Source organism: Schistocerca piceifrons, chromosome X (genome assembly GCF_021461385.2).
Source record: "Schistocerca piceifrons isolate TAMUIC-IGC-003096 chromosome X, iqSchPice1.1, whole genome shotgun sequence".
In the NCBI taxonomy this organism is placed as follows: Eukaryota; Metazoa; Arthropoda; class Insecta; order Orthoptera; family Acrididae; genus Schistocerca; species Schistocerca piceifrons.
Genome location: NC_060149.1, coordinates 606,865,894 through 607,808,743, shown reverse-complemented (window position 1 = coordinate 607,808,743; position 942,850 = coordinate 606,865,894). Strand labels below are relative to the sequence as shown.

The 942,850-nt window shown below is 41.3% G+C and overlaps 3 protein-coding genes and 1 non-coding gene across 5 annotated transcripts; 2 read left to right on the top strand and 2 right to left on the bottom strand.

Moving 5' to 3' along the window:
* The first annotated feature begins 138,016 nt into the window (after positions 1–138,016).
* LOC124723176 (constitutive coactivator of peroxisome proliferator-activated receptor gamma-like) lies at positions 138,017–873,995 on the top strand. Of its 2 annotated transcripts, XM_047248371.1 has the most exons (15): positions 138,017–138,132; positions 180,922–181,068; positions 233,482–233,568; positions 252,757–252,858; positions 313,953–314,064; positions 377,932–378,298; positions 415,736–416,005; positions 465,852–466,065; positions 526,895–527,209; positions 607,877–607,948; positions 659,326–659,412; positions 816,807–816,982; positions 836,778–836,990; positions 868,869–868,964; positions 869,076–873,995. In XM_047248371.1, exons 3-15 carry the CDS (start codon positions 233,535–233,537, stop codon positions 869,154–869,156), a joined length of 2,139 nt encoding a protein of 712 aa, XP_047104327.1. In that variant the 5' UTR covers positions 138,017–138,132; positions 180,922–181,068; positions 233,482–233,534; the 3' UTR covers positions 869,157–873,995. The 2 variants fall into 2 exon arrangements, 1 of the variants encoding a protein (XP_047104327.1); XR_007006530.1 differs by lacking the exons at positions 233,482–233,568; positions 313,953–314,064; positions 377,932–378,298; ... (7 more) ...; positions 868,869–868,964; positions 869,076–873,995 and adding an exon at positions 270,239–270,838.
* LOC124723179 (leukocyte elastase inhibitor-like) lies at positions 548,473–623,084 on the bottom strand. Its single transcript, XM_047248373.1, has 8 exons — positions 622,974–623,084; positions 583,900–584,021; positions 583,619–583,801; positions 582,971–583,184; positions 579,249–579,463; positions 561,270–561,455; positions 549,353–549,494; positions 548,473–549,274 (listed from the first exon to the last, which is right to left on the bottom strand). The coding sequence occupies exons 1-8, from the start codon at positions 622,990–622,992 to the stop codon at positions 548,916–548,918; spliced, it is 1,440 nt and encodes a 479-aa protein (XP_047104329.1). The 5' UTR covers positions 622,993–623,084; the 3' UTR covers positions 548,473–548,915.
* Positions 707,129–739,356, bottom strand: LOC124723178 (serine protease inhibitor 2-like). Its single transcript, XM_047248372.1, has 7 exons — positions 739,254–739,356; positions 728,576–728,904; positions 725,139–725,349; positions 724,401–724,612; positions 724,113–724,298; positions 714,194–714,338; positions 707,129–707,919 (listed from the first exon to the last, which is right to left on the bottom strand). The coding sequence occupies exons 1-7, from the start codon at positions 739,273–739,275 to the stop codon at positions 707,522–707,524; spliced, it is 1,503 nt and encodes a 500-aa protein (XP_047104328.1). The 5' UTR covers positions 739,276–739,356; the 3' UTR covers positions 707,129–707,521.
* Positions 873,996–892,912: 18,917 nt separating the features above from the next.
* Positions 892,913–892,987, top strand: Trnas-cga. The gene has a single exon. It is a non-coding gene; the product is annotated as a tRNA-Ser (tRNA).
* The last annotated feature ends 49,863 nt before the right edge of the window (positions 892,988–942,850 follow it).

Genomic DNA, 942,850 nt, shown 5'->3' with positions numbered 1-942,850 from the left:
ATTACTAAATCGCTGAAAATATTTTGATGAAATTTGGCATGGAGTTAGCTTAAACACTGAGGAAAAACATAGACTACTTTAGAAAGAAAAAAAGAAAAAATCGATCCCTAAAAGGTGGCAGAGGAGAGAGGAACTTCTTTTTTTACATCAGTGAACACAAACCGTGTCAACAAATTTTTAAAACAATCTTCTGCTCCTTTTTTAAAATTGAGTAGTTTTACTAACCTTTTTGAGTATTATTGATATCTTTAAATATGGTATACGCGAATGGGATGCAGACGACGCTTGCGCGGAGCTCAGTGACTTGGTGAGTTTATAGACTATTTCGTAACAGCGTGATCCCAATGTTTACTCTTGAGCGCATTTTTTGAAATTTTAAAAAGAATTGCAACAACACCTACCTGCACAATTTTTCAGCGATATATTGTGAAGATACAATAATAAAATCCGATCTCAAGCTCTAGAACCGTATCGAAAACTATTAAATTGCGAAAGGTTTAGGGAACATATTAACGTAATTTATTTCACGATATCCTTCGCAACCAACTAATTTCTCCAGTACGTTGAGTCTATTTTCGGCTTTCTCAGCAGCTCTGTTTACGTTTGTCACCCAATTTGATTTTTGATCCATAAATAACCCTAAATATTTGGGCGAGGTTTCACAACGCTCGAAACAGACAAGATACTCCTACACGTCAGTGTTGACCATGGTCTTCAATTTGTACGAAAATATTGCAATATGGGAACGGGAAATGAGAAAACTGCTCTCCGCAGTGTCCCTCGTTTCGTGCTACGAAGGACCGACAAAAGCACATAGATAAGTTCCAGATACGCGAAATCGCCTCCGACAAACAATTATGAACTAAATAATTGCTATTGGTGAATTTTATTGGCTGAGAGGTAATATTTGGCGTAATCTAGGACCAGTGACATCCAGCAACTAAAATGCAAATGTTCAAATGTGTGTGAAATCCTATGAGACACACACATCTATGCCCGAGGGAGGACTCTAACCTCCGCCGGGACCAGCCGCACAGTCCACGACTGCAGCGCCTGAGACCGCTCGGCCAATCCCGCGCGACAAAAACTAAAATGCGAACGTCAGTTTTTCGTAGGTCTGTGTAAATGAAGTGTATCCGACCATGACGTTTATTTTCCCTAAGAAGGTACGTACTGTTATCTAATAACGGTGCAACGCGTCACGTGATCACTTTTTATGGTGTGAGACCCGTTTCAGAAATGCGACAGTGATTGCAGCATTCTTGCTAGACTAACAGTTCATCTCTTCTAAATCCACAGAGTTATTTCTGAAAAGACGTAGATAATCAAGAATACTATATTGAGTCACGACGTCACAATCTAAGGAATGCTGAAATGGATTTAAGACTCACGATGCCGTCCAAGGAGGAATGGTCGATATTTAGGAATGTGACAGAACGATCATTTGAAGGAAAAAAACTTCATATGGGCATATGCCCTATTCCTAATGGCTACCGGAACAGAAAATATTTGTGTATACTATTATTTATTTTCTGTATTATTCGATACTTTGTCAGGTTTACACAGCAGTTAGTAAACATTACTCGATACGTTGTCAGGTTTACACAGCAGTCAGTAATCATCACAACATGCGTTTTACAACGTATCAAATGAAAAATACGTATTTCTAACGCATTCACCTCTCTGCATTATCAGTTCGCAAATAAATGTTCGAATATCGCAGCGTAAACTTCAATGCATTTGCACTCTTGGAAGTTCATGTCATATTGCTTATTTGAGTGCCTCTCCATGTTCCCTAATCATGGCAGCAGCGTGCATGATGCAGCAAAGTATTTCACAAAACATTTGTACACCTCAGACTTCATCCGACCCCATAAACATAGAAGTAATGGAGTAAGGTCTGGCGATCTTGGTGTCCATACAACTGTGCTACCACGACCGATCCAGTGATTACGGTAGGGTGCTCGCCACTAGCCAAAAAATAAATTTATACTAAATGTATTTCATCTCGGGAACCATTAGGAATGGGACGTGTGTCCATATGAAGTTGTTTGCTTCAAATGAGCCTGGGACACTCTGCTTGCCTGCACATTCGAGCTCATAAGCCTTCATATGATGGGTCGCTGACATTACATAGGAGACCACATCAATTCTTCCTGCTATGCTAGTCACAGGCTACGTAAGAAAATAATGAGTGACTTTACGTCTCTGTAGAAACCCCACCACACCTGTCAAATGTTTATTGGTGACTGTGGGTATATGTCCATTAGATATAAACTGCATGACAAAAATGTGAAACATGATCGGATGTCAATGTAACATCATACATGTACACACCATCAGCAGGCATGATTAGAGTTGCAAATCTCTGTGACTAGTATAACAGCAACTAGGGTGAATTAGTGTTGTTAATGGTTGGAGTTGTTATCAGGCCTGGTAGTGTATACTGGGTGATACTTATTAACGTTTAAAAAAACCCAAAGGATCCTAGATGACACAGAGAAAATTAATGTAATATGAGACACATAGGGTCACAAATGATGAAAAATATCCCAAATGTGGATGATAGATGTTGAACATGTGATGACGCAAGATGACATACCTTGCAGCACAAATGTGGAGCCTATAGGTCTGTCACAATCCAAGCCAAGTATTCCTATCAGTATAAATCTAGACCCACATTACGACGTTAGCAAGAGTGGTAGGGCAACAAGGACATGGCCCCACTCTGCATTGTTGCCAGATTTATTCAAGAAGACGGACCCAAGATGGCGGCCATAGATGTGGCAATGTTGCAATGACATCATGGCAGGAAGTTTAAATTTTTGGAGGAAAAAAGGTCAAAAATGGCTCTGAGCACTATGGGACTAAACATCTGTGGTCATCAGTCCCCTAGAACTTAGAACTACTTAAACCTAACTCACCTAAGACATCACACACATCCATGCCCGAGGCAGGATTCGAACCTGCGACCGTAGCGGTCCTGCGGTTCCAGACTAAAGCGCCTAGAACCGCACGGCCACACCGGACGGCCAAAACAGGGGTCATTTGGGGTACCTCCACTAACCTAAGAAAATGGCGGGAAAATTTTGGCTGGAAAAAAGTAGTGGGGAAAAAGGTAAGTTGGGATTCCTCCACTAACCTAAGTCATCCAACCACCACCACATCCTTGGAATTGGCGGGAAACTGTCAGTCTCCATCCAACTGCTGGAGTGGATGGAGTGTACTTTATTTATCTTCATTGGGAAGCTGGAACAATTTATTTAGGGATGGATTTCACGTAGTTTATTTATTATGCTGACACAAACCATCTGCCCTGACATGCAGGGGTCACAATACATAGCCTAAAGACCTAGATGCAGGATAGGAAGGAGTGTACATTATTTTCAGTTGGGGAGCTGCAACAATTTATTTATGGGGTGGATTTCACCTAGTTTACTTATTACTCTGATACAAAACTCTCCCTGTGACGTGCTTGGGGTCACAATACACAGCCCACAGACCTGCAGCTAAAACTAAACTCTGTCCAAACAGGGCTTGGAAGGCCCAACAGTACCGACTGGCCGCCGTGTCATTCCCAGCCCACATATGTCACCAGATGCGATTATGGAGGGGCACGTGGTCAGCAAACTGCTCTCCTGGCTGTTTTGTTGGTTTACGAGACCAGAGCCGCTACTTCTCAATCAAATAGCTCCTCAGCTTCCCTCACAAGGGCTGAGTGCACCCTGCTTGCCAACTGCGCTTGTCAAACCAGATGGTCACCCATCCAATAGCCCAAACCGACAGCACTTAACTTCGGTGATCTGATGGGAACCACTGTAATCGTTGTGGCAAGGCCATTGGCTACAGACCTGGGAAGTACTCGTAAATTACCGAAATAATACAGTACACTGATGAGCAGACACACAAACAACTCGTAAATTGTCAAAATAATACGCTCTGAAAACAAGAGTATTGGGGCTAGGCTGGTACAGCCCCAAAGTACCATTATCCAAGATGGTGGCGATGACGTCATCCAATATGGCGGTGAAGACGTCATCCAAGATGGCGGCGATGACGTCAATCAAAATGGCGGGTTTTGGAGGGAAGTTTGAATTTTGGTGGGAAAGTGCCATGCCCCCCTCGCCCAGAAACGGGGCACGAAGTTCAAATTCCAACATGATAATGCATCACACCCCAGTTTTCTCTATTAAGAAACAAAATGAGAGGAAAAAAGTGCTTGTCTTTAATATTTAACCAATTTCAAGCACATGTGTTCTCCACTGGGTCTGGACTCCAATTGGTTTAGTTCATATCGGTGTCACAAGAGGTTGCTCTCCTGACATCAGGTGATGACGCAAGTACTGTCATTCAAGATGGCTGCACCTGATGTATCAACCACAAGCTCCAGAGCCCAACTGACTTAGTGCATATCGTGACCACCAGCGGGTGCTACTGTGAACTCGTGTGATGACACAAAATCCTCTGCTCTCTCTCTCGTGCTGCGCCAATGGCCTGCAGGCGTCTGACCACTTATGTCACACACCTTCAGCCCCCACTTCCATACATGCGCCGGACATAGTCTTCTGTAAATATGCTAACTAAAGTAACACCCACATCGCGCATCTAACCTAACAATTACCGAAGTACTTAATTCCTTTTCAGTTTAATCATATTCAATAAGTCAATTTACAATTTCAATATTCAATGATCAAATGAGAAGTTGCACATCTTCCCAACATCAACATGATGTTCATTCATGACCTAGCACACCCCACCCCTAGAATGCTGCACTCATATTGGCTACTGCATTAGTCCTGTGATTCGATTTCATTGAACCTATGACTTGGAATCAATTTTCACCAGTGCTACACCCACCTGGGTTTGGAATGAAATAGTTAAAGTCTCCACCACGATCCTCAACCGATGTTGGCAGTCTGACGTACACTAACTTGCTCTAACGGACACTAACCTGTACTAACGTGCACTAACCTGTACTAACGTGTACTAAAGTGCACAGCACATGACGTCATCCAAGATGGTGGGGCGAAATGACGGAAATACAGATCTGAACACAAGTCTTTATTTTGCAGGCGGTGTCTCCACCACGAGGTTTACTGTCCAACTCGCACAGTACACATTACTGCCATCAGATCATACTGTCATCCCTCCTATGACCTAATCCCAGATGGTGGTCTGTAGGTGCGAGAATTGTGCTAAAATTACTCAGGCTGCGCTAGGCTGCTGGGGAGAGTAAGGAAGGAGTCCACTCTATTTACTTTCAACATTTTATTTAGAGATCGAATATATTTATCACACTGAGGCAAAACACTCTCCTTCTTATGCTTGCGCTCACAATACACAGTCTGCAGACACGCAAACAACTCCTAATTTATGCAAATAATTTAATTACAGACATTCATACTCGTCCTAAATAATTCAGCACACGTATGTCTAGACACGCTCAGTACTCGTAAACTGTCCAAATAACTCATAGCACAGTACACACATCTGCTCCCAAAATAATTCAGTCAACGCCCACAAGCACCCTCCGCCAGCCCCTGCCCAGTAGAGTGCATAGACAAGCCCAACGACATGGCGCGGCAGTCAGCTGTCAAACCACGCACGGGCACCCGCCCGGGTCCCGCAAGCGGTGTCATCTCATTCATACTTCATTTCTGAGAAATTTCTATCCACATGCGTGTTCATCCAGATGCCTATGATGACACGATCGGGTGGAAGCGAAGACAGATTTACAGAGCACAAACGCTTGAATCTCGTTCACCTGCATTTGTGGTCGACGCGGCCGTCAACTGTCAAAGCACACACAGACGTCCATTTAGGCTTGCGCATGCCACAACCCACGCAAAGTGAGGCGGCCGCAGCTTGGGTCCTGCGCGCTCTGTCAGTCCCCGAGCCGGCGTCGTCGAACACCGGTGAAAGTTGTATGCTTCTATACAGTCATGGTTATACTAACATCATAGCATTCCAAAGCGCGTTCACGCCAGTCTCATATTCAAGGCATCTCCAGGCGCCACTTGTCTTTACCTTTGAAGGCAGAATAGCACAGAGCGTGTTGACACACGTGTTCAGCCACACGTACCCTCACCCCAGCGTGACTGACACCTCGCCATCTAAGACATTCTCAATCTTATTCTTACGTCACATGGCTTTGTGAAAAAAAAACAGCAGCCAAGTCTCGCTCTTCGTAATTTTATAGTGCCCCAGAAATACACTCCTGGAAATTGAAATAAGAACACCGTGAATTCATTGTCCCAGGAAGGGGAAACTTTATTGACACATTCCTGGGGTCAGATACATCACATGATCACACTGACAGAACCACAGGCACATAGACACAGGCAACAAAGCATGCACAATGTCGGCACTAGTACAGTGTATATCCACCTTTCGCAGCAATGTAGGCTGCTATTCTCCCATGGAGACGATCGTAGAGATGCTGGATGTAGTCCTGTGGAACGGCTTGCCATGCCATTTCCACCTGGCGCCTCAGTTGGACCAGCGTTCGTGCTGGACGTGCAGACCGCGTGAGACGACGCTTCATCCAGTCCCAAACATGCTCAATGGGGGACAGATCCGGAGATCTTGCTGGCCAGGGTAGTTGACTTACACCTTCTAGAGCACGTTGGGTGGCACGGGATACATGCGGACGTGCATTGTCCTGTTGGAACAGCAAGTTCCCTTGCCGGTCTAGGAATGGTAGAACGATGGGTTCGATGACGGTTTGGATGTACCGTGCACTATTCAGTGTCCCCTCGACGATCACCAGTGGTGTACGGCCAGTGTAGGAGATCGCTCCCCACACCATGATGCCGGGTGTTGGCCCTGTGTGCCTCGGTCGTATGCAGTCCTGATTGTGGTGCTCACCTGCACGGCGCCAAACACGCATACGACCATCATTGGCACCAAGGCAGAAGCGACTCTCATCGCTGAAGACGACACGTCTCCATTCGTCCCTCCATTCACGCCTGTCGCGACACCACTGGAGGCGGGCTGCACGATGTTGGGGCGTGAGCGGAAGACGGCCTAACGGTGTGCGGTACCGTAGCCCAGCTTCATGGAGACGGTTGCGAATGGTCCTCGCCGATACCCCAGGAGCAACAGTGTCCCTAATTTGCTGGGAAGTGGCGGTGCGGTCCCCTACGGCACTGCGTAGGATCCTACGGTCTTGGCGTGCATCCGTGCGTCGCTGCGGTCCGGTCCCAGGTCGCCGGGCACGTGCACCTTCCGCCGACCACTGGCGACAACATCGATGTACTGTGGAGACCTCACGCCCCACGTGTTGAGCAATTCGGCGGTACGTCCACCCGGCCTCCCGCATGCCCACTATACGCCCTCGCTCAAAGTCCGTCAACTGCACATACGGTTCACGTCCACGCTGTCGCGGCATGCTACCAGTGTTAAATACTGCGATGGAGCTCCGTATGCCACGGCAAACTGGCTGACACTGACGGCGGCGGTGCACAAATGCTGCGCAGCTAGCGCCATTCGACGGCCAACACCGCGGTTCCTGGTGTGTCCGCTGTGCCGTGCGTGTGATCATTGCTTGTACAGCCCTCTCGCAGTGTCCGGAGCAAGTATGGTGGGTCTGACACACCGGTGTCAATGTGTTCTTTTTTCCATTTCCAGGAGTGTAGTTAACGCTCGCTTTCTTGTTGTCTCAGCGTGTATGCGCGTAAATTCCTATCCTAACAGAACCTGTTTACGAAAATATCACCGAATCCAGTCTTCCTCCCGGAGATAACGTGATAGCCTTCCTGCTCTCAACATACGCAGATGTTCTCACCACTATGTACAGACCCCTATATCCCAGCACAAACGATGGAGCATTCTGATTTGCTCTTATCGAATTTACACGACGAATTACTTATGCAGCCAGTATCGAAGCACCATCCACCTATTCTTTCTGGTGCTTTCAGCTGTTATATTACACAGATTGCTAAATTGCACCGACAGTTCCCTCATTCTATACGTCCTCAACCTGATCTTTCTTTCTACAGATGCTACACTCAGAGGTAATAAACGATTTTACACTGATCGCCGTCTTGCACTGACAACTAAACATCGTAAAGTTGTCTACAGGTCATCAAACACATACAAGACTCGCAAGAATATTGGCGCTTCAAACCGATCTCCAGCCAGGGAGTATATCACCGCCTACCGTGTCGATGTAGTAAACATACAGTTGATATCTCCCACCATACAAAATCATCCCTTTTACATCACCGGACCAAAGTCGCTCTTAGAACTCGTCAACAAATTTGGGGTCGAGTGCAAAATTAGGAATAACTCGAAATGGAACGTGGAGCCATCATCTATTCTGTCACTGTGACATATGAGTTTAAATGTAGAGGTCGTCAATCACTTTCGGACGGTAGTTTAGAAACTATCCACAACGCTACCAAACTCGTCTAGTTTCCTTATTTAAAAATCGTCCAGTGTTATGCTATCTGCCGTAAGAATATGATTTACACTGTCTGATGTCTAGTTTTCTGTGAGACGTCGTGGATCAGAGCGTCTTAATATCAGTTTAGAATCTAACACAGACCTCGAAGTAACGGCAGAAAACGAAATGTTGGGCAATGTACAAAAGCATGTTAGAAAACAATGTTTGAATCAGGACCAGAGGGAGTGTCTCATACGATAATTCGCTTAGAGTATAGGTGATGGAACTTTAAAGTGGTCTCTGCGGTGTCTGTATATTTCCATCATATGATCGCATCCACGGAGACAGCTGCAGTTTATGGTGTGGGACTTGGTGAACCATTAGGAATGCTGGATGGCTGCACGCTATGCTATTCTGGGGAAGTATTGTGAAATCTATTTCTTCGCGCTGGAGGCCCACTGTAGCTATACGTCATTGCACCCGCATCGATGAGCTTTTATAATGGTCCTGTTGCAGTAACTCAGCTCGATCTGTTTCTACACGGGTTGTAGAAGGTGTTGGATATGTCTTTCTCTGACTTAAATTGGAACTAGCACTTTTGGAAAGCTGTAGAAACGAGTGCGACTGCAAGATGTGTAGGGTGTGATTAAAACCAGGTTGTAAGTTTACTGTAGCAAACAGGTTCAAGGAAGGTGACTCGTGGGTGTGAGCCTATGCAAGTACATGTTTGAATGGACGTAGTTTCTAACATATAACGTAACGCTAGAGATCTGAGAAGTTAGTGTATATTTTTCTTCTTACGACCTCAATCAGCACATCAGCTACTACTACTGTCTGTCATCGCCTATAACTCAGTGGATATGTCGCAGTGCCTCTGATATTGTCTTGAGACAGAATGCGTTGCAGAAACTAACGAATTATCTAGTTGGGTGTGGTGTGATGGAGTCGCAAATAGCACTTGCATACCACCTTCCTTAGCCGAATCACTTTCAAAGTTCATTGAGTTTATCCCAAGGTTGCATCATTGGCTGTTAATACACACATTTCTATGATCACTGTCACGGTATTTGTCCAGAAAACACCACCTCATTCAGAGGTAATGCCGTACCTCGATTCATAAAGCGATTATAGGTTTTAACATGGATACTTGGGTGCACCTGTAGGACGAAGAGCGCTTGTGAGAGTAACATGCAGTAGTTGTTGGGATCGGGATTTTTTCTTTAACATCTACTCGATTACATCTATGACACGGTGGTATGACTCGCAGGAAGAACGTAAGAGACATGCACACCCATCATTGATTTTCGGTCAGTATTATTTGGTGTAATATGCATCCAGTTATTGATGAGGTAATATTATACTTAGTATTAGTGCTGGGTGTGTGATATGTTCGCATTTGAGCATCAGGTTTGTAAAGTATATGTGTCTGTGTAAAGGAAATGTCTATGTGCTGTTGTAGGTAGGATATGGATTTGACTTGGAGTACTGTGTTAGTGAAGCGAAGAGTATGTCTGGTCAAAGGAAGGTAAGGTATTTCCAGAGCCACAGCGATCAACAGAGTGTATTTTAGATACTTCATTCATTGCCAGATACCATTCAATTGAGACCATGATCGTAACATTTAATTGCAAGTCTAATGGCAGAAGATATATGTGAGGGGTTTTCAAGAATGTGTCCATGTATGAAAAGTCTGTGGTGGTATTGATTCGGGTTCTCATGTTAATGGTAGCAGTCTTCTGAATGCAGAGGCCTATTGGAGTGTAGGAATGTATCAGAGTTAACTTTACCATCCTCTAGACGACCTAAAGCGAACTAATACTTAGTATGTGTTGGGCGGCTTTCGTGATCAAGTGTAACTTTGAGAAGATGGTGCGTTTACGGTAGAGCGTTATTCCCTCCCATGTAAATTGTTCTATCGACTGCTTCTGCACATTGGCGCCTTTATTTAGTTGAGGGAAGATCGACTGTGGTGTGTCGGACACACGTTTGCCTGTTCTCTAGATGTGGGAAAGACCATAGTTGGTTTGTAAACAATATTGATCATTTGGAATCTGTTACATCACCGACTTCGGTATTCGAGAGGGCAAATATCTATTTGTTCTATTTGTTTCTAGTTAGTCAATGGTTTACAGCACGCTGCACCTAGCTAAAGTTTGGTGTTTGTGGAGAAATAATTTACAGTCTATATCTTGTGCATTATGTTGCATTAGCGATCGGTAGGAATGCTGCCTAGTGCTTGATATATAGAAGTACGGCGAAAATTGTATTCGGCGTGTAAATAGGAGGGATGACAGTATGATCTGATGGCAGTAATGTGTACTATGTGAGTTGGACAGTAAACCTCATGGTGGAGACACCGCCTGCAAAATAAAGGCTTGTGTTCAGATCTGTATTCATGTCATTTCGCCCCACCATCTTGGATGATGTCATGTGCTGTGCACTTTAGTACACATTAGTACAGGTTAGTGCACGTTTGTACACGTTAGTGTCCGTTAGAGCAAGTTAGTGTATGTTAGACTGCCAACATGGGTCAGTAAGGGGGCGTGGTGCTGGGTTGAGGATCATGGTAGAGACTTTAACTATTTGATTCCAAATCCAGGTGGTGTGGCATTGGTGAAAATTGATTCCAAGTCCTAGGTTCAATGAAATCGAATCACAGGACTAATGCAGTAGCCAATAGGAGTGCAGGAATCTAGGGGTTTGGTGTGCTAGGTCATGAATGAACACTGAGCTTATAGTGGGAAAATGTGCAACTTCTCATTTGATCATTGAATAATGAAATTGTAAATTGACTTATTGAATGTGACTCAGATTGAAAAGGAATTAAGTAAACTGGTAATTGATAGGTTAGATGCGCTAGAGAGAGCAGAGGATCTTGTGTCATCATGTGACTTCACGGTAGTGCCCTCTGGTGGTCACGATATGAACTAAGTCAGTTGGGTTATGGAGCTCGCAGTGAACACAGTAGGTGCCATCATCTTGAATACTGGTCGGGGGCCACTTGTGTAGTACGAGAGAGAAAGCAGACGATCTTGTGTCATCACCCGACATTGTGGTGGCGTCCTCTGGAGTTCGTGGTGGATACATCCGGTGTAGACATCTTGAATGACAGTACTTGCCTCATCACCTGGTTTCAGGAGAGCGCCCTCTGGTGGCACCGATATGAACTAAGCCAGTTGGAGTCCAGACTCAGTGGAGAACACATGTGCTTGAAATTAGTTAAATAATAAAGACAATTACTTTTGTCCCAACATTTTCTTTGCTTAATAGAGATAACTGGGGTGTGATGCATTATCATGTTGGAATTTGAACTTTGCGCCATTTTTCTGGGCAGTGGGGTGTGGCACTTTCCCGTCAAAATTCCAACTTCCCGCCAAAATCCGCCATCTTGATTGACGCCATCGCCGGCATCTTGGATGACGTCATCGCCACCATCTTGCATAACGGTACTTTTGGGCTGTACCACTACTAACATGCTCATTAATTTGAACTGTCGAAATAATGCCATTTTCAGACCACAGACATGTTCACAAAATAATGTAGTACACCCGTGTACAGACACTTTCACTATGCGTAAAATTGTCAAAATAATGCATGTATGACACTCTGTAAACACGCTCACAAGGCTTAAACAGCCGAAATAACGCAGTGCAGCAATACTCATTGCATGTAAAAACGCTTTCGAACTATCGCTAAGAAATTCCACTGTAACGTATCAGCGATCTGTTCGCTATAGAAATCTGAAGGCTGAATGATGACCTACTGTTTTGAGCGTGCACGCCTGCCCCACAGGCAAGACGTGTCTGGCCGTGTGCGCCTGGAGAGGGTCATAACGTCTTTACCTGGCCACCATGGTTGGTGCGGTGATACGCCGCCTTTGTACCTGCAGGTCCAGTGCTGGCCTAATTGCCGAGAAAGATGTTTTCATAGCGACCCACCTTGTTGTGCATACTCTTATCTCTGTGTGTGCATACGTTTTTGTCTCCAAGATGAAGAGAGCTAGCAACGATTCAGACTATAGCGGCAAGAGGCGTAGACTTCTGGAGACAGGATTACCAAGTGACTAAATAATTTGTGTTTTGAGTGTAAATTTTCGTGTGTATGTTAAATTTGGATAAGGGATGAGAAAGAATAGGAAGTGGGAGAATACAAGGTCTACCTGTCAGGAGTCAAAGCAGGAATAGCACAATGGGGTGTAGGGCTTTACATCAGGAAAGAAATGGAACCCAGCGTAGTTGCAATAAGGTATGTAAACGAACGACTGATGTGGATACATTTGGCAGTGTCTAGCAAGAAAATTAGGATTGTGTCAGTATATTCGCATTGTGAAGGGTGTGAAGGCATTGCTAATTACGCATATAAAATTTTTTCGTGATTTTCTTTAGATTTCTATTCTTTTTCTTTTGTTCACTTGGGCATTTCTAATTGTGATTATGTAACATTCTACTGTGGTTTTTAAATGTAAAGATGTAATTGTGATTATTTCCTTTGCCAATGGATAAATATGTTTCTTGGTTTGTACCTGTGGTAAAATTTGTAAAATTCTCTTTTGTAATATTATTAATTGTGAAAAATGCAGTCAATAACATTTATAAAGGTTTATGTAGTTTACGATAACGATATAACATCTATAGACAGGGGACAGCGCTAGTTATATCGAGAGTCGAAAGGTTGTTGTGTAGTAGAGGGGATGGTGGATGGTGTGTCTGTGAAGCGTGCGCGGGAAAAATAGTACTGTGTTTTATGAAAAGCATACGTAATTGTATGGACAGTGATACCGAACTATCAGACTGTTAATTCTCTTTACCACTGCGGTATGTAATGCCACCGCCAGCGAACTTTAAGAGCAAATAAACCGGACTGTGAAAGTGCCGCTAAGATTACTTTGTTGTGGCCGACACGAACAGTGCTTTTATGCGAATGAACTTTGCTGATATTGGTTTTGGGTGGTGGAACTGTTGTCTATCACATTCTATCAAGCCGTGAAAGTAAAGACTTTAATTAACTGTGCAATATAAATGACTTTCAGTGACGTTGTCGAAGTTTGAAATGCGAGAACAGAGTGGACATTGTTTACGGTGTGCTTCGCACCCAAGAACAATTCTATGAACTGTGTATTTGTGGCTAAGACTATATGAATGTGACGAACTGTGTAATTATGGACGATAGCGTCACGGACAGTGCATAAAGTGTAAAAACGAGCGATGTCTACGTCATGTACTTTGAAAGAGAGGACATGTCAACAACGGTCGTATACTGGCGTCTTGTGGTTTGTTAATCACCACGGGGTTAATGATACAGCTGTGCCGGAACTTTATTTGCGTTTCGCCGGAGAAGACTAACCAGCGGAACTGCCTGTATCCTGTTCTCATCATCGTAACCCGCCGACATCGTGCTGCCCAACGCAACGCTTCGTGTGCAACAAAAAGTTAAGAGATTTCGCCGAACGCTATCCCCTGACCTAGAAACTTTCTTTCTCTATTAAAAGTATAAGAATTACAGACTCTATTTAAATAAATTCTTTGTTTAGTGTATGTTTGCTTTCTGCTAACGAAAATAAAATTACAATCAGTGAATTGAAAGTTGCCTGGTAGTCATTTTTGAAACACCAGTAAATGTAAACTTCTTCCTCTCATTAGAACTAATTCTCCTTCCGTGTCACAATTATTGTAGTTATTTTATGTAGTTTTATGTATTGTTATGAGATTAGATATACGACAGTGACTAATAAGAGTATTTTTGTCGCGAAATATGGCTTCGCGCGAAAATTACGGCGACCGCCATAATTGCTTGCGTTCTGACCAATAACGTAAAAGCTGCTATTCCCATATTGGTGCATTTCCTGACGTGAGCGGGAATTATAAATGTCAGCTGTCAAATCACGTAGGGACTGTTTACCCAGTAATAGAAGTTTTTGATATTGTATTGCTACGAGTCGTAGTATTAAGAGACACTGGTTATACTCAAAAGTGGGTAGATGTATGGTGAACCCACCCAGTGTTCATGCAATTATTAACAGTATTGTGTGTGATTCACCAAATTTTGTCACTTTTTCTAATTCCTTTCAGATATTGTCTTAGATGTCTTTGAGGTTTCAGAGAATATATACACAATTTTGTAGGTTCAGGTTAATTTCAGAGCAGTTTCTCGTGAATATTAGAGTTTCAGTTCATAAACAAAGTGGGATCGTGACCATTTGAGAAGTATAACAAAGAGCGTGGTTTTCCAACTAGAATTTTGGATGACTTCACAGTTCAGATTTTGATAATTATTTTTCCTATGGGTTGAGGTCATCACAAGGGACAGATCAAGATAAGATGGATATTTTTTATGACGCACTCAGTGATGTAGTTGTTAGAGTAAAGGACAAGGACAGTGTTCTGCTCACGGGTGATTTTAATGCCAGGATTGGAAATCTAACAGAATGGTATGAAAAGGTTATGGGTAAATTTGGAGAGGATATGGAGGCCAACAAGAACGGGAAACAACTCTTGGATTTCTGTGCCAGTATGGGCTTAGTAATCACAAACTCCTTTTTTAAACATAAGAACATTCACCGGTACACTTGGGAAGGCAGGGGAACCAGATCTGTCATTGACTATATAATAACATATCAGGAATTCAGGAAGGCTGTGAGAGACGCACTTGTATTCATGGCATTCTTTGATGACACTGATCACTATTTAATCTGCAGTGAAATTGGTATTGTGAGGCCGAAAGTGCAGGAGGTCAGGCTCAAATGGCTCTGAGCACTATGGGACTCAACATCTTAGGTCATAAGTCCCCTAGAACTTAGAACTACTTAAACCTAACTAACCTAAGGACATCACACACATCCATGCCCGAGGCAGGATTCGAACCTGCGACCGTAGCAGTCCCGCGGTTCCGGACTGCAGCGCCAGAACCGCTAGACCACCGCGACCGGCCAGGAGGTCAGGTCCATATGTAGAAGGATAAAAGTGGAGGAACTTCAGGATAAGAAAATTAGGCACGGGTACATAACAGTGATCTCAGAAAGGTACCAGTTAGTTGAATTTAGTCAATTATAGTCATTGGAAAAGGAATGGGCAAGGTACAGGGACACAGTACTAGAAGTGGCTAAAGAATGTCTTGGAACAGTAGTGTGTAAAGGTAGGATGAAGCAAACAGCTTGGTGGGACGACACATTCAAGGCAGCCTGTAAAAGGAAAAAGAAGGCGTATCAAAAATGGCTACATAGTAGAACTCAGGTAGACAGAGAAAGTTATGTTGAAGAAAGAAACAAAGCCAAACAATAATTGCAGCATCCAAGAAGAAATCTTGGGAAGACCTTGGAAACAGGTTGGAGACTTTGGGTTAGGCTGCTGTAAAACCCCTCTAGAGTGTAATTAGCAGTCTTCGAAGCGGAGGTAAGAAGGAAATGACAAGTATTTTGGACATATCAGGAAAACTGCTGGTGAATCCTGTGGATGCCTTGGGCAGATGGAGGGAAGATTTTGAAGAGTTGCTCAATGTATGTGAAAATACTATCAGTAATGTTTCAGATTTCGATGTACAATGGAATAGGAATGATGATGGAAATAGGATCACATTTTAGGAAGTGGAGAAAATGGTCAATAAATTGCAGTGCAATAAAGCGGCTGGGGTGGATGAAATTAAGTCAGAACTCATGAAATACAGTGGAATGTCAGGTCTTGAATGGCTACACAGGATAATTGAAATGGCGTGGGAGTCGGGACAGGTTTCATCAGACTGGACGAAAGCAGTAATCACACCAAACTTTAAACATGGAAACAGAAAAGATTGTAACAACTACAGAGGTATCTCTTTAATCAGCGTTGTGGGTAAAATCTTCTCAGGCATTGTTGAAAGGAAAGTGCGAGTATTAGTTGAGGACAAATTGGATGAAAATCAGTGTGGGTTTAGGCCTCTTAGAGGTTGTCAGGACCAGATCTTTAGCTTACGGCATATAATGGAGAAGTGTTACGAGTGGAGCAGGGAATTGTATCTATGCTTTATAGATCTAGAAAAGGCATATGACCGGGTTCCTAGGAGGAAGTTATTGTCTGTTCTACGAGATTACGGAATAGGAGGCAAACTTTTGCAAGCAATTAAAGGTCTTTACATAGATAATCAGGCAGCAGTTAAAGTTGATGGCAAATTGAGTTCATGGTTCAGAGTAGTTTCAGGGGTAAGACAAGGCTGCAACCTGTCTCCACTGTTGTTCATATTATTTATGCATCATATGTTGAAAACAATAGACTGTCTAGGTGACATTAAGATATGTGAACACAAAATAAGCAGTCTCACATATGGGGATGACTTAGTTGTGATGGCAGATTCGATTGAAAGTTTGCAAAGTAATACTTCAGAGCTAGATCGGAAATGTAAGAACTATGGTATGAAGATTAGCATCTCCAATACGAAAGTAATGTCAATGGGTAAGATATATAAACGGATTGAGTGCCAAATAGGAGGAACAAAGTTAGAACAGGTGGACGGTTTCAAGTACTTAGGATGCATATTCTCACAGGATGGCAATATAGTGAAAGAACTGGAAGCAAGGTGTAGCAAAGCTAATGCAGTGAGCGATCAGCTACGATCTACTCTCTTCTGCAAGAAGGAAGTCAGTACCAAGACTAAGCTGTCTGTGCACCGTTCAATCTTTCGACCAACTTTGTTGTATGGGAGCAAAAGCTGAATGGATTCAGGTTACCTTACCAATAAGGTTGAGGTTACGGATATGAAAGTAGCTTGGATGATTGCAGATACTGGTAGTTGGGAACAATGGCAGGAGGGTGCCCACAATGAGATAATCAAAGAAAAACTGGGAATGAACTCTATAGATGTAGCAGTCAGGGTGAACAGGCTTAGATGGTGGGGTCATGTTACACGCATGGGAGAAGCATGGTTACCCAAGAGACTCATGGGTTCAGCAGTAGAGGGTAGGAGGTGTCGGGGTAGACCAAGGAGAGGGCACCTGGATTCTGTTAAGAATGATTTTGAAATAATAGGCTTAACATCAGAAGAGGCACCAATGTTAGCACTGAATAGGGGATCACGGAGGAATTTTATAAGGGGGACTATGCTCCAGACTGGACGCTGAAAGGCATATTCAGTCTTAAATGATGATGATGATGATGATGATACTTGATGGAAATGCAAACTGAGCTGGAGGCAGAGCTTGAGACTGAGAAGAACTATCTACTGCAGCAGCAGCAACGCTATGTGGAACAGCTTCCAGCTGTGGATAACCAACAGCAACTCTCACATAAGTATGGAAAGCAATATCCATGTGTGATCTTTCTGTGTAACTCGACATTCAAAATAAATAATATTATGTCTCGTCCATTTACAGGAACACCTCTAGAGGAGGAGTTAGATTTTTTGGAAAGGCTGCTGGAGGCTTTTCATCCGGAGATGCAGGAACAGCCTCCAGAAAATTGTGAGATGCCCAACCAGCATATTTGTAAGTTGAAAAAGATTCCACTTGTACGTGCCTCTAGAAGTAGTAGTGCCTCTGGTAGTAGTAGTAGTAGTAGTAGTAGTAGTATAGGAAGTATTTTTTTCTTTCTAACAAATCGGTTTATATATCTTGTTTGTTGTTGTCGTAGGCGATACAGACCAATTGCCAGATGCTGATTCTGACGAGGATAATGAAATGCCTGAAAGGGTCAGGCAAAGGGTCGCTGAAATAGAGGCGGAAAGGCCTCTATTGGTGATGATGACTTCTTTGAGGGTGTAATGGTGTTGCCCAATGAAATATTCATGCCTTGGAGCCAGAGCGAAGAAGGTAATTACTCACTCTTCTTATACCCTTGTGGTCGTCAGTATTCTTTCACTGCACCACCAGCGGCAAGCAATGTACTTAATTATTACCTTTTCATCTCTTCTTCCACAGTGATCGCGTCTTCTGAGTCGCAACACAGCGTAGCGTGCATACCGGTGGTGGTGGTGGCTAAACCTTCCTCTCTTAAAGTGGCGCCCGTTAAGGCACGCCTCGCCTATAAGGGCGCCGCTACACGTGGCATGGAAGGTCGCGGCCGCCACTCTGGCATCGCCTCTCTAGCGTCCGCGGACTCAGCGATGATCCACCACCCCTCAAGTTACCGGGTCATGTCTGCAGCAGAAGCAATAGCATCGGTAACCATCACTGCAGTCTGGCTGTTCAAAATATTCACATGTGTGTGAATTCCTAAGGGCCCAAAAGTACTGAGGTCATCAGCCCCTAGATTTACACACTATTTAAACTAACTTAACCTAACTTATGCTAAGAACAACACACACACCAATGTCCGAGGGAGGCCTCGAACCTCCAGCGAGAGGAGCCGCGCAATCCGTGACATGGGGCCATAAACCGTGCACCCACTCTGAGCGGCGGCCTGGCTGTTCCCATTGGTCTGAAACGGTAGCACTGCAGCATCCGCCTCCGTCATCATCATCATCATCATCATCATATCAGCCTCGTCAGAATCGGCGTAAGTGCAAGGTATGTGTGCCTCGGCGCATTCCAATCACCCTGCAAATTTTCTACCTCAGTCACTTCGGTGAAAAACTTTAAAATTCTGGTGTCCAAGGAAGTGACCAAGCTGTTCCCCACTATGAAGGCATCATTGGTGTATATCTGCCGCTTGAGCTGCTTATAAACCAACTAGAAGAAAGTCAAGAGACTGCAGTTCTGTCACTTCAGGAATTACGTCATTTTAAGTTGGAAACATATGTACCATCAATCACAATTCCCACGTCACTTGTGCGTATTTTTAGTAGTAGTAACTGTTTTGATGAATGCGACTGTGCCTCACTAGGAAATAGAGTGAGGAAGAAACGACATGCCGGCCGGAGTGGCCGAGCGGTTCTAGGCGCTACAGTCTGGAGCCACACGACCGCTACGGTTCGCAGTTTCGAATCCTGCCTCGGGCATGGAAGTTTTTGATGTTCTTAGGTTAGTTAGGTTTAAGTAGTTCTAAGTTCTAGGGGACTGATGACCACAGAAGTTAAGTCCCATAGTGCTCAGAGCCATTTGAACCAAAAAACGACATGAATATTTTCGGTAGCTGATACATTGAGGTACCACCCACTCCCTGCTGCGCGAAAATGCACACGAAGAAACAGCAGCTTCTTACGAGTGAGTATGCACCACCATCAGTAACCAAAGGAGATGTAACAGTCTTGCTTTTGTTTACAGTAGCATCACGATGGCTCCGGTAGCATTCCTCTTGCACAAAGAAGTTCTGGTCAGATGATAGGTGATTTTGCTCATGTGTAGGATAATATGGCAATTTCGTCATAACACCACATCTCTAGGGTACACCCTTCTCACTCTATTAAAGCTGATGTATGTGGCATCTGTCCACTCTCTTACAGAATACTCTAGGGAATGGCTTAAGTCTGATAAATACATTGATTTTTCTCCTTAATACTTAAGGAATAACACTGCGTGAGAACACATTTATAGATTGGGATACATATGTTTGGCCTGCTTTAATATGGCGCCGCTGTGTTGCCTTTGTTGAGGGGATGTGTTACGAAAACGCACGTGGTTTACAGGGGGAGGGGAAGGGTTAAAGGTGAAGACAGCCAGAACACAATATTTAAGCTTTTCTCAATTTTCTGTAGCCATACACTGCTAGGATGTGTTACAGTTGAAAAACAATGTATTAAACTGCTTATGAAAGGACAATGCAGGAATCCTCTCTTGTGCTTGATAGTCTTTTGGATATGGTCTTCCTCCAGTACAGGCAACAAACGTTATAGATATCTGTGCAAGCAACTTCGACCACTGGCCACCTGCTCCAATGAAGCGATATGTGTACATGTAATATGCTTCATGTCAACACGCAGATGGTATTTGTTTTTCGATGTGTTGATAGAGAGACGTGCGGTAAAAGCTTATAGGAGGTGCTATTACGAGGAGTATGACTGATCTAAGTTTGGATGCAGATAGTTCATAGTTTTTTACCTACACTGGATGTAACAAAATAATGATGAAAAGTGCTCTCGAACGTACTAAGTTAATGTATAGATTCTGAATTATATCGGTATTTCATATGTCTGAAAAAAAGTAGCGCCCTCATACATGACAATTTACAATTTGAACACATGGAATGCTCTCAAAGGACACCGAATTTGCTCATAAAACTAATATAAATCGACTGTATCTATTGTCATGGAATCATGACTGTTTTTATTATTATCATCATGCTTGAATGTCTAAAAATAGGTGTTACCGCAAGTCCTGTGTTATTTCATAGTTCATAACCTCTAACTATATAGCAGACACCACATTAATTATACACTGAAGAGCCAAAGAAACTGGTACACCTGCTTAATATCGTGTAGGGCCCCATGAGCACCCAGAAGGTCCACAACACAACATAGCGTGGACTCGGCTAATGTCTGAAGTAGTGCTGGAGGGAATTGAAACCACGAATCCTGCAGGGCAGTCCATAAATCTGTAAGAGTAGGAGGGGTATAGATCTATTCTGAACAGCACGTTGCAAGGCATCTCACATATGCTTAAGAATGTTTATGTCTGGGGAGTTTGGTGGCCAGCAGAAGTGTTTAAACTCAGAAGAGGGTTCCTGGACACACTGTAGCAATTTTGGACATGTGGGGTGTTGCGTTATCCTGCTGGAATTTCCCAAGTCCGTCAGAATGCATAATGGACATCAATAGATGCAGGTGATTAGACACAATGCTTACATATATGTCACCTGTCAGATTCGTTTCTAGACATGTCAGGGATCCCATATCACTCCAACTGCACACGCCCTACATCGTTACAGAGCCTCCACCAGCTTGAACAGTCCTCTGATGACATCCAGGGTCCATGGATTCGTGAGGTTGTCTCCATACCTGTACACGTCTATCCGCTCGATGCGATTTGAAATGAGACTCATCTGTCAAGGCAACATGTTTCCAATCATCAGCAGTCAAATTTCGGTACTGACAGGCCCAAGGGAAGTGTAAATCTTTGTGTCATGTAGTCATCAAGGGTACACGATTGGGCCTTCGGCTCCAGAAGCCCATATCGATGATGTTTCGTTGAATAGTTCACGTGCTGATACTTGATGGCCCAGCATTGAAATGTGCAGCAATTTGCAGAAGGGAAGCACTTATGTCACACTGAATGACTCTCTTCAGTCGTCGTGGTCCCGTTCTGGCAGGATCATTTTCCAGCCGCAGTGATGCCAGAGATTTTATGTTTTACCATATTGCTGATGTTCACGGACGTACGGAATAATCCCCAATTCGTCGCTCCCTGAGAGATACTGTGTCACATTGTTCATGCGCCGACTATAACACCACCTTCAAACTCACTTAAATCTTGTTAACCTGCCATTGTAGCTGTAGTAACCGAACTAAGAACTGCACCAGACACTTGTCTTATATAGGTGTTGCCAACCGTAGCGCCGTATTCTACCTGCTTAAATATTCTGTATTTGAATACACATGCCTATACCAGTTTCTTTGGCACTTCAGTGTAGCTCGTTGTGGAACCTGGAAACGATAGTGTTATTCCCGACATGTGAGTAGATTGCGTGAAACAGGATGTTCTGTGATGATCAAATTGCTTATGAAACTAGAATTGCAAGAATCTGCTGCTATTGTGAATGATTGTCTGCTGGTTGGCAGAAATTTTATATGCAGGTTGGTAGAGGCGGTTATGGAGTTAAAAATGTTAAATGTAAGCATGCATACGGTATTTGTTTTCGATGTATGGAGGAATCTTATAGGTTCCTCTACTAGGTGATGTTATGAGATTTTGTTACAAGACATGCTCTCAAGATCTATTTTGTAAATGCCACTGTAATGTAGCACTGGACTGGTAAATAGAGACCTGCTATGTTGTACAAAACAGAAACGTCCTCTTGAATTATAGCTTGTTGTTGCTGAATATAAAATGATAGTATTTTTTCCAGCATGTGAGGAAATGCCGTGAAAGCCTGTATTCTATTATGTTAATTCACATGTCTGAAATGTTTGTAATGTTTATGACAGTTTATTTACAGATACATATTTGAACGTGAGGGATGCTCTCAAGCATGTAACTCCATCCATCAAAGTGAAAGAAACCACTCCGACCTCTGCAGTTTGGTCATCTGTAAACAGTGGCCGTGCTGTAGTTTTTTTTTTCACTTCGTTTGATGTCGTAAAGTAACGGGCGTTGAGGAGAAATAGAGACGCGTTTTGTACTCTGCAGTCAAATGTAAAAACTATACCAATTTTGCTCCTGACATAAAAAGAAAATGGGCTGCACGTATTTTCGTGGAAGGAGAACATTTATTATCGTCGTTATTGTTTTATTTCCTTCTTTAAAACAGATGTCACTTGTAAGAGATGCGTTGACATCAAATACAAGTGTTCTGCATCACAGAACGGTATGTTGTTACGAGCAGGGGCGGGTCCAGTGTGTATGTGGTCACCTGAGGCAGCCATGCTCCTGGGGCGTGGCTACATTTTAGACAAACAAGCAAGTTGCACTCAGGGTACCAGTCATTTATCTCACTTTGTTCAGGCGGCATCATGATCTTTCGTGATAGTGCAGAGCCTCTGCCTTGACCATCCACCATGTGCTCTGCTGGTCAAAGATTGTGCCACCAGATCGGCGGAAGGCTGCAGTCAACATAGGTGCTGCACGGAAGCGGTAGCAGATGACCGTTTGAAAAAGCCTGTATCCCACCTACGGTGAGGAGAGGGAGGGAGAGAGATGGATGAGGAGAGGTGAGAATGTTCCTAAGTTTTTAGTTCTTCACCGTACATCGAGGAGAACGCACATTCAACTCCTGGCACTCTCTCCTGGTGCAATCTTTTGGGACACCAATTTTCTCTAGTCCCCTGTACATGTGTTGCTTTATGACCCATTAATTACGAGTGCTAGTTTTTCTCACAACAATTTCGATGTGTAATTAGAACAGAGAAGCATTTTCAAACAGTTGTGGTAGCGTGTATTGGCTTTCCTGAATTTCTATTTTCACAGCTGCAGGGTGATTGTCGAGCAATGCAGCGGGAGGCATCTGTAGCGATCTCTGATGTTAAACAGCGATAGATACAGTACTCAGCTGTATGGTTACAGGTAATAGACTTACTAAACTACTCTCTGTCCAACACCAGCACCTCGGCAGTTGAACATATTTTTCACCAAAAAACTGAAAATAGTACCTTCCACTCCAGCCTTTGTACCACCAGCTTGTAGGTGAAGGATAGACGATTATGATGATGTTTGGTTTGTGGGGCGCTCAACTGCTCGGTTATCAGCGCCCATGCAAATTCCCAACCTTTGCTCAGTCCAAACTCGCGACTTTCATGAATGATGATGAAATGATGAGGACAACACAAACACCCAGTCATTTCGAGGCAAGTGAAAATTCCTGACCCCGCTGAGAATCGTACCCGGGACCCCGTGCTCGGGACGCGAGAACGCGACTGCGAGACCACGAGCTGCGGACTGAAGGGTAGAGTTTGAGTATGTCTGCCACTTGTTTCGAATGGTATTGTGAAATTTTTTTACCTACAGGATAACGCCAGTTGTATGGTATTTTCAGTTTTTGAGCTGTACTGCGATTTTAGGCACTCCTTGTGCAGTGCTATGCATATTGTTGTCGAATCAGAACCGATATTTACGATTAACTACGTAATTAATACCGAGCTTTTCTTTAGTTTCCCAACCAAAGTAAACAAGGTACACTAACCTAACATTTCTCTCCTGCATCTGGACAGTTTTCATGTTTTGCGGGGTGCACTTTGGGCTTTCTGTGCGGAATGACCGGTTTTCGAGTCCCAGAAAGGGCATACCATTTTGAATTTGTAGGCAATTTCCGGGTAGGGGTGGGGTAGGACGTCAGCACAACCTTGGGAGAAAGAAATACCCACCAAATTTCGAAATTGCCGTCAAAATTGAAATTCCCACCAACAGTAAAGAGCGATGGGTAGGGGAGGGGTGGAAAGGAGGCGGAGACCCACATGACTTCATCCGGGTGTGGGGTGGTGTTATTAATTGATCAATTTAATTAACTTGTATACCAAATCGATATCAAAATAGCCCCTGTGGCACCATCTCCCTAATACTGAGATAGTCGACGCTACGCTGAGGTGACAGTGGCTAGTGTTGTAAAATTTAGTCCTGCTCTTCTTCTTAAGACGAAAGGATGTTGTTTGGCCCGATCGAGGTGCGCATGGCGAAAGACGACTCATGTGATATCGATATCCGATGTTATTAAATCGACAACAGTGAAAAACATGTGACTGGAGAACCTGGATCCATCTCCTTTACTCCCATACTTGTGACAACGTGTGTATCATTGTCACAGGCCACACTTTAACTCGAGAAGCGAGATTAAATAACATCCTAAACTCCGCAACTATCTTATAACACTCAGACAGAGTCCTGTTCCGACCATTTGATTGGGTACAATAGACAGTGAACATTACCAATTTTACTTCCAACTTGTTCCTTCTTATATTTCGAAAATCTACAAAGCAGTTAAAAATATGAGAGGGAAACAATTTCAAAAGATCAAACATCTTCATTTTCACAGAAACATATCTCAAAAAGTTGATTTCTTTGACCAATATCTAACCACCAGACTGCAGTTAGCTCTGTAATGTCAATCTAGAATGCCACCAAAAAATTGCATGCATCCTTGAAGATCAGAAGGATTGATAAAAGTTCGTGCCACTAAAAAAACGCAGTTGTGAACTTAAACTTACTGAACACTTAAAACAAACTCTGCAGGGCCCCTTGGTCCACAACTTTCGTCTTGAGGAAAGAAAATACTTCTAAATATAACCACTGCCATATTCCACAGAACCCAACTCGTGGGAGAATCTCTTGTTAATCGTGTGTTCAGGAAATTTTCTTCTGACGTTTCAGGAAACATTCTGACAAATTAGAGCAACCGAGAAATTTTATCTAGAGCTATAAGAAAATTCTACAGGGCAAGTCAGTTTCATTTGGGAGGATGGTAGTTCAAATCACCGTCTGGCGATACAGATTTAGGTGTTTCGTAGTTTCCCTAAATCGTATGACATAAGTATCAGGACGATTCCTCTGAAAGAGATCCACCCGAATTTATTCTCCACCATTTTCTAATCTGAGCATGTGCTCTATCTCTAAGGACCTCAGCATCAGTGGGGCGTAAACCACTAATTTTTCTTTTTTTCTGCGCAGGTTAGTGAAAGTCCATCACAGGCACTAATGGATGCCAACCAAGGTTAGCACTGAATCCAGCACAGCAGCTGCTCTACCCTGTGCAGGAAACCACTGAACCCATTTCTCTTCTCAGTGACAAACCCTACCTCCCATCCTTTAGTGCACTCAGTCGGCGATATTAGCGAGAGTTTAACCAATCTCCGAATTAAAATTCAATTTGGATAATCCACTGCTATGAAAGCCCGTCCCAGTCTCGCGAAATTAATACTATACCTCGTGACTGACTTTAATTAATTATCGCCGATGGGAAATTCCTAGATCCATTTTCGATCTGTTCGACTCGTTACTGTAGTGAAGGGTTTTTTAAGCTCCATATTGTGAAGTTAATTAATGTTGATTATATTTATTCTAAAAAAACTACATTACATTACGTCATTTCCAACAGTTAGCATCTAAAGTATTACGTCCAGAAGCTGCAGGATTGTAAATAGAGTACATTGCTCTTGTATTACTTCCGCAAAATATTTTACAGCAAGTTAATTTCAGTTACACTTTACAAAAAACAATTACAAAAGAATTAATATCTTTTCATCACACACCATGATTATAACGAAGGAAACAATCATACGCAGATTACACAGATTGTCCCAAGAGGAATGGTCAAAATTCAGGGATATGACAGGAACGCTCATTTTAAGCAAAAAATTCATATGTACATATGCCCTATTTCTAATGGTTTCCCAGACAGAACACATTTAATGTACATTTGTTTTTGGTGTTGTGGCTCGCAAACCGCTCTGACGTTTTATTCTAGCCCAGCCTGCCTTGTTGCTTTGAACCTCTTTGCTCAGGACGTCTTTCTGTCATTTTACCAGTCCGTAGAACGCGCAGTTGTCCGTGGTGTTTTCTGAGTGACATAGTGCGAGGGACTGAGAGTGTATCACATGGAAGCATCGGTTTACCATGTTTACACAAGCGCTGGCTAAAATGTTACACGTCCACACGAATGAAGAGTATGGTGTATGTTTACGACTTCTGCGAAGGCAGTGTATTATTGCTCCTGCAGCTGCCGGAAATTACCATTGACGCTTTCCGACATGTTGAACACCTGATTATAGTGTGTTTACCAGAGTTTTCAGCACATTGAGTGAAACAGGCATTCTTCCAAATTCTCATTTACCTTCTGAACGCGTAGTCCAACAACTTGTGCAAAGACAACAACAAGTTGTTGAAATGATGCAGTTTAGTCCTATTACCAGCAGAAGGCGACTTTATGCATGTATTAGTGTCCCACAATCGTGTGTATGGCGAACATCACATGTGGGGCCTTGTACCCATTCCACATACAGCGTTTCCACAATCATCACATTGTCGACTATGCCACACCACTTGAATTTCATTTGGTTCGAATAATACTGTTCACTGAAGCAGCCAAAAACCCATTTAATAGTCATCGATGGTCGCAAGAAAATCTGCACACTACAGTGGAAACCAATTTCCAAGTTCGTTTCTTGATCATTGTTTGGTGTGGCGTGATTGGTAACACGTTGACAGGTCCAGTCATTTTGTAACACCGAATTCTGAGGCAAAATTACTCGCATTTTTTTAAAAATTTTATTTTATTTTATTATTATTATTATTTTTTTTAATTTTCGTTTGTTGAACACCTTGAGGAAGTTGCTTTGGCCACGCAAACTGAAATGAACTACCAGCATGATGGAGCCCCTCCACATTTCACCAGGCACATGAGGAAAGACATCAACTGCACACACTCTAATCTCTGGATTAGTTGTAGCAGTACAGTTAACAGCCACCAACAGCGCCAGAAGTTGAAACATTACATTTTTGTTTATGTGGTTGGATAGAGTCTGAGCTGTACAAAAGAAAAGTGAATATGCTAGAATGCACTGCTTGGTCGCATCATGGACGCTGCTACCGTCATAGGGAATGTACAAAGGCACTCAGACAAGCAAGACAACATTTCCTCCCATGAGTGTGCGATGCCACCAATTCATTTCCCTTAATTAGTCAATTCCTAAGTAGGAATTACATTCATTTAACCACGCATCGGACTGAAACAGTAACGATCGCATGTGGTAGCTACTCGATAACGTATGTTGCAATGTACACCTGAGATGGTGAGACACTACGCTTAACAATAATATATTCAAATTACAACGTCATTAGTGGATGGGTTGCGACCTATACTGACAATTTCATTCTGACTGTGAGATGTACGGGGATTGGGAACAAACACTACAAAAGGCACACATTAACCTTAGCAATTCAGACTACACGCTCATACACCCACAGGCAATGTTAACATGTAACACAGAGTAATAAACAACAGTTAGGCAAAAAATATACAGTAAATATTACTAACCTGCATTGCACAGAAGGTATTGTGTGCACTGCGGTGGTTTGTCATTTGAATAATTGTGTGAACCACATTTCAATTTACAAATGACAGTTTTAAGTAGTTCCCTTTACAGTAATTAACGCGAAAAGCAAGATTTAACTGAATGAGTAATTGAAATGTAAAATATAGCAATTAACATTTTGATTTCACCATATGTACTGAAAGAAACTGCTTTTCACTGGCATTAGTTCACCACTGTGCAGTCCGCAGCTCGTGGTCGTGCGGTAGCGTTCTGGCTTCCCGCGCCCTGGTTCCCGGGTTCGATTCCCGGCGGGGTCAGGGGTTTTCTCTGCCTCGTGATGACTGGGTGTTGTGTGATGTCCTTAGGTTAGTTAGGTTTAAGTAGTTCTAAGTTCTAGGGGACTGATGGCCATAGATGTTAAGTCCCATAGTGCTCAGAGCCATTTGAACCATTTGAACCACTGTGCATCTGCTGCCCAGGCCGAGTTGCAATGCCCAGTTCATCATTACATGTCCATTCCATCATTAAGTGAGCTGACTGTTAAACCCTTGTACAAATTTGGCTTACACATTCAGTAACATCGGCGTGCTGCTGTGATATAATTGGCGACTCAATATTATATACAGTAAATCTTTTAGAGGTTCAGTCTATATCTGCTGACTAACAAGCACCTTTCATGACTTCACAGAGAAAACTCCTGAAAATGGGGATAGTAACCCATTCCTTGTCTATTGGTATTACCCCTCACTGACTTTCACTACTGTTCGCCCTATAGCCTTTACTCTCCCAATATTTACATTTATACTTTGACAATAATATTTACTTATTTATTTTATATAGACGCTGATGACCATGCAGTTGAGTGCCCCACGAACTAAGTATCGTCGTCATTTATTCTATACACATTATTATTTAAGTGCAAAACATTTTAGTTATGATTAAATACTATTTGAACTTAATAGTCTGTGTAGTTCGTTATTTACAGTACTTGTCACTAGGTGGTTGCACTGTACAGCACCATACAGTTCGGCCTGCAATCTCCTGTTAACTTTTTCTGCTGCCACTACATGATGTAAACGTACACAAAGCTGATAGACAGATGCTCTCGCAACTTACACATGTAGCCCATGCAAAGAAATGAAAACTAATTTCTAGAATTTTACGGAGGTGGTAATCAGGGGTTATCAAAATTAATACAAGATGAAATGCTTCAGGACCATGTGTATGCAGTGTACTGAAGTCAAGTTCGTGATCAATGCAACTACATAGTAACTATTTACATTATTAATTAAACAAAATCTATTCCAAACACTCTACTCACAATTTCAAATACTTGCTACATCTTCTTCAGTCAATCTTGACACAAAGAAAGAAAAATATTTTAACTTTCGCATTTTTATTTGTCACTTCTTAAATTTCAATTTTTATGTCTAATCTGTTGAAAATATATATTCCTTACTCTCGAGATGTGGTCCAAAAAGGTGAACTGTATACATACAGGATGGTCATAAACAGTCTGGAAGGATGCTGCAGGGTAGGCACGCAAATCCAAGTGGCCGCCGGAGACGGCGTCGCTTAGCGTGTTCCTCGTTTTGTTTCCTAAAGTCGAACAAAGCGATATAAAAACTGGACGTGGGACTGTAGTAAGGATCAGACTCGAGCCAAAGACTGAACAGTCTCATACGCTATTATCAAGTTTTGAGAACAACTGATACTAATTGTATGTGGTGGGCCACTTGAACCTGCATGTCTAATGGCCTGATTGGCTAACTTCAATGCTAATCATACCGGAAACGGTGCAACATATCGAATTTTTATTAATAATAATTTCTCCCCACAATCTACCGTGCAACAATCTTTCATGTGATTGATTAATTGATTTTTTTGATTCATCGGTCTTCTGACTGATTTAATGTGGTCCGCCACAGACTTCTCTCCTACGCCAACCTCTTCATCTCAGAGTAGCACAAGTACCAGGCGTCCTCAATTATTTGCCAGATGTATTCCAATCTCTGTCTTCCTCTATAGTTTTGGCCCACCACAGCTCCCTGTAGTATCACAGACGTTATTCTCTGCTGCCTTAACACCTATCTTATCATCCTGTCCCTACTTCTTGTTAGTGTTTTCCAGTCGTTCCTTTCCTCACTGATTCTGCAAAGAACCTCCTCTTTCCTTAACTTATTAGTCATATAATTTTCAACTTTCGTCTGTTGCACCACATCTCAAACGCTGCGATTCCCTTCCGTTACGGTTTCCCACTGTCCATGATTTACTACCACACAGTTCTGTGCTCGAAACGTACCTTGGCAGAAATTTCCTCAAATTAAGGCCTATGTTTTAAAACACTAGACTTCTCTTGATCAGGACTGCCCCCTTTGCTTACGCTAGTGTACTTTTTATGTCTTTCTTGCTTCGTTCGGTATGGGTTATTTTGCTTTGAAGGGAGCAGAATTCCTTAATTTCGTGTAAATCGTGATCACCAATTCTGATGTTTCTGCTGCATGTTATTACTTAGGTCTTTTCTGGTTTACTCTCAATCCATATCCTGCACTCATTTGACTGTTCATTCTATTCAGATATTGCAATTCTTCTTCACTTTCACTGAGGATATCAATGTCATCAGCGAATCGTTGGTTGATTTGGTGGAGAAGACCAAAGAGTGAGGTCACCAGTCCCATTAGATTAGGGAAGAATGGGGAAGGAAGTCGGCCGTGTCCTTTCAAAGGAACCATCCCGGCATTTGCCTGAAGTGATTTAGGGAAATCATCGGAAACCTACGTCAGGGTGGCCGGACGCGTGTTTGAACCGTCCCCCTCCCGGATGCCAGTCCAGTGTGCTAACCACAGCGCCGCCTCTCTCGATCAGCTAATCGTATCGTTGATATCCTTTCGCCCTAAATTTTAATCCCGCTATTGAACCTTTTTCTTTATTTCTGTCATTGCTTCTGTGAATAGATTAAGCAGTAGTGGCGACAGACTGCATCCCTGTCTTACACTCTTTTTGATCCGAGCACTTCGTTCTTCGTCATCCAGTCTTATTTTTCCTTTTTTGTTCTTGCACATATTGTATATTAACCGTCTTTCCCTGTAGCTTTCGCCTATTTTTCTTAGAATTTTGCCCCATTTACGTTGTCTAACGCTATTTGTAGCTCAACAAATCCTATGAATGTGTCTTGATTTTTCTTCAGCCTTGCTTCGATTATCAAACGCACCGTTAGAGGCGCCTCTCCGGTGTCTTTAACTTTCCTAACGTCAAACTGATCGTCATATAACAACAGATACTCAATTTTCATTTCCATACTCCTCTATACAATTCTTGTTAGCAGCTTTGAAGCACGAGCTATTAGTGTGTGCGATAGTTTTCGTACACATCAGCTCTTACTATCTTCAGAATTGTGTAGATGACATTTTTTCGAGAGTCTAACGATACATTACTAGTCTCATATAATACCAAGCTGAATAGTTGCAGCCGTAGAAATGGAAAGGGAATCTCAGTTTACCACGCCATCCCGATGCTGTTTCTGGAAGTAATTTCAGAATATGTTCTTGCGAAATTACACTTACATCTTCAGGTAGGTCCAGTGTGTATCCCTCAGCTGCCTTCCCCTAACCAACACACAGCCATCTCTGGCACTGAGACAGAACCAGCTTTCATCAGAAAACACAACAGACCTCCACCCTGCCCTCCAAGCACTTCTTGTTTGACACCACTCAAGTCACAAATGGGAGTAGTTTGGGGTTAGTGGAATGCACTCTACAGGGCGTGTTGCTCGGAGCTGTCCTTAAAGTAACCGATTTATAACAGTTTGTTGTGTGACTGTGGTGCCAACTGCTGCTCAAATTGCTGCTGCAGAGGCAGTACAAAGTGCCAGAGCCATATACGAAACGCGATGGTCTTCCTTCAAAGTACTGCTAAGTGGCCGTCTGGAGTCCAGTCTTCTTGCGACTGTACATCTCTTCGTGAACACCGCTGCCAGTGATCATGTACAGTGGTTACGTTCCTGCTCCGTCTTTCTGTAATATCACAGAAGGAATATCTGGCTTCTTAAAGCCCTATTGTACGAACTTGTTCAAACTCAGTGAGGTGTTGATAGTGACACCTTTGTCACCTTAAAGGCATTTTTGACTAGTTTGGTTAAATTACTCAGTTATTTGTGGGAGAATGTCTAGTCATTTGTTGACCATCGAAAACTAAATTTCATCCACATACGAATTTTTATCCTCCTGTCAAAACGTTCCATAATACTCACCTTCATGTGCAAGAATGTTGAATAGTGCTTTATGCGGTATCGTTCCTTTACTGTTTTGAAATATCCATGGTCAGTTTGAGGAATGTCAAGACGTCGATTCGTCCCTCTCTGTAACAATTATTCAAACACCCATACTACTTCCTTCCATGTCTCTCCTTTCACAGGCATGGCCTAGGCGAATTTCGAATACATATATCTATGACCATTAAAATATATTTTAAGCATTTATTCTGATGTTAATATTGATTCTTATCTATGACACTGGCTTACCATAAATTATCTGAACCTCATATTATGACATGTCTATGTGGAAAAGTTTTGTGCGCAGGTTCGTGAAGTACGTGAATGACTGTCTCCATAATTACATGATGATACGTCTTTCCTGAAGCTCTTTCTCGAAGCTTCATGTTAGTTGTATTCCCTGTTGTGGCTGATGCTGTGAGTAGTTGTAACTATTCTATGATCTTGTTTGGGTCATTGTAGTATGTATAGTACTCCAGAGGTAAAATGCTCAGTCTTATGACATCACCTGTGCCACACATCCCATTCAAATTGGGTTTAATAATATTATCGTATTTCTCACTTTTATATCCCTTCATTCGCACTTTTGGGTTGTTGTCTTTCCTATGTGCGTTTCTCATATGTACGAGGGCTATCCACAAAGTACATTACGTTTTCGTTTGTGTCCGTTAGGGGCGGGACTAGCGCGGCCATCTTGGTGTCATGTAGAGGTGGGCCAAACGGTTATTCTGGAGTAACCGTTATCACAGTTCCAGTTATTCTTTGATAACAGTTATCGTTAACGGTTATTAATAACTGCCAAGTTATTTTTCGCTAGCGAATACCGATAACTCCGACAGTTAAATAACGACATAGTTGGAATCCATCAGTTTAGTTATCAGTATAACTGCGAGTAGTGTGAAATAGCAGGAATGTCGTATGAATCGTGTCATAACCTCAGCTTATTAACTCCGGGTACATTTTAGTTGATGTTAGAACGATTATTAGTGTTTCAGATTATATGTTTGTAGGTTATCGGTCGCTATTAGAAATATTATCTTCGCAGCTGCGACAGAAAGTACGCGGAACTTCGCCAAAGCACTGTTTAAGTAAAATGTTAACAACGTGCGTTTTTAAGTATGAAGTAATATGTAAACTGAGTACTGTAGGTTAAATTCGAAGCTTAATTTCTTGTGCTGCTCACATAATAGAATAAAGTGTACAGCCTTGTAATACAACAAAAAATATACGTAATGTGACAGATTCGTTTACTCCTGTGCTGTAAAAGCTAGTCCTATTGGGGAAAGTGTGAGTACGCTAATCCAAGTTTTATGTCAGATTTGCAAACTGCTCGATTTCTCCAGCGACAGCATGTTTATAACATATGAAGACATGCAGATCGAAAAGGTTGACAGTGTTACATTTCTGGGACTACAACTCGATAATAAATTCAGTTGGGAAGGGCATACCACATTTTTTCATTCTATTATTTCATAAGGGAACATATTCTGTGGTAACTCATCAAACGTAGCAAAAGTTTTTCGCATGTAAAAGCGTGTAATAAAAATCGTTTGTGGTATCAATTCAAGAACATCATGTAGGAACCTGTTCAAGGAACTTTGTATTCTAACCACTGCTTCCTAGTATATTTATTCCTTAATGAAATTTGTTATAAGTATTTCCAACCAATAGCTTAATACATAATATCAGTACTAGAAATGGGAACAGCAATCTACATAAAGACCTAAAATTACTTACTTTGGTCCAAAAGGGGTCCAATATTCAGGAACATGCATGTTCAATAAGCTGCCAGCAAGTCAGCAACCATTAAAAACTTGGTTTCAGATAAGGCACGGTTTACAGTGTGTTTGAATGACTATTTGATACATAAGTGTCTGATTCCACCCATCATCAATATGCCAGAAATGTCTATTTTAAGTGTGTCTATGACGTCACTACATACACATGGCAACAAACACGAAGATACATATAAATAGTACAATAACATTTCCCACCAAAAATACAATCAAACCAATGGGACAACTGCGGGAATTTGGGGGTTTTAGGGTGAGGACAAGCTAGTAAAAAAAACACACCATGATCCCAAAACACAAAATGAAGAACAAAAAGAAAAAAAATACAGCATTCTGCTACACCAACAAAAATCTGCAGGAATCGGACACTTCCCTTGAACAATATAGGTCAACTATAGGTGACCATACCAAAACACCAATACCCACAACTAAAAGTACGAAAATTGGAATCAGACATTTCCCTTGACCTACATAGGTCAACCTCAGATGACGATACTAAAACATCAACACACACAATTATGAAAATGGGAATCGGTCATTATCCGGTGACCTATATAGGTCCACCACAGCTACTGATGCCAAAAAACCAACACCTACAACTGCGAAAAATAAAACCACAATCCCAAAAGTCCACAAATCAATCATCCCTACATAAATTAAATCACATTCAATACTTCGTAAATACACAAAACATCACAGCTAGAAAAAAAAAAAAAAAAAAAAAAATAATTACCACCAGCAAATTCCGGCACTGCAACCTAGAGCGACAGCCCCCCCCCCCTCCCACACACACACACACACACACACACACACACACACACACACAAACAAAAACCAACTCATAAACACCGTGCCGTAACGACATTCACACACCACAACACCTTTACGTCGAAGCAGACGGGTGGAATCAGACGCTTCCAGTGACCCCTCCTTCTACTCTGTAGATGAATATCGTAACAGAGACTGATAGACCAGCTTAGCTAAAAATTCTGCTATATTTCAGTTTTGAAAGCACTTGGTTGCAACAGTCAAGATCGGGTATTCTGTGTACGATAAATTTATTAAAAGTACGTAACTGTGTTTTATTCTGTCAGTGTACCAATTCTGTAAATATTAGCAGTTACTGTGATATATTCACGTATTTTGACAATCTCCTGACAAATGATGAGGATAATAATTATTATATTCCACTGTATTATGTTATACTTTCTGACATTTTATTTGTCATTCGCGATGGCCAGCGGCTATTTCCGTAGCAGTACGAAAATATTTGTTCGCTCCAGTTACTATCCTCTCTGGAAATATCACCTGGAACTACGACCTTTAACTGGAGTCACCGAGTCAGGAACGTCTAGACACACAGTTATTCCGTTACCAGCTTCCAGGTTATCTGTGGTGGTAGCCCGATAACTACCAGAGAACTAGAACTACGAGCCAATAACGATAACTGCCAGAGGAGAATACCGGCTCTGACAGTTATTTCCATAGTCGCTCGAATTCCTTAGTAACTTTCCTTGTACTACCCGTCCAAGCTAAATTAACACGTAAGGCGGTGGCTTAAGGGAACGACCGTACTTGTTAATGCCTGTACTGCAGCTCCTATCAGCCACGGCTCGGACATTAACTTTATTTAATTGTTTATGCTAAAAGTAACGAAGGCCCACGAAATAGTACACAGTTCTTATCAACAGATGGCGCGCAGTCTCACAGTTATTCCCATGGTCTATAGAACGCCTTCCAAATGCGCAGTACGATCTTCGGTCAACAGATGGCGCGAGGCACTGTTGACACTAAACAGTTATTGAAATAACTGCCAGAATCAGAGGAACGGTTATCGCAGTAACCGTTACTTCTCAGTAACCGGTTATTTCTATCAGTTACGTTATTTTTTGCCACCTCTAGTGTCATGGCATTCCGCCGCTCAGTCGGCATCCTGCCATGCTAGTGAGAGGTTCGTGCTGTACTCCGTTGAGTTACTGTGACAATTTGAAATGTCAGCGTTAATTGAAAATGCTGTGAAGTGCGTGCTGTAATAAGGTTTCTGACTGCAAAAAACTGTACACCGATAGAAATCTATCGGCAGCTTTGTGAAGTGTATGGGGACAACATAATCACTGAATGTGGAGTGCGGCAATGGGTCATAAAATTTAAAAATGGCCGAACTAACGTCCACGACGAAGAGCGAAGTGGAAGACCCAGCATAGTGACTGCCGAACTTGTCGAAATAGTCGATGCCGCGGTCCGTGAAAACCGTAATTTCACAATAACGGAACTCTCTATGAGTTTTCTACAAATTTCACGAATTTTGTTGCACGAAATCATTACCGAAAAGCCTGGTTACCACAAGTTTTGTGCAAGATGGATACCAAAAATCTTGACAGAGATTCACAAAAATCAGCGAATGGCTGCAGCGTTACGTTTTTGGACGCTTACGAGAAAGATGGCGACTCATTACTCGATCGCATCGTTACTGGTGACGAAACATGGGTTAAGCATGTGAACTGCGAGACAAAATTGCAGTCAATGCAGTGGGGGCACACAAATTCCCCCCAAAAACCCAAGAAATGCATGCAGACAATGTCGGCAAGGAAGGTGATGGCGACTGGCTTTTGGGACAGAAAAGGTGTGATTTTTGTGGATTTCCTGGAAAGACGCACTACAATAAACTCTCAAAGGTATTGCCAAACTCTGCACAACCTCAGAAGAGCAATACAAAACAAGCGCAGGGGAAGATTGGGCTCAAAGATCTTGCTGATTCACGACAACGCCCGGGCCCACACGGCAGATGCCACTCGTGAAGTTCTCGAATCTTTTAAGTGGGAGTTGTTTCCTCATCCGCCGTACAGTCCCGACCTGGCACCGAGCGACTTCCACTTATTCCCAGCAATGAAGAAGTGGTTGGCTATTCAGCGTTTTGATGACGACTAACAGCTTCAAGAAGAGGTAACCACGTGGTTGAAGGCGCAGGCGGCCGAATTTTACGACGAAGGAATCTCCAAGCTCGTCCATCGCTACGATAAGTGCCTTAATCCGCCGTACAGTCCCGACCTGGCACCGAGCGACTTCCACTTATTCCCAGCAATGAAGAAGTGGTTGGCTATTCAGCGTTTTGATGACGACTAACAGCTTCAAGAAGAGGTAACCACGTGGTTGAAGGCGCAGGCGGCCGAATTTTACGACGAAGGAATCTCCAAGCTCGTCCATCGCTACGATAAGTGCCTTAATTTAAATGGCAACTATGTAGAAAAGTAGTATTTAAGTGTGGCTTTCATCTGTATATAATTTTAAAAAATTCCAATACTTTATTTATTTTTAATTCCAAAACGTAATGTAGTTTGTGGATAGCCTTCGTAATATTTTGGCATGCGCTTGCTTCTCTTTCAATAGATACTTCTCAGAACTTCAAGTTTTGAAGACCTTTAATAAACCCGATGATTGCATAAATTTCGTATTGCCCACCTGTAGTGCATCCTTGGTTAACTGTGTAAGGTGGGTACTTATCATGTAAGTCTCATCCTTTTCTGACGCCACATATGATCTCTCTCTATCACTATGTTCGGTAATGTAATCCGTAATACTGTTTCCATCCTCTTCTTCCTCTTCTGCATACATCCATAGTTAGTGAGAGCCTGTTCAGACCTGCTGTTACTGGCTTAAACGTTTCTGACAGAGACTGTTCTTATTGCAGCAGTCTTAATTTTCGCAATAGTAACGTCTGACGAATAGCTTTGTAAATTTTAATTACTTTACGCTTTGTCGCCGACATGCTGTTGTATACTAACAAGGGAACCTCCCCATCGCACCCCCGTCAGATTTAGTTGTAAGTTGGCAAAGTGGATAGGCCTTGAAAAACAGAACGTAGATCAATTGAGAAAACAGGAAGAAGTTGTGTGGGACTGTGAAAAAATAAGCAAAATATACAAACTAAGTAGTTCATAGGAAGATAGGCAACGTCAAGTACACTGGGAACGCCGTAGAGCCGTGGTCTCGTGGTAACGTGAGCAGCTGCGGAACGAAAGGTCCTTGGTTCAAATCTTCTGTCGAGTCAAAAATTTAATTTTTTATTTTCAGTTTATGTGACAAACTCTTATGTTTTCATCACTTTTTTGGCAGTGATTATCACATCCACAAGAAAACTTAAATCGGGCAAGGTAGAAGAATCTTTTTACCCATTCGCCAAGTGTACAAGTTAGGTGGGTCGACAACATATTCCTGTCATGTGACGCACATGCCGTCACCAGTGTCGTATAGAATATATCAGATGTGTTTTCCTGTGGAGGAATCGGTTGACCTATGACCTTGCGATCAAATGTTTTCGGATCCCATTGGAGAGGCACGTCCTTTTGTCTACTAATCGCACGGTTTTGCGATGCGGTCGCAAAACACAGACACTAAACTTATTACAGTGAACAGAGACGTCAATGAACGAACGGACAGATAATAATATGCAAAAACAAAGAAAGTAAAATTTTCACTCGAGGGAAGACTTGAACCATTTTCTTTTTTGACGTATATAAACTTTTATTTACAATTTGTAACAATTAACCAAAGACCTCTCATTCTGCAGCTGCTCGCGCTACCACGGGACCACGGCGCTCCTCACCTTATTTTGTCTATGATGTTACCTATATCGCCCATGGACTACTCAGTTTGTATATTTTGCTTATTTTTTCACAGTTCCACACAACTTCTTCCTGTTTTCTCAATTGATCTGTGTTCAGTTTGTCAAGGCCTATCCACTGTGCCAACTTATAACTAAGTCTGAGGGGGGTGCGATGCGGAGGTTCCCTTGTAAGCCTATTTTGTGATTGCATACAGTTTACATACTCTGAAACTACTTCATATTTCTTGCCTCTATGAAACCAAGTGCATCCATTAGTATTTTGTTGACTTCTGTTTCTGCTCTCAACATCTAATCTTTTGTATCTACTGTTCGGATAGGACTTTCCTGTTCCTTTTTTTGCATTGATTGTCTCGATTTTTCTGCCAGTGTATAGTGACATGTGCTTCACACCTTCGGGACGAGTGTACGACACTAGTGAAAATTTGTCCATAGTTACAGTGTACTGATACAGTTGCATATTGATGACTACCTTTTAAGAAAATACTCCAGGAAGTTTCGTTTTATTGGCCATCATTCAATTTCCTCACTTTATCAATAAAGTCACATTGCACGTGATTCCAACAATCAGTGCATATGCTAAAAAAATTCATGGAATGTCACGTTGGTTCCTACATGTACTTAGTAAATATGTTTTTAATTTTTATTGCCCTGTTTCAGTACATTACTCCTTACCAACTTCTTTGGAACCCTGGAGTATGTATGTCTGGCTCAAATAAAATACGTTGGCTTTAATATGACAGCTTAAACAAAATATTTGCATATTGAACCCTGCTCTATCACTATAATGTCACATGAATAAATTGATTTTACTTTCTCAGGTAGTGGGATATCACTGCTTTCGCTGAATTTCTGGTGGGTTACTGAATCAACAGCACGCAAAATTTTTTGTAATGGTTGATATTTAGGCTGAAATATGGTTTTTGAACATTTATGTACATGCTTGAAGCGAATCCCTTCAGGATGTGTTAACAGCGATAAAATAAGATTAATTTTCCCAGAGTCAGATGGCCTTACAGTCAAGGCATATATATTACCAGGAAGTAGTAAACCATTCTTCTTCATCTCCCGATTTCCAGTATCACTGCAGAACCAATCACTTATATCAAGATCCTTGTGACGAGGTTATTTTGTTCACTCGCTCATGGTGAAGACTGTTCATTTACAATAGTAAATAGGACTTATATAGAGGAATAAATAACACATATATAGCTTTTGCACATTTTTTATTTTATAATTTTTTACATATAGTAGGTTACATGAAAATACGTTAAGAGCATAGTTCTGCACTTATATCTCGAACAGTTGCTTCTGCATTTCCACTTGTATTGATCACAGCATCAATCATAGAGTTGTATGATGATTTCTTCTGATGGTCGACATGTTTTGCTCCACGATTCTCGTAGAACCAGTAGAAATATGGTTACCAACTTAACCAACACTGTAGACACTGATGTATTGTGTACCTAGTAAACATTAGATGTTTACATGTGTGTTCATGTAGATGTACTCACTCTCTGTTCTTAAATATTTTAGTCGGTCGTGGGAAGTCCCTGCAGACATTGTATGATCACCCAGTATCACCAAGAACGAGGGTACGTTTCCAAGGAACGAAGTAGAAATCTGCACTGCAGCATGACATAGAAAATTCCACTCATCCACGGATAATATTAGATTATATTCCCGAATTGTTAGTTTTCAAATACTACCACTGGGTAGAATTCACGATCTAACTTCGTACCCAACTGATATGTTTAGTACCATATTCGTTTAAAATGTAGGTATGGTTATATAACATTATTTCCGCATCAGATGACTGCTGCTGCTGCAGTGGCAGTGGCTCATCTGTCTTCTTCCTCTTATTACTATTATTATTATTATTATTATTATTATTATTATTATTATTATTATTATTATTAGCACTATCCCATTGGAGTGGGATACACTTTTTGAGTCAATGCACACTATTTCTTAAACTTTAATGATTCTTGTGGATTTGGGTATCTTGATCTTAGAACTTTGTTTATAGTGTCTACGCACTGTAATTTAGGTTGTCCACGTTGTCTCTGTCCTTTAGTAGTGGGATGGTAGGCTGAGCTAATGACTGAAGTAAATGGTGCCCATATGACATGTCTCTACCAATGAAGTCTCCATTCTTGCATCTTCTCATTGATTGGAGCCGCTCTGTCTAGTCGTCGGACTTTGTATTGTTGACGTGGTTGAGCAGGGAAGTGCCTAATTATCTTCTCAGTATCCACATTTACATGAAATTTAGTGAGTGTTCAGCACTTCTAGGTGTTGGCCAGCACTCAGTACTATATAATGCAACTGGCCTCACCATTGTGCAGTATATCTTTGTTTTAGCTGGACACTAATCCCTTCACAAAAGTCTTGCTGCTATACGGTTCTACATGCTCACAATTCGAGAGCTCTCACATAATATGTTAAATAATTTATTACTAGCTGTAAATATGCGTGCAATGACAAGAAAGCGCCCTCGAACAGAGAACAGAGATGCATCGCATCCATGTCACAGCATGTGCTGAAAGTGCCATCCATGGGATGCAAAGCACGCGTTCACACTCTCTGAATAGCGTCACAGGTTTCGGGAATGCTCTGTGAAGGATCTGCACATCAGCAACTGGTTCAGCACACAGACCGCTTTTCAGATGCCCCCATAGGTAAAAACCAGCTGGTTTAAGTCCAGTGATTTAGTAGACCATGCTACAGGCCATCTCCGCCCTATCCAGTGTCTAGGGAAGATGTTGTTGAAATGTTAGCAAGCTGTAATGTGGAAGTGGGGCGGTGCTCCATTATACACAAACCACATAACGTGTCGTATTGCCAAAGGCACATTCTTAAGGAGCCCAGGCAGAGTATTACGCAGGAAGTCCAGGTACATTCCTCTATTGAGGCGCTGTGGAATAATAAACAGTCCAATTATGTGGTCGCCAAGAATTCCTGCCCACACATTGATGCTGAACCGATGCTCATGAGACACCTCAACCATCCTCCGAGGACTGTCTGTAGCCCACAGATGACGTTTATGTAGATTAATCATGCCTCTTCTGGGAAAGGTTGCTACATCAGTGAAGAGGACTGATGACAGAAATCCTATAACTGTGATGGTCTGGTCCAAAAACCACCGACAAAATCCTCCCTTTAGAGGGATATCCACTGCTAATAATCCCTTCAGCCGTATCAGGTGGTAGGGTAGTCGCGATTGTCATGCAGGAAACGCGTAATCGTACTCTGGCTTACATCATGCTGGAGGGCCACTTACCTGGAGCGTGTACTAGGATTTGTCTCAATATCCTTTAGAACCCAGTCCTCGAAATCTGGTATATGTGCAGTCTGGTGCCTCCTATCATGTTTGTCTGTCTACAACAATCCATAATCACTCAAAAGCCCAAAAAGGGCTTAAAATGTTCTGTAATGTGGTTGGTGGCCGTGAGGGTACTTGTTGTGGTATAACCATACTGCCTCTCGACCATTTCCATCTGCTTGACCATACGAAAACACCATCTTGGCTTGTTCCCTACATGAATAACAGACCATTCTGCTGCTTACAGTACAGTCAACCACACAACCTTCAACACACAAGGAACAGAGAGCACACCATCAGAGGAACTCTGATTCGTCAACGCCATTTACCGTGGCAATGATGCATTTCCAGACACTTGTTCATATGAACTTTTTTCCTCTATTTCCAGTCAGGAATCCTACTCTGCACTTTGTCAGTTTTATAAATGTTCACCCTGCATGAACAGTGACAAGCACGCAAGGAATTAGTGTGGTGTTTGTCTACACTATTGGCCATTAAAATTGCTACACCAAGAAGATGACGTGCTACAGACGCGAAATTTAACCGACAGGAAGAAGATGCTGTGATGTGCAAATGATTATCTTTTCAGAGCATTCACACAAGATTCGCGCCGGTGGCGACACATACAACGTGCTGACATGAGGAAAGTTCCCAACCGATTTCTCATACACAAACAGCAGCTGACCTGCGTTGCCTGGTGAAACGTTGTTGTGATGCCTCGTGTAAGGAGGAGAAATTCGTACCATCACGTTTCCGACTTTGATAAAGGTTGGATTGTAGCCTAACGCGATTGCGGTTTATCGTATCGCGAAATTGCTGCTCGCGTTGGTCGAGATCCAATGACTGTTAGCAGAATATGGTATCGGTGCGTTCAGGAGGGTAATACGGAACGCCGTGCTGGATCCCAACGGCCTCGTATCACTAGCAGTCGATATGACAGGCATCTTATCCGCATGGCTGCAATGGATCGTGCAGCCACGTCTCGATCCCTGAGTCAACAGATGGGGACGTTTGCAAGACAACAACCATTTGCACGAACAGTTCGACGATGTTTGCAGCAGCATGGACTATCAGCTCGGAGACCATGGCTGCGGTTACCCTTGACGCTGCATCACAGACAGGAGCGCCTTCGATGGTGTACACAACGGCGAACCTGGGTGCACGAATGGCAAAACGTCATTTTTTCGGATGAATCCGGGTTCTGTTTACAGCATTAGGATGTTCGCATCCGTGTTTGGCGACATCGCGGTGAACGCACATTGGAAGCGTGTATTCGTCATCGCCATACTGGCGTATCACCCGGCGTGATGGTATGGGGTGCCATTGGTTACACGTCTCGATCACCTCTTGTTCGCATTGACGGCACTTTGAACAGTGGACGTTACATTTTAGATGTGTTGCGACCCGTGGCTCTACCCTTCATTCGACCCCTGTGAAACCCTACATTTCAGCAGGATAATGCACGACCGCGTGTTGCAGGTCCTGTACGGGCCTTTCTGGATACAGAAAATGTTCGACTGCTGCCCTGGTCAGCACATTCTCCAGATCTCTCACCAATTAAAAACGTCTGGTCAATGGTGGCCGAGCAACTGGCTCGTCACAATACGCCAGTCACTACTCTTGGTGAACTGTGGTATCATGTTGAAGCTGCATGGGCAGCTGTACCTGCACACGCCATCCAAGCTCTGTTTGACTCAATGCCCAGGCGTATCAAGGCCGTTATTACGGCCATAGGTGGTTGTTCTGGGTACTGATTTCTCAGGATATATGCACCCAAATTGCGTGAAAATGCGATCACATGTCAGTTCTAGTATAATATATTTGTCCAATGATACCCGTTTATCATCTGCATTTATTCTTACAAGGGAAGCTCCCCATCGCACCCCCCTCAGATTTAGTTATGAGTTGGCACAGTGGATAGGGCTTGAATAACTGAACACAGATCAATCGAGAAAACAGGAAGAAGTTGTGTGGAACTATGAAAAAAATAAGCAAAATATACAAACTGAGTAGTCCATGCGCAAGATAGGCAACATCAAGGATACTGTGAGCTCAGGAGCGCCGTGGTCCCGTGGTTAGCCTGAGCAGGTGGGGAATGAGAGGTCTTTGGTTCAAGTCTTCTCTTGAGTGAAATGTTTACTTCCTTTATTTTCGCAAAGTTATGATCTGTCCGTTCGTTGATTGACGTCTCTGTTCACTGTAATAAGTTTAGTGTTGTCTTTTGCGACCGCACCGCAAAACCGTGCGATTAGTAGACGAAAGGACGTGTCTCTCCAATGGGAACCGAAAACATTTGATCGCAAGGTCATAGGTCAACCGATTCCTCCACAGGAAAACACGTCTGATATATTCAATACGACACTTGTGACAGCATGTGCGTCACATGACAGGAATATGTTTTCGACCCACCTAACTTGTACACTTGGCGAATGGGTAAAAAGATTCTTCTACCTTGCCCGATTTAGGTTTTCTTGTGGATGTGATAATCACTCCCAAAAAAGTGATGAAAACCTAAGAGTTTGTCAGATAAACTGCAACAAATGAATGCAACAGTTTCACAGTCACACAGTTTTCCCTGTGCTCTGTCAAAACATATTCTTTTAACGTTTTCAAATTTTTCCGTATGTAGACCGTCAAATCCTGCATATGTCCAAGCAAATCTGAACATGTCCTGGAATTTTGGAGAGCGAAGTTGATTATGTGTGAGTGCCTGAACTTTGATAATTGTCTGAAAATAAAAAATTAAACTTTTCACTGAAGGGAGGACTTGAACCAAGGACCTCTCCTTCTGCAGCTGCTCACGCTAACCACGGGACCACGGCGTTCCTGAGCTCACACTACCCATGATGTTGCATATCTTGCGCATGGACTACTCAGTTTGTATATTTTGTTTATTTTTTTCGTAGTTCCACACAACTTCTTCCTGTTTTCTCGATTGATCTCTGTTCAGTTTTTCAAGGCCTGTCCACTGTGCCAACTTATAACCAAATCTGAGAGGGGTGCGATGGGGAGGTTGCCTTGTTAGTGTAGCAATTTTAATGTCCAGTAGTGTATGATGGTGACATTCTGTGTCATATGTTTGTTGCTTTCCAGTACTTCCAGCAGAGTCGTCTTTCTAAGTTTCTTTACAGAATGTAACACTTCACACTCTACATAATATGGGTTGTTTTTTGTTATTAGATAATGGGCGAAGATAGAATCTTCCTTTCTCAATCTCCAGCTTCTCTAACGTTCAGATAAACTAATTGCTACATCTTTGCCTGATGGACCAATGTACAGTTTCCCATAATGCTTGCATGTGATTTTACATGCAACACTCTGAGCAAGGGTTGCAGTTTGTCTTTACTAATGAATAAAAATTTTGATATGCTGTTGTTGTTATAAAATGAAGGTCTTTTGTTGAGAGACTTCAAATTTTTACCGAGGTTATTTGAAATTTTGCCAGTGTATGTTGGAAAGCATATAGAAGTGGCGTAATTTTATGCATTTTCTTTTTTTGTAGTACTTTATCAATCAGGGCAAAGCTTTAGCCAGTGGCCTCTAATTCTGTTAGAAAGGTAGATTCAGATTATGGAACGGATGTGGGCCGATGCATCATTGAAAGGAAAGCTGCATGTTTGTGGGTTTATGGATGCTGGGAGCTTGCAGAGATTACTGTATCAGCAGGCATGGATTTTTTGTAAATTATAAAAAAGCCGCTTTGTGCTAATATCTACACACATCAAAAAAGTTTTGCATCACCTCAGTTCCGAGAGTTCCAGAACCTGACAGAAAATTGGAATAGAGATCAGCATAAACATCATTTCTGCCCTTTTTATTGCTCATGAAAACTACACATAGCATCTTGTAGCACCATACAGTGAGACCTTCAGAGGTGGTTGTCCAGATTGCTGTACACACCAGTACCTCTAATACCCAGTAGCATGTTCTCTTGCATTGATACATGCCTGTATTCGTCGTGACATACTATCCACAAGTTCATCAAGGCACTATTGGTCCAGATTGTTCCGCTACTCAATAGCGATTCGGCGTAGATCCCTCAGAGTGGTTGGTGGGTCACGTCGTCCATAAACAGTCCTTTTTAATCCATCCCAGGCACGTTCAATAGTGTTCATGTCTGGGGAACATGCTGGCCACTCTAGTCGTGTGATGTGCTACACGATCCGTTATAGCCATGCGGATAAGATGCCTGTCATCTCGGCTGCTAGTGATATGAGGCCGTTGGGATCCAGCACGGCGTTCCGTATTGCCCTCCTGAACCCACCAATTCCATATTCTGCTAAAGGTCATTGGATCTCGACCAACGCGAGCAGCAATGTCGCGATAGGATAGGCTATAATCCGGCATTTATCAAAGTCGGAAACGTGATGGTACGTATTTCTCCTCCTTACACGAGGCATCACAACAACGTTTCACCAGGCAACGCCGGTCAACTGCTGTTTGTGTATGAGAAATCGGTTAGAAATTTTCCTCATGTCAGCACGTTGTAGGTGTCGCCACCGGCGCCAACCTTGTGTGCATATCACAGCATATTCTTCCTGTCGGTTAAAAATCGCGTCTGTAGCACGTCATCTTCGTGGTGTAGCAATTTTAATGGCCAGTAGTCTATTAAATGATGAAACTCGGTTTCTATTTTCTCCCTCTTTTAAACTGTGTTTTAGATACAAATAATAGACTGATATCGTAAATTCTAAACTTTTTTCATCAGCTGTTAAACATACTTCCACATAAAGCTCTTGGTTTCCCTTTAACTACATCTACATCCATACTCCGCAATCCACCTGACGGTTTTTGGCGGAGGGTACTTTGAGTACCGCTATCGGTTCTCCCTTCTAATCCAGTCTCGTATTGTTCGTGGAAAGAAAGATTGTCGGTATGCCTCTGTGTGGGCTCTAATCTCTCTGATTTTATCCTCATGGTCTCTTCGCGAGATATACGTAGGAGGGAGCAATATACTGCTTGACTCCGCGGTGAAGGTATGTTCTCGAAACTTCAACAAAAGCCCGTACCGAGCTACTGAGCGTCTCTCCTGTAAAGTCTTCCACTGGAGTTTATCTATCATCTCCGTAACACTTTCGCGATTACTAAATGATCCTGTAGTAAAGCGCGCTGCTCTCCATTGGATCTTCTCTGTTTCTTCTATCAACCCTACCTGGTACGAATCCCACACCGTATTCAAGCAGTGGGCGAACAAGTGTACTGTAACCGACTTCCTTTGTTTTCGGATTGCATTTCCTTAGGATTCTTCCAATGAATCTCAGTCTGGGATCTGCAGCACGTTACACTTATCTACATGGAGATTCAATTGCCATTCCCTGCACCATGCGTCAATTCGTTGCAGATCCTCCTGCATTTCAGTACAATTTTCCATTGTTACAACCTCTCGATATACTAAAGCATCATCCGCAAAAAGCCTCAGTGAACTTCCGATGTTATACACAAGGTCATTTATGTATATTGTGAATAGCAACGGTCCTACGACACTCCCCTGCGGCACACCTGGAATCATTCTTACTTCGTAAGACTTCTCTCCATTGACAATGACATGCTGCGTTCTGTTATCTAGGAACTCTCCAATCCAATCACACAATTGGTCTGATAGTCCATACGCTCTTACTTTGTTTATTAAACGACTGTGGGGAACTGTATCGAACGCCTTGCGGAAGTCAAGAAATGTGCATCTACCTGGGATCCCGTGTCTCTGGCCCTCTGAGTCTCGTGGACGAATAGCGTGAGCTGGGTTTCACACGATCGTCTTTTTCGAAACCCATGCTGAATCCTACAGAGTAGATTTCTAGTCTCCAGAAAAGTCATTATACTCGAACATAATACGTGTTTGAAAATTCTACAACTGATAGACGTTAGAGATATAGGTCTATAGTTCTGCACATCTGTTCGACGTCCCTTCTTGAAAACGGGGATGACCTGTGCCCTTTTCCAATCCTTTGTAACGCTACGCTCTTCTAGTGACCTACGGTACACCGCTGCTAGAAGGAGGGCACGTTCCTTCCCGTACTCTGTGTAAAATCGAACTGGTATCCCATCAGGTCCAGCGGCCTTTCCTCTTTTGAGCGATTTTAATTGTTTCTCTATCCTTCTGTCGTCTATTTCAATATCTACCATTTTGTCATCTGTGCGACAATCTGCAGAGGGAACTACAGTGCAGTCTTCCTCTGTGAAACAGCTTTGGAAAAAGACATTTAGTATTTCGGCCTTTAGTCTGTCATCATCTGTTTGAGTACCATTTTGGTCACAGAGTGTCTGGACTTTTGTTTTGATCCACCTACCGCTTTGACATAAGACCAAAATTTCTTACGATTTTCTACCAAGTCAGTACGTAGAACTTTACTTTCGAATTCATTGAACGCCTCTCGCATAGCCCTCCTCACACTACATTTCGCTTCGCGTAATTAATGTTTGTCTGCAAGGCTTTGGTTATGTTTATGTTTGCTGTGAAGTTCCTTTTGCTTCCGTAGCGATTTTGTAACTCGGTTGTTGTACCACGGTGGCTCTTTTCCATCTCTTACGATCTTGCTTGGCACATACTCATCCAATGCATACTCTACGATGGTTTTGAACTTTGTCCACTGATCCTCAACACTATCTGTACTTGAGACAAAACTTTTGTGTTAAGCCGTCAAGTACTCTGAAATCTGCTTTTTGTCACTTTTGCTAAACAGAAAAATCTTCCTACCTTTTTTAATATTTCTATTTACGGCTGAAATCATCGGTGCAGTAACCGCTTTATGATCGCTGATTCCCTGTTCTGCGTTAACTGTTTCAAATAGTTCGGGTCTGTTTGTCACCAGAAGGTCTAATATGTTATCGCCACGAGTCGGTTCTCTGTTTAAATGCTCAAGGTAGTTTTCAGATAATTCTTACTTACACACTGGACATACCGGACTCGAGAGTCCATTACTGCAGCAACGTATTTTCGCCATCTGTCCCTATCTTGGCCTATTTCCTTCCATTCATCTTCAATATCTAGGCTCCTCAAATCAGCCTTCACATTGTCCTCCCATCTACGCCTCGGTCTCTCCAGAGGACGTGTTTTCAGATAATGCACTTAAAAAAATTTCACTGGATTCTTTGTCCGTGCCACCCGTTATAAACGATTGAGTCTCCCAGTCTACATCCGGCAAATTAAAATCTCCACCCAGAACTATCACATGGTCGGAAAATCTACTTGAAATATTTTCCAAATTTTCCTTAAGGTGCTCTGCCACAACAGCTGCTGAGCCAGGGGACCTATAGTGATATCCAGTTACCATGTTTGAGCCTGCCCTAACCGTGACCTTCACCAAAATTATTTTACATTTCGGGTCTCCGTCAATTTCCTTCGATACTATTGTACTTTTTATCGCTATAAACACGCCTCCCCCTTCACTGTCCAGCCTTCCTCTGCGCTATACATTCCAATCTGAGTTTAGAATTTCATTATTGTTTACATCTGGTTTCAGCCAACTTTCTGTTCCTAGTACTATGTGGACGTTGTGACTGTTTATTAACGAGAGCAGTTGTGTGACCTTCCTACAGACGCTCCTGCAGTTTACTATAAGCACATTAATATTGTTATTCACCGTTGCGTTTTGCCTACTACTACCTTGCCGCGTCTCAAGAGGCGTCTTGTCGGGTCTAGAGAGGGAATTCTCTAGCCTAAAAAACCCCCATGTGCACTCCACACGTACTCCGCTACCCTTGTAGCCGCTTCCTGCGTGTAGTGCAGGCCTGACCTATTCAGGGGGGCCCTACATTTCTCCCTCCGATAGCGGAGGTCGAGAAATTTGAACCCCAGATCTCCGCAGAATCGTCTGAGCCTCTGGTTTAAGCCTTCCACTCGGCTCCAAACCAGAGGACCGTGATCGGTTCTGGGAACGATAGTACAAATAGTTAGCTGAGATTCCACCCTGCGAGCGAGGCTTTCCGCCTTCACCAACTCCGCCAACCGCCTGTATGAACTCAGGATGACCTCTGAACCCAGACGGCAAGAGTCATTGGTGCCGACATGAGCGACAATTTGCAGTCGGGTGCACCCAGTGCTCTCTATCGCCGCCGGCAGGGCCTCCTCCACATCTCGGATGAGACCTCCCGGCAAGCAGACAGAGTGAACACTGGCCTTCTTCCCTGACCTTTCCGCTATCTCCCTAAGGCGTTCCATCACCTGCCTAACGTTGGAGCTCCCAGTCACTAATAAACCCCTCCCCCTGTGTGCCTGCTCGGACCTTGCTGAAGGAGCGGCCACATGTCTACTCACAGGCAGAGCGGGCGATGCCACACGGCCAGCCTCCACATTGACCCTCCGCCTCGTGCGCCGCGAACGCCGCTGAACCCGCCTCTCCTCTTGGGAAGACGGTGGCCCAACCGCGCCCGGCACCCGCGAAGATGTCTTGTCAGCACGGACCGTGAGGTGTACCATGCGACGCACCAGACTCCCCACTGCCGCTAGACTCCGAGGCAGCAGCCTGAAGACGGCTGTTCGCGGCCATCAACACGTTCAGCTGTTTGCGAACAGTTTTCAGCTCCTCCTGCGTCCGTACACAGCAGTCACACATACTGTTGTTGTTGTTGTGGTCTTCAGTCCTGAGACTGGTTTGATGCAGCTCTCCATGCTACTCTATCCTGTGCAAGCTTTTTCATCTCCCAGTACCTACTGCAACCTACATCCTTCTGAATCTGCTTAGTGTATTCGTCTCTTGGTCTCCCTCTACGATTTTTACCCTCCACGCTGCCCTGCAATACTAAATTGGTGATCCCTTGATGCCTCAGAATATGTCCTACCAACCGATCCCTTCTTCTGGTCAAGTTGTGCCACAAACTTCTCTTCTCCCCAATCCTATTCAATACTTCCTCATTAGTTATGTGATCTACCCATCTAATCTTCAGCATTCTTCTGTAGCACCACATTTCGAAAGCTTCTATTCTCTTCTTGTCCAAACTCTTTATCGTCCATGTTTCACTTCCATACATGGCTACACTCCATACGAATACTTTCAGAAATGACTTCCTGACACTTAAATCAATACTGGATGTTAACAAATTTCTCTTCTTCAGAAACGCTTTCCTTGCCATTGCCAGCCTACATTTTATATCCTCTCTACTTCGACCATCATCAGTTATTTTGCTCCCCAAATAGCAAAACTCCTTTACTACTTTAAGTGCCTCATTTCCTAATCTAATTCCCTCAGCATCACCCGACTTAATTAGACTACATTCCATTATCCTTGTTTTGCTTTTGTTGATGTTCATCTTATATCCTCCTTTCAAGACACTGTCCATTCCATTCAACTGCTCTTGCAAGTCCTTTGTTGTCTCTGACAGAATTACAATGTCATCGGCGAACCTCAAAGTTTTTATTTCTTCTCCATGAATTTTAATACCTACTCCGAATTTTTCTTTTGTTTCCTTTACTGCTTGCTCAATATACAGATTGAACAACATCGGGGAGAGGCTACAACCCTGTCTTACTCCCTTCCCAACCACTGCTTCCCTTTCATGTCCCTCGACTCTTATAACTGCCATCTCGTTTCTGTACAAATTGTAAATAGCCTTTCGCTCCCTGTATTTTACCCCTGCCACCTTTAGAATTTGAAAGAGAGTATTCCAGTCAACATTGTCAAAAGCTTTCTCTAAGTCTACAAATGCTAGAAACGTAGGTTTGCCTTTCCTTAATCTTTCTTCTAAGATAAGTCGTAAGGTCAGTATTGCCTCACGTGTTCCAGTGTTTCTACGGAATCCAAACTGATCTTCCCCGAGGTTGGCTTCTACTAGTTTTTCCATTCGTCTGTAAAGAATTCGTGTTAGTATTTTGCAGCTGTGACTTATTAAGCTGATAGTTCGGTAATTTTCACATCTGTCAACAGCTGCTTTCTTTGGGATTGGAATTATTATATTCTTCTTGAAGTCTGAGGGTATTTCGCCTGTTTCATACATCTTGCTCACCAGATGGTAGAGTTTTGTCAGGACTGGCTCTCCCACGGCCGTCAGTAGTTCCAATGGAATATTGTCTACTCCGGGGGCCTTGTTTCGACTCAGGTCTTTCAGTGCTCTGTCAAACTCTTCACGCAGTATCATATCTCCCATTTCATCTTCATCTACATCCTCTTCCATTTCCATAATATTGTCCTCAAGTACATCGCCCTTGTATAGACCCTCTATATACTCCTTCCACCTTTCTGCTTTCCCTTCTTTGCTTAGAACTGGGTTTCCATCTGAGCTCTTGATATTCATACAAGTCGTTCTCTTATCTCCAAAGGTCTCTTTAATTTTCCTGTAGGCGGTATCTATCTTACCCCTAGTGAGATAGGCCTCTACATCCTTACATTTGTCCTCTAGCCATCCCTGCTTAGCCATTTTGCACTTCCTGTCGATCTCATTTTTGAGACGTTTGTATTCCTTTTTGCCGGTTTCACTTACTGCATTTTTATATTTTCTCCTTTCATCAATTAAATTCAATATTTCTTCTGTTACCCAAGGATTTCTACTAGCCCTCGTCTTTTTACCTACTTGATCCTCAGCTGCCTTCACTACTTCATCCCTCAAAGCTACCCATTCTTCTTCTACTGTATTTATTTCCCCCATTCCTGTCAATTGCTCCCTTATGCTCTCCCTGAATCTCTGTACAACCTCTGGTTCTTTTAGTTTATCCAGGTCCCATCTCCTTAAATTCCCACCTTTTTGCAGTTTCTTCAGTTTTAATCTACAGGTCATAACCAATAGATTGTGGTCAGAGTCCACATCTGCCCCTGGAAATGTCTTACAATTTAAAACCTGGTTCCTAAATCTCTGTCTTACCATTATATAATCTATCTGAAACCTTTTAGTATCTCCAGGGTTCTTCCATGTATACAACCTTCTTTCATGATTCTTAAACCAAGTGTTAGTTATGATTATGTTGTGCTCTGCGCAAAATTCGACCAGGCGGCTTCCTTTTTCATTTCTGTCCCCCAATCCATATTCACCTACTATGTTTCCTTCTCTCCTTTTTCCTACACTCGAATTCCAGTCACCCATGACTATTAAATTTTCGTCTCCCTTCACAATCTGAATAATTTCTTTTATTTCATCATACATTTCTTCAATTTCTTCGTCATCTGCAGAGCTAGTTGGCATATAAACTTGTACTACTGTAGTAGGCGTGGGCTTCGTATCTATCTTGGCCACAATAATGCGTTCACTATGCTGTTTGTAGTAGCTTACCCGCATTCCTATTTTCCTATTCATTATTAAACCTACTCCTGCATTACCCCTATTTGATTTTGTGTTTATAACCCTGTAGTCACCTGACCAGAAGTCTTGTTCCTCCTGCCACCGAACTTCACTAATTCCCACTATATCTAACTTCAACCTATCCATTTCCCTTTTTAAATTTTCTAACCTACCTGCCCGATTAAGGGATCTGACATTCCACGCTCCGATCCGTAGAACGCCAGTTTTCTTTCTCCTGATAACGACATCCTCTTGAGTAGTCCCCGCCCGGAGATCCGAATGGGGGACTATTTTACCTCCGGAATATTTTACCCAAGAGGACGCCATCATCATGTAATCATACAGTAAAGCTGCATGCCCTCGGGAAAAATTACGGCTGTAGTTTCCCCTTGCTTTCAGCCGTTCGCAGTACCAGCACAGCAAGGCCGTTTTGGTTATTGTTACAAGGCCAGATCAGTCAATCATCCAGACTGTTGCCCTTGCAACTACTGAAAAGGCTGCTGCCCCTCTTCAGGAACCACACGTTTGTCTGGCCTCTCAACAGATACCCCTCTGTTGTGGTTGCACCTACGGTACGGCTATCTGTATCGCTGAGGCACGCAAGCCCCCCCACCAACGGCAAGGTCCATGGTTCATGGGGGGGGTCACACATCCTATCCATCCTAATAAATCAATTTACTGTAGAGAGTTAATCAACTTTTAACTAGACTGCTAATTCACTAAATGCTGCTGATTAAACTGTGGTTACTAGACACTTCTTGTTGAAAGCAATGAAAATAAGCACTACTTGTCTCTGGACTGTATTCAAAACAAACGCTAGCACTACTGGCACTACAGCTGACTAAAGGGACTCTCTCTGACTGTATTCAAGACAAACAAGAAATCTATGGAACACTATTACTAGTGCTCGAAAATTAAAGCTTCCTAAATGCAAAATCACACGGAAGAAGTGACAAGTAAGAAAAATACAGTTAATACTTAAATTAACGTAGCTCGCTGCACAGCAGATGTGGAGCAGACGGCAGTTACGACGTAGTAGTAGTTATTTTTTGTGTGAAAGAAAAATTTTAATATTTTCCTATGTAAACAGTCTACACGCCATCATTGTTGTATTTTCTGTGTAAATTATATCTGTGTAAGTCACACATTAGTCGCAAGCTAGTGCATCTGTGCTCGTGACATTCGGTTGTCACCTGAGGATAGTTTAAGGAGCTGAAAGTCAGTTTGTATCAGTAACTGAATAAATAAAATTTTGCAGAACACCAGGAGTTGTTTCCTTTCTAATATTACAATAATGTTTGACATATATGGCATGAACAAAAAAGTGACGCTCCAAGAAGACATGGTTGGATGTCGATGACATCTTCAGTGGGTATGTAAATTATTAGAGTTGCAAGTATAATGGCCACCAGAGAGCATTCGTGCTGTTTGTGTTTAGTGTTGTTACCAGATCCAGTGCGTTATATAAGGGGCGTGAACAGTCTCAGATTTTGAGCGACCAAAGAGAAGGACAAGGAGATGCTGCGTACACATGTCAGACAGCATTATCAGCTTCTGGCCAGTTCGGCCAATAGGACAGTTTTCGGATTTTTGGAGCATTTCGGTATGACAATCATCTGATGTTGGACTGCATAACAAAGTGATGGCAAACATGCTTGTAATCAAGGTTCCAGTCGACCACATCTGACCACCTCAAGGGAGGATCACCATATTGTGCACTAGACACATCGTCATCTCTTCATATTTGCACCTTCTGTCAGAGAACAACATTCTCTTCCATCCTGCACCATTAATTGGAGACTAGCAGCAAATGGACTACGAAATTACTCTTTCATGCATAGGCTACAGTTAACACTAAAACACAAACAGCTCAGTCTCAGTTTGTGGTTGTTCCATGATCTGAAAGCATGGACTGCTGATGAATGGCGTTACAGTATACTCAGCGATGAACTTAGGTTCTGCACAATCATGGATAACCACTGTTGGTGAGTATGGCGGCGACCTAGGTAGAGGCCTCATTCTCTGATTTCTGGAGAATCACAGCTGTGTGACTCCTGGCATAATATCGTGTGGAACTGTCAGGTATTACTTCAAGTTATAGGTGGTAGTGACTGAGGGTAGCCTGATCCATTTTTATTCTGACAGCACAATGGTCCATCACAGACATGCTCCATCCTCATGTGTTACCTGTCATGTGACAGTACTGTGTTGACAGTTTTCAACACGATAATGTTCGTCCACACATGGCACATGTATCTATGTAGTAGCTCACTGAAACAGGACACTTTTTCAGGTAGACAGAGATACGGTGTTGTTAAACGATTACAGAAGAAAGGGCCATAGGTGTGATGCTAACAACTATTGTCGAATCTCACTTCTCACAGATTTATCCAAAACTCTTGAAAAAGTAATGTAGCCAAGAGTAGCTCCGCATATTTGTAAAAAAACAAATAGGCCTACTAACAAAATGTCAGTTTGGTTTTCAGAGAGGCTTTCCAACAGAAAATGCTATATATGCTTTCCCTGGTCAAATGTTCAATGCTCTGAATAACCGAACATCACCCTCTGGTATTTTTCATGAACTCTCAAAGGTTTCGGACTGTGTGAATCATAAAATTCTTCTAGATAAGCTTAAGTATTGTGGTATGAGTGGGACAGTGCACAAATGGTTTAATTCATATTTAACTGGAAGAATGCAGAAGGTTAAAATTAAGAGTACAGATAGTCTGCAAAAATCAGCAGAGTCCTCTAACTGAGGAGGTATCAAGGATGGTATCCCACAGGGTTCAGTCTTGGGCCCCTTATTGTCCTTAATATACACTCCTGGAAATGGAAAAAAGAACACATTGACACCGGTGTGTCAGACCCACCATACTTGCTCCGGACACTGCGAGAGGGCTGTACAAGCAATGATCACACGCACGGCACAGCGGACACACCAGGAACCGCGGTGTTGGCCGTCGAATGGCGCTAGCTGCGCAGCATTTGTGCACCGCCGCCGTCAGTGTCAGCCAGTTTGCCGTGGCATACGGAGCTCCATCGCAGTCTTTAACACTGGTAGCATGCCGCGACAGCGTGGACGTGAACCGTATGTGCAGTTGACGGACTTTGAGCGAGGGCGTATAGTGGGCATGCGGGAGGCCGGGTGGACGTACCGCCGAATTGCTCAACACGTGGGGCGTGAGGTCTCCACAGTACATCGATGTTGTCGCCAGTGGTCGGCGGAAGGTGCACGTGCCCGTCGACCTGGGACCGGACCGCAGCGACGCACGGATGCACGCCAAGACCGTAGGATCCTACGCAGTGCCGTAGGGGACCGAACCGCCACTTCCCAGCAAATTAGGGACACTGTTGCTCCTGGGGTATCGGCGATGACCATTCGCAACCGTCTCCATGAAGCTGGGCTACGGTCCCGCACACCGTTAGGCCGTCTTCCGATCACGCCCCAACATCGTGCAGCCCGCCTCCAGTGGTGTCGCGACAGGCGTGAATGGAGGGACGAATGGAGACGTGTCGTCTTCAGCGATGAGAGTCGCTTCTGCCTTGGTGCCAATGATGGTCGTATGCGTGTTTGGCGCCGTGCAGGTGAGCGCCACAATCAGGACTGCATACGACCGAGGGACACAGGGCCAACACCCGGCATCATGGTGTGGGGAGCGATCTCCTACACTGGCCGTACACCACTGGTGATCGTCGAGGGGACACTGAATAGTGCACGGTACATCCAAACCGTCATCGAACCCATCGTTCTACCATTCCTAGACCGGCAAGGGAACTTGCTGTTCCAACAGGACAATGCACGTCCGCATGTATCCCGTGCCACCCAACGTGCTCTAGAAGGTGTAAGTCAACTACCCTGGCCAGCAAGATCTCCGGATCTGTCCCCCATTGAGCATGTTTGGGACTGGATGAAGCGTCGTCTCACGCGGTCTGCACGTCCAGCACGAACGCTGGTCCAACTGAGGCGCCAGGTGGAAATGGCATGGCAAGCCGTTCCACAGGACTACATCCAGCATCTCTACGATCGTCTCCATGGGAGAATAGCAGCCTGCATTGCTGCGAAAGGTGGATATACACTGTACTAGTGCGGACATTGTGCATGCTCTGTTGCCTGTGTCTATGTGCCTGTGGTTCTGTCAGTGTGATCATGTGATGTATCTGACCCCAGGAATGTGTCAATAAAGTTTCCCCTTCCTGGGACAATGAATTCACGGTGTTCTTATTTCAATTTCCAGGAGTGTATATTAATGACTTTGTGGGATGACAGTTATTTGTTATCATTTGGAGACCTGAAGATGCAAAGTTAGTTCCTTTTGCTGATAATACAATTATAGTAATCACTTCCAATAAACAAGAATTAGCAGAGAAAATTGTAAGTAATTTCTTTCACAAAATTAGTAAGTATTTCTCTGTAACTGGACTCTCAATAAATCTTGAGAAAATGCGGTATTACAGTTCTGTACAGTAAATGGCAAAACACAACTGAGAAATATAGACTTTGAATAGAAGTTTGTTGCTAAACCCCATCGAGCACATCTGGAATGTTCTCGGTCAACGTATCGCTGCAAGTCTTCAAACCCCTACGACACTTCAGGAGCTCCGACAGGCACTGGTGCAAGAATGGGAGGCTATATCACAGCAACTATTCGACCACCTGATCCAGAGTATGCCAACCCATTGTGCGGCCTGTGTATGTGTGCTTGGTGATCATATCCCATATTGATGTCGGAATACATGTGCAGGAAACAGTGGCGTTTGTAGCACATGTGTTTCGGAACGGTTTTCTCAACTTATCACCAAGACCGTGGACTTAGGGATATGTATCGTGTTTGCTCCCTATGTGCCTATGCTATTAGTGCCAGTTTTGTGTAGTGTCACGTTGTGTGGCACCACGTTCTGCAGTTATCCTTAATTTATGAGCAGGAGTGTACATTGATGATCTGCTGAAACATTTGAGTTCAGCTACTTATGATATTATGGTTATTGCAAATTTGTATGATAAACATATCAGTAAATTAGCCTTCAGTGCCTATTTTCATTCATTACTTTCATATGGCATCATATTTTTGGTAATTAAACATTAAGAAAAAAGTATTCATGGCACAAAAGCGTGTAATCGGAATAATAGCTGGACCCCAACAAAGAGCACCTTGCAGACATTTATTAAGGAACTAGGAATATTCACTTATCCTATTTGATATTAATGACCCATACCAATTCAAAAATAATAGCTAAGTGCATAGCTACAACACTAGAAGAAAGGATGACCTTCACTATTCTGGGTTAAATCTGACTTTGGCATTGAAATAGGTGAATTATGCTTCCACAAAGATCTTCGGTCATTTACCAAATAGTATTTAAAGTCTGACAGATAGTCAACTAACATTTAAAGACAGATTAAAAGAACTTCTGAATGACAATTTCTACTCCATAGATAAATTTTTAGATATGTAATAGCAGCTATAAAGAAAAAGTGTAGTGAAAACTTATGTTGAACTGACACATTCCACATCATCATGAAATTTCCTATCCATGATCTATGGAACAAGTAATGTAATGTAATGTGTGAACTGTGTGAGCAGTGTTGAGGTACTTCAGAGGTTAATAACATCCCCAGATCTGTCCCTGACAGAAAATACATGGGACCAATTCAGATGTCAATCCTGTGCCTGTGCCAGTATCTAGAATGACCAATTGGAATGGCTTGCCTCAGAAGTTAGTACAACAGCTTTATGACACCCTTCCCAGTGCATACATGCAGCCCAGACTGCAATGTCATACTGGTAAGTGGGCTCAAATTGCCAAGTTCCTTATAAACTTGTCTCAATTTTGTCATCACTCTAGTAGAGTCACATACCTGATCAATTACCGAAATTTCCCTTGGTTTCCTCCTCGCTTATAGTGCGCATCCCTTTTTTGTCGCCGGCCGGTGTGGCCGTGCGGTTAAAGGCGCTTCAGTCTGGAACCGCGTGACCGCTACGGTCGCAGGTTCGAATCCTGCCTCGGGCATGGGTGTGTGTGATGTCCTTAGGTTAGTTAGGTTTAATTAGTTCTAAGTTCTAGGCGACTGATGACCTCAGAAGTTGAGTCGCATAGTGCTCAGAGCCAACCAACCTTTCTTTGTCAGTCAGTGTATAACAGCTGCAGCAGAATGACATCATATAAACAAACATATTGAAGCTACAATAGTTTGAGTGCTCATATAAATTACTAATTAAAAATATATATATATATATACAAAGGTTCAGTGCATTATTCCAGCTAGTAGGCTGTGTCAATAAGACTACTTGAGCCAAGAGAGCTTATGGTGTGAAGTTTGAATACATGTACTGCCACTTTTAAGTATTCCACCATCAAACTGCACTTATTTATATTGAATCTGTACAGTACAGAGGTAACACTAGTTAGTTACAACCACTTGCATTTACAGTACTTTGTGTGCTTGCTTATATACCTTATTAATACCGGTATTATATGATTTAGATCTGCCTCACCAATTTAGTCTTCATCAAAACTTCCAGAGACTAGAATTGTATTTCATTGTAAACATGGTAGGTAAGATCTATGTTCCAGCCTCATATCAATGATGGATGTCAGTAGTAGGATAAAGTTTCATCTGGTGCACTTTTGATATCAAGTTGATATCAAATTAATTTACTGATCAATTAATTACCCCACAACCTGAGGACATTATGTGTTTTTCTCTGCCAACATGCTGCATCCAGCATCTCCAAGGTAACAGTGAAGTATGGATTTTCCCATACGACCATTTCACGAGTGTACCATGAATATCAGAAATCCGATAAACATCAAATCTCTCACATCACTGCTGTTGGAAAAAGATCCTGCAAGAACGGGACCAACGACAACTGAAGAAAATTGTTCAACGTAACAGAAGTGCAACCCTTCCGCAAATTACTGCAGGTTTCAATGCTGGGCCATCAGCATGTGCCAGCGTGCAAACCATTCAACGAAACATCATCGATATGGTCTTTCAGAGTCGAAGGCCCACTCATGTACCCTTGATGACTGCATGACACAAAGGTTTCTGCCTTGCCTGGGTCCATCAACACCAACACTGCACTGTTGATGACTGGAAAAATGTTGCCTGGTCAGGTGAGTCATGTTTCAAATTGTATCTAGCGGATGGAGTGCACAGGTATGGAAACAACTTCATGAATCCCTGCATGTCAGCAGGGGACTTTTCAAGTTGGTGGAGGCTCTGTAATGGTGTGGGGCATGTGCAGTTGAAGTGATACGGGACCCCTGTACGTCTAGATACGACTCTGACAGGTGACACGCACGTAAGCATCCTGTCTGATCACCTGCATCCATTCATGTCCATTGTGCATCCCGATGAACTTGGGAAATTCCGGCAGGACAATGCGACACCACACACGTCCAGAATTGCTACAGAGTGGCTCCAGGAACCCTCTTCTGAATTTAAACACTTCTGCTGGCCACCAAACTCGCCAGACACGAACATTATTGAGCATATCTGGGATCCTTTGCAGGTGCTGTTCAGAAGAGATCTCCACCCCCTCGTACTCTTACGGATTTATGGAGAGCTTGCAGGATTCGTGGAGTCAGTTCCCTCCAGTACTACTTCAGACATTAGTCGAGTCCATGCCACTTCGTGTTGTGGCCCTTCTGCATGCTCACTGGGGCCCTACACAATATTAGTCAGATGTACCAGTTTCTTTGGCTCTTCAGTGTATATAAATTTCAATTCAACACTATTTACTCTTAAATAAGCAAGTTTTGTAGAGGAAACATATCTGTGTATCTGAGTCAGCGGCCATTTTGGACACTGCAATTCTGAAGGTGACAGGGATAACATATAGGGAATGACATCCTTATTTGCAATTTCTACACAAGTCAGATTGCAGACTGCTGTGGTTGAAAGATATGAAAGGGAAGTAGCGGTTGAGAAGGGACCGAGACTGGGTCGCTTGTGTTATTTATTCTGTATATTGAGCAAGCAATAAAGGAAAACAAGGAGAAATTTGGGAAACAGATTCAAGCTCAAGGGGAAGGTTGGTTGGTTGGTTGATTTGAGGGAGGGGGGACCATATAGCAGGGTCCTCAGTCTTATTGGATTAGGGAAGCATTTGGAAGGAAGTTGGCTCTGCCCTTTCAAAGGAACCATTCTGGCATTTGCCTGAAGCCATTTAGGGAAATCACGGAAAATCTAAATCATGACATCTGGACGTGGGTTTGAACCGTCTACCTCCCGAGTGAGAGTCAAGTGTGCTAACCACTGCTCCACTTCGCTCGGTCCAAGGGGAAGAAATGAAAACTTTGAGGTTTGCCAATGACACTGTTGTTTTGACACGGATGGCAAAGGACATAGAAGAGCAGTTGAATGGGATCAATAGTGCCTTGGAAAGAGGTTGTTAGGTGAACATCAACAAAAGCAAGAGAAGGGTTATGGAATGTATTCGAATTAAGTCAGGTATTGCTGATGTGGTTCAAATGGCTCTTAACACTGAGGGACTTAACATCTGAGGTCATCGGTCCCCTAGAACTTAGAACTGCTTAAACCTAACTAATCTAAGGACATCACACACATCCATGCCTGAGGCAGGATTCGAACCTGTGACCGTAGCGGTCACGCGGTTCCAGACTGTAGCACCTAGAACCGCTCAGCCAACCCGGTCGGCTTTGTTGATGCGTGCAAAATTTAAAAACTGCATTATGTGTCACTGTCAAGTGACATAGTTCGATTGAACTTGGATCATAAATAGAAAGAACTGGTACACTATATTACATGTTTGACAATGTTATTGAGTGCATTACACGTTCCCACCTCTCACCATAGGAGTACATCCAGCATTGTCGAACATAATCATTCTGGTGGTTCAACTGTGTGGGAGGCATAATGTCACATGGGACTACTGATCTCCAAATATTTGAACACAGTGCACTCACTGGTATGATAATCATGACATTATATTCCTTCCACATATGCATGTTTTCAAGGTTGCATTGTGCTGTGGTGCATCTACTGCAGAGCGCCAGTAGCCGAATGCCTGTGGGCTGCACAATTCAAACGCCTTTAGCTCTGCTGGGGGGGGGGGTGTATTGAGGCCAAGAAGTCAGCAAGCAAACCATCAGAGGACGACATTGGTGGATGCACCAAAATCTCAATCATCATGCGCAGTTAGCATCAGCTTGTGCCGATCAAGACTATGTTCTACTTCTGCAGTCCAGCCAAGCACCCAATCAGAATGATGTAGTACTCAATACTTCATGGATTTAAGCTCATGCTGGGGCAGAAGACGGAATGACATTGCCAACCCTGTGAGGTAACGGGCGAACTGTGGTCGCCTGAAAATATTCTAAGTTGACGTGAACGCACGGGCTGCTCGGTCAGCCGTGGCCCGGCAGTAAACATGTGGTGGTGACCGTTAGCTGGACGAGAGGTGTAACCCCAGACCATGGTCCAGCTGCGTGGCTGGGAATTCCATTGTGATGCTGTGCTGATGAAGGAGACACGCTGGGAGTGCCAAAGATGGTGGACTTTGTCAAACCTTAATGGCAGACATTTCGCAGTTCGTATAGAAATTAATAGTAGCCGCATGAATCATGATACCTCAAAAAGAAACATGTACATTACCATTATTTGCACGACGATTCTGGTGGTGTTATTAGATTTTCAATATCTTTATTAGTTTAAAGTTTAGCAACGAACTTCCAAAATATAAACGCTTCATCCGACTTTGTCGATCGCAATGTCTTTAGAAAGCTATTAGTGCAAACCTAAATTGGTATGAATTACAGGCATGTAACTTGAATAGTACATGAGTTATTGGAGATCAAAGTGGCTGATTACTATAGATGGCGTCAGGCCATAAGTACTCCACAGTTACACAAAAAACGGTAGCAGCATGCTTATAAATATATTTATTCATCTACCTTATGTCTTTGTTTATATCCGATATATACTATCCATGAAGAAATTGGTTAAATATTTAACGTGTTTTAGAAAGTACAGAGACATTAGGCTAGTGGGCTACCTTTTGTTCTGTTCCTTTGATATATGTTTATTTAATTTGTTTATGTATCTAATAATGTTTCTTAGAGCATGTTTATGATCCAGCCATACAAATATTTATTTAATTTCAAGTTATTTAACTGTAACTCCAGTCTTTCGTATGTGTTTAAATATGTTTGTGAGTGTACGTTGCATTGAAGACATGGCACAAGTGCTCTAGCCAATCACAGAGCTCGTGAATGGGGAGACTGGATGGAAGCGAGTTCGGAACGGTACGGCGCGAGGGACAGTCGCGCCAGAGACTTGGGGAGTCCTGAGTGGTGGGCAGCTCTGGGAAGTATGACACTGGACACAGGAAGTGTTGGACGCGACGCCACAAAGGACGCACAGTTGTAAGAGGGACTTGGAGAGTGTGGAGCAGTTTACGTGTGGTCGCAGCAGATTGAAATATTTCATAGTGCTGACTTGCGCACTTGTGAGATTTCCGTGGCTTCTACAGTGAAGACATAGTGTGCACTTAGAAGTAAATATCTCGTGAGCTTTGTTATTGTTCACAACTAATTACGTGCGGTAGGAATCTATTTCTTCCCTTTTATTCAACTTATATTTTAATTCCTTGACCGTCGACACCAGTAAGTCTTTTGCAGAAATATACGGCATTTTCAAAAGTACTTCTACTATAGTACTCATCATTTAAAATCGTTAAGATAGTACCTGCAGATTTTATTTAATTGCAATCTTTCATTTATAAATATATATGTTACTCTCATAATTTGCAGTTGCTGAGTGTTAGAAACCTTTGACCATTCAATTCATACGTGTATTCTTACCGTATACTGTAGACTCAGCAGTACTTGGCCTGTAAAACGGCAACTACGTATCCCAGCCCCTAGACAACGCAACCAGCCAAAATTTTAATATTACCACTCTGAGTCAGAGGGTGCATAGTTATTCGAAAGCCCGCAATTGGGGACTCATCCAGGATTTGTGCCCTGCAAAGTGGTAATTCCTTTTCTCTCTGTTATTCAGTGTACAATGCGATGTTTAAAAACCGTTGCAAAACCAGTAGAGATTACTGTAGAGTGAACCTCTCACAAAACACAGTGTGAGATCAGGTTCTCCCCCCCCCCCCCCCCCCCCGTCAAGTAAGTTTCTGGAAATAGTGAAATTACGCAGTAATTTTCACAACCAACACATGCTATCGATAGAGGTCCTAATCTATCACTTTAAAGGCAATATGCACAGGGGCTCAGAGTCTAAATAAGTTGAGTGCAGAGAACAGTAGCGGTTAGCGCGTTTAATGGATAGCGGTATTGGAGACGGTTGGAACAAGTGGTAACTGGCAGCAGCTAGAATTATGTCAGGCGACTTCTCCAATGGCGGGTGCAGTTCAGCAGCAGTACGACGGCAGTGTCTCTGAGTACTCCAGGGTAGCCTTCAATGTCGACTTCCACTACAACCAATGGCATCACCATGGCAGAGGGAACCACCTCAGATCAGATAAGTGCCTGCGCAAATATTGAGAGAGTGTTTGAATCTGAAATTCAAGCTCCACTTATAGATCTCAGGAATACAAAAGTCACCTAGTATGTGTAATTATGAAAATGGAAGTGAGCCGGTTAGTCCGAAATTAGAGCGCGAAAGTGTAACTAGTAGGAATTCAAGCAAGGGGAACGAATGTGGGTGAGATAATGATGTCTCAGCTAATGCAAATGATCCAGGGAATGGCAAATATCAGTGCAGTTCGAACAGATATGGGCACATTGCAAACAGATATGGGCACACCGCAAACAGTTACAGATACAATTCGGACTGATATGGGTACAATGCGAACTAAAATAGTTTCCCCTGTGAAACAGGAAGTTGAAAAAATTATGAGTAACCTTGAAAAAGCAATTGATGATAAGTTAAAATGTGTTCGAGTGAATATGGGGAAAATTACAGAAGAAGTTGTAATAGTAAAATCTAAAATCGAATCAGTGGAAAAAGATCTTGGGGAAAAAATGGATAAGATACAGACGGAACTTGGGGACAAGGTAACTGTATAAAAGCGCAAGATGCTCATAAAAGTGATGTAAATTTAGCAATTAGTGACAGTCAATTGTGTAGGTGAGGTGGAGAAATAAGTGGACAAAATTAAAAATAAAATAGAGTCCAGTATCACTAGTGAAAATAAATTTAAAAAATAAATGCAACAGATAAAAAGTGATTTAAATTCGTTAGCCTCCCAACAAGCCATGGCGGTTATAAATATCCCTTCAGCAAATACCAGATCTGTGAAATGTTACGCAGAAGACGGAAGATATCACCCAGTAAATTTCTTGGCTGCGTGTAGGGATGCCTTTGTTCACGGAATGTCGGACGAAGTGAAAATTAAATACGTTAAACGGCATTTGGTGGGTGACCCACAGTCTTGGGCAAATGTAAAATGTAGTTCGTGCAAATCGTACGAAGAGTCTGAAAAGTGTTTTTTGAATAAATTTTGTAGCGAGGCAAAACAGACACTGATCCAAAATGAATTCTTAAATGGGCCGAGTCATAGGTATGGTAATGGGCCAATGAGAGATTTTTGCAAGCGCAAACTTGGCAAGCTTATGCATGTGAAAAATCCGTTGGGGGTTTTAACAGAAATCACCACATTAATAAGGCGATTACCCAAAGATTTGCAGTGGGATCTTGTCCATAGTCCATATGATTCCATGGACGAATTTCTAGAATTTGTAGAAAAATTAGAGAGGGCTTTGAAGTTCAAACCTCAGAGCAAACCGGGCGGTAGTTATCAAAATGGGAATCCAAATAATCATCACCAAAATAATAATCGTGAGAGAAATCAAAGGAATTCTCGGGGAGATAGTAGCTGGAATGAGCAGAATGGTTGAGGAACGAACTGGGGTGATAGCTCCCATGAATGGGACCCAAGTAAAGAATGCAGATTTGACAGGGGAAATTCTCGTGAAGTGCAATCGCGTAATAACCGGTCGGAAAACTGATGTTTGCCACATCTCAGGTCGGGGGATGGTGATCTGAACAGGCGATGAAAAGGACTGGAGATAATAGTAATGGTAGAAATGTTGATAAGTTTGGAGAAAGGCAACAAATATGTAATATGGAGTATGTTAAAGAGGAACTCTATATAGGTGGCTCTTTGAATAAAAGCAGGTGCGAACGGCAGAAGCATAGATTCATGAGAGATTTAAGTAAAAGTAATGGGAATAAATTTGCGGGGAATGATGTAAGTTATGAATGTGTAATGAATGAGTGTGTGAATGGTGATGAATGGAAAGATTCAGTGGTTCAAACAGAAGTTGAAGAGGAGATGAGCTGTTTGTAAGCAAATTGTGTGGAGAGTTCTGAATAGGTATTAGCAAACAGTAGCAATAGCAGTAAGGAAGGTGGTGTAGTAGCAAGTGTTTGTGAGTGGGCGAACAGCTTCAATGTTAGTGTAGGCGGGGTAGCTTTGGTCTCGCCAGCTGCAAGTGAGGGTGATTGTGTTTCGGTGGGAAGAGTCAAAGTTACTAAGGGAGGCTTAGCATTGGTCTCGCCAGCAGTTGAAGCTATAAACATATCGGTGGAGGTAGATGATTTCTGTTTAAAGGAAAAGGGTAATGGTAATGTATGTAATGATGTAGAGAACACTGGTATTGATACTTCGAAGGAAGGAATTTACACGTTTCTAGTCACAAATGAAGGCGAAATGAAACTTATTGATGAATGTGTGAATCTAAAACGTTTATCAGAGTGTGAAAGTGAAAATGTATGTAAAATAGGATCGGGGGTTAATCTGGCTGAAAGGTGTGTAGAAATGGCAGTGTGTGCTGATTTTTGTCTGATCACAGCAGAATGTAGCAAGGCTGGAAGTCCCAAAATTGTACGACAAGGTAGCAGCAATTTGTGTTATGTAGCAGCAGAGGATAAAGTTATGTGCGATTCACGTAAAGTTAATTTATCAATGGAGGAAAGTAAGGTTTCTGATGTGAATTTTTGTAGTGATTTAAATGGTGTATCAGCAGATAAGGTTGCTGAGACGAATATTTATGGTGATGATGGCTTAGGCATCAATGTATTATTTCAGGAAGATAAAGTGTTTAACAGTGAATTGATGTGTAATTTTGTTGAAGCTGCAAGTGTCGATATTTTGGAGGGGAAAAACAGCAAATTTGTGCATGCTGTGGGTAATGACTCTGCGAAGTATGTGGAAGAACTAACAGAAAATTTAGAGAGGGCTGAAGTAAATAGTATGGATGGCGACAGTTTGTGTAATGAAGTTCGTACAAATTGTTATATGAAGGACGAGTGTGATTCTAGTGAGACTGATTGGCATTGGTACAGTAGAACGTTACATTCGTTGCTGCCGCATATATTTACTTGGGGATTCATTAGCAATTTGTTGGTTTATTGTGGTACTGTACGTGTGCAGAAGGGGGAAGTTTAGGCACTGAGGGTGCGTGGAGGTGAGTGACCTCGTGGATTTAAGTAAAATATGTATTGATTTATGCTTTGTATAAGAGTGTGGCCAGGAATTTAGTGGTCAATTTGAAGGGCATCAAAATTGTAATTGTATGTGCACACATTTTTTGGTGCTTGGAGGTAGGAAGGATTTGTTAAAGCCAATTAAATAAAACTTATGGGAATTTGAGCATTTTCCGCTGGAGGAATATTTAGCAAGGATCTTGGTTGGTTTTGGGAAATGGTTTGTTGAGGGGTTCCTACTTTCGGTTTTTGTTGTAGACAGATTTGTCACGATAAACGGTGGAACTCGAAATTCAGAGGCAGATACCATTTCTGCAAGGCACTTGGTCAAAAGACTGATGTGAGTTGAACTATAGTTCGTGCTAAAATTTGTGAGAGCGCGTGTAGTGCGATGAAAAATATTAGTGCAAAAAGGCGCCTTAGCGCTCAGTGAGTGGCACAAGAAGTGCTTACAAAATCGCAGATAAGTAAAAGTGCATTTAAAAATTTTATTTCTTGTGCAAGAAAATTATTTATGCCTAATTATAATGCAGGCCGTTTCGTTCATAATTTGTGTTAGTTTAAATTATTTCAAAATTCATACTGCTCCCACATCACTTCAAAAATTGGGAAGACACTACTGGCCTGGTGTTTAATCATAAAATTCTTTTCTTTGGAATTTGTTTATATGTACTAGTATGAACTGAAGGGTGCTACTTCTAGCAAGCCAGAATGTTAATAAATGGAAGTGTGTAAGGTAATGGGTGAATTGTGGCGGCCTGAAAATATTCTAAGTTGGCATGGCTGCACGGGCCGCTTGGCCAGCCGGGGTCCGTCAGCAAACATGTGGTGGCGAACATTAGCTGGACGAGAGGGATAGCCCTAGCATATGGTCCAGCTGTGTGGCTGGGAATTCCGTTGTGACGCTGTGTTGATGAAGGAGACCCGGGAGTGCCAAAGATGGCGGACTTTGGGAAACCTTAATGGCAGACATTTCGCAGTTCGTATAGAAATTAATAGTAGCCACATGAATCATGATACTTCAAAAAGAAACATGTACATTGCCATTATTTGCACGACGATTCTGATGGTGCAATCAGATTTTCAATATCTTTATTAGTTTAAAGTTTAGTATCTGACTGTACATTATACAAGTAACATGCAGCAACGAATTTCCAAAATATAAACGCTTCATCCGATTTTGTCGATACCTGTGGCTTTGGAAAGCTATTAGTGTAAACCTAAATTGGTATGAATTACAGGCATGTAACTTGAGTATTACATGATTTATTGGAGGTCAAAGTGGCGGATTGCTGTACATGACGTCAGGCCGTAAGTACTCCACAGTTACACGAAAAAACGGTAGCAGCACGCTTATAAATATATTTATTCATCTACCATATGTCTTTGTTTATATCCGATGTATACAATTCATGAAGAAATTGGTTAAATATTGAACGTGTTTTAGAAAGTACAGAAAAATTAGGCTAGTGGCCTACCTTTTATTCTATTCCTTTGATATATGTTTATTTAATTTGTTTGTGTAGCTAATAATGTGTCTTAGAGCATGTTTATGATCTAGCCGTACAAATATTTATTTAATTTCAAGTTATTTAACTGTAACTCCAGTATTTCGTATGTGTTTCAATATGTTTGTGAGTGTAAGTTGCGTTGAAGATATGGCACGAGCGCTATAGCCAATCACAGTGCTCGTGAATGGGGAGACTGGATGGAAGCGAGTTCGGACCGGTACGGCATGAGGGACAGTCGCACAGGACACGGAGAGTTCTGGACAGTCGTGTCAGAGACTTGGTGAGTCCTGAGCGGTGGGCAGTTCTGGGAAGTATGGCACTGGACACGGGAAGTGCTAGACGTGACGATGTGAAGGATGCATAGTCGCGAGAGGGACTTGGAGAGTGTGCAACAGTTTACGCGTGGTTGCGACGGATAGAAATATTTCGTAGTGCTGACTTGTGAGGCTTCTACAGTGAAGACGTAGTGTGCGCTTAGAATTGAATATCTCACGAGCTTTGTTGTTATTCATAACTAATTATGTTCAGTAGGGCTCTATTGTTTCCCTGTATTCAACTTATATTTTATTTAATTGCTGGACCATTGACACCAATAAGTGTTTTGCAGAAATATATTGCATTCTCAAAAGTACTCATCGTTTAAAGTCATTAAGATAGTACCTGCAGACTTTATTTAATTGCAATCTTTCAGTCATAAATTTACATGTTACTCTCATAATTCACAATTGCCAAGTGATAGAAACCTTTGACCATTCGATTCATATGTGTATTCTTATCATATACTGTAGACTCAGCAGTAATTGGCCTGTAACTACGTATCCTAGCCCCTAGACAACGAAACCAGTCAAAATTTTAATATTGCAATTGTGAGTCAGAGGGTGCGTAGTTATTTGAAAACCCGCAACCTGGAACTGGGGAACTCCACCAGAGCCTATGCTGTTGTAGCCATTCAGTTCGTCGTCCACCACCCCTCTTCAACCTAGTTGTCATGCCCCCTGGGACTGGACTCGGCCAGCTCAGTGCGTCTGGACTTTGTCATCGTTTCAGTGATTGTAGGTAAGAACATTAACTTTTTCCTTACTCATGCTTGGCAAAGACTTAACATTCTCAATGGGTGTGTTCCATAGTGGCTTGTCAGAATTTTTAACGTTTATTCCACTAAATATGTCGTTCAGCGAGTGATTTCAATATTTGGTTTCCAACTGTTGACGTTTTGCAAGACTGTGTTGTTTACTACAATATTCAAGAATAGCTCCTCTTGCCATAGTAAATTCTCTGAAGAAGTTTTTAATTTCTACGATGTTAATTGATTAGTTTTGGAAGACACTTAAAGAAGCATTTTTGTGTAGTCAATGTTTAACTAAGGCTCAGAGCTGTGCGCATTTAACGTTACGGTGTCAATAAACACTTTTCCACTTTAGGTTCCGTGTATCAGTTATGTCAGACATAACGCATACAGCTGTGTCTTCATTTATATGGGTGACAATACATATCGCATTGAACTACAGATATGGGGGATTTCTTCAAACTAGAGGATATTCAGTGAATGGAGTGGCCTGCACATTCCACTGACTTAAATCCCATTCAGCATGTGTGGGGTGTATTGTAGAGTCCTGCTGCAGAACATCCACATACACAGACGACCATCTAGTAGGCGCCAACCACGCTGGTGGAGAAATGGAACTCTTTACTAGCCTTGTGGCTGACATGAGAGCATGGTGCAGATCATGCATTGCTACCCATGGTGATCATTTACCTTATTAAGAACTAAGTCTAGCCTTTTGTAACATCCAGGAGCCATCCTAAATCATGGTGACTTCTGTGTCATTATCCTATTTCAATAAAATTGTGATCTGTGTTTCTCTCATTGCATATTTTTTCCATTTACCTTCTTTACTATGTTGTAGCAATTCTTTGTGTGTATGTTCCAAGTTTAGTGGAGCTACGTTACTTGGTGGTGACAAGTGATGTGAAAGTAACATTTGTCCTTATGTTTTGCACATCAGTGTAGATTAAGAAATGGCACTCAAAGTAGCAGATGAATTTTATTATTTAGTTAGCAAAATTACTGATAATGGCCAATGTAGAGAGAATATAAAATGCTTATTGGCTACAGCACAAAAAGAATTTGTGAAAGAGAATAATTTGTTAATGTCTAATACAAATTTGAGTGTTAGGGTCTTTTTTTTAATATATTTGTCTGGAGTGCAGCCTTGTATGGAAGAGAAACTTGAACTTTTGGAATGTGGTGCTCCAGAAGGATGCTGAATCTAGGATGGGCAGAGAGAGTAACTAATGAGAAGCTACTGAAAAGAAATTTGTGGCACAACTTGACTAAAAGAAGGGACTGGTTGGTAGGGTATATCCTGAGACATGAAGGCATCTCAATTTGGTAATGGTAGGAAGCATGTGGTGGAAAAATTTTAGAGGGATACCAAGAGATGAATACATTATGCAGGTTCAAGTGGATGATGATGATGATGATGATGATGATGCAGTAGTTATTTGGAGATGAAGGAATTTGCACAGTATAGAGCAGTGTGGATAGCTGCATAAGGCCAGTCTTGGGACTAAAGAAGCAAAGGTGTATGTATAAAATATTGTTTTCACTCGAGTCGTAATTAAGATGCCAAGAACTTATTAATTCTTTATATCACAGAGATGAAATCCCATTTGTGCGTTTAAAGTCATTAAAATCGTGAAAGACATTTACATTTAAAACAGATATGGTAATTAGTGCTTGAGTCTGAATAATTTTATCTCTAAGTTTGTTCATACCTATTTTACACTAAATGGGTATATGCTGTTCATATTGCCGTTTCACAATTGGCACATGGGCAAAGAAGAAAAGTGATTTTAAAGTAAGCTTTATGTTGTACATATAAAATAATTCTCATTGTCAATTACAATGATGGCTATAGCCTAACAAAACAATGTATGATAGGTGCATTAACCTCTTATTACATAGTTATTCTCTTTGAGGTAACTCTTGAAGTGATAATTCAACCTGGCGGTCGTTAGGCATCTGACATCACTTACATAATAGGCAGCACAGAAACTCGTTTCTCTGCTAACGAAAAATGAATCGTTGTACCCAGAAAAAAGAAAGCAAAGTGTTAGCACTTTTCTTATTAGCTAAGGTACACATGTTGGTGTTATGATACTGCCAATATAAAGTAATAAAAGTGCTGTTGGTTCTCACTAGAAACGTATTTGCCAGCACCTGACTGACAACCATGTGGCGATATACTTAACCATAAGAAATAAATAAATACATAAATATACAGGAGAAATCATAAAATGTCAGCAAACTATGTCACATTGTTTGCTTTATCTCCTGGCACCAGGTAGGTTCATTATACGGACTTAAGGCCAGATGGAGCCACAGACAGAAATTCCGATGTAATCGCCCCAGAAGAGTCCACAAGCAATATTGTAGGAATCAGCAAGTGTTTTTGTTTTGAGTTTAACACAATATTTGCACAATAAAGACGATCATCGAAGCGACTGACAAACTTTGTCTGATGGAATACAAAATTTGCAGATATTAGAAAAGTAAAAAGTACTCAAGATTCAGGAGAGATACTTTATGAGAGGAACATTTTTGGTGAGAAAAGGTCCTTAAACATGAGAAAAGAGGATGCCATGTAGCTACAATGGAAGTTGCTGCCAAATAATTCGACTGGCGAGATGGAGAATCCTAACAGGCTATTCAGATGGATGGCCATGTTCAGGACATTTTTGCAAATCATTAGGGGAGAGGATTTCCTCATTTCCGATGCTTCAGTGCTATACACTTTGCTGCTGGGCCTGATGTAAGGGATTTCATAACCGGAAATTGTCTGGCCACTTCCACATGGCCACTGCTGCAATCACCCCAGGAAGGTCCTGTCGCTTAAAGACCCTGAAGTTAGCCCTCAACCTTGTCTTGGCTTGTTCATCGTTATCTTACCATAACACTATAAAGGAAGTGTCCAAATTCTGGAGTCTAACACAAGCACTTCACAGGAAAAGCAGGAAATGAACTCCTCTGCTTGTACGAATCTACGAGAAATGGCAACATCTCTTACCAGTAATAGTAGAGGACACGAAATTACCTTGCTATTGGTGTCTGTATGACATCTTGTTTAATGCAGTCCCGGTTTCATACTTGTCACACGATTTAAGAAATGGGAAGGATATCAGTTACGATCTTGACCAACTTGCAACAAAATTTGCTACAACTCGCTTTTATATATATAGATGGCTCAAAAACTGAAGAGGGGGAGAGAAAGAACTACTTCAGCTCCTCTAGGGAAACAATGAATGCCCTTCCACCGGAAACCATCCGTAGAGCAGAGAGAGGCCATTTATTATGGAATACAGACATTCAAGTTCATATTGATAATCACAAACTGTCAAAAATTTTCAGAAATTACAAATCAACGATTCGACAATCCGACTAAAAGACATATTTAGCAAATATTGGAGACCATCACATAAGCAAGGAAAAATGACACAGGCGTCCAGTCACTACCAATAAAAGGACATCATGGAATTTTCCATAAAGAAATAGTCAACCTCTATGCAACGAGGATCATTACAGGAAGACAGTTCCATCCAACACCAATTCCTCACACTGACTACAAACCTACAATCAAGAAAGCTTCTTACAGTGACTGGAATGGTTGATTTCATGTTTCTCAAAACCACAGTGTCAAAGACTAGCTCCCATACAACTGGACATCTCTCCCCGATCGTAGTTTGACTATGTGACTCTACGCATGCGTCACGTTTGATGTCTTGTGATGTCAATAGTAGGGTAAAATTCATTCTAGTCTACTTTTGATATAAAATTGATATCAAATTAATTATGCAAATTAATTAATTGATCGACTAATTATACACCCACCCCCTGATGACATTAATAGGTTTTCCCCAGCTGGAATGTGGCTGTCTTCCCCTTCCACATCTCCCACCCTACCTACACCTTCCCCTACCTTCGAAACGGGGGATATTCAAATTAATTAGTGGGAATATCATATTTTGTGTGTTTATCTTGATGTTTGGAGACCAGCTCACCTAGTTCACAACACCCCCATTAGAGGGCTTTGTTGGCCATCCCCTACTCCCCTCTCGCCGCCCCCCCCCCCCAATCAGGAAATTGGCAGGAAAATCACTCAGTCTGTGCTGGGCTTCTGGATATGACAGACATAAGTCTTTATTTTGTGCACAGTGTACAATATTGTTTACTTAAACACTTTGAGTTGTCACTGATTGAACACTAGACAGTAGCTCCATCCTGTTTTGTAAATAATTGTTGGATGTATAGTGTTTGTTTTTGCTAGTTGTCTAGCATTAGACAGTTACTCCAACCAGTCTAACCAATAGCGCTATATGGGAAGGATGTGTGAAAGTAATAATAACAATAATAATAATAATAATAATAATAGTAGGAGGAGGAGGAAGAGGAGGAGGAGGACAGCAAGCTGTCGTTGGAGTACACAGGAGTAGGATCCTGCACATCCAGAAATGAATAGTTGTTGCTGGGAGGAAAGTAACGACAGGTGATAATAATACTACAACAGTGACCCACCGTCTCACTGCTCTGGTTTTTTTCCCCCTTTATTCTTATTTCATACCCCTGCCCCATGTGGGTAGGGGACGGCTGCCAGTGGCACAATTCACTGTTCTTTAGTCACGAGACTACACAAAACAACACAGGAGAACAGTACATACATAAAATATAGGGATAAAAGATGAAGCTGACACATGAGAAGGGGAAACAAGTGGAGTTATAAAATACAAAAAAAGGGCCAGTTTGATGAGGAACATTTACATAAAATCCACATATACACTACTGCCCATTAAAATTGCTACACTAAGAAGAAATGCAGATGATAAACGGGTATTCATTGGACAAATATATTATACTAGAACTGACATGTGATTACGTTTTCACGCAATTTGGGTGCATAGATCCTGAGAAATCAGTACCCACAACAACCACCTCTGGCTGTAACCCCCCCAGGGGGTCCACAACTCTTTTGTGGATACGTGCGTGGCGAGCACGGGGCCCCGAGCCATTGCAGCCTTCTTTCTCTCCCGGGCTGCATTTCCTTTCCCTTCCCCTCCTTTCCCCTCCATACCCCTTTCCCCTCGCCCTCTCCTCTCCCTCTATTGGTGTCCTTGCTTATGTTGGCCCCCGCTATCCTCCTGGTTCTGTTGGTTTTACACTCCGGCTTTGTTGCGTAATCATCTCCTCCTTTTGGCATTCCTTGGTCCCCTTTGGGGTTTGACCTCCATTCCAAAATTTCTCTTCCGTAGTGTGAGCCATTTGGGGAAGAGCACCTTACCTAGTGTCTCCGACGTGTGCCCTCCTAGTACATTCCACCTTTTCTTTTACGTCGTTGTCTGATGCTAGGGTGCATAGCCAGCACGGTAGCCAGCCCGTGTGGTGGGGTCGCTATGTACCCTTTTGGTTGAGCCCCCTGAACACACAGGGATCACACTTCTGATACCTGAGCTGTGACCTCCTCATGCATGCCTTGGAGTGGTTGCTCGTCATCCTGGAGCATCGGAACTCCCGGCAATGGCCGCCGTGCCAGACGGCCCTTGCTGTGGCTGGGTGGCGCCCGTGAGGAGAGCCCCTGATCGGAGTGGGTGGTATCAGGGCGGACGCTATGCAGATGAAACGCATACGGGTCCAAAACTCTGGCCGCTCTTCTGCGGCCGTCTCTCTGCGTGGTACTGATTCCTCAAGTGCTGCTTCTCTTGCCCCTTTGGCCTTCCCTTCCGTGGCTACCCCCTGGGAGGAGGGTCAGGCCCGTCGTCTAGGGGCAAAACCTTTCCCCCGTTATCTAGTTTGCACCAGGACTGATGGAGATACTTTCACCAGTGTCAAACCTTTATTCTTTGTGGAACACATTGAAGACAAGTTCGGCGAAGTGGACTCCCTGAGCAAGATGCGGTCAGGTTCGTTGCTGATAAAAACTGCTTCGGCTGCCCAATCTGCGGCCCTTCGTGCCTGTACCCATCTTGGCACAATACCCGTGTCCATTACCCCTCACCAGTCTCTAAATATGGTACAAGGTGTGATTTTTCACAGAGACCTCATCCTTCAAACTGATGAGGAACTTCGGGACAATCTCGGACGGCGGGGTGTTCACTTTGTTCGGCGTGTTCAGAAGGGTCCTAAAGATAATCGTATTGATACTGGTGCCTTTATCCTGGGCTTTGAAGGGGATACCCTTCCTGAGAAAGTTAAGATTATGGTCTATCGCTGTGATGTGAAGCCGTACATCCCACCTCCTATGCGGTGTTTTAAGTGCTTGCGTTTTGGCCACGTCTTCTCGCTGTTCCCAGGACCCTCTCTGTGGTGACTGTGGACGTCCACTCCATGAGGGGAGTCCCTGTGTTCCCCCTCCTGTATGTGTAAATTGTCATGGTAGTCATTCTCCACGTTCAGCAGATTGCCCAGTCTATAAGAAAGAAAAAAAGATACAGGAGTATAAGTCCCTTGATCGTTTAAGCTACACAGAGGCCCGTAAGAAATATGCACGATTGCACCCTGTGTCCATGACATCTAGTTACGCCTTGGTTACATCTTCATCCCTTCCTCCCCCTTCCTTACCCCCATCCCAGACCCCTCTCCTTCCCCCCTCCCCTGCGGCTCCCACACCTTCTCCTCTGGGCGCTGCTCCCCCTCCCCAGCCGGAGAAGTGTCCCACTCCTTCGGCGTCTGCCGGTCAAGGGCGCCTCTCCCGGGATGCCCCTTCCCGGCACCTTCCAGGTCAAAGATCTGCTGCAGCGCGGCGACCGCGAGAGCCGCGGTCTATCGGCCCCCAGGTCGCCCGGTCTCTTTCTGTTCCTGATCTTGCTGCAGCTGGCTCCATTATGCCACACAGCCCTCCTCGATCTCAGCCTGAAAAGAAGAAGAAACATAAGTCCCGGGACAAAGAGCCTCTGGTGTCACCGGAGGTCCCTTCCCCGACTTCACAACCGGATTCTGACCTGTCGTTTATGGATGTCGCCCCCTCCTTGTCGGTGACGGGTGGGGACCCGGCGGTATGACTGGATTTAGCCTGTTCAGCCCTCATTTAAATCATCGTTCTGTGGTTCTCCAATGGAATTGTAATGGCTACTATCGTCACCTTCCGGAATTGAAATCCCTTCTTTCGTCCTACTCAGCAGCTTGTGTGGTTCTCCAGGAATCTCATTTTACTGATGCTCACTCACCGACCCTCCGTGGGTTCCGTGGGTTCCGTGTTTTCTGTCGAAATCGGGTCGGACCCTTGCGGGCTTCTGGTGGCGTTTGTACGTTGGTCCGTACAGACATTGCTAGCACGTGGATTCCTCTCCAAACTACATTGGAAGCGGTTGCTGTTAGGGTCCACTTAGACTCTGCAGTCACAGTATGCAATCTTTATCTCCCTCCTGACAGGACTCTTACACCTGCTGCCTTAACCACCCTTCTTCAGCAACTTCCTCCTCCCTTCCTCCTCCTTGGGGATTTTAATGCTCATCATCCTTTGTGGGGCAGTGCCTTTCCATCTAGACGAGGTCTTCTTATAGACCAATTTATTGCAGACCACGACCTGTGCCTTCTTAATGATGGCTCCCCTACTCATTTCAGTGCTGGTCATGGTACCTTTTCTGCCATTGATCTTTCTCTTTCTTCTCCCTCTCTCCTCCCTTCATTACACTGGTCGCCACATGACGACCTTTGTGATAGTGACCATTTCCCGTTGATTATCACGCTCCCTTCCCGCTCCCCGATGGAGAGGTTACCTCGTTGGTCTTTCCACCGCGCCGATTGGCCTCTATATACTGCACAGGTCGAGTTTTCTCCCTCTTTGTCGGGTTGTATTGATGACGTCCTACGTGACGTGTATGACGCGATTGTTCGCGCTGCTAACCTTGCTGTCCCGCGCTCATCTGGACAATTTCGTCGTCGGCAAGTCCCGTGGTGGAGTACGGCCATTGCCATTGCCATCCGTGATCGCCGTCGAGCTTTGCAACACTTTAAGAGGCACCCATCTGTAGCCAGCCTTTCTACCTTTAAGCGCCTTCGCGCTAAAGCCCGTTATTTAATCAAACAGAGCAAGCGGATATGTTGGGAACGATTCGTTTCTTCCCTTGGTTCCACTGTCCCTCTGTCACGGGTATGGGCTACACTTCGCTCTCTCCAAGGTTGCCATCGGCAGTCCACCCTCCCAGGCCTTCACCTCCCAGATGGCATTTGTACGGACCCATTAGTTCTTGCAGAACATCTTGCGACCCATTTTGCAGTGGCATCAGCGTCGGCCTCCTATCCAGCTGCTTTCCTTCATCAAAAACAGCAGGCTGAAGCTGTCACCTTATGTTTCACCACTTGTGAGTCAGAATCTTACAACGAACCTTTCACTGAATGGGAATTTCTTTCTGCTCTATCTTCTTCTCACGATACGGCCCCTGGCCCAGATTCCATTCATAACCAGCTGCTTCAACATCTCAGTGCTCCACAACGGCACCATCTTCTTCGGGTGTTTAACCGTATCTGGCTCCAGGGTGACTTCCCTTCTCAGTGGAGGGATAGCATTGTGGTTCCTGTCCTTAAGCCTGGTCAGAACCCCCTATCTGTTGACAGCTATCGGCCAATTAGTTTGACCAATGTTGGTTGTAAGTTACTTGAACGGCTGGTAGCCCGTCGGCTCACTTGGGTCCTCGAATCTCGGGATCTATTGTCCCCTTACCAGTGTGGCTTTCGAGAGGGACGATCTCCAATCGATCATTTACTTCGCTTGGAATCCGCAGTTCGGCAGGCTTTTTCCCAGCGCCGCCATTTGGTTGCAGTGTTTTTTGACCTTCGCAAGGCCTATGACACGGCCTGGCGCCATCACATCTTACTAACCCTTCATCAGTGGGGTCTTCGGGGCCCACTCCCGATTTTTATCCGCCAGTTCCTGATCCATCGGTCATTCAGAGTTCGAGTTGGTACTGCTTTTAGTTCTCCACGGACCCAGGAGACGGGCATCCCACAGGGTTCTGTCTTGAGTGTCCTTCTTTTCCTCATTGCTATCGATGGACTTGTGGCCTCTGTCGGTCCCTTGGTCGCCCCTGCCCTGTATGTGGATGATTTCTGCATTTGGGTTAGTTCCTCCTCGATGCCATCTGCAGAACGGCAGCTCCAGGTGGCAATACGGCGTGCCTCTGCATGGACCCTCTCACACGGGTTTCAATTCTCTCCTTTAAAATCGCGGGTGGTCCACTTCTGTCGCCGTACTACGGTCCACCCTGATCCAGAGCTCCATCTCGCTGCACAAAGATTGCCTGTGGTTCCACAGTTTCGTTTCCTAGGTCTTCTTTTCGACAACAAGCTCACTTGGCTGCCCCATATCAGACTCCTGAAGGTAGGATGTTTCCGTAAACTCAATGTCCTTCGCTTCCTTGCCCACTCCTCTTGGGGTGCGGACCGTTCCCTCCTCCTCCGTCTTTATCGTGCTCTAGTTCTGTCACGTTTGGACTATGGTTGTCAAGTTTATGGTTCAGCTGCTCCTTCCACGCTGCACGTGCTGGATCCGGTCCACCATCGTGGTATCCGTTTGGCCGCCGGTGCCTTCCCTACTAGCCCTGTTGATAGTCTCCTGGTTGAAGCTGGGATCCCCCCCCTTTCTGTTCGGCGGTCCCAGCTTCTGGTGTCTTATGCCCTTACTATCCGTTCTTCTCCCGCTCATCCTTCCTATTCTATCCTATTCCCAGACCATGGACGTCGCCCGCCTGACTCCCGCCCTCGGGCTGGTTTATCGGTTGGACTGCGCCTTGCGTCTCTTAACCGTGATTTTCGGCTTCCTTCTTTGTCCTGTCTTCCTCGCTCCCTCCCCTCCACCCCTCCTTGGTTAGTTCCTCGGCCTCGAATTCGGATGGATCTCCGCCGCGGTCCGAAAGATTCCATCCCCCTGGTGGTGTTCCGTTCCTTTTTCCGCCAAATTTTATGGGAGTTTCGGGATGCTGTTGTTTTTTACACTGATGGCTCTAAATCTGCTGATCATGTTGGGTATGCCTTCACGTCCTTTGTTGGAACGGAAAATCATCTACTGCCACCCTCATGTGGGGTGTTTACTGCGGAATTGATGGCAATTTCCCGGGCCCTTACCTTTATTAAACAATCCCAACAAAACCGCGTTTTGTTATGTACGGACTCGATGAATGGCCTTCTTGCTATTGACCGGTGTTTTTCGCGCCATCCCTTGGTCTCTGCCATCCATGACCATCTCGCTGATCTTCACCGTGCTGCTTGTTCCATTGACTTCCTATGGGTCCCGGGCCATGTGGGTATCCCGGGTAATGAGTTCGCTGATCGTTTGGCTGGGGGAGCAGTTACTTACCCCCCGTTTTCTGTAACCCCTCCTGCAGCAGATTTACGGCTTCACATCAAATCCCACTTTGCACAGTCATGGGCCAATTCTTGGGAGGCTACTCCACTGTCTAATAAACTTCGTGCCATTAAGGTGAATCCAGGCCCATGGCGTTCTTCCTTTCGCCTCTCCCGCAAGGACTCGACCACACTGTGTCGTCTCCTCATTGGCCATACCAGGCTGACCCATGGTTTCCTTTTGCGTGATGAGCCACCCCCGCTCTGTGGTTGTGGAGCCTTCCAGTCAGTGGCCCACATTTTGGTTGAATGCCCCCTTCTTTTGGCTCTGCGTGCTAAGTACAGACTCCCCCACACTTTACCCTTGATGTTGGCTGACGATTCCCGGATGGTCTCTCTGGTTCTAGGTTTCCTCCGGGAGAGTGGTTTTTATTCTCAGTTTTAAAGTTTTTAATCTCCCTCTGGTGTTGGGGCAGGGCGGTGAGTGTTTGGGTGTCTCCCACTGTAGGCAGTGTTCAGAGATTCCCGATTCACCTCCCTGACTGGAATCCTCTTTTCTTTCCCTTTTACTCTGTTTTTACCTCTTCTTTTTAAGGCTTGGTTAGTTTTTCTATTCCCATACGTACTTTCTGCATTATAGCAGTTGTACCTTTTAAGTCACAGGTGGTCTTGCCTATGCTGCTTCAGCATAGTGTTGGGTTCGTTCTCTTGCCAACTTCCCTCATTTGTTTTTACTATTGACAACGTGACTGCCCTTTTACGTTTCCCCTTTTTCCGTTTTATTGTTCTGACTTTTCTGAGATGTCCCGTTAGCAGAATGGAGTCTATTTGAAACAAGGGACTGATGACCTTGCTGTTTGGTCCCTTTAACCTCACACAACCAACCATCTGGCTGTAACAACGGCCTTGATATGCCTGGGCATTGAGTCAAACGCAGCTTGGATGGCATGTACAGGTACAGCTGCCCATGCAGCTTCAACACGATACCACAGTTCATCAAGAGTAGTGACTCGGGTATTGTGATGAGCCAGTTGCTCGGCCACCATTGACCAGCCGTTTTCAATTGGTGAGAGATCTGGGGAATGTGCTGGCCAGGGCAGCAGTCGAACATTTTCTGTATCCAAAAAGGCCCGTACAGGACCTGCAACATGCAGTCGTGCATTATCCTGCTGAAATGTAGGGTTTCGCAGGGATTGAATGAAGAGCAGAGCCACAGGTCATAATACATCTGAAATGTAACGTCCACTGTCAAAGTATCGTCAATGCGAACAAGGGGTGACCGAAATGTGTAACCAATGGCACCCCATACCATCATGCTGGGTGATACGCCAGTATGGCGATGATGAATACACGCTTCCAATGTGCGTTCACCGCGATGTCGCCAAACACGGATGCGGCCATCAAAAATAGTTCAAATAGCTCTGAGCACTATGGGACTTAACTGCTGTGGTCATCAGTACAACTTAGAACTACTTAAACCTAACTAACCTAAGGACATCACACACATCCATGCTAGAGGCAGGATTCGAACCTGCGACCGTAGCGGCCGCGCGGTTCAAGACTGTAGTGCCTAGAACCGCTCGGCCACTACGGCCGGCGATGCGACCATCATGATGCTGTAAACATAACTTGTATTCATCTGAAAAAAATGACGTTTTGCCATTCATGCACACAGGTTGAGTACACCATCACAGGCGCTCCTATCTGTGATGCAGCGTCAAGGGTAACCGCAGCCATGGTCTCCGAGCAGTTAGTCCATGTTGCTGCAAACACCGTCAAACTGTTCGTACAGATGGTTGTTGTCTTGCAAACGTCCCCATCTGTTGACTCAGGGATCGAGATGTAGCTGCATGATCCGTTACAGCCATGCGGATAAGATGCCTGTCATCGCGACTGCTAGTCATACGAGGCCATTGGGATCCAGCACAGCATTCTGTATTACCCTCCTGAACCCACAGATTCCATATTCTGCTAACGTTCATTGTTGAAATGTTCAAGTGTGTGTGAAATCTTATGGGACTTGACTGCTAAGGTCATTAGTCCCTAAGCTTATACACTACTTAACCTAAATTATCCTAAGGACAAACACACACACACCCATGCCCGATGGAGGACTCGAACCTCCACAGGGATCAGCCGGCTAACAGTTATTGGATCTCGACCAACGCGAGCAGCAATGTCGCGATACGATAAATCACAATCACGATAGGGTACAATCCGATCTTTATCAAAGTTGGAAACGTGATGGTATGCATTTCTCCTCCTTACACGAGGCATCACAACAACGTTTCGCCAGGTAATGCCGTCAACTGCTGTTTGTGTATGAGAAATCAGTGGGAAACTTTCCTCATGTCAGCACGTTGTAGGTGTCGCCACCAGGGCCAACCTTGTATGGATGCTCTGAAAAGCTAATCATTTGCATATCACAGGTTGAGGTAAAAGCCAGTGGAGAGGATAGTGTTGTACAGGGTGACAACGGCAGTGACAAAGGGGAGAGGGCATTCCTTGAGGTGGCAGTAGCTGGTGCAATCATAAACAGGGGCTGTGTTGTGTTTGGAGCAGAGGATGTCATGTGCTGTGATAGGAGTGTTCAATTCTGAGGATGGTAATTGGTCCAAGTACCAAAAGCTGAGAGCAAGTGGCGGGACAATGGTATTGATGCAGTCAAGGACATCATGGAATAGGGATTAATCAAGGTGTGGGCCATTGGAGATGGAGAAGACTTTGGAGAGGTGACAAGCAAAATGGTTAGCTTTACTGAGGTTGACAGGGAAGGGGTGGTTGTCATTGAGGAGTGGGTAATGTGGGACTGGATGGCTACCTGTAAGGCAGTGGAAAGCAGACCAGTACTCGGAGGAGTTGATGGGGAGGGTGGCTTTGAGTCATGTGCATGTATGGCACCAGTCCCGGCATTTCTTTGCTGTCAGAAGGTTTCAAACATGTCCTTGCAGTTGCAAGTGGTGGAGGAGGGTATCCCAGGCGTAAGTATGAAGGAAGGAACGGTAGAGCTGGTAGGATTCATAGAGATGGGGTATGGCCCGCGGAGGAAGAGTAGGACAATGGGGTTGGATAGGTTTGGTGTGAACATCGCCCGCCACAGCATCAGAGATGGTCTTCTGGAGAAAGGATGAGGCGTGAGCGATGTCATCAGGATGGTAGAAGGGGAAGGGTGGCTTCCGACCTGGGTGTCGATGGATCCAGGTAAATATTCCAGTCGGCACAGCGGTAATCGTGAATGGCAAGGGGCAAAGTAGATGGTGAGCGGGAGTGGGAGGTGGTCACCGCCAATGGGATTTAGGACATCCGCAGTGATACGTCCAAGGAGGTAGGGTGAAGCAAGGATAACATTGTGGGTGGTGTTTCTTTCAGAATGGGTATGCTGAAGGAGAGGGACAATGTCATCTTGGAGAGTGGGAAGGAACTGATGCCACCACTGAAGGATGGAAAAATCACAGCTATGAATGTTCATTGTGCCATTTTTTTCCTTTATTGTATTTTCAATTCCCCCTCCGGGGAGGCTGGCAGCAGCCTAGGTGCTGCTCTTCAACCGAAAGATATGACAAGTGTACAGGAGGACATTTAAAACAATGTAAAGGAGAAGACATGGTGGGACAGAGATACAAAAAGGGAGAACAAAGTGGAAGAATGCATACAAAGAGGGATGAGTGTAAAATGGCAATTAAAATCTAAAAAAGTACCGTACATAAAAAAACACTCACTGTAATGATTAAGAGACACAAGGCAAAGCACGGGCAGAGCATAAAAAGTCACAGAACAATTAAAGCAGTGGCATGATGGGAAGCATAGCATGGAACAATCATAGGCAGTAAAACTATATACAAGTTGAACACATGATTAAAACCACATCACTTGATGACACTGTATAACAGCACCAAACTCAACACTAATGCAGCACACTTGATGATGAACAAAAATCTGGGAGGCTCTGCAAGGACTGCGGGTACAAGGGAAAAGGGGGCTAGATGGGGGGGGGGGGGGGGAGAGAGAAGGGGGGGATGCTTGTAACTTCTAACTGATCAGTCGGTGAGGATACATAATGGGCTATGAATATGAACACTGATTTACAACAGTTTCTTCTAGATATGTTCAGTATGGTTTCACCTTTTGGATATGACATGATCTTGAAGAAATAAAACAAGTAGAAGTAGCAACAGCTATGACCAGTGCTTGATTTGTAAAAAAAGAAGAGGTACCCGTACTGTGCCCTACCAGGGAGTGTGTGTGTGTGTGTGTGTGTGTGTGTGTGTGTGTGTGTGTGTGTGTTTTTTTAATCAATGACTTAAAACATTATTGTAATGGCTTTTTTTTATATCAGAGGTATCAGTAGTGTATACCATCACAAATCAAGCACTACTTATAACAACAAAAACAGTTGTTTGGTTTAAAATAGTGTCACTACCAACTGTACCTGGATTGCTTTGTCATCTCACAACAACAAAAAAGGAAGATTAATGTTTGACAGTATGATGAAAAGGATAGTTGCTACTCGCCATATAGTGGAGATGCTGATTCATACTTAGGCGCTACAAAAATATTGTGAAACAAAGCTTTGTCATAAAGGCCTTCATCACAATTACACAACATACATTCAGCATCTCCGGTATGTGATGAGTAGCAATTACCCTGTTCAAAATACTGTCATTATTACATAATGGATTTTCCATTGTGTGAAGATTAATTTTTAATGTCCCATTGATCACAGTAGTAAGGACAGACTATCAGGTTTCTACCAACAGACAATACATGCAATGGATATCTTGCCAAGAGTGGAGCTTATCTCTTACTATGTGGTCTCCATCAATATAGACACAGTCTTGCTCAAGGCTTTTCACATCAGATCTGTGGCTGAGTAGCAGCCAACTGAATGTTGCCTCAGACCAGATGAGTGATAAATAAAGAAAAGAAACAGAGAGGAAATTTGGTCAGGGCATAAACTTGAAACAAATATTAAAGACAGATTCTCTGACCAAAAGTTGGCTTATGCTATACAAAGTGTTTTCACAGTACAAGTTTTCTTCTTAACTGAAATTCATGAGAGTTTCTGGTCATTGGTATGTTTGAGAATTATTCTCAAACTAAAAATTCATGTAAAAAATGATTGTAGTGGCAACTGAAGAATAGTAAGTTTGATTTCATGGCTATTATTTATTTCCATTTATCTGCTTTCCTTTCCTGATTTTCTTCAGCTGACATGCGTGACACAGCTGTTTCTGCAAGAATTATGGATTTTCATTGCCTTACAATGTAAATGAAGGTGGAAAAAAATTCTGCTTAAGTCAAACAAGGTAAAAAAATATGGAAATTCCATGTAACTGCAAAAGAATGAAATACTGTGTAATTGGAGCTGTGGTAGCTATGTGAGGCTATTTGTCTGTATGGAGGCCAAGAAGCTGGAAGACTGCAGCAAAGTGCAGGAAGGCTTGCAAGAGGATCAATTGGTGGAGCAGCTGGCACTGTGAATCACTGTCGAGACAGATCTCCATGTTAACGCACCACTTTCTAGTGAGCAACAGTTTGTCATTGAAGAGATCATTCTAATTTCCATCAGGTAAAGTCTTGGTACAAGAACTACTCTCCACACAACAATGACCCGTGCCTGAGCACATTTTTGCATTTGTGCAAAATCAAAGTCAGTTACGTTGTATTTGTTTTTTCAGTGATAGCATGCCTATAGGTAATAAGTTTCCAGTAACATTACAAGGAGAGAAATACAGAACATGAAATGGGTTTTGGGTAAGACTGTGAATGTGTTTATCAGGTGCATAATACGATGATGTAAATTCTTTTCAGAGGCCATCAAATGATTTGGACATACACCTACAAGAATGAAGTCACTTCTTTTGTCTTGGATGAATACAGTTTAAAATAATATAACAAATCATTCAGCTATGTTACTTACCTAGTTTATTCTTCAGGAACAAAGGTTGTGAGAATTGCAGGTCTTCTGATTTAATTAATCCATCATTTAAGGAAAATCTGGGCAATAATTTACTTATTTCTGCAAACATGTTTGGGAAAAATAACTTTTTAATAGAGACTCTGCTTCTGTTTATTTAACAAGATAATATTAATGACAAAATTTATGTGATTGAAATGGAAATGTCTAGTTTGGGGGCACTGACTTGATTGTGTAACTTACACCATAGCTATTGTAAATGTAAATGATCTATAACTGAGTAGGCTGATGACCAAACAAAAAGATAGAACCACATAAATTTTGTCATTAATATTATCTTGTTAAATAAACAGAAGCTGAGTCTCTATTAAAAAGTTATTTTTCCCAAACATGTTTGCAGAAATAAGTAAATTATTGCCCAGATCCTCCTTAAATGATGGATTAATTAGATCAGAAGACCTGCAATTCTCACATGATGCCATAGGGTTTCAATGTCTGCCTGATGTCTCTCCTGCTACGCAGTGCTGTGACGGGAGACCTCAGCAACATCTTTTGACATGCATCTGGCTGGTGTTAGGCACTTTTCCTGATCGCTGAACTCCACCCACAAGAATTTCATTAAGATATTGATGGCAATGATACAATTAACTCTGAAACACACACTGCCTGAGAAAGCAGAGAAATGTGATTATGATTTTTGTAGAAAAGTTGCTGAGTATATCAACCATGTTTTGTGTTCAGTAGCTGCAGAAGACTGTTATCCTCAAGACTGCTATGCTAAATTAGTGTCAAGCCCCTTCCTCTGTTTGAAACGGGGGCCACTATCTTGGTACCAAGCTGCTTTGCAAGAACTAGGCAATTTGCTAGTTTCTTCAGAGAAATCCCAATTTTCACTGTATGATTTATTGCAGAAAGTCAATTAATGACTCCCAGACTGAGATACAATGGCTATAAACACACTTCGAATATAACTTGTCTGAATGTTACAGTTATGGAGTAATTCAACAAATATTCAATGATCCATCTCCCAACCCCTAGCCTGGTTAAGGTTCATTGATGATATATCTTCATGATCTGGGCCAAGGCAACCTATCCACATTCCTTCAGAACCTCAACACCCTTTCTCCAATGTCCTTCACCTGGCCTTCCTCTATGCTATGTGCCATCTTCCTGGAAGTTGACCTCCACCTCTCTGATGGCCCCATCCACATCAGTCAACATCAAATTCACTAACCACCAACAGTACCTGCATTTCGACAGCTGCCATCCCTTCCACACAAAAAAATCCCTCCACATACAGCTTGGCCATCTGTGGGTGACATATCTGCTCTGGGGAGAACTCCGTTGCCCTGTATTCTGAAGGGCTCACAAAGGCCTTCGCTGACAGCAACATTCCAATGCCATACCCTCACACCATCCCCGAGAATCAGCTAAATCTCTTCACCTAACATCACTCTGGACTGGAACATGTGGACCATATCATTCAGCAGGGCTTTACCTCTCTTCCTGCTCTGAAAGAGGGACATCCTACCCAAGATCCTTTGCAACCCTCCTAAAGTGGTGTTTCATTGCCCACCCAACCTACACATCATCCTAGTGTATCTCTAAGCCACTCCCACTCTCAACCTCTTGCCACAGAGATCATATACATGGGGTAGACCAAAGTACAAGATCTGCCTAATCCACCCCCCAGCACCTACTACTCTAGTTGTGTCATTGGCTTATCCTACCCCATCAGAGGCTGGGCCACCTGTGAAAGCAGATGTCATATACCAGCTTGGGTGCAATTACCGCACAGCTTTCTGTATTGTATGACTACCAACCAGCTGTCCACCAGGACGAATGGCCACCCCCAAACTGTAACCAAATGCAAAGCAGACCGTACTTGTGGCACAACATGCAGCTGAACATAGAATGCTTGATTTCAATGGCTGGTTCACAACCCAGGTTATATAGATCCTCCCCTCCACCACTATATTTTCTGAACCACACAGATGTGAGTTATCCTTTACAACTTATTCTCTGTTCCTTAAATTATCGCGGCTTCATCTTACAGTAACCTGCTGTCCCCACACCCTCAACCCAACAATTTCTGTCCCCTCTGTCCCGTCACTCCTCCAAGCTAAGTTGCCTTGAGCAAGTGCCCCTTCCTGCTGGCTACTACAATTGCGCCAGCCCATATACCTGCCAACCCTCCCTCCCACATTCCTAGCCAGCAAACTGGCCATCTCTGTCCGAGCTGCTAGCTACCCATTACCAGCTCATCCCCCTGCCTCTCTCTCCACCCACCCCACTTGACACTGCTCCACCACTATCATCCCACATGCCACAAAATCAAAATACCAATACCAATGACACTGTCAGCCTAGCTGGCAGGATGTAGGAGCATGGAGAGGGGGGGGGGGGGGGGGGGGGGGAGAGAGAGAGAGAGAGAGAGAATGTGTGCGATAATAGATGTCTTCGAAAGATGAGCTGTTTTTCAAAAAAGCAGAAAAATAAAGTTAAAAAAATTGAATTATGGGGCAGGGGAGGCAGACGCTCACCCACTAGGGGAGGCAACTTTTCTGTTTCTCACTACTAAATCCAATATGAGTATTTTCCTAAAGTTTCGAAAGCCTGTAAATTATTTGCCCCCATTTTTCTTAATTTGCCTCAGGCATAAGAAAGGCGGCAAGCTACAGGTTCTCCATTGATTAACTGATATTCCTAACTGTTTTTCTTTTTTTAAAAAAGCCATGTTATCACAAGCACATAACACAGATAAATATCAACTGTATTCGCTGAGTAACACATATTTAGAACCATATGAATGTCATGTCATTAACAACATGGCTTAACACTGTATCTCAGTTTTGTTAATATTAGCAGACACAAATCGCTCCATTGTTGTACAAGCCCCCCCCCCCCCCCCCCCAAAAAAAATTCAAGGTACGAACATTATCATTCTTTTTTCTCCCAGTCTCCTCCGTCAGAGGAAGGAGCAAGCTGTTTAAGGGAATGCTAACTACCCTTTCCAGCCATGGGTTTTAACAAAATTTTATTTTTATTGCATTTATATCCCATTTCTTGCAAAAAGCTGGTAACTTGTTTAGTTCAGTCTTACCATTTTAAGTTATTTCTTTAGATTGCTGTTACAAATTTTACACATACATAATACATATAGCTAAAGAAAATACAATAAGAAAATGGCAGTAAATAATGTTATGCCATGGGTTTTTTCTCAAGTTACAGCCTTAGCTGGGAGTAATCTTTTCCTTTCCAGTATGGTAGGCAAAATGGTCTGCCATGGTGTCTCATCTTCGATATCTTTTATCTTCCTTGAAGTTGCTAATATTAAGATTCAGTTCTTCATTATGTGCCAGCCACCCTTTGTAGCGGCTTACTTCGAGTTGATCTGACTCTATTCTCTCAGGTAGCCTCCATCGTTTGTGTTGTGCTGTCGGCCATCACCACCATTTTGTTTTTCCATCTCAGGGTAATCATTGTGGACATCCATCTGCGATATCTGTCTCTCTCATGTTGTTGAGAGTGATCTTTAATTTGGGAGTCTGTTGTGACACCCATTTGTGCACTGACCTGCATCAATCACGACTCTGCTTGTGGTCACCGGTGGCTGTCTGCTCAGTAGCTGGTAGGCCTCCTTCAATAGGGGCAGGCTGCTTCCAACTCAGCAGATCGTATGCTCCTTGCAAAGAAATTATAAGGATTTCCAATGAAGTACATCAATGAGTGTGACGATTCTCATTGTAAATAGGTCGAATCCATGTTCACGTATAGTAACTTCATTAACGAACTATAAATATGTAATTTAAAGAGGCATCTTATTTTAACTATTATTCGACAGAACTTTATAAAATCAACACACGACTGTTCCCGTACCAAAACATGGGAAGTAACATCATTCACAGAAGTTACCACACCCACTTCAACTACTGTGAATTGTCTCAACGCTCTCAGACTATGCCCAAATACTGAGGCTGCATGCTTGAGGAATGTGCATAAAGTACGGCAGAAGACATCATTAAGTGCTTCAAGAATGACTACAGACTTTTGGCTTATTTGAAATACATGAGCAAGAAGAGGATATTATAGTAGTGCTTAAAAAATGACTGTATTCCAATCATGGGATGGTAAGTCAGTTTTAAACTCTATTTTTAATGTGTATAAAAAGATTTTTCTTCGTATTAATGCCCCATTCTCTGAAGAATTTGCTTCTATTCTACATTAGTCATAAACATATTATTCAACAATGGTTAACATAGTGTCTATTCTTGTTAGCTGATAACAGTACTCACTGTAATTTGTTCAGTATTGATAGTATATCTATACACTGTACTGTGATCTTTACAATCACATTTTTACAGAGTTGTTATATAGTTGTGGCAAAGGAAATGCACCGAAAGTAAAGATGAGCAAAATGTGGAATTGTAATTGTATTAAACACAATAGTGTTGATTGGTATTTTTTTACACTGGCATTCATTGTCTAATATTCCAGGTTCAACTTTGTTTGCAGGGACCAAGGGTGTAAGGTATCTTGCATTAATAACACCACAGAAGAAGTGCTGCCAAAGGATGTGAATTTTGCCTAGAGGGATTATCCTGTACATATTGCTTCCTGTGTTGAAATATGTATCTAATACTCTTTATTCGTCGGATAGCAATTTCTAAGTAGCCAATTTTTTAATCTGATTTTGTAACACGAAAAAAATGAATAAATAAATAAATAAAAAATCGCAAACATACAAATCTGCTAGGAGTGATAATACTACACAGAAAACAGAAATATTTGGAGCCCATAATGATTAAAAATTATTTTGTATTTAATGTTTTTTGTGTAAACAAGCTTAAGTCTGCAAGTTATTAATACACCATGGAACATGTACAAGACAACTGCACCCTAGTTTCCTTTGGTCAGAACACAATAAAAATGAAACCAATATTTTCTTGGCCAATGGCCTTGCTGCAGTGGTAACACCAGTTCCCATGAGATCATCGAAGTTACGAGCTGTTGGGCTCAGCTAGTACTTGAATGGGTCACCGTCCGGATCTGCCAACTGCTGTTGGCAAGTGACGTGCACTCAACCCTTGTGAGGCCTATTGAGGAGCTGTTTGACAGAGAAGTAGCGACGCTGGTCACAAAAGCTGACAATGGCTGGGAGAGTGGTGTGCTGATCACATTCCCCTTCTGTATCCACACCTGGTGATGCCTAAGAGCTGAGGATGACATGGCAGCTGGTCAGTACCATTGGGCCTTCAGGGTCTGTTCAGATTACCCCCCCACCCCACCCCCCTAAACATGCTGGAACTATGTTATAAATGATTCTGCAGCCACTGACTATTATATCAAATGTTTGTCGATAGTAAATATTTGAACGGAGAATAGATAACTGAAAATAATAAAGATACCGACACATATTTGATACCCTTTAGAAGCAACCCTGACCATTTGTACTGATGCACAAATCCATGAGGATATCACACTGTTAAAAGCGTTGGCTGCAATTGTAATTAATTTGCTCAGGAAACTTGGATATATTTTATTACAAGGCACAGCTTCCATCCATTTGAACCTGCTTACAGTAGTCAAACCTACGTGCGCCTCCGTAATTTTTACCCAACCCACTTCCCTCCATTACCAAACTGACTTGACGATTCCTTGATGCTTTGAGATGTGTCTTAACAGTCAGTCCCACCTTTTAGTCAAGTTGTGCCACTAATTTCTCTTCTTTCCAAATTTATTTAGGACCACCTATTTAGTTATCCGGTATACCCATATAATCTTAAGCCTTCTTCTGTAACATTACATTTCAGATGCAATTTCCTTACACAAATTAATTTTCAGGTTGTGTAAACACCTACTTTATCTCCCTAAATGAACACTGACATAACAAGATTAAATATGCATTTTGTTGTGATGACTAATCTGTAGTGTAGCTCAAGGACTAGGTTAGGGTGGCTAGGTGACAGTTCTGTTATGTGTGGCCAAGCTGAATGTCGAAACAGTGTGTTAAGATAGTATTGTATGGGTGGATATAGTGGAAGTGGTGGGGGCTTCATTGTTTGCGAGCAGTACCTGGTAGGGGGATGCAGTTCAACAGATGAAGCTTACTCAAAAGCAGAACTTCTAAGCTACAGTTGGCAAGCCTGCAGAACACACACACACACACACACACACACACACACACACACACACACACAAAACCGAATGAATTGTCCCACGTGGGTTATCCTGTAATAGATGCTAAACCTGACCAATACAACACATTCCAGTCCTGTCCCAGGCATCTCCCATCCCATCAAGGGCAGGGACAAATGTGAAAGCAGTCATGTGATCTACCAAGTTATCTGCAACTACTTTGTCATTGTACATGGTCCTGACCACTACCAAGTTGTGTATCCGCATGATTGGCCAGTGCCAAACTGGATCATCCATTTGCTAAGCATGCCACTCAACATGATATGCTCGACCGGATTCTTTTCATCCACACCACCCTGACCCCCCTGACCTCAACCTTCCCTGCTCCCACTCCGGCACTACACAACCTTCTAACCCACCGGCACACTAACAGACAGACTCACTCACTCACTCACTCACTCACTCACTCTCTCTAAGTGGGTTTTCAAAATGTTTACACAAACAATTTTTGTCAGTTCTACATGAGTACATAAAATGCACATAATTTGTTTTTCACTGTAAGTGTCAATCACTCAGTGATATCTGAAATCATGATTTAATGCACAGCTTATTGCAATACGTGTGCAACTGTTGCTATTTGCAGAATTGTAAGATTGTTTTTTTGAGTCCAGTATTTCTCAATCGTAAAATCAGTTTTTTTATTTTGGACTATGCCATACAATACTGAGAAGTTCAGAATCCATGTTGCCTATACACTACCTGTATAAATTTGTATTACTGCTCATAAAAATATCTTGGCAGGCTGTTTTACCACTTGTGTCTATTCATAAATTTGTTTGTCTGAAGTAATGGTATTGCGATCAGGTATCTTATTACACATATTTGATTAATCTTAATGGTATACGGAAAATAAAAAGTAACTGTGAAAGCACATATCTTTTTTATGTTTTCTTGTATCATGTCCTGACATGAGGTCCTTCCTACACAAGATTCTGCCTACTTAACCCAGAGTTCTCTTTGTAGCTCTTTGTCTTAGGTACATATCACAAAATATTTACACTGGATAGCACCTTTTTGGATGTAGATCTGGTGCAAGTGTTACTATTCTCTTTTACAACAACAGTGTTCCGTTGCTGTGTGCACTAACCCAAATAAATACTATTATGCTACCACTTTTTCAACATGAGGTAATTATGTTTGATCCAAGAGCTATAATGCTTACCCCTGAATTAATTACAAATCTGTGATTAACACAAACCAAATTCAATATTATTTGTCTCTAAAAGATAATTTTAATCCAGAGAGTTACATAAATGCAGTGAAAGGCTTCCTGTACTTTATTTATTATATTTGGCCTTCAGCAGTATAACACTATTTAGCCAAGGTTTCCTGTACTTGGAATGTGTTTATTGTTTATGGATTCATCACCTCAACAAACTCATTGCATTAGTATGTAGACTACGCCATAATTTCATTGTAAGATGTGCATGTGAACACTGTGTATGGGTATCTAGCCACCACTTATAATTTTAGTTTTCCTAAATTTGCCTGATGAACTTATAATTGACTTAACAGTAACTCTTACAGGCATATCTTGTATATGAAGAACAAAAACCTTTACAAAATTGACTCACTCCTAATATAATTTGTTCACTTCATGAAACGGGAAAAAAACACTTAAAGTGTCAATGAGCACACTGTACAATATAGCGTTTACTATTGAGGTTTTGGGCAACTTGTTTTTCCAGTTGGAAAGGAAGTTGCTTACAAAATGCGTTTTTAAATGTACAATCCTATCATACTTAGTTGCATGTGTAGCCACATTTTATGTTTAATGCATCATTAGGAAGCTTTTCATCATCATTAGGAATTCTACAGTTGCCCAGAGAAAAGCTAAACACATTATGTAACATTGCTGACCTGATTATATTACTGGTATTCTTTGGTAATGCTAATCTTTTGAAGTCTCATTCTCTGAAATTGGTTGGAGATGTAATCTAATATTTCAATGATGGGCATGACATCATTGATTTAAACTTGAGATCACTTCACATTTCTTAGTGCCAAAACACAAAGATGAAGATTAACTTCTGCTATCAACTATTTTTATAGTTCAAATAAACCAAGTCAGTTACTATACTTGAACTCTAGTGGCAGGTTCTTTCTATGGCGAAGTCATCATCCAAGTCTACAAAAAAGTAAATCTTCAGAAAACAACATTTGAAAGCACTCAGTCACTGAAGCTTTACTAACACTTTATCACAAAGAAGTTATGTGGATTACTACAAACAAGTTCATGAAATAATCACACTGAGTGACTGTAACAGTAATATCTACTCATATTAGTGACTGACATTGAAATGTGGAATGGATGAGTGCACCCTATGAATTTTTACATTGAGGTATTAAGATGAAAATAGCTAACTATGACTCTGCCATGGAGAAGTTACTGTAACGATTACAAGGTGCTAAATTCCTATTGCTATATAAAGAGAACACTTTCGAAATTAGTGGCAATGACATTATAGGGAAGCAAGTAATAATTTTATCTATGTGATAGATGATTGAGAAATAAACAAAGTTGGTTGTATTATTTTATTCATACCATGCACACTGCCATGAGAATTTACTGAGCCTCTTGTAAATTTCACAGCATAGGAGTTTTCTTCATTTCTTAATAGTCAAATTACTATGATAACCAAAGCTATTTTCTAGTTCAGAAAAATTAGAACAAGAATATTATAACTACAGCTATGATTTTATATAAACATACTTAAAGGTCCAAATAATAATATTATTTTCTGGGTGTGGAAACTTTAATTGCAAATAACTTTTTAGTTAATGACTTTCACAAATAATAAAGTGTTTACTGAAAGAGTGAAATGTGGGCTTTCAAATAATTTATGTCATTCTGAAAATAAACAATTTTTACCTCACAATATGTTTCTAAGCATATGGTTTCTGAACAAAGCAAATTACAGATTTCTCTTTAAAGAACACGTACAATGAAAAATTAACTATACCATTGACATTAGCAGAACTCAAACTAATGAATAATGATTTTTATTGAAACAGCAGCTAAATACAAATTTTGGCACTTTATGTAAATGTGGTACATCTAATACCAGCATAATATAAAAAAAGAAATAAAATTATCTAAGGAGTAGAGTTATAGCAACTGGAGTTACTCCAACTTGCTAAGTTTAAAGTTCCTCATCTCTACAATAGAAGTATGTATTCTGCTGCCTCCACCCCAAAAAAGTGAGTCTACAGTTCGCAAATCCAAAATGGCACATGTCAATCAGTGTTTATGAAGTTACTATCGACTGCTTTAGCACTGCAGAAAAATCTAGCTGGATTATGAAAAACCTTCCAAATTTTGGAAGTCTTTAACCCAGCATACAGCTGCAAATTTCTGAAGGGAACACAGTATTAAAAAAATAAAATGCTGTAAAAATAATAATAGAGCACTTGTGTAGTGCACAAATCTACACGAGCAAACTTAAGGGAGAGGTGTACAAGGGCAGTCAAATTAATATGAGAAAGATGGAAAAGAAGTAAACTATTCATTAATACAGAAGTAATTTCCATAGTTGTTAACACATTTATTTCACTGTAAGGCAAGGTGGTCAATGTCTTTGTGGAAAAATGTTTGCAGTTGCCTCTGGAAACAATTGTAGCCAGGCACCCACCTCCTTATCCGAAGCAGAGGGACAACCATGAATGAATGTCTTCAGCGCCCTAAAAGTATGGAAATCACACGGTGAGAGATTGGGACTTTATGGAGAACATCTGTTTCCCAGAGAAACTTCTACAGTGTATTATATACAACCCTGGCAGGCATTTTATTGGCAGCCTTCTTAAATTACGATGCAGAGTTTTGTCTGGGAAGCTTTCACATAATCTCCACACAGTCCCAATCTCTCCTCATGCGATTTCCAAATTTTTAGAGCCCTCCATTTGGTTCACACCAAGAGGTGCACACACAGGTATAAATCATGGTTCTGTACGCAACCACAAACATTTTTCCACAAAACGATTGACCATCTTGTCTCACAGTGGCATGAATGTATTCACAGCTACGGTGATTACCTTTTGAAATACTAAACAGTTTCCTTAAATTTTTCCCCATCGGTCTGGGTTTTCATTTGACTGCCCCTTATACGTGGAGCTTTCATCTCGTGTACTCTTTCTGATGTTTTGCATCAGTGTAACGAAATATATTATGATAAAAAAAGATGAATGTGACAGGATTCAGATCCCCTGCAGAGCCAATCACAAAATATTTTCTTCAAGATCATGTCACATCCAAAAAGGTCAAAGCAAACTGAACATATCTAGAAGAAACTGTTGTAAGCAAGTGTTCATTTTCATAGCCCATTATACACTCTCAGAGAAAGATCAGTCTGAAGTTACAAGCAGAGGAGAGTTGATGTGTGAAAAGAATCAAAGAAAAAGAACTGAACAAATGACAAATAAGAAGCTGTGTATCATTGGCTGAATGTGTTACAATTGGCTCATAATACCTTATTCTAAGCATATACACAGGGAATCTTTGAGGTTTCTAGGACATATAAATATTCGGTATTTCTTCGCCCCATTCACATTGCTGTAAGTTATGCAGTCAAAAGACTGGTCCAGTAACATCTGACTGCAAACCCAAAACTTCATGGAATATTTCCTTGCAGCAAGATAGAAATGTGGGTTCAAGTCACAGTCCGGCAGAAATTTTTGTGTCACTAATAGGTATATCTATACCTAATGCAGCTGATGTTTAATACTTCACAGTAAGTGAATAAATTTTGAATTTAATATCTAACAACAAAACATTAAACATTCCATGCAGAGCCAATCACAAAATATTTTAATTTCATACTTTTCACAGCTTTACTTTTGAAGAAATAATGTAAGCAATTAAGTGAAAAAATATTATCCTCTGACTTATAATCACTAGTGGACGGACCAATAAACTATTCTTGAAAGTGTGTTCACTCCTCCCCCTGCCCACTTCCACACACACACACACACACACACACACACACACACACACAGTAATATCATGCAATGATTCTGTAATTACTTTCCCTGGGTGGGGATGGGAGCAGGGATTGTGACAACACATATAATGGGACAATATAACATATGTAGTAGACAACTCCATTTGCAATAAACAGATTTATTTTACTGCAATTGTTTTTAACATGTCATACTAAAAAAAATCACATTCATTGCAACAGTAACTCCAATACATGAGATACAAGTGTCATCCACTTCAATAAACATTTTATGACAGTGGGTTTTCACATTGGAATGTGAATCATTTCCTTTTCTTAAAGTGTATCTATGATACTACTATTAATACATTACCAGACACATTAATTTGGCACAGCTAGTAAAATAATAATGTTGGGTATTGGCTATGGCCTGTCCCTAGTAAACATCCCAGAGAATGTTTGGTTGTGCAATCGTGTAGTCATTCTCTTGTGGTCCTGGATTTGCGATGTGTTTCTGAAAATAAATCAAAGGTTTATTGAATAATTATTGAATATTTTTTGATAGAACCTGGCATTAATGGAAAGAATAAACATAAGTAGAATAACATCACTACATGTCATACTAGGAAAGAATTAAGTATGTACTGATTAGTAACATGAATTTTGTACGTAGAGTACATCACACCGTCGCAAATGACACGCAAATCACTGTCACCAATGGCGTGCAAATCAATCTCAAATGAAGTGCCTAGGAGTGAAAACTACATTTGACCACATATTAAGTTGTGAAATGTTGAAGCATATAATCAGCTAATCTGATCATGTACTGCATTCACATCAGACGTGGGCAGCTGGAGATAGTGAGGCCAGTGGTTTATCGACAGTCATTCTGTAGGCACATGATCAAGCATTAAGCATTCTGACAGCATCTTCACATTATACACATTTCCTGATGTGTAGCTTGACATAAACAAACCATCACAATTTCAGCAGAAGAGAGATTCCTTCTATGAATTCATCGTTCTGTACATCCTACCAAGAAGGTAAGGAACAAGTTAAGGTACACATTAACAAAATACAACCAAACATTGCTTAAGCTGTACACTATATTAACAAGAAACTGCTGCAACCCTTCATACTAGTTCTGTTTATGCAAGTTAAATGCGTTCCAGTGAATTAGATAGAAATCTGCTGCTACTTCAGTTGTATTAGGTAGCTGCAGACTGCCTTACCAGAAACTTAATATTTACTTCATTAATCAAGTATTTATCAAAGACAATAGTGACCTAAATATTTAATTCCACAGGAAAGTTTACAACACACTACTTGCCATCCATCTAGAGGAGGAATCAAATCCTTTCACTAAGATAATCAGTGGAAGGAGTCACTAATGAGGTACATTTTAAATTTTCTTTTGAACTGACTGAGATAACCAAAGGATACAAAGGTCACACAGACATATTTCTGTCTTTTATTGATAGTGCAGATCACAGTTCAGCTTGAACAGATTTTTCAAAACCACACTGCACCTTGACTAAAATAACTGATTGTGACAGTGGCTAGAGGTCAGCCAACTGAATTTCTTTCTTGACACCTATGTGTCTGCTAGAAACTTGGGAAGACATCTATGAATGTAAAAGTACAAATGATAAGTTCAACAAATTCCTAAATAGTTTTAGCTATTATTTTGAACTTTGATTTCCACTCCATAAAAAGACAGTCACAAAAAAGGATCTGAAAATAAAATGGGTCACAACAGGGATACAAATATCTGTGAAGAAAAAGAAATTACTTCATGAAATATCCAGACAGCACACCCAATCCCCAGAATTTGATTCCTACTTTAAGAATTACAAAAAGGTTTTAGTTAAAGTCATAAAAGAAACAAAAAGAATGGCAAATAGCTCCTTCATAGCAAATGCACAAAATAAAATGAAAGCCATATGCGACATCATAAGGCATGAAAGAAGAGTAAAACAGAGAGAATACCATAACATCAAACTGAACAAAAAAAAACTTCTGTAATATCTGATCCCCAGCAGATAGCAAATATAATTTTAACTCATATTTCTCTGAGGCAGCTGAGATTCTGGTGAAGCAAAACTTTCAATATGCTGTCACTGCAAAACAGATTGAAACTATCCCTAGTAACAAGTCTCTCTTCCTATACCCAACAGATCAACAGAAAATGCTAAAAACAATAGGGGAGCTAAAATCAAAATCTTCCTCTGGTACTGACAACATACCTGGCCATATCATTAAAAAATGAGCACCCTTAGTAGTCAGGCCCATGGTAGACATATGCAATAGTTCACTTTCGCGGTGAATCTTCCCAGGAAGGTTAAAAACAGCTAAAGTGAAGCCACTGTACAAAAAGGGTGAAAAAACAGATATAACAAATTATAGGTCAGTCTCTCTATTATCTGTTTTTTCTAAAATAATTGAAAAAATCTTTTATAAAAGACTCGTATATTTCATTGAAAAAAATAAACTTTTCTCAGCTACACAGCATGCTTTCCGAAAATGTAAATCCACTGAGACAGCTATTATCGATTTCTTAAATGAAGCTTTAAATGCATTAGATAAAAAAGAACACATAGCAGCAATACTCCTAGATCTTTCAAAAGCATTTGACATTATTAACCATGGTCTATTGCTTAGAAAGCTAGAAAATGTTTGTGTCAGAAGCCCAGCCTACGAGTGGGTAAAGTCATATCTACAAAACAGACACCAAATAGTTGAAGTCTTGTACAAAGAAGGAAAAAATTCAACTTTCTATCAATCAGAAAAACTGTTAAATACGGTGTGTCACTGGGTTCCGTACTGTGACCAATCTTGTTCTTGCTGTTTGTAAATGACCTGGGACCATCCACCCCTAACGATAAGTACATTAAATATGCTGATGATACAAATATACTTATCAAAAGAAAGACCACAGAAGAGCTCCAAAATGAAATAAAAAAGAGCACTTCACATGTATCAGAATGGTTCGTAATGAACAACTCAATAACAAACACACATAAAACAAACACTATGCATCTACACACAATGCAGAATAAACAGCCTTTAACTGCAACCATAGAATTGTTAGGCAAAAGACTTGAAATTGTAAATAGCACCAAATTTTTGAGAGTTTGGATCCAAGATGATCTAAGATGGCAGACACACACACAACACCTATGTAGTAAATTAAATACCATTCGTTATAGTATAAAAATTCTTGTTGGATGCACATCAATGCAAGCCATAAAAAATGTGTACTATGCCCAAGCAGAATCACTGCTAAGATATGGTTTAATTTGCTGGGGAAATTCACCACCCAGCAAAATCTGTTTTATTGCACAAAAAAAAAAAGTTATAAGAGCCATGGAAGGCTCAGCACCTCTATCTTCATGCAAACCCTCATTTGAAAAGCTTCATATTCTTCCATTACCATGCCCATATATCCTAGAAACAATGTTTATAAGGAAAATCGCAGATGAAAATAGCAAGATTGCTCCAAAAAACCAAAATATCCATTCATACAACACAAAGAATAATCAAGATTTACATATGCAGTTTCAACACATACAACACTAAAATAAAAAGGACCCTTGCAAGCAGGAAAAAATTATATAATAAACTACCTAAAAAAAATTAAGGCAATAACTGGCAGGCATAAATTCAAAACTCCAGTGAGTGACTACTTGCTACAGAATTGCTGCCATGGTGTTGATGAATTTTTATCTACAATGTAAATATGTGATAAATTTAAATAGTTTATACAATTAAGGCCAAAATAAGAAATGCGTACCTGTAGATTTATCTGTGTATAATATGTGGTCTATTACATATATGTGTGAGTCTGTATAATCAAGGCCGAAAGTATGAAATGTGTGCGTGTAAAATTTATTTGTATATTTGTGAAATGTTATTCCCATATGTCAGAGTTATAGTGCCATATACTGAAAAGCATACAACAGTTTTTCCGTTAAACTTTATTGCAAATTATTTGATTTGTCCTATATCATTATGTACCCCTGTACAGTGTATGATTCACAGGACAAATAAATATACAATAAAATAACTGATTTTTTTAGGCAACACAGATTTCTCAGGCACATTAGAATGTACAGGAAGGGGAGAGCAAACTGTTGCCCTGTCGACTACCCCCACTGATATTTTTCCCACTGCTGCTCACAAAGACAACAATAAAAATAATCTGAACATATGTTTTGCTCTATTTGCATTGGATGTGCAGCTCCTGCTCACTATAAGTATGTGGTATGTTGTATATAACAAACAACCCTGTGCCACCATAGCCATATGTCAACCAAGAAGTTATTTTCGTTAAAATTTAGAAGAAAACAAAATTGTTTATCACTAAGTTTGCCAAAGGCTCACAAAAGCATTCGACAAGAGCCACAAAAGTTTTCTATTACTTTTCCACCAATATAATCTGACAGGTGCCAAAAAATTTTAAAACTTTAACAACTATCCATTATATATGTGGGACACTGTGACTGATGAATAAAGGTTTCCAGAAATTACTGCTGTCAGCCACCTTTTGTAATATTTTTCAATCTTTATTTACCATGACCAGTTTTGAATCACTATCATCAGATGGTGCATATTTATTGCATGTTTGCAGCATTGTTGGAGTTTTGCAGCTCTGGCCAGGCTTGAACTGTACATACTTATCACATCCTGTGAACACATTTCATTCTCTTGCCATAGTCACATGAGGCACAACATAGCTGCAACCATCTGATGATAAATTGCTCGTCAATTCAAAACCGGTCACAGTAAACAGAAACTGAAGAATAAAACCAGAGGCAAAAAGCTTCTGTAAACCTTTACACGAATTCTAATGTTAACTGAAATTGCTGTTTCTGGCAACTTCTGCTCTGAAGATGGACATTTAACAAAAACCTTGTGGTACAAAAGACTACAATGATTGCTTGTGCTATTTAGAAGTAGATGTAAACATTCCTTAACAGTAACATGAGCAGTGACAGGCCAATATGTTCATTATTATTACTTTTCAACCAATGAGCTAGCTGATAATCTGTAAATAGCCAGTATGTAGTCATAAACACAAAAAAGGCACAGAGTGTAAAACCAATGTAATCAACGCCATTTTTATAGAAACAGACCAATGACCCTTGGAACATAGCATTATTTTTAATTAATCAAAACACGCACAAACTATATGTGAAGAACAAACTCAGTCTATACAAAGTGATTTACTGCCCTATTATGAAAGGTAGATTGTATCAGAAATGTATTCTAACTAATGATGGTACATCAATACCCACGATACCTACCAGTAACAATCCGACACAATTACCAAACACTAAAAAGGAAATACCAAAAATTTATGAAAATTTTTATCACCAACAATTTCAATATACGCAAACAACTTCGCCCATTGCAACAAGCAATGAGCTCCTCATAAATATCTATCGTCTTCATGACTGAAGAGAAAAGAAAACTAATATTAAATCTCCAACCACAAGAAACACACGGCGATTCATTCCATGTCAAATCAACACACCTATTTTACCTCACCCTCTTAGATTTTGCTGAAAGTTGGTATACTTATAGTGGGCACTGAGACTAAGAAAAATACCAAATTTTAATTCTTTATCTCAAACCATTCCTGAAATATGACTATGTAAACTTTTCAAAAACCAGCCAAAAATGTGTGAACAGACTTCTTTTAAATTGTCCTAGGAGCTGACCTAATTGAGCTAGAGAACTGGGTAAGGTGTCATTTTGCATGCTCTTTCCAGGGATATACAACAAAGCATAGCTTCTAATTAATAATCTTTTTTCAAAATACTAATTAATATTTTGATTTAATTTTAATTTTGTTTACTAAAAGTACATAATTGAAAATTTTCAAAATATTTCCATAACTACTTCATACTATCGTAAATCACATGGCAAAATATAAATCTGGGATGATGATGGGTTCATTGTTAAAAAAAATTATTCCAGACTCTTGTTTTTCACTAACGGCCCTAGTTTGACCAAACTGACCTTTAACAAACACTAATTTCTTTACAATATACTGAAAGGTAAGTAAAACAAGCATTAGAAATATCAAAACATCACCTTATTAAACCAACACTAATCAGCATATTTTTTAATGAAGTTGACTGCTTATTTTAGTTTCATACAACTTCACTAACAGTATATTAACTGATATAACAAAAACAAGAAATTGAACATTTAACTACAAACTGAAATAAAGTATGAATAAGTACAAGTATTTACATAATAGTTCTGGTCCATGATGTTTGAAACGGAACTATTAAACAAATTAAATACGTAATGCTTTTTTTTGAGTAACAGGTATCTGTACATAGCTAAATTTAACACAATAGGTTCTAACAATAATTTTGAAACAACTTTCTATAAAATATACATTAACACTAACCTGAGACAAAAATTAAGTTTTGAGTTGAAAGTAGTTTCCCAATAAACTGTCTTGGAACTTCACATATTACATTTTAATAAAGCTGACTGGGTTTGGTTTACATCACTTTCATTAAGAATGTATGTTCTTCCTGTCGGAGTAAATGGATTCACTTTTGTGAGAACATCCACAACTGACACCCATCGGACATCTGCATGTGCAGGATAAGAGAACGACTTAGCTGGTCGACATGGATGAGGAAAAGTTATTTTCACTTCATCAAGTTCTTCGTTTTTTTCTAAAATGTACCCAAGCCACCAGTTTCTGCCATATAAAGTGGTGACATAGTCTGATACATCTTGCGACTTCTGTTTGTCTGGTGATGTAGTTGCTTCCCTCTCCCAACTCTGCATATCACCTGAGAAGTATTTGACTATTAATTTTGATGTAGTGTTGGGAATGAAAGCGTGAAATTGCTGTGTTCCTTTAATGGTCAATGCCTCTTCAAGTCGGGTTTTTAAGAATATTTCTGAAGCAGCATAGTCTTCTTGAGTGGAATATGCAAAATCAACATTTGTGATATTATCTACTGCCCACTCAAATAGATCTCGTGCGGTTTGGATCTGATTTTGGTACGGCCTTTGCAAACTTCCACGAGCTGCCAGTCTCTTTACTGAACCCCCTACTCCATCACAAGGCCCTTTCCCATGTGCTGTGGCTGAAAAGTGCCACTCAGCTTTTATGTTCCTTCCTCATGAAGGCAAAGGTTCAGGAAGTTATTCTTATTTTTATACTGAGCGGCAGAACCGTCAGAATAATAGTATATCTTTTTTTGGAATCTTTTGAAATTTATTTGTTAGATATGAAATTAGCTTCTTTTGAAAGGTGTAAAGTGCAGTCGTATTGTGCTCCAGGCAATCAGAAACAATGACAAAGCTCATATGCTCAATTTTGTCTTCCTGTTTGTAATATATAACAAAAGGATGAATGGTAATCTGTTGTCTTGTCCAGTGGAAACTCTGAGCTTCATCCTGTAGAACTACACTATAATTTTCTGAAAAATCACATATGACAACAAATTCAGGTTCCATAAGGTTTTCTCTTGTGGAGTTAAGGAATGTTCGTTGTTGCTTGGCAATGAAGTAATGCCAAATCAAAGTCGACATCTTACTACAAAATAAATCTATGAACTCTTCAGAAGTTTTGTGAACAATTTCCAGATTACATCGGTCAACTGACACCCACTGTCAGAACTGAACTTGTTCAATTAAGTTTTCATGAAAAGAGTCTTTTAAAATTTTACATACGACAGTTTCTCCTGGGCAGTATTCACAGTTTCCCATGTTGCAATCAACTGATGATGGGTTGCAAAGCATTTTTTCAATGCACTGCTTATAATTGTTTAAGCTGCTGTTTGTTAATGTATTTGGTTTGGCATTTTCTATCATTAATTTTATGTTTAGGTGAGCTGTGCACACGCAGACAGTGTGTGTGCCACTCCGGCCAGCTAATACACAATGTTTTGTGTCTCAACAGAGCAAATTTAGATAAACCTATTTTTATGTTAGGAAACTTGTCTTTAAAATGTTTGTAAGCTTCTTTAAGGTTACGCAAAATAAGTCTTTTTGATATTTTTGTTTTATTTCCACTTGTTTCTGTAATTGACACACAATCTTTAATACTGGCATTGCCCTGCTAACTTCATCATTTTCATAAAATGAATGTAGAGTTTTGACAGTTTCTGTTGGCAAACACTTCCCTGGTTTTGGGTTTGGACCTTCCATGTATCCTCTCTCTTTCAAAAGTTTTTTGGACTGCCGAACAATGTAATTAAGAGCATTAAATTCCCTCATATTCCTGACACTCCACTTTTCAGGTAAACTTGTAAGAATCATTAGATTTTTTGCTCTACTTATAGAATTTTTAAAGTTTCTTTTAAGATTTTCAAGAACAGGTTCATCAGTATTTGACGAAGTTTCAGGAGCAACAAAAAGTTTACGTGTCACTGATGAGATTTTCTTCACTTTTGATTTGGCATAATGCCTAGATGTTGGTTTTCTCTTGTCAATTGGGGACTCACCTAGTTCTTGAAGTGTTGTGTTAAATGTTTTAACAGCTACTGAAGTTGGAGAGAAGTCAGGGTCTTGGTCTCTGATGATTATCTCTGATCCAGAAGATTCTTCTCCAACACTTTCATCACTGATGGGCTCTGGTGTATTTTTCAATTTGTTTACATCTTTCCTACATTTATAACAAATCTTGGCACCACTTGGTATTTGAGGAAATAATTTTAGCATCCATGTTGTGACATTTCTCAGTTTTTTTCTGTCTCTAATCAAATGTTTCGACTTCTTCAATGGATTACAACACTGCACTCTTACAGAACTGCACTTTTTACTTGGTTCCATATGTTGTGTCTAGACAAGACAGCCTAGACACAATGAGAGGAAGCCGAAAGACACGCACCTAAACTCACGCAGGCTGACGTGAGGTCTGAAACAGGATACGTAATGACTGCTATAAAGAAAAGTACGTAGCCTCTGGAATACTTAACTTTAATCCATAATTGTATAACATCGCTCTTTTACAGATATAATCTCCATTTCAATATACTTGGTGATGGCGCCTTGCTACGTCGTAGCAAATGACTTAGCTGAAGGCTATGCTAACTATCGTCTCGGCAAATGAGAGCGTGATTGTCAGTGAACCATGGCTAGCAACATCGGCTGTACAACTGTGGCGAGTGTTAGTACGTCTCTCTAGACCTGCCGTGTGGTGGCGCTCGGTCTGCGATCACTGACAGTGGCGACACGCAGGTCCGACGTATACTACCGAACCGCAGCCGATTTAAAAGGCTACCACCTAGCAAGTGTGGTGTCTGGCGGTGACACCACACCATATTTATACAAAAACCACTTATAAACTGTCCTTCAATGTATAGATTTACTTGAAAATGAACTATTAAATATAATAGATACAGACTGGTCAACACAGAGGTAACAATTGAATTGCACTAAAACCACAGTGCACAATAATGCTGTAGGCACACAAAGCCTTAGAAGGTAACAATACAGACTACATCATCTCAACAATGGCTCCAGTCTCTGAATTATTGTACAGACATCAAGCCCTATGTGTACAGTCCTCTACTGACGTACTACCTTAAAGGTCAGTTTGGTCAAACTAGGACCGTTGGTGAAAAGCAAGAGTCCGGAATAATTTTTTTTTTAACAATGAACCCATCATCATCCCACATTTATATTTTGTAAAAAAAAAAATTAAAATATTAATTACCATTTTGAAAAATGTTATTAATTAGAAGCTATGTTTTTTCTATCACTGGAAAGAGCATGAAAAATGCTGTAAAATGACACCTTTCCCAGTTCTCTAGCTCAATTAGCACAGCTCCTAGGGCAATTTAAAAAAGGTCCGTTCACAGATTTTTGGCCAATTTTTGAAAAGTGTACATGACCATATTCCAGGAATGGTTTGAGGTAAAAAATTGTAATTTGGTATTTTTCTTAGTTTCAGCACCCACTAAAGTATACCAACTTTCAGCAAAGTCTGAAGAGGGTGAGGTAAAATTTTTATTTAAAGTGTGTTGATTTGACATGGAATGACGCCGGCACTAATATTTCCAAACATAAAAATGAATCCATCAGCCACAATATGCAAATTCAAAGTAACTCACAACAAAGCCAGCACAAATTCTTCCAATAGCAACCTGAAACATTCAATTTATGTCAAACAACTCACTCACAAACATCCTGCACATGACAGTGCCACCGAATACAACATACCATCTAAATACACAAACACTCAAAAACATCAAGGCTCACCATGACATCACACACCACATCACAGTTACATCATGGGTCAAAGCAGATGGGTGTAGCATCAGAACCTGACCTTGTGCAAATAACCTCACATTAACCTCTGGTAGGAAATAGTGACAAGACAATGACTGCTAATTGGCAATAAAACAGGACTAAATTAGGTAGAATGTAACTTCATTACTGTTGGAACTTTTGTTCAGAATTTGCGTCTTCTTAATACAACCCAAAAAGGTTAGTACCGCCTGCTTTGCACTTAGAAATCTTTCTCACTATACTGGCCCACAAACAGGAATGACAGAATACTTTTATTCAATCTGTCCTACAGCATTTTCTCTTTAAGCAGTGCAGCTAAGGTCTAAAAATTGTCCACTCTAACAATGAAACCCTCATACTCACATCCTAAATCATTTACTCCCTAATGGTACTTATGATTAATAATAATGAGTGAATTTACTAGACACTGATTTGCTTTATGAATTTTCTGAATGTCAGCCGAGTCATTCATATAAATCCTGACCTGCTATTTCAGCATCTTGTTTTGCAAATGTAAATTTCCCACAGTCTCTCCAGGTTTGCTGCAAGTCTGATGTCTCTTGCTGTTCTCAGTGAGTTTCACCGTTATATACTTCAGTGGCTAAAAATAAAGTTCAAGAACTCCATTACTTAATAACTCACCATCTTTAAACGATAGTAAACATTGAATGAAGAAGCCTTCCAACAACCATTAGAACAGTACTAAATTGCATGCACACAGCTATAAAACTAAATCAGCAGATTACAATGTTCACCAGTGCAACACTACACTTGCAGCTAGAATGCATACGTCACAGTATTAAATAAATCCTGTACATTTATATTCTACGGGAAAATATGGTATTCTAACCACAATCACTTTAACCGATCAACTTATTTGCCTCCCAGAACGTGAATGTATATAACGTTTCCTATTTTCTCTCCAACAATTTTGCGTTCCGCTTTTCGTCTCTTAGAAAAAAAAAAAAAAAAAACCTACGGCTGATTTACGACAACTCAATACAGCATGTACCACCTCGACGACAACAATAACAAACCAAACACAGCTCCTTCTGCCCGCCAAAAATTTCGTCTTCGAAGAATACCCACGCCTTCAACTGGATGTGGTAACATCTGTGAACTTCGTCACCTACCGTGTTTCGCTGTCGCCAGTCTTGTGTCCTAATGACCCCGGAATAGCCTGGTCACTGCCTCCGACACAATGTCTAAAGAAATGTAAGCACTGTGTTAATGTACATCAAAACTGTTATAAACTATAAGTATTTAAAAGAAGTTCACATGATGAATGTACGAAGCATCAAATGTAACTTACTTGCACCACCAAGCAAGACCTCAGGGTAAATGTTTCTCTTGTTCTGAAACACCTCATACATTTCTTTCATGTATACGAAGTCTCTTCATCCTCTCCTGGATTACTTATTATTGCCTACTATACGCTTGCAAGTTCGTAGCAATCACCGCGATTTATTCTTGCTCTGCGCTGGCGTAAACGTCTGCTGTTTGCGTTTCAGGTCTCGGCTCTTACCTAGCCGTTCATTATATACAATTCTATAGAATTCAAAGTCACTTCCCTATCTCACAACGGTTCCGGTGTGGGACAAGAATGAAAGGGTTCTTGTGTGCGAGGTGAATGAAAAACTAGGAACTCTTCCATTACGTCGTAGTCTGAAAATAACGGATATATAACTGAATTTCCAGGCCATAAATAACATACATAGTATATTACAGAACAATTTTTACAATTAATGAAAAAAAAATCTTACTTTGTATCGCCTCTTCCCCATAAAATCGTTGCTGTTGCACATGGTCAACGCTCAACTATCACAACTGAAGATCAACTTCTTCCCAACTCACTCCAGCGAGAAATGGGCCGAGAAGTGTACGAGCAGCGCAAGTAGCAAGCACGGAAGTTCCACGTCATCGTAGCCGTGCATGCGCTGTAGCGCCAATTTCTCGAAATGGAAAATTGCTCTCTGGCGTACTCAAACGAACCTACATTGCCAACCTGATCACGTGATCACAGGGCGCCATAGGTTTGTCCGAAAAGCGCCCTGTACGTTTAAACGTCATTACATTACTAGTGGAGACACATTCTCTTTGTAACTGCCGTCGCTTTCCACAGATGTTTCGTAAACGCCATAACAATTTGTATTTGAAATAAAATCGTTTGAAGAGAAAGGAAGGAAACGAAGAAGAACTTTGAAAGCTTCTTTGCGATAAGTACCACAGCTCAGATGCAACGATTTTTTTGTATCTACATCAGCCACCGCAATTTTTCGCTATTACACCACACTTAATACTATTAACGCGTCTGATGCAGTAAACTTTTTACCTTGATAGTATTGCAAAACGACTTGATAACAAGCCAATACCTTTGAAAGTGTCTGAAAACCACCGAATTTGGTGCATATTAGATATTATACCACCAACTTCATCGATTTTTTCCTGTTTTTGTGGATTTATTTTCCTCTTTTTTTTATCTAGCGCAAAGCTTTACTTGCTGGTTACACTTTGAGGTATATATTTACAAACTAAGTAAGAAGTACATAAAAAATACGCTCGGTTGTTAAATGCACTTCAAAGTATGTATCCCGCATATTACAAATGTATATGACACGTTGAACTCCCTGTCTCGCAGCCCTCCCCCCCCCCCCCCCCTCCCTTCCCCATCAGCCTGCGACTATGACGCCAGGCGTGCTCGACGCGTAAGCTGGCCGATCTGTAATCTTTCTCAAGCGATTTTAAAGAAACTAGACGGTAATAAACTCTAAGTCTCGCAGATTTTATAGCTTCATTCGTCAGTTTCATGATGAAGTACCTGTTATTTCGTTAATGGTCATTTTTGTGATGTTTCGGAATTAGCTAAACTACTGCAAGAAATTCTTAAAAGTTTGCAGTGTAAAGTAGGGGTCACTATGAATTTGCATTTGATACGTGTTAAAGTCGTATGTTGCTGCTTTTGAAATTCAGATAACATATCCAATTGTTTAAAACTAGAAGGATATCGCTATCTGTCTCCAATGTTGAGAAAATGGAATGTATTTAAAAGGGCTCCGTCACGAACGCACTGGCCAGTGAAAACGCCAAAATGAGACATTCATAAATTCCTCATATCTCACAAACTGTCTGAGGTATCGGAACAAGATTTTGGCAAATGATAGTACGCAAAGAGAAGAGTATTTTGCCTTATGATCTATATGTGACACTTCCATATCTATCGAAATATTCAAGAAACTGCAGATTTTTTTAATGAGGTAATGTAATTTTGAAGCAGCATCAACAGCCTGTGGAACGAGAATTGCTGTGGGTTTTGCAAGAATGCAAGTGAAGAAACTGCAGATTTATGTTTATACTGAAAATGGATTTTCTCATAACTATTGATATGTTCCACTCTCAATAATACGCTGTTTTAGGATTCTGACACAATTCAAACTGCATTCGAATGTTAGTGAGAAATTTACCTGTAAAGTCTGCTGTATTTGGTCAAAAAAAAAAAAAAAAAAAAAAAAAAGCGAAATTAACACAGCAACAGGAGATGTGGCGTATTACTCAAAACGCGACACAGTCTTTTATGAATCCATGTCTCCTCACCTACATTCTTGGTATGGCAGACAACTTGAGACCAGTCCTGTGATACTGCAAATGCAGTGACTTCTATTGTCAGCATTTGAACCTCACGGAGTGTAAATTTCTTGTTGCTTTTTGCCACATTACTTTTCGCCTAGGCCCATATATTCTCAGTCGGATTTAAAAGAGCATGATACGGGGGGGGGGGGGAAGCATGATTAAACTATGTTCTTTACCGTTAGCGTTTCGACGACCTGGTAGCGTGGAGTTTTAGCTTGTACAGTACTACAAGTCCCATTAACTTCGTCTTACCCAAACTAGGTTCAATTTTATCAGTAAACTCCTCCGGGCTAAGTTGCCGTGGTCGATCTGTAAAACTTCTTCTCCCTGACGTTTCGTTCTCAACTACGGAGAACATCTTCCGAGGTGAGTCGACGACTGGCTGCTAGGAGCTGGGGCCGCCGCTTATATAGAGATCGTAGGGGGCGCCACCACACGTCACATGGCGTCGATGTGCAGCTATCTCTGGCTATCGTCTGTTCTCTCGATTGCAGGCAATCGATTGTCACGTGATTGATGCAACGTCGACCGCCATATCTTTTCCAATTTCAATCCTTCTTCTTTACGATTAAAATTGTATTGATGTTTGTGGATTTCAATTGCCTCTCTATACATACGTGTATAATAGTGCGACGTCCTCGCTAGCACGCTTGTTTCACCAAATTTTATGTCGTGATCTCCATCCTTAAAAACATGTTCCGCTACTGCCGATTTGTCGATATGTCCCAAGCGACAGTTTCTTTTGCGCTCCGTCAACCGTGTATTGATGCTTCTTTTTGTAGTTCCTATGTAAACCTTGCCGCAACTACACGGAATTTTATATAGCCCTGGGGTGGCTAGGGGGTGACGAGCATCTTTTGTTGATCTTAGGCAGTCACTAATTTTCTTAGTAGGTCTAAAAATGTCCTCTACCTGAAACTTGGCTAGTACTTTTCCAATGCGATCCGTGATATTATGGATGAACGGAAGAAATACTTTTCCAGCTGATGGTTGTTGCTGTCTCCTATTTTTAGGCATTTTTCTATTTGGGTGAAGTGCTCGATTAATCTCGTTTTTTGTATAACCATTTTTCGCAAAGGCCATTCGTAAATGATTTAGTTCTTCTTGTAAGTAGCCTGGGTCAAAAATATTATTGGCCCTATCCACTAGTGTTTTTATGACCCCCCTCTTTTGCCTAGGGTGGTGGTTTGAGTTCTTATGGAGGTAGCGATCGGTATGTGTACCTTTCCTGTACACCTTATGGCCTAAGGTCCCATCCACCCGTTTGATAACTGATACATCGAAGAAGTTATGACTTTAGGAACATTTTTATCCGTACCCAATTGACATATTATGACTTTATATGACTTTACGAACATTTTTATCCGTACCCAATTGACATATTATCATGATTTTTTTGTTGTGTTCCTTATATCTGTATCTCAATTTTAAAACGGTAAGTCTTAAAAATAATAAAAACTTACATTTAAAAAAATATTTTTAAAAGTAGCCATAAAAACTGCAATTTTTTGGCTTTAATTAAATTTATACCATAGTTCTTTAAAAGATATTCATATTTCCTCAGTTTAAATCAACAGCTAACAAATAAGGAACAATTTTTAAAAAATCGTGTTGATAACATTAATAGTAGCCAAGAAAAATGTTCCTAACCATTGAAAAAGACAGTTGTCGGGGAAAGGCAAATAAAGATAAGAATATTAAACAATGATTTTATTCTTACTCTAGTACATTCCAGCTTCATATGAAGGTCATCTGGATCTTCTAGTTCTTCAAACTGGTCCTCAATCTTTCTTCTTGCTTGCTGTGTGGCCTGGCGACACTTTTTCTGAATTTCTGTGACAGCATTGTCCGCTTTTTTAATCAGAAGTTCGTCGTCCTTTTTCAAAAACTTGACACAGTTCTTGCCTGGATATATGCCTATATGACTCAAAATTTTACACTTTGCTAAATTTCCTTCATTGAAACTTGTAATAGCTTCGTACACTCCCAACTGAAATGTAGTCATCAAAATAAAAGTTGCTTTTGGTAGCCGCGACCATAGAACATTGTTGAACGACTCTGACGGATTTTGCATTCCACCATGTAGGCACTTATGCAAGAGGTCAGGATGGACCAAGTCTCTAAATATGGGTTTTATTTGTTACATGACAGGAAGATGAGTGTGGTCACTGTGGTCATAAGGCTCATTTTTCTCTTGGGCTTTTAGGAATTTGCACCAGCTTGTCTCACCTTTGGGGCATAGTCCGTGTCCAGATGTGTCTCCGTTGGTAGCTGACAAATGAAAAAATTCTGCCCAGACCGCTGTCTTTATGTCCTTTAGAGTTTCTGTAGCATTCCTTCTTATAGCTAGGCCATAATATAGTTGTATTTGATTTATAGCCTCACCAGTAAGGCGGCCACGACACCCGATGGTTTTGCCTAAGGAAAGTTTTGTTTTCCCAAGTTTCTGTTTCTGTTTCCTGAGGCGACTACCCATCCACTTCTCGACGTGACCGCAACATTCCAGTTTCTCAGTTGAGAAGTCGGGACCATATGGTTTGGCCTCACAAACCTTAGGGTAAGAAGCACTGTCCCCGTCTCCTTAAATAATACTTGTACCGCATTCCGTATTTCGGCAGCGATTCTTGGAACATTTCTACAACTCCTTTTACCTCCATTCCTCCACATACGCCAGAGTAGTTAGCTAGGCAATCAGCATCATGATTGTTGGTCATTCTATTTTCGCATCTGCAATACTTGTATAAATTTTTTAACATCAGTTACCTTGCCTGTGTTTTCCGCTATTGCAGTTACAATTCCATTGAGTGAAGTGTGGCCCCTACGTTTCCACAATCCGTCAAATATTGCTGTCAAGTCTCTATTACCATCATTTTCACCGACACTTTCTTCAACAGCAGCCTTCATACTCTCTTCACAGACCTCTTTTGCAGCACCTCGCTGCAGAAAGTTTTCGCCACTTCTTCACCTCTTCCAATACATCGGAATGTGTAGGCTAATCGAACATTCACTTCTGATTGTTTAGAGTTTGGTAAGCATGGAGAATTAGTAGTGGACACTTCGAAAGAACAGTCACTGCACTTTATTACTATCGGTACTTGTAAGCCTAGCCTGTTTCCAGTAGAGACGGTAAAGGATACTTTACATTTTACACACACTGCAATTTGGCTAACTAGGCAACCTAGTCTGTTGATATTAACAATATCATAACAACCTGCTTCTTTTCCATATATCTCATATTTAGCCAAGTTACAGGTACTTTTCTTAGAAGAAGAGCTTGTTTTAGAAGCACAAGCAAATTCAATACTAGTACTAGGCTTAGGGTCACCTTCACAATGAACTTCCAGTTCAGATTCACCACGATGCAAAAACTGTTTTTTGTTACATCTCCCCCCACTGAACTCACGTTTTCTTTTCTTGTTTTGTATTAGCGGCATTTTTACATAATATAAACTTATTTGCTGAGATATAAACACTGAAATACGAATATCGTAAACAAACTTCACTTTCAGTCACCACAAAGAACTGAAAACAACAAAGTAAACTGGCAGCTGTTTTCATCATCGTTGCCAACAGTATTTCATCAGTGTTACAAACTAAGCTTTCAAACAGTTGTACTATAACAAGTAGTCACTAGCGAGTAAAAAGAAGGTTGAGTTCATGAAAAGTGTGTGTTGCAGGGTTTTACTAAAACGCTTGTAAAACGGAAACCAATCAATATAAATTAATAAATTTCCTACTAATTTAAACCCAAATATACGCGTAACAAAAAAAGTGCAAAAAATAAAAATAAAAAATTTTGAACCAAAAAACGCAAGTCAAAGTCACTTAAAGGATAGCCCAGATCTGCACAAGTTATAAGATAGTCAACAAGTTTTTCTTCTAAATGTTTAGAAATACAAGTCTGATCTTTTATTCTTGAACTCAGTATTCCTACCAGGAGTGTCACTTGAATGTTTCACATAACGATGCAGGGCTGCCTTATAGATTTCAATTTCTTTTCTCTGCTTTCCTCATGGAAATTCATCAGCAGCTGCCTGGACAGCCTGCACTACTGTCTTCTCATCAACAGGGTGATGTGCATTCAATCGAGGGTCTCTTTTGTATATCCTAGCCAACATGAATCATTGGAAAGAGGTCAACATTGAGGTTAGATTAACAAATAAGTAAAATAAAGATAAAAATTAATTTTGTTTGTTGTATAAATACATATTCTTAAGATAAATATGTTATTGGTAAGTACTTTTGGTTTTTTTCGTCTCTATTCACCCCTATATAACTGTACAAGCAATACTTGAAACAAACAAAATGAAGATAAATAAATATTTATTATGTGTAACTAATCACCAAAATACACTTAACTAAGAACATAAATTCAATGAACTTCACTCTGCCTCTGGATGGACCCACATTTTGAGGTCAGAAACACGCTAATTACCAGCTCAATATAGTGCCAGCCAACATGATAAAGTACAGTTTTGGCAAGAAAATATCTTACAGACAACAGATTGGCCATCTTAAATGCACTGGTCGCAACACCATAGATGAAAACACAAGTGAAAGGTTTACTTAAATTCACTTTTCTCTATTTTGTCTCTATGCACCCAAGTTCACGGTACTATTGTTTCCTGTTTAAAACAAAATTTATTACATTTTTTCATTACACACATACATATACTGTAGGGTGATAGGTCTAGTTAGCCAACAGTGGATCCACAACTCGCTTTGAACAAGGGAACTAGCCTTAGAAAGGATAGACATGAAAAACAACGACCTAGCAAAGCAAACAGACAACAAATCGGACCTTTGAACATTGGAACACTGACAGGAAAGGCAGAGGAGATAGTGGATATCACAGAAAGGAGAAGACCAGCCATTGGAGAGGCAAGAAGGAAAGAAGAAGGCAATAGGGGACTGAGGAAATATTACAGATGGTACTGGAATGGAAATGAAGAAGGAAGACAAAAGGGAATGGGAGTCGTTGCGAGGGATGATCTAGAAGATGAGATACAGAGGATAAGCGACAGGATAATCAAGATCATAATAATGACATATGGAAGATGTATGGAGGTGTTTCAGGTGTATGCTCTCAAGTGGGCTGTACATCTCAAGAGAAGGAACTTTTAGGAAGAACTACTACAAAAGCAGTTGAATTGACAAAGGATATTAGCCATGGGAGACGTCAGTGCACATGTAGGGAGTGAAAGACAAGGGTACTAAAATGTACTGGGAGCAGGAGCGTGGGGAAGTAGAAATGAAGATGCAAAGAGACTGCTAGAATTCTGCAAGATGGTTTAGTGATAGGTAACTCATGGTTTTGGAAGAAAGAGAGCCACAGAATAACGTGCTGCTCGAATCTAGTGCAGAATGCCTTGGTGGATTACATGGTCTATGACTGGGACACAAATTAGACTCTAACAGACATAAAGGTACTACCATCTGGGGCATTGGATGGTGACCAACAGCTACTGCTGATAAGCATGAGTATCATGAAGGAATGGAAGAAGACAGAGAACTAGAATTTAGAGTATAGAAACTGAAGGAAAAGGAAGTCAAAGAAGAATACCAGGAGATTATACGGGAAACGTTACTAAATGACGAACCAAGAACAGGAGAAAAGGAATGTGGAAAATTTAAAGTGCTGTGGTAGAAGCTGCAGTAGCTGTATGTGGAACGACAAGTGGCAGAAAACGTTGGAAGGAGACACCATGGTGGAATGAAAGAGTCAAGGAGGTAGTGGGAAAGAAAAACAAGGCCTTCAGATTGTGGATCCGAGAAAGGACGGAATTAGCAAGAGAAGAGTACAAGAAAAAGGAGAAAGGAGCTAATAAGGCAATGGCTGAGGAGAGAAGAAATTGGATGGAAAAATGAACAAATATAATGGATGAAGATATCATTGGAAGTAAGAAAGAACTACATAGAATGGTTAAACGTAAGAGGCGAAGTTTGAGAGAGGATGCAGCAATGATAGATAGAAGTGAGAATGAGGTTAATGACGAAGAGATACTGAAGATAGTCTGGAAGAAGTGCATTGAGCATTAGCTAAATTCGAATGGACTTGGAGGTGAGGATAAGAGACTATAGGAGATAGAAGTAAAGTCAGGAGGGGTGGGGGGGGGGATGCGAAGGACCTGACATGGAATGAAATGACACTGGATAAGATGAAAATAGGAAAGGCACCTGGTATGGACGAAATAGGTGTCGAAATGGTGAAGAAATAAGTGGAGGTTGCGAAACAGTGGCTGTATCACGTGATGAGGGTGTTGTGGAACGAGAAGAAGACTCTAGAAGATTGGAAGAGGGCACTTATTGTCCCTATATTCATGAAAGCGAATAGAAACTACAGATGAGTCAAACTGATACCATTCTGTGTCAAGCTATACGAAAAGATCCTGGAGAGCAGAATCTGAACAAGGTTAGATGGTTGATTCAGGAAGAGGTGTCAAACAGTGAGGTCATTGTTCCCATCTCATTAGGGACAGATGGGGAAGGAAGTCGGGCGTGTCCTTTCACATGAACCATCCCAGCATTTATCTGAAATAATTTAGGGAAATCACAGAAAACCTAAATCACAATGGTCGGTCGTGGGTCGAACCATTGTCCTCCTAAACGTGAGTCCAGTGTGCTGACCACTGCACCACCTTAAAACAAGGGTTGAGAAAATATTGAGAGAGGGAAAGCGTGGCTTCAGGCCAGGGAGGTCAACTTTTCACCTCACATTTGCAGTAATGCAGCTCCAGGACCACACTATGAACCTGGGGAAGACCTTGTGATGGTGTTTCCCGATATAGTAAAAGTATTTGATTTGTGTCTGTACAAGAAAGGTCTGGGACGCAATAGAAACGCAGGGTGTGGAAAAAGGGACAAAAATCAGAGTAGAAGAGATGTACTGAGGAAGTCTAAATTGTGTGAAAGCAAGAAATAAAAGGACAGATTGAGTATTGTAACAACAGCACTTCTAGCACAAAGTAATGTTATCCAAGATGGCGGTGACGTCACCCAAGATGGCGTCGATGACGTCAAGAAGCTGGTAGATTTTGGCGGGAAGTTTGAATTTTGGCGGGAAAGTGCCACGCACCTTCCCCCCCAAAAAATGGCGCGAAGTTCAAATTCCAGCATGATAATGCATCACACCACGATTATTACTACTGAGCAAAGAAATTGCGGGAAAAAGGTACTTGTCTTTATTATTTAACCAATTTCAAGCACATGTGTTTGCCAATAGGCCTGAACTCCAACTGCCTTAGTTCATATTGTCGCCACCAGAGGACGCCGCCGTGACATCAGGTGATGATGCAAGTAGCATTATTCAAGATAGCTGTACCCAGTGTGTTCACCACGAGCTCCAGAGCCCAAGTGGCTTAGTTAATATCACGGCCACCAGAAGGCGCTGCTGTGAAGTCGGGTGATGACACAAGAGCGTCTGATCTCTCTTGCACGCGCATTATAACCGGACAGGCGCCGCATCAGCAGCCCGTGAGTTATTGTTTACATCACAGCCTCAAGCCCGCACCTTTATACTCGCGCCGGACATAGTCCTCTGTAAATATGCTAACAAATTTAGCTGAACACAAGGGACGCAAACATCGCTCATCTAACCTATCAATTACCTAAGTACTTCATTCCATTTCAATTTTAAACATATTCAATAAGTCAATTTACAAGTTCAATATTCAATGATCAAATGAGAAGTTCCACATTTTCCCACTCTCAGCGCAGTGTTAATTCATGACCTATCACCCCCCACCCCTAGAATTCTGCACTACTATTGGCTACTGCATTAGTCATGTGATTCGACTTCATAGAAGCTAGGACTTAGAATAAGTTTTCACCAATGCCACACCCACCTGGACTTGGAATCAAAGATCTAAATTCTCCACCTCAGTCCTCAACCCAGCACCATGCCCCATTATTGACCAATGTTGGCGGGCTAACATGTACTAACGTGCACAGCACATGACGTCATCCAAGATGGTGGGGTGAAATTGCGGGAAAACAGATCTGAGCACAAGTCTTTACTTTGCAGGCAGTGTCTCCACCACGAGATTTACTGTCCAACTGACATAGTACATCTTACTGCCATCAGATCGCACTCTCATTCCTCCTATGACCTAATCCCAGATGGTGGTCTGTAGGCGCGAGAATTATGCTAAAGTTACTCCAGCTGCGCTAAGCTGCTGGGGAGAGTAAGGAAGGAGTCCACTCTATTTGCTTTCGAACATTTTATTTAGAGATCGAATATATTTATCACACTGAGGCAAAACACTCCCTACCTTATACTTGCGCTCATAATACACAGTCTGCAGACACGCAAACAACTTCTAATTTACGCAAATAATTTATTTACAGACATTCATACTCCTCCTAAATAATTCAGCACAGTTATGTCTAGACACGTTCAGTAACCGTAAAGTGTTCAAATAACTCATAGCGCGGCCTACAGACCTGCTCGCGAAATAATGCAATAAATGCACGCAAGCACAGTCCACCACCCCCTGTCCAGTAGAGTACACAGGAGGCAACGATAAGTGACGCATCCGTCAGATGTCAAACCACGCACAGGCCCCAGCCCGGGTCCTGCAAGCGGCCACATCCCTTTCATACTTCATTTCTGAGAAACTGCTATCGCAATACGTGTTCACCTACACGCCGATGAAGACGCAATCGGTTGGGAGCGAAGACAAATTTACAGAGCGCAAATACTAGAAGCTAGTCCACGCCGGCCTTTGTAGCCGAGCGGTTCTAGGCCCTTCAGTCTAGAACTGCGCAACAGCTATGGTCGCAGGTTCGAATCCTGCCTCGGGCGTTGATGTGTGGCATGTCCTTAGGTTAGTTAGATTTCAGTAGTTCTAAGTTGTAGGGGACTGATGACCTCAGATGTTAAGTCCCATAGTGCTCAGAGCCATTTGAACCGTTTGAAGCTAGTCCGCGCTCTTGGGGTCGACGCGGCCGTCAGCTGTCAAGGCACACACAGTTGTCCGTTCAGGACCGCGCATCGTCACAGCTCCGAGGCGCGAACACCGAACGCAGGTGTAATTCGGGTCTGTACAGTTACCATTATACCGACGTCGCAGAATTCCAAGGTGCAGCCCCCATACGTGAGACCTCCTAGCAGCAGATGTCTTTACCGCCTATGACACAATAGCACAGAGCGCATTGCTCCTAGCGCGACATGATACACTCGTTTAACTATACTTAACTGCCCAGCGTGTCTGACGCAACATCGGCAAGTGCACGCACATACTTACAAACGAATCTAACATCGAATGCACTCTCCCCAGCGATCCTAACGTGTTACCCTTCCTGATCTCAACATACGCAAATGTTCCCTACGCTATGTAAAGGATCCTACATCCCAGCACAAATGATGGACCATTATGATTAGCTCTTATAGAGTTTACCCGACGAATTACTGATGCCGCCGGTATCGAAGGACCATCCACCTATTCTTTCGGAACCATTCAGAGGTACAATTATTTTCCACACATCGCTAAATTACATTGACAGTTAAACCCGCAGACTTGCCTGCAGATCATAAAATACATACTATACTCAGAAGAATATTCGCCGTACTTCTCGATATCAAGCACATAGCAGTAGCCTCCTGATCGCTCATGCAACATAATTCCCAAGATATAGACTCGAAATTATTTCTCTACAAAGCCGAAACTTTAGCTGTGTGGAGTGTCCTCAAGACCACTGAGTAACTAGAAACAAATAGAGGAAACTGATATTTCCACTCTCGAATATCGAAGTCTATCATGTAACAGATCCCAAATCATCCATATAGTTTACAAGTCAACTAAGGTCTTTCCCATGTCTAGAGAACAGGCAAACGTGTCTCCCACACACCACATTCGATCTTCCCTCAACTAAACAAATGCGCGAAATGTGCACAAACAGACAAACGGACAATTCACATGGGAGAGAATAACACCCCATCACAATCATACCATCTTCTCAAAGTTCCACTTGATGACGAAAGCCGCCCAACACATACTAAGTATTAGTTCACTATCTGGTCGTCTAGACAAGGGCAAAGTTAACTCATATACATTCTTAAAATCCAACAGGCCTCTGCATTCGCACGGATGCTACTGTTAACAGCAAACGTGAATCATTACAACCACGGACTTTGCATACTACGAATCATTCCGGATAACTGGTGGCAGATATGTTTATCATTATATTTAGAATTAAATGTTACGATCGCGCTCTCAATTGAACGGCATTCGAGAATGAGTGAAGTATCGGAAATACACCCTCTTGTCGGCAGTGGCTCTGGAAATAGCTGTACCTTCCTTACAATTGGACCTACTTCCCCCTCTGCAATCACAGTACTCCAAGTCAAATCCTTACCTTCCCTACAACAGGGCATAGTCATCTCCCTTCCACAAACACACATACTTTATAAACCTGATGCTCAAATGCGAACATATCACACATCCACCAATATTACTAAGTATATTACCTCGTCAATAACTGATTGCCTACGATACCAAATAATACTGATCCAAAATCAGCGAGGGGCATGCATGTCGCTTAAGTTCTTCTTTCGAGTCCTACCACTGTGTCCTAGAAAGAGACACGTTATCGGCGATATGTTAAAGAAAAATCCGACCCCAGCAACTACCGCGTGTTACTGTCACAACCAGTCTTGGTTCTACAGGTGCATACAAGTATCCATGTTAAAAACTATACCCGCTTTACGAATCGAGGTACCACATTACCTCTGAATGAGGTGGTTTTTTTCTGGACAAATACCATGGCGGTGATCGTAGGAATACGTATTATCAGCCAACGATGCAGCCTAGGGATAAAATCACTAAACTTTGAAAGTGATTCGATTAAGGAACATGGTATGTACGCGGTATTTGCGACTCCCTCACACGCCCCAACTAGATAATTCTTTAGTATTTGTAATGTACGCTGTCTCGACATCACATCAGACGTTCCGAGATATATCCACCGAGTTATAGGTGAAGTGGAAGTTAAATGAACTTTTAGCACTGTGTCAGACTTTGAGTTTCCATAAAGTGCGTCGCTACATGAGCCTGCAGACAAGCACTCAGATGTTCCATGCCAGTATACGGATTTGTTTCCAGGCTACGAGTTTCCAGTCTGCACCACTCGTTGAGTCTCATCTAGGTACGAGGCAAGTTTTACTCTAATGCATGCAGGTAGATCATAGGGAAGAGAGGAATTCTTAGGATTTTTTAGGAGGCTGGTGTATAGGACATGCAAATATCCTCGTATGAAATCAAACAATGCATGGATTGGTATGTCGTCAATATGACCATATACATACTGAAAAATATCAGAAAAAGGATTGAAAATTACATAAAATCGGTAAAAATCGAGGAAAACCTGCTCTAATCACGACAAATTGATGGGAAATACGTAAAATTGAGGGAAATACGACGAAATATGTAAAAACCCCAAAAATCTCCAAAATTACTTAAATTGCCTGAGAACATTAAATTAGAGAAAAGGTACCACGAAATGCGTGGAAATGAAGTGGGTTGGGGTACTCAGACACTCAAAACCGAGAAAAGCTTAAAAATTATATTCTGGCATCTTTCACTTTCAACCCTCCCCTCCGCCTGTGAACTACATGGGTTTCGTAACACATACTCCAACAAAGGCGACATAAGTATTACTCAGAGGTGCCATATATTGAACTACAGCCGGTTCTGAGAAACAATATTATTCCTTAAGTACCGGGTGATCAAAAAGTCAGTATAAATTTGAAAACTTAAAAAACCACGGAATAATGTCGATAGAGAGGTAAAAATTGACACACATGCTTGGAATGACATGGGATTTTATTAGAACCGAAAAAAAAACAAAGTGCACAAAATGTCCGACAGATGGCGCTGGACAGCAAAAGTCAGTGACTGCGCATGACAATCGTGTATAAAAGGAGCTGTAATGAGAGAGAGAATCAGATGCGCCAGCAGTCGCAGCATGTTGACGTTACCTGAAAAGGCGCTTTTAGTGAAGCTGTATTATCAGGATGGGGAATGTGCTAGTTCAGCGTTACGATCCTATCGCCATAGGAAGGAGATTCGAACGGGTAAAGGTCCGTTGACAAATGCAGCTGTGGCGAGAATGATTTCGAAGTTCGAAGCCACGGGTTGTTTAGACGATAGACCCCGTAGTGGCCGACCGAGCACAAGGCGTAATGCTGCTGAGACAGTTCAGGAAGAAATGGAGACTGTAGCGGGTTCGCCGATGCACGGGGAAGTCAGCGCTCGTGCAGTCGCACGTCGCACCGGCATTCCATACACTACTGTTTGGTTGGCACTGAGGCGTACCCTCCGATGCTATTCGTACAAAATCCATCGGCATCACGAACTGTTACCTGGCGATTTAGTGAAGCGGTGGGCATTTGCGGTGTGGGCGTTTCAAAAGATGGCGGAAGATGACGATTAGTTGAGTAACGTGTTGTGGACCGACGAAGCTCATTTCACGCTCCGAGGGTCTGTCAACGCCCACAACTGCAGAATTTGGGCTACCGAAAATCCTAGAACTGTCGTGGAAACTCCATTGCACGACGAGAAAATCACGGTATGGGTTGGATTTACCACATCTACCGTTATCGGGCCTTTTTTCTTCGAGGAAATGCGTGATTCTGCTTTTGTTCCTGTAAAGAACATCATCTTTGCTTTGTCTCACTTTGTTATGCTCATTATTGCTATTCTGATCAGATGAAGCGCCATCTGTCGGACATTTTTTGAACTTTTGTATTTTTTTTGGTTTCTAATAAAAACTCATTTCATTCCAAACATGTGTGTCAATTTGTACCTCTCTATCTACACTATTCCATGATTTATTCAGTTTTCAAATTTATACTGACTTTTTGATCACCATGTATTAAGGAGAAGAATCAACGTATTTATCAGAGTTAAGCGATTCCCTAGAGTCTTCTGCAGGAGAATGGACCAATATCACATATATCACCTGAAATAGTGTGAGGGATGTGTACTAGAGAGGTTTGGTGTTAGGACGAAATTGCTATATTATCCTACATATGAGCAAAACTACCTAGCATCAACTAGGACTTCTTTGTGTAACAGGAATGCTACCAGAGCTCTGGTGATGCTACTGTAAAAATCAATAAGACTGTGATGTTTACTCCCTCATAAGAAGTTGCTGCTTCTTCGTGTGCATTTTCGTGCAGCAGGGTGTGGGTGGTACCTCACTGTATCAGCTACTGAAAACATTCATGTCGCTTTTTCTTCGCTCTCCTTTCTAGTGAGACATAGCCACTCCTGTCAAAACTGATACTACTACTACTAATGATATGCATGACTGAGGACAGGAAGTGTGATTGAGGATACGTACGTTTCCTACTTAAAAAAACGTATAAAATCCATTAATTTCCTAACAGACAGAACAGCAGTCTCCGGACTTCGTTCTAGTTGGTTTATAAGCAGCTCGAGCAGTGGATATACACTGACGACGCCATCCTAGGACACCAGAATAGTGTATAAAAAATAGTTTTATCATTTTAACCCATAACTGGTCCGGTGAAAAAAAATTGCATTAAAGCTCTAGTGAGGTCTGAGAAACCCCAATGATTGAAAATAAGATGTTATCACAAATAACTGCATTTACTTGTCAAATTAGATACATATTATTACATGTGAATGTCTAATACATGAACTATGTGTATATACATAAATTATGTGTGACTACATAATTAAATTGTGCATGTAAAATAAGCCATGTTATTTTGCACAGTCTGGGCAAATACATACACTGTGTTCCAAACAAAGCAACTTATGACACTTCACAGAGGAAATTTTGTCTTTCTGTCTTTTTCTCGAGCGCACAACTGACAACACCCCTTTCTGACACGTGGGTCTGTACTCCCCACTCCTTCGTCTCCACTTTTATTTTTTGCAACAACCTGCTGCAGCTTCCTTGGAAGATATCTGGTTTCACGTCTATCCATATGCTCTCTGATGAGTGCCATGCCTAATCAAGTCAAAAATTTCCTTCTTGGCATCTACTGTGCTGTTGAATTAGGCTTGCAGTATGACACAATAGCACTGTTTACACCAGCAATGTCCAACAAAAGAAATGGTTCAAATGGCTCTGAGCACTATGGGACTTAACATCAGAGGTCATCAGTCCCCTAGAACTTAGAACTACTTAAACCTAACTAACCTAAGATCATCACACACATCCATGCCCGAGGCAGGATTCGAACCTGCGACTGTAGCGGTCGCGCGGTTCCAGACTGAAGCGCCTAGAACCGCTCAGCCACACCTACCGGCCAATGTCCAACACTGCGAAAAAAATAGCCATAGGCCATGTCCTTGTGCGTCTCGAAGTAGTGTATGTACCGCAGAGCTGGTCAAGAGTATCCACCCCACCCTTTGTTTCATTGTAGTTGGTTATCATTTCAGGTTTTCCAGAGTCTGTAATCTTCTGGTCGTAATGCATGGTAGACAATAAAATAACTGCTTTGTTCTTCTTCGGAACATATGAACAAAGCGTGAGGTCTGCACTATGTCCAAAGAGACTAGATCCAATTTGTCTAGGCCGGCTAGCCTTAAATTCTTGTGGAATTTTACGTTTGTTGGCTCTCACTGTTCCCAGGATGGTGGGCTTCTGAGTTTTCAATTTCTCAGCAAGTTCAGTGGAAGTGAACCAATTGTAAACAGTCACATTTCGATTTGTCCCTATGATGGGTTCAATTAATCGCAACACTGTTTGCATTGGCACTGACATGTTTCTGCGAACTTCACTTTCTGAACCAATATAAAAGAAAGCATTATTCATATAGTAGCCCCTGGAATCTGCAAGGCATAGAACTTTTATTCCACATTTATTAGCTTTTTAGGCATGTACAGTCTTGCTCAAAAGTATCCGAACGACCTGAATTGCATTTCGCCAGATTAGCATGCAACCCACATAACGCAGCTGTCTAGCAGGCCCTCTAATAGCTCCTCGGTACAGTCGTTTGACTATTGAAGATGGTTCCAACAAGTCATCACTAGAAAACACTGCTCTGTATCACAATAACTCAAGATGTAAAGTAATACCACGATACTAAAAATATCAGGGAACACTTTATCACACATAAGACTGTCCTTGAGGCTTGTAAGCTCACATTTATTACAAGAAATGACATATCTGAAATGTTACCACTCTCATTATTACGTGAGATAGGTAATGCACGTAGTAAGTTGGTCGTATTCATGATTTCCTCTTCAAAGTAACATACCGTACGTATTATTTATCACAAAATGGCATTAAAAATTTAAGTTATTCACGAACATCTAGTTGAGAATGTGTATGAACTTCAAATGAGACGGCGAACCGTCTCGTTCTGCATATGGATTCAAACCCAGGTCATGCAGACTAAGCAAAGATTTCGTGAGTCACGGAAACTAGCAGTCATTCCTGACTACGCATACAGAGAGTGAAATACCTCGGTTTTAGACAGCATCACTTAGCAAATATCAACTTTAAACTACATAACGCAAACGTTTTTAACGGACGCGAATTCCTACCCAGCATCTATTGTCCCTGTTAACGAACTACGAGAGATGTTAAATATTGCTTCTTCACAAGTAACTTACTTGAAATGCCGTGAGCTAAAGCTTTGTGTTGGATAGAGATTCGAACCCAGAACCTAATCGGATTGTTATAGAAGCACAATCAACTGTGACATATCGGATTTTCTCGGCAGTAGCTCGATGTTTTAACTGAAATGACGAGACGAAACATTAATTTTTTCCTTCCCAGGACTCCAAACTGGGGCCTATCGCTGTTATGTTCTAGAGAAAACGAACGTTAAATATGGGTTTGTTACACCAGCAGCAACATGTGAGCATGTTTGAACTAGAAATAATATGACGAAGGGTTCAGTGCTGACTGGGAATCGAACCGCACACATATCGTTGTTAACTACACACGAAGAGACGTCAGCTAACGAATTTTTCTCCAACAGCAGCTCGGAATAGCATCCTTGAACTTACAGTGATCTCGCAAATAGTTCTGTGTCTCACTGGGAGTCAAAAACGTCAGAAATCGTTAGTGTTGACAACAAATGAAAATACATCAAAAATCAAAATTATTATCCGCACGCAGATAGGTGTTCTCATCCTAGAGCTTGATAATACACAATGAAAACTTTAGTGCCAGGTCAGGATTCGAACCCATTCGCACGGAATTGTGAAGATGTTGAGAAATCTGCAGTTTTGAACAAACAACAAATTGTAGTCGAGCTATATTGTCACGAAGGGATCAAATTCCGCGTTAAGGGCGGTCTGAGTTGCATTCCCAGTTCATAACCAATTTTATCGACATACAGAAGCTCAAATAAAAGATGGAATAAGTGTCCTGTGACCCTACATAGTGTTTGTTTCGTCACTAGAAATAAATAACTAATATAAGAAAGGTTACTGGTGATAGAGTTCCTACATGTCGCCACTCCTGAATTTATTGTGATTCAACCTAACGTCTACTTGGTAGAGAAGGAAGACCATGTTTAATGTGAATTTCAGACCACAATGCCATTATACCTTTTTCACTTGGCATAGTCAGAAAGGAATAGAATCTGTCTCCCCCTATCAAAAATCATTGGCAGAAGTTGGAATCAAACCCAGACCACAATTATATGAACCTAGCAAGAATCCAACAGACCACCAAATCCTCTTCTCTGGTGCTCATGTTTCTATCCCAACGCCGTTGCGCCACATAGGATGAGAATTCTGACACACAGGCTCCCTGTAGTGGTTTGCAGCATGTTCAGTACATTCATTTACTTGGTTGGACCAATCACCATGAACTAGCTGCCTCGGCTACCCAATGCAGACATTCAACTCTATTTTGTAATCACCGAAATAAAAACGCGTAACTGCCACCTATACAGAACCGCCAAGAGTGCAGGATGCAAAAATTTAAATAGGAAGTGTTCCTTTCCACTTAAGCTACTCTATTGCACTATCTGTTTTTTGAAAACGTCATGCAGTGCAAAAGAAGAGCTGTAACCATCTGTCTCTCAGAAGTCTAGATCTGGCCATATGCATTATCTCACAGGAATGTGGAAGCTCTGGAGGAATTGTTGTTGACTTCGGGAGCTACTGTAGCTATGTGTCAGCTAGTAGCGTAACAGTAAGTGTCGCGCGTTCGAGTACATTCAGTGCAACACTTTTTAAAACGCAATTCTGCCGTCTGATGAAGTTATCAATCTAATGGAACTTTGAACATAATTCCCTTCACTTCTCAAACCAAAATAGTCGCATGTGGAAAAAGGCCTAAGTTCTGCGATATTTTGTTCTTTTCAGGTTTAATAGATGGCCAGGCAGCAGATGCATATCGAAACGTTTGTACACTACTGGCCATTAAAATTGCTACACCACGAAGATGACATGCTACAGAAGCGAAATTTAACCGACAGGAAGAAGATGCTGTGATATGCAAATGATTAGCTTTTCAGAGCACTCGCACAAGGTTGGCGCCGGTGGCGACACCTACAGCGTGCTGACATGAGGAAGGTTTCCAACCGATTTCGCATACACAAACAGCAGTTGACCTGCGTTGCCTGGTGAAACGTTGTTGTGATGCCTCGTGTAAGGAGGAGGAGTGCGTACCATCACATTTCCGACTTTGATAAAGGTAGGATTGTAGCCTATCGCGATTGCGGTTTATCGTATTGCGACATTGCTGCTCGCGTTGGTCGAGATCCAATGACTGTTAGCCGAATATGGAATCGGTGGGTTCAGGAGGGTAATACGGAGCGCCGTGCTGGATCCCAAAGTCCTCGTATCACTAGCAGTCGAGATGACAGGCATCTTATCCGCATGGCTGTAACGGATTGTGCAGCCACGTCTCGATCCCTGAGTCAACAGATGGGGACGTTTGCAAGACAACAACCATCTGCACGAACAGTTCGACGACGTTTGCAGCAGCATGGACTATCAGCTCGGAGACCATGGCTGCGGTTACCCTTGACACTGCACCACAGACAGGAGTGACTGCCATGGTGTACTCAACGACGAACCTAGGTGCACGAATGGCAAACCGTCATTTTTTCGGATGAATCCAGGTTCCGTTTACAGCATCACGATGGTCGCATCCGTGTTTGGTGACATCACGGTGAACGCACATTGGAAGCATGTATTCATCATCACCGTTCTGGCATATCACCGAGCGTGATTGTATGGAGTGCCATTGGTTACACGTCTCGGTCACCTCTTGTTGGCATTGGCGGTACTTTGAACAGTGGACGTTACATTTCAGATGTGTTGCGACCCGTGGCTCTACCCTTCATTCGATCCCTGCGAAATCCTACATTTGAACAGGATAATGCACTACCGCATGTTGCAGGTCCTGTACGGGCCTTTCTGGATACAGAAAATGTTCGACTGCTGCCCTGGCCAGCACATTCACCAGATCTCTCACCAATTGAAAATGTCTGGTCAATGGTGGCCGAGCAACTGGCTCGTCACACTACGCGAGTCACTACTCTTGATGAACTGTGGTATCGTGTTGAAGGTGTATGGGCAGCTGTACCTGTACACGCCATCCAAGCTCTGTTTGACTCAATGTCCAGACGTATCAAGGCTGTTATTACGGACAGAGGTGGTTGTTCTGGATACTGATTTCTCATGATCTATGCACCCAAATTGCGTGAAAATGTAATCACATGTCAGTTCTAGTATAATATATTTGTCCAATGAATACCCGTTTATCATCTGCATTTCTTCTTCGTGTAGCAATTTTAATGGCCAGTAGTGTACTATAGATTTACCCAGATGATGAGGGTGGGGGGGGGGGGTTCTTACAACATAGAATTCCATCCTCTGTAACAAAATCCGCATGGGAGCGATGCTGGCAGCATTTTGCATCATTTTCCTGAGAGTCTTTTAGTTCGTCAATTAGTACATCACCTGTTTGAGCTACTCTCATCTTTCTGCCAAGGGCGTCAGCATTCTGGTGCAATCCTCCAGCTTTGTGTTGCACTTGGTAATCATACTCACTCAGTTTCAGGGCCCAGCGTGTGAGACAGCTGCTAGGGTCTTTTAAATTTAATAGCCACTGAAGTGCTGCATGATCTGTTACTATTGTAAATTTTCTCCCATAAAGGTAGCATCTAAAGTAGTTAACTCCGAACATTAGTGCCAGTGATTCTTTCTCTGTCGTATTGTAATTAATTTCCGCCTGGTTCAGTTGACAGGGTGCGTAACCAATTGGTCTTTCCTCAATGTAAATAATTTGACTCAGAACAGCTCATACGGCAAAGTCGGAAGCATCATATGAGAGAATGGATGGTTTTTCGAAATCGGAATAGATCAACGAGGGGGAACTAGTTAGAACATCTGTGAGATGCTGCACGGCAGCTTCGCACTCGGTGGTCCATTGATAGGGTACATTTTTTTTCAACAGCTGGGAAAGGGGTTTAGCTATTGTGGCATAGTCTTTTACAAAACGCCTATAATAATTGCTGAGTCCCAGAAAGCTTTGCAATTCTTTTACATTCTTAGGGGAAGGGAATGTTCTAACTGCTTCAATTAGATGGGCGTCGGGTTTTACTCGATCAGCACTAATAATGTGCCCAAGATACTGTACTTGACTCTCAGCAAAGGAACATTTTTCTATTTTTAAGCTTAAATTAGCACTTCTTAGTCTAGACAAAACATTTCTTAACTGGGTAACATGCTCATCTATGGTCCTGGAAAAAACAATGATATCGTCTAGATAGATTAGGCACGTTGTGGGTTTCAATCGTCTAAGTAATAGGTCAGCAAATCTTTGGAAAGTGGCTGGCTTTCTCAGAAATTCATATAGACGGGAGGGAACTACAAACGCTGTTTTTGGCCAGTCCTGTAGTGCAATCGGTATTTGCTGGTACCCACTCTTCATGTCAAGGGTAGTGAAGTATTTACAATTTCCTAACCTGTCTAGCGTCTCGTCAATATGGGGGAGAGGGTTAGTATCAGGAGTGGTTACCTTATTTAATGCTCTCATATCGACGCAAAGATGGTAGGTCTTCTCTCCATTGAATGACTTTTTGGGGACCACAACAATTGGGGACGACCAGGGACTGGCGGAGTGTTATATTATCCCTGCTTGGATAATTTCTTCCACAACGGGCTGGAGGTGGTACAGTATTCTATATGGTTTCTGTGCAATGGGCCTTGCATCCCCGGTGGGAATTTCATAGTAAACAAGGTCAGTAGCCGGCAGATAACGCCCTTCCTCGAATAACCAGGAGTGTTCTTCCAAGACGGAGTACAATTTGTTTTGGTCAGCCACAGACAGATGAGATAACTTATCCTTAAATTTGTCTTTGAGCACGGGAGCAATATGACATATGTTACGTTCCAGGAGCCGGTGTTGGTTAGATTTTGGCTTCTCTTCTACAGGGTGGTTGTCTTCAATCCCGTGGCCGCTAGCTATAATGGTGCCACTAGGAATCTCTACCTCTATTCGTTCCAAAATTGTCCAAACAGACGGGAACGTAAAATTTCTTCCCCTGAACTTCTGCTGTTGTTAAAACGCGTTTAACATGGACTTGTAATCTGTTGAGGGCATCATTTTGACGGAGAGGATCCACCAGTACGGCTGTTCTCAGCAGTTTGCAGGATTTGACCCCAAGCCAGAGAATGCATTCCATGCCACCGCTGATTCTAACAGAGGTAGTTTATGTAACGCCCAGGTTTGTGCAGAAGAAACCTGTGGAAGCGGCCGCGTTTCACAAATTCCTTGCAACGGAATGACGTGGGAGCCGCCGAACCGGTGGTTTTTCTCACCGAGAAGGACGGTTTGCGTTCTGTAATCGACTGCACTCTGGTAGCGGTGAAGGAAATCACTCCCCAGGATGACATCGAAATCTCGCTATCGTTTCCGACTTACGTCCATGTCAAAAGGGTAGTAGCTGGCTCTGATTTTCAACTTAACTTGACAATACCCATCAGGTAGGATTGTCTCGTCACTCAGACCATTAATGTGGTGACAGGGTGGTTTTACACTTGTTTGTCCCCGTGCCCTATGTTTGTGATACCATGTCAACAAGTACTCTTACCTTCTTTCCTCTAATTTTACCCTGTAGGAGGATACTCGATGCCACATTTACGACACCATGGCGGATTCGATGCGTAAATTTTACAGGGGGCTCGGTCTGGTGGCGTGACTTTCCCCTCGACCGTTTTCCGGCTGTCTTTGGGGTCGGGGTAGATTTTTGGTAAATTTTTCCCTCTACTGGTTATACGAGGGGGCCCCATTTCCCAAGTTCTGCAGGCAGTTTTTACTTGTGTGCCCTATGATTCTACACTGAGAGCAATAAGGTGCACGGCACTGCGTGGCAGCATGGCCTGCCTTTCGGCAACCGTGGCATGCCTGCTTGTATTTGAAAATTGGACGTGGCTGTTCGTCCGGGCGCGCCGAACTAGCAACAAAATGTGCTACCTCCTCCCGCATCATTGCAAGTCGTGTGGCACCATTCAACGACGCGGGTGATGCTATTTTGACCTCCCGTCCCACATACAAGTTGATTCCACGTATAAATACATCAATCAAGTGGGCTTCTGCTTGCTCGATTAATACCTCATTACATGTGGGATCCGAACCCAGCATGCAAGTGCGGCATGCCATAAGGCGGATTCCGAGCGGTTCTAGGCGCTACAGTCTGGAACCGCACGACCGCTACGGTCGCAGGTTCGAATCCTGCCTCGGGCATGGATGTGTGTGATATCCTTAGGTTAGTTAGGTTTAAGTAGTTCTAAGTTCTAGGGGGCTGATGACCTCAGCCGTTAAGTCCCATAGTGCTCAGAGCCATTTTTGAACCATAGTGCGGATTTGGTCAGAAAATGCTTCCACGTCCTCCCCTTGCTCTTGGTGGAGGGTAGATAACTTGTCCCTGTAATAGTGCGTGTCACGTTGGTCTGAATACCTTTCTTTCAACCCAGCTTCTAATGTGGTGAAAGAGGTGGTGTCTCTATTCAATGTAGGTACGGGCATCACCTGAGCGAATTTTTGGCATTCTTCTGTTAATTCTATCTTCTGTAATAGTAATTTGTCGATTTCTGCTTGGAGGGAGCTACTGGGTCTGGTTTTCCCATAGGTGGGGAGTTATCTTCGCCAGTGGTGGTACTACGGGTTTGAGGCATGGTTACAAATTTAGGGGACCAAGTGCTCACTGAAGACTTTTGCAGTTGAAGCACAGAAAGAAAAGAAAGAGCCTATATTGGACAGGACGACGGTGTAGCTGACAGCATGGAGGCAGCGGCGTAGAAAAATGAGCGACGTACTTACAGAAGCTGTGGCAGTGGTGCGTTGGGCGATGGCACCTGTAAACGGCAGTGGAGGTGAGGGCAGCAGCGTCGACATCTGGGCGTTGTGTCTCAGATAGCGGGTCAGAACGTGTGTCCATGCCACGGCGTGGCGCCGAAGGCGGCTGCCTGCAGCGTAGCGTGGTGCCTGGGGCGGCAGCAACGTGGCGACTTGTGGTGACGTGTGGTGAGGCGCCTGGCTATGCAGCCTGGCGTTCGCTGCGGCAGGTGCTTGGAAAAAGGCGCCGATACGGTGGAACGCTGCGTGGCGATGCCACGAATGCGTGCGCTTATTATCGCGCAGCACATCTCGCACGTCAAGGGCGAAGTGTTGCTTGCAGCTTCATTAGGTACAGCTGGTTAGACTTAAAATGAGACGGGCCTAACAGTGAGCCATCCCACTTCTAACACCAGTTGTCAATGAGTCAGGATTGGCCAGGAGGGGAAAGCAGTAGGCAAGCATAAAGAAAACATATTTTCATATGCATGAAAATTTAATGCCGTATACAGGCAGGCCTGGAGAAGCCGCCGAGACTGAATAGGCAGCCGCCCAAGAGAGCAGGTGAGGAGGGCGTCTGGTCGGTTTGGAAACCGCCAGCAGAAGAGAGTGAGCGGCTTGTCCATTCTCGGCACGGCAGCTGGCCGTGGTTCCACCCCCACTTGACCACCTCCAAGCCTCCCTATTGGTTGGTCAGATCGTAGGACGCTCAGTTCAATAGGGTTACCTCGTCAGCAACACATGAGTTTAGCTGCTGATGGTTCAACATGTAAGTTTCAGGGTGGTTCTATCTGGTTCTGGGCAACGTGACTGATGCACTGCAACTTACTGCCAGGCAGAAAGCACAGCTAAACAGCAAGCGAAAAAATAAAAATCAAGCTTTATACTAATAAATCCATTCAGTGTCAGCCCCCACTGTATAGTTCTATCTTAAGTTATTTGTGAAATCAATATCTTATCAGCGGTAAATTTCCATACTGGCTAAAATATGCTGAAGTTAAGCTTCTTTACAAGAATGGGTATAAAGAGATACCATCAAACTATCGACCAATTTCACTTTTGCCGCCTTTCTCAAAAGTATTTGAAAAGATTGTGTTCAATCATCTCTTTAAGCATCTGACTGCAAATAATATATTGCCCAAGTCACAGTTTGGATTTCTTAAGGGTTCTGATATAGAGAAAGTGATTTACACTTACAGTGAGAATGTACGTAATTCAATATATAATAAATTAAAGGTTACTGGCATTTTCTGTGACCTGACAAAGCCTTTGACTGTGTAAACCACAGCATTCACTTAGGTAGATTAGAATACTATGATTCCAGAATGAGATTTTCACTTTGCAGCGGAGTGTGCGCCGATATGAAACTTCCTGGCAGATTAAAACTGCCCGACCGAGACTCGAATTCTGGACCTTTGCCTTTCGCGGGCAAGTGCTCTACCATCTGAGCTACCGAAGCCCGGTCCTCACAGCTTTACTTCGAGTCTCTGTCGGGCACACAGTTTTAACCTGCCAGGAAGTTTCATATCAGCGCACACTCCACTGCAGAGTGAAAATCTCATTCTGAAAACATCCCCCAGGCTGTGGCTAAGCCATGTCTCCGCAGTATCCTTTGTTTCAGGAGTGCTAGTTCTGCAAGGTTCACAGGAGAGCTTCTGTAAAGTTTGGAAGGTAGGAGACGAGATACTGGCAGAAGTAAAGCTGTGAGGACTGGCGTGAGTTGTGCTTCAGTAGCTGAGATGGTAGAGCACTTGCCCGCGAAAGGCGAAGGTCCCAAGTTCGAGTCTCGGTCCGGCACACAGTTTTAATCTGCCAGGAAGTTTCATATCAGCGCACACTCCGCTGCAGAGTGAAAATCTCATTCTGGAAACATCCCCCAGGCTGTGGCTAAGCCATGTCTCCGCAGTATCCTTTGTTTCAGGAGTGCTAGTTCTGCAAGGTTCGCAGGAGAGCTTCTGTAAAGTTTGGAAGGTAGGAGACGAGATACTGGCAGAAGTAAAGCTGTGAGGACTGAGCGTGAGTCGTGCTTCGGTAGCTCAGATGGTAAAGCACTTGCCCGCGAAAGGCAAAGGTCCCGAGTTCGAGTCTCGGTCGGGCACACAATTTTAATCTGCCAGGAAGTTTCAGAATACTATGGTGTCACCAGCATTGTTGAGAAGTGGTTGGAGTCTTATCTATCTAACAGGAAACAAAGAGTGTCATTGCAAAATACCTGTGCAGTAAGCAGTCAGTCTTCAACTGATTGGGAATTAATTACATGAGGTGTTTGTCAAAGTTCCATGTTGGGTCCATAGTTTTTTCTTGTGTACATTAATGACCTCTCGTCTGTTACATTACCAGATGCTAAGTTTGTTTTGTTTGCAGATGATAAAAACATTGCAATAAGTAGTAAGTCAAGCACAGATTTAGAAATAGCTGCTAATCAAATTTTCACTGACATTAATAAATGGTTTAAAGCTAACTGACAGCCATTAAACTTTGAGAAGACCCACTATATGCAGTTCATAACCTGTAAGAGATTTCCTTCCAACATGTGTATAGCATATGAAGACATGCAGATCGAAGAGGTTGACAGTTGAGAAGGGTATACCACAGAATTGCTTAAGCACCTAAACAAGTCTGTATTTCCGTTGAGAATGGTGTCAGATGTAGGGGATATAAATATAAAAAAAACTTGCACACTTTGATTACTTTCATTCTATTATGTCATATGGGGTCATATTCAGGGGTAACTCATCAAACTGAGCAAACGTTTTAAGGGTGCAGAAGCATGTGATAAGAATCATTTGTGGTGTAAATTCAAGGACATAATGTAGAAACCTGTTCAAGGAACTTTGTATGCTAACCACTGCTTCTCAGCATATTTATTCCTTGAGGAAATGTGTTGCAAGTAATCTATCTATATTCCCAAGAAATAGTCCAATACATAGTATCAATACTAGGAATAAGAACAATCTACATAAAGACCTAAAATCACTACCCTTGGTCCAAAAAGGGGTCCAAGTTAAGGTAGTGGGCCTTTTTTGGGTTGTGGAAGGTGCAGATTAGCTGACTACAAATAATTATTATTGCTTACTTGCATTTTTATGCAAGTAGGGTGGTGGTTTTGTTACATAACGCAGTTTGCGAATGTGGTGTATGTGTCTCCACTTTCCAGTGCTTTAGGTATTCAGATTATCTTACTCTAAACTCCATGCTTGTCTTTCACACATATACTGAATGACAGTCCTTGAAGGTTAATTGACGTGTGTCTGCACAACTTAAAATAAATACAGCAAGACATGATGCTTGTAATCTTGCTTTTCAGGGTCACCACTAATAATTTCGAACTCTAATAAAGGTGTGATTCAAGCTCTGTTTAAAAAATCGGTACACACATTAAAGATGCAGTTCTGGGTCAAGTGAAACTAGAAGTGATGCTTCGATATTTGACATCTGGCGATTATACCTTCCCAATATGTAGACCTATACCACATTCTGAAGGGCACAATTTCAAAATTTTTGTGTGATATGTTGGAAGCTATTTACGATGGCCTAAAGACTAATTTAAAAGCTAATGCTTCACTTTGAACACAAAATATTACGAAATATTAAATTTATTCTACACCATATTTTTGAGCAATGCTTAGTGCGAGTGCACTAAGAGACACGGTAATATGGTTGATTTCTTTCGCTAAAACCTACACTCAATCTGAAATAATACTGCCACCTGAAATCTTGTTACTTCTTTTCTCAAATCCACTGTGCAGTGTGTGTATGAGTGTGTGTGTGTGTGTGTGTGAAACGCATTTGCACTTAAAAAGTATAAAGCACATGCTTATGGATTTTTATCTAGTCATGGATAAGTAAATTAACTTAAAAACAGATGAAATATTCATATTAAAATTGCATTCCGACATTTGATTTCGCTAGGGTAGTGTGGCACATAAACTGGTTATCAGAACGTAGTGAAAGTTGGGACATCAGTGCAGGAAATTTGTCAGTCGGATGATTTTTCATATGCCCACACTCTTAAAAAGATTATCTGTTACTTACGAAATAGGGATCATTTAATGTATCGTCACAACGTTACTTGACAATAGTTCTCATACTTTATATTTTTAATCAGTTTATTTTAAGTGTAGTTAGAACGCTTGAGGATAAATTTTATATTAGAAAAAGAAGTGTGCTTCACAAATTATTGTAATAAACTGAAGAAAAGAGCTATATGCTCAAAAGATTCGATACTGTAATGTCCTTGCTGTTATACTCCGAATTATATACGTACAATAGAAATAGAGATATTTCTACGCTATGATTATGTATTCAGACCAATGAGTTTCATTCGGTCAGAGTGTTTGTTGAGCTTCCTGGTTTGAACAACACCACCTACAAATAAGCACGTTGGTGGCGTCGGTTTGACAGGTGGTTTGTATGTATAAACAATCTTTGAAAATCAATAGTGTTTGTTGTATCGAGTGGGCGGTAAGCTATCAGTAAGTATGAGCGACAACTTTTTCATGTTTCTGTATAGTATAAAATACGGTTAAGCTTTCCATCTTGCAACAATCTTAATTTTATCATCATCTCGTGAACGGTAATTTAATTTGCAGGATTTGTGCAGCAGGGTAAATCATCACCCACAAAACGGAAGTGAAAGCGCCATACTTGGGGAATTTGTTAATATATCAGTGCGGTTGCGTAGAAAGACCTAGGGCACTGGATTATCACAGACCTGTTGTATTTGGAAAGGGAAGACGATTATTATAAAATAAACTTCAAATTAGCATACAACTAAAGGGATAAATAGTTAATTTCATGTTCCATGAATCATTGCGCACGTTAAGTCGTAAAGATGTGAAGGGAGTCATTTTATTATTAATTTGTAAATCAACTTCTGTAGGTACTGAAGTAACTGTTTGGAACAACTTTTCAGATGACTAGCTCAACTCCACTGCTGAAAATATCGCGAAATTGAAATATCTTTTTAATCAGGGGCAAAATGATCAACTGAATGAAAATTAATAGACAGAACGTAATGTACTGATCAAGTGGTGATGACAAACTACTGTATGTTGATGCACAGAATAATTGTGTTTTGTTGTCTGGTTTATTAATCTTAATGTACACCACTTTGGCAACAGTTTTGTTTGTGCGGTAATAAAACTCAACCTATTATCACGAATGATTTGGTTGAAATTTACCATTGGCAACAAATCAGTGGCTATTTGCTTGTAATTTTTCAGTGACAGTAAGCCACCGAACTGTTAACAGAAAATGTTAAACATGGTCATTCAAGTCACATCTCTCTATTTGATCTATAGTTGTGTAACCAGGTTAAACAACACATATGAAAGCGTATGTTTATGTGATTTTTAGTCCGTGTTGTTTAGATTTTTAATAGTTGTTTTTATTTACATCTACATGCATACACCTAAAGCCAATGCACAGTACATTGCAGAGGAATGGGCAAGTGTGTGTTACTGACCCCCCCCCCCCCCCCCCAGTCCCCTATGAGAGCACGGTGTTGCAGACGGACTTCATATGTAATCTGTAGTATAGTCAGAGGTCTATGTTATGCTGAAATGTGATAATTTGTTTGTGAGTTGGCGAAGCCAGTGAATGTGAATGCCAAATTAAGGGTGTTGTAAAAGATTGACTTGTAGCGTAGCACAAAGTTTACATCTACATCAAAATTATATCGAATTTGCATATTTAACCCAATTTTCGTTATAAAAACTGAAGCTGTGAGGTAAATTCAAGTAACAAATTTGGGGTAGTGGACAAGCTTCCGACAAATATGTTGATGCATATTAGTTACATATATTCTACATAAACAACAAAAAATACCATGCAAATACATTACATAAGTTTTACATAGGGATGATCTCAGTCTGCTATGTCAGTAATCTTTTAGCTGGCCTTAAACATATTCTCATGTAATGATTAATGTGTAGTCTTTGCTTTTCCGTTGCCCATGTGAAATCTCATGTACGGTACCTGTAATTCGTTTCTTCTGTTGCTGCTTAGATCATTTTGCACATCACAGTGCTTTTGTTGATAATGTTGCTGCTGTTTTACTCTAACAAGTTTACAAAATTGGCATATATCCAGACACACTTCTAAATTATTTAATAATACTTTCTTTTTCATTGTTATTTGATGTACAAGTAATAGGTGCAAGTAAATGTTTTCCAGTGGTGAACAATTTCAAAATATTTCTTCTTTTTCTTGTCTCATCTGACTAGCTAATTGTCTTACATATAGATTCTGTGTTTTTTCTGAAAGAATTAATACATGTCTAACATGGTCTCTTGCAGATACATTTGGCGTATAATTTGCGGGCAATTGCTAGAGTGCCTCTTTCAGTTGATTAGTTCTGAGTATAACACTGTTCACTATATACTGGGTCTCCCCCCCCCCCCCCTCTAATGAAACCCCATGTCATTCCAAGCATGTGTGTCAATTTTTACCCCTCTATCTACATTATTCCAGGATTTATTCAGTTTTCAAATTTATACTGACTTTTTGATCACCCGGTACATCAGTGGTACTGTAAATGCAATGGACCTCACATTCTCTCTGTCACTTTCTGTGGACGATCTTTGCCTTTACTACACCTCTGCATCACTGTGCACCAACTTCAGGGCGGTGTCTGGAGAATTCAAAACTGGGCCCTGAATCACGGCTATCAATTTTCTCCTGCAGAATCAAAAGTTGTGCATTTCTGCCAATTCCGGACTGTCTGCCCGCACCCAGAAATTTATCTTGGTGACCAGATACTTGAAGTCATTGAAACTTTTCAATTCTTAGATATTTTATTTGATAACAAGCTAAGTTAGCTTCCATATGTGTGCCAGCTCAAGGCAGCTTACATGAAAAAGGTTTTCTTAGTAACTCCTCGTGGGCCATGGACGGCATAGTTCTGCGATTTTACAAAGTGATAATTTTATCCCTCTTGGACTATGGATACTGAGCTTGCTGCAACCTGTTCACCACACCGGCATGTGGTTGGCAATAGGGGTCTTCTGTACAAACTCTGTTGACAGCCTCCTGGTGGAAGTGAACCAGTGCACGTTAGACAACAAATACTACTGGAAAATTACGCATTCAGTCTGTCAGGTGCCCACTCACCCATGTCACTCAACTCTGTTCCATAACCAGCAGTTGAGACAGTTTGCGCATTGCTCAAAACTGGTTAGACCATCTGGGATCCAACTCTATACTCTACTACCCACATGGTCTGTACCCTGTCCTGTGATGCGGATGGACCTCTTTTGTGGCCCCAAGGAGGAGGCTGATCCTATCCTTCTGACACCTATTTCATTGAATCCTCTATGATTATTATGATCCGTTATGCATCTACATGGAAGGATCAAAAGTCAGTGACAGGTTTGGTTACACTTTTGCACATGTTAAGTGACATGAGAAGCACTCTATCCTGAGTATTTGCAGTTTGTACACTGCAGAGTTTGCTGCAGTATCTCGGGCTCTGCGGTTTGTCAAATCCCTGGCCACGATGAACTTTCTGATCTGAAGTGACTCCATGAATTGCTTAAAAGGCATATTCCTGTGCTACCCCAAAAATCTTTTGGTCACTGACAGTCAGGACCTACTGGTTGATCGCTACAGCTCTAGAGAGACAATGATCTTCATCTGGACTTAGAGCTACACAGGAATTCGAAAAAGTGAACTAGTCGACCATCTAGCTAAATATACAACTACAGATCAACTTGATGTTGGAATACCGTTTAGAGGCTTAAGATTACAACTTCAACATAATGTTTTGCGGCTCTGGAAATTGGAATGGCTGGCTGCTACAACCCAAAACAAGTTGAGAATGATCAAAGGGTCGACTAAGGTGTGCAATACATCTTTCCAGTCCTCTTGGAAAGATGCCATTGTGTTATGCTGATTATGCATCGGCCACACGAGACTCACTCAAGAGTTCCTTCTGCATCAGGGGGATCCTCCTCACTGCAGCTGCGATGGTCTACTGCCGATAGCACATGTTGTTGTCTCGAGTGCCCTACTGGCTGGACTGTAGCATGCTCTCAGCTTGCTCAGATGCATTGAGATGATGAGACAGCGACTACCAAAGTGTTGTATTTCCTGAGGGGCAGTGGATTTTACACAAAACTGCAATACTCTTCCACTTTGTGTTGGGGTGTCTGTGGGGAGGGGGAGGGGAGAACCTGCAGTGGGTTCCCCACATGCTACTGCAGGTTACTTTCTTCTGCCCTCACCTTGTTGTGCCCTTAGAGCCTCTTGTGCAAGATGATGCTTGGGTTATCTCTGTCTTCTGTGACCTGTTGTGTTACAGCTACTGACACACTTTTTAAAACTCTTTTAACTCACATAGTTTGAGCAGCCAAGTCTCTACTATTTCACTTTTTACCTTTTTACTTGTTTTTTTTTGTGAAATAGAGGAACTGATGGCCCAGTAGTTTAGTCCCTTTAAACAGATGATTATATAATATATATGGCAGTGTAAAGATTAGTTACTAGCTTAGGTACTGTCAACTGGGATAATAGTGAGCCCCTGTGGGTAATACTGACCCTGGGGTCAATTTCGCTCTTCCTTTTCATTTCTGGATAAACTTAAGTATCTTCTTGAAAATAAAAATTATCATATAATACAATTAAATCTGTTGATTTGAATTCGTACACTTTAAGATAAAATTAAAAAGAAATATTGTAGTTCAAAACAATTTTTTAAGCAAGCACTACATATCCACTTATAAATAGAATTGGGAAAAGTTTCTGGACCCAGAAGGAGGAGTTACTCCTATCACTGTCAGGTTTTTCTCTTGGTGGTAACATTGACCTCCTAAATGTTATCACCAAATTTCCATTAATCCACATGTATTTGCCCAAATATGGCAGAAAACAAGTGTAAAAAAATTGAGACTGGAGCAACAGTGAATTTAAACTCAGTCAGTCATGGACAGGCTCTGTTGTTACAAGTGTTCTGTTTATTGCAGTAGTTTTAGGTTGAGATTAGTGTTTGTTTTAAGTATAAAGAAGGGGCACAATAGGCTATAGCTTTATTAGACAGTGAAGTTGAAGAATAAAGTGTCAGTTTGAATAGATAAAGTAAAGCTATAACTAAATTAAAAATTGAACTGCAGTGCCTAGAATGTAGCAAAGGCCTCCAGGTGCAAGGCAGTACCTAGATGTGGATAAGGAAACATTGGAAGAAGTGATTTAGTTAATTAAAAATAGTAAAGAGATAGTAAAAGGTGCAGCCAAGAGGCAAGGTATATCAAAAACCACAGTAAAAAAAAAACACATCAGGAAAAATGGACCAATTAAGGTAGGAAATAAAAATGCACTAACATCAGAAGAAGAATGTATATTGGAAAATTCTACTGCCACTGCTGCTGATTGGGGTTTGCACTGCAGATTATGGATATTAAAGTTTTTCCAAAACATTCCTAGACTTAGTTAGATGCAATGAAAGATGATTCCGGAATAACTATCCAGGTAATGAACGATTTGGCCCATACATTTATTAAACGAAATAAAGTTATCTTTGCAGCTAGGAGGAAGAGACAAAAGATCGATGTATCAAATATTTTACCAATTTGAAAACAACTGCCAAAGATTAACAGCCTGTAATGTATTTAATTGTGATGAATCTAATACATCAAATGGTCGAGGAAGGAAGAAACTTATATTTTGCCATGGAGTTAAGTATCTTGACCTTGATTTCAACCATGCCAAGTCATCATCCACAACTATCATGATGTGTGGGTCTGCTTCTGATATTTTGTTACCACTTATTGTTCATAAAACTGAAAATTCATATTATAGTTGGAGTTATGGAGGACCAAAGGGTGCACACTGTTGTGATGGAAGGTGCTGTAGAGGTGGAACAATCCACAACAGAACTCAACAGGGTTAGTTTGAGAGTGCAGTATTTACAGACTGGTTTAAAAATGTGGTGCTTCCTCATGCTAAAAACCTGCCTGGAACAAAGATAATGATACGGGACAACTTAAGTTCACATTTCACAAGTAAGGTTTGTCAGCTATGTGATGAAAATTACATAAAGTTTGTGTGTATCCCAGTCAATACAATCCACTTAACACAACCTTTGGATGTTTCTCCCCCCCCCCCCCCCCCCCCCACCGCCCCCCCCCACCCCCTCATCCATTGAAGACTCATTGCTCAAAATGAGCAATACACTGTTCCAAACTGTACCAAGGGCAATGTTTCGAACCCTTCTTAATGAACTGATAAATAGTCTAGAAGTGAAATTAAGATGAATCTCAAAAATGCGTTCAAGGCATGTGGAATATTCCAATTTAAAAAAGAAGTTGTCCTCTGTAAACTCCCTAGTGAACAGGATATGGAAGCAACGAAGGAAGCTGTAGCTGAATCTCTGGTTTTTTTTATTTAGTCTCTCTGTGAAAAGAAGAAAAAATCAATGGTCCTGTCAAATACAAAAAGAAAGAAAATTTATGTAAGCTCTGGGGTAAAGCTGTTTTAGGTGTTTATGCTTTGAACATTGGACCAAAATTGTTCAAAAGGTCATCATATGAAAGTGTGTCTGCACCATATAAAATGTTCAAATTATCTACAGGTATAAATGATAGAAACTATCCTCAGATTAGTTGTTCCAAGTGATCCACAGCTAATGAAGACCTCTCAAAGGCCAGGATAAATTTCTTCCAAAAGTGAGATAATTCTTCATCAGATGATGAGCTAGGTGTAATGAAATTGCCAGAGATGAGCTAGGTGTAATGAAATTGCCAGAGATGAGCTAGGTGTAATGAAATTGCCAGAGACTCGGGAAAATGATGAAAGCAATTTTGACCCTTCAAACAAACCGTTTGTTGAAGATTTGCTGCTCAGTAGGTTTGAGTGTTATCATCTTTTCCCAGATGACATTGTTACGGTAAAAGCAGTTGGGGGTAAAAGGGGGAAGCAGACGTTTCTGTTTTTGTATTATTCAAAAAATTGCAACAAAGGAAAAGATAGTTGAAGTAATGGGAGCTTCGCTCCACTGACTCAATGAGAACTACATTTGTTCCAAAGGAATATGATACTGCCCCATTCTGTCATATGATTGGCAAGCTGCCAAGGGCAGAAGGGTGCAGAACTCTGTATAAATTTCCAGGGAGGATTTTAGTAAAAGAAGTTTAATTTTTTTTCAGTAAAAGTTTTTTGTGTGTTTTAAATAAAGGATTGATAATTTTATTCATAAAAAGATGTTTCTCTGATACCTAGCTTATCAACATTTTACAAAACATCCAGTTTTCATTGGGGATCATTGAGGGCCCTTTACTGTGATCACACTCATACTGCACTACACTAATATATATCCCTGGATTATTCTGCACGTTTGTAGTTACCCCACGTCATGGGGTAACATTGACCCCTTCAGTTATTTTTTTTTCTACTAACCTATGAAAAATTTAACAGTGTGATATGGATGTTCGTATAGAAATAATGCATAATAATAAAAATCACTGTGAATAGAAATGCAAGAGATATTGTGCAAAAACATCAAAAACGGGCCAATCATACCCAATATGACAGTACTTTTGAAATCTGTTCTTAGCAGTGTTTTTGATAAAGTTAAACTGAATGCATACAGGAAAAATATGTTTGCACTCAAAACATCCGACATAGGTCAGTCCGGAATTGTTGTTGAAGTTCGTCATTTTCTGTCTGCAATGTTGCATTCCTTATATTTTTTAAAAAAATCGTGTATTATTGAATATCATACTTCAATATTTTTACTTTCTTTGACATCTCTTTATTAAATGAAAATCAAACAAATTACCTAACAATGATTTAAAAAGAAGTAAACCCCGACGGAGAATGATGAAGTATGAAAATATTATAAAAACCTTATCTGCATAATTTTTAAGGTGCTTGCTAGCTTGCATCTTTGGTTATTAAACACTGAAGTCTTTCCACTTCAACTTAAAATACAGTTGTTGGGACTACTAAGCAAAACCAATTACAATTAACAAAGTGGTCTGTAAGCAGCATAAAGTAAGGCTGATGTACTAAGGTAGTGTGATTGTCTTATTTGACACTGTGCAGGACGTGGGGGGGGGGGGGGGGGCAGTGCCTCTTAATGTGAAATACTTTGTGCCATTCCAGTCAAGGCATTGCATGCAACATATGGCACTAGTGATCATATACTTGCACAGATATGTGAAGAGTCTGGTATTGCCACGTTGGATACTGTGGCTACCATTTGCTACCTAGTGTCCAGAAGTATGCTTTGTGGGCATGGTGTACAACAAGAAGCCAGATGAACAGTTTTGTATCGGCACACACTCTTCTGCAGAGTGACTAATTCATTCTGGGAACAGCCTAGTTGTACGTGTACCATTTACCCAGTGTCTGAGAATTTGTAATGTGGTAGGTGTGTTGTTAATGGATCCACCTTTAAAAGTGTCCAATTGACTGAGCTGAGGAGTCCAAATTTCTTAAGATATTAACTCTCACCATGCAGTGATCTCAGAGAACGAGGAATTTTCTGTACTGCAGTTAATTTAGGCAGAGGTGGATTGTGGTGTACTATCCCAATGACTTGGAGATGACTGGAGTAGATTGTTGAAACATATCAATAAGTATAGAAGTTCTGTGGCTTGAAGCTGAATTGTGTGGTTAAAATGATAGGAGCTTCTGCAAGTACTGCTCACTGTTTTGCCGTATATGGGTATATGTTGACACTGCAGTCAGTGCACCCACTTCAGCTTTGCAATCATTGGATCTCGCACTGCACTGAGCCCTAGACCACCATATCTATTAAGGGTGTTTTCAGTTATCATTATTTTAATGGCTTCTTTAATTACACTGTGCCAAACACCATTAGTGTGAGACATGACAGATTTGATCTGGTGACTCTTTTCTGGAGCATCCTGAGGTAAAGCAGATTATTTGAGAGAGCATAGCTAATAAAACCTCCCATGCTCCTTCCTGTGTTGTGATACAGCGTGCACTGTTTGTCTGAAGTAAGATTGTAAACTCTCATTTATTCTGAGACCTCTCACAACTTTATCTGTTCTCATTAATTGTCTGATTATTTGTGGAGGCCTGAAGGATGATTTGATTATGTATCTCTTTAGTCTCATCATCAACTTGATAGTCATATGCATAGACATGGATACCATATTGGCACTTAAGCTGACTTATTCACACCTTTGCAGCAACACATCCCTGCCTGTGAAATAGCAAATGGTGTCAAACAAGCACTCCCCAAGTTGCCCAGTGGAACAGTAGACAAATTGTTGTGAAACCAGCCTTATCGTCACAAATCAACGGCACCAGCACAAAACATGACTGGGGTTGAGCGCACCTTCGTGCACTATGAAATGATAGAAGAATTGTTGTTCTTCGTACTGACAAGGGAAAAAGAGCCATAATTGCAGACACGAATACACTCACCAGAAGCTTCCCCGTGACCCAGCATTTAGAATAATGAGAATGACATGAGAGCAGACCTATTGTCTGTGCTCTATGTAAGGATGGGATGCTGTTCTGCCTCATCGTATCCACCATTGGTTCACTGACATACAAACTGGTGAAGTGCTTGACCAGTCTCCCCGCTTCGCATGTGGGTCTTGGTTCATATCAAAGCATATCATTTTATCTCCTGAATTAAATGTGCCGGCCGCGGTGGTCTCGCGGTTCTAGGCGCGCAGTCCGGAACCGTGCGGCTGCTACGGTCGCAGGTTCGAATCCTGCCTCGGGCATGGATGTGTGTGATGTCCTTAGGTTAGTTAGGTTTAAGTAGTTCTAAGTTCTAGGGGACTAATGACCACAGCAGTTGAGTCCCATAGCGCTCAGAGCCATTTGAACCATTTTGAATTAAATGTCTTACACTTAATGAGGATGATATCGTGGTCAGTTTTGATATTGTTGTACAGTTTGCAAATATGCCTATCAAATACTTTTTGGATCTAGTAAACCAATTCTGTGAAAGTGGCGTGGTCAGTCTGTTTAGGCACACGCTTGTCTTTATTATTATTATTATTATTATTATTATTATGGCCAGTATTATGATCAGATGGACAATGTTGCAATAGGAAGCTCATTACTTCTACAATTGCAAACCTGTTTATGAAGAACTTAAAGGATATTGCCTTAGTCATGACCCCATTAGACTAGTTGTTCATTTCAACATGTTGACAAGAAGTTCATCATTTGACCCCATGGACAAGGAAAACTTGATGGATTCTGGGAACATCTCAACAGCATTAACAGTAACTTGAAGTTCACTATAGAAGTAGGAAAAAGACAACACTTTGCCTTACCTAGGTATCGTCATCCATCACAAGCACAGTGGGTGCCTTAGTCACAGTTTCTACAGAAAACTGTCGCTCACCAATCTGTACTTGCATGCCATCAGCCATCATCATGTGGCATGTGATACAAACTGTAGTACATTGTTCAAGAAAAATATCGGATACTGATAATTTGCCCCATGTGCTGTGCCATTTACACAACCTCTTCAAGAATAATGGCTACGACAATCACTAAACAAATCTGTCTCAAGTAAGAATTGCAATAAGGCCACCAGTGAGGAGTAGGAAAAGAAATTTGCATTTTTGCTTTTTTTTAGCTGTGTGTCAAATAAGCTACGCTGCTTGCTGAAGAGAGAGAAAATGAAATCAATTTTCAGATGTGGCAATTACTGAAATGCTGGAAGGCATTTGTAATAGTTTTGAAAAAGTAAACTTGTACAAGTGGTTAATAAGTATACACGAGAGTTTTATCACCTGTACTATCCTGAAAAATCTGCTTTAGCTGGAAAAGAGTCACCAGATCAAGCTTGACAACACCTCTGTTGTGGCTCCCACTAATGGCATGTGGGACATTGTAATGAAAGAAGCCATTGTCATAAAAATCACTGACAACACTCTTAATAATTCAGCACATTGTGGGGTCCAGTGATCACAAGGTTGAAATAGGTGCATCAAATGCGGATTCAACATACCTCCATATAAGGCTGTACTGCAGGTACCAATAACTTCACAGCTGTCAGCTAGAGTATGTAAAAGCCTAGCAGCAGCCCATCAGCAGTCATTTTGATGGACAATGACTTGGTGAAAAGCTCAAGGCATTTTAACCGATAATGCAGTGGAAGCCCAAGAACATTTTATTCAGTGTTACCACCACGAGAATCAGCATTCTTACATAATCAATATGAATATTCATGATATATAATTAAAGAAGTAAAAGTATCCACTCACCGTGTATTTTGGGGCGCCACACTTACACAAGATCAAAATCATTGCAAAGCTTTCCAAAAATGTTATTCCTCGGAGCTAACAGGCTAATGAAACATACATTTGGCTCCATAAATGCTTTAGGAGTTAAGGAGACCACTTACCAAATAGCTGAAGCATTAGAGTTGCCAACAAGATTCCTTCCAAGAGATAGCAAATTTTCTTTCCTTTTTGCTGTGCCTGTTGATGACTAAATGCTTGTGCTTTTCGATGAGTGGTGTTCTTTAACCCTAATGTATTTACATTTTACCAGAAGTTTCCACTATAATTACACATTTTTTTACATTGTTCTAGTACTACATCCTGACTAGTTCAAGAGCATATTTTGGGCGTAGTGGACAAGAGTAACAAGGAGGCGGGGAATGGAGGATGGAGGGGAGGAAGATTTCTAATGTACATTTGGTGAACAAAACATGTACACTCTGTTATAGAATGATGTACACTATGTTATAGAATGCTGGTAGACATTTCTAAATGCAGTTTTATTTTGTGTTATTTATTTATTCATCCAAGGATCATCTCACAGTGATACAGGATTTGTTAAGATAATACAGTGCCAATCAATGGGGCAAAATATAACACAGTGCTTACATAACATGTTTTAAGAGGATAGGACAGGTAACCTATTGGGATAGAACAGGTGGTCAGCCATGACCTTGATTAAGGGACAATCCCAGCATTTGCCTCTGTGATCTAGGAAAACCCAGATCAGGATGGCCGGCCAGACCAGCTCCATCCTCCTGAATGTTAGGTCAGTGTCTCAAGAGCTACGTGGCCTCTTCGGTAATCCTTTAATGAATAATGTTTCTTCATTTATACATAAATTATGTTGTCTTCTTTGCTTTTCAGCCTTTTTCGTCAGTTACAGATACAAAAGTTGTTTAGGTTAAATACGCCTTCTGCAACTGTTTTCCTTTAATCTAAAGCATCTTCAATGGTCAGTGTAACAATATGGTTTTTCCTGTTATGATTTTGATTGTCAGGATCATGAACAATTTTCATGCTTTAACTTACAACTATAAAGAGTATTAATTCTTATCGTTACTCGTGGCTTTTTGTTATTTACATCACTCTTCATGTTCTTCCACATTTATGTTAGATTTCAGCACACAGCACTTTCACAAACACTAACTATATTCACATTTTAATGTTTTTAAGAACCAGTGTCATCTTGCCATTTGATGTGTGTTGTTTTATTATTGTAGCATGCATTTGTCTTTTTTTTTTTGGTAGTGATGGGAGTGTCGGCTATTGCTCTGTTTGAGTGACGTTTTCTTTGCAACATAGTCCATTGCAATATTTGTAATACTGTGTGTGTGTGTGTGTGTGTGTGTGTGTGTGTGTGTGTGTGTGTGTGTGTGTGTGTGAGAAAAGAGCTGACATGTCCAGACTACTGTGTTGTCAATTATTACTTCACTATGCTACAGAGGTGGCTGATAAGGGGTGTGGGATATTGCCTAGTTTGTGGTATGATTTTGTAGTGTTCAGGGGGGGGGGGGTTCTTTCTCTACAATATATTTTATTAGTTTAAGTAATATCTGGTTGCTGATGTTTGTCTAGTCATTTATTGTGTGTTTCTTCTTTGTTATTACATTTTGAATTTGGAAGTTCTCTTTTAGATTTAGGAGATGTTTCTTGTTACTTAATTGGACAATTTTCATGTCCATTTCTATTGTGGTTGGGTGGTGGATGGGTGGTTAGATGATGTAATATTATGTGGGTATATGTTATGATGTTTTATCAATGACTAAGTTGTTGCTGCCATCGGCAAAGAGAACTTTTTCTCCATGTCTTATACTGTCTGGAAACTCATAGATACAAATGAAGAACAGAACTGGACCGAATACTTTACTCTGAGCAATACCTATGTTTTGATGTTTCGTGTCTGACCATTGTTTTACTAAAATTTATCACCAGCAGACGTGAACAATTTCAATGTTTTGCACCCTGTTTTCCAAGTAAGACTGAAACTACTCATTGACTGTTCCTCTTATATCTAGCATTTCTAGCTTGCTCAATAGTATTTTATGGTTAACAGTGTCAAAAGCCTCTGACAAGTCGAAGAAAATGCCTGTAACACAATGATCCCTATCAATAGCTGCAAGTACCACATTTGTGAACTCTGCAATGGCTGATATTGTACTACTTCCACTTCTGAAACCAAACTATGCTTTGTTAAAGAGGTTGTCTTTGTTTGAGTAACATATCACTCTCTCTTTCATGACTGCTTCAATTATTTTTGAGTATCAAGACAGCAGTGAAACTGGCCCTTGATTTTTAGTGCTTTCCACATATCTTTCTTTAGTACTTTTGGTACTCTGGAAAGCCACCTGAACTAAAGGATTGGTTTATTATGGTTGTTAATGGGGCTTGTATGCTATTTACACACACTGTCAGAACAGAGATAGGAACCTCATGTATGCCTGCTGACTTACTATTTTTTAATTGTTGTACTGTCTTCCTAATGTCAAGCTTTGTTGCGGGTAAACATCATCGTAGTCCTTGCTGTAGAAGTCATTGTGGGTGCTACATTTGTTTCAGGAAGATTTTGTTGCAGCTTATTTGCAACACCAGAGAAATAATCATTTACAAAATTAGCCATTTCGTAAGGACTTCCTATTATCCTATCCCCGTCTTTGATTTGTGTGTTGTTATACTTCTGTCCACCTTTTTTAGTTTTTTTTGTTTTACAGCACCACGCACTGCTTTACTTTTATGTTCTGCGTTATATATTAATTTGGCTTTGGCTTGGCCTTTAAAAAACTTTTTTCTCGATCTGGGTGAATAAGCTTCTGTTATAAGAACACCCACCATGATTAGATTCTGAGTTTACCTCCAATGCAGCTGATAGTGTCAGATAATAATCGTAATTCATTAATTTGTCATTGAGTGATTTTTTTGCCACCAATGATAACCTCTTGTATTTTTTTTTACCTGTGATGGTATTCAAGGAACTGTGGATTAGTGAAGTGCATTTGGAAAGAACTGAGAAATTCAAGTGCCTGTGAGGACTTTGATGTATGCAGTTATACATTTATTTTCCTTAGCTGCTGCAGTAGAAATGGATACTTTTGTAAATGTCACCTCAAAAATTTATTTAAACAGTGTCAAAATTTAGAGAACTTACCACCTACGTTGCTTTACATATACAGTTCATTCCAGGTTTGATTTGCCAATGCCCTAGGAAAAGTATGTATCTTATGATGTGAGAAAATCCTTTTGTAGGCGTGCAGTTTTGGAGGTTCCACCAAACCTGTCTTTAGCGTTTATTGTCTCAAGTAATGATCCGAGATGCCAAGATCTCTGATAAGTATTTTACAGTTTTCCCTGTCAGTGTCCATTGAGTACATATTCTAAAATTGAAGGTGAACTTCTTGAAATCACCGTAGCAGTGTGTACCATTTGTGGTATGTCAAAAGTGCTGAATTGTTCAGGAAGTTATTACTAATTTCACCTTCAATGCCTGTATTAACATTCATGTCTTCATATATTATTATGCTAGTTTTGGCTGCAGAGACACTTCCGGGGACTTCAGTAAATTTTTTGAAGAAAGAAGGGACATTACCATTAGGTGAGCAGTAAACACGCAGAATGATTTGACTCTTATAAGCAGAAAGCTTTGTTATTTCAATATCTGAGAATTTAAAATTTTTATATGTGCTAATTGTGGTAAGATACTCGCTAACTTGAAACTGTTTGCCACCCCTGATATAAATAGATGATCCCCATCCTTTAAGGTAGACCTACAGTAGCAATTTGCACATTCATATGATAATACTGTATGCTGCAATTCATCATCTTTATATCAGTGCTCTGTAATGCACACTGCCATGCTGCTCAGAGATAGTAATTCAACTTCAAGCTGATGTACTTTATTTTTAATTGGCTGCACATTTTGAGGAATAATAGATAATTCTTAGCAAATTTCCATGGTGCTTGCACACTCCAATGTGATTCGTTCTATTTCCTGTATACATGGTGCAGAAGGTTCGTAAGCTAGCTGAGATATTTCTAAGAGAGGGAAGCCTGTTGGGGTTTATTTTTAAAAAAGTTCCTAGGTCTCCTATCCATGACAACAGGTGTTTGACTGTGTGGGACCCCACATGCATCCAACATACTCTCGCTAATTAACTGCACCAACCTACCGTTCCTAAACCTGTTCAGGAGCGGACCGTGCCTAATGTAGCCCCATCTTGTAATAGTCCCCACCAGCACCAGCGCAGTGTGTACCTGGCCGACAGTCATCAGTGCCACCTCCAGCTCCACATTCGCATGTCTTATAGTACTGCCAAGACAAGGCCAGTCATGCTGCTGGAACAGCACTGCCATGTTCCCATTGGTGCCATCAGTTAGGGAAGCCATGTTATTAAGGTCACCAACTAGATTGTATGCCCTGTTTCTGTCCAGGCTGTTCCCTGCCCCATTCTGTCACTACGTGATGATCGTTGGTGAAATCCTTATGCAAAGGCCCTAACTCCTCAATCATCTGATCTAGCTCAGCACTTGGCTTGAAAATGCTGATGACTTGATCTCGTTCCCTAACTTCTCCTGCATTAGAGGACCAATACCTCTGCCATGACTGCTACCTAGCTGCAGTGCTCTCCACTTCCTAACATTGGTGTTGTTCTTACCCTTCCTAATTACAGGCAGTGTTTGATTGCATGTATCCTATGCCTACATCATCTTGAGGCTTCTCACCCTTCACCTCTGGCAGCTGAAACCTGTTACCGGTAACCACAACAAAACTGCCAGATCACATCGTTGTCCTGCTAGCTCTCCTACAAACTGCCAGTGCCCCCCCCCCCCTCTTTCCCCCTCGCCTCCTCCCCTCCCCTGCCACCACCTTCCCTCATTCTCACCAGCTCTCACCAAGATTGCTCCAACTGTGCCTGAAGGGCACAGACCTTCACTTCTTGCTCCTCCATTAACATACTCCTGCTGCATATTTTTCAGTTCCAGGAAAGGGCCTCAGTGATCTCCCAAGAGTCCTGTCCACTACGTCTCCCCCCTCCCCCCTCCCCCCCTCCCCCTCCCCCTATGAAACCATTTACTACAGCTTCAACACTGCATCCCACTACCCACTTTCCTACAACTTCCACAGAGTCCACTCATGGTCAGATATGAAACAGTAAAGGAATATTATGAAATATGTTAAGTTTATTGCACTGTAAAAAGAATGCTGCCTACTCTAATGTGTTAAGTTTGTTATTACTGGAAGTTCAGAAAATGTCAGTGCAAGGTTATTCTAAGAGGTGAATTTAAAGAAACATTTGTCACAAATTACGACTAATACCAATTTAACATTATTCTCTTCGTATATAGGATCGTCTTCAGTGCCATTGAGAATGTTGTTGTTGTTTTTTTTCCGTTATGAAACTAGCTACTAACAAAAATATTGTACTGTTACCGAACAAAAATATTGTACTGTTACCGATAACACAAATCGCTTCCAATTTAAATTCACTGGCACCATAGACTGCAATTACGCATCATAGGCTAGACATAGTTCTGGGTTTGTGATGCCAGGACAGGAGGGATACAGTGTTAGCAAGCTCGTGAATTCCCACAGCTCATGTTCATCATATCAGTGCACTGTCGGTACCATTTGAATCTAATGTTGTCAGATAGAGATTGGTTTCCTGCGGCCTCGAATGTGTGTTCATTTTTAAGACTGGCGGGAATTTTAAATCTAGGACTGGACTTTTTATATAAATTTCAAATATGATGCTTCTGAATTTTGGAGACAATTTTTTGAAGGAAAAAAAACAAAAAAACAAGTCTCTTTTAGTCCATAAAAGATGGTAACAAGTAAACTTTTTGGACAAAGATTTCTGAAAAATCTAACTAATACCAGGTTATACATCTAAGAACAAGTACTGCTGTTTTGCACCACCTGTTGTTTATCTGTGAAGAAATGAAAGAATAACCATTATGAAACTAAAAAAAAAACCTTACTGTAATATTAAAAAAAGGTGCAATAACTGAAACAAAGGCAATCTGTTTGAAAGAGCACATTTCTGAAGTCTAAATCTCTGCAAGGTAACACTCTGGACTGTGTTGTTCCACCCTATATATTGTAACATGCTTGAATCCTCCTCAGAATACTGCCCACTAGTTGATAGAGAAGTTGCTGCTCAAGCCTGTACTATTCTTCAACAGTGGCCCTCCTGAAGCTACTAAATGTATGAAGTGGGTTTCCCTGATTATGTACTGGAAGTTTCAAATAGTTGCAGGTAAGCTCAGTTGGATTCATTACAGTAGAGAGCACAGACCATTTCATTCATATGAGTCCTGCCTCTTGAAGAAAGTGTTCTCGAGTTGGCCGTAACATGCTTATGCAGTGTCATCTTGAAAGACAAGCTCATTGCTGAAATGTTGACTAGGGCTGGACAAAGTTTGGAAGAGTCTGCAAAACCCTCAAATTACCCTCGATAGCAGTTCGAGGTGTCTTTCATTAGAATGTAACGCTGGTCCGAAACATGGCTCACCCACCTCTGCTGAGCCTGTGGAGCTACACAAAGACAGGCCCCCTCACTATTCTGTTATGATTACGATATCAGACACTAGAATAATTCTGCACTCATCAGAGGAGAAAACTTAATGATATTTTTGATGCATCATGGTGCTTGGAAAGTTTGTGTTGTTCATAATGGATGCATAGAGGACAAATTGATGGTGTTGAGGTGGTTGACACAGCCCTCCACTTGCCCACAAAAAAGTAGAGTGCAACTCTGTTACACCTTCAAGCCATAATTTGTAGGTAGTGATCATCAGCTGGTTTCATCAATTGCAGGCAAGCACAAAGAGGACACAGGACTTCAGTGTTATGTTCTCAGGGTATGGCTGAATGTTAGAATGACATCACTGGAGTGTGCACCAGTTTGGCAGACGTTTCTTGCTTTTTGTCATAAACTGACAATGTGTGCTTGTTCTAAACTTGAAATGACTCTTTGGCACATCTTCAAAGACTAAACCATGTAGCTGAGCTATCAATGACTGGAGACCCAACGTGTTCTACTGAATTGTGCTGGAAGTGTGGTTTTATTTTTATCTCCATTGCACAAGGGACTGTACATAGCAATTCCATGTATGCAAAAGAGAATTGAGAGTAAGTTTTCCAGAAGGAAAAACGGTCTTGGGTACTCCATCTGAGAAATTTGCCTGGTGTTGCACATGTCCAGGACCATTAACAATTTCATTATTATGAAGTTTGAACACTGGAGTCATTTTAAGCCGAGTCATTCAATTGTAGACCTAAGAAATTAACTGATAAAGAGGCTCAAATTCTGAAACATGTGAGGGTTGGAACTTAAATAGTGGCAACTATTTATTCACAACCGATACAAAAGAGTTACATTTTTACACCTGTTACTGTGCTTCAAAGTAGTCTCCAGCGTTGTGTAGAACCCGTTGCCAGTGATGTGGAAGGCGTAGTATACCATTAGCAGAGCCTGTTCTGTTGGTGCGAATGGAGTTGTGTACTGCCTGTCGAATCTCTGGAACAGTTCTGAAGCGAATGCCACGAAGTGGTTCCTTCATCTTCGGAATCAAATCAGTCACAAGGACTTTACTCTGGGGAGTATGGTGGATGGTACAGTACTTTCCAGTCCCACCGACTGAACAGAGCAGCCACAGCTTGCACTGTATGCACCCGCGCATTGTCATGCAAAATGATGGGTGGGTTGCCCAGAAAGTGTTGCTGCTTCGTTCGCAAAGCTGGTCACAGGTGACTGAAGTCCTTGTGACTTTGATTTGATTCCGAAGATGAAGGAACCACTTCGTGGCAATCGCTTCAGAACTGTGCCAGAGATTCGACAGGCAATGGACCACTCCATTCTCACCATCGACAGAACAGGTTCTGCTAACGGTGACTACGCCTTCCACATCATAGGCAATGGGTTCTACACAATGCCGGTGGCTTTGAAAGACAGTAACAGGTGCAAACATGTAACTGTTTTGTGTTGGTTGTGAATAAATACTTGCCACTATTTAAGTTCCAACCCTCGTAAAACGGGAATAACTTCAAATAATTGTGATCTTTTCAACTGTTCCATTGAAGGTACGTTATTGCACAGTTGCAGAGGTCAGTGACATAACAGTCTGTTGAGAGGCTGCCCAGAACCACTAATCACTCGAATGAATGTGTGATCTTAGAGTGCTCCATGTGATGTTATTATTGGTTTTCTATTAAATGATAGATGCTCAAACTAGATCTATTCTGTATCCACATAATACACCTCTCTGTCAATGCAGTGTCATTCACAGAGCATCAAGTGGATTTGTTGGGCTGGTCAGCTCAAAAATCTGTCCTGAATACCATCAAATCTCTTTGAGGAGTTCTAGAGTGCTTGTTGGGTGCTGTATCAACTTGTCCAGAAACCTTGTAGGAAATATCTGCCACGATTCAGGAAAAATAGAAGCAAATTTTTGAGGTTTAGTGCATCAGAACGTAGTAGAAGGCCTTCCTTCTAGCACTTGATTAAAGGATCATGAGAAGTTTTAAGCTGCAAAACATTTCCTGGGGCAGATGTGAACTCTGCTCATAGTTTATTGGTAATAGTCTGCTGATTAAAACTGAAGAAATTCCAGAATGATAGGAAATGGCACAAGGATAAATTGAAAGAACCAAAGGGTTTTGAGAGTTTCAAAGGGACCATTAGGAGCAAAAATAGGGGAAAGGAATACAATAAACAATGAATGGGTACCTTTGAGAGATGGAAACAATGAAACCAGTACAGGAACAAGTAGGCAGAGAGGCAATGCCTAGTACAGAAATTTGGATAACAGACGGGATAAACAATTTGACGAAAGGAAAGAATATAAAATGCAGAAAGTGAGGCAGGCAAAAGGGAATACAGACATCTAAAAAATGAGAATTACAAAGTGCAAAATGCAAAGCGGGAATGGCTAAAAGAGCAATACAAGGCTGTAGAACCATATAGGAAAATTGGAGAGACCATTGACTAACAGAGAAGCAGCTGTGTGTGCATAAAGAGAGGAGATAGCAAACCAATGTTAAGTCAAGAAGAGAAAGGTGGAAGGAATATATAGCATGTTTAGAAATAATCTGGAAAGTTTGTAAAGGTGGTGCAGGGTTAGTTGTGATGAGAAATAATTGTTAAGAGAAAAAAAAAAAAAAAGATATGATTTGCATCACAAGGGCTGAATGCACTCCACATGCCACCAGTGCTCGGCAAACCGGATACAACACATATTCCAGCACTCAGTTAATCCAGTGCATTTGCCCTGCTATGAACTTCCTTGTGCATATTTCTACAGGTTACCAGTATCCATATAACTGCTGTCAACAAACGTCAACTTCTTTCTTGCTGTAATATGCCACTAACCTTATCCATTGCAAATATTTCACTGTTCATAACAGCTAACTTAAAGTTGTACTGCCAGATGCATTTTAATCGCTGCACATGCTACATATTTCTGGCATCTTGTGCACTAGAAGACGCACATCAGGATGTTATAATGGCAATTCTCTCCATTTTCAGCACCTCCTGTTCATAATGTTTATCAAAATAAACAAAAAATAACATACTCATCTTAATTCTTATCAGTTATGGTCCATGGACTCTAATTAAAACAACCAGACACTTTGTTCTTTATTGACATGGTTTATTTCACAGTAAATTCATCTAACTTACTCCTAACACAGTTCAGTAGTTCCCAAAATACATGTAGAGGCCTCAGCAGCACATTTCAAATTGGTATATTACATTATTATACATTTCACTACAGTTACCAATAACTTATAATTCATTAGAGAAAGTGTACAAGGTTCTTCATATTAAAAATTACTTAGGTTTTTCTTTATGTTTATCAGTATTATAACTTTTTTTCTGAAAATCATTAATTTTCTTGTCATAAATCTGTGTTTTCATGTTGGTTTATTTCTGGATATTTTACACACATTTTGCCATTTTCAAAACTTGCCCACATTCACATAACATTTATTTGATAAGTTCTATATAAGTAAAAATTTGTTTCGCTTAATATTATCATGTTTTGCTTGAAACCCGCAGAATTTAGGTCTTTAAACAATTGTCTATACATTGTCGATATGGCACTTTTTGCTACATATGATATGGAAAAGTGTCGTCTTATCCTAATCCAGATTGATACACATTACTTGTTTGATAGTTGTTATTCTTTGACATAATATTATTTCTTTGCTTTGTACAGTAAATAAGAAAAAGTAATGTTTGAATCATGCCTGAGCTACTAATAATCAATGCTGTCCCAGATTTCCCACATATTGTCCCAGTGTCACCTACAACCACGGAAGCTACAATGAAGTCTGTGGCCAATAGAAATCCTCCATGGTTAACAACCACACATGTTCCAGAACCACCTTCATCTAGAGCCTGCAGCATCTACGAACCACCCCAATATACCTTTCATCCTGGCAGCAGTATCTGAACATGGAAGTTGGCATATCCTCCAAGTGGAAGCTGGACACTGTTACCCAGAAGTGGGGTAATTTTCTATTTATGGTGGGATTGCCTGACCACTATTATACTCACTATCGGAATGAACTTCGCTCACATACTACTATGAATGTGTGGCCACTGTCAACAAGAAGACAACACCCTTTAGAATGTGGACGACTGCCAGATCAAGTCCAACTAGCACTTAGTAGTTTACTCCCATACATCACCCACTGGTACATGGAAGTGGCAGCTCCTGTCCATCCATCAGTTGCACTGTCTCTAATGTCCTTACCTTTGGAGCAGACATTGCACTCAGGATGATGGTGGTTCAAACCCACGTCCAGCTGTCCAGATTTAGGTTATCTGTGATTTCCCTAAATCACTCCAGGCAAATGCTGGTATGATTCCTTTGAAAGGGCAAGGTCGATTTCCTTCCCCGTCCGTGAAACAATCAGAGCTTGTGCTCCATCTCTAATAACCTTAGTGTTGATGGGGTGTTAAACTCCACCATCCTTCCTTTTTTTGAGCAGACCATCTGACATTGTCTGCATGTGAATTTATGAAGGCCATTTCTCAGCCTTCAGCCACTGTAATGCTGGAAGCCTGGATACCATGTTCTTGAGTACACCATGCTCAAAAGCCCACTTTCCTTTCTACCAGTGTGCCACAAGGATCATTCCACATCCCAGAGCACATGGATGTGGCGAATTATTCTCTGCAGTCTAACTAAGCAACTAATCACATTGTACCAGTGATTTAGAGGGGAATGTGTTACATTGAAACCAACAAAATATTTAACAGTCAGTCAACTATAGCTTAAAGGGTGGTATGCTGTTGTTCTAATATGCAAGGCCACCATGAAATGATTAGAGTACCTCTGCCACACATCAGTTTCCATGCCTCCATTTCCATTAGATAAATACCGCTGCCCTGCCATGGGCTGGCAATTCAGGTATCTCCAGGAATGCCAGTATGACCAGTCTTTCTTTAGGCTCTAGTGATTGTTTGTGCATTTGGTTGCGGACTCTCAGCTTATGTCCGCACCCGTCATGGATTGGTATTACTGAGCCAATCAGCATTTATTAATTGACTATCAGAGGTGGAAGTGTGTGTGTGTGTGTGTGTGTGTGTGTGTGTGTGTGTGTGTGTGTGTGTGTGTGTGTGTGTCGGGGGGGGGGGGGGGGGGGGGGTTTGCACGTACGTGCGTGTGAGTGAATTTCTGAAATTGTTTCCACAGGCATCGGCATCCATGTACAGTCCATATGCAACCCAAACAGTCATATATGGAAATATAACTATGAAAGCAGTTCTGTCTATGACTGTATAAATTACTGCATGACTGTATAAATTACTGCATTAATCATAAAGAGCGATACCTTCTAGTACTGATTACTATTTGGCCATTGCAAATTTGAGAGCTCAGAGAAAACTAAAGATGAGCTATTTGTAATTTTGAATTTGTTTTCTGCCAGGAAATGGTTTTAAATTGTTTGTTTTTGTGTAGGGAAATAAAATAGATCTAATAATTTTTGAGCAGGACCTCTTTTCATGGATTTTCTTCTAACATTATTTTATATTTATTATTGTTCAGATACTGAAATACTGAGAAAAGTTTTCAGACCGCCAACAACATTGTCACATGCTTAAAATAAAGACTTTTTCATATTTGCCATTTTCTTTTTCAGCATAACATATAAATAAAAAGAACACAGCCAAAGCAGCAAATGCTGCTCACTGTCGTATGAATGTGGTCTAACTCCAATTGAAGGTGCATACCTAGGGAAGGCCTTAGAAGCAGATAACTTTAAGCAGTGCTCCACAGCTTTTATAAATGTTTTAATGTTTAACCACCACAAAGCTACTAAATTATTTATTGTTCTTCAACAATTTTTGAAAGTATGTCATCATCCAGCAGACTTTCCACACCATTTAACAGTTCTAAGCTGTAAGATAATGATTTACTGTTGAAACTAGCAGATATTTTGTGGATCGTGGACCATATATCAGAAGGACAGATTGCATGTCATAGGAGAGTGAGTATCATTTCAGTTTACAAAAATGTTGCCTCTACTGAGATCGAAGTTGTGTTTGACAGTGAAGTTATGTGGTCACGTAGAATATGTCTAGGCGGAACCAAGGTAATTGCTGAATGTTTTTACCACTCACTTGATTCGATAGTGACAGTCTAGAGTCATCCAAAGAAACTATATGGTCAGTAGCACATAAATACCCAGATCATTCAATATTAGTTGGAGGTGTCTGTAACCTACGGAGTATAGACTGGGACATCTATACGTCTGTGGATTCATTACGGAGAGACTGTGTGTGTGTGTGTGTGTGTGTGTGTGTGTGTGTGTGTGTGTGTGTGTGTGTGTGTGTGTGTGTGTGTGTGTGCTCAAGTCAAAATTGATCCATTACCTTCGGTTTATAGTAACAATGAGAGCCGCCAGCACATTTTACTGATAGGTGGTGTTGCACCATGACATTGATGTTGACCTTGAACCCGCCGAGCTGACACGGTTCAAATGCTAATCATTTCTGCAGAAAATACTAGTGTACATGTCCTGTGAATATAAACGTCCTATCTCTAGTTGTTCAAAGAACATGAGTGCATTGTGTGCTCAAACATTAAGAATTACCTCGAAGAGAACGGTCTATTGACACACAGTCAACACAGTTTTAGAAAACATTGTTATTGTGAAACACAGCTTTACTCACAAGAAGCGTTGAGTGCTATCAACAAGGGATTTCAAATTGATACCATATTTCTAGATTTCCAGAAGACTTTTGTCACTATACCTCGTAAGCAGCTTGTAATCAAATTCTGTGCTCGTGAATTATCGTCTCAGCTACGCGAGTAGAGTCATGAATTTCTGTCAACAGTTTGTAGTTACTGATGGAAAGTCATTGAGTTAAACAGAATTGATTGCTGGCATTCCCCAAGGTAATGTCATAGGCCCTCTGCTGTTCCTTATTTATGTAAACAATTTAGGAGACAGTATGAGTAGCCATCTCAGGTTGTTTGTAGATGATGCTGCCATTTATCATCTAGTTAAGTCATCAGAAGATCAAAACAAATTGCAAAAAGATTTAGAAATGATAGCAGTATGGTGTGAAAATTGCCAGTTGACCGTAAATAATGAAAAGTGTGATAGCATTCATGTGAGTACTGAAAGAACTCTGTTAAACATCAGTTACATGAAAAATCAATCAAATTTAAAGGCTGTAGATTCAACTAAGTACCTATGAATTACAGTTATCAACAACTTACATTGGAAAGAACACACAGACAAAGTTGGGGGACGGTGAACCAAAGACTGTGTTTTGTTGGCAGAACACTTAGAAGATGAAACAGATCTTCTAAAGAGACTGCCTACACCATGCTTGCCTGTCCTCTCTTGGAGTACTGCTGCATATTGTGAGATCCTTACCAAATAGAATTAACAGAGTACTTTGAGAAAGTTCAAAGAAGGGCAGCAGGTTTTGTATTATGGAGAAATGGGAGAGGAGAGTGTCACAGGCATGACGCCGGATTCGGTGTGAACATAATTAAAACAAAGGTGTTTTTCTTTGCGACGGGATCTCCTGACAAAATTTCAATCACCATCTTTCTTCTCCGAATGTGAGAATATTTTATTGATGCCGATTTACATAGGGAGAAATGACCATCGTAATAAAATAAGGGAAGATATAGGTGCACGTTTTTTCCATGTGCTGTTAGAGAGTGCAATAATAGAGAAATATTGTGAAGGTGGTTTGATGAACCCTCTGCCAGGCACTTACGTGTGATTTGCAGAGTACCCATGTAGATGTATAATGTGCAAATGACAGCAGACAGAGGTTAGTAGAGATTCGTGCATCTGTGAAAAAGATCTACGCACGAATCGTACAACTATGTCTGTCATACCATAGCAAAAGATCTTGCTGAGAACCCGAGAAAAATGTCAAATTGCTAAGTGTGTCTAAGGCTTCTTTTCATCCAGTCATTTGTTGACCAGTATGGTATGACAGTTGAAGATAGCAGTTGAAGTTGTAACTTCTGTGTTTAAGAAATCATTCATGGAGGAGAATCGTACAAACATATCATTGTTTGTCCATTGAACGGACTCCCTTATGGACGACATAGTAATAAGCAACCCTAGCATAGAGAAACAACTGAAAGAGTTGAAAACAAATAAGTTGCAATGTCCAGATGGAATCCCGGTTCAGTTTTACAAAGAGTACTCTTCAGCATTGAACCTGTACTTAGCTTGCATTGATTGCAAATGTCTCACCCAGTGCAGAGTCGCAAGTGATCAGAAGAAAGAACAGGTGACACCTGTATATAAGAAGGGTAAAAAGAACAGACCCATAAAATTACTGCCCAATATCCATAATATCGGTTTGTTGCAGAATCCTTGAACATATTCTCAGTTTGAACACAATACATTTTCTTGAGACTGAAATTCTTGTGTCCACGAATCAGCATGGTTTTACTAAGCATCACTTGTGTGAAACTCATCTTCCCCTTTCTCATGATACACTGCGAAATACGGATGAAGGGCAACAGGCAGATTCCGTATTTCTAAATTTCTGGAAAGCGTTTGACTTGATGCCAACTACAGACTGTTAACAAAGGTATGAGCATATGGAATTGTTACTAGATCTGTGAGTGCCTCAGAGACTTTTTAAGTAATAGAACCCAGTATGTTGTCCTAGAGAGCAAGTATTCATAAGAGACAAGAGTATCGTCAAAAGTGTCCCAGGGAAGTGTGGTAGAAGTACTATCATCATCATCTATATACACAAATGATCTTGCGGACGAGGTGGCAGCAGTCTGTGGTTGTTTGCTGATTCTTCTGTGGTGTATAATAAGGTTGTGAAGTTGAATGACTTAGAAAAAAATTGTAGATGGTGTGTTGAATGACATCTAGCTCAAAATGTAGAAAAATGTAATTTAATGTAAATGAGTAGGGAAAAAAACCACAATGTTTGGATACAGCATTAATAGTTTCTGCTTGACTCAGTCATGTCTATTAAATGTCTTAAGCATAACATCACAAAGCGATATAAAAAAAAAGAACAAGTGTGAAAGGATTGTGGTAGGGAAGGCGAGTTGATCAGCTGTGGTCTATTGGGAGAATTTTGGGAAAGTGTGGTTCATCTGTAAAGGAGACTGTGTATAGGATGCTAGTGCAATCTATTCTTGAGTACTGCTCGAGCATTTGGGATCCGTATCAGGTCGGATTAAAGAAAGAAATTGCATCAGTTCAGAGACACACTGCTATATTTGTTACCAGTTATTTCGAACGACATGGAAGTGTAATGGAGGTACTGTAGGAACTCAAATGGGAGTCCATGGATGGAAGACAACATTCTTTTCAAGGAACAATGTTGAGAAAATTTATAGAACTGGCATTTGAAGCTGTCAGCAGAACAATTGTGCTGCCGCCAACATACATTTTGTGTAAGGACCACAAAGATAAGATATGAGAAATTACAGAGGCATAGAGACAGTCATTTTCCCCTTGCTCTACTTGTGAGTGGAGCAGGGAATTAAATGACTAGTAGTGGTACAGCGTACCCTCTACTGTGCTGTGTATGGTGGCTTGTGGACTATATATGTAAATGTTCATGGTGGTTATATATAAAAATGGCATTACATAAACTTTAAAAAACCATTATAAATTATATTAAATTATAAACTTAAAAGTAGTTTGCCATAACATTGTAAAAGACAGAGTTATGATTATCCATTTCTAGCTATGTTAATGAACATAGTAACAGGTTTGGAGACTTCCTCTGAGACATGTGGGGCTCAGAGTGAGTGCTAAAGTTAATAAACAAGACTATGTAGAGCTCACAAACTATGCAGTTAAGTAGAGGTTTTTGCAGTTGTGATGGTTACTTACAGAATAGTGAAAACTGATTTTTATGACACTTTTACAATGTAGTGATGCAATAGTTCTAATTTTATGATTCTACATTATTTATAATGACTAAAAAGTTTAAGTAATATCTTTTTATGCATAACCACCTCAAAGCTTCTAGTTTTGACAATAGGGCCTATGTGTTATATGTGAGTGCAGGCTTTCTTAGCGAATTTCATATATGAAGTCTTCACGGGTTGTCAGCCGAGTAGTGCCATCGTCTCGTAGCAACGTTTCGATGGAATGCGTCTCCATCATCTTCAGACGAAGTGTCGGCAGGTGGTGGGGGAGACGCGTGTGCAGGGTTCGTGTCCCGGCATTCGTCTGTGTCTGCTCTGTCCGCGGCCCTTGGTGGAACAGAACGTTCTTCTCTGATTTTCCTGATTGCAGGCTCCCAAGCTGCACTGAGATGGTAGCCACTGTCGCGGTTGATTAGGTTGTCATGTAACCGTATTCTATGGTCTCTTTGATTACTTAGTCCCAAAATCCGTTTGTACTGGATATTTTCTTTGTGTCCTTGAAATCGAAGGTGTGTTTCTCATCAATACTATGTTCTGCCACAGCAGATTTGTTGGTCTGACCCAAGCGTACATGCGTGATGTCTTCATTGCGACGCTGTGAGATGCAATGTTGCATCTGTCCTATATATTGCATCCCTCATTCGCATCCGATCTAGTACACACCAGGTGCCGTCAGACCTAGTGGATGCTTGGTTGAACCGAGAAGGTATTTGATTTTTCCCGCTGTGCGGAAAACGGTCTTCACTTTGTTTCTTGAGACTTCTAGTGATCTTGGCCCTTGGAGGACCTGTGTATGGCAAGAACGCACAGCCCATTACTTCGTCTTCATCCGCGCTCTCTACTTGTGGTCGGTCTTCAGAGCTCTCCTTATTTGTGTCTCACTGTATCCATTTTTCTTGAAGGTGTCTTTGAGATGTTGCAATTCTTGTGGCAAACTTGCCTTATCGCAGATGGACCTGGCCCTGTGCACTAAGGTGTTGAGTACGGAATTGCGTTGCGCAGGGTGGTGGCAGCTGTTGGCATTAAGATAGAGGTCCATATGTGTTTTCTTTCTGTATACTGCGTGTCCCAGTGTGCTCTCCATGTCTCTTGTTATCAGGATATCCAGAAAGGTTAAGCTTCTGTTCTCTTTTATCTCCATGGTAAATTTGATATTTCCATGTATACCATTGATGTGTTGATGGAACTCGAGCAGTTTGTCCCTGCCATGTGGCCAAGCTACAAAAGTATCATCAATGTATCTGTAGAAGGCTTTTGGCTTGTGTTTAGCAGTGTCCAGTGCTAGTTTTTCAAAGTGCTCCAGGTATAGGTCGGGTATGCCTGATGCTAGGGGGAGCTCATAGCTACACCATCTATCTGTTCGTATAACTTCCCACCACATTTGAAATAGGTGGTGGTTAGCACATGGCGAAAGAGCTTGATGATATCCTCCTCAAAGTGTTCTTCGAGTAAAGCCAGGGAGTCTTCTCTTGGTACTCGTGTGAATAAGAATGTCACATCAAAGCTGACTAGTAGGTCTTCATTTTCCAGCCGCATTCCCTGTAGTACCTTCATAAACTCAGCCGGGTTTTTCACATGGTGTGGACCATAACCCACAAAGGGTTTTAACATCTTTGATAAATGCTTAGCAATACCATATGTCGGCGAGTTAGTAGTGTTCAAAATAGGCCGTAATGGGATGCCTTCGGCCCTTTGGGAGGCCATAGAGACGTGGTGGTGTCAGTGCCCTCGGGTACAGCTTCCTGATAATATTCTTCTCTAGTCCCGAGTTGTTGAGCGTCTCAACGGTGTTGCGAGTCACTGTTGTGGTGGGGTTCTTCCCTAGTTGTTTGTAGGCAGGATCCTGCAGGAGGGCGTTGATTTTTTTGCCAATAGTCTTCTGATTTAAGCTGCGCCATCCCATTCCCTTTGTCTGCAGCCAAGACCACTGTGTCCTCCCTGAGTGCCCGTAGTGCCTTGTGCTCTGCTGCCGAAATTCAGAGGAGAATTTGGGACTTCAGTTGTGCCAACAGTTAGTTTTACATCTACTCTTTCTCGATGTTGGAGCTGGATTAGACATTGCTTACAAGGGTGATGCAAATGACAGCCAGAGGGGATTCAGCTATGAAAAGAAATGGCATCGCAGATCACCACTCCTATTTGTCGTGCTGTATGGCGGGTGACAGTCAGGTTGGTATCCCACAGCTGTTTGGGTCATCTCCAGATGGGTGTTCACTGGTCATTGGGGGTCAGAAGCGAAACTCATTGTTGAAGACAATTCTACTCCAGTCAATGAAATTCCATGCTGAAGACATGTCTGGAGACACCCCAGACACAGGGGTATACCAACCTGACTGTCACCCACCATACAGCCTAACAATCAGGAGTGATGGTCTGGAGTACCATTTCTTTTCAAAGCAGGACACCTTTGGTTGTCATCCACAGCATCCTTACAGCACAACAGTATGTCAACAATATCTATGCTCTGGTATGTTTCCCTTCATGGCAAGCCATCCTGGGCCTAAATTTCAGCAAGATAAAGCTGCCTGCACACGCAGAGTTTCTTCTGCTTGTCTTCATGCTTGCCAAACCCTACCTTGGCCAGCAAGGTGGCTCATTCCACAAACGAGAATGTGTGAAGCATTATGGGCAGGGCCCTTCAAACAGCTCAGGATTTTGACAATCTAATGTGCACATCGGACAGAATTTGGCATAGGATCCCTCAAGAGGACATCAAACAACTCTATCAATCAGTGTCAAGCTGAATAACTGCTTGCATAAGGGCCAGAAGTGGACCAACACATTATTGATTTGCTCAATTTTGTGAAGCTCTTTCATGTGAATAGATCATCAATTTTTTCTGAAATTGTAATCATTTGTTTGAGTGTACATGTGCATTACACCTACCAATTTCTGTCCCATTTGGATAATTCCTTTATGTGTTTTTTTTCCTTTTTTTTATTATATAGTATATTAACTATTGGGTTAGGGAAGCAGATTATCTGCTTCACTTTTATTAAAAATTTGAATGATCCCAGCCAGTGCAAGACCCTCACGTTTAAAATGTTGGCATGACTACTGGAGGATTTAGGATCAATTGCATTCCTATCCACTCCTAGCCTGTGTGCAAAATGTATTCATATGTATGAGGCATGTTTTTTAAGTAAGTACAGTTTTGAAATTAAAAAAAGATGTGCTAAGATATCTCAATAATTTTATTTTTACATGAAAGCCTGAAAGCCTGTACCTTAATCTACTTTTCTACATAATTTCCATCAATATTGAGGCTCTGTCATAATGTTGTACCAGTTTTTGAATACCCTCGTCATAGAATTCTGCCTCCCGACTTGTTAACCACTGCATCACCTCTGTTTTGACTTAGTCATCATCTTGAAGATGCTGACAGCCCAGGTATTTCTTGAAGTGCAGGAACAGGGGGCGCAATATCGGGGCTGTATGGAGGATGATTTCGAGTTTTCCATCGAAAAGATGTGATGAAATATTTGGTCTTTGATTCGCCACATGTGGACAGGCATTGCCTTGCAGCAAAACAATGCCCTTGCTCAACTTCCATTGACTGTTGATTTTATTCTGGTGTGACATAGGCCACCCAAGTTTCATCGCCCGTAACAATTTGGCTTAAGAAAGCATCACCGTTGTTGTGGTACTGCTCAAGGCAAAGTCAATGCACTGTCTAAACGTTTGGTTTTGTGCACGTCCGTCAACATTTTCGGTACCCAAAGTGCGCACAATTTTCAGTAATTCCAGTGCTCGGTCACAATTCCATACAAAACACTACAAGAAACATTAGGAAAGTCATCCCACAAGGAGGAAATCATAAAGTGTCTGTTTTCTCTCACCTTATTGTCCACTTCCTGCACCAAACTTTCATTAACGACCGAAGGGCGCCCACTCCGTTGTTCATCATTCACATTTTTGCGGCCGTCTTTAAATGCTCTCACCCACTTTCTTACCATTCCATCACTCATAATGTTTTCTCCGTAAACTGCACAGATCTCATGATGAATATCGATTGCTTTTAGGCTTTTAGAACTAAGAAATCTTATAACAGCCTGTACTCCACAGTCAGCGGGACTCACAATTATTGGAGGCATCTTAAAACACTCAGTACACAACATAAACAAGGAAGAATCAGACTGTAATGGCATCAGTGCATAGATTAAGGTACAGGCTTTCATGTAAAAATAAAATTATTGAGATATCTTAGCACGTCTTTTTTTAATTTCAAAACGGTACTTACTTAAAAAAACATGCCTCGTAAATTCTTGCCCATATTGAGAGTATCTCTTCAATAACTGTCAGCAATCAGTCAGGCATTTTGAGATTCATGCAAAGAGGTTACTTTTGGAAATGGTTGTGCCAGATATTGACGTTTGATTTCCAAGGCTGGAGTAAGCTTATCCTGGCTTCTTAAGACCCCCAGAAACATTACAGACTTGATTTAATTAAAAGATAAATACACTTCTAATACAAAAATTTGGTTGTATTTGTATAAACTTATAAATATGTAGCATTGTATCATAGTACATACTGTTCATTCAAGAGGAGGTCATTTGTTTGAGTTTTGACTTTTTAACACATTTCCACACTTAAGTGCACAGGTGTATGTGATACAAAATGCATTGAGCATCTATGAGGGAATTGAGTATCTGCTCCAATTTCCTCATCTCACTGCAAACACTACTGTGTGGAAACCTGAAGGAATGAGCATGCAGATATACCAGCTAAGGCAGCCAGAACGGGACACAGTGTGTGACAATGCTATGCCCTTGCACGTTGTCACCTCACTTATTGATCAGAATGCCATTCCACTATGGGAGAAGGAATGGGTTTTGGTGAGTGATAGTTTACTGTGGTTGGTGAATGGCAACTGCCTGACCTTTTCATGTCTTGTACAAGCCACTTCAGTGGGATGAAGTTATTTTGACACTTCTCTGAATAGGGAAAGCCCCTTTAATGCATGACTTAATACTGTGGTGGGAGAAAGTCCGAAAGTGTGATACTTACGGCATGTGAATCACTGTATACCACATTTTAACAGTGTGTGTTATATTTTGGCCAAAGGCAGAACCAAACTTTAATGTGGAAAGACCACCCACAAAGATTTTAGGATGGAGGTTTTAATGTGTAACAGAGTGACTGGCTTATCCTTTTAGTTCAGTAATCAGTCATTCATGCTTAAGGCAATATTATTTTAGATTTTACTGAGTTCAGTTTATCATTTTATTGCTCTAGTCCTAACAGGCAACAGCATGTTTTTAATGACGAGATGGGGGAGGCAGGAGTTGAATGCAAGAATCATATTTTATTTTTTGTAGTTAAGTTCTAATGAACATTTATATCATTTTATGAATTTTAACCACGTTCATCAAAGAAAATTTTACCATCATTATTATTTCAGAATGAATTTTTCACACTGCAGGGGAGTGTGTGCTAATATAAAACTTCTGTGTGCCATACGAGACTCGAAATTTAGACCTTTGCCTTTCACAGGCAAATGCTTTACCAACTGAGCCACCGTAGCACAAGTTACGACCTATCCTCACAGCTTTACTCTGCCAGTACCTCATCTCCTACCTTCCAAACTTCACAGAAGTTCTCCTGCAAAACTTGGGAGTAGCACTATTGAAGAAAGTATATCATGGAGAGAGGCTTAGGCACAGTTCCCAAAATGAATTTTTCACTCTACATCAGAGTTTGCACTAATATGAAATTTCCTGACAGGGCTGCTAGTCCCACAAGTTTTGTAGGAGAACTTCTGTCAAGTTTGGAAGGTAAGAGATGAGGTGTTGGTGGAAGTAAAGCTATGAGGACTGATCGTGAGCTGTGCTTGGATAGCTCAGTTGGTGGAGCATTTGACCAGGAAAGGCAAAGGTCCAGATTTCAAGTCTCAGTCCAGCACACAGTTTTGATCTACCAGGAGGTCTCATCATCATTGTTTTGTCACCTGTTAAATGGAAAAATTGCTGAATATTTGAAACTGAGTTTCCAAAAACAAACTCTGTGTTCTAACCAATACTTCAAGGATGACAGATTGAGGTGGCTCTGTGGTAACATACTAGACTTGCATTTGGGAGAATGATCCTGTCCGAACATCCAGATTTAGGTAGAGTTTCAATGCTTTCCCTAAAGCAATTAAGGAGATTTCAGGAGGTTTCCTTTGAGAAGTACTTGAGTGACAGTCCCCTATGCCATGAATGTGCACCATACCTTTGAATCCTTTATATGTTGATCTATATGTCACTGTTATTTATACTTTTCACTGTTTCATGTAGATTGTTGTAAAATGTTTCCTTCAGTAGTAACTCACCACCTTCGTTTGTTGATATGTATCATTATGTGATGAGTACATATCGTACACTTCTCCTGAAACATACTGTCCCAAGTCTCTTAGATAAAGGCTTGTATAAGTGTTGACATTCAGAGCAAGAATAAAGTGGCTTCAAACCCTGTTGGCAGTGAGATCATTAGGAATTGAACATAAGCTTTTATTGGACAAGGGTAGGGAGGGAGGATGGCTACATCCAGTAAATATCTATGCATTTAAAAATGAGCAATAAAGGAAATCCAAGAGAAATTAAAATGTGGATCACTGTGCCACCTTGCTCTGTAGATTCTAGTAAATTGATTTTTGTGTATTGTTAAATAACATTGCCACTCCTTTCTTTGCTCAATGTGCTCCCCCATTCCCCCAGAGAGTGAAAGTGTGTAGCATTCACATATTTTCATCACATCAGATTTGTATCACCTGACTTTGGGTAGCCAAAGTGTATGTAATCTGTACTGCTGTATGTCCCAATTTGTTGATTTCAAGTCATGTTCTCACAGTAAAGGATACATTTTTTGTTTGCCGTAGTGTCATCTCTAGATCAGTTTAACAACCTTTAGTTCACTTTTTCTTACTGAGTTTCATTTAGAGGGATAGTTATTAGCCTATAGTCTCAAAGGCCATGGTAAGGATCTTCACAGCTAGCACAATGCTATATATCCTTGGCCGATACTTTCTGCTTCACCTGTCTTCTAAGGCAGCTTCTTGTATATATGGTTAGAGAGTATCCCACATCATCACGAGAATGGAAATTGAAGATGGTCCTAGCTTCCATTTGATTCCACTTTATCCTCTTCTACTGTAAATATTGCTTGTTCACCACCACGTGCAATTATGTTTTAGGGAGTTTTCCTTAATTAAAAGTGGCTTGAGGAACCATTTTTGCATTTTTACTAGTATTTTTTAGAGATTGCATACATCCAAAAATTTCTGTGTCTCTTTTTCCCAGGGATATTTTCTGAGCGTTTTGTTATAAGGGGCCTGTGGTCCCCATTGGCTCATTACAGGGTAATGATGTAATTATGAATTGTGTGGTTTTGTTACCTCTATCACTTTTGTTTTTGTGAAAATACTTTCACAACAGTGAGAGCCCAGGAACACAGGTCAACAATGAAAATCTGACTGAGTTGAAAACAGCCGTTTCCTATATATTTTGGACTGTAAAAAACAAATTTTACATTTAAACCACTACATTACCTCTTATTTCTGAGATATACTATATAACTCTGTTTTTATACTATGTAAGTGTGGGGTGCTTCATTACATTAAATACCAATATACATCTTATTTAGTTCTTATGTAAAACTTGTCTGCATTCTTGCCTGTTTTCAGATTACTTGCAGTGAAATTAGGAAAGGCCTTTTATTCTTCCAGCTTGATTCTGTGAGTGGACTTTCATAAAAAAGCCACATCATCATGAAAATGTGTAAAGCATTCTGGCCATTTCTGCTATATCTGTGGACCTGTAATATTTGTCAACCAGAAATATCTTATTATTCCATTACTAAACATAGCTTACCATCATTATTTTGGTGTAAAATGAGATGATCAGGCATACCGCCCCTATGATTTGAATGTAGCACACCAGTCATATGGATAACAGCTATTTCTGTGTGATACTCCTATTAACAAAGATCTATGAAGAAAGAAGAGGTTGAACTTTACGTACACCAGTATCCGGTCAGCTATCCATACGAGTATTGCATGCCTGTAATGAACCAAGGAATTACAGTCTGGAGACAGATGTCAGTGAAGCCAAAATGGAAGAAACATCTCATCCAATACTCTTTGCTTTAATATCACAGTGTCCTAATTTTACAGCTGTATCAAAAAGAGCCACAAAGGCTAACTTAAGGTGATATAAATGATTTAATTCGTAACCTTGACCTACCACAAAACAAGGATGAGTTTCTAGGCTGAAAGAGTGGAATCTTTTAGAACCGCTTACGAATGCATCAATGTACAGGACACGGGAAAGATTGCATTCAATATTTATAAAGAAGAATAACCAAAATGTCTACTGTAATGTGAGTAGTTTGATGTCAGATTTGAATGTGGTGCAGCCAATGTAGGACACGAGATTATTCGTAGATGCATCAAAGCTTAGTTTAAAACCTGTGTTGCTCCATAGTGAGAATTATATGCCTTTAATTCCTGTCGGCCACAATGTCAATATGAAGGATACATATGCCAATACGAAATTGCTTCTGGAAGTGGTTAATACAAAGACCATAACTGGCAGATCTGTGGAGGCCTCAAGATGACTGCAACACTGTTGGGTAAGCAGTTGGGATGCACAAAACACTGCTGTTTCCTGTAAGTGGAACGGTTGGGTTAAATCTGCTGTATACACCAAAAAATACTAATCTCCAATGGAAACTCTTTGACATGGGTATAAGAACATCCAGCTTGGCTAGCTGATAGATTGGAATAAAATTATTATGCTACTTCTAAATATCAAACTTGGCCTCATGAAGAACTTCATAAATGGAGTGAATAGTGATGGAGATGCTTTAAAGTATGTGAAAGACAGATTTCCATGGCTGAGTGAGGCAAAGCTGAAGAAAGGAGTCTTCATTGGTCCTGAAATTCGTAAAATGTTTGTAGGTCAAAACTCTTCGTCCTCCAGGGCAATGAGAAAGAAGCATTGGAAGCCTTTAATAGTGTTGTGCGTGGATTCTTGGGTAACAGAAGAGCTGCAAATTGTGTTGAGCTAGTGAACAGCACGCTGGACAAGTATCGGCATGTCACAAAAAATGCACTTTCTCCATTTGCATTTACATTTTTTCTGGAGAACTGCAGTGCAATGATTGTGTGATAGCATGATGAACAGGTCCACCAAGACTGATGGAATGAAGATATCAGGATTGATGGAATTGTTCTATGCATGCAGACTATTGTTGGTTGTAGCTTCAAGATGCTTCAGCACAGGATCACAGTAAAGAGAAAGTACCCTCCTCCAAAGAGTCCATGTCTGTGTTTCACGTATTTTTTTGTATTCATTTCTGTTGATTTTGTTAAGTTGAATGTAGTTGATTTAAATCACATTCTCATTTTAAAAAATTGTTCGGACTTTTTAAATAGTTTCACATAACACTGTTAAATGTTACATTTCACTGACCTTATATTATCATGCATCTCCAAAACTAGAACAGGTAAAAGACGTAATAACAGATTTTTTTTCTGTGACTCCAAATTAGTATAGTTCCACATTCTTCATTCAGGCCACAAAAAAATTCTTCTTTTGTCAACTTGTGTAATACACAGTCATCACAACATACATTACAAAACATGGAGTAAACCAACAACCCTCAGATGCAAAAAGACTGTGATTGGTTTCCATAAATGTGAGAACATCTCAGCATATCGTTGGTGATCCACTCTTCCTTTGCATTCAGTGAACCCATCAGGAGATGCACACAAGCCAAAACTTTATCATTTAGTCTATCCATACTGCTGTGTATCACTGTTAACATACACCTAACACTGCCAGAACAACATATTCAAAACAAAATTAATCATCATAGTTGTTAAAAAACGTGAACAAGTCAATAAATAATAATGTGCTAGGCTTTGATGGAATTTAAATTCAATTTTACTGGGAGTACTCTGTGGCATTGGCCAATGTCTTAGTCCACATTTATTGTCAGTCTCTTGTGTAGCGAAAAGTCCATAGTGACTGGGAAAATGTGCAGGTTACTCCCATATGTAAGAAGGACAAAAGAACAGTGTGCAAAATTATCTACCAATATCAGTCAATCAGTCTACATCCACATTCACAGCTCTGCTGAACAAGACACCTTATGACACATGGCAGAGGGTACTTCATGTACCACTCATGTGCCCCCTTTCCTATGCCATTCAAAAATGGTCTGTGAGAAGAAAGATTGTTGGTCAGCCTCTGTGTGATCTTGAATGTCTGTAATTTCACCTTCATAGTCTTCTTGTGAGAGACTGATGACCTCAGATGTGCTCAGAGCCATTTTCTTCTTGTGAGAGATACATAGGAGGACCCAATATTTTGATTGACTCTTCTAGGTCCATAAACTTTCAGAATATGGTCTTTTTGTGAAATATATGTAGCAGGAAGTAATACACTGGCCAAAAAATTAGGGAACATAATTTTGGGCGTCTGTCATATTCCATTGAGCAATGATTGAGGAGTGAGTATGTTACCAAATTATATCTTTATCTTGCACAAATTAAGTACACAACAAAACATTACTACATCCTTATTGATTTACATAATACATATCCGACTGGTGTCAAAAATGAGATGGAAACAATCATTCATTCCATCATCCTGGGTGCTTTCATTGGACTTTGGGAACTTCAATAACATGCATGCTCTCAGTGAGTATTTATCACTGCCAGACACGTACATGGCAAGTCCCGTATAAGTCTATGGAGTTCTCATGGTATCCGTCCCACTTCTTTAATGAGAGCCTTTGAGAGTTTGTGAAGAGGCTGTGGTAGAATAGGACTCCCACAAACACTTCTATCAAGCATGTCCCACTCATATGCAATAGGGTTTACGGCAGGACTCATTTCTGGCCATTCCATTACTTCATTGTCCAGGTTTCCAAACATTTCTGGAGAGAATTGCCATGTGGACCCTGTCATTATTGTTCATGAGAAGGAATGCAGGCCCACCACTGTATTGCAGCAGCCACCACCACATGGCCCAGCAGGATCTGATTGACGTACTGTCAGGTGGTAAGGCAACCATGGATGACAACAAATGACATCTGTACAGCTGTCAAAACTGATGCCTCCCCACATCAACAACAACCTTACCCAAATCTGTCAATTTCCTGGAAAACATTTGGCAAGTACTGCTTACCACGGCATCTCCACTTCCGAAAACGGCTACCACCAAGCATCGGAGGACATCTGGACTTGTTTCTGAATAACATATTTTGCTAGTGACAAAGTTGCCAGTTGACATGGATATGGCAGAATGGAAGGCGAAATGTGAGATGTTGTCTTTTGAAGTGGGGTAATTGAACAGGACATCTGGCCTGTAAGGTCCTTTCTCATAACGTATTCCTTACAGAATGATTGGACACAATGTCTCCAGTGGTCCTTTTGAGATCGTCTTGCAGTACTCTGGTGGTAGCCATACACTGCCACAATGCAGAGATGGCTAGGTATCAGTCTTAAAGTGGGGTTGTAATGCGTTGGCAAACTTGCCCAGCTCACCTTGTGTACTGACCTGTTTCCCTGTAATGTTTCCATGACCTAGGATGAGAGATTGAGAGACACTGATGTCTGTAGCAACATGGTGGTAAGTCAGTCCTTCTTGGATCAAACAGACTGCCCTTGCAACTTACACTGCATTAAGGTGTCCATGAGAGCTGGCTGATTCATGCACCGATTGCTTACAGTCCCTTAAATAAGCCTCATTGATGTGCCATCGGTGAACACAGTGTAATGCTGGGAAGTAGGCTTCTTAATGGAGAACACTCTTAGAGTGTTCGTCATTTCAGTGTTAAGATTCAGCTCCAGGGAATTAACTGGAGCCAAATTCACCGAATTATAGTTTGGTTGGAACTGCAAAAGAGACAGAGTTAATTCATAATTATAAACTGTGATGAACTTTTTTTTGGGGGGGGGGGGGGTTGAAAGGACAATAAAGAAGCTATGGAGTCCTCCTGGGACTGTCTTTCAATTAGGAATAATTGACAGATTTTGCAGCATGTGCTTGGTTGAATACAATGTCTACAAATGACAGCTGCTGTCAGTCAGCTGGAGAATGCTGCAACACCGGTACTCAGTTCTGTCTGAGAGGTCCCCTGATACTGTAATGTATAACAGCCAGCAGATGATGAATGACTTTAGTTGTCCCATATAGTGAAAATGGAGACCCCAAGCTATGCAGTAAGACCATGTGTATCATCTGTATCAACAGACATTTAACATACGAGCCATTGATACACGTGTTCCTCAAATTCTTGGTTGACCATTCTTAGAACATACACTCTTGAAATTTTAACCATTTAACATCGGGTGTCATGAATTTGCATCATACCAATGCCTCTACTAAGTGTAAAGTTAACTATTTTCGAGCACCAGTGCCAATAGATGCAAACTCTTCACGAAGCTACAAACGCTTCTGCCGTGTGCTGTCATGTCTTGAGTTTTTCGGGTACTTTTAGAATGATATAATTTTTAATTTTTTTTCTTCCATGAAGAAATTTATTCAGGCATTAAAGAGTTAATGCTAAACTACATGGAACCCAGAATACCTGTCTTGTAGTATCTGTCAGTGGAGTTGACTGATTATTTCATACATACTAAATCAACCTTTAACGGAATTCATTGCTCATCTTTGGATCTAGTGCAATTACCAGACTGATGAGCGATATTCAAGTATTGAGCAAATGAGGGTTTTGTAAGTTACTTCCTTTGTTGGTGGAGAGAGAGAGAGAGAGAGAGAGAGAGAGAGAGAGAGAGAGAGAGAGAGCTGTTATCCAGAAACCAGAATGCCTTGAGAAATCATCACTTGTGTGTTTTTGCTCAAAATATACTGCAAACCATGGATTAATGTGAACAGGCATATTCTATGTCCTGGATTTCCAGAAATTGTTCAACAGTGCTCCACACTGTATACTGCTGACAGAGATCTAACTATATGGAATAGGTTTTCAAATATGTGAGTGTTTCGGACACTTTTTGAGTAATACAGCCCAGTACCTTGTCCTGAACACCAAGCATTCATCAGAGACAAATGTAATTTCGAGAGGATTCCAGGGTAGTGTGATAGGTCCATATGTGTTTTCTATGTATATAAATACAGTGTGTTTCTGTAAGAGTGTGCACAAATGCAACGTGGCATAGAGAATGCGCCACTAAACAATTTGAGGTAAGGAATGTGGGGTCTGAGAAGACAGCTTAAGGTGATATGGAAGTAAACTTCTCTACCGCAGTGTGTAGCGTTACTGTTTCCCAGATTATTTATCACTAACATGCATACAAGTTTACATGTACTGTGCTGTTTATTTAGAAGCATGAATACTTAACGAATAGCAATTACACCCACATCACTCCCAACGAGTCCATGAAGTGCTTGTGACTGACTTTGCATTAAGGGTCGCGTTGTGTCAGTGGTTGCTCCAAGGATTAATCAGCCAGATTTTACATTAAATTGTGCTGTTTACTGACGAGACCTTATTTGATTGTGGTGATATTTTGAACAGTTGGAATAGTCATGTGTAAGTTGAGGAAAACCCTCACATTGTAGTAGGGTCACACCATCAAGTATGTTTTGCTGAGAATACCTGCTGGCATTGTAGGCCACAATCTCATTGGACCATATCTTCTATCTGGCCGTCTAAATGGCCATGTATATTTGAGGTTTGTGCAAAGAGTTTTTGGAGGATGTACCCTTGGCTGTTCATGAGAGGTTGTGGATACAACATGACAGTGCACCGCCTCGCTTCAGTGCTGTTGTCTCTGCAACCATCTCAATGCTGTATTTCCTGGTCACTGGATTAGAAGGGGGGGGGGGAGGGGGGTCCCCATTCCGTGGCTTGCAAGGTCACCTAATCTGAATTCCCTTGTTTATTTCCTATGGGGCCGTCTGAAGTCGCTTGTGTATAAGATGCCAGTGGATGCCGAGATGGAATTAGTTACCAGAATTGCAGCTGCCTGTGACATGATTCAAAACACACCAGCGATATTTGTCAGGGAGCATCAGAATCTTGTTAGCTGATGCATTGAGGTTGAAAATCAGTTTCAGAAGATTTTGTAAGATACGATACAAATGGTACATTCATTGTGGCAATGATGGTATTTGCAGTTAACTGTAAATAATGTAATAAAAAAAGTGCACATTAATGTAATCTTATTCTATTATTTATTCCTATTATCTCCTTAAGCTGGATTCTCAGACCCCAGGTTCCTTACCGCAAATTGTTCAGTGGCACATCCTCTATGTCCTGTTAATTTTTGCACACTCTCATCCTGTATATGTTGGATCAGGTGGTCAACAGTAATACTGTTTGCTAGCAATTCTTTTATGTGTGGGGAAGACAGCAGAACAGTTCTGGTACCTCCAGTGATCATATCACATAAGGACAGGTTAAGAGAATTTAGGGCTCATACAGAGGCATAGAGGCAATTACTTTTCTCTTGTTCCACATGCAAGTGGAACGAGGAAAAGGATGACTACCATTGGTAGAAAGTATCCTCCACCATGCACTACGCAGGGTGATTTTTTTCACCTTGTACGAATCCCAGGGATTGATCGATGAGAGGATACGGGACAAAAAAGGTCTAATGAACTTGTCTGGAAATGCATGGTTTTTATGTTTTCTTCAAACTATATCTCCCATAATGAAATTCTCTCTCTGCAGTGGAGTGTGCACCAATATGAAACTTCCTGGCAGATCAAAACTGTGTGCCAGACCGAGACTTGAACTTGGAACCTTCAATCTGCAAGTAATTTTCATATCGGCATACATTCCACTGCATAGGGAAAATTCATTTTGGAAGCATCCCCCCAGACTATGGCTAAGCCATGTCTCTGCCATATACTTTCTTCCAAGAGTGCTAGTCCCACAAGTTTCACAGGAGAACTTCAGTGTAGTTTGAAAGATAGGAGATTAGGTTCTGATTGAAGTAAAGCTGTCAGGACAGGTTATGAGTTGTGCTTGGATACCTTAGTCGGTGAGCACTTGCCCATGGAAGGCAAAGGTCCCGAGTTCGAGTCTCAGTCCAGCACACAGTTTTAATTTATCTCCATGTCTGCACCTTAGCTACTTTGCGGGTTGGTAAAATAGTTACAGTGCTGGATTTGTATTTGGGAGGATGTGCTTCAAATATGGGAGGAGGTGCTCCAAATCCTCATTTGACCATGTATTAAGATTTTCCATGATTCTTATAAATCACTTGTCTTGAAATTCTTATGAGACAAGGAAGTTTTTCGTAGATTGATTCTTCCACTATTGAGAAATTTTCTGTTGTGGTTTATTCATGTTCTCGTAGATTGATTCTTCCACTATTGAGAAATTTTCTGTTGTGGTTTATTCATGTTCTTAATTAGTCTGCTGTGCTACATATTTTAGTCTTAACAGTGAAGATGCCTGTACATTGTTTTTCTTTTTCAGATTTACATCAAGAAATGGGTAAATGTATACTGAGAGATAATTTGTTATATTTAAATGGGAAACCTTTTGCAGTTACATAATTGTTTGAAGCTGCAGGGCAGCTTTTATTAATCCAAATGTTGTGGTTCATCCTTGTGTTGACAGTCTGAAATGACTTGTTAGTTGTTGGTCAGACTCTTGGCTTCTTGAAAATATCAGGTCTGTCTTTTGCTTTTCCAGGTGCAACTTTCAAAGATGAGCAAATTCTTCACAAAAGCTGGGTGATTGAGATGTTCTACAGTATTAGTCCCAGATGTGTCATAATTCTTAAACAAGTAATTGTCACTTGTTGCTGAATATACCAGACGGGGGAGCTATTGTAACATTGTAAGTATTCATTCTTCTATTGTCATTTTGTACTTATGTGGATCCTCCATTTCATAACTGTTGCAGTAGTTGCTCTGTCACCTTGTCTTTGTTTCATATGAACGATGTGTGTCTCCTTTTAGAAGATATCGAGATACTTTTTTTGAGACAATCTGCTGTGTGTACCTAATGCACCATCTTTCTCTCCATTATTTCAGCAGATTACATAACATGGAAAATATATTAATTTTTCATTAGAAATTGTGATAGATTTATTTCAGTGTTAACCCCTTACTAAATTCATTTTTGCGAATTGGATCATGCGTAGTAATTGATTAGATTGATTTATCTGCTTTAGTTGTAAATGATATATTTTGTTGCATGACTAGTTTCTGATACTACTACTCAGTTAACGGATACAACGCATCATATGGTTTGTCAATTCATCGGTGTGGGATGGGAAAACCATTTAATCACAAAAGAACTAACTCATACACAGGCAGCCTTACAAAAATGTTTAGAATGTTTTCTCTGAAAACTGTCTTAAGAAACCAATTCTACAGTCCACATGTAACAAATATTTTTGAGCTCATGGGTATAAATAGCTCTGACTTTACTGACAGTGTCAGGAAAGAAGCAGGGATTTGTGACCATTGTGCTGTTAAAGTGACGTTGGTTGACAGTGGCCTGGGTATGACTTCGGGTCATGGCTGGTTGTGATTGCGGAAGTTCTGATGGCATGATGGTGCGTCAGAGACATCCTATGTCCTCATGTTTTACCTCACATATGACAGAATCTTGGTGCCTCTTACTAATGCCGCATATGCATGCGCATTTATGGGGTATTTTGACATGACAGTGGCCCGATGTGCACTGGGAATGTGAGGGCAGATGTACTCATTGCCAAGGATCCGGTCAACCACATCAAACCAACACAAGGTAGTTAGACATATTGTGCACCAAACACATCAAAAACTCCTTCACATCTGTGTCTGCTGCCCATGAACAACTAATGGACTCATCATTGTGTGTCATCCTGCACTGTTGGTCAGAGACTAGCAACAGCTGGACTAGGGAATTACCATCCCCAGAGTAGTTTGCTGTTCACACCAGTACACCAACTGTGGTGTTTGGAGTAGTGGCATTATTGCTAAGCACGTATTGCTGATGAACGGCATCACGTTGTGTTCAGTGATGAATTTCAGTTCTGCTCTACAACAGGTAACCTAGGGAGATATCCCATTCTCCAATATTCTACACTACAACAGATAACTCTCATCGGTGAGTGTTGCGGTGACGTAGGAAGACGTCTCATTCTTCCAGTATTCTGGAGAAACAGAACAGTGGTACTCCCGGAGCCATGGTGTGAGGAACCGAACCATCAGGTATGACTTCAGGTTATGGACTGTAGTGACTGAGTGCATGCTGGTGACACAATGTTACATTACAGACATTTTGTGTCCTCATGTATTACCTGTTATATAACAATACTGTGGAGCCATTTCTCAACAGGACAAACAGGCAATGTTAAAGTATTCCCTTGCCTAGCTAGATCCCCAGATCTGTCCCCAATAGAAACTGTGTAGGATTAACTTTAATGTCAACTCTGTCCCATTGCCCTATCCAGGATATCAAGGACCAGTGACATTATTTATGGTCCAATTTGCCTCTGGAGAGGATATAACAGCTTTGTGACACGTTTCCCAATCGAATCGATGCATCCATCCAGGCCAGAAAGGATAGAACATCGTACTGATAAGTAGGCCCTCACTTCAAAGTTCTTTGTTAATTTGATTCAATTTTGTAATCACTGAAGTAACATCACATACCCTTCAACCCAAAAAATTTCATTTAATTTCCTCATCTCCTTCCGGGGGCTTCAATTTATCAGTCAGCATGTGTAAAGGATGGATGGACAGACAGATGCGCGAGTAGTGGCGCGCGCGCGCGCGCGCGCGCCCACACACACACACACACACACACACACACACACACACACACACACACACACAGTGTAAAAAGTTTCAGCATTTGCTACTTGTCTTCCTTGTTTATAAAATCCACATTCTAAGATCTGTACAGCTGTCAACACTGATGCCTCCCCACATCATCAAGAACCTTACCCAAATCTGTCAGTTTCCTGGAAAACATTTGGCAAGTACTGCTTACCATGGCATCTCCACTTACAAAAACGGCTAACACCAAGCACCAGAGGACATCTGGACTTGGGTTTGTGAATAACATATTTTGCTAGTGACGAAGTTGCCAGTTGACATGGACATGGCAGAATGGAAGGCGAAATGTGAGATGTTGTCTTTTGAAGTGGGATAATTGAACAGGACATCTGGGTCGTAAGGTTCTTTCTCATAACAACAAGTGCATCATCTGCAAAAAGCCCTAGGTTACTGTTTATATTTTCTGCAAGGTCATTAATATACAATGTTAACAACATGGTTCCCAACACACTTCCCTAGACCACATGTGAAGTTACTTCCACATCTGACAATAACTCTCCATCCAAGATAAGATGCTGCATCCTCCCTGCCAAAATGTCCAGTCACTAATTTCACTTGATTCATATGATTGTATTTTTGACAATAAGCATAGGTGTGGCATTGAGTCAAATGCTCTTTGGAAGTCAAGAAATACTGCACCTACCTGACTGCCTTGATCCAGAGCTTTCAGTATGTCGTGAGAAAAGTGTGAGTTGTGTTTCATGTGGTGTCACCGCGAGACACCACATTTGCTAGGTGGTAGCCTTTAAATCGGCCACGGTCCGTTAGCATATGTCGGACCCGCATGTCGCCACTATCAGTGATTGCAGACTGAGTGCCGCCACACGGCAGGTCTAGTCTAGAGAGACTCCCTAGCACTCGCCCCAGTTGTACAGCCGACTGTTCTAGTGATGGTTCACTGTCTACATACGCTCTCATTTGCAGAGACGGTAGTTTAGCATAGCCTTCAGCTACGTCATTTGCTACGACCTAGCAAGGCGCCATATTCACTAATTAGAATGAATTCTGAACAGACAATATTGTGAATCATGTACTGTCAAGAGCGACATTCATCATTAATGGATTAAAGTTAAGTAGCAAACTAATTATGTCCGCTTTCTGAATTCTAATTCCTTGTCATGTTCCAGACCTCACGTCAGTATAGTTCTTCCCTCCTCACGCCAGCCTGCGTGAGCTAAAACGCGTGCATTTCGGCCTCCATTCGTAACACGGTGTTGGCTCTTCTGCCAACACAACATTTCACATGATTGATGTTATGAGACTCCTTGCTGCTTGGCATTGAGGGGGTTATTGTGTTAAAGATATGTAATTATATTTGAGCTCGGAATATTTTCTAAGATTTTACAACAAATTAATGTCAAGGGTTGTTTAGTGTATCACTTCTACTACTAGTCTTGTAGACAGGTGTGACCTGTGCTTATTTCCAAGAACTAGGCATGGGATCTACAGTAGATTATAGTTAAAATAGGGACTAACTAGTTCGAAAATTCTGTATAGAATCTGATGGGGATTCCAATGGGCCCTGGAGCTTTGTTCAGATTTAAAGATTTCAGCTGTTTCTCAACGCCACTGACACAAATACTTACTTCATTCATCTTTTAAGTTGTATCAGGATTGAAGGGGGGGAATCCAAGAAATCCTGGGATTTCCTTTGTAAAGGAACATTTGAAAATGGAGTTGAGCATTTCAGCTTTTGCTTTGCCACTCTCAATTTCAGTTCTTATCCCATTTGTTAGGGACTGGACACTAACTTTGGTGCCATAAACAGCCTTTATACATCATCATAATTTCCTTGGGTCCTGTGAAAAATCATGAGACAGTGTTCTGCTACAGTAGTCATTGAAAGGGTCACACATTGCTTTCTTGACAGCCGAATGCGTTTCATTCAGCACTCTCTGTCTATAGTCCTATGCTTCGTTTTACATCTATTATGCAATAGGCTCTGTTTCTTTAGAAGTATATTTACAGAGACTGTATACCATGGATGGTCTCTCCGTTATGAATTGTCACTAGAATGACCCAAGTATGACCTCGGTGTCCAGACAACAGGCATCATTTGTTCCAACATGCGCCACAATTCTTATTTGGTCTTCACCCAGAACATAACGTCATCTTGATACAATATTTTGGCCGTTGACCTGGCTGCCATCTTCAGGTGAGTAAGCCATTGCACTAACTTGCCAGAACTGAAATCAAACATGCAGTGGCGGCTACTTTATACACTGCCTGTACGTACACCGCACGTGCGCGAACATAACTGACCAATAACGCAAAACACGACAGTGTACCAGTGGTGAAAACTCATGGAAACAATGAATCGATATCACTGTGGGCACTTTCGATGGCTGAAATAGGGACCATTGTTTTTTAATGTCAAACAGAACACAGTTCCAACTCTTACTTAAAGGATACCCATTATCTCTGGTTATAATATTGTCAGATAGCCAGATTTCAGAAGCGTCTTTCACTACACAGTCACAATAAGGTGATGCAGGAGAAACCACTTGTGTCTCATACAACATTTTGTGTCCAGTAAGACAGTGTTCTGCAACCACAGATTTTTCTGGCTGAAATAAACACGTGTGGCGATGGTGCTCGACACATCAATTCTCTAGCATATGAATTGTTTATCCAGTATAGGCTCTCCTGCAATGGCAAGTAATTTATAGATTCTGGACTTCCTCAAAACCAAATCATTGTTCACTGAGCCCAGCAGCACCCTATTCTTAGCTGGCGGAAGGAATATATTTTTAAGCATATCTTCAAAAACAGGCAGAATTTGAAAGATGTTTTGATATTAAAAGTGTGTTCTGCCTGCCAGCTAATATCAGTGCTGCTAGGCTCAGTGAAGGATGATTATGGTTTGAGAAGCCTGGTGTCAACAAAATTTCCTGCCCTTGCTGGAAAGCCTGTATTGGACAAACGATTTGTACGGTCTAGGATTGATGCATGGAGCACCATCGCCACAAGCATTTATTTCAGCCAGAAAAATCTGCTGTTGCAGAACATTGTCTTACTGAAGGGCATAAAACGTTGTATAATGAGACACAAGTGGTTGCCCCTGCGTCACATTATTGGGACTGTGCAGTGAAAGAAGCTATTGAAATCCGGCTGTCTGATAATATTATAAACAGAGATAAGAGGTATCCTTGAAGTAAGAGTTGGAACCCTGTTTTGTTTGACATCAAAAAACAACAGTCTTTGCTTCAGTCATCAAAAAGTGCCAACAATGTTTGATATTGATTTATTGTTTCCGTGAGTTTTCACCACCAGTGTGTTGTTGTGCTTTGTGCTTGTGGATAATTATGTTGGTGTACGTGTGCTGGACCTACAGGCGGTGTATAAAGGAGATACTACTGCATGTTTGATTTAAGTTCCAAGTTAGTGCAATGGCTAATTCACCTGAACATGGCGGCCATGTCGACCACTCAAATATTATATCAACATGACGTTATATTCCAGCTGGAGACCCGATACGAATATTGACAATTACTATGATGTGAATCAAAATGTCCACGGGTGTACTGCTTGTCTACAGTGTCCAACGCACCAATGGTGACCTCATAAACCGTGACTGTGGCTATAATCTTAGCAAGGCTTGGGAACCAGCGATTGGGTTAATGAAGAGTAAATCAAGCAAACATATAGTTGTGATGACCACGGCAGACAGAGCCATCACTCAGACGTCATCTCAGACGCCGTCGCAATCTGTTCCACCGCGCGACTGTGGCGCGGGCAGCGGAGGGAGCGCGCCGCGGGCGGAGGGTATTTAAATTGGCCGCCGCCGCGACCGAACCCAGTTCCCTCTGAGCAGCCATAGCGTACGGATCTCCGTGCCGGCACGTTCACAGGAGCTCAGTCCGTCAGTTCACCTGATGATGACGACATGTATGATCGCCGAAATATTGTGCCTGTTGGACAGTGTAGACCGGCAGTACACCCGTGGATATTTTGATTATCAAATACGCCAGGAGAAACTCAAGAATCGCATCATGGGAATGGTTATGGAGCCACATTTTTTGAGACTGTTGCTAACAATCTTTCCCCTTTTACATGTAGCCTATGTTCTTCCAACTGTATGCTACAGCATCATGAAAAAGTTTGGAGTAAATCGATCAGGAACTTTAGTTTTTTTTGTGACAGCTTTCAGTGATGACTTGTATTTATATATTACTGTAGATAATATGGGATATTTTCAGATAAGCTAAATCTTTGACAAGGGGCCAGTGACTACTGATCTTTGGCTCGTTTCATGTGCTTGTGTAAAAGCATTTCCTTTGAAAAGTTGTGGCTGTCCTTCGTAACTCAAAGAGGAGTATTTCATATATAAACATATAAAGAATTGTCGTTGGGTCAAGGTTTATGAATAATGATTTGCGTGATTGCCTGTTGTTCCCCATCATAACAGTGATGTTACCCCTGCACCCCACTACCCTGGCAGCATGAGAGTGTAAGATGGTTTGCATTTTCAACACACCACAAAAAATTGTAACATATAACAGCTGATTTAAAATATGTGAGATACGCAACTGTCATTGCCTAAGGGAAACCATGAGGCGTAGCGCCATATAACGATCCTGCCTTGGAGGCAGTTAATTGGGAGATATGTCTCAGAGCTAGATAGTGACAGATGGTGACGCGAGACTGGACGCGCACATAGTTTATGTATCAGCCGATAGAGGACAGTATTGGATAGGGGATTGATTTAGTTTCCGATTGTGTCCAGTAGAGTGCACTAAAGTAATAGAATGTTTTTCATAAGCTGTTGTAGTATTTTCATAAAGTGTTGTTATGTCTTTTTGTGTATGTAAAATGTTATAAATGTGTTTTAGCAGTATGAATGATGCGTGAGTGTGGATTAATGTTAATATAAAGATAATTGTTTAATGAGTTATGTAGTAGGATTTAGTGTGGGAACATTTCGAAGAAGGATGGATATGAACAAAGGGGATTTTTGTAGAATAGATTTGTAAAGTAAGTTTATGGTAAAGGGAAAGTTAATTCAGGTATAAATAACAATAGTAAATAACTTTATGCATAAACAAAACTTCAGCATATTAGACAATTACGTCGGTAAAAGGTGCAGTCGTTAGGTTTACTATATTGCAATTGCTTATTGATGAAAAATGTGGACTGGCGTGGGAGAGTGTTGTTTTGCTATTGGCTGTTGCGTAAACTGACCAATGGTAAAGTAATATTCTTTGTGTGCCTTTCTTTGCTGGTAGAGAAGACTTAGAGTATTCTAGAGAAGAGTCGAAGCCTAGCCATGAAAGAGATAGGACGTGTGCAGTGGTAGTTCCAATGGAAATGATAAGTTGCTGCATCTAGCAGTGTTTCATACATCAAAAGTGTCGGAAAGTGACGGTATAGTTATTCCGATGTGTGTGTAGAAATTTCGGAATTCTTAAGTGAATTTTGTGACGAGATAAGACATATATTCTGCGTGGCGTATTAAGCAGGTCGGTGGCCAAAAAACAGACTTAATATTTGGCGAGCATTCTCAATCATAAACAATCCATATTTTTGTAGCTATTACATTTTTGGGAAATACAACGCCATAAGCTTGCTAACGTGAGTGAAAGGGATTGTGAGTGACTGTGTTGAGGCTAGCACGGGCTTGGTAGTGATACTTGTTCACCTAAGTTTCAGAATATATTAATTGAGGACAAAATTTCCAACCTTTCATTTCGTGTTTCTCCCGAAACGTAGATTAGTGACTTTAATTGCAGCCTGGTTCACGCTGAAGTACAGTAGGTTTCACTCGGCTTTCCTACTGATGATCTGCTGAGACAATGTTCACAGGTAGGTGCAGGTTCGTCGTAAAGGGATGGAAAGAACCGCGCCGCCGCAACCATTTAATTGCTTCACTAAGTAATACATGTGCTTAGTCCATGAAAAGTATTTGTTTATACTAACTTCAAGAAATTTAAGAGTCTGCAGTGATCAGCTCTTTCCTATCATGATTTAACTGGGGAACGTATTCAGCAATTTGTTTGGTCTTAAAATGTACAGTTTGTATTTTCATAAGGTTGTGTTTCGTAGCATTATTATTTAACCATTTTTCAAGTTGTTGAATTTATTTGGTATTATGTGCTGGTTCTTCATTGTTCTAACAGCGAACTATTGTTGTTGAGTCATCTACGTAGAGTATTGTTTCCGTATCCTGTATGGCATGTCATGTATGTAATACAGGAACAGTAATAGGTCTAATTTCGATACCTGGAATACCCTTGCTTCTATCTCCTTCGAGCTAGAACAGGAGGGAGGCGGTGGAGGTGGCGGTGGCAGTTCCCTGGGCCTCACCACTACAACAGGATACAGCTGGTCATGGTGGCATCCACTAGCCCTTAACTGGTATGCACCATAGAGATGGAGGCCTTGGCAGCTGTACACCGTGGCCAGAATCCAGTTCTGTCAGCAGCCGAACCCTTGAGCCCAGACTGCAGAGCAAGGAGTGAACTGTGATGAGGCCTGCACTGATGGTCATTTTTGGAGTGGCGTGAGCAGATACAAGTGTGTGCGCCACTGGTGACCATGGAGCATATTGACCAGACTCCAGTGTCCCACTGGCATAAACCTGCAGGAACTCAAGAAGTGCATCCAGTCATTGTTCGTGCAGGAGTCCGCAAAGTACTTCTTCATTTAAACTGTGAATGTGCGGACAGGATGTTCTGTCCCCCATTTCAGCTGGGGGTGAAAAGGAGCAGCAGTCACATGGTGAATGTCTTGATGGGTGCAGAAATAATGGAAGGCCTGTTACACAAACTGTGGATCTTCATCACACTCATGTGAGGCAATCTTTCAACAGAAATTTTTTTTGAGAGGACGTAAATCATAGGTGTGGCTGATGTTGAAATATGGCAGATAACATACAGAAATTTAGAGGGTGGTGGTGGTGGTGGTGAATCATGACAGACATCAGTAACAAACTGACATTTGTGACTGGAGTTCAGCTGCCCAAGTCCCAGAGGACAGTGGTGCTGTTCGTGACAATTATAGAACTCTACACACACTGCAACGGCGTGTGTTTGCAGTCATAATTTGACTACAACTTACACATTTTGTCAAACAAAAGTGCCACATGTTCATGGCTTGGTGCTAACTGGTAAAACAGCTGGTAGATCCAAGAAGAAATCCAAGAAAGGAACAAAGTCTTACACATGTTTGCATCAGTGACAACAAAAGTAAGGAAGTGTTGCTAAGGCCGATTCTTGTAAGCCTTCCAGTCTTTGCCTATGTTGTTGTAATGGGGAAAGGGCTGTGGGTATGCCAACAACGTGGAAGTCTTGCATAGTCAATGTGGCAGACAAGTTCATGATAGCAATGGTGTAAAGCCTACTGCTGCTCAGGGAGAGATTGGAGCATTGCCTCCATGGACAGAAGAACTGAAGGCACAACCAAATAAAATGAGCATGCGGAAGTGAACACCACACTCGTCGCCAATTGTGTCATATTGTAAGACACAAACAATAGCATGGTCACAGTGAGCCATAGTTAATTGTTCTTCCACATACAAGCGAACAACAGTTGAGAATATAGAGAAAAACAACATAGGAACAATCCAAGTACTGATACAAGCAATTGCTGACAATAAGTATAAACACAATGTGAGAGCGAGTGCCTGCTGCACTGTACTTATAAAAAGGAGGGCTGTGATAGACTGTGTGCTGGATGCTATGCCTTGTGCTCAAGTTGGCCTCTGGAGGCCTGTCCATGCAGATGCCATTGGCGGAATACTTAAAAGTGTAGAAAGCCAGTGGCCTGGTGCTACCGTGCATATACATGTATTACATTCACAAGGGGAGGCCGCCAATTGTGAAATTCAGATTCGATTCATACTGCGCATAATAAAAGCTCATGGCCAGAGGTGTAATGTGGCAAAGCACCAAGATGCACTTCTCAGCCGTTGTCGAGAAAATCGACAGTTAAAAGAAACCGTTGCGGTGAAATACTCTCGACGATTAATAACTTTCTACAGCATCGTGGCGCAGCGGTTAGCGCTCGGGTTCGTAATCCGAAGGTCGGCGGATCGAATCTCGCGACATGCAATTTTTTTTATTATTATTATTTTTTTGTAATTCAAATAGATACATATATTAATGAATTGCTTATGCATGTTGGTGAAGGCGGATCGCTCTCCAATTGTACCGCCTCCATTTTTCCGTTTTTTTTAACAGGGTGTACCAAAGCTCTCCCGTCCGCATTGATTTTCGACAATGTTATAAGTTGCGCTAGGGACCGCATCTACCTCCTTTCGAAGTTAGCAGGCAACTACGCTGTTATGCGGCGGCTCGTTTCGGCCCATTCAACATCTGTCATTCAAGTGTAACGAGCGAGTAATGGAGTTTGTTTCATGCCTGCCACAGCAAATTTGTGTTCGTGGGGTCTCTATTCTAATTCGAACGTTTGACTTACGCTATACATATTCGTTTCGGAATATTGTTTCTACGTCTTCCGTTAACTATACATGGTTAACATTATCAAGACAATTAATAACATTTGTGAAATACAACTTTGTTTGCGGAAAACATAATGATGATCGAAGTCGCCAGTTTTTCCACGACAAACGACTTTCAACAACTTATTATATGCATAATTGTTGCAACTGATTGCCGGGAATTATAAAAAACAAATACTAAAAAGAAAAAGGTCGCATAGCGCGAGATTCGATCCGGCGACCTTTGGATTACGAACCAGAGCGCTTACCGCTGCGCCACGACGCTGTAGAGAATTATTAATCGCAGAGAGTATTTCACCGCAACGGTTTCTTTTAGCTGTCGATTTTCTCGACAACGGCTGAGAAGTGCATCTTGGTGCTTTGCCACATTACACCTCTGGCCATGAGCTTTTATTATGCGCAGTATGAATCGAATCTGAATTTCACAATTGGCGGCCTCCCCTTGTCAGTGTTATAACGTACGTTTTACAATTTGATGTTTAGGAAAAAATAGGAAAGGTACTGTTTACATTTTTCTAATCATATGCTGCTGCTTGTTTATTTGCAACATACTCCATTACAGTTTTTTCTAATATTACATGTATGTATTGAGTGTGTGTGTGTGTGTGTGTGTGTGTGTGTGTATGTGTGTGTGTGTGTGTGTTTTATGATGACGACGATGATGAGGATTATGATGGTGAGGATAGGAGGGAGAGGGTGAAACCTGGTGCTGGCACATAGCTGGCACCTCACGAATAGCGCCATGGGGGCCGCCAAGCTTAACTTCCCCATCCAACAGACAGATCACCATTAACAGTGTCACATGCTGTAACTGTATGAGACCCTGCAGAGAGGTTTGATATTTAAACCAGGACACTAGCACAAAGTCTGGTAATTAGGACCTTTATGCCGCCACCACCACTCCTCCCCTTGCTGGCCAAATACTGGCAGTGAAAAAGTTGTTCCACCACCAGGATTTGAACTGGCTTACCCCAAACGTGCCTCCCTTTTTGCTGTGCGATTACTGACATCCTCTTGTCAAGGTTTGCAGCTGTGGTATAAGTACATCCTGTTTTCTGTTTTTCTGACAGAATGAGGATCAGTTTAAAGATTTTGCATGGAAACCATAAGTAGCCATTTTGTGAAGCAGCACCTTATGGTTTATGATGTCAAATGCTTTAGTGAGGTCACAAAAGATACCAGATAAACACACTTATCAAGGCAATTACATATTTTAGTGATAAATTCATTCATAGCCCCTACCTTAATTCTTATCAATTATTCAGGATTATGTTATGAGTGTTGTTATATTTTTCTAACTGAATATACGAGTTCGCTCATTTATTTTAGGAGAAAAAATGATAATATTGTTACTGGGTGGAAATTTCCTCTCTCATGTATGTTCCTTTCATAAATAGGTAGTGTGTCCATCAGTTTCAGCCTGTTGGGGAAGCAGACCTTCACAAATGATAGATTTATTGTATTACAGAGTTGGTATGCAATATTACGACATCATGCCTTTATTAATTTTTTTAAAATTTCCTCCCAGCTGAAAGATTTCAGAATTTGTGGGGATCTGATAATGCTAGCTACGCCATGACAGGATACAGGAATAACTTTAAATTCAGCTGATCTGTGCCACATTATTATCCATTTTATTTCAAGTTATACAGTATCTGTTGGATTCTTCACATTTCTGTCTGAAGTTTGACAGTTTCCCCATCAAATTCTAATTTAAAGGCAGTAGCCTTCTCAGTACCTATTTCAGTTTTGGCCATACAGCTTTTATTTATTTATGGCATCTGATATTAATTTACTGTTCATCATTTGTTTCGCCTGTTTCATTACTGTCAAATATTCTTTTGTATTTGCTTACGTATGGGAGAAACTGCATCATGGTTGTGCTTTGTTTCCATGTGCCGTTTCCTCTTTCTGATGTTAAAGAGCGTATTCCTTTAGTTATTCATGAGTTTGTCTTACTGTGCTTGTCATATACTGTTATGAAAGGAAAACGTTCATTGAATTCACTCATGAATTCGGATAAAAAATCATTGTAGTTACTGGTTACTTGAACACTGTTTGCTGAAAGACCAACAAGTTTCATTTAGGTTTGAGACACACATATTCATATTTCATTGATTAAACAAGCTGTGACATGGTCATGAATTGACCAGTGACCCAAATATAGAATAAATTTCCCTTACTTCACATCTATGGTCACAAATCTTTTGTCACTGGTTTCAGTCTGTCGTGACCATTTTCAGATCTGCAGCAAAATATGGGAAAAACACAAATACACTAGCAGATTGTCTACAGCTTAAAACAATAAAACAGACCATAATGAAAAGTATTACTAACATACATGTGCATTTGTGCACCTTAAATATGAAGAGGCATAGTTGTTTTATAAAAACATATCCTAATATACTGGAGCCATAGTGGCATCGCAAATGTTAAACACAAAATCAGCAGCAGCATCGTCATATATATAAAACAGCATATGCAAGACTCATCTTGTCAGCAGCACTACTGTTCAAAACAAACTGCCCTACAGTAGCCACAAAATGTTGGTGTTGCAGGTTCGCTGGATGTCGCTACTGTAGGCATACATGTATGCGTCACTAATTAATTGTACAATGTAAAATAAAGGGCTGCTTCTGTCGAAAAACAAAGCAAGCTATGAAGTCATCACGGTCTGACCGTTCACTCCAAACCTGATGTGTTGCTACCAGTGACAGTGTTACAACCATGCTCTCGTGTCCTGTCAAAACATGACCAAATCTGTTACTTGTCCCGAGAATGTTCTGTGTATCTCAATGAGCGGACTATCCATAAGATACAGATGAAGAAAAAAGTACCTTATCCTGTCACTCACAAGTTGTTGGCTAGTCGAAATCCCTGCATTTTGCCATCCAGCACTTACAGTACCGTTCTTGCTATGCCTCGCTCAACAAAGGACATGGCCATGCAGACTTCCAACCTCCAATTCAGCACTGCGCTTGTAAAATTGCCCAATATCACAATAGCATCCCTGTCTCCTCCTCCCCCAGCTTTGCAATGAGCCACCAAATCCTCGCCCTTGGTGGCAAAATCACCTACTACACAACCACCAGGATGGAAAGGACAAAAGGAATACTCTCACGAAAACTTTTTGTGTCCCTCCAGCCAACAAACATCTGTGTCTTCATCTTCCAACAACAAATACTGTAAGAAATCTAATAGAGACACAGTTTTCTCCTTCCCCATCTCAGAGATTCTCTTCAGCGGCGTCACTGCATGATACCCTGATCCAGCTGACCAGCCATTTTGCCGGTGTGCACAGCCTATCATTTTTCTGCCTTGGAATCTACAGTCTGATCCAGGGAGAATGCCAATGCCACAGTAGATCTTGTGGAACAGGATCCTCCAACGTGTGTGCCCTGTAGCAGTGAGTCTGTGAAGGCTGGCACTCGGCAGCTGCCAAGGTAACTACCTTTCGTTTGTTCCCTCCTCCCCATTCCCTGTTTCACGAGCACTTTGAGCTCTCACATTTCCTTCTGGTCTTCTTTGACCTTCCACCCGAAGATGGCATTCCATTTTGTGGGGGACTCATGCTGCTCATCTGGGATGACGTTCGTAGCCAAACCATCTCGCTGAACACTCGGTTGCAAGCTGTTGCAGCGTGCATTATCCTTCCTCTCTTCACCTTTTCTCTTTGCAATGTCTACATTCCTCTATCATTTGGTGTAACCAGGGCAGACTTCCTGCATCTTATTGGTCAGCTGCCTCACCCTTTTTTGCTGCTCAGTGACTTTAATGTGCACCATCCTCTTTGGGGCTCTCCGTGAACCTTTAGGAGAAGTGCTCTCTTGGCTGACCTTCTCAATCAACTCAACTTTATCTGCCTTAACACTTACAAGGGAACCTCCACATCGCACCCCCCTCAGATTTAATTATAAGTTGGCACAGTGGATAGGCCTTGAAAAACTGAACACAGATTAATCGAGAAAACAGGAAGAAGTTGTGTGGTACTATGAAAAAAATAAGCAAAATATATAAACTGAGTAGTCCATGCGCAAGATAGGCAACATCAAGGATACTCTGAGCTCAGGAGCGCCGAGGTCCTGTGGTTAGCGTGAGCAGTTGCGGAACGAGCGGTCATTGGTTCAAGTCCTCCCTTGGGTATGGAAATGGAAATGTCGTGTGGCTACGGCCTCCCGTCGGGTAGACCGTTCGCCTGGTGCAGGTCTTTCAATTTGACGCCACTTCGGCGACCTGCGTGTCGATGGGGATGAAATGATGATGATTAGGACAACACAACACCCAGTCCCTGAGTGGAGAAAATTTCCGACCCAGCCGGGAATCGAACCCGGGCCCTTAGGATTGACAGTCTGTCACGCTGACCACTCAGCTACTGGGGCGGACCTCCCCTGGGTGAAAAGTTTACTTTCTTTATTTTCGCAAAGTTATGATCTGTCCGTTCATTCATTGACGTCTCTGTTCACTGTAATAAGTTTAATGTCTGTGTTTTGCGACCACACCGCAAAACCAAAGATTAGTAGATGAAAGGACGTGCCTCTCCAATGGGAACCGAAAACATTTGATCGCAAGGTCATAGGTCAACCGATTCCTCCACAGGAAAACACGTCTGATATATTCAATACGACACTTGTGACAGCATGTGCGTCACATGACAGGAATATGTTTTCGACCCACCTAACTTGTACACTTGGCGAATGGGTAAAAAGATTCTTCTACCTTGCCCGATTTAGGTTTTCTTGTGGATGTGATAATCACTCCCAAAAAAGTGATGAAAACCTAAGAGTTTGTCAGATAAACTGCAACAAATGAATGCAACAGTTTCACAGTCACACAGTTTTCCCTGTGCTCTGTCAAAACATATTCTTTTAACGTTTTCAAATTTTTCCATGTGTAGACTGTCAAATCCTGCATTTGTCCAAGCAAATCTGAACATATCTTGGAATTTTGGAGAGCGAAGTTGATTATGTGTGAGTACCTGAACTTTGATAATTGACACACAATCATGTAAACAATAGTGCTCTGTGTACCTGTGCAGCTTCGCAAAATAATTGTCTGAAAATAAAAATTAAACTTTTCAACTGAGGGAAGACTTGAACCAAAGACCTCTAGTTTAGCAGCTGCTCACGCTTACCACGGGACCACGGCGCTCCTACGCACACGTTATCCTTTATGTTGCCTATCTTGCGCATGGACTACTCAGTTTGTATAGTTTGCTTATTTTTTTCATAGTTCCACACAACTTCTTCCTGTTTTCTCGATTGATCTGTGTTCAGTTTCTCAAGGCCTATCCACTGTGCCAACTTATAACTAAATCTGAGGGGGGTGCGATGGGGAGGTTCCCTTGTTAGTAGCCACGTTCCTTTCGTTCTGACTGACACGTATTTAGGCAACTATTTCCCATGTGCTATCTGTCTGCTGCCCCATCTACACGTAAATCCAGTTTGGGGCTTTCTAAGACAGACTTGAGGCTTTAATCCTCCCTAGTGACCGTCTACAAACAACATTTCCCCGATTGTAATAATCAGGTAGAGTACCTTACGAACATTATCCTTGCTGCTGCAGAATGTTCCATACCTCGTACTTCATCTTAACCGTACTGTGTCCCAGTCCCTTTGTGGAATGAGGCGTGCTGCAAAATGATTTGTGTTCAGAGATGTGCTCTGCACATTTTTGACTGTCATCGTATGATGATTAACTGTATTTGTTATAAACAGTTCCATGTGCAGCGTCTTCGTATACTTTGCGATAGCAAGAAAGTTGGCTGGATTTCATTTACTCGTTCTTTTAACAGTGTCACTCCCTCTTCCATTATGAGGGGCAACCTCCATTGGCTCTGTGGACCAAGGTCTATTTCCCAATTTCTGGCCTGACTGTTGCATATGATGTCATTGTGGACTCTGTCACTGTCTCTGACTCTAAGGCCACCATTTTGCAGCTTGCTCAGAAACAAGTGGAGGCGGCTCAAGTGGTACTCTTTTCCTCTAAGAATCGTGAATGCTACAGTGCCGCCTTTACTATGAGGGAGCTAGATCATGCTCTCACTTCATCAGGAACTTTAAGACAGAGCTTTAAGGTACGTGTGGGTTCGGCCTTGTCGGACCCCTTTATCCAGGACAAATCTGTCCTTACTATCGTCCTCTGTGCTATAGCCATTAACCCTATTATGGTCTGTCTCCCTCCAGTCATCCCCAGCTCCATTTTTGGCCCATTGAAATTCTCCATGGGCTTGTCTTCCTGAGCGGCATCTTCAGTGATGCCTCGATCATCTTTACTTGTGGAATATGGACAAGGGCTTTCGCTTTTCCACTGAGAAAACTGTTCGTATGAAGTTCTGCCAGGGCAGTGGGTTTCTTCCACTGTCTTTACATCTTGGGCCTGTTGCTCTTCCATTCACTGAAACTATGAAATTCCAGGACTCATGCTTGATAGAAAACTTTCGTGGTCCTCCAAAATGTTGTCGTAGCTGGCTGCATGCTGTAACCAGAACCTTAGTGTCCTACGTGTCCGAAGTGGTACTTCTTGGGAACCAATTGGACCACCCTCCTCCATTTGTACAAATCCCTTGTTCGTTTGAACCTAGACTATGGGTGTCCCATTTATTCCTCCGCTCATTCATCCATCTTATGCCGTCTTAATACAGTCCACCATCGTGGAATCTGTTCAGCCACTAGCACCTTTTACACTAGCCCAGTTGAGGGTTTCTATGCAGAAGCTGCCAAACTACCGCTGCCATATTGGCGTGATGTTATCCTCAGCAGATACGCATGCCATTCGTCTGCCATGCCTAGCAATCCATCCTGTGCCTCCTTTTTTGATGACTATTGATCGTCAGTATAGGGGCCCCATTCTCTTTCTCTGTTATCTCGCAGAGTTTGCTTTCGACTACTGCTCCGGCACATTAACTTCCCACTACCTGCCAGATTTCTGATGGATGTGAATCCTTCACCACCTTGGCTTCATGTGGCAGCCCATGTTCATCTTGGACTTTGTTCACAAACTAAGGAAACTACTCCAGATTCAATATGTCGCTGTAAGTTTCTCAACCTTCGCATGTAACTTAGCGATACCACCTTCATGCAGGCTCTTAAGACTGACTGACTGGTGCCAGGTGTGACTTCATCGTTGCCACCGACCACTATTGGTATTGGCTTCCAGAACACTGCTCAATATTTACAACAGAGTTCTTCACTCTCTCTCTCAGGCCACCCATCCAGCAACATGTGCTTTTTAATTGTCATATGCTCAGAGTCTCTTGGTGTCCTTTAGAGCACTGTACAGAATCCATCCCTTAATGCAGACCGAGCGAGGTGGCGCAGTGGTTAGCACACTGAACTCGCATTCGGGAGGACGACGGTTCAATCCCGTCTCCGGCCATCCTGATTTAGGTTTTCCGTGATTTCCCTAAATCATTTCAGGCGAATGCCGAGATGGTTCCTTTGAAAGGGCACGGCCGATTTCCTTCCCAATCCTTCCCTAACCCGAGCTTGCGCTCCGTCTCTAACGACCCCGTTGTCGACGGGACGTTAAACACTAACCACCACCACCACCACCACCACCTTAATGCAATGGGTCCAAGAATGCTTCCACTTGCTCACTCTTAAGGGAACGGCTGTGATGTTTATGTGGCTCTTTCATTACATCGGATGATCTCCGTGTTGCCGTTTTTTTTCCCCCAGTATAAATTCCCAGCTCTTCAAGCACCTTGAGTTACTGCCCCTTGTTGGCTCCATGCAAAATCTGTATGTCATAATTTAATTTTCAATACCTGTGATTTTATTGTTGTGTTCACAACTGCATACATTGCGATGTTTTACGTTGAACAAGTGTACATTCATTGAAGTGAGTTTTAAATGTTCAACCTGTCTATTCAATGTTTGTCATCATGTGTGATCTTACAAATGGTGGACTGAAGATATTTATTTTTTTTCCCCCGAGAGAAGTTATGATGATTCCTTTGACCCTAAGGTATTTTCTACTCCAAAGGCAACTTTTAAATTTGTTTTACATAAGGACCCTTCGGTTTTATCGGAAGTTGTGCCATGGTATGTGGTGTTGCCGAAATCATATTTCTTCTGTAATTTAGGTTCGTGTTGCCTACATTTTAATTTATTGTTTGTGTGTAACTGTTAGTTAGAGACAATGTATCGTTTGCTCCTGCAACATCTGAATTCCTTAATCTCATCCTGTGAAAAAGGCAGATGTAACTTTCCATGGATTGTGCATATTGTTTTCCCAGGGTGTATACGACCCGGGACAACTGGGAGATCCGGGAAAAACCCGGGAATTTTTTCATCCGGGAGAAAACCGGGAAAAACGCGGGAATTTTTTAGAACTCCGGGAAGTTTTCATTGTTTTTGTTTTCAGTTAAATTTTTATAATTTTGACTGGCAAGAACCGATACTCTAACAAAGTATATTACTGTATACCGCTATTTCAGAATAATACTGCAACTATAAAACATGAAGGAGAGAAAAAACGAAAATAAAACTTAATTGCAAAGGAAATGCGCCATATACAGCAACAAAACACAGTGCTCATACAAGCGTATGTCAACAGCAAAGTGTGTCAAAGGATTTAGGGAGACCATGCAATGCTTCGGAACAACAAATTGCCCCCAATGAGCGTGACGTCACAACTGTTTACATTAGATTCGTTTTAGCAGTTACGAGCGGGATCATGTGCATGCACAGTTGAGTAGTACCTTCTCCCGCTTCTGGCTACAGAAATGTGGGTGTTGGCTGTGTAAGCAGTCGCACAAAGCAGCTAGATGCTACCGGGAAAAATTTTAATGGAGCGCCCAAGCTCACAGATTCTTGCATGCGCAGCAGGCCCAGTTCTAGGAGGAGGGTGGGGGGCAAATTCATGCTATTGAGGGAAAAAAACCTTGTTTCACAAAGCGACTAGCATCCAGCGCATGTTAGTCTATCGATTATTCATATGACTTTGAAACGCATCCCTGTCGGTTTTTGAATACATTCTAACTTGATTTCTGACTGAATCGTAAGTTGATTTGTGAATGCGTGCATAGTGTACATGTCTCTGTCAGGGGAATCCTCGTTGCATGTAGAAACAAACTTTCCTACAGACAAATGGGGCTGTACGAGCTGAGCGGAGTAAGGCGGAACGGATTAATGGCAACCGCTGTCTGATTGTGTGGTTGATTGAGTTTGCGAATGATGAGCGTTGTTATATTTACTAGCTAAATCCATAGATTCAGACTACAGGAGTGGAAATAAATGAATAACAGGTAAGAAAGATTACGTATTACCTTCTCGATGTATCTAAGAAAATGAAATTTTGACAGAAAATTTTTGGCCAGATCGCTATACTAGTAAGGGGTAGTTGTACAGTCCCCGGCTAGCAAAATTGATTTCAAATGGCCCTGAGCACTAGGGGACTTAACTTCTAAGGTCATCAGTCCCCAAGAACTTAGAACTACTTAAACCTAACTAACCTAAAGACATCACACACATCCATGCCCGAGGCAGGATTCGAACCTGCGACCGTAGCGGTGAATAAGCTTTGACATTGGCAGGTATAGTTACAGAATTAGTGATAACAAGACTGTTTGTTAGAACGAGGAAGGAGAAGAAATGGGGACATGACATAAATTATGGAACAATATGGCGATTCCAAGTTCGTATAAAAATATCGTACTACTACTTTTCGATCTCATACTTGAGAAACTGGAGAGTATGAATGAAATGTGAAACTATTTCCTAACGTAAGGCTTTTTGCTTGTAATAGGCCTAATGGGCATTTGATATTGGTACTTCGTAAATTATATTCTGTCGTTACAAAAAAGACCGTTTGTGCCAAAACAGTCTCGTTTATTTGGTGTGTATAACAATTGTTGCAGTATTATAAAGGCCTATTTTGTTTTATCTAGCAGAGAGTGACAAAATAGACGTAATCAGATCGGGAAACCACACCAGTCTTGGGTCCTGTTTGCATTAACAGCTTTTTCAATATTAGAGGACATTTGGACTTTTCATGTAGCAAAACATTTGACGAACTCTGATGAGGTAATAGACTTTCGCAGAAAGGAAAGCACGCCATGCAAAGCTGTAGCAAGATTAGAAAGGAAAAAAAATCTAGTAGCTAAGGATTGAAGAAATATATATTGTCTTGCTTGTCTCATGTCTTTACTGGGTTTATGTATCCTATGTTTAATTTTATGTCACACAAAGCAGCAAGTTGTGAGCTGATAGGGAATAGAGTGTGCAAATTTTCTTAAGAGCTCTGTTTTTTTTTTAAGAAGAGGGACATTATGTCAAACCGGCCAATTGTAAGCAGGAGAGGCACTACAGGACATTTTAATTTCTACTGTCCTGAATATGATTTCATGGCTTCCATTACAAAATATACACGTTTCAATTCCACAGAGCGAAGTACAGTGACGTGCGATAGAAGAATGCTGTGTGAGGCGGCGAGGCACTGCACTTTCGCACACTTACGACCAGACAACATGTCTTACATTTCCTCGAACACATATGTTTTATGGATCAGACTCTTCAGAAAGATGTGCGCTACAAAATGAACATAGTTTTGAAAATTCGATTTCTTTTTAAAATTTTTGACGCCCTGTCTCAAATGCTCGAGGGAGTGGCGGGGTATTGCACCGGTTTGGAAATATCGTAGATCCGGGGCTGATGAGTAGAGCAGTGTGTGTTACAGTGAGGTAGTGGGTAGTCTCCACGTGACCCGTGTTTACATTTAGTGATTTTGCTGTTTCCTCTTCGTTTACTGCTCTCACGTTAAATGTAAACAAAACAGATTTCTGATTTCCACCTTTCTGACAGTCAAGCATTAATTGCCTTGCAGAACAATGAAGTTATTTTGTTGGTTTGCTAAAGAAATTTTCTTTTTAATTCCACACACTGTTCGCTGCATTTCAAGTGCACGTTTTCAACTTCTAGCACGTATGGCATTATGCCATAATAAAGAACCAAACATGAGATAACACAGTACTGGTACTCCAAGAAAATTTACATCCTGAAAAGCTTAATATCAAGTCGTGGCCTACTTAACTGGGAATATTAAAAAAAAAAAAAATAAAAAACACAAAAAAATAAAAAAGTTGTTATATTAACTTAAGTATGTTGTTAAATTAACTTAATTATGTCATGTATTGAAAAATTTGAATCGTGCCACATCATTACGAAATATGGTATTCATCATCCATGGAACTAGTATTAATCTAATCTAATCTATGGACATACAAAGGTGCATATTAAATGTGCACATTTTAGTGTGGGTCTCGAAATTGCGATGCTCTACGAGTATCCTCTGATGTCTTGTTTCTTCTATGACATAATGTACGATCTTTTAATGTTGTACACGTACGAACATACGGGCTCCCTACGACATCGTAGCTGCGCAAGCGCGGTGACGCCTGTCATCTGGCGCTCTCTGGCAACTGCGGAAACGAATCTATTTCTAACAGGTCATGGGAAAATATTCCGAATGGTGGTCTGAAATGCGTTACCATCAAAGTACCATTCTGGCAGTTACAACGGAGCTATGTGCGATAATGTACGATGAATTTCTTAAATCACAGAGCCTTTGGCTCTCATTTGAAAATCAACTCTTTGATGACGAGCCATTTAGATGAATTTCGAGCCCAGAAGATCAGACATTTAAGTCGTTAGTAAAAATTTTACGATCATATTTGTGTGGTATATCTTAAATTGTAATACGCGCACAAAAGACCAACATTGTATGTGAAAGCTTAGCTTTTCTTGCAGCGTATTAATCTTCCAGACAAATATTATATGTGAAAGCTTTGCGTTTCGTGTAGAAACACTATGTATATTAATTTAAACCATTAACTTTTTCTGTTTGTGCGTTACATCACATGTCCTAAGCTCTGAATACCCGCTGTCATCGGCTGGCGAGATCACGTGACATGAGCTATGACTGGCTTACAAAAGCCCATTGCAATCTCAATTTCAATGCTTCGGAAAGTAACATGCGGTGTTTGGTGGAATTCGAATTTATACTTTCGTAATACGAAAATATGCAGCGTACATGTTGCTGCACATCAAAGATCTTTCCAAAACGCGTTTTTTTTCCCTGTGTTTAGTTTTATAAAGCGCCGGGAAATTCTACTCCCGTGTATAAAACCATAATCATTCAAAGGACTTATACAGTTCCGAGAGAAAATATACAGTCAGTTAACAGGGAAAAGTATGTTTTCATCCGAGAGAAAGTGTATTTTTATCCGGGAAATCCGGTAGAAATCCGGGAATTTTTTTTCCTTGTCCACGTATACATGCTGTTTCCTAAACACGGTGAATTCATGCTTACAATTGAGGATGTAATTTTTCAATTTTTAAAATAAATTATATTTTAGGGTATAAGATACACATTTCTGCAATAACTTGCCTGAAGAGAGTATGTGTCCATGCATACACTCCAGCGTTTCTTGAAAACATCGACCAGTAAATGCACTTCCATGTCTGTATAAAGTCTTGCATACTCACTCAAATTTGGAATGTTAAATTCCTGCCAAATATTCAAGGACTGCTCAAACTATGCATCCGATGTGGCATCACCCTTAAGGTTACTGTAGAATGCAGCAATGTTGGTTAGCCTGGTTCATTGAGTTTCACCATATGATCCAGATATTCTTATGGGAAAACTTCCCTTCTTTGTCACAAGCTGAAACTTCATGCCATTGGGATATGCACATCAGGTGATGTGCGTATCCTCCTGAGGCAGAGTTTCAACAAGTTTATGGAGTGGTGCCTGCTAAAGTGTTGAGAGTCCAGGGAGTAGAGAGTAATTATAGGTGACATTTGTTTGGTGAATAATATGTATTTCTGGACTCTATCAGGCAGGAAAACGACCCAATCATTCATGCTCAGCGATACAGTATCATAACTGCTTAGATTGTAGAAAAAGACAGGTATGTGCCCTGTAATTGATACTTCAGGTTCCATGTGTAATGGGCAGCAGGATGCAACTTCCTCTTTAGATGACTATCGTCTCTGTGAGAAGTCTCCACTTTCCAATCTAACAGCTGCCCACAGATATAACATTAAACAGACTTCACGTATAAACATTATTCTCCTTTGACTCTGTCATGGGAATGTTGATGCTGTAAGATCAACGTCGCGTGAAAGTTTCCCAACTCAGTGAGCAACCAAATCGTGGGATTACCCTCGACATACGACTTCTGATGCAAGACATAAATCATACATACATACATACATACGACCTGGTACCCTGCTGCATATGGTACGTGTTTGTGACGTTTGTATGTGAGGCTGTAGATTCACCTTCAAAATGTGTCACAGGAGTGAGGAGGCATTCAAAATCAGCATAAACTATAAAGGGGCATTGTTCCTGGTAGTGGGCCATACACTGAGTCTTTCTATAGCAATCAGTACTGCATGGTACAAGTCGCTGAGCTTCACCACAACTGAATACTTGAAGGTATTTGCTAGAGGCACATAATCGTTCTCCCATTGCTCCATATTCAGGAGGAATAGCAAAAGGGGTCAATTAGAATGATAGAAGCTATTCTACGCAGTGTGTAGGCTTGCAGAGTATATATAATCATCTTTCTAAAGTTTGAGGTGTAGCAGCAGCAGCAGCAGCATCAAAGTCTGTAAAACACCCACACACCTACACCTGCCTTTCATTTCTGATGAATTGTATAGGTGTGTGTACAGAAAAATGTGCTATAATAGTTGATACAGATGTGTAGGTCACCTTTGCTCAGTTGCAGTACCATACTAGCTTTTGTAGTAGTAAATTCAATAAATTCGATTGTAACACATACTGGTTTCCTAGTAGAACAGTCAGATTGATGTTTTATTAAAAAGTCACATCAGGGAAAGACATTCAGACACCTTAAGCAAGTATGCTCTTTATGTCTGTGTCTACCCAGTTGGGAGGAGAGGAGGGGGACATGTCTCTGATCCAGCAGTAATGGTAATTGTCTTCCTTATTTTCTTCTTCTAAGAATAACAGTATGTACACATGCACCTTACGTTGAGCTGTTAATTCCGAGAAATGGACGGGTCCAACAACCATATTCGAAACTTTACCATCATCTGACTTACACCCATCCAGGGTAAAAACATGAACCAATATATTGGTATTCTGTGCCTCAGATTTAGATATGTCTTGGGGGTTTAACGGGGAATTCGATACCCTCAAAGTTATAAAACCCACAAATATCAATACTTCCGCTGTATCGTGATATGTGCTGAATATGCACCTTATAATTTCTCTTGCAAGTCAGCATTGACCCCACAAAGCAATAATGATCTCCGTTTTTGACATTAATACATGACTCCTTGCTAGATACATCATCAGGAAGCTTAATATAGCTGGACTCTCCATTGATTGGATGGATCATGGACATGTGTATGGATGTCGAGATTTATTATGTGGTGTTGTGACTCGCCGATCTTTCAAAGTGCTGCCGCGCAGTTACCCGCGTCCTCTACATGCGGCGCTGTCTGCCAGCCATGCAGCAGCAGCAGCAGCGCCACTTAAGCGGCCAGCCAGCCGGTAGCTGCTAGACTCGGACTCAGTTCTGATTTGACTGTCAAAGTGTATACACGTCTTACTTTGTTTACTTGACCTGTGACTTACATGAATTGTGTCGTCCTTGAAATATATTTGTTCAACTTGAAGTTACAACAATTGGCGACGAGGTGGTGAATTTTTCTTTTTCATTGTTGACCCACAGGTTTCCATGGCTACTTTAGAGTAACTATTGCAAGGTCTCATCATAGAACAGCAAACGCTTCTCACAAATGCGATTCTTGATTTCGTCGCGCCATCCAAGGCGGGGTGTCTCTCGTCGTTGTCTGTCCCTCCTTTTCCTCCTAACGAGACGGCGGAAGACTGGTCTGATTATGTAAAACGCCTTCGACAGCACTTCTTGGCATTTCATGTCGTAGACGAACAAACGTGTAAGTCTCTGTTCCTTTCATGGAGTTCACCTCAAATGTATCGGTTGTTGTCGCAGTTGGCTCCTTTGAGAGATCCTGCGTCTTCGTTCTTTGCTGAAATGTGTTCACTTCTGTCAGTATATTTTCAAAAGCATACACATGTGGTAGCCTCTCGTGTTGTCTTTTATCGTTGTCAAAAACAACCGAATCAATCCTATCGCGCTTGGGCTGCTGAACATCACAACCTCAGTAGAAAGTGTCAATTTGTTACTGACGTTCACAAAGAATCCTACGCCGATTCCATGGTATGGGATGCTATTATTCGGTCGGCGCCCAACAAAGAAGTTAGGCAACGTGCCCTTCAGTTGGCAAATCCGACTCTAGATGAAGTCCCATCCATCGCTCAGTCTTTTGAAATTTCTCGCGCCGCTGGAGCGCAAATAGAGGCATGGGGTGATGTCTTGGAAATACAACCTCTGTGCGCTGTTGACGAAGCGTGTGGCGTGTCCCCACCTGCCGACGTGGCCGTGGTATGCTCCCAAGCGCAGCCTCGGCCCAACCGTAAACAAACCTCTAAGAAACTGAAGCAAAACTAAATAATATTGTGGGGAAGGCGAGCCAAAGGTTGCGTTTCATTGGCAGGACACTTAGAAGATGCAACAAGTCCACTAAAGAGACTGCTTACACTACACTCGTTCGTCCTCTGTTAGAATATTGCTGCGCGGTGTGCTATCCTTACCAGGTGGGATTGACGGAGGACATCGAAAGGGTGCAAAAAAGTGCAGCTCGTTTTGTATTATCACGTAATAGGGGGGAGAGTGTGGCAGATGATACGCGAGTTGGGATGGAAGTCATTAAAGCAAAGACGTTTTTCGTCGCGGCGAGATCTATTTACGAAATTTCAGTCACCAACTTTCTCTTCCGAATGCGAAAATATTTTGTTGAGCCCAACCTACATAGGTAGGAATGATTATCAAAATAAAATAAGAGAAATCAGAGCTCGAACAGAAAGGTTTAGGTGTTCGTTTTTCCCGCGCGCTGTTCGGGAGTGGAATGGTAGAGAGATAGTATGATTGTGGTTCGATGAACCCTCTGCCAAGCACCTAAATGTGAATTGCAGAGTAATCATGTAGATGTAGATAACCCACGGCAACTTCCTTCATGTCCGCTGTGTTTTGCGAAACATTCACGAGAGGATTGTCCACAACGTTGGGCCGTGTGTCACAAATGCAAAAAAAAGGGCCATGTGTCATTCGTTTTCAAATCCGACCGCATACATGATGTTCATGAACATGGCGCTGATTCTGATTCTGTGTTATCTGTCAATAGTACTTCTTCCCTTTCAGGGAAGTTATTCCTCAGTGTCCAAATACTTGGTCAAGATGTTCGCATGCGGGTGGATACTGGTTCTGCTGCCACTATCATCAAGTCTCAGACGTATCTTCAGTTGGGTTCTCCAGTCCTGTCACCTGTCCAAATACTTGGTCAAGATGTTCGCATGCGGGTGGATACTGGTTCTGCTGCCACTATCATCAATTCTCAGACGTATCTTCAGTTGGGTTCTCCAGTCCTGTCACCTGTCACTAGGCAATTACGGACTTACGATAAACAGAAGATTTCTCTCTTGGGACAATTTGATGCTGAGGTATCTTACAAATCTGTTGTTCGCACTGTTGCCATATTTGTGGTTGACAGTAGTAATGCGGAGAATCTTTTTGGTTTCGATGCCTTTCGCGTTTTTGGGTTCTCCATAGATGACTCTGTCAGTATCGTCTCTGATGCTGTTCCTTATGCTCAATTGGATTCCTTGTCGATGACATTTTCGTCCCTTTTTTCTCCTGGGTTAGGCCGTGCAAACGACTTTGAAGCTCGTATCACGCTCAAACCCACTGCTCAGCCTAAGTTTTTTTGGGCTCGGCCCATTTCTGTGGCCCTTTGTGATCAGGTCAAACAGGAGCTGGATCGTCTCACTGCTTCAGGGGTCTTGCTTCCTGTCACTTTCAGAGAGTGAGTGGTCCTCTCCTGTCGTTGTTGTTACTAAGCCAAATGGTGATATTCGTCTCTGGGGGGATTTCAAAGCCACTGTAAATGCTCAATGCCTTATCGACACTTAGCCTATGCCTCAACCCGAAGAATTGTTCACTAAACTTGCTGGAGGCCAGTATTTTTATAAACTTTACCTGTCAGAAGCCTATCAACAACTTCCTCTAGACACTGCTTCCTGGCAGTTTCTGGTCTTTAACACGCCTTTTGGCCTCTATCAATACCAACGATTGCCATTCGGGGTTGCCAGCGCCCCTGCTCTCTTTCAGCGATTCTTGGAACAAGTATTGCTCACTGTCCCTGGGTGTATAAATTACATGGACGACATTGTCACTGGCTCCACCACTGAAGAACATCTTCAGAATCTCCGCACACTTTTTCATGTCTTACAGACTGCCGGTCTTAAGTGTAATCTTCAGAAATCAAAATTTTTTTCAGGCCTCTATCACGTACTTGGGGTTTCAACTCTCTCGGGATGGTATTCATCCGCTTCAGCAAACTGTCGCTGCGATCGATGCCCTTCCTCACCCTACATCTGTTAAGGAACTGCAGGCCTTCTTGGGGAAAATAGCATACTATCACAGGATTTTACCCTCTGCTGCTTCAGTGGCTCAGCCGTTACATCGCCTGTTGCATAAAAACGTGCCTTTTCACTGGTCCGCGTCATGTGACGCGGCTTTCCAGAAATTAAAGACTATGCTGAAACAGGCCCTGTGCCTGGCTACTTATCGACCTGGCCAACATCTTGTTCTTGCCACGGACACCTCTCAATACGGGGTCGGTGCAGTCCTTGCGCACCGTTTTTCTGACGGTTCTGAACAACCCATTGCTTACGCCTCCAAAATGCTCACGGATGCCCATCGAAAGTATTCTCAAATTGAAAAAGAAGCTTTGGCCATTATTTATGCTCTTCATAAGTTTGGTGTTTTTCTCCATGGATCCAAATTTCATCTTGTTACGGATCACAAACCACTTGTTTCCTCGTTTCATCCATCAACGTCACCTCCTGACAAGGCTGCACACCGCCTCCAGTGTTGGGCTCTTTACTTGTCTCGTTTCAATTATGAGATTCATTTCCAGACGACAGCTCAACATGCAAATGCTGAAGCACTATCTCCCCTTCCCATGGGTCCTGATCTGGCATTCGATAGGGACGAACTTTTGTGTTTCCACCTGGATGTTGCCAAGCAGCGGGTTGTCGACGGTTTTCCCATCACCGGGGACTGGCTGGCGGCTGCTACGGGTTCTGACCCTTCCCTCTCCCGGGTTTTATGCTGTATTTAGAAGGGTTGGCCAGATCGTCCATCCGCTAAGACTTCTGGTCCGTTGTGGAACTACTACGTTTTGCGTTACCGCCTCATGGCTAGGGATGGTGTTATCCTCCTTTCCATCGAAAATGCTTCGTCGCGTGTTGTGGTACCTGCGTCTTTGCTTGCTTCAATCTTGCGCCTCCTTCACCAAGGGCACTAGGGTGTCTCTCGCACAAAATCTCTGGCGCGCCGTCATGTGTACTGGCCCGGCATCGACTGAAATCGCACACATGGTCGCTGCCTGTGGCCCTTGTGCATCACAGGCCACCACCCTGAAGTCGTCTTTGTCACCGTGGCATTCGCCTGAGAAGCCCTGGGAGCGTAGTCATGCTGACTTCGCGGGACCTTTTTTAGGTACTTATTGGCTCCTCGTAATTGACGCCTACTCTAACTTTCCTTTCATTGTCTGTTGCACGTCGCCTACCAACACGGCAACCACAAATGCTCTAGCTCGCATTTTCTCTTTGGAAGGCATTCCCTCTACTCTTGTTACTGATAATGGTCCGCAATTTGCCTCTTCCGATTTTGCGGATTTTTGTGCCCGTCACGGCGTCATGCACGTCATGGCTCCTCCGTTCCATCCACAGTCAGTGAGGCTGAACGTCTGGTCTGCACATTTAAGGCTCAGATGAGGAAACTCCTGACTTCTTCGGCTGCTGATGATGCGCTTCTCCAAGTTCTGGCTTCTTACCGTTTTACCCCCATGGGCGACCACAGCCCAGCTGAGCTCTTACATGGCTGACAGCCCCGCACGCTACTTCATCTTCTGCGGCCTTCCACATCATGGCCGCGGGTGTCTTCGCTTGGCCGGTTCACTGCCGGTGACCTTGTATGTGTACGGGGATATGGCAGGCGGCCAAAATGGAGTCCTGGCCGCATCTTGTGACACCGTGATCGACGCCTGTGTGAAATCCAGGTGGACACGGGTGTTGCAGTGCGTCATTTGTGGACCAGCTTAGGCTTCGTGTACCGGCAACACCTGTTCCGGATGCCGCTACACCACCTTCGGCTCTACCTGACGCTCTGGATCGTGGAATCTCTCATTACTCACATCGCAGTCCTCTCACCATCATCTCGGTGCCAGCACAAGAACTGACGCCAACAGGAGACGTGCCCATGCAGGAACCAGATGACCACCATCTGTTGGAACAAGTGTACTCGCCTCTTCCTAAGGATGCGGACACATCGTCCATGTCTCCTGTTATAACAACCGGACTTGCCGCAGCGGGCAGATTGGTGCACGGGGCCCCAGCATATGCGACCCCCCACGTCTCCTGTCATTTCGACCCATTGTCATCGGGGACACTTCCGTCTGTACAGGAAGCCTCCTCCTCGAGACTTTACGGCCAGTCAAACAACACGTATGGACGTTAGCAATCTACAGGACACCTCCATCAAGACATGTGCAAAAACTTCAAAGGGGGGAAAAGTGTTGTGGCTCGCCTATCTTTCAAAGTGCCGCTGCGCAGTTACGCGTATCCTCTACATGCGGCGCTGTCTGCCAGCCATGCAGCAGCAGCGCCACCTAAGCGGCCAACGGCCGCTAGACTCGGACTCAGTTCTGATCTGACTGTCAAAGTGTATACACGTCTTACTTTGTTTACTTGATCTGTGACTTACATGAATTGTTGTCCTTGAAATATATTTGTTCAACTTGAAGTTATAACATGTGGCTGGGTGCTTTTCTGAGCCTCTCATCTGCAGCTCAGAAAACTTGTCTCATATGGCACTCAAGGTGAAATCATCAAACCACGTAGCGGCAGAGGTGCTCCATGATACTACTACATTTCTCCCCCAAATATAGATGATGATGCTCTCCTCTGCAGCACTGCGTTGTTTGGGGGGGGGGGGGGGATGCGTGAGTTCACAGCACAGCACTGCACTGCGCTTAGTGGAAGGGCACTTCGGATGATAAGGCAAGTAAACTCTGTATCCTGGGGAAGAAACCCACCTGGTTCTCAATTCACGAGAATGAGATTCGCCCATCAAAACTGCCCTCGATTACCACATAGTTTAGCTCTGGGATAGCGTTACTAACATGGTGCAGATCACTATTAGGATGGGAGAGGGAACTGCTGCCAACCAATGATACACTATGAGCAGTGGTAGACAGCATGGGTCCATGTCATCCCAGTGTGAACAGCCAGGCTGTGGAGATGCTGTGCATCAAGATGTCAGTGAGGTCTACCCCAGATATGCCAGGCTGCTACTGCGGTGGTGGTTGGGCAAAGCATGCTGCCATAGAGATGATGAGAGGCTGGTGATAGCTTGCGCTGGAGTAGGTGACATCCACAGCTGCCAGAATGTTGCAGCACCTATGGTGATGGCGGGCGTGACAGTATCGGCAGAGGTGGCAGTAGAGACGAAGGCGGCTGCGCTTCACTCGGTGGCTAATAGCGTCCAGGCAGGTGATGAATGTCTCGCAGGCATGCGTTTCACTCGCACCTGCCAGGTAGCTGCACCAGGGCATACTGTGAAAGTGTAACTGGAGAGAGATGGAGATAGAAAGATAGATAGAGAGAGAGAGAGAGAGAGAGAGAGAGAGAGAGAAGCGGAGAACACTGATTTCATACATACACGTGAAATAAAGATAATTACTGAAGTCATTCCCTTCTCACCTTCGTCCTGACATGCCAGTGCCAAATCCCAGTGGTCCTCAGTGACAGCTGCCTCCCATGCCAGCACCTCTTCATGGAGCTGAAACTCCATCTCTCCTGCAGAAGCTGCAACAAATGAAATACGAAGTTCTGTAACACTCTCTTACAAGTTTCTTGTAACACAAATGTTGTGAAAAGAACTACACTATGTGATTGTATATACTTCCATGACTGCTCCAAGGTCTGTGCAGCCTCATTAGCCTGGCGCTGCAATTCAGCCTCTGCTAGCTAATCGATGTGAGTCATCGTGTACACTGTAACAAGGTGACAAGATTTTGATGAGACAACCATTTGTTCTAAGTTCTAGGGGACTAATGACCTCAGCAGTTGAGTTCCATAGTGCTCAGAGCCATTTGAACCATTTTTTGAGACCACCATTTGCTTTATCTGAAACATACTACTAATACTAAATTCACTTTATCAGGAAATATACAACTACAGAAATTCGACCACATCATTTGAAATAGAGTGGAAAATATACCACTGAATTCACTCTATTGAGAAATATGCTACGAAATTCGACCACATGGCTTGAAATGCAGTGTAATCTGAACTATACTAATTTCATTTTATAGAGAAATATACTACAGAATTTCGATCGTGTGATCTGAAATGCAGTGTTAATACGTATCAAACAGAAACGTGCTACAAATGGAAGAATACTACTAAATTTGAACATGTGGTTTGAAATGTATCGAAATTCGAATACACTTGCTACTACTAAATTCGGTTTAACATGAATGTACCACTACAAATTCTGTACGGTAAAAATATATACTTATGTGGCTGCTGTGGTGCTGGTGTAGTCGGCTGTGTAGACTGTTCATCCTCATGTGGAAGCTACTGCTGTTGCCATCTTCTTTGAGCTGCCAATCGAAGGCAGGTAGTGTGTCTGGCATGAATGCTGCAATGGCAAAGAAACTTTATGTAAGGAAATTCGAACAAGTGGTTTGGAATGCAATGGAAAATATACGACTCTTGCGGATAAATTCGTTTTAACGAGAAATACGCTACTAAATTTGAAAATGTGGTTTGAAATACAAAGAAAAATGTTCTACAAACACATTTGATGTACTGAAATCGGAACACATGTTACAAGCAGAAATATTCAACGGGTAACACATGTTAGAAGAAAAAAAAACTCAGAATACACACTTACTGCAAAATTAGCGTCAAAAAGAACAGCGAGAATACATTACTACAAATTCTGCACATTGAAAAAATATGTACTTACAGGGTACTTTCTGCTCTATCATTGATGGTGACTGGTACTGGGCGCTTCATGATGAATTAACACATGCAGGCAACTGGGTGTGGAAAGTTCTGGACCCATGAACGAACTCGAGCAGAGTGAGAATGATTGTGTGATGGTTGGGGTTTATATAGTTTAAGCCCTGCTCCTGATTTTCAGTTAGGAGAGCAATAGGAATGGTTCAGTATGAGTTAATTTTTGATTGACGGATGAATAGGACTGATTCCATTTCGTGAACTAACCATAATATATTAGAAAAAGTTGGTTATGCAGAAAACGTGTGTAGTTCTGTCATCTTAAAGTCGTAGTCTTTCGTTGAATTTTACATCTAAGGACTAACATACGTAGTAACTACTAACTCAAGGAGATATATCTGTGTACAATGCATTTTGCAGTATTTATTGTTGCTCGAATGTTTGGGGCATGATTTAACAAGAAGCTATCTTCATTGAAGCTGTGCTGAGTGCTATATTTATACAATGAGCAGCACCAGGGGCCTTTCGTAATTTTCCGAAAGTTTTATTATATTGGCATTCTACTCTGAGGAAAAAAGAAATTTATGTAACATACTTTGTGAAATCACACATCCTCGTTCCTGTTTCTTTCATAATATTTATTCCTATCTTAACATCTGGGAATTTAATTGTAAATAAAGCATTATTCACAAGACACCAATCTTTTTTATGTAATATACTGTAAACGTAAAGTAATGCAACTGATTGTGCAAATCAGTCCACATATCAACTGTTGCAGCAAATGTTTTGTTTCATTAGCACTCACCGATACAAGCACCCTTTTGATATCAAATTAACTAATTAATTAAACTGATTAACCGCTCCATCTGGGAAACCCCCCAGCCCTCCCTCCCCTGCCCCATCTGGAAATTGGCGAGAAACACTCAGTCTGTGGTGGAGAGGAAGGATCTAATAATACGAAATTTAAGTCAATGTCAGTTATATAGTAGATGACATACTGTTTATTTATAAAGGTCAGTTTTCGGGGGGTTGGATCTTTCTATTCGGCGGGAAAGATCACATCCAGCAACTACATGTCCTAATTATGTAATTACACTGCTCCAGATTGGATGTGTTGTCTTGTTGGGAAATTTTCCTGTGTGCTCACCTTGATGTGCAAGGATCAACTGAGCTAGTGCACAGTGCCACCACCAGAGGATGTCCCACTCCACACCCCTCGACCCGTCCCCCACCCCTTCCAGAAAAAAATTGGCAGAAAAACACTCAATATGTGCTGGAGAAAAGGGATCTCATGACACGAAATTCAAATTAATGTCAATAATACATTTATGCATATTCTTTACTTAATAAGTTTTCTGGAGACAGGGCTCCCCCATTTGGGTAGAGTTCACATCTGCACTCCCCACCTCACTTCCCATGACGTAATAACTGTAAGCGCCAAAAAATTGGATGAAGTGCGATATACGAGCCACTGTTCGGGCTCTCGAGCGTGTGTGCGTGTGCGTGTGCGTGCCACGACAAAGATCGAAAACCGCCCAATGTCCTAATTCAGTTCACAATACTAAATGCCACTGACTGTGGACCAGATATCGGTCTCCTTTTATCTCGTGACCCCAAACAAAGCATCAAGTGACGGCATGCTGTCGATCAGGAAATTTCAGATTCGCTTCCTGTCTGTCTCTCTCAAGATGCCACTTCCTGTTTGTGTGTCTGAACCAACATCTCCAACCTTGCAGACAGAGGTTTTCATCTCTCCTCATAATACTGTGTTCCTATTGACTAATGCAATTTCGATATCAAAAATAGAGGGAAATAGTCCATTTGCTCTACTCTCTCAAATTAATTGTTCAACAATTTACAAGAGTGAATTAGACCATTTAAAACACCACCATTTTACGATGCTCCATCATAATAAAAACATATTTTCGGGTTTTAAGTATCACATGCAAACAATATGCAGATCAAGTTATTACATTTCCAACACGAATAGATCGTAGTGCTAAATGTATCTGAGGTCTTGTATGCACTGACGTTTGAGAACACAAGTACTGCTCTCCACCGAAACCTTTCCATTAAACATACCAGGTGAAAAAATCCAACTGATCACAACAAACACTCATGATTGTGAACAGCGCACCTTGCACCGACTGCCGGGAGCCGCGATCGCGCCCCCCTGCCACCGACAGGGACGTCGCACCATCCCGTGGCCGCCAGTCGGGGAAACCCCCAGACATATCGACTACGCTGGCAGCTGCACGCCCATCCCCTGGCATCCACATGCTGTCCCTACTGAGTGCATAGAGACTGTTACCAAGTACTCAACTGATCAATTTACATGGGGGAATAATCGTGCAGTGCAAATACCCATTATTTTGAATCTTCTCACGCAACACACATCAGCTTCTGTTGCTGCTCACACTGCACACTAGCCACTTCCCTAACCCTCCCCTGCCACAGGCAAAAGCAGACAGGTCGGCGCATTCTTTGCACCTGACCGCACGTCACAGGCAGAGCGAATCCAGGCCTTCTGGTCGCTGACTCTTTGTGACCACTCTTGCAACTGGGAGCAGCACGCTATGAGTCAAGCAGCAGCTGCAGTTACAGTAGTTCTAACCAATTCCATACAGACAAAGCCCCCCTCCCCCATTGAAATAATACGAGACAGAGATTTTGTTGACCATACACCTCGAATTTCTTATGCGAAATGTATGTATTTCCTTTTTATACAAGTAATTTTCGAAGGCGGAAGAAATCGGGGCATATACTCGTTTCACGTCAATAAAGTATCGTTACTTGTTGTGAAAGTCCTGTAACAGTATGGCATAGGCTATATTTCCTGTTAGTATTCTCTCATCAGTTACAAAAATCGGTTCTAATCAGCTTAATATCTGTTACATTCTGTATCACAGAACTAGAATATTAAACTCGTTCTTGGCTCATGACAGAGTGCTAAGGTCCTCCTCTGTGAAGGATGCATCCTCACTTTCGAACTCCCTTAAAGTAACCAATTTCTTGGCCTTACAAGAAGTCTCTTAAGGTAACAGCACAGAGAAGTTGTAAATACCATGTTTATACTATGTATCACTTTATAAATTCGGTAATAAGTATGATTTTATTATGGTGGTCATCTCTCTCTGTCTAGGTAGGAGATAGAAATTTCATTAAAGGACGTCGCCGCAACGAAAAAACACCTTATTACTGCTCCAACTCTGGAAACATATCCGTGGTAACCTACCCATCACTTCCCCCGCCCCCCCCTCGTTATCAAATTGATAGGTTAATTAGTTAAACTGGTAATGAGAGTCACTTTGCATGGCGAGTAATTCGTATTCAGCACTCGAGTTACACTCGCCAGGTTGCTCAAATGGGAATCCCTGGAGGGAAGATGATCTTACCAAGAAACACTATTGAGAACCGACATTTTAAGCTGACTGCAGAAGGAGTCTACTGCTTCCAATATACATTTTGTGTAAAGACCTCGAAGACAAGATAGAAATTACCGCTTGTAAGGAAGCATATAGGCAGTCTTCCCTTGCTCTATATGCTAGTGGAATAGGAAAGGGGGGGGGGGGGGGGTAACCTCCGCCACATATCATACGATGGCTTGTGATGTTAGCAAACAGACATAAATGTAAATTAAGTCTACCTATTAAGTTGTCAGTCCATCCATTTATAGGCACACAAAACTCATGGATGAATGTTGTCTTATTTATCCATTTATTAAAACAAAAGACGGAACGTCTGCTGCTGATTGTCTCTCGGTAAAAATCTCCATATTAGCTCCTAATTTTCTTATTGTTGTCACTTCCCAAGACGAATGTGAGAGGTTGTATTATGTTTGTCCACAACACTTACAAGAAGCGCTATAGAACTCACCTCTCAACTCCCTTTCGTCAGAGTATCGTTTACCTCCAGTTTTCTCACGGATCTTCCAGTCTTCAATATACAGCATTTGAATCCACATAATTTCCATGAATAAGAGCTGTCCCCCGTCAAGTCATAGACCCATGCTAATTCTCACGATATCCAATCTTGTTCTGACAGTGCTGTTCCATTGGTTAGAAGGCTGACAGGTAAAGAGCTATCACAATGAGAAAAAATTTGGACTAACGTGCAGGAGGAAATTCACAACCATGCCTCGTATACATGGACTGTACAAAGAAATTAAGAAGTGTAACGCCTTCAGTTCATTAATATCGAATGATGGTCTATAACATATCACTCTGTCCATGCCCTAATCTCGTTTATCATGTTGCTATGATTACTACGCTAGAAATGCTACAATGTAATGGTGTCAGAGTCTTTGCTGATACCACAATCTCCATCCCTCTCCCTCATTATTTTTGTAAAATACAACAGAGTAAAAGAACGAATTGTAAAAACTTCACTAATGTCACCTGGTTGAGAACACAATATGATTTTACCACATCCCTCACTTCCGATACATAGTTTGACATCGACAACATGTGGTGATCCAATTAAATATACATGTATCAGTCCACTGGAGGAGGCGATCAGTGATCGAAGATGCTTTGATGGACCTGTGTAAAGTTTTGTCTCCTGTACTGGAGGAAGACCATATGGACTATCAGTCGCAAAGAGAGGGTCATGTGTTGTTTCATAAGCAGTTTGATAGATTGTTTTTTGCTGTTACACATTGGAACAGTGTATGACTACAGCTGTATACACAGCCACACATTTTGTTTTTCTACCATGACTTCGAGGCCTTTGTCAGATGTTATATCAAAATCCACATGATTTGATCCATTGGCTCTCTCAGAAAACTGGACAGTGCATCGTGTAAACTACACTGTTCTCACAACACACAGGACAGTTGAAATAAAAGACAGAGGTGGTGCTTCTTGTTGACAAAACTGTGGAAAACATTGCAAAGTGCAGAAACTGGAACAGTTTACAGCATTGTGGAGCCTTTCCAAACAGCTGCCTGCAGATGATGACCTCTACATTTAATTTCATCTTCCACAGTGACAGGGTAGCAGATATCTCGATGTTCAATTTCAAAGACACCAAGAGGATTGATTACTCTTATTGCAGCCATGCACGCAATCACTATTTGAGTGCTTACCATCCCTGGAAGGTGTTGCTCCCATCAAGACTCTCTCCATGTGAAACATGTGTTGTCATTCAATCATTATGTGGTAATCAACAGCATACCAGTGGATGGATGGGATGAAAAAGACACCTTCAATAGGGGTGAAGTACTGTAATAAGCACCACATTTGAAAGTGCGATCACTTTTAGCAATTTTACCTGTTTTTCCATAATTTCAACGCCAACCAGTGACCTGACATCATGCTTTCCCATTTCTGTATCATCACTAAACAGCCTCTCCAGTACTTTGTACCATATACTCAACTGCAAATGTAGATAGATGACTGTGCAGTATGTCCATTCACGGTAAATTCTCAGACATATACACCAAACCATACCAGACAGCGTCCTATACCAATGCAGTTAGGTCAGCTACATATTCTAGTACTTCAATCATAGTGCGGAATTTTTCGCTATGTGGATGGGAACCACAGAGTATTCTCGAATTCATAAGATAAAGTTGGAGACTGAAAGATCCCCCCCTCCCCCCCCCCGCCCCCACACTGCCTTCGACCAGTCCTACCTGCAACACTGTAGCCAATTTAATTTGCAATTAATCAGAAGTACTATACCTGCTACTTACCATGTCTCGTGAGGGAACAAACTGAGCTGAGTCTATAACTGCTGTTTGGTAAAGAGTGTTCCGCACCAGTCTTATGGCACCCATCATGGTGCATAAGATCTCTCCAGATGCATGCATGTTGAAGAGGTTAGCCCCCTTATTGGTGTAGAGTAAATATGAGTGTGTTGTGATGATAAAACAGACAGTTAATAAGAAACATGATTTATGCATGGTAGAGCTCCAGGTGGATGTTGTCCAAAGCATTTTACGTAAATCAACTGTGATATCAATTGTGAGGTGTTGTTCCAGTGTCTGGAGTCAGCACCAAGAAGGTACTGCCAAGAGAGCAATGGTTGTGCAACTTAAACACATGTACTCTAAGTCTACATGATTCTGCACTTTAACACACTATAATGTTAAAGCCATGTCGTTTCCAACATATTAGTCATGCAGAGTTCAATGCTCTTAGTACTCTAATGCAGGACATCATGTCCAACATGTGTCATACATCCACTGTGCAAGTTTTCTATCCCATTCACTACAGTGGCAAACTTTAAGATGATAGATTCTTTGTGATATATGCAAAATATAGCTTTCCAGAGCTATATAGCACTCAGTGCTCACATCTTTTTATGGTTCAGAAAATATGCAATGCTCGAATCGGTCCTCGAAAATGATCACAAGCAATGGAAAATGCATATTATGTCTTAGATATAAAAACTGATCACCGGCAGGCTGCCACAGAGACTATGTCCGAGTCGTTTACTTAAGCTGGCCAATAAAACCAACTGCCCCTGACAATGCTAAGTCTGGCCATCTGCACGATCTGGCAACACTGCTAGATACGGAAGTGTCAGGAGGAAGTGTTGTCTACTTCCGAGATGTAGTTGTGTTGGCTGAGCCCGTGGTCTAGTGGCAGTCACCTTTCGGCATGCTAGCGGCATGGGCGTCTTGTTAACGTCCTCGCCGCACAGCTCACTCACAGAGTTGTGTACATGATTCTGCTGTCTTAGCGTGCTATATTTCCTTCGACTGAGAATGGCTTATGCCCACAGAAAATCGACACTGAAGGTTAGCTTTGCACCAGAGTATATCCGACCAAAAGCACTGGAAATCGAACAGTTTATCAGAGATGAAGTTAAGATTGATTGCAGCGACCTTGTTGGCATCCACATGTCCATAGTAAGCAGTGTGGTATACGTGAAATTCGTAAACAAAAACATATGTGACACAATTCTAAGTGCAACTCGAAGTGGTCTTAAGTTCTGTTACAACTTCTGCACCACTTGTTAGAATCACACACAGTGGCTGCGCCAAAGACTGAGACGGCGTGGAGTTTTACAATTATTTATTGAACTTTCTTTACAATTTCTCCCTCGTCGTCACTGCCGAGCCCTGCAGATTCCTCCGCCTGGCTGCTGCTGTGTAAATTCTCTGACAATACACGCAACGCGCGCCGCTGATCGCACTCGGGAGCCTCAGGCCACCAGTTCTCCGCTGAAGCCAGGATGCCCTGTGCTTGAGATGAACTCGTCGCCGCTCGGTGCCCGGTATGGGCACGTCCACGGAGCCGTGTCGCCGTGAGGTCAGCTGCCGACGCCTGCTGCACTGGCAGCTGGGAAGCCATCAGTCGCGATGTCCACGAGGTCCCGTCATGGACGGACCATGCGCCGTGGGGGTGGGTTGCTGTGAAGTCCGGGCGTCAGTCCCCAGTGGCGCCTGTGACCAAGACCGTTAGCCATGGTGCCGACCGAACTCGGACCGACCTCTAGAGCTGAAGTTGACATCTGGTGGCGAACGAATGACTCCTGCGAGCTGGAATAGACTTCCGGAATCGTCACCTACGAAGATTGAACATTCGGACACGGGCCACATCCGTCCTCAGATCCGAACTGCTTCCTAATGGCTTCTGTCTGTTGCTGCTTGCCCTCCACTATTTATATCCGGCAGGAGGACGTTTATTACCCTTGGTGGTAGCGTTTTGTTATTACTCCCGCAGTATATGGCAGCGTAACTTGTGTGCTGGCCTCACTTCTCCTTACTCAGCACTCCCCAGGCTTCGCTCGGCGCTCGGTCTGTGTGCGTCCTTGCGTCAGTCTGTTGGTAGACTGCTGCTGTCAGCAAGGCTATCTGTGCCTGCCTACTTCACAACGCCTCGGTCGCCGCCCTGCCTCTGTTTTGCCATTCTCCACTGTGTGAAGCAACGCTTACCACACGTGGCCGCAACAGGTCCGTCACTCTGATGGACACATCGGTGACATAACTGTGGAAAATGTTGGACTTGGATTGCGGATGATACCTGTATTAGAGCTCCCTTTCGAGGTACCTTCAGAGATAGTGGTATCTGCATTCCGCCCATATGGAAAGTTGATTAGTCATACAGCTGAAAAGTGGGTTCAGTTCACTACATACCCAGTTCTGAGTACGACAGATCCACATAGAGCTAACCAACCATGTGCCGTCCTACTTATATGTTGGTGGCTGTTGTGCAATTATTATTTATGATAGCCAGCCGAAGACATGCTTGGGATGTGTCAAAGAAGGACACTCAAGACAATGAGGATCATATTTATCAAGATGTTGCCCTGATGGTTGATTCTGTGGTGGAAGCACCAGTCTGCACCCCGTCGGAGGTACAACCATCCTTCCATGCACAAAATGCTGTGGCAACGACATACCATGGAATACTATCTCACAGTTCTCCGTGAACTCTCAAACCATGGCCCTCTGTTTAACAGCGGATTGAAATTCAACGTATTAAGGCGAAGATTATTTCTCTTATGCATCAATGCCTTGAAGGCACAATAGTACGCACAAGATGTCACGATTGTGTACTAGGAGAGCCCCCGTCCATGCATCATATTATCCGAGAGAAGCAGCGGTGTCGGAGAAATCTGGTCAACGCCCTCGACATGCCAGATGGTCGCCGATTGACGTCCCAGAATAACATTGTAATAGCCTTTGTGGGTCACTACAACCAGTTCTATGCAGCAGGGGACCAGAACATAGCGGTAACGACTGATGTCCTTTCCTTGACGAGTACTGTGGATGAGGCTGCTGCGGAGATTCTCACAGTGACAGTTGCGTCTGATGATGTCGCCTATACTCTTCATAATGGTGGGGCGAATAAAGCCCCAGGTCCAGATGGGTTCCTGCTGGAGTTTTACATACATTCCTTGATGATATGGGCTCATGCTGGACTGCAATGTATGAAGAACTGATGAACCCTGACCTTCCTTTCTCACCCGAATTCGTAGAAGGCTTGCTTATCCCAGTCCCCAAGCCATCGGGAGGTCAGGGATTGGGCATTATCAACCGTTGACCATGTTAAATTGTGACTTCAAGATTTTTACCCGGATTCTTGCCGCTCGCCCTCAGCGCGTCATTCCTCCAGTCATGTCTCTGGGTCAAACGTGCTTTGGTAGTGACAGTAACATTCAGATGACACTCAGTGATTATCATGACGCCATAGTCCTGGCCACGACCTGCAGCTGTCACGGTGCCTTAGTGACAGTGGACTTCGACCACGCCTTTGATAGAGTGAGTCATGCCTTTCTAGAAAACGTACTCAGACGGATGGCCTATCCCTACAGGTTTATACACATCGTCTTGCGGCTCCTCCATGGTGCCACATCACGAGTGCTGGTCAATGGCCGTGAAGCGGGCCCTATTAATGTCATGCGGTTGGTGGGTCAAGGATGTTCGCTGTCAATGCTGCTTTTCGCCATCGCCCTTGAGCCACTGTTACACGGTTTGAGGAGCCAGCTCAAAGGGTTAACAATGAGGGGGAATGCTTTCATCTGCCGCACCTATTCAGATGACGTGGTGTTCTTGGTTCTATCAGAGGATGAAGTGCGAGAGGCACTGGCATGGATCAACCAGTACAGGACTGCTGTGGGCAGCCGTATGAATCTGACGAAATCTAGTGCTATGTCCGTCAGTAGAGGTCTTCCAACAGAGAGTGTGGCTCCATTGCCATTAGTGGACAAGCTCAAATGTTTGGGGATCACCTTCATGCGTGATACACAGCGCATGATCTCATTTAACTACAAACGCCTGCTTCAAGCTATCTGCACTAACGTTCGTGGCAACCTCCTAAGAGCATTGGACATGTTACAAAGGGTGGATTTTGTTAACATACATCGAGTCTCGCGACTGCCCCATTTAGCACAGATTTTACCGATGCCAAATGCAATGGCACACAGACTTCAGGCGGCGTTCGGTTACTTTTTAAGTGCGGGTCTCATCCTCAAAGTCTGCTATGACACGCCGACATTTCCTCCTCGAGATGGCGGCCTCGGCCTTGTCATCGTCCAAGCGAGAGCAGCTGCCCCTTATGTAAGTACGATGGTTAAATCGTGGACCCGCCGCCGAACCGGCACCTGTTGCAGTAGTCCATATTTCTTCCTCACTCTCACATGTCAGGACCTATTTCATCAAATACAGTTATGTCCATGCCAACTTGCCTAGTACCAGAAACCCTACCGCACATGATGTTTACCGCCTAATGATGAGAAATCATACTAGGAATGTTGTGGAAAGCTGACATCCTACAATCGCATGGCCCGTGGTTTGGCGTTGTGTGCACCATATCCTCCTTGACAAGAGCACACAGGCGACCTGGTATCTGGTCGTTAATGGAAATTACATGGCACAACAGCGTCTACATGCCATAATAATGACAGATTCGCCGCTGGGTCCTCGTTGTCACGAACTTGATACGGACGAAAATCGACTGATGTGTGGATCTTCTGCAGAGGTATGGCAGCTGATTCACGAGATGCTTGCCTTTCTTCTATGTACGGCTCCCCATGCCATTACACTGAAATCTCTTCTGTTCCCAGATGAGACTTACTTCCCACGTATAAAGAACAACACTGTGATCTGGATAAAAGGACTCTCGATCTCTTATTTGTTCCATGAAGGTGATAAGAGTGTTCTTGATGTATGGACGTTCCTGCAAGATTGCTTTACTTTTCTCGTGCACCATTCGCGATACCGTCAGTACTATGCCAACTGTTGGGGTTGTGCCTTCTTCGATCCCCCCTGCAGCTGGGGTGTCCCATGTATGACAAGGTGATTTCACTGAGATTGTGTAATGCCAGGACTCGATCCAGTGTATCGGCAAATGCAATATTCTTCGTGAAGACGTGCCTGGAACATGCCTCACTGCCTTGGGATTCAGTGTGCGGCTACCCACAAGTTGGCGGGATGCGGATGCTATTTTGTCTGTTCTTCCAGGAGGGCGTTTTCTTTAAATTCTGTAATTCCCTTTTTATTGTGTTTGTTATTGATTTGTAATTACCCATATTTGTTTTTCGCCTGGAGGGCGTCCTATGTGATCTCAACAAATACATAAAAATAAATAAATTAATTAAAAAAAGTGGTAATCGTCGCGAATTCTAAGTTTATAGTCGCGTGTTCGCGTCCAACAGAATTTTTTTTTTTTAACCACATTTCGGCCCACCAGCAATAACAAGTACTTGCAGAAACAATTCCACAGGACAGCTCGTGGCGGCGTCGCGATCAGAAAGCTCACGCTCGAGCGTTTCCTCGCGCTCCAGCATCTACCGGGCAGATGCAACCCGCCACCTGATCTCCGGCGCCGCCCAGGCGAACGCGGCGCGGCGCTTTGTGTGTATGTATCAACTATCATTTTCGAATTTGAAGTTCTGGTTATCATCTTGCAGTTAAGCATCGGATTTTGCATTCTTGAAAATCATGAACTACGGTTAAACATTGTAAAATTGAGTCGCAAGTGGAAAAAGGTGTAACACAATATTTACTTTTGGTATAACAGAAAGGTGAATACAGAGGAGGCTGCTAGAAAGATTTGAACTGTGTGTGGAGCGAGTGCTTTTGAGAAAAATATGCCAGAAAAAGATATTCTTGTTTCAACAAAGATCGTTCTGGCATGAATGATTTTCCACATTAAGGAAGTCTCGACTACTGATGTATGTGATGGATTACTATTTAACCATCATGCGACATTTGCATTCAATGGCAAAGTTCAGAAGTTTGGTGTAGGAGTACTGCATGCTCTAATTCGAAACAACAAAAATCAATGGAGTGACTATTATTTAACGTCATCAGGTAGCTCATCGAGCATTCCTACGCAGTACTGTTACTGGTGACAAGTTATGATGCCTTTATCGTTAACTTCCTAAGAAGAAATGAAAGGCTGAGTCCCACCAAAAGATGTAAACTCGAGCAAAGAGTAGTGTGAACACAATATTTTACGTCTGATAGCTCCAAAAGTATGTCTTGCGCTACGAATTCTGCCCTAAGGGGTGTGTACATCACAGCTGGAATTTGTTGCCAACAGCTGAGACACCTTGCGGTTGCAGTGTAAGATAATCGACCGACAAAACAACATCATGTGTGCTACTGAATGATAAGGCACTCCGTTGATTTGATAAACAAAACTATCAAGAAGATTGATAGGAAAGTCATCTCTCAGGCACTTTTATTGATTGGGAAGACCTCTCTCAAGCACTTGTTCCTCTCATCATATACTAGTAAAATTTTACATTTACCGCTCTTGATCGATCAGTCGTCAAGGCAATTCATTTCTAGTCGAAAATACTCTTCAAACTACACTGATTTAATGACACCGTTAGAACCAGTAGGCTTCTATGGACGTAGAATTTGTAAATTACTTTAACACTGTCAGATTGTTTTAGATATCGTGAAAGAAAATCCTGCAGCTGCTTACTTTCTGTTTGATAATTACTATTGCGTGCAGTAAACTAACGGGAAACGCAGTTAAAATATTCACTGCACTAATACAAATTAAATTCAGCTTACTAAAGAAACATCACGACTGCAGCATTAAGTATCTGTAAGACGATTGAGCCTATTTTAACACGAATTAGTAGAATATTACCGACTTTGGCTTCGAAAATATCTGTATTTACTTCATGTCCTGTATCATGCGCAGGTATTATGGAAATGTGGCAGTTCATAGATAAAATTATGTATTCACAACAACAAAAAATATGTCGGAAGAAAACAAAAGTGGCATTATGAATTTTGCAGCACTGTAAGGTTTTTGCTCTGACACTAAGGTGTACTAAAAGTAGCAAGACGAATTTTGCTCGAGCGTTGTCCCTTATTGAGCTTGTATCTGCCTGCTTGTAACTCTGCCGCAAAAGAATTAAAAATCTGGCTTTCAGCGAGTCTTGAAAGGCGAACAAATGCAGCGTGCACCTGACAGGCATGCACATTACGTAGGAGCTAGCGAATAGGTGCGGTGCCTTTGAGTTACTTTGTGGCCTAGTAGCCGCGATGGCAGATAATTCGCAACGTAAGAGACGATAATAGTTGTATTTCGCGTGTGAAACGATTTTCGTTGCCTCAAAAGCATTAACTGATATCCTTACGTCACATCTCAAGAGAAAATCACTCACATTATTAATAATATCAAGTGAATTTAGCAGGATAGTTCTGTGCCATCAAGGAAGTAACTCGTCGGTCACATTCAATCCCGTGTCCGGCCATCCTGATTTAGGTTTTCCGTGATTTCCCTAAATCGCTTCAGGCAAATGCCGGGATGGTTCTTTTGAAAGGGCACGGCCGATTTCCTTCCCCATCTTCCCTCACCCGAGCTTGCGCTCCGTCTCTAATGTCCTCGTTGTCGACGGGACATTAAACACTAATCTCCTCCTCCTCGTCGGTCACAGAGTTGCCAAACGTATTCTGCACTGTTGCCAAGTTTCAGTTATACTGCCAGGAAGGATACTAGCTGATGTATTCTGTATAGCTTCGTCTCAATGTTGCGTGTGGTAAGGCCCGCAATATCCTCATTATATGTCAATGAGTCTTATTCGCATTTCTGTAAGTAGGTTTAGGGGCTAGAGTGTAATTAGTTGCGATACATCGATGCACTGAATGCAAACTAAATGTCATAAATAAATAACTGCGACAATTTTTGTGTTTTGCTGTCTTAATCAGACCGAAACCTTGAAAGCGTATTCAGCAGACGCGATTTACAATTTTGGAGCTTCTCCAGTGGTTGAGTTGGCAACGTATCTTTGCTGTACGATATTGTTATCGAGATCACTGTCATTGGTACATTCGCCAGAAGACAGGCATGGCCTGTCTTCTTGTTGTCATGTTTTCTGACGGATATTCTGCCTTCGTTCGAAACTTGAAGACTTAAGGTGAATTCGAATATTCCATATGACGAAAATCTGATGTATATTCTTCCAGCTCTAACATTCAAAAAACAGTTACAATAAGCGACAGAAAAGCGCCTGTGAACCAAGAATTAATAATGCAGTCATAATTAATGGAACCTGAGAAATTCCATCTGTCATCTGATAATTGTGAAAAACTAATTTTTTCATGTGCGCAGCACCGCATTATGAACTCAAGGGTTTCATAGGATTCCTATACTTAATTTCGTTGTGATCGTTTTTAGTGACAGTAGGGGAGGAGCTAAACCATCTGACTTGAAACATACTTTTCCAGCAGGATTTGAATCTTTGGCTACAGTTGCAGTAGCACGTCCAGTAAGGCATCAAGAATGTGAGCAATCACTCATTGCTGTAGTACAGGCAAGGGCAGAAAGAAGCAGGTTTCTGACAAAGTAAACGAATGGAGACACTGTCGCTGTCAATTATTAAACATGAATTGTTCAGAAAATTACAATTAAATCTAGTGGAATGAGTAGGTTGATACATCTCCAATCCGGCACTATCACCGAGTTGCCAAACATTTTCCGACAGCACTTAAGATAAAAATGTGTGTGTGTGTGTGTGCTTTCGGATATTTCCGAAAGAACAGACACTACAAATCGAAATAGACAAGACTTGTTAATCAATTAAATATCGAAGGATGGATGTCCAGGCTATCATGGGCGCTAAAATAGAACAACGGTGTCAGATGAAAATTTGTGCCTGACCAGGTTAGAACCCGGATTCGTAGTGTCTTTTCTTTCGGACATGTCCGGAAGAACAGACACCACACATATATCTATATATAGTGTGTTTCAGGAGGAATAGTAGATATTTTAGCAGGTGGTAGTGCAGACGAATTGCATAAAAAAATTACATATAAATGCATCCACTTTTTATTGAGTGCAGAGATACAGCTGTTAGTACTTAACCCTAACAAACTCAAAGCAAAGGCAGATGAGGACGTCCAAAGTTGATTTTCAAAAATTCCCCCACCAACTTCTATGCACATTTGACTTCTCTTGATAACACCACGTGTAGCTCTTCTGAGGTCGTCTTTGCGTTCTTTTATGAGGGCTGCACTATTCATAATCTGAACGAACAAATCGGCTCTCGGGTTTACTTTTTCTTTGTAGACTTCACCTTTAACCATCCCCACAGGCAAAAATCCAAGGAGATAAGATCCGGGGACCTTGGTGGAAAAGAAAAGTTCCCATATCTATTGCTCCATCTTCCTGGAAATGTTAGGTTTGGACAATGTGTCACCTGAGGACTAAAATGTGCAGGAGCCCCGTCATGCTGGATGAACATACACGTTCTTGTAGCCAAAGGAACCTCTTCCAGTAACGCTGAAAGCTCATTTTCAAGGAAGTGTAGACAACTGGGTCCTGTAAGGACCAACACACGAAACGAAAATGCATTGAACCCAGCTATATGTACTCAATAAAAATTGGACACATGTTATGTGGCATTTTTTCTGCAATTTGTCTATACTACCATCTCCTACAATATTTACTATTCCTCCTGAAACATCCTGTATAATTACTTAACCATAGAGTACCTGTGTAATGTGTCATTCTAGCTGCATAGCTGGGGGTAATATTTGTTAAGCAATTCACTGCAGAATTAATGTAAGACCCGCACGATGATCTCTGTAGTCATACTGTATCATTAGCAGCTCGCGAATGGAGTACTATGTTCGTTAAATTGGATTTCCCAAGCTGATGCGAAATAAAGAGAAGCGATGACGCCACCACACTATCTTTATTTAAGTAGGTAGTCAGTGCTAAATTATGTGCGCCACCATTAACGTTACTGTAAGCAGTTTGATAGCGTAACACCACCACGCCCACTGGAAACATGTACCATTATCATAAGACAGTTGTAACTCTCTATGATAGCAAATTGCTGATGTTTGTCAAGAATATCAGAAAGCGCCTCGTGAATGTGAAGTTATCAATCCCGCGTCCGGCCATCCTGATTTAGGTTTTCCGTGATTTCCCTAAATCTCTCCAGGCAAATGCCGGGATGGTTCCTTTGAAAGGGCACAGCCGACTTCCTTCCCCGTTCTTCCCTAAGCCTATGAGACCGATGACCTCGCAGTTTGGTCTCTTCTCCCAGAACAACCCAACCCAACCCAATGAGAAGTTCCATTTGCATTATGCCTAGGATGGAGAGAATCCTAAATAACAGTTATAAGCTACCCAGCGAAGAGTCCACGTATTGTCTCAAGTTCTTGCGGTTTGATATTAATGCAGTTCCCGATGGTTTCAGACTAACGGGTTCTTTTGGCTATCAGAATACTCATATGGGAATTATCAAAGTGTAATTGCTAGAATGCTCAGCTACCTTAATAATACTTCATTCTGGATTGAATACGACTCGGAAAGTGACGTTAATTTGACATTTCCGTCCATCTCCTGACGTCTTAAGGCGGGTCCACACCGAGCGCGCTGCGCCGCGCCGCTGCAGCCCGCGCACTGCTGTAGCACAGTAGGATGCGTCGTCCGCGCCGCGCCGTTCCGAGGCACGCACTGTAGTTCCAGCTGGAGCGCGCGCACGTCTGAAGATGGAGCGAGCCAAGATTGTGAGTGCCGCATTTGTTGTGCTGTACCATCAGTTAAGGAAGAAGAGGAAGAATCGCCATTGGGTAACCACAGTGTTAAAGAGTAGGGCATTGTACGGTGGAAATGATCTTTTCAGTGAACAACTTGCAGGCGACAGTGGACAGTTCGAAAACTTTTATCGAATGTCTTTCGAAGACTTCGAATATGTGTTGAAAGTGATCGAACCAGACATAATGAAGAAAGACACAAATTGTAGACGTGCTATATCTACCAAAGAGAGACTGGCAATAACTTTGCGCTTTCTGGCAACTGGAGATTCCTTTACAAGTGTGATGTATCTGTTCAAAATATCTAAACAAAGTATATCAACGATTGTCATCGAAGTTTGCACCACTCTCAATAATGCACTGAAACCCTTTGTGAAGGTAAGAAGTTATTATTGTTCATTGTCGTTAAATGAAACCATCCTTTTCAAAGGATTTGTAGTTAAGTTATTTGCATAAAGTTGTTACCTGTCCGAAGTCAAATGTGTACAAGGTAAAAGGGGTTGAGGGCTGATAGCATTACATCAAAGAAAGTTCCTTACAAACAATTATTTATTGACTGTAGTGTTGTTATTCGTTACAACCTTATGTACGTAAATATCCGCATACAAATAAAAATGTCTGAAACACGTTATTGTTAACAGAATGTGCTTAATCAAATGTATTTATGAAGCACTACAAAAAAGTATATGATGGAGGTTCTTGGAGCAGAGCTGAATCTGGTAGGCAGAGCGAGATAGTCATGTTGTTCATTGCTGCTGCTTGGTTGAGTAGGTACAACCGTTTGATGAGAGACGAGCAGAGGTGACTGGGAGTGACTCGAAGGAGAAGTTGCCAATAGGACTGCATTGGGGAAAGGGGTGGGTGGGGAACAGGACTGCTTTGGGGAGAATGGACGACAGAAGGAGACGAACTATCTGATGTCAGATGATGTGCATACAAATCAGTCTCGGCATCGAAAATCAAATTGTTTATTCTGTGCATTAGCACTGATCACCTGCGGGTGTCAAATTTGCGGAGCTTCATTGCAATATGTTCCCCGAATGTGGAACACTCGTCGGGACGTACATTTCCCACACTTTCCAAAATGCCATAGGCCTTCATGAGCATCGGATCTTCTTTCTTCTTACGTTTACTGGCCGGTTTTTTTGGGGACTGGAAAACCTTTCCCCTGTACGCCGTTCCTTCTTCTTTGTTAATAGGAGGTGACTCGCCAGGACTCTCCAGAGTAGTGTCATTTAGATGTAATACTTCTTCGGCGACATTTACCGTAGAATCCTGTTGGTTTTCTTCATCGCCAGAACTCTGAAATGAAACATTAGGCTATAATGTATTAGGTTTTACAGTAAATGCCACAACCAGAATTCTATTTCATTATGGTACAGTACGAAGTAATTTCTTTTCCTTTAATTCACTTATACGGCTAAATCGATTCTACAAGTAGCAATATTTCTTGGCGAACTCGGAAATTCCACTAGTGTGACAAGTATGGTTAAATTTGTGAACAATGGTCGGTGGATTGATATCGGATGTTTTCTGAAGGCAGACATGATGCCATTGATTGTTAACAAACTCTTATTACAATGTCACGACTGCAGTTTCGGCCGTAAGCCATCGTTAAGTTAAATTTCGAAATACGAGGGTCAGTCAAAATGTAATGCCTCCTATTTTTTTTTCTACGTTTAATTGTCAGGAAATTTAAATGCAATTACATAGGTTGAAAACCACAACATTGAGGATCAATTTGTCATTTTTCAATGTAATCTCCGCCCATCTCTACAGTTTTGGTCCATCTTTGAACAAGGGCATGTATCCCAGCACGGTAAAAATCACAGCTCTGCTTCCTAAGCCATTGACGCACGGATGTTTTGACGGCCTCCTCATCTTCAAAATGAATCCCACGATGAGCTTCTTTTAGTGGCCCGAACAGATGGAAGTCTGATGGTGCCAGGTCAGGGCTGTATGGGGGATGAGGCAAAACTTCCCATCCAATTTTGACAATCTCGTCAGAGGTGTGACGACTGGTGTGTGGTCTTGCATTGTCATGCAAAAGAAGAACATCTGCCATTGATTTTGTTGGGCGAACTCGCTGAAGACGTGCTTTAAGTTTGTTGAGGGTTGTGACGTATTGAACAGAATTTATTGTGCATCCCTGCTCCAAAAAATCAACCAGAATCACACCCTCTGTATCCCATAAAACTGTTGCCATAACTTTCCATGCCGATCGCACAGTTTTGAATTTTTTCTTCCTCGGCGAGCTTGTGTGACGCCACTCCATTGACTGCCTCTTTGATTCGGGTTCAAAAAAATGCACCCATGTTTCGTCCCCGGTCACAATTTTTTTCAGAAACTCATCTCCCTCCAAACGGAAGCGCTGCAAGTGTTGGGAGGCTATTGTTTTCCTTGCCTCTTTATTCTGATCGGTTAACATTCTTGGAACCCACCGTGCACAAACTTTTGAGTACCCCAATTGTTTAATAATCGTGATCACACTGCCTTTACTAAGAGAAATAATGCGACACACTTCATCTGCAGTCACCCGACGGTCACCACGAATGATGTCATCAACTTGCTGAATGTTGTGTGGAGTCACTGCACTCACCGGCCTGCCGCTCCGCTTTTCGTCAGTCAACGGTGTTTGCCCTTCAGCTTCCTTACAACGACGAACCCATCGTCTAACAGTGCTGACATCCACTGTCACAACACCATACACCTTCTTCAGTCTTTCATGAATGCGTATGGGCGTTTCACCTTCTGCATTCAAGAATTCAATCACACAACGCTGTCTCAAACGAACATCGATGTCGGCCATCTTACAAACTTCTGCTGTGCTGCCACCTGTTGACACAGAAAGTTACTACTGCAGTGGATTGCAGAAGAAGGTTTGAGGAATGGCGCCAAATTCAAATTTTTCACTTAACTTAATTTCTTTAAGTAGAAAAAAAATGGGAGGCATTACTTTTTGACCGACCCTCGTATGTTAAGTTATATCATTGTAACCGGCATGCACTTGTTCTGAGCATAAAATATTGCAGTACGAATTTCATATATGGAATGAAAATTCTATGCAAAATGCAAGACTATGGCTTAACGCCGAAACTGCAGTTGTGACATGATACTAAAAATTTGTCAACAGTCAATGGCGCCATGATTTCCTTCAGAAAATATTATATCACTGTGGGCCCCTCACAAGAGAAATTCTTGTTATCGCAAGCTTTCATTCTAGAACTGCCCATTGTAGACCCTCATTTCAACCACACTTGACACGATTATGTAACAAAGACATGTTTCAATTCTTCAGTTTTTAAGACAAGATATGTTGTAACTTCTTTGAAACACTTTCTTTTCAGTTGCAGAGTACTTCAGAAGAATGGAAACGATGTTCGGAGGAATTTGATAAAACATGGAATTCCCCCATTGCCTGGCTGCTGTGGACGGTAAACACGTAATGTTACAGACACCAATAAATACCGGCAGCGAGTACTATAACTATAAGAACTTTTTTAGCATTGTGTTATTTGCTCTGGTGGATGCAAAGTACAAATTCTTGTACGCACATGTAGGTTCACAAGGTCGTATATCTGATGGCGGAATATTCAAAAGCACTAAATTGTGGGAGAAATTGCAAGACAACTCCCTTAATATACCTCGACCTGAACCACTTCCTGCACGTGAACAGATGACGCCATATGTTGTATTGGCCGACGAAGCATTTGCTTTGCATGAGAATGTGATGAAACCATACGCAGGCGTCTATGCGAAAGGTACAAAAGAGAGAACATTCAACTATGGACTTTCAAGAGCCCGTCGAGTTGTCGAAAATTGTTTTGGAATCCTGACATCCGTTTTTAGGGTCATGAGGAAACCAATGCTTCTGGACCCAGAAAAAGCCAGTGTTATTGTACTGACAACTATTTACTTGCATAATTATTTGAGACAGAGCAAGAAATCTTCCAGTTCGTATGCTCCAGGCGGCACAGTGGACAGTGAGCTGCCAGATGGCACTTTAGTGGAAGGAACATGGAGACGGGAAGCACAACCAGTGTCATTATGCAATTTAAAGGCAGTGCCAAGAAAAAGTTCGTCAAATGCCCGAGCTATTCGCGAAGAGATAGCCGACTATTTTATCAAAAATGGACGTATACCTTGGCCAGATGAGGCAGCATGAAAGCATATACGTGTTTATCACTACACCATTGTGAAGACCACACTTTGGCCTAATTATCTAGTGTGTTAAAGTGCTAATAGAATCTGACTCTATATTATAGATAATTGTTACATAACATGTACGCACATATTCTGTGTGTATCGTACCAGTGGGAGTGTCTCGTTCCTTCAGGAATTCAAATAATGGGAAAGCAAACCAGTTACTATTGTGTCTGTCAGCCCTGAAACAATAGTGCGATGTTATAATAAATGTAAATGGGAAACTGTGTTGTTACAAACATTGTTTATGAGTAGTTACCTTTTCCAGTGCACCTAGACTGATTCATTTTCATTTTCTCCCTTCTGTAGGAAGACAACAATGATGTCATTCTTCTTTTCTTTTTTTTTTTTTTGCTTCGTCGATTTCAAAGCCGACGCCACTCGCGATCCACTGCCAAGCATCACTTTTTTGATTTTTATGTGGCAATTATTGTCTTTTGGGTCCCACAGTTCCCGCCTTTGTCTATACAGCTCTTTGAGGTTCTCACTTTGCTTCCGGTCCCACTCCATAATGAGGACACCTACGCGAGAACACATGACCTGTCACCGCGAATTGACGCACGTAATAAACTACCACGCCTGCCAGCCGAAGCCCCGTCTAAACTGAGCGCGCGCAAACGCCCCACTCCCTTTGCTGTACCGACAACAGCCAGAACACTGCGCGGCGCGGTTCGCCGTCCACACTGGACGCGCTCACCCGCGCACAGCAGTTTTGCTCAGCGCGGCGCGGCACGGCGCACTCAGTGTGGACCCGCCTTTACTGAATGTCTGAAGTGCACTCACAGTTGTATGGCCGGCCGCATGTATTCTGTTAAGTGTTGTGGCAGCTGGCAGTCATTGCTGAATACAGACATGTGCAAATATCCTCAATGCTCTAGTGGAACTCGTCTTTGTTGCATTTTTTTCCATACCGTAATTAGCACAATAGCATGAGGCTTATTGCGCTGAAGAACTTGATGCCCGCAAGTCCTTAAATAAGAGCCGTCGAATGGTAGTAATGCATGAAAGGAAACAGACTGTTGGACAAAAGAATGGACAGCTCCCAGCTTTTTGCCTTTCTGATAGAGCCTACGATAAGAGTCTGGTGTCATATTATGCTTCAGAACCCTAGACTGTTTATTTTTTTTACTTCATACTAAAACAAAAGCTTTGATATGAGAAGAGGAAATGGCTTATATGCTTCTTAGGAACTTTAGGTTTTCGTGTTTTTTTTTCTCACTTCATAGTAAAACAAGGGCGTTGACATGAGAAGAGGAAATGAAATATACGCTTCGAAGACATAATATTTCCTTGTTTGCTACTAATGCGTGCATGAAAGCTCTGCAGTTAATTTTTGTACGTTGGATAAATTTTGATATCACCTCACATTCCTTTGTGAGAAGGTTCCTATTTTCTTGGGATTCAAATAGAGTGGACAGTTCATCACTGGTTACTATTCTGATGATTAATGTCATGATATCCGTTCCAATTCCTCCATGGCACCTGTGAGTAGAGTCTCACGTTTGTTACTATAAGAACATGCAGGCAGTGTTGTCCGCTCACTGCAGTCAGAGCCAAGGTGATTTCTTTCTGTTTATGGTAAAGCGTCTGCCAGTGTCCACGCTCAGCCAACATAAACAAATCGCGGTGGCATTGGGCACTGGTAATCGCTGCACTTGTCACGAGCCACGACAACAAGAGCACACTGTCTCTCCTATCGATGTTATGGAGTTAATACACGTTACTTAATTAACGCAATATGCAGGACGTGGGTTGGGTAAAAGTTCAGTTTGTAACTTCCCATCGCATTAAAATACTTTACAGTCATATTTGATGCAACATTTATTGTTGGTTGTCTCTCTAATGTTAATAGTATTGATTCAGATTGTGCGTGAACATTAAAACACACACACACACACACACACACACACACACACACACACACACAGTCATTGATTCCAGTGAGGGCGACGACTGCCGTGTGTTGAACAACAATCAGTTCCTTAGTTATCCACATAAAGACTGACTGGCTGCATCCGATTATAACGATCTGGTATCGAAATGAAATTACAGAAATCGGATAATTTGAACGTCTGTATTGCAACAACGCCGCGCACATAAATTCCTTTGATGGAGCAACAGGTAGCAACTGTCTAAGAAAAAGTGATGAATATGTTTGCTAGCAGGAATATAACGTAATTTTAACCCATATTTATGTGATGGAAATATTGAATCGGACAACGCACATCTGTTTCAGTGGTGGGAAAATACACCATATGGGATTTGCAGATGACATAATAATAATAATAATAATAATAATAATAATAATCCCGTTTGGCGGATAGGGGAAAGCCTCCCACATATGGATGGATCCCAGGAAATCAAATACTTGGGGTGAACCAAATACTAACACAATCCTGAACGGCTACTCAACCCGTTGAACCCAAAATCCAGACACGTCTGAGTAAAAATCAGCGGTACTCTGGTCACCGTCTGTTAGCTCAATGAACTCGGCTGAAAATATTTGCGCCGCGCGGGATTAGCCGAACGGTCTGGGGCGCTGCAATCATGGACTGTGCGGCTGGTCCCGGCGGAGGTTCGAGTCCTCCCTCGGGCATGGGTGTGTGTGTTTGTCTGTAAGATAGTTTAGGTTAAGTAGTGTGTTAGCTTAGGGACTGATGACCTTAGCAGTTAAGTCCCATAAGATTTCACACACATTTGAATTTTTTTTTTTTTTAAATATTTGCTTCCAAAGGCTTGAACACGCTCTGGTCCTGTCCGGTCCTGGTATCACCAAGGCCAAACCAATGAAACATAAGCAAACATGAACTGTGCAAGCAAAGTCAACTTTACGCCAGGTGGTACACAACCCACTCGTCGACAGGCGGCAGCTGGATTTTCGGATTGTGGGGGGTCCAGGCTAGCACGGCAGAGAATATCGGATATCTCTGGTAAATTTCCCTACAAGCAGAAAACATGCATTTGAAAACTAAACATCGATACATTGATCCAAACACGAAAACTGAATAATCTCACATAAGAAATCGACCGACAAAAAATTCTCATCCTTGCTCTTCAAGAACCACGACTGACAGACAGTGAAACCTTGCATTAAGGAAACTATCGCGTCTTCAAGAGCAAAACACAACAAAAGGTAGCGAAAGGCGTACCAACCTTCGGCATGGCATTTCTCGAACACAGATCTATCATCAGCTCTGTCAAAGAGATCACACCCATCAACAATCGACTTATGACTGTGCTAATTCAGAGCCCTAATAAAAAATATACACTCATCAATTCACATGCCCCCACCACCATAGAAAATAAGAAAAAACACCGAAAATGTCGAAAAATTCTGGAACACAAGATGAGGTGAAAATAGTAATGGGAGACTTCAACTATCTATTTGGGACAGAAAAAACCTATAGATAAATCATTGGCACAACTTCATTACACCGAAACACTTACACCAACGGCACACGTCTGACTGACATTTGCCAACAATTCAACCTGAAAATGATGTCTACCCACTTTAGGAAAAACCAGTTCCCAGGTAACATGCTTGGCTACCAGGTGCCAGCTGCTTTCGTTCGCCTTTCTAGACTCGCTGGAAGCCAGATTTTTAATTGTTCTGTAGGTTCCCAGGTAACATGCTTGGCTACCAGGTGCCAGCTGCTTTCGTTCGCCTTTCTAGACTCGCTGGAAGCCAGATTTTTAATTGTTCTGTAGCAGAGCTACAAGCAGGCAGCAATAAGGGAATCGTAAGATAACGCTCGAGCAAAATTCATCTTGCTACTTTTAGTACACCTTAGTGTCAGAGCGAAAACCTTACGGTACTGCAAAATTCATAATGCCACTTTTGTTTTCTGCCGACATATTTGTTGTTGTTGTGAAAACATAATTTTATGTATGAACTGCCCCTTTTTGATAATACTTGCGAATGATACAGGACATGAAGTCAATACAGACTTTTTCCAAGTCAAATGTCCTTAATATCCTACTAATTCGTGTTAAAATAGGCTTCATCGTCTTACAGATACTTAATGCTTTATTAAGATAGACTGCAGTCGTGATGTTTCCGTACTAAGCTGAATTTAATTTGTGTTAGTACAGTGAATATTTTAACTGCGTTTTGCATGAGTTTACTGAACGCAAAAGTAATCATCAAAGAGAAATTAATCAGCAGCAGAATTTTCTTTCACGATATCTAAAGCAATCTGACAAGGCTAAGGTGGTTTACAAATTCTACACATGTAGAAACCTACTGGTTCTAACAATGGCGATGTTGATCAATCAAGAGTGGGAAAGGTAAAATTTTACGAGTGTATGATGAGAGGAACAAGTGCTTGAGAGAGGACTTCCCTATCAATACAAGTGCCTGAGAGATGACTTTCCTGTCAATCTCCTGGACAGTCGTGTTTCTCAGATCAACAAAGTGCCTTATCATTCAGTAACACACGTGATGTTGTTTTGTCGGTCGATTATCTTACACTGCGACCGCAAGGCGTCTCAGCTGTTGGCAACAAATTCCAGCTGTGATGCACACACCCCTTGAGGCAGAATTCGTAACCCAAAACAGGTTTTTGGATTTATCAGATGTAAAATATTATGTTCACACTACTCTTTGCACGAGTTTACGTCTTTTCGTGGGGCTCAGCCTTTCATTTCTTCTTAAGAAGTTAACGATAAAGGCGTCATAACTCGTCACCAGTAACAGTACTGCTTAGGACTGCTCAATGACCGACCTGATGACGTTAAATAATAGTCACTCCGTGGATTTTCGTTGTTTCGAATTAGAGCATGCAGTACTCCTACACCAGACTTCTGAACTTTGCCTGTTGAATGCAAATGTCGCCTGATGGTTAACTGGTAATCCATCACATATATCAGTAGTCGAGACTTCCTTAATGTGGAAAATCATTCATGCCAAAACCATCTTTGTTCAAACAATAATATTTTTATGGCGTATTTTTCGAAAAGCACTCGCTCTACATACAGTTCAAATCTTTTTAGAGGCCTCCTATGCATTCACCCCTCTGTTATACCAAACGTAAATATTGTGTTGCAGATGTTACACTTTTTACCACTTGCGACTCAATTTTACAAAGTTTAACCGCAGTTCATGATTTTCAAGTATGGAAAATCCAATGCTTAACTGCAAGATGATTACTAGAATTTCAAATTCGAAAATGACAGTTGATACATACACTCACAGCGCCGCGCCGCGTTCGCCTGGGCGGCGCCGGATTTCAGGCGGCGGGTGGCGTCTGGCCAGTGGCAGATTGCCTCTGCAGCGCGAGGAAACGTTCGAGCGTAAGCTGTTCTGTCGTGACGCAGCCACTAGCTGTCCTGTGGAATTGTTTCCGCAAGTACTTGTTACTGCTGGTGGGTAGAATGTGAAGCAAATTATCTTCGATGTTCAACCACTCATAACTTTAGACGAGGGCTGAAATGTGGTAATATAAGTTGGACGCAAACACGCGACTATAATATAGAATTCGCAACGATTACCATTTTTTAAATATCTTGTTCTATATTGTTCGTTGACTTTATTCATGGCGGACGTCCGATGACACTCATTCAGGTTGTTTGTTGATCCGTGCACTCAGCTTTTAATTATAGAGCGTAGCTAAACCCTCTGACCGAACACACTGAGCTACCGTGCCGGCACTACTAGACCCCGGGCTCAGCCAACACAACTACATCTCGGAAGTAGACAACACTTCCTCCTGACACTTCCGCATCTAGCAGTGTTGCCAGATCGTGCAGATGGCCGGACTTAGCGTTGTCAGGGGCGGTCGGTTTTATTGGCCCCCCTAAGTGAACGACTCAGACTTAGTCTCTGTGGTGGCCGGCCGGCGGTCAGTTTTTATGTCTAAGACTGTACACACACCAGGTTTGCAGTACCTTACAGACCTGTGTCAGTGACTTAGGAACGGAGTTTGAAAGATTTTACGTAAATCACTTGCACTAACAATTCTAAAGTATTGTTCCAGTGTTTGGCGTCCATACCAAGAACGTATTGGAAACAGGGAAACTATTGTGGGACATACACACATTCCAAGTGCCACACGGTTCTGCACTTAAACACACTATAATGTTAGAGCTGTGCGGTTTCTGACCTATTAATCATGTGGAATGCAATGCTACTAATATTCGAATGTAAGAAATATATTTCCAGCACATGACATACGTTCTCCCTGGAAGTTTATTATGGTGGCAAGCTAAGGTCATAAAACAGCTACCTTGCACACCAAAGAAAACATCTATTCTTTGTAACACAAACACTACATAAGGTTTCAGAGGTGTATGATACCTTCTGTTTATGGAGTTCAGACCCGATTACAATTTGGAAGTGATGATATGTTCACAACAGTCCTATAAATGATCGTCGGTACCCGAAAATGCATATGCAGAAACAGTGGCATCTTAGGAAATAAACACCATGATCTTAGACAGAGAAGATGTACCAGTCTTATCACAGATTGCCACCTCCCCTAGTGACCTTCCTCTTGCACACCGAAGTTGTGGTCCGATGTTATGCTCTATTGCTCATGTGCAGCATAATATTGGAGTTTCGCCTTGACGCCATGTCTCTAGAATGCCTCCTTTTTCCACTATTAAGGTGTGTATATGTAGCATCAGTCTACTCTCATCCTCCAGAACACGCAATTTGATTGATTTCAGTCAGTACTCATTTCATATTATTTTTCTCTAATTGTATGTTTTCTCAGTCAATTTCCATAATTTTAGTAGGTTTTCTCGATTTTACGTATTTCCCATCAATTTTATCGTGATTATACCAGGTTTTCCTCGAATTTTACCGATTTTATGTCATTGTTCATATTTTTCGATAGTTTTTCCATATTTATATGGTCATGTCGCTAACATACCCATGTGTTGTTTGATTTTCTGTGAGAATATTGTCATGTCTTATGCACCAACCTACTAAAAAATCGTAAGACTTCCTCTCTTCTTGAAGATCCATATGCATGCATTTTGGATAAAGCGATCATGAAAAGTATAATAGAAGTCGCTTCATACCTATATGAGGCTCAGCGATTGGTGCAGGTGATGGATAGTTTGGAAACTTAAAGTCTGGAAACAATTCCGTGTACTGTCTGACCCATCAGAGAGATTGTCTTCAGACTCTGTAGTGCTGCACGTGATGGAAACTTAAAAGTCTGGAAACAGTTATACATGTTTGTTTGTCTTCCACTCCATCGTGTAAGGGTCTGGAACAGGGATATGACACGTGTACAGAGCTGATTTCTGTTGCTGCTCAGTTTTTCCCCCTTAAGAATATGCTCTAATTGCTTACCAGATGTGCTTCGTTATTTCTGTTTATACCTTCCATCTCTGATGCATATAACCAACCCTTTCAGGACATCTACAAACTGTAGCTTTTGGGTATTTATTTTTATTACCCCAGTAATAATTTATTCGTTAGGTGACAGTATGTCGACTGCAGGTAGCATCTTGGGCTATGAGAGTTTTCCTTCTCCCTCTCTACCTACACGGGGCTGCTACGGTCGCAGGTTCGAATCCTGCCTCGGGCATGGGTGTGTGTGATGTCCTTAGGTTAGTTAAGTTTAAGTAGTTCTAAGTTCTAGGGGACTTATGACCTAAGATGTTGAGTCCCATAGTGCTCAGAGCCATCTCTACCTACAAAGTGCACCTACGCGGCAGCATCATTTATAGACGAACAGTTAGCAAGTTTTGCATCTGAACCGCGACCATCCACCGCTGACACACATACACATAGGGACTCTGCACGCATTTTACCAATCGCGAAGTCTCGGTTTCAGCCTCTTGTACGTTATTTTCGAGAGTTCTTCAAGTAGTGAAACACTCTTCGAAAAATGTCCTGCACCAGTTGTGAGCACATTTAAATTCATCATGCTAAAAAGCATAACATCTTCGATATAATTATTATTACCAATGTTTGTATCAACATTGTATAGATTCTCCAGTCATAAGAATCATCCATAACGTCCTGCTGTGTCTATCACTCCTCTTTTTATACTCTAAAGATCCACAATGACAGCACATGATCACCCCAATCACGCCACTTTGTGTGCTAGATATCCATTGGATGAGGCGAGAAAGTCCTTTGTGAGTGAGCAAGCTTCGATGGAGGAAGAAGCAAGCATAAAACGTGGAAGGGATGTGTAGTTTCCTTGTTCATCCAGCCATGCAAATAAACAAAATAAACATTTACTCTGTCATTGCACATTGCACATAACTGGATATCTAGCACACAAAGTGGCGTGATTGGGGTGATCATGTGCTGTCACTGTGGATCTTTATAGTATAAAAAGAGGAGTGATAGACGCCTATGTGTTAGGCATTAGAAGTCTTACGTTTGTATTATAGATTTTTAGCATGCTGGATCAATTGCAGTACAGCAAGTTGTGTTAATCAGTTCGAAATAAGATTGATATAGTTGCAAAATAAGCTTTTTATTTAAATGATGACTAGTTCCAGGTTATCAGAACCCTTTTTCAAATCATTCATATAGAAAAAAACTATGAATGAAATTTTCACTCTGCAGCGGAGTGTGCGCTGATATGAAACCTCCTGGCAGATTAAAACTGTGTGCCGGACCGAGACTCGTACTCGAGACCTGTGCCTTTCGCGAGCAAGTACTTTTTTTTTTAGAAAAAACTATACTTTACGAAATGGCATATAAACCATGTCATGATTATACATATACAGATGAGCCAAACCATTATGACCACCTGCTTACTAGCTTGTTTGTTCGTCTTTGGAACGAAATACATCACTGATTTAGGGTATCAGGGATCCAACAGTTTGTTGGTTGGTTTTTGGACGTATGCGGCATTTGCTGTCTACACGCAGGTCATGTAATAACGGGCCACTGATTCACGTATGCGATGACGGTGCCCGATAGTGACCCAGATGGGTTCCATGGGATTTACAGCAGGCGAACTTGGTTGTCGAGACATCAGTGTGAGTCACTATAATGCTGCTCAAACCACTGTAGCACGGTTCTGGCACCGAGACGTGGAGAGATATGCTGCTGAAAGATAACATCACCATCAAGAAGCACATCAAACACGAAGGGATGCAGGTGCCAGTGTGTTCAAATGGTTCAAATGGCTCGAAGCACTATGGGACTTAACCTCTGAGGTCATCAGTCCCCTATACTTAGAACTGCTTAAACGTAACTAACCCAAGGACATCACACACATCCATGCCCGAGGCAAGATTCGAACCTGCGACGTAGCAGCAGCGCTGTTCTGGACTGAAGCGCCTAGAACTACTCGGCCACCATGGATGACCCTGACAGTGTGTCTTCAATTAGTACGACAGGTCCCATGCAAGTGCAGGAAAATGTCTCCCATGGCATAATACCTCTCCCCTCAGCCTGCAGCCGTGTCGTGCTCCACGTTTCAAGCCGCTGTTCGCCTCGATACTGGCGTTTGTGGAGACTACCAGCAATCTAGTAGAGGTAAGTGTGATTCACTCGAAGAGCCGACCCGTTTCCATTGATCGACAGTGGAATCTTGATGGGTCCATGTCTACTGCAATCGTAACTGACTATGTAGTTGGGTCAGCATGTGAACACATAGGGATCGTCTGCTGTAGAGCTCCAAGTTCAACAATGTATGATGAACAGTGTGCTCCAAAACACATGTGCGTGCACCAGCACTGTCCTCTTTCGCTGGAGATGCCACAGATCACCATCTATCCTACTTTTCGATGCAGACAAGCATCCGAACACCACGTTCTGTGCAGAGTTGTCGACGTCCAACCATTTAGCGCCTAATGGTAGTTTCACTGTACTTCTACATCTTTCCGTAGATGGTCAAGACAGTAGCATGTGAAGATTGGACCAGCATGGCGATTTTCGAGATACTCTTTCACAGGTTCTGCGTAATAATAATCTGCCCTTTGTCAAAGTCGCTTATCTCAATGGATTGACCCATTTTCAGCTCATATCTTTGCCACAGTGATATCCTTTCCGTGTATGCTCTGCTTATATACTATTGTTATCGCGTCACGTGCCCGCAATACCACCAGGTGGCATCCGACGTCGGTGTGGGCAGTGGACATAATGTTTTGGATTATTAGTGTATATGTATGAGGGCTGTTCAAAAAGTAAGTTGACTTTTCAAATTGCACGGGCAATGTACGTTCGATTATCGATCCTTTTTTTTGTTTTGCTGGTACACATGTCCCGCACTTATGTTCACAGTTTCAAGTGTACAGCATACTTTGTTTTTGACAGATAGAAAGGTTAGATGGTTTTAGTGTGATCGGCAGTTTTCGATTATTATAAAAAATGGAGCAAAGAATTTGCATCAGATTTTGTGTAAAAATAGGACCAAGTGCTTTAAAACACTTGAAATGTTGATAGTGGCATACGGTGAGTCTGCTCTAAGTAAAAAAAAAAAAAGTTTACGAGTGGTACAAGCTTTTACAATATGCTAGAGAAGATGCCAATGACGAGCTCCGCTGTGGACACCTCAGCACATCAATAGCAGATGATAAGATCAAAGCTGTGAAGAGCGTCGGATTACCGTAAAAGGAGTTGCTGAGGATGTTGGCGTATCGGTCGGCTCGTGTGATGCAATTTTTTCGGATGTTTTAGGCATGAGACATATTTCAGCGAAGTTTGTCCCAAAACTTCTCAATTTTCATCAGAAGAACCGTTACATGAGCATCGCTCAGGAGCTCTTGAATGACGTCAGTAATTAGCCTGATTTGCTCAAAAGGGTCATAACTGGTGATGAAATATGGGTTTACAGTTATGAAGTCGAAACCAAAGCCCAATCGTCCAAATGGAAGCACCCCAGAGAGCCAATACTGAAAAACGGCATGCCAAGTTCGATCAAATGTCAAAATTTCGCTCACTCTTTTTTCAATCACTGTGTCGTAGTGCACCATGAGTTTTTGCGTCAAGGTCTTACGGTCAATAAGGAGAATTACCTTGACGTTATGCGCCGTTTGCGTGAAGCAATACGCAAAAAAAGTCCGGAATTGTGGAGAAAAAATTCATGGCTTTTGCATCATAATGCACCTGCTCATTCATCGTTACTTGTGAGAGATTTTATGTTTCCAAAAAACAATACGACAATCATGCCTCAGCCACCATATTCACTGGATTTGGCCCCCTGCTCCTGTTCCCAAAACTGAAGAGACCTATGAAAGTACGAAGATTTACAACGATTGAGGAAAAAAACTGCATCACTGGAAGTACTCTAAGGCTGTACCATAAAGTGCTTATGAAAAATGCTTCGAGGATTGGAAGAAGCGTTGACACAAGTGTATTGTATCTGAGGGGAAATACTTTGAAGGGGATACGTGAATATTGATGAATTAATAAATATTTTTTCATAAAAATATGAAGTCACCACTTCTTGAACACACCTCATATAACGAAGTCACGCTTAACCATGAACAGTGGCAGAACAAGCATATAACTGCCATAAGTTTGTCCTGCCACTGTTCATGGCTAAGCTTGACTTTGTTTTATGTATATGTATAATCTTGACGTGGTTGATATGCTGTTTCGGAAAATACTGTTTTGTCTGTCTGAATGATTTGAAAATGGGTTCAGATAACCAAGAACTAGTCATCACTTAAATGGAACGTGAATCCTGTAACTTTGGCTATTTCTGTATCGAATGAATTAAGTTTATTTGTTAATCACTGTGTTACACGTTGAACCCGGGTGGTTCTTGTATCAAATCTCACTGGACAGTCCTTTTCCACTTGGCCAATTGTGCCCATATGGACGTGTCATACGAATACGTGTATCGGAGCAAACAACAGCAATATAGCAGGGTGGGTGCACGTTAAATGCGACGGTAATTAGTGGGTTCGTTTCGTTACCGCTGGACCGCGCTAAACCACCTTAATTATATGCGACTATGTTCGAAGAAGAGAATCCAATGACATAACAACACTCACAGAAGAATGCAGACTGATCAACCAGAACGTTATGACCAAGACATTGGATGCCACCACGACGTTGGATGCCACCTGGTGGTATTGCGAGGACGTGACGCGTTAACAATAGCATGTAAGCAGAGCATACACGGACAGGGGATCACTGTGGCAAAGATATGAGCTGAAAATGGGTCAGTCCATTCAGATAAGGGACTTTGACAAAGGGCAGATTATTATTACGCAGAACCTGTGAAAATCGCCATGCTGGTCCAATGTTCACGTGCTACTGTCATGACCATCTACAGAAAGATGTGAAAGGACAGTGAAGCTACCATTGGGTGCTAAATGGTAGGACATCCATAACTTTTCACAGAACGTGGCGTTTGGAGGCTTGTCTGTATCGAAAAGTAGGATAGATGGTGATCTGTGGTATCTCCAGCGAAAGAACACAATGCTGGTGCACGTACAAGTGTTTTGGAGCACACAGTTCATCATACATTGTTGAACATGGAGCTCCACCGCAGATCACCTCTATGTGCTCACATGCTCACCCAACGACATCGTCAGTTAACGATTGCAGTGGGCATGGAACTATCGAGATTTGACCATCAATCAATGAAAACGGGTCGGCTCTTCAGGTGAATCACATTTTTATGACCCTACGTCACTGGTCATCTCCACAAACGCCACTATCGCGGTGAACGTCAGCTCCAAACGTGTAGCACGCCATGAACGCAGGCTGGTGGGAGCAGTATTACGCTAAGGGAGATATTCTCCTGTGAATGCATGGGACCTGTGGTAGTAATCAAAGACAAGTTGACAGCTACATCCCTTCATTCTTGATGTCTTCCCTGACGGCGATGTCGTCATTCAGCAGTTTAATTGTGTCTCGTAGCCAGAACCGTGCTACAGTGGATTGAACAGCATTATAGTGCACTCATGTAGATGTCTCGGCGACCAAATTCGCTTGCTGTAAATCCTATGGAACCCATCTGGGTCGCTATGGGGCACCATCACAGAGTACGCAAATCAGCGGCCTGCTATTTACGTGAATTACATGACCTCAGTGTAGATGTCGAATGCCACATACCTCTACAAACCTACCAACAAACTTTAGGATCACTGACATGCAGAATCAGTGATGAATTTTGTTCCAAAGACGGACAAACAAGATACTAAGCTGGTGATCATAATATTTTGGCTCATCAGTGTATAGCGCATTGTTGACATCCATGTCCAGCTCACGATGAACGGAGAGAAAGCAGTACACCTTACCTCCATGACCTTTTAAACCATTACAGACCTATTCACCAATCTGCTCATGTGAAGCGGTACATGTCGTTAGCGGCAGAAATATGGCAACTGGAAGAGCCATTGGTTGTAACATTTGATGTATCAGTTTCTTCATGATCTTTGTGTGCACTAGAAACAAAAACAGCTAACAACCTATATTGGTTATATACTTCTTTATAAACAAACAAATATTTGTGATAAGGAAGAATATGAATATTATTGCTCCTCTTATCACTTGGAGCAATGTCAGCTCTCGTCATTGTTTCCTGCCTAACCACATATTTCGAAATACATAGCCAAATATTTATTTCAATATTATTAATAATGCCCCAGAATTTGTCAACAATGCTTAGTTTAAAAAATACAAGCACAGAGTGGTATGCAAACCTACATCCTTTAACTGCACAATCGACGACCAAATCCATTATGTTAGTACTGTGTTGTGACATTTTTTGTTGTAATCTCGGTTATTGTACTTTCTCTCGGAGGCTTATATTGTTCATGCATGATTAACTGACATTTAACGATAAGAGTGACTTGTCTGTGATAAACCTGATAAATCTTCAATGCTCCAGTGCCTTGAAATGGTGTATTGCAAGTTATAATACAGGACAGCTAAATATGCCAAAATCAATGGTGTCTGTGCACTGAGTCAAAGATAATACACCAGTACAGTGTAATGGTCTCTAGCTCTAAACGGGATTGATATAATTCTGCCATTAATGTATAATCTCTGGCTCGCGTTCAGGCACCGAGCGAGGTGGCGCAATGGTTAGCACACTAAACTCGCATTTGGGAGGACGATGTTTCAAAATCCGACTTCAGCCATCCTGATTTGGGTTGAGTTTTCCTTTATTTCCCTAAATCGCTCCAGGGAGCTTGTGCTTTGTCTCTAATGACCTCCATGTTGAGGGACATTAGACTCAGGTCTGGATCAGGTTACGGTGGTTGGGCAGGCGGTGGCAAACCGGGATATCTGCCCCGAGCAGCAATTGCAGCGAGTGCGAAAGCCATATTCTTGAAGATAAAAAAACCTTTTTTCACAAAGCGCTCAGCATCCAGCGCACGTTGGTCTATCGATTATTCATATTATTTTGAAACGCATCCCAACTGGTTTTTGAATGCATACTGTTGAGTTCTCAACGAACCGTAAGTTGATTTTTAAATGTGTGCAAAGTGTACGTGATGTCTCTGCCAGGGGACTCCCCATCACATCTAGAAATAAAGAACATTCCCGCAGACAAAAGGGGACAGTGCTATACGAGCTAAGCCGAATAAACCTGAACACGTTCATGTTTGTTTATGTGATTAATTGGGCGTGCGAATGATCAGCATTGTTACAATTATTAGTAAAATCCAAAGATTCAGACTACCAGAATGGAAATGAACGGATAACAGGAATAACAGGTAAAAAGATTACATATTATCTTCTCGGTGTATTCAAGAACATGAAATATTGACAGAAAATTTTTGCCAGATCGCTATATACTAAGGGCCAATCTTACAGCGCCCGGTTAGCAGCCGCTTAAGTTCTGTTCTCAAAATAGCGCGGTTGTACAAACATGTAATAACGCCCAGTCAGAATAAACCGATGATTGTGGCAGGGTTATGGAAAGTATACGGAGAATAAGTATTGCAATGGCAGGAATAGTTACAGAATTACTGATGAAAAGATTGTTTGTTAGAATGAGGAGGGAAAAGAAAAGGTGACATCACACAAATTATATGGAAGAATATGACAATTCCAGATTTATGTAAAATTTTCGCATTACTACTTTTCGATCTCATGCTTGAGAAACTGGAGCATATGAATGAAAGTTTGAAATGTAAAACTATTTCCTAGCATAAAACCTTTTGTTTGGAGCAGGCCTAACAGGCATTTGATATTGGCACTTCATGAATCATATTTTGTCATGTTATTAATGTAAATGAGATACATAAACATGACCATTTGTGCCAAAGCAGTCTCGCTTATTTGGCGTGTGTTACAACTGCTGCAATATTAGTCAGGCCTATTTAGCTTTATCTAGCAGACAGTGACAAAGTAGACGTAACCAAATCGAGAAACCACGCCAGTTTTGGGTTCTACTTGTATTAACAGCTTTTTCATTATTAAACAACGACATTTTGATTTTTCATGCAGCAAAACGTTTGACAAACTTTGATGAGGTAGTAGATTCTTCTGTAGAAAAGAAAGCACGCCATGTAAAGCTCTAGCAAGATTAGAGAAAAAATGCTGGGACCTAAGAATTGAAGAAATGTGTACAGTCTTCCTTGTCTCTTGCCTTCACTGGTTTTATATTTCCTATATTTAATTTTATTTCACAAGAAAAGAGAAAATTATTTGCTAATAGACAAAGTGTGCGCATTTTCTGAAGAGTTCTTATTCTCCCGGGTACAAATAATCCCATCCTGTACTAATTGTGAGCTTTTTGAGGGAAGTAGGATGTCAAACCGTCCAACAGGGGGCGGGAGAGGCACCATGTGACATTTTAATGTCCACTGTGCTGAATGTAAGTTTGATGGCTTCCTTTACAAGGTATGCAAGTTTGAATTCCACAGAGCGAAATACAGCGACGTGCGAAACAAGAATGCTGTGTGAAGAGGTGTGGCACTGCACTTTAGCACACTTGAGACCAAATAAACATGCCTTACACTTCCTCAAATACAGGGTGTTACAAAAAGGTACGGCCAAACTTTCAGGAAACATTCCTCACACACAAATAAAGAAATGATGTTATGTGGACATGTGTCCGGAAATGCTTAATTTCCATGTTAAGAGCTCATTTTAGTGTCGTCAGTATGCACTGTACTTCCTCGATTCACCGCCAGTTGGCCCAATTGAAGGAAGGTAATGTTGACTTCGGTGCTTGTGTTGACATGCGACAGACTTTCTATGAACGTTTGGGCAGGCATTGTTGGTGATGTCTTGATTGGGCCCCATATTCTTCCACGTACGCTCAATGAAGCACGTTATCATGATTTCATACGGGATACTCTACTTGTGCTGCTAGAACATGTGCCTTTACATGTACGACACAACATGTGGTTTATGCACGATGGAGCTCCTGCACATTTCAGTCAAAGTGTTCGTACGCTTCTCAGCAACAGATTCGGTGACCGATGGATTGGTAGAGGCCTCCACGCTCTTCTGACCTCAACCCTATTGACGTTCATTTACGGGGGCATTTGAAAGCTCTTGTCTACGCAACCCCGGTACCAAATGTAGAGACTCTTCGTGCTCGTATTGTGGACGGCGGTGATACAATACGCCATTCTCCAGGGCTGCATCAGCGCATCAGGGATTCCATGCGACGGAGGGTGGATGCATGTATCCTCGCTAACGGAGGACATTTTGAACATTACCTGTAACAAAGTGTTTGAAGTCACGCTGGTACGTTCTGTTTCTGTGTGTTTCCATTCCATGATTAATGTGATTTGAAGAGAACTAATAAAATGAGCTCTAACGTGGAAAGTAAGCGTTTCCGGACCCATGTCCACATAACATATTTTCTTTCTTTGTGTGTGAGGAATGTTTCCTGAAAGTTTGGCCGTACCTTTTTGTAACACCCTGTATATATGTTTTAAATATCAAACTCTTCAAAAATATGTGCGCTACCAAATGAACATATTTTTGAAACATCGATTTTTCTTCAGTTTTTGACGTTCTATCTCAAACCCTCGAGGGGGTGGGGGTCGCTAGTATCATGTTTTTGCCCAGAGTCGGAAATATCGTAGTTCCAGGGCTGGTTACACTCCAAATCTTCCTCCCTTCCTTCGCACTCACTCCACAGCAGGAGCAACTGTCTGGCCAGGGAGGAAGGAATCGGAAGAAGGTAGTTCCGTGCGAAAAATTTGTTGTCAGTGAGTCATTTTATGGCACCTAACGGTAGTTCTACGGAGATGTATCGCTTCAAGATCGCTAATTTGTGTCTTTTGCGGCAAATTTATTTTCTAAGCTCATGAGACATGACAATAAAATGAAACTTCGATTTATTTTATTTGGTTTTTTTTTCAAAATATATTGGCTATCGGGACGTGCCCATACAGCCATCTCAACAGTGGAATGTCATTTATGACGATACGAACAGGACAACACAACACCTAGTCTCCAAGCAGAGAAAACCTCTGACGCTGCCGGGAATCGAACAAGGGCCCCTTCTTCGCCGGCCAGTGTGGCCGAGCGGTTCTAGGCGCTTCAGTCTGGAACCGCGCGACCGCCACGGTCGCAGGTTCGAATCCTGCCTCGGGCATGGATGTGTGTGATGTCCTTAGGTTAGTTAGGTTTAAGTCGTTCTAAGTTCTAGGGGACTGATGACCTCAGATGTTAAGTCCCATAGTGCTCAGAGCCATTTGAACCATTTGCCAAGGGCCCCTTCGGTTAGCAATCCGCCGCATTGACCGCTCAGGTACCAAGGCAGACATCTTTTAATTTTTGAAACTAAGGACATGGGGCAGCTAAGAACGAACATGATATTTGTTACGACTGATGCAAACTTATGATGAATGTAGTTTTTGGATGAAGTTTCAGTTGACATCTACTTGTATTTCGTGGCCGTTTTATTCACACGTTAAACATAAGAACACTGGATGTCAATGACTACTAGTTTCTCTGGTTTTCACTAAAGTATGAATGTCTCATACCACTTTCTGAGCACAAGGCAAGCTTATGAGGTTAATCACCTTGTCGATTAAGAAGCCCCTTCAACTGTATTTAATCTTCTTATTGTTAGATCACAACCAGTTTCGTGGGATTGGAAACCACATCCTCATCTTATTATATCTTTTTTTTTTATCTCCTTTTCTGTTAACAAGTCACTTGCTTGATACACATTGTCCAGTTCTTTGGACTATTGTGCTACTTCGCTGTAAGCACCCCCTCCATTCTTTAAACTAGCTGCTCATCAGGTCTTTATATAGTTTTATGTGTATCTTCGTGTTACCAGGCGATTGCGGTGATGTAAGGTGTCTAGGCTCCGCCGGCCGTTTTGGACTTGGACCTGTACATCAGACTGATTTTGACTCGTTGACGTACCATCATCTGGGGTTTATTAGTTTGAGCAGACACCGAATGTTGGGTTCCATGTTCCGGGCTACTTAGCTTTTATGACTTAGCTATGTGTGAATAATTTCCTCTGTTTTATATGTTTTTAAAGGTCCTTTAAAAAATTTTCATATTAGTAAGTATTTTAGTTTGTGTTACTCTTTCATGATTCATTGTTTTGCAGGTACCACCTATGGATGCCCTGTCTACAAGTTTAAAAAGTTGCCTGTGAGCGTCTGTGTACGGATTTCGTTCTGTTCTTTAGAAAAAGAAGTTGGTTACCCAAGTAAGTCAGTCCAGACATCGACGTAATCGTAGCAGTAAACTTGTAAAGGTGGAAATTTATGTTAAGGACAATTTATATACAAGTCTACGAGACATATTTTATTATCAAATTACCACGTAACTGCTTCTCACATTGTGGGAGCAGAAGTTTTAACAATAGCTAGGCATTCTACACTGACATTGTGAGTTGACGTTGGCATGTCTGACCTTCGCTTTGGAGTTCATAACCTCGCCAACATGCTGCTTTTCATGGATCAGATGAGCTGTTCTCCACTTTAAGCACTACGCCGTAAGTATACATGCTTGTAAGGCTATGGGAAACCTAATGCAAGGTCTTTCCTCTGAAGGCAATGCGAAGTTTACCCGTGGGGTGGGATGTTCCCAAATGAACGGGTACAAAGGAACTGTTCACGAAAGTTAACGGAGAGACCGAGGAACCACCTCTAAAGAACGGTCGTTCACAGTTCATTTCGGTCGCAGTCGGTCTCATTCCCGGAATGGTAGTTCACCAGTTCTATTTCTTCCTTTCGTCGTTCCCGCCTCGCTCTCGTTCAACTGGTCTCATTCTTTTTCCTCATTCTATTTCCAACGCTCCTACAACTCGCATCATGTTGGGAGGTGGCCCTATCTGCAGTTCTGCACATCCCCCAGCTTTAACACCTATAGTTCAATTCTTTTATCTTGGCGGCTCGCGCATAAATGTCGTATGTAATATTGAGAAATATTCCACCTTTCGCGACTGTAACAAAAGTTTTACTTACACTGGGCACGTTTGGCTTTATTTTAAAGCACTTCAATCAATCAAAAGGAAGTAGACAAAATACATTAAACAAAACTGTGGACTTACAAAAATATTAGGACTTGAATATACCGTCTGTCAGTGAAGTGCTCAGAGCTATGTCAAATATAATTTTGTGTGTGGCACACACAAACAGCATTTATTTGCTAAAACACTGATGAGCCAACACAAACGTTGAATATTGTGCTACCGCAGCACAAAACTACGAAAGGTTACTTGGCAATGGAGGACACAAAATACAGTCCTCTTACGATGCTTCAAAAGAGAGAAACGCGTCTGGTCTAAGTAAGTCGCTTATTACAGTTGCAGAAGAGGGATATATTTCAATACCATTGGTAAAACTGCGACTGTGGAACAAAAACAAGAAATAGAACATGAATACCATTGTGTATGTGCCATATCTTTCACCGATGGAAGTGCTTTAGAATAAAGCCAAACGCGCCGTGTGTATATAAAACTTTTATTACAGTCGCGAAAGCCGGAATATTTCTCAATATTACATACGACACCTATGTGGTTCTTAAATTAAATGAGATATTGTTATACAGTAAATATTATATGAAATTTAGGTATCTTGTCCACATTTCATTCTCAACATTGTGGCAACTAAAATCGACCATACGGAAAGTATACGCTATGGACTTTTACCTCTGCCATCAAAACAAAATTAAGTCATTTATGGGGGGAAGGTATCAGGCAAGAAGACGTGTAAAAATCAAATTTTTTGGCCAAATAGTATTTGTGAAATATCGAATGATAAGTGTGTCAAAGCAGTGGGAACCCCATGTGTCTGCACAGGCGAGAAGTGCAGTGATGACAAAATCGCGCACAGCGCGGAATGCGGGGAGCACGTGTCTGCAGCAGCGACCAAGTTAATGAAGAGGCAAAGCACTATAAATTTCATTCAAACGAATAAAATTCGTGAAGTAAGGCACTCCAATATTGTTTTTAAATAAAGAAAATATTAAGCACTACACAAGGTTTGAACTCATAACCTTTCAATTGGCAGCCCAACACCTTAACCGTTCCGCAACCTCGGCTCATTGAACAGGGTAACTCTATAAGGACTCTAACACCTGACACAACTACTTATAAACACTTGGTATGACTATGAATTACTCACGCTTCGTAGAAGTACAATAGGAAATAAACAATTACCGCTGTTCTTTATTGCGAAAAAGCAGTTCGTGAGATTGAAACAAACATCTTTCCTTGCTATCGCCTGAATTAGGAGTCTTATTGCTTGTTTGGTTTAATTAATTAATAGAATATGAAGCAATTGGTATAAAGAATGCTTTTTCCAAACTTTCTGTAAAAGAAAGTCTGCTATCAAGACATTGCTTTTGTTCTATTACTTTATTTATGACTGAACGTTTCTAAAACTGAAGACACTCGTCCGTGCTCTGCACTGCTGTCGAGATCTGGCAACGTCGTTCTCTGTTCATTGGCTGACTGTGTTTTGTGACGTCAGATGCGCAGAACGAACCTAAACTCGGCCGCCAAGATATATGACGCGCACTTTTTTTTTAGTAGCCAAGAGGATACAAGAGGATTCATTCTCCATCCGAGCGGCTAGCCGCGAGGTACAAACTGGACTGCGAGAATCTCTCCCCCACATAGTGCGGTGTTGCCGTGTTTTGCGACAGTGCAGTTTCACTCACAAAGAGACCAAACTATTCACTGAGATGCCGATGTTACTTCTTGTAGCAGTATAGATGTGAATGTGTATCTTTATACATTTTAGTGTGATTTAAAAATGAAAATGTCATGTGACAGCAATAAATATGAAGTTCCTCACAAGCAACTTTAATTAAATCGCGTACCTACGGAGCATCGTCTTAGTGTGCGACTGGTTTTGTTTTTTCCTGTCAGAAAGATCACTGTATGTAGTAATCGACGGAAAAATTCGAGTAAAATAGAAGTGATATCTGGCTTTTGCAAAGAAGTGCTATAGGCGCTCCCCTGTTCCTGATGTAATAAATGATTTAGGAGACAATCTAAGCAGTCCTCTTAGACTGTTTGCAGATGATGCTGTGATTTACCGTCTTAAAAAGTCAAAAGAGTTTAAAACTACTTAGACAAGATATCTGTATGGTGAGAAAAGTGGCGGTTGACTCTAATTAATGGAAAGTCGTCCACATGAGTACTGATAGGAATCCGCTAATTTCTGTTTACAGAATACACACGATTCTAAAGGGTGTGAATTCAACTAAATACTTAGGAATTACAATTACGATTAACTTAAAATGCAACATCACATGGATAACGTTGTGTGGAAAGCAAACCATAGAATGCGATTTATTGGCAGAACACTTAGAAAATGCAACAGGTATGCTTTTCCACCCTCTTCTGGAGTATCGCCGTTAGGTGTGGGATCCATAGCAGATAGAATTGATCGAAAAAGTTCAAAGAAGGGCAGCTCGTTTTGTATTTTCGCGAAACAGAGGAGAGACTGCCACGGATATGGTACGCGAATTGGGATGGCATTCATCAAAACAAAGACGTTTTTCGTTGTAGCAGGATTTTCTCATGAAATTTCAGTCGCCAACTTTCTCCTCAGCGTGTGAAAATACTTTGCAGGCGCCCACCTACATAGGGACGAATGTTCATCATAATACAGTAAGAGAAATTAAAGCTCGCAAGGAAAGATAAAAGTGTTCGTGTTTCCTGCGCGCTGTTCGAGAGGGGAACGGTAGAGAAATAGCTTCAAGGTGGTTCTTTGAACGCTCTGCCATGCACTTAATTGTGAATTGCAGAATAATCGTGTAGATGCTTCACAAGCAGTCGAGGAGGTTTGTGTCCCGCATTTATAACATCTTCAAATGTGAATCTGAAAGGGATATTTCTGCTTTTGACATTTTGAAGACTCATGAACGAACTGCAGAAACACGTGTCGACAAGAGAACTGTACAGAGAATAGTATACAAAAGTGTCGGAGCTGTAGAAAAATCGGGAAAATTTGTTATCGTGTCGCCTGAAAATCATCGAAATCGCAAGAAACCTATAGCACAAATAGATGGTCTTGACGTTTTAAAGCTCTCCGAGTTTGAAATGTATATAAGAAGGGATACCCAACATCACAAAAACTCGTTACAATTATGCCTGATCAGATTGGCTTCAAAGGTAGCGCTTAGTCGATGTTAATAAATTTAAAGTACATTGGTTTTAAATATGTTAAGAGGAGAGTTTTCAGCTGAAAGAACTGACATAGAAGCAGCACAAAGCACGTCTGTTAGGAGGAGGTAGTTCTAAGTGTACTACACTGATGAAACATGGGTGAATTAGAATCATTCCATGAATACCTACTGGTAAATTAGTGATGGTACTTGAAGTTTTAAAGTTCCATTAGGAAAAAGTTCTGCAAGGTTCGCAGGAGAGCTTCTGTAAAGTTTGGAAGGTAGGAGACGAGGTACTGGCAGAAGTAAAGCTTTGAGTACCGGGCGTGAGCCGTGCTTCGGTAGCTCAGTTGGTAGAGCACTTGCCCGCGAAAGGCAAAGGTTCCGAGTTCGAGTAGAAGCAGTTGTCAAACAAATATAATGATTTTGGTTTGAGTTTGAAGTTTATTTTGTTGTGTATTACATTTTTACTTAAAATACAGTCCAAATCTCGATAAATGACAGTTATTGCAACTATTTTCGATGATCTTGTGCCGGCCGGAGTGGCCGCGCGGTTAAAGGCGCTCCAGTCTGGAACCGCACGACCGCTACGGTCGCAGGTTCGAATCCTGCCTCGGGCATGGATGGGTGTGATGTCCTTAGGTTAGTTAGGTTTAAGTAGTTCTAAGTTCTAGGGGACTTATGACCACAGCAGTTGAGTCCCATAGTGCTCAGAGCCATTTGAACCATTTTTTTGATGATCTTGTCGTTAGACAATTGTCGTTTTGAGAAAAATTGTTCTTGACGTCTTCACAAAGTTGTATGAGCTGTTCTCGCCCTCCGACGTCACACAGACAATTGTGGTGGAGCAGCAGTAGACACAGCCTGAAGGCTCACAAGTAAGTTTTCTCTCATGTAGACGAATGATCGAAAACGGTTATAAAATGTATTATTCCCTCATAGATTTGAACGTGTAACACGATGTACCGAAGTCAAATGAACATGACTGTTGTCTGCAGCAACAAGTTCGTCAACACGGACTTCGTTTGCCCGCTCTCTGCCGCCACGCACGTGCAAGTCTTATCCCCTCCAAGCCTCCCTATCGCTCCGCCTGTATGTGTGGAAGCGCCGTCCTACTTGAAACGGGATATACACTCCTGGAAATTGAAATAAGAACACCGTGAATTCATTGTCACAGGAAGGGGAAACTTTATTGACACATTCCTGGGGTCAGATACATCACATGATCACACTGACAGAACCACAGGCACATAGACACAGGCAACAGAGCATGCACAATGTCGGCACTAGTACAGTGTATATCCACCTTTCGCAGCAATGCAGGCTGCTATTCTCCCATGGAGACGATCGTAGAGATGCTGGATGTAGTCCTGTGGAACGGCTTGCCATGCCATTTCCACCTGGCGCCTCAGTTGGACCAGCGTTCGTGCTGGACGTGCAGACCGCGTGAGACGACGCTTCATCCAGTCCCAAACATGCTCAATGGGGGACAGATCCGGAGATCTTGCTGGCCAGGGTAGTTGACTTACACCTTCTAGAGCACGTTGGGTGGCACGGGATACATGCGGACGTGCATTGTCCTGTTGGAACAGCAAGTTCCCTTGCCGGTCTAGGAATGGTAGAACGATGGGTTCGATGACGGTTTGGATGTACCGTGCACTATTCAGTGTCCCCTCGACGATCACCAGTGGTGTACGGCCAGTGTAGGAGAGCGCTCCCCACACCATGATGCCGGGTGTTGGCCCTGTGTGCCTCGGTCGTATGCAGTCCTGATTGTGGCGCTCACCTGCACGGTGCCAAACACGCATACGACCATCGTTGGCACCAAGGCAGAAGCGACTCTCATCGATGAAGACGACACGTCTCCATTCGTCCCTCCATTCATGCCTGTCGCGACACCACTGGAGGCGGGCTGCACGATGTTGGGGCGTGAGCGGAAGACGGCCTAACGGTGTGCGGGACCGTAGCCCAGCTTCATGGAGACGGTTGCGAATGGTCCTCGCCGATACCCCAGAAGCAACAGTGTCCCTAATTTGCTGGGAAGTGGCGGTGCGGTCCCCTACGGCACTGCGTAGGATCCTACGGTCTTGGCGTGCATCCGTGCGTCGCTGCGGTCCGGTCCCAGGTCGCCGGGCACGTGCACCTTCCGCCGACCACTGGCGACAACATTGATGTACTGTGGAGACCTCACGCCCCACGTGTTGAGCAATTCGGCGGTACGTCCACCCGGCCTCCCTCATGCCCACTATACGCCCTCGCTCAAAGTCCGTCAACTGCACATACGGTTCACGTCCACGCTGTCGCGGCATGCTACCAGTGTTAAAGACTGCGATGGAGCTCCTTATGCCACGGCAAACTGGCTGACACTGACGGCGGCGGTGCACAAATGCTGTGCAGCTAGCGCCATTCGACGGCCAACACCGCGGTTCCTGGTGTGTCCGCTGTGCCGTGCGTGTGATCATTGCTTGTACAGCCCTCTCGCAGTGTCCGGAGCAAGTATGGTGGGTCTGACACACCGGTGTCAATGTGTTCTTTTTTCCATTTCCAGGAGTGTAGTTCAGTATTAAGTTGTTGTTCTTTCTTTTTTTTCCCACTGTGCTCGCCTGTTCTCATTCTATTCAAACTGTTCCGGATACCTCTACTTCTGGTATTTTGTATATTCAGTTCAGCATCTACAACCGGTGATTTATAACTTTCTTATAGTTATGTAACTGACATAAAAATTAAGCTGCATGCCATGTATATAATTTTCTCAGGCAGCAAATAATAATCCGCCTCTCTCCCTGTCATTCTGGTCAACTGTAGAACACATATCACAAGCAAGTTTTTATTTATTCGCAGATATTTTTTAGATTTCGTCTGCTTCATTTAATGATTGATTTTTAAGCCAACTTTTAATCTTTTTTAAAAAAACATAATGAAGAAAGTTTACGTAGAAGTAGTGATTTTCGCATTTCTTCCAAAAATATAACATGACACTTAGGGAAGATCTTATTTTTCGACTTTGCTTTTTCTTTGTCCTGCTACCTAGTTTGGTTTCTTTCAGCTCAGTAGGAAAAGGGGAACAGGTGCCTCTACTTTTGGAAAATTGTAGAATGTTATATAATTGGGTATTTACTTTTTATCTAAATAAATATTCTTCAGAAGTAGTTTTTTAAGTGACGATTGTATTACTTTCAACTTCATTATTAATACTATATTGTTGCATTAACTTTAATAATACAACCTATAGATTCACTATTTTCTAAGAGATTGAGCTAGTACGACAAGAAAATAAAATTATCTTTTAAAAATATTCTTGGATAAAGTATCTCTTTTCTGCCATGCAACTTGAGGGATACTCAGACACAACTTGAAGTATATATACCTTCTCTTCCTCATTTTTTTAAAATTATTCATTACAGTATTTCGTGACCTTGACGCCTGTGTCAGTTGGATAATTTACAACTTTTAGTTTTGTAGCTAGGTGCAGAGCACTGACGTCTCCATTGTCATGCCATTGCGACGACTCTGTCTCAAGAAACAAACCTGTGCCTCAAAGCAAATCTATACTCTCATGTTATTATAAACGAACTGTTCAATCCCATTATTCATAATTTTTGGAATTTTATCGATTTCTACTTCAATCTTTACGTATTTTCGTCGTTGGTTCTGCTTCACTCTTCATAGTTTTCATTTTTGGTTCATAAAATGAAGGTGACAGAACAGAGGACAGGAACTCTAATGATTTTTCGGTTTTTGAAAAGCCACACTTGAGATATAACTATCGACGACTTGATTTTAAAGAATTCTGAAATCCAAATACGATGGTTTGGCATCTGAACCGGCACAGGACCATGCTTCGACATGCATAGTGGTAAGGACAATACAAGTATAACAAATAACAATCTGTTCTTCTTCTCGGAATTCAACTTCATCACGGAACATAAACTTTTTCAATGCATAAAAGACCTTGCGTGACGGATCACCTTATAGCACAGAAAGATACTCCATGTGATGGTTCTTCGAGAAGACGTGAACAGTCAATCAGGAAACAGTCAATATAATCCTCAAAAATATCTTATGCCTGTAAAATAAGCACGAGAGACCTTTTTCCAAAATGTTTTCAATCAAAACACACGATCCTCCAAAAGTGGTAGTATTTTATGCTGTTATGACGGAAACTAATGATTTAACTAAGAAGTCATTCAGCATGAGTTACATAGACAGCTTTTCCCTTCCCTTTCCCATAGTAAGTTAAACGACCGAAATATTCGTAAAATTATCAGCATTGAACTAGTAGTGAATTTTTTCTTTTATTTTGAAGTATGAAATGGAAATGAAGTCCCATGCTTCTTTACAGAGCGTAGGGGAACGATGTGGGAGACCCGCACCGCCTTACTAGGCAAGGTCCTAATGGAGGTGGTTTGCCGTTGCCTCCCACCGACCGTAATGGGGATGAATGATGATGATGATGAAGACGACACAACAACACCTAGTCATCTCGAGGCAGGAAAAATCCCTGACCCCGCCGGGAATCGAACCCGGGACCCCGTACTCGGGAAGCGAGAACGCTACCGCGAGACCACGAGGGGCGGACATTTTGAAGTATATTTGCCTATAAAATTTATGTACATTGACTGACTGCCTATAAAATTTATGTACATTGACTGACATACTACTTTTCCACATAGTCACCAAACACATTGAAGCACTTATCATAGCGGTGGACAAGCTTTGAAAGACCTTCGTCGTAAAATTCTGCTGCCTGAGATTAGATTAGATTAATACTTGTTCCATAGATCATGAATATGACACTTCGTAATGATGTGGAACGTGTGAGACTTCAGCCAGTGAGTCACGCCCGCCTGGAGTTCCGCGTTGTCATCAAAGCACTGCGTTGCAAGCCAGTTCTTCATCTTGGGAAACAAGTGGAAGTCGCTCGGTGCAAGATCGAGGCTGTAGGGCGGCTGAGGGAAAATTTCGCATTTGAATGAATTAAGGAGTTCTTTAGTGCGGTTTGCCATGTGAGATTGGGCGTTGTCGTGCAAAAACAAAATTTGACAGTACCGGGCAGAATTTATGGTTACTCCACGTTCGAGAAAATCAATAAGAAGCACACCTTTCCTAGCCCAAAACAATGTCACCATCAACTTCCTTGCTGACAAGGTTTGCAAACATTTTCGTGGTTTTTGGGGGGACCTTGTGTGCCCCCACTCCATGGACTGTAATTTTGTCTCTCAATTGACGTGTTTCACCCAAGTCTCGTTACCGGTTACGATTCGATCCAGTAGTGAATCACCATGTTTGTGGCAGGCCTCCAGAAATGTCAACGTTGTCCCCATTCACTGTTCTTTATGGTGCTCTGTAAGCATTTTGGGCACCCATTGTGCACAAAATTTGTGGTAGCCAGCTTTTGAGTGAAAATTTCAAACAACAAAGTCTGTAAAACTTGTAGAAAGGAAACCAAAAGCTCCGTTATTGTGAAGCGACGGTTTTCACGAATCGTTTCATCAACTTTAGCGACAAGATCGTCAGTCACAATGCTCGGGCGTCCACTCTCCTCTTCATCATGATCATTGGTTCGGCCATTTTTAAACCGAACGCACCATTTCCGGACGGAACATTCACTCATAACGTTGTTTCCATACACTTCGCACAGTTCACGATAAATTTCTATAGCTTTATGTTTTTTGCCAACAAAAATCGTATCACAGACCGTACCTCACAACTGGCGGGATTTTCGATTGCAGCGCGTATTTCAAATTCGAATATCGAAAAAACTAGATTTGCAGAGACGTTTCCGCTGTCACTGATGGATGCCAACTGAGCTTCCACGCACATCCATACCAAAATATACGCGATCGGTGCGTGCCTAGCGGCGTCAGACGGAAACGTTCCCTACTTTCTAAATAGCCCTCGTTTTTCAATAATTATGCGTGGTGTGAGAGCAGTAGCATCGTAGTTTACGTCATGCAGTGTCTTAACTTTCTGTGAGGGACAATGGATCGAGACATGTTAATGTCAGTTTAGCACCTGACACAGACCTCGAAGTCTTGGTAGAAAAACAAAATATATGGCAGTGTACAAAGCTGCAGCCATACACTGCCTGGATATGTTATAGGAGAAAAAACAATGTGTCAGACAACAACACAGGGACCCTCTCTTGCAACTGATAGTCTATGGGATGTGGTCCTCCTACAGTATGCCCGCATCTCGTGGTCGTGCGGTAGCGTTCTCGCTTCCCACGCCCGGGTTCCCGGGTTCGATTCCCGGCGGGGTCAGGGATTTTCTCTGCCCCGTGATGGCTGGGTGTTGTGTGCTGTCCTTAGGTTAGTTAGGTTTAAGTAGTTCTAAGTTCTAGGGGACTGATGACCATAGATGTTAAGTCCCATAGTGCTCAGAGCCATTTGAACCATCCTACAGTACGGGTGATGAAACCTTACACTGGTCTGTGGAAGCGACTTCAATCACTGGCCACCTTTTCCAATGGACCAACACATGTGGCTTTTATGGATTACCACATATGGTCAATGTCAACACATAAATAGTATTTGTTTTCGATATATCGGAAGATAGAGGTGTGGTAAAATCTGATCAATTTCTCTACAGGTTGACGTCAGCGAAGATTTTATAGTTCATAGTTTTTCTCTGTTGGATGGTACAGAATAACGAGGATAGAGAGAATGCTTGGTTGACAGACATGTATGCACTTTCAGAGATCCAGATGTTCTTCAGACTGCAGTATCTATATGTTGTTTGGAGACACACCGCAGTGCAGTACCTAATCCTTGTTCTTCTTCTAGTTCCTGTAACGGCGTTTACTGTTTTGCCTGCTACCTCGTGTTGCAGGAGGAAGCTTCATTTGGCGCTGGTCTTACACATTGTACACAGTTGGCAGAGCAATGACAGCATGTTCCTATTTTCACTGAGTGATCAAAACACGCTAATGTCACATTAACTCAGCTCGCCCTGTTTCTCCACAGAATGCAGAAGGCTTTAGATATAGCACTCTCCGACTTCCTGACTTCTGTTCAGTTCCAACTTAAACTGGAACGATCACATGGACAAAGCTGCAGGGAGGGTGGGGCTGAGAACGAGGGACAGTTACAAGATGCAGAGGGACTGTCTAAAAATGTACGCTGGAGTTTTGTTGTATGGGCTCGTTAGCAGACAGGTTTGAAAAAGGTGACTCGTTTTGAAATATGAGAGTGTCACAAATATGATTCGCCAGTGACAGTAATCATTAAAAGACGTCTCTATACGATCGAATGCAAGTAATCATTGAATGGATAGACTTCATTCGAAATCGCAGACAGAATTTCGACCAGTAGCGTAACACTATCAGCGACTCTTGTATGTGTCTGTAGAACCAAAACTGCTTTTTATCCAGGGTGACCGTCACATAGACATTGCGATCGTGCTTTTAATAGCGTGGTCCTTACGCGAAATGTATGTTTCCAGCAGCAGAATCATTCTTTGGTTCGGTTCTCAATAGTGTTCCCTGAAAAGAACATCGTCTTCCCTCCAGGGATTCCCATTTCAGCTACCTGGTGAGTGTATACTGGCTGGTGGAAAAAAAAATTACTCGCCATGCAAAGTGACTCTCATGATCTAAGTGATTAATTAGCCTATCCATTTAATATCAACGACATCCTACCTGGTGGGTGGGAGCAGTGGCTCGTGTACCATGTATATGATTCTGGCGTAGGAGCAGTAATCAAGTATTTTTTTCTTTGTGGTGATATCTTAACGAAATTTCGGTCTTTCACTTACACAGAAAGAGATGTCCATCGTAATAATATCAGATGCATTACCGAATTAATGAAGTAATACGTAGTATAAACCTGATATTTACATCTGTGCTGTTACCTTAAGAGACTTTGTATGTGGTGAAGCATTTGGTTACTGTAAGGCAGTTTGAAAGGGAGGAGGCGTCCTGAAACAGTAGATCTTAGCACTCTGTCATGAACCAAAAATAAGTTTGGTATTCTAGTCCTGTGTCTAACAGATATTATGCTGATTAGAAGAGATTTTTTTTTACCTGATGAGAGAGTACTTAGAGGAAATATAGCCTTTGCCGTACTGTTACGGGATTTTCACAGCAAGTAACGATACTTTAGTAATGTAAAAAGGCTCGTATGTCTTGATTTCTTCTGCCTTGTATAAATGGGAGAATTCTGCATTTCACGTGAGAAATTCAGGGTGTATGGCGAACATATTGCTGTCTTGGATTGCGTAAAGTGGATTTGGCTAATTTGGGTGGGTCTGTGTCGAGGTGGAATTAGAACTAACGTATATATCTGAGGTGCAGCTGTTTGTTTCACAGCACACGGCAGCTGGCGGCATTTGGTTTGCTGTGCACCGCGGCTATTGGCAGATGTGGTCACAAGACTTTGACGGCCAGAAGTTGCGGATTAGCTCAGCCTGTGACAGGCTGTGAGAGGTGGCATGAGCTCCCTCTCACATTTCTATCTTACTCAGAGTAATTCGATTTTCCTCTCTAATTGCATGCGGTGAAAAGTTGCTATTCCTTCACACGCGGACTTCCCATGCGGCGTCTCTCGTCACCCGGATGGTCCGGTGAGAGGCGGTTTCTGCTGAGCTTGAAAGTGTTAAGCCGACAGGTGTGAGGAAGTCGAGTGGATGCTTTCCAGACGCCGACATTGTCATAAGAGTGGTAGCAACACGCCCACAGGGGCCTGAAGGAGCGGCTGGGCTAGAGATTGCGTTACTTCGCAGAAACTTAGCGAAAACACTTTCTGGCGGGCTACCAGCGAGGCGTGGGAATGACTTGTGTTCCCAGGCAGTCTTGGCGGGCAAATTCCCGCGTTTTCTGCAAAATCGTAACTGTGATTGGCTTGCTCAGGGCATAGCTCCGTGACGTAGCAAAATCGGCCCAGAAATTGGCGCCAAGAATCTCCATTGGCGGAATGGTAGTGCTTCGGCAATAGAGTGGAATTTTCCGTCGGTTTTCGAGTTGCTGATTGGAACGTATAACCACGGCCACTGTCGTGGGGGCGGCAATGTTCTGTGTTCGGCTTGTACTGCGCTCTCGCTGCTCTGGACAGCCTGCCTTCCGTTGGCTGTCTAATATACTTTTATTTAATTGTAACTGTTTGACGAAGTTGCTGAAGTTTCGACTTCAACGTAACTTTCCGAGTGCAGTTGGCAATTAAGCGTTCTGTGTACAGGCGGCCTAAGTTGTCTGTCTTGATCAGTTTTGGCTAAAGATGACTGTATTGGAGTTACTGTGTGACGTCGCTGGTTAAAATCAATCACTGTACCGTCAGTGATTGTGTGGCGGGCCTTCTTCGTCTCCCTCAGAGGCGCATTTGTATTGCTACGAAGTCTTTAGTCTGGAACAACCAGACCAGGATAATTTGCTTCGCGCTATACTCGCGACATTATCACCACCACGACGGGACGTTGAAGCAACCAGCCATCGCCTCCGGTACGCCAGATCGTGTTCTTGCAGTTAAGAAGACAGTTTGCTAATGTATGTCCGCAGCACCGGCAGATTAGGGAATTTTGCTAGGTAATAATCAGAGCTCAGCAGAGCGCGCCTGTTTGTCTTTTCGAACTTTGTTCTGTCTTGGGTGTTCATTGTCTGAGTTCTCGCTACTGTAGCAGCAATTAATGTTGGGTTGGCTGGGTGTTGCTCTTAATATTTGAGTTGCAAGGTTCAAATGGCTCTGAGCACTATGGGACTTAACATCTTAGGTCATCAGTCCCTAGAACTTAAGAACTACTTAAACCTAACTAACCTAAGGACATCACACACATCCATGCCCGAGGCAGGATTCGAACCTGCGACCGTAGCAGTCCTGCGGTTCCGGACTGCAGCGCCTAGAACCGCACGGCCACCGCGGCCGGCTGAGTTGCAAGGAATTGGCTCCACATACCACTTCGTCATAAATGTCACAATCTAGTTTATGGACAACTTCATCTTCACAGCATTTATTTGACTATCCAATTTGATGTATTGTAAATGTTTCATGTGTTTTGTTTATTATTTTGAGTTTAGTCATAATAAATCAAATTGTTATTTTGGACAGAACTTTCATTCTGTTAATCGGTAGAGCAACCCTTTCGTTTCTCACTACGTTAATGAAACTTTCCTTTACTTAATTAATTTCTATTAAATTAAATTATTGCTGGTGCCAAACTCTCTTCTACTCTACTTGCAGGGTCGATTACAGTCAGTTCGTGTTTCTTCTTAATCCATGTGCAACAGCAAAAGTCGGAGTTAAAAAAGGGGGGTGGGGGCTTAGAGCATCATTTCCATATGAAGATTCTAGAAGAATGTAGTGTTAAATACACTGCTAGCCCTAGCACCTCGCAGCTATTAGGTACAAAGAATGCGCCAACCTGTCTAATCTTGCACATGGCAATGATGGGTAGCAGAGTGAGCAGTGTGCTGGGTGATTGGGAATAGAAGCATGTGTGTGTTGCATGAGAGAAGATTCAAAATGACAGGTGTTTGCTCTAGATGTATTAATAACGTACGAATTCCTGCATCTCCAGTCATCTTGAGATGTGCTCCATGGCAGAGGGTCATGCACTCTGGTATACACGCGTGTCCTCAACTGTGGCTGCAGTTGCGGTGGTAGTTATCACTAGTCTCTGAGCATTGACGACAGCGGCGCACTTTGTGTGAACATCAGGACAAGAGTGTGCAGGATGTGTGTGTGTCCCAGTGGTCTCTAACATCTAGCCATGACAACTGCTGCTATGGAGTGGATCATGGTTTCAGTGTGTCATGTTTGGTGCTTCTCAATACATTTTAGTATACTCTGTCTTGCAGAGGTAGTTATTGTGGTTGTCTCTATTCCATCATGTGGTAGGCCCTTCCTCCTTTCGAATGTAGTGGAGAGAACCGATTTAGGAATTTTATAGTGCTTTAAAAACTGAATCGCCACGTCAAATACCCTACTGGTGGTTATCTGTGACATCTAGTCATGACAGCTTATTACTACGGGTTGCATTGCGGCTTAAGTGCGTCGTATTCAGTGCTTCGCAATATGTTGCAGTGGACCCTGTCTTGCAGTGGTATTTGTTGTTGTTGTTGTTGTTGTCGTCGTCGTCGTCGTCGTCGTCGTCGTCTCTATCCTATCATTCAGTAGGCCTTTCTCCTCCTTCTGAATGCAGTGGAGAGAACCAGCGAAGGATTATATAGTGCTTTAGAAATCCAGACACAACATCAAATTTGTGATTGATCAATTTATTGTTTCCAATAGTGGTATTACGAGCACACTTCTGTCCTGCCCCTCCATAGATTCTCACCAAATGGCCACTCAGATCAGTCTTTTTCCCGCCAATTTCCAGGTGGGGAGGGGAGAGGGGTTCCCAGAGGGGAGGGGTTAATTAATTGATCAATTTAATTAATCAGTGAACCAAATTGATATCAAAAGTGTGTTCGTATTGGCGAGGGGAGTTCCCAGAGGGGCGAGGGAGGAGGAGAGGGTGAGGTGGGGGTTTCTTGGAAAACCACTTCACTGAACAATAGGTTAAAAACTTTTCAAGTAAAAGGACTGATTGTCCTACAGAACAATAAATTAAGGACCTTTCAGTCAAAAGAGAACAATAGGTATGCCTCTGAATGTATGCTTCCTCATGAAGTAGGTGAGCTGCACTAACAAATTATGCTGATACCCGCTTTGTCCCACTGCTGGTGATAATGAGCAAATAACAAACTCTGATCACGAGAAGGCAGAAGGCTGATAGCTTAAAGGAAACTCAGCATTGGTAAAGAGCAAATTATGAGAAAGAAATGACTTGATTGGCAAATACGAGGTATGTCCACAAAGTAAGATCCCTTTGGTTATATAAAACAAACGTGTACTGATACAGAAAAAATATTTATTGTAAAAAAAATCTACATCTGTTAAACTACTTTTCTATATAACTTCCGAAATTTTGTAGGCACTTGTCATAGCGTGGCACAAGTTTGTGTACGCCTTCTTTATAGAAAGTTGCCGCCTGTGTATTCAACCATGTGGTAACATGTTCTTTCAGCTCATTATCATCGTTGAAGTGTTGACCAAGGACAGATTTTAGGTGTAAGAAGAGATGAAAGTCGCTAGGAGCGAGGTCCAGGCTGTGCAGTGGATGATCAAACGCGTCCCAGTGAAATTCCCGTAAGAGTTGTTTGCTCACATTCGCCATGTGAGGTCGGGCATTATCATGGAAAAAAACATGTTTTGACAGTAATCCTCAGCGCTTGTTCTGTATTGCGCGGCGCAATTTCTTAATGGTCTCGCAGTAATCATGTTCATTGATTGATTGGCTTTGTGGTAAGAAATCAATCAGCAAAATGCCTTTTCTGTCCCAAAAACCGGTGCCCATGACTTTTCGAGGTGTCAAGATTTGCTTAGGCTTAACTTAATGAAGTGTGCCTCCATTCCACTGATTGCAATTTTGTTTCAGGGGTGTCGTGCAATACCCAACCTTCATCCCCCGCGACTATCTGAGAAAGAAAACCATCGCCTTTTTCATTTTAGCGTGTCAAAAACTGAAGTGCACTGCCCATCCGTTGTTTTTTGTGTTGTTCAGTAACAACAAAGTTTCCGAAATTTCAGTTTTTCAGTAACAATTTCATAAATTAGTGATCGTGAGGTTTGTGTACTTCCATAGGAAGGACACTAAGTGTAAACTTATGGTTTGCTTAATATTCTCTTCAGTTGTGTGAACCAGTTCATCAGTAACCACATACAGGCGTCCACTTTGTTCTGCATTTTGCACTTGATCATGTCCTTCATTGAACAGTCTGACCCATCTTCTAACCATTGAATCACTCATAGCATTTTGTCCATAAATCTCACAGACTTGCCGATGAATTTCCTCTGGTTTAACTTTCTTTGCATTTAGAAAACAAATCACAGATCTGATTTCACACGCGTTGCCATTTTCAATTACGGCCGAAATTATAAATGCTGTGCTAGTATTAGTCTTAGTCATAGGAAAGGGGAATTTTGTTAAAATTCAGTATAGGCGCGGTTGGGCGATGAAGCCTGGGGCCGCTGGCAGTGTGTGGTAATAGCAGCTAGTAGGCCAGATAGAGTACGCAGGGCGCAGAGCTGCGATGGCGTTATTCCATGCACGATTTGTTTTGAGTGGTACAACAACAGGGCAGGAAACCGCAGCGTTGCTTGAAGTTATTGCGATGTATGAGGCGAGGCAGTAGGCCAGAGCTGGGAATGGTGATGTGCAAATGGATGACGTATGGAAATTTAACCTTGACATAGTTTCTGTCTCTCTCTCTGACACTACGTCAGAAGCGAGGGGAAAATCAGTATAAATAGTCAGGCACTTTTAGCTTGAAGGCTGTGCCAGGTCAGTCAAGAGTCGGGTCGGACCTGTGCTGGTCTACGCTCATAGGGGCCAGTCTGGCGGTGATGTTGTAAATATTCTATGTAAATCTCTTCTTTCTTTCTATGTACTTGTTCGGGCTGTATTCCACCTCCGGGGATACAACACTGGGGCAGGACGGAATGGCAGCCAGGTACTTGGAGATTGCACGGTCTGCCTGAAGGAGGGCACTGACAGTGGTCTGCAGTGGGTCCAGGACGGGCCACATTTGCTTCCCACCTGGCGTACCGGGGTCTGGGCGACGCGTGCGCTGCAGGAGGCACAGCAGCGCCAGAGTCGGCGGCGGGTGTTGACGTCCGGCAAGCACCACTAGCGGGAAGTTGTGGCACGGCGTCCAGGAGGGCGCGGGTTCGAGTCTGGTCCTGTCCTGGGAGCAGCGGCGGCCCGAGGGCCACAGGTAAACAGTACATCCACTTTCGTCCCATGGTCGGACAAAGCAGGCCAAACAGGGCAGAGGGCGGTGAGGACCAGGGACTTTAACAGTCTCAGGAATCGCGAGGAGCTTCGTGGCGCAAGACGCGACGCATCGATAAGTGGCGACCGAGCGGGCGCGGCTGACTACCAGCTGAGCAGCCTTGGTGACGGAGCAGTGGTGTCAGCGTACCAGGAGTTGCTGAGTTGGCTGGACTCGCGGAACAGCGCTGCAGGCAGACACCAACACTGCGCTGCATCCATCGTAGTACTGTAACTTATGTGAATAAAGAAATGCTTCCAAATACTGCTGTATCACTCTGCACTGCCCCTTGACGCTATTGAACTTGCTTGGACTGCTGACGAAAGGCGGCGCTGTGGGTCTCGGCTTCAGCTTGGTCATCTGGAGTCTTGGGTTCCACCATCGACACCCTGCAACAGTGGTGTCAGAAGTGGTGCAGGTTATAACACTGGTACCAGGTTTCCACTCCCACATCTTATGTAGAGCAAGTAGCGTTGAGGTGTGCCTGTGTAGAGGGGTAGTTGAGGTGTTTGGTTGTGTTTGTGATTGGTGGTCGTACACTTCTTGTTATGTATTGTCGTTTGGGAAGTGTTTGTTCATACCAGTATAGGGAGGAAATCAGGACTGTCACCTGTGCACGAGCACAATGGGGATGGGTGACTGACGTTTGATTTATTGTGTATGTGTCATTCTTTTGTGTTTTAAGCTGTTAAGTGTCAATTAGCATGGACTTTTTGAAGGTATCTTTTGTAAGGCCAGAGGAGCCTGTAGAATTATCTGAATTCAGGGGAAATGGGGGACATGACAACACAGCGCCTAAGCGATGTAATTTTTGTAACCTGTCAGGTCACGGATTACCGTGTACAAAGTGGGTGCCAAGAGTTGTTTAATATGTAACAGATTTGGACATTTGGTAAGCAATTGTTCAGAATGTAGATGGGCGATGATTCGCCTCAAGAACTAAGTTTTAGGTGTAGAAGGGTGGAATTAACACTAACAGTAGAGCTATAACCAAGAATGGTGGAAACACATCAAGCAGTGGAGGCTGCGGCAGTGACTACAGCGGAAGCTGTAGCCGCTCTAACTGAGAAAATTTGGGTATTGTCGGAGGCAAGGATAAATGACAAAGAAAAATATGAAGAATTAGCAGAGAGATTTGAGGCATGGCGAGTAGGGGAAGGGACGTCGACTGAAAGGAAATTGCAGGTCGGGGAGTGTCATGGACCGTTTGACCCGGCATTGATTAACCCTTTTTCAGGTAAAACAATGGTGGATGTGTCGGTGTTGCTTAATGACATTATCACAATGGCTGAGGCCAATGGGTGGACGGATGTTGTAATGTTGAGAGTGGCGAAGTTACACCTGATAGTGGATGAGAATGGAGAATCCCAGTGATCTCGCGGTGGCTCTAAAGATTGCCACATACTTGGAGGCGGTAGATTATATGACGAAGCAAAGGGTAGAGCATAAAGTTCTGGCAGTGGAAATTAAGTGTTTTTGTTGTGACCAGGTATGGCATATTAGGAGGTTGTGTCAGCATCAGTTGCGGTGTTACTCATATGGGGAAATGGGTCACCGAGCAGTGAACTGCAGGAGTAAAAGAAGGGGGGAACCTTGCGACAGCAGCCGTTAAACGAGAACGGGACCGCTTCAACTGTTGGAGGGCGGTCCCAGTGAAATTAGGTAATGCGTTTGTAGGTACACAGATAGAATGCTGCTTATTAGGCTTGGCGAACGGAAGGGAACAGAGGTTTCTGGTTGACATGGGGGCACGTGTGTCTGTTGTTAGTCTAGTCCTGGTTAGCAGGAGAAGGCTTGAGCCTCCACGTTATAGGTTATGTGGGGTGGGGGATGATAAAGTGGAGTCATTGGGTATGATGGCACTTCAATTTGTGATTGCAGGAACTAAGTTTAGTGAGCAGGTAGAGGTGGGTGATTCTAGGACTGGACTTTGACAAACATTGTGCGAAGATAGATCTTTGGCAAAAAACAGTGGAACTCAGTGGAACAAAGTTTTGCATGGGGGAAACGGTTGCAAATGGACGAATGTTGCAAGGCGCACTTAACGCGAAGGGGATGCCAGCTAAATTGTGAACGGATTCATTAAAGGTCGATCAGCAGGATAACATACTGGCAGGTACAGGGAAGGTAGTCTGGGTTTCGATAAATATGGACTTACCACAGGAGACGTTGTACATGGTGGAGCCACTCTGGAGTAATGAGGAGTTGGATAATGTGCGCTGTTTTGTGCGGAGGAGTTTAGCTCACGCAAGTTATGTAGAAGGAGATTATAGGGTTCCTGTAAGTGTAGATAACTTCGGCATAGCGGTTTTTAGCTTGTTGAAAGGGTTATTGGCCACATTGGGAGTTTTTGATGAAGATGACCTCGATAGGGAGGATTTAGAGGAGAGCCATAAGCAAAACGTCGATGCATCGTAATTGAGGGGCAAATTACAGCATTTGCAGGGAGACAACAGGGTCGCATTGGAGGAATTGTTATTGACATTTAGCGATTTATTCGGAACGGAGGGTAGGATACCAGCAACACTGATTACAAAGCATCACATACCAATGTAGGATAATACACCAGTGTTTAGGAAACCATGTAGGGTAGCAAGTCATATGCAACCGCTACTAGAGGAGTTTATAGAACAGCAACTACGGGATGGAATCATAAGAGCATAGCGATAGTCCGTATGCGAGCACTGTAGTTTTCGTACCTAAGAAGTTGGTGAATGGTACAACGAAATATAGGTTTTGTTGTGATTATAGGGTTTCTGAATGCGTAAACCATTTTGGACGCATATCTGATTTCGAATATCATGGACACCTTGGACAATCTGGGACAATGTAAGTATTTTACAATGATGGATTTACAGAGCGGATACCACCAGTTGGAAGTAGCGCCAGAGGATAGGGCAAAGACAGCTTTTACTGTTCCTGGGGGACACTATCAGTATCTACGTATGCCGTCCAGGTCGAAAAATGCACCGGACACTTTTCAGCGATTATTAGATGGGGTTTTAAGGGGATTGAAACCAAAGACATGTATAGTTTACCGGGATGACATTTTAGTATTTTCGAAGGATATACCAGAACATGTATCGTATTTAAAAGAAGTCCTCAGAAGATTGCGGCTGGCACATTTAACATTAAGTTTAAGAAAGTGTAATTTTGCGCCAAAGCAGGTCAGATATTTAGGTCATGTAATCAGTGGAAAAGGGATTCAAACCGATCCTTGGTTAACAGAGGCAGCTCAAAATTTTCCGACACCATATACAATGAAGCAATTGCAATCATATATTGGGTTATGTTCATATTATTATAAATTTGTAAAGGATTTTGCTGAAATAGCTGAGTCATTAACAAAGCTTATAAAGAAAGGGGTTAAATTTCAATTGAAGGAGGAATGCCAGCCAGCTTTTGATGAATTAAAAATGAGATTAGTTTCCGGTCCGGTGTTGGTGTTTCCGAATTTTGAAGAAGATCTTATCATGTGACACTTCAAACAGCGCAGCAGGATGTGTTCTGGATCAAATGGTAAAGTGACAGGAGCATCCGGTGGCGTATGTTTCTAGACAGTTAAGTAGGGCAGAGCGGAATTATTCCACAACGGGAAAGGAGATGTTGGCTATAATATATGGAGTAATGTATTTTCGTTGTTACCTTTATGGTAGGAAGTTTAATGTCATGACAGATCATGCGGCATTGAGATGGTTACTGGGACTCAAGGATCCTCCTAGTCAGTTAACACGGTGGGCTCTAAAATTGAGTTTTTCTTTGAAGTAATTCATAAGCCAGGGAAGAAACATGGGAATGCAGATGCATTAAGTCACAAGTTAGACGCATTAGAAGTAATAGGTAAGAGTGTCGCAGAATGGCAAAGGGCACAAGCAGAGCATGAGGAGTGCCAGGGTTTTAGAACTCAACCACATTTCATTGTGGAGGGAAATTCGTTGTGTAGAGTTACCAGGTGTGGACCACGGATAGTGGTACCAAAGAGTTTGAGAGAGGAAGTCTTAAAGCAGGCCCATGATCATGTGCTTTCAGGGCATGGAGATTGTCGAGCAATGGAAAGATGAGTAGCAGAAAGAGTTTGGTGTTGCACTTGGAGAAGGGATATGGAACAATACGTAGCAAATTGTGTACCATGTGCGCAGCGAGTGGATGTGACGCATGCAAGAATTCCATTGCAATGGTTACCAGAGGCTGCGAAACCTTTCGAGTTTATCAGGCTAGAAGGCTGCGGGCCATATAACAAAACACCAGCAGGGAATAGTTACGTTTTAACTATAATTGATCGCTTTTCGCGGTTTCTTGCCGTGGACACAATACCAGACCAACAGCAAGTAAGGTTGCACAAGCTTTAGTCAATAACTGGTTAGTGAAGTTTGGGTTGCCTGATATCATAATTATGGATCAGGGAACGAAATTCATGTCCGAATTAATGACACAGTTGTGTCGGTTATTGAGAATTAAAAAATTATGGACCAGTCCATTTCATCCGCAGGTGAATGGGAGAACGGAGCAAGTACATAAGACAATTTCAAAAATGCTAAGTTATTAAGTGAATGGAAACGATGACAACTGGGACATTTATCTTCCGTACATGGTATCGAGTAATAACACCAAAATACATTCGGGGGTCGGAATGTCACCATTCGAGATGGTATATGGAAGAAATATGCGATCACCGTTTGACGTTCTATGTCCGAAATCGGGAGCTAAAGGGGACACAGTGAGGAAATTTGCACGAACAATATAGGGAGTCTGGAAGAGGGTACAGAAGGCCAATACAAAAGTGTTGGAAAGGCAGGAAGAACAGAATAAGAGGTTGGGACCTTTACCACAGTCTGCAGCAGGTCCGGGATGGTGTACCAGCATCCGGGCTGAGGCATGTGCTGCAGGATCTGCAGCAGCACCAGAGTCGGCGGCGGGTGTTGCCATCCGGCAAGCGCCACTAGTGGCAAGTTGCGGCACGGCGTCCAGGAGGGTGTGCGTTTGAGTCCCGTCCTGTCCTGGGAACAGCGGCAGCCTGAGGGCCATGGGTAACCAGTACATGCACTTTCGTCTCATGGTCAGACAGAGCAGGCCAAGCAGAGCTGTAGTCGGCGAGGACCAGGGACTGTAGCAGTCTCAGGAATTGTGAGCAGCTACACAGGAAGACGCGACGCATCAACAATTGGCGACTGGGCGGACGCAGATGACTCCCAGCTGAGCGGCCTTGATGATGGAGCAGCGGTGTCAGCATACCAGGGTTGCTGAGCTGGCTGGACTCATGGAACAGCGCTGTGGGCGGCACTCTTACACTGCATTACACCCATTGTAGTACTGTAACTTACGTGAATAAAGAAACGCTTCTGAATACTGCTGTATCACTCTGCACTGCCTCTTGACGCTATTGAACTTGCTCAGGCTCCTGACGAAAAGTGGCGCGGTGGTTCCCGGCTTCAGCTCATCCATCTGGAGTCCTGGGTTCGACCATCGACGCCCCGCAACATAAAGAAGCACTCCAAGCACACGTCGGCAGCAGCGATCTGAAAATGGCATATATGTCTTCTCCTTGAGTCAGAGTAACTGCCATGCATGCTTGGAACTGCGATCGTAGTGCTGCCGCGGATAGAAATAGAAACGGAACTTAATTGTGGACGATCCTCGTATTAAGTGAACTGCGTTATATGAAAACACGTCTTAAGTCTAAGATTGATCTTAAGTAGGTGAGGCCCGCATCTCGTGGTCGCGCGGTAGCGTTCTCGCTTCCCACGCCCGGGTGCCCGGGTTCGATTCCCGGCGGGGTCAGGGATTTTCTCTGCCTCGTGATGGCTGGGTGTTGTGTGCTGTCCTTAGGTTAGTTAGGTTTAAGTAGTTCTAAGTTCTAGGGGACTGATGACCGTAGCAGTTAAGTCCCATAGTGCTCAGAGCCATTAAGTAGGTGAAGAATGTGACAATAACGTTAATAATGAGGGAAGAACTGTTTGTCTGAAGTTCTTAATTGGGTATGACCAACCATACAGTACACATAATTCCTGGAAAGTCCCATTCTCTCCATTTGTTAACGTTTTGAAATTATGAATTAGGAAACTATTTACTTTTATTCTGAGGAAATAAAACAATTTTTGGTAAAAGTCGTCTAATATTAGGCCACTTTCAGTAAAACTAATACAGTGGAGCATGCATAAAATTGTACAAACTCCTTCCACGTTTTTGCATGAACCTTTTTGTAATATGAGGTGTTTATTGGCAATATGATCCATTACAGTATCTGTAGTAGTACATGTATGTAGTCTCTCTCTCTCTCTCTCTCTCTGTGTGTGTGTGTGTGTGTGTGTGTGTGTGTGTGTGTGTGTGTGTGTGTGTGTGTGTGTGTGTGTGTGTGTGCGCGCGCGCGAGAGAGAGAAGGAAGAAGATGAAATCTGGTGCAGACTCATGAGTCCAGTAATGGAGTACTTTTTGCTTCTAAAAAACGAGGTAGAGGTTTTTATTCTTTTATCTTGTGCAAATAGCTGAGAGTATGTTGAATTCTAGGCTATGTAGTTCAGTAATGGCGTAAAAAAAAGGCCCTTCGTTTGCAAAAAATTAAGTAGAAGATTTTATTTTTGTGTCATGCGTATGTAGTTGAGATGATGTAGAATCCAAGGCTTCGACCTTCGAAACCCTCAGGACAACTTTCTGTACGGAAAAAACCAAATAAATTTTGACACTTTTTGGGATTTTCACCTATTACTCGGAAACTGCAATTAGATGTCAAAGTTCGTTCATTTTTACCAACTTGGCTAAAAGGTGGTTCCAATGCAAGTTACTCAAAAACAGCTACTCTAAATAAAAAAAATGTAGAGTTATCAAAGTTGTTGAGTATGAAATTTCATGTTACAAAAGTATTTGTTTTTTCAGTTTTAGATACTATTAAGCATTTGTACACTTCAAGGCCAAAATAATTCCTCTTTTTTAAGTCAGAATTATTCAATGAAATCAATTTCTCAGTGGGAACGTAGTTTTCTAATGGGCACATATGTGTTTTCTATATATATCTTTTTAATTATCTTCATTCAAGTGTATTTTTATTAATTTTTATCCATGTCTTAATTAGTAAGAGTGGGTTGCTAAAATGAAAACCAACTACATATTAATGGCCAGTTTGTATTTACATATGAGTAGGCCTAATATAAAAATTTGTACAATTCAAAAAATAAAAGAAAATGACGATATTTAAAAATCATAATTTAAATATGACACACATTTTATCAAATTTCAGTTCCATTGAGGTTATTTGGGAGACTGTCGCTGGTCCTGGTCTGTTATGGGGAGCAACAATTCCTCAGTTACTTTCATGTCATTTTCTTTGAACTCAGTGTCCTGAAAGATGTAATATGACAATACCATGTCAACCAATGTGTGAGCTTTTACCGCTTGAGTGTACACATGCCCACTCAAAACTTTATTCAAACTATTTTCAGCTAATATTGTGGACTGTAAGTCTTTCAAGCCTACCATTGTTCTACTGAAGCACCTTGGTAAGGACTTTAGAATGTGAAACCACCTAATTGTACAATGACATCTCCTAAATCACCGCCTTTGCTTCTTACAGTATCCATTGCTTTCAGATAAAGTGTCTGATCGAAACTGACAAAATACCAGCTTTGATCATGTTTTATGCATTTTTTTCAGTGATGTTAGAAGAGATGTACATATTGTGTTGCTCAAGGTGGGAGGATAATTTAATAATGGGAGGCACATTATTTTGAACTAAGAAACTCTCAGTGATTTGTGGCTCTGTCTGTGAATCTTTTCCACTCTGGCATGGTAGTGAATCTCTTCCACTTCTCATAAAGTCACAGAATCTCATATCTAGAGAGGGGTACCTTCAAGCACTCAGGGTCGTCGAAACTGAAATCCTTTATAATAATACTGTTTAAGCTAATATAATTTGCTTTTTGATACGTGATCCACTGAGGTACACCAACTGTGGACAAAAATTCAGAAAGTGAATGTTTTCTTTCCTGATCAATGTTCTTGTCAGACTCTATAGCTGTGTAGGGAGTGATTGTGATTTCTCCCATGGAATAGAAAGTAATGTTTGTTTTGTAAATAAAACTGGCTTTTCTTGTTGCAACTTATTTTTCCCAGGCGCGTTTTGCCTTTTTCTTACTATAAGGCAATTTCAGTGGGATCTAGAACTGTACAGTCTTGTTATTTTTAGATTATCAGACAGTTCACTTAGCGTTTTTTTGTGTAAATAAATAATTACTTACAATTTGTTGGCATATGCGTTTCCTCTTAATTGGTCTGCAGGTCGCACTACCACTTCATTTCCGAAATTTTGTATTCCGAACTTTTTCTTTCACATTGTTCACCATGTTTCTCCTTCTTCTTTGTGATGCACTATTATTCTTTTGCCACTAGTTATAGCTATTTGTTCGAACACTGTGCCTTTAACGATGTAAACATTGTGAGTTCATTATGCGTTTCCTCCTGTTTGGTTTCCTTACATACATGTTGCCAACCTAACGAAGTATATGTTGAAAACTAATGTCTATTCATGATGTTTATATTTGTGTGTGTGTTTGTTTGTGTTTGTGTGTGTGTGTGTGTGTGTGTGTGTGTGTGCGCGCGCGCGCGCGCGTGTGCGTGTTTTTATGAGAGAGAGAGAGAGAGAGAGAGAGAGAGAGAATGAGCTGAAGGATGAAAATGGTTTTATTTTTAGTGTGTGTGTGTGTGTGGGGGGGGGGGGGGCGGGAGTGGAGGGGGCGAGGTTGGTGGTTTGAGTTGTAGAGTGTTGAATATGTTATAGAGTTAGAGTGTGGTTGAAAGCTTTGGTGATAAGCTGATTCGAGTTTCGATGTAAATGTTCTGTGGAGGTGTTCATGGCCAAGTGAGTGAACAGTTGTTGGTTGGTGTTATTATTATATTACTATTATGATAATCTTCTTTTGGAGTTTTATTCTATTATTTTATCTATTAGTGTAAACAATGAATTGTTTACAAACTGCCTATTGGCTTCTGTCTCGGGTTCTTCGTCCGACGTTCATCTAATGATTTTTCTGACGTTTCGACAGCATGAGTGGCTGGCATTGTCAAAGCTTCACCCTCCATTGCCGGTGGTGAACTGGAGGCGAGCTCGCGGCCGCAGACTATACAGGGTGGTCCCGAATTCATGGTACAAACTTTAATGGTAGGTGCAGGACATTGTAACAAGGATATATTGTATAGGAATGTATAGTCCCAGGTGACGCGGTGAGGCGTAAACAGGGGAAATAACGGCCGAAAGGAAAACGAAAGATTTTATTGAAATCGTTGTTGACAAGTGTCATGTTTACAGTAAGTGTTCAAAATTGCGTCCACCATGAGCGATACATGCTTGACAGCGTCGGTGCAGCGATTGGCGTACACGTTCAAAGATGCCTGGTATTTCACGCACACCTGCAGCAGCTACAGATATGCGAGCAACGAGATCCTCATCTGAGTCAACTGGAGTCTCATAAACAAGACTCTTAAGATGTCCCCATAAAAAGTAATCGAGGCAAGAGAAATCAGGAGATCGGGGTGGCCAAGGGACTGGTCCACCACGCCCAATCCATCTAGCACCAAACGTGGCATTCAGGTAATTCCGTACAGCAGTGCTGAAGTGTGCTGGCGCTCCATCGTGCTGAAACCACATGCGGTTACGAATGGCGAGCGGAACATCTTGCAGCAGTTCTGGTAACACTTCTTGCAGAAAAATAAGATAGCTTTCGCCACAGAGTCGCGTGGGTAGTAAGTATGGCCCAATCAAAAAGTCGTTCACAATACCAGCCCACACATTAATACCGAAACGTTGTTGATACGCATGTGGACGCGTTGCATGTGGATTATCTGTTGCCCACACATGGGAATTGTGCGCATTAAAGACACCCTCGCGTGAAAATGTCGCTTCATCTGTAAATAGCACATGACCTACGAAATCCGGCTGCAACGCACATTGCTGCAACAACCACTGGCAGAAGTTCACGCGAAGAGGATAATCTGCCGGATTCAATGCTTGTACTTTTTGAAAATGGAAGGGGTGTAAGCGATTTTCATTTAACACTCTGCATACAGTCTGATGACTCACATGTACGTCACGCGCAACAGTTCTTGTGCTTGACTCGGGTCTATCAGCCACTATGTTCAAGATGCGTTCTTCCAGTCTTGGAGTGCGTACAGCTCTTAATCGACCAGCGTCATGTCTGTTGACGTCGAACGTACCTGTTTCACAAAGTTGACGATGTAACCGTTGAAAAATTCTATGATCCGGCATTCGTCGATTAGGATACTCCGCGCGATACATTCGTAACGCAGCTCTGGCGTTACCATTTGCACGGCCGTACATGTAATGCATGTCTGCTTTTTCTGCATACGTAAAGTCACCCATCGTCTACGGCAGCACAATTGTGAATGGCGCTTGTCCCTACTGCGATACATCATGTTCATCTACTGCCCTCTACCGGCAGTGACACCAACCGATCACTCCATTTCTCTTTCCCCTGTTTACGCCTCACCGCGTCACCTGCGACTATACATTCCTATACAATAAATCCTTGTTACAATGTCCTGTACCTACCATTAAAGTTTGTACCATGAATTCGGGACCACCCTGTATGTACCTGGCGCACCAACGTCCGAGGGCTTCTTCGCGGTCATTTCCGGTGCGGTTCTCCTCTTGCAACCTGCGACGGTCGTTCGCTGCAGTACCTTAAGGCTTTCTTCTTTCTTGTTGAAACTGTTCGCGTGTTTTTGGATTTCTACAGAGTCTCTGAACAACCGCGTGTGATAGTGCTTCTCTACAGCCAGAATTTCCGTGTCGGCGAATTTTATTACATGGTCGGTCTCATTCAGTGCGTGCTCTGCCACGGCCGATTTCTCCACCTGCCCGAACCTGCAGTGTCGCTTATGCTCTTTGATCCTGGTGTTAATTGATCGTCCAGTCATTCCGACATAAACTTTTCCGCATGTGCATAGTATACGGTATATTCCCGACATTGCAAGTGGGTCTCTTTTCTCCTTCGCCGATCTAAGACACACTTTGATCTTCCTTGTCGGTTTGAAAATCGTCTTTACGCCGTGTTTGCGCAATATACGGCCGATTCTGTCCGTCACTCTGGGAATGTATGGCAGAAAGGCCGTACCCGACATTTCTTTTTCTGGTTCCTTACTTCGCCGAGTGTTTGGCTCTGTTACACTTCTAATATAATTTTTGGAGTAGCCGTTGCTCCTCAGGACAGTTTCCAGGTGTTGTATTTCTCGTTTGAGGTGTTGCGGCTCACATGTTCATCCTGCTCTCGTTACGAGCGTACTAATCATGCCTCTTTTCTGGCTCGGGTGTTGGTTTGACAGTTTGTGCAGGTATCGGTCCGTGTGTGTCGGTTTTCGATACACGCTGTGTCCCAGGTTTTCACCGTCCCTTGTGACCAGCACATCTAGAAATGGCAGTTTCTTGTCCTTTTCTACTTCCATGGTAAATGTTATGTTGGCATGGAGGCTGTTCAAGTGTCTCAGGAATTCACCGAGCTGTTCTTCACCATGGCTCCACACCACGAAAGTATCATCGACGTACCTGTACCACACCTTAGGTTTGCAAGTCGCCGAGTCCAGTGCCTGTGCTTCGAATTGTTCCATGAAGAAGTTGGCCACCACTGGACTGAGAGGACTACCCATGGCGACACCTTCCAGCTGTTCGTAGAAATCGCCATTCCACGTGAAATGCCTCGTGGTGAGACATGCATGGAAGAGCTTTTTGATGTCTTGCGGGAACATGGAACCGATGTGCTCCAGAGCGTCACTGAGTGGCACTTTCGTAAATAACGAAACAACATCAAAACTGACCAGGATGTCGTTTGGCGCAAGTTTGTTTCTTCAGCTTCTCAATGAAATGTCTTGAGTCCTTAATGTATGTGTCGGTCTTCCCCACGTGTGGCTGGAGCAGAGAGGCCAAGTGTTTCGCTAGTTCATACGTTGGTGAGCCAGGAGCGCTAACGATTGGTCTCAGTGGAACGTTGTTCTTATGGATCTTGGGTAATCCATACAGCCGAGGCGGTAGGCTTCAGTGTTGCGCAGGTTTCTCTGTACGTCCGCCGGCAGAGAAGACGCCTTGATTAATCGATTCGTATTCCGAGTGATACGCTGCGTCGGATCTGCGCATAGTTTTCGGTACGTCGTCTGATCTAATAGGTCTCGGATCTTTTGCTCATAATCCTCGGTTTTCATTACGACGGTCGCATTCCCCTTATCGGCAGGCAGTACCAATATACTCTTGTCGGCGTTGAGATTCTTAATGGCTTGTACCTCTTCTTTCTTCAGGTTGCAAGCTGGTGGTTTTGCTCGGCGCAGTATCCTGGCTGTTTCAGTGCGTATTTCCTCTGCCCTTTCACAAGGAAGGGTCCGAATGGCTGCTTCGGTGTTGGCAATGATGCCCTCCATAGGTATAGTTCTCGGGATGATGTCCTATGTGTCTGCCATCACAAGTGTTACACTATAGTTGATATATACGTGCTTTCTGGTATATGTGTCTGTTTCTTCTCAATTTGGGGTGTATTTTTGTATAGAATTGTCTGTTGTGTACGCTGTGTTTATTCCCTGTCTTTCGAAAATGTTGGTGATTTTATGTTTGAGCTTGTGTTTGTATGTCATTGTGTACCATTCTGTATTTTCCCTCATATTTTTGTGATTATTCTGTGTAGTTGTTACAGCACTGAGTGTTGGTGTTTGATTCTGTTGTGCCAGAAATTTGTGGTAAGTTCCTATGGGACCAAACTGCAGAGGTCATCGGTCCCTAGGCTTGCACATTACTTAATCTAACTTAAACTAACTTACACTAGGGACAACACACACACGCATGCCCAGGGGAGGACTCGAACCTCTGACGGGGAGAGCTGCGAGAACCGTGGCAAGGTGCCCGAGACTACACGGCTGTTGTGCTATTGTCTGTGGTTTGGTGCTTTCTGCTTTTATTTTACTTTTAATTTTGTTTTGTAGCTTTGTGACTATGTTACTATTTTAAACATTGTATTGTACTATCTGAATTATTATGCCTAGTTCTTTTTGGTAGTTTCCTTTGGTGAGTTGAACTGTGTTGAGTTTATGTAGCATGTGGCGAAGTGCTGCTTGCTTTTGTGGGTGTGGGTGGTGTGAGGATTGGGGAATGATAATGACCATTCTGTGGTGTTATGGTAAATTCCAAATATATGGTTATTGTTTTGGTTTTTGATTGTTATATCCAGAAAGTTAATTTGGTTATTATGTTCTATTTAAATGCGAATTTTAGATTTTTTGTACCTTGTATGTAATTTTTCATTTTTTGTTTGTGGTTTGTCAATTAAGCAAAGGATGCCATCTGTATGCCTGAACCAATATAATATATTGTATTCCTTTGCCACTATTTTTTGAGACAATTATCCCTTAAATATGGTTTACAAAAATATTTTCTAAGGCTCCTGAAACTGGGTACCCCATTAGTAATCCATCTTCTTGTAAATAAAATTCATTATTGAATTGGAAGTAATTTTGTTCTGTTGTGAGCTTTATTAATGTGCATATTTCATTAATCCATTCATCAAGGAGTCGACTATAGGTTTTCACGTTCTTATCTATAATTTCTATTGTTTCTGGTACTGGTATGTTGGAATATGTGCTTTCTGGATCAAATGAGAGGAGTGTTGCTGTGTCTGGGATTTTTGTATCTTTTATTTGTTGTATTAGCTGTGTAGTGATTTTAATGGTTCTGTCTTCTTGTACTTTGAAATTTTGAGTCAGTAATTTTAACATGTACCCTTCACATTATATGAGGGGGATTTTCTGAAATCCAGTTTTGGTCTCACAGGAAGATTTGGTTTGTGGGTTTTTGGTTGGCTTTGTACAAAAGGTGCAGTGTGTCAGCTTTCTTTTCTTTGTGTTATCCAGTATGATGCCTATATTTTTCAGTGTGTGTTTTACTTTTGTCTGGAATTTGTTTGTTGGGTCTGATTTCAATTTTGTAATGTTATTTTGTGAGATGAGTTCTTCTGTTTTTTTCAATGTATTGTTCTTTGTCTGTGAGTACTACTGTGTTCCCCTTGTCTGCTTTGGAAATGATATTTCCATTTTGAAGTTTTCTCCTAAGTTTCCTGAATGTTGCAGATTCTTTTTTGTTGTTTTTGTGTTTTCATACTGGTTATTATATTACAAATTTCTGATTTTACTAGTTCTCTAGTTAGTCCAGTGTTGAAACCATTGTTTTCATTCCTGCCTTCCCTTGTCAAAACGCTTTCTGATTCTGTAATTAGATTTTCTATGTAATCTTCATCTGTATCTGAATTTCTCCAATGGCTGTCTTTCTTTATGTTTAACTGTATGTCTGTAAGGTTCACTAATCTTGAGCAGAATTTGTGTATTTGTGTGTTTCTTTTTGTGTGTAAAGTTGTTGTGTTGTGACTGGAGTTCTTTGAGTTGGCTGATCTTTCTTCTATGAACTGTTTCCATTCTTTGTACATCAGTTTTTGTGTGCCTTTCGACCTTCTTAACTACACAGGAGAAAACTGCCATATTGCTAATGGTGTTTGCAAGTTGTAACTGTGTATGTTATAACTCATAGTGTAACTCTTGTTTTGTAGAGTATACCGATTTGATTTCGTATTTTAATTTTAACCACAATTTCTGAGCTACTGGGTGAGCTGTTTTTAATCTTTACATTGATATATTTACGTACAAGATCGTTACATTTGCATATGGTGTGCATTGTACAGTTGTATGGACTTCCAGGTGAAGTCTTCTGAATTTCTGGTATAAATCACATGAAACTGCCTGGAATGGTGTGAATAAGAAGTTTGTTTGCGTGACCACCCTGCGCAGTATGCACAGAAATACTTGTTTTGTAAATGAAACCGCCTTTTCTTGCTGCAGGTTAATTTATTTTTTCCAGACGCGTTTCGCCTTTTTCTTACTCTAAGGCATCTTCAGCGGGACCTAGAACGATACAGTTTTGTTATTTTTATATTATGAAAGAGATCACGTTGCATCATTTTCGTCATGGCAGCGACAACAGCGACCGTTACGAAATTGTCTCAATTGAAAAACAGCCCACAGTTGCACAATTTTTTTTTCAACACAAACCACTGTTATCATAAAAGCATCTCATGACTCTGCAACTGTGGGGTGGTTTTCATTCGAGACAAGATCACATAACGTTTTTTATGCAAATAAGTAATTACTTCCAGTTTGTTGGCATCTGCATCTTCTCTCATCTGGTCTGGAGGACGCACTACCACTACATTTCCGAAACATAAGCACAATTTTGTATTCTGAACTATTTCTTTCGCAATTTTCACCATGTTTCTCCTTCTTCTTTGTGGTGCACTACTATTCTTTTGCCACTAGTTATAGCGATTTGTTCGAACGCTGTGCTTTTAACGATGTAAATATTGTAAGTTCATTATGTGATTCCTACTGTTTGGTATGTTTACCTACCTGTTCCCAACCTACGAAGTATATTGCAATGGGACATCTTCCTCTAGCATTACGTTTCCTCAACAGTAGTTGTCGGTACCAGTATTATTTTTCGAATTTTGGACAGGTCAGTATCATCTCAGTTGCTTTTCTGAAAACTTCCATATAATTTCATATACAGTATGTTATACTGTGAGCCAAAATTTATGAAAATGAATTACCTTATAAAATATTTTAGTTTATTTATTTATTTAAGCCTACGATGTTATAATCGATAAATACTAGTTCTGAATGTATATTTAAAATTATTCTTTTTTAGAAACATTTGAAATTACGAATTATTTACACACTTAAAATTTCCTTTATTAATTAAGCAATCCTACACTGTTAACTATGTTCATTTCCGGATTCATTTATCGAATAATAATCGGAATGAATAATGTGAGGAAAAATAGGAATCCGTTTCTTAAGAAAAATAGTAAACGCTTTGGATTATTATTTCCGATTTCCGCAGAGCGAGAGAGTCATAAGCTTTCCTCTGATGTGTTCGGGCGCATACTGTATGTACAGGGCTCTTTCTAGGGGGTCCGCGGCGCGGTTTCACCAAATCGTGTAAAATAATGGGTAAAATTATTGACTAAATATGTGAAAATCAAATTCATCACTATTGTTTTTTTCGTGTGAAAAACTTGTGTACTTTTACTTCACGTCGTATTCCCAAGCAGCCTTTGCGGTTCCTAAGTGAGAACGCATACACAGTTTAGTGACGGAGAATGCGGCTTCTCTGATCAACTGTTTCGCAACAATACGGGGGTCGTTTGTGCGCCGGCTCACGGCGCTAGATGCGCTGAAACGTTGTACGCATGCGCGGAGCGAGCTTTGTCAACCAATCACAGTGCTCACCGGCAGTTTGTGGCCCCAGGCATCATTAAATGTTAAACTTGCTTTGTCAGTGCACTACCTATTTCGTAAGTCGATTTTCGGCCAGTTTATTACTTCTAACATGGATCGGTGGCTGAAGTCAGGATCATTGAAGAAGGGTGCAGTTTCTCCATCACCTTCACAACAAGGGATGTTTCCAGTTGAAATGAATGAGGCGAGAGGACGACCAAAGGAAGAACACTCACAAGAAGCTCCACAGCCGGATTTATTATGTGAAAATGCTGCAAGTACTCCATTGGTTGCAATATCCTGTGGAAATGGAATAAACAAGAAGAGGAAGTACAAAGAAAGCTATTTTTAAATGGGCTTTATGGAGACAAAGGACGGTAAAGCTCAGTGTGTAATTTGTGCGCGAGTCCTTCCGAACTGTTCAATGGTTCAAGTTAAATTGCGCCTTCATTTTAAAGGTACTCACCCGCATTTTTTCAAAAGGAAGAGTGCCAAACTAGCTGCTTCTCAGCATTGCATGAAAACTCGTGCAAAAAAAAAATCAATGAAAACTCATTAAAAGCTTCATTCTTGGTTAGTTATTGAGTGGCAAAAACAGGCAAAGCTCATACTATTGCAGAAAATCTGATAAAGCCATGTGTTAATGATATTATTTCTTGAAACTTTCTGGCAGATTAAAACTGTGTGCCGGGTCGAGACTCGAACTCGGGACCTTTGCCTTTCACGGGCAAGTGCTCTACCATCTAAGCTACCCAAGCACGACCCATGTCCCGTCCTCATGGCCTTACTTCTGCCAGTACCTCGTCTCCTACCTTCCAAACTTAACAGAAGCTCTCCTGCGAATCTTGCAGAAGTAGCACTCCTGAAAGAAAGGATATTACAGAGACATGGCTTAGCCACAGCCTGAGGGATGTTTCCAGAATGAGAATTTTCACTCTGCATCGGAGTGTGCGCTGATATGAACATTGGGAACATGGCACTTGCATTAAAAACTTTCAGTTCCCATGGGTTTCGCTCTGAAATTTAAAGTTACTGTGCTCTTGACTGACTAGGGGTTCGCCATGGATTTTCGACTGAAGAAGGGGTCCGCCAGCTGAAGAGGTTGGGAAGCCCTGCTGTATGATACTAAATTGTGAAATATATTTAAGTAAAAAATTCTGCAACAACAACCTTCCAGTTCATTTATTTAAAACCAACTGTGAGGACCTGATGTAAGATTTTCAGCTTCAAGAATGAGACCCATAGACAAGAAGAACTGGAGCCATCTCATCATGACAAGCTAAGTAACCTTGAAAGTTTATTGAAATCTTCGCTCGTGTCAAATCATCATAAAAGACTTTGCTTATTAATTACTTGGACTGGGCATTGTTTAATGTGGACAGTAGGTGGAAGAAGGGAGGAGTGGGGAGGTTACAATATGTTGAAAACTAACGTCTGTTCATGATGTTTGTATCTGTGTGTGTGTGTGTGTGTGTGTGTGTGTGTGTGTGTGTGTGTGTGTGAGCTGAAGAGTGTGTAGATGTTCTTTTTTTTTTTTTTTTTTTTTTTCCTTCAGAGAATCCCCCCCCCCCCTTTACAAGTTTACAGGATACATGTTAAAATTACTCATTGAAAATTATCAAAGTACGAGAAGAAAGAACCATACTACTAATAATAATACCACCCAACACATATACACTCACTTGGCCATGAACCCTTCCACAGAACATTTAAATCAAAACTCAAATCAGCTTATCACCAAAGCTTTCAACCACTCAGTAACACCTATTACATTCATATTCAGCAGTCTACAACTCAAACCACTAATGTCCTTCCACCCCTACCTGTCTCCCCCCCCCCCACCCACCCACACTAAAAAAAAAAAAAATAATACTCTTACGCTCAGACTCTCTCTCTCTCTCTCTCTCTCTGTCACACACACGCGCGCGCGCGCGCGCGCACACACACACACACAGATATAAACTTCATGAATAGACGTTAGTTTTCAACATATACTTCGTTAGGGTGACAACAAACCAAACAGGAGGAACCAGGTAATGGACTCACAATATTTACGTCGTTAAAAGCACAGTGTTCGAACAAATAGCTATAACTAGTGGCAAAAGAATAATAGCGCATCAGAAAGAGAAGGAGAAATGTGGCGAATAGTGTGAAAGAAAAAGTTTGGAATATAAAATTTCGGAAATGAAGTGGTAGTGCGACCTCCAGACCAGATGAGAGGAAACACAGATGCCAACAAACTGTAAGTAATTACTTATTTACACAAAAGAAACGCGATGTCAGCTGTTTGGTAATCTAAAAATAACAAAACTATGTCGTTGTAGATCCCACCGAAAATGCCTTAGAGTAATAAAAAGGCGAAACGCGTCTGGGAAAATAAGTGGCAGCAAGAAAAGGCGGTATTATTTACAAAACAAGTATTTCTGTGCATGCTGCGGAGGATGGCCACGCAAACAAACTTAGAACAGAAAGTATTCTACCTGTCAGTCGTGCATGTGTTAAAATCGACGTTACCAAAGATATGCTGGATAAATCGTTCACTGGTTGTGTTAAGATGTTTAGGTCATGCAATCTACGACATCTTAAATAGGGAAGCTTTCATATATGGAGCTGCAAATCCAGTTGCACTAAAAGTGTTGACAGTAAGACCTGACCCGCATCTTTTGTACATGAATGTACTGAGCGCAATCAATAGTGAAGGTAGAAATGACCGTGGTCTTACTGCAAAAGCCACTGGATGTGACAAAGCATGGGCCATCTGACAAGAAATCGTTAGGTGGGGGATATTACAATGTACACTACTGGCCATTAAAATTGCTACACCAAGAAGAAATGCAGATGATAAACAGGAATTAATTGGACAAATATATTATACTAGAACTGACATGTGATTACATTTTCACGCAATTTGGATGCATTGATCCTGAGAAATCAGTACCCAGAACAACCACCTCTGGCCGTAATAACGGTCTTGATACACCTTGGCATTGAGTCAAACACATTGAGCTTCAACATGATACCACAGTTCATCAAGAGTAGTGACTGGCGTATTGTGACGAGCTAGTTGCTTGGCCACCATTGACCAGACGTTTTCAATTGGCGAGAGATCTGGAGAATGTGCTGCCCAGGGCAGCAGTCGAACATTTTCTGTATCCAGAAAGGGCAATACAGGACCTGCAACATGCAGTCGTGTATTATCCCGCTGAAATGTAGGGTTTCGTAGGGGTTGAATGAAGGGTAGAGCCCCGGGTCGTAACATATCTAAAATGTAACGTCCACTGTTCAAAGTGCCGTCAATGCGAACAAGAGGTGACCAAGACGTGTAACCAATGGCACCCTATACCGTCACGCCTGGTGATACGCCAATATGGCGATGATGAATATAGGCTTCCAACGTGCGTTCACCGCAATGTTGCCAAACACGGATGTGACCCTCATGATCCTGTAAACAGGACCTGGATTCATCCGAAAAAAATGACGTTTTGCCATTCATGCACACAGGTTCGTCGTTGAGTACGCCATCGCAGGCACTCCTGTCTGTGATGCAGCATCAAGAGTAACCGCAGTCACGGTCTCCGAGCTGATAGTCATGCTGTTGCAAGCGACGTCGAACTGTTCGTGCAGATGGTTGTTGTCTTGCAAACGTCCCCATCTGTTGACTCAGGGATCGAGACGTGGCTGCACGATCCGTTACAGCCATGCCGATAAGATGCCTGTCATCTCGACTGCTAGTGATACGAGGCTGTTGGGATCCAGCACAGCATTCCGTATTACCCTACTGAACCCACCGATCCCATATTCTGCTAACAGTCGTTGGATCTCGACCAACGCGAGCAGCAGTGTCGCAATACGATAAACCGCAATCGCGATAGGCTACAATCCGACCTTTATCAAAGTCGGAAACGTGATGGTACGCATTTCTCGTCCTTACACGAGGCATCACAACAACGATTCACCAGCAACGCCGGTCAACTGCTGTTTCTGTATGAGAAAACTGTTGGAAACTTTTCTCGTGTGAGCGCTTTGTAGGTGTCGCCACTGGCACCAACCTTGTGTGAATGCTCTGAAAAGCTAATAATTTGCAAATCACAGCATCTTCTTCCTGTCGGTTAAATTTCGCGTCTGTAGCACGTCATCTTCATGGTGTAGCAATTTTAATGGCCAGTAGTGTATCATAGACCTGTTTATGGATGTCCTCACAGGGTAAATCATCAGCAGGGCGTGTAATTCTCAGACGCTCTTCTCGTCGATCTGCTGCTGTGATAGAAACTATCAGACAGAATCTTATAGCCTGTACTGTTGGAACACACTACCGTTCTTCTCTTACATCCGTCAACAGTAATTATTTCTTCACCGTACTTCCGGAAGAGTGGGTTTTTTATGGTCCTTACCTCTGCCTCCAACTATTCGTGATTTCGTCCTTCAACTCTTGCAAAGTAAACTGGCACTCTTCTGACAGTTCGATGTAGGAAGAAATCATTTCAATTGCTTCAATCTATCTGTGGATCTAGGACTTCCCTGTTTTCCTTCACTCTTGATTGTCCGTTAAAAATCCCTCTGACAAAACCTATGATACCGAGCATCTTTTGCGCAAAGGCCCCTCATCACGGATAGATTCCAACATTTCGCGAACTCAGTCATCATCTCCCCATTCACTTATCCCATTAACAGTTTCATCGCTCTATGAACAATATTTCGCTTTGCGTAGTCTGCTAAGTTTCTCCCAATTAGCATCAGTTTCCTCGCCACAGTAAAAGCAGTGTTTATTAAAACAAATACCTTCTTGTATGCCCGCATCTCGTGGTCGTGCGGTAGCGTTCTCGCTTCCCACGCCCGGGTTCCCGGGTTCGATTCCCGGCGGGGTCAGGGATTTTCTCTGCCTCGTGATGGCTGGGTGTTGTGTGCTGTCCTTAGGTTAGTTAGGTTTAAGTAGTTCTAAGTTCTAGGGGACTGATGACCATAGATGTTAAGTCCCATAGTGCTCAGAGCCATTTGAACCTTCTTGTATGATCGAAGATTCGATGTTGACGGTGCAAGGCCTTTTGTCAAAGACGATGTAATCGGTTTTGGATTGTTGTACGTCTACTGACAAGCACTGTGCAAATCAGCTTCAGTAAGATCAGTTAATAAGTTACTATGTGCTGCGATTCACCTATTCTTATTGGACTGTAGTAGTGTTTCCAGTCTTTTCCGTTTCACTTTAATTACATCATTATCTTCCAAATTGCCATAGCATATTAAAAAACACTTTCGTACTATCTGGACCACTCATTTTAAATGCCCTGACCGCACAACGAAAGTAAACTCAAACGAGGAAACGAGAATTTTGGAAGACACAAGGAGTTTCGAACGCGTCCCACCCACAACACAGGAAGACTGGGACGACCAACAGTGGAAACAATAACAAAGGAATGGAGTGGATGGCAGCCTCAGCTGTTTACAACATGTCACTTGAGGGAGATCTACAGATACCTCTACGCCCAGGGTGCCTTCCTGTTCGAAATTTCATTTCACTGAATAACTTTGACTTACACAACAAGAACGAAATATAATTTTTGGCTTTCAAGTGTTTGAATGTTTAATAGTGCCTAAAATTGAAAAAAAAACTGATGCTTTTATAACATGAAATTTCATGCTCTACAACTTTGACAACTTAACGTTTTCATTTGGAGTAGTCGTTTCTGAGTTACAGGCGCTGGAGATGACTTTCTAGACAAGTTGATACAAATGAACGAACTTTGACAACTAATTTCAAGCAAGTGACTGCACCGATTTTGACATTTAAGTAGGCCATTTATTGCTCTTTCATTTTGGTAATAGTAAAAATTTCAGTAGGATGCATAAGTTCCGAGTAATAGGGGAAAATCTGAAAAAAGTGCCACAATTTCGTGTTTTCTTTTTTTTTTTCACAGAAAGTTGTCCCGAGGGTTTTGAAAACTGAAATTTTGAATGCTACATACTTTCAGCTATATACATTCGATACAAAAATAAAATATTGTACCTCATTTTTTTCCAAACGAAGTGCCTTTTTTGTGACGCCATTACTGGACTAAATAACCTACAGCTTGAGAATAGCACCAAGGAGGCTGTCACATACCCTCACTTCGTGGGACACTGCAGAGAGGTTTGTTATTGAAACCAGGACAATGGCGCAAAGTCTGCTGATCAGGAACTTTACTGGCAGTGAAAATTTTTTTCACCTTCAGGATTCTAACCGGCTTACCTCAGCATCAAGTACCATTGCACAAGTGTGTGGTTGTGACTTTGGGTGCTATACGAGGTGTTTGAGAAAAGTAATGATACTGACAACACTGCAAGCAAACTGGCAACACTGTGTTGTTCCACTTGTGTAGACAGATGTGTTCGTCCCTTCCAGATACTCATTCTGAGTTTCATGTCCATACAGCCATCACATGATTTTTGAGAGCATCATCAGTGACGTTGTGTTCTTGACTACGAAAATGGAACGGCAGAATTTAGAGCAACATTGCTCCATCAAGTTTTGTATTGAACTTAGGGACTCCGTGAGTGCGATATTTTTAAGTTGAAACAGGCCTATGAGGAACATTCCTTATGAAGTGCACAATTTTTTTCGCTGGAACAAATCATTTTTGGTAGGCTGAGAACACGTTGAAGATGAACCTCGCTCAGGGAGGCATTCAACTTCAGAAACCGCCGAGAACGTCGAACGTGTGCGTGCTTTTGTGAGATCAGACCCAAGTTTAACAATAAGGATGATGGGTGAACTGTTAATCACTTTCATTGTACATAAAATTTTGAACAAAGTTTTGTGCATTGATCTTCGTGAGCGGGTTGCCAATGATCACGAATGGTTCAGTTGTGTGATACAGGAGATGAATCCTGGATTTTTTAGCACAGTCCTGAGACATGGTTTTTTTAATACAATCCTGAGACAAAGCAGCAAAGTGAGGAGTGACTCATGAGACATCTCGACTGAAAGAAGGTCGAATGAGTAAATCAAGGCTCAAAATAATGCTGACTTGTATTTTTGAAGGCAGGGGTATCGTGCATATGAATGTGTACCTCCAGGACAAACTGTCAACCAAGTGTTTTACAAAGATATCCTTGAAAGGCTCAGGAAAAGGGTGAATTCAGTGAGATTGGACACTGCAGACAAGTGGATGCTGCATCATCACAATGCTCCATGTCAAGTAGCCACTTCCATCACGGAATTTTTACCTCAAAAGGCATTCCTGTCGTTGTCGTTCCACAGCCCCCCCCCCCCCCCCCTATTCGGCTGATCTGAGTCCTGTTAACATTTTTTTTCCCCTAAATCGTACAATATCTTAAAAGGAGGTCTTTTTGGATTCTGGAAAACATTCCAAAGAATGTGACTGAAATGTTAAAGGCTGCCTGTCATTGTGACCGAGCGGTTCTAGGCGCTTCAGTCTGGACCACTACGGTCGCAGGTTCGAATCCTGCCTTGGGCCTAGATGGGTGTGATGTCCTTAGGTTAGTTACGTTTAAGTAGTTCTAAGTTCTAGGGGACTGATGACCTTAGATGTTAAATCTGCGGTAAAAATTCCGTGATGGAAGTGCTCAGAGCCATTTGAACCATTTTTTGTTAAAGGCCGTACCACTTGAAGCCTTTCAGTGCTACTACCAAGACAGGGAAGAACGACTCTGCTGGTGTATAGCTGCTGAAGGGAACTACTTTGAAGGAGACAATATCATTATTTGAAAAAAATAAAAACTTTCGTACATAAAAAAATCAGTCTCATTACTTTTCTCACACACCTTGTATATACTCACTTCAAAAAACGGAGTCATGGCACACACTTGTATTTTTATTTGTTTTATGCGCTTCCATAGTAGGGACGTCTCTTTCCCAGATGCTTGTTTGGAATTTGTAGAGCTAAATGGTTTTGACACTACATAGTTTGAGTCACAGGCATTGTTGCAATATTCGCAAAATTTCTTCGTCATGATCACCTGTTATGGCTCCTCGGGGGGCGCAGAAATGACAGCGTTTAGTTATGGAAACTGAGGAGACAAGCAGTTTATTAATGCAGAATTACAGCGCCTCTTTTTTTTAAATTTTTTTTGCGGTACCTGTTAGACTTACTGAAGACGAAACAGCGAAAACTGATTTTTCTTTTTTAATAGAAGACTACTGTCTCTATTTTCATCAGAATGATATTTTTTAATGCATCATGTGTAAAATTAAAGGCTATTTTTTAATTAATGTTTATTAAATTTTGTATTATCACAACTCCATATCATTTTGCTGAAATGATTCAGTAAGTGAAAGTGAGGCTAACTGTTCCAGTTTGAAATGTTACAGGTTAAACAGCTTGCACACTTATCTACTGTAGAATCTGGCAAATGCTTTCACCACACCTGTGAAACAATTTTTGCTGCAAGTAAAATATCCAAATCAAATGTCAGCAGGTTCCTAGAAAAATCAAACTACTATGGAATTGCGAGAAAGTTGCATGACTTAGGCTCATTTATAAAAAGTTTAGGTACAAACCCCCCATGCACTACAATTGATGTATAACACTGACAATTTCTCGTTTTCTGTTTGTGCCACGTATATGTGTATTCACTACTGCTTCTTCTTCTCCTATTACAGAAAGATCATTGTCACCGAAACTAGGTGCCTCAAAATCCTCTTCCCCTATCTGTGCAGAACGAAACAGTCTGTATGACTTGGGAGATTTTTATTTGGGCAATTCTTGTTTGGCTCTCTCTTAGTATCTGGCATATATCAGAGTTTCTCCACAGCCTAGCATCACTTACAGGCCAAGCTATGAAACATTTCACTGTAAACACATGTCACTTGCACATTGATACTAAGAAAGTCCTTTCGGTTAATGTCTTCATCTCCGTGTAGAAAGTTTTATGATCGGTATTTGCGTCCAATCAACGGCTCCTACCACACATGGAAACTGATATCTTGATTTCTAATTAACTTTTGCTGTTTCTAGTTTGCCTACGTTTCTGGAAAACCTAATCCACAAAGGTGCATTTCAATTAACATGATGAAGAACATCTGAAAATGTCAGTGACACAGTTGTCTAGTGTGTGCCTAAGTCCAGTGCTTGATTTGTGACGGTTCACACCGATACGCTGTACCAGTATCTCTGACGAAAAAACAGCGTTAATATAACGTTTTAAGCCGTCTAAATAATAATTTAAAAACTGCGGAATGTCGCAGTACCGGAACCTCCGCCTCTTCTTCTTTTTTTCCTTCTCCTTACAAATCAAGTACTGTCTAAAAGTCTTCTCGTATGCCAGTCTGAAAATCTGGGTCTACTAAATAGCTCAAATATATTTCACTATATTCGTTTGATTGTTTGATAGGGTGCTCATCTTGCTTTCACGATTTTTCGGGAAGAAAATGATAAGCCAGCCTCATAATGTTTTCTACAACTTCTCTCTTCAGTATTTCATAGGGCTAAGTATATCTTTTTCCCTTTCAATCAGCATATATTCTGCCATATTCACTAAAAACACTCTGTAATATGATACAGATCTTACTTTAGAAAACTGAAAATGTTCTCCGCTTGTGAGAAACTTCTTTAGTTTTATTCACATGAAAACGGATGATTTTCTTCGTGTTCAGCAACACTTTGACTCAAGCTGAGAACATTCTCAGGTGAATAGAGATGGGCCAAACGGTTATTCTGGAGTAACCGTTATCACGGTTCCAGTTATTCCTGGATAACTGTTATTTTTAATGGTTATCAATGACTGTCAAGCTATTTCTCACTACCTAATACTGAATACTCCGACGGGGCTACAGTTGAATAACGACATAGTTGGAATCCATCTTTTTAGTTATCAGCATAACTGCGAGTAGTGCGGAATCGCAGGAATGTCGCATGAATCGTGCCATAACCGTAGCTAATTAACTCCAGGTACATCTCAGTTGATGTTTGAACGATCAGTGTTTCATATTACATGTTTGTATGTTATCGGTCGCTATTAGAAATATTATACTCGCAGCTGCAACAGAAAGTACGCGGAACTTACGCACAGCACCGTTTAAGTAAAATGTTAACAACGTGCGCTTTTAAGTATGAAGTAATATATAAACTGAATAATGTAGGTTAAATTAGAAGCTTAATTTCTTGTGCTGTTCACTTAACAGAATAAGTGAACGGCGTTGTAATACAACACAAAAACATACGTAATGTGACATTCGTTTACTGCTGTACAAGATAGTCCTATAGTTTTATGTGAGATTTGGAAAACTGCTCTATTTTTCCAGCTGCAGCATGTGTATAACATATGAAGACATGTAGATCGAAAAGGTTGACAGTGTTAAGTTTCTGGGACTACAACTCGGTAATAAATTCGGTCGGGAAGGGCATACCACAGAATTGCTGAAGTGCCTAAATAACTCTGTATTTGCAGTGAGAATTATGTCAGATGTAGGAGACATAAATATAAAAAAGCTTACATACTTTCATTCTATAATTTCATAAGGGATCATATTCTGAGGTAGGTCTAAATCATCGAACGGAGCAAAACTTTGTAGCATGTGAAAGTGTGTAATAAAAATCGTTTGTGGTATAAATTCAAAAACATCATGTAGAAACCTGACATCTTGAGTTGGGTGTTCTGCTGGATATCAGCGTCGTTCTTGCACGATATTTCGGTAACCTAGCTCGTACCCTTCACCAGGTGTGGCCTGAGGCTCGTCTCAGGTCGCACCTGATAAAGGTTACGAGCTACGTTGCCTAAATATCGTGCAAGGACGACGCTGATATCCGGCAGAACACCCGACAATCCGAGATGTCATTTGATCGCCGGGAAAGCCTGAAGAGTTTCATGTAGAAACCTGTTCTAACCACTAGTATATTTAGCCCTCAATGAAATTTGTTGCAAGTGTTTCCAACCAATCGCTCAATACATAATGTTAATACTAGGAATACAAACAGTAATCATCACTTACCTTGGTACAAAAAGGGGTCTAATATTCAGGAACACACATTTTCAATAAACTGCCAGCAAGTCAGCAACCATTAAAAACTTAGTGGAAAAACAATTACAACATTCCGCTACACCAACAAATATCTGCAGTGAAACTTCCTGAAAATTTCATTCTAAATATGTGCAGTAAGTGGACACTTCCCTTGACCTATATAGGTCAACCACAGGTGACAATGCCAAAACACCAATACCTAAAACTAAAACTACGAAAATTGGAATCGGACGTTTCCTTTGACCTATATGGATCAACCACAGATGACTATACCAAAAAACCAACACCTCCAACAACGAAAATGGGAATCGGTCATTTCCAGTGACCTGTAAGGTCAACCACAACTATTGATACCACAAAACCAACACCTACAACTACGAAAAATAAAACCGAAACCACAACCTCAAAAATCCACAAATTAAACATCCCTACATAAAGTAAAACACATTCAATACACCATAAATGTACAAAACATCTCAACTAGAAAGAAAACAACAGTTACCACCAGCAAATTCTGGCACTGCAAACTAGATCGGCGAGCCCTACTCCACCCCCCCCCCCCCCCCCCCCCCACACACACACACACACACACACACACACACACACACACACACACACACACATTAAACGCCTTACCACACTACAAACAACAAACCAATAACACCTGACGAAAACGCCAAACACATATACAAAGGTGGGCACAATGGAACACAACAAGGCGACATCTACAAACAAAACCAACTCATAAACATCATGCTGTAATGGCACCACACAGCACAACACCCTTATGTCATGGGTCAAAGCAGACGGGTGGAATTGGACGCTTCCATTGACTCCTCCTCCTACTCTACAGATGAACAGGGATTGTTAGACCAGCTTGAGTAAAAATTCTGCTATATATCATTTTTGACAACACTTGGTCACAACAGTCAAGATCAGGTATTATGTGTATGATAAATTTATTAAAAGTGCATAACTGTTTCATTCTAACAGTGTCTTAATTCTGTAAATATCAGCGATTACTGTAATCTCCTGACAAATGATGACAATAATAAGTATTATATGCAAATGTTTTATGTTATACTTTCTGACATGTTATTTGTCATCCAAAATGGTCTATACCTTTCCTTCGTACCCAGATCTCCAATGAGTTGACGCGAAAGTGTAGTACAATCTTCGGTCAACAGATGGTGCAGGGCACTGTTGGCAGTTATTAAAATATCTGCCAGTATCAGATGAGCAGTTATCACAGTAACCGTTACTTCTCAGTATCTGGTTATTTCTGTCAGTTGCGTCATTTTTTGCCACGTCTACAGGTGAAGTATATTGTTTGACTCGCTTTGTTCGTGTGAACTTGAGAATGTTCTCCGAAATTCCAAGTATAAAGTACATTCTCTGTTTTATTAATAGTGTATGATCCTTTGATTTATTCAATGCAATAGTGGAGTAAATCCATAACTCTTTACGTACTTCACAGATTGCTGCTCTTCCTGTGCAAGTTGAATGTTACTAAGCGTTTTTCATTGTGATAGTGACCCAAGTACATACTTTGCGTGTGTTTTTCGTGTTCATAGTATGTCTGCCAAAGAAGATTATGATCCTGGTGAAGATTATTTCCTAATTCTTTGTCTGACACATCATCTGATACAGACCTAGGTAAGTCAACTGGAATTATTCCTAGTGTTATTTTGTAGAATGGAAATATAGCTTTGATCATTCTGAGACTATGACTTATATACCAACAAGTTGCTTATACATTGTATATTGTCGCTTATGTACCTGTTATTGTGGTCTAGAACAGTGCTTTAAAAGCGATCACACAACTAACGCTTGACTCTTACACAGTATTTTTCAGATACCATTTCCTAATTCTGTTGCAGCAAACATTAAGTTCGCAGTGCAAGAAGTAGTGATTTTGCCTGTGGTTCTACTGATGCTAAGTGGACATTTATATTAATCTGCTTCAGTTGGCTACTGATAAATTAAGAATTGCATTTTATTACTGTATAAATATTATTACAGCTAATTATTGAGTTCTGTGCTGAGCTTATTATTTTGTTTTTACTTGTTTCAGTATCGGATGGAACATCTCTACCAATTGTAGGAGATCCCAACATAAATTCTCAGTCTGGTCTAACTCAAAATGTTGAAAGAGGGAGAAAGCGAAAAAGGCAGAAACACATTTGGAAGAAGAATATTAGGAAGCGTTTTGCGAATAGAGCTATTAGATCCCACCGTCGTGATACTAGTGGAACAGAAAAATCGTACAGCTACCACTATACACTTTGGGCAAATCGGGAAAATATTACTGTTTGCAAGAAGTACGTTTTTGGTTCTTTAAAAGTCAGCTGAAGTAGTGTTTACCATTTTGTATCGAAAGATGAAGTTCTTCCGGTCACAGATAACCGAGGAAAACGTAGCCCACAAAATAAGATCGATCATTACAGTGCAACTGCACATACAAAATCATTTTCAGCACATTGCAGTCATTATACCAGAATAGATAGTCCTGGCAGAATGTATATGGATCCTGAACTTTCAGTTCACAAAATGTATCTTCTTTATTTGAGAAAATGTGAATGAGAGGTACTGGGACTAGTAAAAGAGAAAATATATTACAAAATTTTCAGCAACAAATTTAATTTGCATTTTAAGCCTCCTAATAAAAATACTTGTTGTCTTTGTGATGCTTTGGAAATGAAAATCCGTGCAGCAGATTAAGAGCCATTGTTACAGAGAAGGAACTCCACTTTAGGAGAGCTGAGCAAGCTTGAGCACCACTCCACACTGACAAGGAGAAGGCTTCAAATAGTGTTTAAGCTTACACATTTGATCTACAAAAGACTTGGCCTCTTCTGACACGTTCAACCATAATTGCTTACTACAAAAGAAACATGTACATATACAGTTTTGGAGTCCATTGCTTTTATACTGATAAAGAACTTTTGTATATTTGAGATGAAACAAGTGATGGAATGTGATTTCAAGATATTGCCAGTGTTGTCAGGATGTACTTACAAGATAATGTCTGTAGCCACAAACATATTGTTTTACATTCTGATAGCTGTTGTGTTCAGAAAGATATATATAAAAAACACTGCCCACACTTTTGAAGCTGGTTCATAAGCAACATTTTTCAGCAAATGTAATAGATCATAAGTGCCTGGTATATGGCCATGTTTCTCCAAATGATTCTGAATTTGGAATAATTAAATCTGCAAACAAAAAGGTGCAACATATGTACACACTGGAACATGGGTCCAAATTAACAAATCCTCAAAGTGGAAGATTCCACATTTAAAGTTTGTTTATATGAAGAGAGAGAGAAATTCTCAGTCACAAAGTTTTTGGAGGAAGTAAGCAACAATAGCAAAAAACACCACCGATGGTAAAGCCTTCAATTGACTAAACATAAGGTGGTTAAGTGTGGTGAAAGGTTCCACACTCAAAATGTTTGTCAAGGAAACTCTGAATGAAAATATTCTTTCTCGGAGGTAAAGCTCAAGCAACACAAATAAAGCATGATCATTATTATGACTGTCATCTGTCAGTTAGGAGCCCCCATACGGAATTCAACGTAAGATCTCTGCCGCTAATAGAAGTACATGATGGATCTCTTTTCCTGTACGCCTCCAGTTCATCAATACTTCTTCAACAATCTCCCAGCTGAGATTTCTACTAGGTCAACTGAAACAATAAACAGTGAAATAGATCAGAGCAATGAATATGGGTACACTGATTGATTTGAATTGTGCTGATATAGTTATGGGAAAAAAATGTCACCAAATCTCTATTTTGGTAGTAAATTGTGTTATAACCATAAATGTAATGGTCTGACTTACGTCTGTTACAAAAAACAGTGATTGTTTAAAAACACGTTTTAATTGAGTTTTTTGTTCCATCCAATAAATTAAAATTCACAACCCTAGTGAACAAAGTCCATTTTTTGTTTTAACAAGTTAAACTGTTTAATAAATTATTTCCAATGTATGCCAAAATTTAAGTTAAACTGTTCCTTAGTTATTAAGCATTGTCGAAAATTTAAATTTTTAGGTATTATTAATGAGGCAGAAACTTTAAGACCCCATTTCAGGACTCTTATTTCTCTAAAGTGTTCAAAACAGACTTAGTCCACTTTGGTTGTGAACCCCTCAAATGTCAGAACCTTCCACAGCTTGACAACAAGAGCGTTGTCTGAGTGTGGGATGTACCAAACAATGACATCTGTTTCATAAAGATTAGCGATGTTCAACAACTAAAGGAATGAATCCAATCAGAGTTTGAAACTTATAGGCACAGAAGATTTGCAGAAAGTTTGTGAATCAGTGTTGAAAAGCAGCAGTGTTTGCTTAGAAAAGCCTAGAAATCACTTTGAGAATCTTTTGTAGGTTCACTGAACTCTACATTTATTTCTGTTTTTTGTTTATTTTCATTTGTTTAGTATTATTGCACCAAATGCATTTTTGACGACTGACTTATGGCATACCATGTACAAATAAAAAGAAAAATCATCACTGGTAGCAGAAAAAGTTATTCTGTGAACAAACCAAAGGACCACATATGGTGACAAGTTATCTGCAATCGTGAGTCAAAATTATATACAGCAAAAGGAAGACCACCACGTGTGGAAAGACTTCAAGAAACCTGGTTACAAGCACATTATTTGCTTATCACCATACGTGATAGTCATATTACTTCCTCATGCTGGGGTGGCTCTCCTATCAGAGCTAATAAATGCAATACTAAAATCAGTTTTAGTGTTGGAGAGAAGTTGTAATATTGTAGTTGAACAATGTAGTCAAACAAAGATACAGAAATCAAATAAAAATCTAGTCATTCATACAATGCTTTGGACATTGATTACATAATAGTTACAGCCAAGAGCATTATTATATTTAAAAAGGAACAGAGTACAACTAAGACAAAGTGGTGTACCGAAAGACTATTGAGAAGAAATTTAGAGTGGAGAGGATAAGACGTGAGCAAAATGTGAGCTTCGAGGAAGAAAGGAGTTTTACTTCTGAAGGAATGCAGTAAGTACTCAGTAAGAAGAAACTAAATCCAAGAAAACCATCGATGACACAAGAAATACTGAATCTCATAAAAGAATAAAGTAGGTTGAGAAAAATATATTTTGGCTGAAGCAGAAAAATCAGGAATGAAATAACAAGAATGTGGTGCATAGAAAAAGATAAGTGGATGAGACAAATTATTAGGGATATAGAAGAAGACCTTGCAGTCAAAGCAAACAAACAAGGTAAATTCAGTGTATTCAGAAATGAAATCATTATAGTTGAAGTGAAGAACTCGTAGCAATGTCGTTAAAGATAAAAAAAAAAAGGGAACATTGTGTTTGAGTCTGGAAAAATAGTAGTTAGGTAAAGAGAATTCATTGAACTATATGATGGAGAAGATGTCATAAATGATTGAGTTTACATAAGAGCAATGGAAGAAGTGGAAATTGAATTCGCAAGACTACCAGTCACCATCTTAGAATTCAATAATGGTTTAAACAACCTGAACAACAACAAAGCAACTGGAACAGATAACATCCCTACTGAGCTATTAAGGTGTGCTGGACATAAGGCAAAAAAACATTGTTTAAATTATAGAACCTGAGCATTATTAAGCCCTATTTCAAAAATTCCAATTCCGTATCGTTAAGGAAATACTAAAAGCACAGATTAATCAATATTTAGGAGAAGATCTCTTTGGATTTAGGAAAGGAAAAGGAAGCAGAGAAGCTATAATGGCACCACGAATCATTTTAGAAAGAAGAACTGAAGTGAACAGGAAATATGTCCTGCATTCATGGACCTAGAGGGGACTTTTAATTGAGTGGACTGGAAAATACTGTTTGGAAAACTGAATAAAATGAGATTAAACTGGAGGGAGAAAAGGCTGATTTTCGGTCTGTCCAAAAGCCAGAGTACAGAAATTGATATCAGTGGTATTAAGGGAGAGGCTAGGCTTAGAAGAGGTGCCTGACAAGGCTGCCTTTTCTCTCCTTATTTATTCATTTTAGGTATAGAAAGTGTAAAAAGAAAAAAAAAGTGAAGCAGCTCCAAAGGGATCAAAATCAATGGTAAACAAATACATTGTATTCAATTTGCTGATGATGTAGTAGTCTTAGCAGATTCTGAGGATGATATGAACTGTATGTTAAAAATTTTGTCTGCTACAACATATAGCCACAGACTGAAAATAAATGCAACAAAGATCAAAATGATTATGGTAAATAAATTGAACACACAAGCAAGGGAAAATATGTAACAGGAAATAAAATGCTAATGCAATAAATGCTTTTTCTAACTTGGGTAGTACAATAATAGATTACAACAGAAGTACTGTCCATGTAAACTAAGTTGACACTTGGCGTGGTGGCTGATATGAGTGACTGTAAAGGCATTTCCCATTTACGGTCACTCCACTGTGCCGAGTGTCAACTTAGTATGCACAGACATTACATATAATGAATACTAAAAGAAGAATTACAGTGATTAAACAAGTATTCAGAACTAAGAGTTGTTTATTAACATATAGCCACCATAATACAGACGCAAGGAAAAAGTTCATCAAAACATTTTGTAGGTGCTTTGTGAGCTCTGGTTCTGAAGGGTGGACTTTAGGGAAACAAGGAAAGAAAAAATTATAAACAGTAGCTGTGTGGATGTGGAGAGGAACTACAAAGCATCATGGACTGAAAGAAAGTCTAATGAAGAAATTCTAAAAGACATCAAGGTTAAAAGGGCATTAACATGATACAAAGAAGAAAAACTAAAACAATTGGACACCTAATTTGACTTAAAAGCTTCATAAAAAATCTTCGAAGGAACCCTTGGGAAAAAAATCTGGAGGTAGACCTGGAAAATCTATATTACAATGTGTTATCAGTGGAATCAACTATAGCCAAATGATACAGGTGCTGAGAGGCAAAGAATGATGGCAACATCAACAAGGACTACCCTTTAATGTTTGGTGGGGGTGGTGGAGGAGGAGGAGGAGGAGGAGGAGGAGGAAAAGAAGTGGAATACATCCCTGAGTTCTTCACAGAACTTCCAAGTTCTTCAACTGTCCATCAACACTGAAAGGGTAAACCAAGAGCAAAACGTAACAGTTTAATGGCGTCAGTATGACACAGGAACATAAAGCTGCCACCAACAGTGAAGTGTAAGAGAGCTCATATTGTAGATGTCTGTAAGCAACAATCCTGTTTAACTTTTGAGCAAAGCGAAAACATATGTGCTTAGATATGCGAACAGAGATGTAGCTATGCATGTTTGAGGGTTTGCAACATTGTTGTTACTGAGAATTGAGAGCATTTCAAACTTGACAGATTACCATAAATTGTATTCTATAGAGGAGCATTCATAGCTGCTCAATGATTTTTCCATGCCTATGCCTTTATGGCATGGTAAAAGAGTGTACTGTGTTTAATGCAGATTTCTGTGGGAACCTGACGATGCTGGAATTAGTTCATATGATATATGATAGCAAAGTCTTCATTTGTGCAAATTACTTGAAAGAACTGCACCTCCAATTTTTTAAAGAATCGGACTTCCACATAGAAACCATGTGTCGTACAATTTTTGAAATTATGTTTAAAGTTTGCTGATAGTCACTAAGTGCCTTTGATATCAAACACAGGATGAGAATAGTCTGGATAAGAAAAGCTAATTTTTCATGCATTATATCTGTATCATACAATAATACAGTTTTTTGGATACATTCATTGTTATATATGAATACTGCCTGAAAAGTGTGCTGTAAATAGAGTTAGTAATAAAGAAGTAATAAAATAAAACAAAGCGCCTGAAGCTGAGGTTTTACTGCATAAAGAGTGAAAATGTAGAAAGGTAAAAATTTTTTATTTTTATTATTTCAGTGGGGAGGTGGTGGGGTCATGTCAGTCAGAAAACATTTTGGAATGGTTTGAAACTGTGTGTAAAGTGTTTTGGAAGTTGCTAAGTGGTCAAATTCTGAAATACTGGATGAATACGGTCTGGGCTATTTGCATGTCATGAGACACCTTAATACTTATCATGTTAAACTTTTAAAGCAAGAATATACCTCTTAGATGCCCCTGGAAGCCGTTACATAAGCAGCCTGCAACTGGGGCCAGGTGACCATTTTAGCTGTTTAGTAATATACTAGGCAGTACCCAAAAGAAACTGAAATAATTTTTTGGTGGGCATAGCTTTTCTATTAACAAGTTTTAGCACTAGGAGTGCATAGAGCAAACCTTCCAGTCAGTCAGCCAGCCAAGTTCCGTTGCTGAAGAAATAGAGGACTAGTTTTGGCACAGTTTGTAGTGACAACTGTTTTTTGTGATTGTTGGTTTACAGTGGCTGATTTTCATAAACAGCATGCAGTGGTGAAATTTCGCTTTTCACTCAGAAAAAGTGGAACAAAAACTCTTGAAATGTAAAAGAAAGCATACAAACATGGTGTTATGGGAAAAACTCAAGTGTTTGAGTAGTTTTCCTGTTTCAAAAATGGTGAAATATCTATTGATGACAAACAGTGATCTGGTTGTGCTTCCATGACCTGAACATATGAAGATGTTGAAAACGTTCATGCAATTACCAACGAAAATCAATGAAGGGCCATTGAAGATATTGCGGGGCTGTCAGGAGTGACTTGGAATTCAGTGCAGGGAATTGCAACAGAAGATTTGGTACTGTGAAGGGGAGCTGCCATACTTTTGCCACAACTTCTGACTGCTGAACGAAAACAAGGTCACAGGGAAGCATTCTATGCTGTGAAAAAAGAATCCCAAAATAATCCAAACTTTTTTTAAAAAAAATTATCACAGGTGACCAAATTTTGTACTATTCTTATGATCCTGAATCAAAGCAACAATCATGCAAGTGGAAGACTTCAAGTTCGCCTTGCTCGTCAGGTGAAATTAAACGTTAAATCAATGATGATTTGTTTTTTGATGTGAGAGGAGTCGTCCATTCAGAGTTTGTTCTGCAGGGTCAGACAGGTAAGCTGGCTTTCTGCTTCAAAGTTCTGAAAATATTGCGCAACAGAGTGCGGTGGAGGCGGCCTGATTTGTGGCAGCCATGTGATTGGTTTTCTGATTATGACAATGTCTCTGCTCTCATAGCCAGTCTGCACAATTCTTGACTAAAAATGTTGTGACCACTGTTTCTCCCCCCCTCCGCCCCCCCACCCAACCTTGCCCCATGTGTTTTTTTTTTTTTTTGTATCCTAGAATGAAGAGAGACACGAAAGAAAAGTGTTTTGCTGATGTTACTGAGGTGGAAAAAAAAAAAAAAAAAAAAAAAAAAAAAAAAAAAAAAAAAAAAAAAAAAAAAAAAACCATGAAGGCATTGTCAAAGAACACAAACGATGAATATAATAATGTTTTGAAAAATGGAATAAAAGAGTAGACGAGTGTATTAGTGCAAGTGGAGAGGGAACCGAAGATGTGTGCTTAAGATATGAATAAACAAATTTAAAAAGTTCGTTTTCTTTTGGGTACACCATGATGCTATCCGAAACATCTAGGATTCCCTTACAAAATGAGGAAGTGTGCTAGAAGAGGAATATGGAGACCATACATGTCTCATAACTGGATATTTCAATGAAATGGTGCAAAATTAGTATTGCAGCATTATTTTTGTACTCAAAAATATCTGACTACATTCACTTCTTTGTGATTTTCACAGTCTCGGGAAGAATTTTCCGTAATTATGTATAGGGACTAGAAATTCGCATTTTGGGATAAATGCGAAATAGATGCGAATTCTGTCTCAAATTGCCAAATAACATAATAGACATTATTTCATAGCGAATTGTGTCCAGATGAAGTATTTTATCAGAGATAGTCAGAAATACCTTTTATTTTCTGCATATAAATATCGAAAATGTAACCAATTATCAGTTACTGGTATTGTACATCTGGTGAAGCTCAATTTGGAAAGATAGTGTGTGTAAGAACGTGTTTGCAAAATAAAAAAACATATTGTATGCAATGATGTATCAATGTGCTCAATGACCTGGCGCCATGCCATTAGTGGCGGTTGGATCATCTACTTAAGATACATGCTGTGTAGTGCAATGTTGTTCTCAGCTGTGAGACCTAGAATGTTAGAGCAAAGAAATGCCTAAAGCTCAAATGGTTATATAATGTGGACACACACAACGTGGCAGATTAGGTGGCAGACGTTTTGAAAGGTGATTGCATCAAGTACCGCTAGAGGTCGAGCCTGAACCATGCCATTAAAAAATTCTCACCTAAACAACCAATTGAACGGTAGCCGACCCCGATTACTTTCTGTTGTGCATTTCTTATTGTTTTTGTATTTTGAAGTATGCGAAGCAACCAATCCTGGTCCATCACGGATTTCGATTACAACGAACACCAGAAGAAATCGGCGATCCCTGTGACAATGTGTCAGTTCTTGTAGGCTGCTCCTCTCCCCTCTGGCGGTCAAAATTCTAATTTGTTTGTGCTTCCGGTCATCTGCCACTATAGCCAACAGTGCCTGCACTCTGCACTATATCGATTAGAAAATAAAATCTGTAACATTTTTTACTGCGCTGAAGTTTCTCTCCTATGTTAAAATAGAGTTACCATATGTTCAGTTCTACTTGCACGCTAAGGCCCTTTTCGCACTGGGACACGGTGACAGTTGCCAGTGATGGTCACTGGTGACTGTGGTGAACACGCCTGGATCACTGGAGTCCGACACCACAGGTATTGCCAACTGATTAATTAGTGAAATGGGCCTGTACAGGGGTAGCAACTAAATTTCACTAGCCTTTTATGGTCTGAAAAACAAATTGTTAAATTTGAAAAAAAGAACATACAACTTACCAATTTTGTTTTTCTCATCCATGCTCTTCTCATTGAAATCAGGCACAAGCTTCGTTATAATTTCTTGTCACACATTCGTTTTCATCATTTTGTTGCTATAGTCATCGCTTCTCACATCCCAAATAGCAGGACGACTTTCTTCTTGACTTACAAAATCTTCTGTGATAATCAAATCTAAACTCATGGCTACAATGCCTCCAGTGTAATGTACAATGAATGTTTTGTGTCACTGTCTCAGAAATGACTGCCTGTCAGTTGGCAAATCTGCAGCTCTGTGTCTGTGGTTTGTGTTACAGTGTGAACACTCCAATTAAAACTAATGCATGTCCGGTAGTGATTGCTGCAAACAAAGTGACCTTGTCCATCACACGTGGTGAGGGTGAGTTACTGCTGGGTCACAGTGGCTCAGTGAGGCAGTGTAGTGTCCTGGTGTGAATCCTCCAGTTCAGACGAATGTATCTCTGTCAGTGACAGTAGCTGGTGACCGTCACCAGTGTTCCAGTGTGGAAGGGGTCTAAGTCAGTTCTATCTGTGGCGCTGTCAACAAGGATCGCACAGCTCTGAATGCCCATAAAAGATTGAAATTGATAGTCTGCTGGTTTTGTATTCATTGAATTGGGCAGGAAAAGGCAGATAATGTCCAGAAACATGGTAAGTCGGAGATGCATTCAATTCACTGATGGGAAAATGTTGCTGCTTTTCAATAAAGCAATCATTTTTGAAACATTAAATGCAGCCAAATGACAAAAAGACCATTTTGTAAGAAAAAGGTGTTTAAGATTTTGCAAAAGCAAACATTTCAGTCAAAAAGTTTCCAATCAGCGCTTTATTTTAGCAGTCAGTTTCAAAGAACTAAGGCTTTGTTTGTCTTCACTCATGTAGCATTACAACCTTTTAATTTGTGCATCTAATCAATAAAAACACTTAGATTTTGACAAAAATGATGCAAAATTTGAAAAAAAAAGGATGCGAATTCCACAAAAAATAGATGCTACATTTTCCGGTCCCTATTTCATGTATATATGGGCAGGTTTACCAGACTCCTATAAAGCAGCAGTGTGGATTCAAGTCTGTGGAGAAATCAGAATAATAAAGTAACTGAAGGCAATATCGTGGCCCCATTACAGTGGAATGTTGACTTGAGCAACCAACAATTCAAAAACAATACAAGATTGCATTCTGGAATAGAAGATTTTCGTGTATGTGGATATGCCATCATTTGCTGCCCATGCTGAAAGTTTTGAGGAGGTGGAAATGAGAGAGTCAGTGCTTAATGATGTGGCATTTTATTATAATGTGAAACACCTGAAGCCTGATTCTGGAAAAATGCAATTTTGTGTGTTCTACATGAGTGGAAGTCCAAAGGAGCTTGAATATAAACTGGGGAGAACAGCTACTGTTTTGCTGTGACACTGCAGAGTGCACAGAAATAAAACATGACAACAGCCACACCTTCATAACTCACTGCACGGACAAACTTTTGAATTGTGTGCAGGGAAAGATATCATCTAAAAGCTCAATAGTAGAGTATGGGGTGTGCACTCTGGCACTCTCCATATGTCAACCCTTGCTCTGTGTTTCACCATAGCAGAATACGCAGCATTTAACAGTACAATTTCTGTTCATGCCACACAGGTTATCACTGCTCTTAATGATGCAGTACACTTTGTAACAGAATGCCCACAGTCAAACTTCAATCAGAATGTTATATAATCACATGGACATAATGCTCACAGATTTAGCACCAAGAACAGTGGATGAATTTATGAAGAAGGAGCAGGAAAATGGCACTAGACATCCCTCATGTGGCTCTGAATCCGAACCATCTAGGCTCGGAACAAGAAAAACCTTCCAGAGGGCGATAGAACTTATTTCATCATGTCCTAGGTCTTATCAGATAGGGATGTTTTCAAGTACAGTACATAGAGCTCAATCCAAGGAACTTATTGCTGGGCATAACATACTATATGGTGTGGAAGACACCAAACACGCTGTGCATGGGAGTGAAAAAATAACAAGGAGACAGTTGCAACCTATTCTTGTGTACTGCTGGAGTGGTTGGAATCTCCACCAGTTAGAATTAAATGAAGACATTGAACAGATTCAGAGGTGTGCTGCTAGATTTGTTACTGGTAGGCTCACATCTTTTTTTGTGTAATTTTGGTGTTCTTGGATAAGTTTTTTCCTTATTCTGTGTATATTTTTGTTGTTTTATTTGTTCTTTTGTTAATGTATAATTGTATAGTCTAGTGTACTGGATACCAAAGCCAGAACTATTTACCTAATTGCACCAGTGTCCTTTCTGAATATCTTGTGAAAGGAAAAGGGAAATGTGTCTTTTGGCAAGAACAAGTAGGGGTCCTGCAGTAGTTGCACACTACAAAAACTACTTAAAATTTGTAGGAAGAGGATAACATCATTATTGAACTGAATCTAAGGATTATAAATGATGAGTCACAGATAGCAGATGTTTTAATAACCATTTCTTAAATATAGTGGAAATCATAGGAACAAAGAGTTCAAGAGAAAAATCACAAGAGCATGTGGAAAATGTAACTCATAAAATTCAATGACATGGACGTATCACCAACTTCTGCTTCTGAAATTGAGAAAATTACACATTCTTTCAAAAATAAAAGCTCATCTGATTTTCATGGTGTTTCCAGTAAAGTGCTAAAGATTGGTCCGATATAATAAGCCTGGTCTTATCTGAAATATGTAATGCATCAGTAACTCAAGGCATTTGTCCAGACTGCAATATGCTGTTTGTTAAACCCTCATTAAGAAAGGTGATAACAAACATGTCAATAACTACTGACCTGTTTCATGTCAAACACCATTTTCCAAAATTTTTGAGAAGGTGATGTTTTCTAGAATAGCATCTCACCTTAGCAACAATAGTGTCCTCAGCAAATTAGTTTGGGTTTCAGAAGAGTTGCTCTACAGAGAATGCTATTTACATGTTCACTCACCAAATTTTATTAGGCATTAAATAATAAAATTGTGTTTTCTGGTATTTTCTGCAGCCTGCCTAAGGCATTTGCTGTGTGAATCCCAGTAATATCCTAGATAAATTGAAATGTTATGGGACTGATGGTATAACCAACCATATACAACAAGCAGAATTAGTTCTCTGTGCAGATGACACTACTATTGTAATCAGTCCAAGCATAGAAACAGAAATAGAAGAAATGTAAATTAAGTTCTGAAAATTTATCATTGGCTGGTTTTCTGCAAATGGTGTGACCCTCCATTTTAAAAAGACACAACATAATCAGTTCTGCACATCTAGGGATACTGCACTAGTGACAAATGTAACACATGGCGAAGAAATAATAAATGGGGCAGAAACATCAAAATTCTTTGGTGTCCATTCATATTGATAAATTAAAAAGGAGAAAGCACATTTTGGAGATGCTATGACAACTTAGTTCAGCCATATTTGCACTCAGAATCATTGCAAATCATGAGCAGAGACAAATCAGTAAGTGACATAGTTTCAATGTTTTCGTTCGGTAATGTCATATGGAATAATGTTCTGGGATAACTCATCTTTAAGAAAGAAAATTTTCATTGCACAAATACGTGTTGTAAGAATAATATGTGGTGCTCACCCACAATTGTCATGTAGTCATCTGTTTAAGGAGTCGGGCATTGTGACTACTGCTTCACTGAGTGTTTATTCCCTCATGAAGATCGTTGTAATTAATCCATTACAGTTCAAAAGGAACAAAGAGGTATATAATTACAATATCAGAAGACAAATTGGCATTTATTGCTCCACATTGAGACTGTCTTTTTCCTTAGCACAAAAAGGGGCGCACAATGCTGCAACAAAAATTTTTTATCACTTACCCAGTGATATAAAATATCTGACAGACAGCAGAGTAAAATTTGGAAACAAACTGAGAAAGTTCCTTTTTGATAACTGCTATTCTGTAGAAGAATTTCTGTTATACTAATCTGTGAAATGTGATGGGTAGGAATTACTAACACACATCTGTGTATATTTTTTCTTAAAAAGCATGTGGAAATACACTGAAGTCATAAAAATCATGGGATGCCTCCAAATACCATGTTGGACCACCTTTTGGTTGACATAGTGCAGCAACTCAATGTGGCATGGACTCAACAAGTCACAGAAAGAATCCCCTGCAGGAATATTGAGCCGTGCTGTCTCTATAGCTGTCCATAGTTGTGAAAGTGTTGCTGCTGTGGGATTTTGTGCATTAACTGACCTCTCAGTTATGTCCTATAAATGTTCGAAGGGATTCATGTTGGGCAATCTGGTTGGCAAAATCATTCATTCACATTGTCCACAATGTTTTTCAAACAAATTATGAACAATTGTGGCCTGGTGACATGGCGCATTGTTATCCATAAAAATTTCATTGTTGTTTGGAAACATGAAGCCCATGAATGGTTGCAAACGGTCTCCAAGCAGCCAGACATAACCATTTCCAGTTAATAATCCTCGTAAAAACAGCCCACGACATTGTGGAATCACCACCTCCTGGCACAGTGCCTTGTTGACAACTTGGGTCCATGACTTCATGGGGTCTGCACAACACTTGAAACCCACCATCACTCTTACCAACTGAAACTGGAACTCAACTGGCCAGACCACAGTTTTCCATTTCTCTAGGATCTAACCGATATGGTCACGAGCCCAGAAGAGGCACTGCAGATGGTATTGTACAGTTAGCAAGGGCTCTCGTGTCATTCATCTGCTGCCATAGCCCATTAACAACATTTCTGCTGCACTGTCCTAATGGATACATTCATTGTACGTCACACATTGTTTCACACAGTGCTGCTTGTCTGTTAGCACTGACAACTGTATTCAAATGCCGCTGCTCTCGTTCATTAAGCGAAGGGTGTTGACCACTGTGTTGTCCGCGGTGAGACATAAAGCCTAAAATATGCTATTCGTGGCACGCTTGACACTGTGGATCCTGGAATATTGAATTCCTGAACAGTTTCCAAAATGAAATGTCCATTGTGTCTAGCTCCAACTACCATTCCTTGTAGAAAGTCTGTTAATTCCCATTGTGGCTGTAATCTTATAGGAAAGCTTTCCACATGTATCACTAGAGTACACGTGGCAGCTGTCCCAATGCACTGTCCTTTTGTACCTTGTGTATGCCATCTGTATATGTGCATATTGCTATCCCATAACTTCTGTCACCTCAGTGTATTCAACACGTAAAATGTGTTGTTCCACATCATTACAATTTATCATGTAAAATGAACCATGGAACAGGGAACTAAGTAAAATATCACTTGTTTCAGCATTTAGTGAAGGCATTGAAATGGGAGTTCATGGCCTACGGACATTTGTGGAAAGGCACTGTTCTGATGTCTGCCGCTGGGTAGACATGTCAACTTTAGCTGTCCTTTACAGGTAAGTTGCATTTTCTTTTTACAGTGTACGTTTATAAATAAGCTGCTGGAGATGTGTGTGTGAGGTGCACTTGTTTCTTTGGATGTGTGTGTGTTTTCTTTTCTGAAAAAAGCTTTGGCTGAAAGCTAAATGTGTAACAGTCCTTTTGTTGTGCTTGTCTGCAACTCAATGTGTTGTCTCTATGGTGAGTAGCAATGCATGCTTTTCAGACATAGTACAGTTTGAACACACTGATACTAAACTGTCCACTGATACTGGTGATGTAACAACAGAAAAGGGGAAGATGAACTGATACTGGTGATGTAACAACAGAAAAGGGGAAGATGAACTAACCCTGAGTTATCTGTTACTATAGGCAGAGTCTGTAAACTTTGTGTCAAGTGTGAGCATTAAACATGATCATAGTGAGTTATTTAGTGAATTTTTATTCCAGTTGTTGTGAGTTGTCATGGCTGATGATGGCGGTAAGCAACAAATTCTATGTAAGCAAGTGACGGACATAATTTGCAGGATACGCTCTTTCTTCAAGTGCAGAACCTCATGATGCATTTTCCACAACTGTTTTTTGGAATCTGCAGCAATTTAGCACCATCCATGCCTCGACCTGCACAGGCTGACACTGTTCGTGAATCAGACTATATTAATTTTGAAACGTGGGTTAAGTACAGGATGACTCAAAAGAATGGGAAATTTTGAGATGTGTTGCGGTAATGCTGTGAGGTGGGTGGCTCCAAATGACATATAAAATGCTGCTCACATTATCTTGCCATTTAGTAAGCAGCAAACATGGAGCAATGGAATAGTGTGTAGCATGCCTTTGCAGTAAAAGCCTATTACAAGAATGGAAGTGTGGAGGCTGCACATCGAGAATGTCAGAGTTGTTTCAACATCAGACAGCTAGATCATGTTTCCTCAGTGCACACAGCAACACCTGGGTCTGTAATTTTGAAGCAGTGGGTTCTGCATTGGAGAAGCAATCTGCAAGGAGACCCCAAATTGCTTGTACAGGAGACAATATCAAGGCTGTGCGAACTGCTTTGGCAAGAAGCCCACAAGCGCTCCATTTGACATCACGCAGAGTCTCTACAGTTGCGTTGTTCAAGAGTTCAACAAATACTGAAAATGAATTTCAAGTTTGATCCAAACAAACTGCAGATCGTTCAGCAGCTTCAACCTAGTGATCTGCTAATGCATAGACAATGCTAAATGCTTATTAGCAAAAGTGCACAATGAAAACAATTTCATTAATGACCTGTGTGTCAGACGAATCTCACTTCCACCTCAGTGGCTTTGTCAGTAGACAGAATTTTCATTATTGGTCCCAGCAATATCCACATCAGCTACACGAGTGTCCATTGCACAGCAGCAAGATTACTGTGTGGTGTGCCACATCATCGAGTGGCATTATAGGCTCATACTTTTTTGAAGATGATGATTGGTGTGCTACCTCTATAACATGTGTTCAGTATGCATGAAGTGCCCCATTTTCCTATAAAGAGTTGATTTCAGCATTATGTAGCAAAGGCACATACGGCATGGATACTGACCAGAGCTATGTGACAGTTCTTTGGTACCATTTCATTTCAAGCTACAATGACATTGCATGGGCCCCAAGATCACCTGACCTGACAGCATGTGATTTTTTTCTTATGGGGTCATCTTAGGCGTGCAGATTACCATACCTGATCTGCTACCACCAAAGAACTTAAAGTAGGAATCTTAGAGAGAATCTCCAGGATTCCTATTGAAATGTTAGGTCGAGCCATGCATAATGGTCGTATCAGGCTGCAGGAATGTGTGTGCTGACGAGAAGCTCATTGTCAGTTGTGATAGTCAAAAAATAAAAATACTTGTGACATTCAATAATGCCATACTTTGTACTATACATTGGCATAAATAAATATTTGTAAAGTAATTGTGCTCATCCATTAATCTCCATTCCATAATTTCCTGTTCTTTTGAGTCACTGTGTATTTTTGCATGACCAATGAGTATCCATGACAATTCATGTGATCAAAATGATTAATAGCAAGTTCATGAAATATTTGGGATTTAACGAACATGCCTGAAAAGATAATTTTGCTAATGATTATGCACAAGAATTTACAAAAATTTAAAGAATGATTGCACAGCAAGCACCTGCCATCCCAGTGGAGGCTGATTTTACAACAGACCTTCAAAAAGTAAATGACACATTAGTATGGCTGAGCAAGTAGCTTATTCGGAAAGCTACACTGCACTTCAAAGTGACGCAAATACATGACCCTAGTTTTCAATATAGTCACCAAGTCTCTGTAAATAACAGTTGGAACATTCTATCAATCATTCAGTTCCTCTATGACAGAAACCTTCTCCTTGTTCATGGCCATTTAAGAATCATTGTTGGAAAATCTCTTTCCTGCCCTCCCCTTCACCCCAATGTTATTTCAGTTTTCTGGAAATTGAGTGATGCAAGATCTTCCTTCCTTCCCAATCAGCATTATTCATGTTATGCAGCCTTGGTCAGATTTTTGGCTCCATTACACTACATTTGAACATGACATTATATTTGGTCCCTATACCACCAGAATTTCATGTTGAATATACAGGGTGGTCCATTGATTGTGACATGGCCAAATATCTCATGAAATAAGGGTCAAACGAAAAAACTACAAAGAACGAAACTTGTCTGGCTTGAAGGGGGAAACCAGATGGCGCTATGGTTGGCCCGCTAGATGGCACTGCCATAGGTCAAACAGATGTCAACTGCATTTTTTAAAAATAGGAAACCCCCCCCCCCTTTTTTATTACACATTCGTGTAGTACGTAAAGAAATATGAATGTTTTAGTTGGACCACTTTTTTCGCTTTGTGATAGATGGTGCTGTAATAGTCACAAACATACGGCTCACAATTTTAGACACACAGTTGGTAACAGGTAGGTTTTTTAAATTAAAATACAGAACGTAGGTACATTTGAACATTTTATTTCGGTTGTTCCACTGTGATACATGTACCTTTGTGAACTTACCGTTTTTGAGAACACATGCTGTTACAGCGTGGTTACCTGTAAATACCACATTAATGTAATAAATGCTGAAAATGACGTCCGTCAAGCTCAGTGCATTTGGCAATACGTGTAACGACATTCCTCTCAACAACGAGTAGTTTGCCTTCCGTAATGTTTGCACATGCATTGACAATGCGCTGACGCATTTTGTCTGGTGTTATTGGTGGATCATGATAGCAAATATCCTTCAACTTTCCCCACAGAAAGAAATCTGGGAGCGTCAGATCCGGTGAACGTGCGGGCTATGGTATGGTGCCTCGACGACCAATCCACCTGTCGTGAAATATGCTATTCAATACCGCTTCAACCGCACGCGAGTTATGTGCCAGACATCCATCATGTTGGAAGTACATCACCATTCTGTCATGCAGTGAAACATCCTATAGTAACATCGGTAGAACATTACGTAGGAAATCAGCATACATTGCACCATTTAGATTGCTATTGATAAAATGGGGGCCAATTATCCTTCCTCCCATAATGCTGCACCATACATTAACCCACCAAGGTCGCTGATGTTCCACTTGTTGCAGCCATTGTGGATTTTACATTGCCCAATAGTGCATATTATGCCGGTTTACGTTACCGCTGTTGGTGAATGACACTTCGCCGCTAAATAGAACGCATGCAAAAAATCTGTCATCATCCCGTAATTTCTCTTGTGCCCAGTGGCAGAACTGTACACGACATTCAAAGTCGTCGCCATGCAATTCCTGGTGCATAGAAATATGGCACGGGTGCAATCGATGTTGGTGTAGCATTCTCAACACTGACGTTTTTGAGATTCCTAATTCTCGTGCAATTTGTCTGCTACTGATGTGCAGATTAGCTGCAACAGCAGCTAAAACACTTGCTTGGGCATCATCATTTGTTGCAGGTTGTGGTTGATGTTTCACATGTGGCTGAACACTTCCTGTTTCCTTAAATAACGTCACTATCTGGAGAACGGTCCAGACACTTGGATGATATCATCCAGGATACCGAGCAGCATACATAGCACACCCCCGCTGGGCATTTTGACCACAATAGCCATACATCAACATGATATCGATCTTTTCCGCAGTTGGTAAACGGTCCATTTTAACATGGGTAATGTATCATGAAGCAAATATGATCCACACTGGCAGAATGTTACATGATACCATGTACTTATATGTTTGTGACTATTACAGCGCCATCTATCACAAAGCGAAAAAAGTGGCTCAACTAAACATTCATATTTCCTTACATACTAAGTGAATATGGAATAAAAAATGGGGGTTCCTATTTAAAAAAACACAGTTGATATCCGTTTGACCTATGGCAGCGCCATCTAGCAGGCCAACCATAGTGCCATCTGGTTTCCCCCTTCAAGCGAGACGAGTTTCGTTGTTTGTGGTTTTTTCGTTTGATGCTTCTTTCGTGAGATATTTGGCGTGGTCACTATCAATGGACCACCCTGTGTATGTAGTTCTGAGGTTTTGCATACAGTATACGTACTGTGATATGAACTTCAACTTTGGAATATGTTTCCAAATTTCTGTGATGCACGTGTTATCCATACCACTCCAGAACTGTCTCCGTAGCAGACCGAGAACATGTACTCTCTTCTGACGATACGCTACCTTGTTGCACAATGGTCTTAGTGTGGGATGAGATGTGTAACTTACTGTGTGAAGTCCCTGTGTATAAAGTATTAGAAATTTAATCATTTTTAACCACAGGGACTGAGTCACCCAAAAGCGTGTATTCAGTAATTTATAACATTCCACCTAAATTTTGGAGGCTGCAGGAACAAATTTCTTGTTAATGGTCATATGATAGGTGATGCTGCAGCGTGGGCACTCAAAGTCACAGAAATGTGTGATATATCAAAAAAATTTCTTTACAAGACTATTGCCTGTGAGAAACACAGCAGAAATGAATGATGGGTTTCTAGAATAGGTGAAAGTATCAGCTGTACCAAGGCTTATTAAAAAGTTTGTGTAAATATTTTTGGTGGAAACTTAAGTACCTAGACACATTATTACCAGCAAAGTTTTTCTAACTTCCACTTAATGTGAGTTGTGGTTTTTGTCAGCACATAGATACCTATTACAAATTTTTCAGTTTGCAAATAGTTTAGGGTGTGCTTAAAATGACAGCCAAAATAGTATCAGAATCATCTGTGCAGATGAAGTACCAAGTAAGATAATGATTGGAAATGACTATGTCCCACACTTAAGTCTTGAACAGACACTGTTTATAGTAGAGAAGGAGATATTGAACTCTGTTGTTAAAACTATGATTCAAATAATGAGGCTTATCAGTTAAAATAGGACGAGTCTCAACTAGGGCTCAAACAGAGTATAATGCACCTTTGTTCTTTAAAATTTTTGTGGATATACAGAATCAAAATTTGCAACATTGAACCATTTATTCCTCTTGTAGTTTGGTCAATATTTGTATAAGAAGGAAGGCTGGAACAATATACTAGCAGATAAATGTTACTTAACTTGCTATGGCTGTCTTGTTGTCTGTGGTGTCTTCTTTGCCCCTGTGTAAGTTTTCAAAAATTATTGGTCCAAGGTGTTTCAATGACAAGTCTCTGAAATATGTTTGCTTTTTAATCGTCATCTGTATTTATTTATAAGTCCTTGAAACACTTTATGCAACCATACTTGTATATCACCAACACTGTGTAATATTTTTGCACAAGACAAAGAACATAATTCCTCAGACTATCACATCAGCCATCCTCAGTAGCTACTGAAACTGCACTGGCCATCTTAACATGTATACAGCAACTCTATAGCTTCCAGATCCTTCTAGAACAGGATGAAATTCAAACTGTTACTAACATGACTGCGTTAATTGAAATGCTTTATTGATATAGTGTACATAGTGTTTTCTGGAAATGGAAATGCCGTGTGGCTAGGGCGTCCTGTCGGGTAGACCGGTCGCCTGGTGCAAGTATTTCGAGTTGACACCACTTCGGCAACTTGCGTGTCGATGTGGATGAAATGACGATGATGATGACAACACAACACCCAGTCCCTGAGCAGAGAAAATCTCCAACCCAGCCAGGAATCAAACCCAGGCCATTAGGTATGACCTTCTGTCACGCTGACCACTCAGCTACCAGGGCCGGACTTCTGGAAATGATTATTTACCAGAAGACTTATGCATCTAAAGGGTCATAACAGAGATTGCAAATTTTTCACAGTATGAAAAATAGCAGCTTCCTGCAAGTGTTCAAATTTGACTTTATGGTTGATAATAAAATTAGAAAAATTATAAATGAGAACAGAAATTTTGTTTGTATGAAAACTGAAACATAATAATATTATCTTTATTGTAAAGTAGTTCTTGGATCATATAAGTTTACAATTGTGATTACTAATTTTCATGGATCAAAACTGATGTTGCAAAATGAATCAATATGAAAAATAAAAATGTATTATTAGAAAAATAGTGTTTTGGTGATAAAATATATGCAGAAATATCTTCAGATGTGGAATATATATAAGTATAATAATTAACACATGCCGTGTCTTAATTATACAGAATCAAACATTTCAGTTGTCATATGAAAGTTCTGAAGAGGTAAGATTCATTACAAGAGACACTGTCATTATGAGCCACCTCTTTCAGTAATAGAAAATATGGAAACAGGCAGTGAGAATGGAGTAATGGCTGACCAAGCAGGTAATGATGCTGCCACATCAGTGTGGAGGGCTACGGTGATTGTGCCAAGTACAGTAGAGAATACAGCCTTTGAAGATTTTTCAAACTAAAGACATCTAGTTAGTGGCAAAGTGACAGTAAAACTAAATAACATTTTCAGTTGTGGTAAAGATGCCAAAAAGAAGGCAACTATAGAATGAGAGCAAGTAAGGGAACTTTAAGTACTTACACCTGTGGGCTTGTTAATAAAGAAACAGAAATTCATTGAAGGTAGAGTTCATGAGAGAGGGGTTAAACAAATGAAGTAAGTGTTAACACTGTGAACCCTCTGTTGAGGAAGAAGTCTGTGGAGGGAGAAGATTTAATATATGAAGTCATATATGAAGAGCGTTTCAAATATAGACAGCACCGGAAGTGCAGCATGAGTGAATTAGGTGACTTAAGCATGCGTGAACCTGTGTGGGAGGGCATAGGGCAATGTGGCCTATCATTTTATGATTGATTACCACAAACTTTGAAACAGTTTACTAATTAAAACTGTACAAGCACTTATTGTGGGATTTGAGCCAGGCCACCTTAATTTGAGATCTGCGAGAAATACTGCATTGTTAGAAAGCAGATTGGTAATTTCCAACATTGAGCACTTCTTACATTCACTTCCAGAAAAGGATGATACTGTTAAAATGCCATTATCAGGGGTTTGAAAATAGTGTTATCTACACAAAAACTATCCAAAACTTTTACATACCGTGTTTTACTTTCAGTGTAGGTGACTGGAAGAAAAAAAAAAAAAAATAGAAAAACAATTCCTCATTCACCCTACTATAAGCATCAAAGTTTCAATTGGTGTAGATTTTTTGGAAAAATGTGTCTGAAAAATGGATTTTGATTGTAATGATTTGCTGTGTCTACTGAGGAAAGGGATATTATAGTTCTTTTTGAAAGATGGAAAGTCAGATATTACTGATGTGTTACCAACACAAATTCAAAATCTGAAATTGTGATTTTGTATTGCTTGAGTATAGAGATCACACAGAGCCATGTTTATGCAACAAAGGCAGTTAGTCAGAGAGAAAATTATAAGACAGGGGATGAAATGAGAAGTAGGATTTATGCAGTCGATCATATACTGAAGGGGAAAAAATCACAGCACCAAGAAGGAATTGTGCAACATAAACGAAAATTGGTAGGTATGTTTCTCCATCTGAAATATGGTGTCTGTTCAAATTTCACACCATCCACATAAGAGTGGCACTATTATCACCACTGTGAGGATGCAAATCAGGTTTGCTTTAAATACACGCTGTAATGGTCGTGACCATTAATTACCTTTGAGACTGGACACGGTGAGTTGATGTTAGTCAAGAATGCCTTCAAGGCGACCAAGAAACCATTATCAACACCTCACTGTCTTTGAACAAGGTCACGTAATAGGGCTACGAGATGCTGGATGTTCCGTCAGCAGTGTTGCAGAAAGACTTGGCAGGAATTTAGCCATTGTACATGATTGCTGACAGTGGTGGTCACGGGAATGTACAGTCACAAGAAGACCAGGCTCTGAATGACCACATGGAACTCCTGAGAGGGAAGACCATTGTGTTCAGCATATGGCTGTGGCTCATCTTGCTGTGCTTGCAGCAGAAATTTGAGCAGCAGTTGGCATCACACTGACACAATGAACTGTTACAAATTGGTTACTTGAAGAACAGCTCTGAGCTGGATGCATGTAGCGTGCATTCCATTGACCCCAAAGCACTGCCATTTGTTACATCAATGGTGTCAAGCGAGAGCTCACTGGAGGGCATGATGAAGGTATGTTGTGTTTTCTGATGAAAGCTGTTTCTGCCTCCATGCAAGTGACAGCTGTGTTTTGGTTAGAAGGAGGACAGTTGAGGGCCTGCTACCAGCCTGTCTGCATGCTAGACACATTGGAACTACACATGGAGTTATGGTCTGGGGTATGATTTAATATGACAGAAGGAGCATTCTCATGGTTGTCCTACTCAGCCTGACTGCAAATTTGTACATCAGTCTGGTGATACGACCTGTTGTGCTGCCATTCATGAACAGCATTCCAGGGGGTGTTTTCCAGTTTGTTAACACTCGCCCACATACCGCTGTTGTAACCCAACATGCTCTAGATGGTATCCATATGTCGCCTTGACCTGCTCAATCACCAGGTTTTTCTCCAGTCGTGCACATATGGGACATCATGGGATGACAACTCCAGTGTCATCCACAAACGGCATTACCCATTGCTGTATTGACCGACCAAGTGCAACAGACCTGGAGCTCCCTGACACAAACTGACATCCAGCACCTGTACAACACAATGTATGCTTGCATTGAACATTCTGTCAGTTTCACTGGTTATTAATGTATGAGCATTTCACATTTGCAATGCATTATCTTGCACTTGCATTGATCTTGCATCATTAGTAGCTTAAATATATTACCTACACAAATGTACTCCCAAAATTTCATTACTCTACATTAATTACTTTTTCGTGTTGCAATTTCTTTTCTGTCTGTGTAATTCTGATGAACAGAAACAGGACGTGTTATGAAATTGCAACTCATAAAGGATGTATTTTCATAAGTTAACTCAAGCTGGGAGAGTCACTGGTTATCTTTGAACAAATCCTTGATAATATGTGGCATGAGGCAACTAGTTTTGCTCCATGTGAATTGATGTTTGGACAAAAGCCCATGAATATCATTGCAGATAAGACAGGTTTATCCATGCTGCAAACATTAAAGGCAACTAGTTTTTATTGAATTTAATTGATAAAAGGAGAAAATATAAAAATGCAGTAAATGAAGCAGGCAAAAATGAATACAAACGTCTCATAAAGGAGATCGTCAGGAAGTGTAAAACTGCTAAGCAAGGATGGCTAGAGGACAAATGTGAGGATGTAGAGGCTTATCTCACTAGGGGTAAGATAGATACTGCGTACAGGAAAATTAAAGAGACCTTTGGAGAAAAGAGAACCACTTATATGAATATCAAGAGCTCAGATGGAAACCCAGTTCTAATCAAAGAAGGGAAAGCAGAAAGGTGGAAGAAGTATATAGAGGGTCTATACAAGGGCGATGTACTTGAGGACAATATTATGGAAATGGAAGAGGACGTAGACGAAGATGAAATGGGAGATATGATACTGCATGAAGAGTTTGACAGAGCACTGAAAGACCTGAGTCGAAACAAGGCCCCAGGAGTAGACAACATTCCATTAGAACTACTGACAGCCTTGGGAGAGCCAGTCATGACAAAACTCTACCATCTGGTGAGCCAGATGTATGAGGCAGGCAAAATACCCTCAGACTTCAAGAAGAATATAATAATTCCAACCCCAAACTATCAGTTTAATAAGTCACAGCTGCAAAATACTAACGCGAATTCTTTACAGACAAATGGAAAAACTGGTAGACGTCGACCTCGGGGGAGATCAGTATGGATTCCGTAGAAATGTTGGAACACGTGAGGCAATACTGACCTTACGCCTTATCTTAGAAGAAAGATTAAGGAAAGGCAAACCTACCTTTCTAGCATTTGTAGACTTAGAGAAAGCTTTTGACAATGTTGACTGGAATACTCTCTTTCAAATTCTAAAGGTGGCAGCGGTAAAATACAGGGAGCGAAAGGCTATGTACAATTTGTACAGAAACCAGATGGCAGTTATAAGAGTCGAGGGACATGAAAGGGAAGCAGTGGTTGGGAAGGGAGTAAGACAGGGTTGTAGCCTCTCCCCGATGTTATTCAATCTGTATATTGAGCAAGCAGTAAAGGGAACAAAAAAAAAATTCGGAGTAGGTATTAAAATCCGTGGAGAAGAAATAAAAACTTTGAGGTTTGCCGATGACATTGTAATTCTGTCAGAGACAACAAAGGACTTGCAAGAGCAGTTGAACGGAATGGACGGTGTCTTGAAAGGAGGATATAAGATGAACGTCAATAAAAGCAAAACAAGGATCATGGAATGTAGTCGAATTAAGTCGGGTGATGCTGAGGGAATTAGATTAGGAAATGAGACACTTAAAGTAGTAAAGGAGTTTTGCTATTTGGGGAGCAAAATAACTGATGATGGTCGAAGTAGAGAGGATATAAAATGTAGACTGGCAATGGCACGAAAAGCATTTCTGAAGAAGAGAAATTTGGTAACATTGAATATAGATTTAAGTGTCAGGAAGTCGTTTCTGAAAATATTTGTATGGAGTGTAGCCATGTATGGAAGTGAAACATGGACGATAAATAGTTTGGACAAGAAAAGAATAGAAGCTTTTGAAATGTGGTGCTACAGAAGAATGCTGAAGATTAGATGGGTAGATCACGTAACTAATGAGGAGGTATTGAATAGAATAGGGGAGAAGAGGAGCTTGTGGCACAACTTGACATGAAGAAGGGACCGGTTGGTAGGGCATGTTCTGAGGCATCAAGGGATCGCAAATTTAGCATTGGAGGGCAGCGTGGAGGGTAAAAATCGTGGAGGGAGTCCAAGAGATGAATACACTAAGCAGATTCAGAAGGATGTAGTTTGCAGTAAGTACTGGGAGATGAAGCAGCTTGCACAGGATAGAGTAGCATGGAGAGCTGCATCAAACCAGTCTCAGGACTGAAGACCACAACAACAACAGTTTTGCTCCATGTGAATTGATGTCTGGACAAAAGCCCATGAATATCATTGCAGATAAGACAGGTTCATCCATGCTGCAAACATTAACTGGGGTACTAATTGTAGTGACGTAACAAGACTGTTACGCCACTTGAAGTAGCCGTAAGAAAGGCACGCGTACACACACGCCGATGGGCGTCAAGTCTGGAACAGGATAACTATTGAATGGTAGCAAGAAAAGTACGTAGCTGCTTTATACTTAACTTTAATGTCTCCTTGTGATACATCTCTCTTGACTATACAAATGCGACTCGTAAGATACATGCACTGTTACAATTGGCGCCTTGCTAGGTCGTAGCCATGGACTTAGCAGAAGGCTATTCCAACTGTCTCTCGGCAAATGAGAGGAAGGCTTCGTCCGTATTGTCGCTAGCAATGTCGTCGTACAACTGGGGCGAGTGCTCGTCCGTATCTCGAGACCTGCCTTGTGGTGGCGCTAGGTCTGCGATCACACAGTGGCGACACGCGGGTCCGACATGTACTAATTGGACCGCGGCCGATTTAAGCTACCACCTAGCAAGTGTGGTGTCTGGCGGTGACACCACACAAATCACACGTGAAGCACCAGAGAGGATGAAAAGAAAGTGGCAGGATGGAAGGAAAAAAATATGACAGGAAACTAAAAGCAGTAACATCAGGATTGAATGATTTGGTCTTTGTAAAAACTAAGAAGGGATAACAAAGGATCATAGTATAAATTAAAAAGTTTGTTGACTTGTGTCTACAGCATATTTCATTGAGAGCTTGCTATATGGTAATAGATGCAGGCTGGTCTGTGCTCAACCAATCAGGTTGAAGCTGCTATAGGTCACAGCCCTGCAAGCCACATTGAGAAGATAGAAACTGGCTACAGTGACAGTTAGAGATTGATTGCAATACTGAATATATCTATTGTGTAAAACCTTGATAATTCAAGTAAGGGTACTAATTTTTATTCTGTGTTTGGAAATTAGTCAAACTGAGTAAACACATGAAGTCTAGTGTCAGTTTTAAGGTATTTATGTCAGAATAAACAAAATACTGTGCAGCCAAGAGTGCCAGGACATGATTTTATATATGGAGGATATTTTTGCTCAAACAAGCTCATATTCTAAAACTAATTATAAGGTGCCAGACAGAGAGAGCTTTACTAATGGCGAAAAGTTCATAAAGAACTGCATTATACACTTACATGGACGAAAACCTTGATTTGCATTTTGGACAAGTGGAAAATGCTGTTTAAATGTCTGATGAAAAAACTTTGTTTGTCCAAGGGAATTAATAATTAATGTGATAGGATTAAAAGAGTTATTTCCAATAATTTTACCCATAATATGATTAAAATATGCCTGTTGAAACACATGAGCATTTTTCTAAACAAAACATTTAAAACATAAAAAAGTGGAAAGTTACATATTTGGTTCTTGTTGTCAGTTCTATTTGCTTCAGATTTAGGGAGAGAAATAATAACTAGGCTGTAAGAAGGTATGTAACTAAATGGAAAAACTAATTTTGTAAGGAAACAATGATAACTGGAATAAAACTAACAATGTTTAGGGTAATTAATCAGGAGTGCCCCACACGACTTTCTAACCCAGTAACAGGTTTTTAATCCTCTAACTTTTAATTTGCTTTTTTCATTTGAACTATCTAAGGTTTTTACCATACACGGCAAAGGCTGTTCACTCATCAAACATGATGAAGAAAATTTAAGTAGTAATAGTGAGTTTACTTAAACAAGCTAATTTGAGAGCCCAATTGATACAGCTTCATTCAAACCTATAAAACACAAGCCCATCATTAAAAGTGTATAATTGTGAGGAGAGATGAGACATTTGAAAAACTGCTGACATTTTTGAGAAAACATAGAAATATTTTATTATATTATTATTATTATTATTATTGATTTTAGCAGGAGTTGAATATCATGGAAATGCAATTTATGTGAAAAGCCTAGAGATGAAGAAAAAAACAATAGTCAACTCACTGGTATTACGAGGAGGGTAAATGGAAAAGAGAATTGCTGTTCTGAAAATGACCAGCTTGCCAATGCTGCTGTGTGAATGTGGTATTAGCACCTTCATTAATTTGTGTATGCCTACATGTATAAAACCTAATGTACATTTCTCCAAGGACAAAGAAAAAATGTCTGCAATTCACCATATGGCATATGGTGGAGGGACCATTTACCACTACAAGTCATTTCCTTCCCTATTCCACTCACAAATGGGGCAAGGGAAATATTACTATCTATGTGCTTCTGTAGAAGCCCTAATTTCTCTTATCTTGTCTTTGCTGTGCTTACACAATATGGACATTGGTGTCAGTTGAATCATTTTGCAGCCAGCTGCAAATGCCCTGTTCATTAAATATTCTCAATAATATTTTGCAAAACCTACTGGTAACAAATTGAGCAGCATGCTTCTGATTTGCTTTGATGTCTCCCATTAACCTGACCTTGTGAGGATTCAAACACTCAAGCAAAGGTGTCGTGCAAGTGTTTTATATGCGGTCAACATGCACGTATTTTTTGATGTAGTTCGCTTTTAGATATGTGCACTTTGTCCACCATTTTTCCAGTGAACAGATTCATTGTGCTGATAAAATATGGTTTTCTCTTTTGCATACAAGGTCTCTTAGTTGCTGTTTCACTTGAATAAGAGTTCCTTTTTCATTGCAGGAAAAAAAGCTGTAACCTTCATAGGAGATGATATGAGTTTCACTTTTTCTAGTGCAGGGCTACTGGTTTAATTGCTGTTTCATTTTTGTGATGAATTGGTGGACCTCTGAATCATCCACAGTGACAAATTACAGCAAAAAAAATCATTCAGGTTATGTTTTAAATTGATCAAAACATATTTGGTTTTTGGAGGCTTACAACAAATAAGGGATCAGTCTTGCTGAAAACTTTCTGTTATCATGAGATAAAATTTCAGTTTTTTCCTTCTGATATATGTATATGATGTCTGCTATTTCACACACTCATCATCCAATGTCATAGTTTAATATTCTTGTGTTCATCTGTGATTTCGGTTTTGCAATGTTCTTCACATGACTTATCTTCAAGAGAAGTACGCTAATGTTTGAATTCAGCTGTCCATTGTCTTATCTGCTGTGAATGAATGACAAAGTCCCAAAATCACTTACTGTTGTTGGATGAGATTTTTAGTACAAAACAAACGAAACTAAATAATTTCTTTTTAGGTTGCTTAATGACTATTTATACAATAATATTGTAGCTTTTGTCAGGGAATATGCACCTTTTTTACTAGAAAAAATAATAACTGATGGGATGGTATTTGTACAAGTTAAACGTGAAAACAATGAGACAACATTAGTGGAAGATAAATGTTAAATTAATGACCTAACTCATTGTGATGAGATGCAACCAGAGATCACGTTGATGTCTTTGATGGAGGAACACTAGTGTTGCTACTGCTTACATTAAAATATAAGCATCCCAGTGAAATTCTCAGTAGTCTTTCAACATCACAAGCAAGCAACTGTACACCACTAACATTGTAGCTGCTGTCCCAGAGAGAGCTGTTGTTACACATTTTCATATTTGTGACTGGTGTGTGTGTGTGTGTGTGTGTGTGTGTGTGTGTGTGTGTGTGTGTGTGTGTCTAATATATATACGGTGTCCTTTCAGACATGTCTGAAAGAAGAGGTGATTTGGATCCTGCAGCCACTATGAATCAAGACGCAAAGGAATTAATGACCTTAGATGCCAGTGGACATTCATTTAAAAAAAAAAAAATAAGTCAGTGGGGAAAGCTGAAAATTTGTGCCTGACTGGTATTTGAACCTGAGTCGTCGTCTTATTCGGCAGATGTGCTGACGACAGTGCCATCGAGACACAGTGGCCATTGCAACTGCACCGACTACCCTAGCATGCCTCCCATCAGAGCCAAATTCTCAACTTATCCACACACCACTGATGTAGTGCCCCTTGTCCATTATCCTCTTCACTCGTGGCATTTCGCCAATTCCCATAAGAGTTCGAGTGTGGTGTGCATTTGCACTAAAGCTATCAGTGGCCACCCTCACCTTAATTATATATGTGGTGCCTGTTCTTTCAGACATTAAGATGAGAATGGCCAGTAATCACTTCAATGTGGATGCACATCATGCTTGAACTCTTATGGGACACAGTAAAATGACACAAGTAATGAGGTTATGGTCAAGGGGCACTACATCAGTAGTGTGTGGGTAAGTTGAGAATTTGGGTCTGATATTAGTGCAGTTCAATGCCCACTATGCCTGGATGGTGCAATGATCAGCACATCTGCCTAGTAAGTAGGAGACCTGGTTTCAAATTCCGATTTGGCACAAATTTTCAAATTTACCCATTGATTTAAATCTATTCCCACTGACAGCTAATGTCATTAATTCATTTCTTTCAAAATTTATATGTTTCATGAAACATAACTTTAATTCCTTCATAAGCTTGTGCTCAACAATCACGGATTTTTCCAGGCCTCAAATTTTATTTTAAAGTTGGTGTTCTGCACAAAATTTGGAAACTATTCAGATAGACTGACCCATACAGGTAGGGTATATCTACATTAACTGGGAAGTAATAAATTCCAGTGATGTTGAGCCAAAGACTTCCTTTAACTTTGTGCTGAAGTCTTACGCATTTTCTGTCTGGGACTCCATCTACTTTACTAAATATATTGTGGATCATCTCATTTCATTTCTTGGAAAGCACTAACTTGGTATCTTCTTCCACATGGCTTACAGAACATAAACTACTGACCTTTTATCCTGGAATTAAGTGATCAATGTCAAAACAGTTTTAGCTATGCGTTGAAACTGCTTTCTTCTGAGTTGTTCAATGGAAGCCTTGTGTACTAAGACATTTGTTGGTGAATGTGAACTTATGGTATATGGAAAGATCAAGCCACCTGTCAAATTTACATGCAGCCAGAATATCTCACACAATTTTTCCTTTTCCCCCATCTCAACAATACGTTGGGGGGATCAAGAAACTTCTGAAGATCTGAAACACCAGATAGTGGAGAGCTCTTGCCTGTTCCATCAGACATTTCATAAAATTTTCCACTGTACTATAGGTAGGTGGTCATAAAAGTCTGACTGAACAACTTTATATTCACAGAAAGCAATTACTCTGGTGATAGGTGTAACTTACACAGGGACTGATGTCCAAATCATGACACTACTCAATAGGAAGAAAACGTCTGACATTACTGAAAACTGATACTGATGATGTCATGAAGAATTTTATCAGCTCAGTCTCCTAGACCTCCTAGAATGTAAAATTGTCCTGTTACACTTGGATAAACACCCTCTTGTTCTACACAACAACCTACTGTTACTCAGTCATCAAAGACTTCAGAATGTACACATTTTAATGAGGTCTGGCTCAAATTATGATTTCTAGACTCAAAGAGTGAAAGTATCAATACTAAGTTACTGCATCCAACTGTGACTGTTACCTCTCTGAAACAGAAACTTTACTCTTTGGTTATTTGAGTGAAATGTTAAACAAGCATAAGAATGGCACTGTAACAAATGATCAATGCCATCTAGTACAGGTGAAGGTATATGTATTGGTTGTTGTTTACTTTCATTGTGGGTTAACTCCAGATGATGTGAACTGAATTGACGCGTCAGTACGAGAAGCCTTCCTAAAAATTGTGCTTCAAAGAACAAGCATCTGATACTAGTAAAGAAAACGTAAATTAACTGCTTCATAAATGGAGATTCAATGAATGTTTCCCAGTTTTAAAAAGTGTATTTTTGATAGTCATTGTATCGAGATAAATATTGTTCTTAAGTTCAGTCATATTTCCCACAACTACAGTATTTATCTACAATCATTGAAAAGTAGGAAAAACTTCTGGAACTGAATATTAGTTTACATTTTGTATCTGGAATATAGAGAGATAATGTCAGATTGTACTATGATGGTAGAGTGAAAGGCAAGGGTATGTGTCAATGTCTGGGTTCAAAGAACAGTTTTAAACTTAGGAGGTAGCATCAGAAGCGTTGTTGGGTATGTAGTGCTTTTGAAATCTGTACATGGTTCTCTACTACTTCTAGTAATTTACCCGTGCACTAATGGACAATGTTTTCTGATGATAGTAACATTTTTGTATACACTCTTAAGACAAAAGAAAAAGAAGGGAAAACCACACACATCACAGAGGAATTATCCTAATGGGACGAAAATCAGTAGATGTGATGTACAAGTACAGACAAATAAATGATTACAATTTCAGAAAAAAATGGATGATTTATTCAAGAGGGAGAGTGACACAAATTGAACAAGTCAGTAGTGTTTGGAATTGATAGAATTGCTCGTATCCTCCTGAGGCATGTAACGTCAAATTATGTCCAACTGAGACAATAGATCATCAAAACCCTGAGGTGACTGGAGGCCCCCACCCATAATACTCAGCACATTCTCAGTTGGGGAGAGAGATGGTGACATTGCTGGCCAAGGTAGGGTTTGGCAAGAACAAAGACAGGCAGTAGAAACTTGTGCCATGTGCAGGTAGGCTTTACCTTGCTCAAATGTAAGCACAGGGTGGCTTACCATGAAGAGATACAAAACAGGTCATAGAATATTGTCAACATACTGCTGTGCTGCAAGGGTGCTGCAGATGAGAACCAAAGGGGTCCTGCTGTGAGATGAAAGTGCACTCCAGTCCATAACTTCTGATTGTCAGACCGTATGGTGGACAAAAATCAGATTAATGTCCCGCCACTTTCTGGGGCATTTCGAGACACTTCTTTGCTGGTCATTAAGGCACAGTTTGAAATAGGACTCATCACTGAAGACAGTTCTACTCCAGTTAATGATATTCCAGGCCAAATGTGACTGACACCACTGCAAATGGGCTTGTTGCTGTACAGAGGTCAACAGTTGTTGGTGCAAGGGCACCATGAGCTCAACTTCCTTTCTGTGAACCACCTATTAATAAATGTCCTTGTGCTCACTGAAGCCCCAGTTGCATGTCAGACCAATGATAATGATGAATCCAGTGCTCGGAGTGCCTCTCTGATGATTGCTTGGTCCTCACGTTCTGTTGTCTCACTAGGTCAATCACTTTCTTCTTGATGCTGCATTCTGCCATGGTTCACCCATTCCTGCCAACATTGTTAAATAGTGGCTCCTATTCAACTGTCAGGCGGGTCACAGATTATTCCAAGCAGCATCTTCGAGCCCATCTACATGTCCTCCCTCAAATGCTGACATCTGCGTATATTATTCACATGCCTGTCTGCAAGGCATAGTTACTGTTCAGCTGAGTTCATGGGATGAAATTCACAAAGGACTTATGCCCTAGTATTGACATGTTCCCATGTTTCCTGTCCTTGCCAGCTGAGTTGTGGAATTGTGCTGCAGTGTCACATATTCATCCATCGGCTGCCAAAGTTTCCAGTTTTGCATTTTTCATCAGTACCTCTATGGATATCAGTCTGTGGTCAATTTGCATAGCTCCTTTGTGGTGCACCATTTTTATTGTTTTAGAGTGTATAAGATGATATCACCTAATCTAGAATCTAATGCTAACAAATAATCCCAGGAATTCAGATGTAACAACTCATAACTGAATGATTTGATTCAAATTTTTGGGTGTTCCTACAGAAAGCAAGCTCTGCTGGGAGAACAGTGATCTTCACACTGTTAAGAAATATTTGTGTTTAGCATTATTTCTCTAGATTAAATTTTCATAGTAGTAGCACCATATTTTAAAAGCCTACCCGTTTTTATCTTGCTTTCGTTCCTTAATCCATTGCTGAATATGGAATCTTCTCAATCAGTTCACCAACATTGAATATAATAGTAATAATAATAATAATGATGATGATGATGATGATGATGATGATGATGATGATGATAGTATTTAAATAATACAGTATTTACTATGCAGAAAAATGTATTAGTTATCATGTATGGATTGTCTTCAAGAACCTTCATTTACTATACTTTACACTTACGCAACTTGAGGTTAATTCACAATTTGTCAGTCATGTGCTTTGTAGTTAACAATCCTGTTCACTATGCAGCCAAAGAACTGTATTACAATTATAATATAAGAAGGAATTATGACCTCCACTCTTTTTTAAAAAATGTTTGTGTAGTGCAAAAAGTAAAAATGTGTTGGTAGCAGCATATTTACTTTCTCTGAAATGAGGCAAGGATCTTAAGATGTAGTACGTTAGTAACGTTTGTTTCATTTAACCCTGTAACATAAGTATCTTCCTTTTTTTTTTCAAATAATTTCAAAAATATTTTTTTATTAATGAAAAACATTCTATCATGAATCAAATTAGATACAGGCTTATAAAGATAGCTTTTAAAACTCAAAGTAATGAGTTACAAAGCTTTGAAGATCACCAATAATAAAATCCCGAGTGTACTCATGCACTGTACTTTGATGGAAATATCCTGAAACTGGAAGTCTTTTTTAGTTTCTGTGTAGCTATGAAGTTTAACTATGTATTTCACAACAGTTTTCTGTGAACATAAATCTCGCAGGAGTTGGCTGGAACATAGTGGATGTATTTATTGTGTAACACTGCTGAACATTTGTCACTCAACTGACAAACTGTCATCATTTTTAGTCTCTAATGAACCAACTGCGACGGATTTTTTACGTGCGTGCATGCGATGCCCCAATTGCGACGGATTATACGTTGCTGCTGCAATGCAATTTCTTTTATAATTTTTGTTCACCTACCTCTTTACAGCGGTAGATCTTTCCACATAAACTCCTGACTGTAGCTACTTAAGAGATCACAGAAAAGCAGTGTTGAGGAAACTGTAACCTCATAGCTACACACCGGAGGCCGCTATAAGTAAAATTTGCTGAAAATTGTCTATGTACTTTAAAGAAATGATTCGGAAAGGGGATGTCACTCGTACTTTAAACATGAAGTTCAAATTTAAACCTTCAATAGATCTTTATTGCCGTTAAGCAAGATCATCAGCCCACATTTACGAAAATTACTAAAGTGTCTGCTCACAGTTATCACCATACCTAAAACAGCCAGAACTTTTAACTTCCCAAATTCCGAAACCAATTACTTGTAACACAGTCAATGATCGGCCAATTACTTCTGCACATGATATTCAGTGGTTGTCTTTAGTTAAAGCTTATGCTCGCCATAAAATACTCAGTAAGAATATACTCAGTACCACCACGCTATATAATTCAAAGTTCACTCGCGATTTTCGTCGGTACGAATTATCACAACACTCTAAAGTTTTCGTAAACAGTTTCTGGTCACTACCAGATACCATTGACACTAGACCATAACACGGAAGTCATCCCAAGACTTCATCTTACATATAATGCGAAAAGTCACATCCAGCATAACCGCCTCCAATCAAAGCTAGCTTGCGACTCTCTCTCACTCTCCCACACTCAAAACTATATCTCCTCGCTAGGCGGCCAACCGTCTCACTTCTCATTGGCTGTCAGCACTTACGACCAGTGAGAACTCACTTTTAGGGCACGGCTCGCGCCAAAATCTAGCAAGCACGAACCACTTCTCTAGGCTCATTGATGTCATCTAATTAAGTAACACAAAACTCTCTAATTAAACAAACAAAACAAAATGAACTATAAGCTTTACTCTACATCTGGAAATTTATTATGTAGTCGCGAATGTTCTGGCTGTCTTATACATAAGCATACATACTTTGACATCGGACATTCACTAGTAGGGGAACCACTAGTGGATGCGTTCCCACGTTACAGAGTTGGAACACTTGCCAGTTCCTGTAGAGAATTACATGAATGATTTTTAATAATGCTGAACGTCCCACATACTCTCACACACGCATTCTCATTCACACGCACTCTAACACACAATACACATATTTACTTATAATTCTTGAAATTATTATTATAGAAAAGTTACAGAGGTTTTCTGAAACTAAAAACTTTCCAAATTTATATATGAACACTGAAAGTGTTATCAGATCATCGTACATAGTCACTGAAGGTGAACTATTACATCACTGTATTTATTTAAATTCTTGACTGTCGGAAAATTATGTTTTTTTATGTAATTTTACTAACTTCCAAAATACAACTATTTTTGATCTCAGACTTTGACATATTGTTTGTTTTCACAACAGAAGGTTGTACATCAAATATGATGTTCCTCAGGTTATTCCTTTATTAGTTATTAATATTTTTAGTTTCGTATAATGTAAGTGGCCTGCCAGCGCTACTCCACTGCTTTCACACGCGCAGCTGCAACAGATGGTCGTGACGTCAGTCTGCAGGACACAACTCGTCCATTACTGACCGTATAATACTCTACCAGCTTACATTGCAGCCCACATACATTCTGAAGTAAAGCTTTTAATAGACAAATGGGCGATCGCGCACTAGTTGCGACGCCACACAACATCACGTTCATCTTCACTTTCTGAGCTCCTAAATTCAATGTCAGAATTCAGGATTGCTATAGTGATCCTTTTTTTGAAAGCATTTCCTAAACAAAAATACAGAAGGGAGACTGAAAGCATGTGTTGTATTGTCAAGTATAAAAAGCTACACACAGTAAAGATGATACCTAGTGACAACCACCTGAAGCACAACATGACAGCCAGGCTACAAATGTAGAGCCAGATGCTCCCTAACAGTCAAACACTTAACTATCAGTGCTGAATTGTATATAAGAAGGGTTTGTAACAATACCAGAGAAGGAAGGTTGCTACTCATCATGTAGCGGAGATGCTGAGTCACGATAGGCACAACAAAAAGATTCACACAATTATAGCTTTCGGCCATTACGGGCTTTGTCAGCAGTATACACACATACATACATACATACATGCACACTCACACATTAACGCAAATGCAACTTGCACACACGGCTGCAGTCTCAGAGAACTGAAACCACACTGCAAGCAGCAGCAACAGTGCATGAGGGGAGTGGCAACTGGGTGGGGGTAAGGAGGAGGCTGGGGGGGGGGATAGTATGATGGTAGTGGCAGACAGTGAAGTGTTGCAGTTTAGACGGAGGGCAGGAGAGAAGGTGTGGAGCGGGGAGGGGGTAAATAGTGGAAAGGAGAGAAATAAAAAGAAATTAAAAGACTGGGTGTGGTGGTGAAATGACGGCTGTGTAGTGCTGGAATGGGAACAGGGAGGGGGCTGGATGGGTGAGGACAGTGAGTAATGAAGGTTGAGGCCGAGAGTGGTACATGAATGTGGGATGTATTGCAGGGAAAGTTCCCACCTGCACAATTCAGAAAAGCTGGAATTGGTGGGAAGGACCCATATGGCACAGGCTGTGGAGCAGTCATTGAGATGAGGGATATCATGTTCAGCAGCATGTTCAGCAACAGAGTCGCCTACTTGTTTTTTGGCACAGTTTGTCGGTGGCCGTTCATGTGGACAGACAACTTGTTGGTTGTCATGCCTACATAGAATGCAGCACAGTGGTAGCAGCTTCACTTGTAAATCACATGACTGGTTTCACAGGTAGCCCTGCCTTTGATGGGATAGGTGATGTTAGTGACTGGACTGGAGTAGGTGGTGGTAGGAGGATGTATGGGACAGGTCTTGCATCTAGGTCTATTACAGGGGTATGAGACAGGAGATAAGGGATTGGGAGCTGGGATTGTGTAAGGATGGACGAGTATATTGCGTAGGTTCGGTGGACAGCGGATTACCATGGTAGAAGGGGTGGGAAGGATAGTGGGCAAGACATTTCTCATTTCAGGGCACGACTAGAGGTAATTGAAACCTTAGCGGAGAAATTAATTCAGTTGCTCCAGTCCTGGATGGTACTGAGTTACGAGGGGAATGCTCCTCTGTGGCCGAACTGTGGGGCTTCGAGAGGTGGTGGGAGACTTGAAAGATAAGGCACGGGAGATTTGCTTTTGTACAAGGATGGGAGGATAACAGCCAGTGAAGGCTTCAGTGAGACCCTCAGTATATTTTGAGAGGGACTGCTCATCACTGCAGATGCAACAACAATGGGTGGCTAGGCTGTACGGAAGGGACTTCTTGGTATGAAATGGGTGGCAGCTGTCGAAGTGGAGCTATTGCTGGTGGTTAGTAGATTTGATATGGGTGGAGGTACTGATGTAGCCATCTCTGAGGTGGAGGTCAACATCTAGGAAGGTGGCTTGTTGGGTTGAGTAGGACCAGGTGAAGCAAATGGTGGAGACGTTGTTGAGGTTCTGGAGGAATGTGAATAAGTTGTCCACACTTCAATCCAGATAGCAAAGATGCCATCAATGAATCTGAACCAGGTGAGGGGTTTAGTATTCTGGGTTTTTAGGAAGGATGCGGCCCCTCCAGGTATTGTCCGCACTGAGGTTGACCTCTCACGCATGGTTGAGTGGGAGGTCATTCAAGGGTGTGGCTGGCAATGAGAGACTTCTTTTTTTTTGGGGGGGGGGGGTCAATTGGAGAGACTCCCCAGTTTATCTGACAAACAGGTTTCAGGTGCTCTCTGTGGCTGACAATGTCTCTGAGCCAAATACAATTTCTCGCCCTGTTCTAGAGGAATCCTCTCAGATCACAGGGTCAAGGCATTCACAAAAGGTGGAATTACTTGTAGTTGGGAGCTCCAACATCAGGTGTGTAATTAGGCACCTTAGGAATATGGCAGTCAAGGAGGGGAATGAATTCAGTGTGCACTCTGTGTGCATACTGGGAGTAGTCATTCCAGATGTGAATAGGCTGCTTCCCATTCCATAAAGAGCACATGGTGCAGACAACTGCAGGTGGCGGCTACATGCAGTGGCTCATGTCAATACTAATGATGCGTGTCACTTTGAATTCTCTCTGGTTTCAGACGGCTAGCTGAAGTGCCTGAATTGCCAGTCTTGCTTGCGAGATGAAGGTGGAGCTCACCATCTGTAGCCTCATCTACAGAACCGACTGTGGTTTTTTGTACAGAGGTGAGCTGGGGGTCTGAATCAGAGGCTCAGATGGTTCTGCAACTGTGTGGGCTACAGATTCCGTGACTTGTGCTATAAGGTGGTGGGTTTCCAGGTTCCACTTAGTTGGTCAGGTGTCTACTACACACAGGAAGCAGCTGCATGGGTAGTGGGGGCTGTGTGGAAGGGACTGGGTGGATTTTTAGGTTAGAGGGTATTGAGAAAACTGCAGAATGGGCATCAATCTAAAAGGGTTCAGGACAAACATAGGAAGCTAAATCTGGCAACAATTGGTACTGTAGTTGTAAATTGTTGCAGCTGTGTTGTGAAAGAATTTGAGCTCCAAGTGCTAATGGAAAGTCTGAGGCTCAAATTGTTATAGGTATGGAAAGCTGGAAATAAGTTCACCCAAATTTTTATAATGGACCTAACCATGTTCTGAGAGGACAGATTAAGTAACGTTGGTGGTGGAGTCTTTATTGCTGTCAGAAATAGCTTACCTTGTAATGAAATTGAAGTAGATAGTTCCTGTGAGTTAGTACTGGTAGAGCTTATACTACACAACTGGAATAAATGAATAATTGGTTCCTTTTACTGACAAACCCCCCCCCCCCCCCCCCCACTCAGATGATACAGTTGCCGAACAGTTCAAAGAAAAACTAAGTATCATTTCAAATAGGCACCCCACTCACAAAATTCTAGTTGGTGGTGACTTCAAGCTACTCTCAGTATGTGGGTGAATATACATGTTTAAATTCGTTGGTAGACGTAAACTGTCATCTGAAATTATATTGAATGCTTTGAACAATTAGTTCAGGAGCCCACTCAAAATGTAAATGATTCCAAAGCTTATTTGACACTGTAGCAACAAAGAATCCTGATCAAGTAGGGAGCATCATGATCAATACTGGGATTAGTGACCATAGGGTGATAGTGAGACTGAATACTGTAGCATCCAAACCCACTAAAAATAAACGCTAAATATATCTATTTAACAAATCAGATAAAAATGTGCTTGACACCTTCCTGAGAGACGGTCTCCACTCCTTTCCAACTAACTATGTGAGTGGAGACCAGATGTGGTTTGAATTCAGAAAAATAGTATTGATGACATCTGAGAGATATATACCAAATAAATTAATAAGAGATAGTACTGATCCCTTATAGTACACAAAACATGCCAGAACATTGTTGCTGAAACAACAAAAAAAGCATGCCAAATTGAAAAGAGTGCAGAACCCCCAAGATTACCAAAGTTTTACAGAAGCTCAAAATTTAGTGCAAACTTCAGTGTGAGATGCCTTTAACTGTTTCCCCAATGAAATTATTGTCTTGAAATCTACCAGAAATCCCTAACAGGTTTTGGTCATATGTAAAGTACACCAGCGGCAAGACCCAACCAGTACCTCCACTGCACGATAATAATGGTAATGTTACTGATGGCAGTGCCACTAAAGCAAAGTTACTAAAAATGGTTTCCAAGGAAGATGAAGTAAATATTCTAGAATTTGAATCAAGAACTGCAACCATGAGTAACTTTTCAATGTAGCAAAGCAGCTTAAATCACTTAATCAAGGCAAGGCTTCCAGTCGAGCTTGTATACCATTCAGGTTTCTTTCAGAGTATGCTGATACCATAACTCCATACTTAGCAATCATTTGCAAGAGCTCCATCATCAAAATATTCATACCTATAGACTGGAAAGTAGCACAAATCACACCAATACCCAAAACAGGAAATACTAATAATCCACTGAATTACAGTCCCATATCACTAATGTTGATTTTCTGTAGGATTTTGGAATGTATACTATGTTCAAACATTATGAATTGCCTTGGAGAAAATGATTTATTGACAAAAAGTCAACATAGATTCAGAGAATGTCATTCTTGTGAAACACAACTAGTTTGATACTATTACTCACATGTGATTTCTACTCAAATTGCGTGCCTATCAACTATCATCTCAGTTGTGTGACTGGATTTGTGATTTCCTTTCAGAAAGGTCACAGTTCATAGTAACTGACAGGAAGTCATCAAGTAAAACAGAAGTAATATCTGCCATTCCCCAAGAAGGTGTTGTAGATCCTCTGCTGTCCCTGCTCTATATAAACTATTTAGGAGACAATCTGAGCAGCCCTCTTAGATTGCTTGCAGATGACGCTGTCATTTACCATCTTGTAAAGGCATCAGATGATCATAATCAATTGCAAAATGATATAGACAAGATATCTGTCTAATGGGAAAAGTAGAACTTGACTCTAATGAAAAGTGTGATATCATCCTAATGAGTAATAAAAAGAATCCACTAAATTTCAGTTACATGATAAATAACTCAAATCTAAAGATGGTAAATTCAACAAAATACTTAGAGATTACAATTACAGATCGATCACATAGATAATATTGTGGGGAAGGCAAACCAAAGACTGTGATTTATTGGCAGAAACTTAGAAGATGCAACAGGTCTACTAAAGAGACTGCTTACACTACACTTGTCTGCCCTATTATGGAGTGTTTCTGCATTGTGTGGGATCTGAATCAGCTAATATTGATGGAGGACATCAAAGATGTTCAAAGAAGGGCAGCACCTTTTGTATTACCATGAAATATTGGAGAGAGTGCCACAGATATGATCCATGAATTGGGGTGGCAGGCATTAAAACAAAGGCGTTTTTCATTGCGGCAGGATCTTCTCATGAAATTTCAATCATCAGCTACTTCCTCAGAGTGTGAAAATATTTTGTTGGAACTCACATACATAGTAATAAATGATCATCATAATAAAATAGGAGAAATCAGAGCTCGCATAGAAAGATTTAAGTGTTTGAGAGTAGAATAATAGGTAAATAGCTTGAAAATGGTTCGAAGAACCCTCTGCCAGGCCACTTAATTGTGAATTTCGTAGTAATTATGTAGATGCAGATATAAGAATAACATTCTTTCACATAACCTTGGCTTAAGCACGGTTTAGATTCACCACCAGTAGCCAAAAATGGTGAATAACCTTGATTAGTGATCTTGAATATTAGACAACATAGTTGTAAAGACAAACTACTTCATCGCTTTCTCTTAAAAGTGAAAGACACAGTTGAAAGTGGATAAATAACTTCTACATCTATGTTTTGCAAAACATTATAAAGTTTGTGACAGATGGTACTTTATACTGCATTGACAGGTGATGGGTGGGAAGAAGTATTGCATATTGTTACTGTATGTGCATTTGCTAATCTGGTTTTGTTTTCACAGCTTCTATGGAAGTCATATGTAGGAGACTGCATGATATACATAATTTCTGTTCTGAATACTAGTTTTTGAAAATTTCTAAGTAGATTTTCACCAGATATTGTGCTCCTTTCTTTGAATATTTGCCAGTTAAGATTTTTCATTGCCACAGTTTCCTCCACAATAAAATTTCTGAAATTAATAATGTGGATGATAAAATTAAATCTATATGAGCAAAAGTTAGAAGAGAAATAGCAGTATGTTACGACTTTGTTATTAAAGAAAATAGTTAAATAATGAATGATAACTGTCAGGTGGCCAACATATTTAAGAATCACTTTCTGAAAGTAGCTCATGCCAGTTGGCATGGAGGAGGTCATTCTGTTGGAGATACTTCATTACATTTGATCTCATAATATGTTCAAAGATTCTATAACAAATGGATGTCAAATAGAATAGAATATTTTTATTAGCCTTTCAGTATTTTTTGTACAATTGGCTTCGTCAATGTTTACAGAGGGTTTTAGTTTCAGTACGATATTCAAATAATTACAGAAAGGGGAGAAAAGGAAAAGGAACTAAAGACCTTTTCTTCAGCATTATGTAAAACAATGTTTTATACAATAATTAAATACACACATAAGAAAAGAATCACAGTAAATAACTAGCTTACATAATATCAAAACATTTTCTTCATAACTTAGGTAAAACATATAGTTTGATGATTAGTTTCTAAGAATTCTTCAGTTGTATAGAATTCGTTGTTTTTTTAGCCAGGTTTGCAATGTATTCTTATATTTATTTAGTGGTACTGTACGAGCTGAGCATGGTAACTTATTGAAAAATTTTGTGCTTAAGTACTTATAGTTATTGGACATTAATTTTGTGACTCTTCCTGTTATAGATAAGTGTGGCCTTTGCTTTCTTCTATCTACTGGGAACAGTTTAGAGTATATTACAGTTAATTCTGTGTATAATCTGATAGGAGTTCCAGGATCCCTGAAGCCTTGTCCAGTTTTAGAAATTTCAGCTTTTTCTCAAAGCCACTGACACTAATATCTGTACCACTCATCTTTCTTGTGGGTCAAGAATTAAACTTGGACTGTACTGCTGGAATTTTCTTTGTAAAGAAACATTTGAAAACTGAGTGAAGAATTTTTGCATTTTCTTTGCTATCTTCAATATCAGTTCCAGTGTCAACCATGAATATCTGACACTAAATTTGGTGCCGCTGACAGACTTCATGTATGCAAGAATTTCTTTTGATCATACCTATTTCAGAATGAGGTACTTAGTCAGTCTCTATTTAGATTTGAAAAGAGTCTCTTCAGAGAACACACAATTTTTTCAATTAACAAATCAGATTATACAAAATTAAATGATAGAGTACTGTCAACTGTTGTTTTCAATTAATTGTCAAAAACATTTGATTGTGCAGTTCACAGTATTCTCCTAGGTAACCTCAAGTATTATAGTACTGGAGACTGTTTTTAATCCTATCTAGTTAAAAGACTGCAGAGCTCATATTAAAAAGTCTGGGGAGTGCACATAGTATCTGCAAACTGGGAAGTTATCACCACAGATGTGCCATGAGGATCAGTATTGGTTTTGCTCTTGTTCCTGTTATATATAAATGATAGGCTTTGTATCATGAAAGTTCCCTTTGCTAATAGTGCAAATATTATAATGAAACCTAATGGAGAAACTACAACACTTGATAATGTAAATAAAATTTTCCTGGAAATTAATAACTGACTCTCTGCAGATGGACTGTCACAAAACTTGGATAAAACATAAGACATGTAATTCTATACCACACAAAGCCTCACCAAACTATTAGCAATAATTCATGATGGAAATCAATATATGAAGCATAATATTCAAAATGTGTAGGTGTTTATATTGATAAGAACCTAAATTAGAAGTTGCATGTAACAGTTATTCTTAAATGTCTACACTCAGCAACTTTTGCATTACAGATATTAAAGGTGAAAATGTCAAAAACATGTTTTTGTACAGTAAAGTGTTATGGGATCCTATCCTGTGGTAAGTTATTGAGGAAGAAGGTGTTTGTTTCATACAAGTATGAAATAGGATAATGTGTTATGTCCACTGTAGAATCTGTTGTAGAAAGGTCTTCAAATAGTTGGCCATAATAACTACCACTTAACAGGACATTTACTCCATTGTTAAGTTTTTGTCAGTGATCTGCAGCTATTTGAAAACAACAATAACATTCATAAATACACTGGTGTTCAAAACTTAAGGAGAAAAGTAACTTCGGTATTATGTCTCACTGCCAAGTAACATAGCTCAATGAAATCTGGGCTCTACATTAAAATAACCGCTACATTATAATACAGAAAGTAACTGAAAGAAATATGCAATGAGTCAAAGAGAAATGACACCTTTTATACAAAGACAATAATTACATTGAAGTCACTGTGATTTGTGATGGTCCCCTGGACATTACAAAAGGCAAGACATGGTTCTTTATGTGGTGTGTGATCACCACAGATGGCAGTGTGTGCTCTGTAATGTGCTCCCATGCTGACCACAAGGTTGGTGAGGTGTTCGTTCTTTTGATAGGGCATTCCATTTCTCCACTGGCATGGTTGACAACAACTGGATGGTCATTGGTGCACCTATATGTGCTGCAATATGTCTACCCAATGCATCTCACATGTGCCAAATGGAAATTAAGTTGGGGGAGAAGGCGGCTCAGTTAAATCACCAAATATCCTCTCACTGCAAGAGCTCCTCCACCTGTGCTGTTCAATGTCGTCACGCATTGTAATCCAAAAAAATGAAGTCAGACCTGACTGCGCCCCTGAAAAGATTCACATGGGGAAGGAGTACAGTGTCACAATAACACTTACTGATGAGTGTACTGTGTTCAAAGATTTGGAAGTCAGGACACTCGTGCAGTATTATGCCCCCCTTCACCATAACATCTGGACCACTAAAATGATCATGTTCAACAGTTTTCCTGTATGCATTACATAACATGGTATGGCAAGGACTGGGAACATGTAATGCAGCCAGGAACATTGTCAAACATGATCATTCTGGTAGGCAATATGTTATGGTGTGGGCAGACATACTGTTGCATGGGCGTACTGACCTCAAAATCTTTGAACACTGTATATGCACCAGCCAGTGTTGTTGTGACTCTGTACTCCTTCCTTGTTTGCATCTTTTCCAGGGTGCATTCGACTCTGACTTCATTTTTATGGATGACAGTTTGTGATTGCATCAAACTGTGCAGCTGGAGGAGCTCTTGGAATGAGACGATGTTCGATGAATGGCTTGGCCTGACTATTCTCATGACTTAAGTCCCATCAAGCACAAGTGGGATGCATTGGGGAGACTATTTCAACCCATTCACATTCACCAGTGACCATCCAGGAGTTGTCGACTGTGCTGGTGGAGGAATGGATTGCCCTACCACTAGAACTCCTTACCAACTTCATGGCCAGCATGGGAGCATGTTGCAGAGCATGCATTGCTGTCTGTGACGACCATACACTGTATTGTGAACCACATCCCACGTTTTGTGATGTCCAGGGGACCATTGTAAATCGTGTAATTATTGTCTTTGAATAAAACTGTCATTTTGTTTTGTCTCATTGTGTATTTCTTTCATTTACCTTGTGTACCATATTGTAGCGGTTACAGGGTATGGTCCTTGTGTGAAAGTTACTTTCATTCTTACCCTGTCCATTGCAAGGTGGGGCACAAAAGGGAATCTATGACCACTTAGCCAGTAATGTGAAGAGTGTGTAAAAATATACAGGGTCAGTCACTAACTATTGCCACCTAGAATAACTCAGAAGGTAAGATAGTAACTGAAAAGTTTGTGGGACAAAAGTTTCATGCGACAACTGGGGATAATATGGCGTTGATTTCTTGTTGCTAGGTGGGGTCACTTCAAAGATATGAAGGTCAACTTTGTTTTTTCAAATGGGATGCTAGAGTTTGGTACTTATTTTCTGAAAGCGGCTATCGAGTCGAATGCAGTGATGTGTAACAGTAAGGTCTTTGAAGGTCAACGAAGGTCAAAAAGATAGCATGGATGTCCATTTGCAGAAGGTGTTCAAAGTTATGACCATTGCTATTAGTGCAGTGCTGCAATCTTCTTATCATGGATTGAATGGTATTCCTTATCACTTCGGCACTTATTGAAGCACATGCTCTGACAATTCCCTCTTGTATATCGTGCAAATAGTAAATATTTGCCGAATATGGTGTATCCATCTAATGTGCCACTGACATGTAAACACCATTCAACAGTTCTGCAATACAACACTAATAGGAACGGTAAGACTAGTATCGTTGAATCAAGCAAATATGAATGAAGTATTCCTTCTAAGAACAAGTCGATATGTTTCTCATTTATGGAGAATGCCAACGAACTTCAGTGAGAGCTAGAGACTTATACGCTGAACGGTGTTCTCAATGTACTCACCGTACAAGTTGTATATTTAAATATGTGTATGATAAATTGAGAACAACTGGATCTTTATCGCATCGGAAACATATCCGGCAAAGGAAAATTACTAACGAGGAAACAGAAATTGGTACTCTTGCCACTATGGTTCGAGATACTTGTGTTAGTTCGCATCAAATCGCCAGTGAATCTGGCATGAGCCAGAGTAGTGTTGTTCATGTTCTGCTTCGACATAAATATCATCCTTACCGTATCAATCTCCACCAAGAATTAACTGGTACGGATTGTATGCGTCGCATTGAATTCTGCTGATGAGCTCAACTTCAGATTCAGAGGGATGACACATTTATTAATTTGATTTTGTTTACTGACAAGGCTACATTCACAAACCATGGAAATGTTAATTTGAGTAACATGCATTATTGGGCAACTGAAAATCCATGTTGGCTGCGGCAAGATGCACACCAAAAACCGTGGTCGTTGAATGTATGGTGAGGGATTCTGGAGGACAGAATTATAGGCCCCTATTTCATCAAAGGAAATATTAATGGTAGGAAGTACACTACATTCCTGCAAGAAACATTAGGTCTGTTATTGGAAGAAATAGCTTTAGGAACAAGGAACAGAATGTGGTATCAACACGATGGGTGTCTGGCACATTTTTCACTGATTGCTAGAAATCAGTGGCAGAGACATTTCCCAAATCTTTGGATTGGACGTGGAGGAGCTTTGTCATGGCCAACTTGTTCGCCAGACTTGATGCCTCTGGATTTTTTCTTGTGGGGATTCGTAAAAGACACTGTTTATAAAGACGTTCCAACTACACCTGAAGATAAGTGAGAGAGAATTGTCAGAGCATGGGCTTTCATAAGTGCTGATGTGATAAGGATACCACTCAATCCATGAATGCAGCACTCCATTGATACCAATGGTCATCACTTCGAACACCTTCTGTAAATGGACGTTCATGCCACCTTTGTGACGTTCGTTGACCTTCAAAGACCTTACTGTTACACATCATTCCATTCGTCTTGATAGGTGCTATCAGAAAATAAGTACCAAACAATAGCATCCCATTTAAAAATACAAAGTTGACCTTATATCTCTGAAGCAACCCCACCTAGCAACAAGAAACCTACGTCATATTATGGACCCTGTTGTCCCATGCAACTTTTGTCCCACAAACTTTTCAACTACTGTCACACTTTCAGAGTTATTCTTGGTGGCAATAGTTAGTGATTCACCCTTATATTAAAATAACACAGTAACGGAAATGACCAGCTATTTCCATACTTTACACGATACATTATAACTGTAAATCAGACTCATTCTACATCTTGGTGAGAAATCGCTATTATGATTCATGGAACATGCAAAAACTAAATTAAACAGACCGTTTGTTTTGTCCTTATGTGTTCATGCTAAGTATGCCTTGTTAGTTCAACTTGATATGGATTTTATAAACTTAAGCAATATTCCAGTACAGGTAATGCAAGCTTTTTATGCACAGTCTGTTTCATAGACGAACTGCAGTTTCCCAGAATTTCAGCAATAAATCAAAGTTTTCATTTGCTTTACATACTAGTGAGACCACATGATTCTTCTTTTTCACATTCCCACACACACAGTTAGTGTGAGGATTTGTAGGAAGATCATTACGGCAGTCATGTCTCGTTCATTGTGTAGTCAAAAACATACACAATATTATGTTTCCTGATTTCTGCCAACTGTATGTTTTTCACCATTAAGAGATGACTGCAAGGCTTTACATCAGGTTGACTTTTGTCTGAATTCAACTGGATTCTACTGCACATTTTATCAGATGATATTTCCTCATAGATACTATTGTCACCATCAAAAAGTGTGGGATTGCATGTAACAATATCCACCAAATCATTAATACATTAGTCTGAATGGTAATGGCCCTATCACACTTCCCTCGGCCACACCTGATATTACTTGTTTGTATGTGGATAACTCTCCGTCCATGACAACATACTGCATTCTGTCCATCAAAAAATTTCAGTCCATCACATATCTGGCTATATATGCCAGACAAACATTTTCAGCAGATAGTACTGGTACTGTATGGATGACTTTACAAAGACTGTAAACACAAAGTGCAGTTTGTTGCATCTACCCATTCCTTTTAAGATATTGCCCAAGGAGTGTGAGTTGTGTTACTTAAAATTCTTAATTTTGGAAGTCTGCCGTGGAGAAGGTGATTTTGTTGTAGTTGGATCATTATGGATGAACTCTGAATATCTCAGGTAATTCTGTGGATCAGTTCTGTTGCTGTTTTTTTTAACATGAGGGTGGCCTGTGCTCTGTACTAATCAATGGGAACCATCTGCACTCTAGAGATCTCTAGTACATTATGGGTAGGAGTGAAGTTAATTCAGTTACAAATGGTGTACAAAATCTGTCAGGGATTACTATGGACTCTAGTGCCTTGCTGCATTATTTCAACTGCTTTTAAATATCACTAGCATTTATTGCCATATAACTTTTTTACAGTGGTACAGGAATTGAAGAGTAGCAATATTCCTCAGATTTTTCTATGTTATACAGAGATAAAATTTATGATTTGCTGCCTGATTCAGTCCCTGTGTCTGGGCACAAATTTTGAGCCAGTTACAGCATTTGTTAATGTCAAATATTTATCAGGGTTCTGGAAGGTGTGCTATGATAGGATTTTGTTAAGGTACTTACTGAAGGCTTCACATATTGCTCTTTTCATGCTTAAATGTATTTCAATTAATCTCTGCATACCTGTTGTTTTATGCTTCACTTCATGCTACTGTATAACAGGCCTGTCTCTTAACCTTCCACTGGTTGTGAAGTACCTGTCACTTGAGCAGTCAGCTATTGCACAAAATAAAACAAATTATTTTATGTAAATAATTGCTCTTGTTTTAGATGAAATGTATTAAACAACATACAGTAAGTATTTTGTGTTCAAAATACAGGGCAACCCAAAAGTACGTTAACATTTGAAAATTCAGTACTTAATTGTATAATGTAGGTAGAGAGGTGAAAATTGACACACCTGCTTGAAATGACATGGAAGTTTATCAAAACCAGAAAGTGCACAAAATGACCAACAGATGGTGCTTCATGTGATACAAAAGCAATAATTAGCGTAACAATTGAATTTTATCAAAGACGGTGTGCTTAATAACAAATGCTCAACATGTTGGCCATCATTCATCAACAATACCTGTAGTTGAGGGACAGTGTTGTGAACAGCACTGTACTGTATGTCAGTAGGTATGGTGAGAAAAGCCATCAGATCCCTGAGGAGGTCGGACGATCACAGTAGATTTGCAACTTCAGGTAACCCCACAATAAATAATCGCACGGATTGAGGTTTGTTGACCTGGGAGGCCAAGCATGTCAGATTTGGTGTCTCAGCATGCCATCCTCACTGAACGATGTGCACAAGAGATCTTTCACCTATGTAGCAATATGGGGTGAGGCAACATCCTGTGTAAAAGCTGTACCTTCCAGCAGGTGTTTATCAACCAGGCTAGAGATGGTCTGACTCTCTCATTCACTACAGCTCATTTTATACGTGACTCACATGTGATTTCACTGATGTGTTGCTGCCCTGTGTGATCTGCTGGCCAGTTTTTGCACTTGATTTTGGTTTCAGTGAAACCTAATGGCATTCCTGAGATGTGTGTGAAATTTTACCTCTCTCTCTACATTGCCTCACGAATTCATGAAATTTCTAATGTGAACGGACTTTTGGGTCACCCTGTAGAATATATGCAAGTGCAGGCTTTCTCGGTGAATATGTTTATGATATAAAAACACAAACAAGAAAAATTTTTAAATGAGAAACATTTATTATTCTTTGTATTGCAACTGAATCTAATTATTTATAACTATAAATTGTTTTTATTGATGGTTATTGCAAACAATTTTCTTTGAAGAGTGAGTTTTACATAGAAAGTGAGCACACATACTACATGGTGAAGATTTGATGAAGCTGAAGTCAAAATTGTGGATATTGGAGATCTAGAAATGTTTGAGGTCCATTGGTAGGCAGATAGTCTTACAATCCATGTTTCCTTCGTTAGTTTGAGAGAAACATTTTCAAAATAATTCTACGTAAGATGGGTCTTTCATTTCCTTTCAACATTACAGACATCACGTGGGTATTCACTCCAACTTTATTTATTTATTTATTTATAAGGATAAAAAAAGAATCAGTAAAATCTGCCTTCTTGGTTGTTCTGTATATACTTTATGTAGTGCATAACTTGTCCAGCATATCCACTCCACCTTTGATTGTATTATAATCTGAAATAATATCTGGTTTTCTACTCTCTGATTTTATCCCTCCACTACTATGCATCATAGACATCAAAACAACAGCCTTTTTGTTACATATTTTGGTAACTAAATATTGAAGCACTTAGAGTGCTTGTCTTATTAGGTAAAGACTCTGGAGGAATATTGCCTTCTTTTATTCTCACAGCTTCTAGAAGTGTAATACTTTTTTATGTGAGGTATGTGGCTAGGGGCGTAGAGGTATACCTATTATTGATGGTTAAATTTCTGTTTGCACTGACTCTGCCCTCAACAAGACCCCTTACAACTTACCTTGTTGTGTTTGAGTCAGAGTGTAGACCTATTGGCTGTTTACTGACATATTCCTCCAAATTTTCACACTAAACTGTCTTTGCATCTGCCATTGCATACAGTTTTATTCCATTTTGGCAGGTTTTGATTGCATGTATTGAATCCATGAATACATACAATACTGACATATTCCTCCAAATTTTCACAATAAACTGTCTTTGCATCTGCCATTGCATACAGTTTTATGCCATTTTGGCAGGTTTTGATTGCATGTATTGAATCCATGAACAGTGTCCATGAAATGGATGCAACATTTTATCAACAGTGACAAGTTCACTCATCCTGTAAGGTTTTCTTATATTTTGAACAAAGCTGTGAAAAATACAGGCATCAAAAGTTTTGCATCACCTTGGTTCCGAGAGGTCCAGAACGTGTACAGAAATTTGGAATAGAGATCAACATAAACATCATTTCTGCCCTTTTTATTGCTCATGAAAACCACACATTGCATGTTGTACCACCATACAGCAAGACCTTCAAAGGTGGTGGTCCAGATTGCTGTACACACCAGTACCTTTAATACCCAGTAGCATGTCCTCTTGCATTGACGCATGCCTGTATTCGGTTGTGGCATACCATCCACAAGTTCATCAAGGCACTGTTGCTCCAGATTGTCCCACTCCTCAATGGTGATTTGGCATGGATCTCTCAGAGTGGTTGGTGGGTCATGTTGTCCACAAACAGCCCTTTTTCATCTATCCCAGGCATGTTTGATAGGGTTCATGTCTGGAGAACTTGCTGCCCATTCTAGTCGAGCAATGTTGTTATCCTGAAGGAAGTCATTCACAAGATGTTCATGATGGGGGCTTGAATTGTCGCCCATGAAGATGAATACCTCGCCAATATGCTGCCAATTTGGTTGCACTATCAGTTGAAGGATGCATTCACATATTGCACAGCCATTACTGTGCCTTCCATGACCACCAACGGTGTTCGTCGCCCCCACATAATGCCACCCGAAAACAGCAGGGAACCTCCACCTTGCTGCACTAGCTGGACTGTGTGTCTGAGGCGTTCAGCCTGACTGGGTTGCCTCCAAACATGTCTCCATGGACCTCGCCATGAATGTCTCGAGTGAAGCTGTGCACCATGCAGCCTATTGCGCACAGTTTGAGTTGTAACATGACTTCCTGTGGCTGTACAAAAAGCATTATTCAACATGGTGGCATTGCTGTCAGCGTTCCTCCAAGCCATAATCCGTAGGTAGAGATCATCCACTGCAGTAGTAGCCCTTGGACAGCCAGAGCAAGGCATGTCATCGACAGTTCCTGTCTCTCTGTATCTCCTCCATGTCCGAACAACATCACTTTGGTTCACTTCGAGACACCTGGACACTTCCCTTGTTGAGAGCCCTTCCTGGCACAAAGTATCAATATGAATGCAATCAAATCACAGTATTGACTGTCTAGGCATGGTTGAACTACAGACAACGCAAGCTGTGTACCTCCTTCCTGGTGGAATGACTGGAACTGATCGGCTGTCAGACCCCCTCTGTCTAATAGACACTGCTCATGATTGGTTGTTTACATCTTTGGGCGGGTCTAGTGACATCTCTGAACAGTCAAAGGGACTGTGTCTGTGATAAAATACCCACAGTCACTGTCTATCTTCAGTTCTGGGAACCAGTGTGATGCAAAACTTTTTTAGATGGGTGTATATCTTATGGCAGGAAGTTTATCAAGCGCTCTTCTTTCCTACTGAGTTGTATGATCATAAATTGAAGACTCCTCAAAATTAGTAGGAAAGTCCGAGAACTCATGGCTGCTCAGAGAAGTGTCATTCCCATCCCATCCACTGCCCATAAATCTTCCACGTTTATCATTCACTCCTTTTTCAAGCCATTTTGAATAGGGATACTGATAGTGGCCAATAGTTCTTCTCTGGTTAGATCAGTGCAATATCTCGGCTGTGTATACATTGGGCATAAATTTTCGAATGTTTAACTAGTGTGTTTTAAAATGTCCTTAATTGTGTTTACATCAAAATGGTTCGAAAATACTTCAGTTGGAGGTGTGCAGAATCTCTTATTTTCTTCTTGGACCAGGTAAAATTTTTACCATATTTTTGTCTTAATTTTTGAAAATCTCAATAAACTAGATTTTCACTATTTCATAACTTTATCCTTCCCAACATGAAAATCTTTGGCCCCTGTTTCATGTTTGTCCTCTCCATCACTACCCTCAACTTCAGTTTCAGAATCACGGTCATCATTTGTTATTTCTTCCTCACTCAGAATAGAATCATTCTCAAAATTCCGAGTTGGTTGATTTTCAACTTTTCTTTCATTTTCGTGTATGTCCATCCTTGTGACTGGAGATCTGGGGGACTACGGCTGTTCACTATTATAAGAAAATGGAGCACCTACAGCCATCCTTATGATGTCATTTATTTTATGGCTACCAGTTTCGGCACTTCAATGCACCACCTTCAGGCCTGATGCCGAAGGGGTTAACACCATCCATATACACGATGCATCAGTGGCCAACATAACTACTTTACGCAAACTATCTGTAACTGTGATGTTATCTCTCCAACCATTGACTGTCAACAGTCTTCATTTCTTTCATTCTCTTCTTCTTCTAATTCTTGCAAAAATTCTAGCAATTTATTCAAGTTTTACTGGGCTCCACCTAATAAGAACATTCTGGATGTGTACTGTTCTACTCACTAACATTAAAAATAAGAAAAACAAAAAGAATTGTCCTTGCATAGTGCAAAAACAGCTTAATGAAGAATATAAGTGACTGAAAACAATCAGAATGAGAGCGGTCATGCATTGTATTCCATACGACAGCCACACACATACTGACTAAATTGTTTATGTGCAGAGATGTAACTGCAAGAAACGGATGGGGAGGGGCAGGCAGAAAGAAGAGTATTGTCATGAGGAATAGCTGGTGTCAGTATTCAGAGAAGCTGACCAGAAACCATGGGCAGAAAAATAAGCTAGGTATTGTACAAAATACAGTGGAATGACCAGTGGAAGGCCAAGGAGTTTCATGATAATACTTGTATGTCATTGGTCATGTGTATAATAATTATCTATTTTGATGGGTAAATACAAATGGATCAACGGAAGAAAATGCTAACCCACAAGAATATATTTTGTGTTATTCCATGATATATGTTTGGTTAAATTCAAAACTAAGGACACAAGTACAGCAAGACAGAACAATTTATATAGAAGACAGCACTTTCCATCACTACATATGGAAATACTATTCACTAGCATGTCATGCATTCAAAAATACAACAGATACCATGATAAGACTAATCTTTTCTAAATTGAGAGTTAGCAATTTCTTCTGCTGACCCCTTTATATTTTTCTAGGGCTAGACGTGATATTCACTTGAGACGTATCTGACCTGCATTGTTATTGGTTGAATTAAGTAATTGTAGTATCTTTCTGAGAAACAAGTTGGTCCCCTCCTTATCAGATTGGCTGTACTTTTCTGGCTGTGTCTCTAGCCCTTTGTGCCATTGTTATTGCATGTTTCAACAATTGCATCATGTGTACTGATCGCAGTCGTGTCAGATTGTATTAAGAGAGATTGGGTGTGTCTTTCACCAACAAATCTAATATACTTCCACAATCTGAGAGTTTTGAAACTTTGTGCTCTAGATACTTTCCCAAAAAAGCTTTTGAAACTGTTTTTCAGGATGTTTTGTTTTGTCTGTCACTCATAAAGTTGTAACTTTTCCATTCTATTATGTGAGAGTTAAACTTTCCATCAGTTATTATGGCATTGCTGGAGAACATACATACAAGTGAACTGCAAGTGTCCCAGAAGTTCAAGGATATGACTGGTAGAATGATATAAGTACAACTTTTGCCTATCGTGGTCATTTGATCTTTCCATACTCCTACCTCAGATGGTGTAGTTTACTTACCTACTGCTGTAAACACATACAACTGGTTTATGCTTGTAACTAGTTCTCAATACAGCACAATTTGTGAGTACTGCTGCATTTCAAACTGTGGAACTAAGAAGTGGGCTATATCTCTCTGTTCTACTGTGTAGACTAGTATTTAGCAAATTACTCTGAAGTTTTTGTTTTTGCATAAATCTTGGTACATATTTTTGTGTGAGGTGAATTCCTCACATAATTTTCTATTGTCAGAAGTGCCATGTCCTGCCTCTACATTTAAATCTTGTGCTAGCATATAGCTTAGATCAGCACATTGGAGTTTGCATATTTATTTCCTGCAGTAACTTTTGGGTGAGCAGAGTTTCTAGTAAAAGGCAACTGTTGATACACATATTTTCAGTAGAGCAATTTTTATCTGTTTTGAAAGCTTGCAGATCTTGGAGTCCCAGGCTATAGTGACAACACTGCAGAGCAGATCTTAGTGTTTGTTTACTCTTCTCGTTATTTTGCATATGTACCAACCTCAGTAGCACCACAGTCAAGTAATTTTCTCTTTTGTGGGGTCAACTAGTACTTTCTAAGTTACTCCTGATTGCTTTTCTTGTATTTTTTGAGAACTTATTAAGTTTTTGTACACAATACAATATGGCTAAGGTGCCACTTGTGAGTGGACACAAGGAGAATTGGATGCTGTGTGTAAACAGCTAGAAGATGCATTGGCTACAGCTGACAGGCTTCTGGCTTCTGGCTAATGCTCAAAGCTATGTTGACATTGGAGTCACCAATGATAAGACCTGTGACACCTTTGCTGCCAATGGAATCCCCTGGTTTCCTGGCTGTCACTGTGTCTTCTGATATGCAATATCTGACAGGTCCATCCTCAGTCAAGAGTGAGTGGCGGATGGTGGTGATTTTGCCTGTCTCTGGGTGGAAGGCAAAAGAGGGAACAGACCTCACGGCTGACAGTTTACGCCTTAGCAACAGTTACTGCTTAGTGTTGATAATGCTTCTGAGCCAGCATCGAATATCTATCCTGTTGGGCCAGTGGCCAATTCTTTCTTCCAGTTTGTACAAGTGCAGGGCTGGGTTTGCTAGTCATTGGGAGCTCCAGTGTTATGTATATGATGTAGCCCTTCAGGGAAATAGCATACAGAGCAGGAAAGAATGCCAGTATGCACCAAGTATGTTTGCCGGTGGTATTGTCTGTTATGTGGAGGAGGCCCTGCCGATGCCTATCGAGCACACTGGGTGTATTTAGTTGGAAATAGTGGCACATCTTGGCATGAACGATGCCTGCTGCTTGGGTTCTCAGGCCATCCTCGGCTTCTTTCATTGGTTAGCTGATTTGGTGAAGGCAACTATAACTGGACACTGGTCGCATGCTAAGCTGTCTACTTGTAGCATTGTACCCAGGGTTGAATGTGGTCCTCTGATTTGGAGCAGAATGGTAGGTGTAAACCAGAGGCTCAGACGACTCTGCAATGTTATCAGATGTGAATTCCTTGACATCTGCTACTGAGTGGAGAATTGTAGGGTTCCCCTTAATAAAATGGTTCAAATGGCTCTGAGCACTATGGGACTTAACTTCTGAGGTCATCAGTCCCCTAGAACGTAGAACTTCTTAAACCTAACTAAACTAAGGACATCACACACATCCATGCCCGAGGCAGGATTCGAACCAGCGACCGCAGCGGTCGCGCGGTCCCAGACTGTAGCGGCTAGAACCGCTCGGCCACCACGGTCGGCTCCCCTTAATAGGCCATGCATGCACTACATGCTGGGAGCACCTACTAGAGTAATGGAGTATGTGTGGCTTTGTGGGTGTTTTAGGTTAGATAAACCCCCTTTCCCCCACTTGGGATCAGAGAGGAACTGCCAGCCAGAATCGAAGTTACAACAGCAACATTGTTCTCAGAGAATGCTCGTCCTTGCAGATCGTATATAGAAAAGGTTAATATGATATTAGTAAACTGTGGGAGCATCCAAGGAAAGGTCTCAAAAATGGTATCACTTGTTGAAGATTCTAATGCCCAGGTTGGATTAGGAACAGAAAGATGGTTGAAACTGAAAGTGAACAGTAACAAAATCCTAAATTTATATATTGGAATATTTATCATAAGGATAGATTAGTCACCACTTGTGACAGCATATTTATTGCATTACGGAACTTGAAGATATCTAGTGTTCTCACAGATCCCAAATGTGAATTAATCTGGGTGAAGTTAAGCATTAAAGTTCAGTCAAAAATGCTAATAGGATGCTTTTATATATTGCCTGGGTCAGGAGCTGTACTGGCAGAGTGCTTCAGAAACAACTTATAATTTCTGAGGTGTCCCGTGCACGGGGTCCCCTGTTTGATTCCCGACGGGGTCAGGGATTTTCTCTGTCTCGAGATGACTGGGTGTTGTGTGTCTTTCATCATCATTTCATCCTCATTCACTCCCAAGTCGCCGTAGTGGCGTTAAAGAACTTGTGGAGCGGCGGCCGAACCATGCTGCGAGGGGTCTCCTGGCCACCAATGCCATACACTCATTATCATTATTATTATTTTTGAGGTCATGCTGTTGTAATTAGGGGATCACTTCAATTTGCCAGGTGTAGATTGGGAGAGTCATGTTATCAAAACTGGTGCCAGAGGCAGGGGTTTGTGTGACATTATTCTGAAAATCTTATCCGAAAATTACTTTGAGCAGATAGTTAGAGAACCAACTCATGAAGGCAATGTCAAAAACCTAAGTTTTTGTTCTTATGTAAAATCAGTAAGCAGTTTGAAATCACCTATTAATTTACTCAGAGACCATACGGGCACCAAAACAAAAGGTAAGAGAGAAGAGCAAAATACTGAATTTGATCTTCTGAAACTGTTTCACCAGGAAAGATTGTAACACTGCCCCTCCTTTCAATCACTGTATGAATGTCAAAATGGCAGATAATGAGATAACTGGTAGCAGAATAGTAAAGCTACTACAATCTCTTGGTAGTAGAAAGGCACCAGAACCAGATGAGATACCTAAAAGATTCTACAAAGATCTTGCAAAAGAACTTGCTCCCCATCTAGGAGAAGTTCATCATAGGTTGCTGGAGCAATGAAGGACACCTAGCAACTGGAAATAAGTGCACATCATTCCTATTTTCAAAGGTAGCTGTAGGACTGTTGCACACAATTATTAACCTATATCATTGACATCAGTCAATTGTAGAATTATGGAACATGTTTTATGCTCAAGAATTATGGTGTTTTTGGTGACCAAAAATTTCCTGTGCAGAAATCAAAATGGATTCCCCAAACAGAGATCTTGTGAAACGCAACTTGCTCTGTTCGTTCCATGAGATCCATGGCACTGTAGACAGAGACACTAAGGTTGATGCCATGTTCCTGGACTTCAGGAGGTATTTGATGCCAACTTGTACTGCCGTTTAGTGAAACAAAGGTGATGTGACCGATATTGTTTACAGTGTATATAAATGTTCTAGTAGAAAGCATTGGATGCTACTTAAGACAATTTGCAAATGATGCAGTTGTCTATACAAAATAAGCAGTGCCAGACGACAGTACTGATTTGCAGAATTACCTGCAGAGAATTGAGAATGGTTCAGGCTCTGACAGTTGAGCATGAACATAAATAAATGTAACACATTGTGCATACATAGGAAAAGAAATCCACTACTGTACAACTTCACAATTGATGAGAAACTGCAGGAAACAGTATCTACTATGAAATACAAAGGAGTAATTATCCAGAGCAACCTCAACTGAAATGGCCACGTAAAACAAATAGTAGGCAAAGCAGCTGTCAGACAAATTCATAGGGAGAATTTTAAGGAAATCTAACTCACTCAACCATGAAGAAAGTCACTTATAAGGGGCTTGTTTGACCGATTCTTGAGTATTGACCATCAATATGGGCAGGACTGATAGCAGAGAGAGAGAGAGAGAGAGAGAGAGAGAGAGAGAGAGAGAGAGAGAGAGAGAGAGAGAGAGAGAGAATCCAACAAAGAGCAGTGTGTCCCATCATGGGATAGTTTAGGCACTGTGTGAGAATTAACAAGATGGTCAACAACCACTGTTGGCAGACATTATGGGAGCAGCATTATGCAACGCGGAGAGGTTTACTATTGAAATTTCGAGGGAGCACCCTCTGGAAAGAGTCAGACTAGATATTACTTCCTCCTACATACATCTCCTGTAATGAACACGATGAGAAAAGTTGATAAATTAGAGCCAGTACAGAGGCTTACTGACACTCTCTCTTCCCACATGCTGTTCGCGAGTGGAAGAGAGAGTCATTTTTCCCTCGCTCTATTTGTGAGTGGAACAGGAGGGGAAATGACAAGTAGTTGTGCAGGATACCCTCTGCCACACAACGTATGGTGGCTTGCAGAGTATCTGTGTAGACATATATGTAGATGAACAGAGCAGGGGGGTGGGGGGTTGAGTTAGTAGTACCAGAAGCACATTCTGCCACACACCATGAGGTGGCTTGCGAAGTATGATTAGATGTAGATGTTGATGAGTTTCCCTAAGTGTATACACTGTGTGAGCCTGGTTCTCCTTCCCATTCCTTGGTGCCATTTCACTAAGGGATATCATTTTTCATCTCACACTTAATCTGCAAATGATGAATAGGCCTCACACCTTCTGCACCCATCAAGTGAAGTGATGCAGTGACTTCAGTGCTGCATACAATGTGTGGCTATAAAATAATGGAACTGATGCTGTCATATAAGTACACGTGTGCCAAAGATGAACGACCAATAGCTGTGAAGCGTGAAGCCTTCTCAATCAAATTTCGTGTCTCTGGTGTCTATAGTCAAATCAGTGTGGCTGTGGCCTTTGTTTGTGTGTTTGTGCACTAGATGTTATTTTGTTTCAATGGGAAAATGATAAGTGTAATAGTAGGCAATGAATTGTCATGAAGTTTCACATGAAACTTGGAAAAATTGCTACTGAAACCTATATTCTGCTAAAAGAAGTGTATGATGAAGACTGTTTATCAAATACACAAGTTTTTGAGTGGTTCAAGCACTTCCAGGATGGGCGAGAACATGTTGAAGATGACTCATGCCTAGGACGCCCTTCAACATAAAAAAATGGATGAAAGTATCAAAAAAGTAGGTAATCTGATTCAATATGACCATCAGTTGAGTATTTGATTGATTGCAGAAACTGTAGAAATTAACAAAGAATGTGGAGTTCAAATTTTACAGAACAAATTTAACATGGGAAAAGTGTATATGAAACTGGTGCTGAAAATTCTCATGCTCATACAAAAAGAAACTCATGAAAATGTTTTTACAGATGCTTTGAATACGATTGAAAATGATTCTAATTTCTTGGAAAGAGTGATAACATGTGATGATTCTTGGTTTTTCACTTATGATTCAGAAACTTAGCTCCAATGCATGCACTGGAAGGGTCCAACTTCACTGAGAGCAAAAGAAGGTCAAATGAGCAAACGAGGATTCAAAGGGACGATGATTGTTTCTTTTTTTAATATTCATGGAAATGTGTATCTTCGCTGGTTTTCTGAAGGCCGAACTATTAATCAGCATTACCATCTTGAAATTCTTGCTCAACTCTGTGAGAAAATTAGAAAAAAATATCCCGAACTCTGGAAGTAATGGATTCTGCTTCAAGACAACACACTGGCTCATACCGCATTGTCTGTTAAAAGGTTTCTAGCATAGTATAGCACCCCAGTTTTAGACCAGGTACCTTCTTCACCTGAGCCAACACTATGTGACTTTTATTTATTCCCCATGTCCAAACCTGCATTGCAAGAAACAATATTTCAGTCCATTGAAGCAGTGAAAGAAAAAGTGGCACATGTAATTCAGGAGCTCACAGAGGAAGGCTTCCAGCACTGTTTCCATCCATGGAAAATTCGCATTTAGTGTTGTTGGGTTAGAAGAGGGGAATATATTGAGAGTGACAAAAACTCAATATGTATTTTTTAAATAAAGTAATTTACTGCAATTGTCCCATTATTTTATAGCCACACTTTGCTTGAGAGAAGCAGGATTCAAATGACCATCTACTCATTCGGTTTAAGGTTTATGTGTTTTTGCTAAATTATTTAATAGGTGTCCAACTTTGTCCTCCACCCTGCCTCAGTATGAAGCCAGGTGACACATTGTTAAGAGAGTGGACTTACACCTTGGAGGATCTTGGGCCTTAACCCCATCTGGTCATTCAGAGTAAGATTTCTGAAATTTCCGTAAATAGCTTACAATGAATGCAGGGAAGGGCGTGACTGATTTCCTTCTCCAGTGTGAGCTTGTGATCCATCTTTGATTATCCTGTCATTGAGAAGAAGTTACCTGTAACCTGCCTTTCTTTTCAATTCAGTATCTAATGACATCACTTTCTATAGGACGTTAAACCTTAATTTTGTTTACTTTCTTCAGTTGCACTAGCAGCTGGTACTTATTAGTGAGGGAACATTTATTCCTCTGTACAGAGCACAAAATTGTGCTACTAACATGTCACTCATATTAAGTTTAAAGAAAATGTTAGTAATGCAGTTGTTTTTTCCCCTGTGGAGAAGAAAGGTGTTTGTGGAAGGGATTATACTTGATGTAATTTAAGAATGTCATATATGTCTTTCAAGTCATCCACATCCACTCAAAACGGAATTGTAATTAAAATCAGCAGTGTATATCATAAAGATATACTAAATGAAGATACTTGAAAGAAAGTAAAATTTAAAAAAGTGTGTGACATCAAATTTCAACTTCGAGTATGGGAATATGAGCTACATAAAGATAGATGTTTGAACAGACTCAGTAGAGGTATTAAAGGAGTTTCAGTTGCATGAAACATCTAGATTATATATCTGTTTGTCAACATATAACAGTTTATATTAACACTTGCAGCCATTCATCCTCATTCACTACTTCAGCATTCTTTATATTGTAGATAATAAATAACTATTACTTGTTTTCTGCAGCTGAACTTATAACACTATTGTCCGCTACTGCTGTACCATAACCTCAAAGCTGGAGTAGGGTGAAGGATCAGCTCATTGGATGTTTTAGTGTGTGCAAAAAGAAGGTAACTTATACTCGACCTCTTATACCTACCTTGATTTTTTATCCCTAGTCACACAACCACTTAGGGTCCTTCCCATGTTAAAGTGATTACCGAGTGTCCTTCATTGAAAGCATATTAAAATTAATATGGCAATAGAGTGTGCTAAATTTAATATTGTTTGTTGAAAGGATTTTACAAATATCTCAATTTTGTGTTTCAATGTAGTAAAAGTTCAGAACTGCAACTATTTAGAGTTATATGTTCATGCTTGCTAAGTGTTTCACTGATGTAATGAAAGTGTGTTTAGTTTGCTCTGCTACAGTGGTCAAGATTAAGCCGCCCCCCCCCCCCCCCCCTCCTCTCCATTGAAAGTAGTTCAAAGGCACAAAGAAAGTTACTTAATTATAGAAAGTTTCAATTACTCTTGCTATTCAAGTCAAATTCTGTACAATAGTGGGTTCCTCTTGTGCATTAAAAGTGCATGTTAATGGTGTAAGAGGATCAACAGTTTGTCTATTGTGCTCATGCTAGATAACGATTAATAGAAAGGCCACTGTCTATGAAAATAGTAACTTCTTTATTCAAAAGACAGTGAGAAGTAATTTGTTAGTGAACTCCATTTAATTTTCATTCTAAGTAGAAAGGTGTTAGGAATAAGAGATTTTATCTATGCACAGTAACTAAATTTGCTGCAAACTATATCCATATTTCATGTCAGATAGGAATTTGTTTGAAAAGTGATACTAAACCTATGTCCAATTAACGATTCTATAGTGAATACTAAGAGTAACGTTATTGAGATCATTAAGTTTGACTAAGTCCTCAAGATAATAGTGTGTTTTGTTATCTGTTATAGTTTGTTCTGATCTGTTAGCTCCAACCTCAATGTGAACATACTGTATTCAGGTGCCAGAGTTCATTGCACTCGTGTGTGGCGAAGTATAGGTTGTGTTTGTCCATTAAAATTACTCATACGTATATTCTTGAACAAGAATGTCAATCATTCTTTTGCTTAATTAGGCTGGCGACCGTTTTCTTTATTCTTTGAACAGTGCAGATAGGTAAAATATTGTTTGTTATTGTTTAAATATTTACATAATTCTTTCAGTTCCGATAAGCCACCTCCGTTAGGTACAACACGGTCAACATAACAAAATTCCTCTCAGAGGGTAACACTGCTCTGTTGCTTTATACCATAATTGCTTGAATAAAAATAATTTAATGATACGAACTGCCTCCAGTTTTGAGGTTGTGGTATAATAGTAGCAGACGTGCGATACACGTGGCGCCGCTTGACAGGACGTTAATCAGTTGACGGCTACTTTTTTTTTCCATTATTGAATTTCAATTCCCCCCTAAGGGGGTGGGGGGGGGGGGGGCTGGCAGCAGCCTAGTACGCTGCTCTGCAGCCTACAGACTTTTTAAAACTTAAGAAGAAGATAAGAAACAAATAAAAACAGGCGATAAAACAGTGACTTAAATTGTAAAACAGCAGAAAATTGTGGAAAGTTAAAACATAAAACAAAGGGTTGGCAATGCTAATAAAATACACAGGAAGCAGATAGGTAACATAGTAGACAGACAATTAAAAAAACATGGCAACAGTCTGGTTTCTGTTCGCAAGAGATATAAAAATCACACCCAGCAACAGTATGATGTCCGTTTGCAACACTTCGGAAAAGACACACAACACTGAACACTCAATGTAAACACTGCACTAAAATGTCCGCACAAAGATGACACACCATAGCCAAGGGCAGATGGAGGGGGGGGGGGGGGAGGGGTGACCTGGACAGATGAGGGGGAAAACAAGGAGGGAGGAGAGGAAAAACAAAAGGGGTGGGGAACCGAAGGAGGTAGAGGACTCATAGGGGGGGGGGGGGAGGGGGAGGGGCAGGGCAGACGCGAGAGGGAATGGGAAAAGGCAGAGGAGGGAAATGCAAAAGGACTCGGGGGAGTGAAGGGGGCAGAGAGTGGGTAGGTGGGGAAAAAAAGAGGATGGAAGGGGATAGAGGGAGCCCAGGAAAAGGACGGAGGAAAGTAGGGGGGGTGAGGATCAGAGTTGATAGGAGGGATAAATGGAGGGAGAGAGGGCATCATCCAGGAGGGGGAGTTGATGGAAGCCACCTTGGGAAAGGAGATGAAGGGTGTAGAGATGGAGGGTAGGTGGGACACAACAGTGAAGATGTGGCAGGGGGCGGGGATAGGAGAGGAGAGGAGCAACCAGGGGGTGAGGCGGATCAAGGCGGCAGGAGGTGTAGAGTATGTGGATATGTTTGAGGAATAGGAGCAGATGGGGGAAAGGAATGAGGTCATAGAGGATCTGCGTGGGGGACAGGAGGCATATACGGAAGGCAAGGCGGAGTGCATGACGCTCTAGGATCTGGAGGGACTTATAGAATTTGGGGGGGGGGGGCGGCAGATATCCAGGCAGGACTGGCATAACAGAGGATGGGACGGATTAAGGATTTGTAGGTGTGGAGGGTAGTAGAGGGGTGCAACCCCCATTTCCCGCCAGAGAGGAGTTCGAGGAGTCGGAGGCGATTGTGGGCTTTGAATTGGATGGAGCGGAGACGAGGGATCCAGGTGAGGTGACGGTCAGTGGTGAGGCCAAGGTAGGTGAGGCGGACAGAACGGGCGCAGACGGTAAGTGAGAAATCCAGGAGCCAGAAGGAGAGAGTGGTATGACCTACGATGATTGCCTGGGTCTTGGAAGGATTGATTTTCAGGAGCCACTGGTTACATCATGCTTGAAAGCTACCAATGGAAAAAGTATAAGTATTAAGCATCTTTCAAACTTAAAGTGAACAGAAAAGTCCAGCGGTGTGAACCTGTAAATTATTTGACAGAACGAATAGTGAAAAGTCAGCGTAAATTGAAGGTAAAAAGATACCAGTACTTAATAGTAACTAAAAGGGACAGAAAACTAGAAATAAATCTAGACACAGGAGACCAGAATGCAAACGAGAGCAGTTCAGGCAACACACCAACAGATGGCACTACACGCGAATTAAACTACGTACAATATCACGCGGACATAAATAAACAGATCGAAGCTGTGAATGTCGCTCGTACTAAACAAGACGAAATAGGCGATGTTGTTGAAGACAGTGGCTATGCTAGCGAATCGAGGAATATGTTCGTATCACAAGAAACAGCAAGGGAAGTAGGACTTGAACATGAAAATGTAATGGAAACCAAAAGTGAAAAATAATCAACTTGACGAGCAAAACCAACAGATTATTGCACAAAGTAAACAAATCAAAATGCAGAGTACCCGACTTAGCAAACAAATTGAAGAAGTCAATTCAGGGGTAGGAATAGTGAGTAATGAAATCAAAGGCATTAAAAGCGAAATTACTGTCATCAATGGCAATATTGCTAGTGTACAAGGACAGATTGATGACATTAACGAAAGATTTGACACTGAAGTAATTAAAATTCAAGATCAAATACAACCCTTAGTCAGTACTAAAGTGGACGAAAAGGTATTCGGTACTAAATCCGAAATACAAACAGAATGTAACACGGAATTTGCACTGATTAAACAATCTTTAACAGAAACAAGTAAAGAACTAAACAAACAGATCATTACTTGCGAAAAGAAGTGTGACCATAACACTTCACAAATCCAAGGCAAAATGTACGACTTAGAAAGAAAATTACAAAGAGGACCTGCACATTTTACTGAAAGAATACCTTTCAGTAAAATATTAGAGGGCGAGGAAAAATTCGATCTTGCAAAGAGACGTAACGGATGGCACCCAGTTGATTTTGTGAAAAATTGTGAAAGGAACTTTCCTGAGTATTTATCTGATCAGGAATAAATTAATGTTATGATCACTGCATTAACAGGAATGCAAAAAGGCGGGCATTGAACCTCAATACTAACCAGATGCTCTTTGAAAGTTTTAAACAAAAATTTATTGATGAATACTGGTCAGAAGAAAAGCAAGACCATTTATGGCATGAATTTACACTCCTGGAAATGGAAAAAAGAACACATTGACACCGGTGTGTCAGACCCACCATACTTGCTCCGGACACTGCGAGAGGGCTGTACAAGCAATGATCACACGCACGGCACAGCGGACACACCAGGAACCGCGGTGTTGGCCGTCGAATGGCGCTAGCTGCACAGCATTTGTGCACCGCCGCCGTCAGTGTCAGCCAGTTTGCCGTGGCATACGGAGCTCCATCGCAGTCTTTAACACCGGTAGCATGCCGCGACAGTGTGGACGTGAACCGTATGTGCAGTTGACGGACTTTGAGCGAGGGCGTATAGTGGGCATGCGGGAGGCCGGGTGGACGTACCGCCGAATTGCTCAACACGTGGGGCGTGAGGTCTCCACAGTACATCGATGTTGTCGCCAGTGGTCGGCGGAAGGTGCACGTGCCCGTCGACCTGGGACCGGACTGCAGCGACGCACGGATGCACGCCAAGACCGTAGGATCCTACGCAGTGCCGTAGGGGACCGCACCGCCACTTCCCAGCAAATTAGGGACACTGTTGCTCCTGGGGTATCGGCGAGGACCATTCGCAACCGTCTCCATGAAGCTGGGCTACAGTCCCGCACACCGTTAGGCCGTCTTCCGCTCACGCCCCAACATCGTGCAGCCCGCCTCCAGTGGTGTCGCGACAGGCGTGAATGGAGGGACGAATGGAGACGTGTCGTCTTCAGCGATGAGAGTCGCTTCTGCCTTGGTGCCAATGATGGTCGTATGCGTGTTTGTCGCCGTGCAGGTGAGCGCCACAATCGGGACTGCATAAGAACCGAGGCACACAGGGCCAACACCCGGCATCATGGTGTGGGGAGCGATCTCCTACACTGGCCGTACACCACTGGTGATCGTCGAGGGGACACTGAATAGTGCACGGTACATCCAAAGCATCATCGAACCCATCGTTCTACCATTCCTAGACCGGCAAGGGAACTTGCTGTTCCAACAGGACAATGCACGTCCGCATGTATCCCGTGCCACCCAACGTGCTCTAGAAGGTGCAAGTCAACTACCCTGGCCAGCAAGATCTCCGGATCTGTCCCCCAATTGAGCATGTTTGGGACTGGATGAAGCGTCGTCTCACGCGGTCTGCACGACCAGCACGAACGCTGGTCCAACTGAGGCGCCAGGTGAAAATGGCATGGCAAGCCGTTCCACAGTACTACATCCAGCATCTCTACGATCGTCTCCATGGGAGAATAGCAGCCTGCATTGCTGCGAAAGGTGGATATACACTGTACTAGTGCCGACATTGTGCATGCTCTGTTGCCTGTGTCTATGTGCCTGTGGCTCTGTCAGTGTGATCATGTGATGTATCTGACCCCAGGAATGTGTCAATAAAGTTTCCCCTTCCTGGGACAATGAATTCACGGTGTTCTTATTTCAATTTCCAGGAGTGTATAATGGCCTGAATGTATGATATTAGAGGGAGGCAAACCTTGAAAGAAGTTTGTAAATCATGATATAGGAAATTAATACACCTGAAAAACAGGCGCACTGAAACCGTAATTGTTTGGGAACTTTGGAAGAAACTACCACAGGATTCAAAAATATATGTGAGTAGTAATCATAGGAATTTTGCAGCGTTTTTGGAAAGAGCCGAAGACGAAGACCATTGGCGTGGAAATCGCGAAGTTCGTCACAATAATAACAACAATTAATCGAGAGAAAGTAATGACCAAAATCAACGACCTGAAAATGATAGCTGTCGTGTAAACACGATTCAAAGAGGTCGCGTGAGAGGAATTTCCAAAATAGAGATGGAGTGGAAAACTGAAAACCACGTGTGTTACGGGCCGGATTCACGTGGAAACCGGTTTTGGGCTAAAAGAAAAGATGTCAGATAATAAATTCGAGAAAGAAGGATGTAAAATACAGGGCAGGAAGTTTAAGGACGAGCCTGGGGGTGACGTGCGCAGAGTGATACATAGTGACAAGCCCAGTGGGCTTGTGCTAGGGGCAGCGCTTGCCGGAGCACCGTACATTGTACTCAGCAACACACACAAATGGGCGAGGTCAGAACAAGATGGCTGCCGTAGAGAGAAACGTAAAAGGCAGCATCGGACACTTCCGTTGTCCGGTTTTAGTAATAGACGAATGTAAAACTGAAAATAAAGTTAATATGTCATATGATAAATAAGGATAACTCAATATCAGAATCATGCGAAAAGGCATTATTAAAGAATGAAAGAGAGCCAGAAAATGCGAGTGAAAAGAAGAATATTTGTGTTGTTAATGATGTATATGAGGTAAAAGACGTAGACGTGGGTGAGGTTATGATGAGTAAAGAGGAAAGGAAGGTAGAATATGCCACGCAAAAGACATGTGCACAATTAATAATAGGTGAAAGTGATGTAAAGGAGGACATTAGTAAACATGACATTATAAGCAGTGCAGGTGAAGCTATTGTTGATGGAAAGGTGTTTTGTAGTTCTAATGCAGAAGGGTCTAGTAAGAATTTCGCACGATTACTTGAGAAGGATAGCAAGGAAGAAAATGAAATGAAGGTTATAGAAGTAAATGACAATTATACTAAGTATGAAGTTAAGGCTGAAATCGTTCAAAGTGATACAAACAGAAGTACCCGAGTGTCCAAACGATGTGCATTGTGTAGAAAATAATCCAGAAAACAAGGTAGCTGAAACATCTAGAGGTAATCTGCCTCACTGTTTAAAAGTTGCTTTCCTGCTCAAATCTGATAACGAAATAGAGCTTAGTGATAGCTCAGATGAAGGAGAGACTACAGATTCAGATACAGATCAGTTTTCAGAGGTAGACAAACGTAATTATACCTTTGCAGAAAGAGGCTACGAAAAAACTGAATGACATGTTTTCGAAACAAAATCCGGAATGCATAACCGAAACAAAACCGAAAGAGCCGTCAGATGACATTATATTAGGGCAAGCTTTACTTCATGTAATGGAAGAAGTAGATTTACAGAAGCCTAAAGAACCTTCTGATATAAATATAGTAGAACATGATCTCTTGAAAATCTGTAAAGATGTAGAGGTCAACAAACCCAAAAAGCCACCTGATATACAACAGAAATCAGTAGGTAATATTTCTTGGAAAGACATTATGATTGAGTAGGATCTGTTATGGAAAGAACAGGAGGAAAAGGAACACAGAATTATTAAACAAACCATAATACCTGTAAATGTTTATAACCCTGAGCTGCAAGTGCTTTTCGACACAGGATCCCAAATCAGTGCCATATATGAATCATTCTTTGATCATATTCCATGTAAACCAGGGCTAGTAATAATGTCTGTGATTGGAGTAAAAATTATAGGAGCTACTGGTAAGTCCAGCAAGCCCATTTGAAAACAAGTATTGATGAACTTTGAAATAGAAAGTCAAAAATTTGAACAGGTATTGATTGGCTAGACAAGGAAAAAGTAATTTTAGATTGTGGTGGTAGAACTGTTAAGATTAATAGGGAAACCAATACAATAGAAATTAAATTTGAAGGTCACAACCAGGTCCAAGATGTTGATATAGAACCCATATTGTTAAAAATAAGATCTGAAAATGATGGTTTATCCCAACTATATGAAATATACCATGTGAAAGGTTTATTGCAGGATGATCAAAAAACTGACAGTTTAAGGGAGATTGTTGATATTATCCAGGAGATCTCATGTGAACAGAAAGAGGATTTATTTAATATCTTGAATAATAATAAGGAAGTATTCTCTGATAAACCAGGTGTCGTAAATAATTTTGAATACTGTATGGATGTCCTGGAACATGAACCATACTTTGTCAGACCATACCCAATACCTATAGCTAAGAAAGAAGCAGTACAAGCTGAAATTGGTAAAATGTTGGAATGGGGGGTAATAGAGAGAAGCAATAGTGAATACAATAGTCCATTTATTATAGTCAATAAGAAGGATGGAGGCGTAAGAGTAGTCATTGATGCACGAAAACTGAATAAAATTGTTAGGAGAGAAGTAGACAGACCTGAAAATTTAGATGATTTATTACAAAAGTTCCATAATGTAAAATATCTGACCAGTCTAGACCTCACTGGCAGATATTGGGAAATCCCATTACACAAAGATTCTAGGAAATATACAGCTTTTTTTTGTTTGCAGGAAAATGTTACCAATACAAAGTTGCACCATTTCGTTTAAGTACATCTGTTTCTGTTTTCATTAGGACTTTGTATTCTGTTTTAGGAAAAGAACTTTGTGCCAGATTGATTGCATATGTAGACGACCTATTAATTGCTACTGATAATTGGGAAGAACATTGTGACCTGTTAAACAAAACCCTTATTGTTCTTCAAGCAGGGGGCATGACTTTGAAGTTAAAGTGTGAATTTGTGAGACAAGAAATTAAGTTTTTGGGACCCATAATAACCACATCTGGGATTGGCAAAGACCCAGAAAAGCTTAATGCTATTGAAAAGTGTCCTCTTCCAAAGAGCGGGAAACAATTAAAAGAGTTTTTAGGTCTTTGTGGGTTTTACCTCAAATTTGTGAGGGGGCAAGTTTTTCTCAGAACACATTTGAACAGCCTGAATGTCAGAAAGATTTTGAAAATTTAAAAACTGAATTAGTAAGGGTAAACATTTTACATCATTCAATTTTAAGTGAGCCATTTCACATGATTACAGACAGTACTGCTTATGGTACACAAAATTGAGATATTTGTTGGATCCTTTCAACAAACATTATTAATCTTAGCACACTCTGTTGCTATATTAATTTTAATATGCTTTCAATAAAGGATACTCGGTAACCATAGTTCTAATGGAGAGGAACCTGAGAGGTGTTGTGATAAGGAAAAAATTAAGGTAGGTACATAAATTCAGTTATAAATTACCTTATATTTGAGCACACTAACACATCCAATGAGCTGATCCTTCACTGTACATTACAATAGTTCTTCTGTTCTACTACAGTGATTGTGCAATGTGGTGGCGAGTGCATGTTGGTAGGTGGATTTGCTGGTAGAATTGCTGGACTCTTGTCATTTCTTGGTGGCGATGATAGATACCAATTTCAGAATAGCTCTAGTCTTTATCCATCCATCTGAGGCATTGGAAAGTGGCACAGAAAGCCTCTCTCGGCACCAGCACAATACACAACTTTTACATGAGCAGTTGATTGTTTGGTAGCTCGTCCCTGACTGACTCTTGATTCCAACTTTTCTACCTATGCCAACCACAATTTGCGCGCACTGCATGCTTCTGTTCCCGAGGGGAACCACAACACCTTTTACATACAAAATAACTAATAATCCTAAGTGAAGGTCAGTGGTTTACATAACAGCAAACAAACACTTTAAATAAAACAGAACATTTGCACATATTGGTAGTTCTACACAAAATTATTTAATTTTAAAGCTAACCAAAGAGATTATGTGGCAAAGACAAAACATATAATTTACTCATATTGTACATATTACAGAGATTACACTTCCTACAATCTAAAAGACATCAAAGTTTTTAACAGAGAAAAGAATAAACACTCTCATGGTATTGATTCAATCCAACAAATTTTACAGAAACTCAACGCTACAACATTAAACAAAACAAAAGGCAAAATAAATCAGTACAGCGTTAGAGCTATGGTGTTACAAACTTTACTTTCATTTTTGACCAAACTTATTTCACCTACTTGTTTTAAGTGTCTTCAGTGGTCTACAAAGTAATTTAAAGAAATAATTGTTTGCTTAACTGTAAGTATTTTCCTTTGAGAGATGCTAGGTTTCATTGCAGCACTTCTTGGCGAACATTAAGTTCACCTTATTAACAAGTAAAGGATATAATATTAATACTGACTCTTATGTACAGGGGTTGGACAAAAATATGGAAACACATCAAGAACTGCATGCTTATTTATTTATTTATGTATTTCATGTCCCGTAGATCCTGGAAGTGAGTGAATCGCAAGGATATGGAACATGTCAAATTGTACATAGTTGAAGCATAACTTGTGTAAATACATACAATAAAGATACAATGTAAACAAAAGCAATAGACAACAGCACAATCAATAAAGAGAAAATTGTTTTGCACGTATTAAGGATAAGTAATATGGAATTTGTCTGATTGTACAGACCTGAAACATATCTTACATAAATGCAACAAAAAGATAGAATTTAAATAAGATACCAACTAAACAAACGCACATTCAATTAACAGAAAGTTTTTGTTTCACATGTTAAGGATGAGTAATATATACAGGAATCAAGATAAGTTCACTATTCGAAGGGAGATACAGAAATACTATAAACAATTTTCATATGCCTATTCAAAACAAAATTAATTACACTATTTATACAACACTTGCAAGTTTAGTGATTATATACATTTTCTTTAAAAAAAAAGTGTATGAAATCTTATGGGACTTAACTGCTAAGGTCATACACACCCATGCCCGAGGGAGGAACCTCTGCCGGGACTAGCCGCACAGTCCATGACTGCACGCCTTAGACCGCTCGACTAATCCTGCGCGGCTTTTCTTTCACATATTCATCGATTGTATGAAAAGATTTCTCTATCAGGTACTCCTTGAGAGCTTATTTGAATGCTCGCAATCTATTATTAAGGCATTTGATGTGTGGTGGGAGAGCATTAAACAGCTTAATACTGGAGTAGTAAGCTCCTTTTTGAACAATAGTGAGACTTTTCAATTCAATGTGCAGACTGTTTTTGGTGCTTATGTTATAGTTATGAAATTGGCTGTTATCTTTGTGGACATAAGGGTTATTACAGACAAAGGTCAGCAAAGAAAAGATATACTGTGAGGCGGTGGTAAGGATCCCCACCTTTCGAAACAAGCATCTACAAGAGTGTCTGTGATGGACACCACTCATTATTCTGATGGCTTTTTTTTGTGCAGTGAAAATTTTCTTTGCGAGAGGTTGGTTCCCCCAGAATATAATAGCATATGACTTCAATGAATGAAAATAGCCGAAGTAAGAAGCCTTAATAGTATCTGCGTCAGCCACTGAAGCAATAACCCATCGTGCAAATATTGCTGAGTTAAGTGTTTTGTAAAGATGAAGAATGTGTGTCGAGCAATTACATTTGCTGTCTATATAAGTAACCAGGAATTTTGTAACCTCAACTTTTTGTATTGCTTGATCTCTACACTTAAACGTTAATTTTTTCCAGATTTCTTTGTGGAGTATGGAATCTCATATAAAGGGTTTTATCTGTATTCAATGAGAGACCATTTGAAGAAAACCAATTTACTATATCATTGAAAACTTCGTTTATAGTTTGGTCAAGATTGTTGTCTGTAAAATCATCAATTAGAATTGTAGTGTCATCTGCAAAAAGAGTAAATTTACTCTTTGTATCAGAACAAAGTGGGAGATCATTAATGAAGATGAGAAACAGCAGTGGACCCAAAACAGAGCCTTGTGACACACCACAACTTACTGTGCCCCACTCAGATGAGGCAGGTTCTCCAGATGTGCCATTCAGCATTGCAGTCTACTTTCAGTCCTTTAGGTATGACTGGAACCATGAACCAGCGATACCACCCAAACCATAATATTCCGCTTTTTTCAAAAGAATTAGATGGTTTACACAATCAAAGGCTTTAGAGAGATCACAAAAACACCTACTGGAGACTTTTTTTTGTTCATGGCTTCCAGAACTTGATTGGTGAAAGAGAATATTGCTTGTTCTGTACAAAGACCTACACAAAACCCAAACTGACTTTTGTTTAGGATATTGTGGAAGCTGAGATGTTTGACAATCAACCTGTGCATCAGTTTTTCAAGAATTTTTGGAAAGATAGTTAAAAGGGAGATTGGGCGATAATTTGTAACATTTTCTTTCTCACCTTTTTTAAAGAGTGGTATCACTACAGCTAGTTTTAGCCTGTCAGGGACAATTCCTTCTTGCAGTGATGTGTTGAATATGTTGCATAAGACTGGACTTACATATTTATAGCAACATTTCAATATTTTACAGGAAATATTGTCCACACCTACAGACTTTTTATTTTTTAATGGAGTATTAATTCGTTCAATCTCTTTTACTGTAACATGAGATAAGGATACCTGTGGGGGTCTATTGCTGATAGCTTTCTGTAGAAGAGCCAATGACTCATCCACAGAACCTTTGCAGCCTGTCTTCTCTGCTGCTGACAAAAAGTGTCTGTTGAAGATTTCTGCAGCCGTTTCAGGTTTCTTTACAATATTGCTACCTTGTTTAAGTTCCCTTTTTTTTTTTTTTTTTTTTTTTTTTTTTTTTTTTTTTTTTTTTTTTTTTTTTTTTTTTGCCACTTTATTACATACCAAGTTGTTTTTATTTTGTTGTCAGACTTATCAATTTCAGACTTAATGCATATATTTCTTGACTTATTTATTACATTCTTTAGGATGTTGCAGTAAAGTTTGTAGTGCAGACATTTTTTTTTTTTTTTTTTTTTTTTTTTTTTTTTTTTTTTTTTTTTTGGATCATTACAAGTTCTGAGGGAATTATATAGCATCCTCTTTGTTCTGCAGGATGTTTTTATCCGTCCAGTGATCCATGACTTATTGATAGAGCTTTCATGACTGTTTCTAATTATTATTTTTTTTTTTAGGAAAAGTGGCTTCAAAAATAGACATAAATTCATTTAGAAATGTATTATATTTTTTGTTCACATCTGCTTCATTGAAAACTGGACTCCAATCTATCTTTTGCAGGCTGTTGTTGAAATTTTTGATGGTTTCATCATTTATTATTCCAAAAGATTTCCAAGAATTCTCAGAACTGTTGCACAGATTGATGTCAGTGAAAGTAAGCAACTGACCTCCATGATCAGAAAGGCAAAGAATTGGACACACACTGATCTTGTTGACTCTTGACTTATCTATAAATATATTGTCAATCAGACTTTGACAGTTCTCGGTAACTCTACTTATAAAATTTACTACTGTCATCAGATTATAAGAATCAACTAGATGTTCTAAATCTGCTTTAGCATTGCTTTCATTTAGGAAATCTACATTGAAATCACCTGTAATTATTAGATCCTTAGATGCTGAGTACACTTGGGATAAGACAGAATCTAACTGCCTCAGGAACACATTAGTGTTCCCTGAGGGAGCTCTGTATAGTGCTAACACTATAACCGTACGGTCACTTATAGTTATTTCTACACACATATTTCAATATCTTGTTCAATACAGTGACTCTTTAAATCTAATGTGGTATATGATATGTTATTTTTTAAGTATGTACTACTCCACCATTCTTCATGATAGATCTACAGTAATGTGCAGCTAGACAGTAACCACTGAGCTGTAACATTTCAACATCTCTCATGTGGTGTTCACTAAAGCATAGAACATCAGCATCCTTTACCTCTTGTAGGTCATCTAAAAGAACAGAAATTTCGTTAACTTTGTAAGTCCTCCTACATTATGGTGAAAAATTGTCATAGCTTTCATATTTGCTGAGAACTGTTGCTTTCGCCTAAAAAGTACTTGTGGGTTTAGAAACAATAGGCTCATTTTTAACTGCTTCGCTGAAATTCTGAACTTGAAAATTAGTCTGATGTGATTGCTGGAGCCATTTAAGGGGAATAGGCTCTGAGTGGGGAGATATTTTGTTGATTTCTTCCATGATTGCTGCATGTAAAAGAGTACGTAATGCTTGTTTACCTGACCTGTTAAGGTGCATACCATGTCTGGTAAACAACTCTCTTTGAAAATTACTCGTATCTACTACACAAGTATTGCTAAATTGTTTGCAAGTCTTCACTAATTTAGAGTTCATTTGAATAACAGCTTCATTTACACAGGATTGTGGGATTAAGTCATGTCTCTAAGGAATATTCACAACAAATACCATAGAATACTGAAGAGCCGTTAATTTCTCCTTGAGTGATCATGTAACATCAAAACCTTCATTGCAGGCTACATTGTTTGAACCACCTATCATAATCACGTAATCGTTTTTTACTCTTTCAGGATCACAGCCTGTTACAACTTCCTGAATTTTCACACCAGGTTTCATGATTCCACAAACATTAGCACTATTAAAACTGTTTTTTACAATTTTGGCCATACCTCTTCCATGACTGTCAGCAAAAATATGAACACGCTCTGTTTTATTCTCAGCATAAATTTCACTTCTTGCTGCTGGTAGTTCAGACTTTGGCAAATCAAACATAACTTTTTTATGACAATTTACATTTTTTGGAACGTTATCCAAGGTCACTTTAAGATTCTAATTCACACATTTTGGAATGTTTGCCAAGGTCACTTTAACATTCGAATTCAGCTTCAGTTCTGAGTCATTCACTGGAATACTTTTACTAGAATAGAGTATATTAAATTTGTTTACATTCTCAAACCTCGTATCATGTACTGTCAGTGGCATTTTTGCGCCTAATGCATTCCTTTTGGTAGATGCTTGAACATAAATGTAGATGCTAGCCAAGCCTGCAGGCTGCATTGTTGTATTGACCACAAACAGCACCTGTGCAGTGTCCTTAATGCAATGCAGGTGTCAGCCATGCTCAGAATACTGTTCTGTGTAATTATGAATGTATTATGTCAGAGCTAAGTGAATTTGAATGTGGGCAAATTGTTGGTGCGCATATGGTGGGCACTTATATAACCAAGGGGGCAAAGTGTTAGGTGTTTCGATAGGTACTATATCAGTGATTTATACTGGATACCGGGAAAGTGGAACAATCATCATCTATGAACTCACAACACAGACAAAAGTGTGTGTTGAGTTATTGTGGCAGATGGTCATTAAACGGGATTGTGATGAAAAGAGGACAACAGCTGCGGAAGTCACTGCAGAACTGAGTATTGGGCTCGTAAACCCTGTCAGTACCAAAACAACATGAAGGGAGCTCAATAAGCAGGGAATTGCAGGCTGAGCTGGAATTTTCAAAACCACTCATCACTGATGCAAATTTGTGTAACAGGGAAACATGGTGCTGAAGCCATAAAACCTGGACTGTGGAGCAATAGAAGAAAGTCGTTTGGTTGGATGAGTCTTGTTTCACTCTGTTTCCAACTTATGGCTGACTTTATGTCCTAAGAGTGAAACATGGCTGGCGTTCAGTGTTTGATTTGGGCAGCCTTACCTTGATATTTCATGGGCCCCATGGTTACTGTGCACAGTGGCATTACTGCCAAGGATTATGTGATAGTATAAATGGCCAGGTCCATCCCAAGGTACAATGTTTATTCCCCAGTGGTGATCTTGTGCCCAAGATGACAGGACCGATGTTCACACAGCTCACATAATTGAAGACTGGGTTTATGAGCATGAGGATGAATCTCCTCTGGCCACCACTGTCACCAGATTGCAATTTAATGAGCATTTGTCTACTATGGAGAGGAGGGTGAGTGATCTCTATCCACCTTTGTCATCATAATTACCTGAATGTGCCCATACCTTTCACGAAGAATTGTGTAAGATCTTGGAAACCATACAGGAGATGAATGAAAGCTATTTCGAATGCCAGTGTGTTTTCTACATTGTATCATGTATGATAATGTGTTGTGTTGTGTTTTCGGTGTTTCCATATCTTTTTCAATGCCTATTTGTCCATTTGATCTTCTAGAACACTTCTGCACTCAAACTTTTGTGACAAAAGTTTGCACTTTATAGCATATAGCAAACCTTGTGCCAGTATTCTAGCTTGCACAGCAGATTTAAGAAAAATAAACGACAAGCTGAACAGAGACAATTTAGCACAGATGTAATGTGAAAATCTGCTCAAGAGTCACGCACAAGCCCGTAGCCAGCCAGAGTGAATTATCAATAAAGGAAGAAGCCAAATTGGAGTCTAGTCCAGTCACACTCGCAACTGAGTTCAAGTAGATGATAATACTACAGACACAGAAATGAACTGACCAGTTCTCAGTGCGCATTTAGTCCAACAGCTGAAAGTTCTACACACTGCATTCAGCAGTGGTACTGCCGGTGTCAAAGGCTCACTTGTAGCACCAATGTTATTTCCATCTTTTCCAGTGCACCCTCAGAATCATCGTAATCTCACTATGTATAAAGTGATCTTGTAAAATCTTCTACTGAGGGAAAATATATACTTTCTTAGAAAATAATTACTGTATTTGACGTGAATAAGTCAGGTCCAAAATTTTTATTGAATAATTGATTTTAAAGTCATTGGGATATGTTTTTTTATTTGCATATATCCTAATATTTACTGAAAGATCATTATTTGTTATGCACTACCTCTACCTATACATTGTCTTGCTTGTAATTATGGTGTTTATTGTTTCAAAAAATGTTCACAAGATCAATTGTTCACCATAATTTTTATGGTATTAGGCATTATTAAATTTGAATAGATTTCAGAGATTGAGAGTTAATACATCAAGAATGATACAATTACATTTATTCAAAACTGTTAGTGTGCTGATGTAATTAATATTCATACTATTAATGTTTTCTTTCAGAATTGAGAATGGCAGAAAACCAGTGATTGTTGTTGATGGACCATCATGTCTTAAAACAATATATGGTCAGCTAAACTGGACATGTGGTGGACAGTACAAAGAATTTAGGGAGGAATGCATTCAATTTGTGAAGTCATTTGAAGACCAAGATATAAAATTAGTTTTCTTCTTTGATGGTCCAGCACTAAATGCAAAAAGAGAAACTTTGAGTGAACGAAGAAGAAAAGATAAGGAGGCAGATAGAAAGTTCTTTTACTGGTTGGATAATAATCATGCACAGGTTGATCAGTTTCCCAACTGGATGAAGCAGCCTATAGGCCTTCATTATTATGCCAGATATATTTTTCAACACTTTTGTGGCTGTGAGGTAGGAAACAGAAACATTAAAGTTATAATTATAATCTGCACAAATTATTTGTATTTCACTTTGATCATTTAATTTTGCTTACTAACATAAAATTATGCAAGTGGTCATTTAATCAGAGCTCTGAACAGTGTCAGCTGGAGTCATATGTTTCCTGTGATTTGCCTGCGTTGTCTCACCAACATTAATTATTAAGAAAATTCAAAGCAGGAACATAAATCGATTAAAACATATTTATGTGTCACAGAGAATAGTCAACATTATTGACAATTTAAGAGGACATAAGTCAGTATTAGTCTTTTGAATAAAAATTAATGAGTATGAAGCAATAACATTATTATTTTATTTGCCATATTATCTGGAACTTTTTCAAGCACAGCTTCCTGACCAAGAACTGCAATCTGTTGAATCTATTGGACTGTTTATTTTTAACATACAAGGCTTAGTAGCTCATTCGGTTATGTACAGTTATACAAAGCATAAGTCTTCATTGGTTCCAAGAAATCCTGGTTCTTAAGGTGACTTTAATCTCTGGAAAACCTTTACATATGTGATAAATGCCAGAAAATACCCTACCTTGCAATCCATACTCAAATTTATGGCCTACAAACACCTGAGTGAGCTAGCCACAGATTAGAATATGAACCTCGTATTTTGTTGTAAATATCCTTAAAGATAATAACTGCTTTTCTTAAAAGATCAGAAAGAGTATTGTTTAAGCTATGAAGAATAAAACATTCAAACTGTGTTTTACCAATGTGAGTATATCCAGCTTACAGCTAAATTACACTTCTTGTAGAGCATTTCAGTTTAGCCACCACTGTTGATTACTTTATTGTGATTTTTTATGAATGGAGAGTTTTAAAGAAATCTGATGATTTAAACTATATACAATTGAAACTTATCATATGCATATGAGTTTGAATATGACATATGTTTGTGAAAATGAAATCAGATGTGTTTCATGGCATTATTTCTCAGCACAAAATTACTCCCAGGTGTTAAACCACTGATCACTGTGATAGGCCTTAAAACATTAGTAGCTGTGACCATGGAGGCACAGATGAAATGTACTTGTAACCTCAAGAGGGAAGGTGGACACATAACTATGCTGCAGATCCCTAGAAACTAGACACAGTACAACTCTCTTTCATTTGTTTTATATTGTCATGTCAGAATTGCAATCAAGCTCAAATCTGAAGTCATAGTTGTAAATGAAGTACAACACTTAGAACTGAAAGCATGTTTATTAATGGCACCAACATACAGCCAGAACAGAACTGAACTCTAGGTCAGAGAGTGCAGATGTTTATACAAATATTAAATGTTCCAGAAATTGCTCGTATTTGTTCAGCCATTGAACATTCCAGAAATCCATGAATGGTATATACTAAAAAACAAATAATTGCTGGTGGTTGGGTTTAAACTGGTGACTCTCAGCCTCCCAGCCAGCCAGCGATGCTAACCACAGCACCACACTACATGCACCACAGCTCGAGGCAATATTAGAAAGAACTCTCGTGTTGGTGTCATTGTTTTACAACAAAGATATAACATCCTGCATGGCTTTAATGTGAGTGTTTTTTTTTTTTTTAGTGAGATGAATGGGTTCTTAGGAGGCACACTTCCCAGCATTCGTTTACCTCTACATGTACAGCCATACTCTGCAAACCTCTGTGAAGTGTATCACAGAAGGTACTTCCCATTGTCTAGGTTATTAGTGCTTTTTCCCATTCCAATCATATATGGAATAATGACTGTTTAAATGCCTGTATGTGTGCTCTACTTAATCTAATATTGTCCTCAAGATACCTATGGGAGTGATGCATAGTGACAACCTGACTTCACAGGTCATTAGTGTGTACCATTTTATCATGATTTTACTCTATGTGACAATGCCATTCATGGCTATATAGGGTGAAGAAAAAATTCCACACTTGGTGGCTGGCATGTGATTCCTCATTCCAGTTCTAGAAAAAAGTGTATTCAGCAAAACCCAGTCCTCCCATTAGGTTTAATAGAAATGCGATTTAAAAAATGAGGATCTGGCAACAGTGTAACATTTGTTTGATGTCTAGGCTTATCTTCACAGTGCCGGTACATACACTATGAGATCAAAAGTATCCAGACACCCCCAAAAACATACGTTTTTTATATTAGGTGCATTGGGCTGCCACCTACTGCCAGGTACTCCATATCAGCGACCTCAATAGTCATTTTACACCGTGAGAGAGCAGAATGGGGCACTATGCGGAACTCATGGACTTTGAACGTGGTCAGGTGATTGGGTGTCACTTGTGTCATACATCTGTATGCATGATTTCCACTCTTCTAAACATCCCTAGGTCCACTGTTTCCAATGTGATAGTGAAGTGGAAATGTGAAGGAACACATACAGCACAAACGCATACAGGCCGACCTCGTCTGTTGACTGATAGAGACTACCGACAGTTGAAGAAGGTCGTAGTGTGTAATAGGCAGACATCTATCCAGACCATCACACAGGAATTCCAAACTGCATCAGGATCCACTGCAAGTACTATGACAGTTAGGTAGGAGGTGAGAAAATTTGAATTTCATGGTTGAGCGGCTGTTCATAAAGCCACACATCATGCCGGTGAATGCCGAACGACACCTCGCTTGGTGTAAGGAGCATAAACATTGGATGAGTGAATAGTGGAAAAACATTGTGTGGAGTAACGAATCATGGTACACAATGTGGTGATCCAGTGGCATGGTGTGGGTACGGCGAATGCCCAGTAAATGTCATCTGCCAGCATATGTAGTGCTGACAGTAAAATTTGGAGGCAGTGGTGTTATGGTGCAGTCATGTTTTCCATGGAGGGGGCTTGCACACCTTCTTGTTTTGCATGACACTGTCACAGCTGAGGCCTACATTGATGTTTTAAGCACCTCCTTGCTTCCCACTGTTGAAGAGCAATTCTGAGATGGCAATTGCATCTTTCAACATGATCGAGTAATTGTTCATAATACACAGCCTATGGTGGAGTGGTTACACAACAGTAACATTCCTGTAATGGACTGGCCTGCATTGAATCCTGACCTAAATCCTATCGAACACCTTTAGAATGTTTTGGAACACTGGCTTCATGCCAGGCCTCACCGACTGATGTCGATACCTCTCCTCAGTGCAGCACTCCATGAATAATGGGCTGCCATTCCTCAAGGAACCTTCCAGCACCTTCCTGCGAGAGTGGAAGCTATCATCAGAGTTAAGGGTGGGCTAACACCATATTGAATTCCAGCATTACCGATGGAGGATGCCATGAACTTGTAAGTCATTTTCAGCCAGGTGTCCAGATACTTTTGATCACATAGTGTACATGTATGAGCAATGTGCACTTTAGAGAAGGTGTTCAAACCGACCACTTTGCATTTGCAAACACTTTGCCACTGTGAACTACACGGCTGTGGCATTTTGCTGTATGCATCTTATTACTGACACTCAGAAATAGTGCAATAGGTATAACCTTTTGTAGAAGGGCACTAAGTGCCTAAAACTGGTAAAAAAAATTAAATTTCTTTAATGCAGTTGGTTTCTTATTATTTCGTTTCAAACGACTACAGATGCTGAGGATGAATACACTACTAATATCACAGGTACTTCGCCGATGTGCTTGGTGAACTGTTTCAAGAATCATGTCCTCTGTTTATGGAGTATGTCTAGTCCTTGCCGGCCGCGGTGGTCTAGCGGTTCAGGCGCTCAGTTCGGAACCACGCGACTACTACGGTCGCAGGTTCGAATCCTGCCTTGGGCATGGATGTGTGTGATGTCCTTAGGTTAGTTAGGTTTAAGTAGTTCTAAGTTCTAGGGGACTGATGACCACAGATGTTAAGGCCCATAGTGCTCAGAGCCATTTTTCTAGTCCTTGGATGACCTGTTCCCATTACTTGTGGGCGAAGATTACCAGTTTCCTGGAGGCGTTGCTCCAGCTGATGGAAAACATTCTTATCCGGATGGTGCATGTGAGGATACTGTTCAGAATATGCACAAGCAGCAGTTTCAGCTTGGTTATTGGGCGTGCCTAGCATCAAAACATATTGACATATTCATTGTTTATGTACTCTATCAGGAAGCTGTCCTACATGAACTTAATAGGCTAAGTTATGGTTGTGTACTGTGTGGTTAGCAGACACATGCAGCCCACTGTTATGTGATAGGCTATTGCCACATGACAAAATGATGTTCTGCTTATAAATTATGAGAAATAGGGAATGGACATCTAAACAATAAAAAAAGAAACTTGACATTCGAAGCATAGCTGCATGTTGGATGAGGGTTTCATGTTCCAGCAGTCTGCTTAGTGAGCTACAAAGGCCAGCAGGGAAGTGCAGGGTGATACACATTCCTCCGTACATTTTGATGCCCTGCATGATGTGACAGTACTGCCAGCACCTTGCTTTCATACATATGTTCAAAATGCACAAGATCTGATTTTGCTAGATAAACATTTGTCCTGAATCTGGGTGAGGAACTGCGTGCTGATCTTCCATGCAGCATTTTTTCTTCACCCTGTATATTTATATGCTTACTCTGTTAACTTCATGAAGACAGATCAGTCTGAAGATGATCATAATGATTGAAACTGGTAATTGAATAAATAAATATTTGTGATCAGAGACTTGCGGTATTTACAAAATGTCAGAACATGAGATCATGGTCACCTAGTGACTATGTTGCCCCTCATCATAGGGGTCATTGCAGTATATTCCTAGAGTCATAATTTAAAGATGGTTCTCGAAACTTTGTAACGTGGCTTTCTCAAGACAATTTACGTCTGTCATCTAGTGTCTCCCAGCTAACTTTCTTTTGCACCTCTGACATTTTCCCATGGGTCAAACAAACTTAAGAACGTTTGTGCAGCCCTTCTCTGTACAGTTTTTGTATGTCCATCCTTTTGGCAGGAAGTCTCTGGGATGACGGCTGTTTACTATTGTGACAAATTAAAACACGTACAGCCGTCCTTATGATTTTATTTTATTTTGTTGCAACCAGTTTCAACGCTTCAGTGTGTCATCTTCAGGCTGTTGTTGATATGATCGCTATATACATCACATCAGTTGCCAGCATTACTGGATACGCAGATAATGTGTCAGCACTCCAACCATCAACTGCCAACTGCCAACTCACAGTTGATGGTTGGAGTGCTGACACATTATCTGCGTAGCCAGTAATGCTGGCAACTGATGTGATATATATGGGGATCATATCAGCAACAGCCTGAAGATGATGCATTGAATCGTTGAAACTGATTGCAACAAAATAAAATAAAATCATAAGGATGGCTGCAGGTGTTTTATTTTGTCACAATAGTAAACGGCCGTCGTCCCAGAGACCTCCTGCCAACTACCAACTCACAGTTGATGGTTGGAGTGATGACACATTATCTGTGTATCCAGTAATGCTGGCAACTGATGTGATATACCAGGTGATCAAAAAGTCAGTATAAATTTGAAAACTTAATAAACCACGGAATAATGTAGATAGAGAGGTAAAAATTGACCCACATGCTTGGAATGACATGGGGTTTTATTAGGAAAAAAAAAGTTCGCAAAATGTCTGAAGATGGCGCTGGACAGCAAAACGTCAGTGATTGCACATGACAATCGTGTATAAAAGGAGCTGTAATGAGAGAGAGTATCAGATGCGCCAGCAGTTGCAGGATGTTGTCGTTACCTGAAAAGGCGCTTTTAGTGAAGCTGTATTATCAGAATGGGGAATGTGCTAGTTCAGCGTTATGATCCTATCGCCATAGGAAGGGGTTTTGAATGGGTAAAGGTCCATTGATAAATGCAGCTGTGGCGAAAATGATTTCGAAGTTTGAAGCCATGGGTTGTTTAGACGATAGACCCCGTAGTGGCTGACCGAGTGCAAGGCGTAATGCTGCTGAGACAGTTCACGAAGAAATGGAGACTGTAGCGAGTTTGTCTAAGCACGGGGAAGTCAGCACTCGTGCAGTCGCACGATGCACCGGCATTCCATACACTACTGTTTGGTTGGCACTTTGGCATACCCTCCGATGCTATCTGTACAAAAGCCATCAGCATCATGAACTGTTACCAGGCGATTTAGTGAAGCGGAGGGCATTTGCGGTGTGGGCGTTTCAAAAGATGGCGGAAGATGACGATTGGTTGAGTAACGTGTTGTGGACCGACGAAGCTCATTTCATGCTCCGAGGGTCTGTCAACACCCACAACTGCAGAATTTGGGCTACCGAAAATCCTAGAACTGTCGTGGAAACTCCATTGCACGACATGAAAATCACAGTATGGGTTGGATTTACCACATCTACCATTACTGGGGCTTTTTTCTTCGAGGAAATGCGTGATTCTGGTTTTGTAACTGCTACCGTGACGAGTGAGAGGTACGCCAATATGTTACAGAATTGCATCATCCCCAGCATGGCTGATAAACACCTGCTGGAATGTACGATGTTTATGCAGGATGGCGCTCCACCCCATATTGCTAGACACATGAAAGATATCTTGCGCGCGTCGTTTGGTGACGATCGTGTGCTCAGCCACCACTTTCATCATGCTTTTCCTCCCAGGTCCCCAGACCTCAGTCCGTGCGATTATTGGCTTTGGGGTTACCTGAAGTCGCAAGTGTATCGTGATCGACCGACATCTCTAGGGATGCTGATAGACAACATCCGATGCCAATGCCTCACCATAACCCCGGACATGCTTTACAGTGCTGTTCACAACATTATTCCTCGACTACAACTATTGTTGAGGAATGATGGTGGACATATTGAGCATTTCCTGTAAAGAACATCATCTTTGCTTTGTCTTACTTTGTTATGCTAATTATTGCTATTCTGATCAGGTGAAGCACCATCTGTCGGATATTTTTTGAACTTTTGTATTTTTTTGGGTCTAATAAAACCCCATGTCAATCCAAGCATGTGCGTCAATTTGTACCCCTCTATCTACATTATTCCATGATTTATTCAGTTTTCAAATCCATACTGACTTTTTGATCACCCGGTATATAGGGATCATGTCAACAGCAGCCTGAAGATGATGCATTGAAGTGTTGAAACTGGTTGTGACAAAATAAAATAAAATCATAAGGATGGCTGTAGGTGTTTTATTTTCTCACTTCTCTGTACACGTTCAACATCTATTTAATGTTTAACATTTGTGTGAAACCTCAACTGTGATCAGTTAATCCTGCCATTTAGGATTCTATTTGTGTTCATCAGACTCATCGAATCTTAGTTAACTCATTGAGATGACTGATGAATAAAAATATACACAGTTGTGAGAAATTTCATGGTACATTACAGAGTGTTTGTTAAAATACCCTGAGATGACAAAAGTTAAGGGATAACTCCTGATATTGTGTCAGAACTCATTTGCCCGAAGTTGTGCAGCAACTTGATGTGGAATGAAATCAACAAGTCATCAGAAGTCCCCTGCAGAAATACTGTCGTGCTGCCTCTATTGCTGTGCATAGTTGCAAAAGTGTTGCCGGTGCAATATTTTGTGCACAAACTGACCATTTGATTACATGCCATAAATGTTCATTCGGTGACCAAATCATTTGCTAGAATTATCCAAAATGTTCCTCAAACCAATCATGAACAGTTGTGGCTCGATTGCTTTGTTGGGTCTGCACCACACTTGAACCCTACCATCACCTCTTACCAACTGAAATCAGGACTAATCTGACCAGGCCATGGTTCTCCAACTGTTTAGGGATATGTTTGCCATACATTCCACATTGGTTTCTGTGGTTATTTCAAGCAGTGTTGCTTGTCTGTTAACACTGACAACTATATGCTAATACTGCTGTTCTCAGTCGTTATGTGAAAGCCATCAGCCACTGCGTTGTCCATGGTGAGAGGTAATGCCTGATATTTGGTATTCTCAGCACACTGTTGACATTGTGGATTTTAGGCTATTGAATTTCCTAATGATTTCTGAAATGGAATGTCCCATGCATCTCCAACTACCATTCCTCGTTCAGAGTCTGTTAATTCCCGTTGTACAGCCATAATGTCATCAGAAACCTTTTCACATGATTCACCATAGTGGAAATGACAGCTCTACCAATGCACTGTCCTTTTATACCTCGTGTACACAATACTGCTGCCATCTATATATGTACATATCACTATCCCATGACTTGTCACCTCAGTGTAAGTCAACTATAGTAACTGTGGATATGTATGCTAGAATGTTATTAATGTGATAAAAAGATAACCTGGAACACAAATAAAAAGTGTCTCATTGTGCAGTCACAAGTGTTAATAAATGTTTTAAGAACCTTGAAGTCAAACAGCTCTGTAATGGATCACTTTATTTTAATGTGGCCACAAATATGGACCGGGAATAATGTGATGTAGCTGTAAAAGATCTTGGACTATCGGACCATCTCTGTCAAATAACAAAAGTAAAGTCAGGCATAGAATCATTGCCTAAACTATGAGCCTACAAACGATAACTATCAGAAATCAAAATAAAAGCTTTTTCAAAAGAACTAGAAAAACAAAGCTGGGTTGAAGTGTATAAGGAAACCAATGTGAATATGAAAGTCTCTAAATTCTCCACATTGTTTAAATTGAACTTTGAAAAGGCACTTTGAAAAGTATGCATGTCTGTATCAACATCTCACCAAAACAAATGGATAACAGCAGGTATTAAGAAGTCCTCCCAAACACTTAAGTACCTCAGTTCCATGAAAAAGATTCACAATGATCCAGACTTCTTAAATTTCTATCATAGATACGAAAAGATCTATAGGAAGGTGCTGATTGCTGCAAAAAAGTCATTTAATGACAAAATAATATATAATGCAGCGAATAAAAGCAAAGCAGTCTGGGCTGTTATAAAAAAGGAAACGGGGAGAGGCAAATAAACGCAGAATAACATACTGCTAAGGGAGGGAAATAAAGTAATAAATGATCCACAGCACTTGGCAAACTATGTAAACGGACATTTTTCAAGTATTGCGGAGAAGTTACAGCAAAAATTCCCCCGAACAAATATAACACCTGTAAATAATGTTGCACTAAATACAAAGATGTTACGTCCAACCACAGAGAATGAAGTCGGTAAAACAATTCAAAAACTAAAAAATAAAAAGTCAGTAGGCTTAGATGAAATACCAATGGGTGTACTGAAACAATGCACAGGGATTATACAAGGCCCCTTAACAAATATAATAAATGAATCCTTCACATCAGGGACATTTCCAGAGCAGTTCAAACAGGGAAGAGTTGTACCTTTGCTTAAGAAAGGTAATGCAGAAGACATAGAAAATTACCAGCCCATTTCCATGCTGTCAGCATTCTCAAAAATAATGAAGCAATTATGAAAGACAGATTAATGAATTACCGGAATAAATACAGTCATTTAAGTGAATCGCAATTTGGTTTCTAAGGGGTTTGATACAGTCGACCACAAGATTCTATTAAATAAATTAGAAGCATTAGGAATAAGAGGGGTAGCTAACGACTAGTTTCAATCATACCTAACAGATAAGGTACAAAGAGTAGAGATGACACATACTTCAAATAGATCTAAACATTTAGTAAAACACTTATCAGAACCAAAATACATTAATATAGGGGTTCCACAAGGTAGCATATTAGGACCAATACTGTTCCTGATATACATCAATGACTTTCCCAGTAGTATTACTCATGGTGAAAAAATCCTCTTTGCTGATAACAGCAATATTATAGTCACTGAGAAAACAAGAGAACTCCTTGCTGAGAAAGCAAATGAAACTCTCAAGGAAGTTTCTGATTGGTCAGTAAGCAATAAAGTGACATTGAACATAAAGAAAACTAATGCCATGAATTTCAGTTTGAATAGGAAAAATGACAATGTTCAATAAAATGTAGATGGCACCTCTATAGACTGTGTAACAAATTCAAAATTTCTAGGAATGAATATTGATTCTCAGTTGAAGTGGTGTGAACACACAAAGGTACTTGCAAACAGAATGTCATCAGCAATTTATGCCCTTAGAATCCTATCATTAGTGTGTAACATGCGGTGTCTTTTAGTTACATATTATTCATATGTACACTAAATTCTTAGCTATGGAATTCTTTTTTGGGGGAACAAATGCACAAAATATGAACACAATTTTCAAACTCCAGAAAAGAGCCATAACAATAATAACCAAAAATATTAGTTGAGTTCATTGTAAAGATCTGTTCAGAACACTGGGGATTTTAACTGCTCCATGTGAATACATTTACCAGTCAGCTGTACACATCAAAAATAACATCGGTAATTACTGCACAAACACCTCTGTCCATGACCATGCAACAAGAGATAAGACTCAACTTACATTTACCAAGAAAAAATAAACATAAAACTCAAAACAGCATTTTCTACCAAGGAATAAAGCTGTACAATAAATTACCAAAAGAGATTAAAGAAATTGCCAAAATACACTTATTTAAAAAGGCAGCTAAAAAGTAGCTGTTATGCAATACATTTTATACATTGATGGATTACTTGGTGTTTGATAAACAATGTTATACAAATAAATAATAATAATATTAATGATTATAAAATATCCAACATTCCACATAACACTTTCACTTTGTTTTTTCCTTCTTTTTTTCCTTTCTAGAAATACTTACTCCCAAGCTATGCATAGCACAATACTAACACCTCTTCCTCTTTCTGAGCTTAACATCTCACTCATTATGGAGGGATGCTGACTTAAGTTTTTCAGGATAGCAGATGGGAAGTTGCGGTACAGAAAATGGCTCAGAGATCACCAGTGTGTGTGTGTGTGTGTGTGTGTGTGTGTGTGTGTGTGTGTGTGTGTGTGTGTGTAGTGAGTGAAGCGTTATGAAACAATGTGTGTATAATGTGTGCAGTGACTGATAGTGAGATACGAGTGAACAATGTGGCATTACATTATTTAATAAGTTATTTGTAACGAAGTATTGTACACCAGAAGTAAATCTAATGATTGTCTCTAACTAGAAGTCTGTAAATATATGTATATATGAATTAGCTTATTTTAAATTGATCTAAATTTGTAAATACTTTGACATGTGCTATGTCCTTGTAAAAAGAGATCTACGTATGAATAAAGCTACTACTACTACTACTACTACTACTACTAACTGGAACACATGAAGTACATCATCTATTTTAAAACCAGCTTCTTAATAACAGTGTGGTAAAACTACTGTGTCTTCAGCAAGGCTTATTTTATTAAACTGCAGGACTACATAACAACTGATACTACTGTAATAAAGTGCACTAGGAAGATAATCAACATCCAAATACAATGCAGTGTTGCAGATGACAGAGATTTATTCACGCTGCAGTGACAAATAGTGATAACCTCTTCATAAAACCCCTCTAATCGAGAAGATTATGTTCATCCCCACAATTCAGAGCAGACAGTGCCTATCATTTATGAAGTCAAAACAAAATTCCATACTTCATATTAAAAAGTTCTTTCTGTTTACTAATATATGTGTCAGGATGGGTTAAGGAGTGTAAGTGAGCATCCAGGACTGATCCTGTTCGCTATAGCATATAGAATGAAAAAGAGTTGCCAAGAAATGGAGATTTATTCTCCTTCTCGATTCTATGGGGTAAATTTGGTCTGTCGTCTGCTATGACCATGGAGTGAACCATGGTATGGTAGGAGGGCTGGTAGACAAGAGAGCTATCCTCTGCTGTGGCCACTGTCTCGCCAGCCAACCTGCACACCCCACAAGACCAATCCCTGCTCTCTCATTCGTTGGCTTTGAACCTTTTGAAAGTATTACTTGCTCGGCATCCCCAAAAGTGTTCCTAGCTGAGCAGAACTGAGCATGGGATCCATCCATGGTGCTGTGGAGCTGCTTTTGTAACCTCCATCATGCCACTGAGGCACAGTGGTAATTGAAAAAAAAAAATTGCAAAATTTGAAAAAGAATATAATGCTCTTTTTTACCCTCAACACTACTTTGGACTGCACAATTCCCTCCCCCTTCTATGAGAAGCAGTTACAGGTCATTAATTGATTTACGTCGAGTGAGTCTGATAATCAAGAAAAATGTAACTGTTGAAATGGCTACTTGAAAGTTGGTGGACATTTAATGTTTTAAGAAAGGGGCACTTATCCTAAAGGAGACTGTAAACCAAATGTTGAAAACATACTAGGCACATGGGGTACAAAGTTCCAGTATTGCAATAATTCATGTTGACAAGTATTAGTTCTTGAAACGTCTTGCTTAACAATTTTATTTAAAAAGTTACTTCTGAAATAAGCGAAGTTCTTGGAGTTGGTGCAATGGCCTGTTGTCAATTAGGCGTCATTGTGAGCATGCTAGTGGCAGTCAGCAGCGCTATAGCTGAGCGAGCCCATGGCTACATGGGCACCATGATAAGATCCTAGTGTCAAGGCTGACATGCAGCAAGTGGGTTGGCTGTCGGTGACTACAACACTCATGGGCGGGAGTCGCATAGTAGGGGTTCGAGTAATTTACAATTTATAAAAGGAGGGCAGAAAAGTAATAATGACTGTCATTAGAAATACAACAATTTGCCATTAAAAGTGTGATTACAAAAGAAATGAATTAAAGAAGCTTTACATAATAATTAGTAAACACTTGATGTCTAAAGTTAACAAATAAAGGTAGGTTTTCTGTTTACAAATCTGGTCTGATTAGACATGCAGTAGAACTGGACTAATTACTAAAAATAGAATTCATATCTTAACCTAAAGGAGGGCCATGCCTATAAAATGACATTTGTAACCCTGATATTCACCAGCTGGTTGGGGATCTGGTACAACCTGCAGTGCTGGCTCATGTGATTTACTGTAGCCATATTTATATGAAATCAATACAATAAAGTCAATGACAAGTAGAGCTAATGGTACAGGTGTATCACTCAGAATAGCTACTCATCTGTAATAATTTTGAATGTGCCATTCAGCAGGGTGTGCGGTAGCACAGTCAAGAGAAATTTGTCCATGCTCCTTGGCTAGGTGTTTATTGATAGATTCTAAGAGGTGACATAAGATGTGTTGGATAATGTCAGAGAATTATGTAGTTGTGGCAAGGGGACTCACACTTCAGTTAGGAATGGCAGCAAAGGTGTAAGGCTAATGTTATGGATATAAACTAAATGTGTTGAGAGCTTAACACAAAGGAATATTGAACAAAAGACCTCTGCCAACTAAAGCGACCTAAAAAATCTGGGAAATTGCAGTGAGTTGATAACAAATCGAAAATACAATAGTGGCCTGGTGTACAAAATGCAATAAGCTGTTGCTAACAGGGCAAACCAGGGTTAGTACACTGTCAGAACAATAAGAGGGCGAGAAGGAGTAGGGGTTTCCTCTAGGAATAATACAAGTTCACAGTTCCTCAACCAGTGTTGAGTGACATTTTAGGACACATGTAGTAATTGTTATGCGTACATAAAAATGCGTGATGGCATGCAGTTGATGGTCTTTACTGAGTATTAGAGTGTCACTAGTTTGCCAAAGTATATGTTTCTGAATTGTAGGCCAGGCACTGTGAACAGATGTAATTGGTAACACTCAAATTCACAGTTGCCACAGGTAATTGGTAATAATATCTGTGCATGCAGCATGCTAGTGGACTGCAACAAATGTACTTGAGCAGCTGAATAATAGTGAGATAAAGTGGATTCCCATATGGGGTACATCATTTGCATGGGTGGTATCAATTGGAATGAGATATTAGTAACAGTGCGCAAAAACATCTTTTCGGGTAGTAAATTGAAACTGAGTTTTTGTTGTAGGCCTAATTGAATAATAGTATGTAGCGTATTGATATGCAGTTGAAGTGCATGTGTTTTATAGTAAGATTTGTGGAGTTATGGTCATTTCTAAAGAAGATGTTATATTCATTAAGTCTTACAAGGGGAGGCCGCCAATTGTGAAATTCAGATTCGATTCATACTGCGCATAATAAAAGCTCATGGCCGGAGGTGTAATGTGGCAAAGCACCAAGATGCACTTCTCAACCGTTGTCGAGAAAATCGACAGTTAAAAGAAACCGTTGCGGTGAAATACTCTCTACGATTAATAGTTTTCTACAGCATCGTGGCGCAGCGGTAAGCGCTCGGGTTCGTAATCCGAAGGTCGCCGGATCGAATCTCGCGCCATGTAATTTCTTTTATTATTATTTTTTTGTAATTCAAATATATATATATATAAGGCGGAACGCTCTCCAATTGTACCGCCTCCATTTTTCCGTTTTTTTAACAGGGTGTACCAAAGCTCTCCCGTCCGCACTGATTTCCGACGATGTTACAAGTTGCGCTAGGGACCGCATCTACCTTCTTTCGAAGTTAGCAGTCAACTACACTGTTATGCGGCGGCTCTTTTCGGCCCATTCAACATCTGTCCTTCAAGTGTAACGAGCGAGTAACGGAGTTTATGTTTCATACCTGCCACAGCAAATTTGTGCTCGTGGGGTCTCTATTCTAATTCGAACGTTTGACTTACACTATACGTATTCGTTTGGGAATATCGTTTCTACGTCTTCCGTTAACTATACGTGGTTAACATTATGAAGACAATTAATAACATTTGTGAAATACAACTTTGTTTGCGGAAAACATAATGATGTTCGAAGTCGCCAGTTTTTCCACGACAAACGACTTTCAACAACTTATTATATTCGTCCTATTTTCCCTGATAGTGCGCCAGTATATGGTATATAGGCAATGGCTATCTCTTCCTCAATGACTTCGTCCATCTCTGCATGCTGTACTGTAGAGGTGGGGTGGAGAGCGCGTCTGATCTGCCATTCCGAGTATCCGTTTTTCCAAAATACAGTTTTGAGGTGTTCCAGCTCATGGGGCAGACTCTCTGCGTCCGAGATGGTGTGCACCCTGTACACCAGTGTTTTTAGTACCCCATTCCTCTGCGAAGGGTGGTGGCAGCTAATATTGAATATTGAGGAAACACCGAGTAGGAACTGTCTTTTGCCCGCCCAATAAAACACAAGCATTATTGGGAAGTGTCAAAGATGATCTCGGTTCGCGGAAGGCCGGCATATACCAGATTCCCTGTGAGTGTGGGAAGACTTACATTGGACAGACAGTGCGCACAATCGAAGATCGTTGCCGATAACATCAGAGGCACACTCGACTTATGTGCCCCAACAAGTCAGCAGTCACAGAGCACTGTTTGTCCGAAAATCAAGAAATGGACTGCCAACATACCAAGGTCTTGGCACAGACATCTAAATACTGGGACAGCATCGCTAGAGAGGCTATCGAAATTCATACCAGGGACAGACTCATCAACAGATATTGCGGCTATAACTTCAGCAAGGCATGGGAATCAGCACTGAGTCTAATTAAAAAGAGGCTCAGCAAAGAAAATAAACGAGTGTCCAGGGCGGACGAGGCAGTTACACCGATGCCACCACAGATGCCAACGCCAGCCTCTCAGTGATCGCTGATGCGCAGCCGCAGGCACGGACCGCGGAGAGAATGCCTCGCGGGGGAAGGGGATTTAGGATGGACACCCACCCTCAGGAGCTCAGTTCATCAGCGCAACTGACGATGGTAACATGTCTGATCACTGAAATATTGTGCCCGTTGGTCACTGTGGACCAGCAGTACACCAGTGGACTGTTCGAGTGAGAAATGCGCTGGGATAAGTTGAAGAATCACATCAGTATTTATAAGTGTTAAGTTTGGTTGTGTTATATTCTTAAAAGCTTGCTCGTGACAATATAAATCTCTTATTCAAATCATTTGTAGCTGACTCCATCAGGTAGACCTGCAGTGTACATAAAGTACTCAAACAAAGTGTAAAATACTGGTGTAATGATGTATAGATGTTTCACTTAAATGTGTGGTTCTTGGCACATTCATAATATTGAGATACAATGAAGTAATCATAAACTCATTTGTGTTGCGGGTTATTTGTTGTTAATACTCATAAGTGTGGGTACAGTATAAGTGTGTGATTTTCATGCTCGTATAGCTTTAATGTTTTGTTACATAGCAATTAACTGGAAATAAATGTTAGACTGAAATCTAGCACAATATCAGGTACATAACTTCAGTGTCAGGTCTTCCTGTAGGAAGGCCGACTCGATAAAATTCAGCCATTATTCTCCAAAAGTGTTCAAGGTGTAGCACAAGGAGGAGTTTCTGATAAATCCTGTAACAGAGTGTAATTTTTAGTCTTTTAATGTATTTAATTCTCAGATGTGACTTGTGAGTATGTATTCCTGAATTATGGTTATTGGTAAGCATTTCAGAGGCCTTTTACAGTGTCTTACATCTGTTCCTAGTGGCAAAAATGTTGTGTAAACTAAATACTTCGTATATACCTCACAGAAGTCTTTTGTCTTACATGACTTATGAATGTAATGACCTTGTAATTACTTAGTCTTTTCTAATTGAAGTCTCCTCATCCATGACCAGGAACAATTGATTGGAAAATGCTAGGCTGTGTAACTCCGAGATTACTATTTCAAAAGCACAGTTGCACTTTCATGCTTTCCTGCAATTGGCATGATTTTGCCACAACTGCAAAATCTGTTGCTATGTCTTCCATTTAACATTTATCCTCATTTCCTACTGTTAATTATAAAATTATTTCTCTCTGCTCTGGCTGCTAATTTTCAAAACTATGACTTACGTATAACACGACACAAATACAAACACATATGATCATAAACATGAAAAGAACAAGAAAATTCTTACTGTGTACAGGGGGTAGCAATGCATCTCCTTGGCAGTTGTCACGGTCCTCCCAGTACATTGCATAAATAAAACTTCTGGTAAACTTCATTCAGCAATAACATTGGCATTTTTGCTCTCTTATGGAATGTATTTAGTCCCAGGAGCGTTGGGCTATAAGGGTGCTTATTTTGTGTTGTCTTTTGTCACTGTAGGCTTGTACCACGGGAAGTAAGGAGAGGATGTGTGTTGATGGCTAGTATCCTCTTTCTATAACACAAACAGCATGCATGTATTAACTGGGTTCTTTATTTATCAGAACAGAAAATTACCTAACTCAAGCTAGTCCAGGTGTTGTGGTACAAGCTCTTTGTAATAAACCATATTAGCCTCACTGCTGGTGAAGTAAAAGTTCACTGTGTACACTACTCAGGTTGCTATGTGCTGCCTGTGACTGTCTGCAACTGCAAGTGACTGCGCTATGACTGATGTCTTGGTGACTCACTGCATGACAGACTGAAATTGACTGTGATTGAGGCCTCTGGTCTGTGGCGGCGATCAAAATACTAGGAGCCAAGAGGGCATTTGTGGCGCATTTCTTGCAAGTCTGTCTTTGGCCTCTATTGATCTTCTCACAACCTCTGTATCTCTGTGTCACCTGGTGTGCTGGCGATAGCTTACATCAGTACATCCCCCCCCCTTCCCCTCCCCCCCAAAATGCCTCACCGTTGTCATGTTGTGAGGCTGCAAATGACAACAGGGAGGTTGACAGGGTGCTGGATGTAAAGATGAGCCAGGAGCTGTAGCTGTGGAGGATGGCACACTCCCGACCATACCCCACCAACTGGCTTGTGAGGCAACAGGAACATCCACCAAAAAACTGCTGCCAGGGCATATGTCCAGACCTGAGGACATGTCCTGGGGCAATGATGGTGACAGAAAAGGTGGTGGCAGGACCAGGACCATGGGATCGGCGGGAGGGATTTGGGGGGGGGGGGGGGTGCATCATCCATCCGCTTCTCCTGGAGTGCCATGGTGGCACCAGCGGATGGCTGTGAAGGCTGCGCAGTCCCATGAAACCATGAATCTGAGGTAAGACAAGCAGCAGAATCATGGGGCAAATGACATGCTCGAATTTGGTTCTGGTGACGGCGCTGCAAACCATCAGGACTTACAATCGAATACATATAAGAGCCAATGCGTTCCTGGATAACACCTCTTTCCCAGTGCCCAAGGTTGCCATAAACCCTGAAAAGAACAAAATCGCACAGCGCAAAACGATACTTGTGGACCATTGACGGCGCCGGATGCTGCAATGGGTGTAGCAAGTGTAGCAGCATCTGAAGGCGGCAGCCGTGCGGAAGTTGTCCCGGTGATGGTCTGTCTCTTGGGTAGGAGCGGTAGGAGACAAGAAAGACTTACAGCACCTGTTCCCATGTGTGGGTGGTGCGAAGCTTGGACATCTGTTGTTTCAAAGCGCGTAAGAAGAGTTCCCCTTCTCTGTTGGACTGCGGGTGAAACTGAGCACTTGTTAGATGACGAATGTTGTTGTGTTCACAAAACTGTTCAAAGTCACGTAAAGTGAACTGTGACCTGTTGTCTGACACAAGTACTTCTGGCAAACCTTCAGTGCAAAATATGGAGGACAATGCTTGAATGGTGCTACATGACGTGGTTGAATTCATAGGCACTGCAAGTGGAAACTTGCTAGAAGAGTCTACCACTGTGAACTAACGATTGTTCCAATATTTTCTTGCAAAGTCAATGTACATTTGTTGCCATGGCAATGAGTCAAGCTGAGAATGTCAATGAGTCAAGCTGAGAATGTCAATGAGTCAAGCTGAGAATGTCTGTGGTGGAGCGGATTGGTTCTCCACGCATGTGTGACACTGTAATGTCATCTGTTCAATATGGGAATCCATGCCCTACCAAGTACAGTGCTGGCACACTAAGTGTTTAGTGCAAACAATTCCTCAATGTCTTTGGTGGACCAATTGCAACACATCCTTTTGCAACACTTTGGGAATAAACACATGTGACTGTCCACTGTCATTTTGAGCTTGAATCCCACCCTATTATACAGAAAGGTTATGCCGGCGAGCAAAGTATCGGTGCACTACTGAGTTGTGGATACTGTTCAGTGAACGAGGCCAAGATGTGCGAATGTAATGCAACAAAATCTTGAGATCTGGGTCTGCTTCTGTGGCCTGTGCTATTTTACTGTAGTGCAAGGGAATAGATTCTAACAATTTAGAGTCCTGCACATCAATTTGGCAAAAAGATGTGGCAGATGCATCAAAATCGGAGTATGGGCTAATTGGAAAGCAAGTAGGGCATCTGCACTGCCATGTTGTGCCATAGGTCTGTACACAATTTCATACTGATACTGCAAATGCAACAAAGCCCATCATTGCAATTTTTGAGCAGTGCATGTAGGAACTAGCTTTGACAGATGAAACAAGGGCTGTAAAGGTTTGTGATCTATCACTAAATAGAACTTGTGACCATACAAATAGTGATGGAACTTTGTCACGCCATACAGAATAACAAGAGCCTTTTTTTTCTATTTGTGAATAATTGCACTGAGTATGAGTTAACAACAAGGCAAAAGCAATAGGTCTGTCTTGTGCAACAATTCCATGTGAAAGCACAGTGCTGATTCCACAGGAAGAAGCATCAACTTGCAAAACTACTGGCTTGGTAGGGTCAAAAAGTACTTAACATCTGCCACTAAGCAAGGCATTTTTGAGTTTCTGAAAGGCATCTTGACAGTCTTTAGTCCACACAAAAGGTACATTTTTGTGATGCAAGAGATGCAATGCAGCTGCAATCTGAGGGGCTTTCGGTATGAACCGAATGTAGTATGTCATCATGACTAGCAATGCCTGCAGTTCAGGGCCTGGTCAAACTTATTGGCTGCTATGGCACCCAAATCATATTGTTCTAAGATTTGCAACACTTGAGGAAGTGATGGATCAGAGTACCTTAGGATCTGTTCCCATTGTCTTCTATCTGGGACATTGAATGTTACAGCATCCCTATCATTAAGTCACCATAAAGGTACCACAACTACACTTAATTTGATACTTCGTAGTCATGCCCTCTAATTCTGTGTATCGCTGATGGTACATCTGTTCCAGATTTTTCTGCAAGTGAAAGAACTGATATCTGGCTGCAGCTACTTGGACTTGCAGGTCATAGTGCTGGGTTAATGCAGTGATAACTTTGTCATAACTGAGTTCGTCGGGAGACACAGTTGGTAATAGTTTTTTATTAATCTGAACAATGGGGAGCCCAAATCAAAAGAAAGTATTGTAGCTTGATAGCACTTTGTACACTATGAGCTTGACAATGTGCTTGGTACAGTGTCAGGTATTCAAGCCATTCCTCTTCAGTGTCGTTAAATTGTCAGAACAGTGGTATGCTGGTTGGCACCACTTGTTGGGCTAGTCGGTCAGTTGGTTGTTGTGCGGCCGATGCAGCTTGTGCAGCCAGAAGTTATTGTATTGTCTTTAGCAAGGCAGCAATTTGTTGGTTCTAAAACTGAAAAGCTTGTGTTAGAACCATCACATTGGTCTTCTGTGGCTGAGGTGCAGGGGCAGGGGTGGAGTGGGCGGGATAGCCATGGTTTACACAAATATGTTATAGCAGAAAGCAAGCAGACCCTCTGAAAAGAGAAATTTGATTAGTTCTGCAGCTTCCTTCCTGAAATACATGCAAGAACACAACAAGAAATTAGCAATGAGCACCCCTACAAGCTGAAACACAAGAGAAGCAAGCAGAATCTGCAAGGAATTATATTTTTTGCCAGTTTTTTTGTGTTGTCTCATTGTCACTGTAGGCTTGTATCATGCGAAGCAAGGAGAGGATGTTGGTTGGTGGCCAGTATCCTCTTTCTATAACACAAACTGCATGCACGTGTTAGCTGGTTTCATTATTTATCAGAACAGAAAATTACTTAAGATAGTCCAGGTGTTGTGGTACAAGCTTTCCATAACAGATCACATTAGCCTTTCTGCTGTTGAAGTAAAAGTCCGCTGTGAACATTACTCTGGTCGCTATGTGCTGCCTGCAACTGTCTGCGACTGCAAGTTACTGGGCTGCAACTGACGTCTCGGTGACTAACTGGATGACAGTCTGGAACTGACTGGGATTGAGGCCTTTGGTCCACGGTGGTGATCTAAATACTGGCGGCCAAGAGGGCATTTGTGGCATGTCTCTTGCTAGTCTGTCCTTGGCCTCTATCGATCTTCTCGCAACCTCTTTGCTACCTGGTGTGCTGGCGGCAGCTTACACCAGCACAGATTATTCCTTAAGGCATAGTAGGGATGGGTTGACATCAGCTTGTCCTTCTTTTTCTTTGGCTTCGCCATTGTGGCATTTTTAAGTGCCGTGGTTGTTTTAGAAGGAGAAGCAGGAAGAGATAATTGAGATGGTGCAGCTGGTCTGTGATACGGATTTTGCTGGTCAAAATGTACTATGATAGAATGCTTGAGTAAATGTATTTCAGCATTTAGAGAGGTTATCCATAAAAGTGAGTAAGTGCTCTCATAAAGAGGAGTGAACTTCTTGATTTGCCCTTGCTTCACCATGGTTTTTGAAGCAATGATAAATCGCCGGGCTTGTTCTGAGAAAGCATAGCACCTTTGTTGCTACATTCCAACTGCTTTTGTGTGGCTTTGGAATTACTATGTTAACCTGTTTCCAAATGGCTTTGAGACAATGGGTTAGCCTTTTCACTTCACCTCCATTGACTCTAGGAGGAAATTTGTCAATTTCAAAAGGTGATTTCATGGGTACACCATAAACAGCTTCATATGGAGTGTATCCTGTTGCCTTCTGGACATGATTGTTGTACACAGAAATAATGAATCCTACATATTTGTCCTAAGCTAAGTGTGTTTTCGATAGATAATACAATAACATTTGCACAATAGTCTTATGCACATGCTCCAAGTGCCCGTTGGCGTTTGGGTAAAAGGGTGTAGTTCACCAATTTTTATTTTTAATGTTTTGCAAAATTGTGCAAACAGTGCCGACAAGAAATATGAGCCATGGTCAGTGAGTATTGTGTAGGGACTTCTGAACAGCAATACCAGGTAATTGACAAAGGTGCAGGCAACAGTTTGTGGTCATATCTGCAAGTAGTATCAAAATTAAATACTTTGAAAAGTGATCAATAATTGACAATATATATTTATTATTCTTGGTGCTTTGTGGAATGGGCCACAGAGATTAAAGACCACAATCTGAAATGGTTTTGAAGCTTCTGGTAACATTTATAAGTGGAGGCACTCTTTGCACACGAGGCAGACAATTTTGTATATACTTCCGAATGTCGGTTTGTTGACCCCTCCACCAGTAGTTTGAGGCTATTCTTGTGTTTGTGGCTCATCGGCCATTATAGCAGGCCTGTAAACTGTCATACAACTGTGCTCTTATTCGTTGTTGCAGTTCTTTAGGTATTACTATTCTGTTACCCAATGGGGTGTTGCGATATAGTACACCGTCTTCTGTAACAAAATCAGAGAGTGATGCATACATCATTGCACATGTCACTCTTGTAATTCTTCTGATTCTTTTATCAAAAGATCATCTGTTTGTGCAGCTCTAATTTTTCTGCTAAGCACGTCAACATATCCGTGCAAATGGCAGGGTTTATGCAAAACTGTGTAATCATATTTTTAATGTCCACCAAGTCAAACGACCTGTGGGGTCCTTTAAACTGAGCATCCATACTTTAGCGTTGTGTCGTGCAACCACAGTGAATTGGCATCCACACAAGTAGTATTTAAAGTAATTTTTGCCAAATATGAGAGCTATCAAATCTTTCTCAGAAGTGCTGTAGGTAATTTCTGCAGAATTTATTCACCTGGAGGCAAAACCTATTAGTCTTCCCCCATCATCCTCAATTTAATGGCTCAAATGGCCCCAACCGTGTAATCTGGTGCAGCCATCAAAAGGATGAACAGTTTTTCAAAGTCTGGGTATACTAACAGAGGGGAACTAGTCAGTATGTTTTTGATATTTCTCATTGCTTCCACACAGTCCTCTGTCCATTCAAACACTGTACCTTTCTTTAATAGATTTGCAGCGGTTTTGCTATTGTAGCATAATATTGTACAAGTCAGTGATAAAAATTGTTTAAGCCAAGAAAAGATTGTAACTCTTTAACATGTTTTGGCACTGGGAAATTATCTACTGCCTCAGTTAGCCTAGGATCTGACCCAACTCCTTCTGAACTAATGACATGCATCAGGTACTGATCCTGCGATTGTGCAAAGGAACATTTTTCTAACTTCAAACTTAAATTTGCATTTTGGAGTGAAGATAATACATTTCTTAATCTCTTGGTATGCTCATCAGTTGTTTTTGCAAAAATTATGATGTCATTGAGACAGACAAGACACAGAGAAAGTTTTGAACCTCTTAATAACAAGTCAACAAATTTTTGAAAAGTGGCAGGCACATTTCTTAGACCAAAAGACCGGAAGGCATGAGCAAGAATTCATACAGTCCAAAAAGAACCACAAAAGAAGTTTTTGGTCTATCCTATGGTGCAATCAGAATCTGATGATATCCAGAATGCATGTCCAGGATGGTAAAGTATTTGCAGTTTTCTAATCTGTCTAAGGTCTCGTTGATACATGGCAGGGGGTAGGTATCAGGTGTGGTAACGTTGTTTACTGCCCTCATATCAACACATAAATGGATAGATTTTTTCCCCATTGATTGATTTTCTGGGCACAACAACAGTAGGACTTGACCACAGACTTGCAGAGGGTTGAATTATCCACCCAACTGCTGTTAAATATTGTCTTCAACAACAGACTGTAGGTGGTATGGTATTCCATATCCTTTCTGCATGATTGGTCTTGCATCTCCCATGCAATTTCATGCTGTATGAGGTCAGTAGCTGGCAATATTGCCTTTCCTCAAACAACCATGCATATTTCTCTAAAACTGTGTATAAAAGATTTTTCTCAGACTCCAGGAAATGTGCCAACTTATTCTTTAACTGATCCCTTAATGAAGATGCTATCGTGCAAACCTTCCGTACTGATAACTGCTTCTTATTCTTTCCTTTAACATGTTTTGGCTTTGCCACTTCAGTTTGTACAACTGGCCACTGTTGACCAAATTTGACAACACACACAGGTATTTGAAACCTGTTCCCCTTAATCTTGAGTTTGCTCAAACCTCTCTTAACATGTAATTGCAACCCGACAAGAAATTCATGTTGGGTGAGTGGACCAACCAGAATGTCTGATCTCAGCAGTTCTCGGTCTTTAATATCAATCCAGAGAACTCTTTCTGTTCAACCAATGATTTTTACAGGCATGATAGTTTTCAGCACCTGTATACATGGCTTGGTTGGAGCTTGTGAGGTGGGCCTCCCCTTCACAAGTTCCTCGTGATTGTAATGCACGCTCACTGCTCAAACGAAGTATTGAACCACTGAATTGAACAGGGTACATTCGATAACCTATCACAGTCTGATAGTGTGTTAGAAAATAATTCCCTAAGATAACACTGAAGTCCTGTCTGCATTTCCTTACTATTTTCATACCAAAGACATACTCTTCCCCTTCAGTGTGCAGATATATTGTACAGATGCATGCAGGAATGATTATCTCGTCTCCAAGTCCACTTTCATTGTATTGTGGCAATTTTAGCACACACTTGTCATTATCTGAAACAAAAAGAATGCTAATCTGAGTGCTGGTATTCTTAAGAATTTTGACAGTCTTCCCTCTGAGCTCACCCACTAAAACTAAATTTGCCACCTCAGTGAAATATACGAACCATTTTTGTAGGGTCCATATATTTCATTGGGGTTGAGGGTGAGTGGCAGGACCTGCCCCATGCTCGTTTCACTGTGTATGAGTACTCCTGCGTGACTGATCATTTTATTTTTTCTGCTGGCATGTTCCTCTTGGGGGAATTTGGCTACTTATTTTGCAGACAATGATGCTGTTAATGTCTGACGGTATGGCATTTCTTACAGCATGAAGCCTAGCAGCACTCAACTGTATAGTTAGGATTCCCACATCTTTGGCAATTTGTGTCATTAATGAACACATGTTACCATTTGCTGGCACATGCAGGGTGGATACAAATCTTCCTGCTTCCTCACATAATAGAAGAAGTCTGACTGCTTCATGCAAGGTGGTTGAGGAGGCTACCTTTACTTCACTGCCTATTTGTGGATTGATTCCACGTATGGATACAGTTTCTTCAATTAAGACTTCATTACATGTATTGTCTCTTGTGACAAGATACTGCCCTAATTCTGTCTGCAAATGCTTCAAAGTCCTCACTGCTATTCTGTCTAAGGATGAACAACCGATCACAATAATAGCTAACATGATGCTTGTCAGAGTAGCACTGTGCTAATCCTTTGCCAAGAATTCAAAAGTGGGTGCTTCCTGCAACACATCTACTGACTACATAATTTTCTGCATCACCTGAAAGCTTCAGCTTGTTGACATTTAACAAAAACTGGTTTGGCCATGCACATGTATGTCCTACTCCTTGACAGTTTGCAAAAATGTTGTTGCATTTTTGCCTGGCTTTTCAGCAAAAGAAGGTACAAAATTTACCGCAGGAAGCATACTGGCTATTTTGACTGCTCTGGCTTCACGTTCACGAGTTATTGTGTTAAGCTGTTCCCGTATACTATTTTTTCAAGTTTCGGGATGCTTATTGCAGTGAAGTAATGTGGCTAGGCTCACCTGTTGCCACAGTTGCAGCATTGGGAGCCATTTCTGTCCTCTCCATTGATTGGTGAGGATGTCTGACTGCAAAACTGGGACTGAGACCGAACAGATGAACACAAAAAGAGGTCTGGTTCTATTCTAGGTGATGAAATATTACCTCAGCAGAAGCTCGCCAGAGTTGTTAACTAGCAGAATGCATTGCAGTGACACTTACATGGTGTCGGCCCCAGGGGGGGGGGGGGGGGGGGGTGCTTAGTGGGCCGGTGGTGGTGATGAAGGTGGCAACAGCATTGGAGGTGGCCTGGAGCGGAGTGCTGTCTCTGTTGAATTGATGCAGCCTACGGAAGTCCAGCAACTGCCAGCGGCTCACCTCTGCTTGGCTTGGGCAGCAGTGGCGTGTGGCTGATAGTGTGCTCAGTGGTGTTACATAGCCATCCCAACTGACTGCTGTGGCAGGTGCACTCAGTACATAAACTTATGCACAAGCACACCAGGTGTGCATCTGGCACAGAACCTGCAGCAAGGTACCAGCGGGCTCATGGGTGTCTAATAGCTCTTGTGATTGAACAAGAAAAGGTTGGGTGGACTTAATGGTGGCGATCCCATTCCAGGACACCACTTGTTTTTATCAGGATGGGTTAAGGGTGATCCTGTTGACTTTATCATATGGAATGAAAAAGAGTTGCCAAAAAATGGAGTTTTATTCTCCTACTCTTCTTCTATGGGTTACATTCTGTCTGTCATCTGCTATGACTGTGGAGGGAACTGTGCGTAGTGGCAGAGAACGTATTGCCCTCAAGGAGAGGAGCAGTTGAACACATCTGCAGGGTAGGGTGATTGGTAGACAAGACAGCAATCCATTGCTGCAGCCACTGTCTCGCTGGCCATGCACGCCCCACATGACCAATCTCTGTTGTCCCATTATTTGGCTTTGAACCTTCTGAAAGCATTACTTGCTCAGCAGTCCTGTGGATAGTGTCCCAGGTGCTTCGGAGCTGCTTATGTAACCTATATCATCCCACCAAGACACAGTGGTAGTCAGATGAAAAATATTGCAAAATTTGAAGAAGAAGATAATGCTCTTTTTTACTCTTAACACCATTTTGGGCTTTGCACTAACCCATGAGATGTGTATAAATCTCTTTAATTCCCTAATTTCACATCTCTTTCGACAGAGTTCAAAAGAAACTTGTCATAAATATCACAGAAATGCCCTTGACCCCAGGACTGCTTGATTATCACTGGATTAGTGTTCTGGAGTCTGACTACACTTTAGTGGTTACGAACTGTAGATTAAAACTGAAGAAATTGGAAAAAGGTTAGGAAATTATGGAGATAAGACCTGGATAAGTTGAAAGAACCAGAGTTTGTTGGGAGCTTCAGGGGGAGCATTATACAATGGTTGAATAGAACAGGGGAAAGGAATACAATATAAGATGAATGGGTAGCTTTAAGAGATGAAATAGTGAAGGCAGCAGAGGATCAGATAGGTAAAACAACAAGGCCTAAAAAGAATCCTTGGATAACACAAGAGATATTGAACCTAAATGATGAAAGCAAAAAATTTAAAAATGCAGCAAATGAAGTAGGCAAAAGGGAATAGAAATATTTAAAAAACGAGAATGACAGGAAGTGCAGAATTACTAAGCAGGAATGGCTTGAGGACAAATGTAAGGATTTAGAAGCATATTTCACTAGGGGAAAGATAGATACTGCCTACAGGAAAATGAAAGAGGCCTTTGGGGGAAAGAGAAGCAGCTGTATGAGTATCAAGAGCTCAGATGGCAAACTAGTCCTAAGCAAAGAAGTGAAAGCTGAAAGGTGGAAGGAGTATATAGAGGGTCTGTACAAGGGAGATGAACTTGAAAGCAGTATTATAGAAAGTGAAGTGGATGTACATGAAGATGAGATGGGAGATATGATACTGCAAGAAGAATTTGACAAAGCTCTGGAAGATCTAAGTCAAAACAAGGCTGCGGGAGTAGTTGATATTCTGTCAGAACTACTGATAGCCTTGGGAGAGCCAGGCATGACAAAAATCTTCGATCTGGTGAGTAAGCCGTATGAGACAGGCAAAATACCATCAGACTTCAAGAAGAATGTAATAATTCCAATTCCAAAGAAAGCAGTTGCTGACAGTTGTGAAAATTACTAAACAGTCAGTTTAATAAGACATGGTTGCAAAATACTAACACAAATTTTTTACAGAAGAATGGAGAAACTGGTAGAAGCAGACCTCAAGGAAGATCAGTTTGGATTCCGGAAAAATGTAGGAACACGTGAGGCAATACTGACCCTAGCACTTACTATGGAAGATAGGTTAAGGAAAGGCAAACTTACATTTATAGCATTTGTGTACTTAGAAAGCTTTTGACATTGTTGACTGGAATATTCTCTTTGAAATTGTGGAGGTACCGGGGGAAAAATACATGGAGCATAATGTTACTTAAAACTTGTACAGAAACCAGATGGTAGTTATAGGAGTTGACTGGTATGAAAGAAAAGCATTGGTTGAGAAGAGAGTGAGACAGGGTTGTAGTCTACCCCTGGTGTTATTCAATATGTACATTGAACAAGCAGTAAAGGAAACTAAAGAAAAAATTGTAGTAGGAATTAAAGCTCAGGGAGATGAAATAAAATCTTTGAGGTTTGCCGATGACATTATAATTCTGTCAGAGACAGCAAAGAACTTGGAAGAGCAGTTGAATGGAATGGACAGTGTCTTGGAAGAATGATATAAGATGTACACCAACAAAAGAAAAACAAAGATAATTGAATGTAGTAAATTTAAATCATGTGAAGGTAAGGGAATTAGATTAGGAAACAAGACACTTTAAGTAGTTGATGAGTTTTGCTATTTGGGCAGCAAAATAACTGATGATGGCCAAAGTGGAGAGAGCATAAAATGTAGACTGGCAATGACAAGGAAAGCATTTCTGAAGAAGAGAAATTTGTAAACATTGGATATAGAATTTATAAATTTAAGTATTAAGAAGTCTTTTCTGGAGGTATTTGTCTGGAGTGTAGCCATGTATGGAAGTGAAACATTGACGATAAACAATTTAGATAAAAAGAGAATAGGAGCTTTCAGAATGTGCTGCAGAAGAATGCTGAAGATTAGTTGGGTTGGTCACATAACTAATGAGGAGGTACTGAACAGAATTGTGGAGGCAAGCAACTTGTGGCACAACTTGACCAAAAGAAGGAATCGATTAATAGGATACATTCTGTGACAAAAGGGATCACCAATTTAGTACTGGAGGAAAATGTGGCTGGTAAAATTGTAGAGGGACACCAAGAGATGAACACAGTAAGCAGATTGAGAAAGATGTAGGTTGCGGTAGCTATTCAGAGATGAAAGAGGCTCGCACAAGATAGAGTAGGATGGAGAGCTGCATCAAACAAGTCTTTGGACTGAAGCAGACGACGACAACAACAACAACAACAACAACAACAACAACAGTGTTACTGTGATGTGCAGTTCTTGACCCTTTTGAGATACATACATGGACAATGAGGCCAAGAAAAACCTAATTTCAATTAATGTCGCATGGCTTCCATGAAATCGACAATGAGTTATGTTTAAGTTCTTACTACATTCATTGTTGTTTTTTTTTTTTTTTTTTTTTTTTTTGCCATGCATATAGATTTGTTTATGCCTGCAGATCTCTAATTTCTTCGTTAGTTAGAACAACCTAAGCACAATCTCATGCAAAATGGCTGGAGTTGATGTACATGAGAATTTTTTTGGCACTGAATTGATATTTATAGACCTCTGGGTATCAACTGCACTCAAAATTCGAACTTCAGCAGCAAACAGCTCGTACTTAAATTTACCATCACTCCCAGTCCCTTCTGATGAGATACTACCATTCTCTTGTTCTGCTGAAACAAATTATTTAGTCAGTGACTCTGTAATCATATGAAAGTCTAAAAGAGATCATAAATTGGAATATTTTGTAAGCATGTACTAAGAACTATTTATTATTGATAAGTAGCCAGTCATGTACCTTCAAACTCATAATTTAGCTCAGAATTGCCTCTTTCATACTCTGAACCATCTAAAACCTCTCTCAATGTAAGTAAATCAGCTGGTTGCTGATTGGATACAACTTGAACAATTCACAGCCTAAAATCCAATGTTCAAAATGCAGATTAATTTTGAAGGCTAGACCTTAAAAGTTTTGGTGGGTGTAGGAAAAATTTCAAAAGCCTCTGTAAATAAATAATGACATCTTTATATTAATATACACGGTAACCAAACTACCCCAGATGGAGTCTCCCAGCAGCCGGCCGGTGTGGCCGTGCGGTTCTAAGCGCGTCAGTTTGGAACCGCGTGACCGCTACGGTCGCAGGTTCGAATCCTGCCTTGGGCATGGATGTGTGTGATGTCCTTAGGTTAGTTAGGTTTAAGTAGTTGTAAGTTCTAGGGGACTGATGACCACAGATGTTAAGTCCCATAGTGCTCAGAACCATTTTTTTGAGTCTCCCAGCCAATAATGCGATACAGTCAGTTTATTTCATTAATATACCTAATAGTAAACATTAAGAGAAAGTTATATAATGTTTGCTAATCGATTGCTCTCATTCCCCAACATTTTTGTGGCTGTCTTTATTTATCAGAAATAGAAAAATCATGGCGGGGGAAGGTCTCATATGCCTCTTGGAACATAGACGTCCATTTATTGATCTAAGACTCAGTAAGTTTCTTACTGTCATTTTCATTCTCTATATTTGCCAAAATGTTCTTTCCAACCTACACCATGGCTGAAACCTTTTGGAATAAAGGTTTTCCATCTGCCCATATCAGTTTATGAACAACATTCCAGAATTCAGCATTCCTACCTCTGTATTTCTTAATAGTCTCAATTAAGTGTCAGTTTCTTGAATGTAGTTTTTAATTTAACTTGGAAACTTCGCTGCACATGTCACAACTTTATCACTGAAAGGAAACTGAATATCTAATGGTTACTCTAAACCAAAAAGTTTAAGAATGAAAACTTGTTTAAAGGTCTTAATTTGGTCACAAGCCAAGTCTGTATTTTTATCAGTCTTAAACAAAATCCTTACTCCTAAATACATGTCATCAAAAGATTTAAAATGAGAGGGATTTTGATACAAAACATCTCTCAAGGAGACTGATTCTAGATAATTTTCTTTCATGTAACATTCTAATACAATTTTCAATGTTGGCTAATGTCATGGCATGTTGTGGATTTAATAGGACTCTTCACCTTAGGATAAAATGTGCTGAAGATGAGAAACACAAAATATGGAACTATTAAAAGAGGTTCAGTACATCATACTGCTCAAGCAGCCTGAGTAGAAGCATATGTGTAGAGAGCCAGCATATCTGGCTAGGATTAAATAGTCTATGTATTTTTACCTTTACAACATTCTGAAACTCTTTTACTTCATCAAGACATTTAGGGGCAACAATGGAAATGATTACGCATGTGCCTTGCTAGGGATCTAGGGATAGGGGAATCAGGGGTATGGGATATTTATTTTAATGCTTGAAGCATATTTATGTCAGCAGAGTTTCTGTGATAGTATCATTGAAATTGTAGGAGTACAGCTCAACACCTGTAGAGAGGAAGAGGTGGGTGTAGTGGCCATATACAGAATGGAAAATGGAGAATGGAATGAAAGTGTAGTTGAGATACTGTTAAAATTATGGGAACCTGGCTGATAACAAGGATGGAAATATAATTGGGGATATCAAAACATACCAGCAGTATATTGGTGAGGGGAAAGTAGGCTCATAAGGCACCAATCAACTCTTAGTGAACACGCTGTGTGCAGTTTGTTTCAGAAAATGCAAGCAGTGATAATTTACTGGATTTTTTTCTGATAAGGCCTGGTGATATAATTAATGAGATAAGTGACCATAAGCCAGTAGTAAAGGAATTAGAGAGCACAAGACAGACAAAAAACAAAGAAGGTGCAGTTGCTGAATACCACAAAGCAAATATAGGAGGAATAAAAATGTATTAACTGAGATATTCAGTCAGTGGTTAACTTCATTAAAAGATGTTGACACACAATCAGAACAGAAGCAGATTACATTGAAATCTGAAGCAAAGAATGTTCTACTAAAAGTAATAAAGCTGCTGTGAGCCCCAGTTTATTACACTAAAGCAGCAAGACTAATAAAATCGATGTTAGAATGCAGAGATATGAGACCAGGAAAGAAAGAGTAGCAAAGCTTGTCTGAATATCTGCTTGGACTACAGGACAAGTAGTGTCATGGAAATGATGGAAAAGCCTTACAAAGGAGGTAAGAGCTAGACTTGGGGAATTTACCAAGCAAATGTGGGTAAGAATGCATGGGAAGATATAGGACATAGGCTGCTCGCTAATGAAGTGTATAAGGGAAGGAAAGACCATCAGTACAAAATAAATGTGAAATCATTGAAAAACAATTATTCTTATGTTGGTAGAAGAGTAAAGGTGTCTGGATCGATCTGATAGAGCCACAACTGTGTTAGTTTGGCAGGCTTTTTGAAGAAGTGTTAGCAGTTAAAGGAACACATCAGGCAATAAAATGTTGTATTAGAAGCTGTAAACTGATCCATGACTAATGTTCACTTTTTCCACTATCACCTCTATTGTGATATCTTGGTCTTTGAGCATTGTGCCCTCCACTTCTCCTAAGATACCTGACTCTTTACAGAGAAATGGTCTCCCTCTTCCTTCTTTATCACTCAGACATGTTTGATCTCACTGGAACATCTGTGCCACCTAAGAACTGTGACATATGATGGTGCTGGTTTATCTTAAACTCCACTTTGTTTCAGTGTTGTCCCCCTTAAATCCAGAAAATGAGTTGCCGCACAATACTCCATTTTATCAAAGGACTGTTGGCATTTTGTTTTGACTCTCATAGTAATGTGTTGTAGTGGTGTAGTGCAGGGAGTTCATTATTTCCCTGGCCTGTAGATATGTACCTGCTAACAAACAAAAAATTAATTATGTAACTTTATTTAGTGAAGTTAATAATTAAAACTTTATGACTACCCTTGTAAAAACCTGGTCCGATAGTGGAAAAACAGCCAAGATTATGGCAACAGCCACATTTGTAAGCAAATATAATAATGTTCTGTGTATCATGGAAGGTTTAAGCCTACATATGAATAAAAAAAGTGCAAATATATGGCAATTCCATTTCATCACAAACAGCAGTTGAATATCTTGCACAAATCAAGTGGACAAGGTATGCAAGACCCCTAATATAGCATTTGCCCCCCTTCCATAGTGAAACCAGTCATGTTCTGTTTGAATGGAATATCATTATGATAGAAGAACACGACAACTTCCTGATCAGTGTTTCACTAGTCCTAGCAGTAAGTGAAAACAATCTTAAAAAGGCATATGTTATTTTGTTTCCTTCACTCTGGACATGGACTGCCATGCACAAACGTTTTATGCAGGTCCTGTACCCGTTTATTCATCAATAATAAAGCTAAATTTACACTGAAGAGCCAAAGAAACAGGTACCCCTGCCTAATATCATGTAGGGCTCCTACGAGCATGCAGAAGTGCTGCAACACGACATGGACTTGACTAATGTCTGAAGTAGTGCTGGAGGGAAACGACACCTCGAATCTTGCAGGGCTGTCCATAACTCTGTAAGAGGACGAGGGGGTCGAGATTTCTGAACAGCACATTGCAAGGCATCCCAGATATGTTCTATAATGTTCATGTCTGGGGAGTTTGGTGGCCAGAGGACGTGTTTAAACTCAGAAGAGTGTTCCTGGAGCCACTCAATAGCAGTTCTGATTGTGTGGTGTGTTGTATTGCCCTGCTGGAATTGCCCAAGTCTGTCGGAATGCACAAGGAACATGAATGGATGCAGGAGATCAGACAGGATGCTTGCGTCCTTGTCATCTATCAGTGTCATATCTAGACATATGAGAGGTCCCATATCACTCCAACTGCATATTACCCACATCATTACAGAGCCTCTACCAGCTTGAACAGTCCCCTGCTGAGATGTAGGGTACATGAGTGGACCTTCGGCTTCAAAAGTCCATATCAATGATGTTTCGTTGAGTGGTTCGCACACTGACATTTGTTGATGGCCCAGCATTGAAATATGCAGCAATTTGCGGAAGGGTTGCACTTCTGTCATGCTGAATGATTCTCTTCAGTTGTCATTGGTCCCATTCTTGCAAGATCTTTTTCCAGCCACAGTGATGTCAGAGATTTCATGTTTTACCCAATTCTTGATATTCACGGTACACTCATGAAATGGTCGTATAGAAAATCCCCACTTCGCCACTACCTTGGAGATGCTGTGTTCCATTGCTCATGTGCCAACTATAACACCACATCCGAACTCACTTAAATCTTGATAACCTGCCATTGTAGCAGCAGTAACTGATCTAGCAACTGTGCCAGACACTTGTTGTCTTATGCAGGCATTGCTAATTTCAGCACCATATTGTGCCTGTTTACACATCTCTCTATTTGAATAAGGATGCCTATACCAGTTTCTTTGGCACTTCAGTGTATTTTTCTTAAGAATTTCAATTAGCTTCACCAAACCAGCCTAGCCTGTAACCTTAATTAAGATTCCAGCCACTTCTGTTGTGCCACAATGAATATTGTGAATCAAGACATGCTGCCTAGATAAGTTTCAGTGTCCCATGCTTCTTTCCACTAGTGTGTTTTACTGTCACTGTTAACCACTTTTAAATTTTAGGAAACTATCACATGCATAGCAGTAGGTATTGTATGCGAGTTTCTTGTTTCTTTTTTCCATAAGAGATTCTAATTTGTAACATATTTTACCTTTTTGGTTCTTGTCACTACAAACTCAGAATCTGAAGTGGAACTCAAATCTACATGTGCAAAACACTGCTATACTTTTTGGAAGCTAATGGTGTGATCTGGTGACTGTCAGCAGTCGTCCATTGCCTTGCGCACACTTTTCCTTGCTTCAGCTGGGAAGTCTTTGTTTTGTTGCCCTTGCATCTAAGCATGACGTCGGATAGTGTTAGTCATTGTTAACACCACATTTATTTCTGTTGTGTTCTGAATGAACTGACAAGAAATATATAGCAGCTTGTACTACTGCAGTACTTTATTTGAAAATTTAATTGTTACTTCATGAAAGATTCTGATGTTCGCTACTGGTGCATGAAACACAGGCTATGGCTCTTACCCCTAGCAAAATACTTCAGACAATAGGGGGTTGCTTCCTCTACTCCATGCTTCCTCTGTGGTGCTCCACATGTGGTGCAGAGTTTCTTTGCCTGTGTTCCCCACACAAATTGGCAACAGTAATGTGTCCACATTTCTTTCTTTCAGTGGAACTTGAGATGGAATTTTTTTAAAAATAATGTGTATACCATATGGCATTGTTGACCAGGAGCCCCCTTTCAAGGAGGTTGGCCTCTTGGTACGAGAATTCTTATTTAATGCCACTTTGGCAGTATGCACATTGATGATACAATAAGCTGGATGTTCCCACAAGCAACAGTGAGAGCACAAACTGAGTGGTGTCACATATTGTGCCATGTTTACAAGAGTTGTTTTACAGTTCCTTTATCTAATTTGATTAAATAAAATTAAGATTTGCACAAAATTCTGTATTTGCTGGAATACTTAAAAAAATGGAAGCTCCTCTGAAATTCAAAGGATCTGACAACCCTGCTACAATGAGCTGCGCATTGACCTTAGTGCAAAGATATATTTCTACTCAAATATCCATAATACTTAGTGCATGTTTGCGTCATCTGTTAATACAAACTTTAACTAACACTCGAAGAAGTGCCTTTCGCTGTTCATGGCCATCAGCAACACAGGAAAGAGGCTGTGCTCTATGAAAATACTGGAGCCTATAGATTGTACAGGATTGGCTATTTTCAAAAGACCCACCGCCTGAAAGTTCTGCGGACTTCAAATTGAGAGAATACAATATATAGGAGTTTGCGGCTGGACTAGTTTAAAGTGAAAAAAACATATAAAACTAGTTGTGAGAAAGACAGATGCCAGGCAGAATTTCCCTGAGCTGTGTTGAAAGTTCGAGTCTGTAGCTCATCTATGCCTAGCAGTTCCACTGGTCTCAGAAGAAATGCCCAGTGTCAGTAGCCCGCTTTCTATTTTACCATCAATAAGAAACATAAACACATTGCTACAATTTATATACACATTTTACAGTCATCTATTCTTACACACACGCATTAGACATGTTATTAATAGTTCTGAATGATGGTATTCTGTATGTATTAATGAAAAAAATCTACCTCTTACAGATTCACATTATGTAACTCTAAGCTTTTTGCACCAACCACCATCACCACCACCACTACCACTACCACCATCACCCTGCTCCAGCCACAAAACTTTGTGCCCCGTGAATAGATGCTTCCCAGTTTGTGCTAGATAAAAGTGGTAAAAACAGTCTTTAATTAATGATAAGTTACTATTTTATGAACCAACCATATCATGTACATTTGTACACCATCAACTTAGATAGGCACTGTTGTGTCGGTAGCTGGGCCGACACCGTGATGTTAATGGCTGAAAAGGAATGCTAGACTAACGCTGTGGCCGATAGTGCACGCACTGCTAAAGCAAACGGGCGTGAAGTCTGGAACATGAGAACTTATAAATGAATAAGAAGAAAAGTATGTAGATGCTTATTACTTATCTTTTAATTGTTCTTTGGAATACATCTCTCTTGAATACTCGTAAGCAATAGGCACTGATACAAATGGCGCCTTGCTAGTTCGTTGCCATTAACTTAGCTGATGGCTATTCTGTCTCTCGGCTAATGAGAGAAAGGCTTCGTACAACTGGTCGGTAGCTTGGTTCTCGTACAACTGGGCGGTAGCTTGGTTCTCGTACAACTGGGACCGAGTCCTCTCTCGTATCACGAGACCTGCCTTGGTGGTGGCGCTAGGTCTGCGATCACAGTGGCGACACGCGGGTCCGACATGTACTACATGGACCGCGGCCGATTTAAGCTACCACCTAGCAAGTGTGGTGTCTGGCGGTGACACCACAGGCACAATATTATTTTTGATGTGTCCATATACAGGTTTATATACTTTTATTAAAAATAAGGAGAATGGAAAGATAGAAACACAATTGAGATAACAAACTGATAACCTATGTGTCTTGACGAACTACCTTCAAGAGTAGCTTCCATGAACAGTCTTTTAGGTACTGATAAATTTATTATATGTATTGTATTAACTGTTGTACTAAAATTGAGACAGTGATAATATTTAAAAAATTCTTGCTTCCATCCCCCTTCCTCCTCAGAATTATGTGTGACAAGACCTGCAAACAGACCAAACTTCAGGTTGGTAGAACTACTGGTAGTATGTTAGAGTTTTTGCTACACATTTATATGCCCAAATTAATTGAGAACATCACTGTAAGTGATTCCAATATTACGCTGTCTGTGCTCTGTGAAAAACAATTAAGGTGCTGAGAATCATAAAGGCCTAAAACACAACAATGTCAATTGTGAGACTGTAGCATTTATTCATGCTTCTGACTTCTGTTGATCTTACGGTGAGTCAGGTTTATCTGTGTTGTAGGTCCACATTGTTTACATGAAGATTCATGAACAGCTGTCTCAACAGTTTCTTTGATATTCACTTAAATGTGGGCCCCATGATAGTGTGCTTTGGGTATCTATCATTCTCAGTGTCCCACTTATGTTAATAGTAACAGCAGCAGGTCCAGAGGAAGAAGAAATGTTGGGGGATTAGATATTGGATATTTTCCACTCATGGGTTTGTTCTGAAAGTGAATGTGTATGTTTCCTAGTGTCTGAGTTACTTTCATGCTGGAAATTGTACTAAAATGGACATCTTATTTTATCATAAAGATCTTTCAAGATTGCAAAGGTAGTTACACTTGAATTTCAGTTCCTACTGTAATTCTTTGTTATTCTATTGCAGTATGTAATCTTTATTATTATTATTATTATTACTATCGTTATTGTTACTTTATTATTTCTTGTTAAACTTTTGAAAATTTCTCTATAGATCACTGGCACTCTTGCTTCTATTTGTTACAGGTTTATGCATCTGTTAATGAATGTGATGAGGAAATTGTCGACTATGCCCGCAGACATTCTTGTTTTGGCATTCTTGCTCGAGACACTGACTTCATGATACATGCTGGAATACACTACTATTTTGCAGTGGACAGGATCAAATTTCCTACACTTTTTACAATACGTTATGATAGCAAGAAACTAGCACACAGGTTAAGACTGTCCGAGGAGCATCTCCCACTTCTTGCTTCACTTATGGGAAATGACATAGTCCCATTCAGAAAACTAAGGGTAAGTTGGTGTAACCTTTATTACCAATTTTCTGCGTTTTAACAACTTACTTTATTTTACAGGACCATACTCATCAAACTTGACCCAGCAGGGTTGTGAGGTGGTTAGCACACCGAATTTGCATTTTGGGGGACAGTTTTAACATTTTTAGGATTGGGCAGCTATGGTGTAATTCAAATGGATACTGTGCTTTTTTTATAGTTTTTCTGAATTTTGTGTTGCAGGTTCTGCTGCATAGAACATTTTACTATGTTCAAATGATTGTTTTGTCTTCACAAAAACAATAATTTTTTTTCATCTTTATTTCCTAAATGGAGATACAATTTTGAGTTGTTGTTTGAAAATGTAGTTTTTTTATTGAAAATTACTTAGTTATATTTGCCTTGGTATGAAAAGTTTTGAAGTATTTTGGAAAATGAAATCCTACATCACATTCCTCACAGTAGTGCATAGTATCTTTCCTTGGCACTTTCCCCAATCTTGCCTTGAGTCATTCTATAAAAACCTTACATCGCCTCTGAGACCATTGTGATATTTCTGTAGTCAGAATCAGTGTAGGTAAATGTCTCCCACTGAGTCTGTTTACTGCTGAACTAATTTGAGTGGAAGCTGATTCAACCAGTCCTCCTTTGTTTATTGAAGCCATTGCCCGTTCAGTAACAAATTCGACAAGATGTTTGCTAGTGGACTTTGACTTATCATATGAAACATCATGAAAAAGTGAAAAAAGCTTTCTTCCACCACTTTATTTGCTTTGTCTCAAAAGTGTAGTAGCATATTTATTGTGTGTAAAATGACCCTGAACAATAGATGACCTCCCCCCCCCTTTTTTAAGAGGCTCCTTGAGAAAAATTTATTTTAAGATATTCTGACTAATCAAAATTACTATCTTTTATTGTTGTAAGGAGTCTGTGTAAAAACATAACATTACACCTAATCTAAATTTATACCATTTATTGACTATCTAGGTTTTGATAATACAAACAGAAATAAAATAAACAAAAATAAATTGTTTACATCAATTTTTATCAACACTGCCTTTTTTTTACTTAGCATGTCGCCTGTAATATTTTTAATAATCTTCATCATCTTAACAGCACAGCTGTGAAAATATTTGAGTGTTTCTTCTGAATATGTTGGTATTTCTGTGGGACAAGAGAACACAGCTGTATTTTTCTTAATGCACAGCAGCTTTTGCCTCTATACTGATTAGAATGTTTCCACATCTCTTACTTTCTTTCAAAAATATTGTCTGCCCACTGCTTTCTCATTGGTTGTGTAGAAACAGCAGCTGACACACCCCCAGTCATTTCTGTTATACCTCACAGTGCGTGTTTACAACATTGCTGTGCAAAACACATAAGAACACCACTGGGCCCCATATAGACTGTTAGCATCTCCTGCAGAAATGTACGAGGACAGTCCCAAAAGTAAGGTCTCCTATTTTTTATAAGTATATAGGCCTGTTTAATTCTACAATGGTTTACATCAATTTACAGCTTGAACATTTACCTATTTTTTGACATAATCACTATTTCTGTCGATGCATTTCTGTAGACGCTGTGGCAGTTTTTGTCTGCCCATGTCATACCAGCTCGCTGCCATGTTGTTCAGAAAGTTATGAACCTCTTCTTTCACCTCGTTGTCAGAGCTGAATCGCTTTCCGGCCAAATGTTCTTTTAACCTAAGGAACAGGTGATAGTCACTGGGCGCCAAGTTGGGACTATAGGGTGGGTGGGAGGTTATGTTCCACTGAAACTGTTGCAGGAGAGCAACGGTTTGCCGAGCGATGTGTGGGCGAGCTTCGCCATGGAGAATGTGTATGTCCTTGCTCAACATTCCTCTTCTCCGGTTCTGAATTGCCAGTTTGAGTTTTTCCAGAGTCTCACAGTACCTGTCAGCATTAGTTGTGGTACTCAGAAATTGACTGTCTCCCGCTCCTTTGATCATTGTGAATTTCGATCTGACCAGCTGCAAACTCTCTACATCACTTACAAACATTTTTGACATCCATGAACGATTCACCATACACTTCCATTAATTGGCGATGGATTTCAATTGGCGCAGTGCCCTTTGCATTCAAAAACCAAATAACTGTGTGCAGTTCGCACTTAGCGGTAACATCCAACGAGAGCTCCATTCTCAATGGCTGCCAAGCCACGACTGAGTGCCTCAGCGCGGCATGCACATGTTTACTCACAGAACATGAAGCACTCTTCATAACAGTGTGACCAACTGCCACATAAACAGAGTTCTGTACTATATAAAAAAATAGGAGACCTTACTTTTGGGATTACCCTCATATGCTTATGTTGAGTATTGGTCAAATTTTAAAATCAGTTTGATTCTGTATGCAAATGGATTCATGCAAACTGCTGTTTAAACATGGTAGATGTTCATGAAAAGGCAAAGTATACAGTACACATTCCCATGGTTGACTGCACAATGGAATTTCTGCCTTTTCAACACTCCTCTCTCCACACTCGTTGTAATTATCAGCCAAGCTGAGTCACTGCTCCCCCTCAAACTTTTCATAGTGCTGTGCTTGAGCAACAGTGAAACATGGACGGCAATATCTTCTAGGGTGTGGGTCATATGTAACAACAGAAAACAATATATAGATAAAAATCACAATCATGATTCAGTCCAATTGTCAAACTTCTGTTCATCTTGCAATCTAATGATGTCTGTTCATGCTATCTTCACAATGGGTCTTTCCCCTGTAATTTGTTCTTGTGACAACAATTACAGTCAGTTTCATATGATTTTTTTTTTTTTTTTTTTTTTTTTTTTTTGTGAGACATTTCATTCTGGATTAATTTTCCTTCTCATTTCATCTGAGTGTCAGCATATTGTTCTAAAGTTGATTAAAAGCGGGTAACAATTTTCTCTAGTATTCTAATATGTGAACAGCAACCAAATTCCTCATTTCCAACCCACTTGGTAAATAATTGGTTTGTCATAACCGAATAAAATAATGACTTCATTTCAGAATCAGGTAATGGTTTTTGAAGGAAAAAATTTTTTGCCTTTGAATGTTACTTTAACTTTAAAAGTAGCATAAATGTATGTATATGGTATCTATACATGTATGAGAACTTTTACTGCAAACCTGCTCAAATACAACAAAAGTTTGTAAGTTGATAGAATTTAATCCTATTTCCTCATGTGTTTCACAGAATTATTAATTTTTAAGAGAGCATCAGATTGTTGTAGTGGCTAGTTCATAGTTTTTCACATTTCCCTTACACTAGTGCCGCAGGTCAAATGTCACCTGACTGTTCGAGCGAAGTCAATACTCTATTGATCGCTTCAGCATATCAGGAAACCTCAAGTCTATTTGAACACAAGTAAAACCAAGTATTGTGCAAAATAAATTTATACAAAACCTCAATAGGCATAGCTTCATTTGTAAATGTAAGATGATCACTATAGTAACGTATTAAACAATGTGAAAATGTTGACCTCAGCAGCAGTAGTTTAATCTGTGAATATAAGATGACCCGTGAATATAAGATGACCCCCATATTTTTTGAATGGTGAATTTGGGAAAAACCCTTGTCTTATAATCAGGTAAATATAGTAGTCCATTAGGTGGTCACTGTGGTCCCCAACAGAGTTGTTTTTATTGTAATCCAAATTACAGACAAGTTTCAATTTTGTATCATTTTTGTTTTTGTTCTGACATTGAAATTTTATGCAATCATTTTGTGTTTGTTGCGAAAAGGAATACATTCCTAGTATCTTTGTATTTCACGAACAGTAAGGTAACGGTTTTTGAAGGACAAAATTTTTTGCCTTTGAATGTTACCTTTACCTTAAAAACAGCATAAATGTATCTATATGGTAAACCATGTACGTATATGGTGCAAAATGTGGGTTCATCTTTTTTCAATTTCTGAGAATTAGAGCTTTAGGCTTTTCAGTATTATACTGTAAGTTCATCTTGAAAATGAATACAAAGTATGTAGCAGACAACTATCAATGGCTTTTGCACTGCGTGTGTAACATTGTAACGTGTGGCATGCGACAACAAGGGGAACATGAACTCCGAAAAGCAAGTAACACATAATGTTGTCTGTATTTCTTTGTTGCCAATACAAGTGATGGGTGCTGCCATCTTTGCTTTTTCCTGGTAGTAAAAGCATCACAGAGTGCCTTTATACAGATAACAGACATAAAGAAAACATTGCAGTTCATTTATGAAGCTGAGACACAGACGGCATAGGTCCTACATCACTTGTCTTTTTGGAGTATAATCCATGCAACATAGGAAACGGAATGCTCATGTCAAAAGTGCTAAACCCTTGTCTGGCCATCCTGACTCAAGTGCCAGGATGGTTCCTTTGAAAGGCCATGTTCCGTTTCGTTTCCCATTCTTCGCTACTCCAAACTTGTGCTCCATCCATTATGACCTCATTGTCAACAGGATTTTAAACACTAATCTTCTTTGCAACTTCTATATTGTTAAAATATTTATCATTCTTTACTTGCATGTCTGGACGAATAGACATTAATGACAATTGATGGCCATATGAAATTGATTCACAATAAGGTTGTTGAATCATTTGCTGTATCATTCTCTTGGAATATGTATTCACCTACGTCAGTATTTCCTTTTACAGATCCAGAGTTGTAGAGTTCTCTTCTTGAGGAGTGAGAAAATATTGCTGAAAAACTTAACATGTACACCGCTGTATCCATTTCACATGGATGTTAAGCAGTTCTGGTTATTGGATAGTAGTTACTATTGTTTTCCTGATTCTGAACTAGTTTATGTATACAAAAATCATATTTTGTTTCTCAAGCTGTATGGACAAGAGTCACAGTGTACCTACATCAGTATCAGTATTCAAGTATCTGAAGTATATTCTTCCATATATGATATTAGAGTGAATTTAAAAATTATCTTCACTTAATGTTATTATTTAACCTTGATACCTCAATTTTTATTATCAGCATAATGCAAAGGAGAGGGAGTAGTACAACATCATTAGTGTTCTGTAAGTTGTTGTTGTTGTCTTCAGCCCAAAGAATGGTTTGATGCAGCTCTGCATGCTTCTCTATCTTATGCAAGCCTCTTTGTCTTGGAATGATTACTGCAACTTCATTTTTCTGAATCTGCTTACTGCATTCATCTCTTGGTATCCCTCTATGATTTTTACCACCTAAACGTCCCTCCAGTATGAAATTGGTGATCCCTTGATGTCTCAGAATGTGTGCTCTCAACCAATCCCTGCTTTTGGTCAAGTTTTGCCACAGATTCCTTGTCTCTCCAATTCTGTTCAGTACCTCCTCATTAGTAACATGATCAACCCATCTAATCTTCAGCATTCTTCTGTAGCATCACATTTTGAAAGCTTCTATTCTCTTTTTATCTAAAATGTTTATCATACATGTTTCACTTCCATACACAGCTACACTCCAGACAAATACCTTCAGAAAAGACTTCCTAACACTTAAATCGATATTTGATGTTAACAAATTGCTCTTCTTCACGAATGCATTCCTTGCCACAGCCAGTCCACATTTTATATCCTCTCTACTTTGGCCATCATCAGTTATTTTGCTGCCCAAATAGCAAAACTCATTGACTATTTTATGTCTCATTTCCTAATCTAATTCCCTTAGAATCACCTGATTTAATTTGACTACATTCCATTATCCTTGTTTTGCTTTTTTTATGTTTATCATATATCCTCCTTTCAAGACACTGTGGATTCCGTTTAACTGCCCCTCCAAGTCCTTTGCTGTCTCTGACAGAATTACATTGTCACCAGCAAACCTCAAAGTTTTGATTTCTTCTCCCTGAACTTTAATTCCTATTCCAAATTTTTCTTTGGTTTCCTTTAGTGTTTGTTCAGTATAGATATTGAATAATGTTGGGGATAGTTACATGTGTGCAAAATGTGATAAATGGCAAACACACCAGGAAGCTTACCCACCACATCCCAAGTTTTTTTTTTAAAAACCAAGTTTTTTGAACTGGGAGAAAAGCTCAACCTCAATGTGCGTAACACGTCAACTAGATGAACAGATGTTGAAGTGAAGTTTTCATTAAGATGTTGTATATGGGACTCCTGCCACATCTTCATATTACTCTTACCCAGACATACAGGTATACTGCCTACCTGAGCGACTAAAATTTGAATCTAACAGTGTGGAATAGTAACAGGACCTGCTATGTCATTCAGAATGTCTTTATGATCATAAAGAGATAGAAATAAATGTTTGGGAAGTTTTTGTATTTAGGAAACAATTTATGTAACTACAGGAACATCAAAATGTGTTAGTAGATTGTGGAATAACACTCTTCTGATTGAACCAGTGACATTCATCATATCTGACCATGTAGTTATTTAATATAGTCACACTTGTGAAAATACCCATTGAAGTCCTTTAATGTTATAAAAACATTGAGTGACATTAATGGCATAAGAAGTATCCCAGATGGTGAAAGGCACAACAAAATGAGTCAAAAGGTTTTCAGCAATGCCAGTGCTGCCAGAACATTTAAAGGCTGGATCCCTGCGTGAAAGTGCGGCTGTACAATCCTGATCATATGCTTTACTATAAATGCCAGAACTCTGGTTGTGCTACTTCACTGTGTACAACCAGACAACTTGCAGTAGATGCAGTAAAACTGACAGTTAAGATTGAATGAGGTATGTATCACCTCAGCACCATTCAGTAGACCCATATTGCTTGCTACTGTATTACAACAAATTTCTTGAATTTTGTTGGTTATGATCCATACTTTGCTTATTCAGTATTGGTAGACAGCTGTGATTTTCTGTTCTCCTAAAGATATTAGGATTTGAGAGATTCACAGCAATTGCTCCTTGCCTTGAAACATTACTATTTTCTCAGTCTACTGGCATTTTTAACCACCTGTGAATGTTGCGAGTATATTCCCTGAAGTCAGTAATGTTAAATTATGTCTCATTTCTGCATGTATCATTTTCTTAACAAAGCATCAGAATCTTTGAGGTAAGGTGTGATATACTACCAGGTGTTCAGTACCTACCTAAAAGTTGTGCAGCAACCATTACCATATAAACTGCATTTGTAGCATGGATCTTGCATACATCAATAAACTGAGGGATAGAATGAGTAAAAATGTGCAGAGTAGCTCATCTTGTTGGAACAGTTGCTCTCGTTATCATCGTTGGTGAAAAATGCCAGATTACATTTTACTAGCAGTATCAGCATCACTGGTTTTGCTTAGTGAATCATTTGTATTGGACACATGTAGTTGATGGGTGGCAAAACAATCTTCCATTTTGACCTACATGAAACACAGAGGACAGGTGTCCTGTTTGGCACTGAAGCATTGGGGGACTGATATCGTCTTGTTTTTCCACACGTCGCAAGGAACTTTGTGAGTCATGTCAGAGAGGTCGTCAGTGTTGTTGTTATAGTTGTTGTCTTCAATTCAAACAATGGTTTCACGCAGCTCTCCACAAAACTCCATCTTTTGCAAGCCTCTTCATCTCTCACTTTCTTTTGTGTGGGCCCCAAAGACTCACTAAATTTGGAGAATGACATTTTTCTGTCAGACCATATACAGTTTTTCTTATTTTTCATATACCTGTTTCAGGCCTTGCTCATTTTCAACTGTGTCTCTAGTAAACTTTTATAGATAGTCTGGTGGAAAAATGTCATTCTTGTCTACCTCTCTGGATAACTACCACACCTTGCATCATCCATTTGAACCTGCTTGCTGTATTCAAGTCTTGATCTTCCTCTACAATTTTTTACCTCCCCCCCTCACACACATAACCCCCCCCCCCCACTCTCTCTCTCTCTCTCTCTCTCTCTCTCTCTCTCTCACCCCTTCCTTTCCTTCCATTACCAAATTGAGAATTCGTAATGACTCTGGATGTGTCATTTCAACTGATCCCATACTACTTTACTCCTTGGCACTACAGCCCTTGTAAGGCCTTGGCCTCCTGGACAACCTCTGCCCACTCTTCTCTGTTGACTGCCTTGGCTCTCCATCTTCTAACTCCCATCCTTTTAAGTCGTCCTCCATGTTGTCTAGGCATCTGGTCCTTGGTCTGCCCCTTATACAATGTCCATCAGGTTTTCCTTTGAGAACTTTCTTGACTGTGCTGTTCTCCACCATTCTTTCAACATATCCCAACCAACATGTTATTTCTGTCATGATATCTGGTTTGTTGTACCACTCTCTGACCTCATTATTTCTAATTTTCCAAAAACCTCTATCATTCACTTGCCCATAGATTTTCCTAAGTATCTTCCTTTCCCATCTCAGCAACAACTCCTCATCATTTTGTGTCACAACCCAGGTCTCTGAACCATACATCACCACAGGTCTAACTACTGTATGATACCCAGTCAGCTTCAGATTCCTACTAAGGTTCCTTGCTTTAAACACTTTAATCAATGGAAAGTAGCTCCTGTTACCAGCTGCAGTCCTTGCATGTATTTCTTCTCGCATACCATTATTCTCAGTTACCAGTGACCCAAGATATTTAAAGGTCTCACAGCATTCATATTCTTTTCTGTTCAAAGTCATGCTTCTTTCTCCTTCACTATATCTTTTCCTAGATGTTAACAGATACTTGGTCTTTGACTGATGAATGGTCAGCCCCGTCTCTGCACTATATCTTTCTACTTTTTCAAGCTTTTTTTCCAGGTCCTGTTTCCTCCTGGATAACAAATCAATATCATCTGCAGATGCAAGCTCCTGAGTCACTCTGTTAAACAGTGTTCCCCCAGGGTTGTTGCTTTGTGTCTCACACATTACACTCTCCAAGGAGACATTACACAGAACAGTGGAGAGCACATCACCCGGCCGTAGTCCTTGATTAACTTCAAATGCCTTTGAAAAAGTGCCCTTGATCTTTACATTGCATATTGTTCTTCTCAAAGTCATTTGAATCAATATTATCAGTTTGTTAGGGACTCCTGCCTCTTGCACTGCCTTCCAAAGTTGATCCATTTTGATACTATCATAAGCTTGTTTGAAATCAATGAACAGCTGGTGGACGTCAATGTTACACTCATAACATTTTTCAAGGATCTGTCTGATTATGCAAATCTGATCTATAGTGGATCTATTTGTTCTAAACCACACTGGTAGTCTCCTAGATACTCTTCTACGTATGCTCTTAACCACCCAGCCATGATTTTTCTTAATACTTTATATACTATACAGAGAAGCGCAGTTCCTCTATAATTCCCGCAGTCAGCTTTGTCATGTTTCTTATGTATAGGGCAGAGTATTGCTGTACTCCACTGTTTCACCATATTTTCTTTCTGCCATATTTCCACTATAATCTCATGCAAAACCCGTACTAGTTTGTCTCCACCATATTTTATCATTTATGCTGATCCCATGTTTTAGTCAGATTGAGCCATAAATTTTGTTTTTCCAATTCAGTTTAGTATTTGCTCAGTCATTACTCAGTGTAATCATCATCTTCATTATACATCACTCTTCCCTAACAACCTAACCTCAAGTCCTGTCACGGGAAAAGCCATGTATAACACTAGCCTGCTAATGTTACCCTCCGAGAAGATTCGGAAAAGTTGACCGTGCATGTATCTAATGGATGAAGGTATCGGACTATCATTTTGAATATAATGCTATTAATTGAAAAACTAAACAGACTTTAAACTTTGGGGTTTAATTAAAGTAGTCAATTTCGTATATGAATGAAAAAATGAACGGTCACCAGCCCAATTAGGCATGTGAATTTGGAAATATATATTTAAGAGAATTAAATATTAGTTATTGAAGTTACTTTCAGTAATATTTCCCTTTGAATTGTACACAGGATACAAATGGACACAGGGCACTCTGAGCTGTGTGTAGCAGCAGTCACCATTACTGTATGTACTAGTAATCATAGGAAGCAAAATTTGTACCAAACTCACACTAATAAGAGCTACATTCATGATTGTTCCTTGAGTCAGTACTGAAATGTTACTGCAAGAAGTGCAGAACTAAATTTGGCCAGGAGGGGGTTCTGACTTAACTGACATATAAATACCAAAAACTAAAAATAAATAATACCACAGTACACTGTTTATGCTCCCATTTAGAGAAATGTATCAGATTTCCTTAGTACCAATAATATTCCAATTACCTTTCTAATATGAGAAGAATATGGTGGGACCCATAAACTGATATTGTATCACTAGTCAAACTCTATGATTATTTCAGTAGCAAAATTTAATTCAACTAAAGTTAATTCTTAGCATCACTTGGAATAGTTTATGTTTTTACTTTTCAAGGCAAATTGTTCAACACTGAGCTCAATTAACTTCAAATAAATGGTTCATGATAGTAATCAAGGGTACATTATGTTTCAAATAAATTTGACTTATGTGCCTTTTTCATAACCTGTGAAGCAGGTATTTTATACAGTTACATTTACACAGTCTGACACAGAATTTTTGCAAAACAATGCATTGCAATAAGTTGAGAGTATTTTAGAAAAATTCTAACTAGCTTCACTTTCAATAATCCTTGCACATCTAACAAATATAAATAAACAATAATTGTGCATTTGAAACAGGATCCTCAGTTTTATAAACACCTAGGAGTGGATCCTGCATAGGTTCATGATCAGGATAGAAGTTATGGTTCTAAGCACAGGTTTATATCACTTGGATTATTATTAAAATTACTCACACAAATTAACTGGTCTGTACTCTGATACATATTTGTATGCTTGAAGTTGTTGGAGCAGTGGCAAAGTAGTGGTGGCAAGCAATGTGGCAGCTAACTGTGCTCATGGCTCTTGATGTTTGAATGCTCTATACAATTTCTTCTTGGCATCAAATGTTTAATGTGTTAGAGACATTCCTTATTGCTGAGAGTACCAAGCAACAGACAAATCCACATCCAAGGCAAATTTCCTTGCAAAACGGCTTCCAATTACCTCCCTTGGCACCGTCGACGTGTACCGTGCAACGACCAGCCACTGGCTGCGTATCATTCCCACCAAGTACCCACCCAGCTGTTTTTCTTCTAATATTCACATATTATAAAATTTCATTATTTTAAACATCATTTAGCTTTTTCCATATATACATTACAATACTTTAAATTTCCTGTCACAAATCAATGACCTTAATCAACAAAGAATACACACTTCATAATTACAGTTGCGTAATATAAACCTACTTCTAATTGGTAGATGTGTTACAATCTTCTATAGCACCATATTTCAAAATCTTCTATTCTTTCCTTGTCTTAACTGTTCATTGTCCACTTTTCACTTCCATACAAGGCTACACTGCACACAATTATCATCAGAAAATACCTAATAACACTTTAATTTATATTTACAAGGGGAGGCCGCCAATTGTGAAATTCAATTCAGATTCGATTCATACTGCGCATACTAAAAGCTCATGGCCAGAGGTGTAATGTGGCAAAGCACCAAGATGCACTTCTCAGCCGTTGTCAAGGAAATCGACTGTTAAAAGAAACTGTTGCAGTGAAATACTGACTATGATTAATAATTTTCCACAGCGTCGTGGCGCAGCGGTAAGCGCTCTGGTTTGTAATCCGAAGGTCGCCGGATCGAATCTCGCACCATGCAACTTTTTTTTTTGTATTTGTTTTTTGTAATTCAAATGTGTACACACACACACACACACACACACACACACACACACACACACATATATATATATATATATATATATATATAATTCCCGGCAATCAGTTGCAACAATTATGCATATAATAAGTTGTTGAATGTCGTTTGTCGTGAAAAAACTGGCGACTTCGAACATCATTATGTTTTCCGCAAACAAAGTTGTATTTCACAAATGTTATTAATTGTCTTCATAATGTTAACCACGTATAGTTAACGGAAGACGTAGAAACGATATTCCGAAATGAATACGTATAGCGTAAGTCAAACGTTCGAATTAGAATAGAGACCCCACGAACACAAATTCGCTGTGGCAGGTATGAAATATAAACTCCATTACTCACTCGTTACACTTGAAGGACAGATGTTGAATGGGCCGAAACGAGCCGCCGCATAACAGCGTAGTTGCCTGCTAACTTCGACAGAAGGTAGATGCGGTCCCTAGCGCAACTTATAACATCGTCGAAAATCAGTGCGGACGGGAGAGCTTTGGTACACCCTGTTAAAAAAAACGGAAAAATGGAGGCGGTACAATTGGAGAGCGATCCGCCTTCACCAACATGCATAAGCAATTCATTAATATGTATATATTTGAATTACAAAAAACTAATAATTAAAAAAATTGCATAGCGTGAGATTCGATCCAGCGACCTTCGGATTACGAAACCAAGCGCTTACCGCTGCGCCACGACGCTGTGAAAAATTATTAATCGTAGAGAGTATTTCACCGCAACGGTTTCTTTTAACTGTCGACTTTCTCGACAACGGCTGAGAAGTGCATCTTGGTGCTTTGCCACATTACACCTCTGGCCATGAGCTTTTATTACGCGCAGTATGAATCGAATCTGAATTTCACAATTGGCGGCCTCCCCTTGTTAGTGTTAACAGAAGCCTCTTTTTCCAAAATTCTTTTCTTGCTGTAGCCAGTCAGCATTATATATTCTTCCCACTTTGGCCATTAATGGCTATTTTGCTGCCCAAATAGTTTCTACTAGTTTTAGAGTCTCATTTCATAGTCTAATTGCCTCCACATCACATGATTTAATTCAACAACATTCCATTACCCTCATCGTACTGTTGTTAATGTTCATGTTATAAGCTCGTTTCAAGAAGTTATCCATTTAAAACAGTTCTTACAGGTCCTTTGTTGCCCTCGACAGAATTACAATGTCATCAGCAAATCACAATCTTTTATTTCTTATCCCTTATCTGTAATTCCCTCTCCAAATTTCTTGTAGGTTTTATTTACAGCTTGCTCAGTGTACAGATAAAATAACATTATGGATGGAGTACAACCTCCCTTCTCAACCACAGCTTCTCTTTCATGTTTTTCGATCTTTTAATCTCTGTATTTTATCTTTGCTACCTTCAGTCAACATTGTCAAAAGCTTTCTCTAAATTTACAAATGGTAAAAATGTATGTTTGCCTTACTTCAGTCTATCTTCTAAGATAAGCAATAGGGACAGTATGGTCTCACATGTTCCTGCATTTCTTCAGAACCCAAACTGATTGTCCCCAAGGTCAGCTTCTACCAGTTTTTCATTCTTCCATGAATAATTTGTGTCAATATTTTGTGAGCATGACTTACTAAACTGATAGTTCAGTAATTCCCACATCGGTCAGCAGCAGCTTTCTTTCAAATTAGAATTATTACATTTTTCTTGAAGTCCAAGGATATTTTGCCTGTCTTATATATCTTTCACACCAGGTGGGAGTTTTGTTATGGCTGGCCCTCCCAAGGATCTCAGTAATTCTGAGGATATGTTGTCTTTCATTGTCTGCTGAACATATCTTGTTTTGATTTAGATCTTTGAGTGTTCCGTCAAATTCTTCTCCTTGTATCATGGTTCCTGTCTTATTTTCACCCACTTTGTCATCTCTTTGTATATCATCTTCCATAAGTTTGTTCCCCTTATATAGACTCTCTCTATGTTTCTTCCACCTTTTGGATTTCCTTTCTTTGCATTTGTTTCCCTTGTATAGGTCATCTGCATATTCATTATATCTTTTGGATTTCCCTTCTTTGTGTAGTATTGGCTATCCATCCAAGCTCTTGTTGTTTGTACAGTTGTTTCTCTATCTCCAAAGATCTCTTTAATTTTCCTAGAGACAGCCTCTATCGTTCCTCTACTTATGCATGCTTCTAAAGCCTTTCATTCCTGCTTAGCTCTTTGGCACATCTTGCTAACCTTATTTTTATATGCATGTATTCCCTGTTGTATGGGTCCAGTGCTGAATTTTTATTTCTGCTTCTGCAGCAGTTAAATCCAATGTCTCTTGTGTTATCCATGGATTTCTACTGGGCCTTGTTGCTGTACCTATTCGATCCTCTGCTGCCTTCACTATTTCATCTCTCACAGCTACTCATTCATCTTTTACAGCATTCCTTTCACCTGTTTGTCAATCATTGTCTAATTCCTCCAAAATTCTCAACACATTCTGGTTCTTACAGTTTATCCATGTCCCATCTTCTAAATTTCTTACCTTTGTACAATTTTTCAGTTTTTGTCTGCAATTCATAACCAATAAATTATGGCCAGAGTCTGCACATGCCCCTTTAAATTTTTTACAGTTTCAAATTTTGTTTCAAAATATATGTCTTATCATTATACAGGGTGATTTTTATTAACATTTAAAAACCTCTGAAGTGACATAGATGACGATGAGACAATTAATTTAATATAAGACACATGGGGTTGCAAATGTTGGGAAATACCTAAAAAGTGGATGACAAATGTTGAACATGTGATGTCAGTACATGATGTACTTCATCACACTTGCAGCTGTTGATCTGTTGGTCTGTTGCTTTTCATCATCCCAACCCAAGTCAAGTATTCATGTCGGTGTAGCTCCAGGCCTACTTGCACAACTTTGGTGCATGGGACTCAGGTTTCTAATCTTGCAACGGACAGGCAGTAATTTTTTTATCTTCACTGCACTAGTCAGTTATGTGTTGATATTGAGGTAAAATTTATTATTTTATTTACTGTTTTTATGATCTCTGCTGGTTAATTGCAAGGTACTTGCGATTTATTTATTTAATCGTATGGCTAAGTCCCCCTGTCGGGCAGGCCGTTCGCCGGGTACCGGTCTTTCAATTTGACGCCACTTCAGCAACCTGCAGTCGATGAGGATGATAGGCTGATGATGAGGACAGCACAACACCCAGTCCCTGGGTGGAGAAAATTCCCCAATCCAGCCAGGAATCGAACCCGGGCGTCGAGGATTGACAATCCGTCACGCTGACCATTCAGCTACCGGGGGAGGACAGGTAATTTCAATGAAAACCTTCCATACTGCCTCACAACTCACAAGTAAATGAGTATAAGCTTCCAAATTCCATCATTACCAGTAAATGACGTATGTTTTCTGTACTAAAAATTGTCTGTAAACAAAAAAAGAAGGGACAAAATGGAAGAAACACAAAACAAGAACACTTTTTCTTGGTTACAGCGATGACAATAATTTTGTAACTTTATATTTAGAACAGATCACATTTACAAAAGTTGTTTTAAATTTGCACCAATCGCTTGAAAGCAGTCATTGCGTGGCGCTATCACCCTTCCACGATCAAGCCCAACTGCTGCATGTGCAGCAAGGTATGTCACATGTTCAACTTGTTGTGTCCATTTTTGGGGTATGTCCCAAAATTTGTGACTCCGTGTGTGTTATATTAAATTACTTGTATCAGTGTCATTTACGTCACTTTAGGGTTTTTATACATTAATAAGAATCACTGAATACAATCAATCTGGAATCTTCAAATGTCTCCAGGTTTCATCCATGTATACAACCTTCTTACATGATTCTTAAACCAAGTGTTAGCAAAGATTAATTATGCTTGGTGCAAAATTCTACCAGGGGGCTTCATCATTCATTCCTTTCCCCCAGTTCATGTTCTCCTATTATTTTTTCTTTTCTTTCTTTCCCTACTATTGAATTCCAGTACCCTATAACATTAAATTTTTGTCTCCCTTAACTGTGTGAATTATTTCTTTTCTTTCATTTCATATTCTTTCAATGTCTTCATCTATGGATCTAGCTGGCACACAAATTTGTACTACTGTGCTGTGTATTGGCATCATATCCGTGTTGGCTGTGATAATGTGTTAACTGTGCTGTTCATAGTACCTTACACACAGTCTTGCTTTCTTATATGTTCTTGGACCTCCTCCTGCATTACCATTATTTGCTTTAGTGTTTAAAGCCTTGTCATATATCCTGTTATTCCTGCCATTGCACTTGACTAATTACCAGTATATCTAACTTCAACATATCCATTTCCTTTTTTAAATTCTCTGTCTTGTGTAATCAATTAAGGGATCTAACATTCCATGCTCCAACTTGTGGAATGCCAGTTCTGTTTTTCCTGGTGATAACTTACTTGTGTTTAGTTCCTGCCCGGAGATCCAAATGGGGAACTATTTTACCTCCTTAAGATTGTACCAAAGATAATGGCATTGTCATTTAGCCATGCAGTAGAGCTGCATGCCCGTGAGCAAAAAAAGAAGCACCTGTATTTCCACTTTCTTTCAGCCATTTGCAGTACCAGCACACGAGGGCCATATGTTAAAAGGCCAGATCAGTCATTCAGCTACATTTTTGCCCATCAGGAACTGTATATTTGTCTGCTTCTCCAAAGGGACCTCTCAGTTGTGGTTACATCTACAATGTGTCTATTCTGTATGATAGAGGCATGGAAGCCACCCTGCCTTGGCAAGATCCATGGTTCATGGGGCAGAGATCATCCATAATTTTGAGAAAAAGACCTCTCTTTCCTATTTCTATGTCTGCTGTTCTAATTACATGTTTCTGTGAACTCTTTGATTCATTGTAAAGTTGGAATAACTTATCAGCAGTATGGTCAGTTTTTCTAATAGCAATTCATGCATTTTTACAAAAAGAATGTACAGTATTTTTGAATCACTGCACTTTTTATAAATTTTATAAATCTTATGGATGGTATAATAAAAGATTTAAAACTTGCTAGTTTGAGGGTAGTTTAGCTACAGTGATTTGACTGGAAACATGGAATATGAGAGAGAGAGATGTAAAAATATATTCTTAGTTTGTGTAATGAACTGCTGGAAGAAACAACTGCCCTCTTACAAATTTAGGGATTGTACGTATCACAGAAATGCCTTTGCACCAGCAGTACATATTGTTCAAAACAATAATTAAAAAAGCATCTATGGAAGAAATTTCATCTTTGGTTAACAAAATAAGTAAACCAAGCTCTTAAAATTGTAAAAATACAGATGTTGTAAAATAAATTTATCAGACATTAATAGCAGTGTAATAGCAACTGCATAAATTTATCATGTAACATAATTCACATCAAAAACATTTGGTATAGCTTCTCACTAGTTTAGCAATACCAGATCACAAACTGCTGGAAATAAAAATCACATGCTATTTTGGTATCTGCAAATAATTGCAAATGAAATAACTAAAAAATACTGAAAAAAGACCTTCTAGGTGAAAATTTCAGTACTTCATGTATGTTGGGGGTCATTTAGCAGTTGTTTGTTTGAGCTAAAATGTTGCACAGATTGTTTCTTTGTCCATTGGGGGGAGGGTGAGACAAACTTTTAGAAAGTTCAAAAATAAATTTCAACTTTCGTGAGATTAAAAAAGTCTCTCTTTAAATTTATAAAAGCTGTGGAACTCAACATACAGAAATGTTACCTGATGGCCAGTCTTCTATTCTAACTCATGACTAGGTAAAACTGATGCAGTATTTAAAATCGTATTTTGTGCAAGATGTCCTTCCCAAATTTCTATTTTTTATTAGCTATCAGTCAGCTACACTTTCTTGATATATTATTTAAACTTTTGCTCTGACAGCTGCTTGATTAATAGCGCCTCCAAATATGTGATTATGTCATATTTTAAAAAGTCAGTTTTGTGGCAGTAGTTTATTAACAGTTTTAAATGCTGTATGTGTGGGTGCAAGTGTATGAGTGGATGCCAGATTGAGAGACAAAGTTTTTGCATTTGCATTGTAATATGTTAATAAGGGCATTCATAATCATGTTGTAGAGTACTCTAATACCACAATAACTGTTACAGAGCCAAAGAAGAGTAGGAATGCTTCAGAGGATGTACATATGTTGTTGGAAAGGAAATAAGACTCTCAGAATACAGTATTCAAATTATTTGTAATTTTTTCTTCAGTTGTCACCTGAATATTATAAAGATATATAAAATGTTATCACATTGAGTTGTGGAGGGCGCAAATTGTGGCATTAGAAGCTGAACAAACAGTGTGGGCAGAGTTACTTATGCAGCTGAATACTCAGTGTGCTAAAATTAAAATAAATCAGAAAAATGGATATGCAGAAATAACATAATGAATTGGTCTTCTTCAGTATGAGTGGACAGTATCAGAATTAACTAGATTACATAGAATTGTCTGCTGAAATCTGGCTGTTGATTACAACTTACAAATTATAATGCAGCATATTTTTCAGTGCTGCCCCATGATGACACAACAAGTATTCTAGTGAATCATACAGTGATCATACCTGGTCATGCTATCAAATATGTTTATATTAACTTTCATCCTATTTATGTACACAATATGGTTCATACACTAATGTCCAAAAGTTTTGCATAGGAAAAAAGTGAGCATTTTTCCTGGACAGGTTACAAGATATGACAAAGCTGAATCACAAGACATTTGACTGTCAAAACACATAATTAGAAATCTTTTGCAACCATAGTTACGTACCTTTTCAAACAAAAGTAACAATATAAACAATCTCTCCCACAACAAGAAAAGAGTTGTTGTGCTGTATGAAAATACACGCACTGGCACAATGGTGGGTTCTTTGGTTTAGAGACTGAGCAAAACTACGACATATAAAATATTAGTTCACTTTGTTACAGTGTAGATATGAAGATCAAAATTTTCCATAACCCATTTCCACAGAAATGTTCTGAGTATTTACAACTGTTTCTAAATATTAAAGTATCACTTGAGACAGAAAAATTTACAAGATTCTTCACTTGAAGAATGGCTGACGTAATGTTCACACAAAGTTCTTCCTTAGACATTTAATACACTGGTGTGTATGGTGCTGTCATCTTGATCATTGACTGTGAACTGGGGCATGCACTCCTCAGCATAAGTAGACAAGCTATTGCAATGGTGTGGAGAAGCTTTAGGAGGCATGGCTATGCTGATGTTTCTCATTTGTCGGTGCAGTGTGCAGCCAACCTTGCTTTTGCACACCATTCTTCAGACAACACCACAAAAGTAAATAAGGAATATGGTTATTCCTAGTTACAAACAAAAGTATCAATGTAAAAAAAAAAAAAATAAATAATCCTAAAAAATGATAAACTTAAAAGGTGCTATGTTTATCATGAGCTGCCACACACATTTGACTCAATCCTGGCACCCATTATATGAGGTTGATCAAGAGCTCCATTAGCTGTGGATATCATTCCTGTTAGTGAGCTGTTTGGAGGTCTGAAAAAGTCCTTTGTGGAGATGGGCAGGCAGCAGTTCAGTCCTCTAATGAATCCCAGGCATGCTGTAGTTTCAGATCTGACAAGGTAGAAATATTCTTCTGTGAGTAATTAATCTAACAGAGCAACTTGATTCTGCCCGGGGACTGGGTGTTTGTGTTGTCCTTATCATTTCATCATCATCATCATTCATGACAGTGGTTAGATTCGAATGTGAAAAATTTGGACTGTGTGGAAATTGGGACTTTGTACATGTGCTGATGACCCCACAGTTGAGTGCCCCAGAAACCAAACAACATCATCATCATCATCATCATCATCATCATCATCATCAGAGCAACTTGATTGGGCCACACATTGCTGTCCATAAAGAGGAAGTCTGGACCATATACCGCACTTGAACAGTTGTAAGTGTGGATGCAACACCTCTCTCCATTTGTCAGAGCATTAACATTATTCCTCAAGGGGCCAATGTACACTTTGCTGGATATCTAGTATACAGCCAGCTGCTTTCAGCCTCTGATATTCACTTAATTGTGAAAATGCAATTCCAGAGGCTGTTGTAAGCTATGTAGACAATTATCTTACAGAAATCTGTGCATTGAATGTACAGCTAAGGCCATAAATTCGCCTTATTTTTGCATGTTTACTTTTAGTTGGCCATGAGCTGCCCTTGAAATGACACTTTCTGCTGTGAATGTGGTCTGACTTGCTTAAAATTTACCATGAAAAATGATCCAAATAGCACCTTTGTGGCATTTTGACATAAACTCCACTCCACTACTCCCTCTACACACAGCAAGAGTGTAAACATTACTGAGGCATTGCAAGTATAGTAGTTGTACGAGGGTAAATCAAATAAAACAGGATTATTTTTTTAAAAATATTTGGTATTCATTGAAAAAGAAATTTAATTAATTTTCCACATAATTTCCTGCTTTAGAAATGCATTCTTACCAGCAAGAAGGAAGATTTTTTAATCCCAGCATTGTAGAATGAAGTTGATTGCATTAGGAGATGATTGCACACAAGTTACTCCATGCTCTTCTCATCTTCATATTGTTGTTGCTTAGAATTTCTTCAAGTGGCCCAAACAAATGAAAATCAGAGGGTGATAGATCCAGGCTGTAGGGATAATGATCACATTGTGTCCAGTCATTTTTTTCAAGTTTTGAGTCCATTAGAACTACAGTATAGGGCCTGGCATTGCTGTGGAGGAGGATAGCCTCTCGAATCAGTTGGTCTCATCTTCTGTGTGATACACAGCCCTCACCTCATTCAACAGCTGGCAGTAGTAAGCAGCTTTGATTTCATGTTGCTCAGGCAAAAGATCAATGACTTGGTGGTTGAAATAACCTTTCCAGCTGAAATTTGAGTCTTGACTTTTACTAGGGCTGTCTCCCCTTTCCTCCACCTCTCCATGCTGCTTTTTTTTGACTCAGGAGTGTAGTGGTGGACCCACACTTCTTCGCATGTGAAGATCCTATTGAAAAATGTGCAACTCTCTTTGGCAGACCATGCTATAAGCTTCTGACAGACTTCCAAACGTCTGATCTTCTGATCTGCAGTCAAGAAGTGAAGGCCTCATCTGGCAAACCCTTAACAGAACTTTAGGTTGTTTGTGGTCATTGCTTGAGAGCTCCCATAACTTAGTCCAACATGTTCTGTAATTTGGATACATATGGCTGTCAGTCATCATCAAGAATGTCTTGACCTGCACAAATATTTTGGTTCGTAATGGTGGTCTGAGCACAACGATTGTGTTACTGATTTTACACTCATTCTTGTCCTTCCTTGAACCCTTTATGCCATGCAAGCACATGAGTCCTTGACAATGTTTGGTATCTGAACTGTGCAGTCTGTCTCTGAAAAAAATTTGTTGCTCAGACTTCTTCACAAAAAGGAAATTTTATAATTATGTATTGTACAGTGGAGGGGCACACCTGTTGCCCCCACCCCCCTCCCCTGTCCAAGCATACCATAAGCATGGGCCCAGTCCTACCAACCATAGCTGCTCAGAAACAAAACTCCCTCAGCATTCACTGGACCTAATTACCTCACCAGTCTGGTTCAAAAGCAGATTTAACCTTTTATTATTATTATTATTATTATTAGTAATAGTAGTAGCAGCAGCAGTGCCAATGGCCTTGCCACAGTGGAAACACCAGTTCCCATCGGATCACCGAAGTTAAGCACTGTAAGGCTGGGCTTCCACTTGGATGGGTTACCATTCAGTCTGCCGAGCACTGTCAGCAAGTGGGGTGCACTCGGCCCTTGTGAGGCAAACTGAGGAGCTACTTGATTGACAAGTAGCGGTTCCAGTCTCGTAAACTGACATATGGCCATGAGACTGGTGTGCTGACTACATGCCCCTCCATATCCGCATCCAGTGATGCCTGTGGGCTGAGGATGACACGACGGCCGGTTGGTACTGTTGGGCCTTCCCAGTCCTGTTCAGACGGAGTTTGCTTTTAATAGTGGTAGTAGTAGTAGTAGTAGCAGTAGCAGTTGTTGTTGCTGAAATCTGTTCCTGACCCACTCCTACCACACACCTTGCTTGTCATCATTGATGCCACCTCCATCTATACCAACATCCCCCATGTACATGGTCTGTAAGTCTGCTACTGAACATCTCCTTAGGCAGCACCCAACTGATTCCAAACCTATGACATCCTTTCTGCTCACTTTAATCAACTTTATATTTAACAACAACTACTTCAGCTTTGAGGATCGGACATACAAGGACATACAAACAGATTAGGGGTGTGGCCATGGGAACCAGGATAGCTCCTTCCTATACCAACCTTTTCATGGGTCACTTGGAGGAGACTTTTCAGCCCCTGGTTTGGTTTAGAGTCATTGATGGCACCTTTGTCATACGGACTCATGGTGAGGCTAACCTGTTAAAATTCCTGGACTCCCTAAATACCTTCTCCCAATTAAATTTCACGTAGCCCTATTCCAAATCTCATGCCACTTTCCTTGACATTGATCTCATCCTCACTGAAGGCCAGCTACAAACTTCTGTCCATATTAAACCTACTAACAAACAATAGTACTTACATTTTGTTGCCATCCTTTCCATGTCAAGCATTCCCTCCTATACAGTCTTTGCATTCGAGGATTTGTACGGATACAGACTCTTTACAGCAATACACCACCATTCTCACCTCAGCCTTTACTGGACATAATTACCCCACCAGCCTAGTTCAAAAGCAGATTTCCCAGGCCATCACATCCAGTCCTGGTACTGCTGATTCCTCCACAAAACAACTTCAGAGCACACCACTTGTCACTTAGTGTTATCCTGGTCTGGACTGTATTAATTAGCTATTCAACAAAGCCATGACTTCCTAAAATCATTCTCTGAAATGAGATTCATTCTGTCTGAGATTTTGTCCACCACACCTAGAACAGCTTTTCATCACTCTCCCAATCTCTGCAATATCCTTTTCAGACCCTATGCTCCTTCTGCACCCATCTCCCTACCCTATGGCTCCGACCCCTGCGAATGTCCCTGTTGTAATTCTTGCCCTATGCACCCTCCTACCACCACTCATACGAGCCCTGTAACTGGCATAATATATACTATCAAAGGGAGTGCCACCTGTGAAACAACACATCATATACCAGCTGTTATGTAAACACTGTTCAGCCTTTACATCAGCATGACCACCACGAAGTTATCGGTCAGGATGAATGGGCATAGATACAGGGTGTATACCAACAACACACAATATCCTGTTGCAGAGCATGCTCTACAACATGACAGTCATGAGCTCGGTGCCTGTTTCACCACACATGCCACCTGGATACTTCCCCCCCGACACCAGTTTCTCTGAACTCCGCAGATGGGAACTAGCACAACAACATGTCCTTAGTTCTTGCCATCCACCTGGCATTAATTTAAGTTAATTTCTTGTGTCTCAGCATTTCTTCACAGTAACTACTCCTTTGGGCTTGCTCCATTTTAGTTTTCTACATCTTTCATTTTCTGACCTGTCTATTTTTTTCCGTCCCTTTCCCACCTCTGTTACATACAAAGCACTTAGCTTTTCACTCTTATTAACTCATGCAAGATGTTTTAGCAGTAATCTCTGTCTTTCATATTACCCTGTCTCCCACCTTTCAACTCCCAGATTTTCAAATCTTGTCCAGTGCAGTCCCCAACAATCAGTCTTTCCTTCTCATCCCATCCAGTAAGTCTCCCCTGACCCGGGGTTCTGGATGACTTTTCCAAACTCTGCTCCTTTTCCTAAACCTCCCCATTCCTTTTCCTTCACTCCTCTTTCTTCCCCTTCAACCCTTCTGCCAGAAGAAGGAGCCAGTGGCTCCGAAAGCTTGTGTAAGTAAAACCCCTTTTTATGTGTGTGTTCTCCTGCTGCTGCTTGGTGAGTACTTTTTTTCTATCCAATTACATTATGTTGTCAAAAATTGATTATTTTCGTTGTTATAATTCTTATACACATGCATTTGCAAACTAACAGGTCTAGTTTGAGAAGGATGCGACATGGAATTTGGCCATGGCCTTCTAGTAGGAACAATGCGAGCATTTGCCTGAAATAATTTATAGAAACCACAGTAAACCTAAATCAGGATGACCAGATGTAAATTGGAACTTCCACCCTACCGAATACAAGTCACATTGTTTGAAACAATGCTACCTCATTCTGTTTATCCCTAGTGTACAATACTTTCTCCAAAGAACTTATTTAATAATGTAAAAGACAAATTTTATGCTGTTCACTCCCATCCCACTCCAACCCGTGCACACACTACACAACACACATTATTTCACAATGTCCGCTGAGTGTTAGGACCATTGGTTTCCACTTTGGGTACCACAGCCTACCATTTAGTAACCTGAAAAACTGAGTCAGCATCCATGAGGTGTTAGTATTATGCATTGCTTAACTTTTGGAGTAATGTTTCTCAGGGGGAAAACTGAAAGAAAAAAAACATAGTGGAAAATGTTATGTGAAATGATATATGGTTGTTATTGATATTTACCCCTCCACCTCCCTCCCCCATGAACCATGGACCTTGCCATGGGTGGGGAGGCTTGCATGTCTCAGCGATACAGATAGACATACTGTAGGTGCAACCACAACAGACGAGTATCTGTTGAGAGGTCAGACAAATGTGTGGTTCCTAAAGAGGAGCAGCAGCCTTTTCAGCAGTTGCAGGGGCAACATTCTGGATGATTGACTAATCTGGCTGTGTAACATTAACCAAAATGGCCTTGTTGTGCTGGTACTGTGAATGGCTGAAAGCAAGGGGAAACTACAGCCGTAATTTTTCCCAAGGGTATGCAGCTTTACTGGATGGTTAAATGATGATGGCATCCTCTTGGTAAAATATTCTGGAGGTAAAATAGTTCCCCTTTCAGATCTCCAGGTGGGGACTATTCAGGACAACATCGTTATCAGGAGAAACAAAACTGGTGTTCTACAGATCGGAGCATGGAATGTCAGGTCCAGTAATCAGGCAGGTGGGTTATAAAATTTAAAAAGGGAAATGGATAGGTTAAAGTTAGATATAGTGGGAATTAGTGAAGTTCAGTGGCAGGAGGAACAAGGCTTCTGGTCAGGTGAATACAGGGTTATAAATACAAAATCAAATAAGGGTAATGCAGGAGTAGGTTTAATAATGAATAAAAAATAGGAGCACAGGTAAGCTACTATGAACATCATAGTGAACCCATTATTGTAACCAAGATAGACATGAAGCCCACGCCTACCACAGTAGTACAAGTTTATATGCCAACTAGTTCTGCAGACGATGAAGAGATTGAAGAAATGTATGTTGATATAAAAGAAATTATTCAGATAGTGAAGGGAGATGAAAATTTAAGAGTCATGGGGGACTGGAATTCGATAGTAGTAAAAGGAAGAGAAGGAAAAGTAGTAGGTGAATATGGAATGGGGTAAGGAATGAAAGAGGAAGCCACCTGGTAAAATTTTGCACAGTGCATAACTTAATCATAGCTAACACTTGGTTTAAGAATCATGAAAGAACGTTGTATATGTGGAAGAGGGCTGGAGACACTGGAAGGTTTTGGATAGATTGTACAGTGGTAAGACAGAGATTTAGGAACTAAGTTTTAAATTGTAAGAAATTTCCAGGATCAGATGTGGATTCTGACCATAATCTAGGGGTTATGAACTGTAGATTAAAACCGAAGAAACTGCAAAAAGGTGGGAATGGTTGACAAGAACAGGGGAAAGAAATACAATAGAAGAAGAATGGGTAGATTTGAGAGATGAAATAGTGAAGGCAGTGGAGGATCAAGTAGGTAAAAAGACGGGGGCTAGTAAAAATATTTAGGTAACAGAAGAGAGATTGAATTTAATTGATGAAAGGAGAAAATATAAAAATCCAGTAAATGAAGCAAGCAAAAAGGAATACAGATGTCTCAAAAATGAGATCAACAGGAAGTACATAATGACTAAGCAGGGATGGCTGGGGGACAAATGTAAGGATGTAGAGGCATATATGACTAGGGGTAAGAGAGATACTGCCTACAGACCTTTGGAGAAAAGGGAACCACATGTATGAATATCAAGAGCTCAGATGGAAAACCAGTTCCAAGCAAAGAAGGGAAAGCAGAAAGGTGGAAGGAGTATATAGAGTCTATACAATGGTGATGTACTTGAGGACAATATTTTGGAAATGGAAGAGGATGTAGGTGAAGATGAAATGAGAGATATGGTACTGCATGAAGAATTTCACAGAGCACTGAAAGATCTAATTTGAATCAAGGCCCTGGGAGTAGACAATATTCCATTAGAACTACTGATAGCCTTGGGAGAGCCAGCCCTGACAAAACTCTACTGTCTGGTGAGCAAGATGTATGAGACAGGTGAAATACCCTCAGACTTCAAGAAGAATATATTAATTCCAAAGCCAAAGAAAGCAGTTGTTGACTGGTGTGGAAATTACCAAACTGTCAGTTTAATAAGTTACGGCTACAAAATACTGATACAAATTCTTTGCAGATGAATGGAAAAACTGGTAGAAGCTGACGTTGGGTAAGTTCAGTTTGGATTCCGTAGAAATGTTGGAACACGTTAGTCAATACTGATGCTATGAATTATCTCAGAAGATAGATTAAGGAAAGGCAAACCTACGTTTCTAGCATTTGTAGACTTAGAGAAAGCTTTTGACAATGTTGACTGGAATACTCTCTTTCAAATTCTGAAGGTAACAGGGGTCAAATACAGAGAGTGAAAGGCTTTTTATAATTTGTATAGAAACCAGGTGGCAGTTATAAGAGCCGAGGGGCATGAAATGGAAGCAGTGGTTAGGAAGGGAGTGAGACGGGGTTGTAGCGTATCCCCGATGTTGTTCAATCCATACATTGAGCAAGCAGTAAAGGGAAGAAAAGAAAAATTTGGAGTTGGAATTAAAATCCATGAAGAAGAAATAAAAACTTTGAGGTTTGCTGATGACATTGTAATTCTGTCATAGACAGCAAAGGAACTGGAAGAGCAGTTGAACGGAATGGACAGTGTCTTGAAAGGAGGCTGTAAGATGAACATCAACAAAAGCAAAATGAGAATAATGGAATGTAGTCTAACTAAATCAGGTGATGCTGAAGGAATTAGATTAATAAATGAGACACTTATGGTAGTAGATGAGTTTTGCTATTGGGGGAGCAAAATAACTGATGATGGTCGAAGTAGGGAGGATATAAAATGTAGACTGGAAATGGCAGGAAAAGTGTTTCTGAATATGAAAAATTTGTTAACATTGAGTATAGATTTAAGTGTCAGGAAGTCTTATCTCAAAGTATTTGTATGGGGTGTGAAACGTAGATGATAAATAGTTTAGACAAGAAGAGAATAGAAGCTTTTCAAATGTGGTGCTACAGAAGAATGTTGGAGATTATATGGGTAGATCAGGTAATCAATGAGGAGGTACTGAATAGAATTATGGAGAAGAGGAATTTGTGGCACAACTTGGCGAGAAGAAGGGATCAGTTAGTAGGACATGTTCTGAGGCATCAAGGGATCACCAATTTAGTATTGGAGGGCAGTGTGGGGGATAAAAATCGTTGAGGGAGACCTAGAGTAGAATACACTAAGCAGATTCAGAAGGATGTAGGGTGCAGTAGTTACTTGGAAATGAAGAAGCTTGCACATGATAGAGTTGCATGGAGATCTGCATCAAACCAGTCTCTGGACTGAAGACCACAAAAACAACAACATTGATGTTTACTTGTGTTACCAAACCCCTACTCTGTATTATCTAAGTAATCAATCCCTGTATAGAATGTATTGATTTACAGGTACTTTTTAACTTTGCCTATTTGTAGCGATGTGTGTAGATGCAACATTGTGTGATGAGTTGGAACATGTATTTTATTACAGCATGCTATTTCCAGATGAGTTGGAACATGTATTTTATTACAGCATGCTATTTCCATAATGTTAATTTAACTATGTACAGGGGTAGGACAGAAATACGGAAACTCTGCGAGAAATGCATGCTGGAACATAAATGCAGATGCTAGCCAAGCCTGCATGCTACACTATTGTATTTGACCATGAAAAGCACCTGTGCAATTTCCTCTATATATTGCAAGCGTCAGTCATGATCAGAACACTGTTCCATGTAGTTGTGAGTGTGTTGTGTCAGAGCTAAGTAAATTTGATTGTGGGCAAATTATTGGTCTCCATATGGTGGGTGCTTTCACAACCAAGGTAGCCAAACTGTCTAGTGTTTCAAGAGGCACCATATTAGAGATTTATACCGTATAAAGGGAAAGTGAAAAACCATCATCCACCAAGTCACAACATGGATGAAACTGTGTGGTGCATGAAGATGACAGACAGTCACTGTAGAGTAATGTGATAAAAAATAAAAAGACAACAGCTGGAAAAGTCACTGCAGAACCAAATGTCGCACTGTTGAACCTTGTCAGCACCAAGAACAGAAACCAAACTTCTGAAGTGGCAAATTGTAGGGTGAGTTGGAATTCCAAAACCACTCATTGGTGATGCAAATGCACATAAAAGAAGAACATCATGCTGAAGACATAAAGCCCAGACTGTGGAGCAATGGAAGGAAGTCATTTGATTCGATGCATCTTGTTTCACACTTTTTCCTACTTCTGGGCATGTTTAGTCCCAAGAATGAAATGTGGTGGTGACTCTACGATGATTTGGGGAGCCATATCATGGTACTGTATTGCAAGATCACATTACTGCCAAGGGAAATGTGGTGGGGACTCTACGATAATTTGGGGAGCCATATCATGGTACTGTATTGCAAGATCACATTACTGCCAAGGATTGTGTGACCAATTTGGCTGATCAGGCCCATCCCACAGTACCATGTTTGTTGTCCCAATGATGATGCTGCATTCCAAGACAAGAACAGCTCATATCATACTGGGATGTTTGTGAGCATGAGGATGAATTGTCTCCTCTTTCCTGACCACCAAATTCACCAGATCTCAATATTATTGAGCCTTTGTGGTCTACTTTCAAGAGATCACTAGCCACCTCTTGGTACCTGCACTTGGCACTATTTTGCAGGAATAATGATATAAAACTCCCTCGAAGACCCTACAGGATGTGTATTTATCCATTCCAAAATGAATGGACGCTCTTTTGACTGTCAATAGTTTTCCTACACCATATTAGAGATGGTAATGTGTTGTGTTTCTGGTGCTTTCATATTTTTGTCCGCCCCTTGTATCATTTGCACTCCATTAATTTACATATAGGGTCAACACAAGGGAAACGGCTTGAAGACAATATTACTGAAATAGAAGAGGAAGTAGATGGAGATGAGATGAGAAAGAGGATATTATGAGAAGAATGTGAAAGAGCACTGAAAAACCAAATGTGAAATACGGCCCCTGGAGCAGATAACATTATCTCAGAATTATTAGTATCTTAAGGAGAGCCATGTCAGAACTATTCTTCCTGGTATGCAAGGTATATGAGATAGGTGAAATATCCTCAGACTTCAGGAAGAGTATAATAATTGTAATTCCAAAGGAAGCAGATGGTGAGAGGTGCAAATATTACCAAACCATTAGTTTAGTAAGTCATGGTTGCAAAATACTGATAAAAATTATTTACACAAGAATGGATAAACTGGTAAAAAATGACCTCAGGCAAGATCAGTTTAGGTTCTGGAGAAATAGAAGTACATACAAAGTGTTATTGACCTTGTGACTCACCTTAGTAGACAGGTTGAAGAAATCATAAAATCCAGGATTTCATAGTAGGTATTTGCATTTTTGGTGATAATGGTTTTATGGGCATTAGCCCATGGTCAAAGGCATAATTCTCTGTGTATCGTTTCATCCTCCAGTGCTGGAGACATTGTCAGAGGCTTCAATGATTCGGAAAGCAGTTATGGACTCGAAGCTCAGCAAGCCAAACTATTTATATGTATCCATACAATGGCTGGTTCGTGAGGTCATCAGATCACAAAGTCAGGTCAACGTATGTTACGGAACTTTTAGTGGGGAAGATTTGGTGGTGATTGTTTTATTTTGCACCAAGGTCCACAACTTGCCTAATTTCAAACCTTATTTTTGCTTAAAGTTGTTTTTGTGCTTTTGAATTTTTATGGCCCCTCTATACATCTTAGCATAGTAATGAATAGATATTGATAAAATCACTATATCAGAGAAGCCAACTCATGGTTCCATGGTCCCAGTGCATGATTTATTACTGCTCATTTATCCGTGTTGCCCAGGCAGCACTTGCTCTTTTTCCCTTAAGGCAGGTGTTAATGCTTCTTTTTGCAATTACACTTGACCACAATTGTGAAAGATTTTGTATACTCCAGCTGTGTCAATTGGTGGGCATAGATTCTTTGCGGTGTTTAAATATTCGTGCACCTTTCTTGTCGGTTTAAACACTGTATTGATATCATGTTTTCTGAGTACTCTGCTGATGCAATCTGTGATAGTTTTTACAAATGGAAGGGAAACTTTAGATGGTTTCTTTCAATGGGACAACAAATTCTGTGAGCAAACTGGTGGTGTGGCTGTGCGAAACCCACCCTGTGCTGTTACAGTGTATTTTTATATGGAAAAATCTGAAGAAACAGCCCTGCAGATGGCAAAGTGAAAACCCTCATGTTGGTTTCAGTATGTGGATAATACTTCTCTCATATGGTCTCATGGAAAAGAACTCTCATAATTAGTACATTTTCTGAGTAATAGTAATTCTAATATAAAGTTCACTATAAAAAAGTGAAAGAAGGTCAAATTTCATTTTTTTGTGTACAGGTAATTTGAAAACCTGATGGAACTTATGGGCATAAAGTCTACAGAAAGTCCACCCACATGAATAGATACCTTCACAGAAATTTCAGTCACCATCCCATACAGAGGAGAAGAGTTATCAAAACATTACTTTGAGGACAAGCTCTAGTATTAAAAACTGTCTTCAGAAGAAACAGCTTCTCTGACGAAAAGATAAATAGGCTCTAAACCCTAAAAGATCTAGAGATTTGAATTAAAAAAAAAAAAAAAAAACTACTAAAGGGTAAGTTTTCCTTCCATTTGTAAGAACTGTCACAGGTTGCAGCAATAGAGTATTCAAGAACCATGATATTGATATAGTGTTTAAATCAGCAAGAAAGGTGCATGGGTATTGGAACACTGCAAAGAACCTACATCCATCCCTGCCATGGCAGGAATATATAAAATACCTTGAACTTGGGGTAAAGTGTACATAGGAACTGCAAAAAGAAGCATTAAAACCTGCCTTGAGGAACACAAGATCAACTGTTGCCCAGACAGTACAGATAAATGAGCAGTAGCAGAGCATGCACTGAGACCAGGAAACCATCAGATTGGTTTCTCTGACACTGTAGTTTAATCAAGATGTAATTATTACTATGCTAGGATGTATAGAAAGGCCATAGAAATTCAAAAGCACAAAAACAGCTTTAACAGTAAATAAGGATTGAAATCAGACAAGTTGTGGGCCTTAGTGCTAAATAAAACAAACAGCGCCAACTCTTATCCACTACTAGCTCCATAACATATGTTGGTGTGACTCTGCGATCATAGGCAGTGATTGGATAATCTCATGAACTGACCATTGCGTAGCTGCATGTCAACAGTTAGGCTTGCTGGGCCTGTAACTGATTTGTGAGTCATTAAAGACTTTTAATTATGTCTCCAGCTTTGGAAGAAGAAATGTTAGGCAGAGAATTATCTTGGACCAAGATCTAATAACCATTAAACCAATACCACCAATAAGGTTGAAGCAAGCCAAACTGACATTTATGACATTTGTAGATTTAGAGAAAGCTTTTATCAATATTGACTGGAATACACTCTTTGAGATTCTGAAGATAGCAAAGATAAAATACACCACTTATACAAAAACCAGACTGTAGCTATAAAAGTTGAAGGACATGAAAATAGGAGCAGTATTTGAGAAGGGAATGAGACAGGCATGTAGCCTGTCCCTGATGTTACTTAATCTGTACACTGTGCAAGCAGAAGAGGAAATCAAGGAGAAATTTGTAGAGATAAATATCTATGCATACACACATACTCCATAAGCCACTGTGTGGTGTGTGATGGAGGGTACCTTGCACCGCAACTAGTCATTTCCTGTCCTTTTCCAATCACAAATATAGCAAGGAAAAAATTGCTGCCTGTATGCCTTTGTACTTTCTCTGTTTAATCTTCCTAGCCATTGTATGAAATGTACATGGGTAGCAGTAGAATCATTCTGAAATCAGCTTAAAATGCAATTCTTTGAATTTACTCATTAGTGTTCTATTAATAAAGTGTCATCTTCCCTTCAGGGACCCCCAGGAGCTCACAAAGCACCTCCATAATCCCTAAGTGTTGACTGAACCTACTGGTAACAAATATAGCTGTTTGCTTCTGAATTTCTTCAATGTCTTCCTCTAATCCAATCTAGTGGGAACCTAACCTCTTGAGTATGACTCAAGAATGTCTCACAGTAGTGTTCTGTACGCAGTCTCCTTTATAGATGAACTACACATTCCTAAAATTTTTGATCATTTGCCTTCCCTACTACTGTCCTTACATGTTCGTGCCATTCCATATTGCTTTGCAAGGTTACACTTGGATACTTAATTTACATGACTGTGTCAAGCAGTAGACTGGTAATACTGTATTTGAACATTGGTATTGTTTTTTCCACTCATCTCCATTAACCCACATTTTTTCACATTTAGAGCAAGCTGCCATTCATCACACCAACTAGAATTTTTGTCAAAGTCATCTTGTATCCTTGTACAGTCACTCAATGGTGACACCTTCCCATCCAGCACAGCATCATCAGCAAACAGCTGCAGATTGCTGCTCAGTCTGTCCATCAGATCATTTATGTGTATAGAGAATAACAGCAGTCCTATCATATACCTTCGTTTCTGATGAACACTTTTAATCAAGGACAATGTACTGTGTTCTATTACTGAAGATATTTTTGAACCAATCACATATCTGGGAACCTGTTCCATATGCTCATACCTTTGTGAACAATCTGCAGTGGGGTAACATGTCAAACACTGTCCAAAAATCTAGGAATATGGACTCTACCTATTACCCTGTATCCATGGTCCACAGGATATCATGTGAGGAAAAGGCAAGCTGTGTTTTGCACAAGCAATGCTTTCTAAACCTGTGCTGATATTTTGACAGAAGCTTTCTCATATGAAGGAAATTTATTATATTTGTTTGTTCAAGAATTCTGTAGCAAATGTACACTCCTGGAAATGGAAAAAAGAACACATTGACACCGGTGTGTCAGACCCACCATACTTGCTCCGGACACTACGAGAGGGCTGTACAAGCAATGATCACACGCACGGCACAGCGGACACACCAGGAACCGCGGTGTTGGCCGTCGAATGGCGCTAGCTGCACAGCATTTGTGCACCGCCGCCGTCAGTGTCAGCCAGTTTGCCGTGGCATACGGAGCTCCATCGCAGTCTTTAACACCGGTAGCATGCCGCGACAGCGTGGACGTGAACCGTATGTGTAGTTGACGGACTTTGAGCGAGGGCGTATAGTGGGCATGCGGGAGGCCGGGTGGACGTACCGCCGAATTGCTCAACACGTGGGGCGTGAGGTCTCCACAGTACATCGATGTTGTCGCCAGTGGTCGGCGGAAGGTGCACGTGCCCGTCGACCTGGGACCGGACCGCAGCAATGCATGGATGCACGCCAAGACCGTAGGATCCTACGCAGTGCCGTAGGGGACCGCACCGCCACTTCCCAGCAAATTAGGGACACTGTTGCTCCTGGGGTATCGGCGAGGACCATTCGCAACTGTCTCCATGAAGCTGGGCTACGGTCCTGCACACCGTTAGGCCGTCTTCCGCTCACGCCCCAACATCGTGCAGCCCGCCTCCAGTGGTGTCGCGACAGGCGTGAATGGAGGGACGAATGGAGACGTGTCGTCTTCAGCGATGAGAGTCGCTTCTGCCTTGGTGCCAATGATGGTCGTATGCGTGTTTGGCGCCGTGCAGGTGAGCGCCACAATCAGGACTGCATACGACCGAGGCACACAGGGCCAACACCCGGCATCATGGTGTGGGGAGCGATCTCCTACACTGGCCGTACACCACTGGTGATCGTCGAGGGGACACTGAATAGTGCACGGTACATCCAAACCGTCATTGAACCCATCGTTCTACCATTCCTAGACCGGCAAGGGAACTTGCTGTTCCAACAGGACAATGCACGTCCGCATGTATCCCGTGCCACCCAACGTGCTCTAGAAGGTGTAAGTCAACTACCCTGGCCAGCAAGATCTCTGGATCTGTCCCCCATTGAGCATGTTTGGGACTGGATGAAGCGTCGTCTCACGCGGTCTGCACGTCCAGCACGAACACTGGTCCAACTGAGGCGCCAGGTGGAAATGGCATGGCAAGCCATTCCACAGGACTACATCCAGCATCTCTACGATCGTCTCCATGGGAGAATAGCAGCCTGCATTGCTGCGAAAGGTGGATATACACTGTACTAATGCCGACATTGTGCATGCTCTGTTGCCTGTGTCTATGTGCCTGTGTTTCTGTCAGTGTGATCATGTGATGTATCTGACCCCAGTAATGTGTCAATAAAGTTTCCCCTTCCTGGGACAATGAATTCACGGTGTTCTTATTTCAATTTCCAGGAGTGTATGTTGAGGAGGCTCCTGTTTTTGGCTGTTACATATCTACAGAGCAGCAAGTTAAATATTCAGATAGTCTGTAGTGCAGGTTTCATTTTTTTCTGAACAGCAGCTACATAGCTCATTGAGGCATCAGCATCCATTGGTGACACATCAGGAGTGTAGAAATTTGCATATCTAGGATTCTGCTTTTATAGTTTACATCTTCAGTTAGTCTTACTAGGATGAGTAGGATGTGGGCATGCCATGTGTGGATGCAGGAGCACTGGCTGCAGTTCATGAACAGCTGGATGCACTTTTGGCTACGGACAGTCACCTTCAGGCTGCTGCCTCAGGTTGTAGTGGTGGTTTTTCGTCACTCGAGGCGGAGTGCCAGTGTGGGGATTTACCACGTGGCCTCGCCCATTCACACTGTGAGTGGTCGGGTGGCCACTCCTTCAGCAAGGTCCGAGCAGGCACATGGAGGGTTGGCAGCTGGCACGTTAGGCATGTTATGGATCACATTAGGCAGATAGTGTTCAGGACTGGACGGAAAGCCAATGTGAACTCGATATGTCTGCCACGGTCCCCTCATCTGAGATGTGGAGGGGGCCTTGCCTGTGGCTGATGGTCATTTTACATTCTTCTTTAAGGAGTTCATAGAACATTCGCTGAATGGTCATTGAGGAGACACTGTTGGTAGCCCCCTTGATTCATCTTGGTGGTCTGTTTCTCAACAATTGCACTTGTATTTTCCTGTAACATCTCTGCAGTCATAGTTTGTCCCTGTTCTATGGCCAGTTGGGCACCTCAGTTGCCTCGGCAGAGGTTTTGGATAGTGCCATTTTGTCATGCATAATAGATTTTAACCACAGTGACCCACAAACAGTTTACAATTTTAGCTGTTTCAAAAATGCTTCCACCCTTGGCCCAAAAGCCAATGTTGTTCTTTGGACATCAGATAAATTAAATTGCTCTGCTTCCACATTATGCCGATGACTGCACCATTTACCACCATCCCCCGACATGACCTATATACCTTCCACTGCTAGTGCCACCCCTTGATCCTTGCTGTCCGTGAGTAGTTACTGGATGTTGATACTGAACATAGGTGTTGGTCACATTAATGTGACTGGACTGTGTATATAAATGATTATTATAAACAAACCACATGCACAATAATTATATAATTGAATATCTAGATCTCTTAACCAGTCCACAGTTCCTGTTGTCACCAAGTGCAGTTCATTGATTCCACCAGGAAATTTTCATAATAAACACCCTTCAGTCAGGTGCTGCATGGTTTGAATAGTTAGTCAGGTCATCCTTGAATCTCCATTCACACAAACAGGCATCACACATTCCATGCACTGTACAAAATCAATTCAAAGGTGTCCATAGTTTCCTGGGAAGACTAAATCAATTCATATGTTTAATAGGAGCAGTAATAAGATACGAATTTGCTGGTGGAAACTTCTGACATACCTTTTTCCACTCTTGGCACAAATCATATACAAGAAGCGCATTTCACATTGGCTAATGTAGTTTTCTGGACTTAAGTCTGCTGACAAGTATATTCTGTAGCTCTTGGATGGCCAAGAACTCTGCTTACTTGTAGTGGTCATGCATGCTTGCCAATCTCTCTTGTTCCTTGAGTGCACATTTCGCCCTCTACCACACCATGTTGTCTGAGGGGGAGGAGGGGGGGGGGAGAATTGAGAAAGTGCCACATATGACTTTCTTTCGTATTTCTCAACAATATAGATCACAAGCAAAATAAATTTTTAACAAATATTATTAAATAATTTTCAGCATGTTGTAGGAGTAAAATTTATATCTGCCAAACACTGTCAGCATATCGACAGATGCAGTCAGTTTTGCAGACATTTGTCATTCACCTTACCACAAATCATGACTAATTTAATTTCATAATCAAAAAAATCCTTTCATGCACATATGTTGATCAAAACATTGATATCATGTTTGCGACCTCATTATAGGTGTATGGAAACTCTTCCTGAGGAAAACTACATAGAACGCCGGACAGTCATAATGTAAAAGAATTTGTCTTTTAAACAGGAGTTACATTGCAGTTTCAACCAGTTCCATCTGTAGATGCACAGGGGTGCTTTCAACTGAAATGGCAAATGGTCTCAGAAACAGCTCAGCAGTAGATGTACAATTGGCAGTCTCCTCAAATGTTTAGAAAGCTACTCCTGAAATTCATTCATTTCCACAATGTATTGTTGAAACCTTGCATTTTCAGTGAATTTAAGTTTAGGGAAATGGGTGGTGTTCCTTTTTAGAAACTGTCCCTTCAACAACGCATTCTTTTTCACCATGGATACAGAAGTAAGTCGCTTCTCACCTTGAAATTTCTTACTAAGGACAGTCGGCAGTTGACTATTTAAAATTCGAAGTGTGCAATCCATTCCAGATCTTCTAATTTAGGTCCATGGTTTCTTTTTTCCTTCATAAATTCAACAATAGTGGGTCTTAACTCAAAAACTCATTCCAGCCATGTCCTTTGACTTAACCAATGTACTTTAGAGTAATGTGTAACATATCCAAACTCTTCATTCACTTCCATCAGACACTGTTGTAATTGCTGATGTAGAAAATTTACTATTTACACCACACATTCCATCACGTGTACTGTGCTTGCATATGTAACACAGATTACATCTTCATGTACAAAACAGTGAATCCTGTACAAATTGCCTGTTGATCATTATAATTTTTAGCTCTTTCATTGTCAACAAAATCTCTAAATTATTTCTGCATGGTGTTGTAATGCTGTTTGATAGCAAATTTGCAGTACCTGTCAATTATGCGAATACATAACAGATATTGAGAGTTATCATCTTGCTCCTCTGTGATTCCCATTCATTTTTAGAGGATTATAATTATAGAACACTAGACTGCCTCTTTTTGTGCAGTCAGTCACTGCATCTGTGAACTTCTTTTATACCACAAATAAATAATCAAGCATAAACAATGCTGACACAACTAATCTGCTGAACCAAAATAAGCCGGGCAAATACTGGAAGAAAGTGTTACATCACACTGCTAAATGTCATGTCGCGCTATACTGACTAGGATCGAGAAAAGCCGAGACCTATTCAGTACCGCCAAGATGAGATGAGCCTCAGACTACACACAGGCAGCACCGTGGCTGACCCTGCTGTGGCTGACTGTACAGAGGTGAGGTCTGATGGGTAGTACACTTTTGGAACACGGTTACAGCTACTGCTTGTCATCTAATTGATGTTGGTACGATATTACATGCAGGCATGGAAGTGATGTTGATATAATAGTGTCACTACAACAAGAAATAAAGGTATTGTGAGGTAGTATTTAGTATCGCTACTTTTTTAAAAAGGCTATTTCAGAAAGTTCTTGGTGGCACTCTACACATAATTTTGATGACACTTTTCTGTTTGACAAATATTTCCTCAGAAGGTGATTCCATAATACATATGTGTGTGGAAATAACCAAAATAGGCACACTTTGAGATACAGTACTGGTATTTCCAATATTGGATATTATTGTAATGGTGAATGTTGCTGAGCGCAACTTTTTTGACATTTGGAGAATGTGATTCTTTCATTTAAACCTGTTATCTATTTGAACACTGTTTACCTGTGGTATTTGGAGCAGCTTTTAGGGCATTCCCACTTGCCTCAATGACCCTGATTACATCTTGGTTGGGAGGAGCATTTACGGAAACCTTCATCTGATTTTCCCAATGCTTGCTGAGGTAGGGCCTTCTTTGTAAGCTGGAGAAGTGCAGTTTTTTCTCCCCAAAGGTGCATTTTTTTGGATCATGTGCTTAGTAAAGATGGTCTTGTCCCCACAGATGACCACATCAAAGCCGTTGTGAACCTAGCAGTGCCCAAGACCCTGTAAGAGCTCCAGTCTGTTTTGGGTAAGATTTTTTATTATCCTCAGTATGTTCCCCAGGCCACACACATCTCCCAACCTCTTAACCAGCTTTGCCGGAAGGGCATTAAGTTTGTCTGGTCTGCAGTTTGTTAACAGGCTTTTCAGTCTATCTAGCAGCATTTGTGCTGTGCTCCCTGTCTGGCTTCCTTCATATCAGGTAAACCTTTAACCCTGACCTGTGATACGTCCCATTATGGCACTGGTGCCATCCTGTTCCACTGGAACCCAGACAGCACTGAACAGCCGATCTCTTACACATCAAAGACGCTTTCTGCTGTGTAGCATAATTATTCACAGGTTGAAAAGGCAGCCCTAGCTATTATTTTTGGCATTAAAATGTTTCATGTCTTGTTGTATGACACTCTCCTTATCATTGATCACAAGCTATTGGTTTCCTTATTTGGCCTTATTCCAAGCTGCTGGATGGGACTGCCCAACAGTTGTGGCGGAATTGGCATGACAGTACATCTACTGGCCGGCAATGAATCGTGACATCAAACATCTGGTTTGTTCTTGTGAGGATTGTGCACAGAATCAGGCTGCACTGCCATGCTAGTCATCTCTTAGGCCACCAGTTCTGGAGCACCCTTGGGACAGGGTGAATGTCAATTTCACAGGCCCCTTTTTAGGCAGCATGTAGTGTTTGGTGGTCATTGCACTGTCCAATTTCCCATATGTAGCCAAGCTGTCTTCCACATCATAGACTGACATGGTTTGTGCATTGTCAGTAATTTTTGAAAATTGAGGGATCCCCAAGATCCCTGGTACCTGAGAATGGTCAGCAGTTTGTAATTAGTTTCGTGAGGATTTGAGTACTTTTGCATTTGCAGTTGTATCTATCATCTGGCTACTGCTCCCCATTTCACCTGGCTCTTAACTCGATGGTGGAGTGCTTCAAGAATACATTTCAGACCCAAATGAAGAACTCCATGTCTGCCACTTCCCATGATGATGCATTATTAAGCTTTCTGGCTACATACTGGGCAAAACTGGTCAGTGGGTGCAGTCTCAACCCAAGGAGCACCACGAACTGCCACATTTTCCTCCCAGGTCTGCCTGCTGGATCAGTCCTTTGGCTGGCAGGAGGAGTGTTTGCACGGTGTTGTTGTGAGCAACAAAGGTTATCAGTTGTTTATGGTGGATGCTTGTAGGGAGTGGCTGATGTGTCATGCAAATTAGCTATGCTCAAATCCTGTTGGGTCATAACAGCCACTGTCTATTGGTCTACTGGGTACCAGTTGGGTCACAATGTTGTATCAGGTGAGGGGTCTCACTTGTAGTGATATGTTCCCATGTTGCCAACCCTATACTGTGCTCCACTGTCCTGTCAGTTGTGACAGTGGCCCCCAATGAAGCTTACACCTGTGCTGCTGCTCTGGAGCCCGTGGATTTTGATCCACCCTCCTCCACCTCCTCCTCCTCCTCCTCCTCAGCCTAATACCCACCTGTCTGATGGAGGAGGCATCACCTCTACTGCCACCAGTGGACCCCACATTGCTGCAGCATCCATGCCCTTCTTCTGGAGCCGCTGGCACCACCATTGTCTCCTTTTTAGATTAGATTAAATTTACTTTCATTCCTGTTGATCCACAGTGAGGAGGTCCTCCAGGATGTAGAACATGTCAGAAAAACAATAATACATGACAAATATTTACAACTAAAACAAATAAGCTAATGTATCTTCCACAGGTCCCAAGTGGAATGATTGTCTTTTTTTTTTAAAATGAACACTATATGAAAGGATCCTTTTACAACACTCATTTACTAAGATCGCATTAATGCACTGAATTAAAAATTAAAAAAAAAACTGTTTTTTATTTATAAGGTAATAAACATATAATAGAACTACTACAATATTGATTTACAATGAACATGTTAGTGCTCTGAATTGGTGCAGAAGTTACACACACACACACACACACACACACACACACACACACACACACACACAATATCTGTTGGTTCTGCTGAGAAATTCATCAATGGAGTAGAAGGAGTTGACCACCAAAAATCCTTTAGGCTTCTATTAAACTGAAAATCATTGGTTGTTAAGCTTTTTATGGCTGTTGACAAGTTATTAAAAATGTGTATTCCTGAACAATGCACACCTTTTTGTACGAGAGTAAGTGACTTTAAATCCCTGTGAAGATTATTTTTATTTCTAGTACTGATTGCATGAACTGAGCTGTTGGTTTGAAAAAAAGTGATATGTTTTAATGACAATTTTCATTTAGGAATAAATATATTGAGATGCAGTTGTTAGTATCCCTAGTTCCCTGAACAGGCCTCTGCAGGATGTTCTTGAGTTCACACCACATATAACTCTTATTAGATGTTTTTGTGCCCAGAAAACTTGACCTTGGCTTAATGAATTACCCCAAAAAATAATGCCATATGACATTGTGGAGTGAAAGTAAGTGTAGTATGCCAGCTTTTTCATTTTTATATCCCCTATGTCTGACAGAGTTTGCATTGCAAATAGATATTTGTTTAGATGCTTCAGCAGTTCTGTGGTGTGCTCCTCCCAGTTGAATTTATTATCAAGCTGTAATCCCAAGAATTTAACACTGTCCACTTCTCCTATCTGCTTGTCATCATATGTTAGGCATATACTTGTGGGACACCCCTTACAAGTTCTGAACTGCATGTAGTGTGTTTTTTCAAAGTTTATTGACAAAGAATTGGCAAGGAACCAGTGATTAATGTCCATAAATATTTTATTAGCTGATCTTTCTAAGACTACACTTGATTTGCTATTTAGTGCAATGTTTGTGTCATCACCAGACGAAACAAACTTGGCATCTGTTGATGTTACTGATGAAAGGTCATTGATATACACAAGAAAAAGTAAGGGCCCTAATATAGAAGCTTGTGGGACCCCCCATGTAATTAGTTCCCAGTTGGATGATGCCTGATAACGTAATACATGTATCTTTCCTAATAACACCCTTTGTTTCCTGCCAGAGATATAAGATTTGAACTATTTTGCAGCATTTACGGTCACATCATAATATTCTAATTTACTTAAAAGGATATTGTGATTTACACAGTCAAATGCCTTTGACAGATCACAAAATATACCTGTTGCCTGAAATTTTTGTCTAATGAATTAAGTACATTTTCACTGTAAGTGTAGATAGCCTACTCAAAATCAGAACCCTTTAGAAATCCGAACTGCGACTTTGACAGTATGTTATTTGTGATAAGATGGTTATAAAGCGCGTTGTACATTACCTTTTCTAAAATTTTTGAGAATGCTGGCGAAACTGACACTATTTCTTTATCCCCCTTCTTAAACAGTGGCTTAACTTCAGCATATTTCAACTATTCAGGAATTATTCCACTGATAAAAGGCCTGGTTACACAGATAGCTTAATACATTGCTTAACTCAGAATCACATTCTTTAATTAACTCTGTTTTATTTTATTATGGACATTACTTCTGCTGGGGTAGTGAGGGTGAAATTCATATTATTGAAGTTACTTGAAGTATCTGGTGTGAAGTATCCCACGGCAGCATCTACAGAACCTGACAACCCCATCTTTCTAGTAAGTTATAAAATGTTTGTTAAAAAGTTCTGCAATGCTATACACATCTGTCACCAATGTATCATTTACTCTTAATGCTGATTGCCCCTCTTCATGTCTGGTTCTACCAGTCTCCTCCTTCACTATATCCCATATTGTCTTTATTTTGTTATCAGATATGACTATCTTTTCTTTGTAATATATTTGCTTTGATGTCCGTGTTACAGAATTTAATATTTTGCAGTATTTCTTGTAATGTGCTGTAGCATCAACATCAGAACTGTTTCGGATTGACAGGTACAGTTTTCTTTTTGTTTTCCAAGATACCTCCATTCCTTGAGTAATCCATGGCTTCTTTGTAGACTTTTCTCTAACATTGGTTAGTTTTGGGGGAAAAGAGTGTTCAAATTAGGTAAGCACTTTATTAGCAAAAATGTTATATTTTTCGTTCATGCCATGATCACTGTAAACATCACTGCAGTGAATGTCTCTGAGGAGTGTCCTTAATCCATTTTTGGCTAATTGGTCTAATTGGCTACCCTCTTGAGTTCAGATTTAACAGATTTTATATCCTGTTCAGTATTAACATTTAACAGAAGGAACTGCATGTCATGGGCTGAAAGGTGTGACGAAGCAAGCTGAGATATTTTTAATTTCTCTCTTGTTTTGACATCTGCCTCCTTAAATTTGTTTTGTTACTTTTAACTATTTACTATTAGCATACATGAGTATAATCTGCATTTTCGTGTAAGAGAAAGGTTGGCCCTCAGTTTTAAAGAATATAACATCAGATCTAATTTTGTGCTTAGTTTTATGTATGTAAGTGATTTTCTAAGTTATTTCAACTATTCCTAGTTAGTATCTTTTTTATAGGGTGGAATCAGTAATTGTTTTGTAACATAAATTATATTGTTGCTGTATAAACAAATATAAGTTCTGTACTCATTATAAACTTTTGTAATATGAAATATTAGTAATCTTAAAGTATTTATTTGGCTCTATTCAAAAACATGTTATCAAAAACAGACCTTAATTAATTCTGAAGTCATTAACAATTTTGTCAGAAGTATTGTTTGCATAACAATATTTGTTAATTTCATGATTTAAGCAAATAATTCAGCTTAACTCTTGTAGTAGGGGAAACTGTTAAAAAGACGGAATCTTCAATGTATTCAGTTAATATAATGAGTTAAGCTTTAATTGTAATTTCTGTAAATTAAACTTCAAAAAATGTTTAGTTTCAGCACCTATCATTGTGATGATATATAAGGGCCCGATTTTTGGTCATGAGACAGTCAGTCCACGGCCGAGTTTCAGATGAGGAATCTGAGAACGACAACAATGCATCATTTTAACAGTGAAATAAGTGTTACACCAATAGGCCGTGTGTTAAAACACTGACAGTGTCTGCTCCATACGTACCTTTCTATTCTTCAAGAACTGTGAACTTTGTGGTTATGTTTTTACTGCTCGTAGATGTCCAACAGAAAACTATTGTAGCAATATGTGGAGGTTCGCCTGCAAACTATTAATGAGGCTTATGGAAAGATTACACAATAGTGCACTGGCCATAAACATATATCTGTGTAATATTGGGGGGTTGTGTAAAGTGAAAATTAAAGTACTGTGAAACGCAATTGTGCATCTGTCGGCTACATTATTTACCATAGTCAGTGTCCAAATTACAAACCCCAGTTTTCAGCCAGTGCAGCAGTGCAGTACGTTGACACCAAGGACAAACAAGAAAATAAAGTAGGTGGAACTGCTACAGAGGCCATTGACTATTGGCTTTGTAATATAATTTAGTTCATTGGGCTTTTCTATAAAGATATTATCAATGGCTGTTTGTGAGCAATTGGCTACAGTAGTTGAGAACTTTACCCTTTTCAGACCCCCACCCAAACTTGAAATGAAAATTTTGAAATAATACATTTTTGTAACTAAAAAAAAATATAGAATCATGGACCAATTGCTTAGAAAATTTTATTTTTTAATTTTGATACAAATTTTGAACCCACACAATTGTGTGGGGTCAGGATTATCTTACATATTTATGTCATTTCTTGCAGTGATATTCACGAAAGCAATTACTGTCTTTTGACAAACACAAATAAATATTACACTTCAGACATCTTGTTCTCATCCTCTTCTTGCAATTTTTTTGCCTGCAGCAACAAGCTGAAGGCAAATCATCAACAGTTGGCCAGTGATGGCCAGTTGGCCAGTCTAGCCACTTCTCATCACATGGTGTGTCTGCTGGTTTCTACATTTTACTTGGTGGTTCTTCATCGGATTCAGTTTCATGTTCCTGTCCTGAAGAAGAAATTAGTGCTTCCCCAATCACTTATCGGAATCCAAGAAGATCTAAAGTGTTTTTCTTTTGTACTTTATTGGCTTCACATTCAACTTTGTATTGTAACCAGGAATTGACACAAGCCAAATCAAGTAAATGAATCAAAACTTTTAAAGTCCACTTTTTTGTCTTCAAGAAAGTCCTGTAGGTCTGCATCATTTGATCGCAGAGGTCCACTCCTCCCATACACAGGTTGTACTTCACTACGGCTGCAGGACATGGCACTAAGATGTACTTATTTTCTGGTTTACTCCATCTCTCACAATTGCTTACAGGTTCACATCCTGTACAAGTAGAGGCAAGGGTCACAGCTTTTGAATCTTTCCACTGGACAAAGACTATTTTATCATCGTCCCTGCAGAATTCTTCCCTATCTCCTCTCCTCAGTCTTTTTTCTTCTGTCAGGTGAACTGGTTTCACTCTGTTTTTCATTATGGTTCCTGTTCCTTCCAGCCCTAGGTCAAGTAACTGTTGCAATAATGGCAAAGCTGTAAAATATCTGTCAAAATATAGTCTTTCACTTTGAGGTAATGTTTGAGCAAGGCAAAGTATTACAGATAGCCCAAGACCAAGGCTAACATCTGGCAGAGGAGTTTATTTACCTTGATAAAATTCAAAATCAAGTACTAAACCTTTCGTTGTTGCCAAAACAAAGTTTTTAATTCCCAAAGGGAGTGGTTTGTTTGGAACATACTGAGACAATGTGCAGCGTCCAGTAAATGGTACCATTTGCTCATCAATGGAGTAATCATTTTCAGAGGGGTGTGGAAGTCTCAAACAAGCACTGTGTACAACATTAATTGCAGGTTGTACTTTCCACAATCTATTAGTTTCTGATTCACATGGAATGTTGTTAGTGTCCACAACATGCAGTGCTGTTCTGAGAGTGAAGAACTTGTCTCTAGGCATACAATCTGCAATAGTTGGCATACGCAATGACTTCTGCCAGTACATATGTGTACGAGGATATCTAATGCATCCCATAAGTACATGCATGCAATACAGCTTTTTTATCTCTTGAGGGTTTGTATGAAGCAACTTCCATTTCTTCGAAAAGTAGTAACTGTTAGTGCAGTCAGATGCTAACCGAAAAAAATCTGGGTAGTGCTCACTGAAATTGCTCATTGGAGTTTTAATTTCCTGTCCTACCTCACTCTCTGAGTGCGCAAAAATTTTGGAGGTGAATGGTCTTTTTCTCCAAGTGGACAAACAACGATGTGTTTCCACTGTTTTTTTAGAATTCTTTCTACTGTGTTGACTGGGAAAATTGTCCTGAACGTCTGGAGCAACTGGTTGTATTGTTGCAGAAGCATTGTTACAATTTTCCTCCTTGACAGAAGATTCAGAGCTATCTCCAAGTCTAGGTTTGATTGTTGGAAGAGTCCCAGTTGTATCTAACAATTCGTCATCACTACTGAAGACTTCCACTTCAGAGTCATCTAAAATGGCTAGAATTTCCTCATCAGTAAGCCCTAAAATGAAACAAACAAATGAACTGTGAAAGTAATGCGTAAATACAACAGTAAAATGACTTGCCTTTTCCATAATCTGTTCCGAATCGTAACCACAAACATCAACCGAAAACGACCATATGCCGGTAAAATAGCCCCAACACGCACAATTGTGCGTGTGGATGTTACACTCATTGTAGCTATGAACGTATTCAAACAATTGTGGCAGACATAATTTTATTTACTTCTGTACCTTTCGGAATCTCAAACACATTTTTCTAAATGTCAAAACACAATAAATAAAGCACAATAAACATTTACCTCAACAGACATGCTTCCGACCCGCCATCTTGAAAATTATCAAAGATTAAGACACAATATCTCGCGTCTATAACGAGATTTCGATATAAATCGAGTTGTATACGAAACAGCAATTCCTGCATACTCGTGTGACTTGGAACTCAACTGCATAGTGGAATAATATGATGCTGCAATGCAAATAAATCGCACCCACACAATTGTGTGTATCAGGTCTGAAAGGGTTACAGAGGGAATTAAGTTGAATGAAAGTGTCACTAACTTAGATAAGTTCTTATTGGGAGAGTCTTCAAGGAAATACATGTTGAAGTCACCAGCAACCACTATTTCTTTGTTTTTGGTTGCCAAATGGGCCAGTACAGCTTCAAGGAGCTTTATGAACAGATTAAAGTTACCTGCAGGTGCTCAATATACTCTTAATATTATGAAGGATTTTTTTATGAAATTCTACTTCTGTTGCACATGTTTCCATATGCTATTCTAGGCAAAATTTATGAGTGTCTTTGTTGTTAAATTTATGATAGTTCCTGATGAATGTGGCAACTTCTCCTTTCTCTACTTCTGCTCTACAAAAGTGAGATGCTAACCTAAGTCCTGTAACACTTAAAAGTTCTATACCAGTGGTGACATGATGTTCAGAGAGGCAGATTATGTTAGCTGGGTTTGAGGACCCTGATTCATCTTTGCAGATAATTAATTCATTAATTTTATTTCTCAGTCCTCGAATATTTTGATGCAATAGAGATAGCTGACTTTTCATATTGACTGAGTTAAAATGGGGTAGAGCTGAAATTGCTGCTGATTGTTGAAAATTCTTAACCAACAGCTGTTTATGCTGATGTAATAAGCTATAATTATGTTTTTTGGTTTCTCAATCCTAACCTCTCTTAAAACTTGGTTTCTTTCTTTTGTCACTACCCTAAAAAATGGTGTTTTCTGAGCCCTATAACCACTGGTATTTTATCACTCATGACAGTGCCTCCCCCCTTTAACTTTCCTGCTATTTTCCCCAGCCACTTTACCCTTCCCCTTCCTGTTGAGGTGAAGGCCATGCCTAGTACAATCCCACCTATTGAGAGTCAACAGGAACCACACCAATGTGTGACCCTGCACCTGACATAAGCAGCCGATCCAACTCCAAATTAACTCTCCTGACAGAAGAGTTCAAATGAGGTTGGTCATGGCACCCAAGAACAGATAAAAACTCAACACTACTATGCTTCAATGCTGATGCAATCTTTGCTAGGTCACACTCTGTACTGTACCCACGATCTTTGTCAATACTAATACCAGGCCCACCCACTATAACCATGGTGTCTTCCTGAGTGAAATCTTTGCAAAGTGATTCTAAATCATGTGTCACCTGCTCCAGACCAGCACTACGGTTAAAAAAATGGGTGACCTGGTATTCTGATCCTGATTAATCGTGTGAAAGTTTGCCAACACCTCTTCCACGGGAACTACCTAACAACAACACTTTCTTTCTCTTTACTGATTTCCCTATATTCTTACTTTTCAATTTGCTGCTGAAAGTTGGTTGTGCCCTGTCTACACCTGCAACTGCTTGAGGCTCACCAGCTTCTAACTGAAGCAACATGTCAAATCTATTTTCCACATTCACCACGAAGCTGTCAGACAAAGTTCAGGGCCTCTTCCTCTTGTTGCCTATTACCACTTCCGACCTCTGTTTATCCTTCTCCCTCCTTAACCTGTCAAGATCTCCCCTGGCTTTGTCTAACTCAGCCTGAAGGGTGGCAATTTTCACCTCCTGTTCTAGTATCTTTCTATCTCTGCTACATAACCTACAAAAACACTGATGAGTCTCATTTACTTTCCCGCCTCCCAAGCCACTACAATCACCCACATGGAAAAAACTACGGCAGTCATCACACCAAAGCCCCAACCCAACAATTCTATGGCAAGTCAAACACTTTTCACTCATGATAAACATAATAATTTATTAAGAATAAGTCAGTTAAATCACAGATAAACACGAGAATATGATTCCACAAATTTGGCCTATACGCAAATTATATGTAAACAAAAACAGTGCAAAGTTTCCGAAACAACAACTTAAACTTCACACTACTTTTTGGAAATGTGACTTAAATAATGAAGAGGTACACTACAGTTAAATTGCTAGCGAGAGCAAAGAACAATTAAATGAAATTTTGTAGATTTACTGCGGCAAAATGTAAACTGATAATACAACTATAACCCAACTGTATGATCTTTTCACATTTTCTGCTATATTACATAAAGAAAAATGAAAACTTTAATGGTCTGCTTAAAAAGCACTCTAATACACATATTTACCATGTAATCAGTACTAAAATAAATGTTGTTATAATCTAAAATGACTTATCTTCACAAGAACACCAAAGCTTGCCCGCTTGCCTGGCTGCATGGCTGCCAACCTTTAGTGGTTGGTTCAGGTTTTAGTATCCCCACCAGCAGACATCATGATGGAGGTAGATAATCTGGCATGCTTAGTGCAGCAGGATAGTCTGGAAACCTGCCATGGAGGTCGCACATGACGCATAATATGGGCGGAACCAATGGCAGAAATGTTTACTGGTGGGCAGCAGAAGACGGAGTGGTCTAGTGCCTACTTGGAGTTCAACCATTACAGACTTGACGTAGTGTATGGTGCCATGTATTGTGCCAAGTGTGTAGCTATTAGCCACCCACATCAGCTGCGTGCTGAGTTCTGCCCATGATCTTTTCAGCACCGCTCAGACACTGTGCTTCCTGTAGATCGACTTGCGTAATGATTTTGTTTCCCTCTCACAGAGTTCTGTTCCCCAGCTGTTACTGAGACATTGTTGGTCCGTGTAACATCCATGCTGAATGTGTAGTGATGTGACAGTGTCATGCCTGTGAAGGTACCACATTGTTCTTACTGCCCTGTTAACACATGAAAATTGAATTAAATCATACCTTTGGGGAATGTGAAGAACAATGGGTATGTTTCAGTAAGTGTTGAGGCTTTCTTAAGGCATTAACAATATTCAAAGCTTAATTATGTGAAACATAATTTTTAGCAACACAGATCACAATATGCTCATCCTTCATTGTGTTAGGAGAAATATCACTTTTTGTAAATAAGAATTGATTCATGCAAGCACCAGGTTTCACACAACCTAATGCATTTACATTATTATTGACATTCCTAATTTCTTGTTCTATACTTCAAAGGTATTCTTCAGTGCTGAATTACTGTCATTTTTGTTTTTGAATGACAGTTTTGAATGGTGTGGATCCATGGTATACATAGTGATTATTATGTTTGGTTTAATCTGGTGCTTATTTTGATTTGTTGACACAGTTCTTTGCAGTACAACACCAGTGTGAAAATATATTGATGTAGGCTACCTATGTGAAAATTTGTCTTACGTGTATCTCTTTTGGATGTGATGGTATTTGTGAAGTTATGATAGGGCACTTCACGATTTTCTGTCACACTTAATGTATAACTCGACTCATTCTACAGCACTGAGCACTGATAACCTCAGCATTGAGCACTCATAAGCTCCTCCAACATCACTGAAGGCTCTCTTTCAAAATTGGGTTTTTGGAACACTATGTGTGAATGAATGAATTTATGTGTCACCTCAGAGGAATTTTTGCTACTTGAATATTTATTTTATCAGCCGGAATGCTGTCACTTTCACTTTGAGAGATCTGCTCAAATGGAACTGTAGCTCACTAACATATGGAATAATAATATTGGGGAACACTGGAGAATAAAATTAAGCCTCTTTATAACTCGCAATCAGATCCACATTGTTAACTTGAAAGATACCTTGTGTTTGATCATTAGTCATTTATAACACACTGGATCATTTGTAATTAATACAATAAAAGTTTAAGATTTCTCTTTTTTATTTCATGTTATTTGCCCAGTACTGTATTTTTATATGCGTGTCATTTTATTCTAGATTGTTGTTTCTGGAATTGCATATGCAAAAGTTAAATGTTTTACTTATTCTCTTCTCCTCTTGTTATCTCCCTACAGGAGTTTCATGAAAGCATTAGCAGCCGAGGGATGTACTGGTACAAGGACATCGCACACAACATTGCCAACTATATAAGGAATATTCCAATGGGAGACACCATTTACATTTTGCTCCGACTGATATGCTCTGAACTTTTACATGATCCAAGTATGAGTGATGTTTTGGCTGAAAGTATTTGGAGCTACCTGCCACACCCAGACATACCAATTACAGGTCAGTTGTAGTATTTTTCAGTGGATTGTATCTGGTTCTTATCAAGCTGCAATGCTGAACATATACTAAATGAACTGAATTAAGGAGTATATTCAGAATACTCCCCATGTTCAAATGAAAAATTGGAATTAAATGGTTAGGCAACTAGCATGTGTCAGATTTAAAAACCATATGTATGATGTCTACATCCACGAGGACAGTGTAATGTTGGGCTTAACAGGCAAATGCTGAATGTTTTTGGTGGATGGAACAGAAAGGTTCTCTAGATTGTCAAACAACCTCTGGGTTGGTTAGTTAGTTAGTTATATATTCCGTGCATCATTTGAATGATTATTTTATTGAAATGATGTGGAATGCGTCAGTTGACAGGATGTGTATGCATGATTGGTGTTAACATTAATGAACGCATTATTTTGAATCATACTCATCCAGCTACATTTACTGTTGCTATTGCTATTATTATTATTATTATTATTATTATTATTATTATTATTATTAAGGAACTGTCAAGGAGAAATTATTTTAAATTACATTTAAAACTTGCTCTACTACCTGGCAGACATATTATGACAGTGGGTAATTAATATCATTTTTCCATCTAGTGCTGTAGATGTGGACATCACATTTCTTCTAAAATTGTAATTGATTATTTATGATGAATTTCATTAGTGAATATGTGTATTGTGACAGTGCAATTAAAATTCCTAGCTTCTTGAAGAGGCACATTCATGACATCCATGGGTGAAGATGACATATTATTCTTATGGCTCACTTTTCTGCAATCAATACTTTCGTTCTAAGTGATGAGTTACCACATTATTGAGTGGAAATTGCAAGATATATCAGGTGGTTGATATGTTTGTTTCCAAGATTAGCAACATTACAAAGAGAAAAAGTTGTGAAGCTGAATTTCGGGAGAAGCTCAGTAATATGCTTCTTCCAGTTCAAGTTTTCATCAGTCTGTACATCCAAAAATCTGGAGCATTGTACTCTGATCATGCTCATGTGCTACATCTGTTGTTGGTATGACTACTTCTGTACACACCCGTACCTCTAATACCTAGTAGCACATCCTCTTGCATTGACACCGAGCGAGGTGGCGCAGTGGTTAGCACACTGGACTCGCATTCGGGAGGACGACGGTTCAATCCCGTCTCCGGCCATCCTGATTTAGGTTTTCCATGATTTCCCTAAATCGTTTCAGGCAAATGCCGAGATGGTTCCTTTGAATGGGCACGGCCGATTTCCTTCCCAATCCTTCCCTAACCCGAGCTTGCGCTCTGTCTCTAATGACCTCGTTGTCGACGGGACGTTAAACACTAACCACCACCACCTCTTGCATTGATGCAAGCCTGTATTTGTAGTGGCATACTATCCACAAGTTTATCAAGGCACTGTTGGTCCATATTGTCCCACTCCTCAACAGCGATTTGCTGGGTCACGTCGTCCATAAACAGACCTTTTCAATCTATCCCAGGTAAGGTTCATATCAGGAGAACATGCTGGCCACTCTAGTCGAGCGATGTCATTATCCTGAAGGAAGTCATTCACAAGATGTGCATGATGGGGGCACGAATTGTCATTCATGAAGACGAATGCCTCACCAATATGCTGCCGATATGGTTGCACTGTTGGTCAGAGTAAGGCATTCATGTTTCGTACAGCCATTACAGCGCCTTCCATGACCACCACCAGTGTATGTTGGCCCCACATAATGCCACCCCAAAACATCAGGGAACCTCCACCTTGCTGCAATCGCTGGACAGTGTGTCTAAGGCTTTCAGCCTGACCGAGTTGCCTCCAAACACATCTCCGACGATTGTGTGGTCAAAGTCATATGCGACACTCGTCGGTGAAGAGAATGTGATGCCAATCCTGAGCAGTCCATTCGGCATGTTGTTGGGCCCATCTGTACCACACTGCATGGTGTTGTGATTGCAAAGATAGGCCTCACGATGGACAATGTGAGTGAAGTTGTGCATCATGCAGTCTATTGCACACAGTTTGAGTCATAACATGACGTTCAACTTGGTGGTGTTGCTGTCAGGGTTCCCTCAAGGCATAATCCATAGGTAGCGGTCATCCACTGCAGTAGTAGCCCTTGGGCAACCTGAGCAAGGCATGTCCTCGACAGTTCCTGTCTCTCTGTATCTCCTCCATGTTCGAACAACATTGCTTTGGTTCACTCCGAGATGCCTGGACACTTCCTTTGTTGAGAGCCATTCCTGGCACAAAGTAACAATGAGGATGCAATCAAACTGCAGTATTGACTGTCTAGGCATGGTTGATCAACAGACAACACGAGCCATGCATCTCCTTCCTGGTGGAATTACTGGAACTGACCGGCTGTCGGACCCCCTCCATCTAATAGGCACTGCTCATGCTTGGTTGTTTGTGTCTTTGGGCGGGTTTAGTGACATCTCTGAACAGTCAAAGGCACTGTGTCTGTGATACAGTATCCACAGTCAATGTCTATCTAGAGTTCTGGGAACTGGGGTGATGTAAAATGTTAAAATTTTTTTTAATGTTTGTATAAGGAATAGGAGTGGATCTAAAATTGAACCCTGTTGGACTCCCCCCCCCCCCCCCTTTTTTTTTGTCGCTAAAATTTTCTTACCTTTCTGACATTGCCTCAATTACTCAGAACAAGTTTTGGTAATGTGTTTGTTGAGTGATTTAAACCAACTGTGTGTAAGGCCATCTATTCCGTAACACCCAAGTTCTTCTAAGAGATAAACATGATGCACACAATCAGATGCCTTGAAAAGATCACAATAAACACCAGCTGGCAAAACATTATTATGTAAGGCTTGTACTGTATGATGAGTGAATGTATAAATATCTTTCTTAGTTGAGCAACATTTCTGGGATCCAAAATGTGAAATGCTAATAAATTTTTTCCAGTTCAGTGTGCGACTACTCTTGAGCACCTTAATTTTTTGAATATTGTTTAAAAAGATATCGGTAAGGAAATTGAATGATAATTGATTAAGTCTGTCTTGTAACCTTTCTTGTGGAATGATGTAACAATTACATATTTTAACCTGCCTGGAAAAATTCCCTGTGCCAGTGGTGCATTGCACATATCACTAAGGACATTACTTATTACGTTGGAACAGCTTTTCAGAATTTTGTTTGAACTTCCATCAACCTCACATGAGCTTTTGTTTTTTAGGGTTTTTATAACTATTAATTTCAGTGAACAATGTTGGTGCTACTTCTAGTTACTTAAAGTTTTGTGGAATGATGTTTTCAATATATTCTCTTGCTTCTTCAACTGAACTATTTAATAATACATTTGCTGTTTCATTTAGAAAGTGATAGTTAAAAAATTTACAACTTTTGAATTGTCAGTCACACCATTGTCATCTAGTTTAATTGTTATGGAATCCTGTACTCTGACTGGCTGTCTTGTCTCCTGTTTGACAATGCAGCTAATAATTTTAATCTTGTTATCTGCAGTATTTATTTCTGTCAGGACATGCATACTTTTGGGCACTTTAATGACTTTCCTTAAACTAATACAGTTTTTTTTTGTTGTATGCAACTAATGTCAGATCTTGAGATTGTATAGGGGGCAATAGATCTGGTCAGTGGTGAATAATTTAAAACTAAAGAATTCTGTTTGTGAACTACCATTGGGATATCTATATAGAAACAAAAATACAGTAGTGCACCAGTACTTTCCTGAAGCAGTTCTTTTATTGGATATCTGCTGAACAGTAATGAGTGAGAAATGCTAATTTGTTTCTTTTGATACCAAGATGATGTAGAAATTACTTACTAGTTATATTAATTGCTAATTTTAGGCAGTGATTTGAAATATTTCAAGCATTTATTTTTTCTGGTAATCCAAACAAATAGATTAGTGGCATTGTTTTATGACAGCTGATTAGTAATACAATCTCGAACCATCTGGTTATCAAAAGAATGATAAATTCTAGTCTTCCTTTGTACATTACTGATACATGAGTAAATGCTAATGCCTAGGTCACTACTTTGTGTGTGTGTGTGTGTGTGTGTGTGTGTGTGTGTGTGTGGTTTTTTTTTTTTTTAAGGGTATGGTGCCTGCTGGCATAAAAGCACTGAGCTATAAGTAATAATGGGGAGCAAATCCTATGCACAGAGAGAGGTATAATTGGCTGCTGCTGTTAAAAAAAGACATTAACAAAGTTTTTTTTATTTTTTCCATTTAATAAAGAATGAGGCTAATACTTAACATATTTGCATTAGTCAAATATGTATGTGTTCCAGCCATTTATGCACATTGCTGCAGTGTATAAGTGCAAAGTTGCTGGTGAGAGAAATTATATATCTATGCAGCAACCATTTATACGAGGTCCTTTCCCAAACGTATGTTTCCTCTGTTTGAAAAACCAGTCATTGGAAGAAGGGGTGCCTTCTTTTTTTATTAGAAAGAAGAAATAACAGTAATTTAAAATCTCAGAGCATGCTGTATACAGTTCATAGGAGGAAGACAATTAACATCACTCACTGTGCTGCCACTCGTGCATTGTTCACCTTAGCCTCAGAAAATCCCACACAAATATTCATTCTGGGACATAGACAAAGGTAATTGAAGATAGCTGCAGTACTTGAGAACTGTAGCTGCAGTGATGTGTAGCAGAGTAAATTTACAGTAATGTAACTGCTGACTCTGGCAGTAAAAAATGACAGTAATATCTGGCTGTCTACAGCCACAGACACTAACCAGGACGCCACAACAACAGAAAAGTAAACAACACTATATTCTGCACTGAGAACATTCTCATAGTCTCTGAGAAAATGGCAAAGCTAAAATGTCATACCTATTGAATCAGATAAATGTTTTATCTTGCAATATTGTGAAGTGTCTACTGTCTAAGGGATCCACGAAGTCTGTTGTCTAGCACCACTGACATAAAGGCTCTGACTAAAGAGCCTGGCTACCAAATCATCACTGAAACTACTGTAATAATTCTGAACTGTCTGTTAATGTGATGATAAACTTGAAATTCTAAGGCCAGCAATTTGTGCAACCTGGCAACACTGTATGGTGTAGCAGTTTATAAAGGAAGTGTTCACTTCCATTTGAGCTAACATTTGCTGTGTATGCTAATGGTATATTTAGTAAACAGTATGCAGTGTAAGTGCCAAGTCCAGCATTCAAGACCAATTCTTCTGTAAATGTTTTATAATGCATTTTGTCTGTATGTTAAAAAAGTATACATCAATGGGAGCTCAATAACAGTTTATTTCACTTTGTGGTGTGCCAGTAACAGCAATTATGTTCAGAACTATTTTTGCAATAGAATGCTTTGAACTATATGACCACTGGGAAATATTCTGTGCCATTAATAATCTTTAGCTCATACTACTGATCTCAGTTGCCAAGAATAAAGTTAGTTGTTGTTGTGCAAGTGCCCATGAATAGTGAGTACAAAAAAGCAAGTGAATACTGTACAACGTACGTACAACAGAAAAGCAGGTAGACCATTAAATTTGGACTTTTGTGGATCAAACTCTGGAGAACTTACACTGATTGAAACTTATATAATAAGATTTTATCTGGAACTGCCTATTTTATTATTTACATTATATATGAAGGTGATAAACATAGTGACTGCTAATGCCATTGTATGAAAATTTTGACACAGTGATGGTAAAGTTAGCTATGTGTTGATTTCTTGTGTAGCTTGTTTTATAGGGACATAAAAGTATATAATCTACCAGTAACATTAAAATTCACATGAAAATGCAAATTAACTACATCTTATCATGCTTACCTTATGAAAAATGCTATTGTGGTGAAGTAAAAGTAGCTTCAAAACCATTTTTACAGATTATCGTGAAGCAATAAAATTATGTAGACACTTTTTATTTCAAAATTGTCTGTGACTATGCATGAGCTTGCCATGTACAAGTGAAATTTCAAGGCTGCACAAAAATGTGGAAATATGTTGGGAGAAGTGAATACACAAAGAAAAAAAATTTTCCATGATTTACAGTAATCAATCAGATTGGGTGTTCATAAACAAACATAAACTGAAATTCACATTTGCTAGTACAGAATAAAGAGAAGATCAACTATGCAGTGCAGCACCTGTGGGCTTACCACAGAAAAACAATAATAATTTAAATTGACATTTATATTTACATTTAGCAAGATACCTTATTGTATGTGGCCGAGTCATGTTTATACATCATCCCTCCCTCCATTTGTTTCCTTGCCTGTTTCATTCACAAATGGTGCACAGAAAGAACAACTGTTTCTAAGCCTCTTGCACAAGCTCAGAGTTTTCTGATTGTACCATCATGGTTATTGCAAAAGATATGTGTGGGATAGGTATTATGTTGCTTGAGTCTTTATGGAGCATACATTCTTGGAATTTTAACAATAAATTTCTTTATGAAGCAAAATCCCTCTCCTGTTTCATCTACCTCTGGAGTTGAATTATCTCCTTTTGATGTCCTTGTGCTCATGAAACAAACTTTTTGCAAAATGAACTGTTCTGTGAATTATCTGTATCTCCACAATTAAAACTGTGCAACATTCCTGAATGCTGAGCAGTAATCAGGGATTTGTTGAATTAGGGTTGTGTAAGCTGCCCTTATGATAAGTGAATAATATTTCCTGAGAACACCTCAAGTTAATCTCTATCTGATATCAGCTTCTCTTACAATTAGTTTTATGTTGTTGTACCACTTGAAATTGCTTAAGATACATGCTCCTAACTACAGGATGTAAAAGAAGTATACACACTTTGAAATTAGTTGATTTATATTCTAAAGGCTAATGCCTTGTCAGTGCAATTACTCTCAACTGTCATTGGTTGTTCATTTTGTTTCCACATAACTGCAACATCCTATCCTCTTCTCAGTGTCTTCCAAATACTTCATCCTAGACCGTCCGCCTCCTTTCTTTCCCAGCACTGTCCCTTCAGGAATTTTAATGATGAAGGTTTTATGTCTGATGACACATCCAGTAAATTTTATTTTTCTCTTTACTTTAATAATCTCCTCTCTTCATTTACTTCCCTTAAGATTTTCAGGTTGGTTTTTATTTCAGTCCAGCTTGCTCTTGTCATTGTCCACCATATCCTCATTTCAGCAGTTCCAAGTTGATTCCACCTCTGTCTACCCCGAGTCCAACTTTCACTTCCATATAACTGTTTACTCGATACAAATGAATGTGCAAAATATTTTCTGACATCTATATTCAAATGTTTGCTGGTTAAAATGTTTTCTTAGTTATAAATGCCTGTTTTACCAGTGCAGTTCTTCTCTTCACTTACATTAAGCATTTATTGTCCTCAGTGACCATACTACCAAGATAACAAAATTGTTTCGTGTGATCAGTTCTGACATCATTAATTTTTATGTTGGTTTTAATTTACCCCATATTGTATTGTAGTGTATACAATGTTCAAATAACTTACAGAAATTCAGCCAAGTGACATAGTCAACTATCGCCTAAGACGGTTGTCAAGGACTGTGGGCTTCAAGTGGGGTAGCCCTTTACATTGCTAGATAACCACAGGGTGCATAAGGTAAGATGTTAGACATCACTTCCATATGGTTGATAGCCATGACTTAGTCCTCCACTGATGCAAGTCTGTTTTATCAACTCTTTGAATGCCAATTATGTGAGTCAGGACTGAATGAAAGAACATTTATGCAGGTTGAATTTGAATACTTTTCCCACCAAACTTTGGAACAAAAGCTTGAGATTGTGTCAGTGATAGAGTCACAGCTGAACCAGTATTTCGCCAAGGTATGCTGCACATTTGGGAATATGTTACAGCAAGTTATCTACAAAATGCTGATATATGACAGGGGCTGGAGGGATACCAAAAGGTAACCAATTATAATGGTAAAGGCAGTATGGCACATCTAGCACTCGGTAAGCCCTTGATGCTGTATCTGAGGAGTTATGAAAATATGTCTTTGTGATGTCAGCTTTACTGGAAAAGAGCTGAGTTCATATTGAGGTCTGTAGAGCATAAGATTCCACATCATGTCATGCATTTGTTGTCATTTTGAAGTCACCACGAAGTGTTAAAGAACCACTGGGTTTGTGTAGTGTTAGCAGCAATGTGGGTGATAGACTATGGGAGACAGACAATATTTCACCCTCATTAGTGACTTAATACAATTCTGTGTTAAGAGCCTTCTTTAGAGCCCAGGGCACTGGATGGACTTTGAAGAAGTGTTGGGTAGCTGTCACTTTAAGAGTGGTATGAGCTTTGAGATCTGTTGTCTTCCATAATCTAGATGAGAAGATTGCAGTATATCTGTCAAAGAGCCTGTTTAAGGTGGTGCAATGACCTTCAGATTGCATGGCATGCTCTGTTTCATTTGAAAGTGTGGGAAGAGTCTGTCCCAAATCACTTTCTCTTTGGGATCAGCTACCACAAGAGAATTTAACTGGTCATAAGTGAATAAAACTGGAAGTTTTGTAGTGAGGGCACTTAATGAAGCTCGTAGACCCAAAGATTTGTCTCGACTGCCTGCACAGTTGGATAATCTGAACTTAAGTATGTAGATTGGTTTAGCAAGGACACACAACCACCATTGTCCAAGAGTAATTTTACAGGGTGTTTCTCACTGAACAAATCTAAGTACATTTGCTGGATTGCATCCTGAGAAATCAGGACTTCCGTAGATTTATCACTTACATGGTACACTTCCATAGGTTGGGAGCATATCTGCACTGGAGCTATTACAACATACCTTTTGCAAGTGTCCTTTTTTGCTGCACCTGTGGCATGTTCTGCCTGGATAGTGGCACATGCTGTGCTGATGGTTGCATCTGCTGCATGCATGGCAAAGGAAATAAAGAGGTGGTGTAATGTTCAGCATAACTGTTGTGGAGATCTGACTGCCATGATATACTCTTTGACCATGAAGAAACACAGAGCTGCATCAACAGTTTCATAGGGTTGAGCTATTTGCATTATTTCCATTAGAGACTGACCAGATTTCCTCAATTCCTGGTTCCTCACTTCCAAACTGGGGATAAAACACATTATAACATACCTGATTAGAGAGTCTATGTTACTTTGCATTCACAAACATTTTAAATTGCAATTCGTACTCAGTCCCTGTTCCTTAAACACGGTCATCACAGTAATGTGATCACCACCTATGTTTGTACAATCTCTCACAGATGGTAGGTGGTAGCACGAGCAGTGGAGGGTATATAAAGTGTGTCGAGGGAATGTGGAAAACAGTGCAGTTGTTGTTGTAATGCGGAAATGAAGCGATTTATCTGACACCCAAAAGGACATGATCATTGGCTTTAGGGCCAAGGCTGGAAGTATTTCTGAAACAGCTTTTGTTTGTAAACTGTTTGCGTGCTGCCATGGTTAAAGTATACGGTTCATGGCAAAATGGCACTATCCAATACCAGTGATGAGGCAACAGTGGTAGACAACAGGCCGTAGATGGCAGGATGAACAATGGCTACAGGTATCCATTCAGTCTGTAACACAGTAGGTGCTCATTTGTTTTGTTTTGAAAGCAGCTGTCTGTTAATTTAGTAAGCCACTCAGGCTCCAGCTCTTGGCTGATATACGACTACAGACTGGCAAGTTAAGTTTTTGTCTTTTTCTGTACTTCCACAGAGAATATTTATTAAATTTTATGTGTGTTTCTCTGTTTAAGAGGTTTAATCTCATGTTTTCATATGTGTAAATTCATTCTGTCTGTAGCACAATAGTTGCTCACTGCAAACCCAGCTACAAGCTCATTAACACATCAGCATCCATTGGTGACACATTGAGAGGCTATCAAGGTACATATCAAGGATTGTCTGCTTTTGTAGTTCACTTTGTCAGTTAGTCTTGCTAGGATGGCTTGGATATGTGCATGCTTTGTGTGGACACAGGAGGAGTTCAGCTGAATGTGCTTTTGGCTGCAGTCAATCACCTTCAGACTGCTGCCTCAGGGTGTAGCAATGGCAGAGAATGTGGCACATTGCATGGGACACCTCAGGTGTTGCTTGTTTTGCCCATGGGCTCTGCTTCTGAGACACCTCCTAATGCACCCAATGTGGTTGATCCGCCCTCACAGGAGGGTAAGTGGCGGGTGGTAATGATTTTGCGTTGCTCGACGTGGAGGGCCAATGTGGAGACTGGCTGCCTGGCCTCACCCATTCTGCCTGTAAGTGGACAGGTGGCCATTCCTTCAGCTGGATCCGAGCAGGTACATGGGTGGTGGGGTCTACTAGTTATTGGGGGCTCCAATGTTAAGCGCATTATGGAGCCCCTTAGGCAGGTAGTGTTCAGGCCTGGAGAGAAAGCCAATGTGCACTCGGTATGTCTGTGAAGGAGCCTCATCTGAGATGTGTAGGTGGCCTAGCCTCGGCCTATTGAGCGTGCAGAGTGCAGTTGTCTGCGTGTTGTGGCTCACGTTGGCACCAACGATGCCTGTTGCGTGGATTCTGAGGTGATCATCAGTTTGTACAGGCAGTTGTCAGAGGTGGTGAAGCCTGCTGACCTCGCGCACGGTGTGCAAGCAGAGCTCGCAATTTGCAGCTTCATTCCCAGAGTTGATTGGGGTTCTTTGGTTTGGAGCCGAGTAGAAGTTCTCAATCAAAGGCTTTGTCCACTCTGTGACAGTCTTGGCTGCAGATTTATGAGCCTGCATTATTGTGTGCGGGTTTGTAGAACTTCCCTTGATAGGTCAGGGGTGCACTACGCAAAGGAAGCAGCTACTTGGGTAGCACATTACTTGTGGCGTACACATGAGGATTTTCTTAGGCTAGGCAGTAGTTTGAAGTCCTTTGATGGACACTCGTCAGTCAATATGCAGCAAGGGAAGTCAAACGGTGTTCAGAATAAAGACAGTTCGACTGTCTCAGTTTTATCAGTAAACTGTCCAAGTATTCATAATAAACTTCCCAAATTTACTGCCTTCCAGGAAAGTTCTCATGTTCAAATTATTCTTGGGACTGAGAACTGGCTGAAACCCAATGTGGAAAGATCTGAGATATTTAGCAAGTTATGGAACGTATATCAAAAAGACAGGTTAGAGGCCATAGGAGGGGCAGTGTTCAGTGCAGTTGATACAAATATTGTCTCTGTTGAAGTTGAGTGTGACAGTGAAGTCATCTGGTGGTGTATAACAGGTGTAGGTGAAATCCAGTTAATTGTCAGATGTTTTTACCAGCCACCTGATTCTGCTGTGACAGTTTTAGAGTCATTCAAAGAAATCTACAATCAGTAGCATGTAAATACCCAGATCTTGCAGCACTAGTTGAGGTGACTTTATCTTGCCAAATATAGACTGGGATGTCTGTGGATTCATGGCAGGGGGTACAGACAGGTAGGTGTGTTAAATACTTTTGATTATATTTACTGAAAATTGTCTTGAGCAGCTAGCTCAGCAGCTCACAGGCAGTGGAAATTTCGTAGACCTTGTATCTCCAAATAGGCTGGACCTTATCGACCATGTCAGTATAGAAATGGGGATTAGCACTCATGATGTCATTATAGCAGCTATGATTACAAAAGTTAATAAGTCAGTCAATAAGGCTAGGAGAGTGTTTCTGCTAGATAGAGCAGATAAGTAGTTACCAACATCTTACTTAGACATGAATTGGCATCACTTAGTTCCAGTAAGATGGATGCAGAGGAATTATGGGCAAAGTGTAAGCAGACTGTAAATTGACATCTGGAAAGTTATGTGCCTAGTAAGTGGATAAAAGATGGAAAAGACCACCATGGTTTAGTAACAAAATTCGTCAGATGCTGAGGAAGCAGTGTGTGTTGCACTCTTGGTTCAAAAGGGACTGCATAAATGATGACAAGTGAAAAGAACTATGTGTGAAGCATACAACTACTACCACAGTCACACCTAAGCAAAAGATCTGGCGGAGAACTCAAGAAAATTCTGGTCATATGTAAAACTGCTAAGCAGGTCTAAGGCTTCCATTCAGTCCCTTGTTGACCAGTCTGGTGTGGCAGTTGAACATGGAAAAACAAAAGCCAAAACTTTAAATTTCGATTTCAAGAAATCATTCACATTGGAGAATCTTACAAACATACCGTGATTTGACCGTCAGACTGACTCCCATATGGATGACATACTAATAAGCATACCTGGCGTAGAGAAACAACTGAAAGATTTAGAAGCAAATGAATAGCCAGGTAAAGATGGAATCCTGGTTAATTTTATAATGAGTATTCTATGGCGTTGGCCTTTTACCTAGCTTGCATTTAGCATGAATCTCTCGCCCAGCACAAAGTCCCAAGTGACTAGAAAAAAGTGCAGTTGACTCCAGTATATAAGAAGGGTAAAAGAATGGATCTGCAAAATTGCAGACCAATACATCTGTTTGCTGTAGAATCCTTGAACGTATTCTGAGTTCAGATATAATAAACTTTCTTGGGACTGAGAAGCTTATATCCATAAATCAGCATAATTTCAGAAAGCATTGATCGTGTGAAACTCAGCTTGCCCTTTTCTCACATGATATACTGAGAACTATGGATGACGGGCAACAGAAGATACCATATTTCTAGATTTCCAGAAAGTGTTGTGACACAGTGCCCCATTGCAGGCTGTTAATGAATGTACAAGCATATGGAATAAGTTCACAGATATGTGAGTGGCTTGAAGACTTTTTAAATAATAGAATTCAATATGTTGTCCTTGATGGCAAGTGTTCATCAGAGAGAAGGGTACCGTCAGGAGTGCCCTAGGGAAGTGTGATAGGACCACTGTTGTTCTCTATATACGTAAATGATTTGGAGGATAGGGTGGGCAGCAGTCTGTGGTTGTATGCTGATGATGCTGTGGTGGACTCTGGTGCAACCTATTCTTGAGTACTGCTTGAGTGTTTGGGATCCATACCAGGTCGGATTGAGGGAAGACATCGAAGCAATTTAGAGGTGGGCCGCTAGATTTGTTACTGGTAGGTTCAAACAACATGCAAGTGTTATGGAGATGCTACAGGAACTGAAATGGAGATCCCTGGAGGGAAGGCAATGTTCTTTTTGAGAAACAATATTGAGAAAATTTAGAGAACCAGCATTTGAAGCTGACTGCCTAACTATTCTACTGCTGCCAACATACATTGCGTGTAAGGACCACAAAGATAAGATGTGAGGAATTAGGGCTCATATGGAGACATATAGATAGTTGTTTTTCTCTTGCTCTATTTGCGAGTGGAACAGGAAGGGAAATGACAAGTAGTGGTACAGGGTATACTCTGCCATGCACTGTATGGTGGCTTGCAGAATATCTTTATAGATGTAGGTGTAGATATAGATGGAAATATATGTACAGGGGAATAGATGTGCAACTGTTGAGTAAATGACTGCCCAGATGAACCAAGGGGCTACAAACTCAATCTCCTCAATGACAATTCATCAAACAGTGCTGCGTATGGAACTCCGCAGCAGACATCTGTTTTGTGCACCCATGCACTGCTGTTCATCAGAGATGAAGGCTGGGTGACCTTTCCAGATGAATCACATTTTATCCTTCATCGGACAGGTGGCCATTGTCATGTAAGACATGAAACATCTAAAAGAAAACATTCTACAACAATCATCGACCGGGAGAGGTAGCATTATGGTCTGGGGAATGTTTGTGTGTTTGTAGCATTTCCTGTGTTATCTCATCATTGAGGAAGACACAATGGATCAACAAAAGTATGTATATATCCTTGGGGACTATGTCCGCTGGTACATGCAGTTTTTTTCAAAATGAATGGTGATACCTTCTTTACAACTGCAACCTGCTTCTTCGTAGAACACATTGAGGACAGGTTTGTAGAGATTGTGGCATTGGGAGAGGTGTAGTCTGGCTATTTGCTGAATGAAGCAACAAAATCTATTTAGCCATGAACCTTACTTCCTTTTACTCAATGTAGTGGTACTACAGTTAATGTCATCCCCCACAGAATTCATAACATTATTGCTTTGCACCTTGAGTTTGAACCTACTATTGGATGAGCCATTGAATGCAAACCTGGAATGGCTGGATACCAAAAGACAACTGAGTGGACACTGGAGCACTCCTTCTGGCATTTGAAGAAACCACACTCCCAGCTAAAGTAAGATTATGAAGAAATAAATATACCATCACCAGTTTACTGTTTTAAATACTTTTGCTTTGGACATATGTCCCAATGAATGCACAAACCCATTGATGCTGCTGACACTATGGTGTACCATGTGGACACCCTTTGAAATATGTTGATTACTAGGGTCAACACCCTTCACACTCACCAGTATGCCTTTTATATGAAAAAGAGTGGAAAATAGAAGTGTGGAAACTCTTGATTGGCTATCAATCTGAAAAAATTAATAATAATAATAATAATAATAATAATAATAATAATAATAATAATAATAATAAATACCAATGCCTCCCTTCTGTAAATGTAGTGATTAGTGTCATGAGTGTCTTCACAAAATGCTCATTGCATGCTCAGATTTTACCTGAGACTCAACTCACTGTGACCGTATCCTACACCCTGAGATGAGGCCAAGCACATCCGTTACACACTCTTCACCAACACCAGAGACCTTGATCCCTCACTCTTGAAGCCTCACCCTCCTCCAGCATCTCGTGGCAGTAGGCCACCCTCTGAGGAATCCACCACTCAGAATTCTACAGGTCCATGACCTGACTCCAAACAGTGGCTGAAGGAATCACAGGTGGCAGGTCGCAGGAGACGTAGCTCCAAACTGTAGCCAAAGGAGTCACAGATTTAAGAGCTGTTCATTTTTCCTCCTTACCTGTTCTTAAAAATAATCTCCCATAGAATTTAAAACCTTTGCAGCATGTATCCGCTCCCTCAAGCTGCATGGTTTGTTAAGACCACCAGCAGCCAAAAACTGTCCCTGGTCTCTTACTTAATTTAATGACTCTGCTGACCAATCTGTCCTTGCTGAAGACTTTTCTGTCCACTTTACAATGCTGTGAGCATCTACTTTTTATGCTTCCACCATTCAGGCACAATAATGGAGAGCAGAATGTGCATGCCTATCCTTTACTGTGTACTGCCACGAGTCATATAACAAGCCTTTCAAGAAATGGGAATTATTTAGAGTGCTTGACTTGTCTTGCAACATGGTCGCAAGCCCTGACACAACTCACAGTTAAATGGTTCAACACTTGAATGTGAATCATAAAAACTACTTGCTCGTTGTTTTCACTCATACCTGGCTTTGAGGTGAAATCTCTTCATAGTATCATCATCCCAATTTCTACGCCAGACAAAAATTCAGTACCCATTGACAGCTACAAACCGATGAATCTCATTAATGTGCTGGAGAGTATAGTGGCCTGTTCAGTATATTGGGTTCTTGAAACCTGGGACCTTTTGTTTATTTATCACTGTGGCTTCTAAGAGGAGCATTCCTCAACTGACCATCTGTTCTGGCTGTAAATGCCAATCAGACTGTCATTTACCAAGCAGCATCATATTGTTGTCTTTTTTCAACTTGCACAAAGCGTATGATACTACCTGGAATCACCATATCTTGACCACGGCCCATAACTGGGGTTTCAGAGGTGCTTTACCATTTTTTTTTTTTTATTTTCTACTTTTTGTCATCTCAGTTGTTAAGAAATAGAGCTGCTGCCTCTCTTAGCTCTCCCTAGTTTCAAGAGAATGGTATCCCTCAGGACTCATTGAGTGTTTAACTTTTTTTAGTGGCCATCAATGAATCTGTAGACTCTATGGATCTATTGATTACTCTTGTTCTCTCTCTTGACAGTTTTGCCATTTGGTACAGCTCTCAGCCTGTGGCCTTAGCTGATTGTCAGTTGCAAGCAGCCATAGGGAAGACTTATTCTTGGACCTTCTACCATGTCTCTCAGTTTTCCTCCTTTAAACCACATTTCGTACATTTTGGTTGTTACACCACACTTCATCCAGACCCAAAGTTCTACATTCAGAATCAGTACCTCAAGCCATTGTATGGACCTGTTTTTTAGGCTTCGCCTTCTAAACTGACATGGTTAACCCATATTTATTCCCTGGGAATATCTCTTTGGGGCTCTGACTGTGCCACTCACTCATGCTGTGGGCACTGGTCTTGTTGTGACTAGGCTACAGGTGCCAGATAGCACTACCAGCATTGCAACTGTTACATCTAGGTCACCATTGTGGGGTAAGGCCACCTACCTGTGCCCTTCATATAAGCTCTTTTGACTGCCTTCTGGCAGGAGTTGTGATCTTACTTCTGTACTTTTTATGCCACCTACTGCTAATTTATTATGCAACTACCATCTGCCATTTTCCTAGCCATTTAAATTCTCAGATTCTTTTTTCCTAGTGTAAATGTATATCCCCTGACAAAAAAAACTCCGAGGCACACTTCCAGATTGGAATATGTTTGGAATTCACTATAGGGGAGTCCACCTCCTGCATCTCTAGTGCACTCTTATGGGGTGACCCCAAATGCTCTACCCTGGTGTGTACCCAGACTGCAGGTCCGGTTGAGGTGGTAGCACACTAGTGGGATCACAGCCATTCTTGTGGTTGATCAGTTGTGGCCAAGTCTGCACAGAAGGCAAAAAGTGCCACACACACACACACACACACACACACACACACTCAACTAGCTGACTGCTGGCAGCTGTCCCATCCTGCCAGTATTTTGCAATGCAACTAGCCTCTAGCCATGCAGTCACTGCAGCCAAAGTTGTATGCAGTTGTTTGGGATAGCATGCATGTTAGACTGCACTGTCTGGGAACATTTGGATGCATTTATAGCTGTGTGTTTTTTTTTTTTTTTTTTTTTTTTTTTTTTTTTTTTTTTTTTTTTTTTTTTTTTTTTTTTTTTACATTTGAGTGTTTGTTTGTTGCTGCATTTGTGCAAAAGGATCTTTCTGTCATCATGAAATTCAGGTCAGTAAAATTTATTATTAAAATTGGGAGAGACTTACTTTGTGGGACTTGTCATCTGAAGAATATGCAGATAAAAATCTGAAAATGAGAATATGGAAAGAAATGAGTATAATGTTCAGTGTCAGTGAATGTTCAGCACCACAGGAACAAAACACATTGTGTAAGTTGTTTTACCTTTATTTTTATTTAATTATCCCAACATGTAAATATGATTCAGTAAATGTAATCCAACTGCCATGGCCGAGTGCCTTCATCTAAAAAGTAATTGATCAATGTGTTTCAGTACTGTGAATTGGTTCTGTGCCTGCATATTCAGTGTAGAACATCCTCATGAATCAGGGGATATCATTACAATGTATCAGTACAATGTATCTGTGTTTCACACATAGCTGTGCAGAATACAATATACCTTAACAGTGTGAAGGATCCTCCACTGATTGGCCTTTATCCAGAATGTGCAGTTTACAAAAGACTAGCTCCAAAATGACAATAGTTGAATACTTAAATTTTCTATATCATTTTGTAGCCCTATGTATAGACACACAGTTCTGTGTGACTGTGAAAGCACATCCTCAGTAAGACATACATAAGACACTGGAATTTTGTTTATGTCTGAAATGTGTTTATCTTCCAGAATCACCATGTAATTAGGCAGTGTTCACTTGCAGACTACTGATTATTGAAGTATTGTTTAGTCAGCACATTTATAGAAATACATTTATAGTTTGCCACACAAATAGCCATCAATACAACTCAGAAGTACTTCCTATAGTTACAGAACATTGGTGCGCTGTTTGCTGGTTTCTGCAGCTGCACAAGCTTTCCATCAACAGTGTCGAGACAGCTTGAAAAACTAGTCTTAGTTCCAAGATCTTTTGCTGTATGCAGCTAATTGTTTTTGTCAATTCTGATAAACATTCATCTTTCAAGACAGTCCAGATTACCTTTTTGCTACTCATAGTCAAGAAGCATGAAGCAAATGAATCTGCTGTTGCTAAATAGCTGAAAAGGAGAAATTACTAAATTAGGTCATACATCTGTGAAACAGCTGACATTTCAGGCAACCTTTTTCTGAACAAAATTTCTTGAAAACTTGTGCCAAGATAATGTAATAAGCAGAAATATGCCAATCATAAAAAAAAAAAAAAGCATGCATCCTGCCAGTTTCTACCACATATGGCATGCCAAAACTCGTCCAACATATCACTGTGTGTATTTTCAATGTACAAATAATAGACTTTATCAGTAGTTAAAATATTATTTTATTATTTCAGGTATGTTATTACAAAAGAAATGGTGTAACATTAAAGATTCTTACAGCTGAGAAAAATGGAGATTAACTGGTAACAGTGCTGTATCTATATTTTAATCTGTTGCTGTTTGTAAGTAATACCGCTCCCCCCCTTACATATTCACAACAGCTTATCATTTGAAAATGCTGGGACATAGGCCTCACCAGAAAGTGAAGTTCCAAGTGGACCATATCAGGCTAGAGTGCTGGGTAAGGAGAGGAAAACACAACGGAAAATTAGTAGAGAATATGATACAGGATTTGGGACGGACACCATTAAAACAGAGGCATTTTTCATTGCAGGTGGAACTTCTCGTGAAATTTCAGTCACCAACTTTCCCCTCCAAATGCAAAAATATTTTGTTGATGGCAACCTACATAGGGAGAAATGTTCATCATAATAAAATAAGGAAAATCAGAGCTCACACAAAAATATATAGGCATTCATTTTTCTGTACGCTGTTCAAGACTGGAATAATAGATATGTTAGAACTTCAAGTTTAACACATATATTTAGGAACGACACAACAACATAAGTCCAACCCCTCGTCCAAGTCGTGGGAGATGGGCAACGGCACAAAGTAGGGGACTGCCTATAGGGGCGATGTACAGCGGGGACTTCGTGTGCCCCAGGACCGCTACGGTAGCTGGGAAGGCCCTATGGGAACCCTGAAACGTGACGGCTAATGGGGCTCTGGTGAAGCTGCGATAGGCCTAGCAAGCCAGTAGTGGATAAATCAACTGCTTTCAAAAAGGGAACATGCCTCGGATCACGGAACGGATTTAAAGGAAACCGACCAAGCAATGGAAAAGGATTACGAGATGGTTTACGACTGGGAACCTTAAACGTAAGGACTCTAACTGGGAAGTTAGAAGAAATTGTAGAAATAATGGAAAGGAGGAAATTGGACATCTTGGGACTTGCTGAGACTAGGTGGAGAGGAGTTGGTGAGAAACCATTAAGTAAAGGATGTAAACTGTACTGGATAGGGAATGAGAGGGGAAGAAATGGAGTGGCAATAGTGGTCAGAGAGGGTCTGCAGGAGGAGGCGGAAGGTATCAGTGATCGAATGATAAAAGCCAGAGTACGAGTGAAAGGAAAAAGCATTGAAATAATCCAAGCATATGCCCCACAGGTGGGGTGTACAAAAAAGGAGAAGGAGGAATTTGAAGATGACATGCAAAAGCAGCTAAATGGAGGTAATCAGATTATAATAGGGGACCTCAATGCACATGTTGGCACAGACAGGAAAGGATTCGAGGAGATAATGGGACCAGAGGGCTGGGGGAACCGAAATAGAGAAGGAAATTTGTTGCTGGAATTCTGCAAGAGGAATGGGCTGGCGATCACAAATTCCTGGTACAAGAAGAGAAGTAGCCACAAAATAACTTGGTACAGTGGAGACTGGTCCCAAACTTCAGTAGTAGACTATGTACTAGTGGATAGGCAGATGATGAGCAGCCTCACAGATGTTAAGGTCATTCCATCTGAGGCCTTAGACAGTGACCATCGGCTGTTGGTAGCCACCCTGAGAGAGAAAAAAGATAGGAGGGCAACAGATATACAGGAGAAAAGGTTGAAGACATGGATGCTGAAAGAGGATGAACGGAGGACCCAGTACCAGACACTGATCAGGAAGAAGCTGCCAAAGGAAGATCAGAGAACAGTGGAAGAAGAATGGGGAGATTTTAAGAGGGCTCTAGTTGAGGCAGCTGAGACTGTGTACGGAAGAACTAGCACAAAGAGGAGAAGTAAGGAAACCCCATGGTGGAACAACATATGTAAAGAGGCAGTACTTCGAAAGAACAAAGCCTTCAGAGAATGGTTCCAGACCCGAACAGAGGAAGCTAGGGTAAAATACAAGGAAAGCAAGAAAGCGGCACAGACAATAGTAAGGACGGAGAAGAAGAAGTGGATGGAAAAATGGACAAGAATGTTAGAAGAGGACAGTGAAGGGAACAAAAAAGTACTTTACACCATGGTAAGAAATAAGAGGAATGACAGAAGCGAGTGCCTGAGGATCATGGATAATAATGGAAGAGTTGTGGAGGAAATGCATGAGCTCAAAAAGATTTGGAAGGAGTACTTTGAATATCTGTTGAATGCTGTCAAGCGGGTAACTAACAGCGATGGAGAGCCTAAGGCAGCAGATGTTTATAATAGTGGGGAAATTGATGATCTAACTTGGAATGAAGTGGAAGAAGCCATAAAGAGGATGAAAGGGGGCAAGGCACCAGGTTGGGACGAAGTAACAGTGGATATGATACGAGCAGCAGGAGAAGTAGGAACCCAGTGGCTATACAGAGTGCTGAGGGTGGTGTGGAAGGAGAACAGAATTCCTGAGGATTGGAAGAAAGGAATTATAGTCCCGATCTTCAAGAAAGGGGATAAAAGGAGATGTGAGAACTACAGAGGAATCACCCTGCTATGCCACTGTGGAAAAATCTATGAAAAGATCCTGGAGAAGAGAATAAGAAGCAGCATTGAAAGTAGACTGCAAGAGGAGCAGTATGGTTTCAGACCGGGAAGATCAACAACGGACCTCATATTTGCGGTAAGGCAACTGCAGGAAAGGCACTATGAGTACGGGAAGGACTTAATCATGGCCTTTTTAGATATTGAGAAGGCGTATGACAGTATCTATAGGGACAAGCTCTGGGATGTGCTGAACGCAAAAGGGATAGATGAAGAGATAACACGAAAAGTCAGAAAAATGTATGAGGGAAGTGAGAGTTGTGTGAAAGTGGGGAGGGAACGTACTGCATGGTTCAAGCTGGAAAATGGGCTGCGACAGGGAAGTGCACTTTCGCCTTTATTGTTTATTATTGTTATGGATGAAATCCTACAGCAAGTATCAGATGCAATTGGAGATCATAAAATGAAAGCAGTGCTTTTTGCCGATGACCTGATGTTATGGGGAAATTGCGAGGAGGAGGTGCAAGAGCAGTTAGATGTATGGGAGGCAACGGCAGCACAATATGGAATGCATTTCTCTGCAAAGAAAAGTGAAATAATTGTCACAACAAGGAAGAAGAATAGGCCAAATGTGGATATAACTTGTGGAGGGGGAAAACTACAAGTGGTAGAGAACTTCAAGTACCTGGGAAGCATGATTGAAAGTAAGGGGGGAAACGCAATGGAAATAAATGAAAGGTGCAGAAAAGCAGGGCAGTTCTTCAAATGCATTAGGGGGCTTATTTGGAGCAAGGAGGTGCCACAGAAATCCAAGGGAATTATATACCGAACCTACTTTGTCCCCATATTGGCATACGGAAGTGAGACATGGGTAATGCACAAAAGCGACAAAAGTAGAATACAAGCTAGTGAAATGAAGTTCCAGAGGAGCAGGTTGAGTGTAACAAGACGAGACAGATTGCGAAATGTGTATGTGAGGGAAAGACTAAAGGAGGAACCAGTACAGGACAGGATAGAAAAATCAAGACTGCAATGGTATGGACACATGAAGAGAATGGATGAGGGAAGAATTCCAAAGAGGATGTTTGATCTGCAACTGGAGGGGAAGAGGCCCAGGGGAAGACCAAGAGATAGATGGGTGAAGGGAGTGAAGGAATGTGTGACGAGAAGAGGAGAGAACTGGACGAAGGTGGAAGAGGGGGAATGGTGGAAAGACAGAACACGATGGAGAGGCTTGTGTTCCCGACAGACCCAGCCAGTGGCTGGAAACTGTCCAAGATGATGATGATGATGATGATGATGATGATGATGACAACAACACATATAAGTCACAGAGTAAGTTGCCATGATGTTGATGATGATGATGATGACAACAACAACACATATAAGTCACAGAGTAAGTTGACATGTGTACACGTTAGCGTTCGAATAAGCACTGAGTCTCAGTCTAGCGGCCGCTGCTCGGCTGGCCGCTTGGGTGGCGCGGCTGCTGCATGGCTGGCAGACAGCGCCGCACGTAGAGGATGTGCGTAATTGCACGGCGGCACTTTGAATGATCGGCAAGTCACAACACTTTTCCCCCCTTTGAAATTGTTGCACTGGTCTTGATGGAGGTGTCCTGGAGATGGCTAACGTCCATAGGCGTTGTTTGACTCGCCGTAAAGTCTGGAGGAGGAGGAGGCTTCCCGTACGGACGGAAGTGTCCCCGATGATAACGGGTCGAGATGACAGGAGACGTAGGGGTCGAATCTGCTGGGGCCCCATGCACCAATCTGCCCATTGCAGCAAGTCCAGTTGATATGACAGGAGACATGGGCGATGTGTCAGCGTCCGTTGGAGGAGGAGGCGAGTAGATGTACTCTGACAGAGGATGGTCCTCCGGTTCCTGCATGGGCACGTCTCCTGGTGGCGTCCGTTCTGGTGCTGGCATCGCGATGACGGTGAGAGGGCTGCGTTGTGAGTATTGAGAGATGCCAAGATCCCAAGCATCAGGTAGAGCCAAAGGTGGTGTGGCGGCATTCGGAACAGGCGTTGCTGGCACCCGAGGCCGAAGCTGGTCCGAATGACGCACTGCAACACCCGTGTCCATCTGGATTTCATACAGGCGTCTGCCACGGTGTCTTAAGATGCAGCCCGGGCTCCATTTTGGCTGTCTGCCATATTCCCGTACCCAGACGAGGTCGTCGGCGGTGAACCGGCCAAGTGAAGGCATCCGCGGCCGTGAGGTGGGAGGCCGCAGAAGATGAAGTAGCGTGCGGGGCTGTCGGCCATGTAAGAGCTCAGCCGGGCTGTGATCACCCATGGGGGTGAAACGGTAAGATGCCAGGAACTGGAGAAGCGCAGCATCAGCAGCAGAAGAAGTCAGAAGTTTCCGCATCTGAGCCTTAAATGTGCGGACCAGTCGTTCAGCCTCACCGTTGGATTGTGGATGGAACGTCAGGGCCGTGACATGCGTAACGCCGTGACGAGCACAAAAATCCGCAAAGTCGGAAGAGGCAAATTGCGGACCATTATCAGTAACAAGAGTAGAGGGGAGGCCTTCCAAAGAAAAAATGTGGGCGAGAGCACTGGTGGTTGCCGCGGTGGTAGGTGACGTGCAGCGGACAATGAAAGAAAAGTTAGAGTAGGCGTCAATTACAAGGAGCCAATAAGTACCTAAAAAGGGTCCCACAAAATCAGCATGAATGCGCTCCCAGGGCTTCTCAGGCGAAGGCCACGGTGACAAAGATGACTTCGGGGCAGCGGCCTGTGACGCACAAGGGCTGCAGGCAGCGGCCATGTGTGCTGTTTCAGAGTTGATGCCAGGCCAGTACACATGACGGCGCGCCGGAGATTTTGTGCGAGACACACTCCAGTGCCCCTGGTGAAGGAGGCGCAAGACCGAAGCACGCAAAGACGCAGGGACCACAACACGCGGCGAAGCATTGTCAGTGGAGAGGAGGATAACACCATCCCTAGCCGTGAGGCGGTAGCGCAAAGTGTAGTAGTTCCGCAACGGATCAGAAGTCTTAGCGGACGGGCGATCTGGCCAGCCCTTCTGAATACAGCGTAAAACCCGGGAGAGGGTAGGGTCAGAACCCGTAGCAGCCGCCAGCCTGTCCCCAGTGATGGTGAACCCGTCCACAACCCACTGCTCGGCAACATCCAGGTGGAAACACAAAAGTTCGTCCCTATCGAATGCCTGATCAGGACCCATGGGAAGGCGAGACAAAGCATCAGCATTCGCATGTTGAGCCGTTGGCCGGAAATGAATCTCATAATTGAAACGGGACAAGTAAAGAGCCCAACGCTGGAGGCAGTGTGCAGCCTTGTCGGGAAGTGACGTTGATGGATGAAACAAGGAAACAAGTGGTTTGTGATCCGTAACAAGATGAAATTTTGAGCCATAGAGAAAAACACCAAACTTATGAAGAGCATAAATGATGGCCAAAGCTTCTTTCTCAATTTGAGAATACTTTTGTTGGGCATCCGTGAGCGTTTTGGAGGCATAAGCAATGGGTTGTTCCGAACCGTGAGAAAAACGGTGCGCAAGGACTGCCCCAACCCCGTATTGAGAGGCGTCTGTGGCAAGAACAAGATGTTGGCCAGGTCGATAAGTAGCCAGGCACGGGGCCTGTTTCAGCATAGTCTTTAATTTCTGGAAAGCCGCGTCACATGACGCGGACCAGTGAAAAGGCACATTTTTATGCAACAGGCGATGCAACGGCTGAGCCACCGACGCCGCAGACGGTAAAAACTTGTGATAGTATGCTATTTTCCCCAAGAAGGCCTGCAGTTCCTTAACAGATGTAGGGCGAGGAAGGGCACCGATCACAGCGACAGTTTGTTGAAGCGGACGAATACCATCCCGAGAGAGTTGAAACCCCAAGTACATGATAGAGGCCTGAAAAAATTGTGATTTCTGAAGATTACACTTAAGACTGGCAGTCTGTCAGACATTAAAAAGTGTGCGGAGATTTTGAAGATGTTCTTCAGTGGTGGAGCCAGTGACAACAATGTCGTCCATGTAATTGATACACCCAGGGACAGGGAGCAATAATTGTTCCAGGAATCGCTGAAAGAGAGCAGGGGCGCTAGCAACCCCCAATGGCAAGCGTTGGTATTGATAGAGGCCGAAAGGCGTGTTAAGGACCAGAAACTGCCGGGAAGCAGCGTCGAGAGGAAGTTGATGATAAGCTTCTGACAGGTCAATTTTAGAAAAATACTGTCCTCCAGCGAGTTTAGTGAACAGTTCTTTAGGAAGGGGCATAGGGCAAGTGTCGATGAGGCATTGAGCATTTACAGTGGTTTTGAAATCGCCACAGAGACGAATATCACCATTTGGCTTAGCAACTACAGCGACAGGAGAGGACCACTCACTGGAAGTGACAGGAAGCAAGACCGCTGAAGTAGTGAGATGATCCAACTCCCGTTTTACCCGATCAGGAAGGGCCACAGGAATGGGCCGAGCCCGAAAAAACTTAGGCCGAGCAGTGGGTTTGAGCGTGATATGAGCTTCAAAGTCGTTTGCACGGCCTAACCCAGGAGAAGAAAGGGACGAAAATGTCGTCGACAAGGAATCCAGTTGAGCATAAGGAATAGCGTCAGAGACAATATTGACAGAGTCATCTAGGAGAACCCAAAAACGCGAAAGGCATCGAAACCAAATAGATTTTCTGCATTGCTCTGGTTGACCACAAATATGGGAACAGTGCGAATGACGGATTTGTAAGATACCTCAGCATTAAACTGTCCCAAGAGAGAAATCTTCTGTTTATTGTACGTCCGTAATTGCCGAGTGACAGGGGACAGGAGTGGAGAACCCAGCTGAAGATACGTCTGAGAATTAATTATAGTGGTAGCAGAACCAGTATCCACTTGCATGCGAACATCTCGACCAAGGATTTGGACAGTGAGGAATAACTTCCCTGTTAGGGAAGAAGTGCAATTGACAGACAACACAGAATCAGAATCAGTGTCATGTTCATGAACATCATGTATGCGGTCGGATTTACAAACGGAAGACACATGACCTTTCTTTTTGCAATTGTGACACACAGCCCAACGTTGGGGACAATCGTCGTGTGAATGTTTCGTAAAACACCGCAGACATGAAGGAAGTTGCCGGGGATGTTGCTGCAGTTTCTTAGTGGGTTGTTTACGGCTAGGCGCACTGGGAGCGCACTGCGGCCACGTCGGCCGGCGGGGACGCGCCGCACGCGTCGTCAACAGCGCACAGAGGTTGTATTTCCCCGACATCACCCCACGCTTCTATTTGCGCCCCAGCGGCGCGAGAAATTTCAAAAGACTGCGCAATGGAGAGAACTTCATCTAGAGTCGGATTCGCCAACTGAAGGGCACGTTGCCGAACTTCTTTGTCGGGCGCCAACCGGATAATAGCATCCCGTACCATGGAATCGGCATAGGATTCTTTGTGAACGTCAGTAACAAATTGACACTTTCGACTGAGGCCGTGAAGTTCAGCAGCCCAAGCACGATAGGATTGATTTGGTTGTTTTTGACAACGATAAAAGGCAACACGAGAGGCTACCACATGCGTTTGCTTTTGAAAATAGACAGACAGAAGTGAGCACATTTCAGCAAAGGACAAGGACGCAGGATCCTTCAAAGGAGCCAATTGCGACAACAACCGATACATTTGATTTGAAATCCAGGAAAGGAACAGAGACTTACATGGTTGTTCGTCCGTGACATGAAATGCCAAGAAGTGCTGTCGAAGACGTTTTTCATAATCAGGCCAGTCTTCCGCCATCTCGTCGTAAGGAGGAAAAGGAGGTACAGCCAAAGATGAGAAACGCCCCGCATTTGACGCCGCGACGAAATCGCGAATCGCCGCTGTTAGAAGCGTTTGCTGTTCAAGGAGATTTTCCAAGAGTTGCTCGACAGTAGCCATGGAACCCTGTGAGTCAACGGTGAAAAGGAAAAATCCACTACCTCATTGCCAATTGTTAGAACTTCAAGTTTAACACATATATTTAGGAACGACACAACAACACATATAAGTCACAGAGTAAGTTGACATGTGTACACGTTAGCATTCGAATAAGCACTGAGTCTCAGTCACCCCTGCTGCTCAGCTGGCCGCTTAGGTGGCGCAGCTGCTGCATGGCTGGCAGACAGCGCCGCACGTAGAGGACGTGCGTAATTGCGCGGCGGCACTTTGAATGATCGGCGAGTCACAACAAGATAATTATTGTGAAGGTGGTTTGATGGACCCTCTGCTGGGCACTTAATTGTGATTTACGGAGTATTCATGTAGTTGCAGATGTAGGTAGATGGTGTGCTGCAAAAATCTGCAGAAACTAGCATAAAATGGGCACACAAATTGTGACAGATAGAACAGGCTCTTTTTTTTTCTCATCTTTGATCAGTGACTTCAAGAAAATACCCCAGCACTTCCATCTGTAAGCAAGGTAGCTGCTATACAACACAAGGTTTTTTGCATCCATGAGTTCAGCAAAAGCAAGTCTGTGAATACAGTGCAGAGTGCATTTCGATATTAAGTCCAACATTGAAATTCCAATCAAGAAGAGCATGGGTTGTTGGAATAAACAATTTGATGAGACTAGCTCTAAGTGTAAAGATAAAACCTAAGGCTGACTGCATGTATCAGAGGAATACATGGACCAAATTCGAGTAAACTTTGAATGTAGCCAAATGAAATTCTCATTATGGATATTGAATTGGGACTACTGCAAACAACTGTATGGCATATACTGAGGTGTCTGTCAGTGTACAGACCATACCATATACAACTGGTACAGGCTCTTCATGCAATTTATAAGGTAAAGAATGTATAATTTCGTGACCACATACTCTGAAATAAGGAAGAAGATGAGTTGTTTCTGCCTCGTGACATTTTTAGTGATGAAACTACATTTCACGTAAATGGGACAGTCCAAAGGCAAAATATTCAGATATGGCTGCTATAAAATCTCCATGCAACACTAAAACATGAGAGGGACAGCCCAAAATTTTCACACCATATCACTGACAAAAGTTTATGGACCCATCTTCTTTGGTGACAGTATGGTTACTGGAGTAATGTGTCTCAGAATGATGCAAAAATGTCTTGCTCCTAAAATGAATGAAGCTTCAGGAGATTCCATTTTCCAGTAGGACAGAGCTCCATCCCATTAGCATCTAAATTTTCGATGTTTTCTGAATGAATCTCTACCTTAATAATGGAGAGGTTGCATGGTGAATGAAGACTTCGCACTTCACTTCTGGCCACCAAGGTCTCCTGATCTCATACCCTGCATTTTTTTTCAAGTGGAGGTTCATATAAAATGCAGTTTATGTCTTCCCACAAATTCGAAGGACCTAAGAAATTGTATCACTGCTGTGGTGAACTCAATGATGCAACAGGTTCATCATCTAGTGTGGGATGAATTCAACTACCATTTCAATGTATTAGTTGAAATCAGTCTTGGTTGCAATTTTAGTTTTTTTATTTATCAACTACGTGTTTCACCTTATTTAGGCATCTTCAGGCTGATCTACATAGAAAACAGAGAACAAATACATCTATTTGAGGATTGCGATCACGTTGTGCATATTTGGATAACCTAAAAGCATGTTTAAACAGATCAAATACTGAAAGAGGAAATACCTTAATTTGGTATTTCTTAGGATGATCCATTAGGCAATGTAGCTAAAGGGTATCGTTGAGTACATCAGGCCAATATCACCTTCGTTAACCTCAGTAAATATTAGAAATATAAAATAGTAAAAATTTATAAGAGAATTCACAAATGATTGGACACTCAGTAATGCAATCATATTGCCAAAGCCTTATGATAAGGCCTTACCTTTCTAGATGGACATGAGTGACTCCAAGACTTGCATAACAAATTCATGTTCACAGGAGCAAATAATAGAATAAGATGGGGCCTGCACTATGCAGGTCTTGGAGTCACTCATGTCCATCTAGAAAGGTAAAGCCTTATCATAAGGCTTCAGCAATATGATTGCATTTCTGAGTGTCCGATCATTTGTGAATTCTCTTATCCGTTTTTACTATTTTATATTTCTAGTATTTACTAAGTTTAATGAAGTTGATGTTGGCCTGATGTACTCGACGAAGCCCTTTCGCTACTCTGTCTAACGGATCGTCCTAAGAAATACCAAGTTAAGGCATTTCCTCTTTCAGTATTTGATCTGTTTAAACATGCTTTTAGGTTCCAGAATGAGATTTTCACTCTGCAGTGGAGTGTGCGCTGATATGAAACTCTTTGGCAGAATAAAACTGTGTGCCGGACTGAGACTCGAACTCAAGACCTTCCTTTCTTTCAGGAGTGCTAGTCCTGCAAGGTTTGCAGGAGAGCTTCTGCGATGTTTGGAAGGTAGGGGATGAGGTACTGGCGGAAGTAAAGCTGTGAGGATGAGGCATGAGTCGTGCTTGGGTAGTTCAGTTGGTAGAGCACTTGCCCACGAAAGGCACAGGTCTCGAGTTCGAGCCTCAGTCCGGTACACAGTTTTAACCTGCCAGGAAGCTTCATGCTTTTAGGTTATCCAAATCTGCAAAATGCGATTGTGATCCTTAAACAGATGTATTAGTTCTCTGTTTCCTGTGTAGATCAGCCTGAAGATACCAAAATAAAGTGAAATGTGTAGTTGATAAAAAAAAAAAAAAAAAAATGTAGCCAAGACTGTTTTCAACTAATACTATTAAACACTGGTTTGCCGATTCATGCCACAGATGGACTGGAAGAATTACCATTTAAATGTTATCCATGCAGCCGAAGGAGGGTATATTAAACATCTGTAAACTTCCATGCATGTGTAATCAAATGCAGTTTACAGAATTAAAATGCAACATATAGCTCACAAAATGTAGCCAACTGAAATGGTGTCCATCTTTTTGAATCACCTTGTACTTAAGTGTGTGCTGTGTCAAAACGCATGGGTTATGTTCGCCCTTACCAGTGCTCAGCATCCTACCCGATAACTTAATAGTAACACTTGATGGTTACTGTAAATACATCTGTACGATGTATTAAGAAAAAAAATATGTTGTAGATGATCTGACAGCATCGATGAAAAAACAGGTGGTGAGCGTGCGCTACTTCAGTGATGCAACAACTCGTCATCACTGGGTCCAGAGATGCTGCCTGAGTGATGCACAGCAGCCGGCCACTGTTGTAGAAAACTGACAGCAGCAATGAATAATTAATTAATTGTCAAAAGTTGGCATGGGGCTGTGTGTTTGTTCGTTTTAAATGGTTCCTATGGTATGACATAAAGAGTTAGTTAGTTCCCATGTAAACCTCTCACCGACTAAGTGGATATATCGGTGTGCATCTAGGTCTGATAGTAGAGCGACCCACTGCATGGTGTAGTGAAGCACTGCAGTTAGATTTAAAGTGGTGGTGGCACTTAGGGTTTTTGTTTAATTATTTTTATTACGGAATTTCTGTGTTGTGGACATGTAGCATTTGATGGCCCTCACACATTTACATGAATAAAAGTGTACTGAAGTACCTAGAGACAATAAATTCAGGTTTTCTTTGATTAACAAAAACCTTATATGTACTCAATTAGTATCTGGTGTGGGAAGCAAGTGTACTCTGATATTTGTAAAGTTACCTGATCAAAAGTTCATTGATTGAGTGGATCCACAATAAATATGTAGAAGGTAGATATTCTAAACAGTTAAAATGATTTCATATATGGAAAGTGTGTCCTCAGTAAATGCAAGTAGAATTGAAGTTGTCATAATTTATTACAGAACAGTCAATGATTATACCTATAACAAAGATTTGTAAATCAGTGGAGTACGTGACATTGTGTTATTTACATAACAACACTGGGCTGAGCAGAAAGAGATTTAATGGTAGCCTAAACTATTTTAATCCATGTCTTAATACAAACTGGTCACAACACAACGATATATGGAATAGGAATTTTGTAAGTAATTAAAAAGTTAAGAGTCTTTTCCAGAGATAATGTGCTGTGTTGTGAGGATTTTGTTGTGTGGGAGAACAATTGCAAGCTAGATGTGGCATTTATCTTGACATAATATAAATAGGTACTGTATTTAAAGAGATTTGTTGCTTTGATGTGACCAGTAGTTTAGATAAAGAGAGTTGTTATCTAAATTGGCTTATCTCATAATTACTGCTTGATATTGGTGATCATTGTCATTAGAATGTTTGGATGTGTCTATTCGTAGTGTAATTGTATCATTTTTCGATCACGATGTTGTGTAAAGTAAGGATGCTGTCTTTAATTATTCGATATTCAAGCCGGCTGCATAATCAGTGGTTGAGGTTTCCACAGTAGTAATTATACTAAGGTTAATCTGTCTTCAATTTGTTCCTGGAGAGTGCGATTACGGTACGAGCTAGACTTCGAGTAGTCCCCAGGCGCTCTACTATGACTGGAATCTTCTAAAATCAGATAGTGATCCGCAGTCATAACATCAACTGTGAAATTAAAAACTGTACTGAATTAAAACTGTAGTGGTCGATTGGTTCACCCAAGTATTTGGCGCGGCATGAAGCCACACATTAACGGCATAACGACGTTGGTACAGTAAGATCCATTATCGTCGTAAGTTTGATCTTGGGTACCGCCAGTCGGCACATTACAAGTGCAGTCTCCACCAGAAACAACTGATGATTACGGTATTAACAGTAGTGTTACCTCATCACTACTTAGATGTTTTGATGAATTAAGTTAAAATAATAAGTACTGTAATGCTTAGAATTATAATATGGATAAAACTTTAATCAAACTTACCTTAACTTAGCAAGCAGTTTCTCTTCATTTCCTGTGTATAGCCATATTGCTGTGTCTGTACTCCTTATGCTGTCTGAGATTTCCTGTGATATTTCATCAAAACTTTTTATAGACACACTAGTGAAATCGAATAATGTAAGTTCAATAAAAAAGGGTCTGTTTTTAGACTGGGGTTGCAACACAGGATTACCCAGTACCTTCTCTTCTTTTGTTTCACCTCATGATTCCAGAGTTACACAGCTGTAGCTACCTCTATAATCTCCATAGTAAGACTGAGCTGTGGCCAACTGACTGCCAACAATGCCGCCCAGCTGTAACCCTGTTCATAGTAGCTGCAGCCACAGCCAGCCATTGGTCGTGGTCATGGTCACACTGGTGTACCACTCACACTAGACCTAATCCAAGGGTGTAAATTCTCTGTTATCCCTGTTGTTTTATGTCACAACTTCCTCACTGCCTTTCAGAAAGCCTAAGGTGTTGAAATCGTATACATGATGGCTCTAAAGATTCAGAAAAGATAAGATATGATCTCACAGAAGCTGAAGCTGGGCAATTATTTTTCCCCTTAGTCCTGTAGTTGATTCTGGCAGCATGGGTGGCAATTGCTAGAGCCTACCATTTCGTCAAGAAGAAAACTATCAATTGTTTTCTGATTGTGACTCTACTACTAGTCTGCAGGCTGTTGACTAATGATACCCTCACCATCCAGTAGTGTCCACTATTCATGACCTCCTTTATGATTGTATTGCATGGCCAGTCATTTTACAATGGATCTTGAGTCATATGAGGGTACAGTCAACTTTTTGATTTGCTGTTGTTCCTTCTATAGAAGCTGGTTTAAGAGGAACTTGATAACACTGATTCCATAGTGATGCATACATGGAGTTTAAATAGCATAGTTGCCAATGTGTTATTCATTGTGCAGTTTATTGTACAGTTACAATATTCAGAACGCAATACAATCCAGTAGCAATAGCCTAGAATAAAGATTTATCTCAGTCTGTAGTGCAAGCAACATCCATAACAGTAATAATAGTCAAGAATGGCATGATGCAGATGTATTAATGTAGAATGGGAGTTTCAGCTCCATACTTTTGCCTCTGTAAGGAGAGGCAATTCCCACATCACGTGGGGTTTATGAATTTACTGTATGCAGTATGAAAGCCTTCATCATCACTGGTCATGCTCATTACTGAGTGTCATGACCCCATGAACCAAGTATGTGCATCCTGTTTGATTACTAGCATCTCTTACAACCTGTTGAAGAGGTATACCTGAAATCTTCTTGGTTTGATCTATCCACCTGCTTGCTGCTCTTCCTCTCAGTCTCTTGCCCTCCATCATCCCTTCCATGATTATTTTCACTAAGTTTTCATCATCTCTTCTCTCAATGTGGCCAAAGAACTGGAGAATTTTTTTGTTGACACAAGAAGAAAGGCACATGGAGATACTGAGTTGCTCAATAATGGACACATTTATTGTTCTTTCAGTCCATTTTATGTGCAGCATCCTGTGCCACCACCAAAGCTCAGCTGTGCATTGATGCACTGTTTGTCTCTGGCTTTAAGGGTCCATATCTCACAGCCATAAAAGAAGATGGAAAACACTGATGTTTCAACAAGCCAGAACTTTGTGGTATGTATTATTGCTCTTTTCTGCCAGATCTTGGTGAGCTTCTTTGTAGTCACTCACCCTAGCATGATTCATCTTCTTATTTCATCTTTAGAGCTTCCCATGTTGCAGATGGTTGATGTAAGATAGATTAAAGAATGCACGACCTCCAGTTCCCTTAATTGACCTGTGAGTTGAACCTGTAATCCTCGATCAATTATCATGAGTTTGGACTTGCTGAGATTGAGGTCAAATCCATACAATAGATTAATATCCTTTACTTTCATTAATAGCTCAGCAAGTTCAGCTTCGCCGACGGCTAAAAGCATATAATTGTCTGCAAATCTGAGGTTGCTAATAGTTCTACCATCAATTTAGAGGCCTTTAGTTTATCCATGAAGGCATTTGTAATGACATGTTTTGCACAGATGTTGTTCAGTTGGGGGTTGGGGGGGGGGGGCAGAATACAACCCTGATACCTTTTGATGCACTGAAGAAATCAGACAAGCCAGCACTCACCTTCACAACTAAAAGGTATTATTCTGTAGATGTGTTACGCTGTCAAGTGTGATGGGACACCAAACTCTGCAGACACCTGGCTATCTTTCCCCAGACAACATAATCAAAGGGTTTTCTGTAATCAAGGAAGCAGATCAGTCAGGAACACAGAATTCTGGCAATTCCTTAATTATTTCTCATTTTGAGAATCTGTTGACAAGTTTCTTTTCCTTCAACAAAATCTGCTTTTTCTGTTGATATGTGATGCTGAATGTATGACTTTAAAGACTGGTTCAGGATGTAAGCAATATTTAGCTTGCATGGGATATGAGAGCAATAGTTCAGTAGTTGGAGCAGTTCCTGATTGACCCTTTTGTGTAATGGGATGAAGAGCGACTTTGACCAGTCTTCTGACCATTTCCAAATTTCCCACAGTCTTGTACACATTGAATGCATGACATAAAAACTTTCTTGCTCTATCTCCTTGATTGTCTCACCAGATATACTCTCTAGACCAGGGGATTTATAGTTCTTCAGATGTCGTATTGCATTCTCTATTTTGCTGTGTAAGATTGTATGTTCCAATGTAAATTGCTCAACTGCTTGACTTTTCTTACTGTTTTTAATCCCAGAATACAGCTTTTCAAAGTACTTTTTTTCACCTTGCAACAGTTTCTTCCTTGTCTCCAATAGGGTTGCCATTCTCATCATCTACCACCCACATATGAGTATTAAATTCACCAGTGATGATTTTGAGCTTCTTGAAGAGATCACATACTTGATTGTGATTATGATATGCAATCTGTACTTTCTGAAATTCCATTGTATTTCATCGCACAGGTCCTTTCAGATTGCTTCTCTTAAAATAGTTGTAGTGTGGACTGTGGTATCCAAGGATATTTTGCAATTTGTGATCATTCTGATGTCAGGAGTGATGCGGAAACAACTTCCTTCACTTGGTCCCATGTTTGTGATGTTGGTACATCTTTATGAAGACTGATGTTGTGGAGTTTTGGTCTTAAAAACTCACCAAATTCTCAAAGAGCTTCCTTGTTTGTGAGTTGCAATTGTCTTTCTTCACTCCTCATGGTGGATTTCAGTGTAATCTACATTATCGTGGACAGCAGATTGTTATCACTTTCACACTCAGCTCCACGAAAGGTCTTACAGTCCATGGCCAAAGTCTTACATCTTCACATTAGGATGAAGTCAGTTTGGTTTCTACATTTATCACCAGGTGCTATCCAAGTTGACTTGATGATATTGGAACATAGTGTTACAGTGAGTCAAGTTGTTACTCATACAGAAATCTAGTATGTATCTGTCTCATTCATTCCTCTCACATTGACCATAAGGTCCAACCACAGATTGTCCCTATGCGTATTGGCTAGTATCTACAATTGTTGCAGTGAACTCTTCTTGAATTATTGCCTGTTCTTTGTTAGGGCTCTTGCTAAGGACTTGTTTCAGCTGCTCATAGAACTCCTCTATCTCTTCATCTGATTCTGTAGCAGTAGGGCCGTAGATTGGAATAATGTTGAGTTTAGAGAGAGAAGCTTTTAATTTGATAGATATGACCCTTCCTGTCATTAATGGACTCATAACTTAGAACACAGTTGTTCACATTTCCAGGGACAACTATTGCAACACCATTTCTTCTTTGGTGGCAACACATTGAGTAATACACAGTGCTCCTTCATTGAGTTATGAAATGGCCACTTCCTCTCCAGTGAGTCTCACCAAGGCTGAAAATATCCAGGTCATTTGCACTCATCTCTCTTTCTAATATAGCAAGTTTTCCCATGTAAAATAGTCCATGAATATTCCATGTTGCACTTCCCCTCCCCTCCCCCTTCCCTTTCCAGAGATCCAACTGGGGGACTTAAAGCTCTGGACAATTTAGGATTGAGAAAGCCATGGGGGCTCATGGGAAAATTTCAGTGGTGGTTTCCCGTTGTCTTCCATTGACCTCCAAATGTTGTCTGCTTACCAACTCAGTTTCATGCTGGGGTTTGCCACTCAACCTCCTGCTGTGTTGTTTGGCCTAACAAAGTCACTGCATGTATGTAGAATTGAGGGGATGGAGGCTAAGAGAACTCTCTTGCTGAGTTCTTGTAATCATGAACTCCATCAAGTCACTTCCTGGGCTCGTGAAAGCAGTATTTTTACTTTTTTCCTGACTGTTTCTGATGCTTGCTGGAAATAAACAATGAAATATTTTGTACAGGAGTGGTTGCTATTTACAGGAGTGGTTGCTATTTCATTCACGTTTTCATTTATCCTGCTTGGCAGAAGACAACATTTGTCACTCTGAATGAAGTATTATTTAATTTGTTCTGTCTCTGTACAAATTCTTTGGAATATATGGTGAACTGTTGTAAACATCATGAAGTCACCCACAGCCCTTGTAATCCAATAGCTTTTTAACAAACTGACATTTCTCATATTTATTATGCGTTTTCCACTTTATGAGCAGAAAGATAGTTTTCATGTCCAGATACTCATAATACATTTTAACTGCACCCCTTTTGGAATATGACTAAGTCAGAAAAAGATTGTTTTCAGTGGGTCAGTGGCTATCGTCTCATTGTATTAATGTGCTCAATACTTAATGTAAATACAGGTGAATTCCAAATCTAAATCTTACAGGTTTATCTGAACTTATGTCATATGAAGTATAATTTAAAAGTATGTTTCTTTTTTTGTGGCATAAGCTGCATGTCATATTCTCTTCCATGAATGTTACAAGTGTTGTAAATACTTCATGTTGTTTACATTCAGAAGGCTGTTTAGCCACCAGAAGTGACTTCAAAAGTTTTTGGTGAGGAAGAAGAAGTTATAGTAAATGTCTATTCAAGTACTTGTCTTTGATAATCAAGGGCATCTCAAGTAGTTTGGACAACTCAGTTATTGGTGGAGATATCATCTGTTTCTTTCTACAAGAACCAGATGGAATATTTTGTAGGTTACTAAAACGACCCTTTTGCTGTATTATATTCTATATTTATGTATTGTAATTGACAAAAAATGATATAGTCAAGTTGGATAGAACAGTCACTGTGACAAATAATTTGCAGGGTGTATCCAAAAGAATTATCCAATTTTACACGTCTATACTTCTGAAACGAATAAACATTCACAATGAATTTTGTTTTTTGGTGAACGGGGATCTCAAAAACCTTTATTCATACCTTTTCATAGGTGTTCAATATGCCCCCTTGAGATGCATGGCATATGTTGATGTGGTATTCAAATTGTTCCCACACTACAGTGAGCATGTCTTGAGTTAGAGCTTCCACAGCTGCTGTTATGCGATGTCTCAGCTAATTCATTATTGTTGGTAACAGAGGCACATAAACAGAGTCTTTTATAAACCCCCACAAGGAATAATCACATACGGTCAAGTCCAGTGACTTTGGAGGGCAGTAATGTAAAGCTAAATCATTTAGTCCAGTAATCCTTTGATTTAAAAATTCCCACACTTCCAGATGCCAGTGCCCCATCCTGTTTGTAAATGAAGTCGTTCGAATCAATCTCCAGCTGTGGGGAAAAGAAAGTTCTCAAGCGTATTGAGATACATGCTTCTAGTAACAAGTATTCTCGGTAAAGAAAAATGTGCTATATGTCTTTTTCCGTGAAACTGCACAAAATACATTAAATTTTGGGGAGTCCCTCTCATGTTGTACAACTTTATGTTGTTCCGTACCTCATATTCTCACGTTATGATGGTTCACCTTCCCATTTGAATGGAATATTGCCTCATCACTAAGCCCTAAGCATGGAAGAAAACTGTCATCCTCCATTTTGCCAAGAACGAAATTACAGAACTCCACATGTTGTTTGTCACCTTCACAAAGAGCTTGCAATAACTGAATTTTGTACGGTTTCATGTGTAAATGTTGACGCAACACTCACCCGACGGACATCAAGGGCATGTCAAGCTGCATGACAAACAGATTTCTGTGGACTCCTTGTGAAACTGTGATGGATGTATTCAATGTCTGTGTCAGACACTCGGGGAGATTCTGGCAATTTGCCTTTACACAAACAACCTGTTTCTCGATACCTAGTATGAAAGTCACACCGAACAGTTATTAGTGACCTGCACTGCACAAAATGTAGAACACAAAATGCCTTCTATTGTCCCGACACCATTTTTACTAGAACTGAAGTGGGTGCACATTGCTACTACCTGGTGGGAAACATGTAAAACTCAAGAGTTTGCTCTTTCCAACAGTAAATTGTCCACACACATATCTCAAATAACATAATAGTTATGATGTTTTTTAATCAGATGATTCTTTTTGATACACCATGTATTATCCTTCAGCAGATTTTGGTGTGGCACACCATCTTCAGATATTTATTAAGCTAAGCTAGAAATACCATATTTCTGTATGCTAATTTAACACAGATAACCAGAAATGATTCTAATAATTGTAGTTAAACATAATTTACCTCTCAAGATGATTTTAAATAAATTTTTCAATAAGTTTAATAAACACAGAAGAGACCCATGACAGAGACTTTAGTCATCAATAATATATCCTCCTTCAATATTTACAACAGTCTGCCAACACTGGAGTACTTTCCGATTCTGCAACTATAGAAATCACATGATTCTGAGTGCATTTTAATCTGGAAAAGAAGTTCCTTGAAGGTTGTTCCATAGAGAATGGAAAATGTGAAAATCTGAGGGTGTAAGATCAGGTGAATAAGGCTGGTGTGGAATGACTTCCCAACCCAACTCATGTATAGTGTTTTTGTCAGTCTGGCAGAGTGTGAGCGGGCGTTATCTTGGAGTAGCATCACTTCATACAGTCTTCCTGGTTGTTGTTCTTGGATTTCATCTGCAATATATCTCAGTTGTTGGCAGTATATGTCAGCAGTGATGATTACACTTTAGGGAAGCAATTTGTAGTACACCACACAGTCACCATTCCACTGGATGCATAACATTATCTCTCATGGATGTGCACCGGTCTGTATGGTGAGCTGCTGCTTTATTTGGGCTCAACTATTTCACGTCATAAAGACACCATTTCTCATAATCAGTAATGATACAGGGTAGGTATGGGTGTTGTTGTTCATGAGTCTATTGATGATGAGCACACAGAGATTCACTGTCGCCATCCGCTGACTTTTGTGATTTTGGATTAGAGGGTGTGGTATCCATATATATAATTCTTGAACTTTCCCCATTGCATGCAAATGTTGCATCATGGTAGAATGATCATTCATCACATTGGCCAGTTCCCGAATACAATGATGTGGATCATTGTGGATTAATGCGTCTAAACAATCTTCATTAAACGCTGAAGGTCTTCCTGAATGTCAAGAGATACTAGTGTAAAAAAATCCTCCTTAGAATCAGAAAACCATTTTCTTGCTGTGATGTGGCCAATAGCTTTATCCCCATACATGGTGCAAATGTTTCTAGCTGCTTCTGCTGCTGTCACCCCTCTATTGAACTCAAAACAGAAGAATATGTCTGAAATGTTCAGATTTCTCCACTTTGCACACCATTGTGTAGAGTCCACAGCTCCATTGACTATCTCCAAATGACAACATGTAAACTCAAACAGCAACAGTAGTTCTACAAATAAAAAATGACAATAGAAAAATAAACCCATAGCAACCAGAGTGCCAACATGCAAAACAAAAACATATGAACTTACGCAGTAACGTAATAGTTACAATGATTGTAAATTAGTTTCATTGCAAATTTGTTTTACATTGAATAAATCATTCTGAAAATATGAAAAATGTAATTTTAGTGAAAATGTCAGTAGCACGTCTTACAGCGCGCAAATGAAGTATGAAATAATACCTACTCCACACATCTACCTTTTTATAGGCTTACATATATGGGCATGAGAATGAAAAACTTCCATGGCAGGCTTTCTCCTGGAGCGGGATACCAATCTCAGAGACTCTCTTGGTTCTGTTCTTGAAGGGTAAGGCATGTGTTAGCACTGGGTTTCACACTTGTCCATACTTTCAATACTATGTTGTTGTTGTTGTTGTTGTTGTTGTTGTTGTTGGTGGTGGTTGTTGTTGTTGTTGTGGTCTTCAGTCCTGAGACTGGTTTGATGCAGCTCTCCATGCTACTCTATCCTGTGCAAGCTTCTTCATCTCCCAGTACTTACTGCAACCTACATCCTTCTGAATCTGCTTAGTGTATTCATCTCTTGGTCTCCCTCTACGATTTTTACCCTCCACGCTGCCCTCCAATGCTAAATTTGTGATCCCCTGATGCCTCAGAACATGTCCTACCAACCGGTCCCTTCTTCTTGTCAAGTTGTGCCACAAACTCCTCTTCTCCCCAATTCTGTTCAATACCTCCTCATTAGTTATGTGATCTACCCGTCTAATCTTCAGCATTCTTCTGTAGCACCACATTTCAAAAGCTTCTATTCTCTTCTTGTCCAAACTATTTACTGTCCATGTTTCACTTCCATACATGGCTACACTCCATACAAATACTTTCAGAAATGACTTCCTGACATTTAAATCTAAACCCGATGTTAACAAATTTCTCTTCTTCAGAAACACTTTCCTTGCCATTGCCAGTCTACATTTTATATCCTCTCTGCTTTGACCATCGTCAGTTATTTTGCTCCACAAATAGCAAAACCCTTTTACTACTTTAAGTGTCTCATTTCCTAATGTAATTCCTGCAGCATCACCCGATTTAATTCGACTACATTCCATTATCCTCATTTTGCTTTTGTTGATGTTCATCTTATATCCTCCTTTCAAGACACTGTCCATTCCATTCAATTGCTCTTCCAAGTCCTTTGCTGTCTCTGACAGAATTACAATGTCATTGGTGAACCTCAAAGTTTTTATTTCTTCTCCATGAATTTTAATACCTACTCCAAATTTTTCTATCGTTTCCTTTACTGCTTGCTCAATATACAGATTGAATAATATTGGGGAGAGGCTACAACCCTGTCTCACTCCCTTCACAACCACTGCTTCCCTTTCACGCCCCTCAACTCTTAACTGCCATCTGGTTTCTGTACAAATTGTAAATAGCCTTTCGCTCCCTGTATTTTATCCCTGCCACCTTTAGAATTTGAAAGAGAGTATTCCAGTCAACATTGTCAAAAGCTTTCTCTAAGCCTACAAATGCTAGAAACATAGGTTTGCCTTTCCTTAATCTTTCTTCTAAGATAAGTTGTAAGGTCAGTATCGCCTCACGTGTTCCAACATTTCTGCGGAATCCAAAATGATCTTGCCCAAGGTTGGCTTCTACCAGTTTTTCCTTTCGTCTGTAAAGAATTGGCATTAGTATTTTGCAGCTGTGACTTATTAAACTGATAGTTCAGTAATTTTCACAACTGTCAACACCTGCTTTCTTTGGGATTGGAATTATTATATTCTTCTTGAAGTCTGAGGGTATTTTGTCTGTCTCGTACATCTTGCTCACCAGATGGTAGAGTTTTGTCACGAGTGGCTTTCTCAAGGCCGTCAGTAGTTCTAATGGAATGTTGTCTACTCCTGGGGCCTTGTTTCAACTTAGGTCTTTCAGTGCTCTGTCAAACTCTTCATGCAGTATTGTATCTCCCATTTCATCTTCATCTACATCCTCTTCCATTTCCATAATATTGTCCTCAAGTTCATCGCCCTTGTATAGATCCTCTATATACTCCTTCCACCTTTCTCCTTTCCACTCTTTGCTTAGAACTGGGTTTCCATCTGAGCTCTTGATATTCATACAAGTGGCTCTCTTTTCTCCAAAGGTCTCTTTAATTTTCCTGTAGGCAGTATCTATCTTACCCCTAGTGAGATAAGCCTCTACATCCTTACATTTGTCCTCTAGCCATCCCTGCTTAGCCATTTTGCACTTCCTGTCGATCTCATTTTTGAGACGTTTGTATTCCTTTTTGCCTGCTTCATTTACTACATTTTTATATTTTCTCCTTTCATCAATTAAATTCAATATCTCTTCTGTTACCCAAGGATTTCTACTAGCCCTCATCTTTTTACCTACTTGATCCTCTGCTGCCTTCACTACTTCATCCCTCAGAGCTACCCATTCTTCTTCTACTGTATTTCTTTCCCCCATTTGTGACAATTGTTCCCTTATGCTCTCCCTGAAACTCTGTACAACCTCTGGTTTAGTCAGTTTATCCAGGTCCCATCTCCTTAAATTCCCACCTTATTGCAGTTTCTTCAATTTTAATCTACAGTTCATAACCAATCGATTGCAGTCAGAGTCCACATCTGCCACTGGAAATGTCTTACAATTTAAAACCTGGTTCCTGAATCTCTGTCTTACCATTATACAAGGTGTTACAAAAAGGTACGGCCAAACTTTCGGGAAACATTCCTCACACACAAAGAAAGAAAATATGTTATGTGGACATGTGTCCGGAAACGCTTACTTTCCATGTTAGAGCTCATTTTATTACTTCTCTTCAAATCACATTAATCATGGAATGGAAACACACAGCAACAGAACGTACCAGGGTGACTTCAAACACTTTGATACAGGAAATATTCAAAATGTCCTCCGTTAGTGAGGATACATGCATCCACCCTCCGTCGCATGGAATCCCTGATGCGCTGATGCAGCCCTGGAGAATGGCGTATTCCACAATACAAGCACGAAGAGTCTCTACATTTGGTATCGGGGTTGCGTAGACAAGAGCTTTCAAATACCCCCATAAATGAAAGTCAAGAGGGTTGAGGTCAGGAGAGCGTGGAGGCCATGGAATTGGTCCGCCTCTACCAATCCATCGGTCACCGAATCTGTTGAGAAGCGTACGAACACTTCGACTGAAATGTGCAGGAGCTCCATCGTGCATGAGCCACATGTTGTGTCGTACTTGTAAAGGCACATGTTCTAGCAGCACAGGTAGAGTATCCCGTATGAAATCATGATAACGTGCTCCATTGTGCGTAGGTGGAAGAACATCCTGACGAAACTAAAATGAGCTCTAACATGGAAATTAAGCGTTTCCGGACACATGTCCACATAACATCTTTTCTTTATTTGTGTGTGAGGAATGTTTCCTGAAAGTTTGGCCGTACCTTTTTGTAACACCCTGTATAATCTATCTGATACCGTTTAGTATCTCCAGGCTTCTTCCATGCATACAACCTTTTTTCGTGATTCTTGAACCAAGTGTTAGCTATGATAAAGTTATGCTCTGTGCAAAATTCTACCAGGCAGCTTCCTCTTTTATTTCTTACCCCCAATTCCATAGCCGTCCATAATGACACAAATGAAATACTATGATGCACAAGCCCATACCACATTCATTTAAATTTCCACAGTCTGGGTAAGACAGTAGCAAATTATCTCCACTTGGAGCTTGCTTTTTGTGCAAGTGTAGTGTCTCACACTTTAACTATACTTTGACTTTGAGTTCATAGATTTACTAAGTTAGGCACTGAACTGAATTAATAGTTTACCTCTTAATATCACTCTCACACAATCTTTCTTTCTTTCTTTTCTTCTTGATTCATAAGGCATTACTGATAATTGTTGTTAATTGGAGGCAAACACAACTTTTAGGTGTTGAACAATTCTGTAACTTCATTTTAGATCTTTAGATTTCAACAAGTATGAGAACTTTTTGGAAGATGGTCAACTTTTGATCTATGTTGCTTTTTAGTAACCATATTTTCAGAAAAAAAGACTTTGCTCTGCTTTTGCACACTTCATTGAATCATCACTAGTATGATTTCAAGACCAGCTGGTTCAACTCAGTATCTCAGAATGGTGTGAAGTTCTGCATTCCAGTTCTTTATATCTAGATGAGAATAGTGATAACGTCATTAAAGCATATATATGCTGAGATGGAGGTGTCTACTTACAAGTCTGTTCAAATGGTTAACATTGCTACATTAACACTAAGCAAAAAGTTTACCTATGTTGTAACTAACATTATTGCAAGAGCTGCATTACAAACTTCACACACATTTTGGTACAGTTATAATGGATACAAATTTATGCTTCAACTTGGAACAGTTATGTTATGTGGCTTTTGAAGTTTGGAGCCACATCACTTAAGTGTCTGAAAAGAAATCCAAAGAATCAATGTTTGATCCTGTCTTGATTCTAGAACATCATCTCTCACTATTGTTAATTTAATATATTACAATGCTTTTTGTAATGAAAGATGTCTAGAAGCAACCTGATTTGGACTCAACATTAAAATATGGGTAATCTTATAAGCGCATGGGTTTTCAAACTGTTTGAAGGAAAGAGCATACCAACAGTAATAGGACCTGGCTAAAGTCTAGATCAGGGTCATCGGCAGTCAAGGCAGTGCTTACCTACCACACATAGGTTGGCAACATGTCAGTTTTACGTAGCAGATGAGATGATTCTCTCTCATAACCAGTGAGAGGCGAGGAGAGAGGCAATGTATTTCTAGTGCCAAAATTGAAACCTTTGTTTTGTTGGCTGTTCTTTTGTGTATCACTGAGTTTCAAGAGAGATATTTTGTGATTATGGCAGCAAGTGCTGTAAAGTGGACCGACATCGGTGCATGTCTCATGGATTAATTGCAGAGACGCAAAAATGTGTACAATGTGGTGGTGAAATGACTATGCAATGGATCTGCACAAGCACACTGAGTAAGTGGATCAATGTTTTTTTATTAAATCATGGAAGAAGGCAGGGGGATCAATGACTATTCATTTGATATATTAATAAACATCGATCCATCAACCTTCTCCCATGATTTAATGTTTAAAAATTGACCCACCTACCTATTCCCATGATTTAGTTAAAAACATTGACCCACCTACCTCCTCCCATGATTTAATTAAAAAACACTGATCCACTTACTCAGAGTGCTCACACAGATCACTTGCATAGCAATACAGAGCAGAAATATGAGTATTACACTGCTTTTTCGAATATCAGGGGTTGCGACATTGTCCTTGTTTTGCAGATGCTAGCACAGTTTAAATAGCTGTGACTCAAACGAGGAGCTATGAAATTTATAATCCTCATTTACAGCTATTTTTCACGCTTTGTTCCGAATGTATTACTTTGAAACATGTCATCTGCCTGCTACTCTCTCATTGGCTGTGTAACGCAAACAGGTGACACACCTTCTTTTGTTGCATCATACTTCATGCCAAGCACTGACAACATTCCTGCATGAAATATGTAAGTATGCCACTGGCCCTGTTCTAGACTTTTGCTGTAGGACCTTATCTAGTAAAGGTTTGTGGTACAGTATTCAAACCAATCTTCTGGTTGATAACTGTTCTACTGTTGAATTTACTCACCACTGATAATCCAAAGTGAATAGAAATTTTACTTACACTATAATGTGTTCCCTGCAGCAGTTATAAAAATGCACTTCTTTTTAAATAATGTTTTTCAGTAGTTTGCTACACATAATGAATGCACAGCATTGATTGTATCTGCTAGGAGATGACACTGTTGTTAGTAAATATGTAGAACTTTATCATAGCAGACACGATGGCAATACAATGTTGTATATGTCTGTGCTTGCATTATGCAGGGTTTTTTAAAGCTACAGTTCAGGTTAGTAAACCATATGAATGTGTATTTCCATGCATGTTATAATGTGCCTTTTCGATACTGAATATTCATTACTTCTCCTACACCTGAATGTTAGTCATTATTTTGAAGTGAGTTGCATGAAAGGGCATATCCACATATGAAAATAAGAAGTTTTACTTAGCTGATTATCTTGATGTTGGCTTTGTTGTCTTCTGTAGAGGAATGACAATGTCCACAGAAAATTAACTGATGAAAGTATTGTGAAACTCGTGTAATTCTTGAAATTCTAAATTCAGTAAAGTTTCTGAACTTTGAAACATTTGTATTCTGCAACATTTCACATATTATGACGGCACAGTTTGATCAAACAAAGTAAATAATACAGCCTTACTAAACAGGTTTACTTTCATTTATACCTATTTCCCTCCAAGACTTTACACAGTGAAGAAGTACAGAGACAATTGCTAGTACTTATTTAGCAGAATCAATAGAACTCAATTTGCTGACTGCCATCATAGAATTGCTTAATTATCAATGGTTTGATTACGTTACAATGAATATCAGAGTCATAAAACACTTGTAGTTGCTTGCAACATGAAAACAAACAAACAAACACACACACACACACACACACAGTGTAAACTTAAATTTTTATTACTTTTGTTGTGAAAATGAGGATCTCTGTGGACATTATCCACTGAAGAATTTCCATAAGTAATTGATATTTCAAAATCTGTATTTTACATCTCCATGTACATATATACTCTGAAAGATAACATACAGTGCATGGTTAAGAATATCTCTTGTCAGAAGTGCTGATTATTTGTCCTATTCCATTTGTGTATAGAACAAGAGAAAAATTATTGTCTTTATGGCTATCTGTGCCATAATCTTCCTTATTCTCATGCCTATGCAGGACATATAATGGAAGCAGCAGAAATTTTGCACAGTCTTCCATGCACACTGGGAGGGAATTTGTCTAGAATGATTTAGCAATATAAAAGCCACATTTCTTCTAAAGATTCCAGTTTAAATTCCCTAAGCATCTTTGCTACTCATTTATGTGGGCTATAATGTGTTGCAATCCTAGCAGTGTGTCATTTAATTTGACAGATACCTTCTGTCATGCCTGCTTTATGTGGAGTACAGTCACAGGAACAGTACTATAAAATTTATCACATTAGCATCTCTTATGAAGTTTCCTGGAAAGATGCACTGGATTTTCCCAGAATCCTTCCAACAAACCTAAGGTTTCCAGATGTCTTCCCTACTACTGATTTGTATGATTTAGCTTTACAATAAATATATCCTGTTTGGATGGTTCCAGAAGTTGACTCTTAATCTTGTAATTTTATGGTATTTTGTTCTTTCTCATTCTCATGGTCATTATCTTGCATTTATCCACATTTAAAGAGAGCTGCCATTTATTACACCAAGTGGTGATTCTGTCGAAGCCAACTGGCATTACCCTATTATTGTCCAATAAAAACGATCTAATATCTCCACTAGCCATATCTGGTGATTCATTTACTGATATTGATAACATTAGTGGTCTTGTTATGCTTTCATGGAGTGCACCTGATGTTTCTTTCACTTCTGTGGAATATATGCCATCCATTATAATGTAGTGGGTTCTATTAGTGAAATATTCTTTGAGCCAGTTGCATGTCTCAAAAGATACATTGAATGATCATACCTTTCTTATCAGATGATGCTGTGGTACAGAGTTAAATACCTTTTGGAAATAAAGAAATTTGGGATTTACTTTTTCACCTGCATCTACTATTTGCATGATATTGTAAACTGTGACTTACTTGTCTTATAACATACATATGTAATCATTTGATTAGACTATAGGAGACACATCAGAATATGGTTAATACAATTTTACTGATATAAAGCTATAGTTAATAATGTGGAGTTGTATTTAAACATCAATGCTACTTTTTTGTGAAAAGATATCTTTACATATTCACATAACAAGACAATTTATACACTACATTCTGCTCAGATATTCAGTTCATCATTCATGAAATCTTCAGTTGAGAAGTATCATCACTGAAGCAGAGTATCATGTAGCTTTCCTTTCAGTGAATCTAGGTTGATACTCAAAATGTTCTTGGCTTTTGATTTATTGTAAATTTTCGTTCCCCCACACTGGGTAATCTGAGCATATGAGTTTAAACAATGAGCAGGGAGCATAAAATTTTCTTTGTTTCTTGTGTTGTAAGTGTGATCAAAGCAGTTCTCCTCACATAATTCTAAATTAGTATGGAAAAAAATAGTGACATGACTTCTTTGGATTCCCTCAATTTCTGTAATTTTAGTACGTGCATTAAGTTACTCGAATTTCCCCAAACAACAATATTGTGCCTTATAACTGACTGAAAGGAGCTGTGGTATGCAATTTTCCTTGTGCCCATGTCAGTCACTGCAGATGCAAAGCTATATAGTTTGTTTATTAGATATTCTACACATTTGTTGCAATTTAAATTCTCATATAAATTTAATCCTAGAAATTTCACAGAATCCACTTCTTCTAGATTTTGGTTTTTATGGTTTATTTCAATTTCCTGTGATGCTGTCTGGTTTGTTCTGAACTGGATCATATGTGTTTTTGGGATGTTCAGTGTTAATCCATTGAGATGCAACTATGTTTCTAAATGACCGATTGTACTGACGATGCAGACAGCGATAGTTTGTGGCTCATGCTCCTCAATTAATACAGATGTGTCACCTACAAATACAACTGATGGGGTATTTGTATTGATTGACAGATCACTAATGTATAGTAGAAACAAAATAGGTACTACGACAGAACTTCGAGGGATACCTTGTGTTAGTCCTCCATTTGGAAGAATAATTTCCTGCATTTGTAGACAACCACCCTTTCTTTCCTACTGCACATGTATGAAGTAAGCCAGAGGTCACAAAAGATCCCTGCAGCTTTAGTTTTATAGCTGAATGATGTGCTAATCTTGTCAACAAACTTGTTAATTGCTTCTATAGTGCTTTTTCCATGCTGGAAGCCAAATTGATTTTTCAATGAAGTTTTGAGTTTGGATGACAGCTGACCTTTTTAATACTTTTGACATGGCTGGAAGAAGAGGTATGGGATGATAATTTCGCATATCCTCTCTCGACCCTTTTTTTGAACAGTGGTTTTACTTCTGCATGCTTTAGCATCTCTGGGAAACATCTATGTTCAAGAGATTAGTTTATTATTGTAGACAGTGGGTGTCCTATTATTTTATGCACAAATTTGAGAACTTGTGTGGGTGTCCTGTCCCAATGTGCAGAGTTTTCATTTTTCATTGTTAATGTTACACTTTTTACTCCTGTTGCCGACACTGTTTAAAATTTCGGGAGGCATTCAGACATTTGATCTAGTCTGAAGACACATACTTTGCTGTTACAGACTGCAGCATTGACATCTGATTTCCCTACATTAATGAAGAATTCAGTGAAGCATTCTGAAATTTGAGCTGGATTTACAATAACTTCATCTTCAAGCTTGATTTTACAAATTTCATGACTGCAGGCTTTAACACTGATTTATTCAGATCTTTTAAAATTAAACTATTATTTGCCATTTGCTTTGCTGCCTTCACAACTTTCTTAAATGTAATTTTATATTGTCTAACATATTCAATAAAGTCAGGGTTTTTATTAAATCTTAGTTCTTTATGTCGCTGGCTTTTCATAGCACTACAGATTTTTATACCTTTAGTGATCCATTTCAAATTTTTTTTGCTTTAGTAAAACAAGTTTTAGGTGGAAATTTTTCATTGAAAACATTTAAAAACCTACTTAAGAATGCTTTAAAACTTCCACTGCTTGAAATATTTCAGTCAAAGTGCAATTCTGTCTCACTCACCTTGTCATGAAATGAACTCATATTTTCCTGATTAAAGTTCCTTTTCATGTAGACATTTTTACGCAGAACTCCTTGCTTGATCTGAGCTGAGTGAGCGATGTTGGATGATCAGAAACTCCTAAATTTAAACATAATTTATGTACATCTTCAGAAACATAATTTGTTAAAATTGTATTGCCAATACATGTAGTTGACTGAGCATTTTCTTTCGTTGATTCCAAAAAAATTCATTTGAAACCAATACTGTATATGAATAAAGCTGTTTTTCACACAAGATTTATCCCCCCTCCCCTTCTCCTGAAATTCTGCTGATTCTTTGAGAGATGAGCTACAGTGCCACTGTTAAGTACTGCCAATAGAGGTGATAAATGAAGTCACTATATGCTTGTTTGAGATGATTATTGGTTTTTATTGAGGGCCAGTGTCGTTCATACAGTGGTGTTTACTATATTTGTCTAAGCAGACTAAATAAAGTAAGTCATTAATTGTAAAAGGAACTTCGGGCATTCTCCAGGGAAATGTGTTGGGACACTTGGTGCTCTTGTTGTCTATTAATGATCTGGCAGACAGTATTAATAATAACCTGCATTTGATGCAGCTATCTACACTGAAGTACTACAAAAAAAACTGCATAAATATTCAGGCAAGTCTTGATAAGATTTAAAAGTGGTGCAAAGATTGGCAACTTGCTTTAAATGTACAGAAATCTAAAACTGTGCACTTGACAAAATGCAAAAACATAATATCATATGACTACCATATCAATGAGTCACAAATGAAATCAGTTAATTCATATGAATACATGAATGTGGGCTTATGAAATGGGATGATTATATAGGCTCAGCTGTAGACAAAGTGGATGGTAGACTACTATTTATTGGTAGGATTTTAGGAAAGTGCAGTCCTTCCCCAAAGTAAATTGCATATAAGGCATTCACATGATCCATCCTAGAATACTCCTCAAATGTGTGGGACCTGTAGCAAATAGATCTAATATGGGGTTTTGTATGTGTACGAAGAACAGCATGACTGACTGCAGGCTTGTGTGACCCATGGGAGAAAAAACCTAAACCTGCAGACACTTGAAGGTAACATGCCTTCTTACAGAATTTGAAGAACCACTGTTAAATGAGGAATCTAGGACTATGCTGTTCTTTATCACATATTACTCCCATAGGGACTACAAGGTAAGATTATACTGATTGTCACACACACAGCCAGTCATTGTTCCCTCATACTACTATGATCAAAAGTATTCAGACACCCCTATGTAACTGACTGCTACATGCCATGAGAGGTTAACCTGCCAGTATAAAAAGTGGCAGGGAGCATTGTGGTGTTAGAAGAGAAGTGTAACAGCAGAAGGGGTTGGTCAGGAGAGCTCCTTGGTTTCGAACATGGGCTAGTCATTGGATGCCACCTAAGTAACAAATCCACAGCTACATTTCAACCCTTCTATAGTTGCCCTTGTTTGACTTTTGGTGAAGTGGAAATATGAAGGTACAGCAGCAGCCTAACCAAAGTCAGGCAAACCTTACGTATTGATGCACAGGGACCATTGAGCATTGTGAAGGGTGGTTTAAAAAATTGCATGAAATCAGCAGAATGAATCAGTCATTAGTTAAAGTGCAATGAGCAGTCCACGTAAAAGACTGTAGGGAATTAAAAAGGATGGAGTATGATGGTTGAGCAGTATCTCATAAACTTGTAGACAATGCTAAGTGACATATCATGTGGTGTAAAGAGAAACAACAAAACGAGTGATGTCGTGTGGTGAATCACACTCTGTGCAATCTGATGGAAAGGTGCAGGGTATGGTGAATGCTTGCAGAACATTATCTGCCATCATCTGTAGTGCCAACAGTGAAGTGTGGAGGAGGTCATTCTATGGTATAGGGATGTTTTCATGGTTAGCATTGTGTAGTGCATACTGTAGAGGAACAGTTTGGAAAAAAGATTGATTGTATCTGCACGACAGTGCACCCTGTCGTAAAGTAGGCTCTGTGAAGTAAAGGTTTGTGGATGTCAATATTCCTGAAATGGACTAGCCTGCCCAGTGTCCTGACATGAACGTAGTGGAACACCTTTGGGCTAAGTTAGAACATCTACTTCTGTACACCCCAGCATCCAACATCACTACCTTCTCTGATTTCAACTCTGGAGGAAGAATGGCCCGCTACTCTTCCACAGATGTTGGGACACCTCATTGAAAATATCCCCAGCAAACCGAGAACAGTTCAATCTGTCACGGCGAATGGGGGAAGCATGCTATATCAGTGTCCACTAATAAATATCAGCAACTTTGTATTAGGTAGTAAATATGGAAATGAAACAAAAAAAATGTAAAATGTGGGACAATAAGAAGTAGGTCCTTTGTGCTGCCATGCACTTCAAAAGTGTTTGCAAATTATGGCTGGAGGTGTACACATAGGTTATCATAATTTATGATGTGGGTAAGATACAGGGGGTGGACAAAAATATGAAAACACCAAAAACACAACACATTACCATGCTTGATACAGTTGAGGAAAACCACTGGCATTCAGAACAGTTTCCAGTCATTACAGACTAAATAAATACAGGAATATTGTATCTTTTCAAGGGAATCTCATACCACTCTTCCTGCAAAATAATGGCAAGTTTGGATAATGATGATGAAGGTAGATAGTGATCATGCACCTTTCTCTCAAAGTAGACCACAAAGGCTCAAAAATATTGAGATCTGGCACAGTGGTGGCATGAGGTGATGAGACAATTCCTCCGTGTGCTCACCCCTCATGGGTAATACAAGGTGTGCAACCAGGGGCCACATCATCTTCAAACACAACGTCATGCTTAGGGAACAAAAAGGGAAGGACATGATCAGCTAAAATGGTCACATAAGCCTTGGCAGTAATGTGACCTTGTAGAGTGCCCATTGAGCCCATAGAATACCACAGTATGGCTACCCAAATGATCACTGAACCCCCACCCTGTTTCACTCTTGGGAGTAAACTCAGCCAGAAGTTGGAAACAGAGTGAAAAGAAGACTCATCCAACCAAATAACTTACTTTCATTGCTTTATAGTCCACATTTAATGATGACTCTTTGCTTCTGCCAAAAAAAAAAAAATTTCTGGGGGCCTGGAGAATTTCCCCATAGAAGAATTCCATAGTTTAGATGGACTCACATCCACCTTTGTGATCCTTGTATGTGTTAAGGTTAATAAATAAACTACTGCTAGATGGGTGTGCCTTTTGGTGCAACCAACCCGAACACCCTCCTCACTGGTGACCCCGAGTTGTAACATCTTCTGTTTTCGCCGTTTTACTGTGTCTGCGACCTCCGTGCTGGTTATTTTCGCATGTATTACATCGACACAGCATTCGAACAATGACTTTGGCCCAGCGCCCAATGCCAGATTTTGTGATCGACATGCATTGTGTTGCGGGCGATGTACACCTGCCAGGACTGCAACACGATGCCTCTCACTTGATGAGTCTGCCGATTTCACCGGACGTTTTCGAGCCTGCAACAATACATGAGGTTAGGAGTGCGCATGACTCCGGCTATCAAACGCCTTTGTTCCTGCCACATGTGCCCTCCCTAATCGACTGTGCAGTTACCTCTTACGGATCTCCGTGCAGTGCAGGATCATTGCCGATTTCTCCAAGTGCTTTGTCAGACAACCTACTATCGCCAGGACAACGATTTGCCATGCCGAAATCCATGCAGTACCATGCAGATACCTGCCACGTGGCCAGAACTACTTCGTTCACAGGTCAACCTCCTCAGCATCTGACCATGTCCACACCTGCCTCGGTTCAGCATCAGCACATGCCTTCCTACTTCGATACCTCGGCCTGCAACAGGAACAATAACTTGTTATCTGTGCCTGACCTCCACCTCTGTCCCACTGCTATGCCTCAGTGTTTTGTGCCACGACATTCACCTTGTCCACACACCGTTTTGAGCAGTGTGACTATGAACAGTGAACATTCACACATTCCGTCCCACGTTTGACATCATTTCACACACTGTGCTTCTGGACAGCCCGCACCTCCGCAGCCTCTCTGCAACACAGGTGGCCCCAGCTCTGATCATACGTCGAGCTTTCCGTGGACTAACACGCGTTCTCAAACTTTGAACTTTTTCTCACCTGTCGCCCCCACGCCGGCTCCAGTCGAGCTTCCACTACTGTTCTTGGCACATCTCGCTGCCTCATCCGTGTCGGTGTTCCACGACGCATCAATCCAAACACACTTGCAATGTGTTGAGCTTCCGCAAGCGCAATTGACACATTACAGTGTCTCACCTGCGGCGGGCTTATGCCTCGCTACAGATTGCACTCAACCACAACATGTCACCTTCACGCTGCCACCTGAACAGCCGTCGTTGCCACATCCCCAAGAGGCACACTCTCCTGTAATACTACAGCAACAACAGCTCGATTCAGGCAGTGCCCTGACAAACTCAACTCAACCTGTTCTTCCAAACATTCTACACTGCTTACTGATGCTGCCACCGTTTAATCCTGACAGAGCTACAACCTGGTTCAAAATTGTGGACGAAGTGTTCGACCATTACAAACTCGACGAGTCAACCAGGTTTCTGTGTCTCATCACCCATCTGCACGACCAGGAGGAATTGATTACTGACCTGGTTGCCACCCCGGACTCATCTACCCAATACGCTGTAGCCAAAAAGACAGTTCTACGTCGGCTTGCACACTCAACTGAGGCAGCTATATGGCAAGTGCTCCACGTCAAGCAACTAGTCAATGACAAACCTTCCCAGCTCTGGAGACGGCTACGTGCCCTGGTCAGCGCCGATTTACTCTCCGACACAGCTCTCCTCGTCATCTGGTCAGATTAACTATCTCCTCACATCCGCTTTGCTCTGGCACAAATGTCTCCCGAACCTGTTGAGCAAAGAATGACAATTGCTGACAAGCTACATGATGCATCACTGCTCTATTTCGCCAGCCACTGCGTACCTGACAAGTCTCAGGTTCAGACTCCTCGTCCTGTGGCCGGACGCAGCCGGGGCCATACTGTGCCGACCATTCCGCTTGCTCCGGGAAACAGTAAACAAGCAACTGGGATGTCACCGGCTCCGCCTCCTTCTGCAACCAAACCTGCTGCGGCCACCGAACCTCGGCCACCACCACTGGCAATGAACATTCTGCAAGAAATGCAACTGCACTACCCGTACTGTTACTTCCACACACAGTTTGGTGAGGCAGTGCGGAACTGCAGACCACTCTGCTATTTCCCAAACGCCAATCACAGGTACGTCCGGGTGCCGCCTCCTGCACACAACATGACAGGCACCCCCCAGTGCTCCATTCTGTCTGGGAACAGCCAGGTAATTGTGGACGACTTTACATTAAAGACATTTCGTTGGGATACCTTTTCCTAATGGACACAGGCACTGATGTTTCGCTGCTGCCTCCATCCTTAGCGTCGTCGAACATCCACCCTCATCATACTTCACTGCAAGCCATGAATTTATATAAACTACAATGCTCGGGTTCAACTTCCTACGTCGTCTCACGCTCTGCAAACTGCGAACTCGAGTGGACTTTTTTAGTGTGCGAAATTGACGAACCTTACTAGGCATTGACTTCTTGCGACACCACAAACTTTCACCGGACCTAGTGCAAAACACTGTGTTACTGTGTTTCATCATCCATCCAAGACTCATTTCCCCTGTGCTCTGTAGAGCAAACACCCCCCCCCCCCTTTCCCCGTGACACATCGGTCCGGGCTCATATCATCCGTACATGCTCGTCTGTGTCGATGACGTTACAAGAAACCATGCACAAGTGCCTTGTCGAGCTTGAACACGTCGCTCGCCTGCACAAGGAAAACTTCAAGCCCTCCCTCCGGCTCCACAAAACACAGCTCCAGCTCTCCGATGCAGCGAAGGAATTACAGACACTAAGCAAGGACAAAGCAAGGTCAGTAAGTGCGCCGAATCTGCTTGCAGTCCCAGCAATCGAGCCTCCATGTACACTCCTGGAAATGGAAAAAAGAACACATTGACACTGGTGTGTCAGACCCACCATACTTGCTCCAGACACTGCGAGAGGGCTGTACAAGCAATGATCACACGCACGGCACAGCGGACACACCAGGAACCGCGGTGTTGGCCGTCGAATGGCGCTAGCTGCGCAGCATTTGTGCACCGCCGCCGTCAGTGTCAGCCAGTTTGCCGTGGCATACGGAGCTCCATCGCAGTCTTTAACACTGGTAGCATGCCGCGACAGCGTGGACGTGAACCGTATGTGCAGTTGACGGACTTTGAGCGAGGGCGTATAGTGGGCATGCGGGAGGCCGGGTGGACGTACCGCCGAATTGCTCAACACGTGGGGCGTGAGGTCTCCACAGTACATCGATGTTGTCGCCAGTGGTCGGCGGAAGGTGCACGTGCCCGTCGACCTGGGACCGGACCGCAGCGACGCACGGATGCACGCCAAGACCGTAGGATCCTACGCAGTGCCGTAGGGGACCGCACCGCCACTTCCCAGCAAATTAGGGACACTGTTGCTCCTGGGGTATCGGCGAGGACCATTCGCAACCGTCTCCATGAAGCTGGGCTACGGTCCCGCACACCGTTAGGCCGTCTTCCACTCACGCCCCAACATCGTGCAGCCCGCCTCCAGTGGTGTCGCGACAGGCGTGAATGGAGGGACGAATGGAGACGTGTCGTATGCGTGTTTGGCGCCGTGCAGGTGAGCGCCACAATCAGGACTGCATACAACCGAGGCACACAGGGCCAACACCCGGCATCATGGTGTGGGGAGCGATCTCCTACACTGGCCGTACACCACTGGTGATCGTCGAGGGGACACTGAATAGTGCACGGTACATCCAAACCATCATCGAACCCATCGTTCTACCATTCCTAGACCGGCAAGGGAACTTGCTGTTCCAACAGGACAATGCACGTCCGCATGTATCCCGTGCCACCCAACGTGCTCTAGAAGGTGTAAGTCAACTACCCTGGCCAGCAAGATCTCCGGATCTGTCCCCCATTGAGCATGTTTGGGACTGGATGAAGCGTCGTCTCACGCGGTCTGCACGTCCAGCACGAACGCTGGTCCAACTGAGGCGCCAGGTGGAAATGGCATGGCAAGCCGTTCCACAGGACTACATCCAGCATCTCTACGATCGTCTCCATGGGAGAATAGCAGCCTGCATTGCTGCGAAAGGTGGATATACACTGTACTAGTGCCAACATTGTACATGCTCTGTTGCCTGTGTCTATGTGCCTGTGGTTCTGTCAGTGTGATCATGTGATGTATCTGACCCCAGGAATGTGTCAATAAAGTTTCCCCTTCCTGAGACAATGAATTCACGGTGTTCTTATTTCAATTTCCAGGAGTGTATTTATCCCGCTATCCCTTGCAACTGTGCTATCAAGACTGCCATAACATGTACTGACAGTTCCGCATGGCCGCACCCTCCTAACATGGCAGTGTTTGACACTCGGCCCGACACAACTACGCAGGTGCGACGAGCGTCACGTGTTCCTGAACGGATGGCTCCTACCCCGTCCCTTGCAGACAGCACCTCAAACTATGCAACCTCGGCTCCTGCGTGCCGCTGTGTGACCGCCACTGACAACACAGACAGTGCATTCGCGCCAAGCGTTTTGCCCATGACCGTGCTGCCACAAGCCACGCCCTCGGACAGTGGACTCACTAAAGGCTCACGAGCTCTACCAAGCTCACCCGACCACAGTGCCACTGCTTTGGGCTGGCGGCCATCTTTTCGCATTGACTCCTGGGACACTTTGCTACTTTGGCTCCTGTTGGATCCGCTGAGTGGCTCCCAACACCACAACCACGCCTTGCCTGCCCCGCCCGCCACACATTGTAAACAAACCGCCTCCTGTGCCACTGGCAACATTTCTGTCATCACCAACGGCACGGTCCACAAGCTTCACCTCACACCAGGTCCCCCTATCTCCAGTAAACCATGTCGACTTTGTCCCGAGTGCCTCTCCGACCTTAAAAATCAGATTTCTGAACTACTAAGCTCCGGCGTCATTGAACCCTCTGCCAGTAGCTAGTCTACACCCATACATATGACACCCAAGAAAGACGGGTCTTGGCGCATGTGCGGAGACTACCGTCAACTAAACGCACAAACAATTATGGACATCTACCCCATACCCAACAATGCCAACTATACCAGTTCCCTCGCAGGTGCGACCACGTTCTCTGTCATTGATTGCAAATGGGCCTACCACCAGATCCCCATGGCACCTGAAGACATCAAGAAGACAGCAATCACCACCCCGATCGGGTTATTTCAATTTCGATTCATGCCCTTCGTTCTGAAAAACGCAACCCAGACCTGGCAACACTTCATCAACGAAGTACTATTCGACCTAAAATTCCGCTTTCCATATCTTGATGACATTCTTGTGTTCAGCTCGTCTGCCAAGGACAACATTCGACATGTGCAAACTGTTATGAACACTCTCGTGGCAGCAGGCATCGAGACCAACCACGACAAATTACAGCTACATCAACCTGTTGTCACTTTTCTTGGTTTTCGGGTCTCTGCTGACGGCATTTCACTGCCCCTGAGAAAGTACAAACAATACTAAACCTACCCAGACCTTCGTCATTCAAAGAGCTCCAGCACTTTCTTGGGACAATTAATTATTATCGCCGACATCTACCTTGGGCTGCAGAGATTCAGGCTCCACTGACAGACACCTTGGCAGGCACCAACACTTCTGGATCTCGGCCTGTTCCATCGACCCCTGCTATGGCTGCCTCTTTCACTGCCCTCAAAAATCTTCTTGCCGAGGCCTGCACCATCATGCATCCTCATCCCAATGCGCAGCTTTTCATCACTACAGACATGAGCGATACTGCTATCAGCGCTGCCCTTAGCCAGACAATCGACAGCCAAACTTCACCTCTGCAGTTCTTCTCGTGCAAGCTTACCAATGCACAACGGAAATATTCCGCGTTTGACAGGGAGTTGCTCGTTGTCTACGAAGTGATCGAGCATTTTAAGACCGACGTTGAGGGACGTCCTTTCTATGTTTTAATGGACCACAAACCCCTGTCTATGGCCATTACAAACCCGCCAGCTGACCCACGTCCTAGCCGCTTCGGATACATGGAATTCATATCTCAGTTCACCACCGATGTCGGACACATAGAGGGTGCTGACAATATGGTTGCTGATTTCGTTTCACGAGTTGACGCCATCCATTCCCTGTTAGACCTCTCTGAACTGCCTAACCTCCAACCCACTGACGAGGACACAGAAAACCTGATTTCAGACTCTACCTCTTCACTACACTTCGTCTGTGCCACCTTCCCTGGCATTTCTGGTGAGATCTGGTGTGACCACAGTACGCGCACATTATGCCCCCTCATCCCAACCACACTCCATCGAGCTGTCTTCAACGCATTGTGTAATTTAGCCCACCCCAGTGTTCGTGCCTACGCCCACCTCATAGCAGAGCGCTTTGTGTGGAGAAATGTCAACAAGGGCTGCCAGCAATGGGCACGCTACTGCGTCGCGTGCCAACGCTGCAAAGTACACAAAGTAGAAATCTTCCCTTCGTGTTCCGCTATTTTCCTATCCCTTGAACATACTCTTCAATACCTTGGAAGAGACCCATTTACTTTCCTGATTCCCATGCCACCACGTTCACCCCAATGTAACCATCTGTCACAACAGCTGCACAGAACCGCAGAACTGACTTCCCTACAAGTATCTTTTTGGTGAATTAATTTATGTAGAGGTTTTTTCCATTAGGGTAGGAATTTGTTTTAAAATAACTGACGAATTTTCTTGCCTTTTTTCCCGCTTAATGCAGGGATCACTGTTGTTGTTGTTCAAGGAACTCTTCTCAACTAAATCGATCGTGTTGCATACCTACGGTGCGAGTACGAGTAAGCTGTACTGCGGGCGTTATGTAACTCGCATTACCAGTTCTGATGCTTACAGCTTTCTTTTCAATGTTCCATTATGAAACCCTGTCATCTAATGCCTTATTAACATTTGGCACTGTATGCTTTACTGGAAAGAAACTATGTCTCGAGAGCGAAAGTTTTTAGGCACAAATTACTGTTCATAAAATGACCAGTTACATCCATACGTGTATGCCATAATTCAGCAAGGTCCAAATGTCGATCATTAAAGAAACTGGTAGAGTCCTTCTGTTTACAGTCTCTTTCTCTTTATAGTAATTTTCATCAGTCATGTGGCACAATTTTTTTTTTCCCCTTTCGATTTATAATCGAATATTTTGTTTCCGACAGCACGACAAAACGTCGAACACCAGTGTCCTCTACAACAGAGCTGTTTAAAATTGTCATGGCAACTTGAGCGGCAACTAGTTCTTGTTGCCGTTTACTTCCCTCTGTGACGAGAAACGTATGTTTTGGATCAGTGGTTCCTGCAAGGAGATTTTGCTGGAAAAGTAATCCAATAAAATTACATACCGTGCAACTTCGCTATTTTTGATTTTGGGGTACGCTGTCATCAATGTTTCCGTCCCTGGCGATTTTGACGTATAACATACATACCTATAGGCCTGTACCTGGGTATTTTGCCTGAGCCGCATTATTAGAAGAGTAAGTGTCTGATCACGCCCGTTGTATTTTTTGAAATATTTCGAAGACTTTGAAAACAAATACTTCAACAAGTGCTGTTGCTATTGTCAGCTCCATGACTTTCGCTTTCATATGTCCACATTGTTTTGAATCGCAACTTTATTCGATTGAAACCGGAGACATACTAGTTATGAGCACAGTGACCACGAGTGTGTTTGTTTAGTGGCAGCCTTCAGTTCCAATAACCCCAGCCCATGCTGTCGTAGTCAACTAGGGTGCAGTGACAGGCGCCGCCGTGCTGTTCCTCGTGAGCTTTTCGAGTATTGCTTGAGAACTAGAAGCTCGAGGAGTGCTCAGTGAGCTCTAGTCACCCCACAGTCCCGTCTATTGTTCCAGGTGCTTAATGCCTTAACATAAATGTTTCTCCAGTAATATTCTGTGGTTTAGAGATTCAGATTGCTTGCCCAAGCCCTTTTGTGTGGCTTCTGCAGAGAATTTGGATTCCAAAGAGGGTATCACAATAGAAACGTTTTGACCAGTTGTGGCCTGTGTAGCTGGTGTATGAGAATTTGCTTTTTATTCAATTATTTTTGAGAAAATAGGTAGCAGAGAAAATGCACAATAATTATTAGATCAGGATTTGTCATCCTTTTTGAAACAGAACTACTACTATATTCTTTTTAAGATAGACCAGAAAAATACCACTAACGAACATGTTGTTTGCAGGTAACAAGTTGGCATAGCATCAGCAAAATTTTATAAAAACTAATTTGTATAAGCAGACTGTAATTTTGAAACTCTGGTTATAAGGATGTGAAGAATTAGTGTTCGGAGCATTGATTAAAAAATAAAAAATCTGGAATGACATCATATGCAACTTTTACTCTAAGTCTGCCTGCTTTAATGACCCTCCATGCAGAATTAAGTTTATTATTGAGCTCTCATTGAAATTATTTTCTCTGCATTTGGCTAATCTAATTTGTGACCTCTAGTGTCTCTTGAGGTTATTGTACGCTGCTTTATCAATTCTACCACTTTTCACATTAGCATGACAGATCAAAAACATTGATCTTAGTTTCTGCAAATGTGGCATGAATGTAGGTGTAGTTGTTAGATCATTAATTGCTAGTTTTACCCCATATACCATTGTGGTCTGTCAGTTAACATTAAGGAGCCCCAATTCGGAATCATATTTATTTACATTTGTCATTTAATTGTCAAGGCATGTGTGTTGTCTTGTGGTACTTTAATTTGCGCAGAAGAAATTAGATCTAAGCATGTTAAGCAAATTAGCTTTTCAAGTCTCTTTCTTCCATCAAAATTTGAATCTCCAGTTTTTTTGCATATTTTTGTGTACGTAAAGTATACAAATCTGTCGTCGTTACTGGCAGCATAATGGTACATTTCCCCTTCTTTATGCATCTCGTAAGTTTGATTTTTAAAATTTAAATTGTCTTTGTCTTTTAGGTAACACTGGCAGCGACTGGGAACGAATACTTTTAACAGCTGCTGAGAAACACAGAAAAAATGAAATCCCAGGGATAATTTTCCGTGTGCTCAACGAAGTTCCACGTGACTGTGGTGCTAGGATGGAAGATTTTGCAGACACTGTTTTCCCGCCAGCATCTATTGTTCTGCAGAAAACAAAAGAGAGACTTAAAACTGTGTTGCTGCTTGAGTTTCCTCGAACTCAGACTTCAAATGAGGTGCCTGTCAATGGCAAAGACAATAGGAACGGTAGACATCATGTTACAGTTGAGAGATTTCATCCATTCTATAAAGGTAAGCTACAGTTAGAGTCTTGTTCAATTTTAATGATTTTAAAACGTGTGCATTACGTAAATTCATTTCGAAAACTTGCAAATGTAAACATGATGTTCGTGCTGTTTTAATAAAAACTCCTGTGGCTGTTGAGCTATATTGTGGAGTCCCCATAAACAACTAACAGTTCCCTAATTTTTTGTATTCACGTGACAAAGGCACGTATTGAGAAGTTTCGGAGGCTTGCAAAGATTTTCGCAGTTTACAAGTGTTTTGTAGAACGTATTTCGTAATAAATCTGTGTTTATGAAGTACAGTCTCCGTGAATACCGTAAATTGGAGCCACGTTGCTCCTATTGGGGGGAAATGAAAAGTTTCAAAGCCCTCTGGAGGGGAAATCCTTAACTAAAATCAAAAGCTTTCAACTTTAAATCATAGATAGCATCAGTCTGCCATTTTGTGCTTAGTTTTTCAGTGGAAGCATTAAGTTGAAGTGTTATTTATTTAACTGAAATTTGCGTTTGAAAAGTTGCCCTACGGAACAGAATTTTGTTACTGAAAGGGTAAGTATACGACCGTTTGCTGTAGAATTTAATGGTGAACTGAAATCCTACTTCGCTTGTTAATGTGGAAAGTATCAGGAATGGTACATTTTCCCACAGAAAGACTGCACCTCACTTAAAAGTCCAAAGATGTACGATTTTAAACAAACTTAAGCAAAGACACCAAAATACCCCAAGAATGAAGCCTGTTAATGGAAATGAGGAGCATGTGTTTGCATCGTATATAGAAATGAGTGATTATGGCTTCCCCTTAAATTCTGCTGACCTGTGCTATATAGAAAAATCTTATCTGGATAGATTGGAGCGTAGTGTGAAAGCAATTTCCAACAATATACCGGGGAAAGATTGGACAAAATGTTTCCTTCAGCGACACCCTCAATTGACAAAGATATGCAGCAGGGCAGCTATTGATGAAATCATATTGCGTAAACGCATTGAAATATGTCCTATGTAACACCATTACACATGAGATGAGACAAATCTCTCGACAATCCTGGTAAAAGCACAGTTATCTGCTGCCGAGGTACAAAGTACCCAGAAAGAATTTGTAACTTTTCTAAATCTAGTTGCTCCATTATGATGTGTGGCAGTGCAGCAGGGGGACTTTTGCCACCCTATGTTGCCTACAAGTCTGGGCAGTTGCGGAACACATGCTTGGAGGGAGGTCCAAAGGGATGCAGGTACAATCATTGTAGTTCAGGATGGTTTGATGCAGTAACTGGTTTGAGACCATACTGCTGCCCAAGTTGGAGAAACTGGAAGGGAGAAAGGCTGTGATTCCTGACAATCTCTCTACACATTTGAACATCCAAATTTTGCAGAGGTGTAGAGAAACTGACCTCATCTCATTCAACCTTCAGACATTGCCTTCTTTCATCCCATGAAAGTTGTATGGTGGTATGTATTGTGTGAGTGGAAGCAAACACTTGAAGGAATGAAGTGTGGTGTTGTTCTTAAACACCAATTTCCTGCTCTGATGCAAAAGGCTCTTGATGTGATGCAGCCAAATGTGGGAAGTAGCCTTAGGAAGTGTGGAATATTTCCCTGTAATGTTGAACCATTGCTTGAATGCATTGGACACAGAGAGGTGCATCAAGATGATCTGAATAATTCATTTCTGTTCATTCTTCAAAGAAAGGACACACTCAACATTCCTGGGGATAGAAGTCCCACAAAAGAAGAAAGATTCCAGTCTCACTTCGAAAAAGTCTTTCTTATGCAACAAGTACCAGTAGAAGAATGGTGGAAAATGTGGGTGTTGCAGCAGAAACCGGTTCACAAACACCTATAGACCAACCAGGAAAATGTAAAAGAAAGCAAATTTGGCATTCTAAGAGAAGTGAAGATCACTATACGCAAGACTCTTCTGACAAACAATCCTGGGAGTCTCACGGTAAGAGATGTCTTCTGGAAGTAGAGTACGAAGGAGGAGGAAAACTTACAGAACTGTCGAGGACCACAAATTAAAGAAGTAAAGAGATAAGTCGGTGCTTTTGTGATCTTTCATTATGAGGATCATCTGTATCCAGGTGTTATTCAAAACTTTAATGAGACTGGGGCTACAATAAGTGCTGTAACTAAGTCAAAAAATATCATGCAAATGGCCATCAAAACCAGATGATCTCTTATGGAGGGAAAGTTGTTGTAGGAGGCATAGATCTACCTAACATAGTGAATAAAAGGGGCTTTTTCCAAATTACTGAACTGTGTGGTGTTGAGTGTCAATGCTGAACTGTGTGGTAATTAGGTTATGGTACCTAGATTATATAAAAATGTATTTTTGGTGAACATGGTGTATCCAAGAAAATCGAATATTTACTCTGTGTCTAACATTGCCCCATAGAATTTTTTCCATAAGAATTAAATTGATTTTGAAAGTGGAGCAAAGTAACCTGCCCATATGGGAAACTTTGCCCCAATTTTAGAAACTGTATAACTCACTGTAAAATGAAAATTTGAAGATCTCTTCACTCAGACATCATTCCTTTGTGCTTTAGTTAATTGCTTGAAAATTATCAAATTTGCTAAATTTACCTTAGGTATTTTCAAGCATCGGTACATAGTGTCTAAATATTGGAACAAAGTAGCCTCGGTTTACACCCAGGAAAATATTGTATTATATTAGTTCCCTCTTTTGATAGTGTTATTGTCTGTATGTATCGTAAAATAAAGCTGCTAACTTCCTTAATAATGATAACCTAGAAAACACTTTAGAGCAGTAGTAAAGCCAAGTTCTCTGTTGTAATAGATATCTCGCTTTTAGCTATGAATTACTTACATTCCAAAAGACTGCTGATATTATTTGCAGCATATCAAACTTAAAAGACAATCAGCAAGCTTATTATAAAGTTTCTCCTGTACTATTCTGTAAAATACTGGACCAGGCATAACACAGTGCCAATGTGTTGGCTTTTTTCAGGCAGGAGATTAGTTAGTTACTATTCGTAAGCAGCTGGATATCATCCTCACTACTGTCAAGTGATTGGAAGCTGCTGTGAATGGGAGTGTTGGGTTACCAAGAGAGGCACGAAGATACCTGATGTTGTATCCTCTCCTGTGGACACACTGTCTCCTGCAGGAAAAACAAGCCCTATAATTACCCATCTACTTGACCGTGAGTGGAGTCCTGAACAGGGTAGACAGGGACCAAGTCGGACACAGGGTGTTATACCGATCCCTCTTATAAACAAGTTCAAGATGCTGTCATTCAATGAAACTGAGCCAGTAGGACTCACTTCACCTGTTTTGGGTAAACCTGCTTTGTTGTGCATCAAGAGGAGATAAACATGAAAGGATAGGAGTGTATCAATTGTCGACAGTTCAAATGCATGACCAATAATGGTACCCCGTGGGAAAATGGCAGTAAGGTATGGGAAGAAACACCAGGTACACTCAGTGTGTATGCCTGGGGGCCTCATTGGGCATGCTGAGCTTATTCCACCAGCCATTGAGGGAACACGCAATGAAGTGCAGATTGTGGCACACTTGAAACAAATGATACTTGTCTGGGCTCTGAGGTCATACTTGGATCATTCCAGCGACTGAAAGAGGGTTGAGAATACCAGCCTTGTGCATGGAGCTTCAACGAAACAATTTGCAGCACTGTCTCCAGAACTTATCCTGACTCTTTGGTTCTGAGTCGAATAGAAGGACTGAACTAGAGACTTCAAAGGTTCTGTGACAAGCTAGGCTGCGACTTCCTGAGCTTGTGCCATAGGGCTGAGACCTGTAAGGTCCCCCTAAATGGGTCAGGTGTGCATTACAAATCACAGGCTGCTACTCAGGTAGCTCACTGTGTGTGGGGTGTACACAAGGATTTCTTTTAGATTAGTGACTCTCCACCCAATCCAGATAAGGATAGCTGTAGGAAACCCAGAAGTATCACTATAAGATCGAAACAAATGCCTCCCATAGGTGAGAGTATTAAAATCCTCATCAAGTCATCTTTCATTAGCTATGTGGATGCGCTCAACGACTGTGATATGACTTTCAAAATGATGGAGCACAGGAGTCAGTCATTCTTTCCCTTCAGGTTCCATTAAACAAACCTAGATTTCGGCTACTGCCTAGCCATTATCAATGGCTCAAGAAGAGTAGTCTTGAAGAAACTGTGACAGAAACCCCAACAACAGGGGACTGACATATTAGGACATGCATTGAGGCTATGAAATAGTACATTGATAATGGCTAGGCACTAGCTGAAATCTAGATTTGCTTAATAAAACATGAAAGGAAATGACTGATTGCTGTGCTCCCTCATTTTGAAATATTAAAATCCTAATGGTAAACTGCCGAATCATTCGCAGCATAGCAAAAGCAATGAAGCTCACGTAATACTAGGTACAGAAAGCTGGTTGAAATCTGAAATCGGTAGCAGCGAGATTTTTTTTTTTTGGGAATATGTAAGTGTGTATTGAAAGGATAGGGAAATGGAGTATTTGTCGCCGTAGACAAATGACTCCCATCCACCATGATAGAAACTGACGCTGCATGTGAGATTGTTTGGGAAAGACTCAGTATCAGGGGTGGGCATAAAATAACTGGATCCTTCTATTGCCCACCAGACTCATCTCCTGATGTAAACGAAAACTTTAGAGAAACCTCAGTTTGCTTGTACATAAGTTTCCTAATGACACTGTCGTCAAAGGAGACTTTAACTATCTAACAATCAATTAGGATGCATATAGATTTGTTAGTGGTGGACATTACATGAAATTGTGAGCCTTGTCTGAAAACGACCTAGAACAGATAATCTGAACCCCACTCATGATGGAAATACATTGAATATAATGGCAATGAACAGACCTGACCTCTTTGAGGAAGTTCACATCAATACTGATATCAGTGTCCATAATTCAATTATAGCACCAATGCAAAAACACAAAAAGCAACTGAAACAAACAGAATGATTTTTACATTCAGCAAATGAGAAACAGAAACAACAGTCTCATGTCAATGAGGAACTTTAAACTCTTAGCTCAGTGTGGGAGCAAGTAGAGGAACTATGGCTCAAGTCTAAAAGAATAGTTGACCATGCATTAGATACATATGTACCCCAGTAGAACAGCTTGTAATACAAGAGATCCTCCTTGGTACACAGGCATTATAAGCAAATTTCTAAAGAAATGTACTATGGTACAATTGGTATTAAACAAAACATAGGCCCATGGATAGAGGGATGCCGAATGGAACACATTTGGCAGTTGAGAGCGTCATGTGTGAAGCCTTCAATGACTGCTGTAGCAGAATATTGTCAAATGTTGTTTAACAAAAACCCAAAGAAATTCTGATCATATGTAAAGGCTGCTAGTGGCACCCGAGTTAGAGTCCAATCACTCATTGAGGAGCCTGGAATTGAAGTTGAGGGTAGCTAACAAAAACCAGAAATGCTTAACTTTGTTTTCGAATGTTCCTTTACGAAGGAGTATTGCCCCAGCTTAACTCTTGTACCACTGATAAGATGAGTCAAATAGATGTCAGTGTCAATGATGTTGAGAAACAGCTGAAATCGTAAAAACTGAACAAAGCCCAGGGACTGACGGAATCCCTATCAGATTCTATACCCAGTTCACAGCTGAATTAAGGTGAATTCACACTTGACAGAATGTCACCGTCATATCAAAAGATTCTCCCCTGTAGTTCATATGGTGGCGTTGACACACCACACACCACCAAGGTTTCTTGGTAAGAATTTTTCGACGGGCCATAGCGTAGCCTACTTGGCGAGCAATTTTGAAGAACACAGTGTGAACTGGTACGAAAGTATTCCCCAGTGACTACTACTGCGAGAGTGTCTTAATATGTACTGGAAGAATATACTAAGTTAAAGTATTTTATTTTATACACTGAAGGAATACATTGCAAAATAAAAGATGCATATCTTGTTCAATGTGCTTTACTCAAGATTTTTCCAGTGGAACAGTGAAAAGAAAAACTAGGAGTAAAGCTGATGTGGCATGCAGAAGTTTAAAATAAGATTTTTAATAAATTAATGATGAACAGCAGGTAGCAGAAATATGTGTAAACATAGTTCAAGTACACAAAACCTCCCATCTAGACATACTGTAAGCAAACCATGAGCTGCAGTCGAAGTGATATTGGATACTTAAATCTTGGGTTTCTTTTCGTAATTTTTATTTGTCTCTTGCTTAACAGGTAAAAAAACTGTTGTTCAGACATTCTGAAATACTTATAGAACAATGACTACTACTCTTCCAGCTCCTTGTAACGAGTATGCAAATATCCGTAAGAGCTTCAATTTAACATTTTGCTAGCCCAGACCGTTTTGCTCTGTTCCTCATGATGAAGTGCAATAACAATCATTGCAAACTTATTTAAACTAAATTTCGACATTTTATAATCTACCATGAGCTACGAAACAGCAACTCTGGTGAGTGATTTATGAATCAGCTATGACGCCACGATGTTCTTTCGTGTTGTGTGAATGCTCAGAAATTCCTCTGACTGTCTACATGCTAAAACTTTATGGTTTCTTGATGGTGGCGTTCCGACAAGTGTGAATCCACCTTTAGCCCCTCTGTTAACTATGTCTCAGATCCCTTGGGCGCAAAACCATGCCCAGTAGTTGGAAGAAAGCACAGCTCGCACTTCTCTGCAAGAAGGGTAGCAGCAGTGATCAATAAAACTACTGTCCAGTGTTCTTGACATCCATTTATTGTAGAATCTTAGAACATTCTGAGCTCAAACGTAATGCAGTATCTCTGACACAATGACCTCCTCCATGCCAACCAGTATGGATTTCGGAAACACAGATCATGTGAAATTTTAATTTGCTCACATGACATCCTGAAAGCCATAAATAAAAGCAATAAGGCAGATGCACTGTTTCTCAATTTGCGAAAAGCATTTGACTCGGGACCACACCAATGCTTATCGTCAGAGGTACGATCATATGGAGTATCAGACGAAATGTGTGACTGCATTGAAGATTTCCAGGTAGGGATGACACGGCATATTATCTTGGATGCAGAGTCATCAACAGCTGTAGAATTAATTTCGGACACACCTCAGGGAAGCGTGTTGGGTCATTGGCTGCTCATGTTATAAATTAATGATGTTTGGACTAATATTAATAGCAACCTCACACCTTTCATAGATGATGATATCTACAACAAAATACAGTCTGGACAAAGCTATACAAATGTTCAGTCAGACCTTGATAATATTTCAAAGTGATGAAATGATTGGCAGCTTGCTTTAAGTGTTCAAAAATGTAAAATTGTTCGCTTCACAAAAAAAAAAGTATCGTATAAACCCATACAAATATTTGGGTGTAACACTTGATAAGAACACGAAGTGGAACAGTCACATAGGCTCAGTCGTGGGTAAAGCGGGTAGCGGACTGTTTTATTGGTAGAATACTAGAGAATGCAATCATTCTCCCAAGAATATTGCTTACAAATAACTCGTGCGACCCATCCTAGAATACTGCTAAAGTGTGCTGACCCGTATGAAGTATGACTGGCAGATAATATTGATCATATAAAGAAGTGCTGCACGAATGGTACGGTAACAGCTTCGTTTGACCCACGAGAGAGAGAGAGAGAGAGAGAGAGAGAGAGAGAGAGAGAGAGAGAGAGAGAGAGATATTCACATGCTGAAAGAACTTAACTAGCAGACTCTTGAAGATAGATGGAAAGTCTACTAACAAAGTTTCAAGAATCGGCTTTAATGGCGATTCCAGGAATATGCTACAACACCCTGCATATTGCTCCCATAGGGATCGTGCGAGTAGGATTAGAGTAATTGCAACACACACAGCAGCATTTAAAGTCATTTTTCCTGCACTCTGCATGTGAATGGGAGGGGGAAAAAGCTGTAATAACCGGTACAGTGGGATGTACCGTCTACCATGCACTTCGCAGAGTATAGGTGTAGATGTTACTCTAAGACGAAGGAAGTGCTGGGAGCCGGCTTATGTATTTAAGTAAATAGGCTTGCGAATTACACGGATTGTGCCACTTAAATAATATGCATTTTTGGCTCCATAAAAGTGTTTAGAATCCACCCCTGAAACGGCTTTTCGAATACAGAACGGAAATGTTTGTTATTCGCGGTTGAACAAAAAATGCACCTGCCTGAAATCGGCCTTTTTCACCCACCAGTTTTTTTTCTTTCGGAGGACAAGTTATTTTACTGGTGCTTGGGAGGAAACACACAAAATTCAAATGAAAGTTTGAACGTGTTCAGCGTGTGTTTGGAAGTTAGCCTCCAAGCACTTGCATTCTGGTGCGAAGACTGTGGAGATTGCGACTTTCCTGGCAGTGAGCAGCTTCAATGAAGGGTATTCAGCAATTCTGAAGACCATGACAACGATGGACATCACCTTGGGACACACTATTCGACGTAGTTTGCCAAGCATTCGGGCTACCACCGGATTCAAACGGCCGAAAACTGCTTTTCATTGGCCGTACTAGCTGCACTCGAGCTGCCTAGGATGGCCCAGGTCGAGCAGAACGCCCTCTATGAGGAAGAGGAAGGACTAGTTTATGGACCCGGAATAGCAGATTGAACAAGTTGCATAGTATTGCATTTATATGTAGTCAAAACTTCAAACGCGTTTTTCTCGAAGTGATTTTTATATCGCGCGGTATGGTAACTTCGAATTTGCTGAACCGACTGGCATGATTCTTTGTTTCAGACGAAGCTAACTAAATTATCTAGGAGTTGTACCACTTTTATTCCGATCCATCAACTATATTTTTACTTGGCCGACGAAGTAGGCAAATTGATGAAAAAACCCAATTTTTTTCAAATGGCCGCCGTTATGTTTCCTATTGTCCAAATAACTTACGCGAGGTACAAGTCCTAAAGAATCTTGTATACTTCGCTAAAGTCAACTCAGTTTTGATTTCAGACGAGCTGGCTGACCTGTGACATACCGCGCGTGGATGTCTACATCGAAATTTTGTTTCGTTCCGACGGCACTTTCGCCTTTGCTCGTCGACATTTCTGGTCGAAAAAATTCTAGTTTGTAGAGGAAATATCAATAAACATTTTGACCAAATTTGACTTTGACATCTATAACACATTCAAAGAAAAAAATTCTCAAAGAACATGCCTTTTTTCGGGCCAAAGATAGTAAACCTCCCCTTAACTGATATTGCATCCCTTTTACACTAGCGCGTCAAAGAAAAACGCTGCAGCTTCAGTATATCTCATGAAAACGATGTGAAATGTAAGAGCACAACAGACACACAGCCGCTTGGGGCAGCTGTCGATCTTGTTGCAGGAAGTCTTATAAACTTACATTTTTAAGACCAACAAGTCGTGGCTACTCATGTGTATCATCTTAAAATACCAAAGTATCTGTATTTGACATAGTAATTTGCGTATGTTGCAGATAAGTAAAATAAGCATGCAGACAGCGACAGCACTTTTACTATCCCTAATTCCTTATTCTATTTGCACCACCCGTGGCCTGATTTGCATTTTGTGTGTCCACTGCTCATTCATCCTGTCTTTCAGTTTTGTAATGACAAGTTTCAAAAATGGCTCCGAGCACTGTGGGACTTAACATCTGAGGTCATGAGTCACTTAGAACTACTTAAACCTAACTAACCTAAGGACATCACACACATCCATGCCCGAGACAGGATTCGGACCTGCGACCGTAGCAGTCGCGCGGTTCCAGACTGAAGCGCCTACAACCGCTCGGCCACACCGGCCGGCACAAGTTTCCCTATAGGCATATAATGACCTATATGGATATCATTACCTAAACTGATTCTCTCTCAGACTTGCCCATGATATTGAAATCCTCTGAGTCACCACCATAACCGTTTTATCTGTCAGTGAATAGTTGCATATATCTCTGTATATTCTTTCTCATTCATTGGGCTTATATACAGTTACCTTAATATGATTACAGTAACTTTCTTCTGTATAATTCTACTTGAAATAATGTTACTATGGAAATTTGTCAATTATTTTGAAATCAGTGACCAGAAAGGCTAGTGGTTTAAATATTGTGTGCTTATTCTGGATTGAAATTTGTTGTAACGTACTGAAGAGGTAATTAAACTTTGACTGTCAGTAGTGCTCAATTTTTTCATAACATAGGATAAACATGGTCCCATGGATGTGTCAAATATGTGAGATTCATGGGTGTCAGTCAACAATGGCTGTGTTCTAAGTTAGTGAACTCTCAGTTCCTAATCAAGGGATTGGACTATAGGCTTAGCTTATAGTAATTACTATATAGTTGAGCCCTCATGAAATGGAAAATGACCATAACCAAATGAGTGCAGCGAACTTTACTCCAAACTGGGGACTACACTGATGAACACTAAATAAATGGAAAATGGATTGACTTCACTACAGAGTGATGTGATAATCTGTGAACAGTATTCTGAAATGCTTAGAAATGACACAAAGCCTTCTTACAAGGGAACCTCCCCATCGCACCCCCCTCAGATTTAGTTATAAGTTGGCACAGTGGATAGGCCTTTAGTAACTGAACACAGATCAATCGAGAAAACAGGAAGAAGTTGTGTGGAACTATGAAAAAAATTAGTAAAATATACAAACTAAGTAGTCCATACGCAAGATAGGCAACATCAAGGAGAACGCGAGCTCAGCAGCGCCGTGGTCCCGTGGTTAGCGTGAGTAGCTGCAGAACGAGAGGTCCTTGGTTCAAGTCTTCCCTCGACTGAAAATTTTACTTGCTTTATTTTCGCAAAGTTATGATCTGTCCGTTCGTTCATTGACGTTTCTGTTCACTGCAATAAGTTTAGTGTCTGTGTTTTGCGACCGCACCGCAAAACCGTGTGATTAGTAGACGAAAGGACGTGCCTCTCCAATGGGAACCGAAAACATTTGATCGCAAGGTCATAGGTCAACCGATTCCTCCACGGGAAAACACGTCTGATAAATGCTACACGACACTGGTGACGGCATGTGCGTCACATGACAGGAGTATGTTGTCGACCCACCTAACTTGTACACTTAGCGAATGGGTAAAAAGATTCTTCTACCTTGCCCGATTTAGGTTTTCTTGTAGATGTAATAATCACTCCCAAAATAGTGATGAAAACGTAAGAGTTTATCACATAAACTGAAAATAAAATTTTCACTCAAAGGGAGACTTGAACCTAGGACCTCTCGTTCCGTAGCTGCTCTCGCTAACCACGGGACCACCAAGCAGCTTGCCTTCCAGTGTCCCTGATGTTGCCTATCTTCACGTGGACTACTCAGTTTGTATATTTTACTAATTTTTTTCATAGTTTCACACAACTTCTTCCTGTTTTCTCGATTGATCTGTGTTCAGTTTTTCAAGGTCTATCCACTGTGCCAACTTATAACTAAATCTGAGGGGGGTGCGATGAGGAGGTTCCCTTGTTAGTAGCTAGACACTATTTATTACTAATGACAGCACTTGTGAACATGTTAGGTCAGTGCACTTAGTAAATTGTAAACAGTGTTGAAACATGTCATTCAGCAGTAAACAGTCATACAATTGAGGCACAAATGAGTGCAGGGAAATTTGAAATACCTACTGAACACAGGAGGGCTACATACAATCACGTGCTTCAAAACAATGTTCATTACATTGAGTGTGCAGATGCCAAAACTACCTTCATGCACAGCAAACTTTACAAACAAACATGTGAATATAAATACAGATTTCCACACTTAATGTAATGATATACTCTGATAGTACAGTCTCAAGGTGCCACAGTCTTGCTACTCTCAAATTCTGACACTTGCCAGTAGATATTTCTCCTCCTTACATGAGGCATAATGACCAAATGACCAACATTCAAATTCAGTTTTTGAATGAGAAATCTACTGCTTAATATTTTCAAATTTGGAGAATTTAAATAGCATTACTCCTGCTTTGTGTGGTTGAACTGAAGTGCTAATCATTTGCATATTCAAGCATTTACCTCGTCTTATGACAGATTGATATTTGTTGTGTGCTGCCTTCATAATGTTGCAGTTTTAATATTTAGCAGTGTATTTTATTGAACATATATATATCTTTGTAGTTGTTTATCTGCAATTTGTACTTTGGCAATCATCATTGCTGCAACAGTCTCCTTGTCACTGACAAGTTTCCGCGTGGGCATCCTCAAAGATGATCAGGTTTATTTGTAGACTTTAGATTTAAAATATTTCCACCACAAATGATTTCCAAAACTATCTGTTTATGAGTTTCTAGACAAAGTATTTAGTGTTTCTTCACAGTATTGTCTGCCCAATACTTACGAAACTGTAACTGTATCATTTGTCACACTTCAAGAACAGAAATAATTTTCAAGACGTATTACATTAAGTGCATTTCACCCAGCAGCAAAATTGGCGAATTTGTTGTTTCGTCGAAGATGATCTTGCCCTTAGAAAAGATGGTATATATAAGATCCCATGCCTGTTTGGGGAATTTCTACTGGGCAGGCACACCCCACCATACAAGGACATTGTGTTGAACGCTATCAGTATACACACATGGGACAATCTCTCAAATCTGCAGTAGCGGAGCATTGCTTGAAGATGGGACATCACATGTGTGAGAAGACTTAAGTTTTGTCCACAACATCATTCTGGGATTGTGTTCTTACGGAGGCCTTAAGTATTCACATAGTGGAAAACCTTAACAGTGTTGTGGGAGTTCAACTTAGCACAGCCTGCCATTAAATTCGAACAAGTGAAACAAGATCCTCAAATGTATGACTCAAGTCAGTGCATTGCAGAGACTTAATTCCACTGATTCTTATATCTCTATGCATAATTTGGTATAACAGGGGGTCATGTGCCATCAACAGAAGCTGACGGGTATGGAGTTATAGAGAGGGCCATGTTCCTATATAAAGAAAATTCTGTAATACATACCAGTGGGGTAGAAACCATTTTACAATAGTATCTACAGTATCTGACAGTAGCCTGTGAAGGATAGATGAGAGAACAATCATGATACCCACCATAGTCTTCTTTGCTGTATTTTGTTTGTGGTCATATTTTGGGTACATTATGAATAAACCTGTATGCTCATAACACACACTCTTATTGTTATAACAAATATGAATAACAAACTTGCATAGCACAATATTTCCACTGCAGACAAATTGACAGTCTCCTCCTCCTCCTCCTCCTCCTCCTCCTCATCAAAAAGTGGTCATCTACAGTACTTTCAAACTATTACTGACCACAGTCAATGGTTAATATTACAGTCAATGGCTCTGAGCACTATGGGACTTAACATCTGAGGTCATCAGTCCCCTAGAACTTAGTACTACTTAAACCTAACTAACCTAAGGACTTCACACACATCCATGCCCAAGGCAGGATTCGAACCTGCAACCGTAGCGATCGCGCGGTTCCAGACTGTAGCACCTAGCACCACTCGGCCACTCCGGCCTGCGACAGTCAATGGCTAAAATGTTGTAATGGCATACATTGTTTTACTCTGAGGCCCAGTTGCTACATGGTAACTCCATGACATCATGGTCTTATGTCTCCTGAAAAATTTATCTCCTGGTACATGACCCGTTTTTGAACTCACCAATTCAGCTGGGCCTGTGTGTTGTCCATTTGTTCCAGATAAGAATTTACCAGTGTCATACTCGTGTGCTTGGTGGCCTTTGTCTCACCTTTCACCGTGAAGATCCCATTTGTGAGTCATTCGGTATTCATGCAGATCAAGTGTCCATAGAAGGCCAATTGTCTTTTCCTTACACATATGTTTATGCCCTCCTGGTTTTGATGCAGCTGGTCATGCCAGATTCTGTAGGTGCCTTCCTCTTCTCTTTCTTTTTCTCTCCTTGAACTCCAATTGGGAGAAGCTCTCTTTTTTATGTTCCTATGTTGAGAAGCTTCTGCAAACAGACCGTAAGGATGTTGGTGGGTGCAGATTTTTTTTAGATGGAAGTTCCAATCACATCTGTGGAGAAGTAGGGTACCCTGTTGTCTGCTTCTTGAGTTCTTTGTACTGGTCTCTTGAGATGATTCTGTGGAAGTTCTTACCTGTCTGTTGCACCAGGGCCCTGACGTAATTTCTCTTTGCCATGCAGATTGTGTTGGCTATAGTTTTTCTTTGCCTGATCATGGTATCATGAGTGGATTCATTCTTATGCTGGTTCCACCTAATCCAGGCTGTTTATAAGTGCGTCAGACTTGGGTCATTTGTGGAAATGCTGAAGTAGTTGATCAATGGCATCTTAAAAGTCATCTGTGAGGGACATTTCTGTAGGTACAAATAAATAGCTTCAGTTCAGATTTTGGTTTTAAGTTTACTGGTAGTTACTAGTTATACAAGGTGACACCATGCGGGAAAATCTTAACTGCAACCTGCACCAGTAAAACTCAATCTGAGTGCAGACAGCTGCAAGATATGTGACAAACTACCACTATTAGTTCCATGAAATATGTTCCAAGTAAAACATAAAATTTGTAACTGTCGATTATTCATGATCTTTTCTTATGTGCACTACTGAAAGCAAATTTAGACACACAATCAGAGAAATGGAGAGAGTAATCACAGTATTTTGAAGTGATATGTTTGCTCTAAAAGAAAAAGAAAATTGATCTGAAGGATAAGTGTACATGTTTGAAAAAGGAACACACATTTCTATATTGCTAGAAGATCATAATCAAAACTTTTATGTAAATTAAATGGACAAGTTGATGCACTCTACAAAATGGTTCTCTTTTAAAAGGAAATAAACACCAAGAAACTGGTAAAGAAATCTCACTTTGTGCAATAATATTGATGCCCTTCAATACACATGTGATGAAGGTTTTGAAAATGCTTATGGTGAAGGCAGAACAAAAAACTTTTCAGCAGTGGTAAAATGATTACAGAAGAAGATGGTAACATTATTTAGTTATGGTCATGCATGCCACATGTCAATATTACTGACAAGCTATGTTAGCAACAGTATTCATGTTTCTGCCGTTAAAAAACCTGTAACAAATGTCAAGTGTTACTGTGAATGTGACTAAGAATTCTCTAATATCACAAGAAATTATTGTGCTGTACTCATAGGAGGTGCTAATGATGTCAGCAGAAATGAATGACAGACTAGACTATTCGAGTATAAAAAGATAAATATAATTAATTTGAAACTGAAAAAAACCTGTATGCAAAAATCTGTAAATGTTATGTGACTATAAATGATAAATTATGAAATAAATTTTTTAACAAGTCATGGTATACCTTCAAAAACATGACAGAAGGATGTTAGCTTCTGAAAAGGAATGCTCTTGAGGAGTTCTTTCTCCATAAAAAATGCACAAATAAATCTGTTATTGTTTTGAGTGCTCCTTCAACAGCTGTAACTAATGAAGTTGACCCAATTCCCAATGGATTTTGTCCAAAGGTAACTAAATAATGCAGGAATGCAACTTTGAGTGCAAACCCCTAACTAGTGCCAGAAATGTTGACTGGTGTGAAGATTTTTGCTTGATTAGTTCATAAAAATAATTTCATAATCGATCTAAACATCAGCTATCAGTAGGGTGGTATAAGAAATATATTAACTGCAAGTCCTTCTGGAGAACATAAATTCTTTGAAAGTTATATACTTAAATGAATGCTGGTTTAAATTAACAATATCAACTTGATAAATTTGCTGGATGCTGCAATTTAGTAAGTACTTTGTAGAACAATTGGTGTCAACAATCATGCATTCTAGTAGATTAGTCACTAGGTGTTTAAGTTAGTAGACAATTGTCTAAGTGGGGTACTTATTACTTGGAAGCTGCATAGACCTTTTCAACTATGACATATTAAGTATCAACATATATCGTACTCCTGGCATTTCAGTCACGTTTGCATTTCTGAACAAATTTTATACTTTTCTGAGGCACAAAAGTTGTATAAAAAGGCCATTATTTCTGCCAGCTTCGTAGGTACATGAGGTGATGACAGATTTGCCATTTCTTTGAAGAGCTTGGTATCTACAAATGGGTTAGCAGCTACTTAATTTTAATGAATACATTAGAGAAACGGAATGAGGTGCAACTTGTCTAGATAATGTAAGCAGTATCTATTATGTTGCTACAAATACATTCATTTTAGACTTGGAGGTGATTAGTTGTGTGTTCCATAGATCATTTGCATGACAAATCAGTGATATGGAATGAGTCAGTTTACATTCACATCACGTTATTTTGTAAATTTTGCTACATGCTGATAGTTTACAATCCCAGCTAATTTCTGATGATTAATTTGCCTGTCTCATGCAGTCTGCTAATGCAGATATTGTGGTGCTGTCTATTTACTGTGTGCATAGACTGCATTATAAACACTTTTAACATACTGATTTCCTCACCCAGTTTTTCCTGGGTACTTATCAGCTTGATCAAATTGTAATGGCATATACATGTTGGCTTTCTAATAACTTTGTGAACTACTGGAGGGAGGGGGCAATATGGCAGTAGCTGATATTTGGTAACACTATACATCATTTCTCTATGTTTAAGAGTTCTGGGGATTAACACAGAGACCTTAAATATAAGTTTGCCCAGAAGAATAAAGCCCATATCTGCTGATCCTACACAAGTGTCAATAAAACAACTACCTTTCCCTAATAGAATTTGCAGACCACCAAGTTCATTGCTTACCAGTTCCCGTCAGATTACCAAAGTTAAGCACTGTCGGGCGTGGCCGGCACTTGGATGGGTGACCATCCAGGGTGCCGTGTGCTGTTGCCATTTTTCGGGGTGCACTCAGCCTCATGATGCCAATTGAGGAGCTACTCAACCGTATAGTAGCGGCTCCAGTCAATGAAAACCATCATAATGATCGGGAGAGCTGTGTGCTGATCACATGCTGCTCCTATCCGCCTCCTCAGCTGAGGATGACACAGTGGCCGGATGGTCCTGATGAGCCACTTGTGGCCTGAAGGTGGAGTGAAAGGTCATTGCTTACTTTCTTGATTATTGACCTTGCATGCTTCTGGTACTCACACAGTGTCACTGTAATGAACTCTATATGCCCCACTATTTTGGGTCTCTCTCATTGCTCCTTGCAGCCACAAGATCGCTGCTGTCCTCAAGTGCTTCAGACATTTTAAATTACCTTATGCCCATGTCCTTAAATATCTAACATTGTCCATCAATGACCATTAAAATTCACAGCTACTTTCATATTCAAAATTAAAGTCTTCTGCAGTCAGATATTCACCCTGGTAATACATTTTTAATGAACTGTAGTAGCTTGCTTCTTTCTTGCTATTGACTTGAATTGCAATTTAATAGATGCTGTAACTTAACCTGATATAAGCCACCAAATAGGATTTAACTTTTATTTTTATTTTATTGATAAACTGCTAACAGGTACATGTAATTTTTCAGTGACATCTTGTATTGGTCCTTTTTTTAGCACATATTAAAGACATTTGCTGATAATATACATGTAGTTATCCAATTATAGGAGTGTGGTAATCAGCATACAATTTTTTATGCTGCTCAGTTGGCAAGGGCAATGCAGTTTACACCTATGATTATGCCACATTCATATTTACATATACAGATATACAGACTGTACATACTGTACAAACCACCATACAGTGCATGATGGAGTGTACTTTGTACCACTACTACACATTCACTTTCCTGTGTTCCACTCTCAAATTTCTCAAAATGTCTGTTGTTGGCAGTAGAATCATTGTGCATTCAGTGGCAAAAAGCTTGTTCTCTACATTTTCTCAATAGTATTTCATGATAGGAATGGCATCATGCCTCCAGGAATTCCAACTGAATTTGGAGTCATTTCCATAATACTTGCATATTGATCAAACTAACCAGTAACAAATCTAGCAGCACACCTCTGCATTACTTTGATGTTTTCCTTTAATATGACATGATGTGGATCCTAAATTACTCAAGACTGGGTCAACTAGCAAACTGTGTGTTGTCTCCATTATAGATGAGCTGTACTTTCCTATAATTCTCCCAATATACCAAAATTTACCATTCGCCTTCCCTACTACCGTCCTTATATCCTTGTTTCATTTCATGTCACCAAGATATTTAATCAACATGACTGCCATTGATCACACCACTAATTTTGTACTAACTACATTTTTCTATATGTTTGGCAAGCTGCTGCTCTGTTCCTTATCATCTCTGGTCAGTCGCCCTTGACCCAGGGTGCTGGGTGACTTTTCCAAACTACACATTTTCCTAAACCTCACTAGTTCTTTTAATTCACCCCTTCCCTTCCCCTTCAACCCTACTGCCAGGAGGAGGAGGAGGAGGAGGAGGAGGAGGAGGCCCTGAAAGCTTGCATATGTATATCTTTTATATGTGCATTCTCTTGGCACTGCTTGGTGAGTAGATTTTTTATCTATCCAATTTCATCAAATAATATTTACTATATTTATTCATTATTCAAATAAATTTTGCCCAACTGTGTTTGCAAGCATGGCTTCAACTTTGAGAGCAAACAAACAATGGAATTAATCCAGTAGTCACATAAACCAACTCTGAGCATCACTGTGTGGGAAGCCATCATATACTTGTGGTGTTTGTTGAGAGAACATTGAACAGAGCAGAATTCATCCAGATCATTGTGCAGCACATTCAGTTGCAATTCCAACAATTTCAGAGTGGTTAATGTTCTGGATATCACTTCTGTAACCAAATGGTTAGTGCTGCTGCCTCTGGTGCCCAGTTACCCGGATTCCATTCCTGGTACCTTCTCAGTCAGGTTAGGTAGGTCTATAATCGTGTCTGCTCAACCTCATTATGCCAAATGAGCTGCTTCAACAAAGAAGCAGTGGCATCATCAGAATTCATCTACTGGAAATAATGACTGGAGGAATTGGTGACATGCTGATCATATGTCCCACAATCAGATCACTCCTTTTACTGGCTTGTAGACAGCAGTTGACCTGTCAGAACAGGACTGGGCTTAATCACTGTGTGATTTTTATGCTTACATTTTGTAATCTACTAGAGGCATGCTTTTGCATGCTTTTCTTGTATTAACTTCACCTGTCTCCTGTTGATGTGTTGGACAAATTGGTTTGAAGTGTGATCCAATATACAGTACTTTCTACACCCTCTGACATACTGTGCCATCATGCAAAAGTATCATGAAACAATCTCCCATGTCCATCAACTTTATCTCTATGTGCAATCACAGAACTGCATTTTAAAGTGGGACTATGTCTTGAATGACAATCTGAGTATCTAATTAGGGCACCAAATATGATTGTTTGGTAATGAAGCTGGTGTAGCATGTTACTGAAATATTGTGGGATAGTTGCTTCAAAATGTTAAGTTTTCAGTAATAATTACAGTTTAGCAGTATCAAGTGCTCCAGAGCTTACATTAATATGCGAGATGTCTACAGGGTGAACCTGAATACACTTTGAATGTAAGAAGTTATTCAGGGATATTTTCCAAGTAATTAAATGGCAACCCATGGTCTCCAGTGGACCAATACAGAGTAATTGCATTTTTTATTTCTTACTCCATTTATGTTTATATTACAGTGAAAATACATGCTTAACAATGCAAACTGAGTGGTGTGTACCATGTGCCTTGTGCCTTGTTTTGAAAATTTGTTCGATTTACTCATGCCACTTGCTGTAGATAACAGTAATGCCCATTCATTTCCACATTTCAGCAACATCCTCTTCAGTAACAGAGTTAATCTGAGTGTGAATCATCAACAAAGCTCAAGTTACCCCTCTGAAATGTCTAAATATGGTAAAGTTACGTGTACAGCTGCACCGCACCACCTCCCAACACCACACTATTTCACTGTCAACTTTAGTGAAGTAAATTACTTGTCATTTTTCTTTCTTCCAGTGTTTTCCTTCTTGATGGTAACCAATAGCACCCACATATGAGCACAATGTGACTTGTCCATGTGAAAAACTTCCCGAGTACTTTTGATATGGCATGAGGTTACCTGTAGTTGCTGGGAAGAGGCGACTTAGTTTTGCAGCCTGGCAATCCTCCTAATTGTTTTCAGTGTAAAAACAGATTTCTTGATATGTTATCACATTCAGAATCTTAGTTTAAGAAAGCTGAATAGGGTGCCATGATGTAAAAGTTCTACTCCAATGTACCATCTAGTACTTTGACTTTTTGTATTGTCTTATGTGCGTGGCAATGTAGCAGCAATTGTCAGGTCAGCACTGGCAGCATACCATAGAAATGATGTAACCATCTTCCCACTTGAAGGCTTTACTATTGGAGCACAGAGCAATAAACCTGTAGTGGACTGGTTTCTATAAAATTAAGGAGACAGTAATGGCTGGGGAGGGAGGGGCAGGGGGCAAAACAATTCACACGCAAGTTCAGTCTCTTATTACTGCAGTAGTGTTGTGCCAGTTGCGACACGTGTTTAAAATGGAGTGTTTTGAAGTTTCTGCAGTGATAGGTAAAGAGTAGACAGCCAAAGTAGCTGACTTATTAAATGGCATCAATGCACAGTTTGTTGGGCATTGAGTGATACACATCCACTGATAAATTTGAGGCATGGCTCATGACTCCATAGGTTAATCAAGATGTCCTCCTATTGACAGGATAAGTGAGGGCTCCATCTCATCAGGAAACACACACAACCATACAGGGTGTATGGAGTGCCAGATTACCCTCTTAACTCTTAAGTGTATTCCTTCAGTCTGTATAATCAAAATATTGCCATAAACCAGCTCTACTAGGTTGGCAGTCACTGTAAGTCACATAGAAACCACATTAACAGCGTTAGTCATATGACTGTATTGGTGTTGAGGGTAATCATATACTCTTCTGATACTGGTCTGAATATACCTACTTTGAAGATGTTCATCACATTTAGTGTCCATAAATTTTTTGATTTACTAAATATAAATCATTATTCAGCAATTAGAGTATTCATGGATGGAAACCGACATGAATATACAATTCAAATTGGCATATAAATAGTTACAAGGTAGTTGCCCGCCGCCCGCCCCCCCCCCCCCCCCCCCGCCTCCTCCTCCTCCTCCTCCTCCTCCTCCTCCTCCTCCTCCCACCCTTTCACTACTAGGTAGAAAATCTCTTTGAAACAGGCTTTGTATGAAAGAGGGAAAGAAAAATTAATAATAAACAGTGCACAATTTTATTTGGTTGAAAATATAATTAATGAGAGCATTTCTGTTATAAATTAAAGCGATAAAAAAAAAGGTGTTATCCATTACAGGAAATATTATATTGCTGTATTTGGTTTATCGAGATGTTTTCTACTTTCGAACATGTGTCTCAAACAGTGAAAAATTTAAATTAGCAGCCACTCAAAATTTTTTATTACATTATACTTTCAAAACCTTAAGAATTATTTTCTTTGTGGAATCTTAATATTTTGCCTTTCTTGTGTAGTGTCCTTACATGAATGATGGAGATATGATTAGGTACATTACAGCTTTCAGATAAGTATACAGGTTGTCACTTTTCCTACATTCAGTTCTTGAGTGGAGTAGGGATGGTAAAATGTACACTGAAACATATGCAGTGCTATGAACTTTCTTATGTGTGAAACACGGCTGTAGTTTACATTCTTAACTGTGCCTCAATATGTATAAATTGCAGTCCAACTCTGCATAATCATGCAACAGAGAATTGTTTATGTAATCTTAGACCTTTACTGATCATTTTCAGTCTTGCAATGACTGTCTTGGGCACTGTCATCCTGCAAATCTCAAGACACTTACATATTGAAAGATAAACTATAAATTTCCTGAAAATGAAAACTGAATGGCATCTTTGTCATTGGATTGTGGTTGTTGGTATACTGGTCTTCCATCTGTTGGAAGGTTGGTTGGTCTTGCTACTAGATGTTTTGTATGTCCTCGTGATACTTGTGAAATATAGTGTTCTGTCGTCTCTTCTTTCCTCGTGTCCAATTCAACTTTTAACTCTGATACGAAAGTTTCTTCACTCGGTTGCATATTTGCGGCTTCTGGAGTTGAGACAAGCCCACCAAATAGTATAGTTCCAGCCACAGTATCACGGATAAAAAATAAGAATGGACTATCAGCTCGGAATCTCGGAATGGTAGTTCCCATAAGTGGAACAACTAGAACACCTGTCAAAATTAAATTTATCAGTCAAGCATATTATGATATATACGAGATGTATAAAAATTAAAACATTTTTAACATACCTGTACCAGCCCCTGCAATTGTTCCTTCTTCATTGACTTCAATCTTCGTTGCATGTAGTATTTGGCTGATATGAGCTGTTCCTATGTTTCTTGCAATTCCAGAGAGATTGGCATGAGCCCCAAACACCTCTTGTACTCCTAACTGTAAAAAAATATTTTAACAGCATGCAATGAAGTTCCCAACAAAAATATTTTAGGAGGTTACATGTTATTCATACAGCATTGTGATTGTCATGGTACATGATGCCGCATCTCTCTTTTTCTGCAATAGAAACATTAGAGCTTTTTTGAGTGCTATACTGTGTGTGTGTGTGTGTGTGTGTGTGTGTGTGTGTGTGTAAGAAAGATCAGAGAAAGAAAATGAGAAAAGATGGTAGTTACTGATATTCATAGTTATTTTGCTAGTTATTTATTTACATGTTATGTGGATGATGATTGTGACCTCTCTCCATGATATGGAATGAGTCAGTTTTACAACTACAGAACATTGTTTAAAATATTTTGGCAAGATTCTGGCCATGTACATTGTTTTAAGTTCAACATTTTTACATACAATAAATTTCAAACTGTAGTCAATTGATTGCTGCTACCAAACTTCATAAGGCATTATATGTACTGTAGGGCTGTTGTCAGTAAGCCCAATAGTTTAAAGAGGTGTCTATAATATATTCTAGAGACGACACAACACATCTTTATTACATGCTTCAGTATAACAAACATTTTTCCTCAATGATGAGCTACCTCAGAATATGATTCTGTAGAGACTGAACTAAAATATGAAAAGCAAGGCAACTTCAACATCATCATCTCCAAAATCTGTTATTATCTATTATGCAGAATGTTTAAGAAGATCTATCACATGTGACTTCTATTTCAGGTTCTTATCAATGTACAAATCTGGGAATTAAGAATATTCCATTTCATTTATTGATTTACTCTCATGCATTATTTCTGATGGTGTGGGTTGTGCAGTACTGAATTGCATGTATTGGGTTTCATCTGAATCCAGTGACAACCCATTTGCAGAGAACCAATTAATTTTCAATTAAATATTATTTACATTTTCAGGTGTTGAAGTTACTTGATTGAGTTTTATTATAATTTCTGCTTTTTGAATATGTGATGGAAGGGGATTTATACAGGGTGACTCCATCATGTCACAAACATTTGGGAATGGTGGGGAAAGGTATCAATTTGAGATAAGGGATACTAGTCCGGAACCAACTGAGTCAGAAGGCAAAAACAGAAATCTATTCAGGTTCCACCTTAGCCTCATGCAGCACTCAAACTGAGGGCACCAATTGCCAAACCGTGATCATGATGTATACAATGCCCACTGAATATTCCCCAATACACTCAGATAATTTCCCTTGTTGATGGTCCACTGACGGCATGTATGATTCAATGTTAGAGAGACCAAAAACCCTAAACTTATGGTATAGCAATAATGAATTCCATTTACCAACCAAGTTTCATTGGCAGCTACATTTACAACAGTTTTTCAAAATGACATCCTACAGCTTCAATGCAGGCCTGGCATTATCACATAAAGTTCTGTCATACCCACTCTAATATTCCTGGTGTCTTCTGAACAGTGTTGCAGGCAGTGAGACTTCTTGACAGGAAATCCTCTTTAGTCTCAACAAGCATCTTGTACCCAAGACTCCTCACAGCCTCACAAGAAGAAATCTAGTGGGGGTGAGATCACGTGAACATGCTGGCAATTTTACACATCAACCTGTGTGTATCCACTTTTTGGGTGATGTCTGATTTGTACACAATCCATCAGTTATATTGGAACCACATCCATTGATGAGAAACAAGTGGGATATGTTTCAGGAACCTGGGTAGTATGTCTGTGATAAATACTGTTTACACTGGTGCATTTAAGTGCAGAAGAAGAGTAAACAGGCTTAGTATGTAATTATTGACTCTGCCGTACCCCAGTGTTGACTGATAATGTGTGTTCGCTCTCAACTGTAGTGTGGGGATTCTCATCAGTCCAAACACAACTACTGCACCTATTTAGCATTGGGTCTCTGGTGAACCAGGCTTCAGCCATCAAAAGTACATGTGCAGGAAAGTGAGGATCGACTGTAAGGATCTGCAAGAACCACTGGCTGAGCACAACACGAGGTCCAAATTCAGGTGGAGTGAAAGCTTGCACTTTCTGTGGGTTGTAGGGGTGTAGCTGCATTTTCCATAATATTCACCACACATTATTCTTGTGAAACATTCATTTCACATGCAGCTGCATGCACCTTATCCACTGCAACAAGCACTGCACTGTGTGTCGGGTGCCCGTGTAGTTCGTCATCTTTGGTCATCACACTGTGGCACCACTTGCCCTGTTTCACATAATTGTTGGAACAGTCTTGAAAATGTGATGCGAGCCAGATGTCTTCTGTGCTGATATGTAGTCCGATGCAACCTTTATGCTTCTGTGCTGCTTCCATTTTCTTGCCCATACATGAGAATCATGTCTGCAGTTTCTGTTATTGGGTACAACTCCATTTGGTGAAGACTGGTAGATGTTAGTATTTCAAGTTGTAAACACAGACTGCCGTCTACTACAGTACAGACAATGACTAACAGGAGTGCTCATATCAATCTCAGTACACCATGTGCATTGGATTAGGCAAGTTATTATCCCACACTTTACACTGAAGTGCTCATCTGGATTGCCTGTCCTACAATGTTAGCAACAACAGTACTAGTACATGTATTCCACTGTCAGAGGTATCAGAATGATTTTAATTTGTAACTTATGACTCTGTTGTTTCCAGACTGGGGTCCTTTACCTCTAATTGATACATTTACCCTTTCCCATCACCACTTAAAGTTTGTATCATCATTACAGAATCACCCTATATATGTAACAAGATTGGACCTAATCCCATCTCTATGATACAACTGTTGTCATTATTCCCCATTATCGAGATGCTGTTACATTGTGTATATTCTCAATGTCCCTGTGTGTCCTTTTAGTTACACTGAATGAAAACAAATTACCTGCAATATCTCAATGTTTGAGCTTCTCTGGGAGAATAATGTGAACTGCACAATCAAATTCTTTTGACAAGTCTCATAAAATACCATTTGGCAATATTCTCTCATTTAAGTTTTGTGCAATCTGTTTTATGAATTGAAAAATATCTGTGTGTGAAGACCATTTTGAAATAAAATTTTAGAATGATTAAATGTGTTATTTTGAGGGAAGTGCATTGTTGTTGTTCTTGTTTATATAATTTTTTTCCAGAATTTGTGGCTCAGTAGTAAAGTTCCAGATTATAAATTTGAAGGTCTTGAGTTTCATCATGGATCAGTCCTAGGATTTTTATCTATCACTTATCACTTCCTTCACTTGTGTCAGTGTTTGTTGATTTGGAAAAAATGCCAAATTGCACTGTTGTTCAGAATCAACATAAAACTGTAGGTCCCCGATAACTGGCGGGGCAAATCAGTTCAAAGGTCAGAGGAAGGTAACATCATACCACCTCCAACAGGAGCATGCCTAGTTCAAAACAATCTTTGGATTGGTGACTGCTTTATGTTAAGAGGTGAGAAGTGAGACATGTCAATAATTAATAATATCTGTTGTACTAACTTTCTTGGAAATACATTATTGTCCGACGCCTTTACATCTCTGTGGAAGTATCTCCTGTGATTGTGATGCTTTGCACATGTGACTGAACTCACTGAATTTATGTGATTAGCAGGATTTTGGTATTTCACTTGAGACATTGCCAGATGCATGGAAATGCGGTTTTGAAGGAGTACAATTACATTGTTAATTTCTTTGATAGAGTGTGCAGTAATTGTAACATGGCTGTATGTATGGGGGGCACTGCTTCTTGCATGTATTACATTGCTTTATCCCTTGAACTGACTACCAGTCTGTTGAGCTACTTTGACAAAATAGTTCTTAATTATATTGGCTACCTGACTGCTATACTTTGTTATTTTACTGGTTTCTTTAGTAATGGAGTCCTCACATTCCTTAACTGTTACTTGTTTCTCCTAGCTAGTGCCCATATAGGTTTGATTTTGTCATCGTCGTCGTCATCTTCAGTTCTGAGACTGGTTTGATGCAGCTCTCCATGCTACTCTGTCCTGTGCAAGCTGCTTCATATCCCAGTACCTACTGCAACCTACTTTATTATCTGAAATATTTATTTCACATTTTTTTAACCACTTTGCTTAGGACAGTACAAATTTCGTGTAATAATTAACCTGTTCTACTTCGCTGTTTGTCCTAACCATTGCAAATAATTTCCCTTTCTTTGCACATGATATTTTGATCCCCTTTGTAATCCAAGCCTTTCTTTGTCTGATTAGAACCATACTTTATTTTCTTGGAAAGCAACTGTTAAAGACCGAGTGAAAACCATCTAGAAGTACATTAAATTCAAAGTGACATCTGTCACATTGTACACATCACTCCACTCAGCTTCATGTGAGACTGCATTTGAACTTTCTGTTGTATGTTTGTTGACTACTGTACCTGCTTCCCATGTTACCACTTCATTGTAATCAAAGTAGTGTGTTGTGTTAAATATACAATAGGTACTGGAAAATGATCTCTGACCAAAACTGACTGTACAATTAAAAATAACATTACTGTATGTCATTTATATAATTGAAATCAGGTAAATTTCTGAGTATGGCTAGTTGTGCATTATCCGAGAAGCCATTCACTACTGGATGATTTTTTTTTTTTTTTTTTTTTTTTTTTTCTTCACTTATTAAATGTTCACCTACAAAATGTTGTCTACTTTCGTGTGTGATTCTGCTGGTGGAAATTAACAATGCAGTATGTTTCAAGTTTGAAGCAACATGTCTAAAGTGTTTCTTTTATTGGCATCTTTCAGAAAATTTAATAATATGTCCACAGATTATCATTTGCTTTCTTTTGTCTTCTGGGTGGCATAACTTCTCAATTTCATGTAAGAATATTTGAAAGATTCACAACAGGCACTTATATATTGTAACAATTTTAAATGACTTTTCTGGTAGCAGCAGTTCACATGCACAGGCTTGCAGTTGTTGATCTAAATTGGAATTACTGATGCCAGTAGATCTGAACTTATTCTTTTACATGCATGTCAGCTCCCATATTCTTCATACTTTCCCTACAGAAATGGACTGGTAATTTGTAGCCCTCAATGTTTAACATATGGGTACCCATATTTAAATGATGCTCTAACAACATAATACATCAACTTCCTTTAGACAATCTGGATTGTTTAAACAAAGGAGAAATTCATTAACTTTGTTTTTTTAGTCCTCCAAAATTCTGTCTTATCCAAAGCAAAGCTTATCCACACAAGTTTCTTCTGTGCGTGGCACTTCACTTAAATGGATTTCTTTTAAACCAATTTATCTGAATGATACGTGTAACCTAAACACAGAAAGTCTACTGTTTGTGACATTGTCCCTAACCTCCTTAACTTTTGGCTATCAAGTTCCCTTCATGTCCAAGTGTAGACCATATATTGTGTATTCCCATATCCCAATAACAGCAACTTGTGCAGCATCAGTGGAAGCCTCCATGTGAACTCAGCACACTGCATCAATTTCTTGTCAACTTTCCTGATGGCATTCAGCCTGGGTTGATCATGCCATTGTAGAACCTCAACACAAATCCAACATTTGTGTGTGACGCAACTAACTTCTCCAGAGGACTTGTGGTACTGTATGCACTAATCTTGGCCAGGTTGTTGCCTGCACCCATTCTGTCAATACCTGGACCTGTTCACTCAGATCTCTCGACAAATCTGGTTGGCCAGACAAGGATTTTAACCAAAATCTTCCCAAATATGAGTCCATTGTCTTACCCTTGTGCCACCTTTGTTCATCATAAACTATGGAGAATTTTAATTTGGTAGGACAACTGAACTTAGACTGTACTGAAGATCCAAATAACATCTTGTGTAGTATTGAGAGTTGGTGAAATATAGTTTTAAAAAGAAGTTGAATGCAATCATTTGATGTATCTTCTTTGAACATTAGCGGAAGGAAACAGTAATGTTGACTGTTCAATGCAGTTGTAAATACTGTGTGCAGTACGGTGAAAAAAAATTAAGTAAATCTGACTGCGGGAGAAACACATTTCATGAGGGCAAAGGAAAGAGTTTTGGTCTCAGTGAAAAACTGTGTGTTTAGCTTAAAAATAAGTTTTTTTGGCATAGTTCCCTGAGAGGCCAATGTGTTTTGTTGAATATTCATCCAGAGAGTAAATTCAGTTTCTGCTGTCCAGTTCTGAGAAGTTTGCACAATAAACCTAATTAGCAGTCAGAGTCTTCAATTGGCTCTAAATTCTGTGGCTGTGAAAGTCTAAGGGTGCTCTATCTGGTGGATACAGTGTATGTTCCAACACTTTGTACATCAAATTTCTCAGTTTTCCTATTGTTAAAGTATCTTTGTAGATGGTGTATTGTCATTTTTATGTATTAATTTTTTTGTTCATTTCAGGCTCTACTCTTCTTCGTTTTATACTTTGGCATGATAATGGGGAAAATCCCTTTCATATCTCAGGAAATACAAGTCATAACCTTTCTGGTAGATGAAGTGACTGCTTTTTTCCATGTAAGGTCACCATATAATTCCACTTTGTCATTTTGTTTCTGATGTAAGGTGGCTATTCCATGTCACTTCCACAGTAGCAACTAGATGTACAAAGGAAGTTGTCTTTATTCTTTTAGACAGTCCAAATAACACTGAAAAAATTTGTTTTCACATTTGCTTTTATGTAGAATTTAACAAATGCAAAGCTTTCTCATAGTCAAATCTTCAACTAAAACACACTACACTCTTTCTTCTGATACACCTATGGCAACTTCTTATCACTTGTCCGATACCATATTGTGTACCTTCTTAATATTTCCACGTACGGGTGCAGTTATAGATGTTTATGTTTGATCTTTCAGAGAAATGTGCCCACATTTTGTTTCAGCTACCTCTTAACTGTTGAAAACATAAGAGTCTCCTCATAAACCTTCACCAACTGACTGCATGAATTTATATTGAAACCAGTTGTAAACAAATATTTGCTTACTGCTTCCACTATATAAACATAACCTTAAAGCCTTGATATGCATCATGACAAGCTGTGGCACACTTTTTAAAAGTCTGTTTCCATTAGATAGTTGTCCATTCACAGAAATTTTTAGCAGCATCACATATTTAGGAAGAAGGAAGGTGTGCAGTGACATGTGAGGATTATAGTAAAGTTAATCTTAATCATGAGTTACATTTTTTCCTAGAACATTGAAGTGTAGTGCCTATGCCCTTTAGAGGATAGTTTATTTTATGCATCTTTTTAACCTACAAATTCACTGTATACTACAGATGTTGACTATCAACAGATTGATATCATGTACAGGGTTTGTGGAAATAATTCCTTACAGAAAATGTGATTAAAAAGATCCAAGCAAAAGTAAAATGTTCTCGTCTGGTAGAGTTAGTGGAAATCATGAAGGTGTTTGTTGACAAGTATTATGAGGGTGACCATCACAGTTACTTTGAAACTTTCTGTAAGATTTGTTTTAATGAATTTAAGTATTTATGAAGTATAAGTACATGGAAGGGGAAGTATATTAAATTATGTGAAGTCACAGTTACAATCATATTATTTCACTTCTATTCATTGTTCTAGTGGCCCTGTTTTTGATTCTCTTTGTACCAAGTCGTGATAGAGAAGATGTATGCATAGTAGGCATTTTTAACTGTGTTGATACTAGTGTATTGTTTTATAACTAACTAGATAACACACACTACTTGGCTTACCATTAACAAAAAATGGCTCTGAGCACTATGAGACTTAACTTCTGAGGTCATCAGTCCCCTAGAACTCAGAACTACTTAAACCTAACTAACCTAAGGACATCACACACATCCATGCCTGAGGCAGGATTCGAACCTGCAACCATAGCGGTCGCGCGGTTCCAGACTGTAGTGCCTAGAACAGCTTGACCACTCCGACCGGCTTACCATTAGTAAACTGGGTATGGGTCAACCAATTTACGTTGCACTGCAGCAGTGCCGGGTATAATTTTACAGTGTGCTGCTTAGGATTGATTTACCCTTAGTTGGCACAACCGTTTTTTGTGGGTTCTTATTCTGGTATAAATTAAACTTCATATCAACAGTTTTACTATCATTTATATGTAAGTGCTGAAGGTTTACCTGACTACTGACTTGATTTGTCACACAGTTTACAGATTACTGTATGTCTCTGTTCTCAGTGCTAGCCCAATTATTGTATCATCAGCAAATAAGAGCCTCTTGTGACTCCTCATTTACTCATACATCATTGATTAATGTGATGTGAAGTTGGGGGTCCTGCAACAGATACTTGGGGCATATCATTTCATTGTACACTCTTGTGACTGTATTTAAGCAACTGTGTTGGTCTTTTGATCAGTTGCCTAATTTACACCAGTTGTTTCCAGTCAGTAAGAAATGAACTGATCCACTTATTTGAGAGTCTCCGTATGCCATTATACAGGGTGGAGAAAAACTGTCACGAAATCTTAACCATGGATAGGTGATGCCAGTAGGAACCAAAATCACTTATGTTGTGTATGTCGACAATGCACCATTTTTAAACTACAGAAACATGGCACCACACACTGATTGGCTGTGGGATTGCCCCATTGCTGATGATCGGTTGACGGACAGCAATGTGGTTATCAGTTCACATATACAAATATTCCTCACCCTGTCACTGCCTCCACGTGATATGCACATGTGTCGAACAGGTCCTGCTGTTTGTCTCCATCTTACATCAGAGGCATTCACATGTAGGCTACACTTTGGAGTGCCCACGCACACACACAATCACCAGCCATTTAGTCATACAGTAAGCGTGGCAGCACAGTATTCGTTTGAAGAACAACGAGATATGTTTTTTTTGTCTATGGACTAGCCAACAGTAATGCACATGGAGCTTGACGGTTGTATGAGGAACGGTACCCAGCAAGACACCACCCACACCTGCAAACATTTGAAGCATTTCACCGGCAACTTGGCAAAACAGGCTCGTTAGCATAATATCATGGTAATGCTGGATGACCCTTAACACAATGGGATGCTGCATTTGAAGAGACCGTTATCAAGCGCTTCGAGGAAGCACCTACGACAAGGACTCGAGCGATTTAACATGACATAAGGGTTACTCCTCAGTTTGTCTGGGAGGTTTTGTGGAATGATGGCCAGCATTTATTTAGTTTTCACCCTGTCAAAGACCTAAATCTTATGGCGGAGTACAAACACAGGCTAAGGTTTTGCCAGTGGTTTCTGCAATGTGTTACATGAGATCCTGACTTCCCCGCCATTGTGTTGTTTACCGACGAGTGCAGCTTCTGTCGGGATTGCCTTTACAACACTCTAGATGTTCATTACTGGGCAAGGGGAAATCCTCACATCATGTAAGACCACGGACACCAGAAATGATTTTAGTTCAGGATTTGGGCAGGCATTGTGTCTGACCATCTGGTTGGGCTGGTCTGTCTACCTCCTCGACTTACCAGGACAAATTACCTTCACTTTTTGGAAGAAACTCTACCCGGCCTGCTGGAAGATGTTCCCCTGGACATATGGCTATACGTGTGGTTGTAGCATGATGGGGCGCTGGCACGTAACAGTCGTGCTGTGTGCAGATATTTAAATGAACTCTTCGACAGCCAGGTAATTAGCAGAGTTGCTCGTAGGACACGGCCCCCATGATCACCAGACCTCATGCCACTGTACTTTTTTCTGTGGGGGGGGATAGCTTACGTAGTTTATGTAAATTACGTAAGCCACAGCGCATGCGCACCTAGTGAGTTTTTCAACATTCTCGCACACTCTTTGCACAAACCATTAGTTCTAGAGAAAAAATGAATAGGACCTTTTTTGTAGGAAATTTAAGAGAGTTTAATTTTGTACTGTGACCTGTTTTCGCTGGAGTGTGCAGTTTTCGAGTTATTCAAGAAAAACAAACAAAAGTGGTATTTAATTTGTTGTATCTCGGAAACCATTCAAAATAAGGCATACTTCCATATGCAGTATTTTGTTCAGACTCACTAGTGTACTATAATTCACACTCACACACACACACACACACACACACACACACACACACACACACACCTGCATCATGTGATATTCAGTTTTCACTGTGTTGTGCAATTTAGCCATGGCTTTCATGTACCAGTATCACTAACAGTTACAGACTGCACAGTTTTGGCGTGACAGCAGTATTTCACATAATAATTACTAACTGTACCCCCCTAAAACTGAGGTCAAGATGCCCTAAAACCACAAATCAAAGCTGAAAAGGAATTTTGTCTGCAACTGTGATAATTCAACATAAACACGTCAACCTCAGTTGCAAATAGAAAGAAATCTTTAGCCAGGTTTCAGCCAAAATAATTTGGCCTTCTTCAGAAGCCAGTGACACACAACTATTGCATGCTAAAGTTTGGCCATGTCAAGTATAAGACTGTAGCACTGTAGTAACCAGTCATAAATCTGCATTACTTGGGCTGAAGAGAAACAGCAGGCCCGCTGTGTGGATGAGGTCGGTAGGCCACGAGAGCTGTGCAGCACTTGCAGCCTGTTGACCTTATCCGTGCAGTGGGCCTGCTGTTTCTCTTCAGCCCAAGTAATGCAGATTTATGACTGGTTACTACGGTGCTACAGTCTTATACTTGACATGGCCAAACTTTAGCATGCAATAGTTGTGTGTCACTGGCTTCTGAAGAAGGCCAAATTATTTTGGCTGAAACCTGGCTGAAGATTTGTTTCTATTTGCAACTGAGGCTGATGTGTTACATGTTCAAAGCTGAAGATATTTACAAGAATATCATTAGGCATTTAACTTAAGTTCTCATTTGGTGTAATACATTCTTCAAAAATTGAATTAATTACTTTGGTGGTTTGGCTTAGAAGACAGAACACTGCACATAACTAACAAGAAGAAATGTATTCATAATTGTGAATACTATTAGACTTCAACAGCACAACTTATTGGTGACACTTGTGCCAGACCAAGATTTGAACCAAGATCTCCCACTTTACACGAGTGGTCACCTTAACCGTTTCAGCTTTCTGAGCGTGCCTGGAAGACTGACCCAAACTCTCAGGCATAACTGTCTATCCATGTCCTGTACACTCACAGTTGCTGCAAGTCCCATGCAGGGAAAGAGATTATTTATTACAGTCAGATCTTTGTAGGTAAGTAATACTAATTTGCATTGTCTGTGTTTTATGGAGTGCTATACACTGTCCTTCCACAGAAATCACAGCGATGGTTTGAGTTCAGGACATGGACATACGTTGACATATTGGGGGTGGGGTGGGGGGGGGGGAGTTAAGGTGACTACTCATGTTAAGCAGGAGATCCAGGTTTGAGTCCCAGTTTAGCACAAATTTTCACATGTCGCCAATAAATTGTGCAGCTGAAGTCTAATTGTGTTCACAATTGCAAATATTTTTATTCTATTTTATACAGCCGTAAATCTTAACAGCGTCTGTTCCTTCAGACATGCGTGTCTCAAGGATGTGGTATAGTAAACCATCAGACACACTGTAGACATATCAACAGGAAGTGTGGTAACAGCAGATAAAAGTAGACACTTATTTGTGAAATGATTTAGTGAAACTTGCTGACAGAGCACAATTCATGACTTTTCTATGCTTTGTTTCCTACTATTTAAACTCTACGGTAGCTCTCGTGAATGGGTTGGAAGTCTTTCCTGGCTTACTCTGTTGACAAAAGCCTATCCCACCAAAGTCTAGGAGGGTTTGGGTTCAAGTCCCAGTCTAGAACACCATTTTAATCAGCCAGTAAATTTCACAGTATTATATATCCAATTTCCTGGTGTAAAATTCATTCGAAAATGACATTTTTTCATTTTCAAGAAAAACTTACCCTCTCAAGAACAGGTATGAGCTCAGAGTTGTAGGTTATGTTGAAACGAGGTATTGACAGCAGTATTTCTGTTAGCTGAAGTTTTCCAATTGCCTCTGAAAGTGGGGTATGTGTTAAGTCCCTGATTAACTTGTTAATGCTGTTTCTCTTGGTTGGAAGTAGAATCACCATTGAATACTGATCATCCTGGAACATTAATAATCAAATTAAATTGTAACATGGGCATTAAACCAAAAAGGGAAAAGTGGTATTACTTTGTCTTTTAAATAGTTCTGCAAAATACCAAATCTAAAAGTGTCAAGTGCGTGTGTATCTCTTGAAACTTCATTCTATACATTAATTTTAGTTACCTCATGCTTCACTGACTTTAATGGTCTGATAGGATATCTTTTTGGCAAATTATTCTACTGTTATAATTAGAGAATAAAATTCATATTATAAGTGTGTCAGGTGTTCAAGATTAATTATCTATTTACACATATAGTCCCATAGGGCCGAATTGAGGAGCAAATATCCAGGGTCATGGAACATGTCATTACATGAAATTACAACATAAAGTAATTACAGATAAATTAAAATATTTATGAACAAAAAAATAAATAAATAAATAAAAACCCCAGCCATAAGTTTAAGTAAACACAATCAACAATGTAACATAGGAATCACCTTAATTTTTTGAGGAATTCCTCGGCAATAGAATGAGTGACCTATGAGGAAACTCTTCAGTTTCAATTTGAAAGCATGTGGATTACTGCTAAGATTTTTTTGAATTATTGTGGTAGCTTATTGAAAATGGATGCAGCGTTATACTGCACACCTTTCTGCACAAGAGCTAAGGAAGTGTGATCAAAAAGCAGATTGGATTTCTGCTTAGAATTAACTGAGTGAAAGTTGCTAATTCTTGGGAATCAGCTGATATTTTTAACAAGAAACCATAGTGAAGAATATATAAATTGAGGGGGCAATTTCAGAATACCCAGACCGGTGAACAGGGTCCAATAAGATGTTCACAAACCTACACCACTTATTGTCCGAACTGTCCATTTCTGAGCCAAAACTATCCTTTTGGAATGGGAAAAGTTACCCCAAAATATAACAACATATGACATAAGTGAATAAAAATAAGCAAAATAGACTAATTTTCATGTCAAACAATAGCCGACTTCAGATACTGTTCGAATAGTAAAAATGGTGGCATTAAGTCTTTGAACAAGATCCTGAACATGGGCTTTCTATGACAGTTTACTATGTATCTCAACACCTAGAAATTTGAACTGTTCAGTTGCACTAATCATATGCCCATTCTGTGAAATTAAAATGTCGGGTTTCATTGAATTGTGTTAGAAACTGTAAAAATTGTGCCTTACTGTGATTTAGCATTAGTTTGTTTTCTACAAGCCATGAACTTATGAACTGCACTATTTGAAACAGAGCCAGTGTTGCACACGACATTCTTTACTACCAAGCTAGTGTCATCAGCAAACAAACATTTTAGAATTACCTATAATAATAGAGGGCATATAATATAGACAAATAAGGAACAGGAGTGGCTCCAACACTGATTCCTGGGGCACTCCCCATTTGACCGTGCCCCACTCAGACCCCACATCACAGCCATTTTAAACACTGCGAATAACAGCCTTTTGCTGTCTGTTGTTGAAGTAAGAGGTGAACCAATTGTGAGCTACTCACTGCATTTCATGATGGTCCAACTTCTGGAGCAATATTTTATGAACAACACAATCAAATGCCTCAGTTACATCAAAAAGGATGCCTAGTGTTCGAAACTTTTTGTTTAATCCATTCAGTATCTCGCAAGGAAGGCAGAATATAGCACTTTCAATTGTTAAACCTCTTCTAAAACTGAACTGTGCATTCGATAGCAAATTATGTTATACAAAAATGATCAGTTATCCTTACATACACGGCTTTTCAATAACTTAAGCAAACACTGATGGCATAGAAATAGGTCTAAAATTGTGTACATTATCTCTCTGTTCCTTTTTATAAAGCAGCTTTACCACTGAGTACTTTAATTGTTCAGGAAACTGGCCATTCTTAAAGGAAAAATTACAAACATGGCTAAGGACAGGGGTAACACGTGCAGCACAGTACTTTAAGATTATGCTAGGCACTCCGTCATATCCATGAGAGTCCTTAGCTTTCAATGATTAAATCTCCTCCTTGTCAGTATCACAGATCAATCTCAGAAAGGCATTTCTCAAGAGTGTTACACAGTTCCATGTAGAAACTAGGTTTTTCTTTAATTCACCAGCAATGTTCAGAAAACGATTGTTAAATACTGTACATATATCTGGTTTATCAGTAACAGAAATGTTTTTACTATAAACTGACTATTTTGTCAACCTTGTGCTTCTGACCAGACACTTCCTTCACAACTGACAATATGGTTTCCATTTTATCCTATGAATTAGGTGTTGTATCTGCATACCACATACTCTCTATCTTCCTAGTAACACTTAAGTGCTTTACAATACTGTTTGTAATAGGCTACTGTAGCTTGATTGTGACTACTAACATTTTGATATAATTACCACTTTGTTCTACATGATATCCTTATCCCCCTGGTCAGCCACCAAGGCTGCCTTTTACTGCTAGTATAGGGTGTCCATTTCATTTTCATTTAAAAAGGCGACATTTAAAGTAAATTAGAGAAAAACTTGGGACAATGAAGGAAAAACTGGGACATAAATATTGTATTGACTAAATTTAATACACATACAAGTTTACCTTTACAACGTGCACTCAGATGACCTCAAATCACTTTTTACAATTATTCTGCCACACTATCACCGTACTTTTCACTTTTACGTACTTTATCAAGAAGTGCATTTTCGTTTGAAATTGTATCATAAAAGTCAGTATACGATGCACCATTAAAGAGTGTTTTGACAATGAGCAAGGCCCTCACTGTTTCAACTTTCATTCCGTTTTTTCATCTGACCACAAAGAGTTCACTAACGAAAATGTATGTTCCACAGCAGCATTTGACCCAGGAATTTCCAGACAAAACTTCACCAAATGAATAATGTTTTACATGTTAATGTTTTTACTTTTGAAATAAGCAAATATTTTACAACACGTTGCACTAACACTTTCTTTGTCTCTTTCTTCACTTTTTATGAAGTTCTGAGCACATGAAAATTCATCGAACAGTTCGTCTTCATCAACAGGAAAATTTGGTACAATACTTTTAACAAAAACACAACAGTCCTGAATATCCTTCCACTGTAGCTGCCCCTTTTCAGTATTAACCCAGTCAAATGCTTTAAAAGGTGTGAGAAATGGTAAAAACCATTCTTTAATATACTCAGTGCAGGAGTCAAGGAAGATGTCAGCATAAATATGAAATTGTTTTACAGTAGTTTCACCCTCTTCTTCCAGCTTTCTTAGAGTCTCATGTACAAAGGATATGAGAAATCCTTCAGATTTTCTACATTGTAATGTGCCTAGTAATTTGTTTATTTCTTGATAAGCTTCCACTATTGTAATTTCTTGTTTCTCAATACATTTAATAGTTGTGGAGAAAGGTTTTAGATGGCTAACAAGAAAGTGTAGAAGAACAATAGACACAGGGTTATCAAAGAATTGTTTAAGGATAACAGGACACTTAAGGGAAATGAAATACGATTTCAAAGTGGGAAATATCTCTACAATTCTTTCCAGTGCTGGTGGCAGAGATAGCCATCTTGTCTTACTGTGCCCAAGTGCAGTTTTGTATTCAGTTTCAGTGAACTTTCAGAATGACTTCAGGGGTTGACCGAAGTGTCCGAACCCACCCGTCGGCTTTGACCCGTGACGTAAGGCTGCTGTTGTGTGTGACATCACGACGGCGAGGAATTTAGTTTGTGAGAGTGGCGTGTTTGTAGGTGTCGTTTTGATGCAATTAGTGGTGCTCTCTGGTGGTGTGTTAGGTGATGTTTTTGGTTTAGTTTGCGAGTGTGGCATTGTGTGTGAATTTTGGTAAATTTCTTTTTTTATGTCTTTGGTAGGTATGTATATGAATGACAGGGTCAACAGTTTTCGGTTGTCGGCTATGATGGGGGACAGTGCATTGTCTCTAATAAAATTTCTCCAACTATTTGGATTTTTGGATGAAGTCATGAAGTGTTTAGTATATCGTGAAGAAATGAGGCTTACTTAAAGTTCCGGTGTCTTGGACCAGGGACAGCTGTATGTGGAGATGTCTTAAGGATAACAGGTCAAAGGAAGTGTTCGATCCCAATGTGTGGCTGTGAATGTTGGTATTGGTATTGGGAGATGTTTTTGAGCTATATAGGTCAAGGAAAGCGTTAGGTCCTAATTTATGTGATCGGGAGCTGCTGTTGAGCTATATAGGTCAAGGGAAGTGTCCTATTCCAGATGATATTGTGTTTAGTGGTATTTGGGGAGTTTTGTGATTTCGGTTTTTTTCGTCATTGTGCATGGTTTTGTATGGGGGTGGGTGTCTAAATTTGTTTATATTTAGTTTGTCCCCACCCAAAAGCCCCCTATTTCCTGCACTTGTCCCGTTAGCGTCATTAGGCTTTTTGTGGAATGTGTGTATTTTTTTTTTTTCGATGTATTTTCGTCCTCCTAATGTGTACGTAACGACTTTATATGCGCCATACTGGAATCGTGGTTTATGGTCGTTTCCGCCATATTTGTGACGTCATGGGTCAAAGCAGACGGGAGGGATCAGATGCTTCCGTATTTCCGACTTCAGAGATTCAACCCTTACTGTGTATATGTGCAAATGCTGGTAGATTTTGTTTACAGTTAATTGGCAGTCGATGGGTAGGCAGTCTGAGCCAGTTTGTAAGGAATTGTGCACCACATGTGCTGGACAGCCGACACCTATATTATTCACTGTGTTCTGTTGCAGTTTATAGAACAAATTGTTTTTTCCTTTCCTCTGCTTACCAACAAAATTGGTGTTAGTGTTGTCCGAAGAAACTGCAATCACCTTTCCCTCAAGATCATATTTCTTTAAAACCTCCAGCACATAATTCTGAAGTAAATCTGACATTTCTCCAACTAAATTAACCAATTCGAGCACTTTCACCGTGATGCCATTTTCAGGGTGAAAATACCTCATAATGAGAGGAACCAACTTCAAATCCAGATGATTCCATGTATCAATCATTACAGAAATGAAGCTAGCACTTTTCAGTTCATTTAAAACCTGCTGAGTTGCATACGGTGCAATAACATTTGAAATGATTGCATTACTTTTGTGTGTCCACATGTGAATTTAGGATTGAAAAGTTTTTTTAACAACTGCTGTAGTACAGTCCATTGACTTAAAGCTATGGTTATGCATTGCACTGTGGTATGCAAACGTAGCTTCTTGTGCTGCCAACTGCGTATCCATTTCTGTTACTGATTTTAGCTTTACATAGTAGTCACTCACGCATTTATTTGCTCTTTTCGTTTGATCACTCATGCGATGTTTCTTCGTCTTAATGTGATTCACAATGTCAGACCTTCCACCATGACTAATAGCAAATTTTGACCTGCATGACGTACATTCTGCAGTTTCTCCACTTACAGTGATAAAAGGAAACTCTCTTTTTATATTACTGTTAAAATTACACTTCCGTTTTGGCATAATGAAACAGTGATTGCACAGTGCAAAACATTAACAGTGTGGTGACAAAAGCCAGAGAGCAAGTATCAGTGGTGTAGACTATCTCTGGACCGAATGGATGGATTCAGTGGGCGATTTAGAAGAGAAGAATCTTTGTTGTTATTTGTATCCTATAGTGCGTTTATAATTACTTGCGGTTTTTGACAGTTCGGTACATGTTTGGCGTATGCTGAAAGTCATCACATGCTTCGTAGCATAAATAATTGCGCAGTTAATAGCAAGTCAAACAACCAGTAGCGTAAAATACTCTAGCCAAGCGGAATCATAAAAAAAGGACATTTGAGCGTCCCCCAAAAAACTTTCGGGACAGCGGGACATTTTGACAAAAAACGGGACGAATGGACACCCTATGCTAGTACCCTGTTTAGAATGTTCTAATGGAAAGCAACTCTCAAAGAGCATGAGAAATGTGTTAAGGAAAGAATTATATTTGTCATCTATCTTATCAGCACTATAAATATTCTGCCACTCTTGTTCCTTAACAAGGTTTAAAAAAAACACTAATGCCATTCGGTTAGCTTTCCTACACAGCATCCTTTTTCTTGCACAATCATATACAAAAATAAAATTGAAGTCTCCAGATATGACTAATTTCTGGCAGTTCCTATAAAGTGAATTGAGAACCCTGCCCTCTAGCTTGAGCAGAAATGCTCTGAAGTCAGAGTTGGAGGACCTGTAAACAACAAAAATTAGACGTTTAGTTTCATTAAATTCCCTGCACAACATTAAAATATCTGTTCAGTGCAGTGCTGTGATATGTCTATGGACTCAAATAGAGTACTGTTTTTTTACGTACATGGCCACTCCACCATCCTGCAAGGAACTCCTTGAAAACAGCCAGGTAATTTGTATCCTGGTAAAGGATGCCTCTGAATTGTCAAATTATTCAAGTGGTGCTCCAATATACCAATAATGTCAGAGTCAACATCTATAAGCAGTTCACTAACTTTCTCTCTAATACCTCTTATATTTTGATTAAATATCCTAAATCTTTCTCTACTCTGATACTTTACCACCTCTGAAGGTGATTCCTTTGCTAGAGGGACGTCTTGTAAGCAGGCATACCTACCAGCTGAATTCAATCTGAAAAAGGTGCAGCTAGTACAGGAATTTTTCCATGAGTGATCCCACCACCACCCACTGCACTGTCACCTGTAAGCTTTGCCAGCCCCCCCTTCACATTCCTCTTGAGGTGCAGGCCATGCCTAGTGAAACCCGATCTACCGATAGACTCAGCTGGCAGCACTGCAATGTGACCCATGCCCTCTGCCATCAGTGCCTTCTCCAGCCCCCTGTTAACATGCCTAACAGCCGCATTAAGATAAGGCCAATCATGACGCTGAAACAGTTGCACAGATTGCACATTAGTCTCGGCAGTTAGTAGCTATCTTTACCAGGTCACCACCTACATCATATTCCCCATCCCCATCAAGACTATTCTCTGCTCCAGTCACAATCACTACCCAATCCTCTTTCAGAGAATTCCTACCTAACTAGCATACGCTGTCAGTCACCTGAGCCAGCCCTGCACCAGGTTTCACAGTGCTGGTGACCTGGTACTCACTCCCAACATTTCCTGCATCTGCTGGCCCACACCTCTACGGTGTGAACTACCTAGCAGAACTTCCTCCATTCTGTTAGTATTTGTAACTGGCTTTGGCTTCCTAACTGCTGAGGACTGCTGTGTGTTTCCTACACCAACAGCTATAAGAGGCTCCTTTCCGCTCAACTCTGACAGTCTGTCAAATCTATTGCATATACACGAAGCACAACTGTCTGGATATCTCTTCCTCCTAGCTGCCTTCTTACCAACTGCCAGTTCACATTCCCATCACCTTTCACCCTCTTCAATCTATCTAATTTCTCCTTTGTGTCTTATAACTGTGCCTGAAGGGCACAGATCTTACACTCCTGCTCCTCTGTCAACATATTTCTGCTATGGATTCTGCATTCCTAGGAGAGGACGTCACTAGAATGCCCACTGTCTTCCCCCCAATGAAAATACTTTGAACAGATCCCACACTATAGTGAACTACTCACAATCCTATGACGAAGCCTACACTTCTCACTCATGGTAAAATTTTAACACTTACTGAAAAAACTAAATATTTATGTTACATAAGTTTAATTACAAAAGTAGAGTTACTTAAAGAACTAACAATAGTGGTCTCTAAGTTCTCACTTTACTAAGAAAGCAACAACTTCTATTAATACCACTAAACAACAAATAATACCAATACCACCAAAACCTCAGACAATTTCTTAGTTAAAGCAAAAATTCAAGCAGCCCCAGGAACACTCACTCAATGAAATTAAAACAGTGAATGAAAATTTCACTGAAATATTGCACTAGAATCAGTAAGACACACCAACTGAAAACTACCACACAAAATCTGCTGAACAACTTCAATGCACAGGCAACGCTTAAAAAAAAAACCACCCCACAGTGGGCAAACATCTCCAACAGTTTATTAGGCCGTCAATTTGCCACAAACAAGATGAGACACAGTTGAAAACTACTAAATTTAATAACTGTATAACAGTGCACAAACAACTTTGTCAGAATTCAACTTAAGAACCACTACAGCTGCAACTGCTAATATTTGGATATGAATGAAAACTACTAAATTTATTATTCAAATACAGTGCACAAATCTCTTGACAGTACTTACCTTTAGAATTGCTAGAGCTGCAACTGCACACTAAGAAATGTGAACACACTGCTGAGGTCTGAGACTTTGATGAATGACGTAAGCATACTCATGAATAACAAACCACTCACATCAGCAACACAGAAAGAAAGACTAAGATGAATAAAAATCCATTGATAACTTACTTTTACAGCAAATATCAACACAAATAAACTTTAAAATAAGTAACTGAAGACAAACATTATAAAATATTGGTGAGCAATTTCAACAGCAGTCCAGCACACATGACGTCACACCGAGAAGTCCCCATTAATTCACTAAATCACAAGGGGTGTGGAGGGGGCACATAAATGAACTGTTAAGGAAGATTAGGATTAAACAGCCAGTCAGTGACAAATTTGTCAGATGTAGAACAGTCAGTTTGGGGAAGTATAGAGAGAAAATCAGCCATGTCACATACACGGGAACCATCCCAGCATGTGCCGTACGAGATTTAGGGAAACTGCACAATCTGACAAGGATTTAAACTGCAGTCCTCCCGAGTGAGTTCAGTATCCTTGTACTGCACCAACTTCCTGTATCTGCTGTTAAAGAAGTCTTTCCTTCTCATGCACAGCATTACCATACTGTAAAAGTGGAACTATTGTTACGTGCTAGATTTTATATTGTGATAACTGCAAATCCTATTTTGATGGCAGCTGCAATTTGGTTCATACAGAAAGAGCCTGAACTACTTTGACTTTAAAATGAACAACATATCAAGTGTCTAGTTTTCTTGACTTGCCTATGGAAAAGGACAGTGGATTTTTTTATAAATATTAATTGTCCTTGTATTAACACACATTGTAATTATTCCGAAAATGTTAACATAATGAATACATTAAATTTTAAAAAAGAAGTGAATTTAAAAACTAAGTCAGTCTGACTTTTGTGAACTGGCTTAAAAAGTGCCAGTTTCAATGTTGAAAAAAGTGTCATAGTTTCAGTTTTAAAACTGTGACATTGTGGATTCCAGTAGAGGGGTCATGACAAAAATATAAATACACCCTCAACAAGACAGTACAATTGCAAGGACAGGAAAATCACTGCAGCTGGTGTCTTTATTTTGAAACATGACAACTGTATCTCTAGAAATCTTTCTTGTTAATTACAAATATGTTGGAGAAACAATCATCTTCACAGTTTAGAAGAAAGTTGCAGGACAACAGTGATGGCAAGTGGCATTTGTTCTGAAGCATCTTTTAAAGTAATACTATGCCAAGCAGCATTTCCCACAATGGTTGCCACAGTTTCGTTTATAATTATATCCACTTAGAATACAGTACAAGGGTGCAACAAAGTTGTTATATGTCATGATTGTTATAAAAGTTGGTCCTACCTCTCAGAGTAGACATTGGCACTGACAAGGCTGGAACAGTTGATGATGGATGGCCATATGTGGCCAGTTGACTGCTAGAGTCTACCAAGAGGATGATGGGAGCAGAAGTCATAAGAACCAACAAGAGTATTACTGAGGTTTAGTGACAGTGATAAAGATAATAGGGACAGTATTTATTACCTCAGACCATGGCAAGGGGTGGACAAAAAGTGGGATGTTCCATTCTGGCTGGTCAGCAGTTGTGCAAGGTGTATGTGGGAATTAGGCATCAGTGTTGTTTTAGACAAGGTGGGGACAGCTTTGATGCACAATGGACACCTTGGAAAAACCAGCTTACTGGCAGAGGGAGTGTCCTTGTCACTAATGAAACAGCATCAGTGTTTACTGTATGTTTCTCTCCTGTGGAGAACTGCCTCATTTCTTATAAGTCATCTTAATTTTCAACATCCTTCTGTAGCACACCTCAAATGTTTCAGTGCACTGTTATCACTGGAAAACTTCTCTTTAAAGTATATAATGTCATAAATAGTTATGGCTATCAATGTAGGAATACATGTTATTAAACACTGAACTGCTGCCAACTGATTTTGTATGTCATTAAATTGAGAGTGTTACGCAGTCTACTGGCATGTCATGACCCAAAATATTCAACTATGTATGGAATACTGGAGCTACTGGTTCCTGAGAATAATTGGTTTCCCAAATATTCTCTGGAGGGCACTGTTTAACCAAGAAGGGTCTTTGCCATATTCCATGTATATATAGAGAATAATTTGTGTATCTGAGCTTTAATCTTGAATCTTTTGTACAGAAAGCTGGCTTAAGCCAGAGATAAATTCTGCCGAAATTTTTACAAAGGTACAGACGGTGTTTAGAAAGGATAGATTGCATGCAACCGGTGGTGGAGTGTTCGTCGCTGTTAGTAGTAGTTTATCCTGTAGTGAAGTAGAAGTGGATAGTTCCTGTGAATTATTATGGGTGGAGGTTACACTAAACAACCGAACTAGGTTAATAATTGGCTCCTTTTACCGACCTCCCGACTCAGCAGCATTAGTGGCAGAACAACTGAGAGAAAATTTGGAATACATTTCACATAAATTTTCTCAGCATGTTATAGTCTTAGGTGGAGATTTCAATTTACCAGATATAGACTGGGACACTCAGATGTTTAGGATGGGTGGTAGGGACAGAGCATCGAGTGACATTATACTGAGTGCACTATCCGAAAATTACCTCGAGCAATTAAACAGAGAACCGACTCGTGGAGATAACATCTTGGACCTACTGATAACAAACAGACCCGAACTTTTCGACTCTGTAAGTGCAGAACAGGGAATCAGTGATCATAAGGCCGTTGCAGCATCCCTGAATATGGAAGTTAATAGGAATATAAAAAAAGGGAGGAAGGTTTATCTGTTTAGCAAGAGTAATAGAAGGCAGATTTCAGACTACCTAACAGATCAAAACGAAAATTTCTGTTCCGACACTGACAATGTTGAGTGTTTATGGAAAAAGTTCCAAGGCAATCGTAAAATGCGTTTTAGACAGGTACGTGCCAAGTAAAACTGTGAGGGACGGGAAAAACCCACCGTGGTACAACAACAAAGTTAGGAAACTACTGCGAAAGCAAAGAGAGCTCCACTCCAAGTTTAAATGCAGCCAAAACCTCTCAGACAAACAGAAGCTAAACGATGTCAAAGTTAGCGTAAGGAGGGCTATGCGTGAAGCATTCATTGAATTCGAAAGTAAAATTCTATGTACCGACTTGACAGAAAATCCTAGGAAGTTCTGGTCTTACGTTAAATCAGTAAGTGGCTCGAAACAGCATATCCAGACACTACGGGATGATGATGGCATTGAAACAGAGGATGACACGCGTAAAGCTGAAATACTAAACACCTTTTTCCAAAGCTGTTTCACAGAGGAAGACCGCACTGCAGTTCCTTCTCTAAATCCTCGCACAAACGAAAAAAATGGCTGACATCGAAATAAGTGTCCAAGGAATAGAAAAGCAACTGGAATCACTCAACAGAGGAAAGTCCACTGGACCTGATGGGATACCAATTCGATTCTACACAGAGTACGCGAAAGAACTTGCCCACCTTCTAACAGCCGTGTACCGCAAGTCTCTAGAGGAACGGAGGGTTCCAAATGATTGGAAAAGAGCACAGGTAGTCCCAGTCGTCAAGAAGGGTCGTCGAGCAGATGCGCAAAACTATAGACCTATATCTCTGACGTCGATCTCTTGTAGAATTTTAGAACATGTTTTTTGCTCGCATATCATGTCATTTCTGGAAACCCAGAATCTACTATGTAGGAATCAACATGGATTCCGGAAACAGCGATCGTGTGACACCCAACTCGCTTTATTTGTTCATGAGACCCAGAAAATATTAGATACAGGCTCCCAGGTAGATGCTATTTTTCTTGACTTCCGGAAGGTGTTCGATACAGTTCCGCACTGTCGCCTGATAAACAAAGTAAGAGCCTACGGAATATCAGACCAGCTGTGTGGCTGGGTTGAAGAGTTTTTAGCAAACAGAACACAGCATGTTGTTATCAATGGAGAGACGTCTACAGACGTTAAAGTAACCTCTGGCGTGCCACAGGGGAGTGTTATGGGACCATTGCTTTTCACAATATATATAAATGACCTAGTAGATAGTGTCGGAAGTTCCATGTGGCTTTTCGTCGATGATGCTGTAGTATACAGAGAAGTTGCAGCAATAGAAAATTGTAGCGAAATGCAAGAAGATCTGCAGCGGATAGGCACTTGGTGCAGGGAGTGGCAACTGACCCTTAACATAGACAAATGTAATGTATTGCGAATACATAGAAAGAAGGATCCTTTATTGTATGATTATATGATAGCGGAACAAACACTGGTAGCAGTTACTTCTGTAAAATATCTGGAAGTATGCGTGCGGAACGATTTGAAGTGGAATGATCATATAAAATTAATTGTTGGTAAGGCGGGTACCAGGTTGAGATTCATTGGGAGAGTGCTTAGAAAATGTAGTCCATCAACAAAGGAGGTGGCTTACAAAACACTCGTTCGACCTATACTTGAGTATTGCTCATCAGTGTGGGATCCGTACCAGATCGGGTTCACGGAGGAGATAGAGAAGATCCAAAGAAGAGCGGCGCGTTTCGTCACAGGGTTATTTGGTAACCGTGATAGCGTTACGGAGATGTTTAACAAACTCAAGTGGCAGACTCTGCAAGAGAGGCGCTCTGCATCGCGGTGTAGCTTGCTCGCCAGGTTTCGAGAGGGTGCGTTTCTGGATGAGGTATCGAATATATTGCTTCCCCCTACTTATACCTCCCGAGGAGATCACGAATGTAAAATTAGAGAGATTAGAGCGCGCACGGAGGCTTTCAGACAGTCGTTCTTCCCGCGAACCATACGCTACTGGAACAGGAAAGGGAGGTAATGACAGTGGCACGTAAAGTGCCCTCCGCCACACACCGTTGGGTGGCTTGCGGAGTATCAATGTAGATGTAGATGTAGATGTAGAATTTTAAACTAAACTGTCAGTTCCACAAAACAACTGCTTTCCTAGATTTGAGGAATAACTTTTTGCCTTTAGTGCTGTCATTGTTCTGATACCAATACAAATTGTAAGTGATTTTTCCTTGATTGGACAGTTGAAAACAATTGTCCCATTTATAGTTAGAAGATTCAGAATATTCCTATGAAATGTCAAGAAGGAAGTTCAGGTTTTAACATCCCATGAAACTGAGCCCAAGTTCAATTGGGGAAGGCACTCAGTTGTATCCTTTTCAAAGGAACCATCCTGGAAATTTCCTTAAGTGATGGATGGAAACTAAAAAACTGAAATGACTGGATAGGGATTTGAATTGCCAGCCTAAAGAGATCAAGTCTGGTGTATTACCAATGTGCCACTTACTTCATCTCTACCATGGCTTTTTGGGAATAGTTTCTTGGAGGCTGACACCTGAGAATGTGTTCAGGATTACGTTGGAAAACTGTTTTTTATACAGCACTGGCTATTTATCATTTTTTCAGTGAATATTAGCAAATTAAAATTACCATTACTATCATGTGGCAGTCATAATTCTTTCTGTGCTATTGAACTGAGGCTATATTTGAATGACTGACTAATGTATGTGGATCAAGCCCAATTTGATCTCATATTTTGAGAAGAAAAGGCACAGTAACAAGATATCAGATCTAAAAGGTGGTACCACATGAAAATGTGGGCCACAATTCTGGTAGTATGCGGATATGTCCCTGCGAACATCATCTAAATATTTGTGTACACCTATTGTTTGTCACTCTGTCCACCCTACTGCAGCCCGAGCATAAAGTACTGTACAGTAGAATAGCGACCGGCACACTGCTGTGTGTTACATTCAAAGCCAAGGGAGCTTGGAGGGAGAGGGTCACATCTGTCAAATGTATTTTGAAATCTGTTTCAAGAACAAATTGCTTTATATGGAAAGTGTACATAATATTTCAGCCACATGCAAATATATGTTCAAAATATATGTTCAGTATTATTTTACCTGTCCATACCTCAAAATCAAAATGAATCAGTGTGAGCAACTGAAGTGTTATGAAATGGAGTTAATAATTTCCAGTTTAACCATACCAGTCACAATGAATGGCGTAACTCCTGCAAATGTACTTCACTTTATCAGTGTCCACTTTTCAGTCCAAAGCAAACAACAAATATCAGTGATGTTAATTATTAAATAGGAGTATGCTACTTATTTAATGATATATTCATTCATTTCATTAATTTATACTGCATTTCTAAATTGCAACATGAAGGTGTTCAAAACAAAGTGATCTCTGACAACAGCTATGGGTTAGAAACAGTACATTTTGAAACAATGAACAAAGCATTATTGCTTCTTGGATCATTGGTCTTACGAAGACAAACCTCTTAATCTGCTATACAGTACTTTGTACTCTGGCATTAGGCAGCTGTAGATGGACAGATTGAAAATGTGTGGGCGCAATTATTTAAATGCTGTGCGCTTAGAAGTTCATAACTACATACTACCAGAACTGTGGCCCAAATTTTTGTGCAGGATCAATTGCTGGGGCTGAGATATTGGAAGTGTGTTTTTCTTTCCTTAAAATCTCAGGTCAGTTTGGTGATGTTTCCAGATAAGTATCACTGTTAGTTACTGTTGTCTATGTGTATTCATACTTTTGTTTGATCTCATTGGAGTTAATATTGCAACTTATATATGGAAGTTTCCTGCCCTCTCCTGGGCTACTCAATACATGAAGTGCACATTGAGGAAGCTACACTGCACAACTCAGAGAGCCTCTAATTTCGACCCTCCACCCTCATTCAGACCAGATGAACCTGATTTTGAATGATGGTGCACATTGATATTTGTAGTTTGATCCATTAGTGAGACTAGCTGTCTTCACCATTTTCTGAAAGAATAAACAACAGTCTCAGATGCCATGCAACACACATTAATTAGTGCAGACCTGAGTGGTAATCTGTAGTCAAGTACAACCAATACTTTTGACTGGCACATGGATAGCTTGTTTCACCTGTCAGACAATTTCTACAGGTATACGCTAAGTGTACATGGGATTTATTCCCCTTGCATGACACTATTTCCCAAAGACAGGTGATCATATGATTTGAAATTTAAGTTGCTTACACACAGCACTATCTCCATTTCGTCTGTGGGTGCTTGTAACACGATAAGAAAGCCACTTATTCAAGCAAAAAGGCGAAGCCCATTGTCCAAATCATTATTAGCAGATGTAATGCCTCAAACTTACAAGAAACTTGACATACACATGTTTGCGATTTGATGCTGCTGTTTTCCACACAACCACTCCTCATCTAAGCACAGCATGCTAATAACTGTCAACTGTCTGTCTGTCTGTCTGGCACCAAATAAGGAGCTCATCAGTAGCTGCTGATACAGCTTCTGTCTACCTGTCTGCAGACACCAGTCAACTCTGACATCAAGTTCTTAAAACATACACTCTCCATTACCACAGCCACTAGATATCTGAATAGCTCTTGTAAATACGAAAACAAGAAAATAAGGCAAGGTCTCCTATCCCATGCTAACCAAGATGCTGTTCACATTCAAACAAAAGTATGTAATTGAACTATATGCAATGTAGTAATTGCAGTAACTGTTGGTGGTGTGTAAATAGTACATACTGCTGGAGAGTGCTTGTACATTGTTTGACCTTAAAATTGCAGCACCAGGAAGAATAGCAAGTAAAACTTTATTTATTGGGCTTTTACAGCCATGTAGGAAATTATTAAATTTGTGTGCAATTGTGGGGTAAATTATGAGAAATTTAGTTCGAAGATCTGCCGTCTCTGGCAGCAGCCTGGCTGGGCATGTAGTCAAATTGAGCTTGGATCTCACATTTGGGCAAGTCATTTCCACACATTAAATACTCAACAAGCCAGTGTATGGTGGAGAATACATAATACCAGTATTATCAGTTTTCTTTCCTATTCCATCTGTGTACTGAATAACGGAGAATGACTGTCTACGAAGTTCTCTGTACTTTTTGTAAGCTCATATTTTTCTCATGATCCCTATGCGTGAACTGTATGCCACAGTGTATGAATCTTAGTGGCTGGCAAGTGTTGACACACCAGTCTCTTGGCAATACATGATTAGATGTTTTCAGAATGTCAAAGGTGTGGAGAATATGCAGGCCAATGCAACAGCCGAACACCTGTATTCTCGACCGAACAATGCATAACAGAAGAAATACTTCAACTGATCAACAAAATAAGTACAAAACCATTCAGGATTATGGAAATACAAATAATTTAAAAATTAAATAAATAGGAAGTGCAAGGAAGCTAATGCAAAATGGCTGCATGAATAATGTGAAGAAATGATTGCTAGAATGGTAGATTCAGAATAGAGGAAGGTCAGAGCAACCTTTGGTGATATTAAAAACAAGGGAAATAACATTAAGAGTGCAATGGGAATACTGCTGTTAAATGCAGGTGAGAGAGTGGATAGAAGGAGCACATTGAAGGCCTCAATGACAGGGAGGACTTGTCAGACAACATGATAGAAGAATGAATAGTTGTCGACAGGAAAGAGAGAGATGTGATCCAGTTTAAGAGTCAGAATTTAAAACAGCTTTGGAAGACTTACGATCAACTAAGGCTGAAGGGAGAGATTATATTCCATTGGAATTTCTGAAATCATTGGTGGAAGTGGCAACAAAACGACTATTCACATTGCTGTGTAGAATGTATGAAACTGGCAATATACCATCGAACTTTTGGAAAAACAGCACCCTCATGATGCCAAAGATAGCAAGAACTGACAAGTGCAAGAATTGTCACACAATCAACTTAACATGCCCAGTCAACTTAACAGATCATGCATCCAAGCTGTTGACAAGAATAATATACAGAAGAGTGGAAAAGAAAATCTAGGATCTATGATAAAGGCACCAGAGAGGAAGTTCTCACATTGCAGTTGATAATGGACGCATGGGTGAGGAAAAATTTAGACATGTTCATAGGATCTGTTGACCTGGCAAAAGCGTTCAACAAAGTAAAATGATGAAACGTGCTTGAAATTCTGACAAAAATAGTTGTAAGCAATAGGGAAGGAAAGGTAATACATAATATGTACAAGAACCAAGAAGGAATGAGAGGAGTGGGAGACCAAGAACAAAGTGCTCAGATTAAAAAAAAAGGTGTAAGACAGGGACGTCGTCTTTTGCCCTTACTGTGTTCATTGAAGAAACAATGACAGAAGTGTCAAGAGTGGGATTAAAATTCAAGGTGAAAGGATATTGGTGATATGATTTACTGATGACATTGCTATCCTCAGTGAAACTGGAGAGCAACAACAGGCACTGTTACATGGAATGGCGAGTCTAATGAGTACAGAATATGAATTGAGAGTAAATTAACAAAAATAAAAGTAATTAGAAGTAACAGAAATGAGAATACTGAGAAACTTAACATCAGAATTGGTAATCAGAAAGTAGATGAAGTTACGGAATTCTGCTACCGAGCAACAAAATAACCCACGATGGATTGAGCAAGGACGACATAATAAGCAGACTAGTACTACTGAAATAGGCATTCCTTGCCAAGAGAAGTCTACTAGCATCAAACATAGACCTTAATTTGAAGAAGAAATTTCTGAGAATGTACGTTTGAAGCACAGCTTTGTATGGTAGTGAAAAATAGAATGTGGGAAAATTTGAAAGGAAGAAAATTTTCGGCTGTTTGTAGAAGGTATAAAAGTTGAAGCCTAATGGAACATGATGACAGCAAAGGGAACAATGTACTTACATAATAAAGAATTTCCACAGCCTCTGCGTCGAGAGAGCTTATGTAACCATACTTGAAGTAACTTAGGGTTTCCATGAAATATGATCTTTGGCATTCAAGATTCTGTTTGTAGAAACATCTCACTGTTGTACCATCTGCATCAAAGGCTATTTTCCATTTTCCCTTAAAATAGACTGCATTGGTCATCATGAGCTTTGTATCAGTTGGAAGACCCTCTGAAATCAAGCAATAAATGAAATTCAGTTTTATGGCTACAAGCTGTACTATGAAAAACAAAGTTTCCAATTGCATAAAGAGAATATAATAATGGCAGCTTGTTATAAAATATATCTGTGTAACAAAGTAATTTTACTAGTCTTTTTATGTTTACTGTATGATACATGTAATGAGAAGTAAAAGTAAACAACAAATGCACTCTAGTTTAATGATACCCAATTTTACATGAGTCTTTACACTCATCTTTTTTTAAACTAGCGAAGTAGCTTATATGACCTGCATCAGGTAATCTGTAATTGTAAAAGGAGTCTAAACTGTGGTTCAGGTTTTCATTCTTCATTTATGCAATGTGTGAATGAGGAATTTATGAAGTAGTACCGAAACTCTCACAATACATGTTACCTAAAATTACTGTGTCTAACATGGACCCTATTCTGCACTATCACCTTCCATGTAGTTCACCTGGAAGCAAATGCACTGATACCAACATTTCTGCTACTTTGGAGTGCATCCTGGAGGTGTTTCTCTGTCAATGCATTTAATACCCTCTGCCATTCCACATTAATCCCTTCCACTGTATCACTTTCACACAGTCAGCCTTATTTTCTTCTTTGGGAAGAAGTAACACACAGCTAAGTTTGCTGAGTATGGTGCATAGGACACAGCTACTACCTGTTTGTTGCCAAAAATTCCTGAACATAGGTTTTATGTGGTCTTGGATTGTCATGGAGTAGGCCTAAGCAGTCTTCACACAGAATCTCTGTGGACAGTCTTCTCTGTTCCTCCAAATGTCTTAGAACATTGCAATAGTATTTCTCCCCCATACATATTTCTTAAATCAGTGTCACAAGTTGCTGTTAGCTGAGTGGTTTAGTTGTTGGTGAGCATTTTTCCACTGTCATGTTGCTGATAGCTTGCACTTTGGCAAGGGCTTACTTGACAAAGCAGTGTGCCTCTACAACATTTTTTTTGTTTAAGTCAGGAAAACTAATACAGAAATACACTAAGCATTAAAGCAAGCTACTGGAGACAATACTTACAATCATAAACAGACCTGAAGTAGTGTGTGCTGTGTGTAGGGATCTGATGCTGCAAGACTGTAGGTGTTCTATTTAAAACTACATCACCTTGGGAACATGCAGTTGCAGATGTGAATATCTTCTGTTGGTAGAATTGCATATGAGGACTGTGGTATAGTTTGTGCCATGACTGTTCAAAGACAAGCCAAACTTACTTTCAGAGGTTATCACAGGTGATGAAACCTGAAACTATGTAGCAATCATCACAATGGATGAGTCATCCTTCATCTTATATAGAAATCTAGTGGTATTGCAGTGGAATCTTATCAATTTGAGCAAAGAATTCTAATATTGGGAACTTCTAGATACCAACTCTTAATATTAGTAATCAGTGAAAATTCATTAACTGCTGTTGTTCTGTATTTGTGACTTCTGAGAATATGTCAATATCTTGGTGTCATTACCAAATGGATTTTATCAAACGTTACTGTATTCATTATGGTAATGTCATAAACAAGTCCATATTTATACATGTGTACATTGATAGCACTGTGTATATGGAACTGCAGAAATATCTTATTTGAGGACAATTCGAATAACTTATCAATGAAAATTTTTCTGGTTGCTCTTTCACACATTTGATATGAGTTCTCATTGCATGCCACTGTTGTATGTTGTGTGATAATGATGTTTATTTGCTTCTGGAGGCAACACAATCTCAATATTGAGGTTTTTAACATTATCTAGTAGTACAAGGTTATACCAAAGTCTTCAGGTAACACTGAAGGCATGCTATTTTGGTAGAGTGAGTGGAAATTTCTCTGCAGTTTGGAGGAAGCATGTGGCACTGTATAGTTCAAGTTTAGATCAATGACAGGAAACCTCACTCCTTTAGGTGGAAAACTGATGCTTTAATAGTTCATATAATTTCTGAAGTCTCTAATCCATTCAACACAAAGTGACATAATATTTATATGAATGGTGTAATCATGTCACAGTTTCAACTTTTTACATTTTCATAAATCTTCAGGATATACCACACATTTTGAAACCTCGTGTGTACATAGAAGCTACACATCACTCAATGCATAGCTTTTTTGTGGGCAAGAGGTTATAGCTTGCTGCTCAATGATTGGTTGAAAAAAGTACAAATTTAAGAAATTTCATTTCATCCTTAATGTTGGTGTTTACAAAATATAATATTTTAGTGCAGCTTCATTATTAATTCATAGACCTACGAAAATAGTGACTGCTGTTTCCCCATAGATGTGTTTAGTAACATTCTTTTTAAGACCAAAGTGGGAACATCAGGCAGTAATAGTTATAACAATGATACAAAATACTGTTTGTAGTGCATGAAACACCTTATTACTGAACAACTTTGTAATATTTATCTATAAGTGACTGCATACTTTGATATTCAAAGCAAGATTGTTCTTGCGGAAATGTTGTGATGAATCACACTTGTCTTAACTTTCAACTCCCAGGATTGTTTTAGATTTATGTCTAGAAGATACTATCTTGAATGAAGTTTTTATGACTTGTTTAGTACTTTATATAAGCACCTTACATTCCACATTAATAGCCATAAGAAGAAAAACTGCTGCAATTGTGTAATCTTTTATGATCTTGTTGTAGCATTTGCCTTCAAAATGAGCGTAAAATGCCCATTACATTCACTAGGCACTAGAGGTGGTGATATAAGATTGAAGGTGGTCTTGTCTCATCTGCTTCCATTTTCCTTTGTGCCATCTGAAATAACCAACAGTTGTACCCAACAGAAAAAGTATCAGATGTTTCAGGGCTATTTCTTCTATAAAAGCAAGAGGTACCATTTAGCCAGGCATCAAGATATGTAATCAAGAGGAAATTAGCACATTGGCATTGCAGCCAAAATGATGTGTTGTGAGAAACAGTGGCACATTGAGCTTTGTCTGTCCGGGCCATTACATTATTATTCAAGTAAAGTAATGCACAAGTGGGCACAATAAAGCAGTAGTATACTACCCTCTACTCACTGTTAGTATTAAATAGTTTTTACCAGCTTGCATTTAACACGGTCATAAAAAATGTGAGTTTTTAATCCAGTTGTGAGACTCACCAGGCTGCTGTTTGTGTTTTACAGTTTTTGTTTGCCCCATGGTAGAATTTTATTTTCTGGCTAGAGTCCAGATCAGAGGGTAAACGTGTGTGCTCTATTTCTTCTATTTTAGCTGAGAGAGAGAGAGAGAGAGAGAGAGAGAGAGAGGAGGGGGTGGGGGCTGGCCGTGTGTGTTGCTCCAGTGGTGTATTGAGAAGTGAATTCCTCCTCAGCTTTGTGTAGTGATTAGCTAGCCAGTCTGATCATCTACTCAACTAAGTAATTGACATAAGAAAATATTCATCTTGTTTATGATTGTTGTCATTTGAATTTGAGAAGACTGCATACATGATAATGAACACAAAAAATCTCACACAATATATTACAGTGTGTTTCTTCACACTAACCTGCCTCCACAAGTTTTGGTATAAGTCCATGGGTGACTCCACTAACCCAGTCATTGATTGTCATAGCAGCTTTTGTTGGTGAAGTGAAGTCCACTTCACTGATGGTAGCAGAGTAATATTCTTGCATTGCAGCTCTGTATTCTGAATATGGCTTCAAGTCATTTGAGAGGAAGAGACTGTTTCCCGTCTCTATGGTAATCGATGGAGATTTGACCTTTGGAAATAAATTATTATTGTTATTGTTAGTCCAGGAACTCTTGCAGAAATAATCATTCAACCCTCCCCCTCTCTCATTACTTTGCTATAAAATAATGTGTGTGGTCTTTTTCTTGTTTCTGACACTTGGATAACATGTTAAGAGAACTAGAAGTCTGGATTATTATTGTTGTGTGAAGTAAACTTAATATTTAACAAGTTCATTACTTCATTATTTCATTATTTTATTGTTTACAAACCAGTTTACATTTATTGTAGCAAATATTTCTGATTGGAGTTGAATTCAGTACTGAATAGAATTTTTATCAAATACATTTGTCTAGAATGGTAATAGGTATTCCATTAGGTTTACACATTAACTGGCACAGTTCCTGTATATTAGTAAAATTCTGAGTCTCTAACATGTCTCCCATTGTCCTGATACATACTTACAGCGAGTCTACGCAGAAATTGCTGCGTTTTCATCCGATACAACTCCTTCTCATCGGGCAATCGCAGAACATCTTTAATTTCATCTGCAGATTTACCTACTGCACCTTCAAGTACCATTAGCAGAGCAGCTTTCATACTCACTGGAGAAATAAGTACATTTCCATCATGCCGCTTTGTAGCTTCCTGAAAAGTTCTTTCATTTATTTTTGTGCATTTTGTGAAGAACTATTGACAAGCCATAAAAAAGGTCTGAAAAGTCAAATGATATTGTTTCTGTTTACCTGTATTAGCTCAGCATCAAAATAATTGAATCGGTCATCACTAGGTATTTTGTTAAAAAATTTTCCTCTCAGTCCAGTGTTTGTCGAATACGCAAATGTGACATATCCCAGCAATCCCAAGACTGAAACAAATTGTAGGTATAGATATGCTATTGGAATAAAGTGTATTACTTTGCTTCATCCCTAAACAAAGGGAGTAGTTCATCATGGATGTATAACTTTATTTTGAAAAAAAGAGGAGTAGGAAGAGAACATTTCTTACAAGAATACATAATGCTCATATTTAATGTCTGTTCCACATATTGCTAGTTAAATGGTTCTTGGGAATGCAACTAAAGTAGATGGTGCAAATTTGGCACACTGGATTGTTCCAGGAGAGGGCCACCCTGATTTAGGTATTCCATCATTTACCCAAAACCGAAGGAGGTGACTGCTGGGATGTTTCTTTTGTGTAAGGATGTGACTAATTTCCTTCCTCATTCTTGCAAAGCATGAGCTTTTGTTCTATCAGTAATGACCTTTTTTCTTTGCTGTTCTAATCAAGCAGCAGCAAATGAAAAGGGTTACAACAGTAATGCTAACTTAAACTCATCACATTTTTTTAGTAGTTATGAAAATGTCATTTGCAAGCGTTGGTGCTGCAATTGAATAAACAGCCACAGTAAGTCACCTAACAATAGGTGTCATTCTCCTCTCCTCTATGCTTAGTAAGGGGTATCTTAACTAAGTGAAGCTGATAAGAAGATACAAACCAATTATTAATGATTGGATAATCAGATTCACTGTTTATTATCTCCTATGCTATTTTAGCTTGCCATGATTACTATAATTTTAGGTACAGATTTACACTATAAACACATTGTAAAATGAACAGTCTGCTAGTTCGATGATAGAAGTATATTTCTCATGGAAAAATGTTCTTGAGCACTTAATAGCAATCATTCATTTCCTGGGTCGGCAATGTCTGCCTTTGAGAGAAAGTACAGATACATTCTTTCAGCCTGACAAAGGAAACTTCTTGAAACTCTTTGAATTATTCGGAAAGTTCGACTCTGTGATGATGGAGCACCTGCACAGAACGAAGCAAGGTGAGAGTAAGGGTCATCATTACCTTGGAAAAGAAACACAGACTGAAATAATTCATCTTATTGGATCATCTATAACCAACAACATTCTATTAATGATGAAATCTGCAAAGTGTTACAGTATAATTCTGGACTGCACACCAGATATTTCAAAAGTTGAGCAGAAGACAGCTGTGGTAAGTTTCATCCAGGAGACTAGACTCGACGGGGTATACGATGTCCGAATTCTGAAGCATTTCCTGGGGTTTCTTCCAGTGCCCAATTCTTAAATTTCCCCTTTGACGCAGGTCGTACTCAAGTTCTTTGAAGATAAAAAAATCCTATTGTGTAATATGATAGGGCAAGGATACGACAATGGAGCAAACATGGAAGGAAAGAAGTATGGTATCCAGAAAAGAACTTGAGACATGAACAAGAGAGCATTTTATGTACCATGTAGCAGTCACTCATTGTATCTTGTTGTAAACGATGCCGCTATGTCTTCTAAATATGCTGTTCCCATGTTTTCCACAGTGAAAAGTTTGTATGACTACTTCTCGCCCTCCGTTCGACGTTGGGATGTCTTGAAGTATCTGCCTAACCTGTCGCTGAAGACACTGAGCGATACTTGGTAGGAAAGTCGCATCGATGCACTTACTCCCCTGAGATTTCAAATTGGAGGCGTTTATGATGCACTGGTTCAGATATCAGAAGAATTCGATGGCATGACCGCTCACGAAGCAACGTCACTTGCGAATCAAAAAATTGCACCTTTCTCACTTCTCTGGTAATCTGGTACGACGTTCTGCTTCACATCAGTGTAGTCAGTAAGACCATCCAGGCCACTGACAAATGTTTCTGCGGCCGTGGAAATGCTTTAAAAACGAAAGCATATTTTGAGACTTGCAGAACAGAAGAAAAGTGTGTCTTTCTTGACGGATTCCAAAGAACTGGCTATAGAATTAGAGCTAGAAGATCTAACGTTACCACGGATAAGTGTTTCCCGGCGATGAAGTAAGAAGCCAATACACTTTACCTATGGAGGAAGGGATGAGACAATAGATGTCCCAACAAAACGTTACAAGATTGAATTCTACTATTATCTTTTAGATATAGTAACCACAACTTTGGATGAGATATTCAATCAACTGAAATCTCATTGTGATTATTTAGATTTTCTCTAGGACATCGGCGAACTTAAGAATGCACCTCCTGACAGCCTGGACACAAAGTGTAGAAACCTCGCAGCGATTTTGCAAGATCATGAGTCAAGCGACAGGAGTTGAGGGAAGAACTAAAAGTGCTTTCAACATTGTTGAAACCTGGAATAGGTCCAAAAGAGAGACTGAAGTTTATAGGGAGACATAACTTTTGCCGTAAAATTAACATTGTTCTGAGAATTCTCCTAACACTTCCAGTGACAGTTGCGACTGGAGAGAGGAGTTCCTCAAAACTGAAACTGATAGAGACATACCTCCGATCAAAGATGAGCCAAACTCGTTTGAATGATCTTGCAACAATATCGATATAACACTAGCTTGCAGAGGACTTAAATTACACAGATCATGTGAGAGTTTGCACAAGCAAAAGCCAGGAAGGTTCGATTTATCTAGTATTTTTTAAAGTTTTATATTATGATCAGTGTGTTGGTTATTTACTGAGTTGTTTCTTATTTTGTTCAACATTAAATAGTTATTGTAAATATTATTAATCAGACCAAATTATCGTTATCGATTAGTTAAGTCTCTTAAGATTCCACACGCATCTGCACATTTTTGTAAACTTTATTAAAATTAGTTAGATTTCTTCAATCAGGTTTGACTCCATTTTTGAGCTGGTGCCCAGCGACTCTTTTGTACAAATCTGTAGAGAATGTCACCAGTCAGTCACTATTTTTGTTTTTATTTTCCAGATCTACATATATTTCGGCCACTGAGTGGCCAGTCTCAATGCTTTGAGTTATATTTACATCTACACCGACATGCTGAACGTAACTCAACAGTTACACTGAGTGCTGACATTTCCTACAAATTTGTTTAAATAGAATGCCACAAACGGTCTGCGAAAAAAAAAAAAAAAAAATCGTGGGGAGGGGGGCGGGGGGGGGGGGGGGCAATTTTACAGCTCGCACGGGACGGCAGTTGGGCTTGCGCCGGCCCTTCCCACCATTGTGTGGTGTTTGTGGCGTACACATTGTGCCACATATTAAATGAATGCACGTTATGAGTGGGAGGCGGCAAATAGTTTATCAGCTGATTTGTCACAAACCACGTAGTTAAACTGCAGTTTATATTTCTGTACTATGGCAAGAGAGAGATTGGGAGAGGATGATCCAATATTTAATTACTTTTCATATCCGAGGACATCTCCATTATCATGGCTCTCATCACTGTCACCACCCCCATATTCATCATCAACGAAATAAATTGTAAGATTCAAAATACTATGCTAAGATTATTTCATCTTCGAAAAATGTTGGATAACACAGAGTTGAGTTGCCATGGTGCCACAGAAATGCAGCCATTGCAGATGTAAGGAAATAAGCGTGCATGAAATACTTTCCCCGTAACCGTACTTGCAAGAACAATTGAGAGAATCGTACAGGTGGGGGAGATTGCGTCATTTGACGTCGCGACTGTTGAAATACTTAAACCGGATGTTTGTTTCCGTTTCTTCCTGGTAGCCGGATCCCGTTAAGCATTAACGCAAGAATAAGATTTCACATTGCGTTTAGTTTTGCAGTAGTGCTGTGGTGCCCTTTCACCGCGAACAAGTCAATATGAATTGGTAATAGCATGAGAGTATCTTTTAGAAGTATCCTGCAAATTTCCTACAACAACGTCTTATTAATAAAGGAACGGTTTTCGATAAAGACGACTTACTTTCAGGTTCGAAGGAGTACTTGCACTTGAGGAATACTGTATTGTTATGCAGGTAGTCAAAGCCATTACGCATTCAATGATCACCGTTTAATTAATGTGATACTGTGTTACACGCCGATCCGGTTAGTCGTACTTGCTAGTGTGGGAATAGACGATGTGCGAAATAAATTTAGCAACGGTGTGTATGTCGTTAAACACAGAACACAATCGTGGATTGAAGAAGGTTTGGGAGGTAACTGTACTGTCCCTGTTCAAGAAGCAGTCCCATCATTCCCTCATAGTTATTTAGGGAATCTAGTGAAAACTCTAAAAATGTCCTGATGTGAACGTTAACGCAGGTTCACTCTAAAAGGTGGCCAGTGCGTAATCATTCTCGTTCGTAGATTAGCGCCACCCGTATATTCATCGCGCGTGCGTGTGCGGTCTGTTCGTTTATGCGTAGTCCCCACTTTTGTCTCTTCCAAAATATACTTTCTGCCCGACATAGTATAGTTACGAATGCGAACGTTCGAAATCGTTGGTAATTTCTTACGAGAACAAACTAATAAAATCTCTAACGTTGCCGACTTTACTGTAGCATTCAATCGTGATAGAGCCGTTAAACTGCTGTCTGTTAGCTGTCGCGTAGTGCACTGCGATACTGGAAACAATCTGCTATTGCAACCAAATTATGCTTTTAAGGGGCTATGTAATCTCCGCTGGAAGACTGCTAGAGGCGCGTAAAATAACTTTATGGCGGCCACTGAAATGGTACAACGTTCTGTAAGGGACTTCTCGATTGCTCCATCCCGCAACATCGACCTTAATCAGTCTAAAGTTGGTTGGTTGGTTTAAAACAGGAGGAAAGGGACCAAACTACGAGGTCATCGGTCCGTTGTTCCTAATAAAACAATGCCACAAGTGTGAGAAGAAAATAGACGAGACAGACAACACAAAACGGAAAGAAAGGAAAGACCACAAGAACGAAGGAAAGCAACGAACACTAAAAGGAACAAAAGAGGACAACAGAGATGCAAGAAACAGAAGAGAGTAAAACAAGGAAGCAGATTACAGTGGCTGGCCCACCACGAAAATAAAAAGGAAAAGCCAGCCACCCTGTAACACATTAAATCCTTCACCCTAAAAGCACTAGGGTTAAAGAAACAGAGGGACAAAGGACACGCGCCAAAATACAGATCGAATGATAAACCTTGTGGCGTAATAACGAATGGAGGTCAGTTGCGGGGATGCCCATCTCCGGAAATGGTTTCCGTGTAGCCTGTTTCGCCAGCCTGTCAGCAAATTCATTTCTAGGGATTCCGACGTGACCAGGGATCCAGTACGACCAGGCATAGATGGACTCTTGGATGGACGCTACCAAAGGATAACGAGGGTGACACTAGTCGATAGTTTTCAGGCTGCTCATGTAGTCAGTACATAAAAGAAATGACTCCCCAGGGCATGAACGGAGATACTGAAGTGCACGAGAAATGGCCACCAGCTCTGCAGTGAATACACTGCAGCCATCGGGTAAGGAATGCTGTTCAATATGGCCGCCGTGAACGTAGGCAAAGCCAACGTGACCATCAGCCACCGAGCCGTCGGTGTAAACCTGTTCAGAGCCCCGGAACACGTCAAGAATCGAGAGGAACTGACTGCATGGTCAATGGAGTCACTAGAGCCACGTGAAAGGTCCAGACGAAGCTACAGCCAAGGCATACACCATGGAGGCGTACATGAACGGACCACAAGTAGAGGTGGTAAAGGGACTCCAGTTCGGAGGAGAGGGACCGCACGCAAACCACAATAGTTAGCCGCAACCTGGGCCACCGATGTGGGAGAGGGATGGACTGCCGCAGACGCGAAAAGGAGACTGTAATCCGGATGCTCAGGGTAACTATTAATGTGTGCTAGGAGTTACGCACGTCTGATCTGCAATGGAGGTACCAGTACACTGGTCAGCTAACTCGTCCTAAAAGCTCCTGTCGCTAGTCTAACACCACAGTGGTGCACAGGGTCGAGTAAATACAAGGCTGAAGGTGCTGCCGAACCATAAAACAGTCAATTTTGGACTGGACAAGGGCTCTGTAGAGCTGCAGCAGCGTAGAGCGATCTGCACCCCAGTTGGTGTTGCTCAGGCAATGGATGGCATTGAGGTGCTGCCAGCACTTCTGCTTAAGCTGACGAAGATGAGGGAGCCAAGTCAATCAAGCTCCGAAAACCAATTCCTAGGAATCCATATGTCTCCACTACAGTGAGTGGATCGTCATTAAAGTAAAGTGCTGGTTCCGGATGAACGGTATGACGCCGACAGAAGTGCATGACACACGACTTTGCAGCTGAAAACTGGAAACCGTGGGCTGGAGCCCATGACTGCGCCTTGTGGATGGCTCCCTTTAGGCGCCACTCGGCAATACCCATACTGGAGTAGCAGTACGAAATGCAGAAGTCATCTGCATACAGAGATGACATGGAGAGCCCGACAGCTGCTGCTAGACCGTTAATGTCCACTAAAAATAGGGAGCTTAATACAGAGCCCTGCAGGACTCCATTCTTCTGGATATGGATGGAACTATGGGAGACACCAACTTGGGCATGGAAAGTACAGAGTGACAGGAAGTTTTGGATAAAAATCGAGAGTGGGCCCCGGAGACCCCACTCATAGAATGTGGCAAGGATATGATGTCGCCAGGTCATGTCGTATGCCTTACGTAAGTAAAAAAAAAACTGCAACCAGTTGTTGCCATCTGGAAAAGACTGTTCGGATGGCAGACTCTACCAACACAAGGTTATTAGTGGTAGAGCGACCCTGACATGGAGCCAGCAGGCCACGTGACTCCAGGACCCAGCCCAACCGCTGACATACCATACGTTCCAGCAGCTTACAAAAAACGTTGATGAGGCTGATAGGCCGGAAGCTTTCCACATCAAGCGGGTTTTTACCAGGTTTGAGCACCGGAATGATGGTGCTTTCCTGCCATTGCAATGGAGAGACGCCATCGTACCAGATCCGGTTGAAGATGACGAGGAGATGTCGCTTGTAGTCAGATGAGAGATGTTTAATCATCCAGCTTTGGATCCAATCAGGCCCAGGGGCTGTGTCAGGGCAACGTGCAAGGGCACTGAGGATCTCCCACTCTGTAAATGGGGCGTTATAGGATTCACTGCAGCGTGTATTGAATGAGAGGGCGTTCCCTTCCAGCCGCCGTTTGAGTGTGCAAAAGGCTAGGGGGTAATTCTCAGACACAGAGGCTCTAGCAAAGTGCTGAGCAAAGTGCTCGGCAGTCGCGTTTGCGTTAGTACATAACACGCCATTTATGGTAACACCAAGGGCTCCTGTTAGGGCCTGGTACCCGAAAAGACGTTTGATCTTTGAGCAGACTTGGGAAGGTGACGTATGGCACCCAATGGTCGAGACATATCTCGACCAACACTCCTGCTTCCGTCGTATGATAAGTTGGCAAACGTGGGCATTGAGCCATTTAAAGGCTATGAGGTGCTCCAGGGAAGGGTGCCACTGTAGAGCTTGCCGACACTCCGTAATTGCTTCAGAGACTTTCAGCGACCACCAAGGGACTGCCTTACACCTCAGGCACCCTAAAGAGCGAGGGATCGCGTTTTCTGCCACAGAAACAACGGTTGTAGTCAACTGATCAACCATCACATCAATGTTACTGTGTGGGGGAGATTCAGCGGTGACAGCAGAGGTGAAAGTTTCCCAGTCCACCTAGTTTAAAGCCCATCTGGGGAGGCGTCTGTGGGCCTGATGCTGGGACAGTGACAGGAATATGGGGAAGTGGTAACTACCACAGAGATCATCATGTGCTCTCCAGTGGATAGATGGGAGAAGTCCAGGGCTGTAAATTGATAAATCAATGGCTGAGAAACTACCGTGAGCCACTCTGGAATGTGTGGCGGCGCCATTGTTGAAGTGACAGATGTTGAACTGAGACAGTGAAGTTTAGACATGTCTACCTCGGCCAGTAAGCATGGTGCCACCCCACAAGAGGTTATGGGCATTAAAATTTCCCTAAAGTAGGCAAGGTTTAGGAAGATGATTGATCAGTGCAGCTAATATGTTCAGGGGTACTGCACCATCTGGAGGAAGATATACATTGCAGACAGTTATTTCCTGTGTTGTCATTCTGACAGCCACAGCTTCAAGAGGGGTATGAAGGGGCACGGGTTCACTATAGACTGAGTTTAGGACATAAGTACAAACCCCACCTGATACTATTACAGTCACTACAGTTCTTGTAATATCCCTCATAGCCACAGAGGGCAGGGGTCCACACTGCTGGGAACCACGTTTACTGGAGGGCAATGCAGAAAGCAGGTGTAAAGCTTAAGAGCTGCCATAGCTTCACCAGGCAGTGGAAAAAAAACTGTCGCAGTTCCACTTGAGGATGACATCTTAAGACTGGGAAGGCATGGAACATTCAGTGAGGCAGTTTATGCCTCAGACACACCTGCTGTCACTGACATACTGCATGAGCAGTCTATATCCATTGTGTCAGAGTGGCGAGATCTAGGTCCACAGCAGATGCCAAAATGTCCAACCCACCCTCAGAGCTTGTTGGTAGCAGTTGTGTGGGTGCCACCACAATTTCCTTTGTATTAGGGGTTTTCCTTTTTGATTTCTCTCACTGCTCCTTGGATTTCCCTGGCCGGCAGGACTTCACTGGCTCAGTCTCTGGAATGGAGGATGAGCGTGAAGCCCCATGACCAGCTGCTTTTGGGCTCTTCAGCCACTGGCAGGTGTCATCTTTCCCACTAGCTGAACCCTGGTAAGGGAGTGACCCAAGGGACCCCTTCGTAGCGAGAGAAGCCAAAGAAGACTACATTTCTCTGGCTTAGAAGTGGGGACGGACATCCCTGATGGTTGGGGGGGGGGGGGTTGTTGCTCCCAAAGCAGATGTTGCAGGAGCAACAGGGAGGGAAATGCCCCCACCATCAACCATCAAGGGGGCAGGTGTAGTCTTCCAGCTCTGAGAGATGACTTGGGTTGGCAGAGCTGATGGTGCCAGAACTGTTGTAGCAGCAGCGTAAGACAATGTCGTATGCACAGAATGTAGGCATTCAAATTTTCTCTTAGCCTCAGTGTAGGTCAGTCGGTCCAGGGTCTTTTACTCCATGATTTTCCTTTCCTTCTCGGGAATCTTTCAGTCTGGCAGGCAAAGCGAATGGTGCCCTCCACAGTTGACAGATGGGAGGCAGGGCACATGGAGTATTGGGATATGATGGTCGTCTGCAATCTCCACATGTGACACTGAAAGTACAGCAGGGAGATATATGGCCAAACTTCCAGCACTTAAAGCACTGCATCGGAGGAGGGATATAGGGCTTTACATCACAGCGGTAGACAATCACCTTGACCTTCTAGGGTAATGTATTACCCTCAAGGCCAAAATGAAGGCACTGGTGCAACCTGGTTATCCCTCAGACCCCGGTGGACTCGCTGGACGAAATGTACACCTCTTCTCTCTAAAATGGCGCGCAGCTCATTGTCGGACTGCAAAAGACGGTCCCTGTGAAATGATACCCTGGACAATATTTAAGCTCTTATGGGGCGTGATGGTTACAGAAACATCCCCCAACTTGTCACAAGCGAGTAACTCCCGTGACTGGGCAGAGGATGCTGTTTTGATCAAGACTGACCTAGATCTCATTTTGGACAAGCCCTCCACCTCCCCAAACTTGTCCTCTGAATGCTCAACAAAAAACTGAGGCTTCATTGTCATGAAAGATTCCCATCAGCTCACTAACATACAAGGTACTAGGTTGAGTAAGATCCAATGCCATCCTTGGCCTAACGTTCCTCTCATGGTGTGGCCAGGGAGGGGAACGATTTGGGGTCATACTTCTGTGCATTGAATTGAGCTCATGATCGCTTAGAGACTGCTGGTGTTTCACCACCAGCAAGAGATGGACTACGCTTCATTTCATGTCATCCACCCTGATGCACCCACTCCGACCAGGGGCCCTCCCCATGGGCGCCACCCAGCTGCTGCGAAGGCCACTTGGCAGGATGGCCATTGCCGGGAGTTACGATGCCCCAGGAGGATGGGCATCTACCCCTTGGCATACGTGAGAAGTTTATGGCGCAGCCATCAGCAGAGCGATTCCTGTGTGGTCAGGGGGCTACAACCAACAGGGTACATGGCTGCCCCACCACAACGGACTGGCTACCGTGCTGGATATCAGGTGCTAAGAAGTCCATGGACATAGTCTATGCAGAAAGCGACACTGCATAGTGCATGGTGGAAAACGCACCCAGGAAGATGTCCTCCCCCAAGAGATGGAGAATGGGCGGGGCTGCTATGCGATGACAAGAAAGTGGGCTAAAGATCTCAATGCACGATGGACACGATGCACCATGTAAGGCATCCTTCCCAATTGGTTCGCTCTTCGGGAAAATTTTTAAGAATGGAGGTGAAACCCTGCAGGGCGCCATCACATAAAGGCCGAAACGTGAGGAACTCATTTTAGTTGCCACTTACGACAGGCAGGAATACCTCAGGCCTATTCTAATCCCCAGACCTGCATGGGGGTCAGTCTAAAGCAGCAAAATGAATCTAGTTTTATTTAGAAACAAAATTGAACACGATACTAGAAGTTTTTATCATCATCTCTCTCTACGAAAACAATTCGACTAGGTACTACCACACCAATAAGAGACGTGCTTTCAGTGGGTGCCGTTCACACACTATCTTATCAAATGTATCTGGGAAGCCCTGTGTAATTCGAAATGACCAGGAGAGGCGGATCCACTAGTGTAAGAGGTGGAGAGCACTGTGTTAATTAAACGACACTGTCAGATACTAGGGACTATATTATGACAAATACCTAAAATGCGTTTGTCCTACATCAACGCAAGGTCAGCATGGTTATTTACTGATTTGGCATGGTTAATTGGAAGGATGGCTGAATTCTCTTCCTGTCACCACCTCTTTACCAGCTCCAGAAGTCGACTGTTGGTGATGCGATTAAGGCGGCGAAATCCGAAGCTACAACCACAGCTAAACGAAGAGCAGCATTGATGGACAGGGAGCAGGGACACTAAGTACTACCAACAGTCCGGCTACGCACAAGGATTGCAGGGAGTTAAAAAGAATGGGGTACGATGATCGAAAAGCTCCTCATAAGCCATGCATTTCTGTAGCCAATAGTAACAAGTGACCCTTGAGGTAGGCTAAACAGCAACACCACTGACCCTGCGTAACTGGAAATGAAATATTTGGAGTTATGAATAACGCTATTTCCTGTGGCAATCCGGTGAAAGGGTTTGGGGATTGCCTGGAGAACCTTACCTGCCATCGTTTCTAGTGCCAACAGTGGAGTATAGATGAGGAGGATGAGGTGGTACGATGTGGGGGTTTTTGGTGGTTAGTGTGTGGTTCCGTCATTGTGCTTAAGAAAATTTTAAATGCAGAAGGATACCAACAGTTTTACAACATTGTGCACTGCGTGCAGCAGAGCACCATTTCGACGACAATAAACGTTGGTATCAGCATAACACTGCATGCTGTCATAGGGCAATATCTGAGGCGATTGTTTGTGGACAGTAACATTTCTCCCGACATTCAGACATTGTTCCCAGTATACTGCAGTTAAGCTGAGAAAGTCAGAAGGTAGACACACCCGATATTGATCTCCAACAACAGGTGTCCGGATACTTTTGACCATGTAGTGTGTTGGTTGACTTAAGTAACGCAAAGAAGTTAGAACTGTTGCATCATTAACATCTGGCTCACGTTGCAGTCTTAGGCGAATGGTTGATTTCCACTACTCATGACGGAAGATATTCCGATGCATGCGTTGAATTGACGCAATACGCCACCGTTATTTGATGCTGATGTTTACGCACGCTGACGCATGCTTCCACTCAGCACTGAATTAACGTATACAATGTCTACTTAGTCGATACTGCAACGCCACAGGTTCCTTAGGGTGCCCTGAAACTTATGTTAATGTTTTCTATGGTAGTTTGATAAATGCTGATGAACATTATCCTTTCAGCTACAAAAAAAAACTTAAGTCTGTTCTTGCGCATATGAATGAATTATGGAAGGATCTACTGTAAGAAGAATAGCAGTTATTTGCTTCTGTGGTGCATCGATTAGGAGGAGGTTAGATTTTCGTTCAGCAAAGAAATTCAGTATGATCTATGAGCCGGCAAACACCTATTATAGTATTCAGCTGGTCATTTTATCCTGTGTAGTGCAGAACGTTGTGCGTTTTGGGGCTCCTGAAAAATAGAGTATGTTTGGAAAGCTCTTTAGGCGAATGGAACAGGCACTGAATGCCCAATAAATATCTACAAAAGATAATGGGATCGCGCCTGCTCGTCATCATCGATTTCCTCCGAATGTATGATATATGCAGGTCTTGGCTGACAATGAAAGTGACTGAAGTGGGAGCTCCAGATTGAGAAAGATTTCGAAAAAAAAAATAGCATTTTCGGCGTGGATCGGACGAGGCATGACCCATTTATGTTAATGCAGTTTCCAGGCAGCTGTCGGCGCCACGGAAAGAGCACAGAACGCTAATGCGAGAGTCGCGGGGTAGAGTAGTTATGAGGAGGCATTTTTCTTTTCACTTTTTATGTTACATTGCAAATAAACGAAATATACTAATCTTATTAATATTTCCATAGAAAGACATGAAATGGAAAGAAAGGAAAATTTGGACCGAGGATTAGAAAAACGGGGGATGAGTGTGTGGAAAAATGTGGGAATGTCATTTCATCAAAATATGAGGAACTTACAAAAAAACTGCCTTGTGCTATGAACACCTACGTGGAGGAGAACAAATATATGCTGCTACTGACCAGAGGGGAGGGGGGGGGGGATACTACAGTTATATGACTAGTCTTTTCAAAATGAAGGATCGCCTTTATATAGCACTCAAATGCACTCCGCTAATCCGTCCCTGCAATGTCTTTTTATCGTCACGCAAGTAGTTTACTCACAAACTTTTCAAAACTGCTCTTATTTCGCAGCGAGAGAAAAAGTAATCACATCCCGAGAAGACCGCTTCAAAACACAGTCCATTGTAGATGATCAACTATTCTTGTCAATATTGACGAAATAATGCTTTAGCGTGGTTTGCAGCCGAACTGTGATGAGAGAACCTTTTATGAATGTAAACCAAATTTGTCTCTTTATAGAAACCTAAAAACATCGATGTAGTTGTAAAAATGCGGAGCTTACAACGTATGCAGGACACCGAAAAAAATTATAGCTTCATCTGTTTTTACGACACGTATCACCCCTGAACATGTAAATCAACTGTAAAGTAATAAATGTTTAATTTTATGCAGGATATTCTTGGGTGCTTCTTAAATTCCTTCTTGGAAATTTATTTACAATACTCATGTTTCCTTTGCCTTTTATGCGTTTTATGGAAATATTAATAAACAATATTTTGAGAATTATTTCGATCTGTTTGCAGTGGAACGTAAAGTCCTAAAATAAACTTATCCACCGAGGAACTCGACCCAGTGACCCTCGGATTAGCGTTCTGTCCTCTCTCCGCTGCCCAAACCGCTGCCTAACAACTACGCTAACAAGTAGTTAAAGCCTCGTCCTACCAGCGCCGCGTCAAAAATGCAATTTTTTCCTAAACGCTTTGTCATCTGGAGCTGCCGCCCCTGGTAGCTGAAAGGTCAGCACGACGGAATGTCATACCTAACCGGCCTGGGTTCGATTCCTTGCTGGGTCGGAGATTTTCTCCGCTCAGGGACTGGGTGTTGTGTTGTCCTTATTTCATCCCCATCGACACGCAAGTCGCCGAAGTCGCGGCAACTCTAAAGACTTGCACCAGGCGAACGGTCTACCCGACGGGAGGCCCTACCCACAAGACATTTCCATTAGGAGCTCCCACATCTGTTACTTTAATTTCTAACAAAGCTCTGCATATACCATAAATTTGGTCTAAATCGGTTATGAATTGGCGCGGTCCCCTTATCAGCGTAATAAAATATGATATGGTTCATCGAACACATGGTGTTGCTTTCCACTGAAATACCGAACGGCCTGACCTCTTTATCCCCAGCCTCGAGAATTCAAAATTAGGTATTTCGCGATTTTCGTAATCCAGTTTATGAGACTGTCGAACTGAATTAGTGCTTTGTCTCTAATGGTCGCCATAAGTAGAGCCACCTTTATTACCCCAGAATTTTCTTTGGTCCTCGTAAGAGTTTCTTGTTATCGAATGAGGTTTTACTTTCCTTAGAATGATCATGACTGTTCCGTGCCATAAATTTACGCGGTGCTTATTCTGTTAACAGCACAGGCCTTGAAACTATGTTTAGTTGCCAATATATCTTCGATATCTGCTGGCAAGCTATGCACTTTAGTAGCAAAACAATTATTCTGATATCCAGATAGTTTTTTCGTTCCCAACTTAGACAGCTGTTTACTCCTACAAAGCCAAGAAATTTCTTAATAAAAATGGAGAATAAACTACATGAATAACTTGCAAGGAAATGGTCCAGTCTGACATGTCGAAACTTAACGCTGAAATTTTTTCACGCAGGAATAATACATCGAAAGAAATGCAGTGTCAAAATGCTAGCTGTAAAGGCTCACTGGCAGTATTTTTAAAAACCGGGGTTACTCATTTTTTCTATATGAACAGCTTGTAACAGCTGTTTGTACAGCCCTTCCTTCCGGTCGCGCGAATCGGCGGATAAGCAGAAGCAACCTTGACAAGATGATGTAGCGCCGCGTAGCTCGAAGTTCAACGTGTAGACAGGTGAATTTTAAGGACTTAAACCATACCAAAAGACTCAAATCAATTTTTTGAATATCTGAGTTCATATCGACAACTAAACTATTTCAGATTTGTTGACGTTAAATATTTTATAACAAAAAAAAATGGCTCTGAGCACTATGGGACTTAATATCTGTGGTCATCAGTCCCCAAGAACTTAGAACTACTTAAAACTAACCTAAGGACATCACACACATCCATGCCCGAGGCAGGATTCGAACCTGCGACCGTAGCGGTCACGCGGTTTCAGGCTGAAGCGCCTAGAACCGCACGTCCACAACGGCCGGCTATTTTATAACAGTTTCTGTAGAACAGTTCTTATAATTTTTGAATATCGTATATTTTGCTAACAATGGAACAGCTCCTTGTTTGTTGCTTGTAATCACAAAAATGGAAAGAGTGTATTGGACGTTTCCCATACCCCAGGCACAACTGAAACGAAAAATGAACTCATTCAGGCTATTTACAGTAATTACTAGTTTTATTTTGACAGAACTGAAATGCGCAAGAAATTATCGTGGCCGTTCTGCATATAGTGGTGCTTACTAGGCATACTTGATCAAATTCTTCAGATGCGGTGATGCAAACTGACAATGTAGAAATTACTGAAAATTAACAATACTGTCCCACTGGTGAACTTGAAATGACGAAGAGCTATTGAATATTATATTGTCCGACAATTTTCTGGAAAAATTACATTGCACGGTTGAAAAAATTATTAGCGAGAGACTAAAGCATACCATTAGTTCCAGGTAGAATCCGAATTTCTTTTCGTTGTTCTCCTAAAGAAAGAGGTGTCGTTATGTCCAGGACCAAAGTCCAACAAAAGAAATGAAATTTTCTGCGGATGGTAAACGTTTCAAATATTGAAAATTATTATTTCCCATATTTTGCTGATTTTGCTACGTCGATTAGAAGATTTTGCAAGTAAACAGTCCTTGCTTTTAAGTTTTTTGGCCTAAGTTGGCTTGATGTACCTGAAGACAGAGCTAAAGCTGTGGAAACAGTAATCCACTGATATTTATCTCTGGGATTGTTGTATAAGAACGTCTTGTAGCATTCGACTGCACAGTGACTTCATTTTTGCTAAAAATGATAAAGCGCTGTTTGCACGAAACCTGACTCGCTTTATGCGCAGCTGTTAGGTGGTAAGAAGCTTTGTCTTCACATCAGCGACGAATTTTTGTATAGTATTTCCTTTTAATGACGTCTATGCATCTTTACTTCAGGTAAACTTCGTAATCTTGTGACTTCGTCTTCCGTATAATTTCTTGAATCTGTTTAACCAGGTCGGAGAAGCATGGAAATCAGTAATGGTCACCTCAATTGCAATTGAATGAGCCCAGTCCCATAAATCATCAGTAACGGTGCGTTGAGTAACGAGTCGGTCTAAATCTTTCTACTAGTTTTTCTTTCGTACTTGTACGAGTTTCATTTTGGCACATATTTCGTACTTCATTTGAATCTTTCTTCCGTTACACAGTTCATGTTCAGATGTGACAAAACGAAACCAGCTTCGCACATTGCTTAAGTTCGAGCTTTTCTCCCGCCTTCATTTACCCAAGAATCTTACAGACATTTCCTTCTGAGTTAGATGTATTACTGTAAATGTTTTCTTTGAGCTTGGAAGGTACTCTAACTTTGTTCTGGACTTTAATTAGCACAGAATCGTTGTGTGAACCACAATTCACGGAATCATCCGAGTTATTTCCAGTTTGTTCTAATGTTTCAATAATTTCTAACAAAATGTCGACGTCATTGGAATGAATGTCCACGAAATTAACGCATATATATATTTATTTCAGGAGAAGTGATTTCGATTGTATACCACGTTCCTCGTATTTCGTCTTCACGTGGTTGGAAACAGTAATTGGATTCCACATTACTGTGAACCTCTGGCACTTAAAGACATGTTATTACCAACCACACGCAAGAAATCACAAAGAAAATTCAATTTTTTCTCCATTGTTAACACTTAGCGATAGCGCAAAGGTAATTCATTATTAGGGATATTAAATGAGATTCAAATTAGAGCAAATAGTAATTAAACAATTGTGTCAAACTATCAACAAAATCTGCAATTCGCTTTACAAATGATTGTGTTGTGCCATGTAGTCCGATTATATGTCGTCAACCAAAGATGTGCGCCCACCGTATTGCACATGCGCTGTGCGCCACAGCTACGGCAGGTGTGTAAATCCTTCCAGTCGCCTGCCGAGTTACAAATTTTTCATATTTCAACATATTTTGAAACATACTGTGTGACTTGAAAGCTAAAATTTACTTTCTTTCGGTGTATTCTTCCTCTACAAAAAAATTTCAGTGCAGATTTTGACTGATTGGACAGTTAAAATTGGCAAAACAGCGATGTCATCTGTCCGAGTCAAGGGTTCGGCGTTCATCCGGAGGTAGTGACATCCACTAGGAATGTGCTCAGGTGAGGAAAGTACGTAGGAGTAGTAAAAGCGAGGCACTGAAGGCAATACTACTGTGAAAGCAGAAAAACGATTTATAGAGAAGTGAAAGTGTGTTGTCGGTAGAGCGAGGTCTCATGCAAGAGTTGGTAACTCACGATTGCACCAGAACTGAAGATAGTCGTTGCCCGACGCATCAACGAATCTCAGATGTCAATGTAGACATGCCCCATGTATTTCCTTAACGCCGCCGCAGCTGGGAAGTTATGTCCGAGCGCAGTGCCGCTCTGCCTAGTATCCGTAATCAGCGACCACTCGTAATCATTGCTTAACACGAGAGTACCGTCTTAGATTCGACTGTGTGCTAATAGAAAAGCTATTCAGAACTTTTTATCAAGTTGTAGATAATTTTACTCTGATGTGAAACTATCATTCTGCAATGAATGAAGTGCTAAATGTTATAGTGTCACCTAAAGTATCAAATACTTGGCATCTGTGAGGACAATAATTGTTTCCAAATTAACGTATTTGCCAAGCTCGTACTTTAAATACTAATCTGCGCGTGTCTGAATGAATACTCCGAGAAAGGAAACCAGAACACGGGGAATGCCTTGGTCGACATCAGAGGCTGCCACCATAAGAGAAAAACGGAGGGACATTCAAAGATGAGAGATTCCAGTGCAGGGAAGGAAGTAGGTGCGTCTATAGCGTGGAGCCCTATGTTTGCCACGCACGTACTCGCCAGTCGTGAGCCCCCTGCGGGGTGTAATCTAAAGGCACATTTTAAGTATGAAAGTATGCACCTTCCATTTCTCTGCAATTAAGTACTAGCTGCCATTATTTTCACTAGGCTTGTTTTATAAAGATCTAACCGGATAGCACCATTAATACATCGGATATCACAATCACACCTCAAAAAATAACGAACTACTATTCTGCAATATACAGCGAACTGCCAGGTAAGTTTCGAAATATACGCACCAGGGGTACGAGGCAGTTTTGCAATTTGATGACGCCACGGCATTGGGGGGGAGTTGTTTAATGACAGGTGGCATGGCCATCATTTACTGAAAAGTGAATCAGAAGCTGCTGTATGAAGAGTGAAATGATTTTAAGCTGACTATTATTGTGGCTAGCTTTAAAGAACATTTTCTTAAAGCTGCAAGTTATGTAGATTGACTTCTAAGTTTTAGCACTTCAGCGCAGTTTTAGTTCAACAAAGGCACGAAACACCTCAGGAGAAATGAGTTGTTCCATCTCAGTAGCCCCTACAAGGTATTTGTAGACTGAGTGACTCCTGCGACCTGTTATGAACTTAACTGGCTTTAGCAGGAGTCAGATAACGGAACGATTATTTTCTTTCAGCTTGCCGATATTGTGTGTCTCCTTCAAAGTGCGCACTTCTTCCTTGTAATCTCTCGCATTTTTTGCTTCGCTGCAAAGTCTTGGAAAACTACTTCTGGATTGTCTTTCTGTGCCAGAAACTAATTTCCCTTTCTGTCATCAGTGGTATCTAAACTGCGTTCTACCATGTGCCTATATTTCCTGTTCTTCACCCGAATGGTGCGCGGGCTGAATGACTGTCGTTAGGCCTCTGGGCAAGCTGCAATTTACCCACTTTTACTGCCATAACCATTTGGCAAGGTATGTGTGGAAGGAAGTACTTTTTGGAACGTACGTAAACGGTAAACCTCCATGTGATTAACGACGCCTCTGTTGTAGCGCCTAATAAGCACCGTACTATAGAGTGACGAGTATCAACCTGACGCTCGCGCACTTACTGAACGAGAGCACCGCACTGAGACGTTGCTAGATCGCTTCGTTGCCACTTCAAGTCAAGGAAAGCATCCTCACCAAATCACTACATGGAAATACAGAACGAAGTCGATAGTTCTCTTTTTATACTGAGCTGCGGATAAATGCAAAACAATGCAACAAACAAGAGAAGAAACTGTAGCATTTTATCATAACACTATACACGTTAAACATTTAAATAAGTTTTAACAACAAAGAGCTACGAAATTTTACAAACATGTGAAATCAGTGAAAATAAAGGCCGGCGAAAGTCATTTTTCCAATAGGTTGTGGCAAAGTACAGTACATATGTGAAGGAAACGGCGTGCAAGTCTACGGCAAATCAAGCAACGCGTCAGTGTTTTGAGCCCTTAAGTACGTCAGAGGAGATAGGGAATTCAGAGACGTGGTGCTACAATCGTAACAGTTTAGTATAGATCATGCTGAAGTGTCAGATGCCGAGGAGACTTAATGAGATTCGTTGGAAGGTGAGTGCCGTTCTTCTCGCCTAAGTCCTCTCGTGTAGTCTTAGAAGAGCGATATTACTCTGCTTCCGCTATTTATACCACATAGGGAGCGTCAAAATAAGATGGTACCACATACGTACCCATATATTTAATCACCATGTGCGAAAGGAACTGGACGCAGTGGTATAGGTACTTCACGCAATATACTGCACAGTGGCTTACAGAATATGTAGCTTATTCCAGTATTCGTCTCCCAGTGAATCTTCTTAATTGCGTGCGTTATGTATAACGTAGTTACTACGAGACTTACCGTAGTTCCTTCGTGCAGTCTACACAAAATAAGCAGGAGTATGCCGTCCTGTTGCAGCGCGTATTTATTTCAGTGGGTTACATGTTGAGCGTCCCACAAGGTCATTTTCCGCCAGTACTGGCTCTCACTCGCCGTGGTGTTTGACCCTCGTGCTGCTGATGGCGAAGATTGCTACATGCTGGTGGCAACTGTCCCGGCAGCGGTCAGCGTAAACATCAACCTGCTTTGCGGCACTTCATTCCCTCCTACCTCACGCTTTTTTCCTTGTTTTCTGGACTTCCCCGCAAGGGGCTTGCCGGAACCAGTCTACGTCAGCGGTGTCTGATGCCAATTAAAACTAAATTTATAGATTTTTTAATCTTTTCTTCTCATGCGCGCGCGTTTAAATACTTTGCAATACATTTGTATAGTAACATTGTTAATATGTAGTAGGGCGAAAGAAACTTCATCAGTTTATGAATCATCTGGCGATTACCTGCGTTTACAAAAATGAAAAAGGGATCTGTAACTGTTTGCCGTTCAGATAAGTAGATTGCTTAGGGTTGTCAAGATGAATCTTCAAAACTGAGGACACTTCTAGATTCACACTAGAATTTGCAAAACTGTTGTAGGTTACTCGACATTTACCGAAGTGGCATTAAGATAAATAATTTTTGCAACTAATACCATGAAAATATGTAAGTATACTGCCCTGTGTGATTTGCAAATGAAACTTACATAATAGGTAGTTTTCCGTATCAGTTTAATTAATCATACGTTTCAATAATTTGTGACATTTTAATACAAACTAGTCACCTATATCATTCTCTGAAGCACTCATTTGATGGACCAATTTCTTAAAGTAATTACTTGTTTTGCAGCAAATAATCATAAAAGGCAAATAAAATCAATGCTTATAATGCACACTTAATACCCTTAACAGACTTAACACTGAATCTATTTCTATCTTTGGTCCTTTGTTTACTAGTGAGAAAACCCTTTTACACTAGCGTTGTGACTAGGAATAGCAAAGAAAAACTAAAATTTTTAGTAGCTCTGAGAAAAACGACATTCCTTGTCTCTTGGAAATATTTACGCCAGAGATAATTTGACAACTGATCTCCATTAGCCTGCTTCCTCAAAAACCGACAAAAATTTAAGAACTGGTCAAAGCACTTTATGTATTGCTCATCATTTAGAGACATAGTTGCTTGTTCCACATCATCCCTCCCTGGAAAATTTCTTCAAACGCATCGTTGTAAATACTGAAAACCATTTTTTGAGAAATTTAACTGTGGCATCGTACACACGTGCACACACATATTGCATCTTGAGGAATGAAATATGATTTCTGCGCAAGATACGTTTGCGTTAGTCTTGTAACAAGGGAAAGGAGACCGCCGCCTAATCATAGAACGACTTAATTGCCTAGATAGCACATCTATGTATTCACAGAAGTCAGGCTTTCAGTGCGCACTGTGCAAACAGAATTAAATATTTTAATACTTCGGATGTCAGCCCCGCAGCAACACCATTTTGAGTACTGTTACGTGAAACGTGAGAAGAGCAGTCTTATACTACTATCATTTGAACTGTTTTCAGGTGAGCGAGAACATTTCCCGATCTGTTACCAATTCTACTAATACTACACTACTGGCCATTAAAATTACTACACCACGAAGATGACGTGCTACAGATGCGAAATTTAACAGACAGGAAGAAGATGCTCTGATATGCAAATGATTTGCTTTTCAGAGCATTCACACAAGGTTGGCGCCGGTGGCGACACCTACAACGTGCTGACATGAGGAAAGATTGCAACCGATTTCTCATACACCAACAGCAGTTGACCGGCGTTGCCTGGTGAAACGTTGTTATGCCTCGTGTAAGGAGGAGGAATGCGTGCCATCAAGTTTCCGACTTTGATAAAGGTCGGATTGTAGCCTATCGCGATTGCGGTTTATCGTATCGCGACATTGCTGTTCGCGTTGGTCGAGATCCGATGACTGTTAGCAGAATATGGAATCGGTGGGTTCAGGAGGGTAATACGGAACGCCGTGCTGGATCCCAACTGCCTCGTATCACTAGCAGTCGAGATGACAGGTATCTTACCTGCATGGCTGTAACGAATCGTGCAACAACGTCTCAATCCGTGAGTCAACAAATGGGGACGTGTGCAAGGCAACAACCATCTGCACGAACAGTTCGACGACGTTTGCAGCAGCATGGACTATCAGCTCGCAGACCATGGCTGCGGTTATCCTTGACGATACATCATGGACAGGAGCGCCTCCAATGGTGTACTCAACGACGAACCTGGGTGCACCAATGGCAAAACATTTTTCGGATGAATCCAGGTTCTGTTTACAGCATCATGATGGTCGCATCCGTGTTTGGCGACATCGTGGTGAACGCACATTGGAAGCGTGTATTAGTCATCGCCATACTGGCCTATCACCAGGCGTGATGGTATGGGGTGCCATTGGTTACACGTCTCGGTCACCTCTTGTTCGCACTGACGGCACTTTGAACAGTGGACGTTACATTTCAGATGTGTTACGACCCGTGGCTCTACCCCTCATTCGATTCCTGCGAAACCCTACATTTCAGCAGGATAATGCACGACCGCATGTTGCAGGTCCTGTACGGGCGTTTCTGGATACAGAAAATGTTCGACTGCTGCCCTGGCCAGCACATTCTCCAGATATCTCACCAACTGAAAACATCTGGTCAATGGTGGTCGAGCAACAGGGTCGTCACAATACGCCAGTCAATACTCTTGATGAACTGTGGTATCGTGTTGAAGCTGCATGGGTGGCTGTACCTGTACACGCCATCAAAGCTCTGTTTGACTCAATGCCCAGGCGTATCAAGGCCGTTATTACGGCCAGAGGTGGTTGTTCTGGCTACTGATTTCTCAGGATCTATGCACCAAAACTGCGTGAAAATGTAATCACATGTCAGTTCAAGTGTAATATATTTGTCCAATCAATACCTGCTTATCTGCATTTCTTCTTGGTGTAGCAATTTTAATGACCAGTAGTGTACTAATTTCACAAAAATTAGTATTGGTATTGTCCCTGGTAAAAAGCAAAATCTGTTATCAGTATCTATTTGTAAGAGTATCGCATACGTAAGATGCAGTCGTTTGAGAATGTTCATTTGAAGTATTTTTAAGTTCTATCACTTTAGTTGGAATTACTCCTGATTTAACTTCATAGTATTACATTAGAATTGGAAATAATTTCACAGGACCATGGTTATTGCCACCTGTTGCAATACCGAAACATGAAATACCTCTAAAAGGTCAACAGACAATAGAGTGAAGTGACACTGCAGTATTAATAATTGCTTCTGTTTTAGTGCGAACCCATGACAGATGTATTTGAGTCTTTGATTAAGACTTTCTCCAGCTTTCCTGTGTAGTCCATTGATTTAAAACTCTGATGTTTGACCGTATGAAAAATGGGGTGCTTTCAGCTGCATGGGCCAGTCTGGAATCCTACTGTGCAAAAAAGTCGACTTTGGACGAAGATGAAGCAGTACAAACAAGCGTATTGTGTTTACCAGTGTTTTGGTGAGCTAGGTCTAACCTCCTGCAAAATAATTCCGCACGTATTATAAGTTATTCATTATAACAAAAGTACTACAGATGAATTTCCAATGTCAATTTTATATTTACGGACAAACAGCCGCACGATAATAAACCTTACCTTTACTAGCAATTGAAATGAATGTACCAAATTGATAGATGAGACACACTGTCTTTCAGTTGATACTTCCCAGCCCGAAGTCAGGAAACCGTTTCTGGAACTCGTCGGTAAACGCACATTTGCGTTTTGGCATGGTTTCGATTAAACATTAACACAAATTCACTTAAAAACTAAAAACAAACTGAGAAGAGAGCAGTTTAAAATGATCATTGCAATTCGAAATTGTTAGAAGCCGAGGTATCTTGCATTGTTGCATACGTAATACTTTAACTGGCTGTCTTGTAGCTGGTACTTCACTGTAGTGGCCATACCAGTTATTTCAGTTGCTCTGAAGTAGTAACGAGCTCAGCGCGGCGCTGACAGAGGAAAGAGGAAAGGCTAGAAAAATATCATATTGTTGGAAGAAAGATTAAATTCTTTAGTGTTTGCAATTGTGAGAGTTCAGTTGTATTTCCGCACTTTCGAGTTGAAGCAGTAGTATTTTTTTTAGCTATAGATTTCCCCGGTTTTCCTAAAAATCATTCTGGACCGTTGTTAGTCCAAAAAAGAGACGTCTGGTAACCCTAAGCTTACTAAAACCAACCGTTCTTTATTTTCAGGATATCGTCTGGAGCCCTGGAGGCAATCCTTCGGCTGTCAGAGAAGGACCACAAAATTACCCTACAGCTCAGGTAATAACATACTTCTAACCGACGCAAACATTTTCTGTCTTAAGTAGTAAGGAAAAACCACTGCTTATCCTGCTATTGTTTAAATATGAATCGGTGATTTTTGTACCGCTTCGTTTATCGTTACCCAGGATGCACCACGAGGCGAACTGCCTCAGGCTTTACTTCATAGGTAACTCATTTCTCATATTGCATTCTTGTAATGTTTCCATTTTCAAGTTAGCCTACTGTTGCTTCTCGTTTTTTTTTAAATCTGGATAAGATTTCTTGTTTTTTGAGGAATTGATTGCAATATTGATGTCGAGCTGAATTTACTTCAGTACCGTACCTCAAGAAATCTATCTGCACTGCGGGAGTGGAACGGACTATTTTACTAGCCGTGGAAATTTTCGCTAGCATTGGTGGTTTGTGTCTAATGCAGCATAGCTCTGCCCACATTGGTGGATGCAAGAGTGCGGTTTTGTATGTGTAAATATCTACTAAATAGACGCAGAACGTTTGTAGCTTGTCACACACGGATATCGCTGTTATTAAGTCCTCAACAAAACAGCTATCAACCATATTAGGATCCTGCAATAGCAAATAGAATATACAAGACAAATTTGCCGATTTCATTTCTAGAATAGCAGTCATATGCAAGTTCCAACATTTGTATGCTTCACCACCAGCTCTGTGTTAAATGAAATTGACAACGTTGGATTCTTCCACTAGTCCACATTTCACTTCCAGCTTTCATTATGCTTTCTCCAAAATCTGAAAACGTTGTTGACGGAGATAATTTCAGATTAGCACATTTATGAGCAACTGTTGAAGACGTGCTGATAAGATGAAGTTTTCGTATCGTTATGTAACAACAAATCCGCCCAACTGTAGTTTTCAGAATGTATTCAACGCAACATGAACCTCCTGAATACTTGCAGGTAATTTCAGCAGAATTTTCCCTAGCTGGATTTTCCAAAGCTGTCTGTATCTTTAATCGTTACTTCTTCCGTTTGTTATTTCAGGTTATTACTGATATACTGATCAAAAGTATCCGGACACCTTGCTGAAAATTACCTATGAGTTCATGGCGCCCTCGATCGGTAATGCTGGAATTCAATATGGTGTTGGCCCACCCTTAGCCTTAATGACAGCTTCCACTCTCGCAGGCATACGTTCAATCAGGTGCTGGAAGGTTTCTTGGGGAATGTCAGCCCATTCTTCATGGAGTGTTGCACTGGGGAGAGGTATCGATGTCGGTCGGTGCGGCCTGGCACTAAGTCGGCATTCCAAAACATCCCAAAGGTGTTCGATAAGATTCAGTTCAGGACTCAGTGCAGGCCAGTCCATTACAGGACTTATTGTCGTGCAACCACTCCGCCACAGGCTGCGCATAATGAACAGGTGCTCGATAGTGTTGAAAAATGCAATCGTCATCCCCGAATTGCTCTTCAACAGTGGGAAGCAAGAAGGTGCTGAAAACAATGTAGGCCTGTTTTTTTTTTTTTTTTGTGGTTTTCGGGCGCACAACTTCAATGGTCATTAGCGCCCTGACTACTCTAAGAATGCACCGCGAGTCACAAGTTGACAACAACAACTAAAAGGGAAAACACAATAAAAGACAGACTGACAGGCATAGGATTAAAAAACATCATCAAATGTCCTTAGCGAGGTGTGTCAAATTGATAAAACAAAGAACACGAGCAGCTGCTCGTGGGTCATCCGCTAAAATGGCATCGAAAGTATTAGGCAGGTTAAGATCGAGGCGCAGTGTGTTAAGATCAGGACAGGACATTAAAATGTGTCTAACCGTCAGCAAGTGCCCACATGGGCAGAACGGCGCCGGCGCAGCCGTCAGCAGATGGCGATGGCTGAACCGGCAGTGTCCAATTCTTAACCTTGCTAAAACGACCTCCTCCCGCCGAGAAGGGCGTGAGGAGGACGTCCAAGCCACGGGAAGAGGTTTTAAGGCCCGAAGCTTGTTGTCGGTAAGTGCAGCCCAATCGGCATGCCACAGCGACACAACGCGCCGACAAATGACCCTGCTAAAGTCGGACGAAGGGACACAACAAGAAGCTGTCCGAGGCTGGAGGACCGCAGCCTTGGCCGCGGCATCTGCAGCTTCGTTCCCAGGGATACCGACATGGCCAGGAACCCACATAAAGCTAACCGGCGTACCGACGTCCACCAGCTGCTGAAGAGAGCGTTGGATCCGGTGTACGAAAGGGTGAACCGGGTACGGATCACTGAGGCTCTGGATGGCGCTCAGGGAATCTGAGCAGATGACATAAGCAGAATGTCGGTGGCGGCAGATGTAAAGAACAGCCTGGTAGAGGGCAAAGAGCTCAGCTGTGAAGACCGAACAATGGCCATGGAGCCGGTATTGGAAACTTTGTGCCCCGACAATAAAGGAACACCCGACCCCGTCATTGGTCTTAGAGCCATCTGTATAAATGAAAGTCATGTTGTTGAACTTCGAACGAAGTTCCAAAAAACGGGAGTGGTAGACCGAACCGGGGGTGACCTCTTTTGGGAGCGAGCTGAGGTCGAGGTGAACGCGGACCTGAGCCTGGAGCCAAGGTGGCGTGCGGCTCTCGCCCACTCGAAAGGTTGCAGGGAGTGAAAAATGAAGGTGTTGAAGGAGGCGACGAAAGCGAACTCCAGGGGGTAGCAAGGCAGAGACATACAACCCGTATTGAAGGTCAAGAGAGTCGTCAAAAAAGGAACGATAAGACGGATGGTCGGGCATTGACAGTAGCCGACAGGCATACCGACAAAGCAGTATATCGCGCCGGTAGGTGAGTGGCAATTCGCCAGCGTCAGCATGAAGACTCTCTACGGGACTGGTATAAAATGCTCCGATCGCAAGTCGTAAACCCCGATGTTGTATGGAGTTGAGGCGGCGTAAGATGGATGGCCGTGCAGAGGAGTATACGAAGCTCCCATAATCCAGCTTGGAGCGGACGATCGACCGATATAGACGAAGTAGGACCGTTCGATCCGCTCCCCACGACATACCACTGAGAACACGGAGGACATTTAAAGAACGGGTACAACGGGCGGCCAAATATGACACATGTGGAGACCAGCTAAGTTTCCTGTCAAAGGTAAGGCCTAAAAATTTGATTGTCTCCACGAGTGGGAGAGCAACGGGACCGAGTCGTAAGGACGGTGGGAGAAACTCTTTGTAGCGCCAGAAGTTAATACAGACCGTCTTCTCGGCAGAAAAACGGAAGCCATTGGCGACACTCCAGGAGTAAAGACGGTCAAGAGAACGCTGAAGACAGCGCTCCAGGACACGTGCACACTGCGCGCTGCAATAGATGGTAAAATCGTCCACGAAAAGGGAGCCTGATACATCAGCTGGGAGGCAATCCATTATTGGATTGATCGCGATGGCGAAGAGAGCGACGCTCAAAACTGAGCCCTGTGGCACCCCATTCTCCTGGCGAAAGGTGTCGGACAGGACAGAACCCACACGTACCCGAAACTGTCGATCCATTAAAAAGGAATGAATAAAAAGAGGGAGGCGACCGCGAAAGCCCCATGTATGCATGGTGCGGAGAATGCCCGCCCTCCAACAGGTGTCGTAAGCCTTCTCCAAATCAAAGAACACAGCCGCGGTCGGGCGCTTCCGCAAGAAGTTATTCATAATGAAGGTCGACAAGGTAACCAGATGGTCAACAGCAGAGCGGCGCCTTCGAAATCCACATTGTACATTGGTAAGTAGGCGTCGAGACTCGAGCAGCCAAACCAATCGAGAGTTAACCATTCGCTCCATCACTTTACAGACACAGCTGGTAAGCGAGATAGGTCGATAACTGGAAGGCAAGTGCTTGTCCTTCCCCGGCTTAGGAATCGGGACAACTAGAGACTCGCGCCAGCATGCGGGAACATGTCCCTCAATCCAGATGCGATTGTATGTACGAAGAAGAAAACCTTTACCCGCAGGAGAAAGGTTCTTCAGCATCTGAATATGAATAGAATCAGGCCCTGGAGCGGAGGACCGTGATCGGCCAAGTGCGGTTTCGAGTTCCCGCATGGTGAATGGGGCATTATAACTTTCACAATTCGAGGAGCGGAAGTCAGGTGGCCTAGCCTCCTCTGCCTGTTTGCGGGGGAGGAAGGCAGGGTGGTAATGAGCGGAGCTCGAAACCTCGGCGAAAAAGCGGCCGAAGGCATTGGAGACAGCCTCAGGGGCCACAAGGACTTCATTCGCGACCTTCAAGCCAGAAACTGGGGAGTGGACCTTAGTGCCAGATAGCCGGCGCAGGCTACCCCAGACAACAGAAGAAGGGGTAGAACTGTTGAAGGTGCTTGTGAAAGCAGCCCAGCTGGCTTTCTTGCTTTCTTTAATAATACGACGACACTGAGCACGTAATCGTTTATAATTAATACAATTCGCCACTGTAGGGTGGCGCTTAAAGGTGCGTAAAGCACGTCGACGAGCACGTAAAGCATCTCTACATGCTGCGGTCCACCAGGGGACCGGTACGCGACGTGGAGAAGAAGTAGGGTGAGGGATGGAAGATTCAGCAGCAGCGAGAATGACTTCCGTGAGGTGTGCGACCTGACGATCGCAGCTTGTGAAGGTTTGATCCTGAAAGGTCGCCCTGGAAGAGAAGAGCTCCCAGTCTGCCTTGGAGATGGTCCAATGAGAGAAGCACGGAGAGGGAGTATGCTGCAGGAGATGGATAACACACGGGAAATGGTCGCTCGAATATGTATCAGAAAGTGCATACCACTCAAACCGGCGTGCAAGTTGGGGAGTACATATAGAGAGGTCTAAATGGGAATAGGTGTGAGATGTGTCCGAAAGAAAAGTAGGGGCGCCAGTATTGAGGCAGACAAGATCGAGCTGGTTGAAAAGGTCTGCTAACAAGGAGCCCCTCGGGCAGGATGCTGGAGAGCCCCAAAGGGGATGGTGGGCATTGAAGTCTCCAGTTAACAAAAATGGTGCAGGTAGCTGAGCAATAAGTTGCATCACGTCTGCCCTGGTAACGGCAGATGACGATGGAGTGTAAACGGTACAAAAGGAAAACGTAAAAGTGGGGAGAGTAATGCGGATGGCAACTGCCTGCAGGCCGGTGTGCAACGTGATGGGATCGTAGTAAATATCATCCCGGACCAGCAACATAACCCCTCCATGAGCTGGGATACCTACCACAGGGGGTAGGTCAAAACGCACAGAGGTGTAGTGTGCCAAGGCAATTTGATCGCATGGGCGTAGCTTCGTTTCCTGGAGGGCTACGACAAGCGGACGGTGCAAGCGGAGCAGCAACTTCAAGTCCTCTCGGTTGGAGCGAATGCTGCGAATATTCCAGTGAATAAGTGCCATCGTAAGAAAAGAAAGATGAGAGAAGTGGTCACCTCGAAGGCCGCTTAGGGCCTGGCTTCGAGCGAGCACTGCCGCCGCTATCAGTAGGCGGACAGTCATCGTCCATTGGGTCTATAGGGTCAACGGCCATCTCGGGAGGATGGCCGGGAGGGGGAGCTTCCTCCGCCAGTGAACGGCCAGATGTACGGCGACCAGCGGTGCGGCCAGGCGAAACGGATGACGGCCTGGGGCGGCAGCCGCTGGGTGGCGCAAGAGAAGAAATGCGCCGTGGCGGGGAAGGAGAACTGTGCTTCCTATGCGCCTTTTTGGAAGGACGTGTAGTGGAAGTACCGGTCGAAGGCTGTGAGGTCGAGGTACGGAGGAAGTCTGCACGGGATGGTTCCTTCTTGAAGGCCCGTGCATCTGACTTCGGTGTCTTCGTTTTAGCAGAAGCAGAAGAAGGTGCTCGTGTCTGTGGGGTGATGGGAGGAAGAGGAGACGTCGACCGCGCGATCTTAGCACTGGCCGAACGGACGACCGTGGTGCTGAAGGTCAGATCGCATGTCTGGGTTGCTACCTCCCGGGTAGTCCGAGGAGAGGCGAGGACAGTACTGTATTTCCCCGCTGGGAGCAGCGTGGGCTTCCTACTAGCCAATAGCTTGCGAGCAGCCGAGGTGGACACTTTCTCTTTGACCCGAATTTCCTGGATACAGCGTTCTTCCTTATAGACAGGACAGTCGCGGGAGGATGCTGCATGGTCACCCTGACAGTTCACACAACGAGGAGACGGAGGTGGACAGTCACCCTCATGGGCATCCCTGCCACAGGTGACACATTTAGCCGCATTAGAACAAGACTGTCGAGTGTGATTGAAACGCTGACACTGGTAGCAGCGCGTAGGTGTCGGGATATAGGGGCGAACAGAAATAACCTCGTAGCCCGCCTTGATGCGCGATGGCAGCTTAACACTATCGAAGGTCAAGAAAATTGTCCGGGTCGGTACAAGGTCATTGTTGACCTTTTTCATGACCCTATGGACAGCCGTCACGCCCTGCTCAGCGAGGAATGATTGAAGCTCCTCGTCAGTCAATCCGTCGAGGGAGTCAGTATAGACCACACCACGAGACGAATTCAAAGTTTGGTGGGCCTCCACCCGGACAGGGAACGTGTACAGGAGGGTGGCCCGAAGCAGTTTTTGTGCCTGAAAGGCATTCTCAGTTTCCAGTAATAAGGTGCCGTTACGCAACCTGGTACAGGATTTGACAGATCCGGCTATGGCATCTACGCCCTTCTGAATAACGAAAGGGTTGACAGAGGAAAAATCCTTTCCGTCCTCAGTTCGAGAAACTACGAGGAACTGTGGGGCAGGCGGTAGTACTTTTGTCACTGTTGGCTGGTCACGTTTCCGTTTTTGGGTCGAAGTCGAAAGAGATGGAGTAGAATCCATTGCGGAGGAATCCCCCATGATTGCCAGCGTCTCCGATGGCGCGCTCCTTCCTTGTGGGGACCCTCTCAGAGGGCACTCCCGCCTTAGGTGAATGTTTACACCTCAGGTCACACCTCCCGAGAAACAGACGGAGGGACCAATCGGCATGGTCAGAAGGTATCAGCTCAGGCAATCACCCCTCCCCGGGCCTGGCCTTTACCAGGGGGTACGCGCGTGCCTTACATGTCTACCCAGGGCGGGGACTTACGCGTTACCCCGTCACCGGCTACGCGTGCGAACGCGTGGGTCGGCCTTCAGACACGCACAGGGAGGAAGGAAGAAGAGGAAAAAGAAGAGAGAGAGGGAGAAAGAGGACAGACTGTCTCAAACGCCGAGGCGGAGACCAGAGAAGGCAAGGAGAAGAAGGCAATGAGAAAGCAAGGGGAAGAAGGCAATAAGAAGGCAAGGAGAAGAAGGCAATGAGAAGGCAAGGAGAAAAAGGCAATGAGAAGGCAAGGAGAAAAAGGCAATGAGAAGGCAAGGAGAAGGCAAGGGAAAGAGTAAGGAAGACAGTGAGGTGGAGAAGAGCAAAGAAAGGAACCAACAAAAGGAAGGAAGAAACGAGAAGTGAAAAAACCAAAAGGACCACGATGATAGGTCGTGGAACCGTCCGTCTCCGGACGCAGGCGCGAACTACCCCCGTGAGGGGGATGGACTCCTTTTAGTCGCCTCTTACGACAGGCAGGAATACCGCGGGCCTATTCTAATCCCCGGACCCGCAGGGGGGAATGTAGGCCTGTGTTGTGATAATGCCACGCAAAACAAGGGGTGCAAGCCCCCCTCCATGAAAACCACCACCACACAGTAACACCACCTCCGAATTTTACTGTTGGCACCATACACGTTGGCAGATGACGCTCACCAGGCATCCGCCATACCTACACCATGCCATCGGATCGCCACATTGTGTGATTCGTCACTCCACACAACGTTTTTCCACTGTTTAATCGTCCAGTGGGAATAAAATGGAAATGAGCATACGGCATTGTGGGCCGGGAGTCCCCCATACGGGGAAGTTCGGCCGCCGAGAGCAAGTACTTATTGCATTCGACGCCACATTGGGCGACTTGCGCGTCGGAGTAGGGGATGAAATGATAACACAATACCCAGTCCCTGAGCGGAGAAAATCCCCGGCCCCAGCCGGAAGTCGAACCCGGGCGCCTTGGGGTGGCATTCCGTCCCGCTGACCACTCAGCTAACGGGGGCGGACATCGTCCAATGTTTACGCTCCTTACACCAAGCGAGGCGTCGTTTGGCATTTACCGGCGTCATATGTGGCTTATGAGCAGCCGCTCTACCATGAAATCGAAGTTTCTTACCTCCCGCCTAACTGTCATAGTACTTGCACTGGATCCTGATGCAGTTTGGAATTCCTGTGTGATGGTCTGGATAGATGTCTGGTCGTTACACATTACGACTCTCTTCAACTGTCGGCGGCCTCTGTCAGTCAACAGACGGGGTCAGCCTGTACGCCTTACGTGTCCCCTCACATTTTCACTTCACTATTATATCGGAAATATTGGACCTAGGGATGTTTAGTGGTGTGGAAATCTCGCGTACATACGTATGTCTAGTGACATCACCTGACCGCGTTCGAAGTCCAGGAGTCCCGTGGAGCGCCGCATTCTGCTCTCTCACGATGTCTAATGACTATTGAGGTCGCTGATATGTAGTACCTGTCAGTAGGTGGCAGCACAATGCACCTAATATAAAAAACGTATATTTTGGGAGTGTCCGGATACTTTTGATCGCATAGTGTATACTCTAAGTTTCCTCTTCAGATCACAAACTATCTTCTACCTCTGAATTTTATCACCATTTATTTCTCCGTGGTTTTTTGACTAGTGCATCTATGTTTTCAAAGCAGTTTTAATAAATTTGCAGTTCTTGATGTTACAAGTCCATCAAGCTACACCACATTTCAACAATGTTTGAAATCCGAAAGCGTAACCTTTCTGTAGTATTTTCTTTCCCGGTGCACTCACAGCAACTGCGTCTGAGCGCATGGTCACTGACTGTGGCTCAATTTTCATCGGTTTCGTATGGGACTATAAAATTTCCGATTACAAGTTACCAATTATTTCGCGTATTATTCGTAAATTTCCTACAGACATTAGGTGTAAGTTTCCACGGTTTCAGTTTGGGCAGGTAAGTAACTGCCGGCATTTACCTTATTCTGGACACATCGAATTGCCAACAAATTTGTGCTGGTCAAAGCGAATTTGATCACGTTATGCAGGATTAGAAAACTGTTGTCCGTCAATAATGCTCTAGAAGTCGTCGTGAAGTATGACTCAGTAGTCGCGTGCAGTCAATGACATATCCTTGTTCGATAAGAATCCTTTATCCTACCTTATCCGTTATAAGTGTGACTCACTAGGTAAGTGCTAGACTACAAGATCTACAGCTCTATTCCCGTTCGGTCCCTTGATTTTCTTAATCACTTATCGCATCTTTCGTCTGATTATGATTTGTTAATGTGCAAAATGCAAATTGCACTATTATTCTCAGTTCCCCTATAACTAGCCAAGTAAGTCAGTTCGAATAGTCGAAGGAAGTCAAGCGCATACCACCTCCAATACGACAATATGTAGTAACCATCTTTTGGGTCAAGGTCAACTTTACAGCGACGAACAAAATTTTTTGCATATTTAATTTTTAGTACTTTCTCACTATGCAGTGACTGTACGTGACAGGAAATATTGTGGACTAATTTTAGTCTTTCTTTCTACTACGCCACTTCCGTTAATTTTCTTATGTTAGATGGGAGACGCATGTTAATCTCAGTGTAGTACATATTTTCTTCTGGTCCTACATGAGAACTTCAGAAACAGTTTTGCCAATTTTTTCCATCATATACTCGAAACAGCTACAACAAATACTATAATAGTCTTGTGAAGACACTTATTACTAAAAGTTAGTAAAGGATGACATTTTATATGGATTTTTGATATGAGAACCAAAGAATTTTATTCTTAGGACTTCTGTAGCTTTTTCTCTTTGCCGAAGTTGAAAACCTGTGAGTGAAACTCCAGTATGGTGGGATTGTTTCAAATCCCCAAGACGCCGTTGGATTTGCCGTAGTGAATGTAAGGTCCGGTGCTTCAAGTTCACGGGATGCTTCTTCCCCTAACATTTTCTAGTCCGACAAGTACATCATGTCTAATGACCTATACGGCGACGTGGATGTTAAATTCTAATCCACTTTGCTTAGAACTGGAACGCTGCATTCTGCGATGCCAGCGATCATTTACATATTTTCGGTTATAACGTAAAGAAAGTTTAACCTCTTGTCGATCTCGAGTTCATCAGACACAGAGCTTAAGGTCAGGTTGAGTAAAGATCGCTTGACGTAGACGAATGGGGAAGGAAAATACTTATTCCTTCTGAAGGGATCACTCCGGTATTCATCACAAGCGATTTAGTTATAGGTACAGAAAGCTGGCTTAAGCCAGAGATAGATTCTGCCGAAATTTTTACAAAGGTACAGACGGTGTTTAGAAAGGATAGATTGCATGCAACCGGTGGTGGAGTGTTCATCGCTGTTAGTAGTAGTTTATCCTGTAGTGAAGTAGAAGTGGATAGTTCCTGCGAATTATTATGGGTGGAGGTTACACTAAACAACCGAACTAGGTTAATAATTGGCTCCTTTTACCGACCTCCCGACTCAGCAGCATTAGTGGCAGAACAACTGAGAGAAAATTTGGAATACATTTCACATAAATTTTCTCAGCATGTTATAGTCTTAGGTGGAGATTTCAATTTACCAGATATAGACTGGGACACTCAGATGTTTAGGACGGGTGGTAGGGACAGAGCATCGAGTGACATTATACTGAGTGCACTATCCGAAAATTACCTCGAGCAATTAAACAGAGAACCGACTCGTGGAGATAACATCTTGGACCTACTGATAACAAACAGACCCGAACTTTTCGAATCTGTATGTACAGAACAGGGAATCAGTGATCATAAGGCCGTTGCAGCATCCCTGAATATGGAAGTTAATAGGAATATAAAAAAAGGGAGGAAGGTTTATCTGTTTAGCAAGAGTAATAGAAGGCAGATTTCAGACTACCTAACAGATCAAAACGAAAATTTCTGTTCCGACACTGACAATGTTGAGTGTTTATGGAAAAAGTTCAAGGCAATCGTAAAACGCGTTTTAGACAGGTACGTGCCGAGTAAAACTGTGAGGGACGGGAAAAACCCACCGTGGTACAACAACAAAGTTAGGAAACTACTGCGAAAGCAAAGAGAGCTCCACTCCAAGTTTAAACGCAGCCAAAACCTCTCAGACAAACAGAAGCTAAACGATGTCAAAGTTAGCGTAAGGAGGGCTATGCGTGAAGCGTTCATTGAATTCGAAAGTAAAATTCTATGTACCGACTTGACAGAAAATCCTAGGAAGTTCTGGTCTTACGTTAAATCAGTAAGTGGCTCGAAACAGCATATCCAGACACTACGGGATGATGATGGCATTGAAACAGAGGATGACACGCGTAAAGCTGAAATACTAAACACCTTTTTCCAAAGCTGTTTCACAGAGGAAGACCGCACTGCAGTTCCTTCTCTAAATCCTCGCACAAACGAAAAAATGGCTGACATCGAAATAAGTGTCCAAGGAATAGAAAAGCAACTGGAATCACTCAATAGAGGAAAGTCCACTGGACCTGACGGGATACCAATTCGATTCTACACAGAGTACGCGAAAGAACTTGCCCCCCTTCTAACAGCCGTGTACCGCAAGTCTCTAGAGGAACGGAGGGTTCCAAATGATTGGAAAAGAGCACAGATAGTCCCAGTCTTCAAGAAGGGTCGTCGAGCAGATGCGCAAAACTATAGACCTATATCTCTGACGTCGATCTCTTGTAGAATTTTAGAACATGTTTTTTGCTCGCGTATCATGTCATTCCTGGAAACCCAGAATCTACTATGTAGGAATCAACATGGATTCCGGAAACAGCGATCGTGTGAGACCCAACTCGCCTTATTTGTTCATGAGACTCAGAAAATATTAGATACAGGCTCCCAGGTAGATGCTATTTTTCTTGACTTCCGGAAGGCGTTCGATACAGTTCCGCACTGTCGCCTGATAAGCAAAGTAAGAGCCTACGGAATATCAGACCAGCTGTGTGGCTGGATTGAGGAGTTTTTGGCAAACAGAACACAGCATGTTATCAATGGAGAGACGTCTACAGACGTTAAAGTAACCTCTGGCGTGCCACAGGGGAGTGTTATGGGACCATAGCTGTTCACAATATATATAAATGACTTAGTAGATAGTGTCGGAAGTTCCATGCGGCTTTTCGCGGATGATGCTGTAGTATACAGAGAAGTTGCTGCATTAGAAAATTGTAGCGAAATACAGGAAGATCTGCAGCGGATAGGCACTTGGTGCAGGGAGTGGCAACTGACCCTTAACATAGACAAATGTAATGTATTGCGAATACATAGAAAGAAGGATCCTTTATTGTATGATTATATGATAGCGGAACAAACACTGGTAGCAGTTACTTCTGTAAAATATCTGGGAGTATGCGTACGGAACGATTTGAAGTGGAATGATCATATAAAACTAATTGTTGGTAAGGCGGGTACCAGGTTGAGATTCATTGGGAGAGTGCTTAGAAAATGTAGTCCATCAACAAAGGAGGTGGCTTACAAAACACTCGTTCGACCTATACTTGAGTATTGCTCATCAGTGTGGGATCCGTACCAGGTCGGGTTGACGGAGGAGATAGAGAAGATCCAAAGAAGAGCGGCGCGTTTCGTCACTGGGTTATTTGGTAACCGTGATAGCGTTACGGAGATGTTTAATAAACTCAAGTGGCAGACTCTGCAAGAGAGGCGCTCTGCATCGCGGTGTAGCTTGCTCGCCAGGTTTCGAGAGGGTGCGTTTCTGGATGAGGTATCGAATATATTGCTTCCCCCTACTTATACCTCCCGAGGAGATCACGAATGTAAAATTAGAGAGATGTAGATGTAGATGTAGATGAACCATACGCGACTGGAACAGGAAAGGGAGGTAATGACAGTGGCACGTAAAGTGCCCTCCGCCACACACCGTTGGGTGGCTTGCGGAGTATCAATGTAGATGTAGATGTAGATGTAGTCAAACTAAGGAATACAGACTCCTGGATGGGCGAAAAACCGCGCGCTAATCGAATTTTATTGTAAGCAATTTGTGCAAAATTTTGTTTGTAGTCTCAACTTTTTTATGCTCTCGTGTATTCAGCCGGACAGTGTTCAGGTCGTGTCGAATACCAGAAAGCAATTTAAAGTAACAAGCTGGGAAAGCAAACTGACTCGTCTTAGTAACATTCACACCATGTTTAGCATGAAATTCGCGTATATGCGGATACACTACACCTAAATCCAGTGCAATTGAGAACATTAGTATCTTAACCATAGAGTATTTTGTTTGAATACGATTGCAATAGACGAGCAAAATTAGCATGTCTCTCGCTTCGTTATGTTGTGACGTATTGGTCTATATTCGGGTCCATCTCATTAAGGTAACCTTACCTTCCTGGGCTAGGTACCAAATTTACCTTTCCATTCTTGGGATTTGTTAACCTCTAACTTATGGCTAGAGCCTCCGTGCACGAAAGAGTTGAAATGTTTTGCACGCGCGATAATGATCACGAGGATCACTTCTGAGTATGTTCAAGAGGTGTTAATCAGAAAACATACAACTCTTGGCAGAATGTGTTAGCTTGTAAAGCTCATATGCTAGTATTACAGATTTAAGTTTTGTGATAGCTTGCTAATATTTTATCTACCAGACCGAGTACGCAAGTGTGCGTTACCAAATACTGCTGGATGTGTGGTGTAGTACAGTTATTCACTGTAGCTGCGTTTCTGAACGTGTCCACTGCAGCAAACTTAGTACCGTAACCCTACCACCTGCTTTGACAAGAAGTTATTGGACGTTCCTGTTGTGACATTTCGAAGTGCAAGGCTTCACGAGTACCGTAAACTATTTCTGACTGATGAGTAGGTTAACTGTATCGTCAAGCCTGAGCATACAATTGTACGGCACTTCGAAAGCTTTAGTTTTACGTGGAATACAAAAATATGAATTTCCTCGTCAATGAATGCAGATATTTTGCCTTAGTGATTTAACAACATTTCTACAGGACTATAATTTATAAAAGTTTTAAATGGCGCAAGAAATTAACATTCGCGATGTATGATTAGTGCGTTTGTTTTCCCATGCATTTGTTATTAGATATTTGTAATATCAGCGCATCGGCAACTTGAATTAATGTTAGAACATTACACATGTCCTCCCAAACTGTCAGTTGAAGAAATATACGATAGTAGGCCCTAAATATATTTTTTTCACGTAAATAAACTCATCAGCAACCTTTGAACGAACAACTACCTTTATCTGCAGGAAATTTTTCCACCATTCACATTTAAAAGCAATTAAGATACCATTTTTCCCATAAAACAGCTAATTGCGGTTGACGTGGTTGTAATTTGCACTGCACTGATGTGATACATCAATTCATAAATAGCTTTTGAAGAAAAGGCATGATCACAGCGTTTGACAATGGTATATAATTTACAATTTTAATAATTTAACAGTTCTTGAGGTAATTGGTTAACTTTTGCATCCAAGCGTACTTAAACAGTAATTTTGATGTATTTCATGGTTTATCATCATGCGAAACAGTTTTATCGAAGAACGGGAAACACTGACAGTTCGAATCAAGGGACCAGTCTCTACATTTCCCTTCATCGAAGTGCTCATTTATGAGGTATTTATACAAAACATACATCATTGCCTGTTAACGAAAGCGTAACTACTATATAAAGCTCAGACATGGGGCAACTCTCCGAGTTATCAGCGTTTGATTTCAGAATAATATATATATAATGAATGCGTGAGATACATCTGACTTCATAGTTATTTTTCGTTTATGCACTTCACGAAAATTAACTGTATTACTTCGAAAGCAAATACGTCAATTAATGAACGAGCTGCACATCGTACCCCCTTTTTGTTTAATTTTATTTTTACATACGGAATATTGTGCCCAAGAATTAGTTTCCTAACCAAGTGCTTTCATCAAGTGTACCACTTGCCCTGCTAACTGTTCCGAAGGAGCAACTTCTTTATCAAAACTAATACCCTCAAGCACTTATCGGGCTTCAAATGTAAGTTCGCAGCAACAGCGGTACGACTGTGAGAATGTGTGTGGCTGGCATAGCAATGCATAGCGCAATCGCCTCACCTGTGGCTGCGCTGATCATGATGGGTGTTTGTCACTTCTCGGCAGCCGACTGCTTGCAGATGCCGTCAGAAGTGGAGAAACCCCACTTCCCCTACTCGTGACGTCACCAGTGGAGGAAGGGGGAACAGTCGGCTGACCCGTTCAGCCAGTTACTGTACTACTGCTAGCAGCAAGTGCAGAGGCTCTTCCAAGGCTGCGGCTGCTCGCGAAATACGGCTTTGGTGACGTGCCACATTCACTCCGGTCCACTGCTATTTGCCATTCACGCTTGCACACTAAGAAAAAACACGTTACCGTTATGTGTCATCCGTTGCCTCATTTGTCATTCGTTTTCGTTAACAAGGACGCATCGTCAATAGACTTCGTCTCATTCTATTGCCGTAAGTAGTTCAAATGGTTCAAATGGTTCTGAGCACTATGGGACTCAACTGCTGTGGTTATCAGTCCCCTAGAACTTAGAACTACTTAAACCTAACTAACCTAAGGACATCACACACATCCATGCCCGAGGCAGGATTCGAACCTGCGACCGTAGCAGTCGCACGGTTCCGGACTGCGCGCCTAGAACCGCGAGACCACCGCGGCCGGCGCCATAAGTAGTAATGTTGCACCAGAGAGTCATTTTTAAGTTCGGTTTCTGGTAAACGTGAAACACTTGGAGACACGTTCCTAGACGAATACTGACCCAGCCATTTGTCAGGGCCATTTCTAACATTTGCAAAAAAACTACGCTGTTGTGGTACTACATTTTAAGAACTTCATAAATGTGCACTAAAGATTCAATTGGCGTACGAGTAGGCTGTTTGTCTCGCAGTTACGTCCACAGTGTCTCAACGTTTTTCACGCGTGCATTTGCTTTGTTAATTAATATTCAAAATTGTGAAGTCAATTGTAAATTGTAAATTGAACCGGTGAACTAGGATGCTTTTATTTCGACTTTTATCAGTGTAGGTCCAACTTGAACAGAGAAGTGTGAAAATTTACGCACCCGAAACACACGGGTTTCAAGTGCTAGGTCGTAGCGATTATCGTACGGAGAAGCTGTTTTGTAGGTGTGTAGTCAAAGGAGAACTATAATAACGCCCACTAATATTCATGACATTTTCATAGGGCAGCAGCTCGCCGGAGGTTGAGTCCTACCTCGGGCATGGGTGTGTATATTGTTCTTAGCAAAAGTTAAAGTAGTGTGTAAGTCTAGGAACAGATGACCTCAGTAGTTTGGTCCCTTAGAAATTCACACACACACAGGGCAGCAGCAGAAAATAGCTTCTGGCAGACCTGTGAAAAGGCATAAGTAATCTATGAGAATTTCGTAAAAAAATTATATTAGAAACTGATACACTAGCTTTGTGTTATTTGACTGGAAACTACAGAAGTACTTCAGAGGGTTGCTTTCGTAGGCTTTTAGCCTCTTTACACCATTTTGTCGGCTAAAGTGCATTTACTGTATCCCTCTCTAACATTGCGTGTTGCAGTTGGCAATTCGTTATTGTTGATCGGAGACAATTAGATAATAGCATACAGTTGGGTACAGCTTAAATTGCTGTGAAAGAAATAAAATACCCGTTAATTTCATTGACGAAGGATAGGAAATTATGGACGAGCTATGTGATTGGCTACGCACATCTCAAATATGGTTTCTCATGTTCGCTTACCATCATTTGTCACGAGAACCGTTACCAACAGCAGCAAACAACCAAAAATCCGCGAACACCGTAAATGTCTTTTAAAGATTTGTTTTCTACCGACTTCTAATTTCACTTTACATACAGACTACTATACTAAAAATGAGATTATTTATCTATTGAAATGTGAAAGGTGTCCAGTACCGTTTCCTCCTATTTTACAAAGCCGCTTTACGCAGTAAAACGATGCTGGAAGGATTATCGCTGTATACCTGCATACACTTGTCCAAAGAATCGGCAATGAGAGATTACTCTAAGAGGTGCAAGTAAAATAATAAAATCAGAGTTTGAGAAAGTCAGTATGTTGTCCCTCAGATTTAAATAAATAAGCTTAAGTTATATATATAATATATAGCAGCGAACACAGTACGGAATCAGTTTTAGAAATCGTTCACAACGAATAATTTACCTAAGTATTTTTAACACCGTGAAGTCCCGTCAGCAACTGTGATAATTAAACATATAACAAGTCAGCCAAACCTTGGCATGCAACAGTTTAGTGTCAGTAGCTTCTGAAGAAGACCAAATTATTTCGGCTGAAACCTAGGTAAAGATTGGTTTCTATTTGCAACTGAGGCTGACATGTTGTGTGTTTCATAATTTACCTATAAATTTTGGAAGACACATAAAATTCAAGGCTGCTTAATAATTTCCAAGTTCCTGTAATTAGGTACAGAGCTGTGCGATAAATGCAACAGCACATACATTTGTTGGTATCCAATTGGACAATCAGCTATGATGAAACTGGCATGTGATTATTTGCTAAATAACTGGTTTGGCAAGCGTTCTTTGAAATTTTCTATTCTCCCCTGTTCCAAAGCGCAATATTAAGGGTAAGTTTTGTGTGAAGTGTTGAAGTTTTCGTGTTAGTGAAAAGAGATGTTACAGGATGTGTTGAGATTGTAGTCGGGTATGTCTCTGAGCCTTTTCGACGGACTTGGCGATAGTTAACACCCAGGAAACATGACGCTAATTTCGTGTAACTGCTTCTTGCCTTCATAATGGCCTCAATCCGGTGAGTAAGTTTGTGTCCGTCAGTTTGTTTATGTATGCCACTCCGACCCGAGGCCAATCATCCACGATTAGGTCTCAGAGCGCTACCAAATTGCGGAGATGTTGATTGCTGCATTTCATACGCTGTTTCAAACGGGCTCAGACTTTTTCTATGAGATTAATATCCACTGATTTAGTGGGCCAATCGAGTTGCGATTTCGTGCTCTAATGTTGGTCTAACCAAGCACGTGTGCATGAACACGGCTGTTGCCATCTCGGGAGGCACGAGTGTACACGGTGCGATCGTCATGAAGATGTAGAACCAAGTGTAACACTCCTTCACTGAGATCACGATAACCTGAATGAGTAGGCTCCTGTCACGGTACGAAAAACATAACAGAGCGACCTCTGACCTGTACTACACGCTCTACTCGCTGCGGGTTAAAACACCTCATTGCGCCGTCGGTGCACTCCACACCTTGCATAATACGAATTGAGACAAAATCGAGAGATGTCAGACCACACTACACGTCTACACATTCCTTATAGATATGTTGGACAGTCCATATTGATACATCAACAAATGTGAAACATGGCTGTTTCTCAGCAACCGTATATTAGTTTCAACATAGGATTATACAGCCAACCTGTTGCAAATAACTGTTAGGTACATTGACCTGGATTTTGACACCTACTACGAATGGCTTAACCATAATGAAATTTTGAGAAACCGTAAAATTACATTGCGAGAAAGCAATGGTGAGAATTAAGAGCTGATATACTCCAGTTAGAAAATAAAACACGTTCCATCCTTTGGCACGTGCGCCTAACTAGGAACAACATCAGACTCAACAATCTGATGTTGGTCCTAGCTAGGCACATGTGCCAAAGGCTGGAACGAGTTTTATTTTTTGATTTGAGCATATCTGCTCGTAATTCTGACCATTGGTTTCTTGCAATGTAATTTTACGCTTTCTCAAATTTTTCATTCTAATGAAGATATCCGTAGTAGGTGTCGAAACGTAAGTCAGTGTATCAATCAGTTATTTGCAACTGGTTGGCTGTACAATCTTACGTTGACACTAACAAATAGTGTAACATCATTCAAGGTGTGGTATGGATCATTCTGACACGTCGACCTACTTACTGTGCTGATTCCATGCAATCGTCTGGCACATACATACCAATTCAGTGGTGGAAGACCACATGGCCACCTGGTACAGTGCTGCGCCATCTACAATGTTCCAAAGCGACCAGTCTCATCTTTTAAAGGGGTGCCGAACATTTTGTCTGTTGGGCTTACCTCTGTGCAGCAATGGGTGGAAGGAGGCTTATGGCCGCAGTAATGGGAACGATTATTTCATACACATGCTGACAATGTTTCCAAGTAATATTAATCTGTCCGCTACGGTCGCAGGTTCGAATCCTGCCTCGGGCATGGATGTGTGTGATGTCCTTAGGTTAGTTAGGCTTAATTAGTTCTAAGTTCTAGGCGACTGTTGACCTCAGACGTTAAGTCGCATAGTGCTCAGAGCCATTTGAACCATATTAATCTGTGAATACATGGTCTTGCGGTGTTATGAATTAATAAAATCTTCTCGGGCTCCCAGCCGTGTCATGTGGCTAAAATCCCACGAGGTTTCGACCGAGCTCTCCTCGGTTATTGTCTAGTCATTTACCACTTGACAATGTCCGAGGAGAGCTCGGTGGAAAGTACGTGGGATATTGACCATCTGACGCGGCTGGAAGGCCGAGAACATTTCATTAATATTAATCTAGTAGCACGGAGCGAGGTGACCCAGTAGTAATATTCTGGCCTCACATTTGGGAGGACGGCCAGATTTAGATTTCCCTAATACGCTAAAGCGCCAGCACCTGAAAGGGGACATGGTCAGTATTTTTTCTCGATCAGAGCCTGTGCCCCGTCTTTGATGTCCTCATTGTCGACGGGACGTTATACGCTTAATCTCCCCTCCATGATTTTACACACAAGTTGCACCAGCCGCTTAAGTGAGGCATGGTGAAATAAGATCTTCATAAATACACTCCTGGAAATGGAAAAAAGAACACATTGACACCGGTGTGTCAGACCCACCATACTTGCTCCGGACACTGCGAGAGGGCTGTACAAGCAATGATCACACGCACGGCACAGCGGACACACCAGGAACCGCGGTGTTGGCCGTCGAATGGCGCTAGCTGCGCAGCATTTGTGCACCGCCGCCGTCAGTGTCAGCCAGTTTGCCGTGGCATACGGAGCTCCATCGCAGTCTTTAACACTGGTAGCATGCCGCGACAGCGTGGACGTGAACCGTATGTGCAGTTGACGGACTTTGAGCGAGGGCGTATAGTGGGCATGCGGGAGGCCGGGTGGACGTACCGCCGAATTGCTCAACACGTGGGGCGTGAGGTCTCCACAGTACATCGATGTTGTCGCCAGTGGTCGGCGGAAGGTGCACGTGCCCGTCGACCTGGGACCGGACCGCAGCGACGCATGGATGCACGCCAAGACCGTAGGATCCTACGCAGTGCCGTAGGGGACCGCACCGCCACTTCCCAGCAAATTAGGGACACTGTTGCTCCTGGGGTATCGGCGAGGACCATTCGCAACCGTCTCCATGAAGCTGGGCTACGGTCCCGCACACCGTTAGGCCGTCTTCCGCTCACGCCCCAACATCGTGCAGCCCGCCTCCAGTGGTGTCGCGACAGGCGTGAATGGAGGGACGAATGGAGACGTGTCGTCTTCAGCGATGAGAGTCGCTTCTGCCTTGGTGCCAATGATGGTCGTATGCGTGTTTGGCGCCGTGCAGGTGAGCGCCACAATCAGGACTGCATACGACCGAGGCACACAGGGCCAACACCCGGCATCATGGTGTGGGGAGCGATCTCCTACACTGGCCGTACACCACTGGTGATCGTCGAGGGGACACTGAATAGTGCACGGTACATCCAAACCGTCATCGAACCCATCGTTCTACCATTCCTAGACCGGCAAGGGAACTTGCTGTTCCAACAGGACAATGCACGTCCGCATGTATCCCGTGCCACCCAACGTGCTCTAGAAGGTGTAAGTCAACTACCCTGGCCAGCAAGGTCTCCGGATCTGTCCCCCATTGAGCATGTTTGGGACTGGATGAAGCGTCGTCTCACGCGGTCTGCACGTCCAGCACGAACGCTGGTCCAACTGAGGCGCCAGGAGGAAATGGCATGGCAAGCCGTTCCACAGGACTACATCCAGCATCTCTACGATCGTCTCCATGGGAGAATAGCAGCCTGCATTGCTGCGAAAGGTGGATATACACTGTACTAGTGCCGACATTGTGCATGCTCTGTTGCCTGTGTCTATGTGCCTGTGGTTCTGTCAGTGTGATCATGTGATGTATCTGACCCCAGGAATGTGTCAATAAAGTTTCCCCTTCCTGGGACAATGAATTCACGGTGTTCTTATTTCAATTTCCAGGAGTGTAGTTATCACCTTCGGGAAACTACAACAGTTACTTATCTTGTCAGAAATAAAGATTTTTGCATAACTAGCCCCCAATAATAGAGAGGGCGTTAATGTCGTACTGGCATTGAAACATAAACATTTAGCGTTTTTAACTGCCATGTCGTTTTTAGACTAACAAGGGGAACGCGCCATAGTTAGCTCTCTGGCACAGTCGGAGCTACACTTGGTGAAAATAGAGGGACACATATTTTGTCTTAGGTGCCAACATGAAATAGTTTCCGAGGAAATCACGCAGTTTTGATGCTACTTCATCAGTTCCAGCTGAATTAAATCAAGCGGGTTGATGACGTAGAGGCTAAAAGCACAGTTTCCAAGTTTTGTGCTCCGTGTATGTTGTTTTTTTTTTTCTTTTGTTGTGGAAGTATGTGACGTCAGTAACAACAATAGTTTTTGTGGCATCGAGAAATACGATGGGACTATTGACAAAAGAAACAAACATTTCAAATCTTATTAAAGACAGATATTACGAGCATCGTCACAATTCTTATTTAGCCCTGTATGACTGATAGTAATTGAAAATGAAAAACATATAAATTCTGGTATTTCAATTTTTGCTCTGATTTTTTACTTCTATATTTCAGGAAGACCAGTGGGCTCATCAGGATGATATATATCATAAAAACATTCAAAACATCAAAATTCAGGCCACCACGATCAAAGCTGGAAAGCGCACGTGCTACAGTCATTTTTTGTGCAAATATTATTAGAAAGAGCAGCCTTGCTTAATACCTCACGATCTGGCGATAATTTCGTGGCAAACCAAGCATATCAAAGTATTTTCTCTAAAGCTGGACCCTGAAATTGATTACGGATTCGGGCGTGGATTTTATTAATTACATCGCTTCTACTTGTGATTTCAGTTTGTTGTGTGATGAGAATAGGGCACTTCTGTGATGTCCGAATGTAAATTCTTCACCTGTCGGTAAAGATGTACATCGCAGTGTTGACACTTTGGAGGAATTTCTCTTAATGAAGACGTCGATATTTCGATTTTATTGACAACCAGGCAGTCGTATATGAGGGATAGCTTTGTCCATTCCAAGAGTCAATACTGTACAGAAACGGATCCATTTCTACGTAAGGTCACATAAACTTTGCACAAAAACTGATGACAGGTATCTTTTGCAAGTTTTCCAGCTTTTGTGGCAGTTGCGTACACATTACGATGCCGTTCCATTAATTGGATTACGTCTCGTTGGTTTCGGGGACCAAATTTGCCCTGACTTCTTGGAGCCAATCAAAAACCGTTGTTAACAGTTCTCCGGAAAGCATTAATCCGTACTGGGCAGTGTACGAGGGCACAAGCTCACAAGTACAAAACAGATATCGCGATCGAGGACTCACAAACGGAGGGGCGACTCGAGATAAATATAAAATAATCGATCCGTAAGCGTTCGATCGTTTTACAGAGGCTAGAAACAATGGACACCTATATACTACATGAACGTTGCGGCTCTGGGCAATGGCTGCAGCAGTCTTATTGCCGTCGGAAAGTTTCGAATTCAAAGCTCCAACCATATACTGCGATTCTTTTAAGGGGAAACACAGAATTCGCCAGCGGCATGTCACCAAATACATTAGCAGCAAAGACATGGGTACGTTTACGGGTACGTTTGATTAATTACTGGAAAGAGCAGGAGAGTTGCAACTTAAAACCTCCACTAGAATTCCCGAGTCCAATCCTGATTTCGTTATAGTTACAGATGAAACAGAATGTGAGCATCACATTTATAGTAAGACAATGTTATCGTTTTGAAGTGAGAGAGTTACAGAAATAGCTACCGACCAACTGAAACAAAGAAATCGTATCATAAGTTTTTGGACAAAGTTTTGCGACTTTACGTAAAAATGGAGCCGTTTCTGTACATTATTGACTCGTGGTGTGGACAAAGTTATCCCTTCTTATGCGATGGCCTGATTGTCAATGAAATGGGAATGTCGACGTGTACATTAAAAGTAATTCCGCCAACCATCAACCGTCCGACGTATACTTTTACTGACAGGCGAAGAATTACATTCGCTCATAACAGAGGTGCCCAGTTCTCATCGCACAGCAAACGGAAATCACAAGTAAAAGCGACGCAATTAATAAAACACACGCATGGATCCGTAATCCACTGTATGCTCCAGCTTTCGATAAAATACTTTGATATGCTTGGTTTGCCGCGAAATTATCGCCAGTACGCGAGGTATTTAGCAACGTTAACGAGATCACTTTTCCTAATGCTATTCACATAAAAAATGACTGTGGCACATGCGTATTCGCACGTCGCTCGTGGTGCTCTGAACTTTAATGCTTTGATGTTTTTGTGATACACGTCACTTTGATGAATACACTGGTCCTCTTGAAGTATAAAAGCAAACAATCAAAACAAAAACAGAAATTCTAGAATTTGCATGTTTTTCGTTTCAGTTACTGTTAATAGAATGAGGTTATATATTGCCAACGGCATTGCCGCGGTAGTAACACCGGTTCCCGTCAGATCATCAGAGTTAGCGCTGCCGGGCTTGCCGTCTGGTCTGCCGAGCGCTGTTGGCAAGTGGCGTGCACTCAGCCGTTGTGAAGCCAATTGAGGAGCCACTTGATTGAAAAGTAGCGGCTCCGGGCACGAGAACTGACGACGGCTAGGAGAGCGGCGTGCTGATTACATACCCCTGCATATTCGCATCCAGTGACACCTATCGGCTGAGGGTGATATTGCGGTCGGTCGGTACCATTGGGCTTTCCGAGGCCTGTTCCCGAGTTATATAAGATTATATAAAGACAACTTTTATTAAGATGTGAAGTTCTTACCTTTGTCAATGACCCCTTATTATTCTCGATGTCACAAAAAATACTGATGCCATTAATGTCATATATTTTCGCGAAAAAAAACCATATGATTGGATCTGAACACAAAGCACAAAAAATTGAAATTGTGCTCGTGACGACTACGCCGCCGACTCGCTTGGTTTAACGCCGCGCGCGCGAACTGATGAAGTAACGTCAAAGCTTTGTCATTTCCGCGGAAATTATTGTATTGGCATCTAAGACATAAAAGATATGCTTTTAATTTCACTCTTCTTTCATCAAGAAAAGTTTCGACTGTGCCAGAGAACCGGTTCTCCCTGTAAACTAATGTGTTGAAATTGATAGATGAGGTGTCTACAGGATGAACCAGAATTCCGCCGACAAACTTTCAGAGATGGTAGTATGGACCAAAAAAAGAAAATTATGTCTGTTCGGTCGCAGGTTCGAATTCTGCCGCGGGCACGGATGTGTGTAATGTCCTTAGGTTACTTAGGTTTAAGTAGTTCTAAGTTCTAGGGGACTGATGACCTCAGAAGTTAATCCCATAGTGCTCAGAGCCATTTGAACCATTATGTCTGTTAAAGATGGGTTGTAAAATACATGGCAACGTCCGAGCGCTTCTGGCATGCGGGTTTACACTCAGCCCTCGTGAGGCAAACTGAGAAGCTGCTTGATTGAGAAGCAACGGCTCCGTTCTTGTAAACTGACATACGGCCCCCCCCCCCCTCCCCTATATCCGCATCCAGTGACACCTGTGGTCTGAGGATGATACGGTGGCCGGTTGGTACCGTTGGGCCTTCATGGCCTGTTCGGTCAGAGTTTCTTTTTTCTTTTTAAATGCATCCGTTGAGAGCTATGAACATTTGTTCATCTTCGACACTGTGAAACACACCTCTTTTACTGCAAGCTCTTTGCTTTCCGTATGTTGAGGAGTGATTGCATGGACCAAAACAAGGAAAAAATGTCCAGTAACATGAGGTCTCAAATGAGTACCTTAAGAGCTATGAGCAATTAGTAGAAGAGATGTGTTTCACCGTAGCGAAGATGTCCAAGTACTGATAGCTCTTAATGTATTTATTAGCCGGCGAGACGAAGTGGTAACCTGGCCGAAGCAGGAACTAACTTGGTCACGCGACTAGGCACGGTGTCACTCCGATTAAAGTGCAAGCATGGAAGATGAACGCGAATGTCTTCGTGGCCAGACGCGACGGCTTCCTGTTAACGTGATTAAATATATTGACGATGAGGAAGAGAAGGGATTTGTCTTACCGGCGGAGAAGGCGGCGAAACGTATGACCAGAATCTTAAAGCTGAGCAAGTAGATGGTTAGCGAATTACGGAAGGAGGGACACGAAGCCGAGGAGGGTGGGATTCAGAATTCCACGCCAAAGAAGGAGAGGCAATGTGCTCACAATAAGGATACCATCGACGAAATGGGTAAGTGTATTATCATGCAGCAATTTCTACGTTATTACGAACAATATAAAGAAATACCAACTTTGAGAAAACTACACAGCTTTTGTCACACAGAACTGAACTTCAAGGCTAACTAGGAAACTCTGAGAACTTCGAACAACGAGCGTTGCAGACTGCTAGTAAAAGACCAGCCACGTGATACCATTATGTCGATGGTCGATGATACGTTCGTAGTATGAACACACGGTGCAACGGAATTGGATGCCTTTCTGATACATCTCAACAGTATCAGTCCTCAAATACAGTTTACTATGGAGACGGAGAATAAGGGCCAACTGAATTTCTTGGATGTGTCTGTTATCAAGCGAGGGGATGGGACGCTGGGCCGTAGGCTATACAGAAAAGCCAAGCACACTGACAGTTACCTGCTTAAAGATTATGACCACCACCACAGACCAAAAAGAGGTCTCATTAAAACCTTGGTTGACAGGGCGCACAAAATTTGTTAACCGACTAACTTAAAAGATGGGCTTAAACATCTGCGGTCTACATTCAAGAACAATGATTATTCTAACAAGGAGATACGAGGGTTGGAACTTTAATAGTGGCAACTATTTATTTACAGCTCGTACAAAATAGATACGTGTTTCAAAGTTTTACTGATCTTCAAAGTAGTCACCAGCATTGTGTATAACCCGTTGCCAGCGATGAGGAAGTCGTAGGATACTCTTCGCAGTGCCAGTTGTGCTGACAGTTCGAGCGGCGCGGTCTATTACCCGACGAATATGTAGCAGTTCTGAAGCGAATGCCGTGAAGTGTTTCCTTCAGTTGAGAAATCGAGTTGAACTCATGAGGACTTAAGTCAGGGGAGTGCAGTAGGTGGTATAGCACTTAGCAGCCCCATCAGTCAAACAGAACAGTAACAGCTTGCACTGCATGTGCTTGAGTATTGTCCTGCAAAATGATGGTCAGGTCCTGCAGAAAGCGTCATAACATCTGTCTCTATGCTGTTTATTTTTGGAACACAATCTACGACCAGCTTAGAGACAGAAGTGCTGAGCAAGTATGGTGTGGAAACTACCTTCAGCCCCACTAGGAAGATAAAAGAACGTTTCAAGATCGGCAAAGGATATACGACATCATTTGGCTACACCGGGTGTATATAAAATTCCTTGTAGTTGTGGACTGGTTTATGTTGGTACCGCAGAAAGAAGTGCTAACAACTGTCTCGTTAAACACAAGAGGAACTGCTGCCTGGGACGTACGGATAAATCGGTCGTAGCGGAACATCTTTACCAAGAGGGTGACCATGAAATAAAATTCACTGAGACGAGTGTCATATCGAAAACATCACATTATCATGCCCGTATGTATAGAGAGGCTATTGCGAACTACACTCCTGGAAATTGAAATAAGAACACCGTGAATTCATTGTCCCAGGAAGGGGAAACTTTATTGACACATTTCTGGGGTCAGATACATCACATGATCACACTGACAGAACCACAGGCACATAGATACAGGCAACAGAGCATGCACAATGTCGGCACTAGTGCAGTGTATATCCACCTTTCGCAGCAATGCAGGCTGCTATTCTCCCATGGAGACGATCGTAGAGATGCTGGATGTAGTCCTGTGGAACGGCTTGCCATACCATTTCCACCTGGCGCCTCAGTTGGACCAGCGTTCGTGCTGGACGTGCAGACCGCGTGAGACGACGCTTCATCCAGTCCCAAACATGCTCAATGGGGGACAGATCCGGAGACCTTGCTGGCCAGGGTAGTTGACTTACACCTTCTAGAGCACGTTGGGTGGCACGGGATACATGCGGACGTGCATTGTCCTGTTGGAACAGCAAGTTCCCTTGCCGGTCTAGGAATGGTAGAACGATGGGTTCGATGACGGTTTGGATGTACCGTGCACTATTCAGTGTCCCCTCGACGATCACCAGTGTTGTACGGCCAGTGTAGGAGATCGCTCCCCACACCATGATGCCGGGTGTTGGCCCTATGTGCCTCGGTCGTATGCAGTCCTGATTGTGGCGCTCACCTGCACGGCGCCAAACACGCATACGACCATCATTGGCACCAAGGTAGAAACGACTCTCATCGCTGAAGACGACACGTCTCCATTCGTCCCTCCATTCACGCCTGTCGCGACACCACTGGAGGCGGGCTGCACGATGTTGGGGCGTGAGCGGAAGACGGCCTAACGGTGTGCGGGACCGTAGCCCAGCTTCATGGAGACGGTTGCGAATGGTCCTCGCCGATACCCCAGGAGCAACAGTGTCCCTCATTTGCTGGGAAGTGGCGGTGCGGTCCCCTACGGCACTGCGTAGGATCCTACGGTCTTGGCGTGCATCCGTGCGTCGCTGCGGTCCGTCCCAGGTCGACGGGCACGTGCACCTTCCGCCGACCACTGGCGACAACATCGATGTACTGTGGAGACCTCACGCCCCACGTGTTGAGCGATTCGGCGGTACGTCCACCCGGCCTCCCGCATGCCCACTATACGCCCTCGCTCAAAGTCCGTCAACTGCACATACGGTTCACGTCCACGCTGTCACGGCATGCTACCAGTGTTAAAGACTGCGATGGAGCTCCGTATGCCACGGCAAACTGGCTGACACTGACGCCGGCGGTGCACAAATCCTGCGCAGCTAGCGCCATTCGACGGCCAACACCGCGGTTCCTGGTGTGTCCGCTGTGCCGTGTGTGTGACCATTGCTTGTACAGCCCTCTCGCAGTGTCCGGAGCAAGTATGGTGGGTCTGACACACCGGTGTCAATGTGTTCTTTTTTCCATTTCCAGGAGTGTATAAACACCGGAATAATTTTAACAGAAAAGAGGAAGGCATTAAATTAGATGAAATTTGATGCCAACATTGCAACGTAAGAATGACAATCGATTACTTTCAATCGAGAATGTTGGCACTATCAGAGATAATCTCGTAGCCGACGTCACGTGATGGGTGTGGTGTCCTCTACACTGCCCACATATTCGGCTCTCCTCAAGTTCTGGTTGCAGTTCGCCACTTAACCTCTGAAGATGTCTCCCTCTGTCGGAGAGGAAACGTTAGGAGAAAGTTTTATACATTGACCACGGTCTATTAGCGCGGAAGTTTTAAGTGATGTCTTATAAAAATTTTTATGTCTGTAGGAGTTAGTTTTAAAAGAAGCCAAAATATCTGTGTTCTTATGTGCGAACGAGAGGACATAGTGCAAAAAAGGGCTTGCACCATTAGGTTTTTATGGAGGAATGAAGCGTCAGAGCGACCATTGAGTTACATAAAATACGGATTCACCACCATTACACTCTAAATAAGTGTGGGCAAAGTGACAGTGTGTGAGGAGTATTGTCGCTGTTTATTGAAGTGAATGCAGACTGTTTCATGAATTTCATTAAGGATTCACTTATCACATGACTGAAAAACCAAAATGTCGGGCTATCACTCATAAATGGACCATGAAGTCTTATCTTTGTGTATTTGAGGAGAATAACATTTCATCTTTCTTTGACGAAACAAAATACGCAAGTGTTCACATATTTTCGAAATTAACGACAGTAATTGGCCATAGTAAGTATTACCCTTGTAAACTGTTATATCCACTTTCTTTTGCTGCCAAACGCTCTCATCAGCAATCATTTGCTAGTGACGAAACATTAGGCAACTCACAATGGGAGAGGTGGGATAGACTTGTTGATACAATCTACAAGCTTATTGGCAAATGAAAAAGTTGATACGATGTTTAAATCTACGTGTCAAAGGATTTTAAACAATATACATACAATTAACTGAATAAAAATAATGAATAATCATTTTTATGGAGAGTTTAAAATTAAAACTTAAGGGTACTTCTGGGGATTCAGAACCTACCTCTGGCTTATGTTTACCCGATACACTTTACCACTACTTGAGACAACGCTATTGATTTTCGCAATGTCTTCACCAGCTCAGAATATTTCTAACCATTGCAAGTGTCCAAAATGTTTGATTACAATAATGTTTAACTAGTGATCAATTGGCACTTGTTTTCAACAATGCGCATGATCTGGCGGGAGTAATAAAACTGTCCCGCCTGGATAAGATGTTTAAACGTCTGTTCTTGAACGACCCCCTCTTTCTATCAAATAAAAAAACTACAAAGATGCTCACAGCCCCACTTCAGAGTTCACTAAATCGGAACGGTAGATCTACATAATATATTCATGTTAGACAAGTGACACTCGAAAACTTACATTTGATCGGATTAGGAAAATAGATTCAAACCTAACCTGTAAACACTACAGCGAACATCGCATTTTAACTTCGATATGAGATTTTCGTCTTCCGGAAACTGCGTCGCTTGCAAAGGTGCTAATAGACAAGCTGTGTGTGACAGAGCTCCACTTATAAGAACACAGGAGTGTAGTTAGTATTGCTTCCTCATCCGTGTTCCTGTGGCGTAAACACGACGGTTCTGCCACTGTGGCGAGGTTACCACTTCGCATTGCCGAGTAATATACCCTTTGAGGTCCATGGCTCTGAGCACTATGGGACTTAACATTTTAGGTCATCAGTCCCCTAGAACTTAGAACTACTTAAACCTAACTAACCTAAGGACATCACACAACACCCAGCCATCACGAGGCAGAGAAAATCCCTGACCCCGCCGGGAATCGAACCCGGGAACCCGGGCGTGGGAAGCAGGTCCATGTTTACTGGACTTTTTTCCTCGTTTTGGTCCAGTACTACCAACTCTCAAAAAAGAGTTTACAGGAGAAAATATGTGTGTCACAGTAGCAATGATGAACAAGTGCTCATAGCTGTTAAGGTATGAATTTTGGCTCTGAGCACTATGCGACTTAACTTCTGAGGTCATCAGTCCCCTATAACTTAGAACTAATTAAACCTAACTAACCTAAGGACATCACACACATCCATGCCCGAGGCAGGATTCGAACCTGCGACCGTAGCGGTCGCTCAGTTCCAGACTGTAGCGCCGAGAACCGCACGGTCACTCCGGCTGGCGTATGAATTTTAAAACCTATGTTTACTGTAATTTTTTTCTTGGTTTGGTCTATAATACAACCTCTGAAAGTTTTTTGATGGTGTCCTGGTTCACCCTGAGTATGAACTACTGTCAGGAGAAGACATTTCCCTATGGTTTGATTAACAACTTATCGTCATTTCACTGCACAAAATGTTGGCTGTGTCGTAAATATCACCCGCATCCGTAGATGAGAACACTGTCGAACGTAGTGACTCTTGTCTGGGAGGTACTCGCTGCGAATCTGTAGCGTTGTAAGGAATGTTCATTACTAGCGTTTTAGCAAACAAGAGAAGGAGCGATGCCGATGATGATGTACAGTGTATGATCATCACACTGTGCACCAATGTCTTCAATTAAATTAGAAACCTTTCATTCGTGTCTCATTGAGTGAGACGCTGAGACAGAGTTGACGGTGATCCGTCCATCGCATGAGAACTTTTAGTTTAGTGATCACTTCAGTCTCATTCAAAGTAAATTAAAGTTATAGATCAATATTTGGTCGATTTTGAGGTCATTAGGAACGGAACAGTCGCTGCAACTAGAGGACGGTACATATGAAACGAAGGAAAAGAGCGCTAAAGAAGACATCTCGAATTATATAGCAATTTTAAAGAATACTGGGATTTAACGTCCTATCGACTGAAATGTCATTTGAGACGGAGCTCACAGTCGGAAGGAGCAACATGGTGGGTGGGGGCGAGTTGTGGGGTGGGGGGAGGGAAACATGCAGTAATAAAGCTTAAGCGATTTAGCGACACCGTTGTAAATCTTGAATGACTAGACGGGGACTCGAACCATCGTCCACGAGAGTGCGAGAGTGTAGTTCCTTCAAGTGCTGCGCCAATTCACGTACTTTCTGTAGCATCGGTATACAAGATTTGCTTTTTTTTTTTTAATCTGTTTTCCTTGAATTCACGTTGTCTTCCTTCATTGGATTCACATGGCGGGCGTGTATGCGTGTTAGAGAGGGAAGGGGGGATGGGAGAGGTGGGGGTTGGGTAGAGGGAAATCACTACTACCGCTAATACTCGACCACAATTTCGTCTGTTGCAAAGTGTTGGCCACGAATTTCATTCTCCTGATGAATTGTGGAACTCACAAGAAGGTTCTCGCATGTAAGGGCGGGCGACAGCTGATGTGAAATCGTTTAGCAGGGAAATTCCTCAAATTTATTAAATATGTCAGCTTATCTTATGATTATGGGCTAAGATATTGTATGATGGCATTTTGGTGTGTTTAAACCTCCTCATTATTCCCAAAATGGATTTAAGTCTCCCGTATTACTCATAGAAGGAACGTAGTGTGAGAGCATTATTTTGTTTATCCTATGCTGAATAGCTGCCTCATAAAAGTACGCGTTGAAGAGTATTCAGAAGTATACTTCTGGCCATTAAAAGTGCTACACCACGAAGATGACGTGCTACAGACGCGAAATTTAACCAACAGGAAGAAGATGCTGTGATATGCAAATGATTAGCTTTTCAGAGCATTCACACAAGGTTGGCGCCGGTGGCGACACCTACAACGTGCTGACATGAGGAAAGTTTCCAACCGATTTCTCATACACAAACAGCAGTTGACCGGCGTTGCCTGGTGAAACGTTGTTGTGATGCCTCGTGTAAGGAGGAGAAATGCGTACCATCACGTTTCTGACTTTGATAAAGGTCGGATTGTAGCCTATCGCGATTGCGGTTTATCGTATCGCGACATTGCTGTTCGCGTTGGTCGAGATCCAAAGACTGTTAAAAATGGTTCAAATGGCTCTGAGCACCATGGGACTTAAAATCTTAGGTCATCAGTCCCCTAGAACTTAAAACTACTTAAACCTAACTAACCTAAGGACATCACACACAACCATGCCCGAGGCAGGATTCGAAACTGCGACCGTAGTAGTCCCGCGGTTCCGGACTGCAGCGCCTAGAACCGCACAGCCACCGCGACCGGCAAAGACTGTTAGCAGAATATGGAATCGGTGGGTTCAGGAGGGTAATACGGAACGCCGTGCTGAATCCCAACGGCCTCGTATCACTAGCAGTCAAGATGACGGACATCTTAGCCGCATGCCTGCAACGGATCGTGCAGCCACGTCTCGATCCCTGAGTCAGCAGATGGGGACGTTTGCAAGACAACAACCAATTCCACGAGCAGTTCGACGACGTTTGCAGCAGCATGGACTATCAGCTCGGAGACCATGGCTGCAGTTACCCTTGACGCTGCACCACAGACAGGAGCGCCTGCAATGGTGTACTCAACGACGAACCTGGGTGCACGAATGGCAAAACGTCATTTTTTCGGATGACTCCAGGTTCTGTTTACAGCATCATGATGGTTGCATCCGTGTTTGGCGACATCGCGGTGAACGCACATTGGAAGCGTGTATTCGTCATCACCATACTGGCGTATCACTAGGCGTGATGGTATGGGGTGCCATTGGTTACACGTCTCGGTCACCTCTTGTTCGCATTGACGGCACTTTGAACAGTGGACGTTACATTTCAGATGTGTTACGACCCGTGGCTCTACCCTTTCATTCGATCCCTGCGAAACCCTACATTTCAGCAGGATAATGCACGACCGCATGTTGCAGGTCCTGTACGGGCGTCTCTGGATACAGAAAATGTTTGACTGCTGCCCTGGCTAGCACATTCTCCAGATATCTCACCAATTGAAAACGTCTGGTCAACGGTGGCCGAGCAACTGGCTCGTCACAATACGCCAGTCACTACTCTTGATGAACTGTGGTATCGTGTTTAAGCTGCATGGGCAGCTGTACCTGTACGGGCCATCCAAGCTCTGTTTGACTCAATGCCCAGGCGTATCAAGGCCGTTATTACGGCCAGAGATGGTTGTTCTGGCTACTGATTTCTCAGGATCTATGCACCCAAATTGCGTGAAAATGTCATCACATGTCAGTTCTAGTATAATATATTAGGTCCAATGAATACCCGTTTATCATCTGCATTTCTTCTTGGTGTAGCAATTTTATTGGCCAGTGGTGTAGTAGAATGTAGTAAAAAAAAACAACAGAATACAAAAGTATATGCATTAAAACTTACTTCATATACTTAGAAAAAATTCTAATTGTAATAATTCGTATCAAAGCAATTAGTCGTTAAACTGAATACATAGTTTTCATTAACGTGTGTTTTATTCACGAAAGGCACGATACATTTCAAAAATGGTTCAAATGGCTGTGAGCACTATGGGACTTAACTTCTGAGGTCACCAGTCGCCTAGAACTTAGAACTAATTAAACCTAACTAACCTAAGGACATCACACACATCCATGCCCGAGGCAGGATTCGAACCTGCGACCGTAGCGGTCGCTCGGTTCCAGACTGTAGCGCCTAGAACTGCACGGCCACTCAGGCCGGAGCCACCGTAGCTCCTACACAGTATTTCGGTAAGTGATATTCACACTTCTCTTCGTATTCATTAATGGATATGTGTAGTCTTCAACCTGCTCCAGTTCCATAACGATCGAAAATCAGACGCATGTTAACAGGTTTATTTTCACGTGTAGATCACGTCAAAAATTATGTGTCATTCCTCCTGAGTCAGCCTGTATGTTCCACATATTCTACTTCTAACTAATGTATTCCAGACTTAAATGTATTCAGTGTGTGCTTATGTCAGGGCTGGTGGTCTAGTGGTAAATAGTTTGCCTGTATACCGGGAGGTCACAGGATAGAATCCCGGTCAAACCATAGTAATTTTTCAGCCTGCATTTAACCTAGCCTTCATGTGTCCTTTATGTGAAGATTCGCTAGCAACGACTCGTGGTCCGTCTTCCACGTTAAACTGTACATCCCTTTGCTCTAGTATGATTACTGTGTTAGGTTAGGTGCGCCCAAGTCGCCGAAGTGGCGTCCAACTGAAAGACTTGCTCTAGACCGTTGAGTCACTCGAAATTATTATTACTGTGCGTCTGCAGCACGTATCATATGCACGCCACATGTGAATTCCTGCCAAACACAGTGCACAGGGGGTTGATCTGTATCATCAGCTAATTAAAAGCGAACACACCGCTTTCATGAAGCTACAATTCACTAAGATAATATAGTACACATTTCGAAACATGTCACACATATTCCATCAATAACTGAATTATATGTGTTCAACAGCATCACTACCTGCAACACGGATCATTTCCATGCAACATAACAATTCCTCCCAAAAACACCGCACCATATCACAATCCAGGGAGTTGATATGTACTGTCTATAAAATGATCCTGGTTTGTAGGGTGAGTAAAAAAAAGTTTGGTTCAGACCCCACATGTTGCAGACACTTCGTTCAACATTTGAAAGACGAGAAATACGGTATGAGCATATAGGGATTACGTACTATTTTATCGGAATTGTTGATATTTTTGTTAATTAAATACTGATCAAATATATAATAGAATAGTGGAATCTGTTCTTCTTAATGTTTAGGCATTGTATTGGCTCAAATGGCTCTGAGCACTATGGGACTTAAAATCTGTGGTCATCAGTCCCCTAGAACTTAGAACTACTTAAACCTAACTAATCTAAGGACATCACACACATCCATGCCCGAGGCAGGATTCGAACCTGCGACCGTAGCGGTCACGCGGTTCCAGACTGAAGCGCCTAGAACCGCACGTCCACACGGGCCGGCAGGCATTGTATTGTAAGAACTTTCAGATATCGATAGTGCACTGGAGGCAGGCGCATCTTATTCTAAGGGGAAACAGATACTTTCTTTAGGTAACCGATCAACGTTATTACTCCTTATTTTGCTATATTATTTGCGTTACTTTGTTTTAAGGGTGTAGGCGCAATAATATCTGAGTCCGCTAAGAATTTTGCTGTTTGGCCATTCTGATCTGAGATTTTCTTTATGCCTCAAGGCTGGTAATTGGTTCTGCGTCGGTGAACATGAGCAGAGTTGATACTGTGTGATCGTTGTATCTAATGGCGTTGTCCCGAGGGTAGGTGAGTTTCAGTGATTTTCTCTTCCGAATCCAGATAGTCGAACGAAAAAGTATCCTTACGTTTAACTGGTTGAATCTATAAACCACAGCGTAATATTCTTACCAATCTTCCTTGAAACCTTCTCCATGTTAGACAAGTTTTCAGTTAAGAGTAGGATCAGTACTGGATATGCGAGATGTGCTGAAAATTAATGCCTCCGGGCTTTTATGTGAAAATTCAAAGGTATTTAAATAAAACAAACGTTATTAACGTTCTACATATTTATTCCCCCATGTCTACATATTAATTTCTCAACGCAGTCGCCCCGGCGACGAACCCATTTCTCCCAACGAGAGACGAGTTCGTTAGTACCGTCACTGTAGAATATTTGACTTTGGGTTGACAGAGCCACAACCTCAGCTACACTTGCACCGCTTCATCACTATCAGAGTGAAGTCCTCGAAGATGTCCTTTAAGCTTTGGAAACAGATAAAAAGCGGACGGTGCCAAGTCGGAACTATATGGATGCTGGTCGCTGACAGTGAACCCAAGACGTCGGATTGTTGCACACTTCGCGGCCCTCGTGTGCGGTCTGGCATTGTCATGCTGAAGGATAGGGTGCTCCCTGTGTGGACGAATTCTTCGAATTCGAAACTTGTTTACAGGACGCTGTTACTCACCGACAGACGTAACGCTACCCGTCGCCATATTATACGGTATAATTCGGAGCCCTTTAGCACCAGAGTTCTGCAGATATGTAAACAATGAAGAATACAGATGTCTAATGTTAATGACTCTATTTTTTTTAAAAAAAGCTGTAAGAGTTTTCACATAAAAAGCTCGGAAGCATTACTTTTCAGCATGTTTTCGTAAGCGGCCCCGGATCTACATTTCCGAACCGGGGTAAAAAATTTGATAGTGGCGCCTCCACTCCCCTCGAGCGTTTGGGATAGGACGTCAGAAATTAAAAAAAATCGATCTTTCAAAAATATGTTCATTTTGTAGCGCAAATCTTTTTGAAGAGTTTGATTTATAAAACATATGTTCGAGGAAATGTAAGACATGTTATTTGGTCCTAAGTGTGCCAAAATGCAGTGCCACGCCTCTTCACACAACATTCTTTTATCGCACGTCACTATATTTCGCTGTGTGTAATTCAAACGTGTATATTTTGTAAAGGAAGCCATCAAAGCTATATTCTCGGACAGTTTGGAACCGCGCGACCGCTACGGTCACAGGTTCGAATCCTGCCTCGGGCACGGATGTGTGTAATATCCTTAGGTTAATAGGTTTAAGTAGTTCTAAGTTCTAGGTGACTTATGACCTCAGCAGTTGAGCCCCATAGTGCTCAGAGCCATTTGAACCATTTGAACCATCTATGGCCATCAGTCCCCTAGAACTTAGAACTACTTAAACCTAACTAACCTAAGGACATCACACAACACCCAGTCATCACGAGGCAGAGAAAATCCCTGACCCCGCCGGGAATCGAACCCGGGCGCGGGAAGCGAGAACGCTACCGCACGACCACGAGCTGCGGACAGGAATTAAAACAAAATAGAGTTAAGCCAATATCGTCAGTTACCCGTAGCAGTTCAGTTTTATGCGGTAGACTGATTAATAACAGACGGGACACATGTATAACTTTCTGTTTTCGAAGGTTTAATGTGCGATTGATATATCGGTTATTAAGGGAGGCGATACAGGCAGTGGACTCCTTTAAAATATCATTCTGGGATTTGCCTTGAATGACACAAGAAAAACTTAAAATCTGGCTGGCTCTGATTAAAACTGATAAAAATTTTTCTTTGGAATTAAAGTATAACGTTCCCTGTTGACAGCACTCAAACACACACTCTCTCTCTCTCTCTCTCTCTCTCTCTCTCTCTCTCTCTCCCCCTCCAAACTACAAGTATTATCCGTCAGCTATGAAGCTCAAGAGAAAAATGAGGAATGGAGCACAGGAAAGCCTAAAATTGTGCGCCAGAAAAACGAGGCTGTTTGAGCATCGGACTAGAAAAGAGGAGACGCCAGCTCTGCAGCACACTAAAATGTCAGTCTGGAACCGCGCGACCTCTACGGTCGCAGGTTCGAATCTTGCCTCGGGCATGGATGTGTGTTATGTCCTTAGTTTAGTTAGGTTTAAGTAGTTCTAAGTTATAGGGGACCGATGACCTCCGCTGTTAAGTCCCATAGTGCTCAGAGCCATTTTCAGCCACTAAAATGTCAAACCAAAATAATTATGCTGAAGTCCAGACAGTACTCAAAATTCTAAAAAGTTAAAGTAAAACGGTGATGTTGAACTCTCGTAGAAACATCTTTGTTGAGAATAAACAAATTTTTTGCCTATATGCGGACCCATAAATCCCATAACATTTCATGAGTTGTACTATTCTCGTCCCTTGGTCAGCTGAAATTGAGTACTTACTTTTGCTTCTGCCCTCCCGTCAAAACTGTAAAATGCATTTTGTTTAAATGTGGTGTATGAATCTTTGTTTATCATGCTCAACAACGAGATATCAGCCTCCAAGTATGTGGCACATTCTCTCAAATTATGGTGTTTGAAGATATGTTTGGCTGCTATGTCGACTTAACCTATTTGCATGGATTTCCCCGTGCCGTGATACATACCAGAATGAAAAACGTGTCTCATGCGGTTGGAGTAGAAATGTGTCCTGAATAGTTTGCATCACTTTGTCTGCTACGCTTCGAAGACGACGAGCAGACGAGAAATTCCATATATGATTATGTCTCGCTGCTCTTGTATCTTCAGGATCGCGTATAATACTGCGCTATACAGAAACTCTCAAACCTGTATAGTCTAAATTATACAGATATTAGAAGATCGTAAGCTCAGTGCTTTGAGATAAGAAACTCTTGGTCTTGAATGATTTTTTTTTTTGATTGACATAAAAAACTTACACCATATAACAACAACTTACGCTCATATCAGCTGTTCAATGTGACAACTCGTAGTTTCAGTACATGCATGATAGCGACACAAATCCCCCCTCCCCTCCCCCCCTCCCCCCTTTCGAAAAACCCTGTTGTTTGTTGTATAGTGAGACAGGCCGCCAGGTCGCTGCCAACCAGTTACTCTTCAGTTTACACTAGGATTTGATACACCAACGACTGCATGTAAATAAATAAAGAAAAAATACTCGGGAGTGGGATCCAGCAGTCGCGTTAACAGTGGGCCAGGACCTCGCCATCCAATCCGATTGTTTTTCCTTAGAATGAAAGTTATTTAGTAACAACTGACTGATTTACTACCAACATGTCAACAATAAGCACGGCACGCAGTCCACACAAAACTAATTTGCGAAGTCATAGACCATGTGATCGTGACACCAAATCAAATCCAGGCGATGGGAAGTTGTGTTTCTCAGAAATCGAGAATCTTGGCTTAATAGCTTGGGCTGCTAGGATTGTGCAATTTCCTATCAGAATACCTTCAACCACAAGGTGTGCTACGCACCGATGAAGCAAAACACTTGTTACCGCGCATCATTTGGGGCACCTGGCGCCCCCAAAGTTTAGGCTTTTTAGCTTGTCAAGATTACAAGAGAAACTATCTGTATTGGCGTTTATTCCCCAAACAACTCGTAGTAATTGTGTCACAAACGTTCACAGCGGTTCGAGTTCTCTTATGAGCAGTATCCTCAGCCAAAAAACCGGGAGACTTCTCGTGGGTCGCTCATGTGAGAAATCCTTAAAAACAAAATGACTGCAGTAGTAGACTGCATTCTGTGTATTCGCTGTCATTAAACGTGATTAAAGCACTTTCCAGAAATTGTCACCTCTTCATGTCCTTGAAGAGGTATTCACAGGGCACTAAAATCTATTTAAAGGCCACAGAATTGTACACTCCCGAATAGTCAGCGAAAGCTGTCCAAGTAAACAAGTTGTTAAACGCCATACTACTCAGAGAATAGGCCTTAAATACTGAGATACCCACTAGTCGTAATTGCAATAAATTCTAGGTTGCTGAATGACAAGATCTGTTGTATTCACTAAATGCACTTGGCATGAAACACATAAATTTGTCAGGAAGGGATCTCCCTTCCACCGAGTAGTTGCTGTTGTGAGGTGGTGTGATTGGATGCAGTAACTATACAAAGTCTTCACAGGGCCCAAATACAACTAGGCAGTGACTGTTGCAAAAATGACGGCAACACAGACTAGCAACAATTGACGATGATTTACTGATAAAATTTTTACAATACGTAGATGTAATACCAAGATTGTGTGTGGCAATATACATCAGTGCCAACTTACACTGATCTGTCTTTAAATCTTGGTACAGTCGTGGATCCATTGATCATTAGTTGTATTACGTCCAGTTTGGCTCTTCTTGATGGCCATTGTAACTGGGTCCTAAGACTCTGTCTGAGGTACTAACTTCAGATACTAATTAACTGCGGAATGGAGCAGTATATCTGCTAATATCCACGTTGAGCTGATGGATGTCTACTTGGGAACTATTGTTGTGGCGTAATGCGGGAGCATTACGTAGTCCTTGTCGAAGTCCAGTAGAATGCATACTTTAAGAGCTATGAATACTTTTTCATCTTCGCTATTGTGAAGCAGAGCTCTTCTACTGAACAAGTGCTCATGCGTTTTGGAGTCCATGTCTTTCTTGTTTTGCTGTAAGGAACCTGTCACCAACGGTTGTCGGTGTTTCTTTGGAACAACTTTTATAGACTGCGTCCCGCATCCTGTGGAGGACACAGCAAGATCATTACGAAGTTAGTGAATGATGAACTGGAATTCTTATTTCCAGAGTACCAAAACTAACCGAGTGCATAATATCAGATTTCACTTACGCGGAAGTAAGACCTTGCATAACTACCACAATGTGTCGCTTCAAGTATTAACATTTTGGGCATAACACCATGGTGTTCAGAGAGCAGATGACTTGTGACATATGTGTTCAGCTGTCCAAATATTAAATATTCTCATGTTCAACCCTTCGTATGCGTGAGTATTGCTTCACAAGACAACCATATGTGCAGTCGTTGCTGCAATGCGAAATGTAATATTTCCAGAGAGTCTCGTGACTTAGCCCAGTGAATGATGGCAAATTACACCGGAGTTACTGCTAATGTCAGCTGATTTCCAACTTCCCAGCGCCACAGATTAGTCACTGAGGCAGAATGATATGGCGTCTCATGGGGAGAAGTAAAGAAATTTTCCTCGCCCTACGTAATTTTATCTGACAGACAGAACAGTTTGTTGACTTGTGGAAAGAAGTAGTTTAAATCGCCGCCTAGGAACCCGGGAAGGACATACATGCCCGAGTAGCTTTGCCCTCACAAAATACGTAGATAATCCTTGGAGAGTATGATCAACCGCCGCTTTATCTGGATGTAGGAATCCTAATCACTCTTTAGTAGTTTTTAGTGGGGGTTCAGCAGCTATCACTCAGTCATTGATAACCTGGCCGTGCTGGAGACGGATATACAGCAGGCATTGTGTAATAGTTGGTTTCTTTCCTTATCTCTTTTTTGACATAGAGAAGACTTACAATACCGCTTTGATAGGTAATATCCTCAAGCAGCTGCACAGATGAGGCTTTTAAGGACGTCTTCCTATTTTTGCGAGGTTCTTTATCTCTACACGACATTTCAGATATCGAATCGACAATGTATTGGCTCATCGTTTTGAATAATGTAATATGGGCTTGAAACAGCTCCCCAGAAAGAAGTCCTGTGGGTTTATGCAGGGTGAGCACAGAAGCCACCAAACTGATCTAGACGCGGAGCAGGAAAACATTGAAATATGCAGGACCACCATATGCCTCGACCGACAGACAGGATATATTATGATCAGCATACCCGAGTGCCTAATAGCTAATTGTTTATAGGACAGGTACCATAACAACAACCAGCTAGAGGATCAATATGGTTACGCCGTCTGTTCTCTTCACCGTAGTAATATCGCATTACAACCTTAGGTGTCTGTTACGCGTGTCAGCTACGGAAGACAATTGCGGTTTGTAATAGAGCTGTTGTGCTTCATTCTCGTTATGCCTCTCTCCGTGTGGCGTGTTTATTTTACGCGGTAGCATGTGTGAAGCTAGCACTGAAACTGCACAGGCAGGTGAAAAGGTATTTATGATCCTACAAAGCAAATTCACTCAACATCGTGCGTCAATAGGGAACGTGAGAATAAATTCTGTACGGAACAACACAGCTGTTCTTATCGAACTTCATTGTGCGTACGTATGTCAATGAATTGACAACATTGTTCCCTTCCGTGCTCAGCCGAGAGACTGTTACACTCATCCAGGTACGCTGGAATATCGTCCAAGTAACGAGGTAGTGTGTTGCGTAAGAAACATTGATAGCTGGCCCCTGTACACAAGTTTGGCTTGTGTAAGATCAGCCGTAATTGACTACAGAAACTAAGCATTTTCCGACCCATGTCGGTATTTGTTTTTCTTCTTGTTATTACGTGAGAAATTCAACCCATAAGAATTTTATCATGTTTTCGACTCAACCTGAATAGTTGAGGGCACTTCCATCTCTTACATGTAACCTGCTGTATTATTTCTATCATATGCAGACAGAAGCAATGTGGACTCATAGACGCTGATGAGTATAACCGCTGATGGCACTGCCGTGTTGGAGACAGACTTCCTCCAACTTCAGTAATGTGTTTTTCTGTCCTATTATTCTGGAAACTTGCTACAATACACTCCTTTTTTTTTTAAAGGTATGGTAGTGCAGACAATAAGTCTTGATCTGTGATGACTCCCAGTTTTGGTCCGTTGATCGAGACTGCACAACCGATGCAATGTCTCGTGTGTTCAAACAATCTATGGAAGTGCAGCGGGATGACGTCTTCGACAACCGCCGATATTTCGGCAAGTGCACATTCTTCTGCGAGAGACCACTGTGCAAGGAAATGTAAAACCTCGGTATGCCATACACACACACACACACACACACACACACACACACACACACACACACACACACACATTTCGCGTGAATAGTTGTGCCACCTCACAAGCAATTATGACCAGCGTCAGAAGTTATTAATAGTGATTATTAATTGCCAACGGGTGAAGTAGCATTAACTCTGTCCCTCTGTTTTGACGAGGGAAAGAACAGGATTCCAAGCAGAATTTAAGCAAAAACCTTCATCTCTATGCATAAGGTCACTTGCTAGTTTAATGTCGACTACTTCCTCAATAACACTACCCGAATAGCTGGAAATGGATGCCACTGTCTCCATGTTGCTGATATTCCATAGGATTACTGGTGGCAAGGCGATGTTCTGCAGCAGCAGATTTGCTCGTTTGTTGTGTGTGTGACACGCTCAATACACCGACCCTCAAAGGCGCTGATAGCCTGACCAATGTATGACATGGCACAACTGCAAGGAATACGGTACACACGCACCTTACGAAAACCAAGATCATCATTTGTAGCACCTAAAATGTTCCCTAATCTTAGATGGTTAGCGAAAAACATATTTCATATCATGGTTCCGCATAATACGACCAATTCTGTTGGAAATGCTACCTGCATAAGGCAGAGAGGCCGTAGACTTTGGTGCCACATAGTTATTTTAGTTATTTTCAACACTCATCGGAGTCACTGTTGGTCGATAGCGCAACGCCAGTTTAATTTGTCTTTCACCATAACCATTCTGTCGAAACGTGACTTCGAGATGGATTAATTCAACTGAAAAACTTTCAGGGCATGAAATTTGTTGGCCCCATATGAACAAAGGTACGAAGTACCACTTCACGCTGAGCCGGATGGTGACAGAGGGGCAGAGTTAATGCTACCTCACCCGTTGGTAATTAATATTCACTACCAACAAGTTCTGACGTTGGTCATGTTTGGTTGTGTGGCAACGCTAGTGTCTACTTTGCGTGTGTTGTCCTTACGTCTTACGCCCCGCATACAGAGGTTTTCAGTTTCCTTGCACAGCGCTCTCTCGTTGCATACGTGTCTTGAAAATGGTGGGGTATGCTTCTGTCGAAATATAGGCGGTTGTCGAAGACGTCACTCAGCTGCGTAAATTGTTTTAACGTTTTGTACTCGGGGGGAAACAGAAGTTCCATATCTCGTGTGTTTTTGCAGGAAGAGTGGTGAAATATTTCTCAGGATGTAGCTAGCGATCTGTATTGTGACATGCTTCGTGACACAGCTTCCTGTTTAGCTGCTAAAGGATGTCCTGCTACACCTCAAACATTCGCCTTGTATGTCCGTAGTACGTTTTTGTTTCTTCAAGAGCAGGTCATTCCTGGTTTGTATTAAGATCTACTAGCCTTGTTAGGTTTGATACATCTGCAGCAAAACAAATAGATTTCTTAAGCCAATATCGTTCATCAATTTATAAGATTATTAACGACGTATATTAATATGACTGGGTCTAAGTGGGTTTCAGATTACAAATCCTAAAATGCATGTTTCAATCTGCATCGGTCTTGTGGTTTTTTTCCTTTAATTTGTCGCTACTTTCACCTCTGGCAATGATTTGATAGCGTAAAACAAACGAAGTTATGCCATGGTTTCGAGTCCACGTTTAACTGTAGGTTCCCCCATAACAGGCTAGATAAGTCAGTACATTCAGGTAAATACAAGGGCGTTCTACCTTCAATAGTAATAACTTAACCTCATTCGAACAAGCCTCGGAAAGCCCAACGGTACTGACCGACCGCCGTGTCATCCTCACCGGTAGGCGTCACTGGTTGCGGATATGCAGGGTCATTTGGTCAGCACACCGTTCTCCCGGCTGTTGTCAGTTTTCGTGATCGGAGCCTCTAGTTCTGAGTCAAGTACCTCCTCACTTGGCCTCACAACGGCTGAGTGCACGCCACTTACCAACAGCGCACGGCAGACCTGGACAGTCGCCTGTATAAGTGCTCGCCAAGCCCGACAGCGTTTAACTTCGTTGATTTGACGGGAACCGGTATTACCACTGCGCAAGGCCATTGTCCACCTCAAAGAAAAACGTGCCAACTAAAACACTGCGATTTTCAAAACAATCTTCTGGTTGAGGACATCTTTACCTATTGACTACTGATAGGCACTAGTATTGTTTGTGATAAGTATTTTGCCTTATCACTTTCACATAGCATCAACGTGGAAAGGTACATTGTTTCAGCATCAGGGTGAAATGTAGAATGGTCAATAATGCAGCGGAACGTAGACAAAGTAACCCGCATGACTAAATAATTATGTACATAACTCTTTAAGGGGTAAAATGGCTCAAAGATGTATGTCTCTGAACGAATGAAAACATGAAGCGAGTCTTGAGAGAAGTGCGAAAAAGAGAGGTGACAGGAAATAATACATGGGGCAGTCAGATGATACAGACTTAAAGAAGTAAGTGAACTGATCATTGTTCCAAAGGTAAACGCCATAACTGTTAATACATTTATCCCACTGTGAGACAAGACGGTTAATGACTTCGTGGAAAAATGTTTGTCGTTGTCTACGGAGTCATGGGCCTACTCAGGCGTAACTTCGTCCAAAGAAAATCGACGGCCACGAATATCTTTCTTGACGGTTCCAGAAATATGGGAATCGCATGGGGAGGGATCAGGACTGTATGGAGGATGTGTAAGGGCTTCCCAGCGAAACCTCTGCAGCATACTCGAAACAACATTGGCCACATGTGAGCGTGCCCATGTTTCCTGTCATATCACTAAATATTGACCGTTCCTTTAGGGGCACATGTATATCTCCTGACAATAATTCAAGCGCAAAACCTTAGCGTGGTATTTGCACTGTTCATCTAGCTAGATCTTGGCTTTGCATAATCCTACGAAGCCCGTCCATATGCTGCCAAGGTTGTTTCAAGTACGCTGCAGAACATCCTCCATACAGTGCCGGGCTCTCCCTATGCAATTTCCATATTTTGGAACCCTTAAAAAAGACATTGGTGGCCGTCAATTTGCTTCGAACGAAGAGGTGCACGCTTGGGTACAATAAAGGTTCCATAGGCAAACAGAAACATTTTCCAGGAAGGCAATGACCGTCTTTTCTCACAGAGGGATAAATGTGGGAGGGTTGGAACTTAAATAGTGGCAACTATTCATTCACAACCGATACAAAAGAGTTACATGTTTGCACCTGTTACTGTCCTTCAAAGTAGCCACCAAAGTTGTATAGAACCCGTTGCCAGCGATGTGAAAGGCGTAGTATACCGTTAGCAGAGCATGTTCTGTTGATGGTGCGAATGGAGCGGTCTACTGCCTGCCGAATCTCTGGAACAGTTTTGAAGCGTATGCCACGAAGCCAAAACTGAAACGCCAATCCAACGAGTGGCGTCATTTGGGTCGCCGCGAAAGTCGAAAGTGCGTCAGAGCCCCAGTATCGTGAAAGTTGCGGTGATTCTCGTGCACGACTGTGAGGGTGTTATCCTAGCGCATTACGTACCTCCACGACAGGTCGTCAGTGCACAGTATTGCTGTTCGTTTTGGAGCATCACCTGAGACCAGCTTTGCGATAGAAGTGGCGACACTTTCTGCGCAACCCACCCATCATTTTGCACGACAATGCGCGGGCGCATACAGCGCAAGCTGTAGCTGCTATGACCGCTCGATGGGACTGGGAAGTACTGTACCATCCACCCAGATTTGAGTCCTTGTTACTTTGATTTGATTCCGAAGATGAAGGAACGACTTCGTGGCATTCGCTTCAGAACTGTTCCAGAGATTCGACAGGCAGTAGACGGCTTCATTCACATCATCAACTGAGCAGGCTCTGCTATCGATATATTACGCCTTCCACATCGCTGGCAACGGGTTCTACACAACGTTGGTGACTACTTTGAAGGACAGTAACAGGTGCAAACATGTAGCTCTTTTGTATCGGTTGTGAATAAATAGTTGCCACTATTTAAGGATCGACAGAAGCGTCCGATCCAACGCGTCGGCTTTGACCCGTGACGTAAGGGTGTTGTCGTGTGTGACGTCATGACGGCGCGGAGTTTGGTTTGAGTGTGGCTGTCTCCAGTTCTGTTTTATCTTATTTTATTTACTTTTCTGATCTGTTCGTTCTATCTCGTGAGATGTTTTTTAAATATAAAAACACTTATTACTTATTTTAATTATCTATTTCCTCGAATTTCTGTTTTAGTTTATTATATTTATCTTTCTGATCTGTTCGTTCTATCCCATGAGATTTTTTTTTTAAAGACAAAAAACACTAATCAGCTACTGAAGCATCTTTATCTTCTATGGGTTGCAGGGGTTACGACCCTTGGGGAGGTGGGTGGGTATTCATGCATGGCTGTCTTCACTTACACGTTGTAGCTACGCAAGGCGTCTAAATTTGTTTATATTTAGTTTGCCCCCCACCCAAAACACCCCATTTCCCGCGCTTGTCCCGTTAGTGTCATTAGGCTTCTTGTGGCAAGTGTGTGTGTTTGTTTTTGTTTTCGCCATATTTGTGACGTCATGGGTCAAAGCAGACGGGTGGGATCGGACGCTTCCGTATTTCCCTATTTAAGTTCCAACCCTCGTATTAACAGTTACGGCAATTACTTTTGAAATAATAAACAGCTGACTAACTTTTTTTCCATCTTCATCGTTTTCATTTGGCCGCCCCTGTAAATACAACCGGCGGAAGTAAAATATTTTCATGTGTATAGACTGCAGCGAGTGAAAATTTGTACTAAGGCCAGGAATCGATTCCGGGTATCCTGCTTACTAGGCAGGTACGTTAGCTACTAAGCCACCTTGACACAGCGGTTCACACAACTACACGGATTACCCTGGCACGTTTCTCTCCCCGATCCAAATCCGCACTGCCACCCCAGTTTACTTTGAACTGCCGCTTACATGCGAGCAGCATTGCCGAGGCTCTCCATGTTCTGGAATAGCAGCTCAGCCTCGAAAGTGTGTGTGTATGTGTGTGTGTGTGTGTGTGTGTGTGTGTGTGTGTGTGTATTATCGTATCTGTATGAGACCAGTAAATCTGTATGAGACCAGTAAAGTCTCTGAAATTGTGTCATTTCATTTGTAAAACTACTTATGTAGGCTGCGAATGTTGATGCGCCCAAAGGAAATATGCAATTACAACCACTATAAAAAATGCGGCAATATATCACAAAGGCAACTAAACAAACTAAAGTAAATAACTCAAACGGATGCGAATCTTCCCAAATAAGAGACTCACGACGAAGATAAAACTCGTAAAGTAGCTGTGAATCGAAATCGATGTTCCAAAAGACGCGAGAATACTGTAGTTTAGGGATGTTGTAATTCTGTAGCAAGAGACGGAGGTGTAGACAGCAAATGTGGAATAGAAAAATGTGGGAGGGAGAGAAGTTGCGTCTGAAGCAATAGAAAAAATGTGTAACTTCATATTGTTATATAGCAACATTCGGCAGAAAAGGAGATACGTCTGCCAGGTACTAGAGAAACAATACAAATACACTTCTGAACACGAATAATGGTTCAAAATGGTTCAAATGGCTCTGAGCACTGTGGGACTTAACTTCTGAGGTCATCAGTCCCCTGGAACTTAGAACTACTTAAACCTAACTAACCTAAGGACATCACACACATCCATGCCCGAGGCAGGATTCGAACCTGCGACCGTAGCGGTCGCGCGGTTCCAGACTGTAGCGCCTAGAACCGCTCGGCCACTCCGGCCGGCCACGAATAAGGGATTAGCGAGTTGAATGTCAGCTTGCCTCCCGACTGAGTAGACCAACCATGTACCCTAAGTTAAATGTCTTTATTTATTTAGAAGTTTAAACTTGAAATTACATAAAAAAGGAATTACTAATATCAGCAGAATATTTGTGCGCCACACTATGCCGGTTCAGTAATTTACAATGCGGCGGTGTAATCCTATCTCTGAAGTGAATTACAAGAGCGCACATTAGCAACCATAAACAACGATGGTCTGCAATCATAGATGGAAGCTGACAATCGCAAAGCTATAACTGACGTACCGATAAGAATACCTGAAATAGATGTCGTCATGTGTACCGACAATATCTTTCATGAAACTTTGTTAGTGTTATCACAATATCTCACTAATCATCGCTTGACTCGTATCCTGGTCATGGGGTTGTCTATGTTATTCGGGAACTGAAAAATACATTTTTTGCGAAGGGGCTGTGACATGAAACGGATAATACCGAGAGGAAGTTTTAATTGAGAGTTTGCGAATTACACTATTAGTATTAGTGATCATTCTTTCTTGAAACCTGGAAGACGCTGAATTGTACAGAATATTGTAACTTCCTGTAAAGAATGCCTCAACGAGCTACAACGTTTAATATAATTAAAATGATAATGCAAGGAAGGGGTAGAAACGCAACGTAATATCACTTTGAACCATGGGTGGAGAAGATGTCGGCCGTCGTGTTTTCAAAGAACTGTTGCACTATTCTCTTGATTTAGGATAATTTGTCTCGAAAGCGAGACGGGATGTGAATCCCGCTCCTGCATTGCGTAGCCACTGCGGCACGGTGCTTGCTGGGACAATGCATGGTCAAGATCTAGCTAAATGAACCGTGCAAATACGACATTAAAGTTTTTCGTGCCAGTTGGGTGTACGAAGAGGAATGGTCAAGATTCAGGGATATGACAGGAACGTTCACTTGAAGCAAAAAACTTCATATGGACATACGCCTTATTCCGAATGGTTTCTGGGGTAGAACACATCTAAATGTATATTGTTATTTATTTTCTGTGTCATTTAATACATTGTCAGGTTTACATATGTACGACAGTTAGAAAAAAGTACAGCATAAGTTTTTGCAAACATCAGTTGAAAAATACGTATCTGTAATACATTCACGTGTAAGAACTATGGTAAACGTTACATTACTGCTGTCGTACAGTTTACAATATATGTTCGAACGTCCCACCGGCAACTTCAATGCATTTGTGCTCTCGTGGGAGAACATGTTTTACTTTCCCGAGTACCTCTGCGCGTTCCCTGATGAGGGCAGCAGCTATCATGATTCGAGCAAGCAGTTCACTTCGTCGTATTCGCCTTTCGATTTTACACCTGAGACTTCATCCAACCCCTTAAACTAACATCTAATGGCGTAAGGTATGGCAATCTTCGTGATGAATTATTTGTACTACCCCGACAAATACGTGCCAGCCACTACCCCAAAAACAAATGTACTTTAAATGTATTCTACCCGAAAACTCTTCAGAACATGGTATATGTCCATATGCAGTTTTTTGCTCTACATGAGCGCGCCTGCCTATTCCTCCTGAGACACCCTGTATTTTTAAGCAACAACAGCATTATAAGGAGTTACACGACCTTCTGAGGGAGAATAGGTTGATCAAGGAAGCGAAAAGTACGAACGAAGCCCAGGAGAGTTTTACAGGGCGACAATTATTGAGCTATATGAAAAAAATGTGAATTAGCTACAAACTACGGCGTGCACAAACTTTATTCAACATGTAAACGTCACTACTGATACTCGGATGTAGGTTATGACACGTTCGGCATGCCTGCCATCATTCGTGATAATGAGGCGCAAAAGAATAGCGAAATTCTGCATGACCCGCTGAAGTGTCGGAACATCGATGCTGTCGATGACCTCCTGAATGACAGTTTTCAACTGAGAAATGGTTTTGGAGTTGTTGCTGTACACCTTGTCTTTACTATAGCCCCACAAAAAGGAGTCGCAGGTGTACAGATCCTGAGAATATGGCGACTAATCGAGGCCCATGCCACTGGCCTGTGGATACCCCAGAGCCAGAATGAGGTCCCCAAAGTGCTCCTCCAGGACGTCCAACACTTTCCTGCTTCAATGCGATCGAGCTCCGTCTTGCATGAACCACATCTTGTCGAAATCAGGGACACTTAGGATAATGGGGATGAAATCATCTTCCAAAACCTTCACGTACCGTTCGGTAGTCAGTGTGTCATCATGGAATATCGCACTGATTATTCCGTGACTGGACACTGCACACCACACAGTCAGTGGTTGGGGGTGGAGAGACTTCTCGATTCCAAAATGCCGTTTCTTAGTTCCCCAAATGCGCCAATTTTGTTTGTTGAAGAACCCATCCAAATGAAAGTGGGCTTCGTCGCTAAACCAAACCATACTGCTCATACTAATTCCCATCATGCCCCTCGGCCAACAGTGCAGTTTGAACGTCCTAGCGCAAACCGTCGAGAAGTTTTGACGATTTTATTTCATATAGTTCAATAATTGTCAACCTGTACGTGCAGATAAGAAAAAAAAAATGCGTGTTGCTGGACGCTCCTGTAGGGGCTGTACTGAGGCCGTGGCAAGATAGTCCCCCGCCAACATCGCAGCCGTGGAGGGGGCGCAAAATGTGAGTTCTCCTGTCCCTTTTATTCCTATTTTCTTCCTACGAAAAGAAGCCTTTTCCTCTGCCTGCGAGTGTAAACGCAGTTATTTCTGCAGTATCATTTTATACAAGCAGCATCCTAAAGAAATAACTACTATCGAACTAATAAATGACTACTATCGAACAGACGTGTATCCCTAACATGCTTTTGTGGAAAGAGTGCGCTTCTTTCACACAGCTGTCCCCTCACGGCTCGCTCATGTTCAACCAAGCGTTCTTGCTGTCAATTGGTGATGATGTTGTAGAGTCTCAATGGTTGGCGAGCGGGTACTGAAACATATATGCTAATTTGACCGATTTTGCAAACTGAGGACTGGAATGTGAAACTGTTTGTTCAGTTTGAACCTGGTATCTGTGTCATACACATGCCGGTTTCTAATGCTTCCAGTTGTTTCACCGTTCAACTCTTCTTGGCTATTCAGAGAAGACCGCATTGTACATCACGCTGATGGCGTTCCTTTAGAAAAGATCACCAGAAACTGACTCAGTGTTTTGCAGTCTCTCGCTGCGTTCTCTTTATATAATCTAATTGCAGCATTTTTGCTTGATTGGGAAACATATTATTTTCTGCGGTGCTTAACGATGCTTCTATGAAAGCCACTTTGTTCTAAAATATTTATTGTACCCTTATTGTCGAGTAATACCCTACCTGTTTTATTCAGAGCTGGTTCGAGATCAGTCTACCTCGCGAGGGACATACCATTCTGCGGACAACGCTCGGACGCGGCCAAGAATGGTCCGGAAACAAGGTAGGTAAGCAGGTAACAGGACCGAATCCTCCCAAACTGACACAAGGTATGTTGTATTATAGACAATAATATAGTTATCTCTGCCATGTTCCTTATCTCCTTCCCCTACCCCTCCCATGTTTCAAACAAAAAATATAGATTCACTTATGCACGCTTTGTGCGTGACCTTGAGCGGGACTTAGTCGCTGGCGCTGTGCCGACTGGACTTTATCTCAATAAGATAAAAGATAAAACTTTTAAACATACTCACAATACACACTAAAATTTTTTGCATCTTCTACTGTACTTCATATGCTTTCTGTTGCCTGCTTGGAGTATTCATAACGTTTAGAACTGCTACTTGCTTCAAACGGGAGGATTCGGTCCCATCGTTTTTCAGACCCTTGCGGGCTTGGGAGGATCCGGTACCATTTTTCTGACCGCGGGAGGATTTGGGGCTGCGTCCCATCGCTCACCCCACCCCTTCCCTTTTCCCCCTGATCCCGCCCACAGACAATGAGTGCCTTTCATTGGGCTTATCGTAAGACCCTTAAAAATAAATCCAAATGTAGTGATAAAGGAAATGCGTCGCTTTTTCTTCTACAGTAAGTACTACAGGAGTTGTACAAAACTATGAAAACACGGCTAGAAATGAATTCTTGAACTCAGATGCAGATGCTAGTTCAGGCTGCAGGTTGTGCTGTTGTATCTGACAACGCACGGCACCTGTGCAATGTTCGTGTTTCGTTGAAAGCGTCAGTCGTGGTCAGAACAGCATTCTGTGTAGCTGTGCGTGTATTATGTCCAAGATAAGTGAATTCGAACGTGGGCGAATTTTTGATGTTCCTACGGTAGGTGCTTCCGTATCCAAGGAAGCCGAAGTGTTTGGTGTTTAAAGAGGAAGAAGATTTATACCGCACACAGGGAAAGCGGAAAAACATCATCCGCTAAATGTCAAAGATTATGTAACAGTCTTGGTTGATCTGGTCCAATCCATAGTATAGAGTTTGGTCCCCACTTGTGATGCTGTGTCCCAAGATGACATGGCCCCTGTTCACACAGCTCTCATCGTCTAGAACGTGTTCTGTGAGCACGAGGATGAACTGCTGCATCTCCCGTGGCCACTACACTCACGAGATACCAGTATTATCGAACCTTTGTGGTCTGCATTGAAGCGAAGCTTACGTGACCGCTATGCACCTCCATCGTCGTTATCTGAACTTGCCGCTATTTTGCAGGAAGTATGGTATAATACTCCCTTGAGAATCTTACAGGACCTGTAATCATCCATTCCGAGACGACTGGAAGATGTTTTGAATGCCAGTGGTTTTGCTACACCGTATTAGGCATGAAAATGTGTTGCTTTTCGTGTTTCCATATTCTTGTCCACCCCCTGTACACAGACATTTCTCTGTAACAGAAATAAATTTACGAATCTTACTCCAGTGGTGAATATTAAAAGATGAAACACTTCATTTCCATTTAAGGCAACCCTGAGATCTTCAAAAGATTTTATTGAAAGCAGAAAGGACTACAGCTAGTACATTGCTCTAGCGTGAATAAAAATATACTCTCTATTAAACTGAGCGGAACAAATGAAAATATAGAGTTCAGCTATCAGTTGTCCTTTTTAAATTTTATTGGCAGATCTAGATTTCAGCTAGAAACTAGCCATTCTCAATGCAGTATCATTTTTGATCAATGCATGTAATCCCTGTTGGTCTGGCTACATTCACAGTTCATTGAATTAAATTAATTCAATAATTTATAGATTATTTCATTCTCCGTCGTGAAAAGTGGAACTGAAATACAAAGAAATCGTCTAATTTAATACTGACGTGTTATGCATAACACGCTGTTGAACTGCGTAATGTTACATGTGAAGAAAACTCATCAGTATGTAGTTAAATTTAAGAAAATCTGCTATGAAGGAAGGGGGAAGGAAGGCCAGAGTTAAATGTCCCATTGACAGCTTAGTCAGCTGGCCAGAGTGGCCTAGCGGTTCTAGGCGCTACAGCCTGGGGCCGCGCGACCGCTGCGGTCGCAGGTTCGAATCCTGCCTCGGGCATGGACGTATGTGATGTCCTTAGGTTAGTTAGGTTTCAGTAGTTCTAAGTTATAGGGGACTGATGACCACAGCAGTTAAGTCCCATAGTGCTCAGAGCCATTTGAGCTATTTGACAGCTTAGTCATTAGAAACAGAACTCAAACTTGGACTACGAGAAGATGGGGAATTAAATAGGCCATGCTCCATTCAAAGGAACCGTCCTGGCGTTTACCTCGCGCGAATTCGGGAAATCAAAGAAAACCTAAATCCGGATGGGCGGACGGGGATTTGAGACGTTGTACTCCTGAATGCGAGACCAGTGTGTTAACCACTGCTCCACCTCGTTCAGTAATGTGTCAGGAAAGTATATGAAAATTGATAATGGTTAAATTTCTTATGTGTGCATGTGAAAAAGAAGTCTCAAATTTGTGCGTGATACGAAAGAGAAATATTCTATTGATTAGATGATGTGTAAGTCTTACAGTTGCTAAGTATATATACTGGCAATGTTTCTAGCCCTCAACATCGAAAACTCTTTCAGAACTGAGTATAAAGCAACAGGGAGTTTCACAATTTCTTTTACAGACCTTTAGCGGTTGTAGATAGGATTTAGTACTTTGTAGATAAAGTTTTAATAAGGAACCCATTTCCGTTGCGATATAAAATAAGTTTAAAAATCACTTCCAAATCTCCCGCTTCACGGTACGCTCAAAAACTGTGAAGAGGGCGCCGTCGTCAGTCCCTGTTGTATCTATGACATCACATACCGTTTTCGTCCAGCTACGACTATGGTTGCGAGAAACTGGTAGGTTTGCAACTAGAAGTGTTGACTATGGTGTTCTAAGGACGCAGTGCAATCTCGCCTTTGAATTTTAGGAAAGTTGGATAGTCTGTGCGGGAAACCGCATGTAAGTCACTAGAGCGACCCTTGTTGAGTATTGTTCGAGTATCTGGGATCCGCACCAGGTCGAGTTAAAGGAAGACATAGAAGCAATTCTAACATGGGCTGCTGATTTGTTACCGGTAGGTTCGAACAACACGCACGTACTACGGAGATGTGTCGGAAACCCAGATGGGAGTCGTTGGGGGTAAGTCGATCTTCTTTTCGAGGAGCAGTACTGAGAAAATTTAGAGTATCAGCATATGAGCAGCATGACTGCAGAACGATTCTACTGCCACCAATGTACATTTAGCGTAAGGACTATGGAGATAAGATTAGAGAGATTTGGGCTTGTACGAAGACATGTAAACAGCTATAACGTACATGACAAACTGTGTATTGTGTTATAGGACATACACTCCTGGAAATAGAAATAAGAACACCGTGAATTCATTGTCCCAGGAAGGGGAAACTTTATTGACACATTCCTGGGGTCAGATACATCACATGATCACACTGACAGAACCACAGGCCCATAGACACAGGCAACAGAGCATGCACAATGTCGGCACTAGTACAGTGTATATCCACCTTTCGCAGCAATGCAGGCTGCTATTCTCCCATGGAGACGATCGTAGATATGCTGGATGTAGTCCTGTGGAACGGCTTGCCATGCCATTTCCACCTGGCGCCTCAGTTGGACCAGCGTTCGTGCTGGACGTGCAGACCGCGTGAGACGACGCTTCATCCAGTCCCAAACATGCTCAATGGGGGACAGATCCGGAGATCTTGCTGGCCAGGGTAGTTGACTTACACCTTCTAGAGCACGTTGGGTGGCACGGGATACATGCGGACGTGCATTGTCCTGTTGGAACAGCAAGTTTCCTTGCCGGTCTAGGAATGGTAGAACGATGGGTTCGATGACGGTTTGGATGTACCGTGCACTATTCAGTGTCCCCTCGACGATCACCAGTGGTGTACGGCCAGTGTAGGAGATCGCTCCCCACACCATGATGCCGGGTGTTGGCCCTGTGTGCCTCGGTCGTATGCAGTCCTGATTGTGGCGCTCACCTGCACGGCGCCAAACACGCATACGACCATCATTGGCACCAAGGCAGAAGCGACTCTCATCGCTGAAGACGACACGTCTCCATTCGTCCCTCCATTCACGCCTGTCGCGACACCACTGGAGGCGGGCTGCACGATGTTGGGGCGTGAGCGGAAGACGGCCTAACGGTGTGCGGGACCGTAGCCCAGCTTCATGGAGACGGTTGCGAATGGTCCTCGCCGATACCCCAGGAGCAACAGTGTCCCTCATTTGCTGGGAAGTGGCGGTGCGGTCCCCTACGGCACTGCGTAGGATCCTACGGTCTTGGCGTGCATCCGTGCGTCGCTGCGGTCCGGTCCCAGGTCGACGGGCACGTGCACCTTCCGCCGACCACTGGCGACAACATCGATGTACTGTGGAGACCTCACGCCCCACGTGTTGAGCAATTCGGCGGTACGTCCACCCGGCCTCCCGCATGCCCACTATACGCCCTCGCTCAAAGTCCGTCAACTGCACATACGGTTCACGTCCACGCTGTCGCGGCATGCTACCAGTGTTAAAGACTGCGATGGAGCTCCGTATGCCACGGCAAACTGGCTGACACTGACGGCGGCGGTGCACAAATGCTGCGCAGCTAGCGCCATTCGACGGCCAACACCGCGGTTCCTGGTGTGTCCGCTGTGCCGTGCGTGTGATCATTGCTTGTACAGCCCTCTCGCAGTGTCAGGAGCAAGTATGGTGGGTCTGACACACCGGTGTCAATGTGTTCTTTTTTCCATTTCCGGGAGTGTATTTCAGATCCTGTGTTATTAACTGACAATCTTGTCATTGCTATAGAAGTGCATAATGTAAGCAGACTTATATTACTGCCACATATGTACAGTTATCATTTTGTACAAATCGATACACATACAGTTGTTGGTTCCTCCACATCACATGCCACTGATGATGGGTTATGAACCCGAAAACCGGTTTTGAAAGATAAAACAATTCTACTGCAGCTCACGGTTTATTGAAGATGTCTTTTAACAAATGTCTGAAAGCTGCTGAGCTCCAAGCATTCAAGATTTTTATACAGATAGCTGTTTTTCCCTCGTTCTGTTTGCGAGGGAAACTGGAAAGGAAATGACTCGTAGTTGTACAGGGTACCCTCCTCCGCGGACTTTACGGTAGCTTGCTGAGTATGTATGTAGATGCAGATGTAGACGAGGACGTCCTTCGTAACCTAAAAGAGAATCCGACGACTATTACTCTAATCATTGCCCATGCCACGGGCTCATGTAGAGGACACTTCTCAGAGCTCATTGTTTCCGCTGTATGTGTGTACTGTGAAGCGGCATATTGGAAAGTGAACCGATCTTCAGACATATTTACATTCAAACGGTTCATTTCCAGGTATGGGTTCCATTTCAAAATTTTCTTTACTAATTCCCCGTTCCAACTCATAGAAGTCTGTAATAGGAATTATGAAACACCATGTATTGACCATGAGGCATCAGTTTCAGTGGATGAAGTTGACAGTCTACACGATCTTTCTGGAGCAACTGTCGACTTAAGGCATGCCTTATCAACTTGATTTTTGAAAAAAACTTGTTTCACCGCATGAAACGTCCTGAAGTAGTATTGTGTTTTATGTTAAGGCATATCTTGGGTGGAATTTGACCCCGATTTGATGAGGTCTTAATCGAAAAGTGTACATTTCAAATATGTTTATAATAATTAGTACAATATTTGACACTGAAGTCAGTGGCGGCTTGTAACCACACATTCGCAGTTATCTCGCTCACATCGAGTTTGCAGACCTACTTTTACTCAAAACGTTTTGCTTTCCATGTCAGTTTTCGCTACTAATTATGATACAATCTGTGTACGAAATCTGTACATGGGAACCTCTGACGCCCCACTCAGTTCGGCGTTACAACCGGCCCTGGTGGTACTACTATCATGTAAGTGGTTCCGTAGTATGTGCTGGAGTGCTGGATTTCAATTTTTTCTGTAAAATCTCAGAAAATTTGCCCATACGTGCGATGGTGCACCATTTTGTGCGGCTACATTCCGGTCCATATTGGCCAGAATACAGAAAGGTTATGACTCTGTCTTTCCTTTTTATGTTGAATGTTATCAGTCACATTAGAGGTCTCGTTTAGCTTATTGATCATGTACAAAATTCAGTTTTTAGTAGAAAGTTATGTGGGAAAATTATCTCCATTGACTGAAACAAGAAAATGGCCGTGCACTTGCCTGGTGCTTGTAGTGAGGTTCGTTTCAATATTCCGTAGAACCCAGTTCTCCAAATCTGGTGTACACACAGTCCGCCGCGAGCTTGCTGAAAGAATCCATGATCACATAGTCGCCGAAAAAAGGGCTTGAAATGTTGTGTGATGTGGTTGGTGCTTGTGAGGGTACTTGTTTTGGTATAGTCATGCTGCCTCTCGACTGTTCACTCTGCTTACCCGTAGACAAACACTATCTCGGCTTGTTCCCGACATGAATACCGGACTGTTCTGCTGCTTACAGAACGCTGCGTCAATCACACGGCTTGCAACACACAAGGAACACACGGCACGTGGTCAGAGGAACAGTCATTCGTCAGTGCCATCTATCATGGCAACGATCCATTTCGGGAGACTTGTTCATAGGACATTTTTTCCTCCATTTCCAGTCAGGAATTCGTCACTGCAGTTTGTCGGTTTTATTAATGTTCACCCTGTATATGTAACAAAAGAAAATGTATATAACAAACATCGGATGTTCGCATTTCTTTGGTGTACTCCTTTAAGTGGTGGGAAAGGTGTTTGTACAGCCGTTCCATGTAGTTTGTGCACACGATAAGGAGGATCGGTAGAAAATGCATTTTCTTAATTTTTCTAAGATCCACATAACAGTCGTTCTTGCCTGACGGGGATTTAGTTAAGTCCAGCTCTGAGTTTTACGCAGGCGCCTGTGCAATGCCTTACAAGATTTTTGCTAACTTTTCGGTAAGTATATAGGATTATTTTAAACAAAGAGCTGAGAGAATAAGGGGGAAACTTTGCTGGTTTCTTACCCAAGTGTTTATGTAAAACCATAGGACTGGCTGGAGGCACTGCTGGTTGCGGATCACTTTGGTACGTACATCAGCCAATAAGTATGAAAAATAATTCTGACTGGTCTTAAACTGTACCATATAGGGTTTTGATGTATTCAGCAGAAAAAGAAAACAACTGCTGTGTCATTAGAGATTGTACGATGCCTGTCAACCGGAGCAGATATCAAAATGGACTGTAATTAAATAGAGCTTAAGAAATCTTACACTTCCACGTTGCTATTAAGAAACCGTTTACATTTGTGGCATCCTCTGTCAGCCCTGATATCCTGCTGGGAATACCGGACGAAGTCCTCAGTTGGTAATGACATTTTTTTTGTACAAAAGTAAGATTACAGTCCTATGTTCCATCGGCGAAGACGTCTTTATAATGGCCAAGGATGGGGAACGAAATTAATAGTTACCTGTTCGATGCTTTCATTCCATTATGAGCCTGAAGTGTTTGAGGGAAATCACCGACACCCTAAATCTAGATGTCTGGTTAGATATTTTAAACACCCCATTCCACCACCAATGTGACTTTACTTTTTAGCCAAAGCATCACGTCTCTTATTTGCTTTCTCCGACGTGCCAAATGGTAACGAAGAAGAAGTATTCACAAAAGCCATGATAGTTTTTGATATTTGTAGTTGGTTGGTTGTTTTGGGGAAGGAGACCAGACAGCAAGGTCATCGGCCTCATCGGATTAGGAAAGGACGGGGAAGGAAGTCGGCCGTGCCCTTTGAAAGGAACCATCAAAAATGGTTCAAATGGTTCTGAGCACTATGCGACTTAACTTCTGAGGTCATCAGTCGCCTAGAACTTAGAACTAATTAAACCTAACTAACCTAAGGACTTCACACACATCCATGCCCGAGGCAGGATTCGAACCTTCGACCGTAGCGGTCGCTCTGTTCCAGACTGTAGCGCCCAGAACCGCACGGCCACTCCGGCCGGCTAAAGGAACCATCCCAGCATTTGCCTGGAGCGATTTAGGGAAATCACGGAAAACCTAAATCAGGATGGCCGGACGCGGGATTGAATCGTCGTCCTCCCGAATGCGAGTCCAGTGTCTAACCACTGCGCCACCTCGCTCGGTGATATTTATATTAATGCACACAGCTCCAATGGACCACTTAACTTTGAAAGTATGACACGTCGCTTTAAACTTTAGTATACATCATGAAAAACTGCCAGCAAAGTATAATGAACGGGCTGGAAACAACCGCCCTCGTTCATGTCATTTATATTTTACTAAGCTTATTTTTGTGCGCATTCTGTGCCTGACGCCTAGCCAACCTCATCTTGTTCATTGTCAGAAACATGGCAGCAATTGAGGCATAACTGGTCGGTTTCAATTAGAAGGAATGGCTACATAAAATTTATCAGCGCTCCCACTATAACATCTTGGAGAGAAAATGGTAAAAATATGAAAAACTGCGTTTTAAAAGATGTAATCCTCTGATAGAAACGTAATTCCCTCACACGCCGCTACAAACATATACACAGAAAAGTGCTATACGTAATACACACAGTGAAGTGATGTTATTAAAAATGTTAAAATAAATGTAAGATAACAGAACATCAGCTACACTAATCACAACTGTAGCTATTTGCTCTCTCACAACAAAAGGAAAAAAAGACTAGCCATCCCCCCTAGAAACCCGTGAAAATCTTCTGCCTCATAACTGCTGTGCGAGGCTTTGACACAGAACTTCAAATCTATACCGTTAGATAAAAGAGAACTATTGAAGCTGACAAACAGCATGCTAACTTCCTGTCACAATATATAGCAATTTTTGAACAGTGGTAGGTCTTCTAAACGGAGGAGGAACCCTTGCGTTGTAGGTTAGTGTCTTACGTAGGGGCGTATTGAAATTAGTTTCTTGTGCTACAGTGGCCAGGGCAAAACGCACGGCAGAGCTAGGCCGTTGACTTCACTGTATACAGCTTCTTGTCTCAATCTAAACATCCTTTCACCAACAGGCAAATCACTATCACAGTAAGGCGACTGCCGTATAGTACCAGAATATTGTCCATGCATGTAACCATTTGGGTTTCATATTCAGCGATTTCCTTATTTTGCACTTGCCCTGGTACCGAATGCTACCAGGGCTTGCTGAAAAATAATGCCTCTAAATTTTTTATTCTGGTCTCAATATCGGTTGAAGTATTACATGTCACGCGTATTACTCTGTCGACTTTCCCGCTTCGCTGACGCAAGTTGCAACCCACTGCGTCTAGAGGGCTCCGAATTATGGCGTGTTTGTTTTAGCCGTAACTGAGCTCAGAGTACTATACATCAAACAGCTAAACGCAACAGAATACACACTCCTACTGATATGAGAAATAGTTCAGCGTCATAAAGCTTCAACTCATAGTATTAACGAATACCGTATAAAGTCAGATGCCAGACTGAGTTTCATAGGAAGAATCTTAAGGAAATGTAACTCGTCCACGAACGAAGTGGCTTACGAGGCGCTTGGTCGACCGAATCCAGAATATTTTTCGTGAATCTAGGATCCGTACGAGGTAAGACTGATAGGAGAAATAGAGGAGATCCAACAAAGAACCGCGCGTTTCGTCACGGGAACGTTTAGTCGGCGCGAGAGCGTTACGTAGATGCCCAACAAACTCCAGTGGCAGACTCTTGAGGAGAGGCGCTGTTCATCACGGAGAGGTTTACTGTTGACATTTTGAGAGAGCGCATCCCGGGAAGAGCCGGATAATGTATTACTTCTTCCCACATGCGTCTCGCTAAATCACCAGGACAAGAAAATACGAGAAATTAGAACTAACGCAGAGGCTTACCGACAGTCATTCTTCTCACGCGCTATTCGCGAGTGGAACGGGGAAGGAGGGGTCATTTAGTGGTACCAGAGGTACCCTTCGCCACACACCGTTAGATTGATTGCGGAATATGATGTAGATGAAAATATAAAATTTGTGACTCTATGAAGCTCCCTCCAAGTATTGTTTTAATAATTCCGTACCTGACCTCGCGTAAATCGTAATAACACTCACGTGGAAGGAGAGCACAATTTTCTACTTACTTGTAGTCTTGTTGGTGGAGTGTCCTTCGCTGGAGCAGTGGACTGGAAGAAAAGTAGTTGTATGGAATACTTTTTATTAAGTGGTCATGCTATAGAAAACCTCTGTCCTGGCCACGTGTAGCACACGCCAGAGCAAAGACATTCAGTGACTAAAAGGATTCTCATAGTCGAGATTAGTTCGTGGAACTACCTTTTGATACTGAGTTTGTTGTCTGAAATTCGATATCCAACAGAAACAACGTATACAGAACACACGAGGGACGACTAAATCAGAATTATATGGAAAAAACATAAGTTGGTTACAAACTACGACGTGCACACACTTTATTCAACATGTAAACGTCAGTACAGATATTAGGATGTAGGTTATGACGTGTTCGATATGCCTGCCGTCATTGGCGATGGTGTGGTGCAGACGAATATCGAAATTCTGCATAACCCGCTGAAGTGTCGGAACATCGATGCTGTTGATGACCTCCTGGATGGCTGTTTTCAGCTCAGCAATGGTTTTTGGGCTATTGATGTACAAGGAGTCGCATGTGTTCAGATCCGCAGAATATGGCGGCCAATCGAACCCCATGCCAGTGGCCTCTGGGTACCCCTGGGCCAGAATACGGTCCCCAAAAGTGCTCCTCCAGGACATCAAACACTCTCCCGCTTCGATGGGATCGAGCACCGTCTTGCATGAACCACATATAGTCGAAATGAGAGTGTCTTTGGATAATGGAGATGAAATCATCTTCCAAAAGCTTCACGTACCGTTCGGTAGTCAGCGTGCCATCAAGGAATATCGCACCGATTATTCCGTGACTAGGCATTGTACACAACACACTCACTCGTTCAACATCTGCATCTACACGGATACTCTGCAAATCACATTTAAGTGCCTGGCAGAGCGTTCATCGATCCACCTCCACAATTCTCTCTTATTCCAATCTCGTATAGCACGCGGTAAGAACGTACACCAATATCTTTCCGTGCGAGCTCTGATTTTCCTTATTTTATCGTGGTGATCGTTTCTCCCTATGTATGTCGGTGTCAACAAAATATTTTCGCATTCGGAGGAGAAAGCTGGCGAAGAGACTTATCGATCGCGAAATGCGGATTCTCAGTCCCCCAAATGAGCCAATTTTGCTTATTGACGTACCCATCCTAATGGAAGTTGGCTTCGTCGCTAAACCAAACCATACTGCGCATACTAATTCCCACGATGCCCCGCAGGCAACCGTGCAGTTTGAACGTCCTAACGCAAACCGTTGAGAAGTTATGGCAATATTATTTCACGTAGTTGAATAATTGTCGCCCAGTTTGTTATAGGATTCAGTGCTGGCTGGCTTAAGCTTGTTTTTTGCCATTACGGTATTTGCATTAAGCGTTTTAGAAAAAGCGCGGGAAACCCAAATCATAAGGGCTGGACATAGCAACTCCATCCTCTCGACACATTTCAACCTGGTAAAAAGATCTTCGATTACTTCCTCGGTTGAAGGGATGCCGCAAAATTGGGCTTTTGTATCCGACGCTGAAATCCTTTCATTATATTCTGAAATTGGATCAAGACGGAATAAGAACAAAACGAAGTTAAACGAAATGAGCGGTACAAAAGGACAGAACAAAGTGAATTCCAGGTGCGAGAGAGGCTCGCATCCACTGATCACGAAAATCAGTACCAGTTCCTGCGGTCACTGATACTGCGTGTGCCGCTGCCCCTGCCTTTCGGGGCATACTAGTATCGGATCTGCTGATTAGTTAAGATTCATAACGTCATGAGAAAGGCAACTTAATGGTCTTTCCAGTTTTCTCACGGTGCTGTGTCCCTTCGTAGCAGTAATATTTAAAATGGAGATAGTTTCGCAATTTTTCAAACACGTGCGTCGCGCATGGATTCACGAAACTTATGGTAGCGATCTTTTTTTTTTTCTTTTGGCACGAGGAAGACAACATCTGAGACAGAGGTGGTGTGCCCAGTTTGCAGTTGCAAATTATATCTGAAAAACACTGCATAACATTGCCAGTAACATGGGGTTACTATGGAGGCAGAGACTTTGAGACTGGACAACGCGAACTTCAAAAAAATAGGAGACAGAAACTGAAAAGGCTGTTAATTCCATGTTTTAAAACGGTGTGCTCCAAGAACAAAAGAGTGCATCTACAAAGGAGACTGCTTACAAAACATTCGTACAAAAGTGAATACTGTATTTCCCAAACACGCAGGACCCATACGAAATCGGACTAAAAGGGTATATTAACCTAAACTTAGAAGTAACTTATCTACTTTCACGTGTACACCGTAGCCTGGTGCTAAACAAATCGTTGCCAGAATTAAAAGAAGCGATAATGGAAAGGATTGCAGCAACAATATGTGTTTGAACCCCCGACGTTCACAGTAATAATTTACATCTACATCTACATTTATACTCCGCAAGCCACCCAACGGTGTGTGGCGGAGGGCACTTTACGTGCCACTGTCATTACCTCCCTTTCCTGTTACAGTCGCGTATGGTTCGCGGGAAGAACGACTGTCTGAAAGCCTCCGTGCGCGCTCTAATCTCTCTAATTTTACATTCGTGATCTCCTCGGGAGGTCTAAGTAGGGGCAAGCAATATATTCGATACCTCATCCAGAAACGCACCCTCTCGAAACCTGGCGAGCAAGCTACACCGCGATGCAGAGCGCCTCTCTTGCAGAGTCTGCCACTTGAGTTTGTTAAACATCTCCGTAACGCTATCACGGTTACCAAATAACCCTGTGACGAAACGCGCCGCTCTTCTTTGGATCTTCTCTATCTCCTCCGTCAACCCGATCTGGTACGGATCCCACACTGATGAGCAATACTCAAGTATAGGTCGAACGAGTGTTTTGTAAGCCACCTCCTTTGTTGATGGACTACATTTTCTAAGGACTCTCCCAATGAATCTCAACCTGGTATCCGCCTTACCAACAATTAATTTTATATGATCGTTCCACTTCAAATCGTTCCGCACGCATACTCCCAGATATTTTACAGAAGTAACTGCTAACAGTGTTTGTTCCGCTATCATATAATCATACAATAAAGGATCCTTCTTTCTATGTATTCGCAATACATGACATTTGTCTATGTTAAGGGTCAGTTGCCACTTCCTGCACCAAGTGCCTATCCGCTGCAGATATTCCTGCATTTCGCTACAATTTTCTAATGCTGCAACTTCTCTGTATACTACAGCATCATCCGCGAAAAGCCGCATGGGACTTCCGACACTATCTACTAGGTCAATGCAGTATTAGCCGACCGACACGACTGGTTAAACGTAGATCTACAGTACTTTTCTAGATGACGAAATTACACTGGTGTGCAAAACTTAGGGCAAAAGTAGCTTTCGCGTGATATGTCACTGGCAAGTAACGTAGCTCGATGAAACTTAGAGCATACACAGAAACAACTGCTACAGTATAGTGCAGAGGTAACCGAAAGAAATACGCAGTGAAACGAACAAAAATAACTTTATTCAAAGACAATAATTACACTGAAGTCACCGCCGTTCATGATGGTTCCTTGGACATTACAAATGGCGGGACATGGTTTTAAATAGGGTGTGTGATCACTACGGACGGCAGTGCATAGTGTGCAACGTGATATCATGCTGGCCACAAGGTTAGTAAGGAGTTCTCGTGGTAGGGCGATCCATTCCGCCGCCAGCGTGGTTGACAACTGCTGGACTTGGTGGTTCATGTGGACGTGATGTAATGAGTCTCCCAAACGCATACCATCGTGCCCGATGCGACGTAAGTCGGGGGAACGGGTAAGCTTGTCCATTCGCCGAATATCCTCTCGTTCCAGGAGCTCTTCCACCTGCGCAGAACGATGCCGTCGCATCCATAAAAATGAAGTCAGAGCCCACTGAAAAGACACGTTGGGGAAGGAGTACAGCGTCACAATAACGTTGACCAGTGAGCGTACTGTGTTGATGGATTTGGAGGTCAGTACACCCACGCTATAGTTTGTCTTTTCACACCTGGACTACCAGAATTATCATGTTCGGTAATGTTCCTGGGCACATTAGATGTTCCCAACTCTTGTCTTGTGAAGGAACGGTCGACAATCGTCCTGGCTGCCTAACCAAATAAGATATGTACTATTAGATTAGATTAGATTATTTTTTCGTTCCATAGATCCGTGCTGAGGAGATCCTCGTGGATGTGGAACATACTAATAGTATGAATATATACATACATCATTTGTTTCCATTATAAAATTCGTCAATGGAGTAGAAGGAGTTGGCCACTAGTAAGTTCAAAAATGGTTCAAATGGCTCTGAGCACTATGGGACTTAACATCTGTGGTCATCAGTCCCCTGGAACTTAGAACTACTTAAACCTAACTAACCTAAGGACATCACACACATCCATGCCCGAGGCAGGATTCGAACCTGCGACCGTAGCAGTCGCGCGGTTCCGGACTGAGCGCCTAGAACCGCTAGACCACCGCGGCCGGCCACTAGTAAGTCTTTCAGGCTCCTTTTAAACTGATCTTTATTTGTAACTAAATTTTTTATGTTTGCTGGCAAATTATTGAAGATGAGTGTTCCTGAGTAGTGGACCCCTTTTTGAACTAAAGTAAGTGCTTTTAAGTCTTTGTGCAGATCATTTTTGTTCCTGGTATTGTATGTATCAACTGAGTTGTTTGTTGGAAAAAGAGGTATATTATTTAGGACGAATTTCATTAAGGAGTAAATGTACTGAGAGGCAGTAGTTAGTATACCCAGTTCTTTGAAGAGGTTTCTACAGGACGCCCGCGAATTTACTCCACAAATAATACGTATTACACGCTTGTGGACTCTAAAACTTTTGTTTGACTTTAAGAGTTGCCCCAAAATATTATACCATATGACATTATGGAATGAAAGTAGGCAAAGTATGCAAGCTTTTTCATTTTTATGTCGCCTATGTCTGCTAACACTCGAATTGCAAATACAGATTTGTTAAGGCGTTTCTGCAGTTCTGTGGCGTGCTCCTCCCAACTGAATTTATTATCAAGTTGTAATCCCAGGAATTTAAGACTGTCAACCTCTTCTATCTGCTCTTCTTCATACTTTATGCATACGCTGGGTGGAAACCTCTTACAGGTTCTGAATTGCATATAGTGAGTCTTTTCGAAGTTTAATGTCAGTGAGTTGGCCTTAAACCATCTATTAATATTCATGAAAATATCATTAGCAGATCTTTCTAGAAGTACACTCGACATACTATTTATTGCAACACTTGTGTTATGTGAAAACAAAAGGAACTCAGCTTCTGGCAGTGTAACTGATGAGAGATCATCAATGTACACAAGAAAAAGCAATGGTCACAAGATGGATCCTTGTGGGACACCACATGTAATTTCTTCCCATTCTGATGATGACTGATGACTTAATTCACTAGTCCCTTGCACTGACACCCTTTGTTTCCTGTTAGCGAGGTATGACTTGAACCATTTTGCAGCACTGCCCGTGACGCCATAGAATTCTAATTTATTTAAAAGGATGTCGTGGTTCACACAATCGAATGCCTTTGACAAATCACAGAAAATACCTGCTGCTTGTAACTTGTTATTTAATGAATTAAGTACATTTTCACTGTAGGTGTAAATAGCCTTCTCGATATCAGAACCCTTCAGAAATCCAAACTGTGTTCTTGATAATATGTTATTTGTGGTCAGATGGTTGAGAAGCTGCCTGTACAATACTTTTTCTAAAATTTTTGAGAATGCTGGCAAAAGTGAAATCGGTCTGTAGTTTGATGGTATCTCTTTATCCCCTTTCTTGAATAGAGGCTTAACATCTGCATATTTTAGCCAGTCAGGAAATGTCCCAGCTATAACTGACTGGTTACACAAGTAACTTAGAATTGTACTTAACTCACAAGAACAGGCCTTAATTAACTTTGCTGATATTTCATCATAACCACTAGAGGGCTCAATGGTTCAAATGGCTCTGAGCAATATGGGACTTAACATCTATGGTCATCAGTCCCCTAGAACTTAGAACTACTTAAACCTAACTAACCTAAGGACAGCACACAACACCCAGCCATCACGAGGCAGAGAAAATCCCTGACCCCAACGGGAATCGAACCCGGGAACCCGGGCGTGGAAAGCGAGAACGCTACCGCACGGCCACGAGATGCGGGCATAACCACTAGAATTCTTTGTTTTAAAGATTTTATTATGGAAGTTATTTCTTTTGGTGAAGTGAGCGACATATTCATGTACCTGAAGCTATTTGTAAAGGTTAGTTTCAGATATTCAGGGGCATTATTTACTGACAATCCCGTTCTATCAGTAACGGATATAAAGTACTTGTTAAATAGATTTGCCACACTATGCCCATCGGTTACTAATGTGTCATCTACCCTTAGTGAACTGTCAGAAGAGGAATTACGCCAAAGTCTGAACGAAACTTACATTCTTCAAGTACAGTGTTGTGCTGCGACCCTACCTTTGGTCGGAAAATTATTAGTCTTTAACAAAAGTAAGGAAAAGTAGCATGGAAGCGCCATAATGCATTACTTCAAGATCCGCTGGTCGGTAGCCACAATTGTGAAGACATGTGGAGATATGCCAGTGGATTCCGCAGTGAGGGTAGCTGAGCTCAGCGGCAAAGTGCCCGGGTTTTAGTGAAACAAATAGGCAATAGAGGCATATAAATAAGTCTGGATTTTAAGACCGGGGTCACTTGTCATGGCGAGAAGCCAGCATTGCCACCAAGACGCCAAAGCAACGCCAGACAATGAGGCGACTGGCTCCACCAGCTGCAGTCATGGGTTAGAGACCAGGCTGCACCTGCTATCTGCACTAAGTCCTACACGGAACTTGGTGTCAGCCGTGCCGATCTGCTGTCCGTGCCTGCCGACTCCGACAGTGGGTTACTAGTGGGACTCGGCCCCTCAACACGAGCCGCCAGCTGACTACTGTCCGAGGGCAGCGAGTCGTAACCTACACATAGCCGTCTTCGTGTTCCTTCACAGCGACGCGAGAGGGGCGAGGGCCTACATGACGGTGAGGAATAGCGCACAAGCGGGCTCCACCAACACCGACTCAAGGAAGGCCTCGGCGCTTGTTGGTGACGTAACGTCAGCTAGGCACGGCGAACGCCAGGTCTGCTGCAGGCAGAAACGCCTGGGCGTGCTTATCACTATAAATCTCTCATCTTTGGACAAAATGTTTGGTATTGTTTTGGATTCTGCAATTTTATTTAGATGAAAGATTTTCTTACTATCGTAAAGCTACAAATGAAGATCATATCTCTGTACTACCGAACCCTGTCGAAACAAACGTAGATCAATGTGAGAAGACGCTTTGCCCCAATGCAAGCTTAGGAAATTTTACATTCAAGTAACTATATTTGTCGTTGTTGTGGTCTTCAGCCCTGAGACTTGTTTGATGCAGCTCTCCATGCTACTCTATCCTGTGCAAGCTTATTCATCTCCCAGTACTTACTGCAACCTACATCCTTCTGAATCTGCTTAGTGTATTCATCTCTTGGTCTCCCTCTACGATTTTTACCTTCCACACTGCCCTCCAATGCTAAATTTGTGATCCCTTGATGCCTCAGAACGTGTCCTACCAACCGGTCCGTTCGTCTTGTCAAGTTGTGCCACAAACTCCTCTTCTCCGCAATTCTATTCAATACCTCCTCATTAGTTATGTGATCTACCCATCTAATCTTCAGCATTCTTCTGTAGCTCCACATTTCGAAAGCTTCTATTCTCTTCTTGTCCAAACTATTTATCGTCCATGTTTCACTTCCAAACACGGCTACACTCCTTACAAATACTTTCAGAAACGACTTCCTGACACGTAAATCTATACTCGATGCTAAATTTCTCTTCTTCAGAAACGCTTTTCTTGCCATTGCCAGTCTACATTTTATATCCTCTCTACTTCGACCATCATCAGTTATTTTGCTCTCCAAATAGCAAAACTCCTTTACTACTTTAAGTGTCTCATTTCCTAATCTAATTCCCTCAGCATCACCCGACTTAATTCGACTACATTCCATTATCCTCGTTTTGCTTTTGTTGATGTTCATCTCATATCCTCCTTTCAAGACACTGTCCACTCCATTCAACTGCTCTTCCAAATCCTTTGCTGTCTCTGACAGAATTACAATGTCATCGGCGAACCTGAAAGTTTTTATTTCTTCTCCGTGGATTTTAATTCCTACTCCGAATTTTTCTTTTGTTTCCTTCACTGCTTGCTCAATATACACATTGAATAACATCGGGGAAAGGCTACAACCCTGTCTCACTCCCTTCCCAACCGCTGCTTCCCTTTCATGTCCCTCGACTCTTATAACTGCCATCTGGTTTCTGTACAAATTGTAAATAGCCTTTCGCTCCCTGTATTTTACCCCTGCCACCTTTAGAATTTGAAAGAGAGTATTGCAGTCAACATTTTCAAAAGCTTTCTCTAAGTCTACAAATGCTAGAAACGTAGGTTTGTCTTTCCTTAATCTTTCTTCTAAGATAAGTCGTAAGGTCAGTATTGCCTCACGTGTTCCAATATTTCTACGGAATCCAAACTGATCTTCCCCAAGGTCGGCTTCTACTAGTTTTTCCATTCGTCTGTAAAGAATTCGCGTTAGTATTTTGCAGCTGTGGCTTTTTAAACTGATAATTCGGTAATTTTCACATCTGTCAGCACCTGCTTTCTTTGGGATTGGAATTATTACATTCTTCTTGAAGTTTGAGGGTATTTCGCCTTTCTCATACATCTTTCTCACTAGATGGTAGAGTTTTGTCAGGAGTGGCTCTTCCAAGGCCGTCAGTAGTTCTAATGGAATGTTGTCTACTCCCGGGGCCTTGTTCGACTATATTTACTTGATCCATTTTGTTATGGAAACTTAAATCAATCCCCTTACAATGAAATCGTTTTATTTATTTATTTATTTTCGTTTGACATCGTCACTGGAAATGTGAACTAATTTACGTGTGTAAATGTCCAACTGTTGCCAGTCATTAGATTACAGTCGTTTTCAACGAAAGGAATTCTAAACAGGAAACAAAATAGCTTCATACATCGAAAATACTGCTGAGCTTAAACTTTTTTAAACATGCGCATTAGAAAAGATAAATATTCCCCTCTTACAACTGAAAGGAGAAACTTTATAAGATAAAAAAAATCTATTTGATAAAACAAGTATCTCTCTTTTTGCCTCTTCCTCTGTCCCCCACCCCTTCCCCCAACGTGTAAAATCGCAAGATATTTCATTAACATTCAGTGCTACTCACCGCAGAGTCAACCGAGATGCATAAAGAAGAGCACCAATGTGTTCACATTTTCTTGTAAAAGCAACCCAGTACTAACGTAACTTCCTCAGATTTACAAAAAAAGTAAAGAAGCACACATTCTGTCGCTGCTGGACCACGAAGTTGTTTTTGTATGTCAATCCTTAAAACAGGTGGAAATTTAAGTTCAGGAGTACACTATTTGTTAAGAAGTGTAACAAATTGCGCAATTAATTGATTGCAGAAATGTCTCAGAACAATGTGCGTTGGTCAACTACCGCCAATAGTTTCACATTTCCCTGTGTCAGGGAGGGAGACACCACCATTATGAGTATGCCTGCAACAGACGTGGCGTTCGCCGTGCCTAGCTGACGTGACGTCACCAACAAGCTCCGAGGCCTTACTTTGAGTCGGTGTTGGCTCCACACAGCATCACCGCTGCCTTGTGCAGAGCGGGGAAGCGGCCTCGCGAGTGGACACCATCGCAGCACAACATGACGTCAACGCCCATTGCCTAACACAGGCTGCCGGCCTCAGTAGCACATGGTGCCAGCCCAGCAGCACCAGGGAGAAGTTGCTGCCTATACATCAGCCCCGGGCAGGATCAGGAGGAGACGTGTGCCTGCCTCACTACGCCACGTATCAAGATCAATAAAGTTATTTGCAGTTGTTAAGAGTGTTTACCCTGGGCTCCACGGCCTGTCACCACCACCCAGCACTTTACAGAGTGGCGTCAGGACCGACGTCACTGCAGTCGACAGTGGAGGGGTGCCATCCCTGTAGCGCATCATCCGAACCACAGACTTCAGTATCGTCGTCAGCTTAAGTGAAACTGTTTTTGCTCTTGTGTGGTGATAGTAATGGGGTCAGAGTTTAATGGGCGTAATTGTCTGAACGCTACCTTTACAAGACTGGAGGACTTATCATAGTGACTTATCACAGTTTAGCGGGAATTCTAGAGATGAGTGATAGGTGACTGTGCATAGTACTCAGTGTATTTTGCTTGGAAACACTGCTCCGTGTGCTGAATCGGTAGTAGTGAATTGATTCACCTGTAACCGTTTTGGGCACACAGCTGGCAGTGCTGGGAGTCAACGTGGCTCGTGATGAGACAGAAGAAATGGGTGATAGAGTACTCTGTGACGACCTGTTCTACCTATATTAATTTTGTTATTCCTCTGTGTTTATCTGAGTTGTGAAAATGAGTAAGTTCGAGGCAGAGGCAAAGTCAGAGACACAAAGTTTCGCCAGTGAGGTAGCTTTGCAACCTTTAGTGGATCAGGTAGCTCAAATGGGATCCAGTAATGTAATTGTAAATAATGTACTGGCAGAGAAGTATCACGAAGTACGGTTGTTGAGGTCTCAGATTCTAGGGAAGGATTCGGCTATTGCTAACCTTGTTTCTCCCTTCTCTGGCAGGACGTCTGAGGATGTGGTAACATTTGTGGAAGATCTCAAGTCATCGGCTAACTTAGGCGTTGTTCGGATAAGCAGTTACTGCACACTGCGTAATTATGTTTGACGGGGGAAGCGAAGTTATTCGAGGGGTACAGAGAAGCTTAGGCAATGGAGGGACTTTTGATTAACTGAGACAGGGGTTAGAACAACGGTATAACATGCAAAATAGCGCGCGGTTTTATCGGGAGCAATTGGGTACTGTGCCCAGAAGGTATATGAGGCAGTGGGATAGGATCAGGAAGTTGAATGTTCACACCTATGAGTTATCGCAGGATGACGAGTTGAACGAAGTTGTACTGTAGGAGGCTGAACAGGCGACACTGTACGCTTTTCTGAGGCATTTGCCACCAGAGATGTCTAGCTGGCTACATACAGGGGACCTAAAGATCTCCACGCTGGGATTAAGTTGGCGCTAGAATACGAGCAAATTGATAGATCGACAGGGGCGGAGGATCAGAAACATGTATTCTCATAGACAGTGCTACCAGGATGAACGAGTGATGGGTTTAGTAGAGGTGGCCAGCAATTTAATGTGAATGGTGGTAGGGGGGATGTAGGTCACTGACAAGGATATAGGGGTGATAATGAAGGTGGTGCAGGGAGATGGAAGGCTTCGTTCAAGTTAGGGGGAATCACCAGAACCACAGACAGGAGTTCCTAGTAAAGTAAATGCAGTAAGAACGAATCCAGAGGTGGAATGTGCCATAATGGGTGTGATAGGTGGCAGGAAATATTAAAGTTTTGTTGGATACAGGGGCACATGTGTCAGTGGCCTCAAGAGTGTTAGTGGGAAGGAGGCGCTGGAACCCACCATGTTATAATTTGCGTGGGGCAGAGGATAGTGATATACGACCATTGGTGTCAGCAGCGACGAGTTTTTCGTTCGACGTAACCAGGTCTAAGAAATGTAAAGAAGTTGTTTCTTTTGTAAATAAAGGTTACAGCATGGGCTTTCTGCATCAACATGATGCCAGAATTGATCTTTGATGACGTTTAGTAGAACTTGCTGGGAGGACATTCCACCTAGGTTAAACTGTAGTCACTGTTGATCTGCCACAAGGAATGTAAAAAAACAATCCAGATAAACTGTGAGCAATGACATTAAGGCTTGACTCGCATGAGTGCATGTCAAGAGGTAACTGGAAGTCGCTATGAGTGAATGGGGATACTGAATTGCCAGTTTATATGTTATATAAATAGAATCAGGAGGGTAGTGAAATGTTGGATGCAGCATGTTGTTTGGTGAACCATAGTATTATACGAATACAAGAGAGGAATGGAGGCAAAATAGTACCCGTCAGTGTGGATAATTCTGGCACTGAAGAAGTAAAGTTGTTAAAGGAAAAGCCGGCCGAAGTGGCCGTGCGGTTAAAGGTGCTGCAGTCTGGAACCGCAAGACCGCTACGGTCGCAGGTTCGAATCCTGCCTCGGGCATGGATGTTTGTGCTGTCCTTAGGTTAGTTAGGTTTAACTAGTTCTAAGTTCTATGGGGCTAATAACCTCAGCAGTTGAGTCCCATAGTGCTCAGAGCCATTTGAACCATTTTGTTAAAGGAAAAGTTATTGGCTGCATTGGAGATTCTAGATGAGGAGCGTAGCCACACAGGAGGTGTTGGCTGTGATGAGGCACGATCCCGCTAGGACTGCATCTCGTGGGAAATTGAAGCATTTAAGGTGAACGGAGAGTATCCAGATGGAGGACCTGGTGCTAGAATTTCAGGATTTTAATTTTTCCGCAAGGGCCATTGCCTTCTATGCCAGAATTCCGAAGCACCAGTATATCGGAGGCTGTACAGAGTCCCACGATCGTTGCAACCAGACTTGAAGGAATTTATAAACCAAAAGTTGGCTGATGGAATTATAGGAGAGAGCAGTAGTCCCTGGGTGGTAGGAATTGTGACCGTGTGAAGAAAGTATATGAAGGTCTCAAAGAAGCATCAGTTTTGTTGCGATTACCGCCATTTGAATAGTAAGACTACGACAGATGCCTACCTAATTCCAAACATCATGGAGACGACAGATAACCCAGGGCACAGCCAGTATTTCTCGACTGTGGACTTCAGGAGTGGATACCATCAGTTAGCAGTTGCTCCGGAAGATAGACCGAAAACGGCGTTTTTAGCATAGATCGAAAACGACGTTATTAGCACCTTGGAGACACTATCAAAAAATATGGATGGCATCTGGGTTGAAGAATGCAGAGTTCTGAAGATATTGAAACCACATCAATGTCTATGTTGTTGATATAATCATCTTTTCAAGGGATATGCAAGTACGTAGACTACGCCTGAGGGAGTGTTCAAAAGATAAAGAACAGCCCATTTGCACTGCACACAGCACAGAAAATTTCAATTTTCACTGGAAGACGTTAACTATCTTGGCCGATCATTAATAAGGATAGTGTGACGATCGATCTGAGGTTAATACAAGCGGTGCAAGAGCTTTCGATACCATGAACAACCAAGAAAATAAAATATTTCCTCGGTCTCGCAAATTATTTCAGAAAATTCGTGAAAGAGTTTGCGGACACTGCCAGCCTGTTTGCACAGTTGCTGAAGAACTGGATTAAATTTATATGGTCGAAAGAATGCCAGAAAGCATTTTTCGAGTTGAAGAAAGTATTAACGTGAAGTCCAGCGTTGTTGTTTCCAGACTTTCGAAGGAGTTCATATTGTCATGTGATGTGTCGAATCTCGCTCTGTGTTGTATTTTGTTCCAGGAGGTCGACGAGCAACAATATCCTGTTGCCTCTGCTTCAAGACAATTGAACACTCGTAGAAGTGTTACGTGAGTTACATGATCACATTTTATTAGGCCATGGGGGTTCCTGGGCAACGAATGGGAGAGTGGCGGAAAAGTATTGGTGGAAAGGCAAGGAAAGATGATGTTGATCGATACGTCAGGAATTATGTGGATTGTGCACAGTGAGTGGATTTGAGTAAGGAGCGGGTACTGTTCTGGGCGGAAGAGGCGAGCGATGTAAGCAAGTTGAGCAAAGTGACAGAGACCTCAAGAGGTTTAGCTGAGGCAAATAAAATAACTGTAGAATGTGATTCCATGCTGATCATGAACTTGGAGAGTAGTGTGCTAAGCAACACAAGCATGCTCCGGAAATTGACTAAGGAAGTTGTGAATCAAGCCATGGTCTCAGATAGCACTCTGAACCGGGGTTTGGAAGCAGTACAAGCTCGAATGCAGATACTGGATGCAAGAGTAACGTTAACAAGGCTATTGCAGTTTCTGGGGGATAGTGTTTGGGATGCCAGGGTGGAGTTCACGAGACTGCAGGAAGCATTCATCAACCGCTACATGGGCACAGAGGGAGGTGCAACGAGAATTGCCGCCGGAATTACAACTCGTGGTGGAGCTGAGTAGCCAGAACTTGCCATTCTACTACCATAGTGTAACGGTGGGTGTAACAACAGATAGCACACGATTCTGCATATTGTTGTTGTTATCGGTGGGCAAGCGCGATGTGATCAGGTGTTACCCATTACACACTTACACAGCGAAGTTAACGGAAGTTGGAAAATTTGCGCAAGGAACAGAGGAAGGGTGCTGCTATTAACGGAAGATAGGAATCAACACATTTTGATGACCAATGGTAAGATCCAGCAATGCTAGAGCGGGGTAGTCACCATATACCTGTCTCTTGAAACTGTGACAAGCAGGAGCGCATGCATCATACAGTTCTTCAAGAGTAAAACAGAGGGATGTCCTTGTCAATAAGTTGTGATCGAACTGGAAATGTATTTTCAGCAAGCAGGTTTGCATAGGATATAGTTGGTGAACAATAACAAGGTGACAGTTACTAGCTGCTATGAGCAGGGGAAACTGATGGGGACGAGACGTTTGGAATTACGAAGCAATGAATTGTTGATCAGTGGGACTATGTGTAATATTTTGGGCCCCTAGCATCATTTGTCCGCTACTGTGATGGATGTTACCCCACTAAATGTGGCACAGCTACAGCTGTACTGGCCAGACAAAGCTTTACAGATGTTGTCCAAACAAAACCATACCTTCCTTAACAATACCTGGGAACCTAGCCAGTATCATTCATTAAGCCAAATGATAGCAGCTCAGGAGGGGTGGATCACTGCAGAAGAACTGTTGCAGCATGTGGAACAGTACTGGATCGGTAAGGGTCAAGTAACTGTGACTCTGAGCATTGCAGTTCCAAGCGCCATGGTGATTCTGATTTTTCTCTGCCTAGCGCACATGTATTTGACGAGCCATGCGGAAGGCCGAATCAGGGCTAATCGAAGTTCCCATCGACTGGTTACGACAGGCAAGAGATGAAAGATAGATTTATGGATTCAGCAATGAACACAGTAATTTGCGTACTGGTTAAGGATAACAGATTTGGGGTACTAGTTTTACGGATTAAGGGCAGAAGTAATTACAAACTGTTCTAAGCCAGGGTACGATCCAAGGGATTGGGACTTCTCCGTAGGGAAGGGCAGTGTAGTGCTGTGACCCAGTCTTTGGTCAGGAAATTATTAGTCTTTTACAAAAGTAAAGAAAAGTAGCATGGAAGTGCCATAGAACGTTAACAGCCGTGGGTCGGTTGCCGCAAGTGTGGCGACATGTGGGTTACAGTAACAAACACAGTGGATTGCACAGCAAGGATGCCAGCCCAGCAGTGCCATGCGAAAGTCGCTGCCCGTGCATCAGCCCAGCCGGGGTCAGGGAGGAGATATGCGCCTGCCTCCCTACGCAAGCAGGATAGCGGGGTGGGTACGGACTAAGATAACGATCTCATCACATCCGATGTCATGTTACACACACGGTGTAAGGTTACATACTTGGGCTCCTTGGTTCCCCCACTCCCTCTGCCCCGGGGAACCACCGGGAATTGATCAAGATCACTTAGGGGAATCACCCAGGCAATTGTAGCGTGTGAAATAAAAAGGCGGCAACCGCCTCTCCCCCTCCCTGTTCTACCCCATCTCCCGTCTGGACCATTGACGCTCAAGCACCCCCACCTTTTCCACCCTTCACCATCTTCATCTTCATCTTTTACAAATAAGAGACCAGGGTGTGAGGGATTACTCTGGAGCTGTACAGCATATGGAGAGGATGTGACTGTTTGTTTAAAACAGATTACGTCACTTGAGTTCGATTTGTTAAGAACAATATTACGTGGCGCAAACAGAGATGACACCTAGGCAGTGCAGTAATTGGTTATAGAACTGTATCCCTATAGTTTTAATTATTTAGCGTGGAAATATGCATTACAATGGTTGGTCTACCTAATAATAGCAAATCGACAGACATAAACAATTAGCAAAATAGACTGACGTGCAAAGAATGAATGTAGATGTGATGGAAGTACGTCTCTCCTAAACAACCCGGATTGATAAAGGGTTTCACAAAGTACCAAACGGGGTACTGACAGTTATATTACGGTCGATACCTTGGTAGCATTTTATGTTGCACATCCGGATTACTGTCTATTCGACGTAAACAAATCAGTATGGAGAAATCTGAGGAAGTCTGAAAATGTAAAGAACGACTACGCATCTCTACAGAGACTGGCTGTCTTGCAGGTGGTGACATAGAATAAATTATGTGTTCCTGGTATATACAGTAAACCTTGTTTGTTGAGCAGGTCTATTAAAATGATCGTCTCTATATCCCTAAGAGCATTCTGCAACGTGTCAGTAAAATTCTTCTGGGCTGTTGCCAGCATTATCACTATCTAAAACTGTGCAACGTTTCGGCCACTGTTTCAAATGTCCTTCCTCAGGTCTTAGTGAGTTATCTCAGCACAAAGCCCTGAGGAAGGCCATTTGCCACTGTGGCCGAAACGTCGGGCAATTTTATATATTGACAATGCGGTCAACAGTCATGAAGAATTTTATTGACAGTGACAACGTCCGCTGAAGCAAATGCTTACGTTCTGCAACTGGTCTAGTTGATGGGTAATACTGGATAAGATGGTATGGATCATGACGTCTTTTCATGTCATGGCTCCTAAAATTCAAGTACATAAGTGTTATAGTTTTTTGGCTGGGTGTGTACATGCTGTGGAAGACTGTAGTTTAAGTGGATTATTCCGTAATGGCAGGATGTAATACTTCAAAACTATACTAGAAAGAAAGACAGTACTGGTTTATATAGCTATTCACTGTTCGCCTATAGCAAAAATGATTTATAAAATTATTCACTGTATGCCTATAATTTTAACGTGGAACCCAATTACACAAAAGAGCGATAATGACAGCCAATCTGATTGTGAAATTCAGTGTTACTCAGCCGGATAATTGAAATCATCTCATCTGCTCACGTTACTTCCCACAGAATCAAGACTGGAAGACTAGCTTTCTTATGCCCCTGAAGCTACGGATGGTAGAATCATCATCTTTCCAAATGTGTCATCGTCCCACTATACAGTGCCAATATCAGTATGGTGTTACCTGCGGTTGGTCTTCGAATCAATAATTATTTATCACATACATAACATGTTTGCGATTTTCGTTGTGTGTACGATAAAATACGAGATTTGATTGACAGTCTGAGACACTAACCACTTGGGTTGATGGAAGTGGGCTATAACTATCGCAAGAACTACTTCCATAGAAGCCTAGTTTACTGACAGTCCTGAGCTTACATACGTACATTTCTAAATAATACACACAGATGTATTATGTTTCTTTTAGAGCCTATCCTATCACCAGGCCGAATATTGCTTATAATGGGATAATGTGACCGTGACGTCTCGCTTCGCAAGACACACACACACACACACACATACACACACACACACACACACAGTATGATACCTTGTGCCGTTCACAAAAACAGAGCTACAAAGAGGAAAACGTCAAAATGGTTCAAATGGCTCTGAGCACAATGGGACTTAACATCTGAGGTCATCAGTCCCCTAGACTTAGAACTACTTAAACCTAACTAACCTAAGGACATCACACACACCCATGCCCAAGGCAGGATTCGAACCTGCGACCGTAGCGGTCGCGCGGTTCCAGACTGAAGCGCCTAGAACCGCACGGCCACCCCGGCCGGCACGAAAACGTCAATCTCTACAAGTTATATTTTGCCTTGTGTCACGTTGACTGTGAATGTCGGTTCTCAATATTATTTTCAGGAAAAAAAAATGTGTTGTCGAATGTCAGCTCACGTAATACTAGCGTGTTGATTGAAACCTAAACTATGTGATCAAAAGTATCTGGATACCCCCCAAAACATCCGTTTTTCATATTAGGTGCATTGTGCTGCCATCTACTGCCAGGTACTCCATATCAGCGACCTCAGTAGTCATTAGACCTCGTGAGAGAGCAGAGTGGGGCGCTCCACGGAACTCACGGACTTTGAACGTGGTCAGGTGATTGGGTGTCACTTGCGTAATACGTCTGTACGCGAGATTTCCACACTCCTAAACACCCCTAGGTCCACTGTTTCCGACGTGATAGTGAAGTGGAAACGTGAAGGGACATGTACAGCACAAAAGCGTACAGGCTGATTTCGTCTGTTGACTGACAGAGACCGCCGACAGTTGAAGAGGGTCGTAATGTATAATAGCCATACCTCTATCAAGACCATCACACGGGATTTCCAAACTGCATCAGGGTTCAGTGCAAGTACTATGACAGTTCGGCGGGATGTGAGAAAACTTTAATTTCATGGTCGAGCGGCTGCTCATAAGCCATACATCACGCCAGTAAATGCCAAACGGAGTCTCGCGTGGAGTAAGGAGCGTAAACATTCCACGATTGAACAGTGGAAAAACGTTGTGTGGAGTGACGAATCACGGCACACAATGTGGCGATCCGATGGCAGGGTGTGGGTATGGAGAAAGCCCAGTGAAAGTCATATATAAGCGTGTGTAGTGCCAACAGTAAAATTTGAAGGCGGTGGTCGTGTTTTCCATGGAGGAGGCTTGCACCCCTTTTTGTTTTCCGTTGCTCTATCACAGCACAAGCCTACACAGATGTTTTAAGCACCTTCTTGCGTCTCACTGTTTAAGAGCAATTCTGGGATGGCGATTGCATCTTTCAACACGATCGCGCACCTGTTCATAATGCACGGCCTGTGGCGGAGTGGTTACACAACAATAACATCCCTGTAATTGACTGGCCTGCACAGAGTCCTGACCTGAATCCTATCGAACACCTTTTGGGTGTTTTGGAACTCGGACTTAGTGCCAGGCCTCACCGACCGACATCAGTACCTGTCCTGAGTGCAGCACTCCGTGAAGAATGGGCTCCCATTCCCCAAGAAACGTTCCAGCACCTGACTGAACATATGCCTGCGAGACTAAAAGCTGTCATCAAGACTAAGGGTGGGCCAACACCATATTGAATTCCTGCATTACCGATGTTGGGTGCCACGAACTTGTAAGTCATTTTCACCCAGGTGTCCGGATACTTGTGATCACATAGTGTACCAGTAACAAGTCCCAGCATTATGTTATTAGTTTTTGGAGAAATCTTCCACTTAGTAAGGATTGTGTTATAATATTTCCACAGGCAGTCAAAGTCAGTGCTACAGAGTGTGGCCAGCAACTTATAAAGCACATGGTTGCTCATAGCTTCCTTTTTCCTCTTTCGTAGGATACAGTGTGCAAGTCTGTCTTGTGATACATCGATCGTAATTTAACACTGCGTATACTTCCAGAACGCATTTTTATAGGTTCCCGTTGCCAAACATAACACAAGTACAGTCGGTTTAATAAAATCTCACTGTGAAGGTAAAATCTGCTACCCCCCTCCTCCCCCAAAAGTATTAGACCCCAACATTATATGATCTGCGATTCGTCATCTGACGACCATGTCGTAGACTGGACGTCATCAGAGCTCTAACGATGTATGAGAGGTGGATTCGTCGTAGGAGCTGAAAGTTCAACACCTGATCATATTATTGTAGACAGTACAAATATGGGGTGTTTTTGTTGCTAAATAATGCTTTTTATATTAATAAGCCTGTTTGGCTAAATCCAGCAACTTACAACGTGTAACAAAATAATATTAGAACGTTTTTCTTTAGACAGCTTCCCCTGCCTGTTTCGTGTTCGTCAGTTGCATGTTGGTAACGTTATCAGAATGGCCTGTGGCCATTAGAGAGGCGTCGTTCTCAGTTTGTGGGTGCAATTCGGATCTTGTTTCGTTTTAACGGTTGCAATGCGGGCACAGTCTTCGGACGCTCAGATCCGGGCGAGTGGATAGGAACTTTCTGTCCGTTAACTGAACGGATTCACGAGTCGGGGATCTCCACCATTTATTAGCTTTTGGTTGGTTTGTGGGATTGAAGGGATCAGACTACAAGGGCCATCGGTCCCTTTATTAGGTTTTCTTAGGCCGCTTCGCACGCTTTCTGTCAGCCAGTGTTCGCACAATGTTGACCCATTGTGGACCTTGGGAATAGCGAGAGAAGTGTTGCACGCCCGAGTATTCCGATCCTGGGTCGACAGAGACGCACATCTTCTCGTCATAAATATGATACTGATTGACTGTTACCAGGTACGTGCAAACCGTTTTTCCATCTGTCATTATGCGTGTGATTTTCGCATTTTTGAATCACGAGGTGCACGATAAGTGCCGGCCGAGGTGGCCGTGCGGCTCTAGGCGCTGCAGTCTGGAACCGCTAGACCACTACGGTCGCGGGTTCGAATCCTGCCTCGGGCATGGATGTGTGTGATGTCCTTAGGTTAGTTAGGTTTAACTAGTTCTGAGTTCTAGGGGACTAATGACCTCAGAAGTTGAGTCCCATAGTGCTCAGAGCCATTCAAACCATTTTTTGCACGATAAGTTTTCTTTGGAGAACACGCTGTCGACAAACGGCGATTTATCTCGAAGGTCGCATTTTTTTCGTATAGTGGGATATGCATCGTGACCTCTGTGAGTCTATGACTCTATATGTGGGAAGAGGTTATTTTTACTGCGCTGTGGCCATTGCCTAGTCTCGATTGTGTAGGCGAGGTTGTGTATACTTTGGATTATTTCCGCATCTATTTACGTGTCGTACAGCGACGTCGTATATTAATATTGCGACAGTTACATGTCTGGAAATACTGGTGTCCAGTGCATCGTCGAAGTGGTCCTAGGATTGTATTTTGTCGCTAATTTTTTTCTCGATATACCCGGTTTTTCACCTGTAGTGAGAGGATATGCCAGTTGCACCTGTCCTGCTCACGTTTAGCGGATACTCGCACAAATAAGTTTTCGTAGTAACATTCCAGTGTGCTAGATGTCCAGTGTGTGTCTTTGGAATTCAATGCATCAGTCGAAATTACGTTAATAGCGATGACAATACGCTGATTTGCCCGTGGTTAATATACAGGACTTACAGTAATCTTGCTCATGCTAAGAATATTGCAGTGTTTATTTTGTTTAGACATCGTAATTACGTGTCATCATTCCACCTGGGAGTGCTACCTGGCTGCAAACGGTGTCGTCCGCTCAAGTTTTAAAAGCTGATGGGTGAGCGCAGAAGGGGAGTGTGTTTCTGATCGGTCTAGAGAGAAAGGGTAGTGGGGAGGTATGTGCATGGCGCTTAAACTGTTAGCTGCGTATTTCTGCGAAGGCGTCAACAAGTTACGTCAGGTTTTGCTGTGGCAGGATGCCTCCTCCTTCAATGACTGAGTATCTTGTGTACAGCCACTAGGTCGCTCGCTTCGGAGACGATTACAGATCCCTATTGTTTAAATTTCTCTGCGACGCCTGGGTAGATGGTCTGGCGTTGTGTTAGGAAGATATGTGGTCTCCCGTTCACAACCTGGTTGCCGCGACTGCACGAGAAGTTCCATACCGTATCGGTATTATCCACCGATTGCAGGGGTGATTTCCCCGTAATCTGTGTGTATATTTGTACAAGTCATTGATGTTTCTACCGAGGTTTCGGGATCTTTTTGCCGTTATTATCGCAAGCGGGAGATACCTCGGCCATAAGTGATATAGCAACAATGTCACCCCAACAGGCTGGAAAGCATTATACCGCAACTTTATCGACCATTGCTGGGTAGTGTCTCGGCAACAATCCTCCAAGCGTTCTTGGCAACACACCCACACGTAGGATTCTGAGAGGCGATCTAATCTGCAGGCGACATGATTTTCGCTGAGTTGGTTTCAGTTACTGGTCGACTCTATCTCCATGTGCGTATTTTGTAGCGCTGTGATACAAATACGGTATCTGTGGATGGAGGCATCGGAATTTTACTATGATGTCACATAATCTAGTAATGTAGTGGGTGTTTCTCTATTTATCTATCTTTGGTTAGAAATCGGTAGTGCATAGAGAATTCTCTATGACGTCATAATTTCTACCAATGTGTTCATTTCTAACACTGTGACGTCTCACACTCCCTAGTGATGGAGTGATGGCTTAGCAATGATACATAAATCGGGAAAATGCTGAGACCATCATGACGTCGACTTGACGGGATGCGTCGACGTGACGCGACGCGACGCGATGTTGACGTTTACACACAAAAATGTGTAAAATTATGGGATAATGAGAGTAATTATTTATCTGTCTGGGTGTGGTGTCTGCTGGTGCCATGAAATGTTAATTTGTTACTAACAAACAAGCCTCGACTAACGTATTTTTTTATTCGCAAATAGACACAGCGTACACATTATCCCTTGGATGCCCATTTTGGTTCCCCAGATATAAAAGATCGAGTTGGGAAGATGTGCTTCAGTAGCAGTGATATCTAATTCGGTCATCCCGCATCTCGTGGTCGTGCGGTAGCGTTCTCGCTTCCCACGCCCGGGTTCCCGGGTTCGATTCCCGGCGGGGTCAGGGATTTTCTCTGCCTCGTGATGGCTGGGTGTTGTGTGCTGTCCTTAGGTTAGTTAGGTTTAAGTAGTTCTAAGTTCTAGGGGACTTACGACCACAGCAGTTCAGTCCCATAGTGCTCAGAGCCATTTGAGCCATAATTCGGTCACATAATGCGTTGTGGCCGCGCGGGGTAGCCGCGCTGTCTGATGCGTCTTTTCACGATCCGCGCGGCTCCCCCCGTCAGAGGTTCAAGTCCTCTCTCGGGCATGGGTGTGTGTGTCTTCCTTAGCGTAAGTTAGTTCAAGTTACATTAAGTAGTGTGTAAGGTTAGGGACCGATGACCTCAGCAGTTTGGTCCCATAAGACCTTACCACAAATTTCCAAATTTACATAGTGCATTGTGATTACCTGAGAGCATCATGACGTCGTTGCGACGTCTGGGACAGCGGGGTGGATCTTGCGTTATTGGACAAAATATGTAAAATGTAAAACTGTGGAAAATACGGAAATGGTAGAAAATACTTAAAATTGGTGGAAAATATGGGAAAACAGGTAAAAAAATGGTTCAAGGGGTCTGAGCACTATGCGACTTAACTTCTGAGGTCATCAGTCGCCTAGAACTTAGAACTAATTAAACCTAACTAACCTAAGGACATCACACGCATCCATGCCCGAGGCAGGATTCGAACCTGCAACAGTAGCGGTCACGCGGTTCCAGACTGAAGCGCCTAGAACCGCACGGCCAAACAGGCCGGCGAAAAACAGGTAAAAATTGTACGTACGTATCTACTTGAGTATGGTCTCTGCTGGTGACACGTAATACTAAATAGTTATTAACAAGTAGAACTCAAGTGACGTGACTTTAGGTAATTTGCTATAAACAAATTGACACAGCCTACGACCTCTCCCTATACTACCCAACTCGAGTGTCTCCAATTATAAAATAGGAAAACTGTGGAAATAGGGCGAATAGTAAGTAAAACAGGGAATTCATGCCCGGGATGAGCACATCCAACACCATGATCAAGTCAACCATCAGAGCATCACAATGGAGACAGTACCTGGGCGCTCCCCCCTCCCCCCCTAAGGAAAGGAGAAGTGTAGTAACCCACACGTTACTAACCCACCGCCACTATGGCCATGGCGGCAGCACTTTCCAGTAATAATAATAATAATAATAATGGCGTGTGGCGAGGGCCTCCCGTCGGGTAGACCGCTCTCCTGGTTCAAGTCTTTCGATTTGACGCCACTTCGGCGACTTGTGCGCGTCGACGGGTATGAAATGATGATGATTAGGACAACACAACACCCAGTCCCTGAGCGGAGAAAATCTCCGACGCAGCCGGGACTCGAACCAGGGCCCTTAGGATTGACAGTCTGTCGCGCTGACCACTCAGAGAAGGCGACCCTTGTGATTCTGCTCTGACTACCTAATACACTGACCGCAACCACCCACCACCAATGTGCATTTACTCTCCTCTAAAACAGTCAGTGTCCTATTTGACGAGTGCAGTAAATTTCCCACAACTGATGTCGCCAGAGACAATTGAAAAAAAAAGTCAAACGTACAATAAATGGGTTTAAAAAATAGACAAACACCAACTACCAGTATTATTAGGAGCTAGTGTAAGTGATAGAGGTAAAAATTATGCTATCCATGTTGTTCACAGAGCCCCTTTTTATTCTCTATCTGCAAACGTTTCTCGATTTCATGTATAGTAACGGCAATACTCATTCAATGTGTTTTGCTTCTTTCGAATCTAGAATCATACCACTTTGCACTGCATCCATATATTTTTCCAATTCCACATACGTACGACTTACAACTCACATCTACAAGGGATGGAGAATACTATGAAATATAGAATAAGATGTTACCGGTTTCTCACTCACACACTGAGCTAGTGGGAGTACGACAATGTCTAATTGCCAGCATTTCTTTCTAGAATTCTCCACCGTTCCACTATTAAAAGCGTGTTGTCCCCTCTCTACTGACCGAGCGAGGTGGCGCAGTGGTTAGACACTGGACTCGCATTCGGGAGGACGACGGTTCAATCCCGCGTCCGGCCATCCTGAGTTAGGTTTTCCGTGATTTCCCCAAATCGCTCCAGGCAAATGACGGGATGGTTCCTTTCAAAGGGCACGGCCGACTTCCTTCCCCATCCTTCCCTAATCCGGTGAGACCGATGACCTCGCTGTCTGGTCTCCTTCCCCAAACAACCCAACCCTCTCTACTGATTTTATTTCCAGTTATATGTGTGACATGTCTACTCCCCATTCTGTATGAATAACAAAATGCTTATATTTTTTTATTTTTCAAGGAGTTTAAAGGTCTTTCTCTCAATCTTTAGCGTCGATCTCTGTCAGTTTGGAGTCAGATTTTTGTCCAATAATCCGCTCACTCTTGTATACAGGGAAGTATCCAAGAGGGATCGCCAGGCACTTTGATCTTTTTGATATCACAAAAAATTTTGGCTATACTCTCATTTGAGACCTGTTTGCCCATGACGTATCCGGATTTTACTGAATTTTTGATAATTTCCATATTTTTCGACTGTAGTTAGTGGCTTCAGGTGTAAGTGCTTGGAGCTGCTGAACAGCGGTACTTGAACGTGCGCCGCTGCAGTCATCGCTGCCAGTTGTTGACGTGTGAGTTAATACAGAGCCAAGACTGGGAAACTAGCCTTATTATGCAGTCAAAACTATGGCTGATACAAACGAATTGTTCCAGGTGTGTTATGGTTGACTAGCGTGTCGATTGAACCTGCTGCTACCAAGTCCAGTATTACGTTATTGTTTTCTTGGGAAAGTCTTCTACTTAGTAAGGAGTGTGTTACAGCAGAAAAAGATTCGCTGGTATGAAGTGTGGCCACGAAGCTTATAAAAACCGCATTACTGGATTTGCTCATCTGTCAGACACATAACAGGTTGAGTTACAAGAGGTCGAATTGGAGTATAACAATTATGCACTCTGCCTTAAACACATAATCCTTAAACAAATTACCCTCAACAGAGTCCTACAAGAGCAGAGGTTTATGTACATTTTTCCAAACGAGATGTTACATTTACACCATAGAAGAGAACAACAAAAAAGTTTTAATAATATCCTTTCTAGAGGCTTTCCCTCTTAGCAACATCATGGTCTGAACCTTACTGCGATATTTGCTGATTTATGCTTCAGTCACCACTAACTATGTCATAGAGCACTGTTAGAGCTGTAACATTGTATCTCGACCAGCAGAGAGATGGAGTCGTCATAAAATCTTAACATGCAACACTTCACACCTGATGATATTGTAACTAGCACAAGTAAGGTGTATTTTTTGTTGCTAAATAAGGCACTTTGATAAGACTGTGTGAGTAAATCCAGCAGCTCACATACATGTAATAATTATTTTAGTGCGTATTTATTCATGGACCTCCGACAGGCTGCTTAATGCTTTCACCAGGTGACACGATGGTAGTCTTATGAAACAGCTTCTTGCAATTGGAGATGCTGTGACCAGTGTGTGTTCGCTCTCCCTATGCTGCCCAACTCCTGAGAGAACGACACACTGCCAATTTTCAGAGGTTCACTGGGGTTGAGGGAGTGGGGGTGAACCAATTCTGCCGTGTGTGTAAGCTGATACCAGAAGTCCATATCAATGACCTTGAGATAAACCTGTTATGTCCAGATCATGGATTAAACTGGCACATATCTTCAACTATTGGATCCTTATGAGGGCCTGGGAACCTGCACTTTGTCTGCTTATGTAGAAGTACGAGATATTCACAATGAAAGTACTTTGGGGGCAAGCAGACCAACAACAGGGGTGCTGCCAGTGACAGCGGGAAGAATGGCTGGTTGGAGGATGAGAAGGGAAGAGGGAGGGGTGGGGTAGTAGAGACAAGCACCCGTTTAAAAGAAGGTCCTAAAAACAACAGTTGATGGCCAAAATATTGTTCCCATTCGACACCAACATTCGGCCACTCACTCATGTAGTATTTCATCATTAATTACAAAAATAAATTGAAGAATCACACTCCAACACAGCCAGTCATGATGTTTTACAATGAGGATTGGGAAGCAGGCGATTGTTCAAATGGCTCTGAGCACTACGGGACTTAACATCTGAGGTCATCAGTCCCCTAGAACTTAGAACTACTTAAACCTAACTAACCTAAGGACGTCACACACATCCATGCCCGAAGCAGGATTCGAACCTGTGACCGTAGCGGTCGCGCGGTTCCAGACTGAAGCGCCTAGAACCGCTCGGCCACTCCGGCTGGAGCGGGCGATTGTTCCGGGTGGTAGGCAAAGACACTGGAGATGACAGGACGACTTAGAAAACAAGGCTGAGGATGAGTATGTGCACAGGTGGCAAGAGAATGAAGGCAGTAGAGAAGTACTAGGGTAAAGTGGGAATGAGGACACTTTTCGTATGAAATTAATTACACTAATAAATTGATCAATTAACTACCCCCTCTCCATTGATGTTTTTCCTAGCCAGCACATGTCGCCTTCTGCCACTCCTCTCTGCGAGATTCCCCTCCCCCTACAGCACTCATGATATGTCCACATGTATTTAGCACTCTCAGAGTAATGGATGGGTGGTTTAGCAGTGATACATGAATTGAGAATCATGCTGCAATGTCACTGGCTGAGAGCATCACGCGATCAACGGGATCTGCCTTTTTGTTGATACAAGTCGTCGAGAGTGGTGGTTTGGAACTCAAGTAATTGGGTAATATGCGTTTAAATTACGGAAAACGTGATGAAATTATGAAAATTGATGAAAATACCTAAAATTGAGGTAAATACGACAAAAATGTGGATGAATGATGGTACCTACATCATTAACTGGGTGTATGCTATCATTCCATACTTCCACTGGTGTTACAATTGATTGTGCATACTATCTGTGCTCTGTGGGTTTACATCATGCAGAAAGTCTCCTTGTTCAACATGCAGGTATGCATTGTAAGCCATACAAATGAGAAAGACAGATGCCTAAGATTTGGAGGTCATGATGACCACCACTTAGGACACCGAAACAGTAATCATAACTGGGTGTAGTATGTACCCGCAAATATGAGGAATCAACACTGTTGGTTTGTTTGAAAGTGGAACACCAAGTCATCTGCTACCCCATCATTGTGGAACATGAGTTTAAATGTAGAAGTCATCACCTTCAGAGAGCTGTTTGGAAACGCTTCACAATGCTGCAGACTACCAGTTTCAATGTCTTCTACGCTGTTGTCAATAAGAAATACCGCCTCTATCTTATTTCAATCGTTGTGTGTGTTGTGGGAGCAACACACACACACACACACACACACACACACACACACACACACACAAACTGCTTATGAAAGAACTCAGGAACCTATCTTGTGATTGATAGTCTGTGTCTGTGGGATATGGTCTTCCTACTGTACAGGCGACGAAACTTTACACAGCACTGTGGAAGCGACTTCAGTAACGGGCCACCTGCGCCAGTGGACCACTACATGAATATTTAAAGGGATCACCACATATACTCGATGTCAACACACACATGGTATTTTTTTGGGATGCATCAGACCAGAGATGCGGTAAAATCGTAGCGCGCGCGAGAGAGGGTGAGCTGTCAAAAGTCTCTGACACCATTACACTGTCGTATTTCTGGCAAAGTAATCATAAGACTGTAATAAAGGAGATTAGGACATGTACAGGAGGATATTTAGTCATTCGATATTGATGAATTGTAGGTGTTATGCTTCTGAATGTACACTCCTGGAAATTGAAATAAGAACACCGTGAATTCATTGTCCCAGGAAGGGGAAACTTTATTGACACATTCCTGGGGTCAGATACATCACATGATCACACTGACAGAACCACAGGCACATAGACACAGGCAACAGAGCATGCACAATGTCGGCACTAGTACAGTGTATATCCACCTTTCGCAGCAATGCAGGCTGCTATTCTCCCATGGAGACGATCGTAGAGATGCTGGATGTAGTCCTGTGGAACGGCTTGCCATGCCATTTCCACCTGGCGCCTCAGTTGGACCAGCGTTCGTGCTGGACGTGCAGACCGCGTGAGACGACGCTTCATCCAGTCCCAAACATGCTCAATGGGGGACAGATCCGGAGATCTTGCTGGCCAGGGTAGTTGACTTACACCTTCTAGAGCACGTTGGGTGGCACGGGATACATGCGGACGTGCATTGTCCTGTTGGAACAGCAAGTTCCCTTGCCGGTCTAGGAATGGTAGAACGATGGGTTCGATGACGGTTTGGATGTACCGTGCACTATTCAGTGTCCCCTCGACGATCACCAGTGGTGAACGGCCAGTGTAGGAGATCGCTCCCCACACCATGATGCCGGGTGTTGGCCCTGTGTGCCTCGGTCGTATGCAGTCCTGATTGTGGTGCTCACCTGCACGGCGCCAAACACGCATACGACCATCATTGGCACCAAGGCAGAAGCGACTCTCATCGCTGAAGACGACACGTCTCCATTCGTCCCTCCATTCAGGCCTGTCGCGACACCACTGGAGGCGGGCTGCACGATGTTGGGGCGTGAGCGGAAGACGGCCTAACGGTGTGCGGGACCGTAGCCCAGCTTCATGGAGACGGTTGCGAATGGTCCTCGCCGATACCCCAGGAGCAACAGTGTCCCTAATTTGCTGGGAAGTGGCGGTGCGGTCCCCTACGGCACTGCGTAGGATCCTACGGTCTTGGCGTGCATCCGTGCGTCGCTGCGGTCCGGTCCCAGGTCGACGGGCACGTGCACCTTCCGCCGACCACTGGCGACAACATCGATGTACTGTGGAGACCTCACGCCCCACGTGTTGAGCAATTCGGCGGTACGTCCACCCGGCCTCCCGCATGCCCACTATACGCCCTCGCTCAAAGTCCGTCAACTGCACATACGGTTCACGTCCACGCTGTCGCGGCATGCTACCAGTGTTAAAGACTGCGATGGAGCTCCGTATGCCACGGCAAACTGGCTGACACTGACGGCGGCGGTGCACAAATGCTGCGCAGCTAGCGCCATTCGACGGCCAACACCGCGGTTCCTGGTGTGTCCGCTGTGCCGTGCGTGTGATCATTGCTTGTACAGCCCTCTCGCAGTGTCCGGAGCAAGTATGGTGGGTCTGACACACCGGTGTCAATGTGTTCTTTTTTCCATTTCCAGGAGTGTATTTGTCCGCATATACTCTGCATGGTCGTGCGTTTCCTCCTTTGCATTGAGTATGCTATTTTTCTAGTTGTGATGGGTCTACCTAGTCAATGACAGGTGGATCCGGCAGCCTTCAAACAAGTGGAACAGTGTTGTCAGAAAATGGTGGTATTTCCAGAGAATTAATAGGGATCTCTGACTTGGCAGGGCACATCACTTGCTCGTCGAAAACAGGTGGATTCAAATCCTATATATATATATATATATATATATATATATATATATATATATAAAAGACTGCAAGATTCGTAAGAGTACGGCAGGTTAGCGATACTCTGACATCCAAGTGTTGTGGGCGACCATATTACAAGCTCTCACATACGTCACGTGAAGTGACTGCAACGATAAATATAGGGGCTAATATGAACATTTTTACCATGAGACAATCAGTGGCAGAGAAGTTCCTTCATTTTCTCGATAATTAACACGTTCGCTGCGGCTGACGCTTATAAGCGTTTCCGCGATCAACACGCCAGAGCGGCTGACGCTCATAAGCGTTTCCGCGATCAACACGCCAGAGCGGCTGACGCTCATAAGCGTTGCCGCGATCAGCAAGCCAGTGCGGGTAACACTTATAAGCGGTGCGCTCGCTAGCTGAGTTCTCACTAGGGGAGGTCGCCAACTGGGACACGCCGATTTCGTCCGAATTGTTTCTAGAAAGAGGTGGGACTCCACATAAGGTGCCCGAAATATTTCGCCTGAGTTGGCCATAGGAAAGGAGAATATGCTCTCGAAAGTTGTTCCGATAGCACTATAGGAGGCTATACCCTATTTAGCGCTCTGTTCGTCGTTATTGGCGTAGAGTAATGGTCAAGCGCATTGCTCACGAAACAGGCGACTTGGGATCAATCCCAGGTCCGTCCTGATTTTTTTTTCTCATTTTTATTTTACTTCGTATCTTCAGAGTGTTCGGTTATTACGGTAGATGTATATTTCTATCGTCAAGTCAAAAATCTAATTAAAAGATTACAAAGTGCCCCTGAATAACTCCAACAACAGCGAGAGGTATCATCAAGAGAAGATGCAATTAAAATACATTCGACCGTGCTGCATCAATTCAGTGCTCTTGTGGACACCCCTATGATCTAGTACGCTTGGTTTGCATCCAAACTATTAGAGGAAACACCTTAGTTTTAAAACTTGAATTAAGTGTGCTTTCCAATGAAGCATGTTGCAGAGAAATGTAACTGCTCAAACAATGCCTTCATAAAATGTGCCTAGAGTGAAACATATATGTTTCACATGTTTCTATGATATGTCACCATAAAAATGGCAAAACTTCTACTGTCGTAATGAATAAAAAGTAGCGCACGTAATCACAAGAATCTTTAAAATCTTTATTTTCATTAAAACTTTCGCCTAGTTATATAAATATACTACTTGAATGTATTTAAATTCTACGGTAAATAGTTGCAAAATCTGACGAAACCAAGGAAAATAAGAATGAAAACAATTGAAAAAAATTAGGAAGCACCTGGGATTGATTCCAGGTCGACTGTTTCGTGAGCAATGCGCTTGACCATTACGCTACGCCGTCAACATGTTCGCTGCGGCTGACGCATATAAGCGGCGCGTTCACTAGCAGAGTTCTCAGTTTAGTTTGTTCGGCTGTGCACTCGTGTTAGTTCAAGTAACCAACGACATATCACGTAACGTGTTCCAGTCTGCAGTTGTGTGTTTTCGTTTTTTGTCGTCTGTGTTGTGCATTGTTTGCAATGGCGGCGAATGAACCGACACCGGGGCCTTCGAACGCGAAAAAGTGTAGGAAGAGTGACCAATATACTGACCATGAGTTACTACGTGTGTTAGAAGATAGTGATGTAGAGTTCAGAGAGGACGAACCAGATGAGGGTGACTGGCATTTGGAGACTGCAGAAACAGACCACAGTGATGACAGTGTGGAAGCAGAACTGTCCAGTATGTTTCGTGACAGTTCGGAATCGGACGATACGGGCGACGATGATGAGGAAATCGCCGACGATAAAGAACCAGCGCTCGCAGAGGTAAGCAAACCAGGTGTTACGTGGCATGAAGAACCACATGGGATGCAGTATCACCCGTTTACGAAAGCAGAATGTTTGCTGATGAAGCCTGCTGGCAATACGCCAATGGATTTCTTTAGGCTACTGGTTACAGATGACATACTGCAGCTCATAGTTGACGAAACAAATGATAACGCACGGAATATATTTGCAGCGCAAATACACAAGAGGGCTCTAGAATTAGTAATTGGAAACCCGTAAGTATAGAAGAAATACTTGTCTTCCTGGGGATTTCATTACATATGGGTAATGTCAAATGTGCCCGACTACAAGACTACTGGAAGAGGGATCCGCTGTTCGAAAATAAAGGAATAACGATGAGTATGAGCAGAGACAGATATTTGCTTATCTTACGCGCATTGCATTTTGCAAAAAATCCAGAGTCAGGCGAACCGAAACCAAATGATCGACTGTATAAGATACGCCCTATATTGAATTATTTCAACAACAAAATGTGTAATGTGTATTATCCAGGTAGGGATCTCTCTTTAGATGAATCAATGATTCTTTGGAGGGGACGATTGTCATTTAGACAATACATAAAAAACAAAAGAAATAAGTATGGCATCAAATTGTACATGCTAAATAACCCAGACGGCTTCATCAATAAATGCGCTGTGTACACGGGGATGCGTGGTGATATGGGGGGAAAAGGGCATGCTGAAAAGATAGTATTGCATTTGTTAGAAGAGAAGGTGAATGTTGGCCATCACATTTACATGGACAATTTTTACAACAGCTTTGCCTTAGCTAAAACCCTGTTGAATGCAAAAACACATTGCACCGGGACACTAAGGGTAAATAGGAAAAATACCCCTAAAGACGTGGTATGCGCCAAGCTGGGGAAAGGGGACACCATAGCACGATATTCGGACGGGGTAATGATCGGCAAATGGAAGGATAGACGAGAGGTCTCCTATATTTCCACAGAATACCCCAATACAATGGAACGTGTGCAGAATGCACGCCAGCAAATAGTCGCGAAACCACTGCCAATTATCAGATATAATAGTTGTATGTCTGGGACCGATAGGCAGGACCAGATGTTGTCTTATTATTTATGTGAACGAAAGACAATCCGCTGGCCAAAGAAACTATTCTTCCATGTAGTTGACATGCTAATGTTCAATGCACATTACCTATATAATAAATACTCAGGGCATAATATGACTTTGTATGATTATAGAATACAAATAATAAAGGGACTACTTCCACCAATGGACGTTACAAAAGGTGTGCGTAACAAATGTAAAGACACACATGTTGTGCAAAAGCGGGACGCAACGGAAGGGACGAAGCAAGTTATGCGGAAGCGATGTAAAACGTGCGCGGCACGGGGCAAGCGTACGGATACACCATACGTGTGTATAACGTGTCCAAACCAACCTGGATTCTGTTTGAACTGCTGCACAATTACACATCCATAATGTAATGGGACGTCGTATCTACAGAGGAAGATCTGTTTGTGTTTGATTTGTAAAGTGTTTGTTTTATTTGATAGCCATGTAAATATAGTTACATTGGTTGCTCAGAATATGATGTTTCTGTACAGTACCGTATGTGGACTTATTTGTGGTTTGCTATAAAAACATCACCTCTACACCTTGAAAACTTATTTGTTACTAGCTGCAGTGCCCGGCGTTGCCCGGGTGTGTATTCATTCCTGTCTTATTTTAGTCCATCTGCTTCTTCTCTCTCTGTCCATCGCCTCCTGTTCTATCGCTATCTATTTTCCATTCATCTCAGTTCCGTTTTCACACAGGTCAATCTTCATGACATAATATTTCCTGTACTATGTGTCCCACAAGAATATAATTTTCCATGTTCCCCGGGAAGAATATTAGGAAACTGCAAAATGAGGTGCGAATGGAGTTGGTATTACAGACGTAATACATTACAACCACATGCATAGTGGGACGGATTTTCGTGCGTTTCATAGTTTTGACGTCATATCTCCTGTACTACGTGTCATACTATGATATAATTTCAAAGCTACATTTAGTGGTATATATGCATATCCTCTGCAAAATTCTTCGCGAATAGCTTTAGTAGTAATGACATAATAAATAGAAATCACAAACCTGATGTTGCGGTTATTCAAGAACAGAATTGTTTATGACGTCATATCTCCTGAACTATATATCGTAAGTAGTTTTTGCTACCATAGCAAATGATTCATTACCTTAGAGAAGATTTGTACCAAATTTGATTGAAATCGGTGTACTAGTTTAGGAGCAGATGTGGAATATCGTCACATGATGCGGCCGTTTTTGACGAATTACATTGTTCATGACGTCATATCTCCTGACGTATGTGTCGTATGTGGTTCTTACCCCTACAGTGATAGTTTTCCGATAATAGGAATATGTGTACCACGTTTCGTTGAAATCGGTCCAGTAGGAGGAGATGTGGAACATACATACATACACATACAGTCATTTTTATAATATGTATATATTTGTGATTGGGTTTCCATAGCACCACAGTGCAGACGAGTCCTGTTTCTTTTTCTTCGTTTTATAAATCTTTTGGTGTTTTCCGACTAATTCTTTTTCAATGGAGTGGATTTGTCACTTGTGTGAATTGCATTTTCTGTCCAGTTAGCAATACAATAAATAAATAAGGGGCTTTGTTAGAATTGTTTGCAATAAATGCATGTAACGCTTATAAGCGACAGACAGCAGGCAGCATTTATCACATGATCGGCATGCAGCTAAAGTGTACTTGTATTTCTATATCTAGCACCTCTTCCGCAGACGTTATATTCGTTGCCAATATTACGTTCGTGCACAACATGAATTTGTCGCAAAACTAGACATTAGTCTTGCGATCAAAATTTAGGCGTGTTCATAATTTGTATTCAGCCAGGTATGGATTACGAAATATAAATTCCAGCAGTATCTTATTATAACTTGAAAGTGCTGACTTCCCTTGCAGAACAAAGTTTTATTCATCCATAAGAATTATGAAAAGATACAGTGGCGAGCTAAGTCGGTAACTATGTAAAGTTATTTCCTCGAAATAAAAATCATAGAAGGCCGTGCGGCTGCAAAGAGAAGTGATTGCAGCGCTCCTGGCAGCTAGCCCCGAACTGTTTTGACTGAGTGGAACGCTGCGCCTCTGGTAGCCAGCGTACGAACTCCAAACGAATCAGCTGGCGGCATCTAGTTTATTCGCCACAAACTTACAGGTTTCGCAGGGCTATGATTTCAGCTCTCAGCGCACGTGCGCTTACAAGCGTCCGCCTCGCGCGTTAGCGGCTCGCACGGGCGACCGCAGCGAACGTGTTAAGAGAACATTCTTCCATGATATGTGTGGCTATAAATGCAGCGAGTCGCGTCTTAATAGGTAGACTAAGGTTACATTTACATCTATATGCCTACTTCGCTAGCCATCATGCGGTGTGTGGCGGTGGGTTCCCTATACCACTACTAGTCATTTCCTTTCCTCTTCTCCTCGCAGGTAGAGCGAGGGAAAAGGTGCAGCTACATGTCTCCACATGAGCCTCATTTCTCCTATCTTACCTTCGTGATCCTTATGTAAAATGTTGGCAGCAGAAGAAACATTCTGCAGTCAGCTTCAAATGTCGGTTCTGTAAGTTTTATCAATAGTATTCCTCGAAAGAAATATCGTCAACCCTCCAGGGATTCTCATTTGATCTACCTGGGAAGCGTAATACGACTGCAACAAAAAAAAAAAAAAAAAAAAAAAAAAAATACCATGCGAAGTGACTCATGGCCAGTTTAGTTAATCAGTTTGACAATGATTTACTGGTGGAAGCAAGGGATAGAGTACCACAGATATGATCCACGAGTCGGAGCAGTTGTCAGGCGTTTTATCGTTGCGGCGAGATCTTAACGAAATTTCAATTTCCCACAGGGAGAGATGATCATCGTAACAAACTCAGCTATATTATCGAATTTATGAAGTGATACACAGTAGAAACCTGGTATTTACAACTCCCTGTGCTGCTATCTTAGGAGATGAAGGATTTGGTTACTTGGAGACAGTGCAAATGTGAGGAGACATCCTATGACAGAAGTAGAGCATGCTCTTAGCACTGTGTCATGAGGCAAATGAGTTGCCTGTCCTGTGATGCAGGACGTAACAGATAAGTACAAATAGTTTTATCTGATGAGAGAATACTTACATGAAGTGCACCCTATGCCATACTGTTGTACAGTATTTCCCAAGAAAACTTTACTTTAGCGCTGTGAAAACACGTTATCTGAGTTTTTTTGTCTTTGAAAATGACTCCTGTAAATGGGAGGGATCTAAATCTCACATGAGAAATTCGACGTATATGGACAGCAACATCCCTGTCTCGGATTTGGTAAAGTGGATTTTTGAACTGGGGAGTTGCAGTTAGAACTTGCATCTAATCCACATCTGCTTGTTTCGAAGTGTTTGCAGCCAGCGGTCGACCAGAAGCCACAGCTTAGCCTATGACGACTGGTTAGTTACGAAGAATGCTTCAACCTATCGACACTTGCCGACAGCTAAAAGAACAAGTCCCAGTGGCGGGTCCTCTGGATGGCTGAATACTTAACTAGCTAGTATGCTTGTCGAGCGGAGATAGTTGACGTGTGTGCTGCATGAGAAGATTCAATATGAGAAGTGTTTGCACTGGACGATTATTCCCCACGTAAATTGATCGGTTAACTGCTTGGCTGTCAGTGAGTCTCTCCGGCCTCTGAGCGTCTGGAATGGCCGGAGTTGTGTACGCAGGTGCCAATGTGACCAATGCATGTGGTGGTGGTGGTGGTGGTGGTGGTGGTGGTGGTGGTGGGGGATGCGGGGGGATTTCCCAGGAGGGGAGGGGCCAAGTGGCTCAGAACTGAACAATTTCCTTTTCCAGGAGGGGGGGGCGGGGTGAGGGAAGGGAGGAGAAGGTCGGGGAGAGGTTTCTCAGGATGTATTATCCACAGGAGTACTAAATCAGTTAGCATAACAGTAAGTTTGCCCCTGAATTTATGCAACCCACACTAGCAAATAGCCCTCGTTCTCTTTTTACCCTTTCGTGAGAGTGCAGGTCGGACAGCTAAGTCAGCACAAAAGCAAAAATAGTGTTAGAAGACAGTAGTTTGGAGGATAATACCGAGGGTTTCTACCACAGGGAGAGATATAAGAACTCAGTGTTCCTGACCACTGATTGAAGAGGGACGAAGCACTAAGCTATAATCGCTCTTCCAGTGATTGATGGGTGGCGTTTCTAAACGTGGCACAAACTTGTTGAGCGAATATAGAATCCAGTGATGTTACTGTAAATAGAGTTTTTGCGTTTCTATTCGTGTTTCGCTGTAGTTATGGAATGATTTAAGGGGAAATGTTACGGACTTGTGCAGCTGATAGTGTCGTGTCTTTCTGCGATCCACTGAAAAGCCCTGCAGATCTTTGACATGCATGTAACCATAGGATCTGAGACTCGTATGATAGATTGATAGCACTTGTCTTTAGGGGTTTTGACGGTGAAGTGAGACTGATGCTCCTAATATCCAAGGTATTGAGAGCGAAACTCACAGGATGATTGGTGAGCGCTGTGAGTAGTGTCTTGAGAGAAGGTGACGTCGTTTGTAAGAAATACGAGATACAAAAGAAACACATCACATATAACGTAAGCGATGAAATTTTTGGGACGAAACGTGGTGCTAAGAACGATGTTACATCATTTTTAGAATATACGTTCCTCTTTTATATTTGCAGAGTGTTGCCTGTGCCTGCAACAACTTTTTAAAGGAAGCCAGCAAGCACTGTCTAGGATGTTTCCTTATTCCTCTCCAAACCCACTGAACATTACTTTAAAGTCAATGATTTTTAGGTTGGTGGTTTATAGCTTGCGTCTGTTTGTATGCATAATCTGTTTAAAATGTTAGGTTGAGGCAAGGTGTACCTTAGGCACAGACAAAAAATTTTGCTATGTATACCGAGATGAAAACAGTTGTGAAAAACGCTTATTACAAATTTCTTTAATTAAAAGTTAAATTTTAGTTTAACAAGACATAAATAAATAAAACCAACATTTTTCTTTCTGTTTTAGCTTTGCAGTTCTTACATATAGTTTAACATTATAAAAAAACACTCGCATGTTGTTCCACATTACATACCAATAAAATATTGTTCTTTTGACAGTGACTTTTGTATTAATAATTTGCAAATCTGTTGGTTGGTTCTTACACACACACACACACACACACACACACACACACACACACACACACACACACACACACACACACACGTCTTCTCACAGTCATATGTTATGAACATGAGTATAGTAGACGCATTGGTAAAGACTAGCGAGTAAAAAGTATTGACATCAAGGGAAACTTTCTTCGTTCACTATTGCGGAAGCTTCTGTGGTAAAAATTGAATCAGGTAATGGAACGCACTTTGGGATAAAATATAGTACACCCGCTTTTTCTGCTGTCCACCTTTATCGATTGTTTGAGATGTGATGTCAAAATCTGGCATTTCCACAGGGTAAGGTCCTTCCTTTTCAGTTTGAGACACGTGAGACTGTTGAACACCTTTGGAACCGTCTTTCTTCTTGTCACCGTGGAATTCTCCTTGTCGAACAGAAATCGTGGTTTTCTGTGGCGTTTTGTCAGTCGATGGTTCCACAACTTTTCCTACGAATATTACTGTACCAGTCGTCTCGTCTTCAATAAAGAAAAGAAATGGATGTGTAGCGTTGAATGTCACCTCTCTGACTCCGATTCGATCAATGACCTCGATACCTGTAACAGAAGACACGTTTTTTTAAATGTGTTTGGCTACCTAATCTTTACGATTTGTCAATTCCTTGACAAGCTGGGAAACTCATGTAAGTGCAATCTGACTTGCTAAAAATTAGGATAGAAAATCAGTGTCATGTACTCTGTAGGAGAATAAGTTTATTTCAGTCACTCAAATTCTTCTGTGGCTATACCGGTTTCAACTGAGTGACTGTCGAACATTTGACTGAAGTAAACTTATATTGTTAAAAATAATGTGTTCACTGATGCTGTGTCAATAACTGGTCAAATGTGAACTGTTAGAAGACTCACATTCATATATCCAGTCATACCCAGCCACACGGATTGTACAACAGTCACACCGAGATTGTTAAAATGTGATATTAAAAACCTAATTGGTCTGTAGAATGAAGGCTGAAATTATAAACTCAGAAAATGTGGCGAACTGATCAAATTTAAAAAAGGAAAGGATAAGGTAGCCACCCGGGTAACAAAATATTATCCCCATTAACTAAGGGAGCAAACAAGACATTTCAGAGTATTGTCCCACATTCGTATTATCGTCTACCGAAACATGATACACCAGCTGGTGAACTAGCCTCTGCCCTGTTTTCTGAATATAAAACATTTAGCGTGTGGCGTACTTAGTTCTGTACACAAGTAGTGCAGACTGGAGGATTCCCTCGCCAGAGGAGGAGGCCATGTATAATTGGGCTGCTTAGACCAAGGCATAATGGAGTAAGTGCTATTTTCCCTTACTATCTGAAGTAGCCCAGAAACCTCATTACACATTTGAAACAACTTTCCGCGTTTTTTTCTGGCAGGTAAATTAATTTGCAGACGAAACCCCAACTCGGTAGCCTCTTTTTAGTTGGTTACAAAGGACTACGAAAGCCTAGGAAAATGTCTACAGAAGCCCCATTGATGATCGTGTCCGAAAATAATATGTCAAGTAGTATCATATGCCCTTTGTGTCGAAAAATATAACTATTGGCCGCTATCACAGTAGTAAGGTTTGTGTAGCTACCTCCGGCAGGCAAGGTTGTCAACGGTCAGTCGATATCTCCTGAACCCACATAGATCGGCTAAGAAGCTGTGTTGTCTGATCCAGACCAGGCCATATGCTAAGATTTTTCCTACATAGCTAGTTAACGCAGTGCTTCGCTAGCTACTGGGTAAGTTAAGTCTTTTTCCGCTTTGATGGGAGACCGAAACTGCCTGTCTGATTCGGAAAATTTTCCTGTGCCGTATTTCATTAAATGTTCTGTAGTTATTTCCTTTGATTTCTATGTTGCTGAAGCATAGTGCTCTCGATTCTGTTGTGACTGGAGTCAGTATCAGGAGCCTTGGTGCCAAATGCCGCTCTCACATGGAGAAGGGGGCCCTGTTCAACTGAATCGTTTCCATGATCAGATGGTGACAATGCTATGCCAGGTCCACGTCAGCAGCAGCAGCAGCAGCAACAGCAGCAGCAACAGTGGTGGCAATATTGGCGAAACGCTGGGCTATTGTCTGGTCGATGTTACTGGCTGGTGGTTGGAGACACCCTTCAGTGTAGGTGCTATAGCTGGCCTTTTATATTTTCCAGAAATCTTTCTTCTTGTTGCCTATACTTGAGCCGAGATGGACTGATGAGAGTTCAGGAATTCTTGTCCTAAATAATACGGCGGTGATAAGTATTTTGTCACTATCTGAACCTGATCAGAGCCGGTCAAACTGACCCTTATTGCAGAGTGGTACTTCCCTCCTCCGAAGATCTTTGATTAGTCAGACTGATGAATCACTTTCGTAATGTGGAACTGTGTTCAAAAACAGCCAGTTGCCTAAACAATGTCTAGTCAGTCTTGGTATCCACTTTGGTGCACTGCTTGTCTGTCAGATGTATGAAGATGAGGAAGTTCCCACTGGAGTGAAGTCTTAGACCTTCTCTCCTGAGCTGTCTCTACGAGCAACAAAAAGCAAACACATCTATGGTGGAGAAGGAATCTGTAAGTGTGCTGAAATGAACGTTGTACTCCTTTCAGAAGACGATCTTCTGAACATGCTAGGCTCTCAGATGGTAACAGACCCCCATAAAAGGGTCTACAATAAAGCTCACTAAGCAACAACAGAGCGGAAACTCTGCTACAAGTTCTTTGTGAATCAGAGTTTACAGTACCATTAGGAGGGCAGGTATAGGCAACAGACTTACACTTTATGGCACGTATATGGTGACTGGATGAAAGCTTTTCGTGAGAATCTCAGTACGACTTGCCCTTCTCTGTTTGTTCGCTTGACGTTTGGCTGTTAGTGGTAAAGTTGGCCATTATGGGCGTTTTGGTACGCTGCCTGCTGCATTTTTTCTTGTGATGAGACGTCAGTATTTTGTGCTCTTGGTACTTTGTGTGGCTGATCTTGATATAGGTATGGAAGTAACGGCTGTTTTGCAGCTGCACTTACAAGAGAACGTATTTATGCTTCCTCGTCTGGGTAGATAATGTCGACGGATGACAGGCGTATTAAACACAGAGCCGAAGAATTCTGTAGATGTTGGTGGCTGCATTGACTTTTCTAGCAAGTTTTCAGTTCAGCGTAAAACATTTGGCTGATAATTTATATTTTGAACTTTCATTTCTTCGTGAAATATTTTGCAGTTTCTGTTCCTTACTGTGTGATCACTGTCTTTCCCCATATAGCTTTACATGCAAGTATTGTGTAGCCGAACTCTGACAGGGCGTTTGGTAGCTGTGGACACACTTAGGCAGAGGAAGCCTGCAACACGTACTCCAAATTTGACGATTTGGCAGTTATGTTTTAATGTTTCTTATTCCATTACACAACTCCTTGGTTTTAATATTCATAATACCCAGGCAGGAGACCATAATTTTGTTTGAGCCAACGTAATTACGTTTTTGAGCTACATCAGAGAATTCCCCATACATTTCGCATTTAAGGAGCTGCTGCCCTTGTTGAACAGTGGTCGTTTAGGAAATATCACACAATCCCTTACTTGCTTCCTTGATTTTAGGGTTGTTGCATGTGTTAACTCAGTCTAGGTACAGAAAGGCCACTTTTTATGGAATGTCCTCCTTGCCTTCTAATGAAAGGTTCTGTTGTTCAGATGTATCCCGCTGCTATTTAGAGTTTTGCTGTTTACTGTAGACTGCTCTGTAGAATTAGCTTATCGGTGCTCCTGGGCTGGTGGTTGTTAGGTAGGTAAGTGGTCAAGTAACAAGACAGAGCTCTAAGTGGAAGGAAAGAGGAGTTGACCGAGGAAGCGATTTCAGATGTGATTACGTGATAGACGTCAACACATACAGCAACATTTAGAAGGAAGTAATCGATTGCACGTAATGGAGACGCAAAGGACATACAACAGAAATCATGTAATGATAAATATTCAGAAATTTCAAGTTATGCGTTTCACAAAACGCAGTATGTAGTATCTACTGACTATAATATCAGTTAATTGCAGATGGAATCAGTCAACTAATATAAATATTTGGATATAACAGTTCGTGGATATATATGCAAGGGAATGACAAGTCTCAGTCGTGGGTAATTCAGGTGACAGATTTAAATTCATTGGTGGAATACTGGAAAAATGCCTTCAATCTATAAACATCATTCCTTAGATAACATTTGTGCGACTCAATCTATAATTTGGTTCACCTGTGGGACCCATACAATATAGGATTAACTGGTGACAATGAACCTGTACTAAGTAGGGCAGCACAAATTTTGACAGGTTTAACCCACAGTGAACTTTAAATGGCAGATGACAAAGGTGTCCACTATCCCACTAAAGACTACTTACAAGTTTGAAGAACCAGTACCAGATGAAGAATCTTTAAACATACAACCCCTATGTGTCGTTCCCGTGGAGACAAAATTGGACCGAATACATCGCGTACAATGCCATTATAGATGTTCTTCCAGTATTCGAGAAGTCGATGGAATGGAAATAATACTTTTCTGTGGTAGAATTGGATAGATTGTTTGACATGCACTTTACAGTGGTCTGCAGAGTCTAGATTTTGATTTGGATGTAGACACACGGTTGAAAATTCATACAATTTATGTTGCAGCCTTTAAGAATTTATATATAAAAATTTCTACCCTGAAACCATATGCCAAAAAAGGTCTACTAGAAACGCCGTTTGACATCTGTATGCAGCAGTTAAAAATTGTACCACCCAAGTCTTGTCTGTCCTATCCTACATACTGTGTCAGAAAACGGACAAAGGAGTGTTGCAAAACACTGAAGAGAGACGTGGAAAATCTTAAGATCATGATCAAGTTTAAACTCTCAACAAACAAGTGACGTAGCATATTGCGTAGTTTAGGCTTAGGAAGAAATCGAAACAACGGTAGCAGTGAAGTCTGAGATTGGGGATGAAAATCGAGAGAGAGAGAGAGAGAGAGAGAGAGAGAGAGACAGTCTTATGGGCGCTCAACAGCGTTATTACCAGCGCCTTTACACACATTAAACCAATGAATGTGGCTGAAACCTCGAAAATTGTTCCACACTCATGCATTCGAATCGACCGCACGAATCACTATATCACATACGCGAAAACAGAGAAAAAGTTACATGTGAGATTGAAACACAGAACGACAAAGGAGCTAAAAGAAAGCACAGGCACCACCGTCGCGTGTGGCTTTAACGAGACGGAGCTTGTCCGTCACTTTCAGCCACTCCTCCTCCCATCGAAGCAAGTCTTGGATGTGAACAGCGAGGCCACAGCATGCAGGATGATGGCACACTAAAACAACTGAGGATCATGACACCACCTTGACTGCTAGGATCCGACCTTTCGTTCCCCCGAATGTCCGTGTGCCCTGGTACCCAGCAGAAAGACACAATCTTCGCCAGTCTTTGCAGTTGGAGGAGGACATCCTGGATATTCGGGAGTATTTTATGTGCTGGGTAGAAACTTTGTAGAGAGTTAAGAGCACTCAGAGAATCGGATTAAACAAATTTAGCACTGGAAGAACGTCTCATCTGCTTCAGTGCCCACAAGATCGCATGTAGATCTGCGTCGAAGACAGTGAAGTCTTGAGGCAATCGGACCTTGAGGACATGATCTGGGAGAACGATACAGCAACCAACTGAGGCCCCCTGTCTAGACCCATGCGTAAAGACAGCTACAGAGTTGTTGTGCTCACATAAAATGTCAGAAAATATCACATTAAAAACAGATCTCCCGTACTGCACAAAATATAAAATTACTCTGGGCCTCTATAGTAACCAGGGCGGCAGACTGTTAAAACCCTCGATTTGGGACTGTAATGAAAATCATGGGGGAACGAGGTGTTAAGATTTGAAGTACAGTCAACGACAGCCGTACCTTTTGGAAATACTGTTCCGTCATTCGCCTTAAGTGTTTTAGGGAAATCATGGAAAACTAATATGGACGGCTAGACGGCGACAAACTGCTTTTCTCCCATATACGAGTCCCGTGTCTTAATGCTCCGCAATCTCTATAGGCGAAAATTAGAACGACGAGGTACACGAAGATGTGGACTTCGTTCTCTTACTGATCCGTGTATATGGTTGAGACACTCCTGAGATTCAAAATGTGAATTACTGATGCACACAAGGCAAACAATTTGCTGATCCTTTACTGTTGACTAAGCGAGGAGGAAGGAACGTATTCCAATGTAATTCTCAGAAAATAAGCATAGGCTGTAACAGTTTGCTTTGTTACTAGCCTGAATGACAGCTGTTTCCAGAATCTGATTAAGCTTTATTAATAACGTTAATGGACAGCATTCGTACTCATGTCTTGTAAATGGGGTTTTTAATTATTAAGTGCGACAACCATTAATAAGCCTGGGAAATTACCTTTTCGAATAATTTTTCAGTGAAATTCTCTATAAAGAATTTTACGTAAACAGTAATCACGTAGTTTGTTTCTAATGGGTGCATCACAAGAGGGTTTAATGTGATGTGATTTAAGTGTGAACTTAATTGTGCTTTTAGTACTTAGGCCTACTTTCTTTGATGTAACAATTCAGTCCAATACTTTTATAAGACGCACCTAGAACTGGTTGTTATACTTTTAATTGTATAACACCCAGAAACGAACTGCAGTCAACGACATTGTTCCTCCAACAATGAGGACTTAAAATTTACTAATTCTTGATTCAAATACTCGTCTTGGAAACCCAAGAAGTTTTTCTTGTTAACTTACGATTAACGATATTCGCAGTCAAGAATATATTAGGATATAAAGATGCTGGAGTAGAAACTTTAAACGCATTTTTGCACATTGGCTAAACTAGCACAACTTGCCTGTAGCAGCTGCTGCTGTAGTTCCTTTTTCGTTTACTTCTAGAGCTGATTTCTGTAAAACCTTTGAGACTGACAGCTTTCCATAACGACTCCTTGCAATTCCCTGCAGATTAGCTTTATCAGTGAAAATTTGTTTTATTCCCAGCTGAAACAGAAAGATATATATATAGCATTTGTCAATACAGTCAACTCTTGCTATAAATTTCAGTTATTTTTTGCAAAATAGTGTCAATTTGCCGATATCCTGTTAATGTGTAACAATGTGAAGTTTTTGTAACAAGAGATATTTACCATCCTCACTTCACTGACCTCTCATTACGCAGGTAATGGTAGATATATAATTTGAATTGCAGTACACTGTTGCCAGGACCAAGTACAACTTCTTTCCAAAATTTATAGAACTTTATAGTGCCCAATTAAGAAACTTGCCAATATTTTTAATTTCACACGAAGATCAGTAGGGAGGGAGGAGGATGGGGAAGGGAACTTTGTCGTGTCCTTTAGGAAGGAACCACCGCGTTAATTGCATGGAATGGTTTACGGAAATCACAGAAAACTTAAATATGGACGCAGGCCGGGGGGAGGGGGGGGGGGATTCGAAGCTTCGACCTCCCGAATGCAAGCTCAGTGTGCTAACCACTACACTACGTCGCTCGGTCACAAATTTCAGTATTGTCCCTGGTTTATTTCAAAGAACACATTACGTTCTGTGCCTTTTTACCCATGGCATTCGGTTGTGAATGTGGGTTGGCACATTAGATGAAAAGGAATGATTAGCTTCGTTGCATAGTACTCGTTAGTATGGGACAGCTCACTGACCTCTACCGGGGAGGCAGTTTTAAAATTTCTGCCGCACTCAGTTCTGTTTCAGTTATGGCCGTCTATATTTGTGAAGCTAATAGAAAACTTATATTTGTTCTTGTTGCAGTATGTATGCATGAATTCTAGGTGCGATTCTGTCTGATAGACGGGGGAAGGGGGTGTATGAACCGACCTCGCCGGAAAACATTTTTGGGGGGTTGAGGAAGAGAAAGAAACTGTTCACGTAACACTGATGTGAAAAACAATGCGTGAATCTAAAGCAATAGAATCGCTCCACTCCCCATCAGTCACGTCACTCCGAAAAGTCGATAACCCTCCACCAGCTTGTTTTGTACATCTCAACTATGCATCATTCCTTTATTGATGACTGAATATTTAAGTCTTCTGGTTAGTTGGGTGGTTGCATGTTCTGTCATTAGTACAGTAAATCGTAATGAAGTTTGAAACTGGCAAATCCTTTAACTCTTCATTTGCAGTGCTATTGCCAAAGCTTTATTTAGGCCCTGTCAGATTTCGGGTCCCGTTTTGCATAACCTTCGTCCTGCGCCCCTCAGTATAGTCATGTAATTACCTGAGCCTATAAAGTGGAAAACGAGCGCAGTGTGGCTAATTTCACGACATAATGCGATAACTAGTAAGTAGCGCTTTCACACCGTTTAAACATTCGTGGTTGCAAAGGTCACTGAGTGAGTATAATGGTTGGAATCTGTCATTTGTTTTTGTTTTACGATGAAGCACCATACATATCATAAACGCCTGCTCTTAGTTTTAAGGTTTGCTCAGTATGAGTAACAAAATATTGCGCTTTATATTGTGCATTAAGCAACGTGAGACTTTACCTGAACTGATTTATTGCGCTACGTAATTCGTTGTTTGCAGTAGATTCTGCTATTAGAAACGTGGTGGTCAGCAAAACTCAAAGTGCTGTCTTAGGAAGTCCCATTTTTACAGTGTTTGAATCTGTTTTTGTTTTGGACAGTAGAACTAATTTTCCGTAAAGGATTTTTTTTTTGGTGGGGTTTAAGGGCGCTCAACTACTGAGGTCATTAGCGCCCAGTCACTGTTGTTAGAGCACATGGAATCTAGTAAAACTCAAGAGGAGGGGGGGGGGGGGGGACACCAGAAAGACCTAACAAAGATGCAGATAAAATAAGTAAAAAGGTTAGATGTCTTTGGACAAGCCAATCAAAGTTATAAAACGCAGAACACGAGCAGCTGCTCGAGCGTCATCAGCTAAAATATCCGGTAAAGTAGATGTCAGGGACAGGACAACACGAGATTGACTAAAGCGGGGACACGACAATAAAACATGGCGCACTGTTAATGCCTGACCACAAGGGCACTGCGGGGCTGGGTCACCGGAGAGCAGGTAGCGGTGGCTAAACCGGCAATGCCCAATCCGCAACCTGGTCAGAAGGACCTCCTCTCGCCGAGATGGTCGGGAGGAGGTTGTCCAAGCAGTTGGGAGCGGTTTTACTGCCCGGAGCTTGTTTCCTTGGAGGGATGACCAAGCATCCCACCACAACGACACAAGTCTCTTACAAACATCCCCACGAACGTCAGATGACGGGACACAATGGGAGGCTGGCCGAGGCAGGACTGCAGCCTTGGCTGCAGCATCCGCAGCCTCATTCCCAGGCACTCCTACATGTCCGGGAACCCACAGAAAGCTGACAGGAGAACCATTATTAGCGAAAGAATGGAGGGACTGCTGTATCCGTTGAACTAAGGGATGGACCAGATAGGGAGCTCCAAGGCTCTGAAGAGCACTGAGTGAGTCAGAGCAGAGTACATACGATGAATGGCGGTGGCGGCGGGCATACTGAACGGCCTGATGGAGAGCAAAAAGCTCGGCCGTAAAGCTGGAACATTGGTCGAGGAGCCGGTATTTAAAGGTGGCGGCCCCGACGACAAAGGCACAGCCGACACCATCGTCAGTTTTGGAGCCATCGGTGTAAATAAAGGTGTGACCGGCAAGTCGAGCACGAAGTTCGACAAACCGTGAGCAATACACTGCAGCCGGAGTACCCTCCTTCGGGAGTGAGCTGAGGTCGAGATAAATATGAACCGGAGCCTGGAGCCAAGGTGGTGTCGGGCTCTCACCCTCTCTGAAGGTGGTAGGGAGGGCAAAATCCAATTGTCGAAGCAGGCGACGGAAGCGGACTCCGGGGGGGGGGGGGGGGGGGCAGCAGGGCAGACACATACAACCCATACTGACGGTCGAGAGAATCGGCGAAGAAGGACTGGTAAGAGGGGTGGTCGGGCATAGACAACAGCCGGCAGGCATACCGACACAGCAGTACGTCGCGCTGGTAGGTCAATGGTAATTCGGCAGCTTCAGCATAAAGACTCGCGACAGGACTAGTGTAGAAGGCTCCGGTCGCAAGACGTAACCCCTGATGGTGGATGGAGTTGAGACGGCGTAAGAGGGATGGCCGAGCAGACGAGTAGACGAAGCTCCCATAATCCAGCTTCGATCGGACTATGGACCGATACAAGCGAAGCAGGACAGTGCGATCCGCTCCCCAAGATGAACCACTAAGAACTCTGAGGACATTAAGGGAACGGGTACAACGGGCCGCCAAATAAGAGACATGCGGAGACCAACACAGTTTCCTGTCCAACGTGAGCCCTAGAAACTTAGTTGTTTCCACGAATGGGAGAACAACGGGACCGAGATGTAAGGATGGCGGAAGGAACGCTTTATATCGCCAAAAGTTGATACAAACCGTCTTCTCTTCAGAGAACCGGAAGCCATTTGCCACGCTCCACGAGTATAGGCTGTCTAGACAACGCTGAAGGCAGCGCTCCAGGAGGCATGTTCTCTGGGCACTGCAGTAGATCGCGAAGTCATCGACAAAGAGAGAGCCTGAGACATTAGGTGGAATGCAATCCATAATTGGATTGATCGCGATGGCAAGAAGGGCTACGCTCAAGACGGAGCCCTGAGGCACTCCGTTCTCCTGGAGGAAGACGTCGGACAATACGGAACCCACACGTACCCTAAACTTTCGATCCGTTAAAAAGGAATCAATAAAAAGGGGCAGGCGACCGCGTAGGCCCCACCTGTGCATAGTGCGGAGGATACCTTCTCTCCAACAGGTACCATAAGCCTTCTCCAAATCGAAGAACACGGCTACCGTTTGGCACCTTCGCAAAAAGTTGTTCATGATGAATGTCGACAAGGTCACAAGGTGGTCAACAGCGGAGCGGCGGCGACGAAAGCCGCATTGGACTGGTAAGTAGCCGTCGACATTCAAGAATCCAAACTAACCGAGCATGAACCATGCGCTCCATCACCTTACAGACACAGCTTGTACGAGAAATGGGGCGGTAACTACAAGGAAGGTGTCTATCCTTCCCGGGTTTGGGTATAGGAACAACAACGGCGTCACGCCAACGCATGGGGACCTGACCTTCGGTCCAGACGCGATTGTAGGTACGAAGAAGGAAGCTTTTGCCCGCCGGAGAAAGGTGTGCCAGCATCTGAACGTGAATGGCATCTGGCCCCGGAGCAGAGGACCTGGACAGTGCAAGCGCACGTTCGAGCTCCCGCATAGTGAAGGGGGCATTATAAGTTTCCAGATTCAGCGAGTGGAAGGAAGGTCGCCGAGCCTCTTCTGCCTCTTTCCTGGGAAGGAAGGCAGGGTGGTAATGGGCGGAGCTTGAAACCTCCGCGAAAAACCGGCCGAAGGCGTTGGAGACAGCCACAGGATCAACGAGGACCTCATTACCTGAGGTCAGGCCAGGTACCGAGGAGTGGGCCTTAATGCCCGACAGCCGGCGCAGGCCACCCCATACGACAGAAGAGGGAGTACAACTGTTAAAGGAGCTAGTGAAAGAGGCCCAACAAGCTTTTTTTGCTGTCTTTGATGACTCTACGGCATTGCGCTCGGAGCCGTTTGTATCCAATACAATTCGCCAACGTAGGATGGCGGCGAAAGGTGCGTAAAGCACGTCGTCGAGCACGGATAGCGTCTCTACAAGCCTCATTCCACCAGGGGACGGAAACGCGACGTGAAGAAGAGGTAGTACGAGGAATGGAACGTTCGGCAGCATTGATGATAACAGCCATGAGGTATTCGACCTGACTGTCACAGCTGAGAAAATCGTGGTCCGGAAAGGTCGCCAGGGAGGAGTAAAGTCCCCAGTCAGCTTTCAGTATGTTCCAGCTCGAAGGACGTGGGGATGGGATGTGGTGCAGGAGACGAACGACACAGGGGAAATGGTCGCTCGAATAGGTGTCAGAAAGGACATACCACTCGAACTGACGGGCAAGAGTGGTAGAACAGATAGAGAGGTGCAAGTGGGAGTAGGTATGAGTAGAGTCCGAGAGGAAAGTCGGGGCGCCAGTATTGAGGCAGACAAGATTGAGATGGTTGAAGACATCCGCCAAGAGTGAGCCTCTTTGACAGGATGCAGGAGAGCCCCAAAGGTGATGATGGGCATTGAAGTCGCCAAACAATAAAAACGGCGGGGGAAGCTGAACAATCAGTTGCATCATGTCAGCCCGACTAACAGCGGATGACGATGGAGTGTAGATGGTACAAACTGAAAAAGTAAAAGCAGAAAGAGTAATACGGACAGCTATTGCTTGGAGTGGGGTGGTCAATGGGATGGGATGGTAATAGACATCGTCCCGAACGAGCAACATGACCCCACCATGAGCTGGGATACCGTCCACAGGGGTGAGGTCATACCGCTTCGAGGTATAGTGGGTAAAGGCAATACGGTCAGTCGGGCACAACTTGGTTTCCTGGAGACCAAGGACGAGCCGACAGTGCAGGCGGAGGAGCAGTTGTAATTCCTCCCGATTAGATCGAATACCTCTTATGTTCCAATGTAACAAGGCCATCGCTAGTCAAAAAAGAGGGGGAACGAGACGGGGGAAGAGCTGGTCACCTCGACGGCCACGGAGGGTCAGGTTTCGAGGGAACAACGCTACAACCGGCGGGAGGCGGATCCTGTTCCATCGAGTCGTCGCCAGCTGCGGCCGCTGTCCCTGGTGGTGTAGGAGGGGCATCATCATTTGCCGACGAGAGGCCAGCTGAGCGCCTGGCAGCAGAGCGTCCCGGCGAAACTGAGGACGGCTGGGAGCAGCGACTCACGGATGGAGCATCAGACGAAACGCGCCGGGGTGGAGAGGGGGATAGAGACTTCTTCTTGGGGGCCTTCTTGGAAGTCCGAGGAGGTACAAGGGTGGTGGGCTGGACCCGAAGGAGGTCCTCACGCGTGGGGTCCGTTTTGGAACGCCGGACCTCGGAAGCTGGGGTCCGGAACGTTGCCCCGATGGACGCCTGAGAAGAGAGGGGGGGAGGAGGAGGAAGAGGAGGAAGGGTGGCCCCTGGGGCAGAGGGGGCGGGTGCCACGGGGGAGGAGGATTTGGAAGGGGAGGATTTGGGAGGCGGAGGCAGAGACCCCGGATGGGGGGAGGAGGTGGAGGGGGGACAGGATAGGGGTGAGGACACCGCGGAAGGAGGGGACACAACTGAGGCAAACGAAGTGGTCAACGGCACGGGATAGAGGCGGTCATACTTCTTCCTGGCCTCAGAATATGAGAGACGATCCAAAGTTTTGAGTTCTTGTATCTTCTTCTCCTTCTGATATGCGGGGCAGTCTGAGGATCTAGGCGAGTGGATGCCAGGACAATTAACACACCGAGGTGGTGGGGTGCATGTATGTTCCTCACGAAGAAGACGTCCACAATCGCCACAAAGGGGCTCAGCCTCACACCGTGACGACATGTGCCCAAAGCGCAAACACCGAAAACAGCACATAGGAGGCGGGACGTAAGGTCGCACGTCGCACCGGTAGCACATCACCTTTACCTTCTTTGGGAGAACGTCCCCCTCGAAGGCGAGGATAAAGGCCCCGGTGTCGATGCGACGGCCTTTGGGGCCGCGCTGGACTCGCCGGACGAAATGCACACCTCGGCGCACCAGGTTGGCCCTGAGCTCCTCATCAGATTGCAGCAGGAGGTCCCGATGAAAAATAACCCCCTGCGTCCTATTTAGTGCCAGATGCGGGACAATGGACACTGGGGTATCCCCTAGGCGGTCGCACGCCTGGAGCGCCGCCGACTGTGTGGCGGAGGTGGTCTTTATAAGAACGGACCCCGAACGCATCTTACTGAGAGCCGCGATTTCCCCGAAGATGTCCTCAATGTGCTGAACAAAGAACATGGGCTTGGAGGTGGCGACCGTCCCCCCCATCGGTTCGAGAACAGACCGAATAGCGGGGGAAGTACTTTGCCCCAAGCCGGCGGGCCTGTCCCTCCTCCCAGGGAGTGGCCAAAGGGGAAAGGGCAGGAGAACCAGAACTAGAGGCAGTACCTTTCCGTTTGAGAGACTCGGCCGCAAAGCGACCTGATACGTGTTGACGTTTCATCTGCGAAACGTCCGCCCCGATACCACCCACTCCGACCAGGGGCTCTCCCCACGGGCGCCACCCAGCCTCAGCAAGGGCCACCTGGCAGGATGACCGTTGCCGGGAGTCCTGATGCCCCAAGGAGACGGGCATCTACTCCTTGGCCGACGTGGGGAGGTTGCAGCTCAGGTATCGGCAGTACGATCCCTGTGTTGTCAGGGGGGCTACAACCTAGAGGGTACATGACGACCCCACCACAACGGGCTGGCTACCGTGCCGGATTTCTGGTGCCATGGAAAGTCCATCATGATCGTAGGTGCAGATGGGGACGCACTATGGGCGTAACTTGTACAACCCAGGCGTTTAGGCCCAATTTGAGGAATAGTGGGTATGGTTACAATGCCGGTACAATGCTGAGTGCCAAGGACTTAGTGCACTGAGGACCAGTGGTACACCACGTAAGGCGTCCTTCCCCCAAAGGCTCGTGCTTTTGTAGAATTTTGAAAAATAGAGGTCAAGCCCCAAGGGGGACCATCACATGAAAGGCCGAAACGGTTGAAACTTGTTTTAGTCGCCTCTTACGACAGGCAGGAATACCTCGGGCCTATTCTTACCCCATACCCGCAGGGGGAGGGGTTTTTTTTTCCTTATGCGGGTAAAGTTCAAGGTGATAACTAATGAGCTTTGAAATGCCTGTTGCATCGCATTTATGGATTCCACTTTTCCATGTAATATTTAATCGGTCAGGCGAACAGACACTCCAATGTTATTACCAACCGCATTATCGGCAGTTACGATTGGAAATTTTGTTCTAATTTCTCTTCATAATTACCACCTTTTTTACTTCTGTCTTCCTCATACGCTTAATCAGTCGTGATGTTTCTATATTTAGAAAGCCAATCTTAACGGCTAGGAATCTGAATTTTAGCCTCATTTCCCTTTATTTTTATACTTTCTCAGTAGCCTGCTGCATTCGTGACATTTGCAACAGATAAGGTAAAGTATTTAAGCTGCTTATAAACTGAATTCAGCTTTAGCATGTGTTTTCTGTTGTAACCATCATGCGCACCAAATGTTCAAAATGAAGCGAAATTTTACTCCAGACAGCGAAACAACCATTAGAAAACCATCCGAAACGATTCCGAACACGATTGCACACTTACGTGACGACCTGCAAAAACTCCGACGACATCGTAACGCCTGTGCAAGTGCTAGTCCGAAATAAAAACATCGTATCGGAGCATTATAAGTAAGTCTGCGTTATTTCTTAATAGCTTTCAGCTTTGCATAAGTAAAACTTACGTAACCTGCACGTGGTCAGTTCTGCTGGTATTTTTTTAATTTAATGTCGAGATATTTGGGTTCTTAGTTTTTTCTTGAGATACCAAGTAAGTGAACTTTCAGAAAGCGTGCGATTATGCGTGAGAAGCTATTGCGTTTTAAGACTGAGCTAGTGGGGCGCAATTTCCTGACCAGTTTTATTCCGGCTACCCAACAGATCCTGTCACGTCATGCGTCACAAACTACCAAGCAGCTTTAAAAATGAAGGTGAAGAGAGACGTGTGAATAAACATTTGGAAGTCAAATTCGGTTGCGAAGACAGACTTTCCAGACAATAACAGAATCAAATACTTTACAAAGTTGAATTTTTCTCCACATTACACTTTTTAATTTATAGTAGTGTGTTTGAAATGCGCTAAACAAAAATTACTTTACACACTAAAGCTTAACCCTTTCAGATCTGAATTTTTCTGGCAGAAAGAAACTTTTCTTTGTGCTCTAATGCTGTTATGTGATTTTTGATCATTTTAGATGCAAGATTTATACACATGTATAGACTCGTTTTGAAAATATACTTTTTACGCTTGGCTTCTTTTTATGGGCAATTTTGAAATGTTCACTGTTATAATAAACAAACTGATCATTCAATAATTACCACGCAAAGAACGATAATAGTATTCAACCATTCACTTGTTGAAACTTTTTAGTTATGCCCAGCTGGTTGCAGAACTCATGCATGGTGAAAAAATGAACACTCACAAACATGTGCACGTGAGGTTTCCACTGAGGAAAAAATATTTGTTGCAGCTAGGACACAGTGCACATGAGGTTTCCACTGAGGAAACATATTTGTTGCAGCTAGAACACACCAAACATTGGACACAATTGTTGGCAGTGGGTTCTTACTTTGAATCACGTCCATAAACATTATAGTTAGCAATGGATAAGATTTGTGTGCTAACTGCAGAAAATTAGCTTGGACACAAACTTCCAACATGCTGTACTGCTTTTGAAATTGCAACGATAGGAAGTAAGTGAATGAGAGTGATAGATATGTTTCAAGTGACCGCCAAAGTGTTTGGACACGAATGACGTTTCCGTGATGTGGTCAGGTACCCACGTTCTAACAAAAATGTTATGTACGCGACATTTGTTTGCGATCCTTCATAAACAGACTGCGTAAAAATTAGGTTACGCGTTTTTTTTTTTTTTACCCAACAAATATGCAATTTCAATAACTCGCAAACTGGCGACCAAATGGAAAGTCATCTGAGGAAAAGAACGTCCCAGTTATGAATTCAGCAACAACGAAGTTGATATTCAAGCAGCTAGCGCTGTGCATTTTAATGCAGCGTACCGAGACCAACATGAGCTGTCAGTATAGTTATACAATATATCCGAGATGGTTACTCTGTGGTCTAGTTTTAATTACCTTTACATAACTACTTACCTCCTTCAGAACATCGTTCAGGAGTACAGAAAATTCGAAAGTAAATTTTGGGAGCACCACGTGTACTGCAGTCGGTCTGAGCAGTCCGAGATCTTCTCGCAGAGCAAATGGATTTACAGTGCTCAGAAGGTTTTCGAGACCATCCCTGTCGTCCGGCAGGACGATGAACATTGAGAATTTCCTGCCCTGTAACAATGAGTACAACGTTTTACTATAATGAACTTGCAGAGATTCCTCACACCGCAGTCACAGAGATAACTCGGGAATTGCTAATAATATGCAACTTACAAGATAGGGTAATCGCAATATGCTTGCATTAATCTCTTTAGAGTGTAAGTAGAAAAATTCTGCACTCTGACGCATGAACTGTGCGGCTACAGTTTTCCCTTTGCCTGTGTAGAAATTGCTGGTGAAGGTAAGCTGGGGCTGAAACTGATACTTCCAAGAGCCTTTGAAGTACAGTGCGTTCACAAGCAGGAGGACAGCGTCCGAAAGACCATCTGTAATTAATACCTTCCATTAATAACCAACTTTAATTAGAATTTCTTGTTGTGATAAACTTTAAATTCACTTAATTTTTTACCTTCCAAGTATTTAAATTTAGAAGATAATAGCAGCTACATTATAAATTAGTATCTTTCAGTCATAACTGACACGATAACCTGCCATATAGAGTTGAAGTTTTATGGGTATTTTGTCCTGACAAGAGTGGTAAAGGAAGAAACTTAAAGGTTGACAACCTGCGACAAATTGCTAAAGAAAATAAACATTCAAGGTTTACTTTTCTAACAGCAATATATTAAATGGCGATGAGACCTCACAAAGTGAATATAACGGCTGAATATTAGTATCTTCGTAGGAAGCTGTATTTTATTACTGCCTGTAGTATGTGTGTATAACCGAAGCAAAGGCGTGTGTAAGTAGTGGAAACGAAATGTGAAAAAAAATTTGCTGTAAGTTCGCTCTTGAGAGTGGTTTCCACGAATGACATACAGAAAAAGAGAATATGGTTTGAGCTATACATACCTTCATTCATTATTGAGTCAATGTGACCACGTGTAGCATTTTTTACCCATTCATTAATTAAGGGCACAGTTTTAGGATCTCTGAAGTCGACATTTTGAATATCACTGTTATAAAACGCCCTCAGGATTGTAACAAAGCGTGGTCGTAGTGTCAGTGAGACGTCTGCAAATACTTTGTTTCCCAAGTCGAACAGATAATCCGGGTTGCTTCCCTGTGGATAGAAATTTCTGACTGAACAACTGGTTAATTCCTAGTCACACAGTTTTACCAAGACTTCGTAATAAATTGTGTAACTACTAAATCGTGTTTTAGTTTTTTTCAGGGCGACTTTTGATGTGTATGGAAAATCAGACTATGTACAGATGACACTGAAAAGAATCCAACGGTTATATACCATTTTTCAAGCAATCTAATTTTTACAGAGCTATAGCTAATTTTCTGTAGCTCAAAACCGGCAGATCCAAATAACAGAAAACATTAAGTAATATGATCATATTATAAAGAATGTCATGCAGCTGCATCGCAAATCACCCTGCAAATACTATTTCGATAATCTGTGATGGGAAAGAATACTGTTAACAACTGCAGTCAGTTACTAGCTTCAATTATGTTTTAACGGAAGGATAAAGAAACTTACATCTTTTGCAACTAAAAATTTATTTTTGAGTACCAGATATATTGCACCAATAGATGTTTTGTATCTTCAGTTGTCTATAGTAGACGTAAAATTGATTATGCATATTTCTACTCGAGATTTGTAGGGGTTCTTTTTCAGTTTCTTAAGTCTAGCTATTTCTGTTTACAGTATATGGTTGTGTTTTGTACTTACATTCATTTGTGTGTCCTGTTCATGCAGCCACTTTTCATTCTGTATGTGCTAAATGCATAAAATATAAGTTTCTTCCAATAAATATTTCTTTGCATATAATCTATACTGCAGTTAACTGCACATGCTTGCCTGCTCTTTGTCATATGCCTTAGAGCTGACAGGCATCATGGGAGAATTTAGAAGTGCTGGGGTGGTAATGGAGGAAGGATACGTGGTAGGAGGGATAGAGAGAGAGAGAGAGAGAGAGAGAGAGAGAGAGAGAGAGAGAGAGATATGGTAGACTGAATTAGTTTGAATATTGGTCTTCTGTTGCTTGTTTGATAATTGAGAATATTCTTATTTGTGGCCTTATGGGCCTTCTGTATGAAATATTCCTTTAAAGTGAACACCCCCTCTTGTTGCTATGGCAATGATTTGTTAATGTGAAAGTTGCGAAGTTGGGCAACACTTCGGATTCCAGACAGAGAACGCTAGTTCAAAGGTCAGAATAAGATATTTTACTACCTCCTGTAGCAGTATGTTTAGTAGTACACCGTACCGTTCAAATCAACCATTGGAGTGACAGCTTTTCCTTACCAAGCAGTGATATGAAATGGGCAAGCATTAAAAACCTGTCGAAGAGAAGGCGAATGGAAGTTACAGTGCATCTATAAACAAAATATCATAAAGGACGCTAGTTTGCAGCTTTTATCAAGCAAGCATGATAGTGAATCGACAACAGTCCGCCCTGGTAGCTCAGTGGTCAGCGTGACAGACTGTCAATCCTAAGGGCCCGGGTTCGATTCCCGGCAGGGTCGGAAATTTTCTCCGCTCAGGGACTGGGTGTTGTGTTGTCCTAATCATCATCATTTCATCCCCATCGACGCGCAGGTCGCCGAAGTGGCGTCAAATCGAAAGGCCTGCACCAGGCGAACGGTCTACCCGACGGGAGGCCCTAGCCACACGACATTTCCATTTACCAGTCAGTAAAAATATTGAGTGCTTTTTGTGCCTGGCCTGAAAAAAATTTTAACTGTCGCTGTTACCCCTACAGGCAACGCTTGCTGTCAATGAATTTTTAGGTTATTTGGGGCATACAACGGGGAGAGGTTTAGTAAAAAGAGCTACCACCCCAGGCAGCAACAGTGGTTCTAATAACTCAGATGGCACCAATTCTAGGTTTTGATGATAAATACAGGTATGGTTAGATCATTCCATGGTGTGAAGTCTACAACAGACTTCATTAGTAGCAGCTGGCGTGTGGTAGCATCCCATTCCCTCGGCAACCGATGATCAAAAATTTTCAGTGGATGAGAGACAAGGCAGGATATCATGTGCGACATGTGGCCACGAAGACCTTTAGGATAAGGCACAGCTACTAGCATTAACGTCGGATAGAGCACCTGCTGTCCAAATTACCAGTTTTATGAACTAGAGGCAAACGTGCTACGTACTCAATGACATGATATGCCATACCACCACGTCAGGTCGTGGTGGTGGTGGTGGGACACTCAGCTGCGCAGTCATCAGCGCTCATGCGAAGTCCCAATTTTTACACAGTCCAAATTAGCCACGGTCGCGAATGATGATGAAATGATGGGGAAAAAGACACCCAGTTGCCAGGCAGATCAAAATCCCCAACCTGGCCGGGAATCGAACCCGGGACCGCATGATCCAGAGTCAGCAACGCTAGCCACTTGACCACGAGCTGCGGACACCACGTCAGGTGGTGGGCCCATATGACGACAAATGCAATCTGTTACATTAGTTCTCTGCATCTTCACATACAGGTACTTCCATCGTGAAGCTGTACATGAAATCTCGACATGTCTGAAAAGACTAGGTGCCATTCCGTTGTGCAGCGTTGTCTTCAGGTGCGCCATTTTCTGTGCGCCTCTGTTGGCTTAAAGGAACCCGCAACAATGGTCGCATTGCTGGCATTCTGTGGTGTTCGAGGCATGGTTGCACTGCCCACGGGGATACTGGTCTCGCTGAAACCAAGTCACTTTTGTGACTATATAGTTGACATGGCTGTAAAACCCTGCACAGTCGAGCGAATATAACGTCTGTCCTCTCGGGCACTTGTGTGGCGCCATTGAGATCCTGCTCAGTGTCTGTTATGGGCCGCCTGAAGTAATTAGTTCCACATTCGCAGGACAGTCTTGGGATCCCGACCCACATGAACAGCGGTATCTCCGAACGAGAGCGTGCAGTCTCGATAGGCCACGATCCTGCTGCCGAATTCCGGTATGCTTGGGCAGACTTTTCTCTTTACACTAAGCATGACTATCTTCTCAGACAACCAACATCCAAACGCGATATCTGAATGAAGAGGCTGCTACTTAATCTGGCATTACTTAATACTACTCCGCGCAGTTATGCTGAAAGGACAATCACGTGCATATCCAAACATGTAGTACACTCCGTGGCAATTTGAGGTTTGTTGCACGCCGCCTTCATGGCGTTGCAGTTTAAACGATCAACAGTGTAATTGTAGGATGATTATAGAAATCTGGAAGCTCTCAGAATATCTTTAGCCTCGTCGTATACACTCTTGGATAATGATTCAGAGGACGTTTATTCAAAATAAATAGTTAACTAAATACAGTTTAGATGTTCGGAGTGTTACCTGCAGCGAGGCCACGATGGCACTGTACTTGTCGCGCGTCTGCTGGCGGTCCTTTGTGAGCAGCAACCCCGCTTCGAGTTCGCGCGCTGTGTCACCCGTTGCGCCCTCGTACAGCATTGCTAGGACCATCTTGACGCCGATGGGTGAAACTACCACATTTCCCGGGTAGCGTGCATCCAGCGCCCGGCAAAGTGCCCAGTCGAAGGCATCGAATCGCTCTCCCGCAGACACGGGGAGGTAGTCGTCGTCGTCCCAGAGGCTTGGGTCCTCAGCAGGCGGCAGGTCCAGAAGGGGTGGCACGGCTAGCACTCCGCACAGGAACACGACGACTACACAAACAAATCTCATATCACACTCTGGCCTTACTCGTGGTAGCTATTTTCTCCGTCTGTGGCATTCCATCTGAGTTACAATTAACACACTTCATCTGGCAATAAGAGGAACTATTTGTAGTCTTGTTGCTTTTACTGTTGGGAACATTAATCTGCAGTTTATCTGCACGATATGAAACAGTTTAATAAACAGACGAGCTAGCTCAGGAGTGCAAGTAATTTTACATCTATGTGAAGTATTCTACAAGGCTTATTGCATGGGGTGGTCATGAAGTATCGATTCATTTCTAAGAAATAATTTGTATATTTCCATAATACATAATTTTAATCCATTTCCGTAATAACATGGCCCTTTTTTTCAATTTAATCGGGAAGAATGCCTACGATAGAGAACGTGTGGGTGTTAGTGGGTGGCTGTGTATTTTATCTTATCTGGAAATTAAAGTATTTCACCCAATAATTTCACAAACCAGCACCAACAAGATAAAACATCCTGTTAGTTGTCAAGAAGTTCCAAAGACCTGGAAACGTTGTCTGTCAATCACGCTCCCGGAAACGGCCTGTACCACAAGAGAGCGTTCAGTGTATCAGAAGCAAACTGAAGAAGTCCGAATGTGCATGAACTCTTCCTTTAAGGAACCAGTTTCACTTATCAAAATCAAAGAGCTAAACAAATAAACATGCCACATTCAGTGCTTCACAAATTTGAACACTAAGCTCACGCCGATCTCCAAGCTGAGTTATGATTTGATAGGAGCTACGTGCAACGAACACCTCGTGGCAATTTTTTTTTTACTGATGAGGCCACATTTTACATCAGCGGAGAAGTTAAACGCAACTGCTGCATTATGAGTAACAAGGCACCTCACTCTACCATTAAATAGCAAAAACACTCATCAAAAATTAATGTTTGGCTTGGATTCACAATGACTACAGTTTATGGACCCTTTCTTTTTGCGGAAGAGAAGAGAAACATACGTTGGTATTCTGGAGCAATCTCAGGACTTTGCAAAAACAAACAATATCTGATGGGAAACCGCAATCAGTGGTTATTAATTAATAATAATTAGCAATCTCAGGAACCACTCTTCAGCAAGAAACATTGTTGATAATTGTGTTCCAACAGGGTAGAGGATTCTCTTATTTTACTCTCGCAGAAAGGAATATCAGTACCTAATTGAAGATTCGCCAAAAGGTGGACAGGAAGAGTTTCAAGATTGCGTCCACTGTGTTTACCTGATATGACTTCCTTGGATATCTGCTCTGCACCTGGGTGTATGTGAACTCAAGTTTGTGAGAAACAGAGGTTAGGGATCTCAAGGATCTAAGAAATCAAATCCGGGATGCAGCGTCAGTCGTTTCATATGAAATGGTTGGTTGGTTGGTTGGTTTGGGGGAGGGGACGAAACAGTGAGGTCATTGGTCCCATGACCTAGGATGGCAGGAAATTGTTCCTGAAGCCCAATCATCAAGGGGAAGGGGTCACGTGCAAACAAAGGAAAAAGGGATGTCAGGACATCAGGAAGAGGAATGAACAGGAGGTGGGGTGGGTGGAAACAGAGAGCAAGGGTGGCTCAAATACTACACATAGTGGGGCACCAGCACCACCAACAAACTGTCTCTACACCCACGCCATACCGTACCAATATCATGAGACAACAGGGACACAACCTGGGGAAGCAGACAAGGAAAGGGGAAACAAAACAGCCCAACAGAGCAGATAAAATGTAGGGAAAAGGCGGAGAGAACCTGACCGGTGTGGAAGCAAGGTCAAGGCCTCCATAACCAACGCCTACACGCATCATACACTATTAATATTTCATATTGTTAACAGAAACTTACTTATATTACAGCCTGGATCGACTATGAGAAGGCCGGCCGCGGTGGCCGTGCGGTTCTAGGCACTTCAGTCCGGAACCGCGCGTCTGCTACTGTCGCAGGTTCGAATCCTGCCTCGGGCATGGATGTTTGTGATGTCCTTAGGTTAGTTAGGTTTAAGTAGTTCTAAGTTCTAGGGGACTGATGATCTCAGATGTTGAGTCCCCTAGTGCTCAGAGCCATTTGAACCATTTGACTATGAGAAGGGAGGGGGTGGGGGAGTGTGCCATGATATCAGTCTGAGTGGTTGTATTCAGGTGCCCTAGTAAAATTTTACGGAATCTAAGGTAAAAGAACAGCATAGAAACTAAAAATTTACTACAAATTGGCCATTTTTTTAGAAGATCAGGTAAACTTAGTGGGGTGTAGCTTCTCGAGTTGCAGACATACTGATAAGCTGGTAAAATTTTCTCGGGCTCTAGTGGTTTAAAATCCACAAACTTCCGGCCGAGTACTCCTTGGCCATTGTCAAGTGGTGACTGTCTAATGATTGCTGCTGCCGTCCTTATACAGCCGCGCTGTCTTCAGTGACGTCACTGGTGCTCGCTCCAGCGCCATATATGGTAATGTTTTCATTGCGCGCTTACTGCGCCCGCCTCAACTTACCGATGGCCGGGTTCCAGGTTGTGCTTAGCTACAGACCGCCATCTTTATTGAGGATGCTGTCAAAAATTTGTAACTATCACTTCTTTTAAAACACTATCCCAAAAATTATTAGTCCGTGTAGTAACAGATTTCTCGGCCAATCCAATACGGTGTCCGTTTTCTGAAGTATGTCTCGCCACCGCTTATTTCTCAGGATACCGAAGGCGAAAACATCTCTCGTGTTCCACACAGCGCTGTTCAATAGTTCGTACAGTCTGTCCCATATAGAACTGTCCACACCCACACGGTATTTTACATGCTCCTGGTGTTCTGAGACCAACATCGTCTTTCACAACCCTTATTAGCTGTCAAATTTTAGCCGGTGACCTAAAAACCGTATCGATTTTATGCTTCTCATAAGCCGGCTAATATTTCCTGTGAGAGCCACAGAACGGCAAGAACGCAAGCTTCTTCGTCCTTGCAAGATGACTTGAGAAATCAGGCGGTTGCTGTAGCCATTTTCTTTTAAGACTTCCCGTAAGTGGCTCAGTTCCTTCGGAAGACTTTCAGCATCTGAAACGGCTTCCGCTCTATGCACCAATGTCCTCAGACAGAACTTTTTTATGAAGGGTGATCATAGCTGGTAGCATGCAGATATCGGTCTGTGTGGGTGGCTGCGACATCAATTTTCTTTCCGGCGGATGAGGACGTCTAGAAAAGACAATGTACCTTTCTCTACTTCCATCGTAAATCTGATATTATGGATGCTGAAGTTGAAAAATTCTACCAGATTTTCACGCCCACGAAGCAAGAAAACGAATGTGTCTTCTACGTACCGATAAAAGCAAGTAGACTTTGCAGGAGCCGTGTCTAGGACAATGTTTAAGTACTCCAGGAAGAGGTTGGCTATAATTGGAGCTAATGGGCTTCTCGTCGTGACGCCGTCCGTCTGGTACCTTGCCATGAGTTCGATTTAGGCGCCGTACTGCATCATCAATTGCAGACAGTCGATACGGGTCTGTACAAGTTGAGCAGGGCTTTGCTATAGCTGTGATTGAAATAACAGCAGTAGTGCTGCTGCTTTTAGCGAGTATCGACGCATTAAAGAAATATGGAGAAGTCCCCTTTCCGCACCGGGTTTGAAGAACATGATTAGGAAGTTCGAATTAACTGGCGATTTGGGCGTTGCTCTTGGGAGTTGCCGATGGCCAATTCCACCACGAATTATTGTAGTTACTATTGCCATGGCTGAGAATGTTGGACGCAATGTGTGATCTTTAAACGGTGCACCAGCTGTGTCACGACAGTTGAATATTCCATGGTCCACCGTTAGAGAAGTGCTGCACAATTGTGAAACTGTGTCTAGGACGGTTCTAGGCTGTCGTCGATGCAGATGGTTGTCACATTGAGCTACGTTTGTAACGTAGAACGTAGGATACGAAATTGAACGTTACCTTATCATTTGGAAATGCAAATGTCTGTCAATGGTTTATTCGTTATTTCTTTTCCGCGTGTCCTTACAAATGTTTCCACAATGTTGAATTGTGCTGCGATCACACTTTTTAAGGGGCCCTCTCAAGTAGCGAAAGTTTAATTGTAACACCCTGTATATAAAAAAAATTTTCCGCTGCAATACCATGATAGCAAATTTCGTAATTTATCGGTTTACTAGACTCATTATAGCACTAGTCTGAGACCAGAACAAATGCGAGGAAGTGCTACACGTCGCCAGTTATTAATTTGAGACTGGTTTTAGCCGTTCTTGAACTTTATAGGGGATAGGAACTGTGCTTACATTCGATACCTCTATGCTGGAAAGTAGCGGTGCAGCAATAGAGTTGCCTTCTCTGTTGAGGTCAAAATCTTATCTAGGCGGGCAGCCGTTACTGTTGGTAAAGAGAACCTACACAAACTGTTAGGAAATTAGTGTATTTAGTTGCGTGACAATGTAATAGTGGTATCTCCTCAAGAAAATAATTAGTGAATTATGTCTTCAAGCAGAACTGCAGCAGTAATCTGTCAAACGTTTCTTGCGGGAACAGCAACCATTTGCATTGCCTTTGCTATCGAGGAGAAAATATTTGTCACATCAATTTTTTCTAATAGAAAAGTTAAATTGACATTCGTGGAGTGAACAACTTAAATCGTTGTTAAAAATAAATGCGTCATAACATGCCTGTAACAAACTTATAATAAATATTAATGTCAATCACACACCAACAATAATGAAGGATTGAGGAATAAGTACCCACCAATCTATTTTGCTCACTGGAAACGATCTTGCAAACTTACCCGGCATTATTAGTCCCGAGCCATTTCTTTACTTTGTGGAATACCTTTTATTACAGATAACATTACACATGGACGACGACTAAGATGGTTGCGAATTCACGAAATGTATTTCAATCATAGTGATTAGACACTTTGAAGATATTTACAATAGCTGAATATAAAGTATAAGTAAATCATATCCTGAAGTACAGATTCTGCTTGTTTTAACAAACTACATGCCATGTCTCCATCCGGTTCTTTGCGGAGCCCTTACAGGGGTCGTGGGAAATAGGGCTTTGCAGCACACATTTTACCACTGTCTGAATATTGTGAAAATTTTCTTAGCTACTGTCGTGGGTCTTGCACAAGCGCAATAGGAAATGTCATTCCATGACGACTCGCGGTAATTTAGGTGACAAATGTCCTGTCAAAGTTTGACCTACTATACATGTAAATCTAGTATTTTAGTTTATTTATAAATTTCGTCATCCACTTTACAAGAAGTTCCACAGGTTTGTCGATGCAATAAGTATTTTCCTTTGAATCTTCAAGTAAGATTTCTAAAAATTCAGTTCCAAGATGGAAAGTCCTTATACGCTAGTGTTTATTCTTCCTGTCTCTTAAAACTTCTAAATGTTTCCTTGTAAACAATGGAGATACTAATTTTACGAAATGAGTGCAGGATTTTTAGTACGAAGTTTGCGGCCTAGGTGCTTTTGCGCAGCATATGATTGATGCGAAACGAGCACAGACCAACGTACATTCATTTTAATTGTGTATGCTTGACAAAAAGTCAAGCCACGATCTTCAGCGCACTATTAGTTATGCATGGTAGTATTTACGTTCATCGTGTAACTAACTGGAGGAACGTAGGTTCTGCGATTGAGTTACCTAAATTTGTATCCATTTTACAATAACTGAAGGAATGAATGTAGTCGACGAAGTGGACCTAATTTTTTCGCAAGGAAACTCAGAGGTATGCCGTAATTGTGTTGTAAGTTATAGACTTACAATGTCTCTCTCTCTCTCTCTCTCTCTCTCTCTCTCTCTCTCTCTCTCTCTCTACTGACATTAGCGTCTTTTGTAACCTCATCCCCTAATACTCAAAATGAGAATTAAATGAATCAGTCAGTTACGAACTTCAACACTACCCTGCTTTGGTATTCGATGCTCGATCATGCGAAAACCACGCCAAGTTTTTCTCACAAGACATTAAAGTTCTTTGGTCAAAGCAGTCCGACTATTACTTGACTTTCTAAAAGCATTTTAGTCAGTACCCCACACCTACGGTTATTATTCAAAGTACGATCACATGATAGCATCAAAAGATTTGCGACTGGACTGATTTGTAGATAAAGAGGATGCAGCATGTGCAATTGGGTGAACAATCTTGTACATAAGTAACTTCAAATGTGCCCCAGGGAAATGTTGGAACATTTTCTGTCCATGTTTTATATTTAAGACCTTGCACAAACAATAGTAACTTAAGACTTTTCGCAGATATTGCAATTACCTACAATGAAGTACTGTCTGAAGGAAACGGCACGAATATATATCGATAAGATTTCAAAGTGATGTACAGATTGGAACTCGCTTTAAATGTTCAAAAATTGTAAATGTTTGCCGTTCACAGAACGAGAAAGCTTAGTATCGTACGACTACATTATCAATTTGTCGCAACTGGCATCTTTCGACTCTCACAAATACCCGAATAACGACTTGTTTGGATATGAAATTGAACGATCGCATAGGCTCAGTCGTAGGTAAAGCAGGTGGAAGACTTCCGTTCACTTAGGATACTACGAAAATGGAAACTGTCTTCAAAGGCGATTGATTACAAATCGCTCGTGCGACCCATGTTAGAATATTGTTGAAGTTTGTGTCCCGAATTAAGCAGGACTAACAACGAAGGAAAGAATTAGTGGACAAAGTTTTGCGCGGTGATGCTGAAAAACTGGCAAATGCTTTAAGAAAAATTGCCAAAACATAGCTACAAAGTTTCAATAACCAGCTTTAAGCAACGAATCAACGAATATAGTAAATCCCAACGCATCGTTCCCGCAGGGGCCACGAAGACAGGCAATACAGCGCGCACAGCAGTGTTTAAACATTCTTCCCCCGCTCTATAAATGAACAGTATGGAAGGAGGCCCTAAGAAGCAGTAAAATAGGAATTACCCTCTTTCATGCACTTCATAGTGATTTACTGAGTAGAGATTCGATTTTTATTTCCTCGTTTAAGAATTGTCTAGCTAGAAAGTTTGCTTATTTCGCCAACCCGAAGATTCCTGTGCATTGTGCCAATGTGTATCATATCACGCCCAGAACTAGGAATTCTAAATTAGAGGTCGATATAAAAAACGCACGCGCGCGCGCGCGCGCACACACACACACACACACACACACACACACACACACACACACGATACAATAGAAGGCTCGCGCGTTTACTGTACATTAACGGAGAAGAGTCACTCCAGCTCGTTCACTTTTAGATATACGTGACTGTCTTCAGAACGAGCAGCTTTATGGGTTGTTAGACACGTAAGCAGACAGTGTACAGGAATATTTTCAGGCGCTGTCGCTACAAAACGCGCTTGGAACTGTAAAGCCTGTTCCAACATTGTCTCGTACTACCAGTAGGAATTAAGTTTAAGTGATTTTAACCATCACTCATGCTCATTCAGTTAGCTTTAGTTGCATAGATTATAGTAAATTTTTATCTAAGCTTCCATTCCATCCGAAGTACTTCAAGGTCAGTTTTAGCTTTTGCATCGCCCGTTCATAGTTCGATTGTGTACTGTCACTTTACAATGAGATCCATCATCTTCTGGAAGTGTTCGTCCAAAAAATTTCATTTTGATCCAGATTTTATTCTTTTGCGTATGAAACAGACAATTCATCTACCCTTTTAACAGCAACAATACTGGCCTCAGCGCAAAATAATTATTTCTGAGGTAGACATGCTTTACTGTTTCTATATTTTGTCATCTTAATTCGGCGTCTTGCAGGTGCCACCTATCTTCCACCAGAACAAGATTGATCACATCTTAAGTATTACGACTGCTAGCGTGATGCTAACTATGTCTTCCTGACACTTTGCTGTTATCTTTGACATCGTGAAACCCCTTTTTTTATGGCTGGAAAACAATTTTTGTTGGCGATTAAAGGACTCAAATGTTCTTTAGCAAACAAAAACGTACGTTATGCAAAAAAATGATTTTAAATACTTTTAACCACGGAATAGCACATATGAAGTAGGAATATAGGAATATTTGCTAGTTTGCTTCTGTTATGAACACTTGACACTGAAGCATTTCAAAGAAATTTCCATTGATTCATGATCCATTGAAAAACAAAGGGCAAATTTTGTTATTGGCTTATTGATTTCAGTTTAGCTCTAGCATTTCAATATGAAGATTAAAGTTTTAAGGAATTTGCAGGAATGAAAATCAGGACTCCGTTATTTTTCCAGATTTTCATATTTTTACACACGTCCTTAAAACATTTCACGCCGTGTGACGATGGGCTGCTGGTAAATCGTCTTACTCGTGGCAGGTCAACGGCTAGTGACGTGGAACGGAGAGGCTGCTGCTGGGGTATGCGTAGGCTGGGCTGTTCGCAGGCTCGTCTCAACCGCCTTGCCATTGTACCCCGCGGGGTCAACGTTCGTTCACATAGTTCCATTGCGCGCTGGGGGAACGTTTTCCAGGAGAATTGCAGACGTAACGATACATGCACCGCCACCGCAGAATATGAGAGAAACTCTGAAGCTATGAACTGTATCCACGTCTACTCGATAAGGCCAATTTTTACCATTTAACTCCAAAATATAGCTTATTTACAAGAAGAACGTTGCGCATTCTTGCCACCATTTAACATTATGAAGGAGGGAAGGAATATCAGCGTTTAACGCCGTCATTAGCAACAGAGTAAGCTCTGATAGTCGACAATGGGCAAAAACATTAGCCGTGTCCTGTTCTACACCTACATCCATACTCAAAACCACTGAAGTGCATGGCAGAGGGTACTTCATTGTACCACTTCTTAGGACTGCTTCCCGATCCATTCCGTGTGTAGCGCGGGAAGAATTATCACTTAAACGCTTCTGTGCGCGATGTAATATTCTAATCTCTTCGCAATCCCTAAGAGCTGCTTGAAGAAACTTTTTAAGCATGCTTTCATAGGATATTTCGAACTTATTCTCAAGTGTATGCCTTTTTTTTTCGAAATATCCTTGACGCTCTCGCACAGGAGGAACTTCTGGCTATTCGTACAACTTTTTGTTTACGTGCAGTATGTCCTGTTAGCCCTGTTTCGTATGAGTGCCACACACTTTAGCAATATTCTAGACTGGATCACAGGAGCGTTTTGTTTTTTTTTTTTTTTTTTTTTTTTTTTTTTTGAGTAATCTCCTTCGTATACTGATTGCACTTCCCTAGTATTCTACCACAGAACTGAAGTCTACTACCTGCTTCACCTGACACTGTGCCTATGTGATCGTTCCATTTCATATCTCAGCAAATTGTTCAGAGAAACAAACCCTCTATTTGGCTTAATCGATTTGAGGAAACTACGGAAAACCCTAATCAGAATCGCCAGACGATTTGAACCCAACTCCTCCCAAAAGGAAGTACAGCGCCTTTCTCACTGCTTCACCTCGCTCGGAGCAGTGTATATGAATCAACAGTTCAGCGCGCTTGTCTGCTCGTTAGGACGACGCTAGCTTGTTTACGACTTCTGTGCGGTTGTAAATGGGTATCTCATCAACGATAAGTTCCATCATTACTTCGCTCCAACAATTTTCATGTTCTTTTGCCATCTGGTGGCCAAGCAGATAGAACGTGGCAAGTTTCCTAAAGGTTTTCATAATGTGCTGTAGCTTAATGGGACCTGTCGTTACGGTTCCGCTTTTTTCCTGCCACTTTCATCACTTCAGGCAATGATTTGTATGTGTGAAGAATGTCAGGTTGCACCGTGGTTCGGAGTTTATGTTCAACTGTAAATTTCTGTATGACTGGCTTGGTACGTCATTTCAGCTGTCGGAGAAAAGCGATGGCATACCACTTTTAATAAGACAATGGTAGTAAAACTTCTATTCAAAGCAACTTTAGAGTTTAGCAAAGCTTTGCCTTTTAAAGCTAGGGAAATACAACGATTAGCGCGCATCCTCTCCGTCGATAGTTTGCTAGCTGAACTTTGAGATAAATTTAGAGATTCAGCACTCCAACAATAAAATGGGGAGGAGTTTCCTAACTCATTTACCGTGGAAATTATATTGACTATAACGTGAGTGATACGGTGACAGTAGCTGCTGCACGTAATGAGTCACAGCATTCCGAAATTATTACATGTCAAAAGCACTTAATTTAACTTTGATATCGCCGTAGTCGCAACCCTGAAGGTAACTGTGTCCATAGCATTCGCTGATTTGTCAGTTATCTCGATACCGGCATGTGTTTTTGTAATATCGGAAAGAAGTCTCGCGATCGACACTTTTCGATTTCTTCCCTCTGAGCCGACTGCCATTGTGGTTTACCAGCGTGGTGTCACGAAGAGAAAGGGTGGGGCGTACGAACCAGGAGCCGACTCCTTAGCGACAAGAGCACTGACCTGTGAAGGCGCGGACGGCCATGGTGTGCGCTGCGCGGCGCGGTGGCGACTGCTGGCCGCTGGCTGCGGTCTGACTTGTTTACCTGCGCTCCCCTCCACTTCCTCCACACTGGCGCTGGGCCCGGGGGAAGTACTGTCCAGATCACTCTGCCCACCGGAATTTCTCGCGTCGCGAGCCGCATCAACCTTGCCTAACACTTTAGGCATGTTCCACAAAGCGAATTTATGCAGCTTGCAAGCACAAGTTGACCAAGTATAATAAACTGCGTGTGGAATTATTTCCAGATAAATCTTGGCAGGAGGCCTGCTGAATACTTCACGAAGGGAAAAAGCTCCATTGTCGAACATAGGCTCACAATCGCTACGTCTACACGAGTCTGCCAAAACTGGACTTCGTAAAGCAATTCCCAATACCGTTTCTGGTTAGTTGTGTAAACACTCCCATATCTATCTGGAAATGCGGTTCTGGCAGCTGGATTTTCTCCTCCACTCTTGATTTTCGCTCCCACGTAAACAGCCAACCGTGTCTGAAACATACTTGGATTTTCAGGTTACGCCTCTTTTGTGAAACTTTTCGACTAAACTGGACGGAGGGACTTATTGTGCATCGAAGAAGAAGTAGAGATATTAGACTGAGCACGAAATTGTGTGTTTCCCGATTTTTAATTGAAGAGAAACAGTCGTCGGGCTTACTAAATCGAAAACCGGGTCAGCTGGTTTCCAGAGAGATTGTGTAAGACAACTGGCGATCAGAAAACCGATATTTGACCGGTATCAAAACTGCCTCAGACCTCATAATTTAAAACTACAGCGAAAATCGGTTTCAGAAATTCGGTTTTCCTCTGCCGGAAGTTATGTGTCATGTAGCAACTGATGAAGACCGCATTCTCAGCTTTTTCTAGTTTGTATTTATTTTTCTTTCGTATTTAACTGGGAACTCGAGTTTCCGGTGTCTTCCTTCTTCATTACTCCCATCACCTGAGTGTCGTAATTTGCTTATAAAAGTCTTTTATATAAGGCCACGAAAGAACCAGTGAAGGCAGTCGGCTCCTGACAATGGCAACGGAGGATATCGTAATGACTTCAAAGTTCTCATTCACGTTTGACGCGAAAAAATGTTGGTAAAATATTGTCTACGTTATTTGGAGATTATCAGTCTGATTCTTAGAAGCTGCATTTTACATTCAAAATTTTTTTGAAAGTATGAGGTTTGTGTTACTGCAATATCACTTGCATTCCTTGTAATCCACGAACATAATACTGGCATTAGGGTCTAACTAACCACAGCGACAGTTTTCTCGTGTCTAATGGAGAGAGCCCGTACTGCGTCTGCCTTTGCGGAAAATAAGTGCGTAGGGGTATGGAGAAAGCATTTTTCCAACAACATTATGTCACGCAAAATTCATAATTAGCAGCTGCGGGTAAATCTTCTTTTTGTCTTTGGTGCCGAATTACTTCAGTCTGTTTCTTCGGATGGATAGCAAGAAATGTCACTCGTGACCTCATTTGTAGTCCTACAGTTAATTAATTACCTGTACATTTGCACAGCAATGCTCGATGTGAAATGAAGCGAAATGGCCTCGTCATCTTGTTTTACGCTTCGCACAGGGAAATCACGCTTTTCTTTTAAACGTACACAATTTTACTATTAAGGACGTAGTAAATAAATGTGGTAATGAAGATCGAATCGACTCACTGCCAGAATGGTGCCAACCTCGGAAGCTTAAGACTGACGTCTCGTAGAGTGTAAAATGTATAAAAAGTGCAAGAAGAAACATCACACCGGGATAAACATAAGAGTGCTTTGTGGTCAATATTACAGGAGCCGACTGACAAGAAAAAAAATCCATATTTTAGTGATATTACCTGTAGGAAAAGGTTCGACCTCCGAAGAATTTATATTAGTAAAGGCTATGAGTGGCGAGAGACGTTATATTTACTGGCAAACGTAGATACAGTGTTAATATGTATGAAGGGAGCGGAAATATGTGTTGCATGGCAACAGAGTGGTTTATATAAAAAAGGAGCTACTGCCCACAATAAAGCGCTATGGGGGCTGTGTGATAATATGGGACTGTGTATCTCCGACTGAGGTGAGCGTTCTTACATTTACTGATAGTTCTATGGCAAAAAATTGTTACTCGGTGTAGAAAGGAAGGAAGATTAGAACCCCATCGACATCGAGGTCATTAGAGATGGAGGACACGCTCAGAAAAGTTCAAGGATGAGGCAGGAAATCGGCCGTGACCTTTGAAAGGAACCACTGCGTCATTTGACTGGAACGATTTGGGGAAACCACGGAAAATCCAAATCTGGATGGCCGGCCTCGGATTTGAAGTCCACTGTGCTAAACACTGCGCCACCTCTCTCGGTCTACTCGGCTGTATTAAAAGATTGTTCGAAATATGGTGAAAATTGTACTTCAGGTCAACGTGCAGTTCTACAGAGATAGCGACCGTAAACACAAGGTGCACAGAGTGAGTCTGTAGTTACTATATAACTACGCTAAAGTTACTGAAATAGCCTCACAATTTCTACATCTCGATGTTACTGAGAATTTACAGGAAACAACGGTCAATTTCGTTAAAAGAGGACCTATTGACAAGGTTATGGAAAGGCTGTCTCGTAGTCAGCCCAAATATACGGCAACAATTGCGGGGAACATGCAGAAACGCTTAGAAGAAATAGTAATAAGAAAATTATCACAGACAAGGAATTAAACAGCGTTAAAGAGACATTTCTATATTTTAACAGGAAAGGGGCAGACTGTTAAAGTAGCCCAGAGTTATGTTCCTTTTTCGTGTTTCTTTCTGCACGTTGCTTTAATATTTAATTATTAGTTTTCAGTTGTGTGTGTAAACAAATGCAGATGTGCAGTATCGTCATACGATTGTTGTGTTTCATTCATAAGGATGCAATATATAGCATGAAATCTTGCGTCATAAGGAGGGCAATCATTAAAGTTAGACACTGTAATAAGGTTCTGTATCATAAAAAAGAGAGTTTGAACTTGATTTAGACATCTGCAAGATCTTCTAAGCTCCATGGAACTCCATAAAGTAATAGGAACGACGTTACGTATCTTTGTACTCGCAAAAGCAGCTCTAGTGAGAAGTCTGATGAGCCTCACTCTTGTTTATGAATCAATAACTAAATTTAGTTTCAGCTTGTTGCTTTTGTGTGTTTTGCAACGTCTTCTGCGCGTCTTATATTAGGTAGTCGTTTCGATCTTAATCTCTTGGAATCTGGCAGAGAATTGCATAGGTACATCTACCATTCACCCACCTGAATACATGTCCTGCCCACATCCACTTTGTTTTCATTGGGTTCAAGATTATGTCTTCGACTCTAGACTCCAATCTATTTATTTGTTTTCCTATCTCTCCTATTAATTCCTCATACATTTCTCTATTGCTCGTATAATAACCTCCTGTTTTTAAGTGGTTTTCGCGTTAAGTATTCACATGTTACTGCCGTAATACCAAATAGACAATACGCTCTAGTTGTAAACTTTGAATTTAAGACATAATTATCGGAAACTTTGTTTTGAAAACTCTGATTAGCTTACCGAAAGCACTTAAGGACAGATTCACGCTTCTGTTTATTTATTTTGCTGTCCACCTAATCATTTTTAACAGTAATAAATGCACAGCTCCTGAGACGGTGCTATGAATTCCTTGTTAATTTACGCTATTTTCTTTTCGAAATATCAGTTATACATTATTTTATGATTTATCATCACTATGGGCAAACTGTTAAATGCCATCTGCAAAACGAAGGTGGTTGGTATATGTTTCAATATCACATACTCACTTTTCGTTTCCACAGTTTAAGGGCTTGAAAATAGCCCCTTGCTAATAATGGTTTTAGTGTAATGGGATCTCCTTGCCTGATTCCGGCATAAATTCTGAACTTCTCACCGCCCTGAAGAATTCAAATGGAAGTTGCATTCGGTTATATGTTCTTCATTCTGTTGACGTGTGTTCAAGGAATGCTTTGTTTCTCAAGCGCTGTTAGGACCGATTTTGTTGCAACTGAGCAAATGGTTTCTCAAAATTTATTAATACCAGAAAAATGCTACTTTATACTCATTGCTCCGTGATGTAATGTAATTCACGACTTGCAGTTAGTTCAGTCTCCCACATCCACTAATAGAGACAGCTTGTACTCTGCCCGTTTAAAATTGACTGACGACAATTTTGAGGAGTATCTCGTAAACTGCGGAGAGAAGAATGGTAGGTCCAAGGCTTTTTGTGTTTTGTTAGGCTGTTTTTATTCCGACTTTGGGGACTTTTTTCTTCGCAGAAATCTGTAAGCATTATTATAATTTCTTTTTATATCACTTTGTCTCCAATTGTAACCAGTTCTCAATATGTCTTTCCTTTCGTCATACCTCGAGTGGTTTTACGTCCCATCTGCTATTACTTTTGATATTTTAATTATCAACTATCGTGTTTAGGATTCATGTTTTGAATTCTAAAATAATTGAAACATATCTTCGAAATGCTGTAAAATTTTCTCTCGGTTGTCAGTTACTATGCCAGCTGGGATGTGAAGTGGTGAAATATGCTATCTACTCAACATAAGTTTCTGTTCTATTTTCTTCGTAACCTCCTATTTTCAAATTTTTTCCCTCAAAATATTTTCAGAGTGTGTTATCGATCTCGAGAGAAGATGCTCATCTTCTCTGTAATAGCTCCCTCGTGCCAGATGTAGATGTGGCAAAATGTATTGACGTTAACATCTTGTTATGGTTGTCGAGATATATGGGACGCCATCATTCGCGAACCGCTACGATCGATTGACTCTGACATAGAACTGATGCAACATAAAATAACATACCTATATTTGTCATCCAAGTTCAGTTTGACTCGGTGCCTAACCCGATTAGAGCCACTGTTGCTGTCTGAGACGTGTATTAAATTTCGCACCTTGTATACCCCCAAACCACCTACAAAATTCATTAATGCATTCTCCTTACTATACCGCATATGTATAAAAAGTAAAATTTCGTTACTTGTTATCCTTTTTGGTGCTTCAGTTTTAATTGCTAGCAAATGCAGTTATCAGAGAGAAAATAGCTCTAATTATGTGAAGTTAGCATTTAGAAATCAACAACATTACATTTTAATATTATGCTTAGTATCTTAGATCAGCGTTGGCTCAAACAAATGGTATTCAAAATGCTTAAGAAAGATTATCAATTAAGGAATAAACTTTAATCTGTACCAAAATTCCCGTAACACTCACTTTTGAATGTGAGAAAACTCTTCTTTTGTTGTTGTTGTTGCTACAAGGAGACATTTTTTCTGTTGTAAAAGTGAGACAGTGTTTTTTTTTTGCGAAAACTTGTGACATACACAAATATGTGAAATATGCTTGCCTTTAATGTTTTTGAGCCGTGCATTAAGAAATTAGCTTTCATAAAAGCTTGCCACAGTGTATCTTTCTTTTTCCAGTCATTCTTTTGTGTGCATTTGAAAGTAGTGTATCAGTTTGCGACGGAAGTCGCAACACTCAAGTACTTTCTTGGCAAAATGTAATGTGTCGAGTACTCATGCCGGAGACTTTCCAATATTTCTAAAGGCCCTGTAAATGACAGCTACAGGCACTAACAAGTAAAAGTATATCACTGCTGAGTCGAGGTTCACAGGGCAGGACACAGGCGCTCACATTTTCTTTGTTGTGTTCAGTGTGAACTAGCTGTGGCGTGACCACGTGTCTCAAGGATCTATTATTGTGTCAATTCAGTCTCTGACTTCGTTTATGGTATATATCCTGATGGCGGTGTATGTTTTTCCAACGCGATTAAGCGCTTCTGATGATGAATTTGGGCGTTTTGAACATTGCGTCCGGAAACTAGGCAGTGAGGGTAAATGTTCTCTCTTATCTTAAATATCCTCTCAAATTCTTTCAGAAGAGCAACTTTCAAGTTACTGACCAAGCTTAATTTTGGAGAGTATACATTTATTTAATTTTCGTCCTGACGGGAAGTTAACGATCGAGGCTGTGATTGACGCAGCAGTAGTGCATAAAACCCGACTTGCAACTGGGTGTAGCGGCGGCGTTTTGAGCTTAGTAATGTCAGTCTTTTACTTGTCCCTTCTGTGTACACCAAGCACGATGATTTTTCCGATAAGGACAGAGGTGAACGTATACCGAGTACATTCCATTTCATACTGAACAACTTAATGTTCCTCCTGTGCTGGTAGTTATTCTCTCTTAGCTGTCACGATGCTAACGAAACGGTTACGCAATTGAATGAAGCCATGCACTTGTGTCCGCTTTAAATCTGCGTATCTACATGGTACTCTGTGTAATCGTTCGGGAGCAGGCACACAAGATAATGTTAACATGACCTTAGAATTAAACCAGGACCCAGTCCGCTCTACAGACCAGTGACCATTGCCCGGTACACTGTCCAAAATGGTTCAAATGGCTCTAAGCACTATGGGACTTAACCTCTGAGGTCATCAGTCCCCTAGACTTAGGACTACTTAAACCTAACTAACCTAAGGACATCATAAACATCCATGCCCGAGGCAGGATTCGAACCTGCGACGGTAGCAGCAGCGCAGTTCCGGACTGAAGCGCATAGAACCGCTCGGCCACAGCGGCCGGCTACACTGTCCAGCTTGAATGTGGTTTTTAGACAGTTCTTCCCACACTTGGGGTGTGGTGTAGTTTAGTCGATCATAAATGAGATCTCTCGCTATAATATGAAACGAGACATTTAATATTATAGTACAATTTATCAGTGAAAAATCTGGCAATATGCTGACCCTTTCATGGTTGTCTTGTGTTACTTTTTTACAGACTGTGATTTATATTTAAATATGCTCTATATCTCTTTTTATATGTCTATCTAAAACCTCCACACACACACACACTCAGGAATACGCATTCCTTATACTGGATGTACCAAGTCGTGACAAAGGCATCTAGCGTACTTAAAAACAGTGTTGGGAGTCGTTCGTAAAGACATCGTACCAGTAGAAGCTGCTGAAATTCTTCATATAAAAGCAATGTGGATAGAAATGAAATACCAACTAACTATATACAGAGCAGATGAAACATGTTCTTAAAAACTGTAATATTTTTGATGAAATTAAAAATAATGCTGTGGTGTTCTGGATGGCCATCCTCCACAGCAGCTTAAGTTTTATTTATTTCCATAAGCACATTATACGTCGCTTACACTGATCGATGTGCGAGTAAGCCATCAACGCAGAAATTTGTTTGTTTGAATTGTATATTGTAGTGTTCTCTTATTTCTTTATTTATTATGTGCGGCGTATGTATAGAGGTGGCATATCCTGAATTTTTCCAAGTATGATATTTCCCCATCAACACTTGTATAGCATCTATAAAAATGGTTTAGAAAAGTGCATTCCTAATTACATATTCTTCTTCTTCTTTTTCGTCTTATCTCCTAAGACCCTCGAAACTCCCGTTCCGACATCACATGTTGCCTCCAAAAGCTTCTGTCGTGTGCATCTTCCTGCAAGCATTTACGCCCATCCTGTTATATATCGTTTTAATTTCGTTTACCCATGTACTCCTGGGTCTCCCCTTTGGTCTTTTATCAGATGCCTTCTTTATGAATGTTCTTGGAACCATTTCATCCTTTTTTTCATTCTCATCAAATGGCCTGCCCATTGAAGTCTTCTGGAATTTATTATGATCATTAATGTTGCTTGTCGTGATAGCACTGCGTTTTTGTGGTGTGTCTTCTTATCCAGCTTTGCGAATCGTTATCGTAGTATGGAGCAAAGATTTTCCCATAAACTTTGTTTTCAAATACTTATAGCTGGTGTTCATTTATTTTAGTTAAACTCCATGTTTATGCTTCATAAGTTTGAAGTGGTCTAGTGACTGTGTTATGTAGCTGGATTTTAGTTTTCCTTGTCAGTAATTTAAACTCTAGAAGTTTTTGTGTGGAGCAGTATGCTCTATTAACGTTGTGAAGTCTCATTTTCAATTCTATTTGTCTGTGATTTTGTTCGTCTGTTATTGCGCCCAAAAACTTGAACTGTTCATCGCACTGGAATTTGTGTTTACCGGTTATTAGATCCGATTGGTTGTGTTGTTAAACTTTAAATGTACAAGTTACTTTCATTTAATCTAGTATATTACGTTCCTCATTTTTTGTACAGTATGTTGATTCCTTGTCGTCGATTCACACATCCATGCCCGAGGCAGGATTCGAACCTGCGACCGTAGCGGTCACGCGGTTCAGACTGAAGCGCCTAGAACCGCACGGCCACACCGGCCGGCAGGGAAGTAGCTACACACACCATGTCTTCTGGTACCCATCAAATGACCATTTATACTTCATCAGCACGAACGACAAAAATTGTAAACAAAGACTTTCACCCACCGCCCTTCCACGATAAAGATGCTGATGGATCACCGCCATGCAGGCAGCGGGTGTTTCAGTGACTTAACAGTTTCTCAGTAGCTTGTCGAGGCCAGTGCCTCAATGGTGGTCTTGTCTTCATACTTTTATTTTTATTTTCAAGAACTCATTACCCCGCCCACACCTAAACGGACGTCGTGGTAAAGCGCTTTGCCCAGTGTCGACACGGATATGCATTCAAGTCCTTGTCCGCCCTTCTAGGAATTTGCTACCTTGTCTCAGGTGAAACGCCGAATTATTTTCAAAATCCCATTGAACTGACCTGATTCTTGAAATGGTTCTCTTCTTCTGCAAATCGGAGTGTGAACGTGACGGTCAGGTGCCCGTACAGTATCTGCTGAAAGAAGAAATTCCGTTATTAGAAACACAGAACTGGAACGAGTTCAACACAGCTATTGCTGTCTGCCCAACATCCATCGCCGGTGTCGTCGTCGTTGACTGCAGTCAGAGGCAATCTATTCCTAATCTCAGATTACCAGACGACTCCGTCCCCGCGTTCCATCACGATAGAAAGACTTAATATATATTCTAATTTCTGTTTTTCAATGAATGACAAAGCTACTTTCATTTATTCGTTAGATTTTCGAAACATTTCCAGCACCGAGTAAAAGGCATATACACATGTAGTTTTCTCTTATTTTTACCTAGCACGTATCTTCGTGTAGCTTTTAATAGACGTAATTTTTTTAAAAATGTCTCTAGTGTTCTATCTGTGAAGTTCAGAGGTTTAGTAGTGGCAAAGCAAGATAAATGAGTGATTCAGGCTTTGTCTGGCTTGCGCTCGAATGTTAACCGCCAACTATAATGTGGAGAACGAAAGCACTGTTTTGAGATTGATGAGAGAATGCAGAATTTGTGATCCGCAAGAACGGAAATAAGGATGAAGCTTATGAGAAGGTGGAATGAAGCTGAAGCTGCGATATCAGTCAGTAATAAGCTAGAACTAGTTTCGCAAGAAGCCATTTTCATTTCCTCTTGTTCCCGGTATTTCCACAGAAACTTTACAGGAGTTGTCAGTTAAGGTGATGACGAAGTTTAGCATCAGCTGTTACATATAACTTACCGATCAGCGTGTAGATTAATAAAATTATTCCTCGAATCTAAACAAGCCCGTCTTATGAAAAGCCCTGAAACAAACTGTGAAACCTAATTTCATTTTACCATTCATGATTATTAGAAGAAACTAATGCCTCACAGAGCATAAACGTCGACTTTATCCAGGCTCCTCATCGTAAACCACCGCAGAAAGTAAACACCGGTGTCATCAGATACGTTTTGGTGTCTGCATAACAATAAATTGTAGTGACACAGTGGTCATTAACAACTTCGTCGTATAGGAAAGCTGATGCTGCCCACAATTTGAAGAATAACGGGGTCTCTTTTCTTTTGATAGAGGAATGGCATTGCTAAAGAAGTTGCAAACTTAAAGAGATTTACAAAAATCGGGGCTGTTTTGAGTGATTGACAGCTAACACTAAGTCTAAAACAGTTATTTTATGCTCCTACATAAACCAGAAGTCCGATATCGTTTGTATATATTGGTAATAAATGGAATAATTCACGTTAGTCAGGTATATAAATGAGAGGGGATTAATTTTTTTTTCAGGTAGATAAAGTTCTAAGGAGAACTGCGGGAGTAGTGACTCGTTTGTTTAATCAACGCAGATGTTTTTTTAAATATTATCAGCAAACTTCAGTTGGAGACATTAGTATAGAGACATAACGCATTATGGTAACCGAGCGAGGTGGCGCATTGGTTAACATACTGAACTCGCGTTCGGGAGGACGACGATTTAAATCTCCGTCCGGTCATCCACATTTAGATTTTCCGTGAGTTCCCTAAATCGCTCCAAGCAAATGCCAGGATGATTCTGTTGAAAAGGGCACGGCCGACTTTCTTCCCCATCCTTTCGTAATCCGAGATTGTGCTCCGTCTCTAACAAGCGCGCTATCGACGGGACGTGAAACTCGAAGCTTACTTCTTTTCTTCATTATTAAAATATGTACCCTCGATATTTAGATTAGGAAATGAGACGCTTAAAGTAGTAAACGAGTTTTGCTATTTGGAGAGCAAAATAACTGATGATGGTCGAAGTAGAGAGGATATAAAATGTAGGCTGGCAATGGCAAGGAAAGCGTTTCTGAAAAAGAGTAATTTGCTAACATCGAGTATAGATTTGAGTGTCAATAAGTCGTTTCTGGAGTGTAGCGATGTATGGAAGCGAAACGTGGACGATAAATAGTTTAGACACGAAGAGAATAGAAGCTTTCGAAATGTGGTGCTACAGAAGAATGCTGAAGATTAGATGGGTAGATCACATAACTAATGAGGAGGTATTGAATAGAATTGGAGAGAAGAGAAATTTGTGGCACAACTTGACTAGAAGAAGGGATCGGTTGGGTAGGGCATATTCTGGGGCATCAAGGGATCACCAATTTAGTATTGAAGGGCAGCGTGGAGGGTAAAAATCGTAGAGGGAGACCAAGAGATGAATACACTAAACAGATTCAGAAGGATGTAGATTGCAGTAGGTACTGGGAGATGAAGAAGCTTGCGCAGGATAGAGTAGCATCGAGGGCTGCATCAAACCAGTCTCTGGACCGAAGACCACAACAACTCTCGATATACGGAAAAACCTGTCCTTGGGGAGCGATTTAAAAATATTCACGACATACATAAGATATATAGTTATAGTCATAAAAAAACGCTCCTAATTGAGAAGGTTTGTCTTCTAATCGTCTGTGAATTCGGAGGTGACTGTAGAGTCCAGTGAGAGAAGTACGCATATTGCCTCAGTGGTGATAGGTGGTCCCAGGTAGAGTAGCATCTCTCCTATTTCTTCTCCGTATTTTGTTTTCTTTTCTACGCTGCCTCCTTTCAGTTACTGTCAGTCGGTTGTTTTCTTCACAAAGAAGTTCCTCTCGATAGGCTAGTGACCGCCAGAATGAACGGTCGAGGGCTGAGGTCTCCCAGTTGTTAACATTAGTGTGACACATTCTTAAATCATTTCCTCTGACCTCCTACGTGTGGTTTGCCCATTGTTAACTCCGAGTAAAACACATTTTTGGGAATGCGATTATTGGGCATGCAAACTATATGCTCTCCTCATCGTAACTGGCGTCGTAAAACCATCGCTTATGTACTGATTGTATGTACCTCTCCAAAGATGCTGACACTTGTGCGTTTATCTTGCTGTAATACACACAGAATCCTCCTCAAGCATCGCTGATGTTATTGTTCCAGATTTTTATGGTGGCTTCCGTAACGTATCCAGGATTCTGATCCATAAAGCACGCTGGGAATTAAAACTGAACTGTAAACGATGATCTATGTGGCAGTATTGACATTGTGGTTGTCAAATACTCGACATCTTACTCTGGCAAAGGATACTCCCGCACTGTTAATTCTGTACTGTATTTCCAACTCTGTATTCGCACTTGATGAGAGGATGCTGCCAAGAAAACGAAATGTGTTAACTACTCGAAGATTCATTCCATCGATGGTGACACCGATATTTCATTGTCCTTTCCATGGTGCTGGTTGGTGAAGAACCTGTGTTTTGCTGATATTCAGTTTGATACCAGCTGGGGAGAAGGCATTCAGAATTAACACTAGTTCTTCGGACTGAGCTACAACTGCATTATTATCGGCATACTCTAGCTCAACTAATGCTACAGAAAATGTTAGAATCGTTGCTTTAGCACGGGTCAGATTCAACAGTTTCCCATGCGTTCTGTAAGTTAACCGTATTTGATCAGGAAGATCATTTTTTACTAACTGCATGCCAGCGGCAACCTACAAGGAAATTAAGACCTGTACTGATACGGAATGACTGACCAACAGAATCGTTACCAATAACAGCTACTGTCATATCTATATAGAGCAATTTATAGATGGCAATAAATTCCTGTGGAAAACCATTCACATCTAAAACCTTCGCAGTTTACGGAGTCTAGTGCCTTAGTAAGATCAATAAAGGCAATGTAAAGAGGTCTGTTTTTACCTCTGCATTATTCCTGAAGCTGATGAGCTGTGAATATCATATCTGTGGTTGCTCTAGCGGGCCTGAATCCACATTGTCTCTCCGATAGTAATTCCTCCACTAGAACCATCATAATGACAAGATTCGAGACGCTGAGGCATGTAGGCATTGTACGTAGTATTGCTTTCTTCTGCACATTATCTTTGTCTGCACATTATCTTTGTCTGGACTGGGGAGGATGTCAGCAACTGATTCCATGTAATCTTCGCAATACAGCATTCAGTGGCTCATTGGGTAGAAATGTTAGTGTTAATTCAGTCCTCACTACCTATTCTGAAATGCGGACGCTCTGTAAATGTTTTTTATAGTTTTATTGTGGCGGTGTTGGATGCTAAATTAATCGCTCATATACTCTCGTCATATACGTTACATTGGACTGTGATATTTCATGATGCAATGATAAGATACGTCCAAATATTACCTCTCCTATGAGGAACTTCAAAGAATGAAGAAAATGATATTCTTTGTAGGCTTCGATGGAGCAACTAGTGGTGGGATTCGCAGCATCGCAGTGTACCTTGGCGTGTCGCAGAAGACCTTACGCCAGCGACTGCGTCTTCGTGGCATCATGGCACAGCAGTCAAGGTCAAACGAGCGGCCACACCGCTACGTTGCAAAAAGACGTGACGCCATCAGCGGTAGTCTCGAGGTTGCCAGATTATTACCAACAACAATTTGACCGATATGCAACTTGCTTATAATAGTACTTTGTTGTGAAATATAACATTGACCTTTAGCTTGTGCTCGTTTGCTTCACAAACTGCCTTCCTGCTCGTGTACCGTTCTGTCCATAAAATCAGTTCCGCTTTCAGCAGTCCTTGTTAAATAATTCCCTTCTTCTCTTGTCTTTAATTTTTATCAAGTCCTAGGTAAGCTACAGTGGAAACGCTACATGGAATTCGCCCCGTCATTTCTTTCGAAATCTGAAAGTCGATTTCGTCGTTTCAAGACAGAAATGTTATCTGAAATCTCTATAGCGACTAGGAACTTACATGAGCTCAGCAGTTAAAAGGAATCCTCAGATCCACAAGTCGAAAAATATTAAATCGCCTTAGAAAATGTTCTAGATTCATGGTGACTAACGTATCTGACTCTGGTGATGGAAGGAAGTAGTTTTAGCTCCATCGGTATTGCTAGTCGGCACGGAATTTCCTTGTAATACCGAACGTACTGTGGAGTTACGTCTTTTTTCCTGTAGAAAAACCGTGACGCTTGGAGCCAACGTCACGAGGCCCCGGACCGTCATGCTGTGTAGAGGTTCCCCGAATCGGCCGGTGCCCCTGGAATGTGTACAGTTAGTCACACGTGGCCTCGGATCGAGTCGGCTGACGCCCTGAACTCATTTCAGTTTGCGTTCGTCAAGACCTCTAACGGTTATACCTTGTTTCATGAAGTTAGAATAGACAGTAAATGCTACTGAGTTATAGCACCTCGTCATCTTCATTGACGTCATCTCCATTGTTTCGGTGTTGCTACTTGTGTCGTCTTCCGTGAACATATGCTCCTGACAATTCCAAAAATTGGGTGCAGCGGTCAAGCAGGAACGTGGCTGACGACTGTAATTAAGATGAGGCGATACTAAAAACCAGCAAATTCTATTTGACTTGGCGATAGCCAAAAAAATATACGTAGTGCCAACGCTGTTACTCGATTATTTTAAATGCGTTTCCCTATAAACGCTGACTGCTCAAGAGGTAACAACTTGTGAATAGCTTGTACGTAGTTCTCTGCATTCATCTCACCATTATTGCTCACCTCTCAGACAGATATTTTACCTTCGGTGATTGCAGACTTATAGAATTATATTTACATTTCAGCGGAGTTTCATTTCTTGTATTTAAGTGTAGATAGTTCCTCCTACAGATTTTTTTCGTTTCTTATTCTAAATTTAATTTCTCGTAGGCAGAGATTTAGTCAGAACCGGCAACTAATTTAGTTTTTCTAAAGACTGGAGATGGAATGCACTGTGTCCTTGTTGAAGGAAATAAACTTTCTGAAGGCTGGAATGGCTAGAGAAAATCAAGGCAAACATAAATCATAATGGACTCTCCACGACTCTAAAGATACGAAATCAGACCCTCCAAAATTTTATACAACTTCTGACGCACCTTGCTTGGACACCGTGACTTTACTGTCGCTGACACTTTAAATATAATAGGTGCTTGCTAACATTCTAACGGAGACACTTTGTAATATGGTCAAAATGGGATCATGTATGGTTAGTCATCCCGTACATACAAAAAAATCTTTATATATATATTTAAATAAGAAATTCATACATCCAAATTCAATATAATGTCTAGAATATACGCTTCGATGGCCAAGCAACGAGACAAGAGACGTATCAGATACGAAGAATAGCAATAACAGGAGTAGTCACATCGAATGTTTCACAGCTTTATTTGGTTTTCACTGTTGTGAAGTACTATACACATTTCATTTTTCTGTAAACAGATCATTACAGTGTATATCTTTTCTTATCTTGTCTCACAAATACAATTTCCTCTAGTTTTCCTTTCGATTGTAGAACCTTCTAAACCTCCGATTGTAGAACCTTCTAAACCAAGTAAACTCTAGAAGTTACTAAACAGACGAGTTAGGAAAAGACAATTTGAAAACGTCAAAAGAAAAGTATGCTCCAGCGTATTCATACGTCGTGGCAATTGCTATGTGCATCTCAGATGCCCATTCAGATATCGGAAGCAAATAGACATGGGAAAAAATTTGGCAAGAAGAAGGAAGATTACAGTTTAACGTCCCGTCGACAACGAGGTCATTAGAGACGCAACACAAGCTCCGAATAGTGAAGGATGGGATAGGAAATCGACCATGTCCTTTCAAAGGAACCATCCGGCATTTGGCTTCGGTAAGATAGCCGCCACTCTAATTGGCTGCTTATAACGGACGCTTACGACGCAAATTTCACTAGTTGTCTTATTTACTACAGTGATGTTTGTTTTTTGTTGCTTTTGGCTGAACAGCAGATGGGGTTCTCTACTACATGCCGAAGTCATGGGTTAGTATCGGAAACGTGATGGTCTCTTCCATAAAAAAGGAAGGTGCCGTAAAAAGGCAAAAGTAATTGATTTCGGTGACTATATTCATGGAGTCTACTGCGTAAGGAACGACGGAAGCAATAGTGATCAGCAACCTTCTAAAAAACGGAATGCTAACTAGAGTTTATCGTGTAAACGTTTTAAGTCACTGAACGGAAAGGAAAAAGAAATAAAGATAAATCACGTTGTTCCTCGGGGAAAAACTGGTTTTCACGACTGACTAGTGTCTGATGGCGACTCTGTTGACAAGTGGCTTCTACGTAGATAGGAGAGCAATGTTGTGTCTGCGATACTCAAAAACAAAAATAAAGAGAGAATGTTCTCAAGGGCCAACAGCGATAAAACGGGTTTCCGATGACACCAACAACAACTGAATGTGGGGAATAATGTATATTTGAAAGCGTATGTTTTTTAGTTTGTTAAGTTAGTAAATGATAAATTCATTGCCCAAAAGAATCATTATCAAGAAGGTGTGATGGGGGAGTAGAAGTTGTAGCAATTGATGACAAACAGTGACATAAATGACGATTAAAGTGGCAGTCCACTAAGATCAACCTATTGAAAAAGAACTAGTTTGTTAAGCTTCCACGAACAGAAATAAGAGATTGTATACGTTGCAAACCCAAATTAAAAGGAGTTTTGTATGGTTCCCGCTTATGTACCTATATGCACATACTCAGGAACAAATATTTTTCAACTGAAATCGAAGAGACATTGAACAATTTAGGTGTCGCCTTGATGGAATGTAATGCGACGTGTGTGCTGAAATAACGGTGTGATTGTGGCCTCAGCAGTCTACTTGAGGTAATCGTTACTAATTGTTGAGATAACCCTCTGTGCCGCATGGTACTATTCAGCTGGATGTTTTCAGCCTTTTCAGCCTGGCTCTGCAACACTGTATTCTTGGGATAAAAATGCACTTATTCTTCGAGGGTCACGCATTATGTCAATGCACTTTGACCAACGCTTTCCAGTGTGTAGATTTATCCCCAAGACTACGATTACGAAAGGTCACCACATACCCTTAAACTTATATTGGCCTCAAAAAGGTTTTTCAAATAGAATATTATTTGGATTTGGGAATGAAGGCAAGTTATATGATGCCAAGCTTGGTGTTCCATCAATTGTTAAGGCAAAACACTCAATTTTTCCATTAGCAAAGCGTCTTTGATTGTCCTGTTGACAGATGACTCTTTTTAACAATACAGGCTTCTTTTTACGTATTTTCTCGTCCACTTGGCCCAGAAGCCTTGCGCGGTATTCGCTAGTCCATGTTTTACTGCTTACAACGTATTTAGTAATAACTGTCCATTTTACAGAGTGGCCATCCTTGCCGTCAGGTGAACTCGACGTAATTTTTCTTTGTGTATGGTCACCGACCTCCACCCATACATCTGACTGCTGTTTCGTTTCTGGGATAAAGTGTTGGTCCCACTTCTAATCTACACCAACAAGTCTAACCAGAGTATCAGCGGACATCCCAAACATTTGCCTTCACACTTGATTTTGGTCAGAGTGAAAAAAAAAGCGAGCTCCTTCAAATACAGAGTTAGCTGTTCATGTAAAATGCTCCATATGTTTTTTCTGATGACTCTTTCATTCACCTCTACCTGTATGGGCCAGTATTATACTACTCACCTTGTCGATAGTTTCAGCAGTTTGGGACAATGTTCACGTGATTCGTCTTCATGAGACGCAAGGCGATGCTGGTACTCAGTTCTTGACCCAAAAGTCTAGGGGATTGAAGGATTAGGAACAGGGAAGCCATCATGCATGAGCTACATCTGTAAGCTTTGATAGTATGTTACGTCATCCAGAAAAATAGACAATACGTCAGAAAGAATGTTCTGAACAATGAGCTTCATTTAATCTCTGTGGTAGTACGTATTAATCTAGCATCAAGAACGCCTGGCCATACATGAACTGAAAAATGGTGATAACGCCCTTTTTCTACATTTGCTGGAGGATTTTCGTCATTACATGCATGCCGATTACGAAAATTCTCCACAACATCTGCAATGAACACCGATTCATCAGTAAATAAATTCTTTCATTTATACAGTGGATCTACACATCACTTTTGCGAGAGCCGTTGATAGAACTGCAATCTGCAACGGTTGTGTTGCGGCCTTATGGCATGGACGCGTTGAAGAATGCGTGGAGGGTGATAAATGCCTTCCACTGCTGCTGATCGTCACATGCTGGTTCCAGGATTTATGCTACATTTCAGACTTTCGGACTGAGCTATACTTTCCACCGTTTCCTTTTTGGGGCGCTAGAGAACGTATGTCCCTAATAGGCTGAAACAGTCCGCCAGAAACAGGTTATTAGTTGTTATCTTGCGTCGTGAAAATATTTTAGCTAGAGGGTAAATACTCGGAGACTACTTATATTTGCTAAAACATACGAGAAAATCATGTCCGTCATATCACTTGTGGAGTAGTAGGCCTTCATTGCTATTAAGTGGTGGAGAAAAGAAAAGAAAAGAAAAGAAAAATAGTAGACCATTCCTACGTACGGGTACAAACCGCACAATAACAGTAAAGATAAAAATAAATTTTTTTGTGTAAGTAGATAAGAAACCACGATACATACCAAGAGTGGTAAGAAATTTATGTTTCAGTAACACACACTACCACGAATGAATCTACGCTACAACAAATCTCGAAACACACAACTGACTGCAGGTTACCTACTTATCAGACTAACGTGTACCTGGAATTCTGTAACACACAAATACGTAAAACTACTCTGTTCACCGTGTTGACGGAGCGCTAGTGCGACGATTGTGCTCATATTCACAGCCAAACGCCTTTTAGCTGCTCCTGTGAACCAGTGTTTTGCTCTGAGAAGGTATGCATTTCCAGACCCATGTATATTGGACTTCTTTTTCGATTAGTAGTACCGCCTCTCACAATACAATCAACACCCTATATAGCTTCTGGCTTTACTGTTGAATCAATATGTCGTCGAATAGAAATGAATTTGAGAAATTCATTTGACAGTTGGATCATCATTTTCTGAATAGCGTAGTCAGTGAGCTGTAAAGTGGTGCCGCAACAACGTGGTAGTTGGTACCACTTGAGGCAAAGAATGCAAGATATTCAGGGCACCATAAAAGAATCAATTTTTTGCTGGTGGTTGTTTGATTATATTCGTGTGAAATTTCAATGGCTTTAATAGAATATGCATCACTCATACGTATTACAAAGTTGTACATATCTCATGATATTCACGGTGTTCAGTTTTCTCTCTTTTCTCGACCAGCTATGTAAGTGACATGGCTGTCTACTGTTTGTGAGGAAAACGAATTGACTGATTGGTAACTAAAACGACTCACAACGTATACAGCTTTTGCCATCATCCTTTGCAAACGGATTTCTGGACAGCGTCCAAGATCATGTGACAACACTCAAATAAACAATGAACTTGTAGAATTTCATTTTCGAAATTATATGTTTTCTATGGAACGACGGCGTTGTTTCCTTTATAATTACTAAGTTCTCAAATATCGCTGTTCTAGAATCATGTTTGTCGTCATACAAAGAGAAGGAAGAAAAATTGAGGAAATGTAGTGCGTGCGCGCGAACACGCACGTATTGATGGTGATTCAGCGATAGACTTCCTGGAACACTTAGATTTGTTCTTAGGCCCACTAATGACTCGCTCGCGTTTGGGGCGCCATTATCTTGTTATGATACCTCTATCCTCAGGTGGAAGAGGATCAGTAAACATCTTCAAAACCGAGATGTCTTATATAGCCTTAGTTTTAGTGTCTGTTAGTTGCGGTTATTTCCCTTAAATTGTGGCAACCTCGATTTTAATAAATTTTTTGTAACATATAGACAAATAATTAATGCCAATAGCAAGAATTTACGGATGAAGTAGGCTCAAGAACAAGTAGCTCAATTATTCGTCGGAAAAGAAAAGAGATGACTGAAGAGTGTTTCTATCCATATCTTGAAATCAGCATTCTTTCAACGTACAACAACTGGAGTGGTTGTTCTTACAGTATGATTTTATACTTTCAGCGCCCTATATTTCGCTTTCAGTGAAAAATGTGTGTAATTTTGCAACACAGAATCGCAGTATTGAGAACTGCCGAATATCTGCACGTTTTATATTATATTTTGGGACATGAACGCACACATTTTTGAGCCTCGAGGAAAACACATAAAGAGAAGATATCAAGATGAATTCTATGTCCACGATAAATTTTCAGATGTTGAATCCATTGATTATATTTCCCTCCACTCTGCAGGGAAGGATACCTCAGAAAACCAATGGTATAACGATGTGGACACCGTATGAGTTTACAACAAACCGACGAAGCAGTGGTAAAATACTGGATTCGTATTCGGTATGTGCCAGCTCCTACGCATTGTCACATCATCCAATTTAATGGTTTCATAGTTTCCTAAAGCTGCCCAAGGTTAATACAACGAAGATTCATTCATTTGTAGTGCCACCAGTTCTGTCTCTTATCCGTATCAACTGTTGTAGTGCTCCGCCTAGATCCAAGCTGATGAAGTGACGTCGAAGAGAGAAAAAAGACCTTAATTTCCTTTCGGAATTGAAGCAGGTGATACGGAAATCCATTATATTTACTGTAATAGAGTAGTCTAATAGACAGCAAACATTAACGCTGTATATTTCGTTGCATCTTTGTTCTGCTCCGTTTGACTGAAATAAGAAGTAATTGGTGTAAAAAGGTGAAAATCAAACTTATACCTGCAGAATGTATGTGTAACGGAATTTTTATTACCTATTTACCACTACATTACCAAATACGAAACACTGTCGTAGCTCAACCGAGTTGTTACAGGATTTAGGAAGAGATGACAAACTGGAGTCCAAACGTTGAAACAGTCTTTCAGCTTCGGGGTTGGTTGAAGACAAAATATGAAAGTAGTAAAGTTCCTCCGTCATGGTAAATCAGTTTGAAACTTTAAAACCTTGTTTTATCTCGTGCTGAGGGAGGAAACGCATAGCAAGCACATCGCTAGTGATGACAGGAACAAGGGAACGCGACTGGGTATGTCGATAGCTTTTACCATTTCTCGTGAAGTACTTCTACATTACCAGTGTCGTACTTGATTATATGACATATGCCTATTTTTTATGGAGAATGCGCACCAGAGGTGTGAACCACATTTATCATAACGAATATACGTCGTAAATAGTGAGAATTTAGGGAATGTAGCACCATTCAGTGTCATTCGCTCATCTTCTTTTTAGCACTGTCCACACAAGTGTACCTTAGACGATAAAAACTGCTGACATGCAACATTGCATTGAGAATTTCCGTATTTAGTTAGACCTGTGAAACAACGTTCAGAATATAAAAACAATGAGCTGTATGTATAGATGAGCAATTGAATCTAGCTGAATATCAAGTCTGCATATTGGATATCCATGGAGCAAGTATCCATATTTTCTGTTTTCCTTCTGATGTACAAGTATCTTCGGCTCAGATTACTGCGGGCATGCTGAACGTATTTTCTGATTAATCGCAAGAATAAAATAATACTATTAGCAGTGCTGTGTGGAAATCGCTGCTTTGACAACACTACAAACGCACCAGTTCACAGTCACCCAAAATGGTGCTTCGTGCTCCTATAACTTTTCCATTTTCAGGGCCAAGGGCTTGCAGCTGCAGAAGTTTTAAGTGAGTATTTCCGGGAAACATAGTAGATTTTTGCGTGATGATTGCATAATCGTTTTGATAAATACAAAATTTGAAGGCCCACGACGTATAGCTCTTGATTCAAGTTAACCTTCAGCTCCAGTCAGAATTTTAAAGATGGTAGAAGCACACCACATGGCAGTATATTCAAATGTTCCCAGATAAATTGAAAATATCGCAATTTTGTCAAATTAAAACGGCAAGAAATTTAAATGAGGCAATTGTTTTATCTAAAATTGCCGGAATATTCACGATAGTTTCAGTAACCCACTTGACATTCGTAAATAAAGTGCTGGCTATCCAAAATAAGCGATAGGCATTAAGTCCAGATGGTGATGGGATAGCACTACAGTCTAAATGGTCAAGTATCTTCTTCCACCAACCCATATACAGGAAGTCCCTCGAATGGATTCCTCCAGAGTTAATGCACAGCCGACAACAATAACCGCAATCATATATGAACTATTCAAATTTGTTACACGTCAAGATAGTAAAGGAACGTGAGAGAGAAAATTTTTGTAAGTCCTTACAGCCTGTCACTGCTGAAGCACATGGAAATATAACAACACGAGCCATCCACTAGGTGTAAACTTTACGACACGGTTGGTCGGTCACCTAGAGTCTAACATCAAAATTCTGTGTGTAGGTGTGACTGGTATTAGGGGAAAAGTGTAAGACAAATGCAGACCAACCTACCTCCGTTACGCTCGTAAAATTATGTAAGGAGCACTTGGTAGGACGCAGCAACAATTAACACGGGTTTGAGAAAGCATTTATGATACTGAAATAAATTGATGAAGCGAATACATCAAAACTTAAGACCGCTGACGACTCATAATGAGCGAGACTGATTTGGTCATTACAAATGGTGTCATAAATACCGCTCCTCGACGCCATAAATACTGTAATAGCCTAGAGTCAGTCGATCAGGATTGATGGCATTCATGTTGTTCGCACTCGATTCTGTGATTATAATTTTGTAGCATCTTGCGTGAGATTGTTCCAGTATTGGCCATACTCATGATGACTTATGTGATGACCACCGATTCATAGCCATGGATGACTGCAAATCAGCATCTAGTACTGAAGCCACCACTGATGGAGCCCACCAACACCAATCCAGTTCAGGGCATCAGCTGCTCTGAAACTTCAGAATCGTGCAGGTCAGACGGCTTACTGAACTGGTGGGTCAGGATCAGCATTCAACACGACATCACGGCATTTGACATGGTGGTCCATTGATGAGACAACACGGGTAGTGACCTGAGAGGAATAGATTTCTCTCAGGATAGCATACGGGCCAAACAATCACGCTCCACAGTCATCCATAGCAGAATAGCTGACAGGATGCGCCTTCAGACCCAGTGGGCAGACAAACCGCCACCCTCTGAGTCACTGGCCTGTGCTCTGGAAACGATATAGTGATGTTCGGCAACCTTACGCCTGCATCTGGATGCAGCATATTCCACTCCAGCGTACAAAGCCATCTGCCGCTGCAAAAGACACGGTGACAAGATGTATTTTGAGGAGAAAAAGAAGTATTATTTAATCTTGTTTTACTGTGTGTGACGACGCCTCACAGGTTCATCGGTCTCCATCTTGATGAAACAGTTGGGGTTTCCAGCCCAGGAGTGGGCGACCGCGAACCTACGGGCCTCTCATCCACTTTAATAAAATTCGTCCGAATTTTACTCTTTCCTTGTCTGCTGGTTAACTGTCTTACATATTTATATATATTCTGAGTCTTTGGTTCCTTTAATCACAAAAGATGTTATACCCTAGTTCAATGTCATCTTCCTAGTTTGCTTCTTTTTACTTTATGTTATCTAGAATCACCTATTTGCTAGTACGAAACCATTCCATTGAAATCTCATGAATGGTTCTTCTTTTGCATGAGTGATTTTCCGTCTTGGACAAAAGTAAACTGCACAAATAAATGCTAGTATCCTGATAACACTAGTTGTTGATTCACTGATCATAATGATATTCCATCTACGTTTCTCTTGATACCACCGTACACACTGTGACATTTTACCTACCGAAATTTGTCCTTTCTTTGAACTGATTAAGCCACCTATCGTTTGTAGCAAACTGGAATCCAATGTACTGTTCAGGAAGGTTAGGTTTTGCATGGATAACATACGTAGAGGTTTCTCCAGCCAAATACAACATTGATCGAGTTCCTATAATTAACGTGGTACCTATAATTATAGCAGGAAGGTGAAACTGCGTTCCATCTATGTCACACTTGGTTCTATTAATCAATAACCCAGTCTGCCTCAATTCTAATTTTATCATAGCCATAAATGTTCTATTGTTATAGCAATTAACTGCTACTGTCTTTCGTAAGAACATGGAATAAATCCGATGATTGTCATCCTGGTGAAAGTGTGGTTGTGGCACTGATGTTACCCTTTTGTATTCTGGTGCTCACATTTCTCCTAGGAATAACCGAATTTCACACGATCACTTGTCGCTTCGCGCCACCTGAGATGGACAGCTTGTGACTGACTCGTTGACACAACTGCTGACATCTCTTATTGACATAACAACGTGCGTATCCACTTGTCCTGAAAAATAATGCACCGCTAGTTTGAACCTGTACCCGGTTATTAATAAGCTTCCATTTGAATGGAAGCGTAAGCACTGGTATCGAGAGTTGAAACCTGCTTCTGGAAACTGCGTATTAATTTATACGTTAGGTTGATCCAAATACACCTTAACCGAAGAAACATGATAAAAAATGCTATGTTACTTTTTACCAGACGTAAAACATGTTGTAACTCCATTAGATATCACTTTTATGCTCTCTGGAATCCTAATAAAAGCTAGTGTGATGTTAATAGTGTTGTACTTAACTATCCATGTGTGGCTTGATAAGCAGCTTCATATTCCCTTTCTATTTCTATTCTGGAATCTCGCATACTATTAGCTAGTTTGCATAGTAGTCTGGCAACTAGTAGAGTCTCATCTAGTATTGTTACACTAATGGCCATTAAAATTGCTACACCAAGAAGAAATGCCGATGATAAACGGGTATTCATTGGACAAATATATTATACTAGAACTGACATGTCATTACATTTTCACGTAATTTGGGTGCATAGATCCTGAGAAATCAGTACCCAGAACAACCACCTCTGACCGTAATAACGGCCTTGATACGCCTGGGCATTGAGTCAAACAGAGCTTGGATGGCGTGTACAGGTACATCCGCCCCCATGCAGCTTCAACACGATACCACAGTTCATCAAGAGTAGTGACTGGCGTATTGTGACGAGCCAGTTGCTCGGCCACCATTGACCAGACGTTTTCAGTTGGTGAGAGATCTGGAGGATGTGCTGGCCAGGGCAGCAGTCGAATATTTTCTGTATCCAGAAAGGTCCGCACAGGACCTGCAACATGCGGTTGTTCATTATCCTACTGAAATGTAGGGTTTCGCAGGGATCGAATGAAGGGTAGAGCCACGGGTCGTAACACATCTGAAATGTAACGTCCACTGTTCAAAGTGCTGTCAAAGCGAACAAGAGGTGATCGAGACGTGTAACCAATGGCACCCCATACCATCACGCCGGGTGATACGCCAGTATGGCGATGGCAAATACACGCTTCCAATGTGCGTTCACCACGATGTCGCCAAACACCGATGCGACCATCATGATGCTGTAAACAGAACCTGGATTCACCCGAAAAAATGACGTTTTGCCATTCGTGCACCCAGGTTCGTCATTGAGTGCACCATCGCAGGCGCTCCTGTCTGTGATGCAGCGTCAAGGGTAACCGCAGCCATGGTCTCCGAGCTGATAGTCCATGCTGCTGCAAACGTCGTCGAACTGTTCGTACAGATGGTTGTTGTCTTGCAAACGTCCCCATCTGCTGACTCAGGGATCGAGACGTGGCTGCACGATCCGGTACAGCCATGCGGATAAGTTGCCTGTCATCTCGACTGCTAGTGATACGAGGCAGTTGGAATCCAGTACGGCGTTTCGTATTACCCTCCTGAACCCACCGATTCCATATTCTGCTAACAGTCATTGGATCTCGACCAACGCGAGCAGCAATGTTGCGATACGATAAACAGCAATCACGACAGGCTACAATACGACCTTTATCAAAGTCGGAAACGTGATGGTACGCATTTCTCCTCCTTACACAAGGCATCACAACAACGTTTCACCAGGCAACGCCGGTCAACTGCTGTTTGTGTATGAGAAATCGTTTGGAAACTTTCCTCGTGTCAGCACATTGTAGGTGTCGCCACCGGCGCCAACCATGTGTGAATGCTCTGATAAGCTAATCATTTGCATATCACAGCCTCTTCTTCCTGCCGGTTAAATTTCGTATCTGTAGCACGTCATCCTCGTGGTGTAGCAATTTTTAATGGCCAGTGGGGTAAATGATATTGTATCTCTCTTAAATCTTTCTTTAGCGTTTCCATCATTCCTTTCGCATACTGCTAAAACTTTGTTGTTATTTTGGGCATAGTTTTTGTGATGTTCAACATTTCTTGTTAAATATTCGTGATTTGTTTCATATGCCAACTTAAAGTTGTTTCTGTGTTCGTGGGTATTTCCTGTGCCGTACGTAGCACATTATTTAAATTCACGATGTATTCGTTATCTGGTGTCTCAGATATTGTTTTCAACAGCCTTACACCAACGTCTAAGCAATACCTCTTCTTTCGCACCAGCTACTCAGGAATTATCGCTGTCAGTTGTTGCAACAGACTCCTTAGTTTGTCGTAGGAATACTTCAATTCATGATATTCAGTCTACATATCCATTAGCATTTTCCATTTTATTGCTTCAGTAGCTAAGTCTATGAACATATCCTGTAATCGTTGTACTTCATTTCTTACCTCCCAGATGTCAAATTCAAGTTTTAGCGACCAGCTGTGGTTCGTCAGCAGAACGTTCGGTTACCATGAAAATAAGATTCCATTTTTCAACAACTGATTCTTAACTACCTCTGCCTCACGTACGAGTAAGACCACAATGATCGTGATAGCGTGTTTTAACATCATCTTTGACATCACCTAGGAGAAAGGAATTAACATAAATCCCATCTCGTTCTCAGTGTGCAGGTGTTTCTCAATGGAAACTACATATACAATAGAAAACTAAATAAAATAAAATTAAACACATATAACCCAATACTCTATTACTTATCCTTAGACCTAAGCCCATACGGTACAGTCTGTGCTAGTTTCGTTCCACGTGGTAACTTCTTCTTCTTCTGCGGTAATTCTGATAGTATGTGCGGTAACACATTAATGGTACTCTTAAAAGGCTTTATCTTACTAACATGCACTATGTGATAGTATGTGCGGTAACACATTAAAGCCACTGTTAAAAGCCTTTATCTAACTAACATACACTATCGATGTTTTCATGGGCAAATTAGTTGACATTAACCAGTGAAGCCATATACACTGCCTGATACAGTCCTCGAAACTTCGTCAAGAATTTATTAGTTTCACCATTTGGGGTATAAGAGTTCGCTAGTACGACTCATTGCCCTACTGTGTACTGAGGTAACTTACTTGTACTTCGTACAGTGCATTCTTGACGCTTCAATGGTTTTATGTTAGTGCGTTTTATCTGTCGCTACCTTTTTCAGAGTTCTTGCAAATTGCTTCACATGTTTGCCCTGTGTACGTAACTTGGGCTACATCACGTCAAAAGGTGAAGCTATCTTCTGCCTATATACTACGTACTTCGTATGGTGAAAGATCTGTCCCTGTGTGGATTTTAGAGTTGTACACACCACATAATTTAGATACATTCACCTTGGGTTTTAACTTTCTTATGGTGGACTCGCTCTGCATGCCCATTTCATTGTGGGTGAAACAATGAGATCGCAACTACTTCGCTTTTAACAGGAGGCATAACAGCTTCATCAGATCAGACATAAAATTTGTTCCTTGATCTGCGATTATAGTTTCCGGTACTCCAATTTTTAAGTACCTAATTGTTAATCATGATTTGAACTACAGTTCTCGATTTTTAATCTAGTATCGTTATCATTAATTACTAGGTATCTCGAAAAATGGTTGATCGTAATTAATAGATAGGCTACTTATTCCCTGCTAAACTCGTATTGAAGGTCAGCTCCTACCATCTGAAATAGCTTCCGTGGTTCTGGTAACCTTTGTAGTTGTATTTTTTGGTCTCAAGTTTGTTCATTGAGAACATAGGATGCAATTTCTAACAAATTGCTCCACATCATCTCATTGTGTTCTTCACCAAACTCTCTCTGCAATTTGCCTGTCAGTATCACTTTTACCTCCATGTCCTGACAGTACATGGTCATGTACATGTCAAAACACTTCGATTCAGAGTGGTGCAGGAATCGGAATGCATGGTGTGCATTTTGTTGACTGATGCAGTGAACCTCTGTGTCTAAGAAACGGCGGTTGCTTGCTGTACAACTTCGATTCTTTGTCCGCTGCTTGTGCATTCTTTCAGTCTTTTTGGCTCAGTGCAGATGCTTGTAACACCGCAGTTTTCCTGATAAGTGTGTCCGCATTTGTGTCCTGAACATCAGGTTTGTGAACTACCTCATACTGAAACTCACTTAACTTCCGTGACCACTTTGTTAGCTGACTTGAGGGATCTTCAGTCGCAGTAACCATTTCAAGCATGAATGATCCATAATAACTTTAAATTTGTGACCATATAGATAACAACAAAAATATGGTATACCATATGTTAAAGATAGCATTTCTTTTTCTGTAGTCCAATAGTTGTACTCAGCCGTATTTAGCTGAAGAGACACATATGCCAATGGGTGCTCCTTTCCATCTATATTTTGACGTAAAATGGCACCTAAAGCAGTGTTGCTTGCATCGCACCATAGTATAAATTCTTTGGTAAAATCAGGGCAAACCAATACAGGGTCTGATGTTAACATCTCCTTTAAAGTTTTAAAATACTGTTTGACATCCTGATGTCCAGTGGTATGTAATCCCCTTTTTTAATAATCTAGTTAGTGGTTGTGCAATTTCTGAAAATTCTTTGACGAATTTTCGCTAGTAATCTGCTAATCCAAGAAATTATTATAACTGTTTTACTGTTTGTGGAATTGGAAAATCACGCACAAATAAAGTGAGATGAGGATCTGTCCTCCTTCCATCTTGGCTAATAATAGGTCCGAGGTAACTGATTTGTGAACGCACAAATAAAGTGAGATGAGGATCTGTCCTCCTTCCATCTTGGCTAATAATAGATCCGAGGTAACTGATTTGTGAATGTGCAAAATAAAAAACCTGAGGGAATGCCTCGTGAGTCTTAGCATTCACTTTGCGTATAGGGTCAGACAATGATTCAGTTCATTCGCTTTCTTCGTAAAGTTTTTGAGTTTTTCCTAAAAAAACTACACACTATTTTGCTTTATATACCTTTGCCGCAAACCCTCTCCTAATTTTGCAAATGTGGGTGCCTTATTAAGAACTTTGTGATACACGGTACATAACTTGGCTATCCCCAAGCTTGCCCCTGTCTGACCAGATACTTGACTCGGCCATGGCTAATACATAGTTTACAAGTATAGCAATTTCCTCTGATATTTTTCCATAGAAGGGGGTTATGAGATCATGGCTGCAAGATCAACATATCAGCAAGACACATTTATTACATTTTTGATCTCACTTAGACTCGATTGTGGCTGCTGCCCTGCCAGTAAAGCTTTTAATTCCTGATTTAGCTGTTCATTATAAGCTTTACGTTGTTCACTGTCCTCTAACAATTTAGAAACTTGGTCCATAAAACTGGTTATCATATCACTGGTAGTAACTGCCTGCTAATGCACCATGTTTGTGCAATTTACTTTTCGCTTTTTTCACGAACAGACTAGTAGCACTTGCAAATATGAATTCAATAACTACAGTTGCGACCAAGGAAATTACATGTAATTCTTATACCTATGTATTGTTCAACGACACATTGACCTGTCATGTGCTTTGTTCCCGTATTTTCTACAGGTAGCACGTATCATAGGCATAAATTTATCACAACGCGCACTATGACATGTTAAATTAGTTGGAACAAGGTACTCTTGCCAACTGTTACCCCTAAACTGAGACATTTCAACTGGCTCACTCAGCTTACTAAAAGTAAATTTCCAGTCTATAAGTCCTGTTGTGGACATAGCAGAAAAATACAATTTTCCTGAGAACAAGTATTGTGTTTGTTTGTGACTCACCCTATGTGACTTTTGCACTCTTGGTGTAATGGGTCGGAACCACTTGCGGAATCATTGCCCTCCTTATCCTTGACCAATTTGTCCTCCAAGTCCATCTGTGCTGGAATCGAGCACATCTGACATCCAGTTTATAGGGGTCACCTAATCTGGGGCTGGAAGCCACTATTGTTACGTCAGGATGGAGGCTGAGGAACCTATGTGGCGTCGTCAGACGCAGAAACCAAAGTGGGATCCACTGAATCCATAGGCAGACTCATGACTGCTCTTCGGCATCAGCCCAAAAGACAGGTCAGTGACTCAGAGGCCCCCCAATATCGAATTGGCAATCCCTTGATGTCTCACAAAGTGACCTATCAAGAGATCCATTCCCCAACTCTGTTCAGTACCTTCTCATTAGTTACACGATCTGCCCATCTAATCTTCGGCATTCTTCTGTAGCACCATATTTCAAAAGCCTCTATTATCTTCTTGTCTAAACAGTTTATCATTCATGATTTACTTCCATACGTGGCTACGCTCTAAAATACCTACAGGAAAGATTTCCTAACACTTAAACCTATATTCGATGTTAACAAATTTCTCTTCTCTACTTCGGCCATCATCAGTTATTTTTCTGCCTAAATAGCAAAACTGATCTGCTGCATTTAGCGTCTCCTTTACTAATCTAATTACCTCAGCATCGTCTGGTTTAATTCGACTACATTCCCTTGCCCTTGTTTTGCTTTTGTTGATGTTCATCTTATAGTCTCCTTTTAAGATGCTGCCCATTCCGTTCAGTTGCTCTTCCAAGTCCTTTGCTGTCTCTGACAAAATTACAATGTCATCAGCAAACCTAAAAATTTTGAATACTTCTCGTTGGACTTTAATTCCTTTTCTTTTCGTAGGTAGGACAAGAACGAGTAATAAAACCAAGGTATTTCTCAAGAACTACGCTGCTCTTGAAGTGCTATTTACTCCTCTTAGTTCTTCTGTTTTGTGGACTACTACCTTAAGGTCATCTAAACGTTGTATTATATGCTCCAACGGCGTGTCCAACTTTATACAGCAATCAATCTCCATGTTCAAGGGTGGCACTGGGTCTTCACCGGTCGCATGAATTCTTTTGATTTTTTTGGACTGTATGAACACTTATGTTCCATAAAATGTTAGTCTCGCTGTACCGGTGACCACTACAATCGGCTTGTTTTCATTCCACAAAACAGTCAAGCCTTCCTCTTTGGGAGCAACTAATAACCATTAGTCCTGACTCAATAGGGTCCAAATACTATAATGTAGTTTCGCTAACTTCTTAATACAATCCTTGGGAATTTCCCTTGCTGGTTGCAACATCCTTCTTTCACTTGATAGCTGCTGTATGACTGAAACTCGTCAAAGTTGCTGTGAGTACTGTTACTTCCTCCTTGGTCAACTTAAACAGTTGACTTTGCTCATTTTCAATTAAATCAGTCTTTGATTTCAAATATGAGGCAGCCTGTTTATGTACTGTCCCAAATAATATTTTACATATTTCACCAACGAAATTTAAGACACTTCTTTTCGTACATGTCTCATGTCCTGTTAATTGTTCAATTAGATCTTGTGAATTCCATATCCTTTTTATGTATGCCATTCTAAGGCTTGTTCTACAGCTGTAAGTATTTGATCCCTTATTCCTAAACTTTTGTTTACATAGCCCTACAGACAAACGTGGCAGTCTCTCTGTCTCATCAGCTTTTCCCTGAAGTTCTCTTGGATTAATATAGCTAACGATCCTCCATGTCACAGTGAAGATTTGTACCTTGTCCATACTATCACAATATAAGCCCGGTGTGAAAGGAACCTTCTCTATGTTAAAATCTTCTAAAATCTTGATACTGTCCAATGGTGTACATGGCTACAATACTGATCACAAGGTACAGAACTCCCGTCGCTTTACCCATCTGAAATTCAAGAAAAAGTCCTATGTTAGAAGAAATCCCTTAACCTATTGGCATACACCGTTACAGATTTGTTTCTCTTCGAACAAATGACCACATTTGGTCCCTCTGTCCTTACTACACTGTATGGGCTACGCCACTATGTGTCTAGCATAAGCTTGTGTCCTTTCTAATGCTGTCATCGTACAATAGAACTCGATCGCCCATTTTAAAGTCTTTTGGATTCTGGTCTCTATCAGAGTACTCCTTATCTTCTCCTTATATGGTTTATAATAATCCCTGGTCCATTGGTGCATCCACCTCATTTTCTCTTTAATTCATATACATAGTCATCGTAATTGTAAGTAACACATGTGCAATGTACCATGTATATTACATTCTCCACCGAAAAACAACCCATGTGGTGTATAATTCGTGCCGCTATAGTGTGTGTTATTGCACACAAATACCACGAACTAAAGCCATTCGTCCCAAAGTGATTGAGCACCATTGATACAGAGTCTCAGAAATTCCGTTATAGTTCGATGTGATCTTTCCAGTGCTCCATTCGACTGGGGATGATAGCAGGAACACTGCACCCTACCGATCCTTAAGAATCTGCACACACTCTTTAGTGTGTCACTCACAAAATTGGTGCCATTATCACTCAATATTACCAAGGTATCCCAGATCTCAAAATTATTCTTTCCACCAGGACAGGAGCCATTTTATCTGCAGCTTGCTGTTCCATTGGTTCCACTACTGTGAACTTTTGTTAGATCACCCTGAAATTTGGGATATACTTATTATTTCTCTCTGTTACTGTCACCGGACTGACGATACCAACATCACACCTATCAAACACTTCTTCTTTCAACGGCGTTTTTGTCTTATCTTGTTTTTATTTGGTAACAGACACATTTTCTGATGTTGTTGTTGTGGTCTTCAGTCCTGAGACTGGTTTGATGCAGCTCTCCATGCTACTCTATCCTGTGCAAGCTTTTTCATCTCCCAGTACCTACTGCAACCTACATCCTTCTGAATCTGCTTAGTGTATTCATCTCTTGGTCTCCCCCTACGATTTTTACCCTCCACGCTGCCCTCCAATACTAAATTGGTGATCCCTTGATGCCTCAGAACATGTCCTACCAACCGATCCCTTCTTCTGGTCAAGTTGTGCCACAAACTTCTCTTCTCCCCAATCCTATTCAATACTTCCTCATTAGTTATGTGATCTACCCATCTAATCTTCAGCATTCTTCTGTAGCACCACATTTCGAAAGCTTCTATTCTCTTCTTGTCCAAACTGTTAATCGTCCATGTTTCACTTCCATACATGGCTACACTCCATACGAATACTTTCAGAAATGACTTCCTGACACTTAAATCAATACTGGATGTTAACAAATTTCTCTTCTTCAGAAACGCTTTCCTTGCCATTGCCAGCCTACATTTTATATCCTCTCTACTTCGACCATCATCAGTTATTTTGCTCCCCAAATAGCAAAACTCCTTTACTACTTTAAGTGCCTCATTTCCTAATCTAATTCCCTCAGCATCACCCGACTTAATTAGACTACATTCCATTATCCTTGTTTTGCTTTTGTTGATGTTCATCTTATATCCTCCTTTCAAGACACTGTTCATTCCATTCAACTGCTCTTCCAAGTCCTTTGCTGTCTCTGACAGAATTACAATGTCATCGGCGAACCTCAAAGTTTTTATTTCTTCTCCATGAATTTTAATACCTACTCCGAATTTTTCTTTTGTTTCCTTTACTGCTTGCTCAATATACAGATTGAATAACATCGGGGAGAGGCTACAACCCTGTCTCACTCCCTTCCCAACTACTGCTTCCCTTTCGTGTCCTTCGACTCTTATAACTGCCATCTGGTTTCTGTACAAATTGTAAATAGCCTTTCGCTCCCTGTATTTTACCCCTGCCACCTTTAGAATTTGAAAGAGAGTATTCTAGTCAACATTGTCAAAAGCTTTCTCTAAGTCTACAAAAGCTAGAAACGTAGGTTTGCCTTTCCTTAATCTTTCTTCTAAGATAAGTCGTAAGGTCAGTATTGGCTCACGTGTTCCAGTGTTTCTACGGAATCCAAACTGATCTTCCCCGAGGTTGGCTTCTACTAGTTTTTCCATTCGTCTGTAAAGAATTCGTGTTAGTATTTTGCAGCTGTGACTTATTAAGCTGATAGTTCGGTAATTTTCACATCTGTCAACACCTGCTTTCTTTGGGATTGGAATTATTATATTCTTCTTGAAGTCTGAGGGTATTTCGCCTGTTTCATACATCTTGCTCACCAGATGGTAGAGTTTTGTCAGGACTGGCTCTCCCACGGCCGTCAGTAGTTCCAATGGAATATTGTCTACTCCGGGGGCCTTGTTTCGACTCAGGTCTTTCAGTGCTCTGTCAAACTCTTCACGCAGTATCATATCTCCCATTTCATCTTCATCTACACCCTCTTCCATTTCCATAATATTGTCCTCAAGTACATTGCCCTTGTATAGACCCTCTATATACTCCTTCCACCTTTCTGCTTTCCCATCTTTGCTTAGAACTGGGTTGCCATCTGAGTTCTTGATATTCATACAAGTCGTTCTCTTATTTCCAAAGGTCTCTTTAATTTTCCTGTAGGTAGAGGCCTATCTCACTCGGTATCTATCTTACCCCTAGTGAGATAGGCCTCTATATCCTTACATTTGTCCTCTAGCCATCCCTGCTTAGCCATTTTGCACTTCCTGTCGATCTCATTTTTGAGACGTTTGTATTCCTTTTTGCCTGTTTCACTTACTGCATTTTTATATTTTCTCCTTTCATCAATTAAATTCAATATTTCTTCTGTTACCCAAGGGTTTCTACTAGCCCTCGTCTTTTTACCTACTTGATCCTCTGCTTCCTTCACTACTTCATCCCTCAAAGCTACCCATTCTTCTTCTACTGTATTTATAGTCCTCAATATCCTTTTTCATATCGCATCACGTTCTGTACTTCCTAATTCGACCGTACGTTCTCACGATCCATTGATGATTACCAAATGGTGCGTCATGGAAGTGCCACAAAATTTCCGCTTTTTTTTTCAGCATTAATCTCCTGCTATTAGTCTTCCTTGACTACCGGATTTTCCTCACTTTCATTTGCCCCAGTTTCGGTATCAGCTAACGGTACTTCCCTTATTCTCGATATGATATCAGCTACCTGGTTGTTTGTGTCCTTTTTGTATAGAATTCCGTAATCATACTCCTCTAATTTCAATCTGAACTTCATTAAACGTGAAGACGGATCGGTAGTATTCCCGACCCACTATAGTGGTTTATGATGTGTACAAATGGTGAACTTTCGACCAAACAAATACTCCAGAAATTTTTATCCCCTAAAACTGCGGCCAAAAACTCTATTTCGATTGTGCTGTAATTTCGCTCTGCATTCTTTAGAGTTCTGGACGCGTATACAGCTGGGCAGTTTTTACCCCCCCGCCCCCCCCCCCCCCCTCTGTTCTGTTATATTCTCTCGTTAGTCATACAGCCCTGTACCCATTCGCACCGCCGTTGTTTTTGCGCTCTCGATATCCCTGTTAGTCAGACCTCATGTGAATCCCATTCGCTTGGGCAATGTTCTAGTATATACAGTTCATGTGCTTTGTATGCAGTCTCTTTTGTTGACATGCTGTTTCCATATGTCCTGTAAATAATATTGGCTGATTGCTATGATATTCAAAATGGTTCAAATGGCTCTGAGCACTGTGTGACTTAACATCTGAGGTCATCAGTCCCCTAGAACTTAGAACTACTTAAACCCAACTAACCTAAGGATATCACACACATCCATGCCCGAGGCAGTATTCGGACCTGCGACCGTAGCGGTCGCGCGGTTCCAGACTGTAGCGCCGAGAACCGCTCGGCCACTCCGGCCGGCTATGATATTCAACTTAGTGATGGTACAGCTATTGAATAGTGGCGACATTCTTTGATTTTTCATGGGGAAGGAAAGTTTCAAAAGAAAATTCAGAAGTTCAGCTTTTGTTTTGCTATATCTTGTTTTTCACCTATTGTGCAGGAGATGTTTTTCCTAAAGAAGTTACTTGATATTGCTTGTATACTTACTGGAGTATCTGTATTCTGATAGGCGCTTGTTGTTCTAAAACTTGGACGAATATTGCTTCTAACTTGATCTACATGTTCACTATCTGAATCAAATTATTCTAGATCCTGTATGAGAAATGAAATTACCGTATGCTTACTTGTACAGCGCCTTGTACCTTTTTTTCTTTCTGCAAGTCAGTCATGGTCCTCTATGTGAACATCCTCAAAAAGGTCGGGGTTATTTGTTGCCATCGAGGTATATTTCCATCATGGGTAGGGTGCCGCACCACCAGTTCTAGACAGTTTTCAAAGAAAGTTTTTATAACTCTTTCGTAGGAAGGTGTCCCTCGTCCGCCAACTATAAAATTCTACTTTTCGCAATCAACTGTAGAAAGAAATAAACCTCTTCCACCTACTGTAGTATATCTACGAAAGATATGTGCTAGGGAACGACGGTTTTCTCTGGAGTTGTAAGTTACTTCTACAGGTAAATCTGGTGGCCAGTAGAATACCAACTACAACGTTTGCTTCATCCATAATTGTTACTTCTGCCCAAACCATTTCACATGGGGATAAATTTCTACCGTAGTTTGTTTAATACCTCCCATCGCATAAAGCTTGTCTCTTCGATAAACATATAATTCAAAGACCACACAGGAAGGATACGAAAGAACTGAAATACATCACATTGCCTGGATTCGTCCATGTAATGAACCATTCAGCAAGCATGCTGGACAGAATCTATGTATTGAATAGTCCAACAAGGGATGTATGTTCCTCAATCTATTGTAATCACTTCTCATACTTTACTCCAGTAATTATCGAACAAAAGAAGACGTATCGCGCAGAAAGGGTTTTGAAAATCAGCATTACACACCTTTATGACGCAGTGTTGCGCGTGTCGCTGTGTAAGACCTTTACGGAATACGCCGTAGTTCCCACGAAACCCTGTTGGGTAGCTTTAGAGAAACTGCATTCAAAGAAGACTGTGTGACCATTACGATGCAATCGTAAATCTCGCGTTGTGAATATGAGAGTAAGATTGTATTAGGACGTATAAAGAGGCTTAAAAATAATAGTTTTTGCCTTGCACAATAAGTGAACAGGACAGAAAAATGAATGCTGGTGTGAAGCACCCTGCCCTGCAAAGTATACATGAAGATGTAAGCAGGATACCGTGTAACTAGGCAACAATGTGAGGGCTTAACTGTCGAATACCAAATGTATGGAAAATGATAATGAATTATTCGACAAAAAACGTTGTGATGTAGGGAAACGGCAGTTTTTTGCTTTAGATATCAGAGGAAATTATGTCAACCAGACATAAAAGTAATGGAATGCTTCTTGAAGTTAAAATAATTGGACCAAAAAGAAATGCACTAAGAAAAACTGGAATATTAAATAATAGCAAAACGCAGAATGCGATTCGAGGAGAGGAAACATTAATGTATGATTTGATACGTGAGAATGAAAGTGTGACCAGAAAAATCTTAACAAAAGTGAGAATAGACTATTGAAAATCTATAACAAATCAAAAGTAAATTAAGGAAGCCATCACTGACGTAATGGCTAGTCATCCTACTAATGAAAACTCGCAGCCATAAATAACAAGAAAACTGCAAAAAAGACTTGGAGCAGAGCAAAATTATGTTTAACTAGTGAACCAAGCAATGCTTTGCAACTGCAAAGTTTGTGTGGGGATTGGATAAAGTCCTAATGGGGGTATCTCTGGTGACTGTGTCAGGACGCGACGCGACTTTGCCCACATTGAAGGTACGAAACTCGAAACTATAATGAACTATATAAAAGAATATGACTGAAAAAGATCTCGAAAAATCGTTGATCGTTTTACTTCAAATTTTTCCACGACACTCTAACAAACATCTGGATGGACATGGGCTATCTTTTTTTTTCTAAACAACAATGTACAGGTTTTCTGATAAAACTGACTGAGAGGAAGAAAATGCTGCGCTGTGCTGTAAAAATGTGCGGTTACTTTTTCTTTCTCGCAGTTGGTTTTAACTACGATAGCAGGGCATTTGAATCATTAGACAATTTGTTTCTACCATATACATTATTTCTCTGTACATGTAATTTTTGTAAAAAATAGTGCACAGAGCAATGTGCTGTTTTGTTTTCCTCTCCGTAGTCGATTTTAATAGAAAACCTTTATGTTAGGAAAGTCGAATTTATGGCTTTTCAGCTTATGATCAAAATACTACTACGCGATCTGAATCGTTAGAAACTTCTAATGCCACCCATTCGCTAATTAAAAATACGCTAAATAATACCATTGAAGCCACTATCCTCACATATCCAGTAGCTGGAGAGGTCTGTCTCATACCCGGTATACAAATGATAACAGTCCATTTACCCATTCAGTTTAAGCTATCGTAGTCAAGACCGACAGTGAGAAAGAAAACGAAACAGCACATTTTCACAACACGACACATCGCAGCATCTTCTTTCTCGCAGCCGGTTTCAGCAGAAAACTGGCACATTGTTATTTAAAAAAAATATCGTCCGTATGTTTATAAAAGTATTATGTAAAAATTAAGAAGTAAATCGACCAAGACCTTCGAGATTTTTGCTAACTAAATTCACATTTTATAGGTATGTTTGAAATGGTCGGTGTATAGTCTCAGAAAATAAAGGAAACAAGAGCTACAAACAAAATACCTTTACCGGTCTTCAAAGTAGTTACCATTAGCTACAACACACTTCTGGTATCGGCTGCCAATCTGTTGGCAACTGTCAGCAAACTCTTCTTGTGGAGTCTTTCGCAATATCATGGTCACACATTGTTGGATATCCGGAACGTCTGCGAAGCTAAGCTTTTCACCGCCAATTTAAGGTGAGGATACAGGTCTGCCGGCGCCAAATCTGGAGAGTAACGAGGATGCTGGAGAACAGTCACTTCGCGTTGAAGCGAGAAAGTTGAGCACGCGGATCGCAGTGTGCGGACGTGCGTTGTCGTGGAGGAAATTCCATTTTTAAGATTTTGGAAGACGAATGGCAACTTGTAAGTAGCCATAAAAATGTTCCAGTTCCGACCCTTTTAAAAACCTACGTAACACCGACTTTTAACCCTTCATCCATTGCCCCCAGGGGATGGGTGCCCCAGCACTCAGGCACAGTTCTAGCCGGACTTGCCGGATGCGTTGCAGCAGTCGTTTCAAGATCTCTCGTAACCCTCCCTACTCACAGTTTGATCCCCGGGTAGAAATTCATGATGGTTCTAGCTCTTGCTATCGAAAAAGGCGATCAACATCGTCTTTGTTTTGAATTTTATCAGCCAACGTTTTTTGAGAGGCGGGGAAGACGATGAACACTATGCCATTGACTGTCATTTGTTCTCTGGATCGTATTGGTAGCACTAGGTCTGATACCCTCTGGCGATGGTTTCGAAAAACTGCGGGTTGCGGTCTCACATTTCGATGAAATTTCCAGACGTTTCCATTCGAGTTTCCTTCTGCTGGTCTGTCAGCGTGTGCGGTATTTACTGGGCACAAGTATTCTGTCTTTTCAGTTGTTCATAAATAATTGTGCTTACGCTGTCTTTGCTGATCTTTAATTCTTTTGCTCTCATTCTCAAAGACAACCGCCTATCGTTCGCAAGCATCCGTCACACTCGTTTGGTGTTGCCTGAAATTGTGTTAGTTGACGGTTGACCCGTACGCGGATCATCGTCGACACCTTCCTTTCCGTATCTAAAGAGTTAAAACCACTGGTACGTAGACTTGTTACTTACTGCTTTAACTCCGTACAATTGACTAACAACTCAACTCGTTGGTCTCCGTCCCCGTTTCCACTAATTTGAACCAAAACTTCATGTTAACACGTTGATCCATTTTTCAGTGACACATGTTCTCACAGTGACCCCGTTAGCTTGATCGCAGCGTGCGCCACTGCTTGGCTTTGGTGATCTGAACGGTAGGGGGCGCTTATTGGCATGGTTTTTTTTTGTGGAAAAAGAGGCTTACACATTACTTAATCCAACTAATGCTAAGGACAACACGCACACGCATGCCCGAGGGAGGACTCGAATCTCCGACGGGGGGAGCCGCACGAACCCTGGCAAGGCGCGCCAGACCGCGCGGCTACCCCGCGCGGCTTATTGACATGTCTTTCAGTACGTATACGCGGGCGCCTCATCTTAACCAGCACTGTTTTTAAGATATGGGACTGTACACCGGACGTTTCAGATGCGCCTTGTATATTAACACAGATAACAGAAATCTAAGAAGAATGGGTGGAATGTACGATCGCACAACGTCCTAAAAGTAAATCTCTCCAACCAGAAACTATCCCCGTAGATATTTACCAAATATTTTTACTACGAATGAAGTCCAGTGGTCTTTGTATATAGTGAGGTAGCTAAGACGGGTCACCCAGAATGAGCAAATATAACAAGGTGCAGTTACAGCGGGCAATGTGGTGATTTTTCTCGTGTACGCAAGAAATTATTAACATTTTTAGCTGCCGAAAAATGACTCCGAATTTGTTCTTTTCTTAATAGATCTGTATACTTTTTCTGTGGTATCGGGAAGAGTCTTCGAAGAGGACTTCAACGACATAGCATGTTTGGAACTTTACCAAATAGTTACAAGATAACAGCGCCGCAAACCACTATATCCTCGTCACGAGAAGAGGTGCCACACACATCTACCCTGCTGTACCAAATGTAATCAAACACGTAACGAAGGTACGGTTCGTGTGTTTATTATTATGACAGTCACATCAAGCGCTCTAAATTTTGACCATGTGCATTGATACATGCTATAAAGCGATTCTGGACAAACAAGATTGCACGCTGAATTTCAAATGGCTGTATCGCAGCACAGCCCCTTATTGTATGACATTTCATTTCTATTTCATTTCTACCGGAGTGTCCGCAGCTCGTGGTCGTGCGGTAGCGTTCTCGCTTCCGCGCCCGGGTTCCCGGGTTCGATTCCCGGCGGGGTCAGGGATTTTCTCTGCCTCGTGATGACTGGGTGTTGTGTGCTGTCCTTAGGTTAGTAAGGTTTAAGTAGTTCTAAGTTCTAGGGGACTGATGACCATTGATGTTAAGTCCCATACTGCTCAGAGCCATTTGAACCATGTACCGGAGTCGTCGATGTTTTCTTGACCTGTTTTGATTTTCCCTCGCACAACTGCAAAGTAATGCCACGGATCATCGAACAATGGCTAAAAACGATAATGCACACAACAGAGCCATAGTAAACACGTGTTTGCAAAGACGGGAAAGTACTGTAAAACATAAGGGAATACAGATTTGCAGTGAACTACGAAAGCGCAAGAAATTAAATGTACAACTGTTTCTTGAGAGTTCGTAAAGGCATTTGACAAGGTCAGTTAGCAATATCTAAACGATAACCCGAACTCCACCGACAAAATGTCTGAGGTTGTTCAGGGATAATTCCTGAGCATTTTGGTATCAAGGGACCCGTGGTCTCCGGTAGTTCAATACAGAGTAACAACATAAGTATGACTCAGTCGGTTTGTTATCCCAATAAATTTTCTTTTCGTGAAGATACCTTCCCATCAATGACAAGCCCTGTAATATGCAATCACCTAAACACACAAGGCAAAACGCAGATAAATGCAACAATCTACAGACGGATGGAAAAATACTGTGAGATAGGCCATAATTTTGTCAGTAAATCTGGCATTGCTACTGTGTGTAATTGTTAACTTACAACTAATAGTGCTGTAAAATCAAACCCGAGACAGAACCGAACAGGGTCGAACGCGAGCTTCAGAGCTACGAGTAAAGTGGGCATCACTGTTATCAACAAAAAGTAACGTGAGTAAATGGAACGAGTTTGTTTCCAGACAAGACACACACCGCATACTATCGAAATGTGTGCTGTTGTGAGAAAACAGACGAACCGCAGTTACTCTGTAACGGCCCACTGGAAATCACAGGTTCCTTGTGCCAAAACATCCCTGAACAACGTTTGGAATTTTGGAAGTAGACTTCAGGTTCGTGTTGTATGAGCTGCTTCGCATCACTGGATATCTGGTCAAAGGTTCTTGTTGCTGAATACCTCGCTCTTTTCCTTGCGACACTGAATGATGGATGTTGTAAGTTATTACGTCTTCTAGTATTATTTTTTTAATTGGAACTGTGTTTGATTGTTTGCAACAAACTTCATGAGAACTAATGTTCTGCGAGGCTGTTGTTAGAGCTGTCTACAAGAAGATTTAGAACAGCCACCACATATTTTGTTTTCCTACGCGCTTCTGGGCAACGAACGCCTTCTTACACAGTGAAGAATTGTCCAAGAATATGACGCCACAAGACATTAATGTGAAAATAGGGAAAGCAGGTAAAGTATTGAAATTTGTATCGATCGAAAGTTGCAGAGATTAGACATTTAAGAAAATAAAAAACACGAGACTTTAGTTCACATTCTTATCAACATAAACACCTATAAATTTAAAATATCCTGGTTCTTTTGTATTGTGTTTTATCAAATTTCAGTCACAGTCCACGTGCATTCATTTGCATCACAAAGCCTACTATTACCATCAACGCAGAAGATGAAGAGAATAGACATTTAAGAAAATAAAAACACGTGACTTCAGTTGACATTCTTATCAATATAAGCATCTAAGAATTTAAAAATATTCAGTCCCTTTTGTATTGTGTTTTACCAAATTTCAGCCACAGTCCACTTACAGGGAATCAGTTAAGAATTTTCCAGAACAATTTGTTTACATTTTTCATGTGTTGAAGTATCTTAGTCTCCATTATAATATTCCAAACGTCAGCAAAAGCACTTTTTCATCTTCCTTGTTATATGTAACCAGATATTACATTTTCAAGATCAAATTTGAAACACTAACAATTGCCACTGCCATTAGTAATCAGTGCTTCGTATAAAACCAATGAGAAAGGCAGCAAATGGCGTAACGACTCGCTTATTAAATGAAATATTCCCAAATAATTTTTACTTTCATTAACTTCCCACAGAAATCGTAATGAATATCTGATGCTATTCAATATGTACATTGAGCAAGCAGTAAAGGAAACCAAAGAAAAATATGGAAAAGAATTAAAGTTTAAAGAGAAGAAATAAAAACTTTGAGGTTTCCCGATGACATTGTAATTCTGTCAGAGACAGCAAAGGACTTGGGTGAGCAGTTGAATGGAATAGACAGCTTCTTGTAAGGAGAATATAAGACCAACACCAAGAAAAGCGAAACATGGACAATGAAATGTAGTCAAATTAAACCAGGAGATGCTGAGGGAACTGGATTAGGAAAGGAGACTACTAAAAGTAGTAGATGAGTTCCGCTATTTGGGCAGTGAAATAACTGATGACGGCCGAAGGAGAGAGGATATAAAATGTAGAAAGGTACTGGCAAGAAAAGAGGTTCTGAAAAAGAGAAATTTGTTATCATCGAATATAGATTTTTAGAAAGTCTTTTCTGAAGGTATTCGTCTGAAAGCAGTCTCCTTGTATAGAAGTGAAACGTGGACGATAAGCAGTTCAGAGAAGAAGAGAATAGAAGCTTTTGAAATGTGGTGATACAGTATAGTACTGAAATTAGATGGGCAGACCGCGTAACTAATGCGTAAGTACTGAACAGAATTGGAAGGAAAGTAATTTGTGGCACAACAGACTAAAAGATGAGATCAGTTGACAGGACACGTTCTGAGATATCGACGGATTACCAATTTAGTTCTGGAGGGAAGTGTGGGGGCAAAAGTTGTACGGGTGTTCAAGAGACGAATACAGTAAGCAGATTAAGAAGGATGTAGGTTGCAGTATTCATTCGGAGAGGAAGAGGATTGCACCAGGAGAAAATAAAATGGAGATTTGCATCAAACCAGTCTTCAGATTGAAGACCACAACAACAGCAACAACAACATAATAAACATCCTATTGAGAAACGTTTCGTTTTTGAATCTAGCTCAGATTCCAACAAATATACCATAACGTAATAAAAAAAAAAATCAGCAGTACTGAATGGAAGTTTCCCAAGAGCAGTTGTTCAGCAATGTGGACAACCTTCTACGATCGAAACCACCATCGACTGTGGCATCAGCAAACCACATTAGAGTCAAGAAAATACCCAAGAATCGTAAACTCCAAAATACAAAGTTAACAAACCCAGCAACATGTCCCATTTGCAACTGAATAGACAATGTGAAGCACTTACTCCTGTGGAACAATGTAAAACTATTTCGCAACATTATCAGACAGAAACTTGCCACCATCAAAAGAACTCGTCCCAACGTCATACAACCACCAGATTTACTAATTTCAGACGAAATACCATACCCCAACACAACATAACTGTCGTTAACTGGATAAAAGGACGGGCAATGTCTACTGTATTTGGACTAGAAAGGACAACACTAAGAACAAAAAAGTGCATAGAGAAGTACGCAATTTTTAAAAAAATTACAAAATGAAGTACAAAACTCTGCGGAGGAAGAAAAAGTGGGGGAGGAAGAGAGAGGAAGCTCTTTAATATTATTTTATTGATGAGAGTTATGAAACTAAATGTATCTGCAAAATTTAATCCAAATCATATAATTTTATACTGATAGAATATGTATGATGCCGTATGTAGCTTAGTTAGTTGATCAAAGAGAAAATGTATCCATTTTTTTTAGAGACTGAAAATTTTGCATGAGGCATCGCCACTGGCAACAAAAATTAAATGTGTAGTTGCATGAGACATAGCCACTGGCAACAAAAATTGAATGTATAGTTTCCACCCGATCCAGGCTAGGAACAAAAATCTTTGCAGTAACAGACATCGTAGCTGTAAAAGTATTCTATCACTGTACCATCTTGATCCTTGGTACTGCCAACCAAATCACTTACCTGCTATGACGTCGCATGTAAGCTTAACAGACGTAAACACATGCGTCGGCCTTCTTGTCCTTAGCCTAGCACGTGGTTTAGTACGTCACATGTCCATGAAACGTACTTCTATGTTGTAATATGTAAATTAAAAGAAATGTATCGGTCTTACATGTATAATATGAAATAGTTTCCGATTGCAAAATTTTAATACTACACATCGTTTTAGATTTTCTTACTGGTTACTGAAAAAAATGTATCATTAACTAACTGCCGTTTGCAGAATTGAACCGACTACTTCAACTGGATTCCACGAAAATTTATCATCAACTGACTATCAACTACAGAGTTTCGTGCGGTTCGTTGGTTTCTGAGTACCCACAAAATCACGAATATTTCGTTACATTGTTGAAGAAAAATGGTTAATTTGTACGAGAAATCTTCACTGTCATATGAAAAGGTGCCAAGGCACGAAACTACCTAATGTAAAATAAATCATTTAATCAAAAATGTGGGTAGTTGCAGTATTTTCTTCAGTAACGCTCTTTAACTTTTTAACTATGAATCAATTTTCCTTTTTTTCTATACTGTAACTGATATAAATAAGAAACTTATATTTTTCATTTTGCTAAGAAATACGGTTTAACTTACGAAGGGCAAAGGGCTTATTTTTACATAGGCCTATAGTTTTATGCAGAAAGAAGATTTTAATTTGTGAAGAAATAAGATTTTATGTACTGAGGAAGACGATTTTATGCTGGAAGAAATACGTTTATTCTATCAGCAAAGAAGGCTTATAACTTTTATTATTGGAACATGTTCAAATGTGTGTGAATTCCTAAGGGCCCAAACTGCTGCGGTCATCGGTTCCTAGTCTTACACACTACTTAAACTAATTTATGCTACGAACAACACATACACCCATGCCCCAGGGAGGACTCGAAACTCCGGCGGGAGGGGCCGCGCAGTTCGTGACATGTGGCTATTGGAAAATCACCGGCGGAGAAGCCAGATCGAGATGGCTAAAAGGCTAGACTGAAATGGGACATTGGATGCCTAAAAACGATTTTTGAGAAGTGCACTGCGTTGGATCTCGAGACAGGAAGGTGAGCCAGACCTGTATCGAAAGCGCAGGAAGGATTAATAACTAATGGACAGCTACACTACCCAGTTTTAGTGATTTCCCACACTTACCTAGGCAAATACTGATTTTGTTCTCGTATTCGTCTCAGAAACCCAACAGCCACACAATTAAAATACAAATACACATTGATCAAAGTTACACGATGCTCATACTGATGGATTACGTGGCTGTTTTCCATTGCGGTTAGTGAAATTAGTGACGAAATGAATTAAATAAAAAGAATCAAGTAAAAATAATTGCAAAATCATTTTCGAATCCTCATCATTGTAAGATCTTGCCACAGACGGAAATATTGCAGAAAAAAAATTTAATTAAAGATTTGTGTTTGCTGAAAGCTATCATTTGTTCTTCGATCCTGAAGAGAAAAATTCAGTTTAGAATTATTATGTAGCTTGACAGAGGGTAATCTGCTGTATTGTCTTCGTGGTGCGATGTTGACCAATGCGTCCACTAGTAGTAAGTGTGACCCACAACAGAAATTTGTCTTGAATGATACAGGAATAGTGTGGAAAACATGTGTTTTACTGGACTGGGATTTTGACGTCAGTGTTGCCTTATTCAAGAATATAGAGGTTTTTCGTTACGCAGTCTCCCTCCCAAACGCTTACAGACGGACACTAACGATTTATGCTGTAGTTGCTGTTGTGCTCGAGTCAATCGATTGAAATGGGCTGGACTGAAACTAGCATCGTCTCTTTTTTTGACCCAGAACGCTGACGGTAAGACTCTTTTACAGAAAAGCCACGAATTATGACAGCGCCTGGAAGTCTCGCTTCGCCATCGTTTCCTGGTTTATCTGGTGATAAACTGCTGACCAACACATGTTCCTTACGACACTTACAAATCTCGCAACGAAATTCAACCACATCCAGGATGGAGACATCCTGTAAAATCTGCGGTGAAATGACGATTTAGTGAAGACATCCAAAATGGTGGTTTCAAACGCCTCTGCGTCCTTATAAGGCCAGAGATACCTGTATTTATGGCCGTAGCTTATTACGGAACGAGTGTTTCAGTGGTCACGAGACTGGATTCGCATTCGGGAAGACCGAGTTTCAAATTCCTGTCTGACCATCAAGATAATGGTTTTGTATGGCTTCCTCAAATCAATCTCACAATGTGGCCATTGTTCATTTGAAAACAAGGCCGGTTTCCTTTTCCAGGAATCTCTTCCTAATGACGTCGTCGTCGACGAGACGTTAACCCCCAACTCTCCTCTTACATGAGAAGCGTATGTGTGAGGAACATACTGGTTCTCTGACGGTGATTTGAATAATATGCAACTACAATAATATCCCGTTCACGTTATCGAACGAGGCAGTACGCTGGTCAGAAGACCAGACTCATTTCTCGTGGTTTTCATAAATCGCGAATATCGTAGTGATTCCGTCAAATTTGAGATTTCGATTTCTTTCCCCACCTTTTTACAGTGTGAGCTTGTGCGTTCTTTTTGATGACCTCGACATCGATGAGACGTTAATATCTGGCCTACCTACCAGTATTCTTACATGTTGAAGAAGAATGATCGATGTTCGCTCAGCTTCTCTGATATTATCGTATGTACAGGAGAAAAACTGAAATACTGATTTTGTTTTTGCCTTTTTTGCAAAAGATTAATCTGACAGGATGTTCTACTGTTATATTAAAAGGAAATAGACAACGATCTTAAATAATACCGTAAAAGTATGACTACCTTAATAATAACAGATGTAAACCTGAAAAATACTATGAAGATATTTTGGTTTCAGATTCCCATAAACTATCTCTGTAAATTTTTAGATGTGCTCACACATGGTTTGTGGCAAAGAGCACATGCTCCTCCCATCAGTTAAATATATATTGGGTATATGTCAGGCACAGGCTTTGCACCGGCGAAGTAAGATGATGATGATGTTTAGTTTGTGGGGCGCTCAACTGCGCGGTTATCAGCTCCCGTACAAATTCCCTACCTTTGCTCAGTCCAATCTCGCCACTTTCATGAAAGATGATGAAGTGATGAGAACAACAAAAACAGTCAGTCATCACAAGGCAGGTGAAGCGAAGTAAGAGCCTCCCATTTCGTGGAGGACGATGTCTTTCTACGTCAATGCCTGGGGAACTGTCGCATTGGAGTTAGTGGAGTATACAGTAAAATGGTTCAAATGGCTCTGAGCACGACTTGACTTAACATCTGAGATCATCAGTCCCCTAGAACTTAGAACTACTTAAACCTAACTAACCTAAGGACATCACACACATCCATACCCGAGGCAGGATTCGAACCTGCGACCGTAGCGGTCGCGCGGTTCCAAACTGAAGCGCCTAGAACCACTCGGCCACATCGACCGGCGCATACACTAAATGAGGAGTCTCTTAGACGATTCGAGATAAACATTCCTGTGACTAACAAGTACATCTGCAATACATGAACTGTCTCCTTGACGTTTGTAATGTACTTATTTGAATGGACAGAATCAGTCTACTACTGAAGTGGGTGTTTTATACGCTACTGGCTATTAAAATTGCTACACCACGAAGATGGCGAGCTACAGACGCTAAATTTAACCGACAGGAAGAAGATGCTGTGATATGCAAATGATTAGCTTTTCAGAGCATTCACACGTGGTTGGCGCCGGTGGCGACACCTACAATGTGCTGACACGAGGAAACTTTCCAAACGATTTCTCATACACAAACAGCAGTTGACCGGCGTTGCCTGGTGAAACGTTGTTGTGATGCCTTGTGTAAGGAGGAGAAATGCGTACCATCACGTTTCCGACTTTGATAAAGGTCGTATTGTAGCCTGTCGTGATTGCTGTTTATCGTATCGCAACATTGCTGCTCGCGTTGGTCGAGATCCAATGACTGTTAGCAGAATATGGAATCGGTGGGTTCAGGAGGGTAATACGAAACGCCGTACTGGATCCCAACTGCCTCGTATCACTAGCAGTCGAGATGACAGGCAACTTATCCGCATGGCTGTAACGGATCGTGCAGCCACGTCTCGATCCCTGAGTCAGCAGATGGGGACGTTTGCAAGACAACAACCATCTGCACGAACAGTTCGACGACGTTTGCAGCAGCATGGACTATCAGCTCAGGGACCATGGCTGCGATTACCCTTGACGCTGCATCACAGGCAGGAGCGCCTGCGATGGTGTACTCAACGACAAACCTGTGTGCACGAATGGTAAAACGTCATTTTTTCGGATGAATCCAGGTTCTGTTTACAGCATCATGATGGTCGCATCAGTGTTTGTCGACATCGCGGTGAACGCACACTGGAAGCGTGTATTCGTCATCGCCATACTGGCGTATCACCCGGCGTGATGGTATGGGGTGCCATTGGTAACACGTCTCGGTCACCTCTTGTTCGCATTGACGGCACTTTGAACAGTGGACGTTACATTTCTGATGTGTTACGACCCGTGTCTCTACCCTTCATTAGATCCCTGCGAAACCCTACATTTCAGCAGGATATTGCACGACCGCATGTTTCAGGTCCTGTACGGGCCTTTCTGGATACAGAAAATGTTCGACTGCTGCCCTGGCCAGCACATTGTCCAGATGTCTCACCAATTGAAAGCGTCTGGTCAACGGTGGCCGAGCAACTGGCTCGTCACAATACGCCAGTCACTACTCTTGATGAACTGTGGCTGCATGGGCAGCTGTACCTGTAAAGCCGGCCGGAGTGGCCGAGCGGTTCTAGGCGCTACAGTCTGGAAACGCGCGACCGCTACAGTCACAGGTTCGAATCCTGCGATCGGCTTGTGAATGCTGTCAACGAATTAGGTTTTTGAGTTGCTAACAAAGGAAGGAAGATAAGGGTTTAATGTCACGTTGACGACGAGAGCGGCAGATACGAAGCCCAGTTTCGGTTAAAAGACGGCTGAGGAAGGAAATTGGTGGTGTCATTTTCTGAGAAGCCTACTTGAAATTCGTTTTAACCGATTTAAGGATACTACGGTGAACCTAAATCGGAATGGTCGGAGGGAGATTCATGAAACCCGGTTTTTCCGAATGCGTGTTTCGTGTCTTAACACTGCTCCACTTCACGCGAGTTATTTAGAGGGCTGCAGATGTGGTAATCCGATGACGGGATACCAAGGTTGTGCCTTGGATGTGGAAGCAGCTCAAAACCAGGTCTTTGGAGAGTGCGTACCTTTGTCCTGCTTTATGAGTTAAACACGGGCATGCAGGTAGGAGATAGTCCTCGTTGCCCTGTACGTATTTCACGTTTCCGTTGCCTAGCAGGATCCAAGATCAATCTCTTTTACGTTCCGTCACGGTGCTAGCATTACTTTCTTTTAGAATGACTGTTGTCTGAAGTTCTTATGCACTGAGGGCAGCGGGTGTTTCCACGCTAGGTTTTATTGCTGCCTCTCTGGTTCGTAGTAGAGGAGCCGTGTTTCATTCCGAGTCACGATTTTTTCCAAGGGACACTGGGAAAAGCTCCATAGCCTTGAAGAAACTGGGTAGTCACTGCGACGCGCAGCTGCAGATGCTTAGCTGTGGTGATCATCTCGCATATACTTCGTTACTCTCAATTCATCGCGTCGTGCCGAAAATAATGTCGAAGAGTTCCGTCATTTGTTCTCTTTGGATTCTCAGAGCATCCCATTGGACATTTTCCTCTGTGTGGAATGTGTCATAGCATCGCCTTGACTCCCAAAGAAATGGTTCAAATGGCTCTAAGCATTATTGTACTTAACATCTGAGGTCGTGCTCTCGCAATACGCCACATGTAGGCTACCTGAGAGCTGTGTCTGTGTCATCCGACGATTTTCTGTGAAGTTCATCAACCCGATTCCGATGAGTGTCGTCGGTTGCAGTGCGCTGTTGTCCCTCCGAACTCTATCACACACGTTGACGTTAGCACCACCGTTTCTTTCATTACGAGTGCGAACTTCCCAACGTTCCACATTGCTGATATTGATACAATCATAGCCGCACACAGCTTTCATTCTTTTATTGATTTCAGTTAGAGGAACATTTTCTGCGGTTAGAAACTTGCTTTATAGCACGCTGTTCCTCATGCACCGACGTAGTTACGTTACACATCGCCATGTTAGACGCCACAATTCGGAGTCCTCTAGCAGCAGAAGGTTGCAGCTTGCGTCAGTGAATCGGGGAGTCGGCCGAGTAATACGTGTCACATGTAATTCTTCAACCGGTATTGAGAACAGCTTAAAAAAATTCGGAGGCATTATTTTTCGCACGTCCTCGTAGTATACAGGGGGCTAATAGACTTGTGGAAAAGGCTGGAAGTTTATGACTCGATGATATGTTGAAACATATAACACAAGAATTGACCTTGTGAATTTTCTCCTCTATACGGCATTACATAAGGGGCAGTAGCATGAAAATGGGATAGATAGAAAAAAAGTAAATAAACTACTTATTATTTCAAAAGTAATCACAATAATTGTTAATACATTTATCCCACTGTGAGAAAAGGCGGCCAATGCCTTCATGAAAAAATTTCACGGTTGCCTACGGAACTATGATTGTACTCAGGCCTGCACCTCTTTCTCCGAAGCAAATCAACGGCCACGAATGCAGCAATCTGTGGTTGTTTTCTGATGATACTGTGGTGTATGGGAAGTTGTCGTCGTTGAGAACTGTAGAAGTATACGTGAAGACTTAGACAAATATTCTGATTGGTGTGATGAATGGCAACTAACCCTAAATGTACCCCGCCGTGCGGTCTAACGCACTGCTTTCCGGGCGGGAAGGAGCGCCGGTCCCCGGCACAAATCCATCCAGCGGATTTGTGTCGAGGTCCGGTGAACCGGCCAGTCTGTGGATGGTTATTAGGCGGTTTTCCATCTGCCTCGGCGAATGCGGGCTGATTCCCTTTATTCCGCCTCAGCTACACTATGTCGGCGATTGCTGCGCAAACAAGTTCTCCACGTACGCGTACGCCACCATTACTTTACCACGCAGACATGGGTTACACTCGTCTGGTGTGAGACGTTCCCTGGGGGGTCCGCCGGGGGCCGAACCGCACAGTAACCCTAGGTTCGGTGTGGGGCGGCGGAGGGGTGAAGTGGACTGCGATAGTCGTGGGGTTGCGGACCACTGCGGCTGCGGCGGGGACTGAGCCTCTCCGTCGTTTCTAGGTCCCCGGTTAACATAACATAACATAACCCTAAATGTAGAAAAATGTAAGTTAATGTAGATGAGTAGGAATAACACACCCGCCAATACAGCATTAGCAGTGTGCTGGTTGACACAGTCACGTCAATTAAGTATCTAGGCGTAACGTTGCAAATGGAACGAGCATATAAAGACTGTAGTGGGGGAGGCGAATGGTCGGATTCGGTTTATTGGGAGAATTTTAGGAGAGAGTGGTTCATCTGTAAAGGAAAACGCATATAGGGCACCAGTGCGACCTATTTTTGAGTACTGCTCGAGTATTGGGGATCCGCACCAGGTCGGACAGAAGCAAGGCATCGAAGCAATTCAGAGGTGGGCTGCTAGATTCGTTACCGGTGAGTTTGATGAACACGCAAGCATTACTGAGATGCTGCTTCGGGAACTGAAATGGAAATACCTGGAGGGAAGGTGGTGTTCTTTTCGAGAAACACAACTGAGGAAATTTAGAGACCCGACATTTGAGGCTGACTGCAGAACGATTCTACTGTCGCCAACGTACATTTCGCTTCAGGATCACGAAGGTAAAATAAGAGAAATTAGGGATTATTCGGAGGCATAAAGATGGTCGTTTTTCCTTTGCCCTATTTGCGAGTGGAACAGGAAAGGAAATGACTAGTAGCGGTAAAGGGTACCCCCCGCCAGGCACCGTACGGTGGCTTTCGGAGTATGTATGTAGATGCAGCTTTAGATGTGGAATGTCTTTCTTCAGTGCTCCAAAACTATGGGAACTTTAAGGAGGATGTGCAAGGGCTTTCCAGCGGAACTCCTGCAGCGTAGTCGAAAGAGCTTTGGCAGTATGTGGACGGGCATTATTCTGCAACAGAATGATAGCGTCCGTCGACATTTCTAGGAGCTTGGACTTGATGAACATGGACTCTGCAAAAACTGAAGCGCACCATCATGTGAAAATGCTCAGTAATGTTGACGGATTCCATCAGGATAATGCCTGCCCACATGTTTACAAGATTGTTTCGACTCTGCTTCAGAAGTTTCGATGGGAAGCACTTACACATCCTGCGTACAGTCCCTACCTCTCCTTATGCGTTTCCATATTCTTATAGTCCTAAAGAAAGACGTTCGTGGCCGTCGAGTCGATTCGTTTCGCTCGAAGAGGTGAACGCCTGGGTGCAATCACAGTTCCATAGGCAACCGAAAACATTTTTCCGTGAAGGTATTGGCCGTATTCTCACATATGGGATAAATATATTAATAGTTACGGCCAATCCTTTTGAAATAATAACCATTTTACTCACTTATTTTCCATCTGTCTCGTTTTCATTTGATTGCCTCTTGTATTAGAGATGTAATCTTATCTTACTCTCGAGTCATAGATAGGGGAGAGTTGTCTACATTATACCGGCTCCTACTTTGTACCACTGCTACAAAATTCCTGCCTCTTTTACTGTCTGAAATTTAGTGAAATCACCTTTAACTGTGTGCTTCTTGCTGCGATATTATCAGCTAAGAGTTCTGTTTGTTGAGGAACAAATCGTTTAAAGACAGCATTGAATTTGTTGTAGCTTTCATCTGATATTTTTTGTACTTGGCGAGGAGAATTATTGTTAGAAGGTAAGTGGCAACATAATGTTTTATTTATGCGTGATTATACATGAAATAGCCTTAGTTTTCAGACTGTTATGAATCTGTATTGGTTATGATTTGTTTATAGAAACTGACAAAGAGAAAATGTCGAGGCTGCCTGTAATGTAACGCTATAGATTTCCGATATTGTACTGGCACAATTTAGGAAACTTCCCTGTACTGTGAGCTTTAAAAGATGCGTTTAGCACTAATGGTAACATAATGTTTAGAAATGATGTGGTGGTTTTTCTAATCCATTCTTTATTGTAGTTATTAATTTAAGAATTATTTTGTATAGCAGTATAACTTCTGAAAGGCGTTATGGAAAGTGGAGCACAAATATAACGCATTTAGCTGTAACAGAATACCTAAATGGGGACCATGGATTCAATTAATGTGCACGTATATAATATGGCCTAAGACAACAATTAAGAGGCATGCTGAAAATCAAAACAAAATTGCAAACAGGCATACAAAAATGTTAGGCCACGGTAAAATGTTTTTCAGTGAAATTTAAAACGAATTGGAAGAACATATTCTTACATTTAAAGAGATGATGTTCGGTTTAAGCATGTTGGACGTAACAAAACTTGCGTTTAACATTGTAGAACGAAACGGATTGCTCCATAATTTCAATGCAAAAGAACCCTCGCAGAAAAAAATAGTTAACCAAATAAAGAAGAAGAAATCTAGAATTACTGCTCCATCTGTGAGAAGGAAGTGTTGTGGAGACTCAGCGGGGAAACCACCACAAAAATTCATTCGTAACACAGAAGAATGGTATAGCATACTTTGCGAGGAAGATCGAATGGAAGAAATGATGAGATGCACGAAATGCAAAATGATCGGAGGGCTGGGGAAAGAAGGGAAAAAGCTATATTCCATGCATGCAAATAGTGATGTAAGAACTAAAATATGGAACATTTGCTTAAACTTAGACAGTAATTACTTATCTTTAAGCTTAGGGAGATGGTTTGTAAGGGAGGCACAATTTACACGCTTACTGGTACAAATGAGGCAACCAGAATCCTAATTTGTACCACTTGCAGATATTTAGAAAAGTAAGTGTAGTCCGTTTATTTTTCTCAGAATTTTTGTTCTTTAGATCAGATATCAAGAACAACATCCCGCAGTTGAGGATGGAATTGTTTAAATAATTTTGTAATTTACTGTTTAGGATGTAACAAATAAAATATCAAAAGTGGTATAATTGATACGTTTCTCCCCTACTATAAGCAATCGTGATTCAGCTGAAATATTTATAAATAATATACGCTTAGACCCCCCATGAACCATGGACCTTGCCGTTGGTGGGGAGGCTTGCGTGCCTCATCGATACAGATGGCCGTACCGTAGGTGCAACCACAACGGAGGGGTATCTGTTGAGAGGCCAGACAAACATGTGGTTCCTGAAGAGGGGCAGCAGCCTTTTCAGTAGTTGCAGGGGCAACAGTCTGGATGATTGACTGATCTGGCCTTGTAACATTAACCAAAACTGCCTTGCTGTGCTGGTACTGCGAACGGCTGAAAGCAAAGGGAAACTACAGCCGTAATTTTTCCCGAGGACATGCAGCTTTACTGTATGATTAAATGATGATGGCGTCCTCTTGGGTAAAATATTCCGGAGGTAAAATAGTCCCCCATTCGGATCTCCGGGCGGGGACTACTCAAGAGGACGTCGTTATCAGGAGAAAGAAACCTGGCGTTCTACGGATCGGAGCGTGGAATGTCAGATCCCTTAATCGGGCAGGTAGGTTAGAAAATTTAAAAAGGGAATGGATAGGTTAATGTTACATATAGTGGGAATTAGTGAAGTTCGGTGGCCGGAGGAACAAGACTTTTAGTCAGGTGATTACAGGGTTATAAATACAAAATCAAATAGGGGTAATGCAGGAGTAGGTTTAATAATGAATAAAAAAATAGGAGTGCGGGTTAGCTACTACAAACAGAATAGTGAACGCATTATTGTGGCCAAGATAGACACAAAGCCCATGCATACTACAGTAGTACAAGTTTATATGCCAACTAGCTCTGCAGATGATGAAGAAATAGATGAAATGTACGATGAAATAAAAGAAATTATTCAGATAGTGAAGGGAGACGAAAATTTAATAGTCATGGGTGACTGGAATTCGTCAATAGGAAAAGGGAGAGAAGGAAACATAGTAGGTGAATATGGATTGGGGGGAAGAAATGAAAGAGGAAGCCGCCTGGTAGAATTTTGCACAGAGCATAACTTAATCATAGCTAACACTTGGTTCAAGAATCATAAAAGAAGGTTGTATACCTGGAAGACTCCTGGAGATACTAAAAGGTATCAGATAGATTATATAATGGTAAGATAGAGATTTAGGAACCAGGTTTTAATTTGTAAGACATTTCCAGGGGCAGATGTGGATTCTGACCACAATCTACTGGTTATGAACTGCAGATTGAAACTGAAGAAACTGCAAAAAGGTGGGAATTTAAGGAGATGGGACCTGGATAAACTGAAAGAACCAGAGGTTGTACAGAGTTTCAGGGAGAGCATAAGGGAACAATTGACGGGAATGGGGGAAAGAAATACAATAGAAGAAGAATGGGTAGCTCTGAGGGATGTAGTAGTGATGGCAGCAGACGATCAAGTAGATAAATAGACGAGGGCTAATAGAAATCCTTGGGTAACAGAAGAAATATTGAATTTAATTGACGAAAGGAGAAAAAATAAAAATGCCGTAAATGAAGCAGGCAAAAAGGAATACAAACGTCTCAAAAATGAGATCGACAGGAAGGGCAAAATGGCCAAGCAGGGATGGCTAGAGGACAAATGTAAGGATGTAGAGGCTTGTCTCACTAGGGATAAGATAGATACTGCGTACAGGAAAATTAAAGAGACCTTTGGAGAGAAGAGAACCACTTGTATGAATATCAAGAGCTCAGATGGAAACCCAGTTCTAAGCAATGAAGGGAAGGCAGAAAGGTGGAAGGAGTATACAGAGGGTTTATACAAGGGCGATGTACTTGAGGACAATATTATGGAAATGGAAGAGGATGTAGATGAATACGAAATGGGAGATAAGATACTGCGTGAAGAGTTTGACAGAGCACTGAAAGACCCGAGTCGAAACAAGGCCCCAGGAGTAGACAACATTCCATTAGAACTACTGATGGCCTTGGGAGAACCAGTCATGACAAAACTCTACCATCTGGTGAGCAAGATGTATGAGACAGGCGAAATACCCTCAGACTTCAAGAAGAATATAATAATTCCAATCCCAAAGAAAGCAGGTGTTGACAGACGTGAAAATTATTGAACTATCAGTTTAATAAGTCACAGCTGCAAAATACTAACGCGAATTCTTTACAGACGAATGGAAAAACTGGTAGAAGCGGGCTTCGGGGAAGATCAGTTTGGATTCCGTAGAAATGTTGGAACACGTGTGGCAATACTAACCTTACGACTAATCTTAGAAGAAAGATTAAGAAAAGGCAAACCTACGTTTCTAGCATTTGTAGACTTAGAGAAAGCTTTTGACAATGTTAACTGGAAAACTCTATTTCAAATTCTGAAGGTGGCAGGGGTAAAATACAGGGAGCGAAAGGCTATTTCCAATTTGTACTGAAACCAGATGGCAGTTATAAGAGTCGAGGGGCATGAAAGGGAAGCAGTGGTTGGGAAAGGAGTGAGACAGGGTTGTAGCCTCTCCCCGATGTTATTCAATCTGTATATTGAGCAACACTAAAGGAAACAAAAGAAAAATTCGGAGTAGGTATTAAAATTCATGGAGAAGAAGTAAAAACTTTGAGGTTCGCCGATGACATTGTAATTCTGTCAGAGACAGCGAAGGACTTGGAAGAGCAGTTGAACGGAATGGACAGTGTCTTGAAAGGAGGATATAAGATGAACATCAACAAAAGCAAAACGAGGATAATGGAATGTTGTTGTTGTTGTTGTGGTCTTCAGTCCTGAGACTGGTTTGATGCAGCTCTCCATGCTACTCTATCCTGTGCAAGCTTCTTCATCTCCCAGTACTTACTGCAACCTACATCCTTCTGAATCTGCTTAGTGTATTCATCTCTTGGTCTCCCTCTACGATTTTTACCCTCCACGCTGCCCTCCAATACTAAATTGGTGATCCCTTGATGCCTCAGAACATGTCCTACCAACCGATCCCTTCTTCTGGTCAAGTTGTGCCACAAACTTCTCTTCTCCCCAATCCTATTCAATACTTCCTCATTAGTTATGTGATCTACCCATCTAATCTTCAGCATTCTTCTGCAGCACCACATTTCGAAAGCTTCTATTCTCTTCTTGTCCAAACTATTTATCGTCCATGTTTCACTTCCATACATGGCTACACTCCATACGAATACTTTCAGAAATGACTTCCTGACACTTAAATCAATACTGGATGTTAACAAATTTCTCTTCTTCAGAAACGCTTTCCTTGCCATTGCCAGCCTACATTTTATATCCTCTCTACTTCGACCATTATCAGTTATTTTGCTCCCCAAATAGCAAAACTCCTTTACTACTTTAAGTGCCTCATTTCCTAATCTAATTCCCTCAGCATCACCCGACTTAATTAGGCTACATTCCATTATCCTTGTTTTGCTTTTGTTGATGTTCATCTTATATCCTCCTTTCAAGACACTGTCCATTCCATTCAACTGCTCTTCCAAGTCCTTTGCTGTCTCTGACAGAATTACAATGTCATCGGCGAACCTCAAAGTTTTTATTTCTTCTCCATGAATTTTAATACCTACTCCGAATTTTTCTTTTGTTTCCTTTACTGCTTGCTCAATATACAGATTGAACAACATCGGGGAGAGGCTACAACCCTGTCTTACTCCCTTCCCAACCACTGCTTCCCTTTCATGTCCCTCGACTCTTATAACTGCCATCTGGTTTCTGTACAAATTGTAAATAGCCTTTCGCTCCCTGTATTTTACCCCTGCCACCTTTAGAATTTGAAAGAGAGTATTCCAGTCAACATTGTCAAATTCCAGTCAACATAGTCAAATTAAATCGGGTGATGCTGAGGGAATTAGATTAGGAAATGAGACACTTAAAGTAGTAAAGGAGTTTTGCTATTTGGGGAGTAAAATAACTGATGATGGTCGAAGTAGAGAGGATATAAAATGTAGACTAGCAATGGGAAGGAAAGCGTTTCTGAAGAAGAGAAATTTGTTAACATCGAGTATAGATTTAAGTGTCAGGAAGTCGTTTTTGAAAGTATTTGTATGGAGTGTAGCCATGTATGGAAGTGAAACATGGACGATAACTATTTTGGACAAGAAGAGAATAGAACCTTTCGAAATGTGGTGCTACAGAAGAATGCTGAAGATAAGGTGGGTAGATCACGTAACCAATGAGGAGGTATTGAATAGGATTGGGGAGAAGAGAAGTTTGTGGCACAACTTGACTAGAAGAAGGGATCGGTTGTTAGGACAATGTCTGAGGCATCAAGGGATCACAAATTTAGCATTGGAGGGCAGCGTGGAGGGTAAAAATCGTAGAGGGAGACCAAGAGATGAATACACCAAGCAGATTCAGAAGGATGTAGGTTGCAGTAGGTACTGGGAGATGAAGAAGCTTGCACAGGATAGAGTAGCATGGAGAGCTGCATCAAACCAGTCTCAGGACTGAAAATCACAACAACATACGCTTAGAAAATCTGACTAATTCTTCAGTGGTAATTCGTTATCTACTGAAAGTTATCTGTGACGTAAAGCTATGAAGTGTTTGCGCATTGCAAAAGCAATTAAAGTTATCTTATTTTTATACAGTATTCTTCACAAGACATGACTTCACACTGGGGATGTCTCACTTTGCTCAGGGTTTTTGACTTGATGTTCTTATTCAGGATTATTCCTGGAGCACAACGGCGTACTTCCTAAATACATTCCCCATCAAAATTTAAGTGAGAAGTTTAAGTAACTACTCTTTCATTGGTTACGCTAGTAGTGAGTGTCGTCCTTTTTAGTAGATTCCGTGTGGAAAATATTATGACCGAGAGGGGAAAGCGTTAAACATGTTTGAATGTGATATCATGAGAAATACGCAAGTTGAAATGCAAAACACAAGTAAGGGCGAAAGACAGACGAGGACAGACCCCATCCAGAAGTTAAAGGACACACCACAGACACAACACGACCAAACGAACAGGGAAAATCTCCCAGTAAGAGTCCCAACTCCAGGGAAAACAATACAAAAGGTGACGAATGACGAAACAGAAACAACGACACGCAAAACAGACAGACCAGACACACACCCAACAGAGGGCGCACGCTTCCCCGCACGCTCCCCACGCTCCCAACAAACAAGACCACAGTTTCCACCTCTCCCTGCGCGACGACAGGTCCATCCGGACATTGCCGCAGCCGCACAGGCGGAGGCGGCAGGCACAGACACGAACACACCAACACCTCGCCGCCGCTCCATCAGAGAGGCATTAACATCACCAACGACCGATACAACATCAAACCACATCCAAACTAACACTACAAAACCAACTCAGATGCAAAAAGAGACAACACAAAACAAACAGAGAAACACTGCCACACCACACACAAATGAAAAAGGACTGCTCGTGGACGCCCTCTGGGAGATCATAAACACGATCCGTATCCTCGAGCAGGACTCAAACATCATCACAACAATATTTAACACGGCAAACGCGCTCCGTCAAATATCGGACAGGACGGAAAAAACACTCATAATACTACAGGGTCTGCTTAGTGCGTTCATGTAAAGATGGCGCAACGAGGCAGACAAAACACTGACACAACACTTTGCATCTGGAATGCAAACGGCATCAGAAACAAGAAAACGGAACTACAAACGTTCATATCTGATCACAATGTGGACGTCCTGTTAGTCTCCGAAACACACCTCCGGCCCTGCGATACTTTTAAACTGCGGAACATGACGGCTTACCGCACAGACAGACAAAATCAACGAGGACGCGGTACGGCCGTGTTCCTAAAACGGAAAATTCCGCACGATGTGGTGGTCGCACCTCCAGTGCAGGATATCGAGGTCACTCTGGTTACAATAAACACGGAAAGAGGGAAATTGACGGTGGGGGCAGCATACCTAGCCCCAAACCGCCAGTTGCTGGAAGAAGGCCTCAGAGTGATCTTCGACAGGCACCAAAGCGTGGCGTTGGGCGGGGACCTAAACGCTAAAATTCCAGCGTGGAATTCCCGCACAACGAACCCGAAAGGAACAAAATTCCTGCACCTGGAGGACGCGTACCACTACATCGTCCGCGGCCCAGACGACGCGACACACATCCCAGTCATAGCCGGACACAGACCGGACGTCCTGGACGTACTGCTGGCGAAAAACATCGGAGACGACGTCACGCTAGATACGATCCAGGACCTAACGTCTGACCACAATCCGGTACTAGTGAGGCTCCGTAGGATGAACTCTCTCCCGGACGTCCTGAGAAAAGTGATAAAAATGAACCGGGAACAGTATCTCAGGGTCCTCACAGACACAATAAACCCAACACTGGACCTGTCGTCAGAGGAAAAGCTGGACGATGCTGTCGAATACCTGACATCCAAAATACAAAAAGCCATAAAACAGACAGGACAACTACAATACTACCGGATAGGCACGAAACAGAACTCCCTCCGCTACTCCGGGAGCTCCGATGCCAGAAAAACAGACACAGAAAACTGTGGCAAAGAAGCAGGGACCCGCGGGAGCGGAGAGAAATGAACAGACTGTCTCGTGAACTCGAAAAGCGTGTGAAAGAATGGCGCGCAGAAACCTGGGAAGACAGGATGGAGACCTTCTGCCTCCAAACCCAGGACGAGTGGCAACTGGTCAAAAACATTCGACAGCAGCGACCAGCCAAAAGGGCTATGCTAGGACCCCAGGGAATCGTGTTTGATGCCTTGTCGAAAGCCGAACTGTTTGCGGCCATGTACGAGGAGCAAAACACAACACCACATATCGATCTCACAGCCGCTGAACAGCTTGAGGAAGAAAATATCACACAAACAGTTCAAAATCTCTGAGACACACCGACACAAACAGCACCAGAACTCACAACACCGACACAAATAAGGAAAATAATAGCCTGCAGAAAGGGCAGATCCGCAGCAGGACTAGACAAAATTTCAAACATACACCTAAAGAACCTCTCCTGGAAACCACTAGTCCTGCTAACACGCATAATAAATAGCTGTATGCTGCTACAAAAATTCCCTGCGGCCTGGAAGGCAGCAAAAGTTATTACAATCCCAAAGGCAGGGAAAGACCCAAAACTACCGGCGAACCATCGCCCTATCAGCTTACTCTCCACAATGGGGAAAACGCTTGAAAGAGTAGTATTGGACAGGATCAACAAATGTCTCATAGACGATGAAACCCTCAGACCGGAACAATTCGGGTTCCAGAAAAAGATCTCTGCAGAGGTACAAGTCCTTCGACTAACAGAACACATTACACACAATTTCAACTACACAAATTCAACAGCAGCAGTATTCCTCGACTGGGAAAAGGCTTACGACAAGGTTTGGCACGACAACCTGACCTTCAAGATACATCACAATACAACGATCCCCGATGTGTACACAAAATTGATAGACAGCTTTCTGACAGACCGGACGTTCCTTGTTGAGGTAGACGGAAAACGCTCCTCAAGAAAGACCCTGAGGGCCGGCATCCCCCAGGGCTCGGTACTATCACCCACACTCTTCAACATATATGCAAACGACATCCCCCTGTCACCGCATGCAATAAAAATATAATCACAGAGAATAACAAAAGAAACCACACACAAGTACACGTAGATTCGGCGAAGCCGAAGGAACTGTAAACACCACCTGACACACAAAAAAATAAAAATAAAAAAAGAGGCTGGCGTCGGTGTCTGTGGTGGCGTCGGTGTAACTGCGTCGTCCGCCCTGCTCGCTCGTTCGTTTTCTTTGTTGAGCCTCTTTTTAATTAGACTCAGTGCCTTGCTGAGGTTATAGCCGCAATCTCTGTTGATGAGTCCGTGGCCGGCCGCGGTGGTCTAGCGGTTCTAGGCGCTCAGTCAGGAACCGCGCGACTGCTACGGTCGCAGGTTCGAATCCTGCCTCGGGCATGGATGTGTGTGATGTCCTTAGGTTAGTTAGGTTTAAGTAGTTCTAAGTTCTAGGGGACTTATGACCACAGATGTTGAGTCCCATAGTGCTCACAGCCATTTGAACCATTTTTTTTTATGAGTTCGTCCCTGGTGCGAATTTCGATAGCCTCTCTAACGACGCTGTCCCAGTATTTAGATGCCTGTGCCAAGACCCTGGTATGTTGGTAGTCCATTTCGTGATTTTCGGACAAACAGTACTCTGCGACTGCCGACTTGTTGTGGTACATAAGTCGAGTGTGCCTCTGATGTTCTCGGCAACGATCCTTGATGGTGCGCACTGTCTGTCCAATGTAAGTCTTCCCACACTCACAGGGAATCTGATATATGCCGGCCTTCCGCAAACCGAGATCGTCTCTGACACTTCCCAGTAATGCTAGTGTTTCATTGGGTGGGCAAAAGACAGTTCTTACTCGGTGTTTCCTCAATATTCGTCCTATTTTCCCCGATAGTGCGCCAGTATACGGTATATAGGTGGTGGCTATCTATTCCTCCGTGACTTCGTCCATCTCCACACGCTGTACTGTGTAGGTGGGGCTGAGAGCGCGTCTGATCTGCCATTCCGAGTACCCGTTTTTCCGGAATACAGTTTTGAGGTGTTCCAGTTCATGGGGCAGACTCTCTACGTCCGAGATGGTGCGCGCCCTGTGAACCAGTGTTTTTAGTACCCCATTCCTCTGGGAAGGGTGGTGGCAGCTATTTGCATGCAAATACAGGTCGGTGTGCGTTTTCTTCCTGTGTACCCCATAGCCCAGGGTGCTATCCGCTCTTCTTTTGACCATGACGTCCAGGAATGGTAAACTTCCTTCTGCTTCGGTCTCCATAGTGAATTTGATGTTCGGATGTATGGAGTTCAGGTGTGTAAGGAAGTCTAGGAGCTTGTCCCTTCCATGGGGCCTCACCAACGTGTCATCAACATAACGTAGAAAACAAGTAGGTTTCCATTTGGATGTCGGCAAAGCTTCCCCCTAGAAATACTCCATATAGAAATTCGCGACCACAGGCGAAAGTGGGCTCCCCTTTGTGACTCCTTCTGTTTGCTCATAGTATTCTACATTAGAGAGAAAATACGTGGAAGTCAGAATGCCTGAAAAGGTCGGTCGTCTTCTCGTCAAATTTCTGTGCGATGAGCTCAACTGACTCTCGAAGGGGTACCCTGGTGAATAACGAGACAACGTCAAAACTCACCAGGATATCTGAGTCTTTCAGCTTGAAGTTCTCGAGACATTTTACGAAAACCATAGAATTCCGAACGTGATGAGGACATTTACCCACGTAAGGGCTTAGTAGTTCTGCCAGGTATTTGGCCAGCAAATATGTAGGTGCCCTAATGTTGCTGACGATTGGGCGTAACGGCACCCCTTCTTCGTGGACTTTAGGGAGTCCATAAAGTCTTGGCGGTACAGGTCCTTGAGGAGTCAATTTCTTGGCGATATCCTCTGGTAAATCCGCGTCCTTGAGAAGAGCCCTAGTCTTGTTCTCCACATTCTTTGTGGGGTCAGCGTTGATCTTCCTGTAAGAGTCGTCACTTAGCAGGCTCTGCATCTTCTCAATGTAGTCCTTATGGGAAAGGACAACTGTAGCATTGCGTTTGTCAGCTGGTAAGACAACAATCTCAGGGCTCTGTCTCAGGTTTCGAATGGCTGCCCTCTCCCTGCTGGTAATACACTCCTGGAAATGGAAAAAAGAACACATTGACACCGGTGTGTCAGACCCACCATACTTGCTCCGGACACTGCGAGAGGGCTGTACAAGCAATGATCACACGCACGGCACAGCGGACACACCAAGAACCGCGGTGTTGGCCGTCGAATGGCGCTAGCTGCGCAGCATTTGTGCACCGCCGCCGTCAGTGTCAGCCAGTTTGCCGTGGCATACGGAGCTCCATCGCAGTCTTTAACACTGGTAGCATGCCGCGACAGCGTGGACGTGAACCGTATGTGCAGTTGACGGACTTTGAGCGAGGGCGTATAGTGGGCATGCGGGAGGCCGGGTGGACGTACCGCCGAATTGCTCAACACGTGGGGCGTGAGGTCTCCACAGTACATCGATGTTGTCGCCAGTGGTCGGCGGAAGGTGCACGTGCCCGTCGACCTGGGACCGGACCGCAGCGACGCACGGATGCACGCCAAGACCGTAGGATCCTACGCAGTGCCGTAGGGGACCGCACCGCCACTTCCCAGCAAATTAGGGACACTGTTGCTCCTGGGGTATCGGCGAGGACCATTCGCAACCGTCTCCATGAAGCTGGGCTACGGTCCCGCACACCGTTAGGCCGTCTTCCGCTCACGCCCCAACATCGTGCAGCCCGCCTCCAGTGGTGTCGCGACAGGCGTGAATGGAGGGACGAATGGAGACGTGTCGTCTTCAGCGATGAGAGTCGCTTCTGCCTTGGTGCCAATGATGGTCGTATGCGTGTTTGGCGCCGTGCAGGTGAGCGCCACAATCAGGACTGCATACGACCGAGGCACACAGGGCCAACACCCGGCATCATGGTGTGGGGAGCGATCTCCTACACTGGCCGTTCACCACTGGTGATCGTCGAGGGGACACTGAATAGTGCACGGTACATCCAAACCGTCATCGAACCCATCGTTCTACCATTCCTAGACCGGCAAGGGAACTTGCTGTTCCAACAGGACAATGCACGTCCGCATGTATCCCGTGCCACCCAACGTGCTCTAGAAGGTGTAAGTCAACTACCCTGGCCAGCAAGATCTCCGGATCTGTCCCCCATTGAGCATGTTTGGGACTGGATGAAGCGTTGTCTCACGCGGTCTGCACGTCCAGCACGAACGCTGGTCCAACTGAGGCGCCAGGTGGAAATGGCATGGCAAGCCGTTCCACAGGACTACATCCAGCATCTCTACGATCGTCTCCATGGGAGAATAGCAGCCTGCATTGCTGCGAAAGGTGGATATACACTGTACTAGTGCCGACATTGTGCATGCTCTGTTGCCTGTGTCTATGTGCCTGTGGTTCTGTCAGTGTGATCATGTGATGTATCTGACCCCAGGAATGTGTCAATAAAGTTTCCCCTTCCTGGGACAATGAATTCACGGTGTTCTTATTTCAATTTCCAGAAGTGTATTTTGCGATCTACTTTTACTTGAATTTGATACTAAAGGGATTCGATTTTACTCTCTTTTGCAAACATACTAAATTACTTTATACTGGATTTCTTTTCTATTTCTTTTTACATTGTTTCTCTACTATTCAAGTGATGCTATCACAGTGGGACTTTGTTTTCTTTTTTTTGTGAAATTTGGATCTTGGGTTTGGGGCTTGTATTGGGTTTTGGGTACTATTTTTATGTTTTCATCTTTGCGTCCAAAGGAAGCGGCGTTACGTACAACATGCAATGTGTTGATTTCATGAGCAATAAAAAGGGCGGAAATGATGTTTATGTTGATCTCAGTTCCAATTTTCTGTACAGGTTCCGGAACTCTCGGAACCGAGGTATTGTAAAACTTTTTTTATGTGTAAATATATATATCAAAGCAATAAAAAGGGCGGAAATGAGGTTTATGTTTATCTCTATTCCAATTTTCTGTACAGGTTCTGTAACTCTCGGAACCGGGAGTGCCGGAACCTGCACAGAAAATTCTAGAGATCATCATAAACATCATTCCTGGGCTTTTTATTGCTCTTGAAAACCACACATTGCATGTTGTACAACCGTACAGCGAGACCTTCAGAGGTGGTGGTCCAAATTGCTGTACACACCGGTACCTCTAATACCCAGCAGAACGTCATCTTGCATTGATGCCTGCCTGAATTCGTCGTGGCATACTATCCATAAGTTCGTCAAGGCACTGTTGGTCCAGATTGTGCCACTTCTCAACGGCGATTCGGCGTAGACCCCTCAGAGTGGTTGGTGGATCACGTCATCCATAAAGAGCCCTTTTCACTTTACCCCAGAAATGTTCGATAGAGTTAACGTCTGGAGGACAAGCTAGCCACTCTAGCCGAGCGATGTTGTTATCCTGAAGAAAGTCATTCGCAAGATGTGCACGATGGGGACACGAATTGTCGTCCATGAAGACGAATGCCTCGCCAATATGCTGCCGATATGGTTGCACTATCGGTCAGAGGATGGCATTCACGTATCGTATAGCCGATACGGCGCCTTCCATGACCAGCAGCGGCGTACGTCGGCCCCACATAATTCCACCCCAAAATAGCAGGGAACCTCGACCTTGCTGCACTCGCTGGACAGTGTGTCTAAGGCGTTCAGTCTAACCGGGTTGCCTCCAAACACGTCTCCTACTACTGATTGGTTGAAGGCATAAGCGACACTCATCGGTGAAGAGAACGTGATGCCAGTACTGAGCGGTGCATTCGGCATGTTGTTGGACCCATATGTACCGCGCTGTATGGTGTCGTGGTTGCAAATATGGACCTCGCCATGGACGCCGGGAGTGAAGTTTCGCATTATCCGAGCCGTAATCCGCAGGTAGCGGTCATCCACTGCAGTAGTGGCCCTTGGGCGGCCTGAGCGAGACATGTCATCAACAGTTCATGTCTCTCTGTATGTCCTCCATGTCCGAACAACATCGCTTTGGTTCACTCCGGGACACCTGGACACTTCCATTATTGAGAGCCCGTCCTGGCACAAAGTAACAATGCGGACGCGATCGAACCGCGGTATTGACCGTATAAGCATGGTTGAACTCATGACAACGCGAGCCGTGTACCTCCTTCGTGGTGGAATGACTGGAACTGATCGGCTGTCGGACCCCCTCCGTTTAATAGGCGCTGCTCATGCATGGCTGTTCACATCTTTGGGCGGGTTTAGTGACATATCTGCAGAGTCAAAGGGACTGTGTCTGTGATACAGTATCCACAATCAACGTTAACGTCCATCTACAGGAGTTATGGGAACTGGGGTGATGCAAAACCTTTTAACAGGGGATAGGTTTTTTGTAAATAACATTAAAGACATATGGAAACGATATTCAGTTAAACAGATGAAATTCAGTTCTTGAGATTACAGTTCAGTTCTTGAGGTACAATGCAGTTCTTCAGGTACAATTTGACTCTGATATTGCAGTGCAGAGATACTTTTAATTAGATGCTACAACAGTAATACTGGTTGAGAATAATTTTTACATTTTTTTTATTTCCGGTAGCACTGGATGAGAATGTTTACAATTTTTTCAGATATATAAATCCACGCTAAAAAATAATGTGGAGATACTTTTACTACAACTAAATTCCACAGTCCAAGCTTTTACAATAATTCTGATGGACTCTGCACACTTAGAATCTAATTTCAACGGTCCCAGTAACAATGGCTTTTACAATAATAATGATTCTGATGGACTGTGAGCTGTATAAATATATATATACACACTTATATATATATATATATATATATATATATATATATATATATATATATATACACTCCTGGAAATGGAAAAAAGAACACATTGACACCGGTGTGTCAGACCCACCATACTTGCTCCGGACACTGCGAGAGGGCTGTACAAGCAATGATCACACGCACGGCACAGCGGACACACCAGGAACCGCGGTGTTGGCCGTCGAATGGCGCTAGCTGCGCAGCATTTGTGCACCGCCGCCGTCAGTGTCAGCCAGTTTGCCGTGGCATACGGAGCTCCATCGCAGTCTTTAACACTGGTAGCATGCCGCGACAGCGTGGACGTGAACCGTATGTGCAGTTGACGGACTTTGAGCGAGGGCGTATAGTGGGCATGCGGGAGGCCGGGTGGACGTACCGCCGAATTGCGCAACACGTGGGGCGTGAGGTCTCCACAGTACATCGATGTTGTCGCCAGTGGTCGGCAGAAGGTGCACGTGCCCGTCGACCTGGGACCGGACCGCAGAGACGCACGGATGCACGCCAAGACCTACGCAGTGCCGTAGGGGACCGCACCGCCACTTCCCAGCAAATTAGGGACACTGTTGGTCCTGGGGTATCGGCGAGGACCATTCGCAACCGTCTCCATGAAGCTGGGCTACGGTCCAGCACACCGTTAGGCCGTCTTCCGCTCACGCCCCAACATCGTGCAACCCACCTCCAGTGGTGTCGCGACAGGCGTGAATGGAGGGACGAATGGAGACGTGTCGTCTTCAGCGATGAGAGTCGCTTCTGCCTTGGTGCCAATGATGGTCGTATGCGTGTTTGGCGCCGTGCAGGTGAGCGCCACAATCAGGACTGCATACGACCGAGGCACACAGGGCCAACACCCGGCATCATGGTGTGGGGAGCGATCTCCTACACTGGCCGTACACCACTGGTGATCGTCGAGGGGACACTGAATAGTGCACGGTACATCCAAACCGTCATCGAACCCATCGTTCTACCATTCCTAGACCGGCAAGGGAACTTGCTGTTCCAACAGGACAATGCACGTCCGCATGTATCCCGTGCCACCCAACGTGCTCTAGAAGGTGTAAGTCAACTACCCTGGCCAGCAAGATCTCCGGATCTGTCCCCCATTGAGCATGTTTGGGACTGGATGAAGCGTCGTCTCACGCGGTCTGCACGTCCAGCACGAACGCTGGTCCAACTGAGGCGCCAGGTGGAAATGGCATGGCAAGCCGTTCCACAGGACTACATCCAGCATCTCTACGATCGTCTCCATGGGAGAATAGCAGCCTGCATTGCTGCGAAAGGTGGATATACACTGTACTAGTGCCGACATTGTGCATGCTCTGTTGCCTGTGTCTATGTGCCTGTGGTTCTGTCAGTGTGATCATGTGATGTATCTGACCCCAGGAATGTGTCAATAAAATTTCCCCTTCCTGGGACAATGAATTCACGGTGTTCTTATTTCAATTTCCAGGAATATATATATATATATATATATATATATATATATATATATATATATATATATATATATATATATATATATATCTGACTTGGATGGCTAGCGGCAGGTGAAAACTTAAAAATTACTCTATTGACAAGACGCACATGGTGCGTAGGTATATATATTTAGGGGTTACACATACGTTACATATGAGTAAATAAATATACTAATATATTTACGGTTTTTAATAAATAAATATATTTTTTGGGTATGCTTTTTTAACTTCTTTCTTTCAGACATATGGCGTGCGTATACAGTGAAGAGCCAAAGAAACTGATACACTTGTCTAATATCGTGTAGGGCCCCGCGAGCACGTAGACGTGCCGCAACACGACGTGGCGTGGACTCGACTAATGTCTGAAGTGGTGCTGGAGGGAACTGACACCACGAATCCTGCAGGGCTGTCCATAAATCCGTAAGAGTACGATGGGGTGAAGATCTCTTCTGAAGAGCACGTTGCAAGGCATCCCAGACATGCTCAATAATGTTCATATCTGGGAAGTTTGTTGCCCAGCGGAAGTGTTTCAGCTCGGAAGAGTGTTCCTGGAGCCACTATAATGCAACTCAGGACGTGTGGGGTGTCGCATTGTCCTGCTGGGATTGCCCAATTCCGTCGGAATGCACAGTGGACATTAATGGATGCAGGTGATCAGACAGGATGCTGTCACTTTGTCTCCATACCCGGACACGTCCATCCGCACGATGCAATTTGAAACGAGACTCTTGCGACCAGGTAATATTTTTCCAGCCATCAACAGTCTAATGACGGTGTTGACGGGCCCAGGCGAGGCATAAAGCTTTGTGTCATGCAGTCATGAAGGGTACACGAATGGACCTTCAGCTCCAAAAGCCCATATCGATGATGTTTCGTTGAATGGTTCGCACAGTGACACTCGCTAATGTCCCAGCGTTGAAATATGCAGCAATTTGCGGAAGCTTTGCACTTGTGTCACGTTGAACGATACTCTTCAGTCGTCATTGGTCCTGTTCTTCCAGGACCTTTTTCCGGCCGTAGCGTTGTCGGAGATTTGATGTTTCACCAGATTCCTGATATTCACGGTACACTCGTGAAATGGTCATATGGTAAAATCCCCTGCAGTGCTGCACCGCGAGCACTACTGCAAAGGCACCACAAATAGTATTCGAAAGAGAGGGCTCTCCATGCCATACGACACACAACCTTAGCCTGCATGCGCGCGGGATTAGCCGAGCGGTCTTGGGCGCTGCAGTCATGGACTGTGCGGCTGGTCCCGGCGGAGGTTCGAATCCTCCCTCGGGCATGGGTGTGTGTGTTTGTCTTTAGGATAATTTAGGCTAAGTAGTGTGTAAGCTTAGGGACTGATGACCTTAGCAGTTAAGTCCTATAAGATTTCACACACATTTGAACACTTAGCCTGCCTCTGGTTGGCACCTTCCAGTGTGGGATACACATTCATTTTTCATTGCAGATCGTCAAACTCCACAATCGGCAATCCATTCGCCTCGTCTGTCATTAGTCCGATAACCTTCTTGTTCTGTGGAACAATACCATAAGGATTGGCGGCCATGTACGAGGACGTGTTGAATTCATTACCATGGTACCTCATTACTTCATATGGATTGCAGTTCTTCATCCAATAGATGAAGCTCTCTGTATCCATATAAAGTAATTTAGGATCTGCGAAGTGAGTTTTCACAAACTCATAATGAAAGCTGTACATGTGGGTTTTGGATAGGTCTAGTATGCACATCCCCACATAAATAGGCTTCGTAATCTCTACTGCAGTGTACGCCATCCAAACAACAACAAAGTTCTTATTGAACATGGTGAACCGCTTAAAATTTGGTCTGGCAATACATTTTCTTGTGCCATAACGCCCATCCCATTCGGTTATAATCAAAATTTCAAGTCTTTCCCTCAAATTCTCCATTGTTTTACCGAAAATTGAATTATTTATTAATTTATAAAAATATTTCTCGAAGTCACACGTCGTGGAAGCTCTGTATCTCATATTCAAATCAATATACTCCTTGAACGAGGGGGACTGCTTCAGGGAGATAGTCCAGGTAATTCTAACCAGCTCTATCCCCACACTGAGACACTCCCAGAGATTACGATAATGAATAACGTATCTCCACTTATTCCCCAGCGTAGTAATCAGTTTTGGGGTGAAGCCTCCTCGCGGAACTAGTTGCTGTGGACACAACGGCAAATCGGCATGCGCATCATGCAAACTAATAGGCTATGTTAGTTCTGCCTCCACCGCATACACTCACATTCGTCATCTGGCACCCATCGAAACTCACCAATCGACAGTGATTGCTGCAGGGCATGCTCGTAAGTTAATTACATCCAAGTACATTATGTAACTGCAATCAAGGGATGCACTGAACCTGTCATCCATCCGTGGGTTATTTGCCTTGACATGTCTATGGACACATTCGAAAAGGCCCCCACGGATCCCTGGCTCAAGGAAAGGAAGCATGTCAGCATTAATTCAATAATTAGATGCTGCATTTCGTTTTCTTGAGCACTGCATCCCAAGACAATCCAGGTGCCGTGTAACAAAAGGCGGGATCCAGAGAATATGTGGTCATGCATAGACTCCAGAATTTCTCGAAAACGTCTGCAAGCAGGTGCACGCCTGTGTCCATGTAAAGCCGTGCATGCTCTCCTAAAGTGGAGATGTTGAATTCCCGCCTGACACTCACGGCATGATCATACTTTGCATCCGTTATGGCACTGCCTGTGAGGTCGCTGGAGAATGTAGTTATGTCGGGTAGCCTAGTTTCGTAGAGTTTCGCCATACTATCTACATACTCGTATAGGAAAACCCACTTCCTAGTCACAAGTTGAAACTTTTCCTCGTCGGAAAGTGCAGCTTGAGTGATATGCATATTGCCCCGAGGCAGAGTTTCAATGAGTTTCTGGAACACGTACCGAGTCCTTGGAAGCGCAGTCAGAAAATAGTTCAAATGGCTCTAAGCACTATGGGACTTAACATCTGAGGTTATCAGTCCCCTAGACTTATAACTACTTAAACCTAACTAACCTAACGACATCACACACATCCATGCTCGAGGTAGGATTCGAACCTGCAACCGTAGCAGCAGCGCGGTTCCAGACCGAAGCGCCTAGAACCGCTCAGTCACAGCGGCTGGCGAAGTGCAGTCTATTAGATGCGCTGCTAATAGCTTGTCTGAGGAAAAATAATTCAGGCACCTTAAGCAAATATGCTGTTTACCCTTATTTTTATTCATCTGGGAGGCGAGAAGGCGGGATATTGTCTTGATCCAAACATAATGATAATAATCACCTTAAGAGAAGAGTAGCACGTTTACATGCAACTCATGCTCACTGGCAAATTTTGAGAAATAGAGGGTGCGGCGGCGCACTTCTTTCGTCCTTTACCTGCACGTACCTGTCAACCGTACTGCAACTCACACCAGGCTGCATACAACGTAACTATTCCAAGAATCGGGAGAAGGTCTTAATTTTGAATGAAAGGTGAAAATAGTGGCAAAATTTCGGTATATTCTGAACCTTGATAATTTACACGTTCACTGCCGGAGCCGTGCTGATCTTAACACAGTCATGCACAAACCCTTTCATTCACGTTAGCCAGTTAATGGTAACGTAGTTCCCAAAATGTGAACAGCTATTACGGAATAAATATGCCTTTACTTTAAAACACTTTTGGAAAATGTAGCACAACTAAAACCAGCAAATTATAACTTCCTTCGGAGCTCATATTACACACGACCATACCATTGAAAGACTAGGCTCCGACTCCCTTTGACTGCCGTAAGCATTCTCTACCTCCAAGAGAAAAGACGCGCGAAGAATACTCCGTTCTGATTGGTCAGTTTTCTTTAAGGACAATAGAAAAACATTATTCTCCCGCTTTAGTCTGCGCTTTTCATGACTAACCAATCAACAATTAACACACTTTCGAACTGTACTTTTTCCTGAAATAAATATCTAACTTTCTGATATTTTGTTTATACTAACTATTTTAACTATTTTCATTTGCACTCGAATTAGCTTTTCTTTTACCATAAACTTACTTAACATATTATGATACAAACTTCCCCGTCGTCTGCATTCACACTGTCTTAAAAATTTCTGGTGCAAGTTCGCACAGCGTTTATCAGTAGAATAGTGATCTACATATCTACTTTAGTCCACATTCACCCATCATTCACACTACTAAAAGCATATGCAAAACTGTACAAACATTAATAAACAAAACAGCCTTCAAGAAATAAACAGAACAATTCATATAAACATTCTCTTGACCTGTTTCTTGAATGTCTCTGTGCACAACTGGACTCTTGTGGATGAAAAGTAGAACTACATACTCGGCTGAACCCACTTCAAACCATCTGTCACTGTGCACGCATGAGTCATTGTCCTGACACTCAGGCTCTAGACAGGAGTAATAAAGGCGCCACGCCTCAAGGGGACTGACGACAATATGCTTGTCCTGCTCATCTGACTTGCTTTTCTTTTCCAGGCCATAAAAGCGCACCGTTATTCCGGTATTCTGCCCTCAAATTTAGGTATGTCCTGGATGTTGTTGGGGAACTCGATAACATCAAAGTTATAACACTCACGAATATTAACACCTACATGGTATGTACTGGACCGCTCAGAATGATCCCTATGATCGTAATTTCTCTCGCAAGCTGGGATTTACCATGCAAAACAAACCTGATCCTTTCTGTTTTCGACATTAATGCATGCCCTCTTATTAGCTACATTTTTAGAGAGCCTGATGTTGCTAGACTCTCCATTTACCAGATCATAGACATGTGTATGGATGTCCAGGTGTAATATTTGGCTGAGTGCTTTAGCTGACCCTCTCACTTCCATCTCGGAGAACCGGGCCAGTATAGCACTCAAGGTGGATTTATTAATTGAAGTTTTCCATGTTATCACGCCATTTTCCCCCCAAAGTTAATGAAGATTCTTCTCTTCAGTGCCAGAATCAACATTGTGGACGTGCGACAGTTCGACGCAGGGCACTGTTTAATTAATACGTGGGATACCGTGGATCAGAGGCTACCTTGAGGAGCTCCTTCTTTATGACAAGGAGGCACGCCCTTAGAAAACCAACAGGGTTGCGGTGCCCTCCTGTTGGGTTCTCGGTCATCATGAATGAGATTCGCTCCTGAAAAGCGTTTGCATTCACCAGGTATCCTAACTGCAGTATGATGTCACTGACCTGATGCCCTTCAATAAAAGGATAGCCACAGGATAATCTCTGTTACTAATACTACTACTACTACTACTACTACAGCGTGATGTCCATCCTGTCGATGACGGGGTCGGTGAGGTGCTAAGTGGTACCTGCAGTGGCAGACATACCTTTCTCGGGCGACGATTCTGACGAGGATGAGAAGGAGGATGAAGCGGCGCTACTGGATCAAACCGGTGGGAGTAACCTGCCTTTGGCGATGGTTCCCGATGCTGTTGTTGCTGCTGCAAGCCAGTCACGGTAACCTTAGGGGTGGTAGCTCGTTGCTCGGTCCACGGATGGCAGTGGCGGTGCTGGGGCAGCGGCAGCGGCAGCTTCTCGCGATCCGTGTAGCGGCGCCCTTATAGGCGTTGCTTGCCTTACCGGAAACTGCTTTGGCGAGGTGGAAGGTTTAGCCACAACCGGTACCCGAGCTACACTGTGCTGTGGCTGCGGTGACGCGTCTGCTGTAGAATAATGAAAAAAAAGAAGTACAACGTTTGCTGCAAGGAAAGAAAGGAAGAAGGAAATAATACAGATGATTACATGGTTATAAGCGGAGTGAGTAATTGCCTTTCCTGCTCTGGGTCCATGGCGCTAGCAACTCATCAGCGTTGTCCGGTATTTCTACCACTCTTTCAGGGAAGTCATCCTCCTCAAAAAGGACCAGGTCGTGATCCCTTTGTACGTTTTCGTCTAGGATCATTTCCCTGACCCAATCAGGTATTTCATCCTCATCAGAATCGATATGCTGCTGATCCATCTCACCAACAAAAACAGTAAGACATATATATATATAAATATACATACTTGTTAGAGAAAAAAAAACATATACTGCTACAGACGCACACAAAGAAGATTAGAATTATTTTTACACTTAAATGGCTGTTCTGCCGTCTCATTAGGCGTGCGTCCAGCCGCCTATTAAAAAAAAAAATTGTACTCGCGTTGCAGTCCTAGGTGCTGGCTTTCCACATGAGGAGGAATTTGCTGCAGCCCAGCCTCTTCCTACTCCGCCTCCCGTCTACCCTAGCAATCCAGGATAAAGTCCTGAGTTGCACTGTAAAATAAGAAAAAGAAACTGAAATACCGATGAGAATTTTTTAACACATTAAATTTTTTCCCGATTTAATTACCATCACCATATGCATAAATTATTCACTCTTCTTCTTCAACCATTCTAAAATGCTTGCTACTGCCACTGACGCTGGTAGTGCTGCTGCTGCTGCTGCGCTTCGTGACTGATTAAGGAGAGACAGAGACACATACAGACACACAACTATACAGACGAACTGACAATGGCCTAATAAGACCGGGACTGCTGCTCTCATCTGTTGCTTTCCCCTCTTTGGGGAAGTGTGAGGGGGAGTCTGTAGCCTTTCGGCTTTTACTCCCCTGTGAACGTGTGTGTGTGATTTTCCTATAGTTTTTGGTGTCTGTGATTTGTGATGATTGTTGTGAGTGTGTCTGGTACTTGCCTGAGGTAGGCGAGAAGTTTGGTGTTATATGGGAAGGAACAGGATGATGCATTGGGTGTTGGGATTTTCTCTTCGACTTAGTCGTCGAAGATCGTCATAATGAGACCGGGAGTGGAGAGGGGAAGGTTCATATAGATTCACCAATTTGGCGGGAACCAATCAGGAAGAGCGGTTGATGGGAAGTCCTGAACAGTATATTCAGTAGCCAATAGGAGTGTGGCATTCTACCCACCTGCTGGTGAATGCTGATCTGAGCACTCAGGACAAGTTGGTGCTGGTCGGGTCGGCTACTGTTTTCACGCACTCGTGGGTACAGCCAGAAAAAACCCGCTTCCGGTTTGCACTTCACTGTGTGGCGAGCTGTGGCCGCTGACGGACGCGCCGCCGCTTTGCGTGTCCACCAGTTACGACCGTGCCTCGTGTAGCAAACTACTGTGACAGTGTATTTAACAATATTTCTTTGTTATATGATGCACGATCGTCTTCAGAGTTTCGACGCGGTATATTTGTGCTCATTTATTTTAGCGATATAATTTTTTCGAGTATATTTTGCTGTGAACTATTTCCATTCCATGTGCACCAGGGAAGACAGAGCAGTGTTTTGTGTGCGAGTGTATTTGAAACAAATTCTTTAAAGCAACATCTGAAAATGTAGTGAGGCATTAAACACTTTACCTAATTTGTTTGTTTGTGCATGCAAATATTGCAGAGTAGTGGAGAAAGACTGAGAGGTCCCACAAGTATGTCGTGATCTTTTTCAGAGTCTGTGTCTAAGTGAGGTGGTATACATCGCAAAACTGAAGCAAACTACTGTGCAGCGATCTTTTTGAAAGTGTATTTAGAGACACATTCAATTGGAATTACTAACTCCTGAAGCAGCTTGTGCATAAAGACAAGGTTATTTCCCACAAAAAGCATGCAAAGTGTCTCTGGGATGGTTTCACAAGTGTGCCGCGATCTTTTTAGAGTCCGCATTCAATTGTGGTGGTGGTGGTATTCCCCGGAATAAAACGTGTGATTGTCTAAATATTCCTGCCTCTCTCTCTTTGTGCAGTGGTGCATTTAGTTCCTGTGACATCTTCAAGTTATGTATGTGACAATATTCCGCAACACCAGATGTAATAACTCCTGAAGCAGTTCGTGTTCAACGACAAAGGGTATCTGTGCACCGGGGTTGGGTAGAAGTGGGAATGCCGCGGGTATTTCCAATGCGACAGAAAGTAGTGGCCACTGCTGTGGCTACTGCATGACCGTGCCGCAAGCTGGCACGTGACCTTTTGGAGCGCTTCTAAGACTGACTGGACTTTATCGAATGATCTACAGTTACAGTATATGCGCATATGCATTTATCAGCATGAGTTGAGAAGCATAAGTTAGCCCCATCCTGCTGCATATTCATTAGTTGATGAAGCGTATTTGTATAAAAGGCTAGTCGGTAGTTGTCTGCAGAAATTGGAAGCAAATTGGATCTCAATTTTGGTAAAAAGTAAATACAGTTCCCCACTCACTTCTCGTTCATAGAAATGAACTGTAATAAAGGAATAAGAACAATTTTCCTTGCCGCAAAAAGATAGGGTGCTTCTGAAAGACAGGTGATATTGAAATAGAATAATTATTTTTCCATGAATTATCATTCTCTCATCACTTCCCTAGCAACCATAAACAAATGAGGATATTAACTGTTGACATATGTTCCATATTGTTACAAGAAAGTTTTGAATTTCTGTAATGTATTAGTATGTAGTGTGTAAATATTTCATCAGATAGTGATTCTTGTTTCAATTTGTTTTGTAACTTTGTTTCAGTGAGACATCCTGGTCTCAATGTACTTTGGGACTCAAAGACCAGTGATGATGATACCGTGAAGGAGAGATGGGGTCTAATTGCTTGGGTATTGTCTAATTATATGCAACCTGAAAAACTAAAGATTATGCCAAATCATCTCATTATTCCAGCTGCAACGCTGTTTTACCTCATACATGTAAGTGACACAGCTTGATTCAACTGTTCAGTTACTCTGGTTGAATTTTTACTTTTGTTGTGATTGATAACTACTGCTTATTTGGTATTAATGTATTTCCTTTCTCCACCTGTGCTGAGAAAATAATTAGAGGTATGCTACCTTTATGAAACTGTATAAAATGTTAGAAAAGATGGAAAAACTGAAAGGGTATAAAGGCATAAGGAAATGTGGGGTGATTACTATTAAAAATAATAATCAGTGCTGCTGACAAATAAATGTAAATATGACTTATTAATTGATATTGTTTTCAGTCTACCAGACAGCACTTCCAATTAAATGCAAGTAGTACATTTTCACATAACTTACAGGAAATGAGCCAAGTAACATTGTCGACAACTGCTGGTATTTTGACAGGAGCCCACCATGGCATTTTCAAGGCAAAATTGCAGCAAGGAACTGTTGTGCAAGCGAATTTGAAACCTCAGTTTCCACAGAAATTCCATAAAGACAAAACACACACACACACACACACACACACACACACACACACACACACACACACAATGTAAATACTAGCACTATCAAGAAAAGATGACCGATTTCGGAAGTTATCAATATTGAAATTAATAATCAATGGGTGAAATAGCATAAAGTGTGTTGCTCTGTCTTCTTTGGCAAGAAAGAGTAGGATTGCATGCAGAAATTAATCAAAAACCACTGTCCCTGATTATAAGTTTACTTGCTAATTTAAATTCAACAACTTCCTTAAAAACACTATCCCAACAGTTGAACATTCATGCCAGAATCAGTGTGTTGTTATATTCCATAGGATGACTGGTTCCAAGAAAATGTACTGCAGTGGCAAATTTGCTCGGCTGTTGCAAGCGTATGTGCTGCTAATGCTCAGAACACTGGTACTCCACAGTCCTGATAGCCTGACCAATATATGACATGTCACAACTGCGAAGTATGCAGTAGACACCCACATTATGCAAACCAGTATCATCCTTTATGGAACCCCTAATGGGACCCTGGTCTTAGATGGTGGTTGAAAAACACACTTCACATCATATTTCCACAAAATATGACCAACCCTGTTTGAAATGCTCCTGTGTATGGCAAAAAGGCCATATACTTTGGTAATTAATTGTAATTGTCATGTGACTAGGGCCTCCCGTCAGGTAGACCATTCACCTGGGGCAAGTCTTTCGATTTGACGCCTCTTCGGCGACTTGCTCGTTGATGAGGTTGAAATGATGATTATTAGGACAACACAACACCCAGTCCCTGAGTGGAGAAAATCTCCGACACAGCCAGGAATCGAACCCGGGCCCTTAGGATTGACATTCTGTCGCGCTGACCACTCAGCTACCGGGGGCGGACATAAACTTTGGTGTTACCTCAGTATCATCATTACTCACATGGTATAGAGTTGGACAACAGTGCAACACATGTCTGAACTGTCTTTACTATAGCCATTCTGATGGAAGGTGACCTTAGATGGTCTAACTCAGCTGACAAACTCTCAGGTCCCGAAATGGCACGGGCTCTCTGAACCAAGGTACAAGCTGGATGGTGACAACTATCAGCCTGCAGATACAAGTCAATCCTTTTCAAACTCCATTCTGAAACAAATATTTAGGTGGATTGAATTCATGTGTTCTATAAAGACATTCAAATTCTCAGTGCCAGACAACAAAAGTATCATCTGCATATCTGAAAAAACACGCAGGTTTCATGGCCACCAACTCCAAGGCACGTTCCTCTAAATCTTCCATAAACAAATTGGGAATAATAAGTGACAACAGGCTTCCCATCACAACTCCATCTGTCTGCTCATAGTACTGGTCATTGAATAAAAATTAGGTGGAAGTTAACACATGTCAAAATAGGTTCATTAATTCATAACCAAACTTAAATTCAACCAATTGTAATGAAATTTGACAGAGGAACATGAGTGAAGAGAGAGACTACATCAAAACTTACTAGAATATCTGACTCATTCAAATGCATTCCCTATAATCCAAATAAGAAACCCACTGAATTCTTAATGTGGTGCTCTCACCGACCTATTACAGGGCTCAACAGAGTAGACAGGTGTTTTGCTACATGATATCTAGGTTGGAGCACCAATGTTACTCACAACTGGATGAAACATTGGTACTCCACAGAGTAGCAAGGTGTTATGCCATGTGATATGTCAGAGCACCAATGTTTTGTCTGATTGTGAGTAGGACTGGTGGTCAGACATACTGTGTAGCAAAACACAGTGTGCCTCGGTGGAGTCCTATAGAAGGTTGGTGTGAGCACCACATTAAGAACTCGGTGGATTTCTTATGTTGATTAGAGGGAATGCATTTGAATGACTCTAGTAATCTAATAGGTTTTGATGTAGTGTCTCTCTTCACTTGTGATCTTCTGTTGAATTTGTTACAGTTGACTGAGGTTAGGTTTGGTGATGAATTAACAAACCTATTTCAACATGTGTTGACTTCACTTACTTCGTATTCAATGACCTCTACTATGAGCAGAAAGACGGAGTTGCAGTGGGCAGCCTGTTGTCACCTATTACTCCTAATTTGTTTATGGAAGATTTCGAGAAATGTGCCCTGCAGTTGGTGGCTTTGAAACCTGTGTGTGTGTGTGTGTGTGTGTGTGTGTGTGTGTGTGTGTGTGTGTTTCTTCATATATATAGATGATACTTTTGTTGGTTGACCTCATGGCATTGAGAATTTGAACGACCTTGTAGAACACCTGAATTCAATCCACCCAAATATTTGTTTCACAATGGAGGTGGAAAAGGATGGTTGTCTTCCCTTCCTTGATGTTTTGGTTAGGAGGAAGGTGGATGATACATTGGGACATGCCTTTTATAGGAAGGGATAGTTTGTACCTTGGTTCACAGGGGCCATGTCATCTCAGACCCTGAGAGTTTGTCAGCTGAGTTAGCCCAACTGTAGATAACATTTCATCAGAATGGTTATAGTGAAAGACAGATCAGATGTGCATAGCACCATTGTCCAACTGTGTACTGGGTTAGTGATGATGATACCGAGGTAACACCAAAGTCTATGACCTTTTTGCCTTACACAGGGAGCATTTCTATCAGGACTGGTCATATTTCGTGGAAATATGATGTGAAGTGTGTTTTTTGACCACCATCCGAGACCAGGGCCCATGTTAGGTTCCATAAAGGATGATACTGGTTTGCATAAGGTGGGTGCCCACTGTATTCCTTGCAGTTGTGGCATGTCATATATTGGTCAGGCTATCAGGATTGTGGAGGACCAGTGTCCTGAGCATAAGTAGCACATACAACAGCCAAGCAAATCCACCATTGCAGAACATTGTCATGGTACCAGTTATCCTGTGGAATATGACAACACACAAATTCTGGCATGCCCTTCCAGCTATTGGGCTAGTGTCATTAAAGAAGCTCTTGAAATGAAATTAGCAAGTAACCTTATAAATGGGGATGGTGGTTTTTGTTTAAATTCTACATGGAGTCCTGCTCTCTCTTTGTCTAAAAATAGAGGGATAGAGTTTATGCTACCTCACCCGTTGATTATTAATTTCAGCATCCATAACTTCTGATGTCCATCATAACTGGTTTGATGGTGCTAGTGTTTACGTGTGTGTGTGTGTGTGTGTGTGTGTGTGTGTGTGTGTGTGTGTGTGTGTGTGTGTGTGTGTGTGTGTGTGTCTGCCAGGAGAAACTCAGGCCTCACAGTATATTTTCACTAATTGCCCAGTCAGTGGAGACCAAAAAATGTTGACTGTGGGAAAAAAATTGTGTACTTGCAAATTTTTGTACAGTGGTAAGGGTGAGTGTCATTAAAAACATACTAAAAATCATGGCAGGTGGTGTGTGTGTCAAGGTCGCTTTTTTAGGTTCTGCTTACGTATTTCAAAAACAGTGGGATTTAGCAAAAATATTTCCCAGTACAAAATTAAACAGCATTAAATTGCCTACAGAAAAGGTCCTGTTCTTTTTTTCTCTAGGACTAATAGTTTCTGCATTGCAGGAGATGCATAAATCACATACTATTAAAATAGTGTTTTATTGATATAAAACTAATCTTTATTATTATATGATATGGCTTAGCATCAAATATGAAATGCGTGTATCACATCTAAGTGCAGTAGAAACATATGAAGCAATAAACTATGTTCTGGTGGTGTAACAGGATCGAAAGGTGGGGGTGGATATTAGAAATGTGAGGGAAGGTAAGCCACTGGATTGTGGCCATGCACTTCCCTCCTTCATAGATCTGCAAAATGAACAGCAACCAGGCAATTCCCCATTCTCTGTACCACACTATGGCACAAAAAGCAGCTACAGTGTACTTCACAAGGTTATACCAGTCCTTTTGCAGCTTATCTTGTGATTCATTGATGATGCAGTGTGCTGAAAGTTCCAGGGGAGAAGGTGAGTTTATTTTCCACTAAGTATGTTAACACTATATTGAATAAAGATATGAGATGCTAATAATACAAATGCACGGAAAGCATATGGATGATTCTATGTAACGCTCTACACACTATTCTACACTGCTACAGGAGAAACTGATTCTGTCATCCTGTATGGCAGCTGCAGTGTTCTTCCAGGAAATGAGATATCCTCCATCGTGAGCACTGCTCACTTGTCAGCTTACAGACAGATTACATCTCCACAGTATTTCCCATCCAGTTCTCGTATGTAAGTAGGCAAAATAACTCCACAGTGTTCATGTTTATGTAATGGCGTTATTTTCAGTAGTTAAATGAGCTTTTATATAAAATACATTCCAGTAAACAATGGCTGAGAAGTGCTTAACTTGTAAGTGTGATGTTGTCAGTGACCTATGTAGTGGTAGTGGGAAATGGACAAGATTGAAAAAATATGTCATATTACCACTTCTGTCATTGACAGCATAGTGTAAAGCAGTGTAACCATGGTGCAGTGACTTGTTGGTGAATTAATTAATGATCAGAAAGTGATTTCACTTCTCTCACCATGAATTGTGGTATTGGTAGACTGCATAAATCTCTCCCATTCAAGAATTGTTGTAGACTGGGCTGCACTAAGTGGAGCCACTTACCACACATCCACAATATATTTTGCAAGATGGGTGTCAATACAAATGATGGGATATCACTGATCATGTTTAAACCTAGAATAGTAATCTGCTTTAATGCAGTGCTTGACTTGTGCTGAAATTCTGAAGTTCCATAACACTAAGTGACCTTCTCCTGTTACAGAGAGAGCCAATTTAAGCCTCTAGGCCATATATGACATTGGCTGTGGTGATGCATTTGATACCCTCAAGCTGCAAAAAGTATTCCAGTCATTTGCAGTGGAGATAATGAAATTGATACAGTCAAATACATATTGACAGCACGTTACACTTGGGGTAGGGTGTTCAGTGTGGTAGACAGCTGACAGCTCCAGCTGTTAAGCTTTTTTACATAAGAGCTCATTTAACAACAGCAAAAAAAACTCACTTAAGAAATTGAAAATAACTCCACTATATAAACTGGAGCTCAGTGAACTTATTTTGTCTACTCACATGAGGGGTTTGGACAGTAAATGCTGGGGAGATATAGTCAGTCTGTGAGTTGAAAAGCGTGTAGCACTAGTGGTGGGGGAAGATGCCTTTTCTGGAAGAATGCTACAGCTGCCATACAGGATGACTAGGATTCAGTTTCCATCTAGCACTGTGGAACAGTGTCCACAGATTTATGTATATTCTGTCCTTATGCTTTTCTTGCATTTGTATTATTAGTCACTCATACCTGTATTCAAAGCAGTGCTAATACACTTTGTGAAAAATGCACACCTCACCCTAGGTATTTCCTGAATGTAAGTACCATTTTGTTCTGTTGCCACCGCACCACAAGTATCATAGTTCTGCACATTCACACTTGGCTTTCTGGTTCATTGTATTTCCACTGACACCATTACAGCTAGACTGTGTCAACATTACATTTGTTAGTGATCATTCAAAATGTTTGATGCAATTTCTGAGCCCATCGACTGTTCTGTAATACGGTTTTTGAACACAAAGAATGGTAAGTCAGCTGCAGTTTTGCAGACGTGTGAAGGAGGGAAGTGCATGAACAGAATCTGGTGACCTGCCTTCCCTCACACTTCTAAACTCCACCCCCGCCTTTCTGCCATGCTACATCCTCAGAACACAATTTATTCCTAAATATGTTTCTACTACACTTAGGTGTGATACAAGCATTTAATATTTGTTCTTAACCCATTTCATTTATCAGTATACATTAATTGTATACCATTAAACACTATTTTTAACAATCTGTGATTTTTTCATCCCCTGCAATGCAGAAATTAGTCCTGGAGAAAAATATGAATAGGACCTTTTTTGTAGTAAAGTTAAAGTACACTGTGCAACACTATTAGAGACTCACATTTTTGAAACACTGTAATTGTCCCCCATTGCAATGCAGGAGTTTGAAATTTGGCTCAAAGATGCCTACTACCTTCCTCTGTAATGGTGCAGAAACATGACATGATTACAGGGGGAGGGGAAGAGGGAGAAGGACAAGAGGTGTGCGACATTGACACATGCTTGAGTAAAACGGCATAGGATCCCTCTAAGATTATCTATTTCATCAACATCCTCTGTGCCATCCCTGTGCCTATGTTGGGCACTTTAAAAATGCTCCTGAACAGAGAAAGCCATTCACTGATTCCTAGGTGCTGTTGTGACATAAGACCATTTCAACACACCTCAGCTGCATCACACAACATTCACTGGGTTAACGCCTGCTGGCTGCATATAAAATCTAAGGGGTGCCAAAATGGATGTATGTCCGCCAGCATCTAGGAATCAGTAAATGGGTGTCTCTGTTCAGTCAAATTAGTGTGTGAAGCAGGAGGGATGAAAAAACATAAACACACTTTCCTGCTTCAGGTCACATTCTCGTTTCACTGGATGGTTTTGAACAGTTACTGGTGGTTCCAACCTGTATATCAAAGCAAAATTTACAGTTACACTATACTCCAATAGGGTGCAATCGTGATCAGTGAGGATACAAGCCCATGGATGCCCTTAGGAAAGGGTTGAATCAGTGTTAAAGGTTGTCAAGAAGATCATCCTATTGCCCATTGTAGTGCGAACTGTCGTTTTTGACAGTGAAATGTGTGGTAACCAATGCCCCAGTGGAAGGGGTGGTTTCATTAACATCTTTTATCACACCCACTGAGGACTTTTAGTGTTGATTCTGTTGATGGTGTGTGTGAAATGTTTCTGTTGGTCAGTTATAAGGAAACTGCATTATTTCAATGATGGGCATTGTGGTTATGACCTCCATTGCAGAGGCGTAAAAAGAATTGGTGAAATGTGTATAAAAGGGGTTGGAATGACATTCCCATTGTATGACATGTCCACAAAGTCTTGGGCAGAAGAAATCATCTTACACCTCACATGAACTTCTGAGCTCTGGCCGCTTTGTCCTATGTGTCACCATTTTGCTGTTTGAAACATCACCAAGTCTGTCGCTAGGTCCATGGATTTACACAATTACAGAAGAAGGTTGGAGGTGCCTTTGAGCTAAATATCAAACGTCTACATTGCCATGGGAGACAATTATGGCGTTCCGAAAATGTGACCCTTTAATTGTATTGTGCAGTGTATTTAATTTTGTTCCGGGTAACATTTTCAGCAGAGGTCAAAGTTTTCGAGCTAGTCAAGAAAACTCAAAAAGATTTAAATGCCCCCCCCCCCCCCCCCCCACTCGCCACACACACAAACACACATGTGCTCCCAATCACATCTGAACAGTCAGGATGTCTATCATTTGTTTCCTACTCCCTACCACTGTACGAAAAATTTGTAACTACACAAATTTATTGCCCTAATTTTTCCTTGATGACTGGGCTGCAAGTTCCTGTCATGAAAAGAATATTTTCAAAATGAAAGCCATAATATGGTGTTTGTCCACAGGATTAATTTACTTAGTTGACTGGTTGTTGGTGTACAAGACCATCGTCAGACTTTAACTGACTGTTGTCATCAAAGAAGTTACAATATTCATGAACAACATTAGAAGACATATTACTCATCTAGAGTGGGGCATGAACACAAAGCATATTTCATATTTGGCAGTGCAGTGGTAATACAATTAAAAAGTTAAAAGCTAACAATAAATAAATATAAAATTAGCAAATGAGGAAGAACATTAACACTACACCCAAAAACAGTGCCTATACAACAGTTTCAATTAAATTAGCAACATCAATAAATATAAAAATAAAAACAGAATTCTGTCAAGTACTCAAAACTAATAAAAATAAAATTAGAATATTTTAAAAGAAGGGCAGCATGAATAGTTACATATTTGTTTGACTCACAGGAATTGTCATGGAAACACTGAAAAATCAGAATGGCAGATAGTTAAGAAATACATCATTTATCTGGAATGACCACAAACAAAGTTTCCAAAACCAGTGTGAAGTGAAGATTCTGGGAATATACTTCAGCCCCTTAATTATAACCTCTGTAGGTATTATACAGATAACATTAGAGTAATTACAGTGTGCACAGAGGAATTTAAGTAGTTATTCCTCTTGCATTGCAAATGTGAAAGGTACAGGAATAAACCTGCGTGCCACTCTGAGAAGTACATCTAATATTCACATTATTTGCAGAGTACAAATGTAGATGTAGATGTTGTTGTTGTGGTCTTCAGTCCTGAGTCTGGTTTGATGCAGCTCTCCATGCTACTCTATCCTGTGTAAGCTTCTTCATCTCCCAGTACCTACTGCAGCCTACATCCTTCTGAATCTGCTTAGTGTATTCATCTCTTGGTCTCCCTCTACGATTTTTACCCTCCACGCTGCCCTTCAATACTAAATTGGTGATCCCTCGATGTCTCAGAACATGTCCTACCAAACGATCCCTTCTTCTAGTCAAGTTGTGCCACAAGTTCCTCTTCTCCCCAATTCTGTTCAATACCTCCTCATTAGTTATGTGATCTACCCATCTAATCTTCAGCATTCTTCTGTACCACCACATTTCGAAAGCTTCTATTCTCTTCTTGTCTAAACTATTTATCATCCACGTTTCACTTCCATACATGGCTACACTTCATACAAATACTTTCAGAAATGACTTCCTGACACTTAAATCTGTACTCGATGTTAACAAATTTTTCTTCTTCAGAAACGCTTTCCTTGCCATTGCCAGTCTACATTTTATATCCTCTCTACTTCGACCATCATCAGTTATTTTGCTCCCCAAATAGCAAAACTCCTTTACTACTTTAAGTGCCTCATTTCCTAATCTAATTCCCTCAGCATCACCCGACTTAATTCGATTACATTCCATTATCCTCGTTTTGCTTTTGTTGATGTTCATCTTATACCCTCCTTTCAAGACACTGTCCATCCCGTTCAACTGCTCTTCCAAGTCGTTTGCTGTCTCTGACAGAATTACAATGTCATCGGCGAACCTCAAAGTTTTTATTTCTTCTCCATGGATTTTAATACCTACTCCGAACTTTTCTTTTGTTTCCTTTATTGCTTGCTCAATATACAGATTGAATAACATCGGGGATAGGCTACAACCCTGTCTCACTCCCTTCTCAACCACTGCTTCCCTTTCATACCCCTCGACTGTTATAACTGCCCTCTGCTTTCTGTACAAATTGTACATAGCCTTTTGCTCTCTGTATTTTACCCCTGCCACCTTCAGAATTTGTAAGCGAGTATTCCAATCAACATTGTCCAAAGCTTTCTCTAAGTCTACAAATGCTAGAAACGTAGGTTTGCCTTTCCTTAATCTTTCTTCTAAGATAAGTCGTAGGGTCAGTATTGCCTCATGTGTTCCAACATTCCTATGGAATCCAAACTGATCTTCCCCGAGGTCCGCTTCTACCAGTTTTTCCATTCGTCTGTAAAGAATTCGCGTTAGTATTTTGCAGCTGTGACTTATTAAACTGATAGTTCAGTAATTTTCACATCTGTCAACACCTGCTTTCTTTGGGATTGGAATTATTATATTCTTCTTGAAGTCTAAGGGTATTTCGCCTGTCTCATACATCTTTCTCACCAGATGGTAGAGTTTTGTCACGAGTGGCTCTCTCAAGGCCGTCAGTAGTTCTAATGGAATGTTGTCTACTCCCGGGGCCTCGTTTCAACTCAGGTCTTTCAGTGCTCTGTCAAACTCTTCATGCAGTATCATATCTCCCATTTCATCTTCATCTACATCCTCGTCCGTTTCCATAATATTGTCCTCAAGTACATCGTCCTTGTATAGACCCTCTATATATTCCTTCCACCTTTCTGCTTTCCCTTCTTTACTTAGAACTGGGTTTCCATCATAGCTCTTGATATTCATGCAAGTGGTTCTCCTTTCTCCAAAGGTCTCTTTAATTTTCCTGTACGCAGTATCTATCTTACCCCTAGTGAGATAAGCCTCTACATCCTTACATTTGTCCTCTAGCCATCCCTGCTCAGCCATTTTGCACTTCCTGTGGATCTCATTTTTGAGACATTTGTATTCCTTTTTGCCTGCTTCATTTATTGCATTTTTATATTTTCTCCTTTCATCAATTAAATTCAATATTTCTTCTGTTACCCAAGGGTTTCTACTAGCCCTCGTCTTTTTACCTATTTGATCCTCTGCTGCCTTCACTATTCCATCCCTCAAAGCTACCCATTCTTCTTCTACTGTATTTCTTTCCCCCATTCCTGTCAATTGTTCCCTAATGCTCTCCCTGAAACTCTGTACAACCTCTGGTTCTTTCAGCTTATCCAGGTCCCATCTCCTTAAATTCCCACCTTTTTGCTGTTTCTTCAGTTTTAATCTACAGTTCATAACCAATAGATTGTGGTCAGAGTCCACATCTGCCCCTGGAAATGTCTTACAGTTTAAAACCTGGTTCCTAAATCTCTATCTTACCATTATATAATCTATCTGATACCTTTTAGTATCTCCAGGGTTCTTCCACATATACAACCTTCTTTCATGGTTCTTAAACCAAGTGTTAGCTATGATTAAGTTATGCTCTGTGCAAAATTCTACCAGGTGGTTTCCTCTTTCATTTATTAGTCTCAATCCATATTCACCTACTATGTTTCCTTCTCTCCCTTTTCCTACGCTTGAATTCCAGTCACCCATGACTATTAAATTTTCGTCTCCCTTCACTACCTGAATAATTTCTTTTATCTCATCGTACATTTCATCAATTTCTTCATCATCTGCAGAGCTAGTTGGCATATAAACTTGTACTGCTGTAGTAGGCGTGGGCTTTGTGTGTATCTTGGCCACAATAATGCGTTCACTATGCTATTTGTGGTAGCTTACCCGTACTCCTATTTTTTTATTCATTATCAAGCCTACACCTGCATTACCCCTATTTGATTTTGTATTTATAACCCTGTATTCACCTGACCAAAAGTCTTGTTCCTCCCGCCACCGAACTTCACTAATTCCCACTATATCTAACTTTGACCTGTCCATTTCCCTCTTTAAATTTTCTAACCTACCTGCCCGATTAAGGGATCTGACATTCCATGCTCCGATCTGTAGAACGCCAGTTTTCTGTCTCCTGATAACAACGTCCTCCTGAGTAGTCCCCGCCCGGAGATCCGAATGGGGGACTATTTTACCTCCGGAATATTTTACCCGAGAGTACGCCATCATCTTTTAATCATACAGTAAAGCTGCATGCCCTCGGGAAAAATTACGGCTGTAGTTTCCCCTTGCTTTCAGCCGTTCGCAGTACCAGAACAGCAAGGCTATTTTGGTTAATGTTACAAGGCCAGATCAGTCAATCATCCAGACTGTTGCCCCTGCAACTACTGAAAAGGCTGCTGTCCCTCTTCAGGAACCACACGTTTGGCCTCTCAACGGATACCTCTCCATTGTGGTTGCGCCTACGGTATGGCTATCTGTATCGTTGAGGCACGCAAGCCTCCCCACCAACGCCAAGGTCCGTGGTTCATGGGGGGTAGATGCAGACAGGAATAACAGTGAGCCAAACAGTGTGCCACATATACTAGGAAAGGTTTCATAGCACTGAAGTTTAGCATGAGCCTGAAGGCTGCACACTTAACATAGTCCACGAAAAGTATGCTAATAGATCTCGGGAGAAGTGAAGTGTTCCTGATGATTGGAAAAGAGTACAGGTCATTTCCATTTTCAAGAAGGGTCATCAAGCAGATGTGGAAACTGTAGGCCTATCCCCTGATGTCAGCCTGTTGTGGAATTTTGGAATATGTTTTATGCTCACATTTTATGATATGTCTGGAGGCTGAAATTCTCCTCTTTAGGAATCAACATGGGTTCTAAAAGCAATGACTGCAAGAAACCCTGCTTATTCTGTTTGTCCACAAGACCCAGGAAGCAGTAGATACCAGTGCCCAACTATATGCCATGTTCCTTGACTTTCATAAAGCATTTAATGCGGTTCCACACTGCTGCTAAGAATGAAATATGAATGTACAGAATATCAGACCAACTGTGTGATTGGACTGAAGAGTTTCTAGCATACAGAACACAGCATGTCATTCTCAGTGGAGGAAAGTGAAACTAGCTTTGGGCATACCCCAACAGAGGTTGTAGATCCATTACTTTTTTCAGTATATGTGAAAATGGTATAGTGGACAATGTCAGAAGTTTCATTAGGCTTTTTGTGGATGATTCTGTTGTTTACAGAGAAATTGCGACACTAGAAAATTGTGGCAAATACAGGGAGATCTGCAGAGGACAAGAGTTTTGTGCGTGGAGTAGCAATTGATCTTTGGCATAAACAAGTGTAATATATTGCACATATATAGACAGGGAGATTCATTATTATATGATTACATGAGTGCAGAACAGTCACTGGAAGCAGTTACTTTCATAAAATATCTGGTAGTATGCATATGCAACATTTTAAAGTGGAATAGCCACACAAAACTAATTGCAGGACAGGTAGATGCCAAACTGAGATTCATTGGAAGAATCCTCATAAAATGTCGCCTACCAACAAAGGAAGTAGATTACGAAAACCTAGTTGGACCAAAACTTGAATGTTGCTCGTCAGTACGAAATCCATACCAGATAGGAAATAGAGATCCAAAGAAAAGCAACACATTTTGTTACAGGTTCATATAGTAAGCATGAAAGTGTCGTGGAGATGATGAAACAACTCCACAGGTAGATGCTGTAAGAGAGCCATTCTGCATCATGGTGTGGTTTTCTGTTAAAGTTCCAAGAGTGTGTGTTCCTAGAAGAGTCAGCAAATATATTGATTCCTCCTGTGAATATATTGCAAAAAGACCACAAAGATAAAATTAGAAATATCTGAGCCCCCCTAGAGACTTACTGGCAAATGTTCTTCCTGCAAACCATTCATGACTGGAACAGAAATTCGAGAATTGAGAATGGTACACAAAGTACCCTCCACCTCAACTGCAAGGTGGCTTGTCAAGTATATATATGTTCAATTTATGTAATCACTTTCAACTAGTGTGCTGGATTCTTCAAATTTGTGGGTAACTGGAAGACTATTGGAGTAGTATAATGGTTTAAGTATGAATTACCATTATGCATTTGGACTTAAAATAAACTTTTATGGTGGAGTAAGATGTGGAGAAGCTGAAGCAAAGTCTCATACACAATAGCCAGAGCTGCAAGTATAAGTATGAGAGTCATTCAATAAATAATTTGCCACAATTTTTCTCTCAGAACATATGTATTCTTAACAGTTGGAATTTGGTGACAGTATCAATTAAAAATTCTTTTGCTATGATGTTTGATGCCCTTACACCAGCATTATGTGACAGCATGTATTACCTGTTGGCTAAAGCTAAGCTTGCACAGGATAGAGTAGCATGGAGAGCTGCATCAAACCAGTCTCAGGACTGAAGACAACAACAAAGCTTTGGTCCTGTGCTAGTAGTCATATTTTCATTGCACTCACATTTGCAGTGCTGTAGAGCTAAGTTTTGAGTTTTGATGTGACAGTCTGCAAGAATAATGACATCTGCATGATTCAGTATGTGGGGAGCATAGGCTGTGACACGAGTCCCAAACATCGTCAATTGTGGAGCTCAGTTATGTGCTTCCTGACACTTAAACTCTATTTACCCATCACCAGCAGTACTCCTATCAACTGCATCTTTACAACAAACTGCACACAAACATTTATGGATGTTCTCCATGGTTTCTTTTTCTGCAACCAAGAATGCAATTACAGTATGTTGCTTCTAATGAGTGTCTTATGCAGATGCCATTTTGATGCTTCACTACAGTTCTGCATCTGTTGGAATTGTTTAAAACTTTGTACACACGTGAAAGAAACATCACATTTGAATGATCTAAAAGTATGTTTCCTTATATATATTAATGGCTGTAGTAATAAAAATAATGATAATTTGGGGCATTACTTATTGCAAAACCCCTGTATTTTCCAATTCAGCTGTTCCACTCAAGCAATAGTGTTGCAGCTGTTTATTGTAATCATACCATAGTGGGTTGCTCTGTATTTTATATAAGCAGTGGATTTTTTTTCAGAAGAGCACAGTTGTTTGTAATAATGTCATAATGACTTCATGGCACTAAGCCTGCAGTTGCAGTAGATCTCATAATGTCTCTGAAATGAGACATTCACATATACTCACTCTCAAGTGCCAACAAATCATCTCACTTCATTTCATGCTCTGCTATATAGTTATATATTATTGCTTTGGGCATGTGACTGAAACCAAAAAATGTTCATTTTCATCACAATTATCATTTTAAATTCAGGTACAAAAATACGTTTGATGTTGATGATGAAAACGAGTGCAGGAATCACCTTCACTAAGCTTAGTTTCCATACTTCATTACAGCAACATTATTAATTTATCAAATAATAGCACAAGTAAAGACAACTGCTTCCCATGTACCAGAGTTGTTGAGAGTTCTATACTCATACAAACAAGAACTTGAATATTTTACGTCAGTTTACAAATGTGCATTTTTCTTCAGAGCACACATACAGACCCATATAAATAGCTACAGTGTCATGGTACTGCAGTCTCACTGCCCAGTTAATCCTGAGAAACTGAAGGTATCACATGCTTATAATATTCTGCCAAATTTTCCTTGGTGCAGCACTGTTAGATAGCAGCCTTTCAGTGGTGTACAATAATATGTGATTCCTCAGCATTCTGATAACAGACATTGTGTCAATAAATGTGTTGTTTACAATTTTGCTGAGAGGAATAAGGATTTGGATTTAGCAAAGCTTGAAATTATGTATTATTACTGGAAAAAGATAAGAGCTGTGGGCTATACTTGCAAGCTGGCCTATGGTGGTGACAATTCTCCATCTGCCAAATGACTAAAAAGTCATAACCACCACGCCCAAGAGGTGCCACATTTATCAGTAATGCAAGGAAATCTGACATTTGTTAAATAGTAGCCCCTATGTGCATCACCTAATTAGTTGAGTAACTTTACAAAAAATTAATTTAACTCCTTCAAACCCACAACAAAATAAATGACATCACAGGGAATGAGAATGGGTGTCATTGAAAAATTAATAACAAGTACCTACAGCATCACATAGAGATTTATTAACTAATATCAAAGTCAAGAGAGAAAAACCATATAAACAGAAACTTCAAGTGTATAACATTTCATTAACACAAATACAGGTTGGTTGGCAATATACTTGGAGAACCTAACTGGAATTTACATGTAGATGAGGCCGGCTGCTGTGAGTGGAAGAATGCCAGTCAAGGCAAGCACGCTCTAATGTATTGTTCCACTGATTGGTCTCTCATGTCAAAATATAATTAAGCATGCAATGAACACTGGGAGCAACTGCTGCGAGTACAAGGCTGCTATAAAAAAGATGGTCATGAAAGTAATTGATAAGATTCTGAATTTGCTGAAGATGCACAGCATTACTGATATAGCTGGTGAGAGATGAGATGTCATCATCTGCATGTGACGCTGCCAGAGCTGCAATGTTCGGTAGCACATCGTACAGCAGGAGATAATCTCACATCCGCCTGCGATTGTTCCACATCGACAAAAATATTGAAGTTTCACCCGGGTGTCCGAATGAGTTTACAACTAACTGCTCTCTCCATAAAAATGGGAGAGCTCTGGTGTCTGTATTCCGCGACAGTCAAGAAGCAAGTCCATGCCTTTACTGAAGTATCTGCACTATCAGAATAGAAATGTGGAAAAATCAGGTCTGGAAACAGTTTATTGGACTCACCAAAACAAAACAATAATATAATATCCAAAAGAACAAACGACTCGATTCCAACTGCAGATCGACACAAATACAAAATAGTAATAATAATAAAAAGACCTAACTTTTCACAGGGCGGGCATCAACACAAACAGTTCTACAATGTCAAGAGGTTTGTTGACTATACCAGGAGATTGGCCAACTAGAAGAGGCGTCTGGCCATGGCTGCCGGGGCGGCAGCTCTGTATCCTTCTGAGCGATGCGTCGAACTGCCTTTTGCTGGCAGTGTGCCACTTTATAAGGCCCATTGCCGGATGTATCTGCCAGAACTATTTGCGATCACGTGCCTGGTGCAGCAAATTAGTTCCTAGGCTAGCTATGCCCTCAGGTGAAGCTGTTCTGCAGGCTCCACAAATGGGTAGCGGTCGCTGGGGACCATTGGTGGAGACCTGGAGGTGTGTTGTGTTGTGGCCACCAATAAGTCTTTGTTTTGACAACACAGATGACATAGGTTTTCCTGGTGAACATATCCAGGCATCCTGTGATGGCTGACGTAAAGTGGGATGCCGATGCAGTAGGTGCTACGATGTCCAAAATGTGTGGCCACAGCATCTATCATTGTTCAACATCTTCCAAAAAACAGCTGTTCTCCCTGATGTTCTTGAACTTCTGACTCCCACACCATGTCCACTCGCTAATAAAGTGGTTAGGCCAGCACCAAGATGCCCAGTGCTGCCAGTTTCTAAAAAAGTGTCATTTCGCATTCAGCCATGGCCTTCCCACCCTCTTGCTTTGGCCACTAGTGGAACAAGGCCAACCACCAGAATTGTGGCTCATAAACCACTGCCCTGCAGGGCCCACAGCCAGTTTCGGTGACTACAAAGGAAGGCTAGCAATGAGAACGTTTTGAGAACTCACCTGCTGCTCAGGGAAAGTTCTAAAGCTGCCCCTAATGCGATTGTCACCTCCAGCGTCTAAAAATCTGTCTCTATAGCCGAGTTTAATTCTACTGCTGCTACTCAAGTCATGCAAGTACTGTTAGATCAATCAGTGGTTTATCCTAATTTTAATAGTCCATCAGGTTAATATCAATGAGGGAAAATTTAGATATACGAAAGACGAATGAAATTGTATGATAATCACCAAAACAAAATGAAAGTGGAAGTGCCCGACAGGTATTACCACGGCAGTAGCCTTCCCGGAAAGCACCGTCATCTTTCATACTTCCTCATTTTGTAGTAGTAAAGCTTATTTCTTACAGTAGCACACTTGGTGCTTCTCTTTGCCTTGATTGCAGACTCTATAAGACAGCCAGGAAGTGAAAGCAATGCAATTACATATGAATTAGTGTGCTTTTTTAAGGCTGGTCTTTGATACCAAAGGACTATAGTTTAATAGTTGTTCAGATGTGAATTACAAATTTAATGAAAAATTGTGAAATTTAAAATGAAAGTCTTGTTACTTAATGTGACTTTTATAGCTTTATTTCCAAATTAACCTGATTTTGTGCTTGCAGATTAGGTTTCTTAATATTCTGCAATGTAATTTGATAAATTAAGTCTGTAATAATTAAATATCTGATCAGAGTTACAGCTGGGTTTTCTGAAAGAACATTGCAAATGGAACAGAATGAACATTGGGAAACACGCAAGGCAAGGAAGAAAAGTATCAAGAGAAATGAGTCATATTTTACATTAATTATACTACTCATTCTCTCCAATCCAACCAACCAATTACACTACTAATAAGCTGTTTTGCATCTAGGATGTGATATATCAAATAGTATGTATCATGGTGTGCAGAACCTGAATCCACCTTTCAAAGTGATGTAGCACAAAAGAATTCTAATTTTTAAGGGTATTTTTGTGTCAGGCCTTGAAACATTTGAAAGAAAAGTTTCCTAAATTGAGTGAAGCAGAGCTGAAAGAAGGTATATTTTTTGGATAACAGATAATAAAATTGCTGAAAGATTCAACCTTTGATACCAAAGCCACAAATATTGAAGTTGCTGTTGGTCCTCATTCAAAGCAATTGGGAAACACTTTTCGGGCAGCAGAAGAGATGACACCTTGGTTTCCATTATGAATTATCTGTTTGACAGGTGCAAGAACATGAGGTTTAGAATGTTACTTAAAATTCTCTTTTTACATTCCTACCTTGATTTGTTTTCTGGAAAATCTGGGAGCCATAAGTGATGAGCAGGATGAATGCTTTCACTGAGATTTCTGTGTGATGGAAAGCCATTATGAAGGTCACTGGAACCTTTTGACGATGAGCTACCACTGTTGAAGTCTAATGGGAGAGTGATGAACCAGCAGACAAAAGAAGAGTACCATGGTCACATTTTTCAGTTATCAAAGAAGTTTAGAGTTGAAAATATGTGTGAAATAATTGAGGCCTTCTATTGGCATCATGTTCATATATACATATTAAATAATATTGAGTTCTAAAGTTCTGGATACATATTTATTGTTTGTTTTAATTCTGTCAGTGTTCACCAGTATTGTTTTGATTCTGCTGTGTATCTATGAAATTAAAGTGTTAAAGAAAAAACTGGTTTTACCAGTGAATTCAGCACCCCAAAATTAGGTAAATCCATCAGTTTGCAAACCAGATCCAAAAAAAGTTTAAATATGTTGACTACTGATATTAATACAAACACATGAGAAAACCAGAGTGCGTGGTAGATGCTGACCATTAATATGTTGTATGAACCTTTACAACTAACCACACTGAAATGGTTTGACAAGTTGTTGATGAATGCGTTGATGCTCATTCACACCATCACACCATCACTGGTCCAAGAACATGTCTCTCACTCCACCTTACGCCAGTCCACTGTTACACAGTGATGAACAGAATGCACTCAAGTACAGAGGTAATCTGTGTGTAGTTACTGTCAGTGTTCAGTTACTACCAGTAAACAGTTGGCCTTAAAACGTGGACTCCTTATGATGTTGCTAGGTGTGACTCCAGTAGTCAGCCAGAAAGTTGCTTCATGGTGTTGCTGTCAGAGAATGGTGCTGCTGAGGGCTTGTGATCCTTGGTCAACCTGTTATGATTCAAGTCTGAATGACTATGGTAGCTCGATACACTTGAGTGATGTTCTGGAGATAGCCTTTTGGGTCATTGACTGCACCTGTATGACATCTGTCTTTATTTGTCGCTCTTAAAATAATTCTTTATCGTACTCTGCAACACAGGAACCACATTGCATACCTATGCCTTGTTCTAGTTAACAATTTTAACAGGTTACACCTCTTCCTCTCATGGGAGGAGAATGTATAATGATATACAGTATATATGGGGTGACACACACTATGTGATGTTATAACCTTGAGGAAGTACTCATGGCTGTGTGGCAAAGTTGAGGGACGTCACACTGTCAGATTGACACAAATTGCTGTTGGTTTTATGCTTGTTCTACAACTGCCCAGTTTTTTGTATTATTTATACTTTTAGACCTCAGCATGACTGCCTTATAATTGATTAAATGAACAGTTTTGGCCATAAACAATGTAAAATTACATAGTAATGGCATTGATCGCTTAAATATTCTCTCTCAGTATTCTTTTTAAATATAAGCAATGCTGTTTTTAAGATCACTTATTCATTCTTTGCATTTCAGGAAGTTGACGAGGTATTCATTACGGAAACTGAAGTTGATTTGTTCATTATCGTGGCTATAACTATTAATGAACATGACTATGAATACCTAAAAGGCATACATATCTCAAAGCCTAATGCTCGAGGGTATCGTTTGACAAATATTTATCTTAAAACTGCAATGCATGTTTTCAATACCATTGGAGCATGTGGCTTTCCAGTACCACCTCAAGAGGTAAGCTAACACTGCTGTTTCAGATGCCATCATTTCCTAGTTATTTTGTCTTCATGATTTTTACTGTACTTGTTAATAGAAATAGACACCTAAAAAGGTGTTTCAGAAAAGAATAAATTTTTCATTGCTTCTTGTGGCCACCACTACAGATAGTATTTTGTGGCCTCTAGATTTGTCATTTTGCTATATACAAATAACAAAGAAAATGAAAAAATGGGAAATAAACCTTATATATTTATAGAAATTTTCACTTTCCTTTTGTAGCTACACATTATTATTACATTGTAGTCTCAGCATACTCGCATCATCAGAAATACAATTTTAACATTCTCTGTTACAGTTTATAGTAAACCAACATACTTAAAAGATATACTTCCCTTAAAATATAGTTCCACATTGAGACCAATTAAAATTTACAGTTTCATTAAAATCAATAAAGGCTACATGAAACTAAGTGATATCAGAGCAAAGGAGTTTGATCTACTTGTCCACAGATATTCATATGAGTTTTACTGCTTATAAAAGAAGCTATAATATGCATTTAGACTAATAGAACTGGTCTTGTTATTTGAATGATAAGGTGTTGCCACAAACATTGCTGTGATGCACTGTAAATGGGCTGTCACAATTAATGCCACATTATACACTGGTGGGTGAATCTTAAGGATGAAAGTAACTTTCACATGAGGTGTCACTGCCAAGTAACATGGCTTGATGAAACTTGGACCATACATGGAAATAACTGCTACTGTACAGTATTGAATCTAACTGAAAGAAATATGTGACGAGACAGCCATAAATACTTTTTTTATTCAAAGAGAAGAATTAAATTGAAGTCACAATGATTCATAATGGTTTTGTGGACATTACACAAGATGGAACACGGTTCTTAATAAAGTGTGTGATCACCACAGATGGCAAAGTACGCTCTCCAGCGTGATCCCATGCTGGCCGCAATGATGGTAAGGAGTTCTTGTGGTAGGGTGTTTGGTTTCTCCACCAGCATTGTTGACAGCTGCTGGATGCTATTTGGTGCATGTGGATGTTCTGTAGTACCTCTCCCTAACACATCCCTCACATGCTGAATGGAATTAAGTTGGTGGAATGGGCAGGCCAGTCCATTCACTAAATATTCTCTCGCTCCAAGAGCTCCTCGATCTGCACAGTTCAAAGCAGTCGTGTTTGTCAACATAGAATGAAGTCATGGCCAAATGAAACTCTGAAAAAACACGTATGGAGAAGAAGTACAGTGTCCCAATAACACTGATAGGTACATACACTGTATTCAAAAATTGTGAGGTCAATGTGCCCATACAACACTATGCATCCCTACACCGTAACATCTAGACCACCAAAATGATCGCGGTTGACAATGTTCCTGGGCACATTACATGTTCCCGCTTCTAGATATTTGATTTGATTTGATTTGATATCTTTATTAATCCATGTAACAAATTACATATATATGAGGGTATGTGCAGCATTATCGACCATGTTCATTTTGGTGGTCAAAGTGGTGTGGTATTCGGAATCACAGTGTTGTGTGAGAATTGTGACCTACCAATCTTTGAACACGGTGCACTTGCTGGTCCATGTTATTGCGATACTGTACTCCTTCCCCATGTGCATCTTTTCAGGGGTGCATTTAGCCCTGACTTTGTTTTGTTTTTATGGATGACAATGCACGACTGCATCGAGCAGCACAGGTGGAGAAGTTATGGGAGCAAGGGGATATTTCGCAAGTGGTCTGGTGTGCCCATTCCTCCAACTTAAATCCCACTGAGCATGTGTGAGATGCATTGGGGAGAGGCACTGAAGCACATTCAAAAGAACCAACTACCATCCAGCAGTTGTCAACCACACTGGTTGAGGAATGGAACACACTTACAGAAGAACTGGTTACTAGTCTTGTGACCAGCATAGGAGCACATACAGGGCAAGCATTCCCATCCATGGTGGTCACACATCCTATTAAAAACCATGTCCTGCCTCTTGTGGTATCCAGAGGACCATAGAAAATCGCAGTGACTTTAGTGTAATTATTGTCTTTGGATAATAGTGTCATTTCTCTTCATCTCATTGCTTATTTCTTTCAGTTACCTTATGTACTGTATTGTAGCAGTTATTTCTATTCATTGTCCTTCAGACTATGTCACTACAGAAGCAACAATATATCCAGTATGGAATAATGAGACTATTGGAAGGGATTGAGTGCTACCCACCATATAGAGGAGACATTGAGCTGCAGACAGGCACAACAAAAAGACCTACATCTTTGAGCTTTTGGCCACAGGGCCTTCTTCTAAAGTATAAAACATGCACACATTCACAATGAGCACAACTCACACACCCATAACCCCTGTTTCTGGCCGCTGAGACAGTGACACATCATGTGCATCTGACTGCATACATCACAGATGTAACTATGTGTTTCAACACTACAAATGTTATAGATAAACTTATGCTTCTTTGTGATACATAGATTAAAAAATATATTAATACTATCTGTGGTGCTAGTAACACAGATGAACTTAGTTTCATTTGTCATGCATTTACATCAGGTCCATAAGAATATCTACATCACATGTACTGTTTCAGTCTCTGAAGCAAGGGCATTAAACCTGGCTTTCATTTATGATGCAAGAAACTTAAAATTACAGTAGGCTACATTTGACGCATGCACACTGACATCTTCCTGATTAACTTTAAAATGTTTGAACAGCCCTCAGCCAAAAAACAGGAATAGAAAATGATTTTCTTTCATTTATTATTTTGTCAGAAGTACAAAGTATAGAATCAACAAAAGGAAATTGAGTGTTGACACCATTTTATTCATTGATTGACTAGAAATTGGCCACATTGAGTGCGTTCATTGTCCCACTCATCAGGTCTCCCTCATGGTGCATGTGGCTGGAGTTGAAGAACATTGTAGTAGATAGTTGTTAGTCAAAATAGTACCACACGTGCAAAAAACTTACTCCACAGGAAGGACCAACTTCTGCAGGTTGGTTTTGCATCTCATGGTACTAGAGCATAATCTGCTGAGAGCATTCACTTCTCTGAATAGCCAGGATGTAGACATTTCCCCTGCAGCTTTGAGATCCTTGCTTGCTCTGGTTTTCCTATAACAGCTTCAGTAGTTGCCAAGAAACTTTTTTCTCGATTTTAGCTGATGATGTGCTGGCTGATAGCCATATAAAGGGTGGACTTTTATAGTCCCAGCCTTGCTTTCCTGGCATGAGGCAGCTATCTCGTGTCTAATTTCAGGAGGGGCTATACTAGCAAGACAGCAGAGTTCACCAATGGATGTAGGTCTTAAATGATGCACGATAATGCAACAGGTCTCATTAAGCACCACATATATATTTCTGACATGGTTGGACTTGTAACATGCTGAACATTGATAGTCCGCACAGGTGTAACACAGTGTTAGCACACTATTTCTCATGGTGCGTATTCAACTTGTCAGTTACTGTACTGTGTTGTTTCTGGTAGACACTTTCTGTCTCTTGTATGTACAGATATGGCCCAGAATCACTCCCAGATATTTTGGAGTCAGACAGTCTTCAAGAGCAATTCCTTCCCAGATGATTTGAAGAGTTTTAGCTGCTTATTTGTTCCTGAGGCGAAATTGCTAGGTCTGAGTTTTGGTAGGATTTGGATTCAGGTGATTAGGTGATTTTCTTTATAGCAGGTGGTAAATTCCTCCAGGGCTTTAGACAAGGAATGATGATGACATGAGTAACACATTCCCACATCCCCCCCCCCCCCCCAAAAAAAAAAAAAAAAAAAAAAAAAAAAAAAAAAAAAAAAAAAAAACCCCTTGCGAACGGAGCACTGGGGGCTCAATACTAACTTAATTGTGTGTGTGTGTGTGTGTGTGTGTGTGTGTGTGTGTGTGTGTGTGTGTGTGTGTGTAGTTCATCAACCCCAGGAATTGAGAGTCTTGATGATTTTTGCCTGTTATGGGTATTGGAGTATTCATATAGGCAAGATATCGGTGCTGGGGATTCCAAGACCATGTCAAAATTTCTACAGTAGCTCCTGACACTAGCCCAGACATACAAAATGAAGTGAGCAGGGGACTTCTGTTTACATATGTAGAGAGAGGAGATTTAATAACATATTTTTTATTATTTTAGTAGAACATGACTACAATTTACAATTTACGTTTGCATGCAGTAATATTTTTCTGTTAAGTTTTTGATGGATGGTGAATGCAGTGTAAGTTCTAATGGCAGAAATATATTTTTATGCGCTATAATTACAGTTTAACTATTTTTGGATTTTTTAAAAATTTTAGGCATAGTGTGGAAAATTGCTTCTTGCCAAATTTCTGATTCTATGTCAATCGGAAGTACCATATAAGTATTGGTGTGTGAGTTTGCAAGTTTCATAATATGTGACACAAATGGCTGTATCTTTTGATTGCATTAACTTAAAAGCTTAAATATTTTACAATGCCAAGGGAGCATAGACCTTAGTATGCAGCATAAATTTGAACTTAACATAAATTTTAACTTGATACGCAAACAAGACATCTTAACAGACAGACAGATAAAAAATGACAAAAAATATTTTTTTCTTGTGATATAATTACAAATTAATATTTTTTGGATTTTTTCCATTAGTCATAATGTGAAACCTTGCTTGTTGCCAAATTTCATGATTCTAGGTCAGTGGGAAGTACCATAATATGTTTTGGTGTGTGAGTTTGCAAGTATCTAAATATGTGACATAAATGGCTGTATGTTTTGATTGCATTCAACTTAGAAGCTTAACGGGACTGGTCCATGAATACCAGGGGAAACCTTCAAAAAATTGTCAGTTTTCTAAACAGTATAACTCAAAGAATAAAATTTGTAAGCCCATATAATGCTCACCTCTTTTAAAACATCTTTTGGGAACATTTGTATGTGTGAACCACAGCTTTATCTTTCACACCTTTTTTTTGTTGCAATAAAAATAAACAATGCTAATTACTTACGTGCATCGTAGGTACACATTACTCAAAATACAAAGAAAGTAGAAGGTTTATTTTTTTCTGTAAGTTCTTTACACTATTATCTTTCAAGCAGACTATTGAAAAGATGGTGCTGTCATAAATTGTGGTACAAAAAAATTTTAAGTTTGATTATCAAAAATTTTGGAAATGAATTCAGGGTTTTTCTTCAAAAAAGCATTTTATTTTGAAAGTTAAGTCACAAGAGTAATCTGCTTTTCAGTTAAGCATGTTTTAAGACAGCATACAAAATTCCAGCTCTTTATCTTTAATAGTTTTTAGCCAATATGTAACAGTACATGAAATAATTTAACTTTTGGGAAATTCAAGTCAAAGTTAACACTTGCTTTTTCTATTAAACTTGCATGGCACTAATGCATCCCAGGTCCATATTCATCTTGTTTCCTGTGTTGTTCTTCCTTTCTTCTCTTTTTCACATTTCTTCTTCTCGTTCTTGCTTCTTTGGTGGCTTCCCACACTGATTTTTCTATTTCAAAGAGTCTCCTTTAGTCAGTGGCTATTAGAGCTCTATGCATATTTAGTCCACCAGGCACTCCCATCAGTTCCATAACATTAACCATCATTGAAATATAGAACAGAATTTAGCATACCTATTTTCAAAGTATTTTGTTCTCCTAGAACAGTTTTTGTATCTGTTCCCATATACAGTTATTGAAATTTTCATTTGGATTTTGAGTCCTACCATGTAAACATTTTTCTAATGATCTTGTGTCACTAATATCCCCGTATATAGGTTTTACAACTTCCATTATAGCAAATGGCAAAGAATGTTTATGGTTGTAGGCCTCACGTTGAGTAACAAATGGCTCTGAGCACTATGGGACTCAACTGCTGAGGTCATCAGTCCCCCCTTGAGTAACAGCCACACCATCAAATCACTGCCAGATGGGCAGAGTGCATCACATGCATTGTCATCTGTGGAGGATTTATGAAAGAAGGTAGCTCATAGTGCCTTTTTCATTCCCTCAAGTTCATTTTTATTTTGTCTTATGGCTTGTCCATAATAATTCTGCAACCTGTCTATTTCTTCGTCTGTAAGCCATTTACCATCGGCTAATTTCTTTCCCTTCATATTCCTCTTCAAGTTCCTCAGTCTTCTAGCTAACCTTTTCTGGACATGTCCAACACATTCTATTTTTTTTTTAATTTTTGTGTCAGCTCAAGATTTGAATTCACAAACTTTATTTTTAACAGAGCTGACTGCATGCCATGGGGAAGTCATGGTGCATGCAGCCACTTTTAAATTCCTCTAATTTGGTACCTTCTGTGGTCCATTATCTTGAAAGTAAACTTTTCCTCTTCAGAAAACTACAGAGAATTTTTTAAGACAAAAATTAAAAAAATTGATCTTTTGACAGTTATTCACATACATATCCCCTTAATTGTTTTACACCACCAAGGGCCCATAGACCTTAGTATGTGACATAAATTTCAACTAGATATGTCTGTCTGTTCCTGAGAAAAATGGGTCTTAGCCATGAGAGAGAGAGAGAGAGAGAGAGAGAGAGAGAGAGAGAGAGAGAGACAGACCAACAGACAGACAGACAGACAGAATGACAACAAGGCAATCCTTTAAGAGTTCTGTTTATACCGATTGAGGTACAGAACCCTAAAAAACAAGAAATATGCTTCAGATAAGCTGCTCCCATCACTCTGTATTTAAACTATAAATAAGTAAGTACTTCATAACCATACACTGAACATTAAAACGTATTAAAATTGTAACACATTTTGGAGGCTTTGCTCCATTACCAGATAACATTGCTGACAGACAATGATGTAAAATTTTTGAAAACTGATTGACATTTATGTATATGGTTACATCATTTGATGGATAGGAGAAACACACTTTTTAGTACAAATGTTGCATAGGTGCAATTTGTTTGGATCTGCATTGCAAACAATTTTCCTGAAGATCTCAGTATTTACACTTTACATCTATTCGTGATGCAATGTAGACTTTGACGGCCAGTGTTTTCTTAAGTTGAGGTTTCTGAACTGAGAGGCTGTGGCTGACATATACATGTATTTACTCACTTTTTGTCCCCCCTTTTTGGAAACATTTTCAGAAATAAATTGTCATCTACATAGAAACCTTGAGAGGGCCCCAGATTTATAGAGCTGTTTAGAAAGCACCACTATCCACTACATGTTGTTGAATGCATGGTTATCTGTGGCTGTTGAAATGATTCTTGATTAAAAGCAATCATTCATTATTCAACTGGCATAGAGTCAACATCCCTATTTTATTTAATGTAACTCCATCATCTTCTTCGTAAAAATTGTCATGACATTTATAAATTTTTTTGCCTGTCTGAACACTGTCACTCTCTAGAAAACAGCCTGATTCAATACATCATGTCACATTGTGCCAACTGTAAACATTAAAATTCTAGGCAGACTCTCCAAACTTTTGAACAGAATATTCATACATATTACAATCACGAGAACTGAACTTTGAAGGAATCTGTATTTAATGTTCATTCTTTCTGTGTTAGGTATTATTCTTGTAGTGAAGTATGCTGAGAAGGTTTCTCCACTTCTTGTTCTTGGCACATGACTGTAGGCATGCAATGGAACTGGCTAAACAATCTTTCATCAGCACAATCAAGACCTCAAAAAAGTCACAGATAGTACAAACAGGGTTTTCTTTACACTGATAAGGAGAACATTATGACCACTGCCCATCGTGATGTTGGATGCCGCCTGGTGGCGTTGTGGGTGCCTGACATAGTAACAAAAGTATGTAAGTGGAGCAGACACAGAGAGGCCAAGCTATGGCTGAAAATGGGGAAATCCATTGAGATGAATGACTTTGATAAAGGGCAGATTATTGTTACGCAGAGCCTGTGAGCGAGTATCCCAAAAATGATGGAGCTAGTCGAATGTTCAAATGCTACTGTTGTGAGCATCTACAGAAAGAGGTAAAATGACAGTGAAACTACCACTAGGTGCTAAATTTGATTGAACATCCATGAGTCTTCACAGAAAGTGGAATTCAGAGCCTTGTCTGCTCTGTAAAGTAGGTTAGAAGGTGATCTGTGGTATCTCTGCCAAAAGAGCGCAGCAGTGGTGCATGCACAAATGTTTTGAAGAACATCTTGCATCATACATTGTGATCTTTCAGCAGTATAGTTGTCTGTATCTCGATACCAGAACCATGCTATAAGGGGCGTTCAAAAAGAAATGAGCTGGAGGCATAATTACAGAAACCAGTACATGTATGTTAGAGGTACTGACCTGGCTGTTGAGACACTTGTCCCACTGTGACACAAGGCGGTGGATGGCTGTCTCATAAAATTTCTGAGGCTGTGATGTTAACCAGTTCCACATGTACAGCTGGGTGTTGTTGTCCAAGGTGAATCATTTGCCCCTCAGAGCCTTTTTAAGGGGACCAAAAATGGAGTAATCAGAGAGAGAGAGGTCTGACGGTATGGAGGGTGGCCAAGAAGCTCCCATTTGAATTTCTGCAGGATTGCCGTGACTGTGTTGGCCGTATAAGGCTTTGCTTTGTCGTGGAGCAGAATGACCCCATGAGTGAGATTGCCTGGTCGTTTTGATTTGATCGCTTGGTGAAGGATGGTCAAGGTTTGCAAGTAGCGCTGGACATTAACTGTTGTCCCATGCTGCAGGAAGTGAATCAGAAGGAATGAAATTTTGGTCCCCTTAAAAAGGCTCCAAGGGACAAACAATTCACCTTGGATGGTGACATCCAGCTGTACGTGCGGAACTGGTTAACATCACAGCCCTGAGAATTTTATGAGACAGACATTCACTGCCTTGTGTCACAGTCGGACAAGTGTCTCAAAAGCCGTGGTCAATACTTCTAACATACAGGTAATGGTTTCTGTAATTATGCCTCTGGCTTGTTTCTTTTTGAACGCCCATTATACAGTGGTTTGAGTCGCATTATGGTGAACTCGCATTGATGGCTCAGTAACCAAATTCCGTTGTTGTAAATCCTATGGAACCAATCTGGGGCACTATCAAGTGCCATCACCACATATGCAAATCAGTGACCTGTTATTTACACAAATTACATGACCTGTGCATAGACATTTAATGCCACATACCTCCAAAACCCTACTAACAAACTATCGGATCCCTGATAAGCAGAATCAGTGATGTATTTTGTTCTAAAGATGGAAAAACAAGCTATTAAGCAGGTGGTCCTAAAGTTTTGGCTCATCAGTATATTATTTGTGTAGGGGCCTGGGGCGGATGATCTCTCCATTGGCAGTGTTGAGTTAAAGCGGGAGGTTGTTGTCAGGATGATAGCTGATGGTTGCTCAGAGGCACGTCATTATTAGTCATACATGTTATTGAGGAGCCAACAGCCTTGCTGCAGTGATAACACCAGTTCCTGTCAGATCACTGAAGTAAAGTGCTGTTGGGCGTGACTAGCACTTGGATGGGTCACCATCTGTGTTTGCCGACTGCTGTTGGCAAGTGGGGTGCACTCAGCCCTTGAGACGCCAGTTGAGAAGCTACTTGATTGAGAAGTATCAGCACTGGTCATGAAAACTGACTATGGCTGGGAGAGTGGAGTGCTGACCACATGCCTCTCCATATCTGCATTCACTGACACTTATTGGCTGAGGATGACACTGGCCTAAAAGGTCTGTTTGGATGGTGTTTGTTTGTTTTCGTTTTATTGAAGAACTATAACACTCATGATGGCACTCTGTGGTGGCAACACTCTTTAATGCCCTCTACGATATGTGCTCTGTAGTGTGCTGTGATGTCAGTGGCTCAATGGAAATGCTCACCTGCAGAGTATGCGGCTACTTGTATGCCATCTAGGCACAGCTCTGCTGCCCAGGGCAGGACACTGCAGAAGGTGTGGTATCCCACCATCATCCTACAATGACTTTTTTCCCCTCACAGGCATTGGTGGCTGAGCAATTTCACCGCCCTGGTCATTAATGGCTACCATTCAATGTAGATCGCTGGCTGTAGCTGAAGTGATCTTGGAAGTGGCCCACCACTGGAAGGCACTAAACCACAACATTGGACTAAGAGACAGACGTTGGCCTGCAGTTAGTGGAGACCAAGTCTCGTGGTGGTTGCTTGTAGAACCATGTCACTTCATAGACAAACGTAGACATCTCCTTGTAGTTGGTGGCTGCCAGACTGTTATACCATTGCCTAAAATGATGAGTGCAAACTTGTTTTGCCAAAGCATCACTTTCAAGCATGTAGGCCAAAACAAGGCCATGAATTGGATGTGTAGTAATTGGCCTACCAATGCTGCAGTAGTTCTACCTTTCCAATGTGTCATTGTTATTATGGTGTTGGCATCTTGTCTGGCCTGCAGTGTTGTAATTAGCCAGTGGCGTTGCTGCATCTGACATAACAACATTTGACTAGTGCTGAGCATGTACAGTCCCATGGCCTTTTCCAGTAGCAGTGGCATTGTCACTATTTTGCTAAATAGCATCAAAATATGGTCATGGCACTACGCACCTCCCCCCTCGGGTAGATGCAGTCTCCAGATGTTAGCTCACAGTCACTCTGCAAAGACTCAACATACATTCTGAAACTAATAATTGTGTACAGTATATTTTCTTTAAGAACATAAGTTAAACCACAAGGTTCATTGACTGCATACTTAATGTGCATATTACCCCACTGGCACCTCCATTTTCCCCATGACCAGTAGCTTCCTTAACTGACCACTTACAAACTAACAGAGTAATGTTACCAGATTCTTCACTCCTGTGTATCATTCATTACCAACTACTTAATGATAAATTGATTTACTCAGGAAGGTGCTGATGTCTGTCAGAAAGTCATGCATACTTAATTTACTTGCCTGACGTTTCATTCAACAAATTACCAAAAATACTGGGGAATGCTTTCCCTCTCACAAACTTTCTTACGGCTTGTTCTTCACAACAGGTGGTCCTGCTTACTTATATATTATGCTAAGCTGGTATTTCAAAACTTGTTCCCTGTTACTTCCATTTTATGATATAAAGTTATTTCAAGCACACTGGTGAAATAAACATTATTCCACACAAAATTACACAAAACAAAATAAAACTGTTAACACCAATTCCTATTAATCCCTCTAATCACTGGCAAATCTTCAATTTGCTGTAAATTGCTTAAATCCTTTACTAATCATCATGCAAAAATTGCTTTGAGCACTATGTCATTAATCTCTTACATTCCCATCCCTGCATTATCTCACAAGATCCAGTCTCACAGAACACCCAAGAAATCTGCAACGGCATCCATTAAGCATCCTAATCATTGAAAAAACATATGTAAGCCATTAATCATAACAAATATTAATGCACAATAATGTGCCCTCTAACATCATTACCAACAGATGTGGAAAAGAGTCTTTCTCTCTTAACAAATTACCCTTAATGAATCATCCTTAATAGTAAGTGGTCTGAAACTGTTGTTTCTTATCTTCACCATCTCTTTTCATGCAGCCAGTTCTTAACCTTCTCTTTTGTTACACTAACCAAAACTTTCTCTCTGCAACAGCTGTTCCTCTTCCATTTTCCTAAAAAACATGTCCCTATAACTATGTGCAAGCAAAACCCACATATGTTAGTATCACACACAATACATTGACAGTTAATTCCCCTCATTTCCCTCACTATAACACTATTCATTCACACATTGGTTTCTTCTTGAAATGTTACATTTCCTTATGGGTTGTGGTACTACATCATATGAATTGAACCTTAATGATTTTTCCCACAGTTTAATTGGTTCAGTCTTCATGACAGATGAACCATGTGGCTGTTTTATCGCTGGTGACAGTTCACCCCGCCTGGAAGACTGTTCCCCCAAGTTTCATTACATATCGCCATAGTTCAGTTTTTGCATGATGGCCCATCATATCTCCAGTACATATTATATTGCAAGTGTCACCACTTTTACGATCCTCCTGATATGTGGGAACACCGTCCTGAAAGGATTTTGCCTTGTTGACATGACTAACAGTCTCATTATAATTTTTCCTTGTTCTTCACCTACACCCTCCCCCTTCTAAGGATGCAGTGCCACCACAGATTGCAATGAATCTGCATCCTTTGGAAATAAGTGCATCTGTACCACTTCATTATTCACAACATCTGCAATACAGTCAGCTTTATTGGTAGCTTCTTGTGCATCCTCTGCAGTATCACAACAAAATTACAGTGTGCATTTCCTTTCTGCATGATACAAAAAATCATCGGCACATGCACTTCCCTATACATCTGGCCTAGGCTCCATGGCCTCTAAAAGAGTCCTGTTATCACCCAATGGACTAGATATTATCCCACTTAAATCACTCATGAAGCAATGTACACACGTATTTACTTCAGTATAGCACACACTTACTTTGTCTGGCACTGTAGAAAATCTACACACATTTTCACAAGTTCTTGGAGATGATAATGCTACATTACACCCATAACTTCTGTAACATTACTACTTTCTGCATCCACACAAGTGCTACCATATCTCCTTTCAAGCCTGTCCAAAATCCTCATATTGCATAATACCTGAGAAATATACTTGTGCTTGTTTTCAAATCCTACTGTTCATTCTGTCAGATCCTATGCTATAAATCATTAGAAAAAACATTGTGCTTTGGAGAGATCTTTAGTGTGATACATTAGTTAAAATGCATCTTTTCATATCACACAATTATAAACTTAAAACCACAAAATACGGCCCTTTAGCTTTGTAAACACAGAAATCAACATACTGCCTCATTGTTCCATATCTTCCAATCACTCAGGCTATTCATCTGACAGAATAGTAAAAATAATATTTAGTAAATACTGTGATAAACGTTCACAGCATTCTAGTTTACAGCCAGAAATATGTTTGTGAGACATTTGTCCTGCACTGTGATTGCTTGATAGAAACAAACCAAACAGGTGCCATATTGATTTATGTGTTTCTCAAGCTGAAATGTTGTGTTTGGTGGTTTTTGTGTTTGTAGTTATCTCTCACAAAAATGGAAACTAATTATTGTGCAGAATTAAAGCTCTTCCCAAAATGCATTATTTTTGGTACAATTTGCTGCATAAAAGTTTTTGGTAATATAATGTTTGTGGTTAAAACTGTTAGATCTACTCCAAGTTAAAACAATTTGAAGATGGATTCATTATCATTAGAAATGGAATTTTTAATGATGAAACTAGCAACTGTTGTAAAACATGAAGAAAAGTACTTCAAGCAGAGGCGAAGAAAACAGTGAAACGCATTGAACTGCACCTTAGACCAGCCTGCCAACTTTTATGACCACAGATACATGCAAGTCTGTGTTCACATTGGTAGATTCCTGTTCCAACAAAAGGATGATAATGATGAACTCTATTAATGATGAGATGGCAAACAGCCTGTTATGTATACCTGAAATGACAGGTCTCTTCAGTTTACATAGTTTGAAGGGATACAAAGCCCTTAATAATTTAGTGAAATAACAACTTTTCTGCCAGCAGTTTGTAGTAAAGGCAGTTTGGCTTCCAGTCTCAAACGTAGACCCTGAGTGGCAGTTTCACACCATACAGGGTGTCTCATTTAACAAGGCCATCCCAAATAACTTTTTGTTCATAAAAGAAGTGAAAAATGTATCAAGCAAATGTTTAGCTGCCCAGTGGATATTAACCAGAATGATCGGCTTTCTTGTAACCTTGTTTGTTATGAAGATATAAATAGCAATATATCTTTTTGAAATAGTGCTGTGTATTTGTTATTCAATAATCCATTTTCTCTCCTCAAGACCTGCTCAGAAACACATCACATTGTACAATTCATGTAAACATGACATTATTAAAAACATAACGCAAAACATATTTGCCGGCCGGAGTGGCCGTGTGGTTCTAGGCGCTACAGTCTGGACCCGAGCGACCGCTACGGTCGCAGGTTCGAATCCTGCCTTGGGCATGGCTGTGTGTGATGTCCTTAGGTTAGTTAGGTTTAATTAGTTCTAAGTTCTAGGCAACTGATGACCTAAGATGTTAAGTCGCATAGTGCTCAGAGCCAAAACTTATTTTGACTCTCCATAACAATGCGCAGTGAAGGTACCCAGGATAATGTAACTTATCCACTCTTTAATTAATTTTGTTGACATTTTATCATACCTGTTTTGATTTTAAAAATTTTATGGTGGACTTTAGTTATTCTGATGTAGTGATGGTCATATTTATATTGATCAGGTTATTTGTTATGTCTGGTCTCAAGTATTCCATGGCACAATATTCAAGACTGACAAACTCAGTCTGAAGACTGGTGTGGTGCAGCTCTCTACACTAGTCTATCCTGTGCAAACCACTTCATCTCTGCAGAATCACTGCAACCTATATCTGTCTGAGTCTGCTCACTGTTGTCAAGCCTTGCTCTCCCTCTATGGTTCCCTCTCCCCTCTCCCTGCCCCACCCAAAGAAGTCACATATACATATACAACTCCCCTCCATTTCTAGACTGATGACTGATGATTCATTGATGCCTCACTATATGCCCTATTAACTGTTTCCTTCTTTTTGTCAACTTGTGCCACAAGTTTCTTTTCTCCCCAGTTGATCTAGTACTACCATGTAAGTCAGCCTATCTGTCTACCTAATATTCATCCTTCTCCTGTAACACCACATTGAAAAAACTGCTATTCTCTTTTTGTCTGAAGCATTTATTATTCACGTTTCACTTCAGTATAAGACCACATTCTAGACTAGTGGCAGTCAATCTGGTCCTTATTACCTACTTGGCATTCGAGCTTTTATGGGGGTTGGTAGGTTGTAGGGGTTTGAAAAACATTTTCATTATTTTTCCATAAAATTTTGACAGAGAGCATTTGGTAAGGAATTATTACTATATGCTTTAACTTACTCTGCTTTATAAATTTATAAACTGAAGCAACTTATGTACTTCATAAATCACCATTACTCTGGAAACAGTGTGCTGTTAGAAAATTTTACTACTAGTAAAGATACAAAAGTGGGCGGTAGGTGAAGAAAGGTTGACTACCCCTGCTGTAGATGAATACCTTCAGAAAATACTTTCTAAGACTTAAGTGCATCTATACTTCTGTATAAAGACAAGTTGTTGTGTAACATTTTTAACAAAAATATCAAAAAGTTCTTGACCACTTTACTTCAGATTTTTACACAATACTGTAGTAAACATTTGGATGGCCACAGGGTTGTATATACAGGGTGAAGCACCTAAAACTTGCACTACAAATATTGCAGCAATGGAAAGTGTTATTGATGTGCAATTTTCACAGAGTGGATTGCTAGCCAGGGGTTCATTTTCTTGGACAATCAACAGATTGCAGTAATACTTAGAAAATATATTTTTGTGCAAACTCACATTTTTTAAATGTAGCAATGATTATGGACATTAACAAATCAAAATATAAATTAGAATGTCAGTGGTGTTTGTTGCTGTCTTCTAGTGTGAGTCATGTACGAGACATCATACTTTGAAAAGTTTTTACACTGACACTTGCTTGTGGTATTCAGTCTGCCTAGTGGCTAGGTATGATGTTATTGCGGTGTCTAGGAAGCCTGTTTACTAGGTTTGCTAGACAAACATTCAAACAAATCATATTAATGAGTCTTATTACAAAAAAGAAATTTACAATACTTACCTTTTACAATTACACAGATGTGTTGCAAGCAAAGGGCAACATATAAAACAAGCAATCTTCTTCAGAATAAACAATTTGATGTTTGAGTTACATAGAGTGTACAATCGAAGTAAATAGCGTTGATGCTGCTAATGTTGCAGCTACTATCGAACTGGGCCATCCCCAGTTGGCACCGTGCTTATGTCCTCTTCACATAGGGGCCGCTGCTGTTGCATTGTCTTCCTGGAGAGGGGTCAGTCAGCGTGCAGTTGGCTGACTTCTTCTCACAGCCATCTCTTCTCTATCATTCCTGACTGACGTGCCGGCGCTTCACTTTATGCCGTAATATTTATGTTTGCTTACAGTCTGCTTGAGTGTACTGCAACCTGCTAGTCAGTTAGTGTGTAACAGTCCAAGCAGCAGTTTGTGAGTGGATGATGGGCTTTAACAACGCAGAAAAGCCACCATTATCATGGTTATGGAGAGGTAGGAAGAATGCAGTTTGTTCTTGTGTGGGGTATGTGGCAAGATATCCCAATAGACATCAACCATCTTGGCAATTATTTCTCAACCTCTTAAACCAGTTACATGAAAGTGATAGTGTAACACCTAGACAACATAACAAAAGGAGAGAAGTGATGACAGAAGAGGGGGAAATTAATGTTCTTGCTGCTATTGCAGTTACTCCACATGTAAGCTTCCACACAATAATATGAGAAAGTGACATGAATCAAGAAAGTGTCCTATGCATTTTCCATTGACATGGGTTCCATCCCTACCCCGTCACTCCCCATGAAGAGTTGCATGAAAACAATGGTGAGCATCGTGTTAACTTCTGTAGATGGGGGTTAAGACAGAATACTCCAGATGTATCATGTATCTTGTTTAGTGCTGAAGCCACATTTACCAATCATGGCCAGATAAACTGACAAAACATGAACTATTGGTGTGTTGAAAAATCCTAATTGGCTTTGTCACGTGGAATGTCGGTGTCCATGGGGTTTAAACATGTGGTGTGGGATAATGAACCTTCAGCTCATAGGTCTGTTTTTCATAGATGGAATACTGAACATGCACAGATATTGCAGCCCACTAATAGACTTTCTTCCAGGGATGCTAGAAACTGTTCCTCTGCAGACTAGGAGGAACCTGTGGTACCAGCATGATGGCTGTCCACCCCATAGTGCACAAAATACTACAGCAGGTCTTCGATTGGATGCAGAGGACCTGTTTCGTGGCCTATTCCCTGAACATTGCAGATTGTATTCAAAATGACCACTGGCAGCAGCAGTATATGCTTCCAGTGTGGTACGGAATGACTGCTGCTCATGTGCTAGCATTTCAGCGGAGATGTCTCAGCAGGCTGCAGTAATATGTCATTGCATATCATTGGGTGTAGTTGGTATGTCCTCGTGGGTACCATCTTTCAGCTTTCCCCACAGAAACAAGTCTGCAGACATCAAATCCAGGGAACAGGCTGGCCAAGGTACAGGTCCTCTGTGTCCAATCCAACGATTTGGAAACAATACATGCTGTAGTACTTTGTGCACTATGGGGTAGACATCCACCATGTTGGTACTGCAGGCTCCTTTTAGTTTGCATAGGAATATCTTCTACCATCTGTGGAAGATGGTCTGTTAGGAGACTGTGATACTTGTGCAGGTTCAGTGTTCTGTCTATGAAAAATTGCCCTATGAGCTGATGGTTCACTATCCCACAACACACATTTACACTCCATGGAAGCTGAAATTTGACATGATGAAACCAGTGGGGATTCTCAACAGACCAATAGTGGATATTTTGGCAATTTACCTGGCCCTGACTGGTAAATGTGGCTTCCTCACTAGGCAAGATGCAGGAAACATCTGGAGTATTCTCCTGATTCTCGTAATCATTTCCATGCAGCTCTTCATGGAGAGAGATGTGATAGGGCTGAAGAATGTGTCAATGGAGACTATGTAGGACATTTGCTTGTCTCATGCCACTTCCTCATGTGACTTCACAGGAGCTAACAAGCAAGTCAACTGCAACATCACCAAGGAAATTAATTTCCCCCTCAGCTGAAATCAGTTGTTTCCTTCTGTTATGTATGTAGGTGTTACACTAGCTCTTTCATATAACTGGTTGGAGAGGTTGATAAATAATTGACAAGATGGTTGATGTCTATTGGGATATCTTGCCACATATACCATACAAGGGTGAACTGCATTCTTCCTACACTTTCCGTACACCATGATAATGGTGGCTTTTCTGCATTGGTAAAGCCCATCATCCACTCACAACCTACTACTTGGGCTGTCACACACTAACTGAGCAGCAAGTTGCAATGCACTCAAGGAACACACAAGCACAATGTAAGCAAACATACCAAAATCATACCTGACAACTATGCATGTTGAATGGCATAAAACAATGTCTGGGAACTTCTGTAACTGTGGTATCTCATAAAAGACGCACACTAGAATCCTTCAGCAAACACCATTGACATTCTAATTTACCCTACTTTTACTTTGTTAATGTCAGTACTTTATAAGTATTATTACAATCTGTGCTTTCGCTAACAATAAGAGCCTCGGACTACCAATCTATTCTAAGAAAACCATACATCAACAGCACTTTCCATTTCCACAATATTTGCAGTTCAAGTTTTATGTGATTCACCCTGTGTATATATAATGGAGAAATGTCATTGCCAAAAATCTCAAAAAGTTGTTGAGTTTTTAAGAAACTTTTTACAGCTAAGATTGCATTTGAAACTGTTCTTTTATGGACTTGCTTCAACAGGTGAGACTGTCATCTTCAGAAATTTAAAAACATTTTTGGTTCTATGTCATGATCCAGTATACATTCATTACTCATACCATGTTAACATTTTAGCGGAGAGTGTATTGCACATTTTAATGGAGAGTATATTGCACATTCCACACAGATTTGTCAAAACTAGTTTGACTTGCACTATGTATTTACAGTGAGAAGGTTCCAAAATGTACTTTGCATGTCATGTAAATCTAAACTTTGGCATAAATTTTCACTTTTACTATAAAATGTAAATTTTAACAACTTACAAGCATCAGAGGAGTGTTACATTTGTGGACGTGCCAAGTTCCACAAGGTGCATTTTAGAGGTGTATGTTCATACTTGTGACAAAACTGTTTGCAATTTTATTTATAAAGTAGAAACATTGTTAGCAAAATTCTCAAAACATGCTTTACTGTTTTACATCAAATTTTTACACGATACACTGATAAATATATAAAAGGCAAGAGTTGTTAGCAAAAATCTCAAGACGTTCTTTACTTCAGATGATATTCTAATAAGCATTCAGATGGATATGGGCTTTTTATTTTTTAAACTACAATGTACAGATTTTTCTGTTAAAACTGACAGCAAGAAAGAAAATGTTATGTTGTGCTGTGAAAATGTACAGTTTCATTTCCTATCTCACAGTCAATTTTAACTATGATAGCAGGACATTCAAACTATTAGCCAAGCTGCTTCTCCCACATATATTCTTTCTTGTTGTACATAATTTTACACAAAAATTGTATACACAACAACATGCTGTTTTGTTTTCTTCCTTGCAGTCAGTTATAAAAGGAAACAGGAAAGTTGTATTAATCACAGACTTTGTAATCCCACCAGTTTGCAGATTAAAACTGTGTGAAATGCTGTCATTGAAGCCACCATCCTCACAGATCCAGCTGTTGGAGAAGTCTCTCTCATACCCTATATAACAAATATCCCAATATATTTAGCCATTCACTTTAAGTGACTTTTGTCCCCAATCAAGGGTACATTAGAAATAACAATGAACAAAGCCCAAGATCGAAGAGAGGGAGGGAAAAAGAGATGACAGAGAGGGGAAGGGGGGCAGGGGAGGAAACAGAAATAGAGAGGGGGAAGGAGGAGATGGACAGAGAGTGGGGAGAAGGAGATGTATAGAGATAGGGGGAGGAGGAAATCAGGAAGTATATCCAATTCCTGTTCGTCTGTGGCTTGTGAAGTGTTGCCAGGTGTGCTGGTATCATATGTTGACAGTTTTCTCTTTTACAGGTATACAATTCTTGCTATTTCTAATCTGCATTTTATATTCTCTCTACATTGCCATTCTTCACTTATTTTGCTGTCCATATAGCAAAACCCATGTGCTACTTTGAGTGTCTTATTTCCTAATCTAATTCCTTTAGAATCACCAGATTTTAAATGACTACATTCTATTACCTTTGTTTCACTTTGATTGATGTTCATCTTATAATCTCTTTTCAAGAAGCTTTCCATTCCATTCAACTATCCTTTCAAGTTCTTTGCCATTGCTTGCAGAATTATAAAGCCATCTTCACACCTCAATGTTTTAATTTACTGCTTGCTCAGTTTATAGATTGAATAACATTAGGGGTAAGGTCCAATCCTTCCAAGCTCCCTTCTGAACAATTGCTTGTCTTTCATGTCCTTTCATTCTCATAACTTTGTCTGGATTCTGTATGAGCTGTAGATAACTGTTTGCTCTGTATATTTTATCCTTGCTATCTTGACAGTTTCAAAGAGTTTATTTCAGTCAACTTTGTAAAAAGGTTTCTCTTAGTCATCAAATTCTATAATTTTTTTTTTCCTTTTTTTGCCCTGCCTTCAAAGATAATCATAGGGTCAGTATTGCCCCATGTGCTTCTATATTTCTCTGGAGCCCAAACTCATCTTCCCCAAGCCTTTCTTATATGACATTTTCCATTCTTTTGTTAGTAATTTGTGTAAGTATTTTGCATCCATGACTGATTAAACCAATGGTTCTGTAATATTCAGACCTGTTAGCACCCATCTTTTTCAGAAATAGATGTATTACTTTCTAATTGAAGTCTGAGAATATCTGAAAACTTCCAATGTCTCTTCTGCTTATACTACTTTCTTTCATGATTCTTAAACCAAGAGTAGCGATAATTAAACTATGCTCTGTGCAAAATTCCACCAGTGTACTTCTCCTTTCATTTCTCTCTCCACTCCACATTCTCTTACAGTTTTTCCTTCTCTGAGTAACAAAATTGTCGAGTAAGTGACAGGCACACACAAAAGAGGAAGGAGACTTGCTAGCTTTCACAATCAATCCTTTGTTGAGCAAGTGTACACACCATGGCTGGCTGGGGTGGCTGAGTGGTTCTAGGCGCTACAGTCTGGAACCGCACGACTGCTACGGTCGCAGGTTCGAATCCTGCCTCGGGCATGGATGTGTGTGATGTCCTTAGGTTAGTTAGGTTTAACTAGTTCTACGTTCTAGGGGACTGATGACCTCAGAAGTTAAGTCCCATAGTGCTCAGACCCATTTTGTAAACACACACACACACACACACACACACACACACACACACTTGTGCCAAAGGATTTATTCCAAAAGCTAGCAAGTTTTCTTTTCCTTTTGTGTGTGTCTCTCTGCAGCTCAACACTTTTGCTATTTAGTGACTGTTCTCCTTTACACCTAAATTATTTACTTCATACTAGACTTTTCGTACCCATTTATTTTTCCTTCTCTTCGTTTTCATACTACCAGATTCCGGTTGCTCATTACAATTAAATTCTAATTTCCCATAACTACCTTTTCTTATTATGTCATATGTTATTTCAGTGTCTTCTTCATCTGTGGACGCACTAGGAATGTAAATTTGTTCTACTATGTTGGCCTTATATCTGTCTTGTTTTCGACAATGCATTCACTGTGCTGTTCATAGTAGTTTACTCCCATTCCTGTTTTCTTGTTAATTATTAGAACTATACTTTTGTTACCCATATTTGACTTTGTGTTGATAATTCTCCAGTTAACTTTCCAGTAACAAACAGACAAAGCCTGTTAAAAAAATTATGCAACATTCATAATTTCGTGCCAGTTGTGTGTTGGAGTGAAATGCAGTTGGGATCCCTGCACATGCATGTGTTTAATGTGTAACTGCCAAAAGTTTGATTGTTGTATATCTGTTAGTCATTGTTCAGTGCTGTATTGAGTAGAATGTTGTGTCTTACAGTTTGTGAATTTGGAGATAGCAGGGTTAGAGAAGCAATGCGTCTGCATTTAATTTTGCATTCAGCTTATGAAAACCTTTACAGAGAGAAAGCATATGGTGATGATTGCGTAAGCCACACTTGGTGTTACGAATGGTTCACAGGGTTTAAAAATGCCAGGATGGAAGTTAAAGATAACCCCCATTCAGGATGCCCTTCGACGTTTACCAATGATGCTCATGTTGGAAATGTCAACGAAATTGTTCACACCAATCAAAGACTGACTGTCCAAGAGATTGCAGAAAAATGTTACATTTCGGTTGGATTATGTCATGCAATCCTGAGAGTGCATCTTTGAATGCATCAATACCACCAAGTTTGTCCTGTGCCTCATGAGTCAAGACTAGAAAGACCTTTGCCTCACAATCTGTGAAAAGCTTTTGGATCACGCAAATGAGAACGAGATGTCCTTAAGAGAATCATAACTGGTGATGAGGTGTGGGTTGGTGGTTATAATGCTGAAACCATGGTTCAATCTTCTCAATGGGCCAGGAAAGGTTCTCCAAGACCAAGAAAAGCTCATCAGGTCAGGAGAAATGTGAAAGTCATGCTGATAGTTTTCTTTGATTTTGAAGTATTAGTTTATCAGGAATTTGTGCCACAGGGACAAACTGTAAATCAATCATACTGTCAACATGTGCTGTGATGCCTGTGAGAAAACGCTAGAGAAACTGTTGATTACTGATCACGTATTATAATTTTGTTCATTATATGTGTCTACATATGGCTGTTTTGGAGCAAATAACTACTGTAGTTGGTAAAGGTCCCAGACTGATGAACAATATTCAAGAATTGGTCAAATGAGTGCCTTGTAATAATGTTACTGACTGAAATGAATTCTTACTGGAAGGAATTTTAAGAAAATCTGTATTAAAATCACCAACAACCACTGTGCCTTTGGTCTACTGTGCTGTTAAATACGTTAATAGAGAGTGTAAGTGATTTATGAACACATTAAAATTTCCTATAGGTGCTCAGAATATGCTCACTATTCTAAAGGATGATGTCACATGATGTTCAGAGATGCATATTATGTCAACCGAGTTTCATGACTCTTAACACATTGATGCAAAAAGTAGTTCATAAATTTTATTCCCCAGCCCTAAAATATTCTGACACAGATATGATAGTTGACATTGTGAGCTGATTAAAATATAATGTGATGGAAAACAGTTTCTTGTTATTGCTGAAAATTGTCAGTAAGGAGGTGTTTGCACAGATATGGTATGCTTGAATAACACTGCTTGGTTACTTCATCTACATTTACATTTCCATCTACATCTATATCAGTACTCTGCAAGCCGTATGACAGTTTGTGGTGATGGGTATGTTGAGTGATACTAACTGATCCCTCATTCCCTGTTCCACTTGTGAATGGGACAGGGGATGAATGGTTGTTGGTAGGCCTCTTTATTAGCGCTAACTTCTTGAATTTTCTCTTCCCGATCATTCCGTGAGATGTATGTGACATGAGGGCTCTTTCAAAACTTCAGTAGTAAACCTCTTCATGCTGCACAACACTTCTCATGCAGCATCTGCCAGTGGACTTTGTTGCACCAACTACATGGTCCTGTGATGCAATATGCCAGTCTTCACTGGATCTTCTCTTTCTCTTCTATTAGTGACACCTGGTAAAGGTCCCAGATTGATGGACAATACTCAAGAATTGGTCTAGTGAGTGCCTTGTAAGCTACTTCTTTTGTGGATAGTTTACATTTCCGTAAAATTTTTCCTGTGAATCTCAGTCTGGCATCTGCTGCTTTTACAACCACTGTATTTGTTTCATGTGATCATTCCACTTAAAGTTGCTGTCGATAGTTACTCCTAGATATTTTGTGGCAGATACTGTTTCCAGCAATTTGTCATCAGTAGTGTAGTTGTGCAGTAGTAGATTTATTTTCTTATGTATGTGCAATATATTATATTTATTTACTTTCAGGGTTAACTACTAGAACCTGCGCAATTTATCAGTCCTATGTAGGTCAATCTGAGGCTTTCTACTAGATCATTTACATACATTGTAAACAGGTATGGTCGTACCACACTGTGGGGTACTCCAGAAATTACTTTTACATCTGTCAATTTTGTTCTGGAAGAGTGACTTGTTGAGTTCTATCAGCAGGGAAGTCTTCAATCCAGTCACAAATCTGGCCAATACTCGGTACATTCGTATTTTTTTCACTAAACGGCAATGTGGGATGGCATTAAAGGCCTTCCTAAAGTCAAGGAACATGGCATTAACCTGAATGCCACTGTCTATGGTGTTGTGGATCTCATGGAGGACCAGAGCAACATGACTTTTGCAAGATGTCTGTGTGCAGAATCCATCTCAATTTTTACAGAGGAGATTATTTCTTTCTCCCCACAGTAACCTAAAAAGTCATCACTGGTGAAATCTTTGACACATTTATCCTAAATACACTATTGTTTGTCATGGAACAGTACTAGGTTTAAAAAACTGCTGCCCTTGTTCTCTGGTGAATTTGTTACTATCTCATCCTGCTACAGCTGATCTACACCACTGGCATGAAACTACATAACAACAAAATTTTATTTCTCCATACTGCCTTCCTTGCATTCGTATTTTTGCGAATCTTACTAAAAGTTTGTTTTACCCTCTCTACCTTTCTACACCTACGTCTGCTTGAGGTTCATCCATTTTTAACTGTAGTTATCGCTCAAAGTAATCTTTTCACATTCGACACAAAGCTGGCTGTTCCTTCTGTCACTTGACGCTACTTCTTACCTCTCTGTAGCCTTGTCTCTTCTTAACCTGTCCAGATCCTTCCAGCCTAATATCTTATAAAATTCAGTCTAAAGGACAGCAGTCTTACATACCTGTTTTTCATCTTTGCATCTTTACTGCAAATTCTTCAAAATCACTGAAGCGTTTCATTTTACCTCAGTGAAAAAAACTACATAATCCATCACACCATACCCCATAACTAACAATTCCACTGAAACCAGGCACTTTTCAGTCTTAATTAGGCTTACTGTATGCCTGGACAGTCCTGATTTTTAGTGCTGTCTGGGTTAATATCTGTGGTTATAAAAATATCGGTGGTTTGAAAGTCTTATAGCTGACAAGGAATTTTTTTTTTTTAATTTTGTATCTATATATTTCACATCAGGTTTTTAGTCATTCTTTTACTGCCTTGCCTCTGTCAGCTAACATTGGAGCAAGTGCTGACATTGATGGGGACACGTGGCTATCACTTTGACCACAACTATTCACTTACTGTTAATCATTTGGTAACACAACAGGAATAGTCTTTGCAGTGTTTTTGTGTGTGAAGTAACCCCTCTACGCGTTTTGATCATTCTATCTGTATTTGTTTTCTGTCCCACCATTTAGCAATGGGCAAAAGAAAGCGAGTGGTTAATATTAACCTCCAACAGAAATGCTGATTTTTCACCGTGATGTTATTCAGTCTGTATATTGAGCAAGCAGTAAAGGAAACAAAAGAAAAATTTGGAGTTGGAATTAAAACCCATGGAGAAGAAATAAAAACTTTGAGGTTCACCGATGACATTGTAATTCTGTCAGAGACAACAAAGGACCTGGAAGAGCAGCTGAACGGAATGGACTGTTTCTTAAAAGGAGGGTATAAGATGAACATCAACAAAAGCAAAATGAGAATAATGGAATGTAGTCGAATTAAATCTGGTGATCCTGTGGGAATTAGATTAGGGAATGAGACGCTTAAAGTAGTAAATGAGTTTTGCTATTTGGGGAGCAAAATAACTGATGATGGTCAAAGTAGAGAGGATATAAAATGTAGACTGGCAATGGCAAGGAAAGTGTTTCTGAAGAAGAGAAATTTGTTAACATCGAGTATAGATTTAAGTGTCAGGAAGTCGTGTCTGAAAGTATTTGTATGGAGTGTAGCCATGTATGGAAGTGAAATGTGCATGATAAATAGTTTAGACAAGAAGAGAATAGAACCTTTCGAAATGTGGTGGTACAGAAGAATGCTGAAGATTAGATGGGTAGATCACATAACTAATGAGGAGGTACTGAACAGAATTGGAGAGAAGAGAAATTTGTGGCACAACTTGACCAGAAGAAGGGATCGGTTGGTAGGGCATATTCTGAGGCATCAAGGGATCACCAATTTAGTATTGGAGGGCAGCGTGGAGAGTAAAAATCGTAGAGGGAGACCAAGAGATGAATACACTAAACAGATTCAGAAGGATGTAGGTTGCAGTAGGTACTTGGAGATGAAGAACCTTGCACAGGATAGAGTAGCATGGAGAGCTGCATCAAACCAGTCTCTGGACTGAAGACCACAAGAATATTGGCAGTAGCAATGAATTTGTGTATTGCTCACTATGTACTGGAGAACTGTCTGTTGCACATAAAGGAAGGGTGATATTAGACTTGTACATAAAGGAAAAGGTGATATTAGACCAATTAGACCACACAAAAATATCTAAACATAGGAGTTTCACCAAATATAAGATATTTTTTTGAAGTAAAAAATGTGAATAAAACTGATTTGGTTGTGCTGCTAAAGAGGCTACATTTTAATACCACATCACTAGACATGAAATGAGTTTCAAAACATCCGACTGCAGATCTAAACTGGTTAAAAAGCTATATGACCCAAAATTTTCATCTGAGTCAGTTATTGTAAATGTTATTTCACAATTTATATTTCATAATGTGTTCCAGTCTTTGGAAAATAATTATGTTACAGGAATGATGAATAGTTGAAACAGAAGTGAAGTAAGACCTGTTCTGGTCGTTAGGCAAACTCAAACAATGGAAAGTCCAGATTATAATGTCAACTATATTATGGAAAGGATAGATTGCTACTCACCATAAAGATGACATGCTGAGTTGCAGGCTGCCACAATGAGAAGACTGTTGCACATTGAGTTCTCAGCTAAAGACTTCATCAGAAAGGAAAACACACATACATTCACACGAGCAGCCATACCTCATACACTTGTGACCACTATCTCCATCCGCAGCAGCATGAAGATTTTGAAGCCTGCATGATAGTGGGGTGTCGTTTGTAAGTTTAGAGCCTGGGGCGTATAAAAACTGTGGCCTTCCGTCTGAACTTTTACAGGTCGTGCTCATATCAATTGAGCTATCCTAGGTGTAACTTGCAACCTACAGTTAGAGATCCAATTCTGCCTGTAACACTCTGTTACTTTCCAAACTTAATAGATGCTGTCTGGCATTCTGTGATGGACATGTTCCTGGAAGGAAGCATTTTATGGAGAACTGGTTCATCCAAAATGCTGTGAAGCTTTTGTGAAGTTTGGAAAGTAGCAGAGGGCTACTAACAGGACTGAAGCTGTGAGGGCTGATTATGAGCTGTACCTGCGATGCACAGTTGGTAAAAGCACTGTTGACAAAAGGCAATGTTCTGGGTTTTAGTACCAGTCTGGCACACAGCTTTGATCTGCCAGGAAATTTCAGATATGCACTTTTACATACATAGTAGTCACAGCAGCCAATGGAACTCTCTAAAAAATAGTAGCTGAACTCTGTGTTGCAAAAAATCTGAATAGTTCTGTTACAATGCGTGACTGTATATTGTATACCAAGTGCAGCGTGATATGAAATGTCATTTCACTGTACAGATCTATTGTGATCATTCATGCATTCACATGCCTGAGAAGGCCAAGTCATAGTTCTAATAGTTAGATGTATTTGTGAGGAGTTGCATCTTGAACTTACATTTCTCTTTCAGTCATTAAAATACATTGCAAAATATAAGTTTTATACAGGAGTCATCAGTGCATGAAATTTGAAGCAGTGGATAAAAGGAGTATGTACCATGACTAAAAAGGTTCTGGAAATACCATATACACTGTATTGAGAACGTGTTTTAGGATAATGCAACAGATTCTTTTATAGATACAGAGAGCAATAATGCACCCTGTATTGAGCTTCACTGTTGCAAGGTGTAGCCATTATAGTGACTCATCAATGATCTCAGCAGAGTAGGCAGATATTGGAACAAAGTCCTATCAGTATGTTGTGCACAGCTGCAGACTGGTAGTTAACTGTGGAATACACTTCTATCTGGGTGGGAATGACCAGAGGATCAGTTTGAGAAGCATCCTGTCCTGTTACCAAAGACAAGAACAGAACAAACTATCCACTCCTTATCACACTTTTCCTTTACTATGTTCCAAGGAGAAATGAGTCATCTTCACACAGTTCCCATATCATGAAACAACGTACAAGCCATAGACTTCATCCCTTGGCCTGTAGTATTACCTACACTTTTTCCCCAGGAGACAATGTGTAGGATGAAATTTGACATATGCTACAGAATAAAAAGCCATTGCACTATATTTTGGAACTCTGTGCTATGACTCAAGGCACTTGACTTATCATATGATGTCATCAAATGTCACTATGATCTACTGACACATTGCTTCATATGCTGTTTCCAAATTTAAACTTGTAACAATACCTACCGATGTTAGGATTATCTTCAGTTCAAAATTTAATTCCTTTTGGAAGTGCCCTTCCAGATTCAGCTATTTTAGCCATTTTGTCCCTAAAAGTATACAGGATGATTCAAAAAGAATACCATAACTCTTAAAATCTGTATTAAATCAAAGAAACATGATGGAAGTGTGGGTAATTAATTAATAGTACTTAAAAAGTCTGTCTCAGTCAAAAACAAGTTCATAAATGTTCAATATGATCCCCTCCAGACACTCGAGTGGCATCAACCCAATACTCGAACTCATTCCACACTCTCTGTAGCATCTCTGGTGCAATAGTTTGGATAGCTGCAGTTATTCCTTCTTTTACTTCCTCAGTGTTACCTGGTAGAGGTGGTCAAAACACCATATCTGTAACGTACCCCATAGAAAAAAATCACAGGAGTTGAGGTAAGGGTTTCTTGGAGGCCAATGATGGAGTGCTCTGTCACAAGCTGCCAGGCAGCTGATCCAATGCTGTGGGTATCTTTTGTTCAAATAGGCATGGACAGATAAGTGCCAATGGGGTGGTGCCCCATCCTGCTGGAATATGAACTGACGTGCCTCTTCTTTGAGCTGAGCCAACAGCCATTCCTGCAACATTTCCAGATATGTCAGTGCCCCATCATCAGATGTTGTGCCGACTGACTGTGTGAAATGTTGCTTCATTACTTCAAAATGAACTGGCCTCTGTTTCCATTTGCTCAAGGACAAACTTGTAGGATTCAATTCTTTTCACCTTATCAGCTTTGGAAAGGGCTTGAACCAACTGTAGGTGATAAGGGTTCATTACTAACTTTTACCTTAGGAATTTCCAAATGGTCGTTGTAGAATTTGCAGGGCCAAAATTTTCTTCATTCGTGTGCGGCTGTCTGGAAACTTTCCCTTTGCACAAACACCTTTTCTTTGTGAATTATTTAAATCAGCATACAATACACCATACATTAGGAGGTTCAACGCGATACTTGGTTCAAAATGCATGCTGAACAGTTGTTGTCTATTCACTTCTGCCACACTTGATAACATGAAAAGCTTTTCGTTGAGCAGTCACCATCTTTGCACCGACAACAGAAATGAAGGGTACATGATGAACAGTGCTCCTAGTGACCAAATGGGCAACCAACCGAAACTTCAAGCATCCTTCAATCGACATAAAAGAGACCAAACTGACATACCACAAATCAAAAATAACCGTGCAGGATATGTCAAATATACAGTGCAGGCCACATTAAGAATACAAGGCTATGGATACAGATAGTGCAACACAATGTACAAGGTAACCTACATAACCATGGTGCTTAAAATCTCCAGTAACAGAAAAGTCAGAATTACTAGTAAACATCATAAAAAACTGCATATACATAGCTGCAGAATTACATATTAGGTACAAAGCTGAGGAACAATGTAGTATGTACAGTTCGTTGAAAGGAAAGTAGAACGTAGCTCTGAAAACATTATGCAACATCTCCCAGTTGACATGATACACAACCTTCAAGATGAGAAGACAAGATGTTCTAAATATACCTTACACAAACATGACCAAATATGACAGCCTACTACAGTGGAGACCACTGTAGATATTGTAAATAGTTGCTGAGTGTCCCTTTATGTTTATGTTCAGTCTGATCATTGAGGCTACTATCTAGATGCTGCAACTTACACTTCATGATTTCTAACTCTTAAAAAAAAATTAAGGATCAGTTCTTTTGATTGTACATACAAGATTTCTAAGCCCTCATTAATGTTACACAAGCTGTTCATATTAGTTACCGAATGCACCACTAGAGCTGACTGAGGATTATGAGTGGCATCACGTTCTCTGAGCCTAGTTTGAAGTATGTGCAGATTGTATATCATTAAAGATTCATCCATAACCTTGTATTTTGAAAATTAACTACTCTGTATTTTTGTCATATCTTCTACTAATATGTTTAATTTATAACATGTCAGTTTGGGCTCTTTTATATTTCATACAATGGTTTTATTATTTTCTTTCTTGACAATTTTATTATCCCTTTTTATTATTTTTTGACAATTGCATCATGTATTGCGTGTTGTGACTTTGTTTGCTCTGTATCAGTTGTATCTCAGTTAATGCCATTCAAACAGTAATATGACTTTAGTGCTATTAGTTGTGGGTGGTGACATTTGGGAGACAATATGGGGGTACGACCATGTTGCTAGCAATGATCTCTTTGGTTCTCCCTACTGCCCCTGGTATTAGTTCTGGGGGTGGACACTTTATGACGTACATGTGTACCAGGGCATCTCATTGCAGTTCACATGGTCATCTATGGACCAGTTTTGCAGGGTATCCACGACATACGGCAGACATTAATGTGATCTGCCACTTTTGAGGTTCACATTTTGGCATTCTATGGCATTTATGCTTTCATTTTACTTTCTTAAGTCAATGCCAGGTATTTGATCATTCACAGTTGGTTCACAGGTTACATTAGGCAGGCAATCAGTGCTTATTTGTTGATACATTCAGAGTTTTTTCAGTTAGGCACCATTTATGTAGTGTGTTACTTGTTAACTCAGAGAACCCTTTTGTGCCTCACTTGCATCGGACATCACATACTACTTAATAAAAATGCTGGATTTTTTTACATGGCTGGTACGATTTCTCATATGCAATCAAGACATGACCTGATGGTCACATTTTTACGGACCTGTTTAATTGATTCATTTTATATAGTATCCCTCTTAGTTTCTTCTTCTTCTTCTTTCTCTCTCTCTCTCTCTCTCTCTCTCTCTCTCTCTCTCTCTTTCTCTCTCTTTTTCCACCTCAAGATGGGATTTACATCCTGAAACCTAGAGTGTCTCTATGATTTTGTCCCAATAAAAGCAGATGTATTCATATGAAAAGCTTCATATCAGTCCAAGTTGCAGAGAATGCAAACATGACAATACTTAAAATCTAGTCCTTATTCATGTTTCATATTAAAACACCCAAAGATAAATAATTTTGTCCTTAATGGCAATAATAATAATTGTCATCATTGCTAATACCATCATTAAGGACAAAATTATTTATCATGTGTGTTTTAATATAGAATGTGAAGGAAGGACTAGATTTTAAATCTCTGTGACTTGGACTGATTTAAATATTTTTATGATAAATACATCTGCTTCAGTTTTACTAGACAAACCCTTTATTTGGATAAAATCATAAGTATATCTATAAATGATTATATTAATTGGAAACTGACATCAGTCTCTTTCTGTTTGAGTTCAATTCCTAACAACTTACTAGCTTCACAGTTCCCAAAGAATATTTTTTCTCAGTATTTTGTAAACAGTTGTTAACATTGTGCTTGTTATTTAGTTATTGATTTTCTGTAAGTGTAAGAATAATTTTTTACAAAGTTTTTCACAATATGGTCAGCTTATGTCAGATCATTAAATTCTTAATATCAGTGTAGCTGTTTGTAGTGACAACTTACATGTGTCATAACATATTCAGTTCATGTCAGTTCTTCAGAGCAGGAAACGGTTACAGGAGAATGGAAAGGGGGCTAGCCACTCAGAATCCACATCAATTGGTACCCATCTTATCTGAGGACGAAAAGACTCCTCTGACTTTTTTAGTGTGTGTCAACACTCACAATTTTGAAATATCCTTCCTTTAATGTGAAGCATCAAGCAGCCTGTAGTTTTTTATTACTTCATTTCAAACTGCATGTGCCTGTCCACATCCCAGGAACCTTATTATTCATAATGTGGCATATTTGCAGTAGATGCTAATGGAATATTTTTCTGTTACAGTGTTTGCCAGATACCTATTTCGATGGAAAATATTTTCAAGATTTGTGGAAGAAGATGTCCTTAGGGTTTGATATAAAATCACTCATCAATTACCGGGTAATGTTTAGTTTTTTATTTTGAGTTTTAATTATTTGAAATGGTACATGTTTTAATTAACTCAATACCATATTTCCATCCGTATCAATCTTTCCTGTTTCTTTGTTGCAGGATGATTACAAAGCACAGTACTTGCAAGTCAAAGAGTTTCTCACAAAGCAAAATGCAAGTCTTGAAATGTCTACTTTCTAAAAAAAGAAATGTGTATATTACTGTAATTGTGAGAAAAATAAGGAAGATGTTCTTGAATACAAATAAGAAGTGAAACATGCAGTGGATGTAATTTATGTTATGTACCAGAATCTTAGCATATGTATTGGGCTGTTATATGTTGCATAAATGCTCTATGGGGCAGCACTACCATTTAGTTGGACTGTACTAACACTATTTGTGTTGATCACAGAATTTTCATGATTTTTATTACACGCTACACAGATAACACACTGTGGTCAGGGCATATAGTGTTGTTATAGTACTGGGCTGTGTTAGCAATAGATTTGTTGACTTATATTGAATCATTTACATTTTCATTCATCTATTCAGTTTTGTAAAGTGATAAAATATTTCCTAATTCATTTCATTATTTATATTTTTGTATTTATTTTGCTAACTTTTATATCTGTCACCTGATCTAAGTGTTTAAGGCCCAGACTTCAAATTCAGTATTTGGAGGTTCAGACGTCAGTGAATCCTTTTTCTGACACTTATCACACCTCAGGCATTGCATTTTTATATGTGAAAAATATTAATGTCCGCCTCACTTTCTCCTTCTACCAGATAATATTATTTTACCTGACATTCGTTACATGTAGTGAAATCCATTGTCAGTGACTAATTTCTTCAACCAGCCTTTTTACACTTTCTTCAAAAATATGTGCATGTATCTGATGTAGAATATATTTTCATTGTGTTTCATCATGTTTCACACTTGCTCCTAAACTGTGAGTGAAAATACCTATATCATATCATTTCTCAGGAAGAAACTGTTTTCAGCAGTACAATTTCAATCATGTAAAAATGGGCCAGTGTATATTTAACCTACATGTGATCAACTTTTGAAATATAATCTGATATTAATATTTGACCTGTTGTGTTACATAGAATATTGTTTGGATTATGTATCATGTTTTACACATAGGTAGACCAATAGACTTCAGGCCCATAATGGAATATGGTATCTTTAAAATATGAAACTTGTTAACATTTGTGTTATGTTAACTATTATTTAACTGCAACAATGTACCTTATTTTGAACAAATCAGTACGTTATAATGATGTAACTAATTGTGTTAGAAGGCTTAATTTTTTTCTCACCCTTGCATCAGTACTAGCCATGTAGCAACACTTTCTGTGTTAAATAACATCTTACAACACACTTGAAGTTTTAAAAATAATGGTACTGTGACATCTTATTGGAGAAAAAAACTTTTTACAAGTTGCAGATATTATAATTTTATGGTTATTTTAAGACTTCCTACCTCTCCAAACTGTAAAAAAATGTTGCAGCATTGCTTTCTGCAACAAATCATAAATGCCCAGATCGCATAATAATTGAAGGGTCATTCCATGTCACACTGCCAAATTTCAGAACATTTTCTTGCTTAACCATCAAAGATTTGGATGAAATTTGATGTAGATATTCATGTAAGTCTCCGATGAACATTTAACAGTAATCAAAGCAGTACTGGCTAAGATGTAATCACATGTTTGACTCCATGCATGACTTTGAGCAGGGTGACCATGAATTTCTGGTGAATTTTAATTTGGCCAAGTTGTACAACTGTAAACGTTAATAATGAAAAGAATTTTACAAGCCATATTTAGCCAGAAAATTGTAGTCAAAATGGCCCAAAAAAATCGGCACTTGAAGAAATTTCAAATGTGTATCGTAAAATTCTTTTCATTATTATTCTAAAATAAGCACTTAGTTGTACAAGCTGGCCGAATTCATTTCATCCAACAAATTATTGCCTGAGATATAACAGCTCAAAGTCGATAGAAGTTCACACTCGCTCTGCTCAAAGTCGTGCATGGAGTTAAGCAAGTGACTATGTCCTGTCCAGTATTGCTTTGATGAATGTTAAACTTTACCAATGTATATCAGGGATATGTGAGAATGTTCACATAATTTTGTTTTTCAAAATCAGTGATGGTCAAGCAGGAAGACCTAAGTTAGTTGACATGGAATGTCCCAGGTAAAACTACATCATTCCAGAGACATTTCAAGTCTTAAACATCTAATATGGCCATTGCTTCAGTCTGCATATATGCATAGTAGATTTTTAGGACTTGAAAAGTTCTCTGGAACTGTACAGTTTCATTTGATTGAAGCACCTATGTCTGAGTTTAGGCAGGATCCTCTTGTTTTATTCAATGCTGAGGATGGAGAGCCTCTACAATGCTGCTTGACTGTGGGAGGAGTACCAGCAGGGCTGAGGTATGAGTAGGACTTTGGCTTGAGGAGGGAGGTAGTCTGTGCGGTTGTGCAAAGCCACTGTGCCAGGGTGACATAGTGATTTGCACATCTGCCTAGAGAACAGAAGACCCTAGTCAAATGTGCACAAGTAAGTGGACGGCCATTAACTGACAAGGGTTCCCTGCCAAAGGCAGTAGTCAGTTAATATGATTTTTATGTGATCTGGGCTAAAAGTAATGACTACAAGCATTAGTGCAGAACATAGGTACAGTAGATAACACCTTTTACATGGTCACTTAAACAGTGATTCTTCATGGCTTAGTAAGTGTCATCATTCACCATTTTCTATAGTGTGTGGTAAAAGAAATGACAAATCTTGGTGTTTTATAAATGTCAGTCCATGACTAATCTTACCAATTACAGTATTATGTCTAGGATCTGAATAACAGATCCTTGAAAAGCTTTAACTTGTATTATATCATATCATAATCATGGACAGATTATGGTTGTGTATTTAAAACAATTAATTGCAATGCAAATATATGTGCCAATTGGAAACAAGTAATTAAGACAGCCATGCATGAAATTGTTGTATCAAATATCTGTACCTTAATGTTTATTAAAATACATCATATACCTTGTATGTATGTAGTAATTGATGTTTTGATGTTGTAGTGTGCCAGCACATGTAGTATGACTAAATCAAGTAAATTTTAGTGTCTTGATGTTATTTTATGGATATATTTATTTCTTACATGTCGGTGTAGATATAGATGTAGACTGCTGAATATTATTTAAATTCACTCTCAGTCAAGCCTGCAGTATTCTTGTGCAACACTGTTTATCACTCTATACTTTAATGTTCAGATTATGTTGGTAAAGGTAACAGCGATTTACCATGGGACCACTTTACATTTATGTATGAGCCTACTAATAGAAATGACGAGATCACAGTCATAATACTGTAGTAAAGTAATTGTTTTGAAGTTATCAGTAAACAACATGGGTCCTGTATGAACAAGTTTATAATCTGGAAACCAACTCATAAATTTATAGCAAGGACCAGTTTAAGACCAAGGCAACACATATAGTAAAGTGGCAGATGAACCTACACCAAAATCACAGAAGGAAATAATTGTTAGGTTAGTTATCTGCTCCAGTTATTTGCTATATGTCCCACTGTTCAGTTTGTGTACAGATCTGCACTACCTGCTCTACGCATTCAACACCAGACTGCATTCCTGCTCCATGTTAGTTAGCTCTTAACATTTATATGGTATGATTTATTAAAAAACAAGTTGTTTCTTAATAGGAATGAACACTGAAAGTCATGTCTGGTGTATAAAATTAGTTGGTGTTTGCATCTCTGTTACTTTTATGATATTAGTTGTGATAACAAGAAGAAATTGTGCACCCATTGTTTGATCCTTACTGGGTGGAATGTCTGTTTTATCTTTGACTTTATCTGCAAAGTGTGTATTTTATATGAATATGTAACATTTGAATATTTCTAATAATATAACACACAGGGCAAAAATTTGTCCGTAGCAACATTTTGATATTTATTGAATCTTTTCAACTTAAAATCAGAAAAAAATGCTTCCTACAATTTACTGCCTTTATGTTGCTATGCTTCATGTGTGTGAAATGGAATTTCAATGACACACAGTAGTTATTAATGCTCGGTTGTTGTTATGTGGTCTTACAATTTTTGTTTTACAAGGTATGTCATTTTGTGAAAATGAATTGTGTTAACACAGTTATTCTGTACCTACAAATGAAGGCAGCAGCATGATATAAGGATTTAGGATAGTAATTCTGGAAGCCCCGTGGATCTTACTTTTACATTCCCACTTATATACTCCTACTTCTGTGTACCTGAGTGTGAGGAACAAATTTTCATGTAACATCTGATTCTATAAATTCTGTCCTGCAGAGCTGATCTAACTTGTCAGACTGTTTAATGTATTTTGCATTTACAGTTTACTGTAAAAATATTTTGTGTATGTCTAGTCTAGTATGACAGAAAGACACTTACTGTAAACATATTTTGTGTATGTCTAGTCTAGTATAACAGAAACAAACATACTGTAAACATATTTTGTGTATGTCTAGTCTAGTATAACAGAAAGAAACTCATTGTCATTTGCTTCAGCAATGTTGATTGGTGTTCTGTGTAGGTGTGCTCTATAATTAATGTGTACATTGCTTTAATGATTTTCTAAAATGTATTTTACATTTTTTTGTTCATCCTGTAGTCTAGATCAACAATTAAAAGATAACTTTTGTGTTAGAAAATGTAGCTCAGTGTTTTCTGTTTTGTTAACATGTGAGAACAATTGACATCAGCTATGAATTCAAAAATATGGAAAGCTGTAATGAATGTCATATATTTAATAAAAGTCAGTGGATGTTTAAACAGCATATTGGAACTATACTGATGATCCAAAACATTATCTTTGTGTATGCCTAGTCTAGTATAGCAGAAAGAAACTCATTATCATTTGCTTCAGCAATGTTGATTAGTGTTCTGTGTTGGTGTGCTCTATGGCTAATGTGTCCAATACTTTAATGATTTCCAAAATGTATTTTACATTGTCTTTGTTCATCCTCTAGTGTAGATCAACAATGAAAGGATAAATAAATTTTGTTTTAGAAAATGTAGCTCAGTGTTTTGTGTAATTTTAACATGTGAGAACAATTTCCAGCTTCTATGAATTCAAAAAATGAAAAGTTGTAATTAATGTCATATAATTGATAAAATCAGTGGATGTTTAAACAGCATATTGGAACTATACTGATGATCCAAAACGGTATTACCAGCTGCTTAGCAGAGAGTCTGTTCATCCCTTGAATGCAATATAGTAGTGAATCAGCATCACCTGGATTTGACAAGTCTGTGGTAGATTTCTTTATGTATATGCCACCAGATACACATGTCACATGCCACGCAATTCCTGGTGGTTTGTGGGTGTGGTGCTAGTAGCTGTTCAGGTGAATTTGGTGGCCAAGATACGAACATGTGTTCACTATTACTCTCTTCAAAAAATTGTAGCATGATTCTGACCTTGTGACATGGACAGTTATCCAGACGGGAATGCCATGAAGTCATCGAGCATGAAGGGGTGCGGGTGATCTCCAGTAATATTCATGTATTCCACAGCTATCTTGGTGGCTTTGATTACTGCCATTAGTCCCATGGAAGCCCTAGGGAATATCCTCCGTAGCATAATATTGCCCCTACCAGCCTATGATTTGGCTGGTGAGGCAACACATTTCCAATTTGGTCCATGGTCCAATCTTGATGGCCCTGTGCCCACAGCAATCATAATTGACAATGTTGTTGGGTCAACATGGAAATGTGGGTGTTCTCTGCAGTGTACCAAACAGTGTGCTACAAAACACTTCTAGCTGCAACAGCATTGTGATCTGTCATCAGATCTGCCACAGATCACTGCCTATCCTGCTGTACAGAGAAGGTGAGCCTCAATCTTCTACAGTATATGATGAGGTGTTGATGTCCAGCACCTTGTCACCTACTTGTGGTTTCACCACCCTCTAATCACTTCTCATAGATGCTCAAGACAGCATGGGAACAGATGAGCAGCTTCATCATTTGCGCAATGCTCATTCCAGGTGTCAGACCATTCCTATCTGCCCATACTCAAAGTTTCTAAGGTCAGTGGATTTGCTCATTTGCAATTGTATCATAGCTAGAATGTTTCCCCATTTTTCTCTGCTCAACTTACATACTTTCTTTACAGTGTCATATACTCGTAATGCCACCAGGCAGCGTTCAGTTGTATGGTGGGCAGTGGTCATAATCTTTTGGCTTATCAGCATGTTATTCTTTGTGGATGTCACTGAGAAAAGAAAAGATGTATTATGCATATATGGGCAAACATGCGCGCGTGTGCCCCCCAGACACACAACTTTGCTTCATGAATCCATTAAACTTGATACAGAATAAAGCACACCTTGTCTACAGCTAACGGAAGTGTAAGGGATCTTCACAGTTAGTCAATAAGTAACATAAAGAAAGGAAACTGTGTAATTTACAGTTTGAAGAGCAAAACTAATAATCACATTAAACTGATATGATAATTCCATAGAATATGTAGCAAACATAGATATTTTAGAAACGAACAGTAACTGTAGTGCAATGGGCACACAACAATACTACCAAAGAGAATGTGGTCAGCATGATATGTCTTATAATAGTTGCACCTATTCATATATGCTCTCAGTCTTTAGCTATGGTATCCTTTTTTGCCATTAAGTGCACAAAATATGGTCAGTACATTCAAACTACAAAAATGGGTCATAAGAATAATAGTTAAAAACAATAACTTAGTCAATTGCAAAAATCTGTTTAAACAGTAAGAGATTACAATTGCACCATCTGATAGATCTGTAGAATTTTGTACCTCATAGGGTAAGTAGACATCTACTGTGACTGAATCAAACACTGTTTTGAATAACCCACTTTTATTTCACAATAACTTAACATATATAATGCCATACCAAAATAGAGAAGCATGTGTCATGCAGTTATAAAAAAAAGAAAGTAATCTTAATGCTATCACTCGCTAATTATATTTCACCGTACGTGACTGGTAGGTTGGTTGCTAAGGTCACTACGCGACTACCAATCCATTTGCCAAATTGAGAAGAAAACTAATTATTGCAATAACTGCTCTACTTTTGATCATAGAACAAGAGCCAGACTTGACTTACATCTAAGGAGAAAAATTAAACAAAAATCTCATAACATGATTATCTACCTGGGAATTGAATTGTCAAATGAAAAGAAAGAGATAACTAAAACCAACATGTTCTAAAATACAGTTAAAGCATAACTCTCAAATAGTATATACTGTGCAGTTAATTAAAGCAAAGTGAGGATGTTTTCAGAGTATAATGTATGTTATCAGAACATTGTATGACCAAGATATATGATGGAAAATAATAACCTGGTCTCAGCTTCCTGAGTTCATCTCATTATGGAGAAACACTGATTCAGTCTTTCAAACAGACAAATGGGACTGTACAAAAAATATAATGGAGAGGCAGGGAGACCACCATGGATCTGAAGTCATCTGAAATTATGTGTGAGTGACTCATGATGATATGTGAACAAATAGTGCAACATTAATCTGAAATTAACTAGACCTGTAAGTAATTATGTGCATGGATGTTTCTTAACGTACAATTATGTTTAATTTCTGTATTAAGTTCACATGTCTAACATCATAGTAAAATGATCTGTGGAAGAACAGTCAACTAACCAACTGGAGTACTTATGTACTCGTACTCCACATGTCGCACTACAGTACCCAGCAGAGTATTCAAGTATTCATGATATTAATATTAACCACTTCAAGGCCTAATGCATTTGTGTAAGGTGTGCATGAGAAAAGGACTGTATGTATGATTGTGGATGCACTCTAATCTCACTTACATTATTCTCGTAATGTGTACGTGAAAAACACAAAGATGTCAGCAGATCTATTGCCCAGTCTGCAGCTGATCCCAGTTTTCTAAATTTATTCAACAGAAAATTTTAGACAACATAGTCGTATGGAGATAAACAGTGATAATTTACTTATAATCAATTATTCAAAATGACAGTCACAATTGTATTATTTATTTTGCCGCCAACCAGTTTCAACCCCCAATGGGGTCATCTTCAGGGCAATTTACATCATTTGGTAGCTCGCTCGAGTTGTCACCCTGCCTGTGCATGGTTGGTAACTATCAGTTACCAATCAGGATCATTCCTAGTAAGGCATTGTGGTGTCTGTAACAACCTTCAGGATGAGGATTGATTTACTTTCTTATGTCAAAATAAAACCATATGTGTATTATTTGTTTCAGAAAATAGAGTAGCAAATCTTTTCCTTCCTCATGTGTAATGATGATTATGTATGAGTCACTGCAAGTTTGTCAGTAAAACGTATCCCTTTCATATAAGAGGCCACAGACAGTAATTTTTTCCTTGTTACACAGTGAAACATGTATTTCACTGTTGCTAATTTATATGTTCTACTTACCAACTTAAAATTATCGATATTCCTGTTACATTAAATTCATTCATTATCTTCAAACCTTTCCATATCCTTCTAATAGTTTTATCCTGTTAGAACATAAAACTTGCTTTCATACTAATAAATACAAAGCAAGTTTTATACGTAATTCAGTATTATAAATCTGAATGTTTCATTTCTATGCATTTAAAAATAGTGGTAATTTTTTTTAACAATCTTGCTCTCCTTTGCATTTTTGAACCCTTTGAAGCATGATAAGATACAAGCATTTGTGATGATTTTTGTATCTGATTGTATCAAAAGCAGCCATAAAGTAAACAGACAGCAGTCAGCTAGAGCACCTGTTTGAACTTGACATATTTCCTGTTCAACTGGAAGCAATAGGAATCTTCATGTGAAATAATGCAAAACCTCTGGCTCTAGAAAATCTGCTCCATGATGAACACTGTCTGTAATGGTAAACGCAATGCAAGTAACTGTGAATATGTTGTGTATGATCATATTCTTAGGAAAAATTATCTCTATTCTAGAATATTTTACCACTTCTTTGCTCTTTTAGGGCTATCTTTGCAAGTGTGGTCTTCAGTCCTGAGACTGGTTTGATGCAGCTCTCCATTCACATAGAGAGTGAAAAAACAATTCCATAAATACATATAATTCCGTCAAAATCATGTTGTATGATCATCAACTGTTATGAAAATGTTGATTATTGCTACAAGTTTTGATGGTTCATTTTCATTATCAAGCACAAGAAGCTTTTCAGTTGGTTATTATTTAGTATGTTATAGAAGAGGTATTCTATTCTAGAATATTTTACCACTTCTTTGCTCTTTTAGGGCTATCTTTGCAAGTGTGGTCTTCAGTCCTGAGACTGGTTTGATGCAGCTCTCCATTCACATAGAGAGTGAAAAAACAATTCCATAAATACATATAATTCTGTCAAAATCATGTTGTATGATCATCAACTGTTATGAAAATGTTGATTATTGCTACAAGTTTTGATGGTTCATTTTCATTATCAAGCACAAGAAGCTTTTCAGTTGGTTATTATTTAGTATGTTATAGAAGAGGTATTTAAAACAGGAGATAAATTTGGCAGTACTACTACTACTACTTTTGTGCTTAACTATTCTAGCAGTTACTTTATATGAGGGCTACCCAGAAAGCAACTTGTTGTGTTATAAATAAAATTTTGGATTAATTAAAGAAAATTTATTGGAAAAATCTTAGAACTATATGTTTATGTTGCTTTTTCACATAATCACCACAAATTTTCTTAATGTCTCACAGTACGCTTAAGGATGAATATTCCTTCCAGTCCAGTTATAGTTGTTCCTTTATTGGTTAGCAGCACATGGCAAGATTTTCTGATTTGTTGAGTGAGGTGGTATGACCCCATTACCATTGATCGCTGGTTTGTCTCTGCTTTAGCATAGGTAACCATGTCTCATCATCTGTCATGAATTTGTTCAGTAGATCTTCATATTCCACACTAGAATGAAAAAGGAAAGTCATGTGAGGCAATCATCTGTTGAATTTGAGGATTCTCAGAAAGGAGTTTTGTAAGGCAATAAGCACAGAACTTGTGGTACTCTAACTTTTTACCCATTGTATCATGAATAACACAATAATCAGAAAGTTGTCTGTCAGTGAAAATATCATTACACACCAGTTTTTTCACTTTTGTATCAATTTTCCATGCCAGTCCATTGCTGACTACGGGTGGAGGGTCATGCCTATAATCTTCACGAACATTCCACACTGTGCTTTAACAAACCACACCACTGATTCTTAACACATTCACTCATCATATTTGGTTCATATAAGCACAAATTTTGCAGTGAATGTCAACAGCCCCAAGACTTTTACCACATGAAAACCATATTATGGAATAGATTTAATATTTGCTGGTATTTTCATTTGCAATGTGAATTTTGAATGACAGCTATAGGTGAGTGAGAAGCATGGTGTCTCTTTCAACATCACAGCTCTAAGCACAGTGACCTACTGTGCAATTCAGTGTAGTGACTGTTCTGTTACCCCAACTACATTCCATACTAAATCAAAATGGAGGTTAGTTCCTTATATCTCTTGTACTTGAAGTCATCAGTAATGGAAAGAACACTGTAATGAGGCCACTGGAATCTGGAAATTTTAAACCATCCTTGATTTTTAAGTTGTGTGTTCAGTCTGCCTTCTAGCACTGTATTTTGTTAAAAGGTGAAACCTGTTAATTGCAAGTTTTAAGATCAACTAATCTGTGATGTTACTGGAGCAATGAATGCAATAGTAATTAGCAGAAGAGATAGATTCTGATGACTGTCTATATCAGTAACATAGTTAACCATTCCCTTGAAGTAATTTTATGTCCGAACTGTGAAGTTCTACAAATGTCTGCACTAAATATATACTGGTGTGTAAGACTTAAGGATGAAAGTAACTTTCACTTGACATGTTGCTGCTAAGTAACACAGCTCAATGAAACTTTGACCACACATAATAAGAACTGCTACAGTATAATACAGAAGTTAACTGAAAGACATGTGCAATGAGCAAACAGAGAATACACTTTAAATCAAAGAAAATAATTACACTGAAGTCACCATCATTTATAATGGTCCCCTGGAACTTAAAAAAGGCAGAAAATAGTCCTTAATAGGGTATGTGATCATCATGGACAGCAATGCTTGCTCTGCAACATGCCCCATGCTGGCCACAAGGCTGGTAAAGAGTTCTTGTGGTAGGGCATTCCATTCTTCCACCAGCACAGTTGACAACTAATATACAGTAATTGGTGCATGTTTTAATGCTACAATACATCTTCTTAATGCATCCCACATGTGCTTGAGGATATTTAAGTCAGGGGAAGGGGCTGATCAGTCTATTGATGAATATCCTCTCATTCAAAGAGCTTCTCCTCCTGTGCTTTTTGATGCAGTAGCACACTGTGATCCATAAAAAATGAAGTCAGGGTCAAATGCACCTCTGAAAAGATGTACATGGGGAAGGAGTACCAGTATCATAATAAAAATGATCAGCAACTGGCCCATATTTAAAGATTTCGTCAGTATGTCCATACAAAAATATACCTCCCCAAGACCATAACACCAGCACCACCAAAACAATCATATTTCAGAATGTCCTCAGGTGCATTACATGTTCCTGCCCCTTGCAATATGAGGGTATGTCCAGAATCACGACTTAGACTGAATCTGCTCCCATCCAAAAGAAGCCTGCGACTCCACCTCACATTGGTCTAGTGCCTATTCTCTTGGCACCGTCATGAACCGTGTTACTGATGTATGTGTATGTGTCAACAGAACGCAATGTACTGGTTGTCGGTCAAAGAGCCCCCACCCCTCTCCCCCCCTCACCCCATGCAGTTGTTGTGCCACTGTGGAGGGTGAGATTGTGTGCCTTGCAGTCCTGTTAAATGCAGTTGCAATTGCAACTGCTGTTTGGCATGGGTCTCTTTTTGCCTGCTGCACAATGCAGCAGTCTCTGCTTCTGTAATTGACCACTGTCAACCACCTCCTCTCCTTTAGACACAAGTGTTTGTCTTTTTGAACGCTCCCCATGCTAGTGCAACAATGCTGTGAGCAATATGAAACTCTTGTATTGCACTCATTACACTTTGTTCTTCTTCCACTTTCCTGCTTTCCCAATGATTCTTCCCCATGCGAAGTCATCCAGATGTTGTCTTAGTGCCATTTTGCAGTGATGAACACCACCACAGTGCACTGTAATGGCTCACTGATTGACATACACTGTCTTTTCCCATTCTTTCGACTGCCACATGTGCGGCCAGCCACATTTTGCACTACAGTTCAGCTGATCTCACACCATGTGACATCCAGTTCTCTGTGTATGACTGGGAAACCTTTAGAAACATGTTCACATTCATTCATTTCCACCAGTAGTTAATGTATTATGTGGTGTTATGTTCTTTTCCTTACCATTATTATTATTATTTCTATTTTTCTCAGACCTTAGGTCTGGTTAAAAATGGAATGTGACGTGGACCTTCATCAAGTGTGACTTCCTTTTAACTGTATGGTATATGTTACATTGTATTTAGGAACTTTCGGGTTATTGAACACGTATCAATAATTACGGATTTCTGTAGTTGTATATATACATTTGGATGTAGCTGTATTGCGTTGATGTACTGGTGGATATTGTGTGGTATGACTCCTGTAGTTGATAGTATAATCGGTATAACGTCAACTTTATCCTGATGCCACATGTCCTTGACTTCCTCAGCCAGTTGGATGTATTTTTCAATTTTTTCTCCTGTTTTCTTCTGTATATTTGTTGTATTGGGTATGGATATTTCGATTAGTTGTGTTAATTTCTTCTTTTTATTGGTGAGTATGATGTCAGGTTTGTTATGTGGTGTTGTTTTATCTGTTATAATGGTTCTGTTCCAGTATAATTTGTATTCATCATTCTCCAGTACATTTTGTGGTGCATACTTGTATGTGGGAACGTGTTGTTTTATTAGTTTATGTTTTATGGCAAGTTGTTGATGTATTATTTTTGCTACATTGTCATGTCTTCTGGGGTATTCTGTATTTGCTAGTATTGTACATCCACTTGTAATGTGATCTACTGTTTCTATTTGTTGTTTGCAAAGTCTGCATTTATCTGTTGTGGTATTGGGATCTTTAATAATATGCTTTCTGTAATATCTGGTGTTTATTGTTTGATCCTGTATTGCAATCATGAATCCTTCCGTCTCACTGTATATATTGCCTTTTCTTAGCCATGTGTTGGATGCGTCTTGATCGATGTGTGGTTGTGTTAGATGATATGGGTGCTTGCCATGTAGTGTTTTCTTTTTCCAATTTACTTTCTTCGTATCTGTTGATGTTATGTGATCTAAAGGGTTGTAGAAGTGGTTATGAAATTGCAGTGGTGTAGCCGATGTATTTATATGAGTGATTGCTTTGTGTATTTTGCTAGTTTCTGCTCGTTCTAGAAAGAATTTTCTTAAATTGTCTACCTGTCCATAATGTAGGTTTTTATGTCGATGAATCCCCTTTCTCCTTCCTTTCTGCCTAATGTGAATCTTTCTGTTGCTGAATGTATGTGATGTATTCTATATTTGTGGCATTGTGAGCGTGTAAGTGTATTGAGTGCTTCTAGGTCTGTGTTACTCCATTTCCCTACTCCAAATGAGTAGGTCAATATTGGTATAGCATAAGTATTTATAGCTTTTGTCTTGTTTCTTGCTGTCAATTCTGTTTTCACTATTTTTGTTAGTCTTTGTCTATATTATTATTATTATTATTATTATTATTATTTCAAATAGCATAGTATTTCTATTTTCAATAGTAACAATTGCAGGTTAAGTTTTATATCGGGGTTCAACTTTTCAACTTTGCATGCAATTCTCGCAGGCACACTTTTTTTTTCTTAACTTCTGTTTATTAATACTTTCTCATCACATCTCTGTATTACCCCTTTATTGTTTCAGATCTTCCTGACTAGCACTTCTTCAAGATAAATAAATACCACTATGGTGCAAAGCTTTTCTCATATCCATAGTGTTGTGATTCCTGCTTTGTAGGATGCTATGACTGTTTATTTACTCACTGATGAGCACCATAAACAATTATGAAATTTTACTGACATATACAAACACAAGTAAATATTCAAAAAGTCCATGCCAGAAAACTTGAAGAGAAACAAAGGTCTCATTACGTCTCCAAAGATACATCATACTTACCAACCCCCATTTTTCTATTAAAGGGGAAAATTTTAAAAACCAAAAATATGAATGGATCCCTAAACACGAAATTCCCTTAAACTGACCTAAAATTACTTGTCTTTTCATTCACACACACTATGTAATTGCATATTTAGCTGCAACCAGAAAAATCTTCAGTTCCCCTGGTCTGTCATATTGGCTTCTTCCACCATCCCACAGTCCACTAGAGTCATTTACTATCCAACCTAACATGGGATTTCCATTATTTCTTCCTCAGCTTGCTTTATCCATGGGGAAGTTTGTTTACTAGTCCCGTTATGATTGATTCATTGCCTAATTCTGTATCAAAATATTTAATCTTGGTAATCCAGAAGTGACAAAGTCCTTTGGTAGTGCCTCTTCTGAAATCATACCTTTCACCTCCCCAAAATTTGTTTAAAATCTTTTTCTGCTCATCCCTGGACTAACATTGTTTCAAAAATGCTTCCTTAAAACCTTACCATGAATTGCAAGATTCTGTAACTGTAACTGCCCATCCATAGGCATCTTCCTTTAGATAACCTCTTGCAACTGGTATGTTTAGGTGTCTGTACCCTTATAAGGTCAGTTTGTTGCTGTCCATCTCTCCATCTGTTAAAACCATTTTTCTCAGGAACAGTAGAGGTATCAAGTTGAATTTTAATGACAAATATTAAGGTCTATGGTCACCTTGTGGTGTAAAAAATTTAAGTTTATACATGAATGCAATCAAATGATAGGGCAATTTCTCTCATAATTTGATACTTGGAAACTCGCTCATCGATACCTGTAGGTGAACTGTCTATAAACATAATCAAATTTCCAAAGAATCCTCAGACTGTGAGCGCTACTTACACTTGTCTGGTTTCTTTCTCATCTGTCCAGTTCCTATGTAAATCATTATATCTGTCCAGTTCCTACATAAATCATTAAATTCTCTAGTAAAAGCATATTGGTGAACATTACTTTATGGTTCAGAATTGTTAACATGCTTATAAATAACAAATTGTGTTTCATTAGACACATTACATACACTATGCTCAACACTTTGGACCACACTAATCTGGTTTTCAATGTAAGCAAATGTAGATTAACTTATAAGCAGATATTTTCTATGGTTTCATCTATTTTTTCTTCAGTAGTTAACATACATCTGTTTTCTACTTGTTTTTCTGTTGTTTCTATTATATTATTTATATCTAACTTTGTTGTTTCAATTTGTGACTATAACTTATTCTTATTTTGAGTCCACATTTTCCCTAATCTTTCATTCTTTTCCTTACATGAATTAAAAACTGCTTCTACTCTTTTATCACAATATTTCGTAATTTTCTATTTCCTAGTTTCACATTTTTTGCTTGTAGTATTTATTTTTACTTCCAAGTCATTATTCACTTTTTCTAACTTATTTTCCAAATAGACTTTTACTGAATTTATCTTTTTGTCCAAATCTGATTTTTAGTTATTAATGTCTCTTTTAACCTTGTTTTTAATGTCACTATTATTTTTGTCCGTTTTTGAATTTAACTACTTTTAATTTCTGCTCCTAAATGATGAATATATTAGCTCATGTCTTCCATCTGACCCTTTTGATATCACCTTCATCATCTTTAGCATTCAAGAATTCCATAGGTGATGCCCTAGACATTTTGCCAATAATTGCCTAGCATCCATTTTGTCACACGAAGTTAATTCTTCTCACTTTATCACACTCTCACCATATGACTTATTTTTAACTAGAACCCCCTTTTCATCATCAATTCCTAGTCCTTGATCCCTATCCTCAAAGCAGGTATTCTTGCAGGGCTCACTTTTAAATAGTACTTTTTCTCCTCTAATTTCTAATCCCTGTCCATCCACATTAAATACACTATGTTTAATCATTTCACAACGCAGTTTGAAAAGATGACAAACAACATTCAAAAACTAGCAGAAGAAACACTTTACCCTATACTTCCATAAAGATGGCATACTGACATGAAAAGAGGCACAAAGAAAACACTGTTACAAATTTAGCTTTTGGCCAAAGCCTATTTCAGGAAAGGAATGACACACACATCAATTCACTCAAGCAAGCAAACCTAACACACACATGACTGCTATCTCCAGCAGCTTGGACTGGAATGCATTCCAGACTGAGCTGCTGGAGATAGTGGTCATTTGTGCGTGAGGTGTGTTTAATTGTATAAATGAATATGTGTGTGTTTCCTTTTCAGTAGAAGGCTTTGTCCAAAAGCTAAATGTGTAACAGTCTTTTTGTCGTGCCTTTCTGTAACCCAACATGTCATCTTTATGGTGAGTAGCAATATTTTTCCTTATAGTATAAATATTTCAACCTGGAATTTCTATTATTTGATCGTATCTGTTACTTCTCCAGTGTTGGTAGCTGTTGCTGTTGATATATTTGTTGACATTTTCTCATTGTCTGAAGAAAGTCCATCCAGTATGGTGGTCATATCTTTGATTTTTCATTAGTTGATACATAATTTGGTGCCATACTAACAATGTCACACTTGTTTCAGGCTATGCATTGAATTACACATTCATTCACTTCCTTGTATTAGTTTTCACACTGTCCTCTGTTCCTACTAAGAACCCACTGTCACTATATTTTCACTAGCTGTACTACTTTAATTTCATGAGTCCTTTCACTATGCCCAGTGATGTCTCTGCATATCCTCAACTGGCCCAAAAAGAACTGAAGTCTTATAACCTGAAATTGCTTTAGTTGGTAACTCTACAGTTCAATGATAGACACAATACATTTGGATTGAATTTGTCACATTTCCACATTTGTGCAAATTAATTTTCTTTCCAGTGATGACTAGGCCACAGTTCCTATGAAACTCATTAATAAGCCTCATCGAACCATTGCAAATTTTCTCAACATGATATTACTGCACCAAGGTTATTTGCAACTTATAATACATGTTACACAGTGGCAATGTTTACAGTCCAAATTTCCATCTTCGAGTCAAACTGATACTGTGTCTGATAAATTTACAGAAAGCATTCACAGCAGACACTGTCATGAGATATTAACTGATTTAAATTAGACCACCACTTTTGCATTCATTACCTTATAGAGTCACAAATTCTCTAGTGGATATGTTGACATGTTCCAGTCTGAGTCTGAACTTTTGTACAGAGATGTTAATACAAATTCCATCATGGAGATGTTACATGAGCAATAGCTATGAGTAGACCTTCTAGACGTAGATTTTACCTGAATGAATTCTGGATGCCAACTGAGTACTGTCTGCCCAGAGAGGGGATATAAAAGCAACCAAACAAATGTTTTGTAAAATGGTAATTATGTTTCAATTTTTAATCTATAAGGGCTATGTTTAGGAGTGGTGACAATCTATAATAATAATAATAATAATAATAATAATAATAATAAAATTTTATTGTCATTCGGCTGATTACAGCAAGAGACAAAGTCAAGAGCATATATTTCTACATAAACTACTATATTGATGTAAACTGGTTTACATAAAATAGGTACACATTAGAATACAGTATTTTCGTCTTCAAAAAATTCGTCAATGGTGTAAAACAGATTGTTCACAAGTAGCTTGTATAATTTAGCTTTAAAAATATTTACAGGTAGTTCTTTAAAGTCAGCACTTAGTCTATTAAACATCGTTAGTCCAAGAACTAGGTAGGAGTTCTGAAATTTTGATAATCTATGATATGGCACGTCTACAGATGTTCTGTTTCTAGTATTATGGCTATGAATATCACTTCTCAATACAAAATTAGAGAAATTGTTTCTAATGAACAATAAAACATTGTAGATGAATAAGTTTACTACTGTAAGACACTGCAATTTAATAAACAGAGGTTTACAATGTTCTGTTTTATCAGAATCCATTATCATTCTTATTACTTTCTTCTGTAAAAGTAAAATTTCATTTACATGATAGCTACTACCCCACAGTAAGATTTCATGAGAGATGATGCTTTGGAAGAAGGCAAAATATGTGGAACAATGTCTTTTTAAATTTCTAATTAGATAAATAACTCTTGCAAGCTTAGCCAATATATTTTTAATGTGTGGTTCCCATGTCAATTTATTGTCAATAGTAACACCTAAAAATTTGACAGTTTCTAGTTCTTGGTAGTTAGGAATCTCTTTGAGGCTAAAGTAAAGTGTCTGGCTTTTGTTTTCATTTAGTAAGAAGCCATTAGCTTTGAACCATAATGAGGACTGAGCAAGGGTATTTTTGGTCAGTGTTTTCAGTACACCTAGATCAGAGTTTTTATGTATAAAGTTGTGTCATCAGCATACAATATTGTGTGAGAATTTATGAACAAGGGCAGGTAATTAATCATCAGTATAAACAGTAAAGGTCCAAGCACCGGCCCATGAGGCACTCTGTACCTAACATTAACCAAATTTGATTTCTCCCTACCAATGCACACAACTTGTTGACGGTTCTCTAGAAAGACCTGAACATATTTATACTGATTTATACTGTTGTCATCAAAACCATAGTAAACTAGCTTATTCAGCACAGTGTAATGCTCTACACAGTCAAAGGCTCTGCTCAGGTCACAAAATGCAGCCTGGGCATAGTCCCTAGCCTCGAACACATCTAGTACTAATTTTACGAGGGAGTCCATTGCATCTGTTGTGGATTTACCTTTCCTAAATTCAAACTGTTTATCACTAATTATATTTAGTTTACCCAAGTAGGAGTTGGTTGGGTTGTTTGGGGAAGGAGACCAGACAGCTAGGTCATTGGTCTCATCGATTATGGAAGTATGGCGAAGGAAGTCGGCCGTGCCCTTTCAGAGGAACCATCCCAGCATTTGCCTGGAGTGATTTAGGGAAACCATGGAAAACCTAAATCAGGATGGCCGGATGCGGGATTCAACCGTCGTCCTCCCGAATGCGAGTCCAGTGTCTAGCCATACCCAAGTAGACACTAACTTGCTCATTCATAATTTCTTGTAAAATTTTTGAAAAAACTGGGGTTATGGATATAGGTCTGTAACTAGTGGGACAGTTCTTTTCCCCTTTTTTATGTATGGGCACAACTCTAGAAATTTTTAGTATGTCGGGGAATTTACTTTCAACTAGGCATTTGTTAATACAAAAAGTTAAGGGATAAATCACACAATCAATAACATCTTTCAACAAATTACATGACATATCACAGTAATCAACATAAACTGAAGGTTTGAAATTTTTCACTATTTTTAGGATATTATTTTGGCTCGCTTCTGTGAAAGTGAAGGTGCTTGGGGGAAGCTTTTCAAAGCAGCTGTCCATAATACTAAGTGCATTTTCAGGGGGTTTGTTTATTTAGCTACTAATTTCTATAATTTGGTTTATATATGTGACAGATAATTGGAAAATTGTTTAAGTTCATGGTTCTGTTTGATTGATACACTGAATGGTGAGATGCCTATTTTCATGAAAAAATTCCAGTTTCATAATTCCTCTCATTTAGTCAAATACTTACTTAGTGGCTTATTTGGATATGCAAATGCACTGCTTTCTCTAGAATAAATGATAATGAATTGAAAACCTCAGCTACCAACAGGTGTTGTTGATATACCTTGATGGGGACAGCTGAAAATGTGTGCCTCGACCAGGACTCATTTATTCTAGAGAAGATGCACGGTCATCAGTGATATCTGTTCTTTAGAGAACAGTTACTATCTTCATATATATAGTTAAAGGTTACCCAGCCATTGACCTTTGTCTGTGCGAATGCACACAGGTTGCCCAAACTCTTACGGGAATCATCACCTTATTGTTCTCGAGTAATGAGTGGATGGGCAAATATCTATTAGGTACATTACGTATGTAGATTGTGGACAGTTGGGAATGTGGGTCTCATGGGAAGCATGAAAGCAATAAGGCCCTGCAATCGCACTATTCATCTGTGTCCTCGGTGGCTCAGATGGATAGAGCATCTGCCATGTAAGCAGGAGATCCCTGGTTCAAGTCCCTGTCGGGGCACACATTTTCAGCTGTCCCCGTCGAGGTATATCAACAACACGTGTTGGCAGCAGAGGGTTCCAATTAATTATCATTTATTCTAGAGAAGCTACTCAGTCACTAAATGGTATCTGTTCTTTCAAGAACAGTTACTATCTTCATATATAATGTTAAATGCGGTTGTTTCTACTAAAGCACTGTGGCACTCAAACCATCCTTCAGGTTGATGACAGCTTCCCTTTTTTGTACTTACCTGAGCAAATTTTCTAAGAGTCTCTGCATACAAACTTTGAGGAAACAAAGAAACCAAAAGATTTATGCTCACACACTACATCCTTATTGACATACAGAACTGTGGGATGGAAATGGAAGAGTGAGTAAAGGCAGTGTGATAATAAAGACAAACATATTCTTATTTAGAGCAAGTTACAACAGATAACTGAAGACAAAAAGGATGAATAAGTAGTGAAAAATTTTTGTTACGTAAATAAATTTCTCTTGTCAAAACCAAGATGTAAATAATGAAACAAGTATGAAAACAGAAAAATTATTACAATTAACAAAGACTCTGGGCTAAGTTTCAGACAACTTAATAGAAGATGACACCATTACATAAATCTGGCTGCGAAGTACTTGATAAAACCAAGAGTTCTGTTATGTGCAGCGTGTTTAGAATGTTGATATTCAAATGTTTGAACTAAAGCTATTTGGTAGTGATGATTAATAGTGACAGACATTTTTTGGGCATGCGCAGTAACATTAGAAACATTATTGTAATCATACACTAAACCTTTTTATACCAATATCATTAGATTCTCATTCATTATGGTTGAGACTTATGACTGATAGATTTGTTTGTCTCACAGTTCAAAATTTTTTTATACCAGCATACATCACGTGTAGTTATTTCAAGTACATACTTCATCTGCAAGTTCTCAACTTCTGGTTATCTGAAACCTTATGGCAGTTTAATAAAAGAGGATCAAAATTTTCCTCAGCTATATATCACTTATAAGGGCAAGTTCAATATAATTCCAGGAAATAGAGCCTACTGGAATGAATAGTTTACGTGATGAGGCCTGTTCTTTGATGAAGCTGTTTCTGAAATGTTATCAGTTCAAAATTATATGCAAGTGTTATAGATAATGATATTTGCTTTTACCCCTTGGGGAACCTTCAGTCTCTGTTAAATTTTGGAGTAGGAACTAAGCCCCTGAATTAGACAGGATTGGTGCAGACAGAGACTATGATTTTCAACTCACAATGCACAGCAACCGTGACAGTCTCCAACAGTGACAACATCCCAGCTTAGATGGAAAACTTAGGAGCCATAACAAAGTACTAGTAAACTGGCTCCATTATTCACATACTATCTGAAAATACACCCAGAGTCCACAGAGAGGATAACAAAAGTTAAAACAAAATAATGAATTTTTTGTGTCATCTCCAACATATTATTCAATAGATGCAGATGTTAGCAAGAGAATAATTTAACATATTTCTGATTGATTCACAGCAATCAGTTTCTTTTGTAATATTCTTGTTGGGTCTGCAGCCAGATGATAAAATAATCTTGACATGATATCTCAACTGTCCATCTGACAGTCATTTTAAGGCAAGAATGCTCTTTGTTTCTCATCAGCAAAATTTAGCAAACAACATTCTCATCTAAAGATGGCACCCAGATAGACTGATGAAACATTGTATCAAGATGATTATATGATCCTGGTGCAGACTCAACAAGAATATTGTCAGTTACTATACCAGGAATGTTTATGTAGTCTCAGTTCCACTTGCAGTCTGACAAAATCTCATTGAGCAGTTCTTAATAAAAAGCAATAACCTACAGGTACATGTTTGATTCCATGCAGAAGAAGTTGTCCACAATGACTGTATTTATTTCAACTATTAAAGGGTATAACAATCAGTTGCAAATAATGTTTATGGCATATCCATATTCTGGTCACTGTATGGTCATCTTCAGTGCTGAAAGACATATAAAGAACCAGTTACAATAATGCTACATGCATGCATTATTAAATGTACAGTTGTATAAACTTTAAATTGGATTGAATCGTAAAATACAGACCAGTAAATGTAAGATAAAACATTAAAACTTCTTATATATGCACACTGTGCCAAATGGACTATTAAGTTTCAAAGGTTGAATTCACACTGAGGCTGCTGTTTAGTTACAACACAGCTGGCTTCAGTGTACATCATACCAATCAAATGTGCTGTCTGTACACATGGGATGTATTGTCAGCATGTATTAACTTTATTTTACAATTCATATGTTTTATCATTTTATTTATTATTTTACACTTTTTAAAAAATTATGTAATGTGGATGGAACAAAAACCAGTGAGTAATGTTTTACAGTTATATTTGGCAATAACTATATGAACTAACCAGTGCATCAGTTATTGCTGCACACTATAAAATTGAACATAGTTTGAACAGAACAAAAGATCTTTTTCAAAATATCTAAGTTAATAAATAATTTTTTTTATGAAAGCTGTGTTACATATTAAGCACAAATGAAGGAACTGGAATAGAGAAGAGTGTTATAAATTATTGTACCAGCAATGGTATGTCAAAAGAGACCAGAAATCTTTCTGCCTTAAAGTTTAATTTGACATAAAAATACCTTATATTTTTCACAGTTTGGTGTTAAAATTAACAGTTTTCTACTATTTCATGCAATAATGTGTGAAATATTTTATATGTTTCTATAGAAGTAAAAGGTATGTGAAAAAAAGGAAACAGGCAAAAGTAAGAAAACTGATGAGAGTATTGTCTTGTTACATGACAATAAAAAGATTACAAAGCCAAGGGGAAGAGCAAGCATATGCAACAGCTTTATTGAAATAGTTGAAAGTTTAATAAAAACTAATTTTGTTGCAAATCTACTGTGAGGAGAAAACAAGATAAGCAGATGTAAATTATCAATTCTTGTGTATCATGTAAACAGGAAGGAAACTGGAATGAGATTTTCACTCTGCAGCGGAGTGTGCGCTGATATGAAACTTCCTGGCAGATTAAAACTGTGTGCCCGACCGAGACTCGAACTCGGGACCTTTGCCTTTCGCGGGCAAGTGCTCTACCAACTGAGCTACCGAAGCACGACTTACGCCTGGTACTCACAGCTTTACTTCTGCCAGTATCTTGTCTCCTACCTTCCAAACTTTACAGAAGCTCTCCTGCGAACCATGCAGAACTAGCACTCCTGAAAGAAAGGATACAGCGGAGACATGGCTCAGCCACAGCCTGGGTGATGTTTCCAGAATGAGATTTTCATTCTGCAGCGGAGTGTGTGCTGATATGAAACTTCCTGGCAGATTAAAACTGTGTGCCCGACCAAGACTCGAACTCGGGACCTTTGCCTTTCGCGGGAAAGTGCTCTACCAACTGAGCTACCGAAGCACAACTCGAGTTTGGAAGGTAAGAGACGAGATACTGGCAGAAGTAAAGCTGTGAGTACCGGGCGTGAGTCATGCTTCGGTAGCTCAGTTGGTAGAGCACTTGCCCGCGAAAGGCAAAGGTCCCGAGTTCGAGTCTCGGTGAGGCACACAGTTTTAATCTGCGAGGAAGTTTCATATCAGCGCACACTCCACTGCAGAGTGAAAATCTAATTCTGGAAACATCCCCCAGGCTGTGGCTAAGCCATGTCTCCGCTGTATCCTTTCTTTCAGGAGTGCTAGTTCTGCATGGTTCGCAGGAGAGCTTCTGTAAAGTTTGGAGGGTAGGAGACGAGAAACTGGCAGAAGTAAAGCTGTGAGTACCGGGCGTGAGTCGTGCTCCGGTAGCTCAGTTGGTAGAGCACTTGCCCGCGAAAGGCAAAGGTCCCGAGTTCGAGTCTCGGTCGGGCATACAGTTTTAATCTGCCAAGAAGTTTCATATCAGCGCACACTCTGCTGCAGAGTGAAAATCTCATTCTGGAAACATCCCCCAGGCTGTGGCTAAGCCATGTCTCCACTGTATCCTTTCTTTCAGGAGTGCTAGTTCTGCATGGTTCACAGGAGAGCTTCTGTAAAGTTTGAAAGGTAGGAGACGAGATACTGGCAGAAGTAAAGCTGTGAGTACCGGGCGTGAGTCGTGCATCGGGAGCTCAGTTGGGAGCACTTGCCCGCGAAAGGCAAAGGTCCCGAGTTCGAATCTCGGTCAGGCACACAGTTTTAATCTGCCAGGAAGTTTCAGGAAGGAAACTATCAAGGCTGTTACAAATCTAAAAACGACATACTCAGCAGGAATTGATGGTATACCCAGCAGAATCTTACAGCTCTTCTTCTGGAATATAACTGACCCCCACTCAAATATGTAACTGCTCATTATACATCTTCTGATCTTCTAGAAACATTTGAAGTTAATCCTATGTTCAAAGCTGGAGACAAAGATAAAGTGGTAAACTATCATTCCATTACAATAACATTCTGTTTTTCAAGAGTATTGGAAAAAATAATGTACAACAAATTAATAAATTTTGTAAACAAAACTGGAGTGTTAGCCAATACTCAATATGGTTTTCAAAGGAAGAAATCAACTGTGACAGAAATCTATGAATGTAAAAACACTATTTTAAAAGCCATTGATAAAAAACGGGAAAAACGGGTATGGGGAACAGGTCATACAATCATCATTAAGAACCCGAACACTGCTTTGTATATAATAGCTATATTTGTTGAGAACACTGTACACAAAACACCATCACAAATCAAGTGCCGAATAAAGGCTGGAGAACAAAACCGTAATGGTGGCACTAGTTTGAATAGTCAAAGAATTTGGTAGTTCAAAGATGGTACATTGCATTGACACTGAGTTCTGGTGATTGATTACTGCCACACAGGAATATTTTTAGACTTAAGTAAAGCTTTTGACATAGTAAACCACAAAATTCTTCTAAACAAGCTTGATTATTATGGGATTAGGGGAGCATCAAATGGCTAGATTCATTCACTTTTCAGTGACCACAAGCAAAAAATGTGTATTAGACTTGTAGATGAACACCATGTTCTAACAGATGTCAACCACAAATGTTATAAGGCAGCTGTCAGAAACCTTGGGGTATCAGACCATTTTGGTCAAATTGCAGAGCTCAAAATACCTACAAAGAAAGAAACAAAAGTGCTTGTCTACAGAAGGACATTTTCAGAATCAAAAAGATGCGAATTTACAATGCAGATGACCAGCCATACATGACCAGTAGTATATTCAGGAACACATGAAAAAAAGTTAACAAACTCTTGAACATATTGAAATTAAAATTCCAGGAGGCATTTCCTAAGGAAGTATATTCTGTTGGGCAAATAGTAGAAATAATTGGGTAACAAAAGGAATCAGAAAATCCTATGAAACTCTCAAATATCTCAGTTTTATTAAAGAAAATAAGAATGACACAGCCTTTTTACAGTTCTTTCTCTGATACAAAAGGATGTAGGCCTACAGAAAACTTCTGCTGGCAGCAAAAAGAATCAAAAATCATAAGACTACACAGATCTCAAACAATAAAAGCAAAGCCTTGTGGAATACAGTAAACCAAGAAACTTGTAACACAAAGCCAAAGCAGATGAACATAAAAAAATTAGAAATAATGATAGTTTAATAGATAACCTGAAGAAAGTGTCTAACTTTTTAAACCACTATTTTTGTTATATACCAAGCAAACTGTAAGAAATACTTCCCAAAATACAACATATAGCTACAAATAGCTATTTGCCTCACACAATTCCGCTGCTACTCAGCACTGGGGAAGAAATCATTAAAATTGTACATACATTTAAGAGTAAAATGTCCACAGATACAGATGAAGTTCCAATGTGTGTACTAAAAGACTGCATTAGCAGCATAGAAGTACCCCTAACAGGCACTATAAATGAGTCATTCTCATCAGGTTGCTTCCTTGATTACCTAAAGCAGCCAAAAGTTCTTCCCACACATAAAAAAGGTGATACAGAAAATAGAGTGGATTACAGACCTCTTTTGTTACCGTCTTCCTTTTCAAAAGCAGTATAAACTATTATGAAAAACAGACTTATGTATTATTGAAATAAATACCAACTTCTGTGCTTGGCTTCAGGCTGGAAAGGGAACAGAAGCTGCTATAGCAAGATTTACAAAAGTAGTTAGAAGCCCTAGAGAGAGAGAGAGAGAGAGAGAGAGAGAGAGAGAGAGAGAGAGAGAGAGAGAGAGAGGAGAGAAAAATTAATAGGCATTTTCCTAGATCTCAGCATTTTACACAGCTGTTCACAAAATACTTTTAGGTGAAGCTGAAGAATTACGTGTAAGGTAAATAAATGGTTTAGGTCTTACCTAGCAGACAGAGTGCAGAGGATAGAGATATCTAAAATTTCAAGTGGCTCTAAGTATATGGTAAAACATCTTGCAGATCCAGGAATAGTTGAACACAGGATTCCATCAAGGGAGGATGTTAGGCACAATACCATTTCTCAATTACATTAATGACTTCCCAGTGTGGGTCTCGCAAGGAGAAACTGTGTTAGATAAGACATAAGAAACGTTAGGAGTAAAAGCTGAAAAGGCACTTATGGAGATCTGCAACTTATTTTTATTTATTTATTGTATTTTTTTGCATGGAGACACCAACTAGTGTCTTTTGCAAACGTCATAGCATTTTTCTACAAGTTTAGTACAGTCATATATACATATGTGATTACATATTCATGATACAAATGTACCATTGTACAGTATAAGGCACAATATTGGGTGTTACATCGTACCTATTACAAATATTCAGATTTTACACAACTATATACATATATACAATAATTTATTTTAGTTTAATATTAATATTCACTTAAAGAATATAAACACTTGTCAATCAAGAAATATTTCAGTTTCACTTTGAATAAGTTCCCTTTGTGGCACCTTGTAGAGCTCGGTAATCTGTTGTACCATATTTGACCACTAACGGATGGACTATGGTCTGTTGTTTTTAATTTTGTTCTTTGTCTGTAGTAGCAGTCTTTATTTCTTGTATTATAGGCATGCATATCAGAGCATTTTGTTGCTTTGTTTTGATGTGTCACAAAAAATATAATTAATTTGTAAAGATACAGTGAGTAGACTGTGAGGTATTTATGATGATTTCCCTGCATGAATCTCTATACCCTAATCCATGGATAATTCTGATTGCTCTTTTCTGTAGGGTTAATATTCTGTTCCTGTGTATGTCAGCAGCACAACCCCATATCTCTATCCCGTAATTAATCTGCGCAAAAATGGTTCCATAATAAATTGTTTTTAATGTCTGATGTGGGACTACTTTTGATAACTGGCTGATTAGATGTAATGAACTGCTGATTTTATTGCATAAAAATTTGATATGGTTTACCCATCTTAGATTTTCATCTAGGTGAATACCTAGAAATCTGCAGCCTTTTGTGTCAACTACTTCAATTCCACCTATGTTACTGAATGGAGGTTTGGTGTAAGTTTGTAAGTTTAAATGGCAATAACTGAGATTTACTGATATTAACTTTCAAACCTTGATCTTGGAAATATGTAGTTATTTGACGTAGTCCCTCAGTTGCTTCCAACATTAACTCATCATTTTGTTTACCGAGAAATAACAGTGATGTATCGTCTGCATAGGTTACCAATTGGGAGTTTAAAGGTTGCTGTATATCATTTATGTACACTAGGAAAAGGAAAGGGCCCAAAATTGAGCCCTGGGGTACACCTTGTGTGACTGTCTCATATTTGGACTGGAAATTAATGATCTGATTATTGATTTCGTAAGTCAGCTTTGTATACTGCTTGGTACATGGATGCAGCATTTACATTGCATGACTCAAGTTTACTTAAAAGTAACTCATGGTTTATCGAGTCAAAGGCTTTAGTAAGGTCTAGAAATATGCCAGCTGTTTGCATTCCTTGATCAAGGGCACCATATGTTTTGTGAAGAAATTCCGTAATTGCTGTGATAGTACATGATCTTTTCGGAATCCATGTTGTGTCTCTGTTAGGAACTTATTTTTCAAGAAATTGTCACTAAGTTGTGTCAGCAGCACAACTTCAAATACTTTGCTGAAGACAGGTATTAATGATATGGGCCTGAAATTTGAAACCTGTTCCTTGGATCCTTTTTTATGCACTGATTTAACTGTATTCCATTTCAATACATTTGGAAATGTATGTTCTCTGATACTGCAGTTTACCAGGTCAGTGACTAGTTTAACTAATTCCTTATTACATTTTTTAATCACGATACTACTCAAACCATCCCATCCAGACGAGAACTTATTCTTTAGGTTATTTATTATCCTGCCTATTTCTTTTTCACTTTCTTGTTTGAATTCAAAAGGTGGCTCTTCAAAGGGGCAGAGCTTTACCTCACAATTGTGTTATTAACTGGACTAACAGCTGCAGATATAAAGTATTTATTGAAAACATTGCAGACTTTATTAGGATCTTTAATTGTGTTTCCTTCATGTCTTATATTTACAATTTCAGTTTCTGGCTTCGGTGTGGCTTTGCAAAATTGATTTACAATTCTCCATGATGTCTTGGCTATATTGTCTGATTGAGCTATTTCACTGCTGTATATCTGTTTTCTTAGATTTGAAAGCTGTTTCTTAAAGATTTTCTTGGCTTCGTTGTACTTGGCCTTAAAAACCTTCAGGTTTGTTGACTTGTGTAACACATCCAGGTCCTGGATGTTTTGCCTGAGTTTTATCATATTTGCTGGAAGTATCAGCCTGTTGGTTTTTGCACTTTGGTTATGGGTGAACGCTCTTTGTATTTTCTTAACAGGGCAGCATCTGTCAAAGTGTCTTAGCATAGTATCATAGAATTTGGCCCATTTGTTTTCAGAATCTTCAGTCTGGTGAACCAGATCCCAGTCCTCTATAGCTAATTTATTTCTTAGGGCAAGGATGTTACACTCTTGTAGGATACTTTTATTTTCGATAACTTTTGTCATTTTTGGGATGCTTGTGTTTACATACTCTACAAGCTGACATTTGTGGTCAGAGGAATGAAAATCCAATTTCCAGCATCTAACACAGTCTTTAATGTGTTTACATAGTATAACATAATCAATTCTGCTAGATGTGGACTTTGTTACCCTGGTATCACTATTTACTACATTTATGAGATTATATGGGTTAAGAGTATCTATTAACCTCATATTACACAAACTGGAAGACTTTGCCTCAATATTCAGATCACCAAGTATAGTTAGGTCACTGGGACCACAACGTCCCACTAAATGTGTCTATGAAGCTAACTACATCAGCCTTTGGTGGATGATAAATCCCAATAACTTTATGTTTTCTCATAACCCCTCTACACTCTTTGGTGTGGACTTCAATGCCTGTCACTTCAATCAAGCCTTCTTTGTTGTATTGCTCTAGATAGTTTATTTTCTTGTACTCGAGATTCCCACTAATGTAAACTGCCACACCACCACCCTTATGTTGCTGTCTACAATAACTATTTGCTAAGGACTAGCCCTCTAGTTTACAGTAAATAATTTCATCAGATTTTAATCCATGCTCAGTTAACACTACTGTATGAGGTGAGTGTTCATTTACAAAAACCTGTAAGATATTAAGCTTATTTCTAAGGTACTGTATGTTTAGGTGCATGAGCCTTAGTGGTATTTTTAACTGGTCTCTCGGATTATCTTCCTTTAAAATGCACTGAGTTGGTTCACTTACATAAGTTCTGGATCCAGGCATTAAAAGTGTTCCTGTTCTTTGGCGATCTTGCCTTTCTCGATCTACTACCCAACCTGGCTTCTGTCTGTCTAGTTGTCAAGGTAGCTGTTGAGGTGCCTTCTTCCTCCGTACAGTCTGAGGAGTTGCCGAACTGCCTGATGTTGCAGTAACTGGAGTTGTATACTCCACATTTGATTGAGTAAGTGATGCTGAAGAGTCTGCAGTTGATGCCACAGCTTCTGTTGTTTTAACTAGCTGGCTTAGCAAGTTGTTTTTACCCAGTCCTGGGAATTTCTTAGTTGCTTTACTTTCGCACAAAAACATGTCACTTTGAACTCTGGGTTTTATTGGTCTTGAGGATCTTCTAGGAGCACAATGTGTTTCTGGACTTTTGAATATCCTGTTGCTGCAAACTGATCTTCCTACTCCATTGTTCGTTACTGTCCTCTTGACAACATTGTGGTTGATTCCTGGTACTGTAATTTTCTCTTGCTGTGGTACTATTTGCTCAGTTCCATCTGGATCCTTCCACTCAAGTGATATTGCAGGCTTTAGTTGATTTTTTGGAGACATGACTGAAAGTAAAGTTCTGGCCATTCCTTCCTTGCCAGTAGCATTTAGGTGTAGTCCGTGAGAAGTGTACCAGTCTCAGTTCTCAGGGACTGTTACAAACTGAGTGTTTTGGAAATATTTCACTATTTTGGCTATTTTCCTATTTGTTCGCCTGGTTTCATCGTTCACACAAGACCAGTTTTCAAGATCATATCTATGGGGTATCCCTACTATGATTACATTTGTGTGCTGAAGCTTAATTAATGCTGATGTTATAGCATTTAATGCCTTGTCTGCTTCGTTTTTGGCTACATCATTTGTGTCACCCCAGATTATAACTGTGTCATTCATTGTGAGATTCTGTAAGTTGTTACAGCTTTCAAGTATTGAAGTTAATGGTGCACCTGGTATAACATTTCCTTGGATTACGAAATTATTATGACTTTGATACATTAAGTTAGCTGCAACTGATCGCCCATGGCTGTCTGCAAACACTGTTATTTTTTTTGTGTTTAGGTGAGCTTTTTATATTACTGCTGTGTCTGTTGTACGAATGTTTCTTGCTACTTATGCTGTTTTCATGAACTATGAAGTTTTTATTTACCTCAGTGCTTTGTTGTTCACAATTTTCATCTTTTTGTAGCACATCAAACCTGTTCCTTGTCGTAATGTATAACGAGGAATCATTCGCAATTTTTTTCACAGCTTTAGATGCTGTTTTAGGCGTAATATACTGATTGGTTTTTGCAGCGATTTAGTTTATAGAGTTTTTGTTTTCGCATGATTTGGAACCTTTTTTTTTCTCTGAGTATTTCACCATCATTTTGTAACTTCTGTCGTCGGAGCTCGTCAGACTTAATTTTTAATTCTTTAACCTCATCAATGAGCACATTGATTATATCGTAAGTACAGTCTTTGTTATTCAAGTCTAGTCCTAAACTCGTCTTCCATAAACAGCCAGAACTTTTGTTTAGAGTTCACATTTACACAAGAGAAATGAAACACAGTTTTACATTTTATGCACGATGTCCACAGTAGCAGAGTCCCGAAACTTTTCGACTCTAACGTTGCGTTTTGTTCGTTAAACGTAGTTGGTACACACTGGAATTTCTCCGATTCTGCATGTCTCCGTTCCGCAACTTTTGATATTTTAGTGCAAGCCTGCCACTGAAAGTGTTGTAGATTTTACACACGCAAGACGTATTTTCGTAAATTTTACTCTTGTTTGTCGAGTAATTCGACTGATCATTTAAAATTGGCGCCATGTTGCGAGGGACTTTCAGCTGCTCAGCATTTTCGTTTCTTAAACGCGAAATGTCATATCTTAAAACGTCCACAGTTTTTTGTAAACTTGAAATTCGTTCTTTTAGCTTCACAATTTCACTACCATTCCCATAGACACCTGTTTTTAAGGCACAACTTAACTTTTGTTCACTTGATCACTACACACAACCGCACTAGACGCCATCTTAGTCACCAAGTTCCAACTGGTCAAATAACAATACAGTGACTCTTTATGTAAAATAAACTAATAATATGAACTCCTAGATGAATAAAAGACCTAAAATAACAAAATATAAAATACATAATGAAACCAAAGAGTGAGTAGTTTGCACAAAATTTTTAGGTATGTATGTTGATCAGCAATTAAGATGGGATGAACACATTAAGGTACTTGGAAAAATAATTAGCACAGCATGCTATGCCTTATGAATACTAACCACAGTGTGTAATAACTTGTGCCTAAAAGCAACATACTATGAACCCATACATTCTAGCATCAGTTATGGCATAATATTCTGGAGTGCAAGTGCTCAGAATGTGGAAAATGTGTTCAAAATGCAAAAATGAGCCAGAAGTATAATGAGCAAGAGTTACAAAAGGGCCCACTGCATTGCACTGTTCAAAAAATAGGGTATTCTGTCAGTACCAAGTGAATACCTACTAGAAACTACAGTTTTTATATAAAAAAAAGAACACTGAGAAATATGCAGCAAAACAGCTCCACAGATGATTATCAGACCTGATACCATGATTGTTTTATACTTGGATAGAATGAATAGAGCAAAGGCTTTTTTGTTTAAACGCTTCGCTTCAGAGGAATTTGGTAGAAATAAGTCTGAAATGTTGGTGGTTTTCTTTTTATTGTGGCTGGAGCTCCAATTGTTACAAAACATTCACGATGCAAAATTCAACGCTTCCTTAGATATTACCTGTTGGTATTGGAATCTAAGTTTTAAATCTCAGTCTAGAGAGTACACAACTTTTCTGCATGGCAGTGAACATGATCTCATCAAATGGATGTGGACACCTATTAGTGGGCATTAATATGGGGTGTGTGCACCCTTTGTCTTTATGATAGCTTGAACTGTTTTTTTCAATGAAGTGTCTGAACATCTGTTGAGGAATGTCAGCCCATTCTTCCTCAGGAAGTGAAACCAGCAATTTTAGTGGTGTTGGAAGCTGGGAACTGGTGTGAAGTTGACGTTCTAACTCGTCCCAAAGATACTCCAATTGGTTTTAGGTTGGTATTCTTGGTAGGCCATTCCATTTCAGAGATGTTATTTCCCACAAACCATTGCCCCACAAATGTTGGTTTGTGACAGGGCGCATTGTCATGTTGATACAATTATTGTCTCTCAAATTTTCCTCTAGTGTACTCAGTACACACTGCTGCGAAGTGTATTCCTATCTTTCCACCTTTAGTGTTTTCTTAAGTGCAAAAATGGGACCACAACATAGCCATGAAAAACATCCCAATATCATAACGCTACCTCCTCCACCTTGACATCTAAGTATCATCAGGTCACCATTTGTCTTAAAGTGATGCCAGACATACTTTTTGTGTCATTCTGCAAACTGTAATTTTCGTCCAGATAAGTCAAAACTTTGAAAAACTTTGAGGTTCGCTGATGATATTGTATAGACAGCTAAGGACCTGGAAGAGCAGTAGAACAGAATGGACAGTGTCTTGAAAGGAGGATATAAGATGAACATCAAAAAAAGCAAAATGCGGATAATGGAATGTAGTCGAATTAAATTGGGTGATGCTGAGGGAATTAATTATGAAATGAGACACTTAAAGTAGTAAATGAGTTTTGCTATTTAGGGAGCAAAATAACTGATGATGGACGAAGTAGAGAGGATATAAAATGTAGAATGGCAACGGCAAGGAAAGTGTTTCTGAAGAAGAGAAATTTGTTAACATCGATTTATGTGTCAGGAAGTCATTTCTGAAAGTATTTGTATGGAGTGCAGCCATGTATGGAAGTGAAACGTGGACGATAAATAGTTTAGACAAAAAGAGAATAGAAGCTTTCGATATGTGGTGCTACAGAAGAATGCTGAAGATTAGATGGGTAGATCACATAACTAATGGTATTGAATAGAATTGGGGAGAAGAGAAATTTGAGGCACAACTTGACTAAAAGAAGAGATCTGTTGGTAGGACATGTTCTGAGGCATCAAGGGATCACCAATTTAGTTTCTGAGGGCAGTGTGGAGGGTAAAAATCGCAGTGGGAGACCAGGAGATGAATACACTAAGCAGATTCGGAAGGATGTAGGTTGCAGTAGGTACTGGGAGATGAAGAAGCTGGCACAGGATAGAGCAGCATAGAGAGCTGCATCAAACCAGTCTCTGAACTGAAGACCACAACAACAACAACAACAACCTCCTCCATACTTCACTGTTAGCACTGCACATTAAAGCAGGTAATGTTCTACAGGTATTCACTAAACCCAAACCCTTCCATCACACTGTCAAAGGATATAGCACGATTCTCGGCTCCAAGTCAATCGTTTCCAGTCATTCACTGTCCGGTCACGTCACTTTTCACACCATCGCAGGTGTTGCTTTGCACTCACCACAGAAATGTAGAGTTTATGAGGAACTTCTTGACAATTTACGTAATATTTTTTAACTCCCTAATCACAGTCATTGTGCTAGTTGGACTGCTGGTAGCACTTCACAACTTACTTCCTCTGACTTAATGCAATTTGTTACGATGACACACCACAATGACTGGATGAAGTCTACCTGGTCTTGGTTTTGCTGTGGTTGTAACTTTGCATTTCCACATCACAACCACATTATAATTTATTTGTCATCTTGGATTGCTTTAAAAGGGTTGAAATGTCCGTGATAGACTTATTACTCAGATAACATGCAATGACTAGGCCAATTTCGAAGTCACTGAGTTTTTCTGACACATCCATTCTGCTGTTTTAGCATCTTTACTGACGAGACAAATATCCCCCAACTCATTTTATGCTGGCAGGTCTTCCTCTCGTGATATCCAGTGGTCAATTCTGTATTATATAGGGGCAAATGTAAATGTAAATGTTGTGTGACTAGGGCCTCCCGTCGGATTATATGGGGGTGTCCAGATACTTTTGATCACATGCTGTATGTTGTCCATTTTGTGTATTGTGTGTTGTGTGAGAGAAGATTCAAAATGATTGGTGTTTGCATTGGACGTATTGATAACATCTGAATTCCTACCACTCCAGTCATCCCTGCATGCTTTCCCTGCAAGGGGTGGTGCTCTCTGACATACACATGTGCCCACAACTGCGGTTGCGGTCGCGGAAGTATTTTTCACCGACCTCTGAGTATTGGCACTGCACTGCTGCACATTGCATGTGGGTGTCTGGAAGGCGAGTACATGGGATGTAAGAGTGTTTCAGCAATCTCTAACATCTACCCATGGTAAATATTGCTACGAAGGAGATTGTGGTTTAAATGTGTCATGTTTAGTGTTTCTCAACACATCACAGTAGACTCTGTCTTGCAGTGGTATTTGCTGTTGTCTCTGTTCAGTCACGCAATAGAACCTTCCTCCTACGTTCTGAATGTAGCGGAGAGAACCCAATTTAGGAATTCTATAGTACTTTTAAGAACCCAATCATGTTTCTGATAGTTGTATTGCATACATGCACAAGTTCAGCATGGACAGAGATGGCCTGGGCAGGTTTGGGTCTCTCTCCTGGCCGGTGAAGATGGGGGCTACCCTGCAGATGGCGAACGGTGCATGCCTTGCGATCGCTAGTTTGTGTGATCAGTAGGTTGTCTTTTCATCAGATGTGTTTAATGGAACAATGTGGTGGAGGAGGGTGTTGGTGCTCTCAAACATTGATGCATACAAGATCTCAGATATATTTAGTACTATGATCCATTTGTGGGGGAAATTTCATTGCTTGATATGTATAATGTTTGTGTATGATACTCAAATGTTGAAAATATGTTTTATTACAAAGAAGGAGCATCGTAAGGTGAAGGCAATGTGTTGTAAGTGATCTATTTGACTCTTGTAAATTGTTAAACAATTAATTTTATGGGCTAGTGCAAACTGTTTTTTTTTTTCATTCTATTTCTGATATTGAACTTGTGTCAGCTCTCCCTTTGTCTCCAACATTAGCCAATAGGAACACTATATTCTGAGGAGAGATTAAAATATCTGTCTGCATGTTTTGGGACATTGGTTCACACAGACAAATAGCCAGTGGTCTCTTGAGAAAAACAGAGACAGGAAATGAGTCTGGAATTTCCCGATCAACAGAATGCTTTGTTTGGGGGCCGTGGGATCAAAGGAGGCTGATATACATTCTGTGGTCGATGGTGTTTAGTAACGAGATCTGTAATTGGGACATTGGGCGGTTTTGAGCGTCGTGGTGGCACCTTGGCGATAGACACACGCACGGGAGACCCCAAATGGTGGCTAGTATACCCCACTTCATTCCATTCATAATCTGTAGGCCACTTTTGGATAGTTTAGCTGTCAGTGAAATATGACTGCTATATGTTTCTCTATCTGTGCAAAATAGTTTGCCACTGAGATTCTAGTAATTTGTCCACCCGTAGAAAGTGGCGATGAATTTCGAAATATGTCATGAACTTTTAGATATATAATGTTCTAATTTTCCCATCTGTGCTTAGACACCAATGTGCTTCAAAACATGAGGAAAATGAAAAAATATGAGCCTTAACATCCCTGGCCGGCTGGGGTTGCCGAGCGGTTCTAGGCACTACATTGTGGAACCGCACGACCACTACGGTCACAGGTTAGAATCCTGCCCCAGGCATGGATGTGTGTGATATCCTTAGGTTAGTTAGGTTTAAGTAGTTCTAAGGTCTAGGGGACTGATGACCTCAGAAGTTAAGTCCCATAGTACTCAGTACCATTTGAACCATTTTTAACATCCCTGACTCTGGCAGCAAATATAAACTAAACCCATTCGGCGTTTCCATGTGCAATCAGAATAACAAAGTGCACAGTTGTTTAAATATTGCATACTGCCTTGTCACCCACGAATTGTTTAAATAAACAGTATTCCATATACTGCAATGAATTTTGTGGCAAATTCTTTGACTAAATAAATAAACTATATACCAAATACCACCTTGTATCCCATAAATTGTTTAAATAAACTATAATCCACACATTGCCTTGGCTGCCAGAAATTGTTTAAACAATATTCTATACAGTGCAATCGATTTCCCACACAATTCTTTAAGTAAAAATATAAATAAATAAATAGATAAGTAAATAAGCTATATTCCATACACTGCCTTATATCCAACAAATTGTTTAAATAAACAATCTTCCACACATTGTGTAAATTGTTTAAACAATATTCCACAAACTGCGATCGATTTCCCACTAAATGGCCAATCAACTGAGATTTTTTCACACCAATTTCCAGGTGGGGGAGGGGGGAGGATAGGTGGTTTCCCAGAGGGGAGAGTTTAATTAACTCATTGATTTAGTTAATTAGTCAATCAAACTGATACCAAAATTGATCTTGTATTGGTGAGGGGAGTTCCCAGAGGGATGGGGTGTTGGAGAGGAGGGGAACAGGGGAGCAGTGGGGGTGACATGACAAACCATGTAACCGAACTGCAGGTTAAGCATTTGTCAATCAAAATAGAACAATATGTTTACCGTTGAGTGTTTACTTGCCCGTCATGCAGGCAACCTATAACGTGTGCTGGTGTCCTTGTTGCCCCACTACTTCAGTTAAGTTCGATATTTTTGATTTTTTCATGTAGTGTAAGAACTGATCCGATAGCCAGATTACCGTATAGTTCTTCCGGCTGGGGTATTGCTTTTGGTGTGGTGTCCCTTCTTATATCTTGACATATTGTGCCATAGCACAGTAGCAATCTAAGTTTTTGTTGAGTCCATTCCGAAATCACGCGTGTGTGGTGACATGTGAACTCGTGTTTCCTCCTCATTTCACTTATCACAATTAGGTGAATCGGCAAGATGGGTAGAGTACAACAATGTGACCATTGTAATACTTTCACTGACAGTTTTATACCATTCTGTTGTAACATCTGATGCAAGCTGTAGGGCCTATGTTGTGAATGTTCTTCCACACCTCTGGCCAACTGACATGAGGGTATTTAGTTAACATTCTGTTAGGACCTAAAAGTATCTTAACACGGTGGCACTATTTCTATGCATTGCTCATTTTATCTTCCTAGGTTATGTAGCTGTTCTCGACTATGGTGTTTCTGAGAAAGCTAACTTTGCGTATTTGCTAATATTGACTAGTGCTTCTTGTTAATCCGATGTGGCTGAATTTTGATCTTTTAAGGACATTGCGTACTAGTAATGCGTTGCATTTTGCGTAAGTATCTGTTAATCCAATACCATCTTCTTCAAAGGGTATTGTTAGTGTGCTGCATTTTACCTTGAAAACATTTCCACGGCATACAAGATATCCAATCACTGATACACGTTTGGCTAGTGGCGCTGGTACTAACAAAATGGATGTTATTTAATTCACTTTAGATAAGGTGAACTCGTTTACTTAATTTTACTTTTTGCATCATATTGAGACATCGCTTGGAATGCAGCTGTATGCCGGCCAGGGTGGCCGAGCGGTTCTAGGCGCTACAGTCTGGAACCGCGCGACCGCTACGGTTCGAATCCTGCCTCGGGCATGGATGTGTGTGATGTCCTTAGGTTAGTTACGTTTAAATAGTTCTAAGTTCTAGGGGACTGATGACCTCAGAAGTTAAGTCCCATAGTTTTCAGAGCCATTTTGCAGCTGTATGCTGGTCCTGACTTTGTGCAACATCGATCGCCAGTTGGTAGTCTGCATCCTTTGTAACTCTGCCGCCAGATCTAGACCTACATCTTGTACCTTTGTCGCTGTGGGTAGCAATTCTTGTTCTTCCAGCAGTAAACCTTTTCCTTTGTCCATTGTCTTCAACTTATTACTGGCTCCTGTTGCTGAACAGTAAGCGTTCAGTAAATGTTTTGAATCTGGTATCTGGTCTTGTTATGGACCGGCGGCGGGTTATTATACAGGGTGAGCACAAAGTCTTGCCCTGATTATAAAAATTTACAACAGAATAACCGTTTGACATAATACGTTACACGGGTTAGTGTTACTAGTTGTTGTGACCAATAGATGGCGCTAGCGCTCCACAACACCGACGTGGTCTGTAAGGTCACGTTAGTTACTGGCGAAATGGCGTCGAAGCAGGAGAAAGCGCAAATTGTGCTTTGGTTTCACAAAACGAAATCGCCCATCAGTGCTCAGCGTAAGTTTCAGGCTACTTATGGACGCAGCCCTCCTGACGTTAAATCAATAAAGCGATGGTATGCAAAGTTTAACGAAACAGGCAGCGTTGAAGATCGTCCTCGAAGTGGCAGGCCTCGTGTGAGTGATGCAACTGTTGATCGTGTTCAGCAATCGTTTCAGCGGAATCCGTCTAAATCAACTCATCAAGCATTACGTGAACTTGAAATACCGCAAGCGAGTGTGGTGAAGATGCTTCGTAAAAGGATTAGGTTGCATGCTTAAAAATGTTCAAATGTGTGTGAAATCCTATGGGACTTAACTGCTAAGGTTATCAGTCTCTAACCTTACACACTACTTAACCTAAATTATCCTAAGGACAAACACACACACCCATGCCCGAGGGAGGACTCGAACCTCCGCCGGGACCAGCCGCACAGTCCATGACTGCAGTGCCTGAGACCGCTCGGCTAATCCCGCGCGGCGTTGCATGCTTACAAAGTGCAAATCATGTAGGCTTTGCACCCGAATGATTTGTTGACACGTACTGAATTTGCAACTGAGATTCTCAACAGGATTGATGACGCTAACGATTACTTAAATCGCATATGATTTACCGATGAATCCACTTTTCATGTCAGTGGAATGATATAGGCAAAATGTCCATACATTGGGTTTAGAGTCTCCACATGCTACTGTACAGTTACAGCGAGACAGCGAATGTTTGGTGCGGCCTCATGCATAACAAGTTTTTGGACCGTTTTTCTTCGCGGAAAAATCCATTACCGCTAACATTTACTCAGACGTTTTGCAACAGTTTATCGCCCCACAGTTAGAAGAATATCAACCATGGATACTTTTCCAGCAAGATGGAGCCCCCCTCCCCCCCCCCCCCCCACTACTGCGCTTTGATTGTGCGTGATTTCCTGAATGAAACATTTCCGGGTCGGTGGATTGGAAGGAACGGTCCAACACCCTGGCCACCCCGCTCTCCAGACATCACACCCCTTGAATTTTTTTTCTGGGGCTATACTAGGACGGAGTCTTCGTCACACCAGTTGATGGTGTCGACGAACTGAAGGTTAGGATACAAGCTGCTGTGGGTACGTGACATAACACATGTTACGAAACACCTGGCGGGAGCTGGAATACTGCCTCGACATTCTCCGAGCTACCAAGAGAGCACACGCAGAGGTTTACTAACGTAAGTGGTCTTAAAAAAAAAAAAAGAAAAAAAACACTAGTAACACTAAGTTATGTGACGGCATCCGATGTGAATTGTTATGTCAAACTGTAATTCTGTAATGAAATGTTCTAATCAGCGGAAGACTTTGCGCTCACCCTGTATAATGAATTCGTTTGTCACCATCGCTTACAAGACCCCGATGACTATTTTTGCGCTCAGTCAGGAAGTGATGAACATACTGACCATAATTTCCAGTCTGCAAGTCCAAAATTCTTCTTGTCCTCTCTGAAAGAAGTGTTCCTACTTCCTGTTTACTCAGTGGGATCAAGAACTAGGACTATAAATAAAAGTTTTGAGTTCTAACTGATTCATGTATTCAGTAGAAGTTCACATGCACAAACATAATAATACTCATAATAATAATAACAATAATAATAATAACGTCCCATTATAATCAGCACTATGAGCAGTTCAGAGGCAACCTGTATGATAAGTTACAATCAAAATGGTATTTCGCCCTTACTTCTAATCATAGAAGTTAATTGCTCGCCACGAAAGTGGAAAATAATCTCACCACTTGCCACGTCGTTTTGTCGACATTACGGGCGGCACACACTTACTTCCATTAAAATCTAAGTGATCCACGATGGTGTACAGTCATCGTGCGTTCTCTTCCTATTTGTACCGAAAACATGTTTGGTAGCTGCCTGGCTGTGACATCATCTGAGACACAGCGTATGATATGGACAGATCGATAGATTTGGACGAAATCTGTCTCATGCCTCTCTAGCCGTATTTATGTATGTACGCAGCGGACGGCTGAACGGAACATCTGCTGTCAACTGCTGTATACGCAGGTAGTACCACCTAAATGGCCACTTTCTCGGACGCATATTATTTAATAACTCTATAGTGTACCAATTTACAATCTTCATAATTTTTACATAATTAAAGTTACGTTGGCTTTAGTTACTGAGAAAGTCTCAGCTCGACTGCATTTAAACTTTGCTGGCTAGAATTTTTAGAACAGAACCGACAGTAGAACGTAACCTCTGAGCTACCTCTTAAAGAGTCCTTGAATTGATTGTTATTTACACTAAAGTCTTCAAACTTGGTACAGATGTATTATTTTCTTAACGTAATCAAATGCTGTAATTATAACTTTCTATCATTAATACAAATGATGCTTAATCTATTACGAATAAGGACGTTTTTGTTCCAAATTTAGCTTTTAGTAAATTACTTTAAAACTATTAGAGTTAGCTTAGTGGAGTCACAAAGTTATTGCTTTTGTACCAAACTGTAGCTTCATACGAACTTTCATCTCTCTGAGTAATATTTAGCGCCTTCAACCTATCGTCGAAACTCCGATTTTGACCAAAATATTGCTCCGATCAAGTTAAGACCTATAACAGTCGATTGTGGCATACGTTTGCACATTCCGAACAATTTTTAGCTTTCTAGCTGCATTATTTAGCGCCACTTATTTTTTTAAAATTAAAACAATGTATTTGGCGAAACATGTTTATTGGATCATTCTGAGATTTAACTATTTTAACATTAATATACTGAAGCATATAATGACAAAATTTGGAAAAATAACTTTAATATCTAATTTCAACCATAGATTATAGCGCAATTCTTTCTATGCTACGCACAGGCGTGTTATGATGATGCGGTGCTACTAGCAGTGAAATGGGGTAAGCTCCGGCACACTCGCCTCTGTATATCTCAGAATATACAGCGCTTGTTTCGCCACATTGTGTCTACACAAATATGCTCAGATCATCCACGAATGCCCGACATACGATTTTCTTTCCTAACAAGATCATGACTGTGAGTGAATTCAGTTTTCTTAGGAGACGTTCGAACACAACTTTATATATGGCTGACCACATTATATCGAATGGCCCAGTTGCAATATGAGTCTGACATGTTGGGTGAATTTGTTGTAGATACCAAATTTCCGCATTGCTTTTAGTAGAAAATTCTGAGAGATTTGGTCGGAAGCATTCGAAAAACCAATAGATCTTACAAAGTTTCTTGTTCTACAAATATCTGTGATGGCTATTATGTCACGTTAGTGACTCAGGGTGTCTATTTTATTGCGTCCGGGGAACCCGCATGTTTGATGATCTCCTATCATGTTTATCACTATGTCCCTAAATCTTGCGCTCGCTCTCGGACTAGAATTTTGTAGTCGGCGTTCATCAAAAATATCGGCTTAGGGTAACTGATTTTTGTTGGCGGGTATTTCTTCGGTACCAATACGATGAACCCCTTGTGGATTCTTGAAGAGAGCTATTGGACGTTCCATGTATCACTGTACACGTTAATTAGTTCTTCTTTCAATATATTCCAATAAATGAGACAAAATTCAGCTGGTATGCCATCCATTCCTGGTGAGTTTCCTTTCGGGTTCCTCAATAGGTCTTCATATATTTCCTTTCTGTAAATTCTTCGCTGAGAGAATCGTTGTCTGCTTGTCAGCACGCCGTCGATGTCGTTCAGAGAAACTTGTTCGAGGTTGTCTTCGTTTACTGCAGCATACAACTCACGGGAATGTTACAGCACTCCACTTTTGATATGAGGCTGCTGTTGTATTGCTTCGTTTCCTCTGATGAGTTTCTCGATTATATTGCGGTTTGTACTTTTCGATGTCGGATTCGGTGGTAGAGTGACACTTTCTCTTTTGGATAATACAGTTAGCTCTCTGCGTTGACATTATCTGCGCTTTAATCTGATTTATCTGTGAACAGATGCAGTGGTCACGTCGTGTGTATGTTGGTATAATTCTCGGAGGCACATGATTTAAAATTCCAATATACTTTTCTTCCAGTCAATTCTGCTGTAACCATATTGTCTAAACAATCTTAGTAGTTCGGGTTTCGGTTCCACCCGCCAATATTACTTGCTGGGATATTTCCTTATGTTAGCGACGCAGGCCTTCCGCGTTTCCAACACCATAATTCTTAATTCCTCGTCTCTGAGTAAGATATCCCCAGCATCCTTTTCCACTGAAAGTTCTATATGTAAATCTACACCAAGACAGCGCAAGCCATCTGACGGTGTGTGGAGTATACTTCTTGTAACACTAACTGATCCCCCTATTCCTGTTCCATTCGCGAATGGCGCGTAGGAAGAATGATTGTCGGTAAGTCTCTTTATTAACTCGAATATCCTCGTATGGTAATTTCGCGAGACATGTGTGGGAAGAAGTAATACACTCCTGGAAATTGAAATAAGAACACCGTGAATTCATTGTCCCAGGAAGGGGAAACTTTATTGACACATTCCTGGGGTCAGATACATCACATGATCACACTGACAGAACCACAGGCACATAGACACAGGCAACAGAGCATGCACAATGTCGGCACTAGTACAGTGTATATCCACCTTTAGCAGCAATGCAGGCTGCTATTCTCCCATGGAGACGATCGTAGAGATGCTGGATGTAGTCCTGTGGAACGGCTTGCCATGGCATTTCCACCTGGCGCCTCAGTTGGACCAGCGTTCGTGCTGGACGTGCAGACCGCGTGAGACGACGCTTCATCCAGTCCCAAACATGCTCAATGGGGGACAGATCCGGAGATCTTGCTGGCCAGGGTAGTTGACTTACACCTTCTAGAGCACGTTGGGTGGCACGGGATACATGCGGACGTGCATTGTCCTGTTGGAACAGCAAGTTCCCTTGCCGGTCTAGGAATGGTAGAACGATGGGTTCGATGACGGTTTGGATGTACCGTGCACTATTCAGTGTCCCCTCGACGATCACCAGTGGTGTACGGCCAGTGTAGGAGATCGCTCCCCACACCATGATGCCGGGTGTTGGCCCTGTGTGCCTCGGTCGTATGCAGTCCTGATTGTGGCGCTCACCTGCACGGCGCCAAACACGCATACGACCATCATTGGCACCAAGGCAGAAGCGACTCTCATCGCTGAAGACGACACGTCTCCATTCGTCCCTCCATTCACGCCTGTCGCGACACCACTGGAGGCGGGCTGCACGATGTTGGGGCGTGAGCGGAAGACGGCCTAACGGTGTGCGGGACCGTAGCCCAGCTTCATGGAGACGGTTGCGAATGGTCCTCGCCGATACCCCAGGAGCAACAGTGTCCCTAATTTGCTGGGAAGTGGCGGTGCGGTCCCCTATGGCACTGCGTAGGATCCTACGGTCTTGGCGTGCATCCGTGCGTCGCTGCGGTCCGGTCCCAGGTCGACGGGCACGTGCACCTTCCGCCGACCACTGGCGACAACATCGATTTACTGTGGAGACCTCACGCCCCACGTGTTGAGCGATTCGGCGGTACATCCACCCGGCCTCCCGCATGCCCACTATACGCCCTCGCTCAAAGTCCGTCAACTGCACATACGGTTCACGTCCACGCTGTCGCGGCATGCTACCAGTGTTAAAGACTGCGATGGAGCTCCGTAAGCCACGGCAAACTGGCTGACACTGACGGCGGCGGTGCACAAATGCTGCGCAGCTAGCGCCATTCGACGGCAAACACCGCGGTTCCTGGTGTGTCCGCTGTGCCGTGCGTGTGATCATTGCTTGTACAGCCCTCTCGCGGTGTCCGGAGCAAGTATGGTGGGTCTGACACACCGGTGTCAATGTGTTCTTTTTTCCATTTCCAGGAGTGTATATTGTCAGACTGTTCCCGGAAAGTACTCTCTCGAAATTTCAGAAGTAAATCTCTGTGACACACGACGCTTCTCTTGTGACGTCTGCCATTGGAGTTTGTTGTGCATTTCTGCAACGCTCTAACGCCGACTAAACGATCCAGTGATGAAACGCGCCACTCTTCGTTGGATCTTCCCTATCTCTTCTATCAGTCCTACCTGGTAAGTATCCCAGATTAATGAGCAATACTCGAGAATCGGTCGATTAAGTGCCTTGTACTTCACTTCCTTCGTGGATGATTCTTCCTATGTATCTGTCTGACATCTGCTTTTCCTACTACTTTTTTTATGTGGTCATTCCATTTAAAATCGATCCGCATAGAAACATCTAGATATTTTACTGTGTTACTGTTTCCAGCAATTTGTCATCGATAGTGTAGTTGTACAGTAGTTAGTTTCTTTTACTATGTGTGCGCAGTATGTTACATTTATTTACGTTCAGGGTCAAACTACCAGTCCCTGCACCATTCATCAGGCCTACGTAGGTCATTCTGCAAATCGTTACTGTCTTTTGGTGTTGCTGTCCTTTTATAGACAACTGCATCATCTGCGAACAAACTTAAAGTGCTTCCGAAGCATTGTGCTAGATCATTTGTATACATCCTAAACACTAGCGGTCCTATCACACCTCCTTGGGGTATCTCAGAAATTATCTCTACATCTGTCTTGAATCCAGTCGCAAATCCGATCCGATACTCGGTAAGCTTGTATTTTTTTCCATGAAACGGCAGTGCGGGACAGTGTCAAATGCCTTCCTGAAGTCCAGGAACATGGCATCTACCCGAACACCGATGGTTACAGCGCTGTAGGTCTCATGGAGGAACAGAGCGAGCTGAGTACCGCAAGATCTGTTTGCTGAATATATGCTGACTTTTATAGAGGAGATTTTCGTTCTCCAAAAAATGTCATAACACACAGAACATGTTTCATAGTTCTAAAACAGAATGATGCCAATGACATAGGACTATATGCATTTGTCCTGTGACCCTTCTTGAAAACGGGAGTGATCTGCGCTTTTTTCCAGTCGCTAGGTACTCTTCGTTGATACACGACAATCGGAAAGCTGTTGCTAGATGGGGAGCAAGTTCCTTTGCATAATCTTTGTAGAATATTACAGGTATATGATCTGGCCCTGATGCCTTTCCACTACAAAACGATTGCAGTTGTTTGCTTCTACAAGGGTTGGAACTTTAATAGTGGCAACTACAGGGTGGTCCAAAAGTCCGGAAACACCCTCATAAAATTCAAATGGAGTAGCAAACAATGAAACAGAGTCCCTACACACGAGGAACGAGAAGGGGGAAACTTTATAGGCTATGCCATCAACATGGCGGCCATCTTGAAAGCCGCCATCTTGGATTCAACTCCAAAATTTCAAATGGGAATGTGGTCATATGACATATCAAAGAGATAGAGAATTTCACCAGAAAAACAATGCCGTTGTTATTTTAAACATAGCTTTATTCATTCTCGGGTTATAGCCAATTACTTGCAGCAGCAGTGGGAAGCTCGGCAGCGTGAGTATTACGCATTGAGAAGTCATAAAATGGAGTCTGAAACAGTGCAAAGTGACTATCCCATGCCTGCTATGTTACATGTGTTTAACTGTTAGATATCATTTACTCATGCTAACGTTTTAATCATTGTTTCCTTATTTTCAGGTTACAAAACGTCTTTAACACATGAAGAACGCATTGAAATCATCTTGATATCAGGAGAAAGAAGTACAGTCGTCACCCAACCAGACAGCCCATCACTCGCAGCGCATTTGCCAAGCTTTTGGCCAAATTCTGAGCAACAGGTTCTGTCGCAGATAAACCTAAGGCTGGAAGACCAAAATCCGCCACCGATGAAGCAACAACACAGTGAGCGTGTTGGCATTATTTAGCAAGTATCCGAGTACTCGTCGCCTGTCACAAGAATGTGGGGTTAGCCGTACCTCCATACTGCGAATTTTATCGCAGCACAAATGGCACCCGTTCAAAATTCAGCTGCTCCAACATCTGAACGAGGATGACCCAGATAGTCGGGTTCAGTTCGCAGAATGGGTGACACAGCAGCTGCAGATAAACCCACGTTTCCCCTATCAGGTGCTGTTCAGTGATGAAGCCAATTTCTTTATCAGTGGTGAAGTGAACAAGCAGAATCACAGATACTGGTCCGACACGTATCCGCACTGGATTGATGCTTCCAAAACGGTCGACTCACAAAAGTGATGGTCTGGTGTGGTGTGGGGTGTGGGGTACCAAAGTCGTAGGACTGTTTTTATTGATGGTACGTTAACAGCCAACGGGTATGTGAGGTTATTGGATGAAGGACTGTTTCCCTTGTTGTTAACAGAGGACGGAACATTTCCGGAATTCTTCCAGCATGATGGAGCTCCACCACATTAGGGGCACAATGTGCGAGCATACCTGGATGTGCAGTTCCCTCAAAAGTGGATTGGTCATAGGGGTGGTGTGGAGTGGCCACCAAGTTCACCAGATTTGACTCCTTTGGATTTTTATCTTTGGGATCATGTCAAAGCACTGATTTATTCTGTGAAAATACGAGATTTGCATCATCTAAAGCAGCACATTGTTGATGGGTGTGGTCAAATTCAGCCAGATGTGTTGGTCAAAGTTCATCAGGACTGGGTTTGGACGATAGCATTAACAATCCAACATAATGGACAACATATCGAGCCATTCCTATGACTGTATGACTGTTGGTAGTCTCTCGGGACTGTGTAACATCGGCGTAATGTCTCTTCGGCACATAACACACATGCTGCCGAGCGTCCCACCGCTGCCACATGTAACTGGCTATAACCCGAGAATGAATGAAGCTATGTTTAAAGTAACAACGGCATTGTTTTTCTGGTGAAATTCTCTATCTGTCTGATATGTCACATGACCACATTCCCATTTGAAATTTTGGAGTTGAATCCAAGATGGCGGCTTTTAAGGTGGCCGCCATGTTGGTGGCATAGCCTATAAAGTTTCCCCCTTCCCGTTCCTCGAGTGTAGGGACTCTGTTTCATTGTTTGCTACTCCATTTGAATTTTATGAGGGTGTTTCCAGACTTTTGGACCACCCTGTATTTATTTACAACTCGTGCAAAATAGATACGTGTTTCAAAGTTTTACTGACCTTCAAAGTAGTCCCCAGCATTGTGTGTAACTCGTTGCCAGCGATGTGGAAGTCGTAGGATGCTCTTAGCAGTGCCAGTTGTGTTGACAGTTCGAGCGGCGCAGTCTATTGCCCGACGAATTTGTAGCAGTTCTGAAGCGAATGCCGTGAAGTGTTTCCTTCAGTTTAGAAATCGAGCTGAACTCACGAGGGCTTTAGTCAAGGAATGCAGTAGATGGTATAGCACTTAGCAGCCACATTAGTAAAAAAAAACAAAAAAACAACAGTAACAGTTTGCACTGTACGTGCTTGAGCATTGTCCTGCAAAATGATGGTCAGGTCCTGCAGAAAGTGTCATCACTTCTGTCTCTGTGCTGTTCATTTTTGGGACACAACCTACGACCAGCTTAGAGACAGAAGTGACGACACTTTCCGCAGGACCTGACCATCATTTTGCAGGACAATGCTGAAGCACGTACAGTGCAAGCTGTTACCGTGTTTTTTTTTTTTTTTTTTTTTTTTTTTTTTTTTTTTTTTTTTTTTTTTTTTTACTGATGAGTCTGCTAAGTGCTATACCATCTACTGCATTCCCTGACTTAAGCCCTCGTGAGTTCAACTCGATTTCTAAACTGAAGGAAACACTTCACGGCATTCGCTTCAGAACTGCTACAAATTCGTCGGGCAATAGACCGCGCCGCTCGAACTGGAAGCACAACTGGCACTGCTAACAGTATCCTACGACTTCACATCGCTGGCAACGGGTTATACATAGCTCTGGTGACTACTTTGAAGGTCAGTAAAACTTTGGAACACGTATCTATTTTGTACGAGCTGTAAATAAATAGTTGCCACTATTAAAGTTCCAACTCTCGTATAAACTGATTATGGTAATACATGCAAAATGATTGAGAAAATTTACAGTCCAGGTTTTTGACATGGTGACGTTAAGTACTAAGTCTTGTTAGATGTATATTCGATTTATACCGCTCGTTTGAATGACTAGTCACGCAGGCATACATTAATGAGTCAGCATTTGTTGCCTCCTTACGTATCAATCACATTTAAATTTCTGACCATGTGTTCGAGTTCCATGTATCTGTTGAAATTGGGCTTTTGGTCTTTTTTGGCAATAACAGAGTTAAAATCAGCACCATATACGACTCTGCTCCATCGCGTTGATAAAACAGAGACAATTTCCTGTTTGAAACACACGGCCCTCGCCTCTTAACGACTGATTTCAGACGGAGCATACACATTTAGAAATATTGTATTTTCTGTTTCTGCTGGTATTTCTCTGCCACTTAATAGCCTCACCGTTTATGCCTCTTGAATGCCATCTTTTGTTAATTTTGCCGTACCTGCACTTTCAGATCCATTGAGAATTACGTTATATCCTGAAATTTCATCTAGATTGTTAGTTTCGACTTCCTTTAGTAATACTATATCGATTTCAGCCGCATGGAAGTATCTTTGTAGACAGGTCTGTAGAACTTAGTTGATATTCTATTGATATATAATGTAAACATTTTATAATTTTGACCCCTCCCCCCGTCGGAGGTTCGAGCCCTCCCTCGGGCATGGATCTGTATGTTTCCCTTAGCGTAGGTTAGTTTAAGTTAGATTAAGTAGTGTGTAAGCCTAGAGTCCGATGACCTCAGCAGTTTGGTCCGATAGGAATTTACCACCAATTTCCAAATTTATAATTTTGATAGGTTATAAATGTCTTTTGTGATTGTGGATTAATTTTTCTCAGTTTTGGTGTTTATACTTGATATAGTAATTGGTCTGAACTTTGGAATGAGACTGAAATTACGCTTCGACTATATTTACGCTTGGTTCCCCAGTGTCTGTACTTTTTGTCCTCCCTTACGACTGTCCGCAAACAATTGATGTTCGGCATAGGAGATCATTTCTAAGTCAGACACCGTTATATCTTTCCCCTCTGCCACTAATGGAAGTTGTCGTGGATTTTTTGTTTACATCGTTTTGCTCCCTTTAGTTACTACTCGTAGAAATTTTCCTCTTATACTTTTGAGTCGAAAGTTGACCCAGCTTCCCTGTACTAGTAGACACAGTTGTGTCCATCTGTGATTGTTCTATTGATTCTTATGGTCAATCCGCAAATGCTTCCGCTGAACGTATCATCGATTTAAATTCAAGCCCCAAATCACCGCGTACCGCGTCACCACGAGCGGCCTTTATTGCAGACATTTCTGAATTGGCTGTTGTAAACTGTCCGTCCATGATTACAATGTCTCTTTGAGTGTCGAACTGTTTACCAGTTGTTGCCTCGACATTACTAGAATGAGCTGTGCTATCATCTTCAGGTACACTAGTGGCATGGGCGTGACTAGCAGATAGTGTGTCAGAATTCCCCGTTCCTAATTCTGTCTGGTGCTCTTTCCATGTAGGCCTAAAGGCGGAGATACACCTTCATTTGAAACATTTCGTACATCACTACTGTTTACAGTCTTTAGATCATTAACAGCAACTGAATTACACTGCTGGCCACCGTAAATGCAACACCCTGAAGGAAGCATCCGATTCAAGTGAAATTTACACCACGGGTTTGCAGCGATGAGATATGCAACTGATTAGAATATCAGCGCAGACGCACATCACGCGCGCCTGTGGCGCCACCTCATAGCGCCATTTAAGGCTTGGCGATTTCGATGAGTGTACGTTCGGCACGTGTGTTTACCTTGTGGTTGTTTCATAAGACGATCAGTTATGCCTCGTAGACAACAGCGAACATCGTTTGATCAAGTATCCGAGTTCGACAGAGGAAGGATAGTGGCTTACCGAGATTGTGGATTATCATACAGAGAAATCGCTAGTCGTGTTGGACAAAACCAAACAACTGTAATGCGGATATGTGACCGTTGGATGCAGGAGGGTACGACGGACCGACGTGGTCGATCGCATTCACATCGGTGCACCACTGCACGTGCTGATAGGCAAATTGTGCGCATGGCAGTGACGGATCGCTCAGTGACATCCCGAACCATAGCACAGCACATTGCGTCTGTAACGCATCATCCAGTGTCTGCGCGTACCATTCGACGCCGTTTACAGCAGAGTGGTCTGTCCGCAAGACGTCCATTGCTTCGTCTACCATTGACGCAGAACCACAGACGTCTCCGTCGCCAATGGTGTGATGACAGACGGATGTGGACGGCAGAATGGAATGACGTTGTCTTTACTGACGAGGCACGCTTCTGTCTGCAGCACCACGATGGTCGGATTCGAGTGTGGAGACACCGTGGAGAGAGGATGCTGGACAGCTGCATTATGCACCGCCACACTGGTCTTGCACCGGGTATTATGGTATGGGGCGGTATTGGATATTACTCTCGCACGCCTCTAGTACGCATTGCCGGTACTTTAAATAGCCGGCGCTACATATCCGAGGTGCTGGAGCCAGTTGTCCTTCCTTACCTTCAGGGCTCGGCCACAGCCATATTTCAACAGGATAATGCGCGACCACACGTGGCACGCATTGTCCAAAGGTTCTTCGTCAATAACCAGATTGAATTGCTTCCCTGGCCGGCTCGCTCTCCGGACCTTTCGCCGATAGAAAACATGTGGTCCATGGTTGCTCAACGAGTGACCCAGATTACATCCCCAGCTGCCACACCAGATGATCTTTGGCAACGTGTGGAAGCTGCTTGAGCTGCTGTACCCCAGGAACACATCCAACGTCTCTTTGACTCAATGCCGAGACGTGTGGCAGCGGTGATCTCCAACAATGGCGGCTACTCTGGCTACTGATTCTGGCAGGAACCACATGTCACAGACGTCTGTAAACGTAATCATTTGATACTTGGTCAACATGTTATCTACAAAATAAATTTTGTTGTGCTACCTCTTGTCTTTCTTGGTGTTGCATTTACGGTGGCCAGCAGTGTACTTTCAGCTGCCTCGTGATGACTGGGTGCTGTGTGATGTCCTTAGGTTAGTTAGGTTTAAGTAGTTCTAAGTTCTAGGGGACTGATGACCATATATGTTAAGTCCCATAGTGCTCAGAGCCATTTGAACCATTTGAAGCATTTTTTGAACTTTCAGCTCATATAGCACCGTTTGCCACCGGTTCACTATTCATTTCTGCTACGATGTCAGAAAATAAAGGTTTACTCAAGACAGAATTTTCGTCCGGAACAGTCTTGTTTAACGTGGTATATTTCGCTACATGTGAAGCATGTGTATAGTTGTCCCATGTACGTAATGTAACTAACTTTTGATAGCCCCCACTAGTCATTACAGAGGGGATCGGTTTTATAGCTTCCATTTTGATAGTTCTGATACCATTTGGGACGAGGAACAGGTAAAAATCCGCCCAGACCTCGTTCAGAACTGCACGAACGTTTTCATAAGGCTGCAATTTGAGTTTTATTACATCCTTTGGAGCCTTCACGGAACTGTTAAAGGCACACACATTTGTCAAGTAGCCTTCGACTGAACTAAAGGGTAACTTTCTTGAGAGAGCCTGTCGCTAATGCTAACTCAATGTGACCAGTACACTAAGTTGGAGCAAATTTTGTAATAGTAGGCCGACTCTTTAGTGTCAAGTTGCTCACTGCCTACTTGATTTCTTGTTACTTTCATGTGGGTAATTACCCATCTCTTGATTTCGAGAGCTGTTGGCCGCTCGTTGTACTTGGCGAAATCCAGTTTCAAGGTATTATTGTGGGGTAGGTTTCGATTGTTGTTTGTACTTGATACTTTCTAACGCACTTAGGAGTATGTAAAGATTATCACTTACCGCGTAACGCAACTGTATAATAAACGCTACGCGAGACGGCACCTGTCGCATGTGACTTGTAAACAATGGCTGCAGCGCGCGCAAGTAAACAACGCGTGACCGACTACTACGAACGCCGGAGTGAAACTATCCTATACGGATGGGTAATGTCACCAGCACTTACTTACCTTCCCATTTTCCTCTTGTGGGTGAAGTTTGTTTCAGGAACCTATATGCTCCATCCATCCCCTGTCTATACCTATGAATCCGTGTTTACCTGCTTTTACACGCGTGGTTTCTTGAATAATTCTGGGAGATTATAAATTTAATACCAATTCTGCTTTCCATTTAAATTAACTCCCTTTACTTTCTTGTCAGATTCGGTACGCTGTGTGCAGAGAGGTTGGACTGCCGCCCCCTGCCAACACAGTATGAATCGGCTGCGGTATACTGAGTTCGATTTTCGCCACTCCCAGTGCCTGCTCCTAGATCAAGCAACATTTCTCCTCTTCTCACGGACTGTACGAATTCACGGGACCTCACATGTAGGTTGTCCCAGGAGGAATGGTCAATATTCAGAAATACGACGCGAACGATCATTCTGTGCAAGAAAGCCTAGTAAACATGAGCTGTAAAAGGCATGCCTTAAGAGCTATGAGCTCTTGTTCAGTAGAAGAGTGTGGTGTGCGTACTGTAAGACTTTCGGTACACACACCGTCAGATTATTTGACTTGTCGCTCTAACGAAGTAGGCGAGTGTCAGCAATATGTCTCGTGGTCTTATCGTGGCGTGTTTATCTTCTACCATTAGGTCAGACGATAGAAATGCCACTTGCATGCTTAGAGTAGCAGATTGACGATGACCAACTTTAAACAGAACTTGATTAATTTTCACACACATTTATTAAAATAATAAAAAGCATAGACATTACGTAACTTGATTCTGGATGCTGTTTACAATTGACAATCTGAAGTTCCTTTGGTCTTGGTACGTTAATCTTATTCTCACATATCTCTGATACTCGACAAAGTGTCTATCCATTTATCTTCATGGCTATGTACAGGAATATGGTAATCTTATTAGGGGCAGACTGAAACTTGACTATAGGCTGGTACAGACAAATGCAGACAAATGCAGACTGGTACAGACTAATGCAGACAAATGCAGACTGACTAATCGGAGGTCTGTACACTCGTTATAATACCTTGCGCGTTCAGGTATCACTGCGTGAGTGTGATCCGTGAGGAGCAAAGGTTCTACATTAGCAGCAATCTCATTGGCTGCGTTACATATTAATACGTGGATCGGCGGAAGCACAATTTGGTCCGTCTCTAAGGCAGCGCCATCTCATAGTGTGGAGACGGACGAGCGCTGTGCCTGCGCTATTGTGCTTAGCGGGGCGCGCTCTACTGGGAAAGTTGTGTACGCCCTGACTATGCGGAACTATGTACACAACAAAGAGATATGTGGGGTATGTTTCACAGTAACGAAGATGAACAAGTGCTCATAGGTCATAAGATATACATTTTAGAACCCATGTTTACTAGACTTTTTTGCTTCGAGTGATCATTCCTGCCGTATTCATCAATATTGAACATTCCTCTTGGGACACTCTGTATTGTGGTTGCCTCCAGCATGCCCTTCAATGAGCCAATATTCCGTTTAACCTTTGCTTGTGAGCAAAATCGTCATGCTAATTGTAAATACGCGCGGGCGGTTAGCAGTGACGGCAAGGGTCTCCATTTGCGCAGCAAGCCTGTACGTGCATAACTGTCACCTGTCGATCGTGCTTTCGCAGCGGTCGCTAACTTAGTTGCTTGTCCGCACCTGTAAACGCTTTACTGTAGTAGGGCAATGCAGTTTTCACATGTGCCATGCAGCGCCTGCAGCATTGCTTCTTGCACGGCAAATGGCGTAAGATGCGGGAGGCTAATAGTAAAACGGTCAAATAACTTACAGGAATGCAGCCGCGTGACGTCTTTGAAGACTACCGATATTTCGAACAGGTACAGACCCTGCTGTTTTCAAGGCACAAGTGCAGCAAGGAAGCGCTGTGTGAAGGAATTTGATGCAAAGCATATCCGGATAGATAACACACACCCACCCACCCACCCACCCCCCCCCCCCCACACACACATACATACATACATACATACATACGTTGTAAACACTAGTGCCACAGCACAACCAAGAATGGCTGACGTCTGAAGTTATCGATAGTGAATGTTAATAAGGAACGGATGAGGTAGAATTAACTATGTCCATCTGTTTTATGACAAGAGAATGACGCAGAATTTAAGCAAGAACCTCCATCTCTATTTATAAGGTCACTTGCTAATTTAATTTCATCTGCTCCTTAATAACACTGTTTCAGTAGCTGGAAGTGCATGCCAGAGTCTCCGTGTTGTTATACTCCACAGAATGGTGCCACAGCAGTGTTTTGCAATGGCAGATTTGCTGGGCTGTTGTAAGCGTGTGCGACGCCTGTGATCGCTCCACTGGTCCCCAACGCTCCTAATGGCCTGACCAATATATGACATGCCACAGCTAAAAAGGAATACGATAGACACCCGTCTTACGCACACCAAGGTCATCGTTTAGATATCCCAAAAGGACCCTAATCTTAGATGGTGGTCGAGAAACACATCTCACATGTTATCTCAGCAAAACACGACCTATCCTATTGGAAATGTTTCCTGCGTAAGGCAAAAACATCGTAGACACTGATGCCAAAAATGGTTCAAATGGCTCTGAGCACCATGGGACTTGACATCTGTGGTCATCAGTCCCCTAGAACTTAGAACTACTTAAACCTAACTAACCTAAGGACATCACACACATCCAGGCCCGAGGCAGGATTCGAACCTGCGACCGTAACGGTCACGCGGTTCCAGACTCACTGATGCCACCTCGGTGTTATCTTCACTCACCTGATCTATAGTTGGTCGATAGCGTAACGCTTGTCCTTCAGTATAACCATTCTGACGAAATGTGGCTTTGAGCTGGGCTAATTCAGCTGACAAATTTTCAGAGTCTGAACCGACGCAGGCCCTGTGAACCAAGGTAAGATGTAATTCCCCAAGCTGAGCTGGCTCTAGTTCATCAGAAATCGTTGAAAACAACTAACAAACTACATCTAGCCTGGTAGCTCTCTCTCCGTTAAATAAATTCCTAGTTATTTCTTCTTGGATCTCCTGTGGCCAACAGTTCTGTAAAATGTTTTCTTGAAATTTACGCCGGCCGCGGTGGCCGTGCGGTTCTAGGCGCTGCAGTCCGGAACCGCGCAACTGCTACGGTCGCAGGTTCGAATCCTGCCTCGGGCATGGATGTGTGTGATGTCCTTAGGTTAGTTAGGTTTAAGTAGTTCTAAGTTCTAGGGGACTGATGACCTAAGATGTTAAGTCCCATAGTGCTCAGAGCCATTTGAACCATTTTTTTTTTTTTTGAAATTTACGCTTTTAACTACTCTGATCCTAATTCTGGTTTAAGTGTTTAAGGAGACCGGACAGCGAAAGTCATCAGTCTCTTACCAACTCCTCAGGACAGAAGCAGTGTATCTAGTTCTGTTTGCGTATAGAGTAAATTCTTTGTGCGGGTATGAGAAAGTGTCCTAAATGTTTGTGTAGCATGTATCTGAGGTGTAAAATGGGAAACACCCTGGTATTCACCTGGTAGAATGTGGGAAACTGCTTAAAAACCACATCTAGGACGGCCGGCACATCGACCCATCGTCGTTAATCCGCCGGGCGGACTCGTCCGGAGCCGGTGTACCTACCCGTCCCGGAAGCGGTCGTTAATAACACACGTGGCTGTCTGGGTAGGTATATCACTCTGCAACACTATTAGATCAGATTACTGTATAACGTTTTAGATATCCAGCGACTTCCCAAGATTTAGTCAAGACGTTGCGAAATCCTGATTGAACATCTTCCAGTGAACTTTCCTATTAGAGATATACTCATCAAATTTTCTGCACCGTATTACAACAAAACCTAGGAGGTACTTTTAACCACTTTATCAGAAAAATTATTCTTTCTATCCGTTAAAGAAGAAATGTTCCCGTCCATAACAAGCTTATTCCCGGGTTTGGCGTCCCACTTCAGTCGCGAAATTTGTTTCAGTTACTGCTCCGTCTGTTGTATCCACGGACCCAACCAATCAACCAAGTCGCGCACGCGCGCACTGACCTTGACATCGCTGGCCACTGTTCCTGTCGCTGCCGTAGGCGTCTCAGGGCGTTACCGCCGACGGAAGAGGTCGCGTCATGGCTGAGCTCGGATCCGCAGCGCCCTCTGCCTTTTGCATATAAGGAGGAGCGCTGGCCCCGAGACGGACAGTTTATTATCGATTGTCTGTTGCTAGCCTTTCGTGTAGTTTATAGCGGAGCCATTGCAGTGTGATATTTGCTATTGTATTCGACTAGGTTCAGTACACCGATTACTCTTGGATATTACTTGGACTTGTGTTGCTGGTGCACGTTTCGTCAGAAATAAAGATAAGTTATCTCTTCATTCTAGCTGGCGCAATTCTTGTCATTAATTATTTTTCGGCCAACAGACATAGCTACATCCTGGTCACTACCCACGCTCTATACAATTTCTGGTGGCTGCCCGAAAAGTACCGCCGAGGACCTTGGGTTTGGGAACCGTCACAAAACCTTCTAAATACTATTTTTGTTTCATTAATATTACAGAATGCTTAGGTATCAAATCTTTATTTACCGTTTCTTCATAAGCAGTATACATTGCAATAATTTCTAGCTTCCAACTAGAACATTCTCCACTAAGGTCCTTCAAACCTTATGATAGTTCAGCGGTAGAAAATGCAATTATTTGTTTACGTTCACTTAGAGCAGTGTTTACATCAGGAATGGTTTTCTTGTTTATTGCTGAAAATATGGCCTCTACTGGCCGATTTTGCTGAACTGATCAACAAATCGTTGATCTTTTTGTGCCCTAAGACTGATCATCTCACTATAAGTCCTATTATATATCTCTGCTAAACAGACCTCTAAGTAATTTATTAGCCAGGATACATATTCCACGTCAGAATTTAATGAAACAGTTTCTGAAGGAAGTGCTGGAATTTGGGCACTTAGTACCACCGAGAAAGATATTATGCGATTGTTTACATCTCCAAAAAGTACCTGAATACGAACCGTTTGTTGAAGATTTCTCTTCTAGACCCTAGCATTTCGACCGGGCCATCGTGTTCCGTCACCTATTACTTTTTCCTTAATTTCTAAATTACAAACAAATCTATGACACTTGATTTTTTACGTCTACATTTACCCTTTACAAACCACTGAAGTTGAAAGGGCCCTACAGTCCCCTTTCATTATCATTTTATTTGCTTGCCAGTGCACATTGCATCCTACATAACAATTCCGGTGTTTTCGTTGCTAAACTTCGTACCAGAGAAGACTGAGCTATGATCCAGTCCAGCCGTAGCCTATTTCTTTCTACGATTTGCAAGCATTAGATCGTTGTTATGTTGGTTCTTTTCAGACTTGCAAATGCGTCTGTAACGCTATTATAAATCTTTTATGTTTATATATGTTACCCAACTCACGACCATGATTCCACAAAATGTTTATCCCTTGTTCTCCTATTCCAAAACTCTGTGGCATGCGTGAGTGAATGAATGTGGGTGTGTTTCATTTTGCTGTACAGTGGTTTAGTCTGCCGCAGAGAATCAGCGGTAGTCTTACAGAGTGGCTACCCTTGTAGTTTTCGGGTAGGCAAAGAGGTTTGTTCCCTACGTGTGAAAGTTACTGGTGTTAGGTTGGTGGCGGAAGCCTCATCTCTGGGCTCTCCTGGCTACGGGGTCGTGTGGGAGAAGTTTTAAAATGGTTCAAATGCCTCTGAGCACTATGGGACTTAACTTCTGAGGTCATCAGTCCTCTAGAACTTAGAACTACTTAAACCTAACTAACCTAAGGACATCACACACATCCATGCCCGAGGCAGGATTCGAACCTGCGACCGTAGCGGTCGCGCAGTTCCAGACTGTAGCGCCTAGAACCGCTTGGCCACTCCGGCCGGCGGAGAAGTTTTAGTGTGAGATGGGCAGTCTGCTTCCAGCTCTCCGAGGGTCTGCAGCCGAGGTCGCTTAGAAGAAGGCTGAGTTGATTTAACCGTGTGGCCCGTTGTCTCATTACGAGAGGGGAGCTTTTAGTTTTTGGACTCGCATTTTGCCTGCCGCTGTGGCCGAGCGGTTCTAGGCGCTTCAGTCCGGAACCGCGCTGCTGCTACAGTCGCAGATTCGAATCCTGCCTCGGGCATGGATGTGTGTGATGTCCTTAGGTTAGTTAGGTTTAAGTAGTTCCGAGTCTAGGGGACTGATGATCTCAGGTTTTAAGCCCCATTGTGCTTAGAGCCATTTGTGCAATTTGAGCCTGCAATGGACAAGGATTTCCTTCGTGCGGTTGACGATAACCCTAATGTCAGCGTCAGAGAACTTGCTGCTGTACAAGGTAACGTTGACCACGTCACTGTATGGAGAGTGCTACGGGAGAACCAGTTGTTTCCGTACCATGTACAGCGTGTGCAGGCACTATCAGCAGCTGATTGGCCTCCACGGGTACACTTCTGCGAATGGTTCATCCAGCAATGTGTCAATCCTCATTTCAGTGCAAGTGTTCTCTTTACGGATGAGGCTTCATTCCAACGTGATCAAATTGTAAATTTTCACAATCAACATGTGTGGGCTGTCGAGAATCCGCACGCAATTGTGCAATCATGTCATCAAAAAATGGTTCAAATGGCTCTGAGCACTATGGGACTTAACATCTATGGTCATCAGTCCCCTAGAACTTAGAACTACTTAAACCTAACCAACCTAAGGACATCACACACATCCATGCCCGAGGCAGGATTCGAACCTGCGACCGTAGCAGTCGCGCTGCTCCGGACTGAGCGCCTAGAACCGCGAGAACACCGCGGCCGGCGATCACGTTATCAACACAGGCATTGTTGGTGATGTCTTGATTGGGCACCATGTTCTTCCACCGACGCTCAATGGAGAACGTTATCATGATTTCATACGGGATACTCTACCTGTGCTGCTAGAACATGTGCCTTTACAAGTACGACACAACATGTGGTTCATGCACGATGGAGCTCCTGAACATTTCAGTCGAAGTGTTCGTACGCTTCTCAACAACAGATTCGGTGACCGATGGATTGGTAGAGGTGGACCAATTCTATGGCCTCCACGCTCTCCTGACCTCAACCCTCTTGACTTTCATTCATGGGGGCATTTGAAAGCTCTTGCCTACGAAATCCCGGTACCAAATGTAGAGACTCTTCGTGCTCGTATTGTGGACGGCTGCGATACAATACGCCATTCTCCAGGGCTGCATTAGCGAATCAGGGATTCCATGCGACGGAGGGTGGATGCACGTATCCTCGCTAACGGAGGACATTTTGAACATTTCCTGTAACAAAGTGTTTGAAGTCACGCTGGTACGTTCCGTTGCTGTGTGTTTCCATTCCATGATTAATGTGATTTGAAGAGAAGTAATAAAATGAGCTGTAACATGGAAAGTAAGCATTTCCGGACACATGTCCACATAACATATTTTCCTTCTTTGTGTGTGAGGAATGTTTCCTGAAAGTTTGGCCTTACCTTTTCGTAACACCCAGTAGATCTGCCGCTACTGAGCGGTCTACACAGAGTGGAATGAGGAGGGCCAACGTTGCAGCATTCAACAGCGGTGGGTGTGGAACTTCCGCAGCACGTCGTTCGAACCGTAGGCCGCAGTGTCGTCATAGGGGTGAGTGAGACTATTTTGATCTTGTGCGATGGTAATCATGGGATCGAAGTTTAGATCGCGTGATTTTACGAAAGTTACATTTACGAAACAAGACGAACCTGTGGAACTGTCGCCATTTAGGAGTGATGGTAAAGAAGAATGCTTAGCACCTGTGCGTTGCACTCAGTATAATTTCCTCGGGCAGTCCGTTGCTTGTGCTGAATCAGTAGTGGAACTTCTTTACTTGTAGCCGTTTTGGGCGCACGGCTACGGAATGTAGAGAGTACGGGTATCTCATGACCAGAGAGAAGAAATAACTCGGTAGAACACTTCGGGACTAATTGTTCTGTGCGTATTATTTCGTTGTTGCGTAATATTTATCTTGGTTAATGGATGCAGAGGCAAAATCAGACACGTGGTGTCACCAGTGACGAAGCGGTGCACTCATTAGTGAATCAGGTGGCTCAGTTGAGAGCGGATAATGTGGTTAGGTTTAATGTGTTAGCAGGAAAGAATCGCTAGATAGTAGTGTTGAAGTCGCAAACTCTAGGAGAGATCTGAATGTGGTGAATCTTTTCTCCTTTCTCTAGTAGATTGTCTGAGGATGTGTTGGCATTTACAGAGGATCTTCAGTCGTCAGCTGACATAGGTAGTTGGTCAGATAAACGGTGTTGCAGTTTGGAAGGTTACGTTTGTCAGGAGAAGCAAAACTATTTGCAAGATACCAAGAGCATTTCGAAATGCAGAAAGTTTTGACCAGTTGAGACAGGAGTTGGAACAGCGATACAGAAAGCATAATAGCGTACGATTTTTTCGCGAACGATTAAGGGTGGTATCCAGGAGACATAATGAGGCAGTAGAATATTTTGCGGATAGAATCAGGAAAATGAACCTTAACACCTACGAGCTCTCCATTAAACGAGGAGGTAAATGAAGTGTTGCTGCAAGAGGCCGAGAAATGAGCGCTCGATGCTTTTTTAAGGCGTCTGACACCAGAAACGTCTTGGAGAGTGCGCACGGGGCACCTAGTTATCTTCATAAAGGGGTTAGGTTAGCTTTCAAATACGAAAAAATCGATACGTCGATAGGGGTAAGAGAGCAGAAACAGGTATTAAATCGAATATTAAGTATTTTAATTGCGGTCGAAAGTGACACTTTCAAAGTCAATGTTACCAATTACGAAACCCACAGCACAACTGGAGTATCAGGGGTCGCCAACAATTTCATGGAAATGGCAGTAGAGGAGGTTTTGGTCTACATCTACATCTACATTTATACTCCGCAAGCCACCCAACGGTGTGTGGCGGAGGGCACTTTACGTGCCACTGTCATTACCTCCCTTTCCTGTTCCAGTCGCGTATGGTCCGCGGGAAGAACGACTGTCTGAAAGCCTCCGTGCGCGCTCTAATCTCTCTAATTTTACATTCGTGATCTCCTCGGGAGGTATAAGTAGGGGGAAGCAATATATTCGATACCTCATACAGAAACGCACCCTCTCGAAACCTGGCGAGCAAGCTACACCGCGATGCAGAGCGCCTCTCTTGCAGAGTCTGCCACTTGAGTTTGTTAAACATCTCCGTAACGCTATCACGGTTACCAAATAACCCTGTGACGAAACGCGCCGCTCTTCTTTGGATCTTCTCTATCTCCTCCGTCAACCCGATCTGGTACGGATCCCACACTGATGAGCAATACTCAAGTATAGGTCGAACGAGTGTTTTGTAAGCCACCTACTTTGTTGATGGACTACATTTTCTAAAGACTCTCCCAATGAATCTCAACCCGGTACCCGCCTTACCAACAATTGATTTTATATGATCATTCCACTTCAAATCGTTCCGCACGCATACTCCCAGATATTTTACAGAAGTAACTGCTACCAGTGTTTGTTCCGCTATCATATAATCATACAATATAGGATCCTTCTTTCTATGTATTCGCAATACATTACATTTGTCTATGTTAAGGGTCAGTTGCCACTCCCTGCACCAAGTGCCTATCCGCTGCAGATCTTCCTGCATTTCGCTACAATTTTCTAATGCTGCAACTTCTCTGTATACTACAGAATCATCCGCGAAAAGCCGCATGGAACTTCCGACACTATCTACTAGGTCATTTATATATATTGTGAAAAGCAATGGTCCCATAACACTCCCCTGTGGAACGCCAGAGGTTACTTTAATGTCTGTAGACGTCTCTCCATTGATAACAACATGCTGTGTTCTGTTTGCTAAAAACTCTTCAATCCAGCCACACAGCTGGTCTGATATTCCGTAGGCTCTTACTTTGTTTATCAGGCGACAGTGCGGAGGAACTGTATCGAACGCCTTCCGGAAGTCAAGAAAAATAGCATCTACCTAGGAGCCTGTATTTAATATTTTCTGGGTCTCATGAACAAATAAAGCGAGTTGGGTCTCACACGATCGCTGTTTCCGGAATTCATGTTGATTCCTACACAGTAGATTCTGGGTTTCCAAAAACGACATGATACTCGAGCAAAAAACATGTTCTAAAATTCTACAACAGATCGACGTCAGAGATATAGGTCTATAGTTTCGCGCATCTGCTCGACGACCCTTCTTGAAGACTGGGACTACCTGTGCTCTTTTCCAATCATTTGGAACCTTCCGTTTCTCTAGAGACTTGCGGTACACGGCTGTTAGAAGGGGGGCAAGTTCTTTCGCGTACTCTGTGTAGAATCGAATTGGTATCCCGTCAGGTCCAGCGGACTTCCCTCTGTTGAGTGATTCCAGTTGCTTTTCTATTCCTTGGACACTTATTTCGATGTCAGCCATTTTTTCGTTTGTGCGAGTATTTAGAGAAGGAACTGCAGTGCGGTCTTCCTCTGTGAAACAGCTTTGGAAAAAGGTGTTTAGTATTTCAGCTTTACGCGTGTCGTCCTCTGTTTCAATGCCACCATCATCCCGAAGTGTCTGGATATGCTGTTTCGAGCCACTTACTGATTTAACGTAAGACCAGAACTTCCGTGGATTTTCTGTCAAGTCGGTACATAGAATTTTACTTTCGAATTCACTGAACGCTTCACGCATAGCCCTCCTTACGCTAACTTTGACATCGTTTAGCTTCTGTGTGTCTGAGAGGTTTTGGCTGCGTTTAAACTTGGAGTGAAGCTCTCTTTGCTTTCGCAGTAGTTTCCTAACTTTGTTGTTGTACCACAGTGGGTTTTTCCCGTCCCTCACAGTTTTACGCGGCAGGTACCTGTCTAAAACGCATTTCACGATTGCCTTGAACTTTTTCCATAAACACTCAACATTGTCAGTGTCGGAACAGAAATTTTCGTTTTGATCTGTTAGGTAGTCTGAAATCTGCCTTCTATTACTCTTGCTAAACAGATAAACCTTCCTCCCTTTTTTTATATTCCTACTAACTTCCATATTCAGGGATGCTGCAACGGCCTTATGATCACTGATTCCCTGTTCTGCACTTACAGAGTCGGGTCTGTTTGTTATCAGTAGGTCCAAGATGTTATCTCCACGAGTCGGTTCTCTGTTTAATTGCTCGAGGTAATTTTCGGATAGTGCACTCAGTATAATGTCACTCGATGCTCTGTCCCTACCACCCGTCCTAAACATCTGAGTGTCCCAGTCTATATCTGGTAAATTGAAACCTCCACCTAAGACTATAACATGCTGAGAAAATTTATGTGAAATGTATTCCAAATTTCCTCTCAGTTGTTCTGCCACTAATGCTGCCGAGTCGGGAGGTCGGTAAAAGAAGCCAATTATTAACCTAGCTCGGTTGTTGAGTGTAACCTCCACTCATAATAATTCACGCTTCTACTTCACTACAGGATAAACTACTACTAACAGCGAAGAACACTCCACCACCGGTTGCATGCAATCTATCCTTTCTAAACACCGCCTGTACCTTTGTAAAAATTTCTGCAGAATTTATCTCTGGCTTCAGCCAGCTTTCTGTACCTATAACGATTTCAGCTTCGGTGCTTTCTATCAGCGCTTGAAGTTCCGGTACTTTACCAACGCAGCTTCGACAGTTTACAATTACAATACCGATTGCTGCTTGGTCCCCGCATGTCCTGACTTTGCCCCGCACCCGTTGAGGCTGTTGCCCTTTCTGTACTTGCCCAAGGCCATCTAACCTAAAATACCGCCCAGCCCACGCCACACAACCCCTGCTACCCGTGTAGCCGCTTGTTGCGTGTAGTGGACTCCTGACCTATCCAGCGGAACCCAAAACCCCACCGCCGGCCGCGGTGGTCTAGCGGTTCTGGCGCTGCAGTCCGGAACCGCGGGACTGCTACGGTCGCAGGTTCGAATCCTGCCTCGGGCATGGGTGTGTGTGATGTCCTTAGGTTAGTTAGGTTTAAGTAGTTCTAAGTTCTAGGGGACTTATGACCTAAGATGTTGAGTCCCATAGTGCTCAGAGCCATTTGAACCAAAACCCCACCACCCTATGGCGCAAGTCGTGGAATCTGCAGCCCACACGGTCGCAGAACCGTTTCAGCCTCTGATTCAGACCGTCCACTCGGCTCTGTACCAAAGGTCCGCAGTCAGTCCTGTCGACGATGCTGCAGATGGTGAGCTCTGCTTTCATCCCGCTAGCGAGACTGGCAGTCTTCACCAAATCAGATAGCCGCCGGAAGCCATAGAGGATTTCCTCCGATCCATAGCGACACACATCATTGGTGCCGACATGAGCGACCACCTGCAGATGGGTGCACCCTGTACCCTTCATGGCATCCGGAAGGACCCTTTCCACATCTGGAATGACTCCCCCCGGTATGCACACGGAGTGCACATTGGTTTTCTTCCCCTCTCTAGCTGCCATATCCCTAAGGAGCCCCATTACGCGCCTGACGTTGGAGCTCCCAACTACCAGTAAGCCCATCCTCTGCGACCGCCCGGATCTTGCAGACTGAGGGGCAACCTCTGGAACAGGACAAGCAGCCATGTCAGGCCGAAGATCATTATCAGCCTGAGACAGAGCATGAAACCGGTTCGACAGACAAACTGGAGAGGCCTTCCGTTCAGCCCTCCGGAATGTCTTTCGCCCCCTGCCACACCTTGAGACGATCTCCCACTCTACCACAGGTGAGGGATCAGGCTCAATGCGGGCAGTATCCCGGGCAACCACAGTCGTAGTCCGATCGGGGGATGCGTGGGACGAGCTGGCCGTCCCCGACAAACCCCCATCCGGACCTCCGCAGTGATGCCCATTGGCCACAGCCTCAAGCTGTGTGACCGAAGCGAACACTGCCTGAAGCTGGGCGCGAAGGGATGCCAACTCAGTCTGCATCCGAACACAGCAGTTGCAGTCCCTATCCATGCTAAAAACTGTTGTGCAAAGAACGTCTGAACTAATCTACAGAGAGCGCAAACAAATCGACACAAAATTTAAACAGTTATTAAAATACAAGACTGCCTAGTAAATGCAGTAATGCTGCTACTTGCGCGCTGCTGACACACTGCTCGGCGGCGGAAGGAGACTACGCGATTTTACACTATTCGGGTACTAAAACGCGATGCTTCAACTCTCAAATACTATAATACGCCCGAAATTCATGAATTAAACAATGCAAGTACCAAAAACACGCAAAGAAATTAATAATGAAACTATGTAACAAATGAGTGAGCTAGGAGTATACGACTTGCTGCTGCAGCTGCTTATCCAACGGCGGCAGGGAGGTCAACGGTGAGATTATAAGGATAATGTTAAAGTTGGTCCAAGGAATAGAAAGGGTCCGTTAAACTTAGAATGGGGCCCCAGGGCTGCCGATAGTGGTTTCCGATCGGAATAAGTTCAGTGAGAACGAATGCAGAGGCGGAATCTGCCATAATGGGTGTTATAGATGGATGAAATATAAGTATTGTTGGATGCAGGAGCATATGTGTCACTAACCTCGAGAGAACGTGTGGGTAGGTGGCAGTGGAACCTACCACGATAAGATTTACGTGCGGTGGTGGTGGTCGTGGTGGTGGTGGTGGTGGTGGTGGGGGGGGGGGGGGATATAATGATATATGAGAATTGGGGTCAGTGGTGAATTAGACAGTGTGTGGAAGTGGTGTCTTATGTAAACGGGGGATTTGGCTTGATAATAGGTTTAGATTTTCTGCATCAACATCATGCCACAATTGACCTTCAACGACGTGTAGGGAAATTGAGTGGGAAGATATTCCGACTAGGGGAAACTGTTGTCAATGTTTATGTACCGCGAGGAGTGTCTAGTATACAAGACAGCCCAGTTAAACAGCGAGCAATAGCGTTAAGGCTTGTTATGTAAGATTGTGTGTCGAAAGGTACCCGGGAATCACTATTGGTAAATGTGGAATCGAACTACCAGTAGGTGTAAGACATGTAATAGAGCCATTGGAGGGTAGTGAAGTGTTAGAAACAGCATATTGTTTGGTGAAACGTAGTATTGTACGCCTACAGGCAAGGAAAGAAGGAAAAGTGGTACCCGTCAGTAGTAGGGAGATTGGGCTCCGAGCGCAATTTTGTCCCACCCCCACGCGGGAATTGGCGGGAAATTAAAATAACGGTTACCGTTCAGGCACTCAAACCCTTGTCCTTCTGGACAGTTATCCCAAGTGCACCACTTAAAAAAGGGAAAGTGTCCAAATGCAGGAGAGCATGTTAGGTTAGTGTACTTTATTTGTCTTGGTTGGGAAACTGAAGTAAAGACCGGTCCTAATTACAGAGTTAATCATAAGATAGGTCCCAAATACATAACCATATGCGTAGCGCTACACAAGGAGTGCCTGAAATCGCAATACAGCTCAAAAATTGACGATGCCATGCAACAGGTGTTATCCAGCTGGGAAAATATTTCACGATACCACTCCAAACAAGTGGCAGACGCACTCAACCTCTACCCTTCACCTACAAACTGGTGGGAAAAAAAGTTGAAGTGGAAGGTACTATCTTTATTTTTTGGTGGGAATTATGTTCAACTGGCGATATGTTGGTGTTGGACAGAGAGGAGTTTAATAAGTGTTTTACCTGTAATCATACAGATGAGGACTGTATCTATCGCTGTTTGACATCAGAGTTCGCTACAGAAGTCTCCTGATGCATTGTTCGACGATCACCCTGTAACCTAGGTGCTCAAAATTGAGGGAGGCCAATATCCCGTACCATAACTGATGGAAAATGCTTCACTATTCTAATAACACATCGTAACTGTCATGTAAAAAGCTAGCAGTCGTAAACAATGGGTCATAATGCAACACATGTACTGGGTATCGGGAAAAATCATCGGAATAACACAACTACCACAAAAACCAACCCCAGAAGATTGCATCAGGAGAGAGTCGTGGTAGTTGCAACTGTGTCCTCCTCGATGGATGGTCTCGAACTGACCACATGAGAGGGAGTCTTACCCTCACACCCCTACCACGCTTCACCCCTTCCTCTCCTCACTGCAGGTAGGGATAGAGGCCTAGTCTATCCTGTCGCTGATGGTACACAAAGAGATCCTTCTGGTAGCATTGATATAATATATCCAGTCACATTTAGATAAAAGACAAGAGCAGCATGCTTCATGCAATCTGTTGAATGTATTGCTTTGAAAGGCTGGACCCTCATGGAACGACAACGAAATTCTGGAGTAATATCCAGTTTGAAAAAATTCCGCTATTTGGAGAACTGGCAGCTCTATGCCAGCCACCTCCCCCAGAGCAGACTCTCAGTGGATCACATCTACATCTACATCTACATCTACATCCATACTCCGCAAGCCACCTGACGGTGTGTGGCGGAGGGTACCTTGAGTACCTCTATCGGTTCTCTCTTCTATTCCAGTCTCGTATTGTTCGTGGAAAGAAGGATTGTCGGTATGCCTCTGTGTGGGCTCTAATCTCTCTGATTTTATCCTCATGGTCTCTTCGCGAGATATACGTGGGAGGGAGCAATATACTGCATGACTCCTCGGTGAATGTATGTTCTCGAAACTTCAACAAAAGCCCGTACCGAGCTACTGAGCGTCTCTTCTGCAGAGTCTTCCACTGGAGTTTATCTATCATCTCCGTAACGCTTTCGCGATTACTAAATGATCCTGTAACGAAGCGCGCTGCTCTCCGTTGGATCTTCTCTATCTCTTCTGTCAACCCTATCTGGTACGGATCTCACACTGCTGAGAAGCATTCAAGCAGCGGGTGAACAAGCGTACTGTAACCTACTTCCTTTGTTTTCCGATTGCATTTCCTTAGGATTCTTCCAATGAATCTCAGTCTGGCATCTGCTTTACTGACGATCAACTTTATATGATCATTCCATTTTAAATCACTCCTAATGCGTACTCCCAGATAATTTATGGAATTAACTGCTTCCGGTTGCTGACCTGCTATATTGTAGCTAAATGATAAGGGATCTTTCTTTCTATGTATTCGCAGCAAATTACATTGGTTGCGAAGTCTTCAGTACAATGCATCCCCAACGAGCACGTGGCTGGGCGGTCAGTGCTATCGATGACAACAAAATTTACACATACAATGTGTATGCAATAACTTATGTCAGTGAAGTCGGTGTCTCTCAGAACGAAGCTGAGATAAATGACAGTTGTCCTGACTGTGGGTTGTTTGTCTAAAAGGGCAGTTGTGACCTGCTATGGAACACACCCACCATGCCTGTAGCAGCTCCACCCACAAGAGCAAGCCATTCTGATAGTGAAAACACTTCGTTGTAACAGTTGTATTTAAAGTCGCCACACCTCAATTGTATTTAAAGTCAGCTCACCCACCTAACTTAAACTAACTTACACTAAGGGCAACACACACACCCATGCCCGAGGGAGGACTCGAACGTCCGACGGGAGGAGCCACGCAAACCGTGGCAAGGCACAATTGACCGTACGGCTACCCTTTGCGGCAAAGGAGACAGGAACAATGTCATATATCACCTGTAATAGTGCTAGGGGGTTTTACTGGAGAGACGTGGTGTTAGGACGAAATTGCTGTATTATCCTACACATGAGCAAAACTACTAAACATGAGACCAGATTTTCTTTATGTAAGAGGAATGCTACCAGAGCCGTGTTGGTGCTACTGTAAACAGCAGTAAGGCTGTTACATCTAATTTGGCTACTATTTTGGTGCTTACTCCCTCGTAAGAAGTTGCTGCTTCTTTGTATACATTTTCATGCAGCGGGATGTGGATGGTGCCTCGATGTATCAACTATCGTAAATATTCATTTCGGTTTTTCCTCGCTCTATTTCCTCGTGGGACATGGATGCATCTATCTACATCCACATGGATACTCTGCAAGTCACATTTAAGTGCCTGGCAGAGGGTTCATCGAACCACCTTCACAATTCTCTATTATTCCAATCTCCTATAGCGCACGGAAAGAATGAACACCTATGTATTTCCGTACGAGTTCTGATTTACCTATTTTATCGTGGTGATCGTTACCCCCTATGTAGGTCGGTGTCAACAAAACATTTTCGCATTCGGAGGAGAAAGTTGACTGGAATTTCGTGAGAAGATTCCGTCGCAACGACAAACGTCTTTCTTTTAATGATGTCCAGCCCAAATTCTGTATCATTTCTGTGACACTCTCTCTCATATTTCGCGATAATACAAAATGTGCTGCGTTTCATTGAACTTCTTCGATGTACTCCGTCAGTCCTATCTGGTAAGGATCCCACACCGCGCAGCAGTATTCTAAAAGAGGACAGACAACCGTAGGGTAGGCAGTCTCCTTAGTGGGTCTGTTACATTTTCTAAGTGTCCTGTCAACAAAACGTAGTCTTTGGTTAGCCTTCCCCACAACATTTTCTATGTGTTTCTTCCAATTTAAGTTATTTGTCATTGTAATACCTAGGTATTTAGTTGAATTTACGGCTTTTAGATTAGACTGATTTATCGTGTAACCGAAGTTTAACGAGTTCCTTTTAGCACTCATGTGGATGACCTCAAACTACTGCTAATATCAAGCACGACTGAAGCGAGAAGTGTAATTGAGGGTACGTACAGCCTTAGAGATAAAAACTGACCGCCGGCCGGCCGCCACAGAGACTAAGTCTGAGTGGTTCACTACAGGTGGCCAATAAAACCAACCGCTGCTGAGTCCGGCCATCTACACAACCTGGCACCACTGTTAGATGCGGAAGTGTCAGGAGAAAGTGTTTTCTACTTCCGAGATGTCGTTGTGTTGGGTGAGCCCGTGGTCCTTGCATTCGCCGATGACGTTGTGTTCCTGGCCAGATCAGAGGATGCATATGGCGCTTCAGTGGCTACGCCAGTACGGGGCGGTCGCTGAGAGCATCATCAACGTGAAGAAGACAAAATACATGGATGTCGGAGGGGGGCTTTCCCACGTAACTGCGTTGCCCTTTGACAAGGTGGCCGTACTCAAATGTTTAGGAGTGCAGTTCTATAGCAATGTTCGACGCACGGTGGCTGCTACCCACTGCCGGCTCCTACACCAGACACGTGCTCTGCTGCAGGACAACAAATCGCGTCGCATGGGTATGCTCCTCAGAACACGTTATGTCAACACCTATCTTGTCTCTAAACTGAACTATTTTGCGCATGTCCTTCCCTTGACGGCTACGATGACCGACAGATTTCAAGCAGCATATGGACATTTCGTAAGCGCCGGCCTTGTTTTTAAAGTCCGACTCGCCACCCTGACACTGCCGCAGCGGGCGGGGGGTATCTGTTCGATTCATGTATATAACCGTGTGCCATCGCTTAATCTCAACACTATGCATCGCACGTGGACCTCTGGCCACGCAACTCAGACGGGAACCCTGATAGCGGAAGTGGCACCACACTCTCTGCATCCCTCGGTTTCTATAGGTCACACTTCACCGGCACTCGCCCACATCAGAGAGTTCTTGATTGACTTCAGCTACTTACGGTCAGACCTTTCGACGACAGGGATGCCCAGCACGAAAGACTATTATCGCCTCTATCAACAGCAGCAACCTATAAATACGGTCGGTCACAGACATCCTGAAGTTGCCTGGAACACGGTGTGGCGAGCGGTACACATGCCTTTTCTGCCTACGACGGCGCGTTCGTTGTGGTGTAAGTAGGCTATTTAGATTTTCTTATTGGTAACGCCACGTAGCGCTCTGTATGAAAATCACTGGCTGTGCTGTGTGCAGTCTGTGGCTAGTTTGCATTGTTGTCTGCCATTGTAGTGTTGGGCAGCTGGATGTTAACAGCGCATAGCGTTGCGCAGTTGGAGGTGAGCCGCCAGCAGTGGTGGATGTGGGGAGAGAAATGGCGGAGTTTTGAAATTTGTTAGACTGGATGTCATGAACTGCTATGTATATTATGATTTTTCAACACTATTAAGGTAAATACACTCCTGGAAATGGAAAAAAGAACACATTGACACCGGTGTGTCAGACCCACCATACTTGCTCCGGACACTGCGAGAGGGCTGTACAAGCAATGATCACACGCACGGCACAGCGGACACACCAGGAACCGCGGTGTTGGCCGTCGAATGGCGCTAGCTGCGCAGCATTTGTGCACCGCCGCCGTCAGTGTCAGCCAGTTTGCCGTGGCATACGGAGCTCCATCGCAGTCTTTAACACTGGTAGCATGCCGCGACAGCGTGGACGTGAACTGTATGTGCAGTTGACGGACTTTGAGCGAGGGCGTATAGTGGGCATGCGGGAGGCCGGGTGGACGTACCGCCGAATTGCTCAACACGTGGGGCGTGAGGTCTCCACAGTACATTGATGTTGTCGCCAGTGGTCGGCGGAAGGTGCACGTGCCCGTCGACCTGGGACCGGACCGCAGCGACGCACGGATGCACGCCAAGACCGTAGGATCCTACGCAGTGCCGTAGGGGACCGCACCGCCACTTCCCAGCAAATTAGGGACACTGTTGCTCCTGGGGTATCGGCGAGGACCATTCGCAACCGTCTCCATGAAGCTGGGCTACGGTCCCGCACACCGTTAGGCCGTCTTCCGCTCACGCCCCAACATCGTGCAGCCCGCCTCCAGTGGTGTCGCGACAGGCGTGAATGGAGGGACGAATGGAGACGTGTCGTCTTCAGCGATGAGAGTCGCTTCTGCCTTGGTGCCAATGATGGTCGTATGCGTGTTTGGCGCCGTGCAGGTGAGCGCCACAATCAGGACTGCATACGACCGAGGCACACAGGGCCAACACCCGGCATCATGGTGTGGGGAGCGATTTCCTACACTGGCCGTACACCACTGGTGATCGTCGAGGGGACACTGAATGGTGCACGGTACATCCAAACCGTCATCGAACCCATCGTTCTACCATTCCTAGACCGGCAAGGGAACTTGCTGTTCCAACAGGACAATGCACGTCCGCATGTATCCCGTGCCACCCGACGTGCTCTAGAAGGTGTAAGTCAACTACCCTGGCCAGCAAGATCTCCGGATCTGTCCCCCATTGAGCATGTTTGGGACTGGATGAAGCCTCGTCTCACGCGGTCTGCACGTCCAGCACGAACGCTGGTCCAACTGAGGCGCCAGGTGGAAATGGCATGGCAAGCCGTTCCACAGGACTACATCCAGCATCTCTACGATCGTCTCCATGGGGAATAGCAGCCTGCATTGCTGCGAAAGGTGGATATACACTGTACTAGTGCCGACATTGTGCATGCTCTGTTGCCTGTGTCTGTGTGCCTGTGGTTCTGTCAGTGTGATCATGTGATGTATCTGACCCCAGGAATGTGTCAATAAAGTTTCCCCTTCCTGGGACAATGAATTCACGGTGTTCTTATTTCAATTTCCAGGAGTGTACATTGTTTGTTCTCTATTAAAATCTTTCATCTGCTAACTATGCCTATTAGTAGTTAGTGCCTTCAGTAGTTTGAATCTTTTATTTAGCTGGCAGTAGTGGCGCTCGCTGTATTGCAGTAGTTCGAGTAACGAAGATTTTTGGTGAGGTAAGTGAATTGTGAAAGGTATAGGTTAATGTTGGTCAGGGCCTTTCTTTTGTAGGGATTTTTGAAAGTCAGATTGCGTTGCGCTAAAAGCGTTGTGTGTCAGTTTAAGCACAGTCATGTATAAATTGTTCTAAGGGGACGTTTCAGTGGTACGTAGTTGTGAATGGGAAGTTCGCTACTCGTCAGGTCAGAGGCTACATTCCATTCATCTGGCGGACGACCACTTGTGTCCGACTTGCTCAGTCGTTGACTCGGATGCACACCGCCTGACTTGTGCGGCGACCAGCAAGTGCTGGCTACTGACGCAGCGCATGCTGACATTACTCTTGCTGCGATTGCCGGAGTCTACCTCCGCTGATGATATATTGCTCCCCGACGGCGTATACTTTCCATCAACCAGGACGAACGCCATAATTGGCTAAAAGGCATGGTCCTTTACTACATATTTTGCGATGCTCACAAAGGCACACTCGACTCTTGGTCCCTACTGATGACGACACATACAGCTTTCAGCCACTACCCGAAGTACAGAAACCGTTACGCAAATTATTTAAGTTCATTATCTGCGAATCCTCCTGCTCACTGGGGCACTGGGGTGTTCCGGGTATGAGATGCTGAAAATGAAGCA

Bases quoted from the DNA above. Each gene is read 5' to 3' on its own strand.
- LOC124723176 (XM_047248371.1), top strand. From the start codon at position 233,535: ATGGAATTCCCCCATTGCCTGGCTGCTGTGGACG. The intron at 233,569-252,756 runs GTAAACACGTAA...ATTGTTTTGCAG, and splicing joins TTGCCTGGCTGCTGTGGACG to GTACCACCTATGGATGCCCT. The intron at 314,065-377,931 runs GTAAGTTGCATT...GTTTTCTTTCAG, and splicing joins ACTTTAGCTGTCCTTTACAG to AATTGAGAATGGCAGAAAAC.
- LOC124723178 (XM_047248372.1), bottom strand. From the start codon at position 739,275: ATGGCCGTCCGCGCCTTCACAG. The intron at 724,613-725,138 runs GTATGTATAGCT...TATTAATTACAG, and splicing joins TGACTCAATAATGAATGAAG to ATGGTCTTTCGGACGCTGTC. The intron at 707,920-714,193 runs GCAAGTTGTGCT...CTTCTGTTACAG, and splicing joins TACAGCAGCAGCTGCTACAG to GTATCGAGGTCATTGATCGA.
- LOC124723179 (XM_047248373.1), bottom strand. The intron at 561,456-579,248 runs GTAAGTACATTG...TTAATGTTCCAG, and splicing joins CTGTGGAAATTCTTTATTAT to GATGATCAGTATTCAATGGT. The intron at 549,275-549,352 runs GTATGTTAAAAA...TAATTTTGACAG, and splicing joins AATTGCAGGGGCTGGTACAG to GTGTTCTAGTTGTTCCACTT.